Here is a 1,153,433-nt window from a genome sequence, read left to right on the forward strand (position 1 = left end):
TTATTGTAAAGGAGAGAGCAGTACGGAGGATCCACCTAGATCCCCCATCATCTGATAAACACATAGAAACAATGGATTCAGTCAGTGTGTGTGTTTCCTACAGATGGATCCAGTCATGGGAACCCACCAGAGAGATGTCCCCGTCCTCTGTATTCCCGGGATTCCACACAGGAAGGTCACACCATCCCTCACCATCATCAGGTAGATGAGGAACAATCACTGATAGTATCATTAGGATCTGTACATTATCTGCATTGTTACCATTGATGGCATTTTTATTATATATTCAGAGTGGAAACCTGAGAGATCCTAAAGTTGAGGTTAAAGAAGAGATAAAAGAGGAGGAGGATGAGGATGGGGGGATGGAGGAGTCAGACCTTCTAAAAGAACACAAAGATCTGTACCAGGACACCATGGTGGAGTCATCCAGCTACAGGAACCCACCAGAGAGATGTCCCCGTCTTCTGTATTCCCGGGATTCCACACAGGAAGGTCACACCATCCCTCACCATCATCAGGTAGATGATGACAATTATTGGTAGTTGTGATTTATACACAGCATGTTTGTTACAATGAATGTTTTATTATATCTTTCAGAGTGGAATCCTCGGGGATGAGAATATTGATGTTAAAGAAGAGTATAAAGAGGAGGATGAGGAGTATGGAGTGATGGAGGAGTTTTCAGAAGGACACAAGGATATGATGGAGCCACCTAATACCAGGAACCCACCAGAGAGATGTCCCCGTCCTCTGTATTCCCGGGATTCCACACAGGAAGGTCACCATTACAAGGTTGGTGGGATGGAGCATCTAGAACATGGATTCATAGAGACAATGTGTGGAGTTTTTATTATGTGACCTTACATTTTACAGATGATATTTTCTCTCATTTCCTTGATTTAGAGTGGAGATCCAATCGATATAGAATTTGAGGGTAAAGCAGAAGAAGAAGAGGCGTATGTGAGGGATGATCAGCAGTCTATGGAGGAGGATGGAATAACGGGGACATTTATAGAGGAGGACACTCCTACAGAGATCAGCACAGGTGGGTCATGAACACTAAATCCATTCCTCCACCCATACTGCTCACTGATTGGTCCAGAGTTGGGCGGGGACTGGGTGATATCAGCCTGTAATCCCCTGGTCACTTTCCTGAGCTGTGTTCCCCGTCCTGTATTCCTGGATTTCTCTCGGATAATCTTCCTTCTCTGTGCTGCAGACACAATTTATGTATCTAGACTGGATTTATGGAGGTTCTGGGGTTCAGCTGCTAGCAAAATATTCATTTTTACCATAGACGTTACTAGACCTAGGCACCTGGGGTGTGTGCTTTTGATCTTCTGCCCCATGTCGGGGTCTAGTAAGATCTCTGACAGAACATTTCTCCCAGGGTTCCTTGCTCTGTTATCTGCTGGCTGTGCCGGGTGGAGGGATATGTCTGTAGTGTCTCAGACCCAAGTCACTGAGTGCAGTCTCAGGAGATGGGAGGCAGCGGTGTGGGACCTACATAGTTACATAGTTAGTCTGGCTGAAAAAAGACAGTCCATCTAGTTGAACCATTAAAAATAATGTATGTATTATACATGGAGATCATATCCCCCCTTATGTATTATACATGGTGATCATATCCCCCCTTATGTATTATACATGGAGATCATATCCCCCCTTATGTATTATACATGGAGATCATATCCCCCCTTATGTATTATACATGGAGATCATATCCCCCCTTATGTGATATATTATGTGTTCTTTTTGTGATTTAGAGTCCAAAACTAAACTGCATATTCCAGATGAGGTGTTACGAATGATTTGTACCGGAGGGGGGGGGGGGGTTATATCTCTCTCTCTCTCTGGAGTCTATACCTCTCCTAATACAAGAGAGGATTTTGCTCACCTCACTTTAGAACACGCAGTTTTGCATTGCTGCCGTTATTAAGCTTTTGATCTACTAGAACCCCCCAGATTCTTCTCCACCACTGACCTTCCCAGATCTTTCTCCACCATTGACCCCCACAGATCCTTCTTCACCATGTTTCCTAGATCCTTCTCCACCATTGACTCCTCCAGATCATTCTCCACCATTGTCCTCTTCAGATCCTTCTCCACCATTGCCCCCCCCAGTTGTACCCCCCTAGTATGTATGATGCATATTCTTAGCCCCCCCAAGTGCAGAACCTTACATTTATCACCATTAGCCCTCATTGGCCCCATAGTCCCCCAATTACACAGAGCATTGAGGTCGGCTTGTAAGTTGGAGACATCCTGTAAGGACGTTATTCCCCGGCACAGCTTGGTGTCATCTGCAAAGACTGAGATCCCCGACACCATATCGTGTATATAGATTACAAAGTAAGGGTCCCAACACTGAGCCTTAGGGTACCCCACTAATAACACTAAATCTTGGGGTACCCCACTAATAACACTGAGCCTTGGGGTACACCACTAATAACACTGAGCCTTGGGGTACCCCACTAATACTGAACCTTGGGGTACCCCACTAATAACACTGAACCTTGGGAAAACCCACTAATAACACTGACCCTTGGGGTACCCCACTAACACTGAACCTTGGGGTACCCCACTAATAACACTGAACCTTGGGGTACACCACTGACACCCCCAGACCATTCAGAGTATGAATTATTAACCACTACTCTCTGAATACGATCTTTTAGCCAGTTTTCTATCCTTTTATATTCAGATTTTTCCAGCCCATAGACTTTACCTTACACATTAGCCGTGTGTGGGGAACTGTGTCCAAGTATACCACGTCCACCGCCACCCCTCTGTCCAAGTATACCACATCCACCGCCACCCCTCTGTCCAAGTATACCACGTCCACCGCCACCCCTCTGTCCAAGTATACCACATCCACCGCCACCCCTCTGTCCAAGTATACCACATCCACCGCCACCCCTCTGTCCAAGTATACCACGTCCACTGCCACCCCTCTGTCCAAGTGTACCACGTCCACCGCCACCCCTCTGTCCAAGTATACCACGTCCACCGCCACCCCTCTGTCCAAGTATACCACGTCTACCGCCACCCCTCTGTCCAATTATACCACGTCCACCGCCACCCCTCTGTCCAAGTATACCACGTCCACCGCCACCCCTCTGTCCAAGTATACCAAGTCCACCGCCAACCCTCTGTCCAAGTATACCACGTCCAGGTTTGGGGGAACCAATCAGCTCCTGTCTAGTAATCCTCTTTGTCTTTGTATTTTAGTCCATGGCCGGGAGATGTGGAAAACCTCTGAGGATTGTCTCACTTTGTCTCCAGACTGGAAAGTAGAAGATGAGGACATTCCACAGTATAGTCCAGGAGAAAACCCGGCTCCCTCCAATGTCCATCCGGCACCACCCCGTGTAGATGGACCATCGGATTCCTCATATCTTGAGGAACCTCAGACTGTGCGGGACCGGGCCAGCCTTCCAACAGGAAAGAGCTTCTCCTGTACTGAGTGCGGGAAGGGTTTCCAGTGTAAATCCAATCTTAATAGGCATAAAAAATCTCACACGGGGGAGAAGCCGTATTCCTGTCCTGAGTGCGGGAAATGTTTTTCAGTCAAGTCCAATCTTTACACACATCAAAGATCTCACATGGGGGAGAAGCCACATTCCTGCCCTGAGTGCGGTAAATGTTTTTTGCAGAAGTCCGATCTTTACACACATCAGAGAACTCACACAGGAGAGAAGCCGTATTCCTGTCCTGAGTGTGGGAAATGTTTTTCAAAGAAGTCCAGTCTTCACAGACATCAGAGATCTCACACGGGGGAGAAGCCGTATTCCTGTTCTGTGTGCGGGAAATGTTTTTTGCAGAAGTCTGATCTTTCCACACATGAGAGATCTCACACTGGGGAGAAGCCGTATACCTGTCTTGAGTGCGGGAAATGTTTTTCACAGAAGTTTGATCTTTACACACATCAGAGATGTCACACAGGGGAGAAGCCGTATTCCTGCCCTGAGTGCGGGAAATGTTTTTCAGTGAAGTCCAATCTTTCCAAACATCAGAGATCTCACACAGGGGAGAAGCCACTTTCCTGTCCTGAATGTGGAAAATGTTTCTCAAATATGTCCTGTCTTCACAGACATGAGAGATCACACACGAGGGAGAAGCCATATTCCTGTCCTGAGTGCGGGAAATGTTTTTCACAGAAGTCCAATCTTCACAGACATCAGAGATCTCATATGGTGGAGAAGCCATATTCCTGCCCTGAGTGCGGGAAATGTTTTTCAGAGAAGTCTTACCTTTCTAGTCATCAAAGATCTCACACGGGGCAGAAGCCGTATTCCTGTTCTGAGTGTGGAAAATGTTTTTCCGAAAACTCTAATCTTCACAAACATCAGAGATCTCACACAGGGGAGAAGCCGTATTGCTGTCCTGAGTGTGGGAAATGTTATTCACTGAAGTCCCATCTTTATACACACCAGAGATCCCACACAGGGGAGCAGACATATTCCTGTTCTGAGTGCGGGAAATGTTTTGTATACAAATCAGAACTTGTTATACATCAGAGATATCACACGGGGGAGAAGCCGTATTCTTGTCCTGAGTGCGGGAAATGTTATTCACAGAAGTCCCATCTTTCCAGACATCAGAGATCTCATGCAGGGGAGAAGCCACTTTCCTGTCCTGAGTGAGGGAAATGTTCCTCACTGAAGTCCTGTCTTCCTTTACATCAGGGGTCCCACACAACCCTGGTGGTGTATTAGTGCCTAGAGTGTGGGAAATGTCTTCTAGATGAATGTTGCTGGACATCCCAGCTCTCATGTGGGGAAGAAGCACACCCTGATATACACCTCAGATATACTCCATGGCTGATCATCATGGATGAAACAGTTGATAGGGAGATCAGAGGCCCCCAAAGACATGGATGAAGTGTGGGACCGGGTCGGCCATTGATGGCAGGAGAAGAATAAAAATGGAGTCAATGTTCTAGCGGAAGCTCTCACAAACACTTGGAGGTCTGATGGAGGTGTGGAAGTGTGAGGTCCTGCCACTGTGACAATGACACAGGGTCTTCCTGGCTGCTGTTTGAGAAGCTCCAACATGTATTTTGTGAGCAGAGAAAACTGTGTTCTAGGTTGTCAATGGATTTGGTAGTTCCGGGTTGGGACCTGGAGCTTGAAGGTTCCAGAGATTCTTGGTTGGGACAAGACCGTCTGTCCCATGTCCAGGCTTTGCTAGATGCCTGCAGCCTGTGTGAGTACATAGGTGGGCAGGATCGTTATAGGCCAGGTCTTCTGCCATTTGGAGACTGGACCCTGTCAGGAGAGCTGGGGGTTCCTGCTGGAGACTGCATCCCTTGTGAGGTGGGATTCCTTGCCCAAGGACTGGGAAAGTCAGGACAGCTCCAAGACTCTGGGGGACCTGAAGTGGCTTGTGAGTCCAGGGGGCTGGAGGGAATCCCAGGGGCTGGAGGGAGTCCAGAAGTCAATGAAGGAGAGATCAAGCTTGAGGGGGGCTGGGGAACCCTATTCAGGGGCCAGGAGTGGACCTGTGTAGTGAGGTGCTGTAACCAAGGCTGAGTAATCCTGAAGAAGTCCTAGTCTGGGGACCAGTGTACAGATCAGTGGTGCTGCTGAAGTGTAGCCAGGTGAGCTAGCATTTTCAGTGATCTGATGTATTGACAAAGCTGGACAATCCCCTGCGTGGGAAACCTTATGGTGTAAAGACTTTCATTTTCCTTCTTAATAAAAGTGAGCTGCCGTGCCGATAAACCGCAAGTCTTGACTGACGTGGACTCACTTACAAACATCTACCACAGGAGCTAACAAACCCCCATATCACAGAGGGATTTCAGGAAAATACTGCATTGAGGCCACTAGATGGAGCTGACCATCATAGGAAATCATTGTGTAAAATAAATGATGGCCACAATGTATCTCGGCGGGGGAAATGCTCCTCACATTTGTCCAACTAACTTTCACTTGCAGTAAGTTTTTATAATTAAAGTTTTGTAGGATACATTGTGCAACTCGTACAAATGTTCAGAAGTAACCAACCCATGAAAACAATTCCAGCGTGCATCCGTAAATCATACCAGAGAATACAAGTGATGGATATAAAGATCAATGAGCGCGGCGTGTTACAAGATCGGGTTTACAGTAACCATACACATTGTAAGAATGGCAAAAAGAGGATAATTAGGGAAGGAGAAGAGAATAAAATGAGGGGGAGGGGAAATCTTGAGTTATCCATAATTTGGGAGACACTCTTGGATTGGGTGTGAGAGTCGGGTCCTGCACAGAGGATAGGCAAGATACCCAGTAACCAAGGCCTCCCAGGTCAGGGGGCTGAGAGAAGAGGAAGAGGGAAGGAAATAGAACAAGGTGGTAAGATGAAGAACAGATGGAGGACATCGGGGACCCCCTTACCAGAAACCTGGGGCCTCAATGCCTATAGCAGTGTGTAGGTGTCCGGGGACATGGAGGGGTGAGTGTAATGTATACACGGGGCCCAGGTTTCTAAGAATTTCTTATTAGACATCTTTCTTAGACGGCATCTTTGCTAAGATGGACTTCCACGAGGGGGCCAAGCTCTTGTTTCCAAGTCTTTGTTTTGCCGCTAGTAGAAGATTTATAGCCAATTTAAATTGGTAACTTGTGAGGCCTGGGGGGTTTAAATGCCATAAGATGTACCAAGGGCTCCTGGGAAGGTGGCAGGTTAGTAATGTTTGTAGCCATTTTAGGACCTTTTTAGGATCGCCCAAAAGAGGACAGAGAGGCAAGTGAGGGGATATGAAGTTGCTGGAATATTTATTAGAGTCCCAGGTGCAGAGTGTGTGACCCATCAAGAGGCTGATAGACGTAGGTCTGGATTTAGGAGGACTCCATGGGAGTGAATGGTGAGAAGTTTGAGAACAGAGCAATGCTTCTAAGTCAGCCCATAAGGAGCCATGTATTGTGGTGTAAAGGGGGGTTAGTGGGGTAATCTGGGCACCAAGAAATATTTAGTAAAATTTGGAACACCCAAACCTCCTTGTTTCTAATGTATAAACACATATATAAAGATAAAGCAGCGCTGTGTGATGTTACTATATTGCGGGCAGATATAAATAATGAAACCAAAGCAAAATGAATAAATAAATCACAGTCCAGTAATGGTGCTCGCTGATTCCCAGTGCAAAAGTTAGAAATGCGCACTAACCAGAAACGTATTAATAATGCGCATGTGTATATGATATCATGGAGATTCCCCTCTCTTTTCTGGTCTGATAATGGGCAGGAGATGGAGATAGTAGAGATGAAGCGCCCTCGTGTGGCGAAATGGAGGTCCAGCAGGTCACAGAAATCCTTACAGAAGTGTAGTTCTGTAAAGGAGTTTTGGTAAAATTGCCACTTTTCCATCACTGATCCTCCCTATCCAGGAGAGGTGAAGATGAGTCCAGGACAGAAGTAGGACTCTCAAGTATTTGAAAGTGGGGAAGTAGTTGGTCTCATGGAGTGTGTTGTACGAGCGAGGGAGATGAATGCCCAAATAATCCAGGTAGGAGGTGGGCCAAGGAAACTATCATTCTGTTTTACAGAGGAAAGGGAAATGTATGGAGTACAGAGAATAGGACTGGCAGGGAGGTGTTGGGTTGGACCAAAGTAAGTGAAAGATCATCAGCAAACAATCTGACTGTAACCAGTTCAGGACCGACCACCACACTTATACTGCGGCAGGGCCGTCCTGCTTCTCCAGATCACATACAGTACATGTACACGTGTGAGCCCACCGCCCTGACTGTGCTGTCATTCAGTACGACACAAGCCGATTATCAGGTCCAGGCCAATGATTTCTGGCCTGGACCTGCTGATCACCTGTCCCTGCTGATCACCTGGACCTGCTGATCACCTGCACATTACCTGTACAGAATCAGAGATCATTCTGTGTCCATATTTATAAACAGGAACTGGAAAGGTACACTAGTGAAGAGGAGCACAAATAATACAAAGTATTCCCACAAGCAGCTAAAAAAGGTGATCAATAATCAATAAACCAACTTAACAGTGAATTGAACTAAAACAATGCTGGCCACACCTAAACATATATAAATGTGCAAAAATGTCAATAAATAGAAATACAGCGCCGCACTTTCCTTAACTGCTTTAAGTCCCCGCTATAATAGAAATACTTCTACAGGGCGGACTCCCTGCACAAAATCATGTGTACATATATATATATATATTTATATATGTGGTTCGTGCTCCTGTGGTGACCGCACGCATGCACCAACCTGCCGTTGCCATGATTCAGTTCCTGACCGATCAATCATCATGTTCAGGCCAGTGATGTTCGGATCTGATGATCGATCCCTGCCCTATCAGAGATCTTCCTGTACCTGTGTTTACATTACACAGGTACAGGAAATGAAACAATCTTCTCTCTCTGAGCGCATTCCATCCCATAGAGAAAAGAAAGATCCATGCACTGCACACACACAGTAAAATCACATTTAGGACTCATTTAACCCCCTGATCACCCCCCAGTTAACCCCTTCGCTGCCCTGTCACCAGTGTCATTAGTACAGTGTACAGATTGTTTGCTGATCACTGTATTAGTGTCGCCGGCGACTTCAGATAGCATTAGTGTCAGTTAGTGTCCCTCCCAGATGGTGTCAGATTGTCCGTCACTACATCAGTCATCACATTTAAAAATACTAATTAACTTGTGAGCCACTGAGGTGTACTGACAAATATGTGTATTACTGTAGGTCGCTGGTTAGTTTGCCCACTCTCAGAAGATGTGCATTTAATATCAATTAAATATTTATGTAATTACCGCGCTCTAATACCAATAAAAGTGCAAAGTGTTTATAAAAGAATAAAGATATAATATATGGTGACTTATGTGATTAAATAATAAAATTCAATAAAATAAATTAAAATGGTGATAACATAATACCAAATCACTGAATGTGCAATATTCATATAGATGTGCAAATGTTCCATAAATAAACCACAGAAAAATTCATGGTGGAATAAATATAAAAACTAAATACTATATGATGTGAAATCATCAACAATACTGTCCCAAGTGACACTGTGCAAATGATATTCCAGCAAAAGCAGATCTACTCTCCTTCAATATACGGATTGGTTCTTTGCAGTAATGCTGTGAGCCTGTGAGGGATACTCCCTCCTTTGATCCGTTTCTTAATCCACTGCCTTTGTGTTCCTCGTATGTCTCGTGTAAAAGAGGAAAAAACAACATATGGTGCCTTATCCCAGAGATAAAAACAGCTTTAATGTGCTTCCATAATGCACTCACATGTATTATATAACATTGCGCTTTAGATGTGTCAATATCCGCAATTTGCAGTAAAGGACAAAGCAGAGGGTGTGTGTCCACACAAATTCAGTGCTCGCCGTATGGTAGATGAGATGCGCGGTGACGTCACTGCCCCTCCCCAATGCGTTGTGCTACAGGGATTTTGTAGCTTCGTCCGGGGGATGTTGTGTAGCGCAACACGTTGGGGAGGGGCAGTGACGTCACCACGCATCTCATCTACCATACGGCGAGTACTGAAGGTGTGTGGACACACACCCTCTGCTTTGTCCTTTACTGCAAATTGCGGATATTGACACATCTAAAGCGCAATGTTATATAATACATGTGAGTGCATTATGGAAGCACATTAAAGCTGTTATTATCTCTGGGATAAGGCACCATATGTTTTTTATTTCAGTCATCACATTTAACCCCTTGATTGCCAGGAAGACGCTCAAACACAATAAACCTCCATTGCTAGTATAATGTCTGAGCGGATCAATATCTTTGATCAGATCAGCACTATACCAACATTCTCAATAGTATAGAGTCCCCAAAAATGCAGCATTAGTGGGATCAGCCCCGGCACCTGCCAGCACCTGCGTTTAGCCCCTACGCTTACCCCCCTTCTCCCCCAGCAAGTGCAGTGTCAGTAGGTCACTGTCACAGGATACATTGCACACAAAACCGCAGTGTTGGCAGAATCAGGCCTGATCTCTGTTAGTACTTGGAAGCCAGTTTTTTTGTAGCAGTTCAAGCAGTCCCTGACAGCCAGACGCTCTTTTTCCCGGGAGTCGCGCTAGCTACCTAAAAATTTAGTGGCCAAAATGTCCAACGGAAGGTACTCTAGTGAAGAGGCCTACAGGATTCTGAGCATGTCAGGTGAGAGTGAAGGGGAAGACTCACTGACACAATCAGAATACGAACCTGTAGACAGCTGTGGCACCCTAACAGATCGCTCAGACGATGGAGAAGACGTCCCTGCTAAGGTCAGGTGTACCCGACCCCATTCCCAGGGTCCTGAGGTGTTACAATTGCATGATGACTCTCATATGCAGCAGAGTGCCGGTACTAGTACCATGCTACCTCTTGGTGAACTGGCGATCACCAGCGGCCTAGTACATCCTGGTCTTTCACATACCAGCACTGCAGTATCACTTGGTGACATGGTGAGTCCCATAAGTGCAGTACAAGCTGGTGAGGTGGTGAGTACAAGTATTGTCCCGCAGCCACCAAGAATTCACAGACAGGACTGTAGAGCCCCTAGTATCCTTCCAGATGCGCTTGCAAATCCCGATTGGCAGCCCACAAATTCTGCAGGACCCGTACTTCCCCCATTCACTTCCCAACCCGAAATTCAGGTGGAAACAGCTAATTTAACTCCTCCCCTTGATTTTTTGGAGCTGTTTTTCACGGAGGATCTGTATCAAAGCAATTTACATGCACAACAGTTTATCGCCACCAACCCAAATTCAAACCTTGCCAGACCAGTTACATGAAAACCCATTACGGCTTCTGAATTTAAGGTTTTTTTGCGCCTAACCCTCAACATGGGCATTACTAAAAAAAACGATTTGCAGTTGTATTGGTCCACAGATCCAATTCATCATATGCCGTGTTCTCTGCTGCCATGGCAAGGCATAGATATTAGTATATAATGCAATTTATGCATTTCAATGACAACACACTCTGTTGTCCTCGGGGTGACCCTGAATTTGATTGGCTCCACAAAATTCATCCCCTTGTAAATCACCTTAACCAAAAATCTGCAGATGTCTATACACCCCACCAAAACATCTGCATTGATGAGTCCTTCATTAATTTTTCTGGCCACCTTGCATTCAAACAATTTCTCACCAGCAAGCTGGCCAGATATGGGGTCAGACCTGTATATCAGACCTGTGATTTGGAGGGGTTGGTTCTATCCTGGCGTCAGGGCCTCCAAAACTGTGATAGGTAGTGAGGAAGTGAAATGAGGAAGCTACACACCTTCAGGCTTTCAAAGTGGTCATTGGATTTCAGGCTCCTGTATGTGGCTAGGCTCCCAAAAAGTCTCACACATGGTATTCTCATACTCGGTAGAAGTAGCGGAATGCATTTCAGGGTGTAATTCCACATATACCCATGGCTTGTGCGAGAAATATACCATTTAAGTGTCAATTTTGTGTAAAAAAGAAAACTTGTGTAAAAAAAAAGGCATTGCACCAAAGAGGATTACGCCAAAGAGTTCCACATTCATATGATTGGTGTTTTGGTGTCCAGGAATTCTGGTCAGTTTCTATCATTGCACCATGGAGAGTATTCTTCCCATCCACACTGCAGTGTAGTATGATGGCTGTAGGATGGAGGATAGGAAGTGTCGGTCTCGGGAGGAGAGATAAAGCCCAGCGGATCATAGGTACAGATCTATCGAATTTGGACACAGCTATGCCAGCAGACTAAAAAAGAAATCAAATGGCAGAGTGATCCATCCCGGTTACAGTGTGTTTGTATCTATGATAAATGACAGGCTAAACCCACCTGGAGACTTTCTCCACACCTGGAGTGTGCTGAGTTCTTGGAGAACGTCTACACAGTGTTTCCAGATTGGCTTTATCACCCCAACGAGCTCGCTCCAGTTCATGGATGTCATCATTATGTTTGGAGGATCTCACCAGTCAGGAGCCTTTCCTGTCATCCTACATGTTCCCTTCTGAGGATTGTTCTATCCTTCCAAACAAATGTATGAAATCATGGATGAGTCCTCCTTCTATGTGATCTAGAAGATCTTCAATCACAATGTCTTTATGGATGAAGTGGATGGCCCAGTTTATATATTATTTATTGCTTTACAGCTTTATTCCCTCCAGGATTCATTCTTTATTTATAGAACCATTCAAGGAAGTGTTCTTACTGTGAGAGATCTCCACCACCATTCCTCTGTGACCATTACATCCTTGTCATTTATGTCTAACATCTTCATTATCAGTGGATTGATAGATATTTTTATACTTTAGGATGAATTTTTGCATATTTTACCCAAAAAGATCTGTTTTGGAGGTTTGTTTTATTATGTATTTTGTTTTTATCTTGTGTTCTGTGTCTTTAAGACTTTTCTATCTGTAGTGAAATATATTATATAAATAGTTAGTTGCATAAGAGTTAGGTTTATTGTTTCTTACTTTTTTTTAGTTCTTTTTGATCTTCCCTGGTATCTCTGTAAGGTAGATACAATGCAGGAATGTTATTAGGGGACGTTTCTTGGGGCTGCAGTTCCTCTGAACTCCACAAGATGGTGATCTCATTTCTCCCCAGACAGGAAGTCTCCATGGAATACAGACAGAAAGTGATGTCAGGTTCAGACAGGAAGTGATGTCAGGTACAGACAGGAAGTGATGTCATGTACAGGCAGGACATTCCGAGAGGTGAGTTGGGAGGAAGCAGATCGGAGACATTTGTGGACGTGGCAGCAGAGGAGGTAATAAGTTGTTATTTCCTATTTACACCTAGTAACCCCCCGTTATGTCCATCCTCTTCCTCCATAGTCACGTCCGTCCTCTTCCTCCATAGTCACGTCCGTCCTCTTCCTCCATAGTCACGTACGTCCTCTTCCTCCATAGTCATGTCCGTCCTCTTCCTCCATAGTCATGTCCATCATCCTCCATAGTCACGTCTGTCCTCTTCCTCCATAGTCACGTCTGTCCTCTTCCTCCATAGTCATGTCCGTCCTCTTCCTCCATAGTCACTGTGACATCTTTTATCTCCAGCAGATGATGATACACATATATATAGTGTGGGAACCCAGGTGAACCCCTTCAGGGGCAGAACATTCCCCTACTTCTGGGGCCGGAACATTCTCCTCATTGTGGAGATAAATTCTAGTAATATGGTCCTCTAAACAAACAGCACTGACAATAAATAGACAAGACAAGGACCATCCTGACCATACATGGCCTACAAAGGGCAATGATGACACTACACAGGCAGCCAATGGGCAATCATTACACTATGCAGCCAACACAATGATGGAGTGCCGGGGTCAGGAGGATGGAGCATAGAGCCCCTTACATTGCTGTATTTACTTTCCAGACCTCCTTACAGAACTCCTATCAGGAAAGGAAGACAACCTTCACCTTCTTAACATCTCATTATTTTCCAGTATACCAAGTGGAATGAAGGAGGTCGGTCTTTCACCCCTTGGTGGTCACTTGTTCTTAGAGGAGGTTTGTTGGTGCATTATTGACTAAAAGGTAGTCAGGGGATCAGTGCTGAACATCTTCAGGAGACACTCCAATACCTTCCCATGACACAGGCTCTGGCAGTGCCCGGTGCTGGAATTCAGAGCCCCAGGAACCCACCACCACTCTGTACAATGTCCTGGATATCACAGTATACTTGGCAATGAAGAGAACTAACCCCTCCCTTATGTTGTTCTCTTCCTACCCACGATGGGCTGTCATTGGAGGAAAGAGAACAGACTCCTCCCCCAGAGCTCTCTATTACACCAGCACCATCCTCCTGCTATCCAATCCAATCCCTTCTCTTATTGCAGAGAGTGACAGTGACATCACTCCTGTCAGTCAGCAGGCTGCTAGAGATTGGAGCCTTGCAGTCAGAGTTCTGGCTATTAAAATCAGCAAATCCGGCCAAAAGTCAGCAAGTTCCCCTTCCTGGACATCATGATGAGCCGACATTGACCTCACAGCACTGCCTCAGAGCAAACTAGTCATAGGAAGGATCAAATTTATCATTCCTTGTCTGCAGATCTAATACTCATCAAAACCAGTTCAGAGACCAAACAAACCCAACAGAGAAAAGGGGATTTCTGATCTGGCAGGTCAAGATAGTGCCAGGACCTCCAAGATGTAGCAAATACTAAACAGTTCAGATTAAATGTCTTCCCATGGGGGGAGTAGTTCTTAAATGTCCAGCAACCCTCCTATTCCCCCCTCACATCCACATCCTATTATTGTGTGACCAATACCATCCAAATCATTCTTACTTTCATTTCCCAAAGTTATCCGTCTACAAGGAGACCTGTATAGATCACATGATGGCACCAATGAGGATGGAGGAGGACCGGAGTCACATGACTGAGAAGATACTAAACCTCACCCTGGAGATCATCTACCTGCTGACCGGAGAGGTGAGGAGGATTCTGGGAGGTCACATGACATCACTCTTATCTCTATTAATAAAACACAGACCTGACTGGAGAGGTGAGGAGGATTCTGGGAGGTCACGTGACATCACTCTTATCTCTATTAATAAAACAGACCTGACCGGAGAGGTGAGGAGGATTCTGGGAGGTCACATGACCTCACTCTTATCTCTATTAATAAAACACAAACCTGACCGGAGAGGTGAGGAGGATTCTGGGAGGTCACATGACATCACTCTTATCTCTATTAATAAAACACAAACCTGACCGGAGAGGTGAGGAGGATTCTGGGAGGTCACATGACATCACTTATCTCTATTAATAAAACACAAACCTGACCGGTGAGGTGAGGAGGATTCTGGGAGGTCACATGACATCACTGTTATCTCTATTAATAAAACACAGACCTGACCGGAGAGGTGAGGAGGATTCTGGGAGGTCACATGACATCACTCTCATCTCTATTAATAAAACACAGACCTGACCGGAGAGGTGAGGAGGATTCTGGGAGGTCACATGACATCACTCTCATCTCTATTAATAAAACACAGACCTGACCGGAGAGGTGAGGAGGATTCTGGGAGTCTAACATGATATTCCTATTGGTTCCTCAATACAGAGATTTCCTCCTATGAAGTCAGGTGATCATATGAACATCACAGTTCCTCCATGTGACTCCCTAAACCCTGAGAGACACAACATGCAGAAGATTCTAGAAGTCACCAAGAAGATGATGGAGCTGCTGACAGGAGAGGTGAGCGGTGCCGGGAATTCTGGGACATTCTCCAGTAACAGACAAGCGATGTGTCTGGATGGTGACTGTATCATTGTGTGTGTCAGGTTCCTATAAGGTGTCAGGGTGTCACTGTCTATTTCTCCATGGAGGAGTGGGAGTATTTAGAAGGACACAAGGATCTCTACAAGGACGTCATGATGGACAATCAGCCGCCCCTCACATCACCGGGTAAGAGGAGACTTTATTGTAAAGGAGAGAGCAGTACGGAGGATCCACCTAGATCCCCCATCATCTGATAAACACATAGAAACAATGGATTCAGTCAGTGTGTGTGTTTCCTACAGATGGATCCAGTCATGGGAACCCACCAGAGAGATGTCCCCGTCCTCTGTATTCCCGGGATTCCACACAAGAAGGTCACACCATCCCTCACTATTGCAAGGTTGGTGGGATGGAGAATCTAGAACATGGACTTGTAAAGATGATGTGTGGATTTTTATGTGACCTTACATTTTACAGATGATATTTTCTCTCATTTCCTTGATTTAGAGTGGAGATCCAATCGATATAGAATTTGAGGTGAAAGCAGAAGAAGAAGAGGCGTATGTGAGGGATGATCAGCAGTCTATGGAGGAGGATGGAATAACGGGGACATTTATAGAGGAGGACACTCCTACAGAGATCAGCACAGGTGGGTCATGAACACTAAATCCATTCCTCCACCCATACTGCTCACTGATTGGTCCAGAGTAGGGCGGGGACTGGGTGATATCAGCCTGTAATCCCCTGGTCACTTTCCTGAGCTGTGTTCCCCGTCCTGTATTCCTGGATTTCTCTCGGATAATCTTCCTTCTCTGTGCTGCAGACACAATTTATGTCTCTAGACTGGATTTATGGAGGTTCTGGGGTTCAGCTGGCAGCAAAATGTTGATTTTTACTCTAAGCATTGCATAATGTAGGCACCCAGGACATGTGACTGGGGTCTCCTGCCTTGTGCCTGACTCCTCCAGGGGACCTTCTCTGTGGTCTGCTGGCTGTGCCGGGTGGAGGGATATGTCTGTAGTGTCTCAGACCCAAGTCACTGAGTGCAGTCTCAGGAGATGGGAGGCAGCGGTGTGGGACCTACAAAGTTACATAGTTAGTCTGGCTGAAAAAAGACATCCATCTAGTTGTACCAATAAAAATAAAAGTTATAATCCGACACCCACAGCTGATCCACCAGAAGGAAAAACCCAGCAAAGCGCGATCCAATCTGCTCCTGCAGGGGAAAAAAATCCTTCCTGACCCCCCGAGAGGCAATCAGATATTCCCTGGATCAACTTTTCCTATAAATGTTATATCCAGTTATATTCTGTGTATCCAAGAAAGAATCCAGGACTTTCCTACAGCAATCCCCCCTTATGTATTATACATGGAGATCATATCCCCCCCCTTATGTATTATACATGGAGATCATATCCCCCCTTATGTATTATACATGGAGATCATATCCCCCTTATGTATTATACATGGAGATCATATCCCCCTTATGTATTATACATGGAGATCATATCCCCCCTTATGTATTATACATGGTGATCATATCCCCCCTTATGTATTATACATGGAGAACATATCCCCCCTTATGTATTATACATGGAGATCATATCCCCCCTTATGTATTATACATGGAGATCATATCCCCCCTTATGTATTATACACGGAGATCATATCCCCCTTATGTATTAAACATGGAGATCATATCCCCCTTACGTATTAAACATGGAGATCATATCCCCCCTTATGTATTATACATGGAGACCATATCCCCCCTTATGTATTATACATGGAGATCAGATCCCCCTTATGTATTAAACATGGAGATCATATCCCCCCTTACGTATTATACATGGAGATCATATCCCCCCTTACGTATTATACATGGAGATCATATCCCCCCTTATGTATTAAACATGGAGATCATATCCCCCCTTACGTATTATACATGGAGATCATATCCCCCCTTACGTATTATACATGGAGATCATATCCCCCCTTATGTATTATACATGGAGATCATATCCCCCCCTTATGTATTATACATGGTGATCATATCCCCCTTATGTATTATTCATGGAGATCATATCCCCCCTTATGTATTATACATGGAGATCATATCCCCCTTATGTATTATACATGGAGATCATATCCCCCTTATGTATTATACATGGAGATCATATCCCCCTTATGTATTATACATGGAGATCATATCCCCCCTTATGTATTATACATGGAGATCATATCCCCCCCTTATGTATTAAACATGGAGATCATATCCCCCCTTATGTATTATACCTGGTGATCATATCCCCCCTTATGTATTATACATGGAGATCATATCCCCCTTATGTTTTATACATGGAGATCATATCCCCCCTTATGTATTATACATGGAGATCATATCCCCCTTATGTATTATACATGGAGATCATATCCCCCCCTTATGTATTATACATGGAGATCATATCCCCCTTATGTATTATACATGGAGATCATATCCCCCCTTATGTATTATACATGGAGATCATATCCCCCCTTATGTATTATACATGGAGATCATATCCCCCTTATGTATAATACATGGAGATCATATCCCCCCTTATGTATTATACATGGAGATCATATCCCCCCTTATGTATTATACATGGAGATCATATCCCCCCTTATGTATTATACATGGAGATCATATCCCCCCCTTATGTATTATACATGGAGATCATATCCCCCCTTATGTATTATACATGGAGATCATATCCCCCCTTATGTATTATACATGGAGATCATATCCCCCCTTATGTATTATACATGGAGATCATATCCCCCTTATGTTTTATACATGGAGATCATATCCCCCTTATGTATTATACATGGAGATCATATCCCCCCTTATGTATTATACATGGAGATCAAACCCCCCCCTTATGTATTATACATAGAGATCATATCCCCCTTATGTATTATACATGGTGATCATATCCCCCTTATGTATTATACATGGAGATAATATCCCCCCTTATGTATTATACATGGAGATCATATCCCCCCCTTATGTACAGTATTATACATGGTGATCATATCCCCCTTATGTATTATACATGGAGATCATATCCCCCTTATGTATTATACATGGAGATCATATCCCCCTTATGTATAATACATGGAGATCATATCCCCCCTTATGTATTATACATGGTGATCATATCCCCCCCTTATGTATTATACATGGAGATCATATCCCCCCTTATGTATTATACATGGAGATCATATCCCCCCTTATGTATTATACATGGAGATCAAACCCCCCCCTTATGTATTATACATAGAGATCATATCCCCCTTATGTATTATACATGGTGATCATATCCCCCTTATGTATTATACATGGAGATCATATCCCCCCTTATGTATTATACATGGAGATCATATCCCCCCCTTATGTATTATACATGGAGATCATATCCCCCTTATGTATTATACATGGAGATCATATCCCCCCTTATGTATTATACATGGAGATCATTTCCCCCCTTATGTTTTATACATGGAGATCATATCCCCCTTATGTATTCTACATGGAGATCATATCCCCCCTTATGTATTATACATGGAGATCATATCCCCCTTATGTATTATACATGGAGATCATATCCCCCTTATGTATTATACATGGAGATCATATCCCCCCTTATGTATTATACATGGAGATCATATCCCCCCCTTATGTATTATACATGGAGATCATATCCCCCCTTATGTATTATACCTGGTGATCATATCCCCCCTTATGTATTATACATGGAGATCATATCCCCCTTATGTTTTATACATGGAGATCATATCCCCCCTTATGTATTATACATGGAGATCATATCCCCCTTATGTATTATACATGGAGATCATATCCCCCCTTATGTATTATACATGGAGATCATATCCCCCCTTATGTATTATACATGGAGATCATATCCCCCCCTTATGTATTATACATGGAGATCATATCCCCCTTATGTATTATACATGGAGATCATATCCCCCCCTTATGTATTATACATGGAGATCATATCTCCCCTTATGTATTATACATGGAGATCATATCCCCCCTTATGTATTATACATGGTGATCATATCCCCCCTTATGTATTATACATGGAGATCATATCCCCCCTTATGTATTATACATGGAGATCATATCCCCCCCTTATGTATTATACATGGTGATCATATCCCCCCTTATGTATTATACATGGAGATCATATCACCCCTTATGTATTATACATGGAGATCATATCCCCCCTTATGTATTATACATGGAGATCATATCCCCCCTTATGTATTATACATGGAGATCATATCCCCCCTTATGTATTATACATGGAGATCATATCCCCCCTTATGTATTATACATGGAGATCATATCTCCCCTTAATCTCCTCTTCTCAGTAGAGAATACATTCAGTTCCTCTAATCTTTCCTCATAGCTGATCTCCTCCATGCCTCGTATCAGTTTGGTTGCCTTTCTTTGTACTTTCTCCAGTTCCCCAATGTTCTTTGACCCCCCCAAATCCTTCTCCACCATTGACTCCCCCCCAGATCCTTCACCATTGACACCCCCAGATCCTTCTCCACCATTGTACCCCCCTAGTATGTATGATGCATATTCTTAGCCCCAAGTACAGAACCTTACATTTATCACCATTAGCCCTCATTGGCCCCATAGTCCCCCAATTACACAGAGCATTGAGGTCGGCTTGTAAGTTGGAGACATCCTGTAAGGACGTTATTCCCCGGCACAGCTTGGTGTCATCTGCAAAGACTGGAATGGGATTTATAATCTCACACCCCATATTGTTTATATATATATTAATAAGTAAGGGGCCCAACACTGAACCCTGGGGTACCCCACTAATAACACTGAACCCTGGGGTCCCCCACTAATAACACTGAGCCTTGGGGTACCCCACTAATAACCCTGACCCTTGGGGTATCCCACTAATAACACTGAACCTTGGGGTACCCCACTAACACTGATCCCTGGGGTACCCCACTAATAACACTGAACCTTGGGGTACCCCACTAATAACACTGAACCTTGGGGTACCCCACTAATAACACTGAACCCTGGGGTACCCCACTAATAATACTGAACCTTGGGGTACCCCACTAATAACACTGAACCTTGGGGTACCCCATTAATCACACTGAACCTTGGGGTACCCCACTAATAACACTGAACCTTGGGGTACCCCACTAATAACACTGAACCTTGGGGTACACCACTGACACCCCCAGACCATTCATAGTATGAATAATTAACCACTACTCTCTGAATACGATCTTTTAGCCAGTTTTCAATCCATTTACATTCAGATTTCTCTGTCCAGGTATACCACGGCCACTCCTCTGTCCGAGTATACCACATCCTCCCACCACTCCTCTGTCCAAGTATACCACATCCTCCCACCACTCCTCTGTCCAAGTATACCACATCCCCCCGCCACTCCTCTGTCCAAGTATACCACATCCTCCCGCCACTCCTCTGTCCAAGTATACCACATCCCCCCGCCACTCCTCTGTCCAAGTATACCACATCCTCCCGCCACTCCTCTTTCCAAGTATGCCATGTCCACCGCCACCCCTCTGTCCAAGTATACCACGTCCCCCCGCCACTCCTCTTTCCAAGTATGCCATGTCCACCGCCACCCCTCTGTCCAAATATACCTCGTCCCCCCGCCACTCCTCTGTCCAAGTATACCACATCCCCCCGCCACTCCTCTGTCCAAGTATACCACATCCTCCCGGCACTCCTCTGTCCAAGTATGCCATGTCCACCGCCACCCCTCTGTCCAAGTATACCACGTCCCCCCGCCACCCCTCTGTCCAAGTATACCACGTCCCCCCGCCACTCCTCTGTCCAAGTATACCACATCCCCCCGCCACTCCTCTGTCCAAGTATACCACATCCTCCCGCCACTCCTCTGTCCAAGTATGCCATGTCCACCGCCACCCCTCTGTCCAAGTATACCACGTCCCCCCGCCACTCCTCTGTCCAAGTATACCACATCCCCCCGCCACTCCTCTGTCCAAGTATACCACATCTCCCCGCCACTCCTCTGTCCAAGTATACCACATCCCCCCGCCACTCCTCTGTCCAAGTATACCACATCCCCCCGCCACTCCTCTGTCCAAGTATACCACATCCTCCCGCCACTCCTCTGTCCAAGTATACCACATCCTCCCGCCACTCCTCTGTCCAAGTATACCACATCCTCCCGCCACTCCTCTGTCCAAGTATGCCATGTCCACCGCCACCCCTCTGTCCAAGTATACCACATCCTCCCGCCACTCCTCTGTCCAAGTATACCACATCCTCCCGCCACTCCTCTGTCCAAGTATATCACATCCACCGCCACCCCTCTGTCCAAGTATACCACGTCCCCCCGCCACTCCTTTGTCCAAGTATACCATGTCCCCCCGCCACTCCTCTGTCCAAGTATGCCATGTCCACCGCCACCCCTCTGTCCAAGATACCATGTCCACAATCACCCTTCTGTCCAAGTATGCCACGGCCACCCCTCTGTCCAAGTATATCATGTGCACCACCACCCCCCTGTCCAAGTATACCACGTCCACCGCCACCCCTCTGTCCAAGTATACCACGTCCACCGCCACCCCTCTGTCCAAGGATTTGCTCACCTCCAATCTAACCTGTTTCATGATGGTTTAATCCCAGCTCACCTCTACATGTTGTCTACAGTAAACATTTAAGCTTCCACTGATTACAGAATACTAATACTGTGAGTCATGACCCTTATACTATATAACTTGTACATTACATACTCCTGACCCCTGCACTATGTACTCTATGTTGTACATTACATACTCCTGACCCCTGCACTATATACTCTATGTTGTACATTACATACTCCTGATCCCTGCACTATATACTCTATGTTGTGTATTACATACTCCTGACCCCTGCACTATATACTCTATGTTGTACATTACATACTCCTGACCCCTGCACTATATACTCTATGTTGTACATTACATACTCCTGACCCCTGCACTATAAACTCTATGTTGTACATTACATACTCCTGACCCCTGCACTATATACTCTGTTGTACATTACATACTCCTGACCCCTGCACTATATACTCTATGTTGTACATTACATACTCCTGACCCCTGCACTATATACTCTATGTTGTACATTACATACTCCTGACCCCTGCACTATATACTCTATGTTGTACATTACATACTCCTGACCCCTGCACTATATACTCTATGTTTTACATTACATACTCCTGACCCCTGCACTATATACTCTATGTTGTACATTACATACTCCTGACCCCTGCACTATATACTGTATGTTATACATTACATACTCCTGACCCCTGCACTATATACTCTATGTTGTACATTACATACTCCTGACCCCTGCACTATATACTGTATGTTGTACATTACATACTCCTGACCCCTGCACTATATACTCTATATTGTACATTACATTCTCCTGACCCCTGCACTATATACTTTATGTTGTACATTACATACTCCTGACCCCTGCACTATATACTCTATGTTGTACATTACATACTCCTGACCCCTGCACTATATACTTTATGTTGTACATTACAATCTCCTGACCCCTTCACTATATACTTTGTTGTATATTACATTCTCCTGACCCCTGCACTATATACTCTATGTTGTACATTACATACTCCTGACCCCTGTGCTATATACTCTTGTACAATTACATACTCCTGACCCCTGCACTATATACTCCATGTTGTACATTACATACTCCTGACCCCTGCACTATATACTCCATGTTGTACATTACATACTCCTGACCCCTGCACTATATACTCTATGTTGTACATTCCATAGTCCTGACTTCTGCTCTCCCCCCTCCCCCCACTGCTATATATACACATAATATGGATTCTCTTTTGTTACACCCATTTCCTCCCAGCTGGACATTTTATATCGGATGATGTGATTGGAGCACAGACTTTTACATGGTGATAATAATGTGATAACATCCTCCAACTTTGGACCCTTAAACAGAAAGTGATAATGAGGGAGGAGTCAATACCCCAATGATGGTGGTCTTCAGGATCAGTCCAGCCTTCATCTTGGTTGTTCTCCCCCCATCCTCACTCTCTGACCTCTGGTGGGGCTCAGCCCCGCTGTTCTTCATGACTAAATCATGGACTAAATAAGGAAGTGCAGTACTTCTTGTGTTGGGAAGATGGCGATGAGTGATAGAGGGGGTGGGGACCCTCGTCCTATAATCCCCTCATCACTGTCCCTCCTATAAAAGACAGTTCTGGTTGTTTCCTCACTCTCTGACTAAGGTCCATGAATAAAGAAATGACCTGGTAGGAGATCAGAGGAGCCATTTCCTAGTTCCCTTGAGGGTGGAATTGTAAGCTCCTCAGAGACCAAGCTGCCTGATGTGGGCGGAGTCCTGGTTTGGGGGAACCAATCAGCTCCTGTCTAGTAATCCTCTTTGTCTTTGTATTTTAGTCCATGGCCGGGAGATGAGGAAAACCTCCGAGGATTGTCTCACTTTGTCTCCAGACTGGAAAGTAGAAGATGAGGACATCACACAGTATAGTCCAGGAGAAAACCCGGCTCCCTCCAATGTCCATCCGGCACCACCCAGTGTAGATGGACCATCGGATTCCTCGTATCCTGAGGAACCTCAGACTGTGCGGGACCAGGCCGGCCTTCCAACAGGGAAGAAGTTCTCCTGTACTGAGTGCGGGAAGGGTTTTTGTTATCAATCCAGACTTAATGTGCATAAAAGATCTCACACAGGGGAGAAGCCGTATTCCTGTCCTGAGTGCGGGAAATGTTTTGCACGACTGTCCTATCTTCACACACATCAGAGATCTCACACAGGGGAGAAGCTGTATTCCTGTCCTGAGTGTGGGAAATGTTTTTCAGACAAGTATTGTCTTCACACACATCAGACATCTCACACGGGGGAGAAGCCGTATTCCTGTACTAAGTGTGGGAAATGTTTTTCAGTGAAGTCCAGTCTTCTCAAACATCAAAGATCTCACACAGGGGAGAAGCCGTATTCCTGTTTTGAGTGTGGGAAATGTTTTTCACATAAGTATTATCTTTCCAGACATCAGAGATCTCACACGGGGGAGAAGTTGTATTCCTGTCCTGAGTGCAGGAAATGTTTTTCAGATAAGTATCATCTTTCCAGACATCAGAGATCTCACACAGGGGAGATTCCATATCCCTGTCCTGAGTGCGGGAAATGTTTTACACAGAAGTCACATCTTTACATACATCAGAGATCTCACACAGGGGAGAAGCCGTATTCCTGTCCTGAGTGCGGGAAATGTTTTACACAGAAGTCACATCTTTACATACATCAGAGATCTCACACAGGGGAGAAGCCGTATTCCTGTCTAGAGTGTGGGAAATGTTTTTCAGTCAAGTCCAGTCTTCACACACATCAGAGATCTCACACAGGGGAGAAGCCGTATTCCTGTCTAGACTGTGGGAAATGTTTTTCAGGCAAGTCCCATCTTCACACACATCAGAGATCTCACACAGGGGAGAAGCCATATTCCTGTCTAGAGTGTGGGAAATGTTTTTCAGGCAAGTCCCATCTTCACACACATCAGAGATCTCACACAGGGAAAAAGCCATATTCCTGTCCTGAGTGTGGGAAATGTTTTTCAGACAAGTCCCATCTTCACACACATCAGAGATCTCACACAGGGGAGAAGCCTTATTCCTGTCTAGAGTGTGGGAAATGTTTTTCAGTCAAGTCCCATCTTCACACACATCAGAGATCTCACACAGGGGAGAAGCCTTATTCCTGTCTAGAGTGTGGGAAATGTTTTTCAGTCAAGTCCAGTCTTCACATACATCACAGATCTCACACGGGGGAGAAGCCGTATTCCTGTCCTGAGTGAGGGAAATGTTTTTCAGTGAAGTCCAGTCTTCACATACATCAGAGATCTCACACAGGGGAGAAGCCATATTCCTGTCCTGAGTGCGGGAAATGTTTTTTTAACAAAATCCAATTTTTCCAAACATCAGAGATCTCACACAGGGGAGAAGCCGTATTCCTGTTCTGAGTGCGGGAAATGTTTTTCACAGAAGTACATTTTTTCCAGACATCAAAGATCTCACATGGGGGAGAAGCCATATTCCTGCCCTGAGTGTGGGAAATGTTTTTTAGCTAAGACCAGTCTTTCCATTCATCAGAGATCTCACACGGAGGAGAAGCCACTTTCCTGTCCTGACTGTGGGAAATGTTTTTCACTGAAGTCCAGTCTTTCCAACCATCAGAGATCTCACACGGGGAAGAAGTCTCACACAGGGTAGATGATGTATTCTTGTCCTGAGTTTGGGAAATGTTTTTCATGGAAGTTCAATCTTTACACACATCAGAAATGTCACACACTCAGAGATCTCACACAGAAATTCCTGTTCTGAGTGCGGAAAATGTTTTTCAGTGAAGTCTAGCCTTCACACACATCAGAGATCTCACACAGGGGAGAAGCTGTATTCCTGTCCTAAGTGCGGAAAATGTTTTTCATGGAAGTCACATCTTCACACACATCAGAGATCTCACACAGGGGAAAAGCGATATTTCTGTCTGGAGTGCAGGAAATGTTTTTCACAGAATTCCCACCTTTATAGGCATTAGAGATCTCACACGGGGGAGAAGCTGTATTCATGTCCTAAGTGCGGGAAATGTTTTTCATGGAAGTCGCATCTTTCCAAACATCAGAGATCTCACACGGGGAAGCAGCCACTTTCCTGTCCTGAGTGAGGGAAATGTTCCTCACTGAAGTCCTGTCTTCCTGTACATCAGGGGTCCCACACAACCCTGGAGGTGTATTAGTGCCTTGGGTGCGGGAAATGTCTTCTAGATGAATGTTGCTGGACATCCCAGCTCTCATGTGGGGAAGAAGCACACCCTGATATACACCTCAGATATACTCCATGGCTGATCTTCATCATGGAAGAAACAGTTGATAAGGAGATGAGAGGCCCCCAAAGACATGGATGAAGTGCAGTAAATGTCCGGGTGCAGAGTGGTCAGTAGATCCTGGAAATGAAGGACACAACTTCAGCCCTTCTTGGGTGTCGGAGTTGCGTTTCCCGATAATGATATAGCGGGTTACAGAGCTAGAAGCCGGGAGAGCCCAGATCTCGTTATCGGGGAACTTTACACAGACAACAAGAACTTCTGAAGTTGATGTCCTTCATTTCAAGGCTCTACAGAACAGTGGTGACCCCGAAGCGTCTCTCTGTCTTCAGTCCATCCTTCTCCCATGCCCCAACAGGATGGAAGGAGAACTACGCCCCAAACTAGGGGGGAACTTTCCTCTCATTATTTCCCTTGGCTTCTGTGTGGGTTTGGGTGGTTGGAGGAGTGCGGCACGAGAGGGAACACAGCTTGTTGTTCTATGTCTACATATGGGGTCTGGGTAGAGGGGATCCACCGGAAAATATTTCTACTCTTTGATTTCTGTTTGATTTGATTTCTGTTTTCACTTTGAAGGGCGATATTATGTGTGGTTTGTAAAAGGGATTGGCCCAATAGATACCACCCCACTTAGAGAATAGATGAACTAATATGACCAGCATTCATTCAGCCATGTCAGCCAGTCATCTATAGATATGAGAATCATGAGAAGATCCCTAGATGGATCCATAGACATGGAGGAGGGTGTGCAGCTTTGTAGAGTTGTCATTCCTACTATAGTCCATGATGTGGGACTTCTCTTGTCCTCATTACATTGGAGGACAGAAACTCTTCCATTGTGACGTTTATTCCTGAGCTCTCCCAGAATCCCTCAGCTTGGAATAATGGCCCCTGTGTGTGCAGAAACGTAGAGAATACTTCCATATACCGCGTCTCTTCATCTTGTTCAATGACATCTCAGCTAGACTAGAGGATGTGGGGACCACCACGGGATTATTTGGTGTTTGTAATCACCCCCCCTTGTTCCTGCACTAAGGGGTCCCGGCTTCCATCCCTTCTCTATACCCAGAGCAAAATACTTCAGTTGGGGAGAAGTTTGTCCCTTGCGGGACTTGAGACCTGAAAATGACCCTCGTCTATTATTTGGTATAATAACTCCCATGGTTCAACCCGGGGAAACGATGAAAATATGATCTTCCTCATAGAAATTCTAACAAAAGGCAACATTTTCCATTTTAGGTCAAATATCATTTTAAATGGTTCCCCATTTATACAGAAGGAATGTACATGCTTTGTCACTGAGCGCACTGCTAGACAAAGGGTTTATCAATAGACCCCTAAATGTCAGGAGATATAATATATTCTATTATATTGTATTATATTATATTGTATTCTATTGTATTATATTATATAAAGACGGGAAGTATGGAGCAGATAACTGAACAGACCTCCCAGCAATGTCATTACCAGGCTGCAGCTAGGGGGAGCTCTAATGTTTAGAGTCGACCACAGGAGAGTGATTCCTTCTAGCTCATATAGACATACAACAATTACAGTGAAGTGAGACTTCTGAGACACAACATTCTACATTGTAGCGCCCTCCTAGTACAGCCAGGGGGAGCTACACCCTAATGGTGTGATAGTCAGAGGGGTCAGATTGTGGTCAGGGCTGAGAGACTCTGCAGGCAGCCCCTCTGGGATTCCCCTGTTTTGAACCTTTCGGAAGAGGGCCTTGGAGGAAGTGGGCAGATCTGAGGAGCCAGCCAGGAGAGACCCGCACTACACCACAGAGACCCGCACCACACCACAGAAACCCGCACTACACCACAGAGACCTGCACCACACCACAGAAACCCACACCACACAATAGAGACTCGCACCACACCACAAAAACCCATAATACACCACAGAGACCCGCACCACACCACAGAGACCCACACCGCACCACAGAAACCCGCACCGCACCACAGAAACCCGCACCGCACCACAGAGACCCGCACCACAAAAGACCCGCACCACACCACAGAAACCCACACCACAGAGACCCGCACCACACCACAGAAACCTGCACTACACCACACCACCGAGACCCACACCACACCACAGAGACCCGCACTACACCACAGAGACCCGCACTACACCACAGAAACCCGCACTACACCACAGAGACCCACACCACAGAAACCCGCACCACACCACAGAGACCAGCACCACACCACAGAAACCAGCACTACACCACAGAGACCCGCACCACAGAAACCTGCACCGCACCACAGAAACCCGCACCGCACCACAGAGACCCGCACCACAAAGACCCGCACCACACCACAGAAACCCACACCACACCACAGAGACCCGCACCACACCACAGAAACCTGCACTACACCACACCACCGAGACCCACACCACACCACACCACAGAGACCCGCACTACACCACAGAGACCCGCACCACACCACAGAAACCCGCACTACACCACAGAGACCCACACCACAGAAACCCGCACTACACCACAGAGACCAGCACTACACCACAGAGACCCAAACTACACCACAGAAACCTGCACCGCACCATAGAAACCCACATTACACCACAGAAACCAACACCACAGAAACCCGCACCACACCACAGGAACCCGCACTACACCACAGAAACCCACACTACACCACAGAGACCTGCACCACACCACAGAAACCCACACCACACAATAGAGACTCGCACCACACCACAAAAACCCATACTACATCACAGAGACCCGCACCGCACCACAGAGACCCACACCACAGAAACCCACACCACACCACACCACAGAAACCCGCACCACAGAAACCCGCACTACACCACAGAAACCCGCACCGCACCACAGAGACCCACACCGCACCACAAAGACCCGCACCACACCACAGAAACCCACACCACACCACAGAAACCTGCACTACACCACACCACCGAGACCCGCACTACACCACAGAGACCCGCACTACACCACAGAGACCCGCACCACACCACAGAAACCCGCACTACACCACAGAGACCTGCACCACACCACGAAAACCCACACATCAGAAACCTGCACCACACTCCTACAAACACAGTCCCACACATGTGGTAGCTATTCTCACAAAGGGGGCCCCACAATTCACTCCATGTCCACAGATACTCATACCGGCTCCCATTAACCCTTTCACTGCCAGGGCCATTTTTGCACAAATGGGAAAATGCAGATCTGGGGCCTGAAGGTTAGCTAAACCCCTCCCCAAAAAATATATTTTCTAACGTGGTGATTGTTAAGGTGTTCCCCGTACACAGATTCCCCTTCATATCCGCCTTTATTTCCTCCTTTCCCCCATTTTCTATGTTGGGATCTTTTCTACAATACTTTGTTATAATAATGGAACACGTTGTGTATTGTATTGTACACCAATAATAATGACTCCGCCCCCACATTCCAGACAAGGGATCTTCCTGACCAATCAGATTCCTTCCTTTACTGTTTCCTGATTATTTTTGTAATCTTGTTGAAAGTGAAATTGTAATAAAAAATGTATTGAACAAAAAAAAATCCTGTGTGTGTGCAATGATGACAAAGCTGTGTATCCAGAAACGGCTGGTTGGTGACACTTCCATATACAGCCCAATGAAGTGACAAGGAAGCCCTAGAACCCTTTGGAGGAACCCTGGCTGAGAAAGGCTGGACTAGGCAGTCACATATCTCTGCCCCCCTTGCAGGGTTCCCAACCCTCCGGGACTTTTATTACTGACACAACATGAAATAGAATAGAATGGATAGATAATGTGGACATTGTAGTCAATGGAAGGTGATGAAGGGACAGGCAGAATCAAGCTCCTTGATAGTAGAGGCAGACCCGATCCGTCCTCATGGGGGTCACATACATGTATAATAGACCCTGGTGGTGTCATGGAGGACAATCCTCAGGTATCCTCATATGTAGATGATAGTCACTGAGATATCAGATAAAGCCACACGCTGCTATCTCACACTTGGCACAAAGACAGCCAGTAGATGGATGTAAAGAGATGACGGAACGGGGCACTTGTAGAGTCAAAGGAGGCAGCGGTCACCATTCACTTTCAGCACAGGAGAGTCCCTCAATCCTCAGTGAGGTCATATACATACATGGCAGACCCATATAGATCCCATAGGGGGTAATCCACGTAGTCATCCACGGATAATTGTGGTAATAGCAGTGTTGTCAGTATATGGATGACGGGTTATAATGACAGGATAGATAGTGCAGTAGGCAGTGGGTGAGCAGAAATATGAGACTGATAGAGCCCTGTGTGCCAGCGATAGGAACAAGGACATCAGACAGGTGGAGCTCAGCCAAGCAATTTCCATGAATGGGGACTCCCGCAGTGTATTAGTGCCTTAGTCCAAAAAACAGAGTCCGCTCACCCATCCAAGTGCCGTTTGCTAATGCATTGTCCTCCCGCTGCATAGTGGAAGTGTGGAGGCACGCCGTGTAATCATCTGTGGATGAGGAGGTCTGCAAAGAGGTCTAGTGTGGCCAGAGCGGTGTGGTCAGGTGGTGAGGCTGTGTGGAGAGGCCTGGATGCCGGGGACACGGGCGTCATGATGTTGTGATGTCAACATGTTTCATCCACTGAGTCACGTGAGCTTCTTCAGCCCGCACTGCACCAGACACACTAGACCTTTTTGCAGACCTAATTATCCACGGATGACTTCACGGCATACCTCTACACTTCAACTATGCAGCGGGAAGACAATGTATTAGCAAACAGCACTTGGATGGGAAGGAGAAGGAGCCAAGAGAAGATGGAGAGCAGAAGCCTAAAGAGGATGGGGAGGTAAAGAAGCCTAGAGAGGATGGGAAGGTGAAGGAGCCTAGAGAGGATGACGAGAAGAAGGAGCCTAGAGAGGGGAGGGAGCCTAGAAAAGATGAAGAGGAGATGGAGCCTAGAGAGGGTGGGGAGGAGAAGGAGCATAGAAAGGATAGGAAGAAGGAGCCTGGAGAGGATAGAAAGGGGAAGGAGCCTAGACAGCATGGAGAGGGGAAGGAGCCTAGTGAGGATGGGGAGAAGAAAGAGCCTAGAGAAAATGGGGAGGGGAAGGAACCTAGCAAGGATGAGGAGTGGAAGGAGCCTAGAGAGGATGAGGAAGGTAAGGAGCCTAGAGAGGATGGGGAGGGGAAAAAGCCTAGAGAGGATAAGGAGAAGGAGCCTAGAGAGGGGAGGGAGTCTAGGAAGGATGGGGAGGGGATGGAGCCTAGAAAGGATGGGAAGGGGAAGGAGCCTAAAGAGGATGAGGAGGAGAAGGAGCATAGAGAGGAAGGGAAGGAGGAGATGGAAAGGGGAAGGAACCAAGAGAGGATGGAAACGGGAAGGAGCCTAGACAGCATGGAGAGGGGAAGGAGCCTAGTGAGGATAAGGAGGAGAAGGAGCCTAGAAAAAATGGGGAGGGGAAGGAGCCTATCAAGGATGAGGAGTGGAAGGAGCCTAGAGAGGATGGGGAGAGAAAGAGCCTAGAGAGGGTGGGGATGGGAAGGAGCATAGAGAGGATGGGGAGGAGAAGGGGCCTAGTAAAAATGGGGAGAGAAAGGAGCCTAGCGAGGATGGGGAAAAGAAGGAGCCTAGAGAGGATGGGGAGGGGAAGAAACCTAGAGAGGATGAGGAGGGGATGGAGCTTAGATAAGATGGGGAGGGGAAGGAGCCTAGAGAGGATGGGGAGGGGAAGGAGCCTAGAGAGGATGGGGAAGGGAAGGAGCTTAGATAAGATGGGGAGGGGAAGGAGCCTAGAGAGGATGGGGAAGGGAAGGAGCTTAGAGAGGATGGCAAGGGCATGGAACCGAGAGTGGATGGAAGCCTAGAAAGGTTGGGGAGGGGAAGGAGGATAGAGAGGATGAAAAAGGGGAAGGAGCCAAGAGAGGATAGGGAGGGGAAGGAGCCTACAGAGGACAGGGAGGGGAAGGAGCCTAGAGAGGATAGGGAGGGATAAGGAGCCTAGAGAGGGTTGGAAAGGGGAAAGAGCCTAGAGAGGATGAGGAGGGGAAGGAACCTTGTAAGGATGGGGAGGGGAAGGAGCCTAGAGAGGATGAGGGGGGATGGAGCATGGATAAGATTGGGAGGGGATGGAGCCTAGAGAGGATGGGGGGGCAGAAACCTAAAGAGAATATAAGAGAAGGAGACTAAGGTGGATAGGGAAGGGAAAAAGAGTATAGAGGATAGGGAAGGAGCATAGAAAGGATGGGGAGGGGAAGGAGCCTAGAGAGCAGAGGTGGCGAACAAGTTAGACACAAAGAGCCAAAATTTTAAACTGTGAAAGTCAGAGAGCCACACCACGCAGTGACCTGCCAAAACAGACAAACACTCACACAAAAACACATAATTAAAACCATATTATTCACCATAACACTTTCTTCCCCTTACAAAACAACAATGTGTTCATTTCAAGGTAAGTGTCCACCCTCAACACACACATCAAATGCAACTTAGCCAGAGTTAACACATCAACTACCCTGGAGGTTGCTGTGGCACCTGTCTCTCTCTCTCTCTCCCTTCTCTCTCTCTCACTCTAACACACAAGTATACAAAAAAAAATTCTGAACTAATCGATTGCAGACATAGTACAGGAGATGACCAGAGACTGCGGACAGTACAGGAGATGACCAGAGACTGCGGACAGCACAGGGATGACCAGAGACTGCGGACAGCACAGGGATGACCAGAGACTGCGGACAGTACAGGGATGACCAGAGACTGCGGACAGCACAGGGATGACCAGAGACTGCGGACAGCACAGGGATGACCAGAGACTGCGGACAGTACAGGGATGACCAGAGACTGCGGACAGCACAGGGATGACCAGAGACTGCGGACAGCACAGGGATGACCAGAGACTGCGGACAGTACAGGGATGACCAGAGACTGCGGACAGCACAGGGATGACCAGAGACTGCGGACAGCACAGGGATGACCAGAGACTGCGGACAGTACAGGGATGACCAGAGACTGCGGACAGCACAGGGATGACCAGAGACTGCGGACAGTACAGGAGATGACCAGAGACTGCGGACAGCACAGGGATGACCAGAGACTGCGGACAGCACAGGGATGACCAGAGACTGCAGACAGTACAGGAGATGACCAGAGACTGCGGACAGTACAGGAGATGACCAGAGACTGCGGACACCGTACAGGAGATGACCAGAGACTGCGGACAGTACAGGGATGACCAGAGACTGCGGACACAGTACAGGAGATGACCAGAGACTGCGGACAGTACAGGAGATGACCAGAGACTGCGGACAGCACAGGGATGACCAGAGACTGCGGACAGCACAGGGATGACCAGAGACTGCGGACAGCACAGGGATGACCAGAGACTGCGGACAGCACAGGGATGACCAGAGACTGCGGACAGCACAGGGATGACCAGAGACTGCGGACAGCACAGGGATGACCAGAGACTGCGGACAGCACAGGGATGACCAGAGACTGCGGACAGTACAGGAGATGACTGCTGACCTTTGGGGAGGTGGGGGCGGGTACCTGAATTTGACAGGTACCCGCTCTTACTTCGGCAGAGTTTTTGTTTGATCTTACCTGTTCCTCGATCCAGCTGCGCGCTGTCTTCCCGGATTCTGTAATGGCGCTCGGCATGACAGCCGGGTGCCCAGTGCGCATGAGCGAGAAGCACTTGCGCTTTGTGATTGGTCCGGCAGCTTCTGGGATCTGTCATGTGTCCCAGGTACTGCCTTACTATTCACAAAAAGCACCGCTTCTTGCGCATGCGCACTGGGCACCCGGCTGTCATGCCCACACTATAGAAGCCGGGAAGACAGCGCCGCTGGATAGAGGAACAGGTAAAAATAAGAGAAACATGAAACTTGGCAAAGAGCCACAGTATACAAAATATGATAAGAGACGCATTCATTTTGGCCGGGAGCCGCACGCGGCTCGAGAGCCGTGTGTTCGCCACCCCTGCTAGAGAGGATGGGAAAGAGAAGGAGCCTAGAGAGGATGTGGAGGGGAAGGAGCATAGAGAGGATGTGGAGGGGAAGGAGCCTAGAGAGGATGAGGAGGGGAAGGAGCCTAGAGAGGATGAAAAGGGAAGGAGCCTAGAGAGGAAGGGGAGTGAAGGGAACCTAGAGAAATTGTAGGCAATTGAGCCAAGAGAGTTTGGGGAGGGGAAGGAGCCTAGAGTGTATGGGGGGGTATGGAGCCTAGAAAGCATGGGGTGGGGAAGGACAACAGAGAGAATGAGAGAGAGAATCTGACTCTTGTCTTTATAATACCATATACTGGACTGTTACTTCATTCCCTATTTTTATATCGTCTTCTTACACCTGTCCTGATGAAGTGACACTTTGAAGCCATGAAACGCGTTGATGGTGTATTTTACATTCACTTGTCCAGTAAACTCCGACCTTCTGAAGAAAACATTTCAGAGTTTCCTCCTTTACTATGGGCTCCTCTGCTGACCTCACCCTCATTTTTTCTTGGGGTGAAAGTTCTCCATCGGGATCCAAATCCTGCTTAGTATATGATGATCCGGAATTCCCCGATGACCATGGAGGGTGACCACCCATTGACTTCAGTGAGGAGAGGGACATATTCTCCACAAGTCCTCAGATAGGTTGTCTGATCCCTGGATGGGTTCCCACAACCTCCCAGATGTGAGTCCATGCAACGTACTTCTCCCCATCTTCTAGAACCATCTCCCACCTTCTGGTATCCATCACTACACTCAGTCCCATCTCTCATATGGTCTTTTATCCTCTTCTCCCATCTCCTGATGGTTTGGAGGATTTCTACATATTGCTCTCATGACAGGTCTACTTTAATTGTATGCAGAGGGGAGGGGGAGGAGTACACAGACAGACTCCTCCCAGTGTTGGTTTATGATGGGGACCTATAGGGTATTCTGCCCTGTCCAATCACAATATCCCCTGAGGAGCCCCCACTGTGTGCAGGTACCCCCCAGACATGAGACTGTCCTCCAATCTGGTCATTTCCTGATAGATCAGATGACAAAGTCGTATCTATGAGGGTCTCTGTCATGTCATGTCTATGGGCCCCATATTGTACTATAACCCCTCCCCCTCCTGACCTGTACTGGGAAATATCCTGGCTGTGATTGGTGAGGACAATACTGCTGTTATCTCCAATATTGTTCTATGGGTGGGATTTGTAGGAAGATTCTGTACAGAGGCTCCTATTCATTCACAAAAATTGACTATGCTTTTGTGATGAATGAACACAGGAGTGATTGGTATCAATCATTCTTTGTTCATTCAGGAAGGGGCTGGTAAATATGACATGCCAACCCCCCATTCTCTATCCTGAACACCACACTGATATCCAACCCCAGCTGCACCCAGTGTGGGGGGCAGGAGGGGAAGTCAGACAGCAGCACTGCACAGAGGGGGGCTGGGGCATCGGTAGGAGGTCCCAGCACAGGGGGGGAGTTTTAGTGATGGGGAAGTATTTGGACATTTTGATCTCCTTGTGGCTCCCCTACAACAGCTGAAGCCAGTGGGAGGGGAGAGAAAAAGCCAGAAGTAGGTGAGCCACAGATGGATCGATGCTGCGGGGGAGGGGGGATCAGTGCTGTGGGGAGATCAGTGCTGTGGGGGGGATCAGTGCTGTGGGGGGATCAGTGCTGCAGGGGGAGTGGGATGGATGCTGTGGGGGGATCAGTGCTGTGGGGGGATCAGTGCTGTGGGGGAAGGGGGATGGGTGCTGTGAGGGATCAGTACTGTGGATGCTGTGTGGGAGGGGGGATCAGTGCTGTGGAGGGATCAGTGCTGTGGGGGTACCAGTGCTGTGGGAGAACCAGTGTTGTGGGGGGGATCAGTGCTGTGGGGGGATCAGTGCTGCAGGGGGAGTGGGATGGATGCTGTGGGGGGATCAGTGCTGAAGGAGGATCAGCGCTGTGGGGGGATCAGTGCTGTGGGGGAAGGGGGATGGGTGCTGTGGGGGATCAATACTGTGGGGGGATCAGTGCTGCGGGGGGATCAGTGCTGTGGGGGGATGGGTGCTGTGGGGTGATCAGTGCTGCAGGGGGATGTTAGAGCTGCGGGGAGCCATTTTGGAGGACAGGCAGAGGGGCTGTGGAGTGGGGGGAAGTTCAGCAGACCAGGCACTCATAGCAGAAGGGGGAAAGCCATGACAACATGTTGTAGTCACCTGACCAGCTGGAAGCAGTTCTGTAGGTCAGTAGGACATCAGTACATCCATGGCAGGGAAAGGGTTCAAGTGCCACCTAGGGGCCATTGTTCAGTAACAACGTTTTTCATCATCTCAATGGCACGCCCCATCTTAGGGCTGGACATGTTGGGTATCTATTGACTCGGCACAACCTCATCTTTTATATTTTACAAACAAATTGGTAAAATAATGTATTTGTGTTCTCAAACATTACATTTAGTGTATTTTGTACTGATGGAGCGAATATCATGTGACATAAAAATTAGAACTCTCACCATTTTATTCTCCAGGGCCTCTGATGTCACAGAATAGATGTTTGGGGGTTTATCTCATCTTCAGGACCAAAATCTGCATTTTCCCATGTGTGCAAAATCATGCAGAAACAGCTCTGGCAGTGAGAGGGTTAATGTGGGCTAGATGGGATCACTCTGCTGGGGTGACATTAGAGCGCCCCCTAGCTGCAGCCTGGTAATAACATTGCTGGGAGGTCTATTCACTGCTACATACTTCCCACCTTTATAGAAACATAATCTGCAGCACAGTGGCTCAGTGGTTAGCACTTCCTCCTAGCAGCTCTAATGTTATTGATGCTGCTATCTCAACCACTTCCCTACCTGCCTGGAGTTTGCATGTTCTCCCTGTGCCTGCGTGGGTTTCCTCCAGGTACTCCGGTTTCCTCCCACCCTCCAAAGACATGCTGGAAGGTAATTGGCTCCTGTCTATATTGGCCCCTAGTATGCGTATGTATGAATGTATGTGAGGGACCTTAGACTGTCGGCTCCTCGGGGGCGGGGACTGATGGGTAATAAATATGTAAATTGATGGCCCTATATAAGTAGCTGTAATCATCTAGGAGTCTGTTCATAAAACAATTGCACAGCAATACACCCGGTGAATGTGCCTGTCATTCCCTCTGTGTGAATGGGATGGGGGGAGTAGAGGGAGTAGGCTCTGTGCTGAGCGGGGTGAATGGTTTCCATGGATATAAAATGGAGAATACCACATTTGGCAATAAGATGGTTCTAATTTCTATGATACTTAGCGCCATCTAAAGGCCAGAAAAGTATGGCATTTATTTATTGACTTTGTAAAATCATCCTTGCCCCTAGGTGGGTGCTGCACCCATCCCCCGCCGGCTCCAAGTGTGAGAACTCAGCGATCACGTGATTGCTGACCATGAGTTCTCACAGCTGTTGTGAGCAGAGAGCGGTGACTGTCAGTCACCGCTCTCTGCCCTGCCCCCCCCCACACTCACTGGGCTGTGGAGGGGGAGGGTGCAGCTGGTCTAGACTCTGATGTCGGGATCTTTCCGCAGCCTGCACCGGCTGAGTGACGTCAGCTGACAGCGGGCTTCACCTGAAAACGGGTCACAGGAGATCAGAATGAACTGCACTCCTCTGATCCACAGGAGAAGTACAGACAAAAGAGCTTTGCCTGAACTTCTCCTTCAAAGAATATGTTCCTCCAACATGTCCTATTCCTGATCTGTGCCGGCTGTCCCATGTCCTGGTATGAAGACGTCTCCTCTTCTCTCTGTATTGCTTCCTTTGTGTGAGATCCCCGGTGATCCTGCCAGTCACTCTGATTTCCTATTGGAACTCAGCGTGGTCAGTTCTCTAGCTGTGCTGGGAGCTCAGCCTGCTCTCCTCCAATCATCAGACTTGTCCTGGCATCCCCCTCCCTGCACAGCCATTCACTGGGGAGACCAGTGAACAGAAGACAAGTGATCAGATGAATAGTTGTAAGCAAGATGTCACTTCCTGATATCATTGCTTACTACTAGTGAAATCTGTGACTGATCACCGAGGTCACATGGTACAGGGCTATTCCCAACAGACTTGTACCATGTGACAAGCTGTGACCAATCACAGCTCTCACAGTATTTCTCAATGGCTGCAGGAATGCAGCCGGAATGAAGGAGAAATTATTGCTTTTACAGCATTTATGGGTGTAAAAAAACCATAAATAATAATATTAAAAAAAATAAAAATGTAAAAAAAATTTTGAAAAATTCAAATTTTTAGTTATAAACTAATTTTATTTTTTTTTACTAAAAAGATATCTGAATACATTTTGGCCAAGATTTATGAAGAAAGATTATTTATTTGCAAAATTTTATAAGAAAAACTTTTTTTTCAAAATTTTTGGACATTTTCATTTATATAGCAAAAAAAAATTCCAGCAGTCAATAAATACCACCAAGATAAAATTTTATCGGTCTCAGAGTGCGGGAGTGTGACCTCAGAGTGCGGGAGTGTGACCTCAGAGTGCGGGAGTATGGTCTCAGAGTACGGAAGTGTGACCTCAGAGTGCGGGAGTGTGACCTAAAAAACATTTCCCGCACTCATAACAGGAATACGGCTTCTCCCGTGTGAGATCTCTGATGTTTGTGCAGACTGGACTTCTCTGAAAAACATTTTCCACACTCAGGACAGGAATATGGCTTCTCCCCGTGTGAGAAATCTGATGTCTGACAAGTTTTGCTTTTTTTTACAAAACATTTCCCACACTCAAGACAGGAATATGGCTTCTCCCTGTGTGAGATCTCTGATGTATGAAAAGACTGGACTTGCATGAAACACATTTCCTGCACTCAGGACAGGAATATAGCTTCTCTCCTGTGTGAGAACTCTGATGTTTGCGCAGACTGGACTTTTCTGAAAAACATTTCCCACACTCTGGACAGGAATATGGCTTCTCCCCCATGTGAGAAATCTGATGTCTGACAAGTTTTGCTTTTTTTACAAAATATTTCCCACAATCAAGACAGGAATATGGCTTCTCCCTGTGTGAGAAATCTGATGTCTGACAAGTTTTGATTTTTCTACAAAACATTTCCCGCACTCAGGACAGGAATATGGCTTCTCCCCCCTTTGAGATCTCTGATGGCTGTTAAGATTAGACTTTACTGAAAAACATTTCCCGCACTCAGTACAAGAATACGGCTTCTCCCCGTGTGAGATCTCTGATGTTTGTGCAGACTGGCCTTCTTTGAAAAACATTTCCCGCACTCAGGACAGGAATATGGCTTCTCCCCTGTGTGAGATCTCTGATGTTTGACAAGTATTGATTTTTTTACAAACCATTTCCCACACTCATGACAGGAATAAGGCTTCTCCCCTGTGTGAGATCTCTGATGTATGAAAAGATTGGACTTGCATGAAAAACATTTACCCACACTGAGTACAGGAATATGGCTTCTCTCCCGTGTGAGAAATCTGATGTCTGACAAGTGTTGATTTTTCTACAAAACATTTCCCGCACTCAGGACAGGAGTATGGCTTTTCCCCCGTGAGATTTCTGATGGCGGTTAAGATTGGACTTTACTGAAAAACATTTCCCACACTCAGAACAAGAATACGGCATCTCCCCTGTATGAGATCACTGATGTGTGTGCAGACCTGACTTCCTTGAAAAACATTTCCCACACTCAGGACAGGAATACGGCTTCTCCCCCGTGTGAGAAATCTGATGTGTGGAAAGATGGAACTTCCTTGAAAAACATTTCCTGCATTCAGGACAGGAATACGGCTTCTCCCGTGTGAGAACTCTGATGTTTGTGCAGATGTCTGTAAAGATTGGACTTTACTGAAAAACATTTCCCGCACTCAGGACAGGAATACGGCTTCTCCCCTGTGTGACATCTTTTATGCACATTAAGACTGGATGTAGAACAGAACCCCTTCCCGCACTCAGGACAGGAATACGACTTCTCCCTCGTATGAGATCTCTGATGTTTATGAAGATAGGACTTCAATGAAAAGCATTTCCTGCACTCAGGACAGGAATACGGCTTCTCTCCTGTGTGAGATCTCTGATGTGTGTAGAGATTGGACTTATCTGAAAAACATTTCCCGCACTCAGGACAGGAATATGGCTTCTCCCCCGTGTGAGACCTTTGATGTGTGTAAAGTTGGGACTTCTGTGCAAAACATTTCCCACATTCAGAACAGGAATACGGCTTCTCCCCCGTGTGAGATCTCTGATGTCTGTAAAGAATGGACTTCTGTGAAAAACATTTCCCACACTCAGGACAGGAATACAATTTCTCCCCTGTGTGAGATGTTTTATGCCTATTAAGTTTGTATTTAGAATAGAACCTCTTCCCGCACTCAGTACAGGAGAACCTCTTCCTGCACTCAGTACAGGAGAACCTCTTCCCTGTTGGAAGGCCGGCCCGGTCCCGCACAGTCTGAGGTTCCTCAGGATACGAGGAATCCGATGGTCCATCTACACTGGGTGGTGCCGGATGGACATTGGAGGGAGCCGGGTTTTCTCCTGGACTATACTGTGTGATGTCCTCATCTTCTACTTTCCAGTCTGGAGACAAAGTGACACAATCCTCAGAGGTTTTCCTCATCTCCCGGCCATGGACTAAAATACAAAGACAAAGAGGATTACTAGACAGGAGCTGATTGGTTCCCCCAAACCAGGACTCCGCCCACATCAGGCAGCTTGGTCTCTGAGGAGCTTACAATTCCACCCTCAAGGGAACTAGGAAATGGCTCCTCTGATCTCCTACCAGGTCATTTCTTTATTCATGGACCTTAGTCAGAGAGTGAGGAAACAACCAGAACTGTCTTTTATAGGAGGGACAGTGATGAGGGGATTATAGGACGAGGGTCCCCACCCCCTCTATCACTCATCGCCATCTTCCCAACACAAGAAGTATGTGCGGGGGTCAGGAGTATGTAATGTATAACATAGAGTATATAGTGCGGGGGTGAGGAGTATGTAATGTACAACATAGAGTATATAGTGCAGGGGTCAGGAGTATGTAATGTACAACATAGAGTATATAGTGCAGGGGTCAGGAGTATGTAATGTACAACACAGAGTATATAGTGCAGGGGTCAGGAGTATGTAATGTACAACACAGAGTATATAGTGCAGGGGTCAGGAGTATGTAATGTACAACATAGAGTATATAGTGCAGGGGTCAGGAGTATGTAATGTACAACATAGAGTATATAGTGCAGGGGTCAGGAGTATGTAATGTACAACATAGAGGATATAGTGCAGGGGTCAGGAGTATGTAATGTATAATACAGAGTATATAGTGAAGGTCAGGAGTATAAAAGTAAAGCATGGAGTATATAGTGCAGAGGTCAGGAGGATGTAATGCACAACATAAAGTATATAGGGCGGCACAGTGGCTTAGTGGTTAGCACATCTGCCTTGCAGTAAATGGGTCATGGGTTTGAATCCCAACCATGGCGCCTCCTGCGTGGACTTTGCATATTCTCCCTGTACTTGTGTGGGTTTCCTCCAGGTGCTCCAGTTTCTTCCCACACTCCAAAGACATGCTGGTAGGTTAATTGCCTCCTGTCTAAATTATCCCTAGTATGTGTATGTATGAATGTAAGTTAGGGACCTTAGATTGTACACCCCTTGAGGGTTAGGGACTGATGTGAATGTTCAATATATATGTGTAAAGTGCTGCATAAATTGACAGCGCTATATAAGTACATGAAATAAATAAAGTGCAGGGGCCAGGAGTATGTAATGTACAACAAAAAGGATATAGTGCAGGGGTCAGGAGTTTGTAATGTACAACAGTGTATATAGTGCAGGGGTCAGGAGTATGTAATGTACAACATAGAGTATATAGTGCAGGGGTCAGGAGTATGTAATGTACAACATAGAGTATATAGTGCAGGGGTCAGGAGGATGTAATGTACAATATAGAGTATATAGTGCAGGGGTCAGGAGTATGTAATGTACAACACAGTATATAGTGCAGGGGTCAGGAGTATGTAATGTACAACATAGAGTATATAGTGCAGGGGTCAGGAGTATGCAATGTACAACATAGAGTATATAGTGCAGGGGTCAGGAGTATGTAATGTACAACATAGAGTATATAGTGCAGGGGTCAGGAGTATGTAATGTACAACATAGAGTATATAGTGCAGGGGTCAGGGGTATGGAATGTACAACAGAGTATATAGTGCAGGGGTCAGGAGTATGTAATGTACAACACAGAGTATATAGTGCAGGGGTCAGGAGTATGTAATGTACAATATAAATTATACAGTGTAATGGTCAGGACTCATAATATTGGTATTCAGTAATTTAAGGTCCTTAAAGGGTTGCTTGTCTCCCATCTCCTGAGACTGCACTCAGTGACTTGGGTCTGAGACACTACAGACATATCCCTCCACCCGGCACAGCCAGCAGATAACAGAGAAGGTCCCCTGGAAGAGTCATGCACAAGGCAGGAGACCCCAGTCACATGTCCTGGGTGCCTACATTATGCAATGCTTAGAGTAAAAATCAACATTTTCCTGCCAGCTGAACCCCAGAACCTCCATAAATCCAGTCTAGATACATAAATTGTGTCTGCAGCACAGAGAAGGAAGATTATCCGAGAGAAATCCAGGAATACAGGACGGGGAACACAGCTCAGGAAAGTGACCAGGGGATTACAGGCTGATATCACCCAGTCCCCGCCCTACTCTGGACCAATCAGTGAGCAGTATGGGTGGAGGAATGGATTTAGTGTTCATGACCCACCTGTGCTGATCTCTGTAGGAGTGTCCTCCTCTATAAATGTCCCCGTTATTCCATCCTCCTCCATAGACTGCTGATCATCCCTCACATACGCCTCTTCTTCTTCTGCTTTCACCTCAAATTCTATATCGATTGGATCTCCACTCTAAATCAAGGAAATGAGAGAGAATATCATCTGTAAAATGTAAGGTCACATAAACATCCACACATTGTCTCCATGAGTCCATGTTCTAGATGCTCCATCCCACCAACCTTGTAATAGTGAGGGATGGTGTGACCTTCCTGTGTGGAATCCCGGGAATACAGAGGACGGGGACATCTCTCTGGTGGGTTCCCATGACTGGATCCATCTGTAGGAAACACACACACTGACTGAATCCATTGTTTCTATGTGTTTATCAGATGATGGGGGATCTAGGTGGATCCTCCGTACTGCTCTCTCCTTTACAATAAAGTCTCCTCTTACCCGGTGATGTGAGGGGCGGCTGATTGTCCATCATGACGTCCTTGTAGAGATCCTTGTGTCCTTCTAAATACTCCCACTCCTCCATGGAGAAATAGACAGTGACACCCTGACACCTTATAGGAACCTGACACACACAATGATACAGTCACCATCCAGACACATCCCTTGTCTGTTACTGGAGAATGTCCCAGAATTCCCGGCACCGCTCACCTCTCCTGTCAGCAGATGGACCATCATGGTGGTCAGTTCCAGAATCTTCTGCTCTTTCTCCCTCTCAGGTATCAGAGAATGAGATGGAGGCACCATGGTGAGGCTCTGGGTTCTGCTCCATCCTCCTGAGATTGGCTCCCCACTAGACTTCTTCTTTACAACATAATCCTACAGATCAGGAGACAAATAAAACATCAACCACCTGACATCATCTAAATGTGTGCAAAAATAAAATGGTCTATTGACCAGAATAGACAAGAGTGATGTCATGTGACCTCCCAGAATCCTCCTCACCTGTCCGGTCAGGTCTGTGTTTTATTAATAGAGATGAGAGTGATGTCATGTGACCTCCCAGAATGCTCCTCACCTCTCCGGTCAGCAGGTAGATGATCTCCAGGGTGAGGTTTAGTATCTTCTCAGTCATGTGACTCCGGTCCTCCTCCATCCTCATTGGTGCCATCATGTGATCTATACAGGTCTCCTTGTAGACGGATAACTTTGGGAAATGAAAGTAAGAATGATTTGGATGGTATTGGTCACACAATAATAGGATGTGGATGTGAGGGGGGAATAGGAGGGTTGCTGGACATTTAAAGTGTAACTAAAGGCAAACCACTTGTTTCATTTTGGATAGAGTAAGGGAGGGTTATAACCTCTGTCAGGTGTTTTTGCCATCTGTGTCCCATTGGGGAGATTTCCCTTCACTTCCTGTCTCATAACCAAAACAAGAAGTGAGAAGAAATCCCCCCAAAGTGAGGGAATTCTGGGGTGTCTCCAGAACTAGTTTCCCCATTGGAGGATTTACCCTCTATTAGTGTTCTGATGTCAACCCAAAATTTGGGACTCTCTTTCACTCTTGGGTTATAATGGTCACCGGGACAAATGGGGGCACAAACCGCAATACAAAACTGACAGATGCTCTAATTCCTCTCTACTCCAAACCTAAAAAAAAAAGTTTTCCCTTTAGTTATACCTTAAGAACTACCGCCCCCCACGGGAACACGTTTACTTTAGACTGTTTAGTGTTTAGACCCCAGAACTCTCTTGGTCTGCAGGATCAGAAATCCCCTTTTCTCTGTTGGGTTTGTTTTGTCTCTGAACTGGTTTTGATGAGTCTTAGATCTGCAGACAAGGAATGATAAATGGTTACATAGTCGGTAAGGTTGACTAAAGACACCCGTCCCTCCAGTTCAGCCGCATTGTGTGTATCTGCATGTCTATGGCACCATCCTCTTCCATATCCCTTTACATTGTGTTCCCTAAGAAACACATCTAAAAGGTTTGTGAATGTATCTACACTCCCCGCTGACACTCCAACTGTGGAAGGGAGTTCCTCATCCTTACCGCTCCAACAGTAAAGAACCTAACGCACAGTTTAACCACTGGACTTCTAGAAGATATTACCCCTTCATGACCAGGTTATTTTTTGCTGTTCAGCACTGCACTACTTTAACGGCAAATTGCTCGGTCTTGCAACACTGAACCCAAATTAAATTTATATAATTTTTCCACACAAATGAAGCTTTCTTTTGGTGGTATTTGATCACCACTGGGGTTTTTATGTATGTAACACACTGCATTGTTACTAATTGCAGATTGTTAAATGGCCACAAGATGGCTGTGCTCTGCAGTTCAGCTGATACCAGAAATTGTACAGAAACACTGAGAATGCTGGGACTTGTATGCTGCAAGCAGGATTTCTTCATTCAGTTCAGCTGACATAGAACTACAGATCCCAAGTCAGTGAGTAAAGGGGCTGGAGAGTATAAAAGGAGAAGAGCCCAGGAGGAGAGGAGAAGAGAGGCAGGGTGCGTGTGAGAACAGAGTGCCGATCCAGGAGGCCTCAGGCTGGATCAGACTGATTCAGAGGATGGAGAAGGGAATTTCCAGATTGTTGATTGTTCAGAGAGGCAGGATAGTCAATCCTGCATGTAGGTGGATCGAGTCATCGGCACCACTATCTTCATGGGAAGACAGCCAGAAAAGGGGCCCCCCAGCAACAAGGACATCATTTCACACCACTACCTCAAAGGACTGGTGAGAGAGTTCCTAACCCACACCACACCACCATGTGATACAGGTTCCATAGTTGTTGTTGCCGGTTACTAAGTCCAGGATTCTTACAATACAGACTGTCACATAGAGACACAGTCTCTGTAGCCCAATCAGTGCTGCGGCCTATCTACACCAGAAGCCCATTGAAGTATCACACACAGTATATCAGCCCTAATAGATTCTGTTGCCTGATTGGCAGGAACTGGGAAAAGGTAAAATCATATTACCTCCGGTCTGTTCTACACAAAGTTCCACCAGCCAAGTCTCACACTAAAGGGACATACTTCTGCTGAAGTCTGCTCTCACCCTCCTCAGTTTGAGTAACCTCCATACCCAAGTAAACTCCTAGATTGCTGCCTTTATTGAAGGGGAACTCTGCTTGCTGTGTCCTCATCACCAGGGAAGGGACATTTTCTCATGAAGAAAAGGGATGACCCCTCCACTGTACACCAACGTAAAGAACTCCACCAAAGGCAGCAGAAGAGTCTTTCCTGCATTGGGTGATGGGGTTTATATGGGACTTTCTGCTTGTTGAAACCCTCAGAGAGTTAAGCACTGGTTCTGTTTACTGGGAGCCCACAAGGGAGCGAGCCTAACATTCCTAATCTCCCCTTTTCTGTCTGTTTGGGGAACGTTCTCTGGGTAGGAGAGAAACAATAAAACTCTGAGTCCTGGAGGACAATTTGGTCTATTTAACGTGGTATTGTGCTGTAATATGTTGTTTATTTCTCCTGAACGGTTCATAGTTTCTCACATCAGTCGATTCTTTGTGTGTATATTGCTGCTAATCTGACTCTAATACAGACTGATTTACTATTCATTCAATGCTATGTGATTATTGTGTGTTATAGCCAGGGGGGGACACCTGACCAAGGTATTACATTGGTGTCAGCAGGGGGTGTGCACCTGCCAGGGCTCAGAAGTGAACAGAGAACCCAAAATACTCAGCGGCTCTTGAGGGGGTAGTGCTACATATAAATGAGAAAGACCAACATTAAAAAAAAACAATATTTTCTACTTTCTGTTATTAAAAATACCTGACCAAATCTCATTTCTTTGTAAATTTAGGCCAAAATGTATTCCACTACATGTCTTTGGAAAACAATCCCCAGGAAGTGTATATTAATTGTTGTGTGTGAAAGTTATAGAGTCTACAAACTACGGGATATATACTAGAATCTACGCAGCTTTTAAGCAGCTCTGACTTTCCTACTGCCTATCACATTTCTTGAGGTGCTAAAATGCCAGGACAGTACACACAAGGGTAGATGATGCTTGGAGTAAACTTCCAGCAGAGGTAGTGAGCCAGTCAGCAGTAAATAGATTCAAACATGCTTGGGATAAGCAGAGCTCTATACTCAGACAAAACGTTACCAAACAAACCCCCACCCACCTCCCCCCCAAAAGAACTTGCTGGGCCACACAGTTTTTTCTGCTTCACTTTTCTATGTTTCTAAATTACCTCATTTTTGGAAAGTAGACAGTCTGAGGTATTTTCTGGGAGGCATGTTGAATCCATGGAAGATTTTATTTTTTGCCACAAGTATTTGGGATATGACAAAAATTGTATTTTTCTTTACACAAAGTTGTCACTTTAATGAGATATTTCTCACACATCCCATGGGTATATGTGTAATTACAGCCCCAAACAAGTACAGCCTATCCACGTACAGGGCCCAAAATCCAATCAGCACCTTCAGGCTTTCAAGGGGCATTAATTATTCATTGGATGTCCTGAATACTTATCACAGTTTTAGAGACTCTAAAATGCCCCAATAGTACAAACACCCCTAAATGACCCTTTTTTGGAAAGTCGACACTCCAAGGTATTTAACCAGCGGCATGCTGAGTATTTTGCAGATCTCGTTTTATTGTCACAAGGTTTTGAGGAATGAAAGATGAAAATAAAAAATATTTTTTTTTTCTTCATTTTCCAAAAGCCTGGGAGGTGTAGACTTCAACAACCAAATGATGAAGCCATTTTTAACCACCTGCAGAGCTAGACATTGGCATAAAAAAGTGTCTATATATTTATCATTAAATAATGACATTTAATAATGTCAATTGGCTCTATACAATGCTTTTGTTATTTACAAAGCTACTGGAAGAACCGGATCCTTCCTAAAATATCAGGAAGAGATCATCAAGGCCCTTCTGTATCCAGAAGGCACTGCGGCCCAAAGCCCAAATCCAGATGCAGTTAGCCGGCTTCATGAGAGGCATTTTCCTGATGTCCTCCCACCTACCACAACACAAACGTCACCCCAAAAATGATGTGTCTGTGGTAAACATGGAATAAGGGGAGAAACTCCAGAGTACAGCATGGCACAGTATAGGGGCCACACAATTCAGCACAGGACAGGTCTCTAAAGATCATAGGTAGTCAGGAAAAATATATATATTTTTTTTTTAATTAATGTTATATTGTTACTGTGTTATTGTTAACTGTTATTTGCTTTGCAGGAACACCAGTCAGCTGCAGCATTGATCGGTGTATTCTGACGCTGACACAGATAGGCCTTTCAACAACACCAGAGGCCATGTAAATTTGGACCGTTGTGTCTGAATGGAAGACAGGATAAATATATCACATTTCTCCTTCCATTTTACTCGAGTAGTTCTTCATTCAAAAGCAGAATTCTTCCCCTCTCTAAGTGGGGTGTTACCAAGCCACTGGGGAAAGCCTTTGTGATTAGATCGCATGGTGCCATAGCAGCCAATTTCTTGAAGGAACAAATGTCTAAAAAGTTGCATGCTAGCATAAAGGTTGTCCACGTACAAATGGTACCCCATATTCAACAAGGGTGACAACAAATCCCACACTATCTTACCACTGCTCTCCATGTAGTCTGGACATCGGGGGCCATTGCAGCAGAGAACACAGGCATATGATGAATCGGGTCTGTGGACCAATGAGCACAATTCATTCTTTGTAAGGGCCATGTCAAGGGTTAGGCCCAAAAAAGCTTTAAATACAGAAACCGTGACAGGTTTGAACTCGAATATCCTGGCAAACTTTGAATTTGCATTGGCAGAGATGTATTGTTGGGTTATAGGATTGCTTTGGTGCACAATCAAAGTGTAGAGGTCTTCAGTGAAAAACAGCTAAAAAAAATCAAGGGGCGTTGTTAAATTCGCTGTTTCCACCTGAACCCTGGGCTGTGAATGGGGGGATGATGGGTGCTGCTGAATCTGGGGGAAGCCAATTAAGGTTTGTAGGCACCTCTGGATGGACACCATGGGCTCTACAGGCCTGTGCTTGAATTACTGGTGGATGCAGTTGCATAATGTTATGCTAGCCACGTCGCCAGCTTGTACTGCACTTGGGACTCACCACTTCACCATGAAATACTGCAGTGCTGATGTATAAAAGGCTAGGAAGTACTAGGACACTGGTGCTTGTCAATCCACCAAAAGGTAGTGCAGTGTTAGTACTGTCACTGTGCTGCACATGAGAATAATCCTGCATTTCTAGCACCTCAGCAACCTGGGAATGGGGTTGGGTGTGCCTGATCTTAGCAGGGACCTCTTCACCATCATCAGAGCTACCTGCTGGGGTGTCACTGCTCTCTACAGGTTCATAATCTGAGCCTGATTCTGATAGTGAGGCTTCCCCTTCACTCTCATCTGTCATGCTGGGAATCCTGTAACCCTCCCTAGGGAACCTTTTTTTGGACACTAAATTTACAGGTACTTAGTGGTGACTCTGGGAAAAAGAGCTCCTGGCTAGCAGTCAGGGACTGCTTGTGTGCTAGAAATAAAATGATCTGCTAGTGGTAGGAGAGATCAGGCTCAGATGTTGCTAACACTGTGATTTGCAGACAATGTATCAGAGATGGCAGTGATCTGAAAAATTATACCGACATTGCATTTGTTGGGGGGGCTAAACGCAAGTGGTGGCAGTGATTGGGGCTGATCCTGCTAACACTACATTTATGGGGACACCATTCCATCGGGAGATCCATGTGCTCAAATCCCAACAGCTAGTGCATGCATTTATCCATCAGGTGCTAAAGGGGTGTAACCACATATTAACACCAGAAATTCTGAGGCCCCTCTGCACACTGCTATATACCCTTCCCAGCAGACTGTGCAATAAATAGGGACATTTAGTTCACACATATTGCAATACATGCTTAAACTGGCCAACTGTGTCAAAGTGATCCCTCTATGGCCAGTCCTACACAATGGGGAGAGCTACAAGGTTCAGGTCTGGCTACTGACCCAACAATACAACAAACAAGAGATCCCTGTGCTCAAATCCCAACAGCTAGTGCATGCACTAGCTGTTTGGATTTGAGCACACACTAGCTGTTGGGATTTGAGCACATGGATCTCTTGTTTGTTGTATTGTTGGGTCAGTAGCCAGACCTGAACCTTGTAGCTCTCCCCATTGTGTAGGACTGGCCATAGAGGGATCACTTTGACGCAGTTGGCAGCTTAAGCCTGTATTGCAATATGTGTGAACTAAATGTCCCTATTTATTGCATAGTCTGCTTGAAGGGTATATAGCAGTGTGCAGAGGGTCCTTCAGAATTTCTACCATTCCATCGGGGACACTAGTATAGTTCTGACCGTGACCAGGATACCAGTCCAGAGAAACACTATACTAGTGATCAGCGATTTATAGTGTGACTGTGATAATGTGGCAGCCAATCAGAGACTGGCAGTAACTGACACTGACTGGGGGGGGACACTAACTGATGTCATTAGTGACACTAATAGAGATCTGTGATAATACTGTACACTGTCACTGTACTAATGACACTGGCTGGGTGATGGGTGATCAGGAATGCAATCAAGGGGTTCACTGTGTGCCTAACAAGTGTATGTGTGCTGATTGTACTCCCAGACTGGATGGATTTTCTTCCTGATCTCAGCTCTGAATGGTAAGTGAGATCAGGGAGAAGAAGCAGCCAGATCTTCATGTGTGATCACTAACACCCTGATCTCTGTGCTGTGGTTGGCCACAATTATCAGCAGATTCACAGCCACAATCATTGGCTGCAAGCCTGACCACAAACTCATGCTGTGTCCAACCACAGCGTGAGCAGCAAGGGGCGGCGTGCTCTCCTGTAAACCAGGAAGTTGCTGGCAGGCAAATGGTTAAACACTTTTCCCTTTGTAAGTGTCAGCGCTGCTGCAGCACTTTCTGTACATCAGAGATGTCCCTTCACAGGGGGGATTAGGACACCTCCCAGGATTAGGACATACCCCAGAGTTAGGACATCCCTTAGGATTAGGACATCCACCAGGGTTAGGATACTCCCCTGCATTAAGACAACCCCCATTATTAGGAAACCCCCCAAGATTAGGACACTCCCCAGAAATGCCATTTAAAGGTGTTGGACATTAACCCCTTTGCGCCGGCCGCACGCAGATGTGCGGCCTCCCGGCGTCTGGGCCTAGACGCCGAGCGGCCGCACATTTGCGTCCATGGAACTAAATACATATGTGCTGAGAGCGCGCGCCCTGCGCGCTCCCCGCACACATGTGTAGTACTCACGGAAAGGTCCCGCTCCGCTCTTTCGAACGGGACCTTTCCCGATCATGTGACTGCCGTGACGCGTCATCACGGCGGTCACGATTCCTAAACCACGCCCCGCCTCCCGACGTCAGAATCTCTTCAAGGGCCGGGAGGCGTCGGCGGGAAGGGGTTAATAATGTTTCACTTTAACCATTTAAACCTCCCTGCTCCCGGCCAACTGGATTCCTGCATTGTACATGTCCCTCAGGGTGATTGTCTGACACCCCCTTGTCTATTAGCCCAACTATTGTGCATTGGCTGCCATTGACTTCAGGAAGGATTGAGTTCAGTCAGTTCACTGAGCAACACTGGAACCGAACCCAGGAGAGCTCAGCTCACTCCTATGAGAAGACCACCTCACCACAATGAGGAGAATGTTCCGGCCCCGGAAGTGGGGGAATGTTCTGCCCCTGAAGGGGTTTATCTGGGTTCCCACACTATATATGTGTGTATCATCATCTGCTGGAGATAAAAGACGTCACAGTGACTATGGAGGAAGAGGACGGACATGACTATGGAGGAAGAGGACAGACATGACTATGGAGGAAGAGGACGGACATGACTATGGAGGAAGAGGACGGACATGACTATGGAGGAAGAGGACAGACATGACTATGGAGGAAGAGGACGGACATGACTATGGAGGAAGAGGATGGACATGACTATGGAGGAAGAGGACGGACATGGCTATGGAGGAAGAGGACGGACATGGCTATGGAGGAAAAGGACGGACATGACTATGGAGGAAGAAGACGGACGTGACTATGGAGGAAGAGGACGGCCATGACTATGGAGGAGAAGGACGGAGATGACTATGGAGGAAGAGGATGGACATAATGGGGGGTTACTGGGTGTAAATAGAACATAACATCTTATTACCTCCTCTGCTGCCACTTCCACAAACATCTCCAATCTGCTTCCTGTCTGTACTTGACATCACTTCCTGTCTGTACCTGACATCACTTCCTGTCTTCCATAGAGACTTCCTGTCTGGGTAGAAGTGAGATTCCCACCTTGTGGAGCTCAGTGGAACTGCAGCCCCGAGAAGCGTCTGGTAGTGTGACCCCGGCCTTGTGCTGGGTGTGTATGGACTGTAGATCCTTATAGAGGGGTCACCTCCACTCCCACCAAGGGGGACAGAAATAGAGGACTGCTCGGGGGAGGGGTTTTGGACCTCTCTGAGCTCCACAAGGTGGGGATCTCACTTCTACCCAGACAGGAAGTCTCTATGGAAGACAGGAAGTGATGTCAGGTAAAGACAGGAAGTGATGTCAGGTACAGACAGGAAGTTCCATGAATGAGGAAGCAGAGAGGAGACATTCCTGGATCTGGCGGCAGAGGAGGTAATATGTAGATGAACCCCTTCAGGGGGAGGAGTTGATGATAATATATTTTGCTCCCAAAGCTGACTTACAGGAAAGACAATAAGACGTCTGTAGTGAGTGCGGAATGTGTATGACCCCTCCACAGACACGTAGGTGCCGGCCTGATCCGTGGTCACAGGGGCAGTATGAAGACAAGGCGGTTGGCCCCACAAGCAGTGATGTAGGGGATAAAATCCTTTATTGGAATCCTTTACACACAATGTAGTAATAACATGACAGCTCCAGGACAGGACAGAGGAACAGAAGACGCGTCACACCAATACAGGCTTTCATGTTCTATGTAAATGGAAGGTTCTTTGGATTTGTCATTTGCAGACACCTCCCTCCAGGGCTGAGTGCCGGGTGGGATGTTATCATCTTTATGTAGGATTGTTTCATTTATTGTCTCATTATATTGTGGGTGACTCCACCTCCCTGCTTGGACTGAACAAATAAAAGGTGTCACTCATCCTTCCTTATCATGCTGGTTTCCATTTCATATATCTGTGACCTGTCCCAGGAACCACATATATTACAGGGATTGTTGTCACTTTATGTGTCATGATATTAATGATGTCATGTTGTTGTATACTTTGTTATCCCGGATTCCAGACAATGTTATTTAAAGCTGTTCTGGACAAATAAGAATCAGTAATGACTAAGCCTGTATTGGTGTGACGCGTCTTCTGTTCCTCTGCTCTGTCCTGGAGCGGTCATGTGTTACTACATTGTGTGTAAAGGATTCCAACAAAGGATTTTATCCCCTACATCACTGCTTGTGCGGCCAACCGCCTTGTCTTCATACTTGTCTGTTGCTTGCCCTGACCTTTCTCCTGATTCCTGGATCTCCTCCTCATCTCTCCTCCATATCCTCTTACACAGCTTTTCTCCACACCTGCAGTGACCCTGGGGGGAGGAAACTTGGCACCAGCACGCTGCCAAATCCATCCCCACCATTAGGGGCTCTGGAGACAATTGTCTGCTATTTACACTCCGTTCCTCCGCACGTCACCTGATCACATGACAGCTTACTTCCACAGATTCCGGACAGATTTCTGGATGGTAAAGGTCAAAGGTCACTCTTCAGTTAGGGAGAGGTAGGACACACCCAGGAACTATGATTTGGTTTGTATGGAAGCCTCATATAGAGGACCCCTCAAATCTCCCCATCCAAATGTCCCTCCATCCAGAGTCTATATGTCCTGTGACATCACACTGACCTCACAGCTCCTCCCCCCAATGTCCCTCCATCCAGAGTCTATATGTCCTATGACATCACACTGACCTCACAGCTCCTCCTCCCAATGTCCCTCCATCCAGAGTCAGAGAATCCTATGACATCACACTGACCTCACAGTTCCTCCTCCCAATGTCCCTCCATCCAGAGTCTTAGAATCCTATGACCTCACACTGACCTCACAGATCCTCCCCCAATGTCCCTCCATCCAGAGTCAGAGAATCCTATGACATCACACTGACCTCACAGCTCCTCCTCCCAATGTCCCTCCATCTGGCTTTTTTCTGATGCTCTTAGGATGTGGGGCCCTTGGTATCCTCACATGTAAAGTGGGACTGTTGGTCCTGCGTTGTATGTAATGACATCAGAATGCTGCAACAAGCCTATACCCTGCGTAGTGTGGGGGTCCTGTGGGGGGGAATTATACCTCAGCCTGAAGTGGGGCTTTAATAAAATGGAGACCTGAATGGAGAGGTGAGGAGGATTCTGGGAATATCATTTGATGTGACTATTTGTGTTCAGATGTAGAGTTTTCCTCCTGTGAAGTCTGGAGATCATATGACATCACATTGCCTCCACCTCCCTCCCTGATAGAAGAGAGAAAGAAGAAGAAGATTCTAGAAGTCACCAGAGAGATCACTGAGCTGCTGACAGGAGAGGTGAGCGGTGCCGGGAATTCTGGGACATTCTCCAGTAACAGACAAGGGATGTGTCTGGATGGTGACTGTATCATTGTGTGTGTCAGGTTCCTATAAGGTGTCAGGGTGTCACTGTCTATTTCTCCATGGAGGAGTGGGAGTATTTAGAAGGACACAAGGATCTCTACAAGGACGTCATGATGGACAATCAGCCGCCCCTCACATCACCGGGTAAGAGGAGACTTTATTGTAAAGGAGAGAGCAGTACGGAGGATCCACCTAGATCCCCCATCATCTGATAAACACATAGAAACAATGGATTCAGTCAGTGTGTGTGTTTCCTACAGATGGATCCAGTCATGGGAACCCACCAGAGAGATGTCCCCGTCCTCTGTATTCCCGGGATTCCACACAGGAAGGTCACACCATCCCTCACCATCATCAGGTAGATGATGACAATTATTGGTAGTTGTGATTTATACACAGCATGTTTGTTACAATGAATGTTTTATTATATCTTTCAGAGTGGAATCCTCGGGGATGATAATATTGATGTTAAAGAAGAGTATAAAGAGGAGGATGAGGAGTATGGAGTGATGGAGGAGTTTTCAGAAGGACACAAGGATATGATGGAGCCACCTAATACCAGGAACCCACCAGAGAGATGTCCCCGTCCTCTGTATTCCCGGGATTCCACACAGGAAGGTCACACCATCCCTCACTATTGCAAGGTTGGTGGGATGGAGAATCTAGAACATGGACTTGTAGAGACTATGGGCTCCAATCACAAAGCGGTATCTTCCCGTATCCCAGTATATAGTAAGATGCTGCATTCTGTTTTTTAGTAGTGAAGCCTGCGGGGAATTTACCACTGGTGTCCATAGCAACACTTGTAAATAGCTTGTTGTTAAGGAGAGGGCAGCCGCCAGTGTCCCCAACAACCAGTAAACAAGGAGCGGACGGCCGCCAAGTTCCCCGCTGACAGCTGTGACAGGTCTGGTATGGATTTTGAGGGGAACCCCGATGCCAAAATTATAAAAATAATGGTGTTGGGTTCCCTCCAAAATCAATACCAGACCCTTAGTAAAAGCCCACCTTCCTCCTGAACCATACCAGGCCACATATCCTCAACATGGGGTGGGTGCTTCAGGGCAGGTGCGCTCTGCCTCCCCAAAACACCTTGTCCCCATGGCGATGGGGACAAGGGTTCCTTCCCCACAACCCTGGGCAGTGGTTGTGGGTGGGGGGCTTATTGGAATCTAGAAGCCATCTTTACCAAGGAGGCCCCCAGATCCCGGCCCCCCCACTATGTGAATGAGTATAGAGTACATAGTACCCCTATTCATTCACCCAAAAAAAATGTAGTTTAAGAAAACACTGGAAGTAATTTTTCACAAAACAAAAATAAAGAACAATATCCCCTGATGTAGATCCATCGATGATCCAATCACAATACTCGCTGTCATCGCTGACTGGAAGAAAAAACAAAGCTCCCCTCCTGCCATCTGACAGCTCCACCGCCTCCCACTTCTAAATAAACTAAGGAGAGCTACCACCCTGTGACATCACTGGGTGGCCTTGCCCTCTTGTGACATCACCAATACAACATGCCCCGGTCAGTGATGTCACCAATACAACATGCCCCGGTCAGTGACATCACCAATACAACATGCCCCGGTCAGTGACATCACCAATACAACATGCCCCGGTCAGTGACGTCACCAATACAACATGCCCCGGTCAGTGACATCACCAATACAACATGCCCCGGTCAGTGATGTCACCAATACAACATGCCCCGGTCAGTGACATCACTGAGTGGCACCGCCCCTTAGTATATTTAGTGGCAGGAGGCAGCAGAGCTGTCAGACAGAGGGGAGTCTTCATTGGGAGCAGAGCTTTTCTTTCCGAGTCAGCGGTGACAGTGAGCATCGTGATTGATGATGGATCTACACCGGGGGGACATTTTGCTTTAGTTTTGCTTTTTTAATAAAGGACTTGTCAAAAACTGCCTGCTGTCTATATAACAGAATACTTTTTTGGGGTGAATAATTAGGGGTACCATGTACCCCATACTCATTCACATGGGGTGAGGGATCTGAGGGCCCCCTTGTTAAATTTTGTAAGTCTCCTGCCTACAAACCCCCACAGCCACTAGTCTGGGTTGTGGGGAAGAGTCTCTTGACCCCATCAACATGGACAAGGTGCTCTGGGGGAGCAAAGCCCCCCCTGCCCCAGAACATGCACTCCATTTTAAGGGCACATGGCCTGGTATGTTTCAGGAGGGGGGGTCGCTTGCTCGTCCCCCCCCCTTTCCTGACCTGCTGGGCTGCATGATCATATAGGGGTCTGGTATGTATTTCTTTCATTTTGGCAAGGGGTCCCCCTCAAAATCCATACTAGACCCCCCAAAGGGGGGGACCCCACGCCATTTTCTTAATATTTAATTGCCGGTAATTCTTTTTTTTAGATTTATCAGTTGGTTAGGACGCAGCGGCCGCTCGCTCCCTAACAACCATGTTGTTTACTGGTTGTTAAGGATGCCAGCGGCCGCCCACTCTTTACCAAGCAGTACACATTTCCTGAATGCCGCATGTCTCCACCACTAATTAATGACCGCATGCATTTCATTCTTTATTTCCTTCTGTGAATGTAACGCCTGTTCATGCGGTATTTACTGAGCGTGTTCAGTGTTTGTGGTCAATACCGCAACACGGGATAGGAAATGGACAGTTTCAGGATGGCATGCGGTATTTAGGGGAAATGTACCCACATATCACATGTGATCTGCTTCTGTGAAGGGAGACAATGTGTGGATTTTGTGTGTGATGTCACAATCATAAATCTTATATTTTACAGATGATATTTTCTCTCATTTCCTTGATTTAGAGTGGAGATCCAATCGATATAGAATTTGAGGTGAAAGCAGAAGAAGAAGAGGCGTATGTGAGGGATGATCAGCAGTCTATGGAGGAGGATGGAATAACGGGGACATTTATAGAGGAGGACACTCCTACAGAGATCAGCACAGGTGGGTCATGAACACTAAATCCATTCCTCCACCCATACTGCTCACTGATTGGTCCAGAGTAGGGCGGGGACTGGGTGATATCAGCCTGTAATCCCCTGGTCACTTTCCTGAGCTGTGTTCCCCGTCCTGTATTCCTGGATTTCTCTCGGATAATCTTCCTTCTCTGTGCTGCAGACACAATTTATGTCTCTAGACTGGATTTATGGAGGTTCTGGGGTTCAGCTGGCAGCAAAATGTTCATTTTCACCATAGACATTACTAGACCTAGGCACCTGGGGTGTGTGCTTTGAGTCTCCTTCCCCATGCCCGGGTCTAGTAAGATCTCTGACAGAATAATTCTCCCAGGGTTCCTTGCTCTGTGGTCTGCTGGCTGTGCCGGGTGGAGGGATATGTCTGTAGTGTCTCAGACCCAAGTCACTGAGTGCAGTCTCAGGAGATGGGAGGCAGCGGTGTGGGATCTCTGCAACTTGTCTACAGTAAACATTTAATGTTCCACTTAATACTGAATACCAATATTATGAGTCCTGACCCTTACACTGTATATTGTACATTACATACTCCTGACCCCTGCACTATATACTCTATGTTGTACATTACATACTCCTGTCTTCTGCTCTCCACCCACTCTTATATATACACATAACATGGATTCTCTTTTGTTACACCCATTTTCTCCCAGCGGGACATAGTTGTTCTCCCCCATCCTCACTCTCTGACCTCTGGTGATGCTCAGCCAGTCCTGGTTTGGGGGAACCAATCAGCTCCTGTCCAGTAATCCTCTTTGTCTTTGTATTTTAGTCCATGGCCGGGAGATGAGGAAAACCTCTGAGGATTGTCTCACTTTGTCTCCAGATTGGAAAGTAGAAGATGAGGACATCATACAGTATAGTCCAGGAGAAAACCCACCTCCCTCCAATGTCCATCCGGCACCACCCAGTGTAGATGGACCATCGGATTCCTCGTATCCTGAGGAACCTCAGACTGTGCGGGACCGGGCCGGCCTTCCAACAGGGAAGAGCTTCTCCTGTACTGAGTGCGGGAAGTGTTTCCTGCGTAAATCAAAGCTTAATGTGCATAAAAGATCTCACACGGGGGAGAAGCCACATTCCTGTTCTGAGTGTGGGAAATGTTTTTTATATAAGTCCAGTCTTTACAAACATCAGAGATCTCACACGGGGGAAAAACCATATTCCTGTCCTGAGTGCGGGAAATGTTTTTTACTGAAGGAGAGGCTTAACAGACATCAGAGAACTCACACGGGGGAGAAGCCGTATTCCTGTCCTGAGTGTGGGAAATGTTTTTCACAGAAGTCGCATCTGTACACACATCACAGATCTCACACTGGGGGGAAGTATTCCTGTCCTGAGTGCAGGAAATGTTTTTTAAAGAAGTCTAGTCTGCAAAAACATCAGAGATCTCACACGGGGGAGAAGCCGTATTCCTGTCCTGAGTGTGGGAAATGTTTTTCATCAAAGTGCTATCTTTACACACATAAGAGATCTCACACGGGGGAGCAGCCATATCCCTGTTCCGAGTGCAGGAAATGTTTTTCAGACAAGGGCAGTCTTCACACACATCAGCGCTCTCATCATCATGGGGAGCAGCCGTATTCTTGTCTTGAGTGCGGGAAATGTTTTTCAACGGAGTCCCATATTTACATACATCAGAGATTGCACACAATGGTGCAGCCGTATCACTGTTCCGAGTGCGGGAAATGTTTTTCAGACAAGTCCAACCTTTCCACACATCAGAGATCTCACACAGGGGAGAAGCAGTATTCCTGTCCTGAGTGCGGGAAATGTTTTTTACAGAAGTCCAGTCTTTCCACACATCAGAGATCTCACACAGGGGAGAAGCCGTATTCCTGTCCCGAGTGCAGGAAATGTTTTTCAAAGAAGTCCAATCTTTACGTACATCAGAGATCTCACACAGGGGAGAAGCCGTATTCTTGCCCTGAGTGCGGGAAATGTTTTTCAGAGAAGTGCGGTCTTCACACACATCAGAGATCTCACACAGGGGAGAAGCCGTATTCCTGTCCTGAGTGCAGGAAATGTTTTTCATTGAAGTCCAATCTTTACTCACATCAGAGATCTCACACGGGGGAGAAGCCGTATTCCTGTCCTGAGTGCGGGAAATATTTTTCACTGAAGTCCAGTCTTTACACACATCAAAGATCTCACACAGGGGAGAAGCCGTATTCCTGTCCCGAGTGCGGGAAATGTTTTTCAAAGAAGTCCTATCTTTACTCACATCAGAGATCTCACACAGGGGAGAAGCCGTATTCCTGTCCTGAGTGCGGGAAATGTTTTTCACAGAAGTCCAGTCTTTACAGACATCAGAGATCTCACACAGAGAAGCCACTTTCCTGTCCTGAGTGAGAGAAATGTTCTTCACTGAAGTCCTGTTTTCATGTACATCAGGGATCCCACACAACCCTGGAGGTGTATTAGTGCCTTGAGTGCGGGAAATGTCTTCTAGATGAATGTTGCTGGACATCCCAGCTCTCATGTGGGGAAGAAGCACACCCTGATATACACCTCAGATATACTCCATGGCTGATCTTCATCATGGAACAAACAGTTCCTAAGGAGATCAGAGGTCCCCAAGAATAAAAATGGAGTCCTGACCTAGAGCACTGGGCTGACTTTTCATTGGGGTGCAGCCTTTATACTAGAGATGGTTTGCACCTACATGGAAGGGGGTCTGCTGTGCTGGGGGAGGGGTTTATGGGAAGGCTGGAGGAGTATATAAACTAGGATGGAGGGGGGAGGGAGAATTCAATTATAACGGGGTAGACAGATCAGACGGGTCAGTACTTATTGGGGGGTGGAATGGGGAAAGATGGGGGGAGGGCTATGGCAGATGGTACGAAGGTTCCCATGTTACAAACAACCAGTGGAATTGGTACCATCTGTATGAAAATAAAAAATACACAAAATCCGTGTGAACAAGGTGTCAGTGAATGAAAAAAGGCGTCAGTGAATGGACAAGGCGTCGGTGAATGGACAAGGTGTTAGTGAATGAAAAAAGGCGTCAGTGAATGGACAAGGTATCCGTGAATGAACAAGGTGTCAGTGAATGAAAAAAGGCGTCAGTGAATGGACAAGGCGTCGGTGAATGGACAAGGTATCCGTGAATGAACAAGGTGTCAGTGAATGAACGAAGCGTCAGTGAATGGACAAGGTGTCGATGAATGGACAACGTGTCGGTGAATGAACAAGGTGTCGGTGAATGGACAAGGTATCCGTAAATGGACAAGGTGTCAGTGAATGAACAAGGTGTCGGCGAGTGAACAAGGTATCCGTGAATGAACAAGGTGTTAGTGAATGGACAAAGCGTCGGTGAATGGACAAGGTGTCGGTGAGTGAACAAGGTGTCAGTGAATGGACAAGGTGTCAGTGAATGAACAAGGTGGCGGTGAATGGACAAGGTGTCGGAGAATGAACAAGGTGTCAGTGAATGAAAGTGTTTGTTCCCCAATACCAGAAGTCTGCCCAGCACAATCGGTGAGTTGGAAGGTTTGGTGCATGAAGAGAACTAGGATTGAATTGGTATTGCTGAATCTTGGCTTCATTCCTCACATGACTGGGCCATTCATATTCCTGGCTAGGTTCTCTTTCGGAGAGACGGGGGAAATAGGAAGGGTGGTGGTGTCTGTCTCTATGTGAGAAGTGATCTCAGAGCGAGTGTGAAAGAGGACCTAGTTGATGGAGAGTGTGATGAGGCTGAAGTATTATGGGTGGAAGTGCACATGGGGGGCGGTACTACAAAGGTCATCATTGGAGTTTGTTATAGGCCTCCCAGTGTTAATGAGGAGGTGGAGACTCAGCTCCTCGCACAGATGGAAAGGGCTGGGACAGTGATGATAATAATGGGGGATGGTAACGACCCGGAAAGTGACTGGAGTAATGGTACTGCCGGTGTAAACACAAAACAACCCCTCCTGCCCTCTATGGCCCAGAACAACGGTGGATAGATGGACCCGGAACTTGAAGAAATTCCCCACCAAGGCATCAAAGGTTGTGCGGCTCTAAACAAGGCTGGGGAAGCCCCACCAATACTGTAAAGCGAAACAAAAAGCGCACCAACCTTGTGCATTACCTCAGTAAAATGTGATTTTATTAGATGTGAAAATATCCTCACAAACAGAGAAGTATAAGAAGCGTGTAAAGTCCTTAGTGAGACTTGACCAATCAGAGACCAGCCGAGTCTAAACACAAGGGAAGGTTCTCCGAGTCAGGCTGACACGTTTCGAAGGGAGTCCCTTCTTCATCAGAGCTGACTTGGCAATGACAGCCCTCTTCAATATATACCCTGGGACAGAGGTTGGACCCTCCCACTTGGGTTGGGCAGTCCTGGGAAAGGAGGCGGGACAAAGGTGACATCACAACATGCTCACACAAGTAACAATACATTACACATCAAGAGGTATAGTAAGAGACATTAGAAACATTCACCGGCATTAAAAGCTGTAAGAAACGCAGGGCAGTGTAATATATACATGAGGAGGTCATATAGTCTGTGTATATATATATATCCCCATATAATAAATAATGACATATTGGGAATGCTGCATTGGGGTTCATGGGGATAATATTGTTGGATCAGCACAATGTATAATGAGAGATGAGTTAGTAAAGGCAGCACACTGTACACACGTGACACATAATGACACACATGGATCCTCTTCATGGTCCTACTTGTTAACCCCTTCCCAGCCAGTGTCATTAGTCCAGTGACAGTGTATGGGATTATCACTGATCACTCCACTAGGGGACGGCCTACAGTACATATACTGCCACAAAGCGGCCCCTGTGCGCAGGATCACGTTTATAACCGGCATCCTGTTTACTTGCTAGGGGCCGTGTGCAGCATGCAACCGTCCTACCTGCGGCACCGATCGTGGCCACGGGTGTCAATCATCAGGACCCGGCCAGTGATTACATTGGCAGGGAGGAAGGCTGCTTTGTTTTCAATCCTCCCTGTCAGTTTCCAGCACACTGTTCTGGAGAGCAGCTTTCAGATTTCCTGATCAGTGTGTTCCTGTGAAGAACACCCCCCCCACCCACTAATAAAACACTCCCCTCACACAGTTAACCCTTTGATTGCCTAAACATGTCATGTCACTGGGGATGTCAGTGATCACAAGTCAGTTCCCCCCCCCCAGTGTCAGAATGTCCGTCGCAGTCCCGCCATAAGTCGCTGATTGCCGCCATAAGTCGCTGATCGCAGCTATTGTTATTATTAAAATGTGAAAAAATCCAGTATCTATACCGCCATTTGTAAACACTATAACTTTCACGTAAACCAATTAATTTACACGTATTGGGATTTTTTTTAGCAAAGACAAGGAGCAAAATACATTTTGGACAAAATTTATGACAAAATTTGATTTTTAAATTTTTTTACTAGACATGTTTTATAGCAAAAAGTCCAAAATATTGTTTTTTTTCTCAAAATAGACCTTTTTTTTCATAGTGCAAAAAATAAAAACAGCACAGGCAATAAAATACCACCAAAATAAAGCTCAATTTGTCAGGGAAAAATGACGTAAATTTCATTTTGGTGCAGCGTTGCATGACTGCGCAATTGTCAGTTAAAGAAATGCAGCGCCGTAACAAACCGCTTCCTGACCGCCCTATAGCAGAAATACTGCTACAGGCAGCACAGGTGTGCAAAAAGTCACATATATATACGTGATTCGCGCTTCTGTGGTTTTCACGCCCCTCCCAGATAGCTTCAGATTGCCCGTCAATACGCCAGTAATCACATTTAACCCCTTGATTGCCAGGAAGACGCTCATACACAATAAACCTCCATTGCTAGTATAGTGTCTGAACGGATCTATATATGATCAGATCAGCACTATACCAGCGTCCACATTAGTATAGTGTCCCCAAAAACGCAGCGTTAGCTGGATCAGCCCCGACACCTGCCAGCACCTGCATTTAGCCCCTACGCTTCCCCGTCCTTCTCCTCCAGCAAGTGCAGTGTTAGTAGGTCACCATCACTGATACATTGTACACAAAACCACACTGTTGGCAGAATCATGCCTGATCTCTGTTATCACTTGCCGGTAAAATTTGATGACTCTCATATGCAGCAGAGTGCCAGTACTAGTGCCGCGCTACCTTTTGGTTAACTGGTGAGCACCAGCGGCCTAGTACATCCTGGTCTTTCACATACCAGCACTTCAGTATCACTTGGTGACGTGGCAAGTCTCATAAGTGCAGTACAAGCTGGTGCGGTGGCAAGCACAAATATTGTCCCGCAGCCACCAAGAATTTACAGACAGACCTGTAGAGTCCCAAGTATCCTTCCAGATGTGCTTGCAAATCCCGATTGCAGCACCTGTACTTCCCCCTTTTACTGCCCAACCCAGAATTCAGGTGGAAACAGCAAATTTAACTCCTCCCCTTGATTTTTTGGAGCTGTTTTTCACAGAATATCTGTATGCATTGATTGTGGATCAAAGCAATTTTAATGCACAACAATTTATCGCCGCCAACCCAAATTCAAACCTTGCCAGACCATTTGCATAGAAACCCATTACGGTTTCCGAATTAAAAATTTTTTTTGGCCTAACCCCTAACATGGGCAATACTAAAAGAAATGAATTGCAGTTGTATTGGTCCGCAGACCCCATTCATCATATGCCGTGTTCTCTGCTGCCATGGCCAGGCATAGATATGAGAGTATAATGTATTTTATGCATTTCAACGACAATACACTCTGTCATCCTTGGGGTGACCCTGAATTTGACCGGCTCTACAAAATTCAGCCCCTCATAAATCACCTCAACCAAAAATTTGCAGATGTCTATACTCCCCAGCAAACATCTGCGTTGATGAGTCCCTCATTCATTTTTCTGGCCGCCTTGCATTCAAACAATTTCTCCCCAGCAAGCGTGCCAGATATGGGGTCAAGATGTAGAAGACCTGTGAGAGGACAACAGGCTATACTTATAAGTTTTGGATTTATGAGGGAAAAGATAGTCACGTGGAGCCCCCTGGATGCCCAGACTACATGGGGAGCAGTGACAAGATAGTTTGGGACTCGGTGTCATCATTTTTCCATATGGGGTACCACTTATACGTGGACAATTTTTATTCAAGTGTGCCACTATTTAGACATTTGTACAATCTTGGAATTGGGGCATGTGGCACCGTGTGACCTAATGTGTGCCCACCATTAGAAGTGGGTGGATTCAGGGTGGTATATTCTAATGGTGGGCATACCACACACTTTTTCTGCCAGAGATTTCTTCTTTTTTTTATTCAGCCCACACTCTACATACAAAAAAAAAAAAGAACATATCATATATACCCAACAAGGACCAGCAACGTACTGGTACATCACTGGACTTTGAATGGTTATACCAGGAAAATGTCTACAGCTGCAGGCCTCATCCAGGTATCACTTTTTCACCCAGCGATTGGTTTTCATGTAAAAGCAATCCTAGTGGCTAAGTAGCTGCAGCATTTCTTTAAGAAACAGCAGGATATGATGGCCCCCTCCCCCGCTGCCTTTCACGGCCTTCTCAGGCAGTCCCGTGCCATCGTGGGAACGTGAGAATGCAGCCGGTGTTTCTGCCAGCTGATCATAGAGCTGATTGGAGACCGGAATGGTGCCAATCATCTCTATAGTCTAAGAAATCGGAAGCTATGAGCATTTCATTACTTCAGTTTTGCAGGATATAAACAGCACCATTTGTAAATTGGGAAAAGCATCTGATCACCGATATTGGTTTGATTAGATAATGTAAGGGCAGAGGAGATATCCAGAGTCTGATAGATCCCAGATTTCTGAAAAAAGAATATATGACAATGCCCATTGAAGGTATAGGGGATATTTGCATTCCCTGTGATAGCATTAAAAGTGATAAAAAAAAATGAAAGAGACAGTGTAAAAATAATTAAAAAAATCAAAATAACTTACAAAAAAAAGTACCCTCTTCCCCTCCCCCCCACACACATGTGCACCTGTGTTCACGAGCGTTGACCCTGTGCCAGTATGGAAACAGCGGTTTCACCATGTATGTGAGGTATCACCACGAACGTCAGATGAAGGGCAATAATTCTAACACTAGACCTCCTCTGTAAATCTAAAATGGTAGCTTGTAAAGGTTTTTAAAGCATTACCTATGGATATTAAAAATGTTTGCAGTTTGTCGCCATTGCACGGGGCATGCGCAATTTTAAAGCATGTCAGGTTTGGTATCTATTTACTCAGCATATCATCATATTTTATATTTTACCAAATAATTGTACAAAATATTGTGTTTTTGTGCATTAAAAGTAAAAAAACTGTATTTAAAAAAAAAATTGTGTTTGAAAAATTGCTGCACGAGTACAATGTGACATAAAAAAATTCAGTACTATGTGACATAAAAAATTGCAGCACCCACCATTTTATTCACTAGGGTGATTGACAAACAAACTTTTTTTACACAAAATTGTCACTTAAATGATTTATTGCTCACACACGCCATTGTTATATGTGGAATTATGCCCCAAAATGCATTCTGCTACTTCTCCCGAGTATGGGGGTACCACATGTGAGAGACGTTTTGGCAGTCTAGCCAAGTACAGGACCCCAAAATCCAATAAGCACCTTCAGGCTTTTAAAGGACTTTCTTTCCTCATTACACTTCCAGACTACCTATCACAATTTCGGAGGCCCTGAAATGCCAGGATAGAACCTAACCCCCCAAATGACCCCTTTTTGGAAAGTAGACACCCCAAGGAATTTGATAAGAAGCATGGTGAGTATTTTGCAGATCTCATTTGTTGCCACAAGTTTTTGAAAATTGAAGAAAAACAACAAAAACATATGTTTTCTTTTTTAATATTTCAAAACCTTGTGAGAAAAAATGAGATCTGCAAAATACTCCCCATGCCTCTTTTTTAAATTCCTTGGGGTGTCTACTTTCCAAAAGGGGTCATTTGTGGGGGTTTGGGGCTATCCTGGCATGTCAGGGCCTCCGAAACTGTGATAGGTAGTGAGGAAGTGTAATGAGGAAGTTACGCACCTTCAGGCTTTCAAAGTGGTAATTGGATTTCAGGCTCCTGTATGTGGCTGGGCTCACAAAACATCTCACACATGTGGTACCCCCATACTCGGCAGAAGTAGCAGAATGTATTTTAGGGTGTAATTCCACATATACCCATGGCTTGTGCGAGAAATATACAATTTAATTGACAACTTTGGGTTTAAAAAAATGTAATTTTCCAAAAACTTGTGGAAAACAAAATCTTCCATGGACTCAATATGGCTCTCAGCAGATAGCTTAGGGTGTCTACTTTCCAAAAAGGGGTCATTTAGGGGTGTTTGTACTCCTCTGGTATTTTAGCACCTCAAGAAATGTGATGGGCAGTCAGAAAGTAAAAGCTGTAAATTCCATGATCTATGCCATAGATTGTAGACGCTATAACTTTCACACAAAGCAATCAATATACAATATATCAATATACAATTATTGGGATTATTTTTAACCAAAAACATGTAGCAGAAAACATTTTGGCCCAAATTTATGATGAAAATTTTTTTTTTTTTTATATTTTTTTATGACAGAAATGAGAAAATGTTTTTTTTTAAAAAAAAAAATTTCAACTTTTTTTGTTTATAGCACCGAAAATAAAAAGTGCAGAGGTGATCAAATACCACTGAAAGAAAGCTCTATTTGTGTGAAAAAAAGGACGTAAATTTCATTTATTTACCATATTTCATGACCGCGCAATTGTCAGTTAAACTAGCGCAGTGCTGTATAGCAAAAAAATGTCGTAAATTCCATTATCTATCCCATAGTTTGTAGACTCTATAACTTTCACACAAAGCAATCAATATACACTTATTGGGATTTTTCACCAACACATTTTGGGCTAAATTTATGACTAACTTTGAGTTTACTATATATTTTTTATAACCAAAAGTAAAAAATGTTTTTCAAAATTTTCATTCCTTTTTTGATTGTAGTGCGAAAAATAAAAAGTGCACAGGTGATCAAATACCACCAAAAGAAAGCTCTATTTGTTTGAAAAAAGGACGTACATTTCTTTTGGGAGCAGCATTGCATGACCGCGCAATTTTCAGTTGAATTAGTGCAGTGCAGAATATCAAAAAGAGGCGCGGTGAGGAAGGGGGTAAATCCTAAACATGTCCAGCGAAAAAAAAAAAAATTTGTCATAAATTTTGGCCAAAGTGTATTCTCCTCCTTGTCTTTGCTAAAAATAAAATCCCAATCCGTGTAAATGAATCGGTTTATGTGAAAGTTATAACATCTACAAATGACGGGATAGATACTGGATTTGTATTTTTTGTTACTAGTGTGTAGATATTATGGACCTACAATAATTTTTACCATCATTGTGAACTTTTGATAGAAGTCTCAGTCTCAATTCCTGCAACTTCCCAGAACTGCACTTTCTAAGTGGACATTGACTGTATATAAGATTTCCCATGTGTTTTATCACCCCAACACCCCCCATGAAGATTTCCTGTAGAGGTTTATGGCAGTATGGCCACCTGGCTGATGTAAGGAATAAGCCCCGGACCCGTCATTCCTAACACCTCCTAGAGAGTATTGTCATCCATCTTCCTGCAGGAACTGAATTCAGAGGAGTCATGATCAGCGATTGTCATCCATCTTCCTGCAGGAACTGAATTCAGAGGAGGTATGATCAGTGACTGTCATCCATCTTCCTGCGGGAACTGAATTCAGAGGAGGTACAATCAACGACAGTCATCCATCTTCCTGCGGGAACTGAATTCAGAGGAGGTATGATCAGCGACTGTCATCCATCTTCCTGCAGGAACTGAATTCAGAGGAGGTATGATCAGCGACAGTCATCCATCTTCCTGCAGGAACTGAATTCAGAGGAGGTATGATCAGCGATTGTCATCTATCTTCCTGCGGGAACTGAATTCAGAGGATGTACGATCAACGACAGTCATCCATCTTCCTGCGGAAACTGAATTCAGAGGAGGTATGATCAGCGACTGTCATCCATCTTCCTGCAGGAACTGAATTCAGAGGAGGTATGATCAGCGACAGTCATCCATCTTCCTGCAGGAACTGAATTCAGAGGAGGTATGATCAGCGATTGTCATCTATCTTCCTGCGGGAACTGAATTCAGAGGAGGTATGATCAGCGATCGTCATCCATCTTCCTGCGGGAACTGAATTCAGAGGAGGTATGATCAGCGACAGTCATCCATCTTCCTGCAGGAACTGAATTCAGAGGAGGTATGATCAGCGATTGTCATCCATCTTCCTGCAGGAACTGAATTCAGAGGAGGAATGATCAGCGATTGTCATCCGTCTTCCTGCAGGAACTGAATTCAGAGGAGGTACGATCAGTGACTGCCATCCATCTTCCTGCGGGAACTGAATTCAGAGGAGGTACGATCAGTGACTGTCATCCATCTTCCTGCAGGAACTGAATTCAGAGGAGGAATGATCAGCGATTGTCATCCATCTTCCTGCGGGAAATGAATTCAGAGGAGGTATGATCAGCGACTGTCATCCATCTTCCTGCAGGAACTGAATTCAGAGGAGGTACGATCAGCGATTGTCATCCGTCTTCCTGCAGGAACTGAATTCAGAGGAGGTATGATCAGTGACTGCCATCCATCTTCCTGCGGGAACTGAATTCAGAGGAGGAATGATCAGCGATTGTCATCCATCTTCCTGCGGGAACTGAATTCAGAGGAGGTACGCTCAGCGACAGTCATCCATCTTCCTGCAGGAACTGAATTCAGAGGAGGTATGATCAGTGACTGCCATCCATCTTCCTGCGGGAACTGAATTCAGAGGAGGAATGATCAGCGACTGTCATCCATCTTCCTGCAGGAACTGAATTCAGAGGAGGAATGATCAGCGATTGTCATCCATCTTCCTGAGGGAACTGAATTCAGAGGAGATATGATCAGCTGGACATTGGCCTATCATACATTCCATCTGATGAGTTACAGATGGCCGATATCTTTCACAAGTCACAGAGCCCCCCATTGAACACAAATGGCAAATACTGGAATGTATTGAAGGGTGTGCCTTTACCTGGAATGGGGGGTATAAAAGTAAGCCATTGCTCTCCTTGTGCCCCTCTTGGAGCCCAGGTGTCAGGACCCCAGGATGTCTGTGGAATGTACCTCCATGATTCTATGTGTCTGTCCTGTAGTCCTCTCTATGTACTGGTAATATACTGTATGTTAGACTGTGACATCATTGTTTGTGTGTATCATATCCTTTATATTTTGTTATATTCCATTCATAGCAAGCTTCTTTTCTGTGTAAACCAATCAGATCTTTATTTGTTGCACAGTTGTTATCATTTGGTATAAATATTATTGGTAATAGCCGGATGGGGATTGGCTCAATTCATGTATAGACAAAAGGTTGTGATCACTTATTATATTTACCATCAAGGGAATAAGTGAGGTAATGGAGGTGATCAGAGTACTATAGTGGGACTGCGGCTGGCATTCTGACACTGGGGGGGAGCTGACTTGGTGTCGCTGACATCTCCAGTGACACCAATACAGTGATCAGTGCTAATAAAATGCACTGACACTGTACTAATGGCACTGGGCAGGAAGGGGTAACATGAGGGGCCATCAAAAGGGTTAACTGTGTGTTGTGTGTGTGCTTCACTGTAAGTACACTGCTTTGTATGAGTCTGCTATGCAGAGCCATACAAAGTAGTGTGCAGGAGTTGACAGGGAAGAGGTCTGTGTTCTTTTTACACAGGTCTCTCCCCCGTCGGTAATCACCGGGTGCTGATGAGGAATCACCGGCTGGGACCCAGTGGTTGACAACAAAGGCCATGAATGGCAATGCAGGTAGGGCACACGTGCACGCCCCCTACCCGGAACTGAAAATCCACACATATATACATGATTTTGCACAGCCGCACCGCCTTGTAGCAGTATCTCTGATATAGTGCGGCATTGAAGCTGTTAAAGCATAAAGTTACTCAAACATTTCTTCAAAAAACAGCACAACAGACAGTACTTACTGTCAATATGGAATGCCCCTTGTACTGATGACTTCCTCTTTAGTTGAAGTATTCCATCCTTCAATTGCCCCGACCTCCACAGTGATAACAGGAAGATAAATATTCAGAATACAATGTCCTGGAAGGGGGGATTCCCCCATCCACCTCACTTGTTTGGATGGAAAAGAGAAAAGACCCTGTCCCATTTGGGGACCAAAGATTCTTAGTGGGGGGAGTGTGTAGTCAGGTGCAGGGTACTAAGAGATGGAGGAGAGGAGACATTACAGAGTACACAACAGGTTGTTTCATTTCCCCTTATGTTCATGGATAGATCATTGCATCACCTTTCTGCCTCTAGAGCACGGGTGTCAAACTGACGGCCCTCCTACTGTTGCCAAACTACACGTCCCATGAGGCATTGCAAGATTGTCAGTTACAAGCATGACTCCCAAAGGCAGAGGCATGATGGAACTTGTAGTTTTGCAACAGCTGGAGGGCCACCAGTTTGACACCCCTGCTCTAGAGGGAGACCACTCTTACTGACCCTGAAAGCAGAGGATCCTGGGACATGTAGTCCCTCAACCAACCCTTACTGAAGAATGAATCGGCTCAGAGACTACAACTGGCTTGAGAGCCAAAGCAACAGGGGATCCTTGGAGAGTTTATGAACTTACTGTAATTGGTGGTCTCAGGGTCTTGTCCTGGGGGCTCTGGAGAGTTCAGTTGTTTGCTGCCCTTCTGCTAGTTTCTGTGGAGAGAAACAGCGACACGGGAGTTCTACATCCAGCCTTCTAGTGACCGTCCTACGTAAGCAGCAAGCAGTTCAGTGACACAGCATTTTCCAGTGACCATCCTAAGTAAGCAGCCAGCAGTTCAGTGACACCGCACCTTCCAGTGACCGTCCTATGTAAGCAGCAACCAGTTCAGTGACACCACACCTTCCTGTGACCATCCTATGTAAGTAGCAAGCAGTTCAGTGACACCGCACCTTCCAGTTACCATCCTATGTAAGCAGCCAGCAGTTCAGTGACACCGCACTTTCCAGTGACCGTCCTACATATGCAGCCAGCAGTTCAGTGACACCGCACCTTCCAGTGGCCATCCTATGATAGCAGCCAGCAGTTCAGTGACACCGCACCTTCCAGTGACCATTCTACGTAAGCAGCCAGCAGTTCAGTGACACCGTATCTTCCAGTGACCATCCTATGTTAGCAGCCAGCAGTTCAGTGACACCGCACCTTCCAGTGACCATTCTACGTAAGCAGCCAGCAGTTCAGTGACACCGCATCTTCCAGTGACCGTCCTACGTAAGCAGCTAGGAGTTCAGTGACACCGCACCTTCCAGTGACCGTCCTACGTACGCAGCCAGTAGTTCAGTGACACCGCATCTTCCAGTGACCGTCCTACGTACGCAGCCAGTAGTTCAGTGACACCGCATCTTCCAGTGACCGTCCTACGTACGCAGCCAGCAGTTCAGTGACACCGCATCTTCCAGTGACCGTCCTACGTACGCAGCCAGCAGTTCAGTGACACCGCATCTTCCAGTGGCAGGTACCTAGAACCACATTCATCACCAGCGGCCAGAGACACAGGGACATCCATACTGACCACAATCAGTGGTTTCCACTGCAGCCCGCTGTGCATTCTTCACATCATCCTATCTGCTCCAGAGCCTGTTCACCCCCCTTTCCTGCACCTCAGTTTTATCTTCAGTCATGATTGGTGGAGGGCGATTGTACAACCTTCACTCTGTGCCTTACATATGGACACAGCTAGGAGACACCTTTACCCTCCCCCACTTCCACTCTACTTCTCACATGTGGACACCGCTAGCAGACACCTCTACCCTCCCCCACTTCCGCTCTACTTCTCACACGTGGACACCGCTAGCAGACACCTTTACCCTCCCCCACTCTACTTCTCACACGTGGACACGGCTAGTAGACACCTCTACCCTCCCCCACTTCCGCTCTACTTCTCATACGTGGACACCGCTAGCAGACACCTTTACCCTCCCCCACTTCCTCTCTTTCTCACACGTGGACACTGCTAGCAGACACCTCTACCCCACTTCCTCCAATGAGATCCCATTACTCCATCTTCTCTGCAGATTTGACCCAGTCATTATCATCCCCTATACTCCAACTGTTGAAGGGCCCCATCTATAGCTGGCAGAAGATGAACTCTCCTTGGTCTCCATATACTGTATATCCATCGGTAACTCAGAGATGCTCCCACTTTCCATTAGCCAATCCCTGCTCCTCATCCCTCCACACCCGCCCCATATACAGTCCAGGCGTGGCAGTCCCGGGAGTGCAGCTGTAGCTGTGTGAAGCCTGAATGTCCCAGTAGGAGGAGTTCTGCCCGCAGTGTGAGCTGCACTCCTGGAGGACCCTGTTCCAGTCTATGCTGCACCACCCCCAGCTTCCTGATTGGCCTTCCTCTGCCTCATTGTCTGATATCAATTGTCCGTGTATTGCTACATGTTGGGGATTTCTGCTACAAATCTGAACTAGGAATAGAGAAAGGTAGAAAAGATGGCGCTCTACTTCCTGCTCTCTGTGCTTTCCATCCCCCATCAACCAATCACAATGTGTCCACAATCACCATGGAAATGATCAGATCAATGAAACGTTTGTCATAGACAGACCATCATGTGCCGATCATATACACAGACATTTGTATCACGGGAAACATACAAGAAGAAACATGTATGGAGAAAGACACGGGAAAGTCCCAATATGTGCATTCACCAATCACTCCTTCATTCCCGGTATACACACAATTCCATTGCTTCCATGTGTACACCATCAGTCACTCTTCTAGAATTGGGCCATTTTATTACCACCCACCTCTTCAGTGATCCCCCACCATGCAAGTATTGTCCTCACCTCCAACTGTGGGCCTAATGAGTGCTTGGAACATTTGTCCACAAAGTATGAATAATAGACCTCCAAGTGTTTGTGAAATCTCCCACCACAAATGTACTCAGCCAATCACAGGGCAGGATAAAGAGAAAACAGGAGGCGCAACACCTAGCGCATTATCCAAGGTTTATTGTAAGGACTACAAAATAAAAACACTTCCAGACGAAGCATGTATCTAAAAAGCATGGATGGCCACAACGGCAGGTAAGGTGTCCTCACTGTCAGGGCGGTCAAATGGCTGACGCGTTTCGGGGACGAATCCCTTTCCTCAGAGCTAATGACCAGCCTCTGATGCAGATGTGTAATGAATGGAAAGTGGGAGCCTTGCTGGAGATTCCTGAATCACAGGGCAGGACTCCATTTTTCTTCTCCTGCCATCAATGGCCGACCTGGTCCCACACTTCATCCATGTCTTTGGGGACCTCTGATCTCCTTATGAACTGTTTCTTCCATGATGAAGATCAGCCATGGAGTATATCTGAGGTGTATATCAGGGGGTGCTTCTTCCCCACATGAGAGCTGGGATGTCCAGCAACATTCATCTAGAAGACATTTCCCGCACTCAAGGCACTAATACACCTCAAGGGTTGTGTGGGACCCCTGATGTACAGGAAGACAGGACTTCAGTGAGGAACATTTCCCTCACTCAGGACAGGAAAGTGGCTTCTCCCCCATGTGAGATCTCTGATGTTTATAAAGATGGGATGTCTGTGAAAAACATTTCCCGCACTGAAGACAAAAATATGGTTTCTCCCCTGTGTGAGATCTCTGATGTGTGGAAAGATGGGACTTCTGTGAAAAACATTTCCCGCACTCATGACAGGAATACGGCTTCTCCCCCATGTGGGATCTCTGATGTGTGGAAAGATTGGACTTGTCTGAAAAACATTTCCCGCACTCAGGACAGGAATACGGCTTCTCCCCCGTGTGAGATCTCTGATGCTTGTTAAGATTGGACTTGTCGAAAAAACATTTCCCGCACTCAGGACAGGAATACGGCTTCTTCCCCGTGTGAGATCTCTGATGTTTATAAAGATGGGACTTAACTGAAAAACATTTCCCACACTCAGGACAGGAATACGGCTTCTCCCCTGTGTGCAAACTCTGATGTGTGTAAAGACTGGACGTCTCTGAAAAACATTTCCCACACTCAGGACAGGAATACGGCTTCTCGCCTGTGTGAGACCTTTCATGTTTGACAAGATCTGTTTTTTGTGCAAAACATTTCCCACACTCAGGACAGGAATATGGCTTCTCCCCCATGTGAGATCTCTGATGCCTGGAAAGACTGAACTTCAATGAAAAACATTTCCCACACTCAGGACAGGAATACGGCTTCTCCCCTGTGTGCAAACTCTGATGTGTGTAAAGATGGGACTTCCGTGCAAAACGTTTCCCACACTCAGGACAAGAATACGGCTTCTCCCCTGTGTGAGATCTCTGATGTTTGTAAAGACTGGACGTCTGTGAAAAACATCTCCCGCACTCAGGACAGGAATATGGCTTCTCCCCGGTGTGAGATCTCTGATGTGTGTAAAGATAGGACATGTCTGAGAAACATTTCCCACACTCTGGACAGGAATATGGCTTTTCTCCTGTGTGAGATCTCTGGTGTGTGTAAAGATGGGACTTGTCTGAGAAACGTTTCCCACACTCAGGACAGGAATGTGGCTTCTCCCCTGTGTGAAATCTTTGATGTCTGTAAAGGCCGGAAATATGTGGAAAACATTTCCCACACTCTGGACAGGAATACGGCTTCTCCCCAGTGTGAGATCTCTGATGTTTGTAAAGACTGGACTTCTGTGAAAAACATCTCCCGCACTCAGGGCAGGAATATGGCTTATTCCCGGTGTGAGATCTCTGATGTGTGTCAAGGTTGCGCTTATGTGAAAAACATTTCCCGCACTCAGGACAGGAATACAACTTCTCTCCCGTGTGAGATCTGTAATGTGTGTCAAGATGTGACTTATGTGAAAAACATTTCCCGCACTCAGGACAGGAATACGGCTTCTCCCCTGTGTGAGATCTCTGATGTGTGTTAAGATTGCCCTTATGTGAAAAACATTTCCCGCACTCAGGACAAGAATATGGTTTTTCCCCCGTGTGAGATCTTTTATGAATATTTAGATGGGATTTAAAATGGAAACCCTTATCGCACTCAGTGCATGAGAAGCTCTTCCCTGTTGGAAGGCCGGCCCGGTCCCGCACAGTCTGAGGTTCCTCAGGATACGAGGAATCCGATGGTCCATCTACACTGGGTGGTGCCGGATGGACATTGGAGGGAGCCGGGTTTTCTCCTGGACTATACTGTGTGATGTCCTCATCTTCTACTTTCCAGTCTGGAGACAAAGTGAGACAATCCTCGGAGGTTTTCCTCATCTCCCGGCCATGGACTAAAATACAAAGACAAAGAGGATTACTAGACAGGAGCTGATTGGTTCTCCCAAACCAGGACTCCACCCACATCAGGCAGCTTGGTCTCTGAGGAGCTTACAATTCCAGCCTCAAGGGAACTAGGAAATGGCTCCTCTGATCTCCTACCAGGTCATTTCTTTATTCATGGACCTTAGTCAGAGAGTGAGGAAACAACCAGAACTGTCTTTTATAGGAGGGACAGTGATGAGGGGATTATAGGACGAGGGTCCCCACCCCCTCTATCACTCATCGCCATCTTCCCAACACAAGAAGTTCTGCACTTCCTTATTTAGTCCATGATTTAGTCATGAAGAACAGCGGGGCTGAGCCCCACCAGAGGTCAGAGAGTGAGGATGGGGGGAGAACCACCAAGATGGAGACTGGACTGATCCTGAAGTCAGGAGTATGTAATGTACAATATAAATTATACAGTATAAGGGTCAGGACTCATAATATTGGTATTCAGTAATCAGTGGAAGATTAAATGTTTACTGTAGACAAGTTGCAGAGATCCCACACCGCTGCCTCCCATCTCCTGAGACTGCACTCAGTGACTTGGGTCTGAGACACTACAGACATATCCCTCCACCCGGCACAGCCAGCAGACCACAGAGCAAGGAACCCTGGGAGAAATGTTCTGTCAGAGATCTTACTAGACCCGGATATGGGGGAGAAGACATTAGACACACACCCCAGGTGCCTAGGTCTAGTAATGTTTACAGTGAAAATCCACATTTTGCTGCCAGCAGAACCCCAGAACCTCCATAAATCCAGTCTAGATACATAAATTGTGTCTGCAGCACAGAGAAGGAAGATTATCCGAGAGAAATCCAGGAATACAGGACGGGGAACACAGCTCAGGAAAGTGACCAGGGGATTACAGGCTGATATCACCCAGTCCCCGCCCTACTCTGGACCAATCAGTGAGCAGTATGGGTGGAGGAATGGATTTAGTGTTCATGACCCACCTGTGCTGATCTCTGTAGGAGTGTCCTCCTCTATAAATGTCCCCGTTATTCCATCCTCCTCCATAGACTGCTGATCATCCCTCACATACGCCTCTTCTTCTTCTGCTTTCACCTCAAATTCTATATCGATTGGATCTCCACTCTAAATCAAGGAAATGAGAGAAAATATCATCTGTAAAATGTAAGGTCACATAAACATCCACACATTGTCTCCACAAGTCCATGTTCTAGATTCTCCATCCCACCAACCTTGTAATGGTGAGGGATGGTGTGACCTTCCTGTGTGGAATCCCGGGAATACAGAGGACGGGGACATCTCTCTGGTGGGTTCCTGGTATTAGGTGGCTCCATCATATCCTTGTGTCCTTCTGAAAACTCCTCCATCACTCCATACTCCTCATCCTCCTCTTTATACTCTTCTTTAACCTCAACTTTAGGATCTCTCAGGTTTCCACTCTGAATATATAATAAAAATGACATCAATGGTAACAATGCAGATAATGTACAGATCCTAATGATACTATCAGTGATTGTTCCTCATCTACCTGATGATGGTGAGGGATGGTGTGACCTTCCTGTGTGGAATCCCGGGAATACAGAGGACGGGGACATCTCTCTGGTGGGTTCCCATGACTGGATCCATCTGTAGGAAACACACACACTGACTGAATCCATTGTTTCTATGTGTTTATCAGATGATGGGGGATCTAGGTGGATCCTCCGTACTGCTCTCTCCTTTACAATAAAGTCTCCTCTTACCCGGTGATGTGAGGGGCGGCTGATTGTCCATCATGACGTCCTTGTAGAGATCCTTGTGTCCTTCTAAATACTCCCACTCCTCCATGGAGAAATAGACAGTGACACCCTGACACCTTATAGGAACCTGACACACACAATGATACAGTCACCATCCAGACACATCCCTTGTCTGTTACTGGAGAATGTCCCAGAATTCCCGGCACCGCTCACCTCTCCTGTCAGCAGCTCAGTGATCTCTCTGGTGACTTCTAGAATCTTCTTCTTCTTTCTCTCTTCTATCAGGGAGGGAGGTGGAGGCAATGTGATGTCATATGATCTCCAGACTTCACAGGAGGAAAACTCTACATCTGAACACAAATAGTCACATCAAATGATATTCCCAGAATCCTCCTCACCTCTCCATTCAGGTCTCCATTTTATTAAAGCCCCACTTCAGGCTGAGGTATAATTCCCCCCCACAGGACCCCCACACTACGCAGGTAAAGGAATTCTGACGTCATAACATAACGCAGGATCTACAGTTCTGTTCTGCTTTTAAAAAAAAGGCACCAAATGGAGGGACATTGGGAGGAGGAGCTGTGAGGTCAGTGTGATGTCATAGGATTCTCTGACTCTGGATGGAGGGACATTGGGAGGAGGAGCTGTGAGGTCAGTGTGATGTCATAGGATTCTCTGACTCTGGATGGAGGGATATTGGAAGGAGGAGGAGCTGTGAGGTCAGTGTGATGTCATAGGATTCTCTGACTCCAGATGGAGGGACATTGGGAGGAGGAGCTGTGAGGTCAGTGTGATGTCATAGGATTCTCTGACTCTGGATGGAGGGGCATTGGGAGGAGGAGCTGTGAGGTCAGTGTGATGTCATAGGATTCTCCATCCCCCGCAACTAATAAAAGTGGTATAATCCATTAGTATAGACTGATGAGGTGAGAAGGTGACACATCTCCACAATGAGGGGAATGTTCCGGCCCCGGAAGTGGGGGAATGTTCTGCCCCTGAAGGGGTTCATCTGGGTTCCCACACTATATATGTGTGTATCATCATCTGCTGGAGATAAAAGATGTCACAGTGACTATGGAGGAAGAGGACGGACATGACTATGGAGGAAAAGGACGGACGTGACTATGGAGGAAGAGGACGGACATGACTATGGAGGAAGAGGACGGACCTGACTGTGGAGGAAGAGGACGGACGTGACTATGGAGGAAGAGGACAGACGTGACTATGGAGGAAGAGGACGGACGTGACTATGGAGGAAAAGGACGGACGTGACTATGGAGGAAGGACATGAAGGGGGGTTACTGGGTATAAATAGGAAATCTAGATTGCAAGCTCCCAGGATCAGGGCCCTCTTAACCCTCTTGTATTGATCTGTATTGTTGCTGTATTGTCTCCCATTATAATGTAAAGTGCTGAGAAAACTGTTGGCACCATAAATCCTGTATAATGATAATAATAACTTCTTATTACCTCCTCTGCTGCCACTTCCACCAACGTCTCCTCTCTGCTTCCTCCTGCCTCACATCTTACCCGGAACTTCCTTTGTGTACATTACATCACTTCCTTACTGTGACTAACTTCACTTCCTGTCTGTACCTGACATCACTTCCTGTCTGTACCTGACATCACTTCCTGTCTTCCATAGAGACTTCCTGTCTGGGTAGAAGTGAGATCCCCACCTTGTGGAGCTCAGAGGAACTGCAGCCCCGAGAAGCGTCTGGTAGTGTGACCCCGGCCTTGTGCTGGGTGTGTATGGACTGTAGATCCTTATAGAGGGGTCACCTCCACTCCCACCAAGGGGGACAGAGATATATGACTGCCTAGTCCAGCCTTTCTCAGTCAGGGGTCCTACAAAGGTTTCTCGGGGCTCCTTCAGCAATGAACAATTCCTGTGTGAATCTGTCAGATTACAAGTCCCCATTATCTGGGTAAGGGGGTGTCAATCATCGCACGTCGCTGACATTTATAAATCTAGAGCAGAGTATGAAATGTTCTGCAGATGACATTTCCCTCCCGGATTCCTTCCCCCAGACCCCACAGTACATAGCGCCCCCTCCTGTATTGTGGGGGGACTCTGGAAATGAAGTTTTATCGGCAGCTCAATGTGTGTCATTATCGGTCACCCTGCTGTCACCCCATCCGGTGTTCTCCCAGGTTTGTGTTAGTAGAAGAACATCATGTGACGTGTATTCCTGGAACTCTTCACACTCAGCCGATGCGGGGCCGCTGCATTTTTCAAAGTCCTGCTTAATGCATTTTTGCTGCAGGTTTGGGGTGGTAAGAAAACGCTCCAAGAACGCCCCTCCCCATTGAAATCAAAGGAAAACATGGCAAAACGCATCAACAATGCCCCCACGGTGAAGGTTTGGTGCAGATTTTGAGTCACATGATCTTTAAGAAGTGCAATGCAAACACGGTAAAAACATGGCAGAAATGCAGCAAAAAGTCATACGTGTCCCGCGATCAGTGTGGGAGGAGCCTTCATGTCACTTTTGTTGCAGCACATTCTACAGTGAGAATGGAAACAATTCATAACCCCTCCCCCACCTCAACAAAACGCATCCCAGACTCCTACACACTGCAAAACCAGCTCTGGCAGTGAGAGGGTTAATGTGGGCTAGATGGGATCACTCTGCTGGGGTGACATTAGAGCTCCCCCTAGCTGCAGCCTGGTAATAACATTGCTGGGAGGTCTATTCATTTCTCTGCTCCATACTTCCCGTCTTTATATCTGAATTCCATCTTTATATGAGCAGAAAATGAATGGAATAGTAAATCTAATCATAATCCCGCCCCAGAGTACTGATCACCAAGTCCCGCCTCCACAGAGTACTGCTCACCAAGTCCCCCCCCACAGAGTACTGCTCACCAAGTCCCGCCCCCACAGAGTACTGCTCACCAAGTCCCGCCTCCACAGAGTACTGCTCACCAAGTCCCGCCCCCACAGAGTACTGCTCACCAAGTCCCGCCTCCACAGAGTACTGCTCACCAAGTCCTGCCCCCACAGAGTACTGCTCACCAAGTCCCGCCCCCACAGAGTACTGCTCACCAAGTCCCGCCCCCACAGAGTACTGCTCACCAAGTCCCGCCTCCACAGAGTACTGCTCACCAAGTCCCACCCCCACAGAGTACTACTCACTAAGTCCTTCCCCCACAGAGTACTGCTCACCAAGTCCCGCCCCCACAGAGTACTGCTCACCAAGTCCTGCCCCCACAGAGTACTGCTCACCAAGTCCCGCCCCACAGAGTACTGCTCACCAAGTCCCGCCCCCACAGAGTACTGCTCACCAAGTCCCGCCCCCACAGAGTCTTGTTCTCCCAAGTCCAACTCCCACAGAGTACAGACACATAGAAAGGGAAATGGGTGCTAATAGGCTGCGGGAGATCCGCTGAGACATAGAAAGGGAAATGGGTGCTAATAGGCTGCGGGAGATCCGCTGAGACATAGAAAGGGAAATGGGCTTTAATAGGCTGCAGGGGATCCGCTGAGACGTAGAGAGGGAAATGGGTGCTAATAGGCTGCGGGAGATCCACTGAGACATAGAGAGGGAAATGGGAGCTAATAGGCTGCGGGAGATCCGCTGAGACATAGAGAGGGAAATGGGCGCTAATGGGCTGCGGGAGATCCGCTGAGACATAGAGAGGGAAATGGGAGCTAATGGGCTGCGGGAGATCCGCTGAGACATAGAAAGGGAAATGGGCGCTAATGGGCTGCGGGAGATCCGCTGAGCCATAGAGAGGGAAATGGGAGCTAATGGGCTGCGGGAGATCCGCTGAGCCATAGAGAGGGAAATGGGAGCTAATGGGCTGCGGGAGATCCGCTGAGACATAGAGAGGGAAATTTGAGCTAATGGGCTGCGGGAGATCCGCTGAGACATAGAAAGGGAAATGGGCGCTAATGGGCTGCGGGAGATCCGCTGAGCCATAGAGAGGGAAATGGGAGCTAATGGGCTGCGGGAGATCCGCTGAGCCATAGAGAGGGAAATGGGAGCTAATGGGCTGCGGGAGATCCGCTGAGACATAGAGAGGGAAATGGGAGCTAATGGGTTGCGGGAGATCCGCTGAGACATAGAGAGGGAAATGGGAGCTAATGGGCTGCGGGAGATCCACTGAGACATAGAGAGGGAAATGGGTGCTAATAGGCTGCAGGAGATCTGCTGACACATAGAGAGGGAAATGGGAGCTAATAGTCTGCAGGAGTGTGCACAGGGTGTTATGAATGTGTCTGATTACACCCTAATCACCCCGTTCATATTGGCATTTTGGCTGTGTGTGGTGGTGGGGGGATGGGAAAGGTCCCCCAATGAGCAGCTGATAAGTGTGGAAGATTTCTCCTTCGCTCTGAATCTGCAGGCAGGGAGGTCATGTGTCGGGGGAGGGGATCAGAAACATCTCCTCTGTGAATGGCAGAGGGCCTCCATGTATGTATGAAGATTGGATTGTCTGTGTCCCACCAATCATTAAGAGGAAACATCTCTGGAAATGGAAACCTCCGGAGAGGGAACATCAACAGAAATGTCGGCCAATCAAATGCAGGTAAATACTCTAAGCCACACCTCTTTTCCTTAGATAAGGGGGTTTTGGATATAAAAGGGGAGGGGCTCTCAGACAAGGACTGACACTGGACGGAGCACACGGATCTTCACAGACACTCATCTGATCCTCATCTCCACTCTCCACCAATCCAGACTCTCCATACCAGAACAGATTCTATGGGGAGCAGCCATTGGGAATCCTCGGGGGCGGTCCTATCATCCACCACAGCTCTCCTCACCTGGTAAAGTATAAATGAATCTCTCCTCTGTGAAATGTCATCTCATTTCTGAATCTGAGGGAGTTTGGACCTTCATAGTTTGTCTGATAGACATTTGGGGTTCAGTCCTCTTCCAAGGTGTCATCTCCACTAAGGAATCCAAGTCATGGAGAGGGGCGGAGTCAGTGGGAGGCGTCATCTAGACTCCATCCTGGTATTCTGCTGCAGAGACTGGAAGGTGACGGACTGATTGGGGGACCTTGTTGTCTACCAGTAGAGTGTGAATGATTTGTATTCCCAGATGGTGGGGACTGGACCTCCTGAATGAAGAATAGGGAACCTGAAAATTGTCCTGGGCAGGAAGGGGGTAAAAGTGCCCGGAATTGAAGGGGTTAAAGGGCAAATATGACAAGAAAACATTCAAAATGCTGAACACAACACAAGGCCGTGATCACACCTTGAGACATTTCTCATGGCTGCAGTTCCTCTGAGCTCCACATGGTGGTGATCTCACTTATACTAAACAGGAAGTCCCTATGGAAGACAGGAAGTAATGTCAGGTACAAACAGGAAATTCCATGTGGCACAAAGAAGAGGAGACATTGCTGGAAGTGGCAAGAGAGGAGGTAATAAGATGTTATTTCCTATTTACACCCATTAACCCCCCATCATGTCCGTCCTCTGCCTCCATAGTCACGTCCTTCCTCTTCCTCCATAGTCACGTCCGTCCTCTTCCTGCATAGTCACGTCCGTCCTCTTCCTGCATAGTCACGTCCGTCCTCTTCCTGCATAGTCACATCCGTCCTCTTCCTCCATAGTCACGTCCGTCCTCTTCCTCCATAGTCACATCGGTCCTCTTCCTCCATAGTCACGTCCGTCCTCTTCCTCCATAGTCACGTCCGTCCTCTTCCTCCATAGTCACGTCCGTCCTCTTCCTCCACAGTCACGTCCGTCCTCTTCCTCCACAGTCACGTCCGCCCTCTTCCTCCACAGTCACGTCCGTCCTCTTCCTCCACAGTCACGTCCGTCCTCTTCCTCCACAGTCACGTCCGTCCTCTTCCTCCATAGTCACGTCTGTCCTCTTCCTCCATAGTCACGTCCGTCCTCTTCCTCCATAGTCACGTCTGTCCTCTTCCTCCATAGTCATGTCTGTCCTCTTCCTCCATAGTCACTGTGACGTCTTTTATCTCCAGCAGATGATGATACACACATATATAGTGTGGGAACCCAGATGAACCCCTTCAGGGGCAGAACATTCCCCCACTTCCGGGGCCGGAACATTCTCCTCATTGTGGAGATAAATTCTAGTAATATGGTCCTCTAAACAAACAGCACTGACAATAAATAGACAAGACAAGGACCATCCTGACCATACATGGCCTACAAAGGGCAATGATGACACTACACAGGCAGCCAATGGGCAATCATTACACTATGCAGCCAACACAATGATGGAGTGCCGGGGTCAGGAGTATGAAGCATAGAGCCCCTTACATTGCTGCTCAGGAGGAAGGAAACATTCCCCAGCCGGCCATGAAGAATATGTTCCATCATTGGTGTCAGAGGGAGGAAAATACTGAGGGGTCTGAGGGAAGTAGAGGAGGTGAGGGGCTGTGAGGGTTTAGTAAAGCTGAAAGACTTTAGGGCCTCTGAAGGGGGAAACTGGGACCTTTTAAGGGGTAATCAGGCTGCAGGGCTTTGGGGGAATAGGGGGCTGGAGGGCTCAGGGGACTCGGAGGGAGGGGAGGTCTCTGGGTCTGTGGTGGCCCTCCCCCACCTGTACTTATTTTTCCGACCTTACAGAACTGGCAATCTTAATCATCTTATTGTCTCACTGGTCATGTGACATGTTCTGGAATATCAAGTAACATAGAGAAGGACATTCCTTCACTCAGTGAGCACTTGTTCTTAGAGGAGTCCTGATTCAGCTGCAAACCAGTTAAGAAACAAAACAAACCCAACAGAGAAAAGGGGATTTCTGATCCGACGAACCAAGAGGGTTCCAGGTCCTTCAAGATGTAACAAACACTAAACAGTCCAAACAAAATGTCTTCCCATGGGGGGAGTAGTTCTTCAATGTCCAGCAACCCTCCTATTCCCCCCTCACATCCACATCCTATTATTGTGTGACCAATACCATCCAAATCATTCTTACTTTCATTTCCCAAAGTTATCCGTCTACAAGGAGACCTGTATAGATCACATGATGGCACCAATGAGGATGGAGGAGGACCGGAGTCACATGACTGAGAAGATACTAAACCTCACCCTGGAGATCATCTACCTGCTGACCGGAGAGGTGAGGAGGATTCTGGGAGGTCACATGACATCACTCTCATCTCTATTAATAATACACAGACCTGACCAGAGAGGTGAGGAGGATTCTGGGAGGTCACATGACATTACTTCTATCTCTATTAATAAAACACAGACCTGACCAGAGAGGTGAGGAGGATTCTGGGAGGTCACATGACATCACTCTTATCTCTTAATAACACACAGACCTGACCGGAGAGGTGAGGAGGATTCTGGGAGGTCACATGACATCACTCTTATCTCTATTAATAACACACAGACCTGACCAAAGAGGTGAGGAGGATTCTGGGAGGTCACATGACATCACTCTTATCTCTTAATAACACACAGACCTGACCGGAGAGGTGAGGAGGATTCTGGGAGGTCACATGACATCACTCTTATCTCTATTAATAAATCACAGACCTGACCGGAGAGGTGAGGAGGATTCTGGGATTCTAACATGATATTCCTATTGGTTCCTCAATACAGAGATTTCCTCTTCTGAAGTCAGGTGATCATATGACCATCACAGTGCCTCCATGTGACTCCCTAAACCCTGAGAGACACAACATGCAGAAGATTCTAGAAGTCACCAAGAAGATGATGGAGCTGCTGACAGGAGAGGTGAGCGGTGCCGGGAATTCTGGGATATTCTCCAGTAACAGACAAGGGATGTGTCTGGATGGTGACTGTATCATTGTGTGTGTCAGGTTCCTATAAGGTGTCAGGGTGTCACTGTCTATTTCTCCATGGAGGAGTGGGAGTATTTAGAAGGACACAAGGATCTCTACAAGGACGTCATGATGGACAATCAGCCGCCCCTCACATCACCGGGTAAGAGGAGACTTTATTGTAAAGGAGAGAGCAGTACGGAGGATCCACCTAGATCCCCCATCATCTGATAAACACATAGAAACAATGGATTCAGTCAGTGTGTGTGTTTCCTACAGATGGATCCAGTCATGGGAACCCACCAGAGAGATGTCCCCGTCCCCTGTATTCCCGGGATTCCACACAGGAAGGTCACACCATCCCTCACCATCATCAGGTAGATGATGACAATTATTGGTAGTTGTGATTTATACACAGCATGTTTGTTACAATGAATGTTTTATTATATCTTTCAGAGTGGAATCCTCGGGGATGATAATATTGATGTTAAAGAAGAGTATAAAGAGGAGGATGAGGAGTATGGAGTGATGGAGGAGTTTTCAGAAGGACACAAGGAGATGATGGAGCCACCTAATACCAGGAACCCACCAGAGAGATGTCCCCGTCCTCTGTATTCCCGGGACTCCACACAGGAAGGTCACACCATCCCTCACCATTACAAGGTTGGAAGGGAAGAACATCTAGAACATGGACTTGTAAAGATGAATTGTGGATTTTTTATGTGACCTTATATTTTACAGATGATATTTTCTCTCATTTCCTTGATTTAGAGTGGAGATCCAATCGATATAGAATTTGAGGTGAAAGCAGAAGAAGAAGAGGCGTATGTGAGGGATGATCAGCAGTCTATGGAGGAGGATGGAATAACGGGGACATTTATAGAGGAGGACACTCCTACAGAGATCAGCACAGGTGGGTCATGAACACTAAATCCATTCCTCCACCCATACTGCTCACTGATTGGTCCAGAGTAGGGCGGGGACTGGGTGATATCAGCCTGTAATCCCCTGGTCACTTTCCTGAGCTGTGTTCCCCGTCCTGTATTCCTGGATTTCTCTCGGATAATCTTCCTTCTCTGTGCTGCAGACACAATTTATGTCTCTAGACTGGATTTATGGAGGTTCTGGGGTTCAGCTGGCAGCAAAATGTTGATTTTTACTCTAAGCATTGCATAATGTAGGCACCCAGGACATGTGACTGGGGTCTCCTGCCTTGTGCCTGACTCCTCCAGGGGACCTTCTCTGTTATCTGCTGGCTGTGCCGGGTGGAGGGATATGTCTGTAGTGTCTCAGACCCAAGTCACTGAGCGCAGTCTCAGGAGATGGGAGGCAGCGGTGTGGGACCTACATAGCTACATAGTTAGTCTGGCTGAATAAAGACATCCATCTAGTTGTACCATTAAAAATAAAAGTTATAATCCGACACCCACAGCTGATCCACCAGAAGGCAAAAACCCAGCAAAGCACGATCCGATCTCCTCCTGCAGGAAAAAAAATTCCTTCCTGATCCCCCGAGAGGCAATCGGATATTCCCTGGATCAACTTTCCCTATAAATGTTATATCCAGTTATATTCTGTGTATCCAAGAAAGAGTCCAGGACTTTCCTACAGCAACCCCCCCCTTATGTATTATACATGGAGATCATATCCCCCCCTTATGTATTATACATGGAGATCATATCCCCCCTTATGTATTATACATGGAGATCATATCCCCTCTTATGTATTATACATGGAGATCATATCCCCCCTTATGTATTATACATGGAGATCATATCCCCCCTTATGTATTATACATGGAGATCATATCCCCCTTATGTATTATACATGGAGATCATATCCCCCTTATGTATTATACATGGAGATCATATCCCCCCTTATGTATTATACATGGAGATCATATCCCCCCTTATGTATTATACATGGAGATCATATCCCCCCCTTATGTATTATACATGGAGATCATATCCCCCCCTTATGTATTATACATGGAGATCATATCCCCCCCTTATGTATTATACATGGAGATCATATCCCCCCCTTATGTATTATACATGGAGATCATATCCCCCCCTTATGTATTATACATGGAGATCATATCCCCCCCTTATGTATTATACATGGAGATCATATCCCCCCTTATGTATTATACATGGAGATCATATCCCCCTTATGTATTATACATGGAGATCATATCCCCCTTATGTATTATACATGGAGATCATATCCCCCCTTATGTATTATACATGGAGATCATATCCCCCCTTATGTATTATACATGGAGATCATATCCCCCCCTTATGTATTATACATGGAGATCATATCCCCCCTTATGTATTATACATTGAGATCATATCCCCCTTATGTATTATACATGGAGATCATATCCCCCTTATGTATTATACATGGAGATCATATCCCCCTTATGTATTATACATGGAGATCATATCCCCCTTATGTATTATACATGGAGATCATATCCCCCTTATGTATTATACATGGAGATCATATCCCCCCTTATGTATTATACATGGAGATCATATCCCCCCCTTATGTATTATACATGGAGATCATATCCCCCCCTTATGTATTATACATGGAGATCATATCCCCCCCTTATGTATTATACATGGAGATCATATCCCCCCTTATGTATTATACATGGAGATCATATCCCCCCCTTATGTATTATACATGGAGATCATATCCCCCCCTTATGTATTATACATGGAGATCATATCCCCCTTATGTATTATACATGGAGATCATATCCCCCTTATGTATTATACATGGAGATCATATCCCCCCTTATGTATTATACATGGAGATCATATCCCCCTTATGTATTATACATGGAGATCATATCCCCCTTATGTATTATACATGGTGATCATATCCCCCCTTATGTATTATACATGGAGATCATATCCCCCTTATGTATTATACATGGAGATCATATCCCCCCTTATGTATTATACATGGAGATCATATCCCCCTTATGTATTATACATGGAGATCATATCCCCCCTTATGTATTATACATGGAGATCATATCCCCCCCTTATGTATTATACATGGAGATCATATCCCCCTTATGTATTATACATGGAGATCATATCCCCCTTATGTATTATACATGGAGATCATATCCCCCCCTTATGTATTATACATGGAGATCATATCCCCCCTTATGTATTGTACATGGAGATCATATCCCCCTTATGTATTATACATGGAGATCATATCCCCCCCTTATGTATTATACATGGTGATCATATCCCCCCTTATGTATTATACATGGAGATCATATCCCCCTTATGTATTATACATGGAGATCATATCCCCCTTATGTATTATACATGGTGATCATATCCCCCCTTATGTATTATACATGGAGATCATATCCCCCCTTATGTATTATACATGGAGATCATATCCCCCCTTATGTATTATACATGGAGATCATATATCCCCTTATGTACTATACATGGAGATCATATCCCACCATTGAACCCTCAAGATCCTTCTCCACCATTGACCCCCCCAGATACATTTCCACCATTGACCCCCTATATCCCTCTCCCCCATTGAACCCCTTCAGATCCTTCACCATTGACCTCCCCTGATCCTTCTCCACAACTGATCCCCCCAGATCCTTCTCCACCATTGACTTCCCCAGTTGTACCCCCCTAGTATGTATGGTGCATATTCTTGGCCCCCAAGTGCAGAACCTTACATTTATCACCATTAGCCCTCATTGGCCCCATAGCCCCCCAATTACACAGAGCATTGAGGTCGGCTTGTAAGTTGGAGACATCCTGTAAGGACGTTATTCCCCGGCACAGCTTGGTGTCATCTGCAAAGACTGGAATGGGATTTATAATCTCACACCCCATATTGTTTATATATATATTAATAAGTAAGGGGCCCAACACTGATCCCTGGGGTACCCCACTAATAACACTGAACCCTTGGGGTACCCCACTAAAAACACTGAACCCTGGGGTACACCACTAATAACACTGAACCTTGGGGAACCCCACTAATCACACTGAACCCTGGGGTACCCCACTAATAACACTGAACCTTGGGGTACCCCACTAATAACACTGAACCTTGGGGTACACCACTAAAAACAATGACTCTTGGGGTACCCCTCTAATAATAATGAACCTTGGGGTACACCACTAATAACACTGAACCTTGGGGTACACCACTGACACCCCCAGACCATTCAGAGTATGAATCATTAATCACTACTCTCTGAATACAATCTTTTAGCCAGTTTTCTATCCATTTACATTCAGATTTTTCCAGTCCGTAGACTTTACCTTACATATTAGCCATCCCTCTGTCCACATATACCACGTCCACAGCCACCCCTCTGTCCAAGTATATCGCATCCACCGCTACCCCTCTGTCCAAGTATTCCATGTCCACCGCCACCCCTCTGTCCACGTATACCACGTCCACCGCCACCCCTCTGTCCACGTATACCACGTCCACAGCCACCCCTCTGTCCAAGTGTACCACGTCCACAGCCACCCCTCTGTCCAAGTGTACCACGTCCACCGCCACCCCTCTGTCCAAGTGTACCACGTCCACCGCCACCCCTCTGTCCAAGTGTACCACGTCCACCGCCACCCCTCTGTCCAAGTGTACCACGTCCACCGCCACCCCTCTGTCCAAGTGTAGCACGTGCACCGCCACCCCTCTGTCCAATTGTACCACGTCCACCGTCACCCCTCTGTCCAAGTGTACCACGTTCTAAGCCACCCCTCTGTCCAAGGATTTGGTCACCTCCAATCTAACCTGTTTCATGATGGTTTAATCCCAGCTCACCTCTACATGTTGTCTACAGTAAACATTTAAGCTTCCACTGATTACAGAATACTAATACTGTGAGTCCTGTCCCTTATACTATATAACTTGTACATTACATACTCCTGACCCCTGCACTATATACTCTGTTGTACATTACATACTCCTGACCCCTGCACTATATACTCTATGTTGTACATTACATACTCCTGACCCCTGCACTATATACTCTATGTTGTACATTACATACTCCTGACCCCTGCACTATATACTCTATGTTGTACATTACATACTCCTGACCCCTGCACTATATACTCTGTTGTACATTCCATAGTCCTGACCCCTGCACTATATACTCTATGTTGTACATTACATACTCCTGACCCCTGCACTATATACTCTATGTTGTACATTACATACTCCTGACCCCTGCACTATATACTCTATGTTGTACATTACATACTCCTGACCCCTGCACTATATACTCTATGTTGTACATTACATACTCCTGACCCCTGCACTATATACTCTATGTTGTACATTACATACTCCTGACCCCTGCACTATATACTCTGTTGTACATTCCATAGTCCTGACCCCTGCACTATATACTCTATGTTGTACATTACATACTCCTGACCCCTGCACTATATACTCTATGTTGTACATTACATACTCCTGACCCCTGCACTATATACTCTATGTTGTACATTACATACTCCTGACCCCTGCACTATATACTCTATGTTGTGTATTACATACTCCTGACCCCTGCACTATATACTCTATGTTGTACATTACATACTCCTGACCCCTGCACTATATGCTCTATGTTGTACATTACATACTCCTGACCCCTGCACTATATACTCTGTTGTACATTACATACTCCTGACCCCTGTACTATATACTCTGTTGTACATTCCATACTCCTGACCCTGCACTATATACTCTATGTTGTACATTACATACTCCTGACCGCTGCACTATATACTCTGTTGTACATTACATACCTCTGACCTCTGCACTATATACTCTATGTTGTATATTACATACTCCTGACCCCTGCACTATACATTCGGTTGTACATTACATCCTCCTGACCCCTGCACTATATACTCTATGTTGTACATTATATATTCCTGACCCCTGCACTATATACTCTGTTGTACATTACATAATCCTGTCCACTACACTATACATTCTGTTGTACATTACATCCTCCTGACCCCTGCACTATATACGCTATGCTGTACATTACCTACTCCTGACCCCTGGACTATATACTCTGTTGTACATTACATACTCCTGACCCCTGCACTATATTCTCTATGTTGTACATTACATACTCCTGACCCCTGCACTATATACTCTGTTGTACATTACATACTCCTGACCCCTGCACTATATACTCTATATTGTACATTACATACTCCTGACCCCTGCACTATATACTCTATGTTGTACATTACATCCTCCTGACCACTGCATTATATACTCTGTTGTACATTCCATAGTCCTGACCCCTGCACTATATACTCTATGTTGTACATTACATCCTCCTGACCCCTGCACTATATACTCTATGTTGTACATTACATACTCCTGACCCCTGCACTATATACTCTATGTTGTACATTACATACTCCTGACCCCTGCACTATATACTCTATATTGTACATTACATACTCCTGACCCCTGCACTATATACTCTATGTTGTACATTATATACTCCTGACCCCTGTACTATATACTCTATGTTGTACATTACATACTCCTGACCCCTGCACTATATACTCTATGTTGTACATTACATACTCCTGACCCCTGCACTATATACTCTATATTGTACATTACATACTCCTGACCCCTGCACTATATACTCTATGTTGTACATTATATACTCCTGACCCCTGTACTATATACTCTATGTTGTACATTACATACTCCTGACCCCTGCACTATATACTCTATGTTGTACATTACATACTCCTGACTTCTGCTCTCCCCCCACTTCTATATCTACACATAATATGGATTCTCTTTTGTTCCCCCCATTTCCTACCATTTGGACATTTTATATAGGATGATGTGATTGGAGCACAGACTTTTACATGGTGATAATAATGTGATAACATCCTCCAACTTTGGACCCTTAAACAGAAAGTGATAATGGGGGAGGAGTCAATACCCCAATGATGGTGTTCTTCAGGATCAGTCCAGTCTTCATCTTGGTTGTTCTCCCCCCTCCTCACTCTCTGACCTCTGGTGGGGCTCAGCCCCGCTGTTCTTCATGACTAAATCATGGACTAAATAAGGAAGTGCAGTACTTCTTGTGTTGGGAAGATGGCGATGAGTGATAGAGGGGGTGGGGACCCTTGTCCTATAATCCCCTCATCACTGTCCCTCCTATAAAAGACAGTTCTGGTTGTTTCCTCACTCTCTGACTAAGGTCCATGAATACAGAAATGACCTGGTAGGAGATCAGAGGAGCCATTTCCTAGTTCCCTTGAGGGTGGAATTGTAAGCTCCTCAGAGACCAAGCTGCCTGATGTGGGCGGAGTCCTGGTTTGGGGGAACCAATCAGCTCCTGTCTAGTAATCCTCTTTGTCTTTGTATTTTAGTCCATGGCCGGGAGATGAGGAAAACCTCCGAGGATTGTCTCACTTTGTCTCCAGACTGGAAAGTAGATGATGAGGACATCACACAGTATAGTCCAGGAGAAAACCCGGCTCCCTCCAATGTCCATCTTGCACCACCCAGTGTAGATGGACCATCAGATTCCTCGTATCCTGAGGAACCTCAGACTGTGCGGGACCGGGCCGGCCTTCCAACAGGGAAGAGGTTCTCCTGTACTGAGTGTGGGAAGGGTTTCCAGCATAAATCGCATCTTAATGTGCATGAAAGATCTCACACGGGAGAGAAGCCATATTTCTGTACTGAGTGTGGGAAATGTTTTTCACACAAGTGCCATCTTTACACACATCAGAGATCTCACACGGGGGAGAAGCTGTATTCCTGTCCTGAGTGCGGCAAATGTTTTTCACGGAAGTTCAATCTTTACACACATCAGAGATCTCACACGGGGGACAAGCCATATTCCTGTCCTGAGTGTGGGAAATGTTTTTCACACAAGCCCTATCTTTACATACATCAGAGATCTCACACAGGGGAGAAGCCGTATTCCTGTCCTGAGTGCGGGAAATGTTTTTCACGGAAGTCCAATCTTTACACACATCAGAGATCTCACACAGGGGAGAAGCCGTATTCCTGTCCTGAGTGCAGAAAATGTTTTTCAAAGAATTACGATCTTTACATACATCAGAGATCTCACACGGGGGAGAAGCCATATTCCTGTCCTGAGTGTGGAAAATGTTTTTCACGGAAGTTCCATCTTTCCAAACATCAGAGATCTCACACGGGGCAGAAGCCACTTTCCTGTCCTGAGTGAGGGAAATGTTCCTCGCTGAAGTCCTGTCTTCCTGTACATCAGGGGTCCCACACAACCCTGGAGGTGTATTAGTGCCTTGCGTGCCGGAAATGTCTTCTAGATGAATGTTGCTGGACATCCCAGCTCTCATGTGGGGAAGAAGGACACCCTGATATACACCTCAGATATACTCCATGGCTGATCTTCATCATGGAAGAAACAGTTGATAAGGAGATGAGGTCCCCAAAGACATGGATGAAGTGCAGTAAATGTCGGGGTGCAGAGTGGTCAGTAGATCCTGGAAATGAAGGACACAACTTCAGCCCTTCTTGGGTGTCGGAGTTGCGTTTCCTGATAATGATATAGCGGGTTACAGAGCTAGAAGCCGGGAGAGCCCAGATCTCGTTATCGGGGAACTTTACACAGACAACAAGAACTTCTGAAGTTGATGTCCTTCATTTCAAGGCTCTACAGAACAGTGGTGACCCCGAAGCGTCTCTCTGTCTTCAGTCCATCCTTCTCCCATCCCCCAACAGGAGGGAAGGAGAACTCCGCCCCAAACTAGGGGGGAACTTTCCTCTCATTATTTCCCTTGGCTTTTGTGTGGGTTTGGGTGGTTGGAGGAGTGCGGCACGAGAGGGAACACAGCTTGTTGTTCTATGTCTACATATGGGGTCTGGGTAGAGGGGATCCACCGGAAAATATTTCTACTCTTTGATTTTGTGCAAATCGTTTCTGTTTTCACTTTGAAGGTCGATATTATGTGTGGTTTGTAAAAGGGATTGGCCCAATAGATACCACCCCACTTAGAGAATAGATGAACTAATATGACCAGCATTCATTCAGCCATGTCACATGTTGGTCTTTTCATACAGTGATTTCCTATGATCATTGGCTCCATCTAGTGGCAATAATGTGGTATTAAACTGTTTTTCCTGATTGAGGTATTTTGGAAGTAATACATTATTATGGCCACTAGAGGGAGCTGACGATTATAGGAAATCACTGAGTTTATTAAAATATGGCCAGAATTTGTCACAGCTGGACACATGCTTGTCACACTCCCCCAATATATTTTTTGCATAGTCCCCTTAGTTTACTATGTTAGGGGTAATTTCGTACAAAGACCTGAGATCATACATTTTCAAACATTGAAGATATAAATTACATAAAACCACAGAATTAAACCAACCATTGATTTAAAACCAAAAATACCTCATTTGGCCATTAGATGACGCTAAGTATCCTAGCAATTAGCAACATCTAGTGTCCAAAGTGTCAGGGAACACCTGAACAATTGATTTAGCTGACTAAATCAATTGTTCAGGTGTTCCCTGACACATTGGACACTAGATGGTGCTAATTGCTAGGATACTTAGCGTCATCTAAAGGCCAAATGAGGTATTTTTGGTTTTAATCACAGTGTCTCCAATACAAAAAATGATTTATAAAAATAACTTAATCTGAAAAATTCTATAAGAACTCAAACAAGATCTGTGTAGGTATAGACTGCAGAGTATGAAAATCAATATTTGTTTACATAAGTCACTTACAAACACCATAAGCAATAGTCAGATTGTGATTTACACTGACACTAAGATGTTTCTGTAAAAATTCTAAAATAGAGTGAATTAAATTCAATAATTAGTCTCCCTGTAAACATCATAACCAATAAAAACGGACAATAATCTGTCTCCTGCAGAAGGAATAAACTATGCAGAATAGTTCACCAGTATGGCCTAAGAACAGGAACATTTTTATAAATGACTTAACTTGAAGTGATGTTATCATTGGGAGAGTTATTAGGTTACAAAGGAATGTGGCAATTGACTTACTAGTCTAAGCAAGCAAAATCAACAGAAAATATACAATTACCCTCCAAGTATCAGGTCATCTTTTTGGAGAACTGATGATCAGACTCAAAGATGGCTGCCAATTAATGGTTGGGATTGAGCTTCCACAAAATGGTGTCTCTTCTTCAGTTGATGAGTGTCTTTAGATGATCTGAGTGTGAGATGATGTCTACCTTCCAGATGGCTGTGTAGATGGTCCTCCCTCTGTGAGTGTTCCTGCCGGTTTTATCTAGTTATGACTTATACTCTCATCAAATCTGAATAAACCTGGCCCAGAAGGCGGAACCTTCTCTGTGATTGGGGAATCTGATTCTCTAACCCATGTTTACTCAAGCATTACCTCCCATGGCCACTGGGTGTCATCCTTGGATAAGAATTGTCTGGTCTGAGTTTTTTTGGGGTCAGAAGTAACTAATCTGTGATCAGAAAAAATGAATATTTCACTATAACAAATTGTCCCTTGTGAAATCTATAGAATGCCTTGGAGAGTAGATATTATTCCTCATTTACAATCATTACGTTTTGGTGTAACAGTGATTAAATGGAGAATTGTAACTATCAGGAGGTTGGATTACATAAAGCGATTAGAATAATAGTTGTACACACAGAGGAGAGATAATAAAAGAATAATTTGTATTCTGATCTACTGATTGATTACGGCTTTGGTAGCATGCATACAATATTCCTGACAATACCGATAAACTCCAACACACTAAATATATATCATGGGATTACAAATCAACAAACATACCATAATATACGTCCTACATTCTTAGGAGACAATCTGGTATTTTATCCCCATCACGTCTTTTCATATAGCATGAATTATATGGAAACAGGGAGGTTCCTTTTTGTACCTTTTCACCAAAACGAAATTAGTCTCAGCAGTGTTACTGGAGTCACCTTGTTACATAGTTACAGAGTTCATCTGGATGGAAAAAAGACACCAATCCATCCAGTCCAACCAACAGAAAAAGCAAAAATGTATGCAGTAAGTAGTACAAGCGCCTAAGTATATAGGTAACAAGCTGCTATGCACAAAAAAGGTACCAATATCACCCTAGGAAATAGCAATGTATATATAAAGTGCAGCGCTCGATGTTAAAACCAATGTGTGTAAAGAAATGAAAAGAAATCCTTATTAAATTGTAAATATATATAAATAAAAGTTCAAAAGCCGAAGAAGATAGTCCAGCAAATCAATATAAAGATATAAGTGCTCGGGTGACTTAGAGATCCGGTACCCGTGTGGTAATGATAAGGCAATGCGCACTCACCGGACGCGCATAATAAATGCGGTTTTGTGTATAAATAATCCCGATGTCATCTGATAGTGGGTGGTCCTCCCTCTGTTGGGTATGAGGCTGATGGTCCTCTTCCACTAGGGGTCCCCCTATGAGCTCCTGGTAGGTGGTATCCCTCTGGTTAGGCTGGGTAGCAGTAATCCATCCCGGGAGTGTGTCTGTGGACTAAAGTACTCCCCCTTCTCGCCAGAGATTCTGGGCAGCAGCACGCAAATGTCATCACAGCTGGATTTCCACTCTAATGCAAGGTGGATCCATTTACCCTGAGTTTATTCTTGATCCAGTGCTGTGCTCTGCTGCATCTCTTCTTTCTTTTCCCTGGTCCCACTAGAGCAGTGGTCTCCAAACTTATTGGTTGATGGGTGGAGGGAAGTGAAACATAAAAAACAAAACACACAAATAGAACATTACATGAGGAAATGCACATCTTACCGTAAAGGTCTCAGTAATCTATAAACAGAAGAATCCAGAAAAGAACTCTCACAGATCTGCAGCTTTGTAGAGTTAGCATTCATAATACACGGCTCAAAAAATGAAAGAAAGACTTATTAATCAGAGTCTAGCATCAAGTCAATGAGACTCCTGAGATATTGATCTGGTCAGTGAAGTAGCAGAGGGGGCTGTTCATCAGTTTCAGCTGCTTTGGTGTTAATGAAATTATCAACAGGTGCACTAGATGGGCAACAATTAGTCAACCCTCGAAACAGGAATTTACAGGTGGAGGCCACTGACATTTTTTTCCTTACTCATCTTTTCTGACTGTTCTTCACTAGTTTTTCTTTTGGCTCGGGTCAGTGTCACTACTGGTAGCATGAGGTCATACCTGGACCATACAGAGGTTGCACAGGTAGTCCAACTCCTCCACAATGGCACTTCAATACTTGCCATTGCAAGAAGGTTTGCTGTGTCTCCCAGCAAGAGCATGGAGGAGATTCCAGGAGACAAGAGCATGGAGGAGATTCCAGGAGACAAGAGCATGGAGGTGATTCCAGGAGACAAGAGCATGGAAGTGATTCCAGGAGACAGGCAGTTACTCTAGGAGAGCTGGAAAGGGCCGTAGAAGTTCCTTAACCCACCAGCAGAACCGTAATCTGCTCCTTTGTGCAAGGAGGAACTTCATGAGGGTGGCCTGAGGGCCCAACATCCTCTAGTGGGCCCTGTGCTCACTACCCGGCACCATAGAGCTGGATTGACATTTGCCATTGAACACCAGAATTGGCAGGTCCACCACTGGTGCCCTGTGCTTTTCACAGATGAGAGCAGGTTCCCCCTGAGCACATGTGACAGACATGAAAGGGTCTGGAGAAGCCGTGGAGAACATTCTGCTGCCTTTAACATCATTCAGCATGAAAGTTTTGGTGGTGGGTCAGTGATGGTCTGGGGAGGCATATTCATGGAGGGACGCACAGAGCTCTACAGGCTAGACCAGGGGTGGGCAAACTTTTTGACTTGAGGGCCGCAATAGGTTCATATATTGGACCAGGGGGCCGGACCAAGAGTAGATGAATGATGTGTATGTGTCATCCATAGTAAGTATAGTAATATTCCCCCATAGTAAGCATAGTAATTCATCCCCCATATAGTAATTCATCCCCCATATAGTAATTTGTCCCCCATATAGTAATTCGTCCCCCATATAGCAATTCATCCCCCATATAGTAATTCATCCCCCACATAGTAATTCATCCCCCACATAGTAATTCATCCCCCATATTAATTCATCCCCCATATAGTAAGTCCCCCATATAGTAATTCATTCCCCATATAGTAAGTCCCCCATATAGTAAGTCCCCCATATAGTAATTCATTCCCCATATAGTAAGTCCCCCATATAGTAATTCATTCCCCATATAGTAAGTCCCCCATATAGTAATTCATTCCCCATATAGTAAGTCCTCCATATAGTAATTCATTCCCCATATAGTAAGTCCCCCCTATAGTAATTCATCCCCCATATAGTAATTCATCCCCCATATAGTAAGTCCCCCATATAGTAATTCATTCCCCATATAGTAAGTCCCCCATATAGTAATTCATCCCCCATATAGTAAGTCCCCCATATAGTAATTCATTCCCCATATAGTAAGTCCCCCATATAGTAAGTCCTCCATATAGTAATTCATTCCCCATATAGTAAGTCCCCCATATAGTAAGTCCTCCATATAGTAATTCATTCCCCATATAGTAAGTCCCCCATATAGTAAGTCCCCCATATAGTAAGTCCTCCATATAGTAATTAATTCCCCATATAGTAAGTCCCCCATATAGTAATTCATTCCCCATATAGTAAGTCCCCCATATAGTAAGTCCTCCATATAGTAATTCATTCCCCATATAGTAAGTCCTCCATATAGTAATTCATTCCCCATATAGTAAGTCCCCCATATAGTAATTCATTCCCCATATAGTAAGTCCCCCATATAGTAAGTCCCCCATATAGTAATTCATTCCCCATATAGTAAGTCCCCCATATAGTAAGTCCTCCATATAGTAATTCATTCCCCATATAGTAAGTCCTCCATATAGTAATTCATTCCCCATATAGTAAGTCCTCCATATAGTAATTCATTCCCCATATAGTAAGTCCTCCATATAGTAATTCATTCCCCATATAGTAAGTCCTCCACATAGTAATTCATCCCCCATATAGTAAGTCCCCCATATAGTAAGTCCCCCCTGTGTCAATTCACTTACCTTTGCTCCGCGCGTTCCTCTCGTATTCCCGCGCCGTTCTGGTCTTCAGGGAGGACTGTGAGAGAAGAGTTTGTCACGCTGCCCCGCCTACATCCAGGCTGCCCCGCCTACATCGTGACAGCTGCAGAGTCCTGACGCCCGAGAGGAGGGAGGGGGCGGCCATCTGAGAGGGGGGGCGGCCATCCGAGAGGACGGGAGGGGAGAGGAGGAGAGGAGGCCGCCCGCCCGCCCGAGAGGAGGGAGGGGAGCGGGCGCCCGGCACGCATCTAAGTTTGTAAAGAGCCGCGGCTTGCCGACCACTGGCCTTGCGGGAGCCTAGCTCCGCGGGCCGGATTAAAAGGTCCGCCGGGCCGTATACGGCCCGCGGGCCGTAGTTTGCCCATTGCTGGGCTAGACAATGGCACCCTGACTGCCATTAGGTATTGGGATGAAATCTTTGGACCCATTTTCAGACCCTACACTGGTGCAGTGGGTCCTGGGTTCCTCCTGGTGCATTGGGTCCTTGGTTCCTCCTGGTGCACGACAATACCCGGCCTCATGTGGCAAAAGTGTGCAGGCAGTTTCTGAAGGATGAAGGAATTAATACCACTGAATGGCCCCCCATGCTGTCCTGACCTAAATCCAATAGAACACCTCTGGGATGTCATGTTTAGATTCATCCAAGCCGCCAGGTTGCACTTTAGACTGTCCAGGAGCACAGTGATGAAATCCCCCAGGACACCATCCATGGTCTCATTAGGAGCATGCCTCAACATTGTCAGGCATGCATGCAAGCATATGGGGGCCATACAATCTACCGAGGACCATTCTGAGTTGCTGCAATTAAATTTCGGTAAAATGGACTCGCCTGCTGCATCATTTTTCTTGATTTTTGGGGTGCCTTTGAATTCAGTTCTCTGTAGGTCGATCATTTTCATTTCCATTAAACAATGGGGCATCCTTACATTCCTAACACATTACCCAGCCCATGTCAGTATAAAGATCCAGCAGGAGATTGTTCCTCATTGAGATCTGATGGGTTTTCAAAGTGTTCCTTTCATTTTTTGGAGCAATGCGTAACATAAATGTAAGGGTCGGGTAGCTGAGATGTGAGGTGATCAGTAGAAATATGTAATTGTGAATCTAGTTTCATTCCATGTTATTACAGATAAGTGTTCAGTATTCGGTCAGAGACATATGTTCACCAATTAGCATCTGAAAGGACAGAGCAGCTTCTAGGCTAGAGGTGTCACCTGGATGCCAATACAATGTTGTCACCTATGTAGCCAGAGTTTGCCACCTTCTTGAACCTAGAAGAAGAATCCTAGTCATTTCTGCTACAAGAGTCAGCAGGAGACCTTGAGAAGGCTCCGAAGTTTCTGTCAGCTTTGATTTATATCCACAAATCAAAGGAATGTATTTCATCTCATAAAAGCTAAAATATTTGTTGCAGAGAGATGAAAATACTTCCTTCTGATTGGACACACTGTAGGCTACATCTGCATGTAAAACTGTATTTGTAGCCCCTGTGGAATCCCAGAGAAACACAGGAAACGGTTATATGGTGCCTGATTGCAACAGCTGAACAGCGATTGGTTCTGTTGTGTTCGGACTAACACACTGGTGTCGGAAATTCTATCCCTGACCAAGTGATCTAAACCATTCAGCTCTGGGCACTTCAGAACCCAGAACATCCTATGGGCTGCTACAGGAACACCCCCCAGGGTTGATTGGCCAAGGGCTAATGTGCAGCCCACATCCATATTTCAATAAATTGAGTACCCTGAGATATGGACGGGGTGATTTGTACGGAGCCGGTTCCATGTGACTGGTGAATCGTGGACTTTCTCTGACTTGCTCCAGTCACAGGATAAATCTTGGTAAAAGTTTTATTTCTGTTTTTATTCCCTTTTATTTTATAATGAATAGCCAATTGTGTGTCTTTTTGTATTTTCTGCAACTTTTTTTTCTTTGTACATATTTAATACATTGCCCACTTTTGGGATATTAAATCATAAAATGAATAAGTGACTTCTGTGTACTAAGCTCGGGCTCATATCTCCGGAGAGATTGTTGTATTCTAGAGTCTATGTGCTCGGTCTAAGTTCATTGCCAATCTGTATGCAATTGTACTGTGTGTTGGCAGATTGCCTGCAGATTGTAACATAGATCTGCCAGACGGGGATCTGTGTGTGTGTGGTGGCCCAGTAGACCAGTCTGTGGACAAACTGTTGGGTGGTGGCAAGCTACCGTGTGTTGTGTGTCTAATGTGGGGGTCTGTGGACAGTGGAAGAGTGATTAACACCGGGGTTCTAGCTTGTAGGATAGCTGGAGGAATCCTAGAAGGGTGTGCCAATTTCTAGACTGCTCCTCAATCCTTAGCGTGCACCAGATTGTATATAAGATTCATATCTGCCTGTGTGTGGTCAGCCAGCTGGATTGGAGTGGAGTCTCCCTCTAGTGGTGGCCAGAGGTAGTGTGGGCTGTGAAAGGGTATCCTGACCAGTCTTATATGCTCAAAGTCCCCCTCACTCCCTCTTTACCCCAAGTCACGGGCGGACCACGCCTTGGTTAGCTAGTCATCGTGGGCGTGCATTTTATCCGTGACACAGTGTATAATCCATGATGTGGGACTTCTCTTGTCCTCATTACATTGGAGTACAGAAACTCTTCCATTGTGACGTTTATTCCCAAGCTCTCCCAGAATCCCTCAGCTTGGAATAATGGCCGCTGTGTCTGCAGAAACGTAGAGAATACTTCCATATACCGCGTCTCTTCATCTTGTTCATCCTTCTCGTTGGCAGAACAATGACATCTCAGCTAGACTAGAGGATGTGTGGACCACCACGGGATTATTTGGTGTTTGTAATCACCTCCCCCTTGTTCCTGCACTGAGGGGTCCCGGCTTCCATTCCTTCTCTATACACAGAACTAAATACTTCAGTTGGGGAGAAGTTTGTCCCTTGTGGGACTTGAGACCTGTAAATGACCCTCGTCTATTATTTGGTATAATAACTCCCGTGGTTCAACCCGGGGAAACGATGAAAATATGATCTTCCTCATAGAAATTCTAACAAAAGGCAACATTCTCCATTTTAAGTCAAAATTCATTTTAAATGGTTCCCCATTCACACAGAAGGAATGTACATGCTTTGTCACTGAGCGCACTGCTATACAAATGTTTTTATGAATAGACCCCTAAATGTCAGGAGATATAATATATTCTATTATATTGTATTATGTTATGTTAAATTATATAAAGACGGGAAGTATGGAGCAGATAAATGAACAGACCTCCTAGTAATGTCATTACCAGGCTGCAGCTAGGGGGAGCTCTAATGTTTGAAGTGTTCCCACAGGAGAGTGATTCCTTCTATCTCACATATACTTTTTGTATTTCTAGTAAAATTGGACTTTTGAGGTAGAAGATTATACATTGTAGCGCCCTCCTAGTTCAGCCAGGGGGATCTACACCCTAATGGTTGGTCAGAAGCTGCTTAGCAGCTCAGGTGTGATAGCCAGAGGGGTCACAATGTGGTCAGGGGGGCTGAGATGAATATATAGGTAGTGCAGCGCTAGACAATAATATCACATAGACAAATATAATGGAATAATACAAATAAACTGATGTGAGCACATATAGAAAACTCTTACAAGGATGTGATAGAAACACATAAGTGTATAGAAGTAAATAGAACCCCAATATTCCAGATGGCCTATAAAGTGCAATAGTCCTTGTGTCCCTCAATACATGCTACATGGGGGCATAAACCCCTTCATAGTGTGTGGCATGCACAACACAATAATAAAGTGTCCTTAATGGAAAGAATCAATTCATGATAATAATTATGATCTTCATGCAGATGTGCAACCAATCAGTGACAGTCCTCAGTGGCTGGGGTGCCCCCTCACCTTCCTGCCCCGACCCCACAGGGCCAATGAGCCTTGCAGTATTGCTGTTCCACAGGAAAGCTTCCTTGTTAGTAGTAATGTTGGGACTCTCTCCTCCTCTGTACCGGGGTCTCCCCTGAACTCTCCTGCTTCTCAGGGCCAATGACCTTCCAAACTCGTCCCCAATGAAGTAAGAAAATCCGATATAGTGTGAAACCTTTTATTGTTAAAATATAAAGACGGATCTACTCACATCTGTAGATGTTTTCACAGCATTAGTTCCACTACAGCATGGGTGTACTGCATGTGTGGATATATCCGGGTGCACCAAGATGGCGTCAATGCCGGATATGACGTCATTGTGCTGCCGCTCGAGCTCCTCCTACTGGCGTATCGCTGACTGATAGATGTCCTCTGTCATCTCACACAGACCTGTCAGAGCAGCACTCATGCTTTCCATAGCTAATTCTGCATCTCCAGCTGTTCTCTAATAGCTCTGGTCTCAGTATTTAGCAACCCCATGTCCTTAGAGTTCCTCTCCAGTATATCATCAATAATGTTTGTGTCATTATTTATCATGAGTGTTATTCCCCATCCCGTGTAGGTAGGGAACCATGACCACACCGTATCACCCATCCCGTGTAGGTAGGGAACCATGACCACACCTTATTCCCCATCCCGTGTAGGTAGGGAACCATGACCACACCTTATTCCCCATCCCGTGTAGGTAGGGAACCATGACCACACCTTATCACCCATCCCGTGTAGGTAGGGAACCATGACCACACCTTATTCCCCATCCCGTGTAGGTAGGGAACCATGACCACACCTTATCACCCATCCCGTGTAGGTAGGGAACCATGACCACACCTTATTCCCCATCCCGTGTAGGTAGGGAACCATGACCACACCTTATTCCCCATCCCGTGTAGGTAGGGAACCATGACCACACCTTATCACCCATCCCGTGTAGGTAGGGAACCATGACCACACCTTATCCCCCATCCCGTGTAGGTAGGGAACCATGACCACACCTTATTCCCCATCCGGTGTAGGTAGGGAACCATGACCACACCTTATTCCCCATCCCGTGTAGGTAGGGAACCATGACCACACCTTATTCCCCATCCCGTGTAGGTAGGGAACCATGACCACACCTTATCACCCATCCCGTGTAGGTAGGGAACCATGACCACACCTTATCACCCATCCCGTGTAGGTAGGGAACCATGACCACACCTTATTCCCCATCCCATGTAGGTAGGGAACCATGACCACACCTTATCACCCATCCCGTGTAGGTAGGGAACCATGACCACACCTTATTCCCCATCCCGTGTAGGTAGGGAACCATGACCACACCTTATTCCCCATCCCGTGTAGGTAGGGAACCATGACCACACCTTATCACCCATCCCGTGTAGGTAGGGAACCATGACCACACCTTATTCCCCATCCCGTGTAGGTAGGGAACCATGACCACACCTTATCACCCATCCCGTGTAGGTAGGGAACCATGACCACACCTTATTCCCCATCCCGTGTAGGTAGGGAACCATGACCACACCTTATTCCCCATCCCGTGTAGGTAGGGAACCATGACCACACCTTATCACCCATCCCGTGTAGGTAGGGAACCATGACCACACCTTATCCCCCATCCCGTGTAGGTAGGGAACCATGACCACACCTTATTCCCCATCCCGTGTAGGTAGGGAACCATGACCACACCTTATCACCCATCCCGTGTAGGTAGGGAACCATGACCACACCTTATCACCCATCCCGTGTAGGTAGGGAACCATGACCACACCTTATCACCCATCCCGTGTAGGTAGGGAACCATGACCACACCTTATCACCCATCCCGTGTAGGTAGGGAACCATGACCACACCTTATTCCCCATCCCGTGTAGGTAGGGAACCATGACCACACCTTATTCCCCATCCCGTGTAGGTAGGGAACCATGACCACACCTTATTCCCCATCCCGTGTAGGTAGGGAACCATGACCACACCTTATCACCCATCCCGTGTAGGTAGGGAACCATGACCACACCTTATCACCCATCCCGTGTAGGTAGGGAACCATGACCACACCTTATTCCCCATCCCGTGTAGGTAGGGAACCATGACCACACCTTATCACCCATCCCGTGTAGGTAGGGAACCATGACCACACCTTATTCCCCATCCCGTGTAGGTAGGGAACCATGACCACACCTTATCACCCATCCCGTGTAGGTAGGGAACCATGACCACACCTTATCACCCAGCCAGTCCCATTACTACAGTGTCAGTATATAGAATGTATCACTGATCACTGTATTCCTGCCACTAGTGACATCACATAGTGTCAGGGTCAGTAAGCCCCTCCCAGCCAGGGTCAGCTGGCGTTAGATTGGCCGCACACTGTGGCACTCACGCTATAGGTCGCTGATCACCGCCATTACTAGTATAGTGTTTGTATGGATCAATATATTGATCATGAACAGAACTATACTAGTGCCGGCTTTGTATAGTGTCCCCAATACTCAGTGTTAGCCGGATCGGCCCGGTCACTGCCAGCACTAGTGTTCAGCCCCTCCACTGTTCTTCACAGAAGATTTGTACCAATTGTGGGCCAAGGCAATTTATACACCACAATACATGGCGACACCCAAATTCAGCTCTTGTCACACAATTCACATGGAACTCTATCACCGTTTATGAAATTAAAACTTATTGGGCCGAACCCTCAACATGGACATTACAGAAAAGAATGAATTGCAGTCATATTGGTCCGCAGACCCGATTCATCGTATGTCCGTGTTCTCTGCTGGTACATATATGTCCAACATGGACCAGCAATGTACTGGAACGTCGCTGGACTTGGAGTGGTTATACCGGGAGGATGCTTGCAGCTACAGGCATCATTCTAGTGCTGGTTTATTAGCTGGTGGGCGGCTTTCATGTAAAAGTAATCCTAGTGGCCAATTAGCTGTTTTTGTGATCATTTTAAATGATTTCCTATAGCAGCAAATCTGATGAGATGAATGAAGTAGGTGTAAAGTGGAAGCAGTGGATCTGCAGGGAGCAGCATCTTGAGCACAAAGCACTTTATGTTGTGGATGGATTTGCACACGGTTCAGTTTCCTTCATTTATTGATAAACCCCATAAGACCAATGAAGTGGGTGTAAAGTGGAAGCAGTGGATGTGCAGAGAATAGGATTTGGAGCCCCGAGCTCTTTATCTCTGAATGTCTCCACATATTTGTAGTGTATTTGTGATGATTTCTGTGCACACACAATAGGACAGCGCTGTGACACATAATGCTCTTCTAGATGACGGGGAATCCTTCCCTTTGTTACAGCAGCAGTCCGCTAGAAGGTTTTTGTAGGTTTGGAGTTGTTACACATAGCGCGGGTTTTATCCATTTATAGTGATGACATCATTGCCCAAATCTGGGGGTCACCAGCCATTTCCACCCTTTACTCCCAGCTGGGGGGCTTTGTATCCATATACCAGATGTTCTACAGGACTAAATCTGCAATCAATGTTACTGCAAAATCAAAGGGGCCAAAACCCCTCCCCCGAGCAGTCATATATTTCTGTCCCCCTTGGTGAAAGTGGAGGTGACCCCTCTATAAGGATCTACAGTCCATACACACCCAGCACAAGGCCGGGGTCACACTACCAGACGCTTCTCGGGGCTGCAGTTCCTCTGAGCTCCACAAGGTGGGGATCTCACTTCTACCCAGAAAGGAAGTCTCTATGGAAGACAGACAGGAAGTGATGTCAGGGACAGACAAGAAGTGATGTCAGGAACAGACAGGAAGTGATGTCAGGTACAGGCAGGAAGTGATGTCAGGTACAGACAGGAAGTTCTATGAATGAGGAAGCAGAGAGTCCACATTCCTGGATCTGGCAGCAGAGGAGGTAATATGTAGATGAACCCCTTCAGGGGGAGGAGTTGATGATAATATATTTGCTCCCAAAGCTGGCCTACATGGTTCAGTTTTATCGTTCAGCCAGCGGGATGACCATAAAAACTGAAGTGATTCCCCCATCCACACATTGGAGGTGGATGGGGGAATCCTCCCCGCTGCACTCTTGTATTCTGACAATGGGGGGACTCCTCCGCTCTCAGAATACACAGATCAGCACTGAAGCTATTGGCTGCAGCCGCTGGGGGAGTGGCTTTTATCCGGCAGTGGCCACACATGGATGGAAATGTGTGCGATCCCTGCTGAACCAGCTGAATTTCCATGGATCTATGGTCACCTTCAGTGACTTCCTCCCCTCCCCCTCATCTCCTTCATGATGGAAGTCATGCTGAGATCATCTCCCATTGGCTGAGCAATATTCTCATTTGTCTCTCAGCTCCTTCTTGCTATTCCTCGTCCTGCCTGTTGTTTCCTTGGATTGATTTTCTGTGTAGTGACCCCGGCTTGGTCTCTTGGATGCGCTCGTCTGTTGCTTGCCCTGACCTTTCTCCTGATTCCTGGATCTCCTCCTCATCTCTCCTCCATATCCTCTTACACAGCTTTTCTCCACTCCTGCAGTGACCCTGGGGGGAGGAAACTTGGCACCAACACGTCGCCAAATCCATCCCCACCATTAGGGGCTCTGGAGACAATTGTCTGCTATTTACACTCCGTTCCTCCGCACGTCACCTGATCACATGACAGCTTACTTCCACAGATTCCGGACAGATTTCTGGATGGTAAAGGTCAAAGGTCACTCTTCAGTTTAGGAGAGGTAGGACGCACCCAGGAACAAGGATTTGGTTTGCATGGGAGCTTCATATAGAGGACCCCTCAAATCTCCCCATCCAAATGTCCCTCCATCCAGAGTCTATATGTCCTATGACATCACACTGACCTCACAGCTCCTCCTCCCAATGTCCCTCCATCCAGATTCACAGAATCCTATGACATCACACTGACCTCACAGCTCCTCCTCCCAATGTCCCTCCATCCAGAGTCAGAGAATCCTATGACATCACACTGACCTCACAGCTCCTCCTCTCGATGTCCCTCCATCCAGAGTCAGAGAATCCTATGACATCATGCTGACCTCACAGCTCCTCCTCCCAATGTCCCTCCATCCAGAGTCAGAGAATCCTATGACATCACACTGACCACACAGCTCCTCCTCCCAATGTCCCTCCATCTGACATTTTTCTGATGCTCTTAGGATGTGGGGCCCCTTGGTATCCTCACATGTAAAGTGGGACTGTTGGTCCTGCGTTGTATGTAATGACATCAGAATGCTGCAACAAGCCTATACCCTGCGTAGTGTGGGGGTCCTGTGGGGGGGAATTATACCTCAGCCTGAAGTGGGGCTTTAATAAAATGGAGACCTGAATGGAGAGGTGAGGAGGATTCTGGGAATATCATTTGATGTGACTATTTGTGTTCAGATGTAGAGTTTTCCTCCTGTGAAGTCTGGAGATCATATGACATCACATTGCCTCCACCTCCCTCCCTGATAGAAGAGAGAAAGAAGAAGAAGATTCTAGAAGTCACCAGAGAGATCACTGAGCTGCTGACAGGAGAGGTGAGCGGTGCCGGGAATTCTGGGACATTCTCCAGTAACAGACAAGGGATGTGTCTGGATGGTGACTGTATCATTGTGTGTGTCAGGTTCCTATAAGGTGTCAGGGTGTCACTGTCTATTTCTCCATGGAGGAGTGGGAGTATTTAGAAGGACACAAGGATCTCTACAAGGACGTCATGATGGACAATCAGCCGCCCCTCACATCACCGGGTAAGAGGAGACTTTATTGTAAAGGAGAGAGCAGTACGGAGGATCCACTTAGATCCCCCATCATCTGATAAACACATAGAAACAATGGATTCAGTCAGTGTGTGTGTTTCCTACAGATGGATCCAGTCATGGGAACCCACCAGAGAGATGTCCCCGTCCTCTGTATTCCCGGGATTCCACACAGGAAGGTCACACCATCCCTCACCATCATCAGGTAGATGATGACAATTATTGGTAGTTGTGATTTATACACAGCATGTTTGTTACAATGAATGTTTTATTATATCTTTCAGAGTGGAATCCTCGGGGATGAGAATATTGATGTTAAAGAAGAGTATAAAGAGGAGGATGAGGAGTATGGAGTGATGGAGGAGTTTTCAGAAGGACACAAGGATATGATGGAGCCACCTAATACCAGGAACCCACCAGAGAGATGTCCCCGTCCTCTGTATTCCCGGGATTCCACACAGGAAGGTCACACCATCCCTCACTATTACAAGGTTGGTGGGATGGAGCAGCTAGAATATGGACTTGTAAAGGTGATGTGTGGTTTTTGTTTTTTTTTATGTGAGCTTATATTTTACAGATGATATTTTCTCTCATTTCCTTGATTTAGAGTGGAGATCCAATCGATATAGAATTTGAGGTGAAAGCAGAAGAAGAAGAGGCGTATGTGAGGGATGATCAGCAGTCTATGGAGGAGGATGGAATAACGGGGACATTTATAGAGGAGGACACTCCTACAGAGATCAGCACAGGTGGGTCATGAACACTAAATCCATTCCTCCACCCATACTGCTCACTGATTGGTCCAGAGTAGGGCGGGGACTGGGTGATATCAGCCTGTAATCCCCTGGTCACTTTCCTGAGCTGTGTTCCCCGTCCTGTATTCCTGGATTTCTCTCGGATAATCTTCCTTCTCTGTGCTGCAGACACAATTTATGTATCTAGACTGGATTTATGGAGGTTCTGGGGTTCAGCTGGCAGCAAAATGTTGATGTTCACAATAGGTGTTGATTGACCTGGGACATGTGTATTGGGTCTTCTACCCCTTATCCTGGGGCTAACAGGATCTCTGACAGAACAATTCTCCCAGGGTTCCTTGCTCTGTTATCTGCTGGCTGTGCCGGGTGGAGGGATATGTCTGTAGTGTCTCAGACCCAAGTCACTGAGTGCAGTCTCAGGAGATGGGAGGCAGCGGTGTGGGATCTCTGCAACTTGTCTACAGTAAACATTTAAGCTTCCACTGATTACTGAATACTAATATTATGAGTCCTGACCATTACACTGTATATTGTACATTACATACTCCTGACCCCTGCACTATATACTCTGTTGTACATTACATCCTCCTGACCCCTGCACTATATACTCTGCTATACATTACATACTCCTGACCCCTGCACTATATACTCTATGTTGTACATTACACACTCCTGACCCCTGAACTATATATTCTGTTGTACATTACATACTCCTGACTTCTGCTCTCCCCCCCACTGCTATATATACACATAATATGGATTCTCTTTTGTTACACCCATTTCCTCCCAGCTGGACATTTTATATCGGATGATGTGATTGGGAAGATGGCGATGAGTGATAGAGGGGGTGGGGCCCCTCGTCCTATAATCCCCTCATCACTGTCCCTCCTATAAAAGACAGTTCTGGTTGTTTCCTCACTCTCTGACTAAGGTCCATGAATAAAGAAATGACCTGGTAGGAGATCAGAGGAGCCATTTCCTAGTTCCCTTGAGGGTGGAATTGTAAGCCCCTCAGAGACTAAGCTGCCTGATGTGGGTGGAGTCCTGGTTTGGGGGAACCAATCAGCTCCTGTCTAGTAATCCTCTGTGTCTTTGTATTTTAGTCCATGGCCGGGAGATGAGGAAAACCTCCGAGGATTGTCTCACTTTGTCTCCAGACTGGAAAGTAGAAGATGAGGACATCACACAGTATAGTCCAGGAGAAAACCCGGCTCCCTCTATTGTCCATCCGGCACCACCCAGTGTAGATGGACCATCGGATTCCTCGTATCCTGAGGAACCTCAGACTGTGCGGGACCGGGCCGGCCTTCCAACAGGGAAGAGATTCTCCTGTACTGAGTGCAGGAAGGATTTTCCTTCTAAATCCCATCTTAATGTGCATAAAAGATCTCACACGGGGGAGAAGCCGTATTCCTGTCCAGAGTGCGGGAAATGTTTTTCACAGAAGTCCCATCTTTACACACATCAGAGATCTCACACGGGGTATAAGCCGTATTCCTGTCCAGAGTGTGGGAAATGTTTTTCACAGAAGACCAGATTTTACTCACATCAGAGATCTCACACAGGGGAGAAGCCGTATTTCTGTCCTGAGTGTGGAAAATGCTTTTCATGGAAGTCCAGTCTTTCCAAACATCAGAGATGTCACACAGGAGAGAAGCCGTATTCTTGTCCTGTGTGTGGGAAATGTTTTTTAGACAAGTTCAGACTTCACACACATCAGAGATCTCACACAGGGGAGAAGCTGTATTCCTGTCCTGAGTGTGGGAAAAGTTTTTTAGCTAAATCCGGTCTTTACAAACATCAGAGATCTCACACAGGAGAGAAGCCATATTTTTGTTCAGAGTGTGGGAAATGTTTTTCAGACAAGTCCTATCTTTCCACACATCAGAGATCTCACACGGGGGAGAAGCCATATTCCTGTCTTGAGTGCGGGAAATGTTTTTCAGACAAGTCCAGTCTTAACAAACATCAGAGATCTCACACAGGGGAGAAGCCATATTCCTGTCCAGAGTGCGGAAAAAGTTTTTCACAGAATTCCAGTCTTTGCAAACATCGGAGATCTCACACAGGAGCGAAGCCATATTCCTGTCTAGAACATGGGAAATGTTTTTCAGACAAGTCCAGTCTTCACACACATCAGAGATCTCACACAGGGGAGAAGCCATATTTCTCTCTTGCGTGTGGGAAATGTTTTTCATGGAAGTCCACTCTTTCCAAACATCAGAGATGTCACACAGAGGTGAAGCCGTATTCTTGTCCTGAGTGCAGGAAATATTTTTTAAATAAGTCCAGTCTTCACACACATCAGATATCACATACAGGTGAGAAGCCATATTCCTGTCCAGAGTGCGGAAAATGTTTTTTACGGAATTCCACTCTTTCCAAACATCAGAGATCTCACACAGGGGAGAAGCCATATTCCTGTCCTGAGTGCAGGAAATGTTTTTCAGACAAGTCCAGTCTTCACAAACATCAGATATATCACACAGGGGAGAAGCCGTATTCCTGTCCAGAGTGCGGTAAATGTTTTTTCCAGAATTCCAGTCTTTGCAAACATCAGAGATCTCACACAGGAGAGAAGCTGTATTCCTGTCCAGAGTGTGGGAAATGTTTTTCACACAAGTCCAGTCTTCACACACATCAGAGATCTCACACGGGTGAGAAGCCATATTCCTGTCCTGAGTGCGAGAAATGTTTTTCAGACAAGTCCAGTCTTCACAAACATCAGAGATCTCACACAGGGGAGAAGCCGTATTCCTGTCCAGAGTGCGGAAAATGTTTTTCACAGAATTCCAGTCTTTGCAGACATCAGAGATCTCACACAGGAGAGAAACTGTATTCCTGTCCAGAGTGTGGGAAATGTTTTTCAGACAAGTCCAGTCTTCACACACATCAGAGATCTCACACAGGGGAGAAGCCGTATTTCTGTCCTGAGTGCGGGAAATGTTTTTCACAGAAGTCCCATCTTTCCAAACATCAGAGATCTCATTCAGGGGAGAAGCCACTTTCCTGTCCTGAGTGAGGGAAATGTTCCTCACTGAAGTCCTGTCTTCCTGTACATCAGGGGTCCCACACAACCCTGGAGGTGTATTAGTGCCTTGAGTGCGGGAAATGTCTTCTAGATGAATGTTGCTGGACATCCCAGCTCTCATGTGGGGAAGAAGCACACCCTGATATACACCTCAGATATACTCCATGGCTGATCTTCATCATGGAAGAGACAGTTCATAAGGAGATCAGAGGTCCCCAAAGCCATGGATGAAGTGTGGGACTGGGTCAGCCATTGATGGCAGGAGAAGAATAAAAATGGAGTCCTGACCTGGGATTGGCTGAGTACATTTTGTGGTGGGAGATTTCACAAACACTTGGAGGTCTTGTCACACTTACCTCTAACACAGGTGGTCGGCTTGTGAGATTCCATTTGTGATCTTGTAATAAATGTGATATTACGGTAATGCACCCTCTTGTGTGTTGTCTTTGACAGTTCCTAGATTCCCCCATCTGTGGAGGGCTGCACCTCATCAAGTGACAGATAACGTGTGGAATTGTAAAGCACCAAGATTTGAGCGCTGTTGTGTTTGGCAACATTTGATTGACAAGGCAGATTATATTCAGAGTAATCAGGGTCCAATCCCTGGTCAAAAGACAGGCAAAGTTCAGAGAGCAGTTGATATCTGATCCAAGGTCATAAACAGAGGAATCCAAACAGCAGAGCAGGACAGACAGACAGGGAGCTTAAACGTGTATTACACACACTATCACAAACATGAGACTGCAGGTTTGGCTGGCTTAAATCAGATTTATTCTCCACCCAGAGACTTGCTGCATCATAGCTAAAACCAGGATGCTTTAATGAGACCATCAGTTGTGATGGATTGGGGGCACTAGACGTTCCTGACATTAACCTCCATCTGAAAAGGGGCCAATAATCCCTTAAAGGCATGTTGGACATCCAGCATAGGACCATCAGGCTGGGCATTAAACAAAGGACCAGCATGCTGAGCAATGGTCAGGGGCAGGGGTGGACTGACCATTTGGAAACATGGGCACTGCCCGAGGGCCCGGGGTCAGTAGGGGGCCCCATGAGATGCCCGTGGTACCTTTTTCATTGGCTTTTTTGAGTTTGGGCAAGGACACAGGGGCCCCATGATCCCCTATTGTCTGGGGGCCCCATGAGTTGTCAGTCTGCGCCTGGTCAGGGGATCAGCAAAGTCAGGTTGGTTAGCAGGCAGAGAGTTTATGAAGCCAAACTGGACAGCAGAGAACCTGTAACATCAGGTTGGATAGAAGGTGACATGGTACTGAAGTCAAGCTGAATGCAGGCTGGATGCAGTGTGGCCTGAAGAAAAAGTTGTGGGCTCCACATGGCTGAATGAGGCAGTTTACCCAAAGGCTGGACGGAACTTCTTAGACAGGTTTCAGCAGATATAGTTGCAGTAGGGTGAGGCCCGGTTACTGAAAGTCCCAAAAATGCGATGCAGAGGCAGACTGGACCACATCAACAGGTGCAGAGGCAGACTGGACCACATCAACAGGTGTAGAGACATACTAGACCGCATCAGCAGGTGTAGAGACATACTAGACCGCATCAGCAGGTGTAGAGACAGACCAGACCGCATCAGCAGGTATAGAGACAGACTAGACCGCATCAGCAGGTGCAGAGGCAGACTAGACCGCATCAGCAGGTGCAGAGGCAGACTAGACCGCATCAGCAGGTGCAGAGGCAGACTAGACCGCATCAGCAGGTGTAGAGACAGACTAGATCGCATCATCGGGTGTAGAGACAGACTAGACCGCATCAGCAGGTGTAGAGAAAGACTAGACCGCATCAGCAGTTGTAGAGACAGACTAGATGGCATCAGCAGGTGTAGAAACAGACTAGACCGCATCAGCAGGTGTAGAGGCAGACTAGACCGCATCAGCAGGTGTAGAGAAAGACCAGACCGCATCAGCAGGTGCAGAGGCAGACTAGACCGCATCAGCAGGTGTAGAGAAATACCAGACCGCATCAGCAGGTGCAGAGGCAGACTAGACCGCATCAGCAGGTGTAGAGAAAGACCAGACCGCATCAGCAGGTGTAGAGACAGACCAGACCGCATCAGCAGGTGTAGAGACAGACCAGACCGCATCAGCAGGTGTAGAGACAGACCAGGCCGCATCAGCAGGTGTAGAGACAGACTAGACCGCATCAGCAGGTGTAGAGACAGACTAGGCCGCATCAGCAGGTGTAGAGACAGACCAGACCGCATCAGCAGGTGTAGAGACAGACTAGACCGCATCAGCAGGTGTAGAGACAGACTAGACCGCATCAGCAGGTGTAGAGACAGACCAGACCGCATCATCAGGTGTAGAGACAGACTAGACCGCATCAGCAGGTGTAGAGACAGACCAGATCGCATCAGCAGGTGTAGAGACAGACCAGACCGCATCAGCAGGTGTAGAGACAGACCAGACCGCATCAGCAGGTGTAGAGACAGACCAGACCGCATCAGCAGGTGCAGAGACAGACTAGACCGCATCAGCAGGTGTAGAGACAGACTAGACCGCATCAGCAGGTGTAGAGACAGACTAGACCGCATCATCAGGTGTAGAGACAGACTAGACCGCATCAGCAGGTGTAGAGACAGACTAGACCGCATCAGCAGGTGTAGAGACAGACTAGATGACATCAGCAGGTGTAGAGACAGACTAGACCGCATCAGCAGGTGTAGAGACAGACTAGACCGCATCAGCAGGTGTAGAGACAGACTAGACCGCATCAGCAGGTGTAGAGACAGACTAGACCGCATCAGCAGGTGTAGAGACAGACTAGAGGACATCAGCAGGTGTAGAGACAGACTAGACCGCATCAGCAGGTGTAGAGACAGACTAGATGACATCAGCAGGTGTAGAGACAGACTAGACCGCATCATCAGGTGCAGAGACAGACTAGACCACATCAGGTGTAAAGGCAGCAGACCTTGAGGACAAGTCAGCCTGGACATGCATCCAAGGGTGTTTATGGACAGGCAAAGGAAGGGGTAATCCAGAGTGTTGGACTTTTGAGGACTTATAGTGAGCACAGATTCTGCAAGCTCTTACACAGAAACAGGAGTCCTTATGGAGAGAGGCCACTAAAGCCCACGAGAAACCAAAGAAAAGGTTTTATTACTCCCTGGGAGCTCGGCCGTCTTAGCTGGATATGCCTCTGAAAGCACTGTAAGCCTAAGGTGGAGGGGAGCAAACAGCTTTCCAGGGGGTAGAATAAGCAGAGCACTAGACGGGGCCCTAAAAATAGAGTTTAAAGGTTCAGGGGAAGGGCCCTTTTCTTGGCTTATTGGAGCAGCTGGTGACAAAGTGGCCATGGTCCTCACAGTATAAGCAGAGGCCCTGAGATCTTCTAGCCTTTTCCCCAGAGGATAAAGGATAGGCCTAACCTGAACCGGCTTCTTGGATCTGGGTCCTTCCACCCCGAGTCAGGTGACCAGTGGTGGAAATCAGAACAGTATTGTTCAGCGATGTATTTGTCCTGATGGTTAGTTTCTGCTGAGTGGGCACGGTCAGGATTATCATTGATTAAACCCAACTGACCTTCAGGCTGGGTCATCTGTGAGGAGACTAAAAGCCCAAGACTGGGGCCCCTGCAACCATGTAACAACAAGGTTAACCCGTGTCCTTCAGAACCAGAAGAGTGTGGTCTGAGCTTGAAGCATAGTAAACAACTGTTTTTAAAGTTGGAAAACATGTCGGGTCACCAGAAACATGATCAGGCGGGTTAACCCTGGGCTCTGGTTCCTGCATTCCTGCTGGAGGTGCGTTTACATGTACAGACAGTTCCTGGACTTGGAGTGTCAGTTTGCATATATCCTCAGCAAATACATGATCCTGTGTAGAGTCCATCTTCACAGAAACACGTTCTTGTTAAAGACTTGTGATAATGTCACACTCACCCCTAACACAGGTGGTCACACACTACAGATGGCTTCTGTGTTCTTTACCTAAAGCCGCCCCCTTTCCCATAAGGCAAGCTTAGTTACTCTCAGGACTTATACACAATGCTATAGTGCCTGGCTACCATGCTGGGGCAGGTGTGAACTGAGCACAGAAAAAAGGGACTTGAGGTTGGCAGCCAGGGAGATTGGTTCAATGACAGTCCAGGTACAAGGCAGGCAAGGTTCAGGGTACTCGGGGTCAGATCCATAGTCAAAAGACAGGCAGAGGTCAGAGAGTAGTAGATATCTGATCCGAGGTCGTCAACGAGGGAATCTAAACTGGCAGACAAACAGGGAGATTGGAGCATGTGTTAAAAACACAATATCAAAAGCATGGGACTGCAGGCTTGGCTGGCTTAAATCAAGTTTGGTCTCCACCCAGAAACTGGCAACATCCATCAACTTTCAGCTGGACAGATAGACAGGGAGAATGTATCACATTCAAAACCAGGGTGCTGGAATGAGACCAGCAGCAGTGATGGAGCAGGAGTGCTAAATGCTCCTGACAATTGTCCAAATGTGACCAGTGGCCATATGTAGTCAGTGATGTCACTGCTATCCCCACCCCCTTCCTTACATGGTAGGGATTCCCAATGACATCACTGATTCCTGGGGATTTGGCAGTTACAAGTATCCGTTGCTTCCTTAGGCCCCAGTGCAGGAAGCTGTTATATATAAATGTACATTTGGTTTCAATTTGTTTTTTGTATGAAAATCTCATTTTCAGAGATTGAGATGTACAGCAATATTCTGGAAAAAACACCAACTTTATCAAATCCACCCGAACCAACGAATATACAAAACAAATGCTGGAAATACAAAACAAATCCTGAAGATGAATTGGGCCAACATAACGAAGGGGAGTAAATTAAATTCTTCAATGAACGAATGTATCCAAACTAAATGGAAATCTCCAGTATGGACACGCCTAGTTATATATAGAGGTGGTAGAAATGTCTCTTCTATATGTGATGATCGGCTCCTGCAAAACACGGGACCGGAACAGGCAAAGTTTGGTTTGTACTGTCGTCTCATCCCTACTCTCCGACAACTAAACCCAGAGATCATCCCAAGTGGTCATTGTATTTGTCCCTTACATTGGTGACCAATGGGAGAAGGACCCCCTTATATCAGTGGTCAGTGTAGTGGTCCCTTACATTGGTGACCAATGGGAGAAGGACCCCTTATATCAGTGGTCAGTGTAGTGGTCCCTTACATTGGTGATCAATGGGAGAAGGACCCCTTATATCAGTGGTCAGTGTAGTGGTCCCTTACATTGGTGACCAATGGGAGAAGGACCCCCTTATATCAGTGGTCAGTGAAGCGGTCCCTTACATTGGTGACCAATGGGAGAAGGACCCCCTTGTATCAGTGGTCAGTGAAGCGGTCCCTTACATTGGTGACCAATGGGAGAAGGACCCCCTTATATCAGTGGTCATTGTATTTGTCCTTTACATTGGTGACCAATGGGAGAAGGACCCCCTTATATCAGTGGTCAGTGTAGTGGTCCCTTACATTGGTGACCAATGGGAGAAGGACTCCCTTATATCAGTGGTCCCTTACATTGGTGACCAATGGTAGAAGAACCCCCTTATATCAGTGGTCAGTATAGTGGTCCCTTACATTGGTGACCAATGGGAGAAGGACCCCCTTATATCAGTGGTCAGTGTAGTGGTCCCTTACATTGGTGACCAATGGGAGAAGGACCCCCTTATATCAGTGGTCAGTGTAGTGGTCCCTTACATTGGTGACCAATGGGAAAAGGACCCCCTTATATCAGTGGTCATTGTATTTGTCCCTTACATTGGTGACCAATGGGAGAAGGACCCCCTTATATCAGTGGTCAGTGTAGTGGTCCCTTACATTGAGGACCAATGGGAGAAGGACCCCCTTATATCAGTGGTCAGTGTAGGCCTACCCAAACGAACGCTATCCCCACTCCAGTCGATCCTAAACTCAGCGGCCAGACTCATCCACCTCACCAACCGCTCCACATCTGCCTCCCCCCTCTGCCAATACCTTCACTGGCTCCCGATTGCCCAACGCATCAAATTCAAACTGCTAACTCTGACCTACAAAGCCATTCACAACGCCGCCCCAAACTACATAACTGACCTAATACCCAAATACTACCCTACCCATGCCCTCCACTCCTCACAGGACCTCCTGCTCTCTAGCTCCCTGGTCTCCTCCTCCCACGCCCGATTGCAGGACTTCTCCAGGACTTCCCCCATCCTCTGGAACTCCCTACCCCAATCCATCAGACTGTCGCCTACCCTCCTCACCTTCAGGCGCACCCTGAAAACCCTCCTCTTCAGGGAAGCCTACCCCAACCTCACCTAACACCTGACCTCACCTAACAACTAACCTCCTCCACTCCTCCCACCACTCCATCCCCCACAGCCATCTCCTCCTGTACCACCTTCCCCTCCCTCTTAGACTGTAAGCTGGAAAGAGCAGGGCCCTCGAACCCCTCGTGTATTGTACTGTTACTGTCTTGTCTCATGTTCTGTCCCCCCCGCTACTGTACAGCGCCAAGCATACCCTTTGGTGCTATATAAATACTGTATAATAATAATGATCCTAACAGGAGTTCTGTCATTTTTCAGGATGTCAGTAAAACATGTCCTCCGTCAGTAAATGTTCATGTTGTGTCAGTAATAAAAGTCACGGAGGGTTGGGAACCCTGCAAGGGGGGCAGAGATATGTGACTGCCTAGTCCAGCCTTTCTCAGCCAGGGTTCCTCCAAAGGGTTCTAGGGCTTCCTTGTCACTTCATTGGGCTGTATATGGAAGTGTCACCGACCAGCCGTTTCTGGATACACAGCTTTGTCATCATTGCACACACACACCATTTTGTTTTTCATTCAATACATTTTTTATTAGAATTTCACTTTTAACAAGATTGGAAACAAAAATTCATGAAACAGTAAAGGCAGAAATCCGATTGGTCAGGGAGATCCCTTGTCTGGAATGTGGGGGCGGAGTCATTATTATTGGTGTACAATACAATACACAACGTGTTCCATTATTATAACAAAGTATTGTAGAAAAGATCCCAACATAGAAAATGGGGGAAAGGAGGAAATAAAGGCGGATATGAAGGGGAATCTGTGTACGGGGAACACCTTAACAATCACCACCATTTTATTCTCCAGGGCCTCTGATGTCACAGAATAGATGTTTGGGGGTTTATCTCATCTTCAGGACCAAAATCTGCATTTTCCCATGTGTGCAAAATCATGCAGAAACAGCTCTGGCAGTGAGAGGGTTAATGTGGGCTAGATGGGATCACTCTGCTGGGGTGACATTAGAGCTCCCCCTAGCTGTAGCCTGGTAATAACATTGCCCTCCATCTATTGCACATAATGGGGGATTTTTCCTGAAATACAGCAATCAATAACAGCAGCACAATACCACATTATGGCCACTAGATGGAGCCAAAAGAATCAGAGTATGAAATAAAGTATGCCCAATATTCGTCATGGCCGGGCGAATGTCACTCACATTCTTCAAACTTTTTTTTTTTTTAACTAAACCTCTAAGTGTTTGTGAAAGCTTCCACCATAAATATACTCAGCCAATGAAAGGTGATGACTCCATATTTATTACAGGTACTTCTATAGCACTGTCCATTTATACATAAATTGTTAATTCCCATCAGTCCCCGCCCCCGAGGAGCGTACAATCTAAGGTCCCTAACTCACATTCATACATACACATACTAGGGGACAATATACCTACCAGCATGTCTTTGGCATGTGGGAAGAAACCAGAGTACCTGGAGGAGACCCCCACAGGCACAGGGAGAACATGCAAACTCCAGGCAGGTGGTGCCATGGTTGGGATTCAAACCAATGACCCGAGTACTGCCAGGCAGAAGGGCTAACCACTGAGCTGCTATCAATAGCCAACCCGGTCCCACACTTCATCCATGTCTTTGGCGGCCTCTAATCTCCTTATGAACTGTTTCTTCCATGATGAAGATCAGCCATGGAGTATATCTGAGGTGTATATCAGGGTGTGCTTCTTCCCCACATGAGAGCTGGGATGTCCAGCAACATTCATCTAGAAGACATTTCCCGCACTCAAGGCACTAATACACCTCCAGGGTTGTGTGGGACCCCTGATGTACAGGAAGACGGGACTTCAGTGAGGAACATTTCCCTCACTCAGGACAGGAAAGTGGCTTCCCTCCTGTGTGACATCTCTTATGTTTGCAAAGATGGGACTTCACTGAAAAACATTTCCCACACTCAGGACAGGCATACGGCTTCTCCCCCGTGTGAGATCTCTGATGTGTGTAAAGATTGGATTTCTGTGAAAAACATTTCCCACACTCAGGACAGGCATATGGCTTCTCCCCCGTGTGAGACCTTTGATGTGCGTGAAGATTAGACTTCTCTGAAAAACATTTCCCACACTCAGGACAGGAATATGGTTTCTCCCCTGTGTGCAATCTCTGATGAATACGAAGACTGGACTTATCAGAAAAACATTTCCCGCACTCAGAACAGGAAAGTGGCTTCTCCCCTGTGTGAGATCTCTGATGACTGTAAACATGGAACCTCATTGAAAAACATTTCCCGCACTCAGGGCAGGCATATGGCTTCTCCCCCGTGTGAAATCTCTGATGTCTGTAAAGACTGGACTTGTCTGAAAAACATTTCCCACACTCTGCACAGGAATATGGCTTTTCCCCTGTGTGAGATCTCTGATGTCTGTTAAGACCAGACTTCTCTGAGAAACATTTTCTACACTGAGGACAGATATAAGGTCTTTTCCCTGTGTGAGATCTTTGATGCTTAACAAGATCTGATTTTGCTACAAAACATTTCCCACAGTCAGGACAAGAAAATAGCTTCTCCCCCTTGTGAGATCTCTGATGTCTGGAAAGATTGTACTTCCGTGAAAAACATTTCCCGCACTCAGGACAGGAATGTGGCTTCTCTCCTGTGTGAGATGTTTTATGCTCATTAAGACGACATTTAAAACGGAAACATTTCCCGCACTGAGGACAGGAATACGGCTTATTTCCCGTGTGAGATCTTTGATGCCTATTAAGATAGGATTTATAATGGAAACCCTTCCCACACTCAGTATAGGAGAACCTCTTCCCTGTTGGAAGGCCGGCCCGGTCCCGCACTGTCTGAGGTTCCTCAGGATACAAGGAATCCGATGGTCCATCTACACTGGGTGGTGCCGGATGGACATTGGAGGGAGCCGGGTTTTTTCTTGGACTATACTGTGTGATGTCCTCATCTTCTACTTTCCAGTCTGGAGACAAAGTGAGACAATCCTCGGAGGTTTTCCTCATCTCCCGGCCATGGACTAAAATACAAAGACAAAGAGGATTACTAGACAGGAGCTGATTGGTTCCCCAAACCAGGACTCCGCCCACATCAGGCAGCTTGGTCTCTGAGGAGCTTACAATTCCACCCTCAAGGGAACTAGGAAATGGCCCCTCTGATCTCCTACCAGGTCATTTCTTTATTCATGGACCTTAGTCAGAGAGTGAGGAAACAACCAGAACTGTCTTTTATAGGAGGGACAGTGATGAGGGGATTATAGGACGAGGGTCCCCACCCCCTCTATCAATCATCGCCATCTTCCCAACACAAGAAGTACTGCACTTCCTTATTTAGTCCATGAATTAGTCATGAAGAACAGCGGGGCTGAGCCCCACCAGAGGTCAGAGAGTGAGGATGGGGGGAGAACAACCAAGATGAAGACTGGACTGATCCTGAAGACCACCATCATTGGGGTATTGACTCCTCCCTCATTATCACTTTCTGTTTAAGGGTCCAAAGTTGGAGGATGTTATCACATTATTATCACCATGTAAAAGTCTGTGCTCCAATCACATCATCCGATATAAAATGTCCAGCTGGGAGGAAATGGGTGGAAAATAATTAAGGCCTAAAGTGAAGGAAATGTGTATTTGCTCCCCTGCTGATTGTGAATGTTCGCCCCTCACACAGAAATGATCGGTCTAACAATGGAATGTTCGCCCCTCACACAGAAATGATCGGTCTAACAATGGAATGTTCGCCCCTCACACAGAAATGATCGGTCTAACAATGGAATGTTCGGTGTAACACTGAGAGACAGAATACAACAACAAATTCAGCAGAAATGCATCTAACAAATGATGACGGATCTGCATGTTCATGAGGGAAAGAAGGATTTGATCCCCTTCACAAAACATGACTTAGTACTTGGTGGCCAATCCCTTGTTGGCAATCACAGAGGTCAGACGTTTCCTGGAGTTGGCCCCCAGGTTTGCACACATCTCAGGAGGGATTTTGGCCCACTCCTCTTGGCAGATCCTCTCCAAGTCATTAAGGTTTGGTGGCTGACATTGGGCAACTCGAACTTTCAGCTCCCTCCACAGATTTTCAATCGGATGAAGGTCTGGAGACTGGCTAGGCCACTCCAGGACCTTAATGTGCTTCTTCTTGAGCCGCTCCTTTGTTGCCTTGGCCGTGTGTTTTGGGTCATTGTCATGCTGGAACACCCATCCACCACCCATTCTCAATGCCCTGGCTGAGGGAAGGAGGTTCTCACCCAAGATTTGATGGTACATTGCCCCGTCCATCGTCCCTTTGATGCGGTGCAGTTGTCCTGTCCCCTTAGCAGAAAAACACCCCCAAAGCAGAATGTTTCCACCACCATGTTTCACAGTTGGGATGGTGTTCTTGGGGTCATAGGCAGCATTCCTCCTCCTCCTCCTCCAAACATGGCGAGTTGAGTTGATGCCAAGGAGCTGGATTTTGGTCTCCTCTGACCACAACACTTCCCACCAGTCCTCCTCTGCATCATTCAGATGTTCAGTGGCAAACTTCAGACGGGCCTGGACATGTGCTTTCTTGAGCAGAGGGACCTTGCGGGCACTGCAGGATTTCAGTCCTTGTCGGCGTAGTGTGTTACCAATTGTTTTCTTGGTGACTGTGGTCCCAGATCATTGACAAGATCCTCACGTGTAGTTCTGGGATGATTCCTCACTGTTCTCATGATCATTGACACTCCACGAGGTGAGATCTTGCATGGTGCACCAGACCTAGGGAGACTGACACTTGTTTTGTGTTTCTTCCATTTGTGAATGATTGCACCAACTGTTGTCACCTTCTCACCAAGCTGCTTGGCCATAGTTTGGTAGCCCAGTCCAGCCTTGTGTAGGTCTACAATCTTGTCCCTGACATCCTTGGACAGCTCTTTGGTCTTTGCCATGGTGGAGAGTTTGGAATCTGATGGTTTGATTGCTCCTGTGGACAGGTGTCTTTTATACAGGTAACACAATGAGATTAGCAGCACTCCCTTTAAGAGACTGCTTCTAATCTCAGCTTGTTACCTGTATGAAAGACACCTGGGAGCCAGAAATCCTGCTGAATGATAGGGGATCAAATCCTTCTTTCCCTCATGAACATGCAGATCCGTCATCATTTGTTAGACGCATTTCTACTGAATTTGTTGTTGTATTCTGTCTCTCAGTGTTACACCGAACATTCCATTGTTAGACCGATCATTTCTGTGTGAGGGGGGAACATTCAGCATCAGGGGGGAGAAAATACACATTCCCTTCACTGTATGTAATGTACAACTTCTCATAAAGGATACAAAAGTTAGGACTGTACAGTATTAGTTTTCTTCTATATTCATCTGGTGATCTAGCCAGTAAATCTGTTTTATAAAACTCTGCAGCAGAATGTATCAGTTCCAGGGATGGGGCAGACCATTTACCACTGACAGGGGGCTTACAATTATCAGCTTTTATTTATTCATGTAAAACTTTTATCCCAAAAGAAAAAAACTGTTTGATGTAACTGATTATGAAGTGTGAGCTGGAGTTTGGCTTCAATTAGTTACGGTTTTTAAATCTGCTAATACATCTAAAACTCCCCTCCCCCCAGACTGACCATGCTGCTGTCTCCACAGCGGGGGCACTCTAATACAGAAGGCATGTTACTGGCCAGATCACCAGGTGAAAACGGAAAAAGCCAAAGAAAAGGAATGCAGCCGCCACCTCATACTATGTGCAGTGATAGCAGTGACATCTACTGGCCACAGTGAGACATCACAAGACAACCTAAACTTAGGGAGAAACCAAGTGAAGAACTATACAATCAGCCTGAGCCAAGTACAGCCCAGCCACAAACTAAACCCACATAGTAGCCTCTATTCAGGACAAGGGGCCACACTAATAAATAGTGTAAGGATCACAGCAAATTGGTGTTTAGTAATCAGAGATCACTTACAGGGGTTGTAACCCTCAGACATGGAATATGGACAAACATATCCCTCTACAGTGTGTACTTGTCTCACTCCAGAGCAATAAGAGCCATTTCTGTCTGCTGTCTCCTTCCTCTGTGATCAGCATGAATCACTTCTGACAAATCTTCCTGACACCAAGAGAAGAAATGTGAAAGGGGAGAAGCTCCAGCACACAGCCTGTGATTGACAGCCTCAGCTCTGTTCCTGTGTGCTGTGTGAAAGGGGTGTGTACCTTCCCTCCAATCATCTTTCAGAGCTCACTTCACTGAACTCTGCAGAATGTGACTTTAGCTCTCTGTCTCTTTTTTTCTGACTTCTCAGACAAACTGTATACATTCTGGGCTTTGAACAGTTGTAGAGAAGAGATTGCTGCAGATAAAAAGGTGCAACATATGTAGGATTTGTTTTATCTCTGTGTATCACTTGAGGCCAGTCACTTCTCTGGGTATATGGAGGGTTTACAACCACTTTAAATTTCTACTGTAGACAAGTTGCAGAGATCCCACACCGCTGCCTCCCATCTCCTGAGACTGCACTCAGTGACTTGGGTCTGAGACACTACAGACATATCCCTCCACCCGGCACAGCCAGCAGACAACAGAGCAAGGAACCCTGGGAGAAATGTTCTGTCAGAGATCTTACTAGACCCGGGCATGGGGAGGGAGACCCAAATCACATGTCCCAGGAGCCTAGGTCACATGACACTGCCAGCTGAACCCCAGAACCTCCATAAATCCAGTCTAGATACATAAATTGTGTCTTTAGCACAGAGAAGGAAGATTATCCGAGAGAAATCCAGGAATACAGGACGGGGAACACAGCTCAGGAAAGTGACCAGGGGATTACAGGCTGATATCACCCAGTCCCCGCCCTACTCTAGACCAATCAGTGAGCAGTATGGGTGGAGGAATGGATTTAGTGTTCATGACCCACCTGTGCTGATCTCTGTAGGAGTGTCCTCCTCTATAAATGTCCCCGTTATTCCATCCTCCTCCATAGACTGCTGATCATCCCTCACATACGCCTCTTCTTCTTCTGCTTCAACCTCAAATTCTCTCAGGTTTCCACTCTGAATATATAATAAAATTGCCATCAATGGTAACAATGCAGATAATGTACAGATCCTAATGATACTATCAGTGATTGTTCCTCATCTACCTGATGATGGTGAGGGATGGTGTGACCTTCCTGTGTGGAATCCCGGGAATACAGAGGACGGGGACATCTCTCTGGTGGGTTCCCATGACTGGATCCATCTGTAGGAAACACACACACTGACTGAATCCATTGTTTCTATGTGTTTATCAGATGATGGGGGATCTAGGTGGATCCTCCGTACTGCTCTCTCCTTTACAATAAAGTCTCCTCTTACCCGGTGATGTGAGGGGCGGCTGATTGTCCATCATGACGTCCTTGTAGAGATCCTTGTGTCCTTCTAAATACTCCCACTCCTCCATGGAGAAATAGACAGTGACACCCTGACACCTTATAGGAACCTGACACACACAATGATACAGTCACCATCCAGACACATCCCTTGTCTGTTACTGGAGAATGTCCCAGAATTCCCGGCACCGCTCACCTCTCCTGTCAGCAGCTCCATCATTTTCTTGGTGACTTCTAGAATCTTCTGCATGTTGTGTCTCTCAGGGTTTAAGGAGTCACATGGAGGCACTGTGATGGTCATATGATCACCTGACTTCAGAAGAGGAAATCTCTGTATTGAGGAACCAATAAGAATATCATGTTAGAATCCCAGAATCCTCCTCACCTCTCCGGTCAGGTCTGTGTGATGTCATGTGACCTCCCAGAATCCTCCTCACCTCTCCGGTCATGTCTGTGTTTTTTTTAATACAGATCAAAGTGATGTCATGTGACCTCCTAGAATCCTCATCTCTCCGGTCAGGTCTGTGTTTTATTAATAGAGATGAGAGTGATGTCATGTGACCTCCCAGAATCCTCCTCACCTCTCCGGTCAGGTCTGTGTTTTATTAAAAAAGTTGAGTGATGTCATGTGACCTCCCAGAATCCTCCTCACCTCTCCGATTAGGTCTGTGTTTTATTAATAGAGATGAGAATGATGTCATGTGACCTCCCAGAATCCTCCTCACCTCTCCGGTCAGCAGGTAGATGATCTCCAGGGTGAGGTTTAGTATCTTCTCAGTCATGTGACTCCGGTCCTCCTCCATCCTCATTGGTGCCATCATGTGATCTATACAGGTCTCCTTGTAGACGGATAACTTTGGGAAATGAAATAAGAATGATTTGGATGGTATTGGTCACACAATAATAGGATGTGGATGTGAGGGGGGAATAGGAGGGTTGCTGGACATTTAGGAACTACTACAATTATGGGAAGATATTTAGTTGGGACTGTTTAATATTTCTTACATTTAGGAGGTCCCGGGACCCTCTTGACCTGCTGGATCAGAAATCCCCTTTTCTCTGTTGGGTTTGTTTGGTCTCTGAACTGGTTTTGATGAGTTTTAGATCTGCAGACAAGGAATGATAAATATGATCCTTCCTATGACTTGTTTGCTCTGAGGCAGTGCTGTGAGGTCAATGTCGGCTCATCATGAGGTCCAGGAAGGGGAACTTGATGACTTTTGGCCAGAGTTGCTGCCTAATCAGGACAATTGGCAGAACTCCGGCTGCAAGGCTCCAATCTGTGGCAGCCTGCTGACTGACAGGAGTGATGTCACTGTCACTCTCTGCAGTAAGAGAAGGGATTGGATGGGATAGCAGGAGGATGGTGCTGGTTGAGTATAGAGCTGTGAGGAAGGAGCCTATTCTCTTCCCTCCAATGACAGCCCAGTGTGGGTAGAAGGAGGACAGCAGGGGGGAGCTGTTTGGTTCCCAAGTATACTGTGATATCCAGGACATTGTACAGAGTGGTGGTGGGTTCCTGGGGCTCCGAATTCCAGCACCGGGCACTGCCAGAGCCTGTGTCATGGGAAGGTATTGGAGTGTCTCCTGAAGATGTTCAGCACTGACCCCTGACTACCTTTTAGTAAAAAAATGCACCAACAGACCTCCTAAAAGAACAAGTGTCCACCAAGGGGTGAAGGATTGTCCTTCTGCATTCCATTTGGTATCTTGGAATATATTATTTGACCAGTGAGATGGTAAGAAGGTGAAGGTTGTCTTCCTTTCCTGGTAGGAGTTCTGTAAGGAGGTCTGGAAAGTAAGTGCAGGTAAGAGGACAACCAGAGACCAAGATCCCCCCTCCCTGCCTCAGAGTCCCCCTGAGCCTGACAAACTTCTCTTTCCTCAGAGCTCTGCTCCCTGCCAACCCTATCAAAGACCCAGATTCCTTCAGCTACTCTACCCCCTCAAAACCCTTGAACTCCACTGCCCCCTAAGGGGTCCCAAAGTCTCTCATCCTCAGTAATCCCTGAGAGACCCCTCAGCTCCTCTACTTCCCTCAGACCCCTCAGTATTTCCCTCCCTCTGACACCAATGATGGAACATATTCTTCATGGCCGGCTGGGGAATGTTTCCTTCCTCCTGAGCAGCAATGTAAGGGGCTCTATGCTCCATACTCCTGACCCCGGCACTCCATCATTGTGTTGGCTGCATAGTGTAATGATTGCCCATTGGCTGCCTGTGTAGTGTCATCATTGCCCTTTGTAGGCCATGTATGGTCAGGATGGTCCTTGTCTTGTCTATTTATTGTCAGTGCTGTTTGTTTAGAGGACCATATTACTAGAATTTATCTCCACAATGAGGAGAATGTTCCGGCCCCGGAAGTGGGGGAATGTTCTGCCCCTGAAGGGGTTCATCTGGGTTCCCACACTATATATGTGTGTATCATCATCTGCTGGAGATAAAAGACGTCACAGTGACTATGGAGGAAGAGGACGGACGTGACTATGGAGGAAGAGGACGGACGTGAATATGGAGGAAGAGGACGGACGTGACTATGGAGGAAGAGGACGGACTTGACTATGGAGGAAGAGGACGGACGTGACTATGGAGGAAGAGGACGGACGTGACTATGGAGGAAGAGGACGGACGTGACTATGGAGGAAGAGGACGGACGTGACTATGGAGGAAGAGGACGGACGTGACTATGGAGGAAGAGGACGGACGTGACTTTGGGGGAAGAGGACGGACGTGACTATAGAGGAAGAGGACGGACGTGACTATGGAGGATGAGGGTGGACGTGACTTTGGGGGAAGAGGACGGACGTGACTATGGAGGAAGAGGACGGACGTGACTTTGGGGGAAGAGGACGGACGTGACTATAGAGGAAGAGGACGGATGTGACTATGGAGGAAGAGGACGGACGTGACTATGGAGGAAGAGGACGGACGTGACTATGGAGGAAGAGGACGGACGTGACTATGGAGGAAGAGGACGGACGTGACTATGGAGGAAGAGAACGGACGTGACTATGGAGGAAGAGGACGGACGTGACTATGGAGGAAGAGGACAGACGTGACTATGGAGGAAGAGGACGGACGTGACTATGGAGGAAGAGGACGGACGTGACTATGGAGGAAGAGAACGGACATGACTATGGAGGAAGAGGACAGACATGATGGGGAGTTACTGGGTGTAAATATAAAATAACATCTTATTACCTCCTCTGCTGCTACTTTGACCACTGTCTCCTCGCTGCTTCTTATGGTATGGAACTTCTTGTCTTTATTGCAGATGACTTCCTGTCTTTACCTGACATCACTTCCTGTCTCTGCCTGACATCACTTCCTGTCTGTGTTCTACAATAACTTCCTTTCTGGATAGAAGTGAGATCACCACCTTGTGGCGTTCAGAGGAACTGCAGCCCCAAGAAACATTAAAATAACCGTTCCTGTGGTTTCCATGAAAGATCAAAAATAACTAAAAAATAACTGAGAAAAAATAAATCTCTCTCTTATGCAACCAACTATTTATTTTCCAATATTTTTATTGAAATGTTTCAAGTTACAGAAAATGTAATAGACAAGTGTCATGTTATAAGGTATGAAATATGCCCAACAAACAGGCGGATGAATAAACAACAGACATCCCGCAGGGAAGCAGGAAATGTGTGCAATAATGACTGGAGACGTCACATAGAACATTCCCAGCATTAAGTCCACCTTGTACAGGGGAAGCAATAATAGGAGACATATGGATCACACAGAGCATTCATCATACACACCACACATAGTGCACAACACATACAACATGGAACTACACTAGCACCAGAACATGGGAAAATAAAAGAGACAGCAGAAAGGAAGAAAAGAGGGTAACAGTAATGAGAGGAGAGGAAGAGGAGAGGGGAGGGGAGAGGAGGATAGAAGAGGAGGAGAGGAGAGGAGGAGGAGAGGGGAGGAGAAGGGACAGGGGAGGGGAGAGGAGAGGGGAGGGCAGGGGAGAGGAGAGGGAGAGGGGAGGAGGAGAGGAGAGAAGAGGGGAGGAGGAGAGGAGAAGAGAGGAGGGGGAGGAGGAGGAGAGGGAAGGGGAGAGGAGAGGGAAGAGGAGAGGGAAGAGGAGAGGGAAAGGGAGAGGAGAAGGGAGAGGGAAGGGGAGAGGAGAAGGGAGAGGGAAGGTTAGAGGAGATGGGAGAGGGGAGGGGAAAGGAGGGGAGCGCAGGGGAGAGGGTAGAGAAGAGGGGAGGGGAGGGAAGGGAAGGAGAGGGGAGGGTACAATTGCTAGTTATCAGCAGTACTTTCCTCATGCTGTGACGGTGTGAGGAAAGTGCAGCCGATAACTGGCAACTGCATTTCCTGGTGATCTGCTGTGTCATTGGACACAGCTGATCATGTGGTAAAAGGTTGCTGTGATTGGCCTTTTATCACATCACATGATCAGCGGTGTCCATAGGACACAGCGATCATGGAGATCACAGAGTGCGTGCCTCTGGGGGTACACGGGAGGGCGTGTTCTGAGAGGACGTCATATGACACTCCCAGAACTAGCCGGCCACAATGAAGCCATCATTTGCCTATATACAGTTGGCAAGTGGTTAAGGGTCTTCTTTTGGTACTATAAGTGGAAATTTATGGAAGAGGGCCGTTTCCGGGGCCCTACCAACATTAACCCCCATCACCCTGTAGATAAGGTTAAACATGTGGATCCAAAATCTAGTAACTATCAAACATTATAGAAAAATCTTATTTGTGCCAGTCAATGTTTAAAATCCAAAATTATAGTCCAAATAAATTAAAGTCCAAATAAATGAATCCTCCGTGTCCAACTTCAACCTCCCCATAAATCCAGATAAGATGTGTACCTAAAAAAAAACGGAAAAACTAAAAATAGTGTATTACCTTCAATATCATCTGGTATAACTTTACCAACAATAATATATACTTAACAAAATATGCGCAAAATAAAAACAAGATTCAAATCGTGAGTAACACATGAATCGTGAAATCACTCCGTGTACACTATAAATATATATAAATGTGAACAATCAGTGTACACTCATAAAACAAAACATGAAATAAATACAATTAAAACAAATAAAATAAAGGAAATAAATAAAATTATATAAATTGTGAACACTTCTAAATAGCTGAAATGCATACAATTACCCTCATTAGAGTAATAGCGAGCCTTTAAAGAGTACACCCTGAACTGTCACTCCAGTGTTGTAGTCGCTCCCCGGACTCTCACTCCAGTGTTGTAGTCGCTCCCTGGACTGTCACTCCAGTGTTGTAGTCGCTCCCTGGACTGTCACTCCAGTGTTGTAGTCGCTCCCCGGACTCTCACTCCAGTGTTGTAGTCGCTCCCCGGACTGTCACTCCAGTGTTGTAGTCGCTCCCCGGACTCTCACTCCAGTGTTGTAGTCGCTCCCCGGACTGTCACTCCAGTGTTGTAGTCGCTCCCCGGACTCTCACTCCAGTGTTGTAGTCGCTCCCCGGACTCTCACTCCAGTGTTGTAGTCGCTCCCCGGACTCTCACTCCAGTGTTGTAGTCGCTCCCTGGACTGTCACTCCAGTGTTGTAGTCGCTCCCCGGACTCTCACTCCAGTGTTGTAGTCGCTCCCCGGACTCTCACTCCAGTGTTGTAGTCGCTCCCCGGACTCTCACTCCAGTGTTGTAGTCGCTCCCCGGACTCTCACTCCAGTGTTGTAGTCGCTTCCTGGACTGTCACTCCAGTGTTGTAGTCGCTTCCTGGACTGTCACTCCAGTGTTGTAGTCACTTCCTGGACTGTCACTCCAGTGTTGTAGTCGCTCCCTGAACTGTCACTCTAGTGTTGTAGTTGCTCCCTGGACTGTCACTCCAGTGTTGTAGTCGCTCCCCGGACTCTCACTCCAGTGTTGTAGTCGCTCCCTGGACTGTCACTCCAGTGTTGTAGTCGCTCCCCGGACTCTCACTCCAGTGTTGTAGTCGCTCCCCGGACTGTCACTCCAGTGTTGTAGTCGCTCCCCGGACTCTCACTCCAGTGTTGTAGTCGCTCCCTTGACTGTCACTCCAGTGTTGTAGTCACTCCCCGGACTCTCACTCCAGTGTTGTAGTCACTCCCTGGAATCTCACTCCAGTGTTGTAGTCACTCCCTGGACTGTCACTCCAGTGTTGTAGTCACTCCCTGGACTCTCACTCCAGTTTGTTACAGACGGGGTTCCAATCCTTAGGCAAACATCTCATGACTCCATCATCCCCAAGTTTAGCCCAGTTCATCTCTGGCTACTTGGCAGCTCTCAGCACATGGGCAGAACCAGGGGTGGACTGACAACTCATGGGGCCCCCCGGGCAATAGGGGATCATGGGGCCTCTGTGTCCTTGCCCAAACTCAAAAAAGCCTATGAAAAAGGTACCAGGGGCATCTCATGGGGCCCCCTACTGACCCTGGGCCCTTGGGAAGTGCCCACATTTCCAAATGGTCAGTCCGCCCCTGGGCAGCACTCCAAGTCTCTCTCAACACTCCTGTTTGTCTCGCCATGTGAAGAATTTATGATTCCTCCATCGTAGCTGTTTTTCTGTTTTTGTGGGAAGACAAAGATTAAGCTCCAAACGAGCCTGTTGTATCTTAAGTAACAAGTCCGGGGTTGGAGTCATTTTACGTTGGGCCAGTAAAGCCTCGTATTCCTTAGTTTGGCAGAGATCAACTCTTCACAAGATTGCTTTAGTCTATAGGCTCGTTGGATACAAAAACCTCTGATAGAAGCTTTATGGTTGTGAGCTCTAGAGAAATGAGAGTAGTCTCTAGAAGTAGGATTGGCCTCTCTCCATGCATCCACCAAATTATAGCGATATAAAGGTTGAGAAAATTTGCGACTTTGTTTCGGGGGGACACAAGTTTGGTTGCACGTGATTTATCAAGCGTTTGATATAAAGCCAAATTCGAATCCCCCACTAAAATGACATCACCTTCCAGTTCCGGAGCTAAAGATTTAAACAGGGATAGAAAAAAGGCTAATTGATTCACATTAGGGGCGTAGTAAATCAGGAAAGTCACTAAGGTTCCCCCCAAGTGGCCTTTAACCAATAGATATCGCCCTTCCTTGTCTCGTATCACTTTAGATTCAGTAAAGGATAACCGCTGGGCCAAACAGAGCGCTACCCCTCATTCTTTCTCAGATGCATTAGCAAAAAGCACACAGGGAAATCTCTATGAATATAACGTGGTGTGAAAGAGGAGACAAAATGGGTTTCCTGCAGAGCAACTATATCAGCTCCCAGGGACTTATAACGAGAAAAAACCTTGAGAAGCTTAGAGGGGGATCCCGAACCTGCACATTATGGGAGAGTAAGGGAACAACGACACTATTAGGTCTTAAGGTGGACATAGAAAAATAAAGACAGAGATGGGGAGAACCACACATCCCTTGTAGGGGAGATCGAGAATCCATAACCAAATAAAAATTCCCGAGATGACCCTCAAAGAAAAACAATTTAAAAAAGTGAGGGAAATAAGGAAGAAATAGGGGAGAGACAAGAGACACCGAGCCCAGAAAATGGCTATCGTCAGTTCAAGCGGTAAAACAACAATATGCAGCATAAAACAGTAAAACACCAGATAACCCAGACACAAGGTCAAGGAATGGAAGAGTCTCCACCAAAGCATAGCAGTGGGGAGAGTCTTCCAATTAGGAGGAGCACATAGACGCTTCCCAGCACCATGGGGTCTGTAACAGACATGTATAAGAAAGGTTCCTAACCCCAGAGAAATAGAATACCTGACATATATCCAATCTAGCCAGTAAACAGGTAAAAAGCAATACAATTAAAAACATAATATTTGGAATAACAATTCAAAGAAGAACAAGGGCGGAGGCCAATGTCCCATAAGAAGACCATGTAGAGGTCCCCGCCCAATAGAAATCAGCTAGTAGCCAGCAGGGTCCTCAAGGGACCTAACATGGAGTAACAGGTTTCTTCTTCCTTGAAGAGGGGGACCACAGAGGTGAAAGCGGGGGAGGAGGGCCATCAACCCTGGGCTGGTTCTGTGGGGAGGGGCTAAGGTAAATAAAGCCCAGATTCAACAAGTTTCTCTCCTTCAGAAAATGTAGAAAAGGCGTAGGATTTGCCATTGTAAGTAAATTGTAAGCAAAATGGATATTTCCATTGATAACTAGAGATGAGCGAATCGAACTTGGCGAAGTGGAATTCGTTTCGAATATTAGGAATTACGAAATTTTTCCTAAAATGGCGGCGACATGTGTGGCGACGGAGCGGGGATCTCTGGGAAGGCGTGCAGACAAGGCGCGCTGACCCATAATGCATTCATTCATGACATGTGATTGCATTAGCCAATCAGCAGCCAGCCAGCCAGCACTGTGTAATGGTGGAGCTATAAATTGCAGCCATCTTACAATTCTTCATTTGCCTCCGGTCATTCAAGAGAGACAGACCTCTCTGTATTAGGGACAGAGTTAGGGCCACAGATACTTTAGGGACACAGAATCGTTACTCAGGGACACAGAACTGTTACTCAGGGACACAGAACTGTTACTCAGGGACACAGAATTGTTACTCAGGGACACAGAACTGTTACTCAGGGACACAGAACTGTTACTCAGGGACAGACACAGAATTGTTACTGAGGGACACAGAATTGTTACTGAGGGACACAGAATTGTTACTCAGGGACAGACACAGAATTGTTACTGAGGGACACAGAATTGTTACTCAGGGACAGACACAGAATTGTTACTGAGGGACACAGAACTGTTACTCAGGGACACAGAACTGTTACTCAGGGACACAGAACTGTTACTCAGGGACACAGAATTGTTACTCAGGGACAGACACAGAATTGTTACTCAGGGACACAGAATTGTTACTGAGGGACACAGAATTGTTACTCAGGGACAGACACAGAATTGTTACTGAGGGACACAGAACTGTTACTCAGGGACACAGAACTGTTACTCAGGGACACAGAACTGTTAGTCAGGGACAGACACAGAATTGTTACTGAGGGACACAGAATTGTTACTGAGGGACACAGAATTGTTACTGAGGGACACAGAATTGTTACTGAGGGACACAGAACTGTTACTCAGGGACACAGAACTGTCACTCAGGAACAGACACAGAATTGTTACTCAGGGACAGACACAGAATTGTTACTGAGGGACACAGAACTGTTACTCAGGGACACAGAACTGTTATTCAGGGACACAGAACTGTTACTCAGGGACACAGAACTGTTACTCAGGGACAGACACAGAATTGTTACTGAGGGACACAGAATTGTTACTGAGGGACACAGAATTGTTACTGAGGGACACAGAAATGTTACTGAGGGACAGACAAAGAATTGTTACTGAGGGACACAGAACTGTTACTCAGGGACACAGAACTGTTACTCAGGGACAGACACAGAATTGTTACTCAGGGACAGACACAGAATTGTTACTGAGGGACACAGAATTGTTACTGAGGGACACAGAATTGTTACTGAGGGACACAGAACTGTTACTCAGGGACACAGAACTGTTACTCAGGGACACAGAACTGTTACTCAGGGACAGACACAGAATTGTTACTGAGGGACACAGAATTGTTACTGAGGGACACAGAATTGTTACTGAGGGACACAGAATTGTTACTCAGGGACAGACACAGAATTGTTACTGAGGGACACAGAACTGTTACTCAGGGACAAAGAACTGTTACTCAGGGACACAGAACTGTTACTCAGGGACACAGAACTGTTACTCAGGGACAGACACAGAATTGTTACTGAGGGACACAGAATTGTTACTGAGGGACACAGAATTGTTACTGAGGGACACAGAATTGTTACTCAGGGACAGACACAGAATTGTTACTGAGGGACACAGAACTGTTACTCAGGGACACAGAACTGTTACTCAGGGACACAGAATTGTTACACAGGGACAGACACAGAATTGTTACTGAGGGACACAGAATTGTTACTGAGGGACACAGAACTGTTACTGAGGGACACAGAACTGTTACTCAGGGACACAGAACTGTTACTCAGGGACAGACACAGAATTGTTACTCAGGGACACAGAATTGTTACTCATGGACACAGAATTGTTACTGAGGGACACAGAATTGTTACTCAGGGACAGACACAGAATTGTTACTCAGGGACACAGAACCGTTACACAGGGACACAGAACTGTTACTCAGGGACACAGAATCGTTACTCAGGGACACAGAATTGTTACTCAGGGACAGACACAGAATTGTTACTCAGGGACACAGAATTGTTACTCAAGGACACAGAATTGTTACTCAGGGACACAGAATTGTTACTCAGGGACACAGAATCGTTACTCAGGGACACAGAATCGTTGAATTAAAGAGTATGTCAGACAACACGCAGAGGAGAGGCAGAGGAGGCAATGTTTTAGGAGCGAGCAGACGTGGCAGCAGAGGAAGGGGTCGAGGCAGCACTAGTCGCAGCCAGAGGCCAGTGCTCCCGGTGTCATCCAGCGGTCGTGTCTCCACCGACAACCCTGCCGTCATCGATTGGTTGGCTCGGTCGTCTTCCTCTTCCCAGGTCACCTCTGACACCTACAGCCAACGGTCGGTGTGTACGTCAGACACAACCGTTAGTTGGCATGGCCCGGGAGCAAGCCCACTGAAATCACGTGTCCTCTACCTGCCCCTGTCCTTTGCTGTTCCCTCACCAAGCGAAGTATCGCATGCTGTGGGCTCAGCCCCACTGTACAGTGAGGAAGAGCTAACAGAGGGCGGTCAGGAACAAGGGGAAACATCCGCCTCTTCAGCAGCCAGGCGAAGAAGTACTGGCGAGGAGAGTGGGTCGGTAGCCAGTCTAGAGACAGGTCTGTCTCCTGACCCACACGCAGCCGAGGGGGCTAGTAGTGAGGCGGAGACCCTAATTGTTGATGATGAGGCTGATCGCACTTGGCAACCTCGTCGTCATCAGGCTATTGCTTCCGCATCATCAGGAGAAGAGGGTGCCAGCTTGGCAGCGAGCAAAACAGTCGGTGGGTTGCCCAGGAGGCAGCAGGGTCGCAGCAGTGTCAGTGGAGTCAAACGGCCACGGAGTAGAGCACCAGCTCCACTGCAGCCTACCACCACGGCCAGTAGTGGTGCCGGTGTGCATGGAGGAAGTAGCAGTCAGCCAGTGAGGAGTAGCGGGGGCAAAGTTTCCTACTCGGTGGTGTGGTAATTTTTCGTCAAGCCGCCCGAGGAAGTAAACGTAGCCGTATGTCGACTATGTGGCCAGAAAGTCAAGCGTGGCCAGGGGGCCCATGTTGGGACTACAGCGTTGCGTCAGCATATGCAGCGTCGCCATTTGGTGGCCTGGGAAAACCGTGATAAAGATACGGTGGTTCTGCCTGCCCCAGCCCCCGCTCCATCACCCGCTCCGTTACTTGCTCCGTCACCCGACGTCAATCGCCCTCTATCAGCCAGTCAAGGCTCCAACACCTCTGCTGAGGGGAGTTGTCGCTCGTTGGCATCTTCCGCTCGTTCAGATGCTCCTTCTCCTGCTACTCCTCTTCTCGGATTCCGTCAGCAGTCTTTCTTGGAATCCGTTTCCAAGAGACAACAGTTTGCGAGCACGCACCCGACGGTGCAGAAGCTGAACGTCCTCCTGTCCAAGTTGCTGGTGCTGCAGTCCCTCCCTTTCCAAGTGGTGGACTCAGCACCTTTCCGAGAAATGATGGCTTGTGCCGCGCCGCGGTGGAGAGTGCCAAGCCGGCATTTCTTCGCCAAAAAGGCAGTGCCAGCCCTGCATTCACATGTAGAAGAGATGGTGGGCCAGTCTTTGAGCATGTCGGTCTCTGCCAAAGTGCACGGCAGCTCCGACGTGTGGAGCTGTAACTACGGTCAGGGACAGTACATGTCATTTACGGCCCACTGGGTGAACGTGGTGCCGGCACAGCCGCACCAGCAACTTGGACAGGTCACGCCGCTTTTGCCTCCACGTTTGCACGTCCTTGGTCCAGCAAAGATGTCCGCCTCTACCACCTCTTCTTCCGCCGTGTCCTCAGCCGCCACCCCCGTGCCAAGTCCCATTACCCGACCGGCATATCACATGTGCAGGGCGCAACGGTGTCACGCTGTGCTGCACCTGGTATGCCTTGGCGAACGTAGTCACACAGGGGAGGAACTTCTGAGTGTAATGAACAGAGAAATCGACAGATGGCTGTCTCCGCGCAAACTGAAAATCGGAACCATGTTGACCGACAACGGAAAGAACATGGTGTCTGCTCTGCGTCAAGGAAGGTTGTGCCATGCGCCATGCATGGCTCACGTGTTCAATCTGGTTGTCAAGCGGTTCCTAAAATCCACCATCCCACTGCAAGACATCCTTAAAATGTCACGTAAACTTTGCATGCATTTCAGCCATTCCTACACCGCAAAGCACACCCTCGAGCTGCAGCGGCAGAACGGAATTCCACAGCATCGCCTGATCTGCGACGTTGCAACAAGGTGGAATTCAACCCTACACGTTAGACCGCCTTTACGAACAGCGAAAGGCCATCACCGATTTCCTGATGTTACAAGCGGATAAAGGTACTCCCCTGTGTAACTTCGATGTCAGCCATTGGCAGCTCATGCGTGACACCTGCCGCTTGCTCAGGCCCTTTGAGGAGGCCACGCTATTCGTGAGTCGGCAGGACTATGGGATGAACGACGTCATTCCTCTGTTGCACGTCCTGGAACAAATGCTGTTAACAATGGCTGGTCAGGGTGCGGTAGACGTGGCGCACAGATCTCAATGCCACATGACCCCTGTGGGGGCAGGACAGGAAGAAGAGGAGGAGGTAGAGGAGGACATTGGTGCTCAGGAATTATTGAGTGAAATGGGTGGTTTTTCCACTCAGCGGACAGGAGTGGAGGAGCAGGAGCATCTGGTAGAGGAGGAGGAGGAGACAGAGGACCCAGACGCACCGTGGCAGTATGCTGTGGAGATGGAGGCAGGGAGTCCCTCGCATTCCTTGGCACAAATGGCCCATAGCATGCTCGGTTGCTTGTGTAGCGACAGCCGAATAATAACCATCAGACAGAGGGATGACTTTTGGCTGTCCACCTTGTTGGACCCTCGCTACCGTTCCAAAATGGTGGCCTTTTTCACACCTGCTGAGAGGGAGGCCAAAATAACGTACTATAAAAACCACCTATGTAGTCAGTTGGTCTCTGCCTTTCTGCACCAACGTCCATCCTCAGACACTGTGGGCCCTGTGCGCTCGCGTTCCGCTGCCATGGCAGCAGGGGAGGGGTGGGGTGGTAGGAGCAGTGGCAGCTCCACCAGCAGCGGCTGCCTCAGTCTGCAGTCGATGATGAGTAGCTTTCTTCACCAGCGCAGTGAGGAAACTACTAACCAGCCGCAGCAGCAGCAGCATCAGGTGGACCTGGAGCAGGACCTCAAACAACAGGCTTGGGCCTACTTGGACAGCACCCTGCCAACCGAGGTAGACAATCCCCTTGACTACTGGGCAACGAAACTTGACCTTTGGCCCCAACTAGCTGAATTTGCCCTTGAAAGGCTGTCATGCCCGGCGAGTAGCGTGGCATCGGAGCGCGTGTTTAGTGCGGCAGGAGGTATTGTAACTCCGCGGAGGACACGACTGTCCACCCAAAGTGTGGAGAGACTCACGTTTGTGAAAATGAATCAGGCGTGGATTAGTCTGGATTTCAAACCAGCAGTTCCTGACACAACTGACTAAATCCGCCATGAATCATGCCCCAAACATGTGCCACTTTCAGGTCTCCTCACACTGCTGGTGGGTTCCATTTTGTCATAGGGTGCTGGCAGATTACGGGCCTCCCATTGCTGCTGCCAGGCCCGTAATCTGCCATGGGCCCCTGTACCGCCTCCTCATGCTGCTGCCAGGTCCAGAGTGTGTCATGGGTCCCTGTACGGCCTCCCATTGCTGCTGTCTCCATCGCCACACTCTGCCATGTGCCACTTTCAGGTCTCCTCACACTGCTGCTGGGTTCCATTTTGTCATAGGGTGCTGGCAGATTACGGGCCTCCCATTGCTGCTGCCAGGCCCCTAATCTGCCATGGGCCCCTGTACCGCCTCCTCATGCTGCTGCCAGGTCCACAGTGTGTCATGGGTCCCTGTACGGCCTCCCATTGCTGCTGTCTCCATCGCCACACTCTGCCATGTGCCACTTTCAGGTCTCCTCACACTGCTGCTGGGTTCCATTTTGTCATAGGGTGCTGGCAGATTACGGGCCTCCCATTGCTGCTGCCAGGCCCCTAATCTGCCATGGGCCCCCCTACCGCCTCCTCATGCTGCTGCCAGGTCCACAGTGTGTCATGGGTCCCTGTACGGCCTCCCATTGCTGCTGTCTCCATCGCCACACTCTGCCATGTGCCACTTTCAGGTCTCCTCACACTGCTGGTGGGTTCCATTTTGTCATTGGGTGCTGGCAGATTACGGGCCTCCCATTGCTGCTGCCAGGCCCCTAATCTGCCATGGGCCCCTGTACCGCCTCCTCATGCTGCTGCCAGGTCCACAGTGTGTCATGGGTCCCTGTACGGCCTCCCATTGCTGCTGTCTCCATCGCCACACTCTGCCATGTGCCACTTTCAGGTCTCCTCACACTGCTGCTGGGTTCCATTTTGTCATAGGGTGCTGGCAGATTACGGGCCTCCCATTGCTGCTGCCAGGCCCCTAATCTGCCATGGGCCCCTGTACCGCCTCCTCATGCTGCTGCCAGGTCCACAGTGTGTCATGGGTCCCTGTACGGCCTCCCATTGCTGCTGTCTCCATCGCCACACTCTGCCATGTGCCACTTTCAGGTCTCCTCACACTGCTGCTGGGTTCCATTTTGTCATAGGGTGCTGGCAGATTACGGGCCTCCCATTGCTGCTGCCAGGCCCCTAATCTGCCATGGGCCCCTGTACCGCCTCCTCATGCTGCTGCCAGGTCCACAGTGTGTCATGGGTCCCTGTACGGCCTCCCATTGCTGCTGTCTCCATCGCCACACTCTGCCATGTGCCACTTTCAGGTCTCCTCACACTGCTGCTGGGTTCCATTTTGTCATAGGGTGCTGGCAGATTACGGGCCTCCCATTGCTGCTGCCAGGCCCCTAATCTGCCATGGGCCCCTGTACCGCCTCCTCATGCTGCTGCCAGGTCCACAGTGTGTCATGGGTCCCTGTACGGCCTCCCATTGCTGCTGTCTCCATCGCCACACTCTGCCATGTGCCACTTTCAGGTCTCCTCACACTGCTGCTGGGTTCCATTTTGTCATAGGGTGCTGGCAGATTACGGGCCTCCCATTGCTGCTGCCAGGCCCCTAATCTGCCATGGGCCCCTGTACCGCCTCCTCATGCTGCTGCCAGGTCCAGAGTGTGTCATGGGTCCCTGTACGGCCTCCCATTGCTGCTGTCTCCATCGCCACACTCTGCCATGTGCCACTTTCAGGTCTCCTCACACTGCTGCTGGGTTCCATTTTGTCATAGGGTGCTGGCAGATTACGGGCCTCCCATTGCTGCTGCCAGGCCCCTAATCTGCCATGGGCCCCTGTACCGCCTCCTCATGCTGCTGCCAGGTCCACAGTGTGTCATGGGTCCCTGTACGGCCTCCCATTGCTGCTGTCTCCATCGCCACACTCTGCCATGTGCCACTTTCAGGTCTCCTCACACTGCTGCTGGGTTCCATTTTGTCATAGGGTGCTGGCAGATTACGGGCCTCCCATTGCTGCTGCCAGGCCCCTAATCTGCCATGGGCCCCTGTACCGCCTCCTCATGCTGCTGCCAGGTCCACAGTGTGTCATGGGTCCCTGTACGGCCTCCCATTGCTGCTGTCTCCATCGCCACACTCTGCCATGTGCCACTTTCAGGTCTCCTCACACTGCTGCTTGGGTTCCATTTTGTCATAGGGTGCTGGCAGATTACGGGCCTCCCATTGCTGCTGCCAGGCCCCTAATCTGCCATGGGCCCCCCTACCGCCTCCTCATGCTGCTGCCAGGCCCGTAATCTGTCATGGGCCCCTGTACCGCCTCCTCATGCTGCTGCCAGGTCCAGAGTGTGTCATGGGTCCCTGTACGGCCTCCCATTGCTGCTGTCTCCATCGCCACACTCTGCCATGTGCCACTTTCAGGTCTCCTCACACTGCTGCTGGGTTCCATTTTGTCATAGGGTGCTGGCAGATTACGGGCCTCCCATTGCTGCTGCCAGGCCCCTAATCTGCCATGGGCCCCTGTACCGCCTCCTCATGCTGCTGCCAGGTCCACAGTGTGTCATGGGTCCCTGTACGGCCTCCCATTGCTGCTGTCTCCATCGCCACACTCTGCCATGTGCCACTTTCAGGTCTCCTCACACTGCTGCTTGGGTTCCATTTTGTCATAGGGTGCTGGCAGATTACGGGCCTCCCATTGCTGCTGCCAGGCCCCTAATCTGCCATGGGCCCCCCTACCGCCTCCTCATGCTGCTGCCAGGCCCGTAATCTGTCATGGGCCCCTGTACCGCCTCCTCATGCTGCTGCCAGGTCCAGAGTGTGTCATGGGTCCCTGTACGGCCTCCCATTGCTGCTGTCTCCATCGCCACACTCTGCCATGTGCCACTTTCAGGTCTCCTCACACTGCTGCTGGGTTCCATTTTGTCATAGGGTGCTGGCAGATTACGGGCCTCCCATTGCTGCTGCCAGGCCCCTAATCTGCCATGGGCCCCTGTACCGCCTCCTCATGCTGCTGCCAGGTCCACAGTGTGTCATGGGTCCCTGTACGGCCTCCCATTGCTGCTGTCTCCATCGCCACACTCTGCCATGTGCCACTTTCAGGTCTCCTCACACTGCTGCTGGGTTCCATTTTGTCATAGGGTGCTGTATGGCCTCCCATTGCTGCTGCCTGCACCGCCACACTGTGGCTCCACACTCTGGTTTTGGCCCCGTGACTGTCCAAATGAGTGAAGTGTGCGGTGATTCTAAGATCGACGGCACTCATCTGCATGTCATACTGACTGACAGTATTATTTCTCTTCCACAGCAGACTCCAAGGGCATTTAAATTAAAGGTACAGTGTTCTGCACTAATATAAAGGCTCTCTGAAGCCTAGAAACACCCTTTTATAAGTTAAATTCGCAGCGAATATATTCGACTCAAATCGAATTTTTTCCACGAATTCGCCGAATCAGTCGAATCGAATTTTTGAATAATTCGCTCATCTCTATTGATAACGAATGTCCCTTTGAATTAAAGATGAAAGCAACGGCTTGAACTTCCTCCGTTTCAGGATAGTAGCTTGAGAAATATCTGAGAAGACTTGAATCTTGTGCCCATGGATTTCCAAATCTGGATGTTCCCTGGCGTATCGCATCACCGCCTCCTTAATTTAAAAAAAATGGGGTTTAATGATTATGTCTTGAGAAGGCCCATCCAGTTTTACAGGGACCAGAGCTCTATGGATACGAATCGATCTATGTCCGTTGTCACGGTCAGGGGTCAGGATCAAAGACCAGCTGCTATAGCAGTGCAAGGCTTACCTGAAACCAGCAGGATAGGTACACAGGCAGGTCCCCCTGGGAATGACGCAGGCTCACCTGAGGTGTGGGGTCTAAGTACTAACTGGTATCACCAGAGTTCCTAATGGTGGAGATGGATTTTGCTGGTGTTAGTACCAGGTCGCAGTTCTCAGGATCATCTCACCAGGAAGTGAGCAAGCCAGGAACCAGTAGCAGATATGGCAGGTAGGGATCTACCAGAAGCATGTGATCTGGGACTTCAGCATAGTAAAACTTGAGGTCAACATCAAGAAATGTAGCTACTCACCCAATTGTCAAGTTCCAAGTGACGGCAACCATTTTCCCATTGCTCCAAATGTAGAGGCCAAATCAAATACATACCAAGACTGAGTATTCTTGGGGCCATTTTCCCGGAGTCCAAAAACCCAGCCAGATCCCAAATAAAATCACACAAAAATGTCAATTTTCTAATTCTTGAAAAAGGAATCCCCAGGGGCAAATCATTTTAAAGTGCTCCTCCCCCCCAAAAAAATGGAATCTAACTAATGCTTTGGGCCTCTCATGTAAACTTGGGGCCAATAATTAGACTGCTTCATTTTGGCACATCACATGACTAGCAGGAAGATCTATTCCTTTGCCAGACCTATCCACCGGGAATCTTGGAATTTAAGTTGTCTAAAGCCCAAAAAGCTAAATAAAGACTAATCTATAGTTCATTGACAAATACACTATATTGCCAACACTGCTGGGATGACTTCCTTTCCGCACACATGAACTTCAATGACATCCCAGTCTTAGTCCGTAGGGTTCAATATTGAGTAGTCCCGCCCTTTGTAGCTCAAACAGCTTCTAATCATCTGGAAAGGCTGTTTAATGTTTTTGGATATTCTGAGACTGCCACAAGAATTACTTATTTTCTTTTCACATTGAGTTTGCAGGAGACCTGCGGTTTAAAAGTGATTAAAGGAGTTTTGGATGCATTGCTCTTGGTCTCTTCAGATCAACAGTTATATCAACAATTCTTTTGGGTGCATTTACATGCATTTGTCTGGTTTTGGAAATATTTTGGGGAATGTTTATATTTGATTTGACCCAATTTTCCCTCTGGGTGACCCTTCTGTAACCTATTGAATCCTTTTTCGGAATGTTGCCTTGACAACAAATGTTATATCTTTTGCTTTAATGTTTGAAGCCCATGGTCAAAATGGCTGCAGTAACTTATGGGCATAATGGAGCCATCCTAACACATCTGCCTCCTTGTTTGGCAGGAAAGGTGGCCCCTCATTCTTGTGGCCCCTGCTCCTGAGCCTTACCATGGCTCTCTCTACTCCCTACCAGTCTCCTGGGCTGTGGCTGCCAGTGTCCTATTTGTCTGGATAAACTTGGGTGAAGAACATACCAATGAGCAATCCCTCAAACCTTGGTCACAAATGTCACATCATACATACAGCCTAACTAGTGTCTGTTACTAATCAGCATCTTGAACTATATTTGCAGATCATCTTTTGCCCCTGGAGGCCCCAGCTGTTGGAGTGGGAGAAGAATCTGCATCTGATGTTGGGGTACGGGAACTGCTGTAATGGGGTGGGGGAGGTACAAACGCATGTTGCATGTGTATTTGGGAAATGTCATGCATTGTTTTTTTTGTTTTGTGGTGCAGGGAAGTTCAGGCACTCCAAACTTGTGTGAAATGCCGTCACCTCCACCTGAGTTGCCTGAACATCCGGTAAGAGATGGTAAAGATGTTCTCCCTAATGAGTCACCCATTTAGAGGATAACTCCGTTCCTGGCTGGGCAGGACTTGGCAACGTGATGTGTAACTTACTTTTTTTGGATCATTGCTTAGTCAGGAGCTGGAGGGAGTGATGTGCATGTGAGAAATCAGGAAGGTATCAGTCTGGGGAAAGATGCCAAACCATTCATTTCAGTCAAATGCTGATCCAGTGTAATGTGTCAGGGAAAGGCATTCACCAATACCTGGTCCTAGGGGTGGGACAAGAACATGATCTAGTGTTTGGTGTCAGACGAGCCCCCTGTTCTACTGTACCCTTGTGCTGTGTGTTACACGCTTTCATTTTTTGTTTGTTTCTCCTTGCAGCCAACATTGGAGGCAGCTGGATCAGCATCCCGTCCACCTGGACCCAGCCCCCTTCTCAAGATTGGGGAAAGGCTGTTGTTCAACATGGAGAGATTATGGGAGCAAAGGAGGCTTTCTAATGCATCCAGTAATATAGAAAGGTTACTGGAGCTCCAACATGAAGCCCTGCTTGAAGTTCTCACCTCGGTCAGGGATCAGACTACAGCATTGCAGGACCTTAGTCATGATATCCGGGCCTTATGTCAAGCAGGTCCTGAACAAAATGCACCTTCGGCCAGAGGCTCCCAACCCCCGTGCAGTAGTAGTTTGGGGCCAATGCCAAGGTTTCCACAGAGTTCCCCTGTAGAAAGTGCCGGGGAATCAGCAGGGGAACAAGCCTTGGAGGTGCCGATTCTGGAACTACCCACTCTGGAGCAGCCCCCTCAAGAAACCCCACTGGAAGACCAGTATGCCTCCTTCCCCATGGATCCCTCTTCTGCACCTTCCTCACACTCCAATTTGCCCCTTGACCACACCCCCACTCCACACCCCCACTTTAACACCCTCTCCCCTTATTTCTACACACCCCTCCTCTCAATCCCATTTCCACCCTTACCTTCCACGTCCTGCCCACTCTCCTCAGCCCTCAAATGCCCCTCCCCACATTCTCCCTGTCTTCCATTCCCCCCATTCAACCTCTCCCCCAGCACTCCCTCCCCACCACTCTTTCCCAGCCCCCCCACACACTGTACCCCCCCAACCCTCACACCCACCCCCTCTGCAGCAACAGCCTCCTCCTCCCCATTCATTTTGTATGTATTTTTTGTAATAAACATATGGAAAGTAGCAGAACGTGTCTTTCAAATTGTCAAATGCATTTGGGGTAATAATGGTGGCTTGGTCATGTCGGGAATCCAACACAGGGGCTTTTCTGAGTATGGCTACCAATAATTCCAAATAGCGAACACTAAAAAAGCAGCACTTCAGAAAGAAAACTAAAAGGTGGCCCTTCCAGAGGCATTGGTGGTTAGACTCTTTGGCCTTTCTGCTGCTTTCACCTGGTGGTCTGTCCTGCAAATAGTTTTAGCTGTTCCCCATCACACAAGTTCTCTGGCACATGTAGCGGTTGGCCATTATCTGCTAACCATTTGGCTGCCCCAAGGGAGCTTAGAATTATCAGTGGACTCTGTGGGCAAGGCTAACGTTCCCCAATATGGGAACACACAATATTGCAGCTTGTTTTCTAAGTGTCGGCTAGCTTTTGTCTTTTTGGGGTGCTGATTTTGGCCAAGACTCCTGCATGGAACACTCATCTCCCCAGAGACTGACACTGCTGTCCAAATATGTTCCCTGTGTGTTAAATCTAAATTATGATTCGGCACTTATATTGATGGAAAGCTTGCAAAATATTTGGTTTTTATGATTAGTCATAATTAATATTAATATGTGTAAGTGGTCTTTGACAAATGGTAGTATTTACTATTCTTCAATTATAGCTGAGACCAAAAGATATACAAGTTAAGCTGAAATAGTATATACCAGTTGAAGGTTGAGTATATTATATTTAGGCATAGAAGTATTTGGTAGTTATGTCAAGGTTATTAGAAGTGACTTACTATTACATTACGTATTTTCTGTGTATTTAGTATACGTTTCTAACATTGATACATATATACATTGATATGTTCTTAAGCTATAATATTCTTTATATATAGCTGAGGGTTACATCATTGGTATATCAGCATACATATGTTCCTGTCCATCAAACATCATATGTATAGCATCTTTTCCTTTTATGAAATGGCTTTTCTAAGCAGTAATACTTTCCATAGAAGGTATTAAGATCACTAACTATGACGTACATTTGCCTCTTAAAAGTGCATGAGACACAGAGACTCACACACACACTCTCTCTCATACACACAAGCTACATGACTCTTGCATACACACGTCTGAGAAGCTGCAACAGGTGCATACTGAGATCACTTCCAGCTACAATTTAGTCACATCCGGCTTCTCCTCCTTCACAAAGTCATTGAGAAGGACAGCATGGAGTATCGCACATGGCAAAGACAGAACAGCCATGACAGATAATGGTGACTTTGTTTTGAACTTTTGCTTGTCATTTTTCAAGTAGTTTTATCTCCATGGAACTGTTCATAATACGCTTTACATTGTTATTTGACATCACTGTGTGATAGAATAAAATCACACTTCATTTTTTATTTCAATGGCTCTTTCATTCATAATCGCCTCAAGACACTAGAAGAAGTATTATATGTGTCTAAAAATCCAACACTGTGCTACTTCATTGACACACACTATACAAGAAGTGTGTAATATCCAGGACACCAGGCGTGACACCAGGACACAACTTACACACAGTAAGCCTGCCAAGGAATGCTAGAGACACAGAAAAGTTGGGAGAATAAGAAGAAGGCCTTCTGTTGTTTGGACTATCATTATGCTGGACTAACTGGACCCAGACTAAGTTTGCTTTACACCCCGTGTAACATCTTGCCCCGAGATTGGTTGGGGAGCATAGGATCTTTAGCTGCCTGATTCTAGACGTGTGTGCCTATGGAATTTATGTGCCCAGTGGACACTTGTTCCTCACTTCATTCCCTCCCCACCTCTTGTTGCCAAAACACTGACATGTGAATGAGCAACAAGTTGGATCCAAGTGGAATGTGTGGAGCAGATAGACAATTTGCCCATTAGGGCCCCTTCTTTTCTGGGGGACATTGCATGTAACTGGTCTCATCCATAACTGATAGTCCTTCCAAGAGCAGCTTTCAAGTCATGTGACTTCTGTGTAATGCCAATCCCAACTAGAGATGATGTGATGGGAGACATCTTGACAGAGTTGGGCCACAGGATCCCCCCACACATTGTCTACTTGGTTGCACCCCCTTTTGGCAGTCTGCACAACTCCACTCCACCAAGCTATGTAGAAGTCCCTGGATGGAATGAAGAGCTACTCCAAACGTGAACAATGTAACGTGAATGGAGTGTTCTGTGTAAAGTGTTGCAGCATTTCACAAGAGGAAGCAAACCAAGATTGGGAGTAGCTGCAGACAGCAAGCAGACAACTTCAATCTTTATGTATCCCAGCTTAGGATTGAAGGAGCTGGTTTACCTCTCGGAAACATGCAATCCTATCTGCTACAGTCCTAAAGCTGGACTTGCCAGAAAACACTTTGTTTGGACATTACCAGAAATTCCAGGTAAGCAAGATTGTCCAGTGCAGCTGGAGCTAGCAGAGTCCTGCAATGCTTTAGGGACATGCAGATCAGCTCCAACTGCAATGAAGAAGATTGCCGACCTGCAAAGGCTGAAGAAGACACAACACAGGGCACTGTCCAAGAGAAATAGAACATTTATTACCAACAATCAATAGAAAACTATAAAACATCATAAAAAATTGTAACTAAACTAAAATTGCTGCCTGAAATAGGCTCCAAGGCTGGGCTGGTCCTCGTCTGGTTCCACCTCCAGGGCTTGCTCCAGGGCCTGGATCCAGCGGCACATCCAGCCCAGGAGGCCACGAATGTCAGGATCGGGGAACAATGTAGAAAAAGCCAAACAAAATGTATTATCTGTAATAAAAAAGGAGACAGACTTGCTTCACACAACAACAGCATGCAATGCTTGTCTACCTTTGTCCATTATCCTGAAAGCACTCTATGCTGTTGTCACCTCATAATTGGAACACAGAACTTACATTTCTTGCCTGGATGATATCATGGCCCAAGGAGTGAGCTTGGAATCCTTAGTCCTAGATTACCCGCTTCCCACCCGCAATGTACTGTGGCCAGGCGGCAGCTACAGGCAAAGCAATGTACTTATACGTCACTCTGGCTGTACTAACACAGGAGGAACACTGCACACCCGACACGGCACACAGCTCTCCCCTCCCCCGACTGCTGTGTCTGGTGAATACAGCGGAATGAAGATCCCAGTGATTGTGACCCGGTGATCATGTGATCTCTAGGTGATCCAATGTAAGCAGTTATTATGAATCAATCTCATTCATAACAGCTCTGCTTCTCCTCCTAGTGAGCTGTGATTGGCCCACAGCTGTCACATGATACATGGGGCCAATCACAGCATCCTATACCATGTGACCAGCTCCAACCAATCACAGATCATTATCTTGAGCTGTCAAAAAGCTAACTCACTGATGACAGTTGATGAATGAGTTCGGTTCTGACAGCAAGCTTTGCATTGAAGGAGAAATGATCATTATTTCTCCTGCAAAGAAAAGTGTGGAAAAAAATCCCTGATCACCCCTCCCCCCCACAGTAGTACAATGGTTACTATGGTAACATCCTACTATTCTGATAAAAGTATTTTAAAAAAAAAAGTTAAATACCATATTGAGAATTTTGTTTTAAAAATTTGTTAAGGATTTTTTTTTTTAACTGCTTGCCAACCACTTACCCGAATTTTGCGGGCGAGCAGCAGCTCTTGGCAAAGTGGCGTAATCTGCATCACTTCCTGTTTTGGGGTGTCAATGCACCTGCGCCCCCCACTGCCCCCCACTGCCCCCCCGGTCAGTCCAGGGAGAGAAGAGAGAACACGGCACCGAGTAAAAGCACCACTACATTGTACACACACGTTAGATTAGCACATTTAACCCTTTGATGGCCCCGTCACCCAGCCAGTGCCATTAGTACAGTGTCAGTATATAGAATGTTTCACTGATCTCTGTATTCCTGCCACTAGTGACATCACATAGTGTCAGGGTCAGTAAGCCCCTCCCAGCCAGGGTCAGCTGGCGTTAGATTGGCCGCACACTGTCGCACTCACGCTATAGGTCGCTGATCACCGCCATTACTAGTATAGTGTTTGTACGGATCAATATATTGATCATGAACAGAACTATACTAGTGCCGGCTTTGTATAGTGTCCCCAATACTCAGTGTTAGCCGGATCGGCCCGGTCACTGCCAGCACTAGTGTTCAGCCCCTCCACTGTTCTTCACAGAAGATTTGTACCAATTGTGGGCCAAGGCAATTTATACACCACAATACATGGCCGCCCCCCAAATTCAGCTCTTGTCACACAATTCACATGGAACTCTATCACCGTTTATGAATGTAAAACTTATTGGGCCGAACCCCCAACATGGACATTACAGAAAAGAATGAATTGCAGTCATATTGGTCCGCAGACCCGATTCATCGTATGTCCGTGTTCTCTGCTGGTACATATATGTCCAACATGGACCAGCAATGTACTGGAACGTCGCTGGACTTGGAGTGGTTATACCGGGAGGATGCTTGCAGCTACAGGCATCATTCTAGTGCTGGTTTATTAGCTGGTGGGCGGCTTTCATGTAAAAGTAATCCTAGTGGCCAATTAGCTGCAGAATTGTTTTATAAGCAGCGAGATGGGACATCATTATAAATGATTTCCTATAGCAGCAAATCTGATGAGATGAATGAAGTGGGTGTAAAGTGGAAGCAGTGGATGTGCAGGGAGCAGCATCTTGAGCACAAAGCCCTTTATGTTGTGGATGATTTGCACACGGTTCAGTTTCCTTCATTTATTGATAAACCCCATAAGACCAATGAAGTGGGTGTAAAGTGGAAGCAGTGGATGTGCAGAGAATAGGATTTGGAGCCCCGAGCTCTTTATCTCTGAATGTCTCCACATATTTGTAGTGTATTTGTGATGATTTCTGTGCACACACAATAGGACAGCGCTGTGACACATAATGCTCTTCTAGATGACAGGGAATCCTTCCCTTTGTTACAGCAGCAGTCCGCTAGAAGGTTTTTGTAGGTTTGGAGTTGTTACACATAGCGCGGGTTTTATCCATTTATAGTGATGACATCATTGCCCAAATCTGGGGGTCACCAGCCATTTCCACCCTTTACTCCCAGCTGGGGGGCTTTGTATCCATATACCAGATGTTCTACAGGACTAAATCTGCAATCAATGTTACTGCAAAATCAAAGGGGCCAAAACCCCTCCCCCGAGCAGTCATATATTTATGTCCCCCTTGGTGGGAGTGGAGGTGACCCCTCTATAAGGATCTACAGTCCATACACACCCAGCACAAGGCCGGGGTCACACTACCAGACGCTTCTCGGGGCTGCAGTTCTTCTGAGCTCCACAAGGTGGGGATCTCACTTCTACCCAGACAGGAGGTCTCTATGGAAGTCAGGAAGTGATGTCGGGTACAGGCAGGAAGTGATGTCAGGTACAGACAGGAAGTGATGTCAGCTACAGACAGGAAGTGATGTCAGGTACACTCAGGACGGTCTAGGGGAGAGGTGAATCAGGAGGAAGCAGAGAGTCCACATTCCTGGATCTGGCAGCAGAGGAGGTAATACGTAGATGAACCCTTCAGGGGGAGGAGTTGATGATAATATATTTGCCCCCAAAGCTGGCCCACATGGTTCAGTTTTATCGTTCAGCCAGCGGGATGACCATAAAAACTGAAGTGATTCCCCCATCCACACATTGGAGGTGGATGGGGGAATCCTCCCCACTGCACTCTTGTATTCTGACAATGGGGGGACTCCTCCGCTCTCAGAATACACAGATCAGCACTGAAGCTATTGGCTGCAGCCGCTGGGGGAGTGGCTTTTATCCGGCAGTGGCCACACATGGATGGAAATGTGAGCGATCCCTGCTGAACCAGCTGAATTTCCATGGATCTATGGTCACCTTCAGTGACTTCCTCCCCTCCCCCTCATCTTCTTCATGATGGAAGTCATGCTGAGATCATCTCCCATTGGCTGAGCAATATTCTCATTTGTCTCTCAGCTCCTTCTTGCTATTCCTCGTCCTGCCTGTTGTTTCCTTGGATTGATTTTCTGTGTAGTGCCCCCGGCTTGGTCTCTTGGATGCGCTCGTCTGTTGCTTGCCCTGACCTTTCTCCTGATTCCTGGATCTCCTCCTCATCTCTCCTCCATATCCTCTAACACAGCTTTTCTCCACACCTGCAGTGACCCTGGGGGGAGGAAACTTGGCACCAGCACACCGCCAAATCCATCCCCACCATTAGGGGCTCTGGAGACAATTGTCTGCTATTTACACTCCGTTCCTCCGCACGTCACCTGATCACATGACAGCTTACTTCCACAGATTCCGGACAGATTTCTGGATGGTAAAGGTCAAAGGTCACTCTTCAGTTTAGGAGAGGCAGGACGCACATGTTGGTCATGCGTTGTATGTAATGACATCAGAATGCTGCAACAAGCCTATACCCTGCGTAGTGTGGGGGTCCTGTGGGGGGAAATTATACCTCAGCCTGAAGTGGGGCTTTAATAAAATGGAGACCTGAATGGAGAGGTGAGGAGGATTCTGGGAATATCATTTGATGTGACTATTTGTGTTCAGATGTAGAGTTTTCCTCCTGTGAAGTCTGGAGATCATATGACATCACATTGCCTCCGCCTCCCTCCCTGATAGAAGAGAGAAAGAAGAAGAAGATTCTAGAAGTCACCAGAGAGATCACTGAGCTGCTGACAGGAGAGGTGAGCGGTGCCGGGAATTCTGGGACATTCTCCAGTAACAGACAAGGGATGTGTCTGGATGGTGACTGTATCATTGTGTGTGTCAGGTTCCTATAAGGTGTCAGGGTGTCACTGTCTATTTCTCCATGGAGGAGTGGGAGTATTTAGAAGGACACAAGGACCTCTACAAGGACGTCATGATGGACAATCAGCCGCCCCTCACATCACCGGGTAAGAGGAGACTTTATTGTAAAGGAGAGAGCAGTACGGAGGATCCACCTAGATCCCCCATCATCTGATAAACACATAGAAACAATGGATTCAGTCAGTGTGTGTGTTTCCTACAGATGGATCCAGTCATGGGAACCCACCAGAGAGATGTCCCCGTCCTCTGTATTGCCGGGATTCCACACAGGAAGGTCACACCATCCCTCACCATCATCAGGTAGATGAGTGACAATTATTGGTAGTTGTGATTTATACACAGCATGTTTGTTACAATGAATGTTTTATTATATCTTTCAGAGTGGAAACCTCGATGATTATATTATTGTTGTTAAAGAAGAGTATAAAGAGGAGGATGAGGAGTATGGAGTGATGGAGGAGTTTTCAGAAGGACACAAGGATATGATGGAGACACCTATGACCAGGAACCCACCAGAGAGATGTCCCCGTCCTCTGTATTCCCGGGATTCCACACAGGAAGATCACACCATCCCTCACTATTACAAGGTTGGTGGGATGGAGCATCCAGAGCATGGACTTGTGGAGACAATGTGTGGATTTTGTATGTGATTTCACAATAATGAAACTCATATTTTACAGGTGACCTCTTCTGTCATTCTCTTGGTTTAGAGTGAAGATCTGATGTATATAAAAGTTGAGGTGAAAGCAGAAGAAGAAGAGGCGTATGTGAGGGATGATCAGCAGTCTATGGAGGAGGATGGAATAACGGGGACATTTATAGAGGAGGACACTCCTACAGAGATCAGCACAGGTGGGTCATGAACACTAAATCCATTCCTCCACCCATACTGCTCACTGATTGGTCCAGAGTAGGGCGGGGACTGGGTGATATCAGCCTGTAATCCCCTGGTCACTTTCCTGAGCTGTGTTCCCCGTCCTGTATTCCTGGATTTCTCTCGGATAATCTTCCTTCTCTGTGCTGCAGACACAATTTATGTATCTAGACTGGATTTATGGAGGTTCTGGGGTTCAGCTGGCAGCAAAATGTTGATTTTCACCATAGACATTGCAAGGATTCATCCTATGTCTGTAGCCTTTAAATGTCTTCGGTAATTTCTAGCCTCTGAGCTCAGGAGGAATAAAGCTCCGGACACCGAAGTGTGCAAGCTGAATCTCTGAAAGTTTAATACGTGCTATCAGGTTTTACAAATTCAGAATTACGAATGATATATTGTAATGACCAATGATATATTGCACTCTTATCGAGAGAGATAACAACCACAAATGACTGAAGACCACCACATAGGGCAGTTCCATTTCTACAGAATAGAAACTGAATTCATGAAGCAAAGAGTTGTTACAAGTGACATATAAACACAAAACTAACTTGCTCACACATCTACAATGGAGGCATTAAACACAATGGATGTCAGTTTATAAGACATGTTTCCTTACAGTTCCTCCTTTTGTCACGTAGTAACACATCAAATTTCACAGTTGTTGTTTCTAATATGCATCCTGATTGGCAAAAAAATTTAGCAGCAACATAAAACATAACTATTAGAAAAAACATAATAAAATCAGCATGCCTACTTTCTTAAACCATCCAAAAAAATCTCCAAATCTTCCCAACCCTTTAAAAGGGTTCCAGACATCTTCAGCTATGGATGGAGCTGGGGCTTGTAAAGCATTTACCTGGTCTCTATGACTCTCAATGACTTCATAGTAGTCTGGGATCCCAGCAGACGTGTTATGTATCCATGACACTCATAGTCAGTAGTAGACTCACACAGCCCTGTCATCTTCAGCTATGGATGGAGCTGGAGCTTGTAAAGCATTTACCTGGTCTCTATGATTCTCAATGACTTCATAGTAGTCTGGGATCCCAGCAGACATGTTATGTATCCATGTACAACACTCATAGTCAGTAGTAGACTCACACAGCCCGGCCATCTTCAGCTATGGATGGAGCTGGAGCTTGTAAAGCATTTACCTGGTCTCTATGATTCTCAATGACTTCATAGTAGTCTGGGATCCCAGCAGACGTGTTATGTATCCATGTACAACACTCATAGTCAGTAGTAGACTCACACAGCCCAGTCATCTTCAGCTATGGATGGAGCTGGGGCTTGTAAAGCATTTACCTGGTCTCTATGATTCTCAATGACTTCATAGTAGTCTGGGATCCCAGCAGACATGTTATGTATCCATGTACAACACTCATAGTCAGTAGTAGACTCACACAGCCCAGTCATCTTCAGCTATGGATGGAGCTGGGGCTTGTAAAGCATTTACCTGGTCTCTGTGATTCTCAATGACTTCATAGTAGTCTGGGATCCCAGCAGACGTGTTATGTATCCATGTACAACACTCATAGTCAGTAGTAGACTCACACAGCCCTGTCAATGCTGCTCCCATTTGTTCTATTCCCATTTCATTCATGAGTACCTGTTTTCTTCATGCCTGTAGTTCAACATTCACAAGACTTACTTCTAGTTGTGTTTCATTTATAATCTGATCCATAATGAGTGAATAATTATTTCACCTTCTCCTCAGTTCTATCCCCACCCAGTCCATGCAGGAACCATGGCCAGGCTTGGTCTTCTGTTTTATACAAGTCCCTCTCATGCCTACATTTCATAGGATATCAGGGATGACTACTAGCCAGTAAAGCATCACTATGTGTCCCTCCCATGACATCCATTACTGGTACCAAGGTGGCTAAGTAACACCATCCTTCCTGTCCTTGGGGGGTCCATGGATAACAATAATAACTGGGATAGCACCTGAGAACGGTGACTTTGTACAAGTAAACACTACTAAGAATGGATGGAAAATACATAGAAAACATTCCTAACAATGCATCCCACAGGAAATACTATGGAGTAGGTCGAGTTTTCATTAACCCAGCTTTAGTTGGTTACCCTAACCCAAATGTAGGTCAAGTATGGAAAGATCAATCAGTAGATTTTACCCACAACATACCTGGACCCCTTCAGTAAAAGCTACTGATTGATCTTTCCATACTTGACTTACATTTGGGTTAGGGTAACCAACTAAAGCTGGGTTAATGAAAACTCTCCCTACTCCATAGTATTTCCTGTGGGATGCATTGTTAGTGATGTTTTCTATGTATTTTCCATCCATTCTTAGTAGTGTTTACTTGTACAAAGTCCCCGTCCTCAGGTGCTTACCAGTGACATTAAGTTTAGACTGACTACAACATTCTTCTCCTTCATTTGATTTGCTGCCTCAATGAAAACACCATTCAGGTTCCATCATAACTCCCAACACTTCAGATTTCAGCCTTGTAGTAACATTTGTGAGGATAATACTCAGATTACCAATAAACATTGACGTCACATTTTTTGGTGCCGCATACAAAGGAATGTTCATAGTTTCGGGGTGGAGTATACTGCAAACCCAACAACTCTGGAATCCCGAGAGCTTGGCATACCTATACTTACATTTCAACAATGACATATTCTCAGTCAATGATCTTTTCTGCTGCTTTTTTATTAGTCCGCTGTCATTTACGGTCTTATTGTTGTGGCCACAGATTGGTGGCCATTCTTCTGGATGATAATAACAGTGACTAGCCCAGTAAGCCACTGAAACACTTATCACTAAGAGACAACCAAAAGATAGTTCTTCCAGGCTGTCTCTGGATGAAGCAGCATTCTGGAGATTGAAGAACACTGGTAGGTCTGTCTCCTTTACCTGTTCCATCTGTTGCTCCTGGTTCCTTGGAGGTTCCGGGATCCTCTTTACTCTAGAAGCATGTATCCAGACGTTGGAATCAGCAGTCAGAACTGCGGTTCTCCTCACATGGTATGGTAGTTTCTTCGTATGGCGGATCTGTGGTCTTGTGTTTGTGAAGATCCTTAACCAATACCCATCTCCTGGCTTGTACGGGTGGGTTGGATCATCTGTGGGAAGAGGGAATGAGAGAGAGACATCACCATATACATTTGAAACTCTAAAAATTAGAATATTGTGCAAAAGTTCATTTATTTCAGTGCAGCAACTTAAAAGGTGAAACTAATATATGAGATAGACTCATTACATGCAAAGCAAGATAGTCCAAGCCGTGATTTGTCATCATTGTGATGATTATGGCTTACAGCTCATGAAAACCCCAAATCCACAATCTCAGAAAATGAGAATATTGTGAAAAGGTGGAATAATCTCGGCTCAAAGTGTCCCACTCTAATCAGATAATTCAGCCATAACACCTGCAAAGGGTTCCTGAGCCTTTAAATGGTCTCTCAGTCTGGTTTAGTAGGAATCACAATCATGGGAAAGACTACTGACCTGACACCATCACTGACACCCTCCATAAGGAGGGAAAGCCTCAAAAGGTAATTGCAGAAGAAGTTGGATGTTCCCAAAGTGCTGTATCAAAGCACATTAATAGAAAGTTATGTGGAAAGGAAAAGTGTGGAAGAAAAAGGTGCACAAGCAGCAGGGATGACCGCAGCCTGGAGAGGATTGTCAGGAAAAGGCCATTCAAAAGTGTTGGGGACTTTCACAAGGAGTGGACTGAGGCTGGAGTCAGTGCATCAAGAGCCCCCACACACAGACGGATCCTGGACATGGGCTTCAAATGTCATATTCCTCTTGTCAAGCCGCTCCTGAACAACAAACAACGTCAGAAGCGTCTTACCTGGGCTAAAGAAAAACAGACCTGGCTGTTGCTCAGTGGTCCAAAGTCCTCTTTTCTGATGAGAACAACATCTCATTTGGAAACCAAGGACCCCGAGTATGGAGGAAGAATGGAGAGGCCCAAGGACCCCGAGTATGGAGGAAGAATGTAGAGGCCCAAGGACCCCGAGTATGGAGGAAGAATGGAGAGGCCCAAGGACCCCGAGTATGGAGGAAGAATGGAGAGGCCCAAGGACCCCAAGAATGGAGGAAGAATGGAGAGGCACAAGGACCCCGAGTATGGAGGAAGAATGGAGAGGCCCAAGGACCCGGAGTATGGAGGAAGAATGGAGAGGCCCAAGGACCCCGAGTATGGAGGAAGAATGGAGAGGCCCAAGGACCCCGAGTATGGAGGAAGAATGGAGAGGCCCAAGGACCCCGAGTATGGAGGAAGAATGGAGAGGCCCAAGGACCCCGAGTATGGAGGAAGAATGGAGAGGCCCACACTGCAAGATGCTTGAAGTCCAGTGTGAAGTTTCCACAGTCTGTGTTGATTTGGGGAGCCATGTCATCTGCTGGTGTTGGCCCATTGTGCTTCATTAAGTCCAGTTTCACCACAGCCGTCTACCAGGAGATTTTGGAGCACTTCAAGCTTCCTTCCGCAGACGAGCTTTATGGGGAGGCTGACTTCATTTTCCAGCAGAACTTGGCACCGCCCACACTGCCAAAAGCACCAAAACCTGGTTCAATGACCGTGGGATTACTGTGCTTGATTGGCCAGCAAACTCGCCTGACCTGAACCCCATAGAGAATCTATGGGGCATTGCCAAGAGAAAGATGAGAGACATGAGACCGAACAATGCAGAAGAGCTGAAGGCCGCTATTGAAGCATCCTGGTCTTCCATAACACCTCAGCAGTGCCACAGGCTGATAGCTTCCATGCCACGCCACATTGAGGCAGAAATTGCTGCAAAAGGGGCCCAAACCAAGTACTGAGTACATATGCAGCTTCTACTTTTCAGAGGTGCAATATTGTCCTATGTACAATCCGTGTTTTATTGATTGCATGGAATATTCTCATTTTCTGAGATTGTGGATTTGGGGTTTTCATGAGCTGTAAGCCATAATCATCACAATGATGACAAATCACGGCTTGAACTATCTTGCTTTGCATGTAATGAGTCTCATATATTAGTTTCACCTTTTAAGTTGCTGCACTGAAATAAATGAACTTTTGCACCATATTCTCATTTTTCAAGTTTTACCTGTACACCATTCAGCACCCTAATCAATTCCTGGACATATCTTTCCGGGATTAATTCTAAATCACCTGACATAACTACCAAAGGACCTCTTGTCCAGGGGGTGGGGAATGGCCTGCCCATAAGAATTTCAAAGGGGGAAAGCTTGGTGCCTTTATGTGGTGTCATCCTCATCTCAGCCAGAACAGCTGGCAAGAACGCTTCCCATCCCTTCAATGTCCCCCCTGTTGCCTTCCTTAGTTTTTCCTTCAGGGTCCTATTTGCCCGTCCTACCTGACCAGAACTCTGTGTGGTAGAATATGTGGAACTTCCAGTCAATGCTCATCAGTTTGGCTACCTGTTGTGTAACCTTTGATGTAAATGCTGGTCCTTTGTCTGATTCTATACTGACCAGACATCCCCATCGAGGGATGATTTCTTTGCAAAGGATTTTAGCAACGCTCCTTGCATCCTCTTTGTTACAAATGCTTCAGGCCAGCGACTAAAGCGATCCACTATCACCAGCAGAAACTTGCCTCGTCCACTATTAGGCATGTGTGTGAAATCAATTTGAAGTTCCTCAAATAGTCCACTAGGTGGCAAAAGCTGATGATGTCTAACCTGATTGGGGTTTCCACCATTGTTTCTGATGCATGTACCACAACGCCCTATTTGTTCTTGTGTCTGCTTAGTAAGATTTGGAACACAAAATCTTTTCTTTATTTCATCTTTCACTACCTGCCAACCCCGATGTCCTATGCCATGGAACTGCGCCATAATGAGAGGAGCGCTGTGACGTGGGAGTCCTGGTATACCTCCTTTTGACATTAGACAATTACATCTCATGTCAACTCCTTCTGTTGCCAGTATGCTACATCCTCTTCATTTCTGTATATTGCAGCTCCTTGAGAAGAGAATGTTCTGGTAACATAGGTGGATCTAAAATGGCCAATAGACATTTGTGAGTTTACAAGAGGTGTTGCTGTAGGGCGGCATTTTTAGCAGTGCAATCAGCAAATGCCTCGCCTTTGGCTACAAAATCAGAGGAAGATGTGTGTGCCTTACATGTAATTCCTGCAATGGACCTAGGTTTATGAATGGCTTCCAGAAGATTGTTTATTAGGTCCGCATGTGATACTCCTTTTCCATCTGCAGTGGAGAATTCCCTTCTCTGCCATATTTTACCAAAATCATGGACAACTCCAAAAGCATACCTAGAATCTGTGTAAACATTTACATCTTGATTCTCACAAAGTTCACAAGTCCTTGTTAGTGCAATCAATTCTGCAGCTTGGGCTGATTTGTGAGTGAGGGGTAATGCCTCCTGAACAATGTCAGGTAACTGGACCACTGCATACCCTGGTATAAAGGTATCATCAGAAGGTCTGGGACAAGAACCATCTACAAATATGTCCAGAGCTTCCGGAATGGGTGTTGTATGTCTATTCTGGGAGAGGTATCTTCATGTATGACCTGAACACAATCATGTTCCTCGGGTGGGTTGTCAGTTTCACCGTTTATCCATAGCAAACAATTTAGCATAGCTAGAGGACCTGAGTTTGAACTTGCATATTTCACTTCCAAATTTGTAGTTGATGTCAAAATCACTTGATAACCGCTTGCCCTTTGTGCTGTCATGTGCTGCGTAGTGAGGTTCTTAAGGACATGTAGTACATGATGTGTGGTGTATAGGATGGTTTTATGTCCCAGAGTGTAAGGGATTTCCAGCTAAAAGAATTGCGTTTGGGAATGTGCGAAAGAGAAGATTGCCGCAGCACATGAATCTGCGCATGTGCAGGATCCCGACAAGGCATGCAGGCAGGCAGGCACTAGGACCCAGGTGCACCTGTCACCAATGATTGCCATCTGATCTGTCTCTTTCCTCTCTTCCTCGGGACTGCCATCTGATCTGTCTCCTTCCTCGGGACTGCCATCTGATCTGTTTCCTTCCTCTCTTCCTCGGGACTGCCATCTGATCTGTCTCCTTCCTCTCTTCCTCGGGACTGCCATCTGATCTTTCTCCTTCCTCGGGACTGCCTTCTGATCTGTTTCCTTCCTCGGGACTGCCATCTGATCTGTTTCCTTCCTCGGGACTGCCATCTGATCTGTTTCCTTCCTCTCTTCCTCGGGACTGCCATCTGATCTGTCTCCTTCCTCGGGACTGCCATCTGATCTGTTTCCTTCCTCGGGACTGCCATCTGATCTGTCTCCTTCCTCTTCCTCAGGACTGTCATCTGATCTGTCTCCTTCCTCTCTTCCTCAGGACTGCCATCTGATCTGTCTCCTTCCTCTTCCTCGGACTGCCATCTGATCTGTCTCCTTCCTCCCTTCCTCGGGACTGTCATCTGATCTGTCTTCTTCCTCTCTTCCTCGGGACCGCCATCTGATCTGTCTCCTTCCTCTTCCTCGGGACCGCCATCTGATCTGTCTCCTTCCTCTCTTCCTCGGGACTGCCATCTGATCTGTCTCCTTCCTCTCTTCCTCGGGACCGTCATCTGATCTGTCTCCTTCCTCTCTTCCTCGGGACCGCCATCTGATCTGTCTCCTTCCTCTCTTCCTCGGGACCGTCATCTGATCTGTCTCCTTCCTCTCTTCCTCGGGACCGTCATCTGATCTGTCTCCTTCCTCTCTTCCTCGGGACCGTCATCTGATCTGTCTCCTTCCTCTCTTCCTCGGGACCGCCATCTGATCTGTCTCCTTCCTCTCTTCCTCGGGACCGCCATCTGATCTGTCTCCTTCCTCTCTTCCTAGGGACCGCCATCTGATCTGTCTCCTTCCTCTCTTCCTCTGGACCGCCAACTGATCTGTCTCCTTCCTCTCTTCCTCGGGACCGCCATCTGATCTGTCTCCTTCCTCTCTGCCTCGGGACTGCCATCTGATCTGTCTCCTTCCTCTCTTCCTCCTACAGCCCCTCCCTCCTCCTCCCATACTGTACTATCCGGACTCTGTATCTCCACTGCTTGTTCTATGGGAGGCTGTAGTGATCTATCTGTTCTCAAAGATTTGAGGAAATCATCATCCTCTGTCTTTGGTAATGCTGGATATATTTGTGTAGAAGTTGGCGGGGCAGATGCTGGGGGTTAAAGAGTGGAGATTAAAATTCCTGGGCTCCGGAGGGTAACCAGTCATTCTGAGCCAGTGAACACCCGCAGATTTCATGTATTTATAGTCCCAGCTCGGGCAAGTTGAAATCCAAGAAAAAGATGTCTTATCTCCTAAACACAGTCCCCTTATCATGTCCATATGAATCTTATCATTAGACCCATCTCTAGGAAAGGGACCACTGCTTTTCATATCCAGGGACCATTCTGCAATATTGTCTGTGAAAGGAACCACATAGTAATCATCCCATGGTGATACTCTGATCACATATTCTTTACAGTTAGCCCTAGACCATTCCGGATTCTCTTTCTTTTTCTCAGCAATATCACTTAACACTTTATGCGGAAGCCTTGGAATTTTTGGCACAGATCCCTTACTTTGGATCTTTCCCATAGTGGAAGCAAAACAGCTGTTAGACAAAGCAATAAATGATTACAATATCAGTACTTATTCCCTGAAGCGGAGAGGTTGTCATGTCAGCAAAGCCTTCTCCACAGTTCAGGAGTTTAACCCCTAAAAGTACAAATCCTTGTAATAAACCTGTTCTGAAGAAACACAAATACTACATAGCAGTTCCATAACACACAGCAAATAGGCACTTCTACTTCTAAAATGGCAGAAATAGCCGAGGACTCCTGTGAATTCACAATACATCTGCCGAGGCAATTTTTCCCCAGAGGCTTCCAAAACCTCTGAATTTCCTTTTGAGGACCCACCTCAAGGACTCTCCGTGAGATCCAACAATCTCACATGGAAACTTTGGCTGCTGTCCCGGGGTCTTTAAAGGGGATTTGATCCGGCAAAACTAAGACAAAATAGCTCAGCTTACCTGACCAGCCTCGCCTTTAATCCCGACTTCTGACACCAGATTGCAAGGATTCAACCTATGTCTGTAGCCCTTTAAATGTCTTCGGTAATTTCTGCCCTCTGATCTCAGGAGGAATAAAACTCTGGACACCGAAGTGTGCAAACTAAATCTCTGAACGTTTAATGCGTGCGAGCAGGTTTTACAAATGCAGAATGACCAACGAAATATTGTAATGACCAATAATATATTGTAATGTCCAATGATATATTGTAATGACCAATGATATATTGTAATGACCAACGATATATTGTAATGACCAACGATATATTGTAATGACCAATGAAATATTGTAATGACCGACGATATATTGTAATGACCTACGATGTATTGTAATGACCGACGATGTATTGTAATGACCTACGATGTATTGTAATGACCGACGATGTATTGTAATGACCAACGAAATATTGTAATGACCAACGATACATTATAATGACCAACGATATATTGTAATGACCAATAAAATATTTTAATGACCAACGATACATTGTAATGACCAACGAAATATTGTAATGACCAACGAAATATTGTAATCTTATCAAGAAATATAACGACCACAAATGACTGAAGACCACCATATAAGGCAGTTCCATCTACAGAATGGGAACTGAATTCATGAAACAAAAAGTTGTTACAAGTGACATATAAACACCAAACTAACTTGTTCCCACATCTACAATGGAGGCATTAAACACAATGGATGCCAGTTAATAAGACATTTTTCCTTACAGGGGGAATTGTACCGTCCTGACATTTGGGGGTATTTGTACCATCCTGACATTTGGAGGGATCTGTCCTGTTCTGACATTTGGGGGATATCTGTACTGTCCTGACATTTGGGGGTATTTGTACCGTCCTGACATTTGGAGGGATCTGTCCTGACATTTGGGGGTATTTGTACCATCCTGACATTTGGGGGGATTTGAACCAATCAGCTCCTGTCTAGTAATCCTCTTTGTCTTTGTATTTTAGTCCATGGCCGGGAGATGAGGAAAACCTCCGAGGATTGTCTCACTTTGTCTCCAGACTGGAAAGTAGAAGATGAGGACATCACACAGTATAGTCCAGGAGAAAACCCGACTCCCTCCAATGTCCATCCGGTACCACCCAGTGTAGATGGACCATCGGATTCCTCGTATCCTGAGGAACCTCAGACTGCGCGGGTCCAGGTCAGCGTTACAACAGGGAAAAAGTTCTCCTGTCTGGAGTGCGGGAAATGTTTCCATCATGAATACCGTCTTAATATGCATATAAGATCTCACACAGGAGAGAAGCCATATTCCTGTCCTGAGTGTGGGAAATGTTTTTCAGTGAAGTCCAGTCTTTACAGACATCAGAGATCTCACACAGGGGAGAAGCCATATTCCTATCCTGAGTGCGGAAAATGTTTTCCAGAGAAGTCCAGTCTGCACAAACATCAGAAATCTCTCAAGGGGGAGAAGCCATTTTCCTGTCCTGAGTGCGGGAAATGTTTTTCAGTGAAGTCTCATCTTTCCAGGCATCAGACATGTCACACAGGGGAGAAGCCGTATTCTTGTCCTGAGTGTGGGAAATGTTTTTCACAAAAGTCCAGTCTGCACAAACATCAGAGATCTCACACAGGGGAGAAGCCGTATTCTTGTCCTGAGTGTGGGAAATGTTTTTCACAGAAGTCCAGTCTGCACAAACATCAGATGTCTCACACGGGGGAGAAGCCATTTTCCTGTCCTGAGTGCGGGAAATGTTTTTCACTGAAGTCCCATCTTTCGAGGCATCAAACATCTCACATGGGGGAGAAGCTGTATTCTTGTTCTGAGTGCGGGAAATGTTTTTCATTGAAGTCCTATCTTTACAGACACCAGAAATTTCACACAGGAGAGAAGCCGTATTCCTGTTCTGAGTGCGGGAAATGTTTTTCAGAGAAGTCCAGTCTGCACAAGCATCAGAGATCTCACACGGGGGAAAAACCATATTCTTGTCCTGATTGCGGGAAATGTTTTTCACAGAAGTCCAGTGTGCACAAACATCAGAGATCTCATACGGGGGAGAAGCCGTATTCTTGTCCTGAGTGTGGGAAATGTTTTTCACAGATGTCTCATCTTCACAAACATCAGAGATCTCACACAGGGGAGAAGCCGTATTCTTGTCCTGAGTGCAGGAAATTTTTTTCAGAGAAGTCAAGTCTTTACAGCCATCAGAGATCTCACACAGGGGAGAAGCCGTATTCCTGTCTTGAGTGCGGGAATTGTTTTTCACAAAAGTCCAGTCTTCACACACATCAGAGACTGCACACGGGGGAGAAGCCGTATTCCTGTCCTGAGTGCGGGAAATGTTTTTCACAGAAGTCCTATCTTTACACACATCAGAGATTGCACACAGGGAAAACGTCACTTTTCTGTTCTGAGTGCTGGAAATGTTTTGTAAATCAGGCAGATCTTGTCAAGCATCAAAGATCTCACAAAAGGGAAAAGCTGTATTCCCGTCCAGAGTGTGGGAAAAGTTTTTCAGAAAAGTCCAATCTTTACAAACATCAGAGATCTCACATGGGGGAGAAGCCACTTTCCTGTCCTGAGTGAGGGAAATGTTCCTCACTGAAGTCCTGTCTTCCTGTACATCAGGGGTCCCACACAACCATGGAGGTGTATTAGTGCCTTGAGTGCGGGAAATGTCTTCTAGATGAATGTTGCTGGACATCCCAGCTCTCATGTGGGGAAGAAGCACACCCTGATATACACCTCAGATATACTCCATGGCTGATCTTCATCATGGAAGAAACAGTTCATAAGGAGATCAGAGGTCCCCAAAGACATGGATGAAGTGTGGGACCGGGTTGGCTATTGATATCAGCAGAAGAATAAAAATGGAGTCCTGCCCTGTGATTGGCTGAGTACATTTTGTGGTGGGAGATTTCACAAACACTTGGAGGTCTATGGAGAACAATGTTGGATGGATGTGACCGGCATTCTCCAGCAGGGAGGAGTTTTGGGTGTATTTTATTTCTTATGATCATTGGCTCCATCTAGTGGCCATAACATCATATTGGGCTAATTTTACTGATGGAGATATTTCAGAAAAATCACCTCATTGTGGCCACTAGATGGAGCTGGAGATCATAGGAAATCACTGTGTTACTTAACATACAGCAGGATGTTGTCACAGCTGGAGGAATGATTGTCTCATTGGTCCAATGAATGTTCTATAAATACAGCCCTTGGTTTCCTTCATCAGACACGCCCCCATACTAATCGCTGAGGTCACACTCCCGCACTCTGAGGTCACGCTCCCGCACCCTGAGGTCACGCTCCCGCACCCTGAGGTCACACTCCCGCACCCTGAGGTCACACTCCCGCACCCTGAGGTCACACTCCCGCACTCTGAGGTCACACTCCCGCACTCTGATGTCATACTCCCACACCCTGAGGTCACACCCTGAGGTCACACTCCCGCACCCTGAGGTCACACTCCCGCACTCTGAGGTCACACTCCCGCACTCTGATGTCATACTCCCACACCCTGAGGTCACACTCTGAGGTCATACTCCCACACCCTGAGGTCACACTCTGAGGTCATACTCCCACACTCTGAGGTCATACTCCCGCACCCTGAGGTCACACTCCCACACTCTGAGGTCATACTCCCGCACCCTGAGGTCATACTCCCGCACTCTGAGGTCATACTCCTGCACCCTGAGGTCACACTCTGAGGTCATACTCCTGCACCCTGAGGTCACACTCTGAGGTCACACTCCCGTACCCTGAGGTCACACTCCCGCACTCTGAGACAGATAAAACTTTATTTTGGTGGTATTTATTCAACGCTGGAATTTTTATTTTTTGCTATATAAATTAAAATGTCCAAAAATTTGGAAAATAAAATGTTTTTCTTATAAAATTTTGCAAATAAATAATCTTTCTTCATAAATCGGCCAAAATGTATTCAGATATCTTTTTAGTAAAAAAAAAACAAATTAGTTTATAACCAAAAATTATAATTTTTCAAAAAAAATTTTTACATTTTTATTTTTTTTTTATATTATTATTTATGGGTTTTTTTACACCCATAAAGGCTGTAACAGCAATAATTTCACCTTCTCTCTGGCTGCATTCTTGCAGCCATTGAGAAATACTATGAGAGCTGTGATTGGTCACAGCTTGTCACATGGTACAAGTCTGTTGGGAATAGCCCTGTACCATGTGACCTCGGTGATCATTCACAGATTTCACTAGTTGTAAACAATGATATCAGGAAGTGACATCTTGCTTACTATTGTTCATGTGATCACTTGTCTTCAGTTCACTGATCTTCCTAGTGAATGGCTGTGCAGGGAGGGGGATGTCAGGACAAGTCTGATGATTGGAGGAGAGCAGACTGAGCTCCCAGCAGTTAGAGAACTGACCACGCTGAGCTCTCATGCCTAGTGTGGTCAGTTTTAATAGGAAATCAGAGGGACTGTCAGGATCACCGGGGATCAAATATAAATAGGAGCTAATAGACGTCCCTGACTGTAAGCCCAGCACCCTATGATGATGTGCATTACACGAAACGTGTCAGAGGGGATATAGTTTCTGGACGTCTGACCACCAAGGGCTCTATTTATAGAACGTCTGACCATCACTCAGCTGGTCCAGTCTGGGGACAGATCACGCAGGCACAGGGAGAACATGCAAACTTCAGGCAGGTATGGCAGTGGTTGGGATTCAAACCAACAACCCCAGTTCTGCTAGGAGGAAGTGCTAACAATTTATATGTTTCTATAAAGGTGGGAAGTATGTAGCAGTGAATAGACCTCCCAGCAATGTTATTACCAGGCTGCAGCTAGGGGGCGCTCTAATGTGTACAGTGTGACCCCAGCAGAGTGATCCCATCTAGCCCACATTAACCCTCTCACTGCCAGAGCTGTTTCTGCATGATTTTGCACACATGGGAAATGCAGATTTTGGGCCTGAAGATGAGATAAACCCCCAAACATCTATTAGCAGAGGCCCTGGAGAATAAAGTTTTGGTAATTTTTGGGGAATTCCGGATCATCATATACTAAGCAGGATTTGGATCCCGGTGGAGAACTTTCACCCCAAGAAAAAATTAGGGTGAGGTCAGCAGAGGAGCCCATAGTAAAGGAGGAAACTGTGAAATGTTTTCTTCAGAAGGTCGGAGTTTACTGGACAAGTGAATGTAAAATACACCATCAACGCGTTTCATGGCTTCAAAGTGTCACTTCATCAGGACAGGTGTAAGAAGACGATATAAAAATAGGGAATGAAGTAACAGTCCAGTATATGGTATTATAAAGACCCGAGTAACATACAATTCATGGACAGGACTGAGATTTATAGCATTCAGGATTTGTATGATGTTACACAAGGTGAAGAGATATATGGAGAGGATGATCAATACATGGAGAAATCAATCTATTCTATCATAGAAGGGAATCAATAGATCAATAAATGACATCAACCAATTAATAAGATCCATTTCATGGGATAGATTTATCATTCTGTGCACTGGTTATGTTGGAGGATCAAACCGTGATCACTGGATATTGGAAACATTCCTATTGATCTGATGATTGCTGGCATGGATTCCTGATTGATTATTGCTGGGAATAAAGTCCAATAAACACGCAGATTTGATGGGATTATTGATAGAAAAATCTCTTCATATTCCATGGAATAAATATGTGTAGAATAGTTTGGATTTGATGGAATAAATCTCTATAAAAAGACTTTGTGGGGTTTGTTGGTTCTTTTCTATTCCTCTCTAGGTCTGGATTTCAGGAAGAAGAAACAATTCCTCCAATTTCTAGTGGATGGTGAGGAGGGGAGAGATTTGGGTGAGTTTTGTACATACAGGAGGTAATAGAGAGAATCCGGCTAGTAATTGATGAGAGGAGATTTCACTGGAGAGTTCCATTGGAGAGAATTCAGAGCTGGGGGCACTGCTGGGGCCTGGAGGGTTCTGATTGGACCACCAGTACATGTGTCGTATTAATTGGGGGGTGTGCACTGCTGGGACCTGGAGGGTTCTGATTGGACCACCAGTACATGTGTCATATTAATCGAGGGGGTGTTTGTTTATCATTGGAATGATTCTGGAAAGATGACCTCCAGATGTACACATGGGGGGTGTCCCGGGGGGGTTACAATGTAGAGGGCGGAGAGAGAATACTGTACAGTGTGTAATAATATATTTGGGAAGCTGCCCCTATATACGATGGTGTAAAATCTAGTTGCAGAGCCTCCTACATACAATGGTGTCATAGGGAGTCCTCTTCCTGGTCCTGTTCTGGTGACACCCCAAATCTCAGGATTTTATATCACTTTCGGTAATAATTGTAAACAGGACAAATATAGAGGCTGAATCTCCCTAAAGGAGGCCGAGGCAGCAATAGAAACCAACAGGAGGTCTCATCCCTCTCCACTCTCCAGAAAATCAATGCCTTTAGTTCTTCTGTAAAACAACCCAGTGAAGGGATGGGGGGGGATATGTTTGTCTTTTCCAGAAGGTTGGATGCAGAATACTTTCATGTCCAGCATTCTAAATGGGTCCAATACTGGGATCATCTGAGAAAATGTGTTCTGTATTCCTGGGAGGGAGGCACCTATGGGTTGGTGTTTGTAGAAAATGAACACTGAGGACAATGGCAAGTGCTGAATGGCAGAGATGACTGCATGGAGTCTGTAGTGCCAGAAACCTACGCAAATGTATTCCCCTCCCATCCTCTCCATGGTCCTTCCCCACCCCATCCTTTCTAGGCTCCTTACCCCCCCAAACTCTCTAAGCTCAATTGCCTACAATTTCTATAAGTTCCCTTCACTCCCCATCCTCTCTAGGCTCCTTCCCATCCTCTCTAGGCTTCTTCCCTTCTCATCCTCTCTGGGCTCCTTCCACTCATTGTCCTCTCTGGGCTCCTGCCACTCATTGTCCTCTCTGGGCTCCTCCCACTCATTGTCCTCTCTGGGCTCCTTCCACTCACTGTCCTCTCTGGGCTCCTTCCCTTCCACATCCTTTCTATGCTCCTTTCCCATTCTCTATACTTTTTTTCCCTTCCCTATCCACCCTAGTCTCCTTCTCTCCCATTCTCCTTAGGTTTCTGCCCCTCACCCATCCTCTCTAGGCTCCATCCCCTCCCCATCCTCTCTAGGCTCCATCCCCTCCCCCTCCTCTCTAGGCTCTGTTCCCTCTCTAGGCTCCATCCCCTCCTCATCATCTCTAGGCTCCTTTTCATCCTTTCTAGGCTTCTTCACCTCCCCATCCTCTCTAGGCTTCTTCACCTTCCCATTTTTTCCAGGTTCCTTCTGCTCCCCATCTTCTCTTGGCTCCTTCTCCTTCCCATCCAAGTGCTGTTTGCTAATACATTGTCTTCCCGCTGCATAGTGGAAGTGTAGAGTTATGCCGTGAAGTCATCCGTGGATAATTAGGTCTGCAAAGAGGTCTAGTGTGTCCGGTGCGGTGTGGGCTGAAGAAGCTCACGTGACTCAGTGGATGAAACATGTTGACATCACAGCATCATGATGCCCACCTCTCTGGCATGCAGGCCTCTCCACGCAGCCTTACCACCTGGACACACTAGACCTCTTTGCAGACCTCCTCATCCACAGATGATTACACGGCGTGCCTCTACACTTCCACTATGCAGCGGGAGGACAATGCATTAGCAAACGGCACTTGGATGGGTGAGCGGACTCTGTTTTTTGGACTAAGGCACTAATACACTGCGGGAGTCCCCATTCATGGAAATTGCTGGGCTGAGCTCCACCTGTCTGATGTCCTTGTTCCTATCGCTGGCACACAGGGCTCTATCAGTCTCATATTTCTGCTCACCCACTGCCTACTGCACTATCTATCCTGTCATTATAACCCGCCATCCATATACTGGCAACACTGCTATTACCACAATTATCCGTGGATGACTACGTGGATTACCCCCTATGGGATCTATATGGGTCTGCCATGTATGTATATGACCTCACTGAGGATTGAGGGACTCTCCTGTGCTGAAAGTGAATGGTGACCGCTGCCTCCTTTGACTCTACAAGTGCCCCGTTCCGTCATCTCTTTACATCCATCTACTGGCTGTCTTTGTGCCAAGTGTGAGATAGCAGCGTGTGGCTTTATCTGATATCTCAGTGACTATCATCTACATATGAGGATACCTGAGGATTGTCCTCCATGACACCACAATGGTCTATTATACATGTATGTGACCCCCATGAGGACTGATCGGGTCTGCCTCTACTATCAAGGAGCTTGATTCTGCCCGTCCCTTCATCACCTTCCATTGACTACAATGTCCACATTATCTATCCATTCTATTCTATTTCATGTTGTGTCAGTAATAAAAGTCACGGAGGGTTGGGAACCCTGCAAGGGGGGCAGAGATATGTGACTGCTTAGTCCAGCCTTTCTCAGCCAGGGTTCCTCCAAAGGGTTCTAGGGCTTCCTTGTCACTTCATTGGGCTGTATATGGAAGTGTCACCGACCAGCCGTTTCTGGATACACAGCTTTGTCATCATTGCACACACACAGGATTTTGTTTTTCATTCAATACATTTTTATTATAATTTCACTTTCAACAAGATTACAAAAATAATCAGGAAATAGTAAAGGCAGAAATCGGATTGGACAGGAAGATCTCTTGTCTGGAATGTGGGGGCGGAGTCATTATTATTGGTGTACATTACAATACACAACATGTTCCATTATTATAACAAAGTATTGTAGAAAAGATCAAACATAGAAAATGGGGGAAAGGAGGAAATAAAGGCGGATATGAAGGGGAATCTGTGTACGGGGAACACCTTAACAATCACGTTAGAAAATATATTTTTTGGGGAGGGGTTTAGCTAACCTTCAGGCCCCAGATCTGCATTTTCCCATTTGTGCAAAAATGGCCCTGGCAGTGAAAGGGTTAATGGGAGCCAGTATGAGTATCTGTGGACATGGAGTGAATTGCGGGGTCCCCTTTGTGAGAATAGCTACCACATGTGTGGGACTGTGTTTGTAGGAGCGTGGTGCAGGTTTCTGATGTGTGGGTTTTTGTGGTGTGGTGCGGGTCTCTGTGGTGTAGTGCGGGTCTCTGTGGTGTGGTGTGGGTCTCGGTGGTGTGGTGTAGTGCAGGTTTCTGTGGTGTGGTGCAGGTTTCTGTGGTGTGGGTCTTTGTGGTGCGGTGTGGGTCTCTGTGGTGAGGTGCGGGTTTCTGTGGTGCGGGTCTCTGTGGTGCGGTGTGGGTCTCTGTGGTGTGGTGCGGGTCTCTGTGATGTAGTATGGGTTTTTGTGGTGTGGTGCGAGTCTCTATTGTGTGGTGTGGGTTTCTGTGGTGTGGTGCAGGTCTCTGTGGTGTGGTGCGGGTTTCTGTGGTGTAGTGCGGGTTCCTGTGGTGTGGTGTGGGTTTCTGTGGTGTAGTGCAGGTCTCTGTGGTGTAGTGTGGGTTTCTGTGGTGTAGTGCGGGTTCCTGTGGTGTGGTGCGGGTTTCTGTGGTGTGGTGCGGGTTTCTGTGGTGTAGTGCGAGTTCCTGTGGTGTGGTGCGGGTTCCTGTGGTGTGGTGCGGGTTTCTGTGGTGTGGTGCGGGTTTCTGTGGTGTAGTGCGAGTTCCTGTGGTGTGGTGCGGGTTCCTGTGGTGTGGTGCGGGTTTCTGTGGTGTGGGTTTCTGTGGTGTAATGTGGGTTTCTATGGTGCGGTGCAGATTTCTGTGGTGTAGTTTGGGGCTCTGTGGTGTAGTGCGGGTTTCTGTGGTGTGGTGCTGGTCTCTGTGGTGTGGTGTGGGTCTCTGTGGTGTAGTGCGGGTTTCTGTGGTGTGGTGCGGGTCTCTGTGGTGTGGTGTGGGTCTCGGTGGTGTGGGGTAGTGCAGGTTTCTGTGGTGTGGTGCGGGTCTCTGTGGTGTGGTGTGGGTCTCGGTGGTGTGGGGTAGTGCAGGTTTCTGTGGTGTGGTGCGGGTTTCTGTGGTGTGGTGCGGGTCTTTGTGGTGCGGTGCGGGTCTCTGTGGTGCGGTTCGGGTTTCTGTGGTGCGGGTCTCTGTGGTGCGGTGCGGGTTTCTGTGGTGTGGTGCGGGTCTCTGTGGTGTAGTATGGGTTTTTGTGGTGTGGTGCGAGTCTCTATTGTGTGGTGTGGGTTTCTGTGGTGTGGTGCAGGTCTCTGTGGTGTAGTGTGGGTTTCTGTGGTGTAGTGCGGGTTTCTGTGGTGTGGGTTTCTGTGGTGTAGTTTGGGTCTCTGTGGTGTGGTGCAGTGGGCTCCAACCTTTCCTCCTTTCCAACTCTATGCTTGCAGGCAAGCCCCATCCCACTAGGCCTCCTTCCTCCAGCCTCACGTCTTCCACCTGACTGCTCACACTCCACTCCCCACTCCTACTACTCAGCAGGATCTTACACTATTGAGGGAGTCCCAGCCCCTTGTCAAGCCTTCTGTTGGGGATTGGCTGAAATGCCTGAAGAGTGCAGCCTGGCTGGCTCCTCAGATCCACCCACTTCCTCCAAGGCCCTCTTCTAAAAGGTTCAAAACAGGGATATTCCAGAGGGGCTGCCTGCAGAGTCTCTCAGCCCTGACCACAATCTGACCCCTCTGGCTATCACACCATTAGGGTGTAGCTCCCCCTGGCTGAACTAGGAGGGCGCTACAATGTATAATGTTGTGTCTCAAAAGTCTCACTTCACTATAATTGTTGTATGTCTATATGAGCTAGAAGGAATCACTCTCCTGTGGTCAACTCTAAACATTAGAGCTCCCCCTAGCTGCAGCCTGGTAATGACATTGCTGGGAGGTCTGTTCAGTTACCTGCTCCATACTTCCCGTCTTTATAATATAATACAATACAATAGAATACAATATAATATAATATGATACAATATAATATAATACAATATGATATAATATAATAGAATACAATATGATATAATACAATATATCTGCTGACATTTAGGGGTCTATTGATAAAACATTTGTCTAGCAGTGCGCTCAGTGACAAAGCATGTACATTCCTTCTGTATAAATGGGGAACAATTTAAAATGATTTTTGACCTAAAATGGAAAATGTTGCCTTTTGTTAGAATTTCTATGAGGAAGATCATATTTTCATCGTTTCCCCGGGTTGAACCATGGGAGTTATTATACCAAATAATAGACAAGGGTCATTTTCAGGTCTCAAGTCCCGCAAGGGACAAACTTCTCCCCAACTGAAGTATTTAGTTCTGTGTATAGAGAAGGAATGGAAGCCGGGACCCCTCAGTGCAGGAACAAGGGGGAGGTGATTACAAACACCAAATAATCCCGTGGTGGTCCCCACATCCCCTAGTCTAGCTGAGATGTCATTGTTCTGCCAACGAGAAGGATGAACAAGATGAAGAGACGCGGTATATGGAAGTATTCTCTACGTTTCTGCAGACACAGGGGCCATTATTCCAAGCTGAGGGATTCTGGGAGAGCTCGGGAATAAATGTCACAATGGAAGAGTTTCTGTACTCCAATGTAATGAGGACAAGAGAAGTCCCACATCATGGACTATAGTAGGAATGACAACTCTACAAAGCTGCACACCCTCCTCCATGTCTATGGATCCATCTAGGGATCTTCTCATGATTCTCATATCTATAGATGACTGGCTGACATGGCTGAATGATTGCTGGTCATATTACTTCATCTATTCTCTAAGTGGGGCGGTATCTATTGGGCCAATCCCTTTTACAAACCACACATAATATTGCCCTTCAAAGTGAAAACAGAAACGATTTGCACAAAATCAAAGAGTAGAAATATTTTCCGGTGGATCCCCTCTACCCGGACCCCATATGTAGACATAGAACAACAAGCTGTGTTCCCTCTCGTGCCGCACTCCTCCAACCACCCAAACCCACACAGAAGCCAAGGGAAATAATGAGAGGAAAGTTCCCCCCTAGTTTGGGGCGGAGTTCTCCTTCCGTCCTGTTGGGGGATGGGAGAAGGATGGACTGAAGACAGAGAGATGCTTCGGGGTCACCACTGTTCTGTAGAGCCTTGAAATGAAGGACATCAACTTCAGAAGTTCTTGTTGTCTGTGTAAAGTTCCCCGATAACGAGATCTGGGCTCTCCCGGCTTCTAGCTCTGTAACCCGCTATATCATTATCAGGAAATGCAACTCCGACACCCAAGAAGGGCTGAAGTTGTGTCCTTCATTTCCAGGATATACTGACCACTCTGCACCCCGACATTTACTGCACTTCATCCATGTCTTTGGGGGCCTCTGGTCTCCTTATGGACTGTTTCTTCCATGATGAAGATCCGCCATGGAGTATATCTGAGGTGTATATCAGGGGGTGCTTCTTCCCCACATGAGAGCTGGGATGTCCAGCAACATTCATCTAGAAGACATTTCCTGCACTCAAGGCACTAATACACCTCCAGGGTTTTGTGGGACCCCCTGATGTACAGGAAGACAGGACTTCAGTGAGGAACATTTCCCTCACTCAGGACAGGAAAGTGGTTGCTTCCCCGTGTGAGATCTCTGATGTTTGGAAAGATGCGACTTCCATGAAAAACATTTCCCGCACTTAGGACATGAATACAGCTTCTCCCCCGTGTGAGATCTCTAATGCCTATAAAGGTGGGAATTCTGTGAAAAACATTTCCTGCACTCCAGACAGAAATATCGCTTTTCCCCTGTGTGAGATCTCTGTGTGTGAAGATGTGACTTCCATGAAAAACATTTTCCGCACTTAGGACAGGAATACAGCTTCTCCCCTGTGTGAGATCTCTGATGTGTGTGAAGGCTAGACTTCACTGAAAAACATTTTCCGCACTCAGAACAGGAATTTCTGTGTGAGATCTCTGAGTGTGTGACATTTCTGATGTGTGTAAAGATTGAACTTCCATGAAAAACATTTCCCAAACTGAGGACAAGAATACATCATCTACCCTGTGTGAGACTTCTTCCCCGTGTGAGATCTCTGATGGTTGGAAAGACTGGACTTCAGTGAAAAACATTTCCCACAGTCAGGACAGGAAAGTGGCTTCTCCTCCGTGTGAGATCTCTGATGAATGGAAAGACTGGTCTTAGCTAAAAAACATTTCCCACACTCAGGGCAGGAATATGGCTTCTCCCCCATGTGAGATCTTTGATGTCTGGAAAAATTGTACTTCTGTGAAAAACATTTCCCGCACTCAGAACAGGAATACGGCTTCTCCCCTGTGTGAGATCTCTGATGTTTGGAAAAATTGGATTTTGTTAAAAAACATTTCCCGCACTCAGGACAGGAATATGGCTTCTCCCCTGTATGAGATCTCTGATGTGTGTGAAGACTGACCTTGTCTGAAAAACATTTCCCACAATCTAGACAGGAATAAGGCTTCTCCCCTGTGAGATCTCTGATGTGTGTGAAGATGGGACTTGACTGAAAAACATTTCCCACACTCTAGACAGGAATAAGGCTTCTCCCCTGTGTGAGATCTCTGATGTGTGTGAAGACTGGACTTGTCTGAAAAACATTTCCCACACTCAGGACAGGAATATGGCTTTTTCCCTGTGTGAGATCTCTGATGTGTGTGAAGATGGGACTTGCCTGAAAAACATTTCCCACACTCTAGACAGGAATATGGCTTCTCCCCTGTGTGAGATCTCTGATGTGTGTGAAGATGGGACTTGCCTGAAAAACATTTCCCACAGTCTAGACAGGAATACGGCTTCTCCCCTGTGTGAGATCTCTGATGTGTGTGAAGACTGGACTTGACTGAAAAACATTTCCCACACTCTAGACAGGAATACGGCTTCTCCCCTGTGTGAGATCTCTGATGTATGTAAAGATGTGACTTCTGTGTAAAACATTTCCCGCACTCAGGACAGGAATACGGCTTCTCCCCCGTGTGAGATCTCTGATGTATGTAAAGATGTGACTTCCGTGTAAAACATTTCCCGCACTCAGGACAGGGATATGGAATCTCCCCTGTGTGAGATCTCTGATGTCTGGAAAGATGATACTTATCTGAAAAACATTTCCCACACTCAAAACAGGAATACAGCTTCTCCCCCGTGTGAGATCTTTGATGTCTGGAAAGATAATACTTATCTGAAAAACATTTCCCACACTCAAAACAGGAATACGGCTTCTCCCCCGTGTGAGATCTTTGATGTTTGAAAAGACTGGACTTCACTGAAAAACATTTCCCACACTTAGTACAGGAATACGGCTTCTCCCCCGTGTGAGATGTCTGATGTGTGTGAAGACAATACTTGTCTGAAAAACATTTCCCACACTCAGGACAGGAATACAGCTTCTCCCCTGTGTGAGATCTCTGATGTGTGTAAAGATGGGACGTCTGGGAAAAACATTTCCCGCACTCAGGACAGGAATACGGCTTCTCCCCCGTGTGAGATCTCTGATGTGTGGAAAGATTGGACTTCTGTGAAAAACATTTCCCGCACTCAGGACAGGAATACGGCTTCTCCCCTGTGTGATATCTTTTATGCACATTAAGATGGTATGTAGAACTTAACCTCTTCCCGCACTCAGTACAGGAATATGACTTCTCCCCTGTGTGAGATCTTTTATGCCTATCAAGATTGGATTTATAACGAAAACCCTTCCCACACTCAGTACAGGAATATGACTTCTCCCCAGTGTGAAATCTCTGATGTGTGTGAAGATAGGACAGTCGTGAAAAACATTTCCCGCACTCAGGACAGGAATACGGCTTCTCCCCTGTGTGACATCTTTTATGCACATTAAGTCTGGATTGATAACAAAAACCCTTCCCGCACTCAGTACAGGAGAAGCTCTTCCCTGTTGGAAGGCCGGCCTGGTCCCGCACAGTCTGAGGTTCCTCAGGATACGAGGAATCCGATGGTCCATCTACACTGGGTGGTGCCGGATGGACATTGGAGGGAGCCGGGTTTTCTCCTGGACTATACAGTGTGATGTCCTCATCTTCTACTTTCCAGTCTGGAGACAAAGTGAGACAATCCTCGGAGGTTTTCCTCATCTCCCGGCCATGGACTAAAATACAAAGAGGATTACTAGACAGGAGCTGATTGGTTCCCCCAAACCAGGACTCCGCCCACATCAGGCAGCTTGGTCTCTGAGGAGCTTACAATTCCACCCTCAAGGGAACTAGGAAATGGCTCCTCTGATCTCCTACCAGGTCATTTCTTTATTCATGGACCTTAGTCAGAGAGTGAGGAAACAACCAGAACTGTCTTTTATAGGAGGGACAGTGATGAGGGGATTATAGGACGAGGATCCCCACCCCCTCTATCACTCATCGCCATCTTCCCAACACAAGAAGTACTGCACTTCCTTATTTAGTCCATGATTTAGTCATGAAGAACATGTATAATACATAAGGGGGGATATGATCTCCATGTATAATACATAAGGGGGGATGTGATCTCCATGTATAATACATAAGGGGGGATATGATCTCCATGTATAATACATAAGGGGGATATGATCTCCATGTATAATACATAAGGGGGGATATGATCTCCATGTATAATACATAAGGGGGGATATGATCTCCATGTATAATACATAAGGGGGGATATGATCTCCATGTATAATACATAAGGGGGGATATGATCTCCATGTATAATACATAAGGGGGGATATGATCTCCATGTATAATAAATAAGGGGGGATATGATCTCCATGTACAATACATAAGGGGGATATGATCTCCATGTATAATACATAAGGGGGGATATGATCTCCATGTATAATACATAAGGGGGGATATGATCTCCATGTATAATACATAAGAGGGATATGATCTCCATGTATAATACATAAGGGGGATATGATCTCCATGTATAATACATAAGGGGGATATGATCTCCATGTATAATACATAAGGGGGGATATGATCTCCATGTATAATACATAAGGGGGGATATGATCTCCATGTATAATACATAAGGGGGGATATGATCTCCATGTATAATAAATAAGGGGGGATATGATCTCCATGTACAATACATAAGGGGGATATGATCTCCATGTATAATACATAAGGGGGGATATGATCTCCATGTATAATACATAAGGGGGGATATGATCTCCATGTATAATACATAAGAGGGATATGATCTCCATGTATAATACATAAGGGGGATATGATCTCCATGTATAATACATAAGGGGGGATATGATCTCCAGGCATAATACATAAGGGGGGATATGATCTCCATGTATAATACATAAGGGGGATATGATCTCCATGTATAATACATAAGGGGGATATGATCTCCCTGTATAATACATAAGGGGGATATGATCTCCATGTATAATACATAAGGGGGGATATGATCTCCATGTATAATACATAAGGGGGGATATGATCTCCATGTATAATACATAAGGGGGGATATGATCTCCATGTATAATACATAAGGGGGGATGTGATCTCCATGTATAATACATAAGGGGGGATATGATCTCCATGTATAATACATAAGGGGGGGATATGATCTCCATGTATAATACATAAGGGGGGATATGATCTCCATGTATAATACATAAGGGGGGATATGATCTCCATGTATAATACATAAGGGGGGATATGATCTCCATGTATAATACATAAGGGGGGATATGATCTCCATGTATAATAAATAAGGGGGGATATGATCTCCATGTACAATACATAAGGGGGATATGATCTCCATGTATAATACATAAGGGGGGATATGATCTCCATGTATAATACATAAGGGGGGATATGATCTCCATGTATAATACATAAGAGGGATATGATCTCCATGTATAATACATAAGGGGGATATGATCTCCATGTATAATACATAAGGGGGGATATGATCTCCAGGCATAATACATAAGGGGGGATATGATCTCCATGTATAATACATAAGGGGGATATGATCTCCATGTATAATACATAAGGGAGGGATATGATCTCCATGTATAATACATAAGGGGGGATATGATCTCCATGTATAATACATAAGAGGGGGTATGATCTCCCTGTATAATACATAAGGGGGATATGATCTCCATGTATAATACATAAGGGGGGATATGATCTCCATATATAATACATAAGGGGGATATGATCTCCATGTATAATACATAAGGGGGGATATGATCTCCATATATAATACATAAGGGGGATATGATCTCCATGTATAATATGTAAGGGGGGATATGATCTCCATGTATAATACGTAAGGGGGATATGATCTCCATATATAATACATAAGGGGGGGATATGATCTCCATGTATAATACATAAGGGGGGATATGATCTCCATGTATAATACATAAGGGGGATATGATCTCCATGTATAATACATAAGGGGGGATATGATCTCCAGGTATAATACATAAGGGGGGATATGATCTCCATGTATAATACATAAGGGGTGATATGATCTCCATGTATAATACATAAGGGGGGATAAGATCTCCATATATAATACATAAGGGGGGGTATGTTCTCCATGTATAATACATAAGGGGGGATATGATCACCATGTATACTACATAAGGGGGGATATGATCTCCATGTATAATACATAAGGGGGGATATGATCTCCATGTATAATACATAAGGGGGATATGATCTCCCTGTATAATACATAAGGGGGATATGATCTCCATGTATCATACATAAGGGGGGGAAATGATCTCCATGTATAATACATAAGGGGGGATATGATCTCCATGTATAATACATAAGGGGGGATATGATCTCAATGTATTATACATAAGGGGGGATATGATCTCCATGTATAATACATAAGGGGGGATATGATCTCCATGTATAATACATAAGGGGGGATATGATCTCCATGTATAATACATAAGGGGGGATATGATCTCCATGTATAATACATAAGGGGGGATATGATCTCCATGTATAATACATAAGGGGGGATATGATCTCCATGTATAATACATAAGGGGGGATATGATCTCCATGTATAATACATAAGGGGGGATGTGATCTCCATGTATAATACATAAGGGGGGATGTGATCTCCATGTATAATACATAAGGGGGATATGATCTCCATGTATAATACATAAGGGGGGATATGATCTCCATGTATAATACATAAGGGGGGATATGATCTCCATGTATAATACATAAGGGGGGATATGATCTCCATGTATAATAAATAAGGGGGGATATGATCTCCATGTACAATACATAAGGGGGATATGATCTCCATGTATAATACATAAGGGGGGATATGATCTCCATGTATAATACATAAGGGGGGATATGATCTCCATGTATAATACATAAGAGGGATATGATCTCCATGTATAATACATAAGGGGGATATGATCTCCATGTATAATACATAAGGGGGATATGATCTCCATGTATAATACATAAGGGGGGATATGATCTCCATGTATAATACATAAGGGGGGATATGATCTCCATGTATAATACATAAGGGGGGATATGATCTCCATGTATAATAAATAAGGGGGGATATGATCTCCATGTACAATACATAAGGGGGATATGATCTCCATGTATAATACATAAGGGGGGATATGATCTCCATGTATAATACATAAGGGGGGATATGATCTCCATGTATAATACATAAGAGGGATATGATCTCCATGTATAATACATAAGGGGGATATGATCTCCATGTATAATACATAAGGGGGGATATGATCTCCAGGCATAATACATAAGGGGGGATATGATCTCCATGTATAATACATAAGGGGGATATGATCTCCATGTACAGTTGTGACCAAAATTATTCAACCCCCAATGCTGTAAAGGGGTTTAGGGACTATAGTGTACATTTGGAATTGTATTCAGAATCAAATCCTACAAGGACGTTGTAACTACCCAAATGCAACTAAAATGACATCAATTGTTTATGTAATACAGTAGTAAATGGTTCTTATGTGGTTTCTTCATTGCCACAATTATTCAACCCCTTAAAGACTACCACTCTGAAGAACAGAGGTTCATACAGGTGCTTTCCATCAGGTATTGAAAACACCTGTGGATGTCACCGAGCAGCAATCAAGCATAATAAGCACCAATTAGGCAGCTTTAAAATGACTGTGATACTCAGCTCCTTCTAGACATTTACTGGTGTGGTTACAAACATGGTGAAGGCAAGAGAATGGTCCAGGAAGACAAGAGAAGAGGTGATTTCTCTTCACAGGAAGGGCAATGGCTATAAGAAGATTGCAAAGATGTTAAACATACCAAGAGACACCTTAGGAAGCATCATTCGCAAATTCAAGGCAAAGGGCACTGTTGAAACGCTACCTGGTCGTGGCAGAAAGAAGATGCTGACTTCGACTGCTGTGCGCTACCTGAAGCGTAGAGTGGAGAGAAGTCCCCGTGTGACTGCTGAGGAACTGAGAAAAGATTTGTCAGATGTGGGTACAGAAGTTTCAGCCCAGACAATAAGACGCACACTGCGTAATGAAGGCCTCCGTGCCAGAACTCCCAGGCGTACCCCCTTGCTGTCTCCAAAGAATAAGAAGAGTCGACTGCAGTATGCCAAAAGCCATGTGGACAAACCACAAAAGTTGTGGGATAGTGTTCTGTGGACTGATGAAACAAAATTAGAACTGTTTGGGCCCATGGATCAACGCTATGTTTGGAGGAGGAAGAACAAGGCCTATGATGAAAAGAACACCTTGCCTACTGTGAAGCATGGTGGAGGGTCAATCATGCTTTGGGGCTGTTTTGCTTCTGCAGGTACAGGGAAGCTTCAGCGTGTGCAAGGTACCATGAATTCTCTTCAGTACCAGGAGATATTGGATGGAAACGTGATGCAGTCCGTCACACACCTGAGGCTTGGGAGACGTTGGACCTTTCAACAGGACAATGATCCCAAGCATACCTCCAAGTCCACTAGAGCATGGTTGCAGAGGAAAGGCTGGAACATTTTGGAGTGGCCATCGCAGTCACCAGACTTAAATCCGATTGAGAACCTCTGGTGGGACTTAAAGAAAGCAGTTGCAGTGCGCAAGCCTAAGAATGTGACTGAACTGGAGGCCTTTGCCCATGAAGAATGGGCGAAGATACCCGTAGATCGCTGCAAGACACTTGTGTCAAGCTATGCTTCACGTTTAAAAGCTGTTATAACTGTAAAAGGATGCTGTACTAAGTACTAAGATTGAATGTCACTTGGGGGTTGAATAAAACTGATAATGCTGTGAGCACAGAAAAGACATTTGTGGTTATTTCATTATAACTGTTATGTTATATTTGTCTGACCTACAAGTGCCTCTTTAATGTAAATGTAAGCAAGATGACTGAATGATCAAAAGCAATGTCAAACTGGCCAAAACACTCAATTTCAGTGGGGGTTGAATAATTTTGGTCACAACTGTATAATACATAAGGGGGATATGATCTCCCTGTATAATACATAAGGGGGGGATATGATCTCCATGTATAATACATAAGGGGGGATATGATCTCCATGTATAATACATAAGGGGGGATATGATCTCCATGTATAATACATAAGGGGGGGATATGATCTCCATGTATAATACATAAGGGGGGATATGATCTCCATGTATAATACATAAGGGGGGATATGATCTCCATGTATAATACATAAGGGGGGATGTGATCTCCATGTATAATACATAAGGGGGGATATGATCTCCATGTATAATACATAAGGGGGGGATATGATCTCCATGTATAATACATAAGGGGGGATATGATCTCCATGTATAATACATAAGGGGGATATGATCTCCATGTATAATACATAAGGGGGGATATGATCTCCATGTATAATACATAAGGGGGGATATGATCTCCATGTATAATACATAAGGGGGATATGATCTCCCTGTATAATACATAAGGGGGGGATATGATCTCCATGTATAATACATAAGAGGGATATGATCTCCATGTATAATACATAAGGGGGATATGATCTCCATGTATAATACATAAGGGGGGATATGATCTCCAGGCATAATACATAAGGGGGGATATGATCTCCATGTATAATACATAAGGGGGGATATGATCTCCATGTATAATACATAAGGGGGGATATGATCTCCATGTATAATACATAAGGGGGGATATGATCTCCATGTATAATAAATAAGGGGGGATATGATCTCCATGTACAATACATAAGGGGGATATGATCTCCATGTATAATACATAAGGGGGGATATGATCTCCATGTATAATACATAAGGGGGGATATGATCTCCATGTATAATACATAAGAGGGATATGATCTCCATGTATAATACATAAGGGGGATATGATCTCCATGTATAATACATAAGGGGGGATATGATCTCCAGGCATAATACATAAGGGGGGATATGATCTCCATGTATAATACATAAGGGGGATATGATCTCCATGTATAATACATAAGGGGGATATGATCTCCCTGTATAATACATAAGGGGGGGATATGATCTCCATGTATAATACATAAGGGGGGATATGATCTCCATGTATAATACATAAGGGGGGATATGATCTCCATGTATAATACATAAGGGGGGGATATGATCTCCATGTATAATACATAAGGGGGGATATGATCTCCATGTATAATACATAAGGGGGGATATGATCTCCATGTATAATACATAAGGGGGGATGTGATCTCCATGTATAATACATAAGGGGGGATATGATCTCCATGTATAATACATAAGGGGGGGATATGATCTCCATGTATAATACATAAGGGGGGATATGATCTCCATGTATAATACATAAGGGGGATATGATCTCCATGTATAATACATAAGGGGGGATATGATCTCCATGTATAATACATAAGGGGGGATATGATCTCCATGTATAATACATAAGGGGGGATATGATCTCCATGTATAATAAATAAGGGGGGATATGATCTCCATGTACAATACATAAGGGGGATATGATCTCCATGTATAATACATAAGGGGGGATATGATCTCCATGTATAATACATAAGGGGGGATATGATCTCCATGTATAATACATAAGAGGGATATGATCTCCATGTATAATACATAAGGGGGATATGATCTCCATGTATAATACATAAGGGGGGATATGATCTCCAGGCATAATACATAAGGGGGGATATGATCTCCATGTATAATACATAAGGGGGATATGATCTCCATGTATAATACATAAGGGAGGGATATGATCTCCATGTATAATACATAAGGGGGGATATGATCTCCATGTATAATACATAAGAGGGGGTATGATCTCCCTGTATAATACATAAGGGGGATATGATCTCCATGTATAATACATAAGGGGGGATATGATCTCCATATATAATACATAAGGGGGATATGATCTCCATGTATAATACATAAGGGGGGATATGATCTCCATGTATAATACATAAGGGGGATATGATCTCCATGTATAATACGTAAGGGGGGATATGATCTCCATGTATAATACGTAAGGGGGGATATGATCTCCATGTATAATACGTAAGGGGGATATGATCTCCATATATAATACATAAGGGGGGGATATGATCTCCATGTATAATACATAAGGGGGGATATGATCTCCATGTATAATACATAAGGGGGATATGATCTCCATGTATAATACATAAGGGGGGATATGATCTCCAGGTATAATACATAAGGGGGGATATGATCTCCATGTATAATACATAAGGGGTGATATGATCTCCATGTATAATACATAAGGGGGGATAAGATCTCCATATATAATACATAAGGGGGGATATGTTCTCCATGTATAATACATAAGGGGGGATATGATCACCATGTATACTACATAAGGGGGGATATGATCTCCATGTATAATACATAAGGGGGGATATGATCTCCATGTATAATACATAAGGGGGATATGATCTCCCTGTATAATACATAAGGGGGATATGATCTCCATGTATCATACATAAGGGGGGGAAATGATCTCCATGTATAATACATAAGGGGGGATATGATCTCCATGTATAATACATAAGGGGGGATATGATCTCAATGTATTATACATAAGGGGGGATATGATCTCCATGTATAATACATAAGGGGGGATATGATCTCCATGTATAATACATAAGGGGGGATATGATCTCCATGTATAATACATAAGGGGGGATATGATCTCCATGTATAATACATAAGGGGGGATATGATCTCCATGTATAATACATAAGGGGGGATATGATCTCCATGTATAATACATAAGGGGGGATATGATCTCCATGTATAATACATAAGGGGGGATGTGATCTCCATGTATAATACATAAGGGGGGATATGATCTCCATGTATAATACATAAGGGGGATATGATCTCCATGTATAATACATAAGGGGGGATATGATCTCCATGTATAATACATAAGGGGGGATATGATCTCCATGTATAATACATAAGGGGGGATATGATCTCCATGTATAATAAATAAGGGGGGATATGATCTCCATGTACAATACATAAGGGGGATATGATCTCCATGTATAATACATAAGGGGGGATATGATCTCCATGTATAATACATAAGAGGGATATGATCTCCATGTATAATACATAAGGGGGATATGATCTCCATGTATAATACATAAGGGGGATATGATCTCCATGTATAATACATAAGGGGGGATATGATCTCCATGTATAATACATAAGGGGGGATATGATCTCCATGTATAATACATAAGGGGGGATATGATCTCCATGTATAATAAATAAGGGGGGATATGATCTCCATGTACAATACATAAGGGGGATATGATCTCCATGTATAATACATAAGGGGGGATATGATCTCCATGTATAATACATAAGGGGGGATATGATCTCCATGTATAATACATAAGAGGGATATGATCTCCATGTATAATACATAAGGGGGATATGATCTCCATGTATAATACATAAGGGGGGATATGATCTCCAGGCATAATACATAAGGGGGGATGTGATCTCCATGTATAATACATAAGGGGGGATATGATCTCCATGTATAATACATAAGGGGGATATGATCTCCATGTATAATACGTAAGGGGGGATATGATCTCCATGTATAATACGTAAGGGGGATATGATCTCCATATATAATACATAAGGGGGGGATATGATCTCCATGTATAATACATAAGGGGGGATATGATCTCCATGTATAATACATAAGGGGGATATGATCTCCATGTATAATACATAAGGGGGGATATGATCTCCAGGTATAATACATAAGGGGGGATATGATCTCCATGTATAATACATAAGGGGTGATATGATCTCCATGTATAATACATAAGGGGGGATAAGATCTCCATATATAATACATAAGGGGGGATATGTTCTCCATGTATAATACATAAGGGGGGATATGATCACCATGTATACTACATAAGGGGGGATATGATCTCCATGTATAATACATAAGGGGGGATATGATCTCCATGTATAATACATAAGGGGGATATGATCTCCCTGTATAATACATAAGGGGGATATGATCTCCATGTATCATACATAAGGGGGGGAAATGATCTCCATGTATAATACATAAGGGGGGATATGATCTCCATGTATAATACATAAGGGGGGATATGATCTCAATGTATTATACATAAGGGGGGATATGATCTCCATGTATAATACATAAGGGGGGATATGATCTCCATGTATAATACATAAGGGGGGATATGATCTCCATGTATAATACATAAGGGGGGATATGATCTCCATGTATAATACATAAGGGGGGATATGATCTCCATGTATAATACATAAGGGGGGATATGATCTCCATGTATAATACATAAGGGGGGATATGATCTCCATGTATAATACATAAGGGGGGATGTGATCTCCATGTATAATACATAAGGGGGGATATGATCTCCATGTATAATACATAAGGGGGATATGATCTCCATGTATAATACATAAGGGGGGATATGATCTCCATGTATAATACATAAGGGGGGATATGATCTCCATGTATAATACATAAGGGGGGATATGATCTCCATGTATAATAAATAAGGGGGGATATGATCTCCATGTACAATACATAAGGGGGATATGATCTCCATGTATAATACATAAGGGGGGATATGATCTCCATGTATAATACATAAGAGGGATATGATCTCCATGTATAATACATAAGGGGGATATGATCTCCATGTATAATACATAAGGGGGATATGATCTCCATGTATAATACATAAGGGGGGATATGATCTCCATGTATAATACATAAGGGGGGATATGATCTCCATGTATAATACATAAGGGGGGATATGATCTCCATGTATAATAAATAAGGGGGGATATGATCTCCATGTACAATACATAAGGGGGATATGATCTCCATGTATAATACATAAGGGGGGATATGATCTCCATGTATAATACATAAGGGGGGATATGATCTCCATGTATAATACATAAGAGGGATATGATCTCCATGTATAATACATAAGGGGGATATGATCTCCATGTATAATACATAAGGGGGGATATGATCTCCAGGCATAATACATAAGGGGGGATATGATCTCCATGTATAATACATAAGGGGGATATGATCTCCATGTATAATACATAAGGGGGATATGATCTCCCTGTATAATACATAAGGGGGATATGATCTCCATGTATAATACATAAGGGGGGATATGATCTCCATGTATAATACATAAGGGGGGATATGATCTCCATGTATAATACATAAGGGGGGATGTGATCTCCATGTATAATACATAAGGGGGGATATGATCTCCATGTATAATACATAAGGGGGGGATATGATCTCCATGTATAATACATAAGGGGGGATATGATCTCCATGTATAATACATAAGGGGGATATGATCTCCATGTATAATACATAAGGGGGGATATGATCTCCATGTATAATACATAAGGGGGGATATGATCTCCATGTATAATACATAAGGGGGGATATGATCTCCATGTATAATAAATAAGGGGGGATATGATCTCCATGTACAATACATAAGGGGGATATGATCTCCATGTATAATACATAAGGGGGGATATGATCTCCATGTATAATACATAAGGGGGGATATGATCTCCATGTATAATACATAAGAGGGATATGATCTCCATGTATAATACATAAGGGGGATATGATCTCCATGTATAATACATAAGGGGGGATATGATCTCCAGGCATAATACATAAGGGGGGATATGATCTCCATGTATAATACATAAGGGGGATATGATCTCCATGTATAATACATAAGGGAGGGATATGATCTCCATGTATAATACATAAGGGGGGATATGATCTCCATGTATAATACATAAGAGGGGGTATGATCTCCCTGTATAATACATAAGGGGGATATGATCTCCATGTATAATACATAAGGGGGGATATGATCTCCATATATAATATGTAAGGGGGGATATGATCTCCATGTATAATACGTAAGGGGGATATGATCTCCATATATAATACATAAGGGGGGGATATGATCTCCATGTATAATACATAAGGGGGGATATGATCTCCATGTATAATACATAAGGGGGATATGATCTCCATGTATAATACATAAGGGGGGATATGATCTCCATGTATAATACATAAGGGGGGATATGATCTCCATGTATAATACATAAGGGGGGATAAGATCTCCATGTATAATACATAAGGGGGGATAAGATCTCCATATATAATACATAAGGGGGGATATGTTCTCCATGTATAATACATAAGGGGGATATGATCTCCCTGTATAATACATAAGGGGGATATGATCTCCATGTATCATACATAAGGGGGGGAAATGATCTCCATGTATACTACATAAGGGGGGATATGATCTCCATGTATAATACATAAGGGGGGATATGATCTCCATGTATAATACATAAGGGGGATATGATCTCCCTGTATAATACATAAGGGGGATATGATCTCCATGTATCATACATAAGGGGGGGAAATGATCTCCATGTATAATACATAAGGGGGGATATGATCTCCATGTATAATACATAAGGGGGGATATGATCTCAATATATTATACATAAGGGGGGATATGATCTCCATGTATAATACATAAGGGGGGATATGATCTCCATGTATAATACATAAGGGGGGATATGATCTCCATGTATAATACATAAGGGGGATATGATCACCATGTATTATACATAAGGGGGATATGATCTCCATGTATAATACATAAGGGGGGGATACGCTCTCCATGTATAATACATAAGGGGGGGGGATATGATCTCCATGTATAATACATAAGGGGGGGATATGATCTCCATGTATAATACATAAGGGGGGATATGATCTCCATGTATAATACATAAGGGGGGATATGATCACCATGTATAATACATAAGGGGGATATGATCTCCATGTATAATACATAAGGGGGATATGATCTCCATGTATAATACATAAGGGGGGATATGATCTCCATGTATAATACATAAGGGGGGGATATGATCTCCATGTATAATACATAAGGGGGGATATGATCTCCATGTATAATACATAAGAGGGGATATGATCTCCATGTAAAATACATAAGGGGGATATGCTCTCCATGTATAATACATAAGGGGGGGTATGATCTCCATGTATAATACATAAGGGGGGATATGATCTCCATGTATAATACATATGGGGGGGATATGATCTCCATGTATAATACATAAGGGGGGATATGATCTCCATATATAATACATAAGGGGGGATATGATCTCCATGTATAATACATAAGGGGGGGATATGATCTCCATGTATAATACATAAGGGGGATATGATCTCCATGTATAATACATAAGGGGGATATGATCTCCATGTATAATACATAAGGGGGGGATATGATCTCCATGTATAATACATAAGGGGGGGATATGATCTCCATGTATAATACATAAGGGGGGATATGATCTCCATGTATAATACATAAGGGGGGGATATGATCTCCATGTATAATACATAAGGGGGGATATGATCTCCATGTATAATACATAAGGGGGGGATATGATCTCCATGTATAATACATAAGGGGGATATGATCTCCATGTATAATACATAAGGGGGGGATACGCTCTCCATGTATAATACATAAGGGGGATATGATCTCCATGTATAATACATAAGGGGGGGATATGATCTCCATGTATAATACATAAGGGGGGATATGATCTCCATGTATAATACATAAGGGGGGGTTGCTGTAGGAAAGTCCTGGATTCTTTCTTGGATACACAGAATATAACTGGATATAACATTTATAGGGAAAGTTGATCCAGGGAATATCCGATTGCCTCTCGGGGGGTCAGGAAGGATTTTTTTCCCCTGCAGGAGCAGATTGGATCATGCTTTGCTGGGTTTTTGCCTTCTGGTGGATCAGCTGTGGGTGTCGGATTATAACTGTTATTTTTAATGGTACAACTAGATGGAATGTCTTTTTTCAGCCAGACTAACTATGTAACTATGTAGGTCCCACACCGCTGCCTCCCATCTCCTGAGACTGCACTCAGTGACTTGGGTCTGAGACACTACAGACATATCCCTCCACCCGGCACAGCCAGCAGACAACAGAGAAGGTCCCCTGGAGGAGTCAGGCACAAGGCAGGAGATCCCAGTCACATGTCCTGGGTGCCTACATTATGCAATGCTTATAGGAAAAATCAACATTTTGCTGCCAGCTGAACCCCAGAATGTCCATAAATCCAGTCTAGAGACATAAATTGTGTCTGCAGCACAGAGAAGGAAGATTATCCGAGAGAAATCCAGGAATACAGGACGGGGAACACAGCTCAGGAAAGTGACCAGGGGATTACAGGCTGATATCACCCAGTCCCCGCCCTACTCTGGACCAATCAGTGAGCAGTATGGGTGGAGGAATGGATTTAGTGTTCATGACCCACCTGTGCTGATCTCTGTAGGAGTGTCCTCCTCTATAAATGTCCCCGTTATTCCATCCTCCTCCATAGACTGCTGATCATCCCTCACATACGCCTCTTCTTCTTCTGCTTTCACCTCAAATTCTATATCGATTGGATCTCCACTCTAAATCAAGGAAATGAGAGAAAATATCATCTGTAAAATATAAGGTCACATAAAAATCCACACATCATCTTTACAAGTCCATGTTCTAGATCCTCCATCCCACCAACCTTGTAATAGTGAGGGATGGTGTGACCTTCCTGTGTGGAATCCCGGGAATACAGAGGACGGGGACATCTCTCTGGTGGGTTCCCATGACTGGATCCATCTGTAGGAAACACACACACTGACTGAATCCATTGTTTCTATGTGTTTATCAGATGATGGGGGATCTAGGTGGATCCTCCGTACTGCTCTCTCCTTTACAATAAAGTCTCCTCTTACCCGGTGATGTGAGGGGCGGCTGATTGTCCATCATGACGTCCTTGTAGAGATCCTTGTGTCCTTCTAAATACTCCCACTCCTCCATGGAGAAATAGACAGTGACACCCTGACACCTTATAGGAACCTGACACACACAATGATACAGTCACCATCCAGACACATCCCTTGTCTGTTACTGGAGAATGTCCCAGAATTCCCGGCACCGCTCACCTCTCCTGTCAGCAGCTCCATCATCTTCTTGGTGACTTCTAGAATCTTCTGCATGTTGTGTCTCTCAGGGTTTAGAGAGTCACATGGAGGCACTGTGATGGTCATATGATCACCTGACTTCAGAAGAGGAAATCTCTGTATTGAGGAACCAATAGGAATATCATGTTTGAATCCCAGAATCCTCCTCACCTCTCCGGGTCAGGTCTGTGTTTTATTAATAGAGATGAGAGTGACGTCATGTGACCTCCCAGAATCCTCCTCACCTCTCCGGTCAGCAGGTAGATGATCTCCAGGGTGAGGTTTAGTATCTTCTCAGTCATGTGACTCCGGTCCTCCTCCATCCTCATTGGTGCCATCATGTGATCTATACAGGTCTCCTTGTAGACGGATAACTTTGGGAAATGAAAGTAAGAATGATTTGGATGGTATTGGTCACACAATAATAGGATGTGGATGTGAGGGGGGAATAGGAGGGTTGCTGGACATTGAAGAACTACTCCCCCCATGGGAAGACATTTAGTTTGGACTGTTTAGTGTTTACTACAATTTTGAGGTCCGGGGCCCCTTTTCCCTTTTGGGTTTGTTTGGTCTCTGAACTGGTTTTGATGAGTATTAGATCTGCAGACAAGGAATGATAAATCTGATCCTTCCTATGACTAGTTTGCTCTGAGGCAGTGCTGTGAGGTCAATGTCGGCTCATCATGCAGGGATGGTCACTTTACATCACCCGACGCCCGGGACATGTAGTTCTGGGGGCCGGGCAAGTATTGTGTTTAATCTTTATCCCTGCTGAGGGCAAGCCGCAGGGCTCTCCTTTCAGGTGCCAGCCTCTGCCACCCCGTGTGTGTGATCCTCTCCTGTACCTACTATGCTTCCCCGGCTCTGCTTGCCCATCTGTGGGTCCGGGTCAGCGGGTGTCGGAGGGTAGAGGGGATGGAGGAGAGCGGACATGTTCACTCCCTTCTTGTCCTGACCCAGAAGTGACGTTATGACAGATTTCCCGACCATCAAGGCTGGCAAAGAATGTAATGCGGTGCGATGTGCACTACATTACATCCAATGGAGTACAGGGGAGACATTGGGGGTCTTTTAGACCCTGGATGTCTGAATAAAGAGAACCTCTCATCAAAAGTCATCACATAGAGGACTTTGTCCCCTTAAGTAAAAATGTGTTTTTTAATTGTAAACAATTAAAGTTACACCCAAGTACATAACTCCTCCCCTTAAATAATTTTAAGGCCCCCCCACCCCCACATATATGCACACCCAAACGTAAGAGCACACGCTGGAGCGCCTACATGTGATAACATTGATTGTGATACACGTTACATATCGCCGGTCACACCAGAATGAGAGGATAATTCTAGGAGCAGACCTCCTCCGTACTCCATACTGATGACCTAGAAGGGGCTATAAATGCGTCACCTATAGATAATACCGGGACTAAAGGTTGTCACCATTTCAGCAAACACAACTTAAGGTATTTTGTGACATAAAAAATTAGAACTATCACTATTTTATTCTCTAAAGTCTCTACTTTCAGAAAATCAATATTTTGGGGGTTTTGTGTCATCTTCAGGATAAAATGATTTTTTTAATGTGCAAAAAAGGCTCTGGGAGTGAAAGGGAGGAAGGATAAGCCGGACACTCCCCTTTCCTGAGGAGCAGCCAATCGGTTCTCATTACACTGCAAGGTCTCTCCCCTCCCTGCTAGTCCCGGGTGCAGTGCTGGAGACAGGCGGGGGAGGGGAGGAGGAGATAAACAGAACAATGTTACACATATTACACATTTAAGTCGCTATAAAGCCCCTTTCATTTTTTTTAAAGCCACAAACATTCCTAAAAGAGCCTCAGATTTATATACATTTGTTGTAAATAGGAAATAACATCTTATTACCTCCTCTGCTGCCACTTCCACCAACGTCTCCTCTATACTTCTTCCCGCCTCACCTCTCAGCTGGAACTTCCTGACTGTGCCTGACATCCCTTCCTGTCTGTACCTGACATAACTTCCTGTCTGTGCCTGACATCACTTCCTGTCTGTGTCTGACATTATTTCCTGTCTGTCCCTGACATCACTTCCTGTCTGTGCCTGACATCACTTCCTGTATTCCATAGAGACTTCCTGTGTGAGTATAGGTGAGATCAGCACCTTGTGGAGTTCAGAGGAACTGCAGCCCTGAGATCCATCCCATAATCCCCCTTCCTGTATAATATGTACCTTACAGGGATACTACGGGAGATGAAACATTACTGAATAAAGGAAGAAGAAATAAATGTAACTCTTATGTAACCAACTGTTCAACAAACATCTCTTATTACATATAGAAAAGTCTTACAAACACAGAACACAAAATACAAATGTATAGCTAATGAGAGCGATCCCGCCAAACCTGATCCTTCTGGGGGGGACAATGCAAAAATATATATCAATCCACTCATAATGACATCATCTTCTGGGAGTGTCTGCACATCCATCCATTTCATACACATTTCATGTCTCAGCGGATCTCCTGCAGCCTATTAGCACCCATTTCCCTTTCTATGTCTCAGCGGATCTCCTGCAGCCTATTAGCACCCATTTCCCTCTCTATGTCTCAGCAGATCTCCGGCAGCCTATTAGCTCCCATTTCCCTCTCTATGTCTCAGCAGATCTCCTGCAGCCTATTAGCACCCGTTTCCCTCTCTATGTCTCAGTGGATCTCCTACAGCCTATTTGCACCTATTTCCCTTTATATGTCTCAGTGGATCTCCTGCAGCCTATAAGTGCACATTTCCCTTTCTATGTCTCAGCGGATCTCCTGCAGCCTATTAGCTCCCATTTCCCTATATGTCTCAGCGGATCTCCTGCAGCCTATTAGCACCCATTTCCCTTTCTACGTCTTAGCAGATCTCCTGCAGCCTATTAGCACCCATTTCCCTTTCTACGTCTTAGCAGATCTCCTGCAGCCTATTAGCACCCATTTCCCTCTCTATATCTCAGCGGATCTCCTGCAGCCTATTAGCACCCATTTCCCTTTCTATATCTCAGCGGATCTCCTGCAGCCTATTAGCACCCATTTCCCTCTCTATATCTCAGCGGATCTCCTGCAGCCTATTAGCACCCATTTCCCTTTCTAAATCTCAGCAGATATCCTGCAGCCTATTAGCACCCATTTCCCTCTCTACGTCTCAGCGGATCTCCTGCAGCCTATTAGCACCCATTTCCCTCTCTATGTCTCAGCGGATCTCCTGCAGCCTATTAGCACCCATTTCCCTCTCTACGTCTCAGCGGATCTCCTTCAGCCTATTAGCTCCCATTTCCCTTTCTATGTCTCAGCAGATCTCCTGCAGCCTATTAGCGCCCATTTCCCTTTCTACGTTTCAGCAAAATGGTGCTATTAAAATATTTACAAAAAAAGATGTAACAAAGATATAAAGAGAACAATAAAACAGCAGAGAAATAAAAGAAAGGAGTTCAGAAGGCCGGATACTTGCAATGTCCTTGGTTTGAGTCCAATTCTCTGAACAAAAGGATTGCCTTGGCTCTCAGGTCTCCTAGATGGTTCCTGATTGATGTTACACGAGAGCTGTCTTCTCCAGGCTGTCAGTCTTTTTCTATCATATCAAAGGGGTGTCTCCTGAGAACAAATGACCAATCATCCAGGTTGGGGAGGGGTGTTAGGCGGTAACCAAGGTTATGACCAAATCCCTTCCAATGTCATACTAAGGTCAATAACCTCCAATAGGTACAGGCAGCATCCTAGCAACTGGCAGATTAATATTCAGAATTATATTCCAAACACAAAGATACCAAACATAGCGCACCCTTGTCACCCAGGAGGAAAGAGACGGCTTCTTCTCTCTTGTAGGCACTAATATAGTGATGTAAGGTCTTGTGTGACTCATATTAAAGTGATCCGTCCGAATATATACTTCATATTAATGTGCCCAGTTCCTGCTGAAGTGTATGAATTGTATGAAAATGTCTCTTGTGGAATGTATGTTTTATGGCACGCTCTGCTCTAATGGCCTAACAGGTCATGACTGACTGAGTTATTGTTTTATGATCCAGCAGAGGGAAGTGATTTTCCAGCAGACCCCCTGGAACCAGACTAATTACAGGTTTACAGCCCTGGAGATGATCTATCTGTGTTTTATTTAGGATAAGAGATCCTGTTGGCCTCCATTCAGCTTGTAGCTATGCATTTAAATATAAGGAATGCGCTAAATAAATACAAAATTAATGTGAAAAATATAAAAAATTATAAAAAATGTTCATAAATCATTAAATATTCAAAAAAGTCTTCAAATAATGTCCACACTGTGTTGAAGCCACCACCAGAAAAATGGAATCACTCACCAGAGCTCAATGCTGAACAAATAATTGAACAACAACAAGCACTTTTTGCTCTGGGGCAATATATAGCAGTCCAGTTCCTGGATGCAATGCTGTGCAAATAAACAAACTCTCCTCAGATAAATGGCCACCGTTCATGGATATAGGTAATTTCCATGAATAAAACTCATCTTTCTTTCATATACCTCCATACCATTGGGACCATGTTTAAAGGTAAGAGAAAAAGATCATTGTGCAGCGAGGTTCACACATAGAACACATTTTTAATGAATGAATAAAACTCACAAGTGAGGTGTCTGCACCGACACCAGTGTTTCAGACGTCCGCATCCAGTAGGCCACACCCTACGCGTTTCGTCACCAACAACGTCCTCATTCCATGGACAAAGGGAGGAGGGAGGACAGGAGAGAACATGGCGGAGACCTAACAAGATGGCTGTCATGTTCAACATCCATTCCTCTATTGCACACAATCATCACATAAGGAGGTCCTGATTCCTCTATATGGATCTTTATATCACTAGAGGGGTCACCAGCGGGAGGAAGGAGGTCCTGATTCCTCTATATAGATCTTTATATCACTAGAGGGGTCACCAGCAGGAGGAAGGAGGTCCTGATTCCTCTATATAGATCTTTATATCACTAGAGGGGTCACCGGCGGGAGGAAGGAGGTCCTGATTCCTCTATATAGATCTTTATATCACTAGAGGGGTCACCGGCGGGAGGAAGGAGGTCCTGATTCCTCCATATAGATCTTTATATCACTAGAGGGGTCACCGGCAGGAGGAAGGAGGTCCCGATTCCTCTATATAGATCTTTATATCACTAGAGGGGTCACCGGCAGGAGGAAGGAGGTCCTGATTCCTCTATATAGATCTTTATATCCCTAGAGGGGTCACAGGCGGGAGGAAGGAGGTCCTGATTCCTCTATATAGATCTTTATATTACTAGAGGGGTCACCGGCAGGAGGAAGGAGGTCCCGATTCCTCTATATAGATCTATATATCACTAGAGGGGTCACCGGCAGGAGGAAGGAGGTCCGGATTCCTCCATATAGATCTATATATCACTAGAGGGGTCACCAGCAGGAGGAAGGAGGTCCCGATTCCTCTATATAGATCTTTATTTTCCTAGAGGGGTCACCATCAGGAGGAAGGAGGTCCCGATTCCTCTATATAGATCTTTATATCACTAGAGGGGTCACCGGCAGTAGGAAGGAGGTCCTGATCCCTCTATATAGATCTTTAAATCACTAGAGGGGTCACCAGCAGGAGGAAGAAGGTCCCAATTCCTCTATATAGATCTTTATATCACTAGAGGGGTCACCAGCAGGAGGAAGGGGGTCCCAATTCCTCTATATAGATCTTTATATCACTAGAGGGGTCACCGGCAGGAGGAAGGAGGTCCCAATTCCTCCATATAGATCTATATATCACTAGAGGGGTCACCGGAAGGAGAAAGGAGGTCCCGATTCCTCGATTCCACTTACATAAAGGTATTGATAAGATAGAACGAGTCCAGAGACGGGGAATACAAATAGTGATATCAGGAGAGACTTCAGGAACGTAACATGTCCAGTCTGGAGGAGAGAAGGGAAAGGGGAGACATGACTGAAACCTTTACATACAACAAGGGAGTGAATAAGGTTCAGGAGGGCAGGATTTTCAATATGAAACCAAAATGAAGAACACGGGACATGACCTCCAACTAACTGGAGGAAAGTTCACAACTAATCTCAGAAAGTATTATTTTACTGAAAGAGTAGTAGATGCTTGGAATACATTTCCAGTAGAGGTAGTGAGCCAGTGACAAATCACAGAGATCATCACAATAGTACACAATGAATGGCTATGAATGAAAGCCATTCATTGTGTACAACTGTCATGTGATCACTGTGATTGGTCATAGCAATCACATGGTACTGGGCTGGCCTGGTACAATGATCTGTCATCTGGTGGACACAGCAGGTGACATATCAAGATACAGCAGAGCCACTAGACTTGGAGGACTTCATATGATGTCCACCCAGGATGGGAGAGATCCCGCTCAGCTGTCATTCTGCTATAGGCCTGGTGGGAAGCAATTCATTACAGGGGACACTGTACAGGTTCTATATGTAGTCTCGGGGGTCCCTGTGGAAGTCCATGTGTGGACATTTCTACCTATGATAAATGACAGGCTGACCCCACCTGGAGACTTTCTCCACACCTGGAGTGTGCTGAGTTCTTGGAGAACGTCTACACAGTGTTTCCAGATTGGCTTTATCACCCCAACGAGCTCGCTCCAGTTCATGGATGTCATCATTATGTTTGGAGGATCTCACCAGTCAGGAGCCTTTCCTGTCATCCTACATGTTCCCTTCTGAGGATTGTTCTATCCTTCCAAACAAATGTATGAAATCATGGATGAGTCCTCCTTCTATGTGATCTAGAAGATCTTCAATCACAATGTCTTTATGGATGAAGTGGATGGCCCAGTTTATATATTATTTATTGCTTTACAGCTTTATTCCCTCCAGGATTCATTCTTTATTTATAGAACCATTCAAGGAAGTGTTCTTACTTTGAGAGATCTCCACCACCATTCCTCTGTGACCATTACATCCTTGTCATTTATGTCTAACATCTTCATTATCAGTGGATTGAGATATATTTTTATGCTTTTGGATTTTTTTTTAAATTTTTTTTACCCAAAAAGATCTGTTTTGGAGGTTTCTGTTTTATTATGTATTTTGTTTTTATCTTGTGTTCTGTGTCTTTAAGACTTTTCTATCTGTAGTAAAATATCTTTTTTAAACAGTTGGTTGCATAAGAGTTAGATTTATTGTTTCTTACTGTTTTTTAGTTCTTTTTGAACTTCCCTGGTATCCCTGTAAGGTAGATACAATGCAGGAATGGTCTTTAGGGGAAGTTTCTTGGGGCTGCTGTTTCTCTGAAATCCACAAGATGGTGATCTCATTTCTCCCCAGACAGGACTTCTTTATGGAATACAGACAGGAAGTGTTGTCAGGTACAGACAGGAAGTGATGTCTGGTACAGGCAGGACATTCGGAGAGGTGAGTTGGGAGGAAGCAGATCAGAGATATTTTGCTGCACTTGGCAGCAGAGGAGGTAATAAGATGTTATTTCCTATTTACACCCACTAACCCCCGTCATGTTCATCCTCTTCCTCCATAGTCACGTCCATCCTCTTCCTCCATAGTCACGTCCGTCCTCTTCCTCCATAGTCACGTCCGTCCTCTTCCTCCATAGTCACGTCCGTCCTCTTCCTCCATAGTCACGTCCGTCCTCTTCCTCCATAGTCACGTCCGTCCTCTTCCTCCATAGTCACGTCCGTCCTCTTCCTCCATAGTCACTGTGACGTCTTTTATCTCCAGCAGATGATGATACACACATATATAGTGTGGGAACCCAGATGAACCCCTTCAGGGGCAGAACATTCCCCCACTTCCGGGGCCGGAACATTCTCCTCATTGTGGAGATAAATTCTAGTAATATGGTCCTCTAAACAAACAGCACTGACAATAAATAGACAAGACAAGGACCATCCTGACCATACATGGCCTACAAAGGGCAATGATGACACTACACAGGCAGCCAATGGGCAATCATTACACTATGCAGCCAACACAATGATGGAGTGCCGGGGTCAGGAGTATGGAGCATAGAGCCCCTTACATTGCTGCTCAGGGGGAAGGAAACATTCCTTTGTAACAGAAAATGTATATAAATCTGAGGCTCTTTAAGGAATGTCCGGGGCTTTCAAAAATGAAAGGGGCTTTATAGCGACTAAAACATTTAATATGTGTAACATTGCGCTGTTTATCTCCTCCTCCCCTCCCCCGCCTGTCTCCAGCACTGCACCCGGGGACTAGCAGGGAGGGGAGATTCCTTGCAGTGTAATGAGAACCGATTGGCTGCTCCTCAGGAAAGGGGAGTATCCGGCTTATCCTTTCTCCCTTTCACTCCCAGAGCCATTTTTGCAAACATTTAAAAAATCATTTTAGCCCTAAAGATGACACGAAACCCCCAAAATATCGATTTTCTGAAAGTAGAGACTTTAGAGAATAAAATAGCGGCAGTTCTAATGTTTTATGTCAGAAAATATTATCAGAAAGTCTAGGAAATGCCAAATTTCAGTAAAAAATACACTTAAGTTAATTTCATGGCACAAAAAAGCAATAAATGACCCATTTATGTGTAAAAATATAAAAGCCGAGGTTGCAGCGAGTAAATAGATATCCAACATGTCAAACCTTAAGTTGTGTGTGCTGAAATGGTGACAACCTTTAGTCCCGGTATTATCTATAGGGGACACATTTATAGCCCCTTCTAGGTCATCAGTATGGAGTACGGAGGAGGTCTGCTCCTAGAATTTAATGGTGTGAACCTCCTGCACTCCTAACTCAATACTGATGACATAAAAAAACTCCTAATAAGAGGAAGCTGCTACCATCTATCATATACCTTATGACAGGGAAACAACCAAAAACATAATAAATTGATGCAGCGCTACCTAATATATAAATAATAAGTGAATAGAAATACTGAATATACAAACATATACTAATGAGTGATAATCATAGAATTATATACAGTGAAACCAATACATGTGTAGAAGTGCCGGCCTTGTATAGTGTCCCCAATACTCAGTGTTAGCCGGATCGGCCCGGTCACTGCCAGCACTAGTGTTCAGCCCCTCCACTGTTCTTCACAGAAGATTTGTACCAATTGTGGGCCAAGGCAATTTATACACCACAATACATGGCGACACCCAAATTCAGCTCTTGTCACACAATTCACATGGAACTCTATCACCGTTTATGAAATTAAAACTTGTTTGGGCCGAACCCCCAACATGGACATTACAGAAAAGAATGAATTGCAGTCATATTGGTCCGCAGACCCGATTCATCGTATGTCCGTGTTCTCTGCTGGTACATATATGTCCAACATGGACCAGCAATGTACTGGAACGTCGCTGGACTTGGAGTGGTTATACCGAGAGGATGCTTGCAGCTACAGGCACCATTCTAGTGCTGGTTTATTAGCTGGAGGTCGGCTTTCATGTAAAAGCAATCCTAGTGGCCAATTAGCTGCAGAATTGTTTTTATGAGCAGCGAGATGGGACATCATTTACATGATTTCCTATAGCAGCAAATCTGATGAGATGAATGAAGTGGGTGTAAAGTGGAAGCAGTGGATGTGCAGGGAGCAGCATCTTGAGCACAAAGCACTTTATGTTGTGGATGGATTTGCACACGGTTCAGTTTCCTTCATTTATTGATAAACCCCATAAGACCAATGAAGTGGGTGTAAAGTGGAAGCAGTGGATGTGCAGAGAATAGGATTTGGAGCCCCGAGCTCTTTATCTCTGAATGTCTCCACATATTTGTAGTGTATTTGTGATGATTTCTGTGCACACACAATAGGACAGCGCTGTGACACATAATGCTCTTCTAGATGACAGGGAATCCTTCCCTTTGTTACAGCAGCAGTCCGCTAGAAGGTTTTTGTAGGTTTGGAGTTGTTACACATAGCGCCGGTTTTATCCATTTATAGTGATGACATCATTGCCCAAATCTGGGGGTCACCAGCCATTTCCACCCTTTACTCCCAGCTGGGGGGCTTTGTATCCATATACCAGATGTTCTACAGGACTAAATCTGCAATCAATGTTACTGCAAAATCAAAGGGGCCAAAACCCCTCCCCCGAGGAGTCATATATTTCTGTCCCCCTTGGTGGGGGTGGAGGTGACCCCTCTATAAGGATCTACAGTCCATACACACCCAGCACAAGGCCGGGGTCACACTACCAGACGCTTCTCGGGGCTGCAGTTCCTCTGAGCTCCACAAAGTGGGGATCTCACTTCTACCCACACAGGAAGTCTCTATGGAAGACAGGAAGTGATGTCAGGTACAGACAGGAAGTGATGTCAGGTAAAGTCAGGAAGTCTCTATGGTAGATAGACAGAAGTGATGTCAGACAGGAAGTGATGTCATGTAAAGACAGGAAGTGATGTCAGATACAGACAGGACATTTTAGGGGAGAGGTAAATCAGGAGGAAGCAGATAGTCCACATTCCTGGATCTAGTAGCAGAGGAGGTAATATGTAGATGAACCCCTTCAGGGGGAGGAGTTGATGATAATATATTTGCTCCCAAAGCTGGCCTACATGGTTCAGTTTTATCGTTCAGCCAGCGGGATGACCATAACAACTGAAGCGATTCCCCCATCCACACATTGGAGGTGGAGGGGGGAATCCTCCCCGCTGCACTCTTGTATTCTGACAATGGGGGGACTCCTCCTCTCTCAGAATACACAGATCAGCACTGAAGCTATTGGCTGCAGCCGCTGGGGGAGTGGCTTTTATCCGGCAGTGGCCACACATGGATGGAAATGTGAGCGATCCCTGCTGAACCAGCTGAATTTCCATGGATCTATGGTCACCTTCAGTGACTTCCTCCCCTCCCCCTCATCTCCTTCATGATGGAAGTCATGCTGAGATCATCTCCCATTGGCTGAGCAATATTCTCATTTGTCTCTCAGCTCCTTCTTGCTATTCCTCGTCCTGCCTGTTGTTTCCTTGGATTGATTTTCTGTGTAGTGACCCCGGCTTGGTCTCTTGGATGCGCTCGTCTGTTGCTTGCCCTGACCTTTCTCCTGATTCCTGGATCTCCTCCTCATCTCTCCTCCATATCCTCTTACACAGCTTTTCTCCACACCTGCAGTGACCCTGGGGGGAGGAAACTTGGCACCAGCACGCCGCCAAATCCATCCCCACCATTAGGGGCTCTGGAGACAATTGTCTGCTATTTACACTCCGTTCCTCCGCACGTCACCTGATCACATGACAGCTTACTTCCACAGATTCCGGACAGATTTCTGGATGGTAAAGGTCAAAGGTCACTCTTCAGTTTAGGAGAGGTAGGACGCACCCAGGAACAAGGATTTGGTTTGCATGGGAGCCCCATATAGAGGACCCCTCAAGTCTCCCCATCCAAATGTCCCTCCATCCAGAGTCTATATGTCCTATGACATCACACTGACCTCACAGCTCCTCCTCCCAATGTCCCTCCATCCAGAGTCAGAGAATCCTATGACATCACACTGACCTCACAGCTCCTCCTCCCAATGTCCCTCCATCCAGAGTCAGAGAATCCTATGACATCACACTGACCTCACAGCTCCTCCTCTCGATGTCCCTCCATCCAGAGTCAGAGAATCCTATGACATCATGCTGACCTCACAGCTCCTCCTCCCAATGTCCCTCCATCCAGAGTCAGAGAATCCTATGACATCACACTGACCACACAGCTCCTCCTCCCAATGTCCCTCCATCTGACATTTTTCTGATGCTCTTAGGATGTGGGGCCCCTTGGTATCCTCACATGTAAAGTGGGACTGTTGGTCCTGCGTTGTATGTAATGACATCAGAATGCTGCAACAAGCCTATACCCTGCGTAGTGTGGGGGTCCTGTGGGGGGGAATTATACCTCAGCCTGAAGTGGGGCTTTAATAAAATGGAGACCTGAATGGAGAGGTGAGGAGGATTCTGGGAATATCATTTGATGTGACTATTTGTGTTCAGATGTAGAGTTTTCCTCCTGTGAAGTCTGGAGATCATATGACATCACATTGCCTCCACCTCCCTCCCTGATAGAAGAGAGAAAGAAGAAGAAGATTCTAGAAGTCACCAGAGAGATCACTGAGCTGCTGACAGGAGAGGTGAGCGGTGCCGGGAATTCTGGGACATTCTCCAGTAACAGACAAGGGATGTGTCTGGATGGTGACTGTATCATTGTGTGTGTCAGGTTCCTATAAGGTGTCAGGGTGTCACTGTCTATTTCTCCATGGAGGAGTGGGAGTATTTAGAAGGACACAAGGATCTCTACAAGGACGTCATGATGGACAATCAGCCGCCCCTCACATCACCGGGTAAGAGGAGACTTTATTGTAAAGGAGAGAGCAGTACGGAGGATCCACCTAGATCCCCCATCATCTGATAAACACATAGAAACAATGGATTCAGTCAGTGTGTGTGTTTCCTACAGATGGATCCAGTCATGGGAACCCACCAGAGAGATGTCCCCGTCCTCTGTATTCCCGGGATTCCACACAGGAAGGTCACACCATCCCTCACCATCATCAGGTAGATGATGACAATTATTGGTAGTTGTGATTTATACACAGCATGTTTGTTACAATGAATGTTTTATTATATCTTTCAGAGTGGAATCCTCGGGGATGAGAATATTGATGTTAAAGAAGAGTATAAAGAGGAGGATGAGGAGTATGGAGTGATGGAGGAGTTTTCAGAAGGACACAAGGATATGATGGAGCCACCTAATACCAGGAACCCACCAGAGAGATGTCCCCATCCTCTGTATTCCACACAGGAAGGTCACACCATCCCTCCCCATTGCAAGGTTGGTGGGATGGAGCATCTAGAACATGGACTTGTAAAGACAATGTGTGGATATTTTGTGTGAGCTTATATTTTACAGATGATATTCTCTCTCATTTCCTTGATTTAGAGTGGAGATCCAATCGATATAGAATTTGAGGTGAAAGCAGAAGAAGAAGAGGCGTATGTGAGGGATGATCAGCAGTCTATGGAGGAGGATGGAATAACGGGGACATTTATAGAGGAGGACACTCCTACAGAGATCAGCACAGGTGGGTCATGAACACTAAATCCATTCCTCCTGAATATATTTATTCAAGATGGCGGCGGGAGCAGACATGCGTTAGGAGCTCCTGCGCTCCTAGCCCCAATCCGCTGCCATCCGGGCCGCAGCGGACCCCAGCAGGGCCCCTAAGACACTCCCGGCCCAGCCCGACCACCAGGGAAGGCTTCTGGACCTTTTTCCGGAGCTCCGGGAATCGCGGCCTACCCGCGCACCTGAAGCCGGGGCCTCAATTTTTGCCGCGGCCGAGCCGCGACCGGACCGCATCGCCAGACATCTGCCCGGACTGTCTCCGCTCTGCCCACCGGGTCCCACCGACCTGCCTGCCTGCCCAGGGCCCTCCCCATCAGCCCTGGGTCCTCGTTGACTACCCTGGACCACCAGGAACTGGCACGGCCTCACGGTCTCCCTGGAGCCCTCCCTGCTAGCTCAGGGACCACCCCAGACCGCCCGCTTCCAGTCGCTGACACCCTGCCGCCACCTCGGGGCACCCAGCATCCAACACCCAGCGGCCCTGCCTGGGAACTGCTTTGGGCCTCCCAGTACCCTGCGGGCTGCCCTGCACCAGCCGGCCCCAGACCAGGGACCTTTCCAGGACGCCACCGAACCTCCGCTACCTGCACCGAGAGGGTAAGCCTCCCCTTTGGGGCACCTACCACTGAACTGCCCAAACCCTATCCAATTCGGCGGAGCCAAGCCTACCACGTGGCCTTACCGCTCCCACCGACGCAGGGCCCCCAGCACCCCCAGTCGCTGGCCCACAACATCCACCTGCGCTGCTCACCTCACCCACGGACGCTGAGCCAGACTGCGACTAACCCACTCCACCTCCAGACGTCGGTCCTCACCACCTCCTGCCAACGGCCCCTCTACACCGCCTAACGCCGGTCCCTTCATACACCACCTGATGCCGGGCCCTTCAGCACCATCAGTGCCTCCCGACGCTGAGTCCTCGGCGCCTGGCCCTCAACATCCGCCTGCGCCGGCTCACTTCGTTCACGGACGCTGAGCCTACTACAGCTGCCAACGCCTAGCCTACTCCACCTCCAGACGTCGATCCATACCACCTCCTGACGACGACCCTTCCACTCCTCCCGACGTCGGGCTCTTCAGCACCCTCAGCGCCTCCCGACGCCGAGCCCTCAACACCTGGCCTCAACTTCTCCGGTCCCCAAGCCGCCAGCATCACCAGATGCCGCGTCTACTGCACCCCAGACGTCGCGCCCTACGACCCCTCCGCTCAACGAACCACTGCACCCACTGATGACGTGCCGCCGCACCCACGGACACCAACCTACTTCACCCGCAGACTACTACCAACCAGCTGCTATCCTTGCTGCCCTCCACTCTCCCTCTCCCCTCCCAGAAGAACTCAATAGTCTCCTCCACAGCGCTTCAGATGCTCTGCTTCACCATCCCGGACTTGCACCCCCTCACCTCCCACGGCATTTCGGACACTTCGCTTTGCCATCCCTGACCAGCACCCCTTCACCCCCCTGACCTTTCCAGCACCCCGCTCACCCCAACATGCCGCCCGCGCTCCTCCTCCTCGTCCTCCTCTCCTCCATCTTTAAAACCGCCTCCCTCTACCCGCCCACCCCCACTAAGCAGCTCTATATCGCTCCCTCGCTTCTCCCCTCTCCCCATTACGGCACCCACCACCTCCTCCTGCTACTCCACTTCCCCGCTGACCCACTTGCCACCACGTCCAGACCCACACGCTCCTACACCTCCCGTTCCCATGCCACCTTCCTCACCCTCCTCCTCATATCAGCTGGGGACATCTCCCCGAACCCTGGCCCCTCACCACCTCACCCCCCCCCTAGAGCCCCCCCTGCTCACGTCAGCCGACGCGACCGCCTCAACCTCATACATGTACCCCTGCTCCCCATACCTATCCCCCCTCTCTCGGTTGCACTCCTGAACGCTCGTTCGGTTTGCAACAAACTTATCACCATCCATGACCTCTTCATCTCCCGCTCCCTAAACCTCCTAGCAGTCACCGAAACCTGGGTACAGGCCACCGACTCCACTTCCCCTGCGGCACTCACCCATGGAGGTCTCATCTGGACCCATTCGCCAAGACTGAGCGATCGCAGAGGTGGTGGTGTCGGCCTGCTCCTTTCACCGCTGAGCACCTTCCAGGTCCTCCCTAACCCACCCTCTCTATCCTTCCCCTCCTTTGAGGCGCACTGCATCCGACTCTTCACCCCCACCCCCCTAAGGATCGCAGTGATCTACAGACCTCCTGGGTCCATACCCCACTTCCTGGACAACTTCGCCGCCTGGCTCCCCTTCTTCCTCTCCTCTGAGCTACCGACCATCATCCTCGGGGACTTCAACATCCCCATCAACGACAACAACCCGGCCACTTCCCAATTCCTCCACCTAACCTCCTCCTTCGCGCTCACACAGCACACGCAATTCTCCACCCACATCATTGGGAACACCCTGGACCTCGTCTTCTCCCACCTCTGTACCCTCAACCAGTTCTTTAACACCCCCTTCCCTCTCTCTGACCACCACCTCATCACGTTCTCCATCTCCCCTTCCCCCAACTCCCCCCCCCCCCCAAAAACGCCAAACCATCACCAACCGCAATCTCCGCAACCTGAACCCGGCCCTCCTCCACTCGGCTGCCGACTGCCTACATGACAGCATCCTCCCACTGTCATGTCCTGACCTAGCCACCACCTTGTACAACGACTCACTGTCAGCTGCCCTAGACTCTCTGGCACCCCTAACCACACGCATCATCAAACCCAGACCGCTTCAACCCTGGCAAACCGACAGCACTAAACGCCTCAAACGTCGCAGTCGCGCACTGGAGAGACTGTGGCGCAAAACCAGGTCCCCTCACGCATTCTCCCTCTACAAATCTGCCTTCCTCACTTACACCTCCTCCCTCCACGCCGCCAAGCAGGCCTACTTTGTTAACATAATCAACACCCTCTCCTCCTGCCCTCGCCGACTCTTCTCCACCTTCAACTCCCTACTCTCCCCCCCCCTCCTCCACTCAGTACCTCACTCACCGCCCACGAGATTGCCACCCATTTCCGTAACAAGATTGACGCTATCCGTAAGGACATTGTCAACTCGCAATCTACCTCCCCACCTAGCCTCCCCACCCCCGTCACCCCTTCTTCTCCTCCCTCCTCTGCCCTCACAACCGCACTGCCCTCCACCGCTCCCAAGGCCCCGCCCACCGTAACCCCCCCTGCACTGCACTCCCTCAGCCCTGTCACTACTGAGGAAATCGTCATGGTCCTCTCAGAAGCCCGCCTCACTACCTGCCCCCTGGACCCTATCCCCTCTCAACTCCTCCGGTCACCCCCCTCTTCCCTCATCCGCTCCCTCACCCACATCTTCAATCTCTCCCTCTCTACTGGCGCATTCCCCTCCCCCCTAAAGCACGCACATATCACCCCCATCCTCAAAAAGCCCTCCCTGGATCCCGCAGACCCCAACAACCTCAGACCCATCTCCCTGCTGCCACTCACCTCCAAGCTCCTTGAACGCCTAGTCTACGATCGCCTAAGCTCCCACCTTACAGACAATAACTTCCTTGACCCATTACAGTCCGGCTTCCGTCCCCTACACTCCACTGAAACTGCCCTCCTCAAAATCACTAACGACCTACTAACCGCCAAAGCCAAGGGCGACTACTCTGTCCTCCTTCTCCTGGACCTCTCTGCGGCCTTCGACACAGTCGACCACCCCCTCCTCCTTAATAAACTACTCTCCCTTGGCATCAGAGACACCGCTCTCTCCTGGTTCTCATCCTACCTATCCCGACGCTCCTTCAGTGTCACCTACAATGGTGCCACCTCCCCCTCCCTCCCCCTCTCTGTTGGGGTCCCCCAAGGCTCTGTCCTTGGACCCCTTCTCTTCTCCATCTACACCTCCTCCCTGGGCAAACTCATACACTCCCACGGCTTCAACTATCACCTCTACGCTGACGACACCCAAATCTACCTCTCCACCCCTCTCCTCACCCCCACTATCTCCATCCGCATCACTCACCTCCTAAACGACGACATCTCAGACTGGATGTCGCTCCATTTCCTCAAGCTTAACCTCTCCAAAACCGAGCTCCTCATCTTTCCCCCTGCCCGCGCCCCCCCCCCCATCCTATCCATCACCACCACCAACACCACTATCATTCCCGCCCCGCAAGCCAAAGTCCTTGGAGTCATTCTGGACTCGAACCTCTCCTTCCAACCGCATGTCAAATCACTCACAAACACATGCAGGCTCCATCTCCGCAATATTGCCAAGATACGTGCCTTCCTCACCCCAGACACCACCAAACTTCTTGTACACTCCCTCATCATCTCACGCCTTGACTACTGCAACTCTCTTCTCATTGGCCTACCCAAGTGCAGGCTCTCCCCGCTCCAGACCATCCTGAACTCAGCGGCCAGACTCATCCACCTCACCACCCGCTCCACCTCTGCCACCCCCCTCTGCCTCTCCCTCCACTGGCTCCCGATTGCCCAACGCATCAAATTTAAACTTCTAATCCTGACCTACAAAGCCGTTCACAACGCTGCCCCTGACTACCTCACCAACCTGATCCCCAAGTACCACCCTACCCATACCCTTCGCTCCTCACAGGACCTCCTTCTATCCTGCTCCCTGGTCTCCTCCTCCCATGCACGATTGCAGGACTTCTCCAGGTCCTCCCCTATCCTCTGGAACTCACTGCCCCAATCCATCCAACTGTCGTCTTCCCTCCCCACATTCAGGCGCTCCCTCAAAACCCATCTCTTCAGGGAAGCCTACCCCACCCTCACCTAACGGCCATTCTCCCTCATTCCTCCCACCACTTCATCCCCCTCAGCCACTTCTTTCCCCTCAGCCACTTCCTATTGTTCCACTACCCCCTCCCTCCTAGATTGTAAGCTTGAAAGAGTAGGGCCCTCTTACCCCTCGTACGCTGTCTGTTTTTGTGGTACTGTGCCATGTATTGTCCCCCCTATTGTACAGCGCTGAGCAAACCCTTTGGCGCTATATAAACTCCATGTAATAATAATAATAATAATTCCTCCACCCACACTGCTCACTGATTGGTCCAGAGTAGGGTGGGGACTGGGTGATATCAGCCTGTAATCCCCTGGTCACTTTCCTGAGCTGTGTTCCCCGTCCTGTATTCCTGGATTTCTCTCGGATAATCTTCCTTCTCTGTGCTGCAGACACAATTTATGTCTCTAGACTGGATTTATGGAGGTTCTGGGGTTCAGCTGGCAGCAAAATGTAGATTTTTACTATAAGCATTGCATAATGTAGGCACCCAGGACATGTGACTGGGGTCTCCTGCCTTGTGCCTGACTCCTCCAGGGGACCTTCTCTGTTATCTGCTGGCTGTGCCGGGTGGAGGGATATGTCTGTAGTGTCTCAGACCCAAGTCACTGAGTGCAGTCTCAGGAGATGGGAGACAAGCAAGCCTTTAATTACTGAATACCAATATTATGAGTCCTGACCCTTACACTATATAATTTATATTGTACATTACATACTCCTGACCCCTGCACTATATACTCTATGTTGTACATTACATACTCCTGACCCCTGCACTATGTACTCTATGTTGTACATTACATCCTCCTGACCCCTGCACTATATACTCTATGTTGTACAGTACATATTCCTGACCCCTACACTATATACTCTATGTTGTATATTACATACTCCTGACCCCTGCACTATATACTCTATGTTGTACATTACATACTCCTGACCTCTGCACTATATACTCTATGTTGTACAGTACATACTCCTGACCCCTGCACTATATACTCTATGTTGTACATTACATACTCCTGACCCCTGCACTATATACTCTATGTTGTACATTACATACTCCTGACCACTGCACTATATACTCTATGTTGTACATTACATACTCCTGACCTCTGCACTATATACTCTGTTCTACATTACATACTCCTGACCCCTGCACTATATACTCTGCGTTATACATTACATACTCCTGACCCCTGCACTATATACTCTGTTGTACATTACATACTCCTGACCCCTGCACTATATACTCTATGTTGTACATTACATACTCCTGACCCCCGCACTATATACACTGTGTTCTACATTACATACTCCTGACCCCTGCACTATATACTCTATGTTGTACATTACATACTCCTGACCCCTGCACTATATACTCTATGTTGTACATTACATACTCCTGACCTCTGCACTATATACTCTATGTTGTACATTACATACTCCTGACCCCTGCACTATATACTCTATGTTGTACATTACATACTTCTGACCCCTGCACTATATACTCTATGTTGTACATTACATACTCCTGACCCCTGCACTATATACTCTGCGTTGTACATGACATACTCCTGACCCCTGCACTATATACTCTATGTTGTACATTACATACTCCTGACCCCTGCACTATATACTCTATGTTGTACATTACATACTCCTGACTTCTGCTCTCCCCCCTCCCCCCACTGCTATATATACACATAGTATGGATTCTCGTTTGTTCCCCCCATTTCCTCCCAGCTGGACATTTTATATCGGATGATGTGATTGGAGGATAGACTTTTACATGGTGATAATAATGTGATAACATCCTCCAACTTTGGACCCTTAAACAGAAAGTGATAATGAGGGAGGAGTCAATACCCCAATGATGGTGGTCTTCAGGATCAGTCCAGTCTTCATCTTGGTTGTTCTCCCCCCATCCTCACTCTCTGACCTCTGGTGGGGCTCAGCCCCGCTGTTCTTCATGACTAAATCATGGACTAAATAAGGAAGTGCAGTACTTCTTGTGTTGGGAAGATGGCGATGAGTGATAGAGGGGGTGGGGACCCTTGTCCTATAATCCCCTCATCACTGTCCCTCCTATAAAAGACAGTTCTGGTTGTTTCCTCACTCTCTGACTAAGGTCCATGAATAAAGAAATGACCTGGTAGGAGATCAGAGGAGCCATTTCCTAGTTCCCTTGAGGGTGGAATTGTAAGCTCCTCAGAGACCAAGCTGCCTGATGTGGGTGGAGTCCTGGTTTGGGGGAACCAATCAACTTCTGTCTAGTAATCCTCTTTGTCTTTGTATTTTAGTCCATGGCCGGGAGATGAGGAAAACCTCCGAGGATTGTCTCACTTTGTCTCCAGACTGGAAAGTAGAAGATGAGGACATCACACAGTATAGTCCAGGAGAAAACCCGGCTCCCTCCAATGTCCATCCGGCACCACCCAGTGTAGATGGACCATCGGATTCCTCGTATCCTGAGGAACCTCAGACTGTGCGGGACCAGGCCGGCCTTCCAACAGAGAAGAGCTTCTCCTGTACTGAGTGCGGGAAATGTTTCAGTTATAAATTCAGTCTTAATGTGCATAAAAGATCTCACACGGGGGAGAAGCCGTATTCCTGTACTGAGTGCGGGAAATGTTTTTCAGTGAAGTCCAGTCTTTACAAACATCAGAGATCTCACACGGGGGAAAAGCCGTATTCCTGTCCTGAGTGCGGGAAATGTTTTCCAGAGAAGTCCAATCTTTACAGACATCAGAGATCTCACACAGGGGAGAAGCCGTATTCCTGTCCTGAGTGCGGGAAATGTTTCAGTTCTATATCCCATCTTAATGTGCATAAAAGATCTCACAAGGAGGAAAAGCCGTATTCCTGTCCTGAGTGCGGGAAATGTTTTTCAGTGAAGTCCAGTCTTTACAAACATCAGAAATCTCACACAGGGGAGAAGCCGTATTCCTGTCTAGCGTGCGGGAAATGTTTTTCAGAGAAGTCCAATCTTTACACACATCGGAGATGTCACACAGGGGAAAAGCCGTATTCCTGTCCTGAGTGCGGGAAATGTTTTTCAGTTAAGTCCAGTCTTTACAAACATCAGAGATCTCACACAGGGGAGAAGCCGTATTCCTGTCTAGAGTGCGGGAAATGTTTTTCAGAGAAGTCCGATCTTTACACACATCAGAGATCTCACACAGGGGAGAAGCCGTATTCCTGTCTAGAGTGCGGGAAATGTTTTTCAGAGAAGTCCAATCTTTACACACATCGGAGATGTCACACAGGGGAAAAGCTGTATCCCTGTCCTGAGTGCGGTAAATGTTTTTCAGTTAAGTCCAGTCTTTACACACATCAGAGATCTCACACAGGGGAAAAGCCGTATTCCTGTCCTGAGTGCGGGAAATGTTTTTCAGTGAAGTCCAGTCTTTACAAACATCAGAGATCTCACACAGGGGAAAAGCCGTATTCCTGTCCTGAGTGCGGGAAATGTTTTTCAGAGAAGTCCAATCTTTACAGACATCAGAGATCTCACACAGGGGAGAAGCCGTATTCCTGTCCTGAGTGCGGGAAATGTTTCAGTTCTAAATCCCGTCTTAATGTGCATAAAAGATCTCACAAGGAGGAAAAGCCGTATTCCTGTCCTGAGTGCAGGAAATGTTTTACAAGGAAGTCTAATTTTTACAAACATCAGAGATCTCACACGGGGCAGAATCCACTTTCCTGTCCTGAGTGAGGGAAATGTTCCTCACTGAAGTCCTGTCTTCCTGTACATCAGGGGTCCCACACAACACTGGAGGTGTATTAGTGCCTTGAGTGTGGGAAATGTCTTCTAGATGAATGTTGCTGGACATCCCAGCTGTCATGTGGGGAAGAAGCACACCCTGATATACACCTCAGATATACTCCATGGATGATCTTCATCATGGAAGAAACAGTTGATAAGGAGATGAGAGGCCCCCAAAGACATGGATGAAGTGCAGTAAATGTCGGGGTGCAGAGTGGTCAGTAGATCCTGGAAATGAAGGACACAACTTCAGCCCTTCTTGGGTGTCGGAGTTGCGTTTCCTGATAATGATATAGCGGGTTACAGAGCTAGAAGCCGGGAGAGCCCAGATCTCGTTATCGGGGAACTTTACACAGACAACAAGAACTTCTGAAGTTGATGTCCTTCATTTCAAGGCTCTACAGAACAGTGGGGACCCCGAAGCGTCTCTCTGTCTTCAGTCCATCCTTCTCCCATCCCCCAACAGGAGGGAAGGAGAACTCCGCCCCAAACTAGGGGGGAACTTTCCTCTCATTATTTCCCTTGGCTTCTGTGTGGGTTTGGGTGGTTGGAGGAGTGCGGCACGAGAGGGAACACAGCTTGTTGTTCTATGTCTACATATGGGGTCTGGGTAGAGGGGATCCACCGGAAAATATTTCTACGCTTTGATTTTGTGCAAATCGTTTCTGTTTTCACTTTGAAGGGCGATATTATGTGTGGTTTGTAAAAGGGATTGGCCCAATAGATACCGCCCCACTTAGAGAATAGATGAACTACTATGACCAGCATTCATTCAGCCATGTCACATGTTGGGATCTTTTCTACAATACTTTGTTATAATAATGGAACACGTTGTGTATTGTATTGTACACCAATAATAATGACTCCGCCCCCACATTCCAGACAAGGGATCTTCCTGACCAATCAGATTCCTTCCTTTGTTATTTCCTGATTCTATGATTACAATCTTGTTAGAAGTAAAACTATAATAAAGAATTTATTGAGTGAAAAGAATTGTGTGTGTCGGGGCCACGATGGGGATCTTTGGGGCCCAAACATTTCTCACAGTAGTCACTTTACAAGACTTTACAGGTCATCCAGTCTCTGGTTCACCATGAATAATGGCCCAGAGTGCAGGGGTCAGGAGACTACTTCATACAGCCCTGCAAACAACGTGCAGTGGTCAGGAGTATGTGATTTCCATCCCAGAGTACAGAGTGTAGTGGTCAGGAGTATGTGATTTCCATCCCAGAGTACAGAGTGTAGAGGTCAGGAGTATGTGATTTACATCGCAGAGTGTAGTGGTCAGGAGTATGTGATTTACATCGCAGAGTACAGAGTGTAGTGGTCAGGAGTATGTGATTTACATCCCAGAGTACAGAGTGTAGTGGTCAGGAGTATGTGATTTACATCGCAGAGTGTAGTGGTCAGGAGTATGTGATTTACATCACAGAGTACAGAGTGTAGTGGTCAGGAGTATATGATTTACATCCCAGAGCACAGAGTGTAGTGGTCAGGAGTATGTGATTTCCATCCCAGAGTACAGAGTGTAGTGGTCAGGAGTATGTGATTTACATCCCAGAGTACAGAATGTAGTGGTCAGGAGTATGTGATTTCCATCCCAGAGTACAGAGTGTAGTGGTCAGGAGTATGTGATTTCCATCCCAGAATACAGAGTGTAGTGGTCAGGAGTATGTGATTTCCATCCCAGAGCACAGAGTGTAGTGGTCAGGAGTATGTGATTTACAACCCAGAGTACAGAATGTGGTGGTCAGGAGTATGTGATTTACATCCCAGAGTACAGAATGTGGTGGTCAGGAGTATGTGATTTAGAGTACAGAGTGTAGTGGTCAGGAGTATGTGATTTACATTGCAGAGTGTAGTGGTCAGGAGTATATGATATACAGTCCTCATACAGAGTGAAGTAGTTAGAAGTAGTATGTCATGTACAGCGCACAGTGGGTAAGATCATGTCTTATACAGCCCAGCATTTAGAAGTGGTCATTGGTCAGGAACATGTCATACAAGGCTCAGCAAAAGGAGTGCAGTGGTTTGGAACATGTCATGTACAGCCCATCATAGAGTGTAGAGGTCAGGAACATGTCATATACAGCCCTGTGTACAGAGTGCAGTGGTCAGGTTTATATTTTAGGCCTGTGTACAGAGCGCAGTGGCCATGAATATATCATATACAGCCCTGTCTATACCTGACATCACTTCCCATCTGTACCTGACATCACTTCCCATCTATACCTGACATCACTTCCTGTCTGGGTAGAAGGAAGGTCATCACCTGGTGAAGCTCAGAGGAACTGCAGCTCCAAGAAATGTCTCATAGTTTGAACCTTGTTGTTTCCAAATGTTCTTGAATGATCATGTCTATGTCTGGCAGGTTCCAGGACTCTTCAGAGTGGCAGTGAGGTGATGACTCCGGAACATTCTCTGGGTTCCATCACCAGGCACTGCAATTATACCCGACTGCTGGGAATCGTCATCTCCTTTCCTACAGTGAAAGTATAATTGTGACATCAGCAGAGAGATAGTGGGAGGGTGGGATCAGGTAAGTACCACCACTGACCACCAATGCTGGGCTGGAGGTACACTTTATTCTCACTGACACCAACAATGGAGCTTATTTTATCTCTCTGACACCAACAATGGGGCTTATTTTATCTCACTGACACCAACAATGGGGCTTATTTTATCTCTCTGACACCAACAATGGAGCTTATTTTATCTCACTGACACCAACAATGGGGCTTATTTTATCTCTCTGACACCAACAATGGAGCTTATTTTATCTCACTGACACCAACAATGGGGCTTATTTTATCTCACTGACACCAACAATGGAGCTTATTTTATCTCACTGACACCAACAATGGGGCTTATTTTATCTCACTGACACCAATAATGTGGCTTATTTTATCTCACTGACATCAACAATGGAGCTTATTTTATCTCACTGACACCAGTGATGGATGTCAATTAAATCATGCCCACGTTGACTGGGTAACTGGAGATCCATGATTGGTGTAGAGGAAAGAGGGTGGAGCTTTCTCTGAATTCTCTAGAATTCTCATCTGTTGACAATTGATGGACTGATCTGAATTCTGTGTGAAATATATCTGGTTGTTAATGATTGGCTGGAAATCAGGCGGTCACACCCCTAACCGATGACTCCTCATCTGTCGGCAGGTTTCCCCACTGACAGCTGAATGTCCACAAAAGAATTGTCAGCAATTACAAATTGTGGAAAACCCCTCAGAATGTCTCTGAGAAGAAATGATATTTTATCTTCTCTCCAACTCAGACTATATTTGTCTTAGACGTAAGAGGCCCAAAATCCCGAGTCCCTGTCAGGTCTGAGCTCCAGCCGGATACAATCACCTTCTCCACTCACATAGTTTGCTTTTGTAAATGAAGTGAGTACAGAATTGAGGAAAGCGAGGACACCCGGCAACAATGGGATTCTGTCCTATCTCCTGCACCCGGAGCAAATGAACAACATGTACCAGCCTTCCCAGCCCCATCAATGTACACTGTGGAGGCATCTTGTATGTAGACTCTGGATTCAACAAACCAGCAGCCTGGCCATTCAGGAACGTACCATTGTTCAGTTCTGGGGGGGAACAAACATCTCTCATGGAAAGGAGCTCTGGGGAGTCAACAGACCAATCTTTCATCTATACATATGTTTCCATCTATCCACATCACTCCATTCTTTTTCTGGACAAAACCATTATAAATATCAGCGACAGATTTACAAATCTAGGATTTTACAATGAGAACACAATGTCACAAGGGATCTATAAAAGATTTTATCCGGACACAAGATCCCATTGTAAGAAAGGAATTCTGAATATGAACAGCGACTGTTATGTGGGATCCCATTATATTCAGTGCGGGGAAATGTATCTTTTACCACCTTAATGTCCTCCACTCGCCTTCATTTGTGGCCAGTGGATATTTCGAGGCCCCAGGCAAGAACTGGCATCGAGGACCTGCATAAAGACCCTGGCATGCCAGAGGTGGTTTGGGAGCAGCACAGCAACTTGACCATCCCTTTCCTCTATGCTGCTTTTGGGGGGGCACAATTGGTTATTGTTCCTGAATGAACTTTCACTGGATATCGGAGTCCTCATATTTTCAGGAGTCATGTGCTGGCAAACAGTGGAGGCAGTTTGTGTTTTGGTCAAAAATTGAGAGCTGGCAGCCATATCTTACCTTTTTTTTGTGTTTAGTCAAATAAAGACTAATTATTTGTTCCTGAAAAAAGTTTCAGATCCTCTTGATTCCATTCCTGAGACTTCAGATGGCCAGATAATATGCAATGTGATGAAAAGTCAGTGCAATGTCCTCCACATGTAGCTAAAGTCTGTCATAGGAGGACCTACCAGAACAATGCATTCATTTGGAGTGGGCCAGGCCCATACAGTACATCATGGAGGCTTGCTATGAAGGAACATTCACGTTTGGATACTTGAGCTCATGTGGTTTGTTTCCAAATATTTCTGCCCATTGCAGCGTATTGACTATTGCAGCTCAATAAAGATCAGGCATACAGAAAAGTGTACCTTGTCCATAGAATAGCCACTGGGAGGTCCTATCTGGGCACACAGATCTGGCCTATCCATAATTGGGTACATTGGGGAAAATGAGAATTCAGTATGCTTTATGATCAGGTATGCTTTAGTTCATGCTTGTGTAGCGCTCTTTGTACACTCTTTGCAGCTACTGGGGTATGATGGTGCCACCTGTATAGTAATTAGGAGTAGAGTCTTTATATAATCTGTGTGATCAGGACAAGATCTCTAACAAGCACTAGTGCCTCCACTCAATTGGGGCTTGTGGATAACAATTGAAATCCCAACTGAGAAATGTATCATCCACATAGACAGTAATCCACACAGCATTGTATATGAAAGTCCATGTACTGGAGAAATCACATTCAGTGACCATCCAACATAAAGTATCTTCCAAACAGGAACATTAAAGCATTAACAGTGTTTTCTGCATGTCTCAGTGAGGGGAGGCTGCAACACTGACAGTCTGAGCTCTCTCTCTCAGGAAAATCCACACCCCTCTCTGATGACCTCATCCTTAGTCCCCAGAGAGCATAGCAGCCATATTGGAAAAGGGCATAATAGAAGTATACAATGGAAGATGGGCAAAGAAATTATCACATCACTACATTCTCCCCCTGCTGAAAATCCTTCCAACCCGGCATGGATATACAGTGAGGAACAGAAGAATTTGAACCCCCTGTGATTTTGCAAGTTCTCCCACTTCTCCATCATGGAGGGTCTGACATTCACATTGTAGGTGCATTCCCACTCTGAGACAGAATTCAGGAAATCCCATTATATGATTTGTAAAGAATGTATTTGTCTTGCACTGCTGAACAGAAGTATTTGAACCCCTGAGAAGATCCATGTTAATATTTGGTACAGAAGCCTTTGTCTGCAATTACAGAGGTCAGACGTTTCCTGTAGCTCCTGACCAGGTTTGCACTGCAACAGGGATTTTGGCCGACTCCTCCACACAGATCTCCTCTAGATCTGTCAGGTTTCGGGGCTGTCGCTGAGCAACACGGAGTTTCAGCTCCCTCCAAAGATGTTCTATTGGATTTAGGTGTGGAGACTGACTAGGCCACTCCAGAACCTTGATATGCTTCTTATGGAGCCACTCCTTGGTTCTCCTGGCTGTGTGCTTCGGGTCGTTGTCATGTTGGAAGACCCAGCCACAACCCATCTTCAATGCTCTGACTGAAGCAAGGAGGTTGTTGCTGAAAATCTCACAATAAATGGCCCCATTCATCCTCTCCTTAATACAGTGCAGTCATCCTGTCCCCTTCGCAGAAAAGCACCCCCAAAGCATGATGTTACCACCCCCATGCTTCACAGTAGGGATGTGTTCTTGGGATGCAACTCATACTTTTTCCTCCAAACACGACGAGTGAAGTTTAGACCAAAAAGTTCTACTTTGGTCTCATCTGACCACATGACTTTCTCCCATGCCTCCTCTGGGTCATCCAGATGGTCATTGGCAAACTTCAGACGGGCCTGGACATGTGATGACTGGAGCAGGGGAACCTTCAGACGGGCCTGGACATGTGATGACTGGAGCAGGGGAACCTTCAGACGGGCCTGGACATGTGATGACTTGAGCAGGGGAACCTTCTGTGCAATGCATGATTGGAAACCATGACGGCGTAGTGTTCTACCGACAGTGACCTTTGAAACTGTGGTCCCAGCTCTCTTCATGTCATTGACCAGCTCCTCCCTTGTAGTTCTGGGCTGATTCCTCACCTTTCTTATCATCAGTGATACCCCACGAGGTGACATCTTGCATGGAGCCCCAGTCCGAGGGAGACTGATAGTCGTCTTTAGCCTCTTCCATTTTCTAACAATTGCTCCAACGGTTGATCTATTTTCACCAAGCTGCTTGGCAATTGCCCCGTAGCCCTTTCCAGCCTTCTGGAGGTCCACAATTTTGTCTCTGGTGTCTTTTGACAGCTCTTTAGTCTTGCCCATGGTAGTAGTTGGCGTCTGACTGACTGTGGGGTGGACAGGTGTCTTTAAAGAGCTCAGACAGGTGCTACTAAGTTAGATGAATGAGTGGAGTAGAGGTGGACTTTTTAAAGGCGCAGTAACAGGTCTTTGAGAGACAGAATTCTTGCTGTTTCTTAGGTGTTCAAATACTTCTGTTCAGCCGTGCGAGACAAATACATTCTTTACAAATCTTACAATGTGATTTCCTGAATTTTTTTTTTAATTCTGTCTCTCAGAGTGGGAATGCCCCTACAATGTGAATGTCAGACCCCTCCATGATTTCTAAGTGGGAGAACTTGCAAAATCGCAGGGGGTTCAAATACTTCTGTTCCTCACTGTACACATAAATAAACAACAAAATATAGCAAGTTCACATTGTTGTCGCCTTCTGCAGACCACTTCTCCAGAAGCAATCTATTACAGAGATTAGCTGCAAAGAAAACATGGTTAGTAACAAATAGGCATCATGCTACCCAGTCTAGAATGGGCTGTAATGTCCATCAGAACATGAGGTTGTACAGCATAGTTCTGTACAGCATAGCAGGGTCTTCCCAAGGTGTCATAAGTAAACATTGGTGGAGGTCCTCACACAGGATCTCCTCAAGCCCTCAGGCATTAGTCCAGATAAATCTGGGACTGCACTAGTGGGAAAACTTGGTGCTCCAATCATGCCTGGAACTGTAGGCACAAAGGTTTGGGCTGTTGGTTCAAAAGCAGGAGTAGTTGGGTTCAGACCTCCCCTCTGAGGAAGACCCCCATTAGTAATAGGTGAAGGAGCCTGTACAGGAGACTCTGGTGGAGGTGTAAACCAGTCATTGTCATCACACTGTCCTCCACTGTCTGCACAAGGCACATCATTAGAATCTGTAGCAATATCAAGTTGTGGCTCCTCATCCTCAGTAGCAACTTGTGGTACAGGAAGCAAGTGATTCCTATGCCAGGCTTTGATCTGATCCTCAGGTCTTCAAATCAGGTAGACTGGAATTCTAGGCAGTTTTTCTATAACTTCAAACAACTCATTTCTCCAGCGATCAACTAACTTATGTTTGGCTGAGGGTCCCAAATTGCGTAGAAGCACTTTATCACCAGGTTGTAAGTCTTTGTAATGAACTTTGGCATCTAAGTGTCTTTTATTGGCAGCATTTATTTTTGCAGCATTTTCCTCAGAAATTCGATAGGCCTCTTGTAAACTATGTGTGAGTTGTGCCACATACTGGTAGTGATTTCTATGTTCCAGTCCATCGGTAGACACATGCAACTGAATGTCAATAGGCAGACGGGCTTCTCTCCCAAACATTATTATTATTATACAGTATTTATATAGCGCCAAAGGGTATGCTCAGCGCTGTACAGTAGCAAGGGGGGCAGAACATGAGACAAGACAGTAACAATACAATACACAAGGGGTTCAAGGGCCCTGCTCTTTCGAGCTTACAATCTAGGACATGAGAAAATAAGGAGAGAAACCAGTTGACTCATGTCTGGTACAATTCTAGGCATGTACCATAGCTCCAACATGTCGGCTCCAGGTTTGTTTAGCACCATTAGGGAGGGTACCCAACATATTCAACAAGGTACGATTGAAACGCTCAGGGAGAGCATCACCCTCTGGATGATAAGGCGTGGTTCGGCTCTTGTCCATGTTAAGCAATGTTAACAGCTCTTTAATTAGGCGACTTTCAAAGTCCCGTCCCTGGTCAGAGTGAAGTCGATTTGGCAGTCCATAATGAACAAAAAACTTCTCCCACAACACTTTGGCCACAGTTACTGCTTTTTGATCTTTGGTGGGATAGGCTTGAGCATATCGAGTGTAGTGATCAGTCACAATCAAAACATTTCCCACACCACTGCTGTCATTATCAATACACAAAAAGTCCATGCACACTAAATCCATTGGACCAGAACTTTTCAAGTGTTCCATAGAAGCAGCTCGAGTAGGCAGCGTTTTCCATTGCAGACATCTCACACAACAGCGGCAATAGTCCATAACAGCTTCCCTCATTCGTGGCCAAAAGAAACGGTTTCGGATTAATCCATATGTTTTTTCAACTCCTAGATGCCCATGTTGGTCATGCAAACTTCTCAAAACAGATTTTCTGTAGACTTGAGGGAGCACTAGCTGTCTCCTTCCAGGATGATCATGGAACAAAAGTACCCTATACAAAAGTCCATCGATTATTTTGAGTTCATCCCATTCCTTCAGATAGTAGCTACTCTGCTCAGGTAAGGTTTTTCTCATGTAATTAGGATCTTTGCAGAAAACAGACTCTCTAACATGTCTGATTACTGGATCCCTCATTTGTAGAAGAATCATATCTTTCTTTTGCAGCTGGATGTTTTCTGGTACCCCTAGAGCAGTGGGGCAGCAATACATGTCTGGGATACACTCTTCACCAGCTCCCAATGAGTCAACAACTCGTAAGTCAGAGAAAACAATATTGTCTCCTTGTACAGCAGCTGTAGCACAGTAGGCAGCCACAGCAGGCCCAGGTACTTCCTCCCATTCACTTTCTTCTAAGTTCATTGGCAATCCAGGATTTCTGGAGAGAGCATCAGCCCCAATATTTTTGGGTCCTGGCTTGTACTTGAGAGTGAATTGGTAATTAGACAAGGCAGCAAGCCACCTATGACCAGTGGCATCCAGCTTGGCTGTAGTCAAAACATAAGTGAGGGGGTTATTATTAGTTCTCACCTCAAACTGAGCCCCATACAAGTAATCATGCAGCTTTTCAACAATAGCCCACTTCAGGGCAAGAAATTCCAGTTTGTGAACAGGAAAATTAGTTTCTGCTGGGCTTAGACTGTGACTGATATAAGCAACAGGCCTTAGACCTCCTGGGTACTCCTGATGGAGGACTCCACCTAACCCATCATAGCTGGCATCTACATGCAGAACGTATGGCTTTTGTGGGTCTACATAAGCAACACTGGTGCTTCTGTAAGGCTTTTTTAAGCTGTAGAAAAGTTTCCTCACAAGCAGAAGTTCACCTCTCACTGAAAGGAGTTTTGCTGGTTGTGTCAATACCAGGTGTCTCTTTAAGCAAGTCATTAAGAGGCCGATCAGTCTTGGAATAGTCTCTAATGAAGCGGCTATAATAGCCACAAAACCCCAAGAAGGACCTCAGTTCTGTCAGATTTGTGGGATGGAGCCAGGTTACCACAGCCTCCACTTTAGCAGGATCAGTTGCTACCCCTTATGCAGATACGATGTGGCCCACAAAGTTTACTGAAGAATGGGCAAACTTACATTTGTAAGACCTTCTCTCCTCAAACGATCAAGCACTTTAAAAAGTCTCTGATCATGCTCCTCCAGGGTAGAGCCAAAAACAATTATGTCATCTAGGTAGACAATACATTGAGTGGGACAAAGGTCTCCCAGTGTCCGATCCATTAGACGCTGGAAAGTTGCAGGTGCACCACTAATTCCCTGAGGCATTCTAGCAAACTGGAAAACCCCAGGGGGCAAATAAAAGCTGTCTTTTCTTGATCTTCCTCACTCATTGGTACTTGGTAATACCCGGATCTTAAGTCCATTACTGTGAACCATTTGTTGCCTTGCAGGGCATCAAGAGCTTCCTCAATGCGAGGTAGCGTGTATTAATCTGGAACCGTTCGCCGATTTAGAGTCCTGTAATCAACACATATTCGCACTCCATCATTTTTCTTTCTGATCATCACTATTGGGGATGCATACGGGCTTTTAGACTCAACAATGATGTTTTGATCTTTCATTTTGTGCAAGCACTCTTGAACATCATCCAGATCTTTAGGAGGTATGCGCCTGGATCTTTCTCTAAAGGGGGTGCTATCTGTTAGGCAAATACTGCGTTAAATACTTTTAGCTCACCCGACATCCATGTCATCAGTAGAGAAAACGTCATTGTATTCCATTAGCTGCTCTTCTAGTGCTTGTTTGTGCTCTGCAGGACTATCAGCACCATTAAGGTGAAAGTCTAATTTGGTTTCTTTCTCCTCGACCTTGGCAGGGTAAGAGCTAATGGTTTCCACTGGGTAACAATAGGCTACCTCCTGCCAGGCTGGTATTATAACTGGGTATGTGATAACATTCCGAACAGTAACAGCATCCACTCTTGGACATTTTAAATGATAGTACGAGAAAGGAAAGACTATCTCCCAGCCATTCTTTGCAGCCTCTTTCAGATCAGTCTCTAGCAGGAAAAAGCTACCGTTTGCACCCGGTGAAATTTCCACATAAACCTGCAACACTCTCACTCCCCCAGCTGGAAGCTCTATGGGATGCCATGGATTCCCCACACATCCTCCAGGAAGATCAGGAGCAAAAGTTTGGCAGATATTTTGAAGTTCTGGAGCAACAGGCAGTGAAGGTAGAGGAGTATCCTGTTGTGGCTGAAGAAATCTTATGAAAGCATAAGGCTTCAACATTGGAACCCACAATCATAGGAGCAGACTCGCTACCCCCGGGTGGAGGGCTCACATAGGCAATGACTTTAAGTGGGGGATCCTCATCAGCTGTCACACCAGGAATGCGAAGCTCAACTTCTAAACAACCATCCATAAAAACAGGATTTTCTCCCACACCATAAACAGGCATAGTGTCCATAGGTTTCAATGGGAGGTGGCTTAAGTGTTCCTGATAGAAGGGTCTGTAGATAATGGTCACCTGAGAGCCAGTGTCAAACAGAGCAGTATTGGGTATATCATTAACAAACTGAAAGTACATCTGCGACTTACTCCAGGCAGTTTAGTGAACATTTGTTTTCTTGATTTTCTCTGTTTTCTTTTATACATTTGTCCAGCTTTACTATGAATTTCAGAACTATCAGCAATCTGTAGACACTGATGAACTGTGTGGCCTGTTTGTCCACAGCGGAAACATTCAATGTGGAAGAGAGGCTTATCAATGGAGGTTTTATCAGCAGATAGAGCTCTAGGCTGTGGAAGTCTACCAACTTCTTTGTTTTTAGCAACAGTCTCATTTTTGTGCTCACCCCAAGAACTCTGATGAACTTTGCTTTTAGAAGGGGTACTAAAAAGGATATCAGCCTCCTGTTTCTTTACTTCACTCATAGTTTCAGTAAAGTAAAGTTTCTCTCTCTCAAAACAACTCTTAGGGCCGGTGACATTGGGTGATGCGGCAGAAGCCCCTTTATGATTTGAGCAGTCCTTAATTTATCAACATCTGCAGGAGAGATAACCTTTTCAGTGAGCAATCTTCCTAGAAGCACTTCTAGCCTCCTCACAAACACAGAAACATCCTCTCCCTCTCTATGCTTTGTCTGTTTACAATCAGCAATCTGCATCTGATCCGGGTCACGGTGCCGTCCATAAGCATCTGTCAAAATATCAATATATTCTTGAGCACTGGTACTCACATGTGTGTCCTTGTAAGCTCTGACAATAATGGATGCTGGTGGTCTTAAGCTTTCCATGATGCGCTGTTTTTCTTTTCCTCTGAGCATATCCATTCCTCTATCACTTGTGCAAAATCTTTCCACACTTCAAAGCTTTCTTCACTAGCAGGGACAGGTAGCACTCCGGAAAAAGCCTTTCATTTGCGGTAAGAATCAGCATGTAAATTGTGAGCAATGACTTCAGTGACTCAATATTTTTTTCCTGCATGGTGGCTGTAGCAGGCGACATTTCAGACTCTCCTGATGAAGTCGTTGTATTCAATGGTTCACACTTTACAGGCAGGGCTGGTAACTCTCTCCTTACTGGAGGTGAAATCACTGGAAATACTACAGCACAACCAATTGCTTCAGCCCCTTTGGGATTTATGCAAAAGGGCCCTTTAACTGGATTTATATCCACCTCACTGAGACAAAGATAATGGGTATACAGTTCACAACTCTCATCCTCTTCTCTTTTATCCACAAGAGTGGCATACTACAAGGTTTTATTTGCTTTTAGTGCCTCCTGCAGTCTGTGGGAACTCACAGTGATAGGCACATATGAAATGGCAAATGTCCTTTCAGGTGGCAGTCCCTCTTCTAGGGCTCACTGCCTCACAGCTTCTGTTAATAACAATGACATGGTAGTTCCTTAATGTCCTGATCCAAGATAGCTCTCAGCAGTGCCTCCAAATGTAGTGCTATTTGTACACTCTTTGCGGCTACTGGGGTATGATGGTGTCACCTGTATAGTATTCAGGAGCAGAATCCTTATAATCTGTGTGATCAGGACAAGATCTCTAACAAGCACTAGTGCCTCCACTCAATTGGGGCTTGTGGATAACAAGTGATATCCCAACTGAGAAATGTATCATCCACATAGACAGTAATCCACACAGCATTGTATATGAAAGTCCATGTATTGGAGAAATCACATTCAGTGACCATCCAACATAAAGTATCTTCCACACAGGAACATTAAAGCATTAACAGTCTTTTCTGCATGTCTCAGTGAGGGGAGGCTGCAACACTTACAGTCTGAGTTATCTCTCCCCCAGGAAATCCACACTTCCCTCTTTTTCACAAGTCTCTCTCTGATGACCTCATCCTCAATGCCCAGAGAGCATAGCAGCCATATTGGAAAAGGGCAAAACAAACACTGCATAATAGAAGTATACACTGGAAAATGGGCAAAGAAATTATCACATCACTACACGTGATGTGTAGTATGTAACACGGTGTTATGTCCCAATGTCATAGCCATAGATGCCTCCACTCCCATTTTCTATCCCTGCATAACTGCCTGTATATATATAATTCCTAACTCTGATGTCAGATTTCATCCTGCCTCTTCTTTCCAGACCTTCTTAAATCTTTTTAGGAACTCCGTAGTTGATTCCATACTGCTCTGCTTACAAGCAACTGCTGTAGCTAGTGACTGTTTATCTTTCCACAACTTCTGCATTTCTGCAGCCAACTCCTTCCACATCTGTTTCTGTCCTACGAACGTTCTCACTCATATTCCACAGTCAGTCCAAACGGCTCATGAAGCTCATAAATAGCAGCACGTTGGTCCAATCTCAACCTGATTCCATATTATATCCCAAAATTCCATCGATGATTATCTTCATGTCCTGTTGTGAACATTGTTGTCTCTGCGTTGCTCTTTTCAAGTAGTTTATGGCAGCAGTGGGGTTTTTCCGAGGATCAGGACAACCCTTTATAATGTCGTTAACATCATTCATTTCCATTTGATCACCACATCATTTCCCACAATGATGTAAGGGTAAGCTTGGGTGGCTCCATCGTCTTCTGCTTCTTTTCTGGACCTCAAATAATACTTACCAAATTCTTCTGAATTATTTTGCTCCTGCTGACTCACCTCTACATCTCCTTTTGAATCTTGATACGTCCCTCTCCTGTACTGTCTGCTCTTTTACCATGGATGTCTGTCCGCCTCATTTGAATGGATTTCTTACTACCTTTCATTTTTTTTCTTGGTCCTGGGCAGCAGAGCAGCCAGTTTGCTGCATCTGGTCTAATGTCCTTCCCAATGTAATTTTTTTTTCTTTCCACTCTTTATTCATTTCACACATTGATAAACTTCAACCTGACCTGAAGAATCTTCCACATCACCACAGATCACTGCCAAATGGCCTCTTTCATCAGTGTGAGACGGTGGGGGCTCTTGGGCTGGGACAGAGTGTAATGCATTTCTCCTCCAAGACAACAAATAATCCTCATCCTTAGTGAGCTGAGGATACAGCTGAATATAATCAGGAAGTGCAGTGGCAGGCGTCAAAGAAGTGGCAAAAAAAGGATTATTACTGTGTTTAGCTACTGGGGCAGAAGGGATTGGTGTCGGGTACTTATATCCTGGGCATACTTCAACCAATTCAATGCTCCCCCTTTCATATCCCACTCAGGATCTGGACCAAAATAGGGAAAGGCAGTTTCATCCCCTAAACATATCCCCTTTATCATATCCATGTGAAAATCATCATTGTCCCCATCTCTGGGAAAAGGACTGGCACTCCCCATGGTTGAACTCCACCCCACCAAGCTGTCCACTCACGGGACAAGACAACAATCCCAAGGTGACAAATACTCTTTACATGTCTCATTAGCTGGTAGTTGGGATTTTTCTAGAGCTGATCCGTCTTCCTTAGTAAATTTCTTTAACAGGTTTTCTTCCTCTGAATACTTTACACGGTGGCTCCGGAGGGTCTGGGTACTTCCCCTTACCTTGGGAGTTTCCCATCATCACTGCAAAGCAAAGAAGCAATATTATGTGAGCTGGCCTATGTGTTTCTGTCCCGGTGATGACTCTTTGTGCCGGGTGAAGCTGGACTGAACTCACGTAGAGCTCCAACAAAATTGTTCTCAACTGCACAAGTGCTTCAAAGCTGAAAATCACCTGGACAGGTACACCCCTATTGTGACTCCTTCAGACTGTCACCATGCTTTCACCTATCCCAGGCCAATGGAGAAATCTCCTCGCTGAGTAGATGGGGCGTCTCACAGTCCTACAGAGACTTAGAATACATCTACTGAACAGTTTCTCTAGTTACAAGCGTACATAATCACTGAACACACTAGCCTGTATGATTGTATGGAGGACATACACACATTTCTTATACATCAACCTAGGTTCTGTTTAACCCCGCGAGCTCCCAGAGCTCCAATGGACAATTGCTCATACTACCGCAGCACAGAGGCTTGGTGGAGATAGGGGGCGATCAGGGCAAAGGAAGACAAAAAATGCTCACTTACCTGCGATGGCCGATCCTATCCCACTTCTGACACCACTTCTGTCAGGAACATCAATTTATGCCGACCTCCTCCTCCATACAAACATCCAGTTCAAAGTACTTTGGGAATAATAAAGTCAGACATCTGGATGTGTGATGCAAAATGTGACTTCTTTATTATTCATCAAGCTTTAAGTAATAAATGATAACCCGGCATATATCAGGCGTTTTCCATAAATCACCAATCAGAATACAGAATTTTCAGTAAACTACTCCATGTTGCGTCATAACAAAAATACAACAGGATAGTGACTTCTGATTTCTATAAACAAGAAATGTGTGCATAGATACCAGCATTCACATCCCACGGGAACATCTTGTATGTACAACAAACCAGTTAGTAGGCACAAAGCAAAAGTGAGTGAACTATTAACCCTTTCATATAGTAGGTGGAGCGAATTACTATGATACTTAGCGCCATCTAAAGGCCAGATAGGTTTTTTTTGCTTTAAATCAATGGTTGGTTTAATCCTGAGGTTTTTTTTAATTTATGTCCTTCAATGTCTACTGTACTCATAAATGTAGGAGTGTGATCTCCGTTATTTGTATGACACCATCCCTGACATAGTACACTAATAATATGTTGGGTGGAGAGACAAGCATGTGTCCAGCCGTGACACCAAAATGCCTCAATTAGGAAAAACAGTTCCATACCACATTATGGCCACTAGATGGAGCCAATGATCATAGGAAAACACTGTATGAAAAGACCAACATGTGACATGGCTGAATGAATGCTGGTCATATTAGTTCATCTATTCTCTAAGTGGGGCGGTATCTATTGGGCCAATCCCTTTTACAAACCACACATAATATCGCCCTTCAAAGTGAGAACAAAAACAGTTTCCACAAAATCAAAGAGTAGAAATATTTTCCGGTGGATCCCCTCTACCCAGACCCCATATGTAGACATAGAACAACAAGCTGTGTTCCCTCTCGTGCCGCACTCCTCCAACCACCCAAACCCACACAGAAGCCAAGGGAAATAATGAGAGGAAAGTTCCCCCCTAGTTTGGGGCGGAGTTCTCCTTCCCTCCTGTTGGGGGATGGGAGAAGGATTGACTGAAGAAAGAGAGACGCTTCGGGGTCACCACTGTTCTGTAGAGCCTTGAAATGAAGGACATCAACTTCAGAAGTTCTTGTTGTCTGTGTAAAGTTCCCCGATAACCAGATCTGGGCTCTCCCGGCTTCTAGCTCTGTAACCCGCTATATCATTATCAGGAAACGCAACTCCGACACCCAAGAAGGGCTGAAGTTGTGTCCTTCATTTCCAGGATCTACTGACCACTCTGCACCCCGACATTTACTGCACTTCATCCATGTCTTTGGGGGCCTCTCATCTCCTTATCAACTGTTTCTTCCATGATGAAGATCAGCCATGGAGTATATCTGAGGTGTATATCAGGGTGTGCTTTTTCCCCACATGAGAGCTGGGATGTCCAGCAACATTCATCTAGAAGACATTTCCCGCACTCAAGGCACTAATACACCTCCAGGGTTGTGTGGGACCCCTGATGTACAGGAAGACAAGACTTCAGTGAGGAACATTTCCCTCACTCAGGACAGGAAAGTGGCTTCTCCCCCGTGTGACATCTCTGATGTCTGGAAAGATGGGACTTCCGTGAAAAACATTTCCCACACTCAGGACAGGAATACGGCTTCTCACCTGTGTGACATCTCTGATGTCTGGAAAGATGGGACTTCCGTGAAAAACATTTCCTGCACTCAGGACAGGAATATGGCTTCTCTCCCGTATGAGATCTCTGATGTGTGTGAAGATGGGACTTTGCTGAAAAACATTTCTCACACTCAGGACAGGAATACGGCTTCTCCCCCGTATGATATCTCTGATGTGTGTGAAGATGGGACTTCAATGAAAAACATTTCCCACACTCAGGACAGGAATACAGCTTCTCCCCCGTATGAGATCTCTGATGTGTGTAAAGATGGGACTTAGCTGAAAAACATTTCCCACACTCAGGACAGGAATATGGCTTTTCCCCCGTATGAGATCTCTGATGTGTGTTCAGATGGGACTTCACTAAAAAACATTTCCCACACTCAGGACAGGAATACGACTTCTCCCCCGTATGAGATCTCTGATGTGCGTTAAGACTGGTCTTAAATGAAAAACATTTCCCGCACTCAGGACAGGAATACGGCTTCTCCCCTGTGTGAGATCTCTGATGCTTGGAAAGACTGGACTTCTGTGAAAAACATTTCCCACACTCAGAACAGGAATATGGCTTCTCCCCCGTGTGAGATCTCTGATGTGTCTGAAGATAGGACTTGTCTGAAAAACATTTCCCACATTCAGAACAGGAATATGGCTTCTCCCCCGTGTGAGATCTCTGATGTGTCTGAAGATAGGACTTGTCTGAAAAACATTTTCTGCACTCAGAACAGGTATACAGCTTTTCCCCCATGTGAGATCTCTGATGTTTGTATAGATGGGACTTGTCTGAAAAACATTTCCCACACTCAGGACAGGAATATGGCTTCTCCCCTGTGTGAGATCTCTGGTGTGTGTAAAGATTGTACTTCCTTGAAAAACACTTCCCACACTCAGGACAGGAATATGGCTTCTCCCCCGTGTGAGATCTCTGATGTCTGTAAAGCTGGGACTTCACTGAAAAACATTTTCCACACTCAGGACAGGAATATTGCTTTTCCCCTGTGTGAGATCTCTGATGTATGTGAAGATTGGACTTTTCTGAAAAACATTTTGCACATTCAGGACAGGAATACGGCTTCTGCCCCATGTGAGATCTTTTATGCACATTAAGACCATGTTTAGAACGGAAACCCTTCCCGCACTCAGTACAGGATAAGTTCTTCCCTGTTGGAAGGCCGGCCCGGTCCCGCACAGTCTGAGGTTCCTCAGGATACGAGGAATCCGATGGTCCATCTACACTGGGTGGTGTCGGATGGACATTGGAGGGAGCCGGGTTTTCTCCTGGACTATACTGTGTGATGTCCTCATCTTCTACTTTCCAGTCTGGAGACAAAGTGAGACAATCCTCGGAGGTTTTCCTCATCTCCCGACCATGGACTAAAATACAAAGACAAAGAGGATTACTAGACAGGAGCTGATTGGTTCCCCCAAACCAGGACTCCGCCCACATCAGGCAGCTTGGGCTCTGAGGAGCTTACAATTCCACCCTCAAGGGAACTAGGAAATGGCTCCTCTGATCTCCTACCAGGTCATTTCTTTATTCATGGACCTTAATCAGAGAGTGAGGAAACAACCAGAACTGTCTTTTATAGCAGGGACAGTGATGAGGGGATTATAGGACGAGGGTCCCCACCCCCTCTATCACTCATTGCCATCTTCTCCATGTTTTCCTATGTTAATATATAACAGTGGGTAGATAGAGAGCAGAAGTCAGGAGTATGTAATGTATAAAATGGAGTATATAGTGCAGGGGTCAGGAGTATGTAATGTAATCGTGCTGGAGCGATTGTGGCCTAAAACCAAATCCCACCAAGCATTCACCCAATATAAACCTGCTTTTCTAACATACACTTCCTCCCTTCAAACTGCCAAACAAGCCTACTTTGTCACTCTCATTAATACCTTCTCTTCGAGTCCTCATCGGCTCTTCTCTACCTTTAACTCTCTACTTTCTCCACCCCCATCGCCACCCAGCGCCTCATTCACTGCCCACGAGATTGCACTCCACTTCCGAAACAAGATTGATGCAATTCATAGGGACATTGCCACTACACAGACATCCATCCCACTTAGTATCCCTCACACCATACCTCCCTCAACACTGTCCTCCTTTGACCCCGCTATACTGAAGAGGTCACTAAGGTTTTATCAGAAGCCGAACTCACCACCTGCCCCCTGGATCCTGTCCCCTCACAACTCCTTTGGTCCCCCTCCTCTTCCATCCTATGCTCCCTCACTCACATCTTCAATCTTTCCCTCTCTACTGGTGCCTTCCCCTCCCCTCTAAAGCATGCACACATCACTTCCATACCTAACAAGCCCTCCCTGGACCCCACCAACCTGAACAACTTAAGACCCATCTCCCTGCTGCCATTTACCTCTAAACTCATAGAACGCTTAGTCTACAATCGCCTGACCTCCCACCTCACCGACAACAACCTTCCTGACCCTTTACAGTCTGGCTTTCACTCGCTACACTCCACTGACACCGCCCTACTAAAACTCACTAATGATCTACTAACTGCAAAAACCAATGGCCACTACTCCATACTCATCCCAACCAACGGCCACTACTCCATACTCATCCCAACCAATGGCCATTACTCCGTACTCATCCCAACCAATGGTCACTACTCCGTACTCATCCCAACCAATGGCCACTACTCCGTACTCATCCCAACCAATGGCCACTACTCCGTACTCATCCCAACCAATGGCCACTACTCCATACTCATCCCAACCAATGGCCACTACTCCATACTCATCCCAACCAATGGCCACTACTCCATACTCATCCCAACCAATGGCCACTACTCCATACTCTTACTACTTGACCTCTCTGCGGCTTTTGACACAGTTGACCATCCCCTCCTCCTCAAAAAACTCCACTCTTTTGGCTTCAGCAACTCCACTCTCTCCTGGTTCTCTTCCTACCTATCCCAATGCTCCTTCAGTGTTACCTATAATGCTGCCACCTCCCCCTCCCTCCCCCTCTCTGTTGGGGTCCCTCAAGGTTCTGTCCTTGGACCCCTTCTCTTCTCCATCTACACCTCCTCACTTGAAAAACTTCCATGGCTTCAACTACCATCTCTATGCTGATGACATGCAAATCTATCTTTCTACACCTCACCCCTTCAGTCTCCTCCTCACCTCACCCCTTCAGTCTCCTCCTCACCTCACCCCTTCAGTCTCCTTTCGCATTACTAACCTACTAAGTGACATATCGGCTTGGATGTCACTCCACTTCTTCAAACTCAATCTTTCCAAAACTGACTTTTCCCCCCAGCCCGTGCCCCCTACCGTGACTTCACCATAAATATCACTAACACCATCCTAACCTCAGAAACCACTAAGCAACTTATTCACTCCCTTGTCATATCTCGCCTCGACTACTGTAACTCCCTCCTCACTGGCCGATCTCATCGCAGGCTATCCCCCTCCAGTCTATCAAGAATGCTGCTGCCAGACTCATCCACCTCACTAACCGTTCTGTATCTGCCACCCCTCTCTGCCAACCCCTCCACTGGCCTCCATTCAGTATCCTCCACCCCTCTCTGCCAATCCCTCCACTGGCCTCCATTCAGTGCCCTCCACCCCTCTCTGCCAATCCCTCCACTGGCCTCCATTCAGTGTCCTCCACCCCTCTCTGCCAATCCCTCCACTGGCCTCCATTCAGTGTCCTCCACCCCTCTCTGCCAATCCCTCCACTGGCCTCCATTCAGTGTCCTCCACCCCTCTCTGCCAATCCCTCCACTGGCCTCCATTCAGTGTCCTCCACCCCTCTCTGCCAATCCCTCCACTGGCCTCCACTCAAGGTCCTCCACCCCTCTCTGCCAATCCCTCCACCGGCCTCCACTCAGTGTCCTCCACCCCTCTCTGCCAATCCCTCCACTGACCTCCACTCAGTGTTCTCCACCCCTCTCTGCCAATCCCTCCACTGGCTCCCAGTTGCCAAACGGAAAAAATTCAAAACTCTGACAATGACATATAAAGCCATCCACAACACTGCCCAAATTTTAATAACCGATCTTATCTCTAGATATCACCCAAACTGTACTCTCCGCTCCTCGCAAGACCTCCTACTCTCTAGCTCCCTTGTCTCCTCCTCCCATGCTCATCTCCAGGACTTCACCAGGGCGTCACCCATCCTCTGGAACTCCCTACCCCAATCTATCAAATTATCACCTGCCTTTTGGCGTTCACTGAAAACCTTTCTCTTCAGGGAAGCCTATCCCGTCCTCTGCTAATTCTGGAATCCTCTACTCTTCCAACCACTCCATCCCCCACAGTTACCACCTACTGTACCATTCACTCCTCCCTCCTAGATTGTAAGCTCGAAGGAGCAGGGCCCTCAAATCCCTCTTGTATTGAACTGTATTGTTGCTGTATTGTCTCCCACTATAATGTAAAACGCTGACCAAACCATTGGCGCTATATAAATCCTGTATTATAATAATAATGTATACAGTGTAAGGGCCAGGACTCATAATATTGTTATTCAGTAATTAAAGGTCCTTAAAGGGTTGCTTGTCTCCCATCTCCTGAGACTGCACTCAGTGACTTGGGTCTGAGACACTACAGACATATCCCTCCACCCGGCACAGCCAGCAGACTACAGAGAAGGTCCCCTGGAAGAGTCAGGCACAAGGCAGGAGACCCCAGTCACATGTCCTGGGTGCCTACATTATGCAATGCTTAGAGTAAAAATCAACATTTTGCTGCCAGCTGAACCCCAGAACCTCCATAAATCCAGTCTAGATACATAAATTGTGTCTGCAGCACAGAGAAGGAAGATTATCCGAGAGAAATCCAGGAATACAGGACGGGGAACACAGCTCAGGAAAGTGACCAGGGGATTACAGGCTGATATCACCCAGTCCCCGCCCTACTCTGGACCAATCAGTGAGCAGTATGGGTGGAGGAATGGATTTAGTGTTCATGACCCACCTGTGCTGATCTCTGTAGGAGTGTCCTCCTCTATAAATGTCCCCGTTATTCCATCCTCCTCCATAGACTGCTGATCATCCCTCACATACGCCTCTTCTTCTTCTGCTTTCACCTCAAATTCTATATCGATTGGATCTCCACTCTAAATCAAGGAAATGAGAGAAAATATCATCTGTAAAATAAAAACTCACATAAAAATTTACACATCTTCTCTATAAGTCCATGTTCTAGATGCTCCATCCCACCAACCTTGCAATGGTGAGGGATGGTGTGACCTTCCTGTGTGGAATCCCGGGAATACAGAGGACGGGGACATCTCTCTGGTGGGTTCCTGGTATTAGGTGGCTCCATCATATCCTTGTGTCCTTCTGAAAACTCCTCCATCACTCCATACTCCTCATCCTCCTCTTTATACTCTTCTTTAACATCAATATTATCATCCCCGAGGATTCCACTCTGAAAGATATAATAAAACATTCATTGTAACAAACATGCTGTGTATAAATCACAACTACCAATAATTGTCATCATCTACCTGATGATGGTGAGGGATGGTGTGACCTTCCTGTGTGGAATCCCGGGAATACAGAGGACGGGGACATCTCTCTGGTGGGTTCCCATGACTGGATCCATCTGTAGGAAACACACACACTGACTGAATCCATTGTTTCTATGTGTTTATCAGATGATGGGGGATCTAGGTGGATCCTCCGTACTGCTCTCTCCTTTACAATAAAGTCTCCTCTTACCCGGTGATGTGAGGGGCGGCTGATTGTCCATCATGACGTCCTTGTAGAGATCCTTGTGTCCTTCTAAATACTCCCACTCCTCCATGGAGAAATAGACAGTGACACCCTGACACCTTATAGGAACCTGACACACACAATGATACAGTCACCATCCAGACACATCCCTTGTCTGTTACTGGAGAATGTCCCAGAATTCCCGGCACCGCTCACCTCTCCTGTCAGCAGCTCAGTGATCTCTCTGGTGACTTCTAGAATCTTCTTCTTCTTTCTCTCTTCTATCAGGGAGGGAGGTGGAGGCAATGTGATGTCATATGATCTCCAGACTTCACAGGAGGAAAACTCTACATCTGAACACAAATAGTCACATCAAATGATATTCCCAGAATCCTCCTCACCTCTCCAGTCATGTCTATCTATTATCCACTTCAATATCGGGCACTTTCACCCCCTCCCAGTTAAGGCCAATTTTCATCTTTCAGCACTGTTGCACTTTGAATGACAATTGTGCGGTCATGCAATACTACACATGAATGTTTTTTATATTTTTTGAGATAGAGATTTTTTTAAGGTATTTGATCATCACTGTTTTTGTTTTTTTGTTTGCTAAATAAATAAAAAAAATACAAAAAAATTGAAAAAAAAAACATTTGCTCTCTTTGTTTTTGTTATAAAATTTTGCAATGAAATAATCTTTCTTCATACATTTAGGCCAAAATGTATGCTGGTACATTCTGGGGGTAAAAATAATCCAAAACAGTCTATATTATTTAGTCTGTGAGAAAGTTATAGAGTCTACAAACTATGGGATATATGTCTGAAAATTGATCAGTTGAGACCCTAAAATGCCAGATGCTGGTATGACGTATAGCACTGATTAGGACATTGGTATGAGGTATGACAATGTTCAGGATGCTGGTATGGTGTATGGTGGGGATCAAGACTCTGGTATGGTGTATGGGGTGATCAGGACACTGGTATTGAGTATGGAAGAGATCATGACATTGGTATGGTGTATGGTGGGGATCAAGACGCTGGTATGGTGTATGGTGGTGATCAGGACATTGGTATGGTGTATGGAGGTGATCAGGATGCTGGTATGGTGTATGGAGGTGATAAGGACATTGGTATGGGGTATGGAGGTGATCAGGACATTGGTATGGTGTATGGAGGTGATCAGGATGCTGGTATGGTGTATGGCGGTGATAAGGACATTGGTATGGTGTATGGTGGTGATCAGGACATTGGTATGGTGTATGGTGGTGATCAGGACAGTGGTATGGTGTATGGGGATGATCAGGGTGCTGGTATGGTGTATGGGGATGATCAGGGTGCTGGTATGGTGTATGGCGGTGATAAGGACATTGGTATGGTGTATGGCAGTGATCAGGACATTGGTATGGTGTATGGCAGTGATCAGGATACTGGTATGGGGTATGGCGGTGATAAGGACATTGGTATGGTGTATGGCGGTGATAAGGACATTGGTATGGTGTATGGCGGTGATAAGGACATTGGTATGGTGTATGGCAGTGATCAGGTCTCTGGTATGGCAGTGATCAGGATGCTGGTATGGTGTATGGTGGTGATAAGGACATTGGTATGGTGTATGGCGGTGATTCTCTGACTCTGGGTGGAGGAACATTGGGTGGCGGGGATGGATTTGGCAGCGTGCTGGTGCCAAGTTTCCTCCCCCCAGGGTCACTGCAGTTGTGGAGAAAAGCTGTGTAAGAGGATATGGAGGAGAGATGAGGAGGAGATCCAGGAATCAGGAGAAAGGTCAGGGCAAGCAACAGACGAGCGCATCCAAGAGACCAAGCCGGGGTCACTACACAGAAAATCAATCCAAGGAAACAACAGGCAGGACGAGGAATAGCAAGAAGGAGCTGAGAGACAAATGAGAATATTGCTCAGCCAATGGGAGATGATCTCAGCATGACTTCCATCATGAAGGAGATGAGGGGGAGGGGAGGAAGTCATTGAAGGTGACCATAGATCCATGGAAATTCAGCTGGTTCAGCAGGGATCGCTCACATTTCCATCCATGTGTGGTCACTGCTGGATAAAAGCCACTCCCCCAAATAAAAGCCAATAGCTTCAGTGCTGATCTGTGTATTCTGAGAGCGGAGGAGTCCCCCCATAGTCAAAAAAATGTTCCGGCCCCGGAAGTGGGGGAATGTTCTGCCCCTGAAGGGGTTAATCTGGGTTCCCACACTATATATGTGTGTATCATCATCTGCTGGAGATAAAAGATGTCACAGTGACTATGGAGGAAGAGGACGGACATGACTATGGAGGAAGAGGACGGACATGACTATGGAGGAAGAGGACGGACATGATGGGGGGTTACTGGGTGTAAATAGGAAATAAAATCTTATTACCTCCTCTGCTGCCACTTCCACCAACATCTCCTCTCTACTTCTTGTCTGTACCTGACATCACTTCCTGTCTGTCTTCCATAGAGACTTCCTGTCTGGGTAGAAGTGAGATCCCCACCTTGTGGAGCTCAGAGGAACTGCAGCCCCGAGAAGCATCTGGTAGTGTGACCCCAGAAATATACCTTATACCAGATGTTCTACAGGACTAAATCTGCAATTAATGTTACTGCAGAATCAAAGGGGCCAAAACCCCTCCCCCGAGCAGTCATATATTTCTGTTCCCCTTGGTGGGAGTGGAGGTGACCCCTCTATAAGGATCTACAGTCCATACACACCCAGCACAAGGCCGGGGTCACACTACCAGACGCTTCTCGGGGCTGCAGTTCCTCTGAGCTCCACAAGGTGGGGATCTCACTTCTACCCATATAGGAAGTCTCTATGAAAGACAGGAAGTGATGTCAGGTACAGACAGGAAGTGATGTCAGGTACAGACAAGACTTTCAGTGTGGAAGCGAAGCAGAGAGGAGACGTTCCTGGAAGTGGCAGCAGAGGAGGTAATAAGATGTTATGTTCTATTTACACCCAGTAACCCCCCCATCATGTCCGTCCTCTTCCTCCATAGTCACGTCCGTCCTCTTCCTCCATAGTCACGTCCGTCCTCTTCCTCCATAGTCACGTCCGTCCTCTTCCTCCATAGTCACGTCCGTCCTCTTCCTCCATAGTCACGTCCGTCCTCTTCCTCCATAGTCATGTCCGTCCTCTTCCTCTATAGTCATGTCCGTCCTCTTCCTCCATAGTCACGTCCGTCCTCTTCCTCCATAGTCATGTCCGTCCTCTTCCTCCATAGTCACTGTGATGTCTTTTATATCCAGCAGATGATGATACACACATATATAGTGTGGGAACCCAGATGAACCCCTTCAGGGGGAGGAGTTGATGATAATATATTTGCTCCCAAAGCTGGCCTACATGGTTCAGTTTTATCGTTCAGCCAGCGGGATGACCATAAAACCTGAAGTGATTCCCCCATCCACACATTGGAGGTGGATGGGGGAATCCTCCCCGCTGCACTCTTGTATTCTGACAATGGGGGGACTCCTCCGCTCTTAGAATACACAGATCAGCACTGAAGCTATTGGCTGCAGCCGCTGGGGGAGTGGCTTTTATCCGGCAGTGGCCACACATGGATGGAAATGTGAGCGATCCCTGCTGAACCAGCTGAATTTCCATGGATCTATGGTCACCTTCAGTGACTTCCTCCCCTCCCCCTCATCTCCTTCATGATGGAAGTCATGCTGAGATCATCTCCCATTGGCTGAGCAATATTCTCATTTGTCTCTCAGCTCCTTCTTGCTATTCCTCGTCCTGCCTGTTGTTTCCTTGGATTGATTTTCTGTGTAGTGACCCCGGCTTGGTCTCTTGGATGCGCTCGTCTGTTGCTTGCCCTGACCTTTCTCCTGATTCCTGGATCTCCTCCTCATCTCTCCTCCATATCCTCTTACACAGCTTTTCTCCACACCTGCAGTGACCCTGGGGGGAGGAAACTTGGCACCAGCACGCTGCCAAATCCATCCCCACCATTAGGGGCTCTGGAGACAATTGTCTGCTATTTACACTCCGTTCCTCCGCACGTCACCTGATCACATGACAGCTTACTTCCACAGATTCCGGACAGATTTCTGGATGGTAAAGGTCAAAGGTCACTCTTCAGTTTAGGAGAGGTAGGACGCACCCAGGAACAAGGATTTGGTTTGCATGGGAGCCTCATATAGAGGACCCCTCAAATCTCACCATCCAAATGTCCCTCCATCCAGAGTCTATACGTCCTATGACATCACACTGACCTCACAGCTCCTCCCCCCAATGTCCCTCCTTCCAGAGTCTATATATTCTATGACATCACACTGAACTCACTGCCCCTCCCCCCAATGTCCCTCTATCCAGAGTCAGAGAATCCTATGACATCACACTGATCTCACAGCTCCTCCTCCCAATGTCCCTCCATCCAGAGTCAGAGAATCCTATGACATCACACTGACCTCACAGCTCCTCCTCCCATTGTTTCTCCATCCAGAGTCTATATGTCCTTTGACATCATACTGACCTCAGAGCTCCTCCTCCCAATGTCCCTCCACCCAGAGTTAGAGAATCCTATGACATCACACTGACCTCAGAGCTCCTCCTCCCAATGTCCCTCCACCCAGAGTTAGAGAATCCTATGACATCACACTGACCTTACTGCTCCTCCTCTCAATGTCCCTCCATCCAGAGTCAGAGAATCCTATGACATCACACTGACCTCACAGCTCCTCCTCCCATTGTTTCTCCATCCAGAGTCTATATGTCCTTTGACATCATACTGACCTCAGAGCTCCTCCTCCCAATGTCCCTCCACCCAGAGTTAGAGAATCCTATGACATCACACTGACCTCAGAGCTCCTCCTCCCAATGTCCCTCCACCCAGAGTTAGAGAATCCTATGACATCACACTGACCTTACTGCTCCTCCTCTCAATGTCCCTCCATCCAGAGTCAGAGGATCCTATGACATCAAACTGACCTCATAGCTCTTAGGATGTGGGGGGCCCTTAGCATCCTCAGTAGCACTGCTTGTCACGTGTTGTATGTAATGACGCCAGAATTGACACATTTTTAACCTATGGAATGTGGGGGTCCTGTGTGGGTGAATTATACCTCAGACTGAAATGGGGCTTTAATAAAATGGGGACTTGAAAGGTAAGGTGAGGAGGATTATGGAAATATTATTTGATTTTACTATTTGTGTTCAGATCTAGAGTTTAAAAAATCTATACTGGACGAAGGTATGTTTCCCTTCGCACCATCTGGCCAATTGATGAATCTAAAATATATTACCTTTACTCAAACATATAAACAACGTATGCTCAGCTGTAATTGATGGCTTTATATAATCCCATTTTAGATGAAGTGACGGCATACAAGGAGGTCCTGTAGTTTGATCATAAACCTATCAGCTTGACTCAATAATCTCTGTTAAGGGAATGGAGTTCCCCCCCCCTGGACAAAACTAATTGGATTGTATAATCTATCTTGTTACATATATGTAATATGGGTACACTCATCCACAGGCCTGAATGTCATCCTCTCGTGGATAAGCCCCATACATCACCATATCCAGAAAAAATACCTCACTGTCTTGAGGAATGCAAATGATGCTTTGTAAAACGCAAACCTCTCCAAAAAAATGGAGCGGAGTGAATACCATGTGCATTGAAAAAGTGATCCCAAAGAAAAAAGAATCTCTACATGTTTCACTCCAGAAAACAGAGCTTTGTCAGGGATACAAAGAACCAAAATAGGTCACATAGTGGGTGGAAGTTGTGCTCAGCTGCACACGGTGGCACAATGGCACCTATCATTTGTTTCACCTCTATATATAGAGATGATCATCAAAATGCCCCCCCATCACACACAAAAGGAAGGAAGGTAAATCCTTCATTTACACCATGAGGTGCCCTTGATCCTAAACGGAAGATCCATTCTGCAAAAGACATTTATCTCGGCCCCTTTTCTAGGACCTAGATTATATTTGTCAATAATCCAAAAGTCTAAGAGATCAGGCTATCCATCATGTTTTTGTATCATATGTCTTGCTACTGGTCTACCCTTGTTTGGAGCAATATCATTCACATGTTCAAGAACTCTCCTCCTAAAGGGGCAAATTGCTTCTCCTACATATATTAGGGGGCATGGGCATTTTAAAGCATAAATCCCCCCCCTCTGCGCTGCAATTATAGCAATCTCTTATTTTAATAATCTCCCCATTTTTAGGTGTAACAAACTCCTTGGTATTGCTGAAGAAAGTCCGTGCCTTACAGTGACCACACCTGAAACTACCGTTTGGTATCTCAGGCAGCCAAGTGTGTTTCATTGATGTATTAGAGGTTTTTCTAGATGACTATGTACTATCATGTCTCTCAAATTCCTCCCCCGCCTGTAGGTTATCTTGGGGTCTGTAGATAGGATCTGTGATAGATATTTGTCCTCACACAAAATGGTCCAATATCTATGATGTTGAAACTCTGCCCTGATTGATTTGAATATTTACCTATGATACGCATGCCTTGCTGGTCATCCACTTTTATGTTTTTCTTTTCTTTTTTTTGTATAATCTGTTTTTATTAAAGATTTTAAAATAGAAGGTAAAGAAACAGTAAGGATAAAGACACACAGAAACATATAGGGCAGATATCAATATTAGAAAAGGTTCCAATAGCAGACCCAGCGTACAATGATGTAATACAAATATAGGTCCAGCACATGGTACAGTACAGATGACATGCCACATACCCCCCATCCGCTGTCATGGCAGCGAGAAGCTGCACAAAACTTATCACCCATAGATCTGACCACCACACAGGAGCTACGTCTCTGCTCGAGGCCAGCCAATCTCAGGGCGAAGGATCAAACTTGCCCCCGTATACTTCAAGCTTCAAACTTAGACAGTAAAAATAACATTATATAGCACAAAGGGCATTTGCAGAAACTCAGCACTCGTGTGAGAAGGTGGAGCATATAAAAATAATCCAGAGAAAAGAAAAATAAAGAGGGGAACAAAAGAGAGTACTAGAGGCCGTATAGGGCCAGTAGAATAGGAACAGTAACACAGGATTGAGGGCACGATGCTCATGCTAAAACAGGAGGGGGACAATTCAGGGAGCAGAACCTTGGAGAGACCCACCACATGGCAAGCTGGCCATAGAGTTTCTGGGTCTAGGCATGCAGAGGGACACCAGCTGGGGGAGGGGGGGTCTGGAAGCCCAGATGGGGGACCCAAGGAAAGGATTGAGAATTGTAGAGAGCCCATATCTGGAGGAGAGTCAACTGGGTCCTCTAATTCCATAGAGTAGTACAACCACCCATCCCAAATGCCATGAAATTTCTCAAGGTTGTTTTTGACAGTATGGTTCCAGCGTTCGGCCTGATAGACCCTTTCAACCTCTTGCTTCCACTCTGCTACTGTAAGGCATCTACTCTGCTTCCATAGGCATGGTACTAGGCACTTAGCAGCATTCAAAAGATGCAGAGTAACACTATGTTTATACATTTGGATTGAGGAAGGGGTGCCATGAAACAGATAGTGTAGAGGGGTGAAATCAATAGGTTGAAAGGTCGTTTTCTGGATGCAGGGGGAAATATCCCTAAAAAACTTTTGAATCTTGGGGCAATGCCACCAAAGATGTAAAAAGGTGCCTTCCTGAGGACACCTCTGCCATCATGTGTTTTGGAACTAATGGATAAAGCATTGTAGTAGCAATTATGGCAAACCAGAAAACTCCAGGCATGGACTTGAGGAATACAAATGATTTATTAAAAACAGCGCTGTTTTGACCCAGCCGGGCACAAGCCTGCAAAGCTGAGTGAGTTATAGAAAACTTCTTACAAGCGTATATACCAATGATTACGTCACAATACATACATTCCTCTTTCACTTTCTATATTTTCAACAGGGTTCCTAAACTCTGCAGAATAACCTTGGACAGCAGCTGCAGATAAGAATACCAGCTACGAGCCAGTACACAGTATTCACAGGAAATAAGTGAGGAGGGACTATGAGCCAAAAGCCTTGCAAGCAGATACTGAAGTGTGGGGTCTTGTGAGCTACTATGGTGTATGCTAAAATATTTATATATTACCAATACTGTGTGGTAAAATCAATACAATAATAAGATTATCAGAAAAATTGTGTAAAGAAATATGAGAAAATGAGTGGTTCGCTTACACTATACACATCATCATACCATTGTGTCATAGAATATAAAGTCAGAAGTGGTGTCGTGCTTCACTACCAATTGAAAAAATGTAAATAAATAAATAATAGTCCAGCTTCAATAGAGTGTATATTATGCACACTTTCGAAGCTGGACTGTTATTTATTTAATATTTATTTATTCACATTTTTGCAATTGGTAGTGGAGCGCGACACCACTTCTGACTTGCAAGCAGATCCTGTTAGAAATGTTACGGTTTAAAGGGGAACTCTGCCATATCTGGGTGCTACCACATTCCCCCCTTTGATGCTATCGTAGCGAAAGTTTGAATGAGATAAAGTATCACCAATTAACCACTAACCACCCAAATCATACGGGTCTAAGGGCAGACTTACTGATCTTGGACAGCTAGGGGTTGATATTACCACATGGCCATTACATGGATTGCAGTCTTACTATTGAACAGCTGGATAAGCTAGGCAAGGACTGAAGGCTAGCGTCATGACTTTCCTCTCCCCATGTTCCCCATGCTACACAACTCCACTGAGGACAGTCATTTCAGAATTCATTATTGCAGCCATTTCCTCGCTTCCCTAAGCAAGTATACTTATCATTTGCCTGGTACTCCCTTTCCCATACTAACCCCCCCACAACCTTTCCTGGGGGAATAGTTTAGGTTAATAGCAGAGCATACATCAAAGATCAGGCTCGCTGCAGCATTGGGATTGGTTATCAGGGTACGGTTTATCAGCTTGCCTGTGGAGCTGTAGCTCCATATGGTCACCCAGGTTTTAGTGGGTCTATAGGTGGGGTCATAACAGGTTACCTGGTTCCCTACCGTGCACATTGAATAAGTTGTTTCATTATGTACACAAGTGTCAGTCATTGTTCCCTCACCTTGATAATGAGAATGCCATAGTAACATTCTAGTGGTTACTGATCCTACTCTTGTAGTCTCGATACATGGGTCACATGATCTGCCCTCCCCCCTCTCGTTCTAGTCAGGGTTATTACTATGGCTACCAGCATTTTATTAAAACATTTTTATCAGGCATCCTATCGGTGTATATTCCCATCTTGTGCTGTGCATTGGCCAGTCAGCTTCCAGGTGTGACTGGAGCAGAGCTGGAATTCTTCCTTCTGGTCAGATGTAACCTTTTCTTCCACCATGTGTAGACTCAACAGCTTCCAGGTGTGTGCTGAGAGCAGGGCTGGAGTCCTTCCTTCTGGTCAGATGTAACCTTTTCTTCCACCATGTGTAGACTCAACAGCTTCCAGGTATGTGCTGAGAGCAGGGCTGGAGTCTTTCCTTCTGATCTCTTTGGTCAGCTTCAGCTTTAAGGGGTCTTGAGGGTCTGCTTTACTCAGCCAGGAATCTGTGGTGATACCACAGATTCCTGGCTGAGCAGCTCGCTTTGCTCTGGATTGATGTATCCAGGGGGTCACCTTGGCCACCTTGATGGCTGTGGGAGTGGATAGAAGAACAGTGTAAAGACCACCATCTGTGCCCTAAAGGGATTACGCTCCACTCCTTTACCCACACTGCATCTCCTGGTGCAAAGGGATGGATGGGGTTGGACAGGCATATGGGGAGTTTCTCTTGAACCCACTTTCCTATATCCTGCATGTTCTCCCCCAATTTCTGTAACAGTTCATGGTTCACCACCCTTCCTATCTGGTGTAAGTCTCCCTTGATACCTCCAATGATGGGTGGGGGCCTACCATATAGTACTTCAAAAGGGGACAAATTTGTCCTCTTTGTTGTAGTACTCCAGATTCTCAACAAGGCAATGGGCAGCATCAAGGTCCACTTCATTTGGGTTTCCTGACAGAGTTTTGCCAGTTGTAACTTTAGGGTGCGGTTCATTCTTTCCACTTTTCCAGATCTTTGAGGCCTGTATACGGTGTGTAGTCTCCGAGTGGTCTTGAGTATGGCTGCAAATATCTGAAGGCACTTGTGAACAAAGACAGAACCATTGTCTGAGCCTATGGAGGAGGGATCTTCATATCTAGGGATAATTTCCTGTATTAGGCATTTGACCACTTCTCTGGTAGTTTCAGTTCGTATAGGCCAGGCTTCCACCCAGCCTGAATAGGTGCAGACGGCCACCAGCAGATATTTATATCCTCCTGAAGGGGGCATAACAGTGAAGTTGACCATTAATTCTTCCATTGGTGAGGCCCTACTGCTTGTACTCTGGGACTTGGTACAGGCCCTTGTCTTGGATTGTTTCTGGTTCATTCCACACATCTACTGGCTGCTGCTTGTGCTTGCGTGGATAGACAGGGAATGTAAAAATATCTCTCTAGGGCCTTTTCAATGGCTGTTTTGCCTGTGTGTGTTCCCTTGTAGAACTCTGTCACTAATTCAGTTGCTACAGTAGCTGGAATGACAATTCTTCCATCCTGCAGTTGATACCACCAGTCTTCCTGTACTTTCCAGGTTCAGTCTCTATCCATTCTTGTTCTGCCTTTGTATAGACTGGGTCCCATTCAGAGAGTGGTACTGAGAACAGAGGGGCCATAATCTGTTGTGGGGACCACTGAAATGCTGCCTCTTTGGCTGCTTGATCTGCTTTTCTGTTGCCTTTGGCCTCCTGGGAGTCTCCCTTTTGATGAGCCCTACAGTGTATTACTTCCGAGGGGACCCATACTGCTTCCAAAGGTTCTAGTATTTCTGTCCCATACTTGATGCTCTTTTCCCTGGATGTGATGAGTCCTCTTTCCTTGTACAGGGCTCCATGAGCATGAAGAGTCAGGAAGACATACTTAGAGCTCACATAATCATTCAGTCTTAGGCCTGCAGCTAGTTGTAACACTCAGGTCATGGCAATTAATTCCACTTTTTGTGCAGAGGTCCCCTGTGGTAGGGCTGTTGCCTCAATCACCGTTTCCTGTGTGACCACTGAATAACCGGCATAGTGGATTCCATCCTTTACGAAACTGCTGCTATCAATGTAATATTCAACATCTGGCTTTCCCAAGGGACTGTCTCTCAGGTCTAGCATAGACTTCATCCATTACCTGGAGGCAGTCATGTATTAGGGGTTCTTTTGAGGTGGGGAGCAGGGTGGCGGGGTTCAGAGTGTTAGTCTCTAAATGGATTTGAGGATTTTCACACAGCATGGCCTGGTATTTGACCATCCGGCTGTTAGTAAACCAGTGATTTCCCTTATAATCCATCAATGCCTGAATGTGGTGTGGAAATCCTGACATAGATCTCTTGACCCAGTGACAACTTGTCAGCTTCGGCCACCAAGAGGGCTGTTGCTGAGATAGCCCACAGCCAAGGTGGCCAACCTTGAGCTAGTGTCCAGTTTGGAAAGGTACGCCACTGGCCGACATTTTATACACATTTTATACAAATTTTTTTCACAACTCTGAGTTTATTAAAAAAGTCATATAAGGACACTTTTTGTTGGGAATAATTTATTTTTTGAATATTTTTTGATTATTTTATTCTTATTAATTTTAACATATGATTGGTTAAACACTGTGGTCATCTAGTAAGAAGGAGCGCTGCCTTTTTTTTATTTACATGCACACCTGGTTAAGGGTTAGATGAGCTGCTCTTTCACATTTGCATATTAATTTGCACATTAATTGGTTGATTGATTTTTTTGTGGCTCTGTCCATATTCTAATTCTCTTAATGTGGCGTTTGTCTGGCCAAACCTAGTATTTCTTCCTCTAGACCTGTTAATGTATCACCCCCCACGTTGGTTGTGTTGGCATTTTTTACTTGGCTTTGGGGTCCCCCTCAAGCATGCCCTGGGCTTTCTCTGGAGGCCATAGACCTGACCTTTGGTCTTATGTCCTTTTCCCCATTGCAGATTTTGGAATACTTTGCCCCCCCTCCATCCCAGGCCAAGAGAGCCATTTAGTTGTCTTGGTAAGTGTGGCCCCCGCCAGGGCATGTGCTGTAGTTGGAGCCAGACACCTATTGTCCTTTTGTCTTTTTTCTCATTGCAGGATTTTGACGTATCTGCCCCCCCTTGGGCCAAGAGGGCCAGTTGTTTCTTTTGGTAAGTGTGGCCCTTCCTCCAGGGCATGTGCTGTCTTTGGAGCCCAGACAACTGACCCTTGCCCTTATGTCCCTTTTTCTGTTGCAGATTTTCACACTAACACACGGACATCCCACCACTTAGGACCTGCTGCTTCTGCTGCAAACAGCACCTAGTCAGACTCACTGCCCACTTGTCCTCCCATGGCACCCCCAAGGAGGCGAAGAGTCCAGGGTTCCAGGGGGGGTCATGGTGCCAGGGGGGATACTAGGCCCCCCACTGGCCATGATGCCAGGGGGGCTACTAGGGCCCAGGGGTCCACTAGGGCCAGGGGGGGGCATGGTGGGCCAGAGGTCTGGCTGTGATATGAGAAGGTCACAAGCTGGTGGCAGAAGGGGCCAGGCTTCCTTCAGAGAAGAGGCGGAAGCTGAGCTGAGTACCTCACCTGGGTCTGATGCCTCCCCTTTGAGCCCAGGAGAAGGGACATCAAGGGCAGGCAGAAGGTCCCGGTCCAAGCCCAAGTTTCCACCCTTCTCCCGTGATGAGACCTGGGCCCTGGTGGTTTCTTATGTAGAACGGGCTGAACGCATCTCGGGGCACAGGCCCTCCCGCAGTGGTCAGGCAGCAAAGGACCGTCTGTGGAAAGAAATCATGGTGGCCGTAAATGCAGTGGGCAGGATGTTACGCCGGAACCTCAAGAACGTGAAGAAGCGCATGCGTGATCTGAGGCGGAGATTAAAGGAGAAGCTGACTCTGTGGGCTCAGCAGGGACATGTTACAAGGCAAGGGGTGGACCCTGACCATCTGCAGGTCCTGTCTCAGACAGAACGGGCACTTCTGCCAATCATTAGCCTCAACACGATTGTTGGGGTGACGGCTCATGGAGATAATGATGATTGCCACAGTGGTAAGTACACTACACATGTCCATATTGTGTCTTCAAAGTTGTGTTATCTTTTTAACATTTAACATTTGTTCATTTTGTGTTGTGTTGTAGCCAGTCCCGAGGCAGGGGCAGCCCCAGCCAGCCCATCAGAGGACAAGCCAGATCACGCATACGCTGATCCAGAGGTGTTCCCTCCTGGTAAGTACTCATTGGGAATGCACCCCGTAATGTTGAACAGGCTGCTAGAACATCAAACATCATCTCACATGTCAATGTCCTATTCACAGCACAACATCAGGAGGAGGAGGAGGAGCGGCTCCCCCCACTGCAGCCAGGAATGGAGGAAGATCTGGGTATGTATTAATGTGCTTGTCTAGAATGATTATAATCACTCAGGATGAGCCAATGAGCATCCTCTTAGGAATGCAGAACAAACCAATGCTAAACTCTGTGTGAACACAAATATATCTCCACAACACGCTGGATTTCTTTGGGGTTCCTCACTGTATTGCTCTCAAACCCCTAGAGAAATCAGTGTGGAAAACTGTTACCACACAGAAATGTGTCTAATCCCTGCCAAATGTCCTGGGACCAGTTTCCCTGAACCAAGAAAAGCAGGTAACCCCAACAAACCAAATGGGGGAACTAACTGATGAGAGCAATAAAGTTCCAAACATCACTAACTAGCTGACATCTCCCGAGCGTTCCAAATCAGACTCGTCCTCGCAACTTCACAACTTCTCCCAGACACAAAAACATTCCACGCATGTAAACACATACATGTAATCTGACCAACGTCACCATGCTCAACTCTGACAGTCCCAGAATATCCAATGTGTTTGGTGTTTAGTGACATCATATATCATGCCTGCTCAATATACAGGAAATGATCCACTACAGGGACCCATCACCTCCCAATCGTGCTGCTCACCTTCAGGTTTGAGCCACACAAAGGGAAAGTCAAACACACTTTGGTCACCACTATGGGTGGCAGAACTGGCAACATTCCTCCACTTCACTTGGAATCAGTAAGTCTCATTTTACAGCCCGCAGGTCTCCAGGCAAATCCTTGTTAAAAGTAAAGCCCAGAAGAGCTCATGCTTGTTTACATTTCCATTCAATGAGTTTATTGGCCCCTTAAGGATGCAGATTTCCAGAGAAGTGTTTAACCACTTGTCACCCGCACTGTAGCTGTCATTTGGCTACAGTCCAGGGAGGGCATCCTATGACGTCCTCCCAGAACACGCCCTCCCACATGTCCCTGGGGGTGCACACCCAGCCATCTCAGGGGTCGCTGTGTTCTATGGACACAGCTGATCACGTGATGTGGTAAAAGGCCAATCACAGCGGCCTTTTACCACGTGATCACGGCAGATCACCAGTAAATGCAGTTGCCGGTTATCGGCTGCACTTTCCTCATGCTGTCACAGTGGGAGTAAAGTACTGCAGATAACCGACAATTGGCAGAGAACAGATCAGCACCGATCACCAGCTCACTGATGATCATTGACCTGATGATCAGAGCCCAGCAGTGCTGCCAGTCAGTGCTGTCTATCAGTGCCACCTCATCAGTGTCCATCAGTGCTGCCTATCTGTGCCACCCCATCAGTGCTGTCTATCAGTGCAGCCTCATCAACACACATTAGTGAAGGAGAAAAATTACCTGTTTGAAAAAGAGAAACAAGGACAAAAATTTTTTGATTTAAAATTTTTAGCTCTTTTTTTTGTTTATAGCACAAAAAACACCCATCAGAGATTAAATACCACCAGAAGCAACCACTATTTGTGTGAAAAAAAGGATAAAAATGTCATATGGGTACAGTGTTGCATGACCACAATTGTCATTCAAAGTGTGACAGCGCTGAAAGGTGAAAATTGTCCGGGGCAGGAAGGGGGTCTAAGTGCCCTGTAGGCAAGTGGTTATAAAAGCCGTGCTGACACTGCTGGCAGTGATGTCTAGTGGGCCCCTCTCCTGACTTGTTTCATCATGTGATCTGGGACTTCAGCATAGGAAAACTTGAGGTCAACATCAAGAAATGTAGCTACTCACCCAATCATCAAGTTCCAAGTGACGGCGACCATTCTCCCATTGCTCAAAATGTAGAGGCCAAATCAAATACATACCAAGACTGAGTATTCTTGGGGCCATTTTCCCGGAGTCCAAAAACCCAACCAGATCCAAATAAAATTACACAAAATTTTCATTTTTCTAATTCTTGAAAAAGGAATCCCCAGGGGCAAATCATTGGCCTCTTATGTAAACTTGGGGCCAATAATTAGACTGCTTTGTTTTGGCACATCACATGACTAGCAGGAAGATCTATTCCTTTGCCAGACTTATCCACCGAGAATCTCGGTGGAAAGCCCAAAAGGCATCATAAAGACTAATCTATAGTTCATTGACAAATACACTATATTGCCAACACTGCTGGGATGACTTCCTTTCCACACACATGAACTTGAATGGCATCCCAGTCTTAGTCCGTAGGGTTCAATATTGAGTAGTCCCGCCCTTTGTAGCTCAGCTTCCAATCATCTGGAAAGGCTGTTTAATGTTTTCAGATACAAGATCAAGTAACTCTGAGACTGCCACATGAGTTCATTATTTTCCTTTTCACATTGAGTTTGCAGGAGACCTGCGGTTTAAAAGTGATTAAAGGAGTTTTGGATGCATTGCTCTTGCTCTCTTCAGATCAACAGTTATATCAACAATTCTTTTGGGTGCATTTACATGCATTTGATTTTGGGGAACATTTAGATTTGATCCGACCTCTTTTTTTCCCTGGGTGACCCTTCTATAACCTATTGAATCCTTTTTGGAATGTTGCCTTGACAACAAATGTTATATATTTTGTTTTGATGTTTGAAGCCCATGGTCAAAATGGCTGCAGTAGCTTATGGGCATAATGGAGCCATCCAAACACATTTGCCTCCTTGTTTGGCAGGAAAGGTGGCCCCTCATTCTTGTGGCCCCTGCTCCTGAGCCTTACCATGCCTCTTTCTACTCCCTACCAGTCTCCTGGGCTGTGGCTGCCAGTGTCCTATTTGTCTGGATAAACTTGGGTGAAGAACATACCAATGAGCAATCCCTCAAACCTTGGTCACAAATGTCACATCATACATACAGCCTAACTAGTGTCTGTTACTAATCAGCATCTTGAACTCTATTTGCAGATCATCTTTTGCCCCTGGAGGCCCCAGCTGTTGGAGTGGGAGAAGAATCTGCATCTGATGTTGGGGTACGGGAACTGCTGTAATGGGGTGGGGGAGGTACAAATGCATGTTGCATGTGTATTTGGGAAATGTCGTGCTTTTTGTTTTTGGTTTTGTGGTGCAAGGAAGTTCAGGCACTCCAAACTTGTGTGAAATGCCGTCACCTCCACCTGAGTTGCCTGAACCTCCGGTAAGAGATGCTAAAGATGTTCTCCCTAATGAGTCTCCCATTTAGAGTATAACTCCGTTCCTGGCTGGGCAGGATTTGGCAACGTGATGTGTAACTTACTTTTTTTGGATCATTGCTTAGTCAGGAGCTGGAGGGAGTGATGTGCATGTGACAAATCAGCAGGAAGGGATCAGTCTGGGTAAAGATGCCAAACCATTCATTTCAGTCAAATGCTGATCCAGTGTAATGTGTCAGGGAAAGGCATTCACCAATACCTGGTCCTAGGGGTGGGACAAGAACATGATCTAGTGTTTGGTGTCAGACGAGCCCCCTGTCCTACTGTACACTTGTGCTGTGTGTTAAACACTCTTTCATTTTTGTTTGTTTCTCCTTGCAGCCAACATTGGAGGCAGCTGGATCGGCACCCCGTCCACCTGGACCCAGCCCCCTTCTCAAGCTTGGGGAAAGGCTGGTGTTCAACATGGAGAGATTATGGGAGCAAAGGAGGCTTTCTAATGCATCCAGTAATATAGAAAGGTTACTGGGGCTCCAACATGAAACCCTGCTTGGACTTGTCACCTCGGTCAGGGAGCAGACTACAGCACTGCAGGACCTTAGTCATGATATCCGGGCCTTATGTCAAGCAGGGGCTGAACAAAATGCACCTTCGGCCAGAGGATCCCAACCCCTGTGCAGTAGTTGTTTGGGGCCAATGCCAAGGTTGCCACAGAGTTTCCCTGCTGAAAGTGCCGGGGAAGCAGCAGGGGAACAAGCCTTGGAGGTGCCGATTCTGGAACTACCCACTCTGGAGCAGCCCCCTCAAGAAACCCCACCTGAAGACCAGTATGACTCCTTCCCCATGGATCCCTCTTCTGCACCTTCCTCACACTCCCCTTGACCACACCCCCACTTTCACACCCACTCCCCTTGTTTCTACACGCCCCTCCTCTCAATCCCGTTTCCACCCTTACCTTCCACGTCCTGCCCACTCTCCTCAGCCCTCAAATGCCCCTCCCCACATTCTCCCTGTCTTCCATTCCCCCCATTCAGCCTCTCCCCCAGCACTCCCTCCTCACCACTCTTTCCCAGCCCCTCCACACACTGTACCCCCCCAACCCTCACACCCACCCCCTCTGCAGCAGCATCCTCCTCCTCCCCATTCATTTTGTATGTTTTTTGTAATAAACATTATTTGGAAAGTAGCAGAACGTGTCTTTCAAATTGTCAGAAATGCATTTGGGGTAATAATGGAGGCTTGGTCATGTCGGGAATCCAACACAGGCGCTTTTCTGAGTATGGTTACCAATAATTCCAAATAGCGAACACTAAAAAAGCAGCACTTCAGAAAGAAAACTAAAAGGTGACCTTCCAGAGGCATTGGTGGTTAGACTCTTTGGCCTTTCTGCTGCTTTCACCTGGTGGTCTGTCCTGCAAATAGTTTTAGCTGTTCCCCATCACACAAGTTCTCTGGCACATGTAGCGGTTGGCCATTATCTGCTAACCATTTGGCTGCCCCAAGGGAGCTTAGAATTATCAGTGGACTCTGTGGGCAAGGCTAACGTTCCCCAATATGGGAACACACAATATTGCAGCTTGTGTTCTAAGTGTTGGCTAGCTTTTGTCTTTTTGGGGTGCTGATTTTGGCCAAGACTCCTGCATGGAACACTCACCTCCCCAGAGACTGACACTGCTGTCCAAATATGTTCCCTGTGCTACTTCATTGACACACACTATACAAGAAGTGTGTAATATCCAGGACACCAGGCGTGACACCAGGACACAACTTACACACAGTAAGCCTGCCAAGGAATGCTAGAGACACAGAAAAGTTGGGAGAATAAGAAGAAGGCCTTCTGTTGTTTGGACTATCATTATGCTGGACTAACTGGACCCAAACTAAGTTTGCTTTACACCCCGTGTAACATCTTGCCCCGAGATTGGTTGGGGAGCATAGGATCTTTAGCTGCCTGATTCTAGATGTGTGTGCCTATGGAATTTATGTGCCCAGTGGACACTTGTTCCTCACTTCATTCCCTCCCCACCTCTTGTTGCCAAAACACTGACATGTGAATGAGCAACAAGTTGGATCCAAGTGGTATGTGTGGAGCAGATAGACAATTTGCCCATTAGGGCCCCTTCTTTTCTGGGGGACATTGCATGTAACTGGTCTCATCCATAACTGATAGTCCATCCAAGAGCAGCTTTCAAGTCATGTGACTTCTGTGTAATGCCAATCCCAACTAGAGATGAGGTGATGGGAGACATCTTGACAGAGTTGGGCCACAGGATCCCCCCACACATTGTCTACTTGGCTGCACCCCCCTTTTGGCAGTCTGCACAACTCCACTCCACCAAGCTATGTAGAAGTCCCTGGATGGAATGAAGAGCTACTCCAAACGTGAACAATGTAACGTGAATGGAGTGTTCTGTGTAAAGTGTTGCAGCATTTCACAAGAGGAAGCAAACCAAGATTGGGAGTAGCTGCAGACAGCAAGCAGACAACTTCAATCTTTATGTATCCCAGCTTAGGATTGAAGGAGCTGGTTTACCTCTCGGAAACATGCAATCCTATCTGCTACAGTCCTAAAGCTGGACTTGCCAGAAAACACTTCGTTTGGACATTACCAGAAATTCCAGGTAAGCAAGATTGTCCAGTGCAGCTGGAGCTAGCAGAGTCCTGCAATGCTTTAGGGACATGCAGATCAGCTCCAACTGCAATGAAGAAGATTGCCGACCTGCAAAGGCTGAAGAAGGCCACAACACAGGGCACTGTCCAAGAGAAATAGAACATTTATTTACAAATTTATAAAAATCTAAAAACCAAAAAACTAAAAATATTGCTTAATATAGACCACAAGTCCAGGCTGGTCCTCGGCTGGGTCCACCTCCAAGGCTTGCTCCAGGGTCTGGATGTGTCGGCACACCCAGCACAGGAGGCCATGAATGTCTGGATCGGGGAACACTGTAGAAAAAGCCAAACAAAATGTATTAGCTGTAATAAAAACCAACAACAGCATGCAATACTTGTCTACCTTTGTCTATTATCCTGAAAGCACTCTATGCTGTTGTCACCTCATAACTGGAACACAGAACTTACATTTCTTGCCTGGGAGGATTTCATGGCCCAGGGAGTGAGCTTGGAATCCTTAGTCCTAGATTAAAGTGTTTGCTCACTGACTGCAAATATATCTGTAGGCAACAGTGAAAAGGGCAATCTCATCAGTAAAGACAACAGATGACTTTGGCACACCTATCTCCTCCACAGAGTTCCCAAAGACATCTATCCTAGCTTTCTATTAGCTGCAGGGGGGGGATCCCTACACACATTATACACAGCCAGAGCACAGAGCTGAGCAAATTCTGTGAGCCTATTGGAGGGTAGTGGCCCAACTCCCTCCACACAGGTCCAGAGATTCCTATAGATCTGGCAGTGTGATTAACCAGGTGTGTCCTTGAAGGGAGGCGGTCCATCTCCCAGGAAGCTGGATGTGTCAGCTGCATCTATTAGAGTGATTCTTTAAGATGGCGGAGAGACCAGAGTGGAACAAACACTTGTTACTTGAGAAGCAGGTTTTTGCTCACTGGAGTGTCAGGTTAGTGCTTGACTATTGTGTCATATTCTTGGTTTATTGTCCTTTCTTAATTAGAAAAACACTTTAATGTATTCCTATGTAGACCAACTCAGCTGTCAGGTCTAAGTGTGAAGATTAAGCCCCTATCTGCCTGATGTGTTGTTTAGTGTGAATGTTTTATTTCTTTGGGGGGCATCCGAAACTCAGGATGAGGCCAACCAATGGAGACAAGTAAGGGGAGGGGAAGTCTTCTACATACATTACATGTGCATATGTGTAAGCAGTTCAGAAACTGACCTTCAGGGACGCTGGCCTCTGCATCCAGAGGGGGCTGGAGCTCCCCCATAGCACCCCGGGCATTCTGAGGTACAAATACGTGAAGAGTAAAAAAAAGACACAGTAAAGATGCGAGCCCTGACAAGAAACACATGGATGTTAAACAGTCACATAGTACAGGCCCCGGTAGTAAGTCCTAGCCCTAACCAACATAGCAAAGTCCTCTTTCAGTTTGGGTTACTAAACTAGATGACCAGAACCAGAAGGGCTTAAGGCCAATTTCATATGGCCACTTGTTGGCACCCACACTGCAGCAAGCTGCTCATATCCTACAATGCTGACATAGTCTCTGGCTGTCCATTGATGATCATCATGTGAAGTGAAAAAATGCTGCGCTACATGAAACAATGGCACAATCCTTATATAACCAAAAAACAAAGTGAAAAAAAAATATAAATATATATATTAGAATAAAAAATAGTAGAAAAACTATTAATATTGAAATAAAAAAAATAAAATAATTTATATAAACAAAAATCACACAAAAAATAAAAAATATTTTTAAGCATGAATCAAACAAGTCATTCAAAAAATCAAGTTCAATCAATAAAGTGTTCATTCAGTGAACCCTCCTTTGGATAACAAAAAATATATGTGCATCTGTCATCAATTCCCGTGCAGAGACATCCTCCACCATGTATCTGCTCACCATCCTCCACCATATATCTGCTCATCATCCTCTGCCATGTATCTGCTCACCATCCTCCGCCATGTATCTGCTCACCATCCTCCGCCATGTATCTGCTCACCATCCTCCGCCATGTATCTGCTCACCATCCTCCGCCATGTATCTGCTCACCATCCTCCGCCATGTATCTGCTCACCATCCTCCGCCATGTATCTGCTCACCATCCTCCGCGATGTATCTGCTCACCATCCTCCACCGTGTATCTGCTCACCATCCTCCACCATGTATCTGCTCACCATCCTCCACCATGTATCTGCTCACCATCCTCCGCGATGTATCTGCTCACCATCCTCCACCATGTATCTGCTCACCATCCTCCACCACGTATCTGCTCACCATCCTCCACCATGTATCTGCTCACCATCCTCCACCATGTATCTGCTCACCATCCTCCACCATATATCTGCTCACCATCCTCCACCGTGTATCTGCTCACCATCCTCCACCATGTATCTGCTCACCATCCTCCACCATGTATCTGCTCACCATCCTCCACCACGTATCTGCTCACCATCCTCCACCACGTATCTGCTCACCATCCTCCACCATATATCTGCTCACCATCCTCCACCATATATCTGCTCACCATCCTCCACCATGTATCTGCTCACCATCCTCCACCATGTATCTGCTCACCATCCTCCACCATATATCTGCTCACCATCCTCCACCGTGTATCTGCTCACCATCCTCCACCATGTATCTGCTCACCATCCTCCACCATGTATCTGCTCACCATCCCCCACCATGTATCTGCTCCCCATCCTCCACCATGTATCTGCTCACCATCCTCCACCATGTATCTGCTCACCTCACGCAGTGTGACCGCACATTGTACAATGTTACCGTCTAACTGCACTTTTGGTCCCATATGGACTCAGAGGATCAGCTTGCTGAATGAAGACTCCAAAGTAATCTCCCTCCTGATAAGCGTCTTTGTATCAGCCGTATTCCTCATTAATAAGAACTCCACATGGTGCTTTATCCTTTTATACTTTTATTCATCAATTACACATAAGAAATACTCTCACGTTCCGGAGGTGTATTTTGCACCATGTATGATGAACATCCAGTGATGTACTGATCAGACACAAGGTGGCAGTATCATCTCAGTATCATCTCAGCAGCAGAGTCCTGCACATGCTCAGAACAGACACCATCCATCATGTGATGTAAGGCAAAGCACGGGGCTCCTTAGTGAATGCTATTGCCTGCTGTAATGTCCTTCCAAGGGCCGGTTAGAGAGTACTACAACCGCTGTCCCGATGAATGGCAACATCATGGCGTCATCTGCACACTCCTCCCCGATGGATGGTATCTGTTCTGAGCATGTGCAGGACTCTGCTGCTGAGATGATACTGCCACCTTGTGTCTGATCAGTACATCACTGGATGTTCATCATACATGGTGCAATATACACCTCCGGAACGTGAGAGCATTTCTTATGTCTAATTGATGAATAATAGTATAAAAGGATAAAGCACCATGTGGAGTTCTTATTAATGAGGAATACGGCTGATACAAAGACGCTTATCAGGAGGGAGATTACTTTGGAGTCTTCATTCAGCAAGCTGATCTTCTGAGTCCATATGGGACCAAAATTGCAGTTTGACCGTAACATCGTATAATGTGTGGTCACACTGCGTGAGGTGAGCAGATACATGGTGGAGGATGGTGAGCAGGTCCATGGTGGAGGATGGTGAGCAGGTCCATGGTGGAGGATGGTGAGCAGATACATGGTGGAGGATGGTGAGCAGATACATGGTGGAGGATGGTGAGCAGATACATGGCGGAGGATGGTGAGCAGATACATGGTGGAGGATGGTGAGCAGATACATGGTGGAGGATGGTGAGCAGATACATGGTGGAGGACGGTGAGCAGATACATGGTGGAGGATGGTGAGCGGATACATGGTGGAGGATGGTGAGCGGATACATGGTGGAGGATGGTGAGCGGATACATGGTGGAGGATGGTGAGCAGATATATGGTGGAGGACGGTGAGCAGATACACGGCGGAGGATGGTGAGCAGATACATGGCGGAGGATGGTGAGCAGATACATGGTGGAGGATGGTGAGCAGATACATGGCGGAGGATGGTGAGCAGATACATGGTGGAGGATGGTGAGCAGATACATGGTGGAGGATGGTGAGCAGATACATGGTGGAGGACGGTGAGCAGATACATGGTGGAGGATGGTGAGCGGATACATGGTGGAGGATGGTGAGCGGATACATGGTGGAGGATGGTGAGCGGATACATGGTGGAGGATGGTGAGCAGATATATGGTGGAGGACGGTGAGCAGATACACGGCGGAGGATGGTGAGCAGATACATGGCGGAGGATGGTGAGCAGATACATGGCGGAGGACGGTGAGCAGATATATGGTGGAGGATTTCTCTGCACAGAAATTGATGACAGATGCACATATTTTTCATTATCCAAAGGAAGGTTCACTGAATGAACACTTTATTGATTGAACTTGATTTTTTGAATGACTTTTGTTTTATTCATACTTAAAAATATTCTTTATTTTTTGTATATATATATATATATATATATATATATATATATATATATATATATATAAATAAAATTTTCAATATTAATATTTTTTCAACTATTTTATCTTCTAATATATATTTTTTTATTTTTTCACTTTGTTTTTTGGTTATATAAGGATTGTGCCATTGTTTCATGTAGCGCAGCATTTTTTCACTTCACATTATGAATGTATAATTTGCCGCACTGAGACATGGGTTGTGTGCACTAGCGGCTACATTATTTAATTCTAATTTTTTGTTTCCATTTCACCATAGTTAGCGCTAATTATTCAATTTATTTTAGATACCACTGCTCATGAGATTGGTCTCTTTCAGTTGGCTTTTGGGGGTGGTAAAAATGGACAGCTGAGCCACAGTGTTTCTGCCCTCGAACTGTAAAATAACAGCCAGATGGGGCTATTAACAGGCCGTGTCTGCAGCATTATTAACTCGGGGTGCAGAGTCTGACAAGCAGCACCTCTTTTTAAGCTCCCCCACTGGGCTCAATTGGGCCACACCACCACTACGTACAATGCACACAATTACAATGTGGTAGTGTCATTGTAGGGTGAAATCAGGTGGTGGGGGGTGGTAATAACATGTCCTCATTCCCTGTCAGATGTCCTCTGAAAAGCCCTGTGAATGGAAGGAGAGAGCCTGAGATGGGTACAGGGGGGATTTCTGGGGGTTCTGGCCTGGAGTGAAGGACAGGTGAACATCTCCCGGGTTTGCAGAGTGGAGGCGCTAACACAGGAAGGACTTGGCTGGGTAGCAGAGTGGAGGCGCTAACACAGGAAGGACGTGGATGGGTAGCAGAGTGGAGGCGCTAACACAGGAAGGACGTGGCTGGGTAGCAGAGTGGAGGCGCTAACACAGGAAGGACTTGGCTGGGTAGCAGAGTGGAGGCGCTGACACAGGAAGGACTCGGCTGGGTAGCAGAGTGGAGGCGCTAACACAGGAAGGACTCGGCTGGGTAGCAGAGTGGAGGCGCTAACACAGGAAGGACTCGGCTGGGTAGCAGAGTGGAGGCGCTAACACAGGAAGGACTCGGCTGGGTAGCAGAGTGGAGGTGCTAACACAGGAAGGACTCGGCTGGGTAGCAGAGTGGAGGCGCTAACACAGGAAGGACTCGGCTGGGTAGCAGAGTGGAGGCGCTAACACAGGAAGGACGTGGCTGGGTAGCAGAGTGGAGGCGCTAACACAGGAAGGACTCGGCTGGGTAGCAGAGTGGAGGTGCTAACACAGGAAGGACTCGGCTGGGTAGCAGAGTGGAGGCGCTAACACAGGAAGGACTCGGCTGGGTAGCAGAGTGGAGGCGCTAACACAGGAAGGACTCGGCTGGGTAGCAGGGTGGAGGCGCTAACACAGGAAGGACTCGGCTGGGTAGCAGAGTGGAGGCGCTAACACAGGAAGGACTTGGCTGGGTAGCAGAGTGGAGGCGCTAACACAGGAAGGACTCGGCTGGGTAGCAGAGTGGAGGCGCTAACACAGGAAGGACTCGGCTGGGTAGCAGAGTGGAGGCGCTAACACAGGAAGGACTTGGCCGGGTAGCAGAGTGGAGGCGCTAACACAGGAAGGACTTGGCTGGGTAGCAGAGTGGAGGCGCTAACACAGGAAGGACTTGGCTGGGTAAACATATACAGTAAATTGTTCCTCTGCTGATTCACAATTGTGTAAATATGATGATAAGGTGGGTAAGCAAAGGGTCTCTCCAACCAACTCATGTAGCCTCCCTAAAGGATACTTCTGCTACCCTTGTCTCCTCCTCAGAAGAAACCAATAAAACACTGGAAGATATTTGTGCCACTCTATATCTAGATCCAAGACCTTGAGGTGACCACAAAATTCCTAGACTCACTTCATTTACTCACTATTGGCCCCTCCCACCTGCAATCTGTAAATGCCCCTATTTCATTAAAGGAAGAGTCTGAGGTGATTAAAGGCTTACCTAGTGGGAAATCACCTGGTCCTGATGGCTACACACCAGCATTGTATAAGATGATGGACTCTCTTCATCCCTCAGCTACTGGCAGTATATAACGAGGTTTGGGAGGGGGGCCATACCTTCCAATGGGTCACCAAGACAATGAAATTGATTTCTAATAAGGGCAAGGACCCACTTGAACCGGAGGCATACCGACTCATATCCCTCCTAAATGTGGACACTAAAATACTCTCTGAAATAGTAGCATCCCTCTTGGCTGCAGTATTACCCTCCCTTATCCATACTGCCCAGGCTGGCTTTATTAATGGTAGATCAGTGGCTTCCAACATTCAGAAAGTTATTGCAGTGCTGGAACAAGGCAAGGTACACCCGTCTGAGGATCGAGCTATTATTACATTGGATGCTGGAAAAGTCTTGGATAATGTCAGCTATCGTTGGCTTGCTCTGGTTCTTCTGATGGCTTTTCAGCAGTATGGATTCTGCACCTTCACCCAGGGTGGTAGCTGCAGGTCTCATATCAGGTGAAATATTGCTGCATGAAGGGTACTCACCAGGGTTGCCCCCCCATCACCTCTTCTTTTCAACCTTGCCCTGGAACCTTTCTCCCGTTACCTTTCCTCCAGAGCCCCAATACATGGGATTCAGACAGGTCAAGAAGAACTCTGTGTAGTCCTATTTGCTGATGATATTATTTTTTATGGCGGATCCTGTGGCAGATATTCACATTCTCCATCAGGTCTTCACAAGCCTCCTACAGTGCTCTGGCCTTCCAATCAATTCTGCTAAGAGTGGAATACTTTCCTTTTCTCGAACCAACACCCTTCCCTGGGCCCAGCAGTCTCTCTTCACGTAGCAAATGTTCAGATCACATATTCAGGCATTACGATAGGGAAGGAGCCATCCTCGGTCTATCATTGCTACCCTCCACTGATATCTAAAATAGGAAATGAGATGGAAACATGGATGTACCTTCTCCTATCGATTTTTGGGGGATGCCACCTGTTCAAAATGGTGAGCTTTGCTCGCTTTTTGTACCCTCTTCAAACAATTCTGTTACTGCTTAAACAGGGGGAGCAAAAAAAAAAAAAGAGGGTGGAGCAAACTTTCCCAATATTCCATTGTATGACCTTGCCTGTTTATTGTGTATAGGGACAGATTGGATACTTCAGGCTTCCTCATACAGTAATTATGATTTGGAGTTGGCAGTGGGGCAACCATATGACTTAGCTGCTCTCTTGCATTGCAAAATATAATTGTTCCCCACATGTATTCAACACAACCTTCTGATACGGGATCTGATTCTTACATGGAGGGACATACAGAGCAAACTGGGCCTGTCACCCCATGTCTCCCAATATTTGCCCATAAGAGGCATTACAATGTTTCCACAAGCTGTTCAATATGCCGCTTTCAACATTTGGAGTTCTAAGGGGCTCTCCTGCGTTGCCTCCATGTATGACACATATTTGAACCATCAGGAACTTTGAAATCTTTCCCAACCCTTGCATCAACTTATGCCCTGCCAAGCCATCCCTCTCTCTACTACCTACACCTCTCAGGTTGTATAAACTGGTGCTGCCCAGCCAAGCAACGTTTTCAAACTTCCATATTGGATCGCTTCCTACAGGAATGGAAATACTCCATATCCGACATCTATCAACCTTTACACTCTCTCTTTACTAAACCTCTACATCCCACATCTGTGAAATCTTGGAGCAAGGTCATACCGGGAGAGAACCTGGTGGGCAACATACTGGAAGGATAGAACAAAGTGCAAAGGCTTGTGGTGAATGAATCCTGGAGAGTCTCAATGTAAGCTCTTCCATGGGGCCATCATCCCATTTCTATCCACTAAGAACTCTCCACAAATCCACTATATAGTGAGCACCGGCCTCTCTCTTCCACCGATTTCAGGAATGGCCCCGCATCTCAACCTTTTGGGAACAAGTGTTAGCCTGCATCTCAGGAGTTTGTGGCTGCTCACTCCCCATGGACCCAGTTCTTCTACAACTCTCCATTCAGCTCAGAAAACCCACATCCACAAATCCCGCAGGAGCTTGCAGTATATATTATTATGTTTACTGGTGGCCCACAGAGCTATTCCTAAGAAATGGACTATTGCCTTGTCCCCCACCATCATAGACACTAAAAAGATCTACGTCTTCTGATTTACAGAGAGAAGTTAGACATGGAGCTCAACAACCAAGCCTCAGTCAAACATTTCCATAATAGATGGGACACTTTTATTGCAGCAACACTTACATCCTTGGAGCAATCCTCTATGTTGTCTTCTTTTACTTCTATGGATGGGTTGGTGAAGGTGGTTACATTGTAGAGATCAGACAGCCATGTATGGAACACGCATTGAGGACACGCATACATAACAGGTGTTACTTGCTCCCCATCTGGCCGTGTATATCTTGGTTTTCTGGTTCATGACGTTGTCATTCTTTTGCTCTCCTGATGTATCTGTGCGCACTCATGGCCGAACCTTACTTCCTTGGCTTTATCATGACATCTAGGAACATTATGACATTCTGCTCCTCTCACTTATTGGAGTTGGGAACAAAGTCTCAGGAGAGAGTCCATCCATATTTTCTGATCAGGTATCACACCCGGTCACACCTCCAGGTCAGTTCCTGCCAGAAGATTCCTTCCTCTTTCTTTATTGGAGAGATTATAATTATTTCATTGGTTACTGTGATTTATCTTTTATTCAGAAGTCATGGCAAGAAGTATGAGGTACTCGTCTCCTCTTTCACCCCAGACATATTGCTTCTTTGTATATCTCTTTAGAAAACTCAATATAGAATGTTTGAAAAAAAATGTACTCAGCCAATGAAAGGTCAGGACTCCATTTTTATTCTTCTCCTATCAACCCGATCCCACACTTCATCCATGTCTTTGGGGACCTCTCATCTCCTTATCAACTGTTTCTTCCATGATGAAGATCAGCCATGGAGTATATCTGAGGTGTATATCAGGGTGTGCTTCTTCCCCACATGAGAGCTGGGATGTCCAGCAACATTCATCTAGAAGACATTTCCCGCACTCAAGGCACTAATACACCTCCAGGGTTGTGTGGGACCCCTGATGTACAGGAAGACAGGACTTCAGTGAGGAACATTTCCCTCAATCAGGACAGGAAAGTGACTGCAGCCCTGTTTGACATCTCTGATGTTTATATAGATGGGGCTTCTGTGAAAAACATTACCTTCACTCAGGACAGGAAAGTAGCTTCTCCCCCGTGTGAGTTCTCTGATGTCTGTAAAGATCGGACTTCTGCAAAAAACATTTCCCGCACTCAGAACAAGAATATGGCTTTTCTCCTGTATGAAATCTCTGATGTGTGTTAAGGCCGGATCTCCCTGAAAAACATTTCCCGCACTCAGGACAGGAATACGGCTTCTGTCCAGTGTGCAATCTCTGATGTGTGTAAAGATGGGACATCTGAGAAAAACATTTCCCGCACTCAGAACAGGAATAAGGCTCCTCCCCCGTGTGAGATCTCTGATGTATGTAAAGATGGGGCTTCTGTGAAAAACATTTCCCACACTGAGGGCAGGAATGTGGCTTGTCCCCAGTGTGCAATTTCTTATGTCTGTAAAGATTAGACTTATCTGAAAAACATTTCCCGCACTCAGTACAGGAGAAGCTCTTCCCTGTTGGAAGGCCGGCCCGGTCCCGCACAGTCTGAGGTTCCTCAGGATACGAGGAATCCGATGGTCCATCTACACTGGGTGGTGCCGGATGGACATTGGAGGGAGCCGGGTTTTCTCCTGGACTATACTGTGTGATGTCCTCATCTTCTACTTTCCAGTCTGGAGACAAAGTGAGACAATCCTCGGAGGTTTTCCTCATCTCCCGGCCATGGACTAAAATACAAAGATAAAGAGGATTACTAGACAGGAGCTGATTGGTTTCCCCAAACCAGGACTCCGCCCACATCAGGCAGCTTGGTCTCTGAGGAGCTTACAATTCCACCCTCAAGGGAACTAGGAAATGGCTCCTCTGATCTCCTACCAGGTCATTTCTTTATTCATGGACCTTAGTCAGAGAGTGAGGAAACAACCAGAACTGTCTTTTATAGGAGGGACAGTGATGAGGGGATTATAGGACGAGGGTCCCCACCCCCTCTATCACTCATCGCCATCTTCCCAACACAAGAAGTACTGCACTTCCTTATTTAGTCCATGATTTAGTCATGAAGAACAGCGGGGCTGAGCCCCACCAGAGGTCAGAGAGTGAGGATGGGGGGAGAACAACCAAGATGAAGACTGGACTGATCCTGAAGACCACCATCATTGGGGTATTGACTCCTCCCTCATTATCACTTTCTGTTTAAGGGTCCAAAGGTTCCACATGAAGACACGTTTCTCAAACACTAATACACAAATGTAAAGGCTTAATAACACCTAGGTTCAGGGGGGATAGGTAGGAACAGACAGGAGGCAAAACCCGATGCTGGATCAATGTGAAGGAAAGCATGACAAGTATGGGTGGAGGAATGGATTTAGTGTTCATGACCCACCTGTGCTGATCTCTGTAGGAGTGTCCTCCTCTATAAATGTCCCCGTTATTCCATCCTCCTCCATAGACTGCTGATCATCCCTCACATACGCCTCTTCTTCTTCTTTAACCTCAACTTTGATGTCTATCAGATCTTCACTCTGAACCAAGAAAATGAGAGAAAATATCATCTGTAAATATAAGGTCACATAAAAGAACTCCACACATTGTCTCCATGAATCCATGTTCTAGATGCTCCATCCCACCAACCTTGTAATAGTGAGGGATGGTGTGACCTTCCTGTGTGGAATCCTGGGAATACAGAGGACGGGGACATCTCTCTGGTGGGTTCCTGGTATTAGGTGGCTCCATCATATCCTTGTGTCCTTCTGAAAACTCCTCCATCACTCCATACTCCTCATCCTCCTCTTTATACTCTTCTTTAACATCAATATTATCATCCCCGAGGATTCCACTCTGAAAGGTATAATAAAACATTCATTGTAACAAACATGCTGTGTATAAATCACAACTACCAATAATTGTCATCATCTACCTGATGATGGTGAGGGATGGTGTGACCTTCCTGTGTGGAATCCCGGGAATACAGAGGACGGGGACATCTCTCTGGTGGGTTCCCATGACTGGATCCATCTGTAGGAAACACACACACTGACTGAATCCATTGTTTCTATGTGTTTATCAGATGATGGGGGATCTAGGTGGATCCTCCGTACTGCTCTCTCCTTTACAATAAAGTCTCCTCTTACCCGGTGATGTGAGGGGCGGCTGATTGTCCATCATGACGTCCTTGTAGAGATCCTTGTGTCCTTCTAAATACTCCCACTCCTCCATGGAGAAATAGACAGTGACACCCTGACACCTTATAGGAACCTGACACACACAATGATACAGTCACCATCCAGACACATCCCTTGTCTGTTACTGGAGAATGTCCCAGAATTCCCGGCACCGCTCACCTCTCCTGTCAGCAGCTCAGTGATCTCTCTGGTGACTTCTAGAATCTTCTTCTTCTTTCTCTCTTCTATCAGGGAGGGAGGTGGAGGCAATGTGATGTCATATGATCTCCAGACTTCACAGGAGGAAAACTCTACATCTGAACACAAAGAGTCACATCAAATGATATTCCCAGAATCCTCCTCACCTCTCCATTCAGGTCTCCATTTTATTAAAGCCCCACTTCAGGCTGAGGTATAATTCCCCCCCACAGGACCCCCACACTACTCAGGGTATAGGCTTGTTGCAGCATTCTGATGTCATTAGATACAACGCAGGACCAACAGTCCCACTTTACATGTGAGGATACCAAGGGGCCCCACATCCTAAGAACATCAGAAAATATCAGATGGAGGAACATTGGGAGGAGGAGCTGTGAGGTCAGTGTGATGTCATAGGACATATAGACTCTGGATGGAGGGACATTTGGATGGGGAGATTTGAGGGGCCCTCTAGATGTGCCTCCCATGTAAACCAAATCCTTGTTCCTGGGTGCGTCCTACCTCTCCTAAACTGAAGAGTGACCTTTGACCTTTATCATCCAGAAATCTGTCCGGAATCTGTGGAAGTAAGCTGTCATGTGATCAGGTGACGTGCGGAGGAACGGAGTGTAAATAGCAGACAATTGTCTCCAGAGCCCCTAATGGTGGGGATGGATTTGGCGGCGTGCTGGTGCCAAGTTTCCTCCCCCCAGGGTCACTGCAGGTGTGGAGAAAAGCTGTGTAAGAGGATATGGAGGAGAGATGAGGAGGAGATCCAGGAATCAGGAGAAAGGTCAGGGCAAGCAACAGACGAGCGCATCCAAGAGACCAAGCCGGGGTCACTACACAGAAAATCAATCCAAGGAAACAACAGGCAGGACGAGGAATAGCAAGAAGGAGCTGAGAGACAAATGAGAATATTGCTCAGCCAATGGGAGATGATCTCAGCATGACTTCCATCATGAAGGAGATGAGGGGGAGGGGAGGAAGTCACTGAAGGTGACCATAGATCCATGGAAATTCAGCTGGTTCAGCAGGGATCGCTCACATTTCCATCCATGTGTGGCCACTGCCGGATAAAAGCCACTCCCCCAGCGGCTGCAGCCAATAGCTTCAGTGCTGATCTGTGTATTCTGAGAGCGGAGGAGTCCCCCCATTGTCAGAATACAAGAGTGCAGCGGGGAGGATTCCCCCATCCACCTCCAATGTGTGGATGGGGGAATCACTTCAGTTTTTATGGTCATCCCGCTGGCTGAACGATGAAACTGAACCATGTAGGCCAGCTTTGGGAGCAAATATATTATCATCAACTCCTCCCCCTGAAGGGGTTCATCTACGTATTACCTCCTCTGACACCAGATTCAGATTCACCTCTCCGCTTCCTCCCGATTCATCTCTCACCCAGAGCATCCTGTCTGTACCTGACATCACTTCCTGTCTGTACCTGACATCACTTCCTGTCTGTACCTGACATCACTTCCTGTCTTCCATAGAGACTTCCTGTGTGGGTAGAAGTGAGATCCCCACCTTGTGGAGCTCAGAGGAACTGCAGCCCCGAGAAGCGTCTGGTAGTGTGACCCCGGCCTTGTGCTGGGTGTGTATGGACTGTAGATCCTTATAGAGGGGTCACCTCCACTCCCACCAAGGGGGACAGAAATATATGACTGCTCGGGGGGGGGATTTTGGCCCCTTTGATTTTGCAGTAAATGTGATTGCATTAGTCCCGTTGATTTTCGTATTTCCATGTAATAAAAGGTGTCACACGATGTCGGGTTCCCCTTTCTCTCCTCCCTGAGTGTGTATTTAGAGGTGGAGCTCCTGCTGGAATGGCGGTTGGAGGCGGAGTCTAGGAGGGAGACTGACAGAACCCGCAGCAGACTTGCAGGAGTGAGCGAGGAGGATCCGGTTCCTTTACCATCGGAGATGAGGAGAGTGTGAAGGATGTTTGTGACTCTGGGAGCTGAAAAGCTGGGAGTCCTATTGGTGTGGTGAGGGGGAAGCACTACTAGGGGGCGCCCTCACCATCCCGTGTACAAGAGGTGGAAGAAGGCGGGGCTACACTACAGCCCACACAGTTTGGAGGGCGGAGCACTTTCACCCCTTATCAACTTTTCACTGATTGGTGGATTTTTGGAGTAAAATAAGTGGATTGAAGTAGATGCAAAGTGGAAGCGGTGGACTTGCAGAGAACACTATACTGAGCACACAATATTGTCTGTCTCCATGGATTTGCACAGGATTTGAGATGATTTCCTATAGCAGCAAATCTGATGAGATGAATGAATGTAGTGCCCCCTCCTGGTCAGGTCTAGGATGTGTAGTCAGGTAAAGCATAGCTGTGTTTCTCTGCTCACCAGAGAGGCTGTCAGGTAGATTCAGTCGGGTATTCTGAGTTACAGAGAGCTGTGATTGATTAGTCAGGTCTGCTCATGCTGCTCTGGTTCTGTTGGAGTTTTGCCCGCCTTCAGGAAGCTATGAGAGTCTTCCAGAACATGGGAATTGGCTAGACAAATGACCAGCATGAATATGGATACAGTCCTGGCCAATTGCAGGGGAGGGTGACCCCATTGCATGCTGGGAGTGGTATTTATACTCTGAGAGCACAAGGGTTCAGTGTCTTTCCTTGGAGAGGATTGCACCAGCCAGGCTGGAGGCAGGCTGCCTCGCCTGGCACTTGCTGTTATGTGGCCTCGGGTGGGTGACCTGAGGGCCTGAAGTTAGAGAGAGTGACCCTGATTCTACAGTAAGCTGACTGAGGGGAGCTGTCTGCCAAAGCTCTGTCTGGTATCACTGGAGAGAGTGGCTTGGAAGATTGGAAGGAGGCAACCATTCTGTCCTTGGACCTGTGAGTGCAAACTCTGAGAGATCTGGGGGACTCTGTGTGCTTGTTACCCCTCTGGTGCTTGATAGTCAGCCTGGGTCTGAGAAAGGGAGCCCTGCCTAGTGTTCTGCAGAGCTTGTCCAAGTATTGCTACTGCTAATGGGACTTGGCTCTCCTACAACTACTTGCTGCTATTTGTTACTGAGAAGTCTGCTATCTACTGTCAGCCGAGACTTCACAAGTGTTCTACTAAGAGATCAGCTAGATGTCCTCAGTGTGAAGAGTTCTGATTCTGGAGGATCCGACTACATTCCCCATCCCTATCCCCAGTTCTACAATAAACTCCAAACACAAAACATCCCCTAGACTGGTCATTGGAGACAACGAGCAGAAGTGTGTGTGTTTGCCTTGCTGTGGGGCAAAGCAAAGGGAAACCAGGGGCAACATTCAGCTCCTTCTGAGGTAGTGCTACATGAAGGTGGTGTAAAGTGGAAGCAGTAAATCTGCAGGGAACTGCATCCCGAGCACAAACACTTTGTTGTATATGGATTTGCACATGGTTCAGTATTCTTAATTTACTGTCAAACACCTCAAGATCAATGAAGTAGGTGTAAAGTGGAAGCAGTAGATCCACAGAGAATAATATTTTGAGTAGGGATGGGATGACGGTTTGAGTCAAACATAAGTTTGAATCGAACATTAGCCGTTTGAGTGTTCACCATTATGCAGGAAGTTTGCCCGCGTGCCCAAACAATGTAAAACATGCTTTGTGATTGGCCAAAGCATTGTACCTGACCTGCGGTCAGGTGCAATGCTTTGGCCAATAACAGCTGAGTTCTCAGGAAGAGCCATGATTGGCCAAAGTGCTGGCCGTATTATTGAACCACAACATGCAGAAGAGGTGGTGGAGTGGATAAGTCAGTCATCCTCATCCTCTGTCATCCAGGCTCATACTATTTTGCCTTCCACCACAGCTGCCAAAGTGTCCTGTTCCTCCGGCTCCTTGTCCACCACAGCTGCTCCTTCCGTAGCCCCACCATCATGCATGGAGGAGTCACCAGAATGTTTGGATCATAGTGTCAGTCCCATGCTGCTGGAGGATGTGCAGCAATCTGAATGCTGTGATGTTGGTTCCCAGGATGAGGAAAGGAGTGACGTGAGCCTAGAGAGAGGGGGCGCCAGTGAGGGAAAAGAAATTGTCAGTCCTGTTCCCCCAGCCGCAGCACACTGCCAAGTTGGCTCCATTGATGAGGAGGATGGGGATGATGAGGTCACTGACCATACTTGGGTGCCTGAGAGGACAGAGGAGGACAGTGAGGAGGAGGCAGAACTCCAACAAGGCAGGATGTCCTCCAGGGACAGGCATAAGGGCAGCCAACCAATGGCATCACACGACAGAGCTCCACAGGTGGGGGGCGCTGCTGACTCCAGGCAGACTTCCACAAGTTCTCTGGTGTGGGCTTTCTTCAACACATGTGCAGCATTGCTGTTTGCAGTCTTTGACTGAAGCAGACCAAGCGTGGCCAAAACACCAGCCACTTGGGCACCACATGCTTGACAAGACGTATGATGAGCTGCCATGCAGCCCGCTGGTAACAGCACCTGAAACACCCAGAAAAAGTGCAGACTTCTCCTTGCTCCTCATCTGGGATCTCTACTGTAAAACGTCAGGTCTTCTCAACAGCCTCCACTGAGAGGAGTGATGGTACAGCAGTGGGTGGCCCATCTGACAGCAGGACACCACCTGTTCATTTCAGCAGGAACATTTCACTACCCCATTTGCTGAACCATGAGAGAATAGACTGTCCCAGCCATCCACATTCTATCCTGGCCAAATTGCTGCCTTACAACTGCTGCCTTTCCATCTGGTGGACTCTTCCCCCTTCTGGGAATTTGCAGAATGTTCTGTATCACAGTGACAGGTTCCGAAAAGACAATTTGTTTCATGCAAGGCCATTCCAGCTCTGTACCATCATGTGGAAGGTCATGTTTTGGCCTTGTTGGACAAGGCGGTCAGCAGCAAGGTCCACATTACTGACACGTGGTCCAGCAGGCACAGTCAGGGATGTTACATATCCGTCACGGCACACTGGGTGACTCTGCTAGCAGCTGGGAAGGATGCAGGACAGGGTTCAGTTCTGGAGCTTGTTCCACCACCATGCCTCCAAAAACCTGGTGGTGATTCTGCCACATCTGTCTGCTCCACCCCCTCCCCTTCCTCTTCCTCTATGGCCTCTTCTGCTGAATTGTCCTCTGAAGCAGCAGTGCTCCATAACAGGGGCGGACGACAACTCATGGGGCCCCCAGGCAATAGGGGATCATGGGGCTCCTGTGTCCTTGCCCAAACTCAAAAAAGCCTATTAAAAAGGTACCAGGGGCATCTCATGGGGCCCCCTACTGACCCTGGGCCCTCGGGCAGTGCCCAAGTTTCCAAATGGTCAGTCTGTCCCTGCTCCGTAAGCATTCAAGGGGCTATGCGAGCAGACAGGCTAAAAGATGCCATGTGGTGCTTCAGCTGGTCTGTCTAAGGGACAGGAGCCACATCAGGTCAGAGATTCTGTCAGCTCTGAAGGGGCTCTCCGCCCTCCAACAGGTACACTTGACACATGTTCCATGCTTGGCACACGTCCTGAATTTGGTGGTGCAGTGCTTCTTGAACAGGTACCCAGGCTTTCAAGATCTTCTGAGGCAGGCCAGAAAAGTCTGGCCATTTCTGGTGGTCATACACGGCCTGTGTTCAGTTGGCTGAAATTCAACCTGCCCACCAACGACTCATTTGTGACATGTCCACTCGGTGGAACTCCACTTTGGTGATGCTGCAGTGGCTGCACACACAGCAGAGGACCATCAATGAGTACCTGTGTGAAAATGGCACAAGGACAGGCTCAGGGGAGCTTGGCTTCTTCTCACCTCACCAGTGGCTGCTGACAATGGATGCATGCACTGTCCTGTCACCATCTGAGGAGGCCACAAGGATGGTGAGCTGTGACACTGCATGCATCAGTGATACTATCCCTGTAGTCATCCTGCTGGAGCACACGCTGCATGGAATCATGGACAGGGCACTTGAGGTAGAACAGCGGGAGGAAGAGGAGGATTTCCTGTCCTCTCAAGGCTCTCTTTATGCAGAAACCATTCCTGTGGGGCCGCAGAACACACAGAAGGAGGAGGAAGTGGAGGAGGAGGAGGACTGCAGCAACATGGAAGTAGGGGATCACATAGAGCAGTATTCAAGGGACACTTTTCAGTCCTCAGAAACCCAGCCAGGAGTAGTACATGGGTGGGAGGAGGTAGTTCCTGGAAATATCATCCTCAGTGACCCAGAGGACTCAGAATCTCCTGCCTCCTCAAACTTACACTGCATGGGCTCCCTGATTCTGCAAAGCCTGTGTAAGGACCTGAGGATGTGTTATCAAGAAGAGGGATCAATACTGGTTGGCAACCCTTCTTGATCCACGTTACAAGGGTCAAGGTGCAGAGCTCATCCAGTCTTCCCAGAGGGAGCAGAGGATGAAACATCCTGAGGATGCCTTGAAATTGTGTAACACCTTTCCAGACACTGGGAGGTCACCATTTCCTGGACAACGTGTTTCTGAGGCTTCATTCTGTCAAAGGAAGAGCGGTGGAGAAGGCGGCCAGCTGACCGATTAAACAGTTCTTTAGTCATCAGCACCCAGGACTGTTAGGTTTAAGCACCCATCGGCAGGGTCTGCATCATATGGTGCAGGATTATCTAGGGGCAAGAGCAGACTTGGAGACCTTTCCAACTGATCATCCACTGGGTTACTGGGTCTTGAGGATGGATCACTGGCCAGAACTTGTTCAATATGCCATCGAGGTACTGACCTGTCCTGCACCCAGCGTGCTTTCCGAACGGACATTCAGTGCTGCTGGAGGTTTCATGCATTTACCTGAATGACATCGATTCATTCAGGGTTTTTTGTGCTTAGCTGTGATTTGGCTACAGCTAATCACATGACACAGCTGGGCTGTGATTGGTGCAGCTTGTGCATGTGATCGCTGTGACCATTCACAGCTAGACACACTTGTATACAATGGATGGCATGAAAGGAAGCCATCCATTGTATACAACTGTCATGTGACCTACAGTGATTGGTCACATGGCACTGGCAACGGGGCCGGTACACAAATCTGTCATCGGCCGTGTCTGAGGTACATGGCCGGTGACAGATCGCACCACAGCCCTGCGGGGTGCACGCTCCAGAAAGGACGCCATATGGCACCACCTGGAGGGGCGAGCTGTTCGTCCAACCGCCATCTGGCTATAGACTGGGCAGCAACTGGTTACACTGCAGGGGGTGATCTCAGTGGAAAGAGTGTCTTCAGTGGGGGAGGGGTGACAACACTAGGGGAGAGGTGTGTCCTCAGAAGGAGAAGAGTGTCCCCAGCACAGGAAAGGAGGGGAAGGGGTGTCTTCAGAGGAGGAAAAGAGAGGAAGGAGTATCTTCAGTGGAGAGGGTGTCTGTAGTGGGGGAGGGTGTCCTCTGTGTGGGGGGGTGTCTTTAGTGGGGGAGGGTGTCCTCTGTGGGGGGAAGAGGGTGTTCTTAGTGGAGGAGGGGAAGGGTTTTTTGGGTAAATGACACCAGATCAAAGTCCTCCTGAGAAGTTCCTAAAGACAGCTGTCTTGTCTATGTAAAAAGATAACTTTAGCTGAATATTAGAAGCACAGCGTATTCCAAGGGGTCTATGAGGTAAACTGACCCCAGCTTTGTTTGTGGACAGGGAGGAGTCCAGTGGTCTGTTTGTGGACTGGGAGGAGTCCAGTGGTCTGTTTGTGGACTGGGAGGAGTCCAGTGGTCTGTTTGTGGACAGGGAGGAGTCCAGTGGTCTGTTTGTGGACAGGGAGGAGTCCAGTGGTCTGTTTGTGGACAGGGAGGAGTCCAGTGGTCTGTTTGTGGACAGGGAGGAGTCCAGTGGTCTGTTTGTGGACAGGGAGGTGTCCAGTGGTCTGTTTGCGGACAGGGAGGTGTCCAGTGGTCTGTTTGTGTTCAGGGAGGAGTCCAGTGGTCTGTTTGTGGACAGGGAGGAGTCCAGTGGTCTGTTTGTGGACAGGGAGGAGTCCAGTGGTCTGTTTGTGGACAGGGAGGAGTCCACTGGTCTGTTTGTGGACAGGGAGGAGTCCAGTGGTCTGTTTGTGGACAGGGAGGAGTCCAGTGGTCTGTTTGTGGACAGGGAGGAGTCCAGTGGTCTGTTTGTGGACAGGGAGGAGTCCAGTGGTCTGTTTGTGGACAGGGAGGAGTCCAGTGGTCTGTTTACGGACAGGGAGGAGTCCAGTGGTCTGTTTACGGACAGGGAGGAGTCCAGTGGTCTGTTTACGGACAGGGAGGAGTCCAGTGGTCTGTTTGTGGACAGGGAGGAGTCCAGTGGTCTGTTTGTGGACAGGGAGGAGTCCAGTGGTCTGTTTACACAAGTCCTAAACAAAAGCTCCATTGTTCTCTGAGTTTCATCTCTCCAGAAGGAAGAAGCTGCTCTGTCTGTACAGATCACACAGGTGGAGTCTACACTGCAGTCTGCATTGTCAGCCGAGCAGCTGAAGGAGTCCAACATCTAACCGTCTACTAATCAGGCGTACTCTTGGAGCACCACCTACACAAGACTCACCTCGTCCATCTAGACTGCTCACTAGAGCTTCTTCTACAGCCTCTGACCCATCACTTCCCTCCTCTGCTGGAGGCACTTTATTAGGATCTATAGAGGGACAACACCGGCCTCGTATTGTCCATCAGAATCAAGGAAACAGCAGAGATCTGGCCACAGGGGAGGTAGGAAACATCAACGCTGCAACAAGGGATCTCCCACTCATCCAACCATCCCAACAGAAGCCAGCTGATAAGGGGGGATGGGTGGTCATTATGGACACAGCCTGTGATGACAATGAGACACTGGAGAGTGCAAAATCTGGTGCAGCTCTGCATAGGAACCAATCAGCTTCCAGGTTTTTTGGCAAAGCTTAATTGAACAAGCTGAAGTCAGAACCTGATTGGCTCCCATGCGCAGCTGCCCCAGATTTTGCACACTCCAGTTTTAGTAAATAATCCCCATTGTGTCCATCTGAGATGGTTTGTGCCAGATGCTGAGACATAGAGAGGGAAATGGGAGCTAATAGGCTGCAGGAGATCTGAGACATAGAGAGGGAAATGGGCGCTAATAGGCTGCAGGAGATCTGAGACATAGAGAGGGAAATGGGAGCTAATAGGCTGCGGGAGATCTGAGACATAGAGAGGGAAATGGGCGCTAATAGGCTGCGGGAGATCCGCTGAGACATGGAGAGGGAAATGGGAGCTAATAGGCTGCAGGAGATCCGCTGAGACATGGAAAGGGAAATGGGTGCTAATAAGCTGCAGGAGATCCGCTGAGACATAGAGAGGGAAATGCGTGCTAATAGGCTGCAGGAGATCCGCCGAGACATAGAAAGGGAAATGGGTGCTAATAGGCTGCAGGAGATCCGCCGAGACATAGAGAGGGAAATGGGTGCTAATAGGCTGGAGGAGATCTGCCGAGACATAGAGAGGGAAATGGGAGCTAATAGGCTGCAGGAGATCTGCCAAGACATAGAGAGGGAAATGGGTGCTAATAGGCTGCAGGAGATCCGCTGAGACATAGAGAGGGAAATGGGAGCTAATAGGCTGCAGGAGATCTGCTGAGACATAGAGAGGGAAATGGGTGCTAATAGGCTGCAGGAGATCTGAGACATAGAGAGGGAAATGGGCGCTAATAGGCTGCAGGAGATCCGCTGAGACACAGTGTTAGAAATCAAAATTATGATTCGGCACTTATATTGATGGCAAGCTTGCAAAATATTTGTTTTTTATGATTAATCATAATTAATATTAATATGTGTGAATTGTCGCCTTAAACCGATGATATTTAATTCTTCAGTAAAATAGCTGAGACCAAAAGATATAGAAGTTAAGCCGAGACAGTGAATAGGAATGAGTTGGATGAGACAGTGAATAGGAATGAGTTGGATGAGACAGTAAACAAGAATGAGTTCGCCGAGACAGTAAATAGGAATGAGTTGGCTGAGACAGTAAATAGGAATGAGTTGGCTGAGACAGTAAATAGGAATGAGTTGGCCGAGACAGTGAATAGGAATGAGTTGGATGAGACAGTGAATAGGAATGAGTTGGATGAGACAGTAAACAAGAATGAGTTGGCTGAGACAGTAAATAGGAATGAGTTGGCTGAGACAGTAAATAGGAATGAGTTCTCTGAGACAGTAAATAGGAATGAGTTCTCTGAGACAGTGAATAGGAATGAGTTGGCTGAGACAGTAAATAGGAATGAGTTGGCTGAGACAGTAAATAGGAATGAGTCGGCTGAGACAGTAAATAGGAATGAGTTGGCTGAGACAGTAAATAGGAATGAGTTGGCCGAGACAGTAAATAGGAATGAGTTGGCCGAGACAGTGAACAGGAATGAGTCGGCTGAGACAGTAAATAGGAATGAGTCGGCTGAGACAGTAAATAGGAATGAGTTGGCTGAGACAGTAAATATGAATGAGTCGGCTGAGACAGTAAATAGGAATGAGTTGGCTGAGACAGTAAATAGGAATGAGTTGGCTGAGACAGTAAATATGAATGAGTCGGCTGAGACAGTAAATAGGAATGAGTTGGCTGAGACAGTAAATAGGAATGAGTTGGCTGAGACAGTAAATAGGAATGAGTCGGCTGAGACAGTAAATGGGAATGAGTTGGCTGAGACAGTAAATAGGAATGAGTTGGCTGAGACAGTAAATAGGAATGAGTTGGCTGAGACAGTAAATAGGAATGAGTCGGCTGAGACAGTAAATATTAATGAGTTGGCTGAGACAGTAAATAGGAATGAGTCGGCTGAGACAGTAAATAGGAATGAGTTCGCTGAGACAGTGAATAGGAATGAGTTGGCTGAGACAGTAAATAGGAATGAGTCGGCTGAGACAGTAAATAGGAATGAGTTCGCTGAGACAGTAAATAGGAATGAGTTGGCTGAGACAGTGAATAGGAATGAGTTGGCTGAGACAGTAAACAGGAATGAGTTGGCCGAGACAGTGAACAGGAATGAGTCGGCTGAGACAGTAAACAGGAATGAGTTGGCTGAGACAGTAAACAGGAATGAGTTGGCCGAGACAGTGAACAGGAATGAGTCGGCTGAGACAGTAAACAGGAATGAGTTCGCTGAGACAGTAAACAGGAATGAGTTGGCTGAGACAGTGAATATGAATGAGTTGGCTGAGACAGTAAATAGGAATGAGTTGGCCGAGACAGTAAATAGGAATGAGTTCGCTGAGACAGTGAATAGGAATGAGTCGGCTGAGACAGTGAATAGGAATGAGTTGGCTGAGACAGTAAATAGGAATGAGTTGGCTGAGACAGTGAATAGGAATGAGTCGGCTGAGACAGTGAATAGGAATGAGTTGGCTGAGACAGTAAATAGGAATGAGTTGGCCGAGACAGTAAATAGGAATGAGTCGGCTGAGACAGTGAATAGGAATGAGTCGGCTGAGACAGTGAATAGGAATGAGTTGGCTGAGACAGTAAATAGGAATGAGTTGGCTGAGACAGTAAACAGGAATGAGTTGGCTGAGACAGTAAATAGGAATGAGTTGGCTGAGACAGTAAATAGGAATGAGTTGGCTGAGACAGTAAACAGGAATGAGTTGGCTGAGACAGTAAACAGGAATGAGTTGGCTGAGACAGTGAATAGGAATGAGTTGGCTGAGACAGTGAATAGGAATGAGTTGGCTGAGACAGTGAATAGGAATGAGTTGGCTGAGACAGTGAATAGGAATGAGTTGGCTGAGACCACCTAGACCAGCTGAAGACCATATTTAGGTATAGCTGGTTAGACGTCTCTGGTAGTAACATGTGAAAGGCATTAGGAGGACTCATTATAGACTTACTATTACATTATGTGTCTGTATAATATCTGTGTATTTAGTTACGTTTCTAATATTGATGTATATATAGATTAGTGATTATACATTGAAGTTATATTATCATTTATATATAACAAGCTGAGGTTACATCATCAGGTTACAGTATTATGTACATCAGCATCCATATGTTCCTGTCCATCAAAGACATCATGTGAGTGTCCCCTCCCCCTTCTATGCCATACAAGGTATGAAGAATCTCTCGTTATGACACTCATGCTACATAAAGGGGGCTGGAGGGACAGAGGTGGTACTCTCACACGCTACACGACACTCTGACACACATACATGTCTAGGACATTCTGAGAAGCTGCAACAGGTGCGTGCTGCAAGATCATCACTTCCGTCTATTTCTGGCTTCTTCACGAAGTCTCGAGAAGGACAAGGAGAGCATGAGAAGGACAGACGTCCATGAAGGACAGGACAGCACACGGCCGGACTTCTATAACAAAAATGGTGACTTATCTTTACACTTCTGCTTGTTATTTCTACAGTAGTTGTATCTCCATGGAACTGTTCATGATACACTTTACATTGTTATTTCTACAGTAGTTGTATCTCCATGGAACTGTTCATGATACACTTTACATTGTTATTTCTACAGTAGTTGTATCTCCATGGAACTGTTCATGATACACTTACATTGTTATTTCTACAGTAGTTGTATCTCCATGGAACTGTTCATGATACACTTACATTGTTATCTCTACAGTAGTTGTATCTCCATGGAACTGTTCATGATACGCTTACATTGTTATCTCTACAGTAGTTGTATCTCCATGGAACTGTTCATGATACACTTTACATTGTTATTTCTACAGTAGTTGTATCTACATGGAACTGTTCATGATACACTTTACATTGTTATTTCTACAGTAGTTGTATCTCCATGGAACTGTTCATGATACACTTTACATTGTTATTTCTACAGTAGTTGTATCTCCATGGAACTGTTCATGATACGCTTACATTGTTATCTCTACAGTAGTTGTATCTCCATGGAACTGTTCATGATACGCTTTACATTGTTATCTCTACAGTAGTTGTATCTCCATGGAACTGTTCATGATACGCTTACATTGTTATTTCTACAGTAGTTGTATCTCCATGGAACTGTTCATGATACACTTTACATTGTTATTTCTACAGTAGTTGTATCTCCATGGAACTGTTCATGATACACTTACATTGTTATTTCTACAGTAGTTGTATCTCCATGGAACTGTTCATGATACGCTTTACATTGTTATTTCTACAGTAGTTGTATCTCCATGGAACTGTTCATGATACACTTTACATTGTTATCTCTACAGTAGTTGTATCTCCATGGAACTGTTCATGATACGCTTTACATTGTTATTTCTACAGTAGTTTTATCTCCATGGAACTGTTCATGATACACTTACATTGTTATCTCTACAGTAGTTGTATCTCCATGGAACTGTTCATGATACACTTACATTGTTATTTCTACAGTAGTTTTATCTACATGGAACTGTTCATGATACACTTTACATTGTTATTTCTACAGTAGTTGTATCTCCATGGAACTGTTCATGATACGCTTTACATTGTTATTTCTACAGTAGTTGTATCTCCATGGAACTGTTCATGATACGCTTTACATTGTTATTTCTACAGTAGTTGTATCTCCATGGAACTGTTCATAATACACTTACATTGTTATCTTACACCATTGTGTGATAGAATAAAATCACACTTCATTTTTTATTTCAACGGCTCTTCATTCATAATCGCCTCAAGACACTAAAGAAGTATTGTATATGTCTAAAATCCAACACATAGAAAGGGAAATGGGTGCTAATAGGCTGCAGGAGATCTGCTGAGACATAGAAAGGGAAATGGGAGCTAATAGGTTGCAGGAGATCTGCTGAGACAAAAGGAGGGAAATGGGCGCTAATAGGCTGCAGGAGATCCGCTGAGACATAGAAAGGGAAATGGGAGCTAATAGGCTGCGGGAGATCCGCTGAGACAAAAGGAGGGAAATGGGAGCTAATAGGCTGCAGGAGATCCGCTGAGACAAAAGGAGGGAAATGGGAGCTAATAGGCTGCAGGAGATCCGCTGAGACATAGAGAGGGAAATGGGTGCTAATAGTCTGCAGGAGATCCGCTGAGACATAGAGAGGGAAATGGGCACTAATAGGCTGCAGGGGATCCTCTGAGACAATGAAATGTGTATGAAATGGATGGATGTGCAGACACTCCCAGAAGATGATGTCATTATGAGTGGATTGATATATATTTTTGCATTGTCCCCCCCAGAAGGATCAGGTTTGGTGGGATCGCTCTCATTAGCTATACATTTGTATTTTGTGTTCTGTGTTTGTTAGACTTTTCTATATGTAATAAGAGATGTTTGTTGAACAGTTGGTTACATAAGAGTTACATTTATTTCTTCTTCCTTTATTCAGTAATGTTTCATCTCCCGTAGTATCCCTGTAAGGTACATATTATACAGGAAGGGGGATTATGGGATGGATCTCGGGGCTGCAGTTCCTCTGAACTCCACAAGGTGCTGATCTCACCTATACTCACACAGGAAGTCTATATGGAATACAGACAGGAAGTGATGTCAGGGACAGACAGGAAGTGATGTCAGGGACAGACAGGAAGTGATGTCAGGGACAGACAGGAAGTGATGTCAGGGACAGACAGGAAGTGATGTCAGGCACGGAGAGGAAGCATATCAGAGACGTTGCTGGACGTGACAGCAGAGGAGGTAACAAGATGTTTTTTCCTATTTAACCCCCGTCATGTCGGTCCTCTTCCTCCACAGTCATGTCCATCCTCTCCCTCCACAGTCATGTCGGTCCTCTTCCTCCATAGTCACGTCTGTCCTCTTCCTCCATAGTCATGTCCGTCATCCTCCTCCATAGTCATGTCATCCGCTTCCTCCATAGTCATGTCCGTCATCCTCCATAGTCATGTCTGTCCTCTTCCTCCATAGTCATGTCCATCCTCTTCCTCCATAGTCACTGTGACGTCTTTTATCTCCAGCAGATGATGATACACACATATATAGTGTGGGAACCCAGATGAACCCCTTCAGGGGCAGAACATTCCCCCACTTCCAGGGCCGGAACATTCTCCTCATTGTGGAGATAAATTCTAGTAATATGGTCCTCTAAACAAACAGCACTGACAATAAATAGACAAGACAAGGACCATCCTGACCATACATGGCCTACAAAGGGCAATGATGACACTACACAGGCAGCCAATGGGCAATCATTACACTATGCAGCCAACACAATGATGGAGTGCCGGGGTCAGGAGTATGGAGCATAGAGCCCCTTACATTGCTGCTCAGGAGGAAGGAAACATTCCTTTGTAACAGAAAATGTATATAAATCTGAGGCTCTTTAGGAATGTCCGGGGGGGTTAAAGAATGAAAGGGGCTTTGGTGTCTCCAGACCAATCAGGTTTTATCCCGGACAGATTTATCAGTGACAACATTCTCCTTACATTAAACATTAGTCAGGACCCCAATTTGCACTCCAGAGAAGTTTTGTTACTGAGTTTGGACACTAATGAGGCCTTCGATGGTGTCCTTTGGCCTTGTTTTCCTGGGTGCAGAGAATGGGTGTCAGTGATGAGTGTTTATCTGGTATACTCGCCCTCTATGACTCTCCCATAACAAGGATCAGACTTCCCGGCTGTAACTCTGACTTTGTTACATTGGGTAGAGGTACCCGTCATGGTTGTCCTCTGTCATCCCTATTGTGTGCGCTGGTGTTGGGATCTTTGGTGATTGCAATCAGATCACATTCAGACATCTCTGGTTACCCTTTATTGGTTTCACCTTTCAGAATCTGTATGTATGCTGATGATGTCATGCTTTTCCTCACCATCCCGTTAGTATCATTGCCTAATCTATGGCGGTATTGAACGACTTTGCTGTAGTGTCAGGTCTGTTCATGTCACTAAATCAGTGGTTATGCCATCAATGTTCCTGATTCCCTGAGTGCCTCTCTCCGTAGCTCTTTTCCATTTCGTTGGGCCACGGATCGGATTTCCTATTAAGGTATCAACCTCACTCCCAGATACTCAGATATGTTTGCTGCTAATTACCCCCCATGTGTGTGGCCCCTCTCTACTCTACTGAAGGTTTGCCATGGGTACCCCATCTCCTTCCTGGGTAGAGTCACGGCAGTCACAATGAATATTCTGCCTAAACTACCGTATTTTTCGCCAAATAAGACGCTCTGGCATATAAGACGCACCCAATTTTAAAGGAGGAAAATCTAGAAAAAAAAGGTTCTGAACCCAATACTGTAGTAAAATATTTTATATCAACTGTGTAAAGTTAACAGCAGTTTATGAACAATTTTATGCCAACCATGTAACAAATCCAGAAATGAAAGAACTCACGGTTCGGATCGTTCCACGGATCAGGAGTCACGGATCGGATCTTTTTCGGATCAGTAAAAAAAACCAACAAGACAAACATACCGGTACGTTTTGTCTTTTTGTTTAATACATCATCCACCATTGCCCCCACTCATCACGTAATGTCCACCATTGCCCCCACTCATCACGTAATGTCCACCATTGCCCCCACTCATCACTGTAAAGTCCACCATTGCCCCCCACTCGTCATCACCATCACTGTTCCAGTGCAACATTGCCCCCACATTAGTAATAATAGCCAGTAACATTGCCCCCACATTAGTAATAATAGCCAGTAACATTGCCCCCACATTAGTAATAATAGCCAGTAACATTGCCCCCACATTAGTAATAATAGCCAGTAACATTGCATTGCCCCGCTCCTGACCTGTTGTTGTAGATCCGCGCTATGGTAGGATCCACGAGCAGAGGGGGTGATGACGTCAGTGCGCACCGCTGGGTGTACTAAGATGGCTGACCGCTCCAGAGATAGGCCAAAGCCGCGGCCTTTCCTACGGCCGTGGCCGCGTCTCACGGATTCTCTCTCTATTCGTCGTATGAGACGCACCAACTTTTCCCCCCCAGTTTTGGGGAAGAAAAAGTGCGTCTTATACGGCGAAAAATACGGTACTTTATCTATTTACATCACTTCCAGTCTCCGTCTCCAAAATGTTTCTGGATCGCTTTCAGCGGCTGATTAACAATTATTTGGTGTTATCAATTTATTTGGGTTACCTCATCGGTTTTGTACCGGTCACAACGGACGGGGGGCCTCGGTCTTCCCAATTTTTGGCTCTATTACCTTTCAGCGTGTTTTGCACAATTATCACAATGGGCGACTGTTAACTCCCAGATCCCGGGGGTTAGATTTGAATCTCAATCTATACGCCCATTTTATTTACCGGGTATTTTATGGTCCAAAATCCTCCCTCGATCGTTAACTTTTTATAACTCTGTTGTGGCCATTCATTGACACTTTGGTCTCGATGGAAACTTCAATGAAATCTGGTCTCTTCTGTTTCCCCGGGTGTATCGTTTTTTGGTGACCCTAACTTTAGTACAGCATTTTCTTCTCCTCAGGCGTTTCGTTGGTGGTACGATAGATCCTTTATTAGGTTGTCTGACTGTCAAAGTGGAGGATCTTATATTCCCTTTGATATGATGTGCGTACTTTTTGATGTTCTGCTTTGTGAATATCATCGTTATCGGCAGATTAGACTTTTTTTAACTCACATTTTGGCCTTACACCTTCATCTCCGATTTTGTTTTTTGAACGTTTGAGCCGTGACTCTCCCAGGGGCAAAGGTCTTATCTCTGATCTGTATCACCAATTCCTAGTCAGTCTCTCTCCCTCACCTCCTTTATAGAGACACAAATGGGAAGCAGATAGTGGTATCACCTTTTCGGATGAGGATTGGGATTCCATGGTGGATAACATATGTAAGAGCTCTCCATCTCTTTCTGTCCGTGAGACGGCCCTCAAGGTATTAACCAGATGGTATTATACCCCGCCAAGGCTACACGTTTTGTACCCACAAACGTCCCCGTTATGTTTCCGGGGCTGCGGCCTCACCAGTACTTTGGTACATACGTTGTGGGCTTGCCCAACTTTATCCTTGGTGTGGGGCAGGATATCTGAGTTGGTGACTTCACTGGTGGGTGTTCCGGTACGTCTGACTATACAGTCTTCCTATTGGGAGCTCGTATCCCGGGGGGTTCCTGAAAATTTTATGACATTGATACATACTATTTGTATTTCTACTTTGTGGGCTATCGCCCTACATTGGGAATCTATCACGGTACCATTGGCCTCTGTTTTACATAGAGTAGATGCTGTGATGCTCATGGAGAGAATTCATTATAACTTACTGGACAAGATGCACTTGTCTGATAGAAAATGGGAATCATGGAAGGTTCAGAGACATTTACTACATGAATAGTGGCATTCCATGTGAAGGTTGATTGACGTGTCCTGTTCACACATATATCATTCAGCCTACTTTTCCTTTATATTTCTCATGTACTTAGGATCTATTCTCCTTTCCTTTCTCTTCTTTTTTACCCTTTCTATATGATGTGCCTTTCTGAATTGTACGATTCAAGTGTGCCTTGTTAATACTGTACACATTGTTTGACGCTGTACTGTTATTTTCAGTCTTCTCTTTGAAAAATAAAATCGTTTGTAAACAAAAAAAAATGAAAGGGGCTTTATAGCAACTTAAATGTGTAATATGTGTAACATTGCGCTGTTTATCTCCTCCTCCCCTCCCCCGCCTGTCTCCAGCACCGCACCCGGGACTAGCAGGGAGGGGAGAGACCTTGCAGTGTAATGAGAACCGATTGGCTGCTCCTCAGGAAAGGGGAGTGTCCGGCTTATCCTTTCTCCCTTTCACTCCCAAAGCTGTTTTTGCATTTTTTACACATTTAAAAAATAATTTTAGCCCTAAAGATGACACAAAACCCCCAAAATATTGATTTTCTGAAAGTAGAGACTTTAGAGAAAATAGTGGCAGTTCTATTTTTTTATGTCACAAAATATTATCACAAACTCTAGGAAATGCCAAATTTCAGCAAAAAATACACTTAAGTTAATTTCAGGGCACAGAAAAGCAATAAATGACCCATTTATTTGTAAAAATATAAAAGCCGAGGTTGCAGCGAGTAAATAGATATCCAACATGTCAACCCTTAAGTTGTGTGTGCTGAAATGGTGACAACCTTTAGTCCCCGGTATTATCTATAGGTGACACATTTATAGCCCCTTCTAGGTCATCAGTATAGAGTACGGAGGAGGTCTGCTCCTAGAATTATCCTCTCATTCTGGTGTGACCGGCGATATGTAACGTGTATCACAATCAATGTTATCACGTGTAGGCGCTCCAGCGTGTGCTCTTATGTTTGGGTGCGCATATATGTGGGGTGGGGAGCCTCCACATTTTTTAAGGGGAGGAGTTATGTACTTGGGTGTAACTTTAATTGTTTACAATTAAAAAAACATTTTTACTTAAGGGGACAAAGTCCTCTATGTGATGACTTTTGATGACAGGTTTTCTTTATTGAGACATCCAGGGTCTAAAAGACCCCCAATGTCTCCCCTGTACTCCATTGGATGTAATGTAGTGCACATCGCATCGCATTACATTCTTTGCCGGCCTCGATGGTCGGGAAATCTGTCATAACGTCGGTTCTGGGTCAGGACAAGAAGGGAGTGAACGTGTCTGCTCTCCTCTGTCCCCTCTACCCTCCGACACCCACTGAACCGGGCCCACAGATGGGCAAGCAGAGCCGGGGAAGCATAGCAGGTACAGGAGAGGATCACACACACGGGGTGGCAGAGGCTGGAACCTGAAAGGAGAGCCCTGTGGCTTGCCCTTAGCAGGGTTAAAGATTAAAGGCAATACTTGCCCGGCACCCAGAACTACATATCCCGGGCGTCGGGCGATATAAAGTGACCATCCCTGCATGATGAGCCGACATTGACCTCACAGCACTGCCTCAGAGCAAACTAGTCATAGGAAGGATCAGATTTATCATTCCTTGTCTGCAGATCTAATACTCAACAAAACCAGTTCAGAGACCAAACAAACCCAACAGAGAAAAGGGGCCCCGGACCTCAAAATTGTAGTAAACACTAAACAGTCAAAACAAAATGTCTTCCCATGGGGGGGGGGGTAGTCCTTCAATGTCCAGCAACCCTCCTATTCCCCCCTCACATCCACATCCTATTATTGTGTGACCAATACCATCCAAATCATTCTTTCTTTCATTTCCCAAAGTTATCCGTCTACAAGGAGACCTGTATAGATCACATGATGGCACCAATGAGGATGGAGGAGGACCGGAGTCACATGACTGAGAAGATACTAAACCTCACCCTGGAGATCATCTACCTGCTGACCGGAGAGGTGAGGAGGATTCTGGGAGGTCACATGACATCACTCTTATCTCTATTAAAACACAGACCTGACCGGAGAGATGAGGAGGATTCTGGGAGTCTAACATGATATTCCTATTGGTTCCTCAATACAGAGATTTCCTCTTCTGAAGTCAGGTGATCATATGACCATCACAGTGCCTCCATGTGACTCCCTAAACCCTGAGAGACACAACATGCAGAAGATTCTAGAAGTCACCAAGAAGATGATGGAGCTGCTGACAGGAGAGGTGAGCGGTGCCGGGAATTCTGGGACATTCTCCAGTAACAGACAAGGGATGTGTCTGGATGGTGACTGTATCATTGTGTGTGTCAGGTTCCTATAAGGTGTCAGGGTGTCACTGTCTATTTCTCCATGGAGGAGTGGGAGTATTTAGAAGGACACAAGGATCTCTACAAGGACGTCATGATGGACAATCAGCCGCCCCTCACATCACCGGGTAAGAGGAGACTTTATTGTAAAGGAGAGAGCAGTACGGAGGATCCACCTAGATCCCCCATCATCTGATAAACACATAGAAACAATGGATTCAGTCAGTGTGTGTGTTTCCTACAGATGGATCCAGTCATGGGAACCCACCAGAGAGATGTCCCCGTCCTCTGTATTCCCGGGATTCCACACAGGAAGGTCACACCATCCCTCACCATCATCAGGTAGATGAGGAACAATCACTGATAGTATCATTAGGATCTGTACATTATCTGCATTGTTACCATTGATGTCATTTTTATTATATATTCAGAGTGGAGACCTGAGAGATCCTAAAGTTGAGGTTAAAGAAGAGAAAGAGGAGGAGGATGGGGGGATGGAGGAGTCAGAGCTTCTAAGAGAACACAAAGATCTGTACCAGGACACCATTGTGGACTCATCCAGCTACAGGAACCCACCAGAGAGATGTCCCCATCCTCTGTATTCCCAGGATTCCACACAGGAAGGTCACACCATCCCTCACTATTACAAGGTTGGTGGGATGGAGCATCTAGAACATGGACTTGTGGAGATGATGTGTGGAGTTTTTATATGATCTTATATTTTACAGATGATATTTTCTCTCATTTCCTTGATTTAGAGTGGAGATCCAATCGATATAGAATTTGAGGTGAAAGCAGAAGAAGAAGAGGCGTATGTGAGGGATGATCAGCAGTCTATGGAGGAGGATGGAATAACGGGGACATTTATAGAGGAGGACACTCCTACAGAGATCAGCACAGGTGGGTCATGAACACTAAATCCATTCCTCCACCCATACTGCTCACTGATTGGTCCAGAGTAGGGCGGGGACTGGGTGATATCAGCCTGTAATCCCCTGGTCACTTTCCTGAGCTGTGTTCCCCGTCCTGTATTCCTGGATTTCTCTCGGATAATCTTCCTTCTCTGTGCTGCAGACACAATTTATGTATCTAGACTGGATTTATGGAGGTTCTGGGGTTCAGCTGGCAGGAAAATTCTGATTCATGGGCATTACTTGACATAGACACCTGGGACATGGGATTTGGGTCTCCTTCCCCATGCCCGGGTCTAGTAAGATCTCTGACAAAACAATTCTCCCAGGGTTCCTTGCTCTGTGGTCTGCTGGCTGTGCCGGGTGGAGGGATATGTCTGTATAGTGTCAGACCCAAGTCACTGAGTGCAGTCTCAGGAGATGGGAGGCAGCGGTGTGGGATCTCTGCAACTTGTCTACAGTAAACATTTAATGTTCCACTGATTACTGAATACCAATATTATGAGTCCTGACCCTTACACTGTATCATTTATATTGTAAATTACATACTCCTGACCCCTGCACTATATACTCTGTTGTACATTACATTATCCTGAGCCCTACTCTATATACTCTGTTGTGCATGACATACTCCTGCTTGCTGCACCATATACTGTATGTTGTACATGACATACTCCTGACCCCTGCACTATATACTCTATGTTGTACATTACATACTCCTGACCCCTGCACTATATACTCTATGTTGTACATTACATACTCCTGACCCCTGCACTATATACTCTATGTTGTACATTACATACTCCTGACCCTTGCACTATATACTCTATGTTGTACATTCCATACTCCTGACTTCTGCTGTCCCCCTCCCCCCACTGTTATATATACACATAATATGGATTCTCCTTTGTTCCCCCCATTTCCTCCCAGCTGGACATTTTATATCAGATGATGTGATTGGAGCACAGACTTTTACATGGTGATAATAATGTGATAACATCCTCCAACTTTGGACCCTTAAACAGAAAGTGATAATGAGGGAGGAGTCAATACCCCAATGATGGTGGTCTTCAGGATCAGTCCAGTCTTCATCTTGGTTGTTCTCCCCCCATCCTCACTCTCTGACCTCTGGTGGGGCTCAGCCCCGCTGTTCTTCATGACTAAATCATGGAGTAAATAAGGAAGTGCAGTACTTCTTGTGTTGGGAAGATGGCGATGAGTGATAGAGGGGGTGGGGACCCTCGTCCTATAATCCCCTCATCACTGTCCCTCCTATAAAAGACAGTTCTGGTTGTTTCCTCACTCTCTGACTAAGGTCCATGAATAAAGAAATGACCTGGTAGGAGATCAAAGGAGCCATTTCCTAGTTCCCTTGAGGGTGGAATTGTAAGCTCCTCAGAGACCAAGCTGCCTGATGTGGGCGGAGTCCTGGTTTGGGGGAACCAATCAGCTCCTGTCTAGTAATCCTCTTTGTCTTTGTATTTTAGTCCATGGCCGGCAGATGAGGAAAACCTCAGAGGATTGTCTCACTTTGTCTCCAGACTGGAAAGTAGAAGATGAGGACATCACACAGTATAGTCCAGGAGAAAACCCGGCTCCCTCCAATGTCCATCCGGCACCACCCAGTGTAGATGGACCATCGGATTCCTCGTATCCTGAGGAACCTCAGACTGTGCGGGACCAGGCCGACCTTCCAACAGGGAAGAGATTCTACTGTATTGAGTGTGGGAAGAGGTTCTGTTCTACATACCATCTTAATGTGCATAAAAGATCTCACACAGGGGAGAAGCCGTATTCCTGTCCTGACTGCGGGAAATGTTTTTCACAGAAGTCCCATCTTTACACACATCAGAGATCTCACACAGGAGAGAAGCCGTATTCCTGTCTTGAGTGCGGGAAAAAATTTTCACAGAAGTCCCATATTTACATACATCAAAGATCTCACACGGGGGAGAAGCCATATTCTTGTCCTGAGTGTGGGAAAAGTTTTTCAGATAAATCCAGTCTTTACAGACATCAGAGATCTCACACGGGAGAGAAGCCGTATTCCTGTCCCGAGTGCGGGAAATGTTTTTTACAGAAGTCCAATCTTTCCAGCCATCAGCGATCTCATGCGACGGAGAAGCCACTTTCCTGTCCTTAGTGAGGAAAATGTTCCTCATTGAAGTCCTGTCTTCCTGTACATCAGGGGTCCCACACAACCCTGGAGGTGTATTAGTGCCCTGAGTGCGGGAAATGTCTTCTAGATGAATGTTGCTGGACATCCCAGCTCTCGGGAAGAAGCACACCCTGATATACACCTCAGATATACTCCATGGCTGATCTTCATCATGAAAGAAACAGTTGATAAGGAGATCAGAGGTCCCCAAAGACATGGATGAAGTGTGGGACCGGGTTGGCCATTGATAGCAGAAAAAGAATAAAAATGGTGTCATGACCTTTCATTGGCTGAGTACATTTTGTGGTGGGAGATTTCACAAACATTTAGAGGTCTATTTAAAAAAAAAAAAAAAGATTTAGTTGAACGAATGTGACCGGCATTCGCCTAGATGGGTTGAATATTGGCCGTATTTTATTTCATACTCTGATTTTCTTGGCTCCATCTAGTGGCCATAATGCAGTATTGCACTACTTTTACTGATTGAGGTATTTCATGAATAATACCTCATTATGGTCACTAGATGGAGCTGACGGTCATAGGAAATCAATGTGTTACATTTTTAAATATTAATTTTTATCATATTCGTCCAATGAATTTTCTTTGAGCAGACCCCTTCATTTCCTTCTTCAGGCATGGATTCATACTAACAGCACACGCCAATTAGGCCACAACATGCTATTATCAGACCACCCATTAATTGTCTCAATCTTCCTAGGCCGGGTATCCATCCAAATACCCCGTCCCACCAATTACCAGGAACATCCTGTTTAATTCCTGAGGACAAGTCATGTAAAGCCTTTATGTGTGATTGTATAGAGGTGGCATGATCACTTACATTCCGTCACAATGTTCCCAACCATGATCATTGTTAAGCAGTAAATCATCTATAGTCACTGGATTCTGAAGAACAGCTTTACGGGTTCCTTGGAGGTGGAGTAACAGTTCCTGCAAAGCCATAGAAGTACGATTCAGACTTTTATCCAGACTACATACAATAGATCCAACTAAACTAGTGTATTCAGCTTTGGAAAGCAGTGTGATGTCTGATATACAATCTTCTGATACAATCTCGTCCTCCTTCTTGATCTTAGATCAGGGGTGGGCAAACTTTTTGACTTGAGGGCCGCAATGGGTTCATATATTGGACCCGGGGGCCGGACCAAGAGTAGATGAATGATGTGTATGTGTCATCCATAGTAAGTATAGTAATATTCCCCCATAGTAAGCATAGTAATTAATCCCCCATATAGTAATTCATCCCCCCTATAGTAATTCATCCCCCATATAGTAATTCATCCCCCATAGTAATTCATCCCCCATATAGTAATTCATCCCCCATAGTAATTCATCCCCCATAGTAATTCATCCCCCATATAGTAATTCATCCCCCATAGTAATTCATCCCCCATATAGTAATTCATCCCCCATATAGTAATTCATCCCCCATAGTAATTCATCCCCCATATAGTAATTCACCCCCTATATTAAGTCCCCAAGTCCCCCCTGTGTCAATTCACTTACCTTTGCTCCGCGCGTTCCTCTCGCCGTATTCCCGTGTCGTTCCGGTGTAGCATGAAAATCTGTCTCCTATGAGGATCTGTCCCCCTCGACGTATCTGCGCATGTGCCAGTTTCAGGCATTAGCAGCCGATCGGCGATCTCCGGCACATGCGCAGATACGTTGAGGGGGACAGATTTTCATGCTGCACCGGTCTTCAGGGCGGACTGTGAGAGGAGCCTAGTGGGAGCCTAGCTCCGCGGGCCGGATTAAAAGGTCCGCCGGGCCGTAGTTTGCCCATTGCTGTCTTAGATCCTTCTCCATAGCTTTAGGATGCTCAGGCAATATCATACTCAGACGGCTCCAAGTACAAGGCCCTCCAGTAATATTCCTGGAATATATGAATATGTGGGATTTCCACAAGAAAACAACCATCCTAAAGGTAGTGTGACCTGCTGAGTGTGGCTGGGCTGTGATAGAACATGATGACAGGTCATTGGGTTATGTACTGAACTACATGTTCTATTAGACGTACAGAAAATCCTGTCCTGAGGAGATCGGGTTGTGTGATGTGGGCCATATGGAAATCTGAGATCCCAACACCGGGGAATCTCTTCAGAATCACATGTCATATTGTAACACATCTCCTGGGGGAACATTCAACGTTTTCATACCAGTCATATATTCCCAGCCTTTATATGGACCTGGACAGTTCTGACAGTCCTCATACAATGACATAGATGGTCCATCATCCATTCTTACATCAGTATCATTAGTCATTACTCTGAAAATGTCCAACAAAACCGAGGTTGGGGTGGGAATGGCCATCAAACATGTAGCTAAATGATCGGCAGCATATCTGACAGATGGAAATTGGAAACATTCATCACTCTCCTTGCCATATAAACCCAGACATTCTATGATTGCTTTAACAGTTTACATGGATGTCTGTGTTGGGACAAGGGTCAGTCTTATGGGGCTGCGGGCAAATGTACATCAAGTCCTGCAGGTGATAATAACGTACTAATCACCCAAATCAGAGAAATACAATCACTGTAAGACAACCTATTAAAAGGAAGATTTTCCAAGAGGTTTATGGATGCAAAAGTATGGACATCTTGATTGTTATCGGTCTGTCTGTCTTCTACTAGAACTATATCGCCTGCTTCTCTCTCTAACACGTCTGCTTCAGGGTGTTCGACACCTTCTTCACCCTCTTTGTAGTCAACACCTCAGGTGGAAGGGAATCCAGGACTTTCTTTACTCTTGACACATGGATCCAGGCCTGCGAATCCACAGTCAGAACTGCTGTACGGGTCACGGCTGTTATCACTGCGGGCTCCCCATAAGGTGGGTCCAGGACCTTGTGCTTATGTACGGCTTTAACAACCACATGGTCTCCAGGCTTGAAAGGATGTGTTGGTTCCTGTGAGGGAAGCAGAAAAGAAAGAAACATCACCGTAGATGCCATTCAAAAGCCTTATACGATTCATCACATATATTTCTTGGATCAGCTCTAATTCTCCAGGCATCATCACCAGCAGACCTTTGGTCTATGGGGTAGGAAATGGTCTGACCATTAAAATTTCAAAAGGTGACAATTTAGTTGTTTTGTTTGGTGTCATCCTGATTTCAGCCAACACTGCGGGCAGATAAGTCCCCCACTTAACAAATGTACCTCCAGTAGCTTTCCTCAACTTCTCCTTGACTGTCCTGTTCATCCTCTCTACCATTCCTGAACTCTGTGGGTGATAAGGGATGTGAAATTTCCATTGAATAACCATTCATTTGGCTACCTGTTGAGTCACTTTGGATGTGAATGATGGGCCCTTGTCTGAATCAATCACCAGAGGGCATCTCCATCTTGAGATAATTTCCTTGCACAACATTTTGGCCACAGTGGACGCATCCTCTTTGTTAGTGATAAAAACCTCCGGCCATTTTGAAAATGTATCCACTATAACCAGCAGATACTTACCTCTCTTGTTAGGCATGTGTGTAAAATCAGTCTGTAATTCACCAAAAGGACCCTGTGTTGGAGAAAGATGGTCATGTTGGCCATACTGATATCCTCTATTATTGTTCCTCAAATAACACACCTTCCTAACTGATCTTGCACCCGTTGGGACAAATTCTGTATACAAAATGTTTTTTCATTTCCTGCAAAGTCCTCTGCCATCCTCTGTGCCCTATGCCATGAAACTGCTATAAGCACCGGTGCACTGTGCTGAGGTATCCCTATGATCCCCTCTTTGGACATCAGACCGTTCTGGTCCAATGTCAAACCTTTGTCTTTCCAATATTGAATATCCTCTTTAGTGCCTGTGTACTGTAATTCTGTGAGTAACTGTTCCGGGAGCATGGGCGGCTCTAACATAGTCAAAACAAGGCTGGCAGACTCCTGTGAAGACTGCAGCTTCCTTGGCCGTACGGTCAGCCAATGCATTACCCAGAGCTATGGGGTCATGTGAAGATGTGTGGGCTTTACATGTGATACCAGCAATAGTACGGGGCTTGTGTATGGCTTCCAAAAGATCATTCACTAAAGATGCATGAGATCCCCTGCCAAATCTTGCCAAAATCCTGCACTACATCAAATGTGTACTTGGAATCTGTGTAAATGTTAACATCTTTCCTTCAAATAATTCACAGACACAGGTCAGGGCTATGAGTTCTGCAGCCTGTGCTGAGATAAGGCAGGGCTTTGCTTCCCATACCTTATCTGGGAGTTGAACGACCGCATAACCTGCCAAGTAGACATTGTCATTAGGTCTTGTACATGAACCATCTACAAAGATATCAACATTCCCTTCTACTGGCTCTTCCAACATGTCAGCTCTGGGAGTAGTGTCTTCATGTATAACTGGAACACAATCATGTTCCTCGGGAGGAATGTCAGATTCTGACTTCAAACCAAGCATGCCATTTAAAACAGCAATTGGTCCTGAACTTGGAGAGGAGTATTTAATAGATAAATGAACAGTGGAAGTGAGAATGACCTCATACAAACTGGCTCTTTGGGCTGTCATGTGTTGTGTGGGAAGATTCTTCAGAATTTGTAATACGTGATGTGTGGTATGTAACACGGTGTTATGTCCCAATGTCATAGCCATAGATGCCTCCACTCCCATTTTCTATCCCTGCATAACTGCCTGTATATACAGTGGGGATCGAAAGTTTGGGCACCCCAGCTAAAAATTTGTATTAATGTGCATAAAGAAGCCAAGGAAAGATGGAAAAATCTCCAAAAGGCATCAAATTACAGATTAGACATTCTTATAATATGTCAACAAAAGTTAGATTTTATTTCCATCATTTACACTTTCAAAATAACAGAAAACAAAAAAAAAGCGTCTGCAAAAGTTTGGGCACCCTGCAGAGTTAATATCTTGTACTGCCCCCTTTGGCAAGTATCACAGCTTGTAAACGCTTTTTGTAGCCAGCCAAGAGTCTTTCAATTCTTGTTTGAGGTATCTTTGCCCATTCTTCCTTACAAAAGTCTTCCGGTTCTTTGAGATTTCTGGGCTGTCTGTCACGCACGGCTCTTTTAAGGTCTATCCATAGATTTTCAATGATGTTGAGGTCAGGAGATTGTGAAGGCCATGGCAAAACCTTCAGTTTACGCCTCTTGATGTAATCCCCCGTGGATTTCCAGGTGTGTTTAGGATCATTATCCATTTGTAGAAGCCATCCTCTCTTTAACTTCAGCTTTTTCACAGATGGCATCAAGTTACCATCCAAAATTTGCTGAAATTTTATTGAATCCATTTTTCCTTCTACTCGTGAGATGTTCCCTGTGCCACTGGCTGCAACACAACCCCAAAGCATGATTGATCCAACCCCATGCTTCACAGTTGGACAGAGGTTCTTTTCATTAAATTCTGTGCCCCTTCTTCTCCAAACGTACCTTTGCTCATTCCAGCCAAAAAGTTCAATTTTAACCTCATCGGTCCACAGAACTTGTTTCCAAAATGCATCAGGCTTGTATATATGTTCATTTGCAAAGTTCAAACGATGATTTTTGTGGTGAGGACATAGAAGAGGTTTTCTTCTGATGACTCTTCCATGAAGACCATATTTGTACAAGTATCTCTTTATAGTGGAATAGTGTACCACAACTCCAGTGTCTGCCAGATCTTTCTGGAGAGATCGTGCAGTCAAACGTGGGTTTTGAATTGTTTTTCTCACAATCCTGCGAGCTGTTCTGTCTGATATTTTTCTTGGTCTTCCAGATGTTGCTTTAACTTCCACTGTTCCTGATGACTGCCATTTCTTAATTACATTCCGAACAGAGGATATTGACATTTGAAAAAGCTTTGCTATCTTCTTATAGCCTTCTCCAGCTTTGTGAGCGTCAACTATTTTCAGTTTCAGTTTTCTAGACAACTGCTTAGAAGAACCCATGGCGCTGATTGTTGGGGCAAGGTCAGATGAGTCTGGGCATTTAAAACCTTTGAGACTGACATCACCTGGTCTTCCCAGACGATGATTGAGAACAATCCATGACACTGGCAGGTCTCAGCTTAGCAAAGGGGGCAGTGCATGCTATAAATTCTGCAGGGGGCCCAAACTTTTGCAGACGCTTTTTTTTTGTTTTCTGTTATTCTGAAAGTGTAAATGATGGAAATAAAATCTAACTTTTGTTGACATATTATAAGAATGTCTAATCTGTAATTTGATGCCTTTTGGAGATTTTTCCATCTTTCCTTGGCTTCTTTATGCACATTAATACAAATTTTTAGCTGGGGTGCCCAAACTTTCGATCCCCACTGTATATATAATTCCTAACTCTGGTGTTGTCAGATTTCATCCTGCCTCTTCTTTCCAGACCTTCTTAAATCTTTTTAGGAACTCCATAGTTGATTCCTTGCTGCTCTGCTTACAAGCAACTGCTGTATCTAGTGACTGCTTATCTTTCCACAACCTCTGCATTTCTGCAGCCAACTCCATCCACATCTGTTCCCGACATGGTAGTTCTCCACTCATATTCCACAGCCAGTTTAAATGGTTCATGAAGCTCATAAATACCAGCACGTTGGTCCAATCCCAACCTGATTCCATATCATATCCCAAAATTCCATCGATGATTATCCTAATGTGAACATTGTTGCCCCTGAGTTGCTCTTTTCAAGTAGTTAATGTCAGCAGTGGGGTTTTCTGAGGATCAGGACAACCCTTTATAATTCCATTAACGTCATTCATTTCCATTGGCTCTATCACCACATCACATCCCACAATGATGTAAGGGTAAGCTTGGGTGGCTCCCTCGTCGTCTTCTGTGTCTTTTCTGGATGTCATATGATACTTACCAAATTCTTCTGAATTATCCTGCTATGGCCAACTCACCTCTTCTGCTGAATCTTCTGACATCTCACTTGCTGCGTCCCTCTCCTGTACTGTCTGCTCTTGTAACATGGATGTCTGTCCTCCTGATTTCATTGCCTTGCTTACTACCTTGCCTTTTTTACTTTTCTCCATCTTGGTCCTGGGCAACGGAGCAGTCAGTTTGCTGCATCTGGTCTAATGTCCTTCCCAATGTAACTTTTGTTTCTTTCCACTCTTTATTCATTTCACGCATTGATAAACTTCAACCTGACTCTTCTTCCGAAGAATCTTCCCCATCACCACCGATCACTGCCAAATGGACTCCTTTATCAGTGAGAGACTCTTGGGCTGGGGCAGAGTGTAATGCATGTCTCCTCCGATTATGTGACAACAAATAATCCTCATCCTTAGGGAGCTGAGGATACAGCTGAATATAATCAGGAAGAGCAGTGGCAGGCGTCAAAGTGCCATAAAAAGGATTATTACTGTGTTTAGCTACTGGGGCAGAAGGGATTGGTGTCGGGTACTTATATCCTGGGCCATACTTCAACCAATTCAATGCTCCCCCTCTCATATATTTCATATCCCACTCAGGATCTGGACCAAAATAGGAAAAGTCAGTTTTATCCCCTAAACATATCCCCTTTATCATATCCATGTGAAAATCATCATTGTCCCCATCTCTGGGAAAAGGACTGGCACTCCCCATGGTTGAACTCCACCCCACCAAGCTGTCCACTCATGGGACAACACAATCCCAAGGTGACACTCAGGCAACATACTCTTTACATGTCTCATTAGCTGGTAGTTGGGATTTTTCTAGAGATGATCCGTCTTCCTTAGTAAATTTCTTTAACAGTTTTCTTCCTCTGATTACTTTACACGGTGGCTCCGGAGGGTCTGGGTACTTCCCCTTACCTTGGGAGTTTCCCATCATCACTGCAAAGCAAAGAAGCAATATTATGTGAGCTGGCCTATGTGTTTCTGTCCCGGTGATGACTCTTTGTGCCGGGTGAAGCTGGACTGAACTCACGTAGATCTCCGACAAAATTCTCCTCAACTGCACAAGTGCTTCAAGGCTGAAAATCCCCTGGACAGATACACCCCTATTGTGACTGCTTCAGACTGTCACCGTGCTTTCACCTATCCCAGGTCAATGGAGAAATTTCCTCGCTGAGTAGATGGGGCGTCTCACAGTCCTACAGAGACTTAGAATACATCTACTGAACAGTTTCTCTAGTTACAAGCGTACATAATCACTGAACACACTACTCTGTATGATTGTATGGAGGACATACACACATTTCTTATACATCAACCTAGGTTCTGTTTAACCCCACGAGCTCCCAAAGCTCCAGCGGACAATTGCTCGTGCTACCGCAGCACAGAGGCTTGGTGGAGATAGGGGGCGATCAGGGCAAAGGAAGACAAAAAATGCTCACTTACCTCCGATGGCCGATCCTATCCCACTTCTGTCAGGAACATCAATTTATGCCGGCCTCCTCCTCCATACAAACATCCAGTTCAAAGTACTTTGGGAATAATACAAGTCAGACATCTAGATGTGTGATGCAAAATGTGACTTCTTTATTATTCATCAAGCTTTAAGTAATAAATGAGAATGCGGCATATTTCAGGCGGTTTCCATAAAGCACCAATCAGAATACAGAATAGAGATTTCAGTAAACTTCTCCATGGCGCGTCATAACAAAAATACAACAGGATAGTGACTTCTGTGATTTCTATAAACAAGAAATGTGTGCATAGATACCAGCATTCACATCCCACGGGAACATCTTGTATGTACAACAAACCAGTTAGTAGGCATAAAGCAAAAGTGAGTGAACTATTAACCCTTTCATATAGTAGGTGGAGCTAATTACTGATTCTTAGCAACATCTAAGGGACAAATAGGGTTTTTTTTTTGTTTAAAATCAATGGTTGGTTTAATCCTGAGGTTTTATTCAATGTATGTTCATTAATATCTAGTGCTCATAAATGTAGCTCCAACTAGTGGCCATAGTGAGGTATTGGTTCCAAAATGCCTCACTCAGCAAAAACCGTTTAATACATTATGGCCACTAGATGGAGCCAATGATCATAGGAAATCACTGTGTGAAATAAAATAAGACCAACATGTGACATGGCTGAATGAATGCTGGTCATATTAGTTCATCTATTCTCTAAGTGGGGTGGTAACTATTGGGCCAATCCCTTTTACAAACCACACATAATATCGCCCTTCAAAGTGAAAACAGAAACGATTTGCACAAAATCAAATAGAAATATTTTCCGGTGGATCCCCTCTACCCAGACCCCATATGTAGACATAGAACAAGCTGTGTTCCCTCTCGTGCCGCACTCCTCCAACCACCCAAACCCACACAGAAGCAAAGGGAAATGAGAGGAAAGTTCCCCCCTAGTTTGGGGCGGAGTTCTCCTTCCCTCCTGTTGGGGGATGGGAGAAGGATGGACTGAAGACAGAGAGACGCTTCGGGGTCACCACTGTTCTGTAGAGCCTTGAAATGAAGGACATCAACTTCAGAAGTTCTTGTTGTCTGTGTAAAGTTCCCCGATAACGAGATCTGGGCTCTCCCGGCTTCTAGCTCTGTAACCCGCTATATCATTATCAGGAAACGCAACTCCGACACCCAAGAAGGGCTGAAGTTGTGTCCTTCATTTCCAGGATCTACTGACCACTCTGCACCCCGACATTTACTGCACTTCATCCATGTCTTTGGGGGCCTCTCATCTCCTTATCAACTGTTTCTTCCATGATAAAGATCAGCCATGGAGTATATCTGAGGTGTATATCAGGGTGTGCTTCTTCCCCACAGGAGAGCTGGGATGTCCAGCAACATTCATCTAGAAGACATTTCCCGCACTCAAGGCACTAATACACCTCCAGGGTTGTGTGGGACCCCTGATGTACAGGAAGAATGTACTTGAGTGAGGAACATTTCCTTCACTCAGGACAGGAAAGTAGCTTCTCCTCCATGTGAGATCTCTGATGTTTGGAAAGACTGGACTTCTCTGAAAAACATTTCCCACACTCAGGACAGGAATACGGCTTCTTCCCCGTATGAGATCTCTGATGTGTGTAAAGACTGGACTTCTCTGAAAAAAATTTCCCACACTCAGGACAGGAATATGGCTTCTCGCTCGTGTGAGACCTCTGATGTCTGTAAAGATGGGAATTCATTGAAAAACATTTCCCGCACTCAGGACAGGAATACGGCTTCTCACCTGTGTGAGATCTCTGATGTATGTAAAGACTGTACTTCCCTGAAAAACATTTCCCACACTCAGGACAGGAATATGGCTTCTCCCCCGTGTGAGATCGCTGGTGTGTGTAAAGATTGGACTTCCTTGTAAAACATTTCCCACACTCAGGACAGGAACATGCCTTCTCCTCCGTGTGAGATCTCTGATGCCTGTAAAGATGGGACTTCCTTGAAAAACATTTCCCGCACTCAGGACAAGAATAAGGCTTCTCCCCCGTGTGAGATCTCTGATGTCTATAAAGATGGGACTTCTCTGAAAAACATTTCCCGCACTCAGAACAGGAATACGGCTTCTCACCCGTGTGAAATCTCTGATGTCTGTATAGATAGGACTTTGTTGAAAAACATTTTCCGCACTCAGAACAGGAATACGGCTTCTCCCCTGTGTGAGATCTCTGATGTTTGTAAAGACTGGACTTCTCTGAAAAACATTTCCCGCACTCAGGACAGGAATACGGCTTCTCCCCCGTGTGAGATCTTTTATGCACATTAAAATGGGATATATAATGGAAACCCTTCCCGCACTCAGTACAGGAGAATCTCTTCCCTGTTGGAAGGCCGGCCCGGTCCCGCACAGTCTGAGGTTCCTCAGGATACGAGGAATCTGATGGTCCATCTACACTGGGTGGTGCCGGATGGACATTGGAGGGAGCCGGGTTTTCTCCTGGACTATACTGTGTGATGTCCTCATCTTCTACTTTCCAGTCTGGAGACAAAGTGAGACAATCCTCGGAGGTTTTCCTCATCTCCCGGCCATGGACTAAAATACAAAGACAAAGAGGATTACTAGACAGGAGCTGATTGGTTCCCCAAACCAGGACTCCGCCCACATCAGGCAGCTTGGTCTCTGAGGAGCTTACAATTCCACCCTCAAGGGAACTAGGAAATGGCTCCTCTGATCTCCTACCAGGTCATTTCTTTATTCATGGACCTTAGTCAGAGAGTGAGGAAACAACCAGAACTGTCTTTTATAGGAGGGACAGTGATGAGGGGATTATAGGACGAGGGTCCCCACCCCCTCTATCACTCATCGCCATCTTCCCAACACAAGAAGTACTGCACTTCCTGATTTAGTCCATGATTTAGTCATGAAGAACAGCGGGGCTGAGCCCCACCAGAGGTCAGAGAGTGAGGATGGGGGGAGAACAACCAAGATGAAGACTGGACTGATCCTGAAGACCACCATCATTGGGGTATTGACTCCTCCCTCATTATCATTTTCTGTTTAAGGGTCCAAAGTTGGAGGATGTTATAACATTATTATCACCATGTAAAAGTCTGTGCTCCAATCACATCATCCGATATAAAATGTCCAGCTGGGAGGAAATGGGGGGAACAAATGAGAACCCATATTATGTGTATATATAGCAGTGGGGGGAGGAGGGAGAGCAGAAGTCAGGAGTATGTAATGTACAACAAAGAGTATATAGTGCAGGGGTCAGGAGTATGTAATGTACAACATAGAGTATATAGTGCAGGGGTCAGGAGTATGTAATTTACAACAGAGTATATAGTGCAGGGGTCAGGAGTATGTAATGTACAACATAGAGTATATAGTGCAAGGGTCAGGAGTATGTAATGTACAACATAGAGTATATAGTGCAGGGGTCAGGAGTATGTAATGTACAACAGAGTATATAGTGCAGGGGTCAGGAGTATGTAATGTACAACGGAGTATATAGTGCAGGGGTCAGGAGGATGTAATGTACAACAAAGAGTATACAGTGCAGGGGTCAGGAGTATGTAATGTACAACATAGAGTATATAGTGCAGGGGTCAGGAGTATGTAATGTACAACATAGAGTATATAGTGCAGGGGTCAGGAGTGTGTAATGTACAACATAGTGTATATAGTGCAGGGGTCAGGAGTATGTAATGTACAACATAGAGTATATAGTGCAGGGGTCAGGAGTATGTAATGTACAAGTTATATAGTATAAGGGTCAGGACTCACAGTATTAGTATTCTGTAATCAGTAGAAGCTTAAAAGTTTACTGTAGACAACATGTAGAGGTGAGCTGGGATTAAACCATCAAGAAACAGGTTAGATTGGAGGTGAGCAAATCCTTGGACAGAGGGGTGGCGGTGGACGTGTTATACTCGGACAGAGGGCTGGCGGTGGGCGTGGCATACTCGGACAGAGGGCTGGCGGTGGGCATGGCACACATGGACAGAGGGCTGGTGGTGGGTGTGGTATACTCGGACAGAGGGGTGGCTGTGGACATGGTATACTCGGACAGAGGGGTGGCGGTGGACGTGGTATACTTGGACAGAGGGCTGGTGGTGGGCGTGGCATACTCAGACAGAGGGGTGGCTGTGGACATGGTATACTTGGACAGAGGGGTGGCGGTGGACGTGATATACTTGGACAGGGGGGTGGCAGTGGACGTGGTATACTTGGACAGAGGGGTGGTGGTGGATGTGGTATACCTGGACAGAGGGATGGCGGTGGACGTGGTATACTTGGACAAAGGGGTGGCTGTGGACGTGCTATACTTAAACAGAGGGGTGGCGGTGGATGTGGTATACTTGAACAGAGGGGTGGCGGTGGATGTGGTATACTTGAACAGAGGGGTGGTGGTGGACGTGGTATACTTGGACAGAGGGGTGGTGGTGGACGTGGTATACTTGGACACAGTTCCCCACATGGCTAATGTGTAAGGTAAAGTCTATGGGTGGAGAAATCTGAATGTAAATGGATAGAAAACTGGCTAAAAGATCGTATTCAGAGAGTTAATGATTCATACTCTGAATGGTCTAGGGGTGTCAGTGGTGTACCCCAAGGTTCAGTGTTATTAGTGGGGTACCCCAAGGTTCAGAGTTATTAGTGGGGTTCCCCAAGGTTCAGTGTCATCAGTGGTGTACCCCAAGGCTCAGTGTCATCAGTGGTGTACCCCAAGGTTCATTGTTAGCGGGGTACCCCAAGGTTCAGTGTGATTAGTGGGGGACCCCAAAGTTCAGTGTTATTAGTAGTGTACCCCAAGGTTCAGTGTCATCAGTGGGGTTACCCAAGGTTCAGTGTTATTAGTGGGGTACCCCAAGGCTCAGTGTTTCTGCCCGGCCTATGGCCAGATGGTGGCCAGGCAAGCACATCGTCCCTCTGGGTGGAAGCCGTATGGTGTCCTTCCAAGCATGTGCAGTTTGCATGCCCGCAGAGCCACACGATCTGTCACCGGCCACGTATCTCAGACACGGCCAATGACAGATCTGTGTACCAGCCCCGTTGTCAGTACCATGTGATCTGCTGTGCCCAATCACTACAAGTCACATGACAGTTGTATACAATGGATGGCTTAATTTTCTTTCCAAAAAATAACCAAAAATTATGAAAAAAAACCCCAAGTTTTTCTTTGTTTCTGTTATAAAAGTTTTCAAATAATTAATTGTTCTTTATAAATTTAGGCCGAGATGTATTCTGCTACATGTCTTTGGTGAAAATAACCCAAATTAGGATTTATGATTTAGTCTGAAGGGAAGTTATAGAGTTCACAAACTATGGGAGATATCTGAAAATTGATCAATCCTGAAGTACTGACAGTCAATCTCATTTCTTGAGGTCCAAGAATGTCAGAACAGTACAGATATCCCCCAAATGTCAGAACGGTACAGATATCCCCCAAATGTCAGGACGGTACAGATATCCCCCAAATGTCAGGACAGAACAGATATCCCCCAAATGTCAGGACAGTACAGATATCCCCCAAATTTCAGGACAGTACAGATATCCCCCCAAATGTCAGGACAGTACAGAAATCCCCCAAATTTCAGGACGGTACAGATATCCCCCAAATGTCAGGACGGTACAGATATCCCCCAAATGTCAGGACGGTACAGATATCCCCCAAATGTCAGAACGGTACAGATATCCCCCAAATGTCAGGACGGTACAGATATCCCCCAAATGTCAGTACGGTACAGATATCCCCCAAATGTCAGAACGGTACAGATATCCCCCAAATGTCAGGACGGTACAGATATCCCCCAAATGTCAGGACAGTACAGATATCCCCCAAATGTCAGGACAGTACAGATATCCTCCAAATGTCAGGACGGTACAGATATCCCCCAAATGTCAGGACGGTACAGATATCCCCCAAATGTCAGGATGGTACAGATATCCCCCAAATGTCAGAACAGTACAGATATCCCCCAAATGTCAGAACAGTACAGATATCCCCCAAATTTCAGGACGGTACAGATATCCCCCAAATGTCAGGATGGTACAGATATCCCCCAAGTTCAGGACAGTACAGATATCCCCCAAATTTTCATTTGGGTACAGTGTTGTATGACCGCGCAATTGTTATTCAAAGTGTGAGAGCGCTGAAACCTGAAAATTGGCCTGGGCAGGAAGGGGGTTAAAGTGCCCGGTATGGAAGGGGTTAGTGGGGTACCCCAAGGTTAAGTGTTATTAGTGGTGTACCCCAAGGTTCAGTGTTATTAGTGGTGTACCCCAAGGTTCAGTGTTATTAGTGGGGTACCCCAAGGTTCAGTTTTATTAGTGGGGTACCCCAGGGTTCAGTGTTATTAGTGGGGTACCCCTAGGCTCAGTGTCATTAGTGGGGTACCCCAGGGTTCAGTGTTATTAGTGGGGTACCCCAAGGTTCAGTTTTATTAGTGGGGTACCCCAGGGTTCAGTGTTATTAGTGAGGTACCCCAAGGTTCAGTGTTATTAGTGGGGTACCCCAAGGGTCAGTGTTATTAGTGGGGTACCCCAAGGGTCAGTGTTATTAGTGGGGTACCCCAAGGTTCAGTGTTATCAGTGGGGTACCCCAAGGTTCAGTGTTATTAGTGGGGTACCCCAGGGATCAGTGTTATTAGTGGGGTACCCCAAGGTTCAGTGTTATTAGTGGGGTACCCCAGGGTTCAGTGTTGGGACCCTTACTTATTAATATATATATAAACAATATGGGGTGTGAGATTATAAATCCCATTCCAGTCTTTGCAGATGACACCAAGCTGTGCCGGGGAATAACGTCCTTACAGGATGTCTCCAACTTACAAGCCGACCTCAATGCTCTGTGTAATTGGGGGGCTATGGGGCCAATGAGGGCTAATGGTGATAAATGTAAGGCTCTGCACTTGGGGGGCTAAGAATATGCATCATACATACTAGGGGGGTACAACTGGGGGGGTCAATGGTGTAGAAAAATCAGGGGGGGGCAATGGTGGAAAATGATCTAAGGGACAATGGTGGAGAAGGATTTGGGGGATCAGTGGTGGAGAAGAATTGGGAAGGTCAATGATGGAGAAGAATCTGGGGGGCAATTGTGGAGAAGAAGCTGGAGGGGTAGGGGTCAGTGGAGGAGAAGGATCTGAGGGGGGGTCATTGGTGGAGAAGGATCTGGGGGTTCTAGTAGATCACAAGCTTAATAATGGCAGCAATGCAAAGCTGCGGGTTCTAAAGTGAGCAAAATCCTCTCTTGTATTAGGAGAGGTATAGACTCCAGAGAGAGAGATATCCCCCCTCCCCCCCGGTACAAATCATTAGTAATACCTCATCTGGAATATGCAGTTCAGTTTTGGGCTCCAATTCACAAAAAGAACATTGGGGAACTGGAGGAAGTACAGAGAAGGGCAACCATACTGATATGAGGCATGGAGGAGATCAGCTATGAGGAAAGATTAGAGGAACTGAATGTATTCTCTACTGAGAAGAGGAGATTAAGGGGGGATATGATCTCCATGTATAATACATAAGGGGGGATATGATCTCCATGTATAATACATAAGGGGGGATATGATCTCCATGTATAATACATAAGGGGGATATGATCTCCATGTATAATACATAAGGGGGATATGATCTCCATGTATAATACATAAGGGGGGGATATGATCTCCATGTATAATACATAAGGGGGGATATGATCTCCATGTATAATACATAAGGGGGGATATGATCTCCATGTATAATACATAAGGGGGGATATGATCTCCATATATAATACATAAGGGGGGATATGATCTCCATGTATAATACATAAGGGGGGATATGATCTCCATGTATAATACATAAGGGGGATATGATCTCCATGTATAATACATAAGGGGGGATATGATCTCCATGTATAATACATAAGGGGGGGATATGATCTCCATGTATAATACATAAGGGGGGATATGATCTCCATGTATAATACATAAGGGGGGATATGATCTCCATGTATAATACATAAGGGGGGATATGATCTCCATATATAATACATAAGGGGGGATATGATCTCCATGTATAATACATAAGGGGGGATATGATCTCCATGTATAATACATAAGGGGGGGATATGATCTCCATGTATAATACATAAGGGGGATATGATCTCCATGTATATTACACAAGGGGGGGATATGATCTCCATGTATAATACATAAGGGGGGATATGATCTCCATGTATAATACATAAGGGGGGATATGATCTCCTTGTATAATACATAAGGGGGGATATGATCTCCATGCAGAATACATAAGGGGGGATATGATCACCATGTATAATACATAAGGGGGGGATATGATCACCATGTATAATACATAAGGGGGGATATGATCTCCATGCAGAATACATAAGGGGGGATATGATCTCCATGTATAATACATAAGGGGGGATATGATCTCCATGTATAATACATAAGGGGGGATATGATCTCCATGTATAATACATAAGGGGGGGATATGATCTCCATGTATAATACATAAGGGGGGATATGATCTTCATGTATAATACATAAGGGGGGATATGATCTCCATGTATATTACATAAGGGGGGGATATGATCACCATGTATAATACATAAGGGGGGGATATGATCTCCATGTATAATACATAAGGGGGGATATGATCTCCATGTATAATACATAAGGGGGGATTGCTGTAGGAAAGTCCTGGATTCTTTCTTGGATACACAGAATATAACTGGATATAACATTTATAGGGAATGTTGATCCAGGGAATATCCGATTGCCTCTCGGGGTGTCAGGAAGGAATTTTTTCCCCTGCAGGAGCAGATTGGATCGTGCTTTGCTGGGTTTTTGCCTTCTGGTGGATCAGCTGTGGGTGTCGGATTATAACTTTTATTATTAATGGTACAACTAGATGGATGTCTTTTTTCAGCCAGACTAACTATGTAACTATGTAGGTCCCACACCGCTGCCTCCCATCTCCTGAGACTGCACTCAGTGACTTGGGTCTGAGACACTACAGACATATCCCTCCACCCGGCACAGCCAGCAGATAACAGAGAAGGTCCCCTGGAGGAGTCAGGCACAAGGCAGGAGACCCCAGTCACATGTCCTGGGTGCCTACATTATGCAATGCTTATAGGAAAAATCAACATTTTGCTGCCAGCTGAACCCCAGAACCTCCATAAATCCAGTCTAGATACATAAATTGTGTCTTCAGCACAGAGAAGGAAGATTATCCGAGAGAAATCCAGGAATACAGGACGGGGAACACAGCTCAGGAAAGTGACCAGGGGATTACAGGCTGATATCACCCAGTCCCCGCCCTACTCTGGACCAATCAGTGAGCAGTATGGGTGGAGGAATGGATTTAGTGTTCATGACCCACCTGTGCTGATCTCTGTAGGAGTGTCCTCCTCTATAAATGTCCCCGTTATTCCATCCTCCTCCATAGACTGCTGATCATCCCTCACATACGCCTCTTCTTCTTCTGCTTTCACCTCAAATTCTATATCGATTGGATCTCCACTCTAAATCAAGGAAATGAGAGAAAATATCACATCAAAAAATTCACACATCCCTCCTACAAGTCCATGTTCTAGATGCTCCATCCCACCAACCTTGTAATAGTGAGGGATGGTGTGACCTTCCTGTGTGGAATCCCGGGAATACAGAGGACGGGGACATCTCTCTGGTGGGTTCCTGGTATTAGGTGGCTCCATCATATCCTTGTGTCCTTCTGAAAACTCCTCCATCACTCCATACTCCTCATCCTCCTCTTTATACTCTTCTTTAACATCAATATTATCATCCCCGAGGATTCCACTCTGAAAGATATAATAAAACATTCATTGTAACAAACATGCTGTGTATAAATCACAACTACCAATAATTGTCATCATCTACCTGATGATGGTGAGGGATGGTGTGACCTTCCTGTGTGGAATCCCGGGAATACAGAGGACGGGGACATCTCTCTGGTGGGTTCCCATGACTGGATCCATCTGTAGGAAACACACACACTGACTGAATCCATTGTTTCTATGTGTTTATCAGATGATGGGGGATCTAGGTGGATCCTCCGTACTGCTCTCTCCTTTACAATAAAGTCTCCTCTTACCCGGTGATGTGAGGGGCGGCTGATTGTCCATCATGACGTCCTTGTAGAGATCCTTGTGTCCTTCTAAATACTCCCACTCCTCCATGGAGAAATAGACAGTGACACCCTGACACCTTATAGGAACCTGACACACACAATGATACAGTCACCATCCAGACACATCCCTTGTCTGTTACTGGAGAATGTCCCAGAATTCCCGGCACCGCTCACCTCTCCTGTCAGCAGCTCAGTGATCTCTCTGGTGACTTCTAGAATCTTCTTCTTCTTTCTCTCTTCTATCAGGGAGGGAGGTGGAGGCAATGTCATGTCATATGATCTCCAGACTTCACAGGAGGAAAACTCTACATCTGAACACAAATAGTCACATCAAATGATATTCCCAGAATCCTCCTCACCTCTCCATTCAGGTCTCCATTTTATTAAAGCCCCACTTCAGGCTGAGGTATAATTCCCCCCCACAGGACCCCCACACTACGCAGGGTATAGGCTTGTTGCAGCATTCTGATGTCATTACATACAACGCAGGACCAACAGTCCCACTTTACATGTGAGGATACCAAGGGCCCCCACATACTAAGAGCATCAGAAAAAAGCCAGATGGAGGAACATTGGGAGGAGGAGCTGTGAGGTCAGTGTGATGTCATAGGATTCTCTGACTCTGGATGGAGGGACATTGGGAGGAGGAGCTGTGAGGTCAGTGTGATGTCATAGGATTCTCTGACTCTGGATGGAGGGACATTGGGAGGAGGAGCTGTGATGTCAGTGTGATGTCATAGGATTCATAGAATCCATGGAAATTCAGCTGGTTCAGCAGGGATCGCTCACATTTCCATCCATGTGTGGCCACTGCCGGATAAAAGCCACTCCCCCAGCGGCTGCAGCCAATAGCTTCAGTGCTGATCTGTGTATTCTGAGAGTGGAGGAACCCCCCATTGTCAGAATACAAGAGTGCAGCGGGGAGGATTCCCCCATCCACCTCCAATGTGTGGATGGGGGGATCGCTTCTATTTCCTTCCATGACCTTTTTGTCCACTCACCCAGACCCAGTGGTCGGAAAGGTGGTGGGGTTGGTTTGCTTCTATCCCCACTGAGCACCTTTGAAGTCCCCCCTAACCCTCCCTCTCTAGCCTTCTCTTCTTTCCAGACTCACTGCATCCGGCTGTTTTCTCCCATTTCTACGAGGATTGCAGTGATCTATCGGCCTCCTGGACCCGTGTCCCGCTTTCTTGATGACTTCTCTGCCTGGCTACCCTACTTTCTCTCCTCTGAACTACCCGCTATCATTCTCAGAGATTTTAACATCCCTATTAATGTTGACAACCCGGCTACATCCCAACTCTGCAACCTAACCTCATCTTTTTCCTTAATGCAGTGGACACCGTCCTCCGCTCACTCTGATGGGAATACATTAGACCTTGTTTTCTCCCATCTTTGCACTCCCTACAACCTCACAAACACCCCCTTTCCTCTCTCTGATCACAATCTCATCACCTTCACAGTCTCCTCATCTTCAAACACCTATCCCTCCAAGCAGCAAACAATTACCTGCAGAAACCTTCACAACTTGAACCCGGCTCCTTTCCACTCTGCAACTGACCAACTCTATGACAGAATCTCTCCCCTGTCCTGCCCTGACCTGGCCACTGCTGTCTACAACAGTTCCATTTCATCCACATTAGACTCACTTGCTCCTCTAACAACACAAAGCATCAGGCCCCGACCATTACATCCGCGGGCAGACTGATGACACCAGAAATCTTAGGAGACATAGTCGTGCACTGGAGCGATTGTGGCGTAAAACCGAATCCCAGCAAGCATTCACCCGATATAAATCTGCTTTCTTCACATACAATTCCTCCCTCCATGCTGCCAAACAAGACGACTTTGTCACTCTTATTAATACCTTGTCATCCAGTCCTTGTCGTCTCTTCTCTACTTTTAACTCTCTACTTTCTCCACCTCCACCCAGTACGCCACTCACTGCTCATGAGATTGCAAATCATTTCAAAAACAAGATTGATGCAATTCGTAGGGGCGTCGCCACTGCACAGACATCCATCCCACTTAGCATACCTTATACTAAACCTCCCTCAACACTTTCCTCTTTTGACCTTCTACTACCGAAGAGGTCACTAAGGTTTCTCAGAAGCCCGTCTCACTACCTGCCCCCTGGATCCTGTCCCCTCACAACTACTACGGTCACCCTCTTCTTCCATCCTATGCTCCCTCACTCACATCTTCAATCTTTCCCTCTCTACTGGTGCCTTCCCCTCCCCTCTAAAGCATGTGCACATCATTCCCATACTTAAAAAGCCCTCCCTGGACCCCACCAACCTGAACAACTTAAGACCCATCTCCCTGCTGCCATTTACCTCTAAACTCCTAGAATGCTTAGTCTGCAATCGCCTGAGCTCCCACCTCACCGACAACAACCTTCTTCACCCTTTACAGTCTGGCTTTCACTCACTACACTCCACTGACACCGCCCTACTAAACCTCACTAATGATCTACTAACTGCTAAAACCAATGACCACTACTCCGGACTCACCCCAACCAATGGCCACTACTCCATACTAATCCCAACCAATGGCCACTACTCCGTACTCATCCCAACCAATGGCTACTACTCCGTACTCATCCCAACCGATGGCCACTACTCCGTACTCATCCCAACCAATGGTCACTACTCCGTACTCATCCCAACCAATGACCACTACTCCGTACTCATCCCAACCAATGACCACTACTCCGTACTCATCCCAACCGATGGTCACTACTCCGTACTCATCCCAACCGATGGTCACTACTCCGTACTCATCCCAACCAATGACCACTACTCCGTACTCATCCCAACCAATGACCACTACTCCGTACTCATCCCAACCAATGACCACTACTCCGTACTCATCCCAACCAATGGTCACTACTCCGTACTCATCCCAACCGATGGCCACTACTCCGCACTCATCCCAACCGATGGCCACTACTTCTTACTCATCCGAACCAATGACCACTACTCCGTACTATTCCCAACCAATGACCACTTCTCCGTTCTCATCCCAACCAATGGCCACTACTCCGTACTCATCCCAACCAATGGCGACTACTCCGTACTCATCACAACCAATGACCACTACTCCGTACTCATCCCAACCAATGGTCACTACTCCGTACTCATCCCAACCGATGGCCACTACTCCGCACTCATCCCAACCGATGGCCACTACTCCGTACTATTCCCAACCAATGACCACTACTCCGTTCTCATCCCAACCAATGGCCACTACTCCGTACTCATCCCAACCAATGACGACTACTCCGTACTCTTACTACTTAACCTCTCTGCGGCTTTTGATACTGTTTACCATCCCCTCCTCCTCAAAAAACTCCACTCTCTTGGCCTCCGAGACTCTGCTCTCTCCTGGTTCTCCTCCTACCTATCACAGCGCTTCATCAGCATTACCTATAATGCTGCCACCTCTCCCTCAGTTCCTATTTCTGTAGAGGTCCATCAAGGCTCTGTCCTTAGACCCCTTCTCTTCTCCATCTACACCTCCTCCCTTGGTCACTTGATAAACTCCCACGGCTTTAAGTACCATCTCTGTGCTGATGACACACAAATCTATCTTTCTACCCCTTACCTCGCCCCTTCAGTCTCCTCCTCACCTCACCCCTTCAGTCTCCTCCTCACCTCGCCGCTTCAGTCTCCTCCTCACCTCGCCCCTTCAGTCTCCTCCTCACCTCGCCCCTTCAGTCTCCTCTCGCATTTACTAACCTACTAAGTGACATATCAGCATGGATGTCACTCCACTTCCACAAACTCAATCTTTCCAAAACTGAGCTCTTAGTATTCCCTCCAGCCCGTGCCCCCTCCCCTGACTTCTCCATCAAGATCAATAACACAATCATCAGTCCCTCCCATCATGCCAGGGTACTAGGTGTAATCCTAGACTCCCATCTGTCCATCAGCCCCAGATCCAATCACTGTCCAAATCTTGTAGACTTCACCTCCGCAACATCCCCAAGATACGCCCGTTCCTAACCTCGGAAACCACTAAGCAACTTATTCACTCCCTTGTTATATCTCGCCTTGACTATTGTAACTCCCTCCTCATTGGCCGACCTCATCGCAGGCTATCCCCTCTTCAGTCTATTATGAATGCTGCTGCCAGACTCATCCACCTTACTAACCGTTCTGTATCTGCCACCCCTCTCTGCCAATCCCTCCACTGGCCTCCATTCAGTGTCCTCCACCCCTCTCTGCCAATCCCTCCACTGGCCTCCACTCAGTGTCCTCCACCCCTCTCTGCCAATCCCTCCACTGGCCTCCATTCAGTGTCCTCCACCCCTCTCTGCCAATCCCTCCACTGGCCTCCACTCAGTGTCCTCCATCCCTCTCTGCAAATCCTTCCACTGGCCTCCATTCAGTGTCCTCCACCCCTCTCTGCCAATCCCTCCACTGGCTTCCCATTGCCCAACGGATAAAATGCAAAACATTAACAATAACATATAAAGCCATTTATAACTCCGCCCCAAATTACATCACCAATCTTGTCTCTAAATATCACCCAAACCGTACTCTCCTCTCCTCGCTCTCCTCTCCTGCTAGAGAGCAGACCTTCTGCTCTCTAGCTCCCTTGTCTCCTCCTCCCATGCTCATCTCCAGGACTTCTCCCATCCTCTGGAACTCTCTACCCCAATTTATCAGACTATCGCCTACTCTGCTCACTTTTAGGTGATCTCTAAAAATCTATCGCTTCAGGGAAGCCTATCCTGCCCTCAGCTAATACTGGAATCTTCTACTCCTCCTACCAGTCCATCCCCCACAGTTACTACGTTTTGTAGCACTAGCTCCTCCCTCCTAGATTGTAAGCTCCCAGGATCAGGACCCTCCTATCCCTCTTGTATTGAACTGTATTGTTGCTGTATTGTCTCCCATTATATTGTAAAGCGCTGAGCAAACTGTTGGCGCCATAAATCCTGTATAATAATAATAATAATATTTTTTTCTCTCATCCCGCTGGCTGAACGATAAAACTGAACCATGTAGGCCAGCTTTGGGAGCAAATATATTATCATCAACTCCTCCCCCTGAAGGGGTTCATCTGGGTCCCCACACTATATATGTGTGTATCATCATCTGCTGGAGATAAAAGACGTCACAGTGACTATGGGGGAAGAGGATGGACGTGACTATGGGGGAAGAGGATGGACGTGACTATGGAGGAAGAGGACGGACATGACTATGGAGGAAGAGGATGGACATGGCTATGGAGGAAGAGGACAGACATGGCTATGGAGGAAGAGGATGGATATGACTATGGAGGAAGAGGATGGACATGATAAGGGGTTACTGGGTGTAAATAGTAAATACCATCTTATTACCTCCTCTGCTGCTACTTCCACCGATGTCTCTTTTTCTTTGTGCCACACGGAACATTGTCTTTATTTCAGGTCACTTCCTGTCTGTACCGGACATCACTTCTTATCTGTCTTCCATAGAGACTTCCTGTCTGGGTAGAAGTGAGATCCCCACCTTGTGGAGCTCAGAGGAACTGCTGCCCCGAGAAGCGTCCGGTAGTGTAGATCTCATTTGCTACCATAAGTTTTTGAAGATTGAAGAAAAAAAACAAATGAAATGTTTCTATTTTTTTTTATATTTCAAAACCTTTTGAGAAAAAATGAGATCTGCAAAATACTCCCCATGCCTCTTTTTAAATTCCTTGGGGTGTCTACTTTCCAGAAAGGGGTCATTTGGGGGGGTTTGGTGCTATCCTGGCATGTCAGGGCCTCCGAAACTGTGATAGGTAGTGAGGAAGTGTAATGAGGAAGTTACGCACCTTCAGGCTTTCAAAGTGGTCATTGGATTTCAGGCTCCTGTATGTGGCTAGGCTCCCAAAAAGTCTCACACATGTGGTATCCCCATACTTGGTAGAAGTAGCAGAATGTATTTTGGGGTGTAATTCCACATATACCCATGGCTTGTGTGAGAAACATATAATTTAAATGACAACTTTGTGTAAAAAACGTTTTTGTAATTTTCCAGAAACTTGTGGAAATAAAAAAAAATCTTCCATGGACTCAATATGCCTCTCAGCAGATAGCTTAGGGTGTCTACTTTCTGAAAAGGGGTCATTTGGGGGTGTTTGTACTCCTCTGTTATTTTATCACCTCAAGAAATGTGATGGGCAGTCAGAAAGTAAAAGCTGTAAATTCCATTATCTATCCCATAGTTTGTAGACGCTATAACTTTCACACAAAGCAATCAATATACAATTATTGGGATTATTTTTAACCAAAAACATGGAGCAGAATATTTTAGTATTTTTTAATATTTTTATGACAGAAATGAGAAAATTTTATTTTTTTCAAAACTTTTTTTTTCAAAATTTTTTTTGTTTATAGCACCAAAAATAAATATTGCACAGGTGATCAAATACCACGGAAAGAAAGCTCAAAAGGACGTAAATTTCATTTATGTACCGTATTGCTTGACCGCGCAATTGTCCATTAAACTAGCGCAGTGCTGTATAGCAAAAAATGGTGTAAATTGCAGTATTTATACCATAGTTTGTAGACGCTATAACTATCACACAAAGCAATCAATATACACTTACTGGGATTTTTCACTAAAAACATGGAGAATACATTTTGGGCTAAATTTATGACTAACTTTGAGTTTACTATATATTTTTTATAGCTGAAAGTAAACAATTTTGTTTTTCTTCAAAATTTTAAGTATTTTTTTGTTTATAGCGCGAAAAATAAAAAGCGCACAGGTGATCAAATACCACCAAAAGAAAGCTCTATTTGTGTGAAAAAAGGATGTGGGTGCAGCATTGCATGACCGCGCAATTATCAGTGGAATTAGTGCAGCACCGAATATCAAAAAGAGGCGTGGTCAGGAAGGGGGTAAATACTTTGGAGGGCAAGGGGTTAATCATGTCCAGCAAAAAAAATATTAAAATTTCGTCATAAATTTCGTCCAGAATGTATTCTGCTCCGTGTCTTTGCTAAAAATAAAATCCCAATCCGTGTAAATGAATCGTTTTCTGTGAAAGTTGCAGCGTCTACAAATGGCGGGATAGATACTGGAATTGTATTCTTTACTAGTGTGATAGATATTTTGGGCCTACAATAATTTTTACCATCATTGTGAACTTGTTTTTTTTTTTAAAGAAATATTTATTGGGTTTTATGTCAATAAAAAAAAAGAAAACATCAAGTCATTTGGGTGTTACAAACAGGGAGAACAGATGACATTAATGACTGGATAGACATTGCAGATGATGTACATAGAGCATTGCTGGGTTCTGTCCTCCAATGTGTGTTGCAGTGAGGAGACCGGGGATCACATCAACATCTATACATCTCCACTATACATCCTACAAATGTACAAAAGGGACATAAAAGAAAGACAAAGGAATAGGAATACAGAAGAGGGCTTAAGAAGGGGGAAGAAGGGAGGGATGGGTTGGAAGGAAGGGGGGAGGGGGGAGAGGAAGGGAGAAGAGGGGAGGGGGAGAAGGGAGGGCGGAAAGAAAAGAAGGGAGCTAGAAAGGAAATAAAAAGGAATCCCGATCTCTACCATGTGGGATTATAGAGGGATAAATAGAGACATGTATAGCCAATCCCTGCTCCTCATCCCTCCACACCCGCCCCATATACAGTCCAGGCGTGGCAGTCCCGGGAGTGCAGCTGTAGCTGTGTGAAGCCTGAATGTCCCAGTAGGAGGAGTTCTGCCCGCAGTGTGAGCTGCACTCCTGGAGGACCCTGTTCCAGTCTATGCTGCACCACCCCCAGCTTCATGATTGGCCTTCCTCTGCCTCATTGTCTGATATCAATTGTCCGTGTATTGCTACATGTTGGGGATTTCTGCTACAAATCTGAACTAGGAATAGTGAAAGGGAGAAAGGATGGCGCTCTACTTCCTGCTCTCTGTGCTTTCCATCCCCCATCAACCAATCACAATGTGTCTACAATCACCATGGAAATGATCAGATCAATAAAACGTTGGTCATAGACAGACCATCATGTGCCGATCATATACACAGACATTTGTATCACGGGAAACATACAAGAAGAAACATGTATGGAGAAAGACACGGGAAAGTCCCAATATGTGCATTCACCAATCACTCCTTCATTCCCGGTATACACACAATTCCATTACTTCCATGTGTACACCATCAGTCACTCTTCTAGAATTGGGACATTTTATTACCACCCACTTCTTCAGTGATCCCCCACCATGCAAGTATTGTCCTCACCTCCAACTGTGGGCCTAATGAGTGCTTGGAACATTTGTCCACAAAGTATCAATAATAGACCTCCAAGTGTTTGTGAAATCTCCCACCACAAATGTACTCAGCCAATCACAGGGCAGGACTCCATTTTTATTCTTCTCCTGCCATCAATGGCCAACCTGGTCCCACACTTCAGCCATGTCTTTGGGGACCTTTGATCTCCTTATGAACTGTTTCTTCCATGATGAAGATCAGCCATGGAGTATATCTGAGGTGTATATCAGGGGGTGCTTCTTCCCCACATGAGAGCTGGGATGTCCAGCAACATTCATCTAGAAGACATTTCCCGCACTCAAGGCACTAATACACCTCCATGGTTGTGTGGGACCCCTGATGTACAGAAACATAGGACTTCAGTGAGGAACATTTCCCTCACTCAGGACAGGAATACGGCTTTTGCCCTGTGTGAGATCTCTGATGTCTGTAAAGACTGGACTTCACTGAAAAACATTTCCCACACTCAGGGCAGGAATACGGCTTCTCCCCTGTGTGAGATCTCTGATGTGTGTAAAGATGGGACTTATCTAAAAAACATTTCCCGCACTCAGGACAGGAATACGGCTTGTCCCCCGTGTGAGATCTCTGATGTTTGGAAAGACTGGACTTATCTGAAAAACATTTCCCGCACTCAGGACAGAAATACGGCTTCTCTCCTGTGTGACATCTCTTATGACTATAAAGATGGGACTTCTGTGAAAAACATTTCCCGCACTCAGGACAGGAATATGGCTTTTCCCCCGTGTGAAATCTCTGATGTGTGTGCAGACTGGACTTCAATGAATAACATTTCCCACACTCAGGACAGGAATACGGCTTTTCCCCCGTGTGAGATCTCTGATGTCTGTAAAGATGGGACTTCTCTGAAAAACATTTCCCGCACTCAGGACAAGAATACGGTTTCTCCCCCGTGTGAGATCTCTGATGGATGTAAAGAATGCGCTTCAGTGAAAAACATTTCCCACACTCGGGACAGGAATACGGCTTCTCCCCTGTGTGAGATCTCTGATGTTTGTGCAGACTGGACTTCTCTGAAAAACATTTCCCACATTCAGGACAGGAATATGGCTTCTCCCCCGTGTGAGATTTCTGATGCCTGTACAAATTAGACTTGTCTGAAAAACATTTCCCACACTCAGCACAGGAATACGGCTTCTCTCCCGTGTGAGATCTTTTATGCACATTAAGACCGGATTTAGAACAGAATCCCTTCCCGCACTCAGTACAGGAGAACCTCTTCCCTGTTGGAAGGCCGGCCCGGTCCCACATAGTCTGAGGTTCCTCAGGATACGAGGAATCCGATGGTCCATCTACACTGGGTGGTGCTGGATGGACATTGGAGGGAGCCGGGTTTTCTCCTGGACTATACTGTGTGATGTCCTCATCTTCTACTTTCCAGTCTGGAGACAAAGTGAGACAATCCTCTGAGGTTTTCCTCATCTCCCGGCCATGGACTAAAATACAAAGACAAAGAGGATTAATAGACAGGAGCTGATTGGTTCCCCCAAACCAGGCATCCGCCCACATCAGGCAGCTTGGTCTCTGAGGAGCTTACAATTCCACCCTCAAGGGAACTAGGAAATGGCTCCTCTGACCTCCTACCAGGTCATTTCTTTATTCATGGAGCTTAGTCAGAGAGTGAGGAAACAACCAGAACTGTCTTTTATAGGAGGGACAGTGATGAGGGGATTATAGGACGAGGGTCCCCACCCCCTCTATCACTCATCGCCATCTTCCCAACACAAGAAGTACTGCACTTCCTTATTTAGTCCATGATTTAGTCATGAAGAACAGCGGGGCTGAGCCCCACCAGAGGTCAGAGAGTGAGGATGGGGGGAGAACAACCAAGATGAAGACTGGACTGATCCTGAAGACCACCATCATTGGGGTATTGACTCCTCCCTCATTATCACTTTCTGTTTAAGGGTCCAAAGTTGGAGGATGTTATCACATTATTATCACCATGTAAAAGTCTGTGCTCCAATCACATCATCCGATATAAAATGTCCAGCTGGGAGGAAATGGGGGGAACAAAAGAGAATCCATATTATGTGTATATATAGCAGTGGGGGGAGGGGGGAGAGCAGAAGTCAGGACTATTGAATGTACAACATAGAGTATATAGTGCAGGGGTCAGGAGTATGTAATGTACAACAGAGTATATAGTGTAGGGGTTAGGAGTATGTAATATACAACAGAGTATATAGTGCAGGGGTCAGGAGTATGTAATGTACAACATAGAGTATATAGTGTAGGGGTCAGGAGTATGTAATGTACAACATAGAGTATATAGTGCAGGGGTCAGGAGTATGGAATGTACAACAGAGTATATAGTGCAGGGGTCAGGAGTATGTAATGTACAACATAGAGTATATAGTGCAGGGGTCAGGAGTATGTAATGTACAACATAGAGTATATACTTCAGGGGTCAGGATTATGTAATGTACAACAGAGTATATAGCGCAGGGGTCTGGAGTATGAAATGTACAACAGAGTATATAGCGCAGGGGTCAAGAGTATGGAATGTACAACAGAGTATATAGTGTAGGGGTCAGGAGTATGTAATATACAACATAGAGTATATAGTGCAGGGGTCAGGAGTATGTAATGTACAACATAGAGTATATAGTGCAGGGGTCAGGAGTATGTAATGTACAACAGAGTATATAGTGTAGGGGTCAGGAGTATGTAATATACAACATAGAGTATATAGTACAGGGGTCAGGAGTATGTAATGTACAACATAGAGTATATAGTGCAGGGGTCAGGAGTATGTAATGTACAACATTAAGTATATAGTGCAGGTCACATGACAGTTGTATACAATGGATGGCTTAATTTTCTTCCCAAAAGAAGAACAAAAATTTTGGAAAAAAAAACCCACGTTTTTCTTTGTTTCTGTTATAAAAGTTTGCAAATAAATAATTGTTCTTCATAAATTTAGGCCGAGATGTATTCTGCTACATGTCTTTGGTGAAAATAACCCAAATTAGGATTTATGATTTAGTCTGAAGGGAAGTTATAGAGTTCACAAACTATGGGAGATATCTGAAAATTGATTGATCCTGAAGTACTGACGGCCAAACTAATTTCTAGAGGTCTAAGATTGTCAGGACAGTACAGATATCCCCCAAATGTCAGGACAGGACAGATATCCCCCAAATGTCAGAACAGTACAGATATCCCCCAAATGTCAGAATGGTACAGATATCCCCCAAATGTCAGGACAGTACAGATATCCCCCAAATGTCAGGACGGTACAGATATCCCCCAAATGTCAGAACTAGAGATGAGCGAATTATTCAAAAATTCGATTCGGCTGATTCGCCGAATTTGTGGGAGAAATTCGATTTGATGCAAATTTATTCGCCGCAAATTTAACTTATTAAAAGGGTTTCTAGGCTTCAGAGAGCCTTTATATTAGTGCAGAACACTGTACCTTTAATTTAAATGCCCTTGGAGTCTGCTGGGGAAGAGAAATAATACTGTCAGTCAGTATGACATGCAGATGAGTGCCGTCGATCTTAGAATCACCGCACACTTCACTCATTTGGGCAGTCACGGGGCACGACGAAGAAGAAGAAGAAGAATGAAAAGAAGAAGAAGAAGAAGAAGAATGAAAAGAAGAAGAAGAAGAAGAAGAAGAATGAAAAGAAGAAGAAGAATGAAAAGAAGAAGAAGAAGAATGAAAAGAAGAAGAAGAAGAAGAATGAAAAGAAGAAGAATGAAAAGAAGAAGAAGAAGAATGAAAAGAAGAAGAAGAAGAAGAATGAAAAGAAGAATGAAAAGAAGAAGAAGAATGAAAAGAAGAAGAAGAATGAAAAGAAGAAGAAGAAGAAGAATGAAAAGAAGAAGAAGAAGAAGATGAATGAAAAGAAGAAGAAGAAGAATGAAAAGAAGAAGAATGAACAGAAGAATGAAAAGAAGAAGAAGAAGAAGAATGAAAAGAAGAATGAAAAGAAGAAGAAGAAGAAGAAGAATGAACAGAAGAATGAAAAGAAGAAGAATGAACAGAAGAATGAAAAGAAGAAGAAGAAGAAGAAGAATGAAAAGAAGAAGAAGAAGAAGAATGAAAAGAAGAAGAAGAAGAATGAAAAGAAGAAGAAGAAGAAGAATGAAAAGAAGAAGAAGAAGAATGAAAAGAAGAAGAAGAAGAAGAATGAAAAGAAGAAGAAGAAGAAGAATGAAAAGAAGAAGAAGAAGAAGAATGAAAAGAAGAAGAAGAATGAAAAGAAGAAGAAGAAGAAGAAGAAGAAGAATGAAAAGAAGAAGAAGAAGAATGAAAAGAAGAAGAAGAATGAAAAGAAGAAGAAGAATGAAAAGAAGAAGAAGAAGCAGAAGAATGAAAAGAAGAATGAAAAGAAGAAGAATAAGAATGAAAAGAAGAAGAAGAATGAAAAGAAGAAGAAGAAGAAGAAGAATGAAAAGAAGAAGAAGAATGAAAAGAAGAAGAAGAAGAAGAATGAAAAGAAGAAGAAGAAGAATGAAAAGAAGAAGAAGAAGAAGAAGAATGAAAAGAAGAAGAAGAATGAAAAGAAGAATGAAAAGAAGAAGAAGAAGAAGAATGAAAAGAAGAATGAAAAGAAGAAGAATGAAAAGAAGAATGAAAAGAAGAAGAAGAAGAATGAAAAGAAGAAGAAGAAGAATGAAAAGAAGAAGAAGAAGAATGAAAAGAAGAAGAAGAAGAATGAAAAGAAGAAGAAGAAGAATGAAAAGAAGAAGAAGAAGAATGAAAAGAAGAAGAAGAAGAAGAAGAAGAAGAAGAAGAAGAAGAAGAAGAATGAAAAGAAGAAGAAGAAGAATGAAAAGAAGAAGAAGAAGAATGAAAAGAAGAAGAAGAATGAAAAGAAGAAGAAGAAGAAGAAGAAGAAGAGGAAGAAGAAGAAGAATGAAAAGAAGAAGAAGAAGAAGAATGAAAAGAAGAAGAAGAAGAAGAAGAATGAAAAGAAGAAGAAGAAGAAGAATGAAAAGAAGAAGAAGAAGAAGAATGAAAAGAAGAAGAAGAAGAAGAAGAATGAAAAGAAGAAGAAGAAGAAGAATGAAAAGAAGAAGAAGAAGAAGAATGAAAAGAAGAAGAAGAATGAAAAGAAGAAGAAGAAGAATGAAAAGAAGAAGAAGAAGAATGAAATGAAGAATGAAAAGAAGAAGAAGAAGAATGAAAAGAAGAATAAGAAGAATGAAAAGAAGAAGAAGAAGAATGAAAAAAAGAATGAGAAGAAGAATGAAAAGAAGAATGAGAAGAATGAAAAGAAGAATGAAAAGAAGAAGAAGAAGAAGAATGAAAAGAAGAAGAAGAAGAAGAAGAAGAAGAAGAATGAAAAGAAGAATGAGAAGAAGAATGAGAAGAATGAAAAGAAGAAGAAGAATGAAAAGAAGAAGAAGAAGAATGAAAAAAAGAATGAGAAGAAGAATGAAAAGAAGAATGAGAAGAATGAAAAGAAGAATGAAAAGAAGAAGAAGAAGAAGAATGAAAAGAAGAAGAAGAAGAAGAAGAAGAAGAAGAAGAATGAAAAGAAGAATGAGAAGAAGAATGAGAAGAATGAAAAGAAGAAGAATGAAAAGAAGAAGAAGAAGAATGAAAAGAAGAGTGAAAAGAAGAAGAAGAAGAATGAAAAGAAGAGTGAAAAGAAGAAGAAGAATGAAAAGAAGAAGAAGAAGAATGAAAAGAAGAAGAAGAATGAAAAGAAGAAAAAGAATGAAAAGAAGAAGAAGAAGAAGAATGAAAAGAAGAAGAATGAAAAGAAGAAGAAGAAGAATGAAAAGAAGAAGAAGAATAAAAAGAAGAAGAATGAAAAGAAGAAGAATGAAAAGAAGAAGAAGAAGAATGAAAAGAAGAATGAAAAGAAGAAAAAGAATGAAAAGAAGAAGAGGAAGAATGAAAAGAAGAAGAAGAAGAATGAAAAGAAGAAGAAGAATGAAAAGAAGAAGAATTCCAGTACAGCAAAAAGTGTATCTGCAGAGAGCTCCGCTATTTCTGACAGTTCCTTCACATTTACAGCGGTTGAAACATTGTATCTATTTATTTCCGAATAAAAACATCTGTATCCTAAATGGAAACAAATAGATACAATGTTTCAACCGCTGTAAATGAACTGTCAGAACTGTCAGAAATAGCGGAGCTCTCTGCAGTGACACTTTTGCCGGCTGATCGGGAAAAATTCGATTCGTGCACCCGAAGTTTGCTAAAATTCGGATTCGATGCGAATCAAATTTTTCCTGATATTCGAAACGAATTCCACTTTGCCAGGTTCGATTCGCTCATCTCTAGTCAGAACAGTACAGATATCCCCCAAATGTCAGGACGGTGCAGATATCCCTCAAATGTCAGGACGGTACATATATCCCCCAAATGTCAAGACAGTACAAATATCCCCCAAATGTCAGGATGGTGCAGATATCCCCCCAAATGTCAGGATGGTGCAGATATTCCCCAAATGTCAGGCTGGTGCAGATATCCCCAAATGTCAGGACGGTGCACATATCCCCCAAATGTCAGGAGGGTACAAATATCCCCCAAATGTCAGGAGGGTACAGATATCCCCCAAATATGTCAGGATGGTAAAGATATCCCCCAAATGTCAGGACGGTACAGATATCCCCCAAATGTCAGGACAGTGCAGATATCCGCCAAATGTCAGAACGGTACAGATATCACCCAAATGTCAGGAGAGTACAGATATCCCCCAAATGTCAGGATGGTACAGATATCCCCCAAATGTAAGGACGGTACAGATATCCCCCAAATGTCAGGATGGTACAGATATCCCCCAAATGTCAGGACGGTACAGATATCCCCCAAATGTCAGGACGGTACAGATATCCCCCAAATGTCAGGACGGTACAGATATCCCCCAAATGTCAGGACGGTACAGATAACCCCCAAATGTCAGAACAGGACAGATATCCCCCAAATGTCAGAACAGGACAGATATCCCCCAAATGTCGGGACAGTACAGATATCCCCAAATGTCAAGAGGGTACAGATATCCCCCAAATGTCAGAACGGTACAGATATCCTCCAAATGTCAGAATGGTACAGATATCCCCCAAATGTCAGAACGGTACACATATCCCCCAAATGTCGGGACGGTACAGATATCCCCCAAATGTCAGGACGGTACAGATATCCCCCAAATGTCAGGACGGTACAGATATCCCCCAATTTTTACTTTGGGTACAATGTTGTATGATCGCGCAGTTGTCATGCAAAGTGTGAGAGCGCTGAAACCTGAAAAATGGCCTGGGCAGGAAGGGGGAAAAGTGCCCGGTATGGAAGGGGTTAGTGGGGTACCCCAAGGTTCAGTGTTGGGACCCCGACTTAATAATATATTTTTTTAAACAATATAGGGTCTGATATTAAAAATCCCAAGGGGGATATGATCTCCATGTATAATACATAAGAGGGGGTATGATCTCCATGTATAATACATAAGGGGGATATGATCTCCATGTATAATACATAAGGGGGGATATGATCTCCATGTATAATACATAAGGGGGGATATAATCTCCATGTATAATACATAAGGGGGGATATGATCTCCATGTATAATACATAAGGGGGGATATGATCTCCATGTATAATACATAAGGGGGGATATGATCTCCATGTATAATACATAAGGGGGGATATGATCTCCATGTATAATACATAAGGGGGGATATGATCTCCATGTATAATACATAAGGGGGATATGATCTCCATGTATAATACATAAGGGGGGATATGATCTCCATGTATAATACATAAGGGGGGATATGATCTCCATGTATAATACATAAGGGGGGATATGATCTCCATGTATAATACATAAGAGGGGATATGATCTCCATGTATAATACATAAGGGGGGGATATGATCTCCATGTATAATACATAAGGGGGGGATATGATCTCCATGTATAATACATAAGGGGGGATAAGATCTCCATGTATAATACATAAGGGGGGGATATGATCTCCATGTATAATACATAAGGGGGGGATATGATCTCCATGTATAATACATAAGGGGGGGATATGATCTCCATGTATAATACATAAGGGGGGGATATGATCTCCATGTATAATACATAAGGGGGGGATATGATCTCCATGTATAATACATAAGGGGGGGATATGATCTCCATGTATAATACATAAGGGGGGGATATGATCTCCATGTATAATACATAAGGGGGGGATATGATCTCCATGTATAATACATAAGGAGGGATATGATCTCCATGTATAATACATAAGGGGGATATGATCACCATGTATAATACATAAATGGGGGATATGATCTCCATGTATAATACATAAGGGAGGATATGATCTCCATGTATAATACATAAGGGGGGGATATGATCTCCATGTATAATACATAAGGGGGGATATGATCTCCATGTATAATACATAAGGGGGGGATATGATCTCCATGTATAATACATAAGGGGGGATATGATCACCATGTATAATACATAAGGGGGATATGATCTCCATGTATAATACATAAGGGGGGATATGATCACCAAGTATAATACATAAGGGGGGATATGATCTCCATGTATAATACATAAGGGGGGATATGATCTCCATGTATAATACATAAGGGGGGATATGATCTCCATGTATAATACATAAGGGGGGATATGATCTCCATGTATAATACATAAGGGAGGATATGATCTCCATGTATAATACATAAGGGGGATATGATCTCCATGTATAATACATAAGGGGGATATGATCTCCATGTATAATACATAAGGGGGATATGATCTCCATGTATAATACATAAGGGGGGGATATGATCTCCATGTATAATACATAAGGGGGGATATGATCTCCATGTATAATACATAAGGGGGGGATATGATCTCCATGTATAATACATAAGGGAGGATATGATCTCCATGTATAATACATAAGGGGGGATATGATCTCCATGTATAATACATAAGGGGGGATATGATCTCCATGTATAATACATAAGGGGGAATATGATCTCCATGTATAATACATAAGGGGATATGATCACCATGTATAATACATAAGGGGGGATATGATCTCCATGTATAATACATAAGGGGGAATATGATCTCCATGTATAATACATAAGGGGGATATGATCACCATGTATAATACATAAGGGGGGGATATGATCTCCATGTATAATACATAAGGGAGGATATGATCTCCATGTATAATACATAAGGGGGGGATATGATCTCCATGTATAATACATAAGGGGGGATATGATCTCCATGTATAATACATAAGGGGGGGATATGATCTCCATGTATAATACATAAGTGGGATGTGATCTCCATGTATAATACATAAGGGGGGGATATGATCTCCATGTATAATACATAAGGGGGATATGATCTCCATGTATAATACATAAGGGGGGGGATATGATCTCCATGTATAATACATAAGGGGGGGATATGATCTCCATGTATAATACATAAGGGGGGGATATGATCTCCATGTATAATACATAAGGGGGGGATATGATCTCCATGTATAATACATAAGGGGGGGATATGATCTCCATGTATAATACATAAGGGGGGATATGATCTCCATGTATAATACATAAGGGGGAATATGATCACCATGTATAATACATAAGGGGGGATATGATCTCCATGTATAATACATAAGGGGGGATATGATCTCCATGTATAATACATAAGGGGGATATGATCACCATGTATAATACATAAGGGGGATATGATCACCATGTATAATACATAAGGAGGGATATGATCTCCATGTATAATACATAAGGGAGGATATGATCTCCATGTATAATACATAAGGGAGGATATGATCTCCATGTATAATACATAAGGGGGGGATATGATCTCCATGTATAATACATAAGGGGGGATATGATCTCCATGTATAATACATAAGGGGGATATGATCTCCATGTATAATACATAAGGGGGGGATATGATCTCCATGTATAATACATAAGGGGGGATATGATCACCATGTATAATACATAAGGGGGGATATGATCTCCATGTATAATACATAAGGGAGATATGATCACCATGTATAATACATAAGGGGGGGATATGATCTCCATGTATAATACATAAGGGAGGATATGATCTCCATGTATAATACATAAGGGGGGGATATGATCTCCATGTATAATACATAGGGGGGGATATGATCTCCATGTATAATACATAAGGGGGATATGATCTCCATGTATAATACATAAGGGGGGGATATGATCTCCATGTATAATACATAAGGGGGGATATGATCACCATGTATAATACATAAGGGGGGATATGATCTCCATGTATAATACATAAGGGGGATATGATCTCCATGTATAATACATAAGGGGGGATATGATCTCCATGTATAATACATAAGGGGGATTTGATCTCCATGTATAATACATAAGGGGGATATGATCTCCATGTATAATACATAAGGGGGGATATGATCTCCATGTATAATACATAAGGGGGGGGATATGATCTCCATGTATAATACATAAGGGGGGATATGATCTCCATGTATAATACATAAGGGGGGATATGATCTCCATGTATAATACATAAGGGGGATATGATCTCCATGTATAATACATAAGGGGAATATGATCTCCATGTATAATACATAAGGGGGGATATGATCACCATGTATAATACATAAGGGGGGATATGATCACCATGTATAATACATAAGGAGGGATATGATCACCATGTATAATACATAAGGGGGGATATGATCACCATGTATAATACATAAGGGGGGATATGATCACCATGTATAATACATAAGGGGGGATATGATCTCCATGTATAATACATAAGGGGGGATATGATCTCCATGTATAATACATAAGGGGGATATGATCTCCATGCATAATACATAAGGGGGGGATATGATCTCCATGTATAATACATAAGGGGGGATATGATCTCCATGTATAATACATAAGGGGGATATGATCTCCATGTATAATACATAAGGGGGGATATGATCTCCATGTATAATACATAAGGGGGATATGATCTCCATGTATAATACATAAGGGGGGATATGATCTCCATGTATAATACATAAGGGGGATATGATCTCCATGTATAATACATAAGGGGGGGGATATGATCTCCATGTATAATACATAAGGGGGATATGATCTCCATGTATAATACATAAGAGGGATATGATCTCCATGTATAATACATAAGGGGGATATGATCTCCATGTATAATACATAAGGGGGATATGATCTCCATGTATAATACATAAGGGGGGGATATGATCTCCATGTATAATACATAAGGGGGGGATATGATCTCCATGTATAATACATAAGGGGGGATATGATCTCCATGTATAATACATAAGGGGGATATGATCTCCATGTATAATACATAAGGGGGGATATGATCTCCATGTATAATACATAAGGGGGGATATGATCTCCATGTATAATACATAAGGGGGAGATATGATCTCCATGTATAATACATAAGGGGGGGATATGATCTCCATGTATAATACATAAGGGGGGATATGATCTCCATGTATAATACATAAGGGGGATATGATCTCCATGTATAATACATAAGGGGGAATATGATCTCCATGTATAATACATAAGGGGGAATATGATCTCCATGTATAATACATAAGGGGGGATATGATCTCCATGTATAATACATAAGGGGGGGATATGATCTCCATGTATAATACATAAGGGGGGATATGATCTCCATGTATAATACATAAGGGGGATATGATCTCCATGTATAATACATAAGGGGGGATATGATCTCCATGTATAATACATAAGGGGGGATATGATCTCCATGTATAATACATAAGGGGGCATATGATCTCCATGTATAATACATAAGGGGGGATATGATCTCCATGTATAATACATAAGGGGGAATATGATCTCCATGTATAATACATAAGGGGGATATGATCTCCATGTATAATATATAAGGGGGGATATGATCTCCATGTATAATACATAAGGGGGGATATGATCTCCATGTATAATACATAAGGGGGATATGATCTCCATGTATAATACATAAGGGGGATATGATCACCATGTATAATACATAAGGGGGGATATGATCTCCATGTATAATACAGAAGGGGGATATGATCTCTATGTATAATACATAAGGGGGGATATGATCACCATGTATAATACATAAGGGGGGATATGATCTCCATGTATAATACATAAGGGGGGATATGATCTCCATGTATAATACATAAGGGGGGATATGATCTCCATGTATAATACATCACCTGAGCTCCGACCTCACTGACAACAACCTTCTTGACCCTTTACAGTCTGGATTTCACTCTCTACACTCCACTGAAACTGCCCTACTAAACCTCACTAATGATCTACTAATTGCTAAAACCAATGGCCACTACTCCATACTAATCCCAACCAATGGCCACTATTCCATACTCCTATTACTTGACCTCTCTGCAGCTTTTAATATGGTTGACCATCCACTCCTCCTCAAAAAACTCCACTCTCTTGGCCTTCGAGACTCCACTCTCTCCTGGTTCTCCTCCTACCTATTGCAGCGCTCCTTCAGTGTTACCAATAACTCTGCCGCCTCCTCCTCACTCCCTCTCTTTGTAGGGGTCCCTCAAAGTTCTGTCCTTGGGCCCCTTCTCTTCTCCATCTACACCTCCTCCCTTGGTCACTTGATAAACTCCCACGGCTTTAAGTACCATCCCTATGCTGACGACACACAAATCTCTCTTTCTACTGCTCACCTCACCCCTTCAGTCTCCTCCTCACCTCACCCCTTCAGTCTCCTCCTCACCTCACCCCTTCAGTCTCCTCCCGTATTACTAACCTACTAAGTGACATATCGGCATGGATGTCACTCCACTTCCTCAAACTCAATCTTTCCAAAACTGAGCTCTTAGTATTCCCTCCAGCCCGTGCCCCTCCCCTGACTTCTCCATCAAGATCAATAACACAACCATCAGTCCCTCCCATCATGCCAGGGTACTAGGTGTAATCCTAGACTCCCATGTGTCCTTTCAGTCCCAAATCCAATCACTGTCCAAATCTTGTAGACTTCACCTCCACAACATCCCCAAGATACGCCCGTTCCTAACCTCGGAAACCACTAAGCAACTTATTCACTCCCTTGTTATATCTCGCCTTGACTATTGTAACTCCCTCCTCATTGGCCGACTTCATCGCAGGCTATCCCCTCTTCAGTCTATCATGAATGCTGCTGCCAGACTCATCCACCTTACTAACCGTTCTGTATCTGCCACCCCTCTCTGCCAATCCCTCCACTGGCCTCCATTCAGTGTCCTCCACCCCTCTCTGCCAATCCCTCCACTGTCCTCCATTCAGTGTCCTCCACCCCTCTCTGCCAATCCCTCCACTGTCCTCCATTCAGTGTCCTCCACCCCTCTCTGCCAATCCCTTCACTGTCCTCCATTCAGTGTCCTCCACCCCTCTCTGCCAATCCCTCCACTGACCTCCATTCAGTGTCCTCCACCCCTCCCTGCTAATCCCTCCACTGGCTTCCCATTGCCCAATGGATAAAATTCAAAACATTAACAATAACGTATAAAGCTATTTATAACTCTGCCCCAAATTACATCACCAATCTTTTCTCCAAATATCACCCAAACCGTACTTTCCGCTCCTCGCAAGACCCCCTGCTCTCTAGCTCCCTTGTCTCCTCCTCCCATGCTCATCTCCAGGACTTCTCCAGAGCTTCCCCCATCCTGTGGAACTCTTTACCCCAATTTATCACACTATCACCTACTCTGCCCACTTTCGGCAATGTCCGAAAAACCTCTCTCTTCAGGGAAGCCTATCCTGCCCTCAGCTAATACTGGAATCTTCTACTATTCCAACCAGTCCATCCCCCACAGTTACTACCTTTTGTACCACTAGCCCCTCCTTCCTAGATTGTAAGCTCCAAGGAGCAGGGCCCTCTTAACCCTCTTGTATTGAACTGTATTGTTGCTGTATTGTCTCCCATTATATTGTAAAGCGCTGAGCAAACTGTTGGCGCCATAAATCCTGTATAATAATAATAATAAATGACCCACCTGTGCTGATCTCTGTAGGAGTGTCCTCCTCTATAAATGTCCCCGTTATTCCATCCTCCTCCATAGACTGCTGATCATCCCTCACATACGCCTCTTCTTCTTCTGCTTTCACCTCAAATTCTATATCGATTGGATCTCCACTCTAAATCAAGGAAATGAGAGAGAATATCATCTGTAAAATATAAGGTCACAAAAAAAAAAAAAACTCCACACATTGTCTCTATGAGTCCATGTTCTAGATGCTCCATCCCACCAACCTTGTAATGGTGAGGGATGGTGTGACCTTCCTGTGTGGAATCCCTGGAATACAGAGGACGGGGACATCTCTCTGGTGGGTTCCTGGTATTAGGTGGTTCCATCATCTCCTTGTGTCCTTCTGAAAACTCCTCCATCACTCCATACTCCTCATCCTCCTCTTTATACTCTTCTTTAACATCAATATTATCATCCCCGAGGATTCCACTCTGAAAGATATAATAAAACATTCATTGTAACAAACATGCTGTGTATAAATCACAACTACCAATAATTGTCATCATCTACCTGATGATGGTGAGGGATGGTGTGACCTTCCTGTGTGGAATCCCGGGAATACAGAGGACGGGGACATCTCTCTGGTGGGTTCCCATGACTGGATCCATCTGTAGGAAACACACACACTGACTGAATCCATTGTTTCTATGTGTTTATCAGATGATGGGGGATCTAGGTGGATCCTCCGTACTGCTCTCTCCTTTACAATAAAGTCTCCTCTTACCCGGTGATGTGAGGGGCGGCTGATTGTCCATCATGACGTCCTTGTAGAGATCCTTGTGTCCTTCTAAATATTGATGTGTATCATCAACATGCGTGTATCATCTGCTGGAGATAAAAGACATCACAGTGACTATGGAGGAAGAGAGATTTATGAGTTACAGTCTTTTTTTCCTCAAGGCTTGAATGTAGACCTTGACATTAATTGTTTTATTGATACAAGTTGATATGTTTTTAATCATTTTATAATGTTTTAACTTCGATTTACACTACTTGTATATTTTTACATGTTTATCCTTTTATATATCCTTTATAGTTTTCACTCCATGTATATATAGTATGTGTAATATAAAGCATCAAGGCTCAGGGGGGTGTTTTTAGGCATTGTTTTTCAGCAGGTATTAATTTCTGTTGAATTCGATTGAGGTTTGGCCACATTTAAATATATTTTTAGGGCAGTGCAATAGGTGCTATTAAATTAGCCTTTACCCAGTGAATTCGACTGTACCCTTACCAAACTCGATTGGAAGTGAGTTAGGGACAGTCTAATAACACATATTACGTTCCCTACGGGCAGTATATGCGGTTATCTTCACTGTTTTCCGCCCCCCGTTATACCTGTGGTTGTTATGACAGGGCAGGTGAGAGAGATCTTCTGCAATGCATAACGGTCGCCTACCCTGAGCCGTGATAACCAAGAAAATGGCCGCTATCGCATGCTTTGCGCATGCGCGAGCGGGCCAAAATGGCGTCACCGGCTTTTTTGTTCCACCGCGCATGCGCGTGGAACAGTATATATAGGTTTGTCCGGCTAGTGCTCGCTCCCTTTGATAACGTGCTCGTCCGCACGAAACGCGTCAGGGTGGAGCCTAGCCGGTGACGTCACGCCGTTCCGTACCTCGTGGAGGCCGGCGGCCATCTTTGAATCTGGGAAATCCTGTGAGTGACCTGTGTTTACATTATCTTCAATAAAGAACCTTTTTGGAACATACTACACTATCAGTATTTTTTGGGGTGGGCTTTCTGGTCAAGCCCCCCCCCCCCTCTCTTAAGGTGGATACTTCACATGAGTGCCCTGGTTAAGGAACCTGGATTAGCCCTATAAGGGTTTCTGGATGTCGGGAATCCCCCTGCTGGCCAAGAAGTGACAGAGTGACAGCTTGCCAGATGATCCAGACAGGTTCAACTTTTCTGGGACCAGGAGTGGTCTGACAACTCAAACGCGCATATTATGCGCTTTCTGGTGAGTGCATAGTATTAAACACTTCACAGCATGGAGTTCATCACATCCTGCACAGTTTATTGGGACAACAGCATTATATTATGTGGACACTTATAAATCACTACTAAGCACTAGTAGTCCATCACTTATTACTGTATATGTTATTTTATATTTTTAGCGCTGCATGCGATATTGTCTATGGAGGAAGAGGATGGACATGACGGGGGGGTTACTGGGTGTAAATAGAACATAACATCTTATTACCTCCTCTGCTGCCAAATCCACCAATGTCTCTGATCTGCTTCACACCATATGGAACTTCCTGTCTTTATTCCAGATGACTTCCTGTCTGTTCCTGACATCACTTCCTATTAGTACCTGACATCACTTCCTGACTGTACCTGACATCACTTCCTGTCTGTATTCCATAGAGAAGTCCTGTCTGGGTAGTAGAAATGAGATCCCCATCTTGTGGAGTTTAGAGGAACTGCAGCCCCGATAAACGTCCCTTAACCTCTTTGCCGAACAGCCACTGCATTAAAATGGTGGCAGGGTGGCACGGCTGCGCAAAACCACGTTTTTAAACGTGCTCCACACTCCCAAGGTTTTTCTCGGGCAGGGGGGGGCGTACGCACGCCCCCACGACTTGTGGCTGTCACCATTTGATCCCCGAGGGATCAATCATTCAGTTTCAGTCAGTGATGTCCGGCTGAAATCGGATGATCGGTCCCTGTCCTATCCTGTCCTTTGTTGACAGTTACACAGGACAGGATATGATGTCATTCTTCTCTGCCTGGGCACATTCCTTCCCAGAGAGAGAAGACATACAAATTGTAAAGTAAAACAGCACATACCCACAGTTAGAACACACCTAGGTCACATTTAACCCCCTGATCGGCCCCCCAGTTAACACCTTCACTGCCCTGTCACCAGTGTCATTGATTACAGTGAACAGATTTTTACTGATCACTGTATTAGTGTCACTGGTGACTTCAGATAGCATTAGTGTCAGTTAGCGCCCCTCCCAGATAGCGTCAGATTGCCGCTAGTACACCAGTAATCACATTTGACCCCTTTATTGCCAGGAACACGCTCACTTGCACTCTAAACCTCCATTGCTAGTATAGTGTCTGAGCGGATCAATATCTTTGATTAGATTAGCGCTATACCAGAGTTCACACTACTATAGTATCCCCAAAAATGCAGCGTTAGCGGGATCAGCTCCAACACCTGCCAGCACCTGCCTTTATCCCCTATGCCCCCCTTCTCCCCCAGCAAGTGCAGTGTCAGTAGATAACTATCACTTGATACATTACACACAAAACCGCAGTGTTCACAGAATCAGGCCTGATCTCTGTTAGCACTTGTCGGTAAATTTATTGTAGCGGTTCAAGCAGTCCCTGACAGCCAGGCGCTCTTTTTCTGGTGAGTCACACTAGGTACCTATAAATTTAGTGGCCAAAATGTCCAAGCAAAGGTACACTAGTGACGAGGCCTACAGGATTCTGAGCATGTCAGGTGAGAGCGAAGGGGAAGACTCCCTGACAGAATTAGGCTCAGAATATGAACCTGTAGACAGCAGTGGTACCCTGACAGATCACTCAGATGACGGAGAAGAGGTTCCTGCTAAGATCAGGCATACCCAACCCCGTTCCCAGGTTGCTGAGGTGATACAAACGCATGATGACTCTCATATGCAGCAGAGTGCCAGTACTAGTGCCGCACTACCTTTTGGTGAAATGGCGAGCACCAGCGGCCTAGTACATCCTGATCTTTCACATACCAGCACTGCAGTATGACTTGTTGACATGGTGAGTCCCATAAGTGCAGTACAAGCTGGTGGGGTGGTGAGCACAAGTATTGTCCCGCAGCCACCAAAAATTTGCACACAGGCCCGTAGAGCAGATAGTATTCTTCCGGGTGTGCTTGCAAATCCTGATTGGCAGCCCACAAATTCTGCAGCACCTGTACTTCCCCCATTCACTGCCCAACCCGGAATTCAGGTGGAAACAGCAAATTTAACTACTTCCCTTGATTTTTTGGAGCTGTTTTTCACGGAAGAGCTCTATGCATTGATTGTGGATCAAAGCATTTTATATGCACAACAGTTTATCACCACCAACCCAAATTCAAACCTTGCCAGACTGTTTGCATGGAAACCTATTACAGTTTCTGAATTTAGGTTTTTTTTGGTCCTAAACCTCCACATGGGCATTAATAAGAAAAATTAATTGCAGTTGTATTTGTCCGCAGACCCGATTCATCATATGCCGTGTTCTCTGCTGCCATGGCCAGGCATAGATATGAGAGTATAATGTGTTTTATGCATTTCAATGACAATACACTCTGTCATCCTCGGGGTAACCCTGAATTTGACCGGCTCCACAAAATTCAGCCCCTCATAAATCACCTTAACCAAAAATGTGCAGATGTCTATACTCCCCACCAAAAAAATGTGTGTTAATTAATTTTTTAGGCCACCTTGCATTCAAACTATTTCTCCTCAATAAGCTGGTCAGATATGGGGTCAAACCTGTATATCAGACCTTTGATTTGGGGGGGTTGGTGCTATCCTGGTATTTCAGGGCCCCCGAAACTGATAGGTAGTGAGGAAGTGAAATGAGGAAGTTATGCACCTTCAGGCTTTCAAAGTGGTCATTGGATTTCGGGCTCCCTGTCATGGAGTGCCTGCTCCTTGTTCAAAACCCCCCCCCAGTGCCTGTGTCTTTCCCGTGTCCCCTCACCCTCTCCTCATCCTGTTGCAGCCTTTGAAGATGGGCTGCACAGGATGAGGGGGGTCACCTCACCCCCCTGCCCCTTGTCACCTCCTCACATCCTCACGCAGCCTGTGAAGGCAGGCTGCGCAGGATGAGAGGGAACTGACCCCTGTGGCGGACCTCACACCTCTATGGCCATATAGACAGAGAGAAGTGACACCCCACTGAGGGATTCTGGTGCGGGGCCGCTAACCCGGCGCTGCGCACCCCTGGTGAGTGCAGTGCAGGGCACGATAGTTTCTCGTGACTGTACTCTCAGACAGACAAAGGCTCTCAAGAGCATGGCCCCTGTCAAGGGACGTGCCTCATTGCCCGGTGTTGGTTCTGTTGACCCTTAGACCCCTGGTCTAAGTTCTCTGTCACTCATTCTGTCTCCTCAGGCCTGGAGAAGCATTGGTTACAAGTAATTACACATGAGACCGTCTTGTAAGTAACCAAAAACTTCTAATTTATTCCACAACGAAAGCTCTCTTTTATAGTACAATATAACGTGTAAGTGAGAATACAAACATTTACGTCAATCCTGAATAATGATGAGAAGCAAAATTTAATTATCCCAAGAATAAGGAATGTCTATTTCATAAAAACTTATCTGCTACATACAATAGAATCTCGCTAGATACTTTTCAAGGCTGTGAACATGATCTTTCTCAGGCATTTGTAATTAGTTATAAGTAACAAACAATTATTTTCTCATGGAACAGAAATATTTGACATTTAATTGTATCATAACAGAAACAGGTGCTTGTTAATACAAAGAAATAATTGGATACTATCTCCGTCTCTACCAAGGCTAAGCTAAGATAAAAGATAGAAGAATGTTGTGAGTATAGTTCTGTAATACATAACTGACATAGCATATTTTCATTAACTTATTCTGGTTATAATACAAAACAATTAATCAACATGTTGGTACAAAATGGAGTGGGGAAAACAAAATGACAGACCTAAAAGATATACATTTCCCTTCAATCCCCTCTTAAAATCAACTATTTCTAATTGGGTGATTTTATTACTTCAATCCACAGTTACCTTGACGTCACCAGAGGTTTGGCAACTCTCTGGCTACATACAATGGGTATGGCGATGCTAGCATCCTTGGAATCCCAGGTGGCATAAGGGCTGTTCCCATTCGTCAAATAACTGGGCTACCTTTCTTCCTCTCTTTGTGTTTCGCAACATAAACAGAATAGTCATTGGGCTTTTTATCAAATAATCGTGTGTGTTCAAGACTTATGGAGAGCATGGAGGCATTTTCAATGCCTTTGCTAAGCATTTTACGGAAACAAGGGATTACACAACATATAACTAAACCTATGATTACCATGATAATAACGATAATAATGAAAAATTGCACTAATACTTGTTTCTAACTAGTAAACCATCTAAAGTACTGGTCTCAAGGGTTATCAATGCCTGAGTTTGTTTTTAGCTCTTCAGAAAGGTCCTTCAACTTTTTATGGCCAACGTGATCTTCCCATTAGGCCTAGTATTATCAGGTATGTAGGTACAACATCCTTCGGTTTTACCAATGTATACACATGTACCCCCCTTTTCAGCAAAAATCATGTCTAGGGCCATCCTGTTCTGGAGTGTCATCTGTGAAATGGCTTCTAATTGTTTAGCAGTTCCCTTTTGTTGGGGTATGTGTGTAAAATCAATTTGAAAATGTGTAAAAAATGTTGTGGGGTAAGGCAGGTATTGATGCATGGCTTTATTTGGGTTGTTTGGGTTACTCCTGATACATGTGATGCATCTTTTCACAAAATCTTGTACTAACTCCACCACTTCTGTGATATAAAAATCTTTTTTGGAGTTGTTTTAGGGTTGCCTTCCATCCTATATATCCTATCCCATGGTATTGTGCAATGTATATCAGGGTGTGCAATGTATATCAGGGTATTACACCGTGGGATGCATGGTTCCCCTCTTTGCAGATTAATCCAGTCCTTGGATTCTTCTGTAAAATAGGGTAGCACCAGTCTTTGAGCTCCTTTGTGAAAGCTGACTGCTACAAAATTGTGATCAATTGGGAATCATTTGGGAAGATGGGACATAAAGTGGGTATCTGCAGTAAAACAAGTTATTACTGAGCTGCCTTTTTTGCTTCATAATCTGCTAGAGCGTCACCTTTTGTTATATCATTGTCCCCTTTGGTATGTGCTCTGCAGTGTATGACAGCAAATTCCTTAGGAAGTGTGAGAGCCTTAAACAAATTGGCTAATAGTTGGGGATGGGCAATCTTTTTCCCATCAGCTCCTATGTAGCCTCTGAGAAACCATAATACACCATGGTCATACACTGTTCCATAGGCATATTAAGAATCTGTGTAAATAGTGACAGACTGATCTTTGTACAGTTCACATGCTTTAGTGAAAACAATCAATACAGCAGCCTGGGCTGATTGAAAAGGGATTGGTCATTTGGTCTAGTGCAGGAGCCATCTATGAAAACAACATCAGCATTTGGGATTGGAATCTTTAATAAATCTAGTCTGGATGAAATATTAGCCTTAATGGATTTGAGGAAGTCATGAGCCTCGGGTCCTAGATCGTTTGACAATCTGAGACCCAACAATGCGTTTAGGATCATTGCTGGACCTGAGTTGTTTGCCCTATACTTGATATGCAACATGGGGTTGCTCATCAAGATAACCTCATATCCGCTGAGTTGTTGGGAGAACATGTACTGAATGTGTATATTTCTTAGTAAAATAGCTACATTATGTGTAGTGTGCAATATCATAGGGTGTCCTAAGGTGAATGACATAGACATCTCCACAGTCATAATGTAAAATGCCAACACTTTGAGACACGCAGGCATGCCTTGGACCTGAACTGGCACCATTTTTGAGAAAAAAGCTACAGGGCGAAGTCTGCCTCCATGCTCTTGGGCGAGTACACCAGCCATGGTCTTACAATTGTCCCTTGCATACACATGAAACATTTTTACATAATCAGGAAGGCTAAGGCCTGGGGCAGTTACCATTGCATTTTTCAAATACACATATGCATCAACCATGTCATCTGACCACTTAACAATTTCTGACATTTTCTGGGTTGTGACTTATCATAATAGGAACAGTCAGTTATCCACTGGCGGCAGTAACCAATGGCTCCAAGAAAGGAGAGCATATCTTTCTTGGTTTGTGGGCGGGCAAGTTTCAGGAGAGCCACAGCTCTCTTTGGACTGACTTTCCTTTCCTCCTTTTGTAAACACAAAACCCAGATATTTAACACTTGTTTTACACCATTGTAGTTTCTTCTTTGACACTAGGGCCCTGATTCACTATTGGGCGTGGGCGCATATTTATGGGCTTAAGCCCAATTTTCATGGGCGTCCGTCATTTTTTTACCCTGCAACCTAATTCACTATTGAGCAGAGCCCATAAGCAGATGCCCAATCTAATTCACAAACAGACACACGCCCGAAATCAGACTCACAAAACAGACTTGCTAAGAAGCAAGTCTAAAACCATGAAAAATCACTGCAGAGACATGTTCACTTAGAAATTTGCTTTGCCAAATATCAGGACTTCACTTTAAACAATATCTGCTATTTCCAAAAAAATTAAAAATGTGTTAAAAATCGTTTTTTTCAAGGAAATCGACACAGTAAAAATCTAGAAGCCCGTGCAGTGTCTTTGGCAGATACAACTGAGCATGTGCAGAACACATTTTAGTCCTCTGCCATGGGCGTTTGCTTTTTAGCCACTGACTAATAGTGAATCTGATTGTGGATTCCTCTGACAGCCGGCACTCGCTCGCGACTATTGTGTTTAATAAACAGCACTCGGCATATCTTCATGTAATCTAACTAGATTTCCTTAGTTCTAGTGATTCTATTTTTGTTTCTTATCCTTTATAATTATTTCTGTAATGATTTTACTTATTTCAAAGGTCTAGATAATATTTATTTTGACAGCTGAATGTAAAAATAAAGGTCCACATTAAAAAAAAAAAAAAAAAAAAAACAGCGTGGGTCCCCCCTCTCATCCATACCAAGCCCTTCAGGTCTGGTATGGATATTAAGGGGGAACTCCACGCTGAAATTTAAAAAAAAAAACAGCGTGGGTCCCCCTCAATATCCATACCAGACCCTTATCCGAGCATGCAGCCCGGCAGGTCAGGAAAGGGGGGGGACGAGCGAGCGCCCCCCCCCTCCTGAACCATACCAGGCCACATGCCCTCAACATGGGGGGGTGCTTTGAGGCAGGGGGGCTCCCCCCCCCAAAGCACCTTGTCCCCATGTTGATGAGGACAAGGGCCTCTTCCCCACAACCCTGGCCGGTGGTTGTGGGGGTCTGCGGGCGGGGGGCTTATCAGAATCTGGAAGCCCCCTTTAACAAGGGGGCCCCCAGATCCCGGCCCCCCCCCCTACGTGAACGAGTCTGCGGTAGATGCTCCCGCAGACTCCTTCACAAAAAAAAAAAGTGTGGTGTAAAAAAAACACAGTACAGGGTCTTTGACAAGTCCTTTATTAAAACAATGTCCCCCGAAGTAGATCCAACGTCAATCACGGCGGCGGCGGCAGGGACCCGAAAAAAGAAAAAAAAAAAAAGGTTCCGCTCCCGTCGGAGGCTCCCAGCCTTGTGAAGAAGAGGCTAGCTGACAGTTCTTATATAGGTATGGGGCGGGGCCAGCCGGGCACATCATCCCCGCCCCTTACCTATTTGAGAAATGTCACCCTGTCTCTCCGCTGAGGCTAACTAGCTGAATGCAGGAGACAGTCTGACATTTCTTATATAGCTATGGGGCGGGGCCAGCCGGGGACATCATCCGAGTGACCTGCCCCATGTCACATGCTTGCTGTTCCCGGCTGGCCCCGCCCCATAGCTATATATAAGAAATGTCAGACTGTCTCCTGCATTCAGCTAGTTAGCCTCAGCGGAGAGACAGGGTGACATTTCTCAAATAGGTAAGGGGCGGGGATGATGTGCCCGGCTGGCCCCGCCCCATACCTATATAAGAACTGTCAGCTAGCCTCTTCTTCACAAGGCTGGGAGCCTCCGACGGGAGCGGAACCTTTTTTTTTTCTTTTTTCGGGTCCCTGCCGCCGCCGCCGTGATTGACGTTGGATCTACTTCGGGGGACATTGTTTTAATAAAGGACTTGTCAAAGACCCTGTACTGTGTTTTTTTTACACCACACTTAGTTTTTTTGTGAAGGAGTCTGCGGGACCATGTACCGCAGACTCGTTCACGTAGGGGGGGGGGCCGGGATCTGGGGGCCCCCTTGTTAAAGGGGGCTTCCAGATTCTGATAAGCCCCCCGCCCGCAGACCCCCACAACCACCGGCCAGGGTTGTGGGGAAGAGGCCCTTGTCCTCATCAACATGGGGACAAGGTGCTTTGGGGGGGGGGAGCCCCCCCTGCCTCAAAGCACCCCCCCATGTTGAGGGCATGTGGCCTGGTATGGTTCAGGAGGGGGGGGGGGCGCTCGCTCGTCCCCCCCCTTTCCTGACCTGCCGGGCTGCATGCTCGGATAAGGGTCTGGTATGGATATTGAGGGGGACCCACGCTGTTTTTTTTTTAAATTTCAGCGTGGAGTTCCCCCTTAATACCCATACCAGACCTGAAGAGCTTGGTATGGATGAGAGGGGGGACCCACGCTGTTTTTTTTATTATTTATTTAATTCACGGAAATAATTTAAAATTCAGCTGTCAGTGGGAAACCCCGATGACAGCTGAAACATTCCTTCTGTCCCTGCAGAGAGCTCCGCTATTATATTTGACATTAAAAAGTATAGAGACTGCAACATTGTATCCATTTGTATCCATTCCGGATATAGATGTTTTTATTCGGATACAAATAGATACAATGTTGCAACCTTTATACTTTTTAATGTCAAATATAATAGCGCAGCTCTCTGCAGGGACAGAAGTAATTACTTCGCTATTATATTTGCAGGCCGTAGATGGGGCGAAAATCGAACAATTTTTTTACCATTGGTGGTAACATCGGCCCATTGAACAACCGATTTTTTTTTTTTAAAACGGTCAGTTTTCGCCCCATCTAAGGCCTGCATTTTTCTTTTTCTTATTCTTTTTTTTTATTCTTTTTCTTGCAGGTCATGGCTCATGTGCAGATTATTTATCTGTTAAAAGATCAGCCAATTTGCCGATCATTGCAGCTAAAATCGGCCGATCTGCAAAATCGGCCAATTTTTATCCAAATTTACCAATTAAAAAAAGTTGCAAAATCCCCAAAAATGGCTGACCAATTAACCCACTAACGGGCTGAAAATCAGCCGATTTTTTTTGCGGACGATTTTAGACCCATCTAAAGCAGGCCATAGATGGGTCTAAAATCGGCCGATTTTTCTGCCGAAAAGAAAATCGAACGATTTTCGGGCCGTTAGTGGGTTAATTGGTCAGCTGTTTTTCGGGATTTTGGCACATTTTTTTTATCAGTAAATTTGGAACAAAAAATTTTCAACTGGTAAACAAAATATGCTAAAATCCCAAAAAATGGCTGACCAATTATCCCAATAACGGAAGAGGCCCTTGTCCCCATTAACATGGGGACAAGGTGCTTTGGGGGGGAGCCCCCCTTCCCCAAAGCACCCCCCCATGTTGAGGGCAGGTGGCCTGGTATAGTTCAGGAGGGGGGGCGCTCGCTCGCCCCCCCCCTTTCCTGACCTGCCGGGCTGCATGCTCGGATAAGGGTCTGGTATGGATTTTGGGGGGATCCCCAAGCTGTTTTTTTTATTTCAGCGTGGAGTTCCCCCTTAATATCCATACCAGATCCGAAGGGCTTGGTATGGATGGGAGGGGGGACCCCACGCTTTTTTTTTTTTTTTTTACATTCAGCTGTCAGTGGGGAACCCCGCTGACAGTTGAAACATTAACACATGGCTGTCACTCCTACAATCCCGCATGAGTTATGTTATCAACTCCTGCAGCATTTTAGTAGCGAAAACCAATGCAGCGCTCATGTTTCAGCTGTCGGCGGAGTTCCCCACTGACAGTTGATGTAAAAGTATTGCAGGGAATTATAAACAATTTGTAAAAAACCCGGCGTGGGGTCCCCCCTCCCATCCATACTAAGCCCTTCGGGTCTCGTATGGATGTTAAGGGGTAACTCCACGCTGAAATTAAATAAAAAACAGCATGGGGTACCCCCCAAAATCCATAACAGATACTTATCTGAGCATGCAGCCCAGCAGGTCAGGAAAGGGGGGGGGGGACAAGCGAGCGCCTCCCCCCCTCCTGAACCATACCAGGCCACATGCCCATACCAAATTATTCAAACATTTGTAAACAGACCAATTAACTGAAATGGTTTGGCATTTGTACCCCAAATATGACGTTCCCTGAGGCATTGGTAAACCGAGGTACGCCTGTATTAGTATTGCAATCCTTTGTATTGGGATACATAGAACCATCATACATGTGAATTGGCAACATAGCACAACATTTGTGTCACATTGGAGATATCTGGTAGTTACACTGAACTTGCCCAGGGACCTAAGATTGATTCACAGCACAGAAATACAGGCTGGGTTAGCAATGTAGCTCCGTGGATTAGTGGTTAGCACTACTGCCTCACAACTCTAGGGTTGTCGGTTTGAATCCCAACCACGGCAAGGAAGTAGTATGATCTCCGTGTGTGGCTGTCTTCAAATAGATGTTCTGGCAACATCTTTGCTTTCTGTCTAAGTGATCCCTAAAATGTGAATTAGAATGAGGCCTTGTCTGTTGAAACACCTTCAAAGCTGTACCTTATGTGAATGTCATACAATGGGATAAGATAAGAGCCTGGAGCACTAATAGATTTGATAATGATGGTTTACACTCCACCCACTTTTGTGAAGGATTTGGCAAGCAAAGAGCTGACAGAGAGAGAGAAGAGCGAGCCAGTGAGATGAAGAAGAGTGAGCGAGAAAAACATACTGAAGAGTGATAAAGAGAGACATACAGAAGAGTGAGCGAGAGAGAAGAGCGAGCCAGTGAGACAAAGAAGAGTGAGCGAGAGAGAAAAGACTTGGTTGGTGAATCCACACATCAAACTTGTCACAAATACTGGTATGGATTTTTCCACCAAATGCAAAGCAGACCGCACGCCTTCAAAGATTTATTTCCTTTGTTAATTCTCCTGCTTCGTTCACACTATATGCAAATGAAAATTACTGTTTAAGTTGCCAATTTTACTGTGTTTTCTAGAGAATTACTAACTAGTTGTGTTTTCAATTGTGTGTAGCATTGCGATTTCTATTTGAGTCTAGATGTTAAATTGCTAATAAATGGCCAAAATCTTCAAATACCTTTGAACTCTCACTGCAACAAATGGCGTACGTTAATCCCCTCACATTCACATTCATTATATCCAATATCAGGTACCATGTCAATTCACAAATCGCACCTGAAATTGCACACCCTGGATGCGACTTGTCATGCGATTGGCATGGCCAGCAACTTGCCCTTTGCATGGCAAATTGCACACAATGTTACTGGGGGCTAACACCACTGTCACATCTAATCCGATGCGGCAATTGCCCAACTTACAGTGAAGTTGCACGAGTTCACAATCCAATTGGATGTGAACAGAGCCTACAGTGGCCAATAGGGTGCGACTTGGTCTACGATTTGCAAGTCGCCTGTAATGCCAATTGCATGGCAATCGCAAACAATGTTACTGGGGGCTACCCGGTCACATTAAAGCAGATTTCTAAGTGGTGTTATTGACACCACAGTCACATCATGTGACTTGCATAGAAGTTGCATGATTTCAAAGTTAGGGTACATGGTGATTTCAAGTGCAATTTGCAAGACAATCGACACCGATCTCAGCAAATTGCATGAAAAGTAGTGTATTCATTACTCTATTATTACTTGCGGCTCCAACCAAGTTTGAACCACAACAATATGAACGCTCCAATAGCGTGCACATTGAGTGGGACTTGGCATGTGATTTGCACAACATGCAAGTTGTAAATCGTCTGCAAAGTCGCACCCTATTGTCTGCTATTAGAGTGACCATATGGGTGCGTTTCAAACACTGATTTCTATAGTAGTACATGTACTACTTTAGTGGCAATTTGCATAGAGATCTGTGTCAGATGTCTTGAAAATTGCATTAAAATGGTCAACTTTACTGTAAGTCGCAGGATTTGTAAATCAGCTTTGCCCAGAGTGTAATGTTTGGTGATGTTTGATTTCTGGAGTGTTTTGCCAATTGATGGGAAATTCACCATACTAGTCAAATCGATTTGTCATTTTCAGTATTGCATACAAGATGTGGTCATGTGACTGTCTTAACTCATGCGAGAATCTGGAGGGAATTGTGACCATAGTAGCAATAAAGGTTCCAATTGGGGTTCCCTTTCACATCCCTGCTCAATGTTCTGTGGTATGCTGCACACGTACATTTCACTGTATATTTCTTTCTGATTTGTGGGGCCTGTATACCAAGGGTTAATGCAGGTAGGAAGCGGATTCATCAGGTGAAAACACTTTCACTGACCAAATTAAGGTCAGTGGTGGGTGTGGCTTCATTGGGTGTGGGGCCTTGTTTGGTGTGCTCCAAACACAACCTAGCTTATATAAAGATGTGCAGTAGGGAGTGATTTGGCCTGTTACTAGGCCGGGTGGTTTGTGACTAAGTCCTTGCTTGTAGTGGTTTGGGGGGGGGAGATTTTGTGCTGAATTGCCCCAGACACCACTCAGGCTGTGTTTGGAAGTGGGCTGGAAATGTTTGCATATTTTTGGCCTTGTAAAGTGTTTGTGTGTTATTGCACAATGATTGTGTTTTTTCTCTTTGCATTGAAAGCCTCACACATGTCAATTGTTTTGTTTAAAATCTGCTCTTGTTTTAATTTTGCTTGCTTATTTAGACTCCAATGCATTTTTCTGACAAACCTGCTGACAAATGTATGTGTAGGGGATTTGTAGAGGTGGGAGGGGATTTGTAGAGGTGGGAGGGTTTTTTTTCACATGCTTTGTTTTCTTGATATTTTGATCTGAAGACTTTTTTTTGAATGGATCTTTATACTACGTGATTGTGTAAGTAAATCCTATGTGCATGAAAATGTTACTTGATTCATCTTCCCCTTTGTTTCCTGCTATAACCTGAGCACACACAGTTCACTAGAAGTATCTTTAGATTGTAAGCTCTTATGAGCAGGAGTGTTTTATTTTTGCCACATCAATCCTATTTTTGTGACTCACCAAGATATTGACTGTACCTACTTGTTCCTGCTGACCAAATAAATGACGATATATTTGATAAATAAATATTTGACCGATGTTTTTGTGTTTATTTTATGTTCAATATATGAACAACCTTAATAGTTACTTTGTATACTTATATAATCTGCTCAAATGTAGCTTGTAAGAGCGTGAATATGCAAGTGGGTGCAAACTGGCTTTTTCAAAACCAAAAAAAAAACCCACTTGCACCACAATATTATGTACTAATGAATGTCACATTCACTGTGCAGCCAGCTACAGGTTTTCTACAATTCGATTTACAGTAATAAAATAGTCCACACTTTGTTGATTTTTGGCCTTTGGCAACAAATATTAGCCAAGGTTAAAAAAAACAAATCAATAAGAAACACACATTTGCGAAAGCTATCATAGCCGCACATAAAAATGCGCGATTGCAAATAAGCACCAAACAGGTGTCCGCATGGCGCATGAACGGCTATCCTGGAAGTCCGTCATCTGGTGCGCACGCACCCGGAAGTGGTTGTGGGGAGTGTAAGTGGATGACAAGTGGTTGGAGGTTTTGTGTTGGTTGAAAATTTTGATAACCTTATTGGCATTTGGACATGGCGAGAGCACAGTTCTCAACTGAGGAGATGATCCTTATATGTACAGTAAGTGTGGCCATTGCAAACATGTTTATAACATGTGAGGGACAGGTAATTGCAATTTTGTGGGTGGGGCCTAGCAGAATCTCACTTGGTGCACATGCTACTTATCTGTACATTAGCTCCTGGGTATTGATGGGTCAATGATATTAACCACTTGCCTACTGGGTACTCCTACCCCCTTCCTGTCCTGGCCAATTTTCATCTTTCTGCACTGTTACCCTTTGAATGACAATTGTGCGGTCATGCCACATTGTACCCATCTTAAATTTATATCAGTTTTTTCAGACAAATAGAGCTTTCTTTGGGTGGTATTGACTTGCTGCTGTGTGTTTTACTTTTTGCTCGATAAACCACAAAATAGCTCATAATGAATAAAAGTCTGTTTATATTATAACATTTGGTAAACTGGTAATTTAGCAACACTGATGTGCGTTGATGAGGCAGCACTGGTGGGTGGCACTGCTGGCCACAGGTGGGCGTAACTGTTGGGTGGCACTGGTGGGCACTGATCATCGGGGCCGACCCCTGCTTTGATAACTGCTGGTTCTCGGCAGTACTTTCCACACATTCTGATAGCGTGATGAAAGTGCAGCCAAGACCCGGCAAATGCATTTCCCGGTGATCAGCGTGTCATTGGACATGGCTGATCACATGGTAAAAAGCCGCTGTGATTGGCCTTTACCACATCACGTGATCAGCTGTGTCCTTAGGACACAGCAATCACGGAGAGCGCGTTCTGCCAGGATGTCATATGACACCCTCCCAGAGCTGCCTGGATGCAGTGTAGCGTTATTCGGCTATCTGCGGTCGCCAAATAGGTAACCAGCTAGGCCTTCATGGCTAATCTTTGAATATCTGGACATGCATACTGCGTATAATGCATTACATTCTGCAATGTGTTGGTGTACATGGTATTACAGTGTGCAATGCGTTGCTGGATTCTGCATGACAGTGGACAGCGTATCACAGTGTGCAATGCGTAGCTCCATCCTGCATGACAGTGTACAGTGCATTACAGTCTACAATGTGTGGGTGTACACGGTATTACAGTGTGCAATGCGTAGCTCCAGCCTGCATGACAGAGTACAGTGCATTACAGTCTACAATGTGTGGGTGTACACGGTATCACAGTGTATTACAGTGTGCAATGCGTTGTACACTGCAGTGTGCACTAAAGCATTTTACACTCATGCACTGTACACACTAAAGCATTTTACACTCATGCACTGTACACACTAACGTATTTGACATTTTTAGTGTGCAATGCGTTAGTGTGCAATGCCTTGGACAGTACAATACATGTGCATACCCTGAAAAAGGGTCCTGCACATTTTTGGCCCGGATGCGGTGCAATTTGAGGTGTGCAAAATGTTTGTCTCTAATTGCAACGCACACAAATTGCATGTGATTTGCCCAGGAGTGCGGTGTTAGACCACAATGCATGTATGTGAAGCCAGAATAAAAGGATGTGGATTTTGTCTACTTTTACTTGCGCATGTTAACATTATGTAAGTGCATTTGTTTTCTGTTTAACATGCTATAGAAATGCAACATGCATTTGGATGGAGTGTTTTTGTATGTGCATTTTGGAAGTATTCTAAACACACATTGACCCTAGGGCCACACCATATCTTATGCAGGCCATAGATGGGTCGAAAATTGGCCGATTTTTCGTCCGAAAATAAAATCGGCCGATTTTCGGATCGTTAGTGGGCTATTTGTTCGGCTGTTTTTCGGTATTTTGGCAGATTTTTTTTTTTCGGTAAAGTTGGAAAAAAAAACGGCCGAATTTGCCGATCGGCCGATTTTCGCGGCAATGATGGGCAAATTGGCCGATTTTTTACTGATAAAAAATCTGCACATGAGCAGTGACCTGCAAGAGGAAGACAAAAAGAAGAAAAAGAAGAAGAGGATGAAGAAGAGGATGATGATGAAGAAGAAGAAGAGGATGATGATGATGAAGAAGAAGAAGAGGATGAAGAAGAAGAAGAGGATGATGATGAAGAAGAAGAAGAAGAGGATGATGATGATGAAGAAGAAGAAGAGGATGATGATGATGATGATGATGATGATGAAGAAGAAGAAGATGAAGAAGAGGATGATGATGAAGAGGATGATGATGATGAAGAAGATGATGAAGAAGAAGAGGATGATGATGATGAAGAAGAAGAGGATGATGATGAAGAAGAGGATGATGATGAAGAAGAAGAAGAAGAAGAGGATGATGAAGAAGAAGAAGAGGATGATGATGATGATGAAGAGGATGATGATGATGAAGAGGATGATGATGAAGAAGAAGAGGATGATGATGAAGAAGAAGAAGAAGAAGAAGAAGATGATGATGAAGAGGAGGATGATGATGAAGAAGAATAAGAGGATGATGATGAAGAAGAAGAAGAAGAGGATGATGATGATCAAGATGATGAAGAAGAAGAGGATGAAGATGATGAAGAAGAAGAGGATGAAGAAGAAGAGGATGATGATGAAAAAGAAGAAGAGGATGATGATGAAGAAGAAGAAGAGGATGAAAAATGAGAGGAATTCCAGTATGGCAAAAAGTGTCCCTGCAGAGAGCTCCGCTATTTCTTTGACAGTTCCTTGACATTTACAGCGGTTGCAACATTGTATCTATTTGTTTCCGAATAAAAACATCTGTATCCTAAATGGATACAAATAGATACATTGTTGCAACCGCTGTAAATGTCAAGGAACTGTCAAAGAAATAGCGGAGCTCTCTGCAGAGACACTTTTTGCCGGCTGTAGACGGGATGAAAATCGGCCGATTTTTTTTTTACCATTGCTGGCAACGTCGGCCGCTTGAACAACCAATTTTTCATTTTTTAAAAGAAAAATCGGCCGTTTTTCTCCCCGTCTATGGCCTGCATAAGCATTAGTGTGCCTGGGGGAGGGGGGGACCTTTGGCCTTTCCAAACACAGTAGATGCTCCAAGAATGTTTCCTTGAACTCTTGAAATGGTTAAAAAGGAAAGACACTCTAGATAGCCTGCACTGAGAATTGACTGTCATGATGACGTGTCAATGATTATTTGCTCTCATTTTTCAGGAGTGGTACTGCTTGCGGTTGAAGCTGGTAGAAATCCACCTTCACGTCCTCCACTCACCTTCACTCGTGGCCAGTGGATATTTTGTGGCCGCAGGCAAGAACTGGCATCGAGGACCTGCATAATGACCCTGGCATGCCAGAGGTGGTTTGGAAGCAGCACAGCAATTTGACCATCCCTTTCCTCTATGTTGGTTTTAGGGTGCAGAATTGCTTCTCGTTGGTGAACGGACTGTCGCCGGATATCAGAGTCCCCATATTTTCAAGATATGTTTTAGCCATGTTGGCTTATTTTTATGTTATTTTCCAAGTGTGTCGCACCTAACCGCACAGTAGTGTGGTGCCATGCGTATTTGTGGCTGTGAATGGGGCTGTTTTTAATAGACGTGTGTAGGTGCAACAACGTTTTCATCATGGTACCTGCGCACATCTACATAGGGCATTGCATTTCTTTGCTGTGCTGGAAAATGTGTGTTCTTGCATGCGTTTCTGCACCACCAATGGTGTGAACAAGTCCTAAGGGCTGGTTCACACTATAGAAACAGTCTAGATGTGTTCCTGATGGGGTTTTTTCATGCCCTTTTGGCATGCATGTTTAGTGTGTTCCAGTACATTTTGAATGCGTTTTGGACATGTTTACATTGCATTTTTATATCCCTTCCACTTATTTTTTTCTATTTTCTTTGTATTCAATGTAGTTAGGGACATGTGCGTTTTAGTACATTCAAGGACGTTTCAATGTGTTCCAGTACAGTTCTGTGCAGAAACAATGCAGCGTGGTCAACTTTGTTTACAGCACCTGCAATGCACTGAAAATGCAAGTGCTGATGTGAACTATGACATTGACAACCATATAACCTTCTTTCTGTGCGTTTGTGATGCCGAAAAAGCAACTGAAACACATGTAGTGTGAACTGGCCCTAAAGTTTATTAGAGGTCAGGGAACAGGACTGACCAGCAATTGTGAATTCAATCAGACTAGTGGTGAGATACAATCAGCAATTGTATAATAATGTGAGATCTGAACTGTAGCTGATAGAAAATGAGACACATTCACTTGATCAGTAAATAGATAGTTAAAGAGTGGGGCGGTGATCCATAGATTTGCATATGGGACAGGTGATGGCGGGGTGGGGGAGGGGGTCAAGTTGTATAAGGAGACAGATTTAAAAGAGAAAAATGTTACAATGAAATATACACGACATGAAACTTGCACATTTCCTAATTGGCAGAAGAACAGTACGCAAGTAACATTCATCCACTTTCTAGTCATTAGGCAAAATCATAATTGATTGATCAATATTCCTGGCACTGACACAACCCAGAAAATTGATCTCCATTTTTTAGGATGTAGCCATGACTGGGATTAGAACCCATAACCCAAGTGCTGTAAGTTCTGAGCTCTAACCACTAAACCACTGTGGGAGACACAGTTTGAGCTATAATGTAGAATAGTTCCATTGTTTGAAAATGATAGAGCGAGCGCTGGTCGCATGATATAGACTACTAAAATGGTATTACACAAGATCAATATAACCACGAACAGTAGTGCATGAACTCGTGAAAGGTCATCCACCCCTGTGACAGTGTACTACACTATTGAGCACCTTTCTGGCTCCTGTGGCTGAGCTAATTCCTCCCCAGGACCATTTGGGCACCCACCCTGATGGATGGATGGATGGATGGAGCTGGATGACTAACCCATAACTGCCAGCATACCGCTGCACCCCCAGATGTGTGGAGTGTATAACCCATACACATTAATACTTTTGTTCTGGTGAGTGTAGACCAGTCCCAAGGGTGGTTTACCTTTCACGAGTTCATGCACTACTGTCCGTCACGGAGAGACCACACGTGCCATTCATAGGCACTCTCTGAGTTGGTACTCTCACACGAAGGACATTCCATTATTCAGGAATGATTCTATGAACTTATTTTAGCACCATTTACAATATTACATCATTGTTGCAATTCTTTGCACTTTTTGGTTTTTACATGCGTTCATTATTGATCACATGCATTTATAGCGCTGCACTTGTCTTTACCATAGAATAGTTACGTGATTAAAGAGAATGAAGATATATAATTATATTGGGAAATTAGAAGTATATAAATTATTTGAGATATAAGTGTGTAAATGTTTAACATTTGAGTACAGAATGTATGACATTCATTAGTAAATGCATTAGTTTCCTGATCATTTTGGAGACACAGCAAGAAAATAAATAGAAGAAAATAGAAAATTCTAATACAGGTGTACAGGTGTATTTATAACATTCTAAGAATTCTTTTGCCATCATGAAAACGCCAATGTAAATAAAGCCCGCGCTTGTGCGCCATCTAGCGAACATATCCGGTATTGCACCTAAAAATGTGCCAGTGATAGCAAAGTAGTCAATAGACGCTCGTCAATGAGCTTGCTAGACGCTGGTCAGACGACTGATTGATTGACCGGAGTCTGCCTGAATGGTCAGTCTCTGCTATTACACTCACATCTTAGTGAATCAGGGCCATATAGTCTGAGTTGGAGAGAAGATAAAATATCATTTCTTCTCAGAGACATTCTGAGGGGTTTCCCACAATTTGTAATTGCTGACAATTCTTTTGTGGACATTCAGCTGTCAGTGGGGAAACCTGCCGACAGATGAGGAGTCATCGGTTAGGGGTGTGACCACCTGATTTCCAGCCAATCATTAACAACCAGATATATTTCACACAGAATTCAGATCAGTCCATCAATTGTCAACAGATGAGAATTCAGAGAAAGCTCCACCCTCATTCCTTCTCCGCCAATCAAGGATCTCACTCCAGTTACCCAGTCACCATAGGCATGATTTCCTTGACATCCATCATTGGGATAAAATAAGCCCCATTGTTGGTGTCAGTGAGATAAAATAAGCTCCATTGTTGGTGTCAGTGAGAATAAAGTGTACGCCCAGCATTGGTGGACAGTGGTGGTACTTATCTGATCCCACCCTCCCACTACCTCTCTGCTGATGTCAGAATTATACTTTCACTGTAGGAAAGGAGATGACGGCTCCCAGCAGTCGGGTATAATTGCAGTGCCTGGTGATGGAACCCAGAGAGAGTTCCGGAGTCATCACCTCACTGCCACTCTAAAGAGTTGTGGAACCAACCAGTCATGGAAAGGATCAATGGAGAACATTTGGAAACAACAAAGGTTCAAACTATGAGACATTTCTTGGAGCTGCAGTTCCTCTGAGCTTCACCAGGTGATGACCTCCCTTCTACCCAGACAGGAAGTGATGTCAGGTACAGACAGGAAGTGATGTCAGGTACAGACAGGAAGTGATGTCAGGTACAGAAAGGAAGTGATGTTAGGTACAAATGGGAAGTGATGTCAGGTACAGACAGGGCTGTATATGATATATTCATGGCCAATGCGCTCTGTACACAAGGCTGTATATGACATGTTCCTGACCACTGCACTCTGTATGATGGGCTGTACGTGACATGTTCCAAACCACTGCACTCCTTTTGCTGAGCCATGTATGACATGTTCCTGACCAATGACCACTTCTAAATGCTGGGCTGTATAAGACATGATCTTACGCACTGTGCGCTGTACATGACATACTACTTCTGACTACTTCACTCTGTATGAGGACTGTATATCATCTACTCCTGACCACTACACTCTGGGATGTAAATCACAAACTGACCACTACACTCTGTATTCTGGGATGTAAATCACATACTCCTGACCACTACACTCTGTACTCTGGAATGGAAATCACATACTCCTGACCACTGCACTCTGTGATGGAAATCACATACTCCTGACTAGAGATGAGCGAAGTATTCAAAAATTCGATTCGGCTGATTCGCCAAATTTGCGGAATAAATTTGATTCGAGTCGAATATATTCGCTGCGAATTTAACTTATAAAAAGGGTGTTTCTAGGCTTCAGAGAGCCTTTATATTAGTGCAGAACACTGTACCTTTAATTTAAATGCCCTTGGAGTCTGCTGGGGAAGAGAAATAATACTGTCAGTCAGTATGACATGCAGATGAGTGCCGTCGATCTTAGAATCACCGCACACTTCACTCATTTGGGCAGTCACGGGGCCAAAACCAGAGTGTGGAGCCACAGTGTGGCGGTGGAGGCAGCAGCAATGGGAGGCCATACAGCAACCTATGACAAAATGGAACCCACCAGCAGTGTGCGGAGACCTGAAAGTGGCACATGGCAGAGTGTGGCGATGGAGACAGCAGCAATGGGAGGCCGTACAGGGACCCATGACACACTCTGGACCTGGCAGCAGCATGAGGAGGCGGTAAAGGGGCCCATGACAGATTACGGGCCTGGCAGCAGCATGAGGAGTCGGTACGGGGGCCCATGGCAGATTACGGGCCTGGCAGCAGCAATGGGAGGCCATACAGCACCCTATGACAAAATGGAACCCACCAGCAGTGTGCGGAGACCTGAAAGTGGCACATGGCAGAGTGTGGCGATGGAGACAGCAGCAATGGGAGGCCGTACAGGGACCCATGACACACTCTGGACCTGGCAGCAGCATGAGGAGGCGGTAAAGGGGCCCATGACAGATTACGGGCCTGGCAGCAGCATGAGGAGTCGGTACGGGGGCCCATGGAGGATTACGGGCCTGGCAGCAGCAATGGGAGGCCATACAGCACCCTATGACAAAATGGAACCCACCAGCAGTGTGCGGAGACCTGAAAGTGGCTCATGGCAGAGTGTGGCGATGGAGACAGCAGCAATGGGAGGCCGTACAGGGACCCATGACACACTCTGGACCTGGCAGCAGCATGAGGAGGCGGTACAGGGGCCCATGACAGATTACAGGCCTGGCAGCAGCATGAGGAGTCGGTACGGGGGCCCATGGCAGATTACGGGCCTGGCAGCAGCAATGGGAGGCCATACAGCACCCTATGACAAAATGGAACCCACCAGCAGTGTGCGGAGACCTGAAAGTGGCACATGGCAGAGTGTGGCGATGGAGACAGCAGCAATGGGAGGCCGTACAGGGACACATGACACACTCTGGACCTGGCAGCAGCATGAGGAGGCGGTACAGGGGCCCATGACAGATTACGGGCCTGGCAGCAGCATGAGGAGTCGGTACAGGGGCCCATGGCAGATTACGGGCCTGGCAGCAGCAATGGGAGGCCATACAGCACCCTATGACAAAATGGAACCAACCAGCAGTGTGCGGAGACCTGAAAGTGGCACATGCCAGAGTGTGGCGATGGAGACAGCAGCAATGGGAGGCCGTACAGGGACCCATGACACACTCTGGACCTGGCAGCAGCATGAGGAGGTGGTACAGTGGCCCATGACAGATTACGGGCCTGGCAGCAGCATGAGGAGTCGGTACGGGGGCCCATGGCAGATTACGGGCCTGGCAGCAGCAATGGGAGGCCATACAGCACCCTATGACAAAATGGAACCCACCAGCAGTGTGCGGAGACCTGAAAGTGGCACATGGCAGAGTGTGGCGATGGAGACAGCAGCAATGGGAGGCCGTACAGGGACCCATGACACACTCTGGACCTGGCAGCAGCATGAGGAGTCGGTACGGGGGCCCATGGCAGATTACGGGCCTGGCAGCAGCAATGGGAGGCCATACAGCACCCTATGACAAAATGGAACCCACCAGCAGTGTGAGGAGACCTGAAAGTGGCACATGGCAGAGTGTGGCGATGGAGACAGCAGCAATGGGAGGCCGTACAGGGACCCATGACACACTCTGGACCTGGCAGCAGCATGAGGAGGCGGTACAGGGGCCCATAACAGATTACGGGCCTGGCAGCAGCATGAGGAGTCGGTACGGGGGCCCATGGCAGATTACGGGCCTGGCAGCAGCAATGGGAGGCCATACAGCACCCTATGACAAAATGGAACCCACCAGCAGTGTGAGGAGACCTGAAAGTGGCACATGGCAGAGTGTGGCGATGGAGACAGCAGCAATGGGAGGCCGTACAGGGACCCATGACACACTCTGGACCTGGCAGCAGCATGAGGAGGCGGTACAGGGGCCCATGGCAGATTACGGGCCTGGCAGCAGCAATGGGAGGCCATACAGCACCCTATGACAAAATGGAACCCACCAGCAGTGTGCGGAGACCTGAAAGTGGCACATGGCAGAGTGTGGCGATGGAGACAGCAGCAATGGGAGGCCGTACAGGGACCCATGACACACTCTGGACCTGGCAGCAGCATGAGGAGGCGGTACAGGGGCCCATGGCAGATTACGGGCCTGGCAGCAGCAATGGGAGGCCATACAGCACCCTTTGACAAAATGGAACCCACCAGCAGTGTGAGGAGACCTGAAAGTGGCACATGGCAGAGTGTGGCGATGGAGACAGCAGCAATGGGAGGCCGTACAGGGACCCATGACACACTCTGGACCTGGCAGCAGCATGAGGAGGCGGTACAGGGGCCCATGACAGATTACGGGCCTGGCAGCAGCATGAGGAGTTGGTACGGGGGCCCATGGCAGATTACGGGGCTGGCAGCAGCAATGGGAGGCCATACAGCACCCTATGACAAAATGGAACCCACCAGCAGTGTGCAGGTGCAGCACAGCGTGACACCGTTGCGCCCTGCACATGTGATATGCCGGTCGGGTAATGGGACTTGGCACGGGGGTGGCGGCTGAGGACACGGCGGAAGAAGAGGTGGTAGAGGCGGACATCTTTGCTGGACCAAGGATGTGCAAACGTGGAGGCAAAAGCGTCGTGACCTGTCCAAGTTGCTGGTGCGGCTGTGCCGGCACCACGTTCACCCAGTGGGCCCTAAATGACATGTACTGTCTCTGACCGTAGTTACAGTTCCACACGTCGGCGCTGCCGTGCACTTTGGCAGAGACCGACATGCTCAAAGACTGGCCCACCATCTCTTCTACATGTGAATGCAGGGCTGGCACTGCCTTTTTGGCGAAGAAATGCCGGCTTGGCACTCTCCACCGCGGCTCGGCACAAGCCATCATCTCTCGGAAAGGTGCTGAGTCCACCACTTGGAAAGGGAGGGACTGCAGAACCAGCAACTTGGACAGGAGGACGTTCAGCTTCTGCACCGTCGGGTGCGTGCTCGCAAACTGTTGTCTCTTGGAAACGGATTCCAAGAAAGACTGCTGACGGAATCCGTGAAGAGGAGTAGCAGGAGAAGGAGCATCTGAACGAGCGGAAGATGCCAACGAGCGACAACTCCCCTCAGCAGAGGTGTTGGAGCCTTGACTGGCTGATGGAGGGCGATTGACGTCGGGTGACGGAGCAAGTAACGGAGCGGGGGCTGGGGCAGGCAGAACCGCCGTATCTTTATCACGGTTTTCCCAGGCCACCGAATGGCGACGCTGCATATGCTGACGCAACGCTGTAGTCCCAACATGGGCCCCCTGGCCACGCTTGACTTTCTGGCCACGTAGTCGACATACGGCTACGTTTACTTCCTCGGGCGGCTTGACGAAAAATTGCCACACCGCCGAGTAGGAAACTTTGCCCCCGCTACTCCTCACTGGCTGACTGCTACTTCCTCCGTGCACACCGGCACCACTACTGGCCGTGGTGGTAGGCTGCAGTGGAGCTGGTGCTCTACTCCGTGGCCATTTGCCTCCACTGACACTGCTGCGACCCTGCTGCCTCCTGGGCAACCCACCGACTGTTTTGCTCGCTGCCAAGCTGGCACCCTCTTCTCCTGATGATGCGGAAGCAATAGCCTGATGACGACGAGGCTGCCAAGTGCGATCAGCCTCATCATCATCAATTAGGGTCTCCGCCTCACTACTAGCCCCCTCGGCTGCGTGTGGGTCAGGAGACAGACCTGTCTCTAGACCGGCTACCGAGCCACTCTCCTCGCCAGTACTTCTTCGCCTGGCTGCTGAAGAGGCGGATGTCTCCCCCGTTCCTGACCGCCCTCTGTTAGCTCTTCCTCACTGTACAGTGGGGCTGAGCCCACAGCATGCGATACTTCGCTTGGTGAGGGAACACCAAAGGACAGGGGCAGGTAGAGGACATGTGATTTCAGTGGGCTTGCTCCCGGGCCATGCCAACTAACGGTTGTGTCTGACGTACCCACCGACCGTTGGCTGTAGGTGTCAGAGGTGACCTGGGAAGAGTAAGACGACCGAGCCAACCAATCGATGACTGCAGGGTTGTCGGTGGAGACACGACCGTTGGATGACACCGGGAGCACTGGCCTCTGGCTGCGACTAGTGCTGCCTCGACCCCTTCCTCTGCTGCCACGTCTGCTCGCTCCTGAAACATTGCCTCCTCTGCCACTCCTCTGCGTGTTGTCTGACATACTCTTTAATTCTATAAGCACCCCAAAAATAACGTAACGATTCTGTGTCCCTGAGTAACAATTCTGTGTCCCTGAGTAACGATTCTGTGTCCCTCAGTAACGATTCTGTGTCCCTCAGTAACGATTCTGTGTCCCTGAGTAACGATTCTGTGTCCCTGAGTAACGATTCTGTGTCCCTGAGTAACAATTCTGTGTCCCTGAGTAACGATTCTGTGTCCCTCAGTAACGATTCTGTGTCCCTGAGTAACAATTCTGTGTCCCTGAGTAACAATTCTGTGTCTGTCCCTGAGTAACAATTCTGTGTCCCTGAGTAACAATTCTGTGTCCCTGAGTAACGATTCTGTGTCCCTGAGTAACGATTCTGTGTCCCCTGAGTAACAATTCTGTGTCCCTGAGTAACGATTCTGTGTCCCTGAGTAACGATTCTGTGTCCCTCAGTAACGATTCTGTGTCCCTGAGTAACAATTCTGTGTCCCTGAGTAACAATTCTGTTTCCCTGAGTAACAATTCTGTGTCCCTGAGTAACAATTCTGTGTCCCTGAGTAACGATTCTGTGTCCCTGAGTAACGATTCTGTGTCCCTCAGTAACGATTCTGTGTCCCTGAGTAACATTTCTGTGTCCCTGAGTAACAATTCTGTGTCCCTGAGTAACAATTCTGTGTCCCTGAGTAATGATTCTGTGTCCCTCAGTAACGATTCTGTGTCCCTGAGTAACAATTCTGTGTCCCTGAGTAACAATTCTGTGTCTGTCCCTGAGTAACAATTCTGTGTCCCTGACTAACAATTCTGTGTCCCTGAGTAACGATTCTGTGTCCCTCAGTAACAATTCTGTTTCCCTGAGTAACAATTCTGTGTCCCTGAGTAACAATTCTGTGTCTGTCCCTGAGTAACAATTATGTGTCCCTGAGTAACAATTTTGTGTCCCTGAGTAACAATTCTGTGTCCTTGAGTAACAATTCTGTGTCCCTGAGTAACAATTCTGTGTCTGTCCCTAAGTAACAATTCTGTGTCCCTGAGTAACGATTCTGTGTCCCTGAGTAACAATTCTGTGTCCCTGAGTAACGATTCTGTGTCCCTGAGTAACAATTCTGTGTCCCTGAGTAACAATTCTGTCTGTCCCTGAGTAACGATTCTGTGTCCCTGAGTAACGATTCTGTGTCCCTAAGTAACGATTCTGTGTCCCTGAGTAACGATTCTGTGGCCCTAAAGTCTCTGTGGCCTTAACTCTGTCCCTTCATACAGACAGGTCTGTCTCTCTTGAATGACCGGAGGCTAATGGAGAATTCTAAGATGGCCGCGATTTATAGCTCCACCATTACACAGTGCTGGCTGGCTGGCTGCTGATTGGCTAATGCGATCACATGTCATGAATGAATGCATTATGGGTCAGCGCGCCTTGTCTGTGCGCCTTCCCAGAGATCCCCGCTCCGTCGCCACACATGTCGCCACCATTTTTGGGAAAATTCGATTCGTGCATCCGAAGTTGGCTAATCTTCGGATTCGTCGCGAATCGAATATTTCCCAATCTTCGAAACGAATTCCACTTCGCCATGTTCGATCCGCTCATCTCTACTCCTGACCACTACACTCTGTACTCTGGGATGGAAATCACATACTCCTGACCACTACACTCTGTACTCTGGGATGGAAATCACATACTCCTGACCACTACACTCTATACTCTGGGATGGAAATCACATACTCCTGACCACTACACTCTGTACTCTGGGATGGAAATCACACACTCCTGACCACTACACTCTGTACTCTGGGAAGGAAATCACATACTCCTGACCACTACACTCTGTACTCTGGGATGTAAATCACATACTCCTGACCACTACACTCTGTACTCTGGGATGTAAATCACATACTCCTGACCACTACACTCTGGGATGTGAATCACATACTCCTGACCACTACACTCTGTACTCTGGGATGGAAATCACATACTCCTGACCACTACACTCTGTACTCTGGGATGGAAATCACATACTCCTGACCACTACACTCTGTACTCTGGGATGGAAATCACATACTCCTGACCACTACACTTTGTGCTCTGGGATGTAAATCACATACTCCTGACCACTGCACTCTGGGATGGAAATCACATACTCCTGACCACTACACTCTGTACTCTGGGAGGTAAATCACATACTCCTGACCACTGCACGTTGTTTGCAGGGCTGTATGAAGTAGTCTCCTGACCCCTGCACTCTGGGCCATTATTCATGGTGAACCAGAAACTGGATGACCTGCAAAGGCTTGTAAAGTGTCTCCTGTGAGAAATGTTTGGCCCCCAAAGATCCCCATCATGGCCCCGACACACACATTTCTTTTCACTCAATCAATTCTTTATTATAGTTTTACTTCTAACAAGATTGTAATCATAGAATCAGGAAATAACAAAGGAAGGAATCCGATTGGTCAGGGAGATCCCTTGTCTGGAATGTGGGGGCGGAGTCATTATTATTGGTGTACAATACAATACACAACGTGTTCCATTATTATAACAAAGTATAGTAGAAAAGATCCCAACATGTGACATGGCTGAATGAATGCTGGTCATATTAGTTCATCTATTCTCTAAGTGGGGCGGTATCTATTGGGCCAATCCCTTTTACAAACCACACATAATATCGCCCTTCAAAGTGAAAACAGAAACGATTTGCACAAAATCAAAGAGTAGAAATATTTTCCGGTGGATCCCCTCTACCCAGACCCCATATGTAGACATAGAACAACAAGCTGTGTTCCCTCTCGTGCCGCACTCCTCCAACCACCCAAACCCACACAGAAGCCAAGGGAAATAATGAGAGGAAAGTTCCCCCCTAGTTTGGGGTGGAGTTCTCCTTCCCTCCTGTTGGGGGATGGGAGAAGGATGGACTGAAGACAGAGAGATGCTGCGGGGTCACCACTGTTCTGTAGAGCCTTGAAATGAAGGACATCAACTTCAGAAGTTCTTGTTGTCTGTGTAAAGTTCCCCGATAACGAGATCTGGGCTCTCCCGGCTTCTAGCTCTGTAACCCGCTATATCATTATCAGGAAACGCAACTCCGACACCCAAGAAGGGCTGAAGTTGTGTCCTTCATTTCCAGGATCTACTGACCACTCTGCACCCCAACATTTACTGCACTTCATCCATGTCTTTGGGGGCCTCTCATCTCCTTATCAACTGTTTCTTCCATGATGAATATCAGCCACGGAGTATATCTGAGGTGTATATCAGGGTGTGCTTCTTCCCCACATGAGATCTGGGATGTCCAGCAACATTCATCTAGAAGACATTTCCCGCACTCAAGGCACTAATACACCTCCAGGGTTGTGTGGGACCCCTGATGTACAGGAAGGCAGGACTTCAGTGAGGAACAATTCCCTCACTCAGGACAGGAAAGTGGCTTCTCCCCCATGTGAGATCTCTGATGTCTGGAAAGATGGGACTTCCATGAAAAACATTTCCCACACACGGGACAGGAAAACGGCTTCTCTCCTGTGTGAAATCGCTGATGTGTGCAAAGATGTGACTTCTGTGAAAAACATTTCCCACACTCAGGACAGGAATATGGCTTATCCCCTGTGTGAGATCTTTGATGTGTGTAAAGACTGGACTTCTGTGAAAAACATTTCCCACACTCAGGACAGGAATATGGCTTCTCCCCTGTGTGAGATCTCTGATGTTTGTAAAGATCGGACTTAATTGAAAAACATTTCCCACACTCAGAACAGGAATATGGCTTCTCCCCTGTGTGAGATCTCTGATGTTTGCAAAGATCAAACTTCATTGAAAAACATTTCCCACACTCAGAACAGGAATACGGCTTCTCCCCTGTGTGAGATCTCTGATGTTTGTAAAGACTGGACTTCTTTGAAAAACATTTCCTACACTCAGGACAGGAATATGGCTTCTCCCCTGTGTGAGATCTTTGATGTGTGTAAAGACTGGACTTCTGAGAAAAACATTTCCCACACTCAGGACAGGAATATGGCTTCTCCCCTGTATGAGATCTCTGATGTTTGTAAAGATTGGACTTCATTGAAAAACATTTCCCACACTCAGGACAGGAATATGGCTTCTCCCCTTTGTGAGATCTCTGATGTTTGCAAAGATCGAACTTCAATGAAAAACATTTCCCACACTCAGAAGAGGAATATGGCTTCTCCCCCGTGTGAGATCGCTGATGTTTATGAAGACTGGACCTATCTGAAAAACATTTCCCGCACATAGTACAGGAGAACCTCTTCCCTGTTGGAAGGCCGGCCCGGTCCCGCACAGTCTGAGGTTCCTGAGGATACGAGGAATCCGATGGTCCATCTACACTGGGTGGTGCCAGATGGACATTGGAGGGAGCCGGGTTTTCTCCTGGAATATACTGTGTGATATCCTCATCTTCTACTTTCCAGTCTGGAGACAAAGTGAGACAATCCTCGGAGGTTTTCCTCATCTTCCGGCCATGGACTAAAATACAAAGACAAAGAGGATTACTAGACAGGAGCTGATTGGTTCCCCCAAACCAGGACTCCACCCACATCAGGCAGCTTGGTCTCTGAGGAGCTTACAATTCCACCCTCAAGGGAACTAGGAAATGGCTCCTCTGATCTCCTACCAGGTCATTTCTTTATTCATGGACCTTAGTCAGAGAGTGAGGAAACAACCAGAACTGTCTTTTTTAGGAGGGACAGTGATGAGGGGATTATAGGATGAGGGTCCCCACCCCCTCTATCACTCATCGCCATCTTCCCAACACAAGAAGTACTGCACTTCCTTATTTAGTCCATGATTTAGTCATGAAGAACAGGGGGGCTGAGCCCCACCAGAGGTCAGAGAGTGAGGATGGGGGAGAACAACCAAGATGAAGACTGGACTGATCCTGAAGACCACCATCATTGGGGTATTGGCTCCTCCCTCATTATCACTTTCTGTTTAAGGGTCCAAAGTTGGAGGATGTTATCACATTATTATCACCATGTAAAAGTCTGTGCTCCAATCACATCATCCGATATAAAATGTCCAGCTGGTAGGAAATGGGGGAACAAAAGAGAATCCATATTATGTGTATATATAGAAGTGGGGGGAGGGGAGAGAGCAGAAGTCAGGAATATGGAATGGACAACATAGAATATATAGTGCAGGGGTCAGGAGTATGTAATGTACAACAGAGTATATAGAGCAGGGGTCAGGAGGATGTAATGTACAACATAGAGTATATAGTGCAGGGGTCAGGAGTATGTAATGTACAACATAGAGTATATAGTGCAGGGGTCAGGAGTATGTAATGTACAACATAGAGTATATAGTGCAGGGGTCAGGAGGATGTAATGTACAACATAGAGTATATAGTGCAGGGGTTAGGAATATATAATGTACAACAGAGTATATAGTGCAGGGGTGTCTGTGGACGTGGTATACTTGGACAGAGGGGTGATTGATTTGAAGATAGGCTGCACAGGATGAGGGAGTCACCTCACCCCTCTGCGCCTTGTCACCTCCTCACATCTTGATGTGGCCTTTGAAGGCAGACCGTGCAGGATGGGGGGAAGTGACCGCTGCGATGGCCCTCACACCTCTAGGGCCGCATAGCCGAGGAGGGGTGACACACCGCTGAGAGATTCCAGAGTGGGGCCGCCAACCAGTCGACGCGCGCCCCCTGGCAGGTACAGTGTGGGCCCGAGACTTTTCTGTGCTCTGCGCCCACCAGGAGTCAAAGGCCTGAGTCAAGGGGGCATGCCACTTTGCCCTGGCAAAGCGGCACTGGGCTGGACATTGCCGGGGCAACTGGGAAGCATCCTGGCTTTTGCCAGGCCAGTGCAGGAACCAGTTATATGTCTTCTATCTCCGCCACTGCTGGACTCGCAAGCCATTTGGAGGTTCGGGTGGGGACTGGACCTCCGAAGTCATTCCTGCTGAGCACTCTGCAGGAGACCCCCCCAAAGGTAAGGACTATTATCCACTGCCACTCTGCAGAATGCTCCAGGGTTGGGAGTACCCGCTGCCCCTCTGCTAAATACTCCAGGACTGGGAGTACCCGCTGTTACTCTGCTAATTCTCTGGGCTAGAACTGCTTTGCTGTTGGCCCCACGATACTCTGCCTAATACTCTGGGGCCCGGATTACCCGCTCTGCTGTGTGCTGAGGAGTTTTGCCCTCCCTGCTGTCGCCTGCTGTGAGCCAGGACATCCCTGCCAGAACCGTGAGTGTCTGCAAGCCGCCTACCTTCCTGGAAGCCACCTGCTGCAGAGTGCCTGCAAGCCACCTATCGTGAGTGTCCCTAGAAGCCATGAACTTCCCCCTATTGTGCGCTCAGACCGCCCTTGTCATGATCTGCCCCTATTGTGTGCTCAGACTGCCCTTGTCATGATCTGCCCCCTATTGTGTGCTCAGACCGCCCTTGTCATGAACTGCCCCTATTGTGTGCTCAGACTACCCTTGTCATGAACTGCCCCTATTGTGTGCTCAGACTACCCTTGTCATGATCTGCCCCTATTGTGTGCTCAGACCGCCCTTGTCATGAACTGCCCCTATTGTGTGCTCAGACCACCCTTGTCATGAACTGCCCCTATTGTGTGCCCAGACCACCCTTGTCATGAACTGCCCCTATTGTGTGGTCAGACCACCCTTGTCATGAACCGCCCCTATTGTGTGCTCAGACCGCCCTTGTCATGAACTGCCCCTATTGTGTGCTCAGACCGCCCTTGTCATGAACTGCCCCTATTGTGTGCTCAGACTACCCTTGCTTGAACTGCCCCATTGCGTGCCTGGATTATAGCTACCTGGACTGCCCCCCTGAGTTCTTGAGCCATCACTACCCAAATCAAGCCCCACAGCCAAAGTCCTGCTGAATCCCTGTGAGACTGATGTTGTCCCTAGAGAGCTGTGCTGAGGGCTGTGCTGAGGTCAGACCCCACAGCCAAGGTCCCACTGAGTCCCCGTTAGCCTTCTTACCATGAGTGTCTCTACAAGCCGCATGTTGCGGAGTGCCTTGAACTGCCCTGATTGAATGCCTTCCATAGTTCAATAAAGCTTTGTATGTTTACCACTGTGGACGTGGTATACTTGGACAGAGGGGTGGGTGTGGACATGGTATGCTTGGACAGAGGGGTAGCGGTGGATGTGGTGTACTTGGACAGAGGGGTGGTGGTGGACGTGGTATACTTGGACAGAGGGGTGGGTGTGGACGTGGTATGCTTGGACAGAGGGGTAGCGGTGGATGTGGTGTACTTGGACAGAAGGATGGCGGTGGACATGGTATACTTGGACAGAGGGGTGGCGGTGGACGTGGTATACTTGGACAGAGGGGTGGCGGTGGACATGGTATACTTGGACAGAGGGGTGGCGGGGGACGTGGTATACTTGGACAGAAGGATGGCAGTGGACGTGGTATACTTGGACAGAGGGGTGGCGGTGGACGTGGTATACGTGGACAGAGGGGTGGCGGTGGACGTGGTATACTTGGACAGAGGGGTGGCGGTGGACGTGGTACACTTGGACAGAGGGGTGGTGGTGGACGTGGTATACTTGGACACAGTTCCCCACACACGGCTAATGTGTAAGGTAAAGTCTATGGGCTGGAAAAATCAGAATGTAAATGGATAGAAAACTGGCTAAAAGATGGTATTCAGAGAGTAGTGGTTAATGATTCATACACTGAATGGTCTAGGGGTGTCAGTGGTGTACCCCAAGGTTCAATGTTATTAGTGGGGTACCCCAAGGTTCAGTGTTATTAGTGGGGTACCCCAAGGATCAGTGTTATTAGTGGGGTACCCCAAGGATCAGTGTTATTAGTGGTGTACCCCAAGGTTCAGTGTTAGTGGGGTACCCCAAGGTTCAGTGTTATTAGTGGGGTACCCCAAGGTTCAGTGTTGTTAGTGGGGTATCCCAAGGTTTAGTGTTATTAGTGGGGTATGTAGCAAATGAGCATACAGAGATGGACGCGGTCATCCATCTTGCTTAGGATCCTCCATCTTGTATCATTTCTATTCCCAAGTCAGCTTCCCTCCAATTCCCCCCCCCCTCTCAGGAATGTGGTGTGTATGATGCCAGAGATCACAGGCACAGTGGGAGAGTTCCAGGGTTATAAATCCCAACCTAGCTGGTGCCTGGATGTCTGTTAGCTTCTCAATCTGAGATATTGTAAAACCATAAACCAGTCCTTCACTGAGCTTCAAAGACTTTCCAGCTAGCTATAAAACGGACTCACATTTAAAAATCCCCTTTTCCATATAATTTTATATCTGGAGATATGAAAGACTTACATGAAAACCAGGAATATATTCAGATCGGTCACTTCAATACAAGTTGTCTGATACCTTGCACCCCCTAGTTGGAATCTACAGGAGAGCAGAAAACGATATCTCCTTAACCGTCCCAAGCAGGTATGTCATATTTCATATCTAAACGTTCAGCAGATCATTCTGCATATTAATCTACTAGTGGCTAGGCTGCTACATGCACCGAGGGTAAATTATTGATCATGATATTAATTGGGAGGGATTTTGGTTCTAGCTTGGGTCTCCGCCTGCAACACCCTCCCCAAATGAGGCGATTGGTTCTCTGCTTCAAGGAGACACCCTGCTGAGTTCCTAGAAAGGATGTTATGCTTGGAGCACAAAATTAAGTTGAGTAGGTCGGGTTGAAGTTGAAGAATCCTCCCTTTTAACATCGGAACTAACTTTGGGAGATAAGGCACCCTTTTGGCTCAGGACCTTAAATCTGCGTAACCCAGGACTTTTGGCAAGTACTCTACCTCCCTAAACTTCTTTCTGTTATCTCTTTGCTGTGTTATTGCTCTCTGTATTTATATATATATAAACCTCTATATATCTCTGTCTGCAGTGACCGTGGTATATAGACGATTATCCAATCATCATAGTGTTATAACTGATATTGCCGAGTTTCCTTTTTCTCTGTACAAAAGGAGGTGGTGGCAGTGTGAAGGGTTAATTGTGTAATTAACCTGACCCAGTAACAATCACTCTTTAGGCTGCAGGTACACAGATTGTGGTCCATTAGCTGGAAAATCTTTGTGCAGGGAGCAGCTGGGCGTGGCATTGTTATGCACGTGACAGCGCGGATTTAGATTGGCCAGTCCTTCTGTCACAAGTTTGATGAGAAGGGCTGGGGTCTGACGCCGCGATTGTTACAGGGTACTTCAAGGTTAGAAGGGGGACTCCAAGGTTCAGTGTTAGTGGGGTACCCTGAGGTTCAATATTATTACTGGGGTACCCCAAGGTTCAGTGTTATTAGTGGGGTACCCCAAGGTTCAGTGTTATTAGTGGGGTACCCCAAGGCTCGTTCCTAACCTCGGAAACCACTAAGCAACTTATTCCCTCCCTTGTTATATCTCGCCTTGACTATTGTAACTCCCTCCTCATTGGCCGACCTCATCGCAGGCTATCCCCTCTTCAGTCTATCATGAATGCTTCTGCCAGACTCATCCACCTTACTAACTCTCTGCCAATCCCTCCACTGGCCTCCATTCAGTGTCCTCCACTCCTCTCTGCCAATCCCTCTACTGGCCTCCATTCAGTGTCCTCCACCCCTCTCTGCCAATCCCTCCACTGGCCTCCATTCAGTGTCCTCCTCTGTCCTGACATTTGGGGGGATATCTGTACTGTTCTGACATTTGGGGGGATATCTGTACTGTTCTGACATTCGGGGGGATATCTGTCCTGACATTTGGGGGATATCTGTACTGTTCTGACATTCGGGGGGATATCTGTCCTGACATAGGGGGATATCTGTACTGTCCTGACATTCGGGGGATATCTGTACCGTCCTGACATTTGGGGGATATCTGTACCGTCCTGACATTTGGGGGATATCTGTACCGTTCTGACATTTGGGGGATATCTGTACCGTTCTGACATTTGGGGGATATCTGTACCGTCCTGACATTTGGGGGATATCTGTACCGTCCTGACATTTGGGGGATATCTGTACCGTTCTGACATTTGGGGGATATCTGTACCGTCCTAATATTTGGGGGATATCTGTACCGTCTTGACATTTGGGGGATATCTGTACCGTTCTCACATTTGGGGGATATCTGTACCGTCCTGACATTTGGGGGATATCTGTACCATCCTGACATTTGGGGGAAATCTGTACCGTTCTGACATTTGGGGGATATCTGTACCGTTCTGACATTTGGGGGATATCTGTACTGTTCTCACATTCTTGGATCTGAAGAAATGAGATTGGCCGTCAGTACTTCAGGATTGATCAATATTCAGATATCTCCCATAGTTTGTGAACTCTATAACTTTCCTACAGACTAAATCATAAATACTAATTTGGGTTATTTTCACCAAAGACATGTAGCAGAATACATCTCGGCCTAAATTTATGAAGAACAATTATTTATTTGCAAATGTTTATAACAGAAACAAAGAAAAACACTTTTTTTCCCCAGAATTTTTGGTCTTTTTTTGTTAATTTAGCAAAAAATAAAAACCCCAGCGGTGATTAAATACCACCAAAAGAAAGCTCTAGTTGTGTGAAGAAAAAGATAAAATTTTAGTTTGGGTACAATGTTGTATGACCGCGCAATTGTCATTCAAAGTGTGATAGCGCTGAAACCTGAAAATTGGCCTGGGCAGGAAGGGGGTAAAAGTGCCTGGTATGGAAGGGGTTAGAGGGGTACCCCAAGGTTCAGTGTTATTAATGGGGTACCCCAAGGTTCAGTGTTATTAATGGGGGACCCCAAAGTTCAGTGTTATTAGTGGGGGACCCCAAGGTTCAGTATTATTAGTGGGGTACCTCAAGACTCAGTGTTATTAGTGGGGTATCCCAAGGTTCAGTGTTATTAGTGGTGTACCCCAGGGTTCCGTGTTATTAGTGGTGTACCCCAGGGATCAGTGTAATTAGTGGTGTACCCCAAGGTTTAGTGTTATTAGTGGTGTACCCCAAGGTTCAGTGTCGATAGTAGGGTACCCTAAGGTTCAGTGTTATTAGTGGGGTACCCCAAGGCTCAGTGTTATTAGTGGGGTACCCCAAGGTTCAGTGTTATTAGTGGGGTACCCCAGGGTTCAGTGTTGGGACCCTTACTTATTAATATATATATAAACAATATGGGGTGTGAGATTATAAACCCCATTCCAGTCTTTGCAGATGACACCAAGCTGTGCCGGGGAATAACGTCCTTACAGGATGTCTTCAACTTACAAGCCGACCTCAATGCTCTGTGTAATTGGGGGGCTATGGGGCCTATGAGGGTTAATGTTGATAAATGTAAGGCTCTGTACTTGGGGGGGGCTAAGAATACACATGCATCATACATACTAGGGGGGTACAACTGGGGGGTCAATGGTGGTGAAAAATCTGGAAGGAAATGTTGGAGAAGTATCTGGGGGGCAATGGTGGAGAAGGATCGGGGGGGGGGGTAAAGGGTGGAAAATGATTTGGGGAGTCAATGGTGGATACAGATCTGGTGGGGTCAATGGTAGAGAAGGATCTGGGGGGGTCAATGGTAGAGAAGGATCTGGGGGGGATCAATGGTAGAGAAGGAACTGGGGGGGATCAATGGTAGAGAAGGATCTGGGGGGGATCAATGGTAGAGAAGGATCAGGGGGGGTCAAAGGAGAAAAATCTGGGGGGGATCAATGGTGGAGAAGAATCTGGGGGCAATTGAGGAGAAGGATCTGGAGGGGTAGGGGGGGTAAATGTTGGAGAAGGATTTGGGGGGTCAATGGTGAAGGATCTGGGGGTTCTAGTAGATCACAAGCTTAATAATGGCAGCAATGAAAAGCTGCGGGTTCTAAAGCGAGAAAAATCCTCTCTTGTATTAGGAGAGGTATAGACTCCAGAGAAATATCCCCCCCCCTATACAAATCATTAGTAAGACCTCATCTGGAATATGCAGTTCAGTTTTGGGCTCCAATTCACAAAAAGAACATTGGGGAACTGGAGAAAGTACAGAGAAGGGCAACCAAACTGATACGAGGCATGGAGGAGATCAGCTACGAGGAAAGATTAGAGGAACTGAATGTATTCTCTACTGAGAAGAGGAGATTAACGGGGGGATATGATCACCATGTATAATACATAAGGGGGGATATGATCACCATGTATAATACATAAGGGGGGGATATGATCACCATTGTCATGGAAATTTTGTATTGTTGGTCGAACTTTAAATGTGTCATATATTCGTGTTATTCATATGTCTCTCGTGTGGCTTAATTAAAGCTCTGAAGGCTGCAATTGGGCCATGCGCATGTACAATGTATGTATTACAGTACTCAGCTTGGTAATGGATGAGATGCAAGATCTGCGCTTATAGACCGGCGTGTATACCACCACGGCATTCGATGCGAATGCTGCTGTCAGTAGACCGTGGGCCTGTATCCACATATCAGCAGCATGGTACCACGTGGGCTTCATAACGCAATGCGCAAGCGCTGTGAACTCTGCGTGTAGGCTTATGCATATCTTACAACCCATTACTAATCTGAACTGTATCTTGGATGGATGTGTTTTAATAAAGATCGTATCGGGCCCATCCAGGTACAGACTGATATTTTTAGGAGATGCTTGTGCAGAGAATTTACATACCAATAGAAGCTAGTAGGACAGGAAATATGACCTCAGATGGCTCATGGGGGGGAAGGGGAGGAAGTCTGCTGACCTCAGAAGACTCATGGGGGAGGACCAGTGATAGATAATAGGAAAGGCTATGCTCCAATTGGAATGTACATCCTGTGTATAGGTACTCCCCATTGCATTGTTTGGTGGGAGGGGATTGACTTTATTCATGTGGGGGGCATGTGTGTATTTTTAATAAAACAGAGAGCTGGGTCTAAAATCAGCCCTTATGTGAATTGCAACACCAGCCTTAGAGTGTCGTGTGATCATTCTAGGGTAACGGAGCTCCAATCACCCACATTTCAACAGAACCAAAGTATTTGGATGGGCAGGAATCGTGTAGTTTAGCTGCAGTCGTGGTAAGCGAGATTCGCACAGCTTTATGGGGGATTTCTGCGCATCCAACTGTGAGTACTCACGGTAAGGAGAAATTTGTTAAAGCGAATTTCCAAGACAGTTTGGCGAGCCTGGTGGATACTAACGCGTATTATTGCATAGCTAACAAAGAACGAGGGGGGAATGAACTATCATGAACTAGCAAAAAGTATGCCGGCACATTTCAGGTCTCTCTGCCATTAAGAGGATCGCTTTTTGCGTGTTAGTGTGGCTGATTTCGCTCTCTGTTAGCTAACAAGAATTACCGCTTAACAAGGACCTCGTTTTTTGTCCTAAACTCTTGATTTGTGGGTGAAAGACAAGGGTTTGTCTCTGCGGAGAGCAGCAGAGGGGTGGGTTTGGTTGGCTGGATTTGGTCAAGTTTAAAAATCTTCCAACCAAAAATTAAACGGGTATATGTTTTAGCGGGTAAAAGTTGTTGCATAGTGTTAGGTAAGTATTTGTGGGCTGTAGGTACTGTGGTAATTGCTCTACCCCCCTCCACGTGAGGTAATTATTACAGTGCTGAAAGGCTTAGGTTAATTGTTAACTGCTGTAAGATCTCTGTGTGTATGTAGTCTGTACAATGTTTTGTGGTACTACTGCTCCCAGCAAGCATGCAGCAGGGGGTCCTTTCTGTTACATGTGCATGTTAGTGTGATATGTTGGTGTTTTATGTCCGTTCTGTGATTGTGCCCAAATTGTGTTGTATGTGTGCTTCATATTGTTGTGTAATTGTCCAGTGTATGTTCTGTCTAAAAGTCTGTTTTATGTAAGGGGTTAGAGGCAATTTTGAGGCTAGAGTCTGCCGTGTGCTTCCCTGTGGGGGGTCATTCTAGTAATGACCATGTGCTTTCCCTGTTGGTGGCCATTTTGTTGACTACCATATGTGCAGTAATCTCTATGCAATGTGTATGCAGCTTCCTATATGCATTTGACCCATATTGTGTTTTTAATCCAAATTTTTTACAGTTTCATTTGTTTGCTTTTAGCTTTAAATTTGCGTATTGCCAGCCAATTTAAAGTGTGTTAAGCGAGTTTTCCCTTCACGTGTTCCACATTTAGTGAGCGCGGTGAAGTCTGGGTTTTTGCACATAGATTTCTTGTATAGTGATTATGTTTTTCTTGTGTTTTTCCTGTTAAAAGTAGTTCCTTATTGTAAAGCGGGTTTGTTTTAAGCTGCTGTGTTGCGTGTTTCACGTCCAGCAGACTTTTTGTGTAAACGGTTCTAGGTGGTTGCAGCGAAGATTGCGTGTGTAGCGCAGATCGGTTAGCGGTGCTGATAGGAGTGATTTTTGCATCAGCAACAAGGTTACTTTTGGCGCAGTTTTTCGGTTTACCTCTGTGTAATTGTTTTACTGTGAAACGTCCCGTGTTTTTCATAAGGATCCACTTTGTCCTTTTTAACAGTTTTTCAGGTTAAAAAAGGGTTTTTCTGTGTGTATTAGGAAAGTTTTTTTCTTTACACAAATTTCCTAAAGGTCAGTTAGCAGGTTTCTGCCCAACCAGTGACCCCTAAGTAACATCCAAGAACCCCTCTTTTTGTTTTGACTTGTGTTAGCTACTGTGTGCAGGGAGAGAAAAGCCACTTTCATCATTGTGCGGTGTGGCCTGCCAAACACAGTGGGTGATGAGAACCACATAAATTACGCTGTGTGAGTGGGCGGTCCAGGGAAATCCTGGTTACCACAAACACTTCGGGTGGTCAGGATCACACAAATTGCGCTGTGGGAGTGGGAGGTGTGCTCTCAGTCTGACCGCCACTTGATGCGCTTCGGGTGATCGATAAGTATCACATAAATTACGCTGTGCTGGGAAAGTGGTGGAATCAGGCCTCTCGGTAGGATCCCACCGAGTGCTCCAGGGGGTAAACAGGTACCCGGACGCGGGATATATACCAGTGACTAGTCACGATGGGCAGTAGTCAGTCCATGAAGAGAGAGGGGGAAACAGCCCTCTTCAGGGTAAGGACAGCTGCACAACTGATGAAGGTGAGTTTGGGGGGGAAGTCTACAGAACCCCTCAAAAGGTGGAATAAATGGTCGAAGGGTACCAGATGGGAAATTCCCCGGGAAGGTACATTTGACGCATGGAGGTGGGAAAAATTCATCTCTGAATTTGGACCACGGATGCAGGCGTCAGAACTAGAGATCGCACAGCTATGGCTTCACAGGTCAATCCGATTAGGGAAGCAAGGCATACATAAACTGGTGTCTGTCCGGAAGAACCAGGTGATGTATACCTGGCCTCCAGAGGGAATAAAACAGGAGGATCCAGTGTCAGAGGTGGAGGAAGCTCTTTCAGGGCTGACTCTACTAAGGCAGGCAGGATCAGGGTCTGCTGGGGTTCCCCAACAACCAACAGTGGCTGAGATAAGTATAACTGCACCTGTCTCTTCTGTTAGTGACATCACTCTTGATGTACCTTCTGTGTCTTCTGTATCTATGCCTCAGCCTCTACCTCTACCTCTACCTCTCCCTTCTTCCTGCTTCACCCCAGCTCCTTCTGTTTCCAACTATGAAGCCTACTCAACAACCGATTTGCAGACTATCTGTGAATCAAGGGGAATAGACACCCGGTTAAGAAACAGGGCGGATTGCATCAAAGCGCTACGAACCACTGATCAGACCCCTGCCCCCCAGCTATACCCTGATCTGAGGGACCTCAAACCTGAAGGTGCAGTAAGCGAGGTGGTTAATCTAAGCCCACCGATGAAGCTGGGTCAGCCCTTGCACTCTTCCCGGACCGAGGCCTATCCAGTCAGAGTGCAGCAATTTGAAGGTCCTCCCAATGCACGGGGGGAACGGACTTTAGGGGAACGGGTAGTTTGGCATGTCCCCTTCACCCCGGCAGAGATCCGCACTATTCTGGCTGAGCTCCCGGACTATCGAGTCAATCCGAGAGGATTTGCTCGAATGTTTGGACAAAACCAGTTCAGCTATGGTATGAGCGGGTCAGATTGTGCGCAGATCCTGCGGGCTAAGGTGGGCATGGAAGTGGCCAGTACAGTGATTGCAGGGTGCTCTATAACCACGCATGAGGAGATGACTTCAGGGGGCAAAGAGTTCTGTACACAGCTAAAGGCAAAGCTTCCAGAAATGTATGGTGCTACCTCTACTACGGACATGATGAAGCTCACCCAGGGTCCTAATGAGGAAAGCGCCTGCTTCTGGCGCCGTCTCAAGCAGACGGCACTGGATGCGGATCTGGAAGTTGGACCTGATGCTCCAACTGAAGGGGTAAAGGTGACCGCGACGCACATTCTGTTGCGGGCCAAATTTTTGGAAGGCATCAATATTAAAATTCGGGAAAGGCTGGTTCTGGCCCGACCCGAATATAATGAGATGTCTATCTCTGCTATCCTTTCCACTCTTGCGGCAATAGAGAGGGAAATGGATAGAAGAAAACAAGACAAGGCCAAAGTTCTTATGTCCCAGACCCCACACGAAAAACCAAGGGATCTGGGTCACAGGAAGGATAGGCCCCCACCCAGGTGCTTCCAGTGCCACCAAACGGGGCACATGAGGAGGAGCTGTCCCCAATTACCTAAAGGTCGGTGACAGTTCATTCCTGATGAGTCCTCTGCCCCTGTGACCACCATGGTAAGTAACTCCTATGAATCCTCATAGGAAGTTGGCAAATCGGTGTCGGCCCAGATCCATCTTTTTCTCAAGGAATTAAAATATCCCCTCCCTTGCCTCATCGACACCGGTGCAGCCAGAACAGTCTTGCGAAAACAGGACATCCAAGGCAAGGTACCCCTCTCAGGGGCAAGCACACCGACGGTAGGTCTCACAGGTCAAACGGTGTCTCTACAGTCCACCAAACCACTCCATTGCAGGTTAGGTCTGCACACTGAGGCTGTCAGGTCAGTTCTGGTCTCAGATGACGTCCCCATCAATCTTTTGGGAGCGGACATCTTGTCAGACATTCAAGCTGTCATTGAGTTCACCCCATCGGGTGTTGTGGTGAGTAGTGCCCTGTCGGAAGAAAGACTGTGCACATTGTTGGCCCTACCTTATCTCACCGAGGCTACATATTGTCTGGAGTTGGACGTATTGGCTGAAGTTGACCCCAAAGTTTGGGCAGCAGATAAATATGATGTGGGTCTCTTGCCGGTACCTCCAACTACAGTCAACATCAGACCAGGAAGCGTATTACCACAACTACCACAATATCCTTTAAGTGTAGCTCAAATGGACAGCCTAAAAACCCAGATCGACCATTATCTACAGATAAAGGTCCTCACCCCAACCCAGTCGCCATGTAACACACCATTATTCCCAGTAGCCAAAAAGACAGCACCGGGTCAACCGACCACCTACCGGCTGGTACATGACCGGAGAGCGGTAAACAAAATCATCATCAGTGATGCCCCTTTGGTGCCCAATCCACACACCCTGCTGGCAACCGTACCACCCAATGCAAAATTTTTTACCGTCATTGATCTGTCAAACGCGTTTTTCTCGGTACCCCTGGATCCCCAGTGTCAGTACCTTTTTGCCTTCTCCTTCCAGGGCCGACAACTTACCTGGACCCGTCTCCCCCAGGGGGCGGTAACCAGTCCCTCGGAATACAGCTGCAAGCTGAAAATCGTGTTAGATCAGTGGACCCCAATGAATCCAGAGGTGGTGTTGTTACAGTATGTTGATGACTTGCTCCTCTGCTGTCCCACTAAAAAGGATTGTTATCAACATACTGTTTCATTACTCAACCATCTGCTGGCGTCAACGGGCAACAAGGCCAGCAAGGAGAAATTACAACTCATCTCAGATGAAAAAGTCATCTTCTTGGGGCATTGTATTTCTCAGGGCACCAGGCACCTAACAACTCAAAGAGTGCAGACATTGCCAGACCTAAAGAGACCCAAAAACCACCGTCAGCTGAGAGCCGTCCTCGGCCTTATCAACTACTGCAGAGATTGGGTCCCCAATATCTCGGGCAAACTTGGTCCCCTGTATGAGCTGACATCCAAAACACCATTTCAAATGTCAGATGACGACTGGTCAACTCTTCAAGATTTGACTCAGGAACTCTCAATAGCACCAGCCCTAGGTCTACCCAACTATGACCTACCTTTCTACCTTTTCTGTCACGAAAGTCAGGGCCATGCAACCGGAGTACTAACCCAACTTCACGGAACCAAATACCGCCCCATCATGTACCTATCGACCGCTCTGGACCCAGTCATCAAAGGGTCCCCGGGTTGTGTGAGGGCAGTGGCTGCTTGTGCTGTCCTTGTCCAAAAAGTGGGTGACATCGTTTTGGATTCACCCCTCACACTCTACACTCCGCACTCGGTGCAAGAGATCCTAAACCAGGTCCAAACTAAACATCTCTCTGCAGCAAGATTGACCAAATACGAGGTAGCCCTCCTAACTCCTACTAACCTCTCTATCAAACGATGCACTATTCTTAACCCAGCTTCTCTTCTTCCTGTGTTGGAAGACGAGAAAGGGGGGGAGGACAACAACGACAGTGCTGAATTTTGCAACCCGACTAACAATACTAACACCTCTGCTATACATGTCTTTTACTAACCTCTCTTCCAAAGGACACAACTGCATTTCTTTGATGGAACTGGAGTCAGCGGCGATCAGCCCAGTGAAGGAAACGCCAATACCGGAAGCGAAAAATCTTTTTGTCGATGGGTCCAGGTACTACACCCAAGACGGTAAGCCACACACTGGTTACGCGGTCACGACGGAAAGTGACGTTGTGGAAAAGGGCTCTCTGAACGCACATATGTCAGCTCAGGAAGCTGAGCTGTGGGCACTGGCCAGGGCATGTGAGTTACATGAAGGTCAGAGGATTAATGTTTATACGGATTCGAGGTACGCGTTTGGTATTGCACATGACTTTGGTCCCATCTGGAAAGCGAGGGGATTTCTCACAAGTTCAGGTAAACCGGTGAAGCATGCAGAACTGATTGACAGGTTGTTCATTGCTTTCGGCCTGCCACGGGAGATTGCTGTTCTTAAGGTGAAAGCTCATACCACTGAGACTAGTGTGGAGGCATGTGGAAACGCTTTGGCAGATCGGTCCGCAAAGGCCGGTGCACTGGTTCAGGAAAGGGGGGTTCTGATGCTGGCCATCCCTTCAGAGGTTTCGTTAGACGAGTTTAAAAAACTGCAATCGCAGGCGGGTTTGCAGGAGAAGGCTAGATGGACAGCAGCAGGAGCCTCCCAAGGGTCGAATGACATTTGGTGCCTGAACAAAAGATGGTGTTTGCCAAAGTCCCTTTTCCCCATGATGGCCCACTTGGCTCACTACCCTGGGCACCAATCTAAGACGGCTATGTGTGCGTTGGTAGACGAGCATTGGATTGCACCTGGGTTCAGTACTGCTGCAGCTACCTTTGCAGCTTCTTGCCTAGTCTGTGCCCTACACAACCCTGGCAGAACGGTAGTAATACCCCAAAGGCACTCACCAAAACCTGAACGCCCCTTCCAACGCATCCAGATCGATTACATCTCGTTACCAAAGAGTGGGCCGTACGAATACGCCTTGGTCTGTGTAGATATGTTTTCAGGCTGGCCTGAAGCGTGGCCCGTCACATGTGCCAACGCTAGTACCACGGCGAAGAAAATCCTGTCTGAGGTTGTGTGCCGCTGGGGTCTACCTGAAACCATCGAGTCCGATAGGGGGTCACACTTCACTGGACAGATCTTTGCAGAGGTATGTAAAGCCCTTCACATCAACCAAGGGCTACACACCCCGTATCACCCCGAGAGTAGCGGTAAGGTTGAACGTCTCAACGGAATCCTTAAAAACAGGATCTCCAAAATCATGGCCAATACCAAAAAACCCTGGCCTGAGTGTCTCCCCATTGCCCTCTATTCCATCCGGAATGCCCCTCGGCAACCACATGGGCTGTCACCCTACGAGGTGTTGTTTGGGGGACCTCCCAAAACAGGGTTGGACTTTCCTCAACAGTTGTCGTCTTTGCATTCACAGCTTACAGGTTATGTGCAATCCCTGCAACGGGAGCTGCAGAAGATACACCATCGGGTTCGCGAATCGCTCCCCGATCCAAATGCAATAACTGGTGTTCTTTCTATTGAGCCAGGTGATTGGGTCGTCCTAAAGAAACATCAAAGAACCGGACTCGAGCCACGGTTCACCGGACCATACCAAGTCCAGCTGATGACACCTACCTCACTCAAGCTCGAGGGACGAGACAACTGGGTGCACGCAAGCCACTGCAAGAAGCTTTTCAGCTACACCAGAGAATGAGGGGTGTCATTTTCCTTTTTCTTTTTGTTTGTATGTCATACATGTGTGTGAACGGAGGAAAAGACGGCAGATACCCCAACCTTTTATTTAAAATGCACCTGCGTTTAGCCAGAACCGCCAACAAAACCAACTGTTTGGTATGCTCTAAGCCCCCACCCAGTCATCACATGTCCGCAATGGCCGCTGTTCATGCCCTATATGACATCCGCGTCGGCATGAAAAAGCAAGGGACCCCTGGTCAGCCCCCACGTAGACATTTGTCGGTAGAACTTAATGACACATTTTTAGCAGGTAACATCAGTTTCAGCACCAATATTAGCTCTAGCTCCTGTAGGACCCTCGTCAGTCCATTATGGGTAACTGGACAGCTAGGCAGCCCTCAGGTGTGCTTTAACATCAGCTTTGGCACAGGTAACAAGTTTGTTGGGACTACCACCTGCGAGGGAGGTATAACTGTCAATCTGACTAACCAGACTTCCCTTCTGAGTAACCACACTGACCGACCAGACCACGTGTGTTGGAAGGACGGATGTGATGTGCAGACTGAGGGAGCAATCCCCCAGTCTGTGCAACTGTTGCTCAGTGCCAGAGGCCGAACGAGGAACTCCTCCTGTTCTGCTCTGACAGGTCCATACTATTTTCTGTGTGGTTCGGCAGCCTATAGAACATTTCCCCAGAACGCGAAAGGTTCATGTGCCCTCATAAAGCTAGTCCCCGCATCCTATGTAGTGATGGATCATGAAGAGTTGATGGTCCACAAGAAGGTAAGGATGGCAGGGAGAGTTCGCAGAGAGCTGTTCTCTGAGGGCGACCAGGCATGGGCTTGGTTCCCCTCATGGACAGGATGGGGAATAGAACTTATGAAGCGCCTGAACAATTTTTCTGTCATCGTGGATAGTATGTTTAACGAGACCGTAGAGGCTGTCAGAGAAATTGCCCAAGAACAACGGCAGATGGGAATTTTAGTGCTTCAGGAGAAGATGGCCCTTGATTATCTTTTAGCCGCCAAAGGGGGGTTCTGTGAGTTCATCGGAGAGGATTGTTGTACTTGGATAGAAGACACCAATGACAAGGTCCAGGCCCATATGGACAAAGTTAGTGAACTACAGGGAAAAGCTAGAGCTATAGCTAGTGAGGGTTGGAATCCGTTCAAGGGTTTGGGAGGATTGGGAGATTTCCTGTTCTCCATCGGATCTTGGTTGAAGGAAGTGGGAGTGTATGTCCTGATGCTTCTCTTTTTCATCTGCCTTTTATATGCCGTGGTGAGATGTTCCTGTTGCCTCATCGACCGTGTAAGCCAAGCTCGGGCAGACGACCACATCTCCATGCCCGCTCCTGGGATTCCACTCCAACCACTGATCGGGGGAAGACCTCACCAACCAACCACCTTCTCTACAGATTACGTCCTGGCTTCCCTCTAATTTATCTCTCTGAAGACCACATTCTCCAAGACCTTCAAGCAAGCTTCAAGCCTCATCATTGTTTGTGTCTGCGATTTGGAAAACTGTCTGGGTCGAGACCAGCCTTGTGTGGCCCCGTCTGCAGGGGCAATTTGAGAATCTATTGCTGGATCTCCCCAGACCACCGTGGGATCACAAGCCTTATTCATACCACAAGTCTGTTTGTGGTTTTTGCAAGAGCCTTCCTGTAGTGAAGGTTCCAACGCTCTTGAGGATCATTGCTTCAATCAAGCCTGTTTGCGTCGAGTCTGTGTCGGGTCTTGTTGTTTCAGGTACCCCGTGGAGCTTTATTCTCAGGGACAACTACAGGAACTCTTTGAGGTTTGAGACTACACCCATCAAGCTGAAGAAGATCAAGAAGGGACACGAGGAGAATATGATAAAACAGGAGGGAATGTCATGGAAATTTTGTATTGTTGGTCGAACTTTAAATGTGTCATATATTCGTGTTATTCATATGTCTCTCGTGTGGCTTAATTAAAGCTCTGAAGGCTGCAATTGGGCCATGCGCATGTACAATGTATGTATTACAGTACTCAGCTTGGTAATGGATGAGATGGCAGATCTGCGCTTATAGACCGGCGTGTATACCACCACGGCATTCGATGCGAATGTCGCTGGCAGTAGACCGTGGGCCTGTATCCACATATCAGCAGCATAGTACCACATGGGCTTCATAACGCAAGGCGCCAAGCGGTGTGAACTCCACGTGTAGGCTTATGCATATCTTACAACCCATTACCAACTTGAAACTGTATCTTGGATGGATGTGTTTTAATAAAGATCGTATCGGGCCCATCCAGGTACAGACTGATATTTTTAGGGAATGCTTGTACAAAGAATTTACATACCAATAGAAGCTAGTAGGACAGGAAATATGACCTCAGATGGCTCATGGGGGGGAAGGGGAGGAAGTCTGCTGACCTCAGAAGGCTCATGGGGGAGGACCAGTGATAGATAATAGGAAAGGCTATGCTCCAATCGGAATGTACATCCTGTGTATAGGCACTCACCATTGCATTGTTCGGTGGGAGGGGATTGACTTTATTCATGTGGGGGGCATGTGTGTATTTTTAATAAAACCAGGGGCTGAGTCTGAAACCGGCCCTTATGTGGATTGCAACACCAGCCTTAGAGTGTCGTTTGATCATTCTAGGGTAACGGAGCTCCAATTCCCCCACATTTCAACAGAAGCTAAAAGTATTTGGAGGCGCAGGAATCGTGTAGTTTGGCTGCAGTCGTGGTAAGCGAGATTCGCACAGCTTTATGGGGGATTTCTGCGCATCCAACTGCGAGTACTCACGGTAAGGAGAAATTCGTTAAAGCGAATTTCCAAGACACTGCTCACTGATTGGTCCAGAGTAGGGCGGGGACTGGGTGATATCAGCCTGTAATCCCCTGGTCACTTTCCTGAGCTGTGTTCCCCGTCCTGTATTCCTGGATTTCTCTCGGATAATCTTCCTTCTCTGTGCTGCAGACACAATTTATGTATCTAGACTGGATTTATGGAGGTTCTGGGGTTCAGCTGGCAGCAAAATGTTGAATGACCTCAGTTATGTGCTTTGCGTCTTCTTCCCCATGTCCGGATCTAGTAAGATCTCTGACAGAACAATTCTCCCAGGGTTCCTTGCTCTGTTAAGTGAAACAACAAGAAGCGCACCAACCTTGTGCATTACCTCAGTAACCAAAATTTATTTAATGAAGGAAAGGTACTCACAAACAGCAAAAAAAAACAGGCATGTAAGTCCACCAAGGGACTTCAAAGGTAAGAGGCCAGCGCGAATCCCATCATGGGTGTAGGTACTCAGTCCTCAGAGCTCTGAGGAAGAAGGCATGACCTTCGAAACGCGTTAGCTGGACTGAGTACCTACACCCATGATGGGATTCGCGCTGGCCTCTTACCTTTGAAGTCCCTTGGTGGACTTACATGCCTGTTTTTATTTGCTGTTTGTGAGTACCTTTCCTTCATTAAATAAATTTTGGTTACTGAGGTAATGCACAAGGTTGGTGCGCTTCTTGTTGTTTAACTTCGCAGTTTGTTCGGGCTTCCCCAGCCTTGGTTTGGAGCTGCACGACCTTGGATACTCCGGTGGTTGCTTCTCTGGAGGTTTTAATTCAATCTACTCACCACCGGCCTGGGTCCCGGAGCGCAGGAGAAATCGCTTTTGGTTTATTTACTTGCTCTGTTGTCTGCTGGCTGTGCCGGGTGGAGGGATATGTCTGTAGTGTCTCAGACCCAAGTCACTGAGTGCAGTCTCAGGAGATGGGAGGCAGCAGTGTGGGATCTCTGCAACTTGTCTACAGTAAACTTTTATATTATACATTACATAATCCTGACCCCTGCAATATATACTCTATGTTGTACATTACATAATCCTGACCCCTGCAATATATACTCTATGTTGTACATTACATCCTCCTGACCCCTGCACTATATACTCTATGTTGTACATTACATACTCTTGACCCCTGCACTATATACTCTATGTTGTACATTACATACTCCTGACCCCTGCACTATATACTCTATGTTGTACATTACATACTCCTGACCCCTGTACTATATACTCTATGTTGTACATTACATACTCCTGACCCCTGCACTATATACTCTATGTTGTACATTACATACTCCTGACCCCTGTACTATATACTCTATGTTGTACATTACATACTCCTGACCCCTGCACTATATACTCCATGTTGTACATTACATACTCCTGACCCCTGCACTGTATACTCTATGTTGTACATTACATACTCCTGACCCCTGCACTATATACTCCATGTTGTACATTACATACTCCTGACCCCTGCACTGTATACTCCATGTTGTACATTACATACTCCTGACCCCTGCACTGTATACTCTATGTTGTACATTACATACTCCTGACCCCTGCACTATATACTCTATGTTGTACATTACACAATTCTGATACTATATAGTCCTATCTATTGTATCTTACACTATATGTTGTACATTACATAGTCTGTTCCCCCCATTTCCTCCCAGCTGGACATTTTATATCGGATGATGTGATTGGAGCACAGACTTTTACATGGTGATAATAATGTGATAACATCCTCCAACTTTGGACCCTTAAACAGAAAGTGATAATGAGGGAGGAGTCAATACCCCAATGATGGTGGTCTTCAGGATCAGTCCAGTCTTCATCTTGGTTGTTCTCCCCCCATCCTCACTCTCTGACCTCTGGTGGGGCTCAGCCCCGCTGTTCTTCATGACTAAATCATGGAGTAAATAAGGAAGTGCAGTACTTCTTGTGTTGGGAAGATGGCGATGAGTGATAGAGGGGGTGGGGACCCTCGTCCTATAATCCCCTCATCACTGTCCCTCCTATAAAAGACAGTTCTGGTTGTTTCCTCACTCTCTGACTAAGGTCCATGAATAAAGAAATGACCTGGTAGGAGATCAGAGGAGCCATTTCCTAGTTCCCTTGAGGGTGGAATTGTAAGCTCCTCAGAGACCAAGCTGCCTGATGTGGGCGGAGTCCTGGTTTGGGGGAACCAATCAGCTCCTGTCTAGTAATCCTCTTTGTCTTTGTATTTTAGTCCATGGCCGGGAGATGAGGAAAACCTCCGAGGATTGTCTCACTTTGTCTCCAGACTGGAAAGTAGAAGATGAGGACATCACACAGTATAGTCCAGGAGAAAACCCGGCTCCCTCCAATGTCCATCCGGCACCACCCAGTGTAGATGGACCATCGGATTCCTCGTATCCTGAGGAACCTCAGACTGTGCGGGACCGGGCCGGCCTTCCAACAGGGAAGAGCTTCTCCTGTCCTGAGTGCGGAAAAGATTTCCGTTCTAAATCCAAACTTAATTTGCATAAAAGATCTCACACGGGGGAGAAGCCGTATTCTTGTACTGTGTGCGAGAAATGCTTTTCAGACAAGTCCAATCTTTCTGCACATCAGAGATTGCACACAGGGGAGAAGCCATTTTCCTGTCCTGAGTGCGGGAAATGTTTTTCACATAAGTCACATTTTTATACACATCAGAGATCTCACACAGGGGAGAAGCCATTTTCCTGTCCTATGTGTGGGAATTGTTTGTCACACAAGTCACATTTTTATACACATCAGAGATCTCACACAGGGGAGAAACCTTTTTCCTGTCCTATGTGTGGGAATTGTTTGTCACACAAGTCACATTTTTATACACATCAGAGATCTCACACAGGGGAGAAACCTTTTTCCTGTCTTGAGTGCGGGAAATGTTTTACACAGAAGTCTATGCTTTACACACATCAAAGATCTCACACGGGGGAGAAGCCTTATTTCTGTCTTGAGTGCGGGAAATGTTTTTCACAAAAGTTCAATCTTTACACACATCAGAGATGTCACACGGGGGAGATGCCATATTCCTGTCCTGAGTGCGGGAAATGTTTTTCATGGAAGTCCAGTCTTTACAAACATCAGAGATCTCACACGGGAGAGAAGCCACTTTCCTGCCTGAGTGAGGGAATTGTTCCTCACTGAAGTCCTGTCTTCCTGTACATCAGGGGTCCCGCAAAACTCTCAAGGTATATTTGTGTCTTTAGTGTGGGAAAAGTCTTCTAGATGAATGTCGCTGGACATCCCAGCTTACATGTGGGGAAGAAGCACACCCTGATATACACCTCAGGCAAGGAATCGAGAGGTAATGTACCACAACTGATTCCAGGGCTAGAATGGGACCAAGGGTTAGGTAAGAATGGGAGGGAGGGATGGGGTGGATTGGGGGGAAAGAGGAGGGGGAAAGGGATCTGAGGAAGGGGGGAGGGTATAGAGAGAAAATCTTTTTGCTTCAGATGGTTTTTACCCACATTACCCCAAATGGGAATACCCAGGAAGAACAAAATAGTGGAAGTAATGAATATGGTTACTTTCTTATTGTACTTGTATTTAGGCTCGGTTGGGGTGTTTTAGAGCCCCCCCTTGGATGATCAACTCTTCATGCTGTTAGAGGCTTCCTGACCAATCAGATTTCCAGCTTTACTATTTCCTTAGTTTTATGACTACAGTCTTGTTAAAGTAAAAATATAATAAACAGTAACAAAAAAAATTGTGTGTCACTGCAATGATGAAAATCTGGTATCCAAAAATGACTCATAGATGACTTCGAAAGCCTTTACAGGTCATCAGTTTACTGTTAATCATGAATAATGGCCCAGAGTGCAGGGGTCAGGAGTCTATTATATACAGTACAGAGTGCAGGGGTCAGGAGTCTGTTATATACAGTACAGAGTGCAGGGGTCAGGAGTCTATTATATACAGTACAGAGTGCAGGGGTCAGGAGTCTGTTATATACAGTACAGAGTGCAGGGGTCAGGAGTCTATTATATACAGTACAGAGTGCAGGGGTCAGGAGTCTGTTATATACAGTACAGAGTGCAGGGGTCAGGAGTCTATTATATACAGTACAGAGTGCAGGGGTCAGGAGTCTATTATATACAGTACAGAGTGCAGGGGTCAGGAGTCTATTACAGTTGCAAGAAAAAGTATGTGAACCCCTTGGGATTCCGTGGAGTTTTGCATGAATTGGGCATAAAATGTGCTCTGAACGTCATCTAAGTCACAACAATAGGAGAACACAGTCTGCTGAACATTATACTACACAAACATTAGATGTTGCCATGGTTTAATTGCACATAACAAATAAACATTCACAGTGCAGGGAGGAAAAAGTATGTGAACCTTTGGACTTAATAACTGGTTGACCCTCCTTTGGCAGCAATAACCTCAACCAAACGTTTCCTGTAGTTGCAGATCAGACCTGCACAACGATCTGGAGTCATTTTGGACCACTCCTCTTCATAAAACTGTTTCAGTGTAGCAATATTCTTGGGATGTCTGGTGTGAATCGCTCTCTTAAGGTCATGCCACAGCATTTCAATCGGGTTGAGGTCAGGACTCTGACTGGGCCACTCCAGAAGGCGTATTCTGTGCTGTTGCAGCCATTGTTTTGTTGAATTACTTGTATGCTTTGGGTCATTGTCCTGTTGCATCACCCATCCTCTGCGGAGCTTCAGTTGGCGGACAGATGGTCGTACGTTTTCCTGCAAAATGTCTTGATAAACTCTGGAATTCATTTTCCCATCAATGACAACAATCCGTCCAGGCCCTGAGGCAGCAAAGCAGCCCCAAACCATGATGCTCCCTCCGCCATGTTTCACAGTGGGGATGAGGTTTTGATGTTGGTGTGCTGTGCCTTTTTTTCTCCACACATAGTGTTGTGTGTTCTTCCCAAACAACTCAATCTTGGTTTCATCTGTCCACAGTATATTTTGCCAGTAGTGCTGTGGAACATCCAGGTGCTCTTTTGCAAACTTCAAGCATGCTGCAATATTCTTTTTGGACAGCAATGGCTTCCTCCGTAGTGTCCTCCCATGTACTCCATTCTTGTTTAATGTTTTCCTTATTGTAGATGTGTCAACAAAAATGTTAGCATGTGCCAGAGATTTCTGTAGGTCTTTAGCTGACACTCTGGGATTCTACTTTACCTCATGCAGCATTCTGCGCTGTGCTCTTGCAGTCATTTTTACAGGACGACCACGCCTAGGGAGAGTAGCAACAGTGCTAAACTTTCTCCATTTGTAGACAGTCTGTCTTACCGTGGACACATGAACATCAAGGCTTTTGGAGATACTTTTGTAACCCTTTCCAGCTTCATGCACATCAACAATTCTTGATTGTAGGTCTTCTGAGAGCTCTTTTCTGCGAGGCATGGTTCACATCAGACAGTGCTTCTTGAAACCAGTAAACCCAAAACAGGTGTGTGTTTTTTAAGGGCAGGACAGCTGTCAGCAACACATCCAATATCATCACACTGATTGGAGTCAAGGTTGGCTCACTCCTGGCTCCAATTAGCTCTGGGAGAAATCATTAAGCTAGGGCTTCACATACTTTTTCCTCCCTGCACTGTGAATGTTTACATGTTATGTGCAATTAAACCATGGCAACATCTAATGTTTGTGTAGTATTATGTTCAGCAGCCTGTGTTCTTCTATTGTTGTGACTTAGATGACGTTCAGAGCACATTTTATGCCCAATTCATGCAAAACTCCACGTAACCCCAAGGGGTTCACATACTTTTTCTTGCAACTGTATATACAGTACAGAGTGCATGGGGTCAGGAGTCTATTATATACAGTACAGAGTGCAGGGGTCAGGAGTCTATTATATACAGTACAGAGTGCAGGGGTCAGGAGTCTATTATATACAGTACAGAGTGCAGGGGTCAGGAGTCTATTATATACAGTACAGAGTGCAGGGGTCAGGAGTCTGTTATATACAGTACAGAGTGCAGGGGTCAGGAGTCTATTATATACAGTACAGAGTGCAGGGGTCAGGAGTCTATTATATACAGTACAGAGTGCAGGGGTCAGGAGTCTATTATATACAGTACAGAGTGCATGGGGTCAGGAGTCTGTTATATACAGTACAGAGTGCAGGGGTCAGGAGTCTATTATATACAGTACAGAGTGCAGGGGTCAGGAGTCTATTATATACAGTACAGAGTGCAGGGGTCAGGAGTCTATTATATACAGATTGTAAACCAAGTTCAGCTGCAGCACCCCCTCATCTCTGCCTTCCCCCATCTCAGCATTCAACAGACTCTGGTAACTGACTCCACTCCTCCTCTGGTTCTCCTCCAGACCCTGCACTCACTGCTTTCCAGTTCTGCCTCCAAAGGGGGTGCACAGTGATGTTAGGGAGGGTGTGGGATTCTTGACAGGAGTATATGATTTACATCTCAGAGTACAGAATGTAGTTGTCAGGAGTATTTCATATACAGTACAGCATGCAGAGATCAGGAGTATTTCATATACAGTACAGAGTGCAGTGGTGAGGAGTATTTCATATACAGTACAGAATGTAGTGGTCAGGAGTATTTCATATACAGTACAGCATGCAGTGGTCAGGAGTATTTCATATACAGTACAGAGTGCAGTGGTCAGGAGTATTTCATATACAGTACAGCGTGCAGTGGTCAGGAGTATTTCATATACAGTACAGAGTGCAGTGGTGAGGAGTATTTCATATACAGTACAGAGTGCAGTGGTCAGGAGTATTTCATATACAGAGTGCAGTGGTCAGGAGTATTTCATATACAGTACAGCATGCAGTGGTCAGGAGTATTTCATATACAGTACAGAGTGCAGTGGTCAGGAGTATTTCATATACAGTACAGAATGTAGTGGTGAGGAGTATTTCATATACAGTACAGAGTGCAGTGGTGAGGAGTATTTCATATACAGTACAGCATGCAGTGGTCAGGAGTATTTCATATACAGTACAGAGTGCAGTGGTCAGGAGTATTTCATATACAGTACAGAGTGCAGTGGTCAGGAGTATTTCATATACAGTACAGAGTGCAGTGGTGAGGAGTATTTCATATACAGTACAGAGTGCAGTGGTCAGGAGTATTTCATATACAGTACAGAGTGCAGTGGTGAGGAGTATTTCATATACAGTACAGAGTGCAGTGGTCAGGAGTATTTCATATACAGTACAGAGTGCAGTGGTCAGGAGTATTTTATATACAGTACAGAGTGCAGTGGTCAGGAGTATTTCATATACAGAGTGCAGTGGTCAGGAGTATTTCATATACAGTACAGAGTGCAGTGGTCAGGAGTATTTTATATACAGTACAGAGTGCAGTGGTGAGGAGTATTTCATATACAGTACAGAGTGCAGTGGTCAGGAGTATTTCATATACAGTACAGAGTGCAGTGGTGAGGAGTATTTCATATACAGTACAGAGTGCAGTGGTCAGGAGTATTTCATATACAGAGTGCAGTGGTCAGGAGTATTTCATATACAGTACAGCATGCAGTGGTCAGGAGTATTTCATATACAGTACAGAGTGCAGTGGTCAGGAGTATTTCATATACAGTACAGAATGTAGTGGTGAGGAGTATTTCATATACAGTACAGAGTGCAGTGGTGAGGAGTATTTCATATACAGTACAGCATGCAGTGGTCAGGAGTATTTCATATACAGTACAGAGTGCAGTGGTCAGGAGTATTTCATATACAGTACAGAGTGCAGTGGTCAGGAGTATATGATATACAGCCCTCATACAGTATGAAGTGGTCAGAAGTAGTATGTCATATGCAGCTCATGGTACAATGTACATGGGGAAGATCAGGTCTTTTACAGCCCAGCATTTAGATTTCAGTGGTCATTGGTCAGGAGGATGTCATATACGGCTCAGCAAAAAGGGTTCAGTGGCCAGGAACATTGTAACATAAATGTGAGAGTCGGGTAGTTCTGCCAGTAGCTGAGATGTGACGTGATCTGTAGAAGGATGTGATTGTAGATCTAGTTTCATTCCGTGTTATTAGAGATTCCGTGTTCAGTCAGAGACATGTTCACCAATTAGCATGTGAAAGGACAGAGCAGCTTCTAGGCCAGGAGTGACACCGAGATGCCAATACAACTTTCACATCGGGGTGGACATGGATGTCTCACCTTCTTGAATTCTAAAAGAAGAGCTCTAGCCATAGCCAACCAGCAGGAGACCAGGAGTGGCTCTGAAAGGTCTGCCAGCTTTGATTTATATCCACAGATCAGAGGAATCTATTTCCTCTCTCATAAAAGCTAAAATATTAGTTGCAGAGAGATGGAAATACTTCCTTCTGATTGGACACATTTTAGGCTCCATGTCCATGTAAAAATGTATTTGTAGCCTCTGTAGAATCCCAGAGAAACACACAAAACAAATATATGGCACCTGATTGCGACAGTTGAACAATGATTGGTACTGTCATGATCGGACTGATACGCTGGTGTTGGGAACTCTATCCTTGACTCGGCCACTTTAACTGTCCCTGGCCCACTCAGCTATGGACACTTCAGAACACAGAATGTCCTGTGGGCTGGTACAAGAACACCCCCCAGGGCTGATTGGCCAAGGGATAAAATCCCACCCACATCCATATTTTGATAAATTGAGGACCCTGAGATATGGACGGTGTGATTCGTACGAGCCGGTTCCATATGACTGGCGAATCGTGGACTTTCTCTGACTTACTCCAGTCGCAGGATAAATCTTGGGAAAAGTTGTATTTCTGTTTTTATTTCCTTTTTATCTCATAGTGAATAGCCAATTGTGTGTCTTTTTGTATTTTCTGTAACTCTTTTTTCTTTGTACATATTTTATGCACTGCCCGCTTTTAGGATATTAAATCATAAATTGAACAAGTGACTTCTGTGCACTAAGCTCGGGCTCATATCTCCGGAGAGATTGTTGTATTGTAGTGTCTATGTGCTCAGTCTAAAGCTGACCATACACGTGCAGATTTTTGGACGAGAATATTCTTAAGAAAAGTCATACGAATATTCTTTGAACATTCAATAAATGAACGAATGTCATTCAAAAATTGTCTTTCACTTTTAACATTCAATTTTAAAATGAATGTAATTTCTGAACGATAACCACAGGGCTCATACATCCGGAGAGATTGTTGTATTGTAGTGTCTATGTGCTCAGTCTAAGTTCATTGCCAATCTGTATGCAATTGTACTGTGTGCTGATAGATTGCATGAAGATTGTAAAGTAGCAGATCTGCCAGACGGAGATCTGTAGGTGTGTGTGTTGTGGCCCAGCAGACCAGTCTGTGGACAAACTGTTGCTTGGTGGCAAGCTACCGTGTGTGGTGTGTCTGGTGTGGGGGTGTGTGGACAGTGGAAGAGTGATTAACACCGGGGTTCCAGCTTGTAGGATAGCTGGAGGAATCCTAGAAGGATGTGCTAATTGGTAGACTGCTCCTCAACCCTTAGAGTGCACCAGATTGTATATAAGATTCGTATCTGCCTGTGAGTGGTCAGCCAGCTAGATTGGAGTGAAGTCCCCCTCTAGTGGTGGCCAGAGGTAGTGCAGGCTGTGAAAGTGTATCACGGCCAGTCTTATATGTTCATAGTAAGTTCCCCTCATTCCCGGACAGACCACGCCTCGGTTAGCTAGTCGCCGTAGGTGTGCGGTTTTTATCCGTGACAGTGTGTTAAATGGGTTGGGACATAGACCACCTGGAAATGCATTTAATGCCTGAATCAAGAGTAAGCATGTTGCTAGGGCACGAGCCTATCCTGATCCAAATCTGAATCCAGTCTGCCTTGTCTCTAGTGTCTCTAAGGTCATGTTCCCCCTTATGGACATAAATGTGGCCTCTAGGACTTTTAAGGTCGTTCAGTTGGGAACAGATAATTGAGATAAGTTTGGAGGAAAGAGGAGTGCGGTAGCAGATACAATATGTTCAAACAAGGAAAGATCTTTGTTAGTAATTATGGTGGTCATCCAATTTTTAATTTGTAGGAAACAAAAAAGTTGAGTGGGTGAGGTGTTGGTATTTTTCCTAAATTTCTGTGAAATGTGATGAGACTCTAAACCCTGAGGAAATATTGGATTGCCCAAAACAGGAAGGAGAGGCAAGTGAGGCGATATTAAGTTGCTGGAATATTTATTAGAGTCCCTGGTGCAGAGTGTGTGACCCATCAAGAGGCTGATAGACGTAGGTCTGGATTTAGGAGGACTCCATGGGAGTGAATGGTGAGAAGTTTGAGAACAGAGCAATGCTTCTAAGTCAGCCCATAAGGAGCCATGTATTGTGGTGTAAAGGGGGGTTAGTGGGGTAATCTGGGCACCAAGAAATATTTATTACAAACTGGAACCTCCAAGCCCAAACCTTGTTCCTTATGTATAAACATAGTATGGCTTGAGATTTGTGGCCCTTTGCCCATTTGAATCGCAAGGCCTGATTTTAAAAAGATTTGAGAGTATGCTGTTAATATTTGAAAATGTGCTGTTATTTTATTGTCTACTTATATTCAATAAAATCGTTTGTAAACAAAAAAGATTTGAGAGTATAGGAGGGGATTGGAAGAGTATGAGATAAGTGTAGCACCCTCCTAGTCAGCTTAGGGGAGCTCTAGCTCTAATTGTTAGATAGAGGGCTGAGTAGCATCCTGGGTGTGATAGCCAGGTGGTTCAAATTTGAGTCAGGGCTGAAAGGCTCTGCAGATCAGCCTTCTGGAACTTCCTCCTGCCCTAAAACTTTGGAGAAAGATCTGGAAGTAGTGGGTGGAGGTGAGGAGTGGCTGGTCTGTGCTCTTAGAGGATCCTGGCAAATCCCCAACAGGAGGCTTGGCAAGGGGCCAGGACATACTTTAGGAGTAACCGAGCCTGGTCACCAGTGGCAGAGTTCAGGTGAAAGAGGAGGATATAAGGCTGGAGAACAGGAGCCTGGGAGGGGGCCCAAATGGCAGAGGGGTTCACCTCCAGACAGAAAGACCTTGGAAGAGGGAAAGCTTGGGACTTTACCGGCCTGCTGAGACAGGACCACCTGTAAGGTAGGGAAGGTGCTGCCCAGTTAGAAGGTAGCAGCCAACGACCCACCAGCAGCACAGGAGAAGGCCCAAGTGAGTAAACCTGCACCCCCTGTACCAGATAGTGGAAGGAGCACTCTAGAGGGAATCCAGATTAGCAACTATCCAGGACTGCCTTACTCTAACATGGCAGGCACTGGATCCCCAGCTCAGGGATTTCCCTCAGCTGGGTGGGAGAATTAATCTGGGGTCTGGGGTGGTACAAGATGCTGGCTAGCTCTCCAAGAAAAGGATTTTTTTTGTGTAAAGACTTGGACATAGTTCAGGAAGTTGTCCTCAGTTCCGCAGTTCCATTGGGCATCCTGTATACCCCTTACCCTATCCAAGTTACAATCTCCTAATAAAATCACAAAAACAAAGCTCAAGGACTGGTTACTGACTCCTGCATGCAAGTCTGTGTGAAAATGTGTGTTGCCTGGCTGTGCAGGACTATAGGGGAACCCAAAACTTCAGTGACTCCTAAGCGGGTAGGGCTACATAAATAAAGACGTTTTGTTAAAGTTGTCAATTTTTCATCGCTGATCCTCCCTATCCAGATGAGGTGAAGATGAGTCCAGGACAGAAGTAGGACTTTCAAGTATTTGAAAGTGGGGATGTAGTTGGCCTCATAGAGTTGCTGTACGAGCGAGGGAGATGAATGCCCAAATAATCCAGGCTGGAGGTGGGCCAAGGAAACTATAATTCTGTTTTAAAGAGGCGACCACTGCATTGGAAAGGGAAATGTATGGAGTACAGAGAATAGGACTGGCAGGGAGGTGTTGAGTTGGACCAAAGTTAGCAAAAGATCGTAAGCAAACAAACTCACTTTATCCAGTTCAGGACCGACCACCACACTTACACTGCATTAGGGCAACCTCACTGCTCCAGATCACACACATGTACATGTGTGAGTCCACCACCCTGACTGTGGTGTCATTCGTTACAGCAGAAGACGATCATCAGGTACGGGCCAATGATTTTTGGCCTAGACCTGCTGATCACCTGTACTAAATCACAGATCAGCCCGTGTCACCATATTTGTAAACAGAGACAAAGGAACTGCATGGATCTTCACTCCTGGAGCCCCCCAGAGAGCAGACCTATGTGAGTGCAAACAGCACACCTACACTTACTAACACCTAGGCAAGCACATTTAACCACTTGATCACCCTCCAGTTAACCCTTTCACTGCCCTGTCACCAGTGTCATTAGTACAGTTTACAGATTTTGTTTTACTGTATTAGTGTCACAGGTGATGTCAGATAGCATCAGTGTCCCTCCCAGATAGCATCAGATTGTCCACCACATTACCACCATCCACAGCTATCTCTCTGATTGCCTGCCACACTATCACAGACACGCTATAACTGCCATTGCTAGTATAGTGTCTGAAGGGATCAGTATCTTTGATCAGAACTATACCAGCATAAACAATAGTATAGTGTCCCCAAAAATGCAGCGTTTGCAGGGTCAGCCTCCAGTACTTGCATTCAGCCCCCCCAAGTGCAGTGTCAGTAGATCACTGTCCCCTCTGATACATTGCACACAAAACTGCAGCATTAGCAGGATCAGGCCTGATCTCTGCTAGCACTTGCAGGTAAATTTTATTTGTAGCGGTTCAAGCAGTCCCTGACAGCCAGGTGCTCTTTTTCCCGTGAGTCGTACTACGTACCTATAACTTTAGTGGCCAAAATGTCCAAAGAAAAATACATTAGTGAAGAGGCCTACAGGATTCCGAGTATGTCAGAGGAGAGTGAAGGGGAGTTCTGTCAGAATCAGGCTCAGAATACAAACCTGTAGAATGCAGTGGCATCCTGAAAGATAGCTCAGATGATGGAGAAGAGGTTCCTGCTAAGGTCAGGTGTACCTGACTCCATGACTAGGTTGCTGAGCTGCTAAAAATGCATGATTATTCTCATATGCAGCAGAGTTCCAGAACAAGTATTGCACTACCTTTTTGTGAGCTGGTGGGCACCGGCAGCCTAGTATAGCCTGGCCTTTTACACACCAGCACTGCAGCATCTCATGAGGATGTGGTGAGTCCCAGAAGAGCAGTCCAAGTTGGTGAGGTGACTAGCACTAGTAGCATCCCGCAGCCGCCAAGAATTTGCACACAGGCTCATAGAGCCCATAGTGTCCATCCAGATGTGTTTGAAAATCCTGATTGGTGTCACGAATCCACGATCGCCGCCACCAACAGGCGACAATTGCACGACCGCGACTAACAGTAATACGTCACTCCCACGGTGTCAGACCCCAGACCTTCTCACCAAACTCGTAACCGAAGGACTGGCCGATCTAAAACCGCAGTGTGACGCGCGCAACAAGGCCCCACCCAGCTGCACCCTGCACAGCGATTGTCCAGCTAATGGACTACAATCAGTGCCTGCACCCTAAATGCGCTTGTTACTGGGTCGGGTTAATTACGCAACTAACCCTCTACTGCCACCACCACTTTTGTCGGAGACTGGGAAACTCCCGTTACCAAATATACACTATAATGATTGAAATACTGATCTATATAGCACGGCCCGCGGACCTGCTATACAGAGATATAACAAACAGTAGCGTCTCTTCAAAGGCAGGGATTCGTGAATTGCAAGTAAGCGCTTAGAAACAGTTTAACACTTTCAGAAAGAAAGATTTATTACTAAAAGGGTCAAAACAGGTGCAATACAATATTTACAAAGAGATGTCACAAAAATATATATATATGTATATAAAGACACAGCAAAGAGATAATTAGGAAGAAGATTACAGGGCTAAGTTACTTGCCCATATGCCTGGGTTTGCAGATCAAAGTTATAGAACAGGGTGATTTCTTGATCTCCTTTTGTTACGATGTTGCTGGGAGATCTCTGTGTGTGTCTGTGTGTCAAGCTCTAACTCACTTGTCTCTTCTTAAAAGTCCCTCTCAAAGGGGGGGGGGCTCTGACTACACGTTTTGGGAGTGGTCAGTGGGAAACTCTGAATTAACTATAGCTTCATAATACAGGACATGAAACATACAGTTGACCTGAGGAATGTGCAATTACTCTGGTCAGTTTGATAATGTGTGGGGCTTACGCCGTTTTGGGTCAATGCTTCCCAGCCCTCTGAGAAATGCGGCCTTATCAGACGTAGGTGAGAAAGGTGACAGTTTTCCCAGCCTGCTGGCCCCACCAGGAATGTTACTCCTGGGCTGACCCCCACCATCTGTCAGGAGATAACGTTGGTCTCTCAGGACTGGAAAGGGGGGATGTGAGGAATGATCCAGGAATACCTCAAATAAGAGAAGGAACAAGAAAAAGAAGAACTCCGCTTCCAGCTCTGATGAGCTAGTTCGTTACAATTGGCAGTCCTCAAATTCTACAGCACCCGTACTTCCCCCATTCGCTGTCCAACCTGGAATTCATGTGGAAACAGCAAATTTACCTACTCCCCTTGAATTATTCATAGCTGTTTTTCACAGACGAACTGTATAATTTGATTGTGGACTAAAGCAATCTTTATGCTGATCAGTACATGGCCACCAACCTGAATTCGTACCTTGCCAGACCATTCAATTGGAAACGTATTATGGTTTCTGAGTTTAAAACTTTGAGGCCTAAACCTCAACATGGGCATTATAAAAAAGAATGAATTGCAATCATATTGGTCCACAGACCCGACTCATCATATGCTCGAGTTCTCTGTTGCAATGGCCAGGCATAGATATGAGAATATAATGCTTTTCATGCATTTTAATGACAATACTCTCTGTTATCCTCGGGGTGACCCTGACTATGATCAGCTCCACAAAATTTGGCTCCTTGTAAACTACTAGTCCCAAAAATGTGCAGATGTGTATACGCCCCTACAAAACATCTGCTTAAATGAGTCCTTCATTAATTCTTCTGGTCACCTTGTATTCAAGCAATATCTCCTCAGTAAGTGTGTCAGATCTGGGGTCAAAATGTATCAGCTCAGTGAGAGGGTGGTAGGCTATACATACAATGTTAGAGTTTATGAGGGGAAAAGCAGTGAAGTGGAGCCCCCGAATGCCCAGACTACATGGGGAGCAATTTCAAGATAGTATGGGGCTTGGTGTCACCCTTACTCCTGGAAGGGGTACTATTTGTATGAGGACATTTCTATACAAGGATGCCACTTTTTAGACACCTATTAAATCTTGGAATTGGCTGCTGTGGTGCAGTGCAGCCTAATAGTAGGGGCATCCCCCAACAGCTCTTTACCACCCAACATGGAAAGGGGGAGAAAGCCTGCTTATTGTGTGTATTCTGACAGCAGTAGGGTGCTGCTCTCAGAATACAGAGGTCAGTGCCTTCAGTGCTGCAGGAGGACCTTTGTTATCCGCAGTTAAAAAAGAAAATGTGTACTTTATGCCCAAGCATGAGGGGTCTGGGGTAGTCAGTGGGCCGATCCACGCCTATGCTCGGGACTATTTTTTTTACTTTTTTCTGGCAAAGATTTCTCCATCCACATCGATTGATGAATGAAATGAAAATGAGCTAAATGAAAAAAAGAACATTGCATGTATGCCCAACACTAGAAATGGGAGGATGCAGGGTGGTAGATTCTAATGGTGGGCATATTATCCTTTTTCTGCCAAAGATTTCTTCATCCACATCGATCAATGTGAATGGAGGAATCTGTTAGGTTATTAATTTTTTTGTTGTTGTTCAGCCCACATGCTGTATCAAAAAAAGAACATTGCATATGTGCCCAACAAGGACCGGCGATGTACCGGTATGACTCCAATCTTCTCCATGATCTAAGAAACCAGAAGTGATGAGCATTTATTTATTTACGGTTTTGCCTGATGTAAACAGCGCCATGTGATAGGTAGTGAGAAAGTGAAATGAGGAATTTATGCCCTTTGAAAGCCAGAAGGTGGTCATTAGTTTTTGACCCCCATACGCAGCTAGGCTCCCAAAAGGTCTTACACATGTTGTATTCCCATACTCTGGAGAAGTAGCAAAATGTATTTTGGAGTGCAATTCCACATATACCCATGTCATGTGTGAGAAATATCTCACTAAAGTGACAACTTTGTGTAAAAAAGATATATATTGTCATTTTCCAATAACTTGTGGCAAAAAATAAAAATCTTCATGCCTCTCATTAAAGTAAAAACTCATCATGCCTCTCAGCAAATACCTTGGGGTGTTTACTTTCTAAACATGGGTCATTTGGGTGGTGCTTCTATTATCCTGGCATTTCAGGGCCTCCAAAAACTGTGATAGGTAGTGAAAATTTCAGTTCTTGAAAGTCTGAAGGTGGTCACTGGTTTTCAGCCTCCGTACACAGCTAGGCACCCAAAATGTCTCCCCCAGATGAATATGACACAGCTACCGGTGGTCCAATCAGAACACTCTAGGCCCCAGCAGTGCACACCATCAGATTAATATGACACAGGTACTGGTGGTCCAATCAGAACACTCTAGGCCCGAGCAGTGCACACCACCAGAATAATATGACACTGTCACGGAACACATTCTCAGGGCTCTGAGGAGCAATCTAGCAATTAGAACACCCTGCTAGGATTCCTCCAGCTATCCTACAAGCTAGAACCCTGGTAATCACTCTTCCACTATCCACACACCCCCACACCAGACACACCACACTTTAGCTTGCCACCACCTAACAGTTTATCCACAGACTAGTCTGCTGGGCCACCACACACACACACACACAGATCTCCATCTGGCAGATCTGCTACTTTACAATCTGCAGGCAATTTGCCAACACTCAGTACAATTGCAGACAGATTGGCAATTAACTTAGACTGAGCACATAAACGCTACAATACAACAATCTCTCCAGAGATATGAGCCCGAGCTTAGTACACAGAAGTCACTTATTCATTTTATAATGTAGTATCCCGAAAGTGGGCAGTGCATGAAATATGTATAAAAGAAAAGGAATTACAAAAAAGACAAGACACACAGAGTTGGCTATTCACTATGAAAATAAATGGGATATAAACAGAAATAAACGTTATCGCGGTTTATCCCGAGACAGAAGCATGTCAGAATTGTCTGCAATTCCCCAGTTGTACCGGTTCCATAGGAATCACCCCACCCATATCTCAGGCTCCTCAATTTATGAAATATGAATGTGGGTTGGACTTTAGCCCTTAGCCAATTAACCCTGGGGGATGTTTCTGTACCAGCCCACAGGACATTCTGTGTTCTGAAGTGACCTGGATTCAATGGGCCAGAAACGACTCTTATAGTTTGGTCAGGGATAGGATTTCTGACACCAGCACATCAGTCTGATCATGACAGTACCAATCACTGTTCAGCTGTCGCAATCAGGCGCCATATAACTGTTTTGTGTGTTTCTCCAGGATTCTACAGAGGCTACAAATACAGTTTTACATGGACATGGAGTCTAAAATGTGTCCAATCAGAAGGAATTATTTTCATCTCTCTGCAACTAATATTTTGGCTTTTATGAGACTTGAAATAGATTCCTCTGATCTGTTGGTATAAATCAGAGCTGGCAGACATTCTGGAGCCTTCTCTCCGGTCTCCTGCTGGTTCTTGTAGCCAAAATGGCTAGAGCTCTTGTCTCAGGCTCAGGAAGGTGAGAAATCCATGTCTACATGGATGAGTTCTATTGGCATCTCGGTGTCTCTCCTGGCCTAGAAGCTGCTCTGTGCTTTCCAATGCTAATTGGTGACCATATGTCTCTGACTGATTACTGAATACTGCATCTCTAAAAATACGGAATGAAACTAGATCTACAATCACATCCTTCTACAGATCACATCACATCTCAGCTACTGGCAGAACTACCCGACTCTCACATTTATGTTACAAATAAATTTCTATATCATTATCATATCTCCTCTGAAGGATCTCGTCTCCAAGGAGAATACATTTCATGTTTGTAGTCATTCCTCATAACTGAGGTCTTCCAGACCCTTTATTAGCTTTGTTACCCTTCTCTGGACTTTCTCCAGTTCCAGCACATCCAACCTGAGGACTGGTGACCAGAACTGGATGTCATACTCCAGATGTGTCCAAACCAGCATTTTGTAAAGTGGGAGAATTATCGTTTTATCCCCGGAGTAAATTCCCTTTTGAATTCATGCTGATATTCTGCTGGCCTTGCTTGATGTGGCTTGGTATGCATGCTATTGCTGAGTCTGTGATCCACTAGGACCTCCAGATCCTTCTCCATCCTCGATTCCCCCAGAGGTTCATCCCCTAGTGTGTAGCTTGCATTCATATTTTTAGCCCCCAAGTACATTACATTTTCCTACATGAAACCTCCTTTGCCATGTAGTTGTCACCCCTTTATTTTATTGAAAAGTTTCTATATCCTGCTGTGAAGTTATTGCTCTGCTTAGCTTTGTATCGCCAGCAAACACTGAGACTGAACTACTTATACCAACCTCTATATCATTTATGAACAGAATTGGACCCAGAACAGAGCCCTGGGGTACCCCACTTATAACTCAGACCATTCAGAGGTACATTTATCACCACCCTTTGTATGCACCCAGTGACCAGTTTTCTATCCATGTACATACACTATTGTCAACGCCAACATGCCTCAATTTGTGGATTAAGCATTTATGGGGTATGATGTCAGATGTTTGGTGAAGTCTAGATACACTACATCCATGGGGGTCCTTTATCCAGATTACAGCTCACCTCCTCATAGATTGTTAATAAGCTGGTCTGGCAAGAACAATCTTTTTTCATAAATCCATGCTGGGTACTAATGATACTATTTTCATCAGCTAATTCTGGGACATAATTCTGGGATATGGTCCCTTATCATCCCTCCAATAGTTTACAAACTATTGATGTTAGGCTGACTGGCTTGGAGTTTCCAGATATGTATCTTGGCCCTTTCTGGAATACTGGAACCACGTTAGCTTTTCACCAATCTGCTGGCACCACTCTGGTCAGTAAGCTTTCCTAAAGACTAGGAATAGCAGTCAATGACCTGGCTACATTCTTTGAGGACTTTGAGGGGTGCAAGCCATCTGGTGCTGGTGATTTGTTCATATTAAGTTTTTCTAGACTTTCCAGTCTTTTGTAAGGGACCACTACACTGACCACTGATAAAAGAGAATCCTTCTTCAATCAGTCACAAATGTAAGGGACCACTAAACTGACCACTGATATAGGGGAATCCTTCTCCCATTGGTCATCAATGTAAAGGACCACTACTCTGGTCAATAATGTATGGGGATTTTTCTCCCAATGGTCAACAATGTAAGGGATCACTACAATACAACTGATATAAGGGAGTTCTTCTCCCATTGGTCACCAATGTAAGGGTCCACTACACTGACCACTGATATAAGGGGATCCTCATTCCATTGGTCACCAATGTAAGGGACCGCTACACTGACCACTGATATAAGAGGGTCCTTCTCCCATTGGTCACCAATGTAATGGACCACTACACTGACCACTGATATAAGGGGATCCTCATTCCATTGGTCACCAATGTAAGGGACCGCTACACTGACCACTGATATAAGGGGATACTCATTCCATTGGTCACCAATGTAAGGGACCGCTACACTGACCACTGATATAAGGGGATCCTTCTCCCATTGGTCACCAATGTAAGGGACCGCTACACTGACCACTGATATAAGAGGGTCCTTCTCCCATTGGTCACCAATGTAATGGACCACTACACTGACCACTGATATAAGGGGATCCTCATTCCATTGGTCACCAATGTAAGGGACCGCTACACTGACCACTGATATAAGGGGATCCTTCTCCCATTGGTCACCAATGTAAGGTACCACTACACTGACCACTGATATAAGGGGATCCTTCTCCCATTGGTCACCAATGTAAGGGACCACTACACTGACCACTGATATAAGGGGGTCCTTCTCCCATTGGTCACAAATGTAAGGGACCACTACACTGACCACTGATATAAGGGGGTCCTTCTCCCATTGGTTACCAATGTAAGGGACCACTACACTGACCACTGATATAAGGGGTCCTTCTCCCATTGGTCACAAATGTAAGGGACCACTACACTGACCACTGATATAAGGGGGTCCTTCTCCCATTGGTTACCAATGTAAGGGGCTGATACACTGACCACTGATATAAGGGGGTCCTTCTCCCATTGGTCACCAATGTAAGGGACCACTACACTGACCACTGATATAAGGGGGTCCTTCTCCCATTGGTCACAAATGTAAGGGACCACTACACTGACCACTGATATAAGGGGGTCCTTCTCCCATTGGTCACAAATGTAAGGGACCACTACACTGACCACTGATATAAGGGGGTCCTTCTCCCATTGGTCACCAATGTAAGGGACAAATACAATGACCACTTGGGATGATCTCTGGGTTTAGTTGTCGGAGAGTAGGGATGAGACGACAGTACAAACCAAACTTTGCCTGTTCCGGTCCCGTGTTTTGCAGGAGCCGATCATCACATATAGAAGAGACATTTCTACCACTTCTATATATAACAGCTTCCCGCTGTCACTGGTGCCTGAGGAAGACATGGATGGGTACAGCGGCCACACCCCCAGGAATCAGTGATGTCATTGGGAATCCCTACCATGTAAGGAAGGGGGCGGGGATAGCAGTGACATCACTGACCAAATATGGTCACATTTGGGTAATGAGGTCCCACCATCCCTGTCCCTTCACTTATGTAGATGATGACAGTTTAGGGAGCTGTCATTGGGCTGGTGCTATTGTCGGGTACTATATACCCCATACTCATTCACATGGGGGAATGGTATATGGGGGCCCCTTGTTATTAAAGGGGGTTTCCAGAATCCAATATGATCCCACCCACAGATCCCCACACCCACCAGCCAAGGTGACAAGGTGCTATGCCTGGGGGAATCCCCCCTGGTAAGGTGACCCCCATGTTGTGGACATGTGGGCTGGTATGGATCAGGAGGGGGGGCACACTACAGCCCCCCTCTGCACTCTGTATGGTGGGCTGTATATGATATACTGCTGACCCCCGCACTCTGCGCCGTTATTGAAGGGTGTGAGGTGTCACCGAGGAGCAATGTTCTATATTGAAGTTTGCCGTCATTGCACCGACACACACAATAGTTTTTGTTCAATAAATGTTTTATTATAATTTTACATTTAACAAGATTGAAGCATAAAAATCAGGAAATAGTAAAGGAAGGAATCCGATTGGTCAGGAAGATCCCTTGTCTGGAATGTGGGGGCGGAGTCATTATTATTGGTGTACAATACAATACACAACGTGTTCCATTATTATAACAAAGTATTGTAGAAAAGATCCCAACATAGAAAATGGGGGAAAGGAGGAAATAAAGGCGGATATGAAGGGGAATCTGTGTACGGGGAACACCTTAACAATCACCACCATTTTATTCTCCAGGGCCTCTGATGTCACAGAATAGATGTTTGGGGGTTTATCTCATCTTCAGGACCAAAATCTGCATTTTCCCATGTGTGCAAAATCATGCAGAAACAGCTCTGGCAGTGAGAGGGTTAATGTGGGCTAGATGGGATCCCTCTGCTGGGGTGACATTAGAGCTCCCCCTAGCTGCAGCCTGGTAATAACATTGCTGGGAGGTCTCTTCATTTCTCTGCTCCATACTTCCCGTCTTTATAGAAACGTCTCCTGACATTTGGGGGTCTATTCATAGAATGTTTGTATAGCAATTCCCTCAGTGAGAGTTCATGTCCATTCCTCCTGTGTGAATGGGGGAACCAATGTTATTAGGATCACATCTGAGCTCCTGGAATGTCTTCCATTCATGGAAAATACATTGAAAACTTCTTCTCCTGCCATCAATGGCCAACCCGGTCCCACACTTCATCCATGTCTTTGGTGACCTCTCATCTCCTTATCAACTGTTTCTTCCATGATGAAGATCAGCCATGGAGTATATCTGAGGTGTATATCAGGGTGTGCTTCTTCCCCACATGAGGGCTGGGATGTCCAGCAACATTCATCTAGAAGACATTTCCCGCACTCAAGGCACTAATACACCTCCAGGGTTGTGTGGGACCCCTGATATACAGGAAGGCAGGACTTCAGTGAGGAAAATTTCCCTCACTCAGGACAGGAAAGTGGCTTCTCCCCCGTGTGAGATCTCTGATGTGTGTGAAGATTGGACTTCACTGAAAAACATTTCCCACACTCAGGACAGGAATGTGGCTTCTCCCCTGTGTGAGATTTCTGATGTCTGTAAAGATTGGACTTCACTGCAAAACATTTCCCACACTCAGGACAGGAATGTGGCTTCTCCCCCGTGTGAGATCTCTGATGTCTGTAAAGAGTGGACATCTGTGAAAAACATTTCCCGCACTCAGGACATGAATGCGGCTTCTCCCCCTTGTGAGATTTCTGATGTTTATGAAGAATGGACTTCCGCGCAAAACATTTTCCACACTCAAGACAGTAATATGGCTTCTCACCCGTGTGAGATCTCTGATGTCTGTGAAGACTGGACATCTGTGAAAAACATTTCCTGCACTCAGGACAGGAATATGGCTTCTCACCTGTATGAGATCTCTGATGTGTGTGAAGAAGGGACTTCAATGAAAAACATTTCCCGCACTCAGGACAGGAATACGGCTTCTCCCCCGTGTGAGATCTCTGATGTCTGTAAAGATGGGACTTCAGTGAAAAGCATTTCCCACACTCAGGACAGGAATACGGCTTCTCTCCCGTGTGAGATCTCTGATGACTATGAAGTTTGGACTTCTCTGAAAAACATTTCCCACACTCAGGACAGAAAAATAACTTCTCTCCTGTGTGAGACCTCTGATGTCTGTAAAGACTGGACTTCGCTGAAAAAAATTTCCCGCACTCAGGACAGGAATACGGCTTCTCCCCCATGTGAGATCTTTGATGTGTGTAAAGATTGGACTTCACTGAAAAACATTTCCCGCACTCAGGACAGGAATACGGCTTCTCCCCCGTGTGAGATCTTTCATGCACATTAAGATGGGATTTATGATGGAAACCCTTCCCGCACTCAGGACAGGAATATGGCTTCTCCCCTGTGTGATATTTCTGATGTCTGCAAAGATGTGACTTCTTTGAAAAAAATTTCCCACACTCAGAACAGGAATACGGTTTCTCCCCTGTGTAAGATATTTTATGCAGATTATGACCGAATTTAGAACAGAAACCCTTCCCGCACTCAGTACAGGAGAAGCTCTTCCCTGTTGGAAGGCTGGCCCGGTCCCGCACAGTCTGAGGTTCCTCAGGATACGAGGAATCCGATGGTCCATCTACAATGGGTGGTGCCGGATGGACATTGGAGGGAGCCGGGTTTTCTCCTGGACTATACTGTGTGATGTCCTCATCTTCTACTTTCCAGTCTGGAGACAAAGTGAGACAATCCTCGGAGGTTTTCCTCATCTCCCGGCCATGGACTAAAATACAAAGACAAAGAGGATTACTAGACAGGAGCTGATTGGTTCCCCCAAACCAGGACTCCGCCCACATCAGGCAGCTTGGTCTCTGAGGAGCTTACAATTCCACCCTCAAGGGAACTAGGAAATGGCTTCTCTGATCTCCTACCAGGTCATTTCTTTATTCATGGACCTTAGTCAGAGAGTGAGGAAACAAGCAGAACTGTCTTTTATAGGAGGGACAGTGATGAGGGGATTATAGGACGAGGGTCCCCACCCCCTCTATCACTCATCGCCATCTTCCCAACACAAGAATTACTGCACTTCCTTATTTAGTCCATGATTTAGTCATGAAGAACAGCGGGGCTGAGCCCCACCAGAGGTCAGAGAGTGAGGATGGGGGGAGAACAACCAAGATGAAGACTGGACTGATCCTGAAGACCACCATCATTGGGGTATTGACTCCTCCCTCATTATCACTTTCTGTTTAAGGGTCCAAAGTTGGAGGATGTTATCACATTATTATCACCATGTAAAAGTCTGTGCTCCAATCACATCATCCGATATAAAATGTCCAGCTGGGAGGAAATGGGTGAAAAATAATTAAGGCCTAAAGTGAAGGAAATGCGTATTTGCTCCCCGGCTGATGTTGAATGTTCGCCCCTCACACAGAAATGATCGGTCTAACAATGGAATGTTCGCCCCTCACACAGAAATGATCGGTCTAACAATGGAATGTTCGCCCCTCACACAGAAACGATCGGTCTAACAATGGAATGTTCGCCCCTCACACAGAAACGATCGGTCTAACAATGGAATGTTCGCCCCTCACACAGAAACGATCGGTCTAACAATGGAATGTTCGCCCCTCACACAGAAACGATCGGTCTAACAATGGAATGTTCGCCCCTCACACATAAACAATCGGTCTAACAATGGAATGTTCGCCCCTCACACAGAAACGATCGGTCTAACAATGGAATGTTCGCCCCTCACACAGAAACGATCGGTCTAACAATGGAATGTTCGCCCCTCACACAGAAACGATCGCTCTAACAATGGAATGTTCGCCCCTCACACAGAAACGATCGCTCTAACAATGGAATGTTTGCCCCTCACACAGAAACGATCGCTCTAACAATGGAATGTTTGCCCCTCACACAGAAACGATCGCTCTAACAATGGAATGTTTGCCCCTCACACAGAAACGATCGCTCTAACAATGGAATGTTCGCCCCTCACACAGAAACGATCGGTCTAACAATGGAATGTTCGCCCCTCACACATAAACGATCGGTCTAACAATGGAATGTTCGCCCCTCACACAGAAATGATCGGTCTAACAATGGAATATTCGCCCCTCACACAGAAACGATCGGTCTAACAATGGAATGTTCGCCCCTCACACAGAAACGATCGGTCTAACAATGGAATGTTCGCCCCTTACACAGAAACGATCGGTCTAACAATGGAATGTTCGCCCCTCACACAGAAACAATCGGTCTAACAATGGAATGTTCGCCCCTCACACAGAAATGATCGGTCTAACAATGGAATGTTCGGTGTAACACTGAGAGACAGAATACAACAACAAATTCAGCAGAAATGCGTCTAACAAATGATGACTGATCTGCATGTTCATGAGGGAAAGAAGGATTTGATCCCCTTCACAAAACATGACTTAGTACTTGGTGGCCAATCCCTTGTTGGCAATCACAGAGGTCAGACGTTTCCTGGAGTTGGCCCCCAGGTTTGCACACATCTCAGGAGGGATTTTGGCCCACTCCTCTTGGCAGATCCTCTCCAAGTCATTAAGGTTTGGTGGCTGACGTTTGGCAACTCAAAATTCCAGCTCCCTCCACAGATTTTAAATCGGATGAAGGTGTGGAGACTGGCTAGGCCACTCCAGGACCTTAATGTGCTTCTTCTTGAGCCGCTCCTTTGTTACCTTGGCCGTGTGTTTTGGGTCATTGTCATGCTGGAACACCCATCCACCACCCATTTTCAATGCCTTGGCTGAGGGAAGAAGGTTCTCACCCAAGATATGATGGTACATTGCCCCGTCCATCGTCCCTTTGATGCGGTGCAGTTGTCCTGTCCCCTTAGCAGAAAGACACCCCCTGTAACGGACCGCCTAGCGGCACCACTAGCACTCCACTGGTCAGGTATCCCCAGAGCGCGGAATCTAAGCCCCAGGGTACTTGTTCACCAGGGCCCCTGATGGTGGGGATGGACTTGGAGTACCCCGAGACCAGGTCACGACTACTGAGCACACCCGTCAGTGGTAGGGGTGTTCGCCAGGGGCTCCAACAGGGGAGAGCCTGATATGAGGAGGGTGACCCCGATGGGATGGATGGATGGCTGAGCAAGTGCGAAGTCAGACAGGCTGAGTCGGTAACAGAGAGGACAGTACTGTACAAGACAGTGGGCAGAGAATCGTAGGGTCACACGCCAGGTCAGCAACAGCAGGTCAAGAGCAATCCGGGTCAACAACTTACTAGGTACAGGTTCGCAGGATACAGAATGCAGGTAAGACCAGAAGGCACTGAATGACAGCTCAGGGCCATTTAAATATCCCGCCCTGCGCTGTCATTGGTGCCACGTGCGCGCCCGCGGTCCCTACTGCGCATGCGCAAACTCACTCGCCGCGGTCGGCCAGGTCTCAGTGCCCGCATTCCGACACAGGGCAGTGCACTGCACCTGTGCCGAGCCCATCGCGACAGTGATCCCTGACACCCCCAAAACAGAATGTTTCCACCACCATGTTTCACAGTTGGGATGGTGTTCTTGGGGTCATAGGCAGCATTCCTCCTCCTCCTCCAAACACGGCGAGTTGAGTTGATGCCAAAGAGCTGGATTTTGGTCTCCTCTGACCACAACACTTCCCACCAGTCCTCCTCTGCATCATTCAGATGTTCAGTGGCAGACTTCAGACGGGCCTGGACATGTGCTTTCTTGAGCAGAGGGACCGTGCGGGCACTGCAGGATTTCAGTCCTTGTCGGCGTAGTGTGTTACCAATTGTTTTCTTGGTGACTGTGGTCCCAGCTGCCTGGAGATCATTGACAAGATCCTCACGTGTAGTTCTGGGATGATTCCTCACTGTTCTCATGATCATTGACACTCCACGAGGTGAGATCTTGCATGGTGCACCAGACCTAGGGAGACTGACACTTGTTTTGTGTTTCTTCCATTTGTGAATGATTGCACCAACTGTTGTCACCTTCTCACCAAGCTGCTTGGCCATAGTTTGGTAGCCCAGTCCAGCCTTGTGTAGGTCTACCATCTTGTCCCTGACATCCTTGGACAGCTCTTTGGTCTTTGCCATGGTGGAGAGTTTGGAATCTGATGGTTTGATTGCTCCTGTGGACAGGTGTCTTTTATACAGGTAACACAATGAGATTAGCAGCACTCCCTTTAAGAGACTGCTTCTAATCTCAGCTTGTTACCTGTATGAGAGACACCTGGGAGCCAGAAATCCTGCTGAATGATAGGGGAGCAAATCCTTCTTTCCCTCATGAACATGCAGATCCGTCATCATTTGTTAGACGCATTTCTGCTGAATTTGTTGTTGTATTCTGTCTCTCAGTGTTACACCGAACATTCCATTGTTAGACCGATCATTTCTGTGTGAGGGGCGAACATTCCATTGTTAGACCGATCATTTCTGTGTGAGGGGCGAACATTCAACATCAGCCGGGGAGCAAATATGCATTTCCTTCACTGTATGTAATGTACAACTTATCATAAAAGATACAAAAGTTAGGACTAAACAGTATTAGTTTTCTTCTATATTCATCTGGTGATCTAGCCAGTAAATCTGTTTTATAAAAACTCTGCAGTAGAATGTATCAGTTCCAGGGATGAGGCAGACCATTTACCACTGACAGGGGGCTTACAATGATCAGCTTTTATTTATTCATGTAAAACTTTTATCCCAAAGGAAAAAACCTGTTTGATGAAACTGATTATGAAGTGTGAGCTGGAGTTTGGCTTCAATTAGTTACTGTTTTTATATCTGCTAATACATCTAACACTCCCCTCCCCCCAGACTGACCATGCTGCTGTCTCCACAGCGGGGGCGCTCTAATACAGAAGGTGTGTTACTGCACAGATCACCAGGAGAAAACAGGGAAAAAAGCCAAAGAAAAGGAATGCAGCCGCCACCTCATCCTATGTCCAGTGATAGCAGTGACATCTACTGGCCACAGTGAGACATCACAAGACAACCTAAACTTAGGGAGAAACCAAGTGAAGAACTATACAATCAGCCTGAGCCAAGTACAGCCCAGCCACAAACTAAACCCACATAGTACCTCTATTCAGGACAAGGGGGGCCACACTAATAAATAGTGTAAGGATCACATCAAATTAGTGTTTAGTAATCAGAGATCACTTACAGGGGTTGTAACCCTCAGACATGGAATATGAACAAACATATCCCTCTACAGTGTGTACTTGTCTCACTCCAGAGCAATAAGAGTCATTTCTTTCTGCTGTCTCCTTCCTCTGCGATCGGCATGAATCACTTCTGACAAGTCTTCCTGACACCAAGAGAAGAAATGTGAAAGGGAAGAAGCTCCAGCACACAGCCTGTGATTGACAGCCTCAGCTCTGTTCCTGTGTGAAAGTGTACCTTCCCTCCAATCATCTTTCAGAGCTCACGTCACTGAGCTCTACAGAATGTGACTTTAGCTCTCTGTCTCTTTTTTTCTGACTTCTCCTACAAGCTGTACACATTCTGGGCTTTGAACAGTTGTAGAGAAGAGATTGCTGCAGATAAAAAGGTGCAACATATGTAGGAGGATTTGTTTTATCTCTGTGTATCACCTGAGGCCAGTCACTTCTCTGGGTATATGGAGGGTTTACAACCACTTTAAATGTTTACTGTAGACAAGTTGCAGAGATCCCACACCGCTGCCTCCCATCTCCTGAGACTGCACTCAGTGACTTGGGGCTGAGACACTACAGACATATCCCTCCACCCGGCACAGCCAGCAGACCACAGAGCAAGGAACCCTGGGAGAAATGTTCTGTCAGAGATATAACTAGATCTGGGCATGGGGAAGGACACCCAAGACACACACACCCCAGGTGCCTAGGTCTAGTATCGCTTGTGCTGAAAAACATTTTTCTGCCAGCTGAACCCCAGAACCTCCATAAATCCAGTCTAGATACATAAATTGTGTCTGCAGCACAGAGAAGGAAGATTATCCGAGAGAAATCCAGGAATACAGGACGGGGAACACAGCTCAGGAAAGTGACCAGGGGATTACAGGCTGATATCACCCAGTCCCCGCCCTACTCTGGACCAATCAGTGAGCAGTATGGGTGGAGGAATGGATTTAGTGTTCATGACCCACCTGTGCTGATCTCTGTAGGAGTGTCCTCCTCTATAAATGTCCCCGTTATTCCATCCTCCTCCATAGACTGCTGATCATCCCTCACATACGCCTCTTCTTCTTCTGCTTTCACCTCAAATTCTATATCGATTGGATCTCCACTCTAAATCAAGGAAATGAGAGAAAATATCATCTGTAAAATGTAAGATTTATGATTGTGACATCACACACAAAATCCACACATTGTCTCCCTTCACAGAAGCAGATTACATGTGATATGTCGGTACATTTCCCCTAAATACCGCATGCCATCCTGAAACTGTCCATTTCCTATCCCGTGTTGCGGTATTGACCACAAACACTGAACACGCTCAGTAAATACCGCATGAACAGGCATTACATTCACAGAAGGAAATAAAGAATGAAATGCATGCGGTCATTAATTAGTGGTGGAGACATGCGGCATTCAGGAAATGTGTATTGCTTGGTAAAGAGTGGGCGGCCGCTGGCATCCTTAACAACCAGTAAACAACATGGTTGTTAGGGAGCGAGCGGCCGCTGCGTCCTAACCAACCGATAAATTAAAAAAAAAAATTACCGGCAACAAAATATTAAGAAAATGTTGTAAGGTCCCCCCCCCTGGGGTCTGGTAAGGATTTTGAGGTGGACCCCTTGCCTAAATGAAAGAAACACATACCAGACCCCTATCTGAGCATGCTGCTGGCAGGTCAGGAAAGGGGGGGATGAGCAAGCGACCCCCCTCCTGAAACATACCAGGCCACATGCCCTTAACATGGAGTGGATGCTCTGGGGCGGGGGGGTTTTGCTCCCCCAGAGCACCTTGTCCATGTTGATGGGGACAAGGGACTCTTCCCCACAACCCAGGCTAGTGGCTGTGGGGGTTTGCAGGCAGAGGACTTACAAAATGTAACAAGGGGGCCCTCAGATCCCTCACCCCATGTGAACGAGTATGGGGTACATGGTACCCCTAATTATTCACCCCCAAAAAGTATTCTGTTAAATAGACAGCAGGCAGTTTTTGACAAGTCCTTTATTAAAAAGCAAAACTAAAGCAAAATGTCCCCCCCGGTGTAGATCCATCATCAATCACGATGCTCGCTGTCACCGCTGACTCGGAAAGAAAAGCTCCGCTCCCAATGAAGACTCCCCTCTGTCTGACAGCTCTGCTGCCTCCTGCCACTAAATATACTAAGGGACGGTGCCACTCGGTGACGTCACTGACCGGGGCATGTTGTATTGGTGACGTCACTGACCGGGGCATGTTGTATGGGTGATGTCACTGACCAGGGTATGTTGTATTGGTGATGTCACTGACCGGGGCATGTTGTATTGGTGATGTCACTGACCGGGGCATGTTGTATTGGTGATGTCACTGACCAGGGCATGTTGTATTGGTGATGTCACAAGAGGGCAAGGCCACCCAGTGATGTCACAGGGTGGTAGAACTCCTTAGTTTATTTAGAAGTGGGAGGCGGCGGAGCTGTCAGATGGCAGGAGTGGAGCTTTGTTTTTTCTAGCGATGGCAGCGAGTATTGTGATTGGATCATCGATGGATCTACATCAGGGGGATATTTCTCTTTATTTTTGTTTTGTCAAAAATTTCTTACAGTGTTTTTTTACACTACATTTTTTTTTGGTGAATGAATAGGGGTACTATGTACTCTATACTCATTCACATTGTGGGGGGCCGGGATCTGGGGGCCTCCATGTTAAAGGTGGCTTCTAGATTCCAATTAGCCCCCCACCCACAGCTCAGGGTTGTGAAGAAGGGACCCTTGTCCCCATTGACATAGGGAAAAGGTGCTTTTGGGGGGGCAGAGCGCCCCTGCCCTGAAGCACCCAACCCATATGTATGTGGCCTGGTATGGTTCAGGAGGAAGGTGGGCACTCACTAAGGGTCTGGTATTGATTTTGGAGGGGAAACCACGCCTTTAATTTTATTATGTTGGCATCGGGGTTCCCCTCAAAACTCATACCAGACCTGTCACAGCTGTCAGCGGGGAACTTGGCGGCCGTCCGCTCCTTGTTTACTGGTTGTTGGGGACACTGGCGGCTGCCCTCTCCTTAACAACAAGCTATTTACAAGTGTTGCTATGGACACCAGTGGTAAATTACCCGCAGGCTTCACTACTAAAAAACAGAATGCAGCATCTTACTACATACTGGGATACGGGAAGATACCGCTTTGTGATTGGAGCCCATAGTCTCTACAAGTCCATGTTCTAGATTCCCCATCCCACCAACCTTGTAATAGTGAGGGATGGTGTGACCTTCCTGTGTGGAATCCCGGGAATACAGAGGACGGGGACATCTCTCTGGTGGGTTCCTGGTATTAGGTGGCTCCATCATCTCCTTGTGTCCTTCTGAAAACTCCTCCATCACTCCATACTCCTCATCCTCCTCTTTATACTCTTCTTTAACATCAATATTATCATCCCCGAGGATTCCACTCTGAAAGATATAATAAAACATTCATTGTAACAAACATGCTGTGTATAAATCACAACTACCAATAATTGTCATCATCTACCTGATGATGGTGAGGGATGGTGTGACCTTCCTGTGTGGAATCCCGGGAATACAGAGGACGGGGACATCTCTCTGGTGGGTTCCCATGACTGGATCCATCTGTAGGAAACACACACACTGACTGAATCCATTGTTTCTATGTGTTTATCAGATGATGGGGGATCTAGGTGGATCCTCCGTACTGCTCTCTCCTTTACAATAAAGTCTCCTCTTACCCGGTGATGTGAGGGGCGGCTGATTGTCCATCATGACGTCCTTGTAGAGATCCTTGTGTCCTTCTAAATATTGATGTGTATCATCAACATGTGTGTATCATTATCTGCTGAAGATAAGACGTCACAGTGACTGTGGAGGAAGAGGACGGACATGACTATGGAGGAAGAGGACAGACGTGACTATGGAGGAAGAGGACAGACGTGACTATGGAGGAAGAGGACAGACGTGACTATGGAGGAAGAGGACGGATGTGACTATGGAGAAAGAGGACGGACGTGACTATGGAGGAAGAGGACGGACATGACGGGGGGTTACTGGGTATAAATAGAACATAACATCTTATTACCTCCTCTGTTGCCACGTCCACCAACATCTCCGATCTCATTCACACTACATGGCACAGCCTGCCTTTAGTCCAAATGACTTCCTGTATGTTCCTGACATCACTTCCTGTCTGTTCCTGACATCACTTCCTGTCTGTATTCCATAGAGAAGTCCTGTCTGGGTAGTAGAAATGAGATCACCATCTTGTGGAGTTCAGAGGAACTGCAGCCCCCAGAAATGTCCCCTAATACCCATTCCAGCATTGTATCTACCTTACAGAGATATCAGGGAAGAGCCAAAATAACTAAAAAAAGTAAGAAACAATAAAACTAACTTTTATGCAACCAACTGTTTAAAAAATATATTTTACTACAGATAGAAAAGTCTTAAAGACACAGAACATAAGATAAAAACAAAGGTATACATAAAAGCAGAGAATCATCCGAGAAACCCCGCCCCATGTAACATCAATGATGTTACATTGGGCGGGGTTTCTCGGATGATGTCCACGGCTGGCCCCGCCCAAAACCTATTTAAGAACTGTCAGCTAGCCTTTTTTTTCAGAAGGCTAAACGCCTCCGACGGGACCAGATTTTTTTTTTTTTCTGTTTTTTCGGGTCCCCGCTGCCGTGATTGACGTTGGATCTACTTCGGGGGACATTGTTTTAATAAAGGACTTGTCAAAGACCCTGTACTGTGTTTTTTTTACACCACACTTAGTTTTTTTGTGAATGAGTCGTGGGATGATATACCGCAGACTCATTCACGTAGGGGGGGCTGGAATCTGGGGGCCCCCTTGTTAAAGGGGGCTTCCAGATTCTGATAAGCCCCCCGCCCGCAGACCCCCACAACCACCGACCAGGGTTGTGGGGAAGAGGCCCTTGTCCTCATCGACATGGGGACAAGGTGCTTTGGGGGGGAGCCCCCTCTGCCCCAAAGCACCACCCCCATGTTGAGGGCATGTGGCCTGGTATGGTTCAGGAGGGGGGGGCGCTTGCTCGTCCCCCCTTTCCTGACCTGCCGGGCTGCATGCTCGGATAAGGGTCTGGCATGGATATTGGGGGGTACTCCACGCTGTTTTTTTTTTAAATTTTCGACGTGGAGTTACTCCTTAACATCCATACCAGACCTGAAGGGCTTGATAGGAATGGGAGGGGGGACCCCCGAAGGGCTTGGTATGGATGGGAGGGGGGACCCCACGCTGTTTTTTTAATTATTTATTTAATTCACAGAAATAATTTAAAATTCAGCTGTCAGTGGGAAACCCCGATGACAGCTGAAACATTCCTTCTGTCCCTGCAGAGAGCTCCGCTATTATATTTGACATTATAAAGTATAGAGACTGCAACATTGTATCCATTTGTATCCATTCCGGATATAGATGGTTTTATTCGGATACATATAGATACAATGTTGCAACCGCAAGACTTTTTAATGTCAAATATAATAGCGCAGCTCTCTGCAGGGACAGAAGTAATTACTTCGCTATTATATTTGCCGGCCGTAGACGGGGCAAAAATCGGACAATTTTTTTTACCGTTGGTGGTAACGTCGGCCCATTGAACAACCGATTTTTATTTTTTTTTAAACGGTCAGTTTTCACCCCATCTATGGCCTGCATTTTTCTTTTTCTTATTTTTTTTTTATTCTGCTTTTTCATTTTCTTCTTCTTCTTTTTCTTCTTTTTCTTGCAGGTCATGGCTCATGCGCAGATTTTTTATCTGTAAAAAGATCACCCAATTTGCTGATCATTGCCGCTAAAATCGGCCGATCTGCAAAAATCGTCCGATTTTTATCCATATTTACTGATTAAAAAAAGTTGCAAAATCCCAAAAAATGGCTGACCAATTAACCCACTAACGGCCCGAAAATCAGCCGATTTTTCTTTCGGCCGATTTTAGACCCATCTAAAGCAGGCCATAGATGGATCTAAATTCGGCCGATTTTTCTGCCGAAAAAAAAACCGAACGATTTTCAGGCCGTTAGTGGGTTAATTGGTTGGCTGTTTTTTGGGATTTTGGCACATTTTTTTTATCAGTGAATTTGGAAAACAAAATTTCCAACTTTACTGATAAACAAAATATGCCAAAATCCCGAAAAATGGCCGACCAATTAACCCACTAACGGAAGAGGCCCTTGTCCCCATTAACATGGGGACAAGGTGCTTTGGGGGGGAGCCCCCATGTTGAGGGCATGTGGCCTGGTATGGTTCAGGAGGGGGGGGGCGCTCGCTCGTCCCCCCCTTTACTGACCTACTGGGCTGCATGCTCGGTTAAGGGTCTGGTATGGATATTGGGGGATCCCCAAGCTGTTTTTTATTTAATTTTGGCGTGGAGTTACCCATTAATATCCATACCAGACCCGAAGTGCTTGGTGTGGATGGGAGGGGGACCCCATGCCGTTTTTTATTTATTATGGTGCTGGTTTTTAAATGTAGTTCTCCCTTTTTTTTTCTTCACTATAGCTCAGAAATTCACCTGTCACTTCCCCAGGCTAAAAGAGAAAGTTTTCTTGGAATTTATATCCCTAAAGGAAACAATGTTTACTTTGAGTTTATTAAAAGATACAAAGTTTTCTGTAACTTCGGGGAAAGTGACTTCTAAGCTTGTGAACTATAGTGAAGAAAAAAAAAAGGCGGCATTTGCATTTGAAAATCAGCGCCGACATACACTTTGTATTGCGAAAAAAATAATTAACAATTGTGTAAACCGAGGCATTATTTTCAATGGATTTTCATTCGTAAACCAAAAATTACGTTAACCGAGGCGTTGGTAAACCGAGGTACGCCTGTATTAGTATTGTAATCCTTTGTATTGGGATACATAGAACCAACATACATCAGAATTGGCAACATAGCACAACATTTGTGTCACATTGGAGATATCTGGTAGTTACACTGACCTTGCCCAGGGATCTAGGATTGATTCACACCACAGAAATACAGGCTGGATTAGTGTTCAACAGCTCCGTGGATTAGTGGTTAGCACTACTGTCTCACAACGCTAGGGTTGTTGGTTTGAATCCCAACCACAGCAATGAATTTGCATGATCTCTGTGTGACTACCCTAACATACAGGTGCTGGTGGCAGCATCTTTGCTTTCTGTTTAAATGATCCCTAGAATGTGAATTAGAATGAGGCCTTGTCTGTTCAATCACCTTCAATGCTGCACCTTATGTGAATGTCAAACGATGGGATGAGATAAGGGCCTGGACTAATGATTGATTGGATAATGCTGGTTTGCACTCCACATCCTTTTGGGAAAGTTTGTCAAACATGAGAAGAGTGAGCGAAAGAAATGGATTAAAAAAATAAAATAAAATAATGGCATGGAGTCCCCCCCAAATCCATATCAGACCCTTATCTGAGCATGCAGATACCGCATGCCTTCAAAGATTTATTTCCTTTGTTGAATTGCCTGCTTGGTTCACACTAGATGTGATTTAAAATTGTGATTTTTGTTGGCAATTTCACCGTGTTTTCTGTAGATTTACCAATAAGTTATTGCGTTTTCAATTGTGTTTTGCATTGCGATTTCTATTGTAGTCTATATGTGAAATCGCTACAAAATGCTGAAAAAGTTAGACGAGAACTACTTCTGAAATTGTGCTGCAGCAAATCGCTTACGTTAAGACACTCACATCCACATTCATTAGATTGGATATCAGGTACAATTTCAATTCCCAAATCGCACCTGAAATCGTGCACCCTGGATGTGACTTGGCATGCGATTTGCATGGCATGCAACTTGCAAATCGTATGCCAAGTCGCACCCTATTGTCTGCTATTAGAGCGGTCACATGGGTGCGTTTCCGACACTGATTTCTATAGTAGTACATGTACTACTTTTATGACGATTTGCATAGATATCTGTGTCAGATGTCCTGCAAATCGTAAGGAAATCAGCATCTTCACTGTACGTCGCACAATTTCTAAATCGGCTTTGATGTGACCGCGGTGTAAGGCCTTTTTATGTTTGATTTCCTGAGTGTTTTTCCGATTTGTGGGAAATGCTGCATACTAGCAAAAGTGAATTGACATTTTCAGTACTGCATGCGAGATGTGGTCATGTGACTGCCTTAACTCATGCGATAATCTGGAGGGAATTGTGCCCATAGGGCCAAGAAATATTGCCAATAGGGTTCCCTTCACATCCCTGTTCAATGTTCTGTTGTATGCTGCACAGGTACACTTCACTGTGGCTTTCTTTCTGACTCTGATTTGTGGGGCCTGTATACCAAGGGTTAACGCAGGTGGGAAGAGGATTCATCAGGTGCAAACACTTTCTCTGACCCAATGAATGACAGTGGTGGGTGTGGCCTACCTTATATATAGAGATGCAGTAGTGGCTGTTTTTTCCTTGTACAGGCACATTATTACTGCAAGTCCTTGTCTGTGGTGGTTTGGGGGGGAGGAAGAGATATTGTGGTGAATTGCCCCAGGCCACACTCACGCTGTGTTTGGGGGGGGAAGAGATATTGTGGTGAATTGCCCCAGGTCACACTCACGCTGTGTTTTGATGTGGGCTGTAAATGTTTTGCATGTTCTTCCTTCTAAGGTGTGTTTGTGTGTTATTGTATAATGATTGTGTTTATTATCTTTGCATTGTAATCCTAACACATGTCCATTGCTCTGCTCTTCCAAGTTTGCTTTATTTAGAATGAAATGCAGTTTTCAGACAAACCTGATGAGAAATGTATGTGTGGGGGATTTGGGGAGGTGGGAGGTGTTATTTTGGCACGTATGTATTTTTATATTGATATTTTGATCTGCAGCTTGTTTTGTGGATAATCCCAAGTGATTCATATGAACCGTTTGTTTCCTGCTGTAACCTGTGAAAGCACAGTTCATTAGAAGTATAGTCTTTTAGATTGTAAGCTCTTATGAGCAGGACTGTTCTATTTTAGCAACATCAATCCTGCTTTTTTTTTTTCACCAAGACATTGAATGTAACTACTTGTTGTTGCTGTCCAAATAAATGTGGAATATGTGTTTGATCAATAAACATTTGGACTATGTATTTTTTGGGGGGATTATTTCATGTTCTAGTTGAATGTAGCACAGTGGCTAAATGGTTAGCACTTCCACCTGGCAGTACTAGGGTCGTTGGTTCGAATCCCAACCATGGCACCTCCTGCCTGGAGTTTGCATGTTGTGCCTGTGTGGGTTTCCTCCCACACTCTAAAGATATGCTGGTAGGTTAATTGGATCCTGTCAAAATTGGCCCTAGTATATGTATGAATGTAACTTAGGGCCCTTAGATAGTACGCCCCTTGAGGGTTAGGGACTGATGTGAGTTTACCACATATGTATGTAAAGTGCTGCGCAAATTGACAGCGCTATATAAGTATCTGAAATAAATAAATGTACTCGCACCCCTAGCACTTATTTTTGCTAGCGATATAATATGTCCAAAAATTCCTTGTTAGAGCGCTGTCAAGGTCCTACCTTTCTTCAGAGCTTGTGCATCTCCATGAGCTGGCCTCCATCTTGGTTTTCTGCAAAGCATGGTGGGAACCTTTATGCCTTCAGGCTTCTGCGGCTCCTCCTCAGAAGGGTGTGGTTGAGCACATTTAAACCTGCTGTCTGCAAGTGTGCTCTGCACTTGTGTCCTGTATGTTGCCCTGTTGCAAGCTCTTGTGTTGTTCCCATTGCTCTCCTGGTAACCGACTCGGCTTGGACAAGACTACTCTCTGCGTTAACCCTTTATCTGACCTCCCGTTGTTGAACCCGGCCCGTGACCTGAGTCTTCTTTGCCTACCGTCTAGTACTGTCTGCTCCATTGTTATTGACCCGGCTTGTCTGACTACTCTACTCGTGATCCCATCTAGCTCCCACCAGCTGTACGCCATTGGCGGCAGTCGTTATCGCAGCTGGGGCCACTCGGGGGCCGCGACCTGGTCTCAGGCTGCGTCAAGTCCATCCCCACCATCAGGGGCCCTGGTGAAGGGTAGCCTGGGGCTTAGACTCCGCGCCCTGAGGGACTCTGGTCTGTGGGTAGTGGCTGTCGTCAGTCGCAGCGTGACCGTACCATAGGCCTGCCTGCCCATTCCATCGTTCCTGCCCTGACATTACACAAGTGCCATGAATCCTGACGGTGCAGGTACGCCTTCGATCCCTATGTTACTCGCCAGACTCGACCAACAGGATCGCTTGTTGGATCAGTTCGCTCAGGCGTTGCAGGCTCTGCTTGCACGCACAGCGCACCTTACCCCTGGGGCTATTAGGTCAGTTGTTACTCCGGTGGACTCTCCCACTGTTGCTCCGGTTGTTGCACCTACCTCTGCATCTGTTGCGGAACCCGCGGTACCCAGAGGTATGACTGGTTCTGCCCCTCTTCCTCAGCACTTTGGGGGGGAACCGAGTCAGTGTCGTGGTTTTCTTAACCAAGTGGGGATTTACTTTGAATTAATACCTCACGCTTTCCCTACTGAGAGGGCAAAAGTGGGCTTCCTAATCTCGCTGCTCTCTGATAGGGCCTTGGCCTGGGCTAATCCCTTATGGGAGAGGAATGACCCGGTGATTCACGTGTTTACCCGTTTCGTTGCCTCCTTCCGTACGGTATTCGACGTACCCGCTCGCTCCGCTTCTGCTGCCAAATTGCTCATGTCCATGCATCAGGGTTCACGAACCGTTGCCGAGTACGCCATCGAATTTCGTACTTTGGCGGCAGAGGTGGGTTGGAACAATGAGGCTCTAGTGGCTGCTTTCTCTCATGGTCTCTCTGATGCGTTGAAGGACGAGATCGCAGCCAAAGAACTGCCTGTGGAGTTAGAGGCACTCATCTCCTTCCTAATCTTGATTGACACCAGGCTCAGAGAGAGGCCTTCATTTAAGGAGCGGCTGCGGAGGCCTCCTAACCATTTGGCGCCTACGTTTTCTGTCCCACCCGTGCCTCCCTCTCCTCCCACGCCTCCTGGGGATGGTTTGTCTGGTAGTGAGCCCATGCAGCTGGGGTTTGCTCGCCTTTCCGAGGGGGAGCGGGCCTCTCGGCGTCGGGAGGGTCGCTGCCTGTACTGTGGACTCGGGGGGCATTTTCGGCAGTCCTGTCCGGTCCGTCCGGGAAATGCCCGCACCTGAGATCCTGTCGGGGGCAGATCTTGGGTGGAGTTTCCTCGTCCCCGGTTTCCCGTAAAGATAAACCGCTTATCATCGTTGTCCTCTCTTGGGCAGGAGGCTCGGTGATGGCCCAGGCGCTGGTAGACTCTGGGGCTGGCGGTTTGTTTATGGACAGTTCGTTTGTGGCCCAGTACTCCATTCCTCTGCAGGCTCGAGAGACTCCATTGGTTCTCGAGGCGATAGATGGCAGGCCCTTGCAGCCATCGCAGGTTACCCACGAGACCCTGCCGGTGGAGGTAGCTATTGGGGCTGTCCACAGGGAATTGGCCTGTTTCCAGGTAATTTCTTCCCCGCACTACTCCGTGGTTTTGGGCTATCCCTGGCTTCAGAGGCACAATCCGACCTTTGATTGGCGATCGGCCGAGATTCTCTCATGGTCACCACGGTGTGGGGCTGGTTGCATCCGTGGTCCGGTTAAGGTGCTGTGCACCTCCTCGGACTCTGTGCTGCCCACTGAATATGGGGAGTACCTGGACGTGTTTGACAAGGTGCGCGCCGGTGCCCTGCCTCCTCATTGTCCATACGATTGTGCCATAACCTTACAAACTGGTGCTACTCCTCCGTGTGGCAGGGTGTATCCTCTTTCGGTGGCAGAGAATCAGGCCATGGAGGAATACGTTGCGGATGCGCTTTCCCGGGGGCACATTCGCAAGTCTACGTCTCCAGCAGGAGCTGGGTTTTTTTTTGTGAAAAAGAAGGGAGGTGAGCTGAGACCCTGCATTGATTTTAGGGGTCTCAATCGGATCACGATTAAAAATGCTTATCCTATTCCGTTGATCACCGAGTTGTTTGACCGCCTCAAGGGAGCAACGGTCTTTACTAAGCTCGACCTTAGGGCTGCCTACAACCTTGTACGGATCAAGGAGGGCGATGAGTGGAAGACCGCGTTCAACACCAGAACCGGCCACTATGAATACCTGGTTATGCCCTTTGGGTTGTGTAACGCACCCGCGGTCTTTCAGGAGTTTATTAACGATGTCTTACGTGACTTGTTGCAGCAGTGCGTGGTGGTTTACTTGGACGACATCCTGGTTTACTCTGCGTCTATGGAGACTCATATCCAGGATGTTAAGCGGGTGCTGCAACGGTTACGTGAAAACGAGCTTTTCTGTAAGCTCGAGAAGTGTGAATTTCACCAATCCCAGGTTGCCTTTTTAGGCTACATCATTTCCCCGATGGGTTTTTCTATGGACCCTGAGAAGGTTTCAGCGGTTCTGCAGTGGCCTCGTCCCAGTGGTCTTCGGTCCATTCAGCGCTTTTTGGGATTTGCCAACTATTATCGGAAGTTTATCAGGAACTTTTCCACATTGGCAAAGCCTCTCTCAGATCTGACCAAGAAGGGCAGTAACCCTCACGAGTGGTCACCCGAGGCCATCTCAGCTTTCAAGGCTCTGAAAGCCGCCTTCACTTCGGCCCCAATTCTGTCTCATCCCAATCCTGGGTTGCCTTTTGTTCTCGAGGTTGATGCATCTGAGACAGGAGTAGGCGCCCTCTTGTCCCAGCGTCGGTCACCCGAGGGACCCCTACTTCCTTGTGGGTTCTACTCCAAGAAGCTTTCCTCTGCAGAGTGCAACTACCAGATTGGAGACAGGGAGTTGTTGGCCATTATTCTGGCTCTCAAGGAATGGAGGCACCTGCTTGAGGGTTCTGTGGTCCCGGTCCTAGTTCTCACTGACCACAAGAACCTCACATATCTCTCGGAGGCTAAGAGGTTGACACCCCGTCAGGCCAGGTGGGCTCTGTTTTTGTCACGTTTTAACTATGTGGTCTCTTACTTGCCTGGTTCCAAGAATGTCAGGGCTGATGCCTTGTCGCGGCAATACTCTGAGCTGTCCAGGGAGGACACTGAGCCGACCTCGGTCATTCCTCCAAACCAGATCCTGGCTGCCATTCGTACCAACCTGACTTCTCCCCTTGGGGAGCAGATTTTGGCGGCTCAAACTAACGCTCCCCCTGAGAGACCTGCTGGAAGATGTTTTGTACCTGAGGGATTGCGTACCCGCTTGCTACGTACCTACCATAATGCCAAGACTGCCGGTCATCCTGGTAGGAACCAATTGTCCTGGGTCGTTTCTCGGTTATTCTGGTGGCCATCTCTCCGTTCTGACATCGCCTCATATGTAGCAGCTTGTTCGGTCTGTGCCCAGAATAAATCTCCTCGGCACCTTCCATTGGGCCTTCTGCAACCCATTCCCAATGGGGAGCGTCCCTGGTCACACCTGGGAATGGATTTTATTGTGGATCTTCCTGCGTCTCAAGGTCATACGGTCATTCTTATGGTGATCGATCGTTTTTCTAAGATGTGCCATTGCGTTCCATTCAAGAAATTGCCGACTGCACAGGAACTGGCTACGGTTTTCGCCAAGGAGATCTTTCGCTTGCACGGGTTGCCCAAGGTGATTGTCTCGGACCGTGGGAGCCAGTTTGTGTCCAGGTTCTGGCGCGCCTTCTGCTCCCAGTTGGGTATCGAGCTTTCCTTCTCTTCGGCCTACCACCCTCAGTCCAATGGGGCTGCGGAGCGTTCCAACCAGGCCCTGGAACAATTCCTTCGTTGCTATATATCGGATCATCAGGACAACTGGGCCGATCTCCTGCCATGGGCAGAGTTTGCGAGGAACTCGGCTGTCAACTCCTCCTCTGGGATGTCCCCCTTCATGGCCAACTATGGGTTCCAACCCGCTGTATTGCCTGAGTTGTTCTCTCCACAGGACATTCCGGCTGTGGATAACCACCTGGCTGCTCTGCGCTCCTCATGGGGGCAGATTCAGAGGTCCTTGAAGGACTCAGCACAGCGCCAGAAGCTCCAGGCTGATCGTAGACGGTTGCCCGCTCCCTCATACCAGGTCGGAGATCGGGTGTGGTTGTCCACTCGCAACCTCAAGCTTCGGGTGCCCACACCAAAGCTGGCCCCCCGTTTTGTTGGTCCTTTCCGCATTCTTCGCAGGGTGAACCCGGTTGCCTATGCCCTTGCACTTCCTCCTGGGATGCACATCTCCAATGTCTTCCACGTATCCCTGTTGAAACCTCTGATCTGTAATCGCTTTACTGCCTCTCTGCCTCGTCCTCGTCCTATCAGGGTCGACGGTCATGAGGAGTATGAGGTGAGCCGCATCTTGGATTCTCGGTTGGTCCGCGGTCAGGTACAGTTTTTGGTCCATTGGCGTGGTTATGGTCCCGAGGAATGTTCCTGGGTTCCTTCCGCGGATGTTCATGCTCCTGCCCTCCTCCGCGCTTTTCACGCCCGATTTCCTCAGAAACCTTTTGTGGAGCCATGGAGGGGGAAGGGCCCTTGAGGAGGAGGTACTGTCAAGGTCCTACCTTTCTTCAGAGCTTGTGCATCTCCATGAGCTGGCCTCCATCTTGGTTTTCTGCAAAGCATGGTGGGAACCTTTATGCCTTCAGGCTTCTGCGGCTCCTCCTCAGAAGGGTGTGGTTGAGCACATTTAAACCTGCTGTCTGCAAGTGTGCTCTGCACTTGTGTCCTGTATGTTGCCCTGTTGCAAGCTCTTGTGTTGTTCCCATTGCTCTCCTGGTAACCGACTTGGCTTGGACAAGACTACTCTCTGCGTTAACCCTTTATCTGACCTCCCGTTGTTGAACCCGGCCCGTGACCTGAGTCTTCTTTGCCTACCGTCTAGTACTGTCTGCTCCATTGTTATTGACCCGGCTTGTCTGACTACTCTACTCGTGATCCCATCTAGCTCCCACCAGCTGTACGCCATTGGCGGCAGTCGTTATCGCAGCTGGGGCCACTCGGGGGCCGCGACCTGGTCTCAGGCTGCGTCAAGTCCATCCCCACCATCAGGGGCCCTGGTGAAGGGTAGCCTGGGGCTTAGACTCCACGCCCTGAGGGACTCTGGTCTGTGGGTAGTGGCTGTCGTCAGTCGCAGCGTGACCGTACCATAGGCCTGCCTGCCCATTCCATCGTTCCTGCCCTGACAAGTGCACATGTGCAAGTATGTCCAAACTAACAAACCAAAAGCCCCCTATTGCACCACAAGACCATGCTATGTACCAATGAATAGGTCGTGTTCAATGTGCAGCTAGCTATTCTTTTTCTACAATCCTCTTAACAGTAATAAATTGGGTCCCCAATTTATATTGACTTTGGGCCTTTACCGTCAAATATATATTCGTCAATGTCATATACACAGTATAGCTGCAAGCATACATTCACCAATGTCATATACACAGTATAGCTGCAAGCATACATTCACCGATGTCATATACACAGTATAGCTGCAAGCATACATTCACCAATATCATATACACAGTAGAGCTCCAAGCATACATTCACCAATGTCATATACACAGTATAGATGCAAGCATACATTCACCAATGTCATATACACAGTATAGATGCAAGCATACATTCACCAATGTCATATACACAGTAGAGCTGCAAGCATACATTCACCAATGCCAAATCCACACTAGAACAGCAAACATATATTTGTGAATGTCATATACACAATGGAGCCGCATGTAAAATTGCTATGGTGCACAAATAAACGCAGATGAGGCGCTAGAGCAGCTGTCATTCCGGAAATACGTCATGACATTGGCGGCAGGACGTTTGCACACACCCGGAAGTGGGGAGTGTGAGTGGATGGGAGTGTAGTTGGGAGAGTTAGAAAGTAATTTACAAGTCTATTTTTTAGTTTTGTGAATTGTTCTTTTGTGGAATTCCAGACCACATCTGGACATGGCGAGATCGCTGTTCTCCACCGAGGAGCTGATCCTCATTTGCTGGGGAAATATTACTAATTGTTGTATTTTCAGTTGAAAACATGTCCAATTCCTAGATCCATTGAGGTACATAGCGGAGGTTCAAGGTTCTTCCTAACTATACAGGTGGCACAGACACAAGCATACACCCAGGGCCACTGTTAGATATCATGGGGCCCCGTACAGCATACCTGACAGCCCCCCACCGCCAGAGAAAATATCCAAATTATATTTATAGTAAAAATACACTAAAAACATTATTAATGGACATAATCCCAACCATATTCCTGTGAAATCTAAATGATATAACTGTACTGAGTTCATAAATAAAGCTGTGTGTGTAATTGAGGTCTTGGGGCTCATTCACATGGGTGCTGTGGCCTGTAGAGTGGGAATCAGTGGTTGGCTTTTGTGGCTGTCGCCGTTTGCAGGCAACCTATGTTACACAATGGAAATGCTGCAGGTCATAATTTGACAGGCATATGGGTGCAGGTGTACAGCCCTGAACACAGACAGTGAGCATTCAGGGCCACTTCACCACGCCTTCACACTTGTCAGATGACAACCTGTGTTCATACAGCTGCTGTGTGCCCATAGTGTAACAGGTGGCTCCAGCCACATGAACAACCCCCTCATTCATGCTGTACAGGACAGAGGACCTGTGTGAATGGGGCATTTTTTACTTTATTTTCCTCAGCTCATTAATTTCAATGGGCTGCCTAACATGTGGGAACATGCAAAAATACTGCAGGCATGTTATTGTAAAAGTGTGTTGCACCTAACCGCACAGTAGTGTGGTGCCATGCGTTTTGGTGGCTGTGAATGCATCTGTGTTTACTAGACGTGTGGAGGTGCAATTAAGTTTTCATCATGGTACCTGCGCACATCTGCAGAGGGCATTGCATTTCTTTGCTGTGCTGGACAATGCGTGCTCTTGCATGCGTTTCTGCACCACAAATGGTGTGAACAAGTCCTAAGGGCTAGTTCACACTATAGAAACAGTCTAGATGTGTTTGATGCATTTTTGCATGCAATTTTTTGATGCATGTTTAGCGTGTTCCAGAGCATTTTGGATGCGTTTTTGATGTGTTCCAGTGCATTTTGGATGTGTTTTTGGTGTGTTCCAGTGCATATTGGATCTATGCACGGTTTTGAGGCATGTGATAAGCATTTGCCAAGCATTAAAACTGCACCACAAATGCCTGTAATGAAGTTAAATGGTATTAACGCTCCAAAAATACCTTGCAACCACGTCGCAACTGCACCGCAAACATCTACCAGGCGTTTGAGGAGCGGCACCATAGACTTGAATGGGAGGCTTCAACTCCTCTGGACTCGACATGAGGTGCCAGTTTTGCCGCATAAAAAACACTTCCCAAATGCCTGTCTGACGCCTGCTGAGAAAGATAGTGTGAACGTAGTCTTAGAGAAGATAAACAAAGTTGTAATGAAATCTAAACAGAAGGAAAATTGAAAGTTTCAAACTTGTCAGAAGAACAGGACGCAGGTAAGATTCACTCCCTTTCCACTTTCTAGTCAGTAGCCAAAATCTTAATTAATTGATCTATATTCCTGGCACTGACAGAACCCTGGAAATTGATCTCCATATTTTGGGCATTCACAAATGTCAAGGAGCTTACAATCTAATGCAGGCCATAGATGGGTCGAAAATCGTCCGAAAAAAAAAATCGGCCAATGTTTGCTCCGTTAGTGGGTTAATTGGTCGGCCGTTTAATCGGGGTTTTGGCACATTTTTTTTTTTCTATTGGTAAAGTTGGGAAGAAGAAGAAGAATTCCAGTCCGCTATTATATTTTACATGAAAAGTCTTGCGGTTGCAACAATGTATCTATTTGTATCCGAATAAAAACATCTTTATCCACAATTGATACATTTTTGCAACTGCTATACTTTTCATGTGAAATATAATAGCAGAGCTCTCTGCAAGGGACAGAAGTAAAAATGCCGGCCGTAGACGGGACGAAAATCAGATGATTTTTTTGCTGTTGGTAACATCAGCCAACTGAACGACCGATTTTTTGTTTTTTTACATATACTAGGCCCAATTAACCTAACAGCATGTCTTTGGAGGTGTTGAGATGCAGCCATGACTGGGAGTAGAACCCATCACCCACATGCTGTAAGTTCTGAGTTCTAACCACTCAGCCACTGGAGACAGAGTTTGAGCTGCAATGTAGAATAGTTATATTGTTTACAAATAATGAAACAGCGAGCGCTGGTCAAATTATATAGACTACTAAAATGGTATTACACAAGAACAATATAAATCTAGGTATAGATATGAAGGTAGCAGCTAGCACTCAGGGTATTGGCAACAGTCCCAAAATAGAAATATGTTACAGTAATAGTGCAGCGCTATAAATGCATGTTATCAATCATCAACGCATGGGAAATCCAAAAAGTGCAATCATTTATTTATTTTAGGTACTTTTACAGTGCTGTCAATGTACGCAGTGCTTTACACATATATTGTACATTCACATCTGTCCCTAACCCTCAAGGGGTGTACAATCTAAGGTCCCTAACTCACATTCATACACTAGGGCCAATTTGGAAAGGAATCAATACACCAACCAGCATGTCTTTGGAGTGTGGGAGGAAACTGGAGTACTCGGAGGAAACCCATGCAAGCACAGGGAGAACATGCAAATTCCATGCAGGAGGTGCCATGGTCAAGAGTCGAACCCATGACCCATTTACTGCAAGGCAGATGTGCTAACCATTAAGCCACTGTGCTGCCCATTAATGATGATGTAAACTGGTAAATGGTGCTAAAAAAAAGTTTATCTAATCCTTCCTGAATAATGGAATGTCCTTGGTGTGAGAGGACCAACTCAGAGAGGGCCTATGAATGGCACGTGTGGTTTATCCGTGACAAACAGTAGTGCATGAACTCGTGAAAGGTCATCCACCCTTGGGACGTGTGTATTACACTATTAAGCACTTGAGCTCCAGAGGATTTACCCCCCTTAATGACCACGCCTCTTTTTGCTACTCGGCGCTGCACTAATTCAACTGATAATTGCGCGGTCATGCAATGCTGCACCCAAACAAAATTTACGTCCTTTTTTCACATAAATAGAGCTTTCTTTCGGTGGTATTTGATCACCTGTGCGCTTTTTATTTTTCACGCTATAAACAAAAAAAGGCCAAAAATTTTGAAGAAAAACAATATTTTTTACTTTCAGCTATAAAAAATATATAGTAAACTCAAAGTTAGTTATAAATTTAGGCCAAAATGTATTCTGCTCCATGTTTTTGGTAAAAAAAATCCCAATAAGTGTATATTGATTGCTTTGTGTGATAGTTATAGCATCTACAAACTATGGTATAGATACTGCAACTTACGCCATTTTTCTGCTATACAGCGCTGCGCTAGTTTAATGGACAATTGCGCGGTCATGCAATACGGTACATAAATGAAATTTACATCCTTTTTTTCCCACAAATTGAGCTTTCTTTTGGTGGTATTTGATCGCCTGTGCAATTTTTATTTTTTGCGCTATAAAAAAAAAGGCTGACAATTTTGAGGAAAAAAAAAATATTTTGGACTTTTTGCTATAAAACATGTCCAGTAAAAAAAATGCAAAAATCAAATTTAGTCATAAATTTCTAATTTATTCAAATTCTTATTATTAATGAATAATTAATTATCTTATTATTAATAAATTATTATGAGCATAATTTTTATTGCAGGAACATGTGCGTTTGGATTGTACACTTGCACTTTGAATACACTTTGATACGTTTGTGATACCTTTGTGGCGCATTTCACGTTTTTTTCAGTTTTCAAAGTGGAATTTTATTTTTTTTTGTTTGGCAGAATAAAAATGCAAAAAAGCACAACCATGCAATTCAAGAGATTCTCCATTGAACTCTATTGTAGAAAATTTGCTGCATTTTGCTTTTTAAAAAGTCCCGGGCCCTTTCCAAAAACACAACAGCTCAAAAAAGCCTAGATGTGATCATGGCCCATAGGAAACCATGTTAAGGGGAATGTTGTGCACTTCTGAGAAAACCAAAAAGCACTAAAAACACATTGGTGTGAATAGAGCCTGAATAATCATTCCTGTAAAAAATATCTGCCTTACACGGCTACCAGGGAAATTCATATATAACACAAGATAAGGAAGAACTAATAATTCTAGCTCTTATGGAACCAACACTTTAACAAAGATATTTTATTACATATAGAAGACAAATTAAAACAGATTCCCTCTGAAATAAAATCTTTTTGGAGAAGAAAATGTAAAAATATTCTTTAATGCATAAAAATAAATATCAATCCACTGATAATGAAGATGTTAGATATAAATGACAAGGATGTAATGGTCACAGAGGAATGGTGGTGGAGATCTCTCAAAGTAAGAACTAGAGATGAGCGAATCGAACCAGGCGAAGTGGAATTCGATATGAATTTCAGGAAAAATTCGATTCGCGTCGAATCCGAATATTTGCCTACTTCGGGTGCACGAATCGGATTTTTCCCGATCAGCCGGCAAAAGTGTCCCTGCAGAGAGCTCCGCTATTTCTGACAGTTCTCTGACAGTTCCTTCACATGTACAGCGGTTGAAACATTGTATCTATTTGTTTCCATTTAGGATACAGATGTTTTTATTCGGAAACAGATGTTTCAACCGCTGTACATGTGAAGGAACTGTCAGAAATAGAGGAACTCTGCAGATACACTTTTTGCCGGTTTGGAATTATTCTTATTTTCATCCTACTTCTTCTTCTTCTTCCTCTTCATCCTCATCCTCTTCTTCTTCTTCTGAGGATGAGGATGAAGAAGAAGAAGAAGAAGTAGGATGAAAATAAGAATAATTCCAAGCCGGCAAAAAGTGTATCTGCAGAGCTCCTCTAAGTGTATCTGCAGAATAGAGGAGCTCTGCAGATACACTTTTTGCTGGCTTGGAATTCTTCTTATTTTCATCCTACTTCTTCTTCTTCTTCCTCTTCATCCTCATCCTCTTCTTCTTCTTCTGAGGATGAGGATGAAGAAGAAGAAGAAGAAGAAGTAGGATGAAAATAAGAATAATTCCAAGCCGGCAAAAAGTGTATCTGCAGAGCTCCTCTATTCTGCAGATACACTTAGAGGAGCTCTGCAGATACACTTTTTGCCGGCTTGGAATTATTCTTATTTTCATCCTACTTCTTCTTCTTCTTCATCCTCAGAAGAAGAAGAAGAGGATGAGGATGAGGATGAAGAAGAAGAAGTAGGATGAAAATAAGAATAATTCCAAGCCGGCAAAAAGTGTATCTGCAGAGCTCCGCTAAGTGTATGTCAGGAACCATCGCGACGCATGGGTCTACACATGCGTAGGTGTCTGCCGAGACGTATAGGTGGCAGGGCACTAGGACCCAGGCGTACCTGTCGTCTGGACAGTACTAGACAGGCACTAGGACCCAGGCTACGCCTGTCAGGTGCAGGGCGGCCTATTTAAGCTAGCCCTGCACAGACACTTGTTGCCGAATGGTCTTTGTATCCTGTTACCTGTGTGTGAGTACTTCTGATCTGGATTGTTTTGACCTTGTTGCCTTCTCCCGTCCTGACCCCTTGGCTTGCCTGACTCTGCTCCCGGATGTTCCCGTTTAGATCTGACCTCCTGGTATTGACCCTGCGTGTGACCCGACTATCCTTTGCCTACCGTTTTGTACCTTACCGATCCTCTAGTTATCGTCCCGGCCTGCATGACTCTGATTTAGCTCATCCATCCATCCACCCCGCAGGGATCACTAGGCTCCCTTACATCAGACTCCTAGCTCTCTGGAGCCCCTGTCAGACTCCTCTACCCCTGTTGGAGATACCTGGTAGTTGCGACCTGGTACCGGAGCGCTCCAAGTCCATCCCCACCATCAGGGGCCCTGGTGAACAAGTGCTCCGGTGCTTAGACTCCGCACGCTGGGAAGGCTCTACCGGGGGACTGATAGAGGTGCTGTCAGGCGGTCCCTTACAGTACCATTCGGCCATGTCTGAGTCTGGAGGGTCGCCTTCTCCATGGGATGAGATGTGCCAACATTTGTCCGGACTGACCCAGGCAGTAACTAACCTGCAGGACAAGTGTAGTCGGTTAGAAAATCAATTTGACACCCTAACGTTATCTGGAGTGTCCCCTCAGAGTCAGGCCTCAGCTATTGACACTAGGGCGGTTTCTGAATCTCCCAGTGGGGCTGCGGCTGCAGCTCCACCAGCCGAACCCCGCGTTCCCATGCCTGAACGTTTTCAGGGAGATCGAGCACGTTTTAGAACGTTCAAAAACGCATGTTACTTGTTTTTTGAACTGCAACCACGTGCGTTTACCACAGAGTCGGTCAAGGTGGGATTTGTAATTTCTCTTCTACAGGATGAGCCCCAGGACTGGGCCCTTAGACTAAGGGAAACGCAGGACCCTCAGTTACAGACCTTAGACGCATTTTTTAAGGCCATGTCAGTTCTGTACGATGACCCCCAGCGGGCGGTTTCGGCTGAAACCACCCTTTATGCCCTACGACAGGGTCGTCGAGCTGCGGAGGAATACGCCTCCGAGTTCAGGCGATGGATGGGGGACACACACTGGAATGACGCCGCCCTACGTCACCAATTTAGGGTCGGACTCTCGGAGGGCCTAAAAGATGAGTTAGCTCGGGTTGGCCTCCCCGGGTCTCTAAAGGACTTGATCGACCTGGCGATTCAGATTGATCGCAGGTTAAGGGAACGCCGGTCTGAGAGGACAGGTCAAGGCCAGGGTCAAGGAGTTACCTGGATACCCCCCAAAGGCACAGGTCATTCTGTCCCTGCTACTGTTCCACCAGTTGTCTCCACTGATGTGCCAGAACCGATGCAGCTGGGTTTGGCGCGGCAGACCCTTACTCCAGAAGAACGCCAGAGACGGCGGGCCAAGAACCTGTGTTTCTATTGCGGGGGAGCTGGACATGCAGTGCGAAACTGTCCAGTGAAGACATGTAAGTCTCGATCTTCGGTTCCTGTTTCCTTGAGTAATATAAGTCAGTCCAATTACTTAGCGGTACCCCTTTTGTTTCAGCTGCCAGAGAAAACCGTGGTAACCACTGCAATCATTGATTCAGGGGCCTGCAGTTGCTTCCTGGACCTTGACTTTGCCCGCCAGCAGGAGATACCATTACAGGCCAGGAAATGGGGGCTCAATTTGTTCTTGGCTGATGGTTCCCAAATAAAATCAGGTTTAGTGGACCAAGAGACCCCTCCCATACTCACCACCGTAATGGGCTCCCATCGGGAATTACTACACTTTGACGCCATTGCGTCACCCCTTTTTCCAGTGATCCTGGGGCTTCCGTGGCTGCAGGCCCACAACCCCCAGATCGACTGGAAAACCGGGTCCCTTAGTTTTTCTTCAGACTATTGTCAGAAAAACTGCCAGGCCTCTGGGCCCCGGGCCCCCCAGATCCTCTTATGTGCAGAAGAGGACGCTAACCTAAGACAGATTGTACCAACCGTATATCATGAATATTTAGACGTGTTCAGTAGACGAGGGGCTGATACACTACCACCAAATCGACCATATGATTGTCCCATTGACTTATTGCCAGGTTCTGAGATTCCTTTTGGCCGTATCTTCCCGCTATCAGAAAAGGAATTAGGGGTACTGAAGGACTATATTGAGGAGAATCTCCAGAAAAAGTTTATTCGCCCTTCCACATCTCCGGCAGGGGCGGGTATCTTCTTTGTGGAGAAGAAAGATAAAACCTTGAGACCCTGTATTGACTATAGGGAATTAAATCGGGTGACCATCAAGAACCGCTACCCTCTACCTCTGGTCCCAGAGTTATTCCAGAGTCTGGGGACAGCGGTCTGCTTTACGAAGCTGGATCTGCGTGGGGCATACAATCTGGTCCGCATCCGGGAGGGGGATGAGTGGAAAACAGCTTTCCGTACTCGATTTGGGCACTTCGAGTACCTGGTCATGCCGTTTGGACTTTGCAATGCCCCAGCCACGTTCCAACACTTCATAAATGACGTGTTGCGTGATTTCTTGGACATTTTCGTTATCGTCTACCTAGACGATATTCTGATCTTTTCTCCATCTCTAGATGTCCACAGAAACCATGTAATCAAGGTTCTGGAACGGCTGCGCCTGCACGGCCTATATGCCAAGGCAGAAAAATGCAGCTTTGAGCAGCAAAGCATTGCGTTTTTAGGAATGATTATCTCCACTGCGGGGATCGCAATGGATCCCCAAAAGATCTCGGCTATTCTTGATTGGCCAATTCCAGCCGATAAGAAAGGCGTCCAAAGGTTCATTGGATTTGCCAATTTTTACCGTAAATTCATCAGGAATTTTTCAGGTCTGGTTTCCCCCATAACGCAGTTAACCAAGTCAGGAAATCGCTTCAAGTGGACACCAGGAGCTCAAGAAGCATTTGAGACTCTGAAGCGACTGTTCACCACCGCTCCCATTTTGGGCCACCCGGATACGGCTCTGCCTTTTGTGCTAGAGGTAGACGCATCCGAAAACGCGGTTGGATCCATCCTCTTCCAAAGAAAGGGTCCCAAGGAACTTCTACACCCAGTGGCGTTCTTTTCCAGAAAACTAACCCCGGCAGAACGCAATTATGACATCGGGGACCGGGAACTATTGGCCATCAAGACGGCATTGGCAGAATGGAGATATTTACTGGAAGGAGCTGCTCACCCAATCCTGATCTTCACAGACCACAAGAACCTTGAGTACTTGAAAACAGCTAAACGCCTAAGACCACGCCAAGCCAGGTGGGCCCTGTTTTTCTCGCGGTTCACCTTTCACATTACATATAGGCCCGGTTCAAAGAATACAAAGCCTGACGCCCTGTCTCGCATGTTTGAGAACCCTGAGGAGGAACTCAAACCGGATACCATCCTGTCTGCTGGTAATTTTTTGGCTCTGCAAACGGAACTAAGGGCTAGGTTGCAGGACGCATCTGAAACTTGTTCCACAATGCCAGACATGCCACTCTCCCGCCAGGAAGGGTTAATACGGAAAGAAGGACTGATTGTGGTTCCAAAGGAGGTGCAGACACAGGTGTTAGGGCACTGCCATGATCACCCCATGGCAGGGCACTTCGGAACGGCAAAGACTCTGGAGTTACTCAAACGCACCTTTTGGTGGCCTAAGATGAACCAGGATTGCAAAAGATACGTGGAATCTTGCAAGATCTGCCAGAGGAATAAACCGACCAGAAACAAGGCCTGGGGGCTGCTACGCCCACTACCCATTCCTACACGATGCTGGCAAAAAATTGCCATGGATTTTATAGTGGAGCTACCCCCATCCCAGGGTCATACGGCAACTAGGAAATGGCTCCTCTGATCTCCTACCAGGTCATTTCTTTATTCATGGACCTTAGTCAGAGAGTGAGGAAACAACCAGAACTGTCTTTTATAGGAGGGACAGTGATGAGGGGATTATAGGACGAGGGTCCCCACCCCCTCTATCACTGATCGTCATCTTCACAACACAAGAAGTACTGCACTTCCTTATTTAGTCCATGATTTAGTCATGAAGAACAGCGGGGCTGAGCCCCACCAGAGGTCAGAGAGTGAGGATGGGGGGAGAACAACCAAGATGAAGACTGGACTGATCCTGAAGACCACCATCATTGGGGTATTGACTCCTCCCTCATTATCACTTTCTGGTTAAGGGTCCAAAGTTGGAGGATGTTATCACATTATTATCACCATGTAAAAGTCTGTGCTCCAATCACATCATCCGATATAAAATGTCCACCTGGGAGGAAATGGGTGCAACAAAAGAGAATCCATATTATGTGTATATATAGCAGTGGGGGGAGGGGGAGAGCAGAAGTCAGGACTATGGAATGTACAACACAGAGTATATAGTGCAGGGGTCAGGAGTATGTAATGTACAACAGAGTATATAGTGCAGGGGTCAGGAGTATGTAATGTACAACATAGAGTATATAGTGCAGGGGTCAGGAGTATGTAATGTACAACATAGAGTATATAGTGCAGGGGTCAGGAGTATGTAATGTACAACATAGAGTATATAGTGCAGGGGTCAGGAGGATGTAATGTACAACATAGAGTATATAGTGCAGGGGTCAGGAGTATGTAATGTACAACATAGAGTATATAGTGCAGGGGTCAGGAGTATGTAATGTACAACATAGAGTATATAGTGCAGGGGTCAGGAGTATGTAATGTACAACATAGAGTATATAGTGCAGGGGTCAGGAGTATGTAATGTACAACACAGAGTATATAGTGCAGGGGTCAGGAGTATGTAATGTACAACATAGAGTATATAGTGCAGGGATCAGGAGTATGTAATGTACAACAGAGTATATAGTGCAGGGGTCAGGAGTATGTAATGTACAACATAGAGTATATAGTGCAGGGGTCAGGAGTATGTAATGTACAACACAGAGTATATAGTGCAGGGGTCAGGAGTATGTAATGTACAACATAGAGTATATAGTGCAGGGATCAGGAGTATGTAATGTACAAGTTATATAGTATAAGGGTCAGGACTCACAGTATTAGTATTCTGTAATCAGTGGAAGCTTAAATATTTACTGTAGACAACATGTAGAGGTGAGCTGGGATTAAACCATCATGAAACAGGTTAGATTGGAGGTGGGAAAATCCTTGGACAGAGGGGTGGGCGTGGTATACTTGGACAGAGGGGTGGCGGTGGGCGTGGTATACTTGGACAGAGGGGTGGCGGTGGACGTGGTATACTTGGACAGAGGGGTGGCTGTGGACGTGGTATACTCGGACAGAGGGGTGGCTGTGGACGTGGCATACTCGGACAGAGGGGTGGCTGTGGACGTGGCATACTCGGACAGAGGGGTGGCTGTGGACGTGGCATACTCGGACAGAGGGGTGGCTGTGGACGTGGCATACTCGGACAGAGGGGTGGCTGTGGACGTGGCATACTCGGACAGAGGGGTGGCTGTGGACGTGGCATACTCGGACAGAGGGGTGGCTGTGGACGTGGCATACTCGGACAGAGGGGTGGCTGTGGACGTGGCATACTCGGACAGAGGGGTGGCTGTGGACGTGGCATACTCGGACAGAGGGGTGGCTGTGGACGTGGCATACTCGGACAGAGGGGTGGCTGTGGACGTGGCATACTCGGACAGAGGGGTGGCTGTGGACGTGGCATACTCGGACAGAGGGGTGGCTGTGGACGTGGCATACTCGGACAGAGGGGTGGCTGTGGACGTGGCATACTCGGACAGAGGGGTGGCTGTGGACGTGGCATACTCGGACAGAGGGGTGGCTGTGGACGTGGCATACTCGGACAGAGGGGTGGCTGTGGACGTGGCATACTCGGACAGAGGGGTGGCTGTGGACGTGGCATACTCGGACAGAGGGGTGGCTGTGGACGTGGCATACTCGGACAGAGGGGTGGCTGTGGACGTGGCATACTCGGACAGAGGGGTGGCTGTGGACGTGGCATACTCGGACAGAGGGGTGGCTGTGGACGTGGTATACTCGGACAGAGGGGTGGCTGTGGACGTGGTATACTTGGACAGAGGGGTGGCGGTGGACGTGGTATACTTGGACACAGTTCCCCACACACGGCTAATGTGTAAGGTAAAGTCTACGGGCTGGAAAAACCTGAATGTAAATGGATAGAAAACTGGCTAAAAGATCGTATTCAGAGAGTAGTGGTTAATGATTCATACTCTGAATGGTCTGGGGGTGTCAGTGGGGTACCCCAAGGTTCAGTGGTATTAGTGGGATACCCCAAGGTTTAGTGTTATTAGTGGGGTACCCCAAGGCTCAGTATTATTAGTGGGGTACCCCAAGGTTCAGTGTTATTAGTGGGGTACCCCCAGGCTCAGTTTTATTAGTGGGGTACCCCCAGGCTCAGTTTTATTAGTGAGGTACCACAGGGTTTAGTGTTATTAGTGGGGTACCCCAAGGTTCAGTGTTATTAGTGGGGTACCCCAAGGTTCAGTGTTATTAGTGGGGTTCCCCAAGGTTCAGTGTTATTAGTGGGGTTCCCCAAGGTTCAGTGTATCTAGTGGGGTACCCCAAGGTTCAGTGTATCTAGTGGGGTACCCTAAGGTTCAGTGTTATTAGTGGGGTACCCCAAGGTTTAGTGTTATTAGTGGGGTACCCCAAGGCTCAGTATTATTAGTGGGGTACCCCAAGGTTCAGTGTTATTAGTGGGGTACCCCCAGGCTCAGTTTTATTAGTGGGGTACCCCCAGGCTCAGTTTTATTAGTGAGGTACCACAGGGTTTAGTGTTATTAGTGGGGTACCCCAAGGTTCAGTGTTATTAGTGGGGTACCCCAAGGTTCAGTGTTATTAGTGGGGTACCCCAAGGTTCAGTGTTATTAGTGGGGTTCCCCAAGGTTCAGTGTTATTAGTGGGGTTCCCCAAGGTTCAGTGTAACTAGTGGGGTACCCCAAGGTTCAGTGTATCTAGTGGGGTACCCCAAGGTTCAGTGTTATTAGTGGGGTACCCCAAGGTTCAGTGTTATTAGTGGGGTACCCCAAGGATCAGTGTTATTAGTGGGGTACCCCAAGGTTCAGTGTTATTAGTGGTGTACCCCAAGGTTCAGTGTTATTAGTGGGGTACCCCAGGGTTCAGTGTTATTAGTGGGGTACCCCAAGGTTCAGTGTTATTAGTGGGGTACCCCAAGGTTCAGTATTATTAGTGGGGTACCCCAAGGCTCAGTATTATTAGTGGGGTACCCCAAGGTTCAGTGTTATTAGTGGGGTACCCCAAGGTTCAGTGTTATTAGTGGTGTACCCCAAGGTTCAGTGTTGGGACCCTTACTTATTAATATATATATAAACAATATGGGGTGTGAGATTATAAATCCCATTCCAGTCTTTGCAGATGACACCAAGCTGTGCCGGGGAATAACGTCCTTACAGGATGTCTCCAACTTACAAGCCGACCTCAATGCTCTGTGTAATTGGGGGACTATGGGGCCAATGAGGGCTAATGGTGATAAATGTAAGGCTCTGCACTTGGGGGCTAAGAATATGCATCATACATACTAGGGGGGTACAACTGGGGGGACAATGGTGGAGAAGGATCTGGGGGTTCTAGTAGATACCAAGCTTAATAATGGCAGCAATGCAAAGCTGAGTGTTCTAAAGCGAGCAAAATCCTCTCTTGTATTAGGAGAGGTATAGACTCCAGAGAGAGAGATATCACCCCCCCCTCCCCCCCGGTACAAATCATTAGTAAGACCTCATCTGGAATATGCAGTTCAGTTTTGGGCTCCAATTCACAAAAAGAACATTGGGGAACTGGAGGAAGTACAGAGAAGGGCAACCAAACTGATACGAGGCATGGAGGAGATCAGCTATGAGGAGAGATTAGAGGGACTGAATGTATTCTCTACTGAGAAGAGGAGATTAAGGGGGGATATGATCACCATGTATAATACATAAGGGGGGATATGATCTCCATGTATAATACATAAGGGGGATATGATCTCCATGTATAATACATAAGGGGGGATATGATCTCCATGTATAATACATAAGGGGGGATATGATCTCCATGTATAATACATAAGGGGGGGGATATGATCTCCATGTATAATACATAAGGGGGGATATGATCTCCATGTATAATACATAAGGGGGGGATATGATCTCCATGTATAATACATAAGGGGGGATATGATCACCATGTATAATACATAAGGGGGGGATATGATCTCCATGTATAATACATAAGGGGGGATATGATCTCCATGTATAATACATAAGGGGGGATATGATCTCCATGTATAATACATAAGGGGGGATATGATCTCCATGTATAATACATAAGGGGGGATATGATCTCCATGTATAATACATAAGGGGGGGATATGATCTCCATGTATAATACATAAGGGGGATATGATCTCCATGTATAATACATAAGGGGGGATATGATCTCCATGTATAATACATAAGGGGGATATGATCTCCATGTATAATACATAAGGGGGGGATTGCTGTAGGAAAGTCCTGGATTCTTTCTTGGATACACAGAATATAACATTTATAGGGAAAGTTGATCCAGGGAATATCCGATTGCCTCTCGGGGGATCAGGAAGGAATTTTTTCCCCTGCAGGAGCAGATTGGATCGTGCTTTGCTGGGTTTTTGCCTTCTGGTGGATCAGCTGTGGGTGTCGGATTATAACTTTTATTATTAATGGTTCAACTAGATGGAATGTCTTTTTTCAGCCCGTCTAACTATGTAACTATGTAGGTCCCACACCGCTGCCTCCCATCTCCTGAGACTGCACTCAGTGACTTGGGTCTGAGACACTACAGACATATCCCTCCACCCGGCACAGCCAGCAGACAACAGAGAAGGTCCCCTGGAGGAGTCAGGCACAAGGCAGGAGACCCCAGTCACATGTCCTGGGTGCCTACATTATGCAATGCTTAGAGTAAAAATCTACATTTTGCTGCCAGCTGAACCCCAGAACCTCCATAAATCCAGTCTAGAGACATAAATTGTGTCTGCAGCACAGAGAAGGAAGATTATCTGAGAGAAATCCAGGAATACAGGACGGGGAACACAGCTCAGGAAAGTGACCAGGGGATTACAGGCTGATATCACCCAGTCCCCGCCCTACTCTGGACCAATCAGTGAGCAGTATGGGTGGAGGAATGGATTTAGTGTTCATGACCCACCTGTGCTGATCTCTGTAGGAGTGTCCTCCTCTATAAATGTCCCCGTTATTCCATCCTCCTCCATAGACTGCTGATCATCCCTCACATACGCCTCTTCTTCTTCTGCTTTCACCTCAACTTTTATATCTATCAGATCTTCACCCTAAACCAACGGAAGAAAAGAAAATAACATCTGTAAGACATAAGCATTAATATTGTTACATCACATAAAAACTCCACACATTGCCTCTATGAATCCATGCTCTAGATTCTCCATCCCACCAACCTTGTAACAATGAGGGATGGTGTGACCTCCCTGTGTGGAATCCCGGGAATACAGAGGACGGGGACATCTCTCTGGTGGATTCCTGGTATTAGGTGGCTCCATCATATCCTTGTGTCCTTCTGAAAACTCCTCCATCACTCCATACTCCTCATCCTCCTCTTTATACTCTTCTTTAACCTCAACTTTAGGATCTCTCAGGTTTCCACTCTGAATATATAATAAAAATGCCATCAATGGTAACAATGCAGATAATGTACAGATCCTAATGATACTATCAGTGATTGTTCCTCATCTACCTGATGATGGTGAGGGATGGTGTGACCTTCCTGTGTGGAATCCCGGGAATACAGAGGACGGGGACATCTCTCTGGTGGGTTCCCATGACTGGATCCATCTGTAGGAAACACACACACTGACTGAATCCATTGTTTCTATGTGTTTATCAGATGATGGGGGATCTAGGTGGATCCTCCGTACTGCTCTCTCCTTTACAATAAAGTCTCCTCTTACCCGGTGATGTGAGGGGCGGCTGATTGTCCATCATGACGTCCTTGTAGAGATCCTTGTGTCCTTCTAAATACTCCCACTCCTCCATGGAGAAATAGACAGTGACACCCTGACACCTTATAGGAACCTGACACACACAATGATACAGTCACCATCCAGACACATCCCTTGTCTGTTACTGGAGAATGTCCCAGAATTCCCGGCACCGCTCACCTCTCCTGTCAGCAGCTCAGTGATCTCTCTGGTGACTTCTAGAATCTTCTTCTTCTTTCTTTCTTCTATCAGGGAGGGAGGTGGAGGCAATGTGATGTCATATGATCTCCAGACTTCACAGGAGGAAAACTCTACATCTGAACACAAAGAGTCACATCAAATGATATTCCCAGAATCCTCCTCACCTCTCCATTCAGGTCTCCATTTTATTAAAGCCCCACTTCAGGCTGAGGTATAATTCCCCCCACAGGACCCCCACACTACGCAGGGTATAGGCTTGTTGCAGCATTCTGATGTCATTACATACAACGCAGGACCAACAGTCCCACTTTACATGTGAGGATACCAAGGGGCCCCACATCCTAAGAGCATCAGAAAAATGCCAGATGGAGGGACATTGGGGGGAGGAGCTGTGAGGTCAGTGTGATGTCATAGGATTCTCTGACTCTGGATGGAGGGACATTGGGAGGAGGAGCTGTGAGGTCAGTGTGATGTCATAGGACATATAGACTCTGGATGAGGGACATTTGGATGGGGAGATTTGAGGGGTCCTCTATATGAGACTCCCGTATAAACCAAATCCTTGTTCCTGGGTGCGTCCTACCTCTCCTGAACTGAAGAGTGAACTTTGACCTTTACCATCCAGAAATCTGTCCGGAATCTGTGGAAGTAAGCTGTCATGTGATCAGGTGACGTGCGGAGGAACGGAGTGTAAATAGCAGACAATTGTCTCCAGAGCCCCTAATGGTGGGGATGGATTTGGCGGCGTGCTGGTGCCAAGTTTCCTCCCCCCAGGGTCACTGCAGGTGTGGAGAAAAGCTGTGTAAGAGGATATGGAGGAGAGATGAGGAGGAGATCCAGGAATCAGGAGAAAGGTCAGGGCAAGCAACAGACGAGCGCATCCAAGAGACCAAGCCGGGGTCACTACACAGAAAATCAATCCAAGGAAATAACAGGCAGGACGAGGAATAGCAAGAAGGAGCTGAGAGACAAATGAGAATATTGCTCAGCCAATGGGAGATGATCTCAGCATGACTTCCATCATGAAGGAGATGAGGGGGAGGGGAGGAAGTCACTGAAGTTGACCATAGATCCATGGAAATTCAGCTGGTTCAGCAGGGATCGCTCACATTTCCATCCATGTGTGGTCAGTGCCGGATAAAATCCACTCCCCCAGCGGCTGCAGCCAATAGCTTCAGTGCTGATCTGTGTATTCTGAGAGCGGAGGAGTCCCCCCATTGTCAGAATACAAGAGTGCAGCGGGGAGGATTCCCCCATCCACCTCCAATGTGTGGATGGGGGAATCACTTCAGTTTTTATGCTCATCCCGCTGGCTGAACGATAAAACTGAACCATGTAGGCCAGCTTTGGGAGCAAATATATTATCATCAACTCCTCCCCCTGAAGGGGTTCATCTACGTATTACCTCCTCTGCCGCCAGATCCAGGAATGTCTCCTCTCTGCTTCCTCATTCATGGAACTTTCTGTCTGTATCTGACATCACTTCCTGTCTATACCTGACATCACTTCCTGTCTGACATCACTTCCTGTCTTCCATAGAGACTTCCTGTGTGGGTAGAAGTGAGATCCCCACCTTGTGGAGCTCAGAGGAACTGCAGCCCCGAGAAGCATCTGGTAGTGTGACCCCGGCCTTGAGCTGGGTGTGTATGGACTGTAGATCCTTATAGAGGGGTCACCTCCACTCCCACCAAGGGGGACAGAAATATATGACTGCTCGGGGGAGGGGTTTTGGCCCCTTTGATTTTGCAGTAACATTGATTGCAGATTTAGTCCTGTAGAACATCTGGTATATGGATACAAAGCCCCCCAGCTGGGAGTAAAGGGTGGAAATGGCTGGTGACCCCCAGATTTGGGCAATGATGTCATCACTATAAATGGATAAAACCCGCGCTATGTGTAACAACTCCAAACCTACAAAAACCTTCTAGCGGACTGCTGCTGTAACAAAGGGAAGGATTCCCTGTCATCTAGAAGAGCATTATGTGTCACAGCGCTGTCCTATTGTGTGTGCACAGAAATCATCACAAATACACTACAAATATGTGGAGACATTCAGAGATAAAGAGCTCGGGGCTCCAAATCCTATTCTCTGCACATCCACTGCTTCCACTTTACACCCACTTCATTGGTCTTATGGGGTTTATCAATAAATGAAGGAAACTGAACCGTGTGCAAATCCATCCACAACATAAAGTGCTTTGTGCTCAAGATGCTGCTCCCTGCAGATCCACTGCTTCCACTTTACACCCACTTCATTCATCTCATCAGATTTGCTGCTATAGGAAATCATCTCAAATCCTGTGCAAATCCATGGAGACGGACAATATTGTGTGCTCAGTATAGTGTTCTCTGCAAGTCCACCGCTTCCACTTTGCATCTACTTCAATCCACTTATTTTACTCTGAAAATCAACCAATCAGTGAAAAGTTGATAAGGTGTGAAAGTGCTCCGCCCTCCATACTGTGTCAGCTGTAGTGTAGCCCCGCCTTCTTCCACCTCTTGTACACAGGATGGTGAGGGCGCCCCCTAGTAGTGCTTCCCCCTCACCACACCAATAGGACTCCCAGCTTTTCAGCTCCCAGAGTCACAAACATCCTTCACACTCTCCTCATCTCCGATGGTAAAGGAACCGGATCCTCCTCGCTCACTCCTGCTAGTCTGCTGCGGGTTCTGTCAGTCTCCCTCCTAGACTCCGCCTCCAACTGCCATTCCAGCAGGAGCTCCGCCTCTAAATACACACTCAGGGAGGACAGAAAGGGGAACCTGACATCGTGTGACACCTTTTATTACATGGAAATACGAAAATCAACGGGACTAATGCAATCACATTTACTGCAAAATCAGAGGGGCCAAAATGTGTCCCCCGAGCAGTCAGGCTGCAGGAGATCCGCTGAGACATAGAAAGGGAAATGGGAGCTAATAGGCTGCAGGAGATCCGCTGAGACATAGAAAGGGAAATTGGAGCTAATAGGCTGCAGGAGATCCGCTGAGACATAGAAAGGGAAATGGGAGCTAATAGGCTGCGGGAGATCCGCTGAAACATAGAGAGGGAAATGGGAGCTAATAAGCTGCAGGAGATCTGCTGAGACATAGAGAGGGAAATGGGAGCTAATAGGCTGAAGGAGATCCACTGAGACATAGAGAGGGAAATGGGAGCTAATAGGCTGCAGGAGATCCGCTGAGACATAGAGAGGGAAATGGATGCTAATAGGCTGCAGGAGATCCGCTGAGACATAGAGAGGGAAATGGGCGCTAATAGGCTGCAGGAGATCCGCTGAGACATAGAGAGGGAAATGGATGCTAATAGGCTGCAGGAGATCGGCTGAGACATAGAAAGGGAAATGGGTGCTAATAGGCTGCAGGAGATCGGCTGAGACATAAAGAGGGAAATGGGTGCTAATAGGCTGCAGGAGATCTGCCCAGACAATGAAATGTGTATGAAATGGATGGCTGTGCAGACACTCCCAGAAGATGATGTCATTATGAGTGGATTGATATATATTTTTGCATTGTCCCCCCCAGAAGGATCAGGTTTGGCGGGATCGCTCTCATTAGCTATACATTTGTATTTTGTGTTCTGTGTTTGTAAGACTTTTCTATATGTAATAAGAGATGTTTGTTGAACAGTTGGTTACATAAGAGTTACATTTATTTCTTCTTCCTTTATTCAGTAATGTTTCATCTCCCGTAGTATCCCTGTAAGGTACATATTATACAGGAAGGGGGATTATGGGATGGATCTCGGGGCTGCAGTTCCTCTGAACTCCACAAGGTGGGGATCTCACCTATACTCACACAGGAAGTCTCTATGGAATGCAGACAGGAAGTGATGTCAGGGACAGACAGGAAGTGATGTCAGGAACAGACAGGAAGCAGAGAGGAGACATTGGTGGACATGGCAGCAGAGGAGGTAATAAGATGTTATGTTTTATTTACACCCAGTAATCCCCCATCATGTCAGTCCTCTTCCTCCATAGTCACGTCGGTCCTCTTGCTCCATAGTCACGTCGGTCCTCTTCCTCCATAGTCACGTCGGTCCTCTTGCTCCATAGTCACGTCGGTCCTCTTCCTCCATAGTCACGTCGGTCCTCTTCCTCCATAGTCACGTCGTTCCTCTTCCTCCATAGTCACGTCGGTCCTCTTCCTCCATAGTCACGTCGGTCCTCTTGCTCCATAGTCACGTCGGTCCTCTTCCTCCATAGTCACGTCGGTCCTCTTCCTCCATAGTCACGTCGGTCCTCTTCCTCCATAGTCACGTCGGTCCTCTTCCTCCATAGTCACGTCGGTCCTCTTCCTCCATAGTCACGTCCGTCCTCTTCCTCCATAGTCACGTCCGTCCTCTTCCTCCATAGTCACGTCGGTCCTCTTCCTCCATAGTCACATCCGTCCTCTTCCTCCATAGTCACGTCCGTCCTCTTCCTCCATAGTCACGTCCGTCCTCTTCCTCCATAGTCACGTCCGTCCTGTTACTCCATAGTCACGTCCGTCCTGTTACTCCATAGTCACGTCCGTCGTCTTCCTCCATAGTCACGTCCGTCGTCTTCCTCCATAGTCACGTCCGTCCTCTTCCTCCATAGTCACGTCCGTCCTCTTCCTCCATAGTCACGTCGGTCCTCTTGCTCCATAGTCACGTCGGTCCTCTTCCTCCATAGTCACGTCGGTCCTCTTCCTCCATAGTCACGTCGTTCCTCTTCCTCCATAGTCACATCGGTCCTCTTCCTCCATAGTCACGTCGGTCCTCTTGCTCCATAGTCACGTCGGTCCTCTTCCTCCATAGTCACGTCGGTCCTCTTCCTCCATAGTCACGTCGGTCCTCTTCCTCCATAGTCACGTCCGTCCTCTTCCTCCATAGTCACGTCGGTCCTCTTCCTCCATAGTCACGTCCGTCCTCTTCCTCCATAGTCACGTCCGTCCTCTTCCTCCATAGTCACGTCCGTCCTCTTCCTCCATAGTCACGTCCGTCCTCTTCCTCCATAGTCACGTCCGTCCTCTTCCTCCATAGTCACGTCCGTCCTGTTACTCCATAGTCACGTCCGTCGTCTTCCTCCATAGTCACGTCCGTCGTCTTCCTCCATAGTCACGTCCGTCCTCTTCCTCCATAGTCACGTCCGTCCTCTTCCTCCATAGTCACGTCGGTCCTCTTCCTCCATAGTCACGTCGGTCCTCTTCCTCCATAGTCACGTCGGTCCTCTTCCTCCATAGTCACGTCGGTCCTCTTCCTCCATAGTCACGTCGGTCCTCTTCCTCCATAGTCACGTCGGTCCTCTTCCTCGATAGTCACGTCGGTCCTTTTCCTCCACAGTCACGTCCGCCCTTTTCCTCCACAGTCACGTCCGCCCTTTTCCTCCACAGTCACGTCCGTCCTCTTCCTCCACAGTCACGTCCGTCCTCTTCCTCCACAGTCACATCCGTCCTCTTCCTCCACAGTCACGTCCGTCCTCTTCCTCCACAGTCACGTCGGTCCTCTTCCTTCATAGTCACGTCGGTCCTCTTCCTCCATAGTCACGTCGGTCCTCTTCCTCCATAGTCACGTCCGTCCTCTTCCTCCACAGTCACGTCCGTCCTCTTCCTCCACAGTCACGTCCGTCCTCTTCCTCCATAGTCACGTCGGTCCTCTTCCTCCATAGTCACGTCGTTCCTCTTCCTCCATAGTCACGTCGGTCCTCTTCCTCCATAGTCACGTCGGTCCTCTTGCTCCATAGTCACGTCGGTCCTCTTCCTCCATAGTCACGTCGGTCCTCTTCCTCCATAGTCACGTCGGTCCTCTTCCTCCATAGTCACGTCGGTCCTCTTCCTCCATAGTCACGTCGGTCCTCTTCCTCCATAGTCACGTCGGTCCTCTTCCTCCATAGTCACGTCCGTCCTCTTCCTCCATAGTCACGTCCGTCCTCTTCCTCCATAGTCACATCCGTCCTCTTCCTCCATAGTCACGTCCGTCCTCTTCCTCCATAGTCACGTCCGTCCTCTTCCTCCATAGTCACGTCCGTCCTGTTACTCCATAGTCACGTCCGTCCTGTTACTCCATAGTCACGTCCGTCGTCTTCCTCCATAGTCACGTCCGTCGTCTTCCTCCATAGTCACGTCCGTCCTCTTCCTCCATAGTCACGTCCGTCCTCTTCCTCCATAGTCACGTCCGTCCTCTTGCTCCATAGTCACGTCGGTCCTCTTCCTCCATAGTCACGTCGGTCCTCTTCCTCCATAGTCACGTCGTTCCTCTTCCTCCATAGTCACGTCGGTCCTCTTCCTCCATAGTCACGTCGGTCCTCTTGCTCCATAGTCACGTCGGTCCTCTTCCTCCATAGTCACGTCGGTCCTCTTCCTCCATAGTCACGTCGGTCCTCTTCCTCCATAGTCACGTCGGTCCTCTTCCTCCATAGTCACGTCCGTCCTCTTCCTCCATAGTCACGTCGGTCCTCTTCCTCCATAGTCACGTCCGTCCTCTTCCTCCATAGTCACGTCCGTCCTCTTCCTCCATAGTCACGTCCGTCCTCTTCCTCCATAGTCACGTCCGTCCTCTTCCTCCATAGTCACGTCCGTCCTCTTCCTCCATAGTCACGTCCGTCCTGTTACTCCATAGTCACGTCCGTCCTGTTACTCCATAGTCACGTCCGTCGTCTTCCTCCATAGTCACGTCCGTCGTCTTCCTCCATAGTCACGTCCGTCCTCTTCCTCCATAGTCACGTCGGTCCTCTTCCTCCATAGTCACGTCGGTCCTCTTCCTCCATAGTCACGTCGGTCCTCTTCCTCCATAGTCACGTCGGTCCTCTTCCTCCATAGTCACGTCGGTCCTCTTCCTCCATAGTCACGTCGGTCCTCTTCCTCCATAGTCACGTCGGTCCTCTTCCTCGATAGTCACGTCGGTCCTTTTCCTCCACAGTCACGTCCGCCCTTTTCCTCCACAGTCACGTCCGCCCTTTTCCTCCACAGTCACGTCCGTCCTCTTCCTCCACAGTCACATCCGTCCTCTTCCTCCACAGTCACATCCGTCCTCTTCCTCCATAGTCACGTCGGTCCTCTTCCTCCATAGTCACGTCGGTCCTCTTCCTCCATAGTCACGTCGGTCCTCTTCCTCCATAGTCACGTCCGTCCTCTTCCTCCATAGTCACGTCCGTCCTCTTCCTCCATAGTCACATCCGTCCTCTTCCTCCATAGTCACGTCCGTCCTCTTCCTCCATAGTCACGTCCGTCCTCTTCCTCCATAGTCACGTCCGTCCTGTTACTCCATAGTCACGTCCGTCCTGTTACTCCATAGTCACGTCCGTCGTCTTCCTCCATAGTCACGTCCGTCGTCTTCCTCCATAGTCACGTCCGTCCTCTTCCTCCATAGTCACGTCCGTCCTCTTCCTCCATAGTCACGTCCGTCCTCTTGCTCCATAGTCACGTCGGTCCTCTTCCTCCATAGTCACGTCGGTCCTCTTCCTCCATAGTCACGTCGTTCCTCTTCCTCCATAGTCACGTCGGTCCTCTTCCTCCATAGTCACGTCGGTCCTCTTGCTCCATAGTCACGTCGGTCCTCTTCCTCCATAGTCACGTCGGTCCTCTTCCTCCATAGTCACGTCGGTCCTCTTCCTCCATAGTCACGTCCGTCCTCTTCCTCCATAGTCACGTCGGTCCTCTTCCTCCATAGTCACGTCCGTCCTCTTCCTCCATAGTCACGTCCGTCCTCTTCCTCCATAGTCACGTCCGTCCTCTTCCTCCATAGTCACGTCCGTCCTCTTCCTCCATAGTCACGTCCGTCCTCTTCCTCCATAGTCACGTCCGTCCTGTTACTCCATAGTCACGTCCGTCCTGTTACTCCATAGTCACGTCCGTCGTCTTCCTCCATAGTCACGTCCGTCGTCTTCCTCCATAGTCACGTCCGTCCTCTTCCTCCATAGTCACGTCGGTCCTCTTCCTCCATAGTCACGTCGGTCCTCTTCCTCCATAGTCACGTCGGTCCTCTTCCTCCATAGTCACGTCGGTCCTCTTCCTCCATAGTCACGTCGGTCCTCTTCCTCCATAGTCACGTCGGTCCTCTTCCTCCATAGTCACGTCGGTCCTCTTCCTCGATAGTCACGTCGGTCCTTTTCCTCCACAGTCACGTCCGCCCTTTTCCTCCACAGTCACGTCCGCCCTTTTCCTCCACAGTCACGTCCGTCCTCTTCCTCCACAGTCACATCCGTCCTCTTCCTCCACAGTCACATCCGTCCTCTTCCTCCACAGTCACGTCCGTCCTCTTCCTCCATAGTCACGTCGGTCCTCTTCCTTCATAGTCACGTCGGTCCTCTTCCTCCATAGTCACGTCGGTCCTCTTCCTCCATAGTCACGTCCGTCCTCTTCCTCCACAGTCACGTCCGTCCTCTTCCTCCACAGTCACGTCCGTCCTCTTCCTCCATAGTCACGTCCGTCCTCTTCCTCCATAGTCACTGTGACGTCTTTTATCTCCAGCAGATGATGATACACACATATATATTGTGGGAACCCAGATGAACCCCTTCAGGGGCAGAACATTCCCCCACTTCCGGGGCCGGAACATTCTCCTCATTGTGGAGATAAATTCTTGTAATATGGTCCTCTAAACAAACAGCACTGACAATAAATAGACAAGACAAGGACCATCCTGACCATACATGGCCTACAAAGGGCAATGATGACACTACACAGGCAGCCAATGGGCAATCATTACACTATGCAGCCAACACAATGATGGAGTGCCGGGGTCAGGAGTATGGAGCATAGAGCCCCTTACATTGCTGCTCAGGGGGAAGGAAACATTCCTTTTAAACAAAAAATGTATATAAATCTGAGGCTCTTTTAGGAATGTCCGGGGGTTTCAAAAATGAAAGGGACTTTATAGCGACTAAAACATTTCATATGTGTAACATTGCGCTGTTTATCTCTTCCTCCCCTCCCCCGCCTGTCTCCAGCACCGCACCCGGGGACTAGCAGGGAGGGGAGAGACCTTGCAGTGTAATGAGAACCCATTGGCTGCTCCTCAGGAAAGGGGAGTGTCCAGCTTATCCTTTCTGGTCTCTCACTCCCAGAGACGTTTTTGCATTTTTTGCACATTTAAAAAATAATTTTAGCCCTAAAGATGACACAAAACCCCCAAAATATCGATTTTCTGAAAGTAGAGACTTTAGAGAATAAAATAGCGGCAGTTCTAATTTTTTATATCACAAAATATTATCACAAAGTCTAGGAAATGCCAAATTTCATTAAAAAATACACTTAAGCTGATTTCAGGGCACAAAAAGCAGTAAATGACCCATTTATGTGTAAAAATATAAAAGCCGAGGTTGCAGCGAGTAAATAGATATCCAACATGTCAAACCTTAAGTTGTGTGTGCTGAAATGGTGACAACCTTTAGTCCCGGTATTATCTATAGGGGACACATTTATAGCCCCTTCTAGGTCATCAGTATAGAGTACGGAGGAGGTCTGCTCCTAGAATTATCCTCTCATTCTGGTGTGACCGGCGATATGTAACGTGTATCACAATCAATGTTATCACGTGTAGGCGCTCCAGCGTGTGCTCTTATGTTTGGGTGTGCATATATGTGGGGGTGGGGGGGAGGAGTTATGTACTTGGGTGTAACTTTCATTCTTTACAATTAAAAAAACATTTTTACTTAAGGGGACAAAGTCCTCTATGAGATGACTTTTGATGACAGGTTCTCTTTATTGAGTCATCCAGGGTCTAAAAGACCCCCAATGTCTCCCCTGTACTCCATTGGATGTAATGTAGAGCACATCGCACCGCATTACATTCTTTGCCGGCCTCGATGGTCGGGAAATCTGTCATAACATCACTTCTGGGTCAGGACAAGAAGGGAGTGAACTTGTCCGCTCTCCTCCGTTGTTACTTACCTGGTGTGAGAGGCCAATGGAGAGAGGGCTTCCCTTGCAGCTAAGTTCCAGACTCCCCTGAGAGTGGGACAGCAGGAGTCAGGACCAAAGTGGCACAGGTCACCTGTAGGAGTGCTTGTTGGTGGTCCACCCTGGAGCACAACTGATGCACTGAGATGAGGTCTGCAGACAGGAGGTGCCTGTGCGAGGTATGCAAGCCCTTCCGGGGAACAGAGGATTACTGGATAGCCGGTTCAAAGCCAAGGTCCGGTACTGGGTGGAGATCAGAAGAGACGTAGTCAGATGGGATAACCAAGGTCATACACAGAGGGGCGAGAGAGAATATCCGTTAGCCAAGCCGAAGTCATGCACAGAGGAGCAAGAGAGAATATCCGTTAGCCAAGCTGAGGTCAGGTCAGGGTTTAAGCAGAGAAGACAGGTCCAGGAGCAAGCGGAGTCGGTAACAGGAAATCACAGATCACAGTAGCACAGGAACAGGAAATCACAGTAGCACAGGAACAGGAAATCACAGATCACAGTAGCACAGGAACAGGAAATCACAGTAGCACAGGAACAGGAAATCACAGATCACAGTAGCACAGGAACAGGAAATCGCAGTTCACAGTAGCACAGGAACAAGGTACCGGGGAGCCAGAGATCAACCACCACCTGAGAGTAGTGCAGGGCTTCCTTATAAAGGCCGTTTGCTGCCAAATTTGAGCCAATGTGAACTGTGGCCATGCAAGGTACTGGAGGGGTGTCAGGTCTCCTAACACCTCTGCTGAGGACAGAGCCCTGACAGTGCCCCCCAAGGGCAGCCTCCAGATGCCTACTTGGGCCATCTTGTCTGGATATTTGGAGTAGAACTCCTGGAGAAGTCTTGGGGCATGTATGTTGTCTTTGGTTCCCAGGAGCCTTCTTCAGGAGTTACCCCTTCCATTTGATCAAGAACTGAATCTGCCTTCCTCGCTTCTTGCAGTCCAGGATTGATTCTGTCTCGTGTTCTGCATCCTGCCCAACTGTTATTGGTGGCGGAGGAGGTTCTACTCTTCCCGGAAATGGATCATGAACTGCTGTCTTGAGCAGAAAAACATGGAAGACTGGGTGAATCCCATATGATTCGGGAAGAGATAGCTCATATGCCACTGGATTGATTACTCATTGGATCTGAAAGGGCCCAATGTATCTTGGTCCCAACTTCCACGATGGGCAAGGAAGTTTTAGGTTGGCTGTTGATAACCAAGCCTGGTCTCCAACCTGCAGAGAAGGATTTCCCCTCGTTTCTTGTCATAGTATCTTTTGTAGTCAGTTTGCAATCTTTGTACGGATTCCTGGAGAGCTCAATAGTTGTCCTGTATCCTGCTGATTCTGTCCTGAACTGCAGGTACCGAGGTTTCGAGTATGGTATCCGGCAGGCATGAAGGGTGGAATCCGTAATTAGCCCAAAATTGCGACTGATTCGTAGCGGAATGGACAGAATTATTGTATGCAAATTCTGTTAATGGGAGTAGAGATGTCCAGTCATCCTGGGAAAAGGCGGAGAGACATCGTAGATATTGTTCTAACATTTGGTTAATTTGTTCAGTTTGGCCATTTCTTTGAGGGTGGTAGGCCGATGATAGGCAGAGTTCCACTTTCAGGGTTTTACATAAGGCTCTCCAGAACCTGGAGGTAAATTGAACCCCTCGGTCAGACACGATATTGCTGGGCAGTTCGTGTAGCTTAACGATTTCCTTAATAAAAATATGTGCCGTCTCAGGCGCCAACGGAGTTCCTATCATTGGCAGAAAGTGGGCCATCTTGGATAGCCGATCTATCACTACTAGGATGGTAGCAAACCCCTCAGAGGGCGGCAAGTGTACAATAAAGTCCATTGTGATAATTTCCCAGGGACGATTAGGAATGGATTGGGGCCTCAGAAACCCCCATGCCTTGGCTTTGTCTCCCTTGCTACGTAGACATACTGTGCAGGATTTACTTAAGTTCTGCAGTCCTGACATAAGTTGGGCCACCAAAATGATCGCTGGATCAGGTCCATTGTTTTTCAGCCAGTTGATGGTCGTGGAATGTCTTGAAAACTTGGGATCTTACCTCCTGGAGTACAAAGATCTTATCCTGGTGCCACAGAAAGCCATCCTGCCTTCTTAATGAGTTCTGCTCAGGTACGGTACACCGTGCAGATGCCTGTTCAATCAAAAGCTTCAGACTGGGCTGAATCAACAAAAAATTTTGGGCCGACAGGATGGTATCGGGGGCAAAGTTTAAACTGAATCTGGGAACATACGTGATAGAGCATCTGCTTTCCCATTCTTGGATCCTGAGCGGTAGGTCATGTGAAAATTGAAGATGGAGAAATATAGGACCCATCTAGCTTGCTGCGGTCTTAGGCACTTGGCAGATCTTAAATATTCTAGATTCTTATGAACTGTAAAGATCATGATTGAGTGACTAGCTCCTTCCAAAAGGTACCTCCATTCTTTGAACGCCATTTTGATCTCCAAAAGTTCCCTGTTGCCTATGTCGTAGTGCCTTTCAGATTGGCTTAGTTTCTTAGAGCAAAACGCTACCCGATGGAGCAGAGCTTTTGGGCCTTGGCTCCTGTAGCCACCTCCGATGCTTCTACCTCCAGGATGAAGGAAGTGTTGGCTCTGGGTGTTGTAATACAGGAGCAGAAGTGAACTGCTTTTTTAACTGCTCAAAGGCTGTCTGTGCTTCTGGGCTCCAGAGAAAATGTGTATGCTGGCGAGTGAGTTGGGTAATGGGGGCTATAATGGTTGAGAAGCCCTTGATGAACTTCTGATAAACGTTGGCAAATGTTGGCTGCTCAATAGGACAATAATATGATTGATGAGATGGTAAAGTGTCAGCTTTCTTTTTATCAAATACATCAAGGAAATGGTGGTAGGCAGGGGGAACGGATTGACTGGCATCTGATGTAGGCTGAACTGAGAGGCACACAGGGAAATTGGTGGGTGTGGGAGTGCCACAGTGCTGAATACAGTAATTTGATGGGAAGGTGACTTCTTTCTTGAGCCAGTTGATTTATGGATTGTGAGCTTGCAACCAAGGTATTCCTAGGATGGCTGGAAACATGAGAGATCTCAGGATGTCAAAGCAGATGAATTCCTGATGGACAGAGTCAGTTGTGGCTAGGATGGGAATGGTTTCTTGGGTAACGGGTCCTGAGCTAGGAGCGGAGCGGTGCCATCTGCTAGGAGTACATCAAGCCTTTGTCTTTTAGGACAAAGAGGAATACCTAGGTTCTGGGCAAGGTTGATGTCCAAGAAAAAACTGCAGGCTCCAGAATCAATGATTGCCCACAACTTGACTTCCTTTCCAGCCACCTGTAATGACATGGGTAGAATGACATGGGTGGTTAAGGTTCTGGATAACTGGAGATATGAAGGATGAGGCTGGCTGGACTTACTTGGTCACACTGGGCAGTTGCATAAGAAATGGCCCATGGCCCTGTGACATAAATGTAAGATTTGAGTAGTTGAGATGTGATCAGTAGAAATATGTCATTGTAAATTTAGTTTCAGTCCATGTTATTAAAGATAAGTGTTCCGAATTCAGTCAGAGACATATGTTCACCAATTGGCATCTGAAAGGACAGAGCATGTCAAAAAAACGTTGTCACCTATGTAGCCAGAGATTGCCACCTTCTTGAAATCTAAAAGAAGAGCTCCAACCATTTCGGCTTCGGGAAGCAGCAGGAGACCAGGAGAGGGCTCCGCTTTGTCTGCTAGCTGTGATTTATATCCACAGATCAGAGGAATATATTTCTTCTTTCATAAAAGATACAATATTAGTTGCAGAGAGATGAAAATACTTCCTTCTGATTGGACACACTGTAAGCTACATCTGCATGTAAAACTGTATTTATAGCCTCTGTAGAATCCCAGAGAAATGCAGAAAACAGGTATATGGCACCTGATTGCAACAGCTGAACAGTGATTGGTACTGTCGCGATCAGATTGATGCGCCGGTGTCAGAAATTCTATCCCTGACTTGGTGATTCAAACCGTTCCTGGTCCAATCGACTTTGGGTACTTCAGTACCCAGAACGTCCTGTGGGCTGGTATAGGGTTGATTGGCCAAGGGCTAATGTCCAGCCTATGTCCATATTTCAATAAATTGAGGGCCATTTCTATTTTACTGGCGAATCACGGACATTCTCTAACTTGCTCCAGTCACAGGATAACTCTTAGTAAAAGTTTTATTTCTGCTTTTATTCCCTTTTATTTTATAGTCAATAGCCAATTGTGTGTCTTTTTGTATTTTCTGTATTATTTGTAACTTTTTATACTTTGTACATATTCTATGCACTGCCCACTTTCGGGATATTAAATCATAAAGTTAATAAGTGACTTCTGGATACTTAAGCTCGGGCTCATATCTCCGGAGAGATTATTGTATTACAGTGTCTATATATGCTCGATCTAACTTCATTGCCAATCTGTATTCAATTGCACTGTGTGTTGGCAAATTGCATGCAGATTGTAAAGTAGCAGATCTGCCAGACGGAGATCTGTGTGTGTGGTGGCCCAGCAGACCAGTCTGCCAACAAACTGTTGGATGGTGGCAAGCTACCGTTTGTTGTGTGACTGGTGTGGGGGGGTGTGGACAGTGGAATCGTCATTCACACCGGGGTTCTAGCTTGTAGGATAGCTGGAGGAATGCTAGAAGTGTGTGCCAATTGCTAGACTGCTCCCCAACCCTTAGATTGCACCAGATTGTATATAAGATTTGTATCTGCCTGTGTGTGGTCATCCAGCTGGATTGGAGTGGAGTCTTCCTCTAGTAGTGGCCAGATGCAGTGCGGGCTGTGAATGCGTATCATGGCCAGTCTTATATGCTCAAAGTAAGACCCCCTCATTCCCTCTTTACCCCAAGTCACGGCCGGACGTGCATGCCTCAGTTAGCTAGGCGCCGTGGGCATGTGTGTGCGGTGTGGATCCATGACAGCCCCGCAGTAAAGGCATAGGTTGCCTTGCCGTCTGCGTAATCTTTCCTCTGGAGATAAGGCAGGTCAGAGAAGGCCAATTTGCATGGGTTTTACTTCAGGAGTGCTGATAGGCGGAGAAATAGGGACAGAATCCACTGGTCTTGGAACCCTTGGCAAAACCCTTGGCAAAGGGTCTGGGTATGTTCAGAATGTCTCTCCTGTAGCCGTTGATCCAATTAGGTAGTGAGTTGAATTAGATTCTCCAAGGAGGAGGGAGCCTCCACCCTAGCTAATTCGTCCTTGAGGGACTCAGACAGACCTAGATGGAACTGGTATTTTAGGGCTGCGTCATTCAACCCGGTATTGGCGGACCATTTGCGGAATTCCACAATGTAGTCCTCCACATGCCGTCGGCCTTGTTGTAGAGCATGAAGGGTGGATTCAGCAGTAGAGGTCCTCTGGGGGTCATCATAAAGAGCTGCCATGGCTTCAACGAATGTGATCACTGAGTTTAGCGCTGGTTCTTTTTGTTCCAGTAAGCTGTGTGCCCATGATTGAGGTTCGTCAGATATGACAGAAATGATGAACCCCACTTTAACTGTCTCAAGTGAGAAGGTCCTGGGTTTCAGTGCAAAATACAACTCACAAGCATTCTTGAAGGCTCGGAATTTACGTCGGTCCCCAGGAAGCGTTCCGGAATGGTAACCCTGAGTAGTACCACAGCGGGTGTAACAGTGGAAAGCGAACTGGCTGGTGCCACTGTAGGGATAGGACTAGGCAATGGATTCTGGTCTGCAGAAGTCGCAGCAGTAGTGAGCGAATGAAGATGTCCCTCCAGCTGAAAATATTCCTCCTGCAGATCCATGACCACTTGCGTAAGTGCCGTCATCTGTTGGCACAAGGCCTCTAATGCAGAAGCACCTCTCTCGGCCTCAGACATATTGGCTGATTGATACTGTCACGTACCTGGTGAGAGATGCCAATGGAGAGAGGGCTTCCCTTGCGGCTAAGTTCCAGACTCCCCTGAGAGTGGGACAGCAAGGAGTCAGGACCAAAGTGGCACAGGTCACCTGTAGGAGTGCTTATTGGTGGTCCACCCAGGAGCACAGCTGATGCACTGAGATGAGGTCTGCAGACAGGTGGTGCCTGTGTGAGGTATGAAAGCCCTTCCGGGGAACTGGATTACTGGATAGCCGGTTGAAAGCCAAGGTCTGGTACTGGGTGGAGATCAGAACAGACATAGTCAGATGGGATAACCGAGGTCAGGCACAGAGGAGCAAGAGAGAATATCCGTTAGCCAGCAGAGGTCAAGTCAGGGTTTAAGCAGAGAAGACAGGTCCAGGAGCAAGCCGAGTCGGTAACAGGAAATCACAGTAGCACAGGAACAGGAAATAACAGTAGAACAGGAACAAGGTACTGGGGAGCCAAAGATCAACCAGCACTTGGGAGTAGTGCAGGGCTTCCTTATAAAGGTCGTTTGCCACCAAATTTGAGCCAATGTGAACTTCTGCGGCCATGCAAGGTACTGGCAGGGTTGCCAGGTCTCCTAACACCTCTGCCAAGGACAGAGCCCTGACATCTGTCCCCTCTACCCTCTGGCACCCGCTGAACTGTGCCCACAGATGGGCAAGCAGAGCCAGAGAAGCATAGTAGGTACAGGGGAGGTTCACACAGATGGGGTGGCAGAGGCTGGCACCTGAAAGGAGAGCCCTGAGGCTTGCCCACAGCAGGGATAAAGATTAAACACAATACTTGCCCGGCACCCAGAACTACATGTCCCGGGCGTCGGGTGATGTAAAGTGAACATCCCTGCATGATGAGCCGACATTGACCTCACAGCACTGCCTCAGAGCAAACTAGTCATAGGAAGGATCAGATTTATCATTCCTTGTCTGCAGATCTAAAGCTCATCAAAACCAGTTCAGAGACCAAACAAACTCAACAGAGAAAAGGGCCCCCGGACCTCAAAATTGTAGTAAACACTAAACAGTCCAAACAAAATGTCTTCCCATGGGGGGAGTAGTTCTTCAATGTCCAGCAACCCTCCTATTCCCCCCTCACATCCACATCCTATTATTGTGTGACCAATACCATCCAAATCATTCTTACTTTCATTTCCCAAAGTTATCCGTCTACAAGGAGACCTGTATAGATCACATGATGGCACCAATGAGGATGGAGGAGGACCGGAGTCACATGACTGAGAAGATACTAAACCTCACCCTGGAGATCATCTACCTGCTGACCGGAGAGGTGAGGAGGATTCTGGGAGGTCACATGACATCACTCTTATCTCTATTAATAAAACACAGACCTGACCAGAGAGGTGAGGAGGATTCTGGGAGGTCACATGACATCACTCTTATCTCTATTAATAATACACACACCTGACCGGAGAGGTGAGGAGGATTCTGGGAGGTCACATGACATCACTCTTATCTCTATTAATAAACACAGACCTGACCGGAGAGGTGAGGAGGATTCTGGGATTCTAACATGATATTCCTATTGGTTCCTCAATACAGAGATTTCCTCTTCTGAAGTCAGGTGATCATATGACCATCATAGTGCCTCCATGTGACTCCCTAAACCCTGAGAGACACAACATGCAGAAGATTCTAGAAGTCACCAAGAAGATGATGGAGCTGCTGACAGGAGAGGTGAGCAATGCTGGGAATTCTGGGACATTCTCCAATCACTGATCATTATCAGTATCATTAGGATCTGTACATTATCTGCATTGTTACCATTGATGTCATTTTTATTATATATTCAGAGTGGAAACCTGAGAGATTCTAAAGTTGAGGTTAAAGAAGAGATAAAAGAGGAGGAGGATGAGGATGGGGGGATGGAGGAGTCAGAGCTTCTAAAAGAACACAAAGATCTGTACCAGGACACCATGGTGGAGTCATCCAGCTACAGGAACCCACCAGAGAGATGTCCCCGTCCTCTGTATTCCCGGGATTCCACACAGGAAGATCACACCATCCCTCACCATTACAAGGTTGGTGGGATGGAGCATCTAGAACATGGACTTGTGGAGATAATATTTGGATTTTTCATGTTAGCTTATATTTATATATTATGTGAAATTTCTAATTTTCTTGGTTTAGGGTGAAGATCTGATAGATATAAAAGTTGAGATTAAAGCAGAAGAAGAAGAGGCGTATGTGAGGGATGATCAGCAGTCTATGGAGGAGGATGGAATAACGGGGACATTTATAGAGGAGGACACTCCTACAGAGATCAGCACAGGTGGGTCATGAATACTAAATACACTATATACTCCATGTTGTACATTACATACTCCTGACCCCTGCACTATATACTCTGTGTTGTACATTACATACTCCTGACCCTGCACTATATACTCCATGTTGTACATTACATACTCCTGAACCCTGCACTATATACTCCATGTTGTACATTACATACTCCTGACCCTGCACTATATACTCCGTGTTGTACATTACATACTCCTGACCCCTGCACTATATACTCCGTGTTGTACATTACATACTCCTGACCCCTGCACTATATACTCTATGTTGTACATTACATACTCCTGACCCCTGCACTATATACTCTATGTTGTACATTTCATACTCCTGACCCCTGCACTATATACTCTATGTTGTACATTACATACTCCTGACCCCTGCACTATATACTCTGTTATACATTACATACAGTTGCAAGAAAAAGTATGTGAACCCCTTGGAATTTCGTGGAGTTTTGCATGAATTGGGCATAAAATGTGCTCTGAACGTCATCTAAGTCACAACAATAGAAGAACACAGTCTGCTAAACATAATACTACACAAACATTAGATGTTGCCATGTTTTAATTGCACATAACATGTAAACATTCACAGTGCAGGGAGGAAAAAGTATGTGAGGCCCTAGCTTAATGACTTCTCCCAGAGCTAATTGGAGCCAGGAGTGAGCCAACCTTGACTCCAATCAGTGTGATGATATTGGATGTGTTGCTGACAGCTGTCCTGCCCTTAAAAAACACACACGTGTTTTGGGTTTACTGGTTTCAAGAAGCACTGTCTGATGTGAACCATGCCTCGCAGAAAAGAGCTCTCAGAAGACCTACCATCAAGAATTGTTGACTTGCATGAAGCTGGAAAGGGTTACAAAAGTATCTCCAAAAGCCTTGATGTTCATGTGTCCACGGTAAGACAAACTGTCTACAAATGGAGAAAGTTTAGCACTGTTGCTACTCTCCCTAGGCGTGGTCGTCCTGTAAAAATGACTGCAAGAGCACAGCGCAGAATGCTGCATGAGGTAAAGAAGAATCCCAGAGTGTCAGCTAAAGACCTACAGAAATCTCTGGCACATGCTAACATTTTTGTTGACACATCTACAATAAGGAAAACATGAAACAAGAATGGAGTACATGGGAGGACACCACGGAGGAAGCCATTGCTGTCTAAAAAGAATATTGCAGCACGTTTGTAGTTTGCAAAAGAGCACCTGGATGTTCCACAGCACTACTGGCAAAATATACTGTGGACAGATGAAACCGAGATTGAGTTGTTTGGGAAGAACACACAACACTATGTGTGGAGAAAAAGCACACCAACATCAAAACCTCATCCCCACTGTAAAACATGGCGGAGGGAGCATCATGGTTTGGGGCTGCTTTGCCGCCTCAGGGCCTGGACAGATTGTTGTCATTGATGGGAAAATGAATTCCAGAGTTTATCAAGACATTTTGCAGGAAAACGTACGACCATCTGTCCGCCAACTGAAGCTCCGCAGAGGATGGGTGATGCAACAGGACAATGACCCAAAGTATACAAGTAATTCAACAAAACAATGGCTGCAACAGCACAGAATACGCCTTCTGGAGTGGCCCAGTCAGAGTCCTGACCTCAACCCGATTGAAATGCTGTGGCATGACCTTAAGAGAGCGATTCACACCAGACACCCCAAGAATATTGCTACACTGAAACAGTTTTGTGAAGAGGAGTGGTCCAAAATGACTCCAGATCGTTGTGCAGGTCTGATCTGCAACTACAGGAAACGTTTGGTTGAGGTTATTGCTGCAAAGGAGGGTCAACCAGTTATTAAGTCCAAAGGTTCACATACTTTTTCCTCCCTGCACTGTGAATGTTTACATGTTATGTGCAATTAAACCATGGCAACATCTAATGTTTGTGTAGTATTATGTTCAGCAGACTGTGTTCTTCTATTGCTGTGACTTAGATGACATTCAGAGCACATTTTATGCCCAATTCATGCAAAACTCCATGAAATCCCAAGGGGTTCACATACTTTTTCTTGCAACTGTACTCCTGACCCCTGCACTATATACTCTGTTATACATTACATACTCCTGACCCCTGCACTATATACTCCGTGTTGTACATTACATACTCCTGACCCCTGCACTATATACTCTATGTTGTACATTACATACTCCTGACCCCTGCACTATATACTCTATGTTGTACATTACATACTCCTGACCCCTGCACTATATACTCTATGTTGTACATTACATACTCCTGACCCCTGCACTATATACTCTATGTTGTACATTACATACTCCTGACCCCTGCACTATATACTCCATGTTGTACATTATATACTCCTGACCCCTGCACTATATACTCCATGTTGTACATTCCATAGTCCAGACTCCTGCTTTCCCCCCTCCCCCCACTGCTATATATACACATAATATGGATTCTCTCATGTTACACCCATTTCCTCCCAGCTGGACATTTTATATCGGATGATGTGATTGGAGCACAGACTTTTACATGGTGATAATAATGTGATAACATCCTCCAACTTTGGACCCTTAAACAGAAAGTGATAATGAGGGAGGAGTCAATACCCCAATGATGGTGGTCTTCAGGATCAGTCCAGTCTTCATCTTGGTTGTTCTCTCCCCATCCTCACTCTCTGACCTCTGGTGGGGCTCAGCCCCGCTGTTCTTCATGACTAAATCATGGACTAAATAAGGAAGTGCAGTACTTCTTGTGTTGGGAAGATGGCGATGAGTGATAGAGGGGATGGGGACCCTCGTCCTATAATCCCCTCATCACTGTCCCTCCTATAAAAGACAGTTCTGGTTGTTTCCTCACTCTCTGACTAAGGTCCATGAATAAAGAAATGACCTGGTAGGAGATCAGAGGAGCCATTACCTAGTTCTCTTGTGGGTGGAATTGTAAGCTCCTCAGAGACCAAGCTGCCTGATGTGGGTGGAGTCCTGGTTTAGGGGAACCAATCAGCTCCTGTCTAGTAATCCTCTTTGTCTTTTGTATTTTAGTCCATGGCCGGGAGATGAGGAAAACCTCCGAGGATTGTCTCACTTTGTCTCCAGACTGGAAAGTAGAAGATGAGGACATCACACAGTATAGTCCAGGAGAAAACCCGGCTCCCTCCAATGTCTATCCAGCACCACCCAGTGTAGATGGACCATCGGATTCCTCGTATCCTGAGGAACCTCAGACTGTGCAGGACCGGGCTGGCCTTCCAACAGGGAAGAGCTTCTCCTGTACTGAGTGCGGGAAATGTTTCCAATCTAAATCTGATCTTAATGTGCATAAAAGATCTCACACGGGGGAAAAGCTATATTCCTGTCCTGAGTGTGGGAAATGTTTTTCACGGAAGTCCAATCTTCACACACATCAGAGATCTCACACGGGGGAAAAGTCATATTCCTGTCCAGAGTGTTGGAGATGTTTTTCAGTGAAGTCCAATCTTTACACACATCAAAGATCTCACACGGGCGAGAAGCCGTATTCCTGTCCTGAGTGCGGGAAATGTTTTTCAGAGAAGTCTGGTCTTCATAAACATCAGAGATCTCACACGGGGGAGAAGCCATATTCCTGTCTTGAGTGCGGACAATGTTTTTCAGAGAAGTCCAGTCTTCATAAACATCAGAGATCTCACACGGGGGAGAAGCCGTATTTTTGTCCTGAGTGCGGGAAATGTTTTTCACAGAAGTCCAGTCTTCGTAAACATCAGAGATCTCACACGGGGGAGAAGCCGTATTCCTGTCCTGAGTGTGGAAAATGTTTTTCAGATAAGTCCAATCTTCACAGACATGAGAGATTACACACGGGGAGAAGCCATTTTCCTGTCCTGAGTGAGGGAAATGTTCCTCACTGAAGTCCTGTCTTCCTGTACATCAGGGGTCCCACAAAACCCTGGAGGTATATTAGTGCCTTGAGTGCGGGAAATGTCTTCTAGATGAATGTTGCTGGACATCCCAGCTCTCATGTGGGGAAGAAGCACACCCTGATATACACATCAGATATATTCCATTGCTGATCTTCATCATGGAAGAAACAGTTCATAAGGAGATCAGAGGCCCCCAAAGACATGGATGAAGTGTGGGACCGTGTTGACCATTGATTGCAGGAGAAGAATAAAAATGTAGTCCTGACCTAGAGCACTGGGCTGACTTTTGGGGTGCAGCCTACAGTGAAGGAAATGTGTATTTTCTCCCCTGCTGATGTTGAATGTTCGCCCCTCACACAGAAATGATCGGTCTAACAATGGAATGTTCGCCCCTCACAAAGAAATGATCGGTCTAACAATGGAATGTTCGGTGTAACACTGAGAGACAGAATACAACAACAAATTCAGCAGAAATGCGTCTAACAAATGATGACTGATCTGCATGTTCATGAGGGAAAGAAGGATTTGATCCCCTATCATTCAGCAGGATTTCTGGCTCCCAGGTGTCTTTCATACAGGTAACAAGCTGAGATTAGAAGCAGTCTCTTAAAGGGAGTGCTGCTAATCTCATTGTGTTACCTGTATAAAAGACACCTGTCCACAGGAGCCATCAAACCATCAGATTCCAAACTCTCCACCATGGCAAAGACCAAAGAGCTGTCCAAGGATGTCAGGGACAAGATGGTAGACCTACACAAGGCTGGACTGGGCTACCAAACTATGGCCAAGCAGCTTGGTGAGAAGGTGACAACAGTTGGTGCAATCATTCACAAATGGAAGAAACACAAAACAAGTGTCAGTCTCCCTAGGTCTGGTGCACCATGCAAGATCTCACCTCGTGGAGTGTCAATGATCATGAGAACAGTGAGGAATCACCCCAGAACTACACGTGAGGATCTTGTCAATGATCTCCAGGCAGCTGGGACCACGGTCACCAAGAAAACAATTGGTAACACACTACGCCGACAAGGACTGAAATCCTGCAGTGCCCCCGCAAGGTCCCTCTGCTCAAGAAAGCACATGTCCAGCCCGTCTGAAGTCTGCCACTGAACATCTGAATGATGCAGAGGAGGACTGGTGGGAAGTGTTGTGGTCAGAGGAGACCAAAATGCAGCTCTTTGGCATCAACTCAACTCGCCGTGTTTGGAGGAGGAGGAATGCTGCCTATGAGCCCAAGAACACCATCCCAACTGTGAAACATGGTGGTGGAAACATTCTGCTTTGGGGGTGTTTTTCTGCTAAGGGGACAGAACAACTGCACCGCATCAAAGGGACGATGGACGGGGCAATGTACCATCAAATCTTGGGTGAGAACCTTCTTCCCTCATCCAAGGCATTGAAAATGGGTGGGGGATGGGTGTTCCAGCATGACAATGACCCAAAACACACGGCCAAGGCAACAAAGGAGCGGCTCAAGAAGAAGCACATTAAGGTCCTGGAGTGGCCTAGCCAGTCTCCAGACCTTCATCCGATTGAAAATCTGTGGAGGGAGCTGAAAGTTTGAGTTGCCAAACGTCAGCCACCAAACCTTAATGACTTGGAGAGGATCTGCCAAGAGGAGTGGGCCAAAATCCCTCCTGAGATGTGTGCAAACCTGGGGGCCAACTCCAGGAAACATATGACCTGATTGCCAACAAGGGATTGGCCACCAAGTACTAAGTCATGTTTTGTGAAGGGGATCAAATCCTTCTTTCCCTCATGAATATGCAGATCAGTCATCATTTGTTAGACGCATTTCTGCTGAATTTGTTGTTGTATTCTGTCTCTCAGTGTTACACCGAACATTCCATTGTTAGACCGATTATTTCTGTGTGAGGGGTGAACATTCAGGATCAGCAGGGGAGCAAATATGCATTTCCTTCACTGTATATGCTAGAGATGGTCTGCATATAAATGGAAGGGGGTCTGCTGTGCTGGGGGAGGGGTTTATGGGAAGGCTGGAGGAGTATATAAACTAGGATGGAGGGGGGAGGGAGAATTCAGTTTTAACGGGGTAGACAGATCAGACGGGGTCAGTACTTGTTGGTGTTACAAAAAAACAGTGGAATTGGTACCATTTGTATGAAAATAAAAAATGCTCAAAATCCATGTGAACAAGGTGTCAGTGAATGGACAAGGTGTCGGTGAATGAACAAGGCGTCGGTGAATGGACAAGGTGTCAGTGAATGGACAAGGTGACAGTGATTGGACAAGGTGTCAGTGAATGAACAAGGTGTCAGTGAATGAAAGTGTTTGTTCCCCAATGCCAGAAGTGTGCCCAGCACAATAGGTGAGTTGGAAGGTTTGGTGCATGAAGAGAACAAGGATTGAATTGGTATTGCTGAATCTTGGCTTCATTCCTCACATGACTGGGCCATTCATATTCCTGGCTAGGTTCTCTTTCGGAGAGACGGGGGAATAGGAAAGGGGGTGGTGTCTGTCTCTATGTGAGAAGTGATCTCAGAGCGAGTGTGAAAGAGGACCTAGTTGATGGAGAGTGTGATGAGGCTGAAGTATTATGGGTGGAACTGCACATGGGGGGCGGTACTACAAAGGTCATCACTGGAGTTTGTTATAGGCCTCCCAGTGTTAATGAGGAGGTGGAGACTCAGCTCCTCCCACAGATGGCAAGGGCTGGGACAGTGATAATAATGGGGGATGGTAACGACCCGGAAAGTGACTGGAGTAATGGTACTGCGGGTGTAAACACAAAACAACCCCTCCTGCCCTCTATGGCCCAGAACAAGGGTGGATAGATGGACCCGGAACTTGAAGAAATTCCCCACCAAGGCATCAAAGGTTGTGCGGCTCTAAACAAGGCTGGGGAAGCCCCACCAATACTGGAAAGCGAAACAAAAAGCGCACCAACCTTGCGAATTAGCTCAGTAAAATGTGATTTTATTGGATGTGAAAATATCCTCACAAACAGAGAAGTATAACAAGCGTGTAAAGTCCTTAGTGAGACTTGACCAATCAGAGACCAGCGCGAGTCTAAACACGAGGGAAGGTTCTCAGAGTCAGTCTGACGCGTTTCGAAGGGAGTCCCTTCCTAGTCATGGAGATGGGCCTCCAACGGGCTATCGCACATGTGCAGTGAGGCGACGGCAGGCTGGAGTAGTCATGGAGATGGGCCTCCGATGGGCTATCGCACATGCGCAATGAGGCGGTGGCATGCTGGAGTAGTCATGGAGATGGGCCTCCGACGGGCTATCGCACATGCGCAATGAGGCGGTGGCACGCTGGAGTAGTCATGGAGATGGGCCTCCGACGGGTTGTCGCACATGCGCAGTGAGGCGGCGGCACGCTGGAGTAGTCATGGAGACGGGCTATCGCACATGCGCAGTGAGGCGGCGGCACGCTGGAGTAGTCATGGAGACGGGCCTCCGACGGGCTATCGCACATGCGCAGTGAGGCGACGGCAGGCTGGAGTAGTCATGGAGACGGGCCTCCGACGGGCTATCGCACATGTGCAGTGAGGCGACGGCACGCTGGAGTAGTCATGGAGATGGGCCTCCGACGGGCTATCGCACATGCACAATGAAGCGGTGGCACGCTGGAGTAGTCATGGAGATGGGCCTCCGATGGGCTATCGCACATACAAGCCAAAGTCAGCTTATCTTTTACCTAGTGGAGTGCACTCCGGACATCCCGGAAGGATGGCTGTGAGATGTGTTCCAGCCGTGGCTGTAAAGTTGGACCTCTACCTACAACTCTTGGAACAATTAGCCTGCATGTGACCCCGCTGTCCCCATCTACAGCATCAAGTCTGGGGTGCTCTTCCTTTATGTGTCCACCTGTTTTCCAAACCAAGAGGTCCTCCCCTAAATCTTGGGGTGTTGGTGGGATTGACCTGAACCTTTACATAGTTAACAGGGTAGATCCGTGATGAATTTGCATCTTGCATCACGCCTGTCCCAGACTTGTGTTCTACTCCTAGCGCTCTGGGTCACACTTCTTACAAACAGACTATTAAATTCTCACAGGTCAATCCCTTGGAGAATGTCAACAGAAAGTCCTGCCATTACCCCAACAGAAGTAATTCCCTGTAGAATTCACCACACAGGGATCAATGATGGTCAGGAAAGCACCTGTATCACAGAAACCAATGACTTTTTGTACATCTATGCAGAGCTCCTGTAACTGCTGCTGCCTTATCTTGGGGTAAGTGGCTGGACTCCATAAACTCCTAGAAGGGCACCAGTTGTTGTTGGAAGCATCAATTCACTTTAAGATGCCAGTCAGTGCCGCCAGTCAGTGCCCAGCAGTGATGCCAGTCAGTGCCGTCTATCAGTACCCATCATCAGTGCCGCCTATCAGTGCTGCATATTAGTGCCGCCTATCCGTGCCACCTCATTAGTACTGCCTATCAGTGCCCTTTAGTGCTGCCTATCAGTGCCCATCAGTGCCGCCTATCAGTGCCCATCAGTGCTGCCTCATCAACGCACATCAGTGAAGGAGAAAAAATACCTGTTTGAAAAATTTTATAATAGAAACAAAGAAACTTTTTTTTTTTTTTCAAATTTTTTGCATTTTTTATTTATAGTGCAAAAAGTAAAGTGCCCAGTGGTGATTAAATACCACCAAAAGAAAGCTCTATTTGTGAGAAAAAAATGATCAAAATTTCATATGGGTACAATGTTGCATGACCGCGCAATTGTCAATCAAAGTGCGGCAGCGCTGAAAGCTGAAAATTGGCCTGGTAAGGAAGGGGGTATAAGTGTCTGGTAGGCAAGTGGTTAAAGTAAAAAAAAAAAAAAATATATTAATTTAAATATCATGCCTGGGGGCCCCTTAAACTACCTGCAAAGTTGCACATCTGTACAATGTATAGAACCTGCTGCAGCAGGACTGACACCGTAACCCTTCAGTTATTCTTGACAAGTGCAGGATTGGACCCGGCTCTAAAAATTCTAATTATATGTAATGCACCTCTCATACAGGTATAGAAAAATGTGGCCTTCAGTGTTGATGGTGCCTGAACACTGTGTCCCCTCACAGTTACTATTGCTGGGTGCAGACATGGGCCCTGCAGTTAAAAACTGTTAAAAATTATAGAAAAATTATCCAGGATTGATTCATGTTGATAAATGTCAGTTGGTCAGCGGAGTCTGTGGACAGACGCACTCTTATCCATCACAAAACCTCCAGCAGCACTGAATGTCCATTCAGAAAGCACGCTGGATGCAGGACAGGCCAGTACCTTGATGGCATATTGAGCAAGTTCTGGCCAGTGATCCATCCTCAAGACCCAGTAACCCAGTGGATGCTCAGTTGGAAAGGTCTCCAAGTCTGCTCTTGCCCCTAGATAATCCTGCACCATATGATGCAGACACTGCTGATGGGTGTTCAAACCTAACAGCCCTGGGTGCTGAGGACTAAAGAACTGTTTAATCGGTCAGCTGGCCGCCTTCTCCACCGCTCTTCCTTTGACAGAATGAAGCCTCAGAAACACGTTGTCCAGGAAATGGTGACCTCCCAGTGTCTGGAAAGGTGTTACACAATTTCAAGGCATCCTCAGGATGTTTCCTCCTCTGCTCCCTCTGGGAAGACTGGATGAGCTCTGCACCTTCACCCTTGTAACGTGGATCAAGAAGGGTTGCCAACCAGTAAAGATCTCGCAGACACTTTGAGGAAATCTTGAAAATGAAAGATGTACACACAGTGCGCTGGTTATGCAGCAAAGTTGAGGCCTTGCGTGCTTTTCTGCAACACTGGAAGACAGTAGGGAGCCATTCTGAGCAGATATCATCTGAGGGATCATGTGATCTGCTAAAGTTAAAGGCATCCTGAAAGACCTGAAACAGATGACGTTTGTGAAACTTTTGCATTTCCTGTTCGATTTTTCTAGCAAGCTGAAACCTTTGTCAGAGAGTCTTCAGAACAAGGAACTTATGATCTGTCAGGTAAAAAACAAACTAGAACAAGCAGCTAAAACTCTTCAGGATCTTTCTGATGGGAAAGGAAAAAACGTACTTGAATTTCTTAGTAAGTTTACAGAAGATGGAAAACGACATGGACTGCAGCTGACCAACCTTCAAGCTGGTGACAGAATTTCAGTCTATACACCAATCTGTATTGGCCAAAGCAGAAAGAGATTTCATTTTGAGGCTTTCCTCGTTCTCCTCAGATATTGTACAATCTGTCCATATATTGAACAGCGTGTCTTGGCCAGACAAAGCTCACATCCCCAACTTTGGATGGACTGAGTTGCGCAGAATTGCAAAACATGTTTTTGATAATCAGTTTGAAGACAAAATTGAGCTGTTAGAAGCAGAGTGGGCTGACCTCAAACTCTCCATTCAAAATGGACTCTTTTAATGAGACTCTGAAAAGACTGAATCAGCAGAAAGATTCAGCAACATACTCCCTCTGTTCAATTTCTGTGCCGTACTTCCCCAACAACCGCCTCATGTGAACGTGGCTATAGCTACCAAATCAGAATAAAGACGGTCTATCGTTCATCACTGACACGGGAGACTTTGGATGATCTTCTGATGATTGCTGTTAATGGACCACCACTAAAAGATTACAATCCACACACAGCCATTGAAGTGGTATTTTGTATCAGAAAGGGGACGTTACACAAGTCTTGGTCCTGCTGTACAATGAAAACCATAGCAAATCTTGATGTGAAACTGGCTTCCTACTGCTTTTTGGCATCCAAAAAAAAATCATTTTTTGGTGTGTTTTTTTTTCATGAAATAGAATGCAATCCACACACAGCCATTAAAGTGGTATTTTGCATCAAAAAAAAGGGTATTACACAAGTCTTGGTCCTGCTGTACATCACAAACCATGGCTGCTCTATGTTACAATGGTTACTATTGTTATGCCATGTTTTTTGGCATCTAAATAAGCTCTTCTTTGTTTTTTCTTAATGCACTACTTCTCTAAGCTCTCTTTTAATAAGATGCTGGAGATAAAAAATGCTAAATGTTTACTATTGTTATTTATGTTTTTTGGCCATCAAAAGAGGCACTTTTTTCTTAATGCCGCACTTCTCTAAGGTCTCTGCTGGAGATAACAAATACAACATGTTTACAGTAATTATTATTCCATGTTTTTTGGCATCAAAATAAGCACTTTTTCTTATGCTATACTTCTGTAAACTAAACTTACATCCTTTAAATGAGACTTTACTGCAGTTACTAAAGATGCCGGAGATAAACAAAAGAAATACAAAATGTTCACTGCAGGTTTAAAGCTGTAAAACTTGATGTTTTGATTGCACCCGATTGCTATTCAGCTATTGCTGTGATGTTTAAAGTGACATAATAAAGTTATAATTGCAGTTTTTTTATATTTTGGACTCTTTATTCTAAAGAAAAATGTAATTTCATAAGCTTTAAGGGGGTGTGGTTGGGGGCAGGGCTAGGGACAGGGTTGGGGGATGGGCTGGGGTTGGAGGTGGACCTGGGCAAGGTTGGGTGGGGCAACTGGTGGAGAGTAAGGTTTGTGCCTGGCTAGTAGGTCTAGACTCAAAATGGTTTATCCGGATGTATACAGTATATATATGACAAGGTAGACTACTTCATGTAACATTACATCTTCATCTCAGATTGTAAGCGGATTGGATTGGCCTGTGTATGGGATTCCAGATCAAGTCATGACAAGGTACACGTTGAGCGTTGAATATCTGGGTGTAGAGAGATCACGGGGGGGATTTGTATATCTGTTGTCACATGTTGCTGAGTTACTGATTTCTTACACGACATTTCCAGACAGTTGGATGTAATTCATTAATATTTGGAAGTAATTGCTGGCTTGTATTTCTCCCCATTATTGTGGATTAGATCATTGTACTGTTATCTTGTATTGTTTATTATTTATCATCACCTATTATATTTCATCCCCATTTTGTACTGATTTATATTATTAATAAATATATATTTTTGCACATTATTGCGTTTTATTTTGTCTTCCAATTATCACAAATACAGAACTGGGATGTCGGTTACTTTGTGAGAATTAGTAGGGAATCTCCTTCATTCCAGATCCCGCCTGTTTCCATGAATTGTATACGGATTATTTCCTCACAGATAAAGTTCTGACAATTTGTACCGTTCTGGTGTTTTTGATCCTCAGAAATGAGATCTGCCGTCATCAGACATGATGGATTTTCAGACATCTCTCCCATAGTTTGTAGACTCTATAACTAAAGTATATAAACCAATTAATACGGCGCTATACTAACAAACAAGCGATACAATAAGAATAAACACATAAAACTGACATTAGTGTAGGGTGAGGTGGACGGCTATGAGAGTATCATGCATTGGAGTGACAGGAAACATATGGTGAATATTGTCCTTAGTGAATCACACAGACTTCATGCAGGTGTGAGCTGCAATGTGCCAATCCTCTAAGGCTGGGGTGCCCCCTCACCTTCCTGCTCAGGCCCCCAGGGACCAAAGAGCCTTGGGTAGTAACTGTAATATTCCTCCAGATAACAGGTGGATCCCTCTGGCAGTAATGATGTAACTCACTCCTCATGGTTAGCCTCAGCACTAGATGGTAAGCCTCAGCAATCGTTGGTATCCGTGGTGTCTCTCCGGTAATGGCTCTCCAATACGGTCACCAGTGAGGCAAGAGAGACTTATATAGTGTAAAAACTTTTATTTATTTTTAAAAGAAACTAAGAGCCTACTTACACAGATCTTCAGACAAGCAAGCCTTTACACCACTCCAAGGGTGTACTGTATTCGGAAAACGGAGCACCAAGATGGCGCCCACGCCGGATATGACGTCAGGCCGTCGATCGTAAGAAGCTCCTCCCACTGGCGTATCTACGCGTTACGTCACTCAAACACGTGACTTCGTCAGGATATACGCCTACTACTGGTGGAGCTTAATTTATTTGGTCGATTAGCCAATCAGCATTTCTACTAGGCGGTGCCAGCCGCCATTAAGGTGAAGTACAATACCGAAGACGATCTTCTGTATGCATTTGCGGCAATACGTACATTCAATACCGGAGTTGGTGGCCATAACAATATTGATTAAATTAATTAGGACGCATAATGATGCATAATGTATAAAAGGTGATAAAATGTGAATATAGATAAAAATAAAAGTAAAAATAGGTTGTCTTAGTGGGTAAGGTGCAAGCTCCAATCACAGGGCTAAGCACCCTAAGGTGGCACTCTACACATATCGACCGCCATACAGTACCACAAGGGAGAAAACATATATTGCCAATTGGATATGTGGGATCTATTATAAATCCAAAGACCCCCGCATTGTATGGTAATACATACTAGGTTAAAGTAAAAATAAATGAGTATATATAAAAAATATATTAAAAACCGAAAAATGCCACAAAGGCCCATTTATACAGTACACCATAGAGATGGTTACTATACATAGCATGTAAATATTGGACAAGCGATGGAAGGCCTAATACAGAGTGTGAAAAGTAACTAATGGGGGGTGATAGAAACCTGATTAGAAATTGCTGATGAAGCAATTCAGGTCGAATTCAACATTGAGGCCCCTAGGGGCTTGTGACCTCATAGGAAAATCCATTTGGATTCCATTTGGCTAATAGATCTAACTTTGTTACTCCCCCTCCAGTGCCTTTTATATTTCTCTATTCCCCAGAATTTGAGTTTAGAGGGGTCGTTATGATGATGGGTAGCGAAATGCCTGGGAACACTATGTTTGGTATGGCCCTTTTTAATATTTTGTATATGTTCCCTAATCCTCTTCCACATGGGCCTCTTAGTTCTTCCTATGTATTGTAACCCACACTCACACTGCAGGCAATACACTACCCCCTCAGTATGACATGTTATAAGATCTTTGATACCTGACACATGTACAGTTGTGTCCAAAATTATTCAACCCCCAATGCTGTAAAGGGGTTTAGGGACTATAGTGTACATTTGGAATTGTATTCAGAATCAAATCCTACAAGGACGTTGTAACTACCCAAATGCAACTAAAATGACATCAATTGTTTATGTAATACAGTAGTAAATGGTTCTTATGTGGTTTCTTCATTGCCACAATTATTCAACCCCTTAAAGACTACCACTCTGAAGAACAGAGGTTCATACAGGTGCTTTCCATCAGGTATTGAAAACACCTGTGGATGTCACCGAGCAGCAATCAAGCATAATAAGCACCAATTAGGCAGCTTTAAAATGACTGTGATACTCAGCTCCTTCTAGACATTTACTGGTGTGGTTACAAACATGGTGAAGGCAAGAGAATGGTCCAGGAAGACAAGAGAAGAGGTGATTTCTCTTCACAGGAAGGGCAATGGCTATAAGAAGATTGCAAAGATGTTAAACATACCAAGAGACACCTTAGGAAGCATCATTCGCAAATTCAAGGCAAAGGGCACTGTTGAAACGCTACCTGGTCGTGGCAGAAAGAAGATGCTGACTTCGACTGCTGTGCGCTACCTGAAGCGTAGAGTGGAGAGAAGTCCCCGTGTGACTGCTGAGGAACTGAGAAAAGATTTGTCAGATGTGGGTACAGAAGTTTCAGCCCAGACAATAAGACGCACACTGCGTAATGAAGGCCTCCGTGCCAGAACTCCCAGGCGTACCCCCTTGCTGTCTCCAAAGAATAAGAAGAGTCGACTGCAGTATGCCAAAAGCCATGTGGACAAACCACAAAAGTTGTGGGATAGTGTTCTGTGGACTGATGAAACAAAATTAGAACTGTTTGGGCCCATGGATCAACGCTATGTTTGGAGGAGGAAGAACAAGGCCTATGATGAAAAGAACACCTTGCCTACTGTGAAGCATGGTGGAGGGTCAATCATGCTTTGGGGCTGTTTTGCTTCTGCAGGTACAGGGAAGCTTCAGCGTGTGCAAGGTACCATGAATTCTCTTCAGTACCAGGAGATATTGGATGGAAACGTGATGCAGTCCGTCACACACCTGAGGCTTGGGAGACGTTGGACCTTTCAACAGGACAATGATCCCAAGCATACCTCCAAGTCCACTAGAGCATGGTTGCAGAGGAAAGGCTGGAACATTTTGGAGTGGCCATCGCAGTCACCAGACTTAAATCCGATTGAGAACCTCTGGTGGGACTTAAAGAAAGCAGTTGCAGTGCGCAAGCCTAAGAATGTGACTGAACTGGAGGCCTTTGCCCATGAAGAATGGGCGAAGATACCCGTAGATCGCTGCAAGACACTTGTGTCAAGCTATGCTTCACGTTTAAAAGCTGTTATAACTGTAAAAGGATGCTGTACTAAGTACTAAGATTGAATGTCACTTGGGGGTTGAATAAAACTGATAATGCTGTGAGCACAGAAAAGACATTTGTGGTTATTTCATTATAACTGTTATGTTATATTTGTCTGACCTACAAGTGCCTCTTTAATGTAAATGTAAGCAAGATGACTGAATGATCAAAAGCAATGTCAAACTGGCCAAAACACTCAATTTCAGTGGGGGTTGAATAATTTTGGACACAACTGTAGGATACCGGTCATCTACCTAGTCCCTAAAATCCATAAGGATCTCTATAACCCCCCAGGGAGGCCTATAGTGAACGGCATCGACTCCATTCTATCCAGACTGGGACAATATGTAGACATCTTTTTACAACCTCTAGTTAAAGAGACACGAGCTTACCTTAGGGACACTAAACATCTGATCCAATTACTTGATACCATCCAGAATACGGACAATTTAAGAATAGCCACTGCTGATGTCTCCTCCCTATATACTATAATTGACCATGAAAATGCAATTTCATCTACAAATTGGGGCTTGAGTAAATATAGCAATCTGCAAGTGAAACAGCAGAAGTATATTATTGACTGTCTAGATTTTTGCCTCACCCACAATTATTTTTGGCATGGACACCAATACTTTAAACAAATAAGTGGAGTTGCCATGGGCGCCTGCTTCGCCCCGAGTGTGGCCAACCTGTTTATGGCCCACTGGGAACAATATTCCATCTATCTCCAAACACCTAAGGAGTTGGTGCTATACAAACGTTACATAGATGACGTGATAATATTCTGGAGGGGTGATGAGATCTCCCTACAGTCATTTCTACAAACACTTAACTCTAATGATAAAAATATTTCACTTTCATGGGAAACTAGTGAAGAGTCCATTCATTTCTTGGATTTGAATATTTCAATTAAAAGAAACAGACTGATCACCACCACTTATTTTAAAAATGTTGACCGTAATGGCTACATTGCGCTGGACAGTTGCCACTATCCTAAGTGGCTCTTGAATATTCCCAAGGGTCAGTTTATCCGTTTAAGGAGAAATTGCACCAATATAGAGGATTATAACAACCAGGTCCAAAAGCTAGGGGATAGATTCGAACAAAAAGGCTATAGTAAACATTTTATTTCCAAAAAAATCGAAGAAGTGGGGAAAATGGACAGAACCCAATTACTGATAGATAAGAATAGGGAGGCACATCTAGATGACCATGTATCTATTATTTTAGATTACAATATGCATTACAAGAAAATTGAGAAACTATTTAAGAAGTACTGGCCCATCCTCCAATCGGATCCTCATTTAGAAAAGGTCCTACCCGCCAAACCACTATTCATATATAGGAAGGCTCCTAGCATTAGAACTAGTATAGTCAAAAATGTGATCGACCCCCCTCAGACCAATCGCAGCACTACACTTTTCGATCTAAAGAGCTTCTACCCGTGCAATACATGCTATGCGTGTAAGGCTACAAAGGGGGTCAATAGGAGAACGAAACAATTTCAAGCAACTACTACAGGAATGACATATACTATCAAGGAGTTTATAACATGTCATACTGAGGGGGTAGTGTATTGCCTGCAGTGTGAGTGTGGGTTACAATACATAGGAAGAACTAAGAGGCCCATGTGGAAGAGGATTAGGGAACATATACAAAATATTAAAAAGGGCCATACCAAACATAGTGTTCCCAGACATTTCGCTACCCATCATCATAACGACCCCTCTAAACTCAAATTCTGGGGAATAGAGAAATATAAAAGGCACTGGAGGGGGAGTAACAAAGTTAGATCTATTAGCCAAATGGAATCCAAATGGATTTTCCTATGAGGTCACAAGCCCCTAGGGGCCTCAATGTTGAATTCGACCTGAATTGCTTCATCAGCAATTTCTAATCAGGTTTCTATCACCCCCCATTAGTTACTTTTCACACTCTGTATTAGGCCTTCCATCGCTTGTCCAATATTTACATGCTATGTATAGTAACCATCTCTATGGTGTACTGTATAAATGGGCCTTTGTGGCATTTTTCGGTTATACTCATTTATTTTTACTTTAACCTAGTATGTATTACCATACAATGCGGGGGTCTTTGGATTTATAATAGATCCCACATATCCAATTGGCAATATATGTTTTCTCCCTTGTGGTACGGTATGGCGGTCGATATGTGTAGAGTGCCACCTTAGGGTGCTTAGCCCTGTGATTGGAGCTTGCACCTTACCCACTAAGACAACCTATTTTTACTTTTATTTTTATCTATATTCACATTTTATCACCTTTTATACATTATGCATCATTATGCGTCCTAATTATTTTAATCAATATTGTTATGGCCACCAACTCCGGTATTGAATGTACGTATTGCCGCAAATGCATACAGAAGATCGTCTTCGGTATTGTACTTCACCTTAATGGCGGCTGGCACCGCCTAGTAGAAATGCTGATTGGCTAATCGACCAAATAAATTAAGCTCCACCAGTAGTAGGCGTATATCCTGACGAAGTCACGTGTTTGAGTGACGTAACGCGTAGATACGCCAGTGGGAGGAGCTTCTTACGATCGACGGCCTGACGTCATATCCGGCGTGGGCGCCATCTTGGTGCTCCGTTTTCCGAATACAGTACACCCTTGGAGTGGTGTAAAGGCTTGCTTGTCTGAAGATCTGTGTAAGTAGGCTCTTAGTTTCTTTTAAAAATAAATAAAAGGTTTTACACTATATAAGTCTCTCTTGCCTCACTGGTGACCGTATTGGAGAGCCATTACCGGAGAGACACCACGGATACCAACGATTGCTGAGGCTTACCATCTAGTGCTGAGGCTAACCAGGAGGAGTGAGTTACATCATTACTGCCAGAGGGATCCACCTGTTATCTGGAGGAATATTACAGTTACTACCCAAGGCTCTTTGGTCCCTGGGGGCCTGAGCAGGAAGGTGAGGGGGCACCCCAGCCTTAGAGGATTGGCACATTGCAGCTCACACCTGCATGAAGTCTGTGTGATTCACTAAGGACAATATTCACCATATGTTTCCTGTCACTCCAATGCATGATACTCTCATAGCCGTCCACCTCACCCTACACTAATGTCAGTTTTATGTGTTTATTCTTATTGTATCGCTTGTTTGTTAGTATAGCGCCATATTAATTGGTTTATATACTTTAGTTATAGAGTCTACAAACTATGGGAGAGATGTCTGAAAATCCATCATGTCTGATGACGGCAGATCTCATTTCTGAGGATCAAAAACACCAGAACGGTACAAATTGTCAGAACTTTATCTGTGAGGAAATAATCCGTATACAATTCATGGAAACAGGCGGGATCTGGAATGAAGGAGATTCCCTACTAATTCTCACAAAGTAACCGACATCCCAGTTCTGTATTTGTGATAATTGGAAGACAAAATAAAACGCAATAATGTGCAAATATAATATATATTTATTAATAATATAAATCAGTACAAAATGGGGATGAAATCTAATAGGTGATGATAAATAATAAACAATACAAGATAACAGTACAATGATCTAATCCACAATAATGGGGAGAAATACAAGCCAGCAATTACTTCCAAATATTAATGAATTACATCCAACTGTCTGGAAATGTCGTGTAAGAAATCAGTAACTCAGCAACATGTGACAACAGATATACAAATCCCCCCCGTGATCTCTCTACACCCAGATATTCAACGCTCAACGTGTACCTTGCCATGACTTGATCTGGAATCCCATACACAGGCCAATCCAATCCGCTTACAATCTGAGATGAAGATGTAATGTTACATGAAGTAGTCTGCCTTGTCATATATATACTGTATACATCCGGATAAACCATTTTGAGTCTAGACCTACTAGCCAGGCACAATCCTTACTCTCCACCAGTTGCCTAACCTAACCTTGCCCAGGTCCACCTCCAACCCCACCCCCAGCCCATCCCCCAACCCTGTCCCTAGCCCTGCCCCCAACCACACCCCCTTAAAGCTTATGAAATTACATTTTTCTTTAGAATAAAGAGTCCAAAATATAAAAAAACTGCAATTATAACTTTATTATGTCAATTTAAACATCACAGCAATAGCTTAATAGCAATCGGGTGCAATCAAAACATCAAGTTTTACAGCTTTAAACCTGGAGTGAACATTTTGTATTTCTTTTGTTTATCTCCGGCATCTTTAGTAACTGCAGTAAAGTCTCTTTTAAAGGATGTAAGTTTAGTTTATAGAAGTGTAGCATAAGAAAAAGTGCTTATTTTGATGCCAAAAATATGGAATAATAATTACTGTAAACATGTTGTATTTTTTATCTCCAGCAGAGACCTTAGAGAAGTGCGGCATTAAGAAAAAAGAAAAAAGTGCCTCTTTTGATGGCCAAAAAACATAAATAACAATAGTAAACATTTTGCATTTTTTATCTCCAGCATCTTATTAAAAGAGAGCTTAGAGAAGTAGTGCATTAAGAAAAAACAAAGAAGTGCTTATTTAGATGCCAAAAAACATGGCATAACAATAGTAACCATTGTAACATAGAGCAGCCATGGTTTGTGTTGTACAGCAGGACCAAGACTTGTGTAATACCCTTTTTCTGATACAAAATACCACTTTAATGGCTGTGTGCGGATTGCATTCTATTCAATTAAGAAAATAAAACACCAAAAAATGATTTTTTTTGGATGCCAAAAAGCAGTAGGAAGCCAGTTTTACATCAAGATTTACTATGGTTTTCATTGTACAGCAGGACCAAGACTTGTGTAACGTCCCCTTTCTGATACAAAATACCACTCCAATGGCTGTGTGTGGATTGTAATCTTTTAGTGGTGGTCCATTAACAGCAATCATCAGAAGATCATCCAAAGTCTCCCGTGTCAGTGATGAACGATAGACCGTCTTTATTCTGATTTGGTAGCTATAGCCACGTTCACATGAGGCGGTTGTTGGGGAAGTACGGCACAGAAATTGAACAGAGGGAGTATATTGCTGAATCTTTCTGCTGATTCAGTCTTTTCAGAGTCTCAATAAAAGAGTCCATTTTGAATGGAGAGTTTGAGGTCAGCCCACTCTGCTTCTAACAGCTCAATTTTGTCTTCAAACTGATTATCAAAAACATGTTTTTTTAATTCTGTGCAACTCAGTCCATCCAAAGTTGGGGATGTGAGCTTTGTCTGGCCAAGACACGCTGTTCAATATATGGACAGATTGTACAATATCTGAGGAGAACGAGGAAAGCCTCAAAATGAAATCTCTTTCTGCTTTGGCCAATACAGATTGGTGTATAGACTGAAATTCTGTCACCACCTTGAAGGTTGGTCAGCTGCAGTCCATGTCGTTTTCCATCTTCTGTAAACTTACTAAGAAATTCAAGTTCGTTTTTTCCTTTCCCATCAGAAAGATCCTGAAGAGTTTTAGCTGCTTGTTCTAGTTTGTTTTTTACCTGACAGATCATAAGTTCCTTGTTCTGAAGACTCTCTGACAAAGGGTTCAGCTTGCTAGAAAAATCGAATAGGAAATGCAAACGTTTCACAAACGTCATCTGTTTCAGGTCTTTCAGGATGCCTTTAACTTTAGCAGATTCACATGATCCCTCAGATGATATCTGCTCAGAATGGCTCCCTACTGTCTTCCAGTTTTGCAGAAAAGCACACAAGGCCTCAACTTTGCTGCATAACCAGCGCACTGTGTGTCCATCTTTCATTTTCAAGATTTCCTCAAAGTGTCTGCGAGATCTTTACTGGTTGGCAACCCTTCTTGATCCACGTTACAAGGGTCAAGGTGCAGAGCTCATCCAGTCTTCCCAGAGGGAGCAGAGGATGAAACATCCTGAGGATGCCTTGAAATTGTGTAACACCTTTCCAGACACTGGGAGGTCACCATTTCCTGGACAACGTGTTTCTGAGGCTTTATTCTGTCAAAGGAAAAGCGGTGGAGAAGGCGGCCAGCTGACCGATGCCTTTAAATAGTTCTTTAGTCCTCAGCACTCAGGGCTGTTAGGTTTAAGCACCTATCGGCAGGGTCTGCATCATATGGTGCAGGATTATCTAGGGGCAAGAACAGACTTGGAGACCTTTCCAACTGATCATCCACTGGGTTACTGGGTCTTGAGGATGGATCACTGGCCAGAACTTGCTCAATATGCCATCAAGCTACTGGCCTGTCCTGCACCCAGCGTGCTTTCTGAATGGACATTCAGTGATGCTGGAGGTTTTGTGACGGATAAAAGTGTGTCTGTCCACAGACTCCGCTGACCAGCTGACATTTATCAACAAGAATCAATCCTGGATAATTTTTCTATAATTTTTAACAGTTTTTAACTGCAGGGCCCATGACTGCACCCAGCAATAGTAACTGTGAGGGGACACAGTGTTCAGGCACCATCAACACTGAAGGCCACATTTTTCTATACCTGTATGAGAGGTGCATTACATATAATTAGAATTTTTAGAGCCGGGTCCAATCCTGCACTTGTCAAGAATAACTGAAGGGTTACGGTGTCAGTCCTGCTGCAGCAGGTTCTATACATTGTACAGATGTGCAACTTTGCACGTAGTTTAAGGGCCCCCCAGGCATGATATTTAAATGAATATTTTTTTTTTTACTTTAAGCAATGAAAAATGACTGCCCCTTTAAAAACTGTACTATTAGAATTTTTTTTCCACTGATTCATGTCCATCAGGACAGTACCCGAGTCCCCATACCACTTTTATTGCTAACACCTAGCATATAATCCTTCAAAATGGGCACTTTTGAATTTTCAAGTTTGAGTCCCATAGGTTCGATGTTGGCGGCGAACTTTTGTTCTGTTCGAATGTTCTACCATGAACTGAACTGGGGGGTGTTCAGCCCATCACTAGTGATACACTAGAAGTGCAGAGAGAGAGCACACAGGGCAGATCACACAAAACCTGACATATGGGGGTGTATTGGGGAATGTGAGGCACAGTACGGATAACAAGACAAAGCACAACAAAATAGTCCACCAGGTAGCAATGTAATACCACATAGATAGTCCATGTAGGATGGCCAACCAAAATGGAGAACCAGTACACCAGGCCACCAGATGGTATGGCAAGGGGAATGTACCCAGCCCACAGGGTGAATACAGCATAGCAGTGGTTAAGTCCAGCACACTAGGCAGGGATCTACGCGGACCAGGGTAGGATGTAGCAAGGGTCAAATCCAGCTGATACAGCAGGGATCCGGGCAGACAAGTGGTTGAGTCCAGCACAGGGCAGGGATCCAGACAGACCAGAATACAGGATAGCAGTGGTTAAGTCCAGCACACAAGGCAGGGATCTAGGTGGACCAGGGTAGGATATAGCAAGGGTCAAATCCAGCTGATACAGCAGGGATCTGGGCAGACAAGTGGTTGAGTCCAGCACAGGGCAGGGATCTGGGCAGACAAGTGGTTGAGTCCAGCACAGGGCAGGGATATGGGCAGACAAGTGGTTGAGTCAAGCACAGGGCAGGGATCTGGGCAGACAAGTGGTTGAGTCCAGCACAGGGCAGGGATATGGGCAGACAAGTGGTTGAGTCAAGCACAGGGCAGGGATCTGGGCAGACAAGTGGTTGAGTCCAGCACAGGGCAGGGATCTGGGCAGACAAGTGGTTGAGTCCAGCACAAGGCAGGGATCTGGGCAGACAAGTGGTTGAGTCCAGCACAGGGCAGCGATCTGGACAGACAAGTGGTTGAATCCAGCACAGGGCAGGGATCTGGGCAGACAAGTGGTTGAATCCAGCACAGGGCATGGATCCGGGCAGACAAGTGGTTGAAGCCAGCACAGGGCAGGGATCCGGGCAGACAAGTGGTTGAGTCCAGCACAGGGCAGGGATCCGGGCAGACAAGTGGTTGAGTCCAGCACAGGGCAGGGATCCGGGCAGACATGTGGTTGAGTCCAGCACAGGGCAGGGATCGGGGCAGACAAGTGGTTGAGTCCAGCACAGGGCAGGGATCCGGGCAGACATGTGGTTGAATCCAGCACAGGGCAGGGATCCGGGCAGACAAGTGGTTGAGTCCAGCACAGGGCAGGGATCCGGGCAGACATGTGGTTGAGTCCAGCACAGGGCAGGGATCGGGGCAGACAAGTGGTTGAGTCCAGCACAGGGCAGGGATCCGGGCAGACAAGTGGTTGAGTCCAGCACAGGGCAGGGATCCGGGCAGACAAGTGGTTGAGTCCAGCACAGGGCAGGGATCCGGGCAGACAAGTGGTTGAGTCCAGCACAGGACAGGGATCTGGACAGACAAGGGGCTAAGTCAGCACAGTATAGGGAACTGGACAAACAAGTGGGGTGATTCAAGCACAGGGCAGAGACCAGGGCAGCATGGTATGGCACATCAAGGGTACAGACTGGCAAACTGCAGCAATCAGATCCAGAATCCACTTAGTCCAGAGTCCAGGCACTATGAGGGATGAGCAGCAATAGACACAACATAGGTTCAGGGACTCACCAGTCAACAGAAGTCCAGGCAGCATGGCAGGGAACAGGAGGTCTGGTGGGCAGAGGTTCTTCATATGCACATCATGGGTCCTCAGAAGGCTGTGTGTCCTGCCCCAGCATCTGGGCCACACAGACAGACGCTGCCAGAAGATCAGAGAGTAGAGCAGAGTCCCAGTGTCCAGGAAGCTATCTGTCTCAGCAATTCTGTGCACCAGGTAACCTCTTTCTAGGAAGACATGCAGCCCTCAGTCCGGTGTGTCCATCACAGAAGTAAACTCAGAAACGTCTGACCCTTTCTGCCAGCATAGGGTTATTATATTGTCCTTTGAATTCAGCCAAACCTTAAGCATCCAAACCTGCTGCTGGCCCATCTGGCTTTATCCAGCTACAGGACACAATGCTGTCTGTGCTTCAACAAACAACACACAAAAAAATTATATTTCTGCCCTCCACTACAACCCCTGCCCCTTCCAAACATGTACCAGCAAGAGGCCTCAACATGCCTCTGCAAGGTACATGTTCCAGTTCAGCAGCAAAACTACAACAGTATCCATGGGATGGCTTTTCATCTGAGGGCCACATGGTTATTAAAGCTCTTTCCAGCAGGACATCACTTTGGGGTATGGAAGCGGTTGGCTTAGGGACACACTTGAAGTGCTGGGAGGATAATTTGATCCACTAACATTATCTCTACAGAGAGACTCTGCTTTGGCTGTGGACAAACCAGTCACTGCCAGGCCAGCTGCCCTGTTAGAAAAAGACTCTCAGGCCCACCTCTCCCAAGCTGGTGCACTATGTGGATATGTACCAAGCTTCTGAAGAATTGCCACTCCAACCCCAGCCCTCTGGTCACCCTTGGACCACCCATGCTACGGATGTGGACAACCCAGGCATCTCCAGGCTAGATGCCCAAGGAACTTCACCCTCCCCGGAATCAAAACACCTGCCCTGATCCCAGTGTAACTCTGGTGCCAGAAGGAAAGAGCCTTTCACCATCTTAAAGTGAATTGATGCTTCCAACAACAACTGGTGCCCTTCTAGGAGTTTATGGAGTCCAGCCACTTACCCCAAGATAAGGCAGCAGCAGTTACAGGAGCTCTGCATAGATGTACAAAAAGTCATTGGATTCTGTGATACAGGTGCTTTCCTGACCATCATTGATCCCTGTGAGGTGAATTCTACAGGGAATTACTTCTGTTGGGGTCATGGCAGGACTTTCTGTTGACATTCTCCAAGGGATTGACCTGTGAGAATTTAATAGTCTGTTTCTAAGGAGTGTGACCCAGAGCTCTAGGAGTAGAACACAAGTCTGGGACAGGCTTGATGCAAGACGCAAATTCATCAAGGATCTACCCTGTTAACTATGTAAAGGTTCAGGTCAATCCCACCAACACCCCAAGATTTAGGGGAGGATCTCTTGGTTTGGAAAACAGGTGGAGACATAAAGGAAGAGCACCCCAGACTTGATGCTGTAGATGGGGACAGCGGGGTCACATGCAGGCTAATTGTCCCAAGTTGTAGGGAGATGTCCAACTTTACAGCCACGGCTGGAACACATCTCACAGCCGTCCTTCCGGGATGTCCGGAGGGCACTCCACTAGGAAAATGATAAGCTGACTTTGGCGTGCATGTGCGATAGCCCATCGGAGGCCCATCTCCATGACTACTCCAGTGTGCCGTCGCCTCACTGCGCATGTGTGATACCCCGTCGGAGGCCCATCTCCATGACTACTCCAGCCTGCCGTCTCCTCACTGCACATGTACGATAGCCCATTGGAGGCCCATCTCCATGACTACTCCAGCGTGCCGCTGCCTCACTGCGCATGTGCGATAGCCCGTCGGAGGCCCATCACCATGACTACTCCAGCGTGCCGTCGCCTCACTGCGAATGTGCGATAGCCCATCGGAGGCCCATCTCCATGACTACTCCAGCCTGCCGTTGCCTCACTGCGCATGTGCGATAGCCCATCGGAGGCCCATCTCCATGACTACTCCAGCCTGCCATCGCCTCACTGCGCATGTGCGATAGCCCATGGGAGGCACATCTCCATGACTACTCCAGCGTGCCGTCGCCTCACTGCACATGTGCGATAGCCCGTCGGAGGCCCATCTCCATGACTACTCCAGCGTGCCGTCGCCTCACTGCACATGTGCGATAGCCCGTCGGAGGCCCATCTCCATGACTACTCCAGTGTGCCATCGCCTCACTGCGCATCTGCGATAGCCCATCGAGGCCCATCTCCATGACTACTCCAGTGTGTCACCGCCTCATTGAGCATGTGCGATAGCCCGTCGGAGGCCCATCTCCATGACTACTCCAGCGTGCCACCGCCTCATTGCGCATGCGCCCCCACAGCCACGCACCTATTGGTGTTTGTTCCAATTCACCTCCAGAAGCCATATTTGGCAATGGCAGCACTTGATCTCCCTCTGCTGCCAGTATAGTAACATTACTCATGATACTCCATACATCTAAAGACAAAGATCTGCCCAATGACCCCACTGACAGCCCACACAAAGCAAGGACATTCTGGCTGCCATTGAAATGTATGTGTATACCTACTTTGTGTTCACATTTATCTCCATGGAAAGAAGCCAACAATTGAGGAACCAGCAGGCTTTTATCCAAAGGAATTATGTATTCAATTCATTCATTTTTCCTTTTTATACATTGTGCTGATCCAACAATATTATCCCCATGAACCCCAATGCAGCATTCCCAATATGTCATTATTTATTATATGGGGATATATATATATACACAGACTATATGACCTCCTCATGTATATATTACACTGCCCTGCGTTTCTTACAGCTTTTAATGCCGGTGAATGTTTCTAATGTCTCTTACTATACCTCTTGATGTGTAATGTATTGTTACTTGTGTGAGCATGTTGTGATGTCACCTTTGTCCCGCCTCCTTTCCTGGGACTGCCCAACCCAAGTGGGAGGGTCCAACCTCTGTCCCAGGGTATATATTGAAGAGGGCTGTCATTGCCAAGTCAGCTCTGATGAAGAAGGGACTCCCTTCGAAACGCGTCAGCCTGAGTCTGAGAACCTTCCCTCGTGTTTAGACTCGCGCTGGTCTCTGATTGGTCAGGTCTCACCAAGGACTTTACACACTTCTTATACTTCTCTGTGAGGATATTTTCACATCCAATAAAATCACATTTTACTGAGGTAATGCACAAGGTTGGTGCGCTTTTTGTTTCACTTTACAGTATTGGTGGGGCTTCCCCAGCCTTGTTTAGAGCCGCACAACCTTTGATGCCTTAGTGGGGAATTTCTTCAAGTTCCGGGTCCATCTATCCACCCTTGTTCTGGGCCATAGAGGGCAGGAGGGGTTGTTTTGTGTTTACACCGGCAGTACCATTACTCCAGTCACTTTCCGGATCGTTACCATCCCCCATTATTATCACTGTCCCAGCCCTTTCCATCTGGGGGAGGAGCTGAGTCTCCACCTCCTCATTAACACTGGGAGGCCTATAACAAACTCCAATGATGACCTTTGTAGTACCGCCCCCCATGTGCAGTTCCACCCCTAATACTTCAGCCTCATCATACTCTCCATCAACTAGGTCCTCTTTCACACTCGCTCTGAGATCACTTCTCACATAGAGACAGACTCCACCCCCTTTCCTATTTCCCCCGTCTCTCCGAAAGAGAACCGAGCCAGGAATATGAATGGCCCAGTCATGTGAGGAATGAAGCCAAGATTCAGCAATACCAATTCAATCCTTGTTCTCTTCATGCACCAAACCTTCCAACTCACCTATTGTGCTGGGCACACTTCTGGCATTGGTGAGCAAACACTTTCATTCACTGACACCTTGTCCATTCACTGACACCTTGTCCATTCACTGAAACCTTGTCCATTCACCGACACCTTGTCCATTCACTAACACCTTGTTCACACGAATTTTGAGTATTTTTTATTTTCATACAAATGGTACCAATTCCACTGGTTGTTTGTAACACCAACAAGTACTAACCCCTGTCTGATCTGTCTACCCCGTTAAAACTGAATTCTCCCTCCCCCCTCCATATAGTTTATATACTCCTCCAGCCTTCCCATAAACCCCTCCCCCAGCACAGCAGACCCCCTTCCATTTATATGCAGACCATCTCTAGCATATACAGTGAAGGAAATGCGTATTTGCTCCCCGCCTGATGTTGAATTTTTGCCCCTCACACAGAAATGGTCGGTCTACAAATCGAATGTTTGGTGTAACACTGAGAGACAGAATACAACAACAAATTCAGCAGAAATGCGTCTAACAAATGATGACGGATCTGCATGTGATGAGGGAAATAAGTATTTGATCCCCTTCACAAAACATGACTTAGTACTTGGTGGCCAATCCCTTGTTGGCAATCAGGTCATATGTTTCCTGGAGTTGGCCCCCAGGTTCGCACACATCTCAGGAGGGATTTTGGCCCACTCCTCTTGGCAGATCCTCTCCAAGTCATTAAGGTTTGGTGGCTGAAATTTGGCAACTCAAACTTTCAGCTCCCTCCACAGATTTTCAATCAGATTAAGGTCTGGAGACTGGCTAGGCCACTCCAGGACCTTAATGTGCTTCTTCTTGAGCCGCTCCTTTGTTGCCTTGGCCGCGTGTTTTGGGTCATTGTCATGCTGGAACACCCATCCACGACCCATTTTCAATACCCTGGCTGAAGGAAGATGGTTCTCACCCAAGATTAGACGGTACATTGCCCCGTCCATCGTCCCTTTGATGCGGTGCAGTTGCCCTGTCCCCTTAGCAGAAAAACACCCCCAAAGCAGAATGTTTCCACCACCATGTTTCACAGTTGGGATGGTGTTCTTGGGGTCATAGGCAGCATTCCTCCTCCTCCAAACACGGCGAGTTGTGTTAATGCCAAAGAGCTGGATTTTGGTCTCATCTGACCACAACACTTCCCACCAGTCCTCCTCTGCATCATTCAGATGTTCAGTGGCAGACTTCAGACGGGCTGGACATGGGCTTTCTTGAGCAGAGGGACCTTGCGGCACTGCAGGATTTCAGTCCTTGTCGGTGTAGTGTGTTACCAATTGTTTTCTTGGTGACTGTGGTCCCAGCTGCCTGGAGATCATTGACAAGATCCTCACGTGTAGTTCTGGGATGATTCCTCACTGTTCTCATGATCATTGACACTCCACGAGGTGAGATCTTGCATGGTGCACCAGACCTAGGGAGACTGACACTTGTTTTGTGTTTCTTCCATTTGTGAATGATTGCACCAACTGTTGTCACCTTCTCACCAAGCTGCTTGGCCATAGTTTGGTAGCCCAGTCCAGCCTTGTGTAGGTCTACCATCTTGTCCCTGACATCCTTGGACAGCTCTTTGGTCTTTGCCATGGTGGAGAGTTTGGAATCTGATGGTTTGATGGCTCCTGTGGACAGGTGTCTTTTATACAGGTAACACAATGAGATTAGAAGCACTCCCTTTAAGAGACTGTTTCTAATCTCAGCTTGTTACCTGTATAAAAGACACCTGGTAGCCAGAAATCCTGCTGAATGATAGGGGATCAAATCCTTCTTTCCCTCATGAACATGCAGATCCGTCATCATTTGTTAGACGCATTTCTGCTGAATTTGTTGTTGTATTCTGTCTCTCAGTGTTACACCGAACATTCCATTGTTAGACCGATCATTTCTGTGTGAGGGGCGAACATTCAGCATCAGCAGGGGAGCAAATACGCATTTCCTTCACTGTAGGCTACACCCCAATGAAAAGTCAGCCCAGTGCTCTAGGTCAGGACTACATTTTTATTCTTCTCCTGCCATCAATGGCCAACCCGGTCCCACACTTCATCCATGTCTTTGGGGGCCTCTGATCTCCTTATGAACTGTTTCTTCCATGATGAAGATCAGCCATGGAGTATATCTGAGGTGTATATCAGGGTGTGCTTCTTCCCCACATGAGAGCTGGGATGTCCAGCAACATTCATCTAGAAGACATTTCCAGCACTCAAGGCACTAATACACCTCCAGGGTTGTGTGGGATCCCTGATGTACAGGAAGACAGGACTTCAGTGAAGAACATTTCCCTCACTCAGGACAGGAAAGTGATTTCTCCCCTGCATGAGATCTCTGATGTGTATGAAGACAGGACATCTCTAAAAAACCTTTTCCACACTCAGAACAAGAATACGGCTTCTCCCCCGTGTGAGATCTTTGATGTGTGTGAAGATAGGATTTCCGTGAAAAACATTTCCCACACTCAGGACAGGAATATGGCTTTTCTCCTGTGTGAGATCTCTGATGTGTGTGAAGATTGGACTTCTGTGAAAAACATTTCCCACACTCAAGACAAGAATACGGCTTCTCCCCCGTGTGAGATCTTTGATGTGTGTGAAGATAGGATTTCCGTGAAAAACATTTCCCACACTCAGGACAGGAAAATAGCATTTCTCCTGTGTGAGATCTCTGATGTGTGTGAAGATTGGACTTCTGTGAAAAACATTTCCCACACTCAAGACAAGAATACGGCTTCTCCCCCGTGTGAGATCTTTGATGTGTGTGAAGATAGGATTTCCGTGAAAAACATTTCCCACACTCAGGACAGGAAAATAGCGTTTCTCCTGTGTGAGATCTCTGATGTGTGTGAAGATGGGACTTCTGTGAAAAACATTTCCCACACTCAGAACAGGAATACGGCTTCTCCCCCGTGTGAGATCTCTGATGATCATGAAAATTGGACTTCAGGGAAAAACATTTCCCACATTCAGGACAAGAATATGGCTTCTCCCCTGTGTGAGATCTCTGATGTCGATGAAGACTGGACTGCTGTGAAAAACATTTCCCACACTCAGGACAGGAATATGGCTTCTCCCCCGTGTGAGATCTCTGATGTTGATGAAGTTTGGACTTCTGTGAAAAACATTTCCCACACTCAGGACAGGAATACGGCTTGTCCCTCGTGTGAGATCTCTGATGTTTATGAAGATTGGACTTCTGTGAAAAACATTTCCCACACTCAGGACAAGAATATGGCTTCTCCCCCGTGTGAGATCTCTGATGTTGATGAAGTTTGGACTTCTGTGAAAAACATTTCCCACACTCAGGACAGGAATACGGCTTGTCCCCCGTGTGAGATCTCTGATGTTTATGAAGATTGGACTTCAGGGAAAAACATTTCCCACACTCAGGACAAGAATATGGCTTCTCCCCCGTGTGAGATCTCTGATGTTGATGAAGTTTGGACTTCACTGAAAAACATTTCCCGCACTCAGGACAGGAATACGGCTTCTCCCCTGTGTGAGATCTTTTATGCCTATTAAGTTTGGATTTAGAACAGAAACATTTCCCGCACTCAGCACAGGAGAATCTCTCCTCTTTTGGAAGGCCGGCCCGGTCCCGCACAGTCTGAGGTTCCTCAGGATACGAGGAATCCGATGGTACATCCACACTGGGTGGTGCCGGATGGACATTGGAGGGAGCCGGGTTTTCTCCTGGACTATACTGTGTGATGTCCTCATCTTCTACTTTCCAGTCTGGAGACAAAGTGAGACAATCCTCGGAGGTTTTCCTCATCTCCAGGCCATGGACTAAAATACAAAGACAAAGAGGATTACTAGACAGGAGCTGATTGGTTCCCCCAAACCAGGACTCCGCCCACATCAGGCAGCTTGGTCTCTGAGGAGCTTACAATTCCACCCTCAAGGGAACTAGGAAATGGCTCCTCTGATCTCCTACCAGGTCATTTCTTTATTCATGGACCTTAGTCAGAGAGTGAGGAAACAGCCAGAACTGTCTTTTATAGGAGGGACAGTGATGAGGGGATTATAGGACGAGGGTCCCCACCCCCTCTATCACTCATCGCCATCTTCCCAACACAAGAAGTACTGCACTTCCTTATTTAGTCCATGATTTAGTCATGAAGAACAGCGGGGCTGAGCCCCACCAGAGGTCAGAGAGTGAGGATGGGGGGAGAACAACCAAGATGAAGACTGGACTGATCCTGAAGACCACCATCATTGGGGTATTGACTCCTCCCTCATTATCACTTTCTGTTTAAGGGTCCAAAGTTGGAGGATGTTATCACATTATTATCACCATGTAAAAGTCTGTGCTCCAATCACATCATCCGATATAAAATGTCCAGCTGGGAGGAAATGGGTGTAACAAAAGAGAATCCATATTATGTATATATATAGCAGTGGGGGAGGGGGGGAGCAGAAGTCAGGACTATGTAATGTACAACATGGAGTATATAGTGCAGGGGTCAGGAGTATGTAATGTACAACATTGAGTATATAGTGCAGGGGTCAGGAGTATGTAATGTACAACATTGAGTATATAGTGCAGGGGTCAGGAGTATGTAATGTACAACATAGAGTATATAATGCAGGGGTCAGGAGTATGTAATGTACATCATAGAGTATATAGTGCAGGGGTCAGGAGTATGTAATGTACAACATAGCGTATATAGTGCAGGGGTCAGGAGTATGTAATGTACAACATAGAGTATATAGTGCAGGGGACAAGAGTATGTAATGTACAACAGAGTATATAGTGCAGGGGTCAGGAGGATGTAATGTACAACATAGAGTATATAGTGCAGGGGATCAGGAGTATGTAATGTACAACATAGCGTATATAGTGCAGGGTCAGGAGTATGTAATCTACAACATAGAGTATATAGTGCAGGGGTCAGGAGTATGTAATGTACAACATAGCGTATATAGTGCAGGGGTCAGGAGTATGTAATGTGCAACAGAGTATATAGTGCAGGGGTCAGGAGTATGTAATGTACAACAGAGTATATAGTGCAGGGGTCAGGAGTATGTAATGTACAACATAGAGTATATAGTGCAGGGGATCAGGAGTATGTAATGTACAACATAGCGTATATAGTGCAGGGGTCAGGAGTATGTAATGTACAACATAGCGTATATAGTGCAGGGGTCAGGAGTATGTAATGTACAACATAGCGTATATAGTGCAGGGGTCAGGAGTATGTAATGTACAACATAGAGTATATAGTGCAGGGGATCAGGAGTATGTAATGTACAACATAGAGTATATAGTGCAGGGGTCAGGAGTATGTAATCTACAACATAGAGTATATAGTGCAGGGGTCAGGAGTATGTAATGTACAACATAGAGTATATAGTGCAGGGGTCAGGAGTATGTAATGTACAACATAGAGTATATAGTGCAGGGGTCAGGAGGATGTAATGCACAACATAGAGTATATAGTGCAGGGGTCAGGAGTATGTAATGTACAACATAGAGTATATAGTGCAGGGGTCTTGAGTATGTAATGTACAACATAGAGTATATAGTGCAGGGGTCTTGAGTATGTAATGTACAACATAGAGTATATAGTGCAGGGGTCAGGAGTATGTAATGTACAACATAGAGTATATAGTGCAGGGGTCAGGAGGATGTAATGTACAACATAGAGTATATAGTGCAGGGGTCAGGAGTATGTAATCTACAACATAGAGTATATAGTGCAGGGGTCAGGAGTATGTAATGTACAACATAGAGTATATAGTGCAGGGGTCAGGAGGATGTAATGCACAACATAGAGTATATAGTGCAGGGGTCAGGAGTATGTAATGTACAACAGAGTATATAGTGCAGGGGTCAGGAGTATGTAATGTACAACATAGAGTATATAGTGCAGGGGTCTTGAGTATGTAATGTACAACATAGAGTATATAGTGCAGGGGTCAGGAGTATGTAATGTAAAACATAGAGTATATAGTGCAGGGGTCAGGAGTATGTAATGTACAACATGGAGTATATAGTGCAGGGGTCAGGAGTATGTAATGTACAACAGAGTATATAGTGCAGGGGTCAGGAGTATGTAATGTACAACATAGAGTATATAGTGCAGGGGTCTTGAGTATGTAATGTACAACATAGAGTATATAGTGCAGGGGTCAGGAGTATGTAATGTACAACATAGAGTATATAGTGCAGGGGTCTTGAGTATGTAATGTACAACATAGAGTATATAGTGCAGGGGTCAGGAGTATGTAATGTACAACATAGAGTATATAGTGCAGGGGTCAGGAGTATGTAATGTACAACATAGAGTATATAGTGCAGGGGTCAGGAGTATGTAATGTACAACATGGAGTATATAGTGCAGGGGTCAGGAGTATGTAATGTACAACAGAGTATATAGTGCAGGGGTCAGGAGTATGTAATGTACAACATAGAGTATATAGTGCAGGGGTCTTGAGTATGTAATGTACAACATAGAGTATATAGTGCAGGGGTCAGGAGTATGTAATGTACAACATAGAGTATATAGTGCAGGGGTCAGGAGTATGTAATGCACAACATAGAGTATATAGTGCAGGGGTCAGGAGTATGTAATGTACAACATAGAGTATATAGTGCAGGGGTCAGGAGTATGTAATGTGCAACAGAGTATATAGTGCAGGGGTCAGGAGTATGTATTGTACACCATAGAGTATATAGTGCAGGGGTCAGGACTCATAATATTGTTATTCATTAATCAAAGGTCCTTAAAGGGTTGCTTGCCTCCCATCTCCTGAGACTGCACTCAGTGACTTGGGTCTGAGACACTACAGACATATCCCTCCACCCGGCACAGCCAGCAGATAACAGAGAAGGTCCCCTGGAGGAGTCAGGCACAAGGCAGGAGACCCCAGTCACATGTCCTGGGTGCTACATTATGCAATGCTTATAGGAAAAATGAACATTTTTCTGCCAGCTGAACCCCAGAACCTCCATAAATCCAGTCTAGATACATAAATTGTGTCTGCAGCACAGAGAAGGAAGATTATCCGAGAGAAATCCAGGAATACAGGACGGGGAACACAGCTCAGGAAAGTGACCAGGGGATTACAGGCTGATATCACCCAGTCCCCGCCCTACTCTGGACCAATCAGTGAGCAGTATGGGTGGAGGAATGGATTTAGTGTTCATGACCCACCTGTGCTGATCTCTGTAGGAGTGTCCTCCTCTATAAATGTCCCCGTTATTCCATCCTCCTCCATAGACTGCTGATCATCCCTCACATACGCCTCTTCTTCTTCTGCTTTCACCTCAAATTCTATATCGATTGGATCTCCACTCTAAATCAAGGAAATGAGAGAAAATATCATCTGTAAAATGTAAGGTCACATAAAAATATCCACAAATTGTCTCTATGAGACCATATTCTAGATGCTCCATCCCACCAACCTTGTAATAGTGAGGGATGGTGTGACCTTCCTGTGTGGAATCCCGGGAATACAGAGGACGGGGACATCTCTCTGGTGGGTTCCCATGACTGGATCCATCTGTAGGAAACACACACACTGACTGAATCCATTGTTTCTATGTGTTTATCAGATGATGGGGGATCTAGGTGGATCCTCCGTACTGCTCTCTCCTTTACAATAAAGTCTCCTCTTACCCGGTGATGTGAGGGGCGGCTGATTGTCCATCATGACGTCCTTGTAGAGATCCTTGTGTCCTTCTAAATACTCCCACTCCTCCATGGAGAAATAGACAGTGACACCCTGACACCTTATAGGAACCTGACACACACAATGATACAGTCACCATCCAGACACATCCCTTGTCTGTTACTGGAGAATGTCCCAGAATTCCCGGCACCGCTCACCTCTCCTGTCAGCAGCTCCATCATCTTCTTGGTGACTTCTAGAATCTTCTCCATGTTGTGTCTCTCAGGGTTTAGGGAGTCACATGGAGGCACTGTGATGGTCATATGATCACCTGACTTCAGAAGAGGAAATCTCTGTATTGAGGAACCAATAGGAATATCATGTTAGACTCCCAGAATCCTCCTCACCTCTCCAGTCAGGTCTGTGTTTTATTAATAGAGATAAGAGTGATGTCATGTGACCTCCCAGAATCCTCCTCACCTCTCTGGTCAGGTCTGTGTTTTATTAATAGAGATGAGAGTGATGTCATGTGACCTCCCAGAATCCTCCTCACCTCTCCGGTCAGGTCTGTGTTTTATTAACAGAGATGAGTAATGTCATGTGACCTCCCAGAATCCTCCTCACCTCTCCGGTCAGGTCTGTGTTTTATTAATAGAGATGAGAGTGATGTCATGTGATCTCCCAGAATCCTCCTCACCTCTCCAGTCAGGTCTGTGTTTTATTAATAGAGATAAGAGTGATGTCATGTGACCTCCCAGAATCCTCCTCACCTCTCCGGTCAGCAGGTAGATGATCTCCAGGGTGAGGTTTAGTATCTTCTCAGTCATGTGACTCCGGTCCTCCTCCATCCTCATTGGTGCCATCATGTGATCTATACAGGTCTCCTTGTAGACGGATAACTTTGGGAAATGAAAGTAAGAATGATTTGGATGGTATTGGTCACACAATAATAGGATGTGGATGTGAGGGGGGAATAGGAGGGTTGATGGACATTGAAGAACTACTCCCCCCATGGGAAGACATTTTGTTTGGACTGTTTAGTGTTTACTACAATTTTGGGGTCCGGGGCCCCTTTTCTCTGTTGGGTTTGTTTGGTCTCTGAACTGGTTTTGATGAGTATTAGATCTGCAGACAAGGAATGATAAATCTGATCCTTCCTATGACTAGTTTGCTCTGAGGCAGTGCTGTGAGGTCAATGTCGGCTCATCATGCAGGGATGGTCACTTTACATCACCCGACGCCCGGGACATGTAGTTCTGGGGGCCGGGCAAGTATTGTGTTTAATCTTTATCCCTGCTGAGGGCAAGCCGCAGGGCTCTCCTTTCAGGTGCCAGCCTCTGCCACCCCGTCTGTGTGAACCTCTCCTGTACCTACTATGCTTCCCCGGCTCTGCTTGCCCATCTGTGGGCCCGGGTCAGCGGGTGTCGGAGGGTAGAGGGGATGGAGGAGAGCGGACATGTTCACTCCCTTCTTGTCCTGACCCAGAAGTGATGTTATGACAGATTTCCCGACCATCGAGGCCGGCAAAGAATGTAATGCGGTGCGATGTGCACTACATTACATCCAATGGAGTACAGGGGAACATTGGGGGTCTTTTAGACCCTGGATGTCTCAATAAAGAGAACCTGTCATCAAAAGTCATCTCATAGAGGACTTTGTCCCCTTAAGTAAAAATGTTTTTTTTAATTGTAAACAATTAAAGTTACACCCAAGTACATAACTCCTCCCTTTAAAACATTTTGAGGCTCCCCCACCCCCACATATATGCACACCCAAACGTAAGAGCACACGCTGGAGCTCCTACATGTGATAACATTGATTGTGATACACGTTACATATCGTCGGTCACACCAGAATGAGAGGATAATTCTAGGAGCAGACCTCCTCCGTACTCTATACTGATGACCTAGAAGGGGCTATAAATGTGTCCCCTATAGATAATACCGGGGACTAAAGGTTGTCACCATTTCAGCACACACAACTTAAGGGTTGACATGTTGGATATCTATTTACTCGCTGCAACCTCGGCTTTTATATTATTACACATAAATGGGTCATTTATTGCTTTTTGTGCCCTGAAATCAGCTTAAGTGTATTTTTTACTGAAATTTGGCATTTCCTAGACTTTGTGATAATATTTTGTGAAATAAAAAATTAGAACTATCACTATTTTATTCTCTAAAGTCTCTACTTTCAGAAAATCGATATTTTGGGGGTTTTGTGTCATCTTCAGGATAAAATGATTTTTTAAACGTGCAAAAATGGCTCTGGGAGTGAAAGGGAGAAAGGATAAGCAGGACACTCCCCTTTCCTGAGGAGCAGCCAATCGGTTCTCATTACACTGCAAGGTCTCTCCCCTCCCTGCTAGTCCCCGGGTGCAGTGCTGGAGACAGGCGGGGGAGGGGAGGAGGAGATAAACAGCGCAATGTTACACATATTACACATTTAAGTTGCTATAAAGCCCCTTTCATTTTTTAAAGCCCCCAACATTCCTAAAAGAGCCTCAGATTTATATACATTTGTTGTAAATAGGAAATAACATCTTATTACCTCCTCTGCTGCCACTTCCACCAACGTCTCCTCTATACTTCTTCCTGCCTCACCTCTCATCTGGAAGTTCCTGTCTGTGCCTGACATCACTTCCTGTTTGTGCCTGACATCACTTCCTGTCTGTGCCTGACATCACTTCCGGTCTGTGCCTGACATCACTTCCGGTCTGTGCCTGACATCACTTCCTGTCTGTACCTGACATCACTTCCTGTTTGTCCCAGACATCACTTCCTGTCTGCATTCCATAGAGACTTCCTGTGTGAGTATAGGTGAGATCCCCACCTTGTGGAGTTCAGAGGAACTGCAGCCCCGAGATCCATCCCATAATCCCCCTTCCTGTATAATATGTACCTTACAGGGATACTACGGGAGATGAAACATTACTGAATAAAGGAAGAAGAAATAAATGTAACTCTTATGTAACCAACTGTTCAACAAACATCTCTTATTACATATAGAAAAGTCTTACAAACACAGAACACAAAATACAAATGTATAGCTAATGAGAGCGATCCCGCCAAACCTGATCCTTCTGGGGGGGACAATGCAAAATATATATCAATCCACTCATAATGACATCATCTTCTGGGAGTGTCTGCACATCCATCCATTTCACACACATTTCATTGTCTCAGCAGATCTCCTGCAGCCTATTAGCTCCCATTTCCCTTTCTATGTCTCGGCAGATCTCCTGCAGCCTATTAGCACCCATTTCCCTCTCTATGTCTCAGCAGATCTCCTGCAGCCTATTAGCACCCATTTCCCTTTCTATGTCTCAGCAGATCTCCTGCAGCTTATTAGCTCCCATTTCCCTCTCTACGTCTCAGCATATCTCCTGCAGCCTATTAGCACCCATTTCCTTCTCTATGTCTCAGCAGATCTCCTGCAGCCTATTTGTGCCCATTTCCCTCTCTACGTCTCAGCATATCTCCTGCAGCCTATTAGCTCCCATTTCCCTCTCTATGTCTCAACGGATCTCCTGCAGCCTATTAGCACCCATTTCCCTCTATACGTCTCAGCAGATCTCCTGCAGCCTATTAGCACCCATTTCCCTCTCTATGTCTCATCGGATCTCCTGCAGCCTATTAGCTCCCATTTTCCTCTCCTGTCTCAGCGGATCTCCTGCAGCCTATTAGCACACATTTCCCTTTCTATGTCTCAGCAGATCTCCTGCAGCCTATTAGCTCCCATTTCCCTCTCTATGTCTCAGCAGATCTCCTGCAGCCTATTAGCTCCCATTTCCCTTTCTTTGTCTCAGCAGATCTCCTGCAGCCTATTAGCACCCATTTCCCTCTCTATGTCTCAGCGGATCTCCTGCAGCCTATTAGCTCCCATTTCCCTCTCTATGTCTCAGCAGATCTCCTGCAGCCTATTAGCTCCCATTTCCCTTTCTTTGTCTCAGCAGATCTCCTGCAGCCTATTAGCACCCATTTCCCTCTCTATGTCTCAGCAGATCTCCTGCAGGGTATTAGCTCCCATTTCCCTTTCTATGTCTCGACAGATCTCCTGCAGCCTATTAGCACCCATTTCCCTCTCTATGTCTCAGCAGATCTCCGGCAGCCTATTAGCTCCCATTTCCCTCTCTATGATTCAGCAGATCTCCCGCATCCTATTAGCTCCCATTTCCCTCTCTATGTCTCAGCAGATCTCCCTCAGCCTATTAGCACCCATTTCCCTTTCTATGTCTCAGCAGATCTCCCGCAGCCTATTAGCACCCATTTCCCTCTCTATGTCTCAGCAGATCTCCGGCAGCCTATTAGCTCCCATTTCCCTCTCTATGTCTCAGCAGATCTCCCGCATCCTATTAGCTCCCATTTCCCTCTCTATGTCTCAGCAGATCTCCCTCAGCCTATTAGCACCCATTTCCCTTTCTATGTCTCAGCAGATCTCCTGCAGCCTATTAGCTCCCATTTCCCTCTCTATGTCTCACTAGATCTCCTGCAGCCTATTAGCTCCCATTTCCCTTTCTATGTCTCAGTGGATCTCCTGCAGCCTATTAGCACCCATTTCCCTCTCTATGTCTCAGCAGATCTCCTGCAGGGTATTAGCTCCCATTTCCCTTTCTATGTCTCGACAGATCTCCTGCAGCCTATTAGCTCCCATTTCCCTCTCTATGTCTCAGCGGATCTCCCGCAGCCTATTAGCTCCCATTTCCCTTTCTATGTCTCAGCGGATCTCCTGCAGCCTATTAGCTCCCATTTCCCTCTCTATGTCTCAGCAGATCTCCCGCAGCCTATTAGCTCCCATTTCCCTCTCTATGTCTCAGCAGATCTCCTGCAGCCTATTAGCACCCATTTTCCTCTCTATGTCTCAGCAGATCTCCTGCAGCCTATTAGCTCCCATTTCCCTTTCTATGTCTCAGCGGATCTCCTGCAGCCTATTAGCTCCCATTTCCCTCTCTATGTCTCAGCAGATCTCCTGCAGCCTATTAGCTCCCATTTCCCTCTCTATGTCTCAGCAGATCTCCTGCAGCCTATTAGCTCCCATTTCCCTTTCTATGTCTCAGCGGATCTCCTGCAGCCTATTAGTGCCCATTTCCCTTTATATGTCTCAGCGGATCTCCTGCATCCTATTAGCGCCCATTTCCCTCTATGTCTCAGCAGTGGTGTGACTACAGATGATCCCTCAATATCACCTCTCCAAGTATAATGCCCCTTCAATGTAATATTCCTGACACATCTATACAAGTCCTGAGCCAACAACAACGTCTTCATGATACCTTTAGGGCTGAAGCCCCAACCTTCCCCCAGAAGGTCCATCTTCCCCGATGTCAGTCCAGCTGAGGAGAAGGTGACAATTCCCTCTGTAATGGCAATGTTGGGCCTATAGTAATCTTCACCTTCATGGAGGTTATTGTGACTGCGGGGGGGGGTCACAATGCAACAGATTCAATGGAGGTGAGGGGGATGGGGGGGCACTGGGATCTCCTGTACTTTCTTTTATCTAAACTGACCATTGCCCACCCATTGGAGGGTAAGATAAAGGTGTGAATGTACTTGGGTGGGGGGTCTAGGTGTGAATGTACTTGGGTGGGGGGGTCTAGGTGTGAATGTCCTTGGGTGGGGGGGTCTAGGTGTGAATGTACTTGGGTGGGGGGTCTAGGTGTGAATGTACTTGGGTGGGGGGGGGTCTAGGTGTGAATGTCCTTGGGTGGGGGGGTCTAGGTGTGAATGTACTTGGGTGGGGGGGTCTAGGTGTGAATGTACTTGGGTGGGGGGAGTCTAGGTGTGAATGTACTTGGGTGGGGGGTCTAGGTGTGAATGTACTTGGGTGGGGGGGTCTAGGTGTGAATGTGTGATGGATTTGGTAAAATGCCTATTTTGTTTCCTATTGAATATATATATATATATACGCTATTTCTATAAGATTTATAAATATTTACTTTTATACTTTAATATATATGTTGTGTGAATATTTTCTGCCTGCTGGGCTTTGTGGTACTTTAAGAAATCCTTGCTTAAGAAATGTCTGCTCACACACACAGACCCCCTCCCACCGTGTGATTTGGGAAACAAAGAATGTTTTTCTTCTCTATAAGATAAGGCCTGGGAGAAGATCCCACCTATACCATGACGGAGATTGTTTTCCTGTGGAAATGACCAATCAAAGACTAATATAATGCTCATGCTGTTGTCACATGACTCTCGCATCATTCTGCATATATAAGCTCACTTTCTCATTATAATAAACTAGAAGTGTTCATAGACTGAACTTGTGTGTCAGCGTGAGTCCCTTCCAATGTGCGCACATTCCAAAGCTAGCGTCATAAATTAGGACAGGAACTGAGTAATGAACCTGCAGCCAGCCGACATGAAAAGGGCATTAGCTGTCAGTCAAACTGGATGGGACGGAGATTGATCACCTCTGGAGCATGGTAAGATATATTTTGCTATCTTACCATTGCTTATCCTGTCTTTGTTGTTGATTCATACCTGTGCCTAGTACGGCTGCTAAAGGTCACTAAAAGCAGGTAACCTTGTATGCCCGGAGTTTATTTAAATATACCTGCATGTGCTTATCTGTTGCCTGGGTCTCTGTTGTGTGTTTTTATGTATCAGTCTTGAGGTGGAAGAGGAGTGGACCTACTGAGGGTTTTGATACATAATTTCTCTGGGTGTGTGGTAACCTTGTGTGTTGACCACAACAGAGGAGGTGTGGGATATGCGTCACGGTAGTGTGACAGCGGGTGCCTTAGCCATTTTTGGGGCTAGGAAGAGTTACTCAGTGATCTGTACTCATAGCCCACCAAGATAGACTGCTATGTTATGTCCTAAATGTGTGTCTGTAAGCTAATGTTTGCCATTCATAACAGAAGGTTGGGGTTTGTTAAGGGTTAAGGAAAGTCTGGACAGCAGCCTGTGAAGTGTCTTAGATTTGTTAGGAAGGACCAGAGACAGGAGGAGATGGGTCAGACGCTGATAAGACCCCTAGAAAGGAATGTTAGCACGTGACCTGGTTGCACAGAGGGAGGGGGAGCAGTATGTTAAGGGATTAGTTAAGTTAGAAAGTATGTGGAATCAAAGATAAGGAGGTATGAGAAAAAAAAAAGAGAATAAAGATGTCTTAGTTGACAAACATGTGCTGAAGACAGCAAGAAGTTTGGTATAATGTAGCCGAAGTTATCCACAAAGAGTAGTGGACAGAACAGGTATTGCTACAGGGAAAAAAAAAGAAAAACTGTTTATGTGTACCATTAATGTGTTAAAATATTGAAAAGGATTACTGGCATGTCATATTGTGAAGGAAGTGAAGCAGTTAAAAAAGTTATCTAAAGTAGCGAAAGTTTGTAAGCTGAAGGTCAGGACTGGCATACATCATTGTAGGAACAGAGAGGAATGTTATGTGAAAAAAGGTTTGCTGAACGTGACAGAAGCTTGGTAAAAAAAAAAAAAAACTGTAAAAAGCGTTGCATAAAGGATAGTTGGAAGAAATTTAATAAAATGGCGATTGTATAATGTATCATAAAAGTGAAAATGGAAGCCCTATGATGATAGAATTCAGGACAAAGGAGGGCAGGGACAGCCCTGCCCTTTTGTCTAACGCCTACTTTATTCCCATAACCCCAGCCCTGCCCAGTACACTTCCTGCTAGCAGCCATCTTGCTACACCTGTGTTGTCATTTCCTGCCCCGCCCAGTACACTTCCTGATGGCAGCCATCTTGCTGCTCCTGCTTTGTCCCTTCCTGCCCAGCCCAGTACACTTCCTGAAGGCAGCCATCTTGCTGCTCCTGCTTTGTCCCTTCCTGCCCAGCCCAGTACACTTCCTGGAGGCGGCCATATTGGTACACCAAAATTAGACAAATGGAAGGCCAACGCCTTGAGTGAGCCGCCTCTACCCAGTGTGTCCGGTCTTACAAGTCAATGGTACATTCTACGTGGCACCGGATGTGCTGAGCAGAATCCCAAGTTGTCTATGGTCCACAGGACCCGAAGATATTGGACGTTTAAAAGGTACCCCCAATTATGGTGGAACTGAAGCCTGGAGCTCCCCTACCCAGGAAACCACAGTACCCACTGAAACCAGCGCAATCCAAGGCCATTTCGAAGCAGGTCAAGTCCCTTGTGGCAAATGGTGCACTCATACCTTGTACCTCTCAATGTAATACACTTTTGTTCCCGATAAGAAAAGAAGACACCCAAAGGAGAACCAGAGAAGTACAGGATGGTACAGGACCTCCGAGCAGTGAATGAAGCCACTGTCTTAGAGACACCTATCGTTCCAAATCCCCACACTTTACTCACAGGGGTATCTCCAACAGCAAAGTAATTCACCGTGGTGGACCTGGCAAATGCATTCTCCAGCGTTCCCTTGTATCCTCCCTGTAGATACTTCTTCATTTTTATTCATGAGGGGCAGCAATACACCTGGGCAGTTATGCCACAAGGGGGCGCAAAATTCCCTGAGTCAGTTTGCCAAAGCCATGACCACCATACTGGGCACGTGGCAAAAGGAACATTCGGCAGTGGTCCTTCTTCAATATGTGGATGACTTTTCCTCTGTGCTGATGACCTGCCCACGGCTGAAGAAGCCTCAGAGAGTTTACTATGTTACTTGGCACACCAAGGCTGTAAGGCCTCTAAACCGAAGTTGCAATGGTGCTCTACAACAGTCGTGTTCCTGGGCCACTGCCTCTCACATGGAACAAGGCATCTTACGGAGGAAAGAGTTAAGGCCATCCAGAACTTGCCACTCCCTTTAGGCCAGAAGCCATTCCATGCCTTTCTTGGTCTCATATCCTACTGTAGGTCATGGATTCCTGATGTTTCTTGGTTTATGCAACCACTCTACGATGCTCTCAAGTCTGAGCCCTTCCATCTGTCCGAAGAGGCCGACTCCAATTTTTTTTGGCTCTAAAACGCTTATTTTCTTTAGCCCCAGCCCTAGGTCTACCAGACTACGAGAAACCTTTCAAACTGTTCATGTCTGAATGCCAAGGCCATGGCACAGGAGTATTGGCCCAGTCCCACGGAGACTGCCTACGATCCATAGGCTACTACTCATGCCGTTTAGACCCAGTGGCTAGAGGAGCACCCTCGTGTCTGCGTGCAGTTTTCGCTGCTCCAGCTCTGCTGGATAAGACCTCTGATATCGTACTGGGACGTGAACTTGTTCTTCTGGCACCGTATGCCATTGCTGCCATTTTAAACCAAGTCCAACCTAAACATTTGTCCACAGCAAGGCATCTTAGACTAGAGTGTTCCCTCCACCTTCCTGATAACGTCACTCTCCTACGTTGCCAAACCCTGAATCCGGCCACTCTCCTCCCAATTGCTGAGGGGGGTAATGAAGGTAATGCAGAAAGTGGAGAGGATGATGGAGCCACTGAGCCTCATAATTGTCTTAAAGTGATGAAAATGGAAATCTTCCATCTCCCCACAGTGAGTGAAACACCTCTGCAGGACCCAGACTTCACTTTCTTTGTTGATGGTTCCAGATATGCAGATGAAGGAGGCACATATTACACAGGATTTGCGGTCACTACTGAAGACACAGTCCTACAGGCAAGAGCCCTATCGGCAGCAATATCTGCACAGGGAGCTGAACTTCAAGCACTCACAACAGCATGCCAGATGAATTAAGGAAAAAGGGCCAATATCTACACAGACTCCAGATATGCCTTTGGGGTGGCCCATGACTTTGGACCCATATGGAAGGCAAGAGGATTTATGACTGCGGCAGGTACATCCATAAGACATGGAGCAGCCATTGGACAACTGCTGAAGGCACTCCTTCTACCCATTCAAGTGGCTATTCTGAAGGTAAAAGCTCATGGGAAATTAAACTCCTCAGAAGCCAAAGGCAATAATCTGGCAGATTTGGCGGCAAAACGAGCGGCCATGGGACCACCAGAAATGGAAGGAGAGGTGACCGGAAAGTGGGAACCAATATTCACCTTACAGACCTTACCTGTGGACAGAAGCTACCTTAAGGAACTCCAAGAAGCAGGAAGTCCAGAAGAAAAAGAAAGCTGGAGATGGAGAGGAGCTATTTTCAAAGACGGTCTGAGTGCAACAAGAGGCTTTGTTTACCCAAGAATATGTTTCCAGCTGTAGTCCAGTGGGCACACGGAGCAGCCCATCTGTCAAAGAGCCTCATGAACTCTGTCATCAACAAGTACTATATAGTGCCTGGAATCACTACATTGACGAACAATTTTTGCAGAACATGTGCCATCTGTGCAAAATGCAATCCGGGACGCACAGAGAAGACACCACAGAAACACTTGGCCAAACCCCTATACCCTTTTCAAAGGATACAAATTGACCATATCCAGATGCCAAAGAGTGGGCGGTTGAGTACACCCTAGTGGTGTTGGACATGTTTTCCAGTTGGCCAGAGGCCTTTGCTGTAACTAACAGGACTGCTAAAACAACTGCGAAGAAACTCCCCACTGAGGTTGTATGCAGATATGGGCTTCCAGAGGTGATAGAGAGTTACCAGGGCCCCGCCTTCACAGCTTCAGTAACCAAAGAAATATGGGCGGCATTAGGAGTCACTCTGGCGTTCCATACCCCCTATCACCCCCAAAGTAGTGGGAAAATAGAAAGAATGCTAAAAGTAGCCCAAGAGACTGGCATGAGTTGGCCAGACAGTCTGTTTATTGCCCTATTTAGTGTCAGATACACACCAAGAGAGAACACTCCCTATTCCCTTATGAGATTTTGTTTAGCTCAGCCCCCAGATTTGGTTGTTATTTTCCACAACAGTTGCAATTACAATTTGATGTGTTAACTGATTATGTGACTGTATTATTATGTGAATTAACCCGTATCCATGTCCAAGTGTTTTCTCCATTCCAGATTCTGAGTCAGATACAGGAACTCACAGCCTATTACCCGGAGATTGGGTAATAGTAAAGACATTTATGAGGAAACATTCCCTTGAGCCAAGATATGATGGTCCATTCCAAGTTCTGCTGACCACAGCCCCTTCTGACAAGGTGGCCGGGAAGAACACTTGGATACACGCCTCCCACTGCAAGAAAGTCCCAACCCCTGAGGGAAAGGCGTCATCTACACCATGACAACTATGTTGTATATCCTTTTTCTTATAAGTCTGACAGAGGCTCAACAGGTGGATATCACCGAAATAGGTGACACCACTATATTTTGGTACAACTCATCCAACACTCATGTAGCTATTTACACCTTTGATTTCTGTAGTATAGATCCCATGTGGTGCTATGACCATAATCTATGTGATCTTGACATAATGAGCATGTTCCGATAGTAGTGAGTAAATATACATATGTGTCACGGATAATTACTGGGAACCAAAAGATTAGAACCAGATTGGAAGGGATTTGGACTGGTGAGTATGCCCTTGCAAAGGCCATTATGCCTCTCCACATCCTAGCAGAAAATACTCCTGACCCAACGCCTGGCCGTAGGAGGAAACGAAAAGCTCCTTCTGGCAGTTTTGACCCACATGTGTATAGATGCTATTGGAGTCCCAAGGGGGGTGCCTAATAAATTTAAAGCCAGAGACCAAGTAAAGCAGGTTTTGAATCCCTGATTCCCATGATAACTGTTAATAAAAATGTAGATTAGATAAATTACATATACTACAACCAACAGAGGTTTGTGAATTACACCAGGGATGCCTTCCAAGGAATCGTTGACCAGTTAGCCCCTACATCCTACATGACATTCCAGAATAGAATGGCTCTGGACATGATTTTAGCAGAAAAAGGAGGTGTCTGTAAAATGATAGAAGGAACCGGAACATGTTGTACATATATTCCTGACAATGCTGGCTTGAATGGTAAGGTTACTCTGTCTATAAAGAAATTGGAAGATCTGTCAGTTGAGTTGAAAAAGAATTCAGGGATCACAGACTTGTGGGATCAATATTTCAGTTGGATGAGTGGGTGGCAAAAGATACTTGCCCAAATAGGGGTAACTGTACTAATAATTCTGGTTCTCCTGGTCCTGGTTGTATGCTGTGTTATACCATGTGTGAGGAAATTGATGAGCAAAGCTGTAGACAACAGTACACCTATCTTCCTGAACCAGGAGCAAGAGGATCCCCACATGATGGATGAAGAAAAACCTTATACCCCATTACGGTCCCTCCCCGCCAATAGTAATCTCACAATTTTGTAGGGATAGCATCTGACTTCCTTATGTACAAAGTCTGTGGCAAGGGGGGTGATGAAATAGTCATCACCTGTCTAACGTGCAGCATAAAAGAGTTCCAAGGTACATAAGGACAGATGAGCGAGGTCTTATAGGGACAGAGTAAAATAGTAATTTTAAGGGGGGACTGTGATGGATTTGGTAAAATGTCTATTTCGTTTCCTATTGAATATATATATATACACTTTTTTTATACACATCTTTTTACATATTTACTTTTATACTTTAATACTATTTCTTTCCACATATTTATAAATGTTTAGCATGAATATATATGCTGTGTGAATATTTTCTGCCTGCTGGGCTTTGTGGTACTTTAAGAAATCCTTGCTTAAGAAATATTTGCTCACAGGAACAGACCCCCTCCCATCGTGTGATTTGGAAGACAAAATAATGTTTTTCTCTCTTTAAGATAAGACTGAAGAAGATCACACCTATACCATGACGGAGATTGTTTTCGTGTAAAGTGACCAATCAAAGACTAATATAATGCTTATGCTGTTATCACGTGATGTTCGCATCATTTTTCATATATAAGCTCACGGTTTCATTTCAATAAATTAGAGAGAAGTTTTCACAGACCAAACGTGTCAGTGTGAGTTTCTTCATGTGCGCACATTCCAAAAGCTGGCCAGTGTCATAAATTAGGACAGGAACAGATAAGCACTGGATGATTAAGTCCATGACTAAAACAGAATCATTCCCAGTATCTGACAGAACCCATTACTGAAATAAGCATGAAAAACATGCTACTATCACTGAGACCAACACTAGATAGCGATCTCATGTCGTCACTAACCCAGATCACGACCGTGGTTCAGCAACAAGACCACAGATTGCGCCATATTGAAACAAAAATGGGCAAAATAATTATAGCACATAACGACCTGATCATACATCTGACATCGAACAAATTCAACTGAAGCTGGCAGATCTACAGGATTGTTCAAGACGCAATAACATCAAATTCAGAGTTATTCCTGAAAACATTTCCAATGAATCACTAACATCTTATATTCAACAATATATGAAACTCCTCATCCTGTCTCTCACGGAGATAGAGACCGCTATAGATCGCGCTCACAGGATACCTAAACCATCCCAGCATCAATTCCTAGGGATGTTCTGGCTCGCATCCACTTCTACCACATAAAATATAGGATAATGTCGGCGGCCAGGAACCCCCCCTCACTCCCACCATCACATGCCACTGTTAGATTATTTGCAGACCTGTCAAAGGCCACTCTCCTAAACCGCAAAAAGATGATCACCATCATCAAAGCCTTACTTAATCACGGAATAGGCTATCAATGGGGCTTCCCAACAGAACTGTCAAACATCATGGCAGAATCCACATGATTAAAGACCTAGAAGCGGGCATTGATCTATTGAAGACGTGGAACATAATACTCGTGGATCCGCAACAATCCACTTCTACCACTTTGCAACACATGGAAGCAGAATGATTCTGAATCATACATCTCTACTCCACCTCCAACACTAAACCTCGGAAGACAAAATCCACCCTACTAATTTCTGGCATTCAGCCCTATATAGAAAATGTTCTCGTTTCAACGACTTGTTTGGCATGACCTCATTCATAGTCATAGCTTGTTCAACACCCCCGGTTTTGAAGTAGCACCCCTAGCTACTCATGTCACTTGCATTCTATGCAAGTTTTTTTTTATTCCCTCTCATTCCCTTCATCTCCTTCTCCTCCTGCACCACCAGTCAACCAATTGTACCACCCATGCAATTGAACCCTACAAAAAAACATGAAACATACCCCTTGACCCATCAAACGAGACAACACTACATTACCAAGTCTACAGAACTCTTCGTCTCACGACCATATACTTTCAACTTCCTCCAACATCTCAAACAACAACTCAATTACTCTTCTAACCAAACCCTGGATCTGCAATATGATTAACATAACGTCTCTCAATGTACGTGGCCTAAACTCCCCCTTTAAGAAATCAATGCTCCAAAAGGAAACTAGGTCACTCCATGTGGACATACTCTTCCTACAGGAAACACATTTTTCTACAACCAAGACTCCCAAACTGCAACTACATCAATTTTCCCACATCTACTGCAGCTCCCATTGGGAATCATATATGAAAATTCTACACCAATGGTACTTAACCCGTTAAACTTTCCTTATTTTACTCTCAACATTCACCCTCCTGTTGGAGACAGTGTGGAGAAGTCGGTTCAACTCTACACATACTTTGGACATGTAAATCTCTCAGATCTTACTGGAACAGCGTTTTCCATTTGGTCTCAACAATCACCAATGCCTCAGTGGCTCCAAACCCGGCTCTGGCACTCCTTCACATAGGAATTGGCAAATTCCCTAAAGACTCACGCACCATAATTATCCATACATTGGCAGCTACTAAAACCAACATCACTAAACTATGGAAATCGTCCAAAATCCCTTCTCTCTCTGCCCTCATAATAGACCTTAACTTTGAATGTGATATGGAAAGAAGATCAGCCCTCAACAATTCTACCTATCACAAATTTAACTACCATTGGTCTCAATGGTTATAAAATCCTAATTGCTCCATAAAATGAAAATATCTCTATAAATATTAAACAATTAGACTATTATACTGGACTGGTGTGTACGCCACATCCCCCCCCCCCCCGTGTTCCTTACCTACTTGATACAACATCTCTATCCTTTCTCTTGGTTCACATTATTCCGAGCATACCTCTCAAGTAAATGTGACCCACGTTTTCACCATCCTCAGCCAATTGGTGGGGAATTTGGTTTACGCAAAACTACTGTTGTACTTAACTGTGAACCATATTACTGTACTTTGTTTTGTTTTTGTGTTAAAACCTTTCAATAAAAAATATTTAAACATAAAACAAATCTGAGAAAAAATAAATCTAGCTCTTAAGCAACCAACTATTTATTTTCCAATATTTTTATTGAAATTTTTCAAGTTACAGAAAATGTAATAGACAAGTGTCATGTTATAAAAAAAGGTATGAAATATCACCAACAAACAGGCGGTTGAGTAAACAACAGACATCCCGTAGGGAAGCAGGAAATGTGTGCAATAATGACTGGAGACGTCACATATAACATTCCCAGCATTAAGTCCACCTTGTACAGGGGAAGCAATAATAGGAGACATATGGATCACACAGAGCATTCAAAACTGGTAAGAATGGGCGCTCCATCTAGTAAAACATTTTTCGAGCGGATAAAAGAGGCAATTTGATTATATCTGAAAATTTCTGTGGGGGGCATCTGTAGTTTCTCTGTAAAGTACTGCAGAGGATAAATCCAGACACCCTGGAGGTAGTATCCTATCCGCAGCAACCCTTTGTTGATCCGCTATTGGAATTGGGCCGGGACCGGACCTGGTATAAATTCAGGGTTACAAAAAACTGGGCCTAAGGGAGCATGTGGGGAGGCTAATGGTTTGCGATGGCGTACAAATTCCTCACTAGTTATAGGTCGTTCCATAAGTTGACTGTGGGTGTCGGAAAGGTAATGAAGCTGCAAGGGTCCTAAAAAATCTTGAAGCATGGAAGGCTCAACAGGCTGGGGTGGACTATATAAGGTAGAATAATACTTATTATATTCTTGAAGGCTCTTCTGAGGATCCTGTGAGATGTGACCTCCTGAAAGCCTAAGCTTAGGAAGCGCCAAGTGAGTATGTTTAGGGGAAAGTTTAGAACCCGGTTTGTCTTGCCAAGTGAAGAAGTTATGATTCATCCATCATAGCTGTTTTTCCGCTTTTTTGTTGAGACAAAGATTAAGCTCCAAATGAGTCTTTTGTATCTTAAGTAACAAGTCTGGGGTTGGAGTAATTTTATGTTGGGCCAGTAAAACCTCAAATTCCTTAGTTTTGGCAGAAATCAACTCTTCATGAGATTGCTTTAGTCTAGAGACTCGTTGGATAAAAAAACCTCTGATAGAAGCTTTATGGGCTGCCCTGTTAATAGCCGGGGTCGTGTCTTCCGCTGTACTAATAGTAAAGTAAGAGTTCAAATGCTCCACCACTTCAAGGCGAGTTGACTCATTGCTAAGAAGGGACTCAGTCAATTGCCAGTACGACTTGGCTAGATTGGCAGTTAAATTGGAGATTGTTAGCATCATCGGGTCATGATCTGACCAGGGTGTCCATACAATTTTAGCCGAACACAACTTAGGCAGCAGCTCTGTAGGGAGAAAGATGTGGTCTATACATGAATAATGGTTGTGAGCTCTAGAGAAATGAGAGTAGTCTCTAGAAGTAGGATTGGCCTCTCTCCATGCATCCACCAAATTATAGCAATATAAAAGTTGAGCAAAGTTGTGACTTTGTTTCTGGGGGACGTAAGTTTGGTTGCATGCTATTTATCAATAGTTTACTCTAAAGCCAAATTCGAATCCCCCGCTAAAATGACATCGCCTTCAAGTTCCGGAGCTAAAGATTGAAACAGGGATCAAAAAAAGGCTAATTGATTCACATTAGGGGCGTAGTAAATCAGGAAAGTTACTAAGTTTCCCGACAAGTGGCCTTTAACCAATAGATACTGTATTGCCCTTCCTTGTCTCGTATCACTTTAGATTCAGTAAAGGATAATAGAGATGAGCGAATCGAAGTAGGCGAAGTGGAATTCGTTTCGAATATTAGAAAAATTTCGATTCGCGCCGAATCCGAAAATTAGCATACTTCGGATGCGCGAATCAAAATTTTTCCTAAAATGGCGGCGACATGTGCGGCGACGGAGCGGGGATGTCTGGGAAGGCGCGCATACAAGGCGCGCTGACCCATAATGCATTCATTCATGACATGTGATCGCATTATCCAATCAGCAGCCAGCCAGCCAGCACTGTGTAATGGTCGAGCTATAAATGGCGGCCATTTTAGAATTCTCCATTTGCCTCCAGTCATTCAAGAGAGGCAGACCTCTCTGTATTAGGGACAGAGTTAGGGCCACAGAAACGTTACTTAGGGCCACAGAAACGTTACTTAGGGCCACAGAAACGTTACTTAGGGACACAGAAACGTTACTTAGGGACAGAGAAACGTTACTTAGGGCCACAGAAACGTTACTTAGGGCCACAGAAACGTTACTTAGGGACACAGAAACGTTACTTAGGGCCACAGAAACGTTACTTAGGGCCACAGAAACGTTACTTAGGGCCACAGAATCGTTACTTAGGGCCACAGAAACGTTACTTAGGGCCACAGAACCGTTACTTAGGGCCACAGAAACGTTACTTAGGGCCACAGAAACGTTACTTAGGGCCACAGAAACGTTACTTAGGGCCACAGAATCGTTACTTAGGGCCACAGAAACGTTACTTAGGGCCACAGAAACGTTACTTAGGGCCACAGAACCGTTACTTAGGGCCACAGAAACGTTACTTAGGGCCACAGAATCGTTACTTAGGGCCACAGAAACGTTACTTAGGGCCACAGAAACGTTACTCAGGGACAGACACAGAATTGTTACTCAGGGACAGACACAGAATTATTACTGAGGGACACAGAATTGTTACTGAGGGACACAGAATTGTTACTCAGGGACAGACACAGAATTGTTACTCAGGGACACAGAATTGTTACTGAGGGACACAGAATTGTTACTGAGGGACACAGAACTGTTACTCAGGGACACGGAACTGTTACTCAGGGACACAGAACTGTTACTGAAGTACAGACACAGAATTGTTACTGAGGGATACAGAATTGTTACTGAGGGACACAGAATTGTTACTGAGGGACACAGAACTGTTACTAAGGGACACAGAACTGTTACTCAGGGACACAGAACTGTTACTCAGGGACAGACACAGAATTGTTACTGAGGGACACAGAATTGTTACTCAGGGACAGACACAGAATTGTTACTCAGGGACAGACACAGAGATGTTACTGAGGGACACAGAATTGTTACTGAGGGACACAGAATTGTTACTGAGGGACACAGAAACGTTACTTAGGGCCACAGAAACGTTACTTAGGGCCACAGAAACGTTACTTAGGGACACAGAACCGTTACTTAGGGCCACAGAAACGTTACTCAGGGACAGACACAGAATTGTTACTCAGGGACAGACACAGAATTGTTACTGAGGGACACAGAATTGTTACTGAGGGACACAGAACTGTTACTCAGGGACACAGAACTGTTACTCAGGGACACAGAACTGTTACTCAGGGACAGACACAGAATTGTTACTGAGGGACACAGAATTGTTACTGAGGGACACAGAATTGTTACTGAGGGACACAGAATTGTTACTCAGGGACAGACACAGATTTGTTACTGAGGGACACAGAACTGTTACTCAGGGACACAGAACTGTTACTCAGGGACACAGAACTGTTACTCAGGGACACAGAACTGTTACTCAGACACAGACACAGAACTGTTACTGAGGGACACAGAATTGTTACTGAGGGACACAGAATTGTTACTGAGGGACAGACACAGAATTGTTACTGAGGGACACAGAATTGTTACTGAGGGACACAGAACTGTTACTCAGGGACACAGAACTGTTACTCAGGGACAGACACAGAATTGTTACTGAGGGACACAGAATTGTTACTGAGGGACACAGAATTGTTACTCGGGGACAGACACAGAATTGTTACTCAGGGACAGACACAGAATTGATACTGATGGACACAGAATTGTTACTGAGGGACACAGAATTGTTACTGAGGGACACATAAACGTTACTTAGGGCCACAGAAACGTTACTTAGGGCCACAGAATCGTTACTTAGGGCCACAGAAACATTACTTAGGGCCACAGAAACGTTACTTAGGGCTACAGAACCGTTACTTAGGGCCACAGAAACGTTACTCAGGGACAGACACAGAATTGTTACTCAGGGACAGACACAGAATTGTTACTGAGGGACACAGAACTGTTACTCAGGGACACAGAACTGTTACTCAGGGACACAGAACTGTTACTGAAGGACACATAATTGTTACTGAGGGACACAGAATTGTTACTGAGGGACACAGAATTGTTACTCAGGGACAGACACAGAATTGTTACTGAGGGACACAGAACTGTTACTCAGGGACACAGAACTGTTACTCAGGGACACAGAACTGTTACTCAGGGACACAGAACTGTTACTCAGGGACAGACACAGAATTGTTACTGAGGGACACAGAATTGTTACTGAGGGACACAGAATTGTTACTCAGGGACAGACACAGAATTGTTACTCAGGGACAGACACAGAATTGTTACTGAGGGACACAGAATTGTTACTGAGGGACACAGAATTGTTACTGAGGGACACAGAACTGTTACTCAGGGACACAGAACTGTTACTCAGGGACAGACACAGAATTGTTACTGAGGGACACAGAATTGTTACTGAGGGACACAGAATTATTACTCAGGGACAGACACAGAATTGTTACTCAGGGACAGACACAGAATTGTTACTGAGGGACACAGAATTGTTACTGAGGGACACAGAATTGTTACTGAGGGACACAGAAACGTTACTTAGGGCCACAGAAACGTTACTTAGGGCCACAGAAACGTTACTTAGGGCCACAGAATCGTTACTTAGGGCCACAGAAATGTTACTTAGGGCCACAGAAACGTTACTTAGGGCCACAGAACCGTTACTTAGGGCCACAGAAACGTTACTCAGGGACAGACACAGAATTGTTACTCAGGGACAGACACAGAATTGTTACTGAGGGACACAGAATTGTTACTCAGGGACACAGAATTGTTACTCAGGGACAGACACAGAATTGTTACTGAGGGACACAGAATTGTTACTGAGGGACACAGAATTGTTACTCAGGGACACAGAATTGTTACTGAGGGACACAGAATTGTTACTCAGGGACACAGAATTACTGAGGGACACAGAATTGTTACTCAGGGACACAGAATTGTTACTCAGGGACACAGAATTGTTACTCAGGGACAGACACAGAATTGTTACTGAGGGACACAGAATTGTTACTGAGGGACACAGAATCGTTACTGAGGGACACAGAATTGTTACTCAGGGACACAGAATTGTTACTCAGGGACAGACACAGAATTGTTACTGAGGGACACAGAATTGTTACTCAGGGACACAGAATTGTTACTGAGGGACACAGAATTGTTACTCAGGGACACAGAATTGTTACTCAGGGACAGACACAGAATTGTTACTGAGGGACACAGAATTGTTACTCAGGGACACAGAATTGTTACTGAGGGACACAGAATTGTTACTCAGGGACACAGAATTGTTACTCAGGGACACAGAATTGTTACTGAGGGACAGACACAGAATTGTTACTGAGGGACACAGAATTGTTACTGAGGGACACAGAATTGTTACTCAGGGACACAGAATTGTTACTCAGGGACAGACACAGAATTGTTACTGAGGGACACAGAATTGTTACTCAGGGACACAGAATTGTTACTGAGGGACACAGAATTGTTACTCAGTTACACAGAATTGTTACTCAGGGACACAGAATTGTTACTCAGGGACAGACACAGAATTGTTACTGAGGGACACAGAATTGTTACTGAGGGACACAGAATTGTTATTCAGGGACACAGAATTGTTACTGAGGGACACAGAATTGTTACTCAGGGACAGACACAGAATTGTTACTCAGGGACAGACACAGAGTTGTTACTGAGGGACACAGAATTGTTACTGAGGGACACAGAATTGTTACTGAGGGACACAGAAGTGTTACTGAGGGACACAGAATTGTTACTCAGGGACACAGAATTGTTACTCAGGGACAGACACAGAATTGTTACTCAGGGACACAGAATTGTTACTCAGGGACACATAATCGTTGAATTAAAGAGTATGTCAGACAACATGCAGAGGAGTGGCAGAGGAGGCAATGTTTTAGGAGCGAGCAGACGTGGCAGCAGAGGAAGGGGTCGAGGCAGCACTAGTCGCAGCCAGAGGCCAGTGCTCCCGGTGTCATCCAGCGGTCGTGTCTCCACCGACAACCCTGCCGTCATCGATTGGTTGGCTCGGTCGTCTTCCTCTTCCCAGGTCACCTCTGACACCTACAGCCAACGGTCGGTGTGTACGTCAGACACAACCGTTAGTTGGCATGGCCCGGGAGCAAGCCCACTGAAATCACGTGTCCTCTACCTGCCCCTTTCCTTTGCTGTTCCCTCACCAAGCAAAGTATCGCATGCTGTGGGCTCAGCCCCACTGTACAGTGAGGAAGAGCTAACAGAGGGCGGTCAGGAACGGGGGGAGGCATCCGCCTCTTCAGCAGCCAGGCGAAGAAGTACTGGCGAGGAGAGTGGCTCGGTAGCCGGTCTAGAGACAGGTCTGTCTCCTGACCCAGACGCAGCCGAGGGGGCTAGTAGTGAGGCGGAGACCCAAATTGATGATGATGAGGTTGATCGCACTTGGCTGCCTCGTCGTCATCAGGCAATTTCTTCCGCATCATCAGGAGAAGAGGGTGCCAGCTTGGCAGCGAGCAAAACAGTCGGTGGGTTGCCCAGGAGGCAGCAGGGTCGCAGCAGTGTCAGTGGAGGCAAACGGCCACGGAGTAGAGCACCAGCTCTACTGCAGCCTACCACCACGGCCAGTAGTGGTGCCGGTGTGCACGGAGGAAGTAGCAGTCAGCCAGTGAGGAGTAGCGGGGGCAAAGTTTCCTACTCGGTGGTGTGGCAATTTTTCGTCAAGCCGCCCGAGGAAGTAAACGTAGCCGTATGTCGACTATGTGGCCAGAAAGTCAAGCGTGGCCAGGGAGCCCATGTTGGGACTACAGCGTTGCGTCAGCATATGCAGCGTCGCCATTTGGTGGCCTGGGAAAACCGTGATAAAGATACGGCGGTTCTGCCTGCCCCAGCCCCCGCTCCATCACCCGCTCCGTTACTTGCTCCGTCACCCGACATCAATCGCCCTCTATCAGCCAGTCAAGGCTCCAACACCTCTGCTGAGGGGAGTTGTTCCGCTCGTTCAGATGCTCCTTCTCCTGCTACTCCTCTTCACGGATTCCGTCAGCAGTTTTTTTTGGAATCCGTTTCCAAGAGACAACAGTTTGCGAGCACGCACCCGACGGTGCAAAAGCTGAACGTCCTCCTGTCCAAGTTGCTGGTGCTGCAGTCCCTCCCTTTCCAAGTGGTGGACTCAGCACCTTTCCGAGAAATGATGGCTTGTGCCGAGCCGCGGTGGAGAGTGCCAAGCCGGCATTTCTTCGCCAAAAAGGCAGTGCCAGCCCTGCATTCACATGTAGAAGAGATGGTGGGCCAGTCTTTGAGCATGTCGGTCTCTGCCAAAGTGCACGGCAGCGCCGACGTGTGGAGCTGTAACTACGGTCAGGGACAGTACATGTCATTTACGGCCCACTGGGTGAACGTGGTGCCGGCACAGCCGCACCAGCAACTTGGACAGGTCACGACGCTTTTGCCTCCACGTTTGCACGTCCTTGGTCCAGCAAAGATGTCCGCCTCTACCACCTCTTCTTCCGCCGTGTCCTCAGCCGCCACCCCCGTGCCAAGTCCCATTACCCGACCGGCATATCACATGTGCAGGGCGCAACGGTGTCACGCTGTGCTGCACCTGGTATGCCTTGGCGAACGTAGTCACACAGGGGAGGAACTTCTGAGTGTAATGAACAGAGAAATCGACAGATGGCTGTCTCCGCGCAAACTGAAAATCGGAACCATGTTGACCGACAACGGAAAGAACATGGTGTCTGCTCTGCGTCAAGGAAGGTTGTGCCATGCGCCATGCATGGCTCACGTGTTCAATCTGGTTGTCAAGCGGTTCCTAAAATCCACCATGCCACTGCAAGACATCCTTAAAATGTCACGTAAACTTTGCATGCATTTCAGCCATTCCTACACCGCAAAGCACACCCTCCTTGAGCTGCAGCGGCAGAACGGAATTCCACAGCATCGCCTGATCTGCGACGTTGCAACAAGGTGGAATTCAACCCTACACATGTTAGACCGCCTTTACGAGCAGCGAAAGGCCATCACCGATTTCCTGATGTTACAAGCGGATAAAGGTACTCCCCTGTGTAACTTAGATGTCAGCCATTGGCAGCTCATGCGTGACACCTGCCGCTTGCTCAGGCCCTTTGAGGAGGCCACGCTATTCGTGAGTCGGCAGGACTATGGGATGAACGACGTCATTCCTCTGTTGCACGTCCTGGAACAAATGCTGTTAACAATGGCTGGTCAGGGTGCGGTAGACGTGGCGCACAGATCTCAACGCCACATGACCCCTGTGGGGGCAGGACAGGAAGAAGAGGAGGAGGTAGAGGAGGACATTTGTGCTCAGGAATTATTGAGTGAAATGGGTGGTTTTTCCACTCAGCGGACAGGAGTGGAGGAGCAGGAGCATCTGGTAGAGGAGGAGGAGGAGGAGACAGAGGACCCAGACGCACCGTGGTAGTATGCTGTGGAGATGGACGCAGGGAGTCCCTCGCATTCCTTGGCACAAATGGCCCATAGCATGCTCGGTTGCTTGCGTAGCGACAGCCGAATAATAACCATCAGAGGGATGACTTTTGGCTGTCCACCTTGTTGGACCCTCACTACCGTTCCAAAATGGTGGCCTTTTTCGCACCTGCTGAGAGGGAGGCCAAAATTACGTACTATAAAAACCACCTATGTAGTCAGTTGGTCTCTGCCTTTCTGCGCCAACGTCCATCCTCAGACACTGTGGGCCCTGTGCGCCCGCGTTCCGCTGCCATGGCAGCAGGGGAGGGGTGGGGTGGTAGGAGCAGTGGCAGCTCCACCAGCAGCGGCTGCCTCAGTCTGCAGTCGATGATGAGTAGCTTTCTTCACCAGCGCAGTGAGGAAACTACTGACCAGCTGCAGCAGCAGCAGCAGCATCAGGTGGACCTGGAGCAGGAGCTCAAACAACAGGCTTGGGCCTACTTGGACAGCACCCTGCCAACCGAGGTAGACAATCCCCTTGACTACTGGGCAACGAAACTTGACCTTTGGCCCCAACTAGCTGAATTTGCCCTTGAAAGGCTGTCATGCCCGGCCAGTAGCGTGGCATCGGAGCGCGTGTTTAGTGCGGCAGGAGGTATTGTAACTCCGCGGAGGACACGACTGTCCACCCAAAGTGTGGAGAGACTCACGTTTGTGAAAATGAATCAGGCGTGGATTAGTCTGGATTTCAAACCACCAGTTCCTGACACAACTGACTAAATCCGCCATGAATCATGCCCCTGCCATGTGCAACTTTCAGGTCTCCTCACACTGCTGCTGGGTTCCATTTTGTCATAGGGTGCTGGCAGATTACGGGCCTCCCATAGCTGCTGCCAGGCCCCTAATCTGCCATGGGCCCCCGTACCGCCTCCTCACGCTACTGCCAGGTCCACAGTGTGTCATGCCATGTGCCACTTTCAGGTCTCCTCACACTGCTGGTGTGTTCCATTTTGTCATAGGGTGCTGGCAGATTACGGGCCTCCCATAGCTGCTGCCAGGCCCCTAATCTGCCATGGGCCCCCGTACCGCCTCCTCACGCTACTGCCAGGTCCACAGTGTCATGCCATGTGCCACTTTCAGGTCTCCTCACACTGCTGCTGTGTTCCATTTTGTCATAGGGTGCTGGCAGATTACGGGCCTCCCATAGCTGCTGCCAGGCCCCTAATCTGCCATGGGCCCCCGTACCGCCTCCTCACGCTGCTGCCAGGTCCACAGTGTGTCATGCCATGTGCCACTTTCAGGTCTCCTCACACTGCTGCTGTGTTCCATTTTGTCATAGGGTGCTGGCAGATTACGGGCCTCCCGTAGCTGCTGCCAGGCCCCTAATCTGCCATGGGCCCCCGTACCGCCTCCTCACGCTGCTGCCAGGTCCACAGTGTGTCATGCCATGTGCCACTTTCAGGTCTCCTCACACTGCTGCTGTGTTCCATTTTGTCATAGGGTGCTGGCAGATTACGGGCCTCCCATAGCTGCTGCCAGGCCCCTAATCTGCCATGGGCCCCCGTACCGCCTCCTCACGCTGCTGCCAGGTCCACAGTGTGTCATGCCATGTGCCACTTTCAGGTCTCCTCACACTGCTGCTGTGTTCCATTTTGTCATAGGGTGCTGGCAGATTACAGGCCTCCCATAGCTGCTGCCAGGCCCCTAATCTGCCATGGGCCCCCGTACCGCCTCCTCACGCTGCTGCCAGGTCCACAGTGTGTCATGCCATGTGCCACTTTCAGGTCTCCTCACACTGCTGCTGTGTTCCATATTGTCATAGGGTGCTGGCAGATTACGGGCCTCCCATAGCTGCTGCCAGGCCCCTAAGCTGCCATGGGCCCCCGTACCGCCTCCTCACGCTGCTGCCATGTCCACAGTGTGTCATGCCATGTGCCACTTTCAGGTCTCCTCACACTGCTGCTGTGTTCCATTTTGTCATAGGGTGCTGGCAGATTACGGGCCTCCCATAGCTGCTGCCAGGCCCCTAATCTGCCATGGGCCCCCGTACCGCCTCCTCACGCTGCTGCAAGGTCCACAGTGTGTCATGCCATGTGCCACTTTCAGGTCTCCTCACACTGCTGCTGTGTTCCATTTTGTCATAGGGTGCTGGCAGATTACGGGCCTCCCATAGCTGCTGCCAGGCCCCTAATCTGCAATGGGTCCCCGTACCGCCTCCTCACGCTGCTGCCAGGTCCACAGTGTGTCATGCCATGTGCCACTTTCAGGTCTCCTCTCACTGCTGCTGTGTTCCATTTTGTCATAGGGTGCTGGCAGATTACGGGCCTCCCATAGCTGCTGCCAGGCCCCTAATCTGCCATGGGCCCCCGTACCGCCTCCTCACGCTGCTGCCAGGTCCACAGTGTGTCATGCCATGTGCCACTTTCAGGTCTCCTCACACTGCTGGTGTGTTCCATTTTGTCATAGGGTGCTGGCAGATTACGGGCCTCCCATAGCTGCTGCCAGGCCCCTAATCTGCCATGGGCCCCCGTACCGCCTCCTCACGCTACTGCCAGGTCCACAGTGTCATGCCATGTGCCACTTTCAGGTCTCCTCACACTGCTGCTGTGTTCCATTTTGTCATAGGGTGCTGGCAGATTACGGGCCTCCCATAGCTGCTGCCAGGCCCCTAATCTGCCATGGGCCCCCGTACCGCCTCCTCACGCTGCTGCCAGGTCCACAGTGTGTCATGTCATGTGCCACTTTCAGGTCTCCTCACACTGCTGCTGTGTTCCATTTTGTCATAGGGTGCTGGCAGATTACGGGCCTCCCATAGCTGCTGCCAGGCCCCTAATCTGCCATGGGCCCCCGTACCGCCTCCTCACGCTACTGCCAGGTCCACAGTGTGTCATGCCATGTGCCACTTTCAGGTCTCCTCACACTCCTGCTGGATTCCATTTTGTCATAGAGTGCTGGCAGATTACGGGCGTCTCCCATTGCTGCGGCCAGGCCCCTAATCTGCCATGGGCCCCTGTACCGCCTCCTCATGCTGCTGCCAGGTCCACAGTGTGTCATGCCATGTGCCACTTTCAGGTGTCCTCACACTGCTGCTGGGTTCCATTTTGTCATAGGATGCTGGCAGATTACGGGCCTCACATTGCTGCGGCCAGGCCCCTAATGTGCCATGGGCCCCTGTACCGCCTCCTCACGCTGCTGCCAGGTCCACAGTGTGTCATGGGCCCCTGTACCGCCTCCTCATGCTGCTGCCAGGTCCACAGTGTGTCATGCCATGTGCCACTTTCAGGTGTCCTCACACTGCTGCTGGGTTCCATGTTGTCATAGGATGCTGGCAGATTACGGGCGTCTCCCATTGCTGCGGCCAGGCCCCTAATGTGCCATGGGCCCCTGTACCGCCTCCTCACGCTGCTGCCAGGTCCACAGTGTGTCATGGGTCCCTGTACGGCCTCCCATTGCTGCTGTCTCCATCGCCACACTCTGCCATGTGCCACTTTCAGGTCTCCTCACACTCCTGCTGGGTTCCATTTTGTCATAGGATGCTGGCAGATTACAGGCCTCACATTGCTGCGGCCAGGCCCCTAATGTGCCATGGGCCCCTGTACCGCCTCCTCACACTGCTGCCAGGTCCACAGTGTGTCATGGGTCCCTGTACCGCCTCCCATTGCTGCTGTCTCCATCGCCACACTCTGCCATGTGCCACTTTCAGGTCTCCTCACACTCCTGCTGGGTTCCATTTTGTCATAGGATGCTGGCAGATTACAGGCCTCACATTGCTGCGGCCAGGCCCCTAATGTGCCATGGGCCCCTGTACCGCCTCCTCACACTGCTGCCAGGTCCACAGTGTGTCATGGGTCCCTGTACCGCCTCCCATTGCTGCTGTCTCCATCGCCACACTCTGCCATGTGCCACTTTCAGGTCTCCTCACACTCCTGCTGGGTTCCATTTTGTCATAGGATGCTGGCAGATTACAGGCCTCACATTGCTGCGGCCAGGCCCCTAATGTGCCATGGGACCCTGTACCGCCTCCTCACGCTGCTGCCAGGTCCACAGTGTGTCATGGGTCCCTGTACCGCCTCCCATTGCTGCTGTCTCCATCGCCACACTCTGCCATGTGCCACTTTCAGGTCTCCTCACACTCCTGCTGGATTCCATTTTGTCATAGGATGCTGGCAGATTACGGGCGTCTCCCATTGCTGCGGCCAGGCCCCTAATCTGCCATGGGCCCCTGTACCGCCTCCTCATGCTGCTGCCAGGTCCACAGTGTGTGATGCCATGTGCCACTTTCAGGTGTCCTCACACTGCTGCTGGGTTCCATTTTGTCATAGGATGCTGGCAGATTACGGGCCTCACATTGCTGCGGCCAGGCCCCTAATGTGCCATGGGCCCCTGTACCGCCTCCTCACGCTGCTGCCAGGTCCACAGTGTGTCATGGGTCCCTGTACCGCCTCCCATTGCTGCTGTCTCCATCGCCACACTCTGCCATGTGGCACTTTCCGGTCTCCTCACACTGCTTCTGGGTTCCATTTTGTCATAGGTTGCTGGCAGATTACGGGCGTCTCCCATTGCTGCTGCCAGGCCCCTAATCTGCCATGGGCCCCTGTACCGCCTCCTCATGCTGCTGCCAGGTCCACAGTGTGTCATGCCATGTGCCACTTTCAGGTGTCCTCACACTGCTGCTGGGTTCCATTTTGTCATAGGATGCTGGCAAATTATGGGCCTCACATTGCTGCGGCCAGGCCCCTAACGTGCCATGGGCCCCTGTACCGCCTCCTCACGCTGCTGCCAGGTCCACAGTGTGTCAAGGGTCCCTGTACGTCCTCCCATTGCTGCTGTCTCCATCGCCACACTCTGCCATGTGCCACTTTCAGGTCTCCTCACACTCCTGCTGGGTTCCATTTTGTCATAGGATGCTGGCAGATTACGGGCCTCACATTGCTGCGGCCAGGCCCCTAATCTGCCATGGGCCCCTGTACCGCCTCCTCACGCTGCTGCCAGGTCCACAGTGTGTCATGGGTCCCTGTACCGCCTCCCATTGCTGCTGTCTCCATCGCCACACTCTGCCATGTGCCACTTTCAGGTGTCCTCACACTGCTGCTGGGTTCCATGTTGTCATAGGATGCTGGCAGATTACGGGCGTCTCCCATTGCTGCGGCCAGGCCCCTAATCTGCCATGGGCCCCTGTACCGCCTCCTCACGCTGCTGCCAGGTCCACAGTGTGTCATGGGTCCCTGTACGGCCTCCCATTGCTGCTGTCTCCATTGCCACACTCTGCCATGTGCCACTTTCAGGTCTCCTCACACTCCTGCTGGATTCCATTTTGTCATAGGATGCTGGCAGATTACGGGCGTCTCCCATTGCTGCGGCCAGGCCCCTAATCTGCCATGGGCCCCTGTACCGCCTCCTCATGCTGCTGCCAGGTCCACAGTGTGTCATGCCATGTGCCACTTTCAGGTGTCCTCACACTGCTGCTGGGTTCCATTTTGTCATAGGATGCTGGCAGATTACCGGCGTCTCCCATTGCTGCGGCCAGGCCCCTAATGTGCCATGGGCCCCTGTACCGCCTCCTCACGCTGCTGCCAGGTCCACAGTGTGTCATGGGTCCCTGTACGGCCTCCCATTGCTGCTGTCTCCATCGCCACACTCTGCCATGTGCCACTTTCAGGTCTCCTCACACTCCTGCTGGGTTCCATTTTGTCATAGGATGCTGGCAGATTACAGGCCTCACATTGCTGCGGCCAGGCCCCTAATGTGCCATAGGCCCCTGTACCGCCTCCTCACGCTGCTGCCAGGTCCACAGTGTGTCATGGGTCCCTGTACCGCCTCCCATTGCTGCTGTCTCCATCGCCACACTCTGCCATGTGCCACTTTCAGGTCTCCTCACACTCCTGCTGGGTTCCATTTTGTCATAGGATGCTGGCAGATTACAGGCCTCACATTGCTGCGGCCAGGCCCCTAATGTGCCATGGGCCCCTGTACCGCCTCCTCACGCTGCTGCCAGGTCCACAGTGTGTCATGGGTCCCTGTACCACCTCCCATTGCTGCTGTCTCCATCGCCACACTCTGCCATGTGCCACTTTCAAGTCTCCTCACACTCTTGCTGGGTTCCATTTTGTCATAGGATGCTGGCAGATTACAGGCCTCACATTGCTGCGGCCAGGCCCCTAATGTGCCATGGGCCCCTGTACCGCCTCCTCACGCTGCTGCCAGGTCCACAGTGTGTCATGGGTCCCTGTACCGCCTCCCATTGCTGCTGTCTCCATCGCCACACTCTGCCATGTGCCACTTTCAGGTCTCCTCACACTCCTGCTGGGTTCCATTTTGTCATAGGATGCTGGCAGATTACAGGCCTCACATTGCTGCGGCCAGGCCCCTAATGTGCCATGGGCTCCTGTACCGCCTCCTCATGCTGCTGCCAGGTCCACAGTGTGTCATGGGTCCCTGTACCGCCTCCCATTGCTGCTGTCTCCATCGCCACACTCTGCCATGTGCCACTTTCAGGTGTCCTCACACTCCTGCTGGATTCCATTTTGTCATAGGATGCTGGCAGATTACGGGCGTCTCCCATTGCTGCGGCCAGGCCCCTAATCTGCCATGGGCCCCTGTACCGCCTCCTCATGCTGCTGCCAGGTCCACAGTGTGTCATGCCATGTGCCACTTTCAGGTGTCCTCACACTGCTGCTGGGTTCCATTTTGTCATAGGATGCTGGCAGATTACGGGCCTCACATTGCTGCGGCCAGGCCCCTAATCTGCCATGGGCCCCTGTACCGCCTCCTCACGCTGCTGCCAGGTCCACAGTGTGTCATGGGTCCCTGTACCGCCTCCCATTGCTGCTGTCTCCATCGCCACACTCTGCCATGTGCCACTTTCCGGTCTCCTCACACTGCTTCTGGGTTCCATTTTGTCATAGGTTGCTGGCAGATTACAGGCGTCTCCCATTGCTGCTGCCAGGCCCCTAATCTGCCATGGGCCCCTGTACCGCCTCCTCATGCTGCTGCCAGGTCCACAGTGTGTCATGCCATGTGCCACTTTCAGGTGTCCTCACACTGCTGCTGGGTTCCATTTTGTCATAGGATGCTGGCAGATTACGGGCGTCTCCCATTGCTGCGGCCAGGCCCCTAATGTGCCATGGGCCCCTGTACCGCCTCCTCACGCTGCTGCCAGGTCCACAGTGTGTCATGGGTCCCTGTACGGCCTCCCATTGCTGCTGTCTCCATCGCCACACTCTGCCATGTGCCACTTTCAGGTCTCCTCACACTCCTGCTGGGTTCCATTTTGTCATAGGATGCTGGCAGATTACGGGCCTCACATTGCTGCGGCCAGGCCCCTAATCCGCCATGGGCCCCTGTACCGCCTCCTCACGCTGCTGCCAGGTCCACAGTGTGTCATGGGTCCCTGTACCGCCTCCCATTGCTGCTGTCTCCATCGCCACACTCTGCCATGTGCCACTTTCAGGTGTCCTCACACTGCTGCTGGGTTCCATGTTGTCATAGGATGCTGGCAGATTACGGGCGTCTCCCATTGCTGCGGCCAGGCCCCTAATCTGCCATGGGCCCCTGTACCGCCTCCTCACGCTGCTGCCAGGTCCACAGTGTGTCATGGGTCCCTGTACGGCCTCCCATTGCTGCTGTCTCCATCGCCACACTCTGCCATGTGCCACTTTCAGGTCTCCTCACACTCCTGCTGGATTCCATTTTGTCATAGGATGCTGGCAGATTACGGGCGTCTCCCATTGCTGCGGCCAGGCCCCTAATCTGCCATGGGCCCCTGTACCGCCTCCTCATGCTGCTGCCAGGTCCACAGTGTGTCATGCCATGTGCCACTTTCAGGTGTCCTCACACTGCTGCTGGGTTCCATTTTGTCATAGGATGCTGGCAGATTACGGGCCTCACATTGCTGCGGCCAGGCCCCTAATGTGCCATGGGCCCCTGTACCTCCTCCTCACGCTGCTGCCAGGTCCACAGTGTGTCATGGGTCCCTGTACGGCCTCCCATTGCTGCTGTCTCCATCGCCACACTCTGCCATGTGCCACTTTCAGGTCTCCTCACACTCCTGCTGGGTTCCATTTTGTCATAGGATGCTGGTGGATTACAGGCCTCACATTGCTGCGGCCAGGCCCCTAATGTGCCATAGGCCCCTGTACCGCCTCCTCACGCTGCTGCCAGGTCCACAGTGTGTCACTGGTCCCTGTACGGCCTCCCATTGCTGCTGTCTCCATTGCCACACTCTGCCATGTGCCACTTTCAGGTCTCCTCACACTCCTGCTGGGTTCCATTTTGTCATAGGATGCTGGCAGATTACGGGCCTCACATTGCTGCGGCCAGGCCCCTAATGTGCCATGGGCCCCTGTACCGCCTCCTCACGCTGCTGCCAGGTCCACAGTGTGTCATGGGTCCCTGTACCGCCTCCCATTGCTGCTGTCTCCATCGCCACACTCTGCCATGTGGCACTTTCCGGTCTCCTCACACTGCTTCTGGGTTCCATTTTGTCATAGGTTGCTGGCAGATTACGGGCGTCTCCCATTGCTGCTGCCAGGCCCCTAATCTGCCATGGGCCCCTGTACCGCCTCCTCATGCTGCTGCCAGGTCCACAGTGTGTCATGCCATGTGCCACTTTCAGGTGTCCTCACACTGCTGCTGGGTTCCATTTTGTCATAGGATGCTGGCAAATTATGGGCCTCACATTGCTGCGGCCAGGCCCCTAACGTGCCATGGGCCCCTGTACCGCCTCCTCACGCTGCTGCCAGGTCCACAGTGTGTCAAGGGTCCCTGTACGTCCTCCCATTGCTGCTGTCTCCATCGCCACACTCTGCCATGTGCCACTTTCAGGTCTCCTCACACTCCTGCTGGGTTCCATTTTGTCATAGGATGCTGGCAGATTACGGGCCTCACATTGCTGCGGCCAGGCCCCTAATCTGCCATGGGCCCCTGTACCGCCTCCTCACGCTGCTGCCAGGTCCACAGTGTGTCATGGGTCCCTGTACCGCCTCCCATTGCTGCTGTCTCCATCGCCACACTCTGCCATGTGCCACTTTCAGGTGTCCTCACACTGCTGCTGGGTTCCATGTTGTCATAGGATGCTGGCAGATTACGGGCGTCTCCCATTGCTGCGGCCAGGCCCCTAATCTGCCATGGGCCCCTGTACCGCCTCCTCACGCTGCTGCCAGGTCCACAGTGTGTCATGGGTCCCTGTACGGCCTCCCATTGCTGCTGTCTCCATTGCCACACTCTGCCATGTGCCACTTTCAGGTCTCCTCACACTCCTGCTGGATTCCATTTTGTCATAGGATGCTGGCAGATTACGGGCGTCTCCCATTGCTGCGGCCAGGCCCCTAATCTGCCATGGGCCCCTGTACCGCCTCCTCATGCTGCTGCCAGGTCCACAGTGTGTCATGCCATGTGCCACTTTCAGGTGTCCTCACACTGCTGCTGGGTTCCATTTTGTCATAGGATGCTGGCAGATTACGGGCGTCTCCCATTGCTGCGGCCAGGCCCCTAATGTGCCATGGGCCCCTGTACCGCCTCCTCACGCTGCTGCCAGGTCCACAGTGTGTCATGGGTCCCTGTACGGCCTCCCATTGCTGCTGTCTCCATCGCCACACTCTGCCATGTGCCACTTTCAGGTCTCCTCACACTCCTGCTGGGTTCCATTTTGTCATAGGATGCTGGCAGATTACAGGCCTCACATTGCTGCGGCCAGGCCCCTAATGTGCCATAGGCCCCTGTACCGCCTCCTCACGCTGCTGCCAGGTCCACAGTGTGTCATGGGTCCCTGTACCGCCTCCCATTGCTGCTGTCTCCATCGCCACACTCTGCCATGTGCCACTTTCAGGTCTCCTCACACTCCTGCTGGGTTCCATTTTGTCATAGGATGCTGGCAGATTACAGGCCTCACATTGCTGCGGCCAGGCCCCTAATGTGCCATGGGCCCCTGTACCGCCTCCTCACGCTGCTGCCAGGTCCACAGTGTGTCATGGGTCCCTGTACCACCTCCCATTGCTGCTGTCTCCATCGCCACACTCTGCCATGTGCCACTTTCAAGTCTCCTCACACTCTTGCTGGGTTCCATTTTGTCATAGGATGCTGGCAGATTACAGGCCTCACATTGCTGCGGCCAGGCCCCTAATGTGCCATGGGCCCCTGTACCGCCTCCTCACGCTGCTGCCAGGTCCACAGTGTGTCATGGGTCCCTGTACCGCCTCCCATTGCTGCTGTCTCCATCGCCACACTCTGCCATGTGCCACTTTCAGGTCTCCTCACACTCCTGCTGGGTTCCATTTTGTCATAGGATGCTGGCAGATTACAGGCCTCACATTGCTGCGGCCAGGCCCCTAATGTGCCATGGGCCCCTGTACCGCCTCCACACGCTGCTGCCAGGTCCACAGTGTGTCATGGGTCCCTGTACCGCCTCCCATTGCTGCTGTCTCCATCGCCACACTCTGCCATGTGCCACTTTCAGGTCTCCTCACACTCCTGCTGGGTTCCATTTTGTCATAGGATGCTGGCAGATTACAGGCCTCACATTGGTGCGGCCAGGCCCCTAATGTGCCATGGGCTCCTGTACCGCCTCCTCACGCTGCTGCCAGGTCCACAGTGTGTCATGGGTCCCTGTACCGCCTCCCATTGCTGCTGTCTCCATCGCCACACTCTGCCATGTGCCACTTTCAGGTGTCCTCACACTCCTGCTGGATTCCATTTTGTCATAGGATGCTGGCAGATTACGGGCGTCTCCCATTGCTGCGGCCAGGCCCCTAATCTGCCATGGGCCCCTGTACCGCCTCCTCATGCTGCTGCCAGGTCCACAGTGTGTCATGCCATGTGCCACTTTCAGGTGTCCTCACACTGCTGCTGGGTTCCATTTTGTCATAGGATGCTGGCAGATTACGGGCCTCACATTGCTGCGGCCAGGCCCCTAATCTGCCATGGGCCCCTGTACCGCCTCCTCACGCTGCTGCCAGGTCCACAGTGTGTCATGGGTCCCTGTACCGCCTCCCATTGCTGCTGTCTCCATCGCCACACTCTGCCATGTGCCACTTTCCGGTCTCCTCACACTGCTTCTGGGTTCCATTTTGTCATAGGTTGCTGGCAGATTACAGGCGTCTCCCATTGCTGCTGCCAGGCCCCTAATCTGCCATGGGCCCCTGTACCGCCTCCTCATGCTGCTGCCAGGTCCACAGTGTGTCATGCCATGTGCCACTTTCAGGTGTCCTCACACTGCTGCTGGGTTCCATTTTGTCATAGGATGCTGGCAGATTACGGGCGTCTCCCATTGCTGCGGCCAGGCCCCTAATGTGCCATGGGCCCCTGTACCGCCTCCTCACGCTGCTGCCAGGTCCACAGTGTGTCATGGGTCCCTGTACGGCCTCCCATTGCTGCTGTCTCCATCGCCACACTCTGCCATGTGCCACTTTCAGGTCTCCTCACACTCCTGCTGGGTTCCATTTTGTCATAGGATGCTGGCAGATTACGGGCCTCACATTGCTGCGGCCAGGCCCCTAATCCGCCATGGGCCCCTGTACCGCCTCCTCACGCTGCTGCCAGGTCCACAGTGTGTCATGGGTCCCTGTACCGCCTCCCATTGCTGCTGTCTCCATCGCCACACTCTGCCATGTGCCACTTTCAGGTGTCCTCACACTGCTGCTGGGTTCCATGTTGTCATAGGATGCTGGCAGATTACGGGCGTCTCCCATTGCTGCGGCCAGGCCCCTAATCTGCCATGGGCCCCTGTACCGCCTCCTCACGCTGCTGCCAGGTCCACAGTGTGTCATGGGTCCCTGTACGGCCTCCCATTGCTGCTGTCTCCATCGCCACACTCTGCCATGTGCCACTTTCAGGTCTCCTCACACTCCTGCTGGATTCCATTTTGTCATAGGATGCTGGCAGATTACGGGCGTCTCCCATTGCTGCGGCCAGGCCCCTAATCTGCCATGGGCCCCTGTACCGCCTCCTCATGCTGCTGCCAGGTCCACAGTGTGTCATGCCATGTGCCACTTTCAGGTGTCCTCACACTGCTGCTGGGTTCCATTTTGTCATAGGATGCTGGCAGATTACGGGCCTCACATTGCTGCGGCCAGGCCCCTAATGTGCCATGGGCCCCTGTACCTCCTCCTCACGCTGCTGCCAGGTCCACAGTGTGTCATGGGTCCCTGTACGGCCTCCCATTGCTGCTGTCTCCATCGCCACACTCTGCCATGTGCCACTTTCAGGTCTCCTCACACTCCTGCTGGGTTCCATTTTGTCATAGGATGCTGGTGGATTACAGGCCTCACATTGCTGCGGCCAGGCCCCTAATGTGCCATAGGCCCCTGTACCGCCTCCTCACGCTGCTGCCAGGTCCACAGTGTGTCACTGGTCCCTGTACGGCCTCCCATTGCTGCTGTCTCCATTGCCACACTCTGCCATGTGCCACTTTCAGGTCTCCTCACACTCCTGCTGGGTTCCATTTTGTCATAGGATGCTGGCAGATTACGGGCCTCACATTGCTGCGGCCAGGCTCCTAATCTGCCATGGGCCCCTGTACCGCCTCCTCACGCTGCTGCCAGGTCCACAGTGTGTCATGGGTCCCTGTACCGCCTCCCATTGCTGCTGTCTCCATCGCCACACTCTGCCATGTGCCACTTTCAGGTCTCCTCACACTCCTGCTGGATTCCATTTTGTCATAGGATGCTGGCAGATTACGGGCCTCACATTGCTGCGGCCAGGCCCCTAATGTGCCATGGGCCCCTGTACCACCTCCTCATGCTGCTGCCAGGTCCACAGTGTGTCATGGGTCCCTGTACCGCCTCCCATTGCTGCTGTCTCCATCGCCACACTCTGCCATGTGCCACTTTCAGGTCTCCTCACACTCCTGCTGGATTCCATTTTGTCATAGGATGCTGGCAGATTACGGGCGTCTCCCATTGCTGCGGCCAGGCCCCTAATCTGCCATGGGCCCCTGTACCGCCTCCTCATGCTGCTGCCAGGTCCACAGTGTGTCATGGGTCCCTGTACCGCCTCCCATTGCTGCTGTCTCCATCTCCACACTCTGCCATGTGCCACTTTCAGGTCTCCTCACACTCCTGCTGGATTCCATTTTGTCATAGGATGCTGGCAGATTACGGGCGTCTCCCATTGCTGTGGCCAGGCCCCTAATGTGCCATGGGCCCCTGTACCGCCTCCTCATGCTGCTGCCAGGTCCACAGTGTGTCATGCCATGTGCCACTTTCAGGTGTCCTCACACTGCTGCTGGGTTCCATTTTGTCATAGGATGCTGGCAGATTACGGGCCTCACATTGCTGCGGCCAGGCCCCTAATGTGCCATGGGCCCCTGTACCGCCTCCTCACGCTGCTGCCAGGTCCACAGTGTGTCATGGGTCCCTGTACGGCCTCCCATTGCTGCTGTCTCCATCGCCACACTCTGCCATGTGCCACTTTCAGGTCTCCTCACACTCCTGCTGGGTTCCATTTTGTCATAGGATGCTGGCAGATTACGGGCCTCACATTGCTGCGGCCAGGCCCCTAATGTGCCATGGGCCCCTGTACCGCCTCCTCATGCTGCTGCCAGGTCCACAGTATGTCATGCCATGTGCCACTTTCAGGTCTCCTCACACTCCTGCTGGGTTCCATTTTGTCATAGGATGCTGGCAGATTACGGGCCTCACATTGCTGCGGCCAGGCCCCTAATCTGCCATGGGCCCCTGTACCGCCTCCTCACGCTGCTGCCAGGTCCACAGTGTGTCATGGGTCCCTGTAAGGCCTCCCATTGCTGCTGTCTCCATCGCCACACTCTGCCATGTGCCACTTTCAGGTCTCCTCACACTCCTGCTGGGTTCCATTTTGTCATAGGATGCTGGCAGATTACGGGCCTCACATTGCTGCGGCCAGGCCCCTAATCTGCCATGGGCCCCTGTACCGCCTCCTCACGCTGCTGCCAGGTCCACAGTGTGTCATGGGTCCCTGTACCGCCTCCCATTGCTGCTGTCTCCATCGCCACACTCTGCCATGTGCCACTTTCAGGTCTCCTCACACTGCTGCTGGGTTCCATTTTGTGATAGGGTGCTGGCAGATTACGGGCCTCACATTGCTGCGGCCAGGCCCCTAATGTGCCATGGGCCCCTGTACCGCCTCCTCACGCTGCTGCCAGGTCCACAGTGTGTCATGCCATGTGCCACTTTCAGGTGTCCTCACACTGCTGCTGGGTTCCATTTTGTCATAGGGTGCTGGCAGATTACGGGCCTCACATTGCTGCGGCCAGGCCCCTAATCTGCCATGGGCCCCTGTACCGCCTCCTCACGCTGCTGCCAGGTCCACAGTGTCTCATGGGTCCCTGTACGGCCTCCCATTGCTGCTGTCTCCATCGCCACACTCTGCCATGTGCCACTTTCAGGTGTCCTCACACTGCTGCTGGGTTCCATTTTGTGATAGGGTGCTGGCAGATTACGGGCCTCACATTGCTGCGGCCAGGCCCCTAATCTGCCATGGGCCCCTGTACCGACTCCTCATGCTGTGACGTTGCAACAAGGTGGAATTCAACCCTACATATGTTAGACCGCCTTTACGAACAGCGAAAGGCCATCACCGATTTCCTGATGTTACAAGCGGATAAAGGTACTCCCTGTGTAACTTAGATGTCAGCCATTGGCAGCTCATGCGTGACACCTGCCGCTTGCTCAGGCCCTTTGAGGAGGCCACGCTATTCGTGAGTCGGCAGGACTATGGGATGAACGACGTCATTCCTCTGTTGCACGTCCTGGAACAAATGCTGTTAACAATGGCTGGTCAGGGTGCGGTAGACGTGGCTCACAGATCTCAACGCCACATGACCCCTGTGGGGGCAGGATAGGAAGAAGAGGAGGAGGTAGAGGAGGACATTGGTGCTCAGGAATTATTGAGTGAAATGGGTGGTTTTTCCACTCAGCGGACAGGAGTGGAGGAGCAGGAGCATCTGGTAGAGGAGGAGGAGGAGACAGAGGACCCAGACGCACCGTGGCAGTATGCTGTGGAGATGGAGGCAGGGAGTCCCTCGCATTCCTTGGCACAAATGGCCCATAGCATGCTCGGTTGCTTGCGTAGCGACAGCCGAATAATAACCATCAGACAGAGGGATGACTTTTGGCTGTCCACCTTGTTGGACCCTCGCTACCGTTCCAAAATGGTGGCCTTTTTCACACCTGCTGAGAGGGAGGCCAAAATTACGTACTTTAAAAACCACCCATGTAGTCAGTTGGTCTCTGCCTTTCTGCGCCAACGTCCATCCTCAGACACTGTGGGCCCTGTGCGCTCGCGTTCCACTGCCATGGCAGCAGGGGAGGGGTGGGGTGGTAGGAGCAGTGGCAGCTCCACCAGCACTGTGGGTCCCTGTACGGCCTCCCATTGCTACTGTCTCCATCGCCACACTCTGCCATGTGCCACTTTCAGGTCTCCTCACACTGCTGGTGGGTTCCATTTTGTCATAGGGTGCTGTATGGCCTCTCATTGCTGCTGCCTCCACCGCCACACTGTGGCTCCACACTCTGGTTTTGGCCCCGTGACTGGCCAAATGAGTGAAGTGTGCGGTGATTCTAAGATTGACGGCACTCATCTGCATGTCATACTGACTGACAGTATTATTTCTCTTCCCCAGCAGACTCCAAGGGCATTTAAATTAAAGGTACAGTGTTCTGCACTAATATAAAGGCTCTCTGAAGCCTAGAAACACCCTTTTATAAGTTAAAATCGCAGCGAATATATTCGACTCAAATCGAATTTTTTTCACGAATTCGCCGAATCATTTGAATCAAATTTTTGAATACTTCGCTCATCTCTAAAGGATAACCTCCAGGCCTACCCCTCATTCTTTCTCAGATGCATTAGCAAAAAGCACACAGGGAAATCTCTATGAATATAACGTGGTGTTAAAGAGGAGACAAAATGGGTTTCCTGCAGAGCAACTATATCATCTCCCAGGGACTTATAACGAGAAAAAACCTTGAGACGCTTAGAGGGGAATCCCAAACCTGCACATGGGAGAGTAAGGGAACAACGCCACTATTAGGTCTTAAGGTGGACATAGAAAAATGCAAGACAGCGATGGGGAGACCCACACATCCCTCGTAGGGGAAATCGAGAATCCAGGACCGAATAAATATTCTCGAGATGACCCTCAGAAAAAAACAATTTAAAAAAAGTAAAGAAAATAAGGAAGAAAAAGGGGAGGGATAAAAGAGTCCAGAAAATGGCTGGCGTCAGTTCAAATGGTAAAACAACAATATGCAGCATAAAACAGTAAAACACCAAATAACCCAGACACAAGGTCAAGGAATGGAAGAGTCTCCACCAAAGCATAGCAGTGGGGGGAGTCTTCCAATTAGGAAGAGCACATAGACGCTTCCCGGCACCATAGGGTCTGTAAAAGACATGTATAAGAAAGGTTCCTAACCCCAGAGAAATAGAATACCTGACATATATCCAATCTAGTCAGTAAACAGGTAAAAAGCAATACAATTAAAAAACAAAATATTCCTTTACCTGTGAAGAAAGAAAACTCACTTTTCTTAGGGGGATTCACCACATTTTTACTATGCGGTCACACAACCTTGGGGCTCTCCTATATACAAACTTTGGTTGCGTTCATAAATATTTCGATAAATATAGTTAAAAATGTGGTGAATCCCCCTTAAGAAAAGTGAGTTTTCTTTCTTCACGGGTAAAGGATTTTTCCCATGCAAAAAATGCTATGGATGTACAAGAACTACAGGGATTAATCAGAAAAGAACTAATTTTAAAGCAACAAGTACAAATAAAGGTGATTTAATTAGAGATTGTATTACATACAAGACAGAAGGGGAGTTTATGTGCTGGAATGTGGCTGTGGATACAATACGTTGGATACACAAAAAGACCTTTATGGGAGAGGATTAGGGAACATGTTCAGAATATCGCTAAAGGATTCAAAAACCATAATGTATCAAGACATTTTACTACTGTGCATAATAAAGATCCTTCCAGTTTATTATTTTGGGGTATTGAGAGGTACCATCCCCACTGGAGGGGTAATAATAAAGTCCGGGTTCTAAGTCAGCAAGAATAAGTTTGGATATACGAAATGCAGACGTTTTATCCATCAGGACATAATGTAGAATTTGACTTAAATAGTTTTATCAATAATTATTAATGTGGGTTTTAGCTGTTTTTATCGGCCATATAATAATTATTTTAATATTTGTATTTTTCCTTTTTATTATTTATCAATATTGATTAATATGATTAGCGTTAAGTATGATTTATAATTAATTTTTACTTGTCTGATGTTATACTTTTTGACCACGAGATGAGGCTGTACAAAATCACAGGATTTTTTTAAAACTTTTTTCCAATGTTTTTAAAGTTATTATTTGAATAATATTGTTGTATAATAAATGTAGGTCGGATTATTGGTGTATCATGATAAAAAGGTTTTGTTCCATGTGAAATGTGACATCCAGCGATGTTGCAGGCTCTACAGAATGAAGCAGGAATAGTAGTCATGGTTACCTAGATGCATATATGGGCTTTTCCCTGACGAAGCCACGTGGTTGGTGGTGTAACGCGTGGGGGCGGAGCCTAGTGACATAATTGCCAGCTTTTTACAGAGCGGGAGTTTTGAAATGCAAATCGCTATGTTACTGCTTCTATCATGTGAGAAGAATTCCGTTTTACATTATTATGGAAGGTGGTGCCTGTCATCTGCTGCCATCTAGAGCATCGGAATTACCAGGCTTGGTTGACCTGTATTCATTCATAGGTCCATGGTAGGAGGAGAGCGGCCATCCATACGATTTTTGAGGTGGAGGAACATTGAGTTAAGGTGGATCACCGTGTTTTTCAAATAGACTTTATATATTCCGATCACATCGTAGTGATTCTTCACCATTCAAGCACTTTATTAAATTTTCACCTTTTAAGCACTTTATATGTATATTTATATTTCATATTTTGATTGAACTATCATGTTTGAATCTGTTCCCGTCTTTATATAATTTAACATAACATAATACAATACAATAGAATATATTATATCTCCTGACATTTAGGGGTCTATTGATAAAAACATTTGTCTAGCAATCCACTCAGTGACAAAGCATGTACATTCCTTCTGTGTGAATGGGAAACAATTTAAAATGATTTTTGACCTAAAATGGAAAATGTTGCATTTTGTTAGAATTTCTATGAGGAAGATCATATTTTCATCGTTTTCCATGGGAGTTTTTAAACCAAATAATAGACAAGGGTCATTTTCAGGTCTCAAGTCCCACAAGGGACAAACTTCTCCCCAACTGAAGTATTTAGTTCTGCGTATAGAGAAGGAATGGAAGCCGGGACCCCTCAGTGCAGGAACAAGGGGGGAGGTGATTACAAACACCAAATAATCCCGTGGTGGTCCCCACATCCTCTAGTCTAGCTGAGATATCATTGTTCTGCCAACGAGAAGGATGAACAAGATGAAGAGACGCGGTATATGGAAGTATTCTCTACGTTTCTGCAGACACAGCGGCCATTATTCCAAGCTGAGGGATTCTGGGAGATCTTGGGAATAAACATCACAATGGAAGAAACATATATTCATTGACTTAAACCCAAAAACCCACAATTATAGTGAAAAAATCAAGACCCAAAGAGATTACCCAAAAATAAAAAATATAAAATATATATAAAAGAACAAAAATAAAATAAAGTCCCAATATGCAAAGAGTCCAAATAATGTGTCCAAACAAAGATCAATTTCTTGATAGGAAGACGCTTCCTACTCCACAGAAGAAGATGCAAATCAATCACAGGTGCTCTTCAAATACCTCAAAAAACAAAATCTCAACATAGTATATTACCTTTTAAATCCCAGAACTAAAGTGCCACACGTGTATCATGCAAAAAAACACTCCAGTGTCACAGCACTCATGTGAAAAGAAAATTAATAAATATCACTGCAAACTATATATAAAGTGCATAATTACCCTAAAACAAACAGATTCCAGCTTGTAATCAACCACATATGTACAGAGTGTCCTTAGATTGGTATCCTCTTGTTCCTCAGGACCTCACAAACAGACCAGGAATCAGTATGTGAATTATAATCATATATAACATTTATTGTAGACACTTACATATAAAAACGATAAGATCAGCAAGACAGCATCAAATTCCTCATGCCCAGTATACGATCCCCTTTCCGTGTGTAGAGGGTCTCCCGATCACCAGGTAATTCCCCCTTGCTACTCCTATCCAGCACTATCACTTTGTAGCTCTGGGGGACACCTGAAGTGCACCGTTACTCTCCAGACCTCCAACACACAGGGGATTCCAGAATCCAAAATGGCTGCCGCAGCACTTCTGGGAACGTCACGTGCCCTGGACGCGTTTCGTCTCTTCCGGACTTTGTCAACAAGGATCTGTGGGTTTTTGGGTTTAAGTCAATGAATATATGTTTTATTAGTACTTCAGGGGAAGGATATTGATATGACTTTAAGGGATTTCTGAGGATTTTATATATATACGTGTGCTGATTTATACTTATTCTATCACAATAGAAGAGTTTCTGTCCTCCAATGTAATGAGGACAAGAGAAGTCCCACATCATGGATTATACACTGTGTCACAGATAAAGCACACACCCACAATGACTAGCTAACCAAGGCATGGTCAGCCCGTGACTTGGGGTAAAGAGGGAATGAGGACTTTGAGCATATAAGACTGGTCAGGATACCCTTTCACAGCCCGCACTACCTCTGGCCAACACTAGAGGGAGACTCTACGCCAGCTGGCTGACCACACACAGGCAGATACAAATCTTATATACAATCTGGTGCACACGAAGGGTTGAGGAGCAGTCTAGCAATTAGCACACCCTTCTAGGAATCCTCCAGCTATCCAACAAGCTAGAACCCCGGTGTTAATCACTCTTCCACTGTCCACACACCCCCCACACCAGACACACAACAAACGATAGCTTCCCACCAACCAACAGTTTGTCCACAGACTCGTCTGCTGGTCCACTACACACACACAGAGCTCTCCGTCTGGCAGATCTGCTATGTTACAATCTGCAGACAATCTGCCAACACACAGTGCAATTGCATACAGATTGGCAATGAACTTAGACCGAGCACATAGACTCTACAATACAACAATCTCTCCGGAGATATGAGCCCGAGCTTAGTACGCAGAAGTCACTTATTCATTTTATGATGTAATATCCCGAAAGTGGGTAATGCATTAAATATGTACAAAGAAAAAAAAAGTTGCAGAAAATACAAAAATGCACACAATTGGCTATTCACAATAAAAAAGAAGGGAATAAAACCAGAAATAGAACTTTTACCAAGATTTATCCTGTGACTGGAGCAAGTCAGAGAAAATCTGTGATTCACCAATCACATGGAACCGGCTCCATACAAATCACCCCGTCCATTTCTCAGGGTCCTCAATTTATTAAAATATGGATGTGGGCTGCACATTAGCCCTTGGCCAATCAACCCTGGGGGATGTTCCTGTACCAGCCCACAGGATGTTCTGGGTTCTGAAGTGCCCAGAGCTGAATGGGCCAGGAATGGTTTGGATCACTTGGTCAGGGATAGAATTTCCAACACCAGTGTGTTAGTCTGAACAGAACAGTACCAATCGCTGTTCAGCTGTCTCAATTAGGCACCATAGAACCGTTTTGTGTTTCTCTGGGATTCCACAGGGGCTACAAATACAGTTTTACATGCAGATGTAGCCTACAGTGTATCCAAACAGAAAGAAGTATTTTCATCCCTCTGCAACAAATATTTTAGCTTTTATGAGAGATGAAATAAATTCCTTTGATTTGTGGATATAAATCAAAGCTGACAAACACTTCAGAGCCTTCTCACGGTCTCCTGCTGACTCTTGTAGCCAAAATGACTAGGATTCTTCTTCTAGGTTCAAGAAAGTGGCAAACTCTGGCTACATAGGTGACAATATTTTATTGACATCCAGGTGACACCTCTACCCTAGAAGCTGCTCTGTCCTTTCAGATGCTAATTGAGAACATATGTAATCTGACTGATTACTGAATACTGATCTGTAATAACATGGAATTAATCTAGATCTACAATTACATATTTCTACTGATCACATCTCAGCTACCCAACTCTTAAATTTATGTTACGCACTGCTCCAAAAAATGAAAGGAAGACTTTGAAAACCCATCATATCTCAATGGGGACAAATTTGCTGCTGGATCTCTATACTGATATGGACTGGATAATGTGTTAGGAATGTAAGGATGCCCCATCATTTGATGGAAATGAAAATTATTGACCTACAGAGGACTAAAAACAAAAACACCCCAAAAATCAAGAAAAAAATGATACAGCAGGCGAATCCATTTTACCGAAATGTAATTGCAGCAACTCAGAATGGTCCTCAGTAGTTTGTATGGCCCCCAAGTGCTTGTATGCATGCCTGACAATGTTGGGCCATGCTCCTAATGAGATGGAAGATGGTGTCCTGGGGGATTTTCTCCCAGATCTGGACCAGGGCATCACAGTGCTCCTGGACAGTCTGAGGTGCAACAGGGTGGCATCGGATGGACTGAAACATCACATCCCAGAGGTGTTCTATTGGATTTAGGTCAGGCCAGCATGGGGGCCATTCAGTGGTATTAATTCCTTCATCCTCCAGAAACTTCCTGTACACTTTTGCCACATGAGGCTGGGCATTGTCATGCACCAGGAGGAACCCAGGACCCACTGCACCAGGAGGAACCCAGGACTCACTGCACCAGTGTAGGGTCTGACAATGGGTCCAATGATTTCATCCCGTTACCTAATGGCAGTCACGGTGCCATTGTCTAGCCTGTAGAGGTCTGTGCATCCCTCCATGGATATGCCTCCTCAGACCATCACTGACCCACCACCAAAACGGTCATGCTAAATGATGTTACAGGCAGCAGAATGTTCTCCAGAACCTTTCATGTCTGTCACATGTGCTCAGGGGGAACCTGCTCTCATCTGTGAAAAGCACAGGGTGCCAGTGGTGGACCTGCCAATTCTAATGTTCAATGGCAAATTCCAATGGAGCTCTATGGTGCCAGGCAGTGAGCACAGGGCCCACTAGAGGATGTCAGGCCCTCAGGCCACTATCATAAAGTCTGTTTCTGATTGTTTGATCAGAGACATACACACCAGTGGCCTACTGGAGGTCATTTTGTCAGGCTCTGGCAGTGCTCATCCTGTTCCTCCTTGCACAAAGGAGCAGATACAGTTCTGCTGGTGGGTTAAGAAACTTCTTTGGCCATGTCCAGCTCTCTTAGAGTAACTGCCTGTCTCCTGGAATCTCCTCTGTGCTCTCTTCTCCTAGAATCTCCTCCGTGCTCTCTTCTCCTGGAATCACCTCCGTGCTCTCGTCTCCTGGAATCTCCTCTGTGCTCTCGTCTCCTGGAATCTCCTCTGTGCTCTCGTCTCCTGGAATCTCCTCCATGCTCTTGAGATTGTGCTGGGAGACACAGCAAACCTTCTGGCAATGGCACGTATTGATGTGCCATCCTGGAGGAGTTGGAATGCCTGTGCAACCTCTGTAGGGTCCAGGTATGACCTCATGCTACCAGTAGTGACACTGACCCGAGCCAAATGCAAAACTAGTGAAGAACAGTCAGAAAAGATGAGTAGGGAAAAAAATGTCAGTGGCCTCCACCTGTAAATTCCTGTTTTGAAGGTTGTCTCATTGTTGCCCATCTAGTGTACCTGTTGTTAATTTCATTAACACCAAAGCAGCTGAAACTGATGAACAGCCCCCTCTGCGACTTACCTGACCAGATCCATATCCCAGGAGTTTAATTGGCTTGATGCTAGACTCGGATTAAGTCTCCCTTTCATTTTTTGAGCCGTGTATTATGAATGCTAACTCTACAAAGCTGCAGATCTGTGAGAGTTCTTTTCTGGATTCTTCTGTTTATAGATTACCGAGACCTTTACAGTAAGATGTGCATTTCCTCATGTAATGTTCTATTTGTGTGTTTTGTTTTTTCTGTTGGTTGGACTGGATGGATTGGTGTCTTTTTTCCATCCAGATGAACTCTGTAACTATGTAACAAGGTGACTCCAGTAACACTGCTGACACTCATTTAGCTTTGGTGAAAAGGTACAAAAAGAAACCTCCCTGTTTCCATATATTTCAGATTATACGAAAAGACGTGATGGGGATAAAATACCAGATTGTCTCATAAGAATGTAGGAAGTATATTATGGTATGTTTGCTGATTTGTATTCCCATGATATATATTTAGTGTGTTGGAGTTTATCGGTATTGTTAGGAATATTGTATGCATGCTACCAAAGCCGTAATCAATCAGTAGATCAGAATACAAATTATTCTTTTTATTATCTCTCCTCTGTGTGTACAACTATTATTCTAATTGCTTTATGTAATTCAACCTCCTGATAGTTACAATTCTCCATTTAATCACTGTTACACCAAAACATAATGATTGTAAATGAGGAATAATATCTACTCTCCAAGGCATTCTATAGATTTCACAAGGGCCAATTTTGTTATAGTGAAATATTCATTTTTCCCGATCACAGATTAGTTACTTCTGTCCCCAGATAAACTCAGACCAGACAATTCTTATCCAAGGATGACACCCAGTGGCCATGGGAGGTAATGCTTGAGTAAACATGGGTTAGATAATCAGATTCCCCAATCACAGAGAAGGTTCCGCCTTCTGGGCCAGGTTTATTCAGATTTGATGAGTCTATTAGTCATAACTAGATAAAACCGGCAGGAAAACTCACAGAGGGAGGATCATCTACACAGCCATCTGGAAGGTAGACATCATCTCACACTCAGATCATCTAAAGACACTTATCAACTGAAGAAGAGACGCCATTTTGTAGAAGCTCAAATCCACCCATTAATCAGCAGCCATCTTTGAGTCTGATCATCAGTTCTCTAAAAGATGACCTGATACTTGGAGGGTAATTATATATTTTCTGTTGATTTTGCTTGTTTAGACTAGTAAGTCAATTGCCACATTCCTTTGTGTAACCTAATAACTCTCCCCATGATAACATCACTTCAAGTTAAGTCATTTATAAAAATGTTCCTGTTCTTAGGCCATACTGGTGGACTATTCTGCATAGTTTATTCCTTCTGCAGGAGACAGATTATTGTCCGTTTTCATTGGTTATGTTGTTTACAGGGAGACTGATTATCAAATTTAATTCACTCTATTTTAGAGCTTTTACAGAAACATCTTAGTGTCAGTGTAAATCACAATCTGACTATTATTTATGGTGTTTGTAGGTGACTTATGTAAACAAATATTGATTTTCATACTCTGCAGTCTATACCTACACAGATCTTGTTTGAGTTCTTAAAGAAGTTTTCAGATTAATTAAGTCAAATTATTTTTGTAAATCATTTTTTGTATTGGAGACACTGTGATTTGATTGATTTATCTGACTAAATCAATTGTTCGGGTGTTCCCTGACAATTTGGACACTAGATGGTGCTAATTGTTAGGATACTTAGCGTCATCTAAAAACCAATTGAGGTATTTTTGGTTAAAATCAATGGATGGTTTAATTCTGTGGTTTTATGTAATTTATGTCTTCAATGTCTACTGTACTTGAAAATGTATGAGTGTGATCTCAGGTATTTGTATGAAACCACCCCTGACACAGTAAACTAAGGGGTCTATGTGAAAAATATGTTGGGGGAGTGTGGCAAGCATGTGTCCAGCCGTGACAAATTCTGGCTGTATTTTAATAGTCAGTGACTTCCTATAATCATCAGCTCCCTCTAGCGGCCATAATAATGTATTACTTCCAAAATGCCTCAATCAGGAAAAACAGTTCAATACCACATTATGGCCACTAGATGGAGCCAATGATCATAGGAAATCACTGTATGAAAAGACCAACATGGGACATGGCTGAATGAATGCTGGTCATATTAGTTCATCTATTGGGGTGGTATCTATTGGGCCAATCCCTTTTACAAACCACACATAATATCGCCCTTCAAAGTGAAAACAGAAACAATTTGCACAAAATCAAAGAGTAAAAATATTTTCCGGCTGATCCCCTCTACCCAGACCCCATATGTAGACATAGAACAACAAGCTGTGTTCCCTCCAACCACCCAAACCCACACAGAAGCAAAGGGAAATAATGAGAGGAAAGTTCCCGCCTAGTTTGGGGCGGAGTTCTCCTTCCCTCCTGTTGGGGGATGGGAGAAGGATGGACTGAAGACAGAGAGACGCTTCGGGGTCACCACTGTTCTGTAGAGCCTTGAAATGAAGGACATCAACTTCAGAAGTTCTTGTTGTCTGTGTAAAGTTCCCCGATAACAAGATCTGGGCTCTCCCGGCTTCTAGCTCTGTAACCCGCTATATCATTATCAGGAAACGCAACTCCGACACCCAAGAAGGGCTGAAGTTGTGTCCTTCATTTCCAGGATCTACTGACCACTCTGCACCCCGACATTTACTGCACTTCATCCATGTCTTTGGGGGCCTCTCATCTCCTTATCAACTGTTTGTGCCATGATGAAGATCAGCTATGGAGTATATCTGAGGTGTATATCAGGGTGTGCTTCTTCCCCACATCAGAGCTGGGATGTCCAGCAACATTCATCTAGAAGACATTTCCCACACTCAAGGCACTAATATACCTCCAGGGTTGTGTGGGACCCCTGGTGTATGGGAAGACAGGACTTCAGTGAGGAACATTTCCCTCACTCAGGACAGGAAAGCAGCTTCTCCCGTGTGATACCTTTGATGTTTGGAAAGACTGTACTTCTCTGAGAAACATTTCACACACTCAGGATAGAAATACGGCTTCTCCCCGTGTGGCATCTCTGATGTGCAATAAGATTGGACTTGTCTGAAAAACATTTCCCGCACTCAGGACAGGAATATGGCTTCTCCCCTGTGTGAGATCTCTGGTGGGTGTAAAGATGGGACTTCCGTGAAAAACATTTCCGGCACTCAGGACAGGAATACGGTTTCTCCCCCGTGTGAGATCTCTGATGTGCAATAAGTTTGGACTTGTCTGAAAAACATTTCCCGCACTCAGGACAGGAATACGGCTTCTCCCCCATATGAGATCTCTGATGTGTGTAAAGATTGGACTTCCGTGAAAAACATTTCCCGCACTCAGGACAGGAATACGGCTTTTCCCCCGTGTGAGATCTCTGATGTATGTAAAGATCGGACTTCCGTGAAAAACATTTCCCACACTCAGGACAAGAATAGAGCTTCTCCCCCGTGTGAGATGTCTGATGTGTGTAAAGATTAGACTTCTGTGAAAAATATTTCCCGCACTCAGGACAGGAATATGACTTCTCCCCCGTATGAGATCTCTGATGTGTGTAAAGAGTGGACTTCTCTGAAAAACATTTCCCGCACTCAGGACAGGAATATGGCTTCTCCCCTGTGTGAGATCTCTGGTGTGTGTAAAGATGGGACTTCCGTGAAAAACATTTCCGGCACTCGGGACAGGAATACGGTTTCTCCCCCGTGTGAGATCTCTGATGTGTGTAAAGAACGGACTTCCGTGAAAAACATTTCCCGCACTCAGGACAGGAATACGGCTTTTCCCCCGTGTGAGATCTCCGATGTGTGTAAAGATTGGACTTCCGTGAAAAACATTTCCCGCACTCAGGACAGGAGAAGTTCTTCCCTGTTGGAAGGCCAGCCCAATCCCGCACAGTCTGAGGTTCCTCAGGATACGAAGAATCCGATGGTCTATCTACACTGGGTGGTGCCGGATGGACATTGGAGGGAGCCGAGTTTTCTCCTGGACTATACTGTGTGATGTCCTCATCTTCTACTTTCCAGTCTGGAGACAAAGTGAGACAATCCTCGGAGGTTTTCCTCATCTCCCGGCCCTGGACTAAAGTACAAAGACAAAGAGGATTACTAGACAGGAGCTGATTGGTTCCCCCAAACCAGGACTCCACCCCCATCAGGCAGGATGGGGAACATAGCTCAGGAAAGTGACCAGGGGATTACAGGCTGATATCACCCAGTCCCCGCCCTACTCTGGACCAATCAGTGAGCAGTATGGGTGGAGGAATGGATTTAGTGTTCATGACCCACCTGTGCTGATCTCTGTAGGAGTGTCCTCCTCTATAAATATCCCCGTTATTCCATCTTCCTCCATAGACTGCTGATCATCCCTCACATACGCCTCTTCTTCTTCTGCTTTCACCTCAAATTCTGTATCGATTGGATCTCCACTCTAAATCAAGGAAATGAGAGAAAATATAATCTGTAAAATATAAGGTCACATAAAATATCCACACATCATCTCCACAAGTCCATGTTCTAGATTCTCCATCCCACCAACCTTGTAATGGTGAGGGATGGTGTGATCTTCCTGTGTGGAATCCCAGGAATACAGAGGACGGGGACATCTCTCTGGTGGGTTCCCATGACTGGATCCATCTGTAGGAAACCCACACACTGACTGAATCCATTGTTTCTATGTGTTTATCAGATGATGGGGGATCTAGGTGGATCCTCCGTACTGCTCTCTCCTTTACAATAAAGTCTCCTCTTACCCGGTGATGTGAGGGGCGGCTGATTGTCCATCATGACGTCCTTGTAGAGATCCTTGTGTCCTTCTAAATACTCCCACTCCTCCATGGAGAAATAGACAGTGACACCCTGACACCTTATAGGAACCTGACACACACAATGATACAGTCACCATCCAGACACATCCCTTGTCTGTTACTGGAGAATATCCCAGAATTCCCGGCACCGCTCACCTCTCCTGTCAGCAGCTCCATCATCTTCTTGGTGACTTCTAGAATCTTCTGCATGTTGTGTCTCTCAGGGTTTAGGGAGTCATATGGAGGCACTGTGATGGTCATATGATCACCTGACTTCAATCTCTGTATTGAGGAACCAATAGGAATATCATGTTAGAATCCCAGAATCCTCCTCACCTCTCCGGTCAGGTCTGTGTTTTATTAATAGAGATGAGAGTGATGTCATGTGACCTCCCAGAATCCTCCTCACCTCTCCGGTCAGCAGGTAGATGATCTCCAGGGTGAGGTTTAGTATCTTCTCAGTCATGTGACTCCGGTCCTCCTCCATCCTCATTGGTGCCATCATGTGATCTATACAGGTCTCATTGTAGACAGATAACTTTGGGAAATGAAAGTAAGAATGATTATTATTTATTTATTTATTACATGGAGTTTATATAGCGCCAAAGGGTTTGCTCAGCGCTGTACAATAGGGGGGACAATACATGGCACAGTACAACAAAAACAGACAGCACACGAGGGGTAAGAGGGCCCTACTCTTTCAAGCTTACAATCTAGGAGGGAGGGGGTAATGGTACAGTAGGAAGTGGCTGAGGGGGATGAAGTGGTGGGAGGAATGAGGGAGGATGGCCGTTAGGTGGGGTAGGCTTCCCTGAAGAGATGGGTTTTGAGGGAGCGCCTGAATGTGGGGAGGGAAGGCGACAGTCGGATGGATTGGGGCAGTGAGTTCCAGAGGATAGGGGAGGACCTGGAGAAGTCCTGCAGTCGTGCATGGGAGGAGGAGACCAGGGAGCAGGATAGAAGGAGGTCCTGTGAGGAGCGAAGGGTACGGGTAGGGTAGTACTTGGGGATCAGGTTGGTGAGGTAGTCAGGGGCAGTGTTATGAACGGCTTTGTAGGTCAGGATTAGAAGGTTAAATTTGATGCGTTGGGCAATCGGGAGCCAGTGGAGGGAGAGGCAGAGGGGGGTGGCAGAGGTGGAGCGGGTGGTGAGGTGGATGAGTCTGGCCGCTGAGTTCAGGATGGTCTGGAGCGGGGATAGCCTGCACTTGGGTAGGCCGGTGAGGAGGGAGTTGCAGTAGTCAAGGCGTGAGATGATGAGGGAGTGTACAAGAAGTTTGGTGGTGTCTGGGGTGAGGAAGGTACGTATCTTGGCAATGTTGCGGAGATGGAGCCTGCATGTGTTTGTAAGTGATTTGACATGAGGGAGGAAGGAGAGGTTCGAGTCAAGAATGACGCCAAGGACTTTGGCTTGCGGGGCGGGAATGATAGTGGTGTTGGTGGTGGTGATGGATAGGCTGGGGGGGGGGGGGGGGGGGATGTGGGCAGGGGGAAAGATGAGGAGTTTGGTTTTGGAGAGGTTGAGCTTGAGGAAATGTAGCGACATCCAGTCTGAGATGTCGTTTAGGAGGTGAGTGATGCGGGCGGAGATAGTGGGGGTGAGGTGGGGATGGAGAGGTAGATTTGGGTGTCGTCAGCATAGAGGTGATAATTGAAGCCATGGGAGTGTATGAGTGTGCCCAGGGAGGAGGTGTAGATGGAGAAGAGAAGGGGTCTGAGGACAGAGCCTTGGGGGACCCCAACAGAGAGGGGGAGGGAGGGGGAGGTGGTACCATTGTAGGTGACACTGAAGGAGCATCGGGATAGGTAGGATGAGAACCAAGAGAGAGCAGTATCTCTGATGCCAAGGGAGAGTAGTTTATTAAGGAGGAGGGGGTGGTCGACTGTGTCGAAGGCCGCAGAGAGGTCCAGGAGAAGGAGGACAGAGTAGTCGCCCTTGGCTTTGGCGTTTAGTAGGTCGTTAGTGATTTTGAGGAGGGCGGTTTCGGTGGAGTGTAGGGGACGGAAGCCGGACTGTAATGGGTCAAGGAGGTTATTGTCTGTAAGGTGGGCGCTTAGGCGATCGTAGACTATGCACTCAAGGAGCTAGGAGGTGAGTGGCAGCAGGGAGATGGGTCTGAGGTTGTTGGGGTCCGCGGGATCCAGGGAGGGCTTTTTGAGGAAGGGGGTGATATGTGCGTGCTTTAGGGGGGAGGGGAATGCGCCAGTAGAGAGGGAGAGATTGAAGATGTGGTTAAGGGAGCGGATGAGGGAAGAGCGGGGTGACCGGAGGAGTTGAGAGGGGATAGGGTCCAGGGGGCAGGTAGTGAGGCGGGCTTCTGAGAGGACCATGACGATTTCCTCAGTAGTGACAGGGCTGAGGGAGTGCAGTGCAGGGGGGGTTACGGTGGGCGGGGCCTTGGGAGAGGTGGAGGGCAGTGCGGTTGTCAGGGCAGAGGAGGGGGGAGAAGAAGGGGTGATGGGGGTGGGGAGGCTAGGTGGGGAGGTATATTGCGAGTTGACAATGTCCTTACGGATAGCGTCAATCTTGTTACAGAAATGGGTGGCAATCTCGTGGGCGGTGAGTGAGGTACTGAGTGGAGGAGGGGGGGGGGAGAGTAGGGAGTTGAAGGTGGAGAAGAGTCAGCGAGGGCAGGTGGAGAGGGTGTTGATTAGGTTAACAAAGTAGGCCTGCTTGGCGGCGTGGAGGGAGGAGGTGTAAGTGAGGAAGGCAGATTTGTAGAGGGAGAATGCATGAGGGGACCTGGTTTTGCGCCACAGTCTCTCCAGTGCGCGACTGCGACGTTTCAGGCGTTTAGTGCTGTCGGTCTGCCAGGGTTGGAGCGGTCTGAGTTTGATGATGCGTGTGGTTAGGGGTGCCAGAGAGTCTAGGGCAGCTGACAGTGAGTCGTTGTACGTGGTGGTGGCTATGTCAGGACATGACAGTGGGAGGATGCTGTCGTGTAGGCGGTCGGCAGCCGAGTGGAGGGGGGCCGGGTTCAGGTTGCGGAGATTGCGGCTGGTGATGGTTTGGCATTTTTTGGGGGGGGGGGGGAGTTGGGGGAAGGGGAGATGGAGAACGTGATGAGGTGGTGGTCAGAGAGAGGGAAGGGGGTGTTAGAGAACTGGTTGAGGGTACAGAGGTGGGAGAAGACGAGGTCCAGGGTGTTCCCATCGATGTGGGTGGAGGATTGAGTGTGCTGTGTGAGCGCGAAGGAGGAGGTTAGGTGGAGGAATTGGGAAGTGGCCGGGTTGTTGTCGTTGATGGGGATGTTGAAGTCCCCGAGGATGATGGTCGGTAGCTCAGAGGAGAGGAAGAAGGGGAGCCAGGCGGCGAAGTTGTCCAGGAAGTGGGGTATGGACCCAGGAGGTCTGTAGATCACTGCGATCCTTAGGGGGGTGGGTGAGAAGAGTCGGATGCAGTGCGCCTCAAAGGAGGGGAAGGATAGAGAGGGTGGGTTAGGGAGGACCTGGAAGGTGCTCAGCGGTGAAAGGAGCAGGCCGACACCACCACCTCTGCAATCGCTCAGTCTTGGCGAATGGGTCCAGATGAGACCTCCATGGGTGAGTGCGGCAGGGGAAGTGGAGTCGGTGGCCTGTACCCAGGTTTCGGTGACTGCTAGGAGGTTTAGGGAGTGGGAGATGAAGAGGTCGTGGATGGCGGTAAGTTTGTTGCAAACCGAACGAGCATTCAGGAGTGCAACCGAGAGAGGGGGGATAGGTATGGGGAGGAGGGGTACATGTATGAGGTTGAGGGGGTCGCGTCGGCTGGCGTTTGGATGGTATTGGTCACACAATAATAGGATGTGGATGTGAGGGGGGGAATAGGAGGGTTGCTGGACATTGAAGAATTACTGCCCCCATGGGAACACATTTAGTTTTGACTCAGGAATTTACAAATCCTATCTCTTGACTCTCGGGACATGTAGTTCCGGGCGCAGTGCAGGATGTTTTCTTACATTTATCCCTGTTGCAGGCAAGCAGCAGCTAGGCACACTCAGTGTCTGTGACACTTGTTCAGACAGAGCACTTCCCTCCTCCCTCCCCGCATAGACGGGGGAGGAGAGAGATTCTGTTTTGCTCCGCCTCTTCCCGCCCCTCTGCTCTGTGACTGCCCCGTGAGCGGGAAATTTGAAGATCCATCCGGTTGTACAATTGGCGATGTCTGAGCCTGCAGAGAGCAGCCTGGGGGTGAGCGATCTCTGCTCTACCATGGAGCTTTCCCCACCTCCTTCCCTTCTCTCCTTATCTACCCCCCCCTCCCTGTTCTTCCAGGAGCTTCACACTTCCCTATTCCATGTCCAGTTAGCAGCTGAGCTCTGATGTAAGGGGGGGACTCTGCTGAGCTCTGATGTAAGAGGCGGGGACTCCGCTGAGTTCTGATGTAAATGGGACACTCCGCTGGACACTGACGTAAGGGGGGGGGACTCCGCTGGACACTGACGTAAGGGGGGGGACTCCGCTGGACACTGACGTAAGGGGGGGGACTCCGCTGGACACTGACGTAAGGGGGGGGACTCCGCTGGACACTGACGTAAGGGGGGGGACTCCGCTGGACACTGACGTAAGGGGGGGGACTCCGCTGGACACTGACGTAAGGGGGGGGACTCCGCTGGACACTGACGTAAGGGGGGGGACTCCGCTGGACACTGACGTAAGGGGGGGGACTCCGCTGGACACTGACGTAAGGGGGGGGACTCCGCTGGACACTGACGTAAGGGGGGGGACTCCGCTGGACACTGACGTAAGGGGGGGGACTCCGCTGAACACTGACGTAAGGGGGGGGACTCCGCTGGACACTGACGTAAGGGGGGGACTCCGCTGGACACTGACGTAAGGGGGGGGGACTCCGCTGGACACTGACGTAAGGGGGGGGGGGGGGACTCCGCTGGACACTGACGTAAGGGGGGGGGGGGACCTCCGCTGGACACTGACGTAAGGGGGGGGGGGACTCCGCTGGACACTGACGTAAGGGGGGGGGGACTCCGCTGGACACTGACGTAAGGGGGGGGGGGGGGGGGACTCCGCTGGACACTGACGTAAGGGGGGGGGGGGGGGACTCCGCTGGACACTGACGTAAGGGGGGGGGGGGGGACTCCGCTGGACACTGACGTAAGGGGGGGGGGGGGACTCCGCTGGACACTGACGTAAGGGGGGGGGGGACTCCGCTGGACACTGACGTAAGGGGGGGGGGGACTCCGCTGGACACTGACGTAAGGGGGGGGGGGACTCCGCTGGACACTGACGTAAGGGGGGGGGGGACTCCGCTGGACACTGACGTAAGGGGGGGGGGGGGACTCCGCTGGACACTGACGTAAGGGGGGGGGGGACTCCGCTGGACACTGACGTAAGGGGGGGGGGGGGACTCCGCTGGACACTGACGTAAGGGGGGGGGACTCCGCTGGACACTGACGTAAGGGGGGGGGGGACTCCGCTGGACACTGACGTAAGGGGGGGGGGACTCCGCTGGACACTGACGTAAGGGGGGGGACTCCGCTGGACACTGACGTAAGGGGGGGGGGGGACTCCGCTGGACACTGACGTAAGGGGGGACGGACTCCGCTGGACACTGACGTAAGGGGGGGGGGGGGGGGGACTCCGCTGGACACTGACGTAAGGGGGGGGGGGGGGGGGACTCCGCTGGACACTGACGTAAGGGGGGGGGGACGACTCCGCTGGACACTGACGTAAGGGGGGGGGACGACTCCGCTGGACACTGACGTAAGGGGGGGGGGGGGACTCCGCTGGACACTGACGTAAGGGGGGGGGGGGGACTCCGCTGGACACTGACGTAAGGGGGGGGGGGGACTCCGCTGGACACTGACGTAAGGGGGGGGGGGGACTCCGCTGGACACTGACGTAAGGGGGGGGGGGGGGACTCCGCTGGACACTGACGTAAGGGGGGGGGGGGGACTCCGCTGGACACTGACGTAAGGGGGGGGGGACTCCGCTGGACACTGACGTAAGGGGGGGGGGGGGACTCCGCTGGACACTGACGTAAGGGGGGGGGGGGGGGGGACTCCGCTGGACACTGACGTAAGGGGGGGGGGGGGACTCCGCTGGACACTGACGTAAGGGGGGGGACTCCGCGGGGGTAAAGATGGGGACTTTGATGCAAGGGGGACTCTTATGTGAACATGGTGCTCATCCTGACTGCTGCACTCTACAGTTGCAAGAAAAAGTATGTGAACCCCTTGGGATTCCGTGGAGTTTTGCATGAATTGGGCATAAAATGTGCTCTGAACGTCATCTAAGTCACAACAATAGAAGAACACAGTCTGCTGAACATAATACTACACAAACATTAGATGTTGCCATGGTTTAAATGCACATAACATGTAAACATTCACAGTGCAGGGAGGAAAAAGTATGTGAGGCTGTCAGGAATGGACTCACCAATGGCGGTGAGACGCACCTGCCTTGTGGGCTGCAGTACCAAGGCTGGCCAGCGGGTGCTCTCAGCAGCCAGAATCTCACTCCTGCAATCAGGCCATCACCTGAGGCTGATTGCAGGAGGTGTATTTAAGCAGGACCAGGCCTGTGATCAGTGCCTTGGTGTTGTTTCCCATGAGCCCCTGTACCTTGTATCCTGTGTTCCTGTTCTTCTGACTATCTGATTTGTTGCCGACCCTGCCTGATCTTGCCCTCTGCTGACTTCTCCTGCTTGATCCCTGGCTTGTTTGACTACTCTCCTGGACATCCCTAATCTGATCTGAACTCCTGTTACCAACCTCGGCGAGTGACCCGACTACTCTTCTGCCTAGTACCACGCTGACCCGCTGTTACCGACCCGCCCGTCTGACCACGCTAATTACTCATCCATCCATCCTGCACGGATCCAGCCATCCCTGCTCACACCTTCTGCCTCTTCACATCAGGCTCTCTACCTGCATATACCTCTGGCGGTACCCTCTACCACGAGCAGGTGTACTTGGGCCGTGACCTGGTTCCTGTCTGCTCCAAGTCCATCCCCACCATCAGGGACCCTGGTGAAGTAGCAGACTGGGACTTAGACTCCGCACCCTGGGGAATCCTGTCCTGAGGACTGCTAGAGGTACCACCAGACGGTTGTTAACAGAACCATACGGCCGGCCTGACCATTCCACCTCTCCAGCCCTGACTACGCCTGTGTTCCTGCACATACTAATATTAGTGGAAGGTTGGTGTGTTTACTGTGCGTTTTATATTTGGGTGGCCAATAATAAATTATATTGTTATTATATCATTCCTGAAGCCTGTTACTTCCTTGTGTCAGTCCACACATTTCTGGTCACACCCGGATCCCTGACAGAGGCCCTAGATAATGACTTCTCCCAGAGCTAATTGGAGCCAGGAGTGAGCCAACCTTGACTCCAATCAGTGTGATGATATTGGATGTGTTGCTGACAGCTGTCCTGCCCTTAAAAAACACACCTGTTTTGGGTTTACTGGTTTCAAGAAGCACTGTCTGATGTGAACCATGCCTCACAGAAAAGAGCTCTCAGAAGACCTACCATCAAGAATTGTTGACTTACATGAAGCTGGAAAGGGTTACAAAAGTATCTCCTTGAGCCTTGATGTTCATGTGTCCACGGTAAGACAGACTGTCTACAAATGGAGAAAGTTTAGCACTGTTGCTACTCTCCCTAGGCGTGGTCGTCCTGTAAAAATGACTGCAAGAGTACAGAGCAGAATGCTGCATGAGGTAAAGAAGAATCCCAGAGTGTCAGCTAAAGACCTACAGAAATCTCTGGCACATGCTAACATTTTTGTTGACACATCTACAATACGGAAAACATTAAACAAGAATGGAGTACATGGGAGGACACCACGGAGGAAGCCATTGCTGTCCAAAAAGAATATTGCAGCACGTTTGAAGTTTGCAAAAGAGCACCTGGATGTTCCACAGCACTACTGGCAAAATATACTGTGGACAGATGAAACCAAGATTGAGTTGTTTGGGAAGAACACACAACACTATGTGTGGAGAAAAAAAGGCACAGCACACCAACATCAAAACCTCATCCCCACTGTGAAACATGGTGGAGGGAGCATCATGGTTTGGGGCTGCTTTGCTGCCTCAGGGCCTGGACGGATTGTTGTCATTGATGGGAAAATGAATTCCAGAGTTTATCAAGACATTTTGCAGGAAAACGTACGACCATCTGTCCGCCAACTGAAGCTCCGCAGAGGATGGGTGATGCAACAGGACAATGACCCAAAGCATACAAGTCATTCAACAAAACAATGGCTGCAACAGCACAGAATACGCCTTCTGGAGTGGCCCAGTCAGAGTCCTGACCTCAACCCCATTGAAATGTTTGTGTAGTATTATGTTCAGCAGACTGTGTTCTTCTATTGTTGTGACTTAGATGACGTTCAGAGCACATTTTATGCCCAATTCATGCAAAACTCCACGTAATCCCAAGGGGTTCACATACTTTTTCTTGGAACTGTATATGTTGTGTTTTTGTACTTACTCCTGGCCCCTGCACTCTCTATGTTGTGTTTTGTACTTACTCCTGGCCCCTGCACTCTGTATGTTGTGTTTCTGTACTTACTCCTGGCCCCTGCACTCTATATGTTGTGTTTGTACTTACTCCTGGCCCCTGCACTCTATATGTTGTGTTTGTACTTACTCCTGGCCCCTGCACTCTATATGTTGTGTTTTGTACTTACTCCTGGCCCCTGCACTCTCTATGTTGTGTTTGTACTTACTCCTGGCCCCTGCACTCTATGTTGTGTTTTGTACTTACTCCTGGCCCCTGCACTCTATATGTTGTGTTTTGTACTTACTCCTGGCCCCTGCACTCTATATGTTGTGTTTTGTACTTACTCCTGGCCCCTGCACTCTATATGTTGTGTGTTTGTACTTACTCCTGGCCCCTGCACTCTATATGTTGTGTGTTTGTACTTACTCCTGGCCCCTGCACTCTATATGTTGTGTTTGTACTTACTCCTGGCCCCTGCACTCTATATGTTGTGTTTTGTACTTACTCCTGGCCCCTGCACTCTATATGTTGTGTTTTGTACTTACTCCTGGCCCCTGCACTCTATATGTTGTGTGTTTGTACTTACTCCTGGCCCCTGCACTCTATATGTTGTGTTTGTACTTACTCCTGGCCCCTGCACTCTATATGTTGTGTTTTGTACTTACTCCTGGCCCCTGCACTCTCTATGTTGTGTTTTGTACTTACTCCTGGCCCCTGCACTCTATATGTTGTGTTTTGTACTTACTCCTGGCCCCTGCACTCTATATGTTGTGTTTTTGTACTTACTCCTGGCCCCTGCACTCTCTATGTTGTGTTTGTACTTACTCCTGGCCCCTGCACTCTATATGTTGTGTTTTGTACTTACTCCTGGCCCCTGCACTCTATATGTTGTGTTTTGTACTTACTCCTGGCCCCTGCACTCTATATGTTGTGTTTTGTACTTACTCCTGGCCCCTGCACTCTATATGTTGTGTTTTGTACTTACTCCTGGCCCCTGCACTCTCTATGTTGTGTTTGTACTTACTCCTGGCCCCTGCACTCTATATGTTGTGTTTTGTACTTACTCCTGGCCCCTGCACTCTATATGTTGTGTTTTGTACTTACTCCTGGCCCCTGCACTCTATATGTTGTGTTTTGTACTTACTCCTGGCCCCTGCACTCTCTATGTTGTGTTTTGTACTTACTCCTGGCCCCTGCACTCTGTATGTTGTGTTTCTGTACTTACTCCTGGCCCCTGCACTCTATATGTTGTGTTTGTACTTACTCCTGGCCCCTGCACTCTCTATGTTGTGTTTGTACTTACTCCTGGCCCCTGCACTCTATATGTTGTGTTTGTACTTACTCCTGGCCCCTGCACTCTCTATGTTGTGTTTTTGTACTTACTCCTGGCCCCTGCACTCTATATGTTGTGTTTGTACTTACTCCTGGCCCCTGCACTCTATATGTTGTGTCTTTGTACTTACTCCTGGCCCCTGCACTCTATATGTTGTGTTTTGTACTTACTCCTGGCCCCTGCACTCTCTATGTTGTGTTTTGTACTTACTCCTGGCCCCTGCACTCTATATGTTGTGTTTGTACTTACTCCTGGCCCCTGCACTCTATATGTTGTGTTTGTACTTAGTCCTGGCCCCTGCACTCTATACATTATGTTGTATGTAGACCTGACTAAGATGTTCATTGTCCCAACAGTTGCTGGTTGGAATGAAATTCTTCTTTAAGGTCGGCTCATTAAGGCAGTCCATACATTACTCATATTGTTCATCCAATCAGTGGGCTGAACAGAAAACAAAATCATCCAATCCTGGAGGACACTGGAGCTTGATTTGTCTGCTCAGCATGTGCTTGTACTGAGCACCCAAGTGCTCCCATGTGCATCAACCTTCATATTCTCCACCCTGGCAAAGTCATTTCATGCTTTATAGGGACATCCATCCATTGACAGTCCTTAGTGATAAAACGTCTCATTCAGGAATAGTAGAACAATAAACACCGGATTTATATATGGTTTGGGTTCAATTATTATTTTTATCAGGACAAGTAGATTGTCATGAGGGACAAGTAGTTTGGGACCCCGATTTAGTCCCTTGGATAAATAGTTTTTTGCTAAATTTCCACATCGCTGGGACTGCTTAACATTTAGTACATTTTCAAGGTCCTGGGTCCTGGGCTTGCTGGATCAGAAATCCCCTTTTCTCTGTTGGGTTTGTTTGGTCTCTGAACTGGTTTTGATGAGTTTTAGATCTGCAGACAAGGAATGATAAATACGATCCTTCCTATGACTTGTTTGCTCTGAGGCAGTGCTGTGAGGTCAATGTCGGCTCATCATGAGGTCCAGGAAGGGGAACTTGATGACTTTTGATTGGAGTTGCTGGATAATCAGGATAATTGCCCGATATCCAGCTGCAAGGCCCCAATCTCCGGCAGCCTGCTGCCTGACAGGAGTGATGTCACTGTCACTCTCTGCAGGAAGAGAAGGGATTGGATAGCAGGAGAATGCTGCTGGTGGAGCAGAGAGAGCTTTGGGGAGGAGTCTGTTCTCCTCCCTCCAATGGCAGCTCAGTGTGGGTAGGAGGGTGGACAACAGGGGGAAGACCTTTGGTTGCCAAATATACTGTAATATCCAGGACATTGTACAGAGTGGTGGTGGGTTCCTGGTGTGCTGAATTCCAGCACCGGGCACTGCCAGAGCCTGTGTCATGGGAACGTATGGGACTGTCTCCGGAAGATGTATAGCACTGACCCCTGACTACCTGTTAGTCTATGCTGAGCATACAGACCTCCTTTAGAAACAAGTGCCCACCAAGGGGTGAAGAACTGTCCATTCCACTTGGACAATATTATTTGACCGGTGAGATGGTAAGAAGGTGAAGGTTGCCTTCTTTTCTTGGCTGGAGTTCTGTAAGGAGGTCTGAAAGTAAGTTCAGGTAGGAGGACCATCATAGACCAACAGCCCCCCTCCCTACCTCAGCGATTCCCTGAGCCATAGTACCTCCTCTTCTCTCAGAGATCTCCTATCAAGGACCCAAAGTCCTTCAGCTACTCTACCCCCTCAGAGAACTTGGGATCCACTACCCTCCAATGGGCCCCAAAGTCCTCCATCCTCTGTACCCCAAAAGAGACCCCTCAGCTCCCCTTCATCCATGAGGACCATATTACTAGAATTTATCTTCACAATGAGGAGAATGTTCCGGCCTGGAAGTGGGGGAATGTTCTGCCCCTGAAGGGGTTAATCTGGGTTCCCACACTATATATGTGTATCATCATCGTCTGGAGATAAAAGATGTCACAGTGACTATGGAGGAAGAGGACAGACATGACTATGGAGGAAGAGGATGGACATGACGGGGGGTTACTGGGTGTAAATAGGAAATAACAGCTTATTACCTCCTCTGTTGCCACTTTCACCAACGTCTCCTTGCTGGTTTCTACCATATGGAACTTCCTGTCTTTATTCCAGATGACTTCCTGTCTTTACCCAACATCACTTCCTGTTTGTACCTGACATCATTTCCTTTCTGTATTCCATATAGACCTTCTGTTTGGGTATAAGTGAGATCACCTCCTTGTGGATTTCAGAGGAACTGCAGAAACATAAAAATATCTACCTTACAGGGCTACCAGGGAAGTTCAAAAATAATAAATAATAATAATAAATAGTTCTTATGTTTAATAAAGATATTTTATTACATATAAAAAAAGTCTTAAAAACACAGAACACAAAAACCAAATGTATAGTTAATAAAACAGATACCACCAAAACTGATCCTTTTGTTGAAGAAAATGCAAAAATACATCCTAAAGCATAAGAATATATATCAATCCACTCATAATGAAGATGTTAGACATAAATTACAAAGATGTAATAAACTGGGCCATCCACTTCATCCATAAAGACATTGTGATTGAAGATCTTCTAGATCACATAGAAGGAGGACTCATCCATGATTTCATACATTTGTTTGGAAGGATAGAACAATCCTCATAAGGGAACATGTAGGATGACAGGAAAGGCTCCTGACTGGTGAGATCCTCCAAACATAATGATGACATCCATGAACTGGAGCGAGCTCGTTGGGGTGATAAAGCCAATCTGGAAACACTGTGTAGACGTTCTCCAAGAACTCAGCACACTCCAGGTGTGGAGAAAGTCTCCAGGTGGGTTTAGCCTGTCATTTATCATAGGTAGAAATGTCCACACATGGACTTCCACAGAGACCCCCAAGACTACATATAGAACTTGGAGGTACCTGTAACATGGAACAGGATTTGGTGTTGCTGGAAGACTGGTCAGATCAGTGGAAATTGCAGTTCAATGTTTCTGAATCGTGGGCTGGGGATGGGTAGCGGGTACAAAGCTCCCTGGGATGGGCACACTTTCAGGGACAGATACCAGTCCAGTGATGTGGTGTCACACAGTGCAGTGTTTATTGGTGCTGATTACAGGTGCTGTACAATGTTCCACAAAGTAACGGCAGAAACCTCAAAACCAAAATCCTAGTCGTGTCCCGGCACTAACTACACAAACACGATTCCTGACTATCAGGGTACTGGGGCAGTGGCCATTCTTTGTTCTGTTGAATTGTTGGGGAGGAGACACACTGGATATCTTAGCTGCCATTGTGCTATACGCTGGGTGTCCGGTGCGCTCCGGTACCTTTAACCACCTCCTGTCCGGCCGTTGTATATAAACGGCCAGACAGTGGCAGTGCAGGGGTGGGTGGCCATTTATAAATGGCCTCCCTGCCCCCTGCTTGTGTGCGCTCCCTGGGAGCATGCAGCACCACAATCCAGTGCCCGCTGTGTCCTCCAGACGCATTGGAGCACCGTTCATCGTACGGGACCTCTGTGCGAGGTCATGATCATGTGATCACTGATTGGCCAATCAGTGATCACATGTCACTTCTGACATCATTGCTTACTACGGGTGAAATCTGTAAATGATCACAGAGGTGACATGGTACAGGGCTATTCACAACAGCCTTGTACTATGTGACAAGCTGTGACCAATCACAGCTCACACAGTATTTCTCAATGGCTGCAAGAGAAATTATTCCTCTTTATGGGTGTAAAAGCAATCAGTGTAAAAAATAATTTAAAAAATCTTCATCACCCCCCACAAGTAGTACAGTGTCACCATGGTGACAGTATGTTAAAAAAATAAAATAAATAATAATATAAAAAAATAAAATAAAAATGTTAAAATATTTTTTAAAAATTATAATTTTTGGTTATAAACTAATTTCAGTTATTTTTTGTTTTACTAAAAAGATAATGGAATACATTTTGGCCAAGATGTATGATGAAACACTTTTTTTCAAAATTTTTGGACTTTTGCATTTATAAAGCAAAAAAAATAAAAATCCTAGTGCTGAATAGATACCACCAAAATAAAGTTTTATCTGTCTCAAAAAATGCTAAAAAAATCATATGGGTACAGTGTTGCATGACCGCACAATTGTCATTCAAAGTGTGACAGCGCTGAAAGCTGAAAATTGGCCTGGGCAGGAAGGGGGTGAAAGTGTCTGAACTTGGAGTGGTTAAAGAGGGGTGGGTTCCCACAGGTCCACCTGCCCCTGGTCTATCCATTAAATACATGTGCCTTGTAACAGAACCGGTACCCGACCACTCTTGGGTATATTCCGTTATACCGCAGCTTCCCCTGTCCGAACACCATCCACGGACCACACCCTTGAAATCCCTCAGGAAAAAGACAGCACCCAGCTCTTCTTAATACAGAAAGCCAACAACTTTTATTGTACACAAACAACATGTTTTATACAGAGGGCGGGGAAAGACAACCAGGGACAGGAAACACATCATCAGCCCACCCTATCAGTGGGAAGGGCTACAGTATAGGCAGGAAACACCTCGTCACCCCTCCCCATCCAACCAAGACACAGAACAATGGGATGCAGCCATGCGGCAAAGGACATTGACCAACCCCCACACCAATACACAAACAGTACATCCCATAATAGTTGGCTGGACAGGAAGACACAGCACAATGGGGGGTAGCACATGGCAAACAGACAATGGACAGCCATGTGGCCGAGAACAAAGGAACACACACTATACACAAGACTCAGACATTCACATACACACCCTGTACCCCTTAACAGGCACAGGTTGCCTTAAACATAATGGGAATTTGGGAAGATGATACAGAGGTCCCCCCACCCCCAAAAGTCACTCCCATCACATGCCTCTACTATGGGGGTTCAATTAGTTTGTAGAGTTAGGACTACAGAATATCGGGGTGCCGTGACGAGTCTCTGTAGCTTACAATGTGTTTGCAAATGTGTGCTAACTAACCAGTTTTTAACGCATACTGTTAGACGGGGTAATTTGGTTTGTTTGCAGGATGGCTGGTAAGTTGAGCCGGGAACTTTTCTCTTTTGTTGTGTGACATGCGTTGCCCGTTCAAGTGCTCCTTGCTGTGAAGGCCAGTTATAGACTGGGGCAGTGGCCATTTCTTGTCCTATCAGGGTGAGCAAGCCTAGTGCTTGTCAGTCTCCAAAGATGCAGTTTTACAGCTTCCACCAACCTTCCATCTTTCCCAGACACGACTTGTCTGTTCCCAGGTATGAGAGCTCTGACTGCATGTTACTGTGAGTATAAATTACACCCGGGAGGCGTGAAACCTGAGCTGGACCAAGGATCAGAGATCCCTAGAAGTGTATGAGAGGAGCCTGCGAGATGTGTGAACCCAGAAGAGGATTTTCCCAGCTCCCTCTGAGACACTCTGCTACATATCCCCCTTGTTTCATCCCCAGGGTTGGCACAGCTGTGGCCCAACAGGAGTGAACCCGGGACCTGGCATCTACATTTCCCATCTTAGCCCCTGGTCTGTGTTTTACCATGAAGGAATAATCTTGAGGAGCCAAAAACCACCAGTTCACCCGTCTATTTGTCTCCTTCTTTTGGGCCATCCATTGAGGGGATCATGGTCAGCTATCAGGTCAAACTCACCCTAACAAATAGTATCTTAGAGCATCCAAGGACCACTTTATGGCTGAACATTTCTTGTCAATTACTGCACATTTCTTTCCATGTTCATTACGATACATCAGATGCATCCATTTAAACCACATAAATCCTTGGAAAAATCAGGGATGTACAGTACTGGGTGTGCACAAGGGGGCCCTCTTCAGGACTTGGGAAGACTCTTCTGCCACTGGGTACCATTTTACCATTACCAAGTCTTTCCCTTTTGTAAGGTCAGCCAGTAGAGCTGATAGAGTTGCTAAATTTTGGACAGACCTCCTATAGTACCCCGCAATACCAAGGAAGGTTCAGATATGCTTTTTGTTTGCAGGACATGGCCATTCTTGGATGGCTTCTATTTTGTTTTATGACTCCTTGTCCAATAGTGTAGTCCAAATATACAGCATTTGCCAAAAAACCTTCCTTGAAGAGAGAATCCAAGACCACCTGGACAAGGGGCAAGTGAGATTCCCATTCAGTGCTATGTATCACTATGTCATCCAGATAGACTGCTGCATACTGTTGAGGAGGTCCAAGGGTCCTGTCCATAGCCCTCTGAAGTGTTTCCGGGGCATTTTGTAAACCAAAAGGCATTTCTTTATATTATATGAACCCTGAGGGGGTCACAAATGCAATCTTTTCACTGGCACTTTCAGTCAGGAGTATTTGCCAGTATGCTTTTGTCAAGTCCATAGTGGTCATGAAACGGGCCTTCCCAAGCCTGTCCCTGATCTCATCTACCCTGAGGATAGGGTACGTGGTAAATTGTGTCACTGAATTAATCTTTCTGAAGTCATTACAGAACCTCAAAGTACCGTCTGGTTTTGGGACTAAAATGATAGGACTAGACCAGTCACTATTAGACCCCTCAATGATGTCTAGCTCCAGCATCCTCTTGACTTTGTCACTGATGTCCTTTCTCCTGGCTTCAGGAGTCGGTATGGTTTGAGTTTGTCACGGTCCCCAGGTTCAATAATAATATCATCCTAAACCACTGAAGTCATACCAGGTAACTCTGAAAATGTGTCTCTGCTCCTTATCAGGAACTCTCTAGCTCCCTGCTTTTGGAATGAGACAGTCTGTCTGGAATTGTGACTTCAGGGACTAGAGGGACTCAGTACTCCCAGGAGTTCCAGGGGCAGACCCCACAGTCAGTGCCACCCTATCCTTCCAGGGGCTTACAGGTGTACATGGTATATCTGCTCAGGCTTTCTATTATCCGATTGATATACTTTGTAATTCCCCAACTCTTTTAACCACTTCAAAGGAGCCTTTTACTTAGCCAGGAACTGGCTTTCAACAGTGGGGACCAACACCAGGACCCGGTCACCAGATGAGAAAACCCCATTGTATATTCTTTGTTGGGCTTCCTGGGTGTGAACTTCGTGTTCTTCTACAATTCTTCATGAACTTCTCGCTGTAATCCTGTCCTGCATATGAGCGATACGCTCAATGACACCTTTGTGGGGTGTCTGCTCCCCCTCCCAGGTTTCCTTGGCTATGTCTAGGAGCTCCTGAGGATGATTCCCATAGAGTAACTCGAATGGAGAGTGCCCCTTAGAGGACTGGGGAAGCTCCACCAGGCCATCAGTATGAGGGGGTGTCAGGGATAAAAACACATGACTACAGCGACTAGATAACCGAGGCGTGCACATGTGTGACTGGGGTACAGAGGGAATGAGGGGGACTCTGAGCATATAAGGCTAGCCATGATACAATTTCGCAGCCCGCACTACCTCTGGTCACCACTAGAGGGAGACTCTCCTATCCAGCTGGCTGACCACACACAGGCAGATACAAATCTTACATACAATCTTGTGCACTCTAAGGGTTGGGGAGCAGTCTAGCAATCACACACCCTTCCAGGATTCCTCCATCTATCCTACAAGCTAGAACCCCGATGTTAATCACTCTTCCACTGTTCACACCCCCCCACACCAGACACACCACAAATGGTAGCCTGCCACCACCCAACAGTTTGTCCGCAGACTGATCTTCTGGGCCACCACACACACACAGATCTCCATCTGGCAGATCTGCTACTTTACAATCTCCATGCAATCTGCCAACACGCAGTGCAATTGCATACACATTGGCAATGAACTTAGACCAAAAGTGGGAGATTTATGCACACCCCCAGATTTATATGGCACATGTACTGGCGGTCCAATCAGAACCCTCCAGCCCAGCAGTGCACACCCCCAGATTAATATGACACACGTACTGGTGGTCCAATCAGAACCCTCCAGGGCCCAGCAGTGCACACCCCCAGATTAATATGACACATGTACTGGTGGTCCAATCAGAACCCTCCAGGCCCCAGCAGTGCACACCCCCAGATTAATATGACACGTGTACTGGTGGTCCAATCAGAACCCTCCAGGCCCCAGCAGTACACACCCCCAGATTAATACAACACATGTACTGGTGGACCAATCAGAACCCTCCAGGCCCCAGCAGTGCCCCCAGCCCTGAATTCTCTCCAGTGAAATCTCCTCTCATCAATTACTAGCCGGATTCTCTCTATTACCTCCTGTATGTACAAAACTCCCCCAAATCTCTCCCCTCCTCACCATCCACTAGAAATTGGAGGAATTGTTTCTTCTTCCTGAAATCCAGACCTAGAGAGGAATAGAAAAGAACCAACAAACCCCACAAAGTCTTTTTATAGAGATTTATTCCATCAAATCCAAACTATTCTACACATATTTATTCCATGGAATATGAAGAGATTTTTCTATCAATAATCCCATCAAATCTGCGTGTTTATTGGACTTTATTCCCAGCAATAATCAATCAGGAATCCATGCCAGCAATCATCAGATCAATAGGAATGTTTCCAATATCCAGTGATCACGGTTTGATCCTCCAACATAACCAGTGCACAGAATGATAAATCTATCCCATGAAATGGATCTTATTGATTGGTTGATGTCATTGATTGATCTATTGATTCCCTTCTATGATAGAATAGATTGATTTCTCCATGTATTGATCATCCTCTCCATATATCTCTTCACCTTGTGTAACATCATACAAATCCTGAATGCTATAAATCTCAGTCCTGTCCATGAATTGTATGTGACTCGGGTCTTTATAATACCATATACTGGACTGTTACTTCATTCCCTATTTTTATATCGTCTTCTTACACCTGTCCTGATGAAGTGACACTTTGAAGCCATGAAACGCGTTGATGGTGTATTTTACATTCACTTGTCCAGTAAACTCCGACCTTCTGAAGAAAACATTTCAGAGTTTCCTCCTTTACTATGGGCTCCTCTGCTGACCTCACCCTCATTTTTTCTTGGGGTGAAAGTTCTCCACCGGGATCCAAATCCTGCTTAGTATATGATGATCTGGAATCACAGCTCTCTGCCCTGCCCCCCCCCCCCCCACACTCACTGGGCTGTGGAGGGGGAGGGTGCGGCTGGTCCAGACTCTGATGTCGGGATCTTTCCCCAGACTGGACCGGCCGAGTGACGTCAGCTGACAGCGGGCTTCACCTGAAAACGGGTCACAGGAGTTCAGAATGAACTGCACTCCTCTGATCCACAGGAGAAGTACAGACAAAAGAGCTTTGCCTGAACTTCTCCTTCAAAGAATATGTTCCTCCAACATGTCCTATTCCTGATCTGTGCCGGCTGTCCCATGTCCTGGTATGAAGACGTCTCCTCTTCTCTCTGTATTATTTCCTTTGTGTGAGATCCCCGGAGATCCTGCCAGTCCCTCTGATTCCCAATTAAAACTGACCACACTAGGCATGAGAGCTCAGCGTGGTCAGTTTTGTAGCTTTGCTGGGAGCTCAGTCTGCTCTCCTCCAATCATCAGACTTGTCTTGACATCTCCCCTCCCTGCACAGCCATTCACTGGGAAGACCAGTGAACTGAAGACAAGTGATCACATGAACAGTAGTAAGGAGAATGTCACTTCCTGATATCATTGCTTACTACTAGTGAAATCTGTGAGTGATCACCGAGGTCACATGGTACAGGGCTATTCCCAACAGACTTGTTCCATGTGACAAGCTGTGACCAATCACAGCTCTCACAGTATTTCTTAATGGCTGCAGGAATGCAGCTGGAGAGAAGGAGAAATTATTGCTTTTACAGCCTTTATGGGTGTAAAAAACATAATAATATAAAAAAATAAAAATGTAATTTTTTTAAAAAAAATTATAATTTTTGGTTATAAACTAATTTGGTTTTTTTTTTTACTAAAAAGATATCTGAATACATTTTGGCCACAATTTATGAAGAAAGATTATTTATTTGCAATATTTTATAAGGGAAACACTTTTTTTACAAACTTTTTGGACATTTTCATTTATATAGCAAAAAAAAATAAAAATTCCAGCAGTGAATAAATACCACCAAAATAAAGTTTTATGGGTCTCAGAGTGCGGGAGTGTGACCTCAGGGTGTGGGAGTGTGACCTCAGGGTGCGGGAGTGTGACCTCAGAGTGCGGGAGTGTGACCTTAGGGTGCGAGAGTGTGACCTCAGAGTGCGGGAGTGTGACCTCAGGGTGCGGGAGTGTGACCTCAGGGTGTGGGAGTGTGACCTCAGGGTGCGGGAGTGTGACCTTAGGGTGCGAGAGTGTGACCTCAGAGTGCGGGAGAGTGACCTCAGAGTGCGGGAGTGTGACCTCAGGGTGCGGGAGTGTGACCTCAGAGTGCGGGAGTGTGACCTTAGGGTGCGGGAGTGTGACCTCAGAGTGCGGGAGTGTGACCTTAGGGTGCGGGAGTGTGACCTCAGGGTGCGGGAGTGTGACCTCAGAGTGCGGGAGTGTGACCTTAGGGTGCGGGAGTGTGACCTCAGAGTGCGGGAGTGTGACCTTAGGGTGCGGGAGTGTGACCTCACAGTGCGGGAGTTTGACCTCCGAGTGCGGGAGTGTGACCTCAAGTAACACAGTGATTTCCTATGATCGCCGGCTCCATCTAGTGGCCACAATGAGGTGATTTTTCTGAAATCTCTCCATCAGTAAAACTAGCCCAATATGATATTATGGCCACTAGATGGAGCCAATGATCATAAGAAATAAAATACGGCCAAAACTCCTCCCAGCTGGAGAATGCGGGTCACATCCGTTCAACATTGTTCTCCATAGACCTCCAAGTGTTGGTGAAATCTCCCACCACAAAATATACTCAGCCAATCACAGGGCAGGACTCCATTTTTATTCTTCTCCTGCCATCAATGGTCAACCCGATCCTACACTTCATCCATGTCTTTGGGGACCTCTGATCTCCTTATGAACTGTTTCTTCCATGATGAAGATCAGCCATGGAGTATATCTGAGGTGTATATCAGGGTGTGCTTCTTCCCCACATGAGAGCTGGGATGTCCAGCAACATTCATCTAGAAGACATTTCCCGCACTCAAGGCACTAATACACCTCCAGGGTTGTGTGGGACCCCTGATGTACAGGAAGACAGGACTTCAGTGAGGAACATTTCCCTCACTCAGGACAGAAAAGTGGCTTCTCCCCCGTGTGAGATCTCTGATGTTTGTGCAGACTGGACTTCTCTGAAAAACATTTCCCACACTCAGGACAGGAAAACGGCTTCTCCCCCGTGTGAGATCTTTGATGTCTGACAAGTTTTGATTTTTCTATTAAACATTTCCCACACTCAGAACAAGAATACAGCTTCTCCCCAGTGTGAGATCTCTGATGTGTGTAAAGATTTGATGACTTTGAAAAACATTTCCCACACTCAGGACAGGAATACGGCTTCTCCCCTGTGTGAAATCTTTGATGTTTGTGTAGAATGGACTTCTCTGAAAAACATTTCCCACACTCAGGACAGGAATATGGCTTCTCCCCTGTGTGAGTTCTCTGATGTTTGTACAAACTGGAATGCTCTGAAAAACATTTCCCGCACTCAGGACAGGAATATGGCTTCTCCCCTGTGTGAGATCTCTTATGTTTGTGCAGACTGGAATTCTGTGAAAAACATTTCCCGCACTCAGGACAAGAATATGGCTTCTCCCCCGTGTGAGATCTCTGATGTGTGTAAAGACTGTACTTCTCTGAAAAACATTTCCCGCACTCAGGGCAGGAATATGGCTTCTCTCCCGTGTGAGATCTCTGATGTCTGAAAAGATGGAACTTTGATAAATAACATTTCCCACACTCAGGGCAGGAAAACGGCTTCTCCCCCGTGTGAGATCTCTGATGTGCGTGAAGACTAGCTTTGTCTAAAAAACATTTTCCACACTCAGGACAGGAATACGGCTTCTCACCTGTGTGACATCTTCGATGTGTGTAAAGATTTGACTTACTAGAAAAAGATTTCCCGCACTCAGGACAGGAATACGGCTTTTCCCCCGTATGAGATCTCTGATGTCTGTAAAGATTGGACATCACTGAAAAACATTTCCCGCACTCAGGACAGGAATGTGGCTTCTCTCCCGTGTGAGATCTTTTATGCACATTAAGATAGGATTTAGAACGGAACCTCTTCCCGCACTCAGTACAGGAGAAGTTCTTCTCTGTTGGAAGGCCGGCCCGCTCCTGCACAGTCTGAGGATCCTCAGGATACGAGGAATCCGATGGTCCATCTACACTGGGTGGTGCCAGATGGACATTGGAGGGAGCCGGGTTTTCTCCTGGACTATACTGTGTGATGTCCTCATCTTCTACTTTCCAGTCTGGAGACAAAGTGAGACAATCCTCGGAGGTTTTCCTCATCTCCCGGCCATGGACTAAAATACAAAGACAAAAAGGATTACTAGACAGGAGCTGATTGGTTCCCCCAAACCAGGACTCCGCCCACATCAGGCAGCTTGGTCTCTGAAGAGCTTACAATTCCACCCTCAAGGGAACTAGGAAATGGCTCCTCTGATCTCCTACCAGGTCATTTCTTTATTCATGGACCTTAGTCAGAGAGTGAGGAAACAACCAGAACTGTCTTTTCTAGGAGGGACAGTGATGAGGGGATTATAGGACGAGGGTCCCCACCCCCTCTATCACTCATCGCCATCTTCCCAACACAAGAAGTACTGCACTTCCTTATTTAGTCCATGATTTAGTCATGAAGAACAGCGGGGCTGAGCCCCACCAGAGGTCAGAGAGTGAGGATGGGGGGAGAACAGCCAAGATGAAGACTGGACTGATCCTGAAGACCACCATCATTGGGGTATTGACTCCTCCCTCATTATCACTTTCTGTTTAAGGGTCCAAAGTTGGAGGATGTTATCACATTATTATCACCATGTAAAAGTCTGTGCTCCAATCACATCATCCGATATAAAATGTCCAGCTGGGAGGAAATGGGGGAACAAAAGAGAATCTATATTATGTGTATATATAGCAGTGGGGGGAGGGGGGAGAGAAGTCAGGAGTATATAATGTACAACATAGAGTATATAGTGCAGGGGTCAGGAGTATGTAATGTACAACATAGAGTATATAGTGCAGGAGTCAGGAGTATGTAATGTACAACATAGAGTATATAGTGCAGGGTCAGGAGTATGTAATGTACAACATAGAGTATATAGTGCAGGGGTCAGCAGTATGTAATGTACAACATGGAGTATATAGTGCAGGGGTCAGGAGTATGGAATGTACAACATAGAGTATATAGTACAGGGGTCAGGAGTATGGAATGTACAACATAGAGTATATAGTGCAGGGGTCAGGAGTATGTAATATACAACATAGCGTATATAGTGCAGGGGTCAGGAGTATGTAATGTACAACATAGAGTATATAGTGCAGGGGTCAGGAGGATGTAATGTACAACATAGAGTATATAGTGCAGGGGTCAGGAGGATGTAATGTACAACATAGAGTATATAGTGCAGGGCTCAGGAGGATGTAATGTACAATATAAATTATACAGTGTAAGGGTCAGGACTCATAATATTGGTATTCAGTAATCAGTGGAAGATTAAATGTTTACTGTAGACAAGTTGCAGAGATCCCACACCGCTGCCTCCCATCTCCTGAGACTGCACTCAGTGACTTGGGGCTGAGACACTACAGACATATCCCTCCACCCGGCACAGGTGACAAATACTGGGAGAATTGCTGTCACCACCATGAGGAATAAGATCAAAAGAACATGTCCAGGTGCCTAGGTCTAGTAACACTTATGGTGAAAATGAACATTTTTCTGCCAGCTGATCCCCAGAACCTCCATAAATCCAGTCTAGAGACATAAATTGTGTCTGCAGCACAGAGAAGGAAGATTATCCGAGAGAAATCCAGGAATACAGGACGGGGAACACAGCTCAGGAAAGTGACCAGGGGATTACAGGCTGATATCACCCAGTCCCCGCCCTACTCTGGACCAATCAGTGAGCAGTATGGGTGGAGGAATGGATTTAGTGTTCATGACCCACCTGTGCTGATCTCTGTAGGAGTGTCCTCCTCTATAAATGTCCCCGTTATTCCATCCTCCTCCATAGACTGCTGATCATCCCTCACATACGCCTCTTCTTCTTCTGCTTTCACCTCAAATTCTATATCGATTGGATCTCCACTCTAAATCAAGGAAATGAGAGAAAATATCATCTGTAAAATGTAAGATTTATGATTGTGACATCACACACAAAATCCACACATTGTCTCCCTTCACAGAAGCAGATCACATGTGATATGTGGGTACATTTCCCCTAAATACCGCATGCCATCCTGAAACTGTCCATTTCCTATCCCGTGTTGCGGTATTGACCACAAACACTGAACACGCTCAGTAAATACCGCATGAACAGGCGTTACATTCACAGAAGGAAATAAAGAATGAAATGCATGCGGTCATTAATTAGTGGTGGAGACATGCGGCATTCAGGAAATGTGTACTGCTTGGTAAAGAGTGGGCGGCCGCTGGCATCCTTAACAACCAGTAAACAACATGGTTGTTAGGGAGCGAGCGGCCGCTGCGTCCTAACCAACCGATAAATCTGAAAAAAGAATTAATGGAAAGGAAAAATTAAGAAAATGTCGTGGGGTCCCCCCTTTGGGGGGTCTAGTATGGATTTTGAGGGGGACCCCTTGCCAAAATGAAAGAAATACATACCAGACCCCTATCTGAGCATGCAGCTCGGCAGGTCAGTAAACAGGGGGATGAGAAAGAAACCCCCCCCTCCTGAAACATACCAGGTCACGTGCCCTTAACATGGAGTGGATGCTCTGGGGCGGGGGGGCTTTGCTCCCTCATAGCACCTTGTCCATGTTGATGAGGACAAGGGACTCTTCCCTACAACCCAGGCTAGTGGCTGTGGGGGTTTGCAGGCAGAGAACTTACAACATTTAACAAGGGGGCCCTCAGATCCCTCACCCCATGTGAATGAGTATGGGGTACATGGCACCCCTAATTATTCACCCCAAAAAAGTATTCTGTTAAAGACAGCAGGCAGTTTTTGACAAGTCCTTTATTAAAAAAGCAAAACTAAATCAAAATGTCCCCCCGGTGTAGATCCATCATCAATCACGATGCTCGCTGTCACCGCTGACTGAAAGAAAAGCTCCGCTCCCAGTGAAGACTCCCCTCTGTCTGACAGCTCTGCTGCCTCCTGCCACTAAATATACTAAGGGACAGTGCCACTCGGTGATGTCACTGACCGGGGCATGTTGTATTGGTGACATCACTGACCGGGGCATGTTGTATTGGTGATGTCACTGACCGGGGCATGTTGTATTGGTGACGTCACTGACCGGGGCATGTTGTATTGGTGACGTCACTGACCGGGGCATGTTGTATTGGTGACGTCACTGACCGGGGCATGTTGTATTGGTGACGTCACAAGAGGGCAAGGCCACCCAGTGATGTCACAGGGTGGTGTCAGGGCAGGAGCTGAGGAACGGACAGGCAGGCCTAACAATGTAACGCACTGGCTGACGACAACCACCACCCACAGACCAAAGTCCCTCAGGGCGCGGAGTCTAAGTCCCAGGCTGCCCTTCACCAGGGCCCCTGATGGTGGGGATGGACTTGACGCAGCCAGGAACCAGGTCGCGGCCCCCGAGACACCTCAGCTGCGGTAATGGCCGCCGCCAATGGCGTGTAGCTGGTGGAAGAGGCAAAAGAGTAGTCAGACAAGCCGGGGTCAACAACAACAGGACAGAACAGTACAGGACAGCAGACGAGAATCACAGGTCACGAGCCGGGTTCAGCAACAGAGGGTCAGATCAAAGGAGAATACAAAGAATAGTCAAGACAAGCCGAATCAGATACCAGGAGAGTCACGAGAGTCAGAACAGAGTAACAGCAACACAAAGACACAAGACACAAGTGCAAGGAGCATGTGCGGGCCACAGGCTTATATGTCATCAGCCACACCCCTCTGGAGGATGGACCACAGAAACCTGAAGGCATAAAAGGGCTCCCATCATGCACAGCAGAATCCAAGATGGACACCAGCACATGAAGTAACATAACCACAGGGAAAAGGTAGGACCTTGACAGGTGGTAATGCTCCTTAGTTTATTTAGAAGTGGGAGGCGGCGGAGCTGTCAGATGGCAGGAGGGGAGCTTTGTTTTTTCTTCGAGTCAACAATGACAACGAGTATCGTGATTGGATCATTGATGGATCTACATCAGGGGGATATTGTTCTTTATTTGTGTTTTGCCAAAAATTACTTTGAGTTTTTTTACACTACACTTTTTTTGGGGAATGAATAGGGGTGCTATGTACAGGTGAAACTCGAAAAATGAGAATATGGTGCAAAAGTTGATTTATTTCAGTGCAGCAACTTAAAAGGTGAAACTAATATATGAGACTCATTCCATGCAAAGCAAGATAGTTCAAGCCGTGATTTGTCATCATTGTGATGATTATGGCTTACAGCTCATGAAAACCCCAAATCCACAATCTCAGAAAATGAGAATATTCCATGCAATCAATAAAACACGGATTGTACATAGAACAATATCCGACCTCTGAAAAGTAGAAGCATGCATATGTACTCAGTACTTGGTTTGGGCCCCTTTTGCAGCAATTACTGCCTCAATGCGGCATGGCATGGAAGATATCAGCCTGTGGCACTGTTGAGGTGTTATGGAAGACCAGGATGCTTCAATAGCGGCCTTCAGCTCTTCTGCATTGTTCGGTCTCATGTCTCATCTTTCTCTTGGCAATGCCCCATAGATTCTCTATGGGGTTCAGGTCAGGCGAGTTTGCTGGCCAATCAAGCACAGTAATCCCACGGTCATTGAACCAGGTTTTGGTGCTTTTGACAGTGTGGGCGGAGCCAAGTCCTGCTGGAAAATGAAGTCAGCATTCCCATAAAGCTCATCTGCGGAAGGAAGCATGAAGTGCTCCAAAATCTCCTGGTAGACGGCTGCGTTGACCCTGGACTTAATGAAGCACAGTGGACCAACACCAGCAGATGACATGGCTCCCCAAATCAACACAGACTGTGGAAACTTCACACTGGACTTCTAGCATCTTGCAGTGTGTGCCTCTCCATTCTTCCTCCATACTCGGGGTCCTTGGGCCTCTCCATTCTTCCTCCATACTCGGGGTCCTTGGGCCTCTCCATTCTTCCTCCATACTCGGGGTCCTTGGGCCTCTCATTCTTCCTCCATACTCGGGGTCCTTGGGCCTCTCCATTCTTCCTCCATACTCAGGGTCCTTGGGCCTCTCCATTCTTCCTCCATACTCGGGGTCCTTGGGCCTCTCCATTCTTCCTCCATACTCGAGGTCCTTGTGCCTCTCCATTCTTCCTCCATACTCGAGGTCCTTGGGCCTCTCCATTCTTCCTCCATACTCGGGGTCCTCGGGCCTCTCCATTCTTCCTCCATACTCAGGGTCCTTGGGCCTCTCCATTCTTCCTCCATACTCGGGGTCCTTGGGCCTCTCCATTCTTCCTCCATACTCGGGGTCCTTGGTTTCCAAATGACATGCAGAAGTTGCTCTCATCAGAAAAGAGGACTTTGGACCACTGAGCAGCAGGCCAGGTCTGTTTTTCTTTAGCCCAGATAAGACACTTCTGACGTTGTTTGTTGTTCAGGAGCGGCTTGACAAGAGGAATACGACATTTGAAGCCCATGTGCAGGATCCGTCTGTGTGTGGTGGCTCTTGATACACTGACTCCAGCTTCAGTCCATTCCTTGTGAAAGCCCCCAATACTTTTGAATGGCCTTTTCCTGACAATCCTCTCCAGGCTGCGGTCATTCCTGCTGCTTGTGCACCTTTTTCTTCCACATAACTTTCTATTAATGTGCTTTGATACAGCACTTTGGGAACATCCAACTTCTTCTGCAATTACCTTTTGAGGCTTTCCCTCCTTATGGAGGGTGTCAGTGATGGTGTCAGGTCACCAGTCTTTCCCATGATTGTGATTCCTACTGAACCAGACTGAGAGACCATTTAAAGGCTCAGGAACCCTTTGCAGGTGTTATGGCTAAATGATCTGATTAGAGTGGGACACTTTGAGCCGAGAATATTCCACCTTTTCACAATATTCTCATTTTCTGAGATTGTGGATTTGGGGTTTTCATGAGCTGTAAGCCATAATCATCACAATGATGACAAATCACGGCTTGAACTATCTTGCTTTGCATGTAATGAGTCTCATATATTAGTTTCACCTTTTAAGTTGCTGCACTGAAATCAATGAACTTTTGCACCATATTCTCATTTTTGTCAGAAAGAGATGCTTAGTGAGTGCTATCCCAAAAAGGGTTAATTATACAAGCTGCTGAAACACCAAGAACAAAGGTAACCAAAAAACCTCCAGAAATGTATGAGTCAGGAATATGCAGGTGCAGCGCTCAGAAATAATAAACACTTATAATATACACATCCTCTCATTATATTAACAAGTGCAAGAAAGTGATATCACCGTATGGTGATTAATAATGGTTCAATAGTCCCAAAATGAATAAAATAAAATAAGATAAAATAACAATAAAAATAAGATAAAATCGTGCGGATCTTAATCGATCACAATGACAAGTGCGTGGATATCCTTACATTAAGCCCTTGTACCCTATGACTACGTGCTTTGCACGAAACGCGTCAGAGGTCTACAGCAACCGGACATCTGACCACCGCTGGTGGCCATCCTGAACATATGGTCAGTACTTTTATCTTATTACTTTTGTAACATTACTGATTGGAATAAAGGTACTTTACGCAGTATCACGCTATGTGGTCTCTTATTGGGCTCTCCGTGTGAGTGCCTTCATCCGCAGTGCCCATTCTGACAAGAGATGACCCATGATGGTGATACACAGTAATGGATCGTGGTATCTCTATACCAAGATGACCAGAGGGTTATCCGATGTGTGACCTGATCTGGGAACAGATGATCTACATACCTGTCTGGAGACACATGATTACTCATTGCGTATTTTAAACGCACTTCTGGTGAGTGCGCATTTCATTCATTTGAAGTACACCATCTGTCACTCCCGGATCAGGATATCCACGCACTTGTCATCGTGATCGTTTAAGATCCGCACGATTTTATCTTATTTTTATTGTTATTTTATCTTATTCATTTTGGGACTATTGAACCACTATTAATCACCATACGGTGATGTCACTTTCTTGCACTTGTTATTATAATAAGAGGATATGTATATTATAAGTGTTTATTACTACTGAGTGCTGCACCTGCATATTCCTGACTCATATTCAAATTTTTGTGAGTTTCACCTGTACTCTATACTCATTACCATTGTGGGGGGGCTGGGATCTGGGGGCCTCCTTGTTAAAGGTGGCTTCCAGATTCCAATAAGCCCCCCACCCACAGCCCCCCACAACCACTGCCCAGGGTTGTGGGAAAGGGACCCTTGTCCCCATCGACACGGGGATAAGGTGCTTTTGAGGTGGCAGAGCGCCCTGCCCTGAAGCACCCACCCCATGTTGAGGATATGTGGCCTGGTATGGTTCAGGAGGAAGGTGGGCACTCACTAAGGGTCTGGTATTGATTTTGAAGGGTAACCCATGCCTTTTTTTTTTTATTATTTTGGCATCGGGGTTCTCATCAAAATTCATACCAGACCTGTCACAGCTGTCAGCGGGGAACTTGGTGGCCGTCCGCTCCTTGTTTACTGGTTGTTGGGGACACTGGCGGCTGCCCTCTCCTTAACAACAAGCTATTTACAAGTGTTGCTATGGACACCAGTGGTAAATTCCCCGCAGGCTTCACTACTAAAAAACAGAATGCAGCATCTTACTACATACTGGGATACGGGAAGATACCGCTTTGTGATTGGAGCCCATAGTCTCTACAAGTCCATGTTCTAGATTCTCCATCCCACCAACCTTGTAACAGTGAGGGATGGTGTGACCTTCCTGTGTGGAATCCTGGGAATACAGAGGATGGGGACATCTCTCTGGTGGGTTCCTGGTATTAGGTGGCTCCATCATATCCTTGTGTCCTTCTGAAAACTCCTCCATCACTCCATACTCCTCATCCTCCTCTTTATACTCTTCTTTAACATCAATATTATCATCCCCGAGGATTCCACTCTGAAAGATATAATAAAACATTCATTGTAACAAACATGCTGTGTATAAATCACAACTACCAATAATTGTCATCATCTACCTGATGATGGTGAGGGATGGTGTGACCTTCCTGTGTGGAATCCCGGGAATACAGAGGCGGGGGACATCTCTCTGGTGGGTTCCCATGACTGGATCCATCTGTAGGAAACACACACACTGACTGAATCGATTGTTTCTATGTGTTTATCAGATGATGGGGGATCTAGGTGGATCCTCCGTACTGCTCTCTCCTTTACAATAAAGTCTCCTCTTACCCGGTGATGTGAGGGGCGGCTGATTGTCCATCATGACGTCCTTGTAGAGATCCTTGTGTCCTTCTAAATACTCCCACTCCTCCATGGAGAAATAGACAGTGACACCCTGACACCTTATAGGAACCTGACACACACAATGATACAGTCACCATCCAGACACATCCCTTGTCTGTTACTGGAGAATGTCCCAGAATTCCCGGCACCGCTCACCTCTCCTGTCAGCAGCTCCATCATCTTCTTGGTGACTTCTAGAATCTTCTGCATGTTGTGTCTCTCAGGTTTTAGGGAGTCACATGGAGGCACTGTGATGGTCATATGATCACCTGACTTCAGAAGAGGAAATCTCTGTATTGAGGAACCAATAGGAATATCATGTTAGAATCCCAGAATCCTCCTCACCTCTCCGGTCAGGTTTGTGTTTTATTAATAGAGATGAGTGATGTCATGTGACCTCCCAGAATCCTCCTCACCTCTCCGGTCAGGTCTGTGTTTTAATAATAGAGATGAGAGTGATGTCATGTGACCTCCCAGAATCCTCCTCACCTCTCCGGTCAGGTCTGTGTTTTATTAATAGAGATAAGAGTGACGTCATGTGACCTCCCAGAATCCTCCTCACCTCTTTGGTCAGGTCCGTGTATTATTAATAGAGATGGGTGATGTCATGTGACCTCCCAGAATCCTCCTCACCTCTCCGGTCAGCAGGTAGATGATCTCCAGGGTGAGGTTTAGTATCTTCTCAGTCATGTGACTCCGGTCCTCCTCCATCCTCATTGGTGCCATCATGTGATCTATACAGGTCTCCTTGTAGACGGATAACTTTGGGAAATGAAAGTAAGAATGATTTGGATGGTATTGGTCACACAATAATAGGATGTGGATGTGAGGGGGGAATAGGAGGGTTGCTGGACATTTAAGGACTACTACCCCCATGGGAAGATATTTAATCTGGACTGTTTAGGGTTTACAAAATTTTCAAGGTCCCGGGACCCTCTTGACCTGCTGCATCAGAAATCCCCTTTTCTCTGTTGGGTTTGTTTGGTCTCTGAACTGGTTTTGATGAGTATTAGATCTGCAGACAAGGAATGATAAATACGATCCTTCCTATGACTTGTTTGCTCTGAGGCAGTGCTGTGAGGTCAATGTCGGCTCATCATGATGTCCATGAAGGGGAACTTTCTGGCTGGAATTGCTGGATAATCAGGATAATTGGCAGAACTCCAGCTGCAGGGCTCTAATCTCCAGCAGCCTGCTGACTGACAGGAGTGATGTCACTGTCACTCTCTGCAATAAGAGAAGAGATTGGTTTGGGTAGCAGGAGGATGGTGCTGGTGGAGTAGAGAGCTGTGGGGGAGGAGTCTGTTCTCATCTCTTCTATGTGTGGGTAGGAGGAGGACAGCAGGGGGAAGGGTTTGATCTCTTAGTTGTCAAGTATTATGAAATTTCCAGGACATTGTACAGAGTGGCAGTGGCTTTCTCTGGCTCTGAATTCCAGTACCGGGCACTGCCAGATTCTGTGGTATGGGAAGGTGTTGGACTGTCCGCCCATTAAGCATTAATGCTATGAAAACAGACCTCCCCAAAGACTAAATGTCCTTCTTTGTTCTATTTTGTGTCTTGCAATATATTTCTTGACCAGTGAGATGGAGAGGTGAAGACTTCCTACACGTGCTGGCAGGAGTTCTTTAAGGAGGTCAGAAAAGTAAGTGAAGGTGGGGTGGGAGGACCATCAGAGACCAAGAGTTCCTATGAGCCCTAAAGCCCCCTCTTACCTCAGAGCCTTGCAGCCTGAATACCCCCTCAGAGGCCCCCACAGTCCTTCAGCCCCACTAACCTCTCAGAGTTGTTCAGCCCCAATACTTCCTAACAGGCTCCCAAAGTTCTTCAGTTACTCCTCCACCTCAGAGGTCCCAGAGTCCTTCAGATGCAGGAAACTCTCAGAGGTCCCAGAGTCCTTCAGATGCAGCAACCTTCACAGGATCCAGAGTTGTTTAGTCCCACTACCTCCTCAGAGACCCCTCAGCTCCTCTACTTCCCTCAGAACCCTCAGTATTTCCCTCCCTCTGACACCAATGATGGAACATATTCTTCATGGCCGGCTGGGGAATGTTTCCTTCCTCCTGAGCAGCAATGTAAGGGGCTCTATGCTCCATACTCCTGACCCCGGCACTCCATCATTGTGTTGGCTGCATAGTGTAATGATTGCCCATTGGCTGCCTGTGTAGTGTCATCATTGCCCTTTGTAGGCCATGTATGGTCAGGATGGTCCTTGTCTTGTCTATTTATTGTCAGTGCTGTTTGTTTAGAGGACCATATTACTAGAATTTATCTCCACAATGAGGAGAATGTTCCGGCCCCGGAAGTGGGGGAATGTTCTGCCCCTGAAGGGGTTCATCTGGGTTCCCACACTATATATGTGTGTATCATCATCTGCTGGAGATAAAAGACGTCACAGTGACTATGGAGGAAGAGGACAGACATGACTATGGAGGAAGAGGACGGACATGACTATGGAGGAAGAGGACGGACGTGACTATGGAGGAAGAGGACGTAGATGACTATGGAGGAAGAGGAAAGACATGACTATGGAGGAAGAGGACGGACGTGACTATGGAGGAAGAGGATGGACATGACGGGGGGGTTACTGGGTGTAAATAGGAAATAACATCTTATTACCTCCTCTGCTGCTACTTCTGGTAACGTCTATTTTATACTTCAAAACCACCTGGAACATCCTGTCTGACATCACTGCCTGTCTGTACCTGACATCACTTCCTGTCTGTCTTCCATAGAGAAGTCCTGCCTGGGAAGAAGTGAGATCACCACCTTCTGGAACTCAGAGGAACTGCAGCCCCGAGAAACATCTGTAAGGCTCTGTTCACAGCTTTGTAGTTTGCTTTTCGCAGTTCATTTTGCATTTTTGCTATGTTTGTAAGGGAGAATGTCACCAGCACACCGAGGATCACCAATATGGGGCCAAAAGTTTTAATGAACGATCACATAGTTACTGCAAGGCAATGTATCGGAGTCTCGCAGGACCCCTTCATCAGGCATGTGACGGAGGAGTCATGCGAGTCTCTGAAACATTGCCTTGCTGTAACTATGTGATCGTTCAGTAAAACGTTTGGCCCCATATTGGTGATCCTCGGTGTGCTGGTGACATTCTCCCTCGCTGATTCTGTTTGGTTCCAGCCGACGGTCGCTGCAGCACCCACTTATACACACCGCCATTTGTAACATAGGAACGTGTGCGTTTGGATTGTACACTTGCATGTTGATACGTTTGTGATGCGTTTTTACTGTGTTTTGCGTTTTGTTCAGCTTTTTTTTTTCTTTTTCAAAGTGGAATTTTATTTTTGCTGGGCAGAATAAAAATGCAAAAACACACTACCATACATTTCAGCAGATTCTCCATTGAACTCTATTATAGCAAAATGCTGCTTTTTGCTTTTAAAAAAGTCCTGGGCCCTTTCCAAAAACACAACTCAAAAAAGCCTAAATGTGAACGTGTCCCATAGGAAGCCATGTTAAGTTGTTGTGTGTTTCTGAAAATAAAAAGTACTAACATACACGCTGGTGAGAATGGAGCCTGAATAATCATTCCTGTAAAATATCTGCCTTACACGGCTACCAGGGAAATTCATATATAACACAAGATAAGGAAGAACAAATCATTCTAGCTCTTATGGAACCAACACTTTAACAAAGATATTTTATTACATATAGAAGACAAATTAAAACACATTCCCTCTGAAATCAAATTTTTGGTGAAGAAAATGTAAAAATATTCTTTAATGCATAAAAATATCTATCAATCCACTCATAATGAAGATGTTAGACATAAATGACAAGGATGTGATGGTCACAGAGGAATGGTGGTGGAGATCTCTCAAAGTAAGAACACTTCCTTGAATGGTTCTATAAAGAATGAATCCTGGAGGGAATAAAGCTGTAAAGCAATAAATAATATATAAACTGGGCCATCCACTTCATCCATAAAGACATTGTGATTGAAGATCTTCTAGATCACATAGAAGGAGGACTCATCCATGATTTCATACATTTGTTTGGAAGGATAGAACAATCCTCAGAAGGGAACATGTAGGATGACAGGAAAGGCTCCTGACTGGTGAGATCCTCCAAACATAATGATGACATCCATGAACTGGAGCGAGCTCGTTGGGGTGATAAAGCCAATCTGGAAACACTGTGTAGACGTTCTCCAAGAACTCAGCACACTCCAGGTGTGGAGAAAGTCTCCAGGTGGGTTTAGCCTGTCATTTATCATAGATACAAACACACTGTAACCGGGATGGATCACTCTGCCATTTGCTTTCTTTTTTAGTCTGCTGGCATAGCTGTGTCCAAATTCGATAGATCTGTACCTATGATCCGCTGTGCTTTATTTCTCCTCCCGAGACCGACACTTCCTATACTCCATCCTACAGCCATCATACTACACTGCAGTGTGGATGGGAAGAATACTCTCCATGATGCAATGATAGAAACTGACCAGAATTCCTGGAGACCATAACACCAATCATCTGAATGTGGAACTCTTTGGCGTAATCCTCTTTGGACATACTGCAAAAAGTTCTGCAATGCCTTCTCTTCTCACCTTGGAACTCCTATCTGAAGATATCAGCCTGTAAACTTGTACACAAAGGGCATTTACTCTGTCAAAGATCTGCTGAACAACACTTACATAAGAACGTTTCAGGATCCCAGCCTCACTTATTTTCCGGACCAGAAAGACTTCTACAAATTCCTCAGAATTAGACATATGCTACCTCACCTGCACTGGTGTGAGAACACTCAGCCCATGGGCCTCATAACACTCTTCAACAGCTCTACACCTTCCAGCTCCCATCTCTCTACCTTCTACCACCTACTCCAAAAACAAACTCATACAACCAAACTCCCAACGATGGGATTCTGTAAAATCAGAACGCTAATTCTCTATCTTTTGAAAAAAAAAACGACATTTTCTCATTTCTGTTATAAAAAATATCCAATAAACTCAAATTTTGTCATAAATTTAGGCCAACATGTATTTTGCTATATGTCTTTGGTAAAAAAAAAATCTCAATAACTGCATATTAATTGGTTTGTGTGAAAGTTATATCATCTACAAACTATGGGATAGATAATGGAATTTACACAGCTTTTACTTTCTGACAGCCATCACATTTCTTGAGGTGCTAAAATACCAGGACAGTACAAACACCCTCAAATGACCCCTTTTTGGAAAGAAGACACCCTAAGCTATCTGCTGAGAGGCATGTTGAGTCCATGAAAGATTTATTTTTTTTTCCACAAGTTTATTTTTTGTACACAAAATTGTCACTTAAATGACATATTGCTCACACAAGCCATGGGTATATGTGGAATTACACCCCAAATACATTCTGCTACATCAACCAAGTATGGGGGTACCACATGTGAGAGACTTTTTGGGAGCCTAGCTACGTACAGGGGTGTGAAATCCAATGACCACTTTGAAAGGTGCATAACTTCCTCATTTCACTTCCTCACTACCTATCACAGTTTCGGATGCCCTGAAATACCAGGATAGCACCAACCCCCCCCCCTCCCCAAATCACAGTTCTGATATACATATCTGGCCAGCTTATTGGGGAAAAATAGTTTGAATGCAAGGTGGCCTAAAAATTAATGAAGGACTCATCAACGCAGATTTTTTTGGTGGGGAGTATAGACATCTGCACATTTTTGGTTAAGGTGATTTACAAGGGGACGAATTTTGTGGAGCCGGTCAAATTCGTCAACCCGAGGATGACAGATTGTATTGTCATTGAAATGCATAAACACATTATACTCTCATATCTATGCCTGGCCATGACAGCAGAGAACACGGCATATGATGAATCGGGTCTGTGGACCAATACAACTGCAATTCATTTTTCTTAGTAATGCCCATGTTGAGGGTTAGGCCCAAAAAAACCTTAAATTCAGAAAGTATAATAGGTTTCCATGCGAACAGTCTGGCAAGGTTTGAATTCGGGTTGGTGGTGATAAACTGTTGTGCATATAAAATGCTTTTATCCGCAATCAATTCATACAGATCTTCCGTAAAAAACAGCTCCAAAAAATCAAGGGGAGGAGTTAAATTTGCTGTGTCCACCTGAATTCTGGGTTGGGCAGTGAATGGGGGAAGTACGGGTGCTGCAGAATTTGTGGGCTGCCAATCAGCAAGCATACCCGGAAGGATACTAGGGGCTCTATGGGCCTGTGTGTGAAGTTTTGGTGGCTGCGGGACACTACTTGTACTCACCACTGCACCAGCTTGTACTGCACTTATGGGACTCACCATGTCACCAATGATACTGCAGTGCTGGTATGTATAAGACCAGGATGTACTAGGCTGCTGGTGATCGCCATTCATGCGGCATTCTGCTGCATGTGAGAGTCATCATGCGATTGTAACACCTCATCACCCTGGGAATGGGGTCGGGTACACCTGACCTTAGCAGGGACCTCTCCTCCATCATCTATGCAATCTGTCAGGGTACCACTGTTGTCTACAGGTTCATATTCTGTGGCTGATTGTGTCAGTGAGTCTTCCCCTTCACTCTCATCTGATATGCTCAGAATCCTGTAGGCCTCTTCACTGGAGTACCTTTCGTTGGACACTAAATTTATAGGTACCTAGTGCGATTCATAGGAAAAAGAGTGCCTGGCTGTCAGGGACTGCTGGAACCACTCAAAAAAATTTTGAGATCAGGCCTGATTCTGCAAACACTTCGATTTTGTGTGGGGAGTTAAGCGTAGGGGCTAAACGCAGGTGCTGGCAGGGTGCTCGGGCTGATCCCGCTAATGCTGCATTTTTGGGGACGCTATACTAATGTGAACGCTGGCATATTTCTGATCAAAGATATTGATCAGCTCAGACGCTATACTAGCAATGGAGGTTTATTGTGTATGAGCATGTTCCTGACAATCAAGGGGTTAAATGTGATGACTGATGTAGTGACGGGCAATCTGACGCCATCTGGGAGGGACGCTAACTGACGCTAATGCTATCTGAAGTCGCTGGTAACACTAATACAGTGATCAGCAAACAACCTGTACACTGTACTAATGACACTGGTGACAGGGCAGCAAAGGAGTTAACTGGGGGGTGATCAAGGGGTTAAATGTGTCCTAAATGTGATTTTACTGTGTTTGTTTAGTGCTTTTACTCACATGGATCTGCTTTCTTTTCTCTCTGGGACGGAATGTGCTCAGAGAGAGAAGATGTCATCATTTCCTGTACCTGTATAATGGAAACACAGGTACAGGAAGATCTATGATAGAGCAGGGATCGATCATCAGATCCGAACATCACTGGCCTGAATCTCATGATTGATCGGTCAGGAACTGAATCACGGCAACGGCAGGTTGGCGTGTGCACATGTGCCCCCCTGGCAACTGTGGGAGCATGAATCACATATATATATATACATATACACATGATTTTGCACAGGGAGTCCGCCCTGTAGAAGTATTTCTGCTATAGGGAGGACTTAAAGCGGTTAAGGAAATCTCGGCGCTGTATTTCTATTTGTTGACATTTTTGCACATTTATATGAGTATGTTTAGGTGTGGGCAGCATTTTTTCAGTTGAATTCACTGTTAAGTTGGTTTATTGATTGTTGATCACCTTTTTTAGCTGCTTGTGGGAATACTTTGTATTATTTGTGCTCCTCTTCACTAGTGTACCTTTCCAGTTCCTGTGTTTATAAATATGGACACAGGAAGATTTCTGATTCTGTACAGGTGATCAGCAGGTCCAGGTGATCAGCAGGTCCAGGCCAAAAATCATTGGCCTGGACCTGATAATCGGCTTGTGTTGTACTGAATGACAGCACAGTCAGGGCGGTGGGCTCACACGTGTACATGTACTGTATGTGATCTGGAACAGAGGGGCTGCCCTGCCGCAGTATAAGTGTGGTGGTCGGTCCTGAACTGGGTAAAGTCAGATTGTTTGCCGATGATCTTTCACTTACTTTGGTCCAACCCAACACCTCCCTGCCAGTCCTATTCTCTGTACTCCATACATTTCCCTTTCCTCTGTAAAACAGAATGATAGTTTCCTTGGCCCACCTCCTACCTGGATTATTTGGGCATTCATCTCCCTCGCTCGTACAACACACTCCATGAGGCCAACTACATCCCCACTTTCAAATACTTGAGAGTCCTACTTCTGTCCTGGACTCATCTTCACCTCTCCTGGATAGGGAGGATCAGTGATGGAAAATTGGCCTTTTTACCAAAACTCCTTTACTTGTTCTGTACTCTTCCCCATCCCCACCCCCACCGATCCCCATCTCCTCCTATACTCTGAAATCTTTTTTAAAATCAGGTCTTGTGATTCAACTGAGCAGACAAAGGGCCACGAATCCCAAGACATGCTATGTATATACATAAGGAACAAGGAGGTTTGGGTGTTCCAAATGTTACTAAATATTTCTTGGTGCCCAGATTACCCCACTAACCCCCCTTTACACCACAATACATGGCTCCTTATGGGCTGACTTAGAAGCATTGCTCTGTTCTCAAACTTCTCACCATTCACTCCCATGGAGTCCTCCTAAATCCAGACCTACGTCTATCAGCCTCTTGATGGGTCACACACTCTGCACTGGGGACTCTAATAAATATTCCAGCAACTTCATATTCCCTCACTTGCCTCTCTGTCCTCTTTTGGGTGATCCTAAAACGGTTACAAACGTTCCTAATCTGCGCTCTCTCCGGAACCCTCGGTACATCTTAATGCATTTGCAGCCCCCAGGCCTCACAAGTTCCCAATATAAATGGTCACACATTCCATACCCTGGACTGTGTCTGCCCTTGTACTACATAGCTGGGGGGAGATCTAGAGGACATTGTCCAATCAGATTGTATAGGAAGGTATTATAATGAGGGAGGTGTGGTACCGAGCGGTGAACACGCCCTGTCACACCCCCTTCTGTGATGCAACAAGAAGTGAAGGCTTCTGGGAAGTGGCCTACAGGAAGTGAATGCTGAGATATCATGGACAGGAAATGATGCAATCTGAAAATCCGTTCCAACGATCCAATAAACTGACAGACAAGTGATGGTCCTGTGGGTGAGGGGAGAGGAAAGCCCATCGGGACGGCCGGGCCAGAGACGGCATCAGAGAACGCTTCTGTGTATTATGGGAGGGAAATTCTGCCCAAAAAGGGGAACTTCTCCTTCAAGTATGGACCAAACTGGTCACGTCTGGGTGAATGACGGCTCATTCAGTCAACAATTTATAGACTCAGCCAATCACAGGGCAGGACTCCATTGTTATTCTTCTCCTGCCATCAATGGGCAACCCGGTCCCACACTTCATCCATGTCTTTGGGGACCTCTGATCTCCTTATGAACTGTTTCTTCCATGATGAAGATCAGCCATGGAGTATATCTGAGGTGTATATCAGGGTGTGCTTCTTCCCCACATGAGAGCTGGGATGTCCAGCAACATTCATCTAGAAGACATTTCCCGCACTCAAGGCACTAATACACCTCCAGGGTTGTGTGGGACCCCTGATGTACAGGAAGACAGGACTTCAGTGAGGAACATTTCCCTCACTCAGGAGAAGAAAGTGGCTTCTCCGTGTGAGATTTCGTATGCCTAGAAAGATTGAAGCTCCTTGAAAAACATTTCTCAAACTCAGGATAGGAATACGGCTTCTCCCCCGTGTGACATCTCTGATGTTTGTAAAGACTAGACTTGTCTGAAAAACATTTCCCGCACTCAGGACAGGAATAAGGCTTCTCCCCTGTGTGAGATCTCTGATGTACATAAAGACTAGACTTCTGTGTAAAACAGTTCCCACACTCAGGACAGGAAAATGGCTTTTCACCCGTGTGAGATCTCTGATGTCTGGAAAGAACGGACTTCTCTGAAAAGCATTTCCAGCACTGAGGACAGGAATACGGCTTCTCCCCTGTGTGATATCTCTGATGGCTGTAAAGACTGGATTTATGTGAAAAACATTTCCCACACTCAGAACAGGAATATGGCTTTTCCCCCGTGTGAGATCTCTGATGTGTGTAAAGATGGGACTTCTGTAAAAAACATTTCCCGCACTCATGACAGGAATATATTTTTTCTCCTGTGTGCAGCTTTTGATGTATGACAAGATGTGATTTTGATACAAAACATTTCCCGCACTCAGCACAGGAATATGGCTTCTCACCTGTGTGAGATCTTTCATGCCTATTAAGTCTAGATTTATAACGGAATCCTTTCCCGCACTCAGTACAGGAGAAGCTCTTCCCTGTTGGAAGGCTGGCCTGGTCCCGCACAGTCTGAGGTTCCTCAGGATACGAGGAATCCGATGGTCCATCTACACTGGGTGGTGCCGGATGGACATTGGAGGGAGCCGGGTTTTCTCCTGGACTATACTGTGTGATGTCCTCATCTTCTACATTCCAGTCTGGAGACAAAGTGAGACAATCCTCAGAGGTTTTCCTCATCTCCCGGCCATGGACTAAAATACAAAGACAAAGAGGATTACTAGACAGGAGCTGATTGGTTCCCCCAAACCAGGACTCCGCCCACATCAGGCAGCTTGGTCTCTGAGGAGCTTACAATTCCACCCTCAAGGGAACTAGGAAATGGCTCCTCTGATCTCCTACCAGGTCATTTCTTTATTCATGGACCTTAGTCAGAGAATGAGGAAACAACCAGAACTGTCTTTTATAGGAGGGACAGTGATGAGGGGATTATAGGACGAGGGTCCCCACCCCCTCTATCACTCATCACCATCTTCCCAACACAAGAAGTACTGCACTTCCTTATTTAGTCCATGATTTAGTCATGAAGAACAGCGGGGCTGAGCCCCACCAGAGGTCAGAGAGTGAGGATGGGGGGAGAACAACCAAGATAAAGACTAGACTGATCCTGAAGACCACCATCATTGGAGTATTGACTCCTCCCTCATTATCACTTTCTGTTTAAGGGTCCAAAGTTGGAGGATGTTATCACATTATTATCACCATGTAAAAGTCTGTGCTCCAATCACATCATCCGATATAAAATGTCCAGCTGGTAGAACAAAAGATAATCCATATTATGTGTATATATAGCAGTGGGGGGAGGGGGAGAGCAGAAGTCAGGAGTATGTAATGTACAACACAGAGTATATAGTGCAGGGGTCAGGAGTATGTAATGTACAACATAGAGTATATAGTGCAGGGGTCAGGAGTATGTAATGTACAACAGAGTATATAGTGCAGGGGTCAGGAGTATGTAATGTACAACATAGAGTATATAGTGCAGGGGTCAGGAGTATGTAATGTACAACAGAGTATATAGTGCAGGGGTCAGGAGTATGTAATGTACAACATAGAGTATATAGTGCAGGGGTCAGGAGTATGTAATGTACAATATACAGTGTAAGGGTCAGGACTCATAATATTGGTATTCAGTAATCAGTGGAATATTAAATGTTTACTGTAGACAAGTTGCAGAGATCCCACACCGCTGCCTCCCATCTCCTGAGACTGCACTCAGTGACTTGGGTCTGAGACACTACAGACATATCCCTCCACCCGGCACAGCCAGCAGACCACAGAGCAAGGAACCCTGGGAGAAATGTTCTGTCAGAGATCTTAATAGATCTGGACATGAGGAAGGACACCCAATACACACACCCCAGGTGTCTAGGTCTAGTAACACTTATGGTGACATGAACATTTTGCTGCCAGCTGAACCCCAGAACCTCCATAAATCCAGTCTAGATACATAAATTGTGTCTGCAGCACAGAGAAGGAAGATTATCCGAGAGAAATCCAGGAATACAGGACGGGGAACACAGCTCAGGAAAGTGACCAGGGGATTACAGGCTGATATCACCCAGTCCCCGCCCTACTCTGGACCAATCAGTGAGCAGTATGGGTGGAGGAATGGATTTAGTGTTCATGACCCACCTGTGCTGATCTCTGTAGGAGTGTCCTCCTCTATAAATGTCCCCGTTATTCCATCCTCCTCCATAGACTGCTGATCATCCCTCACATACGCCTCTTCTTCTTCTGCTTTCACCTCAAATTCTATATCGATTGGATCTCCACTCTAAATCAAGGAAATGACAGAAAATATCATCTGTAAAATGTAAGATTTATGATTGTGACATCACACACAATCCACACATTGTCTCCCTTCACAGAAGCAGATCACATGTGATATGTGGGTACATTTCCCCTAAATACCGCATGCCATCCTGAAACTGTCCATTTCCTATCCCGTGTTGCGGTATTGACCACAAACACTGAACACGCTCAGTAAATACCGCATGAACAGGCGTTACATTCACAGAAGGAAATAAAGAATGAAATGCATGCGGTCATTAATTAGTGGTGGAGACATGCGGCATTCAGGAAATGTGTACTGCTTGGTAAAGAGTGGGCGGCCGCTGGCATCCTTAACAACCAGTAAACAACATGGTTGTTAGGGAGCGAGCGGCCGCTGCGTCCTAACCAACCGATAAATTAAAAAAAAAAATTACCGGCAACAAAATATTAAGAAAATGTTGTAAGGTCCCCCCCTGGGGTCTGGTATGGATTTTGAGGTGGACCCCTTGCCTAAATGAAAGAAACACATACCAGACCCCTATCTGAGCATGCTGCTGGCAGGTCAGGAAAGGGGGGGATGAGCAAGCGACCCCCCTCCTGAAACATACCAGGCCATGTGCCCTTAACATGGAGTGGATGCTCTGGGGAAGGGGGGGCTTTGCTCCCTCAGAGCACCTTGTCCATGTTGATGGAGATCAGGGACTCTTCCCCACAACCCAGGCTAGTGGCTGTGGGGGTTTGCAGGCAGAGGACTTACAAAATGTAACAAGGGGGCCCTCAGATCCCTCACCCCATGTGAAAGAGTATGGGGTACATGGTACCCCTAATTATTCACCCCCAAAAAGTATTCTGTTAAATAGACAGCAGGCAGTTTTTGACAAGTCCTTTATTAAAAAGCAAAACTAAAGCAAAATGTCCCCCCGGTGTAGATCCATCATCAATCACGATGCTCGCTGTCACCGCTGACTCGGAAAGAAAAGCTCCGCTCCCAATGAAGACTCCCCTCTGTCTGACAGCTCTGCTGCCTCCTGCCACTAAATATACTAAGGGGCGGTGCCACTCGGTGATGTCACTGACCGGGGCATGTTGTATTGGTGACGTCACTGACCGGGGCATGTTGTATTGGTGATGTCACTGACCGGGGCATGTTGTATTGGTGACATCACTGACCGGGGCATGTTGTATTGGTGATGTCACTGACCGGGGCATGTTGTATTGGTGATGTCACTGACCAGGGCATGTTGTATTGGTGACGTCACTGACCGGGGCATGTTGTATTGGTGACATCACTGACCGGGGCATGTTGTATTGGTGATGTCACTGACCGGGGCATGTTGTATTGGTGATGTCACAAGAAGGCAATGACAGCGAGTATTGTGATTGGATCATCGATGGATCTACATTAGGGGGATATTGTTCTTTATTTTTGTTTTTTCAAAAATGACTTCGTTTTTTCTTAAACTACTTTTTTTTGGTGAATGAATAGGGGTACTATGTACTCTATACTCATTCACATTGTGGGGGGGGGCGGGATCTGGGGGCCTCCATGTTAAAGGTGACTTCTAGATTCCAATATGCCCCCCACAACCACTGGCCAGGGTTGTGGGGAAGGACCCTTGTCCCCATCGACATGGGGACAAGGTGCTTTTGGGAGGATAGAGCGTCCCTGCCCTGAAGCACCCACCCCATGTTGAGAATATGTGGCCTGATATGGTTCAGGAGGAAGGTGGGCACTCACTAAGGGTCTGGTATTGATTTTGGAGGGGAAACCACGCCTTTATTTTTATTATTTTGGCATCGGGGATCCCCTCAAAATCCATACCAGACCTGTCACAGCTGTCAGCGGGGAACTTGGTGGCCGTCCGCTCCTTGTTTACTGGTTGCTGAGGACACTGGCGGCTGCCCTCTCCTTAACAACAAGCTATTTACAAGTGTTGCTATGGACACCAGTGGTAAATTCCCCGCAGGCTTCACTACTAAAAAACAGAATGCAGCATCTTACTACATACTGGGATACGGGAAGATACCGCTTTGTGATTGGAGCCCATAGTCTCTACAAGTCCATGTTCTAGATTCTCCATCCCACCAACCTTGTAATAGTGAGGGATGGTGTGACCTTCCTGTGTGGAATCCTGGGAATACAGAGGACGGGGACATCTCTCTGGTGGGTTCCTGGTATTAGGTGGCTCCATCATCTCCTTGTGTCCTTCTGAAAACTCCTCCATCACTCCATACTCCTCATCCTCCTCTTTATACTCTTCTTTAACATCAATATTATCATCCCCGAGGATTCCACTCTGAAAGATATAATAAAACATTCATTGTAACAAACATGCTGTGTATAAATCACAACTACCAATAATTGTCATCATCTACCTGATGATGGTGAGGGATGGTGTGACCTTCCTGTGTGGAATCCCGGGAATACAGAGGACGGGGACATCTCTCTGGTGGGTTCCCATGACTGGATCCATCTGTAGGAAACACACACACTGACTGAATCCATTGTTTCTATGTGTTTATCAGATGATGGGGGATCTAGGTGGATCCTCCGTACTGCTCTCTCCTTTACAATAAAGTCTCCTCTTACCCGGTGATGTGAGGGGCGGCTGATTGTCCATCATGACGTCCTTGTAGAGATCCTTGTGTCCTTCTAAATACTCCCACTCCTCCATGGAGAAATAGACAGTGACACCCTGACACCTTATAGGAACCTGACACACACAATGATACAGTCACCATCCAGACACATCCCTTGTCTGTTACTGGAGAATGTCCCAGAATTCCCGGCACCGCTCACCTCTCCTGTCAGCAGCTCCATCATCTTCTTGGTGACTTCTAGAATCTTCTGTGTCTTCTGTCTTGTAGGGATCAGGGATGGAGGAGGGGGGATGGTGATGGGATTCTGGATTCTCGAGGATCTTGTGGTCATACGATGAGATCTCCTTCTGGTGTCATTGTCGGTAGATTTCTTCATGACTCCTGTACAGTTCTGTGTGATACAAAGATAAATCTCACTCTCCCATAATCCCTCACTTCTATGGTCAGCTCTAGATTTATTCTCCAGGGATTGGCCACAATGTGCCGACTCAGCAAAGGACAGACATCTCCATCTAATGATATGATGACAATGGGGTCAGATTTATAGCTCCTTCTAGAAGTCATATAATAGAGTCACTAATGGTTTACTAGTAAGGCTCACTGACCCACCAGGAAATGTCACCCATGGATTTAGTGGTCAGTGGGCGTGGCATGCTGGTAATCATGGGTCTCCCTGATTGGACTAAAGCTGAGATTGTTCTCTTCTATAACCAATGCCGCCATCTTGTGCTATAACCAAATCTCATAGAGTCCGGACACTTTATGTATTCATAGTACTTGTGTGGATGTCGTTATTGATTACAGAACATCAGAAGACTTCAAGTGACTCTGAATCCCTCCCAGTGTACAGCCCAGTCAGATTTAACCCCTTCATTACACTCACCTCTCCAGTCAGCAGGCTGAGGATCTCCAGGGTGAGCTTCAATATCGTCTCATTCCGGGGAAATTCCTTCCTTACAATCTTCACAAAACCCAAAGTCTGCTGATTGTCCATCATGACGTCCTTGTAGAGGTCCTTGTGTCCTTCTAAATACTCCCACTCCTCCATGGAGAAATAGACAGTGACACCCTGACACCTTATAGGAACCTGACACACACAATGATACAGTCACCATCCAGACACATCCCTTGTCTGTTACTGGAGAATGTCCCAGAATTCCCGGCACCGCTCACCTCTCCTGTCAGCTGATGGACCATCATGGTGGTCAGTTCCAGAATCTTCTGCTCTTTCTCCCTCTCAGGTATCAGAGAAGGAGATGGAGGCACCATGGTGAGGCTCCGGGTTCTGCTCCATCCTCCTGAGATTGGCTCCCCACTAGACTTCTTCTTTACAACATAATCCTACAGATCAGGAGAAAAATAAAACAATATCAACCACCTGACATCATCTAAATGTGTGCAAAAATAAAATGGTCTATTGACCAGAATAGACAAGAGTGATGTCATGTGACCTCCCAGAATCCTCCTCACCTCTCCGGTCAGGTCTGTGTTTTATTAATAGAGATGAGAGTGATGTCATGTGACCTCCCAGAATCCTCCTCACCTCTCCGGTCAGGTCTGTGTTTTATTAATAGAGATAAGAGTGATGTCATGTGACCTCCCAGAATCCTCCTCACCTCTCCGGTCAGGTCTGTGTTTTATTAACAGAGATAAGAGTGATGTCATGTGACCTCCCAGAATCCTCCTCACCTCTCCGGTCAGGTCTGTGTGTTATCAATAGAGATAAGAGTGATGTCATGTGACCTCCCAGAATCCTCCTCACCTCTCCGGTCAGCAGGTAGATGATCTCCAGGGTGAGGTTTAGTATCTTCTCAGTCATGTGACTCCGGTCCTCCTCCATCCTCATTGGTGCCATCATGTGATCTATACAGGTCTCCTTGTAGACGGATAACTTTGGGAAATGAAAGTAAGAATGATTTGGATGGTATTGGTCACACAATAATAGGATGTGGATGTGAGGGGGGAATAGGAGGGTTGCTGGACATTGAAGAACTACTCCCCCCATGGGAAGACATTTTGTTTGGACTGTTTAGTGTTTACTACAATTTTGGGGTCCGGGGCCCCTTTTCTCTGTTGGGTTTGTTTGGTCTCTGAACTGGTTTTGATGAGTTTTAGATCTGCAGACAAGGAATGATAAATCTGATCCTTCCTATGACTATATGAAACAATGAATGAAAGTGAGCGCTTTCTAAAGACGAGCAGCTAGAACACACAGGACAACCAAAAAATCCTCACATGGAACTAAGTAAAAGGTGCAGCGCTAGAAAATAAAAAGATAAAAAAATAAAAAATAAATAGTCAGTATGCTTGATAGGTACTCCAAAGTCAATACAAAGTCCCAAAAGGAATGATGTATATACTGTGGTAAAGATGCAGTTGAAGATAGGTAGATGTGATCCCCGGATCAGTGAAGATCCCCAGGTCTAAGAGGCATACGTTCCCAAGATGAATAAGGAAGCAGTCACAGCTATACCAGAGGGAACCACCACTCCTTCACTTTACATCCACGGTATCTAAGAGGAGAAACTCCTCACAAAAAGAAATGCCCATAGTGAGGTACTACGCACGCCTTGACGCCACGCCGTCGGAGCACTGGGGAGCTCCGGCGGCCACTACATCTGACAGGACGGTTAGTCCTGTTTGCTTTGGCTGCTAATGCTAATATTTGTTGGCGGTGTTATGATTTTACCTAATCTGGATGCATCCTGCTTTTTACTTTAATAAATGTCATATATTATACCTCACTATGGGCATTTCTTTTTGTGAGGAGTTTCTCCTCTTAGATACCGTGGATGTAAAGTGAAGGAGTGGTGGTTCCCTCTGGTATAGCTGTGACTGCTTCCTTATTCATCTTGGGAACGTATGCCTCTTAGACCTGGGGATCTTCACTGATCCGGGGATCACATCTACCTATCTTCAACTGCATCTTTACCACAGTATATACATCATTCCTTTTGGGACTTTGTATTGACTTTGGAGTACCTATCAAGCATACTGACTATTTATTTTTTATTTTTTTATCTTTTTATTTTCTAGCGCTGCACCTTTTACTTACTTCCTATGACTAGTTTGCTCTGAGGCAGTGCTGTGAGGTCAATGTCGGCTCATCATGCAGGGATGGTCACTTTACATCACCCGACGCCCGGGACATGTAGTTCTGGGGGCCGGGCAAGTATTGTTTTTAATCTTTATCCCTGCTGAGGGCAAGCCGCAGGGCTCTCCTTTCAGGTGCCAGCCTCTGCCACCCCGTGTGTGTGATCCTCTCCTGTACCTACTATGCTTCCCCGGCTCTGCTTGCCCATCTGTGGGCCCGGGTCAGTGGGTGTCGGAGGGTAGAGGGGACGGAGGAGAGCGGACACGTTCACTCCCTTCTTGTCCTGACCCAGAACCGACGTTATGACAGATTTCCCGACCATCGAGGCTGGCAAAGAATGTAATGCGGTGCGATGTGCACTACATTACATCCAATGGAGTACAGGGGAGACATTGGGGGTCTTTTAGACCCTGGATGTCTCAATAAAGAGAACCTCTCATCAAAAGTCATCACATAGAGGACTTTGTCCCCTTAAGTAATAATGTTTTTTTTAAATGCAAAGAATTAAAGTTACAACTAGAGATGAGCGAATCGAACCAGGCGAAGTGGAATTCGATTTGAATTTCAGGAAAAATTTGATTCGCGTCGAATCCGAATATTAGCCTACTTCGGGTGCGCAAATCGGATTTTTCCCGATCAGCCAGCAAAAGTGTCCCTGCAGAGAGCTCCGCTATTTCTGACAGTTCTCTGACAGTTCCTTCACATGTACAGCGGTTGAAACATTGTATCTATTTGTTTCCATTTAGGATACAGATGTTTTTATTCGGAAACAGATACAATGTTTCAACCGCTGTAAATGTGAAGGAACTGTCAGAAATAGAGGAGCTCTGCAGATACACTTAGCGGAGCTCTGCAGATACACTTTTTGCCGGTTTGGAATTCTTCTTATTTTCATCCTACTTCTTCTTCTTCTTCATCCTCATCCTCAGAAGAAGAAGAAGAGGATGAGGATGAAGAAGAAGAGGATGAGGATGAAGAAGAAGAAGAAGAAGTAGGATGAAAATAAGAAGAATTCCAAGCTGGCAAAAAGTGTATCTGCAGAGCTCCTCTATCTCTGACAGTTCTCTGACATAGAACTGTCAGAAATAGAGGAGCTCTGCAGATACACTTTTTGCCGGCTTGGAATTCTTCTTATTTTCATCCTACTTCTTCTTCTTTTTCATCCTCATCCTCTTCTTCTGAGGATGAGGATGAAGAAGAAGAAGAAGAAGTAGGATGAAAATAAGAAGAATTCCAAGCCGGCAAAAAGTGTATCTGCAGAGCTCCTCTAAGTGTATCTGCAGAATAGAGGAGCTCTGCAGATACACTTTTTGCCGGCTTGGAATTCTTCTTATTTTCATCCTACTTCTTCTTCTTTTTCTTCTTCTTCCTCTTCATCCTCATCCTCTTCTTCTTCTGAGGATGAAGAAGAAGAAGAAGTAGGATGAAAATAAGAAGAATTCCAAGCCGGCAAAAAGTGTATCTGCAGAGTTCCTCTAAGTGTATCTGCAGAATGTCATTTATGGAAACAAATAGATACACTGTTTCAACCGCTGTATGGAGTGAATGTCAGAGAACTGTCAGGAATAGCGGAGCTCTGCAGATACACTTTTTGCCGGCTTGGAATTCTTCTTATTTTCATCCTACTTCTTCTTCTTCTTCATCCTCATCCTCAGAAGAAGAAGAAGAGGATGAGGATGAAGAAGAAGAAGTAGGATGAAAATAAGAAGAATTCCAAGCCGGCAAAAAGTGTATCTGCAGAGCTCCGCTAAGTGTATCTGCAGAGCTCCGCTAAGAAATAGCGGAGCTCTGCAGATACACTTTTTGCCGGCTTGGAATTCTCCTTCTTCTCATCCTTCTTCTTCTTCTCATCCTTCTTCTTCTTCTCATCCTTCTCCTTCTTCTCATCCTTCTCCTTCTTCTCATCCTTCTCCTCATCCTTCTTCTCATCCTTCTCCTTCTTCTCATCCTTCTCCTTCTTCTCATCCTTCTCCTCATCCTTCTTCTCATCCTTCTCCTTCTTCTCATCCTTCTCCTTCTTCTCATCCTTCTCCTTCTCCTTCTTCTCATCCTTCTCCTTCTTCTCATCCTTCTCCTTCTTCTCATCCTTCTCCTTCTTCTCATCCTTCTCCTTCTTCTCATCCTTCTTCTTCTCATCCTTCTCCTTCTTCTTCTCATCCTTCTCCTTCTTCTCATCCTTCTCCTTCTTCTCATCCTTCTCCTTCTTCTCATCCTTCTCCTTCTCCTCATCCTTCTCCTTCTTCTCATCCTTCTCCTTCTTCTCATCCTTCTTCTCATCCTTCTCCTCATCCTTCTCCTTCTCCTTCTTCTCATCCTTCTCCTTCTTCTCATCCTTCTCCTTCTTCTCATCCTTCTTCTCATCCTTCTCCTTCTTCTCATCCTTCTCCTTCTTCTCATCCTTCTCCTTCTTCTCATCCTTCTTCTCATCCTTCTCCTTCTTCTCATCCTTCTCCTTCTTCTCATCCTTCTCCTTCTTCTCATCCTTCTTCTCATCCTTCTCCTTCTTCTCATCCTTCTCCTTCTCATCCTTCTCCTTCTTCTCATCCTTCTTCTCATCCTTCTCCTTCTTCTCATCCTTCTCCTTCTTCTCATCCTTCTCCTTCTCCATCTTCTCATCCTTCTCCTTCTTCTCATCCTTTTCCTTCTCCTCATCCTTCTCCTTCTTCTCATCCTTCTCCTTCTTCTCATCCTTCTCTTTCTCCTTCTTCTCATCCTTCTCCTTCTTCTCATCCTTCTCCTTCTCATCCTTCTCCTTCTTCTCATCCTTCTCCTTCTCCATCTTCTCATCCTTCTCCTTTTCCTTCTTCTCATCCTTCTCCTTCTCCTTCTTCTCATCCTTCTCCTTCTTCTCATCCTTCTCCTTCTTCTCATCCTTCTCCTTCTCCTTCTTCTCATCCTTCTCCTTCTTCTCATCCTTCTCCTTCTCCTCATCCTTCTCCTTCTTCTCATCCTTCTCCTTCTTCTCATCCTTCTTCTCATCCTTCTCCTTCTTCTCCTTCTTCTCATCCTTCTCCTTCTTCTCATCCTTCTTCTCCTTCTTCTCATCCTTCTTCTCCTTCTTCTCCTTCTCATCCTTCTCCTTCTTCTCATCCTTCTCCTTCTCCTTCTTCTCCTTCTTCTCATCCTTCTCCTTCTCCTTCTTCTCATCCTTCTCCTTCTTCTCATCCTTCTCCTTCTTCTCATCCTTCTCCTTCTCCTTCTTCTCATCCTTCTCCTTCTCCATCTTCTCATCCTTCTCCTTCTTCTCATCCTTCTCCTTCTTCTCATCCTTCTCCTTCCTCTCATCCTTCTCCTTCCTCTCATCCTTCTCCTTCCTCTCATCCTTCTCCTTCTTCTCATCCTTCTCCTTCTCCTTCTTCTCATCCTTCTCCTTCTCCTTCTTCTCATCCTTCTCCTTCTTCTCATCCTTCTCCTTCTTCTCATCCTTCTCCTTCTTCTCATCCTTCTCCTTCTCCTTCTTCTCATCCTTCTCCTTCTTCTCATCCTTCTCCTTCCTCATCTCCAAGGGCATTTAAATTAAAGGTACAGTGTTCTGCACTAATTTAAAGGCTCTCTGAAGCCTAGAAACCCTTTTTATAAGTTAACTTCGTAGCGAATAAATTTGCATCGAATCGAATTTCTTCCTCAAATTCGGCGAATCAGCCGAATCGAATTTTTGAATAATTCGCTCATCTCTAGTTACAACCAAGTACATAACTCCTCCCTTTAAAAAATTTTAAGGCCCCCCCTCGCCCACATATATGCACACCCAAACGTAAGAGCACACGCTGGAGCGCCTACACGTGATAACATTGATTGTGATACACGTTACATATCGCCGGTCACACCAGAATGAGAGGATAATTCTAGGAGCAGACCTCCTCCGTACTCTATACTGATGACCTAGAAGGGGCTATAAATGTGTCCCCTATAGATAATACCGGGACTAAAGGTTGTCACCATTTCAGCACACACAACTTAAGGTTTGACATGTTGGATATCTATTTACTCGCTGCAACCTCGGCTTTTATATTTTTACACATAAATGGGTCATTTATTGCTTTTTGTGCCCTGAAATTAACTTAAGTATATTTTTTAGTGAAATTTGGCATTTCCTAGACTTTGTGATAATATTTTGTGACATAAAAAAATAGAATTGCCGCTATTTTATTCTCTAAAGTCTCTACTTTCAGAAAATTGATATTTTGGGGGTTTTGTGTCATCTTCAGGTTAAAATGATTTTTTAAATGTGCAAAAAATGCAAAAATGGCTCTGGGAGTGAAAGGGAAAAAGGATAAGCAGGACACTCCCCTTTCCTGAGGAGCAGCCAATCGGTTCTCATTACACTGCAAGGAATCTCCCCTCCCTGCTAGTCCCTGGGTGCGGTGCTGGAGACAGGCGGGGGAGGGGAGGAGGAGATAAACAGCGCAATGTTACACATATTAAATGTTTTAGTCGCTATAAAGCCCCATTTATTTTTTAACCCCCAGATATTCCTAAAAGAGCCTCAGATTTATATACATTTTCTGTTAAAAAGGAATGTTTCCTTCCTCCTGAGCAGCAATGTAAGGGGCTCTATGCTCCATACTCCTGACCCCGGCACTCCATCATTGTGTTGGCTGCATAGTGTAATGATTGCCCATTGGCTGCCTGTGTAGTGTCATCATTGCCCTTTGTAGGCCATGTATGGTCAGGATGGTCCTTGTCTTGTCTATTTATTGTCAGTGCTGTTTGTTTAGAGGACCATATTACTAGAATTTATCTCCACAATGAGGAGAATGTTCCGGCCCCGGAAGTGGGGGAATGTTCTGCCCCTGAAGGGGTTAATCTGGGTTCCCACACTATATATGTGTGTATCATCATCTGCTGGAGATAAAAGACGTCACAGTGATTATGGAGGAAGAGGACGGACATGACTATGGAGGAAGAGGACGGACGTGACTATGGAGGAAGAGGATGGACGTGACTATGGAGGAAGAGGACGGACGTGACTATGGAGGAAGAGGACGGACGTGACTATGGAGGAAGAGGACGGACGTGACTATGGAGGAAGAGGACGGACAGGACTATGGAGGAAGAGGAAGGACAGGACTATGGAGGAAAAGGATGGACATGACGGGGGGTCACTGGGTGTAAATAGGAAATAACATCTTATTACCTCCTCTGCTGCCACGTCCACCAACGTCTCTGATCTGCTTCCTCCCAACTCACCTCTCGGAATGGCCTGTCTGTACCTGACATCACTTCCTGTCTGTACCTGACATCACTTCCTGTCTGTATTCCATGGAGAAGTCCTGTCTGGGAAGAAATAAGATCACCATCTTGTGGAGTTCAGAGGAACTACAGCCCCGAGTAAAATCCCCTAATAACATTCCTGCATTGTATCTACCTTACAGAGATACCAGGGAAGATCAAAAAAACCTAAAAAATGTAAGAAACAATAAACCTAACTCTTATGCAACCAACTGTTTATATAATATATTTTACTACAGATAGAAACGTCTTAAAGACACAGAACACAAGATAAAAACAAAATACATAATAAAACAGAGACCTCCAAAACAGATCTTTTTGGGTAAAAAAAATGCAAAAATACATCCTAAAGTATAAGAATATATCTCAATCCACTCATAATGAGGATGTTAGACATAAATGACAAGGATGTAATGGTCACAGAGGAATGGTGGTGGAGATCTCTCACAGTAAGAACACTTCCTTGAATGGTTCTATAAATAAAGAATGAATCCTGGAGGGAATAAAGCTGTAAAGCAATAAATAATATATAAACTGGGCCATCCACTTCATCCATAAAGACATTGTGATTGAAGATCTTCTAGATCACATAGAAGGAGGACTCATCCATGATTTCATACATTTGTTTGGAAGGATAGAACAATCCTCAGAAGGGAACATGTAGGATGACAGGAAAGGCTCCTGACTGGTGAGATCCTCCAAACATAATGATGACATCCATGAACTGGAGCGAGCTCGTTGGGGTGATAAAGCCAATCTGGAAACACTGTGTAGACGTTCTCCAAGAACTCAGCACACTCCAGGTGTGGAGAAAGTCTCCAGGTGGGTTTAGCCTGTCATTTATCATAGGTAGAAATGTCCACACATGGACTTCCACAGGGACCCCCAGACTACATATAGAACCTGTACAGTGTCCCCTGTAATGAACTGCTTCCCACCAGGCCTATAGCAGAATGACAGCTGAGCGGGATCTCTCCCATCCTGGGTGGACATCATATGAAGTCCTCCAAGTCTAGTGGCTCTGCTGTATCCTGATATGTCACCTGCTGTGTCCACCAGATGACAAATCATTGTACCAGGCCAGCCCAGTACCATGTGATTGCTATGGCCAATCACAGTGATCACATGACAGTTGTACACAATGAATGGCTTTCATTCATAGCCATCCATTGTGTACTATTGTGATGATCTCTGTGATTTGTCTCTGGCTCACTACCACTACTGGAAGTTCACTCCAAGCATCAACTACTCTTTCAGTAAAATAATACTTTCTGGGATTAGTTGTGAACTTTCCTCCAGTTAGTTGGAGGTCATGTCCTCGTGTTCTTCATTTTGGTTTCATATTGAAAATCCTGCCCTCCTGAACCTTATTCACTCCCTTGTTGTATGTAAAGGTTTCAGTCATGTCTCCCCTTTCCCTTCTCTCCTCCAGACTGGACATGTTACATTCCTGAAGTCTCTCCTGATATCACTATTTGTATTCCCCGTCTCTGGACTCGTTCTATCTTATCAATACCTTTATGTAAGTGAGGTCTCCAGAACTGGACACAGTATTCTACATGAGGTTGCTGGTGACCCCTCTAGTGATATAAAGATCTATATAGGGGAATCGGGACCTCCTTCCTCCTGCCGGTGACCCCTCTAGTGATAGATCTATATAGAGGAATCAGGACCTTCTTCCTCCTGCCGGTGACCCCTCTAGTGATAGAAAGATCTATATAGAGGAATCAGGACCTCCTTCTGTGATGATTGTGTGCAATAGAGGCATAGACGTTGTACATGACAGCCATCTTGTTAGGTTTCAGCCATGTTCCCTTCTGTCCTCCCTCATCCCTTTGTCCATGGAATGCATAGCTACAAGTTGACGGAGGTCAACAGGATCTCTTATCCTAAATAAAACACAGATAGATCAGCTCCAGGGCTGTAAACCTCGAATTAGTCTGGTTTCAGGGGGTTTGCTGGAAAACCACTTCCCTCTGCCTGGTTGTAAAACAATAACTCAGTCAGTCATGACCTGTTAGGCTATTAGGGCAGAGCGTGCCATAAAACGTACATTCCACAAGAGTCATTTTTCATACAATTTATAAACTTCAGCAGGAACTGGGCACATTAATATGAAGTATATATACAGATAGATCATTTTAATGAGTCACACAAGACCTTACATTACTATGTTAGTGCCTAGAAGAGAGAAGAAGCAGTCTCTTTCCTCCTGGGTGACAAGGGTACGCTATGTTTGGTATCTTTGTGTTCCGAACAGGGGCAGACTGACAACTCATGGGGCCCCTGAGCAATAGGGGATCATGGGGCCCCTGTGTCCTTGCCCAAACTCAAAAAAGCCTATGAAAAAGGTACCAGGAGCATCTCATGGGGCCCCCTACTCACCCCAAGCCCTCGGGCAGTGCCCGAGTTTCCAAATGGTCAGTCCACCCCTGGTTCAGAATATATTTCTAAATATTAATCTGCCAGTTGCTAGGATGCTACCTGTACCTATTGAAGGTTATTGACCTTAGTATACAATTGTAAGGGATTTAGTCATAACCTTGGTTACCGCCTAACACCCATCCCCAAACTGGATGATTGGTCATTTGTTCTCAGGAGACACCCCTTTAATATGGTAGAAAAAGACTAACAGCCTGGAGAAGACAGCTCTCATTTAACATCAATCAGAAAACATCTAACAGACTTGAGAGCCAAGGCAATCTTTTTGTTCAGACAATTGGACTCTGCTCAAACCAAGGATATTGCAAGTATTCTGCCTTCTGAACTCCTTTCTTTTAATTCTCTGTTGTTTTATTGCTCTCTTTATATCTTTGTTACATCTTTGTAAATATTTTTATTGCACCATTTTGACCTTTTTAGTAATAAATCCTATTTTCTGAAAAGTGTTGAACTGTCTCTAAAGCTTTTAATGCAAACTAAAGAATCTCTGACCCTGGAAGAGTGCTCCTGTATGTGGTAATCCTCTGAATATCCCTGTCCCTGGAAGAATGTTCCTGTATATAATAATCCTCTGAATATCCCTGTCCCTGGAAGAGTGTTCCTGTATGTAATAATCCTCTGAATATCCCTGTCCCTGGAAGAGTGTTCCTGTATATAATAATCCTCTGAATATCCCTGTCCCTGGAAGAGTGTTCCTGTATATAATAATCCTCTGAATATCCCTGTTCCTGGAAGAGTGTTCCTGTATGTAATAATCCTCTGAATATCCCTGTCTGAGGTGACAGTGTGTATTACAGACACTTATACTAATATCATAGTGTTACTGCTAAGATTTGTGAGTTTCCTCCTTCTCTGTAAAAAGGTGGTGGTGGCAGTGTGAAGGGTTAATTGCGTAATTAACCAGTACAATCGCTCTCAGGCTGCTGGCACATAGATTGTAGTCCCACAAGCTGGAAAATCTTTGTTGAGGGCGCAACTGAGAGTGGCATTGTTACGCAAGTGGCAGGTCGGCTGGTCCTTCGGTCACGAGTTGGTGAGAAGGGCTGAGGTCGGATGCCGCATTCTGTCATACCTTCCTCCCGCTGGTGACCCCTCTAGTGATGCATCCTAGAATTCTATTCGCTTTCCCCACTGCCTGGCCATGCTGTTTGTTCATTTTGCAATCATCTGAAATAAGTACCCAAAATCCTTTTCTTCTGAAGTGCTGGCCAACACTGTACCTCCAATGTTGTACTTTCTCAAGGGATTCTTTTTTCCTGGGTGCATTATTTTACATTTGAAATATTGAACTGCAATTTCCACTTTTTTACCAATCTTCAAGCAATGCCAAATCCTGTTCCATGTTACAGACACCTCCAGGGATATCCTCCTTATTACACACCTTTGTGTCATCAGCAAAGAGACATCCCCTTACCCAACAACCCTTTAGTTCTATCCCTTACATATAGATTACATAGAACAGGACCAAGTACAGAGCCTTGGGGTTCACCACTAATGACTGCTCTCTGTTCCGAGTGAACCCCATTTACAACCACACTCTGGTATCTCTCCTTTATCCAACTGCACATCCACTGAACCCCCCAAGGGCTAAGTCCTAGCTTGTCCAACTTCTGTATTAGATCATTATGTGGAACTGTATCACATGCCTTGCTGAAATCAAGATATTCTATGTCCACAGCACCACCCTGGTCCAAAACATTGGTGATATAGTCAAAAAGTCCAATCAGATGAGTCTGCCATGATCTGCCCTCAGTAAAGCCATGCTGCTTTGGATCCAGCAAGTTGTGCGTTTCTAGATGATCAATGATCCTTCCTTTCAGGAGTGATTCCATTAACATGACTACCACCGATGTTAGACTCACTGGCCTGTAATTGCCGGCTTCTACCTTGCTGCCCTTCTTGGATGGAACACACTGTGCACTCCATTACATGAACAACATTGGGAGTGCTGCAATCATCATCTGATCAGGATACACAGGGGTATGAGCCAATCGTAGATCAGCAGGTGCCTACAGGTTATCACCCCACAGGGATATGAGCCAATCGTAGATCAGCAGGTGCCTACAGGTTACCACCCCAGAGGGATATGAGCCAATCATAGATCAGCAGGTGCCTACAGGTTACCACCCCACAGGGATATGAGCCAATCGTAGATCACCAGGTTGTCGGAACTGTTCTGGGCTCACAGAATGAAACAGGAAAGCCTGAACTTATCATCTCTACATGGACATGCTGGAAGCCATTTTGTTCTGTATATTCTATTTCATGGTTTCTGAACACAGATTCTAAGAGCATTCCAAGGTGGTTACAGCTTATGTTCCCAGGTTATAAATCTGGGGGGAGGTATGGTGGGATCAGACGGCTACAAGATGAAGACTAGACATGACACCAAGTGGTAAGATAAATGGATGAGTCCATGTCTAGATTGGACAAAGGACACAAGAACTGGTCACAATGATTATTTCCCATGATCCTCTGGAAAGAGTGCATATTATACCTTACATTGTATATGGTGTTATTATTATGTGACAGGAATATCTGATCCAAAAATGTCACTTGTATTATTATTAGTATTACATGAAGTGAATGCTTGCTTACTTATGTCATCCAGGTTTATATTACTAGATTCCATTTCCACATACATATATTTATATGAAATGGTTTAACAATGAATACATATTGATATATTGGGGATATTGATAAACTCCCATGGCTTTAAGTACCATCTCTATGCTGATGACACACAAATCTATCTTTCTACTCCTCACCTCACCCCCCCCAGTCTCCTCCTCACCTCACCCCCTCAGTCTCCTCCTCACCTCACCCCTTCAGTCTCCTCCTCACCCCACCCCTTCAGTCTCCTCCTCACCCCACCCCCTCAGTCTCCTCCTCACCTCACCCCCTCAGTCTCCTCCTCACCTCACCCCTTCAGTCTCCTCCTCACCTCACCCCTTCAGTCTCCACTCGCATTACTAACCTACTAAGTGACATATCAGCATGGATGTCACTCCACTTCCTCAAACTCAATCTTTCCAAAACTGAGCACCAGCCCGTGCCCCCTCCCCTGACTTCTCCATCAAGATCAATAATGCAACCAACAGTCCCTCCCCTCATGCCAGGGTACTAGGTGTAATCCTAGACTCCCATCTGTCCTTTCAGTCCCAAATCCAATCGCTGTCCTAATCTTGTAGACTTCACCTTTCACCTCTGCAACATCTCCAAGAGATGCCCGTTCTTAACTTTTGAAACTACTAAGCAACTTATTCACTCCCTGATTATCTCTCGCCTTGACTATTGTAACTCCCTCCTCATTGGCCGACCTCATCGCAGGCTATCCCCTCTTCAGTCTATCATGAATGCTGCTGCCAGACTCATCCACCTTACTAACCATTCTGTATCTGCCACCCCTCTCTGCCAATCCCTCCACTGGACTCCATTCAGTGTCCTCCACCCCTCTCTGCCAATCCCTCCACCGGCCTCCACTCAGTGTCCTCCATCCCTCTCTGCCAATCCCTCCACTGGCCCTCACTCAGTGTCCTCCACCCCTCTCTGCCAATCCCTCCACTGACTTCCACTCAGTGTTCTCCATCCCTCTCTACCAATCCCTCCACTGGCCTCCAGTCAGTGTCCTCCACCCCTCTCTGTCAATCCCTCCACTGGCCTCCATTCAGTGTCCTCCACCCCTCTCTGCCAATCACTCCACTGGCCTCCATTCAGTGTCCTCCACCCCTCTCTGCCAATCCCTCCACTGGCCTCCATTCAGTGTCCTTTACCCCTCACTGACAATCCCTCCACTGACCTCCACTCAGTGTTCTCCATCCCTCTCTACCAATCCCTCCACTGGCCTCCAGTCAGTGTCCTCCACCCCTCTCTGTCAATCCCTCCACTGGCCTCCATTCAGTGTCCTCCACCCCTCTCTGCCAATCACTCCACTGGCCTCCATTCAGTGTCCTCCACCCCTCTCTGCCAATCCCTCCACTGGCCTCCATTCAGTGTCCTTTACCCCTCACTGACAATCCCTCCACTGACCTCCACTCAGTGTTCTCCACCCCTCTCTGCCAATCCCTCCACTGGTCTCCATTCAGTGTCCTCCACCCCTCTCTGCCAATCCCTCTACTGACTTCCACTCAGTGTCCTCCACCCCTCTCTGCCAATCCCTCCACTGGCCTCCATTCAGTGTCCTCCACCCCTCTCTTCCAATCCCTCCACTGGCCTCCATTCAATGTCCTCCATCCCTCTCTGCCAATCCCTCCACTGGCCTCCATTCAGTGTCCTCCATCCCTCTCTGCCAATCCCTCCACTGGCTTCCCATTGCCCAACAGATAAAATTAAAAACACTAACAATAACATATAAAGCCATTTATAACTCCGCCCCAAATTACATCACCGATCTTGTCTCCAAATATCACCCAAACCGTCCTCTCCACTCCGCATATGACCTCCTGCTCTCTAGCTCCCTTGTCTCCTCCTCCCATGCTCGTCTACAAGACTTCTCCAGAGCTTTAGTCATCCTCTGGAACTCTCTACCCCAATTTATCAGACTATCGCCTACTCTGCTCACTTTTAGGCGATCTCTGAAAACCGATCTCTTCAGGGAAGCCTATCCTGCCCTCAGCTAATACTGGAATCTTCTACTCCTCCTACCAGTCCATCCCCCACAGTTACTACCTTTTGTACCACTAGCCCCTCCCTCCTAGATTGTAAGCTCCAAGGATCAGGGCCCTCCTATCCCTCTTGTATTGAACTGTATTGTTGCTGTATTGTCTCCCGTTATATTGTAAAGTGCTGAGCAAACTGTTGGCGCCATAAATCCTGTATAATAATAATATTCTGTTTGTAACATTATAAAGTATCAGTTTGAGTTCATTGTATGACAACGTTGTTATGTTACAGAAGACGTGAGATAAGAAGTCTCAGTATAATGACCTCATCTTTTTGTAGGATGTATAGGTAGATTTCTCTTCTCCAGAATCACTTAATACATTATTTGCAGTGACGTTGGTACAAGTTTGTCTGAAACAAAACAGTCAGAAAAGCCGTTATCTGGTAATGTAGTGATGTCCTTACTAGCCAAGGTTAAAGGTCAACCCTTGTCATGTTCCAGAAGACCCAAATCCTTCCCAATCCTATACTGCCCCCTTCAGGTCATTGAAATCTTTACATAGAGAAATGACACCTAGTCTGAGGTCACTTTTAGGTGAAGATAAGCTTTGCCCGCCTAGGTTTATGTGGGGGATAAAAGTAAGAGATGGACAGAGAAGAGGACACACATCACCAAAAAGACCTCACAAGACAGGAGACAAGGGACAACAGACGGACACAGACACCCCCTGAAGTGAGCGCACTGAAAGCTGACATCACTGACACCATACAGTCCATATTGGGAACTAGAACTTTCATTTTCCTCAGATAACTTGTACTCCCCTTATATCTCCAGATACATTGTTTAGTCTGATAACGGTTCTGGTGAGCACAGGAGGGGATGTGACGTCATTTTACCTGCAGTATAAATTATTATCATTTCCCTCCTCTGGGGAAGATTGATTTTACATATCCCTGAAGCTGATTCTGGCTTCTAGTCAATGGTTTATCCGGATGTATACAGTATATATATGACAAGGTAGACTACTTCATGTAACATTACATCTTCATCTCAGATTGTAAGCGGATTGGATTGGCCTGTGTATGGGATTCCAGATCAAGTCATGGCAAGGTACACGTTGAGCGTTGAATATCTGGCTGTAGAGAGATCACGGGGGGGATTTGTATATCTGTTGTCACATGTTGCTGAGTTACTGATTTCTTACACGACATTTCCAGACAGTTGGATGTAATTCATTAATATTTGGAAGTAATTGCTGGCTTGTATTTCTCCCCATTATTGTGGATTAGATCATTGTACTGTTATCTTGTATTGTTTATTATTTATCATCACCTATTAGATTTCATCCCCATTTTGTATTGATTTATATTATTAATAAATATATATTTTTGCACATTATTGTGTTTTATTTCATCTTCCAATTATCACAAATACAGAACTGGGATGTCGGTTACTTTGTGAGAATTAGTAGGGAATCTCCTTCATTCCAGATCCCGCCTGTTTCCATGAATTGTATACGGATTATTTCCTCACAGATAAAGTTCTGACATATTTCGGAGGTCCCACAAAAAAAATGATAAAAATATAATTTGGGTACAATGTTGCATGACTGTGTAATTGTCATTCAAAGTCTGAGAGCGCTGATAGTTACCAGTCAGCCTGGGCAGGAAGGGGGTGGAAGTGTCCGGTATACAGGAGGTAGAACTATTTGTTTTTAAACAGACCTCTAAGTGTTGGTGAAATCTCCCACCACAAAATGTACTCAGCCAATGACAGGGCAGGACTCCATTTTTATTCTTCTCCTGCCATCAATGGCCAACCCCGTCCCACACTTCATCCATGTCTTTGGGGACCTCTGATCTCCTTATGAACTGTTTCTTCCATGATGAAGATCAGCCATGGAGTATATCTGAGGTGTATATCAGGGTGTGCTTCTTCCCCACATGAGAGCTGGGATGTCCAGCAACATTCATCTAGAAGACATTTCCCGCACTCAAGGCACTAATACACCTCCAGGGTTGTGTGGGACCCCTGATGTACAGGAAGACAGGACTTTAGTGAGGAAAATTTCCCTCACTCAGGACAGGAAAGTGGCTTTTCCCAATTGTGAGATCTCTGATGTGTGTAAAGATTGGATCTATGTGAAAAACTTTTCCCACACTCAGGACAGGAATATGGCTTTTCCCCCGTCTGTGATCTCTGATGTATGTGAAGATTGGATATCTGTGAAAAACATTTTCCACACTCAGAACAGGAATATGGCATCACCCCCGTGTGAGATCTCTGATGTATGGAGAGATGGGACGTCCGTGAAAAACATTTCCCACACTCAAGACAGGAATACGGCTTCTCCCCCGTTTGTGATCTCTGATGTCTGGAAAGACTGGACTTCACTGAAAAACATTTCCCGCACTCAGGGCAGAAATATGGCTTCTCCCCAAAATGAGACCTCTGATGTTTATAAAGATTGGATATTTGTGAAAAACATTTTCCACACTCAGAACAGGAATATGGCATCACCCCCGTGTGAGATCTCTGATGTGTGGAAAGATGGGACTTCAATGAAAAACATTTCCCACACTCAGGACAGGAATACGGCTTCTCCCCCGTGTGTGATCTCTGATGTCTGGAAAGACTGAACTTCACTGAAAAACATTTCCCGCACTCAGTACAGGAGAAGCTCTTCTCTGTTGGAAGGCCGGCCCGGTCCCGCACAGTCTGAGGTTCCTCAGGATACGAGGAATCCGATGGTCCATCTACACTGGGTGGTGCCGGATGGACATTGGAGGGAGCCGGGTTTTCTCCTGGACTATACTGTGTGATGTCCTCATCTTCTACTTTCCAGTCTGGAGACAAAGTGAGACAATCCTCTGAGGTTTTCCTCATCTCCCGGCCATGGACTAAAATACAAAGACAAAGAGGATTACTAGACAGGAGCTGATTGGTTCCCCCAAACCAGGACTCCACCCACATCAGGCAGCTTGGTCTCTGAGGAGCTTACAATTCCACCCTCAAGGGAACTAGGAAATGGCTCCTCTGATCTCCTACCAGGTCATTTCTTTATTCATGGACCTTAGTCAGAGAGTGAGGAAACAACCAGAACTGTCTTTTATAGGAGGGACAGTGATGAGGGGATTATAGGACGAGGGGCCCCAACCCCTCTATCACTCATCGCCATCTTCCCAACACAAGAAGTACATAGTGTGGGGGTCAGCAGTATGTAATATACAATATAAATGTTATAGTATAAGGGTCAGGACTCATAATATTGGTATTCAGTAATCAGTGGAAGATTAAATGTCTACACGAGACAAGTTGCAGAGGTCCCACACCGCTGCCTCCCATCTCCTGAGACTGCACTCAGAGTAAGTATCTCTGGGAGAATTGTTCTGTCAGAGATCTTGCAAGACCCGGTCATGGGACAGAAGACCCAAATCACATGCCCCCCGGTGCTTAGGTCTAGTAATGTCTATGGTGAAAATCAACATTTTGCTGCCAGCTGAACCCCAGAACCTCCATAAATCCAGTCTAGAGACATAAATTGTGTCTGCAGCACAGAGAAGGAAGATTATCCGAGAAAAATCCAGGAATACAGGACGGGGAACACAGCTCAGGAAAGTGACCAGGGGATTACAGGCTGATATCACCCAGTCCCCGCCCTACTCTGGACCAATCAGTGAGCAGTATGGGTGGAGGAATGGATTTAGTGTTCATGACCCACCTGTGCTGATCTCTGTAGGAGTGTCCTCCTCTATAAATGTCCCCGTTATTCCATCCTCCTCCATAGACTGCTGATCATCCCTCACATACGCCTCTTCTTCTTCTGCTTTCACCTCAACTTTTATATCTATCAGATCTTCAACCTAAAACAAAATAATAATAGAAGAGCTCATCTGTAAAACATAAACTCCAATATTGTGACATCACATAAAAAACAATCACTTCTGTGAGACCATATTCTAGATTCTCCATCCCACCAACCTTGTAACAGTGAGGGATGGTGTGATCTTCCTGTGTGGAATCCCGGGAATACAGAGGACGGGGACATCTCTCTGGGGGGTTCCTGGTATTAGGTGGCTCCATCATATCCTTGTGTCCTTCTGAAAACTCCTCCATCACTCCATACTCCTCATCCTCCTCTTTATACTCTTCTTTAACATCAATATTATCATCCCCGAGGATTCCACTCTGAAAGATATAATAAAACATTCATTGTAACAAACATGCTGTGTATAAATCACAACTACCAATAATTGTCATCATCTACCTGATGATGGTGAGGGATGGTGTGACCTTCCTGTGTGGAATCCCGGGAATACAGAGGACGGGGACATCTCTCTGGTGGGTTCCCATGACTGGATCCATCTGTAGGAAACACACACACTGACTGAATCCATTGTTTCTATGTGTTTATCAGATGATGGGGGATCTAGGTGGATCCTCCGTACTGCTCTCTCCTTTACAATAAAGTCTCCTCTTACCCGGTGATGTGAGGGGCGGCTGATTGTCCATCATGACGTCCTTGTAGAGATCCTTGTGTCCTTCTAAATACTCCCACTCCTCCATGGAGAAATAGACAGTGACACCCTGACACCTTATAGGAACCTGACACACACAATGATACAGTCACCATCCAGACACATCCCTTGTCTGTTACTGGAGAATGTCCCAGAATTCCCGGCACCGCTCACCTCTCCTGTCAGCAGCTCAGTGATCTCTCTGGTGACTTCTAGAATCTTCTTCTTCTTTCTCTCTTCTATCAGGGAGGGAGGTGGAGGCAATGTGATGTCATATGATCTCCAGACTTCACAGGAGGAAAACTCTACATCTGAACACAAATAGTCACATCAAATGATATTCCCAGAATCCTCCTCACCTCTCCATTCAGGTCTCCATTTTATTAAAGCCCCACTTCAGGCTGAGGTATAATTTCCCCCCACAGGACCCCCACACTACGCAGGGTATAGGCTTGTTGCAGCATTCTGATGTCATTACATACAACGCAGGACCAACAGTCCCACTTTACATGTGAGGATACCAAGGGGCCCCACATCCTAAGAGCATCAGAAAAATGCCAGATGGAGGGACATTGGGAGGAGGAGCTGTGAGGTCAGTGTGATGTCATAGAATTCTCTGACTCTGGATGGAGGGACATTGGGAGGAGGGGCTGTGAGGTCAGTGTGATGTCATAGGATTCTCTGACTCTGGATGGAGGGACATTGGGAGGAGGAGCTGTGAGGTCAGTGTGATGTCATAGGATTCTCTGACTCTGGATGGAGGGACATTGGGAGGAGGGGCTGTGAGGTCAGTGTGATGTCATAGGACTCTCTGACTCTGGATGGAGGGACATTCGGAGGAGGGGCTGTGAGGTCAGTGTGATGTCATAGGACTCTCTGGCTCTGGATGGAGGGACATTGGGAAGAGGAGCTGTGAGGTCAGTGTGATGTCTTAGGACTCTCTGACTCTGGATGGAGGGACATTGGGAGGAGGAGCTGTGGGGGGCACTCTGTGAGATTTCTGTACATTGCTCCCTGGTGCACCCCACTTCTCCAAACGTGAAAGATGACCTTTGTCTTTGGGCTTTGCCAGGACACATCATATTTCTCAGATCTCCGTGTTCTCCGGAGACTTTATTGATCACATTGTAGGATAAATATCTGAGACTGGGATCATTATGGAGAAATATGCTTTCAGGACTTTATTATTATACGGGATTTATATAGCGCCAACAGTTTGCTCAGCGCTGTACAATGTACTGGGAGAGAAAACAGCAACAATACAGTTCAATACAAGAGGGTTTGGAGGGTCCAGCTCCTTGGAGCTTACAATCTAAGCGGGAGGGGACAGTGGTACAAAAGGTAGTAACTGTGGGGGATGGACTGGTAGGAGGAGTAGACGATTCCAGTATTAGCTGAGGGCAGGAGAGGCTTCCCTGAAGAGAGGTTTCCAGAGATCACCTAAAAGTGAGCAGAGTAGGCGATAGTCTGATAAAATGGGGTAGAGAGTTCCAGAGGATGGGTGAAGCTCTGGAGAAGTCCTGGAGCTGAGCATGGGAGGAGGAGACAGGGGAGATAAAGAGCAGGAGGTCATGCGAGGAGCGGAAAGGACTGTTTGGGTGATATTTAGAGACAAAATCGGTGATATAATTTGGGGCAGAGTTATAAATGGCTTTATACGTTATTGTTAACGTTTTGAATTTTATCCGTTGGGAAATGGTAAGCCAGTGGAGGGATTGGCAGAGAGTGGTGGAGGACACTAAGTGGAAGTCAGTGGAGGGATTGGCAGAGAGGGGTGGAGGACACTGAATGGAGGCCAGTGGAGGGATTGGCAGAGAGGGGTGGAGGACACTGAATGGAGACCAGTGGAGGGATTGGCAGAGAGGGGTGGAGGACACTGAATGGAGGCCAGTGGAGGGATTGGCAGAGAGGGGTGGAGGACACTGAATGGAGGCCAGTGGAGGGATTGGCAGAGAGGAGTGGGAGGACACTGAGAACGGTTAGTAAGGTGGATGAGTCTGGCAGCAGTGTTCATGATAGAATGAAGAAGGGATAGCCTGCGATGAGATCGGCCAATGAGGAGGGAGATACAATAGTCAAGGCGAGATATAACAAGGGAGTGAATGAGTTGCTTAGTGGATTCCGAGGTTAGGAACGGGCGTATCTTGGAGATGTTGGGGAGGTGAAGTCTACAAGATTTGGACAGTGATTGGATTTGGGGCTGAAAAGACAGATGGGAGTCTAGGATTACACCTAGACCCTGGCATGAGGGGAGGGACTGATGGGTGTATTATTGCTCTTGATGGAGAAGTTGGGGGAGGGGGCACAGGCTGGAGGGAATACTAAGAGCTCAGTTTTTTAAATATTGAGTTTGAGGAAGTGGAGTGACATCCATGCCGATATGTCACTTAGTAGGTTAGTAATGCGAGAGGAGACTGAAGGGGTGAGGTGAGGAGGAGACTGAAGGGGTGAGGTGAGGAGTAGAAAGATAGATTTGTGTGTCATCTGCATAGAGATGGTACTTAAAGCCATGGGAGTTTATCAAGTGACTAAGGTAGGAGGTGTAGATGGAGAAGAGAAGGGGTCCAAGGACAGAACCTTGAGGGTCCCCTACAGAAAGAGGGAGTGGAGAGGGGGAGAGAGTTATAGGTAACGCTGAAGGAGCTCTGCGATAGGTAGGAGGAGAACCAGGAGAGAGCAGAGTCTTGGAGGCCAAGAGAGTGGAGTTTTTTGAGGAGGAGGGGATGGTCAATCGTATCAAAAGCCGCAGAGAGGTCAAGTAGTAAGAGTATGGAGTAGTGACCATTGGTTGGGAGGAGTACGGAGTAGTGGCCATTGGTTGGGATGAGTACGGATTAGTGGTCATTGGTTGGGATTAGTACGGAGTAGTGGCCATTGATTGGGATGAGTACGGAGTAGTGGCCATTGGTTGGGATGAGTACGGAGTAGTGGCCATTGGTTGGGATGATTACGGAGTAGTGGCCATTGGTTGGGATGAGTACGGAGTAGTGGCCATTGGCTGGGATGAGTTCTGAGCAGTGGCCATTGGTTGGGATGAGTACGGAGTAGTGGCCATTGGTTGGGATGAGTACGGAGTAGTGGCCATTGGTTGGGATGAGTACGGAGTAGTGGCCATCGGTTGGGATGAGTACGGAGTAGTAGCCATCGGTTGGGATGAGTACGGAGTAGTGGCCATTGGTTGGGATGAGTACGGAGTAGTAGCCATCAGTTGGGATGAGTACGGAGTAGTGGCCATTGTGTAAGGGACCACCAGGCGGTACCACTAGCACTCCACTGGCCAGGCGTCCCCAGCGCACGGTATCTAAGCCCCAGGGTACGTGTTCACCAGAGCCCCTGATGGTGGGGATGGACTTGAAGTACCCCGAGACCAGGTCGTGGCTACTGAGCACGCCCGTCAGTGGTAGCGGTATTCGCCAGGGGCTCCCGCAGGGAAGAGCCTGATGTGAGGAGGTCGGGTGATCCCGTCGGGATGGATGGATGGCTGAGCAAGTGCGGGGTCAAACGGGCCGGGTCGGTAACAGTGGGGACGGAGCAGTACAAGGCAGCGGGCAGAGAGTAGTCGGGTCACACGCCAGGTCAGCAACGGAAGGTCAGATCCAAACAGGGGCATTCAGGAGAGAGGTCAGGCAAAGCAAGGGTCTGGGCAGGAGAAGGCAACAAGGTCAGGTATAATCCGGGTCAATAACTTACTAGAACAGGTTCGCAGATACAGGATACAAGGAAAGACCAGAAGGCACTGAATGACAGCTCAGGGCCGTTTAAATATCCCGCCCTGCGCTGCCATTGGTGCCACGCGCGCGCCCGCGGTCCCCACTGCGCATGCGCGAACTCCCTCGCCGCGGACGGCCAGGTCTCAGTGCCCGCATTCTGACACGGAGCGGTGCACTGCGCCTGCGCCGAGCCCGTCGCAGCGGGGATTCCTGACATTGCCCCCCCCCTACGGGCAACCTCTGGGTGCCCACCCGATCTCTCCACCACGGGTGATCACGAAGGAACCTCCGGACAAGTCGGGGTGCATGGACATTATGGGCTGGTTCCCATGAATTATCCTCAGGGCCATAGCCCTTCCATTTAATAAAAAATTGGGTCTGACCCCCCCTCCTTCGGCACTTCAGGATTGATTCCACCTCAAATTCTTCTTCACCTTCGACCGTTATGGCCTCCGGAGGTCGAGATTCTCGTTCTGGGAAGGCATCGGGGATTACTGGTTTCAGCAAGGACACATGGAAGACCGGGTGTATCTTGAGTGTGTCAGGGAGGACAAGTTCGTATGCCACCTCATTGACCGCCCGCTTTATGCGAAAGGGGCCTATGAACTTTGGTCCTAATTTCTTTGATGGACATAGCATTTTCAAGTTCGTTGTTGCCAACCACACTTTATCCCCGGGCTGCAGCACCAGGTCCCCTCTTCGTCTTTTGTTAAACGCCTTCTTGTAGTCCTCCTGGGCCCGAGCAATAGCCTCCTGTAGTATCTTATTGTTGGAGGAGAAGAAAGCTAGCGTGTCCTGTGTCGCCGGAACTGGGCATTCAGGGACCAAGTCAGGGAGAAAGACAGGGTGAAATCCGTAGTTTGAAAAAAACGGTGATTGCCCTGTTGCAGAATGGTTGGCGTTGTTGTACGCGAACTCCGCCAGGGGTAGGAGTGGTAGCCAATTATCCTGTAGGAAGGATGTGTAGCAACGCAGGTACTGTTCTAGGGTCTGGTTGGTCCTCTCGGTCTGTCCATTGGTCTGGGGGTGGAACGCAGAGGAGAGGGATAATTTGATATCCAAGGCCTTACACAGTGCCCTCCAAAATTTAGACGTGAATTGGACCCCTCGATCCGAGATGATGTCCTCCGGAATTCCATGAAGTCTTATAACTTCCTGGATAAAAATTTGCGCAGTCTCGGCTGCTGACGGAGTCTTCTTTAACGGTAAAAAGTGAGCCATTTTCGATAACCGATCAATGACTACGAGGATCGCGGTGTGGTCTTGAGACGGGGGGAGCTCGACTATAAAGTCCATTGCGATCCTTTGCCAAGGTCGCTCGGGGATCGGCAAGGGCCGCAGCAGCCCCCAGGCCTTGTTCCTCGATGGCTTGTTCTTCTGACAGATGGTGCAAGATTTTACGTAGAGCCTGCAATCCTTGGCCATGTTTGGCCACCAAAAGGAACGTTGGAGAAGTTCCAGGGTCTTCGCTGGGCCAAAGTGTCCCGCCATTGGATGGTCATGACACTGCCCCAAGACAAGGGTTCGGACCTCTTCGGGTACCATGATCAATCCTTCCTTCCAGAGGAGTCCCCCCTTGTTTTGGAGGGGTACCCCAGCTGGGGTCACTGTGGTCGTGGATGCATCCATTAGTTTGGACCGAAGGTCAGTTTGGAGAGCCAAGAAATTCCCTGAGGACAGAATAGTATCAGGTACCGGTTCTTCTTTGGAGTCTTCGAACATGCGTGATAGCGCATCGGGTTTTGTATTTTTGGACCCTGGCCTGTAAGTGATATGGAATATGAATCTGGAGAAAAACAGTGCCCATCTTGCCTGCCGCGGACGTAACCGTTTGGCAGTCCTCAGGTACTCGAGGTTTTTATGATCAGTGAAGATCAAGATGGGGTGTGAGGCCCCTTCCAGCAAGTACCTCCATTCTTCCAGTGCCGTTTTGATGGCTAACAACTCCCGATCACCAATATCGTAGTTCTTCTCGGCTGGGGTGAGCTTCCTCGAGAAGAACGCTATGGGGTGGAGTAATTCTTTGGTGCCTTTTCTCTGGGACAGGATGGAACCCACCGCATTCTCAGATGCGTCTACCTCCAGTACGTAGGGCAGGGAAGCGTCTGGATGGCCCAAAATGGGTGCCGTGGTAAATAGTTTTTTCAAGGCCTCAAAGGCTTCCTGAGCCTCCGGCGTCCATCTGAAGCGGGTTCCAAGTTTGGTTAGCTGAGTTATGGGGGAGACCAGACCCGAGAAGTTCCTAATGAATTTCCGATAGAAATTCGCAAAGCCTATAAAGCGCTGGATGCCCTTTTTGTCTGTGGGCACAGGCCAATCCAAAATTGCAGAGACCTTCTGAGGGTCCATTGCGATTCCCGTGGTGGAGATAATCAACCCCAGAAATGCGATGCTGGACTGCTCGAAACTGCACTTATCTGCTTTGGCGTATAACCCATGCTGGCGCAATCGACCCAAAACCTTTGTCACGTGTATTCTGTGATCCTCCAGAGAGGATGAGAAGATCAGTATATCGTCTAGGTAAACTATTACAAAAACGTCAAGGTAATCCCGGAAAATGTCGTTTACAAAATGTTGGAATGTGGCTGGGGCATTGCACAGTCCAAATGGCATTACCAGATATTCGAAATGCCCAAACCGGGTACGAAATGCTGTCTTCCACTCATCCCCTTCCCTTATGCGAACCAAGTTGTAGGCCCCCCTGAGATCTAGTTTAGTAAATATAGTCGCAGCCTTCAGGCTCTGAAATAATTCGGGTACCAATGGCAGAGGGTAACGATTTTTAATCGTGACTCTGTTCAGTTCACGATAGTCAATGCAGGGTCGCAGAGATTTGTCTTTTTTCTCTACAAAGAAGATCCCCGCTCCGGCTGGTGAAGTAGAGGCACGGATGAACCCCTTCTGGAGACTGTCCTCTATGTATTCCTTCAGGGCCCCCAATTCTAGCTCAGACAGGGGAAAAATCCGTCCAAAAGGGATCTCGGAGCCGGGCAACAGATCAATTGGACAGTCATACGGGCGGTGGGGGGGCAAGGTGTCTGCCCCCCGTTTACTGAATACATCTAAGAATTCGTGGTATGCTGCGGGAATAACCTGTTTCAGGTCGGAGTCTCCCTCGGAGCACAGGAGGACCTGGGGGGCTGCAGAGCCCGCAGTGTGACAGTGTTCCTGACAATACAGGGACGGGAACAAGATAGACCCGGTTTCCCAGTCAATTTGGGGGTTATGGGCCCGCAACCAAGGGAGTCCCAAAATGACTGGAAAAAGAGGTGACGCAATGGCATCTAGGCGGAGGAATTCCTGATGCTGGTTAGCAATGGTAGTGGCGATAGGGGGAGTTTCCTGGTTAACTACTCCTGACTTTATCTGGGAGCCATCTGCCAGAAATATGGTAAAGCCCCGTTTTCTGGGCTGGAGGGGAATCCCCTGCTGATGAGCAAAATCTAAATCCAGGAAACAACTGCATGCCCCTGAATCAACTATGGCCGTCACCTCCACGGTCCTTTCTGGAAGCTGAAAGGAGAGGGGCACCACTAAGTATTGGGACGGACTGACCTTGCCAATAGCCAGAGAAGAAAAAGAGGTGCACTTACTCATTTTCTGAGGGCAGGATCGTACCATATGATCGGCTTCACCGCAGTAGAAGCAGAGGTTCAGAGAGCGTCTCCGCTGGCGTTCTTCTGGCGATAATTTAGGCCGAGCCAGGTCTAGTTGCATTGGTTCCTGCGCATCTCCTGGAAGTGGGTTCTGGATCTTTGTTCTGGTTTGTTGGCTGGGGCCTGGAATTGGACCCCATGCATTTCCGTGACCCTGACCGGACCTCTCCAACCTGCGTTCCCGCAGTCTACGGTCTATTTGAATCGTCAGGGCTATTAGGTCTTCTAGTGACTCGGGAACCCCCACTCGGGCCAGCTCATCCTTCAAGGGCTCTGACAGACCCATACGGAACTGGTGTCGCAACGCGAACTCGTTCCAGCGTGTGTCCCCCATCCAACACCTAAATTCAGAGGCGTATTCTTCTGCCGCCCGGCGGCCCTGTCGAAGCGTGGATAACATTGCTTCAGCAGAGGCTGCCCGCTGTGGATCATCATAAAGGATGGCCATAGCTTCAAAAAAACCGCTGACCGTTCCCAGGTGAGGGTCATGGTTTGCCCTTAACCGATGGGCCCAATCTTGGGGTTCACCCTGCAATAGTGAAATTAAAAATCCCACTTTCACTGATTCCGTTAGGAAGGTGCGGGGTTGCAATTCAAAAAACAGGAGGCAGGAATCCCGAAAAGACCTGAAGCGTGTTCGGTCCCCGTGAAAACGCTCAGGCAGTGGTACTCGGGGTTCAACCCTCGGTAGAGGAGCAGAGGCCCCTGAAGCTGGCCCCAGAGCTTCTTCTACCGGGGGAGCGGAAACAGGGGCCTGTGGAGCAGGGCCAGATGCAGAGCGGGTCTGGAAACGGTTTTCCAGGTGCGTGCATTTGTCCTGCAAGGTTGCCACAGCCTGTGTCAGGGCTGATAGGTGCCTGCAAATATCTCCCAGCGGGGCTGACCCTCCTCCAGGCTCAGTCATGGCCTTCTGGTACTGTAAGGGACCACCAGGCGGTACCACTAGCACTCCACTGGCCAGGCGTCCCCAGCGCACGGTATCTAAGCCCCAGGGTACGTGTTCACCAGAGCCCCTGATGGTGGGGATGGACTTGAAGTACCCCGAGACCAGGTCGTGGCTACTGAGCACGCCCGTCAGTGGTAGCGGTATTCGCCAGGGGCTCCCGCAGGGAAGAGCCTGATGTGAGGAGGTCGGGTGATCCCGTCGGGATGGATGGATGGATGGCTGAGCAAGTGCGGGGTCAAACGGGCCGGGTCGGTAACAGTGGGGACGGAGCAGTACAAGGCAGCGGGCAGAGAGTAGTCGGGTCACACGCCAGGTCAGCAACGGAAGGTCAGATCCAAACAGGGGCATTCAGGAGAGAGGTCAGGCAAAGCAAGGGTCTGGGCAGGAGAAGGCAACAAGGTCAGGTATAATCCGGGTCAATAACTTACTAGAACAGGTTCGCAGATACAGGATACAAGGAAAGACCAGAAGGCACTGAATGACAGCTCAGGGCCGTTTAAATATCCCGCCCTGCGCTGCCATTGGTGCCACGCGCGCGCCCGCGGTCCCCACTGCGCATGCGCGAACTCCCTCGCCGCGGACGGCCAGGTCTCAGTGCCCGCATTCTGACACGGAGCGGTGCACTGCGCCTGCGCCGAGCCCGTCGCAGCGGGGATTCCTGACACATTGGTTGGGATGAGTATGGAGTAGTGGCCATTGGTTGGGATGAGTATGGAGTAGTGGCCATTGGTTTTAGCAGTTAGTAGATCATTAGTGAGGTTTAGTAGGGCAGTTTCAGTTGAGTGTAGCGAGTGAAAGCCAGACTGTAAAGGGTGAAGAAGGTTGTTGTCGGTGAGGTGGGAGCTCAGGCGATTGTAGACTAAGTGTTCTAGGAGTTTAGAGGTAAATGGCAGCAGGGAGATGGGTCTTAAGTAGTTCAGGTTGGTGGGGTCTAGGGAGGGCTTTTTAAGTATGGGAGTGATGTGTGCATGCTTTAGAGGGGTGGGGAAGGCACCAGTAGAGAGGGAGAGATTGAGGATGTGAGTGAGGGAGCATAGGATGGAAGAAGATGGTGACCATAGTAGTTGTGAGGGGACAGGATCCAGGGGGCAGGTGGTGAGACGGGCTTCTGAGAAAACCTTAGTGACCTCTTCAGTAGTAGCGAGGTCAGAAGAGGAAAGTGTTGAGGAAGGTTTAGTATAAGGAATGCTAAGTGGGATGGATGTCTGTGCAGAGGAGATGTCCCTACAAATTGCATCAATCTTGTTTTTGAAATGATTTGTAATCTCATAAGCAGTGAACGAGGTTCTGGGTGGAGGAGGAGATTCTGGGTGGAGGTGGAGGTGAAGGTGCTGGGTGGAGGTGGAGAAAGTAGAGAGTTAACAGTAGAGAAGAGATGACGAAGACTGGATGACAAGGTATTGATGAGAGTGACAAAGTAGGCTTGTTTGGCAACATGGAGGGAAGAATTTTATGTGAAGAAAGCAGATTTATATCGGGTGAATGCTTGCTGGGATTTAAACATACATAAAATAGTGAAGCGCTATATAAACCAAATCCTAATCATAAATAAAAATGTATACTTAATTGTACAAAATGTGTCAACATATTAGTGTTCAGTGGTAAAAATGACCGCAAACGGGAATAAACTATCCTTAATGTGACACCACTACACAAAGAATATATAGAAATAAATAAAGTTCAAGTGATATAAAGAAATATATAGCGAATGCATTAACAATATAACCGCTCAATATTAAATGACATAAGAATGTGAATCAATGCAAAAATAAAAATCTGTGAATATTCAAAATATAAAGCCCATGCAAGTGAAACTGTCAAAAGGTGATCTTCACTCTGGTGAAAAAAATCCTCAAATGTCAGCAATGCTGCTCACCTCCACACACTGACCACACAGGGCCAAAGGCTAGTAACCTCCTGTGTACCAGATCCTCATAAATATGCTCCTCATCCAGGGACCACAGGATAAATGGGGACTCCTCCCAAGCGTACCTTATCCACTCCACCTCCCCTCAAGGGCATATAAGTGACACAGAAAGATCCTTCCATAGTGCAGTATTGTTTATTGTAAGAATGGATGGTATCTGGGGAAAGCAATATGGCCGCTGCGTCCGGACATGCATCACCTCGTAACTGGCAACGGCGTACCAATGCGTTGCGTCACGTGTATCGGTACGCCATTTCGGGTTACGAGGTGACGCATGTCCCTGGATGAGGAGCATATTTATGAGGATCTGGTACACAGGAGGTTACTAGCCTTTGGCCCTGTGTGGTCAGTGTGTGGAGGGGAGCAGCATTACTGCAATCTGAGGATTTATTCACCAGAGTGAAGATCACCTTTTGACAGTTTCACTTGCATGGACTTTATATTTTGAATATTCATGGATGTTTTTTTTGCATTGATTCACATTCTTATGTCATTTAAGAGGACAGACATGACTATGGAGGAAAAGGACAGACATGACTATGGAGGAAAAGGACGGAAATGACTATGGAGGAAGAGGACCGACATGATTAGGGAATAAAAGGACAGACATGACTATGGAGGAAGAGGACAGACGTGACTATGGAGGAAGAGGACAGACATGACGGGGGGGTTACTGGGTGTAAATAGAACATAACATCTTATTACCTTCTCTGCTGCCACTTCTAGCAACGTCTCCTCTTTGTTTCCTGTCTGTATCTGACATCACTTCCTGTCTGTGCCTGACATCACTTCCTGTCTGTCTTCCATAGACACTTCCTGTGTGGGTAGAAGTGAGATCCCCACCTTGTGGAGCTCAGAGGAACTGCAGCCCCGAGAAGCGTCTGGTAGTGTGACCCCGGCCTTGTGCTGGGTGTGTATGGACTGTAGATCCTTATAGAGGGGTCACCTCCACTCCCACCAAGGGGGACAGAAATATATGACTGCCTAGTCCAGCCTTTCTCAGCCAGGGTTCCTCCAAAGGTTTCTAGGGGCTCCTTCAGCAATGAACAATTCCTGTCTCTTAGTAACAAATGGCATCAATGATCTGTAAAATCCATTTCTTGGAATACATCACAGGACACGAAGCATCTTTATAAATCCTTCCTAACACTGTTATGCCCACCTACAGGTGATCGGACATTGGCCAACAATAGACAGGACGTCCCCTTGTAGAGCAGATCTCCGACATAGGAAAGGTTTGTAGCAAGCCATAGCCCATAACAGGAGGGGACGGATCTCTGGGATTCCTGAGGGACTCCAAGAAATGGATTTTACAGGTAAACCACAAAATGTCATTTTCTTTGTGGCACATCACAGGACACAGAACATCTTTTACATTCCTTACTAACAGGGATGTCCCACCTAGAACATGAGGTGAGGACAACAAGCCAACAGGTCCCAAAAACAACCAGAAATAGGAAAGAACCTCATGCAGCAGCCTGCAAAAACCAATGTGTCCAAAGGGAAGAGTCCTTAGTGACTCCAACATCCACCTGGTAACATCATAAAGAGTGCACCGAAGACCAGGTAGAGGCTTCACCAACATGATACACTGAAGGTAGGTAGTGTCATCCCTTATAAAGGGGGAACCTGTCCTTTCATACTGGAAACTGGAGCAACAAGCCGACAAATTCAGGGAATAAACGTAGACATGGAAGCTGCGGAATCCTTCTATTCGGTCCTCAGGAGCCACAAAGAGAAATCCTGTCGCCAAACTGTCAACTACAGGTAACCTGATAGACAAACAAATACCCAACGTGATAAAAACCTATTCCCCCAGTTACTGAGCCTGAGGGCAAAGGGAGGTAATACGCTGTCCCGGCTGAGGTGCGGGTAAAGGGAGGTAATACGCTGTCCCAGCTGAGATGAGGGTAAAGGAAGGTAATACGCTGTCCCGGCTGAGATGAGGGTAAAGGAAGGTAATACACTGTCCCGGCTGAGATGAGGGTAAAGGGAGGTAATACGCTGTCCCGGCTGAGATGAGGGCAAAGGGAGGTAATACGCTGTCCTGGCTGAGATGAGGGTAAAGGGAGGTAATACTCTGTCCCGGCTGAGATGAGGGTAAAGGGAGGTAATACGCTGTCCCGGCTGAGATGAGGGTAAAGGGAGGTAATACACTGTCCTGGCTGAGATGAGGGTAAAGGAAGGTAATACGCTGTCCCGGCTGAGATGAGGGTAAAGGAAGGTAATACGCTGTCCTGGCTGAGATGAGGGTAAAGGGAGGTAATACGCTGTCCCGGCTGAGATGAGGGTAAAGGGAGGTAATACGCTGTCCCGGCTGAGATGAGGGTAAAGGAAGGTAATACGCTGTCCCGGCTGAGATGAGGGTAAAGGAAGGTAATACGCTGTCCCGGCTGAGATGAGGGTAAAGGGAGGTAATACGCCGTCCCGGCTGAGATGAGGGTAAAGGGAGGTAATACGCCGTCCCGGCTGAGATGAGGGTAAAGGGAGGTAATACGCTGTCCCGGCTGAGAGGAGGGTAAAGGGAGGTAATACGCTGTCCCGGCTGAGATGAGGGTAAAGGAAGGTAATACGATGTTCCGGCTGAGAGGAGGGTAAAGGGAGGTAATACGCCGTCCCGGCTGAGATGAGGGTAAAGGAAGGTAATACGCTGTCCTGGCTGAGATGAGGGTAAAGGGAGGTAATACGCTGTCCCGGCTGAGATGAGGGTAAAGGGAGGTAATACGCTGTCCCGGCTGAGATGAGGGTAAAGGAAGGTAATACTCTGTCCCGGCTGAGATGAGGGTAAAGGAAGGTAATACGCTGTCCCGGCTGAGATGAGGGTAAAGGAAGGTAATACGCCGTCCCGGCTGAGATGAAGGTAAAGGAAGGTAATACGCTGTCCCGGCTGAGATGAGGGTAAAGGGAGGTAATACGCTGTCCCGGCTGAAATGAGGGTAAAGGAAGGTAATACGCTGTCCCGGCTGAGATGAGGGTAAAGGGAGGTAATACGCCGTCCTGGCTGAGATGAGGGTAAAGGAAGGTAATACGCTGTCCCGGCTGAGATGAGGGTAAAGGGAGGTAATACGCTGTCCTGGCTGAGATGAGGGTAAAGGGAGGTAATACGCTGTCCCGGCTGAGATGAGGGTAAAGGGAGGTAATACGCTGTCCCGGCTGAGATGAGGGTAAAGGAAGGTAATACGCTGTCCCGGCTGAGATGAGGGTAAAGGAAGGTAATACGCTGTCCCGGCTGAGATGAGGGTAAAGGGAGGTAATACGCTGTCCCGGCTGAGATGAGGGTAAAGGGAGGTAATACGCCGTCCCGGCTGAGAAGGAAAGGTTCAAACCCCTTTAGGTAAAAAAAATTATAAATAACAAGCTAAGGTGAAAAAGCCATCAAATAATAATCATAAGTGATTATGGGAGCAAAGGAGGCTTTCTAATGCATCCAGTAATATAGAAAGGTTACTGGGGCTCCAACATGAAGCCCTGCTTGGACTTGTCACCGCGGTCAGGGATCAGACTACAGTGCTGCAGGACCTTAGTCATGATATCCGGGCCTTATGTCAAGCAGGGGCTGAACAAAATGTACCTTCAGCCAGAGGATCCCAACCCCTGTGCAGTAGTTGTTTGAGGGCCAATGCCAAGGTTGCCACAGAGTTCCCCTGCTTAAATTGCTGGGGAATCAGCAGGGGAACAAGCCTTGGAGGTGCCGATTCTGGAGTAGCCCCCTCAAGAAACCCCACCTGAAGACCAGTATGTCTCCTTCCCCATGGATCTGTCAGGAATGGACTGGCCAGCAATGGTGGGACTCACCTGCCTTTTGATCTGCAGTACCAGGGCTGGCCAGCGGATGCTCCCAGCAATCAGAGACTCAACTTTGCAGCTAGCTAACACCTGGAACTGATTATGCTGGTGTATTTAAGGGATGGCCAGACCCACAGACTCTGCCTTGGTGTTGTGGTTGTCCTGGGCCCTGTATCCTGTTTCTGTTCCTTTGCTGACCCCGCCTGATCTGAACTGCTGCTGACTTCTCCTGCTCTGATCCTGGCTTGTGACCCTGACCATCCCTCTGCCTGACCCTCTGTACTACGCTGCTTGCTACCTGTTCTGATCCCTGGCTTGTGACCCTGACCATCCCTCTGCCTGACCCTCTGTACTACGCTGCTTGCTACCTGCTGAACCTGGCCTGTGACCCCGACCATTCTCCGCTTGCTCCCCCTGTACCTACCTGCCCAATTGATATTGACCCGGCCTGCCTGACGACGCTTGCTTGTATGTACTGTTATCTGTGGGTGGTTGGTTGGGTTTGTTTGCACTGTATTATGTTTAGTATTGCACTGCGTTTATGTTTGTATTGTTAGTGTTAATAAATTATATTGTTTATAACTTATCTGAAGTCTGCGTTCCCTGCGTCAGTCACACACCTCTGATCACACCTGGGAGCCCTGACAGGATCCCTCTTCTGCACCTTCCTCACACTCCACTTTGCCCCTTGACCACACCCCCACTTTCACATCCCCTCCCCTTGTTTCTACATGCCCTGTTTCCACCCTTACCTTCCACATCCTGCCCACTCTCCTCAGCCCTCAAATGCCCCTCCCCACATACTCCCTCTCAAACCCCTTCCCCAGCACTCCCATCCAATCACTCTTTCCCAGCCCCTCCCCACATCCTCCCTGCCTTCCATTCCCACCTTTCCTTCACCCCCCCCGTTCAACCTCTCCCCCAGCACACCTACCCCACCACTCTTTCCCAGCCCCCCCACACACTGTACCCCCCCAACCCTCACACCCACCCCCTCTGCAGCAGCAGCCTCCTCCTCCTCATTCATTTTGTTTGTTTTTTTTGTAATAAACATTATTTGGAAAGTAGCAGAACGTGTCTTTCAAATTGTCAGAAATGCATTTGGGGTAATAATGGTGGCTTGGTCATGTAGGGAATCCAACACAGGCGCTTTTCTGAGTATGGCTACCAATAATTCCAAATAGCGAACACTAAAAAAGCAGCCCTTCAGAAAGAAAACTAAAAGGTGACCCTTCCAGAGGCATTGGTGGTTAGACTCTTTGGTCTTTCTGCTGCTTTCACCTGGTGGTCTGTCCTGCAAATAGTTTTAGCTGCTCCCCATCACACAAGTTCTCTGGCACATGTAGCGGTTGGCCATTATCTGCTAACCATTTGGCTGTCCCAAGGGAGCTTAGAATTATCAGTGGACTCTGTGGGCAAGGCTAACGTTCCCCAATATGAAAACACACAATATTGCAGCTTGTGTTCTAAGTGTCGGCTAGCTTTTGTCTTTTTGGGGTGCTGATTTTGGCCAAGACTCCTGCATGGAACACTCACCTCCCCAGAGACTGACACTGCTGTCCAAATATGTTCCCTGTGCTACTTCATTGACACACACTATACAAGAAGTGTGTAATATCCAGGACACCAGGCGTGACACCAGGACACAACTTACACACAGTAAGCCTGCCAAGGAATGCTAGAGACACAGAAAAGTTGGGAGAATAAGAAGAAGGCCTTCTGTTGTTTGGACTATCATTATGCTGGACTAACTGGACCCAGATTAATTTTGCTTTACACCCCGTGTAACATCTTGCCCCGAGATTGGTTGGGGAGCATAGGATCTTTAGCTGCCTGATTCTAGACGTGTGTGCCTATGGAATTTATGTGCCCAGTGGACACTTGTTCCTCACTTCATTCCCTCCCCACCTCTTGTTGTCAAAACACTGACATGTGAATGAGGAACAAGTTGGATAGAAGTGGTGTGTGTTGAGCAGATAGACAATTTGCCCATTAGGGCCCCTTCTTCTCTGGGGGACATTGCATGTATCTGGTCTCATCCATAACTGATAGTCCTTCCAACAGCAGCTTTCAAGTCATGTGACTTCTGTGTAATGCCAATCCCAACTAGAGATGAGGTGATGGGAGACATCTTGACAGAGTTGGGCCACAGGATCCCCCCCACATTGTCTACTTGGCTGCACCCCCCTTTTGGCAGTCTGCACAACTCCACTCCACCAAGCTATGTAGAGGTCCCTGGATGGAATGAAGATCTACTCCAAACGTGAACAATGTAACGTGAATGGAGTGTTCTGTGTAAACTGTTGCAGCATTTCACAAGAGGAAGCAAACCAAGATTGGGAGTAGCTGCAGACAGCAAGCAGACAACTTCAATCTTTATGTATCCCAGCTTAGGATTGAAGGAGCTGGTTTACCTCTCGGAAACATGCAATCCTATCTGCTACAGTCCTAAAGCTGGACTTGCCAGAAAACACTTCGTTTGGACATCACCAGAAATTCCAGGTAAGCAAGATTGTCCAGTGCAGCTGGAGCTAGCAGAGTCCTGCAATGCTTTAGGGACATGCAGATCAGCTCCAACTGCAATGAAGAAGATTGCCGACCTGCAAAGGCTGAAGAAGGCCACAACACAGCGCACTGTCCAAGAGAAATAGAACATTTATTACCAACAATCAATAGAAAACTATAAAACATCATAAAAAATTGTAACTGAACTAAAATTGCTGCCTGAAATAGGCTCCAAGGCTGGGCTGGTCCTCGTCTGGTTCCACCTCCAGGGCTTGCTCCAGGGCCTGGATCCAGCAGCACATCCAGCCCAGGAGGCCACGAATGTCAGGATCGGGGAACAATGTAGAAAAAGCCAAACAAAATGTATTATCTGTAATAAAAAAGGAGACAGACTTGCTTCACACAACAACAGCATGCAATGCTTGTCTACCTTTGTCCATTATCCTGAAAGCACTCTATGCTGTTGTCACCTCATAATTGGAACACAGAACTTACATTTCTTGCCTGGATGATATCATGGCCCAAGGAGTGAGCTTGGAATCCTTAGTCCTAGATTACCCGCTTCCCACCCGCAATGTACTGTGGCCAGACGGCAGCTACAGGCAAAGCAATGTACTTGTACGTCACTCTGGCTGTACTAACACAGGAGGCACACCACACACCCGAGCCGGCACACAGCGCTCCCCTCCCCCGACTGCTGTGTCTGGTGGATACAGCGGAATGAAGATCCCAGTGATTGTGACCCGGTGATCATGTGATCTCTAGGTGATCCCAATGTAAGCAGTTATTATGAATCAATCTCATTCATAACAGCTCTGCGTCTCCTCCTAGTGAGCTGTGATTGGCCCACAGCTGTCACATGATACATGGGGCCAATCACAGCACCCTGTACCATGTGACCAGCTCCAGCCAATCACAGATCACTATCTTGAGCTGTCAAAAATCTAACTCACTGATGACAGTTGATGAATGAGTTAGGTTCTGACAGCAAGCTTTGCATTGCAGGAGAAATGGCCATTATATCTCCTGCAAAGAAAAGTGTAGAAAAAAATCCCTGATCACCCCCCTCCCCCCACAGTAGTACAATGGTTACTATGGTAACATCCTACTATTCTGATAAAAGTATTTAAAAAAAAAAAGTTAAATACCATATTGAGAATTTAAAAAAAAAATGTTTTTAAGGTTTTTTATTTACTTTCTTAACTACTTGCCAACCACTTACCCGCATTTTGTGGGCGAGCAGCAGCTCTTGGCAAAGTGGCATAATCTGCATCACTTCCTGTTTTGGGGTGTCAATGCGCCTGAGCCCCCCACTGCCCCCCTGGTCAGTCCAGGGAGAGAAGAGAGAACACGGCACCGAGTAAAAGCACCACTACATTGTACACACACGTTAGATTAGCACATTTAACCCTTTGATGGCCCCGTCACCCAGCCAGTGCCATTAGTACAGTGTCAGTATATAGAATGTTTCACTGATCTCTGTATTCCTGCCACTAGTGACATCACAGTGTCAGGGTCAGTAAGCCCCTCCCAGCCAGGGTCAGCTGGCGTTAGATTGGCCGCACACTGTCGCACTCACGCTATAGGTCGCTGATCACCGCCATTACTAGTATAGTGTTTGTACGGATCAATATATTGATCATGAACAGAACTATACTAGTGCCGGCTTTGTATAGTGTCCCCAATACTCAGTGTTAGCCGGATCGGCCCGGTCACTGCCAGCACTAGTGTTCAGCCCCTCCACTGTTCTTCAAAGAAGATTTGTACCAATTGTGGGCCAAGGCAATTTATACACCACAATACATGGCCGCCCCCCAAATTCAGCTCTTGTCACACAATTCACATGGAACTCTATCACCGTTTATGAAATTAAAACTTATTGGGCTGAACCCCCAACATGGACATTACAGAAAAGAATGAATTGCAGTCATATTGGTCCGTAGACCCGATTCATCGTATGTCCGTGTTCTCTGCTGGTACATATATGTCCAACATGGACCAGCAATGTACTGGAACGTCGCTGGACTTGGAGTGGTTATACCGGGAGGATGCTTGCAGCTACAGGCATCATTCTAGTGCTGGTTTATTAGCTGGGGGTCGGCTTTCATGTAAAAGTAATCCTAGTGACCAATTAGCTGCAGAATTGTGTTTATGATCAATTTACATGATTTCGTATAGCAGCAAATCTGATGAGATGAATGAAGTGGGTGTAAAGTGGAAGCAATGGATCTGCAGGGAGCAGCATCTTGAGCACAAAGCACTTTATGTTGTGGATGGATTTGCACACGGTTCAGTTTCCTTCATTTATTGATAAACCCCATAAGACCAATGAAGTGGGTGTAAAGTGGAAGCAGTGGATGTGCAGAGAATAGGATTTGGAGCCCCGAGCTCTTTATCTCTGAATGTCTCCACATATTTGTAGTGTATTTGTGATGATTTCTGTGCACACACAATAGGACAGCGCTGTGACACATAATGCTCTTCTAGATGACAGGGAATCCTTCCCTTTGTTACAGCAGCAGTCCGCTAGAAGGTTTTTGTAGGTTTGGAGTTGTTACACATAGCGCGGGTTTTATCCATTTATAGTGATGACATCATTGCCCAAATCTGGGGGTCACCAGCCATTTCCACCCTTTACTCCCAGCTGGGGGGCTTTGTATCCATATACCAGATGTTCTACAGGACTAAATCTGCCATCAATGTTACTGCAAAATCAAAGGGGCCAAAACCCCTCCCCCGAGCAGTCATATATTTCTGTCCCCCTTGGTGGGAGTGGAGGTGACCCCTCTATAAGGATCTACAGTCTATACACACCCAGCACAAGGCCGGGGTCACACTACCAGACGCTTCTCGGGGCTGCAGTTCCTCTGAGCTCCACAAGGTGGGGATCTCACTTCTACCCAGACAGGAAGTCTCTATGGAAGACAGACAGGAAGTGATGTCAGGTACAGACAGGAAGTGATGTCAGGTACAGGCAAGAAGTGATGTCAGGTACAGACAGGAAGTTCCATGAATGAGAAAGTAGAGAGGAGACATTCCTGGATCTGGCAGCAGAGAAGGTAATACATAGATGAACCCCTTCAGGGGGAGGAGTTAATGATAATATATTTGCCCCCAAAGCTGGCCTACATGGTTCAGTTTTATCGTTCAGCCAGCGGGATGACCATAAAAACTGAAGTGATTCCCCCATCCGCACATTGGAGGTGGAGGGGGGAATCCTCCCCGCTGCACTCTTGTATTCTGACAATGGGGGGACTCCTCCGCTCTCAGAATAAACAGATCAGCACTGAAGCTATTGGCTGCAGCCGCTGGGGGAGTGGCTTTTATCCGGCAGTGGCCACACATGGATGGAAATGTGAGCGATCCCTGCTGAACCAGCTGAATTTCCATGGATCTATGGTCACCTTCAGTGACTTCCTCCCCTCCCCCTCATCTCCTTCATGATGGAAGTCATGCTGAGATCATCTCCCATTGGCTGAGCAATATTCTCATTTGTCTCTCAGCTCCTTCTTGCTATTCCTCGTCCTGCCTGTTGTTTCCTTGGATTGATTTTCTGTGTAGTGACCCCGGCTTGGTCTCTTGGATGCGCTCGTCTGTTGCTTGCCCTGACCTTTCTCCTGATTCCTGGATCTCCTCCTCATCTCTCCTCCATATCCTCTTACACAGCTTTTCTCCACACCTGCAGTGACCCTGGGGGGTGGAAACATCACACTGACCTGACAACTCCTCCTCCCAATGTCCCTCCATCCAGAGTCAGAGAATCCTATGACATCACACTGACCTCACAGCTCCTCCTCCCAATGTCCCTTCATCCAGTCAGAAAATCCTATGACATCACACTGACCTCACAGCTCCTCTTTCCAATATCCCTTCATCCAGAGTCAGAGAATCCTATGACATCACACTGACCTCACAGCTCATCCTCCCAATGTCCCTCCATCCAGAGTCAGAGAATCCTATGACATCACACTGACCTCACATCTCCTCCTCCCAATGTCCCTCCATCCAGAGTCAGAGAATCCTATGACATCACACTGACCTCACAGTCCCTCCTCCCAATGTCCCTCCATCCAGAGTCAGAGAATCCTATGACATCACACAGACCTCACAGCTCCTCCTCCTAATGTACCTCCATCTGACTTTTTTCTGATGCTCTTAGGATGTGGGGCCCCTTGGTATCCTCACATGTAAAGTGGGACTGTTGGTCCTGCGTTGTATGTGATGACATCAGAATGCTGCAACAAGCCTACACCCTGCATAGTGTGGGGGTCCTGTGGGGGGAATTATACCTCAGCCTGAAGTGGGGCTTTAATAAAATGGAGACCTGAATGGAGAGGTGAGGAGGATTCTGGGAATATCATTTGATGTGACTATTTGTGTTCAGATGTAGAGTTTTCCTCCTGTGAAGTCTGGAGATCATATGACATCACATTGCCTCCACCTCCCTCCCTGATAGAAGAGAGAAAGAAGAAGAAGATTCTAGAAGTCACCAGAGAGATCACTGAGCTGCTGACAGGAGAGGTGAGCGGTGCCGGGAATTCTGGGACATTCTCCAGTAACAGACAAGGGATGTGTCTGGATGGTGACTGTATCATTGTGTGTGTCAGGTTCCTATAAGGTGTCAGGGTGTCACTGTCTATTTCTCCATGGAGGAGTGGGAGTATTTAGAAGGACACAAGGATCTCTACAAGGACGTCATGATGGACAATCAGCCGCCCCTCACATCACCGGGTAAGAGGAGACTTTATTGTAAAGGAGAGAGCAGTACGGAGGATCCACCTAGATCCCCCATCATCTGATAAACACATAGAAACAATGGATTCAGTCAGTGTGTGTGTTTCCTACAGATGGATCCAGTCATGGGAACCCACCAGAGAGATGTCCCCGTCCTCTGTATTCCCGGGATTCCACACAGGAAGGTCACACCATCCCTCACCATCATCAGGTAGATGAGGAACAATCACTGATAGTATCATTAGGATCTGTACATTATCTGCATTGTTACCATTGATGTCATTTTTATTATATATTCAGAGTGGAAACCTGAGAGATCCTAAAGTTGAGGTTAAAGAAGAGATAAAAGAGGAGGAGGATGAGGATGGGGGGATGGAGGAGTCAGAGCTTCTAAAAGAACACAAAGATCTGTACCAGGACACCATGGTGGAGTCATCCAGCTACAGGAACCCACCAGAGAGATGTCCCCGTCCTCTGTATTCCCGGGATTCCACACAGGAAGGTCACACCATCCCTCACCATCATCAGGTAGATGATGACAATTATTGGTAGTTGTGATTTATACACAGCATGTTTGTTACAATGAATGTTTTATTATATCTTTCAGAGTGGAATCCTCGGGGATGATAATATTGATGTTAAAGAAGAGTATAAAGAGGAGGATGAGGAGTATGGAGTGATGGAGGAGTTTTCAGAAGGACACAAGGATATGATGGAGCCACCTAATACCAGGAACCCACCAGAGAGATGTCCCCGTCCTCTGTATTCCTGGGATTCCACACAGGAAGGTCACACCATCCCTCACCATTACAAGGTTGGTGGGATGGAGCATTCAGAAAATGGACTCATAGAAGTGATTTTTTAATGTGATGCCACAATATTGGAGTTTATGTTTTACAGATGAGCTCTTCTATTATTATTTTGTTTTAGGTTGAAGATCTGATAGATATAAAAGTTAAGGTTAAAGAAGAGGCGTATGTGAGGGATGATCAGCAGTCTATGGAGGAGGATGGAATAACGGGGACATTTATAGAGGAGGACACTCCTACAGAGATCAGCACAGGTGGGTCATGAACACTAAATCCATTCCTCCACCCATACTGCTCACTGATTGGTCCAGAGTAGGGCGGGGACTGGGTGATATCAGCCTGTAATCCCCTGGTCACTTTCCTGAGCTGTGTTCCCCGTCCTGTATTCCTGGATTTCTCTCGGATAATCTTCCTTCTCTGTGCTGCAGACACAATTTATGTCTCTAGACTGGATTTATGGAGGTTCTGGGGTTCAGCTGGCAGCAAAATGTTCATTTTCAATATAAGTGTTACTAGACCTAGGCACCTGGGGTGTGTGATTTGGATATTCTTCCCCATGGCCGGATCTAGTAAGATCTCTGACAGAACAATTCTCCCAGGGTTCCTTGCTCTGTGGTCTGCTGGCTGTGCCGGGTGGAGGGATATGTCTGTAGTGTCTCAGCCCCAAGTCACTGAGTGCAGTCTCAGGAGATGGGAGGCAGCGGTGTGGGATCTCTGCAACTTGTCTACAGTAAACATTTAATCTTCCACTGATTACTGAATACAATATTATGAGTCCTGACCCTTACACTGTATAATTTTTATTGTACATTACATACTCCTGACCCCTGCACTATATACTCCATGTTGTACATTACATACTCCTGACCCCTGCACTATATACTCTATGTTGTACATTACATACTCCTGACCCCTGCACTATATACTCTATGTTGTACATTACATACTCCTGACCCCTGCACTATATACTCTATGTTGTACATTACATACTCCTGACCCCTGCACTATATACTCTATGTTGTACATTACATACTCCTGACCCCTGCACTATATACTCTATGTTGTACATTACATACTCCTGACCCCTGCACTATATACTCTATGTTGTACATTACATACTCCTGACCCCTGCACTATATACTCTATGTTGTACATTACATAGTCCTGACTTCTGCTCTCCCCCCTCCCCCCACTGCTATATATACACATAATATGGATTCTCTTTTGTTCCCCCCATTTCCTCCCAGCTGGACATTTTATATCGGATGATGTGATTGGAGCACAGACTTTTACATGGTGATAATAATGTGATAACATCCTCCAACTTTGGACCCTTAAACAGAAAGTGATAATGAGGGAGGAGCCAATACCCCAATGATGGTGGTCTTCAGGATCAGTCCAGTCTTCATCTTGGTTGTTCTCCCCCCATCCTCACTCTCTGACCTCTGGTGGGGCTCAGCCCCGCTGTTCTTCATGACTAAATCATGGACTAAATAAGGAAGTGCAGTACTTCTTGTGTTGGGAAGATGGCGATGAGTGATAGAGGGGGTGGGGACCCTCGTCCTATAATCCCCTCATCACTGTCCCTCCTATAAAAGACAGTTCTGGTTGTTTCCTCACTCTCTGACTAAGGTCCATGAATAAAGAAATGACCTGGTAGGAGATCAGAGGAGCCATTTCCTAGTTCCCTTGTGTGACGGAAGTGTAGGCAGGATACAACACACACGGAGGATGATAAACACACAAAGCTGTATTGAACTATGGGAGGCACTCAATCAGGGTAGGAAGGTAGCGTCTGGGTACCCAAAAGGGGAAGAGAGGGGAGGAGCCCAAAACAATTGTAATCCGTCCCACGATAGGGCAATTTGGGTATCGATGGCCTGAGCAAGTATTAATCCAAGCAGGCAGTTCCGGCAAAGGTAATAGGGAGGTTCAATGGGGCAGTCCAGGTAGGAAAGGTCTGAGTGTTCAATGGGGCAATCCAGGTAGGAAAGGTCTGAGTGTTCAATGGGGCAATCCAGGTAGGAAAGGTATGAGTGTTCAATGGGGCAATCCAGGTAGGAAAGGTATGAGTGTTCAATGGGGCAGACCAGACAGGACAAGAGGGAAATTCAACGGCAGTCCAAGCAGGGAAAATAGGGGCATTCAATGGGGCCAGTCCAGGCAAGGTAATAGGGGGATTCATGGACAGTCCAGGCAGGGAAAATAGGGAGACCCATGGGGGGTAGTTCAGACAGGCGGGTCTGAACACTCACGGTTTAGGCAGGAGTAACCTCGGGCACACAGCGAACAGCAGGCAGGAGTACTCATGAGCACACAGTGGATAGCAGGCAGGAGTACTCGTTGGCACACAGCGGATAGCAGGCGGGAGTACTCGTTGGCACACAGCGGATAGCAGGCAGGAGTACTCGTTGGCACACAGCAGATAGCAGGCAGGAGTATTCATTGGCACAGAGCGGATAGCAGGCAGGAGTACTCGTTGGCACACAGCGGATAGCAGGCAGGAGTATTCATTAACACAGAGCGGATAGCAGGCAGGAGTACTCGTTGGCACACAGCGGATAGCAGGCAGGAGTACTCGTTGGCACACAGCGGATAGCAGGCAGGAGTACTCGTTGGCACACAGCGGATAGCAGGTAGCAGTACTCGTTGGCACACAGCGGATAGCAGGCAGGAGTATTCATTGGCACAGAGCGGATAGCAGGCAGGAGTACTCATTGGCACAGAGCGGATAGCAGGCAGGAGTACTCGTTGGCACACAGCGGATAGCAGGCAGGAGTATTCATTGGCACAGAGCGGATAGCAGGCAGGAGTACTCGTTGGCACACAATGGATAGCAGGCAGGAGTACTCGTTAGCACACAATGGATAGTAAGCAGGAGTACTCATTGGCACACAGCGGATAGCAGGCGGGAGTACTCGTTGGCACACAGTGGATAGCAGGCGGGAGTACTCGTTGGCACACAGCGGATAGCAGGCAGGAGTACTCGTTGGCACACAGCGGATAGCAGGCAGGAGTACTCGTTGGCACACAGCGGATAGCAGGCGGGAGTACTCATTGGCACAGAGAGGATAGAAGGCAGGAGTACTCGCTGGCACAGAGCGGATAGCAGGTAGGAGTACTCGTTGGCACAGAGCGGATAGCAGGTAGGAGTACTCGTTGGCACAGAGCGGATAGCAGGTAGGAGTACTCGTTGGCACACAGCGGATAGCAGGCGGGAGTACTCATTGGCACAGAGAGGATAGAAGGCAGGAGTACTCGCTGGCACAGAGCGGATAGCAGGTAGGAGTACTCGTTGGCACAGAGCGGATAGCAGGTAGGAGTACTCGTTGGCACACAGCGGATAGCAGGCAGGAGTACTCATTGGCACACAGCGGAAAGCATGTAGGAGTACTCGTTGGCACACAATGGATAGCAGGTAGGAGTACTCGTTAGCACACAATGGATAGCAGGCAGGAGTACTCGTTGGCACACAATGGATAGCAGGCAGGAGTATTCTTTGGTACACAGCAGACAGCAGGCACCTCTAGCCCCCAGGGATCAGTAAAGTACTCAGCAGGGTCTGGCTGTGGGGGTCTGGCCTCAGCTCAGACCTTCCAACAGCTACTCACGGTGATGTGCAGGGGACCAACAACCTCCCGGGTCCCGCTCTGGTCCTCTTATGCCGGAGCAGGATGCTTCCTGGTTGCCCTGGCAATGGCCGGTCCAGTGTCGGGTTGTCGGGGCAATGAGGCACGCCCCCCTCACTCTGGCCACGCTCAGGGAGCGCGCCCTTTGTCTCTGGCAGGCGCAGAGCATGGGAAGCCTCGTTCCCATGTTGCGCCCACCGGAGGCCCGTGCTATGCGGGTCCAGTGGGGTACCTAACTCCTCGGCAGCTTCGCTGAGGAGAGGTGCTACCCGCACCACAGGGGGCATTTTCTCCTTGTGCAGGATGTGAGAAATCTGCAAGGGGAAGGGAGGGAGGAGGATCAAAGGAGAGTGAGGGGGGAGCTGCTGCAGGCCACCTGAACTGAGGGGAGGGGGAGGAAGGGACAGCAGGCGAGGGGGCGACCGTGACACCTTGAGGGTGGAATTGTAAACTCCTCAGAGACCAAGCTGCCTGATGTGGGCGGAGTCCTGGTTTGGGGAAACCAATCAGCTCCTGTCTAGTAATCCTCTTTGTCTTTGTATTTTAGTCCATGGCCGGGAGATGAGGAAAACCTCGGAGGATTGTCTCACTTTGTCTCCAGACTGGAAAGTAGAAGATGAGGACATCACACAGTATAGTCCAGGAGAAAACCCGGCTCCCTCCAATGTCCATCCGGCACCACCCAGTGTAGATGGACCATCGGATTCCTCGTATCCTGAGGAACCTCAGACTGTGCGGGACCGGGCCGGCCTTCCAATAGGGAAGAGGTTCTCCTGTCCTGAGTGCGGGAAGGGTTTCCATTGTAAATCTGGTCTTAATGTGCATAAAAGATCTCACACAGGGGAGAAACCATATTCCTGTACTGAGTGCGGGAAATGTTTTTCTGTGAAGTCCAGTCTTTACACACATCAGAGATCTCACACGGGAGAGAAGCCATATTTCTGTCCTGAGTGTGGGAAATGTTTTTCAGAAAAGTCACATTTTTACAGACATCAAAGGTCTCACACGGGGGAAAAGCCATATTCCTGTCTTGAGTGCAGGAAATGTTTTAAAAAATCAGCAATTGGAATGCGCTAAAATATATCAAAATTAATATCACAAATATGTGTATAAAAGTCCCAACATTATAAATACAAAAAACTTTTCAGTGAAAATAATCCATAAATTTCGTGCATATAAGTGTATAGAAGAAATGTCCAACACCCCAAAACAGAAAATTTTCTTCTTTAAACATGTAATTCCACCGTGCTTTATCCACCACCAAATGAATGGAATAAACTCACCAGAGCTCAATGCTGATTAGATTATAAATCAGCACAAGCGCGTTTGCTCTGGGAGCGATGAATAAGTAGATCATGAAGCAGCACTCTATAGTATAGACACTTCCAGATAGCAGGAACAATACTCTGCAGTGATATTGAGGTATAGCCAAGACTCCTTATAAAACGATCATCCTCCAAATGTATAGTAACATCACTCAAAAATAAAGAAAAGGCATGATGGTGCAGCAAGTAAGAACCATTAAAACTTTTATTTCAATCGCATCCTACTCACAAAATAAAGTGTCCACCTGACACTGGTATAGCAAACGATCAGATATACGGGATGGACGAGCCCCGTTCACCGCGGACACCTCGCCGACAGCTCCAGGGAACGTCCTGACGTCATCCAATAAGCTCCGCCCTACGCGTTTCGTCACTCTGACGTCCTCACGGAGCGGCATGGATCAAGACGTCAATGCAACCTATATATACCGCTTGCACTCTGCATGATAGTGCTTTTCAACCAATAGCGGCAATAACAACAACACACCGCTTGCACTTACGCATAGCGGCGCTTCCTGACCAATAACAGTGGCGGTGTACTAACCCACCACCACTCGTTTGGCGAGGTTACATGATATAACAGTATCAATTAGGACATATATCTTTTCCTTTATAATTATATACAACACATCATAATGAGTAAATTATAATTCAAGTAAACAATTATTAAAAAGCATATTAAAAACATTGCAAAATAAAATTTAAAATTTAAACTTATTATAGATAGGTTTGTTGATAAAGGCTATGATAAATCCTTTTTGGAGACTGAAAGAAAAATAATTGAGAACAGAGATAGAGATATACTTTTGATGGGCAGAAATATTAAGGAAAATAAAGGAGATATTGCCTTTATCTCTGATTTCAATGACCAATATAGGGATATTGAGAAGATTTTTAGAAAATACTGGCCTATACTGCTTAAAGATGAGACGTTGAAGAAAATTATTCCACATAAACCAAAGTTCATATATAGAAAAAATAAATCACTGCAGATGAAATTGGTCCACAATGTTTTAGATCCACCTAAAGAAAAAAGTTTTTTTCCTGAATTACAAGGCTTTTATAATTGTAACAAATGTAAGGCATGTAAAACAGTACATAAAGGTTCAAAGAAAAAAAGAAAGAGTTTTGCTTCAATACATACAAATAAGGAATATAAGATCAATTCATTGATTTCATGCAATTCATCCCATGTGATCTATGTTCTAGAGTGCCCATGTCGGTTACAGTACGTAGGGAGAACAGGAAGACTATTAAAAACTAGGATTGGAGAACATCTTAATAATATAAGAAAGGGATATGATAAGCATAGTGTATCCAGGCACTTTAAGATGAAACATGATAGTGACCCTAGTCTAGTTACCTTTTATGGAATAGAGAAGGTTAACAAACATTGGAGGGGACTAGACTTGATTAATGCAATATCCAAAAGGGAAACATTTTGGATACATGAATTAGATGTATTAAAACCTAATGGGTTAAACATAGATATAGATCTAAACTGCTTCCTTACTAATTTTTGATATAAAGTTGAGAGAGGTGTATATATATAGTTTAAAGTATACCAAATATATAGGATAGTTGAGAGAATAAGGGATGACATATGCATGCATATCACTAATACAAATAAAGATGAGGAAAAGGTTCTCCCTTTGAAGTGATTTATAGGGAGGTTCTCTTTAAGGGGACTTCAGTCTGGGGTATAAATATAGATATATATATAAATTTATTACTTATAATTGTGATACTATATATTAATATTGAAATTTGAGGTGGATGCATGCATATACATCTCCTTTAAGTATGAGATGTGTTGGAGTCTCCCTTTATATAATATGGTGACTATGGAATTGAGAATTATGAAGAAATACACTGGTTGACAAAGAAATATAAATGTCGGGTAATATAGAGTTTCCTTTGTAGAACTTGACATTTGGGATTTTTTAATTTATTTATATAAATTTTTCTATTTTTTTATAGTTTAATTTTGAGTTTAAATTTTATTTTGCAATGTTTTTAATATGCTTTTTAATAATTGTTTACTTGAATTATAATTTACTCATTATGATGTGTTGTATATAATTATAAAGGAAAAGATATATGTCCTAATTGATACTGTTATATCATGTAACCTCGCCAAACGAGTGGTGGTGGGTTAGTACACCGCCACTGTTATTGGTCAGGAAGCGCCGCTATGCGTAAGTGCAAGCGGTGTGTTGTTGTTATTGCCGCTATTGGTTGAAAAGCACTATCATGCAGAGTGCAAGCGGTATATATAGGTTGCATTGACGTCTTGATCCATGCCGCTCCGTGAGGACGTCAGAGTGACGAAACGCGTAGGGCGGAGCTTATTGGATGACGTCAGGACGTTCCCTGGAGCTGTCGGCGAGGTGTCCGCAGTGAACGGGGCTCGTCCATCCCGTATATCTGATCGTTTGCTATACCAGTGTCAGGTGGACACTTTATTTTGTGAGTAGGATGCGATTGAAATAAAAGTTTTAATGGTTCTTACTTGCTGCACCATCATGCCTTTTCTTTATTTTTGAGTGATGTTACTATACATTTGGAGGATGATCGTTTTATAAGGAGTCTTGGCTATACCTCAATATCACTGCAGAGTATTGTTCCTGCTATCTGGAAGTGTCTATACTATAGAGTGCTGCTTCATGATCTACTTATTCATCGCTCCCAGAGCAAACGCGCTTGTGCTGATTTATAATCTAATCAGCATTGAGCTCTGGTGAGTTTATTCCATTCATTTGGTGGTGGATAAAGCACGGTGGAATTACATGTTTAAAGAAGAAAATTTTCTGTTTTGGGGTGTTGGACATTTCTTCTATACACTTATATGCACGAAATTTATGGATTATTTTCACTGAAAAGTTTTTTGTATTTATAATGTTGGGACTTTTATACACATATTTGTGATATTAATTTTGATCTATTTTAGCGCATTCCAATTGCTGATTTTTTATATTTTACCAATATTTTGGGTTAAAGGTTTGCTGCTGGAGAGGATTGATACTATTGATTGGCGCTTTCTTTTTTTGTTTTCAGGAAATGTTTTGCAGACATGTCTAGTCTTTACACACATCAGAGATCTCACACGGGGGAGAAACCATATTCCTGCGTTGAGTGCGGGAAATGTTTTTCGGATAGATCCAGTCTTTACACTCATCAGAGATTGCACACAGGGGAGAAGCCGTACTCCTGTCCTGAGTGTGGGAAATGTTTTTCAGAGAAGTCTGATCTTGACAAACATCAGAGATCTCACACAGGGGAGAAACCGTATTCCTGTTCTGAGTGCGGGAAATGTTTTTCACAAAAGTTTCATCTTTACAGACATCAGAGATCTCACACAGGGGAGAAGCCGTATTCCTGTTCTGAGTGCGGGAAATTTTTTTCAGTGAAGTACAGTCTTTATACACATCAGCGATCTCATACAGGGGAGAAGCCGTATTCCTGTCCTGAGTGTGGGAAATTTTTTTCACAGAAGTCCCATCTTTACAAACATCACAGTTTGCACATGAGGGAGAAGCTACTTTCCACTCCTGAGTGAGGGAAATGTTCCGCACTGAAGTCCTGTCTTCCTGTACATCAGGGGTCCCACACAACCCTGGAGGTGTATTAGTGCCTTGAGTGTGGGAAATGTCTTCTAGATGAATGTTGCTAGACATCCCAGCTCTCATGTGGGGAAGAAGCACACCCTGATATACACCTCAGATATACTCCATGGCTGATCTTCATCATGGAAGAAACAGTTCATAAAGAGATCAGAGGTCTCCAAAGACATGGATGAAGTGTGGGTCCAGGTTGGTCATTGATGGCAGGAGAAGAATAAAAATGGAGTCCTGCCCTGTGATTGGCTGAGTACATTTGTGGTGGGAGATTTCACAAACACTTGGAGGTCTATTATTAATACTTTGTGGACAAATGTTCCAAGCACTCATTAGGCCCACAGTTGTAGGTGAGGATAATACTTGCATGGTGGGGGATCACTGAAGAGGTGGGTGGTAATAAAATGTCCCAATTCTAGAAGACTGACTGATGGTGTACACATGGAAGCAATGGAATTGTGTGTATACCGGGAATGAAGGAGTGATTGGTGAATGCACATATTGGGACTTTCCCGTGTCTTTCTCCATACATGTGTCTTGTATGTTTCCCGTGATACAAATGTCTGTGTATATGATCGGCACATGATGGTCTGTCTATGACAAACGTTTCATTGATCTGATCATTTCCATGGTTATTGTGGACACATTGTGATTGGTTGATGGGGGATGGAAAGCACAGAGAGCAGGAAGTAGAGCGCCATCCTTTCTATGACAATCGCTGATCATACCTCCTCTGAATTCAGTTCCTGCAGGAAGATGGATGACAATCGCTGATCGTACCTCCTCTGAATTCAGTTCCTGCAGGAAGATGGATGACAATCGCTGATCATACCTCCTCTGAATTCAGTTCCCGCAGGAAGATGGATGACAATCGCTGATCGTACCTCCTCTGAATTCAGTTCCCGCAGGAAGATGGATGACAATCGCTGATCGTACCTCCTCTGAATTCAGTTCCCGCAGGAAGACGGATGACAGTCGCTGATCGTACCTCCTCTGAATTCAGTTCCCGCAGGAAGACGGATGACAGTCGCTGATCGTACCGCCTCTGAATTCAGTTCCCGCAGGAAGATGGATGACAATCGCTGAGCGTACCTCCTCTGAATTCAGTTCCCGCAGGAAGATGGATGACAATCGCCGATCGTACCTCCTCTGAATTCAGTTCTCGCAGGAAGATGGATGACAGTCGCCGATCATACCTCCTCTGAATTCAGTTCCCGCAGGAAGATGGATGACAATCGCTGAGTGTACCTCCTCTGAATTCAGTTCCCGCAGGAAGATGGATGACAGTCGCCGATCATACCTCCTCTGAATTCAGTTCCCGCAGGAAGATGGATGACAATCGCTGAGCGTACCTCCTCTGAATTCAGTTTCTGCAGGAAGATGGATGACTGTCGCTGATCATACCTCCTCTGAATTCAGTTCTCGCAGGAAGATGGATGACAATCGCTGATCATACCTCCTCTGAATTCAGTTCCCGCAGGAAGATGGATGACAATCGCTGATCGTACCTCCTCTGAATTCAGTTCCCGCAGGAAGATGGATGACAATTGCTGATCGTACCTCCTCTGAATTCAGTTCCCGCAGGAAGATGGATGACAGTCACTGATCGTACCTCCTCTGAATTCAGTTCCTGAAGGAAGATGGATGACAAGCGCTGATCATACCTCCTCTGAATTCAGTTCCTGCAGGAAGATGGATGACAGTCACTGATCATACCTTCTCTGAATTCAGTTCCCGCAGGAAGATGGATGACAATTGCTGATTGTACCTCCTCTGAATTCAGTTCCTGCAGGAAGATGGATGACAGTCACTGATCATACCTCCTCTGAATTCAGTTCCTGAAGGAAGATGGATGACAAGCGCTGATCATACCTCCTCTGAATTCAGTTCCCGCAGGAAGATGGATGACAGTCGCTGATCGTACCTCCTCTGAATTCAGTTCCTGCAGGAAGATGGATGACAATCGCTGATCATACCTCCTCTGAATTCAGTTCCTGCAGGAAGATGGATGACAATACTCTCTAGGAGGTGTTAGGAATGACGGGTCCGGGGCTTATTCCTTACATCAGCCAGGTGACCATACTGCCATAAACCTCTACAGGAAATCTTCATGGGGGTGTTGGGGTGATAAAACACATGGGAAATCTTATATACAGTCAATGTCCACTTAGAAAGTGCAGTTCTGGGAAGTTGCAGGAACTGAGACTGAGACTTCTATCAAAAGTTCACAATGATGGTAAAAATTATTGTAGGCCCAAAATATCTATCACACTAGTAACAAAAATACAATTCCAGTATCTATCCCGCCATTTGTAGATGTTATAACTTTCACATAAACCGATTCATTTACACGGATTGGGATTTTTTTTTTAGCAAAGACAAGGAGGAGAATACACTTTGGCCAAAATTTATGACAAATTTTTTTTTTTTCGCTGGACATGTTTAGGATTTACCCCCCTTCCTCACCGCGCCTCTTTTTGATATTCTGCACTGCACTAATTCAACTGAAAATTGCGCGGTCATGCAATGCTGCTCCCAAAAGAAATGTACGTCCTTTTTTCACACAAATAGAGCTTTCTTTTGGTGGTATTTGATCCCCTGTGCACTTTTTATTTTTCGCACTACAATCAAAAAAGGAATGAAAATTTTGAAAAACATTTTTTACTTTTGGTTATAAAAAATATATAGTAAACTCAAAGTTAGTCATAAATTTAGCCCAAAATGTGTTGGTGAAAAATCCCAATAAGTGTATATTGATTGCTTTGTGTGACAGTTATAGAGTCTACAAACTATGGGATAGATAATGGAATTTACGACATTTTTTTGCTATACAGCACTGCGCTAGTTTAACTGACAATTGCGCGGTCATGAAATATGGTAAATAAATGAAATTTACGTCCTTTTTTTCACACAAATAGAGCTTTCTTTCAGTGGTATTTGATCACCTCTGCACTTTTTATTTTCGGTGCTATAAACAAAAAAAGTTGAAATTTTTTTTTTTTAAAAAAAACATTTTCTCATTTCTGTCATAAAAAAATATAAAAAAAAAAAAAATTTTCATCATAAATTTGGGCCAAAATGTTTTCTGCTACATGTTTTTGGTTAAAAATAATCCCAATAATTGTATATTGATATATTGTATATTGATTGCTTTGTGTGATAGTTATAGCGTCTACAATCTATGGGATAGATAATGGAATTTACAGCTTTTACTTTCTGACTGCCCATCACATTTCTTGAGGTGCTAAAATACCAGAGGAGTACAAACACCCCTAAATGACCCCTTTTTGGAAAGTAGACACCCTAAGCTATCTGCTGAGAGCCATATTGAGTCCATGGAAGATTTTGTTTTCCACAAGTTTTTGGAAAATTACATTTTTTTAAACCCAAAGTTGTCAATTAAATTGTATATTTCTCTCGGACAAGCCATGGGTATATGTGGAATTACACCCTAAAATACATTCTGCTACTTCTGCCGAGTATGGGGGTACCACATGTGTGAGATGTTTTGTGAGCCCAGCCACATACAGGAGCCTGAAATCCAATTACCACTTTGAAAGCCTGAAGGTGCGTAACTTCCTCATTACACTTCCTCACTACCTATCACAGTTTCGGAGGTCCTGACATGCCAGGATAGCCCCAAACCCCCACAAATGACCCCTTTTGGAAAGTAGACACCCCAAGGAATTTAAAAAAGAGGCATGGTGAGTATTTTGCAGATCTCATTTTTTCTCACAAGGTTTTGAAATATTAAAAAAGAAAACATATGTTTTTGTTGTTTTTCTTCAATTTTCAAAAACTTGTGGCAACAAATGAGATCTGCAAAATACTCACCATGCTTCTTATCAAATTCCTTGGGGTGTCTACTTTCCAAAAAGGGGTCATTTGGGGGGTTAGGTGCTATCCTGGCATTTCAGGGCCTCCGAAATTGTGATAGGTAGTCTGGAAGTGTAATGAGGAAATAAAGCCCTTTAAAAGCCTGAAGGTGCTTATTGGATTTTGGGGTCCTGTACTTGGCTAGACTGCCAAAACGTCTCTCACATGTGGTACCCCCATACTCGGGAGAAGTAGCAGAATGCATTTTGGGGCATAATTCCACATATAACAATGGCGTGTGTGAGCAGTAAATCATTTAAGTGACAATTTTGTGTAAAAAAAGTTTGTTTGTCAAACACCCTAGTGAATAAAATGGTGGGTGCTGCAATTTTTTATGTCACATAGTACTGAATTTTTTTATGTCACATTGTACTTGTGCAGCAATTTTTCAAACACAATTTTTTTTTTAAATACAGTTTTTTTACTTTTAATGCATAAAAACACAATATTTTGTACAATTATTTGGTAAAATATAAAATATGATGATATGCTGAGTAAATAGATACCAAACATGACATGCTTTAAAACTGCACATGCCCCGTGCAATGGCGACAAACTGCAAACATTTTTAATATCCATAGGTAATGCTTTAAAAACCTTTACAAGCTACCATTTTAGATTTACAGGAGGTCTAGTGTTAGAATTATTGCCCTTCATCTGACGTTCGTGGTGATACCTCACAATCATGGTGAAACCGCTGTTTCCATACTGGCACAGGGTCAACGCTCGTGAACACAGGTGCACATGTGTGCGGGGGGGAGGGGAAGAGGGTACTTTTTTTTGTAAGTTATTTTGATTTTTTTAATTATTTTTACACTGTCTCTTTCATTTTTTTTTATCACTTTTAATGCTATAACAGGGAATGCAAATATCCCCTATACCTTCAATGGGCATTGTCATAGATTCTTTTTTCAGAAATCTGGGATCTATCAGACTCTGGATATCTCCTCTGCCCTTACATTATCTAATCAAACCAATATCGGTGATCAGATGCTTTTCCCAATTTACAAATGGTGCTGTTTATATCCTGCAAAACTGAAGTAATGAAATGCTCATAGCTTCCGATTTCTTAGACTATAGAGATGATTGGCACCATTCCGGTCTCCAATCAGCTCTATGATCAGCTGGCAGAAACACCGGCTGCATTCTCACGTTCCCACGATGGCACAGGACTGCCTGAGAAGGCCGTGGAAGGCAGCGGGGGAGGGGGCCATCATATCCTGCTGTTTGTTAAAGAAATGCTGCAGCTACTTAGCCACTAGGATTGCTTTTACATGAAAACCAATCGCTGGGTGAAAAAGTGATACCTGGATGAGGCCTGCAGCTGTAGACATTTTCCTGGTATAACCATTCAAAGTACAGTGATGTACCAGTACGTTGCTGGTCCTTGTTGGGTATATATGATATGTTCTTTTTTTTTTTGTATGTAGAGTGTGGGCTGAATAAAAAAAAGAAGAAATCTCTGGCAGAAAAAGTGTGTGGTATGCCCACCATTAGAATATACCACCCTGAATCCACCCACTTCTAATGGTGGGCACACATTAGGTCACACGGTGCCACATGCCTCAATTCCAAGATTGTACAAATGTCTAAATAGTGGCACACTTGAATAAAAATTGTCCACGTATAAGTGGTACCCCATATGGAAAAATGATGACACCGAGTCCCAAACTATCTTGTCACTGCTCCCCATGTAGTCTGGGCATCCAGGGGGCTCCACGTGACTATCTTTTCCCTCATAAATCTAAAACTTATAAGTATAGCCTGTTGTCCTCTCACAGGTCTTCTACATCTTGACCCCATATCTGCCACGCTTGCTGGGGAGAAATTGTTTGAATGCAAGGCGGCCAGAAAAATGAATGAGGGACTCATCAACGCAGATGTTTGCTGGGGAGTATAGACATCTGCAAATTTTTGGTTGAGGTGATTTATGAGGGGCTGAATTTTGTAGAGCCGGTCAAATTCAGGGTCACCCCAAGGATGACAGAGTGTATTGTTGTTGAAATGCATAAAATACATTATACTCTCATATCTATGCCTGGCCATGGCAGCAGAGAACACGGCATATGATGAATCGGGTCTGCGGACCAATACAACTGCAATTCATTTCTTTTAGTATTGCCCATGTTAGGGGTTAGGCCCAAAAAAATTTTTAATTCGGAAACCGTAATGGGTTTCCATGCGAATGGTCTGGCAAGGTTTGAATTTGGGTTGGTGGCGATAAATTGTTGTGCATTAAAATAGCTTTGATCCACAATCAATGCATACAGATATTCTGTGAAAAACAGCTCCAAAAAATCAAGGGGAGGAGTTAAATTTGCTGTTTCCACCTGAATTCTGGGTTGGGCAGTAAAAGGGGGAAGTACAGGTGCTGCAATCGGGATTTGCAAGCACATCTGGAAGGATACTTGGGATTCTACGGGTCTGTCTGTAAATTCTTGGTGGCTGCGGGACAATATTTGTGCTCACCACCACACCAGCTTGTACTGCACTTATGAGACTTGCCACGTCACCAAGTGATACTGAAGTGCTGGTATGTGAAAGACCAGGATGTACTAGGCCGCTGGTGCTCACCAGTTAACCAAAAGGTAGCGTGGCACTAGTACTGGCACTCTGCTGCATATGAGAGTCATCAAATTTTACCGGCAAGTGATAACAGAGATCAGGCCTGATTCTGCCAACAGTGTGGTTTTGTGTGCAATGTATCAGTGATGGTGACCTACTGACACTGCACTTGCTGGGGGAGAAGGGGGGGTAAGCGTAGGGGCTAAATGCAGGTGCTGGCAGGTGCCGGGGCTGATCCAGCTAACGCTGCGTTTTTGGGGACACTATACTAATGTGGACGCTGGTATAGTGCTGATCTGATCATATATAGATCCGTTCAGACACTATACTAGCAATGGAGGTTTATTGTGTATGAGCGTCTTCCTGGCAATCAAGGGGTTAAATGTGATTACTGGCGTATTGACGGGCAATCTGAAGCTATCTGGGAGGGGCGTGAAAACCACAGAAGCGCGAATCACGTATATATATGTGACTTTTTGCACACCTGTGCTGCCTGTAGCAGTATTTCTGCTATAGGGCGGTCAGGAAGCGGTTTGTTACAGCGCTGCATTTCTTTAACTGACAATTGCGCAGTCATGCAACGCTGCACCAAAATGAAATTTACGTCATTTTTTCCTGACAAATTGAGCTTTATTTTGGTGGTATTCTATTGCCTGTGCTGTTTTTATTTTTTGCACTATGAAAAAAAAGGTCTATTTTGAGAAAAAAAACAATATTTTGGACTTTTTGCTATAAAACATGTCTAGTAAAAAAATGTAAAAATCAAATTTTGTCATAAATTTTGTCCAAAATGTATTCTGCTCCTTGTCTTTGCTAAAAAAAAATCCCAATACGTGTAAATTAATTGGTTTACGTGAAAGTTATAGTGTTTACAAATGGCGGTATAGATACTGGATTTTTTCACATTTTAATAATAACAATAGCTGCGATCAGCGACTTATGGCGGCAATCAGCGACTTATGGCGGGACTGCGACGGACATTCTGACACTGGGGGGGGGGGAACTGACTTGTGATCACTGACATCCCCAGTGACATCAATACAGTGATCAGTGCAAAAAAAAAAAAGCACTGACACTGTACTAATGGCATTGGGAGGAAGGGGTCAACATGTTTAGGCAATCAAAGGGTTAACTGTGTGAGGGGAGTGTTTTATTAGTGGGTGGGGGGGGTGTTCTTCACAGGAACACACTGATCAGGAAATCTGAAAGCTGCTCTCCAGAACAGTGTGCTGGAAACTGACAGGGAGGATTGAAAACAAAGCAGCCTTCCTCCCTGCCAATGTAATCACTGGCCGGGTCCTGATGATTGACACCCGTGGCCACGATCGGTGCCGCAGGTAGGACGGTTGCATGCTGCACACGGCCCCTAGCAAGTAAACAGGATGCCGGTTATAAACGTGATCCTGCGCACAGGGGCCGCTTTGTGGCAGTATATGTACTGTGGGCCGTCCCCTAGTGGAGGGATCACTGATAATCCCATACACTGCCACTGGACTAATGACACTGGCTGGGAAGGGGTTAACATGTAGGACCATGAAGAGGATCCATGTGTGTAATTATGTGTCACGTGTGTACAGTGTGCTGCCATTACTAACTCATCTCTCATTATACATTCTGCTGATCCAACAATATTATCCCCATGAACCCCAATGCAGCATTCCCAATATGTCATTATTTATTATATGGGGATATATATATATATACACAGACTATATGACCTCCTCATGTATATATTACACTGCCCTGCGTTTCTTACAGCTTTAATGCCGGTGAATGTTTCTAATGTCTCTTACTATACCTCTTGATGTGTAATGTATTGTTGCTTGTGTGAGCATGTTGTGATGTCACCTTTGTCCCGCCTCCTTTCCCGGGACTGCCCAACCCAAGTGGGAGGGTCCAACCTCTGTCCCAGGGTATATATAGAAGAGGATTGTCATTGCCAAGTCAGCTCTGATGAAGAAGGGACTGCCTTCGAAACGCGTCAGCCTGACTCTGAGAACCTTCCCTCGTGTTTAGACTCGGCTGGTCTCTGATTGGTCAAGTCTCACTAAGGACTTTACACGCTTCTTATACTTCTCTGTTTGTGAGGATATTTTCACATCCAATAAAATCACATTTTACTGAGGTAATGCGCAAGGTTGGTGCGCTTTTTGTTTCGCTTTACAGTATTGGTGGGGCTTCCCCAGCCTTGTTTAGAGCCGCACAACCTTTGATGCCTTGGTGGGGAATTTCTTCAAGTTCCGGGTCCATCTATCCACCCTTGTTCTGGGCCATAGAGGGCAGGAGGGGTTGTTTTGTGTTTACACCCGCAGTACCATTACTCCAGTCACTTTCCGGGTCGTTACCATCCCCCATTATTATCATCACTGTCCCAGCCCTTTCCATCTGTGCGAGGAGCTGAGTCTCCACCTCCTCATTAACACTGGGAGGCCTATAACAAACTCCAATGATGACCTTTGTAGTACCGCCCCCCATGTGCAGTTCCACCCATAATACTTCAGCCTCATCACACTCTCCATCAACTAGGTCCTCTTTCACACTCGCTCTGAGATCACTTCTCACATAGAGACAGACACCACCACCCTTCCTATTTCCCCCGTCTCTCCGAAAGAGAACCTAGCCAGGAATATGAATGGCCCAGTCATGTGAGGAATGAAGCCAAGATTCAGCAATACCAATTCAATCCTAGTTCTCTTCATGCACCAAACCTTCCAACTCACCTATTGTGCTGGGCACACTTCTGGTATTGGGGAACAAACACTTTCATTCACTGACACCTTGTTCATTCTCCGACACCTTGTCCATTCACCGCCACCTTGTTCATTCACCGACACCTTGTCCATTCACTGACACCTTGTTCACTCACCGACACCTTGTCCATTCACCGACGCTTTGTCCATTCACTAACACCTTGTTCATTCACGGATACCTTGTTCACTCGCCGACACCTTGTCCATTCACTGACGCCTTGTTCATTCACTGACACCTTGTCCATTTACGGATACCTTGTCCATTCACCGACACCTTGTTCATTCACCGACACGTTGTCCATTCATCGACACCTTGTCCATTCACTGACGCTTCGTTCATTCACTGACACCTTGTTCATTCACGGATACCTTGTCCATTCACTGACGCCTTTTTTCATTCACTGACACCTTGTCCATTCACTGACGCCTTTTTTCATTCACTAACACCTTGTCCATTCACCGACGCCTTGTCCATTCACTGACGCCTTTTTTCATTCACTGACACCTTGTTCACACGGATTTTGTGTATTTTTTATTTTCATACAGATGGTACCAATTCCACTGGTTGTTTGTAACATGGGAACCTTCGTACCATCTGCCATAGCCCTCCCCCCATCTTTCCCCATTCCACCCCCCAATAAGTACTGACCCGTCTGATCTGTCTACCCCGTTATAATTGAATTCTCCCTCCCCCTCCATCCTAGTTTATATACTCCTCCAGCCTTCCCATAAACCCCTCCCCCAGCACAGCAGACCCCCTTCCATGTAGGTGCAAACCATCTCTAGTATAAAGGCTGCACCCCAATGAAAAGTCAGCCCAGTGCTCTAGGTCAGGACTCCATTTTTATTCTTGGGGACCTCTGATCTCCTTAGGAACTGTTTGTTCCATGATGAAGATCAGCCATGGAGTATATCTGAGGTGTATATCAGGGTGTGCTTCTTCCCCACATGAGAGCTGGGATGTCCAGCAACATTCATCTAGAAGACATTTCCCACACTCAAGGCACTAATACACCTCCAGGGTTGTGTGGGATCCCTGATGTACATGAAAACAGGACTTCAGTGAAGAACATTTCTCTCACTCAGGACAGGAAAGTGGCTTCTCTGTTTGAGATCTCTGATGTCTGTAAAGACTGGACTTCTGTGAAAAACATTTCCCGCACTCAGGACAGGAATACGGCTTCTCCCCTGTGTGAGATCTCTGATGTGAGTAAAGATAGGACTTCTTTGAAAAACATTTCCCGCACTCGGGACAGGAATACGGCTTCTCCCCTGTGTGAGATCTTTGATGTGTGTAAAGACTGGACTTCAGTGAAAAATATTTCCCGCACTCAGGACAGGAATACGGCTTCTCCCCCGTGTGAGATCTCTGATGTGAGTAAAGATTGGACTTCAATGAAAAACATTTCCTGCACTCAGGACAGGAATACGGCTTCTCCCCTGTGTGAGATCTCTGATGTGTGTGAAGACCGGACTTCTCTGAAAAACATTTCCCGCACTCAGGGCAAGAATACGGCTTCTCCCCTGTGTGAGATCTCTGATGTACGTAAAGATTGGACTTCTTTGAAAAACATTTCCTGCACTCGGGACAGGAATACGGCTTCTCCCCTGTGTGAGATCTCTGATGTGTGGAAAGACTGGACTTCTGTAAAAAACATTTCCCGCACTCAGGACAGGAATACTGCTTCTCCCCTGTGTGAGATCTCTGATGTGTGGAAAGGTTGGACTTGTCTGAAAAACATTTCCCGCACTCGGAACAGTGATACGGCTGCACCATTGTGTGCAATCTCTGATGTATGTAAATATGGGACTCCGTTGAAAAACATTTCCCGCACTCAAGACAAGAATACGGCTGCTCCCCATGATGATGAGAGCGCTGATGTGTGTGAAGACTGCCCTTGTCTGAAAAACATTTCCTGCACTCGGAACAGGGATATGGCTGCTCCCCCGTGTGAGATCTCTTATGTGTGTAAAGATAGCACTTTGATGAAAAACATTTCCCACACTCAGGACAGGAATACGGCTTCTCCCCCGTGTGAGATCTCTGATGTTTTTGCAGACTAGACTTCTTTAAAAAACATTTCCTGCACTCAGGACAGGAATACTTCCCCCCAGTGTGAGATCTGTGATGTGTGTACAGATGCGACTTCTGTGAAAAACATTTCCCACACTCAGGACAGGAATACGGCTTCTCCCCCGTGTGAGTTCTCTGATGTCTGTTAAGCCTCTCCTTCAGTAAAAAACATTTCCCGCACTCAGGACAGGAATATGGTTTTTCCCCCGTGTGAGATCTCTGATGTTTGTAAAGACTGGACTTATATAAAAAACATTTCCCACACTCAGAACAGGAATGTGGCTTCTCCCCCGTGTGAGATCTTTTATGCACATTAAGCTTTGATTTACGCAGGAAACACTTCCCGCACTCAGTACAGGAGAAGCTCTTCCCTGTTGGAAGGCCGGCCCGGTCCCGCACAGTCTGAGGTTCCTCAGGATACGAGGAATCCGATGGTCCATCTACACTGGGTGGTGCCGGATGGACATTGGAGGGAGCCGGGTTTTCTCCTGGACTATACTGTGTGATGTCCTCATCTTCTACTTTCCAATCTGGAGACAAAGTGAGACAATCCTCGGAGGTTTTCCTCATCTCCCGGCCATGGACTAAAATACAAAGACAAAGAGGATTACTAGACAGGAGCTGATTGGTTCCCCCAAACCAGGACTGGCTGAGCATCACCAGAGGTCAGAGAGTGAGGATGGGGGAGAACAACTATGTCCCGCTGGGAGAAAATGGGTGTAACAAAAGAGAATCCATGTTATGTGTATATATAAGAGTGGGTGGAGAGCAGAAGACAGGAGTATGTAATGTACAACATAGAGTATATAGTGCAGGGGTCAGGAGTATGTAATGTACAACATAGAGTATATAGTGCAGGGGTCAGGAGTATGTAATGTACAACATAGAGTATATAGTGCAGGGGTCAGGAGTATGTAATGTACAATATACAGTGTAAGGGTCAGGACTCATAATATTGGTATTCAGTATTAAGTGGAACATTAATTGTTTACTGTAGACAAGTTGCAGAGATCCCACACCGCTGCCTCCCATCTCCTGAGACTGCACTCAGTGACTTGGGTCTGAGACACTACAGACATATCCCTCCACCCGGCACAGCCAGCAGACCACAGAGCAAGGAACCCTGGGAGAAATGATCGGTCAGAGATCTTACTAGACCCGGGCATGGGGCAGAAGACCCAAAGCACACACCCCAGGTGCCTAGGTCTAGTAACGCTTATGGTGAAATGAACATTTTGCTGCCAGCTGAACCCCAGAACCTCCATAAATCCAGTCTAGAGACATAAATTGTGTCTGCAGCACAGAGAAGGAAGATTATCCGAGAGAAATCCAGGAATACAGGACGGGGAACACAGCTCAGGAAAGTGACCAGGGGATTACAGGCTGATATCACCCAGTCCCCGCCCTACTCTGGACCAATCAGTGAGCAGTATGGGTGGAGGAATGGATTTAGTGTTCATGACCCACCTGTGCTGATCTCTGTAGGAGTGTCCTCCTCTATAAATGTCCCCGTTATTCCATCCTCCTCCATAGACTGCTGATCATCCCTCACATACGCCTCTTCTTCTTCTGCTTTCACCTCAAATTCTATATCGATTGGATCTCCACTCTAAATCAAGGAAATGAGAGAAAATATCATCTGTAAAATGTAAGATTTATGATTGTGACATCACACACAAAATCCACACATTGTCTCCCTTCACAGAAGCAGATCACATGTGATATGTGGGTACATTTCCCCTAAATACCGCATGCCATCCTGAAACTGTCCATTTCCTATCCCGTGTTGCGGTATTGACCACAAACACTGAACACGCTCAGTAAATACGGCATGAACAGGCGTTACATTCACAGAAGGAAATAAAGAATGAAATGCATGCGGTCATTAATTAGTGGTGGAGACATGCGGCATTCAGGAAATGTGTACTGCTTGGTAAAGAGTGGGCGGCCGCTGGCATCCTTAACAACCAGTAAACAACATGGTTGTTAGGGAGCGAGCGGCCACCACGTCCTAACCAATCGATAAATCTAAAAAAAAAGAATTACCGGCAATGAAATATTAAGAAAATGGCGTGGGGTCCCCCCCTTTGGGGGGTCTAGTATGGATTTTGAGGGGGACCCCTTGCCAAAATGAAAGAAATACATACCAGACCCCTATCTGAGCATGCAGCCCAGCAGGTCAGGAATGGGGGGGAGTGCAAGCGACCCCCCATCCTTAAACATACCAGGCCACGTGCCCTTAACATGCAGTGGATGCTCTGGGGCAGGGGGGCTTTGCTCCCCCAGAGCACCTTGTCCATGTTGATGGGGACAAGCGATTTTTCCCCACAACCCAGGCTAGTGGCTGTGGGGGTTTGCAGGCAGAGAACTTACAAAATGTAACAAGGGGGCCCTCAGATCCCTCACCCCATGTGAATGAGTATGGTGTACATGGTACCCCTAATTATTCACCCCCAAAAAAGTATTCTGTTAAAGACAGCAGGCAGTTTTTGACAAGTCCTTTATTAAAAAAGCAAAACTAAAGCAAAATGTCCCCCCGGTGTAGATCCATCATCAATCACGATGCTCGCTGTCACCGCTGACTCGGAAAGAAAAGCTCCGCTCCCAATGAAGACTCCCCTCTGTCTGACAGCTCTGCTGCCTCCTGCCACTAAATATACTAAGGGACGGTGCCACTCGGTGATGTCACTGACCGGGGCATGTTGTATTGGTGATGTCACTGACCGGGGCATGTTGTATTGGTGACGTCACTGACCGGGGCATGTTGTATTGGTCATGTCACTGACCGGGGCATGTTGTATTGGTCATGTCACTGACCGGGGCATGTTGTATTGGTGATGTCACTGACCGGGGCATGTTGTATTGGTGATGTCACTGACCGGGGCATGTTGTATTGGTGACGTCACTGACCGGGGCATGTTGTATTGGTGACGTCACTGACCGGGGCATGTTGTATTGGTGATGTCACTGACCGGGGCATGTTATATTGGTGATGTCACAAGAGGGCAAGGCCACCCAGTGATGTCACAGGTCCTTAGTTTATTTAGAAATGGGAGGCAGCGGAGCTGTCAGATGGCAGGAGTGGAGCTTTGTTTTTTCTTCCAGTCAGCGATGACAGCGAGTATTGTGATTGGATCATCGATGGATCTACATCAGGGGGACATTTTTCTTTATTTTTGTTTTGTGAAAAATTACTTCCAGTGTTTTCTTAAACTACATTTTTTTTTTGGTGAATGAATAGGGGTACTATGTACTCTATACTCATTCACATAGTGGGGGGGCCTGGATCTGGGGGCCTCCTTGTTAAAGGTGGCTTCTAGATTCCAATAAGCCCCCCACCCACACCCACTGCCCAGGGTTGTGGGGAAGGAACCCTTGTCCCCATCGACATGGGGACAAGGTGTTTTTGGGGAGGCAGAGCGCACCTGCCCTGAAGCACCCACCTCATGTTCAGGGTATGTGGTCTGATATGGTTCAGGAGGAAGGTGGGCACTCACTAAGGGTCTGGTATTGATTTTGGAGGGGACCCCACGCCATTATTTTTATAATTTTGGCATCGGGTTCCCCTCAAAATTCATACCAGACCTGTCACAGCCATCAGCGGAGAACCTGTCGGCCATCCGCTCCTTGTTTACTGGTTGTTGGGGACACTGGCGGCTGCCTTTTCCTTAACAACAAGCTATTTACAAGTGTTGCTATGGACACCAGTGGTAAATTACCCGCAGGATTCACTACTAAAAAACAGAATGCAGCATCTTACTACATACTGGGATACGGGAAGATACCGCTTTGTGATTGGAGCCCATAGTCTCTACAAGTCCATGTTCTAGATTCTCCATCCCACCAACCTTGTAATAGTGAGGGATGGTGTGACCTTCTTGTGTGGAATCCCAGGAATACAGAGGACGGGGACATCTCTCTGGTGGGTTCCTGTAGCTGGATGACTCCACCATGGTGTCCTGGTACAGATCTTTGTGTTCTTTTAGAAGCTCTGACTCCTCCATCCCCCCATCCTCATCTTTTATCTCTTCTTTAACCTCAACTTTAGGATCTCTCAGGTTTCCACTCTGAATATATAATAAAAATGACATCAATGGTAACAATGCAGATAATGTACAGATCCTAATGATACTATCAGTGATTGTTCCTCATCTACCTGATGATGGTGAGGGATGGTGTGACCTTCCTGTGTGGAATCCCGGGAATACAGAGGACGGGGACATCTCTCTGGTGGGTTCCTGGTATTAGGTGGCTCCATCATATCCTTGTGTCCTTCTGAAAACTCCTCCATCACTCCATACTCCTCATCCTCCTCTTTATACTCTTCTTTAACATCAATATTCTCATCCCCGAGGATTCCACTCTGAAAGATATAATAAAACATTCATTGTAACAAACATGCTGTGTATAAATCACAACTACCAATAATTGTCATCATCTACCTGATGATGGTGAGGGATGGTGTGACCTTCCTGTGTGGAATCCCGGGAATACAGAGGACGGGGACATCTCTCTGGTGGGTTCCCATGACTGGATCCATCTGTAGGAAACACACACACTGACTGAATCCATTGTTTCTATGTGTTTATCAGATGATGGGGGATCTAGGTGGATCCTCCGTACTGCTCTCTCCTTTACAATAAAGTCTCCTCTTACCCGGTGATGTGAGGGGCGGCTGATTGTCCATCATGACGTCCTTGTAGAGATCCTTGTGTCCTTCTAAATACTCCCACTCCTCCATGGAGAAATAGACAGTGACACCCTGACACCTTATAGGAACCTGACACACACAATGATACAGTCACCATCCAGACACATCCCTTGTCTGTTACTGGAGAATGTCCCAGAATTCCCGGCACCGCTCACCTCTCCTGTCAGCAGCTCAGTGATCTCTCTGGTGACTTCTAGAATCTTCTTCTTCTTTCTCTCTTCTATCAGGGAGGGAGGTGGAGGCAATGTGATGTCATATGATCTCCAGACTTCACAGGAGGAAAACTCTACATCTGAACACAAAGAGTCACATCAAATGATATTCCCAGAATCCTCCTCACCTCTCCATTTTACTAGAGCCCCACTTCAGGCTGAGGTATAATTCCCCCCCACAGGACCCCCACACTACGCAGGGTATAGGCTTGTTGCAGCATTCTGATGTCATTACATACAACGCAGGACCAACAGTCCCACTTTACATGTGAGGATACCAAGGGGCCCCACATCCTAAGAGCATCAGGGAAAAAGCCAGATGGAGGGACATTGGGAGGAGGAGCTGTGAGGTCAGTGTGATGTCATAGGATTCTCTGACTCTGGATGGAGGGACATTGGGGGGAGGAGCTGTGAGGTCAGTGTGATGTCATAGGATTCTCTGACTCTGGATGGAGGGACATTGGGAGGAGGAGCTGTGAGGTCAGTGTGATGTCATAGGATTCTCTGACTCTGGATGGAGGAACATTGGGAGGAGGAGCTGTGAGGTCAGTGTGATGTCATAGGATTCTCTGACTCTGGATGGAGGGACATTGGGAGGAGGAGCTGTGAGGTCAGTGTGATGTCATAGGATTCTCTGACTCTGGATGGAGGGACATTGGGGGGAGGAGCTGTGAGGTCAGTGTGATGTCATAGGACATATAGACTCTGGATGGAGGGACATTGGGAGGAGGAGCTGTGAGGTCAGTGTGATGTCATAGGATTCTCTGACTCTGGATGGAGGGACATTGGGAGGAGGAGCTGTGAGGTCAGTGTGATGTCATAGGATTCTCTGACTCTGGATGGAGGGACATTGGGAGGAGGAGCTTTGGGGGGGGGGCGCTCTGTGAGGTTTCTGTACATTGCTCCCAGGTGCACCCCATTTCTCCAAACATGAAAGATGAACTTTGTCTTTGGGCTTTGCCAGGACACATCATATTTCTCAGATCTCCGTGTTCTCCGGAGACTTTATTGATCACATTGTAGGATGAATATCTGAGACTGGGATCATTATGGAGAAATATGCTTTCAGGACATTTTTATTATTATTATTATACAGGATTTATGGCGCCAACAGTTTGCTCAGCGCTTTACAATGTATTGGGAGACAATACAGCAACAATACAGTTCAATACAAGAGGGTTTGGAGGGTCCTGATCCTTGGAGCTTACAATCTAAGAGGGAGGCGCTAGTGGTACAAAAGGTAGTAACTGTCGGGGATGGACTGGTAGGAGGAGTAGAAGATTCCAGTATTAGCTGAGGGCAGGATAGGCTTCCCTGAAGAGATCGGTTTTCAGAGATAGCCTAAAAGTGAGCAGAGCAGGCGATAGTCTGATAAAATGGGGTAGAGAGTTCCAGAGGATGGGTGAAGCTCTGGAAAAGTCTTGGAGCTGAGCATGGGAGGAGGAGACAAGGGAGCTAAAGAGCAGGAGGTCATGCAAGGAGCGGAGAGGACGGTTTGGGTGATATTTGGAGACAAGATCGGTGTTATTGTTAGTGTTTTGAATTTTATCTGTTGGGCAATGGGAAGCCAGTGGAGGGATTGGCAGAGAGGAGTGGAGGACACTGAATGGAGGCCAGTGGAGGGATTGGCAGAGAGGAGTGGAGGACACTAAGTGGAATTGGGGAGAAGGATTGGCAGAGAGGGGTGGAGGACACTGAATGGAGACCAGTGAAGGGATTGGCAGAGAGGGGAGGACATTGAATGGAGGCCAGTGGAGAGATTGGCAGAGAGGGGTGGAGGACACTGAATGGAGGCCAGTGGAGGGATTGGCAGAGAGGGGTGGGAGGACACTGAGAACGGTTAGTAAGGTGGATGAGTCTGGCAGCAGCATTCATGATAGACTGAAGAGGGGATAGCCTGCGATGAGGTCGGCCAATGAGGAGGGAGTTACAATAGTCAAGGCGAGATATAACAAGGGAGTGAATAAGTTGCTTAGTGGTTTCCGAGGTTAGGAACGGTCGTATCTTGGAGATGTTGCGGAGGTGAAGTCTACAAGATTTGGACAGCGATTGGATTTGGCGGTGAAAGGACAGATGGGAGTCTAGGATTACACCTAGTACCCTGGCATGAGGGGAGGGACTGATGGGTGTATTATTACTTTTGATGGAGAAGTCAGGGGAGGGGGCACAGGCTGGGGGGAATACTAAGAACTCAGTTTTGGAAAGATTGAGTTTGAGGAAGTGGAGTGACATCCATGCCGATATGTCACTTAGTAGGTTAGTAATGCGAGAGGAGACTGAAGGGGTGAGGTGAGGAGGAGACTGAAGGGGTGAGGTGAGGAGGAGACTGAAGGGGCGAGGTGAGGAAGAGACTGAAGGGGTGAGGTGAGGAGGAGACTGAAGGGGTGAGGTGAGGAGGAGACTGAAGGGGTGAGGTGAGGGGTAGAAAGATAGATTTGTGTCATCAGCATAGAGATGGTACTTAAAGCCATGGGAGTTTATCAAGTGACCAAGGGAGGAGGTGTAGATGGAGAAGAGAAGGGGTCCAAGGACAGAACCTTGAGGGACCCCTATAGAGAGAGGGAGTGGAGAGGGGGAGAGAGAGTTATAGGTAACGCTGAAGGAGCGCTGTGATAGGTAGGAGGAGAACCAGGAGAGAAGAGATGACCAGGACTGGATGACAAGGTATTGATGATAGTGACAAAGTCGTCTTGTTTGGCAACATGGAGGGAAGAATTGTATGTGAAGAAAGCAGATTTATATTGGGTGAATGCTTGCTGGGATTTAAACATACATAAAATAGTGAAGCGCTATATAAACCAAATCCTAATCATAAATAAAAATTCATACTTAATTGTGCAAAATGTGTCAACATATTAGTGCTCAGTGATAAAAATGACCCGCAAACGGGATAAACTATCCTTAATGTGACACCACTACAAAAAGAATATATAGAAATAAATGAAGTTCAAGTGATATAAAGAAATATATATCGAATGCATTAACAATATATTTTACAAAACTAATAACCACTCAATATTAAATGACATCAGAATGTGAATCAATGCAGAAAAAACCATCCGTGAATATTCAAAATATAAAGTCCATGCAAGTGAAACTGTCAAATGGTGATCTTCACTCTGGTGAATAAATCCTCAGATGACAGCAATGCCTTCTCACCTCCACACACTGACCACACAGGGCCAAAGGCTAGTAACCTCCTGTGTACCAGATCCTCATAAATATGCTCCTCATCCAGGGACCACAGGATAAATGGGGACTCCTCCCAAGCGTACCTTATCCACTCCACCTCCCCTCCAGGACATATAAGTGAGACACAGAAAGATCCTTCCATAGTGCAGTATTGTTTATTATAAGAATGGATACAAGTTATATTGCATCACGTGTAATTCCCAGACACATCAGCCTGTCACCACATCCTATGGGTGTACTGCATGGTATCTGGGGAAAGCAATATGGCCGCTGCGTCCGGACATGCGTCACCTCGTAACCAGAAATGGCGTACCGACGTGTTGCGTCACTTGTATCGGTACACAATTTCCGGTTACGAGGTGATGCATGTCCCTGGATGAGGAGCATATTTATGAGGATCTGGTACACAGGAGGTTACTAGCCTTTGGCCCTGTGTGGTCAGTGTGTGGAGGTGAGCAGCATTGCTGACATCTGAGGATTTATTCACCAGAGTGAAGATCACCTTTTGACAGTTTCACTTGCATGGACTATGACTATGGAGGAAGAGGACAGACATGATTATGGTATAAAAGGACAGACATGACTATGGAGGAAGAGGACAGACATGACTATGGAGGAAGAGGACAGACATGATGGGGGGTTACTGGGTGTAAATAGAACATAACATCTTATTACCTCCTCTGCTGCCACTTCAAGCCACGTCTCCTCTCTACTTCCTGCCTGTATCTGACATCACTTCCTGTCTACCATAGAGACTTCCTGTCAGTACCTAACATCACGTCCTGTCTGTGCCTGACATCACTTCCTGTCTGTCTTCCATAGAGACTTCCTGTGTGGGTAGAAGTGAGATCCCCACCTTGTGGAGCTCATAGGAACTGCAGCCCTGAGAAGCGTCTGGTAGTGTGACCCCGGCCTTGTGCTGGGTGTGTATGGACTGTAGATTCTTATAGAGGGGTCACCTCCACCCCCACCAAGGGGGACAGAAATATATGACTGCCTAGTCCAGCCTTTCTCAGTCAGGGTTCCTCCAAAGGTTTCTCGGGGCTCCTTCAGCAATGAACAATTCCTGTCTCTTAGTAACAAATGGCATCAATGATCTGTAAAATCCATTTCTTGGAATACATCACAGGACACGAAGCATCTTTATAAATCCTTCCTAACACTGTTATGCCCACCTACAGGTGATCGGACATTGGCAAACAATAGACAGGACGTCCCCTTGTAGAGCAGATCTCCGACATAGGAAAGGTTTGTAGCAAGCCATAGCCCATAACAGGAGGGGACGGATCTCTGGGATTCCTGAGGGACTCCAAGAAATGGATTTTACAGGTAACCCACAAAATGTCATTTTCTTTGTCGCACATCACAGGACACAGAACATCTTTTACATTCCTTACTAACAGGGATGTCCCACCTAGAACATGAGGGGAGGACAACAAGCCAACAGGTCCCAAAAACAACCAGAAATAGGAAAGAACCTCATGCAGCAGCCTGCAAAAACCAATGTGTCCAAAGGGAAGAGTCCTTAGTGACTCCAACATCCACCTGGTAACATCATAAAGAGTGCACCGAAGACCAGGTAGAGGCTTCACCAACATGATACACTGAAGGTAGGTAGTGTCATCCCTTATAAAGGGGAACCTGTCCTTTCATACTGGAAACTGGAGCAACAAGCCGACAAATTCAGGGAATAAACGTAGACATGGAAGCTGTGTGATCCTTCTATTCGGTCCTCAGGAGCCACAAAGAGAAATCCTGTTGCCAAATTGCGGCTGTCAACTACAGGTAACCTGATAGACAAACAAATACCCAACGTGATAAAAACCTATTCCCCCAGTTACTGAGCCTGAGGGCAAAGGGAGGTAATACGCCGTCCCGGCTGAGATGAGGGTAAAGGAAGGTAATACGCTGTCCCGGCTGAGATGAGGGTAAAGAGAGGTAACACGCTGTCCCGGCTGAGATGAGGGTAAAGGAAGGTAATACGCTGTCCCAGCTGAGATGAGGGTAAAGGAAGGTAATACGCCGTCCCGGCTGAGATGAGGGTAAAGGAAGGTAATACGCCGTCCCGGCTGAGATGAGGGTAAAGGGAGGTAATACACTGTCCCGGCTGAGATGAGGGTAAAGGAAGGTAATACGCCGTCCCGGCTGAGATGAGGGTAAAGGAAGGTAATATGCTGTCCCGGCTGAGATGAGGGTAAAGGACGGTAATACGCTGTCCCGGCTGAGATGAGGGTAAAGGGAGGTAATACGCTGTCCCGGCTGAGATGAGGGTAAAGGAAGGTAATACGCTGTCCCGGCTGAGATGAGGGTAAAGGGAGGTAATACGCTGTCCCAGCTGAGATGAGGGTAAAGGAAGGTAATACGCTGTCCCAGCTGAGATGAGGGTAAAGGGAGGTAATACGCCGTCCCGGCTGAGATGAGGGTAAAGGAAGGTAATACGCCGTCCCGGCTGAGATGAGGGTAAAGGAAGGTAATACACTGTTCTGGCTGAGATGAGGGTAAAGGAAGGTAATACGCTGTCCCGGTTGAGATGAGGGTAAAGGGAGGTAATACGCCGTCCCGGCTGAGGTGAGGGTAAAGGAAGGTAATACGCTGTCCCGGTTGAGATGAGGGTAAAGGGAGGTAATACACTGTTCTGGCTGAGATGAGGGTAAAGGGAGGTAATACGCCGTCCCGGCTGAGATGAGGGTAAAGGGAGGTAATACGCCGTCCCGGCTGAGATGAGGGTAAAGGAAGGTAATACGCCGTCCCGGCTGAGATGAGGGTAAAGGAAGGTAATACGCTGTCCCGGCTGAGATGAAGGTAAAGGGAGGTAATACGCTGTCCCGGCTGAGATGAGGGTAAAGGAAGGTAATACGCTGTCCCGGCTGAGATGAGGGTAAAGGAAGGTAATACGCTGTCCCGGCTGAGATGAGGGTAAAGGAAGGTAATACGCCGTCCCGGCTGAGATGAGGGTAAAGGGAGGTAATACGCTGTCCCGGCTGAGATGAGGGTAAAGGAAGGTAATACGCCGTCCCGGCTGAGATGAGGGTAAAGGAAGGTAATACTCTGTCCCGGCTGAGATGAGGGTAAAGGAAGGAAATGCTTTCCGGTTCCGGCGCCGGATGCTGTAGTTCGTGAGACCCGCAGCTCCCCGGATCCCGGCTCTATAAAGCCTGCCTACTGCCTCGGGGACCCCCGCTATATAGCCTTGGGGTGCCCCTTACCTTCCTGCAGCAGCCCCAGCATGAAGCGGAACCTTCTGCCGGCGCAGTCCGGCCATTAGTCGGCGGCCAGAGCGGAGGGATGCGGCTTTCCCCCTTCTGCAGCCATGATGGCCGACGATGCCTGTCACAGCATGGACACAGGCACAGAGCGGGATCTCAACGTGGGAGCAGGTATGACAGAGCCTCTCCCCACCATCCTCACTGCCTCTCCTCTCCCTCCTGGCATTGATAACACTCCTGAGCAGTATGATAAAATAGCTCAGGCAGTGTCCTCCATCCTGCTCCCAAACATCACACAGGCTGTAGATAGAGCTGTCACAATGGGCATTGAACAGCTAAGAAAAGACTTAGGTGATCATTCTAAACGTTTATCTGAGGCTGAGCAGCGCATATCGGATTTAGAAGATGAAGTCCATTCAATGCAAGCGGTTACGTCACAATCCAATCGTGTACAGCAAAGTATATTGGATAAAATCGATGATCTGGAAAATCGATCACGTAGGAATAACCTACGCATTGTGGGTCTCTCAGAATCCTTTAATACAGGTTCTCTCCTCGATCTCTGATCAGCGCGGATCCCTGCAGCTTTGGGCCTATCCTCCTCTTGTCAGGTAGAGAGAGCTCATCACCTGGGCCCCCATCTAATGAGCGTCGTGCGGCACGCTCTGTGATTGTCCGCTATCTCAACTATACTGACCGCATAGCAATCCTCACCTCTTTCCGTAACTCCCGTTCTCTGCAAATTGAGGGGCACAAATTACTACTATTTGCGGACTACTCACAGGAAGTATCACGTAAATGGAAAGCATTTCAGCACGTCTGCGCCACTCTTTACCAGAAAGGAATAAAGTTCACATTCGCATATCCGGCCACGTTACGTTTCACTGCACCATCTGGGGACTCCAAATCTTTCGTTCATCCTGAAGAAGCCCACCAATATCTACTAGACCACCTAAATGACGGGGATCAGTTGTCGCAACTCGCGGGTAGGAATTTTGGCCCCAGAGACCAACGCAGTCCTCGCAAAGACCCCCCTAAACGTCAACGCACCAATCCAGCGTCCTCCAAATCTCACCCGCCTTGAAGGTCTACGAGGCCATCGGTCTCTTCACAACTTCTTCAAGCTTTTCTCCTGGTCCGATTGGTTCAATTGGAAGTGTTTTCAATTTTTTTGATTGGTTTCTCTTGCTATTTTCTGAAATGCTAACACACTCCAAAGTCTGAGTTTATTGGCTGTTCAGCACGAGATGTTTTTTTCATTATCTGATGTTGAGGTGTTTCCTCGCACTCACCTGTTTCAATGTTACTGTTTAATTTATCTATATGTCTGATTTTACTACTTCCTTACTCCTGCGTGTGCCTGGTTCCATATTTCAGCAGTGCTGTGGGTGGTGGGGTGCTGGAGCCGTTGTTGGGAATAAGTTTGAGGGACGCCCTCCCTCATCTCAACAATTCTACTTTGGTCCCTGGGGCAGGCTCCTCTCCCAGCTTTTCCCGGTCACACTGGTATTGGTGGAAACAGCATGCGGAATGACGTGAAGTCCTGTATTCTGTACTGGTATATTGTATGCTTTGAAAAAGCCTTTGATAACGTCAGTTTTCAATGGCTCAAATTAGTTCTCGCTAAATTTGGCTTTTCCGGTCCATTTACAGTTAATTCAAGCTATGTATACTGCCCCAATGGCCCAGATAGTAGCGGCGGGAAAAATATCCAACCCTTTTCTATTACATAAGGGAACAAGGCAAGGGTGTCCATTATTCCCCCTGCTTTTCAATCTTGCATTGGAACCTCTAGCCCGTTATTTCAATCACACCTCCATGGTGTTCCAATTGGTCAACAGGATCTTTGCTTAGCTTATTTGCTGACGATATATTAATATTCACTTCTAACCCGACTCTAGATTTACCATATATCCAGACAGTTTTTGCAGAATTTCGGTGCTGTTTCGGGCCTCCGTATAAATTTTACGAAAAGTGAGGTTCTTCCCCTATACCATGCTCGACTTCCTGATTGGGCCTGCAACTCTCTCTTTAAAATGAATACTAATCATATTACTTATCTGGGTATTAAAATTGGGAAATTAGCCTCGTCCCTTTATTCTCTGAATTATTCGCCAGTCATTCAAAACATTTTAGGGGAACTGGAAATGTGGAAAGACCTGCCGCTATCACTCATGGGTAGAGCCCATCTCTTCAAGATGATGAGTTTTCCGAAGCTTTTATACCCTCTCCAAACTATCCCACTCCTGCTCAAACATACGGATATAGTCAAGCTAAACAAGGCGATTTCTAGTTTCCTATGGAGGGGGCGCCGCCCGCGCATAGCTATACATAAGTTGTTTCTCCCTAGATGTGAGGGCGGACTGGGCCTCCCCAACATTAGGCTTTATAATCTATCTTACATTTTACGGGTGTGTATAGATTGGCTCTCCCGAGCGTCCGTGTTCTCCAATTACCAACTTGAATTAGCCATGGTGAGCCCGTTCGATCTGTCAGCCCTTCTACATTCTAACTCCAACTCACTCCCGGAACATCTTAAACATAATCCACTCATACGGGACACACTCTTCACATGGAGGGAGATCAGACGTAGACTAGGAGTTTCTCCCTGGCTATCTCCTTTTCTTCCCATTCATCACAATCCTTCCTTCTCTGTCTCTCAACAACATGCAGCTTACGATCAGTGGTACAACCAGGGTCTTAGACTTGTTAGCCAATTGTATGACTTTTCATCAGGATCTCCCCTTCCGTTCCAACAAATCCTTAGCTCGTTTGAGTTGCCTTCTCATCATTTTTTGTACATTTTACAAGTCAGGAATTTTGTGCAATCCATAGCACAGAATAAACCCACTTGTTTCTGCACGACTGTGATAGAGGTCCTTGTAAGGAATCAGAAATATAACATATCTAATATATATAGTCAATTGTCTATGCAATACGCAACACCGCTGGAATCCTCCACATCCATCAAATCATGGATCCGAGACTTTGACAACGCTTTCACTGCGGAACAACTACTCGCAGGCTTTAACATGACCTGTGCGTTCAACACAAACAAATTTTGGTGGGAGCAGCAGTTTAAAATTATGCACCATGCTTATATGCCCTGTCTGTACTCACGTTCAGACTCAACGATCTCTACGTGTCCGCTCTGTGGTTCATATAAGCCGTCACTTCACCACAGGTTCTGGAGTTGCCCATTGATCTCTACCTTCTGGAACCAACTTTTGAACTTCATGCTCTTCATCACTACTCTCCCGTTACCTAGAGACCCACTGCTTCTTCTTTTCGGCAACTTGGATGCTTCCATGTCTGCTGCTACACATCAGCACATTGCTATGCTCAGAGCCGCCAAACCGTGGCTGTCCACTTGTTTGATGGCTGCGAGAAGGTCTATTCTGAAAAAATGGGTTTCCAACTGCCCGCCAACCATCGCGGATGTCAAATTGGAACTTAACTTCCTACTTCGCTTGGATCGGCTCAGCATCCATATCTCTCCATCCACATCAGGAGAGGAAAAGTTCAACCGCAAGTGGGGTCAATATGTTTCAAGAATATTTCCTACCTCGGAGATCCAGCTTCCCTCCCACGGATTTCTAACCTAGTCCTAACTTAGCCTCTAGGCGATTCCTGATGCACTGTGTTTTATTTGTCTTAGGGGGCAAATGATTGCTAAATTACCTTCTCTAAGTTTTCCTGGACCTTTAACACAAAAAAATAATTTGCGCTAGTAAATATAAAATTATCTCCATAAATCAAATATATAAATGGTGCGAAAAAATATATATATAAAAAATAAAAAGTCCACACTTTGAAATATGTGACACAAAAAACGTGCACCAAAAAATATAAATAAATGTGACAATACCACCACCAAAAATATAAATATGAATAAACTCACCAGAGCTAGAAAAATTTTTTTAAAACATGTATTGCTCTGGGAACAGTAGTATTAATAAATGATAAGTCATTCATAGATGTATCTTCAAGGAATAGTATTCTGCAGAGCCCAGATCCACATAGACCAATTTCAGATGGAGAAAATTGCTTTCAAATCAATTATCATCAAGGAAATCCACTTCTCAAGAAAGCCACCTTTAAACGTATCCAAGGAGGGAAACGCCATACACTCGGAAGCGCTCTGCGAGGACGTTGATGACGAAACGCGTAGGGCGGAGCTTGATCGATGTGACGTCATTACGTTTCCCATGAGCTACTGCGCATGTGCCGAGTAGCTGGGTCTGTTTTGCTGTGTTTGCTGTTGATGCTGGTGTCGGCTGGGACACCCTTTGAGCTAAGTGCAATGAGTACTTAATAAAAAGATGTTGTTTTAATAATACTGCACCATGAAGTTCTTCTGTTTCTTCCGAGTGTCTGGCGTTTCCCTCCTTGGATACGTTTAAAGGTGGCTTTCTTGAGAAGTGGATTTCCTTGATGATAATTGATTTGAAAGCAATTTGCTCCATCTGAAATTGGTCTATGTGGATCTGGGCTCTGCAGAATACTATTCCTTGAAGATACATCTATGAATGACTTATCATTTATTAATACTACTGTTCCCAGAGCAATACATGTTTTAAAATTTTTTTTTTAGCTCTGGTGAGTTTATTCATATTTATATTTTTGGTGGTGGTATTGTCACATTTATTTATATTTTTTGGTGCACGTTTTTTGTGTCACATATTTCAAAGTGTGGACTTTTTATTTTTTATATATATATTTTTTTGCACCATTTATATATTTGATTTATGGAGATAATTTTATATTTACTAGCGCAAATTATTTTTTTGTGTTATTTGTTACACCTTATTGATTTATGGTGATTTTTTGCAGCTGGTATATGATAATAAGTGATTTATAGATATTTTTTTCCTTTTTCCATAGGCGCCATTATATATATTTTTCTATTTTCCTGGACCTTTACTCAACTATTTTGGCAATCTGCCCTTTTTCCACCTTGGCTTCTGTTTTCTTATTCTCTCTTTCTTTCACAATCTCGCTTCACTGTTGACTCTTAGTGAAGCGTCCCCGTAATAGCACATTTTCACACATAATGTCAAGTTGCTTCCTATTATATTATCATAGTAGCCTATTATTCTATCACCCTATTATCTTAGTGTCCTAATTTCTATATTCTGGCCTGTCCTCTTGGTCTTCTGGTCTCTGATCTCTGATCTTTGGTAACAAAATTCCTTGTCCTCCTTTTCTCCTTCTTTTCTTTCCTGTCCGTATATTCTTTTCTGGGCTGGTTCTTTCAGCTCCTTGTTCTTCTTTCTTCACTGCTCTATCTCTACCTTCTGCTCTCATTTTGCCTCTACTTCTTACCCATATACACGATGACCTTCATCTTGGTCATTTGACAAATGGTCAACATGGCATACATTTGCGTATCTCTAGATTACTCATACATACGAAGGTATATACATGTACCTTTCTAAATCCTGGATACTCTATTCTTAAGCCCTTGCAACCTGATACATCATACGATGTCTCCTTTCCTATAAGTAACTTTCTCCTTACTAAATTTCTCTGATTCCTCTTTGTTTCTCTCGGGGCTTTGGCAATTTGTTTTTGTGTAAAATTGTCATTTCTTGAATTTTTCACCTGCTTTGGCATGTTGCCACGCTATGAATACTGCATAAATTCACCGTTGGTTAATGTATGTATACAATAAAACCAAATAAAGTTTCTTTTAAAAAAAAAAAGCCAGCCTGGGCAGTATGGGTAAGGGAGGGTAATATTGCAGCCAAGATGGATGTGACTATTTCAGAGAGTATTTTAGTGTCCACATTTAGGAGGGATATAGTTCGGTAAGACCCCGATTCAGTGGGGTACTTGCCCTTATTAGAAATCAATTTCATAGTCTTGGTGACCCATCAGAATTTGTGGGCCCCCCTCCCAAACCTCGTTATAGACTGTCAGTAGCTGAGGGATGATGAGAGTCCATCATCTTATAAAATGCTGGTGTGTAGCCATCAGGACCAGGTGATTTCCCACTAGGTAAGCCTTTAATCACCTCAGACTCTTCCTTTAATAAAATAGGGGCATTTACAGATTACAGGTGGGAGGGGCCAATAGTGAGTAAATGAAGTGAGTCTAGGAATTTTGTGGTCACCTCAAGGTCTTGGATCTAGATATAGAGTGGCACAAATATCTTCCAGTGTTTTATTGGTTTCTTCTGGGGAGGAGACAAGGGTAGCAGAAGTATCCTTTAGGGAGGCTACATGAGTTGGTTGGAAAGACCCTTTGCTTACCCACCTTATCACCATATTTACACAATTGTGAATCAGCATAGGAACAGTTTATATGTTTGTAATTCTCTACCCAAAGATCAAAGAGGTGTTTGGCTTCATGCCAATGCTTTCTGTGCTCAGAGGTATTCTGCTTTGTCAATGTTTTATATGAGGAAACATCCTTCCCCTAATAAAAGGCTTGGCAGCTTCCCAGAACAAGTGTGGGTCACATTGATGGGATTCATTAGTGGTGGTGTACTCTAGCCAAGCATCGCTACCAGCGTGTATGAAGTCCACCTTACATGTCAGATAGGAAGGAAATCTCCAAATATTTGGGGGGCCTGTGGTTCGAGGGTCTGCCAAAGAAACAGAGGTGGGGCTATGGTCTGATATAATCAAGTCGTGTATGGCCGTATGATGGACATGAGGGAAAAGGGAAGTGCTGCAATAAAGATAGTCTAGCCTGGCAAATGTATTGTGAGAATATGAAGTAAACTCCCTGTCTGTGGGGTCCGCCAATCACCAGGGGTCTAATAATCCTCTGGCAGAAATCACCTGTGCTAATGAGAAGAGCCAGTAGACACCTTTGCAATGTGTGGGCCTTGTGTTGACCTGTCCTCTCTATCATTTACTACTGTGTTAGTCTCCTCCATCTATCTGATGCATACTGGGATTATGAAATATCCAATTAGCTGCAGCATTACAGAAGGGTCTGCCAGGGAGTTGGGGGCATAGACATTGGTGAGTTGGAGATCCTTATTGGAGATCTGCAAGACCACGGTAGCCATACATCCCATATCATCGTTGCACTCAGAGATGAATTCTAATGCCAGGTTTTTGTGGATTACAATGAGCACCCTTGCCTTCCGTCCTACTACTGCTGGACCTAGCGCCTGACCCACCCACAACCTTTCCATTCTATGAAAGTCTGCTGCTTGTAAGTGTGTCTCCTGCCGGAGTGCCGGACCCGTTCACAACCACTTCAAGTGCCTCAGCATTTGTAATTGTTTAGCAGGGAGCGTAGCTGCATATGATGAGCTGTAGAAAGGGATATGGCTCCTATAATTACTTTCACAAGCTTCAGGCGGTGAAGTGAACAGGAAAAAACACAAAGTAATCATTATTAAACAACAAAACTGAACATAAAAACTGTAACCTTTTTTCCATATGAGTACTCCATACCTGTGCTTAGCAAATCTGCTGACCTGATGGAATCATATTTAACTTGGTATAGCTTCCTCCCACTGAGAAAGATAGGATACAGACAATGTGACCATGTGACAGCAGGAAGGTAAATACTTGGCTCAAAAATATGAAAGGAAGACTGTAATCCGAGTCTGGCATGAAGTCAATGAAACTCATGGGATATGGATCTGATCAGGTAAGTAGCAGAGGGGGTTGTTCATCACTTTCAGCTGCTTTGGTGGTAATGACATTAACAACAGGTGCACTAGATGGGCAACAAGGAGACGACCCACAAAACAGGAATGGTTTTACAGGTGGAGGTCACTGACATTTTTTCCCTACTCCTCTTTTCTGTTTTTCACTAGTTTGGCATTTGGCTCGGGTCAGTGTCACTACTGGTAGCATGAGGCCATACCTGGATCCTACAGAGGTTGTACAGGCATTCCAACTCTTCCAGGATGGCACATCAATACATGGCATTGCCAGAAGGTTTGCTGTGTCTCCCAGCACAGTCTCAAGAGCATGGAGGAGATTCCAGGAGACAGGCAGTTACTCTAGGAGAGCTGGACAGGGACGTAGAAGGTCCTTAACCCATCAGCAGCACTGGTATCTGCTCCTTTGTGCAAGGAGGAACAGGATGAGCACTGCCAGAGCCCTACAGAATGACCTCCAGCAGGCCACTGGTGTGAATGTCTGACCAAACAATTAGAAACAGACTTCATGAGGGTGGTCTGAAGGCCAGACATTCCCTTGTGGGCCCTGTGCTCACTGCCCAGCACCAAAATGCATATGAAGGACAGGACATTCTGGGTAGTCTGTCTCTCTCTGATATGAAGGATGGGACATTCTGGGTAGTCTGTCTCGGTCTCTGATATGAAGGACGGAACATTCTGGGTAGTCTGTCTCGTTCTCTGATATGAAGGATGGGACATTCTGGGTAGTCTGTCTCTCTGTCTCTGATATGAAGGACGGGAAATTCTGGGTAGTCTGTCTCTCTCTGATATGAAGGACGGGACATTATAAGTAGTATATCTCTGTCTGATATGAAGGATGGGACATTCTGGGTAGTCTGTCTCTCTCTGATATGAAGGATAGGACATTCTGGGTAGTCTGTCTCTCTCTGATATGAAGGACAGGATGTTCTGGGTAGTCTGTCTCGTTCTCTGATATGAAAGACGAGAAATTCTGGGTAGTCTGTCTCTGTCTCTGATATGAAGGACGGGACATTCTGGGTAGTCTGTCTCTGTCTCTGATATGAAGGATGGGAGATTCTGGGCAGTTTGTCTCTGTCTCTGATATGACGGAGGGGACACTCTGGGTAGTCTGTCTCATTCTCTGATATGAAGGATGGGACATTCTGGGTAGCCTGTCTTGGTCTCTGATATGAAGGAGGGGACACTCTGGGTAGTCTGTCTCTCTCTGATATGAAGGACGGGACATTATAAGTAGTATATCTCTGTCTGATATGAAGGATGGGACATTCTGGGTAGTCTGTCTTGGTCTCTGATATGACGGAGGGGACACTCTGGGTAGTCTGTCTCTCTCTGATATGAAGGACGGGACATTATAAGTAGTATATCTCTGTCTGATATGAAGGATGGGACATTCTGGGTAGTCTGTCTCTCTCTGATATGAAGGATAGGACATTCTGAGTAGTCTGTCTCTCTCTGATATGAAGGACAGGATGTTCTGGGTAGTCTGTCTCGTTCTCTGATATGAAAGACGAGAAATTCTGGGTAGTCTGTCTCTGTCTCTGATATGAAGGACGGGACATTCTGGGTAGTCTGTCTCTGTCTCTGATATGAAGGATGGGAGATTCTGGGCAGTTTGTCTCTGTCTCTGATATGACGGAGGGGACACTCTGGGTAGTCTGTCTCATTCTCTGATATGAAGGATGGGACATTCTGGGTAGCCTGTCTTGGTCTCTGATATGAAGGATGGGACTTTCTGGGTAGTCTGTCTCGTTCTCTGATATGAAGGATGGGACTTTCTGGGTAGTCTGTCTCATTCTCTGATATGAAGGACGGGACATTCTGGGTAGGCTGTCTCGTTCTCTGATATGAAGGATGGGACTTTCTGGGTAGTCTGTCTCGTTCTCTGATATGAAGGATGGGACTTTCTGGGTAGTCTGTCTCATTCTCTGATATGAAGGACGGGACATTCTAGGTAGTCTGTCTCATTCTCTGATATGAAGGACGGGACATTCTGGGTAGGCTGTCTCGTTCTCTGATATGAAGGATGGGACTTTCTGGGTAGTCTGTCTCGTTCTCTGATATGAAGGATGGGACTTTCTGGGTAGTCTGTCTCATTCTCTGATATGAAGGACGGGACATTCTAGGTAGTCTGTCTCTCTCTGATATGAAGGACGGGACATTCTGGGTAGTCTCTCTCTCTCTGATATGAAGTATGGTACATTCTGGGTAGTCTGTCTCTCTCTGATATGAAGGTGTCAGGAATGGACTGGCCAGCAATGGTGGGACTCACCTGCCTTATGAGCTGCAGTACCAGGGCTGGCCAGCGGGTGCTCCCAGCAATCAGAAACTCAACCTTGCAGCCAGTCAAACACCTGGAACTGATTATACTGGTGTATTTAAGGGATGGCCAGACCTGCAGACTCGGCCTTGGTGTGTGTTTTCCTGGGCCCTGTATCCTGTTCCTGCTCCCTGTTCCTGTCTGATTCGTTGCTGACCCTGCTCTGATCCCTGGCTTGTCTGACCATTCTCCTCTGCCTGACCCTCTGTACCATGCTGCCCGCTACCTGCTGAACCTGGCTTGTGACCCCGACCATTCTCCGCTTGCTCCCCCTGTACCTACCTGCCCAATTGATATTGACCCGGCCTTTCCTGACGACGCTTGCATTATATGTACTGTCATCTGTGGGTGGTTGGTTTGGTTCGTTTGCACTGTGTTATGTTTTAGTATTGCACTGTGTTTATGTTTGTATTGTTAGTGTTAATAAATTATATTGTTTATAATATATCTGAAGTCTGCGTTTCCCTGCGTCAGTCACACACCTCTGGTCATACCCGGGAGCCCTGACAGAAGGAGGGACATTATGGGTAGTGTGTCAGATTTTAGAGGTCTCTGTTTTATTATGCATTTTGTTTTTATCTTATGTTCTGTGTCTTTAAGACTTTTCTATCTGTAGTAAAATATCTTTTTTAAACAGTTTGTTGCATAAGAGTTAGGTTTATTGTTTCTTACATTTTTTAGTTCTTTTTGAACTTCCCTGATATCTCTGTAAGGTAGATACAATGCAGGAATGGTTATTAGGGGACATTTCTCGGGGCTGCAGTTCATCTGAACTCCACAAGATGGTGATTTCTACTACCCAGACAGGACTTCTCTATGGAATATGAACAGGAAGTGATGTCAGGAACAGACAGGAAGTGATGTCAGGAACAGACAGGAAGTGATCTGGAATAAAGATAAGACGTTCCCTTTGGTCTGAAGGAGATCGGAGAGGTTGCTGGACGTGGCAGTAGAGGAGGTAATTATTATTATACAGGATTTATGGCGCCAACAGTTTGCTCAGCGCTTTACAATATAACGGGAGACAATACAACAACAATACAGATCAATACAAGAGGGTTAGGAGGGCCCTGATCCTGGGAGCTTATAATTTAAGAGGGAGGGGCTAGTGGTACAAAAGGTAGTAACTGTGGGGGATGGACTGGTTGGAAGAGTAGAAGATTCCAGTATTAGCTGAAGGCAGGATAGGCTTCCCTGAAGAGATAGGTTTTCAGAGATCACCTAAAAGTGAACAGAGTAGGCGATAGTCTGATAAATTGGAGTAGAGAGTTCCAGAGGATGGGGGAAGCTCTGGAGAAGTCCTGGAGACGAGCATGGAGGAGGAGACAAGGGAGCTAGAGAGTAGGAGGTCTTGCGAGGAGCGGAGAGGACGGTTTGGGTGATATTTAGAGACAAGATCGGTGATGTACTTTGGGGCAGAGTTATAAATGGCTTTATATGTTATTGTTAGTGTTTTGAATTTTATCCGTTGGGCAAAGGGAAGCCAGTGGAGGGATTGGCAGAGGGGGGTGGAGGACACTGAGTGGACACCAGTGAAGGGATTGGCAGAGAGGGGTGGAGGACACTGAGTGGAGGCCAGTGGAGGGATTGGCAGAGAGGGATGGAGGACACTGAATGGAGGCCAGTGGAGGGATTGGCAGAGAGGGGTGGAGGACACTGAATGGATGCCAGTGGAGGGATTGGCAGAGAGGGGTGGAGGACACTGAATGGATGCCAGTGGAGGGATTGGCAGAGAGGGATGGAGGACACTGAATGGAGGCCAGTGGAGGGATTGGCAGAGAGGGGTGGAGGACACTGAATGGAGGCCAGTGGAGGGATTGGCAGAGAGGGGGGGAGGACACCGAGTGGAGGGATTGGCACAGAGGGGTAGAGGACACTGAGTAGAGGCCAGTGGAGGGATTGGCAGAGAGGGGTGGCAGATACACAACGGTTAGTAAGGTGGATGAGTCTGGCAGCAACATTCATGAAAGACTGAAGAAGGGATAGCCTGCGATGAGGTCGGCCAATGAGGAGGGAATTACAATAGTCAAGGCGAGATATAACAAGGGAGTGAATAAGTTGCTTAGTGGTTTCCGAGGTTAGGAACGGGCGTATCTTGGAGATGTTGTGGAGGTAAAGTCTGCAAGATTTGGACAGTGATTGGATTTGGGACTGAAAGGACAGATGGGAGTCTAGGATTACACCTAGTACCCTGGCATGAGGGGAGGGACTGATGATTGTATTATTGATCTTGATGGAGAAGTTAGGGGAGGGGGCACGGGCTGGAGGGAATACTAAGAGCTCAGTTTTGGAAAGATTGAGTTTGAGGAAGTGGAGTGACATCCATGCCGATATGTCACCTAGTAGGTTAGTAATGCGAGAGGAGACTGAAGGGGAGGGGTGAGGTGAGGAGACTGAAGGGGCGAGGTGAGGAGGAGACTGAAGGGGCGAGGTAAGGGGTAGAAAGATAGATTTGTGTGTAATCAGCATAGAGATGGTACTTAAAGCTGTGGGAGTTTATCAAGTGACCAAGGGAGGAGGTGTAGATGAAGAAGAGAAGGGGTCCAAGGACAGAGCCTTGAGGGACCCCTACAGAGAGAGGGAGTGAAGAGGAGGAGGCAGAGTTATCGGTAACACTGAAGGAGCTCTGCAATAGGTAGGAGGAGAACCAGGAGAGAGCAGAGTCTCGGAAGCCAAGAGAATGTAGTTTTTTGAGGAGGAGGGGGTCAAGTAGTAAGAGTACGGAGTAGTGGCCATTGGTTGGGATGAGTATGGAGTAGTGGCCATTAGCTGGGATGAGTACGGAGTAGTGGCCATCGGTTGGGATGAGTACGGAGTAGTGGCCATCGTTCGGGATGAGTACGGAGTAGTGGCCATCGTTCGGGATGAGTACCGAGTAGTGGCCATCGTTCGGGATGAGTACCGAGTAGTGGCCATCGTTTGGGATGAGTACCGAGTAGTGGCCATCGTTTGGGATGAGTACCGAGTAGTGGCCATCGTTTGGGATGAGTACCGAGTAGTGGCCATCGGTTGGGATGAGTGCGGAGTAGTGGCCATCGGTTGGGATGAGTGCGGAGTAGTGGCCATCGGTTGGGATGAGTGCCGAGTAGTGGCCATCGGTTGGGATGAGTGCCGAGTAGTGGCCATCGGTTGGGATGAGTGCGGAGTAGTGGCCATCGGTTGGGATGAGTGCGGAGTAGTGGCCATCGGTTGGGATGAGTGCGGAGTAGTGGCCATCGGCTGGGATGAGTGCGGAGTAGTGGCCATCGGCTGGGATGAGTGCGGAGTAGTGGCCATCGGCTGGGATGAGTGCGGAGTAGTGGCCATCGGCTGGGGTGAGTGCGGAGTAGTGGCCATCGGCTGGGGTGAGTGCGGAGTAGTGGCCATCGGCTGGGGTGAGTGCGGAGTAGTGGCCATCGGCTGGGGTGAGTGCGGAGTAGTGGCCATCGGCTGGGGTGAGTGCGGAGTAGTGGCCATCGGCTGGGGTGAGTGCGGAGTAGTGGCCATCGGTTGGGATCAGTACGAAGTAGTGGCCATTGGTTTTAGCAGACTGTAGATCATTAGTGAGTTTTAGTAGGGCAGTTTCAGTGGAGTATAGTGAGTGAAAGCCAGACTGTAAAGGGTGAAGAAGGTTGTTGTCGGTGAGGTGGGAGCTCAGGCGATTGTAGACTAAGCGTTCTAGGAGTTTAGAGGTAAATGGCAGCAGGGAGATGGGTCTTAAGTTGTTCAGGTTGGTGGGGTCCAGGGAGGGCTTGTTAAGTATGGGAGTGATGTGCGCATGCTTTAGAGGGGAGGGGAAGGCACCAGTAGAGAGGGAGAGATTGAAGATGTGAGTGAGGGAGCATAGGATGGAAAAGAGGGTGACAGTAGTAGTTGTGAGGGGACAGAATCCAGGGGGCAGGTGCTGAGACGGGCTTATGAGAAAACCTTAGTGACCTCTTCAGTAGTAGCGAGGTCAGAAGAGGAAAGTGTGGAGGGAGGTTTAGTATAAGGTATGCTAAGTGGGATGGATGTCTGTGCAGTGGCGATGTCCCTACGAATTGCATCAATCTTGTTTTTGAAATGATTTGCAATCTCATGAGCAGTGAGTGAGGTACTGGGTGGAGGTGGAGAAAGTAGAGAGTTAAAAGTAGAGAAGAGAAAACGAGGACTGGATGACAAGGTATTGATGAGAGCGACAAAGTCGTCTTGTTTGGCAGCATGGAGGGAGGAATTGTATGTGAAGAAAGCAGATTTATATCGGGTGCATGCTTGCTGAGATTTGGTTTTATGCCACAATCACTCCAACAATCATTTCTGGTGTGGTCAGTCTGCCACGGATGTAATGGTCTGATGGGCTTGATGCTTCGTGTTGTTAGAGGAGCAAGTCAGTCTAATGTGGATGAGAGCAAACTGTTGTAGACAGCAGTGGCCAGGTCAGGGCAGGACAGGGGAGAGATTCTGTCATAGAGTTGGTCAGTTGCAGAGTGGAAAGGAGCCGGGTTCAAGTTGTGAAGGTTTCTGCGGGTAATTGTTGGCTGCTTGGAGGGATAGGTGTTTGAAGACGTGGAGACTGTGAAGGTGATGAGATTGTGATCAGAGAGAGGAAAGGGGGTGTTTGTGAGGTTGTAAGGAGTGCAAAGATGGGAGAAAACAAGGTCTAATGTATTCCCATCAGAGTGAGTGGAGGACGTATACATTGTGCTAATGCAAGAGATGAGGTTATGTAGAAGAGTTGGGATGTAGCCGGGTTGTTGACATTAATAGGGATGGTAGAATCTCTGAGAATGATAGTTTGTAGTTTAGAGGACAGAAAGTAGGGTGTCCAGGTGGAGAAATCATGAAGAAAGCGGGACACGGGTCCAGGAGGCCGATAGATCACTGCAATCCTCAGAGAAATGGGAGAAAACAGCCGGATGCAGTGAGTCTGGGAAGAAGAGAAGGATAGAGAGGGAGGGTTAGGGGGGACTTGAAAGGTGCTCAGTGGGGACAGAAGCAAACCAACCCCACCACCTTTCTGACCACTGGGTCTGGGTGAGTGGGTCCAGAGGAGGCCTCCATAGGGAAGTGCTGCGGGGGAAGCAGAATCTGCTGCTTGGAGCCAGGTTTCTGTAATTGTTAGTAGGTTAAGGGAGCGGGAGACAAAAAGGTCATGGACAGAGGTGAGATTATTACAGACAGAGCGGGCATTCCAGAGCGCACATGAAAAAGGGAGGGTGGTTTTTGTGAGCACAGGGACTGATATTAAATTGAGGGGATTGCAGCTATTCCTGGATGAAAGAGGATGCCTGGTGTGGGGGTGAGATACTGGAGGACCAGAGTTTGGGGAGATATCCCCAGAGGTTAGGAGAAGGAGGGTGCCTGGTGTGGGGGTGAATTACTGGAGGACCAGGGTTTGGGGAGATATCCCCAGAGGTTAGGAGAAGGAGGGTGCAGAAAGTAAGATGGGAGCGGGATGTACACGAGCGCACATGCCTTCCAGTCCTGGTGTTTGGGTCAGCAGGAGGTGATGAGAGCAGTAGTAGGGAGTTGGTAGCAGTGAGGGGGAGATGTACAAGTTCTGGGGTGGAGCAGAGGGGTGAGATTTTTGGAACACAGGAAAGTAATATGAGAAGGAGGCGTAGAGGGGAAATATGAAAGGCACATGGAGTGGGACTCAGACTTGTAGGAGATGTTTCCCGGGGTGTTTGCTTGCAGTCTGTCCAGCATGCAGGAGAGTTTCTTGTTGTATCTTCCTGCTGCTTTAGTTCAACTGCTTCTTAGCACTCCATCAACGCAGAACTCACTCAAAAGCAGCCACCCCATCAGTGATCTTCCCCCATCAGTGACTGTGCCCCCCATCAGTGATCTTCCCCCATCAGTGCCTGTGCCCCCCATCAGTGATCTTCCCCCATCAGTGACTGTGCCCCCCATCAGTGATCTTCCCCCATCAGTGCCTGTGCCCCCCATCAGTGATCTTCCATTAGCTGATCTAAATTTATAGGGAGATGGCCCAATGAGCACTCATCTCCACCCCAATTAGGAACTGATAAGGATCACATGAATAAGGGGGGATGATTCTCAAACACAGACCAGACACAGGCTACAGTCATAAAACGGTAATAAGATGTTATGTTCTATTTACACCCAGTAGCCCCCCGTCATGTCCGTCCTCTTCGTCCATAGTCATGTCCATCCTCTTTGTCTATAGTCCTGTCCGTCCTCTTCCTCCGTAGTCATGTCCGTCCTCTTCCTCCATAGTCACTATGATGTCTTTTATCTCCAGCAGATGATACACACATGTTGATGATACACATCAATATTTAGAAGGACACAAGGATCTCTACAAGGACGTCATGATGGACAATCAGCCGCCCCTCACATCACCGGGTAAGAGGAGACTTTATTGTAAAGGAGAGAGCAGTACGGAGGATCCACCTAGATCCCCCATCATCTGATAAACACATAGAAACAATGGATTCAGTCAGTGTGTGTGTTTCCTACAGATGGATCCAGTCATGGGAACCCACCAGAGAGATGTCCCCGTCCTCTGTATTCCCGGGATTCCACACAGGAAGGTCACACCATCCCTCACCATCATCAGGTAGATGAGGAACAATCACTGATAGTATCATTAGGATCTGTACATTATCTGCATTGTTACCATTGATGTCATTTTATTATATCTTTCAGAGTGGAATCCTCGGGGATGATAATATTGATGTTAAAGAAGAGTATAAAGAGGAGGATGAGGAGTATGGAGTGATGGAGGAGTTTTCAGAAGGACACAAGGATATGATGGAGCCACCTAATACCAGGAAGCCACCAGAGAGATGTCCCCGTCCTCTGTATTCCCGGGATTCCACACAGGAAGGTCACACCATCCCTCACTATTACAAGGTTGGTGGGATGGAGCATCTAGAACATGGACTCATAGAGACAATGTGTGGAGCTTATTTATGTGACCTTATATTTTACAGATGATATTTTCTCTCATTTCCTTGATTTAGAGTGGAGATCCAATCGATATAGAATTTGAGGTGAAAGCAGAAGAAGAAGAGGCGTATGTGAGGGATGATCAGCAGTCTATGGAGGAGGATGGAATAACGGGGACATTTATAGAGGAGGACACTCCTACAGAGATCAGCACAGGTGGGTCATGAACACTAAATCCATTCCTCCACCCATACTGCTCACTGATTGGTCCAGAGTAGGGCGGGGACTGGGTGATATCAGCCTGTAATCCCCTGGTCACTTTCCTGAGCTGTGTTTCCCGTCCTGTATTCCTGGATTTCTCTCGGATAATCTTCCTTCTCTGTGCTGCAGACACAATTTATGTATCTAGACTGGATTTATGGAGGTTCTGGGGTTCAGCTGGCAGCAAAATGTTGATTTTCACCATAGATGTCTATGAGTCCAGCAAGATCTCTGACAGAACATTTCTCCCAGGGTTCCTTGCTCTGTGGTCTGCTGGCTGTGCCGGGTGGAGGGATATGTCTGTATAGTCTCAGCCCCAAGTCACTGAGTGCAGTCTCAGGAGATGGGAGGCAGCGGTGTGGGATCTCTGCAACTTGTCTACAGTAAACATTTAATCTTCCACTGATTACTGAATACCAATATTATGAGTTCTGACCCTTACACTGTATAATGTATATTGTACATTACATACTCCTGACCCCTGCACTATATACTCTGTTGTACATTACATCCTCCTGACCCCTGCACTATATACTCCATGTTGTACATTACATACTCCTGACCCCTGCACTATATACTCTATGTTGTACATTACATACTCCTGACCCCTGCACTATATACTCCATGTTGTACATTACATACTCCTGACCCTGCACTATATACTCTGTTGTACATTACATACTCCTGACCCCTGCACTATATACTCCATGTTGTACATTACATACTCCTGACCCTGCACTATATACTCTGTTGTACATTACATACTCCTGACCCCTGCACTATATACTCTATGTTGTACATTACATACTCCTGACCCCTGCACTATATACTCTATGTTGTACATTACATACTCCTGACCCCTGCACTATATACTCTATGTTGTACATTCCATAGTCCTGACCCCTGCACTATATACTCTATGTTGTACGTTACATACTCCTGACCCCTGCACTATATACTCTATGTTGTACATTACATACCCATGACCCCTGCACTATATACTCTATGTTGTACATTACACACTCCTGACCCCTGCACTATATCCTCTATGTTGTACATTACATACTCCTGTCCCCTGCACTATATACTCTGTTGTACATTATATACTCCTGACCCCTGCATTATATACTCTATGTTGTACATTACACACTCCTGACCCCTGCACTATATACTCTATGTTGTACATTACATACTCCTGACCCCTGCACTATATACTCTATGTTGTACATTACATACTCCTGACCCCTGCACTATATACTCTATGTTGTACATTACATACTCCTGACTTCTGCTCTCCCCCCTCCCCCCACTGCTATATATACACATAATATGGATTCTCTTTTGTTCCCCCCATTTCCTCCCAGCTGGACATTTTATATCGGATGATGTGATTGGAGCACAGACTTTTACATGGTGATAATAATGTGATAACATCCTCCAACTTTGGACCCTTAAACAGAAAGTGATAATGAGGGAGGAGTCAATACGCCAATGATGGTGGTCTTCAGGATCAGTCCAGTCTTCATCTTGGTTGTTCTCCCCCCATCCTCACTCTCTGACCTCTGGTGGGGCTCAGCCCCGCTGTTCTTCATGACTAAATCATGGACTAAATAAGGAAGTGCAGTACTTCTTGTGTTGGGAAGATGGCGATGAGTGATAGAGGGGGTGGGAACCCTCGTCCTATAATCCCCTCATCACTGTCCCTCCTATAAAAGACAGTTCTGGTTGTTTCCTCACTCTCTGACTAAGGTCCATGAATAAAGAAATGACCTGGTAGGAGATCAGAGGAGCCATTTCCTAGTTCCCTTGAGGGTGGAATTGTAAGCTCCTCAGAGATCAAGCTGCCTGATGTGGGCGGAGTCCTGGTTTGGGGGAACCAATCAGCTCCTGTCTAGTAATCCTCTTTGTCTTTGTATTTTAGTCCATGGGCGGGAGATGAGGAAAACCTCCGAGGATTGTCTCACTTTGTCTCCAGACTGGAAAGTAGAAGATGAGGACATCACACAGTATAGTCCAGGAGAAAACCCGGCTCCCTCCAATGTCCATCCTGCACCACCCAGTGTAGATGGACCATCGGATTCCTTGTATCCTGAGGAACCTCAGACTGTGCGGGACCGGGCCAGCCTTCCAACAGGGAAGAGCTTCTCCTGTACTGAGTGCGGGAAAGGTTTCCAGTCTAAATCTGGTCTGAATGGGCATAAAAGATTTCATACAGGGGAGAAGCCACATTCCTGTCCTGAGTGTGGGAAATGTTTTTCAGAGAAGTCCAATCTTTACAAACATCAAAGAACTCACACAGGGGAGAAGCCGTATTCCTGTCCTGAGTGCGGGAAATGTTTTTCAGAGAAGGTCAGTCTTTCCACACATCAGAGATCTCACACAGGGGAGAAGCCGTATTCCTGTCCTGAGTGTGGGAAATGTTTTTCAGTGAAGTCCAATCTTTACACACATCAAAGATCTCACACAGGGGAGAAGCCGTATTCCTGTCCTGAGTGTGGGAAATGTTTTTCATTGAAGTCCAATCTTTACACACATCAGAGATCTCACACGGGAGAGAAGCCATATTCCTGTCCTGAGTGTGGGAAATGTTTTTCAGTTAAGTCCCATTTTAAAAGTCATCAGAGATCTCACACAGGGGAGAAGCTGTATTCTTGTTCTGAGTGCGGGAAATGGTTTTCACTGAAGTCCAAACTTGATTATCATCAGAGATCTCACACAGGGGAGAAGCCACATTTCTGTCCTGAGTGTGGGAAATGTTTTTCATTGAAGTCCAGTCTTTACATACATCAAAGATCTCACACAGGAGAGAAGCCGTATTCCTGCCCTGAGTGTGGGAAATGTTTTTCAGTGAAGTCCAGTCTTTACACACATCAGAGATCTCACACGGGAGAGAAGCCGTATTCCTGTCCTGAGTGTGGGAAATGTTTTTCAGTTAAGTCCTATTTTAATACACATCAGAGATCTCACACTGGGGAGAAGCCATATTCTTGTCCTGAGTGTGGGAAATGTTTTTCAGTGAAGTCCAGTCTTTACACACATCAGAGATCTCACACGGGAGAGAAGCCGTATTCCTGTCCTATGTGTGGGAAATGTTTTTCAGTTAAATCCCATATTAACAGACATCAGAGATCTCACACTGGGGAGAAGCCGTATTCTTGTCCTGAGTGCGGGAAATGTTTTTCACAGAAGTCCAGTGTTTACATACATCACAGATCTCACACAGGGGAGAAGCCACTTTCCGGTCCTGAGTGAGGGAAATGTTCCTCACTGAAGTCCTGTTTTCCTGTACATCAGGTATTATAACGGGGTAGACAGATCAGATGGGTCAATACTTATTGGGGGGTGGAATGGGGAAAGATGGGGGGAGGGCTATGGTAGATGATAAGAAGGTTCCCATGTTACAAACAACCAGTGCAATTGGTACCATTTTTGTATGCAAATAAAAAATACAAAAAAATCCATGTGAACAAGGTGTCGGCGAATGAACAAGGTGTCGGCGAATGAACAAGGTGTCAGTGAATGAAAGTGTTTGTTCCCCAATGCCAGAAGTGTGCCCAGCACAATAGGTGAGTTGGAAGGTTTGGTGCATGAAGAGAACTAGGATTGAATTGGTATTGCTGAATCTTGGCTTCATTCCTCACATGACTGGACCATTCATATTCCTGGCTAGGTTCTCTTTCGGAGAGACGGGGGAAATAGGAAAGGTGGTGGAGTCTGTCTCTATGTGAGAAGTGATCTCAGAGCGAGTGTGAAAGAGGACCTAGTTGATGGAGAGTGTGATGAGGCTGAAGTATTATGGGTGGAGCTGCACATGGGGGGGCGGTACTACAAAGGTCATCATTGGAGTTTGTTATAGGCCTCCCAGTGTTAATGAGGAGGTGGAGACTCAGCTCCTCCCACAGATGGAAAGGGCTGCAAGGGCTGGGACAGTGATAATAATGGGGGATTGTAACTACCCGGAAATTGACTGGAGTAATGGTACTGCAGGAACAGTTAAAGGCCAAAAATGTATAAACCTACTACAGGACAATTTTATGGTCCAGTTCATAGAGGCCCCAACTAGGAATGATGCTCTGCTTGACCTGGTCATCTTCAACCATGCAGAGCTTATTATGAATGTCCATATAAAATAACATCTGGGTAGCAGTGACCATAACATGATTTCATTTATTGTTAGCTATAAACAGTAAGCACAGGAAAAATAAAAATGCTCAAATTTAAGAGAGCTAATTTTCCAAAGCTGAGAGCTGCTCTCCAAGACTTAGACTGGGAGGGAATATTGGCATCGATGAACACAACACAGAAATGGGAGTTCTTCAAAAAGACTGTATGTGACCACACTGCAAAATATATTCCCATGGGCAACAAGTATAAAAGGCTACAAATCCAACCTATGTGGCTTACGGCCAAAGTTACAAAAGCTATAGATAATAAGAAAAGAGATTTTATTAAATATAACAATGAAGGAACGCGATCATCGTTTACACATTACAAAGAATAGAACAGAAGATGCAAAAAGGAAATAAAGGCACAAAAACTGAAAACAAACGACAGAAAGATATCAGGACGACCCCAAAACATTCCTCCAATATATGAATAGTAGAAAGGTCCGGTCCCAGCATGTAGGCCCTTTACAGAACCATCTAGAGGGGGGGGGGGACAAAGAGAAGGACAATGTATGAAATCCCTTCTTCAGCTCTGTGTATACAAAGGAGCATGGGGGGGCTCTTGTCCATAATGGGGGGTGGTACTGACACCCCCCCAGATGATCCACATTGGCTCACAGTTGATATGATCCAGAAATATTTAGACTGAATAAAGCCCCTGGACCGGATGGCAGACACCCAAGGGGCCTTAAAGGATTCAGCTCTGTCATTTTACGGCCATTGTTTCTGTCCAGGAATGAGAAGATCGCCATGACGCATGAATCTGACAAGACATACAGGCAGGTGGGCAGTAGGACCCAGGCACGCCTGTCACCAATGATGGCACCGGCAGGCACTAGGACCCAGGCGCGCCTGTCACCAGTGACGGCACCGGCAGACAATATGACCCGGGTGCGCCTGTCATCAATGACGGCACTGGCAGGCACTAGGACCCGGGTGCGCCTATCACCAATGACGGCACCGGCAGGCACTAGGACCCGGGTGCGCCTATCACCAATGATGGCACCGGCAGGCACTAGGACCCAGGCGCGCCTGTCACCAATGACGGCACCGGCAGGCAATATGACCCAGGCGCGCCTGTCACCAATGATGGCACCGGCAGGCACTAGGACCCAGTAGCGCCTTCCACCAATGACGGCACCGGCAGGCAATTTGACCCAGGCACACCTGTCACCAATGACGGCACCGGCAGGCAATATGACCCAGGCGCACCTGTCACCAATGACGGCACCGGCAGGCAATATGACCCAGGCGCGCCTGTCACCAATGACGGCACCGGCAGGCACTAGGACCCAGTTTAACCCCTCGCCATCCTGAGGATTTACCCCCCTTCTTGACCAGACCTCTGGCGCTCTACTAATTCAACGGATAATTGCGCGGTCATGCAATGCTGCACCCAAATGAAATTTATGTCCTTTTTTTCACACAAATAGAGCTTTCTTTCGGAGGTATTTGATGACCTGTGCGTTTTTTATTTTTTGTGCTATAAACAAAAAAAGACCAAAAATTTTGAAAAAAAAACAATATTTTTTACTGTTGGCTATAAAAAATATATAGTAAACTCAAAGTTAGTTATAAATTTAGGCCAAAATGTATTCTGCTCCATGTTTTTGGTAAAAAAAATCCCAATAAGTGTATATTGATTGCTTTGTGTGATAGTTATAGCGTCTACAAACTATGGGAGAGATAATGGAATTTACACCATTGTTTTACTATACAGCACTGCACTAGTGTTACTGACAATTGCGCGGTCATGCAATACGGTACATAAATGAACATGTAACTAAACTCTTCTTTAAACATAGATGAATCTATCCCAATATAAAATAAATTATAAAATAAAAATCCCAAAAAATTATATATCAAACTAAATGTCCCAAAAAATAAATGTCCAAAATGTCTCTGTAAAGATGTCTTTCCAAATTCCAAAGCAAACTCGTATCATCTTTAATCATCCAGTATGGAAATTCCAAAATTCTTCATGAACCTCAAAAAAATAAACTTCTGATAGTGTATTACCTTTATACTGAACATACATGTAAAATAGTGAAAGAACCGTGTATCATGCCAACTGCATAACGTGAGCTCACACGTGAAAAACAATTCCTCTACCAATATATCAATCTCTGAATATGTAAATACACTCGTGACAAGAATCAGAAGAGTGACCATTCCAAGTCCAAACGATGAAACGTGATCACCTCCAAATAGTGAGAATGGAGAATAACCCAAATCTCTAATAGTGAGCACTACAAACTCAATAATAGTGAACAATAAAGTGCTCTCCTCCAACTGGTGCAACAATGGATCATTCCCCTCTGGAAATAAATCCCAGGCTTTCAGGGGATAGTCGCACTCTCCAGGCTTCCTAATGTTCCTGTTGGCACTCTTCCATATTCCTCATCAGGTGAGATAGGAGACAATCAGCGCTATATAGTAACATAAGTCAATATTTATTGAATATCTTACATTACAATTGAAGAATATCAGCTTCCAGCATTCAGAACAGCTCAGGTGTAGTCCTATGTATAGAGAACCGCATGTTCCCACTTCCAAAATGGCCACCACCACACTTCCGGTTTTGCGTGAGTGCATGAGACGTCACGTGTCCCGACATGTTTCATCACTTCCTGGACTTTTTCACAAGGGATCAAGATGTCTGAGAGGCGGTTCCTTATATTCTGTCCCACATCAAGGGCAGGAAATCGAATCCGCCATCTTACTATATGGAAAAATGGTGGCATGTATATCTTTATTCCCATACCCTATAAGGGCACTGTGATCCCTATACGGGCACTGCAATCCTTGTACAAATACTGCAATCCCTATACAAACACTGCAATCCCTATACGAACACTGCAATCCCTATACGAGCACTGCAATCCCTATACGAGAACTGCAATCCCTATACGAAAACAGCAATCCCTATACGAACACTGCAATCCCTATACGAGCACTGCAATCCCTATACGAGCACTGCAATCCCTATACGAACACTGCAATCCCTATACGAACACTGCAATCCCTATACGAACACTGCAAACCCTATATGAGCACTACAATCCCTATACGAACACTGCAATCCCTATATGAGCACTGCAATCCCTATATGAACACTGCAAACCCTATATGAGCACTACAATCCCTGTACGAACACTGCAATCCCTATATGGACACTGCAATCCCTATATGAGCACTACAATCCCTGTACGAACACTACAATCCCTGTACGAACACTGCAATCCCTGTACGAACACTGCAATCCCTATATGGACACTGCAATCCCTATATGAGCACTACAATCCCTGTACGAACACTGCAATCCCTATACGAACACTGCAATCCCTATATGAGCACTACAATCCCTGTACGAACACTGCAATCCCTATACGAGCACTGCAATCCCTATATGAACACTGCAATCCCTATACAAACACTGCAATCCCTGTATGAACACTGCAATCCCTATACAAACACTGCAATCACACAGCATCTATACTAGAACCATATAACTGTGTACCTATACTGTAATAAAAACTCCATCTTAATGACCCCCCCACTCCCCCTAACAGGTACACGCCCCCATACCTGATCTAAATCCCCATGTAATTAAAATGCTAAAAAGGATCAACATATACTGTGAATCCAACTAAATAGCAGCAATGTATATACACCCTTCTTATATAATATATAAATATATAACAGACCGATATTCAATACAATGACAATCTTATACCCCCTATGGTAATGACTCCCTCTACTGGTCAATCTATGCATTCCCAGATCAATACATTCTACATCTACTCACACACAGACTACACCTGATCCATATCCCCCAAACTATCTCATAAAAGTATGATATATATGATATATAATAAATAAAATATAATATATAAATAAAATCAACCCCTAAAAAAACACTAACAGTTAATATAAAATCTACCAAATACACAAACGTTTTCTCTATTTTACATGTATGTTCAGTATAAAGGTAATACACTATCAGAAGTTTATTTTTTTGAAGTTCACAAAGAATTTTGGAATTTCCATACTGGATGATTAAAGATAATATGAGTTTGCTTTGCAATTTGGAAAGACATCTTTACAGAGACATTTTGGACATTTATTTTTTGGAACATTTAGTTGGATATATAATTTTTGGGGATTTTTATTTTATTTTACAATTTATTTTATTGTAAATGTTATTTATGTATTATTTTATTGTATATTGGGATAGATTCATCTATGTTTAAAGAAGAGTTTAGTTACATGTACACATACTTTCAAGGGATCAAGATCTGTGTCAGATTTCTTGCAAATTGCACTTAAAATCAGCATGCTCCCCGACTTGGAAATCATGTGACGTCAATGTAAGTCACATGATGTGACTGTGGTGTCAATAACACCACTTAGAAATCTGCTTTAATGTGACCGGGTGGCCCCCAGTAACATTGTTTGCGATTTGGCATGAAATTGGCATGACATGCGACTTGCAAATCGTAGACCAAGTCGCACCCTATTGGCCACTGTAGGCTCCATTCACATCCAATTGGATTGTGAACTCGTGCAACTTCACTGTATGTTGGGCAATTGCCGCATCGGATTAGATGTGACAGTGGTGTTGGCCCCCAGTAACATTGTGTGCAATTTGCCATGCAAAGAGCAAGCTGCTGGCCATGCCAATCACATGACAAGTCACATCCAGGGTGTGCAATTTCAGGTGTGATTTGTGAATTGACATCGTACCTGATATTGGATATAATGAATGTGAGTGTGAGGGGAGTAACATACGCCATTTGTTGCAGCGAGAGTTCAAAGGTATTTGAAGATTTTGACCATTTATTAGCAATTTAACATCTAGACTGCAATAGAAATCACAATGCTAAACACAACTGAAAACACAACTAGTTTGAAAATCTCTAGAAAACGGTGAAATTGGCAACTTAAAGAGCAATTTTCAATTGCATATAGTGTGAGCGAAGCAGGAAAATCAACAAAGGAAATAAATCTTTGAAGGCGTGCGGTACCTGCCTGCTGGGATAAGGGTCTGCTATGCATTTGTGGGAAATTCCACACCAGTATTTGTGACAATTTGGATGTGTGGATTCCCCACCCAAGCCTTTTCTCTCTCTCTCACTCTTCTGTATGTCTCTCTTTATCACTCTTCAGTATGTATCTCTCGCTTGCTCTTCTTTGTCTCACTGGCTCACTCTTCTCTCTCTCTCACTGTTCTGCATGTTTCTCTTTATCACTCTTCAGTATGTATCTCTCACTCGCTCTTCTTTGTCTCACTGGCTCGCTCTTCTCTCTCACTCACTCTTCTGCATGTCTCTCTTTATCACTCTCTGGTATGTATCTCTTACTCATCTCTCTCTCAGCTCTTTGCTTGCCAAATCCTTCACAAAAGTGGGTGGAGTGTAAACCAGCATTATCAAATCTATTAGTAGTCCAGTAGTATCTCCTCCCATTGTATGACATTCACATTAGGTGCAGCTTTGAAGGTGTTTGAACAGACAAGGCCTCATTCTAATTCACATTCTAGGGATCATTTAGACAGAAAGCAAAGATGCTGCCAGAACATGTATGTGAAGACAGCCACACACGGAGATCATGCTACTTCCTTGCCGTGGTTGGGATTCAAACCGACAACCCTAGAGTTGTGAGGCAGCAGTGCTAACCACTAATCCACGGAGCTACATTGCTAATCCAGCCTGTATTTCTGTGCTGTGAATCAATCCTAGGTCCCTGGGCAAGGTCAGTGTAACTACCAGATATCTCCAATGTGACACAAATGTTGTGCTATGTTGCCAATTCACATGTATGATGGTTCTATGTATCCCAATACAAAGGATTGCAATACTAATACAGGCGTACCTCGGTTTACCAAACCATTAAAATTAATTGGTTGTTTTATAAATGTTTGAATCATTTGCTTCACAATACGAAGTGTATGTCGGCGCTGATTTTCAATGCTAATGTCTAATGCCTTTTTTTGTCCTTCACTATAGTTCACACGCTTAGCTGTCACTTTCCCCGAAGTTAAAGAAAAATGTCTGAATTTTAATTAACTAAAAGTCAACCTTGTTACCTTTAAGGAAATAATCTCAAAACTTTCTCTTTTAGTCGGGGGAAGTGACAGGTGAATTTCTGAGCTATAGTGAAGACCAAAAAAAACCAGAATAACATTTAAAAACCAGCACCATAATAATAAAAAAACCCGGCATGGGGTCCCCCCCTCCCATCCATACCAAGCCCTTCGGATCTGGTACGGATATTAAGGGGGAACTCCACGGCAAAATTAAAGAAAAAACAGCATAGGGCTCCCCCCAAAATCCATACCAGACCCTTATCCGAGCATGCAGCCCGGCAGGTCAGGAAAGGGGGGGACGAGCGAGCGCCCCCCCTCCTGAACCATACCAGACCACATGCCCTCAACATGGGGGGGTGCTTTGGGGCAGGGGGCTCCCCCCAAAGCACCTTGTCCCCATGTTGATGGGGACAAGGGCCTCCTCTCCACAACCCTGGTCTGTGGTTGTGGGGGTCTGCGGGCGGGGGGCTTATTAGAATCTGGAAGCCCCCTTTAACAAGGGGGCCCCCAGATCCCAGCCCCCCCCCTACGTGAATGAGTCTGGGGTACATGGTCCTGCGATTCATTCACAAAAAAACAAAGTGTTGTGTAAAAAAAACACAGTACAGGGTCTTTGACAAGTCCTTTATTAAAACAATGTCCCCCGAAGTAGATCCAACGTCAATCACGGCGGCGACCCGAAAAAAGAAAAAAAAAACCTATTTAAGAGCTGTCAGCGAGACCTTTTTTCAGAAGCCTGGAAGCCTCCGACGGGAGCAGAACCTTTTTTTTTTTCTTTTTTCGGATCGCCGCCGTGATTGACGTTGGATCTACTTCGGGGGACATTGTTTTAATAAAGGACTTGTCAAAGACCCTGTACTGTGTTTTTTTTACACAGCACTTTGTTTTTTTGTGAATGAGTCGAGGGACCATGTACCGCAGACTCATTCATGTAGGGGGGGCCAGGGTCTGGGGGCCCACTTGTTAAAGGAGGCTTCCAGATTCTGATAAGCCCCCCACCTGCAGACCCCCACAACCACTGGCCAGGGTTGTGGGGAAGAGGCCCTTGTCCCCATCAACATGGGGACAAGGTGCTTTGGGGGGGAGCCCCCCTGCCCCAAAGCACTCCCCATGTTGAGGGCATGTGACCTGGTATGGTTCAGGAGGGGGTCGCTCGCTCATCCCCCCCCTTTCCTGACCTGCCGGTCTGCATGCTCGGGTAAGGGTCTGGTATGGATTTAAGGGGGAACCCCACGCTGTTTTTTTTTAAATTTTGGCGTGGAGTTCCCCCTTAATATCCATACCAGACCTGAAGGGCTTGGTAAGGATGGGAGGGAGGACCCCACGCATTTTTTTTTTTTTATCTGCAGACTTTTTTTTTTATATTCAACTGTCAAAATAAATATTAAATAGACATTCGAAAAAAGTAAAATCATTACAGTAATAATTAAAAAGGATAAGAAACAAAAATAGAATCACTAGAACTAAGGAAATCTAATTAGAATACAGAAAGATATGCCGAGTGCTGTTTGTTAAACACAGGAGATGCGACCGAGTGCCGGCTGTCAGAGGACTCCACACACAGGAGACGTGACCGAGTGCCGGCTGTCAGAGGACTCCACACACAGGAGACGTGACCGAGTGCCGGCTGTCAGAGGACTCCACACACAGGAGACGTGACCGAGTGCCGGCTGTCAGAGGACTCCACACACAGGAGACGTGACCGAGTGCCGGCTGTCAGAGGAATCCACACACAGGAGACGTGACCGAGTGCCGGCTGTCAGAGGACTCCACACACAGGAGATGCGACCGAGTGCCTGCTGTCAGAGGACTCCACACAAAGGAGACGTGACCGAGTGCCGGCTGTCAGAGGAATCCACACACAGGAGACGCCACTGAGTGCCGGCTGTCAGAGGACTCCACACACAGGAGACGTGACCGAGTGCCGGCTGTCAGAGGACTCCACACACAGGAGACGTGACCGAGTGCCGGCTGTCAGAGGACTCCACACACAGGAGACGTGACCGAGTGCTGTCTGTCAGAGGACTCCACACACAGGAGACGTGACCGAGTGCCGGCTGTCAGAGGACTCCACACACAGGAGACACAATCTTTGCCATCTGTCAGAGGACTCCACACACAGGAGACGTGACCGAGTGCCGGCTGTCAGAGGACTCCACACACAGGAGACGTGACCGAGTGCCGGCTGTCAGAGGACTCCACACACAGGAGACGTGACCGAGTGCTGTCTGTCAGAGGACTCCACACACAGGAGACGTGACCGAGTGCCGGCTGTCAGAGGACTCCACACACAGGAGACACAATCTTTGCCATCTGTCAGAGGACTCCACACACAGGAGACGTGACCGAGTGCCGGCTGTCAGAGGGATCCACACACAGGAGACGTGACCGAGTGCCGGCTGTCAGAGAAATCCACACATAGGAGACGTGACCGAGTGCCGGCTGTCAGAGGACTCCACACACAGGAGACGTGACCGAGTGCCGGCTGTCAGAGGACTCCACACACAGGAGACACAATCTTTGCAATCTGTCAGAGGACTCCACACACAGGAGACGTGACCGAGTGCCGGCTGTCAGAGGGATCCACACACAGGAGACGTGACCGAGTGCCGGCTGTCAGAGGACTCCACACACAGGAGACACAATCTTTGCCATCTGTCAGAGGACTCCACACACAGGAGACGTGACCGAGTGCCGGCTGTCAGAGGACTCCACACACAGGAGACGTGACCGAGTGCCGGCTGTCAGAGGAATCCACACACAGGAGACGTGACCGAGTGCCGGCTGTCAGAGGACTCCACACACAGGAGACGTGATCTTTGCCATCTGTCAGAGGACTCCACACACAGGAGACGCGACTGAGTGCCGGCTGTCAGAGGACTCCACACACAGGAGACGTGACCGAGTGCCGGCTGTCAGAGGACTCCACACACAGGAGACGTGACCGAGTGCCATCTGTCAGAGGACTCCACACACAGGAGATGCGACCGAGTGTCGGCTGTCAGAGGACTTCACACACAGGAGACGTGACCGAGTGCCGGCTGTCAGAGGACTCCACACACAGGAGACGTGACCGAGTGCCGGCTGTCAGAGGAATCCACACACAGGAGACGCCACCGAGTGCCGGCTGTCAGAAGACTCCACACACAGGAGACGTGACCGAGTGTCAGCTGTCAGAGGACTCCACACACAGGAGACATGATCTTTGCCATCTGTCAGAGGACTCCACACACAGGAGACGTGACCGAGTGCCGGCTGTCAGAGGACTCCACACACAGGAGACGTGATCTTCGCCATCTGTCAGAGGACTCCACACACAGGAGACGTGATCTTCGCCATCTGTCAGAGGAATCCACACACAGGAGACGTGATCTTCGCCATCTGTCAGAGGACTCCACACACAGGAGACGCGATCTTCGCCATCTGTCAGAGGACTCCACACACAGGAGATGTGATCTTCGCCATCTGTCAGAGGACTCCACACACAGGAGACGTGATCTTCGCCATCTGTCAGAGGACTCCACACAGAGATTTACTATTGAACAGCGTCTAAAAAGAAAGCGCCCGCGGAAGACGTCTAACATGTGTTCTGCACATGCTCATTCCTATTAGCCAGAGCCGCTGGAAAAGCGTCCAGTTTTTTAATGTGACGAGCAGCCTTAAAAAAGAGTACTATTTACACATTGTAAAAATTTTTTTAAATGTCAGATATTGTTAAAAGTGAAGTCCTGATATTTGGCAAAGCAAATGTCAATGGAAACATGTCTCTGCAGTGATTTTTCATGGTGTTAGATGTGCCTCTTAGCACGTCTGCTTTTTGGGTCTGATTCCTGGACTGTGTCTCGTTAGTAAATTCGATTTGGCGTCTACTTCTTAGATGCTTTCTTTAGTAAATGTCTTTGCCGTCTAAAAGTAGACGCTCGCGGTTAAAAAGTAGACGCTAGCCCACAGAAATGCGCCCACACGCAATAGTAAATTTGGGCCCAAGTGTTCCCCCTTGACCAACATCATTTTTAATCCAAGTCTCCCAGATGGTCTGGCCATTGGTCGAGTCCCTCCTTGGGCTGAGGCTTATCTATTCCAATTGTGACATTTGGTCAATCCCGTAATTCACAACCTTAAATCCTTCCCTGACATTCAAAAAGCTGCTCGCATTCCACCCCATCAGTATTTTGTTTATCTACAGATACAACACATTTTTGCCTCCAAAGCCTCTTCTCTGACTCTTGAACAACCTACCCCTTTAGATCATATCTGCATCCAAGGCCCACACCACCGGGACATCATTTCCGCTACGTATACATTGCTTGTAGATGTCGCCCTTTTTCTATTGGTTCTCCCCTTTATATGTGTAAATGGTCCCGTTTCCTTCAATGTGATATTGGGTTGGATCAATGGAGTAGGATTTGGGAGGCCTCTTCTAAATCTTCTATGTGTGTAATGTGTACAGAAAATCCTTCTAAGACCCCCATGTTTTGGTATCGGACCCCTGAGGTTCTCCATGATAGTAACCTGAATGTTTCTTCTGTTTGCTGGTGTTGTGGGACGGAAACTGACACTCTTTTCCACATTTTTTGGGATTGCCGGTCCATTGCGCCCTTTTGGGGGAGGTCCTTACCCCATTGTGGTTACTTTTCCTGGCTCCTGTCCCTTTTGAGCCCATTTACTTTCTGTTGGGTCTACCTTTTCGGGTCTCTCTAAATGTGCAAGGAAACTTTCCACCTACATGAGGGCAGCCAGGAGAACCATTCCCATGCATTGGCTGTCTTCTATGTCCCCCATGTTACCGGCACTGATGAAGGTCAGAGCAGAAATGAGAAAGTTGGAGTACCTACCTGCTTTACACCCTGCTACTGTCCCTGCGCTGGAGGCAGTTCAGGACCCACGGGACACCTATGACACCGATCTGTCTGCTCCGATCGTTTGTGATTGATGGCCATGTCACTGTTTTGTATTGACATTGTATGTTCTTATGTACCTCTCATCGATGAGCTGCTTTATCAGCCTTCTCTCCCTCTCTGCTTTTATTTTACATTTACCTTTGTGACTGCTTGTTGTAATGTGTGACATAGAGAGGGAAATGGGAGCTAATAGGCTGCAGGAGATCTGCTGAGACATAGAAAGGGAAATGGGTGCTAATAGGCTGCAGGAGATCCGCTGAGACATAGAGATGGAAGTGGGCGCTAATAGGCTGCAGGAGATCCGCTGAAAAATAGAGAGGGAAATGGGTGCTAATAGGCTGTAGGAGATCCGCTGAGACATAGAGAGGGAAATGGGAACTAATAGGCTGCAGGAAATCTGCTGAGACATAGAGAGGGAAATGGGTGCTAATAGGCTGCAGAGGATCCGCTGAGACGTAGAGAGGGAAATGGGTGCCAATAGGCTGCAGGAGATCCGCTGAGACGTAGAGAGGGAAATGGGTGCTAATAGGCTGCAGGAGATCCGCTGAGACGTAGAGAGGGAAATGGATGCCAATAGGCTGCAGGAGATCCGCTGAGACGTAGAGAGGGAAATGGGAGCCAATAGGCTGCAGGAGATCCGCTGAGACGTAGAGAGGGAAATGGGTGATAATAGGCTGCAGGAGATCCGCTGAGACGTAGAGAGGGAAATGGGTGCTAATAGGCTGCAGGAGATCCGCTGAGACGTATAGAGGGAAATGGGAGCTAATAGGCTGCAGGAGATCCGCTGAGACATAGAGAGGGAAATGAGTGCTAATAGGCTGAAGGAGATCCGCTGAGACATAGAGAGGGAAATGGGAGCTAATAGGCTGCAGGAGATCTGCTGAGACATAGAAAGGGAAATGGGAGCTAATAGGCTGCAGGAGATCTGCTGAGACATAGAGAGGGAAATGGGCACTAATAGGCTGCAGGAGATCTGCTGAGACAATGAAATGTGTATGAAATGGATGGATGTGCAGACACTCCCAGAAGATGATGTCATTATGAGTGGATTGATATATATTTTTGCATTGTCCCCCCCAGAAGGATCAGGTTTGGCGGGATCGCTCTCATTAGCTATACATTTGTATTTTGTGTTCTGTGTTTGTAAGACTTTTCTATATGTAATAAGAGATGTTTGTTGAACAGTTGGTTACATAAGAGTTACATTTATTTCTTCTTCCTTTATTCAGTAATGTTTCATCTCCCGTAGTATCCCTGTAAGGTACATATTATACAGGAAGGGGGATTATGGGATGGATCTCGGGGCTGCAGTTCCTCTGAACTCCACAAGGTGGGGATCTCACCTATACTCACACAGGAAGTCTCTATGGAATACAGACAGGAAGTGATGTCAGGGACAGACAGGAAGTGATGTCAGGCACAGACAGGAAGTGATGTCAGGGACAGACAGGAAGTTCCAGATGAGAGGTGAGGCGGGAAGAAGTATAGAGGAGACATTGGTGGAAGTAGCAGCAGAGGAGGTAATAAGATGTTATTTCCTATTTACAACAAATGTATATAAATCTGAGGCTCTTTTAGGAATGTTGGGGGTTTAGAAAAATGAAAGGGGCTTTATAGCAACTTAAATGTGTAATATGTGTAACATTGTTCTGTTTATCTACTCCTCCCCTCCCCCGCCTGTCTCCAGCACCGCACCCGGGGACTAGCAGGGAGGGGAGAGACCTTGCAGTGTAATGAGAACCGATTGGCTGCTCCTCAGGAAAGGGGAGTGTCCGGCTTATTTTTCTCCCTTTCACTCCCAGAGACGTTTTTGCACTTTTTGCACATTTAAAAAATCATTTTATCCTGAAGATGACACAAAACCCCCCAAATATCGATTTTCTGAAAGTAAAGACTTTAGAGAATAAAATAGCGGCAGTTCCAATATTTTATGTCACAAAATATTATCACAAAGTCTAGGAAATGCCAAATTTCATTAAAAAATACACTTAAGCTGATTTCAGGGCACAAAAAAGCAATAAATGACCCATTTATGTGTAAAAATATAAAAGCCGAGGTTGCAGCGAGTAAATAGATATCCAACATGTCAAACCTTAAGTTGTGTGTGCTGAAATGGTGACAACCTTTAGTCCCGGTATTATCTATAGGGGACACATTTATAGCCCCTTCTAGGTCATCAGTATAGAGTACGGAGGAGGTCTGCTCCTAGAATTATCCTCTCATTCTGGTGTGACCGGCGATATGTAACGTGTATCACAATCAATGTTATCACGTGTAGGCGCTCCAGCGTGTGCTCTTACGTTTGGGTGTGCATATATGTGGGGGTGGGGGGGGCTTTAAAATTTTTTAAGGGGATGAGTTATGTACTTGGGTGTAACTTTAATTCTTTACATTTAAAAAAACATTTTTACTTGAGGGGACAAAGTCCTCTATGTGATGACTTTTGATGACAGGTTCTCTTTATTGATACATCCAGGGTCTAAAAGACCCCCAATGTTCCCCTGTACTCCATTGGATGTAATGTAGAGCACATCGCACCGCATTACATTCTTTGCCGGCCTCGATGGTCGGGAAATCTGTCATAACGTCACTTCTGGGTCAGGACAAGAAGGGAGTGAACATGTCCGCTCTCCTCCATCCCCTCTACCCTCCGACACCCGCTGACCCGGGCCCACAGATGGGCAAGCAGAGCCGGGGAAGCATAGTAGGTACAGGAGAGGTTCACACACACGGGGTGGCAGAGGCTGGCACCTGAAAGGAGAGCCCTGCGGCTTGCCCTCAGCAGGGATAAAGATTAAAAGAAAATACTTTACCTGGAACTACATGTCCCGGGCGTCGGGTGATGTAAAGTGACCATCCCTGCATGATGAGCCGACATTGACCTCACAGCACTGCCTCAGAGCAAACTAGTCATAGGAAGGATCAGATTTATCATTCCTTGTCTGCAGATCTAATACTCATCAAAACCAGTTCAGAGAAAGGGGCCCCGGACCTCAAAATTGTAGTAAACACTAAACAGTCCAAACAAAATGTCTTCCCATGGGGGGAGTAATTCTTCACTGTCCATCAACCCTCCTATTCCCCCCTCACATCCACATCCTATTATTGTGTGACCAATACCATCCAAATCATTCTTACTTTCATTTCCCAAAGTTATCCGTCTACAAGGAGACCTGTATAGATCACATGATGGCACCAATAAGGATGGAGGAGGACCGGAGTCACATGACTGAGAAGATACTAAACCTCACCCTGGAGATCATCTACCTGCTGACCGGAGAGGTGAGGAGGATTCTGGGAGGTCACATGACGTCACTCTCATCTCTATTAAAAAAACACAGACCTGACCGGAGAGGTGAGGAGGATTCTGAGAGGTCACATGACTTCACTCATCTCTATTAATAAACACAGACCTGACCGGAGAGGCGAGGAGGATTCTGGGAGGTCACATGACATCACTCTTGTCTATTCTGGTCAATAGACCATTTTATTTTTGCACACATTTAGATGATGTCAGGTGGTTGATATTGTTTTATTTGTCTCCTGATCTGTAGGATTATGTTGTAAAGAAGAAGTCTAGTGGGGAGCCAATCTCAGGAGGATGGAGCAGAACCCGGAGCCTCACCATGGTGCCTCCATCTCATTCTCTGATACCTGAGAGGGAGAAAGAGCAGAAGATTCTGGAACTGACCACCATGATGGTCCATGAGCTGACAGGAGAGGTGAGCGGTGCCGGGAATTCTGGGACATTCTCCAGTAACAGACAAGGGATGTGTCTGGATGGTGACTGTATCATTGTGTGTGTCAGGTTCCTATAAGGTGTCAGGGTGTCACTGTCTATTTCTCCATGGAGGAGTGGGAGTATTTAGAAGGACACAAGGACCTCTACAAGGACGTCATGATGGACAATCAGCAGACTTTGGGTTTTGTGAAGATTGTAAGGAAGGAATTTCCCCGGAATGAGACGATATTGAAGCTCACCCTGGAGATCCTCAGCCTGCTGACTGGAGAGGTGAGTGTAATGAAGGGGTTAAATCTGACTCGGCTGTACACTGGGAGGTATTCAGAGTCACTTGAAGTCTTCTGATGTTCTGTAATCAATAACGACATCCACACAAGTACTATGAATACATAAAGTGTCCGGACTCTATGAGATTTGGTTATAGCACAAGATGGCGGCATTTGTTATAGAAGAGAACAATCTCAGCTTTAGTCCAATCACAGAGACCCATGATTACCAGCATGCCACGCCCACTGACCACTAAATCCATGGGTGACATTTCCTGGTGGGTCAGTGAGCCTTACTAGTAAACCATTAGTGACTCTATTATATGACTTCTAGAAGGAGCTATAAATCTGACCCCATTGTCATCATATCATTGGATGGAGATGTCTGTCCTTTGCTGAGTCGGCACATTGTGGCCAATCCCTGGAGAATAAATCTAGAGCTGACCATAGAAGTGAGGGATTATGGGAGAGTGAGATTTATATTTGTATCACACAGAACTGTACAGGAGTCATGAAGAAATCTACCGACAATGACACCAGAAGGAGATCTCATCGTATGACCACAAGATCCTCGAGAATCCAGAATCCCATCACCATCCCCCCACCTCCACCCCTGATCCCTACAAGACAGAAGACACAGAAGATTCTAGAAGTCACCAGAGAGATCACTGAGCTGCTGACAGGAGAGGTGAGTGGTGCCGGGAATTCTGGGACATTCTCCAGTAACAGACAAGGGATGTGTCTGGATGGTGACTGTATCATTGTGTGTGTCAGGTTCCTATAAGGTGTCAGGGTGTCACTGTCTATTTCTCCATGGAGGAGTGGGAGTATTTAGAAGGACACAAGGATCTCTACAAGGACGTCATGATGGACAATCAGCCGCCCCTCACATCACCGGGTAAGAGGAGACTTTATTGTAAAGGAGAGAGCAGTACGGAGGATCCACCTAGATCCCCCATCATCTGATAAACACATAGAAACAATGGATTCAGTCAGTGTGTGTGTTTCCTACAGATGGATCCAGTCATGGCAACCCACCAGAGAGATGTCCCCGTCCTCTGTATTCCCGGGATTCCACACAGGAAGGTCACACCATCCCTCACCATCATCAGGTAGATGATGACAATTATTGGTAGTTGTGATTTATACACAGCATGTTTGTTACAATGAATGTTTTATTATATCTTTCAGAGTGGAATCCTCGGGGATGATAATATTGATGTTAAAGAAGAGTATAAAGAGGAGGATGAGGAGTATGGAGTGATGGAGGAGTTTTCAGAAGGACACAAGGATATGATGGAGCCACCTAATACCAGGAACCCACCAGAGAGATGTCCCCGTCCTCTGTATTCCCGGGATTCCACACAGGAAGGTCACACCATCCCTCACTATTACAAGGTTGGTGGATGGAGAATCTAGAACATGGACTTGTAGAGACTATGGGCTCCAATCACAAAGCGGGATCTTCCCGTATCCCAGTATGTAGTAAGATGCTGCATTCTGTTTTTTAGTAGTGAAGCCTGCGGGTAATTTACCACTGGTGTCCATAGCAACACTTGTAAATAGCTTGTTGTTAAGGAGAGGGCAGCCGCCAGTGTCCCCAACAACCAGTAAACAAGGAGCGGACGGTCGCCAAGTTCCCCGCTGACAGCTGTGACAGGTCTGGTATGGGTTTTGAGGGGAACCCCGATGCCAAAATAATAAAAATAAAGGCGTGGTTTCCCCTCCAAAATCAATACCAGACCCTTAGTGAGTGCCCACCTTCCTCCTGAACCATACCAGGCCACATATCCTCAACATTGGGTGGGTGCTTCAGGGCAGGGGCACTCTGCCCTCCCAAAAGCACCTTGTCCCCATGTCGATGGGGATAAGGGTCCTTCCCCACAACCCTGGGCAGTGGTTGTGGGGGGCTTATTGGAATCTAAAAGTCACCTTTAACAAGGAGGCCCCCAGATCCCGGCCCCCCACAATGTGAATGAGTTTAGAGTACATAGTACCCCTATTCATTCACCAAACAGTGTAGTGTAAAAAAAAACACTGGAATAAATTTTTGACAAAACAAAAATAAAGAGCAATATCCCCCTGATGTAGATCCATCGATGATCCAATCACGATACTCGCTGTCATCGCTGAAAAAACAAAGCTCCCCTCCTGACATCTGACAGCTTTGTCGCCTCCCACTTCTAAATAAACTAAGGAATGCTACTACCCTGTGACATCACTGGGTGGCCTTGCCCTCTTGTTACGTCACCAATACAACATGCCCCGGTCAGTGACGTCACGAATACAACATGCCCCGGTCAGTGACGTTACCAATACAACATGCCCCGGTCAGTGACATCACCAATACAACATGCCTCAGTCAGTGACGTCACCGAGTGACACCGTCTCTTAGTATATTTAGTGGCAGGAGGCAGCAGAGCTGTCAGACAGAGGGGAGTCTTCATTGGGAGCGGAGCTTTTCTTTCCGTGACAGCGAGCATCGTGATTGATGATGGATCTACACCGGGGGGGACATTTTGCTTTATTTTTCTTTTTTAACTAGTAGCCGACCGCAGATAGCCGAATGACGGCTTCACTGCGGCCGGCGAGTTCTGGGTGGACGTCATATGACGTCCCCCCAGAACGCGCTCTCCTGCGCGCCCCAGGGGGCGCGCACCCGGCGATCTCCGTGATCGCTGTGTCCTACGGACACAGCTGATCACGTGATGTGGTAAAAGGCCGATCCCAGCGGCCTTTTACCACGTGATCAGCGGTGTCCAATGACACGCTGATCACAGGGAAATGCAAGTGCCGGTTCTCGGCTGCACTTTCCTCACGCTGTCAGATCGTGAGGAAAGTACTGCCGAGAACCGGCAGTTGTCAGAGCGGGGATCGGCACCGATCATCAGGACACTGATGATCAGTGCCCTGATGATCGGTGCCCTGCAGTGCCACCCGTAAGTTCGGCCCACCTGTGCCCAGCAGTGCGCCCACTAGCTCCGCCCACCTGTGCCCAGCAGATCACCCACCTGTGCCCAGCAGTGCACCCACCTGTGCCCAGCAGTGCGCCCACTAGCTCCGCCCACCTGTGCCCAGCAGATCACCCACCTGTGCCCAGCAGTGCACCCACCTGTGCCCAGCAGTGCACCCACCTGTGCCACTCTGCAGTGTCACACACCTGTGCCCAGAAGTGCCACCTACCTGTGCCCAGAAGTGCCACCCACCAGTGCCACCCACCTGTGCCCACCCACCAGTGCCACCCACCAGTGCCGCCCAGCAGTGCCACCAGTCAGTGCCCAGGGGTTGTGCCAGTCAGTGCCCAGCAGTGATGCCAGTCAGTGCCGTCTATCAGTACCCATCATCAGTGTCACCTATCAGTGCCGCCTATCAGTGCCGCCTCATCAATGCACATCAGTGAAGGAGAAAAAATACCTGTTTGAAAAATTTTATAATAAAAATTTTTTGCACTTTTTTTATTTATAGCGCAAAAAGTAAAGCGCCCAGTGGCAATTAAATACCACCAAAAGAAAGCTCTATTTGTGAGAAAAAAATGATCAAAATTTCATATGGGTACAATGTTGCATGACCGCGCAATTGTCAATCAAAGTGCGGCAGCGCTGAAAGCTGAAAATTGGCCTGGTAAATAAGGGGGTATAAGTGCCTGGTAGGCAAGTGGTTAATAAAGGACTTGTCAAAAACTGCCTGCTGTCTATATAACAGAATACTTTTTTGGGGCGAATAATTAGGGGTACCATGTACCCCATACTCATTCACATGGGGTGAGGGATCTGAGGGCCCCCTTGTTACTTTTTGTAAGTCTCCTGCCTGCAAACCCCCACAGCCACTAGGCTGGGTTGTAGAGAACAGTCCCTTGTCTCCATCAACATGGACAAGGTGCTCTGGGGGAGCAAAGCTCCCCCCCCCGCCCCAGAGCATCCACTCCATGTTATGGGCACGTGGCCTGGTATGTTTCTGGAGGGGGGGGTCACTTGCTTGTCCCCCCTTTTCTGATTTGCTGTGCTGCATGCTCAGATAGGGGTCTGGTATGTATTTCTTTCATTTTGGCAAGGGGCCCCCTTTCAAAATCCATACTAGACCCCCCAAGGAGGGAATCCTACGCCATTTTCTTAATATTTCCTTGCTGGTAATTCTTTTTTTTTAGATTTATCGGTTGGTTTGGATGCGGCAGCCGCTCGCTCCCTAACAACCATGTTGTTTACTGGTTGTTAAGGATGCCAGCGGCCGCCCACTCTTTACCAAGCAGTACACATTTCCTGAATGCCGCATGTCTCCACCACTAATTAATGACCGCATGCATTTCATTCTTTATTTCCTTCTGTGAATGTAACGCCTGTTCATGCGGTATTTACTGAGCGTGTTCAGTGTTTGTGGTCAATACCGCAACACGGGATAGGAAATGGACAGTTTCAGGATGGCATGCGGTATTTAGGGGAAATGTACCCACATATCACATGTGATCTGCTTCTGTGAAGGGAGACAATGTGTGGATTTTGTGTGTGATGTCACAATCATAAATCTTACATTTTACAGATGATATTCTCTCTCATTTCCTTGATTTAGAGTGGAGATCCAATCGATATAGAATTTGAGGTGAAAGCAGAAGAAGAAGAGGCGTATGTGAGGGATGATCAGCAGTCTATGGAGGAGGATGGAATAACGGGGACATTTATAGAGGAGGACACTCCTACAGAGATCAGCACAGGTGGGTCATGAACACTAAATCCATTCCTCCACCCATACTGCTCACTGATTGGTCCAGAGTAGGGCGGGGACTGGGTGATATCAGCCTGTAATCCCCTGGTCACTTTCCTGAGCTGTGTTCCCCGTCCTGTATTCCTGGATTTCTCTCGGATAATCTTCCTTCTCTGTGCTGCAGACACAATTTATGTCTCTAGACTGGATTTATGGAGGTTCTGGGGTTCAGCTGGCAGCAAAATGTTGATTTTTACTCTAAGCATTGCATAATGTAGGCACCCAGGACATGTGACTGGGGTCTCCTGCCTTGTGCCTGACTCCTCCAGGGGACCTTCTCTGTTATCTGCTGGCTGTGCCGGGTGGAGGGATATGTCTGTAGTGTCTCAGACCCAAGTCACTGAGTGCAGTCTCAGGAGATGGGAGGCAAGCAACCCTTTAAGGACCTTAAATTACTGAATACCAATATTATGAGTCCTGACCATTACATTATATAATTTATATTGTACATTACATACTCCTGACCCCTGCACTATATTCTCTATGTTGTACATTACATACTCCTGACCCCTGCACTATATACTCTATGTTGTACATTACATACTCCTGACCCCTGCACTATATACTCCTATGTTGTACATTACATACTCCTGACCCCTGCACTATATACTCTATGTTGTACATTACATACTCCTGACCCCTGCACTATATACTCTGTGTTGTACATTACATACTCCTGACCCCTGCACTATATACTCTGTGTTGTACATTACATAGTCCTGACCCCTGCACTATATACTCCATGTTGTACATTACATACTCCTGACCCCTGCACTATATACTCTATGTTGTACATTATATACTCCTGACCCCTGCACTATATACTCTATGTTGTACATTACATACTCCTGACCCCTGCACTATATACTCCATGTTGTACATTACATACTCCTGACCCCTGCACTATATACTCTATGTTGTACATTACATACTCCTGACCCCTGCACTATATACTCTATGTTGTACATTACATACTCCTGACCCCTGCACTATATACTTTATGTTGTACATTACATCCTCCTGACCCCTGCACTATATACTCTATGTTGTACATTACATACTCCTGACCCCTGCACTATATACTCTATGTTGTACATTACATCCTCCTGACCCCTGCACTATATACTCTATGTTGTACATTACATACTCCTGACCCCTGCACTATATACTTTATGTTGTACATTACATACTCCTGACCCCTGCACTATATACTCTATGTTGTACATTACATACTCCTGACCCCTGCACTATATACTTTATGTTGTACATTACATACTCCTGACCCCTGCACTATATACTGTATGTTGTACATTACATACTCCTGACCCCTGCACTATATACTCTATGTTGTACATTACATTCTCCTGACCCCTGCACTATATACTCGATGTTGTACATTACATACTCCTGACCCCTGCACTATATACTCTATGTTGTACATTACATACTCCTGACCCCTGCACTATATACTCTATGTTGTACATTACATACTCCTGACCCCTGCACTATACTCCATGTTGTACATTACATACTCCTGACCCCTGCACTATATACTCTATGTTGTACATTACATACTCCTGACCCCTGCACTATATACTCTATGTTGTACATTACATACTCCTGACCCCTGCACTATATACTCCATGTTGTACATTACATACTCCTGACCCCTGCACTATATACTCTATATTGTACATTACATACTCCTGACCCCTGCACTATATACTCTATATTGTACATTACATACTCCTGACCCCTGCACTATATACTCTATGTTGTACATTACATACTCCTGACCCCTGCACTATATACTCTATGTTGTACATTACATCCTCCTGACCCCTGCACTATATACTCTATGTTGTACATTACATACTCCTGACCCCTGCACTATATACTTTATGTTGTACATTACATACTCCTGACCCCTGCACTATATACTCTATGTTGTACATTACATACTCCTGACCCCTGCACTATATACTTTATGTTGTACATTACATACTCCTGACCCCTGCACTATATACTGTATGTTGTACATTACATACTCCTGACCCCTGCACTATATACTCTATGTTGTACATTACATTCTCCTGACCCCTGCACTATATACTCGATGTTGTACATTACATACTCCTGACCCCTGCACTATATACTCTATGTTGTACATTACATACTCCTGACCCCTGCACTATATACTCTATGTTGTACATTACATACTCCTGACCCCTGCACTATACTCCATGTTGTACATTACATACTCCTGACCCCTGCACTATATACTCTATGTTGTACATTACATACTCCTGACCCCTGCACTATATACTCTATGTTGTACATTACATACTCCTGACCCCTGCACTATATACTCCATGTTGTACATTACATACTCCTGACCCCTGCACTATATACTCTATATTGTACATTACATACTCCTGACCCCTGCACTATATACTCTATATTGTACATTACATACTCCTGACCCCTGCACTATATACTCTATGTTGTACATTACATACTCCTGACCCCTGCACTATATACTCTATGTTGTACATTCCATACTCCTGACTTCTGCTCTCCCCCCTCCCCCCACTGCTATATATACACATAATATGGATTCTCTTTTGTTCCCCCCATTTCCTCCCAGCTGGACATTTTATATCGGATGATGTGATTGGAGCACAGACTTTTACATGGTGATAATAATGTGATAACATCCTCCAACTTTGGACCCTTAAACAGAAAGTGATAATGAGGGAGGAGTCAATACCCCAATGATGGTGGTCTTCAGGATCAGTCCAGTCTTCATCTTGGTTGTTCTCCCCCCATCCTCACTCTCTGACCTCTGGTGGGGCTCAGCCCCGCTGTTCTTCATGACTAAATCATGGAGTAAATAGGGAAGTGCAGTACTTCTTGTGTTGGGAAGATGGTGATGAGTGATAGAGGGGGTGGGGACCCTCGTCCTATAATCCCCTCATCACTGTCCCTCCTATAAAAGACAGTTCTGGTTGTTTCCTCACTCTCTGACTAAGGTCCATGAATAAAGAAATGACCTGGTAGGAGATCAGAGGAGCCATTTCCTAGTTCCCTTGAGGGTGGAATTGTAAGCTCCTCAGAGACCAAGCTGCCTGATGTGGGCGGAGTCCTGGTTTGGGGGAACCAATCAGCTCCTGTCTAGTAATCCTCTTTTTCTTTGTATTTTAGTCCATGGCCTGGAGATGATGAAAACCTCCGAGGATTGTCTCACTTTGTCTCCAGACTGGAAAGTAGAAGATGAGGACATCACACAGTATAGTCCAGGAGAAAACCCGGCTCCCTCCAATGTCCATCCGGCACCACCCAGTGTAGATGGACCATCGGATTCCTTGTATCCTGAGGAACCTCAGACTGTGCGGGACCGGGCCGGCCTTCCAACAGGGAAGAGGTTCTCCTGTACTGAGTGCGGGAAAGGTTTCCATTATAAATCACATCTTAATGTGCATGAAAGATCTCACACGGGAGAGAAGCCATATTTCTGTTCTGAGTGCGGGAAATGTTTTTTTAGATAAGTCCAGTCTGTCCAAACATCAAACATCTCACACGGGGGAGAAGCCGTATTCCTGTCCTGAGTGTGGGAAATGTTTTTCAAGGAAGTTCAGTCTTCACATACATCAGAGATCTCACACGGGGGAGAAGCCGTATTCCTGTACTGAGTGTGGGAAATGTTATTCAAGTAAGCCCAGTCTTAACACACATCAGAGATCTCACACAGGTGAGAAGCCACATTCCTGTCCTGAGTGTGGGAAATGTTTTTCAGACAAGTCCAGTCTTCATAAACATCGGAGATCTCACACGGGGGAGAAGCCACATTCCTGTCCTGAGTGTGGGAAATGTTTTTCAGACAAGTCCAGTCTTCATAAACATCGGAGATCTCACACGGGGGAGAAGCCGTATTCCTGTCCTGAGTGTGGGAAATGTTTTTCAGACAAGTCCAGTCTTCATAAACATCAGAGATCTCACACGGGGGAGAAGCCGTATTCCTGTCCTGAGTGTGGGAAATGTTTTACACAGAAGTCCTATCTTTACAATCATCAGAGATTTCACATGGGGGAGAAGCCGTATTCATGTTTTGAGTGTGGGAAATGTTTTTCAAGGAAGTGCAATCTTTACATGCATCAGAAATCTCACGCAGGGGAGAAGCCAAATTCCTGTCCTGAGTGCGGGAAATGTTTTTCAGATACAGCCAAACTTCATTTACATCAGCGATCACACACGGGGGAGAAGCCATTTTTCTGTCCTGAGTGCGGGAAATGTTTTTCAAAAAAGTACAATCTTCATATACATCAGAGAACTCACACGGGGGAGAAGCCGTATTCCTGTCCTGAGTGCCGGAAATGTTTTTCAGATACGTCCAGTCTTCATAGACACAAGAGATCACACATGAGGGAGAAGCCGTATTCCTGTCCTGAGTGCGGGAAATGTTTTTCACAGAAGACTGATCTTCACAGACATCAGAGATTTCACACAGGGGAGAAGCTGTATTCCTGTCCAGAGTGCGAGAAATGTTTTTTATGCAAGGTCTTGCTTCACACACATCAGAGATCTCACACTGGGGAGAAGCCGTATTCCTGTTCTGAATGCGGGAAATGTTTTTCACAGACGTCCAATCTTTACAGACATCAGAGATCTCACACAGGAGAGAAGCCGTATTCCTGTCCTGAATGCGGGAAATGTTTTTCACAGAAGTCCAATCTTTACCAACATCAGAGATCTCACATGCGGGAGAAGCCACTTTCCTGTCCTGAGTGAGGGAAATGTTCCTCACTGAAGTCCTGTCTTCCTGTACATCATGGATTCCACACAACCCTGGAGGTGTATTAGTGTAGGAAATGTCTTCTAGATGAATGTTGATGGACATCCCAGCTCTCATGTGGGGAAGAAGCACACCCTGATATACACCTCAGATATACTCCATGGCTGATCTTCACCATGGAAGAAACAGTTCATAAGGAGATGAGAGGCCCCCAAAGACATGGATGAAGTGTGGGACCGGGTTGGTCATTGATGGCAGGAGAAGAATAACAATGGAGTGCTGGCCTAGAGCACTGGGCTGACTTTTCATTGGGGTGCAGCCTACAGTGAAGGAAATGTGTATTTGCTCCCCTCTGATGTTGAATGTTCGCCCCTCACACAGAAATGATCGGTCTAACAATGGAATGTTCGGTGTAACACTGAGAGACAGAATACAACAACAAATTCAGCAGAAATGCGTCTAGCAAATGATGACTGATCTGCATGTTCATGAGGGAAAGAAGGATTTGATCCCCTATCATTCAGCAGGATTTCTGGCTCCCAGGTGTCTTTCATACAGGTAACAAGCTGAGATTAGAAGCAGTCTCTTAAAGGGAGTGCTGCTAATCTCATTGTGTTACCTGTATAAAAGACACCTGTCCACAGGAGCAATCAAACCATCAGATTCCAAACTCTCCACCATGGCAAAGACCAAAGAGCTGTCCAGGGATGTCAGGGACAAGATGGTAGACCTACACAAGGCTGGACTGGGCTACCAAACTATGGCCAAGCAGCCTGGTGAGAAGGTGACAACAGTTGGTGCAATCATTCACAAATGGAAGAAACACAAAACAAGTGTCAGTCTCCCTAGGTCTGGTGCACCATGCAAGATCTCACCTCATGGAGTGTCAATGATCATGAGAACAGTGAGGAATCATCCCAGAACTACACGTGAGGATCTTGTCAATGATCTCCAGGCAGCTGGGACCACAGTCACCAAGAAAACAATTGGTAACACACTACGCCGACAAGGACTGAAATCCTGCAGTGCCCGCAAGGTCCCTCTGCTCAAGAAAGCCCATGTCCAGGCCAGTCTGAAGTCTGCCACTGAACATCTGAATGATGCAGAGGAGGACTGGTGGGAAGTGTTGTGGTCAGAGGAGACCAAAATCCAGCTCTTTGGCATCAACTCAACTCGCCGTGTTTGGAGGAGGAGGAATGCTGCCTATGACCCCAAGAACACCATCCCAACTGTGAAACATGGTGGTGAAAACATTCTGCTTTGGGGGTGTTTTTCTGCTAAGGGGACAGAACAACTGCACCGCATCAAAGGGACGATGGATGGGGCAATGTACCATCAAATCTTGGGTGAGAACCTTCTTCCCTCAGCCAAGGCATTGAAAATGTGTCGTGGATGGGTGTTCCAGCATGACAATGACCCAAAACACACGGCCAAGGTAACAAAGGAGCGGCTCAAGAAGAAGCACATTAAGGTCCTGGAGTGGCCTAGCCAGTCTCCACACCTTCATCCGATTGAAAATCTGTGGAGGGAGCTGGAATTTTGAGTTGCCAAATGTCAGCCACCAAACCTTAATGACTTGGAGAGGATCTGCCAAGAGGAGTGGGCCAAAATCCCTCCTGAGATGTGTGCGAACCTGGGGGCCAACTCCCGGAAACATATGACCTGATTGCCAACAAGGGATTGGCCACCAAGTACTAAGTGTTTTGTGAAGGGGATCAAATCCTTCTTTCCCTCATGAACAGGCAGATCAGTCATCATTTGTTAGACGCATTTCTGCTGAATTTGTTGTTGTATTCTGTCTCTCAGTGTTACACCGAACATTCCATTGTTAGACCGATCATTTCTGTGTGAGGGGCGAACATTCCATTGTTAGACCGATCATTTCTGTGTGAGGGGCGAACATTCAACATTAGCCTGGGAGCAAATACACATTTCCTTCACTGTATATGCTAGAGATGGTCTGCATATAAATGGAAGGGGGTCTGCTGTGCTGGGGGAGGGGTTTATGGGAAGGCTGGAGGAGTATATAAACTAGGATGGAGGGGGGAGGGAGAATTCAGTTTTAACGGGGTAGACAGATCAGACAGGTCAGTACTTGTTGGTGTTACAACCAGTGGAATTGGTACCATTTGTATGAAAATAAAAAATGCTCAAAATCCGTGTGAACAAGGTGTCAGTGAGTGAAGTGTCGGTGAATGTACAAAGGTGTAAGTGAATGGACAAGGTGTCGGTGAATGGACAAGGTGTCGGTGAATGAACAAGGCGTCGGTGAATGAACAAGGCGTCAGTGAATGAAGGAGGTGTCAGTGAATGGAGGAGGTGTCGGTGAATGTACAAGGTGTAAGTGAATGGACAAGGTGTCAGTGAATGAACAAGGTGTCGGTGAATGAACAAGGTGTCAGAGAATGAAAGTGTTTGTTCCCCAATGCCAGAAGTGTGCCCAGCACAATAGGTGAGTTGGAAGGTTTGGTGCATGAAGAGAACTAGGATTGAATTGGTATTGCTGAATCTTGGCTTCATTCCTCACATGACTGGGCCATTCATATTCCTGGCTAGGTTCTCTTTCGGAGAGACGGGGGAAATAGGAAAGGGGGTGGAGTCTGTCTCTATGTGAGAAGTGATCTCAGAGCGAGTGTGAAAGAGGACCTAGTTGATGGAGAGTGTGATGAGGCTGAAGGATTACGGGTGGAACTGCACATGGGGGGCGGTACTACAAAGGTCATCATTGGAGTTTGTTATAGGCCTCCCAGTGTTAATGAGGAGGTGGAGACTCAGCTCCTCCCACAGATGGAAAGGGCTGGGACAGTGATAATAATGGGGGGTGGTAACAACCCGGAAAGTGACTGGAGTAATGGTACTGCGGGTGTAAACACAAAACAACCCCTCCTGCCCTCTATGGCCCAGAACAAGGGTGGATAGATGGACCCGGAACTTGAAGAAATTCCCCACTAAGGCATCAAAGGTTGTGCGGCTCTAAACAAGGCTGGGGAAGCCCCACCAATACTGAAAAGCGAAACAAAAAGCACACCAACCTTGTGCATTACCTCAGTAAAATGTGATTTTATTGGATGTGAAAATATCCTCACAAACAGAGAAGTATAACAAGCGTGTAAAGTCCTTGATGAGACTTGACCAATCAGAGACCAGCGCGAGTCTAAACACGAGGGAAGGTTCTCAGAGTCAGGCTGACGCGTTTCGAGTCCCTTCTTCATCAGAGCTGACTTGGCAATGACAATCCTCTTCTATATATACCCTGGGACAGAGGTTGGACCCTCCCACTTGGGTTGGGCAGTCCCGGGAAAGGAGGCGGGACAAAGGTGACATCACAACATGCTCACACAAGTAACAATACATTACACATCAAGATGTATAGTAAGAGACATTAGAAACATTCACCGGCATTAAAGCTGTAAGAAACGCAGGGCAGTGTAATATATACATGAGGAGGTCATATAGTCTGTGTATATATATATATCCCCATATAATAAATAATGACATATTGGGAATGCTGCATTGGGGTTCATGGGGATAATATTGTTGGATCAGCACAATGTATAAAAAGTAAAAATGAATGAACTGAATACATAATTCCTTTGGATAAAGCCTGCTGGTTCCTCAATTGTTGGCTTCTTTCCATGGAGATAGATGTGAACACAAAGTAGGTATACACATATATTTCAATGGCAGCCAGAATGTCCTTGCTTTGTGTGGGCTGTCAGTGGGGTCATTGGGCAGATCTTTGTCTTTAGATGTATGGAGTATTCATGAGTAGTGTTACTATACTGGCAGCAGAGGGAGATCAAGTGCTGCCATTGCCAAATATAGCTTCTGGAGGTGAATTGGAATGCACGCCAAAAGGTGCGTGGCTGTGGGGGCGCATGTGCAATGAGGCGATGGCACGCTGGAGTAGTCATGGAGATGGGCCTCCGACGGGCTATCGCACATGCGCAGTGAGGCGGCGGCAGGCTGGAGTAGTCATGGAGATGGGCCTCCGACGGGCTATCGCACATGCGCAGTGAGCCGATGGCAGGCTGGAGTAGTCATGGCGATGGGCCTCCGACGGGCTATCGCACATGCGCAGTGAGGCGACGGCATGCTGGAGTAGTCATGGAGATGGGCCTCCGACGGGCTATCGCACATCCGCAGTGAGGCGACAGCATGCTGGAGTAGTCATGGAGATGGGCCTCCGATGGGCTATCGCACATGCACGCCAAAGTCAGCTTATCATTTACCTAGTGGAGTGCACTCCGGACATCCCGGAAGGACGGCTGTGAGATGTTTTCCAGCCGTGACTGTAAAGTTGGACCTCTACCTACAACTCTTGGGACAATTAGCCTGCATGTGACCCCGCTGTCCCCATCTACAGCATCAAGTCTGGGGTGCTCTTCCTTTATGTGTCCACCTGTTTTCCAAACCAAGAGGTCCTCCCCTAAATCTTGGGGTGTTGGTGGGATTGACCTGAGCCTTTACATAGTTAATAGGGTAGATCCGTGATGAATTTGCATCTTGCATCACGCCTGTCCCAGACTTGTGTTCTACTCCTAGCGCTCTGGGTCACACTCCTTAGAAACAGACTATTAAATTCTCACAGGTCATTCCCTTGGAGAATGTCAAAAGAAAGTCCTGCCATTACCCCAACAGAAGAAATTCCCTGTAGAATTCACCTCACAGGGATCAATGATGGTCAGGAAAGCACCTGTATCACAGAAACCAACGACTTTTTGTACATCTATGCAGAGCTCCTGTAACTGCTGCTGCCTTATCTTGGGGTAAGTGGCTGGACTCCATAAACTAGAAGGGCACCAGTTGTTGTTGGAAGCATCAATTCACTTTAAGATGGTGAAAGGCTCTTTCCTTCTGGCACCAGAAATACACTGGGATCAGGGCAGGTGTTTTGATTCTGGGGAGGGTGAAGTTCCTTGGGCATCTAGCCTGGAGATGCCTGGGTTATCCACATCTGTAGCATGGGTGGTCCAAGGGTGACCAGAGGGCTGGGGTTGGAGTGGAATTTCTTCAGAAGCTTGGTACATATCCACATAGTGCACCAGCTTGGGAGAGGTGGACCTGAGAGTCTTTTTCTAACAGGGCAGCTGGCCTGGCAGTGACCGGTTTGTCCGCAGCCAGAGTCTCTCTGTAGAGATAATGTTAGTGGATCAAATTATCCTCCCAGCACTTCAAGTGTGTCCCTAAGCCAACCACTTCCATACCCCAAAGTGATGTCCTGCTGGAAAGAGCATTAATAACCATGTGGCCCTCAGATGAAAAGCCATCCCATGGATACTTTTGTAGTTTTGCTGCTGAACTGGGACATGTACCTTGCAGAGGCATGTTGAGGCCTCTTGCTGGTACATGTTTGGAAGGGGCAGGGGTTGTAGCGGAGGGAAGAAATATATATTTTTTTGTGTGTTGTTTGTTGAAGCACAGACAGCATTGTGTCCTGTAGCTGGATAAAGCCAGATGGGCCAGCAGCAGGTTTGGATGCTTAAGGCTTGGCTGAACTCAAAGGACAATATAATAACCCTATGCTGGCAGAAAGGGTCAGACGTTTCTGAGTTTACTTCTGTGATGGACACACAGGACTGAGGGCTGCATGTCTTCCTAGAAAGAGGTTACCTGGTGCACAGAATTGCTGAGACAGATAGCTTCCTGGACACTGGGACTCTGCTCTACTCTCTGATCTTCTGGCAGCGTCTGTCTGTGTGGCCCAGATGCTGGGGCAGGACACACAGCCTTCTGAGGACCCATGATGTGCATATGAAGAACCTCTGCCCACCAGACCTCCTGTTCCCTGCCAAGCTGCCTGGACTTCTGTTGACTGGTGAGTCCCTGAACCTATGTTGTGTCTATTGCTGCTCATCCCTCATAGTGCCTGGACTCTGGACTAAGTGGCTGCTGGATCCGATTGCTGCAGTTTGCCAGTCTATACCCTTGATGTGCCATACCATGCTGCCCTGGTCTCTGCCCTGTGCTTGAATCACCCCACTTTTCTGTCCAGTTCCCTATACTGTGCTGACTTAGCCCCTTGTCTGTCCAGATCCCTGTCCTGTGCTGGACTCAACCACATGTCTGCCCAGATCCCAGCCCTGTGCTGGACTAAACCACTTGTCTGCCCAGATCCCTGCCCTGTGCTGGACTAAACCACTTGTCTGCCCAGATCCCTGCCCTGTGCTGGACTCAACAACTTGCCTGCCCAGATCCCTGCCCTGTGCTGGACTCAACCACATGTCTGCCCAGATCCCTGCCCTGTGCTGGACTCAACCACTTGTCTGCCCAGATCCCTGCCCTGTGCTGGACTAAACCACTTGTCTGTCCAGATCCATGCCCTGTGCTGGACTCAACCACTTGTCTGCCCAGATCCCTGCCCTGTGCTGGACTCAACCACATGTCTGTCCAGATCCCTGCCCTGTGCTGGACTCAACCACTTGTCTGCCCAGATCCCTGCCCTGTGCTGGACTCAACCACATGTCTGCCCAGATCCCTGCCCTGTGCTGGACTCAACCACTTGTCTGCCCAGATCCCTGCCCTGTGCTGGACTCAACCACTTGTCTGCCCAGATCCCTGCCCTGTGCTGGACTAAACCACTTGTCTGCCCAGATCCCTGCCCTGTGCTGGACTCAACCACATGTCTGCCCAGATCCCTGCCCTGTGCTGGACTCAACCACTTGTCAGCCCAGATCCCTGCCCTGTGCTGGACTCACCCACTTGTCTGCCCAGATCCCTGCCCTGTGCTGGACTCAACCACATGTCTGCCCAGATCCCTGCCCTGTGCTGGACTCAACCACTTGTCTGCCCAGATCCCTGCCATGTGCTGGACTCAACCACTTGTCTGCCCAGATCCCTGCCCTGTGCTGGACTCAACCACATGTCTGCCCAGATCCCTGCCCTGTGCTGGACTCAACCACTTGTCTGCCCAGATCCCTGCCCTGTGCTGGACTCAACCACTTGTCTGCCCGGATCCCTGCTGTATCAGCTGGATTTGACCCTTGCTACATCCTACCCTGGTCCGCCTAGATCTCTGCCTAGTGTGCTGGACTTAACCACTGCTACGCTGTATTCACCCTGTGGGCTGGGTACATTCCCCTTGCCATACCGTCTGGTGGCCTGGTGTACTGGTTCTCCATTTTGCTTGGCCATCCTACATGGACTATCTATGTGGTATTACATTGCTACCTGGTGGACTATTTTGTTGTGCTGTGTCTTGTTATCCATACTGTGCCCTCACATTCCCCAATATACCCCCATATGTTGGGTTTTGTGTGATCTGCTCTGTGTGCTCTCTCTGCACTTCTAGTTTATCACTAGTGATGGGCTGAACACCCTCCGGTTCAGTTCATGGTAGAACATTCGAACAGACCAAACGTTTGCCGCCAACATCGAACCTATGGGACTCAAACTTGAAAATTCAAAAGTGCCCATTTAGAAGGATTATATGCTAGGTGTCAGCAATAAAAGTGGTATGGGGACTCGGGTACTGCCCTGATGGACATGAATCAGTGGAAAATAAATTCTAATAGTACAGTTTTTAAAGGGGCAGTTATTTTTCATTGCTTAAAGCAGTGCTTCTCAATTATTTTCTGTCATGCCCCCCCTAGGAAGAAGAAAACATTTTGCGCCCCCCCGCGCGACTGTAAATAGTATCATTTGTCTATAAAATTGTTATAAGTAGGAATAGTGCCCCATCATTGGTGTCAGTGGGAGGAATAGTGCCCCATCATTAGTGTCAGTGGGAGGAATAGTGCCCCATCATTGGTGTCAGTGGGAGGAATAGTGCCCCATCATTAGTATCAGTGGGAGGAATAGTGCCCCATCATTGGTGTCAGTGGGAGGAATAATGCCCCATCATTGGTGTCAGTGGGAGGAATAGTGTCCCATCATTGGTGTCAGTGGGAGGAATAGTGCCCCATCATTGGTGTCAGTGGGAGGAATAGTGCCCCATCATTGGTGTCAGTGGGAGGAATAGTGCCCCATCATTAGTATCAGTGGGAGGAATAGTGCCCCATCATTGGTGTCAGTGGGAGGAATAATGCCCCATCATTGGTGTCAGTGGGAGGAATAGTGCCCCATCATTGGTGTCAGTGGGAGGAATAGTGCCCCATCATTGGTATCAGTGGGAGGAATAGTGCCCCATCATTGGTGTCAGTGGGAGGAATAGTGCCCCATCATTGGTGTCAGTGGAATAGTGCCCCATCATTGGTGTCAGTGGGAGGAATAGTGCCCCATCATTGGTGTCAGTGGGAGGAATAATGCCCCATCATTAGTATCAGTGGGAGGAATAGTGCCCCATCATTGGTGTCAGTGGGAGGAATAGTGCCCCATCGTTGGTGTCAGTGGGAGGAATAGTGCCCCATCATTGGTGTCAGTGGGAGGAATAGTGCCCCATCGTTGGTGTCAGTGGGAGGAATAGTGCCCCATCGTTGGTGTCAGTGGGAGGAATAATGCCCCATCATTAGTATCAGTGACACCAATGATGCGGCACTATTCCTCCCACTGACACCAATGACACTTGCTGACCCCTGTTGCAGTATGGTGCTGCTGCAGCCAGCATATGTGGTTGCAGCAGCACCTCTGCACTGCACACTTACCGGCTTTTCCCTCACTCGATTTTCGCGGGTCCGCTCAGCTCCGCCTCCTCGCCCGTGATTGGCCGCCTGTGTACCTTTCCTGAGCTACAGTTCTGGCGGCCAATCACCGGTGAGGAGGCAGAGCCGAGCGGCAGGAGTGAGGGAGTGGCCAGAGTGACGGAAGGAGCAGCGCTTCCTGGATGGATCATCGTGGGAGCCAGGTAAGAGACAGCAGCCCTCTGCCCACCCCTGTACGCACCCCCCTTGATGGAGCCTCGCGCCCCCCCTGGGAGGCGCGCCCCACTATTTGAGAAGCACTGGCTTAAAGTAAAAAAAAAAAAATATTCATTTAAATATCATGCCTGGGGGTCCCTTAAACTACCTGCAAAGTTGCACATCTGTACAATGTATAGAACCTGCTGCAGCAGGACTCACACTGTAACCCTTCAGAGTTATTCTTGACAAGTGCAGGATTGGACCCGGCTCTAAAAATTCAAATTATATGTAATGCACCTCTCATACAGGTGTAGAACAATGTGGCCTTCAGTGTTGATGGTGCCTGAACACTGTGTCCCCTCAGTTACTATTGCTGGGTGCAGTCATGGGCCCTGCAGTTGAGAACTGTTAAAAATTATAGAAAAATTATCCAGGATTGATTCATGTTGATAAATGTCAGTTGGTCAGCGGAGTCTGTGGACAGACGCACTCTTTTATCCATCACAAAACCTCCAGCAGCACTGAATGTCCGTTCAGAAAGCACGCTGGGTGCAGGACAGGCCAGTAGCTTGATGGCATATTGAGCAAGTTCTGGCCAGTGATCCATCCTCAAGACCCAGTAACCCAGTGGATGCTCAGTTGGAAAGGTCTCCAAGTCTGTTCTTGCCCCTAGATAATCCTGCACCATATGATGCAGACCCTGCCGATGGGTGCTTAAACCTAACAGCCCTGGGTGCTGAGGACTAAAGAACTGTTTAATCGGTCAGCTGGCCGCCTTCTCCACCGCTCTTCCTTTGACAGAATGAAGCCTCAGAAACACGTTGTCCAGGAAATGGTGACCTCCCAGTATCTGGAAAGGTGTTGCACAATTTCAAGGTGTCCTCAGGATGTTTCATCCTCTGCTCCCTCTGGGAAGACTGGATGAGCTCTGCACCTTGACCCTTGTAACGTGGATCAAGAAGGGTTGCCAACCAGTAAAGATCTCGCAGACACTTTGAGGAAATCTTGAAAATGAAAGATGTACACACAGTGCGCTGGTTATGCAGCAAAGTCGAGGCCTTGTGTGCTTTTCTGCAACACTGGAAGACAGTAGGGAGCCATTCTGAGCAGATATCATCTGAGGGATCATGTGAATCTGCTAAAGTTAAAGGCATCCTGAAAGACCTGAAACAGATGACGTTTGTGAAACTTTTACATTTCCTATTCTATTTTCTAGCAAGCTGAACCCTTTGTCAGAGGGTCTTCAGAACAAGGAACTTATGATCTGTCAGGTAAAAAACAAACTAGAACAAGCAGCTAAAACTCTTCAGAATCTTTCTGATGGGAAAGAAAAAAACAAACTTGAATTTCTTAGTAAGTTTACAGAAGATGGAAAACGACACGGGCTGCAGCTGACCAACCTTCAAGCTGGTGACAGAATTTCAGTCTATAGGCCAATCTGTATTGGCCAAAGCAGAAAGAGATTTCATTTTGAGGCTTTCCTTGTTCTCCTCAGATATTGTACAATCTGTCCATATATTGAACAGCGTGTCTTGGCCAGACAAAGCTCACATCCCCAACTTTGGATGGACTGAGTTGCACAGAATTGCAAAACATGTTTTTGATAATCAGTTTGAAGACAAAATTGAGCTGTTAGAAGCAGAGAGGGCTGACCTCAAACTCTCCATTCCAAATGGACTCTTTTAATGAGACTCTGAAAAGATTGAATCAGCAGAAAGATTCAGCAACATACTCCCTCTGGTCAATTTCTGTGCCGAACTTCCCCCAACAACCGTCTCATGTGAACGTGGCTATAGCTACCAAATCAGAATAAAGACGGTCTATCGTTCATCACTGACACGGGAGACTTTGGATGATCTTCTGATGATTGCTGTTAATGGACCACCACTAAAAGATTACAATCCACACACAGCCATTGAAGTGGTATTTTGTATCAGAAAGGGGATGTTACACAAGTCTTGGTCCTGCTGTACAATGAAAACCATAGCAAATCTTGATGTGAAACTGGCTTCCTACTGCTTTTTGGCATCCAAATAATTATTTTTTGGTGTTTTATTTTCTTAATTGAATAGAATTCAATCCACACACAGCCATTGAAGTGGTATTTTGCATCAGAAAAAGAGTATTACACAAGTCTTGGTCCTGCTGTACAACACAAACCATGGCTGCTCTATGTTACAATGGTTACTATTGTTATGCCATGTTTTTTGGCATCTAAATAAGCACTTCTTTGTTTATTCTTAATGCACTACTTCTCTAAGATCTCTTTTAATAAGATGCTGGAGATAAAAAATGCAAAATGTTTACTATTGTTATGCCATGTTTTTTGGCCATCAAAAGAGGCACTTTTTTCTTTTTTCTTAATGCCGCACTTCTCTAAGGTCTCTGCTGGAGATGAAAAATACAACATGTTTACAGTAATTATTATTCCATGTTTTTGGCATCAAAATAAGCACTTTTTCTTATGCTATACTTAAACTAAACTTACATCCTTTAAAAGAGACTTTACTGTAGTTACTAAAGATGCAGGAGATAAACAAAACAAATACAAAATGTTCACTGCAGGTTTAAAGCTGTAAAACTTGATGTTTTGATTGCACCCGATGGCTATTCAGCTATTGCTGTGATGTTTAAATTGACATAATAAAGTTATAATTGCAGTTTTTTATATTTTGGACTCTTTATTCTAAAGAAAAATGTAATTTCAGAAGCTTTAAAGGGGTGTGGTTGGGGGCAGGGCTAGGGACAGCATTGGGGGATGGGCTGGGGGTGGAGGTGGACCTGGGCAAGGTTGGGTGGGGCAACTGGTGGAGAGTAAGGTTTGTGCCTGGCTAGTAGGTCTAGACTCAAAATGGTTTATCGGGATGTATACAGTATATATATGACAAGGTAGACTACTTCATGTAACATTACATCTTCATCTCAGATTGTAAGCGGATTGGATTGGCCTGTGTATGGGATTCCAGATCAAGTCATGGCAAGGTACACGTTGAGCGTTGAATATCTGGTTGTAGAGAGATCACGGGGGGGATTTGTATATCTGTTGTCACATGTTGCTGAGTTACTGATTTCTTACACGACATTTCCAGACAGTTGGATGTAATTCATTAATATTTGGCAGTAATTGCTGGCTTGTATTTCTCCCCATTATTGTGGATTAGATCATTGTACTGTTATCTTGTATTGTTTATTATTTATCATCACCTATTAGATTTCATCCCCATTTTGTACTGATTTATATTATTAATAAATATATATTTTTGCACATTATTGTGTTTTATTTCGTCTTCCAATTATCACAAATACAGAACTGGGATGTCGGTTACTTTGTGAGAATTAGTAGGGAATCTCCTTCATTCCAGATCCCGCCTGTTTCCATGAATTGTATACGGATTATTTCCTCACAGATAAAGTTCTGACAATTTGTACCGTTCTGGTGTTTTTGATCCTCAGAAATGAGATCTGCCGTCATCAGACATGATGGATTTTCAGACATCTATCCCATAGTTTGTAGACTCTATAACTCTCCTACACACTGAATCATAGACACTGATTGGGGTTATTGTACCCAAGAAATGGCGCAGAATACACCTTTGTCTACATTTATAAGGAAAGACCATTTATTTGTAAAAACAAGAAAAAATGGTAAAAAGTGGTGTTTAACCCCTTCACGCCTAAGGGTAAAACAAATCTAAAGGCCTAAGCACAATTCTGCACCGTTGACATGTGATAGCAAAACCGTACATATCATCACAACTACTTTGCACATCCAGGTGGATTATACCTTGATTTTTTCAGGACAAATTGGGCTTTCATTTGGTGGTAAATGGTAATGGATATCTCCTGATTTTTTTTTTATTATCAAAGGAAAACTGGCCAAAAATAGTAAAAAAAAATCCTTTTTTTTTTATTTAGCTATGTGTTTCTTGTTATGACCATAACCTACCACCAAAGAGCAACCCAAAATAAATTCTCCAGCTCTTGACGATCGCAGCGATACCATATATGTGTATGTTATTTGTTGTTTGTACCCGTAGTACAGCCCAGAAACCATAGTGCGCATTTTGTTTTTGTCTTTTTTTTACCTAAAACACACTAACATTAACTGACACTGACATTAACACTAACTGACACTAATACCAAATTTTTTTTAAACCCTGACCTTGACCTTTGACCCTGACCTTTGACCTTGACCCTGACCTAAACACTAACCCTGGCACTGAACTAGATCAAACCTTGATCTAGGTATTTTTTTTAATTTTTTCTTTTATTTTTTTAATATTTATTTATTTATCTTTTTTTTTTTTTTTTACAAACTTTTTTTTTCTTCTCTCTGACAGGAGTTCGAGAGATACAATGTATCTCTCTTCTCCATTCATAGAGAGAGAGAAAAAAAAAAACAAGGGGGCCGGGCTGCACAGTGACTGATCACTGTGATAGCCAATCAGAGGCTATCACAGCGATCATGTGACCCGGGACCGGGAATCCCGGGTCCCGATCGTTAGAACGGGACCCGGTGCTCTAAGTGACACCGCGGTCTCGGTGCTGGGAGCGCGCTGAGGGGCGCGCTCCCAACACAAAGACAGGTACGCAAATATGCGGCCCCACGGAAAAAAGCCCAGGTCCGTGAGGCCGCATATTTGTGTTACGTCGGCGTCAAGGGGTTAAATACCACCAAAATAAATATCTATTTGTGTGAAAAAAATGATAAAAATATAATTTGGGTACAATGTTGCATGACTGTGTAATTGTCATTCAAAGTGTGAGAGTGCTGATAGTTACCAGTCAGCCTGGGCAGGAAGGGGGTGGAAGTGTCCGGTATACAGGAGGTAGAAATATTTATTTTTAAACAGACCTCCAAGTGTTTGTGAAATCTCCCACCACAAAATGTACTCAGCCAATCACAGGGCAGGACTCCATTTTTATTCCTCTCCTGCTATCAATGACCAACCCGGTCCCACACTTCATCCATGTCTTTGGGGGCCTCTGATCTCCTTATGAACTGTTCCATCCATGATGAAGATCAGCCATGGAGTATATCTGAGGTGTACATCAGGGTGTGCTTCTTCCCCACGAGAGCTGGGATGTCCAGCAACATTCATCTAGAAGACATTTCCTGCACTCAAGGTACTAATACACCTCCAGGGTTGTGTGGGATCCCTGATGTACAGGAAGACAGGACTTCAGTGAGGAACAATTCTCTCACTCAGGACAGGAAAGTGGCTTTTCCCAATTGTGAGATCTCTGATGTGTGTAAAGATTGGATCTATGTGAAAAACTTTTCCCACACTCAGAACAGGAATAAGGCTTTTCCCCCGTGTGTGATCTCTGATGTATGTGAAGATTGGATATCTGTGAAAAACATTTTCCACACTCAGAACAGGAATATGGCATCACCCCCGTGTGAGATCTCTGATGTATGGAGAGATGGGACTTCCGTGAAAAACATTTCCCGCACTCAAGACAGGAATACGGCTTCTCCCCCGTGTGTGATCTCTGATGTCTGGAAAGACTGGACTTCACTGAAAAACATTTCCCGCACTCAGGGCAGAAATATGGCTTCTCCCCCAAATGAGACCTCTGATGTTTATAAAGATTGGATATGTGTGAAAAACATTTTCCACACTCAGAACAGGAATATGGCATCACCCCCGTGTGAGATCTCTGATGTGTGGAAAGATGGGACTTCAATGAAAAACATTTCCTGCAATCAGGACAGGAATACGGCTTCTCCCCCGTGTGTGATCTCTGATGTCTGGAAAGACTGAACTTCACTGAAAAACATTTCCCACACTCAGTACAGAAGAACCTCTTCCCTGTTGGAAGGCCGGCCCGGTCCCGCACAGTCTGAGGTTCCTCAGGATACGAGGAATCTGATGGTCCATCTACACTGGGTGGTGCCGGATGGACATTGGAGGGAGCCGGGTTTTCTCCTGGACTATACTGTGTGATGTCCTCATCTTCTACTTTCCAGTCTGGAGACAAAGTGAGACAATCCTCGGAGGTTTTCCTCATCTCCCGGCCATGGACTAAAATACAAAGACAAAGAGGATTACTAGACAGGAGCTGATTGGTTCCCCCAAACCAGGACTACGCCCACATCAGGCAGCTTGGTCTCTGAGGAGCTTACAATTCCACCCTCAAGGGAACTAGGAAATGGCTCCTCTGATCTCCTACCAGGTCATTTCTTTATTCATGGACCTTAGTCAGAGAGTGAGGAAACAACCAGAACTGTCTTTTATAGGAGGGACAGTGATGAGGGGATTATAGGACGAGGGTCCCCACCCCCTCTATCACTCATCGCCATCTTCCCAACACAAGAAGTACTGCACTTCCTTATTTAGTCCATGATTTAGTCATGAAGAACAGCGGGGCTGAGCCCCACCAGAGGTCAAGAGTGAGGATGGGGGGAGAACAACCAAGATGAAGACTAGACTGATCCTGAAGACCACCATCATTGGGGTATTGACTCCTCCCTCATTATCACTTTCAGTCTAAGGGTCCAAAGTTGGAGGATGTTATCACATTATTATCACCATGTAAAAGTCTGTGCTCCAATCACATCATCCGATATAAAATGTCCAGCTGGGAGAAAATGAGTGCAAAAGAAGTAAGGCCGATGTAATGGACAACTTATATAAGATACAAAAGTTAGGACTCAGTACAGTACGGTATTAGAATGATGTAATCCACAACATAGAGTATATAGTGCAGGGGTCAGGAGTATGTAATGTACAACATAGAGTATATAGTGCAGGGGTCAGGAGTATGTAATGTACAACATAGAGTATATAGTGCAGGGGTCAGGAGTATGTAATGTACAACATAGAGTATATAGTGCAGGGGTCAGGAGTATGTAATGTACAACATAGAGTATATAGTGCAGGGGTCAGGAGTATGTAATGTACAACATAGAGTATATAGTGCAGGGGCAGGAGTATGTAATGTACAACATAGAGTATATAGTGCAATGGTCAGGAGTATGGAATATACAACATAGAGTATATAGTGCAGGGGTCAGGAGTATGTAATGTACAACATGGAGTATATAGTGCAGGGGTCAGGAGTATGTAATGTACAACATAGAGTATATAGTGCAGGGGTCAGGAGTATGTAATGTACAACATAGAGTATATAGTGCAGGGGTCAGGAGTATGTAATGTACAACATGGAGTATATAGTGCAGGGGTCAGGAGTATGTAATGTACAACATAGCGTATATAGTGCAGGGGTCAGGAGTATGTAATGTACAATATAGAGTATAGAGCGCAGGGGTCAGGAGTATGTAATGTACAATATAACTTATACAGTGTACGGTTCAGGTCTCATAATATTGGTATTCAGTTATCAGTGGAACATTAAATGTTTACTTGAGACAAGTTGCAGAGATCCCACACCGCTGCCTCCCATCTCCTGAGACTGCACTCAGAGTAAGTATCTCTGGGAGAATTGTTCTGTCAGAGATCTTGCTAGACCCGGTCATGGGACAGAAGACCCAAATCACATGCCCCCGGTGCTTAGGTCTAATAATGTCTATGGTGAAAATCAACATATTGCTGCCAGCTGAACCCCAGAACCTCCATAAATCCAGTCTAGATACATAAATTGTGTCTGCAGCACAGAGAAGGAAGATTATCCGAGAGAAATCCAGGAATACAGGACGGGGAACACAGCTCAGGAAAGTGACCAGGGGATTACAGGCTGATATCACCCAGTCCCCGCCCTACTCTGGACCAATCAGTGAGCAGTATGGGTGGAGGAATGGATTTAGTGTTCATGACCCACCTGTGCTGATCTCTGTAGGAGTGTCCTCCTCTATAAATGTCCCCGTTATTCCATCCTCCTCCATAGACTGCTGATCATCCCTCACATACGCCTCTTCTTCTTCTTCTGATTTCACCTCAACTTTTATATCTATCAGATCTTCAACCTAAAACAAAATAATAATAGAAGAGTTCATCTGTAAAACATAAACTTTGTGACATCACATAAAAAACAATCACTTCTGTGAGACCATATTCTAGATTCTCCATCCCACCAACCTTGTAATAGTGAGGGATGGTGTGATCTTCCTGTGTGGAATCCCGGGAATACAGAGGACGGGGACATTTCTCTGGTGGGTTCCTGGTATTAGGTGGCTCCATCATATCCTTGTGTCCTTCTGAAAACTTCTCCATCACTCCATACTCCTCATCCTCCTCTTTATACTCTTCTTTAACATCAATATTATCATCCCCGAGGATTCCACTCTGAAAGATATAATAAAACATTCATTGTAACAAACATGCTGTGTATAAATCACAACTACCAATAATTGTCATCATCTACCTGATGATGGTGAGGGATGGTGTGACCTTCCTGTGTGGAATCCCGGGAATACAGAGGACGGGGACATCTCTCTGGTGGGTTCCCATGACTGGATCCATCTGTAGGAAACACACACACTGACTGAATCCATTGTTTCTATGTGTTTATCAGATGATGGGGGATCTAGGTGGATCCTCCGTACTGCTCTCTCCTTTACAATAAAGTCTCCTCTTACCCGGTGATGTGAGGGGCGGCTGATTGTCCATCATGACGTCCTTGTAGAGATCCTTGTGTCCTTCTAAATACTCCCACTCCTCCATGGAGAAATAGACAGTGACACCCTGACACCTTATAGGAACCTGACACACACAATGATACAGTCACCATCCAGACACATCCCTTGTCTGTTACTGGAGAATGTCCCAGAATTCCCGGCACCGCTCACCTCTCCTGTCAGCAGCTCAGTGATCTCTCTGGTGACTTCTAGAATCTTCTTCTTCTTTCTCTCTTCTATCAGGGAGGGAGGTGGAGGCAATGTGATGTCATATGATCTCCAGACTTCACAGGAGGAAAACTCTACATCTGAACACAAATAGTCACATCAAATGATATTCCCAGAATCCTCCTCACCTCTCCATTCAGGTCTCCATTTTATTAAAGCCCCACTTCAGGCTGAGGTATAATTCCCCCCACAGGACCCCCACACTATGCAGGGTATAAGGAATTCTGACATCATAACACAACGCAGGATCTACAGTTCTGATTTGCTTATGAGGATGCCAAGGGCCCCACATCCTAAGACCATAGAATAAGAAGAAAGGAGATAAATTATTATTATTATTATACAGGATTTATATGGCACCAACAGTGTGCTCAGCGCTGTACAAAATGAAGGCAGACATTACAGTTACAATACAATTTGGTAGAAGAGGAAGCAGAGGGCCGGCTTGTTAGAGCTGACAATCTAGGAGATCATTCCTTTATGTCTAATACATTTTTAATTCCATCTGTTCCATGTTACATGTCAGTGATGGTGATGTCACAGTGTCCATGGTAACCCCACGGGGCCATCCAGTCTTGTTGTTTCTGCTATGTTAGCCTTCAGTTCCATCCTTTCCCATAGATCTTCATTTATGTCCTTTTCTAGCTCTCCTGTCCCTGATGCCAGTTACCTACAAACCAGTTTTGATGCCAAACTTCGATTTAGGATTTGTCAGTCTTTTGTCTACAATACATTTTAGTTTAATTGCATTTTAGTTTTAATTGCATTTTAGTCATCTGAATTATTGTTTTAGTCGTATTTTAGTCGACTCAAATAGTTTAGTCAACAAAATGTACACGGCTTGAAACTGCAGCCGAGGGCCGGAAACAGCCCTTTGCTTGCCTTTATCTAGCCCCTGGGGCACTATTCCCCCCATTGACACCAATGATGGGGCATCATTTCTGACTCTTACACCAACAATAGATCACTATCCCCCACCACCAATACCACCGATGGGGCACTATTCCTTCCACTGACATCAACCACAGGTCACTAGTCCCCCAATGACACCAATGATGGGACACGGTTTACTCCCACTGATGCCAGGATGTTTTCTACTATCACTGTCCACAGTCAGACCCCCTGAAGTCTGAAGACAGTAAACTGGCCCTTTGTTTAGAAAGTTTGGAGACCCCGCTATATGATATTTTATCGGTCATTCCTAGAAGGACATTAGGAGGAGGAGCTGTGAGGTCAGTGTGATGTCATAGGATTCTCTGACTCTGGATGGAGGGACATTGGCAGGAGGAGCTGTGAGGTCAGTGTGATGTCATAGGATTCTCTGACTCTGGATGGAGGGACATTGGGAGGAGGAGCTGTGAGGTCAGTGTGATGTCATAGGACATATAGACTCTGGATAGGGACATTGGGAGGAGGAGCTGTGAGGTCAGTGTGATGTCATAGGATTCTCTGACTCTGGATGGAGGGACATTGGGAGGAGGAGCTGTGAGGTCAGTGTGATGTCATAGGATTCTCCATTCCCCGCCACTTATAAAAGTGGTATAATTCATTAGTATAGACTGAAGAGGTGAGAAGGTGACACCTCTCCACAATGAGGAGAATGTTCCGGCCCCGGAAGTGGGGAATGTTCTGCCCCTGAAGGGGTTAATCTGGGTTCCCACACTATATATTTGTGTATCATCATCTGCTGGAGATAAAAGACGTCACAGTGACTATGGAGGGAGGGGACGGACATGACTATGGAGGAAGAGGACGGACATGACTATGGAGGAAGAGGATGGACATGACTATGGAGGAAGAGGACGGACATGACTATGGAGGAAGAGGACGGACGTGACTATGGAGGAAGAGGACAGACGTGATTGTGGAGGAAGAGGACAGACGTGACTGTGGAGGAAGAGGACAGACGTGACTGTGGAGGAAGAGGACAGACGTGACTGTGGAGGAAGAGGACGGACATGACTATGGGGGAAGAGGACGGACATGACTATGGGGGAAGAGGACAGACGTGACTATAGAGGAAGAGGATGGACATGATGGGGGGGTTACTGGGTGCAAATAGGAAATCTCCTAAATTGTAAGCTCCCAGGATCAGGCCCTCCTATCCCTCTTCTATTGAACTGTATTGTTGCTGTATTGTCTCCCATTATATTGTAAAGTGCTGACCAAACTGTTGGCGCCATAAATCCTGTATAATAACAACATCTTATTACCTCCTCTGCTGCCACTTCCACCAATGTCTCCTCTCTGCTTCCTCCTGCCTCACTTCTCACCCGGAACTTCCTGTCTGTACCTGACATCACTTCCTGTCTGTACCTGACATCACTTCCTGTCTGTCCCTGACATCACTTCCTGTCTGTCTTCCATAGAGAATTCCTGTCTGGGTAGAGGTGAGATCCCCACCTTGTGGAGCTCAGAGGAACTGCAGCCCCGAGAAGCGTCTGGTAGTGTGACCCCGGCCTTGTGCTGGGTGTGTATGGACTGTAGATCCTTATAGAGGGGTCACCTCCACTCCCACCAAGGGGGACAGAAATATATGACTGCCTAGTCCAGCCTTCCTCAGCCAGGGCTCCTCCAAAGGTTTCTCGGGGCTCCTTCAGCAATGAACAACTCCTGTGTGAATCTGTCAGATTACAAGTCCCCATTATCTGGGTAAGGGGGTGTCAATCATCGCACGTCCCTGACATTTATAAATCTAGAGCAGAGTATGAAATGTTCTGCAGATGACATTTCCCTCCCGGATTCCTTCCCCCAGACCCCACAGTACATAGCGCCCCCTCCTGTATTGTGGGGGGACTCTGGAAATGAAGTTTTATCGGCAGCTCAATGTGTGTCATTATCGGTCACTCTGCTGTCACCCCATCCGGTGTTCTCCCAGGTTTGTGTTAGTAGAAGAACATCATGTGACCGTGTATTCCTGGAACTCTTCACACTCAGCCGATGCGGGGCCGCTGCGTTTTTCAAAGTCCTGCTTGTTGCATCTTTAGTGCAGGTTTGGGGTGATAAAAAAACGCTCCAAGAACGCCCCTCCCCATTGAAATCAATGGAAACCGCCGCAGAACAAACCAACAATGCCCCCACGGTGAGGGTTTGGTGCGGATTTTGAGTCACATGATCTTTAAGAAGTGCAATGCAAACACGGTAAAAACATGGCAGAAATGCAGCAAAAAGTCATACGTGTCCCGCGGATCAGTGTGGGAGGAGCCTTCATGTCACTTTTGTTGCAGCACATTCTACAGTGAGAATGGAAACAATTCATAACCCCTCCCCCACCTCAACAAAACGCATCCCAGACTCCTACACACTGCAAAACCAGCTCTGGCAGTGAGAGGGTTAATGTGGGCTAGATGGGATCACTCTGCTGGGGTGACATTAGAGCTCCCCCTAGCTGCAGCCTGGTAATAACATTGCTGGGAGGTCTATTCATTTCTCTGCTCCATACTTCCCGTCTTTATATCTGAATTCCATCTTTATATGAGCAGAAAATGAATGGAATAGTAAATCTAATCATAATCCCGCCCCCACAGAGTACTGCTCACCAAGTCCCGCCCCCACAGAGTACTGCTCACCAAGTCCCGCCCCCACAGAGTACTGCTCACCAAGTCCCACCCCCACAGAGTACTGCTCACCAAGTCCCGCCCCCACAGAGTACTGCTCACCAAGTCCCGCCCTCACAGAGTACTGCTCACCAAGTCCCGCCCCCACAGAGTACTGCTCACCAAGTCCTGCCCCCACAGAGTACTGCTCACCAAGTCCTTCCCCCACAGAGCACTGCTCACCAAGTCCCGCCCCCACAGAGTACTGTTCACCAAGTCCCGCCCCCATAGAGTACTGCTCACCAAGTCCCGCCCCCACAGAGTCTTATTCTCCCAAGTCCCACCCCCACAGAGTACAGAGACATAGAAAGGGAAATGGGTGCTAATAGGCTGCAGGAGATCTGCTGAGACGTAGAAAGGGAAATGGGTGCTAATAGGCTGCAGGAGATCTGCTGAGACGTAGAGAGGGAAATGGGAGCTAATAGGCTGCAGGAGATCTGCTGAGACGTAGAAAGGGAAATGGGAGCTAATAGGCTGCAGGAGATCTGCTGAGACGTAGAAAGGGAAATGGGAGCTAATAGGCTGCAGAAGATCTGCTGAGACATAGAAAGGGAAATGGGAGCTAATAGGCTGCAGGAGATCCGCTGAGACGTAGAAAGAAAAATGGGGGCTAATAGGCTGCAGGAGATCCGCTGAGACGTAGAAAGGGAAATGGGGGCTAATAGGCTGCAGGAGATCAGCTGAGACGTAGAAAGGGAAATGGGAGCTAATAGGCTGCAGGAGATCCGCTGAGACATAGAAAGGGAAATGGGGGCTAATAGGCTGCAGGAGATCAGCTGAGATGTAGAAAGGGAAATGGGAGCTAATAGGCTGCAGGAGATCTGCTGAGACATAGAAAGGGAAATGGGGGCTAATAGGCTGCAGGAGATCAGCTGAGATGTAGAAAGGGAAATGGGAGCTAATAGGCTGCAGGAGTGTGCAAAGGGTGTTATGAATGGGTCTGAGCACTCCCTAATCACCCCGTTCACATTGGCATTTTGGTCCTGCCCCCACAGAGTCTTATTTTGGCTGTGTGTGGCAGTGGGGGGATGGGAAAGATACCCCAATGAGCAGCTGATAAGTGTGGAAGATTTCTCCTTCACTCTGAATCTGCAGGCAGGGAGTTCATGTGTCGGGGGAGGGGATCAGAAACATCTCCTCTCTGAATGGCAGAGGGCCTCCATGTATGTATGAAGATTGGATTGTCTGTGTCCCACCAATCATTAACAGAGGAAACATCTCTGGAAATGGAAACCTCCGGAAAGAGGGAATGTCAACAGAAATGTTGGCCAATCAGATGCAGGTAAATACTCTAAGCCACGCCTCTTTTCCTTAGATAAGGGGATTTTGGATATAAAAGGGGGAGGGGCTCTCAGAGAGGGACTGACACTGGATGGTGCACACGGATCTTCACAGACACTCATTTGATCCTCATCTCCGCTCTCCACCAATCCAGACTCTCCATACCAGAACAGATTCTATGGGGAGCAGCCATTGGGAATCCTCGGGGGCGGTCCTATCATCCACCACAGCTCTCCTCACCTGGTAAAGTATAAATGAATCTCTCCTCTGTGAAATGTCATCTCATTTCTGAATCTGAGGGAGTTTGGATCTTCATAGTTTGTCTGATAGACATTTGGGGTTCAATCCTCTTCCAAGGTGTCATCTCCACTAAGGAATCCAAGTCATGGAGAGGGGCGGAGTCAGTGGGAGGCGTCATCTAGACTCCATCCTGGTATTCTGCTGCAGAGACTGGAAGGTGGCGGACTGATTGGGGGACCTTGTTGTCTACCAGTAGAGTGTGAATGACTTGTATTCCCAGATAATAATATATAATATAATCCCACGTTTACACACTATATATATATATATTTATATCTGGTGGTATATCATTGTTGATGACTATATAGTATATTGTTGGGAATTATAATGATTTATATGGTATGTTTCCCTGACATATATGACACCTCAGCTTCCATTCTTCCCTTGGTATATATATATATTTATATCTGGTGGTATATCATTGTTAATGACTATATAGTATATTGTTGGGAATTATAATGATTTATATGGTATGTTTCCCTTACATATATGACACCTCAGCTTCCATTCTTCCCTTGGTATATATATATATATTTATATCTGGTGGTATATCATTGTTAGTGACTATATAGTATATTGTTGGGAATTATAATGATTTCTATGGTATGTTTCCCCTGACATATATGACACCTCAGCTTCCATTCCTCCCTTGGTATATATATATATATTTATATCTGGTGGTATATCATTGTTAGTGACTATATAGTATATTGTTGGGAATTATAATGATTTATATGGTATGTTTCCCCTGACATATATGACACCTCAGCTTCCATTCTTCCCTTGGTATATGCCTGGATTTAGGACACTCAATTGTTGTCCCTTTTCTTATATCGCCTTGTTTTGATCCAACAACTGATCACTACTTACTGACCTATCCGGACCCCACTACTATCTAATATTTACTGTGTATAAATATATACTCCTGCGCCACAGAACAAACCCCTCCTACTAAAAAATATATAATATATATAGGATGCTGCTGTGTACTAGTGTAAACACTAAATCATCAAATTAATCAAATAAACAGCACAATACCCAACAAATGATACATAAAATGAAAAATACTAGTATAAAATTTTTTTTTAAAAATTTAGAAGTGTCCAAAATAAATGTGTCCAACAAACAAAAAATATATAATAAATTTCACATAATATCCAAATAAAATGAAAAACTCATAATGTGATTTAAAGTGTCCAAAATTAATGTGTCCATCAAAATATCAAAAATCATCAAAATATATATATAACATTATGAAACTTGAGCCTTTTTCTTCAACTTCAAAGGGCTTCACCAAAAACGAATACATTTATAATGTGATTATCCTTTTGTCATAAGTGCTTCCACCATCCACCAGTGAGAAACCAATATTAATCGCACCCACCAGATAATGGCGAATAGTAAGCCTTTTAGGGATCCTACACCCCCTCTTAACGCCTCCAGACCTCCATTCCACCACACCAGACTAAGAAGATTCTTCAACTTCCTTTCTCCAAACAAAACGCTCCACCGTTGTGCCAAAGAAGAAAGTATAGCATATAGTGTAATATTGCTACTAACTTCTTCTTAAATATATAATAATGATGCCAAGTCATTCATGGTATGCAGCAATATAAAAGGCTCTTTATTATGTAGCCTACAACGGCCAAACATCATCAGAACACCATCCACGATATACTGCAAAAATCCCACAGCTATCTGTGCAAAGGATGACAATGAATTGACAGACACACAGTTCCCAAAATGGCCGCTGGAACGCACCTCTCGGCGTGAGTTCCACTCACCGGAAGTGACATATGACGTTAGTAAAGCAGACCGGAAGAGCGTCGACGCGTTTCGCCTCTCCCAGGTCTTGAGAACGAAGTTGAAGAATCTTCTTAGTCTGGTGTGGTGGAAAGGAGGTCTGGAGGCGTTAAGAGGGGGTGTAGGATCCCTAAAAGTCCTAAAAGGCTTACTATTCGCCAATATCTGGTGAGTGCGATTAATGTTGGTTTCTCACTGGTGGATGGTGGAAGCACTTATGACAGAAGGATAATCACTTTATAAATTTATAAATACATTAATTTTCGACACTTTAAATCACATGAGTTTTTCATTTTATTTGGATATTATGTGAAATTTATTATATTTTTTTTTGTTTGTTGGACACATTTATTTTGGACACTTCTAAATTTTTTTAAAAAATGTTATACTAGTATTTTTCTTTTTATGTATCATTTGTTGGGTATTGCGCTGTTTATTTGATTAATTTGAATATTTAGTGTTTATTTGCTGACACTTGTATATGTCACTCCAGCTTGTATCGTTCAAAATACCTAAGGAAAAATGGTGCCCGCTTAGCCGTACGTGCGCACTAAGTTACGTCTTCTCAAAGATGGCGCATGTATAATGCGCAGTCGTCTATATAAACTGTTGGTGTTATTGGTGTTCCCCTCAGATGACCTGTGGGTGCACGAAACACGTAAGGAGGAGCCAATAACACCATGATGTCATGCTGCCGGAGTAATGTGGAGCTCCGGCGGCCATCTTTAACTCTGGCCAGTTAGTCCATGAGATTTTGCTTACTCACCCTATGAGTTTTTATCTGGATACCGATTATTATCTCAATAAATATTCAAACTACTACACTATGGGATGTGTTTGCCTTGACTCCCCCGGGGAGTATTGATTTACAGACATTCACTGCCCAGTTCCCAGGGAGGGAGCCTCTATTACACCCAGTGAGCTGCACCCATCCATCCCTTAAGAGGAACTCTGGAAATCCCGGATTCATCATCTTAAAGTCCCAGGACCCATCCCCCATAAGAGGGAGTTTACTCTATTCCTGCCCTGAGATGACCATTAGATGACAGCAGGATTTATTACAAAACGCACTTTATTTTGTGCGTTCCGGTGAGTGCGCATTTCTTCCATACTGATTGCACAGCACCGTTTCCAGGACTGTACAGGATATATGAGCACTTAGTCACTTTATGAACTTTTATATGTCTGGTGTTATTTATATCACATGACTTTATTTTTCAGAATCAATTTGTGAATATTTATGTCACTTTTATATACCTTTTTGACCTTTTACAATAATTTTAGTGCTGCACACTATTATTTACATTGCTTATTGTAAGGTGTTACTTGGTTACCTTGGCTGATATCCATTTTTGTGCGCTCACATATACCTACCATACATACTGTATCCCCAGATGGTGGGGACTGGACCTCCTGAATGAAGGATAGGGAAACCTGAAGATTGTCCTGGGCAGGAAGGGGGGAAAAGTACCCGGTATTGAAGGGGTTAAAGGGCAAATATGACAAGAAAACATTCAAAATGCTGAACACAGCGCAAGGCCGGGATCACACCGTGAGACATTTCTCGGGGCTGCAGTTCCTCTGAGCTCCACAAGGTGGTGATCTCACTTATACCTAGACAGGAAGTCTCTATGGAAGACAGGAAGTGATGTCAGATACAGACAGGAAGTGATGTCAGGTACAGACAGGAAGTGTTGTCAGGTACAGATAGGAAATTATGTCACTTACAGATAGAAAGTTCCATGTGGCACAAAGAAAAGGAGATATTGGTGGAAGTGGCAGCAGAGGCGGTAATAAGGTGTTATTCCTATTTACACCCAGTAACTCCCCCATCATGTCCGTCCTCTTCCTCCATAGTCACGTCCGTCCTGTTGATCCATCGTCACGTCCATTCTCTTCCTCCATAGTCATGTCTGTCCTCTTCCTCCATAGTCACGTCTGTCCTCTTCCTCCATAGTCACGTCCGTCCTCTTCCTCCATAGTCACGTCCGTCCTCTTCCTCCATAGTCACGTCCGTCCTCTTCCTCCATAGTCACGTCCGTCCTCTTCCTCCATAGTCACTGTGACGTCTTTTATCTCCAGCAGATGATGATACACACATATATAGTGTGGGAACCCAGATGAACCCCTTCAGGGGCAGAACATTCCCCCACTTCCGGGGCCGGAACATTCTCCTCATTGTGGAGATAAATTCTAGTAATATGGTCCTCTAAACAAACAGCACTGACAATAAATAGACAAGACAAGGACCATCCTGACCATACATGGCCTACAAAGGGCAATGATGACACTACACAGGCAGCCAATGGGCAATCATTACACTATGCAGCCAACACAATGATGGAGTGCCGGGGTCAGGAGTATGGAGCATAGAGCCCCTTACATTGCTGCTCAGGAGGAAGGAAACATTCCCCAGCCGGCCATGAAGAATATGTTCCATCATTGGTGTCAGAGGGAGGGAAATACTGAGGAGTCTGAGGGAAGTAGAGGAGCTGAGAAGCTGTGAGGGTTTAGTAAAGCTGAAAGACTTTAGGGCCTCCAAAGGGGGAATCTGGGACCTTTTAGGGGGTAGTCAGGCTGCAGGGCTTTGGGGGAATAGTGGGCTGGAGGGCTCAGGGGACTCAGAGGGAGGGGAGGTCTCTGTGTCTTTGGTGCCCCCCCCCACCTGTACTTTTTTTCCGACCTTACAGAAGTGGCAATCTTAACCATCTTATTGTCTCACTGGTCATGTGATATGTTCTGGAATATCAAGTAACATAGAGAAGGACATTCCTTCACTCAGTGAGCACTTGTTCTTAGAGGAGTCCTGATTCAGCTGCAAACCAGAAACAAAACAAACCCAACAGAGAAAAAGGAATTTCTGATCCGACGGGCCAAGAGGATTCCAGGTCCTTCAAGATGTAACAAACACTAAACAGTCCAAACTAAATGTCTTCCCATGGGGGGAGTAGTCCTTACATGTCCAGCAACCCTCCTATTCCCCCCTCACATCCACATCCTATTATTGTGTGACCAATACCATCCAAATCATTCTTACTTTCATTTCCCAAAGTTATCCGTCTACAAGGAGACCTGTATAGATCACATTATGGCACCAATGAGGATGGAGGAGGAAACTAAAGTACCCGGAGGAAACCCACGCAGGCACAGGGAGAACATGCAAACTCCAGGCAGGTGGTGCCGTGGCTGGGATTCGAACCAACGACCCTAGTACTGCCAGGCGGAAGTGCTAACCATTTAGTCACTGTGCTGCCCTTATCTCTATTAATAAAACAGACCTGACTGGAGAGGTGAGGAGGATTCTGAGAGTCTAACATGATATTCCTATTGGTTCCTCAATACAGAGATTTCCTCTTCTGAAGTCAGGTGATCATATGACCATCACAGTGCCTCCATGTGACTCCCTAAACCCTGAGAGACACAACATGCAGAAGATTCTAGAAGTCACCAAGAAGATGATGGAGCTGCTGACAGGAGAGGTGAGCGGTGCCGGGAATTCTGGGACATTCTCCAGTAACAGACAAGGGATGTGTCTGGATGGTGACTGTATCATTGTGTGTGTCAGGTTCCTATAAGGTGTCAGGGTGTCACTGTCTATTTCTCCATGGAGGAGTGGGAGTATTTAGAAGGACACAAGGATCTCTACAAGGACGTCATGATGGACAATCAGCCGCCCCTCACATCACCGGGTAAGAGGAGACTTTATTGTAAAGGAGAGAGCAGTACGGAGGATCCACCTAGATCCCCCATCATCTGATAAACACATAGAAACAATGGATTCAGTCAGTGTGTGTGTTTCCTACAGATGGATCCAGTCATGGGAACCCACCAGAGAGATGTCCCCGTCCTCTGTATTCCCGGGATTCCACACAGGAAGGTCACACCATTCATCACCATCGTCAGGTAGATGAGGAACAATCACTGATAGTATCATTAGGATCTGTACATTATCTGCATTGTTACCATTGATGTCATTTTTATTATATATTCAGAGTGGAAACCTGAGAGATCCTCAAGTTGAGTTTAAAGAAGAGATAAAAGAGGAGGAGGATGAGGATGGGGGGATGGAGGAGTCAGAGCTTCTAAAAGTACACAAAGATCTGTACCAGGACACCATGGTGGAGTCATCCAGCTACAGGAACCCCCCAGAGAGATGTCCCCGTCCTCTGTATTCCCAGGATTCCACACAGGAAGGTCACACCATCCCTCATCATTACAAGGTTGGTGGGATGGAGCATCTAGAACATGAACTTGTAAAGATGATGTGTGGATTTTTTATGTGAGCTTTTTTTTACAGATAATATATTTTCTTGATTTAGAGTGGAGATCCAATCGATATAGAATTTGAGGTGAAAGCAGAAGAAGAAGAGGCGTATGTGAGGGATGATCAGCAGTCTATGGAGGAGGATGGAATAACGGGGACATTTATAGAGGAGGACACTCCTACAGAGATCAGCACAGGTGGGTCATGAACACTAAATCCATTCCTCCACCCATACTGCTCACTGATTGGTCCAGAGTAGGGCGGGGACTGGGTGATATCAGCCTGTAATCCCCTGGTCACTTTCCTGAGCTGTGTTCCCCGTCCTGTATTCCTGGATTTCTCTCGGATAATCTTCCTTCTCTGTGCTGCAGACACAATTTATGTATCTAGACTGGATTTATGGAGGTTCTGGGGTCCAGCTGGCAGCAAAATGTTTATTTTCACCATTTTTCCTCATGCACAGGTAAAATCTCTGACCGATCATTTCTCCCAGGTTTCCTTGCTCTGTTATCTGCTGGCTGTGCCGGGTGGAGGGATATGTCTGTAGTGTCTCAGCCCCAAGTCACTGAGTGCAGTCTCAGGAGATGGGAGGCAGCGGTGTGGGATCTCTGCAACTTGTCTACAGTAAACATTTAATCTTTCACTGATTCCTGAATACCAATATTATGAGTACTGACCCTTACACTGTATACTCTATTTTGTATATTACATTCTCCAAACTCTTCACTATATACTCTATGTTGTACATTACATACTCCTGACCCCTGCACTATATACTCTGTGTTGTACATTACATACTCCTGACCCCTGCACTATATACTCTATGTTGTACATTACATACTCCTGACCCCTGCACTATATACTCTATGTTGTACATTACATACTCCTGACCCCTGCACTATATACTCTATGTTGTACATTACATCCTCCTGACCCCTGCACTATATACTCTATGTTGTATATTCCATACTCCTGACCATTGCACTATATACTCTATGTTGTACATTACATAGTCCTGATTCCTCACTGAAGTCCTGTCTTCCTGTACATCAGGGGCCCCACACAACCCTGGAGGTGTATTAGTGCCTTGAGTGCGGGAAATGTCTTCTAGATGAATGTTGCTGGACATCCCAGCTCTCATGTGGGGAAGAAGCACACCCTAATATACACCTCAGATATACTCCATGGCTGATCTTCATCACGGAAGAAACAGTTGATAAGGAGATCAGAGGTCCCCAAAGACATGGATGAAGTGTGGGACCGAGTTGGCTATTGATGGCAGGAGAAGAATAAAAATGGAGTCCTGACCTAGAGCACTGGGCTGACTTTTCATTGGGGTGCAGCCTATATGCTTGAGATGGTCTGCACCTAAATGGAAGGGGGTCTGCTGTGCTGGGGGAGGGGTTTATGGGAAGGCTGGAGGAGTATATAAACTAGGATGGAGGGGGAGGGAGAATTCAATTATAACAGGGTAGACAGATCAGACGGGTCAGTACTTATTCGGGGGGTGGAATGGGGAAAGATGGGGGGAGGGCTATGGCAGATGGTAAGAAGGTTCCCATGTTACAAACAATCAGTGGAATTAGTACTATTTGTATGAAAATAAAAAATACACAAAATCCCTGTGAACAAGGTGTCAGTGAATGAACAAGGTGTCAGTGAATGAACAAGGTGTCAGTGAATGAAAGTGTTTGTTCCCCAATGCCAGAAGTGTGCCCAGCACAATAGGTGAGTTGGACGGTTTGGTGCATGAAGAGAACTAGGATTGAATTGGTATTGCTGAATCTTGGCTTCATTCCTCACATGACTGGGCCATTCATATTCCTGGCTAGGTTCTCTTTCAGAGAGACGAGGGAAATAGGAAAGGTGGTGGCGTCTGTCTCTATGTGAGAAGTGATCTCAGTGCGAGTGTGAAAGAGGACCTAGTAGATGGAGAGTGTGATGAGGCTGAAGTATGGGTGGAACTGCACATGGGGGATGGTACTACAAAGGTCATCATTGGAGTTTGTTATAGGCCTCCCAGTGTTAATGAGGTCGAGACTCAGCTCCTTGCACAGATGGAAAGGGCTGCAAGGGCTGGGACAGTGATAATAATGGGGGATGGTAACTACCCGGAAAGTGACTGGAGTAATGGTACTGTAGGAACAGTTAAAGGGCAAAAATGTATAAACCTACTATAGGATAATTTTATGGTCCAGTTCATAGAGGCCCCAACTAGGAATGATGCTCTGCTGGACCTGGTCATCTCCAACCATGCAGAGCTTATTACGAATGTTCATATAAAAGAACATCTGGGTAGCCGTGACCATAACATGATTTCATTTATTGTTACCTGTAAACAGTGAGCACATACGGGAAAAATAAAAACGCTCAATTTAAGAGAGCTAATTTTCCAAGGCTGAGAGCTGCTCTCCAAGACTTAGACTGGGAGGGAATATTGGCATCGATGAACACAACACAGAAATGGGAGTTCTTCAAAAAGACTGTATATGACCACACTGCAAAATATATTCCCATGAGCAACAAGTATAAAAGACTAAAAATCAAACCTATGTGGCTTACGGCCAAAGTTACAAAAGCGATAGATAATAAGAAAAGAGCTTTTATTAAATATAACAATGAAGGAACGCGATCATCGTTTACACATTACAATGAATATAACAGAATATGCAAAAAGAAAATAAAGGCGCAAAAACTGAAAACAAAGGACAGAAAGATATCAGGACGACCCCAAAACATTCCTCCAATATATGAATAGTAGAAAGGTCCGGTCCCAGCATGTAGGCCCTTTACAGAACCATCTAGAGGGGGTGACTGGGGACAAAGAGAAGGGCAATGTACACTGTGTTCCAAATTATTCTGCAAATTCTATTTAAGTGTCACAAAGATGAAATATTTTGTTTTTCAGTGTAACTCATGGATGGCATTGTGTGTCGGGGCTCTTTTGATCACTGAAAACAATCTGGGACACCTGTGATGATTAGATTGGCCGGTGAGCCCAATTTAAGGAAAAACTACTAAAGGACGGTGTTCCACATTATTAAGCAGAGCACCATTTTCAAGCAATATGGGGAAGAAAAAGGAACTCTCTGCTGCCGAAAAGAGTGAAATAGTTCAATGCCTTGGACGAGGGATGAAAACATTCGATATTTCACGAACATTTAAGCGTGATCATTGCACTATGAAGAGATTTGTGGCTGATTCAGAGCACAGACGGGTTGGTGCAGATAAAGGCACATTGAGGAGATTTCTGCCAGATCCATGCATCGGATCAAGAGAGCAGCTGCTAAAATCCCATTACATAGCAGCAAACAGATATTTGAAGCTGCTGGTGCCTCTGGAGTCCCACGGACATCAAGGTGCAGAGTCCTCCAGAGTCTTGTAACTGTGCATAAACCTTCTATTTGGCCACCAGCAGGAATGGCTGCATTGGGCAGAAAAATACATGAAGACTAATTTTCAAACAGTCCTGTTCACTGATGAATGCTGTGCAACCCTGGATGGTCCAGATGGATGGAGTAGTGGATGGTTGGTGGATGGCCACCCTGTTCCAACAAGGCTGTGATGTCAGCAAGACGGTGGTGGAGTCATGTTTTGGGCCGGAATCATGGGAACAGAGCTGGTCGGCCCCTTTGGGTTCCCGAAGGTGTAAAGATGCAAAGTATGTGGAGTTTATGACTGACCACTTTCTTCTCTGGTACAGAAGGAAGAACTATGCTTTCCATAATAAAATCATCTTCATACATGACAATGCACCATCTCATGCTGCAAAGAATACCTCTGCATCAATGGCTGCTATGGGGATAAAAGGAGAGAAAGTCATGGTGTGGCCTCCATCCTCCCCTGACCTCAATCCTATTGAGAACCTTTGGAGCATCCTCAAGCAAAAGATCTATGAGGGTGGGAGGCAGTTTACATCCAAACAGCAGCTCTGGGAGGCTATTCTGACATCTTGCAAACAAATTCAAGCAGAAACTGTCCAAAAACTCCCAAGTTCAATGAATGCCAGACTTGTGATCTGCTATCAGATAAGGGGTCCTATGTTACAATGTAACGTGACCGCTTCAAATGTTTAAACAGTTAAAATGTTGTTATAAGTTTGATTGAAATAGCTTTTGATTTCAGTAAATATGCTGCAAACACAACAAATGACAATTTTCAGTTCTTTACAACCTATAAAGTGTTTTGAAACTTACTGTGTGTAATAATTTGGAACAAAAATCCTGTTATCATTAGGAGGTTTGTTCAATAAAATGTGAATTGTACTCTTCTAGTTGTAACATGAGAATTCTGCCGACTGTTATTTACATCAATTATTGAGGGAAATGACAAAAATATCATTTGCATAATAATTGAGAATACGGTGTACAGCGTGTCCAGAAAGTATTCCCATTGGTTGGATGTCTCCTCTGTTCATACAGCGCATCCAGAAAGTATTCCCATTGGTCAGCTGTCTCCGCTATTCATACAGTGCGTCCAGAAAGTAATCTTTTGAAATCTTTGGAATTTATTAAAAATAAAAAACAAAAAAAAACCCTGTACATAAGAATTCCCAGCCTTTGCCATGACACTCAAAATTGATCTCTGGTACATCTTGTTCCCAATGATCATCCTTGAGATGTATCCACAACTTGATTGGAGTCCACCTGTGGGACATTCAGTTGATTGGACATGATTAGGAAAGGCATAAACCTGTCTATAGAAGGTCCCACAGCTAACAGTGCGTTTCAGAGCACAAACCAAGCCATGAATGCAAGGAATTGTCTGTAGGCCTCTGAGACAGGATTGTATGAAGGCACAGATCTGGGGAAGGGTACAGAAAGATTTCTGTAGCATTGAAGGTCCTAATGAGCACAGTGACCTCCATCGTCTGTAAATGGAAGAAGTCTGGAGCCACCAGGAATCTTCCTAGAGCGGTCCGCCTGGCCAAAATGAGCAATTGAGGGAGAAGGGCCTTAGCCAGGGAGGTAACCAAGCACCCGATGGTAACTCTGAAAGAGCTCCAGCATTTCTCTGTGGAGAGAGGAGAACCTTCCAGAAGAACAACCATCTCTACAGCACTCCACCAATCAGGCCTGTATGGTAGAGTGGCCAGACGGAAGCCACTCCTCCAGTAAAAGGCAAATGGAAGCCCACCTGGAGTTTGCCAAAAGGCACCTGAGGGACTCTCAGACCATGAGAAACAAAACTCTCTGGTCTGATGAAACGAAGATTGAACTCTTAGGCCTTAATGCCAAGCGTCATGTCTGGAGGAAACCAGGCACCGCTCATCACCTGGCCAATACCATCCCTACAGTGAAGCATGGTGGTGGCAGCATCATGTTGTGGGGACTTTTTTCAGTGGCAGGAACTGGGAGAGTAGTCAGGATCGAAGGAAAGATGAATGCAGAAATGTACAGAGACATCCTTGATGAAAACCTGTTCCAGAGCGCTCTAGACCTTAGACTGGGGCGACAGTTTATCTTTCAATAGGACAACGACCCTCAGCACACAGCTCACATAACAAAGGAGTGGCTACGGGCCAACTCTGTGAATGTCCTGGAGTGGCCCAGCCAGAGCCCAGACTTGAACCCAATTGAACACCTCTGGAGAGATCTGAAAATGGATGTGCACCGACTCTCCCCATCCAACCTGATGGAGCTTCAGAGGTACTGCAAAGAAGAATGGGAGAAATCGCCCAAAAATAGTTGTACCAAGCTTAAAGCATCATACTCCAAATGACTTGAGGATGTAATTGGTGCTAAAGGGGATCAACAAAGGATTGAGCAAAGGCTGGGAATATTTATGTACAAGGGGGGGCTGGGAATACTTATATAAAAGGGGGGGGCTGGGAATACTTATGCATATGGGTTTTTTTTTGTTTTTTATTTTTAATAAATTGCAAAGATTTCAAAACTAACTTCTTTCCTGTTGTCATTATGGGGTATTGTTTGCAGAATGTTGAGGGAAAAAATGAATTGGATCCATTCTGGAATAAGGCTGTAACATAACAAAACGCTGCAAAAGTGAAGCTCTGGGAATACTTCCTGGATGCTCTGTGTGTGTGTTATAGTGTAGCCATACCCAATGAGCAGTGTAGCCAGCTGCCGGATATGTCATTAAGCAATACCGGGACACTTACAGATGGGATTATAATGAAGCCTTTTCCCCCTAGTGCCCAGTGGTGGGAGGGCTACCTCACTTCCTGTTAGTAGAGTGGACCCAATTCTCCTACAGCAGAGGATCTTGGGACCTGTAGTCCTATAGCCAATACATATTGTATTCCTGAGTGCTGACTGAACTACAACTACCAGAGAGCAGGCAAACCAGAAGGTTTCTTGGAGAACAGATATATTCTACTGCAAGTTTCAGGCTGGCTTTCTTGGTACGGGATTCAGAGCTGGACACAGGGAGACTGCCCTTCTCCTGAAGAAAAGGATTGTGGGTCTGTGGACGTGGGACTCTGGGTAGTGGTTCTGCATAGCTGTGACTTCGACTACCACCCTGGGATTTCATCAGTCTGTCTGCAGCGGGGCTGTTACTGTCCAGCCACCACACAGACATCGCTGTTCGCTGTGCCAGCAGGCTGTCAGGCAGTCACTCCACACATCTCTGTAGACAGTCAGGAGCCGATTCAAGAATTCTTTGTTCCCTATCAAGACGGGGACAAGGTGCTTTGGGGAGGGGAGCCTGCTATTATTATGACTGCTATTATTTTGAACACAACTGTGTGTGTATATATATATATATATATTGTGGCAGTGCGGTGTCCTGCCACGGTCAAAATAAAGCTGAAAACCCTGGATTCTCAACCAGGCTGGTTGAGGGGCTCCAGAGAGTCGATGTATTGCAGAGGAAACTGGCTTTTCAGTTTCCTCATATATTCATTAAGTCTGTTTTTGGGATCTGGAGCCTGGAGATTTCAAAGAGATCTGGGAGGGATGAAATCTCCAATCCGGGGTCCGTGTTTTGAGAACCCCCAGCACACTGATTGCACAGGTGTGTGCAGCCCTTTTTATAGAGTCCTAACCATAGTTCTGGGCTCCACCCCGGCAGATAGGAGTCAGGAGGGCTCCACCCTGGCAGACGGGAGGTCTCTGCCTTGGAGTCAGGTGGAAGCCAGACTAGCTGTGTGCTAGTGGCCATAATTTGGGAAGAGTCTGCAGGAGACAGACATTGAACTGTGTACAAGCCAGGAGGCTGAATATTTGTTGGTATTTGCTTGATGGTGGATACCCCTGCGTGGGAAGCATGTTATTTGAACTTTCTTGTAAATAAAATTGGGCAAAAAGGCCCTTAAAAAGAGGCGAGTTGCTGTGTGCTTTGAAGAAGCTCTACCACTCTGAAGTGAGTTCCCACAATATATATATATATATACTAGTACCATCATTATTATCATTACTATTAGATACTGTCCCCTCTCTATTCTGTACCCCATATTAATAATGATTCCGTGTTCCATCTATTGTAGTGTGAACTGTGATAATGTCATACTTGGTACTGCAAGTGTCATTGTGTAAGTCCTGCACTGTCATTATTGCTGCCTCCTCTATTGTTTTCCTCAAGCAGGATTCTCTCATTATAATCTTTATTTCTATACAATTTCCACTTCAATGTATTATCCCCAACAGCAAACATCTGTACACGAGTCCCTGTGTCTCTCCTCCCTTCCTTGTGAGGGGTTAACTCAGCATAAGACCCCTCTCATTGGAGGCACTCCCTGGGAAGACCAGAAGCCACAGCTGGAACACATCTCACAGCCGTCCTTCTGGGATGTCTGGAGTGCGCTCCACTAGGTAAATGATAAGCCGGCTTTGGCGCGCAATGCCACCTCGTGCATAAGCGATAACCCGTCGGAGGCCCATCTCCTTGACTACTCCAGCGTGCTGCTGCCTCACTGCACATGTGCGATAGCCCGTCAAAAGCCCATCTCCATGACTACTCCAGCATGTCGCAGCCTCACTGCACATGTGCAATAGCCCATTAGAAGCCCATCTCCATGACTACTCCGGTGTGCCACCGCATCACTGCGCATGCGCCTCCACAGCCACGCACCTATTGGTGTTCGTTCCAATTCACCTCCAGAAGCCATATTTGGCAATGGCAGCACTTGATCTCCCTCTACTGCCAGTATAGTAACACTACTCATAAATATTCCATACATCTAAAGACAAAGATCTGCCCAATGACCCCACTGACAGCCCACACAAAGCAAGGACATTCTGGCTGCCATTGAAATGTATGTGTATACCTACTTTGTGTTCACATTTATCTCCATGGAAAGAAGCCAACAATTGAGGAACCAGCAGGCTTTTATCCAAAGGAATTATGTATTCAATTTATTCATTTTTACTTTTTATACATTGTGCTGATCCAACAATATTATCCCCATGAACCCCAATGCAGCATTCCCAATATGTCATTATTTATTATATGGGGATATATATATATACACAGACTATATGACCTCCTCATGTATATATTACACTGCCCTGCGTTTCTTACAGCTTTAATGCCGGTGAATGTTTCTAATGTCTCTTACTATACCTCTTGATGTGTAATGTATTGTTGCTTCTGTGAGCATGTTGTGATGTCACCTTTGTCCCGCCTCCTTTCCCGGAACTGCCCAACCCAAGTGGGAGGGTCCAACCTCTGTCCCAGGGTATATATTGAAGAGGGCTGTCATTGCCAAGTCAGCTCTGATGAAGAAGGGACTCCCTTCGAAATGCATCAGCCTGACTCTGAGAACCTTCCCTCGTGTTTAGACTCGTGCTGGTCTCTGATTGGTCAAGTCTCACTCAGGACTTTACACACTTCTTATACTTCTCTGTTTGTGAGGATATTTTCACATCCAATAAAATCACATTTTACTGAGGTAATGCGCAAGGTTGGTGCACTTTCTTTTTATTTTGCTTTACAGTATTGGTCGGGCTTCCCCAGCCTTGTTTAGAGCCGCACAACCTTTGATGCCTTGGTGGGGAATTTCTTCAAGTCCCGGGTCCATCTATCCACCCTTGTTCTGGGCCATAGAGGGCAGGAGGGGTTGTTTTGTGTTTACACCCGCAGTACCATTACTCCAGTCACTTTCCAGGTAGTTACCATCCCCCATTATTATCACTGTCCCAGCCCTTTCCATCTGTGCGAGGAGCTGAGTCTCCACCTCCTCATTAACACTGGGAGGCCCATAACAGACTCCATTGATGACCTTTATAGTACCGCCCCTCATGTGCAGTTCTACCCATAATACTTCAGCCTCATCACACTCTCCATCAACTAGGTCCTCTTTCACACTCGCTCTGAGATCACTTCTCACATAGAGACAGACACCACCACCTTTCCTATTTCCCCCGTCTCTCCGAAAGAGAACCGAGCCAGGAATATGAATGGCCCAGTCATGTGAGGAATGAAGCCAAGATTCAGCAACACCAATTCAATCCTAGTTCTCTTCATGCACCAAACCTTCCAACGCCACACTTGGGCACACTTCTGGCATTGGGGAACAAACACTTTCATTCACTGACATCTAGTTCATTCACTGACACCTTGTCCATTCACCGACACCTTGTTCATTCACCGACACCTTGTTCATTCACTGACACCTTGTTCACATGGATTTTGTGTATTTTTTATTTTCATACAAATGGTACCAATTCCACTGGTTGTTTGTAACATGGGAACCTTCTTATTATTTGCCATAGCCCTCCCCTCATCTTTCCCCATTCCATCCCCCAACAAGTACTGACCCGTCTGATCTGCCTCCCCCATTATAATTGAATTCTCCCTCCCCCCTCCATCCTAGTTTATATACTCCTCCAGCCTTCCCATAAACCCCTCCCCCAGCATAGCAGACCCCCTTCCATTTAGGTGCAAACCATCTCTAGCATATACAGTGAAGGAAATCATATTTGGTCCCCGGCTGATGTTGAATGTTCGCCCCTCACAAAGAAATGATCGGTCTACAAATCGAATGTTCGGTGTATTGTAACACTGAGAGACAGAATACAACAACAAATTCAGCAGAAATGTGTCTAACAAATGATGACTGATCTGCATGTTCATGAGGGAAATAAGGATTTGATCCCCTTCACAAAACATGACTTAGTACTTGGTGGCCAATCCCTTGTTGGCAATCACAGAGGTCAGACATTTCCTGCAGTTGGCCCCTAGGTTCGCACACATCTCAGGAGGGATTTTGGCCCACTCCTCTTGGCAGATCCTCTCCAAGTCATTAAGGTTTGGTGGCTGATGTTTGGCAACTCAAACTTTCAGCTTCCTCCACAGATTTTCAATCAAATTAAGGTCTGGAGACTGGCTAGGCCACTCCAGGACCTTAATGTGCTTCTTCTTGAGAGTCTCCTTTGTTGCCTTGGCCATGTGTTTTGGGTCATTGTCATGCTGGAACACTCATCCACGACCCATTTTCAATGCCCTGGCTGAGGGAAGAAGGTTCTCACCCAAGATTTGATGGTACATTGCCCTGTCTATCGTCCCTTTGATGCGGTGCAGTTGTCCTGTCCCCTTAGCAGAAAAACACCCCCAAAGCAGAATGTTTCCACCACCATGTTTCACAGTTGGGATGGTGTTCTCGGGGTCATAGGCAGAATTCCTCCTCCTCCAAACATGGCGAGTTGAGTTGATGCCAAAGAGCTGGGTTTTGGTCTCATCTGACCACAACACTTTCAGCCAGTCCTCCTCTGCATCATTCAGATGTTCAGTAGCAAACTTCAAATGGGCCTGGACATGTGCTTTCTTGAGCAGAGGGACCTTGCAGGCACTGTAGGACTTCAGTCCTTGTTGGCGTAGTGTGTTACCAATTGTTTTCTTGGTGACTGTGGTCCCAGCTGCCTGGAGATCATTGACAAGATGCTCACGTGTAGTTCTGGGATGATTCCTCACTGTTCTCATGATCATTGACAGTCCACGAGGTGAGATCTTGCATGGTGCACCAGACCTAGGGAGACTGACACTTGTTTTGTGTTTCTTCCATTTGTGAATGATTGCACCAACTGTTGTCACCTTCTCACCAAGCTGCTTGGCCATAGTTTGGTAGCCCAGTCCAGCCTTGTGTAGGTCTACAATCTTGTCCCTGACATCCTTGGACAGCTCTTTGGTCTTTGCCATGGTGGAGAGTTTGGAATCTGATGGTTTGATTGCTCCTGTGGACAGGTGTCTTTTATACAGGTAACACAATGAGATTAGCAGCACTCCCTTTAAGAGACTGCTTCTAATCTCAGCTTGTTACCTGTATGAAAGACACCTGGTAGCCAGAAATCCTGCTGAATGATAGGGGATCAAATCCTTCTTTCCCTCATGAACATGCAAATCAGTCATCATTTGTTAGATGCATTTCTGCTGAATTTGTTGTTGTATTCTGTCTCTCAGTGTTACAATACACCGAACATTCGATTTTTAGACTGATCATTTCTTTGTGAGGGGCGAACATTCAACATCAGCCGGGGATCAAATACGCATTTCCTTCACTGTAGGCTGCACCCCAATGAAAAGTCAGCCCAGTGCTCTAGGTCAGGACTCCATTTTTATTCTCCTGCCATCAATGGCCAACCCGGTCCCACACTTCATCCATGTCTTTGGGGGCCTTTGATCTCCTTATGAACTGTTTCTTCCATGATGAAGATCAGCCATGGAGTATATCTGAGGTGTATATCAGGGTGTGCTTCTTCCCCACATGAGAGCTGGGATGTCCAGCAACATTCATCTAGAAGACATTTCCCGCACTCAAGGCACTAATACACCTCCAGGGTTGTGTGGGACCCCTGATGTACAGGAAGACAGGACTTCAGTGAGGAACATTTCCCTCACTCAGGACAGGAAAGTGGCTTCTCCCTGTGTGCAATCTCTGATGTCTGTAAAGACTAGACATCTGTGAAAAACATTTCCCGCATTCAGGACAGGAATACGGCTTCTCCCCCCTGTGTGATCTCTGATGTTTATGAAGACTGGACTTCTCTGAAAAACATTTCCCACACTCAGGACAGGAATACGGCTTCTCCCCCATGTGAGATCTTTGATGTGTGTTAAGATTGGACTTCACTGAAAAACTTTTCCCGCACTCAGGACAGGAATACGGCTTTTCCCCCGTGTGAGATCTTTGATGTGTGTGAAGATAGGGCTTACGTGAAAAACATTTTCCACACTCAGGACAGGAATACGGCTTCTCCCCCGTGTGAGATCTTTGATGTGTGTGAAGATAGGACTTCTGTGAAAAACATTGTGCACACTCAGGACAAGAATATGGCTTCTCTCCCGTGTGAGATCTCTGATGTTTATGAAGACCGGACATCTCTGAAAAACATTGTCCACACTCAGGACAGGAATACAGCTTCTCCCCCGTGTGAGATCGCTGATGTTTATGAAGTCTGGACTTCTCTGAAAAACATTTCCCACACTCAGGACAGGAATACGGCTTCTCCCCCATATGAGATCTTTGATGTGTGTTAAAATTGGACTTCACTGAAAAACATTTCCCACACTCAAGACAGGAATACGGCTTCTCCCCCGTGTGAGATCTCTGATGTGTGTGAAGATAGGACTTCCGTGAAAAACATTTCCCGCACTCAGGACAGGAATATGGCTTTTCCCCTGTGTGAGATCTCTGATGTGTGTAAAGATAGAACTTCACTGAAAAACATTTCCCACACTCAGGACAGGAATACGGCTTCTCCCCTGTGTGAGATCTCTGATGTTGATGAAGATTGGACTTCTGTGAAAAACATTTCCCGCAATCAGGACAAGAATAAGGCTTCTCCCCTGTGTGAGATCTCTGATGTTTATGAAGACTGGACTGCTCTGAAAAACATTTCCCACACTCAGGACAGGAATATGGCTTCTCTCCTGTGTGAGATCTTTTATGCACATTAAGTTTGTATTTAGAACAGAAACCCTTCCCGCACTCAGTACAGGAGAAGCTCTTCCCTGTTGGAAGGCCGGCCCGGTCCTGCACAGTCTGAGGTTCCTCAGGATACGAGGAATCTGATGGTCCATCTACACTGGGTGGTGCCGGATGGACATTGGAGGGAGCCGGGTTTTCTCCTGGACTATACTGTGTGATGTCCTCATCTTCTACTTTCCAGTCTGGAGACAAAGTGAGACAATCCTCTGAGGTTTTCCTCATCTCCCGGCCATGGACTAAAATACAAAGACAAAGAGGATTACTAGACAGGAGATGATTAGTTCCCCCAAACCAGGACTCCGCCCACATCAGGCAGCTTGGTCTCTGAGGAGCTTACAATTCCACCCTCAAGGTGTGATGAAATGTCTATTTCATTTCATATTGAATAAAAAAGTATATATATATATATATATATATATATATATATATATATATATATACACATTTTTATACATATTTACTTTTATACTTTAATACTATTTCTTTCCACATATTTATAAATGTTTAGCATGAATATATATGTTGTGTGAATATTTTCTGCCTGCTGGGCTTTGTGGTACTTTAAGAAATCCTTGCTTAAGAAATGTTTGCTCACAGGAACAGACCCCCTCCCATCGTGTGATTTGGAAGACAAAAGAATGTTTTTCTCTTTTTAAGATAAGACTGAAGAAGATCACACCTATACCATGACGGAGATTGTTTTCGTGTAAAGTGACCAATCAAAGACTAATATAATGCTTATGCTGTTATCACGTGATGTTCGCATCATTTTTCATATATAAACTCACGGTTTCAATTCAATAAATTAGAGAGAAGTTTTCACAGACCAAACGTGTCAGTGTGAGTTTCTTTATGTGCGCACATTCCAGAGCTGGCCAGCATCATAAATTAGGACAGGAACAGATAAGCACTGGACACTTCAGTCCTCAACTAAAGCAGCTGATGCCGAAACCGGGACTCCAGGTCATGAACCTGCAGCCAGCCGACCTGAAAGGGCGTTAGATGTCAGTCAAACCGGACGGGGCAGAGACTGATCACCTCTGGAGCATGGTAAGATATATTTTGCTATCTTACCAGTGCTTATCCTGTCTTTGTTGTTGATTCATTCCTGTGCCTAGTACGGCTGCTAAAGGTCACTAAAGGCAGGTAACCTTGCTTGCCCGGAGTTTATTTAAATCTACCTGCAATGCTTATCTGTTGCCTGGTTCTCTGTTGTGTGTTTGTTTTTTATGTATCAGTCTTAAGGTGGAAGAGGAGTGGACCTACTGAGGGTTTTGACACATAATTTCTCTTGGGTGTGTGGTAACCTTGTGTGTTGACCACAAGATAGGACGTGTCGGGTACGCGTCACGGTAGTGTGACAGCGGGTGCCGTAACCGTGTGTGTGTGGGTTACGAAGAGTTACTCAGTGATCTGTACTCTAGCCCACCAAGATAGACTGATATTTCATGTTCTAAATGTGTGTCTGGTTTAATGTTTGCCATTCATGAAGACGGTTGGGGTTTGTTAAGGGTTAAAGAGATAGGATATAGTCAGGAATTGTTAGGACGTCATCCTCTGTTTTCTGATTTGCCTGAAGTGTTAGTTTTCCGCCTTAATGTGCATTACCCTGTAAGGGGGGGTATTGGGAAATCAATTCAGCAGATAGAAGCAGAGGCGAGAGGGGGGGGGCACAGTACAGAAAGGTGTCCCTGCCAACTAGAACAGCTGGAAGATTGTGAACAGAGTGAACAGCAGTGTGTGAAGAGTCTTGGGTTTCTTTTAGGAAGACCAGAGACAGGAGGAGATGGGTCAGACGCTGATAAAATTTGAGAAAGGAATGTTAGCATGTGACCTGGTTGCACAAAGGGAGGGGGAGCAGTATGTGAAGGGATTAGTTAAGTTAGTGAAAGTATGTGGAATCACAGATAAGGGGGGTCGTTTACAGCCGGAAGAATGGCAGAAATTGATAAAAGAAAAGAAAGGTGTATTAGTTGATAATAATTTATTGAGGACAGCAGAAGCTTGGTACAATGTAGCTAAAACTATACATAAAGAGCAGTGGACAGAAGAGGTATTTCAACAGGGAGGGAAAACTGTTTATGTATACCACCAATGTGTTGACATTGTAAAGGAACACCCACCGCCCTATATTTGGTCTGCAGACACTGGGCTCCACCCTTCATCTACCGCCCTCTCCTCTGTCCTTCCTGCCCAGCGCACTTCCTGATGGCAGCCATCTTGCTGCACCTGCATTGTCATTTCCTGCCCAGCCCAGTACACTTCCTGGAGGTGGCCATTTTGGTACACCAAATCAGATTTCCAGAGAGCCTATGCCTCAAGTGAGCCACCTCTACCCAGTGTGTCCAGTCTTACAAGCTGATGGTACATTCTACATACCCCCGGATGTGCCGCGTGTCCCCACTATGCCAGTGCTTGAACCTGACACGACCGCTGGTCCCGCGAGAGACAGTTTTGTCTCCAATAGACCAAAAGGAAGTAAACATTTGCACTTAGGGCCAACCTGGTCAGACATATCTTCTTTGGATGAGGAGGCCGCAGGTTCGGAACTTCCTACGCTATCTGCATACGCCTCTCCAGATGCCCCTCTTAGGCCACAGGTGACAGGAAGGACTCCTCAGGCAGGAAGACTCCACACCCCGGCAGATGCACCAGTCCTGTATGTCATCTTTACTCCGTCCCAGGCCTCTTCCCTGGTGACCACATTGCCAGACCCCAAGAAGCAGCCCATGCCCTTTTATCGCAGGATAGCTCAGATCCAGAAGACATACTCGGCAGCCTGGAGAGACCTAGTCAGCCTGTGTGAGATAAAGGCAGGAGACTCATACTGGCCAATAATGGCACGAAGTCTTAACAATACCTGGCTTGTCAATGACAAAGCCTTCTCCTCTGGACTGGAATTTTGTACGCAACTGCATGACTGGGCCAAAGAGAGACTGGCCGATCAAGCCACCACCCTATAAGATATTACCCAAGATAAGGCGGAGTCAGTAGAAAAATTCTATACCAGATTGTCCCAGGTCTTCTCAGACCTGGGATTCAGCGCATACAACAAAGCCCATAATCAGATGCTGTCATCAGCCTTTGTTGCGGGGCTGAGGGAACCAATATGGAAGGGTCTTATCATGGCTAGGCCTGAGTATCGTGTGGTGCCTTTAGACACTCTGCTGTTGGTGGCAAAAGGTCTTGAATCTTCACAAGCTACCAAGAAGTCCACCCCTATTATGGTAGCAGATCCCTGGACACAAACCTGGCCAACAGCCTCAGAAGAAAATAATCCCATTTGTTTCAATTGTGGCCGCCCAGGACACTACAAGAGGAACTGTAGAGCCCCTCCCAGACGTCGACGGCCACAGTGGAACCAGAACACATACAACCAGCAACAGTCACAACAGCAACATCAAGCCCCTGGGCCCAGCGCGAATCACCTGGATCTTCTGCGCTAGGAAGTGGGCAAGCCTGTGTCATCCCCTATCTTGGCAGTGTCTTCAGCGGGTTCAGGGGGCCCATTAGCAAAAGTGACCTTACCTATTGAAGGGCACCCAACGACATTTCTAATTGACACAGGTGCAGCCAGGAGCGTGATCAGATCAGAAGACTTGCCAGACCATTCATACCTTTCTGATATAGATATATCCTGTGTGGGGGTAGATGGAACCCCACGGTCTAATCCTCTTACCCGACCTTTACAGGTTGGTCTATTCCCAGACTTGCTGGCCCGGTTTGTCGTGTCTTCAACGTGTCCCCTGAATCTCCTGGGAGCTGATGTGCTATCTAGGCTCCAGGCCTCTATCACATTCACTCCTGATGGCAAGGTGGTTATCTCATCACCACTAGAAGAAGAGGACACGTCTGCACCGTGCTCCATTCCCCCCTTCTGATGGCACATCAAGAGATCTCTACCACCACCATCCCAGAGGATGTGATGAGCAGAATCCCAAGTTGCCTATGGTCCACAGGACCCGAAGATATTAGATATTTAAAGGTACCCCCAATTATGGTGGAATTGAAGCCAGGAGCCCCCCTACCCAGGAAACCACAGTACCCACTGAAACCAGTGCAATCCGAGGCCATTTCGAAGCAGGTCAAGTCCCTTGTGGCAAATGGTGCACTCATACCTTGTACCTCTCCATGCAACACACCTTTGTTCCCGGTGAAAAAGAAGACACCTAAAGGGGAACCAGAGAAGTACAAGATGGTACAGGACCTCCGAGCAGTGAATGAAGCCACCATCTTGGAGACACCTATTGTTCCAAATCCCCACACTTTACTCACAGGGGTACCGCCAACAGCAAAGTATTTCACTGTGGTGGACCTGGCAAATGCATTCTTCAGCGTTCCCTTGCATCCTTCCTGCAGATAACTCTTCGCTTTTACCCATGAGGGTAAGCAATACACCTGGGCAGTTATGCCACAAGGGGCGCAAAATTCTCCGAGCCAGTTTGCCAAAGCCATGACCACCATACTGGACACGTGGCAAAAGGAACTTTCGGCAGTGGTCCTTCTTCAATATGTGGATGACCTTCTCCTCTGTGCTGATGACCTGCCCACGGCTGAAGAAGCCTCGGAGAGTTTACTATGTTATTTGGCACACCAAGGCTGTAAGGCTTCTAAACCGAAGTTGCAATGGTGCTCTACAATAGTCGTATTCTTGGGCCACTGTCTCTCACATGGAACAAGGCATCTTACAGAGGAAAGAGTTAAGGCCATCCAAAACCTGCCACTGCCGCTAGGCCAGAAGCCACTCCATGCCTTTCTTGGCCTCATATCCTACTCTGGGTCATGGATTCCTGATGCTTCTTGGTTTATGCAACCACTCTACGATGCTCTCAAGTCTGAGCCTTTCCATCTGTCCGAAGAGGCCGCTTTCAACTTTTTGGCTCTAAAATGTTTACTTTCTTCAGCCCCAGCCCTAGGTCTACCAGACTACGAGAAACCTTTCAAACTGTTCGTGTCTGAATGCCAAAGCCATGCCACAGGAGTATTGGCCCAGTCCCATGGCGACCGCCTACGACCCGTAGGCTACTACTCATGCCGTTTAGACCCAGTGACTAGAGGAGCACCGTTGTGTCTGTGTGCAGTTTTCGCTGCTCAAGCTCTGCTGGATAAGACCTCTGATATCGTACTGGGACATGAACTTGTTCTTCTGGCGCCGCATGACATTGCTGCCATTTTAAACCAAGTCCAACCTAAACATTTGTCCAGAGCGAGGCATCTTTGACTACAGTGTTCCCTCCAACTTCCTTATAACGTCACTCTCCTACGTTGCCAAACCCTGAATCCGGCCACTCTCCTCCCAATTGCTGAGGAGGGTAATGAAGGTAATGAAGAAAGTGGAGAGGATAACGGAGCCACTGAGCCTCATAACTGTCTTGAAGTGATGAAAATGGAAACCTTCCATCTCCCCACAGTGAGTGAAACACCTCTGCAGGACCCAGGCTTCACCTTGTTTGTTGATGGTTCCAGATATGCAGATGATGGAGGCAAATATCATACAGGATTTGTGGTCACTACTGTAGACACAGTCCTACAGGCAAGAGCCCTATCGCCAGCAATATCTGCACAGGGAGCTGAACTTCAAGCACTCACAACAGCATGCCAGATGATGGAAGTAAAAAGGGCCAATATCTACACAGACTCCAGATATGCCTTTGGAGTGGCCCATGATTTTGGACCCATATGGAAAGCAAGAGGATTTATGACTGCGGCAGGTACGTCCATAAGACATGGAGCAGCCATTGGACGACTGCTGGAAGCACTCCTTCTACCCATTCAAGTGGCTATTCTGAAGGTAAAAGCTCATGGGAAAATAAACTCCTCAGAAGCCAAAGGCAATAATCTGGCAGATTTGGCGGCAAAACGAGCGGCCATGGGACCACCAGAAATGGAAGGAGAGGTGACCGGAGAGAGGGAACCAATATTCACCTTACAGACCTTACCTGTGGACAGAAACTACCTCAAGGAACTCCAAGCAGCAAGTCCAGAAGAAAAAGAGAGCTGGAGACGGAGAGGAGCTATTCTCAAAGACGGTCTGTTTGAGTGCAACAAGAGGCTTTGTTTACCCAAGAATATGTTTCCAGCTGTAGTCCAGTGGGCACACGGAGCAGCCCATCTGTCAAAGAGCCTCATGAACTCTCTCATCAACAATTACTATATAGCGCCTAGAATCACCACATTGACAAATAATTTTTGCAAAACATGTGCCATCTGTGCAAAATGCAATCCGGGACGCACAGAAAAGACACCACAGAAACACTTGGCCAAACCCCTATACCCTTTTCAAAGGATACAAATTGACCATATCCAGATGCCAAAGAGTGGGCGGTTTGAGTACACCCTAGTGGTGTTGGACATGTTTTCCAGTTGGCCAGAGGCCTTTGCTGTAACTAACATGACTGCTAAAACAACTGCGAAGAAACTCCTCACTGAGGTTGTATGCAGATATGGGCTTCCAGAGGTGATAGAGAGTGACCAGGGCCCCGCCTTCACAGCTTCAGTAACCAAAGGAATATGGGCGGCATTAGGAGTCACTCTGGCGTTCCATACTCCCTATCACCCCCAAAGTAGTGGAAAAGTAGAAAGAATGAATGGCACTCTGAAAGCCAGAATGCTAAAAATGGCCCAAGAGACTGGCATGAGTTGTCCAGACAGTCTGCCTATTGCCCTATTTAGTGTCAGATACACACCAAGAGAGAACACTCCCTATCCCCTTATGAGATTTTGTTTGGCTCAGTCCCCAGACTTGGTTGTTATTTTCCACAACAGTTGCAATTACAATCTGATGTGTTAACTAATTATGTGACTGTATTATCACGTGAATTAACCCATATCCATGCCCAAGTGTTTTCTTCCATTCCAGATCCTGAGTTAGATACAGAAATTTGTGAGGAAACATTCCATTGAGCCAAGATATGATGGTCCATTCCAAGTTCTGCTGACCACAGCCACTTCTGTCAAGGTGGCCGGGAAGAACACTTGGATACACGCCTCCCACTGCAAGAAAGTCCCAACCCATGAGGGAAAGGCGTCATCTACACCATGATGATTGTGTTGTATATCCTTTTTCTAATAAGTTTGATAGAAGCTCAGCAGGTGGCTATCACCAAAACAGGTGCTCAACAGGTGGCCATCACTAGGATGAATGACACCTTCATATTCTGGTACAATTCATCCAACACATATGTGGCTGCGTTCACCTTTGATTTTTGTAGTATGATACCCATATATTGCAATAGACATAGACCGGGTTGGGCACAGCGGGCCTGTCTGGTGATCAACTCAGATCAGATATACATATGTATACCGGATGATTTTTGGGGACCGAACTGTGCCCATTGGGGATCATTGGGATGGAGTACTGGAGCAGGTTGGGGGTATCAACCACAGAGTGCATTAAAAAGGAAAGATAAGGTGGGGAAGCCTCTCATTAAACGTATGTCCATCTGGAAGTCAGGGTGCAGTGATAGCGGAGAAAGACTCGTCCTAAACATTGAGAATCCTAGCCCTGGTGATGCAGGACTTTACTGGTTAGGCAGGCACCCACAGAAAGGTACACCTCTAGCAAAATTTTACCTAAAAGACATGTATAACTCATCAAAACCAATAACAAATCCCCTTAAACCTGTCATCCCTGCTATACAAGACATGATAGCAATAGCAAACCCTACTTTTGAAGAGACAATGGCGGCTGAAACCGGGTTCTCAGACACTAACCTGTGGCTTGAGTGGATGAGATTCAGTGCCAAACAACATAACAGAAGTAACTGCTACAGTATGTCTGTGGTAGTGCCAGGCCACATTTAGGGACAGTCCCTCTTCAGATCCCACAAGACATTGAGGAATGTTTCCTCAGCCTGTTCACTAATACATCCACCAATCATTCTGCGTGCGAAATGTGGAAAGAGGAATATCCCATAGTTACCAAAATCCCGAAGCCTGGAGAGGGCATCACTATATATCCTGGGAACTATACCTGTTACTCTAATTATCAGGGTAATGGAAGGTTCCTGGGTAATTTCACCGAAGGATACTGCTCTACCTACAGCAGTGTCTCAGGGAAGTAATACAGAATCAGACCCAGTCTCTCGGTGACATATACTGGATCTGTGGGGACCAAAAGATTAGAACCAGATTGGAAGGGATTTGGACTGGTGAGTGTGCTCTTGCAAAGGCCATTATGCCTCTCCACATCCTAGCAGAAAATACCCCTGACCCAACGCCTGGCCGTAGGAGGAAACGAAAAGCTCCTTCTGGCAGTTTTGACCCACATGTGTATATAGATGCCATTGGAGTCCCAAGGGGAGTGTCTAATGAATTTAAAGCCAGAGACCAAGTAAAAGCAGGCTTCGAATCCCTGATTCCCATGATAACTGTTAATAAAAATGTAGATTAGATAAATTACATATACTACAACCAACAGAGGTTTGTGAATTACACCAGGGATGCCCTTCAAGGAATCGTTGACCAGCTAGCCCCTACATCCTACATGACATTCCAGAATAGGATGGCTCTGGACATGATTTTAGCAGAAAAAGGAGGTGTCTGTAAAATGATAGAAGGAACCGGAACATGTTGTATATATATATTCCTGACAATACTGGCTTGAATGGTAAGGTTACTCTGGCTATAAAGAAATTGGAAGATCTGTCAGCTGAGTTGAAGAAGAACTCAGGTATCACAGACCCTTGGGATCAATATTTCAGTTGGATGAGTGGGTGGCAAAAGATACTTGCCCAAATAGGGGTAACTGTACTAATAATTCTGATTCTCCTGGCCCTGGTTGTATGCTGTGTTATACCATGTGTGAGGAAATTGATGAGCAAAGCTGTAGACAACAGAACACCTACCTTCCTGAACCAGGAGCAAGAGGATCCCCACATGATAGATGAAGGAAGACCTTATACCCCATTACGGTCCCTCCCCGCCAACAGTAATCTCACAATTTTGTAGGGATAGCATCTGACTTCCTTATGTACAAAGTCTGTGGCGGGGGAGGTGATGAAATAGTCATCACCTGTCTAACGTACAGCATAAAAGAGTTCCAAGGTACATAAGGACAGATGAGTGAGGACTTATAGGGACAGAGGAAAATAGTCATTTTAAGGGGGGACTGTGATGGATTTGGTAAAATGTCTATTTCATTTCATATTGAATATATATATATATATATACACACTTTTTTATACACATTTTTATACATATTTACTTTTATACTTTAATACTATTTCTTTCCACATATTTATAAATGTTTAGCATGAATATATATGTTGTGTGAATATTTTCTGCCTGGTACTTTAAGAAATCCTTTCTTAAGAAATAATAAGGGATCCTCCTGCGCTCATGGGAATAATTGACAAAATACAGCTGCTGTCACTTAGCTGATACCAATAAGTGCAAAATAAAATTAAAAATTAGTGAAGCGCTTGTATCACATGAATACAATCATGTATCTCCATATAGTGTAATTATAAATCAAAGTGACCACTATATATAATAAATGTGTGTTGACTCCCTCTAGTGAAAAGAAAAAATAGTGTCAACCAAAATAGCTAAATAACACACATTAGGAAACTAAATATATAGTGCATAAATCAAATATAATGAACAGAATATATATATAAACCTAAAAAAATGGTTTGTCTACTTCCTGGTGACGTATGTCCGGACACAGTGGCCATATTGGATTCCCCCAGGTGCATGCATATCTACCCACAGGCTGGGAAAAACGCTTTTTTATGGAAAGGAGCATGTGAGTGGAAAACTTTGTAATTTTTAACTTTGCCTATTAAATTTACTACACTATGGAAGGCTTTCTTGTCTTTTTATGAGTTGCATAAGAGAGGAGGAGGAATAAGGAGTCTGCCAGAGGAATACACCACTGAGGTGGTAACTGCTTTGAGGCCCTGTGTGGGTCGAGGAAGGGAGGTGAGCAGGCATTGCTGCCATTTGAAGGAGAGTACTTGCACTTAGAAGTGGAGATCACGTGTGTGTTCCAGCTTAAAGCACAGTCACATGCATGGAATATTTTTTTCACCTTTGATATTGTCTTGTTCACCTATGGCATATATCATTTATGTATAATTTAGACACCATTGTATGTGGCCAATATTCTGTTTTCACGTATATATATATTCTGTTCATTATATTTGATTTATGCACTATATATTTAGTTTCCTAATGTGTGTTATTTAGCTATTTTGGTTGACACTATTTTTTCTTTTCACTAGAGGGAGTCAACACACATTTATTATATATAGTGGTCACTTTGATTTATAATTACACTATATGGAGATACATGATTGTATTCATGTGATACAAGCGCTTCACTAATTTTTAATTTTACTTTCTTAAGAAATGTTTGCTCACAGGAACAGACCCCCTCCCATCGTCTGATTTCGAAGACAAAAGAATGTTTTTCATTCTATAAGATAAGACTGAAGAAGATCACACCTATACCATGACGGAGATTGTTTTCGTGTAAAGTGACCAATCAAAGACTAATATAATGCTTATGCTGTTATCACGTGATGTTCGCATCATTTTTCATATATAAACTCACGGTTTCATTTCAATAAATTAGAGAGAAGTTTTCACAGACCAAACGTGTCAGTGTGAGTTTCTTTATGTGCGCACATTCCAGAGCTGGCCAGCATCATAAATTAGGACAGGAACAGATAAGCACTGGACACTTCAGTCCTCAACTAAAGCAAAGGGAACTAGGAAATGTCTCCTCTGATCTCCTACCAGGTCATTTCTTTATTCATGGACCTTAGTCAGAGAGTGAGGAAACAACCAGAACTGTCTTTTATAGGAGGGACAGTGATGAGGGGATTATAGGACGAGGGTCCCCACCCCCTCTATCACTCATCGCCATCTTCCCAACACAAGAAGTACTGCACTTCCTTATTTAGTCCATGATTTAGTCATGAAGAACAGCGGGGCTGAGCCCCACCAGAGGTCAGAGAGTGAGGATGGGGGGGAGAACAACCAAGATGAAGACTGGACTGATCCTGAAGACCACCATCATTGGGGTATTGACTCCTCCCTCATTATCACTTTCTGTTTAAGGGTCCAAAGTTGGAGGATGTTATCACATTATTATCACCATGTAAAAGTCTGTGCTCCAATCACATCATCCGATATAAAATGTCAAGCTGGGTGTAAATGGGTGTAACAAAAGAGAATCCATATTATGTATATATATAGCAGTGGGGGAGGGGGGAGAGCAGAAGTCAGGAGTATGTAATGTACAACATAGAGTATATAGTGCAGGGGTCAGGAGTATGTAATGTACAACATAGAGTACAGCGCTGAGCAAACCCTTTGGCGCTATATAAACTCAATGTAATGTAATGTAATGAGTATATAGTGCAGGGGTCAGGAGTATGTAATGTACAACATACATTACATAGTGCAGGGGTCAGGAGTATGTAATGTACAACATACATTATATAGTGCAGGGGTCAGGAGTATGTAATTTACAGCAGAGTATATAGTGCAGGGGTCAGGAGAACGTAATGTGCAACAAAGAGTATATAGTGCAGGGGTCAGGAGGATGTAATGTACAACATAGGGTATATAGTGAAGGGGCAGGAGTTTGTAATGTACAACAAACAGTATATAGTGCAGGGATCAGGAATTTGTAATGTACAACAAACAGTATATAGTGCAGGGGTCAGGAGTATGTAATGTACAACAAACAGTATATATTGCAGGGGTCAGGAGTATGTAATGTATAACAGAGTATATAGTGCAGGGGTCAGGAGTATGTAATGTACAACATAGAGTATATAGTGCAGGGGTCAGGAGTATGTAATGTACAACAGAGTATATAGTGCAGGGGTCAGGAGTATGTAATGTACAACATAGAGTATATAGTGCAGGGGTCAGGAGTATGTAATGTATAACATAGAGTATATAGTGCAGGGGTCAGGAGCATGTATTGTACAACATAGATGTCACGGATCCCCCACACGCCACGCCCACAGCGACTAGCTAACCGAGGAGCACACATGCGGCTGTGACTTGGAGTACGAGGGAATAAAGGGGACTCAACTTTGAATATATAAAACCGTATATAAGATCAGCCGTGATACCCTTTCACAGCCCACACTACCTTTGGCCACAACCAGATGGAGACTCCACTTCAATCCAGCTGGTTGGCCACACACTGGCAGATACAAATCTTTTATACAATCACAGCCCACACTACCTTTGGCCACCACCAGATGGAGACTCCACTTCAATCCAGCTGGTGGGCCACACACTGGCAGATACAAATCTTATATACAATCTGATGTACTGATTAGAGTTGAGGAGCAGCTTAGTAATCACACTCTTCTAGAGTCCCTCCAGCTAACTACAGCTTGAACCCCGGTGTTAATCACCCTTCCACTGTCCACACCCCCCCTGCACCAGACACACCACAAAAGGTAGCTGGCCACCACCCAACAGTTTATCTGCAGGATTGTCTGTTGTGACAACACACACAGATCTCCGTCTGGCTGATCTGTTACCTTTTACAATCTGCATACAATCTGCCCACACACAGTGCAATTGCATACAGAATGGCAATGAGCTTGACCGAGCATTTAAAGGCACTAAAGTACAATACAATCTAATCTAATCCAATCTAATCTCTCCGAAGATATGAGCACGTGCTTAAATACACAGAAGTCACAAATTAATTTTCAGATTTAATTTCCCGAAAGTGGGCCGGAGCATAAAATATGTACAAAGTATAAAAAGTTACAGAAATACAAAAAATACAAGAAGACACACAAATGACTATTCACTATAAAATAAAAGGGAATAAAACAGAATAAAACTTTTACCGAGATCTTTCCTGCGACTGGAGCAAGTCAGAGAATCAGCAATCCGTCAGTCAAATCAAACCGGCTCCATACGAATTACCAATGTCCCAATGCCCGGGTATTACATTTATGGGGATATGGACGTAGGCGGGATATTTGTCCTCGGCCAATTGACCCTGGGGGGCTGCTCCTGCACCCGCCCACAGGATGTTCTGGCTGCTGACCTGCCCAAGTTCAATCGGACTAAGGCCAGCTTGAAACAAGTGGTGGATTGGATTTCTGGCACCAGCGCATCAGTCCGATCGCGACAGTACCAAACACTATTCGACTGTCGCCATCCAGTGCCACCTAACCATTCCCTGCATTTTCCTGGCCTTCTGCCTAAACCACAAATATGATTTTTAGTGCCGATGTAGCAAGCAAAGTGCCCTACAAGAAGGGAGTATGTTCATCTCTCTGCAACTAATATTTTAGCTTTTATGAGAGATGAAACATACCCCTTTTGATGGATGGATATACTCCTTTTAGAGCTTCCAATGTCAGGCAGACACCCTGTCTGGGGCTACTTCCTCCAAACCGGTTTCCCCAGAAGGTGTCACATCCCGGAAGCAGGGCTTTTCAGCCTTATTGATGCTAATTGATGACCACTATCTGAGTACCTCATTTCCCCGATGACAAGGACTGAATATTCATCCTTAATGACAATGGAATGTCCCTACAGTTACGATTACATATTGCTATTGATCACATCGCATCTACTCATATCTGTACATTTATGTCACATGCATGTTACATCATATCTCATGTATGTTACAATAGAGTATATAATGCAGAGGTCAGGAGTATGTAATGTACAATATAGAGTATATAGTGCAGAGGTCAGGAGTATGTAATGTACAATATAGAGTATATAGTGCAGGGGACAGGAGTATGTAATGTACAATATAGAGTATATAGTGCAGGGGTCAGGAGTATGTAATGTACAACATAGAGTATATAGTGCAGGGGTCAGGAGTATGTAATGTACAACAGAGTATATAGTGCAGGGGTCAGGAGGATGTAATATACAACAGAGTATATAGTGCAAGGGTCAGGAGTATGTAATGTACAACATAGAGTATATAGTGCAGGGGTCAGGAGTATGTAATGTACAACATAGAGTATATAGTGCAGGGGTCAGGAGTATGTAATGTACAACATAGAGTATATAGTGCAGGGGTCAGGAGTATGTAATGTACAACAGAGTATATAGTGCAGGGGTCAGGAGGATGTAATATACAACAGAGTATATAGTGCAAGGGTCAGGAGTATGTAATGTACAACATAGAGTATATAGTGCAGGGGTCAGGAGTATGTAATGTACAACATAGAGTATATAGTGCAGGGGTCAGGAGTATGTAATATACAACAGAGTATATAGTGCAGGGGTCAGGAGTATGTAATGTACAACATAGAGTATATAGTGCAGGGGTCAGGAGTATGTAATGTACAACATAGAGTATATAGTGCAGGGGTCAGGAGTATGTAATGTACAACATAGAGTATATAGTGCAGGGGTCAGGAGTATGTAATGTACAACAGAGTATATAGTGCAGGGGTCAGGAGTATGTAATGTACAACAGAGTATATAGTGCAGGGGTCAGGAGGATGTAATATACAACAGAGTATATAGTGCAAGGGTCAGGAGTATGTAATGTACAACATAGAGTATATAGTGCAGGGGTCAGGAGTATGTAATGTACAACATAGAGTATATAGTGCAGGGGTCAGGAGTATGTAATATACAACAGAGTATATAGTGCAGGGGTCAGGAGTATGTAATGTACAACATAGAGTATATAGTGCAGGTGTCAGGAGTATGTAATGTACAACAGGGTATATAGTGCAGGGGTCAGGACTCACAGTATTAGTATTCTGTATTTAATGGAAGCTTAAATGTTTACTGTAGACAACATGTAGAGGTGAGCTGGGATTAAACCATCATGAAACAGATTAGGTTGGAGGTGAGCAAATCCTTGGACAGAGGGGTGGTGGTGGATGTGGTATACTTGGACAGAGGGTTGGCGGTGGACGTGGTATACTTGGACAGAGGGGTGGTGGTGGACGTGGTGTACTTGGACAGAGGGGTAGCGGTGGACGTGGTATACTTGGACAGAGGGGTGGCGGTGGATGTGGTATACTTGGACAAAGGGATGGCGGTGGACGTGGTATACTTGGACAGAGGGGTGGCGGTGGACGTGGTATACTTGGACAGAGGGGTGGCGGTGGACGTGGTATACTTGGACACAGTTCCCCACACATGGCTAATGTGTAAGTAAAGTCTATGGGCTGGAAAAATCCAAATATAAATGGATAGAAAACTGGCTAAAAGATCGTATTCAGAGAGTAGTGGTTAATGATTCATGCTCTGATTGGTCTAGGGGTGTCAGTGGGGTACCCCAAGGTTCAGTGTTATTAGTGGTGTACCCCAAGGTTCAGTGTTTTTAGTGGTGTATCCCAAGGCTCAGTGTGATTAGTGGGGTACCCCAAGGTTCAGTGTAATTATTGAGGTACCCCAGGGTTCAGTGTTATTAGTGATGTACCCCAAAGTTCAGTGTGATTAGTGGGGTACCCCAGGGTTCAGTGTTATTAGTGATGTACCCCAAAGTTCAGTGTGATTAGTGGGGTACCCCAAGGTTCAGTGTTATTAGCCGGTTCCCGTCTGGCCTATGGCCAGATGGTGGCCGGGCGAGCACCTCGTCCCTCCGGGTGGATGCTATATGGCATCCTTTCAGGCATGCGCAGTTTGCATGCCCGCAGAGCGACGCGATATTTCACTGGCCGTGTACGTCGGACACGGGCAATTACAGATCTGTGTACTGGCCCCATTGCCAGTACCATGTGACCAATCACTGCAGGTCACATGACAGTTGTATACAATGGATGGCTTCCTTTCATGCCATCTATTGTATACAAGTGTGTCTAGCTGTGAATGGTCACAGAGATCACATGCACAAACTAGGCCAATCACAGCCCAGCTGTGTCATGTGATTAGACGTGGCCAAATCACAGCTAAGCACAAAAAAACCCCTGAATGAATCGATTTCATTCAGGTAAATGCTTGCTTCTAGCAAAAGTAATTATTTGCTATAAGCAAATTGTGTAAAAAAAAATACTGATCACTTCCCCAAAGTAGTACAATGTTACTATGGTAATATTTTACTACTTTGGTCATAGTGAAATATGAAAAAACAATCTTAAAAAAGAGAAAAAAATGTAATAAAAAAAAATCTTTTTTTTTCGTACTGTCACCAGTCAGTGTCCCTGATCACCGCCATGTCAGTTATATGATGACGCTGTACTGCTCTGGTGACAGTATGTAAAAAAAAATAGTGAAAATCTTTTTTTTATTTTTTTCATTTCTGAAAAATTATGACAAAAAAATTACAACTTCAAAAAACTCACCAATCCTCTTATGAAATACATCGGACTGTCAACTTTGCAAAAAGGGGTCAATTGGGGGATATCTGTACCGTTCTGACGTTTGAGGATATCTGTACATCCTGACATTTGGGGGATATCTGTACCGTCCTGACATTTGGGGGATATCTGTACCGTCCTGACATTTGGGGGATATCTGTACCATCCTGACATTTGGGGGATATCTGTACCGTCCTGACATTTGGGGGCTATCTGTCCTGTCCTGACATTTGGGGGATATCTGTACCATCCTGACATTTGGGGGATATCTGTACCGTCCTGACATTTGGGGGATATCTGTACCCTCCTGACATTTGGGGGATATCTGTACTGTCCTTACATTTGGGGGATATCTGTACTGTCCTGACATTTGGGGGATATCTGTACTCTCCTGACATTTGGGGGATATCTGTACCGTTCTGACATTTGGGGGATATCTGTACCCTCCTGACATTTGGGGGATATCTGTACCCTCCTGACATTTGGGGGATATCTGTACTCTCCTGACATTTGGGGGATATGTGTACCGTCCTGACATTTGGGGGATATCTGTATCGTCCTGACATTTGGGGGATATCTGTACCGTCCTGACATTTGGGGGATATCTGTACCGTCCTGACATTTGGGGGATATCTGTACCGTCCTGACATTTGGGGGCTATCTGTCCTGTCCTGACATTTGGGGGATATCTGTACTCTCCTGACATTTGGGGGATATCTGTACTGTCCTGACATTTGGGGGATATCTGTACTCTCCTGACATTTGGGGGATATCTGTACTGTCCTGACATTTGGGGGATATCTGTACCGTCCTGACATTTGGGGGATATCTGTACCGTCCTGACATTTGGGGGATATCTGTACCGTCCTGACATTTGGGGGCTATCTGTCCTGTCCTGACATTTGGGGGATATCTGTACTCTCCTGACATTTGGGGGATATCTGTACTCTCCTGACATTTGGGGGATATGTGTACCGTCCTGACATTTGGGGGATATCTGTATCGTCCTGACATTTGGGGGATATCTGTACCATCCTGACATTTGGGGGATATCTGTCCCGTCCTGACATTTGGGGGATATCTGTACCCTCCTGACATTTGGGGGATATCTGTACTCTCCTGACATTTGGGGGATATCTGTACTCTCCTGACATTTGGGGGATATCTGTACTGTCCTGACATTTGGGGGATATCTGTACCGTCCTGACATTTGGGGGATATCTGTACCGTCCTGACATTTGGGGGATATCTGTACCGTCCTGACATTTGGGGGATATCTGTACCATCCTGACATTTGGGGGATATCTGTACCGTCCTGACATTTGGGGGCTATCTGTCCTGTCCTGACATTTGGGGGATATCTGTACCATCCTGACATTTGGGGGGATATCTGTACTGTCCTGACATTTGGGGGATATCTGTACTGTTCTGACATTTGGGGGATATCTGTCCTGTCCTGACATTTGGGGGATATCTGTACCGTTCTGACATTTGGGGAATATCTGTACTATCCTGACATTTGGGGGATATCTGTACTGTTCTGACATTTGGGGGATATCTGTCCTGTCCTGACATTTGGGGGATATCTGTACCGTCCTGACATTTGGGGAATATCTGTACCATCCTGACATTTGGAGGATATCTGTTCCGTCCTGACATTTGGGGGATATCTGTACCGTCCTGACATTTGGGGGATATCTGTACCGTCCTGACATTTGGGGGATATCTGTACCGTCCTGACATTTGGGGGATATCTTTATCATCCTGACATATGGGGGATATCTGTACCGTCCTGACATTTGGGGGATATCTTTATCATCCTGACATTTGGGGGATATCTGTACCGTCCTGACATTTGGGGGATATCTTTACCATCCTGACATTTGGGGGATATCTGTCCTGACATTTGGGGGATATCTGTACTGTCCTGATATTTGGGGGATATCTGTACCGTCCTGACATTTGGGGGATATCTGTACTGACCTGACATTTGGGGATATCTGTACTGTTCTGACATTCTTGGACCTCAAGAAATTAGATTGGCTGTCAGTACTTCAGGATCCATCAATTTTCAGATATCTCCCATACTTTGTGAACTCTATAACTTCCCTACAGACTAAATCATAAATTCTAATTTGGGTTATTTTCACCAAAGACATGTAGCAGAATACATCTCGGCCTAAATTTATGAAGAACGATTATTTATTTGCAGACTTTTATAACAGAAACAAAGAAAAACGTGCAGTTTTATTTCCAAATTTTTGGTCGTTTTTTGTTAATTTAGCAAAAAATAAAAACCCTGGTGGTGATTAAATACCACCAAAAGAAAGCTCTAGTGTGAAGAAAATGATAAAATTTTAGTTTGGGTACAATGTTGTATGATCGCGCAATTGTCATTCAAAGTGTGAGAGCGCTGAAACCTGAAAATTGGCCTGGGGGAAGGGAGTAAAAGTGCCCGATATGGAAGGGGTTAGTGGGGTACCCCAAGGTTCAGTGTTGTTAGTGGGATACTGCAAGATTCAGTGTTATTAGTGGTGTACCCCAAGGTTCAGTGTTGTTAGTAGAGTTACGCGCACTTGTACATCCTGCTCCAATGCCACCTTTCTCACTCTTCTTCTTATCCTAACCGCCGGGGACATCTCCCCAAACCCTGGTCCCCCACCACCTCACTCAGCCACTAGGCACCCTCCTAATTCCACAAACTGCCGCAACCCCCTCAATCTAATACCTGTCCCTTTGCTCCCCAAAACCACCTCCCTGTTTTCGTGTGCACTCTTGAACGCCCGATCGATTTGCAACAAATTCACCGCCATCCACGACCTCTTTGTCTCCCGCTCCCTCAACCTCCATGCGATCACCGAAACCTGGATACAAGCAACTGACTCTACCTCCCCTGCGGCACTCTCCTATGGAGGTCTCATCTGGACCCACTCACCCAGACCCAGCGGTTGAAAAGGTGGTGGGTTTGGTATGCTCCTGTCACCGCTGAGCACCTTCCAGGTCCTCCCAAACCCTCCCTTTCTATCCTTCTCCTCCTTCGAGGCCCACTGCATCCGGCTATTCTCTCCAATCCCTCTGAGGATTGCAGTAATCTATCGGCCTCCTGGACCCGTTTCCCACTTCCTCGACGACTTCTCCGCCTGGCTACCCTTCTTTCTCTCCTCCGAGCTACCCACCATCATCCTTGGAGACTTCAACATCCCTATCATCAACAATCCGGCTACATCCCAAATCCTCCACAGGGAACACCCTGGACCTTGTTTTCTCTCATCTCTAAACTCCCCACAACCTCACAAACACCCCCTTCCCTCTCTCTGATCACAACCTCATTACCTTCTCCATCTCCTCGTCCTCAAACACCTATCCCTCGAAACGTCAAACTATCACCAGCAGAAAACTCTGCAACTTGAACCCTGCCCCTTTCTACCCTGCAGCTGACCAACTTTACAACAGTATCTTTCCCTTGTCCTGCCCTGACCTGGCCACTACTGTTTATAACAACTCGCTATCAGCCGCTCTAGACTCGCTAGCACCCCTAACCACACAAAACATTAAACCCCGACCGCTTCAACCCTGGCAGAATGACCATACCAAAAATCTCAAATGATGCAGTCGTGCGCTGGAGCGACTAACGATCGATCCCAACAAGCATTCACCCAATATAAATCTGCCTTCCTAACGTATACTTCCTCCCTCCACGCTGCCAAGCAAGCCTACTTTATTACTCTCATTAATACCCTCTACTCCAGTCCTCGCTGGCTCTTCTCTACTTTTAACTCTCTACTCTCTCTGCCCCCACCTCCACCCAGTACCTCACTCACCGCCCACGAGATTGCTAACCACTTCCAAAACAAGATCGACGCAATTCGTAGGGACATCGCCACTGCCCAGACTTCCACCCCACCTAACATCCCTCACACTAAAACCCCCTCAACACTACACTCCTTTGACCCTGCTACCACTGAAAAGGTCACTAAGGTCTTCTCTGAAGCCCGCCTCACCACCTGCCCCCTTGACCCTGTCCCCTCAAAACTAATACGATCACCCTCCTCCTCCATCCTACACTCCCTCACACACATCTTCAATCTCTCCCTCTCTACTGGTGCATTCCCGTTGCCTCTGAATCACACGCACATCACTCCCATACTTAAAAAGCCCTCCCTGGATCCCACCGACCTGAATAACCTCAGACCCATCTCCCTGCTGCTATTTTCATCCAAACTCCTAGAGCACTTAGTCTAAATCCGCCTGAGTTCCCACCTCACCGACAACAACCTCCTTGATCCCCTACAGTCTGGCTTCCGCCCCCTACACTCCACCAAAACTGCCCTACTCAAACTCACCAACGACCTGTTAACCACCAAAGCTAACGGCCACTATTCAGTGCTCCTACTCCTCAACCTCTCCGCGACTTTCAACATGGTTGACCACCCCCTCCTCAAAAAACTGCACTCTCTTGGCCTCTGAGACTCCGCTCTCTCCTGGCTCTCTTCCTATCTATCACAGCACTCCTTCAGTGTTACCTATAATGCTGCCACCTCCTCCCCACTCCCCCTCTATGTTGGGGTCCCTCAAGGTTCTGTCCTCGGGCCCCTTCTCTTCTCCATCTGCACTTTCTCCTTTGGCCAACTAATACATTTTCACGGCTTCAACTACCATCTCTATGCCGACAACATGCAAATCTATCTCTCTACCCCTCACCTCACCCTTTCAGTCTCCGCCCGTATCGCAAGCCTACTAAACGACATATCGTATTGGATGTCAATCCACTTCCTCAAACTGAATCTTTCCAAAACCGAGCTCCTAGTTCTCCCACCAGCCTGCGACCCCCCTGATCCCACCTCTCATGCCAGAGTACTAGGTGTCATCCTAGACTCCAATCTGACTTTCCAGCCCCGGGTCCATTCACTGACAAACTCATGCAGACTCCACCTCCACAACATCTCCAAGATATGCCAATTCCTAACCTCGGAAACTACTAAGCAACTCATTCACTCCCTCATTATATCACGACTTGACTACTGTAACTCCCTCCTCAAGGTTCACTGTTGTTAGTGGTGTACCCCAAGGCTCAGTGTGATTAGTGGGGTACCCCAAGATTCAGTGTTATTAGTGGGGTACCCCAAGGTTCAGTGTTGTTAGTGGAGTACCAAAAGGTTCAGTGTTATTAGTGGTGTACCCAAAGGTTCAGCGTTATTAATGGGGTACAACCAGGTTCAGTGTTGGGCCCCTTACTTATTAATATATATATAAACAATATGGGGTGTGAGATTATAAACCCCATTCCAGTCTTTGCAGATGACACCAAGCTGTGCCGGGGAATAACGTCCTTACAGGATGTCTCCAACTTACAAGCCGACCTCAATGCTCTGTGTAATTGGGGGACTATGGGGTCAATGAGGGTTAATGTTGATAAATGTAGGGTTCTGCATTCGGGGGCGAAGAATATGCATGCATCATACAAAATAGGGGGGGTACAACTGGGGGGGTCAATGGTGGAGAAGGATCTGGAGGGGGTGTCAATGGTGAAGGATCTGGAGGGGGGGTCAATTGTGGAGAAGGATCTGTGGGGGTCAATGGTGGAGAAGGATCTGGGGGGGTCAATAGTGGAGAAGGATCTGGGGTCAATTGTGGAGAAGAATCTGGAGGGGTCAGTATGCAGAAGATCCTGGGGGGTCGGTCAATGGTGGAGAAGGACTTGGGGGTTCTGCAAGATCACATGCAATGCCAAGCTGTGGCTTCTAAAGTGAGCAAAATCCTCTCTTGTAATAGGAGAGGTATAGACTTCAGAGAGAGAGAGATATCACCCCCCCTCACCCCCGGGTACAAATCATTAGTAAGACCTCATCTGGAATATGCAGTTCAGTTTTGGGCTCCAATTAACAAAAAGAACATTGGGGAACTGGAGAAAGTACAGAGAAGGGGAACCAAACTGATAAGAGGCATGGAGGAGATCAGCTATGAGGAAAGATTAGAGGAACTGAATGTATTCTCTACTGAGAAGAGGAGATTAAGGGGGATATGATCTCCATGTATAATACATAAGGGGGGGATATGATCTCCATGTATAATACATAAGGGGGGGATATGATCACCATGTATAATACATAAGGGGGATATGATCTCCATGAATAATACATAAGGGGGGATATGATCTCCATGTATAATACATAAGGGGGGATATGATCACCATGTATAATACATAAGGAGGGATATGATCTCCATGTATAATACATAAGGGGGGATATGATCCCCATGTATAATACATAAGGGGGGATATGATCTCCATGTATAATACATAAGGGGGGATATGATCTCCATGTATAATACATAAGGGGGGATATGATCTCCATGTATAATACATAATGGGGGGGAAATGATCTCCATGTATAATACATAAGGGGGGATATGATCTCCATGTATAATACATAAGGGGGATATGATCTCCATGAATATTACATAAGGGGGGATATGATCACCATGTATAATACATAAGGGGGGATATGATCTCCATGTATAATACATAAGGGGGGGATATGATCTCCATGTATAATACATAAGGGGGGATATGATCACCATGTATAATACATAAGGGGGGATATGATCTCCATGTATAATACATAAGGGGGGGATATGATCTCCATGTATAATACATAAGGGGGGATATGATCTCCATGTATAATACATAAAGGGGGATATGATCACCATGTATAATACATAAGGGGGGATATGATCACCATGTATAATACATAAGGGGGATATGATCTCCATGTATAATACATAAGGGGGGATATGATCTCCATGTATAATACATCAGGGGGGATATGATCTCCATGTATAATACATAAGGGGGGATATGATCTCCATGTATAATACATAAAGGGGGATATAATCTCCATGTATAATACATAAGGGGGGATATGATCTCCATGTATAATACATAAGGGGGATATGATCTCCATGTATAATACATAAGGGGGGATATGATCTCCATGTATAATACATAAGGGGGGATATGATCTCCATGTATAATACATAATGGGGGGGAAATGATCTCCATGTATAATACATAATGGGGGGGAAATGATCTCCATGTATAATACATAAGGGGGGATATGATCTCCATGTATAATACATAAGGGGGATATGATCTCCATGTATAATACATAAGGGGGGATATGATCTCCATGTAGAATACATAAGGGGGGATATGATCTCCATGTATAATACATAAGGGGGGATATGATCTCCATGTATAATACATAAGGGGGGATATGATCTCCATGTATAATACATAAAGGGGGATATAATCTCCATGTATAATACATAAGGGGGGGATATGATCTCCATGTATAATACATAAGGGGGGGATATGATCTCCATGTATAATACATAAGGGGGGATATGATCTCCATGTATAATACATAAGGGGATATGATCCCCATGTATAATACATAAGGGGGATATGATCCCCATGTATAATACATAAGGGGTATATGATCTCCATGTATAATACATAAGGGGGGATATGATCTCCATGTATAATACATAAGGGGGGATATGATCTCCATGTATAATACATAATGGGGGGGAAATGATCTCCATGTATAATACATAAGGGGGGATATGATCTCCATGTATAATACATAAGGGGGATATGATCTCCATGTATAATACATAAGGGGGGATATGATCTCCATGTATAATACATAAAGGGGGATATAATCTCCATGTATAATACATAAGGGGGGGATATGATCTCCATGTATAATACATAAGGGGGGATATGATCACCATGTATAATACATAAGGGGGGATATGATCTCCATGTATAATACATAAGGGGGGATATGATCTCCATGTATAATACATAAGGGGGGATATGATCACCATGTATAATACATAAGGGGGGATATGATCTCCATGTATAATACATAAGGGGGGATATGATCTCCATGTATAATACATAAGGGGGATATGATCTCCATGTATAATACATAAGGGGGGGATATGATCTCCATGTATAATACATAAGGGGGGGATATGATCACCATGTATAATACATAAGGGGGATATGATCTCCATGAATAATACATAAGGGGGGATATGATCTCCATGTATAATACATAAGGGGGGATATGATCACCATGTATAATACATAAGGAGGGATATGATCTCCATGTATAATACATAAGGGGGGATATGATCCCCATGTATAATACATAAGGGGGGATATGATCTCCATGTATAATACATAAGGGGGGATATGATCTCCATGTATAATACATAAGGGGGGATATGATCTCCATGTATAATACATAATGGGGGGGAAATGATCTCCATGTATAATACATAAGGGGGGATATGATCTCCATGTATAATACATAAGGGGGATATGATCTCCATGAATATTACATAAGGGGGGATATGATCACCATGTATAATACATAAGGGGGGATATGATCTCCATGTATAATACATAAGGGGGGGATATGATCTCCATGTATAATACATAAGGGGGGATATGATCACCATGTATAATACATAAGGGGGGATATGATCTCCATGTATAATACATAAGGGGGGGATATGATCTCCATGTATAATACATAAGGGGGGATATGATCTCCATGTATAATACATAAAGGGGGATATGATCACCATGTATAATACATAAGGGGGGATATGATCACCATGTATAATACATAAGGGGGATATGATCTCCATGTATAATACATAAGGGGGGATATGATCTCCATGTATAATACATCAGGGGGGATATGATCTCCATGTATAATACATAAGGGGGGATATGATCTCCATGTATAATACATAAAGGGGGATATAATCTCCATGTATAATACATAAGGGGGGATATGATCTCCATGTATAATACATAAGGGGGATATGATCTCCATGTATAATACATAAGGGGTATATGATCTCCATGTATAATACATAAGGGGGGATATGATCTCCATGTATAATACATAAGGGGGGATATGATCTCCATGTATAATACATAATGGGGGGGAAATGATCTCCATGTATAATACATAATGGGGGGGAAATGATCTCCATGTATAATACATAAGGGGGGATATGATCTCCATGTATAATACATAAGGGGGATATGATCTCCATGTATAATACATAAGGGGGGATATGATCTCCATGTAGAATACATAAGGGGGGATATGATCTCCATGTATAATACATAAGGGGGGATATGATCTCCATGTATAATACATAAGGGGGGATATGATCTCCATGTATAATACATAAAGGGGGATATAATCTCCATGTATAATACATAAGGGGGGGATATGATCTCCATGTATAATACATAAGGGGGGATATGATCTCCATGTATAATACATAAGGGGATATGATCCCCATGTATAATACATAAGGGGGATATGATCCCCATGTATAATACATAAGGGGTATATGATCTCCATGTATAATACATAAGGGGGGATATGATCTCCATGTATAATACATAAGGGGGGATATGATCTCCATGTATAATACATAATGGGGGGGAAATGATCTCCATGTATAATACATAATGGGGGGGAAATGATCTCCATGTATAATACATAAGGGGGGGATATGATCTCCATGTATAATACATAAGGGGGATATGATCTCCATGTATAATACATAAGGGGGATATGATCTCCATGTATAATAAATAAGGGGGGATATGATCTTCATGTAAAATACATAAGGAGGGATATGATCTCCATGTATAATACAAAAGGAGGGATATGATCACCATGTATAATACATAAGAGGGGGATATGATCTCCATGTATAATACAAAAGGGGAAGATATGATCTCCATGTATAATACATAAGGGGGGATATGATCTCCATGTATAATACATAAGGGGGGATATGATCTTCATGTATAATACATAAGGGGGATATGATCACCATGTATAATACGTAAGGGGAGCATATGATCTCCATGTATAATACATAAGGGGGATATGATCTCCATGTATAATACATAAGGGGGGATATGATCTCCATGTATAATACATAGGGGGGGATATGATCTTCATGTATATTACATAAGGGGGATATGATCTTCATGTATAATACATAAGGGGGATATGATCACCATGTATAATACGTAAGGGGAGCATATGATCTCCATGCATAATACGTAAGGGGGGATATGATCTCCATGAATAATACATAAGGGGGATATGATCTCCATGAATAATACATAAGGGGGATATGATCTCCATGAATAATACATAAGGGGGGATATGATCTCCATGTATAATACATAAGGGGGGATATGATCTCCATGTATAATACATAAGGGGGATATGATCTCCATGTATAATACATAAGGGGGGATATGATCTCCATGTATAATACATAAGGGGGGATATGATCACCATGTATAATACATAAGGGGGGGATATGATCTCCATGTATAATACATAAGGGGGGATATGATCTCCATGTGTAATACATAAGGGGGGATATGATCTCCATGTGTAATACATAAGGGGGGATATGATCTCCATGTATAATACATAAGGGGGATATGATCTCCATGTATAATACATAAGGGGGGATATGATCTCCATGTATAATACATAAGGGGGGATATGATCTCCATGTATAATACATAAGGGGGATATGATCTCCATGTATAATACATAAGGGGGATATGATCTCCATGTATAATACATAAGGGAGGATATGATCTTCATGTATAATACATAAGGGGGGATATGATCTCCATGTATAATACATAAGGGGGATATGATCTCCATGTATAATACATAAGGGGGATATGATCACCATGTGTAATACATAAGGGGGGATATGATCTCCATGAATAATACATAAGGGGGATATGATCTCCATGTATAATACATAAGGGGGGATATGATCTCCATGTATAATACATAAGGGGGGATATGATCTCCATGTATAATACATAAGGGGGATATGATCTCATTGTATAATACATAAGGGGGATATGATCTCCATGTATAATACATAAGGGGGGATATGATCTCCATGTATAATACATAAGGGGGGATATGATCTCCATGTATAATACATAAGGGGGGATATGATCTCCATGTATAATACATAAGGGGGGATATGATCTCCATGTATAATACATAAGGGGGGATATGATCTCCATGTATAATACATAAGGGGGGATATGATCTCCATGTATAATACATAAGGGGGGGATATGATCTCCATGTATAATACATAAGGGGGATATGATCTCCATGTATAATACATAAGGGGGGATATGATCTCCATGTATAATACATAAGGGGGGATATGATCTCCATGTATAATACATAAGGGGGGGATATGATCTCCATGTATAATACATAAGGGGGGATATGATCTCCATGTATAATACATAAGGGGGGGGATATGATCTCCATGTATAATACATAAGGGGGATATGATCTCCATGTATAATACATAAGGGGGATATGATCTCCATGTATAATACATAAGGGGGGATATGATCTCCATGTATAATACATAAGGGGGGGATATGATCTCCATGTATAATACATAAGGGGGGGATTGCTGTAGGAAAGTCCTGGATTCTTTCTTGGATACACAGAATATAACTGGATATAACATTTATAGGTAAAGTTGATCCAGGGAATATCCGATTGCCTCTCGGGGGGTCAGGAAGGAATTTTTTCCCCTCCAGGAGGAGATTGGATCGTGATTTTCTGGGTTTTAGCCTTTTGGTGGATCAGCTGTGGGTGTCGGATTATAACTTTTATTTTTAATGTTCCAACTAGATGGACTGTTATTTTTCAGCCACACTAACTACTGTATTTTTCGCTCTATAAGACGCAATTTTTTCCACCAAAAAAAGAGTAGAAAATGTCAGTGTTTCTTATGGAGAGAATATGGAGCAGCTGATCTGGTATTTCCTCCGCCACGCCAGAATACCGGGCCAGCCGCTCAGCTCTTCTCTGCAGCAGAACCTTACCTGATCCTCGGTCCAGCGCTGTACAGTCTTCCCACGCGGCTTCTTTAGTGTGGGCTCTCAGCTGTGACAGCTGGGTGCCCAGTGCGCATGCGCTAAAAAGGGAGGACAAATCTGTAGAAGTGGGACCGGGTACCTATCAAATTCAGGTACCCTTCCCTCCCCAATGGTCAGCCATCTCTTAGTCATCCCCTGGACTGTCCGCAGTCTCTGGTCATCTCCTGTACTGTGTCTGCAGTCTCTGGTCATCTCCTGTACTGTGTCCGCAGTCTCTGGTCATCCCTGTACTGTGTCCGCAGTCTCTGGTCATCTCCTGTACTGTGTCCGCAGTCTCTGGTCATCCCCTGTACTGTGTCCGCAGTCTCTGGTCATCCCTGTACTGTGTCCGCAGTCTCTGGTCATCTCCTGTACTATGTTCGCAGTCTCTGGTCATCTCCTGTACTGTGTCCGCAGTCTCTGGTCATCTCCTGTACTGTGTCCGCAGTCTCTGGTCATCTCCTGTACTATGTTCGCAGTCTCTGGTCATCTCCTGTACTGTGTCCGCAGTCTCTGGTCATCTCCTGTACTGTGTCCGCAGTCTCTGGTCATCTCCTGTATTATGTCCGCAGTCTCTGGTCATCTCCTGTACTATGTCCGCAGTCTCTGGTCATCTCCTGTACTATGTTCGCAGTCTCTGGTCATCTCCTGTACTGTGTCCCGTCTCTGGTCATCTCCTGTACTGTGTCCGCAGTCTCTGGTCATCTCCTGTACTGTGTCCGCAGTCTCTGGTCATCTCCTGTACTGTGTCCGCAGTCTCTGGTCATCTCCTGTACTATGTCTGCAGTCTCTGACTATCTCCTGTAGTGTGTCTGCAGTCTCTGACTATCTCCTGTAGTGTGTCTGCAGCCTCTGACTATCTCCTGTAGTGTGTCTGCAGTCTCTGACTATCTCCTGTAGTGTGTCTGCAGTCTCTGGTCATCTCCTGTACTGTATCCGCAGTCTCTGGTCATCTCCTGTACTGTATCCGCAGTCTCTGGTCATCTCCTGTACTGTGTCCGCAGTCTCTGGTCATCTCCTGTACTGTATCCACAGTCTCTGGTCATCTCCTGTACTGTGTCCGCAGTCTCTGGTCATCTCCTGTACTGTATCCGCAGTCTCTGGTCATCTCCTGTACTGTCCACAGCGTCTGGTCATCTCCTGTACTATGTACTTATGTACTTATAGGAAAAATCAACATTTTGCTGCCAGCTGAACCCCAGAACCTCCATAAATCCAGTCTAGATACATAAATTGTGTCTGCAGCACAGAGAAGGAAGATTATCCGAGAGAAATCCAGGAATACAGGACGGGGAACACAGCTCAGGAAAGTGACCAGGGGATTACAGGCTGATATCACCCAGTCCCCGCCCTACTCTGGACCAATCAGTGAGCAGTGGAGGAATGGATTTAGTGTTCATGACCCACCTGTGCTGATCTCTGTAGGAGTGTCCTCCTCTATAAATGTCCCCGTTATTCCATCCTCCTCCATAGACTGCTGATCATCCCTCACATACGCCTCTTCTTCTTCTGCTTTCACCTCAAATTCTATATCGATTGGATCTCCACTCTAAATCAAGGAAATGAGAGAAAATATCATCTGTAAAATATAAGGTCACATAAACAATCCACTCATCATCTTCATAAGTCCATGTTCTAGATTCTCCATCCCACCAACCTTGTAATGATGAGGGATGGTGTGACCTTCCTGTGTGGAATCCCGGGAATACAGAGGACGGGGACATCTCTCTGGTTGGTTCCTGTAGCTGGATGACTCCACCATGGTGTCCTGGTACAGATCTTTGTGTTCCTTTAGAAGCTCTGACTCCTCCATCCCCCCATCCTCATCATTCTCCTCTATCTCTTCTTTAGCTTTAGGATCTCTCAGGTCTCCACTCTGAATATATAATAAAATGACATCAATGGTAACAATGCAGAGAATGTACAGATCCTAATGATACTATCAGTGATTGTTCCTCATCTACCTGATGATGGTGAGGGATGGTGTGACCTTCCTGTGTGGAATCCCGGGAATACAGAGGACGGGGACATTTCTCTGGTGGGTTCCCATGACTGGATCCATCTGTAGGAAACACACACACTGACTGAATCCATTGTTTCTATGTGTTTATCAGATGATGGGGGATCTAGGTGGATCCTCCGTACTGCTCTCTCCTTTACAATAAAGTCTCCTCTTACCCGGTGATGTGAGGGGCGGCTGATTGTCCATCATGACGTCCTTGTAGAGATCCTTGTGTCCTTCTAAATACTCCCACTCCTCCATGGAGAAATAGACAGTGACACCCTGACACCTTATAGGAACCTGACACACACAATGATACAGTCACCATCCAGACACATCCCTTGTCTGTTACTGGAGAATGTCCCAGAATTCCCGGCACCGCTCACCTCTCCTGTCAGCATCTCCATCATCTTCTTGGTGACTTCTAGAATCTTCTGCATGTTGTGTCTCTCAGGGTTTAGGGAGTCACATGGAGGCACTGTGATGGTCATATGATCACCTGACTTCATAGGAGGAAATCTCTGTATTGGGGAACCAATAGGAATATCATGTTAGACTCCCAGAATCCTCCTCATTTCTCCGGTCAGGTCTGTGTTTTATTAATAGATGTAGGAGTGATGTCATGTGACCTCCCAGAATCCTCCTCACCTCTCCGGTCAGGTCTGTGTTTTATTAATAGAGATAAGAGTGATGTCATGTGACCTCCCAGAATCCTCCTCACCTCTCCGGTCAGGTCTGTGTTTTATTAATAGATGTAGGAGTGATGTCATGTGACCTCCCAGAATCCTCCTCACCTCTCCGGTCAGGTCTGTGTTTTATTAATAGAGATGAGAGTGATGTTATGTGACCTCCCAGAATCCCCCTCACCTCTCCGGTCAGGTCTGTGTTTTATTAATAGAGATAAGAGTGATGTCATGTGACCTCCCAGAATCCTCCTCACCTCTCCGGTCAGGTCTGTGTTTTATTAATAGAGATAAGAGTGATGTCATGTGACCTCCCAGAATCCTCCTCACCTCTCCGGTCAGCAGGTAGATGATCTCCAGGGTGAGGTTTAGTATCTTCTCAGTCATGTGACTCCGGTCCTCCTCCATCCTCATTGGTGCCATCATGTGATCTATACAGGTCTCCTTGTAGACGTATAACTTTGGGAAATGAAAGAATGATTTGGATGGTATTGGTCACACAATAATAGGATGTGGATGTGAGGGGGGAATAGGAGGGTTGCTGGACATTGATGAATTACTGCCCCCATGGGAACACATTTAGTTTGGAGTTACAAATCCTATCCCCCGACTCTCGGGACATGTAGTTCCGGGCGCAGTGCAGGTTGTTTTCTTACATTTATCCTTGTTGCAGGAAAGCAGCAGGGCTTACTTAAGAAAGTGATTGGTAGACTCCGGGGGGGGGCGGGCTGCAGCTGGGCATGCTCAGTGTCTGTGACACTTGTTCAGACAGCACACTTCCCCCCTCCCCGCATAGACGGGGGAGGAGAGAGATTCTGTTTTGCTCCGCCTCTTCCCGCCCCTCTGCTCTGTGACTGCCCCGTGGGCGGGATATTTGAAGATCCATCCGGTTGTACAATTGGCGATGTCTGAGCCTGCAGAGAGCAGCCTGGGGGTGAGCGATCTCTGCTCTACCATGGAGCTTTCCCCACCTCCTCCCCTTCTCTCCTTATCTACCTCCCCCCTCCCTGTTCTTCCAGGAGCTTCACACTTCACTATTCCATGTCCAGTTAGCAGCTGAGCTCTGACATAAGGGAGAGGGACTCCGCTGAGCTCTGACATATGGGGGGGACTCCGCTGAGCTCTGACGTAAGGGTGGGACTCCGCTGGACACTGACGTAAGGGGGGGGACTCCGCTGGACACTGACGTAAGGGGGGGGACTCCGCTGGACACTGACGTAAGGGGGGGGACTCCGCTGGACACTGACGTAAGGGGGGGGACTCCGCTGGACACTGACGTAAGGGGGGGGACTCCGCTGGACACTGACGTAAGGGGGGGGACTCCGCTGGACACTGACGTAAGGGGGGGGACTCCGCTGGACACTGACGTAAGGGGGGGACTCCGCTGGACACTGACGTAAGGGGGGGACTCCGCTGGACACTGACGTAAGGGGGGGACTCCGCTGGACACTGACGTAAGGGGGGGACTCCGCTGGACACTGACGTAAGGTGGGGACTCCGCTGGACACTGACGTAAGGGGGGGACTCCGCTGGACACTGACGTAAGGGGGGGACTCCGCTGGACACTGACGTAAGGGGGGGGACTCCGCTGGACACTGACGTAAGGGGGGGACTCCGCTGGACACTGACATAAGGGGGGACTCCGCTGGACACTGACATAAGGGGGGACTCCGCTGGACACTGACATAAGGGGGGACTCCGCTGGACACTGACATAAGGGGGGACTCCGCTGGACACTGACATAAGGGGGGACTCCGCTGGACACTGACATAAGGGGGGACTCCGCTGGACACTGACATAAGGGGGGACTCCGCTGGACACTGACATAAGGGGGGACTCCGCTGGACACAGACATAAGGGGGGACTCCGCTGGACACAGACATAAGGGGGGACTCAGCTGGAAACCAATGTAAGGGGGGACTCAGCTGGAAACCAATGTAAGGGGGGACTCAGCTGGAAACCAATGTAAGGGGGGACTCAGCTGGAAACCAATGTAAGGGGGGACTCAGCTGGAAACCAATGTAAGGGGGGACTCAGCTGGAAACCAATGTAAGGGGGGACTCAGCTGGAAACTAATGTAAGGGGGGACTCAGCTGGAAACCAATGTAAGGGGGGACTCAGCTGGAAACCAATGTAAGGGGGGACTCAGCTGGAAACCAATGTAAGGAGGGACTCAGCTGGAAACCAATGTAAGGGGGGACTCAGCTGGATACTGATGTAAGGGGGGGACTCAGATGGACACTGATGTAAGGGGGGGGGACTCTGCTGGACACTGACGTAAGGGGTGGACTCTGCTGGACATTGACGTAAGGGGGGACTCTGCTGGACACTGATGTAAGGGGGGACTCTGCTGGACACTGATGTAAGGGGGGACTCTGCTGGACACTGATGTAAGGGGGGACTCTGCTGGACACTGATGTAAGGGGGGACTCTGCTGGACACTGATGTAAGGGGGGACTCTGCTGGATACTGATGTAAGGGGGTAAAGATGGGGACTTTGATGGAAGGGGGGACTCTTATGTGAACATGGTGCTCATCCTGACTGCTGCACTCTATATGTTGTGTTTGTACTTACTCCTGGCCCCTGCACTCTCTATGTTGTGTTTTTGTACTTACTCCTGGCCCCTGCACTCTCTATGTTGTGTTTTTGTACTTACTCCTGGCCCCTGCACTCTCTATGTTGTGTTTGTACTTACTCCTGGCCCCTGCACTCTGTATGTTGTGTTTTTGTACTTACTCCTGGCCCCTGCACTCTCTATGTTGTGTTTTGTACTTACTCCTGGCCCCTGCACTCTATATGTTGTGTTTGTACTTACTCCTGGCCCCTGCACTCTATATGTTGTGTTTGTACTTACTCCTGGCCCCTGCACTCTATATGTTGTGATTTGTACTTACTCCTGGCCCCTGCACTCTCTATGTTGTGTTTGTACTTACTCCTGGCCCCTGCACTCTCTTTGTTTGGTTTCTGTACTTACTCCTGGCCCCTGCACTCTCTATGTTGTCTCTGTACTTACTCCTGGCCCCTGCACTCTCTATGTTGTGTTTGTACTTACTCCTGGCCCCTGCACTCTCTTTGTTGTGTTTGTACTTACTCCTGGCCCCTGCACTCTCTATGTTGTGTTTTGTACTTACTCCTGGCCCCTGCACTCTATATGTTGTGTTTGTACTTACTCCTGGCCCCTGCACTCTATATGTTGTGTTTGTACTTACTCCTGGCCCCTGCACTCTCTATGTTGTCTCTGTACTTACTCCTGGCCCCTGCACTCTCTATGTTGTGTTTTTGTACTTACTCCTGGCCCCTGCACTCTATATGTTGTGTTTTGTACTTACTCCTGGCCCCTGCACTCTCTATGTTGTGTTTTTGTACTTACTCCTGGCCCCTGCACTCTCTATGTTGTGTTTGTACTTACTCCTGGCCCCTGCACTCTCTATGTTGTCTCTGTACTTACTCCTGGCCCCTGCACTCTCTATGTTGTGTTTTTGTACTTACTCCTGGCCCCTGCACTCTATATGTTGTGTTTTGTACTTACTCCTGGCCCCTGCACTCTGTATGTTGTGTTTTTGTACTTACTCCTGGCCCCTGCACTCTCTATGTTGTGTTTGTACTTACTCCTGGCCCCTGCACTCTCTATGTTGTCTCTGTACTTACTCCTGGCCCCTGCACTCTCTATGTTGTGTTTTTGTACTTACTCCTGGCCCCTGCACTCTATATGTTGTGTTTTGTACTTACTCCTGGCCCCTGCACTCTCTATGTTGTGTTTTTGTACTTACTCCTGGCCCCTGCACTCTCTATGTTGTGTTTTTGTACTTACTCCTGGCCCCTGCACTCTATACATTATGTTGTATGTAGACCTGACTAAGATGTTGATTGTCCCAACAGTTGCTGGTTGGAATGAAATTCTTCTTTAAGGTCGGCTCATTAAGGCAGTCCATACATTACTCATATTGTTCATCCAATCAGTGGGCTGAACAGAAAACAAAATGATCCAATCCTGGAGGACACTGGAGCTTGATTTGCCTGCTCAGCATTATTATTATTATACAGGATTTATGGCACCAACAGTTTGCTCAGCACTTTACAATATAATGGGAGACAATACAGCAACAATACAGATCAATACAAGAGGCATAGGGGGGCCCTGATCCTGGGAGCTTACAATCCAAGAGGAAGGGGTGAATGGTACAGTAGGTAGTAACTGTGGGGGATGGACTGGTTGGAAGAGTAGAAGATTCCAGTATTAGCTGAGGGCAGGATAGGCTTCCCTGAAGAGAGAGGTTTTCAGTGATCGCCTAAAGTAGAGTAGGTGATAGTCTGATAGATTGGGGTAGGGAGTTCCAGAGGATGGGTGACGCCCTGGAGAAGTCCTGGAGATGAGCATGGGAGGAGGAGACAAGGGAGCTAGAGAGTAGGAGGACTTGCGAGGAGCGAAGAGGATGGTTTGGGTGATATTTAAAGATAAGATTGGTTATGTAAATTGCGGCAGTGTTGTGGTTGGCTTTTATGTCATTGTTAGAGTTTTGAATTTTATCCTTTGGGCAACTGGGAGCCAGTGGAGGGATTGGCAAAGGGGGGTGGAGGCCAGTGGAGGGATTGGCAGAGGGGGGTGGAGGACACTGAATGGAGGCCAGTGGAGGGATTGGCAGAGGGGGGTGGAAGACACTGAATGGAGGCCAGTGGAGGGATCGGCAGAGGGGGGTGGAGGACACTGAATGGAGGCCAGTGGAGGGATCGGCAGAGAGGGGTGGAGGCCAGTGAAGGGATCGGCAGAGGGGGGTGGAGAACACTGAATGGAGGCCAGTGGCAGGATCGGCAGAGAGGGGTGGAGGACACTGAGTGGAGGCCAGTGAAGGGATCGGCAGAGAGGGGTGGAGGACACTGAGTGGAGGCCAGTGGAGGGATACGCAGAGAGGGGTAGCAGATACAGAACGGTTGGTGAGGTGGATGAGTCTGGCAGCAGCGTTCATGATAGACTGAAGAGGGGATAGAATGCAATGAGGTCGGCCAATGAGGAGGGAGTTACAATAGTCAAGGTGAGATATAACAAGGGAGTGAATAAGTTGCTTAGTGGTTTCTGGGGTTAGGAACGGGTGTATCTTGGAGATGTTGGGGAGGTGAAGTCTACATGATTTCGTCAGCGATTGGATCTGGGGCTGGAAGATGGGAGTCTAGGATTACACCTAGTACCCTGGCGTGAGGGGATGGACTGAGGATGGTGTTAACGATATTTATGGTGAAGTCAGTGGGGGGGCACGGGCTGGGGGAAATACTAGGAGCTCAGTTTTGGAAAGGTTGAGTTTGGGAAAGTGAAGTGACATCCATGCCGATATGTCACTTAGTATGCTTGTGATACGAGTGGAGACTGAAGGGGTGAGGTGAGGAGACTGAAGGGGTGAGGTGAGGAGTAGAGAGATAGATTTGTGTGTCATCAGCATAGAGATGGTAATTGAAGCTGTGGGAGTTTATCAAGTGACCAAGGGAGGAGGTGTAGATGGAGAAGAGAAGGGGTCCGAGGACAGAACCTTGGGGGACCCCTACAGAGAAAGGGAGTGAGGAGTAGGTGGCAGTGTGATAGGCAACACTGGAGGAGTGCTGCAATAGGTAGGAGGAGAACCAGGAGAGAGCAGAGTTACTGAGGCCAAAAGAGTGTAGTTTTTTGAGGAGGAGGGGATGGTCAACCGTGTCAAAAGCCACGGAGAGGTCGAGTAGTAGGAGTATTGAATAGTGGCCATTGGTTTTTGCAGTTAGTAGGTCGTTAGAGAGCTTTAGTAAGGCAGTTTTGGTGTAGGGGGCAAAAGCCAGACTGTAAAGGGTGAAGAAGGTTGTTGTCGGTGAGGGAGGAGCTCAGGCGATTGTAGACTAAGCGTTCTAGGAGTTTAGAGGTAAATGGCAGCAGGGAAATGGGTCTAAAGTTGTTCAGGTTTTTGGGGTCTAGAGAGGGCTTTTTAAGTATGGGAGTGATGTGCGCATACTTTAGAGGGGAGGGGAAGGCACCAGTAGAGAGGGAGAGATTGAAGATGTGAGTGAGGGAGCATAGGATGGAAGAAGAAGATGACTGAAGAAGTTGTGAGGGGACAAGGTCCAGGGGGCAGGTGGTGAGGCGGGCTTCTGAGAAGACCTTAAGGACCTCTTCGGTGGTAGCGAGGTCAAAGCAGGAAAGTGTTGAGGGAGGTATGATGTGAGGGATACTAAGTGGGGTGGGTGTCTGTGTAGTGGCGATGTCCCTACGAATTGCGTCGATCTTGTTTTGGAAGTGGTGTGCAATCTCATGGGCAGTGAGTGAGGCACTGGGTGACAGTGGGGGTGGAGAAAGTAGATAGATAAAGGTAGAGAAGAGCCAACGAGGACTCAAAGAGAAGGTATGAGAGTGACAAAGTAAGCCTGTTTGGCAGTGTGAATGGAGGAAGTGTATGTTAGGAAGGCAGATTTATAATGGGAGAACGCTTGGTGGGATTTGGTTTTATACCACAATCGCTCCAGCGCATGACTATGTCATTTTAGATTCGGGTGTGGTCAGTCTGCCAAGGTTGTAACTGTCGTGGCCTGATGCTTCGTGTTGTTAGGGGAGCAAGCAAGTCTAGAGCGGATGAAAGAGTTGTAGACAGCAGTGGCCAGGTCAGGGCAGGACAGGGGGTTGATGCTGTCGTAGAGTAGGTCAGTTGCAGAGTGGAAGGGAGCTGGGTTTAAGTTTCAGAGATTTCTGCTGGTATTTGTCTGCTGTTTAGTGGGGTAGGTGTTAGAGGATGAGGAGACTGTGAAGGTGATGAGATTGTGATCAGGGAGGGGAAATGAGGTGTTTGAGAGGTTATAGGGAGTACAGTGGTGAGAGAAGACAAGGTCTAAGGTACTCCCATCGGAGTGAGTGGAGGACTGTATACACTGCGCTAGTTCAAATTGACGTTAATAGGGATGTTGAAGTCTCCGAGGATGATAGTGGGTAGCTCAGAGGAGAGAAAGTAGGGTAGCCTGGTGGCAAAGTCATTGAGAAAGTAGGACACGGGTCCAGGAGGTCGGTAAATCACTGCAATCCTCAGAGAGGATGTGCTTGTACTGAGCACCCAAGTGTTTCCATGTGCATCAACCCTTCATATTCTCCACCCTGGCAAAGTCATTTCATGCTATAAAGGGACATCCATCCATTGACAGTCCTTCGTGATAAAACATCTCATTCAGTAATAGTAGAACAATAAACACCGGATTTAAATATGGTTTGGGTTCAATTATTATTATCAGGACAAGTAGATTGTCATGAGGGACAAGTAGTTTGGGACTGCAATTTAGTCCCTTGGACAAATAGTTTTTTGAAAACTTTCCACATCCCCGGGACTGCTTAAAGTTTAGTACATTTTCAAGGTCCTGGGTCCTGGGCTTGCTGAATCAGAAATCCCCTTTTCTCTGTTGGGTTTGTTTGGTCTCTGAACTGGTTTTGATGAGTTTTAGATCTGCAGACAAGGAATGATAAATATGATCCTTCCTATGACTTGTTTGCTCTGAGGCAGTGCTGTGAGGTCAATGTCGGCTCATCACAATGTCCAGAAAGGGGAAATTGATGACTTTTGATTGGAGTTGCTGGATAATCAGGATAATTGCCCAATATCCGGCTGCAAGGATCCAATCTCCGGCAGCCTGCTGACTGACCGGAATGATGTCACTGTCACTCTCTTCAGTAAGAGAAGGGATTGGATTGGATAGCAGGAGGATGCTGCTGGTGGAGCACAGAGAGCTTTGGGGGAGGACTCTGTTCTCCTCCCTGCAATGGCAGCTCAGTGTGGGTAGGAGGGGGACAACATGGGGACCTTTGGTTGTCAAATATACTGTAATACCCAGGACATTGTACAGAGTGGTGGTGGGTTCCTTGGGGCTCTGAATTCCAGCACCGGGCACTGCCAGAACCTGTGTCATGGGAACGTATGGGACTGTCTCCGGAAGATGTATAGCACTGATCTCTGACTACCTTTTAGTCTATGCTGAGCATACAGACCTTTAGAAACAAATGCCCACCAAGGGGTGAAGAACTGTCCTTCAGTCCACCTGTAATCTTAGAAAATATTATTTGACCGGTGAGATGGTAAGAAGGTGAAAGTTGCCTTCGTTTCTTGGCTGGAGTTCTGTAAGGAGGTCTGAAAGTAAGTTCAGGTAGGAGGACCATCATAGACCAACAGCCCTCTCCCTAACTCAGTGACTCCCTGAGCCATAGTACCTCCTCTTCTCTCCTATCAAGGACCCAAAGTCCTTCGGCTACTCTACCCCCTCAGAGAACTTGAACTCCACTACCCTCCAAGGGGCCCCAAAGTCCTCCATCCTTTGTACCCCCAAAGAGACCCCTCAGCTCCCCTTCATCCATCAGAACACTTAGAGGACCATATTACTAGAATTTATCTCCACAATGAGGAGAATGTTCCGGCCCCGGAAGTGGGGGAATGTTCTGCCCCTGAAGGGGTTCATCTGGGTTCCCACACTATATATGTGTGTATCATCATCTGCTGGAGATAAAAGACGTCACAGTGACTATGGAGGAAGAAGACGGACATGACTACGGAGGAAGAGGACGGACATGACTATGGAGGAAGAGGACGGACATGACTATGGAGGAAGAGGACGGACATGACTGTGGAGGAAGAGGATGGACACGACTATGGAGGAAGAGGACAGATATGATGGGGGGTTACTGGGTGTAAATAGGAAATAACATCTTATTACCTACTCTTCCACCAACGATTCCTTGCTGCTTTGTACCATATGGAACTTCCTGTCTTTGTTTCAGATGACTTCCTGTCTGTACCTGACATCATTTCCTGTCTGTACCTGACATCACTTCCTGTCTGTACCTGACATCACTTCCTGTCTGTATTCCATAGAGACCTTCTGTTTGGGTATAAGTGAGATCACCACCTTGTGGATTTCAGAGGAACTGCAGAAACATCTCAGAATATCCATTCCTGTATAATATCTACCTTACAGAGCTACCAGGGAAGTTCACAAATAAAATAATAATTATAATATAATAATAATAAATAGCTCTTATGTTTAATAAATATATTTTATTACATATAGAAAAGTCTAAAAAACTCAGAACACAAAAAAAATGTATAGCTAATAAAACAGATACTGCCAAAACTGATCCTTTTGTTGAAGAAAATGCAAAAATACATCCTAAAGCATAAATATATATATCAATCCACTCAATGAATATGTTAGACATAAATTACAAGGATGTAATGGTCACGTAGGAATTGTGGTGGATAAGCAGAGCTTATTACGAATGTCCATATAAAAGAACATCTGGGTAGCAGTGACCATAACATGGTCATTTATTGTTAGCTGTAAATAGCAAGCATAAACGGGAAAAATAAAAACACTCAACTTTAAGAGAGCTAATTTTCCAAGGCTGAGAGCTGCTCTCCAAGACTTAGACTGGGAGGGAATATTGGCATCGATGAACACAACACAGAAATGGGAGTTCTTCATAAAGACTGTATGTGACCACACTGCAAAATATATTCCCATGGGCAACAAGTATAAAAGGCTAAAAATCAAACCTATGTGGCTTACGGCCAAAGTTACAAAAGCGATAGATAATAAGAAAAGAGCTTTTATTAAATATAAAATGAAGGAACGCGATCATCGTTTACACATTACAAAGAATAGAACAGAAGATGCAAAAAGGAAATAAAGGCGCAAAAACTGAAAACAAACGACAGAAAGATATCAGGACGACCCCAAAACATTCCTCCAATCTATGAATAGTAGAAAGGTCCGGTCCCAGCATGTAGGCCCTTTACAGAACCATCTAGAGGGGGGGGACAAAGAGAAGGACAATGTATGAAATTCCTTCTTCAGCTCTGTGTATACAAAAGAGCATGGGGGGCTCTTGTCCATGATGGGGGGTGGTACTGACACCCCCCAGATGATCCACATTGGCTCACAATTGATATGATCCAGAAATATTTAGACAGAATAAAGGTGAATAAAGCCCCTGGACCGGATAGCAGACACCCACGGGGCCTTACAGAATTCAGCTCTGTCATCTCACAGCCATTGTTTCTCATTGTTAGGGACTCTTTAATGACTGGCATAGTACCACTGGATTGGTGTAAGGCCAATGTGGGGCCAATATTTATAAAGGGGTCAAAATCTTTCCCAAGTAATTATAGACCTGTTAGTGTAACTTCTATAGTTGGGAAGATACTGGAGAGTTTAATAAAAGACCACAGAGAGGAGTTCTTGCTGGAAACAAATATTGTAAGCCACAGACAGCATGGATTCATGAAAGACAGAAGTTGTCACACAAATCTGATTTCTTTTTATGAAGGGGTGAGCAAAACCTTGGACAGAGGGGTGGCAGTGGACGTGATATACTTGGTCAGAAGGGTGGCGGTGGATGTGGTATACTTGGACAGAGGGGTGGCGGTGGACTTGGTATACTTGGACAGAGGGGTGGCTGTGGACGTGGTATACTTGGACAAAGGGGTGGCGGTGGACGTGGTATACTTGGACAAAGGGGTGGCGGTGGACGTGGTATACTTGGACAGAGGGGTGGTGGTGGACGTGGTATACTTGGACAGAGGGGTGGCGGTGGATGTGGTATACTTGGACAGAGGGGTGGCAGTGGACGTGGTATACTTGGTCAGAAGGGTGGCGGTGGATGTGGTATACTTGGACACAGGGGTGGCAGTGGATGTGGTATACTTGGTCAGAAGGGTGGCGGTGGATGTGGTATACTTGGACAGAGGGGTGGCGGTGGACGTGGTATACTTGGACAGAGGGGTGGCTGTGGACATGGTATACTTGGACAAAGGGGTGGCGGTGGACGTGGTATACATGGACAAAGGGGTGGCGGTGGACGTGGTATACTTGGACAGAGGGGTGGCGGTGGACGTGGTATACTTGGACATAGGGGTGGTGGTGGACGTGGTATACTTGGACAGAAGGGTGGCGGTGGATGTGGTATACTTGGACAGAGGGGTGGTGGTGGATGTGGTATACTTGGACAGAGGGGTGGTGGTGGACGTGGTATACTTGGACAGAGGGGTGGTGGTGGACGTGGTATACTTGGACAGAGGAGTGGCGGTGGATGTGGTATACTTGGACAGAGGGGTGGCGGTGGATGTGGTATACTTGGACAGAGGGGTGGTGGTGGACGTGGTATACTTGGACAGAGGAGTGGTGGTGGATGTGGTATACTAGGACAGAGGGGTGGTGGTGGACGTGGTATACTTGGACAGAGGGGTGGTGGTGGACTTGGTATACCTGGACAGAGGAGTGGCGGTGGATGTGGTATACTTGGACAGAGGGGTGGCGGTGGACGTGGTATACTTGGACAGAGGGGTGGTGGTGGGCGTGGTATACTTGGACAGAGGGGTGGCGGTGGACGTGGTATACTTGGACAGAGGGGTGGCGGTGGACGTGGTATACTTGGACAGAGGGGTGGCGGTGGACGTGGTATACTTGGACAGAGGGGTAGCGGTGGACGTGGTATACTTGGACAGAGGGGTGGCAGTGGACGTGGTATACTTGGACAGAGGGGTGGCGGTGGACGTGGTATACTTGGACATGTCTATGGGCTGGAAAAATCTGAATGTAAATGGATAGAAAACTGGCTAAAAGATCGTATTCAGAGAGTAGTGGTTGATGATTCATACTCTGAATGGTCTAGGGGTGTCAGTGGTGTACCCCAAGGTTCAGTGGGATTAGTGGGGTACCTCAAGGTTCAGTGTTGTTAGTGGGGTACCCCAAGGTTCAGTGTTATTAGTGGGGTACCCCAGGGTTCAGTGTTATTAGTGGTGTACCCCAGGGTTCAGTGTTGGGACCCTTACTTTTTAATCTATTTATAAACAATATGGGGTGTGAGATTATAAACCCCATTCCAGTCTTTGCAGATGACACCAAGCTGTGCCGGGGAATAACGTCCTTACAGGATGTCTCCAACTTACAAGCCGACCTCAATGCTCTGTGTAATTGGGGGGCTATGGGGCCAATGAGGGCTAATGGTGATAAATGTAAGGTTCTGCACTTGGGGGCTAAGAATATGCATCATACATACTAGGGGGGTACAACTGGGGGGGTCAATGGTGGAGAAGGATCTTGGGGGTCAATGGTGGAGAAGGATCTGGGGGGGTCAATGGTGGAGAAGGTTTTCGGGGGTTCCGGTAGATCACAAGCTGCGGGTTCTAAAGCGAGCAAAATCCTCTCTTGTATTAGGAGAGGTATAGACTCCAGAGAGAGAGATATCACCCCCCCTCCCCCCGGTACAAATCATTAGTAAGACCTCATCTGGAATATGCAGTTCAGTTTTGGGCTCCAATTCACAAAAAGAACATTGGGGAACTGGAGGAAGTACAGAGAAGGGCAACCAAACTGATACGAGGCATGGAGGAGATCAGCTATGAGGAAAGATTAGAGGAACTGAATGTATTCTCTACTGAGAAGAGAAGATTAAGGGGGGATATGATCTCCATGTATAATACATAAGGGGGGATATGATCTCCATGTATAATACATAAGGGGGGATATGATCTCCATGTATAATACATAAGGGGGGGATATGATCTCCATGTATAATACATAAGGGGGGATATGATCTCCATGTATAATACATAAGGGGGATATGATCTCCATGTATAATACATAAGGGGGATATGATCACCATGTATAATACATAAGGGGGGATATGATCTCCATGTATAATACATAAGGGGAGATATGATCTCCATGTATAATAAATAAGGGGGATATGATCTCCATGTATAATACATAAGGGGGATATGATCTCCATGTATAATACATAAGGGGGGATATGATCTCCATGTATAATACATAAGGGGGATATGATCTCCATGTATAATACATAAGGGGGGATATGATCTCCATGTATAATACATAAGGGGGATATGATCTCCATGTATAATACATAAGGGGGGATATGATCTCCATGTATAATACATAAGGGGGGATATGATCTCCATGTATATTACATAAGGGGGATATGATCACCATGTATAATACATAAGGGGGGGATATGATCTCCATGTATAATACATAAGGGGGTATATGATCTCCATGTATAATACATAAGGGGGATATGATCTCCATGTATAATACATAAGGGGGGATACGATCACCATGTATAATACATAAGGGGGGATATGATCTCCATGTATAATACATAAGGGGGGATATGATCTCCATGTATAATACATAAGGGGGGATATGATCTCCATGTATAATACATAAGGGGGGGATATGATCTCCATGTATAATACATAAGGGGGGATATGATCTCCATGTATAATACATAAGGGGGATATGATCTCCATGTATAATACATAAGGGGGATATGATCACCATGTATAATACATAAGGGGGGATATGATCTCCATGTATAATACATAAGGGGAGATATGATCTCCATGTATAATAAATAAGGGGGATATGATCTCCATGTATAATACATAAGGGGGATATGATCTCCATGTATAATACATAAGGGGGATATGATCACCATGTATAATACATAAGGGGGGGATATGATCTCCATGTATAATACATAAGGGGGTATATGATCTCCATGTATAATACATAAGGGGGGATATGATCTCCATGTATAATACATAAGGGGGGGATATGATCTCCATGTATAATACATAAGGAGGGATATGATCTCCATGTATAATACATAAGGGGGGGATATGATCTCCATGTATAATACATAAGGGGGATATGATCTCCATGTATAATACATAAGGGGTATATGATCTCCATGTATAATACATAAGGGGGATATGATCTCCATGTATAATACATAAGGGGGGATATGATCTCCATGTATAATACATAAGGGGGGATATGATCTCCATGCATAATACATAAGGGGGATATGATCTCCATGTATAATACATAAGGGAGATATGATCACCATGTATAATACATAAGGGGGGATATGATCTCCATGTATAATACATAAGGGGGGGATATGATCTCCATGTATAATACATAAGGGGGGGATATGATCTCCATGTATAATACATAAGGGGGATATGATCTCCATGTATAATACATAAGGGGGGATATGATCTCAATGTATAAAACATAAGGGGGGATATGATCTCCATGTATAATACATAAGGGGGATATGATCTCCATGTATAATACATAAGGGGGGATATGATCTCCATGTATAATACATAAGGGGGGATATGATCTCCATGTATAATACATAAGGGGGATATGATCACCATGTATAATACATAAGGGGGATATGATCTCCATGTATAATACATAAGGGGGGATATGATCTCCATGTATAATACATAAGGGGGGATATGATCTCCATGTATAATACATAAGGGGGATATGATATCCATGTATAATACATGAGGGGGGATATGATCTCCATGTATAATACATAAGGGGGGATATGATCTCCATGCATAATACATAAGGGGGATATGATCTCCATGTATAATACATAAGGGGGATATGATCACCATGTATAATACATAAGGGGGATATGATCTCCATGTATAATACATAAGGGGGGATATGATCTCCATGTATAATACATAAGGGGGGATATGATCTCCATGTATAATACATAAGGGGGATATGATCTCCATGTATAATACATAAGGGGGGATATGATCTCCATGTATAATACATAAGGGGGGGATATGATCTCCATGTATAATACATAAGGGGGATATGATCACCATGTATAATACATAAGGGGGATATGATCTCCATGTATAATACATAAGGGGGGATATGATCTCCATGTATAATACATAAGGGGGGATATGATCTCCATGTATAATACATAAGGGGGATATGATCTCCATGTATAATACATAAGGGGGGATATGATCTCCATGTGTAATACATAAGGGGGGATATGATCTCCATGTATAATACATGAGGGGGATATGATCTCCATGTATAATACATAAGGGGATATGATCTCCATGTATAATACATAAGGGGGATATGATCTCCATGTATAATACATAAGGGGGGATATGATCTCCATGTATAATACATAAGGGGGGGATATGATCTCCATGTATAATACATAAGGGGGGATATGATCTCCATGTATAATACATAAGGGGGGATATGATCTCCATGTATAATACATAAGGGGGGATATGATCTCCATGTATAATACGTAAGGGGGGGATATGATCTCCATGTATAATACATAAGGGGGGATATGATCTCCATGTATAATACATAAGGGGGATATGATCTCCATGTATAATACATAAGGGGGATATGATCACCATGTATAATACATAAGGGGGGATATGATCTCCATGTATAATACATAAGGGGAGATATGATCTCCATGTATAATAAATAAGGGGGATATGATCTCCATGTATAATACATAAGGGGGATATGATCTCCATGTATAATACATAAGGGGGATATGATCACCATGTATAATACATAAGGGGGGGATATGATCTCCATGTATAATACATAAGGGGGTATATGATCTCCATGTATAATACATAAGGGGGGATATGATCTCCATGTATAATACATAAGGGGGGATATGATCTCCATGTATAATACATAAGGGGGGGATATGATCTCCATGTATAATACATAAGGAGGGATATGATCTCCATGTATAATACATAAGGGGGGGATATGATCTCCATGTATAATACATAAGGGGGATATGATCTCCATGTATAATACATAAGGGGTATATGATCTCCATGTATAATACATAAGGGGGATATGATCTCCATGTATAATACATAAGGGGGGATATGATCACCATGTATAATACATAAGGGGGGATATGATCTCCATGCATAATACATAAGGGGGATATGATCTCCATGTATAATACATAAGGGAGATATGATCACCATGTATAATACATAAGGGGGGATATGATCTCCATGTATAATACATAAGGGGGGGATATGATCTCCATGTATAATACATAAGGGGGGGATATGATCTCCATGTATAATACATAAGGGGGATATGATCTCCATGTATAATACATAAGGGGGGATATGATCTCAATGTATAAAACATAAGGGGGGATATGATCTCCATGTATAATACATAAGGGGGATATGATCTCCATGTATAATACATAAGGGGGGATATGATCTCCATGTATAATACATAAGGGGGGATATGATCTCCATGTATAATACATAAGGGGGATATGATCACCATGTATAATACATAAGGGGGATATGATCTCCATGTATAATACATAAGGGGGGATATGATCTCCATGTATAATACATAAGGGTGGATATGATCTCCATGTATAATACATAAGGGGGATATGATATCCATGTATAATACATGAGGGGGGATATGATCTCCATGTATAATACATAAGGGGGGATATGATCTCCATGCATAATACATAAGGGGGATATGATCTCCATGTATAATACATAAGGGGGATATGATCACCATGTATAATACATAAGGGGGATATGATCTCCATGTATAATACATAAGGGGGGATATGATCTCCATGTATAATACATAAGGGGGGATATGATCTCCATGTATAATACATAAGGGGGATATGATCTCCATGTATAATACATAAGGGGGGATATGATCTCCATGTATAATACATAAGGGGGGGATATGATCTCCATGTATAATACATAAGGGGATATGATCACCATGTATAATACATAAGGGGGATATGATCTCCATGTATAATACATAAGGGGGGATATGATCTCCATGTATAATACATAAGGGGGGATATGATCTCCATGTATAATACATAAGGGGGGATATGATCTCCATGTATAATACATAAGGGGGGATATGATCTCCATGTGTAATACATAAGGGGGGATATGATCTCCATGTATAATACATGAGGGGGATATGATCTCCATGTATAATACATAAGGGGATATGATCTCCATGTATAATACATAAGGGGGATATGATCTCCATGTATAATACATAAGGGGGGATATGATCTCCATGTATAATACATAAGGGGGGGATATGATCTCCATGTATAATACATAAGGGGGGATATGATCTCCATGTATAATACATAAGGGGGATATGATCACCATATATAATACATAAGGGGGATATGATCACCATGTATAATACATAAGGGGGATATGATCACCATGTATAATACATAAGAGGGGATATGATCTCTATATAGAATACATAAGGGGGATATGATCTCCATGTATAATACATAAGGGGGGATATGATCTCCATGTATAATACATAAGAGGGGGATATGATCTCCATGTATAATACATAAGGGGGATATGATCACCATGTATAATACATAAGGGGGGATATGATCTCCATGTATAATACATAAGGGGGGATATGATCTCCATGTATAATACATAAGGAGGATATGATCTCCATGTATAATACATAAGGGGGGGTATGATCTCCATGTATAATACATAAGGGGGGATATGATCTCCATGTATAATACATAAGGGGGGATATGATCTCCATGTATAATACATAAGGGGGGATATGATCTCCATGTATAATACATAAGGGGGGATATGATCTCCATGTATAATACATAAGGGAGGATATGATCTCCATGTATAATACATAAGGGAGGATATGATCTCCATGTATAATACATAAGGGGGATATGATCTCCATGTATAATACATAAGGGGGATATGATCTCCATGTATAATACATAAGGGGGGGATATGATCTCCATGTATAATACATAAGGGGGATATGATCTCCATGTATAATACATAAGGGGGGATATGATCTTCATGTATAATACATAAGGGGGGATATGATCTCCATGTATAATACATAAGGGGGGCTATGATCTCCATGTATAATACATAAGGAGGATATGATCTCCATGTATAATACATAAGGGGGATATGATCTCCATGTATAATACATAAGGGGGGATATGATTTCCATGTATAATACATAAGGGGGGATATGATCTCCATGTATAATACATAAGGGGGGATATGATCTCCATGTATAATACATAAGGGGGGGATATGATTTCCAGGTATAATACATAAGGGGGGATATGATCTCCATGTATAATACATAAGGGGGGGGATATGATCTCCATGTATAATACATAAGGGGGGATATGATCTCCATGTATAATACATAAGGGGATATGATCACCATGTATAATACATAAGGGGGATATGATCTCCATGTATAATACATAAGGGGGATATGATCTCCATGTATAATACATAAGGGGGGATATGATCTCCATGTATAATACATAAGGGGGGATATGATCTCCATGTATAATACATAAGGGGAGCATATGATCTCCATGTATAATACATAAGGGAGGATATGATCTCCATGTATAATACATAAGGGGGATATGATCTCCATGTATAATACATAAGGGGGATATGATCTCCATGTATAATACATAAGGGGGGATATGATCTCCATGTATAATACATAAGGGGGGGGATATGATCTCCATGTATAATACATAAGGGGGATATGATCTCCATGTATAATACATAAGGGGGGATATGATCTTCATGTATAATACATAAGGGGGATATGATTTCCATGTATAATACATAAGGGGGGATATGATCTCCATGTATAATACATAAGGGGGGATATGATCACCATGTATAATACATAAGGGGGGGATATGATCTCCATGTATAATACATAAGGGGGGATATGATCTTCATGTATAATACATAAGGGGGATATGATCTCCATGTATAATACATAAGGGGGGCTATGATCTCCATGTATAATACATAAGGAGGATATGATCTCCATGTATAATACATAAGGGGGGATATGATCTCCATGTATAATACATAATACATAATACATAAGGGGGGATATGATCTCCATGTATAATACATAAGGGGGGGGATATGATCTCCATGTATAATACATAAGGGGGGATATGATCTTCATGTATAATACATAAGGGGGATATGATTTCCATGTATAATACATAAGGGGGGATATGATCTCCATGTATAATACATAAGGGGGGATATGATCACCATGTATAATACATAAGGGGGGGATATGATCTCCATGTATAATACATAAGGGGGGATATGATCTTCATGTATAATACATAAGGGGGATATGATCTCCATGTATAATACATAAGGGGGGCTATGATCTCCATGTATAATACATAAGGAGGATATGATCTCCATGTATAATACATAAGGGGGGATATGATCTCCATGTATAATACATAAGGGGGGATATGATCTCCATGTATAATACATAAGGGGGGATATGATCTCCATGTATAATACATAAGGGGGATATGATCTCCATGTATAATACATAAGGGGGGGATATGATCTCCATGTATAATACATAAGGGGGGATATGATCTCCATGTATAATACATAAGGGGGGATATGATCTCCATGTATAATACATAAGGGGGGATATGATCTCCTTGTATAAAACATAAGGGGGGATATGATCTCCATGTATAATACATAAGGAGGGATATGATCACCATGTATAATGCATAAGGGGGGATATGATCTCCATGTATAATACATAAGGGGGATATGATCTCCATGTATAATACATAAGGGGGATATGATATCCATGTATAATACATAAGGGGGGATATGATCTCCATGTATAATACATAAGGGGGGATATGATCTCCATGTATAATACATAAGAGGGGGATATGATCTCCATGTATAATACATAAGGGGGATATGATCACCATGTATAATACATAAGGGGGGATATGATCTCCATGTATAATACATAAGGGGGGATATGATTTCCATGTATAATACATAAGGGGGATATGATCTCCATGTATAATACATAAGGGGGGGTATGATCTCCATGTATAATACATAAGGGGGGATATGATCTCCATGTATAATACATAAGGGGGGATATGATCTCCATGTATAATACATAAGGGGGGGGATATGATCTCCATGTATAATACATAAGGGAGGATATGATCTCCATGTATAATACATAAGGGGGATATGATCTCCATGTATAATACATAAGGGGGGATATGATCTCCATGTATAATACATAAGGGGGGATATGATCTCCATGTATAATACATAAGGGGGGGATATGATCTCCATGTATAATACATAAGGGGGGATATGATCTCCATGTATAATACATAAGGGGGATATGATCTCCATGTATAATACATAAGGGGGATATGATCACCATGTATAATACATAAGGGGGGATATGATCTCCATGTATAATACATAAGGGGAGATATGATCTCCATGTATAATAAATAAGGGGGATATGATCTCCATGTATAATACATAAGGGGGATATGATCTCCATGTATAATACATAAGGGGGATATGATCACCATGTATAATACATAAGGGGGGGATATGATCTCCATGTATAATACATAAGGGGGTATATGATCTCCATGTATAATACATAAGGGGGGATATGATCTCCATGTATAATACATAAGGGGGGGATATGATCTCCATGTATAATACATAAGGAGGGATATGATCTCCATGTATAATACATAAGGGGGGGATATGATCTCCATGTATAATACATAAGGGGGATATGATCTCCATGTATAATACATAAGGGGTATATGATCTCCATGTATAATACATAAGGGGGATATGATCTCCATGTATAATACATAAGGGGGGATATGATCTCCATGTATAATACATAAGGGGGGATATGATCTCCATGCATAATACATAAGGGGGATATGATCTCCATGTATAATACATAAGGGAGATATGATCACCATGTATAATACATAAGGGGGGATATGATCTCCATGTATAATACATAAGGGGGGGATATGATCTCCATGTATAATACATAAGGGGGGGATATGATCTCCATGTATAATACATAAGGGGGATATGATCTCCATGTATAATACATAAGGGGGGATATGATCTCAATGTATAAAACATAAGGGGGGATATGATCTCCATGTATAATACATAAGGGGGATATGATCTCCATGTATAATACATAAGGGGGGATATGATCTCCATGTATAATACATAAGGGGGGATATGATCTCCATGTATAATACATAAGGGGGATATGATCACCATGTATAATACATAAGGGGGATATGATCTCCATGTATAATACATAAGGGGGGATATGATCTCCATGTATAATACATAAGGGGGGATATGATCTCCATGTATAATACATAAGGGGGATATGATATCCATGTATAATACATGAGGGGGGATATGATCTCCATGTATAATACATAAGGGGGGATATGATCTCCATGCATAATACATAAGGGGGATATGATCTCCATGTATAATACATAAGGGGGATATGATCACCATGTATAATACATAAGGGGGATATGATCTCCATGTATAATACATAAGGGGGGATATGATCTCCATGTATAATACATAAGGGGGGATATGATCTCCATGTATAATACATAAGGGGGATATGATCTCCATGTATAATACATAAGGGGGGATATGATCTCCATGTATAATACATAAGGGGGGGATATGATCTCCATGTATAATACATAAGGGGGATATGATCACCATGTATAATACATAAGGGGGATATGATCTCCATGTATAATACATAAGGGGGGATATGATCTCCATGTATAATACATAAGGGGGGATATGATCTCCATGTATAATACATAAGGGGGATATGATCTCCATGTATAATACATAAGGGGGGATATGATCTCCATGTGTAATACATAAGGGGGGATATGATCTCCATGTATAATACATGAGGGGGATATGATCTCCATGTATAATACATAAGGGGATATGATCTCCATGTATAATACATAAGGGGGATATGATCTCCATGTATAATACATAAGGGGGGATATGATCTCCATGTATAATACATAAGGGGGGGATATGATCTCCATGTATAATACATAAGGGGGGATATGATCTCCATGTATAATACATAAGGGGGGATATGATCTCCATGTATAATACATAAGGGGGGATATGATCTCCATGTATAATACATAAGGGGGGGATATGATCTCCATGTATAATACATAAGGGGGGATATGATCTCCATGTATAATACATAAGGGGGATATGATCTCCATGTATAATACATAAGGGGGATATGATCACCATGTATAATACATAAGGGGGGATATGATCTCCATGTATAATACATAAGGGGAGATATGATCTCCATGTATAATAAATAAGGGGGATATGATCTCCATGTATAATACATAAGGGGGATATGATCTCCATGTATAATACATAAGGGGGATATGATCACCATGTATAATACATAAGGGGGGGATATGATCTCCATGTATAATACATAAGGGGGTATATGATCTCCATGTATAATACATAAGGGGGGATATGATCTCCATGTATAATACATAAGGGGGGATATGATCTCCATGTATAATACATAAGGGGGGGATATGATCTCCATGTATAATACATAAGGAGGGATATGATCTCCATGTATAATACATAAGGGGGGGATATGATCTCCATGTATAATACATAAGGGGGATATGATCTCCATGTATAATACATAAGGGGTATATGATCTCCATGTATAATACATAAGGGGGATATGATCTCCATGTATAATACATAAGGGGGGATATGATCACCATGTATAATACATAAGGGGGGATATGATCTCCATGCATAATACATAAGGGGGATATGATCTCCATGTATAATACATAAGGGAGATATGATCACCATGTATAATACATAAGGGGGGATATGATCTCCATGTATAATACATAAGGGGGGGATATGATCTCCATGTATAATACATAAGGGGGGGATATGATCTCCATGTATAATACATAAGGGGGATATGATCTCCATGTATAATACATAAGGGGGGATATGATCTCAATGTATAAAACATAAGGGGGGATATGATCTCCATGTATAATACATAAGGGGGATATGATCTCCATGTATAATACATAAGGGGGGATATGATCTCCATGTATAATACATAAGGGGGGATATGATCTCCATGTATAATACATAAGGGGGATATGATCACCATGTATAATACATAAGGGGGATATGATCTCCATGTATAATACATAAGGGGGGATATGATCTCCATGTATAATACATAAGGGTGGATATGATCTCCATGTATAATACATAAGGGGGATATGATATCCATGTATAATACATGAGGGGGGATATGATCTCCATGTATAATACATAAGGGGGGATATGATCTCCATGCATAATACATAAGGGGGATATGATCTCCATGTATAATACATAAGGGGGATATGATCACCATGTATAATACATAAGGGGGATATGATCTCCATGTATAATACATAAGGGGGGATATGATCTCCATGTATAATACATAAGGGGGGATATGATCTCCATGTATAATACATAAGGGGGATATGATCTCCATGTATAATACATAAGGGGGGATATGATCTCCATGTATAATACATAAGGGGGGGATATGATCTCCATGTATAATACATAAGGGGATATGATCACCATGTATAATACATAAGGGGGATATGATCTCCATGTATAATACATAAGGGGGGATATGATCTCCATGTATAATACATAAGGGGGGATATGATCTCCATGTATAATACATAAGGGGGGATATGATCTCCATGTATAATACATAAGGGGGGATATGATCTCCATGTGTAATACATAAGGGGGGATATGATCTCCATGTATAATACATGAGGGGGATATGATCTCCATGTATAATACATAAGGGGATATGATCTCCATGTATAATACATAAGGGGGATATGATCTCCATGTATAATACATAAGGGGGGATATGATCTCCATGTATAATACATAAGGGGGGGATATGATCTCCATGTATAATACATAAGGGGGGATATGATCTCCATGTATAATACATAAGGGGGATATGATCACCATATATAATACATAAGGGGGATATGATCACCATGTATAATACATAAGGGGGATATGATCACCATGTATAATACATAAGAGGGGATATGATCTCTATATAGAATACATAAGGGGGATATGATCTCCATGTATAATACATAAGGGGGGATATGATCTCCATGTATAATACATAAGAGGGGGATATGATCTCCATGTATAATACATAAGGGGGATATGATCACCATGTATAATACATAAGGGGGGATATGATCTCCATGTATAATACATAAGGGGGGATATGATCTCCATGTATAATACATAAGGAGGATATGATCTCCATGTATAATACATAAGGGGGGGTATGATCTCCATGTATAATACATAAGGGGGGATATGATCTCCATGTATAATACATAAGGGGGGATATGATCTCCATGTATAATACATAAGGGGGGATATGATCTCCATGTATAATACATAAGGGGGGATATGATCTCCATGTATAATACATAAGGGAGGATATGATCTCCATGTATAATACATAAGGGAGGATATGATCTCCATGTATAATACATAAGGGGGATATGATCTCCATGTATAATACATAAGGGGGATATGATCTCCATGTATAATACATAAGGGGGGGATATGATCTCCATGTATAATACATAAGGGGGATATGATCTCCATGTATAATACATAAGGGGGGATATGATCTTCATGTATAATACATAAGGGGGGATATGATCTCCATGTATAATACATAAGGGGGGCTATGATCTCCATGTATAATACATAAGGAGGATATGATCTCCATGTATAATACATAAGGGGGATATGATCTCCATGTATAATACATAAGGGGGGATATGATTTCCATGTATAATACATAAGGGGGGATATGATCTCCATGTATAATACATAAGGGGGGATATGATCTCCATGTATAATACATAAGGGGGGGATATGATTTCCAGGTATAATACATAAGGGGGGATATGATCTCCATGTATAATACATAAGGGGGGGGATATGATCTCCATGTATAATACATAAGGGGGGATATGATCTCCATGTATAATACATAAGGGGATATGATCACCATGTATAATACATAAGGGGGATATGATCTCCATGTATAATACATAAGGGGGATATGATCTCCATGTATAATACATAAGGGGGGATATGATCTCCATGTATAATACATAAGGGGGGATATGATCTCCATGTATAATACATAAGGGGAGCATATGATCTCCATGTATAATACATAAGGGAGGATATGATCTCCATGTATAATACATAAGGGGGATATGATCTCCATGTATAATACATAAGGGGGATATGATCTCCATGTATAATACATAAGGGGGGATATGATCTCCATGTATAATACATAAGGGGGGGGATATGATCTCCATGTATAATACATAAGGGGGATATGATCTCCATGTATAATACATAAGGGGGGATATGATCTTCATGTATAATACATAAGGGGGATATGATTTCCATGTATAATACATAAGGGGGGATATGATCTCCATGTATAATACATAAGGGGGGATATGATCACCATGTATAATACATAAGGGGGGGATATGATCTCCATGTATAATACATAAGGGGGGATATGATCTTCATGTATAATACATAAGGGGGATATGATCTCCATGTATAATACATAAGGGGGGCTATGATCTCCATGTATAATACATAAGGAGGATATGATCTCCATGTATAATACATAAGGGGGGATATGATCTCCATGTATAATACATAATACATAATACATAAGGGGGGATATGATCTCCATGTATAATACATAAGGGGGGGGATATGATCTCCATGTATAATACATAAGGGGGGATATGATCTTCATGTATAATACATAAGGGGGATATGATTTCCATGTATAATACATAAGGGGGGATATGATCTCCATGTATAATACATAAGGGGGGATATGATCACCATGTATAATACATAAGGGGGGGATATGATCTCCATGTATAATACATAAGGGGGGATATGATCTTCATGTATAATACATAAGGGGGATATGATCTCCATGTATAATACATAAGGGGGGCTATGATCTCCATGTATAATACATAAGGAGGATATGATCTCCATGTATAATACATAAGGGGGGATATGATCTCCATGTATAATACATAAGGGGGGATATGATCTCCATGTATAATACATAAGGGGGGATATGATCTCCATGTATAATACATAAGGGGGATATGATCTCCATGTATAATACATAAGGGGGGGATATGATCTCCATGTATAATACATAAGGGGGGATATGATCTCCATGTATAATACATAAGGGGGGATATGATCTCCATGTATAATACATAAGGGGGGATATGATCTCCTTGTATAAAACATAAGGGGGGATATGATCTCCATGTATAATACATAAGGAGGGATATGATCACCATGTATAATGCATAAGGGGGGATATGATCTCCATGTATAATACATAAGGGGGATATGATCTCCATGTATAATACATAAGGGGGATATGATATCCATGTATAATACATAAGGGGGGATATGATCTCCATGTATAATACATAAGGGGGGATATGATCTCCATGTATAATACATAAGAGGGGGATATGACCTCCATGTATAATACATAAGGGGGATATGATCACCATGTATAATACATAAGGGGGGATATGATCTCCATGTATAATACATAAGGGGGGATATGATTTCCATGTATAATACATAAGGGGGATATGATCTCCATGTATAATACATAAGGGGGGGTATGATCTCCATGTATAATACATAAGGGGGGATATGATCTCCATGTATAATACATAAGGGGGGATATGATCTCCATGTATAATACATAAGGGGGGGGATATGATCTCCATGTATAATACATAAGGGAGGATATGATCTCCATGTATAATACATAAGGGGGATATGATCTCCATGTATAATACATAAGGGGGGATATGATCTCCATGTATAATACATAAGGGGGGATATGATCTCCATGTATAATACATAAGGGGGGGATATGATCTCCATGTATAATACATAAGGGGGATATGATCTCCATGTATAATACATAAGGGGGGATATGATCTTCATGTATAATACATAAGGGGGATATGATTTCCATGTATAATACATAAGGGGGATATGATCTCCATGTATAATACATAAGGGGGGATATGATCTTCATGTATAATACATAAGGGGGATATGATCTCCATGTATAATACATAAGGGGGGCTATGATCTCCATGTATAATACATAAGGAGGATATGATCTCCATGTATAATACATAAGGGGGGATATGATCTTCATGTATAATACATAAGGGGGATATGATTTCCATGTATAATACATAAGGGGGGATATGATCTCCATGTATAATACATAAGGGGGGATATGATCTCCATGTATAATACATAAGGGGGATATGATCTCCATGTATAATACATAAGGGGGGATATGATCTTCATGTATAATACATAAGGGGGATATGATTTCCATGTATAATACATAAGGGGGGATATGATCTCCATGTATAATACATAAGGGGGGATATGATCTTCATGTATAATACATAAGGGGGATATGATCTCCATGTATAATACATAAGGGGGGCTATGATCTCCATGTATAATACATAAGGAGGATATGATCTCCATGTATAATACATAAGGGGGATATGATCTCCATGTATAATACATAAGGGGGGGATATGATTTCCATGTATAATACATAAGGGGGGATATGATCTCCATGTATAATACATAAGGGGGATATGATCTCCATGTATAATACATAAGGGGGGATATGATCTCCATGTATAATACATAAGGGGATATGATCACCATGTATAATACATAAGGGGGATATGAGCTCCATGTATAATACATAAGGGGGATATGATCTCCATGTATAATACATAAGGGGGGATATGATCTCCATGTATAATACATAAGGGGATATGATCACCATGTATAATACATAAGGGGGATATGATCTCCATGTATAATACATAAGGGGGATATGATCTCCATGTATAATACATAAGGGGGGATATGATCTCCATGTATAATACATAAGGGGGGATATGATCTCCATGTATAATACATAAGGGGAGCATATGATCTCCATGTATAATACATAAGGGAGGATATGATCTCCATGTATAATACATAAGGGGGATATGATCTCCATGTATAATACATAAGGGGGATATGATCTCCATGTATAATACATAAGGGGGGATATGATCTCCATGTATAATACATAAGGGGGGGGGGGATATGATCTCCATGTATAATACATAAGGGGGATATGATCTCCATGTATAATACATAAGGGGGATATGATCTCCATGTATAATACATAAGGGGGGCTATGATCTCCATGTATAATACATAAGGAGGATATGATCTCCATGTATAATACATAAGGGGGATATGATCTCCATGTATAATACATAAGGGGGGGATATGATCTCCATGTATAATACATAAGGGGGGATATGATCTCCATGTATAATACATAAGGGGGGATATGATCTTCATGTATAATACATAAGGGGGATATGATTTCCATGTATAATACATAAGGGGGGATATGATCTCCATGTATAATACATAAGGGGGGATATGATCTTCATGTATAATACATAAGGGGGGATATGATCTCCATGTATAATACATAAGGGGGGATATGATCTCCATGTATAATACATAAGGGGGGATATGATCTCCATGTATAATACATAAGGGGGGGATATGATTTCCATGTATAATACATAAGGGGGGATATGATCTTCATGTATAATACATAAGGGGGATATGATCTCCATGTATAATACATAAGGGGGGGTATGATCTCCATGTATAATACATAAGGGGGGATATGATCTTCATGTATAATACATAAGGGGGATATGATCTCCATGTATAATACATAAGGGGGGGTATGATCTCCATGTATAATACATAAGGGGGGATATGATCTCCATGTATAATACATAAGGGGGATATGATCTCCATGTATAATTCATAAGGGGGGATATGATCTTCATGTATAATACATAAGGGGGGATATGATCTCCATGTATAATACATAAGGGGGATATGATCTCCATGTATAATACATAAGGGGGGGATATGATCTCCATGTATAATACATAAGGGGGATATGATCACCATGTATAATACATAAGGGGGGATATGATCTCCATGTATAATACATAAGGGGGGGGATATGATCTCCATGTATAATACATAAGGGGGGATATGATCTCCTTGTATAATACATAAGGGGGGGATATGATCTCCATGTATAATACATAAGGGGGGATATGATCTCCTTGTATAATACATAAGGGGGGATATGATCTCCATGTATAATACATAAGGGGGGATATGATCTCCATGTATAATACATAAGGGGGGGTATGATCTCCATGTATAATACATAAGGGGGGATATGATCTCCATGTATAATACATAAGGGGGATATGATCTCCATGTATAATACATAAGGGGGGATATGATCTCCATGTATAATACATAAGGGGGGATATGATCTCCATGTATAATACATAAGGGGGGATATGATCTCCATGTATAATACATAAGGGGGGTATGATCTCCATGTATAATACATAAGGGGGATATGATCTCCATGTATAATGCATAAGGGGGGATATGATCTCCATGTATAATACATAAGGGGGATATGATCTCCATGTATAATGCATAAGGGGGGATATGATCTCCATGTATAATACATAAGGGGGATATGATCTCCATGTATAATACATAAGGGGGGATATGATCTCCATGTATAATACATAAGGGGGGATATGATCTCCATGTATAAATATATCAGCAGCTCATATAGTGAACTCGGTGTAGTTATTCACCCTGAAGTCATCACAGAGGACAAGGGGGCGCTCTTTATGTCTGAAGGAAAAGAGATTTAATCCCCAAACACAGAAAGGTTTCTTCACAGTGAGAGTTGTGAGAATGTGGAATAGACTTCCTCAAGAGTTGGTTCTGGCCAGCTCAGTGGATTGCTGTAGGAAAGTCCTGGATTCTTTCTTGGATACACAGAATATAACTGGATATAACATTCATAGGGAAAGTTGATCCAGGGAATATCCGATTGCCTCTCGGGGGATCAGGAAGGAATGTTTTGCTCTGCATGAGCAGATTGGATTGCGCTTTGCTGGGTTTTTTTCCTTCCTCTGGATCAACTGTGGGTGTCGGATTATATATATATATATATATTTTTTTTTTTTTAATGGTTGAACTAGATGGACTTTTGTTTTTTATCAGCCAGACTATGTAACTATGTATTGATCCCTCTCCTTGATACTACGAATCCTTGGGTCCTTACGCAGGCTTTGCAGAATCAGGGAGCCCATGCAGTGTAAGTTTGAGGAGGCAGGAGATTCTGAGTCCTCTGGGTCACTGAGGATGACATTGTCAGGAACTACCTCCTCCCAGACATGTACTACTCCTGGCTGGGTTTCTGGGGACTGAAAAGTGTCCCTTGAAGACTGCTGTATGTAATCCTCTACTTCCATGCTGCTGCAATCCTCCTCCTCCTCCACTTCCTCCTCCTTCTGTGTGTTCAGCGGCCCCACAAGAATGGTATCTGCATAAAGAGGACCTTGAGAGGACAGGAAATCCTCCTCTTCCTCCCACTGTTCTGCCTCCAGTGCCCTGTCCATGATTCCATGCAGCGTGTGCTCCAGCAGGAACACTACAGGGATAGTGTCACTGATACATGCAGTGTCACAGCTCACCATCCTTGTGGCCTCCTCAGATGGTGACAGGACAGTGCATGCATCCATTATCAGTAGCCACTGGTGAGGTGAGAAGAAGCCAATCTCCCCTGATATTGTCCTTGTGCCTTTTTCACACAGGTACTCATTGTTGGCCCTCTGCTGTGTGTGCAGCCACTACAGCATTGCCAAAGTGGAGTTCCACCGAGTGGACATGTCACAAATGAGTCGGTTGGTGGATAGGTTGAATTCCCGATGGATTTCAGCCAGCCGAACACTGGCCGTGTATGACCACTGGAAATGGCCACAGACTTTTCTGGCCTGCCTCAGAAGATCTTGAAAGCCTGAGTACCTGTTCAAGAAGCACTGCACCACCAAATTCAGGAAGTGCGCCAAGCATTGAACATGTGCCAAGTGTACCTGTTGGAGGGTGGAGAGAAGGTTGGTGCCATTGTCGTATACAACCATTCCTGGCTTAAGCTGCCATGGCATCAACCACCTCTGAGCATGCCCCTGCAGAGCTGACAGAATCTCTGGGCCAGTGTAGCTCCTGTCCCCTAGACAGACCAGCTGAAGCACCACATGGCATCTTTTAGCCTGACTGCTTGCATAGCCCCTTGAACACTTATGGAGCACTGCTGGCTCAGAGGACAATTCATCAGAAGAGGCCATAGAGTCCCTTTAATTTTTTTTCATCACTTTTATTGTTATCAGAGGGAATGTAAATATCCTCTGTCCTAGCAATAAGCAGTGACAGGTTCTCTTTACTGGGAAATATGGGGTCCTGCTACTTGCAAAAACTATCCAGTGGCTAATTAGTTGCTATGATTGCTTTTATGAGAAAGCCTACCTCCAGCTTAAAAAAACAATACCGGGATGATGCCTGCAGCTGCAGGCATTATCCCAGCGTTTAGGTCGCACGGTGCCACATGAGCTAATTCCAAGAATGAATAAGTGTCTAAAAAGTGTCACGCTTGTATAGAAGTTGTCTACGTACAAGTGGTACCCCTTGTGGAACAAAGTGTACACCAAGTCCCATACTATCTTGCCACTGCTCCTTATGTAGTCTGGGCAGTAAGGGGGGCTCTACTTCCCTCATAAACACTAAAATGACATGTATACCCTGTGGCCCTATCACAGAGTTTATACGTTTTGACCCCATATCTGGCCACGCTGGGGAGATACTGTTTGATTGCAAGAAGGCCATTAGAATGTATGAGGGACTCATGTATGCAGATGTTTTGTTGGGGCGTATGCATTTCTGCAAATTTCTAGGACAGAAGATTTACGAGGGGCAGAATTTTGTAGAGTCGATCACATTCAGGGTCACCTCGAGGATGACAGCGTGTATTGTCACAAAAATGCATAAATGCATTATTGTCTCATATCTAAGCCTGGCCATGGCAGCAGAGAACATAGGCATATTATGCATTGAGTCTTTGGACCAATATGATTGCAGTTCATGCTTTCTTTGTAATGCCCATGTTGAGGGTTAGGCCCAAAAAGATTTACATTTGTAACCCATGATAGGTTTCTATGCAAATATTCTGACAAGGGTTGAATATGAGTTGGTGGCCATGTACTGGTCAGCATATAAATTGCTTTTGACCCACAATCAAATTATACAGATCTTCTGTGAGAAACAGCTCAACAGAATCAAGGGGAGTAGTTACATTTGCTGTTTCCACCTAAATTTCTGGTTGGGCAGTGAATGGGGGAAGTTTCGGTGCTGCAGAATCTGTTGGCTGCCAATTAGGATTTGTAAGCACATCCAGAAGGACACTATGGGCTCTACGTTCCTGTGTGCAAATTCTTGGTGGCTACTAGTTCTAGCCACTGCACCAGCTTGGACTGCACTTATGGGACTCGTCACCTCACCAGCTTGGACTGCACTTATGGGACTCACCACCTCACCAGCTTGGACTGCACTTATGAGACTCGTCACCTCACCAGCTTGGACTGCACTTATGGAACTCGCCACCTCAACAGCTTGGACTGCACTTATGGGACTCGCCACCTCACCAGCTTGGACTGCACTTATGGAGCTCGCCACCTCACCAGCTTGGACTGCACTTATGGGACTCGCCACCTCACCAGCTTGGACTGCACTTATGGGACTCGCCCCCTCACCAGCTTGGACTGCACTTATGAGACTCGTCACCTCACCAGCTTGGACTGCACTTATGGGACTCGCCCCCTCACCAGCTTGGACTGCACTTAGGGGACTCACCACCTCACCAGCTTGGACTGCACTTATGGGACTCGCCACCTCACCAGCTTGGATTGCACTTATGGGACTCGCCACCTCACCAGCTTGGATTGCACTTATGGGACTCGCCACCTCACCAGCTTGGACTGCACTTATGGAACTCGCCACCTCACCAGCTTAGACTGCACTTATGGAACTCGCCACCTCAACAGCTTGGACTGCACTTATGGGACTCGCCACCTCACCAGCTTGGATTGCACTTATGGGACTCGCCACCTCACCAGCTTGGATTGCTGGAGTGTAAAATGCCAGGATGTACTAAGCTGCTGGTGACTGTCAGTTCACCAAAAGGTAGTCATGCGTTCCAAACACTTCAGCCACCTGGGGTCTGATCTTAACAGGGGCCTCTTCTCCATTGTCAGAGCTTTCTGTAGGAGCGACACAACTCTCTACAGTTCCACCAGGGACCCTGGGAACATTGTAAGCGGTCGGCTGCACACAATGGAGAAGGAACATCCATTCCTCCGGCTCCTCTGTGCTGAATGAAGCCAGAAATGACAAGGATTTCATCTCTTCCTGTGTTGGTTCGGTGTTTACCCGGCCCATACACCCGGGATGCAGCTCATCTAACACATTTCTCATTGATCAGCTGCTTGGAGGGATCAGGGATGTTTAAGACCTCCATCTCTTAATAAAGAGGACCTGTCACTATCCAAGCTATCAGATGGGATGTTGGTAAACACCATGCAATTCTACATGTAAGTCCAGCACACGTATGTAAACAGCAATTGCATGAAACATGTGAGGTATCGCAGCAAACGTCAGAGTGAGAGCAATAATTCCAGTTCACTGTAAAACAATAATTTCCTTTGATCATCAGCTCCATCTAGAGACCACAATGGGGTATGAGTCCTGAAAATACCTCACTGAATACAAATATTACAATACTGTATTATGGCCACTAGATGGAGCCAAGGAAATCAGTGTGAGATAAAATACACCCAATATTCATCACAGCTGGGTGAATGTCGCTCACATTCGTTCCATTAATGAGTTTTAAAAAATAGACTACAAAATCTCCCACCACAAAATGTACTCAGCCAATCACAGGGCAGGACTCCATTGTTATACTTCTCCTGCCATCAATGGCCAACCCAGTCCCACACTTCATCCATGTCTTTGGGGACCTCTGATCTCCTTATGAACTGTTTCTTCCATGATGAAGATCAGCCATGGAGTATATCTGAGGTGTATATCAGGGTGTGCTTCTTCCCCACATGAGAGCTGGGATGTCCAGCAACATTCATCTAGAAGACATTTCCCGCACTCAAGGCACTAATACACCTCCAGGGTTGTGTGGGACCCCTGATGTACAGGAAGAAAGGACTTCAGTGAGGAACATTTCCCTCACTCAGGACAGGAAAGTGGATTCTCTCCCGTGTGAGATCTCTGATGTGTGTAAAGATGGGACTTCACTGAAAAACATTTCCCACACTCAGGACAGGAATACGGCTTCTCCACCTTGTGAGATCTTTATTGTATGACAAGTTCGGATTTTTTTACAATTTCCCACACTCACTTGTAAGTAGCCTCCTCCCCTGTGTGAGACCTCTGATGATGTTTGTAAAGAGTGAACTTCTGTGAAAAACATTTCCCGCACTCAGAACAGGAGTATGGCTTTTCCCCCGTGTGAGACCTCAAATGTATGACAAGTTCTGATTTTCGTATAAAACATTTGCTGCACTCAGAACAGGAATACGGCTTCTCCCCTGTGTGAGATTTCTTATGTTTGTAAAGACTGGAATGCGTTGTAAAACATTTCCCACACTGTGGACAGGAAAATAGCTTCTCCCCTGTGTGAGACCTCTGATGTACGGCAAGTTCTGATTTTTGTACAAAACATTTCCCACACTCAGTACATGAATACGGCTTCTCGCCTACATGCAATCTCAGATGTCTGGAAAGATGTGACTTGTATGAAAAACACTTCCCGCACTCAGGACAGGAATACGGCTTCTCCCCCGTATGAGATCTCTGATGACTGTAAAGAATGAACTTTTGTGCAAAACATTTCCCACACTCAGAACAGGAATATGGCTTCTCACCTGTGTGAGACCTTTCATGTTTGACAAGATCTGATTTTTGTGCAAAACATTTCCCGCACTCAGGACATGAATATGGCTTCTCACCCACATGCAATCTCTGATGTCTGGAAAGATGTGACTTGTCTGAAAAACATTTCCCACACTCAGGACAGGAATACGGCTTCTCCCCTGTGTGAGATCTTTTATGCACATTAAGATGGGATTTAAAACAGAAACCCTTCCCGCACTCAGTACAGGAGAACCTCTTCTCTGTTGGAAGGCCGGCCCGGACCCGCACAGTCTGAGGTTCCTCAGGATACAAGGAATCCGATGGTCCATCTACACTGGGTGGTGCCGGATGGACATTGGAGGGAGCCGGGTTTTCTCCTGGACTATACTGTGTGATGTCCTCATCCTCTACTTTCCAGTCTGGAGACAAAGTGAGACAATCCTCGGAGGTTTTCCTCATCTCCCGGCCATGGACTAAAAATACAAAGACAAAGAGGATTACTAGACAGGAGCTGATTGGTTCCCCCAAACCAGGACTCCGCCCACATCAGGCAAAATGGAGAGCACAGCTCAGGAAAGTGACCAGGGTATTACAGGCTGCTATCACCCAGTCCCCGCCCTACTCTGGACCAATCAGTGAGCAGTATGGGTGGAGGAATGGATTTAGTGTTCATGACCCACCTGTGCTGATCTCTGTAGGAGTGTCCTCCTCTATAAATGTCCCCGTTATTCCATCCTCCTCCATAGACTGCTGATCATCCCTCACATACGCCTCTTCTTCTTCTGCTTTCACCTCAAATTCTATATCGATTGGATCTCCACTCTAAATCAAGGAAATGAGAGAAAATATCATCTGTAAAATATAAACTCACATAAACAATCCACGCATCATCTTTACAAGTCCATGTTCTAGATGCTCCATCCCACCAACCTTGTAATAGTGAGGGATGGTGTGACCTCCCTGTGTGGAATCCCGGGAATACAGAGGACAGGGACATCTCTCTGGTGGGTTCCTGTAGCTGGATGACTCCACCATGGTGTCCTGGTACAGATCTTTGTGTTCTTTTAGAAGCTCTGACTCCTCCATCCCCCCATCCTCATTCTCCTCCACTTTTATCTCTTCTTTAACCTCAACTTTAGGATCTCTCAGGTTTCCACTCTGAATATATAATAAAATGCCATCAATGGTAACAATGCAGATAATGTACAGATCCTAATGATACTATCAGTGATTGTTCCTCATCTACCTGATGATGGTGAGGGATGGTGTGACCTTCCTGTGTGGAATCCCGGGAATACAGAGGACGGGGACATCTCTCTGGTGGGTTCCCATGACTGGATCCATCTGTAGGAAACACACACACTGACTGAATCCATTGTTTCTATGTGTTTATCAGATGATGGGGGATCTAGGTGGATCCTCCGTACTGCTCTCTCCTTTACAATAAAGTCTCCTCTTACCCGGTGATGTGAGGGGCGGCTGATTGTCCATCATGACGTCCTTGTAGAGGTCCTTGTGTCCTTCTAAATACTCCCACTCCTCCATGGAGAAATAGACAGTGACACCCTGACACCTTATAGGAACCTGACACACACAATGATACAGTCACCATCCAGACACATCCCTTGTCTGTTACTGGAGAATGTCCCAGAATTCCCGGCACCGCTCACCTCTCCTGTCAGCAGCTCAGTGATCTCTCTGGTGACTTCTAGAATCTTCTTCTTCTTTCTCTCTTCTATCAGGGAGGGAGGTGGAGGCAATGTGATGTCATATGATCTCCAGACTTCACAGGAGGAAAACTCTACATCTGAACACAAATAGTCACATCAAATGATATTCCCAGAATCCTCCTCACCTCTCCATTCAGGTCTCCATTTTATTAAAGCCCCACTTCAGGCTGAGGTATAATTCCCCCCCACAGGACCCCCACACTACGCAGGGTATAGGCTTGTTACAGCATTCTGATGTCATTACATACAACGCAGGACCAACAGTCCCACTTTACATGTGAGGTTACCAAGGGACCCCACATCCTAAGAGCATCAGAAAAAAGCAAGATGGAGGGACATTGGGAGGAGGAGCTGTGAGGTCAGTGTGATGTCATAGGATTCTCTGACTCTGGATGGACATTGGGAGGAGGAGCTGTGAGGTCAGTGTGATGTCATAGGATTCTCTGACTCTGGATGGACATTGGGAGGAGGAGCTGTGAGGTCAGTGTGATGTCATAGGATTCTCTGACTCCGGATGGAGGGACATTGGACGGAGGAGCTGTGAGGTCAGTGTGATGTCACAGGATTCTCTGACTCCGGATGGAGGGACATTGGGAGGAGGAGCTGTGAGGTCAGTGTGATGTCATAGGATTCTCTGACTCCAGATGGAGGGACATTGGGAGGGGGAGCTGTGAGGTCAGTGTGATGTCATAGGAATCTCTGACTCCGGATGGAGGGACATTGGGAGGGGGAGCTGTGAGGTCAGTGTGATGTCATAGGAATCTCTGACTCCGGATGGAGGGACATTGGGAGGAGGAGCTGTGAGGTCAGTGTGATGTCTTAGGACATATAGACTCTGGATGGAGGGACATTTGGATGGGGAGATTTGAGGGGTCCTCTATATGAGGCTCCCATGCAAACCAAATCCTTGTTCCTGGGTGTGTCCTACCTCTCCTAAACTGAAGAGTGACCTTTGACCTTTACCATCCAGAAATCTGTCCGGAATCTGTGGAAGTAAGCTGTCATGTGATCAGGTGACGTGCGGAGGAACGGAGTGTAAATAGCAGACAATTGTCTCCAGAGCCCCTAATGGTGGGGATGGATTTGGCAGCGTGCTGGTGCCAAGTTTCCACCCCCCAGGGTCACTGCAGGTGTGGAGAAAAGCTGTGTAAGAGGATATGGAGGAGAGATGAGGAGGAGATCCAGGAATCAGGAGAAAGGTCAGGGCAAGCAACAGACGAGCGCATCCAAGAGACCAAGCCGGGGTCACTACACAGAAAATCAATCCAAGGAAACAACAGGCAGGACGAGGAATAGCAAGAAGGAGCTGAGAGACAAATGAGAATATTGCTCAGCCAATGGGAGATGATCTCAGCATGACTTCCATCATGAAGGAGATGAGGGGGAGGGGAGGAAGTCACTGAAGGTGACCATAGATCCATGGAAATTCAGCTGGTTCAGCAGGGATCGCTCACATTTCCATCCATGTGTGGCCACTGCCGGATAAAAGCCACTCCCCCAGCGGCTGCAGCCAATAGCTTCAGTGCTGATCTGTGTATTCTGAGAGCGGAGGAGTCCCCCCATTGTCAGAATACAAGAGTGCAGCGGGGAGGATTCCCCCATCCACCTCCAATGTGTGGATGGGGGAATCACTTCCGTTTTTATGCTCATCCCGCTGGCTGAACGATAAAACTGAACCATGTAGGCCAGCTTTGGGAGCAAATATATTATCATCAACTCCTCCCCCTGAAGGGGTTCATCTTAAGGGGTTTTTCTCTCTGCCTGGACTATCCGTGAATCTCCCTATTTTCCCTGCCTGGACTATCCGTGAATCTCCCTCCTTTCCCTGCCTGGACTATCCATGAATCTCCCTATTTTCCCTGCCTGGACTATCCGTGAATCTCCCTCCTTTCCCTGCCTGGACTATCCATGAATCCCCCTATTTTCCCTGCCTGGACTATCCATGAATCTCCCTATTTTCCCTGCCTGGACTATCCGTGAATCTCCCTCCTTTCCCTGCCTGGACTATCCATGAATCCCCCTATTTTCCCTGCCTGGACTATCCGTGAATCTCCCTATTTTCCCTGCCTGGACTATCCGTGAATCTCCCTCCTTTCCCTGCCTGGACTATCCATGAATCTCCCTATTTTCCCTGCCTGGACTATCCGTGAATCTCCCTCCTTTCCCTGCCTGGACTATCCGTGAATATCCCTCCTTTCCCTGCCTGGACTATCCATGAATCTCCCTATTTTCCCTGCCTGGACTATCCGTGAATCTCCCTCCTTTCCCTGCCTGGACTATCCATGAATCTCCCTCCTTTCCCTGCCTGGACTATCCGTGAATATCCCTCCTTTCCCTGCCTGGACTATCCATGAATCTCCCTACTTTCCCTGCCTGGACTGTCCGTGAATCTCCCTCCTTTCCCTGCCTGGACTGTCCGTGAATCTCCCTCCTTTCCCTGCCTGGACTGTCCGTGAATCTCCCTATTTTCCCTGCCTGGACTATCCGCGAATATCCCTCCTTTCCCTGCCTGGACAATCCATGAATCTCCCTCCTTTCCCTGCCTGGACTATCTGTGAATCCCCCTATTTTCCCTGCCTGGACTGTCCATGAATCCCCCTATTCTCTCTGCCTGGACTGTCCATGAATCCCCCTATTCTCTCTGCCTGGACTGTCCATGAATCCCCCTATTCTCTCTGCCTGGACTATCTGTGAATCCCACTATTTTCCCTGCCTGGACTATCCGTGAATCTCCCTATTTTCCCTGCCTGGACTGTCCGTGAATCTCCCTCCTTTCCCTGCCTGGACTGTCCGTGAATCTCCCTCCTTTCCCTGCCTGGACTGTCCATGAATCCCCCTATTCTCTCTGCCTGGACTGTCCATGAATCCCTCTATTCTCTCTGCCTGGACTGTCCATGAATCCCCCTATTCTCTCTGCCTGGACTATCTGTGAATCCCACTATTTTCCCTGCCTGGACTATCCGTGAATCTCCCTATTTTCCCTGCCTGGACTATCCGTGAATCTCCCTACTTTCCCTGCCTGGACTGTCCGTGAATATCCCTCCTTTCCCTGCCTGGACTATCTGTGAATCCCCCTATTCTCTCTGCCTGGACTATCCGTGAATCTCCCTCCTTTCCCTGCCTGGACTATCCATGAATCTCCCTATTTTCCCTGCCTGGACTATCCATGAATCCCCCTATTTTCCCTGCCTGGACTATCCGTGAATCTCTCTATTTTCCCTGCCTGGACTATCCGTGAATATCCCTCCTTTCCCTGCCTGGACTATCTGTGAATCTCCCTCCTTTCCCTGCCTGGACTATCCATGAATCCCCCTATTTTCCCTGCCTGGACTATCCGTGAATCTCTCTATTTTCCCTGCCTGGACTATCCGTGAATATCCCTTCTTTCCCTGCCTGGACTATCTGTGAATCCCACTATTTTCCCTGCCTGGACTATCCGTGAATCTCCCTCCTTTCCCTGCCTGGACTGTCCGTGAATCTCCCTATTTTCCCTGCCTGGACTATCCGTGAATATCCCTCCTTTCCCTGCCTGGACTATCCATGAATCTCCCTATTTTCCCTGCCTGGACTATCCGTGAATATCCCTCCTTTCCCTGCCTGGACTGTCCATGAATCCCCCTATTCTCTCTGCCTGGACTGTCCATGAATCCCCCTATTCTCTCTGCCTGGACTATCTGTGAATCCCACTATTTTCCCTGCCTGGACTATCCGTGAATCTCCCTATTTTCCCTGCCTGGACTGTCCGTGAATCTCCCTCCTTTCCCTGCCTGGACTGTCCGTGAATATCCCTCCTTTCCCTGCCTGGACTGTCCATGAATCCCCCTATTCTCTCTGCCTGGACTGTCCATGAATCCCCCTATTCTCTCTGCCTGGACTGTCCATGAATCCCTCTATTCTCTCTGCCTGGACTGTCCATGAATCCCCCTATTCTCTCTGCCTGGACTATCTGTGAATCCCACTATTTTCCCTGCCTGGACTATCCGTGAATCTCCCTATTTTCCCTGCCTGGACTATCCGTGAATCTCCCTATTTTCCCTGCCTGGACTATCCGTGAATCTCCCTACTTTCCCTGCCTGGACTGTCCGTGAATCTCCCTCCTTTCCCTGCCTGGACTATCCGTGAATCTCCCTATTTTCCCTGCCTGGACTATCCGTGAATCTCCCTATTTTCCCTGCCTGGACTATCCGTGAATCTCCCTACTTTCCCTGCCTGGACTGTCCGTGAATATCCCTCCTTTCCCTGCCTGGACTATCTGTGAATCCCCCTATTCTCTCTGCCTGGACTATCCGTGAATCTCCCTCTTTTCCCTGCCTGGACTATTAAATGAATCCCCCTATTTTCCCTGCCTGGACTATCCATGAATCCCCCTATTTTCCCTGCCTGGACTATCCGTGAATCTCTCTATTTTCCCTGCCTGGACTATCCGTGAATATCCCTCCTTTCCCTGCCTGGACTATCCGTGAATCTCCCTCCTTTCCCTGCCTGGACTATCCGTGAATCTCCCTCCTTTCCCTGCCTGGACTATCCATGAATCCCCCTATTTTCCCTGCCTGGACTATCCGTGAATCTCTCTATTTTCCCTGCCTGGACTATCCGTGAATATCCCTCCTTTCCCTGCCTGGACTATCCGTGAATCTCCCTCCTTTCCCTGCCTGGACTATCCGTGAATCTCCCTCCTTTCCCTGCCTGGACTATCCATGAATCCCCCTATTTTCCCTGCCTGGACTATCCGTGAATATCCCTCCTTTCCCTGCCTGGACTATCTGTGAATCCCACTATTTTCCCTGCCTGGACTATCCGTGAATCTCCCTCCTTTCCCTGCCTGGACTATCCATGAATCCCCCTATTTTCCCTGCCTGGACTATCCGTGAATATCCCTCCTTTCCCTGCCTGGACTGTCCATGAATCCCCCTATTCTCTCTGCCTGGACTGTCCATGAATCCCTCTATTCTCTCTGCCTGGACTGTCCATGAATCCCCCTATTCTCTCTGCCTGGACTATCTGTGAATCCCACTATTTTCCCTGCCTGGACTATCCGTGAATCTCCCTATTTTCCCTGCCTGGACTATCCGTGAATCTCCCTATTTTCCCTGCCTGGACTATCCGTGAATCTCCCTACTTTCCCTGCCTGGACTGTCCGTGAATATCCCTCCTTTCCCTGCCTGGACTATCTGTGAATCCCCCTATTCTCTCTGCCTGGACTATCCGTGAATCTCCCTCTTTTCCCTGCCTGGACTATTAAATGAATCCCCCTATTTTCCCTGCCTGGACTATCCATGAATCCCCCTATTTTCCCTGCCTGGACTATCCATGAATCCCCCTATTTTCCCTGCCTGGACTATCCGTGAATCTCTCTATTTTCCCTGCCTGGACTATCCGTGAATATCCCTCCTTTCCCTGCCTGGACTATCCGTGAATCTCCCTCCTTTCCCTGCCTGGACTATCCGTGAATCTCCCTCCTTTCCCTGCCTGGACTATCCATGAATCCCCCTATTTTCCCTGCCTGGACTATCCGTGAATATCCCTCCTTTCCCTGCCTGGACTATCTGTGAATCCCACTATTTTCCCTGCCTGGACTATCCGTGAATCTCCCTCCTTTCCCTGCCTGGACTATCCATGAATCCCCCTATTCTCTCTGCCTGGACTGTCCATGAATCCCCCTATTCTCTCTGCCTGGACTGTCCATGAATCCCTCTATTCTCTCTGCCTGGACTGTCCATGAATCCCCCTATTCTCTCTGCCTGGACTATCTGTGAAACCCACTATTTTCCCTGCCTGGACTATCCGTGAATCTCCCTATTTTCCCTGCCTGGACTATCCGTGAATCTCCCTATTTTCCCTGCCTGGACTATCCGTGAATCTCCCTCCTTTCCCTGCCTGGACTATCCGTGAATCTCCCTCCTTTCCCTGCCTGGACTATCCGTGAATCTCCCTCCTTTCCCTGCCTGGACTATCCATGAATCCCCCTATTTTCCCTGCCTGGACTATCCGTGAATCTCTCTATTTTCCCTGCCTGGACTATCCGTGAATATCCCTCCTTTCCCTGCCTGGACTATCCGTGAATCCCCCTATTTTCCCTGCCTGGACTATCCGTGAATCTCCCTCCTTTCCCTGCCTGGACTATCCATGAATCCCCCTATTTTCCCTGCCTGGACTATCCGTGAATATCCCTCCTTTCCCTGCCTGGACTGTCCATGAATCCCCCTATTCTCTCTGCCTGGACTGTCCATGAATCCCCCTATTCTCTCTGCCTGGACTGTCCATGAATCCCCCTATTCTCTCTGCCTGGACTGTCCATGAATCCCTCTATTCTCTCTGCCTGGACTGTCCATGAATCCCCCTATTCTCTCTGCCTGGACTATCTGTGAAACCCACTATTTTCCCTGCCTGGACTATCCGTGAATCTCCCTATTTTCCCTGCCTGGACTATCCGTGAATCTCCCTATTTTCCCTGCCTGGACTATCCGTGAATCTCCCTCCTTTCCCTGCCTGGACTATCCGTGAATCTCCCTCCTTTCCCTGCCTGGACTATCCGTGAATCTCCCTCCTTTCCCTGCCTGGACTATCCATGAATCCCCCTATTTTCCCTGCCTGGACTATCCGTGAATCTCCCTATTTTCCCTGCCTGGACTATCCGTGAATCTCCCTCCTTTCCCTGCCTGGACTATCCGTGAATCTCCCTCCTTTCCCTGCCTGGACTATCCATGAATCCCCCTATTTTCCCTGCCTGGACTATCCGTGAATCTCCCTATTTTCCCTGCCTGGACTATCCGTGAATCTCCCTCCTTTCTCTGCCTGGACTATCCGTGAATCTCCCTCCTTTCTCTGCCTGGACTATCCGTGAATCTCCCTCCTTTCCCTGCCTGGACTGTCCATGAATCTCCCTATCTTCCTTGCCTGGACTATCCTCTTCCCCTTTTTTGGGTACCCGGACGCTACCTTCCTACCCTGATTGTCTCCCAGATTTCAATAAAACTCTGTGTTTATCATGCTCCGTGTGTGTTCTGTCCTGCCTACGCTTCCATCACATGAACCATGTAGGCCAGCTTTGGGAGCAAGATATATTATCATCAACTCCTCCCCCTGAAGGGGTTCATCTACGTATTACCTCCTCTGCTGCCAGATCCAGGAACGTCTCCTCTCTACTTCCTCATTCATGGAACTTCCTGTCTATACCTGACATCACTTCCTGTCTGTACCTGATATCACTTCCTGCCTTTACCTGACATAATTTCCTGTCTTCCATAGAGACTTCTTGTCTGGGTAGAAGTGAGATCCCCACCTTGTGGAGCTCAGAGGAACTGCAGCCCCAAGAAGCGTCTGGTAGTGTGACCCCGGCCTTGTGCTGGGTGTGTATGGACTGTAGATCCTTATAGAGGGGTCACCTCCACTCCCACCAAGGGGGACAGAAATATATGACTGCTCGGGGGAGGGGTTTTGGCCCACAAGGTGGGGATCTCACTTCTACCCAGACAGGAATTCTCTATGGAAGACAGACAGGAAGTGATGTCAGGTAAAGACAGGAAGTGATGCCAGGTAAACACAGGAAGTGATATCAGGTACAGACAGGAAGTGATGTCAGGTAAATACAGGAAGTTCCAGGGGATATGTGAGTAAGCAGGAAGTAGAGAGGAGACATTCCTGGATGTGGCAGCAGAGGAGGTAATACGTAGATGAACCCCTTCAGGGGGAGGAGTTGATGATAATATATTTGCTCCCAAAGCTGGCCTACATGGTTCAGTTTTTATCGTTCAGCCAGCGGGATGACCATAAAAACTGAAGTGATTCCCCCATCCACACATTGGAGGTGGATGGGGGAATCCTCCCCGCTGCACTCTTGTATTCTGACAATGGGGGGACTCCTCCGCTCTCAGAATACACAGATCAGCACTGAAGCTATTGGCTGTAGCCGCTGGAGGAGTGGCTTTTATCCGGCAGTGGCCACACATGGATAGAAATGTGAGCGATCCCTGCTGAACCAGCTGAATTTCCATGGATCTATGGTCACCTTCAGTGACTTCCTCCCCTCCCCCTCATCTCCTTCATGATGGAAGTCATGCTGAGATCATCTCCCATTGGCTGAGCAATATTCTCATTTGTCTCTCAGCTCCTTCTTGCTATTCCTCGTCCTGCCTGTTGTTTCCTTGGATTGATTTTCTGTGTAGTGACCCCGGCTTGGTCTCTTGGATGCGCTCGTCTGTTGCTTGCCCTGACCTTTCTCCTGATTCCTGGATCTCCTCCTCATCTCTCCTCCATATCCTCTTACACAGCTTTTCTCCACACCTGCAGTGACCCTGGGGGGAGGAAACTTGGCACCAGCACGCCGCCAAATCCATCCCCACCATTAGGGGCTCTGGAGACAATTGTCTGCTATTTACACTCCGTTCCTCCGCACGTCACCTGATCACATGACAGCTTACTTCCACAGATTCCGGACAGATTTCTGGATGGTAAAGGTCAAAGTTCACTCTTCAGTTTAGGAGAGGTAGGACACACCCAGGAACAAGGTATTGGTTTGCATAGGAGCCTCATATAGAGGACCCCTCAAATCTCCCCATCCAAGTATCCCTCCATCCAGAGTCTATATGTCCTAAGACATCACACTGACCTCACAGCTCCTCCTCCCAATGTCCCTCCATCCAGAGTCAGAGAATCCTATGACATCACACTGATCTCACAGCTCCTCCCCCCAATGTCCCTCCATCTAGAGTCAGAGAATCCTATGACATCACACTGACCTCACAGCCCCTCCTCCCAATGTCCCTCCATCCAGAGTCAGAGAATCCTATGACACCACACTGACCTCACAGCTCCTCCCAATGTCCCTCCATCCAGAGTCAGAGAATCCTATGACATCACACTGACCTCACAGCTCCTCCCCCCAATGTCCCTCCATCCAGCTCTTTTTTCTTTTATCCAGTACTCTTTACATCCCTTTACATCCTCACAACTAAAGCAGAACTGTTGATCCTTCATTTCATGTAATGATGTCAGAATTCCTTATACCTCAGCCTGAAGTGGGGCTTTAATAAAATGGAGACCTGAATGGAGAGGTGAGGAGGATTCTGGGAATATCATTTGATGTGACTATTTGTGTTCAGATGTAGAGTTTTCCTCCTGTGAAGTCTGGAGATCATATGACATCACATTGCCTCCACCTCCCTCCCTGATAGAAGAGAGAAAGAAGAAGAAGATTCTAGAAGTCACCAGAGAGATCACTGAGCTGCTGACAGGAGAGGTGAGCGGTGCCGGGAATTCTGGGACATTCTCCAGTAACAGACAAGGGATGTGTCTGGATGGTGACTGTATCATTGTGTGTGTCAGGTTCCTATAAGGTGTCAGGGTGTCACTGTCTATTTCTCCATGGAGGAGTGGGAGTATTTAGAAGGACACAAGGATCTCTACAAGGACGTCATGATGGACAATCAGCCGCCCCTCACATCACCGGGTAAGAGGAGACTTTATTGTAAAGGAGAGAGCAGTACGGAGGATCCACCTAGATCCCCCATCATCTGATAAACACATAGAAACAATGGATTCAGTCAGTGTGTGTGTTTCCTACAGATGGATCCAGTCATGGGAACCCACCAGAGAGATGTCCCCGTCCTCTGTATTCCCGGGATTCCACACAGGAAGGTCACACCATCCCTCACCATCATCAGGTAGATGATGACAATTATTGGTAGTTGTGATTTATACACAGCATGTTTGTTACAATGAATGTTTTATTATATCTTTCAGAGTGGAATCCTCGGGGATGATAATATTGATGTTAAAGAAGAGTATAAAGAGGAGGATGAGGAGTATGGAGTGATGGAGGAGTTTTCAGAAGGACACAAGGATATGATGGAGCCACCTAATACCAGGAACCCACCAGAGAGATGTCCCCGTCCTCTGTATTCCCAGGACTCCACACAGGAAGGTCACACCATCCCTCACTATTACAAGGTTGGTGGGATGGAGTATCTAGAACATGGACTTGTAGGGGTGATGTGTGAATTTTTTAATGTGATATTTTCTCTCATTTCCTTGATTTAGAGTGGAGATCCAATCGATATAGAATTTGAGGTGAAAGCAGAAGAAGAAGAGACGTATGTGAGGGATGATCAGCAGTCTATGGAGGAGGATGGAATAACGGGGACATTTATAGAGGAGGACACTCCTACAGAGATCAGCACAGGTGGGTCATGAACACTAAATCCATTCCTCCACCCATACTGCTCACTGATTGGTCCAGAGTAGGGCGGGGACTGGGTGATATCAGCCTGTAATCCCCTGGTCACTTTCCTGAGCTGTGTTCCCCGTCCTGTATTCCTGGATTTCTCTCGGATAATCTTCCTTCTCTGTGCTGCAGACACAATTTATGTATCAGTTCTGGTTGTTTCCTCACTCTCTGACTAAGGTCCATGAATAAAGAAATGACCTGGTAGGAGATCAGAGGAGCCATTTCCTAGTTCCCTTGAGGGTGGAATTGTAAGCTCCTCAGAGACCAAGCTGCCTGATGTGGGCGGAGTCCTGGTTTGGGGGAACCAATCAGCTCCTTTCTAGTAATCCTCTTTGTCTTTGTATTTTAGTCCATGGCCGGGAGATGAGGAAAACCTCCGAGGATTGTCTCACTTTGTCTCCAGACTGGAAAGTAGAAGATGAGGACATCACACAGTATAGTCCAGGAGAAAACCCGGCTCCCTCCAATGTTCATCCGGCACCACCCAGTGTAGATGGACCATCGGATTCCTCGTATCCTGAGGAACCACAGACTGTGCGGGACCGGGCCGGCCTTCCAACAGAGAAGAGGTTTCCCTGTACTGAGTGCAGGAAGAGTTTCCATTTTAAATCCCATCTTAACGTACATATAAGATCTCACACAGGGGAAAAACCACATTCCTGTCCAGAGTGTGGGAAATTTTTCCATTTTAAATCGGGTCTTTATGTGCATAAAAGGACTCACATAGGTGAGAAGCCATTTTCGTGTCCTGAGTGCGGGAAATGTTTTTCACAAAAGTCCAATCTTGAAATACATCGGTTTCTGCATACAGGTGAGAAGCCATATTCCTGTCCTGAGTGCGGGAAATGTTTTTCCCAGATGTCCACTCTTTACAGACATCAGAGATCTCACATGGGGGAGAAGCCATATTCCTGTCTTGAGTGCGGTAAATGTTTTGCGCAGAAGTCCAATCTTCATATACATCAGAGATCTCACACGGGGGAGAAACCATATTCTTGTTATGAGTGTGGAAAATGTTTTGTACAAAAATCAGAACTTGCCAGACATCAGAGAACTCACACGGGGGAGAAGCCGTATTCCTGTCCATGTTGTGGGAAATGTTTTTCAATGAAGTCAAATCTTTCCACACATCAGAGATCTCACACAGGAGAGAAGCCGTATTTCTGTCCTGAGTGCGGGAAATGTTTTTCACAGAAGACCAGTCTTTCCAGACATCAGAAATCTCACACAGAGGAGACGCAAATTTCCTGTCCTGAGTGAGGGAAATGTTCCTCACTGAAGTTGTCTTCCTGTACATCAGGGGTCCCAAACAACCCTGGAGGTGTATTAGTGCGCTGAGTGTGGGAAATGTCTTCTAGATGAATGTTGCTGGACATCCCAGCTCTCGTGTGGGGAAGAAGCACACCCTGATATACACCTCAGATATACTCCATGGCTGATCTTCATCATGGAAGGAACAGTTCATAAGGAGATCAGAGGTCCCCAAAGACATGGATGAAGTGTGGGACCGGGTTGGCCAGTGATGGCAGGAGAAGAATAAAAATGGAGTCCTGCCCTGTGATTGGCTGAGTACATTTTGTGGTGGGAGATTTCACACTTGGAGGTGTGATTTATAAACAAATAACTGAACAGATGTGATCCACATTCTCCAAGATGAATGTTGGCTGGATTTTATTTTATATTCGGATTTCCTGGGTTCCATCTAGTGGCCATATTTGTGCATTGAACTGAATTGTGGGAAACGTTTCCCATTATGGGGTAGATGGAGGCGACCATCATAGGAAATCCCGGAGTTACATTCCCTCCAGGATCTGGATGAATTTTGGTCACATACGCTCAGTGAATTCTTGGTACATAGACCCCTCCCTTGGTCTCCTGGGCCAGGCCAGGATCTGGTCACACAGACTCAGTGAATTCTTGGTACATAGACCCCTCCCTTGGTCTCCTGGGCCAGGCCGGGATCTGTTCACACGCGCTCAGTGAATTCTTGGTACATAGACCCCTCCCTTGGTCTCCTGGGCCAGGCCGGGATCTGGTCACACGCGCTCAGTGAATTCTTGGCACATAGACCCCTCCCTTGGTCTCCTGGGCCAGGCCGGGATCTGTTCACACGCGCTCAGTGAATTCTTGGTACATAGACCCCTCCCTTGGTCTCCTGTCCAGGCCGGGATCTGGTCACATGCGCTCAGTGAATTCTTGGTACATAGACCCCTCCCTTGGTCTCCTGGGCCAGGCCGGGACCTGGTCACACGGGCTCAGTGAATTCTTGGTACATAGACCCCTCCCTTGGTCTCCTGTCCAGGCCGGGATCTGGTCACATGCGCTCAGTGAATTCTTGGTACATAGACCCCTCCCTTGGTCTCCTGGGCCAGGCCGGGACCTGGTCACACGGGCTCAGTGAATTCTTGGTACATAGACCCCTCCCTTGGTCTCCTGGCCAGGCCGGGATCTGGTCACATGCGCTCAGTGAATTCTTGGTACATAGACCCCTCCCTTGGTCTCCTGGCCAGGCCGGGATCTGGTCACATGCGCTCAGTGAATTCTTGGTACATAGACCCCTCCCTTGGTCTCCTGGGCCAGGCCGGGATCTGGTCCCATGGACTCAGTGAATTCTTGGTACATAGACCCCTCCCTTGGTCTCCTGGGCCAGGCCGGGATCTGGTCACATGCGCTCAGTGAATTCTTGGTACATAGACCCCTCCCTTGGTCTCCTGGGCCAGGCCGGGATCTGGTCCCATGGACTCAGTGAATTCTTGGCACATAGACCCCTCCCTTGGTCTCCTGGGCCAGGCCAGGATCTGGTCACACGCGCTCAGTGAATTCTTGGTACATAGACCCCTCCCTTGGTCTCCTGGGCCAGGCCGGGTTCCATCCAAATCCCTGAGATCATTCTCCCGACACTAACTGACACTAATCCTGACACTAACTGACTCTGACACTAATTTCAACATCAAAATAAAAATCCTCACAAAATAATACTGACCCTGACTCTTGAACTTGACCTTTGACCCTGACCTTGACCCAAACACTACCCCTGACACTGACCTACATCAAGCCTTCATCTAGGTATTTTTATTTATTTATCCCTCCCTCCTGACCGGGCCATTTTTTGCGTTATGGTGCTGCGTTACTTTAATGGACAATTGCGCGGTCATGCAACGCTGCACCCTAATGAATTTGCCTCTGTAAAAAAAATGTCATGATAAATTTAGGGCAAAATGTATTCTGCTCCATGTCTTTGCTAAAACAAATCCCAATACATGTAAATTAATTGGTTTACATGAAAGTTATAGCGTCTACAAATAGCGGTGTAGATACTGGGATTTTTTTTTCTAATACTAGTAATGGTCAGTGACTTATAGCGGGACTGCAGTGGGTATTCTGGTACTGGAGGAAACTGACTTGGTGTCACTGACATCTCCAGTGACACCAATACAGTGATCAGTGCTAATAAAAAGCACTGACACTGTACTAATGGCACTGGGCAGGAAGGGGTTAACATTTGGGATGATCAAAGGGTTAACTGTGTGCTTTTTCACTATGGGGACTGTGTGTGTGCTTCACTGTGTGCACACTGCTATGCAGAACCATACAAAGCAGTGCGCAGGAGCTGACGGGAGAGATCTGTATTGTTTATACACAGGTCTCTCACCCATCGGTGATACACAGCAATTGCCGGGTGCCGGCAGGGAATCACTGTCTGGGATCCAGTGATTGACAGCTGAGGCCACCAACGGTGGCGCAGGTAGGGCATGCACATGTGGCTCACACGTGCCCCCTACCCAGAAGTGCAAAATCATGTATATGTACATGAATTTACACACCCCTCTGCCCTGTAGTAGTATTTCTGCTATATGGTGGTGGGAAAGCGGTTAATATATTTATTTATATACACTTTTAACACACACTTTTTTTTCTTTCAGAAATGACAGAGAGAGATACAATGTATAATAGAATGTATATAATGATACAATGTATAATAGAATGTATATAATGAGACAATGTGTAATAGAATGTATATAATTATACAATGTGTAATAGAATGTATATAATGATACAATGTATAATAGAATGTATATAATGATACAATGTATAATAGAATGTATATAATGAGACAATGTGTAATATAATGTATATAATGATACAATGTATAATAGGATGTACAGTCAGGTCCATAAATATTGGGACATGGACACAATTCTAACATTTTTGGCTCTATACACCACAATGGATTTGAAATGAAATGAACAAGATGTGCTTTAACTGCAGACTGTCAGCTTTAATTTGAGGGTATTTACATCCAAATCAGGTGAACGGTGTAGGAATTACAACAGTTTGCATATATGCCTCCCACTTGTTAAGGGACCAAAAGTAATGGGACAGAATAATAATCATAAATCAAACTTTCACTTTTTAATACTTGGTAGCAAATCCTTTGCAATCAATGACAGCCTGAAGTCTGGAACGCATAGACATCACCAGATGCTGGGTTTCATCCCTGGTGATGCTCTGCCAGGCCTCTACTGCAACTGTCTTCAGTTCCTGCTTGTTCTTGGGGCATTTTCCCTTCAGTTTTGTCTTCAGCAAGTGAAATGCTCAATCGGATTCAGGTCAGGTGATTGACTTGGCCATTGCAGAACATTCCACTTCTTTGGTGTCTTTTGCAGTCTGCTTTGGGTCATTGTCCATCTGCACTGTGAAGCGTCCAATGAGTTGTGAAGCATTTTGCTGAATATGAGCCGATAATATTCCCGAAACACTTCACAATTCATCCGGCTGCTTCTGTCAGCAGTCACATCATCAATAAATACAAGAGAAGCAGTTCCATTGGCAGCCATACATGCCCACGCCATGACACTACCACCACCATGATCACTGATGAGGTGGTATGCTGAGGACCATGAGCAGTTCCTTCTCCATCCTCTTCTCTTCCCATCACTCTGGTACAAGTTGATGTCGGTCTCATCTGTCCATAGGATGTTGTTCCAGAACTGTGAAGGCTTTTTTACATGTCGTTTGGCAAACTCTAATCTGGCCTTCCTGTGTTTGAGGCTCACCAATGGTTTACATCTTGTGGTGAACCCTCTGTATTCACTCTGGTGAAGTCTTCTCTTGATTGGTGACTTTGACACACATACACCTACCTCCTGGAGAGTGTTCTTGATCTGGCCAACTGTTGTGAAGGGTGTTTTCTTCACCAGGGAAAGAATTCTTCGGTCATCCACCACAGTTGTTTTCCGTGGTCTTCCGGGTCTTTTGGTGTTGCTGAGCTCACCGGTGCGTTCCTTCTATTTAAGAATGTTCCAAACAGTTGTTTTGGCCACACCTAATGTTTTTGCTATCTCTCTGATGGGTTTGTTTTGTTTTTTCAGCCTAATGATGGCTTCACTGATAGTGACAGCTCTTTGGATCTCATCTTGAGACTTGACAGCAACAGATTCCAAATGCAAATAGCACACTTGAAATGAACTCTGGACCTTTTATCTGCTCATTGTAATTGGGATAATGAGGGAATAACACACACCTGGCCATGGAACAGCTGAGAAGCCAATTGTCCCATTACTTTTGGTCCCTTAACAAGTGGGAGGCACATATGCAAACTGTTGTAATTCCTACACCGTTCACCTGATTTGGATGTAAATACCCTCAAATTAAAGCTGACAGTCTGCAGTTAAAGCACATCTTGTTCGTTTCATTTCAAATCCATTGTGGTGGTGTATAGAGCCAAAAATGTTAGAATTGTGTCGATGTCCCAATATTTATGGACCTGACTGTATATAATGATACAATGTGTAATATAATGTATATAATGATACAATGTATAATAGAATGTATATAATGATACAATGTATAATGGAATGTATATAATGATACAATGTGTAATAGAATGTATATAATGATACAATGTATAATAGAATGTATATAATGATACAATGTACAATTGGGATGTATATAATGATACAATGTATAATGGAATGTATATAATGATACAATGTGTAATATAATGTATATAATGATACAATGTGTAATATGATGTATATAATGATACAATGTATAATAGGATGTATATAATGATACAATGTGTAATATAATGTATATAATGATACAATGTATAATGGGATATATAATAATACAATGTATAATATGATGTATATAATGATACAATGTATAATAGGATGTATATAATGAGACAATGTATAATAGAGTGTATATAATGATACAATGTGTAATATAATGTATATAATGATACAATGTATAATAGGATGTATATAATGATACAATGTGAAATAAAATGTATATAATGATACAGTGTATAATGGGATGTATACAATGATACAATGTATACTGGGATGTATATAATGATACAATGTGTAATAGAATGTATATAATGATACAATGTATAATAGGATGTATATAATGATACAATGTGTAATATAATGTATATAATGATACAATGTATAATAGGATGTATATAATGATACAATGTATCTCTCTTCCATTCAAAGAGAGAAAACAGAGGGTTGGCTTCATAGTGACTGATGCTATCACAGCGATTATGTGACCCGGAATTGAGAGTTCCAGAACCCGGGGCTCTCAGTGACACCCCAGTCTTTGTGCTGGGAGTGCGCCGTGCGGTGTGCTCCCAACAAAGACAGGTACACAAATTAGCGGCCCCACGGAACAAATCCCAGGTCTGAGAGGCCGCTAATTTGCATGCACTCAGCGTCAGGGGGTTAAACCAACACTATGAAACCAGCCATTGATTTAAAATGGGAAATTCTTCATTTGGCCTTTAGATGGCGCTAAGTATCCTAGGAATTCTCACCATCCAATAGACAAATGTGGTATTTTCCATGTGAAATGGATGGAAACCCTTCAAGCAGCTCAGCAAAGAGCCTCCTACCATTGGTCCCCCCATCCCATTCACACAGAAGGAATGGACTGTACCGGCACTTCTACCTGGGGGAGTTGTTGTTCCATTTATTAATAGACTCCTAAATGGCAGGAGACGATTATTTATTGTATTTATTATTAATACTTCCCTACCCGGCCAATTCTGACATTCCGACATGTAAAAGTCATTATTTGCTGGGAAATGACTGAGAGCCCCCAAATATTATATATAAGCAGAGACCCTGGAGAGTAACATGGTTGCTGGTACAATATTTGTTGCTCCGTATTTCTGCAGCTTTTTTTATGTACATTTTTTAGAAAAGAAACTTTACCTAATGTTAGTGCAGCAAACACAATATAATACCATTTTTAGGGTAAAAGATGATGTTATGCCGAGTAAATAGATACCTAACATGTCACGCTTTAAAATTGCAAACGCCAGTTGTGGTGGTTTATGTAATAATTTGTTCTAAATACGTAGGGCGGAGTCCTCTCCCTTAAACAAAATATCGCAGTGCCTCCAGCCGTTAGAATACGGCAAATATTTAAGAAACCAATAATTTGGACACCATAATAATTTGATCACCACTTAATAATATACCTTGAGTTCTTTTTTACCAATATGATTTTGTTACCATATACACAAAATTTGCCTTTTTGATAAATACATTTATTTATGTACAAAATTTATATATATATATTAATACAAACGCAAAATACTGGTGATGACTATATTCGTACACACAATCAAAGATGTAATATGCTAATATCTACGGTATCATACAGGATATGGTTATCAAGTAACTTAAAACAAATTTATGAGGGATTAGTTGTCACCTATAGTGCTTCAGATATTATTTCCATTTTCCCGCGGCCGTAGGGAAATAAGAAAGTGTCTCTGATAATTAGCACCACAACAACACTACAAATCAGTTAGTATGCAGTATATAACCTCAATACCAATACTCAAAAAGTTACATTAATAATTATTCAGAGAGCCTAAATACATTCCTAACCACACAATAAAATGGTGTAAATCTTAATAAGTTTTAAATACCAAAGAAAATTACAATATTTTGGCACAGTCTCACCACTCCCAGAATCTCGATTTTGAGGCCTCCCAGTGCGATGCAGTTGGGAAAAATGTTTCTGGGCAGTCAGGCACCAGAATTTAAATGAGCATCAGCATCTCTGGTGGAAATCTTTTCCTTCAAAATGGCCTTCAAAAATAAAATGGCAGCTGGAAGTTCTCAGCAAAATGGCCGCAGGTAGCAAGTGAGTATAGTGCAGTATATAGTAGCAACAGGGTAGATAAGTAGTTTCAGAAGTAGTAACAGTCTTAGAAGTCTTTAGCAGATAAGAAGTCTTTAGAAGAAGTTTTTAAGTTTTTTTTTCAATTTGAGGTGTATGCTCTTTTATACCATACAAGTCCTTTGTTCTGAGGGACCTCCCAACAGGCTTGTTGATTGGACGGTTGAGAGGTTTGCGTACCTATAGAGGTTCCTGACCTTTCCACTGGGGACAGTCAGGTATTACAAATGAACTGGTGGTCTTAATGATGACTCCCCCTCTGATATAAACAGTATGTCTTTATGGATCAAATATATGTCCTATTCAAGTATAGATGATTTCCCTTCTAACTCTTGGATAAGGACCATAGAAATATATGAATATATTCGGTTTCTCATTTTTCTGATATATGAACTGTATTGGAATGGCTGATTTCCTTTGGAAATATAGAAATGACCCAACTCACAAACCATCTTATATTTTATAACTTCAGTTGAGTGGTTTGCAGTAGCCAACTTTATTGAACAGATTTTGGTGTGTGGAAATATCCCCTTGATAATATTTCCGTTGATATAAGCCACACTTTTCTTATGCTGGTTTTTTTTACATTCATTTCATAAGACCCCCATCCATTGTTGGGTAATTGGGGTAAACAGATTGGACTGGATTTTAACCTCAGGATTCAATAGCCGATTGTGACAGTTCAGAGGTTTTGTTTGGTGATCACACACCTTCCAAGGTTTTGGGAGAGCTTAATCCCACGATTGTCAATTATGGTCCGGTGTTTGGTCACCTGCAGAAATTCAAATAGTGGTGGTTTAGCCTCATTGTATCTTAGACAAATTTCTTCCACTCATTGTTTTTTGTAACTTCCTAGAAGGTCACTGGAAATCAACCCAGGATGTTACAGCCAGCTAGGATTCCCAATTTGAGATAATATAATTTTTCTTAATAAACAGTCCAAAAGTCATCACACAGTGGAACGGCGCCAAACTACGGGGCCTAAATACCCCCCATAGGTGTCACTCAGGTTACCAGTGTAGAGTTACACAGGAGGTCTGATGCCGGAATTATCACTCTCACTCTGACATTTCCAGCCATACCTGTGTGGAGACACGTGGGGTGAGAACACCGTTTACAATGCGGGGTGGACTTTAGTATGTTAGCCTTTGTGTGCAAACACGGGGGGAGGGGGGTTGCTTTCATTTTTTTAATTATTTCCTTAATTTGTTTTCTATTTTTGCACTGTCCCAATTCTTTGCATTACATTTATTGCTATCAGACAGGTTCTCTTTACTGAGACATCTGGGGTCTAGTGGACCCCAGATCCCAATCTGACCATAAAAACATCCAATCAAACCAAGATCAGTTCATTCTGATGCTTTCACAAGCTGGAAATGGCTTGTTTACATCTGAGTGACTCTGGAAGTGACACAATCCTCGTTGCTTCTACATCCACGGGGGTTCCTTTATCCAGATCACAGCTCACCTACTCATAGATTGTTAATATGTTGGTCTTATCAATGTAAGGGACCACTACACTGACTACTGATATAAGGGGTCCTTCTCCCACTGGTCACCAATGTAAGGGACCACTACACTGACCACTGATATAAGGGGTCCTTCTCCCATTGGTCACCAATGTAAGGGACCACTACACTGATCACTGATATAAAGGGGTCCTTCTCCCATTGGTCACCACTGTAAGGGGCCACTACACTGACTACTGATATAAGGGGGTCCTTCTCCCATTGGTCACCAATGTAAGGGACCACTACACTGACCACTGATATAAAGGGGTCCTTCTCCCATTGGTCACCATTGTAAGGGGCCACTACACTGACTACTGATATAAGGGGTCCTTCTCCCATTGGTCACCAATGTAAGGGACCACTACACTGACCACTGATATAAGGGGGCCCTTCTCCCATTGGTCACCAATGTAAAGGACCACTACACTGGCCACTGATATAAGGGGGCCCTTCTCCCATTGGTCACCATTGTAAGGGGCCACTACACTGACTACTGATATAAGGGGTCCTTCTCCAATTGGTCACCAATGTAAGGGCCAAATACAATGACCACTTGGGATGATCTCTGGGTTTAGTTGTCGGAGAGTAGGGATGAGACGACAGTACAAACCAAACTTTGCCTGTTCCGGTCCCGTGTTTTGCAGGAGCCGATCATCACATGTAGAAGAGACATTTCTACCACTTCTATATACAGTGAGGAACAGAAGTATTTGAACCCCCTGCAATATTGCAAGTTGTCCCACTTAGAAATCATGGAGGGTCTGACATTCACATTGTAGGTGCATTCCCACTCTGAGAGACAGAATTTAAAAAAAATTCAGGAAATCACATTGTATGATTTGTAAAGAATGTATTTGTCTTCCACCGCTGAACAGAAGTATTTGAACACATAAGAAACCGCAAGAATTCTGGCTCTAAAAGACCCGTTACTGTGCCTCCACCTCTACTCCACTCATTGATCTAACTTAGTAGCACCTGTCTGAGCTCTTTAAAGACACCTGTCCACCCCACAGTCAGCCAGACGCCAACTACTACCATGGGCAAGACCGAAGAGCTGTCAAAAGACACCAGAGACAAAATTGTGGACCTCCACAAGGCTGGAAAGGGCTACGGGGCAATTGCCAAGCAGCTTGGTGAAAATAGATCAACTGTTGGAGCAATTGTTAGAAAATGGAAGAGGCTAAAGACGACTGTCAGTCTCCCTCGGACTGGGGCTCCATGCAAGATGTCACCTCGTGGGGTATCACTGATGACAAGAAAGGTGAGGAATCAGCCCAGAACTACAAGGGAGGAGCTGGTCAATGACATGAAGAGAGCTGGGACCACAGTTTCAAAGGTCACTGTCGGTAGAACACTACGCTGTCATGGTTTCAAATCATGCATTGCACGGAAGGTTCCCCTGCTCAAGTCATCACATGTCCAGGCCCGTCTGAAGTTTGCCATTGACCATCTGGATGATGCAGAGGAGGCATGGGAGAAAGTCATGTGGTCAGAGGAGACCAAAGTAGAACTTTTTGGTCTAAACTTCACTCGTTGTGTTTGGAGGAAAAAGGATGAGTTGCATCCCAAGAACACCATCCCTACTGTGAAGCATGGGGGTGGTAACATCATGCTTTGGGGGTGCTTTTCTGTGAAGGGGACAGGACGACTGCACTGTATTAAGGAGAGGATGAATGGGGCCATTTATTGTGAGATTTTGAGCAACAACCTCCTTCCCTCAGTCAGAGCATTGAAGATGGGTCGTGGCTGGGTCTTCCAACATGACAACGACCTGAAGCACACAGCCAGGAGAACCAAGGAGTGGCTCCATAAGAAGCATATCAAGGTTCTGGAGTGGCCTAGCCAGTCTCCACACCTAAATCCAATAGAACATCTTTGGAGGGAGCTGAAACTCCGTGTTGCTCAGCGACAGCCCCGAAACCTGACAGATCTAGAGGAGATCTGTGTGGAGGAGTCGGCCAAAATCCCTGTTGTAGTGCAAACCTGGCCAAGGACTACAGGAAACGTCTGACCTCTGTAATTGCAGACAAAGGCTTCTGTACCAAATATTAACACGGATCTTCTCAGGGGTTCAAATACTTCTGTTCAGCCGTGCGAGACAAATACATTCTTTACAAATCATACAATGGGATCTCCTGAATTCTGTCTCTCAGAGTGGGAATGCACCTACAATGTGAATGTCAGACCCCACCATGATTTCTAAGTGGGAGAACTTGCAAAATCGCAGGGGGTTTAAATACTTCTGTTCCTCACTGTATAACAGCTTCCCGCTGTCACTGGTGCCTGAGGAACAAGAGATGCAACAAATAGGGATATTTGGTTCACACATATTGCAATACATGTTTAAGCTGCCAACTGCGTCAAAGTGATCCCTCTATGGCCAGTCCTACTCTGCTCTGCCTACGCAAGTGCTACTGTGGACACAATGCTAGCATAGGGGAAAAGACACAATGGGGGGAGAGCTACAAGGTTCAGGTCTGGCTACTGACCCAACAATACAACAAACAAGAGATCCCTGTGCTCAAATCCATACAGCTAGTGCATGCATTTGCTTGAAAGGGTATATACCAGTGTGCAGAGGGTCCTTCAGAATTTCTGGTGCCTGAGGAAGACATGGATGGGTACAGCGGCCACACCCCCAGGAATCAGTGATGTCATTGGGAATCCCTGCCATGTAAGGAAGAGGGCGGGGATAGCAGTGACATCACTGACCAAATATGGTCACTGGTCACATTTGGGTAATAAGGTCCCACCATCCCTGTCCCTTCACTTATGTAGATGATGACAGTTTAGGGAGCTGTCATTGGGCTGGTGCTATTGTCGGGTACTATATACCCCATACTCATTCACATGGGGGAACGGTATATGGGGGCCCCTTGTTATTAAAGGGGGTTTCCAGAATCCATTATGACTAGAGATGAGCGAATCGAAGTATCCGAAGTGGAATTCGAGTCGAATATCGGAAAAATTTCGATTCGTGCCGAATCCGAAAAACAGCCTAATTCGGACGCGCGAATCGAAATTTTTCAGAAAATGGCGGCTGACATGTGCGGCGACGGAGCGGGGATGTCGGGGAAGGCGCGCAGACAAGGCGCGCTGCCCCATAATGCATTCCTCAACGACATGTGATCGCATCAGCCAATCAGCAGCCAGCCAGCCAGCACTGTGTAATGGTCGAGGTATATATAGCGGCCATTTTGGAAATCTTCATTTGCCTGCAGTCATTGAACAGAGGCAGACCGCTCTGTACTAGGGACAGGGACAGAGTTAGGGCCACAGAAACGAGAATTGGGGACAGAGAGAAGTTACTTAGGGACAGAGAACCATTACTCAGGGACACAGACTTGTTAATGAGGGCCACAGAATCGTTATTTAGGGACAAAGAAACGCTAGTTAGGGCCACAGAATTCATACTCAGGGACAGACAGAATTGTTACTCAGTGCCAGAGAATTGTTACTTAGGGCCACAGAAACGTTATTAGGGCCACAGAATTTTTACTCAGGGACAGACAGAATTGTTACTGAGTGCCAGAGAATTGTTACTCAGGGACAGACAGAATTGTTACTGAGTGCCAGAGAATTCTTACTCAGGGCCACAGAATTCATTCTCAGGGACAGACAGAATTGTTACTCAGGGACAGACAGAATTGTTACTGAGTGCCAGAGAATTGTTACTCAGGGACAGACAGAATTGTTACTGAGTGCCAGAGAATTGTTACTCAGGGACAGACAGAATTGTTACTGAGTGCCAGAGAATTGTTACTCAGGGACAGACAGAATTGTTACTGAGTGCCAGAGAATTGTTACTCAGGGACAGACAGAATTGTTACTGAGTGCCAGAGAATTGTTACTCAGGGACAGACAGAATTGTTACTGAGTGCCAGAGAATTGTTACTCAGGGACAGACAGAATTGTTACTGAGTGCCAGAGAATTGTTACTCGCACAGACACAAAATTGTTACTTGCACAGACACAGAATTGTTACTCGCGCAGACACAGAATTGTTACTCAGGGCCACAGAATTCATACTCAGGGACAGACAGAATTGTTACTGAGTGCCAGAGAATTGTTACTCAGGGACAGACAGAATTGTTACTGAGTGCCAGAGAATTGTTACTCAGGGACAGACAGAATTGTTACTGAGTGCCAGAGAATTGTTACTCGCACAGACACAAAATTGTTACTTGCACAGACACAGAATTGTTACTCGCACAGACACAGAATTGTTACTCAGGGCCACAGAATTCATACTCAGGGACAGACAGAATTGTTACTGAGCGCCAGAGAATTGTTACTCAGGGACAGACAGAATTGTTACTGAGTGCCAGAGAATTGTTACTCAGGGACAGACAGAATTGTTACTGAGTGCCAGAGAATTGTTACTCAGGGACAGACAGAATTGTTACTGAGTGCCAGAGAATTGTTACTCGCACAGACACAAAATTGTTACTTGCACAGACACAGAATTGTTACTCGCACAGACACAGAATTGTTACTCAGGGCCACAGAATTCATACTCAGGGACAGACAGAATTGTTACTGAGTGCCAGAGAATTGTTACTCAGGGACAGACAGAATTGTTACTGAGTGCCAGAGAATTGTTACTCGCACAGACACAAAATTGTTACTTGCACAGACACAGAATTGTTACTCGCACAGACACAGAATTGTTACTCAGGGCCACAGAATTCATACTCAGGGACAGACAGAATTGTTACTGAGTGCCAGAGAATTGTTACTCAGGGACAGACAGAATTGTTACTGAGTGCCAGAGAATTCTTACTCAGGGACAGACAGAATTGTTACTGAGTGCCAGAGAATTGTTACTCTCACAGACACAAAATTGTTACTTGCACAGACACAGAATTGTTACTCGCACAGAGACAGAATTGTTACTCAGGGCCACAGAATTCATACTCAGGGACAGACAGAATTGTTACTGAGTGCCAGAGAATTGTTACTCAGGGACAGACAGAATTGTTACTGAGTGCCAGAGAATTGTTACTCTCACAGACACAAAATTGTTACTTGCACAGACACAGAATTGTTACTTGCACAGACACACAATTGTTACTCAGGGCCACAGAATTCATACTCAGGGACAGACAGAATTGTTACTGAGTGCCAGAGAATTCTTACTCAGGGCCACAGAATTCATACTCAGGGACAGACAGAATTGTTACTCAGGGACAGACAGAATTGTTACTGAGTGCCAGAGAATTGTTACTCAGGGACAGACAGAATTGTTACTGAGTGCCAGAGAATTCTTACTCAGGGACAGACAGAATTGTTACTGAGTGCCAGAGAATTGTTACTCTCACAGACACAAAATTGTTACTTGCACAGACACAGAATTGTTACTCGCACAGAGACAGAATTGTTACTCAGGGCCACAGAATTCATACTCAGGGACAGACAGAATTGTTACTGAGTGCCAGAGAATTGTTACTCAGGGACAGACAGAATTGTTACTGAGTGCCAGAGAATTGTTACTCTCACAGACACAAAATTGTTACTTGCACAGACACAGAATTGTTACTTGCACAGACACACAATTGTTACTCAGGGCCACAGAATTCATACTCAGGGACAGACAGAATTGTTACTGAGTGCCAGAGAATTCTTACTCAGGGCCACAGAATTCATACTCAGGGACAGACAGAATTGTTACTCAGGGACAGACAGAATTGTTACTGAGTGCCAGAGAATTGTTACTCAGGGACAGACAGAATTGTTACTGAGTGCCAGAGAATTCTTACTCAGGGACAGACAGAATTGTTACTGAGTGCCAGAGAATTGTTACTCTCACAGACACAAAATTGTTACTTGCACAGACACAGAATTGTTACTCGCACAGAGACAGAATTGTTACTCAGGGCCACAGAATTCATACTCAGGGACAGACAGAATTGTTACTGAGTGCCAGAGAATTGTTACTCAGGGACAGACAGAATTGTTACTGAGTGCCAGAGAATTGTTACTCTCACAGACACAAAATTGTTACTTGCACAGACACAGAATTGTTACTTGCACAGACACACAATTGTTACTCAGGGCCACAGAATTCATACTCAGGGACAGACAGAATTGTTACTGAGTGCCAGAGAATTCTTACTCAGGGCCACAGAATTCATACTCAGGGACAGACAGAATTGTTACTCAGGGACAGACAGAATTGTTACTGAGTGCCAGAGAATTGTTACTCAGGGACAGACAGAATTGTTACTGAGTGCCAGAGAATTGTTACTCTCACAGACACAAAATTGTTACTTGCACAGACACAGAATTGTTACTTGCACAGACACACAATTGTTACTCAGGGCCACAGAATTCATACTCAGGGACAGACAGAATTGTTACTGAGTGCCAGAGAATTGTTACTCAGGGACAGACAGAATTGTTACTGAGTGCCAGAGAATTGTTACTCTCACAGACACAAAATTGTTACTTGCACAGACACAGAATTGTTACTCGCACAGAGACAGAATTGTTACTCAGGGCCACAGAATTCATACTCAGGGACAGACAGAATTGTTACTGAGTGCCAGAGAATTGTTACTCGCACAGACACAAAATTGTTACTTGCACAGACACAGAATTGTTACTCGCGCAGACACAGAATTGTTACTCAGGGCCACAGAATTCATACTCAGGGACAGACAGAATTGTTACTGAGTGCCAGAGAATTGTTACTCAGGGACAGACAGAATTGTTACTGAGTGCCAGAGAATTGTTACTCAGGGACAGACAGAATTGTTACTGAGTGCCAGAGAATTGTTACTCAGGGACAGACAGAATTGTTACTGAGTGCCAGAGAATTGTTACTCAGGGACAGACAGAATTGTTACTGAGTGCCAGAGAATTGTTACTCAGGGACAGACAGAATTGTTACTGAGTGCCAGAGAATTGTTACTCAGGGACAGACAGAATTGTTACTGAGTGCCAGAGAATTGTTACTCGCACAGACACAAAATTGTTACTTGCACAGACACAGAATTGTTACTCGCACAGACACAGAATTGTTACTCGCACAGACACAGAATTGTTACTCAGGGCCACAGAATTCATACTCAGGGACAGACAGAATTGTTACTGAGTGCCAGAGAATTGTTACTCAGGGACACCTAATCGTTGAATTAAATAGTATGTCAGACAACATGCAGAGGAGTGGCAGAGGAGGCAATGTTTTAGGAGCGAGCAGACGTGGCAGCAGAGGAAGGGGTCGAGGCAGCAGTATTCGCAGCCAGAGGCCAGTGCTCCCGGTGTCATCCAGCGGTCGTGTCTCCACCGACAACCCTGCCGTCATTGATTGGTTGGCTCGGTCGTCTTCCTCTTCCCAGGTCACCTCTGACACCTACAGCCAACGGTCGGTGGGTACGTCAGACACAACCGTTAGTTGGCATGGCCCGGGACCAAGCCCACTGAAATCACGTGTCCTCTACCTGCCCCTGTCCTTTGCTGTTCCCTCACCAAGCGAAGTATCGCATGCTGTGGGCTCAGCCCCACTGTACAGTGAGGAAGAGCTAACAGAGGGCGGTCAGGAACGGGGGGAGACATCGGCCTTTTCAGCAGCCAAGCGAACAAGTACTGGCGAGGAGAGTGGCTCGGTAGCCGGTCTAGAGACAGGTCTGTCTCCTGACCCAGACGCAGCCGAGGGGGCTAGTAGTGAGGCGGAGACCCTACTTGATGATGAGGAGGTTGATCGCACTTGGCAGCCTCGTCGTCATCAGGCAATTTCTTCCGCATCATCAGGAGAAGAGGGTGGCAGCTTGGCAGCGAGCAAAACAGTCGGTGGGTTGCCCAGGAGACAGCAGCAGGGTCGCATCAGTGTCAGTGGAGCCAAACGTCCACGGAGTAGAGCACCAGCTCCACTGCAGCCTACCACCACGGCCAGTAGTGGTGCCGGTGCGCACGGAGGAAGTAGCAGTCAGCCAGTGAAGAGTAGCGGGGGCAAAGTTTCCTACTCGGTGGTGTGGCAATTTTTCCTCAAGCCGCCCGAGGAAGTAAACGTAGCCGTATGTCGACTATGTGGCCAGAAATGCAAGCGTGGCCAGGGGGCCCATGTTGGGACTACAGCGTTGCGTCAGCATATGCAGCGTCACCATTCGGTGGCCTGGGAAAACCGTGATAAACATACGGCGGTTCTGCCTGCCCCAGCCCCCGCTCCATCACCCGCTCCGTTACTTGCTCCGTCACCCGACGTCGTCAATCGCCCTCTATCAGCCAGTCAAGGCTCCAACACCTCTGCTGAGGGGAGTTGTCGCTCATTGGCATCTTCCGCTCGTTCAGATGCTCCTTCTCCTGCTACTCCTCTTCTCGGATTCCGTCAACAGTCTTTCTTGGAATCCGTATCCAAGAGACAACAGTTTGCGAGCACGCACCCGACGGTGCAAAAGCTGAACGTCCTCCTGTCCAAGTTGCTGGTGCTGCAGTCCCTCCCTTTCCAACTGGTGGACTCAGCACCTTTCCGAGAAATGATGGCTTGTGCCGCGCCGCGGTGGAGAGTGCCAAGCCGTCATTTCTTTGCCCAAAAGGCAGTGCCAGCCCTGCATTCACATGTAGAAGAGATGGTGGGCCAGTCTTTGAGCATGTCGGTCTCTGCCAAAGTGCACGGCAGCGCCGACGTGTGGAGCTGTAACTACGGTCAGGGACAGTACATGTCATTTACGGCCCACTGGGTGAACGTGGTGCCGGCACAGCCGCACCAGCAACTTGGACAGGTCACGACGCTTTTGCCTCCACGTTTGCACGTCCTTGGTCCAGCAAGCATGTCCGCCTCTACCACCTCTTTTTCCGCCGTGTCCTCAGCCGCCACCCCCGTGCCAAGTCCCATTACCCGACCGGCATATCACATGTGCAGGGCGCAACGGTGTCACGCTGTGCTGCACCTGGTATGCCTTGGCGAACGTAGTCACACAGGGGAGGAACTGCTGAGTGTAATGAACAGAGAAATCGACAGATGGCTGTCTCCGCGCAAACTAAAAATCGGAACCATGTTGACTGACAACGGAAAGAACATGGTGTCTGCTCTGCGTCAAGGAAGGTTGTGCCATGCGCCATGCATGGCTCACGTGTTCAATCTGGTTGTCAAGCGGTTCCTAAAATCCACCATCCCACTGCAAGACATCCTTAAAATGTCACGTAAACTGTGCATGCATTTCAGCCATTCCTACACCGCAAAGAACACCCTCATTGAGCTGCAGCGGCAGAACGGAATTCCACAGCATCGCCTGATCTGCGACGTTGCAACAAGGTGGAATTCAACCCTACACATGTTAGACCGCCTTTACGAGCAGCGAAAGGCCATCACCGATTTCCTGATGTTACAAGCGGATAAAGGTACTCCCCTGTGTAACTTAGATGTCAGCCATTGGCAGCTCATGCGTGACACCTGCCGCTTGCTCAGGCCCTTTGAGGAGGCCACGCTATTCGTGAGTCGGCAGGACTATGGGATGAACGACGTCATTCCTCTGTTGCACGTCCTGGAACAAATGCTGTTAACAATGGCTGGTCAGGGTGCGGTAGACGTGGCGCACAGATCTCAACGCCACATGACCCCTGTGGGGGCAGGACAGGAAGAAGAGGAGGAGGTAGAGGAGGACATTTGTGCTCAGGAATTATTGAGTGAAATGGGTGGTTTTTCCACTCAGCGGACAGGAGTGGAGGAGCAGGAGCATCTGGTAGAGGAGGAGGAGGAGGAGACAGAGGACCCAGACGCACCGTGGCAGTATGCTGTGGAGATGGAGGCAGGGAGTCCCTCGCATTCCTTGGCACAAATGGCCCATAGCATGCTCGGTTGCTTGCGTAGCGACAGCCGAATAATAACCATCAGACAGAGGGATGACTTTTGGCTGTCCACCTTGTTGGACCCTCGCTACCGGTCCAAAATGGTGGCCTTTTTCACACCTGCTGAGAGGGAGGCCAAAATTACGTACTATAAAAACCACCTATGTAGTCAGTTGGTCTCTGCCTTTGTGCGCCATCGTCCATCCTCAGACACTGTGGGCCCTGTGCGCTCGCGTTCCGCTGGCATGGCAGCAGGGGAGGGGTGGGGTGGTAGGAGCAGTGGCAGCTCCACCAGCAGCGGCTGCCTCAGTCTGCAGTCGATGATGAGTAGCTTTCTTCACCAGCGCAGTGAGGAAACTACTAACCAGCCGCAGCAGCAGCAGCAGCATCAGGTGGACCTGGAGCAGGAGCTCAAACAACAGGCTTGGGCCTACTTGGACAGCACCCTGCCAACCGAGGTAGACAATCCCCTTGACTACTGGGCAACGAAACTTGACCTTTGGCCCCAACTAGCTGAATTTGCCCTTGAAAGGCTGTCATGCCCGGCCAGTAGCGTGGCATCGGAGCGCGTGTTTAGTGCGGCAGGAGGTATTGTAACTCCGCGGAGGACACGACTGTCCACCCAAAGTGTGGAGAGACTCACGTTTGTGAAAATGAATCAGGCGTGGATTAGTCTGGATTTCAAACCACCAGTTCCTGACACAACTGACTAAATCCGCCATGAATCATGCCTCAAACATGTGCCACTTTCAGGTCTCCTCACACTGCTGGTGTGTTGAATTTTTTGACATAGGGTGCTGGCAGATTACGGGCCTCCTATAGCTGCTGCCAGGCCCCTAATCTGCCATAGGCCCCTATATACCACCTCCTCCTGCTGCTGCCAGGTCCAGAGTCTCTCATGGGTCCCTGTACGGCCTCCCATTGCTGCTGTCTCCATCGCCACACTCTGCTGCCATGTGCCACTTTCAGGTCTCTTCACACTGCTGGTGTGTTAAATTTTTTGACATAGGGTGCAGGCAGATTACGGGCCTCACATAGCTGCTGCCAGGCCCCTAATCTGCCATGGGCCCCTATATACCACCTCCTCCTGCTGCTGCCAGGTCCAGAGTCTCTCATGGGTCCCTGTACGGCCTCCCATTGCTGCTGTCTCCATCGCCACACTCTGCTGCCATGTGCCACTTTCAGGTCTCTTCACACTGCTGGTGTGTTAAATTTTTTGACATAGGGTGCTGCAAGATAACGGGCCTCACATAGCTGCTGCCAGGCCCCTAATCAGCCATGGGCCCCTATACCGCCTCCTCCTGCTGCTGCCAGGTCCAGAGTCTCTCATGCCATGTGCCACTTTCAGGTCTCTTCACACTGCTGGTGTGTTAAATTTTTTGACATAGGGTGCTGGCAGATTACGGGCCTCCCATAGCTGCTGCCAGGCCCCTAATCTGCCATGGGCCCCTATATACCGCCTCCTCATGCTGCTGCCAAGTCCAGAGTCTGTCATGGTCCCTGTACGGCCTCCCATTGCTGCTGTCTCCATCGCCACACTCTGCTGCCATGTGCCACTTTCAGGTCTCTTCACACTGCTGGTGTGTTAAATTTTTTGACATAGGGTGCAGGCAGATTACGGGCCTCACATAGCTGCTGCCAGGCCCCTAATCTGCCATGGGCCCCTATATACCACCTCCTCCTGCTGCTGCCAGGTCCAGAGTCTCTCATGGGTCCCTGTACGGCCTCCCATTGCTGCTGTCTCCATCGCCACACTCTGCTGCCATGTGCCACTTTCAGGTCTCTTCACACTGCTGGTGTGTTAAATTTTTTGACATAGGGTGCTGCAAGATAACGGGCCTCACATAGCTGCTGCCAGGCCCCTAATCAGCCATGGGCCCCTATACCGCCTCCTCCTGCTGCTGCCAGGTCCAGAGTCTCTCATGCCATGTGCCACTTTCAGGTCTCTTCACACTGCTGGTGTGTTAAATTTTTTGACATAGGGTGCTGGCAGATTACGGGCCTCACATAGCTGCTGCCAGGCCCCTAATCTGCCATGGGCCCCTATATACCGCCTCCTCATGCTGCTGCCAAGTCTAGAGTCTCTCATGGGTCCCTGTACGGCCTCCCATTGCTGCTGTCTCCATCGCCACACTCTGCTGCCATGTGCCACTTTCAGGTCTCTTCACACTGCTGGTGTGTTAAATTTTTTGACATAGGGTGCAGGCAGATTACGGGCCTCACATAGCTGCTGCCAGGCCCCTAATCTGCCATGGGCCCCTATATACCGCCTCCTCATGCTGCTGCCAAGTCCAGAGTCTGTCATGGTCCCTGTACGGCCTCCCATTGCTGCTGTCTCCATCGCCACACTCTGCTGCCATGTGCCACTTTCAGGTCTCTTCACACTGCTGGTGTGTTAAATTTTTTGACATAGGGTGCAGGCAGATTACGGGCCTCACATAGCTGCTGCCAGGCCCCTAATCTGCCATGGGCCCCTATATACCGCCTCCTCATGCTGCTGCCAAGTCCAGAGTCTGTCATGGTCCCTGTACGGCCTCCCATTGCTGCTGTCTCCATCGCCACACTCTGCTGCCATGTGCCACTTTCAGGTCTCTTCACACTGCTGGTGTGTTAAATTTTTTGACATAGGGTGCAGGCAGATTACGGGCCTCACATAGCTGCTGCCAGGCCCCTAATCTGCCATGGGCCCCTATATACCGCCTCCTCATGCTGCTGCCAAGTCCAGAGTCTGTCATGGTCCCTGTACGGCCTCCCATTGCTGCTGTCTCCATCGCCACACTCTGCCATGTGCCACTTTCAGGTCTCTTCACACTGCTGGTGTGTTTAATTTTTTGACATAGGGTGCAGGCAGATTACGGGCCTCACATAGCTGCTGCCAGGCCCCTAATCTGCCATGGGCCCCTATATACCGCCTCCTCATGCTGCTGCCAAGTCCAGAGTCTGTCATGGTCCCTGTACGGCCTCCCATTGCTGCTGTCTCCATCGCCACACTCTGCTGCCATGTGCCACTTTCAGGTCTCTTCACACTGCTGGTGTGTTTAATTTTTTGACATAGGGTGCAGGCAGATTACGGGCCTCACATAGCTGCTGCCAGGCCCCTAATCTGCCATGGGCCCCTATATACCGCCTCCTCATGCTGCTGCCAAGTCTAGAGTCTCTCATGGGTCCCTGTACGGCCTCCCATTGCTGCTGTCTCCATCGCCACACTCTGCTGCCATGTGCCACTTTCAGGTCTCTTCACACTGCTGGTGTGTTAAATTTTTTGACATAGGGTGCAGGCAGATTACGGGCCTCACATAGCTGCTGCCAGGCCCCTAATCTGCCATGGGCCCCTATATACCGCCTCCTCATGCTGCTGCCAAGTCCAGAGTCTGTCATGGTCCCTGTACGGCCTCCCATTGCTGCTGTCTCCATCGCCACACTCTGCTGCCATGTGCCACTTTCAGGTCTCTTCACACTGCTGGTGTGTTTAATTTTTTGACATAGGGTGCAGGCAGATTACGGGCCTCACATAGCTGCTGCCAGGCCCCTAATCTGCCATGGGCCCCTATATACCGCCTCCTCATGCTGCTGCCAAGTCTAGAGTCTCTCATGGGTCCCTGTACGGCCTCCCATTGCTGCTGTCTCCATCGCCACACTCTGCTGCCATGTGCCACTTTCAGGTCTCTTCACACTGCTGGTGTGTTTAATTTTTTGACATAGGGTGCAGGCAGATTACGGGCCTCACATAGCTGCTGCCAGGCCCCTAATCTGCCATGGGCCCCTATATACCGCCTCCTCATGCTGCTGCCAAGTCTAGAGTCTCTCATGGGTCCCTGTACGGCCTCCCATTGCTGCTGTCTCCATCGCCACACTCTGCTGCCATGTGCCACTTTCAGGTCTCTTCACACTGCTGGTGTGTTAAATTTTTTGACATAGGGTGCAGGCAGATTACGGGCCTCACATAGCTGCTGCCAGGCCCCTAATCTGCCATGGGCCCCTATATACCGCCTCCTCATGCTGCTGCCAAGTCCAGAGTCTGTCATGGTCCCTGTACGGCCTCCCATTGCTGCTGTCTCCATCGCCACACTCTGCTGCCATGTGCCACTTTCAGGTCTCTTCACACTGCTGGTGTGTTAAATTTTTTGACATAGGGTGCAGGCAGATTACGGGCCTCACATAGCTGCTGCCAGGCCCCTAATCTGCCATGGGCCCCTATATACCGCCTCCTCATGCTGCTGCCAAGTCCAGAGTCTGTCATGGTCCCTGTACGGCCTCCCATTGCTGCTGTCTCCATCGCCACACTCTGCTGCCATGTGCCACTTTCAGGTCTCTTCACACTGCTGGTGTGTTAAATTTTTTGACATAGGGTGCAGGCAGATTACGGGCCTCACATAGCTGCTGCCAGGCCCCTAATCTGCCATGGGCCCCTATATACCGCCTCCTCATGCTGCTGCCAAGTCCAGAGTCTGTCATGGTCCCTGTACGGCCTCCCATTGCTGCTGTCTCCATCGCCACACTCTGCTGCCATGTGCCACTTTCAGGTCTCTTCACACTGCTGGTGTGTTTAATTTTTTGACATAGGGTGCAGGCAGATTACGGGCCTCACATAGCTGCTGCCAGGCCCCTAATCTGCCATGGGCCCCTATATACCGCCTCCTCATGCTGCTGCCAAGTCTAGAGTCTCTCATGGGTCCCTGTACGGCCTCCCATTGCTGCTGTCTCCATCGCCACACTCTGCTGCCATGTGCCACTTTCAGGTCTCTTCACACTGCTGGTGTGTTTAATTTTTTGACATAGGGTGCAGGCAGATTACGGGCCTCACATAGCTGCTGCCAGGCCCCTAATCTGCCATGGGCCCCTATATACCGCCTCCTCATGCTGCTGCCAAGTCTAGAGTCTCTCATGGGTCCCTGTACGGCCTCCCATTGCTGCTGTCTCCATCGCCACACTCTGCTGCCATGTGCCACTTTCAGGTCTCTTCACACTGCTGGTGTGTTTAATTTTTTGACATAGGGTGCAGGCAGATTACGGGCCTCACATAGCTGCTGCCAGGCCCCTAATCTGCCATGGGCCCCTATATACCGCCTCCTCATGCTGCTGCCAAGTCTAGAGTCTCTCATGGGTCCCTGTACGGCCTCCCATTGCTGCTGTCTCCATCGCCACACTCTGCTGCCATGTGCCACTTTCAGGTCTCTTCACACTGCTGGTGTGTTAAATTTTTTGACATAGGGTGCAGGCAGATTACGGGCCTCACATAGCTGCTGCCAGGCCCCTAATCTGCCATGGGCCCCTATATACCGCCTCCTCATGCTGCTGCCAAGTCCAGAGTCTGTCATGGTCCCTGTACGGCCTCCCATTGCTGCTGTCTCCATCGCCACACTCTGCCATGTGCCACTTTCAGGTCTCTTCACACTGCTGGTGTGTTTAATTTTTTGACATAGGGTGCAGGCAGATTACGGGCCTCACATAGCTGCTGCCAGGCCCCTAATCTGCCATAGGCCCCTATATACCGCCTCCTCATGCTGCTGCCAGGTCCAGAGTCTCTCATGGGTCCCTGTACGGCCTCCCATTGCTGCTTTCTCCATCGCCACACTCTGCCATGTGCCACTTTCAGGTCTCCTCACACACTGCTGGTGTGTTGAATTTTTTGACATAGGGTGCTGGCAGATTACGGGCCTCCCATAGCTGCTGCCAGGCCCCTAATCTGCCATGGGCCCCTATATACCGCCTCCTCATGCTGCTGCCAAGTCCAGAGTCTGTCATGGGTCCCTGTACGGCCTCCCATTGCTGCTGTCTCCATCGCCACACTCTGCCATGTGCCACTTTCAGGTCTCCTCACACACTGCTGGTGTGTAGAATTTTTTGACATAGGGTGCTGGCAGATTACGGGCCTCCCATAGCTGCTGCCAGGCCCCTAATCTGCCATGGGCCCCTATATACCGCCTCCTCATGCTGCTGCCAAGTCCAGAGTCTGTCATGGGTCCCTGTACGGCCTCCCATTGCTGCTGTCTCCATCGCCACACTCTGCCATGTGCCACTTTCAGGTCTCCTCACACTGCTGGTGTGTTGAATTTTTTGACATAGGGTGCTGGCAGATTACGGGCCTCCTATAGCTGCTGCCAGGCCCCTAATCTGCCATGGGCCCCTATATACCGCCTCCTCATGCTGCTGCCAAGTTCAGAGTCTGTCATGGGTCCCTGTACGGCCTCCCATTGCTGCTGTCTCCATCGCCACACTCTGCCATGTGCCACTTTCAGGTCTCCTCACACTGCTGGTGTGTTGAATTTTTTGACATAGGGTGCTGGCAGATTACGGGCCTCCTATAGCTGCTGCCAGGCCCCTAATCTGCCATAAGCCCCTATATACCGCCTCCTCATGCTGCTGCCAAGTCCAGAGTCTGTCATGGGTCCCTGTACGGCCTCCCATTGCTGCTGTCTCCATCGCCACACTCTGCCATGTGCCACTTTCAGGTCTCCTCACACACTGCTGGTGTGTTGAATTTTTTGACATAGGGTGCTGGCAGATTACGGGCCTCCTATAGCTGCTGCCAGGCCCCTAATCTGCCGTAGGCCCCTATATACCGCCTCCTCATGCTGCTGCCAGGTCCAGAGTCTCTCATGGGTCCCTGTACGGCCTCCCATTGCTGCTGTCTCCATCGCCACACTCTGCCATGTGCCACTTTCAGGTCTCCTCACACTGCTGGTGTGTTCCATTTTTTGTCATAGGGTGCTGGCAGATTATGGGCCTCCCATAACTGCTGCCAGGCCCCTAATCTGCCATGGGCCCCTATACCGACTCCTCATGCTGTGACGTTGCAACAAGGTGGAATTCAACCCTACATATGTTAGACCGCCTTTACGAACAGCAAAAGGCCATCACAGATTTCCTGATGTTAAAAGCAGATAAAGGTACTCCCTGTGTAACTTAGATGTCAGCCATTGGCAGCTCATGCGTGACACCTGCGCTTGCTCAGGCCCTTTGAGGAGGCCACGCTATTCGTGAGTCGGCAGGACTATGGGATGAACGACGTCATTCCTCTGTTGCACGTCCTGGAACAAATGCTGTTAACAATGGCTGGTCAGGGTGCGGTAGACGTGGCGCACAGATCTCAACGCCACATGGCCCCTGTGGGGGCAGGACTGGAAGAAGAGGAGGAGGTAGAGGAGGACATTGGTGCTCAGGAATTATTGAGTGAAATGGGTGGTTTTTCCACTCAGCGGACAGGAGTGGAGGAGCAGGAGCATCTGGTAGAGGAGGAGGAAGAGGAGACAGAGGACCTAGACGCACCGTGGCAGTATGCTGTGGAGATGGAGGCAGGGAGTCCCTCGCATTCCTTGGCACAAATGGCCCATAGCATGCTCGGTTGCTTGCGTAGCGACAGCCGAATAATAACCATCAGACAGAGGGATGACTTTTGGCTGTCCACCTTGTTGGACCCTCGCTACCGTTCAAAAATGGTGGCCTTTTTCACACCTGCTGAGAGGGAGGCCAAAATAACGTACTATAAAAAACACCTATGTAGTCAGCTGGTCTCTGCCTGTCTGCGCCAACGTCCATCCTCAGACACTGTGGGCCCTGTGCGCTCGTGTTCCGCTGCCATGGCAGCAGGGGAGGGGTGGGGTGGTAGGAGCAGTGGCAGCTCCACCAGCAGCGGCTGCCTCAGTCTGCAGTCGATGATGAGTAGCTTTCTTCACCAGCGCAGTGAGGAAACTACTAACCAGCCGCAGCAGCAGCAGCAGCATCAGGTGGACCTGGAGCAGGACCTCAAACAACAGGCTTAGGCCTACTTGGACAGCACCCTGCCAACCGAGGTAGACAATCCCCTTGACTACTGGGCAACGAAACTTGACCTTTGGCCCCAACTAGCTGAATTTGCCCTTGAAAGGCTGTCATGCCCGGCCAGTAGCGTGGCATCGGAGCGCGTGTTTAGTGCGGCAGGAGGTATTGCAACTCCGCGGAGGACACGACTGTCCACCCAAAGTGTGGAGAGACTCACGTTTGTGAAAATGAATCAGGCGTGGATTAGTCTGGATTTCAAACCACCAGTTCCTGACACAACTGACTAAATCCGCCATGAATCATGCCCCAAACATGTGCCACTTTCAGGTCTCCTCACACTGCTGGTGTGTTCCATTTTTTGTCATAGGGTGCTGGCAGATTACGGGCCTCCCATAGCTGCTGCCAGGCCCCTAATCTGCCATGGGCCCCTATACCGCCTCCTCATGCTGCTGCCAAGTCCAGAGTCTCTCATGGGTCCCTGTACGGCCTCCCATTGCTGCTGCCTCCATCGCCACACTCTGCCATGTGCCACTTTCAGGTCTCCTCACACTGCTGGTGTGTTCCATTTTTTGTCATAGGGTGCTGGCAGATTACGGGCCTCCCATAGCTGCTGCCAGGCCCCTAATCTGCCATGGGCCCCTATACCGCCTCCTCATGCTGCTGCCAGGTCCAGAGTCTCTCATGGGTCCCTGTACGGCCTCCCATTGCTGCTGTCTCCATCGCCACACTCTGCCATGTGCCACTTTCAGGTCTCCTCACACTGCTGGTGGGTTCCATTTTTTGTCATAGGGTGCTGGCAGATTACGGGCCTCCCATAGCTGCTGCCAGGCCCGTAATCTGCCATGGGCCCCCGTACCGACTCCTCATGCTGCTGCCAGGCCCGTAATCTGTCATGGGCCACTGTTGTCGCTTGTTGGCATATTCCGCTCGTTCAGATGCTCCTTCTCCTGCTACTCCTCTTCACGGATTCCGTCAGCAGTCTTTCTTGGAATCCGTTTCCAAGAGACAACAGTTTGCGAGCACGCACCCGACGGTGCAGAAGCTGAACGTCCTCCTGTCCAAGTTGCTGCTGCCAGGCTCGTAATCTGTCATGCGCCCCTGTACCGCCTCCTCATGCTGCTGCCAGGTCCAGAGTGTGTCATGGGCCCCCGTACCGACTCCTCATGCTGCTGCCAGGCCCGTAATCTGTCATGGGCCCCTGTACCGCCTCCCCATGCTGCTGCCAGGTCCAGAGTGTGTCATGGGTCCCTGTACGGCCTCCCATTGCTGCTGCCAGGCCCGTAATCTGCCATGGGCCCCTGTACCGACTCCTCATGCTGCTGCCAGGCCCGTAATCTGTCATGGGCCCCTGTACCGCCTCCTCATGCTGCTGCCAGGTCCAGAGTGTGTCATGGGTCCCTGTACGGCCTCCCATTGCTGCTGTCTCTATCGCCACACTCTGCCATGTGCCACTTTCAGGTCTCCTCACACTGCTGGTGGTTTCCATTTTTGTCATAGGGTGCTGTATGGCCTCCCATTGCTGCTGCCTCCACCGCCACACTGTGGCTCCACACTCTGGTTTTGGCCCCGTGACTGCCCAAATGAGTGAAGTGTGCGGTGATTCTAAGATCGACGGCACTCATCTGCATGTCATACTGACTGACAGTATTATTTCTCTTCCCCAGCAGACTCCAAGGGCATTTAAATTAAAGGTACAGTGTTCTGCACTAATATTAAGTCTCTCTGAAGCCTAGAAACACCCTTTTTTAAGTTAAATTCACAGCGAATTTATTCGACTCGAATCGAATATTGTCCACGAATTCGCCGAATCAGTCGAATCGAATTTTTCATTTCTTCGCTCATCTCTAATTATGACCCCCACCCACAGATCCCCACACCCACCAGCCAAGGTGACAAGGTGCTATGCCTGGGGGAATCCCCCCTGGTAAGGTGACCCCCATGTTGTGGACATGTGGCCTGGTATGGATCAGGAGGGGGGGCACACTACAGCCCCCCTCTGCACTCTGTATGGTGGGCTGTATATGATATACTGCTGACCCCCGCACTCTGCCCCGTTATTGAAGGGTGTGAGGTGTCACCGAGGAGCAATGTTCTATATTGAAGTTTGCCCTCATTGCACCGACACACACAATAGTTTTTGTTCAATAAATGTTTTATTATAATTTTACATTTAACAAGATTGAAGCATAATAATCAGGAAATAGTAAAGGAAGGAATCTGATTGGTCAGGAAGATCCCTTGTCTGGAATGTGGGGGCGGAGTCATTATTATTGGTGTACAATACAATACACAACGTGTTCCATTATTATAACAAAGTATTGTAGAAAAGATCCCAACATAGAAAATGGGGGAAAGGAGGAAATAAAGGCGGATATGAAGGGGAATCTGTGTACGGGGAACACCTTAACAATCACCACCATTTTATTCTCCAGGGCCTCTGATGTCACAGAATAGATGTTTGGGGGTTTATCTCATCTTCAGGACCAAAATCTGCATTTTCCCATGTGTGCAAAATCATGCAGAAACAGCTCTGGCAGTGAGAGGGTTAATGTGGGCTAGATGGGATCACTCTGCTGGGGTGACATTAGAGCTCCCCCTAGCTGCAGCCTGGTAATAACATTGCTGGGAGGTCTCTTAATTTCTCTGCTCCATACTTCCCGTCTTTATAGAAATGTCTCCTGACATTTGGGGGTCTATTCATAGAATGTTTGTATAGCAATTCCCTCAGTGAGAGTTCATGTCCATTCCTCCTGTGTGAATGGGGGAACCAATGTTATTAGGATCACACCTGAGCTGCTGGAATGTCTTCCATTCATGGAAAATACATTGAAAACTTCTTCTCCTCATATCAATGGCCAACCCGGTCCCACACTTCATCCATGTCTTTGGGGACCTCTGACCTCCTTATGGACTGTTTCTTCCATGATGAAGATCAGCCATGGAGTATATCTGAGGTGTATATCAGGGTGTGCTTCTTTCCCACATGAGAGCTGGGATGTCCAGCAACATTCATCTAGAAGACATTTCCCACACTCAAGGCACTAATACACCTCCAGGGTTGTGTGGGACCCCCTGATGTACAGGAAGGCAGGACTTCAGTGAGGAACATTTCCCTCATTCAGGACAGGAAAGTGGCTTCTCCCCCGTGTGAGATCTCTGATGTTTGAAAAGATTGAAGTTACTTGAAAAACATTTCACACACTCAGGACAGGAATATGGCTTCTCCCCCGTGTGAGATCTCTGATGTGTGTTAAGATGGGACTTCTCTGAAAAACATTTCCCGCACTCAGGACAGGAATACGGCTTCTCCCCTGTGTGAGATCTCTGATGTCTGGAAAGATTCAACTTATCTGAAAAACATTTCCCACACTCAGAACAAGAATATGGCTTCTCCCCCGTGTGAAATCTCTGATGTGTGTAAAGACTGGCCTTTTGTGAAAAACATTTCCCACACTCAGTACAAGAATATAGCATCTCCCCTGTGTGAGATCTCTGATGTGTGTAAAGATTGGCCTTTTGTGAAAAACATTTCCCACACTCAGTACAAGAATATAGCTTCTCCCCTGTGTGAGTTCTCTGATGTGTATGAAGAATGGACTGCCGTGCAAAACATTTTCCACACTCAAGACAGGAATATGGCTTCTCCCCCGTGTGAGATCTCTGATGACTGTAAAGATAGGACTTGTCTGAAAAACATTTCCTGCACTCTGGACAGGAATACGGCTTCTCCCCTGTGTGAGATCTCTGATGACTATGAAGTTTGGTCTTGTCTAAAAAACATTTCCCACACTCAGGACAGGAATATGGCTTCTCCCCCGTGTGACATCTTTGATGTCTGTAAAGATCGGACTTCACTGAAAAACATTTCCCGCACTCAGGACAGGAATATGGCTTCTCCCCTGTGTGAGATCTCTGATGTGTGTAAAGATTGGACTTCACTGAAAAACATTTCCCGCACTCAGGACAGGAATACGGCTTCTCCCCTGTGTGAGATCTTTCATGCACATTAAGCTCTGATTTACGCCAGAAACCCTTCCCACACTCAGGACAGGAATACGGCTTCTCCCCCGTGTGAGATCTCTGATGCCTATGAAGTTTGGACTTGTCTGAAAAAATTTTCCTGCACTCAGGACAGGAATACAGCTTCTTCCCTGTGTGAGATCTTTCATGCACATTAAGCTCTGATTTATGCCGGAAACCCTTCCCGCACTCAGAACAGAAAAATAGATTCTCCGCCGTGTGAGATCTCTGATGTGTGTAAAGATTGGACTTCATTGAAAAACATTTCCCGCACTCAGGACAGGAATACGGCTTCTCCCCCGTGTGAGATCTCTGATGTAAGTAAAGATTGTACTTCACTGAAAAACATTTCCCACACTCAGGACAGGAATACGGCTTCTCTCCTGTGTGACATCTTTTATGCCTATTAAGTTGGGATTTATAATGGAAACATTTCCCACACTCAGTACAGGAGAAGCTCTTCTCTGTAGGAAGGCCGGCCCGATCCCGCACAGTCTGAGGTTCCTCAGGATACGAGGAATCCGATGGTCCATCTACACTGGGTGGTGCCGGATGGACATTGGAGGGAGCCGGGTTTTCTCCTGGACTATACTGTGTGATGTCCTCATCTTCTACTTTCCAGTCTGGAGACAAAGTGAGACAATCCTCGGAGGTTTTCCTCATCTCCCGGCCATGGACTAAAATACAAAGACAAAGAGGATTACTAGACAGGAGCTGATTGGTTCCCCCAAACCAGGACTCTGCCCATATCAGGCAGCTTGGTCTCTGAGGAGCTTACAATTCCACCCTCAAGGGAACTAGGAAATGGCTCCTCTGATGTCCTACCAGGTCATTTCTTTATTCATGGACCTTAGTCAGAGAGTGAGGAAACAACCAGAACTGTCTGTTATAGGAGGGACAGTGATGAGGGGATTATAGGACGAGGGTCCCCACCCCCTCTATCACTCATCGCCATCTTCCCAACACAAGAAGTACTGCACTTCCTTATTTAGTCCATGATTTAGTCATGAAGAACAGCGGGGCTGAGCCCCACCAGAGGTCAGAGAGTGAGGATGGGGGGAGAACAACCAAGATGAAGACTGGACTGATCCTGAAGACCACCATCATTGGGGTATTGACTCCTCCCTCATTATCACTTTCTGTTCAAGGGTCCAAAGTTGGAGGATGTTATCACATTATTATCACCATGTAAAAGTCTGTTCTCCAATCACATCATCCGATATAAAATGTCCAGCTGGGAGGAAATGGGTGTAACAAAAGAGAATCCATATTATGTGTATATATAGCAGTGGGGGGATGGGAAGAGCAGAAGTCAGGTCTATGGAATGTACAACATAGAGTATATAGTGCAGAGGTCAGGAGTATGTAATGTACAATATTAATTATACAGTGTAAGGGTCAGGACTCATAATATTGGTATTCAGTAGAACATTAAATGTCTACTGTAGACAAGTTGCAGAGATCCCACACCGCTGCCTCCCATCTCCTGAGACTGCACTCAGTGACTTGGGTCTGAGACACTACAGACATATCCCTCCACCCGGCACAGCCAGCAGATAACAGAGAAGGTCCCCTGGGAGAAATGTTCTGTCAGAGATCTTACTAGACCCGGGCATGGAGAAGGAGACTCAAAGCACACACCCCAGGTGTCTAGGTCTAGTAACATTTATGGTGAAATGAACATTTTTCTGCCAGCTGAACCCCAGAACCTCCATAAATCCAGTCTAGAGACATAAATTGTGTCTGCAGCACAGAGAAGGAAGATTATCCAAGAGAAATCCAGGAATACAGGACGGGGAACACAGCTCAGGAAAGTGACCAGGGGATTACAGGCTGATATCACCCAGTCCCCGCCCTACTCTGGACCAATCAGTGAGCAGTATGGGTGGAGGAATGGATTTAGTGTTCATGACCCACCTGTGCTGATCTCTGTAGGAGTGTCCTCCTCTATAAATGTCCCCGTTATTCCATCCTCCTCCATAGACTGCTGATCATCCCTCACATACGCCTCTTCTTCTTCTGCTTTCACCTCAAATTCTATATCGATTGGATCTCCACTCTAAATCAAGAATATCAGAAAAAATATCATCTGTAATTTATAAACTCACAAATTGTCTTCATCAGTCCATGTTCTAGTTACTCTGTCCCACTGACCTTGCAATGGTGAGGGATGGTGTGACCTTCCTGTGTGGAATCCCGGGAATACAGAGGACGGGGACATCTCTCTGGTGGGTTCCCATGACTGGATCCATCTGTAGGAAACACACACACTGACTGAATCCATTGTTTCTATGTGTTTATCAGATGATGGGGGATCTAGGTGGATCCTCCGTACTGCTCTCTCCTTTACAATAAAGTCTCCTCTTACCCGGTGATGTGAGGGGCGGCTGATTGTCCATCATGACGTCCTTGTAGAGATCCTTGTGTCCTTCTAAATACTCCCACTCCTCCATGGAGAAATAGACAGTGACACCCTGACACCTTATAGGAACCTGACACACACAATGATACAGTCACCATCCAGACACATCCCTTGTCTGTTACTGGAGAATGTCCCAGAATTCCCGGCACCGCTCACCTCTCCTGTCAGCAGCTCCATCATCTTCTTGGTGACTTCTAGAATCTTCTGCATGTTGTGTCTCTCAGGGTTTAGGGAGTCACATGGAGGCACTGTGATGGTCATATGATCACCTGACTTCAGAAGAGGAAATCTCTGTATTGGGGAACCAATAGGAATATCATGTTAGACTCCCAGAATCCTCCTCACCTCTCTGGTCAGGTCTGTGTTTTATTAATAGAGATTAGAGTGATGTCATGTGACCTCCCAGAATCCTCCTCACCTCTCCGGTCAGGTCTGTGTTTTATTAATAGAGGTAAGAGTGATGTCATGTGACCTCCCAGAATCCTCCTCACTTCTCCGGTCAGCTCTGTGTTTTATTAATAGAGATAAAAATGATGTCATGTGACCTCCCAGAATCCTCCTCACCTCTCCGGTCAGGTTTGTGTTTTATTAATAGAGATGAGAGTGATGTCATGTGACCTCCCAGAATCCTCCTCACCTCTTCGGTCAGGTCTGTGTTTTATTAATAGAGATGAGAGTGATGTCATGTGACCTCCCAGAATCCTCCTCACCTCTCCGGTCAGCAGGTAGATGATCTCCAGGGTGAGGTTTAGTATCTTCTCAGTCATGTGACTCCGGTCCTCCTCCATCCTCATTGGTGCCATCATGTGATCTATACAGGTCTCCTTGTAGACGGATAACTTTGGGAAATGAAAGTAAGAATGATTTGGATGGTATTGGTCACACAATAATAGGATGTGGATGTGAGGGGGGAATAAGAGGGTTGCTGGACATTTAAGGACTACTCCCCCCATGGGAAGACATTTAGTCTGGACTGTTTACGGTTTACTAAATTTTCAAGGTCCCGAGACCCTCTTGATCTACTGCATCAGAAATCCCCTTTTCTCTGTTGGGTTTGTTTGGTCTCTGAACTGGTTTGATGAGTTTTAGATCTGCAGACAAGGAATGATAAATCTGATCCTTCCTATGACTTGTTTGCTCTGAGGCAGTGCTGTGAGGTCAATGTCGGGTCATCATGATGTCTAGGAAGGGGAACTTTCTGGCTGGAATTGCTGGATAATCAGGATAATTGGCAGAACTCCAGCTGCAAGGCTCTAATCTCCAGCAGCCTGCTGACAGGAGTGATGTCACTGTCACTCTCTGCAGTAAGAGAAGAGATTGGATTGGGTAGCAGGAGGATGGTGCTAGTGGAGTAGAGAGCTGTGGGGGAGGAGTCTGTTCTCATCTCTTCTATGTGTGGGTAGGAGGAGGACAGCAGGAGGAAGGGTTTGATCTCTTAGTTGTCAAGTATTCTGAAATTTCCAGGACATTGTACAGAGTGGCAGTGGATTTTTCTGGCTCTGAATTCTAGTACCGGGCACTGCCAGATTCTGTGGTATGGGAAGGTATTGGACTGTCCGCCCATTAAGCATTAATGCTATGAAAACAGACCTCCCCAAGGACCAAGTGTCATTCTTTGTTCTATTTTGTGTCTTGTAATATATTTCTTGACCAGTGAGATGGAGAGGTGAAGACTTCCTACACGTGCTGGCAGGAGTTCTTTAAGGAGGTCAGAAAAGTAAGTGAAGGTGAGGTGGGAGGACCATCAGAGACCAAGAGTTCCTATGAGCCCTAAAGCCCCCTCTTACCTCAGAGCCTTGCAGCCTGAATACCCCTCAGAGGTCCCCACAGTCCTTCAGCCCCACTAACCTCTCAGAGTTGTTCAGCCCTATTACTTCCTAACAGGCTCCCAAAGTTCTTCAGCTACTCCTCCACCTCAGAGGTCCCAGAGTCCTTCAGATGCAGGAAACCCTCAGAGGATCCAGAGTTCTTTAGTCCCACTACCTCCTCAGAGACCCCTCAGCTCCTCTACTTCCCTCAGAACCCTCAGTATTTCCCTCCCTCTGACACCAATGATGGAACATATTCTTCATGGCCGGCTGGGGAATGTTTCCTTCCTCCTGAGCAGCAATGTAAGGGGCTCTATGCTCCATACTCCTGACCCCGGCACTCCATCATTGTGTTGGCTGCATAGTGTAATGATTGCCCATTGGCTGCCTGTGTAGTGTCATCATTGCCCTTTGTAGGCCATGTATGGTCAGGATGGTCCTTGTCTTGTCTATTTATTGTCAGTGCTGTTTGTTTAGAGGACCATATTACTAGAATTTATCTCCACAATGAGGAGAATGTTCCGGCCCCGGAAGTGGGGGAATGTTCTGCCCCTGAAGGGGTTCATCTGGGTTCCCACACTATATATGTGTGTATCATCATCTGCTGGAGATAAAAGACATCACAGTGACTATGGAGGAAGAGGACGGACGTGACTATGGAGGAAGAGGACGGACGTGACTATGGAGGAAGAGGGCAGACGTGACTACGGAGGAAGAGGACGGACGTGACTACGGAGGAAGAGGACGGACGTGACTACGGAGGAAGAGGACGGACGTGACTACGGAGGAAGAGGACGGACGTGACTACGGAGGAAGAGGACGGACGTGACTACGGAGGAAGAGGACGGACGTGGCTACGGAGGAAGAGGACGGACGTGGCTACGGAGGAAGAGGACGGACGTGGCTACGGAGGAAGAGGACGGACGTGACTACGGAGGAAGAGGACGGACGTGACTATGGAGGAAGAGGACGGATGTTACTATGGAGGAAGAGGACGGACGTGACTATGGAGGAAGAGGACGGACGTGACTATGGAGGAAGAGAACGGACGTTACTATGGAGGAAGAGAATGGACGTGACTATGGAGGAAGAGGACGAACATGACTATGGAGGAAGAGGATGGACATGACGGAGGGGTTACTGGGTGTAAATAGGAAATAACATCTTATTACCTCCTCTGCTGCTACTTCTGGTAACGTCTATTTTATACTTCAAAACCATCTGGAACATCCTGCCTGACATCACTTCCTGTCTGTACCTGACATCACTTCCTGTCTGTCTTCCATAGAGAAGTCCTGCCTGGGAAGAAGTGAGATCACCACTTTCTGGAACTCAGAGGAACTGCAGCCCCGAGAAACATCTGTAAGGCTCTGTTCACAGCTTTGTAGTTTGCTTTTTGCAGTGCTTTTCGCAGTTCATTTTGCATTTTTGCTATGTTTGTAAGGGAGAATGTCACCAGCAGACCGAGGATCACCAATATGGGGCCAAAAGTTTTAATGAACGATCATAGTTACAGCAAGGCAATGTATCGGAGTCTCGCAGGAACCCTTCATCAGGCATGTGACGGAGGAGTCATGCGAGTCTCTGAAACATTGCCTTGCTGTAACTATGTGAACGTTCAGTAAAACTTTTGGCCCCATATTGGTGATCCTCGGTGTGCTGGTGACATTCTCCCTTACTGATTCTGTTCCAGCCGACGGTCACTGCAGCACCCACTTATATACACCGACATTTATACACAGAACATGTGCGTTTGGATTGTACACTTGCATGTTGATACGTTTGTGATGCATTTTTACTGAGTTTTGTGTTTTGTTCAGCTTTTTTTTTTTTTCAAAGTGCCTTTTTTTTTTTTTTATTGCTGGGCAGAATAAAAATGCAAAAATGCACAACCATGCATTTCAGCAGATTCTCTATTGAACTCTATTGTAGCAAAATGCTGCTTTTTGCTTTTAAAAAAGTCCCTGACCCTTTCCAAAAACACAGCAGCTCAAAAAAGCCTAGATGTGAACGTGTCCCATAGGAAGCCATGTTAAATTGTGCGATTCTGAAAATAGAAAGTACTAACATACACGTTGGTGTGAATGGAGCCTGAATAATCATTCCTGTAAAATATCTGCCTTACACGGCTACCAGGGAAATTCATATATAACACAAGATAAGGAAGAACAAATCATTCTAGCTCTTATGGAACCAACACTTTAACAAAGATATTTTATTACATATAGAAGACAAATTAAAACAGATTCCCTCTGAAATCAATCTTTTTGGTAAAGAAAATGTAAAAATATTCTTTAAAGTATAAAAATATCTATCAATCCACTGATAATGAAGATGTTAGACATAAATGACAAGGATGTAATGGTCACAGAGGAATGGTGGTGGAGATCTCTCAAAGTAAGAACACTTCCTTGAATGGTTCTATAAATAAAGAATGAATCCTGGAGGGAATAAAGCTGTAAAGCAATAAATAATATATAAACTGGGCCATCCACTTCATCCATAAAGACATTGTGATTGAAGATCTTCTAGATCACATAGAAGGAGGACTCATCCATGATTTCATACATTTGTTTGGAAGGATAGAACAATCCTCAGAAGGGAACATGTAGGATGACAGGAAAGGCTCCTGACTGGTGAGATCCTCCAAACATAATGATGACATCCATGAACTGGAGCGAGCTCGTTGGGGTGATAAAGCCAATCTGGAAACACTGTGTAGACGTTCTCCAAGAACTCAGCACACTCCAGGTGTGGAGAAAGTCTCCAGGTGGGTTTAGCCTGTCATTTATCATAGATACAAACACACTGTAACCGGGATGGATCACTCTGCCATTTGCTCTCTTTTTTAGTCTGCTGGCATAGCTGTGTCCAAATTCGATAGATCTGTACCTATGATCCGCTGTGCTTTATTTCTCCTCCCGAGACCGACACTTCCTATCCTCCATCCTACAGCCATCATACTACACTGCAGTGTGGATGGGAAGAATACTCTCCATGGTGCAATGATAGAAACTGACCAGAATTCCTGGACACCAAAACACCAATCATATGAATGTGGAACTCTTTGGCGTAATCCTCTTTGGACATACTGCAAAAAGTTCTGCAATGTCTTCTCTTCTCACCTTGGAACTCCTATCTGAAGATATCAGCCTGTAAACTTGTACACAAAGGGCATTTACTCTGTCAAAGATCTGCTGAACAACACTTACATAAGAACGTTTCAGGATCTCAGCCTCACTTATTTTCTGGACCAGAAAGACTTCTACAAATTCCTCAGAATTAGACATATGCTACCTCACCTGCACTGGTGTGAGAACACTCAGCCCATGGGCCTCATAACACTCTTCAACAGCTCTACACCTTCCAGCTCCCATCTCTCTACCTTCTACCACCTACTCCAAAAACAAACTCATACAACCAAACTCCCAACGATGGAATTCTGTAAATAGGAACTTTAATTCTCTATCTTTTTATAAAAAACAATATTTTCTCATTTCTGTTATAAAAAATATCCAATAAACTCAAATTTTGTCATAAATTTAGGCCAACATGTTTTTTTCTATATGTCTTTGGTAAAAAAAAAATCTCAATAACTGCATAATAATTGGTTTGTGTGAAAGTTATATCATCTACAAACTATGGGATAGATAATGGAACTTACACAGCTTTTACTTTCTGACTGCCATCACATTTCTTGAGGTGCTAAAATACCAGGATAGTACAAACACCCCCAAATGACCCCTTTTTGGAAAGTAGACACCCTAAGCTATCTGCTGAGAGGCATGTTGAGTCCATGAAAGATTTATTTTTTTTTCCACAAGTTTTTTTTTGTACACAAAATTGTCACTTAAATGACATATTGCTCACACAAGCCATGGGTATATGTGGAATTACACCCCAAAATACATTCTGCTACATCTACCAGGTATGGGGGTACCACATGTGAGAGACTTTTTGGGAGCCTAGCTACATACAGGGGTATGAAATCCAATGACCACTTTGAAAGGTGCATAATTTCCTCATTTCACTTCCTCACTACCTTTCACAGTTTCGGATGCCCTGAAATACCAGGATAGCACCAACCCCCCCTACCCAAATCACAGGTCTGATATACAGGTTTGACCCCATATCTGGCCAGCTTATTGGGGAGAAATAGTTTGAATGCAAGGTGGCCTAAAAAATTAATGAGGGACTCATCAACGCAGATTTTTTTGGTGGGGAGTATAGACATCTGCACATTTTTGGTTAAGGTGGTTTACAAGGGGATGAATTTTGTGGAGCCGCTCAAATTCAGGGTCACCCCGAGGATGACAGATTGTATTGTCATTGAAATGCATAAAACACATTATAGTCTCATATCCATGCCTGGCCATGACAGCAGAGAACACGGCATATGATGAATCGGGTCTGTGGACCAATACAACTGCAATTCATTTTTCTTAGTAATGCCCATGTTGAGGGTTAGGCCCAAAAAAACCTTAAATTCAGAAACTATAATAGGTTTCCATGCAAACAGTCTGGCAAGGTTTGAATTCGGGTTGGTGGTGATAAACTGTTGTGCATATAAAATGCTTTGATCCGCAATCAATTCATACAGATCTTCTGTGAAAAACAGCTCCAAAAAATCAAGGGGAGGAGTTAAATTTACCTACTGACACTGCACTTGCTGGGGGAGGGGGAGTTAAGCGTAGGGGCTAAACGCAGGTGCTGGCAGGTGCCGGGGCTGATCCCGCTAATGCTGCATTTTTGGGGACGCTATACTAATGTGAACGCTGGCATATTTCTGATCTGATCAAAGATATTGATCCGCTCAGACACTATACTAGCAATGGAGGTTTATTGTATATGAGCGTGTTCCTGACAATCAAGGGGTTAAATGTGAAGACTGATGTACTGACGGGCAATCTGACGCTATCTGGGAGGGACGATTACTGACCCTAATGCTATCTGAAGTTGCTGGTGACACTAATACAGTGATTAGCAAAAAATCTGTACACTGTACTAATGACACTGGTGACAGGGCAGCAAAGGGGTTACTGGGGGGTGATCAAGGGGTTAAATGTGTCCTAAATGTGGTTTTACTGTGTGTGTTGTGCTTTTACTCACATGGATCTGCTTTCTTCTCTCTCTGGGACGGAATGTGCTCAGAGAGCGAAGATGTCATCATTTCCTGTACCTGTGTAATGGAAACACATCTACAGGAAGATCTCTGATAGAGCAGGGATCGATCATCAGATCCGAACATCACTGGCCTGAACATGATGATTGATCGGTCAGGAACTGAATCACGGCAACGGCAGGTTGGTGTGTGCCCATGTGCTCCCCTGGCAACTGCGGGAGCGCGAATCACATACATATATATACATATACATATGATTTTGTGCAGGGAGTCCGCCCTGTGGCAGTATTTCTATTATAGGGCGGACTTAAAGTGGTTAAGGAAAGTGCGGCGCTGTATTTCTATTTATTGACATTTTTGCACATTTATATGAGTATGTTTAGGTGTGGCCAGCGTTGTTTTAGTTGAATTCACTGATAAGTTGGTTTATTGATTATTGATCACCTTTTTTAGCTGCTTGTGGGAATACTTTGTATTATTTGTGCTCCTCTTCACTAGTGTACCTTTCCAGTTCCTGTATTTATAAATATGGACACAGAATGATCTCTGATTCGGTACAGGTGATCAGCAGGTCCAGGTGATCAGCAGGTCCAGGCCAGAAATCATTGACCTGGACCTGATAATCGGCTTGTGCTGTACTGAATGACAGCACAGTCAGGGCGGTGGGCTCACACGTGTACATGTACTGTATGTGATCTGGAACAGAGGGGCTGCCCTGCCGCAGTATAAGTGTGGTGGTCGGTCCTGAACTGGGTAAAGTCAGATTGTTTGCCGATGATCTTTTACTTACTTTGGTCCAACCCAACACCTCCCTGCCAGTCCTATTCTCTGTACTCCATACATTTCCCTTTCCTCTGTAAAACAGAATGATGGTTTCCTTGGCCCACCTCCTACCTGGATTATTTGGGCATTCATCTCCCTCGCTCGTACAACACACTCCATGAGGCCAACTACATCCCCACTTTCAAATACTTGAGAGTCCTACTTCTGTCCTGGACTCATCTTCACCTCTCCTGGATAGGGAGGATCAGTGATGGAAAATTGGCAATTTTACCAAAACTCCTTTACTTGTCCTGTACTCTTCCCCATCCCCACCCCCACCGATCCCCATCTCCTCCTATACTCTGAAATCTTTTTAAAATCAGGTCTTGTGATTCAACTGAGCAGACAAAGGGCCACGAATCCCAAGACATGCTATGTATATACATAAGGAACAAGGAGGTTTGGGTGTTCCAAATGTTACTAAATATTTCTTGGTGCCCAGATTACCCCACTAACCCCCCTTTACACCACAATACATGGCTCCTTATGGGCTGACTTAGAAGCATTGCTCTGTTCTCAAACTTCTCACCATTCACTCCCATGGAGTCCTCCTAAATCCAGACCTACGTCTATCAGCCTCTTGATGGGTCACACACTCTGCACCTGGAACTCTGATAACTATTCCAGCAACTTCATATCCCCTCACTTGCCTCTCTGTCCTCTTCTGGGTGATCCTAAAACGGTTACAAACGTTACTAATCTGCGCTCTCCCCGGAACCCTCGGTACATCTTAATGCATTTGCAGCCCCCAGGCCTCACAAGTTCCCAATATAAATGGTCACACATTTCATACCCTGGACTTTGTCTGCCCTTGTACTACATAGCTGGGGGGAGATCTAGAGGAGATTGTCCAATCAGATTGTATAGGAAGGTATTATAATGAGGGAGGTGTGGTCCCGAGCGGTGAACACGCCCTGTCACACCCCCTTCTGTGATGCAACAAGGAAGTGAAGGCTTCTGGGAAGTGGCCTACAGGAAGTGAATGCTGAGAAATCATGGACAGGAAATGATGCAATCTGAAAATCCGTTCCAACGATCCAATAAACTGACAGACAAGTAATGGTCCTGTGGATGAGGGGAGAGGAAAGCCCATCGGGACGGCCGGGCCAGAGACGGCATCAGAGAACGCTTCTGTGTATTATGGGAGGGATATTCTGCCCGAAAAGGGGAACTTCTCCTTTAAGTATGGACCAAACTGGTCACGTCTGGGTGAATGACGGTCCATTCATTCAACAATTTATAGACTCAGCCAATCACAGGGCAGGACTCCATTGTTATTCTTCTGCCATCAATAGCCAACCCGGTCCCACACTTCATCCGTGTCTTTGGGGACCTCTGATCTCCTTATGAACTGTTTCTTCCATGATGAAGATCAGCCATGGAGTATATCTGAGGTGTATATCAGGGTGTGCTTCTTCCCCACATGAGAGCTGGGATGTCCAGCTACATTCATCTAGAAGACATTTCCCGCACTCAGGGCACTAATACACCTCCAGGGTTGTGTGGGACCCCTGATGTACAGGAAGACAGGACTTCAGTGAGGAACATTTCCCTCACTCAGGACAGGAAAGTGGCTTCTACTCCGTGTGAGATTTCTTATGCCTGGAAAGATTGAAGCTCCTTGAAAAACATTTCCCAAACTCATGATAGGAATATGGCTTCTCCCCCGTGTGAGATCTCTGATGTTTGTAAAGACTAGACTTGCCTGAAAAACATTTCCCGCACTCAGGACAGGAATAAGGCTTCTCCCCTGTGTGAGATCTCTGATGTACATAAAGACTAGACTTCCGTGTAAAACAGTTCCCGCACTCAGGACAGGAAAATGGCTTTTCACCCGTGTGAGATCTCTGATGTCTGGAAAGAACGGACTTCTCTGAAAAGCATTTCCAGCACTGAGGACAGTAATACGGCTTCTCCCCCGTGTGATATCTCTGATGGCTGTAAAGACTGGATTTATGTGAAAAACATTTCCCACACTCAGGACAGGAATATGGCTTTTCCCCCGTGTGAGATCTCTGATGTGTGTAAAGATTGGACTTCTGTGAAAAACATTTTCCGCACTCATGACAGGAATATATTTTTTCTCCTGTGTGCAGCCTTTGATGTGTGACAAGATGTGATTTTGATACAAAACATTTCCCGCACTCAGCACAGGAATATGGCTTCTCACCTGTGTGACATCTTTTATGTCTATTAAGTCTGGATTTATAACGGAATCCTTTCCCACACTCTGTACAGGAGAAGCTCTTCCCTGTTGGAAGGCCGGCCCGGTCCCGCACAGTCTGAGGTTCCTCAGGATACGTGGAATCCGATGGTCCATCTACACTGGGTGGTGCCGGATGGACATTGGAGGGAGCCGGGTTTTCTCCTGGACTATACTGTGTGATGTCCTCATCTTCTACTTTCCAGTCTGGAGACAAAGTGAGACAATCCTCGGAGGTTTTCTTCATCTCCCGGCCATGGACTAAAATACAAAGACAAAGAGGATTACTAGACAGGAGCTGATTGGTTCCCCCAAACCAGGACTCCGCCCACATCAGGCAGCTTGCTCTCTGAGGAGCTTACAATTCCACCCTCAAGGGAACTAGGAAATGGCTCCTCTGATCTCCTACCAGGTCATTTCTTTATTCATGGACCTTAGTCAGAGAGTGAGGAAACAACCAGAACTGTCTTTTATAGGAGGGACAGTGATGAGGGGATTATAGGACGAGGGTCCCCACCCCCTCTATCACTCATCGCCATCTTCCCAACACAAGAAGTACTGCACTTCCTTATTTACTCCATGATTTAGTCATGAAGAACAGCGGGGCTGAGCCCCACCAGAGGTCAGAGAGTGAGGATGGGGGGAGAACAACCAAGATGAAGACTGGACTGATCCTGAAGACCACCATCATTGGGGTATTGACTCCTCCCTCATTATCACTTTCTGTTTAAGGGTCCAAAGTTGGAGGAAGTTATCACATTATTATCACCATGTAAAAGTCTGTGCTCCAATCACATCATCCGATATAAAATGTCCAGCTGGTAGGAAATGGGTGTAACAAAGGAGAATCTATATTATGTGTATATATAGCAGTGGGGGGAGGGGGGAGAGAAGAAGTCAGGAGTATGTAATGTACAACATAGAGTATATAGTGCAGGGGTCAGGAGTATGTAATGTACAACATAGAGTATATAGTGCAGGGGTCAGGAGTATGTAATGTACAACACAGAGTATATAGTGCAGGGGTCAGGAGTATGTAATGTACAACATGGAGTATACAGTGCAGGGGTCAGGAGTATGTAATGTACAACATAGAGTATATAGTGCAGGGGTCAGGAGTATGTAATGTACAACATGGAGTATATAGTGCAGGGGTCAGGAGTATGTAATGTACAACATGGAGTATATAGTGCAGGGGTCAGGAGTATGGAATATACAATATAAATTATACAGTGTAAGGGTGAGGACTCAATATTTTGGTATTCAGTAATCAGTGGAAGCCTAAATGTTTACTGTAGACAAGTTGCAGAGATCCCACACCGCTGCCTCCCATCGCCTGAGACTGCACTCAGTGACTTGGGTCTGAGACACTACAGACATATCCCTCCACCAGGCACAGCCAGCAGATAACAGAGAAGGTCCCCTGGAAGAGTCAGGCACAAGGCAGGAGACCCCAGTCACATGTCCTGGGTGACTACATTATGCAATGCTTATAGGAAAAATCAACATTTTTCTGCCAGCTGAACCCCAGAACCTCCATAAATCCAGTCTAGATACATAAATTGTGTCTGCAGCACAGAGAAGGAAGATTATCCGAGAGAAATCCAGGAATACAGGACGGGGAACACAGCTCAGGAAAGTGACCAGGGGATTACAGGCTGATATCACCCAGTCCCCGCCCTACTCTGGACCAATCAGTGAGCAGTATGGGTGGAGGAATGGATTTAGTGTTCATGACCCACCTGTGCTGATCTCTGTAGGAGTGTCCTCCTCTATAAATGTCCCCGTTATTCCATCCTCCTCCATAGACTGCTGATCATCCCTCACATACGCCTCTTCTTCTTCTGCTTTCACCTCAAATTCTATATCGATTGGATCTCCACTCTAAATCAAGGAAATGAGAGAAAATATCATCTGTAAAATGTAAGATTTATGATTGTGACATCACACACAAAATCCACACATTGTCTCCCTTCACAGAAGCAGATCACATGTGATATGTCGGTATATTTCCCCTAAATACCGCATGCCATCCTGAAACTGTCCATTTCCTATCCCGTGTTGCGGTATTGACCACAAACACTGAACACGCTCAGTAAATACCGCATGAACAGGCGTTACATTCACAGAAGGAAATAAAGAATGAAATGCATGCGGTCATTAATTAGTGGTGGAGACATGCGGCATTCAGGAAATGTGTACTGCTTGGTAAAGAGTGGGCGGCCGCTGGCATCCTTAACAACCGGTAAACAACATGGTTGTTAGGGAGCGAGCGGCCGCCGTGTCCTAACCAACCGATAAATAAAAAAAATTACCGGCAACAAAATATTAAGAAAATGTTGTAGGGTCCCCCCCTGGGGTCTGGTATGGATTTTGAGGGGGGACCCCTTGCCAAAATGAAAGAAACACATACCAGACCCCTATCTGAGCATGCAGTCCAGCAGGTCAGGAAAGGGGGGGATGAGCAAGCGACCCACCATCCTGAAACATACCAAGCCATGTGCCCTTAACATGGAGTGGATGCTCTGAGGCAGGGGGGCTTTTCTCCCTCAGAGCACCTTGTCCATGTTGATGGAGATCAGGGACTCTTCCCCACAACCCAGGCTAGTGGCTGTGGGGGTTTGCAGGCAGAGGACTTACAAAATTTAGCAAGGGAGCCCTCAGATCCCTCACCCCATGTGAATGAGTATGGGGTACATGGTACCCCTAATTATTCACCCCCAAAAAAGTATTCTGTTATATAGACAGCAGACAGTTTATGACAAGTCCTTTATTAAAAAAGAAAACTAAAGCAAAATGTCCCCCCGGTGTAGATCCATCATCAATCACGATGCTCGCTGTCACCGCTGACTCGGAAAGAAAAGCTCCGCTCCCAATGAAGACTCCCCTCTGTCTGACAGCTCTGCTGCCTCCTGCCACTAAATATACTAAGGGACGGTGCCACTCGGTGACGTCACTGACCGGGGCATGTTGTATTGGTGACGTCACTGACCGGGGCATGTTGTATTGGTGACGTCACTGACCGGGGCATGTTGTATTGGTGACATCACTGACCGGGGCATGTTGTATTGGTGACATCACTGACCGGGGCATGATGTATTGGTGACGTCACTGACCGGGGCATGTTGTATTGGTGACATCACTGACCAGGGCATGTTGTATTGGTGACGTCACTGACCGGAACATGTTGTATTGGTGACATCACTGACCGGGGCATGTTGTATTGGTGATGTCACTAACCGGGGCATGTTGTATTGGTGATGTCACAAGAAGGCAATGACAGCGAGTATCGTGATTGGATCATCGATGGATCTACATTAGGGGGATATTGTTCTTTATTTTTGTTTTTTCAAAAATTACTTCCAGTGTTTTCTTAAACTACTTTATTTTGGTGAATGAATAGGGGTACTATGTACTCTATACTCATTCACATTGTGGGGGGCTGGGATCTGGGGGCCTCCTGGTTAAAGGTGACTTCTAGATTCCAATAAGGCCCCCACAACCACTGCCCAGGGTTGTGGGGAAGGACCCTTGTCCCCATCGCCATGGGGACAAGGTGCTTTTGGGAGGATAGAGCGTCTCTGCCCTGAAGCACCCACCCAATGTTGAGGATATGTGGCCTGGTATGGTTCAGGAGGAAGGTGGGCACTCACTAAGGGTCTGGTATTGATTTTGGAGGGGAACCCACGCCTTTATTTTTATTATTTTGGCATCGGGGTTCCCCTCAAAATCCATACCAGACCTGTCACAGCTGTCAGCGGGGAACTTGGCGGCCGTCCACTCCTTGTTTACTGGTTGTTGGGGACACTGGCGGCTGCCCTCTCCTTAACAACAAGCTATTTACAAGTGTTGCTAAGGACACCAGTGGTAAATTACCCGCAGGATTCACTACTAAAAAACAGAATGCAGCATCTTACTACATACTGGGATACGGGAAGATACCGCTTTGTGATTGGAGCCCATAGTCTCTACAAGTCCATGTTCTAGATTCTCCATCCCACCAACCTTGTAATAGTGAGGGATGGTGTGACCTTCCTGTGTGGAATCCCGGGAATACAGAGGACAGGGACATCTCTCTCGTGGGTTCCTGGTATTAGGTGGCTCCATCATATCCTTGTGTCCTTCTGAAAACTCCTCCATCACTCCATACTCCTCATCCTCCTCTTTATACTCTTCTTTAACATCAATATTATCATCCCCGAGGATTCCACTCTGAAAGATATAATAAAACATTCATTGTAACAAACATGCTGTGTATAAATCACAACTACCAATAATTGTCATCATCTACCTGATGATGGTGAGGGATGGTGTGACCTTCCTGTGTGGAATCCCGGGAATACAGAGGACGGGGACATCTCTCTGGTGGGTTCCCATGACTGGATCCATCTGTAGGAAACACACACACTGACTGAATCCATTGTTTCTATGTGTTTATCAGATGATGGGGGATCTAGGTGGATCCTCCGTACTGCTCTCTCCTTTACAATAAAGTCTCCTCTTACCCGGTGATGTGAGGGGCGGCTGATTGTCCATCATGACGTCCTTGTAGAGATCCTTGTGTCCTTCTAAATACTCCCACTCCTCCATGGAGAAATAGACAGTGACACCCTGACACCTTATAGGAACCTGACACACACAATGATACAGTCACCATCCAGACACATCCCTTGTCTGTTACTGGAGAATGTCCCAGAATTCCCGGCACCGCTCACCTCTCCTGTCAGCAGCTCCATCATCTTCTTGGTGACTTCTAGAATCTTCTGTGTCTTCTGTCTTGTAGGGATCAGGGATGGAGGTGGGGGGATGGTGATGGGATTCTGGATTCTCGAGGATCTTGTGGTCATACGATGAGATCTCCTTCTGGTGTCATTGTCGGTAGATTTCTTCATGACTCCTGTACAGTTCTATGTGATACAAAGATAAATCTCACTCTCCCATAATCCCTCACTTCTATGGTCAGCTCTAGATTTATTCTCCAGCGATTGGCCACAATGTGCCGACTCAGCAAAGGACAGACATGTCCATCCAATGATATGATGACAATGGGGTCAGATTTATAGCTCCTTCTAGAAGTCATATAATAGAGTCACTAATGGTTTACTAGTAAGGCTCACTGACCCACCAGGAAATGTCACCCATGGATTTAGTGGTCAGTGGGCGTGGCATGCTGGTAATCATGGGTCTCCCTGATTGGACGAAGGCTGAGATTGTTCTCTTCTATAACCAATGCCGCCATCTTGTGCTATAACCAAATCTCATAGAGTCCGGACACTTTATGTATTCATAGTACTTGTGTGGATGTCGTTATTGATTACAGAACATCAGAAGACTTCAAGTGACTCTGAATCCCTCCCAGTGTACAGCCGAGTCAGATTTAACCCCTTCATTACACTCACCTCTCCAGTCAGCAGGCTGAGGATCTCCAGGGTGAGCTTCAATATCGTCTCATTCCGGGGAAATTCCTTCCTTACAATCTTCACAAAACCCAAAGTCTGCTGATTGTCCATCATGACGTCCTTGTAGAGGTCCTCGTGTCCTTCTAAATACTCCCACTCCTCCATGGAGAAATAGACAGTGACACCCTGACACCTTATAGGAACCTGACACACACAATGATACAGTCACCATCCAGACACATCCCTTGTCTGTTACTGGAGAATGTCCCAGAATTCCCGGCACCGCTCACCTCTCCTGTCAGCTGATGGACCATCATGGTGGTCAGTTCCAGAATCTTCTGCTCTTTCTCCCTCTCAGGTATCAGAGAATGAGATGGAGGCACCATGGTGAGGCTCTGGGTTCTGCTCCATCCTCCTGAGATTGGCTCCCCACTAGACTTCTTCTTTACAACATAATCCTACAGATCAGGAGACAAATAAAACAATATTAATCACCTGACATCATCTAAATGTGTGCAAAAATAAAATGGTCTATTGACCAGAATAGACAAGAGTGATGTCATGTGACCTCCCAGAATCCTCCTCACCTCTCCGGTCAGGTCTGTGTTTTATTAATAGAGATGAGAGTGACGTCATGTGACCTCCCAGAATCCTCCTCACCTCTCCGGTCAGGTCTGTGTTTTATTAATAGAGATGAGAGTGACGTCATGTGACCTCCCAGAATCCTCACCTCTCCAGTCAGGTCTGTGTTTTATTAATAGAGATAAGAGTGATGTCATGTGACCTCCCAGAATCCTCCTCACCTCTCCGGTCAGGTCTGTGTTTTATTAATAGAGATAAGAGTGATGTCATGTGACCTCCCAGAATCCTCCTCACCTCTCCGGTCAGGTCTGTGTTTTATTAATAGAGATAAGAGTGATGTCATGTGACCTCCCAGAATCCTCCTCACCTCTCCGGTCAGCAGGTAGATGATCTCCAGGGTGAGGTTTAGTATCTTCTCAGTCATGTGACTCCGGTCCTCCTCCATCCTCATTGGTGCCATCATGTGATCTATACAGGTCTCCTTGTAGACGGATAACTTTGGGAAATGAAAGTAAGAATGATTTGGATGGTATTGGTCACACAATAATAGGATGTGGATGTGAGGGGGGAATAGGAGGGTTGCTGGACATTGAAGAACTACTCCCCCCATGGGAAGACATTTAGTTTGGACTGTTTAGTGTTTACTACAATTTTGAGGTCCGGGGCCCCTTTTCTCTGTTGGGTTTGTTTGGTCTCTGAACTGGTTTGATGAGTATTAGATCTGCAGACAAGGAATGATAAATCTGATCCTTCCTATGACTAGTTTGCTCTGAGGCAGTGCTGTGAGGTCAATGTCGGCTCATCATGCAGGGATGGTCACTTTACATCGCCCGACGCCCGGGACATGTAGTTCTGGGGGCCGGGCAAGTATTGTTTTTATTCTTTATCCCTGCTGAGGGCAAGCCACAGGGCTCTCCTTTCAGGTGCCAGCCTCTGCCACCCCGTGTGTGTGAACCTCTCCTGTACCTACTATGCTTTCCCGGCTCCTCTTGCCCATCTGTGGGCCCGGGTCAGCGGGTGTCGGAGGGTAGAGGGGATGGAGGAGAGCGATCATGTTCACTCCCTTCTTGTCCTGACCCAGAAGTGATGTTATGACAGATTTCCCGACCATCGAGGACGGCAAAGAATGTAATGCAGTGTGATGTGCTCTACATTACATCCAGTAGAGTACAGGGGAGACATTGGGGGTCTTTTAGACCCTGGATGTCTCAATAAAGAGAACCTCTCATCAAAAGTCATCACATAGAGGACTTTGTCCCCTTAAGTAAATTTTTTTTTTAATTGTAAAGAATTAAAGTTACACCCAAGTACATAACTCCTCCCTTTAAAAAATGTTGAGGCCCCCCCACCCCCACATATATGCACGCCCAAATGTAAGAGCACACGCTGGAGCGCCTACACGTGATAACATTGATTGTGATACACGTTACATATCGCCAGTCACACCAGAATGAGAGGATAATTCTAGGAGCAGACCTCCTCCGTACTCTATACTGATGACCTAGAAGGGGCTATAAATGTGTCACCTATAGATAATACCGGGACTAAAGGTTGTCACCATTTCAGCACACACAACTTAAGGTTTGACATGTTGGATATCTATTTACTCGCTGCAACCTCGGCTTTTATATTTTTACACATAAATGGGTCATTTATTGCTTTTTTGTGCCCTGAAATTAACTTAAGTATATTTTTTACTGAAATTTGGCATTTCCTAGACTTTGTGATAATATTTTGTGACATAAAAAATTAGAACTGCCGCTATTTTATTCTCTAAAGTCTCTACTTTCAGAAAATCGATATTTTGGGGGTTTTGTGTCATCTTCAGGATAAAATGATTTTTTTAATGTGTGCAAAAAATGGCTCTGGGAGTGAAAGGGAGAAAGGATAAGCTGGACACTCCCCTTTCCTGAGGAGCAGCCAATCGGTTCTCATTACACTGCAAGGTCTCTCCCCTCCCTGCTAGTCCCCGGGTGCAGTGCTGGAGACAGGCGGGGGAGGGGAGGAGGAGATAAACAGAACAATGTTACACATATTACACATTTAAGTTGCTATAAAGCCCCTTTCATTTTTTAAAGCCGAAAACATTCCTAAAAGAGCCTCAGATTTATATACATTTGTTGTAAATAGGAAATAACATCTTATTACCTCCTCTGCTGCCACTTCCACCAACGTCTCCTCTATACTTCTTCCCGCCTCACCTCTCATCTGGAACTTCCTGTCTGTACCTGACATCACATCCTGTCAGTACCTGACATCACTTCCTGTCTGCATTCCAGAGAGACTTCCTGTCTGGGTAGAAGTGAGATCCCCACCTTGTGGAGCTCAGAGGAACTGCAGCCCCGAGATCCAACCCATAATCCCCATTCCCGTATATTATGTACCTTACAGGGATACTATAGGAGATTAAACATTACTGAATAAAGGAAGAAGAAATAAATGTAACTCTTATGTAACCAACTGTTCAACAAACATCTCTTATTACATATATTATTTTTACAGTATTTATAAAGCACCAATAGATCGCTCAGCGCTGTACATTACAAAGGGGGACAGAACATGTGACAGTACAATACCAATACAATGCAAAACATGAGGGGATTGAGGGCCCTGCTCTTTCGCGCTTACAATCTAGGAGGGAGGGGATGGAGGTACAGGAGGAGATCGCTGTGGGGGATGGAGTGGTAGGAAGAGCGGAGGAGATCGGCAAGTTAGCAGGGGGTGGGGTAGGCTTCCCTGAAGAGGTGGGTTTTCAGGGTGCGCCTAAAGGAGAGGAGAGTAGGTGATAGTCTGATGGGTTGGGGTAGGGAGTTCCAGAGGATGGGTGACACCCTGGAGAAGTCCTGGAGGCGGGCATGGGAGGAGCAGACCAGGGAACTAGAGAGAAGAAGGTCTTGTGAGGAGCGGAGTGTGCGTGTTGGGTGGTACTTGGATATTAGGTCGGTGATGTAGTTCGGGGCAGTATGGTGGACAGCTTTGTACATCAGTGTTAGGATTTTGAATTTGATACGTTGCGCAATCGGAAGCCAGTGGAGGGATTGGCAGAGGAGGGTGGCGGAAACAGAGCGGTTGGAAAGGTGAATGAGTCTGGCAAACGTGTTCAGGATCGACTGAAGCGGGGATAGCCAGCAGTGAGGCAGACCAGTGAGGAGGGAGTTGCGGTAGTCGAGTCGTGATATGATGAGGGAGTGGATGAGCTGTTTAGTGGTTTCTGGGGTTAGGAACGTGCAAATTTTGGCGAGGTGGAGTCTGCATGAGTTACTTAATGATTGGACTTGGGGCTGGAAGAATAGGTTGGAGTCCAGAATGACACCAACTACTCTGGCCTGCGGGGCGGGTTTGATAATGGCGTTGTTGGATGTGATGGAGAAGTCAATGGGGGGTGGTGTCCAGGCTGGGGGGAAGACAAGAAACTCGGTTTTGGAGAGGTTCAGTTTAAGGAAGTGGAGCGACATCCAGTCTGATATGTCGCTCAGTAGGTGTGTGTTTCGGGCAGAGACCGAGGGGGTGAGGCGAGGGGTCGAGAGATAGATTTGTGTGTCGTCGGCATAGAGGTGGTAGTTGAAGCCGTGAGAGTGTATGAGTTGGCCAATGGAGGAGGTGTAGATGGAGAAGAGAAGGGGCCCGAGGACAGAGCCTTGAGGGACCCCAACAGAGAGGGGGAGAGAGTGGGAGGTGGTAGCATTATAGGTAACACTGAAAGAGCGTTGTGACAGGTAGGATGAGAGCCAGGAGAGAGCAGAATCTCTGAGGCCGAGGGAGTGTAGTTTTTTGAGGAGGAAGGGGGGTGGTCGACTGTGTCGAAGGCCGCAGAGAGGTCAAGGAGTAGGAGCACTGAATAGTGGCCATTAGCTTTGGTGGTTAGCAGGTCATTGGAGAGTTTGAGTAAGGCAGTTTTGGTGGAGTGTAGGGGACGGAAGCCGGACTGTAGGGGATCGAGGAGGTTGTTGTCATTGGGGTGAGAGCTTAGGCGGGTGTAGACTAGGCGCTGAAGGAGTTTGGATGTGAATGGGAGCAGGGAGATGGGTCTGAGGTTGTTCGGGTCATTGGGGTCCAGGGAGGGCTTTTTAAGTATGGGGGTGATGTGTGCATGCTTCAGAGGGGAGGGGAATGTGCCGGAGGAGAGGGAGAGATTAAAGATGTGGGTGAAGGAGCGTAGGATGGAGGGGGAGGGAGGTCGTAGGAGTTGTGAGGGGATAGGGTCGAGGGGGCAGGTGGTGAGGTGGGCATCAGAGAGGACCTTGGAGACTTGCTCGATGGTAGTAAGGTCGAAGGTGTGGAGTGTTGAGGGGGCTTCAATATGAGGAATGTTGGGTGGGGTGGAAGTGGAGGTCAGAGCAGTGGTGGGGCTGTGGAAGAGGGGTGATGAGGGGGTAGCTGTGTGAGAGGGGACGGGGTTGGAGGGAGTTTGAGCAGTGATGAAGTCCCTGTGGGTTGTGTCGAGGGAGAGGGGTGATGAGGGGGTAGCTCATATAGAAAAGTTTTACAAACACAAAACACAAAATACAAATGTATAGCTAATGAGACAGATCCCACCAAACCTGATCCTTCCAGGGAAGAAAATGCAAAAATACATCCTAAAGTATAAAAATATATATCAATCCACTCATAATGAACATCATCTTCTGGAAGTGTCTGCAAATCCATCCATTTCATACACATTTAATTTTTCATTTTCTCAGCAGATCTCCTGCAGCTTATTAGCTCCCATTTCCCTTTCTATGTCTCAGCGGATCTCCTGCATCCTATTAGTACCCATTTCCAATTTCATACTAAAGTCAATAACCTCCAATAGGTACAGGTAGCATCCTAGCAACTGACAGATTAATATTCAGAATTATATTCCAAATGCAAAGATACCAAACATGGCAAACCCTTGTCACCCAGGAGGGAAGAGACTGCTTCTTCTGTCTTGTAGGCACTAACATAGTGATGTAAGGTCTTGTGTGACTCATATTAAAATGATCTATACGAATATATACTTCATATTAATGTGCCCAGTTCCTGCTGAAGTTTATGAATTGTATGAAAAATGACTTGTGGAATGTACGTTTTATGGCACGCTCTATCTCTTATATCCTAACAGGTCATGACTGAGTTATTGTTTTGTGATCAAGCAGAGGAAAGTGGTTTTCCAGCAGACCCCCTGGAACCAGACTAATTAATGGTTTACAGCCCTGGAGATGATCTATCTGTGTTTTATTTATGATAAGAGATCCTGTTGACCTCCGTTCAACATACAGCTATGCATTCCATGTACAAAGGGAGGACAGGAGAGAATATGGCTGAGAACGAACAAGATGGCTGTCATGTACAACGTCCGTGTCTCTATTGCACACAATCATCACAGAAGGAGGTCCTGATTTCTCTATATAAATCTATTTTTCACTAGAGGGGTCCACAGAAGGAGGAAGGAGGTCCTGATTCCTCTATATAGATCTTTATATCAATAGAGGGGTCCCCGTCAGGAGGAAGGAGGTCCTGATTCCTCTATATAGATTGTTATATCACTAGAGGGGTCACCGGCGGGAGGAAGGAGGTCCTGATTCCTCTATATAGATTGTTATATCACTAGAGGGGTCACCGGCGGGAGGAAGGAGGTCCTGATTCCTCTATATAGATCTACATATCACTAGAGGGGTCACTGGCAGGAGGAAGGAGGTCCTGATTCCTCCACAAAGATCTATATATCACTAGAGGGGTTACCAGCAGGAGGAAGGAGGTCCTGATTCCTCTATATAGATCTTAATATCACTAGGGGGGTCACCGGCAGGAGGAAAGAAATCCTGATTCCTCTATATAGATCTTTATAACACTAGAGGGGTCCACAGAAGGAGGAAGGAGGTCCTGATTCCTCTATATTGATTTACATATCACTAGAGGGGTCACCGGCAGGAGGAAGGAGGTCCTGATTCCTCTATATAGATCTTTATATCACTAGAGGGGTCACCGGCAGGAGGAAGGAGGTCCTGATTCCTCTATATAAATCTTTATAACACTAGAGGGGTCACCGGCAGGAGGAAGGAGGTCCCGATTCCTCTATATAGATCTTTATATCACTAGAGGGGTCACCGTCAGGAGGAAGGAGGTCCTGATTCCTCTATATAGATCTTTATATCACTAGAGGGGTCACCGGCAGGAGGAAAGAAATCCTGATTCCTCTATATAGATCTTTATAACACTAGAGGGGTCCACAGAAGGAGGAAGGAGGTCCTGATTCCTCTATATTGATTTACATATCACTAGAGGGGTCACCGGCAGGAGGAAGGAGGTCCTGATTCCTCTATATAGATCTTTATATCACTAGAGGGGTCACCGGCAGGAGGAGGAAGGAGGTCCTGATTCCTCTATATAAATCTTTATAACACTAGAGGGGTCACCGGCAGGAGGAAGGAGGTCCCGATTCCTCTATATAGATCTTTATGTTACTAGAGGGGTCACCGTCAGGAGGAAGGAGGTCCCGATTCCTCTATATAGATCTTTATATCACTAGAGGGGTCACCGGCAGGAGGAAGGAGGTCCCAATTCCTCTATATAGATCTTTATATCACTAGAGGGGTCACCGGCAGGAGGAAGGAGGTCCTGATTCCTCTATATAGATCTTTATAACACTAGAGGGGTCCACAGAAGGAGGAAGGAGGTCCTGATTCCTCTATATTGATTTACATATCACTAGAGGGGTCACCGGCAGGAGGAAGGAGGTCCTGATTCCTCTATATAGATCTTTATATCACTAGAGGGGTCACCGGCAGGAGGAGGAAGGTGTGCTGTTCTCCTCATATTTGTTATTTAACTGTGCATTGTATTACCAATTCTTATTTCACCATGTTTGTTTCTATGTCTTGATCTGTTGCTGCCATCTGCTGGCCAGAATTTGCATGCTGCATGCCTTTGTTATAGCTAGTAAGTGTTTTCTCTGCTGGGCGTGGTTTTAGGCAAGCCTTGGTTCTGGTCACTTCCTGCAGCCATTTTATCTGCTGTATAGCTGTGTGACAGGACATTCAATACCCTGGGCTTGTGAAGGCATCAGTTTTTGACCAGCAGTTAGCCTCAGGAAAGATATCGCAGGACAGCATGAATACCTCTACTACCTTACAGTATTGTATCACTGTTTGTCGCTGTATTTTGGACCAAATAAACCCACGCTGATTTCATTCCCGTGTATACGTTTGGATCCATCTAACCTGAACATCTGCCGGTCCGGTCTGCTCCACTGCTTGGATACGAAGGTAGGAAGTTACACAGCCATTATTAGATATACCTTCATTCGCCTTCATGTGGGGACAGAACAGTCAAAAACTGCCTTAAAGTCCATACCCCGCTACAGATTCCCTCAGAGTCCAGTACCACACTCAGGAATCTCCCTAGCAACAGGCCCACTTGCAGCAAATCTGCCCGGTTACAGTGCATGTTCCACAAGCCTATGCGGAAGCACTGCACATACGCAGTATCTATAGTCTCGCCTGGAAGTCCTCCACAACTCGCCAAGCCATTCCTAAAGTCCTATATTAACTTTTCCTCGCATAACAGAAGTACTGTTTATGCACGTTCCTTACACTGCCGTGGCCGCCGCAAAACCCCGCAATTCATTCTAAATATCTTAGAAATTTTGTCAAGGTGCCCTATCGGAGCTGTGCTGCGATTTTCAGCGCCCAATTCAAAACTTCATTTTCTTAAAGGGACAGCGCACCTTAAGTCAAAATGGCCGAAAAGGACTTTGCACAGTTCCCCAGTGATGAACTAAAGCAAATACAACCTGATACTGATCGTTATGAAGGGCAGGGAACAGAATCCACACTTCCAGCAGAACAAGTCATACGACCAAGACGCTCTCTCAAACCGACAGTAAAAGTCATTGAAAATTATCACACCACGAAAGATGAGCTATGTGATAACCTGGAGGAGCAATGGGAACGAGTTTCCTCCCTCATGTCCGGACTTAAATCCTCCTCAGGTGATGCCACAAGCTTACAAGTTGCCATCGGGCGGCTGGACACAGCTCAAGAAAGATACAATAGACTGTCCACAAGGTATATAACCTTTCTAAAAGACTCTAATATCGATGAAGCCCTATCAGAACTAAGCAAGGCAGAATCAATAGCCAGACAAAGAGACGTCATGGTGCTGGATGTTAAAGGTAAAGCGGAACTCCGTATCTCGCATTTGCAAGAAACTAAATCACACAGATCAAATTCATCTAAACATTCCTCTCGGTCATACAGATCATCGTGCTCAAGAAGCTCAGCCTTGAGCGACAGATTACTAGAGGCCCGCATAAACGCAGAGCAATCCAAAGCGAGACGCTCCTTCACTGAAAAAGAAGCTCTTGCAAGGGCAGAGGCCAAGAGGGCAGAAGCAGAAGCAGAGGCAGAGGCCAAGAGGGCAGAGGCAGAAGCAGAGGCCAAGAGGGCAGAAGCAGAGGCTCGAATAAAGATTTTCGAATCAGAGATGCAGGAGGAAATTGCATTAGCTAAAGTAAGACTACTTGAGCAAGCATTGAGCCAAGGTCTTGATCCAGTCTGCTCGCTACCACAGGAGATAGATGATCCAGTTGATCGCACCAGTGACTATGTACTGAATCAGTTATCTGCGCCACCCCCAGTTTGCAGTACGGTCCAAGCCGAGAACACTGAAACCTCCAAGTCAGCTCTACCTGCGGTACCAGTGCCACCCACAGCACCCGAGCAACCTAATAACCGTTACCCGGAAGTGCCCTCTCAAGGACGGTTGTTACAGAAAGATCGCTATCAGGCGTTTTCTGGCCTACCTCCACAGCTCAAGCAGCAGTCATCACAATATACAGAGGCTAAACGAAAGCTTAACCCTGCAGCTACATCATTCTACCCGGAAGCATCTCACCCCTTCACGCCAGGCAGCCAATACGCCCCAGGGGCATCACAAGTCATCATGGCAACAAGCAGTGAGAAATCAGATATCTCTGAGTTTGCCAGGTTTATGGTGAGCAGAGAGCTAATCAACACCAGTCTCTCAAAATTTGATGACCGTGCAGAGAGCTACAGAGCTTGGAAGGCAACCTTCAAGGCCGCCATCGCTAACCTCAACCTAACCGCAGAGCAGGAGTTTGACCTCTTGATCAAATGGCTGGGCCCAGGCTCCACAAATCGTGTCAAGAGCCTCAGAACTGTTTATGTGGGACAAGCAGAAGCAGGTCTTGCTGTCGCCTGGCAGAGACTCGAACGTACCTTCGGCAGTGCAGAAGCAATAGAGAAGGCCCTATTCAAGAGACTGCAGAACGTTCCAAGGATCAATCTCAAGGATGTCCAGAAGCTTCAGGATTTAAGTGATCTGCTCATGGAACTGGAGCTTGCCAAGGGTGACCCTCGTCTGTCTGGGCTTTGTTACCTGGATACAGCTCATGGAGTGAACCCAATTGTCGTGAAGCTACCATACAGTCTGCAAGAAAAGTGGGCGGCATCAGTCTCAAGGTACAAAAGAGAGCATGACATCACCTTTCCCCCATTTATTCACTTCTGTAGGTTTATCGATGAACAGTCCCAGATGAGGAATGACCCCAGCCTCGACTTCCTGGAGTTCAACACTACAGCTTCAGCAACATCATCATCAAGGTATGAAAGCATCACGCATAAACACAGAGACTTCAAGAGCAGCGTGAGTGTTAGAAAGACTAACCTACCATCTCCTGCAGTACCCACGGGTAAACAGTACACCACCTCATCAGGAGATAAGACCTTCAATCGTGAATGTCCCATTCATAAAAAACCACACTCTCTGAACAAATGTAGAGGGTTTAGATCCAAAACCATACTGGAGCGCAAGAAAATCCTCACCGAGCTCGGGGTATGTTTCAGATGCTGCGCTTCATTGGAGCACATGGCTAAGGACTGTAAATCTGTCATCAAGTGTGAGGAGTGTCATAGTGAAAGACATGCCTCAGCTATGCACCCAATCCCACTCTCCAGAGATTCACCCACTGCCGTCACCACCAGTCCTGCTCCAAGTCATGGCGGGGAGCCCCAAAATTACGCTAATGCAGCGACTGCTGTTTCCTGCTCATGCTTGGATGTATGTGGGGAGGGCCAGTGCGAGAAATGTTGTGCCCGAATATGCCTGATCAAGGTCTACCCAGAGGGACTACCAGAAAAGGCAGTAAAAATGTATGCCATCATTGATGACCAAAGCAACCGGTCCCTAGCAGGTCCTAAATTCTTTGAAGCCTTTGGAATAAAGGGACCATCCGAACCCTATACCTTAAACACCTGCTCGGGCCGCATAGAGACTAGCGGCAGAAGGGCACAAGGATTCATCGCTTCTCCTGTCAGTGGGGATACGGAAATACCCTTACCGATGCTGATCGAATGCGATCAAATACCCAACCATAGGGATGAGATTCCTACCCCAGAAGCTGCAGTTCACCAACCTCACCTAAGGCACCTAGCCAACGTTATCCCACCTATGGACATCAACGCCGAGATTCTACTCCTGCTCGGCAGAGACAATCTAAGGGTACACAAGGTGCGTCAACAGTGTAATGGTCCTGACTATGCACCATACGCCCAGAGACTGGACTTGGGATGGGTAATCATAGGAAATGTATGCTTAAATCAACCAGAAATCGACTCCTTCAAAACGTACGTGCGTGCAAATGGACGCACAACTTGCATTAAGCCGTGTCCTCATCACTATGAGGTGAAGGAGAAGTCTCCAGGCCTCATACAACCACCTGATGTCATTACTCCCCTCTTTGCCGACAACTTGGGGAGATCAGTCTTTCATACAACCAAGGACGACGATAAAGTAGCCTTGTCAGTAGAGGACAGAGAATTTGTCGAGATAATGGACAGTGAGTTCTTTAAAGACGAAACCAATCACTGGGTTTCTCCATTACCCTTCCGAGCTACCAGGGTAAGACTCCCGAACAACCGGGAACAAGCTCTGTCTAGATTTAACTCTCTTCAGCGTACCATGAACAGCAAGCCTGAAATGAGAGAACACATCGTCGCCTTTATGGATAAAATATTCCGTAACAACCATGCAGAACCAGCTCCATCCTTAAGGAAGAACGACGAGTGCTGGTACTTGCCTTCATTCGGAGTATATCATCCACGAAAACCTAATCAAATTAGGGTTGTCTTTGATTCAAGCGCCAAACATCAAGGTGTATCTCTTAACGATATTCTTCTCACAGGTCCTAATCTGACTAATAACCTAGTCGGAGTGCTGATGAGATTCAGGAAAGAGCTTGTCGCCATCACTGCTGACATTGAACATATGTTCCATTGTTTTGTAGTCCGAGAGGACCACCGGAATTTCCTCAGGTTTCTGTGGTACAAGGACAATGACACCAACGCAGAGATGATGGAGTATCGTATGAGGGTACATGTGTTTGGAAACAGCCCTTCACCAGCCGTAGCGACTTACGGGCTTCGGAGAACTGCAATAGAGGGGGAATCTGAGTATGGTACAGATGCCAAAGACTTTGTGGAAAAAGACTTCTACGTGGATGACGGGCTCAAATCGCTACCAACTGAAGAAGCGGCTATCGATCTGCTCAAAAGGACTCAAAATATGTTGTACCAAGCTAACCTTAGACTACACAAAATTGCTTCAAACAGCCTAACCGTAATGAGAGCCTTCGAGCGAGGTGATCATGCACCTGGATTCAAAGACATTAACCTGGGACTGGACAGTCCACCTGTGCAGAGGAGCTTGGGCCTCAGATGGGATCTCTCGGCTGACTCCTTTGGTTTTCAAATAAGTTGTGCAGACAAGCCATTCACAAAACGTGGTGTCCTATCAGTGGTAAACAGCCTATTTGATCCGCTGGGATTTGTAGCGCCCATCGTCATACAAGGTAAATCCCTACTGAGACAACTTTCTGAAACCATCAAGGATTGGGATACCCCACTTCCCTCCGATAAAGAGCAAAAATGGGAAGCCTGGAAGCAATCTTTGTGTGCTTTGGATGAGATCCACATCCCAAGATGCTATATTAAAACCTCACTTACTTCTAGCGTAAAGAAGGAACTCCACGTGTTCTCAGACGCCTCCACAGAGGCCATAGCAGCGGTCGCCTATCTAAAGGTCACAGAACCCAACAAGCAAAATCACGTTGGATTCGTCTTTGGTAAGGCTAAGTTAGCCCCCAAGCCTGATCATACTATTCCCAGACTTGAACTCTGTGGGACTGTATTAGCAGTGGAGATTGCAGACTTCATACAAGAAGAACTAGGTGTCAACATAGATGAAGTTCAGTATTACACGGACAGTAAGGTCGTATTAGGTTACATCTACAATCAGACGAGACGATTTTATGTTTACGTCAGTAACCGCATAGAGAGAATCAGGAGGTCCTCCAAACCTGAACAATGGTACTATGTACCATCCGAACTTAATCCAGCAGATCATGCCACTAGACCTATGTCTGTAGGTTCCTTTACTAACTCTACTTGGCTTACAGGTCCGGAGTTTCTGCTAAAACAGGCGGACGATTGTGTACAGGAAGTTTTCAGCATCCAGGATCCGGATAATGATCCAGAAATCCGCGCTGAAGTCAGTGTATTGGTCACTGGAACAAAGCAAATCTCCAGCCTCGGTAGCCAACGCTTTGAACATTTCTCCAGTTGGATGAGACTCGTCAGGACTATCGCAAGGTTAGTGCACATTGCAAAATGTTATCACAATACTCACAAAGATAAGGATTGTCATGGTTGGCACGTCTGCCATAAACCCTTCTCTGCGGAGAACATCTCTCATAGTGAGTCCCTCATAATACGTCACGTCCAACAAGAGGAATTCAATGTAGAATGGAAGTGCTTATACAACAAACAGCAGATTCCAATAAAAAGCCCTCTTGCCAACTTAAATCCAGTTATTGACAGTTTTGGCTTGCTCAGAGTTGGTGGTCGTTTGAATCAAGCCCACCTAAGAGTTGCAGATCAAAATCCTCTCATCATTCCCAGCAAACACCATATCACCGTCTTGCTGATCCGACACTACCACAAAAAGACTGAACACCAGGGCAGGCAAATCACTGAGGGCAAGTTACGGTCTGCTGGCCTTTGGATTATAGGTATGAAAAGACGTGTGGCCCAAGTACTGCATGACTGTGTTCACTGTCGCAAAGCTAGAGGAAAACAACTACACCAACAAATGGCTGATTTGCCTGCGGACAGACTATGTACAGAGCCGCCTTTCACCTACGTTGGCCTAGACGTCTTCGGGCCATGGATGGTGTCCGCACGCAGGACCCGTGGCGGTCACGCAAACAGTAAGCGTTGGGCTGTACTATTTACTTGCATGAGTGTGCGAGCCGTTCACTTAGAGGTCATAGAATCCATGGACACATCCAGCCTTATTAATGCCTTAAGACGGTTCTTCGCAATCAGAGGACCAGTGAAACAGTTGAGGTCTGACCGTGGAAGCAACTTCATTGGAGCCTGTAGAGAACTGAACATAGACACCAAATCCATTCAAGATCACTTGGCGGAAAAGGGTTGCACCTGGATTTTCAATCCTCCTCATAGTTCCCACATGGGGGGCTCCTGGGAGAGAATGATCGGCATCTCACGCAACATCTTGAATTCTATGTTGATGGATGTAAACTCTTCAAGACTCACACATGAGACTCTAGTCACCCTTCTCGCTGAAGTTTCAGCTATCATCAATTCTAGACCCCTCGTGCCAGTATCTATGGATCCTGAAACACCAGCCGTACTGACTCCAGCTATCCTACTTACCCAAAAAACTGAGATTACGCTATTACCTAGTGGAGAATTTACTCATGCGAATATCTACCAAAAACACTGGAAACGTGTACAATACCTAGCTGATTACTTCTGGAACAGGTGGCGAAAGGAGTATCTCAATATTCTTCAAGGAAGAAGAAAGTGGCAACACCACAAACCAAACCTAAAAGAAGGTGACCTCGTGTTAATGAAGGAGCAACATACCGTACGGATTGACTGGCCTATGGGACTAATTACAAAGGTTCTTCCTAGCAAGGATGGCAAGGTTCGTAAAGTGGAGTTGAAGATCTTCAGAAAGGGTGAGCTTAAAATATTCGCAAGGCCAATTAATGAACTCATTTTGATACTACCCATTGAGAACATTCCTGCTGGGTGAACTCTACTGAACTTGAACTTTGTGGTTCTTCTCTATTCCAACTCAGAATCTACTATATTGTTATGTTTATTGCATTCTAACATGTTCTTTGTTACAGGTTGTTTTATATTTTATGGACATTCGTCATAGTGAAATCCCTTATGGAATTTCAGACGGGGAGTGTGCTGTTCTCCTCATATTTGTTATTTAACTGTGCATTGTATTACCAATTCTTATTTCACCATGTTTGTTTCTATGTCTTGATCTGTTGCTGCCATCTGCTGGCCAGAATTTGCATGCTGCATGCCTTTGTTATAGCTAGTAAGTGTTTTCTCTGCTGGGCGTGGTTTTAGGCAAGCCTTGGTTCTGGTCACTTCCTGCAGCCATTTTATCTGCTGTATAGCTGTGTGACAGGACATTCAATACCCTGGGCTTGTGAAGGCATCAGTTTTTGACCAGCAGTTAGCCTCAGGAAAGATATCGCAGGACAGCATGAATACCTCTACTACCTTACAGTATTGTATCACTGTTTGTCGCTGTATTTTGGACCAAATAAACCCACGCTGATTTCATTCCCGTGTATACGTTTGGATCCATCTAACCTGAACATCTGCCGGTCCGGTCTGCTCCACTGCTTGGATACGAAGGTAGGAAGTTACACAGCCATTATTAGATATACCTTCATTCGCCTTCATGTGGGGACAGAACAGAAGGAGGTCCTGATTCCTCTATATAAATCTTTATAACACTAGAGGGGTCACCGGCAGGAGGAAGGAGGTCCCGATTCCTCTATATAGATCTTTATATTACTAGAGGGGTCACCGTCAGGAGGAAGGAGGTCCCGATTCCTCTATATAGATCTTTATATCACTAGAGGGGTCACCGGCAGGAGGAAGGAGGTCTTGATTCCTCTATATAGATCTTTATATCACTAGAGGGGTCACCGTCAGGAGGAAGGGGATCCAGATTCTTCTATATAGAACTTTATATCAATAGAGGGGTCACTGGTGGGAGGAAGGAGGTCCCAATTCCTCTATATAGATCTCAATATCACTAGAGGGGTCACCGATGGGAGGAAGGACATCCCGTTTCCTCTATATCAATCTTTATATTACTAGAGGTGTCACCGGCAGGAGGAATCAGGTCCTGATTCCTCTATATAGATCTTTATATCACTAGAGGGGTCACCTGCAGGAGGAAGGAGGTCCTGATTCCTCTATATAGATCCTATCACTAGAGGGGTCACCGGCAGGAGGAAGGAGGTCCCGATTCCTCTATATAGATCTTTATATCACTAGAGGTGTCACCAGCAGGAGGAAGGAGGTCCCAATTCCTCCATATAATCGATATATAATGGTGTAGCGCTAAATAAATACTAACATTCTGATGGATTTGGTAAAATGCCTATTCTGTTTCCTGTTTAAAATATACATTTTATACATATTTACTTTTATACTTTTTCATATTTCTAAATATATGTGTTCTGCGTATATATTTTTGTCTGCTGGGCTTTGCAGTCCTCCTTAACTTGTTTGCTCAGAGCGATGCTCTCAACCCCTCCCTTCGCACTGAGAGGATTTCACTTAGGCTTTGAGTATGTGAGGGGGGGGGGTGAAGAGATAACGGGACGAGAAGCAAGCTTCAAGTTTCTACATTTCTCCTATATTTCAGCCAAGCAAAATGTGCCTTTTAGAATGTGACTGTATATACGTAATAGTGACGTATACTCTATTGTTTTCTATGTATAAAAGGTTAAGCACCGCCCTGCAATAAACAGAGATGATTTGAAAGTGGTTGTACTGGACAGTTGTCCGTGTAATTATTTTCCGGCGTGCACGCAATCCATATCTCAAAATTAGGAACAGCAGCAGAAATCCTACCCTGAGCCCGATTGTGGTTCTCACAACCTTTTTAACATAAGTGACCAAAATCAGGCTAAATATTATGAATAAACAATCATAAGTGAAAAAGTGTACCAATAATAAATTAGTGCACACACACAATCAATATAAAAGGATAACCCCAACTACAGGGACCAAACTAAGTGAATAACATAATTAGTGCATGTGTACAAAAACATCTGTGAAAATATTATATATATATCTATCCACTAATAAAAAGTCCACAACAGTGACCACAAGGGCCAGCTCACTTTAGGGTAAGACACGCTTTCCCAGGAATAGGATCCTGGCTCTCAGGGTAGCTTGTACGGGGACTCTGAGTGCAGCCAGCAGTGGATCGGGAGTGCAGGTCGGTGATCGGAGGTGGAGTGACATGCTGTGGACCCTGTGCTCACCAAGCTCTCAGGTATGAGATCACAAATGAGTTATGATCCTGTGTGGGTGAACTGCTATTACAAGTACCAGGGGATTGGAGGACTCAGGAGGATAAAAGCCTGTGGGATATCCAGGAGGGTCCATCCGGTGGTGACGAGGCTATTCCTGGGAAAGCGTGTCTTACCCTAAAGCGAGCTGGCCCTTGTGGTCACTTTTAGGAGTTGAGGGGGCACTTTGGATGTTTTTGGATTCACGAGTTGTTGGCACTGGATTCACATTTATTTAAATGCAAGTTATTGCTGTGGAGCACTAATCAACATTATTGGAACAGTGTGTGGACTTTTTATTAGTGGATATATATATAATATTTTCACAGATGTTTTTGTACACATGCACTAATTATGTTATTCACTTAGTTTGGTCCCTGTAGTTGGGGTTATCCTTTTATATTGATTGTGTGTGTGCACTAATTTATTATTGGTACACTTTTTCACTTATGATTGTTTATTCATCATATTTAGTCTGATTTTGGTCACTTATGTTAGTATTTATTTAGCGCTACACCATTATATATCGATTATTTAGACTTTATGGTTGAAGGGAGGTGTTAGCAGCTTAGGGGTAGGGATTTTTCCATTCAAGCGCAGGGGATTGTTCTCTTTTTAATTCCTCCATATAGATCTATATATCACTAGAGGGGTCACTGGCGAGAGGAAGAGGGTCCTGATTCCTCTATATAGATCTTTATATCACTAGAGGGGTCACCGGCAGGAGGAAGGAGGTCCTGATTCCTCTATATAGATCTTTATATCACTAGAGGGGTCACCGTCAGGAGGAAGGAGGTCCTGATTCCTCTATATAGATCTTTATATCACTAGAGCGGTCACCGGCAGAAGGTCCCGATTCCTCTATATAGATCTTTATATCACTAGAGGGGTCACCGGCAGGAGGAAGGAGGTCCCGATTCCTCTATATAGATCTTTATATCACTAGAGGGGTCACCGGCAGGAGGAAGGAGGTCCTGATTCCTCTATATAGATCTTTCTATCACTAGAGGGGTCACCAGCAACCTCATTTAGAATACTGTGTCCAGTTCTGGAGACCTCACTTACATAAAGGTATTGATAAGATAGAACGAGTCCAGAGACGGGGAATACAAATAGTGATATCAGGAGAGACTTCAGGAACGTAACATGTCCAGTCTGGAGGAGAGAAGGGAAAGGGGAGACATGACTGAAACCTTTACATACAACAAGGGAATGAATAAGGTTCAGGAGGGCAGGATTTTCAATATGAAACCAAAATGAAGAACACGGGACATGACCTCCAACTAACTGGAGGAAAGTTCACAGCTAATCTCAGAAAGTATTATTTTACTGAAAGAGTAGTTGATGCTTGGAGTAAACTTCCAGCAGAGGTAGTGAGCCAGTGACAAATCACAGAGATCATCACAATAGTACACAATGAATGGCTATGAATGCAAGCCATTCATTGTGTACAACTGTCATGTGATCACTGTGATTGGTCACAGCAATCACATGGTACTGGGCTGGCCTGGTACAATGATCTGTCATCTGGTGGACACAGCAGGTGACATATCAAGATACAGCAGAGCCACTAGACTTGGAGGACTTCATATGATGTCCACCCAGGATGGGAAAGATCCCGCTCAGCTGTCATTCTGCTATAGGCCTGGTGGGAAGCAGTTCATTACAGGGGACACTGTACAGGTTCTATATGTAGTCTCGGGGGTCCCTGTGGAAGTCCATGTGTGGACATTTCTACCTATGATAAATGGCAGGCTAAACCCACCTGGAGACTTTCTCCACACCTGGAGTGTGCTGAGTTCTTGGAGAACGTCTACACAGTGTTTCCAGATTGGCTTTATCACCCCAACGAGCTCGCTCCAGTTCATGGATGTCATCATTATGTTTGGAGGATCTCACCAGTCAGGAGCCTTTCCTGTCATCCTACATGTTCCCTTCTGAGGATTGTTCTATCCTTCCAAACAAATGTATGAAATCATGGATGAGTCCTCCTTCTATGTGATCTAGAAGATCTTCAATCACAATGTCTTTATGGATGAAGTGGATGGCCCACTTTATATATTATTTATTGCTTTACAGCTTTATTCCCTCCAGGATTCATTCTTTATTTATAGAACCATTCAAGGAAGTGTTCTTACTGTGAGAGATCTCCACCACCATTCCTCTGTGACCATTACATCCTTGTCATTTATGTCTAACATCTTCATTATGAGTGGATTGATAGATATTTTTATACTTTAGGATGTATTTTTGCATATTTTACCCAAAAATATCTGTTTTGGAGGTCTCTGTTTTATTATGTATTTTGTTTTTATCTTGTGTTCTGTGTCTTTAAGACTTTTCTATCTGTAGTAAAATATATTATATAAACAGTTGGTTGCATAAGAGTTAGGTTTATTGTTTCTTACTTTTTTAGTTCTTTTTGATCTTCCCTGGTATCCCTGTAAGGTAGATACAATGCTGGAATGTTATTAGGGGACGTTTCTCGGGGCTGCAGTTCCTATGAAATCCACAAGATGGTGATCTCATTTCTCCCCAGACAGGACTTCTCTATGGGATACAGATAGGAAGTGATGTCAGGTACAGACAGGAAGTGATGTCAGGTACAGGCAGGACATTCCGAGAGGTGAGTTGGGAGGAAGCAGATCGGAAACATTTGTGGAAGTGGCAGCAGAGGAGGTAATAAGTTGTTATTTCCTATTTACACCCAGTAACCCCCGTCATGTCTGTCCTCTTCCTCCATAGTCATGTCTGTCCTCTCCCTCCATAGTCACATCCGTCCTCTTCCTCCATAGTCATGTCCATCCTCTTCCTCCATAGTCACGCCCGTCCTCTTCCTCCATAGTCACGCCCGTCCTCTTCCTCCATAGTCACGCCTGTCCTCTTCCTCCATGGTTACGCCCGTCCTCTTCCTCCACGGTCACGTCCGTCCTCTTCCTCCACGGTCACGTCCATCCTCTTCCTCTACAGTCACGTCCGTCCTCTTCTTCCACAGTCACGTCCGTCCTCTTCCTCCACAGTCACGTCCGTCCTCTTCCTCCACAGTCACGTCCGTCCTCTTCCTCCACAGTCACGTTCGTCCTCTTCCTCCACAGTCACGTCCGTCCTCTTCCTCCACAGCCACGTCCATCCTCTTCGTCCACAGTCACGTCCGTCCTCTTCCTTCACAGTCACGTCCGTCCTCTTCCTCTACAGTCACGTCCGTCCTCTTCCTCCATAGTCACGTCCGTCCTCTTCCTCCATAGTCACGTCCGTCCTCTTCCTCCATAGTCATGTCCGTTCTCTTCCTCCATAGTCACTGTGACGTCTTTTATCTCCAGCAGATGATGATACACACATATATAGTGTGGGAACCCAGATGAACCCCTTCAGGGGCAGAACATCCCCCACTTCCGGGGCCGGAACATTCTCCTCATTGTGGAGATAAATTCTAGTAATATGGTCCTCTAAACAAACAGCACTGACAATAAATAGACAAGACAAGGACCATCCTGACCATACATGGCCTACAAAGGGCAATGATGACACTACACAGGCAGCCAATGGGCAATCATTACACTATGCAGCCAACACAATGATGGAGTGCCGGGGTCAGGAGTATGGAGCATAGAGCCCCTTACATTGCTGTATTTACTTTCCAGACCTCCTTACAGAACTCCTATCAGGAAAGGAAGACAACCTTCACCTTCTTACCATCTCATTGTTTTCCAGTATACCAAGTGGAATGAAGGAGGGCGGTCCTTCACCCCTTGGTGGTCACTTGTTCTTAGAGGAGGTCTGTTGGTGCATTATCGACTAAAAGGTAGTCAGGGGTCAGTGCTGAACATCTTCAGGAGACACTTCAATACCTTCCCATGACACAGGCTCTGGCAGTGCCCGGTGCTGGAATTCAAAGCCCCAGGAACCCACCACCACTCTGTACAATGTCCTGGATATCACAGTATACTTGGCAATGAATGAACTAACCCTTCCCTTATGTTGTTCTCTTCCTACCCACGATGGGCTGTCATTGGAGGGAAGAGAACAGACTCCTCCCCCAGAGCTCTCTATTACACCAGTAGGATCCTCCTGCTATCCCATCCAATCCCTTCTCTTACTGCAGAGAGTGACAGTGACATCACTCCTGTCAGTCAGCAGGCTGCTAGAGATTGGAGCCTTGCAGTCAGAGTTCTGGCTATTAAAGTCAGCAAATCCGGCCAAAAGTCAGCAAGTTCCCCTTCCTGGACATCATGATGAGCCGACATTGACCTCACAGCACTGCCTCAGAGCAAACAAGTCATAGGAAGGATCAGATTTATCATTCCTTGTCTGCAGATCTAATACTCATCAAAACCAGTTCAGAGACCAAACAAACCCAACAGAGAAAAGGGGATTTCTGATCTGGCAGGTCAAGATTGTCCCAGGACCTCCAAGATGTAGCAAACACTAAACAGTTCAGATTAAATGTCTTCCCATGGGGGGAGTAGTTCTTCAATGTCCAGCAACCCTCCTATTCCCCCCTCACATCCACATCCTATTATTGTGTGACCAATACCATCCAAATCATTCTTACTTTCATTTCCCAAAGTTATCCGTCTACAAGGAGACCTGTATAGATCACATGATGGCACCAATGAGGATGGAGGAGGACCGGAGTCACATGACTGAAAAGATACTAAACCTCACCCTGGAGATCATCTACCTGCTGACCGGAGAGGTGAGGAGGATTCTGGGAGGTCACATGACATCGCTCTTTTCTCTATTAATAAAACACAGACCTGACCGGAGAGGTGAGGAGGATTCTGGGAGGTCACATGACATCACTCTCATCTCTATTAATAAAACACAGACCTGACCGGAGAGGTGAGGAGGATTCTGGGAGGTCACATAACATCACTCTCATCTCTATTAATAAAACACAGACCTGACCGGAGAGGTGAGGAGGATTCTGGGAGGTCACATGACATTACTCTTATATTTATTAATAAAACATACCTGACCGGAGAGGTGAAGAGGATTCTGGGATTCTAACATGATATTCCTATTGGTTCCTCAATACAGAGATTTCCTCTTCTGAAGTCAGGTGATCATATGACCATCACAGTGCCTCCATGTGACTCCCTAAACCCTGAGAGACACAACGTGCAGAAGATTCTAGAAGTCACCAAGAAGATGATGGAGCTGCTGACAGGAGAGGTGAGCGGTGCCGGGAATTCTGGGACATTCTCCAGTAACAGACAAGGGATGTGTCTGGATGGTGACTGTATCATTGTGTGTGTCAGGTTCCTATAAGGTGTCAGGGTGTCACTGTCTATTTCTCCATGGAGGAGTGGGAGTATTTAGAAGGACACAAGGATCTCTACAAGGACGTCATGATGGACAATCAGCCGCCCCTCACATCACCGGGTAAGAGGAGACTTTATTGTAAAGGAGAGAGCAGTACGGAGGATCCACCTAGATCCCCCATCATCTGATAAACACATAGAAACAATGGATTCAGTCAGTGTGTGTGTTTCCTACAGATGGATCCAGTCATGGGAACCCACCAGAGAGATGTCCCCGTCCTCTGTATTCCCGGGATTCCACACAGGAAGGTCACACCATCCCTCACCATCATCAGGTAGATGATGACAATTATTGGTAGTTGTGATTTATACACAGCATGTTTGTTACAATGAATGTTTTATTATATCTTTCAGAGTGGAATCCTCGGGGATGATAATATTGATGGTAAAGAAGAGTATAAAGAGGAGGATGAGGAGTATGGAGTGATGGAGGAGTTTTCAGAAGGACACAAGGATATGATGGAGCCACCTAATACCAGGAACCCACCAGAGAGATGTCCCCGTCCTCTGTATTCCCGGGATTCCACACAGGAAGGTCACACCATCCCTCACTATTACAAGGTTGGTGGGATGGAGAATCTAGAACATGGACTTGTACAGACAATTTGTGGATATTTTATGTGAGTTTATATTTTACAGATGATATTTTCTCTCATTTCCTTGATTTAGAGTGGAGATCCAATCGATATAGAATTTGAGGTGAAAGCAGAAGAAGAAGAGGCGTATGTGAGGGATGATCAGCAGTCTATGGAGGAGGATGGAATAACGGGGACATTTATAGAGGAGGACACTCCTACAGAGATCAGCACAGGTGGGTCATGAACATTAAATCCATTCCTCCACCCATACTGCTCACTGATTGGTCCAGATGATAAAGTTCTCATTGGATCTCTCACTGTCTTTCTGGTATGGGGGAACCAATCAGCTCCTGTCTAGTAATCCTTTTTGTCTTTGTATTTTAGTCCATGGCCGGGAGATGAGGAAAACCTCCGAGGATTGTCTCACTTTGTCTCCAGACTGGAAAGTAGAAGATGAGGACATCACACAGTATAGTCCAGGAGAAAACCCGGCTCCCTCCAATGTCCATCCGGCACCACCCAGTGTAGATGGACCATCGGATTCCTCGTATCCTGAGGAACCTCAGACTGTGCGGGACCGGGCCGGCCTTCCAACAGGGAAGAGGTTTTCCTGTACTGAGTGCGGGAAATGTTTCCATTATAAATCCAACCTTAATTCACATGAAAGATCTCACGCAGGGAAGAAGCCGTATTCCTGTCCTGAGTGTGGAAAATGTTTTTCAAAGAAGTCGATTCTTTACAAACATCAGAGAACTCACACGGGGGAGAAGCCATATGCCTGTCCTGAGTGTGGGAAATGTTTTTCATTGAAGTTCAGTCTTTACACACATCAGAGATCTCACACAGGGGAAAAGCCATATTCCTGTCCTGAGTGTGGGAAATGTTTTTCACATAAGTCCAGTCTTTACACACATCAGAGATCTCACACAGGGGAGAAGCCGTATTCCTGTCCTGAGTGCGGGAAATGTTTTTCAGCTAAGTCCAATCTTTACACACATCAGAGATCTCACACTGGGGAGAAGGCATATTCCTGTCCTGAGTGTGGGAAATGTTTTTCAGTGAAGTCCAATCTTTCCAAACATCAGAGATCTCACACGGGGAAGAAGCCGCTGTATTCCTGTCTTGAGTGTGGGAAATGTTTTTCAGATAAGTTCAATCTTTACACACATCAGAGATCTCACACAGGGGAGAAGCCGTATTCTTGTCCTGAGTGTGGGAAATGTTATTCACAGAAGTCCAATCTTTACATACATCAGAAATCTCACACCGGGGAGAAGGCATATTCCTGTCCTGAGTGCCGGAAATGTTTTTCAGTGAAGTCCAGTCTTTACAAACATCAAAGAGTTCACACAGGAGAGAAGCCATATTTCTGTCCTGAGTGTGGGAAATGTTTTTCACAGAAGTCCAATCTTTCCAGACATCAGAGATCTCACACGGGGGAGAAGCCATATTCCTGTTTTGAGTGCGGGAAATGTTTTTCAGATAAGTCCCATCTTTACACACATCAGAGATCTCACACAGGGGAGAAGCCATATTCCTGTTTTGAGTGCGGGAAATGTTTTTCAGATAAGTCCAATCTTTACACACATCAGAGATCTCACATTGGGGAGAAGCCGTATTCTTGTCCTGAGTGTGGGAAATGTTTTTCAGCTAAGTCCAATCTTTACACACATCAGAGATCTCACACGAGGGAGAAGTCGTATTCCTGTCCTGAGTGCAGGAAATGTTTTTCACAGAAATCCCATCTTATCGCACATCAGGGATGCCACATGGGGGAGAAGCCGTATTCCTGTCCTGAGTGCGGGAAATGTTTTTCAGAGAAGTCAAGTCTTTCCAAACATCAGAGATCTCACATGGGAGAAGCCACATTCCTGTCCTGAGTGAGGGAAATGTTCCTCACTGAAGTCCTGTCTTCCTATACATCAGGGGTACCACACAACCCTGGAGGTGTATTAGTGCCTTGAGTGTGGGAAATGTCTTCTAGATGAATGTTGCTGGACATCCCAGCTCTCATGTGGGGAAGAAGCACACCCTGATATACACCTCAGATATACTCCATGGCTGATCTTCATCATGGAAGAAACAGTTGATAAGGAGATGAGAGGTCCCCAAAGACATGGATGAAGTGCAGTAAATGTCGGGGTGCAGAGTGGTCAGTAGATCCTGGAAATGAAGGACACAACTTCAGCCCTTCTTGGGTGTCGGAGTTGCGTTTCCTGATAATGATATAGCGGGTTACAGAGCTAGAAGCCGGGAGAGCCCAGATCTCGTTATCGGGGAACTTTACACAGACAACAAGAACTTCTGAAGTTGATGTCCTTCATTTCAAGGCTCTACAGAACAGTGGTGACCCCGAAGCGTCTCTCTGTCTTCAGTCCATCCTTCTCCCATCCCCCAACAGGAGGGAAGGAGAACTCCGCCCCAAACTAGGGGGGAACTTTCCTCTCATTATTTCCCTTTGCTTCTGTGTGGGTTTGGGTGGTTGGAGGAGTGCGGCACGAGAGGGAACACAGCTTGTTGTTCTATGTCTACATATGGGGTCTGGGTAGAGGGGATCCACCGGAAAATATTTCTACTCTTTGATTTTGTGCAAATCGTTTCTGTTTTCACTTTGAAGGGCGATATTATGTGTGGTTTGTAAAAGGGATTGGCCCAATAGATACCACCCCACTTAGAGAATAGATGAACTAATATGACCAGCATTCATTCAGCCATGTCACATGGTGTAATTTTATTTCACACAGTGATTTCCTATGATCATTGGCTCAATCTAGTGGCCATAATGTATTGAACTGTTTTTCCTGATTGATGTGTTTTTGAATAATACTTCATTATGGCCACTAGAGGGAGCTGATGATTATAGGAAATCAGTGTTTATTAAAATACAGCAGAATTTGTCATGGCTGGACACATGCTTGTCTCTCTCCCCGACATATTTTTAGTGTACTATGTGAGGGGCGGTGTCATACAAGTATCGGAGATCACATTCATACATTTATGAGTATAGTAGACATTAAAGACATAAAACCTCAGGACTAAACCAACTATTTAAAACAAAAAAAAATCCCTATTCATCCTTTAGGTGGCGCTAAGTATCATAGTAATTCGCTCCACCTACTATATGAAAGGGTTAATAGTTCACTCACTTTTGCTTTGTGCCTACTAACTGGTTTGTTGTACATACAAGATGTTCCCGTGGGATGTGAATGCTGGTATCTATGCACACATTTCTTGTTTATAGAAATCACAGAAGTCACTATCCTGTTGTATTTTTGTTATGACGTGCCATAGAGTAGTTTATTGAAATCTCTATTCTGTATTCTGATTGGTGCTTTATGGAAACCACCTGAAATATGCCGCATTCTCATTTATTATTAAAGCTTGATGAATAATAAAGAAGTCACATTTTGCATCACACATCTAGATGTCTGACTTGCATTATTCCCAAAGTACTTTGAACTGGATGTTTGTATGGAGGAGGAGGCCGGCATAAATTGATGTTCCTGACAGAAGTGGTGTCAGAAGTGGGATAGGATCGGCCATCGGAGGTAAGTGAGCATTTGTTGTCTTCCTTTGCCCTGATCGCCCCCTATCTCCACCAAGCCTCTGTGCTGCGGTAGCACGAGCAATTGTTCTCTGGAGCTTTGGGAGCTCGCGGGGTTAAACAGAACCTAGGTTGATGTATAAGAAATGTGTGTATGTCCTCCATACAATCATACAGAGCAGTGTGTTCAGTGATTATGTACGCTTGTAACTAGAGAAACTGTTCAGTAGATGGATTCTAAGTCTCTGTAGGACTGTGAGACGTCCCATCTACTCAGCGAGGAGATTTCTCCATTGACCTGGGATAGGTGAAAGCATGGTGACAGTCTGAAGGAGTCACAATAGGGGTGTATCTGTCCAGGGGATTTTCAGCCTTGAAGCACTTGTGCAGTTGAGAAAAAATTTGTCGGAGCTGTATGTGAGTTCAGTCCAGCTTCACCCGGCACAAAGACTCATCACTGGGAGAGAAACACATAGGCCAGCTCACATACAGTGAAGGAAATGCGTATTTGCTCCCCTGCTGATGTTGAATGTTCACCCCTCACACAGAAATGATCGGTCTAAAAATCGAATGTTCGGTGTATTGTAACACTGAGAGACAGAATAGCAACACAAAATTCAAAAGAAATGCATGTCTAACAAATGATGACGGATCTGCATGTTCATGAGGGAAAGAAGGATTTGATCCCCTATCATTCAGCAGGATTTCTGGCTCCCAGGTGTCTCTCATACAGGTAACAAGCTGAGATTAGAAGCAGTCTCTTAAAGGGAGTGCTGCTAATCTCAGTGTGTTACCTGTATAAAAGACACCTGTCCACAGGAGCCATCAAACCATCAGATTCCAAACTCTCCACCATGGCAAAGACCAAAGAGCTGTCCAAGGATGTCAGGGACAAGATTGTAGACCTACACAAGGCTGGACTGGGCTACCAAACTATGGCCAAGCAGCTTGGTGAGAAGGTGACAACAGTTGGTGCAATCATTCACAAATGGGAGAAACACAAAACAAGTGTCAGTCTCCCTAGGTCTGGTGCACCATGCAAGATCTCGCCTCGTGGAGTGTCAATGATCATGAGAACAGTGAGGAATCATCCCAGAACTACACGTGAGGATCTTGTCAATGATCTCCAGGCAGCTGGGACCACAGTCACCAAGAAAACAATTGGTAACACACTACGCCAACAAGGACTGAAATCCTGCAGTGCCCGCAAGGTCCCTCTGCTGAAGAAAGCACATGTCCAGGCCCGTCTGAAGTCTGCCACTGAACATCTGAATGATGCAGAGGAGGACTGGTGGAAAGTGTTGTGGTCAGATGAGGCCAAAATCCAGCTCTTTGGCATCAACTCAACTCACCGTGTTTGGAGGAGAAGGAATGCTGCCTATGACCCCAAGAACACCATCCCAACTGTGAAACATGGTGGCGGAAACATTCTGCTTTGGGGGTGTTTTTCTGCTAAGGGGACAGGACAACTGCAGCGCATCAAAGGGACGATGGACGGGGCAATGTACCATCAAATCTTGGGTGAGAACCTTCTTCCCTCAGCCAAGGCATTGAAAATGGGTCATGGATGGGTGTTCCAGCATGACAATGACCCAAAACACACGGCCAAGGCAACAAAGGAGCGGCTCAAGAAGAAGCACATTAAGGTCCTGGAGTGGCCTAGCCAGTCTCCACACCTTTCATCCGATTGAAAATCTGTGGAGGGAGCTGGAATTTTGAGTTGCCAAATGTCAGCCACCAAACCTTAATGACTTGGAGAGGATCTGCCAAGAGGAGTGGGCCAAAATCCCTCCTGAGATGTGTGCGAACCTGGTGGCCAACTACAGGAAACGTCTGACCTCTGTGATTGCCAACAAGAGATTTGCCACCAAGTACTAAGTCATATTTTGTGAAGGGGATCAAATACTTATTTCCCTCATGAACATTCAAATCAGTGCAGAATTTGTTAGACGCATTTCTGCTGAATTTGTTGTTGAAATTCTGTCCCTCAGTGTTACACCGAACATCCGATTTTTAGACTGATCATTTCTGTGTGAGCGGGCAAACATTAAAAATCAGCAGGGGATCAAATACTTATTTCCTTCACTGTAATATCGCATCTTTGCTTTGCAGTGATGATGGGAAACTCCCAAGGTAAGGGGAAGTACCCAGACCCTCCGGAGCCACCGTGTAAAGTATTCAGAGGAAGAAAACCTGTTAAAGAAATTTACTAAGGAAGATGGATCAGCTCTAGAAAAATCCCAACTACCAGCTAATGAAACATGTAAAGAGTATGTTGCCTGAGTGTCACTTTGGATTTTAATGTTGTCCAATGGGTGGACAGCTTGGTGGGGTGGAGTTCAACCATGGGGAGTGCCAGTCCTTTTCCCAGAGATGGGGACAATGATGATGATTTTCACATGGATATGATAAAGGGGATATATTTAGGGGACAAAACTGCCTTTCCCCTATATATGTGAGGGGGAGCATTGAATTGGTTGAAGTATGCCCCGGGATATAAATGCCTGAAACCAATCCCTGGTTCTCTTCTGCCCCAGTAGCTAAACAGACTAATTATTATACAGGATTTATATAGTGCCAACGCTATTTATGGCACTTGTCGCCTGCCACTGCGCTTCCTGATTATACTCAGCTGTATCCTCCGCTCCCTAAGGATGAGGATTATTTGTTGTCACATAATAGGAGGAGACATGCATTACATTCTGCCCCAAGAGTCTCCCACCAATGAAGGAGGCCATTTGGCAGTGATCGGTGGTGATGGGGAAGGTTCTTCAGAAGAAGAGTCAGGTTCAAGTGTATCAATGCGTGAAATGAATAAAGAGTGGAAAGAAACAAAAGTTACATTGGGAAGGACATTAGACCAGATGCAGCAAACTGGCTGCTCTGACACCCAGGACCAAGAAGGAGGAAAATAAAAAAGGCAAAGTAGTAAGCAAGGCAATGAAATCAGGAGGACAGACATCAATGGTAAAAGAGCAGACAGTACAGGAGAGGGACGCAGCAAGTGAGGAGTCAGAAGATTCAACAGGAGAGGTGAGTTGGCCGGAACAGGATAATTCAGAAGAACTCAGTAAGTATTATTTGAGGTCCAGAAAAGACGCTGAAGACGAGGGAGCCACCCAAGCTTACCCTTCCATCATTGTGGGAAATGATGTGGTGATAAAGCCAATGGTAATGAATGACGTTAATGGCATTATAAAGCATTGTCCTGATCCACGGGAAAACCCCACTGCTGCCATTAACTACTTGAAAAGAGCAATGCAGGGGCAACAATGTTCACAACAGGGCATGAGGATAATCATCGATGGAATTTTGGGATATGATATGGAATCAGGTTGGGATTGGACCACCATGCTTCATGAGCCATTTGGACTGACTGTGGACTATGAGTGGAGAACTGCCGTAGGACAGAAACAGATGTGGAAGGAGTTAATTGCAGAAATTAACAGTCACTAGCTACAGTAGTTGCTTGTAAGCAGAGCAGTATGGAATCAATTATGGAGTTCCTAAAAAGATTTAAGAAGGTCTGGAAAGAAGAGGCAGGATGAAATCTGACAACACCAGAGTTAGGAATTATATATACAGGTGAAACTCGAAAAATTAGAATATTGTGCAAAAGTTCATTTATTTCAATAATACAACTTAAAAGGTGAAACTAATATATGAGACTCATTACATGCAAAGCAAGATAGTTCAAGCCGTGATTTGTCATCATTGTGATAATTATGGCTTACAGCTCATGACAACCCCAAATCCACAATCTCAGAAAATGAGAATATTCCATGCAATCAATAAAACACGGATTGTACATAGAACAATATCGGACCTCTGAAAAGTAGAAGCTGCATATGTACTCAGTACTTGGTTTGGGCCCCTTTTGCAGCAATTACTGCCTCAATGCGGCGTGGCATGGAAGCTATCAGCCTGTGGCACTGCTGAGGTGTTATGGAAGACCAGGATGCTTCAATAGCGGCCTTCAGCTCTTCTGCATTGTTCGGTCTCATGTCTCTCATCTTTCTCTTGGCAATGCCCCATAGATTCTCTATGGGGTTCAGGTCAGGCGAGTTTGCTGGCCAATCAAGCACAGTAATCCCACGGTCATTGAACCAGGTTTTGGTGCTTTTGGCAGTGTGGACGGTGCCAAGTCCTGCTGGAAAATGAAGTCAGCATCCCCATAAAGCTTGTCTGCGGAAGGAAGCAGAAAATGCTCCAAAATCTTCTGGTAGACGGCTGCGTTGACCCTGGACTTAATGAAGCACAGTGGACCAACACCAGCAGATGACATGGCTCCCCAAATCAACACAGACTGTGGAAACTTCACACTGGACTTCAAGCATCTTGCAGTGTGTGCCTCTCCATTCTTCCTCCATACTCGGGGTCCTTGGGCCTCTCCATTCTTCCTCCATACTCGGGGTCCTTGGGCCTCTCCATTCTTTCTCCATACTCGGGGTCCTTGGGCCTCTCCATTCTTCCTCCATACTCGGGGTCCTTGGGCCTCTCCATTCTTCCTCCATACTCGGGGTCCTTGTGCCTCTCCATTCTTCCTCCATACTTGGGCTCCTTGTGCCTCTCCATTCTTCCTCCATACTCTGGGTCCTTGGGCCTCTCCATTCTTCCTCCATACTCGGGGTCCTTGGTTTCCAAATGAGATGCAAAAGTTCCTCTCATCAGAAAATAGGACTTTGGGCCACTGAGCAACAGACCAGGTCTGTTTTTCCTTAGCCCAGGTAAGAAGCTTCTGACGTTGTTTGTTGTTCAGGAGCGGCTTGACAAGAGGAATACGACATTTGAAGCCCATGTCCAGGATCCGTCTGTGTGTGGTGGCTCTTGATGCACTGACTCCAGCCTCAGTCCACTCCTTGTGAAAGTCCCCAACACTTTTGAATGGCCTTTTCCTGACAATCCTCTCCAGGCTGCGGTCATCCCTGCTGCTTGTGCACCTTTTTCTTCCACACTTTTCCCTTCCACATAACTTTCTATTAATGTGCTTTGATACAGCACTTTGGGAACATCCAATTTCTTTTGCAATTACCTTTTGAGGCTTTCCCTCCTTATGGAGGGTGTCAATGATGGTGTCAGGTCAGCAGTCTTTCCCATGATTGTGATTCCTACTGAACCAGACTGAGAGACCATTTAAAGGCTCAGGAACCCTTTGCAGGTGTTATGGCTGAATGAGCTGATTAGAGTGGGACACTTTGAGCCGAGATTATTCCACCTTTTCACAAGATTCTCATTTTCTGAGATTGTGGATTTGGGGTTTTCATGAGCTGTAAGCCATAATCATCACAATGATGACAAATCACGGCTTGAACTATCTTGCTTTGCATGTAATGAGTCTCATATATTAGTTTCACCTTTTAAGTTGCATTACTGAAATAAATGAACTTTTGCACGATATTCTAATTTTTCGAGTTTCACCTGTATATACAGGCAGTTATGCAGGCATAGAAAATGGGAGTGGAGGCATCTATGGCTATGACATTGGGACATAACACCGTGTTACATACCACACATCACGTATTACAAATTCTGAAGAATCTTCCCACACGAGACACATGACAGCCCAAAGAGCCAGTGTGTATGAGGTCATTCTCACTTCCACTGTTCATTTATCTATTAAATACTCCTCTCCAAGTTCAGGACCAATTACTGTTTTAAATGGCATGCTTGGTTTGAAGTCAGAATCTGACATTCCTCCCAAGGAACATGATTGTGCTTCAATTATACATGAAGACATTACTCCCAGATATGACATGTTACAAGAGCCAGTAGTAGGGAATGTTGATATCTTTGTAGATGGTTCATGCACAAGACCTAATGACAATGTCTACTTGGCAGGTTGTCCAACTTCCAGATAAGGTATGGGAAGCAAAGCCCTGCCTTATCCCTCAGCACAGGCTGCAGAACTCATAGCCCTGACCTGTGCCTGTGAATTATTTGAAGGAAAGATGTTAACATTTACACAGATTCCAAGTACACATTTGATGTAGTGCAGGATTTTGGCAGGGGATCTCATGCATCTTTAGTGAATGATCTTTTGGAAGCCATACACAAACCCCGTACTATTGCTGGTATCACATGTAAAGCCCACACATCTTCACATGACCCCATAGCTCTGGGTAATGCATTGGCTGACCGTACGGCCAAGGAAGCTGCTGTAAAGCCTTCACAGGAGTCTGCCAGCCTTGTTTTGACTATGTTAGAGTCGCCCATGCTCCCGGAACAACAGTTACTCAAAGTGCACAGCCACAAAAGAGGATATTCAATATTGGAAAGACAAAGGTTTGACATTGGACTAGAATGGTCTAATGTCCAAAGAGGGGATCATAGGGATACCTCAGCACAGTGCACCGGTGCTTATAGCACAGTTTCATGGCATAGGGCACAGAGGATGGCAGAGGACTTTGCAGGAAATGAAAAAACATTTTGTATACAGAATATGTCACAACGGGTGCAAGATCAGTTAGGAAGGTGTGTTATTTGAGGAACAATAATACAGGACAACAGTATGGCCAACATGACCATCTTCCTCCACCACAGGGTCCTTTTGAGGAATTACAGACTGATTTTACACACATGCCTAACAAGAGAGGTAAGTATCTGCTGGTTATAGTGACATATTTTCCAAATGGCCGGAGGTTTTTATCACTAACAAAGAGGATGCCTCCACTGTGGCCAAAATGTTGTGCAAGGAAATTTTCTCAAGATGGAGATGCCCTCTGGTGATTCAGACAAGAGCCCATCATTCACATCCAAAGTGACTCAACAGGTAGCCAAATGAATGGTTATTCAATGGAAATTTCACATCCCTTATCACCCGCAGAGTTCAGGAATGGTAGAGAGGATGAACAGGACAATCAAGGAGAAGTTGAGGAAAGCTACTGGAGGTACATTTGTTAAGTGGCAGACTTATCTGCCCGCAGTGTTGGCTGAAATTAGGATGACACCAAACAAAACAACTAAATTGTCCCCTTCTGAAATTTTAATAGACAGACCATTTCCTACCCCATAGACCAAAGGTCTGCTGGTGATGATGCCTGGAGAATTAGAGCTGATCCAAGAAATATATGTGATGAATCGTATAAGGCTTTTGAATGGCATCTACGGTGATGTTTCTCTTTCTTTTCTGCTTCGCTCACAGGAACCAACACATCTTTTCATGCCTGGAGACCATGTGGTTGTTAAAGCCGTACATAAGCACAAGGTCCTGGACCCACCTTATGGGGAGCCCACAGTGATAACAGCCGTGACCCGTACAGCAGTTCTGACTGTGGATTCTCAGGCCTGGATCCATGCGTCAAGGATAAAAAAAGTCCTGGATTCTCCTCCACCTGAGGTGTTGACTACAAAAGAGGGTGAAGAAGGTGTCAAACACCCTGAAGCAGACGTGTTAGAGAGAAGCAGGCGATAGTTCCACTAGAAGACAGACGGACCGATAACAATCAGGATGTCCATACTTTTGCATCCACAAACCTCCTGGAATATCTTCCTTTTAATAGGTTGTCTTACAGTGATTGTGTTTCTCCCGATTTGGGTGATTAGTACGTTATTATCACCCGCAGGACTTGATGTACATTTTTCATAGCCCAGGCCCAGATCTAGGGGGTGCTGGGGTGGGCTTTGTACCCCCAGATTTTACTTGTACCCCCAGATCTCAGAGAGGATACAACTGATCCATGACACTTGATGGGGACAATTGATGTAAAGGGGCACTCTGATGAGGACATTTTATATAAGGGGCACACTGGTAAGGACACCTGATGTAAGGGAGGACTCTCAAAAGAACCGTGATGTAAAGGGGAACTCTGAGGACTCCTGATGTAAGAAAGGACTCTGATAGGGACACAAGTTCTGTTTTATCATGCTAATACATACTAGTGTTCTCTCTGCACTACCTGTCATATTATTTCCAGGTTGTGACTCCATAGTACAGAAGCATACCAAATGAACAGGGAATACCAGTTCCATGCATCTCTGTCACACTATTTTCATTATGGCCCTCGCCTTTTTTCTACTGCACCCCCAGATCAGGATAGATCCGGCCCTTCCGCAGCCCCATAAGACTGACCCCTTGCCCCACGCACACATCCACATAAACTGTTAAATCAACCAGAGAATGTCTGGGTTTATATGGTACTGAGAGTGATGAATGTTCCCAATTTCCATCTGTCAGATATGCTGCCGATCATTTAGCTACATGTTTGATGGCCATTCCCACCCCAACCTCGGTTTTGTTGGACATTTTCAGAGTAATGACTGATACTGATGTAAGAATGGATGATGGACCATCTATGTCATTGTATGAGGACTGTCAGAACTGTCCAGGTCCATATAAAGGCTGGGAATATATGACTGGTATGAAAACGTTGAATGTTCCCCCAGGAGATGTGTTACAATATGACATGTGATTCTGAAGAGATTCCCCGGTGTTGGGATCTCAGATTTCCATATGGCCCACATCACACAACCCGATCTCCTCAGGACAGGATTTTCTGTACGTCTAATAGAACATGTAGTTCAGTACATAACCCAATGAGCTGTCATCATGTCCTATCACAGCCCAGCCACAGTCACAGGTCACACTACCTTTAGGATGGTTGTTTTCTTGTGGAAATCCCACATATTCATATATTCCAGGAATATTACTGGAGGGCCTTGTACTTGGAGCCGTCTGAGTATGATATTGCCTGAGCATCCTAAAGCTATGGAGAAGGATCTAAGATCAAGAAGGAGGACCGAGATTGGATCAGAAGATTGTTTATCAGACATTACACTGCTTTCCAAAGCTGAATACACTAGTTTAGTTGGATCTATTGTATGTAGTCTGGATAAAAGTCTGAATCGTACTTCTATGGCTTTGCAGGAACTGTTACTCCACCTCCAAGGAACCCGTAAAGCTGTTCTTCAGAATCCAGTGACTATAGATGATTTACTGCTTAACAATGATCATGGTTGGGAACATTGTGACGGAATGTAAGTGATCATGCCACCTCTATACAATCACATATAAAGGCTTTACATGACTTGTCCTCAGGAATTAAACAGGATGTTCCTGGTAATGGGTGGGACGGGGTATTTGGATGGATACCCGGCCTAGGAAGATTGAGACAAATAATGGGTGGTCTGATAATAGCATGTTGTGGCCTAATTGGCGTGTGCTGTTAGTATGAATCCATGCCTGAAGAAGGAAATGAAGGGGTCTGCTCAAAGAAAATTCTTTGGATGAATATGATAAAAATGAATATTTAAAAATGTAACACATTGATTTCCTATGACCGTCAGCTCCATCTAGTGACCATAATGAGGTATTATTCATGAAATACCTCAATCAGTAAAAGTAGTGCAATACTGCATTATAGCCACTAGATGGAGCCAAGAAAATCAGAGTATGAAATAAAATACGGCCAATATTCAACCCATCTAGGCGAACGCCGGTCACATTCGTTCAACTAAATCTTTTTTTTTTTTTTTAAATAGACCTCTAAATGTTTGTGAAATCTCCCACCACAAAATGTACTCAGCCAATGAAAGGTCATGACACCATTTTTATTCTTTTTCTGCTATCAATGGCCAACCCGGTCCCACACTTCATCCATGTCTTTGGGGACCTCTGATCTCCTTATCAACTGTTTCTTCCATGATGAAGATCAGCCATGGAGTATATCTGAGATGTATATCAGGGTGTGCTTCTTCCCCACATGAGAGCTGGGATGTTCAGCAACATTCATCTAGAAGACATTTCCCACACTCAAGGCACTAATACACCTCCAGGGTTGTGTGGGACCCCTGATGTACAGAAAGACAGGACTTCAATGAGGAACATTTCCCTCACTAAGGACAGGAAAGTGGCTTCTCCGTCGCATGAGATCGCTGATGTCTGGAAAGATGGGACTTCTGTGAAAAACATTTCCCGCACTCGGGACAGGAATACGGCTTCTCTCCCGTGTGAGATCTCTGATGTGTGTAAAGACTTGACATAAGTGAAAAACATTTACCGCACTCAAGACAGGAATATGGCTTCTCTTCTGTGTGAGATCTCTGATGTCTGTAAAGACTGGATTTATCTGAAAAACTTTTCCCACACTCAGGACAAGAATATGGCTTCTCCCCCGTGTGAGATCTTTGATGTGTGTAAAGATGGGACTTCTGTGAAAATTTTTTCCCGCACTCAAGACAGGTATACGGCTTCTCTCCTGTGTGAGATCTCTGATGTGTGTAAAGAATGGACTTCTGTGAAAAACATTTCCCGCACTCAGGACAGGAATAAGGCTTCTCCCCCGTGTGAGATCTTTTATGCACATTAAGATGGTATGTAGAACAGAACCTCTTCCCACACTCAGTACAGGAGAATCTCTTCCCTGTTGGAAGGCCGGCCCGGTCCCGCACAGTCTGAGGTTCCTCAGGATACGAGGAATCCGATGGTCCATCTACACTGGGTGGTGCCGGATGGACATTGGAGGGAGCCGGGTTTTCTCCTGGACTATACTGTGTGATGTCCTCATCTTCTACTTTCCAGTCTGGAGACAAAGTGAGACAATCCTCGGAGGTTTTCCTCATCTCCCGGCCATGGACTAAAATACAAAGACAAAGAGGATTACTAGACAGGAGCTGATTGGTTCCCCCAAACCAGGACTCCACCCACATCAGGCAGCTTGGTCTCTGAGGAGCTTACAATTCCACCCTCAAGGGAACTAGGAAATGGCTCCTCTGATCTCCTACCAGGTCATTTCTTTATTCATGGACCTTAGTCAGAGAGTGAGGAAACAACCAGAACTGTCTTTTATAGGAGGGACAATGATGAGGGATTATAGGACGAGGGTCCCCACCCCCTCTATCACTCATCGCCATCTTCCCAACACAAGAAGTACTGCACTTCCACCAGAGGTCAGAGAGTGAGGATGGGGGGAGAACAACCAAGATGAAGACTGGACTGATCCTGAAGACCACCATCATTGGGGTATTGACTCCTCCCTCATTATCACTTTCTGTTTAAGGGTCCAAAGTTGGAGGAAGTTATCACATTATTATCACCATGTAAAAGTCTGTGCTCCAATCACATCATCCGATATAAAATGTCCAGCTGAGAGGAAATGGGTGTAACAAAAGAGAAACCATATTATGTGTATATATATCAGTGGGGGGGAGGAAGAGAGCAGAAGTCAGGACTATGGAATGTACAATATGGAGTATATAGTGCAGGGGTCAGGAGTATGTAATGTACAACAGAGTATATAGTGCAGGGGTCAGGAGTATGTAATGTACAACACAGAGTATATAGTGCAGGGGTCAGGAGTATGTAATGTACAACATAGAGTATATAGTGCAGGGGTCAGGAGTATGTAATGTACAACAGAGTATATAGTGCAGGGGTCAGGAGTATGTAATGTACAACATAGAGTATATAGTGCAGGGGTCAGGAGGATGTAATGTACAACATAGAGTATATAGTGCAGGGGTCAGGAGTATGTAATGTACAACATGGAGTATATAGTGCAGGGGTCAGGAGTATGTAATGTACAACATAGAGTATATAGTGCAGGGGTCAGGAGTATGTAATGTACAACATAGAGTATATAGTGCAGGGGTCAGGAGTATGTAATGTACAATATAAATTATACAGTGTAAGGGTCAGGACTCATAATATTGGTATTCTGTAATCAGTGGAACATTAAATGTTTACTGTAGACAAGTTGCAGAGATCCCACACCGCTGCCTCCCATCTCCTGAGACTGCACTCAGTGACTTGGGTCTGAGACACTACAGACATATCCCTCCACCCGCCACAGCCAGCAGACTACAGAGCAAGGAACCCTGGGAGAATTGTTCTGTCAGAGATCTTACTAGACCCGGGCATGGGGAAGAAGATCCAAATCACATGTCCCAGGTGTCTGTGTCAAGTAACGCCCATGAATCAGAATTTTGCTGCCAGCTGAACCCCAGAACCTCCATAAATCCAGTCTAGATACATAAATTGTGTCTGCAGCACAGAGAAGGAAGATTATCCGAGAGAAATCCAGGAATACAGGACGGGGAACACAGCTCAGGAAAGTGACCAGGGGATTACAGGCTGATATCACCCAGTCCCCGCCCTACTCTGGACCAATCAGTGAGCAGTATGGGTGGAGGAATGGATTTAGTGTTCATGACCCACCTGTGCTGATCTCTGTAGGAGTGTCCTCCTCTATAAATGTCCCCGTTATTCCATCCTCCTCCATAGACTGCTGATCATCCCTCACATACGCCTCTTCTTCTTCTGCTTTCACCTCAAATTCTATATCGATTGGATCTCCACTCTAAATCAAGGAAATGAGAGAAAATATCATCTGTAAAATATAAGATCATATAAAAAATCCACACATTGTCTCCACAAGTCCATGTTCTAGATTCTCCATCCCACCAACCTTGTAATACTGAAGGATGGTGTGTCCTTCCTGTGTGGAATCCCGGGAATACAGAGGATGGGGACATCTCTCTGGTGGGTTCCTGTAGCTGGATGACTCCACCATGGTGTCCTGGTACAGATCTTTTTGTTCTTTTAGAAGCTCTGACTCCTCCATCCCCCCATCCTCATCCTCTTTTATCTCTTCTTTTATCTCAACTTTAGGATCTCTCAGGTTTCCACTCTGAATATATAATAAAAATGCCATCAATGGTAACAATGCAGATAATGTACAGATCCTAATGATACTATCAGTGATTGTTCCTCATCTACCTGATGATGGTGAGGGATGGTGTGACCTTCCTGTGTGGAATCCCGGGAATACAGAGGACGGGGACATCTCTCTGGTGGGTTCCCATGACTGGATCCATCTGTAGGAAACACACACACTGACTGAATCCATTGTTTCTATGTGTTTATCAGATGATGGGGGATCTAGGTGGATCCTCCGTACTGCTCTCTCCTTTACAATAAAGTCTCCTCTTACCCGGTGATGTGAGGGGCGGCTGATTGTCCATCATGACGTCCTTGTAGAGATCCTTGTGTCCTTCTAAATACTCCCACTCCTCCATGGAGAAATAGACAGTGACACCCTGACACCTTATAGGAACCTGACACACACAATGATACAGTCACCATCCAGACACATCCCTTGTCTGTTACTGGAGAATGTCCCAGAATTCCCGGCACCGCTCACCTCTCCTGTCAGCAGCTCCATCATCTTCTTGGTGACTTCTAGAATCTTCTGCATGTTGTGTCTCTCAGGGTTTAGGGAGTCACATGGAGGCACTGTGATGGTCATATGATCACCTGACTTCAGAAGAGGAAATCTCTGTATTGAGGAACCAATAGGAATATCATGTTAGACTCCCAGAATCCTCCTCACCTCTCCGGTCAGGTCTGTGTTTTATTAATAGAGATGAGAGTGATGTCATGTGACCTCCCAGAATCCTCCTCACCTCTCCGGTCAGGTCTGCGTTTTATTAATAGAGATAAGAGTGATGTCATGTGACCTCCCAGAATCCTCCTCACCTCTCCGGTCAGGTCTGCGTTTTATTAATAGAGATAAGAGTGATGTCATGTGACCTCCCAGAATCCTCCTCACCTCTCCAGTCAGCAGGTAGATGATCTCCAGGGTGAGGTTTAGTATCCTCTCAGTCATGTGACTCCGGTCCTCCTCCATCCTCATTGGTGGGGTCATGTGGTTTTCTCTGTAGATGGATAGCAGAGAATTATGTGGACTGTATTGGTTGTATAATATTAGGGGGGGGGGGATATAAGGGGGTAATAGACGGGCTGCTCTCAGTGGGAGATGGAACATGTAGATCGGCTTACTTCGTGTTTGTTGTGTTTCCTGCAGGTCTGTAATATCAGGAAAATCCTTGTTTTCTTGTCCTTTGACTGGAGACAGATATGTATATATTAAGCTCCAACAGGCTAAATACAGAGTCAGAAGCTGCAGACATCACAGGGGGTCCCTATACCTGGTGGGGGGGTCTGAGAGCAGCCATGATGTCAGCACATTGGAGCTGGTGATAGTGAAAGGTATTGAGGAGCCAAATGTACCCGGTTCAGTCTAGTTTGTAAATAGAGCGGCCTGGGATACATGGTAAGAGGGAACTTCCACAACAAAAACAAGACTGTGTGGGGTCCTCCTTACAAATACATAGCAGACCTTTATCCTGGATGGGAGTCTGGTATGGATATAAATGGGGGAAGCCCACACAATAAAGAAGGCTGGGGGTCCTCCCCAGATCACGCACCCCTCCCCTAAACCAAGCCAGGACATGTGCCCTCAATATGGGGAGCGTATCTTGCACCTCTTCTCCACAACCCTGACCCAGGGGGGTCTCCTGGTGGGGGACATATTGGAATCTGGAATCCCCCTTTCAAATAAGAGGGCCCTCAGCTACCTCCCCCACATGAATGTGTAAGGGTACGTATACCCCGGGGTGCTCATTCAGAAAGAAATCATGTAAATAGTAAATAAAGACGTCACCCACATCACATGACTAGTCCTTTATTAATAAACAAAGATTCCCCCAAAGTAATCCCTCGTCACTCATCCAACAATGCAGATCTACATCATTAATAATGAACGATGCCCAATGAGAAAACACATGATCCATTTCCAGCAACTACTCACATTGAATGACAACTCACAGTGACTATGGAGGAAGAGGACGGACATGACTATGGAGGACGAGGACGGACATGACTATGGAGGACGAGGACGGACATGACTATGGAGGAAGAGGACAGACTTGATTATGGAGGACGAGAACGGACATGACTATGGAGGACAAGGACGGACATGACTATGAAGGAAGAGGACAGACATGACTATGGAGGAAGAGGACGGACATGACTATGGAGGAAGAGGACGGACATGACTATGGAGGAAGAGGACAGACTTGATTATGGAGGACGAGAACCGACAGGACTTTGGAGGACGGACAGGACTATGGAGGACGGACATGACTATGGAGAAAGAAGACGGACATGACGGGGGGGTTAGTGGGTGTAAATAGAAAATCACATCTTATTACCTCATCTGCTTCCACTTCCACCAATGTCTCCTCTCTGCTTCATACCACATGGAACTTCCTGTCTGTACTGATATTGCTTCCTGTCAATTATTAACATCACTTCCTGTCTGTACCTGACATCACTTCCTGTCTGTACCTGACATCACTTCCTGTCTGTACTAATATTGCTTCCTGTCAATTCTTAACATCACTTCCTGTCTGTACCTGACATCACTTCCTGTCTTCCATAGAGTCTTCCTGTTTGTGTATAAGTGAGAACATCACCTTGTGGAGCTCAGAGGAACTGCAGCCCAGAAAAATGTCTCCCTGAACATGGTCTTGTTCTATGAGTTCAGCTTTTTGAATGTTTTCTTGTAACATTTGCCCATTAATTATCCTTTGTGGGGAAGTTACAGACCTGGTTTATCCAATCTAATCCATATGATGGCAATCAGCCTATAAAATCCTCCATAACTCAGCAGCAATGTCCCGAGGATTACATCTTTCTTAAGAATAACAAATAACTATTGATATTATTGTCTCTGCCTGGGGCCATAGTTGGACCTGGAGGTGACTTGTCACATGAAGGATTCTCATCAGCTGCACTCTGTAATTAGCTCCCTCTTGATATTTCATTCTGTTGATGATGAAATAACTCCATACAAATGATCTCCTCCTGATAAACCAAACTCCCGAAATATGTGTCACCCAAATGGGCTCGCTCACATAGAGTAGGGTTGGGGCCACTCTATCCTTGTGAACGAGCCCATTGGGGTGAAACAGAATAAAATATGAAGAATGGGCTGATTACGGAGTGTGACTCTTCATCTTCTTGTAGACGGTATAGTCACAGATGAGAACACAGGAGACCAAGTCCATATCTCATGCTTCCTAATTTATAGAGATAAGTATGGGGGCTCTAACCCTGTCCAATCACCTCTGGGGGGTGTTCCCTCCTCAGTCCTGGGGTTGGTTCTGTCTTCTGAAGGTGCCATGGGCTACATGGACTCACCGTTTCTGGTGTCTGGGTTGGTGATGTGATTTCCAACACCATTGTTTCAGTCTGATCACAACATATTCATTCACAGCATGGCTGTCATGAGCAGACCCCATAGAACCATGTTGGGGCCCCTCTGGGATTCTGTACTCCAGAAACATACCATTTTATATAAGAAGGTCAATCCTTTGCAGCCAGTGAGGAGCCCAATGTGCACAAATCTCTTCTCCCCACTGGGGTCGTAGTCAGCACATCAAAATATTTCCTTTGAGGCTCAGTGAGGTGACAGATCATTCATCCGTATCTATGTCTACAGAGATGTCAGATCATTATTGCCATCTAGGTGTTCATTCCTCCAATCTTCACACTCCAGAGCCGACTATTCAGATTTTTATATTGTGACCATTTGTCTTCTACTGACCACTAAATGAAGAGAACACTGTATCTGTAATACTGAACATTGAATTCCAGGAATATCTGTCATATCATGCCACCTTTACAGGGTATGTTACATCCCAACCATTGCTGGTGTCCTCCATGTCTATGGTCACCTTACAGAGACTATCTGAGATATGTTCCAGAAGGTCCTGCCAACATTCCATACCAAACCCTTATCTGAGCATGCTGGCCAGGCCAGGAAAGGGGTGGTTTGTAATTCCTCCCTCTTAGACCATACCAGGTGGCATGCCCTCATCATGGGGGGGAACTTGCCAGGGGGGACAAGGACAAGGGTCTCTTCCTCTTACATATATATTTATTTACAAAAAAAATTAAATTGTAAAGAAAAAAATGTATAAAAAAAGTCCTATGCTGTACATCAATGTCAATCATGAAGTCCAATGCCCTCCAAAAGAAAAAAATCTGATCTAATATGAAGATCAGGAGCAATTTCTCAACTGGGACTCCTTGTATAACAGTATTCCTTGTATGACGTGACAAAATCTGCAATTCAATTTTACTGCAAAATCAAAGGGGCTAAAATCCCTCCCCTGAGCAGTCATATATTTCTGTCCCCCTTGGTGGGAGTGGAGGTGACCCCTCTATAAGGATCTACAGTCCATACACACCCAGCACAAGGCCGGGGTCACACTACCAGACGCTTCTCGGGGCTGCAGTTCCTCTGAGCTCCACAAGGTGGGGATCTCACTTCTACCCAGACAGGAAGTCTCTATTGAAGACAGGAAGTGATGTCAGGTACAGGCAGGAAGTAGAGAGGAGATGTTGGTGGAAGTGGCAGCAGAAGAGGTAATAAGATGTTGTTCTCATTTATACCCAGTAACCCCCATCATGTCCGTCCTCTCCCTCCATAGTCATGTCTGTCCTCTTCCACCATATTCATGTCCGTCCTCTTCCTCCATAGTCATGTCTGTCCTCTTCCACCATAGTCTAGTCCGTCCTCTTCCTCCATAGTCACGTCCGTCCTCTTCCTCCATAGTCACTGTGATGTCTTTTATCTCCAGCAGATGATGATACACACATATATAGTGTGGGAACCCAGATTAACCCCTTCAGGGGGAGGAGTTGATGATAATATATTTGCTCCCAAAGCTGGCCTACATGGTTCAGTTTTATCGTTCAGCCAGCGGGATGACCATAAAAACTGAAGTGATTCCCCCATCCACACATTGGATTGGCACCAGCACGCCGCCAAATCCATCCCCACCATTAGGGGCTCTGGAGACAATTGTCTGCTATTTACACTCCGTTCCTCCGCACGTCACCTGATCACATGACAGCTTACTTCCACAGATTCCGGACAGATTTCTGGATGGTAAAGGTCAAAGGTCACTCTTCAGTTTAGGAGAGGTAGGACGCACCCAGGAACAAGGATTTGGTTTATACAGGAGCCTCATATAGAGGACCCCTCAAATCTCCCCATCCAAATGTCCATCCTACCAGAGTCTATATGTCCTATGACATCACACTGACCTCACAACTCCTCCTCCCAATGTCCCTCCAGAGTCAGAGAATCCTATGACATCACACTGACCTCACAGCTCCTCCTCCCAATGTCCTTCCATTTGGCTCCTTTCTTTTTATTCTATGGTATTAGGATGTGGGGTCCCTTGGCATCCTCATAAGCAAAACAGAACTGTTGGTCCTGCGTTGTGTATAATGACGTCAGAATTCCTTATACCCTGCGTAGTGTGGGGGTCCTGTGGGGGGAAATTATACCTCAGCCTGAAGTGGGGCTTTAATAAAATGGAGACCTGAATGGAGAGGTGAGGAGGATTCTGGGAATATCATTTGATGTGACTCTTTGTGTTCAGATGTAGAGTTTTCCTCCTGTGAAGTCTGGAGATCATATGACATCACATTGCCTCCACCTCCCTCCCTGATAGAAGAGAGAAAGAAGAAGAAGATTCTAGAAGTCACCAGAGAGATCACTGAGCTGCTGACAGGAGAGGTGAGCGGTGCCGGGAATTCTGGGACATTCTCCAGTAACAGACAAGGGATGTGTCTGGATGGTGACTGTATCATTGTGTGTGTCAGGTTCCTATAAGGTGTCAGGGTGTCACTGTCTATTTCTCCATGGAGGAGTGGGAGTATTTAGAAGGACACAAGGATCTCTACAAGGACGTCATGATGGACAATCAGCCGCCCTTCACATCACCGGGTAAGAGGAGACTTTATTGTAAAGGAGAGAGCAGTACGGAGGATCCACCTAGATCCCCCATCATCTGATAAACACATAGAAACAATGGATTCAGTCAGTGTGTGTGTTTCCTACAGATGGATCCAGTCATGGGAACCCACCAGAGAGATGTCCCCGTCCTCTGTATTCCCGGGATTCCACACAGGAAGGTCACACCATCCCTCACCATCATCAGGTAGATGATGACAATTATTGGTAGTTGTGATTTATACACAGCATGTTTGTTACAATGAATGTTTTATTATATCTTTCAGAGTGGAATCCTCGGGGATGATAATATTGATGTTAAAGAAGAGTATAAAGAGGAGGATGAGGAGTATGGAGTGATGGAGGAGTTTTCAGAAGGACACAAGGATATGATGGAGCCACCTAATACCAGGAACCCACCAGAGAGATGTCCCCGTCCTCTGTATTCCCGGGATTCCACACAGGAAGGTCACACCATCCCTCACTATTACAAGGTTGGTGGATGGAGAATCTAGAACATGGACTTGTAGAGACTATGGGCTCCAATCACAAAGCGGTATCTTCCCGTATCCCAGTATGTAGTAAGATGCTGCATTCTGTTTTTTAGTAGTGAAGCCTGCGGGTAATTTACCACTGGTGTCCATAGCAACACTTGTAAATAGCTTGTTGTTAAGGAGAGGGCAGCCGCCAGTGTCCCCAACAACCAGTAAACAAGGAGCGGACGGTCGCCAAGTTCCCCGCTGACAGCTGTGACAGGTCTGGTATGGGTTTTGAGGGGAACCCCGATGCCAAAATAATAAAAATAAAGGCGTGGTTTCCCCTCCAAAATCAATACCAGACCCTTAGTGAGTGCCCACCTTCCTCCTGAACCATACCAGGCCACATATCCTCAACATTGGGTGGGTGCTTCAGGGCAGGGGCACTCTGCCCTCCCAAAAGCACCTTGTCCCCATGTCGATGGGGATAAGGGTCCTTCCCCACAACCCTGGGCAGTGGTTGTGGGGGGCTTATTGGAATCTAAAAGTCACCTTTAACAAGGAGGCCCCCAGATCCCGGCCCCCCACAATGTGAATGAGTATAAAGTACATAGTACCCCTATTCATTCACCAAAAAAAAGTAGTTTAAGAAAAAACTGGAAGTAATTTTTGAAAAAACAAAAATAAAGAACAATATCCCCCTGATGTAGATCCATCGATGATCCAATCACGATACTCGCTGTCATCACTGACTGAATAAGGAGTTCTACCACCCTGTGACATCACTGGGTGGCCTTGCCCTTTTGTGACATCACCAATACAACATGCCCTGGTCAGTGACGTCACCAATACAACATGCCCCGGTCAGTGACGTCACCAATACAACATGCCCCGGTCAATGAGGTCACTAATACAACATGCCCCGGTCAGTGTCGTCACCAATACAACATGCCCCGGTCAGTGATGTCACCAATACAACATGCCCCGGTCAGTGACATCACCAATACAACATGCCCCGGTCAGTGATGTCACCAATACAACATGCCCCGGTCAGTGACATCACCAATACAACATGCCCCGGTCAGTGACATCACTGAGTGGCACCGTCCCTTAATATATTTAGTGGCAGGAGGCAGCAGAGCTGTCAGACAGAGGGGAGTCTTCATTGGGAGCAGAGCTTTTCTTTCCGAGTCAGCGGTGACAGCGAGCATCGTGATTGATGATGGATCTACACCGGGGGGACATTTTGCTTTAGTTTTGCTTTTTTAATAAAGGACTTGTCATAAACTGCCTGCTGTCTATATAACAGAATACTTTGTTGGGGGTGAATAATTAGGGGTACCATGTACCCCATACTCATTCACATGGCGTGAGGGATCTGAGGGCCCCCTTGTTACATTTTGTAAATCCTCTGCCTGCAAACCCCCACAGCCACTAGCCTGGGTTGTGGGGAAGAGTCCCTTGTCCTCATCAACATGGACAAGGTGCTTTGGGGGAGCAAACCCCCCCCCTGCAACAGAACATCCACTCCATGTTAAGGGCACGTGGCCTGGTATGTTTCAGGAGGGGGGGTCGCTTGCTCATCCCCCCCCTTTCCTGACCTTCTGGGCTGCATGCTCAGATAGGGGTCTGGTATGTATTTCTTTCATTTTGACAAGGGGTCCCCCTCAAAATCCATACTAGACCCCCCAAAGGGGGAATCCTACGCCATTTTCTTAATATTTTGTTGCCGGCAAATCTTTTTTTTTTTTAAATTTATCGGTTGGTTAAGACGCAGCGGCCGTTTGCTCCCTAACAACCATGTTGTTTACTGGTTGTTAAGGATGCCAGCGGCCGCCCACTCTTTACCAAGCAGTACACATTTCCTGAATGCCGCATGTCTCCACCACTAATTAATGACCGCATGCATTTCATTCTTTATTTCCTTCTGTGAATGTAACGCCTGTTCATGCGGTATTTACTGAGCGTGTTCAGTGTTTGTGGTCAATACCGCAACACGGGATAGGAAATGGACAGTTTCAGGATGGCATGCGGTATTTAGGGGAAATGTACCCACATATCACATGTGATCTGCTTCTGTGAAGGGAGACAATGTGTGGATTTTGTGTGTGATGTCACAATCATAAATCTTACATTTTACAGATGATATTTTCTCTCATTTCCTTGATTTAGAGTGGAGATCCAATCGATATAGAATTTGAGGTGAAAGCAGAAGAAGAAGAGGCGTATGTGAGGGATGATCAGCAGTCTATGGAGGAGGATGGAATAACGGGGACATTTATAGAGGAGGACACTCCTACAGAGATCAGCACAGGTGGGTCATGAACACTAAATCCATTCCTCCACCCATACTGCTCACTGATTGGTCCAGAGTAGGGCGGGGACTGGGTGATATCAGCCTGTAATCCCCTGGTCACTTTCCTGAGCTGTGTTCCCCGTCCTGTATTCCTGGATTTCTCTCGGATAATCTTCCTTCTCTGTGCTGCAGACACAATTTATGTCTCTAGACTGGATTTATGGAGGTTCTGGGGTTCAGCTGGCAGAAAAATGTTCGTTTTCACAAGTGTTAAGATACCTAAGCACCTTGGACAAGTAATTTTTTTCTTCTTCTCCATGCCCGAGTATAGTAAGATGTCTGACAGAACATTTCTCCCAGGGTTCCTTGCTCTGTGGTCTGCTGGCTGTGTCGGGTGGAGGGATATGTCTGTAGTGTCTCAGACCCAAGTCACTGAGTGCAGTCTCGGGAGATGGGAGGCAGCGGTGTGGGATCTCTGCAACTTGTCTACAGTAAACATTTAGATTACAGTTGATTACTGAATGGTAATTATGAGGCCTGACCTTTACACTATATACTCTATGTTGTACATTACATCCTCCTGACCCCTGCACTATATACTCTATGTTGTACATTACATACTCCTGACCCCTGCACTATATACTCTATGTTGTACATTACATACTCCTGACCCCTGCACTATATACTCTATGTTGTACATTACATAGTCCTGACCCCTGCACTATATACTCTGTGTTGTACATTACATACTCCTGACCCCTGCACTATATACTCTATGTTGTACATTACATACTCCTGACCCCTGCACTATATACTCTATGTTGTACATTACATACTCCTGACCCCTGCACTGTATACTCTATGTTGTACATTACATACTCCTGGCCCCTGCACTGTATACTCTATGTTGTACATTACATACTCCTGACTCCTGCACTATATACTCTATGTTGTACATTACATACTCCTGACCCCTGCACTATATACTCTATGTTGTACATTACATACTCCTGACCCCTGCACTATATACTCTATATTGTACATTACATACTCCTGACCCCTGCACTATATACTCTATGTTGTACATTCCATACTCCTGACCCCTGCACTGTATACTCTATGTTGTACATTACATACTCCTGGCCCCTGCACTGTATACTCTATGTTGTACATTACATACTCCTGACTCCTGCACTATATACTCTATGTTGTACATTACATACTCCTGACCCCTGCACTATATACTCTATGTTGTACATTACATACTCCTGACCCCTGCACTATATACTCTATGTTGTACATTCCATACTCCTGACCCCTGCACTATATACTCTATGTTGTACATTCCATACTCCTGACCCCTGCACTATATACTCTATGTTATACATTACATACTCCTGACCCCTGCACTATATACTCTATGTTGTACATTCCATACTCCTGACCCCTGCACTATATACTCCATGTTGTACATTACATACTCCTGACCTCTGCACTATATACCTTATGTTGTACATTACATACTCCTAACTTCTGCTCTCCCCCCTCCCCCCACTGCTATATATACACATAATATGGAGTCTCTTTTGTTCCCCCCATTTCCTCCCAGCTGGACATTTTATATCGGATGATGTGATTGGAGCACAGACTTTTACATGGTGATAATAATGTGATAACATCCTCCAACTTTGGACCCTTAAACAGAAAGTGATAATGAGGGAGGAGTCAATACCCTAATGATGGTGGTCTTCAGGATCAGTCCAGTCTTCATCTTGGTTGTTCTCCCCCCATCCTCACTCTCTGACCTCTGGTGGGGCTCAGCCCCGCTGTTCTTCATGACTAAATCATGGAGTAAATAAGGAAGTGCAGTACTTCTTGTGTTGGGAAGATGGCGATGAGTGATAGAGGGGGTGGGGACCCTCGTCCTATAATCCCCTCATCACTGTCCCTCCTATAAAAGACAGTTCTGGTTGTTTCCTCACTCTCTGACTAAGGTCCATGAATAAAGAAATGACCTGGTAGGAGATCAGAGGAGCCATTTCCTTGTTCCCTTGAGGGTGGAATTGTAAGCTCCTCAGAGACCAAGCTGCCTGATGTGGGCGGAGTCCTGGTTTGGGGGAACCAATCAGCTCCTGTCTAGTAATCCTCTTTGTCTTTGTATTTTAGTCCATGGCCGGGAGATGAGGAAAACCTCTGAGAATTGTCTCACTTTGTCTCCAGACTGGAAAGTAGAGGATGAGGACATCACACAGTATAGTCCAGGAGAAAACCCGGCTCCCTCCAATGTCCATCCGGCACCACCCAGTGTAGATGGACCATCGGATTCCTCGTATCCTGAGGAACCTCAGACTGTGCGGGACCTGGCCGGCCTTCCAACAGGGAAGAGATTCTCCTGTACTGAGTGCGGGAAGGGTTTCCTTTCTACATACCAACTTAATAGGCATAAAAGATCTCACACGGGGGAGAAGCCTTATTCCTGTCCTGAGTGCGGGAAATGTTTTTCAAAGAAGTCCAATCTTCACATACATCAGAGATCTCACACAGGGGAGAAGCCGTATTCCTGTCCTGAGTGCTGGAAATGTTTTACAAGTAAGTCCAATCTTTACAAACACCAGAGATCTCACACAGTGGAGAAGCCGTATTCCTGTCCTGAGTGCGGGAAATGTTTTTCAGAGAAGTCCCGTCTTTACACACATCAGAGATCTCACACAGATGAGAAGCCGTATTCCTGTTCTGAGTGCGGGAAATGTTTTTCAATGAAGTCCCATCTATACATACATCAGAGATCTCACACGGGGGAGAAGCCGTATTCCTGTTCTGAGTGTGGGAAATGTTTTTCACTGAAGTACAATCTTTACAGACATCAGAGATCTCACTCGGGGGAGAAGTCATATTCCTGTCCCGAGTGCGGGAAATGTTTTTCACTGAAGACCTATCTGTGCACACATCAGAAATCTCACATGGGGGAGAAGCCGTATTCCTGTTCTGAGTGCGGGAAATGTTTTTCACTGAAGACCCATCTGTGCACACATCAGAGATCTCACACAGGTGAGAAGCCGTATTCCTGTCCTGAGTGCGGGAAATGTTTTTCAGTGAAGTCCAGTCTTTACACACATCAGAGATCTCACACAGGGGATAAGGCATATTCCTGTCCTGAGTGCAGGAAATGTTTTTTAACGAAGTCCAAACTTTACACACACCAGAGATCTCACACAGGGGAGAAGCCGTATTCCTGTCCTGAGTGTGGGAAATGTTTTTCACAGAAGTCTAGTCTTTACACACACCAGAGATCTCACACAGGGGAGAAGCCGTATTCCTGTTCTGAGTGCGAGAAATGTTTTTTATCGAAGTCCCATCTATCCACACATCAGCGATCTCATACGGGGGAGAAGCCATATTCCTGTTCTGAGTGCAGGAAATGTTTTTCAGTGAAGTGCAGTCTTTACACCCATCAGAGATCTCACACGGGGGAGAAGCCATATTCCTGTCCTGAGTGCGGGAAATGTTTTTCATGGAAGTCCAGTCTTTACACCCATCAGAGATCTCACACAGGTGAGAAGCCGTATTCCTGTTTTGAGTGCAGGAAATGTTTTTCAACGAAGTCCAGTCTTTACACACATCAGAGATCTCACACAGGTGAGAAGCCGTATTCCTGTCCTGAGTGCGGGAAATGTTTTTCAACGAAGTCCCATCTATACACACATCAGAGTTCTCACACGGGGGAAAAGGCATATTCCTGTCCTGAGTGCGGGAAATGTTTTTCATGGAAGTCCAGTCTTTACACACATCAGAGATCTCACACGGTGAAGAAGCCACTTTCCTGTCCTGAGTGAGGGAAATGTTCCTCACTGAGGTCCTGTCTTCCTGTACATCAGGGGTCCCACACAACCCTGGAGGTGTATTAGTGCCTTGAGTGCGGGAAATGTCTTCTAGATGAATGTTGCTGGACATCTCAGCTCTCATGTGGGGAAGAAGCACCCCCTGATATACACCTCAGATATACTCCATGGCTGATCTTCATCATGGAAGGAACAGTTGATAAGGAGATGAGAGGTCCCCAAAGACATGGATGAAGTGCAGTAAATGTCGGGGTGCAGAGTGGTCAGTAGATCCTGGAGATGAAGGACACAACTTCAGCCCTTCTTGGGTGTCGGAGTTGCGTTTCCTGATAATGATATAGCGGGTTACAGAGCTAGAAGCCGGGAGAGCCCAGATCTCGTTATCGGGGAACTTTACACAGACAACAAGAACTTCTGAAGTTGATGTCCTTCATTTCAAGGCTCTACAGAACAGTGGTGACCCCGAAGCGTCTCTCTGTCTTCAGTCCATCCTTCTCCCATCCCCCAAGAGGAGGGAAGGAGAACTCCGCCCCAAACTATGGGGGAACTTTCCTCTCATTATTTCCCTTGGCTTCTGTGTGGGTTTGGGTGGTTGGAGGAGTGCGGCACGAGAGGGAACACAGCTTGTTGTTCTATGTCTACATATGGGGTCTGGGTAGAGGGGATCCACCGGAAAATATTTCTACTCTTTGATTTTGTGCAAATCGTTTCTGTTTTCACTTTGAAGGGCGATATTATGTGTGGTTTGTAAAAGGGATTGGCCCAATAGATACCACCCCACTTAGAGAATAGATGGACTAATATGACCAGCATTCATTCAGCCATGTCACATGTTGGGATCTTTTCTACAATACTTTGTTATAATAATGGAACCCATTGTGTATTGTATTGTACACCAATAATAATGACTCCGCCCCCACATTCCAGACAAGGGATCTTCCTGACCAATCAGATTCCTTCTTTTACCGTTTACTGATTTTTTTCTGCAATCTTGTTAAAAGTGAAATTATAATAAAAAATGTATTGAATGAAAACAAAATGGTGTGTGTGTGCAATGATGACAAAGCTGTGTATCCAGAAACGGCTGGTCGGTGACACTTCCATATACAGCCCAATGAAGTGACAAGGAAGCTCTAGAACCCTTTGGAGGAACCCTGGCTGAGAAAGGCTGGACTAGGCAGTCACATATCTCTGCACCCCTTGCAGGGTTCCCAACCCTCCGTGACTTTTATTACTGACACAACATGAACATTTACTGACGGAGGACATGTTTTTCCTGACATCCTGAAAAATGACAGAACTCCTGTTAGGATGTCAGACGATGGATATTGAATCCATATAACAGGACATGTGATCACTGACAATCCCCAGAACAAGCCATCTGCCTGGTTTACACCTAATAATTCAATCCATGGTGACCACAAATCAGCCCAACGCAGACACATGAAAACCAAGTTCTGCTCGGCATGTCATGGAGAGTAATGGGCACGATCAGATGGGAGGGGCTTAGAAGAGGATGATGTCACAGACCCGCCCCCTGATCACCTACCTCTAAATGAAGAATGCAGCTGATTGGCTGATTACACATTGCTGTGACCTCCATGCTTAGCTTCACAGTGCGGCAATTTTACCTTCACATGCCGAGTCTCACAAGTGGCACCGCCTGTCATCCATTGTGCTGAAATGTCATTGCAGCAACTCAGAATGGTCCTCAGTAGTCTGTATGGCCCCCATGTGCTTGTATGCATGCCTGACAATGTCGGGGGAGGGTCCTAATAAGAGATCACCAGCAAGACTCCCATCATCCATCCACTACACATCTGCATCAGAGGCTGGTCAGGATCTCTGATTAAAGGGATTCATCCCCGAAACGCGTCAACCATTTGACCGCACTGACACTTGGAACACCTTGCTTGCCGTTGTGGCCATCGTCATTATGCAAATGATTTTTAGATACATGCTTCACCTGTGAGTCTGGTTTTATTTTTCACTCCTTCCAATAATCCTTGGATAATGCACAAGGTGTGTGCGCACCTGTTTATTCTCTATCTAGTCAACGACAACAACCTCCTCGATCCCCTACAGTCCGGCTTCCATCCCCTACACTCCACCGAAACTGCCTTACTCAAACTCTCCAACGACCAGCTAACCGCCAAAGCTAATGGCTACTATTCAGTGCTCCTACTCCTTGACCTCTCTGCGGCCTTCGACACAGTCGACCACCCCCTCCTCCTCAACAAACTACACTCCCTCGGCCTCAGAGATTCTGCTCTCTCCTGGCTCTCATCCTACCTGTCACAACGCTCTTTCAGCGTTACCTATAATGCTACCACCTCCCCCTCACTCCCCCTCTCTGTTGGGGTCCCTCAAGGCTCTGTCCTCGGGCCCCTTCTCTTCTCCATCTATACCTCCTCCCTTGGCCAACTCATACACTCTCACAGCTTCAACTACCACCTCTATGCCGATGACACACAAATCTATCTCTCAACCCCCCACCTCACCCCCTTGGTCTCAGCCCGAATCACACACCTACTGAGCGACATATCAGACTGGATGTCGCTCCACTTCCTTAAATTGAACCTCTCCAAAACCGAGTTTCTTGTCTTCCCCCCAGCCCGGACACCACCCCCCATTGATTTCTCCGTCACATCCAACAACGCTACCATCAAACCCGCCCTGCAGGCCAGAGTACTTGGTGTCATTCTGGACTCCAACCTATCCTTCCAGCCCCAAGTCCAATCTTTAACAAACTCGTGCAGACTCCACCTCCGCAACATGCAGACTCCACCTCCGCAACATCGCCAAAATCCGCACGTTCCTAACCCCAGAAACCACTAAACAGCTCATCCACTCCCTCATCATATCACGACTCGACTACTGCAACTCCCTCCTCACTGGCCTGCCTCGCCGCTGGCTATCCCCGCTTCAGTCCATCCTGAATACGGCTGCCAGACTCATTCACCTTTCCAACCGCTCTGTCTCCGCCACCCCCCTCTGCCAATCCCTCCACTGGCTTCCGATTGCGCAACGGATCAAATTCAAAATCCTAACGCTGACGTTCAAAGCCGTCCACCATACTGCCCCAAACTACATCACTGACCTAATATCCAAGTACCACCCAACACGCACACTCCGCTCCTCACAAGACCTCCTTCTCTCTAGTTCCCTGGTCTCCTCCTCCCATGCCCGCCTCCAGGACTTCTCCAGGGTGTCACCCATCCTCTGGAACTCCCTGCCCCAACCCATCAGATTATCACCTACTCTCCTCTCCTTTAGGCGCACCCTGAAAACCCATCTCTTCAGGGAAGCCTACCCCACCCCCTGCTAACTTGCCGACCTCCTCCACTCTTCCTACCACTCCATCCCCCACAGCTATCTCCTCCTGTGCCACCATCCCCTCCCTCCTAGATTGTAAGCTCGAAAGAGCAGGGCCCTCGATCCCCTCATGTTTTGCATTGTATTGGTATTGTTCTGTCACATGTTCTGTCCCCCTCTGTAATGTACAGCGCTGAGCGAACTATTGGCGCTTTATAAATACTGTATAATAATAATAATAATAGTGGCTGATCTCCCCGTCTGAGGAGGGCTGCACCCCTGAAGCATTTCCTTTGGTTGTCGCTGTCCTGGTTCCCTTGGCTTCCCTTTTGGCTGTGCATATCCTGAGGCGCTGGAGACTACATACGATATCCCGTTTGGTTGCAACCTGGTGGCGTCGGATGGACCAAAACATGATATCCTAGAGGTGTTCTGTTGGATTTAGGTCAGGTAAGTGAAAGGATTGATTTTCTTATCCCCTCAGAGATCCCCGGTCTGTGGAGAGATTCCTGGTTTATCAGCAGAATTCTGGGAACACCCCTTGAACACGGAAATAACGGCAGCTTATGTTCAGAGATGTTCAAAGTTTATTAGACATTACTAAGATTATATAGGATACAGAAATAATAAGGGAGGGGAGCGAGTTCTAAAACTGTAACTTGTAAGTTTCCATCATGAGCTGACTACATGAAACATGACATATACATTTCTTGGTATAAACTGTTTTTGCTAGCTTTCTGAGAAATAGCCGAGCAAAGAAAACTTCAGGGTCATGTTATCTTTTGTTGGTACATCCTTCAGCAAACTAAAACAGTTCCATTAAACTTCTAATATATCTGCAAAAAGCTAACTTAATACTTAAAATGGCGTACATCAACACAATGGAGGTTCTCTAGATCCTTTCAATTCCCTCTTAGATCATGAACATGACCTCAATTCTTTACTTCATTCATCTTTTTTTACATAGCCAGATAACCTTCATTTGTATTTTGTGGCTTGGTAGCTCTAACAATGCAATATAATAAGCATTTAAAACATAGATATAAAAATAAAACAAAAAACAATATCATGACTATTCTTACAGCGATACCTTTCATCCATGAAAAGACGGAACCAAATCCTGATCCTAGCCAATCAAAAGGAGTCCATCCATCTTTTCCTATAGCTCTAGCTTCTTCCATTAAACCATCTACCTGTTCCCTGTGTTGCTTTATTATTTCATAATAATCTGGAACAGTCATTGTGGTATTATATATCCAAGTACAACATTCAGAATCCTCTGTCATCTCACACAGACCTGTCAGAGCAGCACTCATACTTTCAATAGCTAATTCTTACATCTCCAGCTGTTCTCTAATAGCTCTGGTCTCAGTATTTAGCAACCCCATGTCCTTAGAGTTCCTCTCCAGTATATCATCAATAATGTTTGTGTAATTATTTATTTTGTTCATGAGTGTTATTCCCCATCCCGTGTAGGTAGGGAACCATGACCATCCTTATCACCTGTAGAGAATAGATCTACCTTTTCTTGTTTGGTTTCCCTTCTCTGTCTCAGAGTTAGTTGGTGTTTTGGGTATGTACTGGCTTTTACCTGGTGTTCCTTCTGGTCTATACAGTCATGGCCGAAATTGTTGGCACCCTTGATATTTTTCCTGAAAATCAAGTATTTCACACAAAAAAGGTATTGCATTAACACATGTTTTGCTATACACATGTTTATTCCCTTTGTATGTATTGGAACAAATATAAAACAGAGGCAGAAAAGCAAATATGACATAATGTCACACAAAACCCCAAAAATGGGCTGGACAAAAGTATTGGCACCCTTAACTTAATATTTGGTTGCACACCCTTTGGAAAACATAACTGAAATCAGTCGCTTCCTATAACCATCAATAAGCTTCTGACACCTCTCACCCGGAATTTTGGACCACTCTTCCTTTGCAAACAGCTCCAGGTCTCTCTTATTGGAAGGACACCTTTTCCCAACAGCAATTTTAAGATCTCTCCACAGGTGTTCAATGGGATTTAGATCTGGGCTCATTGCTGGCCACTTCAGAACTCTCCAGCGCTTCTTTGCCATCCATTTCTGAGTGCTTTTTGACAGATGTTTGGGGTCATTGTCCTGCTGGAAGACCCAGGATCTTGGACGCAAACCCAGCTTTCTGACACTGGGCCCTACAGTGCGACCCAAAATCCTTTGGTAATCCTCAGATTTCATGATGCCTTGCACACAGTCAAGGCACCCAGTGCCAGAGGCAGCAAAACAACCCCAAAACATCATTGAACCTCCACCATATTTTACCGTAGGTACTGTGTTTTGTTCTTTGTAGGCCTCATTCCGTTTTCGGTAAACAGTAGAATGATGTGCTTTACCGAAAAGCTCTATCTTGGTCTCATCTGTCCACAAGACGTTTTCCCAGAAGGCTTTTGGCTTACTCAAGTACATTTTGGCAAACTGTAGTCTTGCTTTTTTATGTCTCTGTGTCAGCAGTGGGGTCCTCCTGGGTCTCCTGCCATAGCGTTTCATTTCATTTAAATGTCGACGGATAGTTCGCGCTGACACTGATGCTCCCTGAGCCTGCAGGACAGCTTGAATGTCTTTGGAACATGTTTGGGGCTGCTTATCCACCATCCGGACTATTCTGCGTTGCAATCTTTCATCAATTTTCCTCATCCGTCCACGACCAGGGAGATTAGCTACAGTGCCATGGGTTGCAAACTTCTTGATAATGTTGCGCACTGTGGACAAAGGCAAATCTAGTTCTCTGGAGATGGACTTGTAACCTTGAGATTGTTGATATTTTGCCACAATTTTGGTTCTCAGGTCCTCAGACAGTTCTCGTCTCCTCTTTCTGTTGTCCATGCTTAGTGTGGCACAGACAGACACACAATGCAAAGGTTAAGTGAACGTCTCTCCTTTTTATCTGCTTTCAGGTGTGATTTCTATATTGCCCACACCTGTTACTTGCCCCAGGTGAGTTTACAGGAGCATCACATGCTTGTAACATTCTTATTTATCCGCAGTTGTGAAAGGGTGCCAATACTTTTGTCCAGCCCATTTTTGGAGGTTTGTGTGACATTATGTCGAATTTGCTTTCTTTCCTCCCTTTTTTTGTTTTGTCCCAATACACACAAAGGGAATAAACATGTGTATAGCAAAACATGTGTTAATGCAATACGTTTCGTGAGAAATACATGATTTCCTGGAGAAATATCAAGGGTGCCAACAATTTCGGCCATGACTGTAGCTGCCATGATTGGCACTAATTGGGCTACATAGCACCAGCCATGGACATTACTCGGTATCCAAGGGTAACAGATCTTACCACAACAGATATAGGTATTGTTTCCCAAGGAGATCGGCTATTTTTGTATTGCAGAGCAAAATTCAGGGGTGACAACAAGTGTGAAATAAAAAAGAAGTTTTCCATACATAGTTTTCCCCACATTGTCTTTTATCCCTTCTAAACTTTCATTCAGGGCTCTACCATTTACTTGCCAGAGTTTCACAGAAGAAGTTCCATCCCTCCTTCCAGGATCAGATATGTTTAATATGGACTGAGAGCACATTCCCTTTCCCTTGTGGGAAGTATTCCCCAGTCTAAAACACCAATCGGGGAGTTGAGTGACTCCCAGAGTTGGAAAAGATATGGTGGCATTAGAAGTAATATTGGTCAAACCAATACTTACATTCCCTGTTATTAACAAAAATATTTTGACTGGAGCGGCCAGAAGAGGAATTTCCTATGTGCTCGGATGTAACTTACTACAGATCCAACATTTATCAGAACCTGACTTTTGAGCATAAGCAGATTTAAACTGCATCATCAACATTTTCCTGAAAAAGGATTGTTCTCTTCAAAACTTCTTTTTGACTTTCTTTCACTTTTGGTTATCTGGGTCTCATTTAAAGCTAGTCCTTGACCACAGATACCTTTTATTAGGCCCAAGTCCTCAGGGTGATAAATACAGTTAGTTATGATCCATACTGGCAGGAAAAAGAGCAGTCAGTGTGACCAATAGGACCCAGATCTTCAAAGCACCATGAGGGGAAGTAAGGAATGTCATCTTCAGGGCCTTTTTCACTGATTTCACCCGCTCTTCGAGGATTTTCCTCTCATACTTCCCCTCCTTTTTCCATCTCGTGTTTCTCAGGTGTTTGGTTCACCTTCTTCACTCGACTAGCATGGATCCAGGACTGGGAATTCTCCACCAGAACAGCCGTTCTGGTAACCGCTATCACCGTAGTAGGTGGTCCAAAGGGGTAGCCTTGCTTCTTGTCTTTAGCGAGTTGGCGGACCACTACGGCATCTCCCACTTGGAAAAGGTGTGTTGGTTCCTGAAAAGATAAAGAAAAAGTGCGAGCAACATTTCTTTCAACCTTATCTAAAATCCGAATCAATTTTCTCACATATTCTTGTTGTACCAGGTCAAGGTCCCCTCTTTATAACGTAAGTGGCTGTCTAGCCCAAGGAGTGGGGAACGGTCTTCCCATTAATATTTCAAAAGGAGATAACCCTGTAGTCTTATTAGGTGTCATTCTTACCTCTGCTAGAATTGCAGGTAACATCTTCTTCCAGTGGGTATAGGTTCCTCCAGTGGCCTTCCTCAACTTATCCTTAATTGTCCTGTTCATCCTTTCTACTATACCTGAACTTTGAGGATGATAGGGAATATGACATTTCCAATCTAAGTACTTTTACCAGGTCTTGGCGTACCTTGGCCACAAAGGCTGGTCCGTTATCAGAATTTATCTGCAGCGGACATCCCCATCTGGGTATTATCTCCTGTGTAAGAATTCTGATTACAGTCTGTGCGTCTTCTTTATTAGTGACAAATGCTTCCACCCATCTGCTGAACATATCCACCATTACCAACAAAAACTCTTGCCTCTGTCCTGTTTTTGGCATGTGGGTAAAATCTATTTGTAAATGGGTGAAAGGTGTAGTTGGGTACACTAGATGCTGGTGTTGTGATTTCATTGGGTTCTGTGGATTGTTCCTTATACATGTAATGCACCTGGAAACATATTCTTTCACCAACCTAGATAAGCCTGTAATGTAAAAATCCTGCAATAATGTTGCACATGTCGTTTTCCATCCTCTATGTCCTAGACCGTGGTACTGTGCAATGAACAATGGGGCACTTGACATGGGAATGCAGGGTTTCCCCTCTAAGCACACTAGACCAGAAGCTGGATCTAGTTGTGCTCCAGAACCATTCCAGTCTGCTAGATCGACTTCTGTAGCAAATGTTTGTAAATCTGCATACATCTGGTCATGTGGGGTGGTTGTGACGCCTGAAGTGGGCATAGACATCTGTTCACTGGCCACCTGTTGTAATGCAGCTTCCTTTGCTACCTTATCTGCTAATGCATTTCCTTTGGCAATATGATCTCTGCGATTTGTATGTGCCCTGCAATGAAGAATGGCTAATGTTTTTGGTAACTATGGCTTTGAGTAGATCAGATATCAAAGAAGAGTGAGATATGGTTTTGCCATCAGCAGCAATGAATCCTCTTCTCTCCCAAATGACCCCAAAATCGTGTACAGCACCATGGGGGTACTTGGAGTCTGTGGAAATGTTGACATCCTGTCCTGCAAATAATTGACATGCTCTTGTAAGGGCAATCAGTTGGGCTGCTTGGGCTGACTGATATGGGATTGGCTTTGCCTCGAGTATTTTGTCAGGAAGTTGCACAATGGCATCTCCTGCATGGGAAGTATTATCATTTGGCCTAGAGCATGAGCCATCTACAAACACATCTGGGGCCCCATCAAGAGCCACAGCTGACATGTCGGGCCTAGGGGAAGTGTCTTGCTGTATGTGGGTTATACAATTGTGTTCTGGTGCCACTTCATCCTGTTCCCCCTTTAGCCCCAATAGGGCATTCAAAATTGGAGCAGGACCTGAATTTGCTGAAGAATATTTTATAATCAAGTTGGGATCAGATAGAAGAATCACTTCATATCCGCTCAACCTTTGTGCTGACATGTGTTGAGTGTGTATGTTTTTCAGTAGTAAGGACACTTGATGTGTGGTGTGTAGGGTAGTTTCATGTCCCAATGTGAAAGAAATAGCCATCTCCACCACCATTGCACAGGATGCAACAGCTCTCAGACAAGCAGGCATGCCCTGAACCTGAGTTGGCACTACTTTGGAAAAAAAATCTACAGGGCGGAGCTTGCCTCCATGTTCCTGAGCCAGGACCCCCGCCATGGTTGTACAATTTTCCCCCGCATACAGATGAAACATTTTCTTATAGTCAGGTAGTCCAAGACCAGGGGCCGTTACCATAGCATTCTTCAGGTACACAAAGGCATCAACCATTTCATTTGACCATGTGAGAATGTCAGGTGATTCTGAAAGTGTGGCAGACCTCAGAGTGTGATCATAGAATGAACAATCAGGTATCCATTGGCGGCAGTAACCAATCATACCAAGAAAAGTTAGCATGTCCTTGTTTGTTTGTAGGCGGGGCAGACCCACGAGAGCCGCAGCTCTTTTGTGACTGACATTCCTCTCACCATGACTTAGAGTAACACCAAGGTATTCAACTTGTTTTTGGCACCATTGCAGTTTCTTTTTAGATGCTTTGTGACCATTCCCTGACAACCATTCTAACAGAGACCAACTATCCTCCTGACTGGCCGCCTGACTTGAACTACAAATCAATAGGTCATCCACATATTGTAGGAGGACTGAACCATTGGGAGGGGTCCAGGACCTCAGTGTGGTCTGGAGAGCAGGTGAGTAGACTGCAGGCAAATCTACAAAACCCTGGGGCATTCTACACCAGGTCATCTGGCAATTTCAGAATATAAATACAAATAGCGCCCTCGTCTGGTGGTCCACAGGAACCAAAAAAAATGCATTTGTTAAATCAATCACTGTAAAATATTCTGCATCGGATGGAATGGAGGTGAGGAGTAATGGCACGTCAGGCATTATTGGGGCTATTGGAACCACCAAATTATTTATGGCCCTCAAATCTTGTACAAACCTGTAAGAGCCATCCGGCTTCTTAACAGGATTGATAGGTGTGTTGTAAGGAGAAACAGTTTCTTCTAAAATACCTGTCTCTAAATATCTTTCCACTAGAGGAGCAATCCCTTCCTCCTTCTCTGGCGACAATTTGTATTGCCTCTGTTTGTAGGGCAATGCCCCTTCCTTGAGTGTGACTGTGTACAGTGTACATGAAATTAATCCTACATCCATAGAATTTGTGGCCCAAACTGGATGTGTATGAGGAGGGGGTGTAATGTGTGAGGGATGACTCTCATCATTGAAATAGGTGGGTATAATGGGTACTTTGGAGGATCTGGCAACAATACCTCCTTCTGATGTTACTCTCAGAGAAATCCCTAAAATTTGCTTAAGATCTCTTCCCAACAAATTTACAGGGCAATTTGGAATGATTCTGAAACTGTGACAAATGATGGCCTCACCCCATGTGAGGGCTGAAACGGGCAAGGGGGGAGTCTTGAGGGTTTTTGTTAGTATCCCATTTATTCCCATAGAAGGTTCGGCATTTGTAGTTTCTCCATGATACATTTCCTCACTCAGACTGCTACATGTCTCGCCTGAGTCAATTAAAAATGGAACTTCAGCCCCCTACTTGTAAAGAAATGAGGGGCTGCTGCCTATATGATGAAGAAACCAAGGGAAATGCCAGGACACCACCTTCTGGGCATTCCTATTGTCTCTGGTTCTGCTGTGGCCCCCACTGAATTGGATATTTAATATCTTGGGGTTGTGCCTGTGCCTGTGATGTTTGGGGGGTGGTGGTGGCATTAGGTGGTTGGTATCTCTGTTTGCGCTGTTGTGGCTGTCCCTGGGAGGAGGAAGGTTCATATGGACAGTTATATCTCCAGTGATCCTGTCCTCCACAGTTGAACATCGAGTTCTTCCAGGGATTTGGTGAGGTTCAGAGTTACTTCTTCCCCTGCCAAATCCTCCTTTTCCTCTACCTCTATACCATCCTCTACCTCTTTGTCCTTGCCCTTGATTTCCCTGTTGGGGGTCACTTTGGAAATGACTACTATTAACCTTCTCTTTTCTTACAATATCTAAACATCCCACTGCCTCCTTCTCGTGAAGGGAGGTCTGAAACTCAACAACAGTTTTAGTTGCCCAGTCAGACCTGCTGCTTCACGGCTAATCCTGCTTCTGGCTTAAGATCTGTTATGTCTGAATCATCAATGGACTTAACTCTCCAGTTAGAGCCAGTCCTGCTTCTTGTGTCCAGACTTCCTTCAACCTTTTCCAGAATTCTAATACAGTTTCTCCTGCCTTCTGTTTACATGCTGTAGCAATAGGGAGGGAAGCCTTATTCTTGAAAACCCTTTTTAGTTCTGTGTCAAGCTCCCCCCACATAGTTTCTCTCCCTTCTGTGGTGTTTATTTTATAGGCAGTAGCCTGTGTATTACTTGGTTCTATGTGACTAATGCTTTTTACATTTATCCAATCCCAAGCTGGATTATTTCCCAGAATACCATCAATGATCAATCTCATATCTTCCTGCGTGTAATTTCTTCCTAAACATACCTTTTTTAAATAAGCAAGTGTACCTCCAGGAGATACTGTAGGCTTGGGACAATGTTTAACAATCTTATTAATATCTTCTAATTCTATGGGGTTTTTTAGAATTAGTTCTCCTGCTGTGAGAAAAGGTAGTGTCAATATAGCCACCTCCTTTCCTCCTACGGCCCCCTCATCTTCTCTTTTTGTTTCTTATCCATGGATCTAAGCTGCATTCTAAATTCCTCCACATCTCTGCCCTTTCTATGACTGGTGTCACTTCTTCTCCACTGACCATCCTTTTTCTGTAATTTTATTATATTTACCTGTCCCTGTTCTTCGTATTCCAACTCTCCTTCGTTGTCATTATTTTCCGTAAGGATGCCTTGAACTTAGCTGCCCTCTTTGGTGATTTTATATTAACTAGCTGCCGACCGCAGATAGCCGAATGACGGCTACGCTGCGGCCGGCCAGTTCTGAGTGGACGTCATATGACGTCCTCCCAGAACGCACTCTCCTGCGCGCCCCAGGGGGCGCGCACCCGGCGATCTCCGTGATCGCTGTGTCCTACGGCCACAGCTGATCACGTGATGTGGTAAAAGGCCAATCACAGCGGCCTTTTACCACGTGATCAGCGGTGTCCAATGACGCGCTGATCAGAGGGAAATGCAAGTGTCGGTTCTCGGCTGCACTTTCCTCACGCTGTCAGATCGTGAGGAATGTACTGCCGAGAACCGGCAGTTGTCAGAGCGGGGATCGGCACCGATCATCAGGGCACTGATGATCAGTGCCCTGATGATCGGTGCCCAGCAGTGCCACCCGCAAGTTCCGCCCACCTGTGCCCAGCAGTGCGCCCACTAGCTCCGCCCACCTGTGCCCAGCAGATCACCCACCTGTGTCCAGCAGTGAACCCACCTGTGCCCAGCAGTGCACCCACCTGTGCCACTCTGCAGTGCCACCTACCTGTGCCCAGAAGTGCCACCTACCTGTGCCCAGCAGTGCCACCCACCTGTGCCCACCCACCTGTGCCCACCAGTGCCACCCACCTGTGCCCACCCACCAGTGCTGCCCACCAGTGCAGCCCAGCAGTGCTGCCAGTCAGTGTCGCCAGTCAGTACCCAGGGGTTGTGCCAGTCAGTGCTGCCAGTCAGTGCCCAGCAGTGATGCCAGTCAGTGCCATCTATCAGTACCCATCATCAGTGTCACCTATCAGTGCCGCCTATCAGTGCTGCATATTAGTGCCGCCTATCCGTGACACCTCATTAGTGCTGTCTATCAGTGCCGCCTATCCGTGCCACCTCATTAGTACTGCCTATCAGTGCCCTTTAGTGCCGCCTATCAGTGCCCATCAGTGCTGCCTCATCAACGCACATCAGTGAAGGAGAAAAAATACCTGTTTGAAAAATTTTATAATAGAAACAAAGAAACTTTTTTTTTTTTTCAAATTTTTGCACTTTTTTTATTTATAGTGCAAAAAGTAAAGCGCCCAGTGGCAATTAAATACCACCAAAAGAAAGCTCTATTTGTGAGAAAAAAATGATCAAAATTTCATATGGGTACAATGTTGCATGACCGCGCAATTGTCAATCAAAGTGCGGCAGCGCTGAAAGCTGAAAATTGGCCTGGTAAGGAAGGGGGTATAAGTGACTGGTAGGCAAGTGGTTAATGATCTGTTTGGGTCTAGTGGAGGGGCCTGGCTGTATTGGCCATAGATCCAGGACGGGAAGTGGCGCAGGGGCAGGGGCAGGGGCAGGGGCGGAAGGGGCATTAGGCTGGGGAGTAGTCATCCCCAAACTGATCAAAAAATCATCATCAGCAGTATTTTTAAGACTGCTTAATGAAGGATATATATTATACGGAGGGGGTGGGGTTGGTGTCTGAACTGTTCTCAGTCCAATCTTGGGTCTGCATGTCTTTTCAGATTGATGCTTTTCCTGGCATATTTTTAATGTATCCAATTTCAACTTCCTCTTTTGTTTTAAAGAGAAGATCAAATTGAACTTTCCCTTGCTATTATCAACCCAGTATGGAGACCATTTCAACCAGTTTTCTCCCCCTTTCTTCATATAAACTTGGTCCCATTGTGGGTCCCCCTCATACCAAGGAAAGGCTTGTTTGTCCCCCACACATAATCCCTTAACCATGTCTGTATGAAAAGGATCATTTGCCCCCTTTCTTGGGAATGGGTCTGTACTCCCCATAGCTTCTGTCCAGCCTGCCATACAATCCACCCAGGGATTTATTAAATAATAGTCCGTTCCACAAACTCTAGCAACATAATCCTTACAATTCTCTCCCTTTTCTGGGGGACCTGGTGGGTAACTACCTCCTTGACCCATATTTAGACAGTGGATAAGATTATCTTACCTTATAATCTTATTTTGTTCCACACAACAAATTATCTTATACTTCTACACAACAGAAAGAAAAAGCAAAAGACAGACAAACCAGAATCTGCTCCACAGACTTATTAACCTTTTGATAACTTCCCAAAAGTTATCTCTTCACTGTTCTACCAAAGGACAGTGTGTTCTACCAGAGAACAATTTCTTTTATGTTCTACCAAAGAACAATCTGTTTTGCCAAAAACACTCTCTTTTTAGTGCACTATTTTGTAACTCTACCAAAGAGTTAAGTCTGCTTACCAAAAGCAGCTACAGGTTATCACGGGTCTATATAGACAATACAGAATGATTCAAGACCTTCCCTCAACACAGGGCAAGAAAGAGCTTTTAGTCATAAAAAGACAAAAGGTTTACTTACCAAGTGAGGTGGGTGGTCATCCCGGGCCGAGCCCCCAGCTGAAAGGATGATTTTCTTATCCCCTCAGAGACCCAGTTTTCTTGGTATAAACTGTTTTTGCTAGCTTTCTGAGAAATAGCCGGACAAAGAAAGCTTCAGGGTCATGTTTTCTTTTGTTGATACATCCTTCAGCAAACTAAAACAGTTCCATTAAACTTCTAATATATCTGCAAAAAGCTAACTTATTACTTAAAATGGCGTACATCAACACAATGGAGGTTCTCTAGATCCTTTCAACTGAAACCTTTAAATACAACAAGGGAGTGAATAAGGTTCAGGAGGGCAGGAATTTCAATATGAAACCAAAATGAAGAACACGAGGACATGACCTCCAACTAACTGGAGGAAAGTTCACAACTAATCTCAGAAAGTATTATTTTACTGACAGAGTAGTAGATGCTTGGAATAAATTTCCAGTAGAGGTAGTGAGCCAGTGACAAATCACAGAGATCATCACAATAGTACACAATGAATGGTTATGAATGAAAGCCATTCATTGTATACAACTGTCATGTGATCACTGTGATTGGTCACAGCAATCACATGGTACTGGGCTGGCCAGGTACAATGATCTGTCATCTGGTGGACACAGCAGGTGACATATCAAGATACAGCAGAGCCACTAGACTTGGAGGACTTCATATGATGTCCACCCAGGATGGGAGAGATCCCGCTCAGCAGTCATTCTTCTATAGGCCTGGTGGGAAGCAGTTCATTACAGGGGACACTGTACAGGTTCTATATGTAGTCTGGGGGGTCCCTGTGGAAGTCCATGTGTGGACATTTCTACCTATGATAAATGACAGGCTAAACCCACCTGGAGACTTTCTCCACACCTGGAGTGTGCTGAGTTCTTGGAGAACGTCTACACAGTGTTTCCAGATTGGCTTTATCACCCCAACGAGCTCGCTCCAGTTCATGGATGTCATCATTATGTTTGGAGGATCTCACCAGTCAGGAGCCTTTCCTGTCATCCTACATGTTCCCTTCTGAGGATTGTTCTATCCTTCCAAACAAATGTATGAAATCATGGATGAGTCCTCCTTCTATGTGATCTAGAAGATCTTCAATCACAATGTCTTTATGGATGAAGTGGATGGCCCAGTTTATATATTATTTATTGCTTTACAGCTTTATTCCCTCCAGGATTCATTCTTTATTTATAGAACCATTCAAGGAAGTGTTCTTACTGTGAGAGATCTCCACCACCATTCCTCTGTGACCATTACATCCTTGTCATTTATGTCTAACATCTTCATTATGAGTGGATTGATAGATATCTTTATACTTTAGGATGTATTTTTGCATTTTGTTACCCAAAAAGATCTGTTTTGGAGGTCTCTGTTTTATTATGTATTTTGTTTTTATCTTGTGTTCTGTGTCTTTAAGGCTTTTCTATCTGTAAAAAATATATTTTTTAAACAGTTGGTTGCATAAGAGTTAGGTTTATTGTTTCTTACGTTTTTTTGATCTTCCGTGGTATCTCTGTAAGGTAGATACAATGCTGGAATGGTTATTAGGGGACGTTTCTCAGGGCTGCAGTTCCTCTGAACTCCACAAGATGGGGATCTCATTTCTCTCCAGACAGGACTTCTCTATTGGATAAATACAGGAAGTGATGTCAGGTACAGACAGGAAGTGATGTCAGGTACAGAAAAGAAGTTCCATGTGGTAAGAAGTACAATGGAGACATTGCTGGAAGTGGCAGCTGAGGAGGTAATTAGATGTTATTTCCTATTTACAACCAGTAACCCCCGTCATGTCCATCCTCTTCCTCCATAGTCATGTCCGTCCTCTTCCTCCATAGTCATTGTGACATCTTTTATGTCCAGTAGATGATGATACACACATATATAGTGTGGGAACACAGATGAACCCCTTCAGGGGGAGGAGTTGATGATAATATATTTGCTCCCAAAGCTGGCCTACATGGTTCAGTTTTATCGTTCAGCCAGCGGGATGACCATAAAACCTGAAGCAATTCCCCCATCCACACATTGGAGGTGGATGGGGGAATCCTCCCCACTGCACTCTTGTATTCTGACAATGGGGGGACACCTCCGCTCTCAGAATACACAGATCAGCACTGAAGCTATTGGCTGCAGCCGCTGGGGGAGTGGCTTTTATCCGGCAGTGGCCACACATGGATGGAAATGTGAGCGATCCCTGCTGAACCAGCTGAATTTCCATGGATCTATGGTCACCTTCAGTGACTTCCTCCCCTCCCCCTCATCTCCTTCATGATGGAAGTCATGCTGAGATCATCTCTCATTGGCTGAGCAATATTCTCATTTGTCTCTCAGCTCCTTCTTGCTATTCCTCGTCCTGCCTGTTGTTTCCTTGGATTGATTTTCTGTGTAGTGACCCCGGCTTGGTCTCTTGGATGCGCTCGTCTGTTGCTTGCCCTGACCTTTCTCCTGATTCCTGGATCTCCTCCTCATCTCTCCTCCATATCCTCTTACACAGCTTTTCTCCACACCTGCAGTGACCCTGGGGGGAGGAAACTTGGCACCAGCACACCGCCAAATCCATCCCCACCATTAGGGGCTCTGGAGACAATTGTCTGCTATTTACACTCCGTTCCTCCACACGTCACCTGATCACATGACAGCTTACTTCCACAGATTCCGGACAGATTTCTGGATGGTAAAGGTCAAAGGTCACTCTTCAGTTTAGGAGAGGTAGGACGCACCCAGGAACAAGAATTTGGTTTGCATGGGAGCCTCATTTAGAGGACCCCTCAAATCTCCCCATCCAAATGTCCCTCCATCCAGAGTCTATATGTCCTATGACATCACACTGACCTCACAGCTCCTCCCCCCAATGTCCCTCCATCCAGAGTCAGAAAATCCTATGACATCACAGTGACCTCACAGCTCCTCCTCCCAATGTTCCTCCATCTGAAGTCAGAGAATTCTATGACATCACACAAACTTCACAGTTCCTCCCCCCAATGTCCCTCCATCCGGAGTCAGAGAATCCTATGACATCACACTAACCTCACAGCTCCTCCCCCCAATGTCCCTCCATCCAGAGTCAGAGAATCCTATGACATCACACTGACCACACAGCTCCTCCTCCCAATGTCCCTCCATCCAGAGTCAGAAAATCCTATGACATCACAGTGACCTCACAGCTCCTCCTCCCAATGTCCCTCCATCTGACTTTTTTCTGATGCTCTTAGGATGTGGGGGCCCCTTGGTATCCTCACATGTAAAGTGGGACTGTTGGTCCTGCGTTGTATGTAATGACATCAGAATGCTGCAACAAGCCTATACCCTGCGTAGTGTGGGGGTCCTGTGGGGGGAATTATACCTCAGCCTGAAGTGGGGCTTTAATAAAATGGAGACCTGAATGGAGAGGTGAGGAGGATTCTGGGAATATCATTTGATGTGACTCTTTGTGTTCAGATGTAGAGTTTTCCTCCTGTGAAGTCTGGAGATCATATGACATCACATTGCCTCCACCTCCCTCCCTGATAGAAGAGAGAAAGAAGAAGAAGATTCTAGAAGTCACCAGAGAGATCACTGAGCTGCTGACAGGAGAGGTGAGCGGTGCCGGGAATTCTGGGACATTCTCCAGTAACAGACAAGGGATGTGTCTGGATGGTGACTGTATCATTGTGTGTGTCAGGTTCCTATAAGGTGTCAGGGTGTCACTGTCTATTTCTCCATGGAGGAGTGGGAGTATTTAGAAGGACACAAGGATCTCTACAAGGACGTCATGATGGACAATCAGCCGCCCCTCACATCACCGGGTAAGAGGAGACTTTATTGTAAAGGAGAGAGCAGTACGGAGGATCCACCTAGATCCCCCATCATCTGATAAACACATAGAAACAATGGATTCAGTCAGTGTGTGTGTTTCCTACAGATGGATCCAGTCATGGGAACCCACCAGAGAGATGTCCCCGTCCTCTGTATTCCCGGGATTCCACACAGGAAGGTCACACCATCCCTCACCATCATCAGGTAGATGATGACAATTATTGGTAGTTGTGATTTATACACAGCATGTTTGTTACAATGAATGTTTTATTATATCTTTCAGAGTGGAATACTCGGGGATGAGAATATTGATGTTAAAGAAGAGTATAAAGAGGAGGATGAGGAGTATGGAGTGATGGAGGAGTTTTCAGAAGGACACAAGGATATGATGGAGCCACCTAATACCAGGAACCCACCAGAGAGATGTCCCCGTCCTCTGTATTCCCGGGATTCCACACAGGAAGGTCACACCATCCCTCCCCATTACAAGGTTGGTGGGGCGGAGAGCATGGACTTGGGACAATATATGGATTTTTTATGTGACCTTATATTTTACAGATGATATTTTCTCTCATTTCCTTGATGTAGAGTGGAGATCCAATCGATATAGAATTTGAGGTGAAAGCAGAAGAAGAAGAGGCGTATGTGAGGGATGATCAGCAGTCTATGGAGGAGGATGGAATAACGGGGACATTTATAGAGGAGGACACTCCTACAGAGATCAGCACAGGTGGGTCATGAACACTAAATCCATTCCTCCACCCATACTGCTCACTGATTGGTCCAGAGTAGGGCGGGGACTGGGTGATATCAGCCTGTAATCCCCTGGTCACTTTCCTGAGCTGTGTTCCCCATCCTGCCTGCTGTGGGCGGAGTCCTGGTTTGGGGGAACCAATCAGCTCCTGTCTAGTAATCCTCTTTGTCTTTGTATTTTAGTCCATGGCTGGGAGATGAGGAAAACCTCCGAGGATTGTCTCACTTTGTCTCCAGACTGGAAAGTAGAAGATGAGGACATCACACAGTATAGTCCAGGAGAAAACCCGGCTCCCTCCAATGTCCATCCGGCACCACCCAGTGTAGATGGACCATCAGATTCCTCGTATCCTGAGGAACCTCAGACTGTGTGGGACCGGGCTGCCCTTCCAACAGGGAAGAGCTTCTCCTGTACTGAGTGTGGGAAGGGTTTCCATTATAAATACCATCTTAATGTGCATAAAAGATCTCACACGGGGGAGAAGCTGTTTTCCTGTCCTGAGTGCGGGAAATGTTTTTCATGCAAGTCCCATCTTTCTATACATCAGAGGTCTCACACAGGGGAAAAGCTGTATTCCTGTCCTGAGTGCAGGAAATGTTTTTCAAAGGAGTCCAATCTTTACACACATCAGAGATGTCACACAGGGGAGAAGCCATATTCCTGTCCTGAGTGTGGTAAATGTTTTTCAGAGAAGTCCAGTCTTTACACACATCAGAGATCTCACACGGGGGAGAAGCCGTATTCCTGTCCTGAGTGCGGGAAATGTTTTTCACAGAAGTCCAATCTTTACACACATCAGAGATCTCACACGGGGGAAAAGCCGTATTCCTGTCCTGAGTGTGGTAAATGTTTTTCAGAGAAGTCCAGTCTTTACACACATCAGAGATCTCACACGGGGGAGAAGCCGTATTCCTGTCCTGAGTGCGGGAAATGTTTTTCACAGAAGTCCAATCTTTACACACATCAGAGATCTCACACGGGGGAAAAGCCGTATTCCTGTCCTGAGTGCCGGAAATGTTTTTCATGCAAGTCCCATCTTTCCATACATCAGAGGTCTCACACAGGGGAAAAGCCGTATTCCTGTCCTGAGTGCGGGAAATGTTTTTCAAAGAAGTCCAATCTTTACACACATCAGGGATGTCACACGGGGGAGAAGCCACATTCCTGTGTTGAGTGTGGGAAATCTTTTTCTAATAAGTCAAATCTTTACACACATCGAAGATGTCACACGGGGGAGAAGACATTTTCCTGTCCTGACTGTGGGAAATATTTTCCTCAAAAGTCCAATCTTTACAGACATCAGAGATGTCACACTGGGGAGAAGCCGTATTCCTGTCCTGAGTGCGGGAAATGTTTTTCAGAGAAGTCCACTCTTTACACACATCAGAGATCTCACACGGGGGAGAAGCCATATTCCTGTCCTGAGTGTGGGAAATATTTTTCACAGAAGTCCAATCTTTACACACATCAGAGATCTCACACGGGAGAGAAGCCGTATTCCTGTCCTGAGTGTGGGAAATGTTTTTCACTGAAGTCCGTTCTTTACACACATCAGAGATCTCACACGGGGGATAAACCGTATTCCTGTCCCGAGTGCCGGAAATGTTTTTCACGGAAGTCCCATCTTTACACACACCAGAGATCTCACACAGGGGAGAAGCCGTATTCCTGTCCTGAGTGCGGGAAATGTTTTTCAGACAAGTCCAATCTTTACACACATCAGAGATCTCACACAGGGGAGAAGCCATTTTCCTGTCCTGAGTGCAGGAAATGTTTTTCACAGAAATCCCATCTTATTGCACATCAGAGATGCCACATGGGGGAGAAGCCGTATTCCTCTCCTAAATGAGGGAATTGTTCCTCACTGAAGTCCTGTCTTCCTGTACATCAGGGGTCCCACACAACCCTGGAGGTGTATTAGTGCCTTGAGTGTGGGAAATGTCTTCTAGATGAATGTTGCTGGACATCCCAGCTCTCATGTGGGGAAGAAGCACACCCTGATATACACCTCAGATATACTCCATGGCTGATCTTCATCATGGAAGAAACAGTTGATAAGGAGATCAGAGGCCCCCAAAGACATGGATGAAGTGCAGTAAATGTCGGGGTGCAGAGTGGTCAGTAGATCCTGGAAATGAAGGACACAACTTCAGCCCTTCTTGGGTGTCGGAGTTGCGTTTCCTGATAATGATATAGCGGGTTACAGAGCTAGAAGCCGGGAGAGCCCAGATCTCATTATCGGGGAACTTTACACAGACAACAAGAACTTCTGAAGTTGATGTCCTTCATTTCAAGGCTCTACAGAACAGTGGTGACCCCGAAGCATGTCTCTGTCTTCAGTCCATCCTTCTCCCATCCCCCAACAGGAGGGAAGGAGAACTCCGCCCCAAACTAGGGGGGAACTTTCCTCTCATTATTTCCCTTTGCTTCTGTGTGGGTTTGGGTGGTTGGAGGAGTGCGGCACGAGAGGGAACACAGCTTGTTGTTCTATGTCTACATATGGGGTCTGGGTAGAGGGGATCCACCAGAAAATATTTCTACTCTTTGATTTTGTGCAAATCGTTTCTGTTTTCACTTTGAAGGGCGATATTATGTGTGGTTTGTAAAAGGGATTGGCCCAATAGATACCACCCTAATAGATGACCTAATATATGACCAGCATTCATTCAGCCATGTCCTATGTTGATCTTTTCATACAGGGATTTCCTATGATCATTGGCTCCATTTAGTGGCCATAATGTGGTATTGAACTGTTTTTCATGATTGAGGTATTTTGGAAGTAATACATCATTATGGCCACTAGAGGGAGCTGATGATTATAGGAAGTCACTGAGTTTGTTAAAATACGGCCAGAATTTGTCAAGGCTGGACACATGCTTGCCACACTCCCCCAACATATTTTTCACATAGACCCCTTAGTTTACTGTGTCGGGTGGTTTCATACAAATACCTGAGATCACACTCATACATTTTCAAGTACAGTAGACATTGAAGACATAAATTACATAAAACCACAGAATTAAACAATCCATTGATTTTAACCAAAAATACCTCAATTGGTCTTTAGATGACGCTAAGTATCCTAGCAATTAGCACCATCTAGTGTCCAAATGGTCAGGGAACACCCGAACAATTGATTTAGTCAGCCAAATCAATCAAATCACAGTGTCTCCAATACAAAAATGTTTTACAAAAATAATTTAACTGACTTAGTTATTCTGAAAAATTCTTTAAGAACGCAAAGAACTGTGTAGGTATAGACTGCAGAGTATGAAAATTTATATTTATTTGTATAAGTCACTTACAAACACCATAAATAATAGTCAGATTGTGATTTACACTGACACTAAGATGTTTCTGTAAAAGCTCTAAAATAGAGTGAATTAAATTCAATAATCAGTCTCCCTGTAAACAACATAACCAATGAAAACGGACAATAATCTGTCTCCTGCAGAAGGAATAAACTATGCAGAATTGTCCACCAGTATGGCCTAAGAACAGGAACATTTTTATAAATGACTTAACTTGAAGTGATGTTATCATTGGAAGAGTTATTATGTTACACAAAGGAATGTGGCAATTGACTTACTAGTCTAAGCAAGTAAAATCAACAGAAAATATGTAATTACCCTCCAAGTATCAGGTAATCTTTTACAGAACTGATGATCAGACCCAAAGATGGCTGCTGATTAATGGTTAGGGTTGAGCTTCCAAAAAATGGCATCTCTTCTTCAGTTGATGAGTGTCTTTAGATGATCTGAGTCTGAGATGATGTCTACCTTCCAGATGGCTGTGTAGATGGTCCTCCCTCTGTGAGTGTTCCTGCCGGTTTTATCTAGTTATGACTTATACACTCATCAAATGTGAATAAACCTGGCCCAGAAGGTGGAACCTTCTGTGTGATTGGGGAATCTGATTCTCTAACCCATGTTTACTCAAGCATTACCTCCCATGGCCACTGGGTGTCATCCTTGGATAAGAATTGTCTGGTCTGAGTTTATTTGGGGACAGAAGTAACTAATCTGTGATCAGGAAAAATGAATATTTCACTATAACAGATTGGCCCTTGTGAAATCTATAGAATGCCTTGGAGAGTAGATATTATTCCTCATTTACAATCATTATGTTTTGGTGTAACAGCGATTAAATGGAGAATTGTAACTATCAGGAGGTTGGATTACATAAAGCAATTAGAATAATAGTTGTACACACAGAGGAGAGATAATAAAAGAATAATTTGTATACTGATCTACTGATTGATTACGGCTTTGGTAGCATGCATACAATATTCCTAACAATACCGATAAACTCCAACACACTAAATATATATCATGGGATTACAAATCAGCAAACATACTATAATATACATCCTACATTCTTATGAGACAATCTGGTATTTTATCCCCATCACGTCTTTTCGTATAATCTGAAATATATGGAAACAGGGAGGTTCATTTTTGTACCTTTTCACCAAAACGAAATGAGTCTCAGCAGTGTTACTGGAGTCACCTTGTTACATAGTTACAGAGATCATCTGGATGGAAAAAAGACACCAATCCATCCAGTCCAACCAACATAAAAAACAAAACACACAAATAGAACATTACATGAGGAAATGCACATCTTACTGTAAAGGTCTCAGTAATCTATAAACAGAAGAATCCAGAAAAGAACTCTCACAGATCTGCAGCTTTGTAGAGTTAGCATTCATAATACACGGCTCAAAAAATGAAAGAAAGACTTATTAATCAGAGTCTAGCATCAAGTCAATGAGACTCCTGAGATATTGATCTGGTCAGTGAAGTCGCAGAGGGGGCTGTTAATCAGTTTCAGCTGCTTTGGTGTTAATGAAATTATCAACAAGTGCACTAGATGGGTAACAGTTAGACAACCCTCAAAACAGGAATTTACAGGTGGAAGCCACTGACATTTTTTTCCCTACTCATCTTTACTGACTGTTCTTCACTAGTTTTTCTTTTGGCTAGGGTCAGTGTCACTACTGGTAGCATGAGGTCATACCTGGACCCTACAGAGGTTGCACAGGTAGTCCAACTCCTCCAGGATGGCACATCAATGCTTGCCATTGCCAGAAGGTTTGCTGTGTCTCCCAGCACAGTCTCAAGAGCATGGAGGAGATTCCAGGAGACAAGAGCATGGAGGAGATTCCAGGAGACAAGAGCATGGAGGTGATTCCAGGAGACAGGCAGTTACTCTAGGACAGCTGGAAAGGGTCGTAGAAGTCCCTTAACCCACCAGCAGAACTGTATCTGCTCCTTTGTGCAAGGAACTTCATGAGGGTGGCCTGAGGGCCCAACATCCTCTAGTGGGCCCTGTGCTCACTACCTGGCACCATAGAGCTGGATTGGCATTTGCCATTGAACACCAGAATTGGCGGGTCCAACACTGGTGCCCTGTGCTTTTCACAGATGAGGGCAAGTTCCCTCTGAGCACATGTGACAGACATGAAAGGACATAGCATCTGAAAGGACAGAGCAGCTTCTAGGCTAGAGGTGTCACCTGGATGCCAATACAATGTTGTCACCTATGTAGCCAGAGTTTGCCACCTTCTTGAACCTAGAAGAAGAATCCTAGTCATTTCGGCTACAAGAGTCAGCAGGAGACCGTGAGAAGGCTCCGAAGTGTCTGTCAGCTTTGATTTATATCCACAAATCAAAGGAATGTATTTCATCTCTCATAAAAGCTAAAATATTTGTTGCAGAGAGATGAAAATACTTCCTTATGATTGGACACACTGTAGGCTACATCTGCATGTAAAACTGTATTTGTAGCCCCTGTGGAATCCCAGAGAAACACAGGAAACGGTTCTATGGTGCCTGATTGCAACAGCTGAACAGCGATTGGTACTGTTGTGTTCGGACTAACACACTGGTGTCGGAAATTCTATCCCTGACCAAGTGATCCAAACCATTCCTGGCCCATTCAGGTCTGGGCACTTCAGAACCCAGAACATCCTATGGGCTGCTACAGGAACACCCCCCAGGGTTGATTGGCCAAGGGCTAATGTGCAGCCCACATCCATATTTCAATAAATTGAGGACCCTGAGATATGGACGGGGTGATTTGTACGGAGCCGGTTCCATGTGACTGGTGAATCGTGGACTTTCTCTGACTTGCTCCAGTCTCAGGATAAATCTTGGTAAAAGTTTTATTTCTGTTTTTATTCCCTTTTATTTTATTGTGAATAGCCAATTGTGTGTCTTTTTGTATTTTCTGCAACTTTTTTTTCTTTGTACATATTTAATGCACTGCCCACTTTTGGGATATTAAATCATAAAATGAATAAGTGACTTCTGTGTACTAAGCTCGGGCTCATATCTCCGGAGAGATTGTTGTAGTGTCTATGTGCTCGGTCTAAGTTCATCGCCAATCTGTATGCAATTGTACTGTGTTGGCAGATTGCCTGCAGATTGTAACATAGCAGATCTGCCAGACAGAGATCTGTGTGTGTGTGGTGGCCCAGTAGACCAGTCTGTGGACAAACTGTTGGGTGGTGGCAAGCTACCGTGTGTTGTGTGTCTGGTGTGAGGGTCTGTGGACAGTAGAAGAGTGATTAACACCGGGGTTCTAGCTTGTAGGATAGCTGGAGGAATCCTAGAAGGATGTGCCAATTGCTAGACTGCTCCTCAATCCTTAGTGTGCACCAGATTGTATATAAGATTCATATCTGCCTGTGTGTGGTCAGCCAGCTGGAGTGGAGTCTCCCTCTAGTGGTGGCCAGAGGTAGTGCGGGCTGTGAAAGGGTATCCTGACCAGTCTTATATGCTGAAAGTCCCCCTCATTCCCTCTTTATCCCAAGTCATGGGCGGACCACGCCTTGGTTAGCTAGTCGTCATGGGCGTGAATTTTATCCGTGACACAGTGTATAATCCATGATGTGTGACTTCTCTTGTCCTCATTACATTGGAGTACAGAAACTCTTCCATTGTGACATTTATTCCCAAGCTCTAACAGAATCCCTCAGCTTGGAATAATGTCCCCTGTGTGTGCAGAAACGTAGAGAATACTTCCATATACCGCGTCTCTTCATCTTGTTCATCCTTCTCGTTGGCAGAACAATGACATCTCAGCTAGGTTAGAGGATGTGGGGACCACCACGGGATTATTTTGTGTTTGTAATCACCTCCCCCCTTGTTCCTGCACTGAGGGGTCCCGGCTTCCATTCCTTCTCTATACACAGAACAAAATACTTCAGTTGGGGAAAAGTGTGTCCCATGTGGGACTTGAGACCTGAAAATGACCCTTGTCTTTTATTTGGTATAATAACTCCCATGGTTCAACCCGGGGAAACGATGAGAATATGATCTTCCTCATAGAAATTCTAACAAAAGGCAACATTTTCCATTTTAAGTCAAAATTCATTTTAAATGGTTTCCCATTCACACAGAAGGAATGTACATGCTTTGTCACTGAGCGCACTGCTAGACAAATGTTTTTTATGAATAGACCCCTAAATGTCAGGAGATATAATATATTCTATTATATTGTATTATGTTATGTTAAATTATATAAAGACGGGAAGTATGGAGCAGATAACTGAACAGACCTCCTAGTAATGTCATTACCAGGCTGCAGCTAGGGGGAGCTCTAATGTTTGAAGTGTTCCCACAGGAGAGTGATTCCTTCTAGCTCACATATACTTTTTGTATGTCTAGTAAAATTGGACTTTTGAGGTAGAAGATTATACATTGTATCGCCCTCCTAGTTCAACCAGGGGGATCTAGACCCTAATGGTTGGTCAGAAGCTGATTAGCAGCTGAGGTGTGATAGCCAGAGGGGTCAAAATGTGGTCAGGGCTGAGAGACTCTGCAAGCCAGCCCCTCTGGAATTTCCCCCTGCTCTAAGGCTTTAGGAAGAGGGTCTTGGAGGCAGTGGGTGGATCTGAGGAGTGGCTGACTGCACTCTTGAGGGACCTAAAACATACATAAATAGTGTTGTGCTAACTCATATAGATATAATAGTCCATAAACAGGTTCAAACGTGATAGTTCAATCAAAGTATGACATATAAATATACATATAAAGTGCTTGAATGGTGAACATCTAATAAGGTGCTTGAATGGTGAAGAATCACTACGATGTGCTCCGAATAAATAAAGTCTATTTGAAAAACACGGTGCTCCACCTTAACTCAATGTTCCTCCACCTAAAAAATGTATGGATGGCCGTTCTCCTCCTACCATGGACCTATGAATGAATACAGGTCAACCAAGCCTGGTAATTCCGGTGCTCTAGATGTCAGCAGATGACAGGCACCACCTTCCATAACAAGGTAAAACGGAATTCTTCCCACATGATAGAAGCAGTAACATAGTGAATTTCAAAACTCCCGCAATGACGTCACTAGGCTCCGCCCCACGTGTTATGCCACCAACCACGTGGCTTCGCCAGGGAAAAGCCCGCCCAGTGATGTTCACACACTTATATGCATCTAGGTAACCATGACTGCCATTCCTACTCCGTTCTGTGGAGCCTGCAACATCGCTGGATGTCACATTTCACATGGAACAAAACCTTTTTATCATGATACACCAATAATCCGACCTACATTTATTATACAACAATATTATTCAAATAAAAACTTTAAAAAGATTGGAAAAAAGTTTTAAAAAATCCTGTGATTTTGTACAGCCCCATTTTGTGGTCAAAAAGAATAACATCACCCAAGTAAAAATTCATTATAAATCATACTTAACACTAATCATATTATTAAAAATGAAAAATAAAAATATTAAAATAATTATTATATGGCCTATAAAACAGATAAATCCCACATTAATAATTATTTATAAAACTATTTAGGCAAATTCTACATTATGTCCTGATGGATAAAATGTCTGCATTTCGTATATCCAAAAATATTATTATTATTATACAGGATTTATGGCGCCAACAGTTTGCGCAGCACTTTACAATATGAGGGGGGCAGTACAATTACAATACATTTCAGTACAGAAGGAATAGGAGGGCCCGGCTCATGGAGCTTACAATCTGAAGGAAGGGGGAGGGGATACAAAAGGTGATAGCTGCGGGGGATGATCTGGTGGAGGTGATTCAAGTACAGTTCTTAGGTGGGGGTGGGGTAGGCTTCCCTGAAGAAGTGAGTTTTCAAAGATTGCTTAAAGGCAGACAGGGTGGGGGCTGACCAGAAATGCTGTGGTAGGGAGTTCCAGAGGATGGGAGAGGCTCTGGAGAAGTCCTGGAGGCGAGCATGGGAGGAGGTGATGGGGGAGCTAAAGAGGAGGATATCATGGGAGGAGCAGAGTGGGCGATTTGGGCAGTATCTGTGGATGAGGTTGGTGATGTAGCTAGAGGCAGTGTTGTGGATGGCTTTGTAAGCTGTGGTTAGTATTTTGAATTTTATATGTTGGGTTAGTGAAAGCCAGTGGAGGGATTGGCAGAGAGGTGCAGCAGTCGCTGATCGGTTGGTAAGGTGTATGAGTCTGGTAGCAGTCGCTGATTGGTTGGTAAGGTGGATGAATCTAGTAGCAGTCACTGATCGGTTGGTAAGGTGTATGAGTCTAGCGGCAGTCGCTGATCGGTTGGTAAGGTGTATGAGTCTAGCGGCAGTCGCTGATCAGTTGGTAAGGTGTATGAGTCTAGCGGCAGTCACTGATCGGTCGGTAAGGTGTATGAGTCTAGCAGCAGTTGCCGATCGGTTGGTAAGGTGTATGAGTCTAGCAGCAGTCGCTGATCGGTCGGTAAGGTGTATGAGTCTAGCGGCAGTCGCTGATCGGTTGATAAGGTGTATGAGTCTAGCAGCAGTCGCTGATCGGTCGGTAAGGTGTATGAGTCTAGCGGCAGTGGCTGATCAATTGGTAAGGTGGATAAGTTTAGCAGCAGTCGCTGATCGGTTGGTAAGGTGTATGAGTCTAGCAGCAGTCGCTGATCGGTCGGTAAGGTGTATGAGTCTAGCGGCAGTGGCTGATCAATTGGTAAGGTGGATAAGTTTAGCAGCAGTCGCTGATCGGTTGGTAAGGTGTATGAGTCTAGCGGCAGTCGCTGATCGGTCGGTAAGGTGTATGAGTCTAGCGGCAGTCACTGATCGGTTGGTAAGGCGTATGAGTCTAGTGGCAGTCGCTGATCGGTTGGTAAGGTGTATGAGTCTAGCAACAGTCACTGATCGGTTGGTAAGGTGTATGAGTCTAGCGGCAGTCGCTGATCGGTCGGTAAGGTGTATGAGTCTAGTGGCAGTCTCTGATCGGTTGGTAAGGTGTATGAGTCTAGCAGCAGTTGCTGATCGGTTGGTACGGTGTATGAGTCTAGCAGCAGTCGCTGATTGGTTGGTAAGGTGTATGAGTCTAGCAACAGTCGCTGATCGGTTGGTAAGGTGTATGAGTCTAGCGGCAGTCGCTGATCGGTTGGTAAGGTGTATGAGTCTAGCGGCAGTCGCTGATCGGTTGGTAAGGTGTATGAGTCTAGCGGCAGTCGCTGATCGGTTGGTAAGGTGTATGAGTCTAGCGGCAGTCGCTGATCGGTTGGTAAGGTGTATGAGTCTAGCAGCAGTCGCTGATCGGTTGGTAAGGTGTATGAGTCTAGCAGCAGTCCCTGATCGGTTGGTAAGGTGTATGAGTCTAGCAGCAGTCCCTGATCGGTTGGTAAGGTGCATGAGTCTAGCGGCAGTCGCTGATCGGTGGGTAAGGTGTATGAGTCTAGCAGCAGTCGCTGATCGGTCGGTAAGGTATATGAGTCTAGCGGCAGTGACTGATCAATTGGTAAGGTGGATAAGTTTAGCAGCAGTCGCTGATCGGTTGGTAAGGTGTATGAGTCTAGCAGCAGTCGCTGATCGGTCGGTAAGGTGTATGAGTCTAGCAGCAGTCGCTGATCGGTTGGTAAGGTATATGAGTCTAGCGGCAGTCTCTGATCTGTCGGTAAGGTGTATGAGTCTAGTGGCAGTCTCTGATCGGTTGGTAAGGTGTATGAGTCTAGCAGCAGTTGCTGATCGGTTGGTACGGTGTGTGAGTCTAGCAGCAGTCGCTGATTGGTTGGTAAGGTGTATGAGTCTAGCAACAGTCGCTGATCGGTTGGTAAGGTGTATGAGTCTAGTGGCAGTCGCTGATCGGTTGGTAAGGTGTATGAGTCTAGCAGCAGTCGCTGATCGGTTGGTAAGGTGTATGAGTCTAGCGGCAGTCGCTGATCGGTTGGTAAGGTGTATGAGTCTAGCGGCAGTCGCTGATCAGTTGCTAAGGTGTATGAGTCTAGCGGCAGTCACTGATCGGTTGGTAAGGTGTATGAGTCTAGCGGCAGTCGCTGATCGGTTGGTAAGGTGTATGAGTCTAGCGGCAGTCGCTGATCGGTTGGTAAGGTGTATGAGTCTAGCAGCAGTCTCAGATCGGATAGTAAGGTGTATGAGTCTAGCAGCAGTCGCTGATCAGTTGGTAAGGTGTATGAGTCTAGCAGCAGCATTTATAATAGACTGAAGGGGGATAGCCTGTGTTACGGTAGACCAGTGAGGAGGGAGTTGCAGTAATCGAGGCGGGATATAACCAAGGTGTGGATAAGTTGTTTTGTGGTGTCATTGGTCAGGAAGGGGCGGATTTTGGAAATGTTCCGGAGGTTGAGGTGGCAGGATTTAGCCAGTGAGTGGATGTGGGGCCCAAAGGAGAGGTCATAGTCTAGGATTACACCTAGCACTCTTTCATGAGGGGAAGGACCAATGGTTGTGCTGTTGATCTTAATGGTAAAGTCATGAGTGGGGGATCGGGGAGGAGGAAATATTACAGCTCTATTTTTGAAAGATTAGTGGTGGCGGTAGTGGTGTGACATCCATGCTGATATGTCGCTCAGTAGATTTGTGATATGTGAGGAGATTGAGGGGGTGAGCTGGGGAGTGGAGAGATAGATCTGGGTGTCATCAGCATAGAGGTGGTATTTGAAGCCATGGGAGGTTATCAGATGGCCCAGGGAGGAGGTATAGAGAAAAGGAGGGGCCCAAGAACAGAGCCATGGGATACCTCAACAGAAAGAGGAAGCGAAGTGGAGGAGGAGGAGTTGTATGTGACACTGAAAGTGCGCTGAGAAAGGTAAGAGGAGAACAAGGAGAGAGCAGAGTCATGGAGACCAATGGAGTGGAGTTTACTGAGGAGGAAGGGGTGGTCAACTGTGTCAAAGGCAGTGGAAAGGTCAAGGAGTATGAGTATAGAGTAGTGGCCATTGGTTGGGATGAGTACGGAGTAGTGGCCATTGGTTGGGATGAGTATGGAGTAATGGCCATTGGTTGGGATGAGTACGGAGTAGTGGCCATTGGTTGGGATGAGTATGGAGTAATGGCCATTGGTTGGGATGAGTATAGAGTAATGGCCATTGATTGGGATGAGTATGGAGTAATGGCCGTTGGTTAGGATGAGTATGGAGTAGTGGCCATTGGTTGGGATGAGTATGGAGTAATGGCCGTTGGTTTTAGCAGTTAGTAGGTCATTAGTGAGTTTTAGTAGGGCAGTTTCTGTGGAATATTGTGGGCAGAAGCCAGACTGTCGGGGATCAAGAAAGTTGTTGTCGGTGAGGTAGCAGTTCATATAGTTGTGAACAAGGCGCTTGGGAAGCTTGGAGGCAAATGGGAGCAGGGAGATGGGTCTTAAGTTATACAAACAGGTGGGGTCCAGCGAGGGTTTTTTGAGGATGGGGGTAACCAGTGCATGTTTGAGTGTCGAGGGAGAGGTGCCCATGGAGAGTGAGAGGTTGAAGATGTGGGTTAGAGAGCTTAGGATAGAGCAGGAAGGAGGCTGCAACAATCGTGAGGGGACAGGATCCAGGGGACAGGTGGTGAAGTGGGCCTTGGAAAGGAGTTCGGTAACATCCTTGGTGGTAACAGGGTGAAAGGAGGATAGTGTAGAGTTTGGTGTTGGGCCTGGTATGTTGGTTAGAGGAGGAAGCTTGACACTGGAGATCTCATCACGAATTATGTCGATCTTCTTCTTGAAGTGACTGGCAAAAAGATTCTCACTGACTTAGAACCCGAACCTTATTACTACCCCTCCAGTGGGGATGGTAGCCCAAAATAATAAACTGGAAGGATCTTTATTATGCACAGTAGTAAAATGTCTTGATACATTATGGTTTTTGAATCCTTTAGCGATATTCTGAACATGTTCCCTAATCCTCTCCCATAAATGTCTATTGTGCGTCCAACGTATTGTATCCACAGCCACATTCCAGCACATAAACTCCCCCTTCTGTCTTGTATGTAATACAATCTCTCATTAAATCACCTTTATTTGTACTTGTTGCTTTAAAATTCATTATTTTCCGATTAATCCCTTTAGTTTTTGTACATCCATAGCATTTTTTGCATGGGAAAAATCCTTTACTCGTGAAGAAAGAAAACTCACTTTTCTTAGGAGGGTTCACCACATTTTTAACTATATTTATCAAAATATTTACCAACCCAACCAAAGTTTGTATATAGGAGAGCCCCAAGGTTGCGTGACCACATAGCTAAAAATGTGGTGAATCTCCTGAAGAAAAGTGAGTTTTCTTTCTTCACTGGTAAAGGAATATTATGTGTTTTTATTTATTGCTTTTTACCTGTTTACTGACTAGATTGGATATATGTCGGGTATTCTATTTCTCTGGGGTTAGGAACCTTTCTTATACATGTCTGTTACAGACCCCATGGTGCCGGGAAGCGTCTATGTGCTCTTCCTAATTGGAAGACTCTCCCCACTGCTATGCTTTGGTGGAGACTCTTCCAGTCCTTGACCTTGTGTCTGGGTTATTTGGTGTTTTACTGTTTTATGCTGCATATTGTTGTTTTACCACTTGAACTGACGATAGCCATTTTCTGGGTGTCTTTTGTCTTTCCCCTATTTCTTCCTTATTTTTTATTGTTTTTCATTGAGGGTCATCTTGAGAATTTTTATTTGGTTATGGATTCTCGATCTCCCCTACGGGGGGATGTGTGGGTCTCCCCATTGCTGTCTTGCATTTTTCTATGTCCACCTTAAGACCTAATAGTGGCGTTGTTCCCTTACTCTCCCATAATGTGCAGGTTCGGGATTCCCCTCTAAGCGTCTCATGGTTTTTTCTCGTTATAAGTCCCTGGGAGCTGATATAGTTGCTCTGCAGGAAACCCATTTTGTCTCCTCTTTCACACCACGTTATATTCATAGAGATTTCCCTGTGTGCTTTTTTGCTAATGCATCTGAGAAAGAATGAGGGGTAGCGCTCTGTTTGGCCCGGCGGTTATCCTTTACTGAATCTAAAGTGATACGGGACAAGGAAGGGCAATATCTATTGGTTAAAGGCCACTTGGGGGGAAACTTAGTGACTTTCCTGATTTACTACGCCCCTAATGTGAATCAATTAGCCTTTTTTCAATCCCTGTTTCAATCTTTAGCTCCAGAACTGGAAGGCGATGTCATTTTAGTGGGGGATTTGAATTTGGCTTTAGATCAAATGCTTGATAAATCACGTGCAACCAAACTTGCATCCCCCGAAACAAAGTCGCAAATTTGCTCAACTTTTATATCGCTAATAATTTGGTGGATGCATGGAGAGAGGCCAATCCTACTTCTAGAGACTACTCTCATTTCTCTAGAGCTCACAACCTGTATTCACGTATAGACCACATCTTTCTCCCTAGAGAGTTGCTGCCTAAGTTGTGTTCAGCTAAAATTGTATGGACACCCTGGTCAGATCATGACCCGATGATGGTAACAATCTCCAATTTAACTGCCAATCTGGCCAAGTCACACTGGTGATTGACTGAGTCCCTTCTTAGCAATGAGTCAGCTCGCCCTGAAGTGGTGGAGCATTTGAACTCTTACTTTCCCATTAGTAAAGCGGAAGATACGACCCCGGCTATTAATTGGGCAGCTCATAAAGCTTCTATCAGAGGTTTTTTTATCCAACAAGTCTCTAGACTAAAGTGATCTCATGAAAAGTAGATTTCTGCCAAAACTAAGGAAGACGAGGCTTTACTGGTCCAACATAAAATTTCTCCAACCCCGGACTTGTTACTTAAGGTAGAACAGGCTCGTTTGGAGCTTAATCTTTGTCTCACCACAAAACTGGAAAACCAGCTATGATGGAAGAATCATAACTTCTTCACATGGCGAGACAAACCGGGTTCTCTTTTGGTACGTAAACTTTCCCCTAAACATACTCACTCGGCACTTCCTAAGCTTAGGCTTTCGGGAGGTCACATCTCACAGGATCCTCAGAAAATCCTTCAAGAATTTAATACGTTTTATTCTACCTTATATAGCCCACCCCAGCCTGTTGAGCCTTCCATTTTTTAGGACCCTTGGAGTTCCCTTCCCTTGCCGACGCCCACAGGGAATTTATGGAACAACCTATAACTAGTAGGGAACTTGATAAAGTTATTAAAATGCTAACATCACATAAGTCCCCGGGCCCCGACAGTTTACCAGATGTTTACTATTAAACCTTCTCTGACCATCTTCTCCCCCATATGGCTCTTTACTTCAGTTCCTTGAGAGAAGACGGGTGATTCCTTTAGATGAAAATAAAGGATATATTAGTGTTATTCCTAAACCTAATAAAGATGCGACTGATATCCTTAATTATTGGCATATTTCGCTAATAAATTGTGACCTGAAAATATTGACAAAACTTTTGTTCCTGCGTCTTAATTCCTTTTTGGTGCAGTATGTTCACAAAGACCAATCGGGTTTCATATCTGGTCGCCAAATGTTAGATCAGATATGAAGGTCCGTAGCTTTGATTTCTGCTGTTTGCTCTAATTGGGATGCCCCTCTTTCTTGAGAATTGCTAATTCTTTTTTTGGACCTCCATATAGCTTAACCTGGGAATATTTGTTTACTGTTTTGCAAGCTTTTGGATTTGGTCCTGCATTTCTTACACTTTTGCAGTCATTATACAACACCCCCTCAGCTCAAGTGTCCATTAGAGGTTACAGATCCCCGTGTTCCAAATTCGATGCGGCACTAGACAGGGTTGCCCACTCTCCCCTCTGCTTTTTGCTTTGGCAATAAAACCCTTAGCTATGGCGATCCGCTCTCAAGCTGGAACCCATGGGGTCCCCTGTGGTCATCAGGAACATAAATGCACTTTATTTGCTGATGATGTCCTCATGTATGTTACATCCCCTCTAGTACTCTACCTAATCTATTGTCTCTCTTGTGTCACTTCTCTGAATTTTCTGGGCTGACTCTAAATTCTCATAAAACGATAACACTTAATACTTTGTTACCTTCTTCAATGGAGCAACGGCTTCAAACTCTATATGACTTTCAATGGGCTAGCAACTACTTATTGAGACAAAAATAAAAATGCAATTGGTGCAAGAGAATTTGTAGTGGATATAACGTTCACTCAGTAAATCTTAAACACAATAATCCAGTAAACAGAAATTAAGATATATAATCATATATGCTAATAATAAAAGGACAACAAGTAAACGATGCAGCTTTAGTGGTGAGGAAAGGGAAGGGGGGAGGGGTGGGGGGTAGGGAAAGGAGGGGAAAAAAGACTTGTGATGCAAACAGTACTGGATTGAGATAGATGGTATATATATATGTATACATATATATACAAAGCTGCAGTGTAGACACCGTCGTGAGGCTTGCACTTTCTAGAGTAAACCGGACTCTGTGGTAAATGGAGAAGAAAGAGAAGTGCGCCAGACTAAGTGCAGTAGAAATATAAAAGTTTATTGCACACAAGATTATAAAAACTCACAAGAAGTGGGTAGATATCAGGCATCAATATATAAGGAGGAGGATGTCATCTGTGCTGCACCTCACAAATGGATGGCTGTAATGCCAAGGTGTTGCACGGCTGGCGCTGTAGGCGGGTCCCACAGGAGGAAGCGAGGATGGCAGGCGCAGTAACCGGGAGTCGCGGCGCAGATAAGAACCGGGATCCAGGGCAGGCACTGCTGATCTCTCACATCAGCGTGGGTACAGGAGCCAGAGGTCTGATGAAAAGGCAGGTTGCCTAGAAACGCTTCACCGCCCCCTTGGAGGATTCCCAGCAACGTCCTGATGTCATTTCCTGCCCGGTGGCCATCTTGGATGTGCCTCAAGCTGGCTCCTGTACCCACGCTGATGTGAGAGATCAGCAGTGCCTGCCCTGGATCCCGGTTCTTATCTGCGCCGCAACTCCCGGTTACTGCGCCTGCCATCCTCGCTTCCTCCTGTGGGACCCGCCTAGAGCGCCAGCCACGCAACACCTTGGCATTACAGCCATCCATTTGTGAGGTGCAGCACAGATGACATCCTCCTCCTTATATATTGATGCCTGATATCTACCCACGTCTTGTGAGTTTTTATAATCTTGTGTGCAATAAACTTTTATATTCATACTGCACTTAGTCTGGCGCACTTCTCTTTCTTCTCACTACTTATTGAGACCCTATTTTACCAAGCAAACTATCCCCCTCTTTTCAAACGACTTCGGGAAGATCTTCATCGTTGGGCTGCTTACTCTGTATTTTGGTTTGGAAGGATCAACTCTATTAAAATGACCTTTTTACCTCGACTATTATACATCTTTCGGACCTTACTGATACCAACTCTGAGACGCGAGCTGCGGCTCCTACAGGCAGAGGTGTTTTGTTTTGTGTGGAACAATAGAAGGCATCAGATGAACCAGAAGATATTATACGCTTTAAAGTCGCAGGGTGGGGTTGGTCTTCATTATTATTATACAGGATTTATACGGTGCCAACAGTTTGAGCAACGCTTTACAATATAAGGGAGACAGTACAATTACAATACATTTCAGTACAGAAGGAATGTGAATATTATCTCTATGCTTACTTGCAAGCTGCTCAAATTGTGCAATTGGCCTATACTACAGCTAAGGGATCTACTCCCCTCTGGGTTTCTATTGAAGCTCTTTCCTGCCATCCTCTAGCGGTTGGTTCCTTGCCTTGGCTCCCTAATAGATCCCGCCCTCCTATCTTATGTCCTACTCTGTCTTTCTCATTGACAGTTTGGGATAGGTACGCCATCGCAAACCATTAGCCTCCCCACATGCTCCCTTAGCCCCAGTTTTTTGTAACCCTGAATCTGTACCGGGTCTGGTCCCGGCCCAATTCCAATGGTGGATCAACAAAGGGTTGCTGCGGATACATTACCTCCAGGGTGTAAGGTTTTTATCCTCTTCAGTACTTTACAGAGAAACTACAGATGCCCCCCATGTAAATGTTCAGATATAATAAAGTCGCCTATTTTATCAGCTCAAAAATTGTTTTACTAGATGGAGCGCCCATTCTTACCAGTTTTGAACTTTCCTGTCAGCATACAAATCTCTCTAGGGGCCGTATTTGTGTGGTGTACACCCTTCTTGCTGATCCAAACTGTAAACTCCCCTATATGGATCAATGGGAATGGGACCTGAATGTTAATTATGATCTATCTGATTGGCAAGACATAGCCCTGGAATTATCTAAAGTTTCCATCATTACTACCTGAATTGAAGCAAACTATAAAACTATTGCGATGGTACCGGGTCCCAACTCGGACGGCGAGGACGCATCCTTCTGCCTCACCAATGTGCTTTCAGTGTTGCAGCCAGATGGGTTCTATGTTCCACGTTTGGTGGCAATGTCTGATAGTTACTAGATTTTGGATCTGCATGTTTAACCTTATGTACAGGGTGATGGGGGTTAATGTTCGTAGGGCCCCGGAAACGGCCCTCTTCCATAAATTTCCACTTACAGTACCAAAAAAGACCCTTAACCACTTGCCGACCGCAGATAGCCGAATGACGACTTCACTGCGGCCAGCCAGTTCTGGGAGGGCGTCATATGACGTCCTCCCACGTGCCCCCGGAGGCGCACACTCTGCAATCTCCATGATTGCTGTGTCCTACGGACACAGCTGATCATGTGATGTGGTAAAAGGCCAATCACAGCTGCCTTTTACCCTTCTGATCAGCTGTGTCCAATGGAACAGCACATCACCGGGAAATGCAGCTGCTGATTATTGGCTGCACTTTCCTCATGCTGTCACAGTGTGAAGAAAGTACTGCCGATAACCGGAAATTGTCAGAGAAGGGATCAGCACCGATCATCAGGGCACTGATGATCAGTGACCTGATTGTCAGTGCCCAGCAGTGCCGCCCACCTGTGCCCATCAGTGCCACCCACCTGTGCCTATCAGTGCCCACCAGTGCCACCCATCAGTGCCGCCCAGCAGTGCCGCCAGTCAGTGCCATCAGTCAGTGCCACCCATCAATGCCACCTATCAGTGCCCATCAGTGCCACCTATCAGTGCCCAACTTGTTGCATATCAGTGCAGCATCATCAGTGCCGCTTCATCAGTGCTGCCCATCAGTGCTGCCTATAAGTTCAACCTCATCAACAAACATCGAAGGAGAAAAGTTATTATAGAACACAGACAGGAAGTGATGTCAGGTACAGACAGGAAGTGATGTCAGGCACAGACAGGAAGTTATCTGGAATAAAGAAAGGAAGTGCCATACCATAGAAAGCAGAGAGGAGACGTTGATGGACATGGCAGCAGAGGAGGTAATAAGATGTTATTTTCTATTTACACCCAGTAACCCCCATCATGTCCGTCCTCTTCCTCCATAGTCATGTCCGTCCTCTTCCTCCATAGTCATGTCCGTCCTCTTCCTCCATTGTCATGTCTGTCCTCTTCCTCCATAGTCACTGTGACGTCTTTTATCTCCAGCAGATGATGATACACACATATATTGTGTGGGAACCCAGATGAACCCCTTCAGGGGCAGAACATTCCCCCACTTCCGGGGCCGGAACATTCTCCTCATTGTGGAGATAAATTCTAGTAATATGGTCCTCTAAACAAACAGCACTGACAATAAATAGACAAGACAAGGACCATCCTGACCATACATGGCCTACAAAGGGCAATGATGACACTACACAGGCAGCCAATGGGCAATCATTACACTATGCAGCCAACACAATGATGGAGTGCCGGGGTCAGGAGTATGGAGCATAGAGCCCCTTACATTGCTGGTCAAGAGGAAGAAAACAATCCCCAGCCGGCCATGAAGAATATGTTCCATCATTGGTGTCAGAGGGAGGAAAATACTGAGGGGTCTGAGGGAAGTAGAGGTGTTGAGGGGTCTCTCAGGGGGTACTGAGGATGAAAAACTTTGGGGCCCCTGAGGGGGTAGTGGAGCTGAAGGAATCTGGGTGGATAGGGTTGGTGGGGAGCAGGGCTCTGAGGGAAGAAAAGTTTGATAGGCTCAGGGGGACACTGAGGTAGGGAGGGGGGCTCTTGGTCTTTGATTGTCGTCTTACCTGCACTTATTTTCCAGACCTCCGTACGGAGCTTCTACCAGGAAAGGAAGACAACCTTCACCTTCTTACCATCTCACTGATCAAATAATGTATTCCAAGACACCAAGTGGAATGAAGAAGGACAATCCTTCACCCCTTGGTGGTCACTTGTTCTTAGAGGAGGTCTGTTGGTGCATTATTAACTAAAAGGTAGTCAGGGGTCAGTGCTATACATCTTCAGGAGACACTCCAATACCTTCCCATGACACAGGCTCTGGCAGTGCCAGATGCTGGAATTCAGAGCCCCAGGAACCCACCACCACTCTGTGCAATGTCCTGGATATTACAGTATACTTGGTAACCAAACCCCTCCCCCCTGCTGTCCTCCTCCTACACACACTGGGTAGAGAGAACAGACTCCTCCCCCACAGCTCTCTACTCCACCAGCACCATCCTCCTGCCATCCAACCCAATATCTTCTCTTACTGCAGAGAGTGACAGTGACATCACTCCTGTCAGTCAGCAGGCTGCTGGAGATTGGAGCCTTGCAGCCGGAGTTCTGCCAATTAACCTGTTTAGCTGGCAACTCTGGCCAAAAGTCAGTAAGTTCCCCTTCCTGGACATCATGACGACTCGACATTGTCCTCACAGCACTGCCTCAGAGCAAATAAGTCACAAGAAGGATCGAATAGGAGCAGACTGACCATTTGGAAATTCGGGCACTGCCCAAGGGCCCGGGGTCAGTAGGGGGCCCTATGAGATGCCCCTGGCACTTTTTTTATAGGCTTTTTTGTGTTTGGGCAAGGACACAGGGGCCCCATGATCCCCTATTGCCCGGGGGACCCCATGAGTTGTCAGTCTGCCCCTGGGATCGTATTTATCATTCCTTGTCTGCAGATCTAATACTCATCAAAACCAGTTCAGAGACCAAACAAACCCAACAGAGAAAATTACTAAGCAGTCCAGACAAAATGTCTTCCCATGGGGGGAGTAGTTCTTCAATGTCCAGCAACCCTCCTATTCCCCCCTCACATCCACATCCTATTATTGTGTGACCAATACCATCCAAATCATTCTTACTTTCATTTCCCAAAGTTATCTGTCTACAAGGAGACCTGTATAGATCACATGATGGAACCAATGAGGATGGAGGAGGACCGGAGTCACATGACTGAGAAGATACTAAACCTCACCCTGGAGATCATCTACCTGCTGACCGGAGAGGTGAGGAGGATTCTGGGAGGTCACATGACATCACTCTCATCTCTATTAATAAAACACAGACCTGACCAGAGAGGTGAGGAGGATTCTGGGAGGTCATATGACATCGCTCTTATCTCTATTAATAATACACAGACCTGACCGGAGAGGTGAGGAGGATTCTGGGAGGTCACATGACATCACTCTCATCTCTATTAATAAAACACAGACCTGACCGGAGAGGTGAGGAGGATTCTGGGAGGTCACATGACATCAATCTCATCTCTATTAATAAAACACAGACCTGACCGGAGAGGTGAGGAGGATTCTGGGAGGTCACATGACATCACTCTCATCTCTATTAATAAAACACAGACCTGACCGGAGAGGTGAGGAGGATTCTGGGAGGTCACATGACATCACTCTCATCTCTATTAATAAAACACAGACCTGACCGGAGAGGTGAGGAGGATTCTGGGAGGTCACATGACATCACTCTCATCTCTATTAATAAAACACAGACCTGACCAGAGAGGTGAGGAGGATTCTGGGAGGTCACATGGCATCACTCTTATCTTTATTAATAAAACACAGATTTATATAAAATACAGGATTTATATGGCGCCAACAGTTTGCTCAGCGCTTTACAATATAATGGGAGACAATACAGCAACAATACAGTTCAATACAAGAGGGATAGGAGGGCCCTGCACCTGGGAGCTTACAATCTAAGAGGGAGGGGCTAGTGGTACAAAAGGTAGTAACTGTGGGGGATGGAATGGTTGGAAGAGTAGAAGATTCCATTATTAGCTAAGGGCAGGAGAGGCTTCCCTGAATAGATCGGTTTTCAGAGATCACCTAAAAGTGAACAGAGTAGGCGATAAAGTCTGATAAATTGGGGTAGAGAGTTCCAGAGGATGGGAGAAGCTCTAGAGAAGTCCTGGAGACAAGCATGGGAGGAGGAGACAAGGGAGCTAGAGAGCAGGAGGTTGTGCGGGGAGCGAAGAGTACAGTTTGGGTGATATTTGGAGACAAGATTGGTGATGTAATTTGGGGCGGAGTTATAAATGGTTTTATATGTTATTGTTAATGTTTTGAATTTTATCCATTGGGCAATGGGAAGCCAGTGGAGGGATTGGCAGAGAGGGGTGGAGGACACTGAATGGAGACCAGTGGAGGGATTGGCAGAGAGGGGTGGAGGACACTGAGTGGAGACCAGTGGAGGGATTGGCAGAGAGGGGTGGAGGACACTGAGTGGAGGCCAGTGGAGGGATTGGCAGAGAGGGGTGGAGGACACTGAATGGAGGCCAGTGGAGGGATTGGCAGAGAGGGGTGGAGGACAGTGAATGGAGGCCAGTGGAGGGATTGGCAGAGAGGGGTGGAGGACACTGAGTGGAGGTCAGTGGAGGGATTGGCAGAGAGGGGTGGAGGACACTGAGTGGAGGCCAGTGGAGGGATTGGCAGAGAGGGGTGGAGGACACTGAATGGAGGCCAGTGGAGGGATTGGCAGAGAGGGGTGGCAGATGCAGAACGGTTAGTAAGGTGGATGAGTCTGGCAGCAGCATTATTGATAGACTGAAGAGGGGATAGCCTGTGATGAGGTCGGCCAATGAGGAGGGAGTTACAATAGTCAAGGTGAGATATAACAAGGGAGGGAATAAGTTGCTTAGTGGTTTCCGAGGTTAGGAATGGGCGTATCTTGGAGATGTTGCGGAGGTGAAGTCTACAAGATTTGGACAGTGATTGGATTTGGAGTTGAAAGGACAGATGGGAGTCTAGGATTACACCTAGTACCCTGGCATGAGGGGAGGGACTGATGGTTGTGTTATTGATCTTGATGGAGAAGTCAGGGGAGGGGGCACGGGCTGGAGGGAATACTAAGAACTCAATTTTGGAAAGATTGAGTTTGAGGAAGTGGAGTTACATCCATGCCGATATGTCAATTAGTAGGTTAGTAATGCAAGAGGAGACTGAAGGGGTGAGCTGAAGAGGAGACTGAAGGGGTGAGGTGAGGAGGAGACTGAAGGGGTGAGGTGAGGAGGAGACTGAAGGGGTGAGGTGAGGGGTAGAAAGATAGATTTGTGTGACATCAGTATAGAGATGGTACTTAAAGCCATGGGAGTTTATCAAGTGACCAAGGGAGGAGGTGAAGATGGAGAAGAGAAGGGGTCCAAGGACGGAACCTTGAGGGACCCCTACAGAAAGAGGGAGTGAAGAGGAGGAGCCAGAGATATAGGTAACTCTGAAGGAGTGCTGCGATAGGTAGGAGGAGAACCAGGAGAGAGCAGAGTCTCTGAGGCCAAGAGAGAGGAGTTTTTTGAGAGGATGGTCAACAGTATCAAAAGCCGCAGAGAGGTCAAGTAATAAGAGTACGGAGTGGTGACCATTGGTTGTGATTAGTATGGAGTAGTGGCCATTGGTTGGGATGAGTACGGAGTAGTGGCCATTGGTTGGGATGAGTACGGAGTAGTGGCCATTGGTTGGGATGAGTACGGAGTAGTGGCCATTGGTTGGGATGAGTACAGAGTAGTGGCCATTGGTTGGGATGAGTACAGAGTAGTGGCCATTGGTTGGGATGAGTATGGAGTGGTGACCATTGGTTGGGATGAGTACGGAGTAGTGGCCATTGGTTGGGATTAGTATGGAGTAGTGGCCATTGGTTGGGATGAGTACGGAGTAGAGGCCATTGGTTGGGATGAGTACGGAGTAGAGGCCATTGGTTGGGATTAGTATGGAGTAGAGGCCATTGGTTTTAGCAGTTAGTAGATCATTAGTGAGGTTTAGGAGGGCAGTGTCAGTGGAGTGTAGAGAGCGAAAGCCAGACTGTAAAGGGTGAAGAAGGTTGTTGTCGGTGAGGTGGGAGCTCAGGCGATTGTAGACTAAGCGTTCTAGGAGTTTAGAGGTAAATGGCAGCAGGGAGATGGGTCTTAAGTAGTTCAGGTTGAAGGGGTCCAGGGAGGGCTTTTTAAGTATGGAAGTGATGTGCACATGCTTTATAGGGGAGGGGAAGGCACCAGTAGAGAGGGAAAGATTGAAGATGTGAGTGAGGGAGCATAGGATGGAAGAAGAGGGTGACCGTAGTAGTTGTGAGGGGACAGGATCCAGGGGGCAGGTGGTGAGACGGGCTTCTGAGAAAACCTTAGTGACCTCTTCAGTAGTAGCAAGACCTGACTGGAGAGGTGAAGAGGATTCTGGGAGGTCACATGACATCACTCTTATCTCTGTTAATAAAACACAGACCTGACCGGAGAGGTGAGGAGGATTCTGGGAGGTCACATGACATCACTCTTATCTCTATTAATAAAACACAGACCTGACCGGAGAGGTGAAGAGGATTCTGGGAGGTCACATGACGTCACTCTTATCTCTATTAATAAAACACAGACCTGACCGGAGAGATGAGGAGGATTCTGGGAGGTCACATGACGTCACTCTCATCTCTATTAATAACACACAGACCTGACCGGAGAGGTGAGGAGGATTCTGGGAGGTCACATGACATCACTCATCTCTATTAATAAAACACAGACCTGACTGGAGAGGTGAGGAGGATTCTGGGAGGTCACATGACATCACTCTCATCTCTATTAATAAAACACAGACCTGACCGGAGAGGTGAGGAGGATTCTGGGATTCTAACATGATATTCCTATTGGTTCCTCAATACAGAGATTTCCTCTTCTGAAGTCAGGTGATCATATGACCATCACAGTGCCTCCATGTGACTCCCTAAACCCTGAGAGACACAACATGCAAAAGATTCTAGAAGTCACCAAGAAGATGATGGAGCTGCTGACAGGAGAGGTGAGCGGTGCCGGGAATTCTGGGACATTCTCCAGTAACAGACAAGGGATGTGTCTGGATGGTGACTGTATCATTGTGTGTGTCAGGTTCCTATAAGGTGTCAGGGTGTCACTGTCTATTTCTCCATGGAGGAGTGGGAGTATTTAGAAGGACACAAGGATCTCTACAAGGACGTCATGATGGACAATCAGCCGCCCCTCACATCACCGGGTAAGAGGAGACTTTATTGTAAAGGAGAGAGCAGTACGGAGGATCCACCTAGATCCCCCATCATCTGATAAACACATAGAAACAATGGATTCAGTCAGTGTGTGTGTTTCCTACAGATGGATCCAGTCATGGGAACCCACCAGAGAGATGTCCCCGTCCTCTGTATTCCCGGGATTCCACACAGGAAGGTCACACCATCCCTCACCATCATCAGGTAGATGAGGAACAATCACTGATAGTATCATTAGGATCTGTACATTATCTGCATTGTTACCATTGATGTCATTTTTATTCTATATTCAGAGTGGAAACCTGAGAGATCCTAAAGTTGAGGTTAAAGAAGAGATAAAAGAGGAGGAGGATGAGGATGGGGGGATGGAGGAGTCAGAGCTTCTAAGAGAACACAAAGATCTGTACCAGGACACCATGGTGAAGTCATCCAGCTACAGAAACCCACCAGAGAGATGTCCCCGTCCTCTGTATTCCCGGGATTCCACACAGGAAGGTCACACCATCCGTCATTGTTACAAGGTTGGTGGGATGGAGAATCTAGAACATGGACTCATAGAGACAATGTGTGGATATTTTATGTGAGTTTATATTTTACAGATGATATTTTCTCTCATTTCCTTGATTTAGAGTGGAGATCCAATCGATATAGAATTTGAGGTGAAAGCAGAAGAAGAAGAGGCGTATGTGAGGGATGATCAGCAGTCTATGGAGGAGGATGGAATAACGGGGACATTTATAGAGGAGGACACTCCTACAGAGATCAGCACAGGTGGGTCATGAACACTAAATCCATTCCTCCACCCATACTGCTCACTGATTGGTCCAGAGTAGGGCGGGGACTGGGTGATATCAGCCTGTAATTCCCTGGTCACTTTCCTGAGCTGGTTTGGGGGGAACCAATCAGCTCCTGTCTAGTAATCCTCTTTGTATTTTAGTCCATGGCCGGGAGATGAGGAAAACCTCCGAGGATTGTCTCACTTTGTCTCCAGACTGGAAAGTAGAAGATGAGGACATCACACAGTATAGTCCAGGAGAAAACCCGGCTCCCTCCAATGTCCATCCGGCACCACCCAGTGTAGATGGACCATTGGATTCCTTGTATCCTGAGGAACCTCAGACTGTGCGGGACTGTTCCGGCCTTCCAACAGGGAAGAGCTTCTCCTGTACTGAGTGCGGAAAATGTTTCCATCATAAATCCCGCCTTAATGAGCATAAAAGATCTCACACAGGAGAGAAGCCGTATTCCTGTCCTAAGTGTGAGAAATGCTTTTCAAATAATTCCAATCTTGAAATACATCAGAGGCTTCACACAGGCGAGAAGCCATATTCCTGTCCTGAGTGCGGGAAATGTTTTTCAATGAAGTCCCATCTTAATAGACATCAGAGATCTCACACAGGGGAAAAACCATATTCCTGTCTTGAGTGCGGGAAATGTTTTCCAAGGAAGTCACATCTTTACACACATCAGAGATCTCACACGGGGGAGAAGCCATATTCCTGTCCTGAGTGTAGGAAATGTTTTTCAGACATGTCCAGTCTTTACAAACATCAGAGATCTCATACGGGTGAGAAGCCATATTCCTGTTCTGAGTGTGGGAAATGTTTTTCAGACACATCCAATCTTTACAGACATCAGAGCTCTCACACGGGGGAAAAGCCAGTTTTTTGTTCTGAGTGCGGGAAATGTTTTTCACAAAAGTCCAATTTTTACAGACATCAGAGATCTCACACAGGGGAGAAGCCACATTCCTGTCCTGAGTGCGGGAAATGTTTTTCAGACACATCCAATCTTGCCAGACATCAGAGATCTCACATGGTGGAGAAGCCACTTTCCTGTCCTGAGTGAGGGAAATGTTCCTCACTGATTTCCTGTCTTCCTGTACATCAGGGGCCCCACACAACCCTGGAGGTGTATTAGTGCCTTGAGTGCGGGAAATGTCTTTTAGATGAATGTTGCTGGACATCCCAGCTCTCATGTGGGGAAGAAGCACACCCTGATATACACCTCAGATATACTCCATGGCTGATCTTCATCATGGAAGAAACAGTTGATAAGGAGATCAGAGGTCCCCATAGACATGGATGAAGTGTGGGACTGGGTTGGCTTTTCGTTGAATAAAGTTTGTGGTGTAGAGACTTAGAGGTTTATTTTTTGAAAAATAAATCAATGAATATGACCAGCACTCACACAGCCATGACCAATATTGTGATTATTTTAGTTCATACAGGGATTTCCTATGATCATTGGCTCCATCTAGTGGCCATAATGTGGTATTGAACTATTTTTCCTGATTGAGGTATTTTGGAAGTAATACATCATTATGGCCACTAGAGGGAGCTGATGATTATAGGAAGTACTGTGTTTAGGATCTGTCAGGGCTGGACACATGCTTGTCACTCTCACCCATCCTTGTTTTTGACCCCTTAGTTTACTATGTCAGGCGTGGTTTTATAGAAATCCCTGAGATCACACTCATGCATGTATGAGCACAGCAGACATTGAAGGACATAAAATAAATAACAGGCTTAAACCAACCAATGATTTAAAACCCAAAATATAGCAAACGACCTTTAGATGGCGATAATTTAATAGCAATTTGCGCCACTTGTTCCTAAAGCAGGGGTCTCCAAAATGCGGCCCGTGGGCCGGATGTGGCCCTTTGCTTTGCTTTTATCTGGCCATTGGGGCTCTTTTCCTTCCATTGATATGAAACACTATTCCTTCCCTTGACACCAATGATTGGACGCTTTTCTTTCCACTGATACCAACGATTGGGATGCTGTTTCTTTCACTGACACCAATGATGGGACGCTATTTCTTTCACTGACACCAATGATGGGGCACTATTCCTCCCGCTGATTCCAATGACGGGGCAATATTCCTCCCACTGACACCAATGATGGGGCACTATTCCTCCCACTGATACCAATGATGGGGCACTATTCCTCCCACTAATACCAATGATGGGGCACTATTCCTCCCACTGACACCAATGATGGGACACTATTCCTCCCACTGATACCAATGATGGGGCACTATTCCTCTCACTGACACCAATGATGGGGCACTATTCCTCCCACTGACACCAATGATGGGGCACTATTCCTCCCACTGACACCAATGATGGGGCACTATTCCTCCACTGACACCAATGATGGGGCACTATTCCTCTCACTGATACCAGTGATGAGGCACTATTCCTCCCACTGACACCAATGATGTGGCACTATTCCTCTCACTGACACCAATGATGGGGCACTATTCCTCCAACTGACACCAATGATGGGGCACTATTCCTCCCACTGACACCAATGATGTATCACTATTCCTCCCACTGACACCAATGATGGGTCACTATTCCTCCCACTGATACCTGTGATGGGGCACTATTCATCCCAATGACACCAGCGACAGGGCACTGTTCCTCCCACTGATACCAGAAATGGGGAACTAATTATCCCACTGACACCAATGATGGGGCACTGTTCTTCCCATTGAAACCAGCGATGGGTCACTGTTCCTTCCACTGATACCTGTGATAGGGCACTGTTCCTCCCACTGACACCAGCAACAGGGCACTGTTCCTCCCACTGACACCAGCAACAGGGCACTGTTCCTCCCATTGACACCAGTGATGGATCACTGTTCCTTCCACTGACACCAGTGATGGGGCACTGTTCCTCCCACTGATACCAGAAATGAGGAACTAATTATCCCACTGACAACAATGATGGGGCACTGTTCCTCCCACTGACATCAATGATTGGGTACTATTCCTCCCACTGATTCCAACAACGGGGCACTGTTCCTCCCACTGACACCTGCAATGGGGCACTATTCCTCCCACTGACACCTGCGATAGGGCACTGTTCCTCCCACTGACATCTGCAATGGGGCACTGATCCTCCCAATGACACCTGCAATGGGGCACTGCTCCTTCCACTGACACCAGTGACGGGGCACTGTTCCTTCCTCTGACACCTGCAATGGGGCACTGTTACTCCCATTGACACCAGCAACGGGGCACTGTTCTCCCACTGATACCTGTGATGGGGCACTGCTTCTCCCACTGACACCAACATCAGGGCACTCTTCCTCCCAATGACACCAGCAATAGGTTACTGTTCCTTCCACTGACACCAGTGATGGGGCACTGTTCCTCCCACTGATACCAGAAATGGGGAACTTTTTATCCCACTGACACCAATGATGGGGTCGTGTTCCTCCCACTGAAACCTGCGATGGGGCCTTGTTCCTCCCACTGAAACCTGCGATGGGGCCTTGTTCCTCCCACTGACACCAGCGACAGGGCACTGTTCCTCCCATTGACACCAGTGATGGGCCACTGTTCCTCCTACTGACACCAGCATTACGGCACTGTTCCTTCCACTGACACCAGTGATGGGGCACTGTTCCCTCACTGATACCAGAAATGGGGATACTAATTATCCCATTGACACCAATGATGGGGTCCTGTTCCTCCCACTGACACCTACGATGGGGCCCTGTTCCTCCCACTGAGAACAGCAACGGAGCACTGTTGCTACCATTGACACAAGTGATGGGTCACTGACACCAGCGATGCAGCACTGTTCCACTGACACCTGTGATGGGGCACTGTTCCTGCAACTAATACCAGAAATGGGTAACTTATTATCCCACTGACACCAGAGATGGGGCACTGTTCCTCCCACTGATACCAGAAATGGGGAGCTAATTATCCCACTGACACCAATGATGGGGCACTGTTCTTCCCACTGACCACCAAGTTGAGGGTATTGTTTACTCCCACTCAGGACATTTTCCACTGGCCACAATCTGGCCCCCCTAAAGATTGAAGGGCAATAAACTGGCCCTTTGTTTGAAACTTTGGAGACCTCTGGTCTAAAGTCTACATTTTACATTTTAAATAATTGGAAAAATATTCAGCCAGCACAGCAAATATAACAAATTACCTGGTCCTGGAAGATTGGGTCACCTCCCCAAAACAGAACCATGTGAGAAACAACAGATCCAGGGAAAGCGACCAGGGAAAGAAATGCGGCCCCAAAACAGAACCATGTGAGAAACAACAGATCCAGGGAAAGAAATGCGGCCCCAAAACAGAACCATGTGAGAAACAGATCCAGGGAAAGCGACCAGGAAAAGAAATGTGGCCCCAAAACAGAACCATGTGACAAACAAAAGATCCAGGGAAAGCGACCAGGGAAAGAAATGTGGCCCCAAAACAGAACCATGTGAGAAACAACAGATCCAGGGAAAGCAACCAGGGAAAGAAATGTGGCCCCAAAACAGAACCATGTGAGAAACAACAGATCCAGGGAAAGCAACCAGGGAAAGAAATGTGGCCCCAAAACAGAACCATGTGAGAAACAACAGATCCAGGGAAAGCAACCAGGAAAGAAATGTGGCCCCAAAACAGAACCATGTGAGAAACAACAGATCCAGGGAAAGCAACCAGGGAAAGAAATGTGGCCCCAAAACAGAACCATGTGAGAAACAACATATCCAGGGAAAGCAACCAGGGAAAGAAATGTGGCCCCAAAACAGAACCATGTGAGAAACAACAGATCCAGGGAAAGCAACCAGGGAAAGAAATGTGGCCCCAAAACAGAACCATGTGAGAAACAACAGATCCAGGGAAAGCAACCAGGGAAAGAAATGTGGCCCCAAAACAGAACCATGTGAGAAACAACAGATCCAGGGAAAGCAACCAGGAAAGAAATGTGGCCCCAAAACAGAACCATGTGAGAAACAACAGATCCAGGGAAAGCAACCAGGAAAGAAATGTGGCCCCAAAACAGAACCATGTGACAAACAAAAGATCCAGGGAAAGCAACCAGGGAAAGAAATGTGGCCCCAAAACAGAACCATGTGAGAAACAACAGATCCAGGGAAAGCAACCAGGGAAAGAAATGTGGCCCCAAAACAGAACCATGTGAGAAACAACAGATCCAGGGAAAGCAACCAGGGAAAGAAATGTGGCCCCAAAACAGAACCATGTGAGAAACAACAGATCCAGGGAAAGCAACCAGGAAAGAAATGTGGCCCCAAAACAGAACCATGTGAGAAACAACAGATCCAGGGAAAACAATCAGTGAAAGAAATGTGGCCCCAAAACAGAACCATGTGAAAAACAACAGATCCAGGGAAAACAGCCAGGGAAAGAAATGTGGCCCCAAAACAGAACCATGTGAAAAACAACAGATCCAGGGAAAACAACCAGGGAAAGAAATGTGGACCCAAAACAGAACCATGTGAAAAACAACAGATCCAGGGAAAACAACCAGGGAAAGACACGCAGACAGGCACAATACAACCCATCCAAATACAGAAGGAAATGTAACCTGGCGAGGGAGGATGGAGACCTGGATGGAGCATCATAGGGTGGTCACCATCTATACAGGAGGTAGTTATGCAGCTGACCTTTATCATGTCCTAGTACAGACATACAATGGTGATCCCTCCGAGACGGCATAGAGATCTAGAAGATACAAGTATAAGGCCAGACCAGCACAGGATGCAGAGCTTTTTGCAGGTTAATGGAACATGACTATAACAGTTGTGGGACTGCAGGTGGTTACTTTCCTAATTCAGTCGCTGGTGAGATGTTTATGGAAATATGGAAGTTGCTTATTGTAGCAGAAAGACATTGAGAGATGTATAGCTTCTGATGTGGAGAGGGCGGAGTCAATGAAAGCGTTCCACCTGGAGGTGAAGCGTGGTTCTGAGATATGGTGGAAGAGTTGAGAGTCCAACTTCTCCCTGTAAAGTAGGGTTCTTAGTTTTCTTTTGACATCTGTTATGGTCGGAGCAAAAGGAGTTGTCCATTTCTTCAGGATTGCTCCACATGCCACTAGCAGACAGATTAAAATCCAGCATGAGCCAGGACGTGTGGCAGTCCTAAACCTTGATGCTTGGAGCATGAGACTTTCATACCCAAAGGGAGCAGGAGGGGGTCCTTAGGGAAGAGGTGCTGTGTTCTTACAATTAAATTGACCACCTGAATCCCAGAAAGCTGCTTTTGGGTGACAGCCACAGGCAATGGGCTAGCGTTGGTCTAGGCGTGCCACAAAGAGGGCATAGAGCAGCTTGTGGACTGGATTTGAAGGTCAGAAAAGGAATATATGGGTCAGCACAGTGGCCAAATGGTTAGCATTTCTGCCTGGCAGCACTAGGGTCATTGGTTCAAATCCCAGCCATGGCACCACCTCCCTGGAGCTTGCATGTTCTCCCTGTGCCTGCGTGGGTTTCCTCCGGGTACTTCAGCTTTCTCCCACATTCCAAAGACATGCTGGTAGGTTAATTGAATCCTGTCTATAATTGGCCCTAGAAATGCATGAATGTGAGCTGAGACCTTAGATTGTACACCCCATGAGGGTTAGGGACTGACATGAATGTACAATATATTTGTAAAGTGCTGTGTAAATTGGCAGTACCTCTGATACATAAATAAATGGTCTATGCTAATTGAACTGAGATCTGTGCCATGTTTCATTGGTGATCAGATGAGTGATTCTGTTCTACCCATTTAGCAGTTTATCCATGAGAGATTCACATGGAAAGTCCTTGTCCCCATTAATTGCTGAGGACGAGCTGAATGGTTTCATCCATTGTAAATTAAGAGGTTTGTACATATCCAAGACAGAATATTGTTTGGGGGCGATGAGGCGGCTGGTCAAGAAAAGCTGGAATCTCTGTACTTTATCGTAGCAGCAGGTGTTGGCATAGCTGGTGCATTGCCGAAGCTGGAAGAGATGGTGTGGTGGGAGGATAATTGGGTATATAGATTCAGGTATATAGTGCCTGCTATATATACAATACTCTTTTTGAAATTTATGTATTGAGACTACCTGGCTTCCCACCTATATATGCACTACTGAACAAGCATTAAGGACCTGATCTTATTTCAAGTTGACGTGAGTCCTCTTGATCTTCACTGATGGTAATACATATTTTTATTTTGTCGTTTTTTATTATTCAGGGATTCTGCTTGATGTGTATGATCTATATAATTTTTTTATATATATCTCTAGAATCACTTGTTACTGTGGACTTTGTTTCACTTGGGGTGGTTACCCAGGAAGTCTCTACATTCATCATACTGGTATGACAGCCAAGTTACTGAGAAGGTAATGAAAGTACTAATTTATCTCTGGATGGGGCAGCTATGGTGTGATCTATGTGCTATTTAAGATCATATCTTTTTTGTTCCAGTTTCCACTTACCAGGAAGCTATCCTACATATCCTGGCCTATACTAAGAATACGTCTGAAGAATTTATGGCTAAATCTAAATACAAGTTTGAATTATATGGAAACCTAGGATCATATAGCTAGATAATACTCCATTGCCTCACATGGTTCCCTATGTGCCTAAATCACCCAGAAATGGGGACGCCAAGTGCTTTTAAATGATTTTATTTTGTCTGATATGTTCACCGTGCTTATGTTTAACCTCCCCATGATCTATGTGATCAAATAAAGTACTCTTTGTAACTATTGAACCTACATTACTCCGCGTGGATCTTTAAGTAACCTCTTTTCTCTAGGCGGTGCTGCTCTTGTCACACTACCACATTGTCTACTGTGGTGGGAGGATAAACCTGCCATGATATCATTAAAGGTCTGAGGGTTACCAGACTAAAGATCAAACAGTTGAGAGAGTGATATCAGCCCTTTGGCCTTCCATACAGAGAAGGCTGCATGTTGCATTCCCGAAGGAAACATTGGGTTGTCAGAAAAAAATGAATTGCGGTTGTATTGGTCCACAGACTGAATTCATCATATGCCGTGTTCTCTGCTGCCATGGCCAGGCATAGATATTAGTATAGAAAGCGATTTATACATTTCAATGACAATACACTCTGTCATCCTCGGGGTGACCCTGAATTTGACCGGCTCCACAAAATTTGGCCCCTCATAAATCACCTTAACCACAAATGTGCAGATGTCTACACTCCCCAGCAAAAATCTGCTTTGCTGAGTCCCTCATTCATTTTTCTGGCCACCTTGCATTAAAACTATTTCTCACCAGCAAGCGTTCCAGATATGGGGTCAGACCTGTATATCAGACCTGTGATTTGGGGGGTTTGCCGATATCCTGGTATTTCTGGGCCTCCAAAACTGTGATAGGTATTGAAGTGTAATGAGGAAGTTACGCACATTCAGGCTTTCAAAGTGGTCATTGGATTTCAGGCTCCTGTATGTGGCTAGGCTCCCAAAAAGTCTCACATGTGGTATCCCCATACTCAGTAGAAGTAGCGGAATGCATTTTGGGGTGTAATTCCACATATACCCATGGCTTGTGTGAGCAATATATCATTTAAGTGACAATTTTGTGTAAAAAAAAAAAACTTGTGTAAAAAAAGGCATTGCACCAAAGAGGATTACTCCAAAGAGTTCCACATTCATATGATTGGTGTTTTGGTGTCCAGGAATTCTGGTCAGTTTCTATCATTGCACCATGGAGAGTATTCTTCCCATCCACACTGCAGTGTAGTATGATGGCTGTAGGATGGAGGATAGGAAGTGTCGGTCTCGGGAGGAGAAATAAAGCACAGCGGATCATAGGTACAGATCTATCGAATTTGGACACAGCTATGCCAGCAGACTAAAAAAGAGAGCAAATGGCAGAGTGATCCATCCCGGTTACAGTGTGTTTGTATCTATGATAAATGACAGGCTAAACCCACCTGGAGACTTTCTCCACACCTGGAGTGTGCTGAGTTCTTGGAGAACGTCTACACAGTGTTTCCAGATTGGCTTTATCACCCCAACGAGCTCGCTCCAGTTCATGGATGTCATCATTATGTTTGGAGGATCTCACCAGTCAGGAGCCTTTCCTGTCATCCTACATGTTCCCTTATTAAGTGTTCTTGCATGGCAAGACCACCTAGAAAAGCTACAATTTCTGGGGAAATTGTGTGAAGTGTTCTGGCCTCCAACACTAACCAAGTGATTGATGAAATGTAAAAAGTGCAGATGGCAAGCTTGATGGAGTGAGAAATGCATTTCAACTTTTATTTTGCAGCTCACACTCTAGCTTTGGTCACTCTGCTGACACACCTGGGCTGCTATGGTGTTGGGGAAACTCCAAAACATAAGGGGTTTCAGTAACTTTGACTGCTGAAGCCGAATTTTCAAAAATGAAGATGTTTATTGTACAAGCATGCAGGGAGAGCAGCAAGCAATACAGAGTATTGTTTAAAAAAAATCTGCTCTGTCTACCTAGGGCTTTCTAATACAATTTATATGCTCTACAGTGGGTGGTACCTAGCTATCTGATCTTTCTTTGAAGAGTCATCTGTGTCTTTGGTGTAACTCATTGAGATGCGAATAGTTATCCATATGTTATTGTTACTTCCAGTGTCCTTTGGTGTTTAACAGATCTTCAAAGGCTGTGACAATAGTCTTGTAGACAATAGTTGGTGTGAACTGGAAGTAGAAAATGTTGAGCCAGGAGGAGAGAACATGAGGTGTGAAACTGTTATTTCTCATACAGAAACAAGGAAATAAAATAAATAGGTTATTAGGCCATCTAATTCAACAGCAATGTGTTTCATATTTATATCTAGAAATGGCTGCTCCATTTTCCCCTTCAATGGCAACTCACTCTAGTGCAAGCTCAGAGGAACTTTTATAAACAAACTGCTCCAACTTGCTCACTTCACTGGCGTTTGCCATCTTCAAATGGTTGTAGTTTTAAAAGTTTAAATTCTGCACCAAAGAGCTTTATATTGTGAGAATCACAAGACCCAGACCTACATTTTGATGCATAGTATGTCTCTGAAATATTAAAAATGAAGGCACAGTCGCAGTTTAGAAATTGCCCTTCAAATTTGAGGTGGCTAGAGTGGAGTTTCAATGAAAGTCAATGGGAGGGGTGAGTTGCAAACAAATGGTCATATTGTGAAAACTATCAGGGCTATGGCTTAGCTGTGGACATTTGTAGTGGCAGCAGGGATAGCTGAATGTTTTGATTTAAGATTTGTGTAGGTGGGCTTTAAAATGAGGGAGTGATGGCAGTTTACAAATCATGTCCTGATTTTTCAGCTCACACTCTAGTTTTGAACATTCCGCCATTCATTCCTATGGGAAAATTTCACCACAAAAATGGCGATATTTCATGAACCATTCGGGGAAACGTTCCACAAAGTAATAGTCCACCAATCGGGAACAATCCGCACGTTTCTGTATATTACTGTCTATGTAGTGTAAGAACTGTGGGAGGAGTTAGGGGGGTAAATGTGGCTATAATAAGAATATATATGTGAGATGACAGGAAGTGGTCGCCATGCAGGAACACTTAACTAGCAAATTGCATGTTTGCTCTGGGAGCAACAAGACTCTCCAATATATCCAACCCCTCTTTGCTTTGGGAGCAATGATCTGCAGACAGGTAACCACGGCAACAAGACTCCCATCATATCCAACTCCTCTTTGCTTTGGGAGCAATGATCTGCAGACGGGAAACCACGGCAACAAGACTCTCCAATATAACCAATCCCTCTTTGCTTTGGGTGCAATGATCTGCAGACGGGAAACCACGGCAACAAGACTCTCCAATATAGCCAACCCCTCTTTGCTTTGGGAGCAATGATCTGCAGACAGGAAACCACGGCAACAAGACTCCAATATATCTAACCCCTCTTTGCTTTGGGAGCAATGATCTGCAGACAGAAAACCACGGCAACAAGACTCTCCAATATATCCAACCCCTCTTTGCTTTGGGAGCAATGATCTGCAGACAGGAAACCACGGCAACAAGACTCTCCAATATATCCAGCTCCTCCTACATAGGCTCAAAGGGAAGAGAAACCAGGCAGGCGATAGTGTAATACTGTATATCTGGTTTATTTCTATTAAAACATATCTGAACCACTCACATGGTAAGGTGTCATAGCCAACATCAGCATGAACTGCATAAACATTAAACCCTCTAAAAAGCTGGAGCTGCTTACAGAACGTAGGGACATCAGTCTGAAGCTCTACCCTACGTGTTTCGTCACTTGACATCTTTATGGAGCGGAAGGATGAACGTCACTACATACACAAGCCAGAAATTTATACCCTGCTCATCCGAGGACAAATTAAGGGAACAATTCATATACAATTACAATATTAAGACAAGCAGCCTCAATTCCATACTAATCTGATGCAATTATAAAATAACATAAAAACTCGATATGGGCAATATTTCATCTAATAATATTTTAAAGGGCCAATAACCTTAAAACGGAACTCTACATTCCAAAAACACCATATATTATGAAAAGAGAAGGAAAGCAGAGTACAAATACCCTCAATTACTTACAAATATACATTCCTTCTTACAATGATCATTATAAAATGACAAACGATATTAATAATACAATAAATATGGACACTTTTGTGAGTAGATTTCATTCAATACATTTACCATTTGCTTACTGAGGGAATGCACAAGGTTGGTGCGCTTTGGTTTTTGTTCTTCACTACTAATTGGTCTTGTAGCGTGGAAATCAGGTTAGAGTTCTGGTTCACGCGTTTCACAGCCCCATCCATTTTGGATTCTATAGAGTCCAATCCTTCTCCTATAGTTTGGATATCACTTTTGATGTCTGTGGTTATCATGGCACAAGTTTTAGAGTTCCTGCTGCAGTATGGTGGAGAATCTGGCTCTAAGCACTTCATGTCCTGAATATGGAGCAGGTTGTGCTGGGGGTGGGTGGTTATATGGATCTATTCTGCCTCAAGGCTAGTTCAGTTCATTCAGCCATGTATCTGTCCATGGAGGACCCTGGGGAGGCTGCACTACCAATACCCCCCGGGTGATCCAGGATATGGAGAGAATTGTCATTGTTCACCTGGTGACGTCTGCTGGGGCTCATCCTGGGACTAAAGAAAATGGGTCTCTGAGTGTGTCCTCCTGAGAAGATGTCTGTGGTGGAGGTGAGGGCTGCTGCAGTGGTGGGCTGCTGTGTGTTGTGACTTTGTGCAGCGGTGCCATCTTGGCTGGAGGAGTTCACTGCAGAAGAGGGGACTGGCGGTCTGACCGAGGCTGCTGTGTGGGCTTCTTTTTCACCATTATCACCGACTGTACATCTTGTGTTCCCCCAGCTAGTGCTGCTGTTTCCAGGACCCCTCCTCTGCCCCACTTGCTTCATTTATCTCGGATGGTGGAGGACGTGCAGAACGTGGTCAGCACATAACCGGTCCCTGCCCAGCGCATGCGCACTGCGGGTTCAAAGACAATTTCTAGCAAAAATACTGGATGTTACATGGAAACAAAGTGTCAGAAATGGCTTGGGGGGGTCAATGTCCTATTCCTGATCTGTGCCGGCTGTCCCATGTCCTGGTATGAAGACATCTCCTATTCTCTCTGTATTGCTTCCTTTGTGTGAGATCCCTGGAGATCCTGCCAGTCCCTCTGCTTCCCTGTCACTTTCATGGTCAGTTCTCCATCCATGCTGAAAACAAAGCCTGCTCTCCTTCAATGATAAGACTTGTCCTGACCCCCCCCTGCTCAGCCATGCACTGGGAAGACCAGTAAACAGAAGTCAATTGTGCTGTTGTTTCTCCTTCCCATATGCAACTGAGATCAGAGGGAATGTGATCACTTATAAAAAGGGGAACAATGTATTTCTAATCTTTTTCTATCTATACACAAACGCTTTTCTTTCATTTTTATGTTTACCAGATCTGGTTGTATTACAAGGTGAAGACTTACATACAGATCACCTTCTATCCTTCCATGTCTACTGTAGTCAGAAGTGTATTAGTATGAGTCCATGCCTGAAGAAGGAGAGTAAGGGGTCAGCTGATAGAAATCAATTGGACGAATGTGACACAAATTCATCGAGCCCTTACAGATTCTGGCCGTAATTTAACACATTGATTTCCTATGACTGTCAGCTCCATCTAGTGACCATACTGAGGTATTATTCATGAAATACCTCAGTCAGTAAAAGTATCTCAATACTGCATTATGGCCACTAGATGGAGCCAAGAATATCAGAGTATGAAATAAAATACAGCCAATGTTCATCACAGCTGGGCGAACGCCGGTCACATTCGTTCAACTCATTCTTTTTTTAAACCGACCTCCAAGTGTTTGTGAAATCTTCCACCACAAAATGTACTCAGCCAATGACAGGGCAGGACTCAATTTTTATTCTTCTCCTGCTATCAATGGCCAACCCGGTCCCACACTTCATCCATGTCTTTGGGGTCCTCTGATCTCCTTATGAACTGTTTCTTCCATGATGAAGATCAGCCATGGAGTATATCTGAGGTGTATATCAGGGTGTGCTTCTTCCCCACATGAGAGCTGGGATGTCCAGAAACATTCATCTAGAAGACATTTCCCGCACTCAAGGCACTAATACACCTCCATGGTTGTGTGGGACCCCTGATGTACAGGAAGATAGGACTTCAGTGAGGAACATTTCCCTCACTCAGGACAGGAAAGTGGCTTCTCCCCCATGTGACATCTTTGATGGTTGTAAAGACTGGACCTTCGTGAAAAACATTTCCCACACTCAAGACAGGAATATGGCTTCTCTCCTGTGTGGGATCTGTGATGAGTGTAAAGATGGGACTTGTGTGGAAAACATTTCCCACACTCAGGGCAGGAAAACGGCTTCTCTCCCGTGTGAGCTCTCTGATGTGTGTAAAGACTGGACTTCTGTGAAAAACATTTCCCACACTCAGGACAGGAATATGGCTTCTCCCCCGTATGAGATCTCTGATGTCTGTAAAGATCAGACTTCTGTAGAAAACATTTCTCACACTCAAGACAGGAATATATTTTCCCACCTGTGTGGGATCCCTGATGTCTGTAAAGATTGGACTTCACTGAAAAACATTTCCCGCACTCAGGGCAGGAATACGGCTTCTCCCCTGTGTGAGATCTTTTATGCACATTAAGTTTGGATTTAGAATGGAACCTCTTCCCGCACTCAATACAGGAGAAGCTCTTCCCTGTTGGAAGGCCGGCCCGGTCCCGCACAGTCTGAGGTTCCTCAGGATAGGAGGAATCCGATGGTCCATCTACACTGGGTGGTGCCGGATGGACATTGGAGGGAGCCGGGTTTTCTCCTGGACTATACTGTGTGATGTCCTCATCTTCTACTTTCCAGTCTGGAGACAAAGTGAGACAATCCTCGGAGGTTTTCCTCATCTCCCGGCCATGGACTAAAATACAAAGACAAAGAGGATTACTACACAGGAGCTGATTGGTTCCCCCAAACCAGGACTCTGCCCACATCAGGCAGCTTGGTCTCTGAGGAGCTTACAATTCCACCCTCAAGGGAACTAGGAAATGGCTCCTCTGACCTCCTACCAGGTCATTTCTTTATTCATGGACCTTAGTCAGAGAGTGAGGAAACAACCAGAACTGTCTTTTATAGGAGGGACAGTGATGAGGGGATTATAGGACGAGGGTCCCCACCCCCTCTATCACTCATCGCCATCTTCCCAACACAAGAAGTACTGCACTTCCTTATTTAGTCCATGATTTAGTCATGAAGAACAGCGGGGCTGAGCCCCACCAGAGGTCAGAGAGTGAGGATGGGGGGAGAACAACCAAGATGAAGACTGGACTGATCCTGAAGACCACCATCATTGGGGTATTGACTCCTCCCTCATTATCACTTTCTGTTTAAGGGTCCAAAGTTGGAGGATGTTATCACATTATTATCACCATGTAAAAGTCTGTGCTCCAATCACATCATCCGATATAAAATGTCCAGCTGGTAGGAAATGGGGGGAACAAAAAAGAGGTTGAGCAGAGCTTATGAATCCACATTTTGCTTCCAGCTGAACCCCAGAACCTCCATAAATCCAGTCTAGATACATAAACTGTGTCTGCAGCACAGAGAAGGAAGATTATCCGAGAGAAATCCAGGAATACAGGACGGGGAACACAGCTCAGGAAAGTGACCAGGGGATTACAGGCTGATATCACCCAGTCCCCGCCCTACTCTGGACCAATCAGTGAGCAGTATGGGTGGAGGAATGGATTTAGTGTTCATGACCCACCTGTGCTGATCTCTGTAGGAGTGTCCTCCTCTATAAATGTCCCCGTTATTCCATCCTCCTCCATAGACTGCTGATCATCCCTCACATACGCCTCTTCTTCTTCTGATTTCACCTCCTCTTTAGGATCTCTCAGGTTTCCACTCTGAATATATAATAAAATGCCATCAATGGTAACAATGCAGATAATGTACAGATCCTAATGATACTATCAGTGATTGTTCATCATCTACCTGATGATGGTGAGGGATGGTGTGACCTTCCTGTGTGGAATCCCGGGAATACAGAGGACGGGGACATCTCTCTGGTGGGTTCCCATGACTGGATCCATCTGTAGGAAACACACACACTGACTGAATCCATTGTTTCTATGTGTTTATCAGATGATGGGGGATCTAGGTGGATCCTCCGTACTGCTCTCTCCTTTACAATAAAGTCTCCTCTTACCCGGTGATGTGAGGGGCGGCTGATTGTCCATCATGACGTCCTTGTAGAGATCCTTGTGTCCTTCTAAATACTCCCACTCCTCCATGGAGAAATAGACAGTGACACCCTGACACCTTATAGGAACCTGACACACACAATGATACAGTCACCATCCAGACACATCCCTTGTCTGTTACTGGAGAATGTCCCAGAATTCCCGGCACCGCTCACCTCTCCTGTCAGCAGCTCCATCATCTTCTTGGTGACTTCTAGAATCTTCTGCATGTTGTGTCTCTCAGGGTTTAGGGAGTCACATGGAGGCAGTTTGATGGTCATATGATCACCTGACTTCAGAAGAGGAAATCTCTGTATTGAGGAACCAATAGGAATATCATGTTAGACTCCCAGAATCCTCCTCACCTCTCCGGTCAGGTCTGTGTTTTATTAATAGAGACAAGAGTGATGTCATGTGACCTCCCAGAATCCTCCTCACCTCTCGGGTCAGGTCTGTGTTTTATTAATAGAGATAAGAGTGATGTCATGTGACCTCCCAGAATCCTCCTCACCTCTCCGGTCAGGTCTGTTTTATTAATAGAGATCAGAGTGATGTCATGTGACCTCCCAGAATCCTCCTCACCTCTCCGGTCAGGTCTGTTTTATTAATAGAGATGAGAGTAATGTCATGAGACCTCCCAGAATCCTCCTCACCTCTCCGGTCAGGTCTGTGTTTTATTAATAGAGATGAGAGTGATGTCATGTGACCTCCCAGAATCCTCCTCACCTCTCCGGTCAGGTCTGTGTTTTAATAATAGAGATAAGAGTGATGTCATGTGACCTCCCAGAATCCTCCTCACCTCTCCGGTCAGCAGGTAGATGATCTCCAGGGTGAGGTTTAGTATCTTCTCAGTCATGTGACTCCGGTCCTCCTCCATCCTCATTGGTGCCATCATGTGATCTATACAGGTCTCCTTGTAGACGGATAACTTTGGGAAATGAAAGTAAGAATGATTTGGATGGTATTGGTCACACAATAATAGGATGTGGATGTGAGGGGGGAATAGGAGGGTTGCTGGACATTTAAAGTGTAACTAAAGACAAACCACTTGTTTCATTTTGGATAGAGTAAGGGAGGGTTATAACCACTGTCAGGTGTTTTTGCCATCTGTGTCCCATTGGGGAGATTTCCCTTCACTTCCTGTCTCTAAGTCAAAACAAGAAGTGAGAGGAAATCCCCCAAAGTGAAGGAATTCTGAGGAATCACCAGAACTAGTTTCCTCATTGGACGATATACCCTCTATTAGTGTTCTGATGTCAACCCAAAATTTGGGACTCTCTTTCATTGGTTATAATGGTCACCGGGACAAATGGGGGCACAAACCACAATAAAAACTGACAGATGCTCTAATTCCTCTCCACTCCAAACCTAAAAAAAAAAAATTTTACCTTTAGTTATACCTTAAGAACTACCGCCCCCCACGGGAACACGTTTACTTTAGACTGTTTAGTATTTAGACCCCAGAACTCTCTTGGTCTGCCGGATCAGAAATCCCCTTTTCTCTGTTGGGTTTGTTTTGTCTCTGAACTGGTTTTGATGAGTTTTAGATCTGCAGACAAGGAATGATAAATGGTTACATAGTCGGTAAGGTTGACTAAAGACACCCGTCCCTCCAGTTCAGCCGCAGTGCGTGTATCTGCGTGTCTATGGCACCATCCTCTTCCATATCCCTTTACATTGTGTTCCCTAAGAAACACATCTAAAAGGTTTGTGAATGTATCAACACTCCCCGCTGACACACCAACTGTGGAAGGGAGTTCCACATCCTTACCGCTCCAACAGTAAAGAACCTGACACACAGTTTAACCACTTGACCTCCAGAAGATATTACCCCTTCATGACCAGGTTATATTTTGTTGTTCAGCACTGCACTACATTAACGGCAAATTGCTCGGTCTTGCAACACTGAACCGAAATTAAATTCATATAATTTTTTCACCCAAATGAAGCTTTCTTTTGGTGGTATTTGATCACCACTGGGGGTTTTGTATGTATGTAACACACTGCATTGTTACTAATTGCAGGTTGTTAAATGGCCACAAGATGGCTGTGCTCTGCAGTTCAGCTGATACCAGAAATTGTACAGAAACACTGAGAATGCTGGGACTTGTATGCTGCAAGCAGGATTTCTTCATTCAGTTCAGCTGACATAGAACTACAGATCCCAAGTCAGTAAGTAAAGGGTCTGGAGCGTATAAAAGGAGAAAAGCCCAGGAGGAGAGGAGAAGAGAGGCAGGGTGCGTGTGAGAACAGAGTGCCGATCCAGGAGGTGTCAGGCTGGATCAGACTGAATCGGAGTATGGAGAAGGGAATTTCCAGATTGTTGATTGTACTGAGAGGCAGGATAGTCAATCCTGCATGTAGGTGGATCAAGTCATCTGCATTGGCACCACTATCTCCATGGGAAGACAGCCAGAAAAGGGGCTCCCCCAGCAACAAGGACATCATTTCACACCACTACCTCAAAGGACTGGTGAGAGAGTTCCTAACCCACACCACACCACCATGTGATACAGGTTCCATAGTTGTTGCCGGTTACTTAAGTCCAGGATTCTTACAATGCAGACTGCCACATAGAGACACAGTCTCTGTAGCCCAATCAGTGCTGCGGCCTATCTACACCAGAAGCCCATTGAAGTATCACACACAGTATATCAGCCCTAATAGATTCTGTTGCCTGATTGGCAGGAACTGGAAAAAAGTAAAATCATATTACCTCCGGCCTGTTCTACACAAAGTCCACCAGCCAAGTCTCACACTAAAGGGACATACTTCTGCTGAAGTCTGCTCTCACCCTCCTCAGTTTGAGTAACCACCAGACCCAAGTAAACTCCTAGATTGCTGCCTTTATTGAAGGGGAACTCTGCTTGCTGTGTCCTCATCACCAGGGAAGGGACATTTTCTCATGAAGAAAAGGGATGACCCCTCCACTGTACACCAATGTAAAGAGCTCCACCAAAGCCAGCAGAAGAGTCTTTCCTGCATTGGGTGATGGGGTTTATATGGGATTTTCTGCTTGTCCAAACCCTCAGAGAGTTAAGCACTGGTTCTGTTTACTGGGAGCCCACAAGGGAGCGAGCCTAACATTCCTAATCTCCCCTTTTCTGCCTGTTTGGGGAACGTTCTCTGGGTAGGAGAGAAACAATAAAACTCTGAGTCCTGGAGGACAATTTGGTCTATTTAACGTGGTATTGTGCTGTAATATGTTGTTTATTTCTCCTGAACGGTTCATAGCTTCTCACATCAGTTGATTCTTTGTGTGTATATTGCTGCTAATCTGACTGTAATACAGACTGATTTACTATTCATTCAATGCTATGTGATTATTGTGTGTTATAGCCAGGGGGGGGACACCTGACCAAGGTATTACAATGGTGTCAGCAGGGGATGTGCTCTAGCCAGGGCTCAGAAGTGAACAGGGAACCCAAAATACTCAGCGACTCTTGAGGGGGTAGTGCTACATATAAATGAAAAAGACCAAAATAAAAAAAAAACTATATTTTCTACTTTCTGTTATTAAAAATATCTGATCAAATTTTTTCATAAATTTAGGCCAAAATGTATTCCACTACTTGTCTTTGGAAAACAATCCCCAGTAAGTGTATATTAATTGTTGTGTGTGAAAGTTATAGAGTCTACAAACTACGGGATATATACTAGAATCTACGCAGCTTTTAAGCAGCTCTGACTTTCCTACTGCCTATTACATTTCACTAAAATGCCAGGACAGTACAAACACCTCCCAAATGACATCTTTTTTGGAAAGTAGACAGTCTAAGGTATGTGCGGGGGGGCATGTTGAATCCATGGAAGATTTTATTTTTTGCCACAAGTTTTTGAAATATGACAATTTTTTTTTCTTTACAAAAGTTGTCACTTTAATGAGATATTTTGCACATATACCATTAGTATATGTGGATTTACACCGCAAAACAGGTACAGCCTATCCACATACAGGGGCCTAAAATCCAATCATCACCTGCAGGCTTTCAAGGGGCCTTAACTTGTTGCCGACCGCAGATAGCCGAATGACGGCTGCACTGCGGCCGGCCAGTTCTGAGTGGACGTCATATGACGTCCCCCCAGAACGCGCTCTCCTGCACGCCCCAGGGGGCGCGCACCCGGTGATCTCCGTGATCGCTGTGTCCTACGGACACAGCTGATCACGTGATGTGGTAAAAGGCCAAGCACAGCGGCCTTTTACCACCTGATCAGCGGTGTCCAATGACACGCTGATCACAGGGAAATGCAAGTGCCAGTTCTCGGCTGCACTTTCCTCACGCTGTCAGATTGTGAGGAAAGTACTGCCGAGAACCGGCAGTTGTCAGAGCGGGGATCGGCACCGATCATCAGGGCACTGATGATCAGTGCCCTGATGATCGGTGCCCAGCAGTGCCACCCGTAAGTTCCGCCCACCTGTGCCCAGCAGTGCGCCCACTAGCTCCGCCCACCTGTGCCCAGCAGATCACCCACCTGTGCCCAGCAGTGCACCCACCTGTGCCCAGCAGTGCACCCACCTGTGCCACTCTGCAATGTCACACACCTGTGCCCAGAAGTGCCACCTACCTGTGCCCAGCAGTGCCACCCACCTGTGCCCACCAGTGCCACCCACCTGTGCCCACCAGTGCCACCCACCTGTGCCCACCCACCAGTGCAGCCCAGCAGTGCTGCCAGTCAGTGCCACCAGTCAGTGCCCAGCGGTTGTGCCAGTCAGTGCCGCCAGTCAGTGCCCAGCAGTGATGCCAGTCAGTGCCGTCTATCAGTACCCATCATCAGTGTCACCTATCAGTGCCGCCTATCAGTGCTGCATATTAGTGCCGCCTATCCGTGACACCTCATTAGTGCTGTCTATCAGTGCCGCCTATCCGTGCTACCTCATTAGTACTGCCTATCAGTGCCCTTTAGTGCTGCCTATCAGTGCCCATTAGTGCCGCCTATCAGTGCCCATCAGTGCTGCCTCATCAACGCACATCAGTGAAGGAGAAAAATTACCTGTTTGAAAAATTTTATAATAGAAACAAAGAAACTTTTTTTTTTTTCTAATTTTTGGCAATTTTTTATTTATAGTGCAAAAAGTAAAGCGTCCAGTGGCGATTAAATACCACCAAAAGAAAGCTCTATTTGTGAGAAAAAAATGATCAAAATTTCATATGGGTACAATGTTGCATGACCGCGCAATTGTCAATCAAAGTGCGGCAGCGCTGAAAGCTGAAAATTGGTCTGGTAAATAAGGTGGTGGAAGTGCCTGGTAGGCAAGTGGTTAATTATGCATTGGGTGTCCTGACTACCTATCACAGTTTTGGAGACTCTAAAATGCTCCGATAGAACAAGCACCCCCAAATGACCCCTTTTTTCCTTTTTGGAAAGTAGACACTCCAAGGGATTTGATCAGTGGCATGCTGAGTATTTTGCAGATCTCACTTTATTGTCACAAGGTTTTGAGGAATGAAAGATGAAAATAAAAATTTTTTTTTTTTTCTTCATTTTCCAAAAGCCTGGGAGGTGTAGACTTCAACTACCAAATGATGAAGCCATTGTTAACCACCTGCAGAGCTAGACATTGGTATAAAAAAGTGTCTATATATTTATGTCAATTGGCTCTATACAATGCTTTTGTTATTTACAAAGCTACTGGAAGAACCGGATCCTTCCTAAAATATCAGGAGGAGATCATCACGTCCTTTTAGTATCCAGAAGGCGCTGTGGCCCAAAGCCCAAATCCAGATGCAGTTAGCCGGCTGCATGAGAGGCATTTTCCTGTTGTCCTCCCACCTACCACAACACAAAAGTCGCCCCAAAAATGATGTGTCTGGTAAACATGGAATAAGGGGAGGAACTCCAGGGTACAGCATGGCACAGTATAGGGGCCACACAATTCAGCACAGGACGGGTCTCTAAAGATCATAGGTAGTCAGGAAAAATCTATATATATCTTTTTTTAATTAATGTTATATTGTTACTTTGTTATTGTTAACTGTTATTTGCTTTGCAGGAACACCAGTCAGCTGCAGCATTGATCGGTGTATTCTGACGCTGACACAGATAGGCCTTTCAACAACACCAGAGGCCATGTAAATTTGGACCGTTGTGTCTGAATGGAAGACAGGATAAATACATCACATTTGTCCTTCCATTTTACTCGAGTAGTTCTTCATGCAAAAGCAGAATTCTTCCCCTCTCTAAGTGGGGTGTTATCAAGCCACTGGGGAAAGCCTTTGTGATTAGATCGCATGGTGCCATAGCAGCCAATTACTTGAAGGAACAAATGTCTAAAAAGTTGCATGCTAGCATAAAGGTTGTCCACGTACAAATGGTACCCCATATTCAACAAGGGTGACAAGTCCCACACTATCTTACCACTGCTCTCCATGTAGTCTGGACATCGGGGGCCATTGCAGCAGAGAACAAGGACATATGATGAATCGGGTCTGTGGACCAATATGAGCACAATTCATTCTTTGTAAGGGCCATGTTAAGGGTTAGGCCCAAAAAAGCTTTAAATTCAGAAACCGTGACAGGTTTGAACTCGAATAGGCTGGCAAACTTTGAATTTGTGTTGGCAGAGATGTATTGTATTATGGTATAAAGATTGCTTTGGTGCACAATCAAATTGTAGAGGTCTTCAGTGAAAAACAGCTAAAAAAAATCAAGGGGCGTTGTTAAGTTTGCTGTTTCCACCTGAACCCTGGGCAGTGAATGGGGGGATGATGGATGCTGCTGAATCTGGGGGATGCCATTCAGGGTTTGCAGGCACCTCTGGATGGACACCATGGGCTCTACAGGCCTGTGCTTGAATTCTTGGTGGATGCAGTTGCATAATGTTATGAGTGCTAGCCACCTCACCAGCTTGTACTGCACTTGGGACTCACCACTTCACCATGAAATACTGCAGTGCTGATGTATAAAAGGCTAGGAAGTACTAGGACACTGGGGCTTGTCAATCCACCAAAAGGTAGTGCAGTGTTAGTACTGTCACTGTGCTGCATATGAGAATAATCCTGCATTTCTAGCACCTCAGAAACCTGGGAATGGGGTTGGGTATGCCTGATCTTAGCAGGGACCTCTTCACCATCATCAGAGCTACCTGCTGGGGTGTCACTGCTCTCTACAGGTTCATAATCTGAGCCTGATTCTGATAGTGAGGCTTCCCCTTCACTCTCATCTGTCATGCTGGGAATCCTGTACACCTCCCTAGGGAACCTTTTTTTGGGCACTAAATTTACAGGTACTTAGTGGTGACTCTGGGAAAAAGAGCTCCTGGCTAGCAATCAGGGACTGCTTGTGTGCTAGAAATAAAATGATCTGCTAGTGGTAGGAGAGATCAGGCTCAGATGTTGCTGACACTGTGTTTTGCAGACAATGTATCAGAGATGGCAGTGATCTGAAAAATTATACTGACATTGCATTTGTTGGGGGGGCTAAACAAAAGTGGTGGCAGTGATCAGGGCTGATCCTGCTAACACTGCATTTATGGGGACACCATTCCATCGGGAGATCCCTGTGCTCAATCCATACAGCTAGTGCATGCATTTATCCATCAGGTGCTAAAGGGGTGTAACCACATATTAACACCAGAAATTCTGAAGGCCCCTCTGCACACTGCTATATACCCTTCAAGCAGACTATGCAATACATAGGGATATTTAGTTCACACATATTACAATACATGCTTAAGCTGCCAACTGCATCAAAGTGATCCCTCTATGGCCAGTCCTACACAATGGGGAGAGCTACAAGGTTCAGGTCTGGCTACTGACCCAACAATACAACAAACAAGAGATCCATGTGCTCAAATCCATACAGGCTTGCAGCCAATGCAATCATTGGCTGCAAGCCTGACGACAAACTCATACTGTGTCCAACCACAGCATGAGCAGCAAGGGGGGGGGGGGGCGTGCTCTCCTGTAAACCAGGAAGTTGTTGGCAGGCAAATGGTTAAACACTATTTCCTTTGTAAGTGTCAGCGCTGCTGCAGCACTTTCTGTACATCACAGAGATGTCCCTTCACAGGGGGGATTAGGACACCTCCCAGGATTAGGACACCTCCCAGGATTAGGACACCCCCAAGATTAGAACAACCCCCCCAGGAGTAGGAAACCCCCCAGGATTAGGACATACCCCAGAGTTAGGACATCCCTTAGGATTAGGACATCCACCAGGGTTAGGATATTCCCCCAGATTAAGAACACCCCCCAGGATAAGGACACACCCATTATTAGGAAACCCCTCAAGATTAGAACACTCCCCAGAAATGTCATTTAAAGGTGTTGGACAGTTATAATGTTTCACTTTAACCATTTAAAACCTCCCTGCTCCCGGCCAACTGGATTCCTGCATTGTACATGTCCCTCAGGGTGATTGTCTGACACCCCCTTGTCTATTAGCCCAACAATTGTGCATTGGCTGCCATTGACTTCAGGAAGGATTGAGTTCAGCCAGTTCACTGAGCAACACTGGAACCGAACCCAGGAGAGCTCAGCTCACTCCTATGAGAAGACCACCTCACCACAATGAGGAGAATGTTCCGGCCCCGGAAGTGGGGGATGTTCTGCCCCTGAAGGGGTTCATCTGGGTTCCCACACTATATATGTGTGTATCATCATCTGCTGGAGATAAAAGACGTCACAATGACTATGGAGGAAGAGGACGGACGTGACTATGGAGGAAGAGGATGGACGTGACTATGGAGGAAGAGGACGGACGTGACTATGGAGGAAGAGGACGGACATGACTATGGAGGAAGAGGACGGACGTGACTATGGAGGAAGAGGACGGACGTGACTATGGAGGAAGAGGACGGACGTGACTATGGAGGAAGAGGACGGACATGACTATGGAGGAAGAGGACGGACGTGACTATGGAGGAAGAGGACGGGCATGACTATGGAGGAAGAGGACGGACGTGACTATGGAGGAAGAGGACGGACGTGACTATGGAGGAAGAGGACGGACGTGACTATGGAGGAAGAGAACGGATATGACTATGGAGGAAGAGGACGGGCATGACTATGGAGGAAGAGGACAGACGTGACTATGGAGGAAGAGGACGGAGATGACTATGGAGGAAGAGGACTGACGTGACTATGGAGGAAGAGGACGGATGTGACTATGGAGAAAAAGGACGGAGATGACTATGGAGGAAGAGGACAGACATGACTATGGAGGAAGAGGACGGACATGATGGGGGGGTTACTGGGTGTAAATAGAACATAACATCTTATTACCTCCTCTGCTGTCACTTCCACCAATGGCTCCTCTCTACTTCCTGTCTGTACCTGACATCACTTCCTGTCTTCCATAGAGACTTCCTGTCTGGGTAGAAGTGAGATCCCCACCTTGTGGAGCTCAGAGGAACTGCAGCCCTGAGAACCATCTGGTAGTGTGACCCCGGCCTTGTGCTGGGTGTGTATGGACTGTAGATCCTTATAGAGGGGTCACCTCCACCCCCACCAAGGGGGACAGAAATATATGACTGCTCGGGGGAGGGGTTTTGGACCTCTCTGAGCTCCACAAGGTGGGGATCTCACTTCTACCCAGACAGGAAGTCTCTATGGAAGACAGGAAGTGATGTCAGATAAAGACAGGAAGTGATGTCAGGTACAGACAGGAAGTTCCATGAATGAGGAAGCAGAGAGGAGAGGTTCCTGGATGTGGCAGCAGAGGAGGTAATACATAGATGAACCCCTTCAGGGGGAGGAGTTGATGATAATATATTTTGCTCCCAAAGCTGACTTACAGGAAAGACAATAAACCGTCTGTAAGTGAGTGCGGAATGTGTATGACCCCTCCACAGACACGTAGGTGCCGGCCTGATCTGTGGTCACGGGCAGTATGAAGACAAGGCGGTTGGCTGCACAAGCAGTGATGTAGGGGATAAAATCCTTTATTGGAATCCTTTACACACAATGTAGTAATAACATGACAGCTCCAGGACAGAGCAGAGGAACAGAAGACGCGTCACACCAATACAGGCTTTCATGTTCTATGTAAATGGAAGGTTCTTTGGATTTGTCATTTGCAGACACCTCCCTCCAGGGCTGAGTGCCGGGTGGGATGTTATCATGTTTATGTAGGATTGTTTCATTTATTGTCTCATTATATTGTGGGTGACTCCACCTCCCTGCTTGGACTGAACAAATAAAAGGTGTCACTCATCCTTCCTTATCATGCTGGTTTCCATTTCATATATCTGTGACCTGTCCGAGGAACCACATATATTACAGGGATTGTTGTCACTTTGTGTGTCATGATATTAATGATGTCATGTTGTTGTATACTTTGTTATCCCGGATTCCAGACAAATCCTTATCAGCTGTTACATGTTATTTAAAGCTGTTCTGGACAAATAAAAATCAGTAATGACTAAGCCTGTATTGGTGTGACGCGTGTTCTGTTCCTCTGCTCTGTCCTGGAGCGGTCATGTGTTACTACATTGTGTGTAAAGGATTCCAGTAAAGGATTTTATCCCCTACATCACTGCTTGTGCAGCCAACCGCCTTGTCTTCATACTTGTCTGTTGCTTGCCCTGACCTTTCTCCTGATTCCTGGATCTCCTCCTCATCTCTCCTCCATATCCTCTTACACAGCTTTTCTCCACACCTGCAGTGACCCTGGGGGGAGGAAACTTGGCACCAGCACGCAGCCAAATCCATCCCCACCATTAGGGGCTCTGGAGACAATTGTCTGCTATTTACACTCCGTTCCTCCGCACGTCACCTGATCACATGACAGCTTACTTCCACAGATTCCAGACAGATTTCTGGATGGTAAAGGTCAAAGGTCACTCTTCAGTTTAGGAGAGGTAGGACGCACCCAGGAACAAGGATTTGGTTTGTATGGAAGCCGCCTAAAGAGGACCCCTCAAATCTCCCCATCCAAATGTCCCTCCATCCAGAGTCTATATCTCCTATGACATCACACTGACCTCACAGCCCCTCCCCCCAATGTCCCTCCATCCAGAGTCAGAGAATCCTATGACATCACACTGACCTCACAGCTCCTCCTCCCAATGTCCCTCCATCCAGAGTCAGAGAATCCTATGACATCGCACTGACCTCACAGCTCCTCCTCCCAATGTTCCTCCATCCAGAGTCAGAGAATCCTATGACATCACACTGACCTCACAGCTCCTCCTCCCAATGTCCCTCCACCTGGCTTTTTTCTGATGCTCTTAGGATGTGGGGGTCCCTTGGTATCCTCACATGTAAAGTGGGACTGTTGGTCCTGCGTTGTATGTAATGACATCAGAATGCTGCAACAAGCCTATACCCTGCGTAGTGTGGGGGTCCTGTGGGGGGGAATTATACCTCAGCCTGAAGTGGGGCTTTAATAAAATGGAGACCTGAATGGAGAGGTGAGGAGGATTCTGGGAATATCATTTGATTTGATATTCCGCTCTCCGACCTACGCGATACGTCACTGTCATGTGACTTCATCAGGGACTTGCAATCAGCCGCCCCTCACATCAGCGGGTAACAGGAGACTTTATTGTAAAGGAGAGAGCAGTACGGAGGATCCACCTAGATCCCCCATCATCTGATAAACACATAGAAACAATGGATTCAGTCAGTGTGTGTGTTTCCTACAGATGGATCCAGTCATGGGAACCCACCAGAGAGATGTCCCCGTCCTCTGTATTCCCGGGATTCCACACAGGAAGGTCACACCATCCCTCACCATCATCAGGTAGATGAGGAACAATCACTGATAGTATCATTAGGATCTGTACATTATCTGCATTGTTACCATTGATGGCATTTTTATTATATATTCAGAGTGGAAACCTGAGAGATCTTAAAGTTGAGGTTAAAGAAGAGATAAAAGAGGAGGAGGATGAGGATGGGGGGATGGAGTAGTCAGAGCTTCTAAAAGAACACAAAGATCTGTACCAGGACACCATGGTGGAGTCATCCAGCTACAGGAACCCACCAGAGAGATGTCCCCGTCCTCTGTATTCCCGGGATTCCACACAGGAAGGTCACACCATCCCTCACCATCATCAGGTAGATGATGACAATCATTGGTAGTTGTGATTTATACACAGCATGTTTGTTACAATGAATGTTTTATTATATCTTTCAGAGTGGAATCCTCGGGGATGATAATATTGATGTTAAAGAAGAGTATAAAGAGGAGGATGAGGAGTATGGAGTGATGGAGGAGTTTTCAGAAGGACACAAGGATATGATGGAGCCACCTAATACCAGGAACCCACCAGAGAGATGTCCCCGTCCTCTGTATTCCCGGGATTCCACACAGGAAGGTCACACCATCCCTCACCATCATCAGGTAGATGATGACAATTATTGGTAGTTGTGATTTATACACAGCATGTTTGTTACAATGAATGTTTTATTATATCTTTCAGAGTGGAATCCTCGGGGATGAGAATATTGATGTTAAAGAAGAGTATAAAGAGGAGGATGAGGAGTATGGAGTGATGGAGGAGTTTTCAGAAGGACACAAGGATATGATGGAGCCACCTAATACCAGGAACCCACCAGAGAGATGTCCCCGTCCTCTGTATTCCCGGGATTCCACACAGGAAGGTCACACCATCCCTCACCATCATCAGGTAGATGAGGAACAATCACTGATAGTATCATTAGGATCTGTACATTATCTGCATTGTTACCATTGATGGCATTTTTATTATATATTCAGAGTGGAAACCTGAGAGATCTTAAAGTTGAGGTTAAAGAAGAGATAAAAGAGGAGGAGGATGAGGATGGGGTGATGGAGGAGTCAGAGCTTCTAAGAGAACACAAAGATCTGTACCAGGACACCATGGTGGAGTCATCCAGCTACAGGAACCCACCAGAGAGATGTACCTGTCCTCTGTATTCCCGGGATTCCACACAGGAAGGTCACACCATCCCTCATTATTACAAGGTTGGTGGGATGGAGTATCTAGAACATGGACTTGAGGAGACAAAGTGTGGATTTTTTTATGTGATGTCACAATCATAAATCTTACATTTTACAGATGATATTTTCTCTCATTTCCTTGATTTAGAGTGGAGATCCAATCGATATAGAATTTGAGGTGAAAGCAGAAGAAGAAGAGGCGTATGTGAGGGATGATCAGCAGTCTATGGAGGAGGATGGAATAACGGGGACATTTATAGAGGAGGACACTCCTACAGAGATCAGCACAGGTGGGTCATGAACACTAAATCCATTCCTCCACCCATACTGCTCACTGATTGGTCCAGAGTAGGGCGGGGACTGGGTGATATCAGCCTGTAATCCCCTGGTCACTTTCCTGAGCTGTGTTCCCCGTCCTGTATTCCTGGATTTCTCTCGGATAATCTTCCTTCTCTGTGCTGCAGACACAATTTATGTATCTAGACTGGATTTATGGAGGTTCTGGGGTTCAGCTGGCAGGAAAATGTTGATTCATGAGCATTACTAGACCTAGGTACTTGGGTCATGTAATTTGGGCCTCCTGCCCTTTGCCCGGGTCTAGTAGGACCTCTGACAGAACATTTCTCCCAGGGTTCCTTGCTCTGTTGTCTGCTGGCTGTGCCGGGTGGAGGGATATGTCTGTAGTGTCTCAGACCCAAGTCACTGAGTGCAGTCTCAGGAGATGGGAGGCAGCGGTGTGGGATCTCTGCAACTTGTCTACAGTAAACATTTAAGCTTCCACTGATTGCTGAATACCAATATTATGAGTCCTGACCCTTACACTGTATAATTTATATTGTACATTCCATACTCCTGACCCCTGCACTATATACTCTATGTTGTACATTACATACTCCTGACCCCTGCACTATATACTCTATGTTGTACATTACATACTCCTGACCCCTGCACTATATACTCTGTGTTATACATTACATACTCCTGACCCCTGCACTATATACTCTATGTTGTACTCTACATACTCCTGACCCCTGCACTATATACTCTATGTTGTACATTACATACTCCTGACCCCTGCACTATATACTCTATGTTGTACATTAGATACTCCTGACCCCTGCACTATATACTCTATGTTGTACATTACATACTCCTGACCCCTGCACTGTATACTCTCTGACCTCTGGTGGGGCTCAGCCCCGCTGTTCTTCATGACTAAATCATGGACTAAATAAGGAAGTGCAGTACTTCTTGTGTTGGGAAGATGGCGATGAGTGATAGAGGGGGTGGGGACCCTCGTCCTATAATCCCCTCATCACTGTCCCTCCTATAAAAGACAGTTCTGGTTGTTTCCTCACTCTCTGACTAAGGTCCATGAATAAAGAAATGACCTGGTAGGAGATCAGAGGAGCCATTTCCTAGTTCCCTTGTGTGACGGAAGTGTAGGCAGGACACAACACACACGGAGGATGATAAACACACAAAGCTGTATTGAACTATGGGAGGCACTCAATCAGGGTAGGAAGGTAGCGTCTGGGTACCCAAAAGGGGAAGAGAGGGGAGGAGCCCAAAACAATTGTAATCCGGCCCACGATAGGGCAATTTGGGTAGCAATGGCCTGAGCAAGTATTAATCCAAGCAGGCAGTTCCAGGCAAAGGTAATAGGGAGGTTCAATGGAGCAATCCAGGTAGGAAAGGTCTGAGTGTTCAATGTGGCAGTCCAGGCGGGACAAGAGGGAAATTCAACGGCAGTCCAAGCAGGGAACATAGGGGCATTCAATGGGGCCAGTACAGGCAAGGTAATAGGGGGATTCATGGACAGTTCAGGCAGGGAAAATAGGGAGACCCATGGGGGGTAGTTCCGACAGGCGGGTCTGAGCACTCACGGTTAAGCAGCAGTCACCTCGGGCACACAGCAAGCAGGAGTAACCTCTGGCACACAGCGGATAGCAGGCAGGAGTACTCATTGGCACACAGCGGATAGCAGGCAGGAGTATTCATTGGCACACAATGGATAGCAGGCAGGAGTACTCGTTGGCACACAGCGGATAGCAGGCAGGAGTATTCATTGGCACACAGCGGATAGCAGGCAGGAGTACTCATTGGCACACAGCGGATAGCAGGCAGGAGTACTCATTGGCACACAGCGGATAGCAGGCAGGAGTATTCATTGGCACACAGCGGATAGCAGGCAGGAGTATTCATTGGCACACAATGGATAGCAGGCAGGAGTACTCATTGGCACACAGCGGATAGCAGGCAGGAGTATTCATTGGCACACAGCGGATAGCAGGCAGGAGTATTCATTGGCACACAATGGATAGCAGGCAGGAGTACTCATTGGCACACAGCGGATAGCAGGCAGGAGTATTCATTGGCACACAGCGGATAGCAGGCAGGAGTATTCATTGGCACACAATGGATAGCAGGCAGGAGTACTCATTGGCACACAGCGGATAGCAGGCAGGAGTACTCATTGGCACACAGCGGATAGCAGGCAGGAGTACTCATTGGCACACAGCGGATAGCAGGCAGGAGTATTCATTGGCACACAGCGGATAGCAGGCAGGAGTACTCATTGGCACACAGCGGATAGCAGGCAGGAGTACTCATTGGCACACAGCGGATAGCAGGCAGGAGTATTCATTGGCACACAATGGATAGCAGGCAGGAGTACTCGTTGGCACACAGCGGATAGCAGGCAGGAGTATTCATTGGCACACAGCGGATAGCAGGCAGGAGTACTCATTGGCACACAGCGGATAGCAGGCAGGAGTACTCATTGGCACACAGCGGATAGCAGGCAGGAGTATTCATTGGCACACAGCGGATAGCAGGCAGGAGTATTCATTGGCACACAATGGATAGCAGGCAGGAGTACTCATTGGCACACAGCGGATAGCAGGCAGGAGTATTCATTGGCACACAGCGGATAGCAGGCAGGAGTACTCGTTGGCACACAGCGGATAGAAAGCAGGAGTACTCGTTGGCACACAATGGATAGCAGGCAGGAGTACTCGTTGGCACACAGCGGATAGCAGGTAGGAGTACTCGTTGGCACACAGCGGATAGAAGGCAGGAGTACTCGTTGGCACACAATGGATAGCAGGCAGGAGTACTCGTTGGCACACAGCGGATAGAAGGCAGGAGTACTCGTTGGCACACAATGGATAGCAGGCAGGAGTACTCGTTGGCACACAATGGATAGCAGGCAGGAGTACTCGTTGGCACACAATGGATAGCAGGCAGGAGTACTCGTTGGCACACAGCGGATAGCAGGCAGGAGTACTCTTTGGCACACAGCGGATAGCAGGCAGGAGTACTCGTTGGCACACAGTGGATAGCAGGCAGGAGTACTCGTTAGCACACAATGGATAGCAGGTAGGAGTACTCGTTGGCACACAATGGATAGCAGGCAGGAGTACTCGTTGGCACACAGCGGATAGCAGGCAGGAGTACTCGTTAGCACACAATGGATAGCAGGTAGGAGTACTCGTTGGCACACAATGGATAGCAGGCAGGAGTACTCGTTGGCACACAATGGATAGCAGGCAGGAGTATTCTTTGGTACACAGCAGACAGCAGGCACCTCTAGCCCCCAGGGATCAGCAAAGTACTCAGCAGGGTCTGGCTTTGGGGGTCTGGCCTCAGCTCAGACCTTCCAACAGCTACTCACAGTGATGTGCAGGGGACCAACAACCTCCCGGGTCCCGCTCTGGTCCTCTTATGCTGGAGCAGGACGCTTCCTGGTTGCCCTGGCAATGGCCGGTCCAGTGTCGGGTTGCCGGGGCAACGAGGCACGCCCCCCTCACTCTGGCCACGCTCAGGGAGCGCACCCTTTGTCTCTGGCAGGCGCAGAGCATGGGAAGCCTCGTTCCCACGTTGCGCCCACCGGGGGGGGGGGGGGGGTTCAGAGACACCCCGGAGGCCCGTGCTATGCGGGTCCAGCGGGGTGCCTGACTCCTCGGCAGCTTCCCTGAGGAGAGGTGCTACCCGCACCACAGGGGGCGTTTTCTCCTTGTGCAGGATGTGAGGAATCTGCAAGGGGAAGGGAGGGAGGAGGATCAAAGGAGAGCGAGGGGAGAGCTGCTGCAGACCACCTGAACTGAGGGGAGGAAGGGACAGCAGGCGAGGGGGCGACCGTGACACCTTGAGGGTGGAATTGTAAGCTCCTCAGAGACCAAGCTGCCTGATGTGGGCGGAGTCCTGGTTTGGGGGAACCAATCAGCTCCTGTCTAGTAATCCTCTCTGTCTTTGTATTTTAGTCCATGGCCGGGAGATGAGGAAAACCTCCGAGGATTGTCTCACTTTGTCTCCAGACTGGAAAGTAGAAGATGAGGACATCACACAGTATAGTCCAGGAGAAAACCCGGCTCCCTCCAATGTCCATCCGGCACCACCCAGTGTAGATGGACCATCGGATTCCTCGTATCCTGAGGAACCTCAGACTGTGCGGGACCGGGCCGGCCTTCCAATAGGGAAGATATTCTCCTGTACTGAGTGTGGGAAGGGTTTCCTTTATAAATGTCGTCTTAATGTGCATAAAAGATCTCACTCTGGGGAGAAACCATATTCCTGTACTGAGTGCGGGAAATGTTTTTCTGTGAAGTCCAGTCTTTACAGACATCATAGATCTCACACGGGAGAGAAGTCATATTTCTGTCCTGAGTGTGGGAAATGTTTTTCAGAAAAGTCACATTTTTACAGACATCAAAGGTCTCACATGGGGGAATAGCCATATTCCTGTCTTGAGTGCGGGAAATGTTTTGCAGACATGTCTAGTCTTTATACACATCAGAGATCTCACATGGGGGAGAAACCATATTCCTGCGTTGAGTGTGGGAAATGTTTTTCGGATAAATCCAGTCTTTACACTCATCAGAGATTGCACACAGGGGAGAAGCCGTATTCCTGTCCTGAGTGTGGGAAATGTTTTTCACAGAAATCTGATCTTGACAAACTTTAGAGATCTCACACAGGGGAGAAACCGTATTCCTGTTCTGAGTGCGGGAAATGTTTTTCACAAAAGTTTCATTTTTACAGACATCAGAGATCTCACACAGGGGAGAAGCCGTATTCCTGTTCTGAGTGCGGGAAATTTTTTTCAGTGAAGTACAGTCTTTATACACATCAGTGATCTCATACAGGGGAGAAGCCATATTCCTGTCCTGAGTGTGGGAAATGTTTTTCACAGAAGTCCCATCTTTACAAACATCAGAGTTTGCACACGAGGGAGAAGCTACTTTCCACTCCTTAGTGAGGGAATATTCCGCACTGAAGTCCTGTCTTCCTGTACATCAGGGGTCCCACACAACCCTGGAGGTGTATTAGTGCCCTGAGTGCGGGAAATGTCTTCTAGATGAATGTTGCTGGACATCCCAGCTCTCATGTGGGGAAGAAGCACACCCTGATATACACCTCAGATATACTCCATGGCTGATCTTCATCATGGAAGAAACAGTTCATAAGGAGATCAGAGGTCCCCAAAGACATGGATGAAGTGTGGGACCGGGTTGGCCATTGATAGCAGGAGAAGAATAAAAATGGAGTCCTGCCCTGTCATTGGCTGAGTACATTTTGTGGTGGGAGATTTCACAAACACTTGGAGGTCTATTATTAATACTTTGTGGACAAATGTTACAAGCACTCATTAGGCCCTCATCAACACCCTCTCCACCTGTCCTCGCTGGCTCTTCTCCACTTTCAACTCCCTACTCTCTCCCCCCCCACCCAGTACCTCACTCACCGCCCACGAGATTGCCATTCACTTCCAAAATAAGATCGACACAATCTGTAAGAACATCGCCAATGCTCAACCTACCTCCCCACCTAGCCTCCCTCCTACCATAACCCCACCAACTCTCCCCTCCTCTGACCTCACAACCGCCCTGCCCCCCACCACACCTAACATCCCACACACTATAACCTCCCCAACACTCCACTCCTCCAGCCTTGCTACCACTGAGGAGGTCACTAAGGTCTTCTCAGAAGCCTGTCTCACCACCTGCCCCCTTGACCCTGTCCCCACACAACTCCTCCTCCATCCTATGGTCCCTCACCCACATCTTCAATCTCTCTCTCTCTACTGGCATGTTCCCTCCCTCTAAAGCATGCCCACATCACCCACATACTCAAAAAATCCTCCCTGGACCCCACCAACCTGACAACCTTAGACCCATCTCCATGCTGCCATTTACATCCAAGCTCCTTGAGCGCTTAGTCTACAATCGCCTAAGCACCCTCCTCACCGACAACAACTTCCTCGATCCACTACAGTCTGGCCTCCTTCCCCTGCACTCCACCGAAACCGCCCTCCTCAAAATCACTAATGACCTGCTAACAGCCAAAGCTAATGGACACTATTCAGTGCTCCTACTCCTCGACCTTTCTGCAGCCTTCGACACAGTCGACCACCCCCTCCTCCTCAATAAATTACACTCCCTTGGCATCAGAGACTCCGCTCTCTCCTGGCTCTCCTCCTGTCTATCCCAACGCTTCTTCAGCATTACCTGTAATGCTACCACCTCCCCCTCTCTGTTGGGGTCCCCCAAGGCTCTGTCCTCGGGCCCCTTCTCTTCTCCATCTACACCCCCTTCCTCGGCAAACTGATACACTCCTATGGCTTCAACTATCACCTTTACACCGATGATGCAAATTTACCTCTCCACCCCTCGCCTCACCCCTTCAGTCTCCGCCCGTATCACCCACCTACTGAATGACATATCAGACTGGATGTCGCTCCATTTCCTCAAATTGAACCTTTCCAAGACTGAGCTCCTAATTTTCCCCCCAGCCCATGTGCCCCCCATCCTCTTCATCACGACTAACAATGCCACCATCAGTCCCACCCCACAAGCCAAAGTCCTAGGTGTCACTCTAGACTCAAACCTGTCCTTCCAGCCCCATATTCAATTGCTGGCAAACTCATGCAGGCTCCACCTCCTCAACATCTCCAAGATACGTACGTTCCTAACCCCAGACACTACTAAACAACGTGTTCACTCCCTCATCATCTCACACCTGGACTACTGCAACTCCCTCCTCACCAGCCTACCTCATCACAGACTATCCCCACTTCAGTCTATCCTGAACTCAGCGGCCAGACTCATCCACCTCACCAACCGCTCCGCTTCTGCCACCCCCTCTGTCATTCCTTCCACTGGCCTCCACTCAGTGTCCTCCACCCCCCTCTGTCATTCCTTCCACTGGCTCCTGATTGCCCAACACATTAAATTCAAACTACTAACATTGACATACAAAGCCATTCATAACGCTGCCACAAACTACATCACTGACCTGATACCCAAATACCACCCAACCCATAATCTTCGCTCCTCACAAGACCTCCTACTTTCTAGCTCCCTGGTCTCCTCCTCCCATGCCCAACTGCAGGACTTCCCCCATCCTCTGGAACTCACTACCCCAATCCATCAGACTGTCACCTACCCTACTCTCCTTTTGGCACACCCTGAAAACCCATCTCTTCAGGGAAACCTACCCCACCCTCACCTAACAGCCGATCTCCTCCACTCCTCCTACCACTCCATCCCCCACAGCCACTTCCTCCTGTACCTCTATCCCCTCTTTCCTAGATTGTAAGCTTGAAAGAGCAGGGCCCTTGAACCCCTCGTGTATTGTACTGTTACTGTATTGTCCCATGTTCTGTCCCCACTATAATGTACAGAGCTGAGAAAACCTTCTGCCGCTATATAAATACTGTATAATAATAAAAATAATTAGGCCCACAGTTGGAGGTGAGGACAATACTTGCATGGTGGGGGATCACTGAAGAGGTGGGTGGTAATAAAATGTCCCAATTCTAGAAGAGTGACTGATGGTGTACACATGGAAGCAAGGGAATTGTGTGTATACCGGGAATGAAGGAGTGATTGGTGAATGCACATATTGGGACTTTCCCGTGTCTTTCTCCATACATGTTTCTTCTTGTATGTTTCCCGTGATACAAATGTCTGTGTATATGATCGGCACATGATGGTCTGTCTATGACAAACGTTTCATTGATCTGATCATTTCCATGGTGATTGTGGACACATTGTGATTGGTTGATGGGGGATGGAAAGCACAGAGAGCAGGAAGTAGAGCGCCATCCTTTCTACCTTTCTCTATTCCTAGTTCAGATTTGTAGCAGAAATCCCCAACATGTAGCAATACACGGACAATTGATATCAGACAATGAGGCAGAGGAAGGCCAATCATGAAGCTGTAGGTGGTGCAGCATAGACTGGAACAGGGTCCTCCAGGAGTGCAGCTCACACTGCGGGCAGAACTCCTCCTACTGGGACATTCAGGCTTCACACAGCTACAGCTGCACTCCCGGGACTGCCACGCCTGGACTGTATATGGGGCGGGTGTGGAGGGATGAGGAGCAGGGATTGGCTAATGGGAAGTGGGAGCATCTCTGAGTTACTGATGGATATACAGTATATGGAGATCAAGGAGAGTTCATCTTCTGCCGGCTATAGATGGGGCCCTTCAACAGTTGGAGTGTAGGGGATGATCATGACTGGGTCAAATCTGCAGAGAAGATGGAGTAATGGGATCTCCTTGGATGAAGTGGGGTTGAGGTGTCTGCTAGCGGTGTCCACGTATGAGAAGTAGAGCGGAAGTGGGGGAGGGTAAAGGTGTCTGCTAGCAGTGTCCACGTGTGAGAAGTAGAGCAGAAGTGGGGGAGGGTAGAGGTGTCTGCTAGCGGTGTCCACGTGTGAGAAGTAGAGCGGAAGTGGGAGACGGTAAAGGTGTCTGCTAGCTGTGTCCACATGTGAGAAGTAGAGCAGAAGTGGGGGAGGGTAAAGGTGTCTGCTAGCAGTGTCCACGTGTGAGCAGTAGAGCGGAAGTGGGGGAGGGTAAAGGTGTCTGCTAGCGGTGTCCACGTGTGAGCAGTAGAGCGGAAGTGGGGGAGGGTAAAGGTGTCTGCTAGCTGTGTCCACGTGTGAGAAGTAGAGCGGAAGTGGGGGAGGGTAAAGGTGTCTGCTAGCGGTGTCCACGTGTGAGCAGTAGAGCGGAAGTGGGGGAGGGTAAAGGTGTCTGCTAGCGGTGTCCACGTGTGAACAGTAGAGCGGAAGTGGGGGAGGGTAAAGGTGTCTGCTAGCGGTGTCCACGTGTGAGAAGTAGAGGGGAAGTGGGGGACGGTAAAGGTGCCTGCTAGCGGTGTCCACGTGTGAGAAGTAGAGGGGAAGTGGGGGACGGTAAAGGTGCCTGCTAGCGGTGTCCACGTGTGAGAAGTAGAGGGGAAGTGGGGAGGGTAAAGGTGTCTGCTAGCGGTGTCCACGTGTGAGAAGTAGAGAGGAAGTGGGGGAGGGTAAAGGCGTCTGCTAGCGGTGTCCACGTGTGAGAAGTAGAGCGGAAGTGGGGGAGGGTAAAGGCGTCTGCTAGCGGTGTCCACGTGTGAGCAGTAGAGCGGAAGTGGGGGAGGGTAAAGGCGTCTGCTAGCGGTGTCCACGTGTGAGAAGTAGAGGGGAAGTGGGGGACGGTAAAGGTGCCTGCTAGCGGTGTCCACGTGTGAAAAGTAGAGGGGAAGTGGGGAGGGTAAAGGTGTCTGCTAGCGGTGTCCACGTGTGAGAAGTAGAGAGGAAGTGGGGGAGGGTAAAGGCGTCTGCTAGCGGTGTCCACGTGTGAGAAGTAGAGCGGAAGTGGGGGAGGGTAAAGGTGTCTGCTAGCGGTGTCCACGTGTGAGAAGTAGAGCTGACGTGGGGGAGGGTAAAGATGTCTGCTAGCAATGTCCATATGTAAGGCACAGAGTGAAGGTTGGACAATCTCCCTCCCACCAATCATGACTGAAGATAAAACTGTGGTGCAGGAAAGGGGGGTGAACAGGCTCTGGAGCAGATAGGATGATGTGAAGAATGCACAGCGGCTGCAGTGGAAACCACTGATTGTGGTCAGTATGGATGTCCCTGTGTCTCTGGCCGCTGGTGATGAATGTGGATCTAGGTACCTGCCACTGGAAGGTGTGGTGTCACTGAACTGCTGGCTGCTAACATAGGATGGTCACTAGAAGGTGCGGTGTCACTGAACTGCTGTCTGCTTACATAGGATGGTCACTAAAAGGTGTGGTGTCACTGAACTGCTGTCTGCTTACATAGGACAGTCACTGGAAGATGCGGTGTCATTCAACTGCTTATGTAGGATGGTCACTAGAAGGTGCGGTGTCACTGAACTGCTTGCTGGTTACATAGGATGGTCACTGGAAGGTGCGGTGTCACTGATCTGGTTGCTGCGTACGTAGGGCGGTCACTGGAAGGTGTGGTGTCACTGAACTGCTGGCTGCTTACATAGGATGGTCACTGGAAGGCTGGATGTAGAACTCCCGTGTCGCTGTTTCTCTCCACAGAAACTAGCAGAAGGGCAGCACACAACTGAACTCTCCAGAGCCCCCAGGACAAGACCCCGAGACCACCAATTACAGTAAATTTAAAAACTCTCCAAGGATCCCCTGTTGCTTTGGCTCTCAAGCAAGTTGTAGTCTCTGGGCTGCTTTATTCTTCAGTGTTAGCTCAGGGACTACATGTCCCAGGATCCTCTGCTTTCAGAGTCAGTAAGAGTGACCTCCCTCTAGAGGCAGAAAGATGATGCAATGATATATCCATGAACATAAGGGGAAATGAAACAACCTGTTGTGTACTCTGTAATGTCTCCTTTCCTCCATCTCTTAGTAGCCTGCACCTGGCTACACATTCCCCCCACTAGGAATCTTTGGTCCCCAAAGATGGGACAGGGTCTTTTCTTTTTTCCATCCAAACAAGTGAAGTGAATGGGGGAATCCCCCTTCCAGGACATTGTATTCTGAATATTTAATACACTGATAAGTGGCTGCAGAAGACAGGATACCCACCAAGGGACTGATGATGGAACTCAACTACTGTATGCCCACTCTTCCCACCCCCCTACTCCATTAACAGAAGTCAGTACTATAGCTTCTATAAATGGAAGACAATCTATGAATGGAGGAGGCATACCTTGCATTCATTTACCTGTTACCATGGTGGGGGTACGGGGGATTGTAGGATGGAAGACTAAAGAGGAAGTCATCAGTACAAGGGACACTTCGTAGTGACAGTAAGTACTGTCTGTTGTGCTGATTTTGTAAAGAAATGTTTGGCTAACCTTAGGCTTTATATTAATGACAGATCCCGGGGGCTTTGTTCTGTTAGTAAACAAAGGGCCAAAGATCCCCTTCATCTATACCAGACTCCTGTCCTAGATGAGTCTACTATAGATGTTAATGGGGGACCCTAAAATGGCATTGGGTTCCCCCTAAAAATACATAGCAGACCCTTATCCTAGATGAGTCTACTATAGATGTTAATGGGGGACCCTAAAATGGCATTGTGTTCCCCCTAAAAACACATAGCAGACCCTTATCCTAGATGAGTCTACTATAGATGTTATGGGGAACCCTAAAAATGGCATTGGGTTCCCCCTAAAAATACATAGCAGGCCCTTATCCTAGATGAGTCTACTATAGATGTTAATGGGGGACCCTAAAAATGGCATGGTGTTCCCCCTAAAAACACATACCAGACCCTTATCCTAGCTGAGTCTACTATAGATGTTAATGGGGACCCTAAAAATGGCATGGTGTTCCCCCTAAAAACACATAGCAGACCCTTATCCTAGCTGAGTCTACTATAGATGTTAATGGGGACCCTAAAAATGGCATTGTGTTCCCCCTAAAAACACATAGCAGACCCTTATCCTAGATGAGTCTACTATAGATGTTAATGGGGGACCCTAAAAATGGCATTGTGTTCCCCCTAAAAATACATAGCAGACCCTTATCCTAGATGGGTCTACTATAGATGTTAATGGGGGACCCTAAAAATGGCATTGGGTTCCCCCTAAAAATACATAGCAGACCCTTATCCTAGATGAGTCTACTATAGATGTTAATGAGGGACCCTAAAAATGGCATTGGGTTCCCCCTAAAAACACATAGCAGACCCTTATCCTAGATGAAGATCTAATATTGATGGTAAGTTGACTCCTCACAAATAAATGGGGTAGGCCCTCAAATGTCATACCGGGCCCTTATCTGAGCATGCAGCCTGGCAGGACAGATACGACAGGGAAAAGTATGAACCCCCCTCCCTCCTTCACCATACCAAGACACATGCCCTCAACTTGAAATGTCCCTGGCAAAGCACCTTGTCTCCATGTTGGTGAGGACAAGAGACCCTTCCCCCAACCCTGGCCTGGTAGTGGTGGGGGCCTGAGTAAGGGGGACTTGTAGGAGTCTGTAGAGTGCCTTACAAATAAAGGGATCCAAGGATACTGCCCCCCCCCCCCTCACACTTGAATGAGTAAGAGGTACAGACATATCACCCCACTCATTCACAAACAGTAAACAGGAAATAAACACGGACACAGATTTTTACAATTCCTTTAAAGTGTTCCTGAACCCCTAACAGTGACATCAGTCTGTAGATGCAGTAAAGCATGCTTGTTATACTCACTGTGGACCCTAAGGGGTTAATCCTCTGCATTGTGTAAAAAGGCTGTTTGATCCTGTCTTCTCTGTTCCTTTTTCAAGTGACCACCTCTTATCTCCTGATAAGACAGACTGAACCATAGGCATTTGCACATGCTCAGTTTAGTGTGTATTGCTAAAGAGGTTTTTTTCTTTCTTGGGAGAGTGCATGTGATCAGCACAGGGCCAATCAGCACTGTCCAGACAGAGGATCAGGGGTCCTGCATCCTCCTAGAGCAGAAAGAAAACTCCTACAAGCTTTAGCTAGTGCTCTGCTGGACACTGATAGAAGTCATAAGACTTCTATAAACTGCTGATGAGAAAACCGAGCAGTTTATATTTGCCAGGTCCAGGGAGAGCGGATATAGTGAATGCGGGGTCAGGGGAGACCAGATATAGTGAATGCGGGGTCCGGGGAGAGCGGATATAGTGAATGCGGGGTCCGGGGAGAGCGGATATAGGGAATGCGGGGTCCGGGGAGAGCGGATATAGTGAATGTGGGGTTCGGGGAGAGCGGATATAGTGAATGCGGGGTCCGGGGAGAGCGGATATAGTGAATGCGGGGTCCGGGGAGAGCGGATATAGTGAATGCGGGGTCCGGGGAGAGCGGATATAGTGAATTGGGGGTCCGGGGAGAGCGGATATAGTGAATGCGGGGTCCTGGGAGAGCGGATATAGTGAATGCGGGGTCCGGGGAGAGCGGATATAGTGAATGCGGGGTCCGGGGAGAGCGGATATAGTGAATGCGGGGTCCAGGGAGAGCGGATATAGTGAATGCGGGGTCTGGGGAGAGCGGATATAGTGATTGTGGGGTCCGTGGAGAGCGGATATAGCGAATGCGGGGTCTGGGGAGAGCGGATATAGTGAATGCGGGGTCCGCGGAGAGCGGATATAGTGAATGCGGGGTCCAGGGAGAGCGGATATAGTGAATGCAGTGTTCAGAGAGAGCAGATATAGTGAATGCAGGGTCCGGGGAGAGCGGATATAGTGAATGTGGGGTCCGGGAAAGCGGATATAGTGAATGCGGGGTCCAGGGAGACCAGATATAGTGAATGCGGGGTCCGGGGAGACCGGATATAGTGAATGCGGGGTCCTAGGAGCGTGGATATAGTGAATGCGGGGTCCTAGGAGCGTGGATATAGTGAATGCGGGGTCCGGGGAGAGCGGATATAGTGAATGCGGGGTCCGGGGAGACCGGATATAGTGAATGCGGGGTCCTAGGAGAGTGGATATAGTGAATGCGGGGTCCGGGGAGAGCAGATATAGTGAATGCGGGGTCCGGGGAGAGTGGATATAGTGAATGCGGAGTCCGGGGAGAGCGGATATAGTGAATGAGGGGTCCGGGGAGAGCGGATATAGTGAATGCGGGGTCCGTGGAGAGCGGATATAGTGAATGCGGGGTCCGGGGAGAGCATATATAGTGAATGCGGGGTCCGGGAAGAGCGGATATAGTGAATGGGGGGTCCGGGGAGAGCGGATATAGTGAATGCGGGGTCTGGGGAGAACGGATATAGTGAATGCGGGGTCCAGGGAGAGCGGATATAGTGAATGCAGGGTCCGGGGAGAGCGGATATAGTGAATGCGGGGTCCGGGAAGAGCGGATATAGTGAATGGGGGGTCCGGGGAGAGCATATATAGTGAATGCGGGGTCCGGGGAGAGCATATATAGTGAATGCGGGGTCCGGGAAGAGCGGATATAGTGAATGGGGGGTCCGGGGAGAGCGGATATAGTGAATGCGGGGTCTGGGGAGAACGGATATAGTGAATGCGGGGTCCAGGGAGAGCGGATATAGTGAATGCAGGGTCCGGGGAGAGCGGATACAGTGAATGTGGGTGTCAGGGATCCAGGTATGACCAGAGATGTGTGGACTGACACAGGGAACAGCAGGCTTTAGGAATGATGTAATAATAATATAATTTATTAAGAGCTGCGCAAATATACAAAAATGCACAGTAAACAAAAAACAAACCTTCAACTAATATCAATATGTTCAGGAACAGTCAGGGCTGGAGAGGTAGAGTGGTCAGACAGGCCGGGTCAGGAACAATCAGGCAGATATGGCACAGAGGGGCAGGCAAATGGACAGTCAAAAAGGAGAGCTGGTTCGGTGCAGGCAGAGTTCAGTCGTGGTCAGAATCGAGCAGGAGAGTCAAGCAGGTAGAAGACAGGATACAGTTTCAGGACAACAAGGGCTCATGGGAAAACCCCAAGGCGCTGATTGCAGGCCTGGTACTGCTTAAATACACCTCCTGCGATCAGCCTCAGGTGATGGCTTGATTGCAGGAGTGCGATCCTGGCTGCTGAAAAGCACCCGCTGGTGAGAACTGGTACTGCAGCCCACACAGCAGGTGAGCCCCAGCACACCCAACGGTGAGTCCTTTCCTGACAGCGGGGTCCGGGGAGAGCGGATATAGTGAATGCGGGGTCCGAGGAGAGCGGATATAGTGAATGCGGGGTCCGGGGAGAGCGGATATAGTGAATGCAGGGTCCAGGGAGAGCGGATATAGTGAATGCGGGGTCCGGGGAGAGTGGATATAGTGAATGCGGGGTCCAGGGAGAGCGGATATAGTGAATGCGGAGTCCGGGGGAGAGCGGATATAGTGAATGCGGGGTCCAGGGAGAGTGGATATAGTGAATGCGGGGTCCAGGGAGAGCGGATATAGTGAATGCGGGGTCCAGGGAGAGCGGATATAGTGAATGCGGGGTCCGGGGAGAGTGGATATAGTGAATGCAGGGTCCGGGGAGAGCGGATATAGTGAATGCGGGGTCCAGGGAGAGCGGATATAGTGAATGCGGGGTCCAGGGAGAGCGGATATAGTGAATGCGGGGTCCAGGGAGAGCGGATATAGTGAATGCGGGGTCCGGGGAGAGTGGATATAGTGAATCCAGGATCCAGGGTTTAGTAACACTTTTATTAAGAAATAAAAAGTCTTTAAAATCTCCAGCATTGTAAATCCATCATGAATCATGTTGTCCAGCAATGCAGATCATCATCAGTCATGATGACAACTCCAGAGAATACATATGATCCATTATTGCACTGACCATGAATGATGGCTTCTGGTCCCTATACGCTAAATGTAAAAGAGGGGGCAGGGTCTTTAGGATGATATCATTATCCATATGAGGTGACACCCTCAGACGAAGTTGTGTGACGAAACGTGTTAGGGCGTGATCGAGCAGTGACATCATCATGTATGCCGCTACCACATGGCTGGACCACATGACCACAACCGCATCATCTGTTGCCGACTACGGCTGGTGAGACTCCACTGTGTGTGCTGGGAGCAGGAGATTGTGTGCTGCAGGCTGCAGACGGTTTTCTATACAAAAAGGCTGTATATTTACTTGCAGAATGTGAGTGTTTTTAAAGGGGGAATTTTGAAGAATAAACATTAAAATGGAATGATGCTATAGTGAGTGTTCTATCTAATCACGTGTGTCTTATACTTACCATGACAGAGTAATGAGATCAATCATCTGATGAAGGAGTATTATTGTTATGCTGCTGAATGTTCCACATCCATTGATATGTGAAGGATATGCTGGTTAATCACCAGAATGTGGTGAGTTGGCACTTTGATGGGGTGTTGAGCACTGAAATATTCATGATTGTGGAGAAAATATTTCTATTGGAGAAAGATTTCATATCTTCATTGAAGAAAGATTATATATATATTTGGACTTCACTTAGTGGACTTTTTTGTATGCTTTAATTATATATATATTGTTTGGCACATATTGGCACTTTACTTGGTGGCAGTTTTATTTTATTATTTATATATTTTCTTATATAATTTTACATGTCATTTATATTCATTTATACACTGGTTATATTCATTTATACACTGGTTATATTCATTTATATACTGTTTATATTCATTTTGCTATATTAGTAGGTTGAGAGCGCTGTTTGTGGGATATTCCGTTACAGAAATAATTATAAAGGATACGAAACAAAAACTTAATCACTAGAACTAAGGAAATCAAATTAGAATTCATTAAGATCTGCCGAGTGCTGGTTGTCACACACAGGAGACGGGAAATGTCTTCTAGATGAATGTTGCTGGACATCCCAGCTCTCATGTGGGGAAGAAGCACACCCTGATATACACCTCAGATATACTCCATGGCTGATCTTCATCATGGAAGAAACAGTTCATAAGGAGATGAGAGGCCCCCAAAGACATGGATGAAGTGCAGTAAATGTCGGGGTGCAGAGTGGTCAGTAGATCCTGGAAATGAAGGACACAACTTCAGCCCTTCTTGGGTGTCAGAGTTGCGTTTCCTGATAATGATATAGCGGGTTACAGAGCTAGAAGCCGGGAGAGCCCAGATCTCGTTATCGGGGAACTTTACACAGAAAACAAGAACTTCTGAAGTTGATGTCCTTCATTTCAAGGCTCTACAGAACAGTGGTGACCCCGAAGCGTCTCTCTGTCTTCAGTCCATCCTTCTCCCATCCCCCAACAGGAGGGAAGGAGAACTCCGCCCCAAACTAGGGGGGAACTTTCCTCTCATTATTTCCCTTGGCTTCTGTGTGGGTTTGGGTGGTTGGAGGAGTGCGGCACGAGAGGGAACACAGCTTGTTGTTCTATGTCTACATATGGGGTCTGGGTAGAGGGGATCCACCAGAAAATATTTCTACTCTTTGATTTTTTACAAATCGTTTCTGTTTTCACTTTAAAGGGCGATATTATGTGTGGTTTGTAAAAGGGATTGGCCCAATAGATACCACCCCACTTAGAGAATAGATGAACTAATATGACCAGCATTCATTCAGCCATGTTACATATTGGTCTTTTCACACAGTGATTTTTTTATGATCATTGGCTCCATCTAGTGGCCATAATGTGGTATTGAACTGTTTTTCCTGATTGAGGCATTTTGGAATTAATACCTCATTATGGCCACTAGAGGGAGCTGATGATTATAGGAAGTCTATGAGTTTATTAAATTCGGCCAGAATTTATCACTGCTGGACACATACTTGCCACACTCCCCCAACATATTATTAGTGTGCTATGTGAGGGGCGGTGTCATACAAATACCGGAGATCACACTCCCCCAACATATTATTAGTGTGCTATGTGAGGGGCGGTGTCATACAAATACCGGAGATCACACCCCCCAACATATTATTAGTGTGCTATGTGAGGGGAGGTGTCATACAAATACCGGAGATCACACTCCCCCAACATATTATTAGTGTGCTATGTGAGGGGCGGTGTCATACAAATACCGGAGATCACACCCCCAACATATTATTAGTGTACTATGTGAGGGGCGGTGTCATACAAATACCGGAGATCACACCCCCAACATATTATTAGTGTACTATGTGAGGGGCGGTGTCATACAAATACCGGAGATCACACCCCCCCACATATTATTAGTGTGCTATGTGAGGGGCGGTGTCATACAAATACCGGAGATCACACCCCCAACATATTATTAGTGTGCTATGTGAGGGGCGGTGTCATACAAATACCGGAGATCACACCCCCAACATATTATTAGTGTACTATGTGAGGGGCGGTGTCATACAAATACCGGAGATCACACCCCCCCAACATATTATTAGTGTACTATGTGAGGGGCGGTGTCATACAAATACCGGAGATCACTCCCCCCCAACATATTATTAGTGTACTATGTGAGGGGCGGTGTCATACAAATACCGGAGATCACACCCCCCAACATATTATTAGTGTACTATGTGAGGGGCGGTGTCATACAAATACCGGAGATCACACCCCCCAACATATTATTAGTGTGCTATGTGAGGGGCGGTGTCATACAAATACCGGAGATCACACCCCCCCCAACATATTATTAGTGTGCTATGTGAGGGGCGGTGTCATACAAATACCGGAGATCACACCTCCCCCAACATATTATTAGTGTGCTATGTGAGGGGCGGTGTCATACAAATACCGGAGATCACACCCCCCAACATATTATTAGTAAGCTATGTGAGGGGCGGTGTCATACAAATACCGGAGATCACACCCCCCAACATATTATTAGTGTGCTATGTGAGGGGCGGTGTCATACAAATACCGGAGATCACACCTCCCCCAACATATTATTAGTGTACTATGTGAGGGGTGGTGTCATACAAATACCGGAGATCACACCCCCCAACATATTATTAGTAAGCTATGTGAGGGGCGGTGTCATACAAATACCGGAGATCACACCCCCCAACATATTATTAGTGTACTATGTGAGGGGCGGTGTCATACAAATACCGGAGATCACACCCCCCCCAACATATTATTAGTGTGCTATGTGAGGGGCGGTGTCATACAAATACCGGAGATCACACCCCCCCCAACATATTATTAGTGTACTATGTGAGGGGCGGTGTCATACAAATACCGGAGATCACACCCCCAACATATTATTAGTGTGCAATGTGAGGGGCGGTGTCATACAAATACCAGAGATCACACCCCCCCAACATATTATTAGTGTGCTATGTGAGGGGCGGTGTCATACAAATACCGGAGATCACACCCCCAACATATTATTAGTGTACTATGTGAGGGGCGGTGTCATACAAATACCGGAGATCACACCCCCCAACATATTATTAGTGTACTATGTGAGGGGCGGTGTCATACAAATACCGGAGATCACACCCCCCAACATATTATTAGTGTACTATGTGAGGGGCGGTGTCATACAAATACCGGAGATCACACCCCCCAACATATTATTAGTGTGCTATGTGAGGGGCGGTGTCATACAAATACCGGAGATCACACCCCCCAACATATTATTAGTGTACTATGTGAGGGGCGGTGTCATACAAATACCGGAGATCACCCCCCAACATATTATTAGTGTGCTATGTGAGGGGCGGTGTCATACAAATACCGGAGCTCACACCCCCCCAACATATTATTAGTGTACTATGTGAGGGGCGGTGTCATACAAATACCGGAGATCACACCCCCCAACATATTAGTGTGCTATGTGAGGGGCGGTGTCATACAAATACCGGAGATCACACCCCCCAACATATTATTAGTGTGCTATGTGAGGGGCGGTGTCATACAAATACCGGAGATCACACCCCCAACATATTATTAGTGTACTATGTGAGGGGCGGTGTCATACAAATACCGGAGATCACCCCCCCAACATATTATTAGTGTGCTATGTGAGGGGCGGTGTCATACAAATACCGGAGATCACACCCCCCCAACATATTATTAGTGTACTATGTGAGGGGCGGTGTCATACAAATACCGGAGATCACACCCCCCAACATATCATTAGTGTACTATGTGAGGGGCGGTGTCATACAAATACCGGAGATCACACACCCCCAACATATTATTAGTGTGCTATGTGAGGGGCGGTGTCATACAAATACCGGAGATCACCTCCCCCAACATATTATTAGTGTACTATGTGAGGGGGGTGTCATACAAATACCAGAGATCACACCCCGCCAACATATTATTAGTGTGCTATGTGAGGGGCGGTGTCATACAAATACCGGAGATCACACCCCCCAACATATTATTAGTGTGCTATGTGAGGGGCGGTGTCATACAAATACCAGAGATCACACCCCCAACATATTATTAGTGTGCTATGTGAGGGGCGGTGTCATACAAATACCGGAGATCACACCCCCCCAACATATTATTAGTGTGCTATGTGAGGGCGGTGTCATACAAATACCGGAGATCACACCCCCAACATATTATTAGTGTACTATGTGAGGGGGGTGTCATACAAATACCGGAGATCATACCCCCAACATATTATTAGTGTGCTATGTGAGGGGCGGTGTCATACAAATACCGGAGATCACCCCCCCAACATATTATTAGTGTACTATGTGAGGGGCGGTGTCATACAAATACTGGAGATCACACCCCCCCCCCAACATATTATTAGTGTGCTATGTGAGGGGCGGTGTCATACAAATACCGGAGATCACACCCCCCAACATATTATTAGTGTACTATGTGAGGGGCGGTGTCATACAAATACCGGAGATCACCCCCCCAACATATTATTAGTGTGCTATGTGAGGGGCGGTGTCATACAAATACCGGAGATGACCCCCCAACATATTATTAGTGTACTATGTGAGGGGCGGTGTCATACAAATACCGGAGATCACACCCCCAACATATTATTAGTGTGCTATGTGAGGGGCGGTGTCATACAAATACCGGAGATCACACCCCCCAACATATTATTAGTGTACTATGTGAGGGGCGGTGTCATACAAATACCGGAGATCACACCCCCCAACATATTATTAGTGTACTATGTGAGGGGCGGTGTCATACAAATACCGGAGATCACACCCCCCAACATATTATTAGTGTACTATGTGAGGGGCGGTGTCATACAAATACCGGAGATCACACCCCCAACATATTATTAGTGTGCTATGTGAGGGGCGGTGTCATACAAATACCGGAGATCACACCCCCAACATATTATTAGTGTGCTATGTGAGGGGCGGTGTCATACAAATACCGGAGATCACACCCCCCAACATATTATTAGTGTGCTATGTGAGGGGCGGTGTCATACAAATACCGGAGATCACACACCCCCAACATATTATTAGTGTGCTATGTGAGGGGCGGTGTCATACAAATACCGGAGATCACCCCCCCAACATATTATTAGTGTACTACGTGAGGGGCGGTGTCATACAAATACCGGAGATCACACCCCCCCAACATATTATTAGTGTGCTATGTGAGGGGCGGTGTCATACAAATACCGGAGATCACACCCCCCAACATATTATTAGTGTGCTATGTGAGGGGCGGTGTCATACAAATACCGGAGATCACACCCCCCCAACATATTATTAGTGTACTATGTGAGGGGCGGTGTCATACAAATACCGGAGATCACTCCCCCCAACATATTATTAGTGTGCTATGTGAGGGGCGGTGTCATACAAATACCGGAGATCACACCCCCCAACATATTATTAGTGTGCTATGTGAGGGGCGGTGTCATACAAATACCGGAGATCACACACCCCCAACATAATATTTGTGTACTATGTGAGGGGCGGTGTCATACAAATACCGGAGATCACACCCCCCCAACATATTATTAGTGTACTATGTGAGGGGCGGTGTCATACAAATACCGGAGATCACACCCCCCAACATATTATTAGTGTGCTATGTGAGGGGGGGTGTCATACAAATACCAGAGATCACCCCCCCAACATATTATTAGTGTACTATGTGAGGGGCGGTGTCATACAAATACCGGAGATCACACACCCCCAACATATTATTAGTGTACTATGTGAGGGGCGGTGTCATACAAATACCGGAGATCACACCCCCCAACATATTATTAGTGTGCTATGTGAGGGGCGGTGTCATACAAATACCGGAGATCACACACCCCCAACATAATATTTGTGTACTATGTGAGGGGCGGTGTCATACAAATACCGGAGATCACACCCCCCAACATATTATTAGTGTGCTATGTGAGGGGCGGTGTCATACAAATACCGGAGATCACACCCCCCAACATATTATTAGTGTGCTATGTGAGGGGCGGTGTCATACAAATACCGGAGATCACACCCCCCAACATATTATTAGTGTGCTATGTGAGGGGCGGTGTCATACAAATACCGGAGATCACACCCCCAACATATTATTAGTGTGCTATGTAAGGTGCGGTGTCATACAAATACCGGAGATCACACCCCCAACATATTATTAGTGTACTATGTGAGGGGCGGTGTCATACAAATACCGGAGATCACACCCCCAACATATTATTAGTGTGCTATGTGAGGGGCGGTGTCATACAAATACCAGAGATCACACCCCCCAACATATTATTAGTGTACTATGTGAGGGGCGGTGTCATACAAATACCGGAGATCACACCCCCCCAACATATTATTAGTGTGCTATGTGAGGGGCGGTGTCATACAAATACCAGAGATCACACCCCCCAACATATTATTAGTGTACTATGTGAGGGGCGGTGTCATACAAATACCGGAGATCACCCCCCCAACATATTATTAGTGTGCTGTGTGAGGGGCGGTGTCATACAAATACCGGAGATCACACCCCCCAACATATTATTAGTGTGCTATGTGAGGGGCGGTGTCATACATATACCGGAGATCACACCCCCCAACATATTATTAGTGTGCTATGTGAGGGGCGGTGTCATACAAATACCGGAGATCACACCCCCCCAACATATTATTAGTGTGCTATGTGAGGGGCGGTGTCATACAAATACCGGAGATCACACCCCCCAACATATTATTAGTGTACTATGTGAGGGGCGGTGTCATACAAATACCGGAGATCACCCCCCCAACATATTATTAGTGTGCTATGTGAGGGGCGGTGTCATACAAATACCGGAGATCACACACCCCCCAACATATTATTAGTGTGCTATGTGAGGGGCGGTGTCATACAAATACCGGAGATCACACCCCCAACATATTATTAGTGTGCTATGTGAGGGGCGGTGTCATACAAATACCGGAGATCACACCCCCCAACATATTATTAGTGTGCTTTGTGAGGGGCGGTGTCATACAAATACCGGAGATCACACCCCCCAACATATTATTAGTGTGCTATGTGAGGGGCGGTGTCATACAAATACCGGAGATCACACCCCCAACATATTATTAGTGTGCTATGTAAGGTGCGGTGTCATACAAATACCGGAGATCACACCCCCAACATATTATTAGTGTACTATGTGAGGGGCGGTGTCATACAAATACCGGAGATCACACCCCCAACATATTATTAGTGTGCTATGTGAGGGGCGGTGTCATACAAATACCAGAGATCACACCCCCCAACATATTATTAGTGTACTATGTGAGGGGCGGTGTCATACAAATACCGGAGATCACACCCCCCCAACATATTATTAGTGTGCTATGTGAGGGGCGGTGTCATACAAATACCGGAGATCACCCCCCCAACATATTATTGGTGTACTATGTGAGGGGTGGTGTCATACAAATACCGGAGATCACACCCCCCAACATATTATTAGTGTACTATGTGAGGGGCGGTGTCATACATATACCGGAGATCACACCCCCCAACATATTATTAGTGTGCTATGTGAGGGGCGGTGTCATACAAATACCGGAGATCACACCCCCCCAACATATTATTAGTGTGCTATGTGAGGGGCGGTGTCATACAAATACCGGAGATCACACCCCCCCAACATATTATTAGTGTGCTATGTGAGGGGCGGTGTCATACAAATACCGGAGATCACACCCCCCAACATATTATTAGTGTACTATGTGAGGGGCGGTGTCATACAAATACCGGAGATCACACCCCCAACATATTATTAGTGTGCTGTGTGAGGGGCGGTGTCATACAAATACCGGAGATCACACCCCCCAACATATTATTAGTGTGCTATGTGAGGGGCGGTGTCATACAAATACCGGAGATCACACCTCCCCCAACATATTATTAGTGTACTATGTGAGGGGCGGTGTCATACAAATACCGGAGATCACCCCCCCAACATATTATTAGTGTACTATGTGAGGGGCGGTGTCATACAAATACCGGAGATCACACCCCCCAACATATTATTAGTGTACTATGTGAGGGGCGGTGTCATACAAATACCGGAGATCACCCCCAACATATTATTAGTGTACTATGTGAGGGGCGGTGTCATACAAATACCGGAGATCACACCCCCCAACATATTATTAGTGTGCTATGTGAGGGGCGGTGTCATACAAATACCGGAGATCACACCCCCCAACATATTATTAGTGTGCTATGTGAGGGGCGGTGTCATACAAATACCGGAGATCACACCCCCCAACATATTATTAGTGTACTATGTGAGGGGCGGTGTCATACAAATACCGGAGATCACCCCCCCAACATATTATTAGTGTGCTATGTGAGGGGCGGTGTCATACAAATACCGGAGATCACACACCCCCCAACATATTATTAGTGTGCTATGTGAGGGGCGGTGTCATACAAATACCGGAGATCACACCCCCAACATATTATTAGTGTGCTATGTGAGGGGCGGTGTCATACAAATACCGGAGATCACACCCCCAACATATTATTAGTGTGCTATGTGAGGGGCGGTGTCATACAAATACCGGAGATCACACCCCCCAACATATTATTAGTGTGCTTTGTGAGGGGCGGTGTCATACAAATACCGGAGATCACACCCCCCAACATATTATTAGTGTGCTATGTGAGGGGCGGTGTCATACAAATACCGGAGATCACACCCCCCAACATATTATTAGTGTACTATGTGAGGGGCGGTGTCATACAAATACCAGAGATCACACCCCCCCAACATATTATTAGTGTGCTATGTGAGGGGCGGTGTCATACAAATACCGGAGATCACCCCCCCAACATATTATTAGTGTGCTTTGTGAGGGGCGGTGTCATACAAATACCGGAGATCACACCTCCCAACATATTATTAGTGTACTATGTGAGGGGCGGTGTCATACAAATACCGGAGATCACACCCCCCCAACATATTATTAGTGTACTATGTGAGGGGCGGTGTCATACAAATACCGGAGATCACACCCCCAACATATTATTAGTGTACTATGTGAGGGGCGGTGTCATACAAATACCGGAGATCACACCCCCCCAACATATTATTAGTGTGCTATGTGAGGGGCGGTGTCATACAAATACCGGAGATCACACCCCCCAACATATTATTAGTGTGCTATGTGAGGGGCGGTGTCATACAAATACCGGAGATCACACCCCCCAACATATTATTAGTGTACTATGTGAGGGGCGGTGTCATACAAATATTGGAGATAACACCCCCCCAACATATTATTAGTGTGCTATGTGAGGGGCGGTGTCATACAAATACCGGAGATCACACCCCCCAACATATTATTAGTGTGCTATGTGAGGGGCGGTGTCATACAAATACCGGAGATCACACACCCCCAACATATTATTAGTGTGCTATGTGAGGGGCGGTGTCATACAAATACCGGAGATCACTCCCCCCAACATATTATTAGTGTACTATGTGAGGGGCGGTGTCATACAAATACCGGAGATCACACCCCCCAACATATTATTAGTGTGCTATGTGAGGGGCGGTGTCATACAAATACCGGAGATCACACCCCCCAACATATTATTAGTGTACTATGTGAGGGGCGGTGTCATACAAATACCGGAGATCACACCCCCCAACATATTATTAGTGTGCTATGTGAGGGGCGGTGTCATACAAATACCGGAGATCACACCCCCAACATATTATTAGTGTGCTATGTGAGGGGCGATGTCATACAAATACCGGAGATCACCCCCCCAACATATCATTAGTGTACTATGTGAGGGGCGGTGTCATACAAATACCGGAGATCACCTCCCCAACATATTATTAGTGTGCTATGTGAGGGGCGGTGTCATACAAATACCGGAGATCACACCCCCCAACATATTATTAGTGTGCTATGTGAGGGGCGGTGTCATACAAATACCGGAGATCACACCCCCCAACATATTATTAGTGTACTATGTGAGGGGCGGTGTCATACAAATATTGGAGATCACACCCCCCCAACATATTATTAGTGTGCTATGTGAGGGGCGGTGTCATACAAATCCCGGAGATCACACTCCCCCAACATATTATTAGTGTGCTATGTGAGGGGCGGTGTCATACAAATACCGGAGATCACCCCCCCAACATATTATTAGTGTGCTATGTGAGGGGCGGTGTCATACAAATACCGGAGATCACACCCCCCAACATATCATTAGTGTACTATGTGAGGGGCGGTGTCATACAAATACCGGAGATCACACCCCCCAACATATTATTAGTGTACTATGTGAGGGGCGGTGTCATACAAATACCGGAGATCACCCCCCCCAACATATTATTAGTGTGCTATGTGAGGGGCGGTGTCATACAAATACCGGAGATCACACCCCCCAACATATTATTAGTGTGCTATGTGAGGGGCGGTGTCATACAAATACCAGAGATCACACCCCCCAACATATTATTGGTGTGCTATGTGAGGGGCGGTGTCATACAAATACCGGAGATCACCCCCCCAACATATTATTGGTGTGCTATGTGAGGGGCGGTGTCATACAAATACCGGAGATCACCCCCCCAACATATTATTAGTGTGCTATGTGAGGGGCGGTGTCATACAAATACCAGAGATCACACCCCCCCAACATATTATTAGTGTGCTATGTGAGGGGCGGTGTCATACAAATACCGGAGATCACACCCCCCAACATATTATTAGTGTGCTATGTGAGGGGCGGTGTCATACAAATACCGGAGATCACACCCCCCCAACATATTATTAGTGTGCTATGTGAGGGGCGGTGTCATACAAATTCCGGAGATCCCACCCCCAACATATTATTAGTGTGCTATGTGAGGGGCGGTGTCATACAAATACCGGAGATCCCACCCCCCAACATATTATTAGTGTGCTATGTGAGGGGCGGTGTCATACAAATACCGGAGATCACACCCCCCAACATATTATTAGTGTGCTATGTGAGGGGCGGTGTCATACAAATACCGGAGATCACACCCCCCAACATATTATTAGTGTGCTATGTGAGGGGCGGTGTCATACAAATACCGGAGATCACACCCCCCAACATATTATTAGTGTACTATGTGAGGGGCGGTGTCATACAAATACCGGAGATCACACCCCCAACATATTATTAGTGTGCTATGTGAGGGGGGTGTCATACAAATACCGGAGATCACACCCCCCAACATATTATTAGTGTGCTATGTGAGGGGCGGTGTCATACAAATACCGGAGATCACACACCCCCCAACATATTATTAGTGTACTATGTGAGGGGCGGTGTCATACAAATACCGGAGATCACACCCCCCCAACATATTATTAGTGTGCTATGTGAGGGGCGGTGTCATACAAATACAGGAGATCACACCCCCCAACATATTATTAGTGTGCTATGTGAGGGGCGGTGTCATACAAATACCGGAGATCACACCCCCCAACATATTATTAGTGTACTATGTGAGGGGCGGTGTCATACAAATACCGGAGATCACACCCCCAACATATTATTAGTGTACTATGTGAGGGGGGGTGTCATACAAATACCGGAGATCACACCCCCAACATATTATTAGTGTGCTATGTGAGGGGCGGTGTCATACAAATACCGGAGATCACACCCCCCCAACATATTATTAGTGTGCTATGTGAGGGGCGGTGTCATACAAATACCAGAGATCACACCCCCCAACATATTATTAGTGTACTATGTGAGGGGCGGTGTCATACAAATACCGGAGATCACACCCCCCAACATATTATTAGTGTACTATGTGAGGGGCGGTGTCATACAAATACCGGAAATCACACCCCCAACATATTATTAGTGTGCTATGTGAGGGGCGGTGTCATACAAATACCGGAGATCACACCCCCCAACATATTATTAGTGTGCTATGTGAGGGGCGGTGTCATACAAATACCGGAGATCACACCCCCCAACATATTATTAGTGTGCTATGTGAGGGGCGGTGTCATACAAATACCGGAGATCACACCCCCCCAACATATTATTAGTGTGCTATGTGAGGGGCGGTGTCATACAAATACCAGAGATCACCCCCCCAACATATTATTAGTGTGCTATGTGAGGGGCGGTGTCATACAAATACCGGAGATCACACCCCCCCCAACATATTATTAGTGTACTATGTGAGGGGCGGTGTCATACAAATACCGGAGATCACACCCCCCAACATATTATTAGTGTGCTATGTGAGGGGAGGTGTCATACATATACCGGAGATCACACCCCCCAACATATTATTAGTGTTCTATGTGAGGGGCGGTGTCATACAAATACCGGAGATCACACACCCCCAACATATTATTAGTGTGCTATGTGAGGGGCGGTGTCATACAAATACCGGAGATCACACCCCCCCAACATATTATTAGTGTACTATGTGAGGGGCGGTGTCATACAAATACCGGAGATCACACCCCCCCAACATATTATTAGTGTGCTATGTGAGGGGCGGTGTCATACAAATACCGGAGATAACCCCCCCAACATATTATTAGTGTTCTATGTGAGGGGCGGTGTCATACAAATACCGGAGATCACACCCCCAACATATTATTAGTGTGCTATGTGAGGGGCGGTGTCATACAAATACCGGAGATCACACCCCCCAACATATTATTAGTGTACTATGTGAGGGGCGGTGTCATACAAATACCGGAGATCACCCCCCAACATATTATTAGTGTACTATGTGAGGGGCGGTGTCATACAAATACCGGAGATCACACACCCCCAACATATTATTAGTGTGCTATGTGAGGGGCGGTGTCATACAAATACCGGAGATCACACCCCCAACATATTATTAGTGTACTATGTGAGGGGCGGTGTCATACAAATACCGGAGATCACACACCCCCAACATATTATTAGTGTACTATGTGAGGGGCGGTGTCATACAAATACCGGAGATCACACCCCCAACATATTATTAGTGTGCTATGTGAGGGGCGGTGTCATACAAATACCGGAGATCACACCCCCAACATATTATTAGTGTGCTATGTGAGGGGCGGTGTCATACAAATACCGGAGATCACACACCCCCAACATATTATTAGTGTGCTATGTGAGGGGCGGTGTCATACAAATACCGGAGATCACACCCCCCAACATATTATTAGTGTGCTATGTGAGGGGCGGTGTCATACAAATACCGGAGATCACACCCCCCAACATATTATTAGTGTGCTATGTGAGGGGCGGTGTCATACAAATACCGGAGATCACACACCCCCAACATATTATTAGTGTACTATGTGAGGGGCGGTGTCATACAAATACCGGAGATCACACCCCCAACATATTATTAGTGTGCTATGTGAGGGGCGGTGTCATACAAATACCGGAGATCACCCCCCCAACATATTATTAGTGTGCTATGTGAGGGGCGGTGTCATACAAATACCGGAGATCACACCCCCCAACATATTATTAGTGTGCTATGTGAGGGGCGGTGTCATACAAATACCGGAGATCACACCCCCCAACATATTATTAGTGTGCTATGTGAGGGGCGGTGTCATACAAATACCAGAGATCCCACCCCCCCAACATATTATTAGTGTGCTATGTGAGGGGCGGTGTCATACAAATACCGGAGATCACCCCCCCAACATATTATTAGTGTGCTATGTGAGGGGCGGTGTCATACAAATACCGGAGATCACACCCCCCCAACATATTATTAGTGTGCTATGTGAGGGGCGGTGTCATACAAATACCGGAGATCACACCCCCCAACATATTATTAGTGTGCTATGTGAGGGGCGGTGTCATACAAATACCGGAGATCACACCCCCCCAACATATTATTAGTGTGCTATGTGAGGGGCGGTGTCATACAAATACCGGAGATCACACCCCCCAACATATTATTAGTGTGCTATGTGAGGGGCGGTGTCATACAAATACCGGAGATCACACCCCCCAACATATTATTAGTGTACTATGTGAGGGGCGGTGTCATACAAATACCGGAGATCACCCCCCAACATATTATTAGTGTACTATGTGAGGGGCGGTGTCATACAAATACCGGAGATCACACCCCCAACATATTATTAGTGTGCTATGTGAGGGGCGGTGTCATACAAATACCGGAGATCACACCCCCAACATATTATTAGTGTACTATGTGAGGGGCGGTGTTATACAAATACCGGAGATCACACACCCCCAACATATTATTAGTGTACTATGTGAGGGGCGGTGTCATACAAATACCGGAGATCACACCCCCAACATATTATTAGTGTGCTATGTGAGGGGCGGTGTCATACAAATACCGGAGATCACACCCCCAACATATTATTAGTGTGCTATGTGAGGGGCGGTGTCATACAAATACCGGAGATCACACACCCCCAACATATTATTAGTGTGCTATGTGAGGGGCGGTGTCATACAAATACCGGAGATCACACCCCCCAACATATTATTAGTGTGCTATGTGAGGGGCGGTGTCATACAAATACCGGAGATCACACCCCCCAACATATTATTAGTGTGCTATGTGAGGGGCGGTGTCATACAAATACCGGAGATCCCACCCCCCCAACATATTATTAGTGTGCTATGTGAGGGGCGGTGTCATACAAATACCGGAGATCACCCCCCCAACATATTATTAGTGTGCTATGTGAGGGGCGGTGTCATACAAATACCGGAGATCACACCCCCCCAACATATTATTAGTGTGCTATGTGAGGGGCGGTGTCATACAAATACCGGAGATCACACCCCCCAACATATTATTAGTGTGCTATGTGAGGGGCGGTGTCATACAAATACCGGAGATCACACCCCCCCAACATATTATTAGTGTGCTATGTGAGGGGCGGTGTCATACAAATACCGGAGATCACACCCCCCAACATATTATTAGTGTGCTATGTGAGGGGCGGTGTCATACAAATACCGGAGATCACACACCCAACATATTATTAGTGTGCTATGTGAGGGGGGTGTCATACAAATACCGGAGATCACACCCCCAACATATTATTAGTGTGCTATGTGAGGGGCGGTGTCATACAAATACCGGAGATCACACCCCCCAACATATTATTAGTGTGCTATGTGAGGGGCGGTGTCATACAAATACCGGAGATCACACCCCCAACATATTATTAGTGTTCTATGTGAGGGGCGGTGTCATACAAATACCGGAGATCACACCCCCAACATATTATTAGTGTGCTATGTGAGGGGCGGTGTCATACAAATACCGGAGATCACACCCCCCAACATATTATTAGTGTACTATGTGAGGGGCGGTGTCATACAAATACCGGAGATCACACCCCCAACATATTATTAGTGTGCTATGTGAGGGGCGGTGTCATACAAATACCGGAGATCACACCCCCAACATATTATTAGTGTACTACGTGAGGGGCGGTGTCATACAAATACCGGAGATCACACACCCCCAACATATTATTAGTGTACTACGTGAGGGGCGGTGTCATACAAATACCGGAGATCACACCCCCAACATATTATTAGTGTGCTATGTGAGGGGCGGTGTCATACAAATACCGGAGATCACACCCCCAACATATTATTAGTGTGCTATGTGAGGGGCGGTGTCATACAAATACCGGAGATCACACACCCCCAACATATTATTAGTGTGCTATGTGAGGGGCGGTGTCATACAAATACCGGAGATCACACCCCCCAACATATTATTAGTGTGCTATGTGAGGGGCGGTGTCATACAAATACCGGAGATCACACCCCCCAACATATTATTAGTGTGCTATGTGAGGGGCGGTGTCATACAAATACCGGAGATCCCACCCCCCCAACATATTATTAGTGTGCTATGTGAGGGGCGGTGTCATACAAATACCGGAGATCACACCCCCCCAACATATTATTAGTGTGCTATGTGAGGGGCGGTGTCATACAAATACCAGAGATCACCCCCCCAACATATTATTAGTGTGCTATGTGAGGGGCGGTGTCATACAAATACCGGAGATCACACCCCCCCCAACATATTATTAGTGTACTATGTGAGGGGCGGTGTCATACAAATACCGGAGATCACACCCCCCAACATATTATTAGTGTGCTATGTGAGGGGAGGTGTCATACATATACCGGAGATCACACCCCCCAACATATTATTAGTGTTCTATGTGAGGGGCGGTGTCATACAAATACCGGAGATCACACACCCCCAACATATTATTAGTGTGCTATGTGAGGGGCGGTGTCATACAAATACCGGAGATCACACCCCCCCAACATATTATTAGTGTACTATGTGAGGGGCGGTGTCATACAAATACCGGAGATCACACCCCCCCAACATATTATTAGTGTGCTATGTGAGGGGCGGTGTCATACAAATACCGGAGATAACCCCCCCAACATATTATTAGTGTTCTATGTGAGGGGCGGTGTCATACAAATACCGGAGATCACACCCCCAACATATTATTAGTGTGCTATGTGAGGGGCGGTGTCATACAAATACCGGAGATCACACCCCCAACATATTATTAGTGTGCTATGTGAGGGGCGGTGTCATACAAATACCGGAGATCACACCCCCCAACATATTATTAGTGTGCTATGTGAGGGGCGGTGTCATACAAATACCGGAGATCACCCCCCCAACATATTATTAGTGTGCTATGTGAGGGGCGGTGTCATACAAATACCGGAGATCACACACCCCCAACATATTATTAGTGTACTATGTGAGGGGCGGTGTCATACAAATACCGGAGATCACACACCCCCAACATATTATTAGTGTACTATGTGAGGGGCGGTGTCATACAAATACCGGAGATCACACCCCCAACATATTATTAGTGTGCTATGTGAGGGGCGGTGTCATACAAATACCGGAGATCACACCCCCAACATATTATTAGTGTGCTATGTGAGGGGCGGTGTCATACAAATACCGGAGATCACACACCCCCAACATATTATTAGTGTGCTATGTGAGGGGCGGTGTCATACAAATACCGGAGATCACACCCCCCAACATATTATTAGTGTGCTATGTGAGGGGCGGTGTCATACAAATACCGGAGATCACACCCCCCAACATATTATTAGTGTGCTATGTGAGGGGCGGTGTCATACAAATACCGGAGATCACACACCCCCAACATATTATTAGTGTACTATGTGAGGGGCGGTGTCATACAAATACCGGAGATCACACCCCCAACATATTATTAGTGTGCTATGTGAGGGGCGGTGTCATACAAATACCGGAGATCACCCCCCCAACATATTATTAGTGTGCTATGTGAGGGGCGGTGTCATACAAATACCGGAGATCACACCCCCCAACATATTATTAGTGTGCTATGTGAGGGGCGGTGTCATACAAATACCAGAGATCCCACCCCCCCAACATATTATTAGTGTGCTATGTGAGGGGCGGTGTCATACAAATACCGGAGATCACCCCCCCAACATATTATTAGTGTGCTATGTGAGGGGCGGTGTCATACAAATACCGGAGATCACACCCCCCCAACATATTATTAGTGTGCTATGTGAGGGGCGGTGTCATACAAATACCGGAGATCACACCCCCCAACATATTATTAGTGTGCTATGTGAGGGGCGGTGTCATACAAATACCGGAGATCACACCCCCCCAACATATTATTAGTGTGCTATGTGAGGGGCGGTGTCATACAAATACCGGAGATCACACCCCCCAACATATTATTAGTGTGCTATGTGAGGGGCGGTGTCATACAAATACCGGAGATCACACCCCCCAACATATTATTAGTGTACTATGTGAGGGGCGGTGTCATACAAATACCGGAGATCACCCCCCAACATATTATTAGTGTACTATGTGAGGGGCGGTGTCATACAAATACCGGAGATCACACCCCCAACATATTATTAGTGTGCTATGTGAGGGGCGGTGTCATACAAATACCGGAGATCACACCCCCAACATATTATTAGTGTACTATGTGAGGGGCGGTGTCATACAAATACCGGAGATCACACCCCCAACATATTATTAGTGTGCTATGTGAGGGGCGGTGTCATACAAATACCGGAGATCACACCCCCAACATATTATTAGTGTGCTATGTGAGGGGCGGTGTCATACAAATACCGGAGATCACACACCCCCAACATATTATTAGTGTGCTATGTGAGGGGCGGTGTCATACAAATACCGGAGATCACACCCCCCAACATATTATTAGTGTGCTATGTGAGGGGCGGTGTCATACAAATACCGGAGATCACACCCCCCAACATATTATTAGTGTGCTATGTGAGGGGCGGTGTCATACAAATACCGGAGATCCCACCCCCCCAACATATTATTAGTGTGCTATGTGAGGGGCGGTGTCATACAAATACCGGAGATCACCCCCCCAACATATTATTAGTGTGCTATGTGAGGGGCGGTGTCATACAAATACCGGAGATCACACCCCCCCAACATATTATTAGTGTGCTATGTGAGGGGCGGTGTCATACAAATACCGGAGATCACACCCCCCAACATATTATTAGTGTGCTATGTGAGGGGCGGTGTCATACAAATACCGGAGATCACACCCCCCCAACATATTATTAGTGTGCTATGTGAGGGGCGGTGTCATACAAATACCGGAGATCACACCCCCCAACATATTATTAGTGTGCTATGTGAGGGGCGGTGTCATACAAATACCGGAGATCACACACCCAACATATTATTAGTGTGCTATGTGAGGGGGGTGTCATACAAATACCGGAGATCACACCCCCAACATATTATTAGTGTGCTATGTGAGGGGCGGTGTCATACAAATACCGGAGATCACACCCCCCAACATATTATTAGTGTGCTATGTGAGGGGCGGTGTCATACAAATACCGGAGATCACACCCCCAACATATTATTAGTGTTCTATGTGAGGGGCGGTGTCATACAAATACCGGAGATCACACCCCCCAACATATTATTAGTGTGCTATGTGAGGGGCGGTGTCATACAAATACCGGAGATCACACCCCCAACATATTATTAGTGTGCTATGTGAGGGGCGGTGTCATACAAATACCGGAGATCACACCCCCAACATATTATTAGTGTACTACGTGAGGGGCGGTGTCATACAAATACCGGAGATCACACACCCCCAACATATTATTAGTGTACTATGTGAGGGGCGGTGTCATACAAATACCGGAGATCACACCCCCAACATATTATTAGTGTGCTATGTGAGGGGCGGTGTCATACAAATACCGGAGATCACACCCCCAACATATTATTAGTGTGCTATGTGAGGGGCGGTGTCATACAAATACCGGAGATCACACACCCCCAACATATTATTAGTGTGCTATGTGAGGGGCGGTGTCATACAAATACCGGAGATCACACCCCCCAACATATTATTAGTGTGCTATGTGAGGGGCGGTGTCATACAAATACCGGAGATCACACCCCCCAACATATTATTAGTGTGCTATGTGAGGGGCGGTGTCATACAAATACCGGAGATCCCACCCCCCCAACATATTATTAGTGTGCTATGTGAGGGGCGGTGTCATACAAATACCGGAGATCACCCCCCCAACATATTATTAGTGTGCTATGTGAGGGGCGGTGTCATACAAATACCGGAGATCACACCCCCCCAACATATTATTAGTGTGCTATGTGAGGGGCGGTGTCATACAAATACCGGAGATCACACCCCCCAACATATTATTAGTGTGCTATGTGAGGGGCGGTGTCATACAAATACCGGAGATCACACCCCCCCAACATATTATTAGTGTGCTATGTGAGGGGCGGTGTCATACAAATACCGGAGATCACACCCCCCAACATATTATTAGTGTGCTATGTGAGGGGCGGTGTCATACAAATACCGGAGATCACACACCCAACATATTATTAGTGTGCTATGTGAGGGGGGTGTCATACAAATACCGGAGATCACACCCCCAACATATTATTAGTGTACTATGTGAGGGGCGGTGTCATACAAATACCGGAGATCACCCCCCCCAACATATCATTAGTGTGCTATGTGAGGGGCGGTGTCATACAAATACCGGAGATCACCCCCCCAACATATTATTAGTGTGCTATGTGAGGGGCGGTGTCATACAAATACCGGAGATCACCCCCCCAACATATTATTAGTGTGCTATGTGAGGGGCGGTGTCATACAAATACCGGAGATCACACCCCCCAACATATTATTAGTGTGCTATGTGAGGGGCGGTGTCATACAAATACCAGAGATCACACCCCCAACATATTATTAGTGTGCTATGTGAGGGGCGGTGTCATACAAATACCGGAGATCACACCCCCAACATATTATTAGTGTGCTATGTGAGGGGCGGTGTCATACAAATACCGGAGATCACACCCCCCAACATATTATTAGTGTGCTATGTGAGGGGCGGTGTCATACAAATACCGGAGATCACACCCCCAACATATTATTAGTGTGCTATGTGAGGGGCGGTGTCATACAAATACCGGAGATCACACCCCCAACATATTATTAGTGTGCTATGTAAGGTGCGGTGTCATACAAATACCGGAGATCACACCCCCCAACATATTATTAGTGTGCTATGTGAGGGGCGGTGTCATACAAATACCGGAGATCCCACCCCCCCAACATATTATTAGTGTGCTATGTGAGGGGCATTGTCATACAAATACCGGAGATCACCCCCCCAACATATTATTAGTGTGCTATGTGAGGGGCGGTGTCATACAAATACCGGAGATCACACCCCCCCAACATATTATTAGTGTGCTATGTGAGGGGCGGTGTCATACAAATACCGGAGATCACACCCCCCAACATATTATTAGTGTGCTATGTGAGGGGCGGTGTCATACAAATACCGGAGATCACACCCCCCCAACATATTATTAGTGTGCTATGTGAGGGGCGGTGTCATACAAATACCGGAGATCACACACCCCCAACATATTATTAGTGTACTATGTGAGGGGCGGTGTCATACAAATACCGGAGATCACCCCCCCAACATATTATTAGTGTACTATGTGAGGGGCGGTGTCATACAAATACCGGAGATCACACCCCCCAACATATTATTAGTGTGCTATGTGAGGGGAGGTGTCATACAAATACCGGAGATCACACCCCCCAACATATTATTAGTGTGCTATGTGAGGGGCGGTGTCATACAAATACCGGAGATCACACCCCCAACATATTATTAGTGTGCTATGTGAGGGGCGGTGTCATACAAATACCGGAGATCACACCCCCAACATATTATTAGTATGCTATGTGAGGGGCGGTGTCATACAAATACCGGAGATCACACCCCCCAACATATTATTAGTGTACTATGTGAGGGGCGGTGTCATACAAATACCGGAGATCACACCCCCCCAACATATTATTAGTGTGCTATGTGAGGGGCGGTGTCATACAAATACCGGAGATCACTCCCCCAACATATTATTAGTGTGCTATGTGAGGGGCGGTGTCATACAAATACCGGAGATCACACCCCCCAACATATTATTAGTGTGCTATGTGAGGGGCGGTGTCATACAAATACCGGAGATAACCCCCCCAACATATTATTAGTGTGCTATGTGAGGGGCGGTGTCATACAAATACCGGAGATCACCTCCCCAACATATCATTAGTGTACTATGTGAGGGGCGGTGTCATACAAATACCGGAGATCACCCCCCCCAACATATCATTAGTGTACTATGTGAGGGGCGGTGTCATACAAATACCGGAGATCACCCCCCCAACATATCATTAGTGTGCTATGTGAGGGGCGGTGTCATACAAATACCGGAGATCACCCCCCCAACATATTATTAGTGTGCTATGTGAGGGGCGGTGTCATACAAATACCGGAGATCACCCCCCCAACATATTATTAGTGTGCTATGTGAGGGGCGGTGTCATACAAATACCGGAGATCACACACCCCCAACATATTATTAGTGTGCTATGTGAGGGGCGGTGTCATACAAATACCGGAGATCACACCCCCCAACATATTATTAGTGTGCTATGTAAGGTGCGGTGTCATACAAATACCAGAGATCACACCCCCCAACATATTATTAGTGTGCTATGTGAGGGGCGGTGTCATACAAATACCGGAGATCACACCCCCCAACATATTATTAGTGTGCTATGTGAGGGGAGGTGTCATACAAATACCGGAGATCAAACCCCCCAACATATTATTAGTGTGCTATGTGAGGGGCGGTGTCATACAAATACCGGAGATCACACCCCCCAACATATTATTAGTGTACTATGTGAGGGGCGGTGTCATACAAATACTGGAGATCACACCCCCCAACATATTATTAGTGTACTATGTGAGGGGCGGTGTCATACAAATACCGGAGATCACACCCCCAACATATTATTAGTGTGCTATGTGAGGGGCGGTGTCATACAAATACCGGAGATCACACCCCCAACATATTATTAGTGTGCTATGTGAGGGGCGGTGTCATACAAGTACCGGAGATCACCCCCCCCAACATATTATTAGTGTACTATGTGAGGGGCGGTGTCATACAAATACCGGAGATCACACCCCCCCAACATATTATTAGTGTGCTATGTGAGGGGCGGTGTCATACAAATACCGGAGATCACTCCCCCAACATATTATTAGTGTGCTATGTGAGGGGCGGTGTCATACAAATACCGGAGATCACACCCCCCCAACATATTATTAGTGTGCTATGTGAGGGGCGGTGTCATACAAATACCGGAGATCACACCCCCCCAACATATTATTAGTGTGCTATGTGAGGGGCGGTGTCATACAAATACCGGAGATCACACCCCCAACATATTATTAGTGTACTACGTGAGGGGCGGTGTCATACAAATACCGGAGATCACACCCCCCCAACGAATTATTAGTGTGCTATGTGAGGGGCGGTGTCATACAAATACCGGAGATCACACCCCCCAACATATTATTAGTGTGCTATGTGAGGGGCGGTGTCATACAAATACCAGAGATCACCCCCCCAACATATTATTAGTGTACTATGTGAGGGGCGGTGTCATACAAATACCGGAGATCACACACCCCCAACATATTATTAGTGTACTATGTGAGGGGTGGTGTCATACAAATACCGGAGATCACACACCCCCAACATAATATTTGTGTTCTATGTGAGGGGCGGTGTCATACAAATACCGGAGATCACACCCCCCAACATATTATTAGTGTGCTATGTGAGGGGCGGTGTCATACAAATACCGGAGATCACACCCCCCAACATATTATTAGTGTGCTATGTGAGGGGCGGTGTCATACAAATACCGGAGATCACACCCCCCAACATATTATTAGTGTACTATGTGAGGGGCGGTGTCATACAAATACCGGAGATCACACCCCCTAACATATTATTAGTGTGCTATGTGAGGGGCGGTGTCATACAAATACCGGAGATCACACCCCCCCAACATATTATTAGTGTACTATGTGAGGGGCGGTGTCATACAAATACCGGAGATCACACCCCCCAACATATTATTAGTGTGCTATGTGAGGGGCGGTGTCATACAAATACCGGAGATCACACCCCCAACATATTATTAGTGTGCTATGTAAGGTGCGGTGTCATACAAATACCGGAGATCACACCCCCAACATATTATTAGTGTACTATGTGAGGGGCGGTGTCATACAAATACCGGAGATCACTCCCCCAACATATTATTAGTGTACTATGTGAGGGGCGGTGTCATACATATACCGGAGATCACCCCCCCAACATATTATTAGTGTACTATGTGAGGGGCGGTGTCATACAAATACCGGAGATCACACCCCCCCAACATATTATTAGTGTGCTATGTGAGGGGCGGTGTCATACAAATACCAGAGATCACACCCCCCAACATATTATTAGTGTACTATGTGAGGGGCGGTGTCATACAAATACCGGAGATCACCCCCCCAACATATTATTAGTGTGCTATGTGAGGGGGCGGTGTCATACAAATACCGGAGATCACACCCCCCAACATATTATTAGTGTGCTATGTGAGGGGCGGTGTCATACAAATACCGGAGATCACACCCCCCTAACTTATTATTAGTGTGCTATGTGAGGGGCGGTGTCATACAAATACCGGAGATCACACCCCCCAACATATTATTAGTGTGCTATGTGAGGGGCGGTGTCATACAAATACCGGAGATCACACCCCCCAACATATTATTAGTGTGCTATGTGAGGGGCGGTGTCATACAAATACCGGAGATCACACCTCCCCCAACATATTATTGGTGTACTATGTGAGGGGCGGTGTCATACAAATACCGGAGATCACCCCCCCAACATATTATTGGTGTACTATGTGAGGGGTGGTGTCATACAAATACCGGAGATCACACCCCCCAACATATTATTAGTGTACTATGTGAGGGGCGGTGTCATACATATACCGGAGATCACACCCCCCCCAACATATTATTAGTGTACTATGTGAGGGGCGGTGTCATACAAATACCGGAGATCACACCCCCCAACATATTATTAGTGTACTATGTGAGGGGCGGTGTCATACAAATACCGGAGATCACACCCCCCAACATATTATTAGTGTACTATGTGAGGGGCGGTGTCATACAAATACCGGAGATCACCCCCAACATATTATTAGTGTACTATGTGAGGGGCGGTGTCATACAAATACCGGAGATCACACCCCCCAACATATTATTAGTGTGCTATGTGAGGGGCGGTGTCATACAAATACCGGAGATCACCCCCCCAACATATTATTAGTGTACTATGTGAGGGGCGGTGTCATACAAATACCGGAGATCACACCCCCAACATATTATTAGTGTGCTATGTGAGGGGCGGTGTCATACAAATACCGGAGATCACACACCCCCCAACATATTATTAGTGTGCTATGTGAGGGGCGGTGTCATACAAATACCGGAGATCACACCCCCAACATATTATTAGTGTGCTATGTGAGGGGCGGTGTCATACAAATACCGGAGATCACACCCCCCAACATATTATTAGTGTGCTTTGTGAGGGGCGGTGTCATACAAATACCGGAGATCACACCCCCCAACATATTATTAGTGTGCTATGTGAGGGGCGGTGTCATACAAATACCGGAGATCACACCCCCCAACATATTATTAGTGTACTATGTGAGGGGCGGTGTCATACAAATACCAGAGATCACACCCCCCCAACATATTATTAGTGTGCTATGTGAGGGGCGGTGTCATACAAATACCGGAGATCACCCCCCCAACATATTATTAGTGTGCTTTGTGAGGGGCGGTGTCATACAAATACCGGAGATCACACCTCCCAACATATTATTAGTGTACTATGTGAGGGGCGGTGTCATACAAATACCGGAGATCACACCCCCCCAACATATTATTAGTGTACTATGTGAGGGCCGGTGTCATACAAATACCGGAGATCACACCCCCAACATATTATTAGTGTACTATGTGAGGGGCGGTGTCATACAAATACCGGAGATCACACCCCCCCAACATATTATTAGTGTGCTATGTGAGGGGCGGTGTCATACAAATACCGGAGATCACACCCCCCAACATATTATTAGTGTGCTATGTGAGGGGCGGTGTCATACAAATACCGGAGATCACACCCCCCAACATATTATTAGTGTACTATGTGAGGGGCGGTGTCATACAAATATTGGAGATCACACCCCCCCAACATATTATTAGTGTGCTATGTGAGGGGCGGTGTCATACAAATCCCGGAGATCACACTCCCCCAACATATTATTAGTGTGCTATGTGAGGGGCGGTGTCATACAAATACCGGAGATCACCCCCCCAACATATTATTAGTGTGCTATGTGAGGGGCGGTGTCATACAAATACCGGAGATCACACCCCCCAACATATCATTAGTGTACTATGTGAGGGGCGGTGTCATACAAATACCGGAGATCACACCCCCAACATATTATTAGTGTGCTATGTGAGGGGCGGTGTCATACAAATACCTTAGATCACTCCCCCCAACATATTATTAGTGTGCTATGTGAGGGGCGGTGTCATACAAATACCGGAGATCACACCCCCCAACATATTATTAGTGTGCTATGTGAGGGGCGGTGTCATACAAATACCGGAGATCACACCCCCCAACATATTATTAGTGTACTATGTGAGGGGCGGTGTCATACAAATACCGGAGATCACACCCCCCAACATATTATTAGTGTGCTATGTGAGGGGCGGTGTCATACAAATACCGGAGATCACACCCCCAACATATTATTAGTGTACTATGTGAGGGGCGGTGTCATACAAATACCGGAGATCACCCCCCCAACATATTATTAGTGTGCTATGTGAGGGGCGGTGTCATACAAATACCGGAGATCACACACCCCCCAACATATTATTAGTGTGCTATGTGAGGGGCGGTGTCATACAAATACCGGAGATCACACCCCCCAACATATTATTAGTGTACTATGTGAGGGGCGGTGTCATACAAATACCGGAGATCACCCCCCAACATATTATTAGTGTGCTATGTGAGGGGCGGTGTCATACAAATACCGGAGATCACACCCCCCAACATATTATTAGTGTACTATGTGAGGGGCGGTGTCATACAAATACCGGAGATCACACCCCCAACATATTATTAGTGTGCTATGTGAGGGGGGTGTCATACAAATACCGGAGATCACACCCCCCAACATATTATTAGTGTGCTATGTGAGGGGCGGTGTCATACAAATACCGGAGATCACACACCCCCCAACATATTATTAGTGTACTATGTGAGGGGCGGTGTCATACAAATACCGGAGATCACACCCCCCCAACATATTATTAGTGTGCTATGTGAGGGGCGGTGTCATACAAATACAGGAGATCACACCCCCCAACATATTATTAGTGTGCTATGTGAGGGGCGGTGTCATACAAATACCGGAGATCACACCCCCCAACATATTATTAGTGTACTATGTGAGGGGCGGTGTCATACAAATACCGGAGATCACACCCCCCAACATATTATTAGTGTACTATGTGAGGGGCGGTGTCATACAAATACCGGAGATCACACCCCCAACATATTATTAGTGTACTATGTGAGGGGCGGTGTCATACAAATACCGGAGATCACACCCCCCAACATATTATTAGTGTGCTATGTGAGGGGCGGTGTCATACAAATACCGGAGATCACACCCCCCAACATATTATTAGTGTACTATGTGAGGGGCGGTGTCATACAAATACCGGAGATCACACCTCCCAACATATTATTAGTGTACTATGTGAGGGGCGGTGTCATACAAATACCGGAGATCACCCCCCCAACATATTATTAGTGTGCTATGTGAGGGGCGGTGTCATACAAATACCGGAGATCACACCCCCCCCAACATATTATTAGTGTACTATGTGAGGGGCGGTGTCATACAAATACCGGAGATCACACCCCCCAACATATTATTAGTGTGCTATGTGAGGGGAGGTGTCATACATATACCGGAGATCACACCCCCCAACATATTATTAGTGTTCTATGTGAGGGGCGGTGTCATACAAATACCGGAGATCACACACCCCCAACATATTATTAGTGTGCTATGTGAGGGGCGGTGTCATACAAATACCGGAGATCACACCCCCCCAACATATTATTAGTGTACTATGTGAGGGGCGGTGTCATACAAATACCGGAGATCACACCCCCCCAACATATTATTAGTGTGCTATGTGAGGGGCGGTGTCATACAAATACCGGAGATAACCCCCCCAACATATTATTAGTGTTCTATGTGAGGGGCGGTGTCATACAAATACCGGAGATCACACCCCCAACATATTATTAGTGTGCTATGTAAGGGGCGGTGTCATACAAATACCGGAGATCACACCCCCCAACATATTATTAGTGTACTATGTGAGGGGCGGTGTCATACAAATACCGGAGATCACCCCCCAACATATTATTAGTGTACTATGTGAGGGGCGGTGTCATACAAATACCGGAGATCACACCCCCAACATATTATTAGTGTGCTATGTGAGGGGCGGTGTCATACAAATACCAGAGATCACACCCCCCCAACATATTATTAGTGTGCTATGTGAGGGGCGGTGTCATACAAATACCGGAGATCACACCCCCCAACATATTATTAGTGTGCTATGTGAGGGGCGGTGTCATACAAATACCGGAGATCACACCCCCCCAACATATTATTTGTGTGCTATGTGAGGGGCGGTGTCATACAAATTCCGGAGATCCCACCCCCAACATATTATTAGTGTGCTATGTGAGGGGCGGTGTCATACAAATACCGGAGATCCCACCCCCCAACATATTATTAGTGTGCTATGTGAGGGGCGGTGTCATACAAATACCGGAGATCACACCCCCCCAACATATTATTAGTGTGCTATGTGAGGGGCGGTGTCATACAAATACCGGAGATCACCCCCCAACATATTATTAGTGTGCTATGTGAGGGGCGGTGTCATACAAATACCGGAGATCACACCCCCCAACATATTATTAGTGTACTATGTGAGGGGCGGTGTCATACAAATACCGGAGATCACACCCCCAACATATTATTAGTGTGCTATGTGAGGGGGGTGTCATACAAATCCCGGAGATCACACCCCCCAACATATTATTAGTGTGCTATGTGAGGGGCGGTGTCATACAAATACCGGAGATCACACCCCCAACATATTATTAGTGTACTATGTGAGGGGCGGTGTCATACAAATACCGGAGATCACACCCCCCCAACATATTATTAGTGTGCTATGTGAGGGGCGGTGTCATACAAATACAGGAGATCACACCCCCCAACATATTATTAGTGTGCTATGTGAGGGGCGGTGTCATACAAATACAGGAGATCACACCCCCCAACATACTATTAGTGTTCTATGTGAGGGGCGGTGTCATACAAATACTGGAGATCACACCCCCCCAACATATTATTTGTGTGCTATGTGAGGGGCGGTGTCATACAAATTCCGGAGATCCCACCCCCAACATATTATTAGTGTGCTATGTGAGGGGCGGTGTCATACAAATACCGGAGATCCCACCCCCCAACATATTATTAGTGTGCTATGTGAGGGGCGGTGTCATACAAATACCGGAGATCACACCCCCCCAACATATTATTAGTGTGCTATGTGAGGGGCGGTGTCATACAAATACCGGAGATCACCCCCCAACATATTATTAGTGTGCTATGTGAGGGGCGGTGTCATACAAATACCGGAGATCACACCCCCCAACATATTATTAGTGTACTATGTGAGGGGCGGTGTCATACAAATACCGGAGATCACACCCCCAACATATTATTAGTGTGCTATGTGAGGGGGGTGTCATACAAATCCCGGAGATCACACCCCCCAACATATTATTAGTGTGCTATGTGAGGGGCGGTGTCATACAAATACCGGAGATCACACCCCCAACATATTATTAGTGTACTATGTGAGGGGCGGTGTCATACAAATACCGGAGATCACACCCCCCCAACATATTATTAGTGTGCTATGTGAGGGGCGGTGTCATACAAATACAGGAGATCACACCCCCCAACATATTATTAGTGTGCTATGTGAGGGGCGGTGTCATACAAATACAGGAGATCACACCCCCCAACATACTATTAGTGTTCTATGTGAGGGGCGGTGTCATACAAATACTGGAGATCACACCCCCCAACATATTATTAGTGTACTATGTGAGGGGCGGTGTCATACAAATACCGGAGATCACACCCCCAACATATTATTAGTGTACTATGTGAGGGGGGGTGTCATACAAATACCGGAGATCACACCCCCAACATATTATTAGTGTGCTATGTGAGGGGCGGTGTCATACAAATACCAGAGATCACACCCCCCAACATATTATTAGTGTACTATGTGAGGGGCGGTGTCATACAAATACCGGAGATCACACCCCCCAACATATTATTAGTGTACTATGTGAGGGGCGGTGTCATACAAATACCGGAGATCACACCCCCAACATATTATTAGTGTGCTATGTGAGGGGCGGTGTCATACAAATACCGGAGATCACACCCCCCAACATATTATTAGTGTGCTATGTGAGGGGCGGTGTCATACAAATACCGGAGATCACACCCCCCAACATATTATTAGTGTGCTATGTGAGGGGCGGTGTCCTACAAATACCGGAGATCAAACCCCCAACATATTATTAGTGTGCTATGTGAGGGGCGGTGTCATACAAATACCGGAGATCACACCTCCCAACATATTATTAGTGTACTATGTGAGGGGCGGTGTCATACAAATACCGGAGATCACCCCCCCAACATATTATTAGTGTGCTATGTGAGGGGCGGTGTCATACAAATACCGGAGATCACACCCCCCCCAACATATTATTAGTGTACTATGTGAGGGGCGGTGTCATACAAATACCGGAGATCACACCCCCCAACATATTATTAGTGTGCTATGTGAGGGGAGGTGTCATACATATACCGGAGATCACACCCCCCAACATATTATTAGTGTTCTATGTGAGGGGCGGTGTCATACAAATACCGGAGATCACACACCCCCAACATATTATTAGTGTGCTATGTGAGGGGCGGTGTCATACAAATACCGGAGATCACACCCCCCCAACATATTATTAGTGTACTATGTGAGGGGCGGTGTCATACAAATACCGGAGATCACACCCCCCCAACATATTATTAGTGTGCTATGTGAGGGGCGGTGTCATACAAATACCGGAGATAACCCCCCAACATATTATTAGTGTTCTATGTGAGGGGCGGTGTCATACAAATACCGGAGATCACACCCCCAACATATTATTAGTGTGCTATGTGAGGGGCGGTGTCATACAAATACCGGAGATCAGAAGAAGAGGATGAGGATGAAGAGGAAGAAGAAGAAGAAGTAGGATGAAAATAAGAAGAATTCCAAGCCGGCAAAAAGTGTATCTGCAGAGCTCCTCTATTCTGCAGATACACTTAGAGGAGCTCTGCAGATACACTTTTTGCCGGCTTGGAATTCTTCTTATTTTCATCCTACTTCTTCTTCTTCTTCTTCATCCTCAGAAGAAGAAGAAGAGGATGAGGATGAAGAGGAAGAAGAAGAAGAAGAAGTAGGATGAAAATAAGAAGAATTCCAAGCCGGCAAAAAGTGTATTTGCAGAGCTCCTCTATTCTGCAGATACACTTAGAGGAGCTCTGCAGATACACTTTTTGCCGGCTTGGAATTCTTCTTATTTTCATCCTACTTCTTCTTCTTCATCCTCATCCTCAGAAGAAGAAGAAGAGGATGAGGATGAAGAGGAAGAAGAAGTAGGATGAAAATAAGAAGAATTCCAAGCCGGCAAAAAGTGTATCTGCAGAGCTCCTCTATTCTGCAGATACACTTAGAGGAGCTCTGCAGATACACTTTTTGCCGGCTTGGAATTCTTCTTATTTTCATCCTACTTCTTCTTCTTCATCCTCATCCTCTTCTTCTTCTTATGAGGATGAGGATGAAGAAGAAGAAGAAGAAGAAGTAGGATGAAAATAAGAAGAATTCCAAACCGGCAAGAAGTGTATCTGCAGAGCTCCTCTATTTCTGACAGTTCTCTGACAGTTCCTTCATATTTACAGCGGTTGAAACATTGTATCTGTTTCCGAATAAAAACATCTGTATCCTAAATGGAAACAAATAGATACAATGTTTCAACCGCTGTACATGTGAAGGAACTGTCAGAGAACTGTCAGAAATAGCGGAGCTCTCTGCAGGGACACTTTTGCCGGCTGATCGGGAAAAATCCGATTCGCGCACCCGAAGTAGGCTAATATTAGGATTCGACGCGAATCGAATTTTTCCTGAAATTCGTATCGAATTCCGGTTCGCCTGGTTCGATTCGCTCATCTCTAGTCAGGAGTATGTCATATTCAGATTTGTGTACAGAGTGCAGTGGTCAGGAATATGTCATACAGCTCTGAGTATAGAGTGCAGTGGTCAAGAACATGTCATATACAGCCCAGTCTAGAGTGTGCAGTGATCAGGAGTATATCATATACAGCTCTGTGTACAGATTGCAGTGGTCAGGGTTATATCTTAGGCCTGCGTACAGAGTGCAGTGTTCAGAAGTATATAATAAGCAGCTCTGTGTACAGAGTGCAGTGGTCAGGAGTATATCTTAGGCCTCTGTGTCGAGTGCAATGGTCAGGAGTATATCATATACCGCCCTGTGTTCAGAGTGCAGTGGTCAGGAGTATGTCATATACTACCCTGTGTACAGAGTGCAGTGGTCAGGAACATGTCATATACTTATATGTTAGGTCCATATACAGAGTGCAGTGGTCAGGAGTATATCTTAGGCCTCTGTGTCGAGTGCAATGGTCAGGAGTATGTCATATACTGCCCTGTGTACAGAGTGCAGTGGGCAGGAGTATATCATATACAGCCCTGTGTATAGAGTGCAGTGGTCAGGAGTATGTCATATACAACCCTGTGTACAGAGCGCAGTGGTCAGGAACATGTCATATACAGCCCTGTGTACAGAGCGCAGTGGTCAGGAGTATGTCATATACAGCCCTGTGTACAGAGCGCAGTGGTCAGGAGTATATCATATACAGCCCTGAGTACAGAGTGCAGTGGTCAGGATTATATCTTAGGCCTGTGTACAGAGTGCAGTGGTCAGGATTATATCTTAGGCCTGTGTACAGAGCGCAGTGGTCAGGAGTATATCTTAGGCCTGTGTACAGAGCGCAGTGTTCAGGAGTATATCTTAGGCCTGTGTACAGAGCGCAGTGTTCAGGAGTATATCTTAGGCCTGTGTACAGAGCGCAGTGGTCAGGAGTATATCTTAGACCTGTGTACAGAGCGCAGTGGTCAGGAGTATGTCATATACTGCCCAGCATGCATAGTACAATGGTCAGGATGTTGTGGTATACAGCCCGGTATACAGAGTACACTGGTGAGGAATATAAACCCTTGTAAGGAATGCAGGTATCCAGTGACAGCAGGGATGACCAGATCGGTGGGCTATGCCTAAGAAATGTGGAATAAGACGGAGTAGGAGGAGTGTGATTACAGGGGGTGTAAAGTCAGAAGGTTTGTTACCTTCATGCATTCTATATATGAAGGTAAATACCCTTCTCTGTGCAGCAGCCCCCCCAATACTCACCTGAGCCCCATCCTGATCCAGCAATGTGCACAAGATCCTTGGCAGTCTGGGGACTCTCCCTCCTCATTGGCTGAGACAAGAGCAGGGGCCATTGGCTCCTGCTGCTGTCAATCACAGCCAATGAGGAGGGAGAGGGGACTCTGTGGAGACACAGAGCAGCGACTCGCTCCCGAGCCTGCTTGGATGCCCCCATAACAAGCTGCTTGTTGTGGGGGCACTCAACAGGAGAAGGGACCAGGAGCGCATGTGGGGGACCCAAGAAGAGGAGGATCCAGGCTGCTCTGTTGAAACCATCACACACAGCAGTAAGTATGACATGTATGTTTTAAAAGAAAAAAAATGTTGCCTTTACAATCACTTTAAGTCTCATTTACAAATGGACACGACACCCTCCGACACCCACAGACCATAAACAAAGCAAAAGTGACAAATAAATGTGACAGCAAATAACCAACCCAACAACCTGACTATAATACACTGTGTACAATGGAGGGAAGCTGACATACACCGGGCAGACCCGGGACTGGGACTGGGAATCAGGGGAGCAGAGATGGGGAACAGGATGCAGGAAACCAGAATCAGGGGAAAGTATACAAGATACAGGACGCAGGATCCAGCAGGGAAGCGACTCACAGGCAGAACACTGAGGTACTGATGAAAACTACGGAGGGGATTATATACCTTCCCAGCAGCCAGCATCAGGTGGAGCCTCATTACTGACACCTTCTGTCTGCTGGGAGACACAGCAATGTCTCCTCTCCACTTCCTTCCAACTAACCTCTCACCCAGAGCATCCTGTCTGTACCTAACATCACTTCCTGTCTGTACCTGACATCACTTCCTGTTTGTGCCTGACATCACTTCCTGTCTGTATCTGACATCACTTCCCATCTGTACCTGACATCGCTTCCTGTCTCGGTAGAAGGGCACTCACCACCTGGTGGAGCTCAGAGGAATTGCAGCTCCAAGAAATGTCTCATAGTTTGAACCTTGTTGTTTCCAAATGTTCTTGAATGATCATGTCTATGTCTGGCAGGTTCCAGGACTCTTCAGAGTGGCAGTGAGGTGATGACTCCGGAACACTCTCTGGGTTCCATCACCAGGCACTGCAATTATACCCGACTGCTGGGAGCCATCATCTCCTTTCCTGCAGTGAAAGTATAATTGTGACATCAGCAGAGAGGCAGAGGGAGGGTGGGATCAGGTAAGTACCACCACTGACCACCAATGCTGGGCTGGGGGTACACTTTATTCTCACTGACACCAACAATGGGGCTTATTTTATCTCACTGACACCAACAATGGGGCTTATTTTATCTCACTGACACCAATGGGGCTTATTTATCTCACTGACACCAACAATGTTTTTATCTCACTGACACCAGGGATGGGGCTTATTTTATCTCACTGACACCAGGAATGGGGCTTATTTTATCTCACTGACACCAGGAATGGGGCTTATTTTATCTCTCTGACACCAACAATGTTTTTTTTATCTCACTGACACCAACAATAAGGCTTATTTTATCTCACTGACACCAACAATGGGGCTTATTTTATCTCACTGACACCAACAATGGGGCTTATTTTATCTCACTGACACCAACAATGGAGCTTATTTTATCTCACTGACACCAACAATAAGGCTTATTTTATCTCACTGACACCAACAATAAGGCTTATTTTATCTCACTGACACCAACAATGGGGCTTATTTTATCTCACTGACACCAACAATGGGGCTTATTTTACCTCACTGACACCAACAATGGGGCTTATTTTATCTCACTGACACCAATGATGGATATCAAGGAAATCATGCCCACGGTGACTGGCTAACTGGAGTGAGATCCTTGATTGGTGGAGAAGGAATGAGGGTGGAGCTTTCTCTGAATTCTCTAGAATTCTCATCTGCTGACAATTGATGGACTGATCTGAATTCTGTGTGAAATATATCTGGTTGTTAATGATTGGCTGGAAATCAGGCGGTCACACCCCTAACCGATGACTCCTCATCTGTCGGCAGGTTTCCCCACTGACAGCTGAATGTCCACAAAAGAATTGTCAGCAATTACAAATTGTGGAAAACCCCTCAGAATGTCTCTGAGAAGAAATGATATTTTATCGTCTCTCCAACTCAGACTATATTTGTCTTAGACGTAAGAGGCCCAAAATCCCGAGTCCCTGTCAGGTCTGAGCTCCAGCCGGATACAATCACCTTCTCCACTCACATAGTTTGCTTTTGTAAATGAAGTGAGTACAGAATTGAGGAAAGCGAGGACACCCGGCAACAATGGGATTCTGTCCTATCTCCTGCACCCGGAGCAAATGAACAACATGTACCAGCCTTCCCAGCCCCATCAATGTACACTGTGGAGGCATCTTGTATGTAGACTCTGGATTCAACAAACCAGCAGCCTGGCCATTCAGGAACGTACCATTGTTCAGCTCTGGGGGGAAACAAACATCTCTCATGGAAAGGAGCTCTGGGGAGTCAACAGACCAATCTTTCATCTATACATATGTTTCCATCTCTCCACATCACTCCATTCTTTTTCTGGACAAAACCATTATAAATATCAGCGACAGATTTACAAATCTAGGATTTTACAATGAGAACACAATGTCACAAGGGATCTATAAAAGATTTTATCCGGACACAAGATCCCATTGTAAGAAAGGAATTCTGAATATGAACAGCGACTGTTATGTGGGATCCCATTATATTCAGTGCGGGGAAATGTATCTTTTATATTTTACTGAAACCTTAGATAATAAATGACATTTATGTCCCAGAAATTAACTTTACTGTATTTTTAACTGAAATTGTACCTTTCAGAAATCATTGCACTAATATTGTGTAAAATAATAAAACTCATAAAACATCAGAACTACTAACAATTTATCCTCTAGTGTGTCTGCTGTTGTGAAGAAATATATATAATATTTGGGGGATTTAAGTAATTTTAAGGTATAAATGGTTTTTAAAACATGTAAACAAAAAAATGTAAAATGTCTCCAGGACTCCATGGACCCCTTCATTCCACACAGTCTCCAGGAACCGGGAAACCACAGAGAAACCAAGTGTCCCCCGACTTCCTCTCCAGGCTGGGATGTCGCCCTGGTTGGGTGCCCCCTACAGTAGAAGAAGCAGACTGCACCTGCCTACATCTTCTTTATGCTTTGTCTGATCAGGATGGCGGTCATTTCTCCCTGAACACGGAGCCCCCTAAACACGAGGTAAACGTGGTGCAGCATTGAGCCCCGTCCAGCTGTAGTGTAGACTTTGACAGGCTGCAGGCAGCGGGGCTGGACGCTGTACCTGTGCCTACCAGGTGTATTATAATGCCAGCATTGCACCCACAGGGGCTGGACCCCCCATGTACAAGGGGCCTAAGAGATACCATCAGCTGGTGTCCCATTCCACCAGACCCCTATAACTGCAAGAGGACATTTTTGGGGGGATGTGTTGTAGAAGAACCCAGACCACGGTATTGTGTGATGAAATTATAATTCAACTTTATTAAATGTGACACTTTAACAACAGAAGAAAAGAGATAAATTGTTGATCTATTTACACCATTTATATAATCTATTCTAAAAAACTGACTAACATATGACACACCCCTCATTACACGCCCACTTTTGTAACACTCTAAACATCCAAATCCCTGTAAATTCCCAGAAGACACTTTCATCTTTCATCCACAACAAGCTGATTGGGTACAAGAGAACCCCGAGCCCCTCCTGCTCATTCCCACACAACAAGACCATGTCACCATGTACAAGGTGAGAGGACCTGAAGGAGAACAAGACCATGACCACCAGGACCATCGCCTGACTGAAATGGTGTCCTACAGGTGTGCAGAGGTCATCTTCTTTATGGTCCTTGATGGTATGTCTGTGCAGATTCATCCTTGTTTGCAACTTCCCCAACCTCAGAAATAAACTAATCAGTAGGAAACTTCCTTCTGATGATGATGTCACAAATAATGAAAGCAAACCCTGCAATAAGAAACGCTGCAAACTGTGCAACCAAATCAATCCATCAAAAAGTGTCCGACACTCAAAAGGGATCTTCAATATCTCCGGATCATACAGCTGCACCTCTAGTAATGTTGTGTACCTTATCCAGTGCAGAAAATGCAGCAAAGGATCCTATGTTGGTGAAACAGGACAGAAGTTGCAAACAAGGATGAATTTGCAGAAATACCCTCAAGGAACATAAAGAAGATGACCTCTGCACACCTGTAGGACACCATTTCACCCAACCAGACCACACAATGGGAGACCTCAATGTTTTAGTACTTAAAGGAAATTTCAAATCCATTCAGGAAAGAAAAACTTTTGAACTAAGAATGATAATTCTATTTGACACAAGAGATAAGGGCCTTAACTTGGACATGGGATTCCTCAACCATTATCCAACAGTTTTATGACTATTAGCTGTAGCTTGACCCCCTCTGTGTGAGTGTAGTATCCCCCCCTCCCCCTCTCGCTTTGACTGCATCTTATCTCTAGCCTCCTTTTTTTTTCTTTCATCTCTTCTAACATTCTGCTAACTTTGTGAGTAGTACTGCTTAGACCTTGAAGAAGGAGACATTCCCCGAAAGCTTGTCCTCAAAATTGTATGTTAGTGCAAATAAATAAAAAAAGTATCACGGACAGTACTCAATTGTTTCTATTGAGAAACCATGAAATGTTACTTGCCTGTGATTGGCTCTCCTATTGTTAGTGAAGTGAGACTCCCCTTGTCGGTGTCATTAATGGAATTTCAGAAACCATGTGAAATGTTTCTTCCAAATCCAAAATGGTGATCCCCTTGGGTAAGTACCCATCCTAATATTCCTGATATGAGTTTGTAGTCCCTGCTATACAGGAAACATGCGGGCAATCATTTGCACCTTTTACAGCAGGACAGTAAATATCAGAACACAATTCAAACAGAAGACCAACAGCAGGAAGTCTGCTAACTGAATGTGTAATGCAATCTGTCATTAGCATTCCCAGAGTTCCCTCTGCAACATAGTTGTATCAGTTGTTGGTCCTGTCTGTAGATCTGTTATTTCTCCACCTTCTGTAACAGGGTGACAACCCTGATCATTCTGCAGGAACATTACACAGCAGCGTTGTCACCCTGTACAGGGAAGTCTTAGATAGATTATAAGTAAGACACACAACAAGTAAAGTCCAACTCCAGCTAACGCTTCTTCAGCAGTTACAGCAACAGGATTTCTATTAGGTTCAACCCCCCATATGAATGGAAGTTGACAGTTGTAAGCACCCCCAGCAGTGTTATATGGTGTTTTCTACCCCCCCAACTTTAATTTTTTCCAAATAGCTTGGCCTTCTACATGAAGCAGAAAAAAACAGATCTACTGGGAGGGTCAACAGGTAATAAAAATATTACAAGGGGAGACTCAGAAAACATAAAACGTTTATGCTAATGACAGATTGCACCATTTATGTAATTATTGATTTTGCCCATTGTTACACTTTAGTGTCGATGTCTTAGCATTTCCAGGAATAATTAGTGCTCTTTGCACACTTTGCCCCAAAAAGGGACCCGTTCATTCAGAGTCATTGAGGTGAACCCCAATAAGAGAAATTTCAGTCCCCCAGAAGAAGTGGTAGGTATATGACCGCACACTTAGCACTTTGTAAGTTCAGATCTCTTGCAGTTGTACCCTGTGAATAGTTTATGGAGATGAGCAATAGCTGGAGAAAAAAAAAATAATGACATCCAATCTTCACCTGATAGAATCCCTTTTGAGAAAACCAGATGAAACATAAGTGGCCAGCTGGGATTAGGTGATACTGTTGAATATGTCCCCTAAAACAGCATTAACTCCATGTTGGAAGGCCTACACCAGCTTAAGAAGTTACTCTCTAACCAAACATAGACCTCTATCTGGCTGGTATCTCAGCTACAGACCTGCCTGCAAAGATGTCATCCATGAGAGGAGATGGAACATGGAAAGGAGGCATTGATCATGGGAGAGGAGGTGGTACATGTAATGGGAGGTGTGGACAAGGTGGGCTTAGCTGGAACCCTCAAGCCTAGCTCATGGTGTATCAATTCTCAAAAGAACATGGATTGGACTCTCCTAATGAGGTTTCAGAGGCTTGGCAAGAAGCCATTGGACCCCATCCTAGACTCTGGTACTGAGGCATTGTTGGTCATGTATTGGTTGGTCAGATTCTGGCAATGAAGAAAACACATGGGAACATAGCTCAGTTAGTGAATGATGAAAATGCATTACATGTTCAGTCAATGCTCCATAAAAAAGGATAAAGATGAGAATGATGAGGAATACAGTTCAGTCATTGCTGCTTGTCTGAAGAAATGTCCAAAGGTGAAATATTGACAGGCCTTCTAGGTGTGTTTCTGAAGGACATAAGCACTAAACCCGATGAATCCGATCATTAGAGTCCTGTTTGTTCAAATTTTTTTTTTTTAAGTAACATCATGTCTTCCTTAGTTTGTGGGAAGACATTGGGCCTGTGAATCTAATGGGACATTCTGAACATTGATATGGCTTCTCTCCAGTATGAACCCTCTCATGTATGACAAGGTTTCCTCTCCGTTTAAAAGTTTTATCACATTCAGAACACTAATATGGCTGCTCTACAGTGTGGACCCTCTGGTGTACTATGAGAACTGACTTCTGTGTAAATGTTTTATCACATTCAGAACACTAATGTGGTTTCTCTCCAGTGTGGATCATCTGGTGTATGATAAGATATGACTTCCATGTAAAAGCTTTGTCACATTCAGAACACTGATATGACTTCTCTCCAGTGTGAACCCTCTGGTGTATGATAAGCTCTTTCTTGGTTAAAAAAGCTTTGTCACATTCAGAACACTGATATGGCTTCTCTCCAGTGTGCATCCTCTGGTGCCTGATAAAATATGACTTATGTGCAAAAGCTTTGTCACATTCAGAACACTGATATGGCTTCTCTCCAGTGTGAATCCTCTGGTGTGTGTTTAGACTTGACTTCTGTGTAAAAGCTTTATCACATTCAGAACACTGATATGACTTCTCTCCAGTGTGAATCCTCTTGTGTCTGATAAGATGTGACCTCCTTGTAAAAGCTTTATCACATTCAGAACACTGATATGACTTCTCTCCAGTGTGAATCCTCTGGTGTATGATAAGATTTGACTTCTGTGTAAAAGCTTTGCCACACTCAGAACACTGATATGGCTTCTCTCCAGTGTGGATCATCTGGTGTGATATAAGATACGCCTTCCGTGTAAAAGCTTTGTCACATTCAGAACACTGATATGACTTCTCTCCAGTGTGAATCCTCTGGTGTCTGATAAGATGTAACTTCCATGTAAAAGCTTTGTCACATTCAGAACACTGATATGGCTTCTCTCCAGTGTGGATCATCTGGTGTGTGTTAAGACTTGACTTCTGTGTAAAAGTTTTGTCACATTCAGAACACTGATATGGCTTCTCTCCAGTGTGGATCATCTGGTGTGATATAAGATACAACTTCTGTGTAAAAGCTTTGTCACATTCAGAACATTGATATGGCTTCTCTCCAGTGTGAATCCTCTGGTGTATGATAAGACATGACTTCCATGTAAAAGCTTTGCCACATTCAGAACACTGATATGACTTCTCTCCAGTGTGAATCCTCTGGTGTCTGATAAGATGTGACTTCCATGTAAAAGCTTTGTCACATTCAGAACACTGATATGGCTTCTCTCCAGTGTGAACCTTCTGGTGTGTGATAAGATGTGACTTCTGTGTAAACACTTTGTCACATTCAGAACACTGATATGACTTCTCTCCAGTGTGAATCATCTGGTGTATGATAAGACATGACTTCTGTGTAAACACTTTGTCACATTCAGAACACTGATATGACTTCTCTCCAGTGTGAATCCTCTGGCGTCTGATAAGCTGTGACTTCCATGTAAAAGCTTTGTCACATTCAGAACACTGATATGGCTTCTCTCCAGTGTGAACCTTCTGGTGTGTGATATGTTTTGCCTCCATTGTAAAATCTTTGTCACGTTCCAAAAAGAAATAGCTTGAAATGACTCCTCTTATGTATAAATGGGTTGGACTTTACTGTAAAGCAATTGTCACTTCCAGAACACTGAAATGACTTTTCTCATGTTGTCCTCTGAGGTTGGATCAGTGTTGAAGAGGACCCAAAGCACTTATGACATTTAGAACACGGATATGACTTGTGTCCTGTGTGACTCCTCCAGTGAACTGCAATTAAAACTTTCAGTCAATTAAGACACCCAGATGTTTGGTTTCCCATGTGACTGAGTTGTATTCACGAGGACCAGCATGACCAAAAACGTGGCTCATCAATCCACCTGTACAGAAAGAAAAATACAAATCAGAATTCTATATAAAAGGGCTAAAGTTGGTTTTTATTTTTAATGATCATTATTAAATATATCTTATATATCATCGCAGGCTGTGTCAGCATTATGGTTGTCCTCAAAGGGCCAGTTGTAACTGTAAGACTAGATGTCCAGAGCACCTCACCCCCCCCCCCCCCCCCATTACATCAGATGCCAAGAACCCCACACCCTCCCTAACATCACCGTGCACATCCTTTGGGAGCAGAGCGGGAAAGCAGAAAGTGCAGGGTCTGGAGGAGGACCAGAGGAGAAGTTGACTCAATTACTAGAGTCTGCTGAATGCTGAGACCAAAGGAGGTGGAGATGAGGGGATGCTGCAGCTGCACTGAGAGGTGCAGGATTTGGCAGAGGAGTTCTTTTCTCCTCTCTGCTGCTGACTGCTGAGACAAGGTGGGGGAGGAGACAAGGGGGTACCTGCAGGAGAGGTGTAAGGGCTACATGAAATAACTTAGAGGGCAGGATCTGGATGCAGGTGTTTGACACCTGTGTTATATATATAGAAAGCATATGTACATCATCATTTGTATATATATATAAAATATTTTTTTTGAATTAAACTAAATTGTATTATTTAAGTTTTTAAGTGCACACAGTATATCCAACATTCAGCCCAGACAATGGAGTCATACATTCTCATGTACAAGCAGTTGTGGCAATGTTACAGATCATACAGAACAATAACTTGCTTTGTCTCTGGTGTCACTTTTACTTTCTATAAACAAATGAAAAGAGAAAAAAGAAGCAACGTAGAACAATTCACCTGTACATGGCAAGTAACTCTCTCCAGTACATACATAGATAGCTGACACCGTTCAAGTAGGCCTGTGTCTACAGGATCATACACCAAGTATCGGCCTCCAATGTAGTTACCATTTAGTAGGGTACAGTTGGCTGGGTCCATTTTTAGGGGCCTAAAAAAGTTAAACCTATAAAAACCTATGACAAATGAAGTATGGGGAGTGAGTACCGGAGTATCCAGCCAGTTCTGCCAGACAGCCATAAGTCTCCTAGGAGAAGTTAGGTTTTCATGTATTATTATGGGGTTCACCTGCTCAATCCATGCCTGGTGGGAGTATGAGTTGATAACCAGAATGCTTGGATTCGATTTGCAGGTTCGTTCAGAAAGTGCATCTAAGGATCCAAAAATTGGAAGCTTAATCTCAGCTAGGGAGAGACTTTGTTCAATTAAAAGAAAAACTTCAAAGACAGGTGAGAAAAATGTAAATGAGAAGCTGAGAGAGGAGCTAAAAACACTAAAAACACCCCCCCAGATCTATCCTAGAAATTCAGTCTAAAATGTAACAATTACACCAAGAAAACCCTCAACTGAGGGAAGAGATAATGACACCAAAGATACAAATGGAGCTCAACAACCAGGAAAGAGAATCAAAGAGGATGATTTATACAAAGTACCCATCAAGGAACAACAGACCGGTGAGACCAATCAGCTTCCGAAATGTAACAAAGACCAGCAATAGCCAAGACAACTCTACTAATCCTGAGACCACAAATAGTGATGGCCGAACACCCCCCTGTTCAGGTCGCGGTCAAACATCCGAACCTACAGAATGTTCTACAGTGAATGTTGAACACAAAGGACTGAGAGGTGTCTTACCGCATCTGAGTATGAAGATACGGCTCAGTTACTAACATCCGGCATGAGTTATGTGATGAAGTCACGCGGTATTTTAGTAGTGAGACATTCATTCATGCTCCTGGTGTCAGTGGGGCTCCCCGCTGACAGCTGAATGTCAAAAGAATTGTCAGCATTGCCCAGCAATTAAAAAAAAAAACAAGCCCATCGAGACTGGTATGGAATTTTAGAGGAACCTTCCATGACAATTTTTTTTACCGGGCACTTTTACCCCCTTCCTGCCCAGGCCAATTTTCAGGTTTCAGCGCTCTCACACTTTGAATGACAATTGCGCGGTCATACAACATTGTACCCAAACTAAAATGTTATCATTTTCTTCACACAACTAGAGCTTTCTTCTGGTGGTATTTAATCACTGCTGCGGTTTTTATTTTTTTGCTAAATTAACGAAAAAGAACCGAATATTTTGAAAAAACACATTTTTCTTTGTTTCTGTTATAAAAGTTTGCAAATAAATAATTGTTCTTCATAAATTTAGGCCGAGATGTATTCTGCTACATGTCTTTGGTGAAAATAACCCAAATTAGGATGTATTATTTAGTTTGTAGGAAACTATGGTATAGTTCACAAACTATGGTATAGATCTGAACATTGATCAATCCTGAAGTACTGACAGCCAATCTAATTTCTTAAGGACCAAGAATGTCAGAACAGTACAGATATCCCCCAAATGTCAGGACAGGACAGAAATTCCCCAAATGTCAGGACGGTACAGATATCCCCCAAATGTCAGTACAGTACAGATATCCCCCAAATGTCAGGACAGGACAGAAATTCCCCAAATGTCAGAACGGTACAGATATCCTCCAAATGTCAGGACAGTACAGATATCCCCAAATGTCAGGACGGTACAGATATCCCCCAAATGTCAGGATGGTACAGATATCCCCCAAATGTCAGGACAGTACAGATATCCCCCAAATGTCAGGACAGGACAGATATCCCCCAAATGTCAGGACAGGACAGATATCCCCCAAATGTCAGGACGGTACAGATATCCTCCAAATGTCAGGACAGGACAGATATCCCCCAAATGTCAGGACGGTACAGATATCCCCCAAATGTAAGGACAGTACAGATATCCCCCAAATGACCCCTTTTTGCAGAGTAGACAGTCCAACGTACTTCATAAGAGGAATGGCGAGTTTTGTGAAGTTGTATTTTTTTTGTCATAATTTGTCGGAAAATGAAAAAATTAAAAAAAATTATTTTCACTATTTTTTTTTACATACTGTCACCAGTGCAGTACAGCGTCATCATATAACTGGCATGGCGGTGATCAGGGACACTGACTGGTGACAGTATGAAAAAAAATATATATATTATTTTTTATTATTATTATTTTTAATTTTTTTATTACTTTTTTTCTTTTTTAATATTTTTTTTATATTTATATACCATAGTAACATTGTACTACTTTGGGGAAGTGATCAGTATTTTTTTTTGTTACACAATTTTCTTATAGCAAAGAATTACTTCGCTATAAGCAAGCATTTACCTGAATGACATCGATTCATTCAGGGTTTTTTTTTGTGCTTAGCTGTGATTTGGCCACAGATAATCACATGACATGTGCATGTGATCGCTGTGACCATTCACAGCTAGACACACTAGTATACAATGGATGGCATGAATGAAGCCATCCATTGTATACAACTGTCATGTAACCTGCTGTGATTGGTCACAGCAGGTCACATGGTACCAGCAACGGGGGCTGGTACACAGATCTGTCATCGGCCATGTTCGAGGTACACGGCCGGTGACAGATCACGCTGCTGCGCGCTCTGCAAGTGCAAAAACTGTGCATGTGTGGGAGGACGCCATATGGCTTCCACCCGGAAATCTACAGCCTTTTCCTGGCCACCAAACGGCTATTGGCCGGATGGCTATTGGTTAAAAATGGCATGGGGGTCCCCCCAAAATCCATACCAGACCCTTATCTGAGTTTGCAGCCCAGCAGGTCAGGAAAGGGGTGGTGAGTGCCCCCCTTCCTGAACCATACCAGGACACATGCCCTCAACATGGGGGGTGCTTGGGTCGGAAGCCCACCAAAGCACCTTGTCCACATATTGATGGGGACAAGGGCCTCTTTCCCACAACCGTGTCCTGTGGTTGTGGGGGTCTGCAGCCTGGGGGCCCCAAGATCCCAGCCCCCCGCCTATGTGAATGAGTTGGCGGTATATGATACTGCTACCCATTCACAAAAAAAGTGTAGTGTAAAAAGTGATAGGACAAAGTCTTTGACAAGTCCTTTATTAAAAATAAACATTTAAAAAAAATGTCCCCCAAAATAGATCCAACATCAATCACGATGCCGCCACCACCGCTACCCAAAAAAGGGGGAAAAAAGCTCCGCTTGCGACACTGGCTCCCGGCTGTCTGACAGTTTTTATATACCCCGCCCCCTTTTGACATCACCACACACTGTGATTGGTCAAAGTATTACACCTGACTTGTGGTTAGGTGTATTGCTTTGTCCAATCACAATGCACTGTCAGGGAGCATTGCATTGTGGGGCATGGTGGGCAAACAGCCCACTGAACACCCGTACTATTTATGTTTGCCGAACACACGAACGGCCCATGTTCAAATCAAACTTAGGTTCAACTGGAACATGAAGCCCATCCCTACAAACAAACAATCATCAAAACACAAGAACAGCCAACAAACTCCGGATTCTTTTTGTTAATAATAGACTCCAATGGGAAATATCTAAACACCAAACGGCTCTTCCCAGGAACAAGAGACAACAAAATTCAAGTCCAACAACTGAACAAGCGATAGGAGTCATCAATGATCCGTATTTCACCAACCCCAAACATATCATCATACACACCGACCCAAACATATCATCATACACACCGACCCAAACATATCATCATACACACCGACCCAAACATATCATCATACACACCGACCCAAACGTATCATCATACACACCGACCCAAACGTATCATCATACACACCGACCCAAACGTATCATCATACACACCGACCCAAACGTATCATCATACACACCGACCCAAACATATCATCATACACACCGACCCAAACATATCATCATACACACCGACCCAAACATATCATCATACACACCGACCCAAACATATCATCATACACACCGACCCAAACGTATCATCATACACACCGACCCAAACATATCATCATACACACCGACCCAAACGTATCATCATACACACCGACCCAAACATATCATCATACACACCGACCCAAACATATCATCATACACACCGACCCAAACATATCATCATACACACCGACCCAAACATATCATCATACACACCGACCCAAACATATCATCATACACACCGACCCAAACATATCATCATACACACCGACCCAAACATATCATCATACACACCGACCCAAACATATCATCATACACACCGACCCAAACATATCATCATACACACCGACCCAAACATATCATCATACACACCGACCCAAACATATCATCATACACACCGACCCAAACATATCATCATACACACCGACCCAAACATATCATCATACACACCGACCCAAACATATCATCATACACACAGACCCAAACATATCATCATACACACCGACCCAAACATATCATCATACACACCGACCCAAACATATCATCATACACACAGACCCAAACATATCATCATACACACCGACCCAAACATATCATCATACACACCGACCCCAAACATATCATCATACACACCGACCCAAACATATCATCATACACACCGACCCAAACATATCATCATACACACCGACCCAAACATATCATCATACACACCGACCCAAACATATCATCATACACACCGACCCAAACATATCATACACACCGACCCAAACATATCATCATACACACCGACCCAAACATATCATCATACACACCGACCCAAACGTATCATCATACACACCGACCCAAACGTATCATCATACACACCGACCCAAACATATCATCATACACACCGACCCAAACATATCATCATACACACCGACCCAAACATATCATCATACACACAGACCCAAACGTATCATCATACACACCGACCCAAACATCCTCCAGGGACAAAAGGAAGCCTCTGAGAATAAACTATTACAACTAACAGAGACCGCACAACAAAAATGTCCTCACTCCAACATCATACTGTCCTCCCTAATTCCAAGGATGGACATAACAAACAGATAAAACCAGGTCAAAGCCTACCATTCACCTGACACAACATCATTCCATCATGACCCAACACCTCTATGACTACAAACACCTTGTCGGAGATCGCCGCGCCGCTGGGCGCGGCGCAGGCGCAGTACAGCGCCCTGTACGCGGGCGCCGGGACTTGGCCGACCGCGGCAACCAGGTTCGCGCATGCGCAGTAGAGACCACGGGCGCGCGCCTGGCACCAATGACAGCGCAGGGCGGGATATTTAAACGGCCCTGAGCTGTCATTCAGTGCCTTCTGGTCTCTTTGTATCCTGTGAACCTGTGAAAGTAAGTTGCTGACCCGGATTGTGCCCTGACCTTGCTGTTTTCTCCTGTTCTTGACCCTTGCTTGCCTGACCTCTCTCCTGAATGCCCCCATTGAATCTGACCTGCTGTTGCTGACCTGGCGTGTGACCTGACTATTCTTTGCCCGCTGCTCTGTACCGCACCGTCCCCATAGTTACTGACCCGGCTTGTATGACCTTGCACTTGTTCAGCCATCCATCCATCCGTCCCTCTCAACGGGGTCTCCAGACCTCCTCATACCTAGCTCTCTCCCGTGGGAGCCCCTGGCGAATACCCCTACCACTGACGGGTGTCCTCAGTAGTCACGACCTGGTCCTGGGGTACTCCAAGTCCATCCCCACCATCAGGGGCCCTGGTGAACAAGTACTCTGGGGCTTAGACTCCGTGCGCTGGGAACATCCGATCAGTGGAGTGCTAGTGGTACCACCGGGCGGTCCCTTACAGTACCAAAAGGCCATGACTGAGCCTAGAGGAGGGCCCTCCCCGCTAGAGGAAATTTGCAGTCACCTAGCTAATTTGACGCAGGCCGTAATGGCCCTGCAGGACAGGTGCATGCAGCTGGAGAATCGCTTCCAGACTGGCTCTATTTCTGACCCTGCCCCACAGGCCCCGGTTTCTGCACCCCCGGCCCTGGTAGCTCAGGAGCCAGTCTCAGGGGCTTCCGCCCCGCTCCCTATGGCGGAACCCCGAGTACCCTTACCGGAGCGTTTTCACGGGGACCGCACACGCTTCCGGTCATTCTGTGATTCCTGTCTCTTGTTCTTTGAGCTACAACCCCGTACCTTCCTGACCAAAAACGTGAAGGTAGGATTCATTATTTCACTATTACAGGGTGAACCCCAGGATTGGGCCCACCGGCTAAGGGGAAACAATGATCCTCATCTGGGATCGGTCAATAGTTTTTTTGAAGCAATGGCCATCTTGTATGATGACCCACAGCGGGCAGCCTCTGCCGAAGCGACCTTATATGCACTCCGGCAGGGCCGGCGGGCGGCAGAGGAATACGCCTCTGATTTCAGGCGGTGGATGGGGGATACACGCTGGAACGAGTTTGCTCTGTTGCACCAGTTCCGTATGGCTCTCCGATCCCTTGAAAGATGAGCTGGTCCGGGTGGAGGTTCCCGAGTCTCTAGAAGACCTTATTGCCCTGACAATTAAAATTGACCAAAGACTGCGGGAACGCAGGCTCGAGAGGTCCGGCCAGGGTCGCGGAAATACCTGGGGTCCATTCCTAGGCCACAGCCCATCAACCCGACAAAGCATCCAGAACCCACCACCAGGAGATGTTCCGGAACCTATGCAGCTAGGCCTGGGATGGCCTAAATTACCACCGTAGGAATGCCAGCGCAGATGAGCCCAGAACCTCTGCCTTTACTGCGGTGAAGCTGGTCATATGGTGCGATCCTGCCCTTAGAAAATGAGTAAGTGCACCCGTTTTTCTTCCTTGTCTATTAGCAATACCTGTCCTTCGCAATACTTAGTAGTGCCCCTCTCCTTTCAGCTTCCAGAAAAGACCGTGGAGGTGACAGCCATAGTTGATTCGGGGGCATGCAGCTGTTTCCTTGATTTAGAGTTTGCTCACCAGCAGGGCATTCCCCTCCAACACAGAAAGAAGGGCTTCAACATATTTTTGGCCGATGGTTCCCAGATAAAATTGGGGGTAGTTAATCAGGAAACTCCCCCCATTGCCACTATCATTGCCAACCAGCACCAGGAATTCCTCCGCCTGGACGCTATTGCGTCACCTCTTTTCCCAGTCATTCTGGGGCTCCCATGGTTACGGGCCCATAACCCCCAGATTGACTGGGAAACCGGTCAATACCTTCCCCATACTGCCGGGAACATTGTCGCACTTTGGGCCCCGCAGGGCCCCGAGTTCTCCTATGCTCCGAAGGAGACTCCGATTTGAAACAGGTTATTCCCGCAGCCTATCATGGGTTCCTGGACGTGTTCAGTAAGCGGGGAGCCGATACCCTGCCCCACCACCGCCCGTATGACTGTCCAATCGACCTGTTACCAGGCTCTGAAATCCCTTTTGGGTGAATTTTCCCCCTATCTGAGCTTGAATTGGGGGCCCTAAAGGAATATATTGAGGACAGCCTCCAGAAGGGATTCATCCGCCCCTCCACTTCTCCAGCAGGAGCGGGAATCTTCTTTGTGGAGAAAAAAGACAAAACCCTGAGACCTTGTATCGACTACCGGGCGCTGAACAGGGTCACAATCAAAAATCGTTACCCGTTGCCATTGGTACCAGAACTGTTTCAGAGCCTAAAGGCTGCGGTTATATTCACAAAGCTTGATTTAAGGGGGGCCTATAACCTGGTACGCATAAGAGAGGGGGACGAGTGAAAAACAGCTTTCCGTACCCGGTTTGGCCACTTTGAATACCTGGCCATGCCATTTGGGCTGTGCAATGCACCAGCCACCTTCCAACATTTCGTGAACGACATCTTCAGGGATTTTTTGGATGTCTTCGTTATCGTCTACTTGGACGACATACTAATTTTTTCACCCTCTCTAGAGGATCATAGGATGCATGTGGCAAAGGTATTGGGGCGGTTGCGGCAGCATGGGTTATATGCTAAGGCGGAGAAATGTTGCTTCGAGCAATCTAGCATCACGTTTCTAGGCCTGATTATCTCCACTGCGGGGGTCGCGATGGACCCCCAGAAGGTCTCTGCAATTTTAGATTGGCCTGAACCCACGGACAAAAAAGGTGTCCAACGGTTTATAGGGTTCGCAAACTTTTATCGGAAGTTCATCAAGAACTTCTCGGGTCTGGTCTCCCCCATTACTCAACTAACCAAACTTGGAACACGGTTCAAATGGACACCGGAGGCTCAAGAAGCTTTCGAAGCTCTGAAAAAGCTATTTACCTCAGCACCCATCCTGGGCCATCTGGACGCAGCCCTTCCCTACATCTTGGAGGTATATGCATCGGAGAATGTGGTAGGATCCATCCTGTCTCAGCGGAAAGGCACCAAAGAGTTACTCCATCCCGTAGCATTCTTCTCGAGGAAACTCACCTCAGCGGAGAAGAATTACGATATCGGTGATCGAGAACTGTTGGCTATCAAAGCAGCGTTAGAGGAATGGAGGTACCTGCTGGACGGTGCCTCACACCCCATATTGATTTTCACAGACCACAAGAATCAGGAGTATCTGAGGACTGCCAAGCGTCTACGCCCACGGCAGGCAAGATGGGCCCTATTCTTTTCCAGATTCAATTTTCACATTACTTACAGGCCCGGATCTAAAAATACGAAGCCCGACGCGCTATCTCGTATGTATGAGGACTCCGAAGAAGAACTGGTACCCGACACTATCTTGTCTTCAGGGAACTTCTTGGCGCTCCAGACGGACCTTCGCTCCAAGTTAATAGAAGCATCTACGGCCACATCAACCCCAGTTGGGGTATCCCTCCAGAACAAGGGGGGACTCCTGTGGAAGGAAGATTCAATTGTGGTACCTGAGGAAGTCCGGACCCTGGTTTTGGGGCATTGCCACGATCACCCGCTGGCAGGACACTTTGGCCCAGTCAAGACTCTGGAGCTTCTCCGGTGCTCTTTTTGGTGGCCAAACATGGCTAAGGATTGCAAGCGCTACGTGAGATCCTGTACCATCTGCCAGAAGAGCAAACCATTGAGGAGCAAAGCCTGAAGGCTGTTGCGACCTTTGCCGATTCCCGAACGGCCTTGGCAGAGGATCGCGATGGACTTCATAGTCGAGCTCCCACCGTCGCAAGACCACACAGCAATTCTGGTGGTCATTGATCGCCTATCCAAAATGGCTCACTTCGTGCCACTAAGGAAGACTCCGTCAGGAGCCGAGATGGCGCGAATATTTATCCGGGAGATCGTTAGACTTCATGGAGTACCTGAGGACATTGTCTCTGATCGAGGAGTCCAGTTTACATCTAAGTTTTGGAGGGCTCTGTGCAAGGCCCTGGACATCAAGTTGTCCCTCTCCTCCGCGTTCTACCCTCAGACCAACGGTCAGACTGAGAGGACGAACCAGACCCTGGAGCAATACTTGCGTTGCTACACGTCTTTCCTGCAGGATGATTGGTTGTCACTCTTACCCCTGGCGGAGTTCGCTTATAACAACACAAGCCATTCGGCAACGGGGCAGTCCCCATTCTTTTCGAATTGTGGGTTTCACCCTGTCTTTCTCCCTGATTTGGCCTCTGAATGCCCAGTTCCAGCAACGCAGGATGCGTTGACCTTCTTCTCCGCCAATAACAAATTACTCCAGGAAGCCATCGCTCGGGCTCAAGAGGACAATAAGAAGGAGTTTAACAAGAAACGAAGAGGGGATTTGGCGTTGCGGCCTGGGCAGAAGGTGTGGTTGGCCACAACCAACTTAAAGATGCTTTGTCCCTTGAAAAAATTGGGACCTAAATTTGTGGGGCCTTTTCAGGTAAAGCGGATGGTCAACGAAGTAGCATATGAGCTCATCCTTCCGGACACGTTCAGAATTCATCCAGTCTTCCATGTATCCCTGCGGAAGCCAGTGTTCCCAGATGCCTTCCCAGAACGAGAATCCAGACCCCCGGAAGCCATAACGGTCGAAGGACAAGAGGAATTTGAGGTGGAAACAATCCTTAAGTGCCGAAGAAGGGGGGGCCAGACCCAATTCCTAATTAAGTGGAAGGACTATGGTCCAGAGGACAATTCCTGGGAACCGGCTCATAATGTCCACGCACCTAGACTAGTCTGGGAGTTTCTTTGTGATCACCCGTGGTGGAGAGATCGGGTGGGCATCCAGAGGTTGCCCGTAGGGGGGGGGGCAATGTTGGAGATCGCCGCGCCGCTGGGCTCGGCGCAGGCACAGTACACCGCCCTGTACGCGGGCGCCGGGACTTGGCCAACCGCGGCAACCAGGTTCGCGCATGCGCAGTAGAGACCACGGGCGCACGCCTGGCACCAATGACAGCGCAGGGCGGGATATTTAAACGGCCCTGAGCTGTCATTCAGTGCCTTTTGGTCTCTTGAATCCTGTGTACCTGTGAACCTGTTTAAAGTAAGTTGCTGACCCGGATTGTGCCCTGACCTTGCTGTTTTCTCCTGTTCATGACCCTTGCTTGCCTGACCTCTCTCCTGAATGCCCCCTATTGGATCTGACCTGCTGTTGCTGACCTGGCGTGTGACCCGACTATTCTTTGCCTGCTGCTCTGTACCGCACCGTCCCCATAGTTACCGACCCGGCTTGTATGACCTTGCACTTGCTCAGCCATCCATCCATCCCTCTCAATGGGGTCTCCAGACCTCCTCATACCTGGCTCTCTCCCATGGGAGCCCCTGGCGAATACCCCTACCACTGACGGGTGTCCTCAGTAGTCACGACCTGGTCCTGGGGTACTCCAAGTCCATCCCCACCATCAAGGGCCCTGGTGAACAAGTACTCTGGGGCTTAGACTCTGTGCACTGGGAACATCCGATCAGTGGAGTGCTAGTGGTACCGCCGGGCGGTCCCTTACACACCTCAACTAACAAGGGGGCAGTCAACTAGCAAGAGAACTCAAAGACATTGTACTGAATGGAACTCACAACCCGGGATCTGGCACAAACCATCTCAGATGGACACAATGGGGCTGATTTACTAAAACTGGAGTGTGCAAAATCTGGGGCAGCTGTGCATGGGAGCCAATCAGGTTCTGACTTCAGCTTGTTCAATTAAGCTTTGACATAAAACCTGGAAGCTGATTGGTTCCTATGCAGAGCTGCACCAGACTTTGCACTCTCCAGTGTCTCATTGTAATCATAGGCTGTGTCCAGAATGACCACCCATCCCCCTTATCAGCTGGCTTCAATGTTATATCTCCCCTTGCTGCTAATGATGGCAATGCACCTTTCTCCTCAATGGTCCCATTATTAGGATATGACCCCAGAGTTCCTGATTATAGACTGTCATACTTTACCATCTATATCATCCAAATGAAGGAACATTTCTGCTGCTGCATATGTAGTGGGTGGTGGAAACTTCCATTTTGTCTGCAAACCTCAGACAGACCTACTCAGTGGTGTGAGTACAGATGATCCCTCAATATCACCTCTCCAAGAATAATGTACCTTCAATCTAATATTCCTAAAACATCTATACAAGTCTTCTGCCAACAAAAACTTCTTCATGATACCTTTAGGGCTAAAGCCCAAACCTTTCCCCAGAAGGTCCATCTTCCCCGATGTCAGTCCAGCTGAGGAGAAGGTGACAATTCCGTCTATTTCTGTTGATGATGAATCGTCTGTTGGGATGGTTGGATGAGTGGGAGATCCCTTGTTGCAGCGTTGATGTTTCTTAGCTCCCCTGTGGCCGGATCTCTGCTGTTTCCTTGATTCTGATGTACAAAACGAGGCCGGTGTTGTCCCTCTATAGATCCCAACAATGTGCCTCCAGCAGAGGAAGGAAGGGATGGGTCAGAGGCTGTAGAAGAAGCTCTAGTGAGCAGTCTAGATGGACGAGGTGAGTCTTGTGTAGGTGGTGCTCCAAGAGTACGCCTGACTAGTAGACGTTTAGATGTTGGACTCCTTCAGCTGCTCGGCTGACAATGCAGACTGCAGTGTAGACTCCACCTGTGTGATCTGTACAGCCAGACCAGCTTCTTCCTTCTGGAGAAATGAAACTCCGAGAACAATGGAGCTTTTGTTTAGGACTTGTGTAAACAGACCACTGGACTCCTCCCTGTCCACAAACAAAGCTGGGGTCAGTTTACCTCCTAGCCCCCTCAGAATACGCTGTGCTTTCTAAGATTCAGCTAAAGCTATCTTTTTACATAGACAAGACAGCTGTCTTTTTAGGAATTTCTCAGGAGGACTTTGATCTGGTGTCATTTACCCAAAAAACCCTTCCCGTCCTCCACTAAGAACACCCCCTTTCTCCCCCCATAGAGGACACCCCTCCCCCACTAAAGACACCCTCTCCACTGAAGATACTCCATTCCTCTTTTTTCCTCCTCTGAAGACACCCCTTCCCCTCCTTTCCTGCACTGGGGACAACCTTTCCCTTCTGAGGACACTCTCTCCCTTAGTGTTGTCACCCCTCCCCCACTCAAGACACTCTTTCCACTGAGATCACCCCCTCCAGTTTAAGAAGCTCCGAGTAGTTCTGGTTATTAAGGATACGTGTGAATGTGGTAAAACCTTGAGATTGGAAATAATATTTGGCCTTGCTGCAAATTCTGTCAATCAGTGCTAGAGTGGGGAACTGTGCTAGGGCTTTGAACTCACCTGCTTCCAGGCATTCCACTAAATGATCTGTGGACACAATCCCTAGAAGAAGTGACCTGACCGGGTCTGGGTGTGGATTGTCCTGCCAGGCTGGAAAGTGTTGTAACTGGGCCACAATATAATAAAGAGAAGGATTGGGAACCTCAGGGCCTCCCATATCTGTAGCCTCCTGTAGAGTTTCTAGTTCAATCCGAGGCGTGGCATCCACCAGATTAAGGAGCCAAACACCATATCAAATCTTCTAAAGATCCGTATAGGAATCCAAACAGGGACGTTGTGCAGAATATAAAGTCATTGAGGGGCCCAGATCATTCTGATGAAGTTACACCTCCCTACCACGGATCGAGGGAGTTTAGTCCAGCTAGTTGTTTTCTGTTGAAAACTTTTAATTAATGGATGTCAGTTTAGATCTGTATATATCGATAGAGTGGGGTGAATGATAATACCCAGATATATAAAGGAGGCCACTATTTCAATCTGCGCATCTTCAGGTGGTATGGGATGTGCAAGGGTGTCCAGTGGGAGAAGGGTGGACTTATCCCAATTTATTGAGAAGCCGGAGAAGGAGACTGTCACGGAGCTGGTCCTTCCTTCCCCATCCTCCAGGTTTGCTGGCTGCCACCCTTCTGTCCCATCCATGCTGGGACTTCTAGTCCTCTTTGTCCCTGACACAGGCAGACCTCAGCAGCCCCTCACCCCCCTGGCTTGCAGCCTGGCCTCCTGCTGGAGGAATCCACAAACAGGCCATCTCCTCCCTTCCCCCTCATGCATGAATTCCTGGGCAGGTCTGGAGACCTGAGAGACAGGGCCCGTCACCATGGTAACCCGATAGGAAGTATCCAGTTACCAGCTCTATACTTAAGGGTGAGCAGGAAAACCCCCATTGTGTTCTTCTGGCTGCGGGTGTGAGGGAAGGCTGGCTGAGGGCCAGCTTCTCTCATCCGAAAATCCCCCGTCCTCCTCCTCATCTCCTGGACTGTCTGTGCTGCCTGGAATCCCTGCACTGTGGAGTGATCTTCTGCTGTCCCCGTGAACCTGCCTGGATCTATCCCCTGCCTGGACTTAACCCCTTGTTCTCCGTGAACCTGCTTGGATCTATCCCCTGCCTGGACTTAACCCCTTGTTCTCCGTGAACCTGCCTGGACTTAACCCTTACCTGTCTGGAGCCTCCTGTGTGGACTAACCCTGTGGATTACAATACCCCTGTTGTTCCATATTGCCTTCCCGAGAACTGTACTGTGTTGCTGTGTCTGGTGTGGATCTGTGGACTAAAGGAACTGTTGTCTGTGCCCCAAAAACCTCCCCAATAAAAGCACGTTGGGTTCCGTGCAATCTGTCTCTGTGTGCTCTCTGGTTCTCTTGACAACTGGTTGGCAGCGGCGGGACGAGAGCACTCGAGATGATAGATGAGAGTCTGCATACAATGGAAGCGGTGGCCCCGGAATATCAACACTGGACGGTAACCAGCTTACAAGAAAAGGCCAGAACTTTGGGCCTCAACTACAAGGGACTTACCAAAGATCAGCTGGTCCGAATGCTGGAGGAAACCATCCAACAGCAACGGGAAGATGCGGGCACAGACAGGAGCCAAGCGGTCCTGAGAGGAGATGAACCAGAGCTTCAAAGCACAAGTGGCAAGAGCCCTTGGGTCATCTGGTACGAGGAAGAGATGGCCATTCTGGGGGTGATGCCACCCTAAATAGAAAGCTGGCGGCCATGGAAAAGGCTCAAAAGAGACAAACAGAGTGGGAAGCTGCAAAGTACCAAGCAGCTGCTCCTGTGGCTGTCCCTGTGGCACGGGAGGCCCAGAGAATATCCAGGAAGGACTTTAAGCCCTACCAAGAGCACACCGGAGATGTGGATGGGTTCTTCCAGGACTTTGAATACCAGTGCGAACTACTGGAGGTCCCACCCACAGACTGGACTCGACATGTGGTAGGGCTGCTTGACGGAGGGGCTGCTGAAGCCTACCGAATGATGGACCCCCTCAAGAGACGGAACTATGTGGAGATAAAAAGGGCCGTACTGGACTACTACGCGGTCTCATCGGAGTCATATCGGGCCCAGTTCTGGACTACCCCCCGCCTCCCAGAGGCCTCCTTCAAAATGTTTGCACAGAAGTTGTTGGTAGCCTGCCACCGGTGGCTGGAAGGGGAGAAGGCAACCTCCCCTGAGCAGATCATCCAGGCCATCCTGAAGGAACAATTCCTTTTCAAGTGCCCCCCCGAGCTCCGACAGTGGGTGCGTGAGCGGAAACCTGCCACCCTGGAAGAGCTGCAGCCTTAGCGGATGAGGCTCTCCTCATTAACCCGCAATGGAAGAAGCCTGTGGCCGAGGCACCCCGAGCGGCAAGGATGCCCCATCCTACACCGGTGCCCTACACGCCTCCCCATCGCCGGATGGCCCCACAAATAGTGCCAGCGCTACGGCCCTTACTACCACCTCATTCAGCCACCTCACAACGGGGCCCCAGACCGGCCTTAGATAGGCGGTGCTTTGGCTGTGGACAGATTGGTCACTACCAGGCCAGCCGCCCTGCCAAAAAACAGACTCTCGGGCCTAGCTTGCCCCGGCCAGAATTCTGTGGATCTGTACCAAGCTCCCGAGGACTTGCCTCCACCCCCTTCAGACTGGGATCTTGCTCCTGCAGACAAGGACACCCCCCCCAGGAGTCTTTGGCCTACAGCCGGTGGGGGCCCCTACCCAGAGCCTCCAAGGAAAGCACTTGCAAGAGGTCACTGTGGATGGACAAAAGGCGGTGGGCTTCCGAGACTCAGGGGCCTTCCTCACCATTGTGGACCCCCGAGTGGTGCACCCTGACGCTGTACAGCCTGGCCCTGGGATAGTGATTCAACTAGCAGGGGGCACCAAACGCTTCATCCCTCTTGCTACCGTCAATCTGGACTATGACTTGGGGCCTAAACGCTGCAACGTGGGTGTAATGGGAGGACTGCCTGCAGATGTGCTTCTTGGGAATGATGTTGGCGATCTTCAATGCCACTTTGTGGGAGCCGTCACACGAAGTCAGGCCTGCCGGGAAACCGCTGAGAGGAAGGAGTCACCCCATCATGTGGACAGACCTCCGCTGCCCGCGGTGAGTGACTCAACTCTGACTGCTGACAATGCTGGGGTGACATGGGACCGGGACAAGTTTCAAGGGGACTTAGCCACCGACCCTACCCTGACAAGTTTCTGGGCCCGAGCAGGGCTGACTGGTCCGGGGACCGGCGAAAGGATAGTGCAGGAAAATGGGTTGCTGTACCGAGTGGTGGAGACCGATGCCGAAGGAGGGCCCCAGACCGTGGCTAAACAGCTGATAGTTCCCCAACAATTCCGGACCCAACTGCTACACCTTGCTCATGATATTCCCATGGCTGGGCATCAGGGAAAGCTACGGACAGAAAGGAGGTTGGCCCAGGCCTTCTATTGGCCTGGGATGTCCCAATCGGTAGCTCGCTACTGCCGTACCTGCGATACCTGTCAGCGACATGGAAGAACAGGTGGCCTGCGGGCCCCCCTACAGCCCCTACCCATTATTGAGGAGCCATTCCAATGAGTAGCTATTGACATTCTGAAATTGTGTACAAAACTTTTGTTTAACAAAACCCCATCAAGTGTCCAAAACAAATCCCCACTTGTGTAAACTAAATGTTCAACCAAGTCTCTTTCATTTCTTCTTTCAACGAAAAATCTTTTCTCAACACCCGCAAGTTCTGCTGACAGTATCCCTCAAAAGAAAAAAACATAGTGTCATACCTTTTTAAAAAAATTCAAATACACACGTGCCCCTTCCAGTGCAACATGCAATATTAGTGAACAAACAAAACAAACACACAGGCAAAAGAAAAAAAAAATATATATATATAATATCCCCTTAATCAGTGAAACACTCACAAACAGTGTACACTCTAAACTCTGTGTTTAGACAACTCAAAAAATATCACTGCAAATGTGTACCACCACACTAGATATGCATCAGTGATCACTTTATCCTCTACTGTTGTGGTGGTTTATGTAAGGATATATATTATTTATAAAGGGCGTGTCCCTTTCCCTTAGATGAAATATTACAGTGCCTCCAGCCGTTAAAATACGGCAAATATTTAGTAAACCAATAATTTGGACACCTTGATAATTTGATCACCACTTATTATTATACCTTGAATTCTTTTAGCCAATATGATTTCGTACCATACACACAAAATTTGCCTTATAATAGATAAATATAAAAATTTATTTATGTACAAAAATTATATATATATTAACACAAAACACAAAAGACTGGTGATAAATGAATATTGGTACACACAATCAAAAATATATCCTACCAATGTAAGACACACTAATAATGTCTCTAACTAATTACATCAATCACAAATTTAAATGATACGATATTTATTAAATTTATTAATAATTAATAATTTCGAATATCTCAAAGGTTATATTCTTACATGCCGTGGCCATAGGCTTGCAAGAAGTAAGCCCTTGATATATGATACTCTGGTTATTAATATTCAATAAATTATGAAATATGGAAAAATTTATAATATGGCAATAAACAATTTTTTTTTAACAGTAACACAGTATCTGACTACATATATCTAACTATCCAATATTGTTGTAATACACTACGGTAATTTTTATGATTCTACACAACAGAGAAAGTAATTAATACAAAATCAAATAAACATCTCACCACACCCGGACGTCAGACTAGGCAACTCTCCCGTAGATTTAGCTGGCAGTGGAACGCCTTTAGACTGATATATAGGCAAGTGATAGATTCAATAGGGGAGAATGTAGGAAGTTATAAGTTTAGAGGTTTAAAGTTTTAGGAAATTTGAAAAGATGGAAGAGTAGTTATTTCAGCAGAGATCTTCTTCAGATGTCAGGTCTTTCCATGAGGTCTTTATGAGGTTCTTTTTTTTTCATGAGCTCTTTCTTTTAAAGCACATGGGCTTTTTATATCCACTAGTCCATTGTTCTAAGATACCTTCCCACCAGGCTTCCTGATTGGCTAGTTGAGAAATGTGTGTACATAAGCTATTTCTCACCTGCCCGCCAGGTGGCGGTCATGTATCACAGAACAATGTGAGTATTTGAGATGACTCATATCTTGGGTGGAATCTTCAGGTAATTTCAGGAATAAAATATACGGCTCTTTCCAGATATAGCAGTGATCATACCTATGATATTCTAAATAGGGACCATGGAATATAGGTGTATATTCAGTTATTCCTATTTGAAATACCATCCTGTTTGTTTCCTGATAAGACATGTAACTAATGCTAGTTTATAATACATCTTACTTCCCATCATCTCAATACTCAAGTTAGTGATATATATAGTTCCCATTGCCGAGTATTTAATGGTGTTTTAAAGTCTATGACATCTTATTTATAATCTGTTTCTGTAGTACATTTTTGTAATGATATACAGTGAACTTTTAGACTTAAATGTCCTGAATTTCACCTCTTGGTTTCAGCATCAACATTTCCTCTGTGTAGGGGAAAAAAAATTCTCTGTTTGCCTAGCCCTTGTATTGGACTCATGGTAAACAATTGTTAATGCTTTCACCCTTGGTGAACAATAGTAGATGGTAATAGTTTCAGAGGTTTGTTGGTTCATCACACTCTACAGGTTTTGGTTAAGCTTTCAAACAGTTGAGTTCCCGTCTCATTATTGTTGAAATGTTTACAAGTCAGAGTCCTATTTGTTTGACTTTCTGTAGGTGCATTCTTCTCACTTCCATATACAAATAGTCCTTGTTGACAGTTTAAACAGTCCCATTGTCTTGGAAAAGTCTTAATTCCCCGTTCTCTTCAGTTCTTTAACTAGAATTCTTGAAGGTTCAACCAAGACAAAATTAACTCTTAACATACGGTTCTGCTGAGCTGTTTGCTATATAACATTATGTCTTGAGAAAAGTCATATTCTTGAGACATGATTCAAAAGCCCACAACACTACACATCCTCACACCCAAAAAATCTCCAACTCGTGTGTAAATGGATAATTACCCTATATACCAGGAAATAGGGCATAACAAAGATCTGGATTCACTTCTTAGCTGTCAGATTCCATCCAATATTAGGTCCAGTATTAAAGTTTTCCTTCCATTCAGGAGGAGTTCAGAACAGAGATTAGCCAATTCTAGTAATCTGTATGCAGTCTGTGCTCACATAGCAAGGAACAATGAGAAAGAAAGCTGGACTGAAATGAATCAACTGAAAAGTCCCTTGTTGCTTTCCTGTCTGATCTCTTTATCCTGCCCTGATGATGTACTGTTACTGACCCCTACCTACAGACATTGTTGGCTCTTCATCTCTGATATTTTGCTTCAATTCCTGGTACTTCTGGTTCACCGGTAATCTCTGTTCTGAACTCCTCCTGAATGGAAGGAAAACTTTAATACTGGACCTAATATTGGATGGAATCCGACAGCTAAGAAGTGAATCCAGATCTTTGTTATGCCCTATTTCCTGGTATATAGGGTAATTATCCATTTACACACGAGTTGGAGATTTTTTGGGTGTGAGGATGTGTAGAGGATAAAGTGGTTACCGTTTTCACCCGAGTGGGCTTCCCTGCTGAAATCCTGTCAGATCAGGGGACTCAGTTCATGTCAGGCCTTGTTCAGTCCCTCTGGCAGACCTGTGGAGTGCGGGCCATCCGGGCAAGCCCTTATCACCCCCAGACCAATGGACTTTGTGAACGCTTCAACGGGACCCTGAAGGCCATGCTAAGGGCCTTTGTAGACCTAAAGCCAGACTGGGAAAGATACCTGCCCCACCTCCTCTTTGCCTACCGGGAGGTGCCACAGGAATCTACCGGATTTTCCCCCTTTGAACTGCTGTATGGGCGGAAAATCCGCGGCCCCCTGACCCTACTGAAGGAATACTGGGAGGGTCAACTACCAGATACCGGGGTCCCTGTGGTGCCCTATGTCTTGGAACTGCGTGAAAAGATGGGACAACTAGCCGGCCTAGCAGCTGACCATCTCCAAGCAGCCCAGGTCCGGCAAAAGACATGGTATGATTGCAAGGCACGCACCCGGGAGTTTACTGAAAACCGACAGGTCCTCATGATTGTCCCAAATCCCCAGAACAAATTGCAAACCACATGGGAAGGACCCTTCCGTGTCATTAGGAAAGTGAATGACACTAACTATATTCTTGGACTAGATGATCGGGGGAGACGGCAGAAAACGGTACAATATGATCAAGTAGTACCATGACCGAAACCCCCTTGTTATGGCCGTCTGCCCAATACCCTCTTAGGAGGAGGAAGAGGCCGTACCGGACCTCCTAGAAGCAGCACGCCATCCAACTGATGTGCACCAGGTGCCCCTGAGTCTGCAGCTGAACCCGGGGCAACAGAGGGCCATGAATGCTGTCCTGGGCCAGCGCAGTTCTGCTTTTTCGGCCCGGCCTGGAAAAACTATCACCACTCACCATGTGGAGACCCTGGGAACCCGGCCCCTCCAACAAGCCCCATATCGTGTCCCCGAAGCTGTTAAGAACACTATGAGACAGGAACTGAACGAAATGCTGGATCTGGGAATTATTCAGCCCTCCCAGAGCCCCTGGGCCTCTCCTGTTGTTCTTGTCCCCAAGAAAGATGGTAGCATCCGCTTTTGTGTTGACTACCGACGCCTCAATGACCACACGGTTAGTGACGCCTACCCGATGCCCCGTATCGATGACCTACTGGATCGGCTGGCTGGAGCCCGCTATGTCACTACTCTGGACTTGAGCAAGGGCTACTGGCAAATCCCATTATCTTCAGAGGGTCGGGAGCGTTCTGCCTTCATCACCCCCTTCGGCCTGTTCGAGTTTCTCAACATGCCTTTTGGCATGAAGAACGCTCCTGCCACCTTCCAGCGTACGGTGGACCAGCTGCTGCGGGGCTGTCATGACTTTGCCTGCGCCTACCTGGATGACATAGCCATCTTTAGTGAAACATGGGAAGACCACCTCCAGCATGTGGGCTTTGTCCTGGACCGAATTGCAGGGGCCAACCTCACGATTCGACCAGACAAGTGCCAGATGGGGATGGCGGAGGTGCAATATTTAGGACACCGGGTGGGAGGGGGTAAACTGCGCCCAGAACCGGCTAAAATAGAAGCCATTAGGGAATGGCCCACCCCCCAGACCAAGAAACAGGTTATGGCGTTCCTGGGCACTGCTAACTATTACCGCAAATTTGTTCCTTATTTCAGCACGATTGCGAAGCCCCTCACAGATCTCACCAAGAAGACCATGCCCCGGATGGTAACCTGGACCCTGGCCTGCCAGACCGCATTTGATCGGCTGAAGGAGGCCCTTTCCCATGACCCCGTCCTAGCAGCGCCCAACTACCAGCGAAGGTTCATCGTGCAGACAGATGCCTCCACTTATGGGCTGGGGGCCATCCTCAGCCAGGTAAATGAGGAGGGGGAGGAGCACCCTGTGGCCTTCCTTAGCAGGAAACTATTAGACCGGGAGGTGGCCTATGCCACCATAGAGAAGGAGTGCCTGGCCATAGTGTGGGCATTGAAGAAACTTCAACCCTATTTGTATGGCCGGGAGTTCACCATCCTCACGGACCATAACCCCCTCACCTGGCTGAATCGGGTCTCCGGGGATAATGGCCGCCTCTTACGATGGAGCCTGGCCTTACAACCATACAATTTCACCATCCAATACCACAATGCAGATGGGCTGTCCCATCAGCAAGACCCAGTAAATGCAGTCCACAAGTGCCTCTATGGCAACCTGTTGAGGTTCCCCTGGCGGCACTTGTAGAATGGAGGGGGGAGGGGTGTCACGGAGCTGGTCCTTCCTTCCCCATCCTCCAGGTTTGCTGGCTGCCACCCTTCTGTACCATCCATGCTGGGACTTCTAGTCCTCTTTGTCCCTGACACAGGCAGACCTCAGCAGCCCCTCACCCCCCTGGCTTGCAGCCTGGCCTCCTGCTGGAGGAATCCACAAACAGGCCATCTCCTCCCTTCCCCCTCATGCATGAATTCCTGGGCAGGTCTGGAGACCTGAAAGACAGGGCCCGTCACCATGGTAACCCGATAGGAAGTATCCGGTTACCAGCTCTATACTTAAGGGTGAGCAGGAAAACCCCCATTGTGTTCTCCTGGCCGTGTGTGTGTGAGGGAAGGCTGGCTGAGGGCCAGCTCCTCTCATCCCCTGTCCTCCTCCTCATCTCCTGGACTGTCTGTGCTGCCTGGAATCCCTGCACTGTGGAGTGATCTTCTGCTGTCCCCGTGAACCTGCCTGGATCTATCCCCTGCCTGGACTTAACCCCTTGTTCTCCGTGAACCTGCCTGGATCTATCCCCTGCCTGGACTTAACCCCTTGTTCTCCGTGAACCTGCCTGGACTTAACCCTTCCCTGTCTGGAGCCTCCTGTGTGGACTAACCCTGTGGATTACAATACCCCTGTTGTTCCATATTGCCTTCCAGAGAACTGTACTGTGTTGCTGTGTCTGGTGTGGATCTGTGGACTAAAGGAACTGTTGTCTGTGCCCCAAAAACCTCCCCAATAAAAGCACGTTGGGTTCCGTGCAATCTGTCTCTGTGTGCTCTCTGGTTCTCTTGACAGAGACAAATTCACTGATTAATGTCATTAGGTGTGTCAATGACAAGCAAATGTATCACCCAAAAACAGAAGGGTGTCATCGTCATAGAACGCTACTTTCTCCATCTGCTCTCCTCTACAAAAACCATATACCCGGATCCTCTCCAATGGCAGCCACCAGAGGTTCTATCACTATAGCGAATAACAGCGGGGAGAGAGGACAGCCCTGCCGTGTCCCTCTGCCTAGTGTGAAGGAGATGGACAAGGCATTGTTAACCCGAATGGGCACAATAGAATAATTGAATCCACGAAATGAAAGTGTCCCCCAGGGTTAAATTTCACAAGGACTTGCCAAAGGTATCTCCATTCTACACTGCCAAACACCTTAGCAGCATCGGGAGACAAAATCGCCATCACCCATATTATCAGAAGGGATTTGAAGGTTAAGATAAAGCCTATGACTATTGATTGCTGTAGATCTGAATGAAACCCGACTGATCCGGGTGAATAAGTGTAGAGATAACCCTAGTCAGTCTGGTCACCAGTACTTCAGTAATAATTATGAGGTCTGAGGTCAATAGCGATATGGGCCGGTAGGATTCTGCTATGGTTGGGTCCCTCCCCGCCTTCAAGTACGACTATTATTGCCTCATACATGGGGAGGGAGTTCTGTTCCAATGCCACCTGGAGTATTTTAAGTAGTTCAGGTAGAAGTATTCCCCCAATTATTTGTAAATTTCCATGGGCAGCCCATCTCTGCCGGGAGCCTTGGAATTGGAGTATGAAGCTCCAGCCATCTGCAAGTCTTCAGGAGTGAGTGGTGCATTAAGCTTTTGCCTTTGTTGGATAGTAATTTGAGGAAGTGTTAAAAACTCCCGCATGCTAGAGTCATCCGAAGACACTTTGGTAGAGTAGAGCGTTTCATGAAAAGATCTAAAGCCTTGTAGGATGGAGGGGGTATCTGTGACCAATTGAGTCGAGGACAGTTTTGAAGAAGAGATATGAGAAGATGGTTACTGAGCTTTTGCAATGATTGTGAGAATATGACCCGTCTTTTCCCCCTCCTCAAGGCTTGAGAAGAAAAAATGTTTATTTTCAGCATGCTGAAGTTGGACAGTGCGCAGAAACTGTTGTGCCGCAAGCACCCCCTCTCTGTATCAGGGTTGGTATTGCTAAGATAGGCTTGTCCTGCCTTAGTTACAGATTGGCCGGCCTCAACCTCCTATTGTCTGGAGTTAGTCTTCATTCTGGAAATGTCTTTGATACACGTGCCTCTAATATATGCTTTCAAAGCATCCCAAACAATCATAGGAATCGTTGAGTGTCTGTATCCAAGTAGAAAGCCCTGTAATTGTTTATGCATTAAGTCAGTGAAGAGAGTTATCCAGAATGGGTTGAGCTTCCACAATGTAAATGTAGAGGACCTTTTCAGGGACAAGGATATACGCATTGGGAATGATCAGATAGGCTCCTGGCTAAAGAGGTCACCTGAGGTGTATATGGTAGAATCAGATTGGAACCCAATGCCAAATCTATACGGGATAGAGAGGATTGGGAGCTTGAGTGACATGCAAATTGAGCATCTAGTGGGTGGAGGGATTGCCATAAGTCCCAGAATCCAATTTCCTTCATGTGGTGGACAAAAGGAGAGATTTTCTAGGGCCAAGTGGGGAGAATTTTTTTAAGAGATCTAAGGAAGTATCCAAAACTGTGTTAATGTCCCCCATTACCAATAATGGTGTTTGTGGATGGGTGGCTATAAATTGAAACAGGCATCTCACCGTCTCCATATGAAATGGTGGAGGTACATACATATTTGCAAGAACACATAAATGAGAGTCCCAACTGTATAACAGAAATATATAACGACCCAATGGATCTATTTTGGATGAGATAACCATGAAAGGTACTCCTCTGACAACCATTATACTCATGCCCCTAGAGTACTGAGAGTGTGTAGTATGGAACTGAAGGGGGAACTCAGAGCGTTTCAAAAGATGAAGAGTATCCAAAGTCATGTGAGTCTCCTGAAGGCATACAATGGAAGGGTTTTGATGGCTGAGGAATGTGAAGACAGACGTTCTCTTCTTTGGGTCATGCAGGCCATGGACATTCCAAGAAAGGACAATATCCTTTTGATTACTCATAGTTATGAAGGAGGTTATGAAGACTAGGAGTGTGATTCCTCCGGGGTAGTGTTCCATGTCCCAAGGAAGTGTTTGGTGGGATATCATCAGCACAATATATACAATTATAGGGAACACCCAGAGACGATGGATCTCCTCTCACACTCCAGTAGGCGATAATTGGCGTAGGATGTTTTCCGGTCCAGAGACAGCATAGCAAGTGAAAAAAATATAAAAAACACCAGCTTAAGCCAAACCATGGGCAAACCTAAGTCAACTCAAAAACGCCCCGCAGGGTAGCAGAAGGGGTAAGCAAAGGGACTATATGTGACATTCCAAAGGGTGTAGCCATGTTATTCATCTGTTACTAAAGCAAAACAGGCAATCTACTCATCCCTGAACTCCGCTTTCATACTAAGGGAGAGACAAGGAGAAATTTGAGTTGGGAACGCTGGGCAATGGATAAGTCATATTGGAGCTGGACATAAGAGCCTTTCATTCCTATCCAGCCAGGTAGCTGCTGCTGCAGGGGAGTCATAGAATTGTACGGAGCCATCTGTTATGACTCGTAGCTTCTCAGGATAAATCATGGAGTAAGACACTTGGATCACACGTAGGCGGCATTTAACATCAGTAGATCTGGCTCACTTACGCTGGATTTCAGCTGAGAAATCTGGAAATATAGATATTTTTGCACCTTGTATTTCCATGGCAGGTTGTTGTCTAGCAAGATGGAGGATGACATCTCTATCCTTGTAATGTAAATGTTTCAGTAGACAAGGTCTGTCAGGGGCCCCGTTGGAGGAGGACGGGGTGGGACCCTATGGGCTCTTTCCACTGAGAAAAAAGGTGTTAGGTCATCTTTGCCGAATGTATTCAGTAACCAAGTCTCAATAAATCCCACAGGATTCTTTCCCTCAGCTTTCTCAGGCAAGCCTACCAGGCGAAGGTTGCTCCTACGTAGGTGATTCTCCATGTCCTCTGATCTGGCCAGGTGCTCAGATGTTCTCATGGTGTTAGAATGTACATCTTGTTACAATGGAGGGAGTTCATCCTCCAATGTGCTCACCCTGCCTTCAATGGTGGTCGCCCTCTCTGTCATCTTGTGCATATCATGGCGGATAAATAAAATGTCCTCTTTCATGCCTTTATATTCCACAGTAAGCTGTGTGAGCGATGTGCCATGAGTGTGGACTGCTGTTAATATTTCTTTCAGCCATGGTTCTGGTGGTTCAGGAACCTCTGCATGGCTGTCAGAGTGGGGAATAGGAGAGCAGGTACTCACTGTGCCGGAGGACGGAGAAGGCTTTGCAGAGGCCTGAGGGAGCTGCCACCCCCTTTATCACTCATTGCCATCTGCCCAACACAAGAAGTACTGCACTTCCTTATTTACTCCATGATTTAGTCATGAAGAACAGCGGGGCCGAGCCCCACCAGAGGTCAGAGAGTGAAGAAACAACCAGAACTGTCTTTTATAGGAGGGACAGTGAAGAGGGGATTATAGGACGAGGGTCCCCACCCCCTCTATTACTTATTGCCATCTTCTCAACACAAGTACTGCAGTTCCTTATTTACTTCATGATTTAATCATGAAGAACAGCGGGGCTGAGCCCCACCAGAGGTCAGAGAGTGAGGAAACAACCAGAACTGTCTTTTATAGGAGGGACAGTGATGAGGGGATTATAGGACGAGGGTCCCCACCCCCTCTATCACTCATTGTCATCTAACCAACTCAAGAAGTACTGCACTTCCTTATTTACTCCATGATTTAGTCATGAAGAACAGCGGGGCTGAGCCCCACCAGAGGTATTGTAGCCCCACCGGGCAAGTATTGTTTTTAATCTTTGTCCCTGCTGAGGGCAAGCCGCAGGGCTCTCCTTTCAGGTGCCAGCCTCTGCCACCCCGTGTGTGTGAACCTCTCCTGTACCTACTATGCTTCCCTGGCTCTGCTTGCCCATTTGTGGGCCCGGGTCAGTGGGTCCCGGAGGGTAGAGGGGACGGAGGAGATGTTCACTCCCTTCTTGTACTGACCCAGAAGTGACGTTATGACAGATTTCCTGACCATCGAGGACGGCAAAGAATGTAATGCGGTGCGATGTGCGCTACATTACATCCAGTGGAGTACAGGGGTGACATTGGGGGTCTTTTAGACCTTGGATGTCTCAATAAAGAGAACCTCTCATCAAATGTCATCACATAGAGGACTTTGTCCTCTTAAGTAAAATGTTTTTTTTTAATTGTAAAGAATTAAAGTTACACCCAAGTACATAACTCCTCCCCTTGAAAAATTTTAAGACCCCCCTCCCCCACATATATGCGCACCCAAACGTAAGAGCACACGCTGGAGCGCCTACACGTGATAACATTGATTGTGATACACGTTACATATCGCCGGTCACACCAGAATGAGAGGATAATTCTAGGAGCAGACCTCCTCCGTACTCTATACTGATGACCTAGAAGGGGCTATAAATGTGTCACCTATAGATAATACCGGGGACTAAAGGTTGTCACCATTTCAGCACACACAACTTAAGGTTTGACATGTTGGATATCTATTTACTCGCTGCAACCTCGGCTTTTATATTTTTACACATAAATGGGTCATTTATTGCTTTTTTGTTCCCTGAAATTAACTTAAGTGTATCCTCCTTCGCACTCACACAATACACTCAATCCTCCACCCACATCGATGGGAACACCCTGGACCTCGTCTTCTCCCACCTCTGTACCCTCAACCAGTTCACTAACACCCCCTTCCCTCTCTCCGACCACCACCTCCTCATGTTCTCCGCCTCCCCTTCCCCCAACTCCCCCCCAAAAGCGCCAAACCATCACCAGCCACAACCTCCGCAACCTGAACCCGGCCCCCCTCCACTTGGCTGCAGACCGCCTACATGACAGCATCTTTCCACTGTCATGTCCTGACCTAGCCACCACCATGTACAACGACTCTCTGTCAGCTACCCTAGACTCTCTGGCACCCCTTACCACACGCAACATCAAACCTAGACTGCTCCAACCATGGCAGAACGACAGCACTAAACACCTCAAACGTCGCAGTCACGCGCTGGAGAGACTATGGCGCAAAACCAGGTCCCCTCATACATTCTCCCTCTACAAATCTGCCTTCCTCACTTAAACCACCTCCCTCCACGCCGCCAAGCAAGCCTACTTCGTAAACCTGATCAACACCCTCTCCTCCTGCCCTCGCCGACTCTTCTCCACCTTCAACTCCCTGCTCTCACCCCCCCCCCCCCCCCTCCACTCAGTACCTCACTCACCGCCCACGAGATTGCCACTCATTTTCACAAGATTGACGCAATCCGTAAGGACATAGTCAACTCGCAATCTACCTCCCCACCTAGCCTCCCCCCTATCACCCCCTCTTCTCTCCCCTCCCTTGACCTCGCAACCGCACTGCCCCCCACCACACCCAAGGCCCCGCTTACTGTAACCCCCCCAGCACTGTACTCCTTCAGCCCTGCTACCACTGAGGAAGTCACCAGGGTCTTCTCAGAAGCCCGCCTCACTACCTGCCCCCTGGACCCTATCCCCTCTCAACTCCTTCGGTCACCCCCCTCTTCCCTCATCCGCTCCCTCACCCACATCTTCAATCTCTCCCTCTCTACTGGCGCATTCCCCTCCCCCCTAAAGCATGCGCACATCACCCCCATACTCAAAAAGCCCTCCCTAGACCCCACTGACCCAAACAACCTCAGACCCATCTCCCTGTTGCCACTCACTTCCAAGCTCCTTGAGCGCCTAGTCTACGACCGCTTAAGCACCCACCTCACTGACAACAACCTCCTTGATCCACTACAGTCCGGCTTCCATCCCCTACACTCCACCGAAACCGCCCTCCTCAAAATCACTAACGACCTACTAACCGCCAAAGCCAACTACTCTGTCCTCCTTCTCCTGGACCTCTCTGTGGCCTACGACACAGTTGACCACCCCCTCCTCCTTAATAAACTACTCTCCCTTGGCATCAGAGACACCGCTCTCTCCTGGTTCTCCTCTTACCTATCCTGATGCTCCTTCAGCAATTCCTACAACGGTGCCACCTCCCCCTCCCTACCCCTCTCTGTTGGGGTCCCCCAAGACTCTGTCCTTGGACCCCTTCTCTTCTCCATCTACACCTCCTCCCTGGGCAAACTCATACACTCCCACGGCTTCAACTACCACCTCTACGCTGATGACACTCAAATTTACCTCTCCACCCCTCTCCTCACCCCCACATTCTTCGCCCGCATCACTCACCTCCTAAACGACATCTCTGACTGGATGTCGCTCCATTTCCTCAAGCTTAACCTCTCCAAAACCGAGCTCCTCATCTTTCCCCCTTCCCGTGCCCCCCCCCCCCCATCCTATCCATCACCACCAACAACACCACCATCATTCCCGCCTCGCAAGCCAAAGTCCTTGGCATCATTCTGGACTCAAACCTTTCCTTCCAACCTCATGTCAAATCACTTACAAACACATGCAGGCTCCACCTCCGCAACATCGCCAAGATACGCACCTTCCTTACCCCTGACACCACCAAACTACTCGTACACTCCCTCATCCTCTCACGCCTTGACTACTGCAACTCCCTCCTCACCGGCCTTCCCCAGCGCAGGCTCTCCCCGCTTCAGACCATCCTGAACTCAGCGGCCAGACTCATTCCACTCTCCAACAGCTCCACCTCTGCCACCCCCCTCCACTGGCTCCACCCCCCTCTGCCTCTCCCTCCACTGGCTCCACCCCCCTCTGTCATTCCCTCCACTGGCTCCCGATTGCCCAACGCATCAAATTCAAACTACTCACTCTGACCTACAAAGCCATTCATAACACTGCCCCTAACTACCTCACCGACCTGATTCCCAGGTACCACCCTACCCGTACCCTTTGCTCCTCACAGGACCTCCTTCTATCTTGCTCCCTGGTCTCCTCCTCCCATGCACGACTGCAGGACTTTTCCAGGTCTCCCCCATCCTCTGGAACTCACTACCTCAATCCATCAGACTGTCACCTTCCCTCCTTACCTTCAGGCGCTCCCTGAAAACCCACCTCTTCAGGGAAGCCTACCCCACCCTCACCTAACAGCCGTTCTTCATTCCTCCTACCACTCCATCCCCCACAGCCACTTCCTCCTGTACCACTACCCCCTCCCTCCCAGATTGTAAGCTGGAAAGAGTAGGGCCCTCTAACCCCTCGTGTGCTGTTTGATGTTACTGTACTGTTTCATGTATTGTCCCCCCCTTTATTGTACAGCGCTGAGCAAACCCTTTGGCGCTATATAAACTCAATGTAATGTAATAATAATTTTTTACTGAAATTTCCTAGATCTTTGTGATATTTTGTGACATAAAAATTAGAACTGCCGCTATTTTATTCTCTAAAGTCTTTACTTTCAGAAAATCGATATTTTGGGGGTTTTGTGTCATCTTCAGGATAAAATGATTTTTTAAATGTGCAAAAAATGCCAAAACGGCTCTGGGAGTGAAAGGGAGAAAAATAAGCAGGACACTCCCCTTTCCTGAGGAGCAGCCAATCGGTTCTCATTACACTGTAAGGAGTCTCCCCTCCCTGCTAGTCCTCGGGTGCAGTGCTGGAGACAGGCGGGGGAGGGGAGGAGGAGATAAACAGCGAATGTTACACGTATTACACATTTAAGTTGCTATAAAGCGCCTTTAGTTTTTTACAGCCCCCAACATTCCTAAAAGAGCCTCAGATTTATATACATTTGTTGTAAATAGGAAATAACATCTTATTACCTCCTCTGCTGCCACTTCCACCAACGTCTCCTCTATACTTCTTCCCACCTCACCTCTCATCTGGAACTTCCTGTCTGTCCCTGACATCACTTCCTGTCTGTCCCTGACATCACTTCCTGTCTGCATTCCATAGAGACTTCCTGTGTGAGTATAGGTGAGATCCCCACCTTGTGGAGTTCAGAGGAACTGCAGCCCCGAGATCCATCCCATAATCCCCCTTCCTGTATAATATGTACCTTACAGGGATACTACGGGAGATGAAACATTACTGAATAAAGGAAGAAGAAATAAATGTAACTCTTATGTAACCAACTGTTCAACAAACATCTCTTATTACATATAGAAAAGTCTTACAAACACAGAACACAAAATACAAATGTATAGCTAATGAGAGCGATCCCGCCAAACCTGATCCTTCTGGGGGGGACAATGCAAAATATATATCAATCCACTCATAATGACATCATCTTCTGGGAGTGTCTGCACATCCATCCATTTCATACACATTTCATTGTCTCAGCAGATCTCCTGCAGCCTATTAGCACCCATTTCCCTCTCAATGTCTCAGCGGATCTCCTGCAGCCTATTAGCACCCATTTCCATCTCTATGTCTCAGCGGATCTCCTGCAGCCTATTAGCTCCCATTTCCCTTTCTATGTCTCAGCAGATCTCCCGCAGCCTATTAGCACCCATTTCCCTCTCTATGTCTCAGCGGATCTCCTGCAGCCTATTAGCTCCCATTTCCCTCTCTATGTGTCAGCAGATCTCCTGCAGCCTATTAGCTCCCATTTCCCTCTCTATGTGTCAGCAGATCTCCTGCATCCTATTAGCACCCATTTCCCTTTCTGTGTTTCAGCAGATCTCCTGCAGTCTATTAGCACCCATTTCCCTCGGTATGTTTCAGCGGATCTCCTGCAGCCTATTAGCTCCCATTTCCCTCTCTATGTCTCAGCGGATCTCCTGCAGCCTATTAGCTAACATTTCCCTTTTTATGTCTCACCAGATCTCCTGCAGCCTATTAGCACCCATTTCCTTCTCTATGTCTCAGGGGATCTCCTGAAGCCTATTAGCACCCATTTCCCTCTCTATGTCTCAGCGGATCTCCTGCAGCCTATTAGCACCCATTTCCCTTTCTATGTCTCAGCAGATCTCCTGCAGCCTATTAGCTCCCATTTCCCTCTCTATGTCTCAGCGGATCTCCCGCAGACTATTAGCACCCATTTCCCTCTCTATGTCTCAGCGGATCTCCCGCAGACTATTAGCACCCATTTCCCTCTCTATGTCTCAGCGGATCTCCCGCAGCCTATTAGCACCCATTTCCCTCTCTATGTCTCGGCAGATCTCCCGCAGCCTATTAGCACCCATTTCCCTCTCTATGTCTCAGCGGATCTCCCGCAGCCTATTAGCTCCCATTTCCCTCTCTATGTCTCAGCAGATCTCCTGCAGCCTGACTGCTCGGGGGACACATTTTGGCCCCTTTGATTTTGCAGTAAATGTGATTGCATTAGTCCCGTTGATTTTCGTATTTCCATGTAATAAAAGGTGTCACATGATGTCGGGTTCCCCTTTCTCTCCTCCCTGAGTGTGTATTTAGAGGCGGAGCTCCTGCTGGAATGGCGGTTGGACGCGGAGTCTAGGAGGGAGACTGACAGAACCCGCAGCAGACTTGCAGGAGTGAGCGAGGAGGATCCGGTTCCTTTACCATCGGAGATGAGGAGAGTGTGAAGGATGTTTGTGACTCTGGGAGCTGAAAAGCTGGGAGTCCTATTGGTGTGGTGAGGGGGAAGCACTACTAGGGGGCGCGCTCACCATCCCGTGTACAAGAGGTGGAAGAAGGCGTGGCTACACTACAGCTGACACAGTTTGGAGGGCGGAGCACTTTCACACCTTATCAACTTTTCACTGATTGGTGGATTTTTGTAGTAAAATAAGTGGATTGAAGTAGATGCAAAGTGGAAGCGGTGGACTTGCAGAGAACACTATACTGAGCACACAATATTGTCTGTCTCCATGGATTTGCACAGGATTTGAGATGATTTCCTATAGCAGCAAATCTGATGAGATGAATGAAGTGGGTATAAAGTGGAAGCAGTGGATGTGCAGGGAGCAGCATCTTGAGCACAAAGCACTTTATGTTGTGGATGATTTGCACACGGTTCAGTTTCCTTCATTTATTGATAAACCCCATAAGACCAATGAAGTGGGTGTAAAGTGGAAGCAGTGGATGTGCAGAGAATAGGATTTGGAGCCCCGAGCTCTTTATCTCTGAATGTCTCCACATATTTGTAGTGTATTTGTGATGATTTCTGTGCACACACAATAGGACAGCGCTGTGACACATAATGCTCTTCTAGATGACAGGGAATCCTTCCCTTTGTTACAGCAGCAGTCCGCTAGAAGGTTTTTGTAGGTTTGGAGTTGTTACACATAGCGCGGGTTTTATCCATTTATAGTGATGACATCATTGCCCAAATCTGGGGGTCACCAGCCATTTCCACCCTTTACTCCCGGCTGGGGTTATTATTATTATACAGGATTTATGGTGCCAACAGTCTGCGCAGCGCTGTACAATATAAGGGGGGCGGTAAAATTACAATACATTTCAGTACAGAAGGAATAGGAGGGCCCGACTCGTGGAGCTTACAATCTGAAGGAAGGGGGAGGGGATATAAAAGGTGATGGCTGCGGGGGATGATCTGGTGGAGGTGATTCAAGTACAATTCTTAGGTGGAGGTGGGGTAGGCTTCCCTGAAGAAGTGAGTTTTCAAAGATCGCCTAAAGGCAGAGAGGGTGAGGGGCTGACCGGACATGCTGTGGTAGGGAGTTCCAGAGGATGGGAGAGGCTCTGGAGAAGTCCTGGAGGTGAGTGTAGAAGGAGGAGGTGACGAGGGAGCTAGAGAGCAAGATGTCTTGGGAGGAGAGGAGCCAGCGATATCTGTGGATGAGGTTGGTGATGTAGCCGGGGCAGTGTTGTGGATGGTTTTGTAAGCTGTGGTTATTAATTTGAATTTTATATGTTGGGTTAGTGCAGGGGCAGGCAACCTGCGGCTCTCTAGCTGTTGTGGAACTACATTTCCCATGAGGCATTGTAACATTACAAAACTGACAGTTATAGCATTGTAAGCTCGTAAGAGTAGGGCCCTCTTACCCCTCGTACGCTGTCTGTCTTTGTTGTACTGTGCCATGTATTGTCCCCCCCTATTGTACAGCGCTGAGCAAACCCTTTGGCGCTATATAAACTCGTAGTAATAATAATAATAATAATAATAGCTATGACTTGCAGAGGCATGATGGAACTTGTAGTCCTTCAACAGCTGGAGAGCCGCAGGTTGCCTACCCCTGGGTTAGTGGAAGACAATGAAGGGATTGGCAGAGAGGGATGGAGAACACTGAGCAGAGGCCAGTGAAGGGACTGGCAGAGAGGGGCAGCAGTCACTGATTGGTTGGTAAGGTGTATGAGTCTAGCGGCAGTCGCTGATCGGTTGGTAAGGTGTGTGAGTCTAGCAGAAGTCACTGATCGGTTGGTAAGGTGTGTGAGTCTAGCGGCAGTCGCTGATCGGTTGGTAAGGTGTGTGAGTCTAGCAGAAGTCACTGATCGGTTGGTAAGGTGGGTGAGTCTGGCAGCAGTCGCTGATCGGTTGGTAAGGTGGGTGAGTCTGGCAGCAGTCACTGATCGGTTGGTAAGGTGGGTGAGTCTGGCAGCAGTCACTGATCGGTTGGTAAGGTGTATGAGTCTAGCAGCAGTCGCTGATCGGTTGGTAAGGCGTATGAGTCTAGGAGCAGTCGCTGATCGGTTGGTAAGGTGTATGAGTCTAGCGGCAGTCGCTGATCGGTTGGTAAGGCGTATGAGTCTAGCGGCAGTCGCTGATCGGTTGGTAAGGTGTATGAGTCTAGCGGCAGTCGCTGATCGGTTGGTAAGGTGTATGAGTCTAGCGGCAGTCGCTGATCGGTTGGTAAGGTGTGTGAGTCTAGCAGAAGTCACTGATCGGTTGGTAAGATGTATGAGTCTAGCGGCAGTCGCTGATCGGTTGGTAAGGTGTATGAGTCTAGCAGCAGTCACTGATCGGTTGGTAAGGTGTATGAGTCTAGAAGCAGTCGCTGATCGGTCGGTAAGGTGTATGAGTCTAGCGGCAGTCGCTGATCGGTTGGTAAGGTGTATGAGTCTAGCAGCAGTCGCTGATCGGTTGGTAAGGTGTATGAATCTAGCAGAAGTCACTGATCGGTTAGTAAGGTGTATGAGTCTAGCAGCAGTCGCTGATCGGTTGGTAAGGTGGGTGAGTCTGGCAGCAGTCACTGATCGGTTGGTAAGGTGTATGAGTCTAGCGGCAGTCGCTGATCGGTTAGTAAGGTGTATGAGTCTAGCGGCAGTCACTGATCGGTTGGTAAGGTGTATGAGTCTAGCAGCAGTCCCTGATCGGTTGGTAAGGTGTATGAGTCTAGCAGCAGTCACTGATCGGTTGGTAAGGTGTATGAGTCTAGAAGCAGTCGCTGATCGGTCGGTAAGGTGTATGAGTCTAGCGGCAGTCGCTGATCGGTTGGTAAGGTGCATGAGTCTAGCAGCAGTCGCTGATCGGTTGGTAAGGTGTATGAATCTAGCAGAAGTCACTGATCGGTTAGTAAGGTGTATGAGTCTAGCAGCAGTCGCTGATCGGTCGGTAAGGTGTATGAGTCTAGCGGCAGTCGCTGATCGGTTGGTAAGGTGTATGAGTCTAGCAGCAGTCGCTGATCGGTTGGTAAGGTGTATGAATCTAGCAGAAGTCACTGATCGGTTAGTAAGGTGTATGAGTCTAGCAGCAGTCGCTGATCGGTTGGTAAGGTGGGTGAGTCTGGCAGCAGTCACTGATCGGTTGGTAAGGTGTATGAGTCTAGCGGCAGTCGCTGATCGGTTAGTAAGGTGTATGAGTCTAGCGGCAGTCACTGATCGGTTGGTAAGGTGTATGAGTCTAGCAGCAGTCCCTGATCGGTTGGTAAGGTGTATGAGTCTAGCAGCAGTCACTGATCGGTTGGTAAGGTGTATGAGTCTAGAAGCAGTCGCTGATCGGTCGGTAAGGTGTATGAGTCTAGCGGCAGTCGCTGATCGGTTGGTAAGGTGCATGAGTCTAGCAGCAGTCGCTGATCGGTTGGTAAGGTGTATGAATCTAGCAGAAGTCACTGATCGGTTAGTAAGGTGTATGAGTCTAGCAGCAGTCGCTGATCGGTTGGTAAGGTGGGTGAGTCTGGCAGCAGTCACTGATCGGTTGGTAAGGTGTATGAGTCTAGCGGCAGTCGCTGATCGGTTAGTAAGGTGTATGAGTCTAGCGGCAGTCACTGATCGGTTGGTAAGGTGTATGAGTCTAGCAGCAGTCTCTGATCGGTTGGTAAGGTGTATGAGTCTAGCGGCAGTCGCTGATCGGTTGGTAAGGTGTATGAGTCTAGCAGCAGTCGCTGATCAGTTGGTAAGGTGTATGAGTCTAGCAGCAGTCGCTGATCGGTTGGTAAGGCGTATGTGTCTAGCAGCAGTCACTGATCGGTTGGTAAGGTGTATGAGTCTAGCAGCAGTCTCTGATCGGTTGGTAAGGTGTATGAGTCTAGCAGCAGTCTCTGATCGGTTGGTAAGGTGTAGGAGTCTAGCAGTGGTCGCTGATCGGTTGGTAAGGTGTATGAGTCTAGCAGCAGTCACTGATCGGTTGGTAAGGTGTATGAGTCTAGCAGCAGTCGCTGATCGGTTGGTAAGGTATATGAGTCTAGCAGCAGTCACTGATCGGTTGGTAAGGTGTATGAGTCTAGCAGCAGTCGCTGATCGGTTGGTAAGGTGTATGAGTCTAGCAGCAGTCACTGATCGGTTGGTTAGGTGTATGAGTCTAGCGGCAGTCGCTGATCGGTTGGTAAGGTGTATGAGTCTAGCAGCAGTAGCTGATCGGTTGGTAAGGTGTATGAGTCTAGCGGCAGCATTCATAATAGACTGAAGGGGGGATAGCCTGTGTAACAGTAGACCAGTGAGGAGGGAGTTGCAGTAATGGAGGTGGGATATAACCAAGGCGTGGATAAGTTGTTTTGTGGTGTCATTGGTCAGGAAGGGGCGGATTCAGGAAATGTTCCGGAGGTTGAGGTGGCAGGATTTAGCCAGTGAGTGGATGTGGGGTCCAAAGGAGAGGTCATAGTCTAGGATTACACCTAGCACCCTGGCATAAGGGGAAGGACCAATGGTTGGGTTGTTGATCTTGATGGTAAAGTCGCGAGCTGGGGATTGGAGGGAGGTAATATTACAGCTCGGTTTTGGAAAGATTGAGTCTAAGGTAGTGAAGTGACATCCATGCTGATATGTCGCTCAGTAGATTTGTGATATGTGAGGAGATTGAGGGGGTGAGCTGGGGAGTGGAGACATAGATCTGGGTGTCATCAGCATAGAGGTGGTATTGGAAGCCATGGGAGGTTATCAGTTGGCCCAGGGAGGAGGTATAGAGAGAGAAAAGGAGGGGTCCAAGGACAGAACCTTGGGGTACCCCAACAGAAAGAGGAAGCGGAGCGGAGGAGGAGGAGTTGTATGTGACACTGAAAGTGCACTGAGAAAGGTAAGAGGAGAACCAGGAGAGAGCAGAGTCATGGAGGCCAATGGAGTGGAGTGTACTGAGGAGGAGTGGGTGGTGCACTGTGTCAATCTATAGTCACTCGATTCTGAAGAACAGCTTTACGGGTTCCTTGGAGGTCGGGCAACAGTTCCTGCAAAGCCATAGAAGTATGATTCAGACTTTTTGCCATACTACATGCTAAAGGATTAACAGTTCTACTAACATTTATAGGGAACGTTGATCCCGGGAATATCCGATTGCCTCTCTGGGGATCAGGGAGGAATTTTTTCCCCTGCAGGAGCAGATTGGATCGTGCTTTGCTGGGTTTTTAGCTTCCTTTGTATCAACTGTGGGTGTCGGATTATAACTTTTTTTTGTTAATGGTTGAACTGGATGGACTTTTGTCTTTTTTCAGCCAGACTAACTATGTAACTATGTTCTTGTGTTATATAATGGTAATGCTGGTCCTCCTACAATAGATCCAACTAAACTAGTGTATTCAGCTTTGGAAAGCAGTGCGATGTCTGATATACAATCTTCTGATCCAATCTCGGTCCTCCTTCTTGATCTTAGATCCTTCTCCATAGCTTTAGGATGCTCAGGCAATATCATACTCAGACGGCTCCAAGTACAAGGCCCTCCAGTAATATTCCTGGAATATATGAATATGTGGGATTTCCACAAGAAAACAACCATCCTAAAGGTAGTGTGACCTGTGACTGTGGCTGGGCTGTGATAGAACATGATGACAGCTCATTGGGTTATGTACTGAACTACATGTTCTATTAGACGTACAGAAAATCCTGTCCTGAGGAGATCGGGTTGTGTGATGTGGGCCATATGGAAATCTGAGATCCCAACACCGGGGAATCTCTTCAGAATCACACGTCATATTGTAACACATCTCCTGGGGGAACATTCAACGTTTTCATACCAGTCATATATTCCAGCCTTTATATGGACCTGGACAGTTCTGACAGTCCTCATACAATGACATAGATGGTCCATCATCCATTCTTACATCAGTATCATTAGTCATTACTCTGAAAATGTCCAACAAAACCGAGGTTGGGGTGGGAATGGCCATCAAACATGTAGCTAAATGATCGGCAGCATATCTGACAGATGGAAATTGGGAACATTCATCACTCTCCTTGCCATATGAACCCAGACATTCTCTGGTTGATTTAATCCCCCCTGGTAAGGTGACCCCCATGTTGTGGACATGTGGCCTGGTATGGATCAGGAGGGGGGGCACACTACAGCCCCCTCTGCACTCTGTATGGTGGGCTGTATATGATATACTGCTGACCCCCGCACTCTGCCCCGTTATTGAAGGGTGTGAGGTGTCACCGAGGAGCAATGTTCTATATTGAAGTTTGCCGTCATTGCACCGACACACACAATAGTTTTTGTTCAATAAATGTTTTATTATAATTTTACATTTAACAAGATTGAAGCATAAAAATCAGGAAATAGTAAAGGAAGGAATCCGATTGGTCAGGAAGATCCCTTGTCTGGAATGTGGGGGCGGAGTCATTATTATTGGTGTACAATACAATACACAACGTGTTCCATTATTATAACAAAGTATTGTAGAAAAGATCCCAACATAGAAAATGGGGGAAAGGAGGAAATAAAGGCGGATATGAAGGGGAATCTGTGTACGGGGAACACCTTAACAATCACCACCATTTTATTCTCCAGGGCCTCTGATGTCACAGAATACATGTTTGGGGGTTTATCTCATCTTCAGGACCAAAATCTGCATTTTAACATTTGTGCAGAAACAGCTCTGGCAGTGAGAGGGTTAATGTGGGCTAGATGGGATCCCTCTGCTGGGGTGACATTAGAGCTCCCCCTAGCTGCAGCCTGGTAATAACATTGCTGGGAGGTCTATTCATTTCTCTGCTCCATACTTCCCGTCTTTATAGAAACGTCTCCTGACATTTGGGGGTCTATTCATAGAATGTTTGTATAGCAATTCCCTCAGTGAGAGTTCATGTCCATTCCTCCTGTGTGAATGGGGGAACCAATGTTATTAGGATCACATCTGAGCTGCTGGAATGTCTTCCATTGATGGAAAATACATTGAAAACTTCTTCTCCTGCCATCAATGGCTGACCCGGTCCCACACTTCATCCATGTCTTTGGGGACCTCTGATCTCCTTATGGACTGTTTCTTCCATGATGAAGATCAGCCATGGAGTATATCTGAGGTGTATATCAGGGGGTGCTTCTTCCCCACATGAGAGCTGGGATGTCCAGCAACATTCATCTAGAAGACATTTCCCGCACTCAAGGCACTAATACACCTCCAGGGTTGTGTGGGATCTCTAATGTACAGGAAGACAGGACTTCAGTGAGGAACATTTCCCTCTCAGGGCAGGAAAGTGGCTTCTTCCTGTGTGACATCTCTGATGAATGCAAAGATTTGACTTCACTGAAAAACATTTCCCGCACTCAAGACAGGAACACGGATCTCTTCCATGTGAGATCTCTGATGTCTGTTAAGATTGGACTTCTGTGAAAAACATTTCCCACACTCATGACAGGAATACGGCTTTTCCCCCGTGTGAGATCTCTGATGACTGGAAAGATGAGACTTCTGTGAAAAACATTTCCCACACTCTGGACAGGAATATGGCTTCTCCCCCGTGTGATATCTCTGATGTTTGTAAAGATCGGACTTTCGTGAAAAGCATTTCCCACACTCAAGACAGGAATACGGCTTCTCTGCTGTGTGAGTTATTTTGTGCACATTAAGATGGGATTTAAAATGGAAACATTTCCCGCACTCAGGACAGGAATACGGCTTTTCTCCTGTGTGAGATCTTTTATGTACATTAAGAAGGAATTTAGAAAAGAAACCCTTCCCGCACTCAGTACAGGAGAAGCTCTTCCCTGTTGGAAGGCTGGCCCGGTCCCGCACAGTCTGAGGTTCCTCAGGATACAAGGAATCCGATGGTCCATCTACACTGGGTGTTGCCGGATGGATATTGGAGGGAGCCGGGTTTTCTCCTGGACTAGACTCTGTGATGTCCTCATCTTCTACTTTCCAGTCTGGAGACAAAGTGAGACAATCCTCGGCGGTTTTCCTCATCTCCCGGCCATGGACTAAAATACAAAGACAGAGGATTACTAGACAGGAGCTGATTGGTTCCCCCAAACCAGGACTCCGCCCACATCAGGCAGCTTGGTCTCTGAGGAGCTTACAATTCCACCCTCAAGGGAACTAGGAAATGGCTCCTCTGATCTCCTACCAGGTCATTTCTTTATTCATGGACCTTAGTCAGAGAGTGAGGAAACAACCAGAACTGTGTTTTATAGGAGGGACAGTGATGAGGGGATTATAGGAAGAGTGTCCCCACCCCCTCTATCACTCATCGCCATCTTCCCAACACAAGAAGTACTGCACTTCCTTATTTACTCCATGATTTAGTCATGAAGAACAGCGGGGCTGAGCCCCACCAGAGGTCAGAGAGTGAGGATGGGGGGAGAACAACCAAGATGAAGACTGGACTGATCCTGAAGACCACCATCATTGGGGTATTGACTCCTCCCTCATTATCACTTTCTGTTTAAGGGTCCAAAGTTGGAGGATGTTATCACATTATTATCACCATGTAAAAGTCTGTGCTCCAATCACATCATCCGATATAAAATGTACAGCTGGGAGGAAATGGGTGTAACAAAAGAGAATCCATATTATGTGTATATATAGCATTGTGGGGAGGGGGGAAAGCAGGAGTCTGGAGTATGAAATGTATAACATACAGTATATAGTGCAGGGGTCAGGAGTATGTAATGTACAACATAGAGTATATAGTGCAGGGGTCAGGAGTATGTAATGTACAATATAGAGTATATAGTGCAGGGGTCAGGGGTATGTAATGTACAACATAGAGTATATAGTGCAGGGGTCAGGAGTATGTAATGTACAACATAGAGTATATAGTGCAGGGGTCAGGAGTATGTAATGTACAACATAGAGTATATAGTGCAGGGGTCAGGAGTATGTAATGTACAACATAGAGTATATAGTGCAGGGGTCAGGAGTATGTAATGTACAATATAGAGTATATAGTGCAGGGGTCAGGGGTATGTAATGTACAACATAGAGTATATAGTGCAGGGGTCAGGAGTATGTAATGTACAACATAGAGTATATAGTGCAGGGGTCAGGAGTATGTAATGTACAACATGGAGTATATCGTGTATTTAGTGTTCATGACCCACCTGTGCTGATCTCTGTAGGAGTGTCCTCCTCTATAAATGTCCCCGTTATTCCATCCTCCTCCATAGACTGCTGATCATCCCTCACATACGCCTCTTCTTCTTCTGCTTTTATCTCAACTTTTATATTTATCAGATCTTCACCCTAAACCAAGAAAATTAGAAATTTCACATAATATATAAATATAAGCTAACATGAAAAATCCAAATATTATCTCCACAAGTCCATGTTCTAGATTCTCCATCCCACCAACCTTGAAATGGTGAGGGATGGTGTGACCTTCCTGTGTGGAATCCCGGGAATACAGAGGACGGGGACATCTCTCTGGTGGGTTCCTGGTATTAGGTGGCTCCATCATATCCTTGTGTCCTTCTGAAAACTCCTCCATCACTCCATACTCCTCATCCTCCTCTTTATACTCTTCTTTAACATCAATATTATCATCCCCGAGGATTCCACTCTGAAAGATATAATAAAACATTCATTGTAACAAACATGCTGTGTATAAATCACAACTACCAATAATTGTCATCATCTACCTGATGATGGTGAGGGATGGTGTGACCTTGCTGTGTGGAATCCCGGGAATACAGAGGACGGGGACATCTCTCTGGTGGGTTCCTGTAGCTGGATGACTCTACCATGGTGTCCTGGTACAGATCTTTGTGTTCCTTTAGAATCTCTGACTCCTCCATCCCCCCATCCTCATCCTCCTCCTCTTTTATCTCTTCTTTAACCTCAACTTTAGAATCTCTCAGGTTTCCACTCTGAATATATAATAAAAATGCCATCAATGGTAACAATGCAGATAATGTACAGATCCTAATGATACTGATAATGATCAGTGATTGGAGAATGTCCCAGAATTCCCGGCACCGCTCACCTCTCCTGTCAGCAGCTCCATCATCTTCTTGGTGACTTCTAGAATCTTCTGCATGTTGTGTCTCTCAGGGTTTAGGGAGTCACATGGAGGCACTGTGATGGTCATATGATCACCTGACTTCAGAAGAGGAAATCTCTGTATTGAGGAACCAATAGGAATATCATGTTAGACTCCCAGAATCCTCCTCACCTCTCCGGTCAGGTCTGTGTATTATTAATAGAGATGAGAGTGATGTCATGTGACCTCCCAGAATCCTCCTCACCTGTCCAGTCAGCTCTGTGTCTTATTAATAGAGATGAGAGTGATGTCATGTGACCTCCCAGAATCCTCCTCACCTCTCCGGTCAGGTCTGTGTTTTATTAATAGAGATGAGTGATGTCATGTGACCTCCCAGAATCCTCCTCACCTGTCCAGTCAGCTCTGTGTTTTATTAATAGAGATGAGAGTGATGTCATGTGACCTCCCAGAATCCTCCTCACCTCTCCGGTCAGGTCTGTGTTTATTAATAGAGATAAGAGTGATGTCATGTGACCTCCCAGAATCCTCCTCACCTCTCCGGTCAGGTCTGTGTTTTATTACTAGAGATGAGAGTGATGACATGTGACCTCCCAGAATCCTCCTCACCTCTCCGGTCAGGTCTGTGTATTATTAATAGAGATGAGAGTGATGTCATGTGATCTCCCAGAATCCTCCTCACCTCTCCGGTCAGGTCTGTGTTTTATTAATAGATGAGAGTGATGTCATGTGACCTCCCAGAATCCTCCTCACCTCTCCAGTCAGGTCTGTGTTTATTAATAGAGATGAGAGTGATGTCATGTGACCTCCCAGAATCCTCCTCACCTCTCCGGTCAGCAGGTAGATGATCTCCAGGGTGAGGTTTAGTATCTTCTCAGTCATGTGACTCCGGTCCTCCTCCATCCTCATTGGTGCCATCATGTGATCTATACAGGTCTCCTTATAGACGGATAACTTTGGGAAATGAAAGTAAGAATGATTTGGATGGTATTGGTCACACAATAATAGGATGTGGATGTGAGGGGGGAATAGGAGGGTTGCTGGACATTGAAGAACTACTCCCCCCATGGGAAGACATTTTGTTTGGACTGTTTAGTGTTTACTACAATTTTGGGGTCCGGGGCCCCTTTTCTCTGTTGGGTTTGTTTGGTCTTTGAACTGGTTTTGATGAGTATTAGATCTGCAGACAAGGAATGATAAATCTGATCCTTCCTATGACTAGTCTGCTCTGAGGCAGTGCTGTGAGGTCAATGTCGGCTCATCATGCAGGGATGGTCACTTTACAACACCCGACACCCGGGACATGTAGTTCTGGGGGCCGGGCAAGTATTGTGTTTAATCTTTATCCCTGCTGAGGGCAAGCCTCAGGGCTCTCCTTTCAGGTGCCAGCCTCTGCCACCCCGTGTGTGTGAACCTCTCCTGTACCTACTATGCTTCTCTGGCTCTGCTTGCCCATCTGTGGGCACAGTTCAGCGGGTGCCAGAGGGTAGAGGGGACAGATGTCAGGGCTCTGTCCTTGGCAGAGGTGTTAGGAGACCTGGCACCCCTGCCAATACCTTGCATGGCTGCAGAAGTTCACATTGGCTCAAATTTGGTGGCAAACGGCCTTTATAAGGAAGCCCTGCACTACTCTCAAGTGCTGGTTGATCTTTGGCTCCCCAGTACCTTGTTCCTGTTCTACTGTTATTTCCTGTTCCTGTGCTACTGTGATCTTTGATTTCCTGTTACTGACTCGGCTTGCTCCTGGACCTGTCTTCTCTGCTTAAACCCTGACTTGACCTCGGCTGGCTAACAGATATTCTCTCTTGCTCCTCTGTGTATGACCTCGGCTATCCCATCTGACTATGTCTGTTCTGATCTCCACCCAGTCGCAGACCTTGGCTTTCAACCGGCTATCCAGTAATCCTGTTCCCCGGAAGGGCTTTCATACCTCACACAGGCACCACCTGTCTGCAGACCTCATCTCAGTGCATCAGCTGTGCTCCTGGGTGGACCACCAACAAGCACTCCTACAGGTGACCTGTGCCACTTTGGTCCTGACTCCTGCTGTCCCAATCTCAGGGGAGTCTGGAACTTAGCCGCAAGGGAAGCCCTCTCTCCATTGGCATCTCTCACCAGGTACGTGACAGTATCAATCAGCCATTATGTCTGAGGCCGAGAGAGGTGCTTCCGCATTAGAGGCCCTGTGCCAACAGATGACGGCACTTACGCAAGTGGTCAAGGATCTGCAGGAGGAATATTTTCAGCTGGAGGGACATCTTCATTCGCTCACTACTGCTACGACTTCTGCAGACCAGAATCCATTGCCTAGTCCTATCCCTACAGTGGCACCAGCCAGTTCGCTTTCCACTGTTACACCCGCTGTGGTACTACTCAGGGTTACCATTCCGGAACGCTTCCTGGGGACCGACGTAAATTCCGAGCCTTCAAGAATGCTTGTGAGTTGTATTTTGCACTGCAACCCAGGACCTTCTCACTTGAGGCAGTTAAAGTGGGGTTCATCATTTCTCTCATATCTGACGAACCTCAATCATGGGCACACAGCTTTCTGGAACAAAAAGAACCAGCGCTAAACTCAGTGATCACATTCTTTGAAGCCATGGCAGCTCTTTATGATGACCCCCAGAGGACCTCTACTGCTGAATCCACCCTTCATGCTCTACAACAAGGCCGACGGCAAGTGGAGGACTACATTGTGGAATTCTGCAAATGGTCCGCCAATACCAGGTTGAATGACGCAGCCCTAAAATACCAGTTCCATCTAGGTCTGTCTGAGTCCCTCAAGGACGAATTAGCTAGGGTGGAGGCTCCCTCCTCCTTGGAGAATCTAATTCAACTCGCTACCTAATTGGATCAACGGCTACAGGAGAGACATTCTGAACATACCCAGACCCTTTGCCAAGGGTTTTGCCAAGGGTTCCAAGACCAGTGGATTCTGTCCCTATTTCTCCACCTATCAGCACTCCTGAAGTAGAACCCATGCAAATTGGCCTTCTCTGACCTGCCTTATCTCCAGAGGAAAGATTACGCAGACGGCAAGGCAACCTATGCCTTTACTGCGGGGCTGTCATGGATCCACACCGCACACACATGCCCACGGCGCCTAGCTAACCGAGGTGTGGACGTCTGGCCATGACTTGGGGTAAAGAGGGAATGAGGGGGTCTTACTTTGAGCATATAAGACTGGCCATGATACGCATTCACAGCCCGCACTGCATCTGGCCACTACTAGAGGGAGACTCCACTCCAATCCAGCTGGCTGACCACACACAGGCAGATACAAATCTTATATACAATCTGGTGCAATCTAAGGGTTGGGGAGCAGTCTAGCAATTGGCAAACACTTCTAGCATTCCTCCAGCTATCCTACAAGCTAGAACCCCGGAGTGAATGACGATTCCACTGTCCACACCCCCCCACACCAGTCACACAACAAACGGTAGCTTTCCACCATCCAACAGTTTGTCGGCAGACTGGTCTGCTAGGCCACCACACACACAGATCTCTGTCTGGCAGATCTGCTACTTTACAATCTGCATGCAATTTGCCAACACACAGTGCAATTGCATACAGATTGGCAATGAACTTAGACCGAGCATATATAGACACTGTAATACAATAATCTCTCCGGAGATATGAGCCCGAGCTTAAGTATCCAGAAGTCACTTATTAACTTTATGATTTAATATCCCGAAAGTGAGCTGTGCATAGAATATGTACAAAGTATAAAATGTTACAAATAATACAGAAAATACAAAAAGACACACAATTGGCTATTGACTATAAAATAAAATAAAATAAAAGGGAATAAAAACAGAAATAAAACTTTTGCTAAGAGTTATCCTGTGACTGGAGCAAGTTAGAGAAAGTCCGCGATTCGCCAGTAAAATAGAAATGGCTCTGTACGAATCACCCCATCCATATCTCAGGGTCCTCAATTTATTGAAATATGGACATAGGCTGGACATTAGCCCTTGGCCAATCAACCCTATACCAGCCCACAGGACGTTCTGGGTACTGAAGTACCCAAAGTTGATTGGACCAGGAACGGTTTGAATCACCAAGTCAGGGATAGAATTTCCGACACCAGCACATCAATCTGATCGCGACAGTACCAATCACTGTTCAGCTGTTGCAATCAGGTGCCATATAACTGTTTTCTGCATTTCTCTGGGATTCTACAGAGGCTATAAATACAGTTTTACATGCAGATGTAGCTTACAGTGTGTCCAATCAGAAGGAAGTATTTTCATCTCTCTGCAACTAATATTGTATCTTTTATGAGAGATTAAATATATTCCTCTGATCTGTGGATATAAATCACAGCTAGCAGACAAAGTGGAGCCCTCTCCTGGTCTCCTGCTGCTTCCCGAAGCTGAAATGGTTGGAGCTCTTCTTTTAGATTTCAAGAAGGTGGCAATCTCTGGCTACATAGGTGACAACGTTTTTTTGACATCTAGGTGTCACCTCAAGTCTAGAAGCTGCTCTGTGCTTTCAGATGCTAATTGGTGAACATATTTCTCTGACTGAATTCTGAACACTTATCTTTAATAACATGAACTGAAACTAAATTTACAATGACATATTTCTACTGATCACATCTCAACTACTCAAATCTTACATTTATGTCACAGGGCCATGGGCCATTTCTTAGGCAACTGCCCAGTGCGACCAAGTAAGTCCAGCCAGCCTCATCCTTCATATCTCCAGTTATCCAGAACCTTAACCACCCATGTCGTTCTACTCATGTCATTACAGGTGGCTGGAAAGGAAGTCAAGTTGTGGGCAATCATTGATTCAGGAGCCTGTAGTTTTTTCTTGGACATCAACCTTACCCAGAACCTAGGTATTCCTCTTCGTCCTAAAACACAAAGGCTTGATGTACTCCTAGCAGATGGCACCGCTCCTAGCTCAGGACCCGTTACCCAAGAAACCATTCCCATCCTAGCCACAACTGACTCTGTCCATCAGGAATTCATCTGCTTCAACATCCTGAGATCTCCCATGTTTCCAGCTATCCTAGGAATACCTTGGTTGCAAGCTCACAATCCACAAATCAACTGGCTCAAGAAAGAAGTCACCTCCCCATCAAATTACTGTATTCAGCACTGCGGCACTCCCACACCCACCAATTTCCCTGTGTGCCTCTCAGTTCAGCCTACATCAGATGCCAGTCAATCCGTTCCCCCTGCCTACCACCATTTCCTTGATGTATTTGATAAAAAGAAAGCTGATACTTTACCATCTCATCAATCATATTATTGTCCTATTGAGCAGCTTCCAGGGGCAGCCAACATTTGCCAACATTTATCAGAAGTTCATCAAGGGCTTCTCAACCATTTTAGCCCCCATTACCCAACTCACTAGCCAGCATACACATTTTCTCTGGAGCCAAGAAACACAGACAGCCTTTGAGCAGTGAAAAAAGCAGTTCACTTCTGCTCCTGTATTACAACACCCAGAGCCAACACTTCCCTTCATCCTGGAGGTGGACGCATCGGAGGTGGCTACAGGAGCCAAGGCCCAAAAGCTCTGCTCCATCTGGTAGCGTTTTGCTCTAAGAAACTAAGCCAAGCTGAAAGACACTACGACATAGGCAACAGGGAACGTTTGGAGATCAAAATCGCGTTCAAAGAATGGAGGTACCTTTTGGAAGGAGCTATTCACCCAATCATGATCTTCACAGTTCATAAGAATCTAGAATATTTAAGATCTGCCAAGCGCCTAAGACCGCAGCAAGCTAGATGGGTCCTATATTTCTCCATCTTCAATTTTCACATGACCTACCGCTCAGGATCCAAGAATGGGAAAGCAGATGCTCTATCACATATGTTCCCAGATTCAGTTGAAACTTTGCCCCCGATACCATCCTGTCGGCCCAAAATTTTTTGTTGATTCAGCCCAGTCTGAAGCTTTTGATTGAACAGGCATCTGCACGGTGTGCCGTACCTGAGCAGAACTCATTAAGAAGGCAGGATGGCTTTCTGTGGCACCAGGATAAGATCTTTGTACCTCAGGAGGTAAGATCCCAAGTTTTCAAGACATTCCACGACCATCAACTGGCTGAAAAACAATGGACTTGATCCAGTGATCATTTTGTTGGCCCAGCTTAAGTCAGGACTGCAGAACTTAAGTAAATCCTGCACAGTATGTCTACGTAGCAAGGGAGACAAAGCCAAGGCATGGGGGTTTCTGAGGCCCCAATCCATTCCTAATCATCCCTGGGGAATTATCACAATGGACTTTATTGTACACTTGCCGCCCTCTGAGGGGTTTGCTACCATCCTAGTAGTGATAGATCGGCTGAAGTAGTGAAGTCAGGACTGCAGAACATAAGTAAAATCCTGCACAGTATGTCTACGTAGCAAGGGAGACAAAGCCAAGGCATGGGGGTTGCTGAGGCCCCTATCCATTCCTAATCATCCCTGTGGAATTATCACAATGGACTTTATTGTACACTTGCCGCCCTCTGAGGGGTTCGCTACCATCCTAGTAGTGATAGATCGGCTATCCAAGATGGCCCACTTTCTGCCAATGATAGGAACTCCGTTGGCGCCTGAGACGGCACAAATTTTTATTAAGGAAATCGTTATGCTACACGAACTGCCCAGCAATATCGTGTCAGACCGAGGGGTTCAATTTACCTCCAGGTTCTGGAGAGCCTTATGTAAAACCCTGAAAGTGGAACTCTGCCTATCATCGGCCTACCACCCTCAAAGAAATGGCCAAACTGAACAAACTAACCAAACGTTGGAACAATATCTACGATGTCTCTCTGCCTTTTCCCAGGATGACTGGACATCTCTACTCCCATTAGCAGAATTTGCATACAATAATTCCATCCATTCCGCTATGAATCAGTCACAATTTGGGGCTAATTACGGATTCCACCCTTCATGCCTGCCGGATACCATACTCGAAACCTCGGTACCTGCAGTTCATGACAGAATCAGCAGGATACAGGACAACTATTGAGCTCTCCCGAAATCCATACAAAGATTGCAAACTGACTACAAAAGATAATATGACAAGAAACGGAGGGAAAATCCTTCTCTGCAGGTTGGAGACCAGACTTGGTTATCAACAGCCAACCTAAAACTTCCTTGCCCATCGCGGAAGTTGGGACCAAGATACATTGGGCCCTTTCAGATCAAACGAGTAATCAATCCAGTGGCATATGAGCTATCTCTTCCCGAATCATATGGGATTCACCCAGTCTTCCATGTTTTTCTGCTCAAGACAGCAGTTTATGATCCATTTCCGGGAAGAGTAGAACCTCCTCCGCCGCCAATAACAGTTGGGGAGGATGCAGAATACGAGATAGAATCAATCCTGCACTGCAAGAAGTGAGGAAGGCAGATCCAGTTTTTGATCAAATGGAAGGGGTAACTCCTGAAGAAAGCTCCTGGGAACCAAAGACAACATACATGCCCCAAGACTTCTCCAGGAGTTCTACTCCAAATATCCAGACAAGATGGCCCAAGTAGGCATCTGGAGGCTGCCCTTTGGGGGGGCACTGTCAGGGCTCTGTCCTCAGCAGTGGTGTTAGGAGACCTGACACCCCTGCCAGTACCTTGCATGGCCACAGAGGTTCACATCGGCTCAAATTTGGTGGCAAACGGCCTTTATAAGGAAGCCCTGCACTACTCTCAGGTGCTGGTTGATCTCTGGCTCCCCGGTACCTTGTTCCTGTGCTACTGTGAACTGTGATTTCCTGTTCCTGTGCTACTGTGATCTGTGATTTCCTGTTACCGACTTGGCTTGCTCCTGGACCTGTCTTCTCTGCTTAAATCCTGACCTAACCTCGGCTTGGCTAATGGATATTCTCTCTTGCTCCTCTGTGCATGACTTCGGCTTGGCTAACGGATATTCTCTCTTGCTCCTCTGTGCATGACCTCGGCTTGGCTAACGGATATTCTCTCTCGCCCCTCTGTGTATGACCTCGGCTATCCCATCTGACTACGTCTGTTCTGATCTCCACCCAGTACCGGACCTTGGCTTTGAACCAGCTATCCAGTAATCCTCTGTTCCCCGGAAGGGCTTTCATACCTCGCACAGGCACCTCCTGTCTGCAGACCTCATCTCAGTGCATCAGTTGTGCTCCAGGGTGGACCACCAACAAGCACTCCTACAGGCAACCTGTGCCACTTTGGCCCTGACTCCTGCTGTCCTAGACTTTGTGATAAAATTTTGAGACATAAAAAATAGAACTACAACTATTTTATTCTCTAAAGTCTCTACTTTCAGAAAATCGATATTTTGGGGGTTTTGTGTCATCTTCAGGCCTAAAATGATTTTTTAAACGTGTGCAAAAAATGCAAAAATGGCTCTGGGAGTGAAAGGGAGAAAGGATAAGCAGGACACGCCCCTTTCCTGAGAAGCTGCCAATCGGTTCTCATTACACTGCAAGGTCTCTGCCCTCCCTGCTAGTCCCCGGGTGTGGTGTTGGAGACAGGCGGGGGAGGGGAGGAGGAGATAAACAGCGCAATGTTACACATATGAAATGTTTTAGCCGCTATAAAGCCCCTTTCATTTTTGAAACCCCCCGGACATTTCTAAAAGAGCCTCAGATTTATATACATTTTCTGTTACAAAGGAATGTTTCCTTCCTCCTGAGCAGCAATGTAAGGGGCTCTATGCTCCATACTCCTGACCCCGGCACTCCATCATTGTGTTGGCTGCATAGTGTAATGATTGCCCATTGGCTGCCTGTGTAGTGTCATCATTGTCCTTTGTAGGCCATGTATGGTCAGGATGGTCCTTGTCTTGTCTATTTATTGTCAGTGCTGTTTGTTTAGAGGACCATATTACTAGAATTTATCTCCACAATGAGGAGAATGTTCCGGCCCCGGAAGTGGGGGAATGTTCTGCCCCTGAAGGGGTTCATCTGGGTTCCCACACTATATATGTGTGTATCATCATCTGCTGGAGATAAAAGACGTCACAGTGACTATGGAGGAAGAGGATGGACATGATTATGGAGGAAGAGGACGGACGTGACTATGGAGGAAGAGGACAGACGTGACTATGGAGGAAGAGGACGGACGTGACTATGGAGGAAGAGGACGGACGTGACTATGGAGGAAGAGGACGGACGTGACTATGGAGGAAGAGGACGGACGTGACTATGGAGGAAGAGGACGGATGTGACTATGGAGGAAGAGGACGGATGTGACTATGGAGGAAGAGGACGGACGTGACTGTGGAGGAAGAGGGCGGACGTGACTATGGAGTAAAAGGACCGACGTGACTATGGAGGAAGAGGACCGACGTGACTATGGAGGAAGAGGACCGACGTGACTATGGAGGAAGAGGACCGACGTGACTATGGAGGAAGAGGACCGACGTGACTATGGAGGAAGAGGACCGACGTGACTATGGAGGAAGAGGACCGACGTAAACGTGGAGGAAGAGGACGGATGTGACTATGGAGGAAGAGGACCGACGTGACTATGGAGGAAGAGGACGGACGTGACTATGGAGGAAGAGGACGGACGTGACTATGGAGGAAGAGGACCGATGTGACTATGGAGGAAGAGGACGGACGTGACTATGGAAGAAGAGGACGGACGTGACTATGGAGGAAGACGACGGACGTGACTATGGAGGAAGAGGACAGACGTAAACGTGGAGGAAGAGGACGGATGTGACTATGGAGGAAGAGGACCGACGTGACTATGGAGGAAGAGGACCGACGTGACTATGGAGGAAGAGGACCGACGTGACTATGGAGGAAGAGGACCGACGTGACTATAGAGGAAGAGGACAGACGTGACTATGGAGGAAGAGGACCGACGTGACTATGGAGGAAGAGGACCCACGTGACTATGGAGGAAGAGGACCGACGTGACTATGGAGGAAGAGGACCGACGTGACTATGGAGGAAGAGGACCGATGTGACTATGGAGGAAGAGGACGGACGTGACTATGGAGGAAGAGGACGGACGTGACTATGGAGGAAGAGGACAGACGTAAACGTGGAGGAAGAGGACGGATGTGACTATGGAGGAAGAGGACCGACGTGACTATGGAGGAAGAGGACGGACGTGACTATGGAGGAAGAGGACGGACGTGACTATGGAGGAAGACGACGGACGTGACTATGGAGGAAGAGGACAGACGTAAACGTGGAGGAAGAGGACCGACGTGACTATGGAGGAAGAGGACCGACGTGACTATGGAGGAAGAGGACGGACGTGACTATGGAGGAAGAGGACGGACGTGACTATGGAGGAAGAGGACGGACGTGACTATGGAGGAAGAGGACCGACGTGACTATGGAGGAAGAGGACCAACGTGACTATGGAGGAAGAGGACGGACGTGACTATAGAGGAAGAGGACGGACGTGACTATGGAGGAAGAGGACCGACGTGACTATGGAGGAAGAGGACCGACGTGACTATGGAGGAAGAGGACCGACGTGACTATGGAGCAAGAGGACCGACGTGACTATGGAGGAAGAGGACTGACATGACGGGGGGTTACTGGGTGTAAATAAAACATAACATCTTATTACCTCCTGTGCTGCCATGTCCACCAATGTCTCCTCTCTGCTTCCTGTCTGTCCCTGACATCCCTTCCTGTCTGCATTCCATAGAGACTTCCTGTGTGAGTATAGGTGAGATCCCCACCTTGTGGAGTTCAGAGGAACTGCAGCCCCGAGATCCATCCCATAATCCCCCTTCCTGTATAATATGTACCTTACAGGGATACTACGGGAGATGAAACATTACTGAATAAAGGAAGAAGAAATAAATGTAACTCTTATGTAACCAACTGTTCAACAAACATCTCTTATTACATATAGAAAAGTCTTACAAACACAGAACACAAAATACAAATGTATAGCTAATGAGAGCGATCCCGCCAAACCTGATCCTTCTGGGGGGGACAATGCAAAAATATATATCAATCCACTCATAATGACATCATCTTCTGGGAGTGTCTGCACATCCATCCATTTCATACACATTTCATGGTCTCAGCAGATCTCCTGCAGCCTATTAGCACCCATTTCCCTCTCTATGTCTCAGCAGATCTCCTGCAGCCTATTAGCACCCATTTCCCTCTCTATGTCTCAGCGGATCTCCCGCAGCCTATTAGCACCCATTTCCCTCTCAATGTCTCAGCGGATCTCCTGCAGCCTATTAGCACCCATTTCCATCTCTATGTCTCAGCGGATCTCCTGCAGCCTATTAGCTCCCATTTCCCTCTCTATGTCTCAGCGGATCTCCTGCAGCCTATTAGCGCCCATTTCCCTTTCTATGTCTCAGCGGATCTCCCGCAGCCTATTAGCTCCCATTTCCCTCTCTATGTCTCAGCGGATCTCCTGCAGCCTATTAGCGCCCATTTCCCTTTCTATGTCTCAGCGGATCTCCCGCAGCCTATTAGCACCCATTTCCCTCTCAATGTCTCAGCGGATCTCCCGCAGCCTATTAGCACCCATTTCCCTCTCAATGTCTCAGCAGATCTCCTGCAGCCTATTAGCTCCCATTTCCCTATGTCTCAGCAGATCTCCCGTAGCCTATTAGCTCCCATTTCCCTCTCTATGTCTCAGCGGATCTCCTGCAGCCTATTAGCTCCAATTTCCCTTTCTATGTCTCAGCAGATCTCCTGCAGCCTATTAGCTCCAATTTCCCTTTCTATGTCTCAGCGGATCTCCTGCAGTCTATTAGCACCCATTTCCCTCTCTATGTCTCAGCAGATCTCCTGCAGCCTGACTGCTCAGGGGAGGGATTTTGGCCCCTCTGATTTTGCAGTAAATGTGATTGCATTAGTCCCGTTGATTTTCGTATTTCCATGTAATAAAAGGTGTCACATGATGTCGGGTTCCCCTTTCTCTCCTCCCTGAGTGTGTATTTAGAGGCGGAGCTCCTGCTGGAATGGCGGTTGGAGGCGGAGTCTAGGAGGGAGACTGACAGAACCCGCAGCAGACTTGCAGGAGTGAGCGAGGAGGATCCGGTTCCTTTACCATCGGAGATGAGGAGAGTGTGAAGGATGTTTCTGACTCTGGGAGCTGAAAAGCTGGGAGTCCTATTGGTGTGGTGAGGGGGAAGCACTACTAGGGGGCGCCCTCACCATCCCGTGTACAAGAGGTGGAAGAAGGCGTGGCTACACTACAGCCCACACAGTTTGGAGGGCGGAGCACTTTCACACCTTATGAACTTTTCACTGATTGGTGGATTTTTGGAGTAAAATAGGTGGATTGAAGTAGATGCAAAGTGGAAGCGGTGGACTTGCAGAGAACACTATACTGAGCACACAATATTGTCTGTCTCCATGGATTTGCACAGGATTTGAGATGATTTCCTATAGCAGCAAATCTGATGAGATGAATGAATGTAGCGCCCCCTCCTGGTCAGGTCTAGGATGTGTAGTCAGGTAAAGCATAGCTGTGTTTCTCTGCTCACCAGAGAGGCTGTCAGGTAAATTCAGTCGGTATTCTGCTTTACAGAGAGCTGTGATTGATTAGTCAGGTCTGCTCATGCTGCTCTGGTTCTGTTGGAGTTTGTCTGAGTTCTGCCCGCCTTCAGGAAGCTATGAGAGTCTTCCAGAACATGGGAATTGGCTAGACAAATGACCAGCATGAATATGGATACAGTCCTGGCCAATTGCAGGGGAGGGTGACCCCATTGCATGCTGGGAGTGGTATTTATACTCTGAGAGCACATGGGTTCAGTGTCTTTCCTCGGAGAGGATTGCACCAGCCAGGCTGGAGGCAGGCTGCCTCGCCTGGCACTTGCTGTTATGTGGCCTCGGGTGGGTGACCTGAGGGCCTGAAGTTAGAGAGAGTGACCCTGATTCTACAGTAAGCTGACTGAGGGGAGCTGTCTGCCAAAGCTCTGTCTGGCATCACTGGAGAGAGTGGCTTGGAAGATTGGAAGGAGGCAACCATTCTGTCCTTGGACCTGTGAGTGCAAACTCTGAGAGATCTGGGGGGCTCTGTGTGCTTGTTACCCCTCTGGTGCTTGATAGTCAGCCTGGGTCTGAGAAAGGGAGCCCTGCCTAGTGTTCTGCAGAGCTTGTCCAAGTATTGCTACTGCTAATGGGACTTCGCTCTCCTACAACTACTTGCTGCTATTTGTTACTGAGAAGTCTGCTATCTACTGTCAGCCGAGACTTCACAAGTGTTCTACTAAGAGATCAGCTAGATGTCCTCAGTGTGAAGAGTTCTGATTCTGGAGGATCCGACTACATTCCCCATCCCTATCCCCAGTTCTACAATAAACTCCAAACACAAAACATCCCCTAGACTGGTCATTGGAGACAACGAGCAGAAGTGTGTGTGTTTGCCTTGCTGTGGGGCAAAGCAAAGGGAAACCAGGGGCAACATTCAGCTCCTTCTGAGGTAGTGCTACATGAAGTCAGTGTAAAGTGGAAGCAGTAGATCTGCAGGGAACTGAATCTTGAGCACAAAGCACTTTGTTGTATATGAATTTGCACATGGTTCAGTATTCTTAATTTAATAGCAAACAACACAAGATCAATGAAGTAGGTGTAAAGTGGAAGCAGTAGATCCGCAGAAAATAATATTTTGAGTAGTGATGGGCTGACGGTTCGAGTCAAACATAAGTTCGACTCAAATATTAGCCATTTGCGTGTTCATCATTATACAGAAAGTTTGCCCGTGTGCTCAATGTAAAACATGCTTTGTGATTGGCCAAAGCATTGCACCTGACCACAGGTCAGGTGCAATGCTTTGGCCAATAACAGCTGAGTTCTCAGGAAGAGCCATGATTGGCCAAAGTGCTGGCCGTATTATTGAACCACAACATGCAGAAGAGGTGGTGGAGTGGATAAGTCAGTCATCCTCATCCTCTGTCATCCAGGCTCATACTATTTTGTCTTCCACCACAGCTGCCAAAGTGTCCTGTTCCTCCGGCTCCTTGTCCACCACAGCTGCTCCTTCCGTAGCCCCACCATCATGCATGGAGGAGTCACCAGAATGATTGGATCATAGTGTCAGTCCCATGCTGCTGGAGGATGTGCAGCAATCTGAATGCTGTGATGTTGGTTCCCAGGATGAGGAAAGGAGTGACGTGAGCCTAGAGAGAGGGGGCGCCAGTGAGGGAAAAGAAATTGTCAGTCCTGTTCCCCCAGCTGCAGCACACTGCCAAGTTGGCTCCATTGATGAGGAGGATGGGGATGATGAGGTCACTGACCATACTTGGGTGCCTGAGAGATCAGAGGAGGACAGTGAGGAGGAGGCAGAACTCCAACAAGGCAGGAGGTCCTCCAGGGACAGGCATAAGGGCAGCCAACCAATGGCATCACACGACAGAGCTCCACAGGTGGGGGGCGCTGCTGACTCCATGCAGACTTCAACAAGTTCTCTGGTGTGGGCTTTCTTCAACACATGTGCAGCATTGCTGTTTGCAGTCTTTGACTGAAGCAGACCAAGCGTGGCCAAAACACCAGCCACTTGGGCACCACATGCTTGACAAGACGTATGATGAGCTGCCATGCAGCCCGCTGGTAACAGCACCTGAAAGACCCAGAAAAAGTGCAGACTTCTCCTTGCTCCTCATCTGGGATCTCTACTGTAAAACATCAGGTCTTCTCAACAGCCTCCACTGAGAGGAGTGATGGTACAGCAGTGGGTGGCCCATCTGACAGCAGGACACCACCTGTGGATTTCAGCAGGAACATTTCACTACCCCATTTGCTGAACCATGAAAAAAAAGACTGTCCCACCCATCCACATTCTATCCTGGCCAAATTGCTGCGTTACAACTGCTGCCTTTCCATCTGGTGGACTCTTCCCCCTTCCGGGAATTTGCAGAATGTTCTGTATCACAGTGACAGGTTCCGAAAAGACAATTTGTTTCATGCAAGGCCATTCCAGCTCTGTGCCATCATGTGGAAGGTCATGTTTTGGCCTTGTTGGACAAGGCGGTCAGCAGCAAGGTCCACATTACTGACACGTGGTCCAGCAGGCACAGTCAGGGATGGTACATATCCGTCACGGCACACTGGGTGACTCTGCTAGCAGCTGGGAAGGATGCAGGACAGGGTTCAGTTCTGGAGCTTGTTCCACCACCATGCCTCCAAAAACCTGGTGGTGATTCTGCCACATCTGTCTGCTCCACCCCCTCCCCTTCCTCTTCCTCTATGGCCTCTTCTGCTGAATTGTCCTCTCCACTGGCTTCCGCTCACCCAATGAATCAAATTCAAAATACTAACAACTTACAAAACCATCCACAACTCTGCCCCCAGCTACGTCACCAACCTGGTCTCAAAACACCAACCAAACCGCTCCCTTCAGTCCTCTCAAGACCTCCTGCTCTCTGGCTCCCTTTTCACTGCCTTCCATGCTCACCTCCAGGACTTCCCCTGAGCCTCTTCCATCCTATGGTACTCCCTACCCCAATCTGTCCGACTATCTCCTACTTTATCCACCTTTAGAGGATCCCTGAAATCCTTCTCTGTAAAGAAGTCTCTCCTTCTAATGAATACACTGTGTTTTAGTTCCTCCATCGGCCCATTGCCCAGTTATGACCTTTGTATCACTTCACCCTCCCTCTTAGATTGTAAGCTCTCACGAGCCGGCCCCCTGATTCCTCCTGTACCAAATTGTATTGTAGCTGTACTGTCTCCCATCATGTTGTAAAGCGCTGCGCAGACTGTTGTCACTCTATAAATCCTGTATAATAATCCGATGATAATGATTCTGTACTGAAGGGTACCCTGGATACAGCATTGTGCTAATATCAGGATCACAATGTCACCAAACATGTTATCAATGAATCTCATTCTGATACTAGTGAGCTGTGATTGGCCCACAGCTATCACATGGTACCTGGGCCAATCACAGCACCCTCTACTATGTGATGTAGTGATAGCCAATCACAGATCACTAGTATTCATAACTGTCATGAATGACACTCTGTATAAAGCATTGCTGACACAGTGATCATCATTGTAAAGAGAATCCCTGATCCCCCTAGAGTAGTGCAGTGCTGCTATGGACACTACTCTGAGGGAAAAAAAGTAAAAAAAATTGAAATGTTTTTATTGGTTTTTTTGGTTCTGTTTTTTATCATACTGACACCAGTCAGGTCCCTGATCACCACCACACCAGTCATGTGATGACGCTGTACTGCGCTGGTGAGTTTGTAGAAAAAAAAGTGAAAAAATATTTATTTAATTTATTTTCCCAAAAATTGTGACCAAAACTGACAACTTCAAAAAAACTAGGATTTATTTTTACCAAAGACGTAGCAGAATACATTTTGGCTGAAATTTATAAGGAAACATTTTTTTTCCTTTTGGATGTTTTATAACAGAAAATATTGGGGGGTTTCTTAAATGTTAATTTTTTTCATTTATATAATAAAAAATAAAAACCTCAGTGGGCATCAAATAACACCAAAACAAAGCTCCATTTATGTGAAACAAATTCTATATATTTAATTTGCACAAATTGTTGCATGACTGAGCAATTACCAAGTAGCGTAGTGCCAAATAGCAAAAAATAACCCCTCCCTACTGGGCACTTATACCCCCTTCCTGCCCAGGCCAATTTTAAGCTTTCAGCGCTGTTGCACTTTGAATGACAATTGCGCTGTCATGCAACACTGTACCCATATGAAATTGTTAGCATTTTTTGAGACAGATAGAGATTTCTTCTGGTGGTATTTAATTGTTGCTGGGTGTTTTATATTTTGCGATATAAACAAAAAAAGAGCAAAACATTTGAAAAAAGTTTTCTTTGTTTCTATTATAAAATTTTATAAACAGGTAAGTTTTCTCCTCCACTGATGTGCGTTGATAAGGCTGCACTGATAGGCGGCACTGATGGGCGGCACTGATATGCAACAATGATGGGCACTGATAGGCGGCACTGACTGATGGGTACTGATGGGTGGTACTACTGGGCAGCACTGATGGGTGGCACTGCTGGGCACAGGTGGATGGCACTACTAGGCACTGCTGGGCACAGCTGGTAGGCACTACTGATGATCGGTGCCGATCCCTCCTCTGACAATTGCCAGTTATTGCCAGTACTTTCCTCATGCTGTGACAGTGTGAGGAAAGTGCAGCCAATAACCGGCAACTGCATTTCCCGGTGATCTGCTGTCATTGGACACGGCTGATCATGTGCTAAAAGGCTGCTGTGATTGGCTTTTTGCCACATCACATGATCAGCTGTGTCCGTAGGATGCAGAGATCTCCGGGTGCACGCCACAAGGGTGCGTCTCTGTGAGGACATCATATGTTGCCCTCCCAGGACTGGACAACCATGCTGTAGCCGTCATTCAGTTATAGCGCGGTTGGCAAGCGGTTAAAGTGGATCTGCACTTCATCTGAACACCACACACCAAAAATACTATTTAATTCATTGGTAATATTCAAAGCAAACTCCCCCATCCATCCATCCCTCCATTCGTGTCTTCAGGATTTATTTTGCTGAGAAATCATTTTGAAAAACATCCCCCCAGCATTTCTGTCAGTAGCCATCTTGAGTAAGGGCAGATGATTCCTGTAGAATTTACTTCCTGGAATCCATCAGCCCTTAGCTTAGGCATTGGCTGACCGGAGAACCCCCCCTCCCCTTCCGAAGACTGTTGGGGTGTATGATATCATTTGCCTAGGCAGGAAACCAGGAAGTGAGTAACAATATGTAAAAAACAACAACATTCAAAACAAGTAAATATGATCTACTTTCCTATCTATATACAGATGCTAGCAGTGTAAGGACTAGAAATAGTCAATGCTGATTGGGAGAGTGAAGTTCCACCTTAAGAGGTTAAATTGATTTCCTATAATCGTCAGCTCCATCTAGTGGCCATAATGCTGTATCTTCTCTGAAATACCTCCTGATTAGAGATGAGCGAAGTATTGAAAAATTTGATTCGGCTGATTCGGCGAATTCCAGTATGAAATTCGATTCGATGCGAATTTATCCGCTACGAAGATGACTTATAAAAAGGGTTTCTAGGCTTCAGAGAGCCTTTAAATTAGTGCAGAACACTGTACCTTTAATTTAAATGCCCTTGGAGATGAGGAAGGAGAAGGAGAAGGAGAAGGAGAAGGATGAGAAGAAGGAGAAGGAGAAGGATGAGAAGAAGGAGAAGGATGAGAAGAAGGAGAAGGAGAAGGATGAGAAGAAGGAGAAGGATGAGAAGAAGGAGAAGGAGAAGGATGAGAAGAAGGAGAAGGAGAAGGATGAGAAGAAGGAGAAGGAGAAGGATGAGAAGAAGGAGAAGGAGAAGGATGAGAAGATGGAGAAGGAGAAGGATGAGAAGATGGAGAAGGAGAAGGATGAGAAGAAGGAGAAGGAGAAGGATGAGAAGAAGGAGAAGGAGAAGGATGAGAAGAAGGAGAAGGAGAAGGAGAAGAAGAAGGAGAAGGAGAAGGAGAAGGATGAGAAGAAGGAGAAGGAGAAGGATGAGAAGATGGAGAAGGAGAAGGATGAGAAGATGGAGAAGGAGAAGGATGAGAAGAAGGAGAAGGAGAAGGATGAGAAGAAGGAGAAGGATGAGAAGAAGGAGAAGGAGAAGGATGAGGAGAAGGAGAAGGATGAGAAGAAGGAGAAGGATGAGAAGAAGGAGAAGGATGAGAAGAAGGAGAAGGATGAGAAGAAGGAGAAGGATGAGAAGAAGGAGAAGGATGAGAAGAAGGAGAAGGAGAAGGATGAGGAGAAGGATGAGAAGAAGAAGGATGAGAAGAAGGAGAAGGAGAAGGATGAGAAGAAGGAGAAGGATGAGAAGAAGGAGAAGGAGAAGGATGAGAAGAAGGAGAAGGATGAGAAGTAGGAGAAGGATGAGAAGAAGGAGAAGGAGAAGGATGAGAAGAAGGAGAAGGAGAAGGATGAGAAGATTGAGAAGGAGAAGGATGAGAAGAAGGAGAAGGATGAGAAGAAGGAGAAGGAGAAGGATGAGAAGAAGGAGAAGGATGAGAAGAAGGAGAAGGATGAGAAGAAGGATGAGAAGAAGGATGAGAAGAAGGAGAAGGATGAGAAGAAGGAGAAGGATGAGAAGAAGGAGAAGGATGAGAAGAAGGATGAGAAGAAGGATGAGAAGAAGGATGAGAAGAGGAGAAGGATGAGAAGAAGGACAGTTCTGTGACAGTTTCTGTCTTTTTCTGACAGTTCTGGGACATTCACTCCATACAGCGGTTTCAACCGCTGTATGGAGGGAATGTCATAGAACTGTCTGAAATAGACTATGTCTAACAGTTCTGGGACACTCACTCCATACAGCGGTTGAAACATTGTATCTATTTGTTTCCATAAATGGATCCATTTATGGAAACAAATAGATACAATGTTTCAACCGCTGTATGGAAGGAATGTCCCAGAACTGTCAGAAATAGTCTATTTCTGACAGTTCTGGGACATTCCCTCCATACAGCGGTTTCCGGCAAAAAGTGTATGTGCAGAGTTCCTCTATTCTGCAGATACACTTAGAGGAGCTCTGCAGATACACTTAGAGGAGCTCTGCACATACACTTTTTGCCGGCTTGGAATTATTCTTCTTTTCATCCTACTTCTTCTTCTTCCTCTTCTTCTTCATCCTCATCCTCTTCTTCTTCTGAGGATGAGGATGAAGAAGAAGAAGAAGTAGGATGAAAATAAGATTAATTCCAAGCCCGCAAAAAGTGTATGTGCAGAGCTCCTCTAAGTGTATGTGCAGAGTTCCTCTAAGTGTATGTGCAGAGCTCCTCTAAGTGTATGTGCAGAGCTCCTCTAAGTGTATCTGCAGAATAGAGGAACTCTGCACATACACTTTTTGCCGGCTTGGAATTATTCTTATTTTCATCCTACTTCTTCTTCTTCTTCATCCTCATAAGAAGAAGAAGAGGATGAGGATGAAGAAGAAGAAGAAGAAGTAGGATGAAAATAAGAATAATTCCAAGCCGGCAAAAAGTGTATCTGCAGAATTCCTCTATTTCTGACAGTTCTCTGACAGCTTCTTCACATGAACAGTGGTTGAAACATCTGTATCCTAAATGGAAACTAATAGATACAATGTTTCAACTGCTAAACATGTGTTCCTTCTGTCAGAGAACTGTCAGAAATAGCGGAGCTCACTGCAGGGACACTTTTGCCGGCTGATCGGGAAATATTCGATTCGCGCACCCGAAGTAGGCAAAATTTCGGATTCGACGCGAATCGAATATTTCCTGAAATTCGACTCGAATTCTGGTTCGCCTGGTTCGATCCGCTCATCTCTACTCCTGATGTATAAATAGTGCAATACAATAATATGGCCACTAGATGGAGCCAATGATTAAGTGAAATAAAATACGGCCAAAACCCGTCCCAGCTGGGTGAACACGGCTCACATTCATTCAACTCATTGTTTTTTGAACAGAACTCTAAGTGTTTGTGAAATCTCCCACCACAAAATATACTCCAACCCGGTCCCACACTTCATCCATGAGAAGGAAATAAACCACACTAGGACTCCGTGTATGGACTACGACTCTTCCTCTCCGGGGCAAACATGGAACACATGACCCTACACATACGTGATCCCACTGCAGCCATCTTGGATTCTGGAAAGCGAGTTGTTTATATGATAGCTTGATTGTCATCTTTTCATTTTAAGTCCATTTACCACATTAACCCCTCCCCCTCCAGAGGATTTACCCCCCCCTTCCTGACCAGGCCATTTACCACATTAACCCCTCCAGAGGATTAACCCCCCCCCCCTTCCTGACCAGGCCATTTACCACATTAACCCCTCCAGAGGATTAACCCCCCCCCCCTTCCTGACCAGGTCATTTACCACATCAACCCCTCCCCTTCCAGAGGATTTACCCCCCTTCCTGACCATGCCATTTACCATATTAACCCCTCCCCCTTCTGAGGATGTACCCCCCTTTCCTGACCAGGCCATTTACCATATTAACCCCTCCCCCTTCTGAGGATGTACCCCCCTTCCTGACCAGGCCATTTACCATATTAACCCCTCCCCCTTCTAAGGATGTACCCCCCTTTCCTGACCAGGCCATTTACCATATTAACCCCTCCCCCTTCTGAGGATGTACCCCTTTTTCCTGACCAGGTCATTTACCATATTAACCCCTCCCCCTTCTGAGGATGTACCCCCCTTCCTGACCAGGCCATTTACCATATTAACCCCTCCACCTTCTGAGGATGTACCCCCCTTCCTGACCAGGCCATTTACCACATTAACCCCTCCACCTTCTGAGGATTTACCCCATCACGGTATAGGGGCCCCGGCCAATTATTAATTCCTGATTAATGATCCTGAGTGTCACAAGTTCTCTGCCAGCCCAGTTATTAGTTCCTTGTTCCTTTAATCCCTCCTGGCCATAGGAAGAACATCCTCCAATTAGTATTCTACTCCTGTGTGCCAAAGGCCCCTAGCTGTAATTAATGTGTCCCCTCCACAAGAGGTTCCAAATTCAATTAGTGTATCCTCCCCACTGTTATCCCTTTTACAGCTACAAATCCAATTATTGTGTTTCCTTGTCCATCCTGTCCAACCAGTCTTTTGCCTAAATATAATATCCTCCCCACTGTCCTCCCGTTTACAGCTACAAATTCAATTACTGTATTTCCATTCCTGTCCATTCTCTCCATTGTCATCCAAAATGTCCCTAAACTCAATTAAGGCAGTCCCTCCATTGTCATCCTGCTAATGACCCCCCTCCACCTCTCATCCTGCTCAGGGGGTTCAAGAGGTCAGTGCTGGTCTCTCCTGATGAGCCATTCTGCTGTGCAGCCACTGAGGGGTCCAGCTGGACTCTAGTGGTCCAGGCTCTGCCTGAGCCCCATTGGAGGAAGGGGGACCCCAGAAGCCACATCAGCTCTACCTGAGCTTACCACATCAGCTCTGCCTGCGACACTGCCAGCTCTATCTGGGACTATCACATCAGCTCTGCCTGAGACGCCGCCAGCTCTATCTGAGACACTGCCAGCTCTATTTGGGACTATCACACCAGCTCTATCTGAGACGCCGCCAGCTCTATCTGGGACTATCACATCAGCTCTGCTTGAGACGCTGCCAGCTCTATCTGGGACTATCACACCAGCTCTATCTGAGACGCCGCCAGCTCTATCTGGGACTATCACACCAGCTCTATCTGGGACTATCACACCAGCTCTGCCTGAGACACTGCCAGCTCTATCTGGGAATATCACATCAGCTCTGCCTGAGACGCTGCCAGCTCTATCTGGGACTATCACACCAGCTCTATCTGAGACGCCGCCAGCTCTATCTGGGACTATCACACCAGCTCTGCCCGAGACGCCGCCAGCTCTATCTGGGACTATCACAAATCAGCTCTGCCTGAGACGCTGCCAGCTTTATCTGGGACTATCACATCAGTTCTGCCTGAGACGCCGCCAGCTCTATCTGGGACTATCACATCAGCTCTGCCTGAGACGCTGCCAGCTCTATCTGAGACACCGCCAGCTCTATCTGGGACTATCACACCAGCTCTGCCTGAGACGCCGCCAGCTCTATCTGGGACTATAACATCAGCTCTGCCTGAGACGCCGCCAGCTCTATCTGGGACTATCACACCAGCTCTGCCTGAGACGCCGCCAGCTCTATCTGGGACTATAACATCAGCTCTGCCTGAGACACTGCCAGCTCTATCTGGGACTATCACATCAGTTCTGCCTGAGATGCCGCCAGCTCTATCTGGGACTATCACATCAGCTCTGCCTGAGACGCCGCCAGCTCTATCTGGGACTATCACACCAGCTCTGCCTGAGACGCCGCCAGCTCTATCTGGGACTATCACATCAGTTCTGCCTGAGACGCCGCCAGCTCTATCTGGGACTATCACATCAGCTCTGCCTGAGACGCCGCCAGCTCTATCTGGGACTATCACACCAGCTCTATCTGAGACGCTGCCAGCTCTATCTGGGACTATCACATCAGTTCTGCCTGAGACGCCGCCAGCTCTATCTGGGACTATCACAGCAGCTCTGCCTGAGACGCTGCCAGCTCTATCTGAGACACCGCCAGCTCTATCTGGGACTATCACACCAGCTCTGCCTGAGACGCCGCCAGCTCTATCTGGGACTATAACATCAGCTCTGCCTGAGACACTGCCAGCTCTATCTGGGACTATCACATCAGTTCTGCCTGAGACGCCGCCAGCTCTATCTGGGACTATCACATCAGCTCTGCCCGAGACGCCGCCAGCTCTATCTGGGACTATCACACCAGCTCTGCCTGAGACGCCGCCAGCTCTATCTGGGACTATCACATCAGTTCTGCCTGAGACGCCGCCAGCTCTATCTGGGACTATCACATCAGCTCTGCCTGAGACGCCGCCAGCTCTATCTGGGACTATCACATCAGCTCTGCCTGAGACGCCGCCAGCTCTATCTGGGACTATCACACCAGCTCTATCTGAGACGCTGCCAGCTCTATCTGGGACTATCACATCAGTTCTGCCTGAGACGCCGCCAGCTCTATCTGGGACTATCACAGCAGCTCTGCCTGAGACGCCGCCAGCTCTATCTGGGACTATCACACCAGCTCTGCCTGAGACGCCGCCAGCTCTATCTGGGACTATCACACCAGCTCTGTCTGAGACGCCGCCAGCTCTATCTGGGACTATCACACCAGCTCTATCTGAGACGCCGCCAGCTCTATCTGGGACTATCACATCAGCTCTGCCTGAGACACCGCCAGCTCTATCTGGGACTATCACACCAGCTCTATCTGAGACACTGCCAGCTCTATCTGGGACTATCACATCAGCTCTGCATGCATGTATGCCTCTCCTGTGTTATCTGACCTGTTTATGAACTGCCTCTTACCTCCCTGTTGGATTACAAACTGCTGTAGAGACTTTTACTTTGCCCATCGGGGATGAATTACAAAGTATTTTGGGCTCTCTCTCTCTCTCCACTACTCCCCATTGAGTGATTTTTGTCTCTTTTAATAAAGCTTTAAATGTTTGCCATCTGCTTTGTGTGTTCTGTCCTGCCTACCCTCCCTCACACCCCCCCTTACTGACAAGGCCATTTACCACATTAACCCCCCCTCCGGAGGATTTATACCCCTTCCTGACCAGGCCATTTACTACATTAACCCCTCCAGAGGATTTACCACCCTCCCTGACAAGGCCATTTACCACATTATCCCCTCTGGAGGATTTACCACCCCCCCTTCCTGACCAGGCCATTTTCTTGTGATACGGCGCTGCGGTAATTTCACTGACAATTGCACGGTCATGCTACGCCGCACCCAAATGAAATTTACATCCTTTTTTGCCCACAATTGGATCTTTCTTTCGGTGGTATTTGATCACCTGTGCATGTTTTATTTTTTGTGCTATAAAAAAAAGACAATTTTGAGAAAAAAAAGTTTTGGACTTTTTACAATTAAACAATAAAAAAACAAATTTCATCATAAATTTCAGTCAAAATTTATTAATTGGTGTTTGATGACACCATGGAGAGTGTCTTTTCTACTATATCACAGTCTATCTGCACAGCGATCTGATGGGACACAGCACTGCCATCCTCTGAGATGGGGGTTGGAGGAAAGCTGGAGATCTTGGATTGATAGACAAGTGCTGGGTGATCCCTCTGAATTGGGGGTCATAGGATTCTGGGAAGCCCCCCGGTGTTGTACCCTGATGTGCTGTGTGCTTCATCATGAAGAAGTGTTGGTGACATCCACATCTGTCATTTCCCTCATAATCGGAGAACCACACAATTCATTGTTTTTGGCTTCACACTTGCTTTATTTTTTCAATTTGTGGTGAAACATAAGAGATTGATAGATTTCCATCGTACTATTGTATTGTGACCACTTCATCCATGTCTCTGGGGACCTCTGATCTCCTGGTCTACTGCTTCTTCCACCACTTCATCCATGTCTCTGGGGGCCTCTGATCTCCTGGTCTACTGCTTCTTCCACCACTTCATCCATGTCTCTGGGGGCCTCTGATCTCCTGCTTCTTTCACCACTTCATCCATGTCTCTGGGGACCTCTGATCTCCTGGTCTACTGCTTCTTCCACCACTTCATCCATGTCTCTGGGGGCCTCTGATCTCCTGGTCTACTGCTTCTTCCACCACTTCATCCATGTCTCTGTGGGCCTCTAATCTCCTGCTTCTTCCACCACTTCATCTATGTCTCTGGAGGCCTCTGATCTCCTGCTTCTTTCACCACTTCATCCATGTCTCTGGAGACCTCTGATCTCCTGCTTCTTTCACCACTTCATCCATTTCTCTGGGGGCCTCTGATCTCCTGGTCTACTGCTTCTTCCACCACTTCATCCATGTCTCTGGGGGCCTCTGATCTCCTGGTCTACTGCTTCTTCCACAACTTCATCCATGTCTCTGGAGACCTATGATCTCCTGCTTCTTCCACCACTTCATCTATGTCTCTGGGGACCTTTGATCTCCTGGTCTACCGCTTCTTCCACCACTTTATCCATGTCTCTGGGGGCCTCTGATCTTCTGGTCTACTGCTTCTTCCACAACTTCATCCATGTCTCTGGAGACCTATGATCTCCTGCTTCTTCCACCACTTCATCTATGTCTCTGGGGACCTTTGATCTCCTGGTCTACCGCTTCTTCCACCACTTTATCCATGTCTCTGGGGGCCTCTGATCTTCTGGTCTACTGCTTCTTCCACCACTTCATCCATTGCTCTGGGGACCTCTGATCTCCTGCTTCTTCTACATCTCTAGGGGCCTCTGATCTCCTGGTCTAATGTACCTTCCATGATGAAGATCAGCCATGGAGTATATCTGAGGTGTATATCAGGGTGTGCTTCTTCCCCACATGAAAACTGGGATGTCCAGCAACATTTCCCACACTCAAGGCACTAATACACCTCCAGGGTTGTGTGGGACCTCTGATGTACAGGAAGATAGGACTTCAGTGAGGTACATTTCCCTCACTCAGGACAGGAAAGTGGCTTCTCCCTGTGTAAAATCTCTGATGTCTGGAAAGATGGGACTTCTGCAAAAAACATTTCCCACATTCAGGGCAGGAATATGGCTTCTCCCCGTGTGAGACCTCTGATGTATGTAAAGATTGGACTTATCTGAAAAACATTTCCCGCACTCAGAACAGGAAAGTGGCTTGTCCCCTGTGTGAGATCTCTGATGTGTGTTAAGATGGGACTTAACTGAAAAACATTTCCAGCACTCAGGACAGGAATACGGCTTCTCCCCTGTGTGAGATCTCTGATGTATGTAAAGATGTGACTTCTGTGGAAAAAAATTCCCCACACTCAGAACAGGAATACAACTTCTCCCCCGTGTGAGATCTCTGATGTATGTACAGTTCAGACTTCTGTGAAAAACATTTCCCGCACCCAGGACAGGGATATGGAATCTCCCCCGTGTGAGACCTCTGATGTCTGGAAAGATGATACTTATCTGAAAAACATTTCCCGCACTCAGGACAGGAATACGGCTTCTCCCCCGTGTGAGATCTCTGATGTCTGTAAAGATGGGACGTCTGGGAAAAACATTTCCCACACTCGAGACAGGAATACGGCTTGTCCCCTGTGTGAGATCTGTGATGTGTGAAAAGACTGGACTTCACTGAAAAACATTTCCCACACTTAGTACAGGAATACGGCTTGTCCCCCGTGTGAGATCTCTGATGTGTGAAAAGACTGGACTTCACTGAAAAACATTTCCCACACTCAGAACAGGAATATGGCTTTTCCCCCGTATGAGATCTCTGATGTTTGTAAAGATTGGACTTGTCTGAAAAACATTTCCCGCACTCAGGACAGGAATAAGGCTTCTCCCCCGTGTGAGATCTTTCATGCACATTAAGACCAGATTTAGTTTGCAATCTCTTCCCACACTCAATGCAGGAGAAGCTATTCCCTGTTGGAAGGCCGGCCGGGTCCCGCACAGTCCAAGGTTCCTCAGGATACGAGGAATCCGATGGTCCATCTACACTGGGTGGTGCCGGATGGACATTGGAGGGAGCCGGGTTTTCTCCTGGACTATACTGTGTGATGTCCTCATCTTCTACTTTCCAGTCTGGAGACAAAGTGAGACAATCCTCGGAGGTTTTCCTCATCTCCCGGCCATGGACTAAAATACAAAGACAAAGAGGATTACCAGACAGGAGCTGATTGGTTCCCCCAAACCAGGACTCCACCCACATCAGGCAGCTTGGTCTCTGAGGAGCTTACAATTCCACCCTCAAGGGAACTAGGAAATGGCTCCTCTGATCTCCTACCAGGTCATTTCTTTATTCATGGACCTTAGTCAGAGAGTGAGGAAACAACCAGAACTGTCTTTTATAGGAGGGACAGTGATGAGGGGATTATAGGACGAGGGTCCCCACCCCCTCTATCACTCATCGCCATCTTCCCAACACAAGAAGTACTGCACTTCCTTATTTACTCCATGATTTAGTCATGAAGAACAGCGGGGCTGAGCCCCACCAGAGGTCAGAGAGTGAGGATGGGGGGAGAACAACCAAGATGAAGACTGGACTGATCCTGAAGACCACCATCATTGGGGGATTGACTCCTCCCTCATTATCACTTTCTGTTTAAGGGCCCAAAGTTGGAGGATGGTATCACATTATTATCACCATGTAAAAGTCTGTGCTCCAATCACATCAGCCGATATAAAATGTCCAGCTGGTAGGAAATGGGGGGGAACAATGAGAATCCATATTATGTGTATATATAGCAGTGGGGGGAGCAGAAATCAGGACTATGGAATGTACAACATAGAGTATATAGTGCAGGGGTCAGCAGTATGTAATGTACAACAGAGTATATAGTGCAGAGGTCAGGAGTATGTAATGTACAACATAGAGTATATAGTACAGGGGTCAGGAGTATGTAATGTACAACAGAGTATATAGTGCAGGGGTCAGGAGTATGTAATGTACAACATAGAGTATATAGTGCAGGGGTCAGGAGTATGTAATGTACAACATAGAGTATATAGTGCAGGGGTCAGGAGTATGTAATGTACAACATAGGGTATATAGTGCAGGGGTCAGGAGTATGTAATGTACAACATAGAGTATATAGTGCAGGGGTCAGGAGTATGTAATGTACAACATAGAGTATATAGTGCAGGGGTCAGGGGTATGTAATGTACAACATAGAGTATATAGTGCAGGGATCAGGAGTATGTAATGTACAACATAGGGTATATAGTGCATGGGTCAGGAGTATGTAATGTACAACATAGAGTATATAGTGCAGGGGTCAGGAGTATGTAATGTACAACATAGAGTATATAGTGCAGGGGTCAGGAGTATGTAATTTACAATATAAAGTATACAGTGTAAGGGTCAGGACTCATAATATTGGTATTCAGTAATCATTGGAAGATTAAATGTTTACTGTAGACAAGTTGCAGAGATCCCACACCGCTGCCTCCCATCTCCTGAGACTGCACTCAGTGACTTGGGTCTGAGACACTACAGACATATCCCTCCACCTGGCACAGCCAGCAGACCACAGAGCAAGGAACCCTGGGAGAAATGTTCTGTCAGAGATCTTGCTAGAACCAGATATGGGGCCAGAGACCCAAAGTACATGTCCCAGGTGCCTAGGTTAATGCTAATGGTGAAAACTTAACATTTTGCAGCCAGCTGAACCCCAGAATCTCCAAAAATCCAGTCTAGTTACATAAATTGTGTCTTACAGGCTGATATCACCCAGTCCCCGCCCTACTCTGGACCAATCAGTGAGCAGTATGGGTGGAGGAATGGATTTAGTGTTCATGACCCACCTGTGCTGATCTCTGTAGGAGTGTCCTCCTCTATAAATGTCCCCGTTATTCCATCCTCCTCCATAGACTGCTGATCATCCCTCACATACGCCTCTTCTTCTTCTGCTTTCACCTCAAATTCTATATCGATTGGATCTCCACTCTAAATCAAGGAAATGAGAGAAAATATCATCTGTAAAATGTAAGATTTATGATTGTGACATCACATATAAAATCCACACATTGTCTCCACAAGTCCATGTTCTAGATGGTCCATCCCACCAACCTTGTAATAGTGAGGGATGGTGTGACCTTCCTGTGTGGAATCCCGGGAATACAGAGGACGGGGACATCTCTCTGGTGGGTTCCTGTAGCTGGATGACTCCACCATGGTGTCCTGGTACAGATCTTTGTGTTCTTTTAGAAGCTCTGACTCCTCCATCCCCCCATCCTCATCCTCCTCCTCTTTTATCTCTTCTTTAACCTCAACTTTAGGATCTCTCAGGTTTCCACTCTGAATATATAATAAAATGACATCAATGGTAACAATGCAGATAATGTACAGATCCTAATGATACTATCAGTGATTGGAGAATGTCCCAGAATTCCCGGCACCGCTCACCTCTCCTGTCAGCAGCTCCATCATCTTCTTGGTGACTTCTAGAATCTTCTGCATGTTGTGTCTCTCAGGGTTTAGGGAGTCACATGGAGGCACTGTGATGGTCATATGATCACCTGACTTCAGAAGAGGAAATCTCTGTATTGAGAAACCAATAGGAATATCATGTTAGACTCCCAGAATCCTCCTCACCTCTCCGGTCAGGTCTGTGTTTTATTAATAGAGATGAGAGTGATGTCATGTGACCTCCCAGAATCCTCCTCACCTCTCTGGTCAGTGTTTTATTAATAGAGATAAGAGTGATGTCATGTGACCTCCCAGAATCCTCCTCACCTCTCCAGTCAGGTCTGTTTTATTAATAGAGATGAGAGTGATGTCATGTGACCTCCCAGAATCCTCCTCACCTCTCCAGTCAGGTCTGTTTTATTAATAGAGATCAGAGTGATGACATGTGACCTCCCAGAATCCTCCTCACCTCTCCGGTCAGGTCTGTGTTTTATTAATAGAGATAAGAGTGATGTCATGTGACCTCCCAGAATCCTCCTCACCTCTCCGGTCAGGTCAGTGTTTTTTTAATACAGATCAGAGTGATGTCATGTGACCTCCCAGAATCCTCCTCACCTCTCCGGTCAGCAGGTAGATGATCTCCAGGGTGAGGTTTAGTATCTTCTCAGTCATGTGACTCCGGTCCTCCTCCATCCTCATTGGTGGGGTCATGTGATCTATACAGGTCTCCTTGTAGACGGATAACTTTGGGAAATGAAAGTAAGAATGATTTGGATGGTATTGGTCACACAATAATAGGATGTGGATGTGAGGGGGGAATAGGAGGGTTGCTGGACATTGAAGAACTACTCCCCCCCTATGGGAAGACATTTTGTTTGGACTGTTTAGTGTTTACTACAATTTTGAGGTCCGGGGCCCCTTTTCTCTGTTGGGTTTGTTTGGTCTCTGAACTGGTTTTGATGAGTTTTAGATCTGCAGACAAGGAATGATAAATCTGATCCTTCCTATGACTAGTTTGCTCTGAGGCAGTGCTGTGAGGTCAATGTCGGCTCATCATGCAGGGATGGTCACTTTACATCACCCGACGCCCGGGACATGTAGTTCTGGGGGCCGGGCAAGTATTGTTTTTAATCTTTATCCCTGCTGAAGGGCAAGCCACAGGGCTCTCCTTTCAGGTGCCAGCCTCTGCCACCCCGTGTGTGTGAACCTCTCCTGTACCTACTATGCTTCCCTGGCTCTGCTTGCCCATCTGTGGGCCCGGGTCAGCGGGTGTTGGAGGGTAGAGGGGATGGAGGAGAGCGGACATGTTCACTCCCTTCTTGTCCTGACCCAGAAGTGACGTTATGACAGATTTCCCCCACACTTGAGGCCAGCAAAGAATGTAATGCGGTGCGATGTGCGCTACATTACATCCAATGGAGTACAGGGGAGACATTGGGGGTCTTTTAGACCCTGGATGTCTCAATAAGGAGAACCTGTCATGAAAAGTCATCACATAGAGGACTTTGTCCCCTCAAGTAAAAATGTTTTTTTTTTAATTGTAAACAATTAAAGTTACACCCAAGTACATAACTCTTCCCTAATTTTAAGGCCTCCCACCCCCACATATATGCACGCCCAAATGTAAGAGCACACGCTGGAGCCCCTACACGTGATAACATTGATTGTGATACACGTTACATATCGCCGGTCACACCAGAATGAGAGGATAATTCTAGGAGCAGACCTCCTCCGTACTCTATACTGATGACCTAGAAGGGGCTATAAATGTGTCCCCTATAGATAATACCGGGACTAAAGGTTGTCACCATTTCAGCACACACAACTTAAGGTTTGACATGTTGGATATCTATTTACTCGCTGCAACCTCGGCTTTTATATTTTTACACATAAATGGGTCATTTATTGCTTTTTTTGTGCCCTGAAATTAACTTAAGTGTATTTTTTACAGAAATTTGGCATTTCCTAGACTTTGTGATAATATTTTGTGATATAAAAAATTAGAACTGCCGCTATTTTATTCTCTAAAGTCTCTACTTTCAGAAAATCGATATTTTGGGGGTTTTGTGTCATCTTTACGGCTAAAATTATTTTTTAAATGTGCAAAAAATGCAAAAACGGCTCTGGGAGTGAAAGGGAGAAAGGATAAGCCGGACACTCCCCTTTCCTGAGGAGCAGCCAATCGGTTCTCATTACACTGCAAGGTCTCTCCCCTCCCTGCTAGTCCATGGGTGCGGTGCTGGAGACAGGCGGGGGAGGGGAGGAGGAGATAAACAGAACAATGTTACACATATGAAATGTTTTAGTCGCTATAAAGCCCCTTTCATTTTTGAAACCCCCAAACATTCCTAAAAGAGCCTCAGATTTATATACATTTTCTGTTACAAAGGAATGTTTCCTTCCTCCTGAGCAGCAATGTAAGGGGCTCTATGCTCCATACTCCTGACCCCGGCACTCCATCATTGTGTTGGCTGCATAGTGTAATGATTGCCCATTGGCTGCCTGTGTAGTGTCATCATTGCCCTTTGTAGGCCATGTATGGTCAGGATGGTCCTTGTCTTGTCTATTTATTGTCAGTGCTGTTTGTTTAGAGGACCATATTACTAGAATTTATCTCCACAATGAGGAGAATGTTCCGGCCCCGGAAGTGGGGGAATGTTCTGCCCCTGAAGGGGTTCATCTGGGTTCCCACACTATATATGTGTGTATCATCATCTGCTGGAGATAAAAGACGTCACAGTGACTATGGAGGAAGAGGATGGACATGACTATGGAGGAAGAGGACGGACGTGACTATGGAGGAAGAGGACGGACGTGACTATGGAGGAAGAGGACGGACGTGACTATGGAGGAAGAGGACGGACGTGACTAAGGAGGAAGAGGACGGATGTGACTAAGGAGGAAGAGGATGGACGTGACTATGGAAGAAGAGGACGGACGTGACTATGGAGGAAGAGGAGAGACATGACGGGGGTTACTGGGTGTAAATAAAACATAACATCTTATTACCTCCTCTGCTGCCACTTCCACCAATGTCTCCTCTCTGCTTCCTGTGTGTACCTGACATCACTTCCTGTCTGTGTCTGACATCCCTTCCTGTCTGTACCTGACATCACTTCCTGTCTGTACCTGACATCACTTCCTGTCTGTGTCTGACATCCCTTCCTGTCTGTACCTGACATCACTTCCTGTCTGTATTCCATAGAGACTTCCTGTGTGAGTATAGGTGAGATCCCCACCTTGTGGAGTTCAGAGGAACTGCAGCCCCGAGATCCATCCCATAATCCCCCTTCCTGTATAATATGTACCTTACAGGGATACTACGGGAGATGAAACATTACTGAATAAAGGAAGAAGAAATAAATGTAACTCTTATGTAACCAACTGTTCAACAAACATCTCTTATTACATATAGAAAAGTCTTACAAACACAGAACACAAAATACAAATGTATAGCTAATGAGAGCGATCCCGCCAAACCTGATCCTTCTGGGGGGACAATGCAAAATATATATCAATCCACTCATAATGACATCATCTTCTGGGAGTGTCTGCACATCCATCCATTTCATACACATTTCATTGTCTCAGCAGATCTCCTGCAGCCTATTAGCTCCCATTTCCCTCTCTATGTCTCAGCAGATCTCCTGCAGCCTATTAGCACCCATTTCCCTTTCTACATCTCAGCGGATCTCCTGCAGCCTATTAGCTCCCATTTCCCTTTCTACGTCTCAGCGGATCTCCTGCAGCCTGTTAGCTCCCATTTCCCTTTCTACGTCTCAGCGGATCTCCTGCAGCCTATTAGCTCCCATTTCCCTTTCTACGTCTCAGCGGATCTCCTGCAGCCTATTAGCTCCCATTTCCCTTTCTACGTCTCAGCGGATCTCCTGCAGCCTATTAGCTCCCATTTCCCTTTCTACGTCTCAGCGGATCTCCTGCAGCCTATTAGCTCCCATTTCCCTTTCTACGTCTCAGCAGATCTCCCGCAGCCTATTAGCACCCATTTCCCTTTCTACGCCTCAGCAGATCTCCTGCAGCCTATTAGCTCCCCTTTCCCTTTCTACGTCTCAGCAGATCTCCTGCAGCCTATTAGCTCCCCTTTCCCTTTCTACGTCTCAGCAGATCTCCTGCAGCCTATTAGCTCCCATTTCCCTTTCTATGTCTCGGCGGATGTCCTGCAGCCTATTAGCACCCATTTCCCTTTCTATGTCTCTGCAGATCTCCTGCAGCCTATTAGCTCCCATTTCCCTTTCTATGTCTCAGCGGATCTCCTGCAGCCTATTAGCTCCCATTTCCCTCTCTATGTGTCAGCGGATCTCCTGCAGCCTATTAGCACTCATTTCCCTTTCTATGTCTCAGCGGATCTCCTGCAGCCTATTAGCTCCCATTTCCCTCTCTATGTCTCAGCAGATCTCCCGCAGCCTATTAGCTCCCATTTCCCTCTCTAAGTCTCAGCGGATCTCCTGCAGCCTATTAGCACCCATTTCCCTTTCTATGTCTCAGCAGATCTCCTGCAGCCTATTAGCACTCATTTCCCTCTGTATGTCTCAGCAGATCTCCTGCAGCCTGACTGCTCGGGGGACACATTTTGGCTCCTCTGATTTTGCAGTAAATGTGATTGCATTAGTCCCGTTGATTTTCGTATTTCCATGTAATAAAAGGTGTCACACGATGTCGGGTTCCCCTTTCTCTCCTCCCTGAGTGTGTATTTAGAGGCGGAGCTCCTGCTGGAATGGCAGTCGGAGGTGGAGTCTAGGAGGGAGACTGACAGAACCCGCAGCAGACTTGCAGGAGTGAGCGAGGAGGATCCGGTTCCTTTACCATCGGAGATGAGGAGAGTGTGAAGGATGTTTGTGACTCTGGGAGCTGAAAAGCTGGGAGTCCTATTGGTGTGGTGAGGGGGAAGCACTACTAGGGGGCGCCCTCACCATCCCGTGTACAAGAGGTGGAAGAAGGCGTGGCTACACTACAGCTGACACAGTTTGGAGGGCGGAGCACTTCCACACCTTATCAACTTTTCACTGATTGGTGGATTTTTGGAGTAAAATAAGTGGATTGAAGTAGATGCAAAGTGGAAGCGGTGGACTTGCAGAGAACACTATACTGAGCACACAATATTGTCTGTCTCCATGGATTTGCACAGGATTTGAGATGATTTCCTATAGCAGCAAATCTGATGAGATGAATGAAGTGGGTGTAAAGTGGAAGCAGTGGATGTGCAGGGAGCAGCATCTTGAGCACAAAGCACTTTATGTTGTGGATGGATTTGCACACGGTTCAGTTTCCTTCATTTATTGATAAACCCCATAAGACCAATGAAGTGGGTGTAAAGTGGAAGCAGTGGATGTGCAGAGAATAGGATTTGGAGCCCCGAGCTCTTTATCTCTGAATGTCTCCACATATTTGTAGTGTATTTGTGATGATTTCTGTGCACACACAATAGGACAGCGCTGTGACACATAATGCTCTTCTAGATGACAGGGAATCCTTCCCTTTGTTACAGCAGCAGTCCGCTAGAAGGTTTTTGTAGGTTTGGAGTTGTTACACATAGCGCGGGTTTTATCCATTTATAGTGATGACATCATTGCCCAAATCTGGGGGTCACCAGCCATTTCCACCCTTTACTCCCAGCTGGGGGGCTTTGTATCCATATACCAGATGTTCTACAGGACTAAATCTGCAATCAATGTTACTGCAAAATCAAAGGGGCCAAAACCCCTCCCCCGAGCAGTCATATATTTCTGTCCCCCTTGGTGGGAGTGGAGGTGACCCCTCTATAAGGATCTACAGTCCATACACACCCAGCACAAGGCCGGGGTCACACTACCAGACGCTTCTCGGGGCTGCAGTTCCTCTGAGCTCCACAAGGTGGGGATATCACTTCTACCCAGACAGGAAGTCTCTATGGAAGATAGGAAGTGATGTCAGGTACAGACAGGAAGTGATGTCAGGCACAGACAGGAAGTGATGTCAGGTACAGACAGGAAGTAGAGAGGAGAAGGTGAAAATGGCAGCAGAGGAGGTAATTATTATTATACAGGATTTATGGCGCCAACAGTTTACTCAGCACTTTACAATATAACGGGAGACAATACAGTTCAATACAAGAGGGATTTGAGGGCCCTGATCCTTGGAGTTTACAATCTAGGAGGGAATAAGATGTTACTTTCTATTTACACTCAGTAACCCACCGTCATGTCCATCCTCTTCCTCCACAGTCACGTCCGTCCTCTTCCTCCACAGTCACGTCTGTCCTCTTCCTCCACAGTCACGTCCGTCCTCTTCCTCCACAGTCACGTCCGTCCTCTTCCTCCACAGTCACGTCCGTCCTCTTCCTCCACAGTCACATCAGTCCTCTTCCTCCATAGTCACGTCCGTCCCCTTCCTCCATATTCACGTCCATCCTCTCCCTCCATAGTCACGTCCGTCCTCTTCCTCCACAGTCACGTCCGTCCTCTGCCTCCATAGTCACGTCCGTCCTCTTCCTCCATAGTCACGTCCGTCCTCTTCCTCCATAGTCACGTCCGTTCTCTTCCTCCATAGTCGTGTCCGTCCTCTTCCTCCATAGTCATGTCCGTCCTCTTCCTCCATAGTCATGTCTGTCCTCTTCATAGTCATGTCCGTCCTCTTCCTCCATAGTCATGTCCGTCCTCTTCCTCCATAGTCACTGTGACGTCTTTTATCTCCAGCAGATGATGATACACACATATATAGTGTGGGAACCCAGATGAACCCCTTCAGGGGCAGAACATTCCCCCACTTCCGGGGCCGGAACATTCTCCTCATTGTGGAGATAAATTCTAGTAATATGGTCCTCTAAACAAACAGCACTGACAATAAATAGACAAGACAAGGACCATCCTGACCATACATGGCCTACAAAGGACAATGATGACACTACACAGGCAGCCAATGGGCAATCATTACACTATGCAGCCAACACAATGATGGAGTGCCGGGGTCAGGAGTATGGAGCATAGAGCCCCTTACATTGCTGCTCAGGAGGAAGGAAACATTCCTCAGCCGGCCATGAAGAATATGTTCCATCATTGGTGTCAGAGGGAGGAAAATACTGAGGGGTCTGATGGATGAAGGAGAGCTGAGGGGTCTCTCAGGGGGCACTACAGATAAGGAACTTTGGGGCCCCTGAAGGGTAGTGGAGCTCGGGGCCTTAAGGAGGAAGAGTAGTTGAAGGACTCTGGGCCCTTGGTGGGCACTCTTCTTAGAGGAGGTCTGTTTTTGCAGCATTGCCTAAAAGGTAGTCAGGGGTCAGTGCTGAACATCTTCAGGAGACACTCCAATACCTCCCATGACACAGGCTCTGGCAGTGCCCGGTGCTGGAATACAGAGCCCCAGGAACCCACCACCACTCTGTACAATGTCCTGGATTCCAGAGAATACTTGGCAACCAAGAGAACTCCCCATTGTCCTCCTACCCACACTGGGCTGCCATTGGAGGGAAGAGAACAGACTCCTCCCCCCCAGCTCTCTACTCCACCAGCACCATCCTCCTGCTATCCAATCTCTTCTTTTACTGCAGAGAGTGACAGTGACATCACTCCTGTCAGTCAGCAGGCTGCCACAGATTGGAGCCTTGCAGCCGGAGTTCTGCCAATTGTCCTGATTATCCAGCAACTCCGGCCAAAAGTCATCAAGTTCCCCTTCCTGGACCTCATGATGAGCCGACATTGACCTCACAGCACTGCCTCAGAGCAAACTAGTCATAGGAAGGATCAGATTTATCATTCCTTGTCTGCAGATCTAAAACTCATCAAAACCAGTTCAGAGACCAAACAAACCCAACAGAGAAAAGGGGATTTCTGATCTGGATGGACAAGAGGGTCCCGGGACCTCAAATATGCATCAAACACTAAACAGTCCAAACTAAATGTGTTTCCAGGAGGACAGAAGTCCTGAACTGGTTCCCACCCGGCCTATTGTACAATGATGGCGGACAGGACCTCTCTCCTTCTGGAAGGACGCTGTATGATGTCCTCCCACTCTTGCTGTGCAGGTGGAGGGGGACGCAGCATGGTGATTGGTGGGGAGCTCAACACATCCCTGATCAGGGAAAAGATACAATGATGTTGTCTCTTTACCATGTGATCAGCTGTATCCAATCACAGCTGATCACATGTTAACAAAAGCCGGTTATTGGGATTTCCTGTCCTCAGCGCTGTCACTGTCTGAGGAAAGGAAAGGAAACCGATAACCGGCTTTCCTGTGACAGGGGACATTTACTGTGATTATTAGTGCCCACCAGTGCAGCCCCATCAGTGCAGCATATCAGTGCCCACCAGTGCAGCCCCATCAGTGCAGCATATCAGTGCCCATCATTGCATCCCCATCAGTGCAGCATATCAGTGCCCATCATTGCATCCCCATCAGTGCAGCCCCATCAGTGCAGCATATCAGTGCCACCTATCAGTGCAGCATATCAGTGCCTCTTCATCAATGCAGCTTTTTCAGTGCCATTCAGTGAAGGAGAAAAATTGCTTTTTTGCAAAATTTTATAACAAAAAGCTTTTTTTTCTTCAAAATTGTTGGTTTTTTTTTGTTTGTGTAGCAATAAATGACCCCTGCCCCGTTCCCCCCTCAGTGGTGAATAAATACTGCACCACCCAAAGAAAGCTCTGTCTAAAAAATGATACAAATGTCATTTGGGTTCAGTGTTGCATGACCACGCAAGGCCACGGGAGGAAACGGAGGTGACACCGGGTTAGGACAGGAAGGGGAAGTGGGCTCGGAGATATGGAGACACACAGTATAAATAAGACCATCTACCACCAGCAGCCAATCCTCTTACAGCCCCCTAGAGGAGGGGAAATGCGTCAGTGACAGCTGCGGTGATGTAATTCCCGAATGGTGAGACTCATGTGGATGGGACACTTTCGGTCGGACATTTTGCTTGTATATTATATACAAATGTGAGTGTATATGGTTTGCTGTAAAGGAAGTTTGTAATAAATGGAATGACACCATGTGGGTGATTGTTGTTATCTCCTCCCTGCATACATCATGAGATGAACCATCAGTTGTATGATATATTGGGGGGGGAATTGTACACAATCATCCAGGAGGACTACAAGCTCCAGACTAACCAGGACCATGACACAGCACATAGGACTCCTATTCCAGTGTAAGAGTCCACATCCTGTGGTGGGGGAGGGGAGCAATGGAGGGAGAGCACCGGAGGGGGAGCACTGGAGGGGGAGTACTGGAGGGAGAGCACTGGAGGGGGAGCACTGGAGGGGTTACACTGGAGGGGGAGCACGAGATCTGCACTTTGATGAAAGGAGGAGCACAAGGCACTTTATTCCGCACGGTCGGTTGGCGCAGTGTGATTGGAGGAGCACAAGGCACTTTATTCCGCACGGTTGGTTGGCGCAGTGTGATTGGAGGAGCACAAGGCACTTTATTCCGCACGGTCGGTTGGCGCAGTGTGATTGGAGAGGCACAAGCACATCAACTGATATAAAAGAACTATTAATATTGATGATTTTATTTTTCTATTCAGTATTTATGAGGGATTTATATTGAATTTGGATGGATTTTCATGCAGTTGGACACGTTGGGAATGGGCAGAGCCTAGAATAGTACTGTATATGACCGCATAATTGTCATCCAAACTGCGACAGCACTGACATCTGAAAAGTGTTCTGGTCAGGAAGGGGGTGGAAGTGTCCGGTATTGAGGTGGTTAGATGTCCAGCAACCCTCCTATTCCCCCCTCACATCCACATCCTATTATTGTGTGACCAATACCATCCAAATACACTCACTGGCCACCCAATCAGGTCCACCTGTTCAATTGCTGGGTAACACAAACTGCTAATCAGCCAATCACATGGCAGCAACTCAATGCATTTAGGCATCTAGATATGGCAAAGACAACTTGCTGAAGTTCAAACTGAGCATCAGAATGGAGACGAAAGGGGATTTAAGTGACTTTGAATGTGGTGTGGTTGTTACTGCCAGGCAGGCTGGTCTGCATATTTCAAAAACTGCTGATCTCCTGGGATTTTCCCGCACAACATTCTCTAGTTTTTCCAGTGAATGGTCCAAAAAAGGGATAATATCCCAGTGAGCGGCAGTTGTGTGGAGGAAAATGCCTTGTTGTTGTCAGAGGAGAATGGGCAGACTGGTTGCTGCGACATTCAGATGGTAGGGTCAGAATTTGGCCTAAACAACATGAAAGCATCGATCCATCCTGCCTTGTATCAACGGTTCAGGCTGGTGGTGTCATGGTGGGGGGGAGATATTATTGGCACTAGCAAGGTGGACCTAATAAAGTGGCCGGTGAGTGTAATTCTTACTTTCATTTCCCAAAGTTATCCGTCTACAAGGAGACCTGTATAGATCACATGATGGCACCAATGAGGATGGAGGAGGACCGAAGTCACATGACTGAGAATATACTAAACCTCACCCTGGAGATCATCTACCTGCTGACCGGAGAGGTGAGGAGGATTCTGGGAGGTCACATGACATCACTCTTATCTCTATTAATAAAACACAGACCTGACCGGAGAGGTGAGGAGGATTCTGGGAGGTCACATGACATCACTCTTATCTCTATTAATAAAACAGACCTGACCGGAGAGGTGAGGAGGATTCTGGGAATCTAACATGATATTCCTATTGGTTCCTCAATACAGAGATTTCCTCTTCTGAAGTCAGGTGATCATATGACCATCACAGTGCCTCCATGTGACTCCCTAAACCCTGAGAGACACAACATGCAGAAGATTCTAGAAGTCACCAAGAAGATGATGGAGCTGCTGACAGGAGAGGTGAGCGGTGCCGGGAATTCTGGGACATTCTCCAGTAACAGACAAGGGATGTGTCTGGATGGTGACTGTATCATTGTGTGTGTCAGGTTCCTATAAGGTGTCAGGGTGTCACTGTCTATTTCTCCATGGAGGAGTGGGAGTATTTAGAAGGACACAAGGATCTCTACAAGGACGTCATGATGGACAATCAGCCGCCCCTCACATCACCGGGTAAGAGGAGACTTTATTGTAAAGGAGAGAGCAGTACGGAGGATCCACCTAGATCCCCCATCATCTGATAAACACATAGAAACAATGGATTCAGTCAGTGTGTGTGTTTCCTACAGATGGATCCAGTCATGGGAACCCACCAGAGAGATGTCCCCGTCCTCTGTATTCCCGGGATTCCACACAGGAAGGTCACACCATCCCTCACCATCATCAGGTAGATGAGGAACAATCACTGATAGTATCATTAGGATCTGTACATTATCTGCATTGTTACCATTGATGTCATTTTATTATATATTCAGAGTGGAAACCTGAGAGATCCTAAAGTTGAGGTTAAAGAAGAGATAAAAGAGGAGGAGGATGAGGATGGGGGGATGGAGGAGTCAGAGCTTCTAGAAGAACACAAAGATCTGTACCAGGACACCATGGTGGAGTCATCCAGCTACAGGAACCCACCAGAGAGATGTCCCCGTCCTCTGTATTCCCGGGATTCCACACAGGAAGGTCACACCATCCCTCACCATCATCAGGTAGATGATGACAATTATTGGTAGTTGTGATTTATACACAGCATGTTTGTTACAATGAATGTTTTATTATATCTTTCAGAGTGGAATCCTCGGGGATGAGAATATTGATGTTAAAGAAGAGTATAAAGAGGAGGATGAGGAGTATGGAGTGATGGAGGAGTTTTCAGAAGGACACAAGGATATGATGGAGCCACCTAATACCAGGAACTCACCAGAGAGATGTCCCCGTCCTCTGTATTCCCGGGATTCCACACAGGAAGGTCACACCATCCCTCCCCATTGCAAGGTTGGTGGGATGGAGCATCTAGAACATGGACTTGTAGAGACAATGTGTGGATTTTGTGTGTGATGTCACAATCATAAATCTTACATTTTACAGATGATATTTTCTCTCATTTCCTTGATTTAGAGTGGAGATCCAATCGATATAGAATTTGAGGTGAAAGCAGAAGAAGAAGAGGCGTATGTGAGGGATGATCAGCAGTCTATGGAGGAGGATGGAATAACGGGGACATTTATAGAGGAGGACACTCCTACAGAGATCAGCACAGGTGGGTCATGAACACTAAATCCATTCCTCCACCCATACTGCTCACTGATTGGTCCAGAGTAGGGCGGGGACTGGGTGATATCAGCCTGTAATCCCCTGGTCACTTTCCTGAGCTGTGTTCCCCGTCCTGTATTCCTGGATTTCTCTCGGATAATCTTCCTTCTCTGTGCTGCAGACACAATTTATGTATCTGGACTGGATTTATGGAGGTTCTGGGGTCCAGCTGGCAGCAAAATGTTGATTTTTCCTATAAGCATTGCATAATGTAGGCACCCAGGACATGTGACTGGGGTCTCCTGCCTTGTGCCTGACTCCTCCAGGGGACCTTCTCTGTTATCTCCTGGCTGTGCCGGGTGGAGGGATATGTCTGTAGTGTCTCAGCCCCAAGTCACTGAGTGCTGTCTCAGGAGATGGGAGGCAGCGGTGTGGGACCTACATAGTTACATAGTTAGTCTGGCTGAAAAAAGAAATTCCATCTAGTTGTACCAATAAAAATAAAAGTTATAATCCTACACCCACAGCTGATCCACCAGAAGGCAAAAACCCAGCAAAGCACGATCCGATCTCCTCCTGCAGGGGAAAAAAAAACTTCCTGATCCCCCCGAGAGGCAATCGGATATTCCCTGGATCAACTTTCCCTATAAATGTTATATCCAGTTATATTCTGTGTATCCAAGAAAGAATCCAGGACTTTCCTACAGCAACCCCCCCTTATGTATTATACATGGATATCATACCCCCCCCTTATGTATTATACATGGAGATCATACCCCCCCCTTATGTATTATACATGGAGATCATATCCCCCCTTATGTATTATACATGGAGATCATATCCCCCCCTTATGTATTATACATGGAGATCATATCCCCCTTATGTATTATACATGGAGATCATATCCCCCCTTATGTATTATACATGGTGATCATATCCCCCCTTATGTATTATACATGGAGATCATATCCCCCCTTATGTATTATACATGGAGATCATATCCCCCCCTTATGTATTATACATGGAGATCATATCCCCCCCTTATGTATTATACATGGAGATCATATCTCCCCTTATGTATTATACATGGAGATCATATCCCCCTTATGTATTATACATGGAGATCATATCTCCCCTTATGTATTATACATGGAGATCATATCCCCCCTTATGTATTATACATGGAGATCATATCCCCCTTATGTATTATACATGGAGATCATATCCCCCCTTATGTATTATACATGGAGATCATATCCCCCCCTTATGTATTATACATGGAGATCATATCCCCCCTTATATATTATACATGGCAATCATATCCCCCCCTTATGTATTATACATGGAGATCATATCCCCCCTTATGTATTATACATGGAGATCATATCCCCCCTTATGTATTATACATGGAGATCATATCCCCCTTATGTATTATACATGGAGATCATATCCCCCCCTTATGTATTATACATGGAGATCATATCCCCCCTTATGTATTATACATGGAGATCATATCCCCCTTATGTATTATACATGGAAATCATATCCCCCCTTATGTATTATACATGGAGATCATATCCCCCCTTATGTATTATACATGGAGATCATATCCCCCTTATGTATTATACATGGAGATCATATCCCTCTTATGTATTATACATGGAGATCATATCCCCCCTTATGTATTATACATGGAGATCATATCCCCCCCTTATGTATTATACATGGTGATCATATCCCCCTTATGTATTATACATGGAGATCATATCCCCCCTTATGTATTATACATGGAGATCATATCCCCCCCTTATGTATTATACATGGAGATCATATCCCCTTATGTATTATACATGGAGATCATATCCCCCCTTATGTATTATACATGGAGATCATATCCCCCCCCTTATGTATTATACATGGAGATCATATCCCCCCTTATGTATTATACATGGAGATCATATCCCCCTTATGTATTATACATGGAGATCATATCCCCCCTTATGTATTATACATGGAGATCATATCCCCCTTATGTATTATACATGGAGATCATACCCCCCCCTTATGTATTATACATGGAGATCATATCCCCCTTATGTATTATACATGGAGTTCATATCCCCCTTATGTATTATACATGGAGATCATATCCCCCCTTATGTATTATACATGGAGATCATATCCCTCCTTATGTATTATACATGGTGATCATATCCCCCCTTATGTATTATACATGGTGATCATATCCCCCCCTTATGTATTATACATGGAGATCATATCCCCCCTTATGTATTATACATGGAGATCATATCCCCCCTTATGTATTATACATGGAGATCATATCCCCCTTATGTATTATACATGGAGATCATATCCCTCTTATGTATTATACATGGAGATCATATCCCCCCTTATGTATTATACATGGAGATCATATCCCCCCCTTATGTATTATACATGGTGATCATATCCCCCTTATGTATTATACATGGAGATCATATCCCCCCTTATGTATTATACATGGAGATCATATCCCCCCCTTATGTATTATACATGGAGATCATATCCCCTTATGTATTATACATGGAGATCATATCCCCCCTTATGTATTATACATGGAGATCATATCCCCCCCCTTATGTATTATACATGGAGATCATATCCCCCCTTATGTATTATACATGGAGATCATATCCCCCTTATGTATTATACATGGAGATCATATCCCCCCTTATGTATTATACATGGAGATCATATCCCCCTTATACAGTTGTGACCAAAATTATTCAACCCCCACTGAAATTGAGTGTTTTGGCCAGTTTGACATTGCTTTTGATCATTCAGTCATCTTGCTTACATTTACATTAAAGAGGCACTTGTAGGTCAGACAAATATAACATAACAGTTATAATGAAATAACCACAAATGTCTTTTCTGTGCTCACAGCATTATCAGTTTTATTCAACCCCCAAGTGACATTCAATCTTAGTACTTAGTACAGCATCCTTTTACAGTTATAACAGCTTTTAAACGTGAAGCATAGCTTGACACAAGTGTCTTGCAGCGATCTACGGGTATCTTCGCCCATTCTTCATGGGCAAAGGCCTCCAGTTCAGTCACATTCTTAGGCTTGCGCACTGCAACTGCTTTCTTTAAGTCCCACCAGAGGTTCTCAATCGGATTTAAGTCTGGTGACTGCGATGGCCACTCCAAAATGTTCCAGCCTTTCCTCTGCAACCATGCTCTAGTGGACTTGGAGGTATGCTTGGGATCATTGTCCTGTTGAAAGGTCCAACGTCTCCCAAGCCTCAGGTGTGTGACGGACTGCATCACGTTTCCATCCAATATCTCCTGGTACTGAAGAGAATTCATGGTACCTTGCACACGCTGAAGCTTCCCTGTACCTGCAGAAGCAAAACAGCCCCAAAGCATGATTGACCCTCCACCATGCTTCACAGTAGGCAAGGTGTTCTTTTCATCATAGGCCTTGTTCTTCCTCCTCCAAACATAGCGTTGATCCATGGGCCCAAACAGTTCTAATTTTGTTTCATCAGTCCACAGAACACTATCCCACAACTTTTGTGGTTTGTCCACATGGCTTTTGGCATACTGCAGTCGACTCTTCTTATTCTTTGGAGACAGCAAGGGGGTACGCCTGGGAGTTCTGGCACGGAGGCCTTCATTACGCAGTGTGCGTCTTATTGTCTGGGCTGAAACTTCTGTACCCACATCTGACAAATCTTTTCTCAGTTCCTCAGCAGTCACACGGGGACTTCTCTCCACTCTACGCTTCAGGTAGCGCACAGCAGTCGAAGTCAGCATCTTCTTTCTGCCACGACCAGGTAGCGTTTCAACAGTGCCCTTTGCCTTGAATTTGCGAATGATGCTTCCTAAGGTGTCTCTTGGTATGTTTAACATCTTTGCAATCTTCTTATAGCCATTGCCCTTCCTGTGAAGAGAAATCACCTCTTCTCTTGTCTTCCTGGACCATTCTCTTGCCTTCACCATGTTTGTAACCACACCAGTAAATGTCTAGAAGGAGCTGAGTATCACAGTCATTTTAAAGCTGCCTAATTGGTGCTTATTATGCTTGATTGCTGCTCGGTGACATCCACAGGTGTTTTCAATACCTGATGGAAAGCACCTGTATGAACCTCTGTTCTTCAGAGTGGTAGTCTTTAAGGGGTTGAATAATTGTGGCAATGAAGAAACCACATAAGAACCATTTACTACTGTATTACATAAACAATTGATGTCATTTTAGTTGCATTTGGGTAGTTACAACGTCCTTGTAGGATTTGATTCTGAATACAATTCCAAATGTACACTATAGTCCCTAAACCCCTTTACAGCATTGGGGGTTGAATAATTTTGGTCACAACTGTATATTATACATGGAGATCATATCCCCCTTATGTATTATACATGGAGATCATATCCCCCCTTATGTATTATACATGGAGATCATATCCCCCTTATGTATTATACATGGAGATCATATCCCCCCTTATGTATTATACATGGAGATCATATCCCCTCCTTATGTATTATACATGGAGATCATATCCCCCCTTATGTATTATACATGGAGATCATATCCCCCTTATGTATTATACATGGAGATCATATCCCCCCTTATGTATTATACATGGAGATCATATCCCCCTTATGTATTATACATGGAGATCATATCCCCCCTTATGTATTATACATGGAGATCATATCCCCTTATGTATTATACATGGAGATCATTTCCCCCCCTTATGTATTATACATGGAGATCATATCCCCCCCTTATGTATTATACATGGAGATCATATCCCCCCCCTTATGTATTATACATGGAGATCATATCCCCCCTTATGTATTATACATGGAGATCATATCCCCCCCTTATGTATTATACATGGAGATCATATCCCCCCTTATGTATTATACATGGAGATCATATCCCCCCTTATGTATTATACATGGAGATCATATCCCCCCTTATGTATTATACATGGAGATCATACCCCCCCCTTATGTATTATACATGGAGATCATATCCCCCTTATGTATTATACATGGAGATCATATCCCCCCTTATGTATTATACATGGAGATCATATCCCCCCCTTATGTATTATACATGGAGATCATATCCCCCCTTATGTATTATACATGGAGATCATATCCCCCCTTATGTATTATACATGGAGATCATATCCCCCTTATGTATTATACATGGAGATCATACCCCCCCCTTATGTATTATACATGGAGATCATATCCCCCTTATGTATTATACATGGAGTTCATATCCCCCTTATGTATTATACATGGAGATCATATCCCCCCTTATGTATTATACATGGAGATCATATCCCTCCTTATGTATTATACATGGTGATCATATCCCCCCTTATGTATTATACATGGTGATCATATCCCCCCCTTATGTATTATACATGGAGATCATATCCCCCCTTATGTATTATACATGGAGATCATATCCCCCCTTATGTATTATACATGGTGATCATATCCCCAATTATGTATTATACATGGAGATCATATCCCCCCTTATGTATTATACATGGTGATCATATCCCCCCTTATGTATTATACATGGAGATCATATCCCCCCTTATGTATTATACATGGAGATCATATCCCCCCCTTATGTATTATACATGGAGATCATATCCCCTTATGTATTATACATGGAGATCATATCCCCCCTTATGTATTATACATGGAGATCATATCCCCCCTTATGTATTATACATGGTGATCATATCCCCCCTTATGTATTATACATGGAGATCATATCCCCCCCTTATGTATTATACATGGAGATCATATCCCCCCTTATGTATTATACATGGAGATCATATCCCCCTTATGTAGTATACATGGAGATCATATCCCCCCCTTATGTATTATACATGGAGATCATACCCCCCCTTATGTATTATACATGGTGATCATATCCCCCCTATGTATTATACATGGTGATCATATCCCCCCTTATGTATTATACATGGAGATCATATCCCCCTTATGTATTATACATGGAGATCACATCCCCCTTATGTATTATACATGGAGATCATATCCCCCTTATGTATTATACATGGAGATCATATCCCCCCCTTATGTATTATACATGGAGATCATATCCCCCCTTATGTATTATACATGGAGATCATATCCCCCTTATGTATTGTACATGGAAATCATATCCCCCCTTATGTATTATACATGGAGATCATATCCCCCCTTATGTATTATACATGGAGATCATATCCCCCTTATGTATTATACATGGAGATCATATCCCTCTTATGTATTATACATGGAGATCATATCCCCCCTTATGTATTATACATGGAGATCATATCCCCCCCTTATGTATTATACATGGAGATCATATCCCCTTATGTATTATACATGGAGATCATATCCCCCCTTATGTATTATACATGGAGATCATATCCCCCCCTTATGTATTATACATGGAGATCATATCCCCTTATGTATTATACATGGAGATCATATCCCCCCTTATGTATTATACATGGAGATCATATCCCCCCCCCTTATGTATTATACATGGAGATCATATCCCCCCTTATGTATTATACATGGAGATCATATCCCCCTTATGTATTATACATGGAGATCATATCCCCCCTTATGTATTATACATGGAGATCATATCCCCCTTATATATTATACATGGAGATCATATCCCCCTTATGTATTATACATGGAGATCATATCCCCCCTTATGTATTATACATGGAGATCATATCCCCCTTATGTATTATACATGGAGATCATATCCCCCTTATGTATTATACATGGAGATCATATCCCCTTATGTATTATACATGGAGATCATTTCCCCCCCTTATGTATTATACATGGAGATCATATCCCCCCCTTATGTATTATACATGGAGATCATATCCCCCCCCTTATGTATTATACATGGAGATCATATCCCCCCTTATGTATTATACATGGAGATCATATCCCCCCTTATGTATTATACATGGAGATCATATCCCCCCCTTATGTATTATACATGGAGATCATATCCCCCCTTATGTATTATACATGGAGATCATATCCCCCCTTATGTATTATACATGGAGATCATATCCCCCCTTATGTATTATACATGGAGATCATATCCCCCCTTATATATTATACATGGAGATCATATCCCCCTTATGTATTATACATGGAGATCATATCCCCCCTTATGTATTATACATGGAGATCATATCCCCCCCTTATGTATTATACATGGAGATCATATCCCCCTTATGTATTATACATGGAGTTCATATCCCCCTTATGTATTATACATGGAGATCATATCCCCCCTTATGTATTATACATGGAGATCATATCCCTCCTTATGTATTATACATGGTGATCATATCCCCCCTTATGTATTATACATGGTGATCATATCCCCCCCTTATGTATTATACATGGAGATCATATCCCCCCTTATGTATTATACATGGAGATCATATCCCCCCTTATGTATTATACATGGTGATCATATCCCCACTTATGTATTATACATGGAGATCATATCCCCCCTTATGTATTATACATGGTGATCATATCCCCCCTTATGTATTATACATGGAGATCATATCCCCCTTATGTATTATACATGGAGATCATATCCCCCCTTATGTATTATACATGTAGATCATATCCCTCCTTATGTATTATACATGGAGATCATATCCCCCCTTATGTATTATACATGGAGATCATATCCCCCCTTATGTATTATACATGGTGATCATATCCCCCCTTATGTATTATACATGGAGATCATATCCCCCCTTATGTATTATACATGGAGATCATATCCCCCCTTATGTATTATACATGGAGATCATATCCCCCTTATGTATTATACATGGAGATCATATCCCCCCCTTATGTATTATACATGGAGATCATATCCCCCCTTATGT

At 46.2% G+C, this 1,153,433-nt stretch overlaps 22 protein-coding genes, 1 long non-coding RNA gene and 2 pseudogenes across 25 annotated transcripts; 12 read left to right on the forward strand and 13 right to left on the reverse strand.

Moving 5' to 3' along the window:
• The first annotated feature begins 362 nt into the window (after nucleotides 1-362).
• LOC149443000 (uncharacterized) lies at nucleotides 363-858 on the forward strand. Its single transcript, XM_089655960.1, has 2 exons — nucleotides 363-518; nucleotides 598-858. Exons 1-2 carry the CDS (start codon nucleotides 363-365, stop codon nucleotides 856-858), a joined length of 417 nt encoding a protein of 138 aa, XP_089512086.1.
• A 2,608-nt stretch (nucleotides 859-3,466) lies between these two features.
• Nucleotides 3,467-60,138, forward strand: LOC149443001 (uncharacterized). Its single transcript, XM_089655987.1, has 3 exons — nucleotides 3,467-4,599; nucleotides 24,504-25,119; nucleotides 58,414-60,138. The coding sequence occupies exons 1-3, from the start codon at nucleotides 3,606-3,608 to the stop codon at nucleotides 59,771-59,773; spliced, it is 2,970 nt and encodes a 989-aa protein (XP_089512113.1). The 5' UTR covers nucleotides 3,467-3,605; the 3' UTR covers nucleotides 59,774-60,138.
• On the forward strand, nucleotides 12,636-15,839 carry LOC149443002 (uncharacterized). The gene is made up of 5 exons (XM_089656004.1): nucleotides 12,636-12,665; nucleotides 15,021-15,155; nucleotides 15,242-15,365; nucleotides 15,482-15,579; nucleotides 15,687-15,839. The coding sequence occupies exons 1-5, from the start codon at nucleotides 12,636-12,638 to the stop codon at nucleotides 15,837-15,839; spliced, it is 540 nt and encodes a 179-aa protein (XP_089512130.1).
• Nucleotides 60,139-73,423: 13,285 nt separating the features above from the next.
• Nucleotides 73,424-79,008, reverse strand: LOC149443003 (uncharacterized). Its single transcript, XM_089655961.1, has 2 exons — nucleotides 78,987-79,008; nucleotides 73,424-75,710 (listed from the first exon to the last, which is right to left on the reverse strand). The coding sequence occupies exons 1-2, from the start codon at nucleotides 79,006-79,008 to the stop codon at nucleotides 73,960-73,962; spliced, it is 1,773 nt and encodes a 590-aa protein (XP_089512087.1). The 3' UTR covers nucleotides 73,424-73,959.
• A 775-nt stretch (nucleotides 79,009-79,783) lies between these two features.
• Nucleotides 79,784-94,649, forward strand: LOC149443004 (gastrula zinc finger protein XlCGF66.1-like). The gene is made up of 6 exons (XM_089655962.1): nucleotides 79,784-79,819; nucleotides 84,997-85,131; nucleotides 85,218-85,341; nucleotides 85,458-85,555; nucleotides 85,950-86,091; nucleotides 92,624-94,649. Exons 1-6 carry the CDS (start codon nucleotides 79,784-79,786, stop codon nucleotides 93,448-93,450), a joined length of 1,362 nt encoding a protein of 453 aa, XP_089512088.1. The 3' UTR covers nucleotides 93,451-94,649.
• Nucleotides 94,650-103,482: 8,833 nt separating this feature from the next.
• Nucleotides 103,483-215,410, forward strand: LOC149443005 (uncharacterized). Its single transcript, XM_089655963.1, has 5 exons — nucleotides 103,483-103,540; nucleotides 110,824-112,676; nucleotides 145,820-146,005; nucleotides 164,241-165,860; nucleotides 213,173-215,410. Exons 1-5 carry the CDS (start codon nucleotides 103,483-103,485, stop codon nucleotides 214,370-214,372), a joined length of 4,917 nt encoding a protein of 1,638 aa, XP_089512089.1. The 3' UTR covers nucleotides 214,373-215,410.
• On the reverse strand, nucleotides 119,491-122,030 carry LOC149443006 (uncharacterized). The gene has a single exon (XM_089655985.1). The coding sequence runs from the start codon at nucleotides 121,951-121,953 to the stop codon at nucleotides 120,805-120,807; it is 1,149 nt and encodes a 382-aa protein (XP_089512111.1). The 5' UTR covers nucleotides 121,954-122,030; the 3' UTR covers nucleotides 119,491-120,804.
• A 24,407-nt stretch (nucleotides 215,411-239,817) lies between the features above and the next one.
• Nucleotides 239,818-254,607, forward strand: LOC149443007 (uncharacterized). 3 transcript variants are annotated; one of them, XM_089655982.1, is made up of 7 exons: nucleotides 239,818-239,939; nucleotides 249,106-249,158; nucleotides 249,246-250,044; nucleotides 250,135-250,221; nucleotides 250,311-250,376; nucleotides 253,198-253,262; nucleotides 253,803-254,607. In XM_089655982.1, exons 3-7 carry the CDS (start codon nucleotides 249,387-249,389, stop codon nucleotides 254,301-254,303), a joined length of 1,377 nt encoding a protein of 458 aa, XP_089512108.1. In that variant the 5' UTR covers nucleotides 239,818-239,939; nucleotides 249,106-249,158; nucleotides 249,246-249,386; the 3' UTR covers nucleotides 254,304-254,607. The 3 variants fall into 3 exon arrangements, with proteins under 3 accessions (XP_089512108.1, XP_089512109.1, XP_089512110.1); XM_089655983.1 differs by lacking the exon at nucleotides 239,818-239,939 and adding an exon at nucleotides 244,647-245,034; XM_089655984.1 differs by lacking the exon at nucleotides 239,818-239,939 and adding an exon at nucleotides 245,292-249,025.
• Nucleotides 254,608-256,177: 1,570 nt separating this feature from the next.
• LOC149443008 (uncharacterized) lies at nucleotides 256,178-266,380 on the reverse strand. Its single transcript, XM_089655986.1, has 3 exons — nucleotides 264,754-266,380; nucleotides 257,275-257,338; nucleotides 256,178-256,367 (listed from the first exon to the last, which is right to left on the reverse strand). The coding sequence occupies exon 1, from the start codon at nucleotides 266,350-266,352 to the stop codon at nucleotides 265,708-265,710; it is 645 nt and encodes a 214-aa protein (XP_089512112.1). The 5' UTR covers nucleotides 266,353-266,380; the 3' UTR covers nucleotides 256,178-256,367; nucleotides 257,275-257,338; nucleotides 264,754-265,707.
• Nucleotides 266,381-288,197: 21,817 nt separating this feature from the next.
• Nucleotides 288,198-291,765, forward strand: LOC149443009 (uncharacterized). Its single transcript, XM_089655953.1, has 6 exons — nucleotides 288,198-288,328; nucleotides 288,415-288,538; nucleotides 288,655-288,752; nucleotides 288,842-289,060; nucleotides 289,169-289,310; nucleotides 290,809-291,765. The coding sequence occupies exons 1-6, from the start codon at nucleotides 288,224-288,226 to the stop codon at nucleotides 291,462-291,464; spliced, it is 1,344 nt and encodes a 447-aa protein (XP_089512079.1). The 5' UTR covers nucleotides 288,198-288,223; the 3' UTR covers nucleotides 291,465-291,765.
• Nucleotides 291,766-299,869: 8,104 nt separating this feature from the next.
• On the reverse strand, nucleotides 299,870-405,589 carry LOC149443010 (uncharacterized). Its single transcript, XM_089655964.1, has 4 exons — nucleotides 404,266-405,589; nucleotides 362,821-363,703; nucleotides 361,446-361,462; nucleotides 299,870-302,004 (listed from the first exon to the last, which is right to left on the reverse strand). Exons 1-4 carry the CDS (start codon nucleotides 405,577-405,579, stop codon nucleotides 301,270-301,272), a joined length of 2,949 nt encoding a protein of 982 aa, XP_089512090.1. The 5' UTR covers nucleotides 405,580-405,589; the 3' UTR covers nucleotides 299,870-301,269.
• An 8,088-nt stretch (nucleotides 405,590-413,677) lies between these two features.
• LOC149443011 (uncharacterized) lies at nucleotides 413,678-886,785 on the reverse strand. Its single transcript, XR_016306708.1, has 3 exons — nucleotides 885,914-886,785; nucleotides 414,025-414,179; nucleotides 413,678-413,784 (listed from the first exon to the last, which is right to left on the reverse strand). It is a non-coding gene; the product is annotated as an uncharacterized LOC149443011 (long non-coding RNA).
• LOC149443012 (uncharacterized) lies at nucleotides 584,101-586,270 on the reverse strand. The gene has a single exon (XM_089655998.1). It carries the CDS (start codon nucleotides 586,258-586,260, stop codon nucleotides 585,367-585,369), a length of 894 nt encoding a protein of 297 aa, XP_089512124.1. The 5' UTR covers nucleotides 586,261-586,270; the 3' UTR covers nucleotides 584,101-585,366.
• On the forward strand, nucleotides 636,599-711,538 carry LOC149443013 (uncharacterized). Its single transcript, XM_089655955.1, is given in 6 exon segments — nucleotides 636,599-637,045; nucleotides 640,472-640,686; nucleotides 682,827-683,896; nucleotides 687,308-687,410; nucleotides 707,782-708,110; nucleotides 708,112-711,538. Coding segments are annotated over 6 exon segments (3,408 nt in total). The 5' UTR covers nucleotides 636,599-636,608; the 3' UTR covers nucleotides 709,366-711,538.
• Nucleotides 723,048-724,161, reverse strand: LOC149443014 (uncharacterized). Its single transcript, XM_089655956.1, has one exon. It carries the CDS (start codon nucleotides 724,159-724,161, stop codon nucleotides 723,349-723,351), a length of 813 nt encoding a protein of 270 aa, XP_089512082.1. The 3' UTR covers nucleotides 723,048-723,348.
• On the reverse strand, nucleotides 749,663-751,320 carry LOC149443015 (uncharacterized). Its single transcript, XM_089655990.1, has one exon. The coding sequence runs from the start codon at nucleotides 751,308-751,310 to the stop codon at nucleotides 749,976-749,978; it is 1,335 nt and encodes a 444-aa protein (XP_089512116.1). The 5' UTR covers nucleotides 751,311-751,320; the 3' UTR covers nucleotides 749,663-749,975.
• LOC149443016 (uncharacterized) lies at nucleotides 758,523-759,480 on the forward strand (annotated as a pseudogene).
• On the reverse strand, nucleotides 816,553-873,002 carry LOC149443017 (uncharacterized). Its single transcript, XM_089655957.1, has 3 exons — nucleotides 872,126-873,002; nucleotides 859,472-860,797; nucleotides 816,553-817,601 (listed from the first exon to the last, which is right to left on the reverse strand). Exons 1-3 carry the CDS (start codon nucleotides 872,993-872,995, stop codon nucleotides 816,615-816,617), a joined length of 3,183 nt encoding a protein of 1,060 aa, XP_089512083.1. The 5' UTR covers nucleotides 872,996-873,002; the 3' UTR covers nucleotides 816,553-816,614.
• On the forward strand, nucleotides 829,013-830,439 carry LOC149443018 (uncharacterized). The gene has a single exon (XM_089655995.1). It carries the CDS (start codon nucleotides 829,365-829,367, stop codon nucleotides 830,346-830,348), a length of 984 nt encoding a protein of 327 aa, XP_089512121.1. The 5' UTR covers nucleotides 829,013-829,364; the 3' UTR covers nucleotides 830,349-830,439.
• A 14,622-nt stretch (nucleotides 886,786-901,407) lies between the features above and the next one.
• Nucleotides 901,408-951,266, forward strand: LOC149443019 (uncharacterized). The gene is made up of 4 exons (XM_089656001.1): nucleotides 901,408-902,732; nucleotides 928,389-929,667; nucleotides 949,592-949,992; nucleotides 950,245-951,266. Exons 1-4 carry the CDS (start codon nucleotides 901,435-901,437, stop codon nucleotides 950,786-950,788), a joined length of 3,522 nt encoding a protein of 1,173 aa, XP_089512127.1. The 5' UTR covers nucleotides 901,408-901,434; the 3' UTR covers nucleotides 950,789-951,266.
• On the reverse strand, nucleotides 914,412-920,542 carry LOC149443020 (uncharacterized). The gene is made up of 3 exons (XM_089655958.1): nucleotides 920,485-920,542; nucleotides 918,355-918,420; nucleotides 914,412-915,151 (listed from the first exon to the last, which is right to left on the reverse strand). Exons 1-3 carry the CDS (start codon nucleotides 920,540-920,542, stop codon nucleotides 914,412-914,414), a joined length of 864 nt encoding a protein of 287 aa, XP_089512084.1.
• Nucleotides 951,267-975,279: 24,013 nt separating the features above from the next.
• Nucleotides 975,280-981,862, forward strand: LOC149443021 (uncharacterized). Its single transcript, XM_089655997.1, has one exon. The coding sequence runs from the start codon at nucleotides 975,332-975,334 to the stop codon at nucleotides 976,226-976,228; it is 897 nt and encodes a 298-aa protein (XP_089512123.1). The 5' UTR covers nucleotides 975,280-975,331; the 3' UTR covers nucleotides 976,229-981,862.
• A 2,659-nt stretch (nucleotides 981,863-984,521) lies between these two features.
• On the reverse strand, nucleotides 984,522-989,586 carry LOC149443022 (uncharacterized). Its single transcript, XM_089655999.1, has one exon. It carries the CDS (start codon nucleotides 989,543-989,545, stop codon nucleotides 988,817-988,819), a length of 729 nt encoding a protein of 242 aa, XP_089512125.1. The 5' UTR covers nucleotides 989,546-989,586; the 3' UTR covers nucleotides 984,522-988,816.
• A 67,055-nt stretch (nucleotides 989,587-1,056,641) lies between these two features.
• On the reverse strand, nucleotides 1,056,642-1,102,191 carry LOC149443023 (uncharacterized; annotated as a pseudogene).
• A 26,129-nt stretch (nucleotides 1,102,192-1,128,320) lies between these two features.
• On the reverse strand, nucleotides 1,128,321-1,139,560 carry LOC149443024 (uncharacterized). Its single transcript, XM_089655965.1, has 2 exons — nucleotides 1,139,555-1,139,560; nucleotides 1,128,321-1,131,005 (listed from the first exon to the last, which is right to left on the reverse strand). The coding sequence occupies exons 1-2, from the start codon at nucleotides 1,139,558-1,139,560 to the stop codon at nucleotides 1,130,184-1,130,186; spliced, it is 828 nt and encodes a 275-aa protein (XP_089512091.1). The 3' UTR covers nucleotides 1,128,321-1,130,183.
• Between the last annotated feature and the right edge of the window lie 13,873 nt (nucleotides 1,139,561-1,153,433).

This window comes from Staurois parvus, unplaced genomic scaffold (assembly GCF_062004578.1).
Source record: "Staurois parvus isolate SC_StPar_1 unplaced genomic scaffold, SC_StPar_1.0 ptg000879l, whole genome shotgun sequence".
Lineage (NCBI taxonomy): Eukaryota > Metazoa > Chordata > Amphibia > Anura > Ranidae > Staurois > Staurois parvus.

Bases quoted from the DNA above. Each gene is read 5' to 3' on its own strand.
- LOC149443019 (XM_089656001.1), top strand. From the start codon at position 901,435: ATGAGGAAAACCTCCGAGGATTGTCTCACTTTGTCTCCAGACTGGAAA. The intron at 902,733-928,388 runs GTCGTATTCCTG...TAGGCATAAAAG, and splicing joins AGATCTCACACGAGGGAGAA to ATCTCACACGGGGGAGAAGC. The intron at 949,993-950,244 runs GTCTCACACAGG...CAGACATCAGAG, and splicing joins CATCTTTCCATACATCAGAG to ATGTCACACTGGGGAGAAGC.
- LOC149443006 (XM_089655985.1), bottom strand. From the start codon at position 121,953: ATGAGGAAAACCTCCGAGGATTGTCTCACTTTGTCTCCAGACTGGAAA.
- LOC149443020 (XM_089655958.1), bottom strand. From the start codon at position 920,542: ATGGCACCTTCAGAAGACAGAACCAACCCCAGGACTGAGGAGGGAACA. The intron at 918,421-920,484 runs GTGATTGGACAG...ATCTGTCTCCAG, and splicing joins GGAGGGAACACCCCCCAGAG to TCAAAGGACAAGAAAACAAG. The intron at 915,152-918,354 runs GTAAGCCGATCT...TTTGTATTTTAG, and splicing joins GGAAACACAACAAACACGAA to TCCATGGCCGGGAGATGAGG.
- LOC149443003 (XM_089655961.1), bottom strand. From the start codon at position 79,008: ATGTACACAAAGGAAGTTCCGG. The intron at 75,711-78,986 runs GTAAGATGTGAG...TTTGTATTTTAG, and splicing joins GTACACAAAGGAAGTTCCGG to TCCATGGCCGGGAGATGAGG.
- LOC149443012 (XM_089655998.1), bottom strand. From the start codon at position 586,260: ATGAGGAAAACCTCTGAGGATTGTCTCACTTTGTCTCCAGACTGGAAT.
- LOC149443017 (XM_089655957.1), bottom strand. From the start codon at position 872,995: ATGAAGAAAACCTCCGAGGATTGTCTCACTTTGTCTCCAGACTGGAAA. The intron at 860,798-872,125 runs TAGAAGCCACTT...GGGAAATGTTTC, and splicing joins ATAAGAAATCTCACACGGAG to CATTATAAATCCCAACTTAA. The intron at 817,602-859,471 runs GAATGAGGGAAA...TTTTTAGTCCAT, and splicing joins AGAAGCCACTTTCCTGTCCT to GGCCGGGAGATGAGGAAAAC.
- LOC149443002 (XM_089656004.1), top strand. From the start codon at position 12,636: ATGTCATGTACAGGCAGGACATTCCGAGAG. The intron at 12,666-15,020 runs GTGAGTTGGGAG...TCCTCAATACAG, and splicing joins CAGGCAGGACATTCCGAGAG to AGATTTCCTCCTATGAAGTC. The intron at 15,156-15,241 runs GTGAGCGGTGCC...TGTGTGTGTCAG, and splicing joins TGGAGCTGCTGACAGGAGAG to GTTCCTATAAGGTGTCAGGG.
- LOC149443010 (XM_089655964.1), bottom strand. From the start codon at position 405,579: ATGAGGAAAACCTCCGAGGATTGTCTCACTTTGTCTCCAGACTGGAAA. The intron at 363,704-404,265 runs TGAGGGAAATTT...TCCTGGTTTGGG, and splicing joins AGCCACTTTCCTGTCCTGAG to GGAACCAATCAGCTCCTGTC.
- LOC149443008 (XM_089655986.1), bottom strand. From the start codon at position 266,352: ATGAGGAAAACCTCCGAGGATTGTCTCACTTTGTCTCCAGACTGGAAA.
- LOC149443009 (XM_089655953.1), top strand. From the start codon at position 288,224: ATGACCATCACAGTGCCTCCATGTGACTCCCTAAACCCTGAGAGACAC. The intron at 288,539-288,654 runs GTAAGAGGAGAC...TGTTTCCTACAG, and splicing joins GCCGCCCCTCACATCACCGG to ATGGATCCAGTCATGGGAAC. The intron at 289,061-289,168 runs GTTGGTGGGATG...TCCTTGATTTAG, and splicing joins CCATCCCTCACTATTACAAG to AGTGGAGATCCAATCGATAT.
- LOC149443000 (XM_089655960.1), top strand. From the start codon at position 363: ATGGAGGAGTCAGACCTTCTAAAAGAACACAAAGATCTGTACCAGGAC. The intron at 519-597 runs GTAGATGATGAC...TATATCTTTCAG, and splicing joins CCATCCCTCACCATCATCAG to AGTGGAATCCTCGGGGATGA.
- LOC149443004 (XM_089655962.1), top strand. From the start codon at position 79,784: ATGGCAAAACGCATCAACAATGCCCCCACGGTGAAG. The intron at 85,132-85,217 runs GTGAGCGGTGCC...TGTGTGTGTCAG, and splicing joins TGGAGCTGCTGACAGGAGAG to GTTCCTATAAGGTGTCAGGG. The intron at 85,556-85,949 runs GTAGATGATGAC...TCCTTGATTTAG, and splicing joins CCATCCCTCACCATCATCAG to AGTGGAGATCCAATCGATAT.
- LOC149443022 (XM_089655999.1), bottom strand. From the start codon at position 989,545: ATGAGGAAAACCTCCGAGGATTGTCTCACTTTGTCTCCAGACTGGAAA.
- LOC149443005 (XM_089655963.1), top strand. From the start codon at position 103,483: ATGGCGTCAATGCCGGATATGACGTCATTGTGCTGCCGCTCGAGCTCC. The intron at 103,541-110,823 runs GTATCGCTGACT...CTTTGTCTCCAG, and splicing joins CTCGAGCTCCTCCTACTGGC to ACTGGAAAGTAGAAGATGAG. The intron at 146,006-164,240 runs GTCAGGGATCAG...GGGATTTGAACC, and splicing joins TGCTTGAAGTTCTCACCTCG to AATCAGCTCCTGTCTAGTAA.
- LOC149443014 (XM_089655956.1), bottom strand. From the start codon at position 724,161: ATGAGGAAAACCTCCGAGGATTGTCTCACTTTGTCTCCAGACTGGAAA.
- LOC149443007 (XM_089655982.1), top strand. From the start codon at position 249,387: ATGGTGCCAGGGGGGATACTAGGCCCCCCACTGGCCATGATGCCAGGG. The intron at 250,222-250,310 runs GTAAGTACTCAT...TCCTATTCACAG, and splicing joins TCCAGAGGTGTTCCCTCCTG to CACAACATCAGGAGGAGGAG. The intron at 250,377-253,197 runs GTATGTATTAAT...CTCTATTTGCAG, and splicing joins AGGAATGGAGGAAGATCTGG to ATCATCTTTTGCCCCTGGAG.
- LOC149443001 (XM_089655987.1), top strand. From the start codon at position 3,606: ATGGGGGAGAAGCCACATTCCTGCCCTGAGTGCGGTAAATGTTTTTTG. The intron at 4,600-24,503 runs ATCAGAGATCTC...ATCTTTACATAC, and splicing joins GAAGTCCCATCTTTCCAGAC to ATCAGAGATCTCACACAGGG. The intron at 25,120-58,413 runs GTATTCCTGTCC...AACAGGGAAGAG, and splicing joins TCTCACACGGGGGAGAAGCC to CTTCTCCTGTACTGAGTGCG.
- LOC149443021 (XM_089655997.1), top strand. From the start codon at position 975,332: ATGAGGAAAACCTCCGAGGATTGTCTCACTTTGTCTCCAGACTGGAAA.
- LOC149443015 (XM_089655990.1), bottom strand. From the start codon at position 751,310: ATGAGGAAAACCTCAGAGGATTGTCTCACTTTGTCTCCAGACTGGAAA.
- LOC149443018 (XM_089655995.1), top strand. From the start codon at position 829,365: ATGTGGGCGGAGTCCTGGTTTGGGGGAACCAATCAGCTCCTTTCTAGT.